The sequence below is a fragment of the Schistocerca nitens genome, chromosome 5, assembly GCF_023898315.1.
Source record: "Schistocerca nitens isolate TAMUIC-IGC-003100 chromosome 5, iqSchNite1.1, whole genome shotgun sequence".
Classification (NCBI taxonomy): Eukaryota; Metazoa; Arthropoda; class Insecta; order Orthoptera; family Acrididae; genus Schistocerca; species Schistocerca nitens.
The window spans coordinates 719,958,072-721,111,504 of NC_064618.1; the positions used below are offsets into that span (position 1 = coordinate 719,958,072).

Genomic DNA, 1,153,433 nt, shown 5'->3' on the forward strand with positions numbered 1-1,153,433 from the left:
CTTTACGTGCCACTGTCATTACCTCCCTTTTCTGTTCCAGTCGCGTGTGGTTCGCGGAAAGAACGACTGTCTGAAAGCCTCCGTGCGCGCTCGAATCTCTCTAATTTTACGTTCGTGATCTCCTCGGGAGGTATAAGAAGGGGCAAGCAATATATTCGATACCTCATCCAGAAACGCACCCTCTCGAAACCTGCCGAGCAAGCTACACCGCGATGCAGAGCGCCTCTCTTGCAGAGTCTGTTACTTGAGTTTGCTAAACATCTCCGTAACGCTATCACGCTTACCAAATAACCCTGTGACGAAACGCGCCGCTCTTCTTTGGATCTTCTCTATCTCCTCTGTCAACCCGACCTGGTACGGATCCCACACTGATGAAAAATACTCAAGTATAGGTCGAACGAGTGTTTTGTAAGCCACCTCCTTTGTTGATGGACTACATTTTCTAAGGACTCTCCCAATGAATCTCAACCTGGTACCCGCCTTACCAACAATTAATTTTATGTGATCGTTCCACTTCAAATCGTTCCGCACGCATACACCCAGATATTTTACAGAAGTAACTGCTACGAGTGTTCGTTCCGCTATACAATAAAGGATCCTTCTTTCTATGTATTCGCAATACATTACATTTGTCTATGTTAAGGGTCAGTTGCCACTCCCTGCACCAAGTGCCTATCCGCTGCAGATCTTCCTGCATTTCGCTACAATTGTCTAATGCTGCAAGTTCTCTGTATACTACAGCATCATCCGCGAAAAGCCGCATGGAACTTCCGACACCATCTACTAGGTCATTTATATATATTGTGAAAAGCAATGGTCCCATAACACTCCCCTGTGGCACGCCAGAGGTTACTTTAACGTCTGTAGACGTCTCTCCATTGATAACAACATGCTGTGTTCTGTTTGCTAAAAACTCTCCAATCCAGCCACAGAGCTGGTCTGATATTCCGTAGGCTCTTACTTTGTTTATCAGGCGACAGTGCGGAACTGTATCGAACGCCTTCCGGAAGTCAAGGAAAATAGCATCTACCTGGGAGCCTGTATCTAATATTTTCTGGGTCTCATGAACAAATAAAGCGAGTTGGGTCTCACACGATCGCTGGTTCCGGAATCCATGTTGATTCCTACAGAGTAGATTCTGGATTTCCACAAACGACATGATACGCGAGCAAAAAACGTGTTCTAAAATTCTACAACAGATCGACGTCAGAGACCTATAGTTTTGCGCATCTGCTCGACGACCCTTCTTGAAGACTGGTACTACCTGTGCTCTTTTCCAATCATTTGGAACCTTCCGTTCCTCTAGAGACTTGCGGTACACGGATGTTAGAAAGGGGGCAAGTTCTTTCGCGTACTCTGTGTAGAATCGAATTGGTATCCCGTCAGGTCCAGTGGACTTTCCTCTGTTGAGTGATTCCAGTTGCTTTTCTATTCCTTTGACACTTATTTCGATGTCAACCATTTTTTCGTTTGAGCGAGGATTTAGAGAAGGAACTGGAGTGCGGTCTTCCTCTGTGAAACAGCTTTGGAAAAAGGTGTTTAGTATTTCAGCTTTACGCGTGTCATCCTTTGTTTCAATGCCATCATCATCCCGGAGTGTCTGGATATGCTGTTTCGAGCCACTTACTGATTTAACGTAAGACCAGAACTTCCTAGGATTTTCTGTCGTTGTTCTAGTAACTCGTTGACTACGTGGCCTCTTTGGCCTAATCGCACTCATTTTACCAGCTAATACCTAGGGAATCACATTTGGAGGCTCTAATCTTAACTGGCATCGTTAAATAAACTCTGGCCCAGTGACAACTCATATTCACAAAGGACACCGTAATAATAATAATAAAAAAAAGCTATATCGCAGTCAGTGGCCACCTCGTCCTGTTCAACGCAGAATAAAGTCTGCGGCAAGATTCCACCCACGTGTGCAATATTTACCGATTAAACTAAATCACAGGAGCGCACAGGCTACTGTTGGCACTCCCACAGGAAATGTAAATAAAACGAGCTTGTAAATTTAACATACTGCACCTGATTTCTAAGCATCAAACACAGAACCAATTTTCGTCGACGCGTAAATGATGTGGCAACTAATCTAGCACTGCCACTATTAACACCTCATGCAAGTCGTATGCTCACTCGCTTTGGTACAACTAAGCCCCTTTCAGATGCAGCTCAGCAGAAGGAAGCTCGCCATTAACTTCCGTTATATGATGATAACGACTGCCACAATGACCTCATGTTGGGTACACCTCAGTGAACTAAGTAAGTAAGTACTCCGTCTACAGGCCACAAGTGGCCCATCGGGACCATCCGGCCGCCGTGTCATCCTCAGCTGAGGATGCGGATTGGAGGGGCAACAGGGTATGGCGGCCCGGATGGTCACCCATCCAAGTGCCAGTCACGCCCGACAGCGCTTAACTTCGGTGATCTCATGGGAACCGGTGTATCCACTGCGGCAAGGCCGTTGCCCTCGGTGGACCAATTTTGGGACAGTATCAGAGCCTAGATCCACCTCACGGAAATGTTCCAGACCAGTATTTGTGAACGCAACGTAAGAACCGAAGAATTTACGTGTGGCTGCCAATCACCTAACCAACGCCAAGCTGAAAAACCTGCCGCATTTCCCAAGCTGACATTCGGCACTGGGGACTGGCTATATTGACGTGCTCGCCGCTACCATGAGATTCCGTGGTCGAAGTCCTTCCAAACCCTTACCGCGCATGCGCACCTTCTTCAAATGGGCGCATGCAGAGCTGCCTCCCCCCCACCCCCTTGCCCCTGACGCAAGTAAGATCCAGGTACGGTAAGTTGAGGCATCGTCGCGTCGGAACGAACGTATCATTAATAAAGCCTGCAGTTGCTTAGAAGAGAAAACGACATTCCTCCTGCGTGATCTGCGATATGTCCCACAATCATTAGAATATGATACTATTGAGCAAGACACGGTTGTAGGTGACGTAGGTGATTGTGCCAACAAAGCACTGCAGGGTGCAACTTGCTACTCCAAGTCGTCGTCTGATAATTCATCGGCAAGTGTCGGTCAACATCCTTTCGTACAATACTGACAATAATGTTTTTCGTCAGTTTCAAAGGAGTCGCCCAAAGTCAAAAGGGAGTACCGAACACCCTGTAAAGTTTCCATTGCATATGAAAATGTTCTGCTCGTTCGCGACATTCAGTAAGTTAGACCTTTGTCTGTCAGTATGCGAATGCGATCGCTACGTCCTTGCTATGTACTGATGATCTTTCGTGCGTTAACAATGTGAGATTATCAAGTTCGTCTTAATTCGAATTGGCTGGCTCTGAGCACTATGGGACTCAACTGCTGAGGTCATTAGTCCCCTAGAACTTAGAACTAGTTAAACCTAACTAACCTAAGGACATCACAAACATCCATGCCCGAGGCAGGATTCGAACCTGCGACCGTAGCGGTCTTGCGGTTCCAGACTGCAGCGCCTTTAACCGCACTGCCACTTCGGCCGGCCTAATTCGAATTGGTGTTTCTGCTGTTATGATAAGTGAAGCTGCTAGCAATTCGAAGGTGGGTTTTAACATAGCAGTGCCGGGTGGAGTACGCCTTCACTTTACAACGATTTTTAAACTGATTTAACCAGTCAGCTGACGTGGACCCCAAACTATGGCACCTTTCACACTAACAAATCATGTCTGAGGTAAAAGTAATGTTAAATGACAGAAAAAGTCTTTCGGGTTGACGGTGGTTGAATGGACCTTTGGGAAACGGTGACCCACTGCTGACCGTTAACGAAGGTACGAGCATAGGGAATAGTTTCCCAGATATGATAGTGGCTCGAACACTTCTTATGTAGCACAACCCAGTACGTTGTCCTCGACGGCGAGTATTCATCAGAGACAAGGGTATCGTTAGCAATGCCCCAGGGAAGTGTGATAAGACCGCTATTATTTTCTACATACATAAATGATCTGGCAGACAGGGTAGGTAGCAAACTGCGGTTGTTTGCTGATGATGCTGTGGCGTACGTGAAAGTGTCAAAGTTGAGTGACTGTAGGAGAATACAAGATGACTTAGACAAAATTTCTAGCTAGTGTGATGAATTACACCTAACTCTAAATTATAAATACGTAAGTTAATGCGGATGAGTAGGAAAAACAAATACAGCATTAGTGGTGTCGGGCATGGCACAGTCACGTCGCAGTAAGGGGCATGTTTGGATTGTGATAGGGAAGGCGAGTGGTCGAATTCGGCTTATTGGTAGAGTTATGGGAAAGTGCGGTTCATCTGTAAAAGAGATCGCATATAGGACGCTGGTGCGACTTGTTCATGAGTACTGCTCGAGTGTTTCAGATCCGCAGCAGGTCGGATTAAAGGAAGACATCGAAGCTGTTCAGAGGTGAGCTGCTAGATTTCTTACCGGTAGGTTTGAACAGCAAGCAAGTATTACGGAGATACTTTACTGGAGGGAAGACTACGTTCTCTTATGAGGAACACTGCCGAGAAAATTTAGAGAACCGGCATTTGAAGCTGCCTGTACAACGATTTTGTAGATTCCGACCTACGTCTCGCGTAAGGATCACGGAGATAAGAAGGGAAAAATTAGGATTCATGCGGAGTCATACAGTTAGTCGTTATTGCCTCGCTCTTTTTGCGAGTGGAACAGGAAAGGAAATGGCTAATGCTGGTGCACGGCACCCTCCGCCACGCACCGTATGATGGCTTGCTGAGTACGTATATAGATGTAGACGTAGGTGAACGAAAGAAGATTAGGGTTTGACGTCCCGTCGACATCGTGGTCATTAGAGACTGCGGACCTTTGGAGTCGTCGACTGACACCTACCCACTTTTTCTTACAAACTTTTATTTTACACAACTGCGCCACAATAACAGATAAAATTTTAAGTAATTGTTTACATTCACATATCAGTCTTCATAAGAGAATTGCAAGAGTAAGCTTTCTGCTTCTTTTGCAGCTATTTTGTCTCCTTGGGTTCGGAGGCTATAAACATGATTCATTTGTAGTGTCTATCTCTTTGTCCGAACCGTCTCCTTTCGGCTGCGGCTGCGTTTTTTTTTTTTTTTTTTTTTTTTTTGTGCTTGTACGATGGTGAGCCAATGAAAACCGTAAACTTGTAATAACAATTCGAAATTTCGCGCCGTTGTCCTGTAAGTTGGTAAGCGTGCTACAAACAGCGTGAGAATGGCCTGTAGGTGGAAGCATAGTGCAGATGCACACATACCGTCGCAGTATCAGTATAAATACGGCCGCCACACTTGCGACTTGCACCAAGGAACAACAGCGTTCCGTTATTGGGTTTTTGCGTAGTGAAGGTGTGAAACCTATTGAAATTCATTGACAAATGAAGGTTCAGTATGGTGATGCATGTTTGTCGCAGCAGCAAGTCTACGAATGGAGTAGGAAATAGTGTGACTTCAGTGGAAGATGCTCCTCGTCCAAGTCAGGCACAACGAGTTGTGACTCCACAGAACAGTGCAGCAGTTGAAGCCACAGCGAAGGAAAACCGCCGAATGACACTGAACGACATTGCAGCACGTTTAGAGATTAGTCATGGGTCAGCACACCACATTGTGCAAGAGGTGCTCCAGATTCACAAAGTGTCTGCAAGATGGGTGCTACGGCAGCTGACTCCTGAAATGAGAGAACGACGTGTTGATACTTGTGAAGAACTTCTTCAGCGCTTTGAACAAGAAGTTGATGGCTTCCTTGCAAGAACCGTTACTGGGGACGAAACCTGGGTTCACTTACACCAACCGGAAACGAAGAGAGCGAGCAAGGAATGGCGCCATTCCTCATCACCAAAACGAAAGAAGTTTCGAACAGAACCATCAGCAGAGAAGTTTATGCTGACTCTCTTTTGGGACGAAAAAGACGTCATTTTAGAGCATTACATTCCTAGAGGGACCATAGTCACCATTGCATCATACACAGATCTCCTAAAAAATCATCTGCGGCCTGCAATCAAATCAAAGCGACGTTGATTGCTGTCAGCAGGTGTCCTTTTGCAACATGACAATGCAAGGCCCCACGCTGCCCGTACAACAGTTGCAGCAATCACAGACTTGCATTTTGAGTGTCGTCCTCATCTACCATACTCACTAGACCTTGCCCCAAGTGATTTCCATATGTTTGGACCACTCAAAGATGCAATGGGAGGAAAGAAGTTCCGTTCTGATGAAGAGGTACGCCACGCGGTGCATGAGTGGTTGTGCGGACTACCAAAAGAATTTTTTTCTAAAGGAATTTATGCACTTTGTAAGCGCTGAAAGTCTTCCATTGAGCGTGGGGGAGATTATGTTGAAAAGCGATACAGCATTGTACCACTTCTGCACAATAAATAATATTTAAAAAATATTTAAGGTCTTCATTTCACTCACCCTCGTATTTGTTTACAATTTGAACATAGTGCAGCATAATTATTATCAACAATCTTGCGAAATTTTGTATTTGATTTCTGATATTTGTGTATTTGTTATGTTGCATAGTAATGTAGTAATTCTCCAAGCTTGTGTGGTTTTCCCCCAATATCACGCAGTATCCGGAGGGAGGTAAGCTTTTTGGAATTGTGCCTCATTATAAGCGAGAGCTTTCAAACCTTTTCCGAGTCATAACAGATCTCGGCAAATGGGAATACTCAGTATCTCTAGTGAGATGACAGTCACAGAGTTACTGCCATGTTCTACATACTGAGGAACCGTTGTACACTTTATTGCTAAAGACCATACTGGAGCCTAACTTCCGCAAAGAAAACCTGGATGCGGCCCAGTGTGAGATATTTGTCTGAGAATATTAGCGGAAACGTCTTCATTAAAAAGATAACGTATCAGTGTTAATTGCTTGTTAGTGTATCTGAGTGCCACATACTCTTCGTTCTTCCCGCAGCCTGCTTCTGTCATTGCGGAAAAACCAGTCCCTAGGTACTTCCTGTCAGAGTTGTCAATAAACGAGCGAGCTTGCGGAATGCGGCTCACGTCGGCGTTAGCCGTGGCGATGTCTCGTTCACGATCACGTAACATTCGTCTTCCGCTGTACGGTGCTTTCAGCAAATTGATTACAGTGCTCTATGTCCATTTGTCCGTACTCCGTGACATAAACAACTCGTGGACGTCTCGGATCATGTTACAAGATACAGCCGTGCACGTGAACCTATATCGTTACAAGTATAGCTATGTCCTCATCAGGTCTAAAAATTAAGAGAAATCTTATCTTTTTCCTTCAAATAGTCAAGGTAGAAAATATCACCTTATGTTCGTACGAGGTGTGTACAAATAGTAACTGGAACTTTGTAATTTAGCGTGTCGTGTTAATCCGATTCTCGCGATATTTTCGTTGTTGTGTTGATAAACATGTCTGAAAAGTAACTGTTTAGTGTTACACATATCGGATTTATTTTGGTCTCCTGTCAGCTGTCATAATGGTAACACTTGTTTCGGTAGTATCGTCGATAATTTAATCCTGTAAAAAAAATGGATAAGAGAATTTGTACCAACTTTTTTTTTTTCAAGAACAGAATCAAGTGCAGCAAAGTCATGCAAAAGTTAAATATTGCTTTTGATGACTGTGCCATGAGTAAACCTACTGTTTACTAGTGGTATAAGCGTTTCGAAGAAGACTGTGAAGACGCTGAACCTGACGAGCGCATGGGCGCCACTGCAAGCTATCAGGAATTCTTGAAGAACGTGGAAGAAATCACTATGAACCATCGGAGGATCAAGCACAAGTTGCTGACGATGGTGGCATATGACTTGCTTGCTAAGATGTTTTGCTCGGTTATTTTGGGTATGAAATGTGCGATAACAAAGCTTATGCCCAAATTGCTGAATTTCGAACAAACACAGCGCTGAATACATGTTTCTCAGGACTTGTTAGATGAAGTCAACAACGACACTGAACTACTAAAACGTGTCATAATAGGTTAATAAGCGTGGGTTTGCGGGTATGATGAAACTAAGGCTCTGTCGTCACAGCGGAAGCATTATGGATTGCCAAGGCCGAAAACTCTCAACAAGTGCGGGCAAATCCTTCGATTTTAATGTATACTGAACAATGAGTTCTTGCCACTAGTTCTATCAATAAGGAGTTTAAGCCCTTTGCGTGAATCAGTCCGGGAAAGCGCCCAGATATGTGACGAAGCAGTTCAAAGCTTTTGCACCACGATAATGCACCTACTCACAATTCGCTGCCTGTTCGTGTATTTTAAAACAATACTGCAACGATATCCCAACATCCTTATTCGGGAGACTTGGCCGAATGTGACCTTACTCTTTTCCTAAAAATAAAGAAAACCATGAAAGGCTGTTATTTTACAGGTACAGATGAGATTAAAATCGCATCGCTGAGGCAGCTAAAAGCTATCCCAAAGATTAACTTCCTAATGTGTTATCGTTATTGGAAAAGACGCTTGCGTAAACGTACAATATCTCACGGGAACTATGTTTACGGTGAGTTTATGTTAGCCAAGAATGCCTTTACGGCGACAAAGACGCTGTTATCAAAATTACACAGAGTTTGAATGGGGTCGCGTAATAGGGCTAGGAGAAACTGGAAGTTTCTCCTGCGATATCGCAGAAAGACATGACGTGAATGTAGCCACTGTGGCGTCGGTGGTCACGAGATTATGAGGTCTCAAGAAGACCGACCTCCAGAAGGCCACGTGGCATTGCCGAGAGGGGAGACCATCGTGTTCGGCCTATGGCTCTGGCGCACTGTACTGCATCTGCAACAGTTATTTGGGCAGCGGTTGGTCCCACAGCGACACAACGAACTGTTGCAAATCGGTTACTTCAAGGACAGCCTGAGCCAGACGCCCTCTAGTGTGCGTTCCACTGGGCTAAAAATCACCGCCATCTGCGGCTTCAGGATGTCAAGCGAAAGCTCATTAGATGGCAGGAAGGAAATCTGTTGTGTTTTCAGATGAAAGTTGGTTCTACCTCGGTGCCAGTGATGGCCGTGTGTTGGTTAGAAGGGGGTCATTTGAGTTGTCTGTCTGTGTGCTAGACACACTGGACCTACGCCTAGAGCTTTGTTCTGGGGAAAGATTTCGTATGAAAACAGGTGCACTTTCGTGGTTATCCCACGCACTCTGACTGCAAGTCTGTACATCAGTCCGGTGATTCAACCTGTTGAGCTGCCATCCATGAACGGCATTCTCGGGGGGGGGGGGGGGGTGTTTGCCGTGCTGCCCACGTAGCCCTGCTGCAACCATCACCAGGTCAGTCTCCAACCTACACTACTGGCCATTAAAATTGCTACACCAAGAAGAAATGCAGATGATAAACGGGTATTCATTGGACAAATATGTTAGAACTGACATGTGATTACATTTTCACGCAGTTTGGGTGCATAGATCCTGAGAAATCAGTACCCAGAACAACCACCTCTGGCCGTAATAACGGCCTTTATACGCCTGGGCATTGAGTTAAACAGAGCTTGGATGGCGTGTAGGGGTACAGCTGCCGATGCAGCTTCAACATGATACCACAATTCATCAAGAATAGTGACTGACGTATTGTGACGAGCCAGTTGCTCGGCCACCATTGACCAGACGTTTTCAATTGGTGAGAGATCTGGAGAATGTGCTGGCAGGGCAGCAGTTTTTCTATTGGTGAGAGATCTGGAGAATGTGCTGGCCAGGACAGCAGTCGAACATTTTCTGTATCCAGAAAGGCCCGTACAGGACCTGCAACATTCGGGCGTGCATTATCCTGCTGAAATGTAGGGTTTCGCAGGGATCGAATGAAGGGTACAGCCACGGGGCGTAACACATCTGATATGTAACGTCCACTGTTCAAAGTGCCGTCAGTGCGAACAAGAGGTGACCGAGACGTGTAACCAATGGCACCCCATACCATCAAACCGGGTGATACGCCAGTATGGCGATGACGAATACACGCTTCCAATGTGCGTTCACCGCGATGTCGCCATACACAGATGCGACCATCATGATGCTGTAAACAGAACCTGGATTCATCCGAAAAAATGACGTTTTGCCATTCGTGCACCCAGGTTCGTTGTTGAGTACACCATCGCAGGCGCTCCTCTCTGTAATGCAGCCTCAAGAGTAACCGCAGCCACGGTCTCCGAGCTGATAGTCCATGTTGCTGCAAACGTCGTCGAACTGTTCGTGCCGATGGTTGTTGTCTTGCAAACGTCCCCATCTGTTGACTCAGGGATCGAGACGCGGCTGCACGATCCGTTACAGCAATGCGGATAAGATGCCTGTCATCTCGACTGATAGTGATACGAGGCCGTTGGGATCCAGCACGGCGTTCCGTATTACTCTCCTGAACCCACCGATTCCATATGCTGCTAACAGTCATTGGATCTCGACCAACACGAGCAGCAATGTCGCGATACGATAAACGGCAATCGCGATAGGTTACAGTACCACCTTTATCAAAGTCGGAAACGTGATGGCACGCATTTCTCCTCCTTACACGAGGCATCACAAGAACGTTTCACCAGGCAACGCCGGTCAATTGCTGATTGTGTATGAGAAATCGGTTGGTAACTTTCCTCATGTCAGCACGTTGTAGGTGTCGCCACCGGCGCCAACCTTGTGTGAATGCTCTGAAAAGATAATCATTTGCATATCAGAGCATCTTCTTCCTGTCGGTTAAATTTCGCGTCTGTAGTACGTCATCGTCTTGGTGTAGCAATTTTAATGGCCAGTAGTGTAGCACGTATTGGACATCATCGGACGACAACTCCAGTGTCATCCACAAACGGCGTTAACCATTCGTGTATTGACCGATCAAGAGCAAAAGGCATGCAACTCCATCCCGCAAACTGACACGTGGCATGTCTACATGCTTGCATGTCCTAAAAATTTGCACTTGCAATGGCTTTATGGGTTAATCTCTTAAATATGTTACCTATAAAAACGTATTCATGGAATTTTATTACTCTCCAATTTTTTTGCGTTGCCTTGTTTTCCGCCAGTTTATTTAAAATAGGTCGTCCAGCTCTTAGGGCAGAATGTCAGGCTAAATACAACGCCGAGTCATGCTTTTCTGTTTTTGGACCTGGTGACCCTAACGGTAGTCCAAGTTCGACACTGGTAAAGAGTAAGTCACGCACAGCAGCTCAGAACCCTCCTTGTGACACGAGCGGCGAACCAGCGCCCTCGCTGCCCGGTGCTACTGGCGGCCGGCTTGAGAAGCGGCCAGTGGAGTGGCGGTGCGCCGTTCAGCGAGTGCAGCGGGCGGCGGAGAGCACAGAGCGGCCGTGTAATCTGGCATCTGCGCCGGTGTCGCGTCCGCGGGATGCCTGCTGTCGGAGGCGGCGGCCATCTTTACGAGCTCCGGCCGTCGGTCATGCGGCGACGTAATGAGAGCGATACATCAGGGCGCCGCCAGATAGAGACGTCAGCCGTGCGCGGCCTGCAGGGGTCGCCCGCTTCGCATCCCATCGCTCTCCCTAATCGATTCGCCGCACTAATGGCTTGTTTACCGTTGCCCGATGAGTCATCCATCTGCAGGTTGCCGCCGCTGGATCCTGACGCTCATGATGCTGGCTGGCCTTCTCGGTTGAATGGTGCCTGTAAGTAGGCACAGGCTCTCTGTGCCTCTGAGCACGCTGAATAGACCTAGGCAGGTGACGTCTACTGTACCTTTTTTGTCTGCTGAAACACATTTTTTACGGATGGTATCCATTATGGTGATTAACTGGATCATGTAGTTGGTTAATTTTGCATATTGTATGTGCATTATCCCCAAACAGCCCTCATTACACCATGTATTTAAGTTTTAATCAAACTACAATACCGCGGTCAGAATCAGTTAATACCGTCGTGCAGCCATAATAACATGAATCATCTGAATATCAGTGACAGCTCCGCCAATGCCATTTTATACCTTGTATACCACCGCCATCTGTATATGTGCATATCGCTATCACCTCAGTGTATAAGCAAGCAGAGATGAATGGGGAAATTGTGAAAGGGCAGATTGTTTGGCCCAGTGCCTGGGAATGATCATTTCGTAGACGGCGAAGCTGGTCGGCTGTTAGCGTGCTGCTGCGTGAGCATCTATGGAAAGCTGTTGAAGGACAGTGAAGCCACGAGTAGGCCACCAGGATTTGGTCCCACGCCACACCACAGAATGCTGAGATCGGAGGCTTGTCCGCGCTGTAAAGCAGGACAGGCGGCGACCTGTGCCAGATCTGGCGACCGAGTACAGTGATGGTGCAGGCACAAGTGTTTCGGAGCACACCGTTCAACGCACATTATTGAACATCGACCTCCACAAGAGCCGACCGATACGTCATCTCCTGTTAACCCGGCAACAACGTCAATTACGATTGTAGTAGGCCTGAGATCATCGAGATTGGACCGTGGGTCAGCGGAAACGTGTCGTCTGGTCGGATGATCCAAGTTTCTTGTTCCACCAGGTCGACAGTCGTGTGCAGTTACGCCACCGTGCAGGTGAACATCTTCTCGAAACTCCCACCGCGCTATGGACGACGATCGGTGGCAATAGTGTTATGCTAAGAGGGACATTCATCTGGGCTTGCTTGAGACTTCTGGTAGTAATCGAAGGCACAATGGCAGCTGTGGACTAGGAGAGATGTCTGTTCTCCACATGCATTTTTTATCCTAGTATAATAAGAGGCATCAGGCCGTCTCTACTTCTAACCAGCCACTCTTCGTGTTCTATATCATGTTCATTACGTTCCACGTGTCATAAGAAGCGTTATATGGCGTACAAGGCCTAGAAACAACTACATTATAAATTGTGCGAACAGTAGTAACCACAGTACGGAAAAAGACGGTTTCTTTTTGTTTATGAAAAGTAGACGAACCAGGACAAATTACAACTAGGTAGACTTAAAATGAAGATACTGGCAAAAATAAAAGTCAGAAAAGAGGAGTGGGAGAGAACAGAGGAAGGTGACAGCACGCATCTAATAAAGAAAAGGGTAATGATTATTTGCGTAACGTAAAGAGAATGAAGAATAAGAAGAGACAATTGGAGTATTCGCTCTACTATTCACCAGAGACGAAAAGGCCATTTATATTAACATGAAGAGAAAGTGTAAGAGATCAACACAAAGAAGTATTTTAATTAGTCTATATTCCGACATAATTATCGTAATGAGTGTGACAAAAATACAAGATAAATGTTAATTTGACACTCCAATAGTAAAGCCATAGTCACAGTACATAATTTTTTTCTTTAAAAAAGGGGTTACATTACCGGTGTCAACGAACTACGTCCTCATTTTCAACTGATGTTTTACGTTTGAAAATGACGATGTAGTTCGTTGAAACCGGTAATGTAACCCCTTTTTTAAAGAAAAAATTTTGTGTACTGTCGTTATGGCTTCACTATTGTAATCTCAAATAAACATTTATTTTAATTTGATTGGGATCCGTGTGACCCCGTTGGCACGGCGGTCATTGAATATAGACAATGGAGAAAAGAACAACCGTCTTTTTATTGCAGCAGATCTAGATTTCAGCCGTTACATAGTTATCTTCAATGCTAAAAATTAGAAAACAGAAGAATCAGTAACAAATAAAACATAGTTAACAACGTATTGTAAGTGGAGACATAAGCACCACACAATTACATGCCATATAACCACAAGTGACATTAGCCTGAAGTGTAACGTAGTGAACGATATTAGTTGATGTAGATCATACAGGAATCTAACACAACTGAAGCCTTTGCTTACATAGTTGAACAGGAAGAAAATGTGACGTCGTTGTATTGCTGCTTTATTCCACATGCTTATACTGTAAGCCCAGATAAGGCACTAATGTATTTCTACGATATGTATGATTTTAGTTTATGCTCAGAGACAGGTCTTCAAACTTTATTTGAGATTTTCATTAGTTTATATTTTAATTATTTTGGTTCATTATTTTGACATTGGAATTTTCGCTGTTGTATGGGACTGTAGATGGATCTTCTTCCATTAGTTTTTAATGTGAAAATACATTGCATACAATCCTGTACTTACTGTTATTGAGTAGCATGTGCCTTGTTTTCTATATTTTAACCATTAATTGTAGTTTTGTTGTTCAGCACATTTTTAATTTCTTTTTCATATGATATATTTTCATCATTATTTAACTATTCACCTGTGCCTCACTAGAGGGCACCCCACGTCTCTGATGTCACATTTTCTCCTGTTCAACTATGTAATCAACCGCTTCATTTCGTGTTAGACTACTGTATGCTCTACATCAACCAATATTGGACTACTGTCACCTGTTGTTATACGGTGCGTAACAGTGCGGTGTTCATGTATTCACTTACAATACGTTGTTAACTATCTTATCTTTGTTCCTGGGTCTTCTGTTTTGTAATTTTTGATACTGAAGACGACTGTGTAACAGCTGAAATCTAGATATGCTGTAATAAAAAGTCGGATTTCGCTACTGATTGCTGTCCGTTTTTCCACAGCTGACAAAGAAGTACGTAAAATCTTATTTTGCTCCACAGCCAAAGGTGTTGCTTTAGCTATTTCTTAAATGTAACAAGACACTAAGTTGTACGTAGAGTAGTTCATTACAGAGGTGGACAGTAGCAACAGGGACAGTTTGAGAATGTTTTGTTAGACGGAACAAGGTGTAACGCACGCGATCGCCTAGCTGCATTCTTTTCGTGTATCCGAAACCGCGGCTAGGGAGATTATTACTGCTAAATTTTATGTCCATTCTGCGAATAATAAATATAAATTGAAGCTCAAAACCTGCCTTATGACTACTACATGTTATTGCTTGAATGACGAACGCCAGTATGTCTTAGCAATGTCGGTTTAACGAACTTGAATAAAAGTTTTATTAAAAAAAAAAAGACATCATAAAGGAGAATACTGTGTTCCATACTGTGAGTAATTTTCGTAATACCCTGTATCAGCTTTAATTATCTTAACATCAGCATTATTTTCGTGAACACGTAAACGATCATAACTGTACGCAAGCTTGGCTTGAGAGCGACGACGCCCCCTCCATTTTTCGCTAGCGAGCATACTGCTAAAGATAGTTCGCATTCATAGTAGCATTTACTGGTTTCCCTAATGGTTTGTTGATCTGTGATATCCTGCCAGTGCAACACTGACAGGTGCACGTATAGCAGGTGTACAACAGTAGAGAAGCAAACAAAACAATAAACAAACTGTACGTGGGCGTGCTGAAAAGTAACGCCTCGGGATTTTTATATAAAAACTCTTATTTTTTAAATTTAAAGTATCGTTTTTAACATTCTACATGTTTATTCTTCATGTCAATATATTTGCAGCACTCTGCCGCTAGGAGGCTCCGAACTGTAGAGTGTAACGTGGCGCTGTTAACGTAAAACTACACGGCCCAGTTACATTAACATCAGATGTTTTTTATTCCAGTCTTTGATCACAATATCAATTCTTTAAATGATGACCGGTTTCAGTCCGTAATGACCATCCTCAGATCTACAATATACAAATATATACACCTAGTGAGCAGTGTGTCTTTCAAAATAATACAGCAATACGTATCAAAATATACTTTTATGGTGAATTTACGGTCAACCATTAATATACGTAATACATTGCCTGTAGCAACCTGTAAATTGCCTATGAAAGATAAAATATCTATGTGACAGCTGAGAAAAGACAGATCAATGATCAGCGCCCTTTGTTGGTTCGGCCGCCAGGATGTTATGTAGGAGCGCACCGACCGTAAGAACTTAACCATTATAGGGCTTTACATACATCGTGTCTGTCTCCCAAAGAAAACGTTTAAACAACATATTAACACCATAAAAGGGTCGGACCTATTCTCTTCATATATTTCCTTTTAATAATTTTATATTCGTAACTGTATTCGTCTTTTCATGTATCACAATTGGTTTCTATGATAGTTATCAATATTTAAAAGTCTGCTACATATATTTTATCTAATGTTTTTTTATCAGGTTACGTTTTTTGCGTAAATAATGACTACATCTAAGCCCACAGGAGGGACATCTAGGGAGGATGTAGACAAACAGATTTCTGGTAGCTACTGTACTTCAGTAGCCAGTTGCAATACTGACTATGTGGACGATGTGGCCTGTTCTACACCTTATTTTAGATCTATGTGACGATGCTGTGTTGATTATATTTATATGTTTTGAAGCTGCCATTATGGCTTTATCACTTTAGGACATGGTGTAAAAAAGGTACGTTTTACCGTATTTTATCGGTACATTTCCCTGATTGTGTGATAGTATGTTGTGATACGTATTGCTGTATTATGTTGAAAGACGCACTGCTCACTAGTTGTATATATTTGTATATTGTAGATCTAAGGATGGTATACGGACTGAAACCGGTCATCGTCTAATAAACTGATCCTGCCGCTCTTCGAACCACGCACGTACGCTGCGAGCTGTGTGACACGTTGCATTTGTCCCGCTGGTAGATACCACCGTGCCGAGAGAAAAGAAACTGCATGTAGGGATGAATGCATTGTGCCTTCTAGAAGGACGAGATCACCCAGTGAATGCCACGAAAAGCTTCTCAAAGCCGTAACACTTCCTCCTCCAGCCTCGAACCTCTATTTTCTGCCGCACAAGCCAATGGACATGTGTCTGATGGAGCATATAAAGTGATTCATTTGAAAAGGCCACGTGTCGGCCCTCAGCTGATGTCCAATTGCGTTACTGGCGTGCAAATTCCAGCCTTCGTCGCCGATGAACAGCCGTCAGCACGAACCATACGCCTGCTGCGGAGGCCCACATGCAGCAATGGTCACTCAGCGGTCATTGAGGAAACAATGTTGGTAGCCTCTTGGTTCATCTGGGCGGTCAGTTACTCAACAGTTGCACGCCTATTCGGCCTTACAAATGTCCTCAGCACTCGTTCACCCCTGTCATCTACGGCGCGTGGTGCACCACAGTTGCATCAGCGTCGGTTTTCGAGAGCGCCGTTTTGCCATGCATGGCATATAACCATAGCGGCATGCGAATAGTTCAAAAAGTCGTTTCGGAAATGGTTCCATCCTTGGTCCGAGAGCCAACGATTATGTGCTTTTGAACGTCAGATAAATAGCTCCGTCCACGCGTTACAAAGACTGTGCTGTTTCTCGTTCCCCTCCACACGGCAAGCTTCATATACCCACCACGGCTAGTGCTGCTACCTGTTGTCTGTGAGTGGTTACTGCACGTCGGCGTCGAACGTTGGCGGCGATCACATTAGTACGACTGGAGCATATATGTGGGAGCTTGAGAAAGAGCGTGCTGTTTTCGAGTGTTCGTCCATACATGGAGCATCCTGTTGTTCAGCATACCAATGCCAGACCACACACGAGCGCTGCGACGTCTGCTTCAATCCGATGCCCTGCCTTCACTGTCATCGATCATCATCCGTACAGTCCCAACTTTGCCCCATCTGATTTTAATCTGTTCCCAAAACTTAAAGAACACATTCGAGGACTTCTCTTTCGTAGTGATGAGGCAGGACAAGCAGAGGTGAGGTTGAAACTTCCTGGCAGATTAAAACTGTGTGCCCGACCGACACCCGAACTCGGGACCTTTGCCTTTCGCGGGCAAGTGCTCTACCAATTGAGCTACTCAATCACGACTCACGCCCCGTCCTCACAGATTTACTTCTGCCAGTATATCAGCGCACACTCCGCTGCACAGTGAAAATCTCATTCTGGAAACATTCCCCAGGCTGTGGCTAAGCCATGTCTCCGCAATATCCTTTCTTTCAGGAATGCTAGTTCTGCTAGGTTCGCAGGAGCGCTTCTGTAAAGTTTGGAAGGTAGGAGACGAGGTACTGGCAGAAGCAAAGTTGTGAGAACGGGGCGTGAGTCGTGCTTGGGTAGCTCAGATGGTAGAGCACTTGCCCACGAAAGGCAAAGGTCCCGAGTTCGAGTCTCGGTCCGGCACACAGTTTTAATCTGCCAGGAAGTTTCATATCAGCGCACGCTCTGCTGCAGAGTGAAAATCTCATTCTAGAGGTGAGGTTGTTGCTCCGTCAACGAAGTCAAATATTCTACAGTGACGGTGTCAACAAATTGATCTCTCGCTGGGAGAAATGTGTTCGTAGCCAGGATGTCTATGTTGAAAAACAAATGCTAGAGTGTTGATAACGTTTGTTTTATTTAAAAACCAGTAAGAGTTTTCACATAAAAAGATCGGAGGCACTACTTTTCAGAACGCCCTCACATCGTGAACATAGTATGCTCACTATGGGTACAACTATGAGACAAGGTAAATGGGACCTTGAGCCTGTGGAATCTCTAGGATTCACGGCAGTGATAACTCCGAACAGGCCTCGTAAGGCCCAAAGCTACCGACCGACGACGGTGTCATCCACAGCCCATAGTCATCGCTGGATACGGACATGGAGGGGCATGTAGTAAACACACCGCTCTCCCGGCCTACGTCAGTCTTCCTGACCAGAGCCTCTACTTCTCAGTCAAGTAGCTCCGCAATTGGAAGGGATGAGTGCACCCAGCTCACCAACAGCACTCGGCAGGCACGGACGGTCACCCACCCAGACCCTAGCCGAACCCGACAGCGCTTAACTTCATGATCTGGTGGGAACCTTCGCTACCCACTGCGGCAAGGCCTTGACACGACAGTGATAAAATACCATTAAATTTCTATAAGAAATGGTATAAAAATACCCAGTTGACGAAAATAATTACAATTATGTTCGAACGTAGAGCCCTTAAACGGATCTAACCATCCTGTGGCATGGTTTCGTTTAAAAAAAAAAAAAATGCAGGTCTCGCTGAGCTCTTAAATGAAGAAGTTACGAACACCGTTTTACTTCAAAGCCAAAGGACTATTTGCGAGGTAAGTGTATGGTATGTCTTCTGGGCCGTCGCAGGACCAACGCCTTCGGTCACTTGTAGTCCATTGATATCTCTTCATCTTCCAGCCGCGAAAAAAGTACAATAGGTGACAACCCGACCGTTGATGCGAAAGTACTGTCTGGAATCTTCTAGAAGCCGACGGATACAGTAGTCACTGGAAGTTGGTGGCTCTTATCGATTATTAGTAGGCGTGTCGATAATGGTACCCTTACACTAAGACTCAAGTACATTATCCGTTGAGAGACACGTAACAACGGATGTGAGGATGGTACCGTAATATGAAATCGGAACCACTGAACAGTCGGCCACATTTCCAGTACTTGAATATAGCCATATTGCCTAAGTTTGCGAACGACATACACTTTGTGGTTGGATGGAAGGAAGCCTTGGAAGAGCTGTTGAAAGTAATGGACAGTCTAATTAGCACAGATTGTGCCATAAGAACGAACATGACAAAGGAATAACTCTTATGAGAAGTAGAAAGAAGAATAATAACATGCAATATATAAAAAAAATAGAAGGAAGTGTAATTAGAATAAGAAATCCCTGTCTAGGAAGCTAGACTGAAGTCAAGAAAATGTCAGAGATAGATTCTCACAGGTGAAGAATGTTTTCATCTATAAAGGTGTCCAACTGGTAACTAATACTGTTATGGAAATGAGGAAAAAATTTTCAAAATGTATGTCTGAAATACAGAATTGTAAGAAAAATCTGGACCACTGATAATCTCGAGAATAAAAAAATGGAAGCATTTGAAATTTTTTTCCACCGAAGAACGTCAATAATTAAGTGGACAGATGAAGCACGAAGGGAAGGATTTCAAACCGGCTCTAAGCACTATGGGACTTAACATCTGAGGTCATCAGTCCCCTAGACTGAGAACTACTTAAACCTAACTAACCTAAGGACATTACACAACACCCAGTCATCACGAGGCAGAGAATATATTGTTTAGTAATTGGTTAGTAAACTATTACTTTCTCTTCGGCATTTCTGTAGTTCTCTCGCGTTACGTAAGGCCCGCAGGCTCAAGAGCAGTTTTTAATTTTTAAGCTAACTTGTCAAGCATTTACAGACGTACAGGGTGACAATTATTGAAGCATATGAAATGAAATCGTCATAACTTCTGAACGGTTTGCATTAGAACTTCAAACGGCACATTTAGCCGCGGGGCATGATGGGTATTAGTATGTGCATGCGCACGCGCCTTGTTTTTGTCGGCCATTTACACGTGGAAATGTTACGGTACAGTGTATGGCGTTTGTGAAGGCCTACTATGCGAGCAATAACAGCCAAACTGCGGTTCAAAAGAAGTTTGCGACAGAGTTCAAGCTGAAGATAACCATCCAAGTGTGCTAACAATCAAGAATTTGATTCGCAAGTTTGAGAGAACGGATAGTGTTCGTGACTACAGTGTTGCCAATATCTGTCGTCGAAAAAGAATGAAAACACCTGGAAACATCGAGAAGACGCGCGCTGTGTTTCAAACCAGCCCCATGAAATCGATCAGACGAGTTGCACAATTGGTGGGAATCAACCAGGAGACAGTGTGACAAATTGTTGTTGAAAACTCTTCACATATAAAATTCAGATTCATCAGCCATTAAATCCCAGGGCCAAGGAAGAACGGTTATGTTACGTCAACATTATTGTCCACAGGGTCGCCGAACAGGACTTTGATGTGAATATGGTTTAGTCTAGCAACGAAGCCCACTTTCAATTGGATGGGTTCGTCAATAAGCAAAACTGATGCCTTTGGGAGACTGAGAATCTGAATTTCGCGATCGAGAAGTCTCTTCACCCTCAATGAGTGCCTGTATGGTGTGCAATGTCCAATCATGGAATAATTGGTGCGATATTCCTTGATGGCACAGTGACTACCGAACGGTATGAGAACGTTTTGAAAGATGATTTCATCCTCATTATCCAAAGTGACCCTGATTTCGACAAGACGTGGTTCAAGCTACACACACATCTTGTAGCGATGCGTCATCCTCGCTGGGCAGGTAAACACATGCGTGCGGCTGACGCATCTCGCATGTCCCGTTATGATTGCTAGGAACAAAGCACCCTGAGCTATTTTGGGAATCATTGGAATAGATTTCTATAGCGCTAGACCCACAGCTCTGCGTCATCGCGCTAGCAACGGTTGCTAGGTGAACACGTATTTCGACAGAAATTTCTCGTGTGTCGAGTATGAAAGGGATGCCACCGCTTCATCCTTGCGGGACCTGAACCGACGCCTGCTCGTGGTTCGGCAGCTGTCGGCCGCGTCATCACTCCGTGGGGCCGCCGGTGCATCCCAACTCCTGGGAGCGTGTGCGGTGGCGTTCTCTGTGGACCAGTGGACAGGGGACGGCGGGCGATGCATGCTTCGCGATTTTTAACTGTGTAATTACGTGTGATGTGTGTTTCATGAAGGTATTCCTTGCACAATCGGAATAATAAAAGAAATACGATGGATGTAATTACTTCTCACAAGACCTGCATCTTTCCGAAATGCAGATAATGATGAGCAAGAGAAATCCAAGCCCCACAAACAGGTTTTTTTTTATAAAAAACAATATATCCCTGAATTTCCCTTAGTGAGATCCTTCTGCTCCACCGCAGAGTCGACAATTTCCAGGTAGAGGAGGGGAGGGGGCGAGGGGGGTGGGACAGGGTGACGGGGACAGTGATCGATTTCCTGAAAAATTCTTAAAATAAACAAATAAACTATATTCCATACACTGCTTTGAATCCCCTAAATTGTTTAAGCAAACAATATTCCACACATTGCGTAAATTGTTTAAACAATATTCCATATGCTAAAATCAATTTACAGACAAATTCTTTAACTAAATAAATGAACTATATCCCATACACTACCATAAATTATTAAACAATATTCCATTTATTGTATAAATTGTTTAAACAATATTCCATACACTGCAATCTAATTCCGTCCAAATGACCGATCAACTGAGTCTTTTTCCCGCCAATTTCCGAGACGTAGGGTGGTAGGGGATGAGATTCACAAGGAGGGGCAGAGGTTAATTAATTATTCAATTTAATTATGTAGTCCATCAAACTGATAAGAATGAGAGGGGCTATTCCTATAACTCAGACCTGAAAGTGTATCTGTAGCAGCGTGGGGGGGGGGGGGGGGGCAGACGTTCACCAGGGGGGGGGCAGTGGTTAATTAATTATTCAATTTAATTATGTAGTCCATCAAACTTATAAGAGTGAGAGGGGCTATTCCTATAACTCAGACCTGAAAGTGTATCTGTAGCAGCGTGGGGGGGGGGGGGGGCAGACGTTCACCAGGGGGGGGCAGTGGTTAATTAATTATTCAATTTAATTATGTAGTCCATCAAACTTATAAGAGTGAGAGGGGCTATTCCTATAACTCAGACCTGAAAGTGTATCTGTAGCAGCGTGGGGGGGGGGGGGCAGACGTTCACCAGGGGGGGGGGCAGTGGTTAATTAATTATTCAATTTAATTATGTAGTCCATCAAACTTATATGAGTGAGAGGGGCTATTCCTATAACTCAGACCTGAAAGTGTATCTGTAGCAGCGAGGGGGGCAGACGTTCACCAGGGGGGGGGGGGAGGGGCAGTGGTTAATTAATTATTCAATTTAATTATGTAGTCCATCAAACTTATAAGAGTGAGAGGGGCTATTCTTATAACTCTGACCTGGAAGTGTACCTGTAGCAGCATGGGGGGAGGTTTCCTGTGAGGGAGGGGAGTGGGAGGGGGTGGGAGAACAATAGGTGAAGCGCATGTCAATGAAAAGGAAGGATCCTTTTAGCAGAACAATAGGTTAAGTACCTGTCAATCAAAGAAGAAAAATAGGTTTGCCCCTTGAGTGCATGCCTGCACCTGATGTAGGCAACTCGCGCTAGCAAAATGCGCTCACGCCGGCCTCGTCCCCCTACTAATGAATGTTCACGCTGGCTACCCTTATTTAGGTTCTCCTAGATATTCCTAAATCAATGCAGGTAGGTTCTGGGATGGTTCCTTCAACAAGACTACAGCTGACTACTTCTTCTGTCCTAATTAAGACCATGCGTATGTGACTCACGTTTTCCTGTGTCATAGTATAATGATTCCTGATCGAATACATTACGAACGTTTATATTAAATGATCTACACGTGCTGTACTAAATGATCCACGCGTATCAGAAACGAAAAATACACAGAGACTACAGACGATTTCCGAAGAAGATTCCAGTACTAAAGTCGAAACGTCGAGTTTTCAGAAAAAAAGAACAAATGAGACGTTAGAAGCCCATTCAGTATCTCTGTTTCCTTTTTTCATGGGCGACGGGGATGGGGAGTTTTATCCATTTTACCACGATTTTCTCTCCAGTACCTGTTCGGAGCTGCATCACACCCAGTTTATTTCATTTACTCCAGTTTCTTAATTTCTATCTTACCCCGTATTTCTTGGCTTATGCAGCTTTGTCCAATACAATGGAAGTTGCCCGTTGCTGCCTTAGCAGTGTTTTCCACCATATCTGACCATAACACTGTATCTGAAGCACTGCTAGAAACACAGCAAAATCTTTCACATAATTAAATACAATTGTACAGTTACGTCATCAAGTTCAGATTAAGCGATATAGTTGAATATCTAATGCACGGCCACTAATCTAAAATCCTCATTTCGGCATTTCTTTTTTACGATTGGAATGAGGCACCATAGTATAGTCTCCTCCTGTAAAACAGTTTCAGGAGACTAAATACAGGTTTTCGACCTTCTCTCAGTCACTCTCCACTTCTGTGCAGAATTCTGTACGGTGAAGGCCTCTAGGAACAGTGACTGAAATGCTAGCGATGAAGCATTACCTCGCACTGAAATACTCGGAAAAGTTTTGACAGCGACAGCTGTCCTACTAAAAAAGGCCACATGGGACAGAAATCGGTAAATGTTGTGTACATGCACAGATGAACAAACAAATGATTACTATTTCGGACAAAATCGTTTATTTATTGAAGAAAAGGAGTTTCCCAAACCGAGTGAGTGAGTAAAGCGTTGGTCCACCTCTGGCCCTTCTGCAAGCAGTTATTCGACTTGGCATTTGTTCACATGAGCTGTTTGATGTCTTCCTGAGGGATAACGTGCCAAATTCTTTCTAACTGGCGTGTTAGGTCGTCAAAACCAGAGCTGGTTGGTGGGCCACCCCCATAGTACTCCAAACTTTCTCAATTGGTGAGAGATTTGACTACCTTTCTGGCCAAGGTAGGGTTTGTGAAGCACAAAGGAAAGCAGCATAACAATGCTACTTATACAGAACGTCTCCAATTTAACCCTTGTAGTTATGAGTACTAGAAGATGTTGAAACGTTGACTCTCGGATTTTTTTAGAGTGGGCCTCACAACTTTTTCCTTGCACTCTCTCGAACTAATCACACACGCGACGGATGTGAATTTTTTAAATGTATGTATCCTCCGCATCTCTTCCGTCAAATTGTAGAGGGAAACCAAAGCTTGACCGCACTAATAAGGTTCAAACGGGCTTAGGTGAGAGCCAATAATCAATCATTGCCGGAAGGGGTTTTATAAGTAGCACCGGGGGTGAATTAAACTTCATTATATTACTTTCGTCTATTACCTGCTTCCCCCACGGCTACGTCTGCGTGGACGCATATACAGGGTGTGTGTTTTAACTTGAGACAACTGAATCTTTCCAAAACGACGCATCGAATAAAAATAGCTTTAGTTAAGGGGACATTTGTCTGTACTACAATTGGCCACCTCCTAGCTGTCGCTTTCGGGAGGGCAGCCTCAACCTCGTATTTTCATTGCATATTCGGATTCTACGTCAAAAAATACGTACGGTTTACTCAAATCACTCTATTACGTTTGTTGTGTACTCGACAAATTTGATTCTACATTTCATTTGAGATATAAATGTAAACCTTTGTGTTCTAATGGTTGACATTTATGTCCGAAATTTCTTTTAGTGTTGCAAATTTAATTTATGGTACAGTATGGTTAGCCGGTTAAGTATCTGGTTAGAAACTACGTTCAGCGTAATCCAGCAACAACGACGTTTTTGTATTAGTTTTATGTTCCCATCGCGATGCTTGATTTCGATGAGTCCGCGCTCACCATTGGGGTGTTTGATTTAGGTGAGTGTCCTTGCCTCTCACCATTGGAGTGCTTGATTCCGGTGAGTGTTCACGGCAGGCGTGCCTATCACCATCACTTCATGGACATTTTATCTGATTATGATAGTTGTGGCTTGCATTCCGCCTACCAACGGTAGCCCCATAGCGGCCACCGGGAAAGTTACGGCAGTTGAGTGGAAACACATACCATAATCAGTCACCCTGACGGAGAGGTTCGAGGGCAGCCACTGAAATCAAGCCTTACGATGATGTGGGGACACACCACAATCAACCCCATAGGGAAGAGAAAACCGCCTTACCACACAGGTAGCTTATTTGCCAGAAATGTCAATGTCTAGCCATATTATTTATACTTTACAATCACATTTGCAACACCCAAGTAACGTGCGAATATCAGTATCAACCGTTAGAACACAAAGGTTTACAATTACATCGTAAATGAAATGTAGAATCAAATACATCGGTCTCAACCGCAAAAACAGGCGCACTTGATATTTGGTGATTACAGCGCCACCTACCACGAATGAGCCCCTTTAGTGATATTAACTTTTCAATTAATTTTTCATCTACAACATTTTCTTCGTAAGATGCGTCGTTTTCGAGATATTTAGTTATCTCCAGTTCAAACGTACACCCTGTGTAGTCGTAGACACTTGATTGTTCAGATTCGCCCCCGTGACTGATCGGCTATCGTCTAATCAAACGATACCGGATCTTTCTAGCCTCTTTTTGTGCACCAGATTACATTTATTAATGTTGACGAACTAACTGTTATTATTTGCACCAAACGCTAATGACATCCGCGTGTTGCTGCACTTCGTAATAATCATAATAACAATCAGTTTCATAGAACTGCGTAATCTGGACAGGACAACAAGAAAACTCATGACAATTCACCATGTAATCTATCTTCACAGTGATGTCGACGTGCTGCATTTACCCAGATGTGCAGGCGATAGAGCAGTGCAAAGTTTATTGCAAAGGAACAATCCATCAGAACTAAAGCTGTCAAAGGCAGAATCGAGAAAGCAGCAAACTGAAAATGTATATTACGCAAAGAAGCCGAGGAATCAGTTGACAATCTTTGACCTGTGGCAAAAAAAAAGTTCTTTAAGAGTGATTATAACAAGGGGTAGTATGAGGTGAGACGAATGATCCACTGGGAATTATGCCCAAATTACCGTTTGCTGGTGGCAAGGAACTAATTGCACCACAGCCCGGAAAAACTGTCGAAAACAGACATGCGAACTTATTGAAGGACTTCCGACACGTCGAATGCTGGAATAAAATGGTTCAAATGGCTCTTAGCACTATGGGACTTAACATCTGAGGTCATCAGTCACCTAGAACTTAGAACTACTTTAACCTAACTAACCTAAGGACATCACACACATCCGTGCCCGAGGGGATTCGAACCTGCGACCGTAGTGGCGCGCGGTTCCAGACTGAAGCGCCTAGAACCGCTCGGCCACCGCGGCCGGCAATGCTGGAATACTATACAGAAACATCACAACTGTGGAGGAAAAAGAAGTGTGTGTCATTAACATTGCAATGCGAGTTGATTGTAGAACGAAACGAAACAACTTGAAAAATCTGCCAGATACGAGGAGTTTGAAATCGAGCTACAGCGATTTGATGAATGAAAATAGTCCCGTGGTTCTCAGCATACTGGAAGCAGTGGCAAAAGATTTTACTGGGCACTTGAAAACTATTGGCACTGATAAAATATCCATGTGCCAACTACAAAAAGCCGCTTTACTGAGATCTGCACGAATTATCTGCCGATATATCAAGCAGTCTTAGACGCATGTGACTTGTTCGACTAGTGATAAAAAACGAAATCCAACTTAGTGAACTCAGTTCCCATGTCTACAGTCATGATAATATTATTTATTCGCTCTTCGATCAGTTTGTACAATGATATCGATAAGTCATTTAAAAACAGGTGTGATAAATGTAGCTAGAGCAACGTGGAAAAAAGTTTGTCTTGATTATCTAGATATGGCCCGCCCTGTTAGCCGTGCAGTCTAACGCACGGCTTTCCGTACTGGGAAGGAGCGCCTGGTGGTGGTGGTGGTTAGTGTTTAACGTCCCGTCGACAACGAGGTCATTAGAGACGGAGCGCAAGCTCGGGTTAGAGAAGGATTGGAAAGGAAATCGGCCGTGCCCTTTCAAAGGAACCATCCCGGCATTTGCCTGAAACGATTTAGGGAAATCACGGAAAACCTAAATCAGGATGGCTGGAGACGGGATTGAACCGTCGTCCTCCCGAATGCGAGTCCAGTATGCTAACCACTGCGCCACCTCGCTCGGTGAGCGCCTGGTCCCCGGACTTGTATCGAGGTCCGGTGTGCCGGCATGTGGATGGTTTTTAGGCGGTTTTCCATCTGCCTCGGCGAATGCGGGCTGGTTCCCCTTATTCCACCTGAGCTACACTATGTCTGCGATTGCTGTGCAAACAAGTTCTCCGCGTACGCGTACACCACCATTGCTCTACCACGCAAACTTGTCTGGTGTGAGACGTTCCCTGTGGATGGGGGGGGGGGGGGGGAGGTGAGGTTCCACCGGGGGCCGAACCGGACAATATCCCTGCAAGAGTGGTTCGGTAGTCGTCGTGGGGTTGTGGACCACTGCGGCTGCAGTGGGGACGGAGTCTCTCCGTCGTTTCTAGGCCCCCGAATCACATACAATACAATATGATCTAGATATGTAATCAAAATCTTATATTCAGAACCATAACCCATCCTTCTAGAGTTGTATAGCAACACAATATTGACACCACCACACTTTGCACGTATATTATTGTCCATCAACAGCTTTGGCGGTGTCCGATTACTACCTACCTACTGTCGACGAATGCGGGCTGGTTCCCCTTATTCCACCTCAGCTACACTATGTCTGCGATTGCTGTGCAAACAAGTTCTCCGCGTACGCGTACACCACCATTGCTCTACCACGCAAACTCGTCTGGTGTGAGACGTTCCCTGGGGAGGGGGGGGGGGGGTGAGGTTCCACCGGGGGCCGAACCGGACAATATCCCTGCAAGAGTGGTTCGGTAGTCGTCGTGGGGTTGTGGACCACTGCGGCTGCAGTGGGGACGGGGTCTCTCCGTCGTTTCTAGGCCCCCGAATCACATACAATACAATATGATCTAGATATGTAATCAAAATCTTATATTCAGAAGCATAACCCATCCTTCTAGATTTGTATAGCAACACAACATTGACACCACCACACTTTGCACGTATATTATTGTCCATCAACAGCTTTGGCGGTGTCCGATTACTACCTACCTACTGTCGACTATCAAAGCAGAGAGGCAGCTGCAGAGACATTCCTTACGTATTAGACATAGTTAAATGCATCCTTGAATAATGTGGCGTGCCTGAATAAAACTCAGTAATATGTACAAAAGTACAGCGAGTCATGGGAAAGCGAACACATTAACAGATGTGTATCGCGTATACAAGGTATAAAAAGGCGGTGCATTGGCGGTGCTGTCATTTGTACTCAGGTGATTTATGTGAAAACGTTTCCAACGTGATTATGGCCGCGCGACGGCAATTAACAGACTTTAAACGCGGAATTGTAGTCGGATCTAGATGCATGGGACATTCCATTTCGAAAATCGTTAGGTAATTCAATAGTCCGAGACCCACAGTGTCAAGAATGTGTCGGGAATATCAAATTTTGGGCATACTCCTCACCAAGGGCAACGCAGTGGCCGACGGCCTTCACTTAACGACCGAGAGCAGCGGCGCTTGCGCAGAGTTGTCAGTGGTAACAGACAATCAACATTGCGTGATATAACCGCAGAAATCAATGTGGGACATACTGTAAACATATCCGTTAAAACAATTCCGCGAAATTTTGCGTTAATGGGCTACGGCAGCAAACGACCGAAGCGAGTGCCTTTGCCAACAGCGCAACATCGCCTGCAGCGCATCTCCTGGATCCCCGACTGGAAAACCGTGGCCTCGTCACACGAGTCCCGATTTCAGTAGGTAAGAGCTCATGGTAGGGTTCAGCTGCGGCGCAGATCCCACGAAACCAACAAGGCACTTTGCAAGGTGGTGGTGGCTCTGTAATGGGGTGGGCTGTGCTTACATGGAATGCACGGGTCCTTTTGTCCGACTAAATCGATCATTGACTGGAAATGGTTATGTTCGTCTAATTTTGCAGCCGTTCATGAACTTCATGTTCCCAAACAAGGATGGAATTTTTAAGGATGACAATGCGCTATGTCGCTGGGTCACTACAGTTCGCGAGTAGTTCGAAGAACATGTGGCCAAGCAGATCGCCCGACATGAGTCCCATCGAAAATTTGTAGGACATAATCGAGAGGGCCGGCCGCTGTGGCCGAGCGGTTCTAGGCGCTTCAGTCTGGAACCACGCGACCGCTACGGTCGCAGGTTTGACTGCTGCCTCGGGCATGGATGTGTGTGATGATGTCCTTAGGTTAGTTAGGTTTAAGTAGTTCTAAGTTCTAGAGGACTGCTGACCTCAGATGTTAAGTTCCATAGTGCTCAGAGCCATTTGAACCATAATCGAGAGGTCAGTTCGTGCACAATACTCTCCACCGGGAACACTTTCGCAATTATGGACGGCTGTAGAGGCAGCATGGCTCAATATTTCTGCAGGCGACTTGCAACAACTTGTTGAGTCTATGCCACTGCACTACGCCGGAGAAAAGTAGTACCCCTTGACTTGAATTTAGAATATTTTTCTCGCGACCTAGCTTTCCTGTATACAAAAATGGTTCAAATGGCTCTGAGCACTATGGGACTTAACATCGGAGGTCATCAGTCCCCTAGAACTTAGAACTAATTAAACCTAACTAACCTAAGGACATCACACACATCCATGCCCGAGGCAGGCTTCGAACCTGCAACCGTAGCGGTCGTGCGGTTCCAGACTGAAGCGCCTAGAACCGCTCGGCCACTCCGTCCGGCTTTCCTGTATACAACTACGTCGTGTGTCAACAGCATCAGAGAACATACCAGACGAATACTAGTTTTAGTTGTGGAATGTCACTCGCCGTAAACTCGTAGAAAGTTGTGGAGAATGTAGAGCAGCAAGCTGCGGAAGACCAACTATTCAAAAGGCCGGCAGTTATGTATTTGTGCAAAAAAGTCATTTGCGTTACAAAAGATACGAGTGGTCTAGATGCCGGAATAAGATGCAAGGGCCACTCGGCGGAACGATACCGAGAACAGTTACAAAAGAGGCAATCGATTTTATTCGGACCGAAACCGCAGCAGGTTTCGATTGAGGTGAGCGGGCGGAGCTCGGAGAATCCGCCCCGCATAATCTAATCTGGGAATCGATCAGCGAGCCCTGCACAGTGGGCAGTGACCGGGGTTGGGGTGGGGAGGGGTGGGGGCGGAGGAGGGCACCCTTCACGGCCGCCATTTGTAATGCTAAATGTGTCTCTACGGCGGCGCGACGCGGGCGGAGCGGCTCTGCGCGAACGAGATAATTCATCGGGGCCGTGTGCCGCTACTCGTCCGCGAGCGCCTCCCCCCCCCCCCCCCCTCGCCTGCTCCTCGCCGGCAAGAATAATCGCGTCTTTAACTTGCGTAATTAGCCGGCCGGCCAGGACGAGCGACTGGACTGGCCGCCTGCTCGCGGTCGATTACCCCGCGGGTCGACGCTGCTCGCTGCGATTAATCGCGCTCGCTCTCGACGTCGACCATTACTAGACGCTTTCCTTCTTCCACCTCCCCTCCTTCCACCTCCGCTCTCTCTCTCACTCTCTCTCTCTCACCTGCCTGTGCGCGGGAGTAATTGAGAGCTGCTGGCTAGCATGTGCACAGTAGCCGAAATGAAATACGTGCGGAAATTTCATAAATAAACGGCGGTGTTTACTGTCGGTTTTCGTTCTGCGCCTCGAGGAGGGATTCCCCTTCCCCCCACCCCCGCTTCCACCAACCCGATGGCCTCGAGCGTGGCGTTTGATGCTTAATGGCATTTATAGGCGCAGATGGTATTCCATTACCGTCCCTGATGCTGTGATGTCTCGCTAATGACAGGTTATTAATGAAGCCTAGCGTGTTCTATGGCGTAGCTGCTGATTCAAGCTGACGTTCTCGTAATATTTTATTTTGCGCTTCTCTTCTCGTACTCGCGCGCAGCGGACGCTTGTAGTTTTACTTTTTCTGTCTGCGTATCCACATACTTTCCACCTGGCTGGTGCTTTCGCACTTATGTTCTGATATGTATGTCGTTTTATATACGCCATGTAACATATTAATGTAAGAACCACCAACCACATTAAAGATATCATAATTCCACAATGCCTCGTTATGTCTTAGCCCTAGTTTAAGGAGACAGTTAAGTAACATCAACTCTGCATTTACATCAACTTCATTGTTAAAAATTGTTGACTCAAACTACACAGTTCGAAAACTTGTGACATAACTTACAACGAAAAATCATTTTTTATAAATTACTGCTCTGAAATTCAGGTTTTTAAAACATAATTTCTTATACTCAAAACAATAAAACCACCGAAATTTAATATAAACAACAGTTGCTCTGTCTTTCCTCTTAGCAGTGTCACGTTGCTTCCTACGTCTGCTCGATACATATCGGTAGTATGGTGGTGGTTTTATTATTATTATTATTTTAATTCATTTTCATAGTATTTTGGCTTTTAAAATGTTTGAACTCAAATGCAAATCTGAATCAAATTAAAATTATGTTTGGCTAAATGAGTCGTCAATTAAATCAAGAAAATTACGTACTTGAAAAACCATGTAAAAATAGTTTTTTAAATATTGAAACTGGAATGCAGTTACCACCATCATAGGTAATGACTGATTTTTTTTAGCTAGGCTTCTCTACCGGGATTGTCTGTTGGCGAGTATAATTTTGGAACGTGATTTACGCATAACAGCTATCGGACTTCGTTTTGGAAAAAAGTGAAATTTTAGATGCAGGTTCTATTTTGAAAACAAACCAAACGTATTACACTGATTGGTGCCGTTAACATGCAGTCAGTCACCAACAGAGATCCCCACACAAAGTAAGCCACATTTACTTATCCAATTCATGAAAAAAGCTGAGGAAAAAAGGTATGATTAGTCGTAATGATAAACACAATGAAATTAAATAATTATTATTGAATAAAAGAATACAAAACAAAACAGGATTTCTACGTAACGCAGATTATTGTGAACGTACCGGACAATGGCTGGTCACGAAGAGAGAGAACGAAACGTTGCCGGTCCGGTTCATTTAAATTTACATAGATGATGTTATTACAGAGATGTTTTATTGTAATCGCAGTGTCTATTAAGCAGCGATAAAATCGTCTCAGCGCTACTTCACGAAAACACACAGTCACGAAATCCGCTAACGCTTGGGGAACATTACTGTAGTCTTCGTGTGTATGACGTCGTGTTTTCAACTGCTGCCAGTCGCAACGTTCAAACAGTCCCGATGTAGCTACTTGGCGAAGAAGAAGTTTCGAGTGTACACTTGTATTCCTAGGTTTTAGGAAAGCTCACCATGAATCTCCTGTGGCCTTAAAATTTATTAAGTGATGTGTTTCATTAACTAACATGTTAGTCTAGTTACACAGCGCCTTACCCAACGCCCCTGTCCATCCCACTAAGTTGATCACCAATCGTGGTGCCGGCGCAGCGGCAAATACAGTTACGTTGCTATTTAATAAGCGTGTACTATTTTAAATCTCCGGTGACAGTGTGCTCAGGCAGAAATTAAGCCCTGAATATGAAAAGTGTGTTGCAGAGGTCAGTAACTCTGAACTGGACGATATGCGCGAAACAAAGTTAATTTGATATGAGGCCTTCCATTTGAGGTCGCTTATATATCAGAGGCATGCAAAATAACCTTCCTTTAACATATTCTTCTTCTTCTTTTTCCTCGCCTTGTCACCTGTCTTCACAGGATGTGCGAGACACTCCCTCCCCCCCCCCCCCCCTTTCTCGGCAAGCGTTCACCTACCTGATCTGACCGTTCTAATTACGGTAGCAGATCCACCCTCAGGAGTCAGTGCTAATTAATAAAGTCACGCAACAGAATTTTGATAAGAGGTCTGGTGTAAGGAGCCCTAGACACTGTATCCTGAGTGCGGTCTCACGGAATCTTCTATTATCTTTTTTTTATGGCTATGAAAGCAAAGTCGCAGGATATAACAGATTCAGAATTTATTTCAGAAGCAACATTAAAACTTTATCGATTGAACATGCATTATTCACAATCACGTTTCTGGCAGTACATGGAAGTAGTAATTTTCACGTTGGCAAGGCCCAGAGACGAGCGAGGATATCAGTTTGTTTACGATGATTCCCTATCATGATTGCAGAATTGTGAAAACTTATGGCAAGTACGCAGTGACTACACCGCGAGAACTTGACAGCAAATGAAAACAGTTCTACTAATGGGGCAGGGCGATCATACCGGAGGCCACTGTTTCCATCCAAACGAACAAATAATTGTGTCTTTCTATCCCTGGCACGTTGGTGCAGCAAAGTAATCTTATAGTGAGCTGCACTGGTTGACGTCGAAGTGTACCAACTCGAGCGGTCCCTCCATCATAGCCGATTGTCTGTGCACTCCTGTCTCCAGATCCGAAGTCTGATCCCGCCAAAATTCTTCACAAACAGATTCCGAATTTTCAATTCTCTTACTTGCCCGTCCGATTCTGAACGTCCGACTTCACCGAATGAGTATAAAACCACATAATCCTCCAAGCGTGGATACCGCCTTTTGCACGCCTGAAGTTCCCTAATCTCAGGCGTTGCTTCCAACATCTCACGCGTTGCTGACAAAAGTAAAATTTTATAAAGCGTCTCGTATTCCCTCCATTAGCTTCGTAAAATCTCCTCTCAAAGTCAACTTCTTTATCGTCCGTCTCTGCCCAAGAAGTGTAACACAAGACGCACGTCACATGCCACTTACCAATGACAGAGCGTGTGTTCTGCCCGCAGGTGCGATTTTACCATCGCGGGAAAACAAAAAATAAAGAAATGGGTTTTACCCTCTTAGCTTCGGCTGGGAGAATCACCAGTCCTGCAATAGCAGCATAATTGGTGCTGCTTTCTTGATCCACTTTCTGAAGGTGCGCATCTGGAGCCTTCGCTGAATTTCCTCAATTCTTCCCTCAATTCACTATCGAGATTTTCTCGTTCACCTGCAGGTGCTCTGTGCAGTTCGCAGGCCGGGCTGGAGGGAGCAGAGAGAGTGGGGGATTGCATTTCTACGCCCACAACTGCGTGTTGTCATATTGTCCCAGGCCTGGACAGTCCAGGGCCAGACACCTGCCCATCTTCTTTCGCAAAGGCCATTACTGGCACTTTCTCCTTGCCACGAGTTGACTGCACAGTTATTAAAAAAACACCGCGGCTGTGTCCCAAGGGAATGACTTCCGCGGCGGTCCGTCGCTGCCTCACCGTCTCCTCCCCGGACAGCACAGCATTCTCCTTTATACCTTCAGACATAGAAACCCAATAGAGAAGGAGCAAGCATAGACAGTTACATACTATCCTGTATGAGGACAACCGCAGTCACAAGTAGGCATCTTGAATAATAGCAGCTTGGGTGCGGTTGTAAAGAATTTATTTAACGACCGATTTCATAGCCTAGAAGCCACATCATAAGGATAAATCTGTTAAATTACAGAAAGCGTTCGCTATAATTACGGTCTGGTCATCATTAGTGAATCGTGACATTAAAGTTGAAACGTGGACGGGACCGAACCATCCTTAGCTATGAATAAATGACGCAATTAGTGGATCATTAGGTAACAGGAAAGTATAGGTCCACGATTCCTTAGGTGTGCCTTTTTTTTAGTGTAGGAACCGTCAAGAAATACCTTTCCATCCTAATGTGATAAAAGGAAATTAACGGGCCAGTCAAAAATTAAAAATATCTATCATGAATCCAAATGGACGTCAGTAGACCGAACATAACCGGGTAACCATTAGATACAGGGACACAATCCATCCAGAGAGCCTAAAAATTAATGAAAGTATGGGAAGTATCAACAAGAAACAACTTAGTAACAAAAACAATAGACGATAAACTGATGGGGAAATTTGTGTGAAAAGACATACTGTAAATTCAGCCAACTGCAATGCATGGAGATACAGCCATAGCTAGCCACGTTCACACCTGTATCTCCATACAATGCAGTCTGCTGTATTCATTGTATGTCTTTTTACACAAATTTCCCCATCATACAATTTTTATTGCTAAGTGGGTTATTGATACTTCCCACATTGTCATTAACTTTTAGACACTCTGGGTGGACGGTGCCCCAGTATCGAATTGTTAACTGGTTATGTTCGGACTATGGCAACGGCCTTGCCGTAGTGGATATCCCGGTTCCCGTCAGATCACCGAAGTCAAGCGCTGTCGGGCGAGGTCGGCGCTTGGATGGGTGACCATCCGGGCCGCCATGCGCTGTTGTCATTATTCGGGGCGCACTCACCCTCATGATGCCAATTGAGGAGCTACTCGACCGAATAGTAGCGGCTCCGGCCAAAGAAAAGCATCATAACGACCGGGAGAGCGGTGTGCTGACCTCACGCCCCTCCTACCCGCATCCTCATCTGAGGATGACACGGCGGTCGGATGGTACCGGTGGGCCACTTGTGGCCTAAGACGGAGCGCTTTTTATGTTTGGACTACAGTGGTCCGTTTGGATTCATGTTGGGTGTTTTTAATGTTGCTTTTTAATTTTTGACTGGGTGCTCTAGCCAATTATTGGTCTTTTATCGCATTAAGATGGGAAGATATTTCTTATAGGTTCTTATAGTTAAAACAAAATCTAGGCACGCTGGAGTATCTGTGGATCCATACTTTCCACTCACCTGATGATCTTGTAACTGCGTCATTCATTCATGGATAAGAAAAGTTCGGTCCCGTCCATGTTGCAACTTTAAAGTCATGATTCACCATGTAAATGTTCTGTTTCTCACTACTGATTGTAGCTACAGTTCGACCATTGTTGCAGCTAACGCGTTTTGTACTTAAACAGTTTTAACTTGACAATGTGGCTTCTAGGCTACGGAACCGGTAGTTAAATAAATATTTGCAAGAGCATCCATGCAGTTATTGTTCGAGATATAGACAGATAGTACTGCTCTGCAATCTCTGCCACATCCGACCTTACGACTCTAAGTGCATCAATTGTCCCGTTCTACATGTCATTAGCATCTACTCCATTCCACCTCTCCTTATGAGTGATATGTGGCTAACTGGAAACAGTAGCCACCTTTCAATGGAAGTGGCAATATTAGTGGCAGAGGGTAGCCGGATGCCATTCCTGTTACCCCTCCCCACTTGCCGCGACGAGTGTGTATAGCCGGGCGGAGTGGCCGCGCGGTTTGAGGCGTCTTGTCACGGACTGCGCGGCCCCTCCCGCCGGAGGTTCGAGTCCTCCCTCGGGCATGGGTGTGTGTGTGTGTTGTTCTTAGTTTAAGTTAGTTTAATTTTAGTTTAAGTAGTGTATAAGTCTAGGGACCGATGACCTAAGCAGTTTGGTCCCTTAGAATTCACACACATCGTCTCTGATTGTGTATACCCCATCTATCTGCGTCTAGCGTTATCCCATGTGAAAGAATGTGTACGTTTTCGTAAATGTTTGCGAAGCATTTAACTGAGTTGGGGATATCGCCCCGCTATTCATCTTATCGGATATGGGAAACCGCTTAAAAGGCACTTCCAGGCTGGCCGGCACACCAGCACTCGTCGCTAATCCGCCGTACGGGTCCGATTCCTGAATCTCGGAAGCGGCTCGGTAACGCGACTAACCGGGCGGGACGTTCCTTTCTCCCTATTACCAGCATTATCTCAAAGGCTAGATGGAAAGTGCTACGCCTGTTAGTGAAATACCATTCTTTTTAGGTACAAAATACACTCATTTTCACACTTGGTGCAACGTGTTTCCAGTGGAGTGTTTCTGGAAAATCGGCGAAATATTCATCTACGTCTGCCACAACCATTTCGTTCGCCTGAAAAGTTATTACAGCCTTTTCTGAGATTGCTTTGCAACAGTTGTTGATTTGTGTCTTGTCTACCCCACCGTACTGCTGTTTAGTGCGGTGCGGTATAGTCGAAGGGTTCAGTAGTACCGCATATACTCCCTCTCCCGTTTTAAGATTTGCGAGCCTCCTCCATGTCGACATATAATCCCAGTATGCAATTTGTGTAAGTTGGTTACGCCCTATCTTAAAACATCCTTCCCCTGCCGCATTTGATCCTGAAGGATTGCACGGTGCACAACAGCGCATGACCACGACGAAATCAAAGGATAAGTATTGTATTTTTTTTAACGGATGTAACCGCTGAGCTTAAGAGTTGATTTTTATGTTTTTTGCTTTAGTTTTAAAGGAAAAGATTTGCATACCTGATTAATTATAGCATCTATGCTTAATTATTGGTCATAAGTCGTTGGATGTCGTATGCATCACATGTAGGGAGGTTTATGGTGTAAAGAGTTTAAAAGGAAGGAAAATATTTTGTGAAACAGTACGCAACATAGAGCCTACGGGGGCATTTAAGTTGTTGTTTTAATTAAAATTTTGTGGTCATTTTTTATTGCCTTTAGAGGCCACAGGTGATATCTAGGAAAATTTTGGTACTGCCATGTGGCGTTAGAATCTTTTATTTAACCTTGCATTATGCAATTTGTATTTTTTCTTTGCTTGAAAAAGGATTTTGAGTTTTAAGCGTTGTAAACTGATACTAAGGGCTGTCCTTTGATCTGTTATTATTCAAGAGACTGTTGGTTAAATAATGTTTCAGGAACTTTCATTAAGATACTATATTGAGGATCTCTCGGTTCATTTCAACGAATGTTCACTTACTATTTTAAAATGAAGTTAATAAAGTTGTAAAATTTTAAAGGTAAAAAAAATCTTTTAGTAGACAAACGGTGCCTGCCCGAACTACCCACAACTTCCACGTATTCAGGCTATTGGCCTTCGGGCGTTGTCTGATATTTTTCCCGGTATCTACCCCAGCTAACGCCTGCGGGGCCGTGTCACCCGTTTTATGTATATAGTTCCTTCGCAAGACTTATTAAAATGTGATGCATGTACCTCTTCGACCATGGAACGGGTTTAAGATGACCCACTAGATATGTATAATACTCAAGAAAGTAAAGTACTGGCCGTCGTTTCATCAGAGCTTTTTATTAGAGAAAGTGTATGCAGGGAAAGTAATTCATAAGGAATGGTCCAAGATTTCTTTTCCAGATCAATCGAGGGATAAGGCACGTGTGGTATAGCCTTCTTCCGTCCATGTGTCTCGCCTTATTTTCGGCTGGAGAAACTATACAGCCACCAAAATTATGTTGGTAAACAAATAAGAATGGGATGTTGTTTCAGCCAAAAAGGCAGACGTGAAATGGGGTAAGAAATGAATCACAATCTGAAATTAAAAGGAATATCTGCTATTAGGTGACCGAAATGAAATTATTTATTGAAATTTGCAATCCGAAAAAGAGTGTCGTACATCATTATCTCAAAATGCAACGCGAGATTCTCTTCCATGTAAACGCTAGTTGCGAAGGAAAGTTAAAAATCTCTTCGACGAGGAAAGTCAATGTAATGTACTGAAATTTAATACACATCACAGTTAGCTGAGAGAGAGCGCTTCATTCATTCTGAACGGATTTAGAATTCGGGAAAGGGTGAAATATCAGCAGGAAACATAGACAAGGCGGGTTAATTTTTTACATAGTTACTTTGCAACTAAACAAACCATCTACAAAGTCACTACAGAGACTGTGACGCAAAATCATTTTTTACATTTATTTTTTCCTTCCTTCTTCCTGATCCATTTACAATTATGCAGCGTAGATATAGCCAGTTCAACGTCAATATAATCGCATTAATCCGCATTAATCTCTATGCTGTTGTTTTATGACCCTTTCAGCAGACACCAGAGAGTGAAGCATGGTTCACTCAGTTTTTATTATTGCTTTTCTACACCTGAATATAGCGATATCGAAAGAAAGTTTTCGGTAAAACATTCGAATACATTTCTCTATGTACATTCGAGTTCTTCAATTAAAGCTTTCTGCTTTAAACTCTTCGGAGGGCCACACCAAACCGCAGAATGATGTCCCAAGCTAAATTATGAAAATACTATCGGCAATTTCGTCACGACAAGTAGAACCGTAAAATACCATAAGAAGTGAACTGCAATTAACACGATTCATAAGCGTCCAACTGAAAAGCTCCACAGTCAATCTTTCCATTGTATTGTATTGTATTGTATGTTAACCTTTGGCTTTGTTTGCAAGAAAAATGCAGTTTTCAAGAATTAAATGTGAAGTGCTGACTCGTTCCTGCTTTTGCACAAATCCACTATCTGACAAAAGTGTCGGGAGACCAATAAGTAATGCGGAATTGGCCACTAGATGTCATGAGAGGCGGACACGTCAGTATAAAAGGAGGCGGGGAGTGTATTGTTGACTGCAGAAAAGCAGTAATAGCAGAATGGGTCGTTCAGGGGAATTCAGTGACTTCGAACGAGGACTAGTGATTACGAATCACAAGAGTAACAAATCCAGCAGGGACTTTCATCCCTCTGAAGCAGCTCAAGTCACCTGTTTGTGATGTCATTGTGAAGTCGAAGCTCGAAGGAACAGCCACCGCTAAATCAATACCAGGCAGACCTCACATACTGACGGACAGGGTCTGTCGAACATTGGGGGATGAATCACTCCTGAGTTCCAAAGTGCCACCAGCAGTTCATCTAGCGCAATGGCTGTTCTTAGTGATATAAAAAGAATGGGGTACAACGGCCGAACAGCTCTTCATACAGAACACATCTCTGCAGTCAAGGCTTGAGGTGGTATATACAGCGACGCCACTGGACAGTGAATCACTGGAAGCGACTGATATTCAGTGATGAATCCCTTATACCCCGTGGCAGTCTGATGGAAATGTTTTTTTGCTGAATGCCTGGAGAACGGTGCCTGCCTGCATGTGTAGCGCTACCAGTGGAGTACAGAGGAGGTGGTGTAACAGTGTGGGAGTGTCTCTCGTGGTTAGGATTGGTCCCTTTATTGCAATTAAGGAAAGGCTAAATGCGGAAAGGTATGATCACATTTTAAAGCACTGTGTATTGCGTCGAGTAGTGGAACAGTAGGAATACAATGGCTCTTTGTATCAGCTTGACAATGCACACTGTCATAAAGCAAGATACACTAGTGATCAAAAGTATCCGGACACCTCGCTGAAAATGACTTACAAGTCCGTGGCGACCTCAATCGGTAATGTTGGAATTCAATATGGTGTTGACCCACCCTTAGCCTTGATGACAGCTTCCACTCTCGCAGGTATACGTTCAACCAGGTGCTGGAAGGTTTCTTGGGGAATGGCAGCCCATTCTTCACGGGACGCTGCTCTGAGGAGAGGTACCGATGGCGGTCGTTGGTGCCTGGCACGAAATCGGCGTTTAAAAACATCCCAAAGGTGTTCTGTAGGATTCAGGTCAGGACTCTGTGTAGGCCGGTCCATTACAGGGATATTATTGTCGTGTAACAACTCCCCCACAGACCGTGCATTATAAACAGGCGCTCGATCGTGTTGAAAGATGCAGTTGCCATCCCCAATTGCTCTTCAGCAGTGGGAAGCAAGAAGGTGCTTAAAACATCAATGTAGGCCTGTGCTGTGATAGTGCCACGCAAAACAACGAGGAGCGCAAGACCCCTGCATGAAAAACACGACCACACCATAACACCACCGCCTCCGAATTTTACTGTTGGCGCTACACACGCCGGTAGATGACTTTCACCGGGCATTCGCCGTACCTGCACCCTGCCATCGTATCGCCACATTGTGTACTGTCATCTGTTACTCCACGCAACGTTTTTCCACTGTTCAATCGTCCAATGTTTGCGCTCCTTACACCATGCGAGGCGTCGTTTGGCATTTACCGGCGTGATGTGTGGCTTAGAGCACCCGCTCGACCATGAAACCCAAATTTTCTCACATCTCGCCTAATTGTCATAGTACTTGCAGTGGATCCTGATGCAATTTGGAATTCCTGTGTGATTGTCTGGATAGATATCTACCTATTACATATTACGACCCTCTTCAACAGTCGGCGGTCTCTGTCAGTCAACAGACGAGGTCGGCCTGTACGCTTTTGTGCTGTATGTGTCCTTCACGTTTCCAGTTCACTATCACATCGGAAACAATGGACCTACGAATGTTTAGGAGTGTGGAAATCTCACGTGCAGACGTATGACACAAGTGACACCCAATCACCTGAGCACGTTCGAAGTCCGTGAGTTCCGCAGAGCCACCCATTCTGCTCTCTCAGTCTAATTACTGACTACTGAGGTCGCTGATATGGAGTACCTGACAGTAGGTGGCAGCACAACGCACCTAATATGAAAAACGTATGTTTTTGTGGGTGTCCGGATACTTTTGATCACATAGTGTATGTGAGGCAATAGTTTGTGAACATAACACTCCCGAAGTGGAGTAACCTGCCCAGTGTTCCGACCTGAACCCAGTGGAACAGTTTTGGAATGACTTAGAATGTGGACTTCGCTCCAGACCACATGGCCTGTCATTTTTTATAGACACTCAGACACCTAGCTGAAAGTGTGCCCATCAAGTTTCAAGCTGTCATAAAAACTAATAGTGGACACACCCCTTATTAATGTCCATTAATTGGTGTCCGGATACTTTTGGACAAATAGTTTATGTGACAACACGTTTTGGCTGTTTTCAGATGAGCTATCAGGAAATATAATTCTAGGTTTTCTGATAGCTTACATCATTGATTTGCAACCAAGCAAATATTCTGCGAGGTGCTATAAAATATGTGGCGGGGAATAATTCGTACCCTTGTTTCACTTCCGTTTCCTAGTACTGGTACGGTGGAGCCCAGGAGAAATAACTACATAAGTACATCCGTTCGTCCTTAAGCGTCTTAGTCTCTCAGACAGTGTTTTTATGGTACTTGAAACACACAACAGAGTAATAAATATTTTACTCTGCCTTGACTATTGGCTTTCTACAATTGAATACTGCGTCTCTCGAAAAAGAAATGTTCGTCAAGAGATATCCGTGAAGTTCTTTGTGCAACTTCGGATAGTAACTCAAATGCTCGAGTAAAGCGTTTCATTCGTTAATAGTTGAAGGTATTCCAAGTTGCGTTTAGAATACACCCACCGACTTGTTAATGCAGCAAGCGTAACCATATTGTCCTAATGCTACGGTCGCGCTCTCCTCGTATGTATTCAATGTACATCGTCACTCTTCACCCCTCTCCCCCTTCCCTCCTCCTCCCCCCCACCCTCCCTCACCTGGCAGGTTTAATGGAAACCGCCGCGCTCAGGTCCGCATTCCTCTTCGGGCGTGACTAGAACACTACAGGCGGCATGAAGAGCTTTTCTGTTGCTGGGGGTAATATAAATCTCCAAGAGAAATTAGAGGTACAGGAAGCCTTCTCCCTCATTCCGTTTCACCGTGTACAAATAATGTAGAGGCAGCCAGCTAAAAATAAACTCGCTACACCGAGTGGACTACCGGGAGGAACAAGCTTATTACAAATCACTGAAGCGGTGTAACAGGGATGCCACAGTCACATTTTTTTAAATAATATTACGATACTTCACAGTAATACCAAGAAACTTAAAAAGGTTTTGTTTCCTTGCAGCAGTTTCAAATTTCTTCCTCAGAGTGTAGCAGTTAGTAGTTAGTGTAGCGAGAGACACCGTCGCCGAGAAGAATGATGTGCTTCAGTTTCGTTAGCGTCGGTAGTCAAAGTGCACTAAGCATCAGCTTCATTCAGCGATGATGTCCTCCATTTACAGGCACAGTATGAATACTTTCACCTTACTTCCTCAATTATTTGCTGAATTTATTCCAATCTCTGTCTTTCTTTGCAGTCTTTACACTCCACAGCCGCCCCTAGTACTATGCAAGTAATTCCCTGGGGTCTTAGCTTATGTCCTATCATCCCGTCTCTTCTTCTTGTTAGTATTTTCCATATAATCCTCCCCTCACGTATCTTGCGGGGATCCTGTTCATTTGTTACCTTACCAGTGCACCTAATTTTCAATATTTTTCTGCAGCTTGGCATCTCTAATGCTTCGATTCTCTCCTGTTCCGATGATACCAGTGTCCATGATTCACTACAGTACAGCGCTGCGCTCCAAACGTACATTCTCAGAAACTTCTTCCTCAAATTAAGGCCTACGTTTGACACCAGTAGACTTCTCTTGACTAGAAATGTCCCCATTGCCTGTGCGAGTCTGCTTTTTATGCCCCATCAAGGGCTATTTGACTTCCAAGGTAGCAGAATTCCTTAATTTCATCTACTTCGTGACCACCGATTTTCATGTTGAGCTTTTTGCTATTCTCATTTCTCCTACTTCTCACCACGTTTGTGTTTTCCCGGTTTACTCTCAGTCTGTATCCTGCACTCATTAGAAGTTCATTCCATTCAGCACATCCTGCAATACTTCGCTTTCACTAAGGATACCAATGTCATCAGCAAATATTATCACTGATATCCTTTCATCTTGAATTTTGATTCCACTCTTGAATCATTTCCTTCATTATTTCTTCTATGTGTAGGTTGAACAGTAGAGTCGAAAAGTTGCATCCCTATCTTACATCCTTTTTAATCTGAGCACTTCGTTCTGGGTCTTCCAGTCTTATTATTCCCTCTTGTTTTGTCCATTATAGTTATCCGGGCTGTTATGCCGTGGTCGGTTGATGATTCTGTGTCAATTCCCAACGTTTCGTCCCCGTCTGCGGAGGACATCTTCAAGGGGCTCTGTAGCTCGATGGAAGGTCCAACACACCCACTGGCTCGCTACTAACTTCAAAGTTCTTTTCAACTTTCCTCACGGTACCTGTTCGCTATCGGTCTCGTGGTCATGTTTAGTCTCAGATGGAGTTTACCACCCACTTGGAGCTGCACTCTCAAGCAACCCGACTCGAAGGGGAGGTCAGTAGCGAGCCAGTGGGTGTGTTGGACCTTCCATCGAGCTACAGACCCCCTTGAAGATGTCCTCCACAGAAGGGGTCGAGACTTTTGGAATTGACACAAAATTCATCAACTGACCACGGCATAACAGCCTGGATAATTATAATGGACATGACATTTCCGGCCGTGAAAGTCTACATTTTAGTATCCCTCTTGTTTCTTGTACTTATTATGCATCATCCATCTTTCCTTGCAGCTTACTCCTATTTTTCTCACCGAATGAGGTGACGCAGTAGTTAGAACACTGGACTCGCATTCGGGAGGACGACGGTTCAAACTCGCCTCAGACAATCCTGATGTAGGTTTTTTGTGATTTCCTGAAATCGCCTCAGGCAAATTCCGGGATAGTTCCTTTAAAAGGGCAGGGCCGACTTCCTTTCCCATCCTTCCCTAATCCGAGGGACTGATGACCTCACTGTTCGGCCCCCTCCCAGCGAACCAACCTACTTTTCTCAGAATTTCGAAGATTTTGCACCACTTCACAATATCGAAGCTTTTTCTGCATCGACAAATCCTATGTGCGTGTTTTGACTTTTCTTCAGTCTCCCTTCCGTTATCAAACCCAAACTCAGAACTGCCTGTTCGGTGCTTTCACCTTCTCTAAAGCCAAAGTGATCGTTACCTAACAGGTCCTCAGTATTCTCTCCTGGAACATCTTAAGAAAATGCCAACGTAGAATCTTACCGCTTGTAATTAGAATAAAATGGTTTCCATGAGATACATACAAATATGCTTACAACTACCCCAAGTTTTCATTGTTTTTTCACTGGAACATATTGCCCCAGAATTAAATTAAAAATAATTCCCATGCCTCGGTATTCGAGATGTTGCCTACATGGCACATGCCCGATCTTGAAGTCACAGTCCAAATTTTCCCAATTAGTCTTCCTTTGCTTCACTATTAGCTTAACGCCTTAACCAGTATTTGTCTGCAAAGGCCAGAACTCCGTAGTGCGTCAGAACACTGGCAGCCCGCTAAACCTACAGAGATACTGAGTGAAAACCAAAAAAATAAGCAAATACAAAGGAAAGAAGAAAGAGCAGATAAACAATTGTTGGCATCCCACTTAGATGCTGAATTGACATCATTTCGTTCCAGTATGATGGACTTAGAGGAATTACGCGCAATGTTTAAACGGACTATAAATCGTGGTCTGGACATGTATGTGCCGTGTAAGTGGATTAAGGACGGAAAAGATCCACCGTGATTTAACAATGAAATTCGGAAAGTGCCGAGGAAGCAGAGACTGCTACACTCGCCGTTCAAAAGAGAAGGCGCAGATGATAACAGGCAAATGTTCATAGAAATTCGTGTGTCTGTAAAAAGACTGATGCGCGAATCTTACCACAATTACCACCGTCATGCCTTAGAAAAGTCCTTGCCGATAACCCGCGAAAATTCTAGTGCTACGTAAAATCGCTAATCGTGTCTAAGGCTTCTATCCAGTAATTCGTTGACCAGTCTGGTATGGCAGTAGAAGATAGTAAAAGGACAGCCGAAGTTTTAAATTTCGCCTTTAAGAAATCGTTCACGCAGGCGAATTGTACAAGCCGTACCATCGTTTTAATGTCTCACACAGACTCCTGTATGGAGGACATAGTAATAAGCATCCCTGGCGCAGACAAACAACTGAAATGTTTGATGCTAATAGGCCGCCACGTCGTGGTGGAATCCTAATTTGGTTCTACAAAGAGTACTCAAGGGCACTGGCCCCTTGCATTTATCGCGTATCTCTCGCCAAGCGCGAAGTTCCCAAGTGACTGCGAAAAAGCGCAGTTGACTTCTGTGTATATAGTGGTGATACTGTGGAGTACGGGAAGGTATCGTCTTTGAATGACCGTAGGAGGATACAAGATGACTTAGATAAAATTTCTAGTTACTTTGGTAAATGGCAGCTAGCTCTAATTGCAGAAATATCTAAGTTAATGCAGATGAGTAGGAAAATCAAACCGCTAATTTTCGAACACAGCATTAGTAGTGTGCTGACTGACAAAGTCACGCTATTACATATCTGGGCGTTAATTGTAAAGCTGTATGAAATAGAACGAGCTTGTAAGGACTGCAGTAGGGAAGGGTAATGATCGAGTTCAGTTTATTGGGAGAATTTTAGGAAAATGTGATTCATCAGTAAAGGAGACCGTATAGGTCGGATTCAAGGAAGACGTCGAAGTAAGGATGCAAGAACTGATGATAATGCGGATGTGTGTGACGTGCATAAACAGTTTCCAAGAAGAGCGAATCTAATATGACGAGTCCGGCAAACTGTATAACAACTGCTTTCTATTAGCGGCAAACGTACAAGAATAATGCGAGGAAGAACACTGCGAACAATTAATTCAGTACCCCAAAGTGTCCTACTGCAATTTTACGTGGTAATCGTCTAGAGTCTCTCTGTTTAAATATCTGTGGCTAATATCACCAGATGATATGATGATATGAAACACACGTGACATCCTTAACAGAGAAAATAAATTGAATATTTAGATTTGTTGGTGGGCTGCCATGAAAGTGTGGTACATGTGTTAAACAAACACCATACAAGAGCCCACTACGACCTACTTTACTTCTACAGTGTTTGGAGTTCATATCAAATAGGTCTTGCAGCAGACGTTGGCGGATTTCAGAGGTGTGCTGCTGTTGTTGGAGCGGATCGCTATAGGCAATACGAAAGTGTAGCGAAAGTGCTCGGGGAACAAGTGGGAATGTTTGGAAGTAAGAAAACGTTTTTATCGTAATGATTGGCTGAGAAGAACAACAGGACTTTTATTAGAGGTAGAGACTGCTACGGTCGCAGGTTCGAATCCTGCCTCGGGCATGGGTGTGTGTGATGTCCTTAGGTTAGTTAGGTTTAAGTAGTTCTAAGTTCTAGGGGACTTATGACCTAAGATGTTGAGTCCCATAGTGCTCAGAGCCATTTTTTTATTAGAGGTAGACAGTGCTAGAGTCCTGCTACCTGTATCACACTTTGTACCGAACGAGATGGCGCACTGGTTAGTATAGTGGAGAAGTGAGTATAAAATCCTGTGTCGAGCCATCTAGATTTAGGTTTTCCATGGTTTTCCTAAAACCGATTAATAAGAATGCCTGGATGGTTCTTTCGGAGAAAACACTGCCGATTTCCTACCGCTTCCTCCCTAGTCAAACGGTGAGCTCTGTCTCTAGTCATCTCGTCGTTGGCGTCATGTTAAATCCTGCTCTTCCTTCCAACTCTCATATATCACATTATCACAACGCTTCAGGATGAGGCTGCTGCTGGCACAAAGTGCCTTCCACCATGCGCTGTACAGTGGCTTGCATATACACTAACCCTCACAAATTAAGGATAGTGATGATACATGGTGAAACAATGCTCTGGTAGGCGGTTTGCCGATTAAAATCACCTCGGGGTATGACCATGCGGTGCATTTGACGTGCGGTCGTCGCACGTTGGCCCTGGCAGCAGTTCACATACGCAGAGGTGTGTTGCTGCATGTCAGAGTACTGTGCAGCGAGTAAGTGTGTAGACGTTTTCAGACGTGCTGATGGTGACTGTGTGTTGAAAATGGCTTAAATAACACATACTGATGACGCTATGATGGGAAGAATACTAGGGCGACTGGAGGCTGGTCAAACACAGCAGGTCGTAGCACGGGCCATAAGTGTGCCACAAAGTGTGATCTCATGATTATTGCAACGATTTCAGCAGACAGGAAACGTGTCCAGGCCCTACAGTGCGGGACGTCCACGGTGTACAACACCACAAGAAGACCGATATCTCACCATTAGTGCCCGCAGACGGCCACGGAGTACTGTAGGTAGCCTTGCTCAGGACCTTACCGCAGCTAGTGGAACAGTTGTCTCGAGACGACTGAGCAGACATGGTTAATTCGCTCGGGTACCTGCAAGGTGCATTCCACTAACCCCTGGTCACAGGGGAGCCGGTAAAGGCTGGTGTCTACGTTCACTGACGAGTCCAGGTACAGTCTGAACAGTGATTCTCGCCGGGTTTTTATCTGACGTGAACCAGGAACCAGGTACCAACTACCTAATATCCTTGAAAGAGACCTGTATGGAGGTCGTGGTTTGACGGTGTGGGGTGGAATTATGATTGGTGCACGTACTCCCCTGCATGTCTTTGACAGAGGAACTGTAACAGGTCAGGTGTATCGGGACGTCATTTTGCACCAGTATGTCTGCCTTTTCAGGGGTGCAGTGGGTCCCACCTTCCTCTTGATGGATGATAACGCACGGTCCCGCCGAGCTGCCATCGTGGAGGAGTACCTTGAAACAGAAGATATCAGGCCAACGGAGTGGCCTGCTTGTTCTCCAGACCTAAGCCCCATCGAGCACGTCTGGGATGCTCTCGGTCGACGTATCGCTGCACGTCTTCAAACCCCTACGACACTTCAGGAGCTCCGACAGGCACTGGGAGGCTATACCCCAGCAGCTGCTTGACCACCTGATCCAGAGTATGCCAACCCGTATGCATGGTGATCATATCCCATACTGATGTCGGGGTACATGCGCAGGAAACAGTGGCGTTTTGTAGCACATGTGTTTCGGACGGTTTTGTGAACTTATCAGCAATACCGTGGACTAAGAGATCTCTGTCGTGTGTGTTCCCTATGTGCCTATGCTATTAGCGCCAGTTTTGTGTAGTACCACGTTGTGTGGCACCACATTCTGCAATTATCCTTAATTTATGAGCATGAGTGTACATATGGATATACTGATATTCACATAAATATGAAATCGGGCTGCGGGAGGTTAAGAAAGGCACAAAGGATTGGCGGTAACTTTGGCAATAAGAAACATTAACGCATCCCCATATAGTCTGGTCGCGGAAAGAGAGAGAGAGAGAGAGAGAGAGAGAGAGAACAGTCTTTTTGTTAGACGCTAGCTAATCTAATCTAAAGCCGTTAATTCCGTTGCCTGATACTGAATACAGAGCTGGCTACACTGCAGTACGACAGATGGCGTGTCTACAAAGCTCTGCACTTCCACCAAAGAATGTCCAGACGCAACTACTTTCAGCTAATACGTTCAAGACTTCGATGACGACTGTGAAGAGATGGAAGTGGTCATAAGATTTCGGCAGATACGATCTATCTTCAGACCTTGATTCGTTAGTTACAATGTAACACGGCACATTCTGCACTGTAAACGACTGCGTTGACATTCGATTACGGTATTTATACTATAATATCGTCTTTTAATTTACATCACACTTGTCCTCGGTGGCATACTCTTCCTGTTGCTGCGAACTTCTTATTAGGAACGTGGTTACAATAAAGACGAAGTTTCGAATCTAGGAGGTTTCGTGATCGTGTTTTCTACCACATGATTCCACTGTTAATTAACGCGTAATTCCTATAATGATTAATGTCCGACGAACTTCGGTGGTACGCTAACAATAAAGTAGTGAATAAGAAAGGACCAAGCTCTGTCTTCCCCTAAAATTTCGCGATCTACTACGTGTTCCCCAATTTTAATGACAAGGGAGCTATGTTCGTTCATTTAAGCCAGAAGGAATTAGATAGAGTGCCGCACTGTCGCTTAGTGAATAAAATTTGAGCTTACGAAATATCGGACCAGTAGTGTGAATGGATTCATGACTTTTAGCAGGTAGCATTCTCACGTCGATCTTAACTGGAAAAACTTCAAGCATCGTATTTCAAGTAAGAAACTCGAATCACCATTAGCCTCCTGGAAATCTATTACATCGATAAACAGATAACGATTCGCAGAGTGCCGATGTAAATGTTGAGTTTATCCTAAAGCAATGTTACAGGGCTGTTACCGTTTAAATGATCAGTTGCAAGAGAACTCGTACACCGTCGCAGGTTCTTTGAGGCTGTTCGTGGATTATGTGCGTAGGAAAATTGTAGCTCAAAGCTGGAAGATCAGCAGAGGGTTGGCGTAAGGACTCTTATTGGTTCTCAGTGTATAAAAATGTATTGGATAGCGCTTAAGTAGGCGGAAACACACGTTATTGTTAGGTTACATAATTTGCGGTGTTACTGTAAAGAGTCACGATCATAACACGTTTAGGTGTAAGTGTAACGGAGGGCTTAAAAGTGAAAAACTACTTTTAGGAAGAGAGGTACCAAACTCGGACTTACGAGAACGATTCTAAAGAAATGTAATTCACCAACGTTAGTAAACCTTTCTTTGGACAGATTCTTGACCTTTGCTTTCCAGTCTGATAATTTTACCAGATGGAAGTAATACAGAAGACAGAGGAGACCCAACGAAGAGCAGCTCCTTCCGTCACGGGATCGTTCAGTAAGCGCAAACACATTACGGAGATTTTTATCCAGCTCCAGCGATAGATGCTGCAAAACTTCCGTAGGCCATCACATGCGTTTCTACACGGCTGCCCACAAGTCTGTGTGCTTTTAACATCAATCGTGTATTTAAGCAACTGCTACGTTGCTCTCCTCAGCAGCTGACATTTGTGGAGTCACGATACCTGCTCCGTTCGCTGCCACAGCCTATCTTCAAGGGTATAATTTCTTCTTTTAATTTTGGTTGTTTATCATGCATTTTATATGTTACTATTAATATCAGACTTCCCTCTAAATACGTTCAATATTTGTATTTCAGTGTAAATGGTCTAAGATTGTCACATTCTGATCGAAGCCGATTAGCATTGCAAACAGAAATTTTATTGCCGTCAAGACTATTTTAATCCATTTTTAAAACATCACATAAACTTTACCATTACACTTTGACTCTCATTAGAAAAATCTTAAACAAATGCCGTTCGCCCATATTAGTAAACTTCCTGTTGCGAGTTTATTGATCATTGCTTTTCAGTGGGGCAGTTTAATACATCCTTTCACATGCAGCGTGAACCAGAACTCCACGGACAAACTTCCAAAGGTGGTACAGGGAACGGTACGTAAAACCGGCCCGTAAAGTCAACACATGAACATAAAATGAAATTTAATATACTGAATATACAGTAGGTACTGAAAGTGTCGTCCGCCCACTTTAGCACACTTCAGTCCGCCCCCGGCAGCTGTGTGGTCAGCGCGACAGACTGTCAATCCTAAGGGCCCGGGTTCGATTCCCGGCTGGGTCGGAGATTTTCTCCGCTCAGGGACTGGGTGTTGTGTTGTCCTAATCATCATCATTGCATCCCCATCGACGCGCAAGTCGCCCAAGTGGCGTCAAATCGAAAAACTTGCACCAGGCGAACGGTCTACCCGACGGGAGGCCCTAGTCACACGACATTATTATTATTTAGCACACTTCAGAGCTCACTTGAGGAGATTCACATATACCCTTGTTAGTTCTTGTGTTGTGATGCTACTGATGACATCCCTGATCCTGGTCTCGTGGTCTTCAATTGTGTGTGGATTTGTTTCGTATACTCTTCCCTTTAACAACCTTCACAAGTAAAAGTCACAAGTGGACAAGTCTGGTGACGCAGTTGATGTATGCCATGTTAAGCCGTCCTGCTGAAAGTAGGAATAAAAGTTTGAATAAAACTTATCTAGGATTCCCAAATACACGTCACTGTTTACTGTCGTCTCAAAGAACACGGGTCCCATAAGGCCTGTTGTGGAAATGGCACACCAAACACCCATCTACTCGTCAGGCAAGGGTACCTGGTGGATAACCTGTGGATTTTCTGTCGACAAATACCGTTTTTTTTTGGGAATTTATGCTCCCAGACAGGTGGAATCATGCCTCCTCACTCATGATGAGCCTCAGTGGGTTCAGGACACCACTGGCAACATTTCTCAACAGCCATGAGCAGAAATGCACTGTCTTCTGCAGGACAGACTCTTTCAGTTCTTGCACAACACTTATCCGGTACGGTTTTAACTTCAGTCCCCTTAAAACACGTCTGCTCCTTCTCTCGCTCGCATGAACCTGTTGGCGCAATCTCCTGGTAGATTTACGAGGACTTCTTGTCATTATCTCCTGCACCTGCTCCTGGGAGCATTCTGAAACGATCCAGTACGCCGCCATTTTTCAATCAGTTCGGTGCTTTTTGCTGGGACAGAACGTCCTGGAAACTTCTCCTGAAACAAATTCAAAACAGTAACGCACGAACGAACCATTTCCTCTGATGTGCCGCACAGCGCGGAGCTTTGTTGTTGTGTAAGACAGCTGCAGCCACAGCCAGTGAAACTTGTCGAAACCAGTTCAGAAAAAGGCCTCGTTGTGTGAAGCCGGGTTAGTGTGAGTGCCTGATAATGCTATACTAGTTATCCGAACTTTCTCATTTTTCATTATTATTGACGCGCGCACTGGAATATTATCGTTGCATACGACAGGCCGGTTTTACGTGCCACACCCTGTAGTATGGACCAAAACAAGGAAAAATTCCTAGCCAACAAGGCTCTAAAATGCATACCTTCAGAGCTATGAGCACTTGTTTATCTTCGCTACTGTGAAACACATCTCGTCTATTGAACAAGTGTTCATAGCTCTTCAGAGGTCATGTTTATTGGACATTTTTTCTTGTTTTCGTACACATAACCTCCTTCCAAAATATGGAAGGCGAAGAGATATGTTTCACAATATCGAAGACGAAGAAGTATGCATTTTAAAGCTCATGCTTAATAGATTCTTTTTCTTATTTTTGTCCACACTACCTCTTCTGAAAGTTTGTCGGTAGAGCTCTCGTTCACCCTTTATATCTCGAAAAAATCAGGTAGATGCGGGATCATATGGACACTTATAAACGGTCGTTCTTCCAGCATTCACATATGGAACAGGAAATGGAAAAATGATAGCAATACTGGAAATACCTCCCGCCTCACACCGTAATGTGATTTGCAGATTAAATGGAGGACAACATAAAACTGACACTGAAAATATTTAAGACAGGCAACCCAACTTACATATCTGCGCTGAGGACAGATGATGTAAGTTGTGTTGTCTATTTCAAGGTGCACGAAATGTTTTCAGTGTCAGTTTTATTTTTCCGCTCTATATAAATGTAGATGCTCGATTCCTTCGTAGTAGGCTGGGACATCAATGATTCGCCTTCTCGTTCCACCAATACTCATTCCTCAGTCAGACTGAGAAGCGTAGATCAAGGTGCGTATCGAAAATTCTCGTGCCAGGCCAATGGATCTATGCCATTATTTGTTTCCAGCAGGGAGCCATCGCAAAGTGGTAACTATTGGCAGAGTCATAGTGCCACTGGTCATTAGAACGCATTTTATCTAGTGCTCCAAGTTGATTTTCTTAAGGAGATAATAGGCAACTTAACCTCTGTTCTAGCATACATGAAATGTATTCGCAGTGGCGTATACGAACAACCATCGGCTGTATAAGGGCATGATGAGAATGAAAACTTGTGCCGGACCGGGACTTGAACTCGGATTTTCCGGTTTACGCGAACGATCGTCTTAACCGCTCTGGCTATCCGTGCAAGACTCACGGCCAGACCGAAACTTTCACATGTCGCCGTTTCTGCGTCACAATTTCTGCGTCACAACCTGTACTTGTACCCACAGGATGTAATTCCTATAAAGGGGAGGACATTTCAGCTGAAAGAAGCTGCCTGGTATCGGCAGATAAATACGATATTGTTTCGTTCTTCTTAACTACACGGACACTGCAATATCGTATCGCCTGTTCTAGTAGTCTAACCGAAAGGGCAAGAGTACGGGACTTGCTTTCTCATCAGTCTTCCGTCTGGTTTAGTTCGACACGCAACTACCTTCTTTCCTGCACCAACGTCTTCGTCTCAAAGTGCGAGGAAGCTTCAAAAAAGTAAGGTGCACTTTACTACGGCAGACCAAGTAACTTATATTGAGTGCAATGCTACACTTCGAAATGACGGAGATAAATGACATTATTCTGCAACGCCGGCCGGAGTGGCCGAGCGGTTCTAGGCGCTTCAGTAGGGAACCGCGCGACCGCTACGGTCGCAGGTTCGAATCCTGCCTCGGGCATGGATGTGTGTGATGTCCTTAGGTTAGTTAGGTTTAAGTAGTTCTAAATTCTAGGCGACTGATGACCTCAGATGTTAAGTCCCATAGTGCTCAGAGCCATTTGAACCTTTTACACTCCTGGAAATTGAAATAAGAACACCGTGAATTCATTGTCCCAGGAAGGGGAAACTTTATTGACACATTCCTGGGGTCAGATACATCACATGATCACACTGACAGAACCACAGGCACATAGACACAGGCAACAGAGCATGCACAATGTCGGCACTAGTACAGTGTATATCCACCTTTCGCAGCAATGCAGGCTGCTATTCTCCCATGGAGACGATCGTAGAGATGCTGGATGTAGTCCTGTGGAACGGCTTTCCATGCCATTTCCACCTGGCGCCTCAGTTGGACCAGCGTTCGTGCTGGACGTGCAGACCGCGTGAGACGACGCTTCATCCAGTCCCAAACATGCTCAATGGGGGACAGATCCGGAGATCTTGCTGGCCAGGGTAGTTGACTTACACTTCCTAGAGCACGTTGGGTGGCACGGGATACATGCGGACGTGCATTGTCCTGTTGGAACAGCAAGTTCCCTTGCCGGTCTAGGAATGGTAGAACGATGGGTTCGATGACGGTTTGGATGTACCGTGCACTATTCAGTGTCCCCTCGACGATCACCAGTGGTGTACGGCCAGTGTAGGAGATCGCTCCCCACACCATGATGCCGGGTGTTGGCCCTGTGTGCCTCGGTCGTATGCAGTCCTGATTGTGGCGCTCACCTGCACGGCGCCAAACACGCATACGACCATCATTGGCACCAAGGCAGAAGCGACTCTCATCGCTGAAGACGACACGTCTCCATTCGTCCCTCCATTCACGCCTGTCGCGACACCACTGGAGGCGGGCTGCACGATGTTGGGGCGTGAGCGGAAGACGGCCTAACGGTGTGCGGGACCGTAGCCCAGCTTCATGGAGACGGTTGCGAATGGTCCTCGCCGATACCCCAGGAGCAACAGTGTCCCTAATTTGCTGGGAAGTGGCGGTGCGGTCCCCTACGGCACTGCGTAGGATCCTACGGTCTTGGCGTGCATCCGTGCGTCGCTGCGGTCCGGTCCCAGGTCGACGGGCACGTGCACCTTCCGCCGACCACTGGCGACAACATCGATGTACTGTGGAGACCTCACGCCCCGCGTGTTGAGCAATTCGGCGGTACGTCCACCCGGCCTCCCGCATGCCCACTATACGCCCTCGCTCAAAGTCCGTCAACTGCACATACGGTTCACGTCCACGCTGTCGCGGCATGTTACCAGTGTTAAAGACTGCGATGGAGCTCCGTATGCCACGGCAAACTGGCTGACACTGACGGCGGCGGTGCACAAATGCTGCGCAGCTAGCGCCATTCGACGGCCAACACCGCGGTTCCTGGTGTGTCCGCTGTGCCGTGCGTGTGATCATTGCTTGTACAGCCCTCTCGCAGTGTCCGGAGCAAGTATGGTGGGTCTGACACACCGGTGTCAATGTGTTCTTTTTTCCATTTCCAGGAGTGTATTTTGCAACGTAGTACAAAGTCTCTGCAAACAACGGTCGGAATATTCTACCAACAGTTCATTTCCTCGGTGACAGAAATCCACTACTCGATCACTGAGCCATTCGAGAACAGCTACGTGAACGTCCTCATCACTGGGCAATCTCTTTACTGGCAGACGTTCTTTTAGCTTACCGAAAAGGTGGAAATTCTATTGTGCAAGACCTAGATTTCCCGATGGGCAACAATCGCTTCTGTGCGGTCTTGGTCGGAATGTGGGCACCATTTCACTAAGGATGTGTGCGACTGTGAATTTGGCCCGTAAATCGCCAGAATTTCATGGTGAGACTGTGTGCAATTTAGATGTTTTGCCAGCAAGAATCGCACTGTACCGCGTGCTTTATCTTCGGAGTGCGTTTCCAGTTGCCGTACTATTTCATTGCTACACTGTGATACACCCATTATCCGTGCCGTATCAGGTCTCTGCAGGAAAGAAGAAACATGTTGTCTCTTCTTGCAGTGCGCCATTCTTGTTGTGCCATGGTATTAGCATTGGACGACATGGGACCCGTTTTCTGAAGTCCCTATACAGCACCTACACTCAACGCCCTTGATGACTTGCTGAATACATTCCAAACTCTTGTCTTCTCCTACATCTACGGCTCCCTCTAGTGCCATGGGAGTCATTCCCTGAGGTCTTATCACATGTTCCATCAGTCTCTCTCTTTCTCTAATCATGTTTCCACATATTCCTCTCCTCTATGATTCTGTGGGAGACAACCTCACTTCGCCGGCCTCCTCTATGATTCTGTGGGAGACAACCTCACTTCGCCGGCCTCCTCTATGATTCTGTGGGAGACAACCTCACTTCGCCGGCCTCCTCTATGATTCTGTGGGAGACAACCTCACTTCGCCGGCCGGAGTGGCCGTGCGGTTGTAGGCGCTACAGACTGGAGCCGAGCGACCGCTACGGTCGCAGGTTCGAATCCTGCCTCGGGCATTGATGTGTGTGATGTCCTTAGGTTAGTTAGGTTTAATTAGTTCTAAGTTCTAGGCGACTGATGACCTCAGAAGTCGCATAGTGCTCAGGGCCATTTGAACCATTTGAACAACCTCACTTCTTCTTATGTAGTAATATTGTGTACTGTGCAAGACTCACATTGATAGCTGCACCACTTCCGGCATTTTGGGAGATGCGCCGGCCCCAGATCGAGTCCACCCGGCAGATTCACGACGAGGGGATGTGTGTCGGCCAATATGGATGTGGTTTTTAGACGGCTTCCCACATCCAAATAGGTGAATACTGGCTTGGTACCCACCTACCACCTCAGTTACGTGATCCGCAAACATTTAGAAATCATTGGTACACTTTCGCGTGGAAAAACACTAGACGCACACAGGTGGGGTAAACAAATTCCGTCCAGGGAGGGGGGGACGTGGCGACAGGAAGGGGATCTAGCCACCATTGTTCACCAATATTGCCAAATCCTGACGTTAACCAGCTGACCCTGTGAAGACACGGAATAAAAGGTAAGAAAGTAAGTAAAAAGAAGGTGTGTATTGTGGAACATAGACATCTTGTTACGTTTCTTTTAGCTCTCTTGGACATTGTTACGTCGTTAGCCGGTTACTGAGTTATAGTAAAATACTACCATTCTTTCACCCACAATATATAGGACAACGAAATATATTATTTTAGACGGTTATCTTTTCCTGTTGCACGGAAATGGTTCTGCAGAAACATGCCCGTTTCAGCCAACATTAGCAGGTCGGCCGATTTGTTTCGCCTATAAATACATTATTTTATTTGATAGTGTACGGTGTTTTCGGTGGCTGTTACTATATATCTGGCTCTCAATGGCATCCTAGAGATAATCAGCCGTTGACCGCCATCTGAAGAGCCAGTTTACACATTCTGGTGCCAAAAGACATGGGATACCTCCTAACAACGTGTCCGACCTCCTCTTGCCTCGACTTGACATGGACTCAACAAGTCGCTGGAAGTCCGCGGCAGAAATATTGAGGTATGTTCCCCCCAGTGCCGACTACAATTGCGAAAGTGTTGCTGGTGCAGTGAGCTCTTGATTATGCCCCATAAATGTTCGGTGGGATTCATGTCGGGCGATCTGGATGCCCAGATCACCCGTTCGAATTGCAAGGATGTTCTTCAAACCAGTCGCGAGCAATTGTGTCCCAGTGACATGACGCATCGTTGTTTGGGAGCATGAATTTCGTGAATGGTTGCAAATGCTCTCCAAGGAGCCGAAGACAACCATTTCCAGTGAATTATCAGTTCAGTTGGACTAGAGGACGGAGCCCATTCCATGTAAACACAGCCAACAGCACTGTGGAGCCTCCAGCAGCTTGCACAGTGCGTTATTGACAACCTGGGTCCAGGGCTTCGTGGGGTCTACGCCAACATTCGAAACCTACCATCGGCTCTGAAATCGGGAATCAGAGGACCGGGCCACAGTTTTCCAGTCGTCTAGGGTTCAACCGACTAGGTCACGAGCCCAGGAGAGGTGCTACAGGCGAGTTGGTGTTGTTAGCAAAGACACTCGCATCGTTCGTCTGCTGCCATAGCCCAAAGAAACTTCGCCACACTGTTCTAACGGACACGTTCGTCGTACGTCCCGCGTTGATTTCTGCGGTTATTTCACGCAGTGTTGCTTGTCTGTTGGCACTGACAACTCTACGCAAACGCCGCTGCTCTCGGTCGTTACGTGAAGGCTGGCCAGCCGCGGTAGCCGAGCGGTTCTACGCGCTTCATTCCGGAACCACGCGGCCGCTACGGTCGCAGGTTCGAGTCCTGCCTCGGGCATGGATGTGTGTGATGTCCTTAGGTTAGTTAGGTTTAAGTAGTTCTAAGTTCTAGGGGACTGATGACCTCAGAAGTTAAGTCCCGTAGTGCTCAGAGCCATTTGATTTGAACGCGAAGGCTGTTGGCCCCTGCGTTGTGCTTGGTGAGAGATAATGCCTGAAATTTTGTATTCTTGGCTGTGGATCTCAGAATATTAAATTCCCTAACGATTTCGGAACTGGAATGTCCCATGCGTCTAGCTCCACCTATCATTCCGTGTTCAAAATTTGTTAACCCTCCGTCGTACGGCCATAATCACTTTGGACACCTGTTCATATGAATCGCCTGAGAACAAATGGCTGCCCCGGCAATGCACAGCCCTTTTATACCTTGTGCATACGATACTACCGCAATCTGTATATGTGGGTATCGCCAACTTTCCTGCCGCGCGGCATAGCCTTGTCACGGCCTGCGCGGCTCCCCCTGTCGGAGGTCCGAGTCCTCCCTCGGTCATGGGTGTGTGTGTCGTCCTTAGCGTAATTTAGTTTAAGTTAGAGCAGGGCTTAACAACTGGCCGGTTTTGAGCGCGAGTACTCGCGTCTGCTTAGGCACGTGCTCGCGAGCAGGTGCAAGGTCGCGGAGTAGGGCGGGAGGGGAGGGAGGGGAAATGCGCGCGCACGTTTGAATGTGATCTCGCGTTCTTAGCAGATTTAACTAGCCATCTGAATGCTTTGAACATTTTACTACAAGGTAAAGATCTGCTAATTACTCATTTCATAGATCGAATACGAGCTTTTAAAATGAAATTGACACTTTGGGTGAGTCAGCTGGAAACAGGAAACCTAGCTCATTTTCCTAAATTATCATCCATGCAAGATGTTCACAAAGACTGTGAGCATTACTCACATAGTTTAGTTGTATCAGCGCTTTCAAGATCTGACAGCACTAGACAGTGATTTTGATCTGTTCTCTCCATATTCAGCGAATATTTAAGAGATTCGTCCTGAGCTGCAGCAAGAAATTATTGACATGCAGTGTGACAGAGAGTACAGAGACAAATTTCAGAACAAGAAAAACATTTTGGAATTCTACAGACACTTCCCTCAGGATAGATTTCCTCGTTTGCACAAACTGGCGGCTACAATAATATCAATGTTCGGTTCCACGTATGTTTGTGAACAACTGTTCTCTGCAATGAAATGTAACAAGACGCGCCTGAGAAACGCATTGTCTGATCGAAATTTAAACTGCACGCTGCGCCTAAAATGCACAAGAACAATTACTCCGAACATAGACGCAATTGTAAAGGGCAAAAAGTACAAGTTAACCGAGAATCCGACACTTCAGTGACACCTTTTATTGTGTAACAGTTCACAAATTAATGCGAATGTAGAGGCATACACTAAGCTAATAAAATTATGTTGCATGTGTACATTCTCCTTTATTTGTTTCATTTGTCGCAGTAATAATTCGTGAGTGATACCCTGCAGGTGGCCGCGGATTTACATCGACTGGCGGCAGCTGTTGTGTGCACCACGTGACTTTCCCCACTCTCCGCTCTGGTCCGGTAGTGGGGGGTAGCGTGCTCGCGCTGCTCCGTGCTCGCGCCCTGCTGCTCTCAGCTTGCTCCGCGAGCACGTATGTTGTGAAGCCCTGAGTTAGAGTAAGTAGCGGGTAAGCTTAGGGACCGATGACCTCAGCAGTTTGGTCGCAAATTTCCACCTTTTCTCACAGTGTAAGTACAGTGAATACGACACTTATAGGTGGAAAACCATAACATAAAACAACAACAAAGGTGAGGAGACTTCAGTGAAGTGTGCGGCTGCGAACCGCAACAATATAACCTCCGTCTTTATACGAGGGTCACTCCAAAAGAAACGCACACTATTTTTGTAAAAATACAGTTTTCATTCTGCATGTGTAAAAGTTTTACAGTGTGTAGATACATCCTTCCCGCTTGTTTTCAAACTTAGTTCAACCTGTTCCCGTGAGTGGCGCCGTCACAGCATTTCTTCAAGATGGCTGCTACACTTGACGTTCGTCAAGAAGCAACGTGCTATCATAGAATTCTTGTGCTGTGAAAACGAGACAGTGGGAAACATCCACAAGAGGTTGAAAAAGGTGTATGGAAATGCTGCTGTCGATCGCAGTGCAGTTAGTTGGTGGGCAAGCAGGTTACGTGATGAAAGCGGGCACGGCAATATTGAGGACTGTCCTCGCAGCGGTAGGCCTCGTACTGCACACACTTCAGACAATGTGCAGAGAGTTAACGAATTGGTGACTGCTGACAGACGCATCACAGTGAACGAATTGTCACGCTACGTTAGGATACGGGAAGGAAGTGTTTGCAGAATACTGAAAATGTTGGCGTTAAAAAAGGTTTGTGTCAGGTGGGGCCGGCCGCGGTGGTCTAGCGGTTCTGGCGCTGCAGTCCGGAACCGCGGGACTGCTACGGTCGCAGGTTCGAATCCTGCCTCGGGCATGGGTGTGTGTGATGTCCTTAGGTTAGTTAGGTTTAAGTAGTTCTAAGTTCTAGGGGACTTATGACCTAAGATGTTGAGTCCCATAGTGCTCAGAGCCATTTTTTGTCAGGTGGGTTCCCAGGATGTTGGCAGTGGCTCACAAAGAAACAAGAAAAACGATATGCAGCGAACATTTGGAACAGTACGAGAATGGTGGAGATGAATTTCTTGGAAGAAATGTGACAGGTGATGAAACTTGGCCCCATCATTTTTCACGAGAGATAAAGAGGCAATCAATGGAGTGGCATCATGCAAATTCACCCAAGAAAAAAAAAAAAAATCAAAACCAAACCTTCTGCTGGAAAAGTTACGGTTACGGTGTTTTTCGATTCCGAAGGACTCTTGCTTGTGAACATCATGCCAAGTGGAACCACCATAAATTATGATGCATATGTGAGGACACTGAAGAAACTTCAAGCTCGACTGAGTCGTGTTCGACCACATCGGCAAAAGCAGGATGTTTTGCTGTTGCACGACAATGCACGGTCACTTGTCAGTCAAAAAACCATGGAAGTGATCACAAAACTCGGATGGACAACACTGAAACACCCGCCTTACAGTCCTGACCTGGCTCCATGTGACTATCATCTCTTTGGGAAAATGAAAGACTCTTCGTGGAACAAGGTTTGAAGATAATGACTCCCTTGTTCACGCTGCCATACAGTGGCTCCAACAGGTTGGTCCAGAATTTTACCGTATGGGTATACAGGCGCTGGTTCCAAGATGGCGTAAGGCAGTTGAGAGGGATGGAAATTATGTGGAGAAATGGAAATATTGTTATTAAACGATGTATCTACACACTGTAAAACTTTCAAACTTGTTGAATAAAAGATGGAGTTAAAAAAATAGTGTGCATTTCTTTTGGAGTGACCCTTGTAACGTGAGTGTGATAGTGAGTTAAATCGAAATACAAACGAAGACGTCACAAGCTCACATAATTTTTTTCCCTGGTATCGATGAAGTCACCGGCGACGTCTAGATAAGAGGCGAGGTGAGATAGGTGTTTGGCGCCAGGGAGGCCTTGGATGGCGTCGTATTCCCTTTGATACGAGCCGACGGCTTGTTCCGCCTGTCGCCAGAGTTGTCATCAAACAGCGCTACGATACGCCTCGGAGATATTCGCGACGTCCAACAACGGCGCTGCATCTGACCCTGCGGGGCATGGCCGGGATGACGCCGCCGGTCTTATCAACAAGACTCGAGACGCCAGTGGGCAACTTGCCGTCCGGCCCACGCGCTCTGTTTGCAGCCAGGCGCGCGCATGCGCTTGCGATCGCAGACGCTATCGCTCTGACCTGCAGTAGAAGCGAACACGCTGTTGCGACCGGTGTGAATGGTGAGCGCGCTCGGGGTGTCGGCTCAGTTCGGAGTGGCGTGTGTTTTACAACAGCACTCGCTTTTAAGCCTACATGTCGGCCGAAGACACGCGGAGTACTGAGCGGGCAGCACGTCTGCTCTCTGCTCTGGTCAGTGACCTGGATATCGCAGAAGGCCGACTGTCAGGTCTGTACTACTCCCTCTTCATTAACATAGCTAACGTCTGTCTAGGTAGACGAGCATGAAAAAAAAGGGCTTCATGCATCCTCTAAGACAAATTTCAACATACTGTACGTAATAAAACAATTATTAAAACCGGCGATTGTTACCGAAGCTTTCCATCACACCTCCACAGCGTCTCCTCGTGTTTTGTCGGAATGGCTAAATTATCTACAGTGTGTAAACTTTTAGATGGCAGACCTCTCCCTAGCCCTGAATCGGCAGAAGTCGGTAAACGTCGGGAGGCTTCGGTACGCACGCAGTTTCGACTGCTGCCAACATTACGTAGCTGACTGTGTGGTACAAGGTAGCCATTGTCGTCTGCTTCGTTATTGTTTTGCGCTGTACTGTTGTGCGTGTTTTTATTGTGCATTTGTGGTAAACATTATCAAAATGAGTGAAGAGACAGTTGCTGGCCCATCTCGGGAGTCGCCAACAACCCCTACCGGTAGGCCTACGGTTAGAAGGAAACCAGTATTACGTAGCGACGCTCGCAAAATTATATTGCGTGTGACTGAATGCTGCGAAAGGGGAAGAGAGCAGAAAAAATTGCTTCACCCCATTTACAAATCTTCAGTGAGAGCTGCTACATACACAGGACAAAGAATGCGTAGCATTGGAAGATTCAAACAGTTTTCCAAGAATCATCCTGGCGTATCAGCACAAACGCCGGGCAAGAAAAGGTGAGTTTCCATTTCAGATATTTTGTTCGCGATCACTTTGAAGGAGCCCCATATTTCGTCCGAATTACCTTACATTTTAATTTTTCCTTGCTACCGTATTGCTTTGTATGGAAACACCACTGGTTACTGTATTATGTCGAAACACATTCATAATACAGTACATTTCCAAATTCAAAAAAATACATGCAGTGCAGAAGGCATTTTCTTAAAAATCTTTCTCGCTTTTAACTTAGGAAAATAAGTGGAGAAATCGAAGTAATGATCGATGATTTCAACCAGCGTGTCATTCGCGACACGATAGCGGAATTTTATTCAGTGCGGAAGATTGTGCCGAGCTTGCGAACACTGCTTCCAGTTCGGAGAACAATTCACCAAAGTTTCATTGCAATCGGATGAATGATTTGTGAGCGCATAGTAGACAAACATACATACATTAATTTTTATTTATATAGATTTTAATGTACATGAGGATTTCAGTTTCGTTTACGAACAACATTTAAAGCGAGTTTTACTTCCAAACCTTTCGTCTGCTTTAGTGTAAGCATGACGCGTAATTTGTAGTGCCAGCACTGCAACTGGTAGGCGTGCCTTGTCCCCCCCCCCCCCCCCCAACGGCTCTCCTCCTCGCCAGCCTATGCTTGCTTCCTCCTCTCCCCGCACTCCCCTCACAACTCTGCCGTCTTACAGTTAACACACTGTATACTACCTAAGAAACCTCAGAATGTGGTAAGTCCACAACACAACGTGAAATTCCAAACAGTTTAACACAAAGAAACAAAGTTTTCGACGAATCCCAATACGAAAAATTTCATTTTTTTGGGGGGGGGGGGGGTAAAACTTAGTTTACACGACGACACTAGGTTGCAGGCAACTGCCCTACCGGCCACTGCGCATGCACGCCGTGCGTTTGCGCAACTCGTCGGTGAAACTAAACAGTTAGGGCGTGTTCCAACTTTGGCGACCCTAGTTGCATGGGTATTGAGGTTATGTGTGTTGGTAGAATGTAGTCAAACTGAAATATGAAGTGGGGAAAGGAGAATAATGTTCGCTTTTCGGATAGATATGCTTTGCATAGATGTTTGTGGATTTTCAGTGATGCTGATTACAAAAATAAGCATCCTATTGCTGCTCCTGAGACCTTCATGTGCGATCAGAACATAGATAGTTTGACAATATCTGAGCTGCAGGGCAAAATTTATTGAATTGGGAGCACATATACAACTGGATTAAGAAAAATACAAGCAAATGTAATTCTTTTTTGGACAACATGGTTGTCGAGAGAAGCAGCGATTAGTATGATTAATCAATAATTCAAGAACAGTCTTAATCGCATTTATTATTGTTATAATACGGCCAACCGGTTTCAACCCGACGAAGGCGTCATCTTCTGGGCGTTTACACCATTGGTCGACTGCTGGTGGTGTCACTCCTGTCTACATAACGGCAGGAAACCATTCATGTAGACAGGAGTGACACCACTAGCAGTCGACCAATGGTGTAAACGCCAATAAGATGACCCCTTCGTCGGGTTGAAACCGGTTGGCGGTATTATAACAATAATAAATGCGATTAAGACTGTTCTTGAATTATTAAAATGTAATTCTAGCTACAGATATGCTCTTGTCTACAAGACTAAAATCCCATCGTTCGAGGTGGCCCACTACATTTTTAAGGGATACTGTTGACAGGAGGGAAGGCTATACAAACTCAAGAAGCTGCATTCCTTATTCAATATTCATCTATTTAAAACGTCGCAGCAATGCTCCCCCATTGACATATGTTCCAATTTTTAAATATTGCCAATGTACAGATCTGTCTTCAAGAGAGAATTTTGCAAACCATTCTCTTCTTAACGCGGCCAGCTTCGAATAATTACTGCTATCAATGTTAATAATTGTTACTGTCAACGTTAATAATTATTGGTGTTAATGAAAAAGCGTCATCACCAACTGAAACCGCATCTTATAGCATGGCGAGTGTTCTCGATTGTAATGCATGTAATGTGATATGTAATTTCAGTTCTGGCGACAGTGCTTCATGCATTACAATATCTTTATTCCTTATCGCATAATTAACTCTATTTAGAAGAAACGTTAGCAGTTCTGGGGACATTCTAAGATAATTAAAATAATTTCTTGGGTCTTCCATTACAAATTATGTTAGCAAGGATGCTGAGCAATCGATCTGACGTCTTTTCTTCATCCAATCACGAATTGAAACATGTTCCTTACTTTTTTTTTTTCTTATACAGCGTTTCCATGCAACAAGCTTTAAATCCGTCACAACTCGTGCGACGTGCAGCTGCCAAAACTTTCATTTCAGGCACGATTCAGGAACCCACAAAACGACGAAACTGAAGTATATACTGGTTTCGCCGTGTCTACAGTCAAATATGAAACCATTTGCCTGCAACTCATTCCACGCAGCGAGTGGGGCAACCCAATGACGTCGTGTAAACTAGCCTTAATTTCCAAGAAGCATTTCCTTTCGAACGCGAGGGCTGCAGATGATATGTATCGAACACGCGACCCTCGTGGCGGCAGATATGGATACTGTTTACTGTGGTGACTAGACCGACGACAAAAGACGAACGTTTACTAAGTTAACATTAATTACAAAGAAGACTAGCAATTTCACTTACTCGACAGCGAGGTCTTCTTCAAGAACTATTCTACGGGTTGTGTATGTCGCCGGAAGCTATCCTCGTTTCCCGAAACCCCGGTACACTCTAGATATATCTCTAAAGAATAATAGGAGAGCCTCAGAAGGCTGAATTTTCCCAAACAACCGCAAATTGTGGAAGTACAGGTATTTGAATAGGTACAGTTCATCCCTGTCTCCCGGTCGGCCCTTTATTTTAATCGACGATTTGACAGACTTCCACAAGCGCTCTGTATTCTGTGTGCGAGCAGATGGATAACCATAAAGGACAAATTTCAGAGAAGGGTTTGCAAATTCATGTTGGAATTCTACTTTCCTCAAGGAATTGTAGGATTCAGAGCCGTCTGTTATAACTTTGGTCCCTGGTAAGATGAAGTGCTTTCTGAGAGACACTAAAGTTTTCTTGCCCCTCGAGTATACTCGAACTATGAAGCACTTCCTGGATTCCCTTTCAGTATCTCCAAAGAGCTGTATGTGTTCAATTTCTTTTTTAGTGTTCGTCCATTCTTGTGTTTCCGAGTGGCTATATGCGGTTCACATAACAGACTTCTCGAAAGAACCCGTAGAAGTCACAAACTGTAGTTATCGATAGCTGAGTTTCTGTAGCGCTCGCTTATGGGGTATAATCCCTTACCCAACATGAGACTAAAATAACGTTCTCTTCAACGGTCAACTTACAGTTGTCGAACCATACGTCTTTCTTATTGATGTCCTTTTCTGACAATGCGTGCAGTAAAATTGAAATGGGAAATCAACATCGGCGCCTTCCTTACGAAGTATCACACATCTGTCTCCATGACAGTTCGCACAGTTCCTGAAACTGTCTTTTGGCAGCGATCCATATTCCCAACAGAAAGCCATACAGGATTGCACACTACATAGTCGAGGAATGAAGTTTCGCTAGGTAAGATTATAGGGAATGGAGACTTCAACGACTTCACTCATCCCTATTCACAACGCAGACCGTTACACGATGTTCCCTTGGCAGCGCACTAAAAACTTTCCATATCTCCCGCCATGACAGCCGTGCGTTCGATGTATTTCATCGTTTGATATATATAGCTCGGAGCCCTCACGTTCGATAAGCAACGCTTCTTGGAAATTACGTGCTTCTTTTGTGTATAAAATTACGTACTTTCTTGAATGGCACTCGATAATTCGCATGACGTTAACAGTCTTACGAACAAGACAAGAAAATATGCTGAATCTATGATCAAAGTTTGTCGGCACACACATTTGCACAATGTTTGCTTGTTGATGAAGCTGAAGCATTGACTTACTTCACTTAATTCCTTTGGCCCCTATGGGGGCATAGGGCATCCAGGAGAACTCGCCATCCGTCTCTGTCTTTGGCCATTTGACTCAATTCTGTCCAGGTCTTGCCAACTCTTTTTGCTTCCCCTTCCACTGTCCTCTTCCATGTGCCCCTTGGTCTTCCTCTCTTCCTTGTTCCCTGGGGATTCCATTCCAATGCTTTTTTCTCGATGGCTCCATCTGGTTTTCTCAAGCTGTGCCCCATCAGCCCCACTTTCTTTCTCGTATCTGGTCTTCTATAGGTATCTGGTTTGTTATTCGCCAGAGCTCCTCATTGCATATTTTTTCTGGCCACCAGATATTCATGATGCGTCGAAGCATCCATTTATGAAGCTTTGTAACTGGGATGTTATCTTTTTATCTATTTTCCAGCTTTCACTGGCGTACAGAAGGACAGCCTTCACATTTGTATTAAAAATACGGATTTTTGTTTTGTACGTGATATTTCTATTTTTCCATATGGGATACAATTGTATGAATGCAGTATTTGCCTTTTTAATGCGGTTTTTCACGTCATCTCCAGCTCCACCATCTTCTGCCACTATACTACCCAGATACAGGAATGAGTTGACAGTCTCCACCCGCTGCTCACCTATTAACAATGGCACCTCCACGTTCCCTCAATTTACTCTCATTTCCTTTGTTTTGCCTATATTTATCTTCAGGCCAGCAGTCTCTGCTTCTTCTTTCAGCAAGTTTAATTTAGCTTGCATATCAGTCAGCCTTGGAGCTAATAAAACTATGTCGTCTGCAAAATCCAAATCCTCCAGACGTTCGTGGATCCCCCACTGGATTCCTCGTCTCCTGCCTGTTGTGACTCTTCTCATAACAGAGTCTAGAACGAGTAGAAAAAATGTTGGTGATAAAATGCAACCATGACGGACTCCAGTTGTTACTTTTATGGGCTCTGTCATATTTCCCTTGTGGAGTACGCACCATTTGTAGCCATCATATATATCTTTCATGATGTTTAAGATCTTCTGTGGTATGCCATACTTCCGCAACACCTGCCAGAGCACTTTATGTTTCACGGAATCGGGAGCAGAAGCATTGACACATCATTTTTAAAATATTTCTTCACTACCTTTGTGAAATGTTTTACTACGTATATATCTGTGTTATCTCTCTGTGCTTCGCTTATCACGAGCTAAAATTTAATTTAAAGTAGCGCACAGGTCAGTTTTTAATAGATAAAGTTGCAGTTTCTCCAATACGTAGGCGGATATAGAATTTTAATCATACATCAAAATACCCCTTCCCCTCTCATTCCTTACGCGTACAATGGTTTACCGAAAATCTGTTTCTTTTTTTCATATCTCGAGCTGTTTATGAAATATTATGGGTATCCATGTAACAAGGGACTCCTTATGTAATAAAATAGTCCCGTTCTCTTCTCTCCACAATTAAGAAGTGCAAAGATCGTTGTGCATACGTATGTAATTGCAGAGCGACGCCGAACACCTGTTTCTGGTTTCAGTCTATCGGTTGACCATGTGCGGCATTTGTTCACATCGATATCACGCAATTGTATCACACGTAGTTTTCACAGGCCGTATTATGTACCACAGAAATATATTAAAAAGCCACAACTGGTTTGTGAAAAAGGTTCTGATTTAGCCAACTGCTGACTACATCTTTAATTTCCTAATTCAATAACTTCTTCAAATGTCACAGTGTTTAGCGTCATGTCAGTGAGGAGCTCATATTGACGGATACTAGAATTAACGCAGGCGAAACAGAAACTCACCTTTCCAAACATCAACTAAAATTAATCAAAAATAATATCCTCGATTCGTTTCATAACGAATTTCCATAAGTATATCTTCGTTATACGCGTCGGCTTCTTCAGTGGCTGACCTTGTAAAACAAATATTCTTTGTGGAATTATAACAGACCTGGTACGTTACAAAACAGTTAACCATTCCTCAGTAACAAAATTTGACATTTTTCACAGTCGCACCATCATAAAAGCAGATAGTTTAACCACTGCAATGTGAAGATAGAGTTTAAAAGTTTCTTTTCGGAAATGAAAAAACTAATTCAATAATTGGAATTGGACAATGACAATGGTTTAACAAAACACACAATAACAATCATAACAGAAACTGTGACTCTCATGATTCTTCTTAAATGAAACTCTTCCGCTTATTTAATTAGAAAAGATATCGTTGAAGAAAATCTTATCAATGACAAAGTCATAATTATTTTTCAAAATCATTTAATACAAAGTGAAACTATTAACTGGCGTGAAGACATCAATAATGGTCAGAGGTTGATGTTATTCTGTTGTATTACAAACGCCTCATAACCCTTTGAGTTCCAAAAATATTAAAAAAGAAAGGTAATTTTAAAATTGTTCCCAAAATTGAACTTAATCATCATAATGATATACGAATAAGAAGAAATTTGCCCAAAGTAAAGAATCAGTTATTCTGAGGAGGTGGTCTCACTTTTGAACACAGTTTTAAAATTTTTCAGAAACGAACCTGTATTATCATAGTATGCAATGAATAAAAGAAGAATTTGGCAAAAGATAAACTATCAGTTGTCTTAAGGAAGTGGTTTAGCTTTGAAATATGATTTCAAAATGTATTAAAAAAGTTACCTCGATTGCAGTATATTAAGTAACGCAAACAAGAAGAAACTGGCAAAAGTAAACGTTCAGTTGTTTTAAGGAGGTAGTTTCACTTTGGAACCACTGGGACATGCAGTACTCAACCACCCATCATTTCATGTGATATATTTAGTTGCAATTTCCCATTTTCCCTAGACACAATCCTACATCTCGAAATTTCCATGAACTTATAATAACTAAAACATAGCCCTACGTAACAAACAAAAACGGGCGTAAAATTTAATAAACTTACATTCATAGTACATACTGTTCCAGTGGTTTCGTTTCCAGAGCACTAATAAATACCAGTATTAGAAACTTAAATTTATGTTACAATAACTTTATATGTATATTTATTTTCACTTTCAGTTATATCTTCAATATGATCGCTATAAACTAAACCGCATGTCAAAATGTCCTACAATCACGTAGCACCATCTCCGCGCCGACTGTTGCTTTCAACGCTGTGACTGCCACAATGCAGTGCATTTGTAGAAGTACTTGAGTGTACCACTAGATGTATCTGGCTTGCAATAGCATCGATGGCTTCATGCGAAAGGCACTGGTACTTCAAAATAATAATAATAATAATAATAAAACGGCGGTTAAAGGCAGAAATCACTGGTACTCAAAGGGTTAATGACCAACTTTCTTCACTACCATGTAAGATCCCGTACAGCCTGCCTTATTACGCTGATAACTAATAATACAAATCAAATAAACAGTTTACTTCCTGCGAGCAATTTCACACATTTTATACGCTTCAGTGGCAGGAGTTCCAAATTGATAACAAGCATGTCTCAACTAAAAAACTACACCTCGTAGCTCGTGTTGGAGAAATACCCTTGCAAGATGGTACACGAGAGCAATACAAGAAATTTTTAATTAAAAAACTGGCTGTATTTACTTCTCACAATGTCTTGATAAAGAGACTACCTTTGTTATTGAGAATAAACATTATTCTCTCAACACTTTTCTTCCAGTTAGCTGTGTTTATTTTTTATTTATTTCTTTATTTGCTACCTAATCCGAAGCAACTCAGGCTTCATCTTCAGGCATTACAGCACTGTGGTCGGTAAGATATACCACATCAGGTATATCCTGTTAATGTATTCCATCATCCTCTAGTGTGATAAATGTAAGAATGGGTAGTTAAACTCAAAGTATTTGAATTTAAATCGGTAGTTGATTCGAAATCGATAAAACAATAAATACTGCTGAATAAAACAAAAGTGGTAAGAGAATAGCCTTTGTTCTCCATAACAATTTCTATAACAAAACATTACAGAACAGACATCCCTTACTTTTAACGTCACAGGAACGTAAAGAAGCTGTCTGATTTTTCGATGAAAATGCCAAATTTTGAACAACTTCAGTAAGTTCACATATCCAGCATAAACTGGTAATTAATTAATATTTTACGTGTGTTCCGATACTTGCATATGTTCCTTAATAGAGCACAACCTTTAAAGCTGCAACTACAGTTACAAGATTTCAAATAGTTTAATCCCTTTAAAACACTGTCCTCGCTTCTAGAACGCTCGATAACATTTGTACTTCATTCAAAAAGTCCTGTACGAAGTAGGGAAAAAAACACTCCTCCTTCTAGTCTGGGATACAATGCAAGCAAGTAATACAAGCAAATTCGCAGACGCTGACATTTGTGATGGGCCCGCTTGCACTCTGTCACTGTAGCAGGCAGGCATAACACAGAAGAGGAACACGTGGCACTCATCACGGCTAATCAGAGCCTCGCTGTTTACAAACACCAGCTCTCCGTTGAATGATCCAACGGCGCGAGCACACTTGCTGTATGAGCTTTCACAAGTCCAAACAGGAAGTAAACTCCTTGTGATACAACGGAGTACTGTAAGGCGTGGCTTTTTGGCCACAAGAAAAATTGGTAATAATTTTCATTTTTCTTTGTACTAGTATTTTACATTGGGATATCATCTTCATAGCGTTACTGAAAAAAACGGCTAAGCAGATTTCCAGAAAAAGGCCAGAAAATTCCGTGTACAGTCGGCATAAGACGCGTCCATCCGTGGAAGCTATTTCATATTCACGATTTCTAGAGTGCTTCATTTTTCTGTGTATTACGTTTCAGTTGTGATGAAAATTTGAAATTCAGTTCAGTGCATCTGTGCTCATTATGTTGATTAGGAAAAGGGCCGCGGTATTTCCAGTAGCCATACAGCGCGGTTCACATTAGCATTCTGTCATCACTTATTCTAGCATGACGTCATAGTGGAAACAACGCGATATTTTCTTCTCCAAAGGTATCTGCAACTATTCGAGTGTTCCTAGAAACAACAGGCTCAATTTCCTCCAGCCTCCATCCATCATGCTTTCCCTATGGCCCCGTCCTCTCTTCCTCTTTTTGCTTCGATTGCATTTTTTATCCATTTCTCTTGTACGACGTATACGCTTGTTATTTGTGAGATTAATAAAATTAAAGCCATTTTTAGTGAGATAATTCAGTAGACTATGTTCATATACTACAATGTCGTTTCACAGTGCAATCTTTTGCGCATGCCACGTAAGTAAGGAACAAGGGAGAAATCTTTAGATGAGTAGGGTCGAGCCTGAAATGTATTTAGGCCCAAATTCAGCAACCACTGACCTTTTGGAAACAATGAACAATGGATAGAGGCGTCCACTGCTTAATACCAGGTAACTGTGTTTATATATGCTACCAAACTAACGGTACAGCACGAGCTCGTTATCCTGTACACACTTGAGTTTAGGTCGACAAAGCCGAGTCGTTACGTTAGTCAGTACGCGGGAATATTCCGTACTCGCTTGTCCTACGTGAGTCATCCTGCTGCATTTATCACCAAGGTTTTCATTCCTGCAGACTTATCATTTACGGGTTATGCTAAACAACCTACTCCATGACGCAAGGGTCTTCGTCACACGGGGTATCTCCAGCCATTAGGCCGGAATGATTATGCTTTCACAGAGAGCCGATTCGGCGACGTGCAGGTTAGATGGTCACTTCAACTCGCTATACTCATTTACTTTGTGTTACACTGTACATATTTAACCCGTTTCCTTTATCATTGTTCCATATCTCATCTTCCCTACAGCATAGATGGTCACTTCAACTCCCTATACTTATTTACTTTGTGTTACACTGTACATATTTAACCCGTTTCCTTTATCATCGTTCCACATCTCATCTTCCCTACAGCATCCGTCAATAGACGGAAGAAATTACATTTCGGTGGACTGCAGTGATAATAATAATAATAATAATAACACCACTTCCATGCATATAGTTTCAGCAGAAGATGCTCCATAGTTTTGTACGTATTCAAGGACATACTGAACCACCAACAGCTGTTGTGTGACCAGTTTCAATCGTAACAAATCAACTTTCTTTTGTTTTATTTTGGACATCATGGTTGCAACTATTTCTAAACACAAACGCTGAGCTATAATATTTCCGTAGTTGTTCTGTTATGATTGAAAGTGGTTACATACATAATGCATTATACGACAGCAGCTGTTGGTGGTTCAACGCAATATGCCTCTTAACATCAGGCGAGTGGCATAGTGCCTCAGATGCTGGGCATGCCTTCAGGAGAAGTGAGACTGAAATACGCATCCAGACGTCCTGTTCCTTCTTCCGTTGTTTTCATAAATCACTTGAGATTAGTGTCGGCCTGCTCTCTGGAACAACGGTACGTGCCACGTGACTGAAATAGGCGCAGGCAGTTTAATCTATAAAAAGAGTGGCAATACCTACTTCAAATTCTTGTATAATGATGGAACATACACTGATCAGCCAGAACATTACGACCACTGAACTACTATCGATATAAACCCGCCCAGGCGATAGCAGGGTCACTCGGAGAGAAAGACTGCTAGTCACACACACGCACGGTGCATGTAGTATCCTTGAGCGTGCTATCCGTATGTACAATGGCGCCCGCGATCTATCTGAGTTTCACCGAGGCCTGGGGGCTCGGCACAGGCATCTCAGAAACTGCACGACTTATTAGGTGTTCGAAGAGTGCTGTGGTGAATGTCTTCAAAGTATGGCGAAACCAATGTGACACTTCCAGACGTCGTGGGGTTGAGCAGCCACTCCTCATTACAGATACCGGACGTCGTTGGTTGGGCAGACTGGTAAAACAGGACAGGCGGCGAACATTGGTGGAACTAGCATTAGATTTTAATGCTGGTGCACCGAACACTCCTAACGATGGGCCTCCGCATCCGACGACCCATTCATGTGCCAATGTTGACACCGCGACATGGACAACTACGATAGAAATATGCACGTGACCATAGGCGCTGGACGTTGGCGCAGTGGCAGAGAGTTGCATGGTCTGATGGATCGCGATATCTGATGAATCCGGATACGTTCTTCACTATGCCGATGGGAGGGCGAGAATCCGTCGTCTTCCAGGGGAACAGCTCCTCGTCACTTGTACTAAGGGACATAGCCAAGCGCACAGCGGCTCCATTTTTCTCTGGGGAACAAAAATAGTTGAAATGGCTCTAAACATTATGGGACTTAACATCTGAGGTCATCAGTCCCCTAGAACTTAGAAATACTTAAACCTAACTAATCTAAGGACAGCACACACAGCCATGCCCGAGACAGGATTCGAACCTGCGACTGCAGCAGCAGCGCGGTTCCGGACTGAAGCGCCTAGAACCGCTCGTCCACAGCGGCCGGCTATGGGAAACATTCACGTGGGCATCCATGGGTCCAGTGCAGTTCATGCAAGACGGCCAAGGAGTATCGTATACTGAATGCAGACCACGTACATCACACAGCTTCTTTTGTCCATGTATGGGATCCAGAAGCGGTAGATAGCAGGCCGCACGTAGATACCATGTTTTTGAGTGGGATCCGCCTTTAGCAAACACTATTTTGTTTTTGTCCCAGACACGGTTCACTGTAGTTGCAGCATCATCAGTGTTATTTTTTTTTATTTTTATGGCTTCTTACCAAATGGTGTGGATTGCTTGCTGTATTACGTTTTTATAAGGCCTGTTTTTCTTTACAGATTGTCACCTGCAAGGTTCTTTTTTCGTCATCTTCTTCACTGCCAAGTTCAGTGTTTTGAGTTGTCACTGTCACTATCAGACAGCTGATAAACAGTGACAACTCAGAACACTGAACATGGCAATGAAGAAGATGACGTAAACAGAAACCTTGCAGGTGACAATCTGTAAAGAAAAACAGGCCTTATAAAAACGTAATACAGCAAGGAATCCACAACATTTGGTAAGAAGCCATAAAAATTTAAAAAATAACACTGATGATGCTGCAACTACAGTGAACCGTGTCTGGGACAAAAACAAAATAGTGTTTGCTACAGGCAGACCCCACTCAAAAACATATGTTATTGTTAAAGTAAACACAGACAAAAGAGCTTCATCATCAAGATGATTATGTAGATACCATGTTTCTTCTAGAAAGCATTCGATACAAAACCGCATCTTCGCCTTGTAAATATACCAGAGGCGTAAGAATGTACGAACATATGTAGTATTAGCATTACATTAATGTGACCACAACCTATGTTTGACGTCAACGTGCGGTAACCACTTACAGACGGCAGCTGGCAGCACTAGCAGTGGAGGGTACGAATAGCTTGTCGGAGTGGAGGGGGGGAGGAGGGGACGGGATTACCGTATTGCAGAAACGGAGCGATTTATTTGACGTCCAAAAGGGCATCATGATTGGCTTTCGGCCAAAGGTGCAAGCATTTCCGAAACGGCTAAGTTTGTAACCGTTCGTATTCCGCTGTGGTTAAAATATATCGCGCATAGCAAACTGGCCGTATCCAGAACCGGTGCCGATGCAACTGTGGATCACCGCGGGCCGTAGATTATCGAGGTCAACGACGGCTGCGGAGATGTTTACGAGCGAATAGACGTGCATATGTGAGCAACTGATCGCCTAGATGACCCAAGGAGCTAACGACTAGGTCTCCTCAATGACCAAACGGTGTTGCGTATGGGCCTTCGCAGCAGGCACCTAGTTGAAGCATCCATGCTGATGTTTATTGGCGACCAACTGAAATGGACGTCCACCGAGTGACGACAGGTGACGTTTTCAGATTAATCACTTTTTACGCCCCAACGGACAGATGGCCTTTCGCGTGTACGGTGAGAAAATTTTGAAAGCAAACACTGTGCAACAATCACTGGGAGGGTCCAGGTCGGAGGAGGGAGTGTTATGGACTGGGGAATGTTTCCGTGGCATTCCCTGGGCGATCTAGTTATTCTGGTAGGTACAATCGGTCAACACAAGTATGCAGCTGACCTTGGGATCATGCCCATCGGCACGATGGCATCTACCAGCAGGACAGTGCAACGTGTCACATAGCTCGCAGTGTACGTGCGTTGCTGGAAATGCACCAGGATGAGTTCACCGTACTCCCCTGGCCACAAAACTCACACGGATTTAAACACAGTGGAGAATCTGTGGTAACATCTCGATCGGGCTTGTCGCGGCATCCATACTCAATGGAGAAACGTAGAGCAGCTTGCCAAAGCACTGGAGTCGGTTAGCTCCACATCACTTTCCAGAACCTCACTGAGTCGCTTCCTACACGTCGCGCGACGCAAAAGATGGTTGCCCAGGCTTTTGACAGGTGGTCCCATAAATTTGACTGGACTATGTATTTATTTTAACAAACATAGTTCCAAACTGTCACAAATAATAAATAGATGCGATCTCTTAATGGTTCTCTTCAGACCTATAAATAACAATAAAACTTTGACAAGTACCTGTTTAATCTTTCATTTTTATTTATAGATTCGAAGACGATCAGTAAGTGATGGAGCCAAGTTACCATCTCTGACAATTTTCAACAGAGACTGTCAAAATAAATATTCTTAAAAATATACAGTTGCACAATCTTTCATGACGATATGTCACCTATTATCAAGATACACTATTGGACAGACGTTTTCGTAAAGAGAACTCAGTATGTCGATTTTAAAGCGGAGGCGCCAACAGAAACAAAGTTAGAGTGTGACGCACCGCAAGGTAATGCGATTGGACCACTAGATTTCACTAAATAATTGAAACCGAACTACCGACAAAATTTTGCAGGTGGTTCACGGTATTTTGGTACTAAGCGACCTGTGTTCTCCGGTGGCTGCTTACGTAATAATCGCATTTAGTTTGATTTATCTTTGTGTCTGTATTGCTCTGAAAATATCTGCACGACAGTGCAAATGTCGATGGCTCACGCTGGGTGTCTTGCTCGGAAATAAACTTGTCCTGTTGAGTCACAGCACCGGCTGTTGATAACAGTAATGACCACTCTGCTTGAGGTTGCGTTCTGTACAGCTCGGCTCTGTCTCAGGTTAGTTTTTCTGATAAGTGACAATTGAGCGTTAACCGCGACACGTAATGGCACGCTTATGTTTACTTAAGAAGAGATGGGCGAAATGCACATCGTGTATGGGTTCACTGAAGAGTGTGGCAGAGCGCCGCAACTACGTTCTACTCAGCTGTTCTCTCAATGACGGCAACCCTATCACAGTACTTTTACATCTGTATGCAAGGTCTCCCCGAAGGAATAGTCAATATTCAGCGATATAACAGGAACTCTCATTTGAAGCAAAAAACTTCATATGACCGTATGCCCTGTTATGAATGGTTTCCGAGTTAGAACAGATTTAATGTATATTTGTTGTGGAGGGCACGTATGTCTCTTACCGAGCCAGTCTCTTTGATTTATCATTGCATCCCAAACTATCTCTTTGATCGAAATGTTTCTTTGGCATTAAACTAGTCCGTTGAACGCGCAGTCGTCCACGGTGTGTTGTGAGTGAAGTGGTGCGAGGGACTAACAGTGTATCAGAGAGAAGCATCGGTTAACTTTGATTAACTTTGTTTGTACACGCGATGGTTGAAATGCCGTATACCTACTCCAATGAAGAATACACATATATGATGAATGTTTGCGACTTCTGCAACGGCCGTGCTCCTGATTCTGTGGAAGAATGCTGTCGGCGCTTCCTGGTATGTCGAATTCTTGATAGCAGATGCTGACCTGAGTTTTCAGAACATTGCGTCAGACAGGTATTCTTCCAAGCTCCCATTTTTTCTTCTGAAAGTATAGTTCAACAGCCTGTGCAGGAACAATTATTATGTGACGTATACGGTGATGCTTAGACGCGAATTTGTTAAAAATCCGTAAGTTTTTATTGGTATTCGTGTTGTAAATAAAAACGCATTTTTCTCGCTGCAGTGTATTTTATTTGTTCCAGACGCGTTTCGATCTTCAGTGGTATCTAGAATGATACAGTAGTGTTTTGATATGCGCTACTTGTAGATTATAAAACAGTTCACATCTTATTTTTTACATAAATGATTACTTATTTTCGTAAAAAAATATAAGAAACAAAACATAGCTGTATCTTTCTAAATTACACTGAAAATGCCTTAAAGTAAAAAGGGGTGCTTGCTAAGGATAATGGCCACACAGACAAATTTGTTTTTGTTGATAGTTTGTAAAACACATTTTGTAATGTTTACTAACTGACAATGTATCCAAGAATACTAAAAATAAATAACAGTGTACATTAAATGTGTTCTATCCTGGAAAGCATTCGGGATAGGGAATACGTCCATATGAAGTTTTTTGCTTCAGATCATCGTCGCTTACATATCCCTGATTATTGACCATTGCTCCTGGCCTATGAGTAACTGAATCCTTCCATCTCAGAAAAGAAGAAAGCGACCTCTTATTGCAGGTTTCACAGAAACCAGGGTAATTGAGGTAACGAAATGAATAAATCATAATTTTGTTATTACTCTGTAACGAACCATCGGAGACCATTTGTTTCTTAAACCAATATTTTCATCCAGCAAGCTTGAAGACTGGTACATTTCATATTACCAAGAAATACAGGAATTAAGGGCCTCGTGCTACATCGCACTGTGTTCATCCGGATAACCGTTTGCCTTCGTCATGTTGCAACTACAGTAGCAGTAGTACTAAATTTTGCTAATGAAACTCTACTACTACTCGTATTTCGTATATACTTTATGTCCAGTGTAATATTACTCACAAAAGCTTCGTGAACAATGCTTCGTAAACAATACCCACTTTCCAAGAAAATTAAACTCGAAAATAAAAGAAAAAACTCGTCTCTATAACCTTAATTTCCCTCAGTAACAAAAGTGTAGAACGGTGGGTATTTTGAAATACAGAACGTACGAGAACGACAATAACTGAATAGTTTCCAGAATACAGCCTCTAGGAAAAGGTATTCGAACACTAGGCAAGTGGTCCCTGCGTTTATACAGTTCGAAGAAGCCACAGCGCTCAGAATCCGGTTATCGGTTGCCGTCGCCGCGATAAGCAGGCACACGGTGCTCGATCTTCCTGTGCTACGCCCTGTTCCTGAGTTTTCGCAGTAGTCAGTGAAGTAATGTCAAGCGAATCGAACGTCATGGGACTGACGCGACACACTTATGTCACATTCCTTTGTGCTGAGCTATTCCAAATAAGTGTAGGCCTACTTTTCCACGAAATAGTACGATAGCTGGTCATGTAATGTCGTATCTCAAAGCAGACGCCATTATTTATACTGTAAGTGGCAAAAAACTGTAATTTAGGGATGAAACCCTATCAGGAACATACCCACAAACCTATTCAACTCCTTAGCATGCCATTAAAGCTTAGAAGCTAAAATTTTAGTGAGTTTATTCACTCCAGGAAAAGGCAACACCTGTTTTTTTTACCAAGATCAGGGCTACATATGCGGGCAATGCACTAACATTTAGGCTGTAACAACCTCATTGAAGAAGAATTACAGGATTTGAGGAATGGAATGTACAGTCTAATGAGTACCGAATAAGAATTCAGAGTAACTCGAGTAATGAGAAGTGCAGAAATTAGAGCAGCGAGAAATTTAACATCAGAAATGGGCTCAGGAAGAAGAGGAAATCACAGAATTCTGGTACTAGGCTGCAAAATAGTCCCTGATGGACGGAGCAAGAACATACACTACTGGCCATTAAATTGCTACATCACGAAGATGACATGCTACAGACGCGAAATATAACCGACAGGAAGAAGATGATGTGATATGCAAATGATTAGCTTTTCAGAGCATTCACACAAGGTTGGCGCCGGTGGCGACACCGACAACTTGCTGGCATGAGGAAAGTTTCCAACCGATTTCTCATACACAAACAGCAGTTGACCGGTGTAAAAAGAAGACTGCCACTGGCCAAAAGGGCATTCCTCGCCAAGAGAAGTATACCGGTATCAGACAAAGACCTTAATTTGAGGAAGAAATGTTCGTTTGGACCACAGCTCTGTTTGGTGGTGAAACATGCACTGTGGAAAAACCGGAATAGAAGAGATCTGAAGCATTTTAGTTGTGGTGCTACAGCAGAATGTTGAACATTAGGTGGACTGATAAGGTAAGGAATGAGGAGGTTGTCTGTAGAATCGGCGAGGAAAGGATATGTGGTAAAAACTGAAAAAGAAGGGACAGGATGATAGGACAGCTGTTAAGACATCAGGGAATATCTTTCACGGTACCGCAGAGCGTAGAAACTGTCGAGGAAGACAGATTGAGGCTGCAATACATCCAGAAAACAATTTAGAACGCGCGTCGCAATTTCTACTCTGGCATGAGAAGATTGGCACAGGAGAGGAATTCAAGGCGGGCCGCATCAGACTAGTAAGAAGACTGATGACTAAAGAAAATAAAAAAGATTCTATCTTACTGCGTAATAAAATCCTAGCCACGAAAGTTAGGCTCTGTATGTTTCCCGTTCTGTGTGATTAGTTCCACATTCGAGTGTTAAGGTGTTAGAGAACAATAACGGTTGTAATAATAAATGTTTTCCTGATGACCCACCATGTCGAAACGACAAGAATGTAGAATCAAATCCCGACAAGATATCGATGTGGTGCAATGATTGGCAATGGACTGTAAATTTTGAGACATTTAACACAGTTCACAGCAGGTTTTGTACCGCAACTACCTATTGTAATTAAAATATTTTATCGCCATGGTGAGATTCTAAGACTTCAGGCCGCAATATTCCATGTGTTGCTTGCGTCTGAATATGAAGTCCTTTTTTCTTCTACTTCTACGTCTCCATGGACACTCTGCGAATCACATTTAAGTGCCTGGCAGAGGGTTCATCGAACAACCTTCACAATAATTCACTGTTATTCCAATCTCGTACTGTGCGCGGGAAAAACGTACACCTATATCTTTCCGTGCGAGCTCTGATTTCCCTTATTTTATTATTATGATCGTTTCTCCCTATGTAGGCCGGCGTCAACATAATATTTTCGCATTCGGAGGAGGAAGTTGGTGATTGAAATTTCATGAGAAGATTCCGCCGCAACGAAAAACGCCCTTGTTTTAACGATGTTGACCGCAAATACTGTATCATGTCAGTGACACTCTCTCCCCTCTTTCGCGATAATACAAAGCGTTCTGCTCGTCTTTGGACTTACTCGATATACTCCATCCGTCCTATCTGGTGCGGATACCACACCGGACAGCAGTATTCTAAAAGAGGACAGACAAGCGTAGTGTATGCAGTCTCTTTAGTAGGCTGCTATATTTTTTAAGTGTCCTGCTAATAAAAGGCAGTCTTTGGTTAGCCTTCCCCATAACATTTTCTATGTATTCCTTCCAATTTAAGTAGTGCGTAATTGAAATTCCTAGGTATTTTGTTGGATTTACGACCTTTAGATTTGTCTGATTTATCGTGTAATCGAAGTTTAACGGATTCCTTTTAGCACTCATGTACATGACCTCACACTTACTTAGGGTCAATTGCTAGTTTTACACCATACAGATATTTTTTCTAAATCTTTTTGTAGTTTGTTTTGATCTTCTGATGACTTTACTGGTCGATAAACGACAGCATCATCTGCAAACAATTTTCTTATTCTTCTTTCGTGCGAACTTATTTTCATACAGGGGCTTCCAGTTCCTAAATTTAAGACGAAATTTGTCTATATAATGAGGTTGTAAACATGCTTGAGGCTGCAAAATTTAGCGAAATCGCTTACGTTTCCCTCTAACATAACATAACTGGGAGAACAGACAAGGAAACATCACACACTTGATCTTACATTTTAAGGAGGAAAAAGCACACTAGCAAGATATCAGCCCCGGCAGTCGACCCGCGTGAAAATTTGGCCCGTAATTCTGTTGGTGCGTAGTTATGACCATCCGAAAGTACAGCTTTTTAACTTTCGCACGTACCTGTGTTTGTCACTCGCTCGGCCCCACTCAGCCGCCTAATACCCGAGCGCAAAGTACAGTGGAGCGAGTAAGAGGTTTGAGAAATACTATTTTGATATTGATCATATGCCTCGTCCATTGTATCAAAGCGTTCGGTTTCTAATTTATAGATGGTGCCAGAGATTTTGCTCTGAACATCTTTACGTTGCAGTTCACAGATGCTGTGTAAATGAATGAAACGAATGAGTGTGTCATTAAAGAAGTAGCGTAGCGCTATTTAATTATAGACATCGCTGTTGTGCATTTATTTTCGTTTGGATTTTAAAGCTGGCAGTGTTAAAGAGTAGTTCATTTGAAGGAAATGCGCCATTCTTCAACGTAAGTGTCATGATTGAGTTGTGAAAGGAAAATAATTTACTTCATTTCTTAATAATTCTCCGATTGCATAGCTTTATTCATTCTGATTTTGAGGCTTATATTTAGCTTCAGAATGTCAATGCAAGAATATTGTTAATGTTGTCACTAGACATGGCCTACACCTCAACAGGTATGGGAAGGGGAGGTTGGCAAAACTTATAGGTGACAGCATAGGTGGGGGTGGTGGGATCACTCATGGGAAAATTCCGGTAGTTGTGGGTGTTAGAGCTGTACCTTTTTTAGATTGAAGTCAGCTGATAGGTATTCCTGCTTAAGGGAAGTCCCTCTAACAAAGAAACCACTTTCTACAAAGCTTGGGTATCCGATTAATGAGAGAATTAGTATATTTCATCAAAATATACAAGGTATTAGAGATAAAGTTAGTGAACTGCTTATAGATGTTGACTCTGAAATTATTGGTATATCTGAACACTTCTTAAATAAGGAGATAATTCAGAGGCTTCCTTTACCAGGATACAGGTTGGCTGGCAGCTTTTCTAGGAGCTCTTTGCGGTGTGGGGGAGTAGCCATGTATGTGAAAAACGGTATCCCATTTGAGTCAATTGATGTTTCAAAGTACTGCACTGAAAAGGTGTTTGAACGTTGTGCAGGTGTGGTTAAATTTAGTGGAGCTAAACTTCTTACTGTTGTTATTTATAGATCCCCAGACTCCGATTTCACAACATTTTTGCTAAAGCTAGAGGAGGTTCTTGGTTCACTTTATAGGAAATACAAAAAGTTAGTTATATGTGGTGACTTCAATATTAATTGTATAAGTGATTGTGCAAGGAAAAGGATGCTGGTAGACCTCCTTAATTCATATAATCTTATGCAAACCGTATTCTTTCCAACGAGAGTGCAAGGGAACAGTAGAACAACCATAGACAATATTTTTGTTCATTCGTCATTATTAGAAGGGCTTTCTGTTAGCAAAAAGGTGAATGGCCTTTCAGATCATGATGCACAAATTTTAAGTCTAAAAGATTTTTGTGCTGCAACACATGTTAAATATAGTTACCAACTTTTTAGGAAAGCTGATCCAGTTGCTGTACAGACTTTTGTAAACCTTATCAAGGAACAAGAGTGGCAAGATGTTTATAGTGCTGATACAGTAGACAATAAATATAATGCTTTCCTCAAGACTTTTCTCGTGCTCTTTGAAAGTTGCTTTCCGTTAGAACGTTCAAAACAGGTTACTAGCACAAACAGGCAGCCTGGGCCTGGGTGGCTGACTAAAGGGATAAGAATATCTTGTAGAACAAAGTGGCAATTATATCAAAACGTTAGAAACAGTCACAGTCTAAATGCAGCAGCCCATTACAAATAGTATTGTAAGGTGCTTAAAAAAGTTATTAGGAAGGCAAAAAGTATGTGGTATGCAGATAGAATAACTAAGTCTCAGGATAAAATTAAAACCATATGGTCAGTCGTAAAGGAAGTGGCTGGTCTGCAGAGACAGGTCGAGAATATAGAATCAGTGCGTAGTGGGGATGTCCGTGTTACTGATAAGTCGCATATATGTACAGTACTTAATAATCACTTTCTGAATATAGCAGGTGAACTAAATAGAAACCTAGTCCCAACAGGGAATCATATAGCGCTCTTAGAAAAAAGTGTTCCGAGACTGTTACCTGAAATGCTCCTCCATGATACTGACAAGAGGGAGATTGAGTTAATAATTAAATCACTAAAGACCAAGAACTCTCATGGATATGACGGGGTATCTAGCAGAATATTGAAGTATTGTTCCACGTATGTTAGCTCAGTACTTGGCCATATCTGTAACTTTTCCTTTAGGAGTGGTCGGTTTCCTGACCGATTAAAGTACTCGGTAGTGAAGCCACGTTATGAAAAGGGAGACAGGGATAATGTTGACAATTATAGACCTATTTCTATGCCATCGGTGTTTGCTAAAGTTATCGAGAAGGTTGTATATACAAGGTTACTGCAGCATTTAAATTCACATAATTTGCTGTCAAATGTACAGTTTGGTTTTAGAAATGGCTTAACAACTGAAAATGCTATAGTCTCTTTTCTCTGTGAGGTTTTGGACGGATTAAACAAAAGGTTGCGAACGTTAGGTGTTTTCTTTGATTTAACGAAGGCTTTTGACTGTTTGACCACAAAATATTACTGCAGAAGTTGGAACATTATGGAGTAAGGGGAGTAGCTTACAATTGGTTCGCCTCCTACTTTAAGAACAGTAAGCAGAAGGTAATCCTCCGTAATATTGAGAGTGGTAATGATGTTCAGTCCCAATGGGGCACTGTTAAATGGGGCGTTCCCCAAGGGTCGGTGCTGGGGCCACTGCTGTTTCTTATTTATATAAATGATATGCCTTCTAGTATTACAGGTGATTCAAAAATATTTCACCTTGGTAGTGAAGGATCTTGTGTGTAATATTGAAACATTATCAAATAATGTAGTTCATGATATAAGTTCGTGGCTTGTGGAAAATAATTTGATGCTAAATCACAGTAAGACTCAGTTTTTACAGTTTCTAACTCACAATTCAACAAGAACTGACATTTTAATCAGACAGAATGGGCACGTTATAAGCGAGACGGAACAGTTCAAGTTCCTAGGCGTATGGATAGATAGTAAGTTGTTGTGGAAAGCCCATGTTCAGGATCTTGTTCAGAAACTAAATGCCGCTTTATTTACCATTAGAACAGTATCTGAAATAAGTGACATTTCAACACGAAAAGTAGTATACTTCGCATATTTTCATACGCTTATGTCATATGGTATTATTTTTTGGGGTAATTCTTCTGATTCAAAAAGGGTATTTTTGGCTCAAAAACGGGCTGTTCGAGCTTTGTATGGTGTAAGTTCGAAAACCTCTTGTCGACCCCTATTCAATAGTCTGGGAATTTTGACATTGCCCTCACAGTATGTATTTTCTTTAATGTCGTTTGTTGTTAGCAATATTAGCTTATTCCCAAGAGTTAGCAGCTTTCACTCAGTTAATACTAGGCAGAAATCAAATCTGCATGTGGAATGCACTTCCTTGACTCTTGTGCAGAAAGGAGTGCAGTATTCTGCTGCATCCATTTTCAATAAGCTACCACAAGAACTCAAAAATCTTAGCAGTAGCCCAAACACTTTTAAGTCTAAACTGAAGAGTTTCCTCATGGCTCACTCCTTCTATTCTGTCGAGGAGCTCCTGGAAGAGCTAAAAAATTAAGCAAATTCCGTGTTACATTCTTGATTTTCTTTATTTAAACTAACGACTTGTCGCCTGAATATGTTTCTTATATTTCATTTCATTCTGTTTCTACAATCGTGTTATAATTTCATGTATTGACTCGTTCCATGACCATGGAGACTTCTCCTAAATGTGGTCCCACGGAACAATAAATAAATAAATAAATAAAAAATAATATTGAACGCATATGTGCGTGAGTTTGAGATATTACGTACTCATATTACTTAGTACTTTAGAGTCGGCAGCTGTGGCTGACCGGTTCTAGGCGCTTCAGTCCGGAACCGCGCTGCTGCTACGGTCGCAGGTACGAATCCTGCCTCGGGCATGGATGTGTGTGATATCCTTAGGTTAGTTAGGTTTAAGTAGTTCTAAGTCTAGGAGACTGATGACCTCAGATGTTAAGTCCCATAGTGCTTAGAGCCATTTGAACCATTTTTTGAGTATTTTAGACTTCAAAACACGTTGGACAGATGCGTCCACCTCCCTATCCTTCTTCCCTAATCATAAATATCCCGAAAATAGGAGGTCTCTGGCTATCACTCCAATTTTCAGTACTTCGCGCTCTGGCATTAGGAAGCTGAAGTGGAGCGAAGCGTGTGACAAGTAAACGGTGCGCGCGAAAGTTTAAAAGCTGTACTTTCAGAAGGTCATAATTGCGTAGTCTCAGAAATATGTCCCAAATTCTCGCGCAGGATAGATTGCGGGGCTGACATTTTGCCTGTGTGCTTTTTGTCCTTAAAATAAGAGGTCAAGTTGCTGATGTTTCCTTGTGAGACGGCTTCAGTTCAACATTGTGTAACAATTTCACTTCAGTACTGTATCTGCGCCTATGTAGCAAAGGCGGTTTCAGTAACTACAGTATTTCTAAAACACATTCCACCCTCCGACGCACACCATATGTTCGCCTAAGTATGAAAGATGAGGACGCTGATATAGATATAAAGATGAGGACGCTGATATACACTCATGCTCATAAATTAAGGATAACTGCAGAAAGCGGTGCCACACAACTGGCGCTAATAGCATAGGTACATAGGGAACAAACGCGACACAGGTCTGTAAGTCCACGCTGTTGGTGATAAGTTGAGAAAAGCGTCCCGTACCCTGACATCAATATGGGATATGATCGCCATGCACACGTGCACAGGCCGCACAACGGGTTGACATACTCTGGATCAGGTGGTCGAGCAGCTGCAAGGGTATAGCCTCCCATTCTTGCACCAGTGCCTGTCGGAGCTCCTGAAGTGTCGTAGGGGTTCGAAGACGTGCAGCGATACGTCGACCGAGAGCACCCTAGATGTGCTCGTTGGGGTTTAGGTCTGGAACAGGCAGGCCACTCCATTCGCCTGATATCTTCTGTTTCAAGGTACTCTTCCAAGATGGCAGCACGGTGGGGCCGTGCGTTATCAGCCACCAGGAGGAAAGTGGGATCCACTGCACCACTGAAAAGGCGGACATACTGGAGCAAATTGACGTCTCTATACACCTGACCTGTTACAGTTCCTCGGTCAAAGACATGCAGGAGTGTATGTGCACCAATCATAATCCCACCCCACACCATCAAACCATACAGGTCCCTTTCAAAGACAATAGGGGTTGGTATCTGGTTCCTGGTTCACGCCAGATGAAAATCCGGCGAGAATCAGACTGTACCGGGACTCGTCTGTAAACCTAAACTGGGACCACTGTTCCAATGCCCATGTTCTGTGTTCTTGACACTAGGCTTTAAGGGCTCACCTGTGACCAGGGGTCAGTGGAATGCACCTTGCAGGTCCCCTGGCGAAGAAACCATGTCTCTTCAGTCGTATGTAGACTGTGCGTCTGGAGACAACTGTTCGAGTGGCTGCGGTAAGGTCCCGAGCAAGGCTAACTGCAGTACTCCGTGGCCGTCTGCGGGCACTGATGGTGAGACATCGGTCATTTTGTGGTGTTTTACACTGTGGACGTCCCGTACTGTAGCGCCTGGACACGTTTCCTGTCTGCTGGAATCGTTCCCATAATCTTGAGATCACACTTTGTGGCACACTTAGGGCCCGTGCTACGACCTGCTGTGTTTGACCAGCCTCCAGTCGCCCTAGTATTCTACCCCTCATAACGTCATCATGTGTTCTTTGAGCCATTTTCAACACACAGTCACCATTAGCACACCTGTAAACATCTGCACACTTACTCGCTGCACCGTATTCTGACATGTACCAACACACCTCTGCGTATGTGGACTGCTGCCAGCGCCACAGTGCGACGACCGCACGTCAAATGCACCGCATGATCATACCCCAAGGTGTTTTAAATCCGCAAACCGCCCACCGGAGCGTTGTTTCACCATGTATCAGCATTATCCTTAATTTATGAGCATGAGTGTAGATATAAAAGCTATGTCCAAAGATACAGACAGACAAGGAAGTATGCACTTAAGCGACAATTCACTCGTTACTGTAAAGATTACGCCTACCAGTGCAATAGATCCAATAAATGCAAGGCACGCTACATAGCGCCATGCAGCTTTAAGCGGTTTACCGAGTTTTGTTCGGTGGGGCTCTACCTTTCTCTTCGGAATTAGGACTGTTGTTACGCGCTGACGTTCTTTTGCCTGCGAGCTGTCTCAACGGGGATAATACGTTTACAACTGAAATGAGCAAGGAGTGCTGTTCTTTCACCACAATCGCGGTTTGCTGTACGACTGCATGCGTAATGGCACCTGCTGCAATAACTGTGTTGTAAACCACAGCCAGACAATTTTCTCTAGCAAATGGTGGACGTTCTAGTCCTCGCACGCACAGTAATTTTACTGTCAAAGGAGGACAAATCATCATTTTAAAAGAAAAATAGCACAAGTTTCCATCGACATCGTGATAATTGGAAACAGTACAAGACGACTGGACAAAGGAGGGACAGAAAAAGGATCGTTGCGTTATTTAGGAATCGTCTCGGCGTTCTTTTGACGTGATCTGTGGAACTCAAGGGATGTCAAGTTATGAATGGCCCGAAGGCTATTGAAATTCCACTCCTCTCGATGAAGGATCCGGTATATTATAGCAGCGCTCCCTCACTCCGTATTCACCGTTCGAGATGAAACAATAAAACCTTATTGCGGACTGCTACTATCTGAAACTTCCTGGCAGATTAAAACTGTGTGCCCGACCGAGACTCGAACTCGGGACCTTTGCCTTTCGCGGGCAAGTGCTCTACCATCTGAACTACCGAAGCACGACTCACGCCCGGTCCTCACAGCTTTACTTCTGCCAGTATCTCGTCTCCTACCTTCCAAACTTTACAGAAGCTCTCCTGCGAACCTATCTGTTTGGCACCCTAGGATCAGGTAAGTTAATTCTGGGAGGTATTTTAATTTTGGCACACTCAATCTCATTTGTCATTTTCACGAAAGTGTTAGAGGAATCTCAGGAGTTGGTTACCACATGTCGAGTGAGACGTCCATTTTTACATTCAATGAAGTTTTTAACACCAGAGGGTACCGATCTCTTCATTTATAAAAAATAATAACTTTCTATAAACCGACTCTTACGTAGGCGATATACTTTTTCAACTACTGCTCTCGTTTGGTATGAATTGAACAATTTTGTAGTTAATCCAAAACCGGAAAAATGTTAATTTCATAATGCTATTTACAACAATATTTCAGTAACTTTTGTAATAGTTACGCAAAAACTTTTGTAAAGTAAATTTGAACACTTTCGTCGCCAACTATGTAAACGCTTAAGCTCTTTGCTTATAATAGTTTCGGATGTTCTCCCAACAGGATTCTTTGCTTATAACTGTAGTATCTCTGTTTTTCGCCTGGCGGGAAGAGATGTGCTATTAGGGAGTCACGTGGAGTCGGTGGAGTTGGTTTATCGTCGTGAAACAGTTTGCTTTTTTATTAGGGAACATTACATACGACAAGAACTGATGGGATCTCTTATTGTTCACGAGTGATAGCTCTTCGATCAACAAAGCCTGTGCCAACAGTCACACTTCGAAGATGTAAACGAAGTCAATACAAAACAAACCAAGTAAAATGGGTTCTTGTGGCAACTAAAGAGGAGCAAGAAAAGGAAGAAAGAAAATGAGGAACACACAAAGCAAGAATATTATGCAGATGCCGGCCGGTGTGGCCGAGGGTTCTAGGCGCTACAGTCTGGAACCGCGCGATCACTACGGTCGTAGGTTCGAATCCTGCCTCGGGCATGGATGTGTGTGATGTCTTTAGGTTAGTTAGGTTTAAGTAGTTCTAAGTTCTAGGCAACTGATGACCTCAGAAGTTAAGTCGCATAGTGCTCAGAGCCATTTTTGAACCTAGTGCTGCTCGTTAAAAAACTAAACTAAACTCCGCCCGAACGGGCCATGAAGGACCAAAGATACCGACTGGCCGCTGTGTCATCTTCAGCCCACAGCTATTACTGGATGCGGATATGGAGGGGCACGTGGTCAGCACACCGCTCTCCCGGCCGTATGCCAATTTACGAGACCGGAGCCGCCATTTCATAATCACTGCTGCTCGTTAGGAGTGCCACGATGCAAATAGCAGAGCGTTAAAAATCGACAAAAACGGACAGTTTTTCAATAATTAACTCACTAAATGGCACGACTGATTAAATGGCACGAAATTTAAAATAGTGTCTCCCTGTTTTGGCAGCCGTAAGTTATATAGCCTTAGCATGCGAACAATACACCCAACATCAAACTTCATGAGACGGCACTGGATGTAATATCCGTCGTCGGCTGCTGAAGCCTATGCGGTGGATTTGTCCCCATAAAGTCATTTTAGAAGTGCGTTCCTAAGAGCCCACATTCAGACAGACAGTGATCCCCTACCATACCGTCGTTCGCTGCGTAATTCTTTACGTGATATCCGTTCGCTAAACATTTCTGGTCGCACTGCGCGGCGGTTTATGAGTCTTGAAACATTGTCACTAAGGTACTGAGGATATACACTATGTGATCAAAAGTGTAAGGACACCTCCCTGAAAATGACTTACAAGTTCGCTAATTCTGGAATTCAGTATGGTGTTGGCCCACCCTTAGCCTTGATGACAGCTTCCACTCTCGCAGGCGTACGTTCAATCAGGTGCTGGAAGTTTTCTTGGGGAATGGCAGCCCATTTTTCACGGAGTGCTCCACCGAGTAGAGGTATCTGTGTCGGTCGGTGAGGCCTGGCACCAAGTCGGCGTTCCAAAACATCCCAAAAGTGTTCTATAGGATTCAGGTCAGGACTCTGTGCAGGCCAGTCCATTACAGGGATGTTATTGTCGTGTAACCACTCCGCCACAGGCCGTGTATTATGAACAGGTGCTCGATCGTTTTGAAAGATGCAATCGCCGTCCCCGAATTGCTCTTCAACAATGGGAAGCAAGAAGGTGCTTAAAACATCAGTGTAGGCCTGTGCTGTGATAGTGCCACGCAAAACAACAAGGTGTGCAAGCCTCGGCCATGGAAAACACGACCATACCAAAACCCCCCCGCCTCCGAATTTTACTGTTGGCACTACACATCTTGGCAGATGACGTTCATCGAGCCTTCGCAATTCCCACACCCTGCCATCGGATCGCCACATTCTGTACCGTGATTCGTCACTCCACACAACGTTTTCCCACTGTTCAACCCATCCAATGTTTACGCTCCTTACACCAAGCGAGGCGTCTTTTGGCGTTGACTGGCGTGATGTGTGGCTTAGAGCACCCGCTAGACTATGAAGACCAAGTTTTCTCATCTCCCGCCTAACTGTATTAGTACTTGCATTGGATGCTGATGCAGTTTGGAATTCCTGTGTAATGGTCTGGATAGATGTCTGCCTATTACGCATTACGACCCTCTTCAACTGTCGGCAGTCTCTGTCAGTCAACAGACGAAGTCGGCCTGTTCGCTTTTGTGCTGTACGTGTCCTTTCACGTTTCCACTTCACTATGACATCGCACACAGTGGACGTAGGGATGTTTAGGAGTGTGGAAATCTCGCGTACAGACGTATGACACAAGTGACACCCAATCATCCGACCACGTTCAACGTCCGTGAGTTTCGCGGAGCGCCCTTTCTGATCTCTCTCGATGTCCAATGACTACTGAGGTCGCTGACATGGAGTACCTGGCATTAGGTGGTAGCACAATGCACCTAATATGAAAAACGTATCTTTTTTGGGGGTGTCCGGATACTTTTGATCTCATAGTGATCTCGGTAACCAGAATCCTTAGGTAACCTCCAAAATGCTCTGACCTGTGCGTCTTTCAGCAACTTTCGGCCCACGTTCAATGTCGGCTAACTCGTAACACGCTGCCGCCACTACACACTTCTCTGTAACAACAGCTCAGAAAGTTTGTTTATACTGGCGTCATAACCACATTTAGCCGCAATATTCTGGCTTCATACACGGCACGTCTTAAAATAGGGCAACCTGTTCACATTATACAAATCCTTTACCAGTCTACCGAGCGAGGTGGCGCAGTGGTTAGACACTGGACTCGCATTCGGGAGGACGACGGTTCAATCCCGCGTCCGGCCATCCAGATTTAGGTTTTCCGTGATTTCCCTAAATCACTCCAGGTAAATGCCGGGATGGTTCCTCTGAAAGAGCACGGCCGACTTCCCTCCCCATCCTTCCCTAATCCGATGAGACCGATGACCACGCTGTCTGGTCTCCTTCCCCAACACCAACCAACCAACCTTTACCAGTCTAGTATGGGACAACCACAGATTTATTCAACGTTCTATGGCTAAAAGGTCGAACAGTCTAGAATGGATAGCACTGAAATGACACTGAACGTAAACCAAAATTGGGAAAGTTACGTAATGATTCTTCTCCAGCAACAGTTCTCGGACAATGGTATAGAGAGTGGAACAACGGTTTAAGCACCAATACCACTACTGTAAGGTACGGTGGGCCGGTAAAAACAAAAGAGATTCTTCTCTAAACTTTCTCCGAAAAAACGTATGAAGAACGTTTGTGGTTAGTTTACACCTCGTTCGGACCTTGACTCAAACCCTGATCCCTGTCTTTCGTGGGTAAAGTGCTGCCAAATACGGAGTTAGTTCAAACCTCACAGACACCCTCAGAGCTGCAGCATGTCGCGAAGTTCGCAGTCCATGAGTCCTGTTCGGATGGAGCAACTGGTAGCGCTCTGTCTGCGAAAGACATGAATTCTTGTTCGAGTACTGGTCCGGAGCACAATGCACAATGTTTCCTCTCGCGCGTGTCCATCTCAGTGTATGCTCCTTTAAAGCATGTCATCTCAGGAGGTTCAGAATGACAAGAGGCAATGTCACCTATGTAACAGCACCCTGTACGTTTGATTGGGCGGTGAGTGTACAACAGTAACGGAAATAACGGTGTGCCACAAGAACGCGTAGTGGTATCTCTAATGTTATCATTGTACATAAACGATTTATCAGGTAGGTTTTGCAGCACCACCAGTTAGTCTGCTGGCGATACTGCTGTCTGAAGAAAAGAATCGTCGTTGGACAAACGTAAGGAAATGAAGAAAGACTTGAGCAGAATTTCCACTTCGTGTAATAAATGGCAGATAATGTCTATAACAAAGAGCCCTGTAGTATCTGATTACAAGATTGGTAGGCGCATGGTTTGAGGCGGCATGTCACGGAGTGCGCGGCCCCTCCCGCCGAAGGTTCGAGTCCTCCCTCGGGCGTGTGTGTGTGTGTGTGTGTGTGTTGTTCTTAGCATAAGTAACTTTAAGTAGTGTGTAAGTCTAGGGACCGATGACCTCAGCAGTTCGGTCCCTTAGGAATTCACACATATTTGAACATTTCAACAAGATTGTAAAGAACAAAATTTCGGGCAACTACTGGTAAAGACCTTACCAACTTACACTGAAGAGCCAAAGAAACTGGTACACATGCCTAATATCGTCTAGGGACCCTGCGAGCACGCAGAAATGCTACAACACGACGTGGCGTCGACTCGATTAATGTCTGAAGTACGTTAAATTGGTGAAATATTTACGGTTAATACTGTGAATAGGTACGAAATGGGATTACAGTAGATGTGGACGAAATCGTACTGTTATGATCGTAAGAGAACTATATACCTCCTACAATAGTGCAACAGAGACACTGCTGACACGATGGATGCAGCATGCATCTATCCCGCGCCTTTTGGAAAATTTCAGGCAACTACTGGTAAAGACCATACCAACTTACACTGAAGAGCCAAAGAAACTGGTACACCTGCCTAACATCGTGTAGGGCCCCCGCGAGCACGCAGAAGTGCCACAACACGACGTGGCGTGGACTCGATTAATGTCTGAAGTAACTGAATGCTGCAGGAATGTCCATAAATCCGTAAGAGTACGGCGGAGGGTGGGGGGTGGGGGAGGGGGGATGGAGATCTCTTCTGAACAGCACGTTGCAAGGGTCCGAAGTCTGCTCAATGATGTTCATGTCTGCCTTCCTGTAGCCACTCTGTAGCTATTCTGGACTTGTGGAGTGTCGCATTGTCCTGCCGGAATTCCTCAAGTTCGTCGGAATGCAAAATGGACATGATCAGGTAGGTTGCTTACGCACGTGTCGCCTGTCAGAGTCCTATCTAGACGCATCAAGGGTCTCATATCACTCCAACTGCACAAGCCCCACACCATTACAGTGCCTCCACCAGCTTGAACAGTCCCCTGCTGACATGCAGAGTCCATGGATTCGTGAGGTTGTCCCCATACCGGTAAACATCCATCCGCTCGATAAAATTCGAAACGAGACTCGTCCTACCAGGCAACATGTCTCCAGTCATCAACAGTCCAGTGTCCGTGCTGACGGGCCCAGGCGGGAGTAAAGCTTTGTGTCGTGAAGTCACCGAGGGTACACGAGTGGGGTCTCAGCTCCGAAAGCCAATATCGATTATGGTTCGCACACTGGCAGTTATTGATGGTCAAGCATTGATATCTGCAGCAATTTGCGGAAGGGTTGCGCTTCTGTCACATTGAACGATTCTGTTCAGTCGTCGTTGGTCCCGTTTTTGCAGGATCTTTTTCCGGCCGCGCGATGTCGGAGATTTTATGTTTTACCGGATTCCTGATATTCACTGTACACTCGTGAAATGGTCGTACGGGATAATCCCCACTTCATCGCTACTTCGTAGATGCTGTGTCCCATCGCTCGTGTGCCGACCATAACACCACGTTCAACTCACTTAAGTCTCGATAACCTGCCATTGTTGCAGCAGGAACCGATGCAACAACTGCCTGTTGTGGGAAGCAAAAACGAGCACTGCTCCGTGATGTTTTCTTATATAGGCATTGCCGACCGCAGCGACTTATTCTGCCTGTTTACATATCTCTGTATTTGAATACGCATGCCTATACCGATCTCTTTGGAGCTTCAGTGCAATACCCTCAGAGAAAATGTTGTTGAGAGTAGTTTCAACGGATAGGAGGGTGTCGGTGAGGCGAGTAACTGACATAGCTAATAATGTGTATTCTGAGTACTTCAAGGAATCGGTTATGACCACACTCTAGCTCACAGGCATCGTTCTTTTCTACAAATGCACAACCAGAAGTGGTTCCATACTGAACAAGACAAGAAGACCTTTTCTTCACGTTTGTCAGTATGTGAGCAGGAAACAGCAGTTCTTAGAAACACATTATGTCCAAAGAGATCAGTGACCGACTTATTGTGAACTTACTTTTATTTCAAACGTAGTCAGATTCTGTGACACAATCATAACCGGTTTTGGCTTGCAATGATCATCTTCAGATGCTATTGGTCATGCGCAGCATTTGGTGAACAAACTCTAGTTTGACAACGCGTGGAATGAACATTTTGTTCACCAAATGCCGCCAATGACGAATAGCACCTGAAGACAGCCATTGTAGGCCGAAAGTGTTGATGACTATGTCATAGAATGTGTATGTGCCTAAATAAAAGGTACAGCTATTCTTGTTGTTCTCCTCTATGGCATTATTGTTGAGAGAACTGTCGGTGAAGTGGACTATTCAGACAACTACATCCTGGTCCCATATACCCTCGATCTAGGAAGAAATTCGATATCTACCTCTACATCATACTCCGCTAGCCACCTAATGATGTGTGGTGGAGGATACTTCTGATACCAATAAATGATTGCCCCTTCGCTGTTCCACTCGCGAATGGCACGTGGGAAGCCTCTGTTTTGACTGTAATTTCTCAAATTTCCCAAATTTTCTCTGGAAATGTATTTGGAAGAAATTAATATGTTGTCCGACTCTTCCTGGAAAGTGCTCCATCGAAATATCAATAGTAAGCCTCTCCGTGATGTAAGGCGCCTCTCTTGTAATGTCTGCCAATGGAGTTTGTTGAGCATCTCGGTAACGGATTCGCGCCGACTAAACGATCCCTTGAGGAAACGTGTCCATCTCCGTTGGATCTCCTCCGGTTCTTCTACCAGTCCTACGTACTAAGTATCCCATACTGCTGAACAAAAGAATCGTTAAAAAAAGCGCCTTATTAGCCACTTATCCCTGCATGATTTACATTTCCTTAAGATTTTTCCTATGAACCTGAGTCTGGCATCTGCTTTTCCTGCTATTGGTTTTATATGGTCATTCCACTTAACGTCGCTCTGGATAGTTTCACCAAGATATTTTACGGTAGATACTGTTTCCAGCAGTTTGTCATCAACAGTGCAGTTGTACAGCATTAGCTTTCTTTTCTGTGTAAGCGCAGCGTGTTACACTTATTTACGTTCTGGGTCAATTATCAGAGCCTGCACCATTCATCAATCCTCTTCAGGTCATTCTGCGATGCTGCTTTGTGTTCTGGCGTTGCTATTTTGTTACAATCGCATCTTCTGCGAATAGTCTTAAAGAGCATCCGACAGTTTCCACTAGGTTATTTATATTGTAAACAGTAACGGTCCTATCACACTTCCTTGGGGTGCTCCGGAAATTACGTTTACATTTGTCGATTTTGTTCCTTTAAGAGCGACGTATTGAGTCCTGTCGTCAGGAAGTCTTGAAACCAGTCGCAAATCTGGGCCGATACTCGATAAGCTCGTTTTTTCTTCCCACTAAACAGCATTGCGGGACAATATCAAAGGCCTTCCTTAAGGAACACGGCATCAACCTGAGCGTCGTTGTCTACGGCACTGTGGATCTCATAGGGAAACAGATCGAGCTGAGTTTCCAAAGATCTCTGTTTGCGGAATCCACGTTGATTTTTATAGAGGAGATTTTCGATCTCCAGAATGGCCATTATTCTCGAGCGTAAAACATGTTCTATTTTTCTACAACAGAGTGACGTCAGCGAAATAGGTCTATAATTGTGTGCATCTGTCGTACAATTCCACTCGGAAACGGGAATCACCTGCGCTTTTTTCCAGCCGCTACGATGAACCCCAATGACTTCGCTACAGCTTAGCTTTCTACAGAAAAAACTGAATTCCGGTGGATAAAATAAACGTACCGTTCAAACAGTTTTTTATAGGATAAATGCAGGTGGAACAGATGGATATTCAGCAGTCAGCCTTATGCTTTGTTGTCTCAAGCATAAGCAGACGACACCCAAGAGCAAAACTAGTGGATGTACTCTGCGTCTCCAAGAATTTGGCGTTTCACGAAACCACCGTGAGCCACGTACAGGGGACTAAGAACAGCCGGCGATGACGTGATCGGTAAAGCCGGTTTGCCAGCAACTTTCAAGCCGTCTGGATCTCTAAAAAGTTTAGCAAGACCTTCGGCAGTTGTTGCTTTGAAGTGGACGGCAGTCGAAGAAAAACTGGTTCAAATTACAATCCACGTTTCGTACCCTGCGCACCAGCGTTTTCGCTACCAGCACTGTTTATAGCACCCACTCGTACGTGTCTATATATATATATATATATATATATATATATATATATATATATATATATATATATATATGTGTGTGTGTGTATGTGTGCGTGTGTTTGCGCTCGTGTGTGTGTGTGTGTGTGTGTGTGTGTGTGTGTGTGTGTGTGTGTATATGTGTGCGTGTGTTTGCGCTCGTGTGTGTGTGTGTGTGTGTGTGTGTGTGTGTGTGTGTGTGTGTGTGTGTCTGTGTGTGTGTCTGTGTGTTGGGAGAATTATTATGAATTTTCTTGCGTACGCTTGTTTTTAAACTAAGAATGTGCTACAAGGCCTGTACTCTACAGTACTCTTTGTCCAATTTATATTCACGCCTTTCACTACGCACTTAAAGTTTTCGTTGTTTTTCTAAGCACTTCCTGGCAACAGAACAAGTAACGGCTCTTAAATGACGTGTTCCATAGTGTGAATTAGTTCTTCTAAATGGACTTTCTGCTAGTGTGTTTCGCGAGATTTATTCATCAGTGACGCGTTATCACATGATTACCTGTAATTATTTACACTTAATAACCGATTCAGATTGTTTTGTAACGTACGTTGCTTTATTGCTATAACAGGAACAGATCGCCCAGCAGGACAATAGCGCGCTCTTTCTTGTCCATAATAATGATGTGAAACCTTCATTACTCGGTGAGATTAAGTGTCATACTCGGTAGGAGCGAGAAAGTTAGTTTTCCTTGGCTCTTTTTTCGCATTAGTCGGAATGGGAAGCTGAGAACACGCGCGACCTTATTGATGTAGACAAACACGACAGCCCTGTGAGGTACGGCAGAATTCAGTCACTAACAGAGAGACTTTAGCACCGCGACGTACCCACAGCTCCAGCCGAGGTCGCTAAAGCACCCTTATTTTCACAAAACTTTTTGACTGGACAGTCTGCGTTGCGTTATTAGTGGCGATTTACAAAAATAGATTAAGGATTAATCTATCATACTACAGCAGCGCAAGATTTTTAAACTCTGCTAGAAACAAACTTATATTGTCTCCTGTGTCTTTTTAGTGATATATGGTTTTTATAATCTCGGGAGTATTTTTGTAATTAAAGTGTGTGTATATATTCATGTCGATTTTAATAAATACAGGGTGTTACAAAAAGGTACGGCCAAACTTTCAGGAAACATTCCTCACCCACAAATAAAGAAAAGATTGTATGTGGGCATGTGTCCGGAAACGCTTAATTTCCGTGTTAGAGCTCATTTTAGTTTTGTCAGTGTGTACTTTACTTCCTCGATTCACCGCCAGTTGGCCCAATTGAAGGAAGGTAATGTTGACTTCGGTGCTTGTGTTGACATGCGACTCATTTTTCTACAGTACTGGCATCAAGCACATCAGTACGTAGCATCAACAGGTTAGTGTTCATCACGAACGTGGTTTTGCGGTCAGTGCAATGTTTACAAATGCGGAGTTGGCAGATGCCCATTTGATGTATGGATTAGCACGGGACAATAGCCGTGGCGCGGTACGTTTGTATCGAGACAGATTTCCAGAATGAAGGTGTCCCGACAGGAAGACGTTCGAAGCAATTGATCGGCGTCTTAGGGAGCACGGAACATTCCAGCCTATGACTCGCGACTGGGGAAGACCTACAGCGAAGAGGACACCTGCAATGGACGAGGCAATTCTTCGTGCAGTTGACGATAACCCTAATGTCAGCGTCAGAGAAGTTGCTGCTGTACAAGGTAACGTTGACCATGTCGCTGTATGGAGAGTGCTACGGGAGAACCAGTTGTTTCCGTACCATGTACAACGTGTGCAGGCACTATCAGCAGCTGATTGGCCTCCACAGGTACACTTCTGCGAATGGTTCATCCAACAATGTGTCAATCCTAATTTCAGTGCAAATGTTCTCTTTACGGATGAGGCTTCATTCCAACGTGATCAAATTGTAAATTTTCACAATCAACATGTGTGGGCTGACGATAATCCGCACGCAATTATGCAATCACGTCATCAACACAGATTTTCTGTGAACGTTTGGGCAGGCATTGTTGGTGATGCCTTGATTGGGCCCCATGTTCTTCCACCTACGCTCAATGGAGCACGTTATCATGATTTCATACGGGATACTCTACCTGTGCTGCTAGAACATGTGCCTTTACAAGTACGACACAACATGTGGTTCATGCACGATGGAGCTCCTGCACATTTCAGTCGAAGTGTTCGTACGCTTCTCAACAACAGATTCGGTGACCGATGGATTGGTAGAGGCGGACCAATTCCATGGCCTCCACGCTCTCCTGACCTCAACCCTCTTGACTTTCATTTATGGGGGCATTTGAAAGCTCTTGTCTACGCAACCCCGCTACCAAATGTAGAGACACTTCGTGCTCGTATTGTGGACGGCTGTGAAACAATACGTCATTCTCCAGGGCTACATCAGCGCATCAGAGATTCCATGCGACGGAGGGTGGATGCATGTATCCTCGCTAACGGAGGACATTTTGAACATTTCCTTTAACAAAGTGTTTGAAGTCACGCTGGTACGTTCTGTTGCTGTGTGTTTCCATTCCATGATTAATGTGATTTGAAGAGAAGTAATAAAATGAGCTCTAACATGGAAAGTAAGCGTTTCCGAACACATGTCTCACATAACATATTTTCTTTCTTTGTGGTGAGGAATGTTTCCTGAAAGTTTGGCCGTACCTTTTTGTAACACCCTGGGTATATGCGTTTCGTTATCCGTTTTAAGTGCAATATTTTTTGCCACTGTGTAACGAGAGCGGCGAACTTTTCTGCGACGGTTTATAGTTATGGAACTCAATTTCATACTCTCTCTGTCTTTACTTGTTTTTTGTATAGACGATTATTTCTCAGCACAACATCCCCTGCAACATCCCTACAAGCTTTTCAGACTGTTTCTGACTATCCTGTATAATAAAATCTGTATTAGGTTTTAGTGATGAAAGCTGACCAAGAATCAAATAGTAAACAGCTGATTTTTTTACTCATGAAAGCCCTACTCCTGGCGACCATGATAGAAGAGTAGTGTAGCTCTGTAATTTTGATAAACCAGTCTTTGGGCCGCTAGGTTCCTACTTATGTACATGCACACTGTAACGTCCCCTTAGAAAAATTAATGAATTACTGTGCTGATAAACATCTTATATTATTTGATTTTCAAACTGCTGAGCAAAACTGAACGTACTCAGACATTCACTAAAGTGACACACAATATTTTTAGTGCAACGTAATCTGACTTTCAATAATCCCTACAAAAGAATGGCCCTGACTAACATTAACCTATACGTTTCACAAATCACTTACCTCATAAAAATCTTCGTTACTCGAACTACTGCAATACAGCGAGCGCCACTACTGCCAGCTAAATACAAGATTCAAACTACTGAAGGCACTAACCACTTATAGGCATAGTTAGCAAATGAAAGATTTTGATAGAGAACAAACAATGTATTTACCTTAATAGTGTTCAAAAGTCATAATATATATATACCAGTTCATGACATCCAGTCTTACAGATTTACTGTCTCTGTCCGGATCATCCGCTCTCAAAACTCCGCCATCTCACTCCCCACATCCACCGCTGCTGGAGGCTCACCTCCAACTGCGCAACGCTACGCGCTGTTAACATCCAGCTGCCCAACACTACAATAACAAACAACAATGCAAACCAGCCACAGACTGCACACAGCACAGCCAGTGATTTTCATATAGAGCTCTACCTGGCGTTACCAACATAAAAACCTAAACAGCCTACTTAAAACACTTACCTGTTCCTTCCGTACACTAATAAAAATAACCAGCGCAGAGTACGCGCCAAAGATACTCAGACCTAGCAGACGACCTTATGACCCTTTGTGCGGACCCCGTCTCGACAATAAAGGAGCTCTTTATATGGGAGCACACGGGTGGGCCAGAGCTTCGCGGCAAAGCGGTGCACAGAGAGAGGCAGAGGAAGCATAACACAAACGGTGTAATTTTTCCCCTTCTCGACAGCGTCAGATTGGACGCAAACGAGCCGAACTCTAAACAAGAGATGGCCGGGATGCCGACCCGATTACGCAGTACGTGAGATCAAAGGACCGCGAGCAGCGGCCTCGATCGTGTGAAGGATTTGCGCCGCGCTCCGGCGCCTTATTAAGGGCCAGGAAGTTCGCCGGGTACGGCGCTTGCGCCTCCACATATGGGAGATTCGGGGACAGCCTGCAGTCCGCTCACACTGACAGGCGGCGCGAAACCTCTGCCTGGCCGCCTTATGTAAATCTGATTTCGCAGTCAAGAGCACGCCTTTGTCTGCAGTGTCGTTCCCTCACACTCCTCCTACACGGTCCGGTCAGATTAATGTGAGCATCGCCTCTGATGTCAGCAACAGATGGCAGCACTAAAAGTGGAGGGCGTATACGGCGTGTCATGGGGGACGCAGAAACCAGCGCTGTCGTTGTCCTGACGCGATAACTGAGCGTTTTATCTGACGTCCAAAAGGGCATGATCATTGCCTTTCGGGCTGAGGGTGTAAACAATTCCGAAATGCGTGATTTGAAAAAAGTGTTCACATGTCGCTATAGTTAAAGCATGGCGTTTCTAACGAAATAGCGCTGTCAAGAACAGGCACCAAAACAAGTATGGAGTACCATGGGCCATAGATGGCAGGACCGAACAACGGCTGCAGAGATGTCCACAGGCGAACAGACATGCAACTGTTGAGCAACTGACTGTCTGGGTAACAGTGTCTCCTCAATGACCGTTCAGTGAACCGCAGAGATGTGCACAGGCGAATAGACATGCAACTGATGAGCAACTGACCATCCGGATGAAACAGGGAGCAACCAACAGTGTCACCTCAATGTCTGTTCAGCAAACCTCGGAGATGAGCACGGGCGAATAGACATGCAACTGTTGAGCAACTGATCGTCCGGATGAAACAGGGGACTACCGAAAGTGACTCCTCCACGGCTGTTCAGCGAGCCACGGAGATGTGCACGGGCAAATAGACATGCAAATGTTGAACAACTGACCATCTGGATGAAACAGGTGGCTACCAACAGTGTCTCCCCAACGACTGTTAAGCAAACAACGGAGATATGTACAGGCAAATAGACATGCAACTGTTGAGAAAATGACCGTCCAGATGAAACAGGGGGCTACCAACAGTGTCTCCTCAACAACTGTTCAGCGAACCATGAAGATGTGCTCGGGCGAATAGACATGCAACACTTGAGCAACTGACTGTCCGGATGAACCATTGGGCTACCAACAGTGTCTCCTCAACGCCTGTGCAGCAAACCGCGGTGTTGTGCACGGGCGAATAGACATGCAACTGTTGAGCATCTGACTGTCCGGATGAACCAGGGGGCTACCAACAGTGCCTCCTCAACGACTGTGCAGCAAACCGCGGAGTTGTGCACGGGCGAATAGACATGCAACTGTTGAGCATCTGACTGTCCGGATGAATCAGGGGGCTACCAACAGTGTCTCCTCAACGACTGTGCAGCAAACCGCGGTGTTGTGTACGGGCGAATAGACATGCAACTGTTGAGCATCTGACTGTCCGGATGAACAAGGGGGCTACCAACAGTGTCTCCTCAACGACTGTGCAGCAAACCGCGGAGTTGTGCATGGGCGAATAGACATGCAACTGTTGAGCATCTGACTGTCCGGATGAACAAGGGGGCTACCAACAGTGTCTCCTCAACGACTGTGCAGCAAACCGCGGAGTTGTGCACGGGCGAATAGACATGCAACTGTTGAGCATCTGACTGTCCGGATGAACCAGGGGGCTACCAACAGTGTCTCCTCAACGACTGTGCAGCAAACCGCGGAGTTGTGCACGGGTGAATAGACATGCAACTGTTGAGCATCTGACTGTCCGGATGAACCAGGGGGCTACCAACAGTGTCTCCTCAACGACTGTGCAGCAAACCGCGGAGTTGTGCACGGGCGAATAGACATGCAACTGTTGAGCAACTGACTGTCGGGATGAACCAGGGGGCTACCAACAGTGTCTTCTCAACGACTGTTCAGAGAACCGCGTATGGGCCTCCGCAGTAGACGTCTGGTACACGCACCCATGCTGACTAGTCTTGATCGGCGACGAAGGCTGAACTTTGCACGTCACTATCGCAAACAAACGTCCGCTGAGTGGCGACAGGTGTCCTTTTAAGATGACAAGGCCGTTGGCGTGTACGGCGTGAAGCTCCTGGAATCAAACGCTGGAACACTCGGCGGAAGTTTCCAAGCCGGAAGAGGGAGTATTACGGTATGGGAAATGATATTTTGGCACTCTCTGTGTGATCTCGTCATTCTAGAAAGCTCAGTGGATCAATAAAGGTATCCATCTACGATTGGGAACCATTTATACTCCTGCCAAATTCAAACAGACGCAAAATCCCCAAGTTTAGCTATCTTTTACAGAAGCTCGAAATTTAGCGCGGACTTCAATGCGACATGCCTATAACAGTTGTGGAACGAAGCTTTGTCTGGAAACCTGGCAGAAAATCCAAAGAGATTCTGGTCGTATGTGAAGTACGTTAGTAGCAAGAAACAATCAATGCCTTCTCTGGGCGATAGCAATGGAGATACTATCGAAGACTACTGCCAAAACAGAGTTACTAAACAGAGCCTTCCGAAATGCCTTCACAAAAGAAGACGGAGTAAATATTCCAGAATTCGAATCGAGAACAGCTGCCAACATGAGTAACGTAGAAGTAAATATCCTCGAAGTACTGAAGCAACTTAAATCACTTAATAAAAGCAAGTCTTCTGGTCCAGACTGTATACCAAAAAAATGGTTCAAATGGCTCTGAGCACTATGCGACTTAACATCTGTGGTCATCAGTCCCCTAGAACTTAGAACTACTTAAACCTAACTAACATAAGGGCATCACGCACATCCATGCCCGAGGCAGGATTCGAACCTGCGACCGGAGCGGTCACGCGGTTCCAGACTGAAGCGCCTAGAACCGCTCGGCCACTTCGACCGGCAGACTGTTTGCCAATTAGGTTCCTTTCGGAGAATGCTCATGCATTAGCTCCATACTTAACAGTTATGTACAACCGTTCGCTTGACGAAAGATCCGTACCTAAAGATTGGAAAGTTGTACAGGTCACACCAATATTCAAGAAAAGTAGTAGGAGTAATCCACTAAATTACAGGCCCATATCGTTAACGTCGATATGCAGCAGGATTTGGAACATATATTGTATTCAAACATTATGAATTACCTCGAAGAAAATGGTCTATTGACACACAGTCAACATGGGTTTAGAAAATATCGTTCCTATGAAACACAATTACCTCTTTATTCACATGAAGTGTTGAGTGCTATTGACAAGCGATTTCAGATCGCTTCCGTATTTTTGGATTTCCGGAAGGCTTTTGACACTGTACCACGCAAAATGCTTGTAGTGAAATTGCGTGCTTATGGAATATCGTCTCAGTTAGGTGACTGGATTTGTGATTTCCTGTCAGAGAGGTCACAGTTCGTAGTAACTGGAGGAAAGTCATCGAGTAAAACAGCAGTGATTTCTGGCGTTCTCCAAGGTAGTGTTATAGGCCTTTTGCTGTTCCTTATCTATATAAACGATTTGAGAGACAATATGAGCAGCCGTATTACGTTGTTTGCAGATGACGCTGTCGTTTATCGACTAATAAAGCCATCAGAAGATCAAAACAAGTTGCAAAACGATTTAGAAAAGATATCTGAATGGTGCGAAAATTGGCAGTTGACCCTAAATAACGAAAAGTGTTAGGTCATTCACTTGAGTGCTAAAAGGAATTCGTTAAACTTCGGTTTTACGATAAATCAGTCTAATCTAAAAGCTGTAAATTCAACTAAACACCTAGGTATTACAATTACGATCAACTTAAATTGGAAGGAACACATAGAGAACGTTGTGGGAAAGGCTAATCAATGACTGCGTTTTATTGGCGGGACACTTAGAAAATGTAACAGATCTACTATGGAGACTGCCTACTCTACGCTTGTCCGTCCGCTTTTAGAATACTGTTGAATAGTGTGGAATCCTTACCAGATAGGACTGACGTAGTACATCGAGAAAGTTCAAAGAACGGCAGCACGTTTTGTGTTATCCCGAAATATGGGAGAGAGTGTCACAGAAATGATACAGGATATGGGCTGGACATAATTAAAACAAAGGCGTTTTTCGCTGCGACTGAATCTTCTCACGAAATTCTGATCATCAGCTTTCTCTTCCGAATGCGAAAATATTTTGTTGACATCGACCTACATAGGGAGGAACGATCACCACGATAAAATAAGGGAAATCAGAGCCCGTACGGAAAGATATAGGTGTTCGTTCATTCCGCGCGCTATGAGAGATTGGAATAATAGAGAATTGTGAAGGTGGTTCGATGAACCCTCTGCCAGGCACTTAAATGTGATTTACAGAGTATTCATGTAGATGTAGATACATGCAGTTCGTTTTTTCTCAGCACGATGGCCTCTATCAACAGGACAATGCAACGCATCACACGGTTGGCAGCGTACATGCGTGGTTCGAAAAGCACCAGGTTGCTTTCATCATACTCCCCGGATTTAAATGCAGTCGAGAATTTATGGGACCACCTCGATCGTACTGTTCGCGTTATGGATTCTCAGCCGAGAAATCTAGCGCAAGTGACCAAGGCGCTGGAGTCGATATGGCTCCACATCCCTGTCGGCTAAGTTTGTAAAATGTTCGCATGCCACTATGAGTCTCTCCCTGCTCGTCTCGCAGCGGGTCGCACTGCAAAATGTGGTTATTCTGGCTTTTGACAGGTGGTCACACTTATATGACTGCACAGTGTAGTATGCGCATTTACACTGACTTAAATGTGACACCTAATTTTATGCCGTCACTGTTGAAGAGAAAAGGCTCACGCCAGAACATAATGATCCCTATATTCGAAAACAAAAAGAAAGCTACTACATGTAGCATAAAGATTGTTTTTTCTGTCAGCTCCTTTATTATTGATCATACATTCCATTTCTTTTCGAGGAAGACTGCCACAAGTAACGAACCTATGCAGCATATACTATAGCAGTGCAAAATTAATATGCCCAGCACTTTCTGCGTGACATTTATAATAATTAGCGTCATCTCGTGTGCGATATACGATGTTCAGATACACACAACCGCGCACTTCCTAGCGTGTTGGACCACCTTTGGCGTGCAAAAAAGCTGTAACTCGTTGTGGGACGTAGTGTGCAAGTCCGCCGTGCTTGTTCGGAGGTAAACAGCGCCAGCTGTTCGCGCATAGGTCACGCAATTCTCAGGCATTACGAAAAGTTGATGCGTAAGCTCACAACAGCATCTAATAGCAGAAGCGTAACAGGAAGCGAAAAAAATTAAAAGGGGTAGAATAAAACGGGAAGAGGGAGATTGGAGAAGAACAAGAAGAAGAAGGGAACGGACTGGAGTGCATTAATATTAAAATGGAACCGAAGTACGAGAATGGAAATCGGATTCGGATTGTTCAGTATTCGACTACTAAATGTTGCCACTCTGATTATGCCAACACAATTAAAGTGCAAAGAGTATATTTTGTGTTTGTTCTTTCTGTTTGTAACGGCTTTATATTCATCGCAACTGTAACAGCGAAAGAAGGATTCGCGTCACTGTTGCAATCAGTTGGACTCAGTGTTTGTTGTCACAGGTTTGGAATCGTATCGTAAAAAAAGCGCTATTGAGCTGTTTACCTTTTCTCTATATCTATTATTACAACATAAAAACGAGTAGATGATTAAAGTTGTTACAAAAAATCTCGGAAAGTTCTTGATAGATTTACATCAGATTTTTACTCTATATTCTAATTAACGTTCGGACATATATATATATATATATATATATATATATATATATATATATATATATATATATATATATATATAAAGGGAAACGTTGGTAGCAAAAATCGTGGCCTTACTTCATATTTTTAAACGATACTCTAATAACCGTTTTGACGGACATAGGTCACTCATTTTTAGTATATATGTTTCATATAATGATATATAAAATATATAAAGAGGAAATATTGTTAGAATTTCTTGACCGACATACCTCATATTTTTACACAATAATCTAATAAACATTTGGACGGACGTAGGCTATTTACTTTTCAGTATATATAATGTATTAATATATGTACAGTATGTAATAGTTAAAGGTTGTTGGCAAAAATCTCGAAATTTTTGCTCGATATTCTAAAAAACATTCAGACGGTCATTGGCTGCAACAATGTACACATTTTCTCCGATGAAGAAAATGTTGTGTTGTGAAAATGTGCTGTTTCGTTTTCTTTCTCGTAGTCAGTTTTAACTATGACAACAGGGAGTTTAAACCATTGGGCAAATTGTTCTTCCCATAATATATATTCCTTCTCCTAATATATTTTAACAAAAGTTGTATACACAACTATGCGTTGTTTTCTTTTCTTCCTCGGAGTTGGTTTTAAAAGAAAGTTAAATTTTTTGCCTACTGGTTTACGATCAGAATACTTATGAGGAATCTGAATTGTCCAAAACTTCGTAATCCCACCCGTTCGCAGGTTAAAACAAGAGTTGTAAAAGGAGCGTAGGCTACCGTACCATAAGTAAGCACAGACTTCAGTAGTTTTCTTAGTAACTTTGGTCAGTTAAGGTCGTACCCGCGTTATCTATATGTTGGGTGTGTTGCATACCGATCAAGCGTTACATCATAACGATCAATTTCTTTATGAATGCGTCTCACTAATACCCCTAAGACCGGAAGCTGCGAACCGTCTAGAAACTGCGTGAGGATATATAAAGGGCCGGGTAATCTACAGAACATTTTTTTCTACTTAGTTATCCTCCTGTCTGTCTCTTAAGAATAAACAGTATTTATAGCAAAATTAAAATTATCAATGAATAATTCAGGTTTTATTTGAAAATTATTCATTTATAACGGGAAACGGAGGGATGTTCTAGTAGAAATAAAGAAAATATTATGAATTTATTGTACAGCTCTAGAAAACGCAATCTCTTCAACAAAAAGATTAAATAAAAAAATTGCAAAACAAAAATATACCAAAAATGGCTTCAATACAGGGAGTCCACAATGAGACTCCAACATTTGAACTCATAAAATCTGAGAGGGAACACAATTTATTGACGAACAAATACAGGGAAATCATACAGCAGCTCATCAAGTTTTCAGACACAGGTGGACGGTTCAGTACACTTGAACATGGGCGCCACGGGTAGCGCAAAGAATATCAAGTCTATAATCGATTTCGTGCCATGTGTTGCGGAGCATCTGTTCTGTGACAGAGTTGATGACAATTTTTATGCGCTGTTTCAAGTCATGCAGGTCCTTTATTGGTGTAGCGTATACTTGGTCTTTCACATAACCCCACAAGAAAAAATCTAGCGGGGTTATGTCGGGCGAACGTGGCGGCCAAGGAATTGGACCTCCACGGCCAATCCATCGTTGTCGGAATGTGTCATTTAAAAATTTTCGGACATCAAGGCTCCAGTGGGGTAGTGCACCGTCCTGTTGGAACATCATATTTGGCTACAAGTCTGTTACCTGTGGCACGGCAAATTGTTCCATTTCCAGGTAGATGGCTCCATCCACAGTCGGCTCCTGAAAGAAAAACTGCCCAGCAATGCGATTTATCATCAAACCACACCACACATTAACTTTCGGACTGTCGCGCATGTGTTCCCTAGGTGCATGTGGATTTTCGGACCCCCAGATGCGCACATTGTGATAATTGACAGCCCCTGACACGTGAAAGGTTGCCTCGTCAGTAAACATCACGGGTGATAAAAATGTCTCGTCCGCGGCAATGCGATCTAACATGACACATGCAAATTGTTCTCGCTTTGGTCGATCATCAGGCTTGATTTCTTGCACAACCTGCACTTTATATGCGTACAAACGTAATCGCTGATGAAGCACTTTGTGCACTGTTGAACGTTTCATACGAAGTTCAAGTGGTTGGCTCTGAGCACTATGGGACTTAAGGGGCTCCGGAACGCCCTATACTTGCAATGTTAAAATAACACTTATAAATTACTTCTTTCCTCACAAAGTATTTGAGGTAGGAAGTTGAACTTTTTACAGATTATTTATTGGAATATGGGCTACAACTTAACACAGGGATCTTACAAAATTTTAGTTCAGTTATTAAAGATGATTTTTTTTCAATTGTAATGAAAATTCACAACATTTTTTTTGCAATTTTTTATTTATGCATTCAAAAATATACAGTTTTTTGGAAAAAGGCTGTGTTAAATTATGCAGAAGGTACTGTGTAACATTTACTGAAAGTTTGAAACAAATATGTTTGGAAGATCCTTAGAAAACATGTAATTAGTATGAGAAAATAAAAGTTTTGGGAATCGAGCGACAAAGATTGGATTAACTTTTTAGTGCATTCCAGGTCCATAGGACGGATGATCTTCATCCTCTGCAAACTCCTCCTCCAGCTTCCTCTTGCTCCTCCTCCTGTTTACTCTTGCTTGTATTTCTAGACTCTTTACAGCCCTGTCTGCAGCCCGAAGGCGTTCCTTGTCTAAAGCAAGCATCGCTCGTACCATGTTAGAACCTATCTTCATTCCCATATTTCTAAATACCTTGCACCTTACAATGTTGCCATCATTGAAAGTCGCAACAGCATCATACACACCAAAGTGAAGTGTTTCTATTCCAACAAATACAGTCTTGGGGATTCTCGACCATATAACACTATTTACACTTTCATTGGGGTTTTGAGTTTTTCCGTGAATACACTTTTACAACAGTTCAGGTGCTGCTAAGTCTCTGAAAACAGGTTTTATCACCTCCATTATTGCATGAGGCAGACTATGCTTATGAGTATACACTTCACCAGTTAGCAATCCTTTGTTATATTTACACCAACTGTCTTCTTCTTTGGGACACAAGCTATGTTGGGGATTTTCATCGTCTTTATTGTTTACAGTAATAACACATGCCTTTGGCTTTCCAACATTTCTCCTTTTCTTAAAAGCCTTCAGAGGATTTCTAATAACTTTACTTTTACTCATTATTATACTTCAACAAAACAGAGACTCAAGAAACAGAATTAATTACGAATATTTTCGAGATAACGACAGAGTAAATAAACATGAAACAATCGACAATCACACCAGCGATATATATTGAACCATCACAGGTTAGCCACAACACATACTTTATCTCACATCACTAAAATGTACCTGATGAACACGGACGTTAATAATAACACCATTTGACAGCAGTTTAACAGCGCCACAGTAGGTCACGCCCATGTAGAACACATTTCAAAAAAAATTTAAAAATAGTTGTAGTCTTCGGAATTGAATAAATTATATATCTATTAAAAGGTAATAGTCTGTAGATTCAGAAAACGCAAAAAAGTAAAAATTGAACTTTTCATGATTTTGAGCCTTTCCGGAGCCCCTTAACATCTCAGGTCATCAGTCCCCTAGAAGTTAGAACTACTTAAACCTAACTAACCTAAGGACATCACACACATCCATGCCCGAGGCAGGATTCGAACCTGCGACCGTAGCGGTCGCGCGGTTCCAGACTGTAGCGCCTTTAACCTCGTGGCCACACCGGCCGGCTCATACGAAGTTCTTGTGCTGCCTCTCGCACTGACTTCTGTAGGCTTTGTTCGAATGACCGCCGCACTTGTTCCACATGATGTTCGCTGATCCCAGGCTTACCACCACCATGCTCTTTCGCAACACTCCCAGTAGCTAAAAACTGATCACACCACTTCTTTATAGTCTTGAACGGCCGGGTCGCTTTGTTGTAAACTCGACGAAAGTTTCTTTGCACTTCGGTCGCCGATTTTGTCTCTGGATACCACCTGACCGCTTGTGCAGGCTCCTTCATATCCTCCATTTTGCTAAAACAGCCGGCCGGTGTGGCCGTGCGGTTAAAGGCGCTTCAGTCTGGAACCGCGTGACCGCTACGGTCGCAGGTTCGAATCCTGCCTCGGGCATGGATGTGTGTGATGTCCTTAGGTTAGTTAGGTTTAATTAGTTCTAAGTTCTAGGCGACTGATGACCTCAGCAGTTGAGTCGCATAGTGCTCAGAGCCATTTGAACCATTTGCTAAAACAATTGATTGCAGCTCCACTACAGCCACTTGGCGTATCAAATTTGCACGCCACAAACTTGTTGAGTTGCCCTGTCTGTCCCTTCAGGATTCACAGGTCCACCATCTGAAATGAGAGAGATATAGGATATTAAAATGTTGGAGTCTCATTTTGGACACCCTGAACTTCGTCGAACGTACATAAAACATATTTATGTTATTCATAAACAACTTTCGCATTTGTCAATAACAAAAGGAAACTCTTGACTTCGATCACGATTAAAAACGTTCTGCTGATTTCGAAATAACAACAATAACTATACATAGACCTACATTTTTTTGTGCTTGTGCAAGTAAACTGTACTTTTATCAAAAGTAATTGCTTTGGTTGCATAAAACTACAGAAGTTTTTATCACTTCTAAAATGCAAGTTACATTCTGTAAGGGTACAAAACACCTTGGACTAACACTGAATCATGCATAGTTCTAATTCTGTGAAAAAAAAGAAAAGAATGGGAGAGAGAATTCGTCGACTCCTTGTTTCTCTCCTACACATTCATTTATGTTTTCGTCCCTACCAATTCTACCAACATTAGTGGTGACCTTACAATTTAATGCGCCATTTATGTAGTGTACCAAAACTACTGAACTGTAGTTTTGGTAGAGCGCCAGTCGAATTAAAACTATGCGAAGTATTGCCATTCAAGCTACAATCCTCACAGATCTAGCAGCTAGAGAGGTATCTCACACCCTTACACCGATCATCCCTACCGATTTATTTTAAGCGATTTCAATTCCCAATGAATGTTTCGTTTTCTGTAACAATAAGTAAGGCTCAGGGTCAGCGACAGGGGGGGAGGCGGGAAAGGAAATGCACAGTGGGGGCGGAGAAGGGGGTGGACGTAGAGAGAGTAAAGGAGGAGGGAGGAGAAGACAGACAGGGGGAGGAGGAGGAGATGGACAGAGAGTGGGTGAGGAGGCGTTGGATAAAGAGAGAGAAGAAGGGGGAGAAGATGGAAATAGACAGGTGGGTTGATGGAGATCACACAATTTATATAATTTCCATACGTCTTTAGCAATTGTGAAGCATTGCCGGGTCTACTAGTTTCAGTACAAAGTTGTGTTGAGCTCAGTAATCAGTGTAATAAGCGATGAACGCGAACAAAAAATGGGGAGATAGGCAATCAAGGAAAATGAGGGGGAGGAGGGGGGCACAAAGTGTCTCTAAGGCATGTCATTTTGAAAATTTGTGGTCCACAACATGAACTTGAATTCAAAATGCATATTAAAGCAGTAGAACGCGGTCTTGATCTTGGGTTGTGGACAAATATCCTTTTGGAAAATATAAAAATATAACCTTACGAATTAAGCCAATAAGAAAGGTTAAACGACCCATCGTTAAGAAGGTCATTCAGTCAATTTGATTTAAGGTGTCCTCAGAGCGTATCTATGTTGGCTTTCATCTTAAGCGGTTTAAGAAAACCACGGACATCTTAAATCAGATTGACTGGATGGAGAACTGAACACTGCTACTTGACAATGCGGGTCTAATGCCTTTAAACATCGCTCGGTGTCACCAGTCTTGGAGGAATGGTAGTGGACAACAGTTACATTGATCTAGTCCCGAAGCTTTCATGGTGTCTTCCATAATAATCAACGGTTCCTCTATTATCCAGCTGAATGTCCTCCAGCATACGCCCAACAATTTGCAGTGACTACTGTTTCCCGAAGCGCAAAGTTTAATTTTTTTGTTTATCTTTAGGATTGTCTGGTGGTATTATTGTCAGATTCATTTGCTTCCGTCAGGTTGATTTAAAGTCTTTGATTGCGTATTCTTCTGCTGCTCATATGAGAATGGTTATTGCTGGTTTAATGACTATGATTTGATGGGGATACAAATCCTGTATGTAATCCTTGATACGTTCCTTCACGAACTTCAACACCTTGATATAAGACACTACCGTTGAACATGGTTACACTATACAGTACAAACGATAAGGAGCCTAACGGTCTTGCACTCCAGCGGCAAGCTAAACAGCTGAGATAACTTTGCCAAACACGCAGAGAACGAAACGAAGCACAGTGATTCTCGGTGGGTCTGATGAGGAAAGCAAAACTGGCTGTCTTCTACAGTCAGCCACGGTTCACACCACAGGTTTTGCCATTACACTGTGCTGGCATGTGCGTCCCAGTTGCTGCGTATGGTCTTTAATCCCCCCCACGTTCAGTATTTGTTGCACAATAATATTCTGTCAATGTATTATGCGAAGGTGCGAGACCAATAACGGCACTCTATTATTGCACAATATTTATGCCTGGGACGCGATCAGAATTCTGTTTTCGTATCGAAAATACCGGCGCTCGCCGATGTGGAACTCACATATATTCCAATTGAGTTGCTTCCCTTGTAAAAGAGAAGCACAAATTATCCAGAACGGGCGAAATAAGTCTTAAAAGCTTCCAGTGAACATTTCACTGAACCAGGAGCTCATTCATTGAAGCACAGAATCGTAAACTAAAACAACAACTAATTACAAAAATGGCTCTGAGCACTGTGGGACTTAACATCTGTGGTCATCAGTCCCCTAGAACTTAGAACTACTTAAACCTAACTAACCTAAGGACATCACACACATCCATGCCCGAGGCAGGATTCGAACCTGCGACCGGAGCGGTCGCGCGGTTCCGAACTGAGCGCCTAGAACCGCGAGACCACCGCGGCCGGCCGATTAATTACAAATTAAGCAAGTGAAGTGTGTAATTTATCGCGTTCATGTGCTATCCTCGATATATTTCTCTGTTGTAGCAACTGTCGCAAAAGAAATAAAACACTCATTTACTACTTACTGATTGAAAGCTTACATGATCTTGTCTTTGGTATGACAACTATTACAAGAAAAAAGAAAAAAAAAACATCTATGCTCAATGAACAGAATTAGTCCATTCTGCAAACTGCTACAAGGGCAATAAACATTTCTGCTTACTTTCATAACACCATGATTTTTAGTTTCCTGTGGACAACAAAATATCTGGAATTTTCTAAACAGTCTGGAATTTCATTTCTCGATGTCCCACGTAATACTTTAATACACATCCCCCAGCACACCCACTGACATTTTCTCATTTACTTTTTTTAGTTCTTTGCGGAAATTCGTTCGGAGCGGATTAAATTTCTTTGGTCACGGCAGGAGCTGCCGTGCGTTGCGCAATGCTACCCTCACACGGTACAATATATTGCACAGTATATTGAGCAAGCGTCAATGTTTTTAATGCTCTGCGTACTTCAATATACTGCGCAAACCATTAATACCGCTTTTCAGATCTTCAATATTTTGCGCAGTACTCAGTATTGCCCAATAAATATTGAGCTTGTGATGGCCCCTTTAAGTTCCCATCGCCTCCTCTACGACGTCAGAGCGGAGGTACTAAGCAGTTGACCGTTGAATATGCGTCACACACATACATTCTGCAGTTGGAAATAGAAAATAAAGCAAACGTAACAACTCTGTGAAAAGGTGTGTGCTTGCAATTTGTGTGGTGTACAGACAGGATTCCCTAGTGGTGAACGCGGAAGAGTAGCTTCGCCAAACAGCAAGCTCGCATATGAAGACAGACAACACCACACACGTAAAACATACATCAATTTTTTTTTCTTTTTAGGCTAACCGCAGTTTAAGAGTGTTTTTCACCAGACGTGTTTCGGTGTTGTTTACAAAACATCTTCTGTGGCCATTCTGAAATATAGTATACATAATATGTTTCTACATTTTGTTGTTTAAAGATTAAAAACTGTTCTTCCTTGTATGGCTCTAAGCAATATGGGACTTAACATCTGAGGTCATCAGTCCCCTAGACTTAGAACTACTTAAACCTAACCAACCTAAGGACATCACACACACCCATGTCCGAGGCAGGATTCGAACCTGCGACCATAGCAGCAGCGCGGTTCTGGACTGAAGCGCCTTGGACCGCTCGGCCACAGTGGCCGGCGCTCCACATTGACTTTTCTCGATATACAGGGTGTTACAAAAAGGTGCGGCCAAACTTTCAGGAAACATTCCTCACACACAAATAAAGAAAAGATGTTATGTGGACATGTGTCCGGAAACGCTTAATTTCCATGTTAGAGCTCATATTAGTTTCGTCAGTATGTACTGTACTTCCTCGATTCACCGCCATGATTTCATACGGGATACTCTACCTGTGCTGCTAGAACATGTTCCTTTACAAGTACGACTCAACATGTGGTTCATGCACGATGGAGCTCCTGCACATTTCAGTCGAAGTGTTCGTACGCTTCTCAACAACAGATTCGGTGACCGATGGATTGGTAGAGGCGGACCAATTCCATGGCCTCCACGCTCTCCTCACCTCAACCCTCTTGACTTTCTTGGGGGCATTTGAAAGCTCTTGTCTACGCAACCCCGGTACCAAATGTAGAGACTCTTCGTGCTCGTATTGTGGACGGCTGTGATACAATACGCCATTCTCCAAGGCTGCATCAGCGCATCAGGGATTCCATGCGACGGAGGGTGGATGCATGTATCCTCGCTAACGGAGGACATTTTGAACATTTCCTGTAACAAAGTGTTTGAAGTCACGCTGGTACGTTCTGTTGCTGTGTGTTTCCATTCCATGATTAATGTGATTTGGAGAGAAGTAATAAAATGAGCTCTGTCATGGAAAGTAAGCGTTTCCGGACGCATATCCACATAACATATTTTCTTTCTTTGAGTGTGAGGAATGTTTGCTGAAAGTTTGGCCGTACCTTTTTGTAACACCCTGTATGTGTGTAGAAGTATAAATTAGAGGAGATGTGTTACATCTTTAGGAGAAAAATCATGAAGATGAATGTCAACCAAGTTTATTCGATTTCAGCTTCCACTAAGAATGGGGACTAAAGGTGGGCTTCTGAACATGTAAGCATCAGTAAACTGTACTGCCAGTGCTTCTGGCCGGCCTACAAGCCTGTGTTAAGACACCGAGACGATTTCGTGAAAAACGCTGCGAGGATGCATCACAAACCTACCATAATAATCATACGCCATTGTACTGATCTATACTCCGGGGAAAGGAGATTTCAACGTGGTAGCAACAAACGCGGAGGAAAGCGTACTCCAATGTTTACTTCTATGTTAACGACAAAGGGAGTAAAGCAGGAAATGAAAGTAGAGCGTTTAACGTGAAATCTCGAAATTATTTCGTCCTTCAGCTCCCATCCCCTCACCCCTCTCTCCCCAATCACAAGAACATTCCACCTCCAGCCGGGGTCTTGATGTCCTGGGTACGTTCTTAGACAAGAAATCCTTACTTCGGTCGTTCTTTGGAACATTCGTGACAGTTAAAAGCGACCGCATGACGTGGTCTGCTATCAGCACCCATATAACACTCTGGTCACTTCGACGAAAGCTCCACAGTCATAGGCCGCTGTCTTATAATCTGAGATTGCATGAGGCGAACAACAGGTGGTGGCAGTGTTGTACGGCGGACGGCGCCTGCAGCGGACCAGCTCGGCAGCCTAGCTCGCCGTGGGAACCCGCGTCTGCGCTTTAATTGCTGCCGGCGGAGGCTACGCTGCGCATGCGCGTTGGGCAGCGGCGGTTTTTGCCTGCATAGCCGCGCAGCGATCATACTAATGCCGCGAGCTCTTTGTGAGGGCCACGCTCGACCCATTGTGGCGCGTTTCAAAGGAGGCGGAAAGCGGGAAAGAAGGCAGCGACGGACCGGTCCCCTGGCTGGCGGGGCTGCTTTTTCACTGCGCTGCGCCAAGAGTCCACCGATCGATTTTCTCATGCTCCCACCGTTGCGCTCGTATGTTTTTTCCCGAATACGACTGCTCCAATCGGTATGTTGTTTTAGTGGATTCATATCGATTATAACGTCTTTACTGAGGACGAGAGGATCGAGACCGCTAATTCTAATAATTTCGAGATTCTTCGCGCACGTCTTCCCTCATTATTTGTGTGAAGGAGTCCAGATGGCTCTCTCGAAAAAATTACACAAATCATACGATGTAACACCAGTGATAGCCCAGTATCTGTAAACTTTCTGATGACGATAAAAAAGAGTCGACTAGGGATGATAGCACAGTTTTTATTATTGAAATATATTGATGACCCAAAGCGTGACCACTACCCACCAGAAAATTGGATGGTGCATGGTTGCTTTACACGCAAGTGACGCGGCGAGGGATTTTTATAACTTGAGCAGAGAAGAATGAGGAATCATTTTAGCGACATTAAGGTCCGCAAATGGGGAAACCCACTAACGTACCAGGAAGTCAATTAATCACGTGAGGTTCCTTTTTTTAAATTTGGAACCGCCTTCCCCCTTGGTGAGATTTGGTGAGATGTGGTAGTACCCCTACCGCTAACAAGAGGTCTACACAAAACTTTTTTAAATAATTGAATTGAATTCAGATGTTCCTTTTTACTTTATAGCCCGCATCTCGTGGTCGTGCGGAAGCGTTCTCGCTTCCCACGCCCGGGTTCCCGGGTTCGATTCCCGGCGGGGTCAGGGATTTTCTCTGCCTCGTGATGGCTGGGTGTTGCGTGCTGTCCATAGGTTAGTTAGGTTTAAGTAGTTCTAAGTTCTAGGGGACTTATGACCACAGCAGTTGAGTCCCATAGTGCTCAGAGCCATTTGAACCAACCATTTTTTACTTTATACCAGTAAAAATACCTAAATCATAGCTTTTATGTGCCACATTTTTTTCTTTGTACTTAGGGATGACAATAATAAGGCGCGCATAACGAGTTTAATTAAGTTAACTGCCTTGAAAACTGCTCAGTGGCTATCTACATATCGCGGTTTTTGTATATAACTTTCTCTAATAAGCAAATACAAAATAGGCTGCGACAGTTACCTTCCCTAATTGTTCTCTCACTGCTTGGGCATTCAAGGGCATCATCTAGCGGAGTGATTGGACAAATAACATCCACGTGTTTTCGTAGTACAGGAAGACAGTCTTTAGACGTATGTACGGCCTCCTAGTGCAGCCCCTCCAGCCTATCGTCCAAGGCCCACAGGACCCCCTCAGCCCAACTGTTGACCAGACGCGTTGATTGAACCCTGACCACAGATGCTCGCTGGGTGGTGACCTGTGTTTTGCAACTTCACACGCGAAGTGGGTGTCACAAGTCTCATAGCATCTTTTATGGATAGTTTGATCATTCATCAAAAGCTATGGTCAGTAGTAATCGTATGACATTTCGGAATAGCCGGCATGTTTGGGATATACCGTGCGAGATTGCCGAAGCAGGAATGGTGCGAACTATTTCCCATCGCGTTCCCCAGACACACAGCTTGGATACGAATTAACGGTGAACACAGTAATGTCGGCCTTATATGCGTTGCAAAATATCACGACTGACTCACTGACTGACAAGCAGTGATTTCGACCGGCGCGTCACTGGACTCAGCGAATTAAGACTGACACTTGTGCGGCACTTGTTTCAGACCGGGGAATCCCGAGAATGGACACGTGTAAAGCATTCATTTGACTTCAGAAAGGCCATAAAGACTGGTGGGCACTTTGATTTTGTCTATGCTCGGGATTAATAGCACAAAAAAATGTTATCTTGTGTAATAACGTATATTCTCTGAATTAATGAGTTAACGTGAGATTTCCCCTGTCGTTTTGAGCTCACGTAAATAATGGACATCCCCTAAGCGACTTTGACAAAGGGCAGATTAATTGACGTGATACTCGCGAACGAGAATCTCGGAAACGGCGAAGCTGGTGAACCGATCGCGTGCTGCTATAGGTAACATCTATGGAAAAGAGCCGAAGAACGATGACACCAGGGTTACGCGACAACGTATTGAACGTCTGGGGTTCATCACAGAACGTGGAGGTCAGAGACTTGCCCGTTCTAAGAAAAAAATAAAAAAGTTAAAAATTGTCGGAGACCTATGACATGTCTGACGACAGAGTACAGTGCTGATGCAGACTCAAGTGTTTTGGAGCAGACCGTTCAGTACAAGTAGTTGAACATGGGGTTCTGTTTGTTCATGTTGACCCAACGACAGTGTCACTTTACTATCGAAGTGTTGGTCCATGACTGCTTCAGTGTGCTAGTCTGGGCTGAAAATTACAATCAAAAAATGAAAGGTAAGTCAAGGACATACACATTATGGTGAACAAATGGATACTTAGACCAGTGTTGGCAAACGAATACAACGTGCTGTGGGAGTCCGATGAGAGTGCACAGTATAGGCAGAAAGACAAAATACAATAAAAGAAAACGCCCAGCTGAAGAGACACTATAGTGTGAATGCCAGAGGTTGGACACGGTTTCTCACATTTCCATTTCCAGGAAGGAAGTGAGCAATACAGCATGAGATTAGTACCCAAGAAGGCGGTCGCTCTGAATATACGTTGCATCACAGGGACTGGCTGTCGTATGACGCCGGCCGCTGTGGCCGAGCGGTTCTAGGAGCTTCAGTCCGGAACAGCGCAACCGCTACGGTCGCAGGTTCGAATCCTGCCTCGGGCATCGATGTGTGTGATGTCCTTAGGTTAGTTAGGTTTAAGTAGTTCTAAGTTCTAGGGGACTGATGACCTCAGATGTTAAGTTCCATAGTGCTTAGAGCCATTTGAACCATTTTTCTGTCGTTTGACGTGACGCCATGATGTTCTCCTTGGATTTCGTATATCTCAGTGTACTACCAAAAAAATAATTACAATTTCAGAAAAATTGGATGATTTATTCAAGAGAAACAGCTTCACAAATTTAGCAAATCAAGAACGCGTTCGTCCACCTATCGCCCTTCTGCAAGCAGTTATTCGGTTTAGCACTGGTTAATAGGGTTGTCCGACGTCCTCCTGACGGATATCGTGTCAAATTCTGTCCAGCTGGCGCGTTACGTAGTCAAAATACGGAGGTTGTTGGAGGGCTCTGTCCATAATGCTCCGGACGTTCTCAGTTGAGGAGAGATCTGGCGGCCGCGCTGGTGAAGGTAGGGCTTGGCGAGCACGAAGGCAAGCAGTAGAAACTGTCGCCGTGTGCGGGCACTGTCTTGCTGAAACGTAAGCCTGGGATGGCTTACCGTGACGGACAAGACAACGGGAGTGGAATACCATCGACGTACCGCTGTGCTGTAAGGGCATAGCGGGTGATGACCAAAGGGATTCTGCTATGAAAATGTGTGGCAGCCCAGACGATCTGGCCGTGCGGTTAAAGGCGCTTCAGTCTGGACCCGCGTGACCGCTACGGTCGTAGGTTCGAATCCTGCCTCGGGCATGGATGTGTGTGATGTCCTTAGGTTAGTTAGGTTTAATTAGTTCTAAGTTCTAGGCGACTGATAACCCCAGAAGTTAAGTCGCATAGTGCTCAGAGCCATTTGAACCATTTGAACCCAGACGATCACTCCTGGCTGTCGGGCAGTATACGCTCGGAACTAAGGTGGGTTTCCCACCGCTGTCTGGGGCGTCTCTAGACACGTCTTCGCTGGAATGATATTCACACTCTGATATGACTCTTCCTGGCAGATTAAAACTGTGCCTTTCAGGCAAAGGTCCCGAGTTCGAGTCTCGGTCCGGCACACAGTTTTAATCTGGCAGGAAGTTGAAAGGTTCCGTCTGTTTAGTTATGCATCGTTACCTCTTTGTATCTCTCATCCTCTGTTTCCTTCTATCTATGCTACAGCGTGCCGGACGTCTGTGTGGCCAAGTCGCGTCATTGACACGTGCTTGCCCGCTTGATACCCTGCTCGGAAGGATTGAATTTAAGGGGCCGGGCCGACGTTTAGTTAAATGATCTGATGATTATTGTGTTAATATTTTGCAACGGATAACGCGGGGGAGGGCTCCAACAACCAAGTGGGCAAGTCAGTAAAGGCCGCGCTCTATCATGATCTATAAGGACACCGCTTTGTTGGTAACATTGCTCTCTACACAGGCCTGGGGTTTGTAATGATCATTAAATTCATGACACTGCTCTCGACACAGGACTGGGGTTTGTAATGACCACTAAATCCATGACATCAAGTTTACAGGACATTTATTGTCTAGATTCCCAGAAACTTTACAAACTTAATATGACATTTATTATCTATATTCCCCAAAGCTTTACAAATTTAATAATTGCAGCAAACAAAGTCAAGTCAAATAACTTCTAGTTTTGTCTCGCACTGAAGGTTCTTAAACTAACAGGCACCTCGTTTCTACCTATATTCCCCAAAGATTTACAAATTTAATAATTGCAGCAAAGTCAAGTTAAATAACTTCTAGTTTTGTCTCGCACTGAAGGTGCTTAAACTAACAGGCATCTCGTTTCTACTTAAGCACTGGGAAAAAGGATGGGACTATGTTGCTGCCCTAGCGGTCCTTCTGCTGGGACAGTGATCGAAATTCGCACCCAAGATTACTACTGGGACCGAATAAAAAACATTCTCTTTGGCGGAAAAACGGGGGAACAAAGCAGACACAAACATCTCCCATATTCACAAAAGGAAGAAAATTCTTTTAAAAAATCCTGTGAAATACAGCAGACGCAAATAATCAATTAACAGAACAGGTAAGCATCCTCGCCTTAACTAATTTCCAAGAACGAATTGGTAGCTCGCTGGTAGTGCAATTCGATACCACGTGGGTGATCGATACCAACAGCTAATTCTTTGTACTCACCCCTCTGTTCGTTCTTGCTTTCCATACTATACAATCATTCAGAGGCTCAACGTATTCTTTATCAAATGGTTCAAATGGCTCTGAGCACTATGGGACTTAACAGCTATGGTCATCAGTCCCCTAGAACTTAGAACTACTTAAACCTAACTAACCTAAGGACAGCACACAACACCCAGCCATCACGAGGCAGAGAAAATCCCTGACCCCGCCGGGAATCGAACCCGGGAACCCGGGCGTGGGAAGCGAGAACGCTACCGCACGACCACGAGATGCGGGCTATTCTTTATCAAAGTAGTTAGGACGTACTGCTTGCAAATTGGGGGCTAAAAAGGAACAGTTTTAATCTGTCCGGAAGTTTCACGTCTTTGCTCATCATCGGCACTCAGTTCCAAGCAGGTCTCTAGTACAATGATATTCCAGACCGAAGACGTGTCTGGAAACGCCCCGAACAGCGTGGAATGCCAAACTTTCGCTTGCTACACGGCCGGGAAACAAGGAGTTATGGTGTGGAGTGCCATTCCTTTCGTAGCAGGACCCCTTTGGCTGCCATCCGCCGCAGCCGTAACTACACAGCGCTACGTCGACAATATTCTACATTCGGTATTTTTTTCCCCCACATCTTGGGCTTACATTTCAACAATATAATGCCCGCCCAGACAAAAAGATGATTTTTGCAGATGATATGGTAATATGGGGTGATAAAGAGGTAGATGTACAGTTACAGCTTGATGCGTGGAAGGAAATAATGAAAATGTATGGATTAAAAATAAATAAAGATAAGAGTGAAGTAATGGTATTTGGGAGAGACAAAGGAATCAACGGAAATATTACCTTGAATGGAGAACCCCTCAAAGTGGTAGAAAGTTTCACTTATTTAGGGAGTGAAATATCTAGGGATGGAAGAATAACTAACGAAATTAATAGGAGGTTACAGAAGGGAGGCAATTTCTACCAAACAATAAAACATCTGATTTGGAATAATGAAATTTCAGAAAGAGCAAAACTCCTTATGTATAAGAATTATTACATCCCTATTGGTGGAGAAACATGGACAATGACAGAAAGGGACTAGAGCAGACTGCAAGCAGGGGAAATGAAATTTCCCAGAGCAGTTAAGGGAAAAACAAGAATGGACAGAGTAAGGTATGTAGAGATTAGAAAGGACCTCAAACAAGAAAGTATGAGAGAAGAAATTGAAAGAAAGAAATTAAGATGGTATGGGCATGTTAAGAGGATGCATGGGCAGAGACTCCCCAAAATCATGGAAGAACTAAAGATGGATGGGAAAAGACCTAGAGGGCGCCCAAGAACACGGCGGAAAATGGGAGTGAGAATATCTGTTGAAAGGAGAGGTGTGACCTGGCAGCAAGTGGAGGAAGAAAAGTGGTGGGAGGACCGAGCCAAATGGAGAGGACTCGTCAGCACCCAGACCCGGCAGTAGCTGGAGCGGGATTCGGATATAGATAGAATGCCCGCCCACACGCAGCGAGGGTTTCTACTGCTTGTCTTCATGCGTACCAAACCCTACTCTGGCCACCAAGGTCACCGGATCTCTCCTAAATTGAGAACGTTTGGAGTGTTACGGGCAGGGCCCGACAATCAGCTCAAGGATTTTGACGATGTAACGAGCCAGTTGGACAGAATTGGCACGATATCGATCAAGAGGATATCGAACAACTCTTATCAGTCAATGCCAAGCCGAATAATTGATTTCATATGGGCGACAGGTGGACCAACGCGTTATTGATTTCCTCAATTTGTGAAGATCTTTGTCTTGAATAAATCGTACAATTTTTCTGAAATTGTATTCATTTGTTGTCCGTACATAGACAGCAAGCTGGCCGTTGTGGCCGAGCGGTTCTAGGCGCTACAGTCTGGAACCGCGCCACCGCTACGGTCGCAGGTTCGAATCCTGCCTCGGGCATCGATGTGTGTGATGTCCTTAGGTTGGTTAGGTTTAAATAGTGCTACGTTCTAGGGGACTTATGACCTCAGAAGTTAAGTCCCATAACAAATGTAACGAGCACGTAAGAACAGCATTGGGAAATGGTGGCTTTGGTTTATTGGAAGATTTTTGGAAATTATGGTTGATTTGTGTAGGAGACCGCGTGTAGAACTCTAGTGCGACCCGTACTTGAGTAGTGCTCCAATGTTTAGGATCCCCCACCTGGTCAGATTAAAGGACTACATGGAAGTAATTTAGAAAAAATGGTTCAAATGGCTCTGAGCACTATGGGACTAAACATTTAAGGTCTTCAGTTTCCTATAACTTAGAACTACTTAAACCTAACTAACCTAAGGACATCAAACATATCCATGCCCGAGGCAGGATTCGAACTTGCGACTCTAGCAGTCGCGCGGTTCCGGAGTGAAGCGCCTAGAACCGCTCGGCCACCGCGGCCAGCAGTAACTTAGGGGCGGGCTGCTACATCTATTACCGATAGGTTAGATCAACACCCAAGTAACTCGGACATACTTCGTGAACACAAATGGGAATTCCTGGAGGGACGGCAACGTTGTTTTCCCGAAACACAGCTGACAAAATTTGGAGGACCAGCATTTGAGGCTGACTGCGGAACAATTCTACTGCCGCCAACATACATTTCACGTAAGGACCCCGAAGAAATTAGGATTCGTACGGAAGCATGTAGACTGCCGCTTTTCCCTCGCTCTGTTTGCGAGTGGAACAGGAAAGGAAATGACTAGTAGTGGTACACGGTACTACCGCGATACACCGTTGGTGCCTTGCGGAGAAATGTCCATTGTTGTGGATGTAGATGGTAAACGTTGGATTAGTAGCGACACGCAGTTACTTGCAGTGAGATGCTGCTGCACAGTAAGAGGAAAGTGTAGTTCTTGTTGTTTGAGTAGCATTCATTTCATCTTTCAGCTGTCCACCTCTATATACGAGTGGTATGCAATATACAGAGCTATTATAATTTATGCTTTGAATCGCATTTTTATTATAACATTCCGTTCTACGACATTTTCATTTGTACTCATTACAAATTATAATCATGTAATTAAAGATAAAGAAAGAAAGAACAATTATAGACCAGTGAAGCCTATTGCCTTGGGAGAATTTTTGAAAATAGGGGCAACGCCTGAAGAGGGAGTGTTCATTTTTTTTTCCTTAGGTAGGGTGCCAAGTAGGGGCGCCGCGGTGGCCGAGCGGTTCTAGGCGCTACAGTCTGGAACCGCGCGACCGCTATGGTCGCAGGTTCGAATCCTGCCTCGGGCATGGATGTGTCTGATGTCTTTAGGTTAGTTAGGTTTGAGTAGTTCTAAGTTCTAGGGGACTGATGACCTCAGATGTTGAGTCCCATAGTGCTCAGAGCCATTTGAACCATTTGAACCAAGTAGGGGCAGATTTCATTTTCGCTTCTTTTACTTTTACAATTAAATCAATACCATTAGCTGCTGACGGGCGTTGATATACACAAACAGGGACAGTTGAAAATGTGTGCCCCGACCGGGACTCGAACCCGGGATCTCCTGCTTACATGGCAGATGCTCTATCCACCTTTTTTTAAATTTTGTTCGTTGTTGATCGTTGTGTTTGGTCGTTGTGGACGTCACAATGACATCCGTTCAAGTTCGTTTGTTGATCCTTCCACTCAGTTTTTTTAATTACAGAGGCCAAGCGGCTCTCTGGCCGAACACGCTGAGCTACCGTGCCGGCATCCACTTGAGCCACCGAGGGCACAGAGGATAGTGCGACTGCAGGGATTTATCGCCGGCACGCTCCCCGTGAGACCCACATTCTCGCCTTATAGTCCACACACTACATTCGTAGTTCCCCTGCCATTATACCCATTACTCGCGGCAGACAATCCACCGAGTCCCAGAAGAGTTCAGGCAAATCGTGTGCATCCGCACAGAAGAAGGTCATCAGGCGATTGGCCTTAAACGGTATGAAGATGGCATCTGTTCTTTAGACATGTCCGAAAGAACAGATGCCATCTTCATATCGTTTACGTTTGGCGATTACAGTTAGTTAGATGAAGAGACAGGTCCACGATAGCAAAAGAAAAAAGAAAAAAGTGACCAACGTGGCAGAATGCCATGCGAGGGGCCCTAGGTCGATTCCCGGCCAGGTCGCAAATTTTCTCCGCGCGGGGACTGCGTTGCATTGTCCTCATCGTTATTTCATTCTCATCGGTACGCAAGTCGCCGAAGTGGCGTCAGCTAAAAAGACTTGCGCCAGGCGACAGGTCTACCAGACGGGAGCCCGTAGCGACACGTACAATTCCTGTCATGTTTCAGTATTTGCAATAATTTATATCTTGATACATCGGTCGTATAGGCGTAACCCATTAAACCTAGGAGAATGGAACACATCAGAGAAGGTGCAGGCAGTAGCCCCAATGCAGAACTGTATCCAGCTTGAAATCAGTGCCCGCATCTCGTGGTCGTGCGGTAGCGTTCTCGCTTCCCACGCCCGGGTTCCCGGGTTCGATTCCCGGCGGGGTCAGGGATTTTCTCTGCCTCGTGATGGCTGGGTGTTGTGTGCTGTCCTTAGGTTAGTTAGGTTTAAGTAGTTCTAAGTTCTAGGGGACTTATGACCACAGCAGTTGAGTCCCATAGTGCTCAGAGCCATTTGAACCATTTTTTGAAATCAGTGTTTTGCAAGTGATAGCAACTATAGTGACAAGACAGTTTTAATGTCATTTTTTCATTAGTTTTTTTTGGTAAAAGTAGTAAATAAACAGAAAAGTGCATCAAATAACAATTGGTAAACGCGGAGATGTACGTATTTTGAAGAAGGTTTCTAGATTTTTCGTCATCTGTATAAGTTCTCCGGAACTGGGCTTATGGTGTTGCACCGAGCAAGGCGCTGCTGTACCGAGACGCTGAAAATGGACTCGCAGTCGGAGGACGACGGCTCAAATTGTGGTGTCACCGCCAGACACCACACTTGCTAGGTGGTAGCCTTTAAATCGGCCGCGGTCCGTTAGTATACGTCGGACCCGAGTGTCGCCACTATCAGTGATTGCAGACCGAGCGCCGCCACACGGCAGGTCTAGAGAGACTTCCTAGCACTCGCCCCAGTTGTACAACCGACTTTGCTAGCGATGGTTCATTGACAAAATACGCTCTCATTTGCCGAGGCGATAATTTAGCATAGCCTTCAGCTACGTCATTTGCTACGACCTAGCAAGGCGCCATTATCAGTTACTATTGATATTATGAATCATGTAACTTCAAGACCGACGTTCTTCATTAACGGATTACAGTTAAGTATTCCACCAGCTACGTCCGTTTTTCTAAATTCTAATTTCCTTTACCGAGCGAGGTGGCGCAGTGGTTAGCACACTGGACTCGCATTCGGGAGGACGACGGTTCAATCCCGTCTCCGGCCATCCTGATTTAGGTTTTCCGTGATTTCCCTACATCGTTTCAGGCAAATGCCGGGATGGTTCGTTTGAAAGGGCACGGCCGATTTCCTTTCCAATCCTTCCCTAACCCGAGCTTGCGCTCCGTCTCTACTGACCTCGTTGTCGACGGGACGTTAAACACTAACCACCACCACCACCACCAATTTCCTTGTCCTGTTCCAGACCTCACGCCAGCCTGCGTGAACTAAAACGCGCGCCTTTCGGCCTCCTCTAGTAACACGGTGTTGGCTCTCTTGCCAACAAAAACACAAATCTCCGTGCAGCGTCCCTAGGTTTTGTGTGCTTTTCCTAACTCATTCACGGGAGGACGACGGTTCAATCCCGCGTCCGGCCATTCTGATTTAGGTTTTCCGTGATTTCCCTAAATCGCTTCAGGCAAATACCGGGATGGTTCCTTCCCCACTTTGATTTCATCCATACTGGATGAGAGGTCGTGGTTGTGAATGTCAATGTTAAAAAATACATCGGCTTTTTATTATTCTGATGATGGAAGCTTGACTTCCGAAACGCGTCAACCTTAGTGTTTTACACTATAAACAAGTGGTTGAGCCAATATATTTTTTAACATTCCTTCCCCACCCTTCCCTGATCCGATGAGACCGATGACCTAGCTGTCTGGTCTCCTCCTTCAAACAACCCAACCCTAACTCATTCAAGGCAAATGCCGCCACGGTTCCCTTGAAAAGAATATGGACGATTGCGTTAGCCAGCCCACGCCAGTGCTCCGTCTCTAATGACATAATGACCCAATGACTGGATGTTCAAGCTTAATCTTATTTTCTATAGTGCATTGCGTGAAACGTTTAGAACAGTTAATTGCTATGCAATGGCGGGTGTACTACTTGAATCCCTGAATACCCCACGAGATCTAAGTTGTGTACTGCCAGCACAGAGCTGCCGAGACAATGGAAGACCACATCGTCTTCTCGTTACCAACTGCGTCGGGCCGGTGGATCAGACGGCTGCCGTGCCCACTAAGCGATCGGGCGGGCTAGATTAGCCGCCACGAATGGACTCTGTCCACTGCGGCTCTCTAGGCACGTACCGGCTTGCGGCTCGTTTGGCCAAACGCGGCAGTCCTGTTCGGCCAGTCGGCTGCCTCCCGCTTTCGTCAGCAGATTCGTCCCACGTCTGGCACAGAAATGGTATTTCAAGGCCGCATTCCTTCTCTGTTGACCTTTGCCTGTTCTTTTGTCCCAAGCGACTCCTTTCGATTCTGCTGACTTTGTTTTTCTTCCTGCCTCTTCAGATAGTTTACGCCAGGCGTATTTTGACGACGCTTGCTTGTTTATTCGTTTGTTGGTCCATCTGTGATGCTGATGAACCGTCGGGATTCTTTTTCTTTTTGGTTTTCCGTGACTTCCTTTCAACATTTCCTGGGGTGTCTCAGTCTTCTTTTTTCGTGCTTCGGGAAACGCCATCTTTACAAAGTACAAGTCGATTTGCGATTCCTTTCTCTTTCTATGCTTCGTATTAAATTAAGAAAATTATCAATTACAGTATCTGACTGTACTGATGATTTCAACAGTTTCAACTTCTTAACACTATCACCCGATGCCTTTTGCAAATTCGCTTCTCTCTGCATTGTTCTGTTATTCAAAATTTAATTTTTAGAATCATTTCTCCTTGCAAAACCAAAACATTGGGTTTTATAATTCTTTTCATTTCAAGAGTTCCATGGCCGGCTGGGTGGCCGAGCGGTTCTAGGCGCTACAGTCTGGAACCGTGCGACCGCTACGGTCGCAGGTTCGAATCCTTCCTCGGGCATAGATGTGTGTGATGTCCTTAGGTTAGTTAGGTTTAAGTAGTTCTAAGTTCTAGGCGACTGATGACCTCAGTAGTTAACACCCATAGTGCTCAGAGCCATTTGAACCAAGGGTTCCATGTTCTTGATGTGATCACTCTCTCCGTTTTTCAAATTCACTTCTCTCCGGGGTTTTTTCTTCATAAAATCCGTTTGTTTTAAAACCTTCTTCTCTGTGTGCATCTCATCGAATTAATGAAAACACTAGCATATATACAATTCTTAATTGTAATAGCTGACATTTCTTATGACTCCAACAGTTAGTTGGAAGTTAATAGGAATATAAAAAAAGGGAGGAAGGTTTATCTGTTTAGCAAGAGTAATAGAAGGCAGATTTCAGACTACCTAATAGATCAAAACGAAAATTTCTGTTCCGACACTGACAATTTTGAGTGTTTGTGGAAAAAGTTCAAGGCAATAGTAAAATGCGTTTTAGACTGGTACGTGCCGAGTAAAACTGTGAGGGACGGGAAAAACCCACCGTGGTACAACAACAAAGTTAGGAAACTACTGCGAAAGCAAAGAGAGCTTCACTCCAAGTTTAAACGCAGCCAAAACCTCTCAGACAAACAGAAGCTAAACGATGTCAAAGTTAGCGTAAGGAGGGCTATGCGTGAAGCGTTCAGTGAATTCGAAAGTAAAATTCTATGTACCAACTTGACAGAAAATCCTAGGAAGTTCTGGTCTTACGTTAAATCAGTAAGTGGTTCGAAACAGCATATCGAGACAATCCGGGATGATGATGGCATTGAAACAGAGGATGATACGCGTAAAGCTGAAATACTAAACACCTTTTTCCAAAGCTGTTTCACAGAGGAAGACCGCACTGCAGTTCCTTCTCTAAATCCTCTCACAAACGAAAAAATGGCTGACATAGAAATAAGTGTCCAAGGAATAGAAAACCAACTGGAATCACTCAACAGAGGAAAGTCCACTGGACCTGACGGGATACCAATTCGATTCTACACAGAGTATGCGAAAGTACTTGCCCCCCTTCTAACAGCCGTGTACCGCAAGTCTCTAGAGGATCGGAAGGTTCCAAATGATTGGAAAAGATCACAGGTAGTCCCAGTCTTCAAGAAGGGTCGTCGAGCAGATGCGCAAAACTATAGACGTCGATCTGTTGTAGAATTTTAGAACATGTTTTTTGCTCGCGTATCATGTCGTTTTTGGAAACCCAGAATCTACTCTGTAGGAATCAACATGGATTCCGGAAACAGCGATCGTGTGAGACCTAACTCGCTTTATTTGTTCATGAGACCCAGAAAGTATTAGATACAGGCTCCCAGCTATATGCTATTTTCCTTGACTTCCGGAAGACGTTAGATACAGTTCCGCACTGTAGCCTGATAAACGAAGTAAGAGCCTACGGAATATCAGACCAGCTGTTTGGCTGGATTGAAGAGTATTTAGCAAAAAGAACACAGCATGTTGTTATCAATGGAGAGACGTCTACAGACGTTAAAGTAACCTCTGGCGTGCCACAGGGGAGTGTTATGAGACCATTACTTTTCACAATATATATAAATGACCTAGTAGATAGTGTCGGAAGTTCCATGCGGCTTTTCGCGGATGGTGCTGTAGGATGCAGAGAAGTTGCAGCATTAGAAAATTATAGCGAAATGCAAATAGATCTGCAGCGGATAGGCACTTGGTGCAGGGAGTGGCAACTGACCTTAACATAGACAAATGTAATGTATTGCGAATACATAGAAAGAAGGATCCTTTATTGTATGATTATATGATAGCGGAACAAACACTGGTAGCAGTTACTTCTGTAAAATATCTGGGAGTATGCGTGCGGAACGATTTGAAGTGGAACGATCATATAAAATTAATTGTTGGTAAGGCGGGTACCAGGTTGAGATTCATTGGGAGAGTCCTTAGAAAATGTAGTCCATCAACAAAGGAGGTGGCTTACAAAACACTCGTTCGACCTAGAGTATTGCTCATCAGTTTGGGATCCGTACCAGATCGGGTTGACGGAGGAGATAGAGATGATCCAAAGGAGAGCGGCGCGTTTCGTCACAGGGTTATTTGGTAACCGTGATAGCGTTACGGAGATGTTTAGCAAACTCAAGTGGCAGACTCTGCAAGAGAGGCGCTCTGCATCGCGGTGTAGCTTGCTCGCCAGGTTTCGAGAGGGTGCGTTTCTGGATGAGGTATCGAATATATTGCTTCCCCCTACTAATACCTCCCGAGGAGATCACGAATATAAAATCAGAGAGATTCGAGCGCGCACGGAGGCTTTCAGACAGTCGTTCTTCCCTCGAACCATACGCGACTGGAACAGAAAAGGGAGGTAATGACAGTGGCGCGTAAAGTGCCCTCCGCCACACACCGTTGGGTGGCTTGCGGAGTATAAATGTAGATGTAGAACAGTTTCATCATTTTTGGTCCTTCGCTTCTTTTCGGGTTATTCTGTCCGCCGTCCGCCCGATAGCTGAGTGGTCAGCGTAAATGATTGCCGGCTGGGTCGGGGATCTTCTACGCTCAGGGACTGGGTGTTGTGTTGTCTTCATCATCATTTCATCCCCATCCGGCGCACAGGTCGCCCAATGTGGCGTCGAATGTAATAAAGACATGCACCAAGGCGGCCGGACCTGCCCCACAAGGAGCCTCCCGGCCAATGACGCCAAACGCTCATTTCCATTCTGTTCGCCAAAGTTTCTTTCCTTTGACGATTTACTAGCGAGTACAGTACATTGAGACAAAGTAATTTACGTCGAACACGTTTCCAGTAGTGAAACGACACCGAAAAACCTAACGCATTTTCTTGTAAAAAGAGAGATGCAGAGAAAATGACAAACGGGAGTGCTCGTTCGGCAAGTTTCGCGGGAGAACGTTTGCGAAGTTTGGATACGAGGTACTGGCGCAAGTAGAACTGTGAGGAGGACTCGTGAGTCGTGCTCGGGTAGCTCAGTTGGTAGAGCACTTGCTTGCGAAAGGCACGAGTCTGGGTCCGGCAGTCAAATGGTTCAAATGGCTCTGAGCACTATGGGACTCAACTTCTGAGGTCATTAGTCCCCTAGAACTAAGAACTAGTTAAATCTAACTAACCTAAGGACATCACAAACATCCATGCCCGAGGCAGGATTCGAACCTGCGACCGTAGCGGCCTTGCGGTTCCAGACTGCAGCGCCTTTAACCGCACGGCCACTTCGGACGGCCGGTCCGGCAGTCAGTTTTAATGTCCCAGGAAGTTTCATATCAGGGCGCACTCCACCGCAGAGTTAAAATTTCATTCAGGATGCAAATACATCTGGGAGAATTTGTTTCCGACGGGATTGCTAACAATAATTTTGGTTATACCGCCATTGGACAATTTGGGTTATAGTTTAATTTTCTGGTGAAATTCATTATTCGGACGCATCTATGTAATGCGGAACTCATCACTAAATGTCACAAGAGGCGCACCCCGACAATATGATAGGAGGCGAGGAGTCTTTTGTTGTCAGTAACTGCAGAATGGGTCTGTCAGGAGAGGTCAGTCACTTCGAGCGTAGACTGTTCGATGGATGTCATTTTCTCCGCTCAGGGACTGGGTGTTGTGTTGTCCTAATCATCATCATTTCATCCCCATCGACGCGCAGGTCGCCGAAGTGGCGTCAAATCGAAAGACCTGCACCAGGCGAACGGTCTACCCGACGGGAGGCCCTAGCCACACGACATTTCCATTTTTTTACCTGAGAAACATATCTGTCACGGATATTTCAACGCTTCTGAAGCTGGTCATGTCAACTGTTGATGATGTGAAGTGGAGACGTGAAGGAACAATAACAGCTAAACCGAGAACAGGCAGACCTCAGGCACTGACGGACTTGGGCCGTCGTGCAGTATGGAGGGTGTTTGTAAAAAATTGCCTGAAATCAACAGAAGGAATCATTCGTGAGTTACAAAAGCCCAGCTGGCGCAATGTGCGTAGAAAATTAAAAAGAACGGGGTACTATGTTCGAGCAGAAGCTATACATTTCTGTTGCCGGTGCTAAGCGACGCTTCAGATGGTGTAAAGACTGACGTGATGTGACAGTGGATAACTGGAAACGAGTGATTTACACTAACGAAGCACACTGTCTGCTGTGGCAGTCCATGGAAGAGTTTGCGTTTGGCGAGCGACTGGAGAACTTTGCCATTGCCTGTCATGATGTGTAGCGTCAACAGTGAAGTGCGGAGGTGGTTGTGTTACGATATGGGGATGTTTTTCGTGGTTATGACGTGGTCCTGTTTACTGCAGCTAAGCAAACAGAAAACACTAAATGCTGAAGAATATGAACACGTGCTGCAGCGTTCTGTACTACGTACAGCTGACGATGACTGTATCAGCATGGCAGTGCACCGTGGTGCATAAAGCAGAATATGTAAGTAAAGCAATGCTTTGTGGACGATAATATTCCTGTAATTGACTGCCCTGCCCAGATTCCCGACCTCAGTCCAGTGGAACATACGTAGAATGAGTTAGAAGGTCGACTTGTCTCCGGACTCCAGGCGTCCAGAGTCATTGCCATCTCTGGTTTTCGCTCTTGAGGAAAAATGGACTGCCGCTTCTCCACAGACATTTAGACTCAAAAACTCTTCTGAGGTACTCTTATATGTGACACCCGGATATTGCAATCATAGTAATGTAATCTAAAATGAAGCTATTATGTTGTAAACGATGTATATCTCTGATGGGCACTATAAAGCGGATCGCTGACTTTTCACGAACACAGAGCCAAAGATACTGCTTCTGGTGTGAGACTGTAGTGTTGGAGTAAGAGAGCGTTTGGCGCACAACAATGAGTGTGTATCAGTCTGTAAGCGAAAGAGGATGCAGCAGGCAGTTATGTGGTGTGCTCTGTACAGCCACCAAGTGTTAAATTATAATGTAAGAATTTTCTCATACCAATATTTTGTGTTACACCGCACGTAAAATAGGTAGTTAAAAATGACCAGTGATTTTATTATGGAATGTAAAGTGAAATGACGAAATGTAAATGTAACTGTGACGGAAAAGGATTACTAGTCTGATATTACTAAGAAGCTTTACGAGTACGTGTATTTTTGGAGGTATAAATGCGGAAGCAGAAGTCTTCTAGCAGTTACGGTAAAGAAGTTAATTTTTTATTACTTTCCTTTTGCCAGCGCGTTACTGTAAATGAGTTGGGTGATAATTGATAACAGAAGTCCTGTGTTGAGTAACCCCAGATTGTACGTAAATAGATTTGATGTATAGGCTAGTTAGATATTTTCCTTTTGCAATGTCTCTAAGATTTGTTAACACAGGTATATGTAATTTGATGATTTGTCTTTATCCTGTTTACAGATTTTACATAGCACTTGCTGTACAAATCTCATTGTTTGTGACTACGTCAGCAAAGAAAGCTTTTCATATAGTAAAAAGGATGTAATTTTTGTGAGGATTCTAATTTCATTTCTCAGATGTTTTGAAAAGCCAAACCTAACTTCGAATACAACGTCACTATTGAAAAAGCTAGTGTTAGTAATTCACCCAAATCACTACGGCCTCCCTGTCCAGGTCATTTTTTTATTTTTTTTTCAACACATTCAATTTTTCTGGAATATTTTCAGCCGAAAGAATTCCGTGTATACTTCAAAGTACTACGGCCATCATTGAACACCGCTGAGCCTGTATCTAGTATGTTTTACTCTTCTTCATCAGAGAACAGAATATAACGTGATCCACCATTGCTGCCTAAGAGGTGAGACAATTGTATTTATTTGTTATATGCACAGAGAGTCAAGTTACCAGTTTTGAACAGGGCCAGAGGATTCAGTACCTAAGGGGCTGAATGTATTTTGCAGTGACTGTTTTTGTTTCTTGCTATTGGGAGTTGCATCCCCCAATCAGTTCCTATAATGTTTTTTCTAACAATCACAGAATAAGCACACCACTTGCAGTTACAACACGTGACACGATAACTCCAGTTTTATATGCATGCCCAGTTCAGGCCTTCATCTAAGTATTTCGGTAACTTTTAAAGAACGTTACAGTTTTTAAAGAAATAACGTCACAATACCTTTCATTGGAAGTATCCCCAGCAGAGTTCTAGCTTCATTAATTGGAAGGTTGGACACGTTCCATATTAATATCCACTATTAACACTGACAAGAAGAAGTGACAGCATGGTAGGACATCGGGTAAGACATTAGGGAATAACTTCCATGGCAATAGAGAAGCTCTAGAGGCTAAAAACTGTAGAGGAAGACAGATATTGGAATACATCCAGCAAATAATTGAGGACGTAGGTTGCAAGTGCTACTCGTAGCTGAAGAGGAATTCGTGGCGGGTGGCAATAAACCAGTGAGAAGATTGATCACTGGAACAAAAAACCAGATAGTGTTTCCTTTGTTTCAGTTTTTCTGGGGGTAGTGCCTGAGGTCATTGTTTCACTCTGGATTTGTTCCAGGATTGACTTCACATGAAATGGAAGGAAACCATCTGCGATGATCCGGACAAACGGTGAGAGGTGTCGTCCTGTAAAAAACCAAAGTCTGTCAGTAATGCAGAGCGAGTTGTCCGAGCGAAGATTTGAATCCCTCACCTCCAGGGTTACGAGTCCACTGCGCCACGTGGCTCGATGCAATTGTTTTCTCTCCATCCTCGGTAGTGGAAGAATTACGCTCTTCAAAAGAGACCGCCGTCGAGAGAGAACAGAACGAGTATAGTTGGAAGTTGTCCTTCTGAGTATTCTGCCGTAAATAGACTGTGCTCAGCGGTAGACAAAGTACAGCAACGACTGCACCAGCACGGAGGCATTTCCGCCAGCATGCCTCGCCATAACAGGCGGCGGCACTCACCGCGACAGAAGGCTGTGTGTGAGTCAACCCGTTCACTGGCGCAACGTCCGGACTCTTATCTGGACCTCCCGAACGTCGTCCTGTGCTGCAGCTCGTCACGACGTGGCGTGGATAACATACGGCAGTGGGACGTACCTGGTAGTTAATGTCCACAGATGTACATGTATTTCCAACAGTACACTGGTACGCAAAAGTTAAGGACGAAAGTGACTTTCGCATGCTGCATCATTGTCAGGTAATATACACTCCTGGAAATTGAAATAAGAACACCGTGAATTCATTGTCCCAGGAAGGGGAAACTTTATTGACACATTCCTGGGGTCAGATACATCACATGATCACACTGACAGAACCACATGCACATAGACACAGGCAACAGAGCATGCACAATGTCGGCACTAGTATAGTGTATATCCACCTTTCGCAGCAATGCAGGCTGCTATTCTACCATGGAGACGATCGTAGAGATGCTGGATGTAGTCCTGTGGAATGGCTTGCCATGCCATTTCCACCTGGCGCCTCAGTTGGACCAGCGTTCGTGCTGGACGTGCAGACCGCGTGAGACGACGCTTCATCCAGTCCCAAACATGCTCAATGGGGGACAGATCCGGAGATCTTGCTGGCCAGGGTAGTTGACTTACACCTTCTAGAGCACGTTGGGTGGCACGGGATACATGCGGACGTGCATTGTCCTGTTGGAACAGCAAGTTCCCTTGCCGGTCTAGGAATGGTAGAACGATGGGTTCGATGACGGTTTGGATGTACCGTGCACTATTCAGTGTCCCCTCGACGATCACCAGTGGTGTACGGCCAGTGTAGGAGATCGCTCCCCACACCATGATGCCGGGTGTTGGCCCTGTGTGCCTCGGCCGTATGCAGTCCTGATTGTGGCGCTCACCTGCACGGCGCCAAACACGCATACGACCATCATTGGCACCAAGGCAGAAGCGACTCTCATCGCTGAAGACGACACGTCTCCATTCGTCCCTCCATTCACGCCTGTCGCGACACCACTGGAGGCGGGCTGCACGATGTTGGGGCGTGAGCGGAAGACGGCCTAACGGTGTGCGGGACCGTAGCCCAGCTTCATGGAGACGGTTGCGAATGGTCCTCGCCGATACCCCAGGAGCAACAGTGTCCCTAATTTGCTGGGAAGTGGCGGTGCGGTCCCCTACGGCACTGCGTAGGATCCTACGGTCTTGGCGTGCATCCTTGCGTCGCTGCGGTCCGGTCCCAGGTCGACGGGCACGTGCACCTTCCGCCGACCACTGGCAACAACATCGATGTACTGTGGAGACCTCACGCCCCACGTGTTGAGCAATTCGGCGGTACGTCCACCCGGCCTCCCGCATGCCCACTATACGCCCTCGCTCAAAGTCCGTCAACTGCACATACGGTTCACGTCCACGCTGTCGCGGCATGCTACCAGTGTTAAAGACTGCGATGGAGCTCCGTATGCCACGGCAAACTGGCTGACACTGACGGCGGCGGTGCACAAATGCTGCGCAGCTAGCGCCATTCGACGGCCAACTCCGCGGTTCCTGGTGTGTCCGCTGTGCCGTGCGTGTGATCATTGCTTGTACAGCCCTCTCGCAGTGTCCGGAGCAAGTATGGTGGGTCTGACACACCGGTGTCAATGTGTTCTTTTTTCCATTTCCAGGAGTGTAGTTCGATGAAACTTGAACCATGCATAGGAAAATAGTTGCAGTATAATACAGAAGGTAACTGAAAGAAATACTAGATGAGACGAATAGAAACACACTTTTATTGAAAAACAATAGTCACACTGAAGTCACCGCAATTCGTGATGGTCCGCTGGACATTACAAAAGTTGGACATGGTTCTTAATAGACTGTTAATCACCACAGACAGCAATGCCTGCTCTGTAACATCCTCCCACGCATGCCACAAGGTTGGTAATTAGTTCTTGCGGTAAGGCGTTCCTTTCTTCCACCAATGCGGTTAACAACTGGTCGTTGGTGCTTGTGGACGCGCCGCAATACGCCTCCTCAACGCATCCCACAAGTGCCCAATGGGATTTAAGTCGGGAGAACGTGCAGGCGCCGGCCGATGTGGCCGAGCGGTTCTAGGCGCTTCAGTCTGGAACCGCGCGACCGCTACGGTCGCAGGTTCGAATCCTGCCTCGGGCATGGATGTGTGTGATGTCCTTAGGTTAGTTAGGTTTAAGTAGTTCTAAGTTCTATGGCACTGATGACCTCAGATGTTACGTCCCATAGTGCTCAGAGCCATCTGAACCATTTTTGAACCTGCAGGCAAGTCCTTTCGCCTAATATTCTCCCGTCCCACGAGCTGTTCGATGCGGTCGCGCTTTGTGATCTATAAAAATGTATTCAGCACCGAATGCACCTCCCAGAAGACGTACTGCGGGGAGGCGTGTACTGTCAAAATAACCTTGAACGGTGAGTATAACGTGCCCAAAGATTTGTAGGTCAGTGACACATCATACACCAGCGTAATATACAACATCAAATCAAAAAGTAAAGGCAGTTTTTAAACAATGAAACGTTTTACTGTGAAAGCAACGTTTGAAATGGCATAATTTTTGTGCATAATATTCTTTAGCCTCAAAGCGCTTGGGTCAGCTCTTGACACTCTTCCTAACTTCATCTTGGAAGATGCTTTTTGGCATCGTGTTCATATACTCTCGCACCATCTCCAGAACATTCTCATTAGGCGAAAACAATGATTCAAGCACATTGATCGCATGAAAAAGGCAGGCGAAAATAATTTGGGCCCAGTACTGCAGCTCTCAAACAATATTTTCAATGCACTGGATTGTTTTCCCTTCTGTATGATCGCGGGGATTATCAGGAATCAAAATCTCTCTTCAAAGCTTCCCTTTCCTCTTCGTTTGGATTTTCAGTTTCAGATCTCATAGTAGCTGGCAGTGGCTGTCTTGAACTTGCAGATCCCACCTACGAAACCTACTGCTGTTTATTAGAGAACTAGACTCGTTATTGCGCTACCCTTCTGGCAAGAAGAAACAGTAGTTTGTGGGAGTACGGTGCATATGTGTTAAATTACTCTGACAGGATGAATTAACTGGATTCATTATTTGGCTGTTTCAGTCTGGTTTCAAAGGGTGTCTTTTCCAACTCGTGTGCAGCAAGAGTGCAGGAACTGGATTGGTAACATTTTTGCAGACAGTACTGAGGCTGAAACAACTTATGTGTACCCCCAATTGTTAACGAATTATCGAATCATGACGTATCACTAATGGAAATAAACAATACATCACCTTAAAGCTGTGAGACACGCTCATAAAAATCGGTGATGACACCTAATGCTGTGAGTACATAGTATTTTAAGAATATGTAAAAAGAGATTTTATGGGATGAGGTGTATAAGAAAATAATCTCAGTCTGGCCTTCAATGCAATTCATAGTAAATTTGTGTCAATATTTGAAACTATCTGTTCTAAAAAGGTACCCAGAAATTCTAACAAAAAACGGAAAAGAAAATCATGGATGATTAAAGAGATTAAAACATGATGTAAGAAGAAAAGGGAAATTTTAAATAAACTCCAGAACAAGTCAAGATCCGAAGTTATTTGCATTCTACAAAAAAATACTGTAATATTTTAAGGAAAGTAATTGAAATCTCCAGAAATACGCCCATCATGAATGAGATTAATAGTGCAGATTATAAGATTAAAACTAAATGCGATACTGTGAATTTAGAGACTGAACAATCAGTGCAGGAGATACTGTGACAGTTAAACTTAACTGCAGCGTTGTGACTGATAGTTCCAAAGTCGCGAGCATTTTTAGTAAACACTTTCCAAATGTAACAGCAAAAATAGGACTAAATGGCACAGTTCAACAAGCAAGAGAATATATTTAAAATGTGATTCCGCACAATTTTTAAGAATATCGAAGTAGCACAAAATCCTTCACTGGATTTAATAGAAATATGAAAATTCTAAAAAACAGAATTCCGAAAACTTAATAGTAATGTCCTTAGTGAGGTATGCTATGCATCACTCGCATAGGGAATTTTGCCAGATAGATTAATATACACATTTGTTAAACCTCTTTATATGAAGGGTGGCAAGGAAGACGTAATTGCCGTTGAATTTCCTTGCTGATGAATTTTTGTAAATATTCGAGAAAGTAATAAACTCAAGAACAGTTTCACATTTACGTAGAAACAATTAGCACATCACAGTTAATATTCCAGAAAGGTTTCACGACTGTAAATGCTATTTATACAGTCACTCACCAAATATTACAAGCCTTAAATAATAAGATGTCGTCAGCTGGTATTTTCGTAATCTGTCGAAGACGTTTAATTACGTAAATCACGTTACTCTCTAGAAAAGCTAAGTTTTATGGAAGTTGTGGTTTTACAACCAACTGGTTTGAATCATACTTAAGAAACAGAATGTACTTGTGGTGAATAATTCAAACAATTTTAGCGACTGGGGAGAAATCACAAAGGAAATTTGACAGGGTTCAATTTTTGTCCACTCACATTCCTTGCATTTATGAAGGACCTTCCACCTAACAGTCGTCAAGCAGAACTGATACTTTTCGCAGATGATACGTTATAATAAATCCCCTTAGAGAACAGGCATCAGAAGAAACTGTTAAGAATTTTGTAAGGAATTATTAAGTGATTCCCTAAAATGAACTCTCCCTAAATTTTGAGGAAACACACTGTATTCAGTTCTTTACAACAGAGGAGAGTTATACCTACACCACATGTAGCGCATTACGTATTGATGAAAACTTGCACTGGAAGAAGAACTTTAATGACCTCCGCTCTTCGCATAATTTTTGGTTTTGAAGACAAACGAATCAATCTCCTAACATACTTTCTATATTTCTCTAATGGGATTTATTATTATTACGTTTTATGAAATAATTTTCTGGGGTAACAAATCACTTACAAATAAAGTGTTATCTGCACAAAAGCCGCGCGGGAATAGTCGAGCGGTCTAGGCCGCTACAGTCATGGACTAACGAGCAGGAAGAATAATGTGTGGCGTTCATCCGCCGTCATCTTCGGAGTTGGATGTTTTAACTATATCTTCACTCTATGTATACGCTAGTGAAATCCATCACTGTTTGAGAAGAATAGTGATGCCCATATCTGTAACATTAGAAGAAAAATCGAAATTTATTACCCATTATTGTAGTTGTCAGTGGCTCACCAAGGAGTTCAATATCAACAAAAATTTTTGATCACTTACCCAGTAACACATAATATCTGACAGATACAAATCAAGTTTTAAATCTAACTTATAATCTTTTGTTCTGAACAATTCCTTCTATTCTATAAACGAATTTTTATTTAAAAACTGATAGCCTTGAAAAAATACCTAGTTCTTAATTTTAGTAGTTGGAGTAGAACTTAAAAATATTACGTTCATTTATTTTGAAACTGATCATGTACATACATCTTTTAAACTGACTCGTTCCTCATCACTTTGCTAAAAATGTCATTCAGATGGTCATTGGAATATCTACCTAACTAAAATATCCAATTTCTGACCTTTAGGAGTGTAATGAGTTAGGAGTGGACCCTTCATATTCCAGAACACTATCATTATCAAGTTCTCTGAAGGAGTATTACATTTGAATTTATTTTATATGGGCAAACACGGGTGTTCCCATATCATGTTATCCCCCTTACTGTGTGGTTCGATGTGATGGATCCAAGTCTCGTCATCGGATACTATACGACTGCGAAGACTTCTCCTTCCTCTTCAAACGCCTTAAATGTGATGCAGACTTTTTTAAATATCTTTGTTTGTCCGTTAGTTGACGTGGCACCCAATCTGTAGAAGCTTTGCAGTAGTTTAGATATGCACGAACGATGCAAATACTATACCATACTTAATGTTTAACTCATGCACAGTATCATCAGCTCTGACACGCCGATCATCGCGAATTGTTTTCTCGGAGTCTCGATACTCTTGTCCGTTTTTTAAGTGGATGACCTAACCGATCGCTCTTCGTCGCAGGCAGATACACGTCCACATTTAAAGTGATTTATGTACAGGTAACAGAGGTCTACAAATTTATACTATGCACCTTTTTCTAAATCATTTTAGGTGATTCTAATGTTTTTGATATGCTAAGTTCAGAAATGGCAAGGGTTTTTGTCTAACACATCAGGTTTTTTACAAAGTAATGATGAAAATCCTAAAAATTCATACAAAACACATACATTCAAAAAAAATTATTAAAAGGTCATAAAGTAAGGCACTTTTAATATTATAAGGAAGTATTACGTTCTTCAGGTCTAAAACAAAGACCTCAAACTTAATCTCTTCTTTTTCCCCTCAAGTCTCCGTTGCGCTTTCTTCTGTGCGCTGGCTGAGGACACTCCCTGTGCAACATCCAACAGTAGTTAGCAATCATGCTGACAGACCGTCGCTCCTGTTACTCCAGTTCCATTTGTTTAATGTTTTGATGGAACCTTTCTCTCTGCTCCTCACTCACAGCCACAAGACACTCGTACTGTAAAAAATAGCTGACGCGGGGGTCCAGAAAGTGCAACTTCAAGCTCACTGAGGATCCAGTATTTTTATCCAGCATGTTTCTTATTAATTCTCGTAATCAAGGTCTTTATAGTTTGCAAGAAATTTGCTGACAACTAAAAGATATTCAAGATGATCTTCAAAATGATTCATTTTTCTTGAAATGTTTCGTTTGTCATTAGTCCCCGAACGTCAGGGCTAACGAAAACCCTCTTCTTTCATCTTAGCTTCTGATAGCCAAAGTAACTTATTAGACACTTACTTGAAATTATCACCATCTTTTGGTAAGGCTTTAATAAATTGTTTCACAATGCCAAGTTTTATGTGAAGTAGAGGCAGAAATCTTTTTTTTTTTTTTTTTTTTTTTTACCGCCTTCGAAGCAAATAGTTTTTCCCTGCTACTTTTGGCGTTCTAATTGGCCAGATTGTTTGAGACTACTTCTTGTCTTTTGCACGACTGATCCATTTTCATAGGAAGCAGGTGGCGTTCCTCACGACTTGAGCTCAATAGATGGGGGCCCATGAGTTATCCTGATGCCGGACATTTTACACCAAAATACACCAAATACACTTTTTTGACTGGGAACGTGAAAACCTGATGACACCGGAGACAACAAGCTGTCAGAACTGTGGCTCTAGCCACTCTGTACCTTTCACTGTTGCTCTGCCACTATTTCAACACTTTCAATAGCTCAGTGTTTAACGCACGATTGCCCGCAAATGGTACAAAAGTAATAGTTAAATCAGTAAGTTTACTTCATCAAATCGTCGTACAGAAAAGCTTCAACCATGGTTTCAACTCTAATTTCTGACAACATTTGTCTGTGATTCAAGACACAAAGGAAGTCAGCGTCCGTCGTAAGGTCATCTGTCTTTTTTATAGCGTTGCAGATCTAAATTTCAACTGACAGTGCAGCTATTATCAACTGCACTGTCAGTTGCAATCGAGATCTGCAATGCAGTAAAAAAGATAGACGACATCACGACCGGTGCTGACCTTTCTGTCCCGGATTGCATCACGGCCGTGGGGCACAATCATTCCCATGGAATCGAACATGAATTATCTGTGTGTTGTTTAATCTCTGTTCTATGTATATTCGTTTTTTATTTGTTTTCTTACTGTGTACTTGAGAAAGACATTGGATGGCACTGTACAATTAATATAAATGGGAGTAGAAAAGTGCATACATTGTTAAATCCATGCTGGCTATTGTATCAAATAAATGACCATTAATTCATTGCGTGGATTTTTACCATGTCTGGTTCATCTACGTATATAGCAAGTCACCGCTCTTCGCCTTGCATTACACGAGACATTGTGACATTACTGCCGCATATCGCTGCATCATATTGATTAATTTGACGCAATTTCTTGGTTAATTTTTTTTTGGGAGGGGGGGGGGCAAATTTGCACGAGGAAAGCTTTGTTGTTTTTTCTCACTGGGAAGGTATACATCTGGTGTATCCGCTGTAGTATCTGGGTTCTCTTTGTTAGCAGGAGGGTCTGGGTTCTCTTTGTTAGCAGGAGGCGTTGAACTAAGGCGTTGTGCTTATGTCAGTAGATCTGGCGCCTCTCCTAGCCTTGAGCGGGAGGTGCCATGCCGCCACTACCACCCCCATAAAATAATGGAGCATGACGTTTTCGGCTATTCTCTTCGGATGTCAAAGGATAAGGTACCGAGAGTCCAGCAAGGGAGCCCAGCTTGAGAAGGTCCGTCGGTTTCTCTCCAAAATTTGGTGTACCCATTCGAACTGCGTTTGGCGCGAATTAGGCGACCAATCAGTAAGACACTGCCACATCCCAGTACCAACCTCCTATTTGTTAAGGTGCGTTTTGTATGCCAGGAATGGGAAGTTACTGCAGGATTCTCCCGTGTTTTAATAAACAGTATTCTCACTTGTCACACTGGCAACAGCACTGAGTCGTACTATCCACACACAGCATCTTTTTATAAAAAAAATCTGAGAGCTGTGAAGGGAGTCGATGTATCTTGGTCATTCGAACGCCATTCTCTGTGAAAGTCCCTCGTCACCCAGCCACCATTTGGTGCTGGTAGGTGCATGGTTTTCTAACTTTGTGGAAATGTGTGGCGGTAGTGCGAGCCATATTCTGAGCAAGTCGTTACTCACATTACCAGACAATTGGTTTGGATATTATTTGTAGTATCTTGTTGTACCATTAACTTTGGTTTCACGAGCTTCCCAGATGAGCAGATCTTATTACGATTTCTCCACACTGTCTTCCACGTTTTTTTGGTGCCTCCCCACAGCGTGAGCATCATTTTCTAGTTTGATCTGAGTTTTAGACAACTTCGTTCTCTCTTAATTTTTATTGTGATTTTCGTCAGTCATTAGAACAAATTCATACCTGTAATCTCAGGCATGACTTATATTCGAAGGTCCTTTACATTGTCCTACACCTTTTCGACGATTATTCGAGCCACTAATAATAAATATAATAAGTTGCACACATGCGCCTGTTGTTCTCACTGTGACGGCGTTATTGTCGTGCACTGTGACCAAACTAAGCGATCGGTTACATCGAGAACTCAGAGAAAAGAACAAGCAAGCTCTACACTCGCTCGTCTTGTATGATCAAAAGGTTTGTTGTATAAGAAGCAGTACACTTACGGTTCTCGACTCTGGTCCATAACTGGAACCCGGCCGCTGTGGCCGAGAGGTTCTAGGCGCTTCAGTCCGGAACCGCGCTGCTGCTACGGTCGCAGGTTCGAATCCTGCCTCGGGCATGGCTGTGTGTGATGTCCTTAGGCTAGTTAGGTTTAAGTAGTTCTAAGTGTAGGTGACTGATGACCTCAGATGTTAAGTCCCATAATGCTTAGAGCCAGACCTTATCATAAAACTAGCTGCCCACTTCGACAAAAATATAGTTGTATCTTTGTGCTGGTTTCGGGGAAGGAGACCAGACAGCGAGGTCATCGGTCTCATCGGATTAGGGAAGGATGGTGAAGGAATTCGGCCGTGCCCTTTCAGAGGAACCATCCCGGCATTTGCCTGGAGTGATTTAGGGAAATCACGGAAAACCTAAATCAGGATGGCCGGACGCGGGATTGAACCGTCGTCCTCCCGAATGCGAGTCCAGTGACTAACCACTGCGCCACCTCGCTCGGTGTGTTGTATCTTTGTTGACGTGTCAGTTGTGTACACATCTTAAGCTAAAGCTGTAAATTTCCGAACGTAGGACCTTCCGCCATATTAGTAAAATGTAAGTTGTCTTCTGGATCTGGAAGATCTGGAAGATTAGTTCAACTGCCAGTTCCGTAACGTGCTGTTACCTAAACAGACACAACTTGTGATGGTTGCCAACACATAGCGCATTAGAACACAGACATGTGTACTGACGAAACACGTAATCTGCTTCCTTGTTATGCTTCTGACACTAGACTTTCTAAACAAGGGAGAGACGGCATCTCGCTGATAATTTTTGCAGCGGCGCCCGTACGCAGAAAGGTTATCGCTTTAAGAGCCGTCGATATTTTCTCATGATAACATCACAATAATCAGCTTGCGGTTGCACAACGTCTCTTTGATGGTCGCCGCCGGTAGATCCGAGCCTAACACTGACCCACCACGTGAATACCTGACGTGGCTGCATTATGCAACGTTGTATTACTTACGTTGTAGCAGATATTTCGGCACGAAGGTTATTCTTCGATAACTGCCATGGAGACTTATTACATAATGGAAAATAACCGATATCTGTGTAAAGTTCCCATTATTTACGTAACAAAAAGAAAAATCTCTCTTGTTCTCCACATTGCCTACATTTTCCAAACTTCACCTTATGTTGTGTATTTATCGCATCATTTTACAATATGACGTACGCCGTTCTCTTGTTTGCTCAGTGCACGGCACATTTCGATCTACTGCGTCCCCATACACAGATTTTATTTTTGTCTTATTACTTTGTAATTTTAGTTTAATTTATCTTATATCTCTTTCAACTGAAAGGAACGAAGAGCTGTACAAAATGTGCGTTTTCTTGTTTTTTCATTCAGTTCATGTTACGTAGCAGGTCTTTTTTTTTGTTTCCGCAGTGAATATAGAGATTTTCTTCTTTTCCAGGCTCGTAAAGTTTTAACACTACGGCCTTCGTTACGCTCTGACGTAACCAGACCCGTTGTGCCACTGACACTAGATGGTCTCTGACCATTTTCCTAGCGTACACTTTACCTAAAAAACCCATCCCAACAGTTGTGAAAAATCATAACACGAAAGATTATTACATAAATTACAGCCAGTCAGAAAAACACAGTGCCCGTAAGGTCCCACTATAACAGTCATTTACAGCAACTACTCTGTTTCCCGTTTGTTTCATGATTTTATCTTTATAATATTGTTTTAAATTCTCATAGACAATACTTTCCTTTCTATTTAAAACCATAAGGCTCAGTTACTTTCAAGCATCTCACGACATTTTTCTAATTATAATCACACCATTTTTCGTAGCTCCAGTCATAAGAGATAACTCGCTGGGACGTGGAACAAGTCGGGGGTCGTATATGCGCACAGACTGAACTGCGGAAAACTGCTAACGTCGACGACGAACACTATAAGTAATAATGGGCAACTTGGTTGGTATGTCAAGGAAATCAAGCGCCCTGTACTTAATCATGATCGGATATAAGACGGTGAATTACATAATCGGCAGGAAAGTCGCAACTATAGGAAATACCATTGCTTCCCCCGATATATGAATTTGCTGCTGATCATGTGTTATCATGTAGTTCACAAAAGTATAACAGTTGTTATTACTTTGCCGGCCGGTGTGGCCGAGCGGTTCTAGGCGCTTCAGTCTGGAACTGCGCGACCGCTACGGTAGCAGGTTCGAATTCTGCCTCGGGCATGGATGTGTGTAATGTCAGTAGTTCTACGTTCTAGGGAACTGATGACCTCAGATGTTAAGTCCCATAGTGCTCAGAGCCATTTGAACCATTTTTTTGTAATTACTTTATGAATGGATGCTTCCATGGAGTTGTAACGGAGATATCGTGACCGTTAATCCAAAAATTTTCATGATTCGTAGACATTATAGCTTTAGCCTTGTAAAGAAGTGAAATGTGGACGATGAGCAGTCAAACGAAAAGATAACAAGCCTTTGAAATGTGGTGCTACAGAAGAATGTTGAAGATTACATGAGGTACTTAATAAAAGTGTGGAGAAAAGAAATTTTAGTGCATTACTTGACTAATTGAAAGAGTCGGTTGACAGGAACACATTCTGAGACATGAAGAAATCATCAGTTTAGTAATGGAGGCAAGCGTGTGTTTGTGTGTGTGTGTGTGTGTGTGTGTGTGTGTGTGTGTGTGTGTGTATGGGTGTGGGTGGGTGGGTGGGTGGATGAGTGAGTGCATGCGTGCGCGCGTGAGCGGGTGAGAGGGGAGCGGGGGCTACAATTATAGAATACAGTAGGCAGGTTCAAATGGGTGCAGAGTGCAGTAGTAATTCGGAGACGAAGAGGCTTCCACAGGATAGAGTAGCGTGGTGAGCTGCATTATACCAGTGTTCAGGCTGAAGACCACAAAAACAACAGAACCCAGTACTTAATGGACTGCCACTACAGGTTCCACAGGAACTGGATTAACATGGGATGTGTCCCAGCGAAAAGCAATTGGGATCTCCAGTAGCTTTATAGACGTAAACGATTTAACAAAGTGATTATAAGACTGTTCAATCACTGACAATGCAGGAAAGTATTGTCGTTGAACTACGTGAGGAATTGCAGAAAGTTGGACAAAATTTCCAAAAAATGGTTCAAATGGCTTTGAGCACTATGGGACTTAACTTCTGAGGTCATCAGTCCCCTAGAACTAAGGACATATATTTACTAAGATACCATCTTAGTAAATACACTCCTGGAAATTGAAATAAGAACACCGTGAATTCATTGACCCAGGAAGGGGAAACTTTATTGACACATTCCTGGGGTCAGATACATCACATGATCACACTGACAGAACCACAGGCACATAGACACAGGCAACAGAGCATGCACAATGTCGGCACTAGTACAGTGTATATCCACCTTTCGCAGCAATGCAGGCTGCTATTCTACCATGGAGACGATCGTAGAGATGCTGGATGTAGTCCTGTGGAACGGCTTGCCATGCCATTTCCACCTGGCGCCTCAGTTGGACCAGCGTTCGTGCTGGACGTGCAGACCGCGTGAGACGACGCTTCATCCAGTCCCAAACATGCTCAATGGGGGACAGATCCGGAGATCTTGCTGGCCAGGGTAGTTGACTTACACCTTCTAGAGCACGTTGGGTGGCACGGGATACATGCGGACGTGCATTGTCCTGTTGGAACAGCAAGTTCCCTTGCCGGTCTAGGAATGGTAGAACGATGGGTTCGATGACGGTTTGGATGTACCGTGCACTATTCAGTGTCCCCTCGACGATCACCAGTGGTGTACGGCCAGTGTAGGAGATCGCTCCCCACACCATGATGCCGGGTGTTGGCCCTGTGTGCCTCGGCCGTATGCAGTCCTGATTGTGGCGTTCACCTGCACGGCGCCAAACACGCATACGACCATCATTGGCACCAAGGCAGAAGCGACTCTCATCGCTGAAGACGACACGTCTCCATTCGTCCCTCCATTCACGCCTGTCGCGACACCACTGGAGGCGGGCTGCACGATGTTGGGGCGTGAGCGGAAGACGGCCTAACGGTGTGCGGGACCGTAGCCCAGCTTCATGGAGACGGTTGCGAATGGTCCTCGCCGATACCCCAGGAGCAACAGTGTCCCTAATTTGCTGGGAAGTGGCGGTGCGGTCCCCTACGGCACTGCGTAGGATCCTACGGTCTTGGCGTGCATCCGTGCGTCGCTGCGGTCCGGTCCCGGGTCGACGGGCACGTGCACCTTCCGCCGACAACTGGCGACAACATCGATGTACTGTGGAGACCTCACGCCCCACGTGTTGAGCAATTCGGCGGTACGTCCACCCGGCCTCCCGCATGCCCACTATACGCCCTCGCTCAAAGTCCGTCAACTGCACATACGGTTCACGTCCACGCTGTCGCGGCATGCTACCAGTGTTAAAGACAGCGATGGAGCTCCGTATGCCACGGCAAACTGGCTGACACTGACGGCGGCGGTGCACAAATGCTGCGCAGCTAGCGCCATTCGACGGCCAACACCGCGGTTCCTGGTGTGTCCGCTGTGCCGTGCGTGTGATCATTGCTTGTACAGCCCTCTCGCAGTGTCCGGAGCAAGTATGGTGGGTCTGACACACCGGTGTCAATGTGTTCTTTTTTCCATTTCCAGGAGTGTATATATTTAAGGCTCATCGGCCACTTGACCATCTTCTTCTTCTGTGCGAATGCACAATCAGAGACCGAACTCTTACGGGAATCGGCAACGCGCCGCGAGTAATGAGTATAATAGGCGGGGGCACTACGAATGTAGTGCGGGACAATACGTTGAGAATCTGGGTTTCGCGGGAGGCGTGCCAGAGATAAATCCCTGCAGTCGCGCTATCCTCTGTGTCCTCGGTGGCTCAGATGGATAGAGCGTCTGCCATGTAAGCAGGAGATCCCGGGTTCGAGTCCCGGTCGGGGCACACATTTTCATCTGTCCCCGTTGACGTATGTCAACGCCTGTGAGCAGCTAAGGGTGTTCTTTTCATTGTAACTTAAAACATCACACACATCCATGCCTAAGCAAAATTTCCATTCGTTGTAACGAATCACAGCCCTCTTTCAAATGTAAGACGATACCTAAGACAAACAAAAGGAGCAAAAAATATTCGATTACAAGTTCAATGATGAACTTGCTGAGTACGTCACATCGAAAGGGGAGGGGGAGAAGGGAAGGGAAGGGAAGGGAAGGGAAGGGAAGGGAAGGGAAGGAAAGGAACTAATGATATCAACTGCATCGGGACTTCGTGCGGAATCAGTGACGACAAGTGAAAATGTGCGCAGGACTGGGACTCATTCCTTGGGATGCTATATAGGCCTAGTAACTTGGGGGGAAAAGACCTTATGATCATTTGTAGCGTAGCCGGTAATTATTCCTGACAGGGCAAGCAAGTAAACACTCTGTCGATAGTAACCATGAAAAACTTTTCTTGCTCAATAGAGTTACTCAAGAGGGAAAGCATATTTCATGACCGTCGTGTCATGTGATGGATTGGAGAGCATTTGCTGTACGTATGTGCTGTAGCGTGCGTGCTACATACGCAGTGACAGTCAGTTCTGACTGTACCTGCGATTGTCAATTTAGCATATTACGCAACGTTGTAAGTAACTGTGTAATACTAACGATAGCAATTTTCGCCCGACAGTTCTGTGGCAACTGAAAAATATTAAAAGAACATTAGAAATGAATAGTAAAAACACAGGGAGCGAAAGGCTATTTACAATTTGTACAGAAGCCAGATAGCAGTTATAAGAGTCGAGGGGCATGAAAGGCAAGCAGTAGTTGGGAAGGGAGTGAGACAGGGTTGTAGCCTCTCCCCGATGTTATTAAATCTGTATATTGAGCAAGCAGTAAAGGAAACAAAAGAAAAATTCGGAGTAGGTATTAAAATCCATGGAGCAGAAATAAAAACTTAGAGGTTCGCCGATGACATTGTAATTCTGTCAGAGTCAGCAAAGGACTTGGAAAAGCAGTTGAACGGACGATATAAGATGAACATCAACAAAAGGAAAACGAGGACAATGGAATGTAGTCGAATTAAATCGGGTGACGCTGAGGGAATTAGATTAGGAAATGAGACACTTAAAGCAGTAAAGGAGTTTGGCTATTTGGGGAGCCAAATAACTAATGATGGTCGAAGTAAAAAATGGTTCAAATGGCTCTGAGCACTATGGGACTCAACTGCTGAGGTCATAAGTCCCCTAGAACTTAGAACTACTTAAACCTAACTAACCTAAGGACAACACACACATCCATGCCCGAGGCAGGATTCGAACCTGCGACCGTACCGGTCGCGCGGTTCCAGACTGTAGCGCCAGAACCGCTCGGCCACAAGCGGCCGGCTGGTCGAAGTAGAGAGGTTATAAAATGTAGACTGGCAAGGAAAGCGTTTCTGAAGAAGAGAAATTTGTTAACATCGAGTGTAGATTTAAGTGCAAGGAAGTCGTTTCTGAAAGCATTTGTATGGAGTGTAGCCATGTATGGAAGTGAAACATGGACGATAAATAGTTTAGACAAGAAGAGAATAGAAGCTTTCGAAATGTGGTGCTACAGAAGAATGCTGAAGATTAGATGGGTAGATCACATAACTAGTGAGGAAGTACTGAATAGAATTGGGGAGAAGAGAAATTTGGTGAACAACTTGATTAGAAGAAGGGATCTGTTGGTAGGACATGTTCTGAGGCATCAAGATATCACCAGTTTAGTATTGGAGGGCAGCGTGGAAGGTAAATATCGTAGAGGAAGACCAAGAGATGAAAACACTAATCAGATTCAGAAGTTAAATGAAACAACAAGTTTACTGTTACCAGTCACCGTTTTATTTTATTTTTTCCACGACGCGTTTCGAAGGTTTAAACCTCCATCATCGGGTGGATTTACATTAGTTAGTATTACATATGTGTGTATGTTGTGTTACGATTTTGGAGGAACTTGTGGCACTGCCTAGTGGGGAAACAAGACACTATTTCAGAATATGGTTTTGGATAACTTTTGAAAAAAATTAAACTGATATCTAATGGTAAACTTCAATAAGTAAACTAGAGTACCTCCAGTGGTCACAGGTTCCTTTTTCTGTCGTAACACTTCACATGTATACTGCCACATTTGTAAACAAATATGGCGTCTGGAATCAGCTGGGTGCAAGGTTCGTACAGCAGAAGAGAAGACGTAATCGCAAAGTGCAAAGAATATACATCGTAACAACATTATTACAGAATAATCGTTTAAACCATTTGGGGGTGTTTGTTTTGAGGTGTCGAATATATGTGTGTGTACTTCAGGTGGTATGTAAATCCTCACCTCAAAACAAACACCCCCAAATGGTTTAAACGATTATTCTGTAATAATGTTGTTACGATGTATATTCTTTGCACTTTGCGATTACGTCTTCTCTTCTGCTGTACGAACCTTGCACCCAGCTGATTCCAGACGCCATATTTGTTTACAAATGTGGCAGTATACATGTGAAGTGTTACGACAGAAAAAGGAACATGTGACCACTGGAGGTACTCTAGTTTACTTATTAAAGTTTACCATTAGATATCAGTTTAATTTTTTGTCAAAACTTATCCAAAACCATATTCTGAAATAGTGTCTTGTTTCCCCACTAGGCAGTGCCACAAGTTCCTTCAAAATCGTAACACAACATACACACATATGTAATACTAACTAATGTAAATCCACCCGATGATGGAGGTTTAAACCTTCGAAACGCGTCGTGGAAAAAATAAAATAAAACGGTGACTGGTAACAGTAAACTTGTTGTTTCATTTAATGTCAGTAACAGTCACGGTAAAGCCTAACCTAAAAATGTTCGCATTTAAAGATTCAGAAGGATGTAGGTTGCAGTAGATACTGGGAGATGAAGAAGCTCGCACAGGATAGAGTAGCATGGAGAGCTGCATCAAACCAGTCTCTGGACTGAAGACCACAACAACAACAACAACGCTAAAAATGTATAGAAGATGTTCTTATTGTTTTGCTGATTATCTACAAGGCGGAAGCTTTACTTAATATAGCAACCAGGCAATGTAACAGCCATTTACTTACATACAATAGTCGTCTGTTGTGTATAATAAATCAAAGCTATTTACCTATATCGTAAGTCTCTACTGCTCGATAATAGGGAGCATGTTCAAAATGGTTCAAATGGCTCTGAGCACTATGGGACGCAACTGCTGTGGTCATAAGTCCCCTAGAACTTAGAACTACTTAAACCTAACTAACCTAAGGACAGCACACAACACCCAGCCATCACGAGGCAGAGAAAATCCCTGACCCCGCCGGGAATCGAACCCGGGAACCCGGGCGTGGGAAGCGAGAACGCTACCGCACGACCACGAGATGCGGGCTAGGGAGCATGTACGACGGGTGTTCTATAAGTAAATATATTTCTCCGCTAGATTTGGTTGAAAAAATACGGAATTCGTTGTGGGATATCGCTCAATATTCCTATTTCAGCCCCTAATGTTTCATGAAGTTACGATAAGTGGCGGCGCTATAGGTAGCCTTCAAATTGGTGTTTGTAACGGATGTGCGTTACGAGTAGAGTGCTGTCAATAAGTTCCTTTTGGCGGAAAACGAGAGCATCACAGATATTCAAAGGCATTTGCAGAATGTCTGCGGAGATCCGGTGGTGAACAAAAACACGGTGAGTTGTTAGGCGAGGCGTCTATCATCATCGCAACCAGGTGGCACAAACCTCCCCGGCCTCCCGCATGCTGGCCGGCCGCATTCCTACAATGTAGGAACGTGCGGACACTCTCATTTGAGGTGATCGACGGTCGCAGTCAAACATCTCGCTGCTCAATTGGACGTTTCTGTTGGTAGTGCTGACACACTCGTCCGCCAGTAGGGATACTCAAAGGTGTGTGTCCGGTGGGTTCCATGCGGCCTAACAAAAGACCATAATTAGCAACGAAGGACCGTCCCAATGAAGGATGCACTCTGCGGGAAGTAGTGCGTGGATGATGGGAAGGTTATTGATGCAGCAAGACGTTGGCTCTGACATCACCAGTAGTACCATGTGGACGTACAGGCCCTCCCAGGAGGGTTTCGTAAGGCCGCCGCACTGAAGGGAGATTATGGGGTTCTGAAGACAGAAGAGTGGGGAATAATATGGTGAATTGGAATTCTGAATAAAACCAAGCTGTTTTTAGAAAAAAAGTGTTGCATTACTTATTGTATGCCCCTCGTGCTATTTCTGAGATATTACGTGAAGCAGGACGTAATATCACTGACTTCGTATATGCCCCCTGTTTTCGAGCAACAGAGACTTTCAATGTTGGTCAGAGGTTTTGCTTTGCTACAGTTAGCAGATGATTATCGTATGTCGAGCATTAGAAATATGCTGACAGAAATGTGAATTCATTTGTATATACGGAGGGTCCTTAAACCTCGTTCTTAAGCTAAGCTGTGGGCTTCGTCACATATGCTTATACAGATCACTTTATGGGCTACCCACATAGTGGTGCGTAAGAGCCAACCTAGATATCGCAACGGCGCGCCCCGGGGAGGCGTTGGCAGGTTTCCGGTGCGACAGAGGCGCAGGCGACAGGTGCTGTGACGTCACGTTAACGGCTGCTCTGTATTAGGAGCGGGCGGGTAGCAGACGGCCCACATCCTGCCGCGGGGCCTACGCTTCGACGCTCGCCGGCCCAACGGAAAACACTTTCGCTACAGTTTCAGGCAGATGCTGGTGCTAGGTAGCCCGCCATTTCACTCGTTAGCCCTTCCTCATTTGGCTACGTCTTACCGCATTTCCACTGAATAACATATAAATCTATATACATACTCCGCACGCCACTATACAGTACATGGCGGCGTGTATGTCGTACCAGTACCTATTATTGATTTAGTTTTGCATCCTCGTATTGAGTGAGGGAAAATTACTCTCTCTGTACATGCCTTAATCTCTGTTATATTATTGTACCGGGCGATCAAAAAGTCAGTATAAATTTGAAAACTTAATAAACCACGGAATAAGTAGATAGAGAGGTAAAAATTGACACACATGCTTGGAATGACATGCGGTTTTATTAGACCCACTCCACATTGCTAGACGCGTGATAGATCTCTTGTACGCGTCGTTTGCTGATGATCGTGTGCTCAGCCGCCACTTTCGTCATGCTTGGCCTCCCAGGTCTCCAGACCTCACTCCATGCGACTATTGGCTTTGGGGTTACCTGAAGTCGCAAGTGCATCGTGATCGATCCACACCCCTAGGGATGTTGAAAGACAACATCCGACGTCAATGCCTCATCATAATTCCGGACATGCTTTACAGTGCTGTTCACAACATTATTCCTCGACCACAGCTATTGTTGAGGAATGATGGTGGACATATTGAGCATTTCCTGTAAAGAACATCATATTTGTCTTAATTTGTTATATTAATTATTGCTACTCTGATCAGTCTGTCGGACATTTTTAGACTTTTGTATTTTTTTGGTTCTAATAAAACCCCATGTCATTCCAAGTATGTGTGTCAATTTGTACCTCCCTATCTACATTATTCCGTGATTTATTCAGATTTCAAATTTATACTGACTTTTTGATCACCCGCTATTTTCATGAGCCCTACGTGCTATGTACGAGAGTGATAACATAATGATCGCGTCATCATCTTCGTATAAAGTTTCTCTAAATTTATCAAGCACGGTTTCGCGAGAGCTGCGTCGTCTTACCTCCACGGATTCCCATTTAAGTTGCCCGAGTATTTCTGTTAGTTTTTCGTACGAACTAAACTGATCGGTAACAAATCTTGCAGCGTGTCTCTGATTTCTTTTGATGTCTATAATCATGCCTACTTCATAAGGACGCCAAACACTGCTACAGTACTCTACAATCGAACGCACTAGCCCCTTGTGTGTGATTTCGTTTGCGATTTATTGAGTTTTACCTGAATCCTTTCTAGAATTTTTTCTGTCCCCCCTTCCTAATACTTATTTTATGTGATCGTCCCTTTTTTATCGCTTATTGGTATTACCACTAAATACCTACATGAATTCATGGTGTCTCTTCTTTCGAACATATGCGAATGAGCAGATACTACGCGGGTTCCATAGCTTTAATAGATATTATGAGAACTGAAAGGAGAAAGAGAAAAGGAAAGGGGGATGTCCGAAAGAACAGACGCCACGCGGTATCCACAGCTGTGATACGCACTATTTAAATTGAAGGGGGGTCGAAAGACCTGACACCACGCATCCATATAATTGATTCGCCTGTATGGACAACGAATCACAATTTTCAGTGTTGATGAACATTTACGTTCGATCTCCAGCGGGAATTAAAATTAGGGAACACAGGGGACAAGGATGGGACTGCAAATAGGTGGCGCTAGGTGGGAATGTGTCTCGGCCGGGGAGACCGCCAAGATATTCCGCGCTTGTGCGATAAACACTGTGTCCAGATGGCGCAGTGTTTAACGCAACTTCATTGTAAGCAGGAACGTAGGGAACTATCGTACCGCCCTAAATTTAAAATAAACTTTAGTAGAAGGAAAAAGTAGGTGAAGCCTATTTTAGCCGTTGGTTGTCAGTCAGGGAATAAATATGAAGTGTCAAATATGCTACGTGATCGCGTTCTCTACATATGTATTTTGCCACCAGTTTATCGCAGAACACGGATGAGACTATCCGGATGGATCCACCTCTATGTCTGTTATTTCTACTTCCACAAGTATGTAAGTGTCAAGCTACAAATTCAAAGGTCAAAGCACAGTCACACATAGGATCTTCTTTTCATTTGTCGCTTATTTTCCCCTTGCGGTTCCATGTTAAGCTGTAGATCTGTAGATCCTCTTCGTAACAGGCTGGGCAAGTCATCGCGATGATCGGAGAAAGGCATATCTCCAATAGTGCCACGCCAAGTACAGCACAGCGCTGAACAAAGGCAACGTCGACTTCAGGACAAGTATGTGTTATCTGCTCACCATCATCCTTAACTGCAGCAGCCATTTGGCATCCACAGCCGGCCGGAGTGGCCGAGCGGTTCTAGGCGCTACAGTCTGGAACCGCGCGACAGCTACGGTAGCAGGTTCGAATCCTGCCTCGGGCATGGATGTGTGTGATGTCCTTAGGTTAGTTAGGTTTAAGTAGTTCTAAGTTCTAGGGGACTGATGACCTCAGTAGTTAAGTCCCATAGTGCTCAGAGCCATTTGGCATCCACAGCTCAGAAAAGCCTCCTTTAAAATTTTCATGCGGTCTTTGTGGGACTCAGCCATGCTTCTCCTGCATATTTTCTAATGCCAATAATTACTCACCTACTATACCCTTCCCTCATCTCTTGTAATCCGTCAAACAGCTTCCTAGATCCAACTACTACGCCATTCGCCTGGTTACGTGTTCCGTCAGTGACCATTTCCTTTCTTATTAGATCAAAAATAACATGTTCAGGTCCAGTCTATTTCCTGATTCATACAGTTTGCTGTTCTATCTGTCCTAGTAACTCTCAATGTACTTCTCTCCGTTACTCGCAAAGCAATTTTCACCTTTTGGGCGGATCTCGCACTGAACTGCTACAAGTCAAAACTGGTAATATACACAGATTATAGTCTTCCCGTTAAAGACAAATTAGAAGCTTCGCTTTGGAAACTGTCTTTAATTTACGAGAACCACTCGTCTAATTTACTTTTCTGTTTATTTCTTTTCCTGTCCATCCTGCCGTTGTCTTCAGCTATCTTAAGTGTAAAAACTCATCAAATGGAACTACACGGTGAGCATTAAGTCTTCCACTGCTTACAAAAGTTTACTTCAAAAGAACGATGCTAGATACAGCTATGCGGTTTGTTGCAAATGATAACTCATTAAGTTTTTGCATGGCCACACTTCAACATATGCTGGAAATAAGGCGCTTCGATTTCTGCGAGCTGCGTTGAAATGCTGTACGCACTGTATCAACAGCGTCTTCGCTCAGTCCGTGTCCACCGCTTCTTGTCTTGACAGCAACACTACTAGTCATACCATCCTTTGACACTTCATACCGGGCGGATCCCGACATTGCGCATTTCTGTCATGTTGCTGAACTGTAGTAGGCGACCATGTTCCATGAAACCAGATAACACATTGCTCTTTCTAGTGCAACAAAGCAGAGAGAAAAGAAATCAGATGCTGTCAGAGCACATGTAGAAGTGTATTCATAAAAAACATAATAACTTAAACTATTACATGAAATAAACCCCGTAGCTGTTTCTAGCATATATCCTTATAAATAAATTTCTGTAGTCAGGGAACCACTTTATAATCACCCTGTATGTCTTCACTGTTATTTTGTGTTATTGTCTTTTCAGTGACATGGTTATACATAACTAGCTTAGCCCCCACTGCTTCGATTGCATAGACTGCATCGTCTGCACATTTTTATACTGTTTACAAATGCCAACTTTTCATGCAAATCAAGGCAGCAGAGACATGGTATTTTCCAGATATACTTCTGACAAACAAGCGATTCTGGTACTTACATAACAAGTTTTTGTTACTCACGACCTTTGCGTTCTTGTGAAGATATTTCCAGGCTTGAAGTGAAATGTCAAATTTTCATACATATCGCATTAATTTCATTAATATAACCAAAGCGCAGTGGTTAGCACACTGGACTCGCATTCGGGAGGACGACGGTTCAATCCCGTCTCCGGCCATCCTGATTTAGGTTTTCCGTGATTTCCCTAAATCGTTTCAGGCAAATGCCGGGATGGTTCCTTTGAAAGGGTACGGCCGATTTCCTTCCCAATCCTTCCCTAACCCGAGCTTGCGCTCCGTCTCTAATGACCTCGTTGTCGACGGGACGTTAAACATTAACCACCACCACCATAACGAAATATTTACTGAAAAGTTTTCATGCTGTATTCACTCCCTTACGGGCTGAATTTCCAAAAACAGAAATATGTATTTTTTTATTTGTACCCGAGAAGCCAAATTCAAATTTTCATAGATTTACGCTTAACATTAAAAATGCTTTTGTAATAAAATAGTTTCATAAAACATTTCATTCCTTATTTCACCCTCATAGGGGGTTGAATATCCGAAAACAATGAAACACGTATCCTTTTACTTGAAGCCGAGAAGTCAAATTCCAGTTTTCATAGATGTGGCTTTAAAAATACTTTTTAACAGTAATGATATGTTTTCCAAACAGCTTTCACCCTCTGTTACACCCCTATAGGGGTTAAATTTCCAAAGATGCTGAAACACGTATTTCTTTATTTCTCACTGACATGGAAAATTCATCAGCTCGATGTCGTGTATTCTTGAGGAAAAACACATGAGCTAGATAACAACCCTAGCAATCGATCTCACCCGAAAATTCGGACCATTATGCAGGTACTACGCAGGTATAGCCTTCTCAACGTGCAGCTTTTAAACAGTCACGCACTAGGGTTGTTTGTCGCGCGGCCCGCTTCACTGTGGCCGCGTAATGCCCGAACGCGGAGTACTGTGCGCGGACTTCGGTAAGAGTTTTGTGTTCGTGATTCGGTGAACCCAAAAGCTGTCGAGCGGCGCGTCCGGGAGTGGTATGGAATGACGGTCAAACACGGCAAACAAAAGCACGCGTCGGCCCTTGGCAGCTGAGTGGTCAGCGCGACGGAATGTCACACCTAACGGCCCAGGTTCGATTCCCGGCTGGGTCGGAGATTTTCTCCGCTCAGGGACTGGGTGTTGTGTTGTCCTTATCATCATCATTTCATCCCCAGCGACACGCAAGTCGCCGAAGTGGCGTCAACCCGAAAGACTTGCACCAGGCGAACGGTCTACGCGACGGAGGCCCTAGCCACACGGCATTTACGTTTTAACGAAAGCACGTGACGCTTTCCTTATGCTTATCTTTCAACTTCTCTGCAAATATCGTATACAATAGCACGGATGAAGACGTGCTAGATATAGAAGAAAACAATGGGTTGACGTTCAAGAGGATGACGACGGCGGTAATGAAGCTCCCATTTCATCACCGTCACATTCATCGAACACTTTCTTTGCTTGAAGGAGGCGGTGGTGTACAACCGAGGATGTCGGTGATGGTGAAGGCTGCTTTGACGATGTAAAATCGTCGAACATCACCTTTCCCGTGTCCGTAACAGAGAAATATATATATAACGGGCCATTGCCTTCTGGAGAAGTGGAAAGGAAGGGAATCTCTCTATCAAGACCATCAAGAACAGCTTTAAATTATTAAAACTAAACAAGTTGTTGTATGCTTGGAATAAATAGGTTAGAAACCGTGGTGCGCATCGCCAAAAGCCTGCAGAAGCAAGTGCAGCCTGTTTAGATAAATTTAACAAAGCATTCAGCGATAAGATCACGATGTTAAGGGTTACAGCAGTGGGCCTAAATAATTTCAAGGCATCTACTGGATGGGTTTACGCCTTCAGGAAGAAATATGGTATTGTCTTACGAGAGATAACCCATATTACATCAACATAAAAATGGTTCAAATGGCTCTGAGCACTATGGGACTTAACATCTGCGGTCATCAGTCCCCTAGAACTTTGAACTACTTAAACCTAACTAACCTAAGGACATCACACAAATCCATGCCCGAGGCAGGATTCGAACCTGCGACCGTAGCGGTCGCGCGGTTCCAGACTGAAGCGCCTAGAACCGCTCGGCCACTCCGGCAGGCTCAACGTAAAAGCTACGTAACGAAACAGACATAGTTATTGCCTGTTAAAAATTCGTCCCCGACACCAGGGTTGTTATGGAGGCGTTCGGTAAACGAAGTATTTATAATATGTTTCACAGTGGACTTAATTTAGAAATAAAGTCAGGTCTAATTTTTGCGAAAAAAGAGATAAAAGATGTCGTCACAGTTGTGCAGTCCATCAGTAACACGACTCTTAGCTACACAATTACGACGACGATAATTGCAGATAGACACTTGCAGTCACCTCTGTCTGTTTCTTTCAAAGAGCCAACCAGATCGTTTGGGCCGCGTATCAAACAAAATTTGTTTCACACGGACAATATTGTAGCTGTCGCCTCATATTCAGGCAAAGTGAACAAGGAACACTTACAGAAGTGGCGAGAAGAGGAGTTTTATTAAATCATCCAAATCAGTTTTAATAGTTCACTCGTTTTGTGGTCACAAAAGTTTGTCAGTGAATGAAGGACAGGAGGTAGACACCGCCGTCCCCACCGAGCGATGTGGCGCAGTGGTTAGCACACTGGACTCGCATTCGGGAGGACGACGGTTCAATCCCGCGTCCGGCCATCCTGATTTAGGTTTTCCGTGATTTCCCTAAATCGCTCCAGACTAATGCCGGGATGGTTCCTTTGAAAGGGCACGGACGGCTTCCTTCCCCGTCCTGCCCCATATCCGGTGAGACGTGAGACCGATGACCTCGCAGTTTGGTCTCTTCCCCCAAACCCCCCCCCCCCCCCCCCCAACACCGCCGTCGTCCCCGTATTGACAGTACCACCAGGTGTCACAAAATACTGCCAACCGCTAGGCGTAAGAGGCTTCCGCGTGTTCAAGAGTTTGGTCAGGAGGTTTACCAGCTCGGTACCACTTCTGGGTGTCGATGTAAACTTCGGTCAGCGGAAAGAAGAAGCTTCTTCACAGGCAGTTATGGGCATCAATTTTTAGGTAACTCGTCCAGAACGAGTGGTATCGAAGCGGCTACACCAGTAACCGGCGAGAACACTGGGAGCACCCAGTGAAACACTGTTTCGACGCTGGTTAAGTGCTATGTTCGTTATGTCAAAGTGCGCGATATCTAACGTGTAGCTGGTGTCAAAGATCCCTTTGCTTTGAACATTTTTACATTGCGATTCATAATTGCAGTGGAAACGAATATGTTTTTCAACGAGTAGTGTAGCGTCATTTAATTTTGAATATCATCGATGCACGCTATTTTCTTTGATTGTAAGCCTGACAGTATTAAAGTGCAGAACGCTTGTAGGAGTTACGCTACATGGATTCCATTTCACACTAATATCCGCTCCTCCACTTCCCTAGCTCTCGCTTTCGGGCATAATGCGGCCACAGTGAAGCAGGTTGCGTAACAAACAACCCGCACGCGCGAATGTTTGAAAATTGTTCGTTGAGAGGGCCATAGCTGCGCAGTCTCTGCATGATAGCCTGAATTTTCGCGTGAAATCGGTTGCTGGGGTTGGTATCTATCTCGTGTATTTTTTTCTCAAGAAAGTACGAGGTCGAGTTCCCTAGTAAGTAACCATATACCAATTTGTAGCCGCGCGGGATTAGCCGAGCGGTCTTGGCGCTGCAGTCATGGACTGTGCGGCTCGTCCCGGCGGAGGTTCGAGTCCTCCCTCGGACATGGGTGTGTGTGTTTGCCCTTAGGATGATTTAGGTTAAGTAGTGTGTAAGCTTAGGGACTGATGACCTTAGCAATTAAGTCCCATAAGATTTCACACACACACCAATTTGTAGGCCTATCTTCACAATACCCGTAATTGCGGCATATTTTCAAAATACTTTTCATCCTCTATGTCACGCGCCTTTAGTGTGGAATTTCGAAAAATCCCTTCCTAAACAACGCCTACAATATAAAATTGTCTAAATTTCAGGTGTCTAGGATTAGCGGTTTGGGTTGGTCGGGGATGAGTCAGTCAGTAAGGACATTTGCTTTTTACATACACACACGTTCGTTTTATTACAGTTTATTTTCTGGTCCACTTCTAATCCAGTTTAATTATGTTCTCTTTGCGAGTGTTCCTACTATTTTACTCGAGTGTGCCTGTTGCGTTTGCACACTTCAGGAAAGTTACTAAGTCACACTGTGGTTCGCATGGTGTGGTTGGAGAACAGAGTTTGGGAGTCACGCGCTGCTGCCGCGTGACAGGTGGCTCGCAACCTCCGCCGTTGGCGTCGCAGTCCTCAAGGTCTCGAAATGTTGGTAGGAGTCGCGACTGCAGCCCAGAATTGGAGCGCGTATCGCTTACGCAGCGCGTCACCGGCTGGTGAACTGCGGAAACTTGCACTACCTTAACACTCTCGAGAACTTCACTCACACTCCGGAATCATTTTGAACTCTACAGTGGAGTGTGCACTGTTTCTAACCTTTTTAATGTATGTCTGTGTGTGTGTGTGTGTGTGTGTGAGTGTGTGAATTCCTAAGGGACCAAACTGCTGAGAGCATCGGCACCTACACTTACACACTGCTTAAACTAACTTATTCTAAGAAGAAGACACACGCCCATGCCCGACGGAGGACTCGAACCTCCGGCGGGAGGGGCTGCGCAATCCGGCATATTGCGTCTCAAACCACACGGCCACTCCGCGCGGCTTTTAAACTTCCTAGCAATCTAAAAATGCATAAGGACCGGGAGACGATCCCCAAACCGTACTTTTCGTGGCCATTATTCTTACCGATTCAGCTATCCAGGCAGGACTAATGATCTGCTCTCACAACACGAATTCTGCTAGTACTTCTCTGCTACCTTCCGTACTACACAGACGTGTTCCTATATGTCTCGCAAACCAGTATTTCTTTCGTTCAGTTCTGCAAAGTATGTATCTACATCTACATCTATACTCCGTAAGCCGTCTTACGGTGCGTGGCGAGGGTATTTTGTGTACCAATGTCACTTCCCCGCGCATGGTTCCTGAGAAGAACAATTGCTGATAAGCCTCGAAGATCTCTAATTTTCTCTTCATCTTCCTTTCACGATATATTCCTATTGATGGACTCATCTAGGTATATACGCTCTCAGATCTTTATTCCCTGCCGTGAAGTAGAACGCCACTGGAGATGGCTGAGCGTCTCCGTGACCCTGCAACGAAACGTGCTGCTCTTCTTTGGATCTTCTCTATTTCCTCTATCTGTTCTGTCTGGTACGGATCCCATACTGACGAGCAATATTCCAGTAGTGGTCGGAGGAATGTTTTGTAAGCTACTTCCTTTGTTGATGGACTACCTTTCCCGACAATTTTTCCAATGAATCTCAGTCTGGTGTCTGCCCTATTCGCGATTAACCTTATGTGATAGCTCCTTGCTCATACGCGCAGATATTTTATAGAAGTAACTGGTTCCGGAGATTGTTCTGCAGTTTTGTAATCATACAATAAAGGATCAAGTTATGTAGGAGAGTTTCTGCGATGTTCCCAAGGCGGGAGAGAAGTATCAGGAAGAGTCAGGGTATTTCAACACTCAACACAATAAACAACTTTAGTAAAAAAAAAAACAACTCGTTCGTTAAAAGCGTAGTCCCATAATGGCAAGGTTCTGGGTTCCAGACCCAGACCAGGAGACAATTTAAATCTGCATCAGCTTCCATTGACACTATCGTGCGCAATAGTTCATACAGTCTTTGCTCCACCATGACTCGTTGATGCGATTTCTGTTTGTTTGGCCTTTGAGCTATTGTACATAGAACTACGTGCAGCGGACTGATGTCACACACAATGCAGAAAATTTATTGCCAAAATAAAATTAGTAATCGGGCTTGATGCAAATGATTTAGGATTTTCACTCATGGACAGTGCGAAAACATGTCGAGACCCATGGTCTGTCAGCACGACGACTTTTACTGCTACAGCAGCAAAGAGAGGTGCGCCGGCAGGATGCGCCCAGCGATAACATTGCGTAAAGCAGAGACACTACGTCTCTTTTCAAGGGAGTACCCGTGCTACGTACGGATCACGATGGACGTATTCGTAACTCGAGGCTCTGAGGAGAACGAACGTTCCCATACGGTATTCGTCAGTAGTACAGGTCCAGAACCTTGCGCAATAGTCATTCTGTACACGATCACCTTTGCTTTTGGCAGACGGTAAATTGAACAGCACAATTAATAAATGGTGCAAATGGCTCTGAGCACTATGGGACTTAACATCTGAGGTCATCAGTCCCCTAGAACTTAGAACTACTTAAACCTAACTAACCTAAGGACATCAAACACATCCATGCCAGAGGCAGGATTCGAACCTGCGACTGTATCGGTCGCGCAGTTCCAGACTGAAGCGCCTTGAACCGCTCAGCCACAACGGCCAGCCAATTAATAAAATGTTACGTGTTATTATGAGGTGGTCGAATGGATTTCACATTTATACTCAATGTTTTGTCCCCATCTGTAGGAGACATTTTCAAGGTGGATCGTAGCTTCTTTGAGTGTCCTATTCACACCATGCGTCGCCATTGACTGCAACAGAATTCCATTTACCCGTGCTCCCGCGCAATGGCGTGACATCACATTCTTTGAATACCCGAGCGCAACTGTCCTTGTCTTCTGCCGTCATCCGGTGTTGCTATGACCTTATCGTGGAAGATAGGTACACATCTTCTTCAGCACCAGGATCCAAATATAATCCAATTTCACACCCTCCTCCTTCCCACTGAAACTCCTGGGGTGTTTTACAATCTCTATGGTTTCTCTGCACAGTCTTTCATGGTATCAGCTTGTGGCTGCCAATACTCGAGTCTTTTCAAAATGAATGTGGCGGTCTCCTGGCTGCAAATCTTGTTCCACAACAGCTGATCTGTCACTCACCCCCTTTCTGCCATTGCCTCTGTGCTCTTCCCGTCGGTCTTTCACCTTACTTTTTGTAGTGCCCATGTACACCTCCCCACAACTGCAAAAAATACTATAAATTTCTACTTTTTCCAGCAGTTTGTAGATGATCTTTTAACTCCCTAGTGGGTCTGTAGATTACAGCGACGTTCCGCTTATTTCCAGGGAGTGAATCGGACGCTCAGAGAATCTACGATCCACCTTGAAAAATGTACTCCGCAGATGGGAACGGAACGTTGGGCTTAAATGTAAAATCCATTCGACTACGGCATAATAGCGCGAAACATTTTATTAATTGTGACATTCCCGGCCGGAAAAGTTTACATTTTACATTTCGGACAGTGGCAGTAAAAATGGCTCTGAGCACTATGGGACTCAACATCTTAGGTCATAAGTCCCCTAGAACTTAGAACTACTTAAACCTAACTAACCTAATGACATCACACACGCCCATGCGCGAGGCAGGATTCGAACCTGCGACCGTAGCAGTCCCGCGGTTCCGGACTGCAGCGCCAGAACCGCTAGACCACCGCGGCCGGCCAGTGGCAGTAGGTTTCTTATGTGTTAAGGCCAATGGCTACATTCTACCTTCGAGGCCTCGGTGATGCGGTCTTCCAACAAGATAACGGATGACTTCATGCTGTCCTTACCCACCTCGATGCAGAGCATGTTCTACTGTTGAGCTAGCCAGCATGTTTTCCTGATCTCTTACCCATGGAAAACATCTGGTCATGGGTCTCCCCAGCCACTAAAACTGATAGACACTGGCCTAGAGATATAGCGGCATAAGATTATGCAACTATTCCTGTAATCCAGTCTCAGTCCGCCACTAGGTCTAGCAGAGTTAGAGCCTAGAGATATAGCGGCATAAGATTATGCAACTATTCCTGTAATCCAGTCTCAGTCCGCCACTAGGTCTAGCAGAGTTAGAGCCATTATCGCTGCAGTTCTGAGTACTGAATTTGGTACCTTACAAACCACGAAATGACCTAAAAATTTAATGATTTAGTCGTACAACTATGCTGTTTACGAAAAAAAGTAAAATACAGTTATGCCTTTACTGGTGTTGCAAATGTGGATTGAGACGCCAGCGAAAACGTTCACCACTGGTCATTAAAATTGCTACACCAAGAAGATGACGTGCTACAGACGCGAAATTTAACCCACAGGAAGAAGATGATGTGATATGCAAATGATTAGCTTTTCAGAGCATCCACACAAGGTTGGCGCCGGTGGCGACGGTGCTGACATGAGGGAAGTTTCCAACCGATTTCTCATACACAAACAGCAGTTGACCGGCGTTGCCTGGTGAAACGTTGTTGTAATGCCTCGTGTAAGGAGGAGAAACGCGTGCCATCACGTTTCCAACTTTGATAAAGGTCGGATTGTAGCCTATCGAGATTGCGGTTTATCGTATCGCGACACTGCTGTTCGCGTTGGTCGAGATCCAAAGACTGTTAGCAGAATATGGAATCGGTGGCTTCAGGAGGGTAAAACGGAACGCCGTGCTGGATCCCAACGGCCTCGTATCACTGGCAGTCGAGATGACAGGCATCTTATCCGCATGGCTGCTACGGATCGTGCAGCCACGTCTCGATCCCTGAGTCAACAGGTGGGAACGTTTTCTAGACAACAACCATCTGCACGAACAGTCGACGACGTTTGCAGCAGCATGGACTGTCAGCTCGGAGATCATTGCTGCGTTACTCCTGATGCTGCATCACAGAGAGGAGCGCCTGCGATGGTAAACTCAACGACGAACCTGGCTGCACGAATGGCAAAACGTCATCTTTTCGGATGAATCAAGGTTCGGTTTACAGCATCATGATGGTCGCATCCGTGTTTGGCGACATCGCACATTGGAAGCGTGTATTCGTAATCGCCATACTGGCGTTTCACCCGGCGTGATGGTATGGGGTGCCATTGGACACGTCTCGGTGACCTCTTGTTCGCAATGACGGCACTTTGAACAGTGGACGTTACATTTCAGATGTGTTACGACCCGTGGCTCTACCCTTCATTCGATCCCTATGAAACCCTACATTTCAGCAGGATAATGCACGACCGCATGTTATAGGTCCTGTACGGGCCTTTCTGGATACAGAAAATGTTCGTCTGCTGCCCTGGCCAGCACATTCTCCAGATCTCTCACCAATTGAAAACTTCTGGTCAATGGTGGTCGAGCAACTGGCTCGTCACAATGCGCCAGTCACTACCCTTGATGAACTGTGGTATCGTGTTAAAGCTGCATGGGCAGCTGTACCTGTACACGCCATCCAAGCTCTGTTTGACTCAATTCCCAGGCGTATCAAGGCCGTTATTAAGGCCAGAGGTGGTTGTTCTGGGCACTGATTTCTCAGGATCTATGCACCCAAATCGCGTGAAAATGTACTCACATATCAGTTCTAGTATAATATATTTGTCCAATGAATACTCGTTTATCATCTGCATTTCTTCTTGATGTAGCAATTTTAATGGCCAGTAGTGTAACTACTGAGAAGTGAACGCTATTGATGTCGAGTTTCTATCTGTTGTGGACCCGGCCATCGAGGCACGCTTGAGTTCGTCGAGGTGGGCGAGAAGAGTGTGCTGTTTCAGTGGCTGGTGAGGGCGCTAGTAGCCTCGGGTGAGGTCCCGCCCTCTGAACTTGCCGGGAGAGCGCACTTGTTGACGGGCGCCACACCTCGGCAGGCCGGCCGGCTGGGCGTGCCGTACGCAGGCGTTGGCAGCTGGAGAAAGTCCGGACCCCGCGTTGTGTGGGGGCGTGGCGGCCGCGCCGGATCTGGGTCGCAGCTTAACCCGCCGCTCCCGCGCAGGTGCCGCTGCTCGCCATTCACCACTTGTCCGGGGCTCCCGGAGACTGGCCTTTTGCACGTGCGCCGGCAGCGACGACTGGAGATTAGCATCTGGGAGAGGTTTTTATTTAGTGTCGTTACAACCTTCGTGTACTGCACAACGACCTGGCGGAGTCAAAAGGTGGGGTTACATACGCTCTTAAGTACAAGATCCTAGCGAATGCAAAAAGCGATAATTCTGCGGTACGAGGAGTAGGTATTCAACCTCGTTCCGGGATATTCGAGGCTATTACCACAAACCAAAACGCTGTTGGTCGCTAGCTGCAAAGCGTTGCTGTTCATTTGAAAAGTAAAATTTATGTCATCATTTTTTTCTGTTTTCCGTCGTTCACTAGTTGCTTTAAAAAGCATCGCCGTGTATTCCGTCTTTGCGTCTTCACTGAAGCGCCAAAGAAACTGACATAGGAATGCGTATTCTAATACAGAGACATGCAAACAGGCAGAATACGGCGCTACGGTCGGCAACGCCTATTTAAGCCAAGTGTCTGGCGCAGTTGTTAGATCGGTTACTGCTGCTACAGTGGCTGGTTATCTAGATTTAAGTGAGTTTGAAGGTGATGTTATAGTCGGAGGACGAGCTGGGGGTCACAGCATTTCCAAGGTACCGATGATGTGGGGATTTTCCTGTACGACCATTTCACGAGAATATCAGGAATCCGGTAAAACATCAAATCTCCCGACATCGCTGTGGCCGGAAAAAGATCCTACAAGAACGTGACCAACGACGACTGAAGAGAATCGTTCAGCGTGACAGAAGTGCAACCCTTCCGCAAATTGCTGCAGATTTCAGTGCTGGGCCATCAACAAGTGTCAGCGCGAGAACCATTCAACGAAACACCATCGACATGGGCTCTCGAGGCGGAAGGCCCACTCGTGTACCCTTGGTAACTGCACGACTCAAAGCTTAACGCCTCGCCTGAGCCCGTCAACACCAACAATGGACTGTTGGTGAATGGATACATCGTGCCTGCTCGGATGAGTCTCGTTTCAAATTGTATCCAGCGGAGGCACGTGCCTGACAGCAGCGGACTGTTCAAGCTGGTGGAGGCTCTGTAACGATGTGAGGCCTATGTACGAGGTGCATTCAAGTTCTAAGGCCTCCGATTTTTTTTCTCCGGACTGGAAAGAGATAGAAACATGCGCATTGTTTTAAAATGAGGCCGCGTTCATTGTCAATACGTCCCAGAGATGGCAGCACCGTACGGCAGATGGAATTTTACCGCCAGCGGCGAGAATGAGAACTGTTTTAAATACTTAAAATGGCGACGTTTTCCTTACTTGAACAGCGTGCAATCATTCGTTTTCTGAATTTGCGTGGTGTGAAACCAATTGAAATTCATCGACAGTTGAAGGAGACATGTGGTGATGGAGTTATGGATGTGTCAAAAGTGCGTTCGTGGGTGCGACAGTTTAATGAAGGCAGAACATCGTGTGACAACAAACCGAAACAACCTCGGGCTCGCACAAACTGGTCTGACAACATGATCGAGAAAGTGGAGAGAATTGTTTTCGGGGATCGCCGAATGACTGTTGAACAGATCGCCTCCAGAGTTGGCATTTCTGTGGGTTCTGTGCACACAATCCTGCATGACGACCTGAAAATGCGAAAAGTGTCATCCAGGTGGGTGCCACGAATGCTGACGGACGACCACACGGCTGCCTGTGTGGTATATTGCCAAGCAATGTTGACGCGCAACGACAGCATGAATGGGACTTTCTTTTCGTCGGTTGTGACAGTGGATGAGACGTGGATGCCATTTTTCAATCCAGAAACAAAGCGCCTGTCAGCTCAATGGAAGCACACAGATTCACCGCCACCAAAAAAATTTCGGGTAACCGCCAGTGCTAAAAAAATGATGGTGTCCATGTTCTGGGACAGCGAGGGTGTAATCCTTACCCATTGCGTTCCAAAGGGCACTACGGTAACAGGTGCATCCTACGAAAATGTTTTGAAGAACAAATTCCTTCCTGCACTGCAACAAAAACGTCCGGGAAGGGCTGCGCGTGTGCTGTTTCACCAAGACAACGCACCCGCACATCGAGCTAACGTTACGCAACAGTTTCTTCATGCTCCCTACTCACCTGACCTGGCTCCTAGTGACTTTTGGCTTTTTCCAACAATGAAAGACACTCTCCGTGGCCGCACATTCACCAGCCGTGCTGCTATTGCCACAGCGATTTTCCAGTGGTCAAAACAGACTCCTAAAGAAGCCTTCGCCGCTGCCATGGAATCATGGCGTCAGCGTTGTGAAAAATGTGTACGTCTGCAGGGTGATTACGTCGAGAAGTAGCACCAGTTTCATCGATTTCGGGTGAGTAGTTAATTAGAAAAAAAAATCGGAGGCCTTAGAACTTGAATGCACCTCGTAGTTGGAGTGATATGAGACCACTGATACGTCTACATACGACTCTGACAGATGACTTGTACATAAGCATCCTGTCTGATCATCTGCATCCATTCACGTCCATTGTGCATTCCGACGGACTTCGTCAGTTCCAGCAGGACAATGCGACACCCCACAGGTCCAGAATTGCTACAGAGTGGCTCCAGGAACACTCTTCTGAGTTTAAACACTACCACTGGCCACAAAATTCCTAGACATGAACAGTACTGAGCATATCAGGGATGCCTTGCAACGTGCTATTCAGAAGAGCTCTCCACCCCCGCATACTCTTACGGATTTACGGACAGCCGTGCAGGATTCATGATGTCAGTTCCCCCCAGCACTACTTCAGACAGTCGAGTCCATGCGATGTTGTGTTTCGGCACTTCTGCGTGCTCTCGGGGGCCCTACACGATATTAGGTACGTGTACCAGTTTCTTTGGCTCTTCGGCGTAAATGTAAGTCAGTTTTTCTTTTTTTGTCATTTCGCTTCTTTTATCTGTGAAGCATCCTCGGTGGCTATTTCCGACGTTGCCAGTCCATATACGTGGTCCCCATACACAAGATGGCTGATTTCTGGCGTTTTTCACTCACATTTATTACAACACTTCACTTGCAGCTGTCCACTTGTCAAAACTACACGCGGCAACCGCACAAGTACATTGAACACACAATAGAAAGTGCAAGTCAGTTGGCAACACTACGTACTGTAAACACACACTCGTTCAACACATAATAAAAAGTGCAAGTAATGTGTTGTAATAAATGTGGGTGAAAAAAGCCATAAATCGGCCACCTTTACTATGGGAGCCGAGTAAACACATTTCCAGGACCACAAACGTGGATTTGCGTTGGAAATCATCACTGACGATGCTTTGTAAATCAAAGACGCGAAATGTGTATGAAAAAAAGTGCCTTTCGTATAGGTGCAAAGACGGTACATACCTGCAAAAATCTGTGGCGTCTGCAAGATAGCTACATGGGGAATTCACCTAGGGGGACGATGGTGTGGAAGAGGGCCGAGAAACTAGTGCGGTCTTGCTTTAATTCATGTTTATAAAACATCTAATCAAAAGATTAAAAGGCAAAAATGTGTCATGGATTCAGGAGAATATGGGGTGCGCTAGCAGTCAGTATGAATATGGTGTGAGCAGTCCGATGTGGCCGGCGAGTTTATATGTATTTATTTATTACCCTTACAAATTACACCGTGATTATAGTGTCAGTTGTTACATTCTTTACTTTCTGTATTTTCTCTCAGTATCACGTTAAACAAACAGGGTGAGTCAGGAGGAAGGGTTGAGGAGGTGATTGATTTAGTGATTATGGACAAAAAACGTCGTATTAACATATGTCCTGTTCAACTTGCACAGAGTAGACACGATGGAGAATTCCTCCCTCGTATTTTACATGCTATGCTCAAGCACGAATGAGACTCTGTCAGCAACACAGCAGCTGTCTACAAGAGCAGCAAAACGCATTGCAGTTGATGGTGGAATTTTTGAACATAATTTGTGTGTAAATGTACACAATGAAACAAAAAAATAGATCACAATATTTCATTTAGTATCATCTGCATTTGGCTAGTTCCCCATTGTTTTCATCAGTTTCCCCGGAAGCTGTTAAGAATAGGACATATGTTCATATGACGGTCTTTGTTCAGAAACACTAATAACATCAAAGCACGTACCTTGCCTTCTGACTCACACTGTATAACATTAAACGTCTACAGCTATATGCTACAGTTGCAGGGTGATTCCGTGATTATGGTACCAAATTCCAGGAACGATGGAGAAGGCTCAGTATATTACACTGAGGTAAAAGACCCTGGTCCAGAACGACCTCGTAGAAAGTTATAAACAAAAATCGTTGTGATACCTCTGACTGTGGATTACAGGTACCGGCACTATTGTTGCTAAGATTATAGGAGAGACAATTTTCAGAGGTTGTAACGTTGTTACATTAATTTGCTATGATGAAAGGTGTACTGATGGACAATGAAACCGGGTTAAAAGCTGTGAGCTGTCTGGGGAAGTTAACCGTGGATTACTGTGCAACTGTTTCATCAGGTATCTAGTCTAAGTTTACCAAATTCCCAAACAGACTAACATTAATGATAATCTTTTAATAGTCATACAACAACCCGTAATATATATATATATATAAAGGAGAATTTAAATAAAAAGAAAGAATTCAGTTTATATTTGGAAATTTATTTTAAGATTGATCATCAAATTTCAGCATATTAAATTCTATTCGTAACAAGCTGGTGCCTTATTTAGGATTGTGAAAATCTTACGGAACACATCAAATATAGAGCCAAGATTGGGAGTCTGCATACAACACTGCATTCATAAAACAGCACACAAAGAACGTTGAAACGCATGCAAGAGAAAGTTAACCACTACAAACAGATTCAAATTTTTACTCAAAGAAATTACGTTCGTAGCACAATCCTGTCCGTCATGTAATTACCACACACTGGTATACTAAATTCATATTAACTCTTTGTGAAATCTTAGCGAAAAGAATAGCTGAGGGCTACTTTGATGATTACACCACATGCTTCACGTGGTCAACTTGCTTTACACAAAGCGTATAACTCCACAATAATTTTGATAATTAAAATAAATTAGATCAAAAAGCAATTTACAAAAGAAAAACCTCGAACTGGTTATTAACGTCTTACTGTTAACCTGACGGGTCAAACAGTTATATAAGCACGTGGTACTGGTCTCGCAAAGTACATCCCACGTGGGTTGAACATAAAGAAAAGTTGCTATATTGCAAAATATTGTCAAGACGAGACGTTATAATCACACAAGCATTTGCATTTAAGATTGATCTTAGTTAGAGTTACTGATCAACACGTGGTTCCACTTTACTCACAAAGTAGTAACAAAGCAACTACCGGAAAATAATCTGAACTTCACACGAGAATTATACTGCGCTGCAATTTAAGATAACATTAGATATTTTAGAGCTAACCCGAAATAAAGGTGATTAAATTCTCAGTTAGGCTGAACTTAACAAATCCATTGTCCTACGGACTTAGCAGACACGCGCTTAGCCGGAGATCTTACCATTTCAGACGCTCGCCACCGCCAGACTGCAACTGCCTACTACCGAGCGTGCTTCCTGAGGGTGGCTCACAAAGACAAACGGAAGGGGCCAGAGGGGCAGCTTCCTATACCAACATGACAACGGACGGACAGGTCCATACTAAGGATAGAAACCTCTTTGCTTTTAGAAAGCGTAGCTACCTGTTCCGACGTTGGTCCTACTGTTCTCTAGCAGACAGCCTTGTCTGCTACCCTCAAGCATGCAACTACAAACACATTTGATCATTCATCCTCTCACACAGAAGGGAAGGGGGATGACAGTATCTTATCATATACAGTATATAAAAGAAAGCGGATGTAGGTTCCGTATGAGACTGTGTGACATGAATGACATATAAACTGTGTTTTAAAGTGTAGTAGTGTGACAGATCGTTCTTGTTTACGTGTAAAAGTAACACGTTCCACTACTCAGTCTCCTCCCAGATAGTCAGAAACGCCACAGTAAATTTAGAAGAGGAATTTATTCCATAAATGACAACAGATTTAAGAAATCAAACATGAAAGGAATCCAACAGAGACCTTTCAAGGTGCTAATATGGGCCACAACAAGAAGAAAATGTCAGTAAACATGGGCTCTAAAATGCATACCTTAGCAGCTATGAGCACTTGCTCATCTTTGATATTGGAAACACGTCTCTTCCGCTGAGCAAGTGCCCATAGCTCTTAAGGTACACATTTTAGAACTTATATTTACTGTACTTTTTTCTTGTTTCCGTTCATAGTACCACCTCTGAAAATTACCTATCCTACAATCTTAATAAAAACACTACCGGTGCATGTGTTGCTCTGTAAGACGTATCTGAATGATTTTCGCTTAGAACCTAAGACTCGGTCGTTTTCGGACAAGGGTCCCTTGACTAAAATTGATACATTTACACTTCTCTATCATCCCTGAACATCATCACATAATCACTCTTTACATTAACAGAAAAAATATAATGAAAGAAAGCAAGAAGTGTGAAGAAAGAATCACCGCCACAGTATTCTGTTGCAGTTGTGGTTATAACTCTTGGAACTGCTTAAGACTGCTGATCATGCAGTTCTCTACATCTGTATATATACACTAAATCATAGCAAAAGATCCTGAGTAGCAGACGGATTCCATATTCCTTGCCCTCCGGAAAGCGTTTGACTCGGTGCCCCACTGCAGACTCCTAACTAAGGTACGAGCATATGGCATTGGTTCCCAAGTATGTGAGTGGCTCGAAGACTTCTTAAGTAATAGAACCCAGTACGTTGTCCTCGATGCTGAGTGTTCATCGGAGGTGAGGGTATCATCTGGAGTGCCCCAGGGGAAGTGTGGTAGGTCCGCTGCTGTTTTCTGTCTACATAAATGATCTTTTGGATAGGATGGGTAGCAATGTGCGGCTGTTTGCTGATGATGCTGTGGTGTACGGGAAGGTGTCGTCGTTGAGTGACTGAAGGAGGATACAAGATGACTTGGACAGGATTTGTGATTGGTGTAAAGAATGGCAGCTAACTCTAAATATAGATAAATGTAAATTAATGCAGATGAATAGGAAAAAGAATCCTGTAATGTTTGAATACTCCATTAGTAGTGTAGCGCTTGACACAGTCACCTCGATTAAATATTTGGGCGTAACATTGCAGAGTGATATGAAGTGGGACAAGCATGTAATGGCAGTTGTGGGGAAGGCGGATAGTCGTCTTCGGTTCATTGGTAGAATTTTGGGAAGATGTGGTCCATCTGTAAAGGAGACCGCTTATAAAACACTAATACGACCTATTCTTGAGTACTGCTCGAGCGTTTGGGAACCCTATCAGGTCGGATTGAGGGAGGACATAGAAGCAATTCAGAGGCGGGCTGCTAGATTTGTTACTGGTAGGTTTGATCATCACGCGAGTGTTACGGAAATGCTTCAGGAACGGGGGTGGTCTAGAGAAAAGGAGGCGTTCTTTTGGTGAATCGCTACTGAGGAAATTTAGGGAACCAGCATTTGAGGCTGACTGCAGTACAATTTTACTGCCGCCAACTTACATTTCGCGGAAAGACCACAAAAATAAGGTAAGAGAGATTAGGGCTCGTACAGAGGCATATGGGCAGTCATTTTTCCCTCGTTCTGTTTGGGAGTGGAACAGGGAGAGAAGATGCTACTTGTGGTACGAGGTACCCTCCGCCACGCACCGTATGGTGGATTGCGGAGTATGTAAGTAGATGTAGAGTGACTTGGCAACGCCCGAGCCTCGCATTACCGTATGTGTTCCTGTGTCTAAAATTTTGTTGAGGTACTATTCATTTAACAGGCTCGCTCAAATTTATCATTTCGTTCTCGAGTTCAAATACAGTAACCTCAAAACACACTTAGGAATATTCTCCTTAAAACAGTAGTAATTCTGAAATCACTATAAACACTGGATCACTGCAGAACAGTGAAACCACAGTGGTTACTCATTGGAAATGACAAATTCACGACAAACGATAAATAACAATGTTCGCCTATGCCCACCAGCAAGCCAGATATGTTCAAAATGGTTCAAATGGCTCTGAGCACTATGGGACTTAACATCTGTGGTCATCAGTCCCCTAGAACTTAGAACTACTTAAACCTAACTAACCTAAGGACATCACACACATCTATGCCCGAGGCAGGATTCGAACCTGCGACCGTAGCAGTCGCACGCTTCCGGACTGAAGTGCCTAGAACCGCTCGGATACACCGGCCGGCGCCAGATATGGGAGCGATTGATACTATATTCAATGGACCGCATGCGGTAGCCCACCGTACTGTCTGCGTCGCAGACCGAACAAATCCACTTTATACTGACGTGAAGGAATTTACTACTCCTGCGAAGCTCCGATATCCTCACGCTAAAAACGATGCGGCAACATCGATTAAATGACACAAACACGGACGTATACAGGATGAATATTAATAAAACTAACACACTGCATGGACGGATTACCGACTGCAAATGGAGGGAAAAAAGGTCCGGAAATGCATCGTTGCCCACGGTAGATGGTGCTGACGAATGTAAGTTCATCTGACCACGTGCCTTGTTTTACTTGTTTGTTGAACGCTGTGTGACTGACGCAGAATGGTCCGGTATTCATGTTAGGAACAAGCCGAGATGGTGTTTGTGTACGACCAAGCAGATGGAAACGGTCGAGACGCTGCACGGCTGTACCACAAGATGTACACTCTCAGACACCAACCACATCACACAACATTTCAAGCCCTTCCTGGGCATTTGTGTTGCTCATGAGTCCTTTCAGACAGACGAACGTACGGGGAGGCAGCGGACGGTGCGTACACCAGATCTGGGGGACTGGCTTCTTTAGGATATTGAGGCGAACCCTGGTACGAGCTCGGGGCAAGTGGCCCACCAGCATGGTGTAAGCCTGCATCAGAACCGCTACTATCCCTGTCACCTGCAACGAGTGCAAGGAAGGATTTTGTCGGTGGTTTAGAACCAGAACATCACGGTTTCGGGATTTCTGTCATCAGTCCTCCTTACTGACGAAGCAACCTTAACCAGAATGGCATCATCAATCTGCATCCTATGAGGGTCAAGTTGAACATCTGTTGTGACGTGAATGCGATCCGGCTCTGTACTGTGATCCGGAACGATTTGTTGTCTTTGTACGAACACCGTCCATTTACGAACACATGTTTATAGGACCTTTCTTTTCTTCCATTTTCAGTCAGCAATCCATCCCTGCAGTTTGTCGGTTTTATTAATGTTCACACTGTATACTACGGATCCCTGTACAAGGGATACAAGGGCGATGTACTTGAGGACAATATTATGGAAATGGAAGAGGATGTAGATGAAGATGAAATGGGAGATACGATAGTGTGTGAAGAGTTTGACAGAGCAGTGAAAGACCTGAGTCGAAACAAGGCCCCGGGAGTAGACAACATTCCATTAGGACTACTGACAGTCTTGGGAGTCCTGACAAAACTCTACCATCTGGTGAGCAAGATGTATGAGGCAGGCGAAAGACCCTCAGACTTCAAGAAGAATATAATATTTCCAATCCCAAAGAAAGCAGGTGCTGACAGATGTGAAAATTACCGAACTATCAGTTTGATAAGTCACCGCTGCAAAATACTAACGCGAATTCTTTACAGACGAATGGAAAAACTAGTAGAAGCCGACCTCGGGGAAGATCAGTCTGGATTCCGTAGAAATATCGGAACACGTGAGGCAATACTGACCCTACGACTTCTCTTAGAAGCTAGATTAAGGAAAGGCAAACCTACGTTTCTAGCATTTGTAGACTTAGAGAAAGCTTTTGACAGTGTTGACTGGAATACTCTCTTTCAAATTCTGAAGATGGCAGGGGTAAAATACAGTGAGCGAAAGGCCATTTACAGTTTGTACAGAAGCCAGATGGCAGTTATATGAGTCGAGGGGTGTGACAGGGAGTGAGACAGGGTTGTAGTCTCTCCTCGATGTTATTCAATCTGTATATTGAGCAAGCAATAAAGGAAACCAAAGAAATATTCGGAGTAGGTATTAAAATCCATGGAGAAGAAATAAAAACTTTGAGGTTCACCGATGACATTGTAATTCTGTCAGAGACAGCAAAGGACTTGGAAGAGCAGTTGACCGGAATGGATAGTGTCTTGAAAGGAGGATATAAGATGAACATCAACAAAAGCAAAACGAGGATAATGGAATGTAGTCGAATTACGTCGGGTGATGCTGAGGGAATTAGATTAGGAAATGAGACACTTAAAGTAGTAAAGGAGTTTTGCTATTTGGGGAGCAAAATAACTGATGATGGTCGAAGTAGAGAGGATATAAGATGTAGACTGACAATGGCAAGGAAAGCGTTTCTGAAGAAGAGAAATTTGTTAACATCGAGTATAGATTTAAGTAATAGGAAGTCGTTTCTGAAAGTATTTGTATGGAGTGTAGCCATGTATGGAAGTGAAACATGGACGATAAATAGTTTGGACAAGAAGAGAATAGAAGCTTTCGAAATGTGGTGCTACAGAAGAATGCTGAAGATTAGATGGGTAGATCACATATCTAACGAGGAAGTATTGAATAGGATTGGAGAGAAGAGAAGTTTGTGGCACAAATTGACTAGAAGAAGGGATCGGTTGGTAGGACATGTGTTGAGGCATCAAGGGATCACCAATTTAGTATTGGAGGGCAGCGTGGAGGGTAAAAATCGTAGAGGGAGACCAAGAGATGAATATACTAAGCAGATTCAGAAGGCTGTAGGTTGCGGTAGGTACTGGGAGATGAAGAATCTTGCACAGGATAGAGTAGCATGGAGAGCTGCATCAAACCAGTCTTAGGACTGAAGACCACAACAACTACAATACGGATCCGCTACGCTGACTTCGACGAGTATTACTCCTACAATGAATACAAGCATCACGAAATAAGAACCGAGGAAATGTATCAAGAAACGTAAGGTAACGCCCTAAAAATTATGCTTAATCTGTAATGATGCCACTGTATGAAACAAAGGGAACTTATGGGTAAGTCTTTCCATAATCATACGTGAGCTACCTAGGGTAGCTTAAGGGCTAGTTACTTTCCCACGGGGCTTGTGTTCTCCAGCACCTGTTGGAAACTTGAAGCACGAAGCAGCAGTTTGCAGATGAGTGCTATTAGTAGATTTGTAACAGTAAACTACGTCCACAGGTGCTAGCGGGTCCATCGGGTCCGACCGAAAGCCGTGTCATCCTCTGCCAATGGAGACACAGGCTGCACTATAGGGGGGCGTGGCGTCAACACACCTCTCTGCCGGGCGTTGTCAGTGTTCGTGACCTGGAACCGCTCATATTCGCTCAAGTAGCTTGTGGCGTGAGTGCAGCGCCTTCCGGTCCTTCCGCCACGGAAAAGACCGTGGCGGTATAGAGAATCGAACTCGGGTCCCCCGCATGGTAGTCAACCGCGCTGACCACACGTGGACATTAGCAGGTTCAGGATGTGATAAATGCAAATGCCTACACTCTGGCCTTGCAGCTCGTGAAATTGCGGAGTCGGCCGGAAGCCCTCATGGTCCCGCAGTGCTATTCTGTGAAACGCACATTCACTCAGAGCAGGCACCTAAAGACAAATGAACATTAAATAAGCATCAAAAGGCGGAAAGCTTGCTGGTAATCGAACGCCGCTATAAATACCAGCGCCACGCCAACTGCACTTCATAGTCCGGTTGCAACTCACAAAGTGATTAGGTGTGAGTTGTACAAGGGGCGACTTCGATGCTGGTATATAAGTAACGACAAGCAGGCAAGCCGTTAGCACGATATTCGTGTCTTTCCTACGTGCATGCTACAAAAGCGGAAACGCCAACTATCGCGACGTCATTACCAAATGCGCCCAAACAGGACCAACGACCTTTTATTCTTTTCTAAGCTGCCGAAAGAAAAACATCGGTAGACATCCATCGGAGAATGGGGAATATGTATGCGGCAACATGTCCGTCGAAAACCATCGTTGTGGAATGGCGCCCCAATGCACGTCCCCATACCGCAAATTTCGTAACGCAGAGGTTACGCCGGATCAAGTGGGAGACCCTCGAGCACCCATCCTCCCATGCGATTATCGTGTCTTCAGTCCCTTAAAAAATGTATTGAAGGACCAACGATTCCTGTCGGACGAGGATGTGCAGCCGGCAGTTGCGCACATCTTCACGCAGCGGGACACGGTGTTGCACCAAACGGGTGTCTTCAACCCGTTGTGTCGTAGGGGTGATTGCCCCGTCTAACGAAAACATTTTGTATGCTCTCATACTAGAGGCATTCAGTATGTAATGCTGTTTTTTTTAAAGCAGGCTGGTTTTGTTAAAGATGCCAATTCACCACATTATTCCTCACTCTTTTGGCTACAAATCCCTATTTTTCAACACAATCTCCTTTCAACGTTCAATGCGACGACTTACGCCACTTTACTGGGAGGGCCTCTATTCCTGGAATGGTACCACTCTGCTGATCGACGTCGGAACCAACGCCTTGCTGCATCAATAGCCTCCCCATAATCTGCGGAGTGCAATCATCATTGGGCCAAAGGGATGGAGGTTGGAAGATGCGAGATCTGGGCTGCAGGATGGATGAGGAAGATCAGTCCGATGAAGTTGTGAGCTCCTCTCGGGTGCGCAGACTTGTGTGGGGCCTTGCGCTGTCATGGAGAAGAAGTTCTTTTTCAATGGCGACGAACAAGCTGAAATCGTTTCTACAATTTCCTGAGGGTAGCACTTTTTGATCGTTGCACCATGAGGGAGTACAGCAAACAGAAGAACCCTCCAGGGTCCCAGAAGACAGGTACCATGCCTTTGCCAGCATATGGTGCGGCTTTGAACTTTTTCTTCGGAGGAGAGGTGGTATAATGTCGCTCCATTGATTGCCAATCTGTTTCTGGTTCGAAGTGAGAACCCATGTTTCATCCCTTGTGACGATGTTCGACAAAATACCGTCACGATCAGCCGCACGTCCAGAGTGTTTGAGTGTGATCTGTCGAGTACCTCGAATGAGAGTGTCCGCACGTTCCAGCATTATGGGAGTCACAGCTGTGCTCGGCTGACCGGCACGCGAGAAATCGGACACGTTTGCGCGATCTAGTCGCGATGATGACAGACACCTAGCCCAACGACTCGCTGTGTTTTTGTTCACTACCAGGTCTCCATAGATATTTTGGAAGCGCCTATTAATATCTGTGATGCTCTGGTTTTCCGCCAAAATACACTCAATGACAGGATTCTGCTTGGAATGCGCCTCCATTACAGACGCTATTTTGAAGGCTGTGTATAGCACCACCAACTGTCAGTACTTCCTGAAACTATAGGGGCTGAAGAGGGAATATTCCACGATGGCTCACAACAAATTCCGCATTTTTTTCAACCGAAATTGGCCAAGAAAAATGTGTTGCATTACTCGTTGAACGCCCTTCCTACATGATACATTTGTTTGGGTAACCGAGCTTGACGACTCTGCACCAGGGAATGAACTGACGATGGTACTTGACCTGAAAATAATTGTTTTGAGATTGTGTTTGTTGTTGTTCCAAGTGGCATTGTTCAAGAATATGTAGTAACAACACGATTTGCAGTATCTGAATAATACGACTGGGTTGAGCGTTGAAATATGTATTTCAAGCGTTCCCCAAGGTAGTGTTATAGGCCCTTTGCTGTTCCTTATATATATCTATATATAAACGATTTGGGAGACAATCTGAGCAGCCGTCTTCGGTTGTTTGCAGATGACGCTGTCGTTTATCGACTAATAAAGTCATCAGAAGGTCAAAACAATTTGCAAAACGATTTAGAAAAGATATCAGAATGGTGCGAAAATTGGCAGTTGACCCTAAATAACGAAAAGTGTGAGGTCATCCACGTGAGTGCCAAAAGGAACTAGTTAAACTTCGGTTACACAATAAATCAGTCTAATCTAAAACCCGTAAATTCAACTAAATACTTAGGTATTACAATTACGAAGAATTTAAATTGGAAGGAACACACAGAAAATGTTGTGGGGAAGGCTAGCCAAAGACTGCGTTATATTGGCAGGACACTTACAAAATGTAACAGACCTACTAAGGAGACTGCCTACACTACGCTTGTCCGTCTTCTTTTAGAATACTGTTGCACGGTGTGGGATCCTTACCAGATAGGACTGACTGAGTACATCGAAAAAGTTCAAAGAAAGGCAGCACGTTTTGTATTATCGCGAAATATGGGGGAGAGTGTCACAGAAATGATACAGGATTTGGGCTGGACATCATTAAAAGAAAGGCGTTTTTCGTTGCGACGGAATCTTCTCACCAAATTCCAATCACCAACTTTCTCCTCCGAATGCGAAAATATTTTTTTGACACCGACTTACATAGGGAGGAACGATCACCAAGGTAAAATAAGGGAAATCAGAGCTCGTACGGAAAGATGTAGATGTTCATTCTTTCCGCGCGCTTTACAAGATTAGAATAATAGAGAATCGTGAAGGTGGTTCGATGAACCCTCTACCAGGCACTTAAATGTGATTTGCAGAGTATCCATGTAGATGTAGATATTAAAACTTACCAACAACTCGGCAGAATATCAAACAGAACATCATTAAATTACTGTGTAGATTTAATTTCTGACAAATCCTTCTAAACTGATGCGTGGAGTCGCTGACCTATATATACGCGATTATATTTGGGTAGTGGACTTTATAACAGGAATGGCGATGTTTCACAAGCGAAAGTAAGAAAGTGGTGTCTTGATCGCATGTAGTTGATATAAAACGTACGTTTAGTCATCACAGTTTAGTGTAGAGTGAACTGTAGGTTCACCATCGGCATCGCGACTGACCACATGTCCTTTAACGCCTTTTAATCGACGCTGAGACACAGCCACCGTTCATGAGACGCCCATTGCCATTAGGAAATAGGTTGCTTAACTCTATTGACTGGAACGGCTTTCATCTGAAGCGACATTTGTGTAGCTACTGCTATTACGGTAGCTTACGTTTGCAGTCAACTTAATTGAAAGGTTCAGTCAATTAGCAAACGCCAACACTACGCTTTACTATAGAAGCAGGAGCGTCTAGCTCATAATTTTTGAAACGTCATCAGTAGTCTTTAAAAAGACATAAACTCAGAAAATCCCATTCTTAAAGCTGAGTACATAATAGGGACTTGGAGTGGGAAGCAGGAAACTGAGGTCATCTCTTTTACGACTAAGTCAGTATGGTCAGTACTCCAACTGAACTTATAGCCCCGCACGGCAAACTTGTTTCTTGCTAATTGCTAGCGTAGCAAAACAGGTGGATGTAAGACCCACCAGGGAAGTCCCTGCCGTAATCTGAGACGTAAATGGACAACCGTACTTTTTCGTCTGTGTAAGAATTTCCATCAAGGTAGCGGACGTGGATTATTTACATAACTCGTAAACTATTGTAAAATAAAAGATATATACGTTTTACACTGAAACTTATAAAATAAGAATTAAGGTGCTAAGTGACACAAAAAAGGTCAACTAGGTCATTGAAGTCGATCAACCAGCTTGGGCTAATTCACTCTGTCCAAACCATGCAAATGAATTAAGTAGCCCAGAAGTGAAATAAGTTGCTGATTAGCGACAATGATAAGTACAATCTGCCAAGGATGTAACATAATTATAATGGGCAGTCAAATCGACACGAGACAGACGAAAAAAAGTAAGAAAACTGTTTACTATTTCAAAAATAACCGCCATTACTGATAATAGATTTATCTCACTGTGAGACAAGACAGTCAGTCGGTTGCCTTCAGAACCATGATGCTTCCCAGGAGTTCACCTCTTCGTTCGAAGCAAATCCACAGCGACTAATGTCTTTCTTCAGGGCTCCAAAAGCGTGGATATCATTTAGGGAGAGATCGGGACTTTATGGTGGATGTGTCAGGGGTTCCCAGCGAAACTTTCTGCAGCGTAGTAAAAACAACTTTGGTGACATGTGGATGGGCCCAAGATATACGAGAGGAAAAAAAAATACTATATTGTGATGCTCAGGGAGCGACAAATGGTCACTAATGCTGTAAAAAATGTTGCCTCAGATACTGATAGGTGATGACGATCATTGTGAGATTTTTAAAATCGTTCATAATCTCGGATGAACCAACCCAAAATTGAATTGAAAGTTATTTGATTGAAGTTTCTCATAAAGAGAAACGAGAAGGAGCGACCTGTACGTACTTTAAAGAGAACTTTTATAGCCAAGATCGCGTTCAAAAATGTTTTTTGTTTAACGGTTCCTACTAGTAAGATGGCCATATTCAGATCTTTGGAGTTTTTTTTTTTTCGTTGTTCGTCATGTTCTATTGTGAGTTCATTACTTATGCCATCTTAACATTTCAGCAGAGAGAATAGTGCATAGCCGCGCGGTCTAGGGGCGTCTTGACATGGTTTGCGCGACTCCCCCCGTCGGAGGTTCGAGTCCTCCCTCGGGCATGGGTGTGTGTCTTGTCCTTTGCGTAAGTTAGTTTAAGTTAGACTAAGTAGTGCATAAGTCTAGGGACCGATGACCTCAGCAGTTTGGTCCCATAGGAACTTACCCCAAATTTCAAATTGCCAAATAGTGCATATTCCATACAGGTTTGCCGAAAATAAAATTACAGACAGTTTGTCGTAAGTAAAAATATGCACAACTAAAATGCGTTTCGTCGAACTCGACATGTCCACACATGTAGCACTCCTTTGACGTTTGTTAGTTGTTGAAATCCACAACGTGCAGTAGAAGTGCACATTTATGCCAGTGTTTACATTTATGTGACGAGAGAAGTATATCTTAGAACCTTCTCACGCAAAATACATATCGTGATTTCGAGTGAGAAGGTTCCAAGATGAGCTTCACTCGTCACGTAAATGTAAACACTGGCATAAATGTGTATTTTTACTACGTATTGTGGTTCAAATGGCTCTGAGCACTATGGGACTTAACATCTGTGGTCATCAGTCCCCTAGAATTTAGAAATACTTAAACCTAACTAACCTAAGGACATCACACACATCCATGCCCGAGGCAGGACTCGAACCTGCGACCGTAACGGTCACGCAGTTCCAGACTGAAGCCCCTAGAACCGCACGGCCACACCGGCCGGCGATTTTAACAACTGACAAGCATCAGAGGAGCACTGCATAAGTAGACATGACGAGTTCAACAAAGTGCGTTTTAGATATGTATATTTTTACTTGTGACAGAAATGCTTGTAATTTTATTTTCAACAAATCTGTGTGAAATGTACAATACACTCTCCACTAAAATAACATGACTCACAACCAAAATAGTTTTTGAAGAACAAATATGAGAGTCTTATGTGTCGGAACCGGCCAGTAAAAAACGTTTCTGAACGCGATATTATAAAAAATTGTTGCAAGTTATTTATAAAGGTAGTTAAGATGAGATTTTTAGAATTGAGGTGGCGTCTAATTTTGGTATGTCGCTCAAGGTAAGATAAATTGACCAACATCAGTAAAATGAAATACATAATGACTACATGGAAATAGTGGATGGATCAGTAGAACCAGTTGCTCATAACCAAGAATGAAGTCTTCTCTTCAATTAAAAAGAAAGGAGAAACTGGGAAAGGGTACATTATAGTCAAAGAGTGTGTACGAGGGGCGTTTGAAAAGTCCGTGCCAAGTCCGAGAGATTGCACAACCGACGCGTATAGAGGTCATGTTTAGTTAGTAGCATCTTTGGAAAGAACGCACACCAAGTTTCAGCCATATTGGTCTATTTCTTTGTGTTTGGCATTCGTGTGAATCAAGGAAGTCGAGTGATTGTCAAAAAATGGACGAAAAAGAATTTCGTATAGTGATTAAATATTACTTTATGAAAGGCAAAACGCCTCAGGAGACAAAGAGAAGCTTGATAAACATTATGGTGACTCTGCACCTTCGATTAGAACAGTTTATAAGTGGTTTCAAAATTTTCGGAGTGGCCATATGGGCACAAGTGATGCTGAACGTTATGGACGCCCTGTGGAGGTTACGACTACAGAAATCATTGATAAAATCCACGGTATGGTGATGGATGACAGAAGAGTTAAGGTGCGTGAGATTGCTAGTGCTGTGGGCATCTCGAATGAACGTGTACGTAATATTTTGCATAAACATTTGGATATGAGAAAGCTATCCGCAAGATGGGTTCCGCTATTGCCCACGCTTGACCAAAAACGGAATCGTGTGAAGTGTTGCAAGGATGATTTGAAGCTGTTCAGGAAGAATCCGCAGGACTTTAAGCGTCGTTTCGTCACTGTGGATGAAACATGGATACATTACTATACTCCTGAGACCAAAAAACAATCTAACAATGGGTTACCAAGGGAGAATCAGCACCAAAAAAGGCGAAGACCATTCCTTCGGCCAGAAAGGTTGTGGCGACTGTCTTTTGGGATTCACAAGGGATAATCCCCATCGACTATCTGGAAAAGGGTAAAACTATTGCAGGTGCATATTATTCATAGTTATTGTATCGTTTGAAAACCGAGCTGGCAAGAAAAACGCCGGCGATTGGAATGTAAAAAGGTCCTTTTCTATCACGACAATGCGCCAGCAGACACCTCAGCAGTTGTGGTCGCAAAATTAATGGAAATACGATTCCAACTCGTTTCAAATCCCCCCTATTCTCCAGACTTGTCTTCCCCGGACTACTATTTGTTCCACAATTTGAAGAAATGGCTGGCAGGACAAAGATTTTATTCAAACGAGAAGGTGATTGCAGCAGCCAATAGCTATTTTGCAGACTTAGAAATTGCTATTATTCGGAAGGGATCAACCTATTATAACAGCGTTGGGCGAAGTGTATAAATCTAAAAGGAGACTATGTCGAAAAATAAAAAAGGTTTACCCCCAGCACGTAAGTAGTTTTTATTTTTGAACGGACTTTTCAAACGAGTGAAATTGTCATAATCCTAATAGGAAGGAAGAAAACAAGATAGGTAAGTTGAAAATTAAGGAATGCTAAAAGGGGGGCATTCCTGGCTTGCTTGTGGCCACCGCAGTCATGTAGAGCGACATAAATTGCCTCTTGGCTTATCTGCTCAAGTGTGAAGAAATTTTTTCCCGTGCGCCGAGTCCTTGGCATCTCGGTGAATCGCGCGCTCGTGTCGCAACGTAAGCCCCAGACGGTTACCTGCTTCCTCGGCTGTTGGCTTCACGCCGAAACGACCCCGACGGACTCGATTACGGTGCCGCACTGACATTTGTAGCTCCGAATTGCTACATTCGACAGCACATTCGGGCTGATCGCTAGAAATCCCAACACAGCACGCATAACACCGCTACGAGCAGATCTGAATGTGGGGCGGTTTCCACTTGTTAGGACAGCCAAAGCACGTAAGCACACTGGCACGATAGACCACTAAGCACCACATAAAAAAAAAAGAATGGGCCGTTCACGTGAACGCGGAAGAGAAGCGATTGACACGAGTTATACTCGCACTTCTCTAACGAGATACTGTACAAATAGCGTCGAAGTTTGAGATACCCTCTGTATTAGCATAGAAATGGTGTTTGGAAGTTACCTGAGAATTGCCTCTTCTGGCAGGTCTGCGGGAACGCTGCATCGTGTACATCCAATATATTGCAAGATAGCCAGCCACACGAGTACCGCGGGGCGGAAACCAGCTCGTAAATACGGGCAAGCACCTCATTTCTGCACGCGAAGTGCCGTGCCGAAGGCAGGCTGCGCGAAACGGGCGGGGCACTTGCGCTCAACATGTGGAATCGTACGTAAGCCGTACTTGTTTTAGTAATCCTGCTCGCGAATTACAGTGCAACTTTCTTTCCTTTTTCCGTACTGCAAGAGCCTCCATTCATAATGCGATGCAAAGGCTTGCCAAACGCACGTTTAGACTGATCGGTTGACTCACGAGGCACATACCGATTGAAGTGGTGCTGTTATTCAAAAAACAGAATGGAACAGGGAAGCGCAAATCTCTGTCGTCCAGCCTGCAGTAATTTTATATGTGGTTTTGCTAAATCGAATGCTGGAGAGCTTCTTAAGGGGCCAGCACACGTTCAATATTTATTGGCAACATTAGTTTGTTGAACCTTCACTATATTAAAGCGACTTCACCCATTCAATAATATTGACAAAAATTATCAGTTAACACCACGGATTTACAAGGTTAAGATATCGAATATCCAAAAGAAAGCCGGCCGTGGTGGCCGAGCGGTTCTAGGCGCTACAGTCTGGAACCACGCGACCGCTACGCTCGCAGGTTCGAATCCTGCCTCGGGCATGGATGTGTGTGATGTCCTTAGGTTGGTTAGGTTTAAGTCGTTCTAAGTTCTAGGGGACTGATGACCTCATAAGTTAAGTCCCATAGTGCTCAGAGCCATTTGAACCATTTGAACCAAAAGAAAGCGAGTGCTGCAATTACATTGCCGGCCGCTGTGGCCGAGCGATTCTAGGCGCTTCAGTCCGGAACCGCGCTGCTGCTACGGTCGCAGGTTCGAATCCTGCCTCGGGCAGGATGTGTGTCATGTCCTTAGGTTAGTTAGGTTCAAGTAGTTCTAAGTCTAGGGGACTGATGACCTCAGAGTGCTCAGAACCATTTGAACCATTTTTTGCAATTATATTAGCTGTGGCTCACAGTAATCTGTTATAAATTTCAGTTGGTAATAGCGAATACTCTGTTGAAGAATCACAAAAGGAGGACGTATTCTTGGAAAAGGCCGGTCGATATAGGAAGATTTCAGTTAGATTATATCATGGTCAGACAGACATTCCGAAATCATATACTCGATTGTAAGTCGTACCCAGGAGTAGATAAAGACTAATATCACAATGGAGTAGTCATGAAGAGTAGGCTGAACTTTAAGAGATTAGTCATGAAGAACCAATACGCAAAGAAGTACGATAGAGAAGTACACGCTTGAAGTTCTCCATGGCTATACATACTGCAATAAGAAATAGCTCTGTAGGCAATACAGTTGAAGAGGCATGATCATCTCTAAAAAGGGCAATCAGAGAAACTGAAAAGAAAAACATAGCTATAAAGAAAGTAACTGCGAAGATGATCGATGAAAGAAGGAAGTACAAAAATGTACAGAGAAATTCAGGAGTACAGAAATAAAAGCTCCGAGTAATAAAACAAACAGGAAGTGCAGGGAAGCTAAGACGACATGGCTACAAAAAAAATGTGAATAGCTCGAAAAAGAAACGATTGTCGGAAGAGCTGACTCAGCATATAGGAAAGTCAAAACACCAAGGGTGGTAACACTAAGAGTGCAACGGGAATTCCTCTGTTAAATGCAGAGGAGACAGCGGATAGGTGGAAAGAGTACACTGAATGTCCCTAGGAGGAGGAAGATTTGTCTGATGTAACAGAAGAAGAGACAGGAGTAGATTTAGAAGTGATAGGGGATCCAATATTAAAATCAGAATTTAAAAGATCTTTGGAAGACCTAAGTAATAAGACAGTAGGGACAGGTACCATCCGTCATAACTTCTAAAAGTGGCAAGAAAACGACTATTCTTGTTGGTGTGTAGAATGTATGAATTTGGCGATATACCATCTGGCTTCTGGAATAATATAATCCACATAATTAAAAGATTGCAAGAGCTGACAACTGCGAGAGTTATCGCACAATCAGCTTCACAGCTGATGCATCCAAGCTGATGACAAGAATGATCTACAGAAAAATGGAAAAAAATTGAGAATGTGTTAGATGATGATCAGTTTGGTTTTAGGAAAGGTGAAGGTCCAGAGAGGTAATTCTGATGTTGCGGTAGATAATGGAAGCAAGACTAAAGAAAAATCAAGACACTTTCATAGATTTTTGTCGACCTGGAAATAGCGTTTGACAATGTAAAATGGAAAGTAAACTGGTAAAATTTAAAAAGGAAAGTAAACTGGTGAAGTGTAAAATGGTGCAAGATCCTCCAAATTCTGAGAAAAGTAGTCGTAAGCTATAGGGAGGGATGGGTAATATGGAATATGTACGAGAGCTAAGAGAGAATAGTAAGAGTGGACGACCAAAAACGAATTACTCAGATTAAAAAGGGCGTAAGACAGGGATGTAGTCTTTCGCTCCTACTGTGGAATCTGTACATCGAAGAAGCAATGATGGAAATAATAGGAAGGTTCAGGAGTGGAATTAAAAGTCGGGGTGAAAGGATATCAGTTACAGAATTCGCTTATGACATTGGTATCCTGAGTGAAAGTGAATAAGAATTACATGATCTGCTGAATGGAATGAACAGCCTAATGGATGCAGAATATGGATTGTGAGAAAATCGAAGAAAGACGAAAGTAAAGAGAAGTAGTGAAAATGAGAACAGCGAGAAACGTAACATCAGGATTAATGGTCACAACGTAGGCGAAGTTTAGCTATGCTACTACCTAGGCAGTAAAATAACCAATGTAGGAAAGAGCAAGGAGGACATCAAAAACAGACTTTGACTGGCAAAAAGGGCATTCCTGGACAACAGAAAACTGGTAGTATCAAACACAAGCCTTAATTTGAGGAAGAAATTTCTGAGAACATATATTTGGAGCACAGTATTGTATGGTAGTGAAATATGGACTGTGAGAAAACCGGAACAGAAGACAATCGAAGCATTTGAGATGTGGTGCTACAGTGGAATGTCGAAAATTAGGTGGACTGATAAGGTAAGGAATGAAGAGGTTCTGCGAAGAATCGGAGAGGAAAGGAATTGTGGGAAACACTGACAAGCAGAAGAGACAAGGCATCTGTTAAGACATCAGGGAATGACTTCCATGGTACTAGAGGGTAGAAACTGTAGAGAAAGACAGAGACTGGAAAATATCCAGCAAATAATCGGGGACCTAGGTTGAAAGTGCTACTCTGAGATGAAGAGGTTGGCACAGGAGAGAAATTCTTGGCGGGCCGCATCAAATCAGTCAGAAGACTGAGAAAAAGAAATGGCTTGCAAGCAACAGAAAACAGTAAAAAAGAGAAAATGGTTCCCAGAGTGATTGAAAAAAATGGAGCGACTGGTCACATGTTAATTCACTGACAAATCAATATCACGGACCCGAATGTTTCAAAAACTATTTTTCGGTGATTCCTGCATCGCACAGCAAAGTATAAATGTTGATAGGAGATGAAATAGAGAAACAAAATACGTTGACGAGAGTGGCGGCGTCTGACTGGCAATTATATGTTCAGGCCATTTTTTTTTTTTTTTAGTTTTGTACGGAAGTAATTTGGATTTGGTCAAACTGACATGCATTTTCCTGACCTCTTAATGGCTTTGCAGGTATATGACATTTTTAGAAGTGGAGCACTTTTCCCGAACTGCTATGTAATTCTCCAGTCTGTACTATATTTTCAAACTAACAAACATAAGCAGTGTGATAGAAAATCCTCCGTGGACCATCCTAAAATTCTTCATGCCACGAACGGTTCTAGGCGCTACAGTATGGAACCGCGCGACCGCTACGGTCGCAGGTGCGAATCCTGCCTCGGGCATGGATGTGTATGATGTCCTAAGGTTAGTTGGGTTTAAGTAGTTCTAAGCTCTAGGGGACTGATGAGCACAGCAGTAAAGTCCCATAGTGCTCAGAGTCATTTGAACAATTTTTCTTCATAACATAATATGCACAAAGAGGAACTGAAAACATAAACAGTGCACACTAACGTCATGTGGGTGGTTCATCAAACACTGAACATCTGAATGGAAAATGCTCATCAACATTTCTAGTATTGACAGTACGTTAATAGGCACCCTTAGACGATAAATTTATTGACGGTTTGACAACATTATTGAACCTGTGAGGGCTGTTGCATTCCTTCCTTCTCGTGCAGAACCTGGGAGCATGCACCCCTGTCCTTGTCAGTATACGACCTCGGCAGAGTTTGCGCGCCAAGTATCAGACGCGCCTTAAGTTGGAACAGTGCGTAGGCGACAGCGAGCTGTTACCTGTTGGCGCGCGCGCGCTCTCGCTCTCGTTGTGAATCAGGCGCGCAAAGTGACGCAACAGCTGAAGAGGCGTGTAGGCATGCGAGGAGAGAGGCCCAAACTGCTCGGGGTGAAGTGGCTGCCGGCTGCCGGCGACCTCGCGCCTTTCCCTGCAGTCCAGGCGACGCGGGTTCGATTCCCCCTCCTCTCTCGAACATTTCTTTCTACTTTCTAAACTCCGACCCTCGATCGTAACCACAAGACGGCTTCAGCTACCACTGCGAACTTCTATATGATCTAAAACGAATCGTATTTTCTCTCCTGATTAGACGGCACATGCGCTCATCTTTGTATCCCAGAATAAAATCATCACTTTACAGCGGAAGACACTCTGTAACAAAACTTCGGCAAAAATTAAAATTGGAGGGGCGAACCAAAACTTTAATCTTTCCTGCCTCTCATAGAGACTGCTCTTGCCAGCTGAGATATCCTGGTACGCTGACTCTACACGAGATGCTCTATCGGCTTTCTCCTAATTTCCAAATACTACAACAGCTCTCCAAAATTTCTGCACTCGCATTCTTCGGAGGAAGAATATGGAGGCGAAGAACTGTGCCACAAAATACATGCAGTTAGTTTCCAAAATTAAAAAGAGTTATCCGCGACGAATGCTCTTAAGGATCTATTGAAAATGCTTCCTGCAGACAGATGACCCATTCAAATGCGATTTCTGAATGATATTTATCGTTTCTTTTTTGCGTCATGGAGCTGGATTCAGCCCAAGTAAACGCTATTCGTCATATTTTTCAAGCTACGCCCAGCGTCGATGGAATGCGTCCGTTTGTTTCCCGTCACAAACAAAACTATTTTTAAAGCGGAATTTTACGTGCCCATTCGATAGAGCGGTCGCAGTTTAGTCTAATGCGATATTCGTTTTAACGATATGTACACTACTGGCCATTAAAATTGCTACACCAAGAAGAAATGCAGATGATAAACGGGTATTCATTGGACAAATATATTATAGTAGAATTGAAATAGGATTACATTTTCACACAGGTTGGGTGCATAGATCCTGAGAAATCAGTACCCAGAACAACAACCTCCGGCCGTAATAAGGCCTTCATACGCTTGGGCATTAAGTCAAACAGAGCTTGGATGGCGTGTACAGGTACAGCTGCCCATGCAGCTTCAACACGATACCACAGCTCATCAAGAGTAGCGACTGGCATATTGTGACGAGGCAGTTGCTCGGCCACCATTGACCAGACGTTTTCAATTGGTGAGAGATCTGCAGAATGTGCAGGCCAGGGCAGCAGTTGAACATTTTCTGTATCCAGAAAGGCCCGTACAGGACCTATAACATGCGGTCGTGCATTATCCTGCTGAAATGTAGGGTTTCGCAGGGATCGAATGAAGTGCAGAGCCACGGGTTGTAACACATCTCAAATGTAACGTCCACCGTTGTAAGTGCCGTCAATGCGAACAAGAGGTCACCGAGACGTGTCCAATGGCACCCCATACCATCACGCCGGGTGATACGCCAGTATGGCGATTACAAATACACGCTTCCAATGTGCGATGTCGCCAAACACGGATGCGACCATCGTGATGCTGTACACAAAACCTGGATTCATCCGAAAAGATGACGTTTTGCCATTCGTGCACCCAGGTTCGTCGTTGAGTTCACCATCGCAGGCGCTCCTCTCTGTGATGCAGCGTGAAGGGTAACCGCAGCCATGGTCTCGGAGCTGATAGTCCATGCTGCTGCAAACGTCGTCGAACTGTTCGTGCAGATGGTTGTTGTCTAGAAAACGTTCCCACCTTTTGACTCAGGGATCGAGACGTAGCTGCACGATCCGTAGCAGCCATGCGGATAAGATGCCTGTTATCTCGACTGATAGTGATACGAGGCCGTTGGGATCCAGCACGGAGTTCCGTTTTACCCTCCTGAAGCCACCGGTTCCATATTCTGCTAACAGTCTTTGGATCTCGACCAACGCGAACAGCAATGTCGCGATACGATAAACCGCAATCGCGATAGGCTACAATCCGACCTTTATCAAAGTCGGAAACGTGATGGTACGCATTTCTCGTCCTTACACGAGGCATCCCAATAACGTTTCACCAGGCAACGCCAGTCAACTGGTGTTTCTGTATGAGAAATCGGTTGGAAACCTTCCTCATGTCAGCACATTGTAGCTGTCGCCACCGGCGCCAACCCTGTGTGAATGCTCTGAAAAGCTAATCATTTGCATATCACAGCATCTTCTTCCTGTCGGCAAAATATCACGTCTGTAGCACGTTATCTTCGTGGCGTAGCAATTTTAATGGCTAGTTGTGTATTAACAGTGACAGTAAAACACCAAAAATAACTGGTACTACAAAACCGACAGCACCGCCCTGGCGCTCTCTGACTGCTACCGCAAAGCAGAAGCGCTGCTCAGTCGCTGTTGGAGTACTAATTATTCCTCGTGTTTTACTGTTCCTGTTGATACATATCGGTAAAATCAGTATCGCTCTAGACTAAACAGGTTGCGCTCTAACGAATGGTCACGTAAAATTCTGATTTAAAAACCATTTTGTTTGAAACGGGAAGCGGACAGACGCATTCCGTCGACACTGAACGTCGCGTGAAACATGTGATGCACAGCATTTGTGTGGGCAGACGAAATTGCAAATATCTGCCGATACGCCAGAGAAAATACGCCTGACAACACTTGGGAGAGACACCTGGTATATAAGGAAAGTAATTGCGCTACTGCTACTGAGATGTGTGCAGTTGCACTCAAATGCTGATCACTTTCATACCAGAGCAAGTAGTAGACGTCATGCCAATTTGAAACTTGTTGCGTTCTTCGTAGTGCTATAATTTTTATGGCCAGAAATGTAGGATCTCCGAACATGCATCTCTCTATTTCTCGCTAAACATCCCTTAGTTTTTTTCTGTTTTGCAAGTAAAAGATCATGTCATCCAAAAAAAAAAAAAAGGAATTTCTATCGATGCAAACATATCATATCAGCTACATCGGAAGAATAAATTCGAAAACTCTGTTTAATTTACCAAAAGCGTTTCTGGCTACCTACAGTCACGGTTTATTTCTTTTTCGCTTCACCCAGTCAGCTGCCCTGAATTTCAAAACTCATAAATTGCTTCTATTACTCAGTAACTTTTATTTGATATGTTCATTACATATTAATCTTACTGTTATTATCAGGCGTGCGTTCAAATTCGGTGTCTTAAGTGGATCCATTAGTTTAAGTTTATTTATAGTTGAGAAATACCTTGTACTGTGGTAAGGTTGCCTTATATTATAAAGAAATTTAAGGGGTTTTGTTGTTGGCATATAGGAAAATACAGATCGCTTTCTTGCGTACGTTAGAGACTGATCAAAACAGAGCGAAACACCCTCCTCCTCACTCTTTACCGTAGTTCGCAGGCGATGTCCGTCGAATAGCAGGCATTGGTCTAAGCAGTAGGGACACACTGATTGAAACACCTCGTTGTAGAAACTTGCTTCCTAACATCCTTAAAGCACGGCCGTTCTCTCTCATTTTCTGCTTGCACTTTTTATGTTTGGAAATTCAAAAATGGTTCAAATGGCTCTGAGCACTATGGGACTTAACATTTGAGGTCATCAGTCCCCTAGAACTTAGAACTACTTAAACCTAACTAAGCTAAGGACATCACACACATCTATGCCCGAGGCTGGATTCGAACCTGCAACCGTAGCAGTCGCACGCTTCCGGACTGAAGTGCCTAGAACTGCTCGGCCACCGCGGCCGGCTCTTTGGAAGTGTTCTGAGCCGTCAGTTTTGTTGCACTGATCTATCATCACCTCACATCTTTAGGACTTCCAAATAAGTACAACATATCAGTGGCTGCTCAGTTCGTACATTCGCATTCACAGTCGCTTATAAGTTATGAACATCTAGATATACTTCACACAATACTATGATAGCACAAAATGCTCATGAAGAAGCTTCTTCTGTTAAGCAGTACATTCGGAGGAAACCCAAAGTTGACAGCGACAATGTGGCTATACACATGATTGTCACCTGCAATAAGAACACTAGCACGAATGTCATTGTGGAGCTACAATGCATCTAGACAAAATGTGAACGAAAACTAGTTCGTTATACAGCTGGTATCCTGTCCTAACTGTAAACCGGTACACAGAATAGATGGAAGGACTACAAGATTTGCACTAAACGTGTAATGTGGTCCTAAGAGTGCTTTCATTATAGTCTCTTACGTTTGGTGGTACACCTGGAGATCGGTGTAATCTAGATTGTCTTCCTCAGTTTTGAAACATAAGTGATGCTCTGCAACGTCTTGTCCAGCTATTTGGTGGTCATGACGTTCATGCTGAAGGAAAATGGTGAAAGTACACTGAGGTCATGGGATAGTGGTACGCACATGTACGGACGGCGTTAGTATAAAAGGTATAAAAGGACAGTGCATTGGCGGAGCTGTCATTTGTACTCAGGTGGGCGGTTCTAGGCGCTTCAGTCAGGAACCGCGCGACTGCTACGGTCGCAGGTTCGAATCCTGCCTCGGGCATGGATGTGTGTGATGTCCTTAGGTTAGTTAGGTTTAAGTAGTTCTAAGTCTAGGGGACTGCTGACCTCCGATGTTAAGTCCCATAGTACTTAGAGCCATTCAAAATTTTGTCATGCTGGTCTCTTCTCGTGCTGTCTGTAAACCATGCCTGTAACCTTGCATATAACACGTGAAAGAGGCAACATTTGCCACCCTACATTTTGATGACCACACAGCCAAAAAAAAAATATTTAGGTACCTGAAATTGCTCTATGGCCCATACTGCACGATATTGCGGGCGGAAATCGAATCATTTAGAAAATTTTTAGGAGCTGTCGACCCAAGGCCAAAGAAGACCATCATGCTGTGTCGGTATTCGTACTAATGCGTACAATTTCTGTAGATGCAGTAGGTCTCTCTCCTTCGTCATATTGTCGTTCAGGCCTCAGTCACCAAGGTAACCATGTTACACACAGCACTGGATGCCAGTTATAGTGCATCGTGCATAACTATTGGAGGAGCAACCGCAGCTGCTTAACAGCGCAGGGGTTCGACTTCACGCACTACCGAGATACGAAGTCGTGAGAGCGAGCGGTCATGAATGGTGGTGGCTCCCACGCAAGAGCAGGCGGGCAAAGCGGTCGGCAGCGGGAACGCCGCGGATAACTGTTTTAGTGAATGGTGGCGCGCTGATGCCTCCTCCCTACTCCCAAGACGCCGAAGTAGGTCTCCTCGGCTCCGGGCACCGGGGCCTACAACTCGGCTCGCGTCGGTCCCCCTCGGCAGAGCTCGGCCCGGCGGCGTCTTCTACAGGCAGGGCGGCTGACTGGAGCGGCGCAGTCGTGGCGTGGGTGTCGTAGTGTGTGGTCGCGAGTGCGAGGCGTCTGCTTGTCGGCCATGTGGCACGGCCTAGTGATCGCGCGCCAGTGAGAGCACCAGCAGGTGTCATGCCGTCTGAGAGGCAAGCGCTGCCCGGCGGGCCCACCGCCGAAGAGGAGGACGCCGAAGCCGCCTTCTGGGCGTCCACTGAAGCCGGTGAGTACACAAACAACGCACGGCGCAGAGCCCCGAGCAACCAGAGGCGGGAAGCGGGCGGCTGGAGGCGGAGCCGCGGAGGACGCTACTGCGCTGCCGGCCGGCGTCCAGAAGTCTCATGGAGTTGCCACCACTGTGCGTGTATATACGTCTGCCGCCCAAAACGATACTTTGACGACCGTGGTCAACATCCAGTTTTAACACAACACCATGCTTCTGAGTAACTGATGTTCGTCCCGTTGACTGTTGATGCCCATGATTCCAAAACATATCTTAAAATGTACTGTATTTTAAACGATATCGTCATCGGAGATTTCAGCCAAACATGTTGAAAAGTGTCCTTAGCAACGTTTATGGGTGATTTACAGCTTCCTCAGCCTACATTAAACGATTTGGTTAACCGCTAACCTGTGAGGGAGGTGGTCAATTTGTGTGCAGTGTCAGGTAAAGAATTAGCCGAGCACGCTAAAACAGGAATACGCTTGTCGTGTGATAGTATCGGAGGCAACATACGATGATGATAGGAGAATGAGCATCGTCTCATTCTGGCGGATGGTGAAAGAACTGAACCCTATGGCGCTTTTATGAACCAATCTAACATTCATCCAACTGATTTTGGGAAATTTGCTGGGACAGGTAACAGTGTCTGGCGGTTGACAATTGACATATAAGGCATCCCCTGGCGGAAAACGGTCGAACTTCGACCACAGTTATTCTCCTGGCGATATCTTGTGTCCATTTTTCTGGTTTACAAGAGCAGCATTTACTGAATAATTTGCCAACACAGTTCACTTTTTGCCGGACCGAGACTCGAATTCGGGGCCTTTGCCTTCGCGGGCAAGTGTTCTACTTGCCCGCAAAGGGTAAAAGGTCCCGAGTTCGAGTCTCGGTCCGGCGCACAGTTTTAATCTGCCAGGAAGTTTCATACCAGCGCACACTCCGCTGCAGAGCGAAAATTTCATTCTGGAAACAGTTTATTTTCTTATGGTCCTAGTGTGTCGCTCTTAGTATGTGGCACCGCCCACTTCGATAGAGTTTCTTGCAAGGTAAACTTTCGCAAGTGAATCATTACAGTACTCGTTGCCTGATACGGTGATTTTCAGTATTCATTAATTTTGAAAAGCTTCACTGTGTCTTCATATCTGCACAAGATATGTCTAAAGATGTGTGCAGAACATAATTCTAATAGTGAATCAGTGCATCTGTTCGTTCCTACAAAGAACAAAATTATTTTGTTATGGAGAATAAAGACTATTCTCTCACTACTTTAAATTGTGGTCTATAGCTTGGTTTTTGGCTGGAACCAGCAGAAGTTCTGTCTCACCCCCACCACGGTACACCTCCTTTGATCGTAATACCGTGAGGTTGACTGTCACGAAGTCTTTTACTCTGTCGTGAACAAAATGACAATCAGAATGACTTTCTAAAGTGCTGTCTAGTTCCTCAGTCGATATGACAGAAAACTCGGGGTACACGAAACAAGATCCCCTTGCCGTGACATGCTTCCTGTTTGTTCCTCGCAGCAATACAACTCGTCGATGCAGTTCCAAATTTGAAGGGGAGGAATTTTCTTTGCAGCGTCAGGCACAGACGAGTTTAGCACACACACACATTCGTATTACAAACCCACTCAGATGTATCATCGAAGCTCTGGAGAATGTTTCGTTGAAATAGTAGTTGAGTAATCAACTAATACTTCGGCACGTGGGAAACTTATTGGCATCCATTTGTCACACGTAATAGTGCACCTACCTATACCGTAAGAAACATAATGGCTGTTAAATAGCGTTTGCCACAAATAAAATCGGGGAAAGTAATTTGTTTGGGTAATTCCGACAGAGAGACGAATCTCTCTACTTGTATGTGGAACATATAAATAAAGTCAAATACTCAACTAGCCGAAGATTAGTTCTGCACTGTAGAGCTGTACTACATACAATTTTGTTTACTGCCTCCGATCCAAGGTAATTAAACAGCGTTCAGTTTAGCACACACAAAACGCTGTTGAAAGTTAAGTACCAGATAGCTCCTAGAATCCAACCTTGAAAATATGGACTGAGACACGCTGTGTTGTTCAGACCCCATCATAGCTGCTATGACGGAATAACTGTGTTCTTCCTAAATAACTCCAGGTAAAGGACAGAATAGTCATCTAAACAAAGTTACGTGCAACAGTTACCAGTTCTGCCTTTGGCGAGAATGCTGAGGTAAGAGACGGTACACCAAACGAAACAGGAGACAAACGACAGTTAGTCTTTCTCAAGTACGTTCGTGACTTCAGAGCAACATACATCTGACGTATCTCGAGGTCGACAGGTAATTTCGAAAGTATGCTAACCTAACACCATAAGAGTAGCTGTGTTCTGAAAAACTTGACAGCTTCGTTTTTTGTAGCGAGGACAGCCGCTAGTGTGCTGAAACGCTACAGCCTTGAGAAAACGCGGATGCTATGTCGCCCAGCGCTGGTTGTTTCAGACAGAACACCCAGGCGCCCGGAAATGTAAACATCGGCGTTATCTGTAGCCACGCCCACATTCGCATCGGTGTTCACTTGTGACATATCGCACTGTGACAGATTCAGTACCGGTGATGTTGGTTCTCAAGCTGGTCACAGTGCCAGGCGTCTTTGCTTCAAATTTTACTCCTTCTGTGAGTGGTCCACTTTGCCGCTTGCAACATCAGTAGAAACTTGTTACCGTTTCTTTGCTTAATCACAATTTTCAAAATCTGCTTCGTCACATCAGTTCAAGCCGAAATTATTATGCTATACGCTACAGTAAAGGAACAAATGAATTTTAACTATACATGCATTTTCTACTTCTTATTTTTCGAATTTAAAAAATGGTTCAAATGGCTCTGAGCACCATGCGACCCAACTTCTGAGGTCATCAGTCGCCTAGAACCTAGAACTAATTAAACCTAACTAACCTAAGGACATCACACACATCCATGCCCGAGGCAGGATTCGAACCCGCGACCGTAGCGGTCGCTCGGTTCCAGACTGTAGCGCCCAGAACCGCACGGCCACTCCGGTCGGCTTTTCGAATTTATCGCACTTTATGCATAAGATTGTTGGTCACGGCAGCTTTGGCCGGCGTTTGTGACTTTCTTGATGTTTCGTCAACACAGTTGAATGGCATTGTCAAAGATTCACCCTCCATTGCTGGTGGCGGACTGACGTATCCAGTAGTGGATGGTGAACCTTTAACATTGGCAGTTAAGTGAAATGACCGCATAAAACGAATAGTAGGAAAAGTAGATGCCAGACTGAGATTCATAGAAAGATCTTAAGTAAATGTAATTCACCCACTAAAGAGGTGGCTTGCAAGGCGCTTGCTCGACCGATTCTTGACTGCTGTTGATCAGTCTATGAAAATAACCAGGTAGGACTAATAAAGAGATAGAGAAGATCCCAAGAAGAGCGGCGTATTTCGTCTCTGGACCGTTTTGTCGGCGCGGGAGCGTTACAGAGATGCACAACAAACTCCAATGCAGACGCTACATGAAAGGTGTAGTGCACCGTGAAGAGGCTTACTGTTGAGCCGCGTGGGATTAGCCGAGCGGTCAGGGGCGCTACAGACATGGACGCGCGGCTGGTCCCGGCGGAGGTTCGAGTCCTCCCTCGGGCATGGGTGTGTGTGTTTGTCCTTAGGATAATTTAGGTTAAGTAGTGTGTAAGCTTAGGGACTGTTGACCTTAGCAGTTAAGTTCCACAAGATTTCACACACATTTGAACTTTTTTTTTTTTTTTTTTTGCTTACTGTGGAAATTTCGAGAGCGTTCTTTCCGGAAAGAGTCTGACAACATATTACTTCCGCCCACATACATCTCATGTTATTCAATCTGTATATTGAGCAAGCAAAAGAGGAAACAAAAGAACAGTTCGGAGTAGGTATTAAAATCCATGGAGAAGAAATAAAAACTTTGAGGTTCGCCGATGACATTGTAATTCTGTCAGAGACAGCAAAGGACTTGGAAGAGCAGTTGAACGGAATGGACAGTAGATCACATAACTGCTGAGGAGATATTGAATAGAATTGGGGAGAAGAGGAGCTTGTGGCACAACTTGACTAGTAGAAGGGATCGCTTGGTAGGACATATTCTGAGACATCGAGGGATCACAAATTTAGTATTAGAGGGCAGCGTGGAGGTTAAAAATTGTAGAGGGAGACCAAGAGATGAATACACTAAGTAGATTCAGAAGGATGTAGGCTCCAGTAGGTACTGGTAGATGAAGAAGCTTGCACAGCATAGAGTAGCATGGAGAGCTGCATCAAACCAGTCTCAGGACTGAAGACCACAACAACAACAACAACACTGACATCTCACGAAATGACCACGACGAGATAATTCGAGAAATCAGATCCAATACAGAGGCTTACCGACTCTCGTTCTTCCCACGCCCCATTCCCGAATTGAACAAAGAAGAGTGAATCACATAGTGGTGCCGGAAATACTCTCCGCCACATACCGACAGGTCACTTGTGGACTCCTTATGTAGTTATTGGCCAACTTCGACGGTATTCCTCAGCTTTGAAGCAAAGACTTCTTGATCTGAAGCATCTGGTGAGAAACACATTTATTATTTGCTTGCAACTAATTTGAAGCCGAGACATTTTGACTGAGGTTACGGTTCGCGGTTTAGAAACTTCTTTGCTAGGACACTGCTGCCCCCCTGGAGGCTGCGGCAGCTTCGCATCTTCGCAGCTCTCTCGGGCCCTCCCGCTGTTTACGCTCTGGTTACGCCAGCCCACGGCCGGTATCAATCATCATCGGTACAAGTGGCGGCTTCGGGCGGCCACCGGTTCCCCGACTGCTTTCTCCATTGTACCCGCTTTTGGAGAAAGCGTTCCGTAACAGGCGAAACAACTGGTCGAGCGAGGAAGGGGTTGCGACCTTCCCCTCGGGAAGTCTGTACTAGCTCTACAGCTTCCCGTCCATTTCCGCGTAAGCATTTGCACCGTGTCAGGGCGTTTGTCGAGTAGGTTGAGAAAGCTATTGTTTACGTTTCTGAAGGCCATCACCTCCTCACTGCAGTCTGTCACCGAACGTGGTGGCACAGTGATTAGCACACTGCACTGGAGAGGATGACGGTTCACACCCGCATCCTCCTAGCCTTATTAGGTTTTTTGTGATTCCGCTAGATCGTCCCAGGCAAAAGCCTGGATGGTTACTTTGAAATGATACGGCCATTTCCTTCTCTATCCTTAAAACATTGCGGGCTTCTGCTGCGTCTCTAATGACCTCATTGTCGACGGGACGTTGAACCCTAATCTTTCTTCCTTCATTCAATCTGCCACCATTCAATGAGGTAGCACATTGGCAAAGATGTACGTCGAGAACCCGGCTGCCAATCCCTACCTCGACATCTTAATTTAAATGTTCAGATTCTTCTGTTGAGGCAGGACAGTTCCTCCGAAGAGGATTCCCATTTGCTTTCTTCACGTCTTGCGTTATTTAAGCGTTTGTTTGTATTTACCTTTATGTTGTCACATTCTTTCTGCCTCCCTTAAACCGCTATTTGCAAGTTCCATTATCATTCCATCAGCAGGTAATCAGTTGGATTCTCGTTGCATAGAACGATTTTCGTCATCCTGATTTTCTCTGCAAGAGAAAACTGCCAAAGTGATTGTGATCAGTTGCATTGCCCTATTCCTACCCTAGTTTACAAATATTTCTACGATTTTTATTATTTTTCTGTAAAGAGATAGTGGCAACAGAAACAGTTCCGTTAAGAGTGATCAGTCACTTCATCAAGAGCAATAGATTGCCAGACACACTCTATAGCCTTTACAACATGAACAAAATACAGTATACGGGAGAGTTCTATACGATCGGTGAATTTTTTGACTGCCTCACTTTCCGATTTCACTTGATCATTACTTCCCATACAGGATGTCTCAGTTGGAATGGTCAGTATTCAGCGACATGACGGGAACAATCATTCGAAGAAGAAAAGTCAGGTAAACAAGGGTTCTAAAACGCATACTTTAAAAGCTATGAGCACTTGTTCGGTAGAGAGATATGCTTCACGTTATCGAAGATAAACAAGTGCTCATAACCCATAAGCTATGCATTTTAGAGACTATTTTGCTTCGAATGATTATTCCCGCCGTAGCTGAATAGCGAGCATTCCTCCTGCGACACATTGTATACGTCAGTACTAGTAAAGCAGACGTGCGACATGTACCGAAGCGAACATAGTATTGCAGTATGTTTTTCTTCCTCTTTTTCAATTCGCATAAGGTCCGCGAGCATCATAACTGTCGGTGCAGTGAACCACTAATATTATAGCTTAATTAATATCTGTTGTGTCTCTTCTGTGGTGTACTTCGTGTGATGAATTTGCTAAGAGATTTAAGATTCGTTTCTGCTCAGAAAGGCAAAACCTTTCTGTAAAACTGATAAACGATTACTTGCTTTCCATAATGATATTTGCAATTACTCCTCGAATTTTGTCATTTCCTTCGTCACTGGGGTCTTGCTCGCTACACACATAATCTTGCTTGCTGATGCTGGTTAAGTATTTAAGGAGACCGAACAGCTAAGGATATCAGTCTCCTATTCACACCCGAGGACAGAAGCAGTGTACCCAGTCTGTCTGGGTATAGAGTAAATTCCGTGAGAAAGTGTATTAAATGTTTGCATAGCGTGTATCTGAGGCGGAACATGGAAACCATGCCGGTACTCACCTACTGCGACGTGGGAAACCATCTAAAAACACCTAGTCGTTAATTCGCTGGTCGGATTGAATCCGAGGCCAGCATATCCCCCCGTTCCTGAAGAGATCGCTTAAGATTCGCGGTTACGCTGGCGGATAATGTTGCCCGTTCTGCACGTTTTGTATTACCGCGACATTTGTCGTTTTTTAAATCTGTGTGAACTTCACCGATAGAAATTCCGCAGGTTTTTCAGGAATATTTGCTGAGTATTTTAGTATAAGAGACCTATGTATGGTCTCCGGTGACTCGTTACAGAGTAATTACATTGTGTTTGATTTATTACGTCCGTGTATCATTGTATCTTTGTTGCACTGGAAATATCTGCACATCAGTGCAAATATCATCGGTATGTGCTGTTTTTATGATTTGGAAATGAACTTGTTCTACTCCCGTACGGTATTCACTGATAATAGAACCGTCCAGTTTACTCTTCGCTCTCAAGTTGCATTCAGTACTGCTCCGTTCTGTCTCGGTTTTCTTCTTTTTTTTCTTTCTTTTCTTGTGGTGTTTGTTTCATGCTCACAGCGATAGCAGTTGGACACGTTTACTGAAGAAGAATTGGTCGATATGCAACTCGTGAATAGGTGATGAGAGGACAACACCATGACGCTATGTTAGGCTGTTCTCGCTGCGATGTCAACATCACAGAACCTTTGCAAAGGAGGGTTGTGTATTCTGCGTTTTGGTAATTAGATATTACAGATTTTATCATTGTTGAGAAGCTATTCTGACAGAGACAATGGTAATTGGAGCAGCAACGAAAAAATCGTAAATGCGTTATTTGTTAATGATCCCCAGATTCCATGGATCCCTTTTACCAAAATATTCAGAGAATATCCTTAAAAACTTACGAAAATTTATCTGTGGAATTCGATGATACCCCGTATACAACTAGTCTGCATCATGAAAAGACCCATGCTCGTGGTGGTTGGGGTGCTTTGTTCTCTTCCATTCATTGATATGTGGCAGTGATAGAGTTGTAAAATTACCGTAGGCTACCGTTAGTAAGTGGAGACTGCGGTAGTTTTCCTAGTAGCCTTGGTCATTTAAGATTGAAACGCCTTACCTGTACGTTAGGTGTGTTGCATATTTATTGGGCGTACCTCGTGATCATTTTAGGTGCGTATGCGATCAGAGCCTTACTAGATTCCCTAGAAACCGGAAGCGGTGAACTGTCTAGAAACTTAGTGACGATATACAAAGGACATTTTTGTTCTACAGAGTTATCAAACTGTCTGTTCTTAAACATTGAGACTATTTGTAGCAGAACTGAAATTATCAATGTTTAATCGAGCTTTTATTCGAAAATTGTTGATTTCTGACGTGAAAGAAAGTGTTGTTGTAGTAAAAATAAAAAAAAATATCGTTTAGTGCTAGGAAACGCAATTTCCTCGGAAACAAAAAAAACTGTTAAACTTAAAACAACCGCAAAAAACGTGTCACGCATCGCTTCAACACCTCGTCGAACTTACATAAAACATGTTTCTGTTACTGCTAAACAACTTTCGCACTTACCAACAACAACAGTTTCATGTGCACAAAATAATAATTATGCAAATTTTGATGTGATTGTGTATGTAAACTGCATTTGCATCAAAAGTGATTGCTTTGGTTACACAAAAGCGCCGAGGTACCAAGACCAGCTAATTCTTTGTACTTTGCGATAATGTCTTCTCTGCTGCTATAAGAACCTTGCACCCAGCAGTTTCCAGGCGCCATATTTGTTTAAAAATATGACAGTATACATGTGTTGCGTTATGACAGCGAAAGGAACCTGTGACCACTGGAGGTACTCTATCTTACTTATTTTATGTTTACCGTTAGACATAAGTTTAATTTTTTGTCAGAAGAAACCCAAAAACATGTTCTGAAATAGTGTCTTGTTTCTCCATTAGACAATGCCACAAGTTCCTCCAAAAAATCGTAACACAACACACACACACAAATGTCGTACCAACTAATGTAAATCCACCTGATGATGGAGGTTTAAACCTTTGAAACGCGTCGTGGAGATAAATAAAACGGTGACTGGTAACAGTAAACTTGTTGTTTCATTTAATGTCAATAACAATCACGGTAAAGCAGGTGTTGACAGATGTGAAAATTACCGAACTATCAGTTTAATAAGTCACAGCTGCAAAATACTAACGCGAATTCTTTACAGACGAATGGAAAAACTGATAGAAGCCGACCTCGGGGAAGATCAGTTCCGAATCCGTAGAAATATTGGAATACGTGAGGCAATACTGACCCTGCTACTTACCTTAGAAGAAAGATTAAGGAAAGGCAAACCTACGTTTCTAGCATTTGTAGACTTAGAGAAAGCTTTTGACAATGTTAATTGGAATACTCTCTTTCAAATTCTGAAAGGTGGCAGGGGTAAAATACAGGGAGTGAAAGGCTATTTACAATTTGTACAGAAAGCAGATGGCAGTTATAAGAGTCGAGGGGTATGAAAGGAAAGCATTGGTTGGGAAGGGAGTGAGACAGGGTTGTAGCCTATCTCCGATGTTATTCAATCTGTATATTGAGCAAGCAGTAAAGGAAACAAAAGAAAAATTCGGAGTAGGAATTAAAATCCATGGAGAAGAAATAAAAACTTTGAGGTTCGCCGATGACATTGTAATTCTGTCAGAGACAGCAAAGGACTTGGAAGAGCAGTTGAACGGAATGGACAGTGTCTTGAAAGGAGGATATAAGATGAACATCAACAAAAGCAAAACGAGGATAATGGAATGTAGTCGTACTAGGTCGGGTGATGCTGAGGGAATTAGATTAGGAAATGAGACACTTAAAGTAGTAAATAAGGTTTGCTATTTGGGGAGCAAAATAACTGATGATGGTTGAAGTAGAGAGGATATAAAAAGTAGACTGGCAATGGCAAGGAAAGCGTTTCTGAAGAAGAAAAATTTGTTAACATCGAGTATAGATTTAAATGTCAGTAAGTCGTTTCTGAAAGTATTTGTATGGAGTGTAGCCATGTGTGGAAGTGAAACATGGACGTTAAATAGTTTGGACAAGAAGAGAATAGAAGCTTTCGAAATGTGGTGCTACAGAAGAATGCTGGAGATTAGATGGGTAGATCACGTAACTAATGAGGAAGTATTGAATAGAATTGGGGAGAAGAGGAGTTTGTGGCACAACTTGACTAGAGGAAGGGATCCGTTGGTAGGACATGTTCTGAGACATCGAGGGATCACCAATTTAGTACTGGATGGCAGCGTGGAGTGTAAAAATCGTAGAGGGAGACCTAGAGATGAATACACTAAGCAGATTCAGAAGGATGTAGGCTGCAGTAGTTACTGGGAGATGAAGAAGCTTGCACAGGATAGAGTAGCATGGAGAGCTGCATGAAACTAGTCTCAGAACTGAAGACCACAACAACAACAACAAAGCCTAACCTGAAATGTTCGCATTTAAAATAATTCTTGTTACTTACAAAACGCAATTTATATATTGTAATATTGCAGCTCTAATTTGCGTGCAAAACAAACAAACGTAAGTCGTCGGCTCACAGTTTCTCTCTCAAATATTCATTTATGTTTCTTTCCCTGCCAATGCTGCGGTAATACTGGCATTTACTACGTCATTTATGTACTGTACCTAGCGAGGTGGCGCATTGGTTTGCACACTGGACTCGCATTCGGGAAGACGACGGTTCAAACCGGCGTCCGGCCGTCCTGATCTAGGTTTTCCGTGGTTCCTCTAATCAGGCAAATGCCGGGATGGCTCCTTTCAAAGGGCACGGCCGACTTCGTTCCACATCCTTCCCTAACCCGATGGGATCGACGACCTCGTTCTTTGGCCCCCCCCTCCCTCGAATCAACCAACCAAAGCTACAGAGTCGTAGTCTTGGTAAAGGGTAACCCTAGGTGGTACTGACAGTCTCCTCTGCTCGTACGGGTACCGTAAAAGTGTCCGGCCTGCAACTGCCCGCCGTACTGCAGCCAGGCGCCAGTGCGGGCTGTGCAGCGTGCGCCAGCGAGAGCCGGCCGGCCTGTGTTGTAGCGGGCAGCGGCAGCGGCAGCGGCAGCGGGCGTTGACTCTGCGGCCACGGACTCCGCCCGCCGGCGGCTACTGCTGCGCCAGCTACGGCGCGTCGCTCATCGCGCCCGCCTCATTCACTTTACGTCCCGGCCCCATTCAGAGCGCCCACTCGCATCTTCAAGCACCTCCTCCAGGTATTACGGGCCGCTCCGGCGGCTCAATACATTTCCTGTACCAGTCGGTCGAGATGACAGCCGAGACTCGATAGCCCAAGTGATAACGCTGATGGGGCTGTTATAACTCCTGACAGGGCCTAACGTGGCTTCTGAAGCCCATAGAGAGTTACACAGGAAGAATTAGAATGTGTCAGTTAACAACACGAACACTTTTGAGTGAATCTTGAATGTATAAGTCAGCAGCGTCGTGGACGCTGTAATGCCAACTAACACCGTGTTCACGTGGGCAGGGTTGACGGTCACTATGAATCTGTCAGGAAGTTTCATTACAAGCGTTGAAACGTCCCCTTTGAAAAACTTAATGAATTACTGTGCTGATAAACTTCTTACATTATTTGCTTTTCAGACAGCTGAGCAAAACTGAACGCACTCAGACATTTCGCTCTTTACCTGTTCTGGTCAACACTAAACTGACACACAATACTTTTAGCGCAACGCAATCTGACTTTCAAAAATCCCTACAAAAGAATGGCCCTGACTAACATTAACGCCGGCCGCAGTGGCCAAGCGGTTGTAGGCGCTACAGTCCGGAACCGCGCGACCGCTACGGTCGCGGGTTCGAATCCTGCCTCGGGCATGGATGTGTGTGATGTCCTTAGGTTAGTTAGGTTTAAGTAGTTCTAAGTTCTAGGGGACTTATGACCTCAGCAGTTGAGTCCCACAGTGCTCGGAGCCATTTGAACCATTTTGAACTAACATTAACCTATACCTTTCACAAATCAGTTACCTCACAAAAATCTTCGTTACTCGAACTACTGCAATACAGCGAGCGCCACTACTGCCAGCTAAATAAAAGATTCAAACTACTGAAGGCACTAACGACTGATAGGCATAGTAAGCAAATGAAAGATTTTGATAGAGAACAAACAATGTATTTACCTTAATAGTGTTCAAAAGTCATAATATATATAGCAGTTCATGACATCCTGTCTTACAAATGTACTGTCTCTGACGGACACACGTCCAGATCATCCGCTCTCAAAAATTCGCCATCTCACTTCCCCACATCCACCACTGCGGGCGGCTCACCTCCAACTGCGCAACACTACGCGCTGTTAACATCCAGCTGCCCAACACTACAATGGCAGACAACAATGCAAACTAGCCACAGATTGCACACAGCACAGCCACTGATTTTCATACAGAGCGCTACGTGGCGTTACCAATAAGAAAACCTAAACAGCCTACTTACAGTGTGCACATCGATTCTGATTCATTTCGGAAACAGTGCATAGGCTGTGGCTGAGCCCTTTCCGCCTTGGCCATTCTCCTAGGATTACCAACACAGCAAGGAATGTATGCAGTAGGCAAAACACGTGAAGTGTTGACCGAGTGACGCTTTGTACCTAGTCACGAGTCCTGCATTACTGGTACGAGTATTGAACACTTGCCTCAAATCAAAACTGTGTGCCCGATCAGAAGTGGATCCAGAGGGTCGGCACGTTACTAATGAACACCACACACCGAGGCGACAAAAGTCTTTGGATAGCAATAAGCATTTGTACAAATGGCTGTAGTATCGCTTACACTACGTATAAAAGGGCACTGGCGGAGCTGTTATTCGTAGTCAGGCGATTCATATGAAAAGGTTACCGACATTATTATGGCCACGCGACGGGAATTAGCACACTTTGAATGCGGAATGGCAGTTGCATCTAGACGCATGGAACATTCTATTTCGGAAATTGGTAGGGAATTCAATATTCCGAAAACCACAGTATCAAGAGTGTGCCGAGAATACCACATTTCAGGCATTACCTCTTACCACGGACAATGCAGTGACCGACGGCATTTACTTAACCAACGAGAGCAGCGGCGTTTGCGACCGTGTAGGACACCAATAAAACTGTGCTAAGACAGTGATGGAAAAGCTGTGATACTTTAAAGTGGTCATCCCTGACAACTAGAGTCCTTCACGTATGGAATCCGTTGGAGTGCTAACAGACAGCGCTAACAGACGGCGCGAAATAAACGCAGAAATCCATGTGGGGCGCACGATTAACGTATCCGTTAGAACAGAGCAGCCAAGTTTGGTTTCAATAGGCTACGGCAGCAGACGACTGATGCGAATCCCTGCAGCGCCTCTCCTGGGCTCGTGACCTAATCGGTTGGACCCTAGACGACTGGAAAACCGTGGCCTGGTCAGATGGGTCCCGATTTCATTTGGTGAGAGCTGATGGTAGGTATGGGTTGGGTTGTGTGGGGGAAGAGACCAAACAGCGGGGTCGTCGGTCTCATCGGATTAGGGAAGGACGGGGAACGAAGACGGAAGTGCCCTTTCAAAGGAGCCATCCCGGCATTTGCCTGGAGCGATTTAGGGAAATCACGAAAAACCTAAATCAGGATGGCCGGACGAGTTATTGAACCGTCGTCTGGTGACCTCAGATGTTTAGTGCTCAGAGCCATTTGAACCTTTTTTTATTTCCAAAGTCCTTCCTAACTATTTTTGTTTTGTCTAGATTCGGAAACACGAAGTTCCTTGCTCCAAGATGACTTACTTCTTGGAAAATGGAGTTCTTTGGCAAACTTTATGAGAAAGTTTTCTTGCAAGACTAGAGCTTGTGTCGGTGGAGGTGAATAATGCCGAACATAAGGTGGACTGTAAGAGGAGGACAGATGCCATGTATTAAAAGTAAATAAATAAATAAATAAATAGAGAAAAGACAATGCTGTTGGTAGGGCACGGTTCACGAAAGGCACGAATAAGGAGTCTCTATCCGGCACAGAATTTCACCTCCTCACAAATGTACCTCGCAGAGTATACTCTGTTAGGAGCAAAACCAGGCATCTTCATACGACTATTGACTGCGAACGCCAACGGTACCATATTGGGTCCTGGCCCAGTATACAGCTTTAATCCATCATCAAGTTACAACCCGAGGCACATCTGCAGTTTGGGACTTCCGCCTATATAGTCACCAACCCACAGGAATAATTTTAAAACAACAATATTGTACGGCTTTGTCGTCTTCTCCCTGCTTTGTAAAAAACACTCTTCTCGGTGGCGGATCCCCCCGTCGGAGGTTCGAGTCCTCCATCGGGCACGGGTGTGTGTGTCGTCTGTAGCGTAAGTTAGTTTAAGTTAGATTAAGTAGTGCGTAAGCTTAGGGACCGATGACCTCAGCAGTTTGGTTCCATAAGACCTTACCATAAATTTCCAAAATTTCTCTCGCTGGCGCTTTTGTTTGGTATTTAGGTGTTATGTGTGAAGATAAGTCAAGCGCCCTGGAATTGCAAGACCAATAAAAAGTGAACCATTGGAAAGTACGTCAAAACCATGGCTAAAATAGGTACCGCAGTCTAGCAAGAACAGAAGTGTAAGAATAAGAGAAAAGCGACCAAGGACTGATAACTACTATAGCATGATGTCTGCTCATCAAAATAATAGGGAAAACAATCGGTAATTTTACTGAAGATGAATAGTGCTATATTAACCTCACATGATAAACAAGTCTGTGCACCCTTTACTCCAAATGCAGAACTAAAATTATTGAGAAGCAGATTTTAGAAGACACTTTACTGTAGCCCTGCCATCGGCCTTGCCGAAGTGGTAACACCGGTTCCCGTCAGATCACCAAAGTTTAGCGCTGTCGGGCTGGGCTAGCACTTGGATGGGTGACCATCCGGTCTGCCGAGTGCTGTTGGCAAGCGGGGTGTTCTCAGCCCTTGTGAGGCAAACTGAGGAGCTACTTGATTGAGAAGTAGCGGCTCAGGTCTCGGAAACTGACATACGGCCGGGAGAGCGGTGCGCTGACCACATGCCCCTCCATCTCCGCATTCAGTGACGCCTGTGGGCTGAGGATGACACGGCGGCCGGTCGGTACCGTTGGGCCTTCATGGCCTGTTCGGGAGGAGAGTTTACTGTCGCCTTGCTTAGATGCTGTTGTCATGACATGTGTTTTGTGTGGCCGAGCGGTTCTAGGCGCTGCAGTCTGGAGCCGCGCGACCGCTACGGTCGCAGGTTCGAATCCTGCCCCGGGCATGGATGTGTGTGATGTCCTTAGGTTAGTTAGGTTCAAGTAGTTCTAAGTTCTATGGGACTGATGACCTCAGATGTTAAGTCCCATAGTGCTCAGAGCCATTTGAACCATTTTTTGTGTTCTGGAAGTGGCAAATATGTGCTAGTAACACGGTACTTGGCTGTTAGACAGCAATAAAAGACAATTTGGCACTAATGGCATAGCAAAACATTGCTCAAAACAGTTAGGGGAACGTGACCTTGGGCCTCTGTCATACTCCACTGAGCAATAATTGAAGATCGGGTATGTTACCAAATTATACCTTTATCTTTCACGAATTAAGTATACAACAAAAAATCATTACATCCTCCATCGCATACATAAAAAGAACTGGAAGGTCCGACATGTCTGCGGAGGTCACCCTGAGGTATCCGTTCCCATTATTCAGTGAAAGCCCATGAGAGTTCTAGGAGAATCTGTGGTGGAACAGGGTGACCACGAACACGTCTGTCAGACATGTCCCACATATAGGCAGTGGAGTTTAGGTCGGGACTTACCGTCGGCCATTCCAGTATTTCAGTGTCCAGACGTCGCAAGAAATCCCTACTGACGCCCGCCCCATGGTCAAATGGTTCAAATGGTTGGCTCTGAGCACTATGCGACTTAACTTCTGAGGTCATCAGTCGCCTAGTACTTAGAACCAATTAAACCTAACTAACCTAAGGACATCACACACATCCATGCCAGAGGCAGAATTCGTACCTGCGACCGTAGCGGTCGCTCGGTTCCAGACTGTAGCGCCTAGAACCGCACGCGGGGTTGTCAGACAGGACGTCTGGGTCGTAAGATCCTTGCTCGTAACTCGTTCCTTACAGTCTGAACGGACACAGCGGCTACAGCGGCAGTGCCCTGGCAGTATCCGTACGACGCCGCATCGCTGAGGTGGCCGGATATCGGTCTTCACGTGGTGTTGTAATGAGTCGGCGACCTTGTAGAGCTCGCCTTATGTAATGAACCGTCTCCCTGCAGTGTGTCCACAACCTACGGATGACACCGGGAGAGGTATTGGCATGTACAACACCACAACCGAAAGTCCATCCGCTTCCGGTCAAACAGACCGCCCTTGCAGCTTGCGCTACATTAAGATTCCGCGTTTCATGTGCTTTGTTGAATACAACGTCCACAACTTACAACTGTCATCTGTGTTCCTACTGACAATGTCATGCATAACACAGCCAATAGATGGAGAATGATTTTAATTGTTGCCTACACTGAAAGCGAAGATCTCAAACCACATGATAAGACCACAGCTGTCTGTATGACAGTAGATTTCACATACCAGACGTTGATACACGTGTGCCCAATTCTTTTGAACAGTGTAGATCCTCACAGTGGTTTAAAAAAGTGCGGATATTTCCCAGAGGGCCAAATCAGTTCGAAATGTGCGTCTGCAGCGTGTGTGTACAAAACAGCAGGCCGAGAACGCACCTCCTTATCTCGGTGTATAGAGGTCGATTCAGCAACTCTCGCTCTTATCAGTAATCCCGTCCAACTTCTCTGCTGTACCACTTCCCCTGTTCCAGCATCGTCATTGTGCTTCGTTCCCATAGCGCTGTTTTCGGCAACATGTTAACCTTGCAGGTATTTGAAGCATCAAAGTATTGTATGATACTTACTCTATACTATGTCAGAGTAAAGCAGGTTAGGCAGTAATTAATTTTATTCAACATCGTATTTTTGGTCATGATACAGCGTGTGGTATAGTAGTCCACCGTGTTGTTCAAGCCGGCCGCGGTGGCCATGTGGTTCTAGGCGCCTCAGTCCGGAACCGCGCGACTGCTACGGTCGCAGGTTCGAATCCTGCCTCGGGCATCGATGTGTGTGATGTCCTTAGGTTAGTTAGGTTTAATTAGTTCTGAGTTCTAGGGGACTGATGACCTCAGCAGTTAAATCCCATAGTGCGCAGAGACATTTGAACCATTTTGTGAACACTGGTAGATAAATATATGAGTTGAACACGTCCGAAAGAACGACACGATTTTTATCCAGCCGCTACTATGAATTGAGACACAAAGGAAACATAGGCATAATGGGCAATGGGCACAACGTTAGTAATGTGTGAATTGTGGTGTCACCGCCAGACACCACACTTGCTAGGTGGTAGCCTTTAAATCGGCCGCGGTCCATTAGTATAAGTCGGACCCGCGTGTCGCCACTGTCAGTAATTGCAGACCGAGCGCCACCACACGGCAGGTCTAGAGAGACGTCCTGGCACTCGCCCCAGTTGTACAGTCGACTTTGCCTGAGATGGATTACTGACAAATACGCTCTCATTTGCCGAGACGATAGTTAGCATAGCCTTCAGCTACATTTGCTACGTCCTAGCAAGGCGCCGTATTCAATTGATATTAAGATTCTATTAATGTATCATCAAGAGCGATGTTCTACAAATGTGGATTAAAGTTAAGTATTCCAGAAGCTACGTACTTTTCTTTATAGCATTCATTACGTGTCCTGTTTCAGACCTCACGCCAGCCTGCGTGAGTTTGAGCGCGTGCCTTTCGGCTTCCTCTCATTGTGTCTAGGCTGTCTTGTCTAGACACAACATGAATAAGTTGAGAATTTGGGTTTAACAGGACGTGAGCTAGGGTAGTACGTGCACCTGCAGTGACCACTGTGTCCGGATGGCTTAGTGGTCAGAGCGTCTGCCTAGTAAGCTGGGTTCGAATCCTGGCCCGGCACAAATTTTCAACTTTCCCCATTGATTTCAATCGATGACAATGTTTCTAATTCCTTTGTGGCTTAATTTATAGTGGCTGCTGCATCAAAATCGTGTCTGTTCTTTCGTACATGTTCGAAAGAAATGACACCACATACATATAACTAAGGTGAGGAGTTGCACAACAGGCTCTAACTCTTACAGGAATCGGCAAAATGTCGCGAATAATGAGCATAATGGGCAAGGGGCACTACATTCGTAGTATAGGGATAAGATGATAGTTTGGGACTGGCGGGAAGTGTGCTAGGGGAGTCCATGCAGTTGGCGATGACCATTGTGTCTGGATGGCTTAGTGATCAGAGTATATGCCTAGTAAGTGGGAGACCTAGCTCTAATCCCAGACCGGCACAAATTTTCAGCTTTCCCCATTGATTTCAATCGGTGCCCACACGCAGCGATAGTTTGTAATTTCTTTGTATCTGACTGGTAGACATGTCCAATAATCACGCATATGAACCATGTATGTTACGTTAACCTTGCGACCCAATAATGCGAGCAAGAGATTACGCCATATGGCTGAGTATCAGAATTACATTTGACTTTCTCTCTGGAGTCGCACGGTGTAAAACAACGGAGCTCCAGACGGTTTTCAGTCGCCAGGAGCATTTTCTCCGGTTTTTCGGCAGATATTTGCAATTTCGCTCTTGCACCGCGCAGCTCGAGTCAGACCAAAAAAGTGCTGCTCTTTACGTCTTTCATACGAAGCCCATTGTCGACGGAAGTTATCGGTTTGTTTCCCCATTACAAACAAAATGATTTTTAAGTCGGCAATTCACGTGTCCATTCGATAGAGCCGTCCCAAATTAGTCTAGCGCGATATTCGGTGTATCGGTATGTATCAACAACGGCAGTAATACACGAAGGATAGCCAGTACTGAAGCAGCAACAGCACAGCGCTGCTACACACTGACTCCTCACCGCCATGCAGCAGCGCTGATCAGTCGCTGGTGGAGTACTGGTTATCATTCACGTTTTACTGTCTCTGGAAACACTTATCGAAAAGTCGTTCTCAATGCAGAGAAGTCTTCCGAAGTAAGAGTGATTTCAGGTGTGCCGCAGGGGAGTGTCGTAGGACCGTTGCTATTCACAATATGTATAATTGACCTTGTGGTTAACATCGGAAGTTCACTGAGTCTTTTTGCGGATGATGCTGTGGTATATCTAGAGGTTGTAACAATGGAAAATTGTTCTGAAATGCAGGAGGATCTGCAACGAATTGACGCATGGTCCAGGGAATGGCAATTGAATCTCAATGTAGACAAGTCTAATGTGCTGCGAATACATAGAAAGAGAGATCCTTTATCATTTAGCTACAATATAGCAGGTCAGCAACTGGAAGTAGCTAATTCCATAAATTATCTGGGAGTAGGCATTAGGAGTGATTTAAAATGGAATGACCATATAAAATTAATCGTCGGTAAAGCATATGCCAGACTGAGATTCATTGGAAGAATCCTAAGAAAATGCAGTCCGAATACAAAGGAAGTGGGTTACAGTAAACTTGTTCGCCCATTGCTTGAATACTGCTCACCGGTGTGGGATCCGTACGAGATAGGGTTGATAGAAGTGATAGAGAAGATCCAACGGAGAGCACCGCGCTTCGTTACAGGATCATTTAGCAATCGCGAAAGCGTTACGGAGATGATAGATAAATTCCAGTGGAAGACTCTGCAAGACAGGCGCTCAGTAGTTCGGTACGGGCTTTTGTTGAAATTTCGAGAACATACCTTCACCGAGGAGTCAAGCAGTATATTGCTCCCTCCTAAGTATATCTTGCGAAGAGACCATGAGGATAAAATCAGAGAGATTAGAGCCCACACAGAGGCATGCCGACAGTCTTTCTTTCCACGAACAATACGAGACTGGAATAGAAGGGAGAACCGATAGAGGTACTCAAAGTACCCCCCGCCACACACCTTCAGGTGGCTGTCGGAGTATGGATGTAGATGTAGATGAAGAAAAAACGAATATGACATTAGACTAATTTTGGACCATTCTATCGAAAGGACATGTATGCTTCTGCTTTAAAAATCATTTCGTTTGTAATGAGATAACAAACCGATGCTTTCCGTCGACACGGGGCTTCGCATGAAACACGTGATGAGCAGTACTGGCCTTGGCTCACTCGATCTGCACAGTGCAAGAACGAAATTGCAAATATCCGCCGAAACATCAGCGGGAATGCTCCAGTCGACTCTTAGGTGTGTGTCTGTGCCTGTGTGTGTGTGTGTGTGTGTGTGTGTGTGTGTGTGAGAGAGAGAGAGAGAGAGAGAGAGAGAGAGAGAGAGAGAGAGAGAAAGAAAGAAAGAAAGAGGTCTGTGTATGTAGACGAAGCCGCGGACAAAAGCTAGTTTTAAATAAATCTGCCTGATGAAGTATGATTTTGCGAAACCCACAATGACAGATAAACAAAAGTTCTCTCCAGAAGAGATTTTCTCCAGGATATCTCTTTGAGAACTCAGTAAGTTTGCTATACAAGATGTCAGCATCTCCCGGTCTTTCTGTGACAATGACGTCACTGTGGTACCACCTGGTAGAGACCTCACATAATTTAATAAATCCTGTAAACCATGGGAACATGAGTAGGAAGTCAGTTCGTATTTTGTCAAACAGTTCATGGTTATATTCAAGCACGTTAACAAACCTCCATCGTCTTCTCCCAATGATAATAGGATACTCGTTACCAGGTGTGTGAGGAGCTTCATGGATAGTTTCTTCACTTCGGCTTCCAGCATCGTCCACATCAAGGTTATCAATTCCACTATGTGTTCCATTTTCAGAATTCTGCAAACAAATTATCAAACATTTACTCATCATCTGCATCAGAATCGGAAACTGCACCAAGACAACCTCCACAACGTACACTACGAAATAGTGGGGTGTTTGCACAAAATGAGCACCAATAATTATATTTAGTTACAATGGGTGGTGCAAAGACACCTTCCACAACTTCCAAAGGATTAACAACTAGTGATATGTTGTCGACACAAAACATTTTATAAATTAGATCTCTGGGTCGTACAGAAAGCAATTCATTTACACACCGCTCACAAATATTTATTCTCCATCTTGAATTCTTCAAGTATGAATTATTGATCTTAATACAATAATACTGCACACTTATTTTGAAAACACTGTTAAAGAAATTGAAACGCTCTATTTCATATGAACATCACGCTCACTTAGAGTAAGAGGGGAAGTAAAAGGGGAGGCAGTTACAAAGTGAACGATGCACAGTGACAAAAAGAAAAAGCTAATTTCATCCACTGATACAAGACGGGCGTAGAACTGTTAAGTGCTACAGCCACAGATTGAGCGTGAATATTGTCAGCCGTTCAGTTTTTGCTGGGAGCGAGAAACCTCTAAGCGGCGCGCACGTCCAGCGCTTGAGAAACGAGGAAAATTTACAGCCCAGATTGCCGTCCATTTGTGGCTTCCACCTCCGGGCTTCCGTCATATTTCATTTTTGTTGCTTTCTTTTCCCGTGTCATTTGTTTTTCGTCCCTGTTATCGCCGACCACTTTCGTGTTCGTTGCCGGGGCAGAGCCGTTCACGCTTTCTCCAGAAAGGCCACAAGCGTCCGGCTAGCGTAAACAAGAACCTTTCTCCAAACGATCACCGCCTCTTGCTGCTCGAGAGCACATTTTTTTGCCCGTTGATTGCTCATAACGTAGAGAACATTATATCTCGACAAATCATTTCCGTTCCTCATTACTATACTTTCCTTCAGAAAGTGTTGGTGATTAATGGATCCAGCCGATTGCACAAGCGGACGCTGCGTTCCTACGCTACTTGTTCGGACCACCAATACAGACTGCTTCTACGTCTGCACCTACATACACATGCTCCGCAGTGACTGTCGGATGACCGTTCCCACTAATATTAGAGACTAGATGTCTTACTCCATTCACGTATAGAGTGATAAAAAAAGGATATGTTCTTCGAAAGGAAGGAAGGAAGACTGGGCATAACGCCCCGTCGACATCAACGTCATTAGAGGCGGAACACAAGCTCGGTTCGTGGCAAGGATGGAGAAGAAAACCGACCGTGCCCTTTCAAAGGAATCGTCCTGCCACTTGCCTGGAGCGATTTAGCGAAATCATGGAATACCTAAATCTGGATAGCCGGACGCGGTTTGAACCGTCATCCTCTCGAATGCGAGTCCAGTGTGCTAGCCACTGCTCCACTTCACTCGGTAATATGTTCTTCGATTCTCACATTGAAAACCCTTATCTTATTCTCATGATCTCTACACGCGATACAAGATGAAAAGCTGTCAAATTACCAAACAGACTTTTCGGAACACCTCTTCTCTTAATTTAACCGATAAAGTTTTGCCGGAAGAACGTCGACTTTCTTCCAAATATCCCCAATTAAGTTTCGTGCGTGGTATACCAACCTGCTACGGTTATAGCAGGGTATGGAATCCTTATCAAGCAGGCACACACATACTGAAGCAGCATTCCAGGATTAAACACACTAGTTCCTTGTATACTGTTTCCTTTAAAGATATACCAAACATCTTCAGAACCCTCCAAGTCTTGCTTTCGCATCTCCTAATTCCGATTAACTTCTCATGGTCGGGGTTTGTTGTTATGTAGAATTTCTTAAAGGACACCATATTCGCCTTTGACTGTAGAAATTATTTATTTCACAAATGCAATTTCGGCCTTTAGGCCATTTTCAAATGGAAGTGCAAAATGTTTTGCTTACACGTATCGGAAGATTTTAAAGTCGGGCACGTGCTGAAGCAAAATCTTTGCAGTACCACTTGAAAAATGACCCAAAGGCCGAAACTGCAATTGTTAAATAAATGATTTCTGCAGTCAACGGCGAATATGGTGTCCTTCAAACCATTTCCTATTTCTGATTTCAAATGTACGTCTCATTTCGTATCGCTTCGCAGTATTTCTCACCAGATATTTAGCTCTAAACGTTTATGTTTCACCTTGTACTTGGGTACTATGGGGTTTTCTTTGTTGTGGGCGTTACCTTACATTTACCTGCATTGAAAAAGAGAGCAGAAATTCAGTAAATTAAGTGCAAAACCTAAATTATTCTCCGTGTTTTGATGATTGTATGAGCCGGCCGCTGTGGCCGAGTGGTTCTACGCGCTTCAGTCCGGAACCGCGCTGCTGTTACGGTCGCAGGTTCGAATTGTGCCTCGGGAATGGATCTGTGTGATGTCCTTAGGTTAGTTAGGTTTAAGTAGTACTAAGTCTAGGGGACTGATGACCTCAGATGTTAGTGCTTAGAGCCATTTGAACCATTTGATGATTATATGCCCTCTACCTTGCTCTTCACAGTGTGTTACTGAGCCAATATGTAGCGCCAATGTATTCATGTAGGTAACAGTACCGACAGAGAACAATGTGACAGTGTTAGTGAGACTTTCTGATAAATCTTCTATTTCTTGCCTATCTTTTAGTATTGTTGACTAGTAACAGAGGTCACAGTTTCGTTTCCTAGCAGTCCGTTCGGAGAGTTAAATAATTTGAAAATATTTCCACATAACGTTGCGAGATGAACTAAGGAATTCCTCGGGGAAAGAGTAAGTTGTTCACATTTTCCTTTTCCCTTTCGGAGATAGTGGAGAGTGGAGCAGTGTACTGCCACTAAGAGAAGAAGTCTCCTCCATTATGCAGTCCTTAAAGCTTGTGAAATAGTTACTGTGTTTTGTTGTTCCTCGTCATAAATCGTGATGTTTGTTTCCTCCAAGGGATGGTTGACGGCAATGCCTCTGATATCATCCATTTTTAGAATGCTCAAATACGACGTTAGGAACCGCCATGCAAAGTTCAACTGCTACGGCAATGTTGCAACTTCGCGCCGTACTGTTTGTTCACGAAGCTTGGTATGTGCACAATTCACTCGAAGACTTCTCACTTCTTCCGATCCTGACCAGTAGACTCCGCAGCTGAAGAAAAGAACAAATAGTAAAAATAGACACTGAACGCCGATCGTCAAAATGACTTCAAGTCAGGTTTGAACCAAATTTTTAGCCAGACGACATAAATATTCAACCCCTAATATGGGACTCGAGATTATAATATGCGTAAAGCACCAATCTGCACACTTGGCACTCATGAACCATCTACTTTGCAGCAATGATTAGGGCCTCCTAGACACTTCTAGCGACAAACGCAGTCCTCTACCATTAAACGAATACCTGATGCCACACATACTGCCTTCAAAAAGTCAGCAGAGAAAGCTGAAAAGGTCAAGATGTCTAGTTGTAACCTAGACTTGTTTCTAGGAAGAGTATCTGCATAATGACACGGGGTTAAACGTACAATTTGCACTTCAAGTGGCGATTAACGGCAGGACACCGTGAGGGAAGAAGGCTCTGCTCGCTGATCACTGTAATCAATGGTGTCAGAGATGACACGTTATTACCTGTCTGAACCCAAGTACAGCGCCAGAGCCCGATTATCTCCTCACGTTCTCACTAATAATGCCGTCGTAGACATGCCAACCGAGGCAGTACACTGTTAAAGGATGCAACAATCATTACTTGCGTTCAATTCCAGTTTTACGCATACTAAAAACCATTTCAAGCGTTTTCTGAAACCGTTGCCATTAAATAATGACGAGCACCATTAGGAAGGAGTACAGTTTTATTCTCATGAAATGTGCTTCTTTGCTGGGACGTAAAAGCCCACGTTTTTTACGCACGCTAGCTTGAAAATCATACATGCAGAATCTGTGTTGCTAGATTTCAGAAGGACATTAACCATAGAACCAAATTGTCGACTGACAACGAAAATAAGAGCATGTAGATATATCACATTGTTGTGGATAAAGAACGCTCGTGATAATCAAAAAGTGTACCTCAAGGAAACTGTAGCACCTCGAAGGATACGTGGCGTTAAAAAGAACTACGTTCCAAAATTGGCTGAAATCCCAAACGGCAGCAATTACTTCTGAGGGTCTTATGAGTAGAATATCTTAGTATCAAAGTGGGACATTTGCGTATAGATCAAAGAAAGTTTTCATTCTCTTACTCGTTATTGAATGAGTCATCAAATTATTCTCCTAAAGCACACTTGTGCAATGGTCCTTGACCCTGTGGTTGGTGGTTCGAATCATGAACGCAGAAGAAATTTTCATCACCAGTATTTCGCCAGCAAGGAGAGAAGACGAGATGCAGTAAGTTCTTGGACTTGGGGTTTTATGCCAGTGTCACGTGGAGTTAGAGCATGTCAAAACTGCTGAACTGTCTGTGTTGGTTCGTCCGGCGGATGAGGACGCTGAGATAGGCGGTTCTCTTGGTAGTCAGCACGAATAAGCTGTGAACCAATATCGAGTTCCACTATCTCCCTTCTTCGACACAAAATGCCATTCACGACGCAAACACAGCGCTACTAAACACCACTCGCAATCATCATGGCAGCTTAGACGTACCAGACAGTTCGCGGAAGAAGTTGGCATAGTTTACAAACAATGGAAACCTTTCCAGTTAGGCTACTCTTAGGGATCTGTCAGCCAACAGGGCCATATGACTTTTTTCTTCCTTACAACATCAACGATATACGTGTCCAACGTACAAATAATATCGAGAATTCTGTATCTACGTAGCATGTACAATCTTAAAAACAATTTGTCTTGTGTACATAATTGTTAATAAAATCATTGTTGCATAATTTGCTTGCGCGTACGAACTACATAGTTTGTATCGCCATAAACGCACTACAGTGCAATGAAATCTAGGTTTATAGTTGAAGAAACGCCCGCATCTCGTGGTCGTGCGGTAGCGTTCTCGCTTCCCACGCCCGGGTTCCCGGGTTCGATTCCCGGCGGGGTCAGGGATTTTCTCTGCCTCGTGATGGCTGGGTGTTGTGTGCTGTCCTTAGGTTAGTTAGGTTTAAGTAGTTCTAAGTTCTAGGGGACTTATGACCACAGCAGTTGAGTCCCAAAGTGCTCAGAGCCATTTGAGCCAGTTGAAGAAACGTTTTGTTTTACCGCTTCGTCAACAGCTCGGTCATTCGAGAGTGAACAGAAAGGTCAATTTAGCACGTACAGGATGTCTCAGGAGGAATTATCAATATTCAGGGATATGACAGGAAAGAGCATTCGAAGTAAGCATGCGTCCTAAAATGCATACCTTCAAGCTACAAACACTTCTTCATCTTCGATACGTGGAAAGAAATCTCTTCTATTGCAAATTCTTTGCGTTCCATATTTTGAGAGGTGCTAATATGGACCAAAAGAAGAAAAAAATGTACAGCAACCATTTTTTTTTTTGGTGGAGGAACTGTGTTTCAAAGTGGCGAAGGTCAACAAGTGCTCACAGTTCGTAAGATACGCGCCCTAGAACCCGTGTTTACTGGAATTTCTTTCCTTGTTTTGGTCAGTAATACCATCTCCCAAATATGGATGCAAAGCGATTGCTGCAAAAGAGATTGTTTCACATTATTTAAGTTGGAGAAGCGTTCATAGCTCTTAAAGAATGCATTTTAAAACCCATGTTTACAGTGCTATTTTCCATCGAATGGTCGTTCGTCTCATATCCCTGAACATTGTCCATTCCTCCAGGGACCCCCTATGTATGGAGAAGGTAGGCAGCCACCACATTTTCAAAGAAATCTTCTTGGTGTTCGTCTGAAGTGCTTTAGGTTTCCGACGGCCAGAAATTTAGATGGCCAAATGGAGAATTGAATTCCTGTTCCTTACGAATATGAATCCGGTGTCTTAATAAACTTGTACATCTCTGCCAATCGAACACCGCGAATCATTACATAAATTACTAAGCAACTTCGTGAGAAGGAACACGTAGTGATGTCAGTACCTGTTGTGACGTATCATTTTATATTGTCTTCCGGATAACACAAAGTGTCTCGTAATGCCGCACTGTGCTTGCTACCTCTTTCGGGCCTCTGTTGAAAGCTCTCAGGCGCCAGTCATTACTAAGGCAGGTGACGCCGTTTCCGCGCCAGTCGGTTGCAGCTTAATCTGTGCTGGCGTTGTGGGTGGTCGTTTTCTGTTAATCCCGCGTGTTGCAACTGCTGACAGGCGCCTGGTTGCGTCTCCTAGATAAGATACACTAACCACTCGCGGATGCTCAGAAGGGCCTAGAGGCGTGCCAGTTACGCTGCACGAGCACAAACATGATTCTGCCAAAGTATTACAGTCACATCTACTTATGTACCAGGTAAACGGAGAACGGAGTTTACTTAGTGTGGATATATGAAAACTGCATCTAGCGAAATTTGCACCTATTCATAATTCTGTGAAAACTGTGCCTGTAACTCCTGGGAACTACGACTCACTGAATCATAGCTTACTTACACACCCGAGAGTGGTCAGCCAACGGAAGCACTTACATTCCGCAGTGAGATGCTATGTCGCTCTTTCCCAGCAGTCATGCAAATGACCAACAGCGTAAACATTCTGCTGTCGGAAGAAGAGCGTCATCAGTTGTGGATATAAAGTTCGGCGATATGCCCTCTTACATACGCATATTGCTAGCTGTTTTAGCGTTGAGATCATGCCTTCCCGTTTTTTATGATACCGTAAACCGGGGTGACTTTGAACATTTTAAATTCATTTTTATAAATTAAACAGAAACTTCTGAAGATATTGACATGAACCTTTTTGGGAAGTTGCAAGAGGTGTTGCTGAATATGATAAAGCATATTATACATTTTCATCACCCAAGCTTAGTTTATTTATTTATTTATTTTTTTTTTTAATTTTTCACTGTTCAATTTCATCTCATGGGTCGCGGTCACTTTGAACATGGAAACATTTGACTATTCTGTGGGAGTAATGCCAATTACTGTTAAATGACACCCCATATGAAACAGCATGATATTTTGTATATAAATATAGTTTTGAAAGTAACTTATTTAGAAAAATTTGAATATTTTTTATGAGGTTTCTTTAATCACCTGAAACTGTTCGTATGATAACGACTTAATTTTGCTAATAATGGAAATGTGTGCTGAGCTAGTTATGAAATAAGAAAATTATTTAAAAACAGATCTTTTCAGAACAGTCTGTATGACTTTAATAAAGGGAGTGGCCACGAAAGTGTGTCCACTCTACCAGATGTCATAGACATCAAATTTAAACTCAAAATGAAGCCTTCCCCTCCTGTCTACCTTAGAATCAGGTAGAATCATACAAATGTCATCTTTCTCAAAATCTGACACATTGGGAACATTAGGCCACACAGAAAAACTTCATCTCATTCCACCTTGGAATTCCATTTCCTCAGAAGTGTAATTTCATCATCAGTGATAACATGTCCAATACTATTTCACACTTTTCTTTGAAGGAAGCTTCACTAAAACATGTTTTCCATAGAGCTGATGTGTCAAAGAATAGGGAAGGCGCTCTTCAAAGTCACCCCTTGAAAGGCAAGCCTTCACATTTTATTTTTTTACGCCACCAAAGAATAAATTTAACATTTTATGCTTCCTGTAAACGGTCAGTCAAGTGCTAACCTTACCCACAAAAACTCGTTTCAAATTCTAAACTCAAAAATGCTTCTAATAATGTTGCAGGAAAAATGTGAAGACGTCGAAAAAGATATGATTGTCGGAAGGACAGACTCAGCATACAGGAAAGTCAAAACAACCTTTGGTGACATTAAAAGCAACGGTGGTAACATTAAGAGTGCAACGGGAATTCCACTGTTAAATGCAGAGGAGAGAGCAGATAGGTGGAAAGAATACATTGAAAGCATCTATGAGGGTGAAGATTTGTCTGATGTGATAGAAGAAGAAACAGGAGTCGATTTAGAAGAGATAGGGGATCCAGTATTAGAATCGGAATTTAAAAGTGCTTTGGAGGACTTACGGTCAAATAAGGCAGAAGGGATAGATAACATTCCATCAGAATTTCTAAAATCATTGGGGGAAGTGGCAACAAAACGACTATTCACGTTGGTGTGTAGAATATATGAGTCTGGCGACATACCATCTGACTTTCGGAAAAGCATCATCCACACAATTCCGAAGACGGCAAGAGCTGGCAAGAGCGAGAATTATCGCACAATCAGCTTAACAGCTCATGCATCGAAGCTGCTTACAAGAATAATATACAGAAGAATGGAAAAGAAAATTGAGAATGCGCTAGGTGACGATCTGTTTGGCTTTAGGAAAAGTAAAGGGACGAGAGAGGCAATTCTGACGTGACGGCTAATAATGGAAGCAAGGCTAAAGAAAAATCAAGACACTTTCATAGGATTTGTCGACCCGGAAAAAGCGTTCGACAATATAAAATGGTGCAAGCTGTTCGAGATTCTGAAAAAAGTAGGGGTAAGCTATAGGGAGAGACGGGTCATATACAATATGTACAACAACCAAGAGGGAATAATAAGAGTGGACGATCAAGAACGAAGTGCTCGTGTTAAGAAGGGTTTAAGACAAGGCTGTAGCCTTTCGCCCCTACTCTTTAATCTGTACATCGAGGAAGCAATGATGGAAATAAAAGAAAGGTTCACGAGTGGAATTAAAATACAAGATGAAAGGATATCAATGATACGATTCGCTGATGACATTGCTATCCTGAGTGAAAGTGAAGAAGAATTAAATGATCTGCTGAACGGAATGAACAGTCTAATGAGTACACGGTATGGTTTGAGAGTAAATCGGAGAAAGACGACGGTAATGAGAAGTAGTAGAAACGAGAACAGCGAGAAACTTAACATCAGGATTGATGGTCACGAAGTCAATGAAGTTAAGGAATTCTGCTACCTAGGCAGTAAAATAACCAATGGCGGACGGAGCAAGGAGGACATCAAAAGCAGACTCGCTATGGCAAAAAAGGCATTTCTGGCCAAGAGAAGTCTACTAATATCAAATACCGGCCTTAATTTGAGGAAGAAATTTCTGAGGATGTACGTCTGGAGTACAGCATTGTATGGTAGTGAAACATGGACTGTGGGAAAACCGGAACAGAAGAGAATCGAAGCATTTGAGATGTGGTGCTATAGACGAATGTTGAAAATTAGGTGGACTGATAAGGTAAGGAATGAGGAGGTTCTATGCAGAATCGGAGAGGAAAGGAATATGTGGAAAACACTGATGAGAAGGGACAGGATGATAGGACATCTGCTAAGACATGAGGGAATGACTTCCATGGTACTAGAGGGAGCTGTAGAGAGCAAAAACTGTAGAGGAAGACAGAGATTGGAATACGTCAAGCAAATAATTGAGGACGTAGGTTGCAAGTGCTACTCTGAGGTGAAGAGGTTAGCACAGGAACGGAATTCGTGGCGGGCCGCATCAAACCAGTCAGTAGACTGATGACCAAAAAAATAAATAAATAAATAAGTAAAAGGAACTTACATTTCCAGAAAATTACTTTATTTTCTGGCGTTGGTATACAATGTTATTTCATATTGACTGTCATATCATCTGAAAGTATCTATTATTGGCGATATTTAACGACTCTGGCCTTAGTTACATACTTACACACTAGAGTGCAGCATTTATTTTAAAAAGACGCTAAATTGCTGTTCACAGTCACCTCGCCGCTCAAAGTCACCCCGCTTTACGGTACACGCTCTGTCCTAATGCGAAAAATCATGCTACGCATTGCCTCCTTAAAATGTTGTTTGTTTTAATAGGTAAATTATTTTATGATGCGAACTGCGTCCATCTAACGTATTTCTTGCAGTTTTATAGGGGCCATACATCTCCCGCTTGGCAGAAATGACGATTATTATAAAGAAGATCGAGTCTACGTTTTTGAGCCAAATGTAGAAGACGCACGCAGGCAGTGCTAGGAGTGGAGGAGACGCTGTGTACAGCTAATGTCACGTATATACGTGCATAATTCTGATCTTTGGGTAACATACCCTCATCAAAAAGTGGGTACCATATTTCACTTTGTACACCTTTTAAAGGACGATTGTAAAAATGTTGACATTAAGTTTTTTCTAGAATTAATTTTTCGCTCTGCGGCTGAGTGTGCGCTGATATGAAACTTCCTGGCAGCCGGACCGGGACTTGAAGACGGGACCTTTGACTTTCGCGGGCAAGTGAGCTACACGAACTCGACTTACGACCTGTCCCCACAGCTTTTCTTCTGCCAGTACTTCATCCCGAATCTTCCTAGCTTCCTGCATTTCTCTGGGTCCATATTTCATTGTGCGCAGTTTACAGCACATCGGGCTGACATAGCTGAAAAAAAAAATCACAGAAGGAGCAGTGAACAGTAAACGCACACGAAATGCGCTTACTGTGCTCGTAGTTAACGACGCCAAGTGACTACAACGGGGTGGGGGGGGGGGGGCTAAATTTCTCCCACGCCAGCGCCGTAAATCCTCGCCGTTATTCCCGTTTACTTTGCCGACAAAGCGAAAGGCCGCCCACTCGAGCGAATCCGCCGAAGCAGGTAGTCGAGGGGGCCGTGTAAACAGCCGGGCAGGTATACTGCCCTCTCGACAGCAGAGAAGAGCAGCTAATTGCCCGCAGCGACGTCTTGTCGCGGCGACCGGCAGAGCGCACTTCCTACCTGCCGCCTCCACCTGCGCCGCCGTCTCCAGGTCATTTGCATGGCTGCCTTCCGCCGGATCTGCGACTGGCCCCGTTCCCTCGCCCTCCTTCCGTTCGCGTCGCTCTCTGAAGACACAAACAGCGCGTCCTCCGAGAACTGGACTTCCTCGCGGCTAACCAGTCTCTCCTGAATTCAATGACTGGATTTGTCCGGTTCTGGCTTTCGCCACAATCATACGCTTCATGGATGAGATGAACAGTTTCCTCGGCCTTCCTATACAGCCCACTAGTAATCGCCGTATGCAGTTTACACACAAGTTAGACGAATTGCAATTAGATTTGGAATGCCGGCTGATGTGGCCGAGTGGTTCTAGGCGCTTCAGTCTGGAACCGCGCGACCGCTACGACCGCAGGTTCGAATCCTGCCTCGGGCATGGATGTGTGTGATGTCCTTAGGTTGGTTAGGTTTAAGTAGTTCTAAGTTCTAGGGGACTGATGACCTCAGCTGTTAAGTCCCATAGTGCTCAGAGCCATTTGAACAATTTTTTTCGACTTGGAATGTATCTAGAGCTACGTTTTTAGCACATTTACCCTCTATTCATAACAGGTCGCAGTGAAATCCTCACAGAGGGAACACGATGATCGCGTTTTTTTTCTTTTTTGTGAACTTCCCAATCATTTTATAAGCAGAATTTTATGTGTAGTAGCTTTCTGGAAATCACAAGTCTGAAGTTTTCTTTTTCTGCTACTACTTTCGGGCGACACGGGATTAGCCGAGCGGTCTAGGGCGCTGCAGTCATGGACTGTGTGGCTGGTCCCGGCGGAGGTTCGAGTCCTCCCTCGGGCATGGGTGTGTGTCTGTGTGTGTGTTTGTCCTTAGGATAATTTAAGTAGTGTGTAAGCTTAGGGTTCAAAAATGGCTCTGAGCAGTATAGGACTCAACTTCTGAGGTCATTAGTCCCCTAGAACTTAGAACTAGTTAAAGCTAACTAACCTAAGGACATCACACACATCCATGCCCGAGGCAGGATTCGAACCTGCGACCGTAGCGGTCTCGCGGTTCCAGGCTGCATCGCCTAGAACCGCACGGCCACTTCGGCCGGCGTATGCTTAGGGACTGGTGACCTTAGCAGTTAAGTCCCATAAGATTTCACACACATTTGAACATTTTTTTAAACTACTTTCGGCATCACAACCTCATTCTAAAGCGCTCATTCTTGTTTAAATTAGCCAAGGTGCCATGCTGAAACCTGGTATCATCCCTGCCTACAGTGCTTGGATACTTTAGTCGAACTTTATGCAGAAATGATGCCAGGTTGTAGCATCACAGAGTGGCTAATAGATGAAGAACGTGCTATTTAGAGTGGTTCTGTGACCCTGAAGCTAGTAGCAGAGGGAGAAAGAAGCAAAAATTATGGCTGTGGAATTTTTGTTTCCTGAAAAGAACATCAAGTGCGAGCGATTGGGATATTACACTTGCAGTTTCGTGATTAGGCAAGTACAGTGTCAGACAAAAAGACGCCCCATTTTTTGTGAAGTAGTTACAAACAAAGATATAAAGAAAATACGTTTGTTTGTGAACAACAAATATTACGCCATTTTACATTAGCTGTTTTAAAAATTATGTCCAGTAAATGACTTACTCCATTGTTTACTCACTGACGAGGCCTTCCCTGGGATTTGTGTATAATTCTTCGTGCCATTTCCAATGGAATGGCAGCCACTTCCTGAATGATTGCCTCCATAAGTGCTTACAGGTTTGTGCCCCCAGCGAAAAAAATTGCTAGGTGGTAAATCGGTTGACTTGGCACGGCGATGTCTTCTCGTGAAGAGAGAAGGTGTCTAGGAGACAACTCTTTTAAAATTTCTCGCGAATGCTTGGAAGTGTGAGCTGTGGCTCCGTCTTGTTGAAACCAGACTTCTCCCTCTTCACGGTCGCCAACAAGCTGGTTTAATAAAGGTCGGAGAAAGGTCTCTATCAAGTGACAGTAGTGATTTGAATTAACCGAGCCGGCCGCTGTAGCCGAGCGGGTCTAGGCGCTTCAGCCCGGAACCGCGCTGCTGCTACGGTCGCAGGTTCGAATCTTGCCTCGGGCATGGATGTGTGTGATGTCCTCAGGTTGGTTACGTTTAACTAGTTCTAAGTCTAGGGGCTTATGACCTCAGAGGTTGTACCATAGTACTTAGAGCTAATTGAACCATTTTTTGAATTAATCGTGACCATTACGCCTTCCTCTTCGAAAAATACAGATCCCGTCACCAAATTCGTCAACGTCGCAATGAATTGTCGTACGATGGCTTTGAAGTGGTCGCTGCTGAAGTTCCTGATGGTTTTCTCTGCTCAACAGCGAAAACTTCGTTTATTTACAGTACCTGATAAGTGAAATTGGGCCTCGTCAGAAGAAATGGAAACAATTCCAGGGGGGAATGCTTTGAAGAATTTCCTCACACACAGCTCTGCGGGTTTCAAGATCTCCATCACTTAATTCTTGCTAACCATCTTTTGTATGGGTGCTTGTAAAGATCTCTATGCAGCATACTTCGTACATTCCTGTCAGACAATCTCCGGGCAGCTGTGTGTTTAAGTTCTAAACGCTTTGGAGACTGCTGGACGGACGCACTCACACGCGCCACGTTTTCTGGCGGTGTTACAGTCCGAAGTCGGCCAGCAAATTTTCGTTTCAGTGCAGAACCTGTTGTTCTAATGTTCCAACCCAAACTAGATCAGTTTCTCTATCAGGAACAGAATCAGGTCGGCCAAGTTCGGACCGAATGCGAAGTGCTCGCTGAGTGCTAATCCCAGAAGCACCATTATGAATATATTCCTCCACAACAAAAGCGCGATGCACATATAGCCAAGACATTGCGGTTACTGAAAACGGCAGGTATATCGCTGTCGATCGATACCCTGTCCACATCTGTATCCCTATCATAACTCACACAGCTGCCTCTCCAAATACGGGAGGTCTTTTTACCGGACCCTATACTTCGAACTTTTTAATGTGCTCTCCCGACCGTTTGAAGAACCACTATTTGTGTGGAAAGAAGCACTACCTAGATGAAAGAGCCTGTCCTTCCAGCGAAGGCGTAGCTATATGCTAGTATACGAGAACTTCACGCCATTTGCTGACACTTCTAACCATTTGCAAGACGCTATCCTTACCATAGTATACTGCTCATTTCAAGTCATTTGCGGAGATCTTTAACAGTTTGCAAAGCAACAGTATCTAGCTGAAAGCTTTCCAGCGAAGAAGTCGTTACGTGCGGGTCAATGTGAACTTAAAGAATTTATCATGGTTTTCCAGCCGTTTTCGGACCTTTCTGTCCATGTGAAACGAATTATTTTCTAGGTCACATATCGCATCGTAGCCTTCCAGCCATTTTAGGACACTTGGAAAGAAGCTACCTAGCTGAAAAATTCCATCCTGTTTGGAGACGATATCGTCCTATGCTGATGAAAGCAATTTTCAAGAATGGATCACTCTCTTCCATCCACGTGCGGACACTCGGAACTAAATGGCGTTAAGTATTATCTACCAGCAAGATCTCATCGTTGTGTTCCATTCATTTTAAGACAGTTCATATGGAAAAGCGATCTTGATGAAATAATTTCGTGCTTCTCACCGATCATCATGCAGATTTGCTAACTAATCGGTAAAGAACCCCTTCGAAACGGATTAAGGGTTCTAGAGAAAGGTACCAAAACATGGCGCTGTGTTAAGAAACTGAACTCGACCACTACGAAGCAGATCTTTAATGTCTATCTTACGGTAGCGGTTGAAGGACATCGCTGTCGTGTACGCCGATCCGGAGAGCAACTTCCATTGCTGATAATTCCTCCTGTCGTAAAGCGACAACGTGAAATCCGTCTAAGCTTCGGATGATCCTTTTGGAAAACTGAATAACTTACCCAAATCAGCATTGTCTCGTTCACGACTGGAAGTTTCCGATCAGCAAGAAGTATGTAAGTCACGAGGGTGTTGCAAGACCTTTTTGGAGCAGTTTATTTAAAAACTTCCATTTTCATGTTCTGCAACTTCTCTTTGTGCATTGTTTTGGATCAGTGTACTTATGCAGAAAATTCTTTCTATACTGAATGTAAATATTTGACATAAGGAGAGCTCTTTTCGTTGAAGAAAGCCTTCTTTGTTCACGCAAATCCACTTCTTATAGAAGTGCGCAAGTTTCTGCAGACAGTACCTATTTGAATAAATTCCATTTATGTAACGAAGCACTATGAAATCTTTCGACGGAGTTTGGGAGATCCTCTTCAGGACGAGGAACCGACTGTGTTCTGAAGTCGTCTCCTTTATACAATATTCATATTTTGGTTGTCATGTGGTCTGCCAGAGTCATGATGCCTGTGGAGGGTAAAAATGTGAAGGAGTCATTTGCTTATACTACTCTAGCAGCGCATTAGCAGCTTTTAACCACGAAAAATACCCGTCAGTAGAAAGACAACGATACGCGCAAGAGTTTTCCTACGCCCACTAGTACATTTTTTTGCTCTCGGGTCTTGAGAAGCGCATCGTAGGTTTTACTTCATGACACGCAACTTGCGCGGCGGCAGCTGACGCCCCCCTAGCCATGTGCCAAGGTGGAGGGATAGGGTTTCCTCCCCTCGTAAGCGGCAGGTGGCGGTCGCCGTATGCCGTGGTGTGGATCACCCAGGGGACACCACCTCGCGGATCGCGTTTACAGAGCGCCGGCCACCTTTCCTATCACCCTTTCAAACACGACGTATTACTTCTCAACAACTTGTTCAGTTCCTTCGACTGTCGCTATAGTCTGCACCTTTACGTTTCGTAGATAATGATAAAATTTTGGACTACTTAATTCCAAATACGGTGTGTTCAAAAAGTCCGTATGACTGTTAGCCACACGTGCCGTATGATTGTTCGCCTGCCTGGGTTACTTCCCTTCAAGTGGACTCTCCCAACATTCCACTGTTTCGTTTATCTCAGCCAGCGTCAGTAGTATCGTTGGTGTGTGTCGTTACGTGTTGACGAGAACGTTTAGGTTTAGTTCCTTTGTTCGTTTGTTTCGTTTTTGCCACTGTTAAAATGCTAACCATTGAAGGACGTGTGTTTTTAATCGAACAAGTGTTCAAAGCTGTCGGTAAATACACCGTTTCAGTGAGTCAAACATTTAACTCAGTTTTCCCGGAGACAACACTTCCATTTCGCGATATTGTGCGAGATTTGATTAACAGATTTCGAAGTATGGGTTCAGCGACAGATGCACCGAGAAGTGGTCGTCCTAGCGTTTTGTCTGAGGATAGACTGCTCAATATTTCCGATAAAACGTCCATGATTCCGAACAAGTCAGTAAGAAAACTCGCCCAGGAAATCGATGTTAGTGTCGGAACGGTCCAAACAGCTATAAAGAAAAAGTTAGAACTTTTCCCATACAAAGTGACAGTCGTGCAAGAACTGAAAAATACTGATCATGGCAAGGGACTGCATTATTGTCAATGGTTCAAAAATTTCGTTCAACAAAATGGAAGGGATATTCTTAATGAAACGTTTTTATCTGATGAGGCGTGGTTTCATTTATCCGGGCCGGGTACGTGAACTCGCAAAATTCTCTTATGTGGAGTACTGCAAATCCTTTGTGTATTCATGAGGAACCACTTCATTCTGTGAAAGTAGGAGTTTGGATTGCAATTTCTAGACGTCGGATTGTGTTTCTCATATTTTTCAACGAAACTATAAACACACAACGATACTGCAGTGATATTGGTTCAAATGGCTCTGAGCACTATGGGACTTAACATTTCTGGTCATCAGTCCCCTAGAACTTAGAACTACTTAAACCTAATTAACCTAAGGACATCACACACATCCATGCCCGAGGCAGGATTCGAACCTGCGACCGTAGCAGCCGCGCGGTTCCGGACTGAGCGCCTAGAACCGCTAGACCACCGCGGCCGGCTGCACTGATATTCTGTACCCATTCATAGGAGAACTTGTGTTAAGTGAAATACTGAACGGTTATTTTCAACAAGATGGTGCAACCGCGCGTACAGCTCGCGTTTCAATGTCACTGCTTGGTGATGTTTTTGGTGACCGCATAATTTCACACGGACTTTAACCTCCACGATCGCCTGACCTAACACCACCTGACTTTTTCTTCTGGGGTGCAGCGGAAGCAACTATCATAAAAACCGTCCAAAATCCATCGATGAGTTGAAAAGTGCAATATCCACTTTCACTGCTTCTGTTACAGAAGAAATGTTACAGATTGTGTTTGGAAACATGATTAGACGAATTGAATTGTGTATTCAACAACAGGGGGGGGGGACACACTTTCAACATTTTATTTGAAAATTTGTAAGCAAAAATGAATATTCAATAAATTAATAACTTGTATTTCACTGAGTTTCATTTCGGTATATTCACCGCGGCATACGGCAAGCGCGCTAACAATAATACGGCACTGCGGAGATACTTGTTGAACACCCCGCATATCTGGATTACTTAGTTCCAGATATATCTGCCATACAACAGAAGCGAAAAATTGAGATGTGGTGTCGAAGGAGGTTCCTGAAAATTGAGAGGACTGGTGAGAAAGACAATGTTCTCCTCAGAATCGACGAGGAAAGGAATACTTCTAGTTAAGCTGGGAAAGGGCGATAAGACATAACTTTCATGATAGTAGAGGGAGCCACTGACGACAAAACGTTTTGGGAAAGACAATGATTCTAATATATGTAACAAATATTTGAGGGCATTGAGCGTTAGTGTTATCCTGAAGCAAAGAGATAGACGCAGGATACGAAATCGTAAAGAGTGATGACAAAAAGTGTCTGCGTTATCAAAAAACTGTATGCTGTCTGTATTAACAGTATCAAATGTCTTATATATTGAAATGACTGATCTCCGTAAATGACGATTTTTTGACGTGTTCTTTGTATGCAGCCAAAGAAAATGTGATTTAGATCTTCTTCATCTTGTTCACACAGAGGAGATGGCACGATGTTGATGCTATGGTAATTGTTCTTGTCACGTGCGTGGCTTTCCACACTTTATCCCACTGTTGTTCTGAAGAGAAGCTGTATTTTGGCATGGAGTGTCCCCCCTCACTGAAGGATCGTAAGAAAACAAAGAACGAGTTGGTCAGAACTGATAGTTGATGTAACGAACGGCAGGTTTATTTAAATTTGGACAAATGAAAAACTGTAGTCACAACCAAGAGAAAGGACGTATCGAATCACACTATACGGTTAGTTCTAAATCTTTGGGGCTCCTCACAACATTTGCATATTGGAGGTAACGCAAACAAGCGACATGAAATGGGACGAATAAGTAAAATGATTATCAGGGAAGGCAAATAAAACACATAGATTTGGTGGGTAATTCGGGGAAGTGCTGTATATCCGTAAATTGCATGCGAGACGCTAACGCGACCACTTTTACGCTACTGTCCCAGCGTTTTGAGTTCCTGTGATAGCATTGGCAGCAGGCATACAATGAAAGTATGACAGAGATGCTCAGGGAACTTGAGCGGGAATCACTGGTATGAAGTCGTCGTTGTTCTACCGGAAGGCTGTTTGGTAAATTTAGACCAGTAGTCGAGAAAGACTGCAAAAAATCTGTAGTCTCCATCGTACATCTCGCCTATTAGTCATGGGAATAAGAAAGCTAAGGCCTTGTGAAGGGGCCTACAGTCACTTTTGCCTCGCTCTGTAAGCGATTGGAATAGTAAATGGTATGAAGTACCCTACGCCATTCATAGTAAAGTGAGAAATAGAGGAGAGAGTGTCACGGACGTGATACAGGATTTGAGATGGACATTATTTAAAAAAAAAAAAAAAAAGTTTCTCGTTGCGGCGGGGCCTTCTCACGAAATTTCAGACCCCAACTTCCTCATCCGAATGCGAAAATATTTTGTTGACTCCGACCTACATAGGGTGAAACGCTAATCACAACAAAATAAGGGAAATCAGAGCAGGCGCGGAAAGATTTACGCGTTCGTTTCTTCGTGCGCTGTTCGAGAGTGGAATAATAGAGAATTATTGTGAAGTTGGTTCGATGAACCCTCTGCCAGAGTATCCATGTAGAAGTAGCTGGAACGATCTCTGTACCCGTAACACCGTGCAGTTAACACCACATCGTATATCACGCATAACGTCGTTAAGAATGAACTTATTAAGATGATAACTCGTTAAATGGCCTAGTGTTAGTCATTGTTCCACGTTCCATTTACAAATTTAACGGGAAAGTAAGTGAATAATTATAGTACAATAAGTGCATGCTAACCACTATGTACCGGACAGTGACTGATGCGCAGTATTTATATGCAGGCAGACCAAGATGGGTTAATATCCTCGCGAAAGAGAGTACGACAAGGATCAGATCACTAAAGTATAACAGCCTTCATGGCGTCAGTTTCTTAATTCTTTGTTGACTGAGTAAAGTAGCATAACATCGTACAACGTTGTTGGATGGGAAGAGGTTCGACACCACAAATTCCAGAAATTGGCTCAATTCGTTACTCATCAGGCACCTGTCCTTTGCGAACCATGAGCGTTGTGCTTTATGCGTAACAAGTTTTGTGTAAGCGACCGTGGTGACTGCGTGAATACGGTGGAGTTGTGCCTGTACCGTTGATGATGAAGTAAGAAAGAAGGGACAGCATGAAATCCGTTTCCGGCAGGTATCCTACTCGACTTGAATATCAACAACGGTGGTGACGAGCTTACCGTCTCCATTCCACGGACTGATAATCATCAACGCACCCTCGGCTCACGATACACTGCAGAGCGGTTTAGGATTTGTGCTAGGACATTAGTGAACAGTGCGTTGATCAGAAGCCATACATCACCACCCGTCCTCTGCTTTACAGACATTTGCAGATGATAAAGGTAGGTTCAAGATTCAAGATTATAAACAGCTACTTCTTGGTGTGCCGCCATCGAAACATCACACATTTTGTTTTTATTCCTTATTTTGGCTTTCAGCAACAGACTGCAGTCTAGTAATAGAATTATGAATACTGCTGTTGTTTTTAACTGTGATTAATTGTTGACAGCAAACTGCTGAAGGGTGTAAATGTACTCTGAGACTGTGAGAACGCCCAACACTTTAAAGAGCTGTCTACATCTACATTTACCTCTATATCTTCATGACTATCCTATAAGTCATACTCAAGTGCCTGTCAAAATGTTCATCGAACTGCTGTCACACTATTTCCCTGCCGTTCCACTCTCAAACAGCACGCAGTAAAAACGAACATTCAAATCTCTCCACAGAAATTCTAATTTCTCTTACTTTATTACAATGATCATTTCTCCCCATGTAGGCTGGCATCAGCAAAATATTTTCGCATTCAGAGGAGAGAGCTGGTGTTTGAAATCTCGTGAAAAGATATCTGCACAGAGAAAAACGGCTTTGTTTTCATGGTTGCCACCCCAGCTCGCTTTTCATATCTGTGAGACTCTCTTTCCTATTTCACTACAATAGAAAACGAGCTTCTTTGAACTTGTTCGATGTCTCCCGTTAATCCTACCCAATACAGGTTCGAAACCGCGCAGCAACACTCAAGAAGCGGCCGAACAAGTGTAATGTAGGCTGTGTGTACAGTATACCTGTTACATCTTCTAAGGTGCCTTGTCCACAAGATTTTCAAAGTGATCGTTCCAATTTAACTTGTTCGTAATTGTAATATCTAGATATTTAGCTGAACTTACAACCTTTAGGTTTGTGTGATCTCTCGTATAACCGAAATTATACACATTTCTTTCAGTACTCACGTGGATGACTTCACACTTTTCATTATTTAGAGTCAATTGATGTTTTTCACACCACACAGATACCTTATACGAATTATTTTGCAATTGGTTTTGATTTTTTGATGGATTTACTAGACTCCAAATGATTGCATCATCTGCAAACAATTGAAGAGGGGTTGCTCAGATTACCCCCCAAGTCTTTTGTGTAGATTAGGAAAGCAGGAGGCCGAACACTGCCTCACTTCTGTTTTACTACGTGACTTTTCGTTGATTACTAAGAACTGTGACCTTTCTGACAAGAATCTACAGGAGGCACTAGAATGGGAACCGGCGCCGAGGAGTGTGCCTTTTAGAGAGATTAAAATTCGGGCAGGGGACTCAGAACAGAAAGGACAGTAGTAAGATTGGAACCGGGACACGGAGAAGAGCTGACTAGTATAACTGGGACAGGGTACATGGAAGAGGGCGGGCGTGCAACATCTCAACCGTGGCGTAAGACATCTGCGGGCGGCACACCCAAGCAGCAGTGACGGGGGGTCAGCACAGCTCACAAAAAAGGTGCGTTTACACCTGTGCGCCTTGCGGCTCGTTACCTTGCAAGCGGAGGCATGTGTGTAGCTGCATGGCTTTTTCTCAAAATTTGCGTGCGGCCCCTCTACTTCCGTATGGGGCAAGCTACAGCCGCACGGTAACGAATCGCAAGGTGCACATGTATAAACGCATCGTAAGAATAACTGCTGCAGCAGCAAGCCAATGGCAGATACCCATAGGCACAATGATTGATTCGTCCGAACAGAAGTAGCAGCCTTCAGAATGGTAGTTGTGCCCCAGTAGGAGAGTTATTTTGATTTGCTGTAATTACTTGCCGTGCAATCACAGCTTACCTAACGCACAACTCTGCGCGTCTCTAAGTATGATAGGATCGCTTCATACTTTGAGTGGTATCGCTACTGGTCTCCGACCCTTGCCAACCAATAATGATGATTGTGAATGTGAATTGTCATGTATTAATTGATATGAGATTGCGAATCGTAAATTCTCAATTCTTGCAAATTCCAAAGTTGTTTATGAAATAAAAAAAATGTTCAAATGTATGTGAAATCTTATGGGACTTAACTGCTAAGGTCATCAGTCCCTAAGCTTACACACTACTTAACCTAAAGCATCCTAAGGACAAACACACACCCATGCCCGAGGGACGACTCGAACCTCCGCACAGTCCATAACTGCAGTGCCCAAGACCGCTCGGCTAAATCCCGCGCGGCGATAGTTTCTCGCTGTTGTCGCCAAACATTTGTTGTATTACGGAACGGCGTCATCCCTATTCTGGAAACACTCGTGTTTCACGGAGTGTGGTATCAGTGAAGTACAATGCCCCATTTGCCTTAAGAGATTTAGAATAGGAAGAGCAATAACAAACTTCTGGCATCATGTAAGGCTCTGAGCACTATGGGACTCAACTTCTAAGGTCATCACTCCCCTAGAACGTAGATCTACTTAAACCTAACCAACCTAAGGACATCACACACATCCATGCCCGAGGCAGGATTCGAACCTGCGACCGTAGCGATCTTGCGGCTTCAGACCATCATGTAAGGATAATAATAGAATCCAGAATGATATTTTTACTCTGCAGCGGAGTGTACGCTTATATGAAACTTCCTGGCAGATTAAATCTGTGTGCCGGACCGAGACTCGAACTCGGGACCTTTGCCTTTCGCGGGCAAGCTACCCAAGCACGACTCACGCCACGTCCTCACAGCTTTACTTCTGCAGTACCTCTTCTCCTACCTTCCAAACTTTACAGAAGCTCTCGTGCGAACCTTGCAGAACTAGCACTCCTGAAAGAAAGGATATTGTGCAGGCATGGCTTAGGCACAGCCTAGGGGGATGTTTCCAGAATGAGATTTTCACTCTGCAGCGCGAAAGGCAAAGGCAAAGGTCGGTACGGCACACAGTTTTAATCTGCCAGGAAGTTCCAGAAAAATAGTAGCCGATCTGTTACCTGTGTCTACGTAATACACTTTCATCTGCTTGCAGGTTTTGAAAACGGACAAATTAACATGAAAAATAGAGTTCTTCGACTTCAATTTTCATACTTTAGCACTGACTGTTCGTAATGCCCAAATAGTGGTATGATGCTCGATTACAACGTGATTTGTAAGCAGAGTTTTTAAAAAATCAGAATCAATAGGTGAATACCAGTGATTTTTTGTAATATTCAACCACTTTTCGGGAAAAGCAGCGAACGGTTGATGGACAATTTCTTTTTTATTTCCAGACTGAGATTTTCACTCTGCAGCGGAGTGTGCGCTGATGTGAAACCTCCTGGCAGATTAAAACTGTGTGCCGGACCGAGACTCGAACTCGGGACCTTTGTGGCTACGCCATGTCTCCGCAATATCCTTTCTTTCAGGAGTGCTAGTTCTGCAAGGTTCGCAGGAGAGCTTCTGTAAAGCTTGGAAGGTACGAGACGAGGTACTGGCAGAAGTAGAGCTGTTAGGACGGGTCGCTTCGGTAGCTCAGTTGGTAGAGCACTTACCCGCGAAAGGCAAAGGTCCCGAGTTCGACTCTCGGTCCGGCACACAGTTTTAATCTTTTCTGCTTGCCTACTTGATATAATATTTTGATTCTGCGTGTCTTGAAACTGAGGGAGTCAAAATTTTTCAGTCTTTGTTCGATTTCTGCGTTTACTGTAGGAGATAATCGGAATAAAAAACCGAAAATCTGTTCCAGAAACCGGTTATTTTGAGCGGTAACAACAGTCAGGTTAAACTTACGTTGAAAAAACGATGTAATGGAAAGCCGGTCGTTTCAGCTATAACCGCCATGTCAAGCGGACAGTACCGTTCCTCTGCTGGTGCCCCTACGACGAGAGACAACCGCCGCCGCCTGCCGCTTCCGCCTCCTCCTCCTGCGCCGCCGCCCACCTCACAGGCGCCAGGGGCGGCGTCGCCCCCGGTTAGCGCCTCGTTAGCGCAGCGCGGGCCCGCACCCTCCCAACCAATTACCGGTTTTCACTGGAACTGATGGACAGTCCGTCGTCCGCTCGCCAACCCGAAAGACGCTAACGCGTGAGCCAAACGTCCAAAGTCACCGCTAAAAACGGCGCAGCGGACGTTCGCTGCACGTTGCCGACCATTTGTGTTAACTGTCTGTCCCAACAACAGCGATCGGGACCTGTTCGCCACCACCTCTCTCCCTGTCCCGAACATACTGCAGTCGCTAAAATTATTTTACTAGCAACAGCGACATTCGAACTCAAGACCGGGTGCAATTGCATGTAACTGATTTAAATATCGCAACCGTATACACCGGTGCATGCTCCTTACCGAAACACGAATCCAAACTGCATTTCCATTCTGTTCTCCGGTGTATCGCGTTTCATCTTTTAGTAGTGATGAAGTCTTACGAGCGCTAACCCACTGGATATTGTAGTCATTAACAATATCTGTAATAAGAAAGTTGCAGTAATTTCACCCCCACAGGGTAAAGTTCGCCTTTACGAATCCGTACATCAATCGATAAAAACGGAACCCTTGTAGGATCATTTAGTTGTTCTACACTAATGGCCATTAAAACTGCTACACCAAGAAGAAATGCAAATGATAAACGGGTATTCATTGGACAAATATATTATACTATAACTGACATTTGATTACATTTTCACGCAATTTGGGTGCATAGATCCTGAGAAATCAGTACCCAGAAAAACCACCTCTGGCCGTAATAACGGCCTGGATACGCCTTGGCATTGAGTCAAACAGAGCTTGGATGGCGTGTACTGGTGCAGCTGCCCATGCAGCTTCAACACATACCACATTTCATCAAGAGTAGTGACTGGCGTATTGTGACGAGCCAGTTGCTCGGCCACCATTGACCAGACGTTTTCAATTGGTGGGAGATCTGGAGACTGTGCTGGCCAGGGCAGCAGACGAACATTTTCTGTATCCAGAAAGGCCCGTACAGGACCTGCAACATGCGGTCGTGCATTAACCTGCTGAAATGTAGGGTTTCGCAGGGATCGAATGAAGGGTAGAACAACGGGTCGTAACACATCGAAATGTAACGTCCACTGTTCAAAGTGCCGTCAATGCGAACAAGTGGTGACCGAGACGAGTAACCGATGGTACCCCATAACATCACGTCGGGTGATACGCCAGTATGGCGATGAATACACGCTTCCAATGTGCGTTCACCGCGATGTCGCCAAACACGGATGCGACCCTCATGATGCTGTAAACAGAACCTGGATTCATCAGAAAAAATGACGTTGTGCCGTTCGTGCAGCCAGGTTCGTCGTTGAGTACACCATCGCAGGCGCTCCTGTCTGTGATGCAGCGTCAAGGATAACCACAGCCATGGTCTCCGAGCTGATAGTCCATGCTGCTGCAAACGTCGTCGAACTGTTCGTGCAGGTGGTTGTTATCTTGCAAACGTCCACATCTGTTGGCTCGGGGATCGAGACGTGGCTGCACGATCCGTTACAGCCAAGCGGATAAGATACCTGTCATCTCGACTGCTAGTGATACGAGGCCTTTGGGATCCAGCACGGCGTTCCGTGTTACCCTCCTGAACCCACCGATTCCATATTCTCCTAACAGTCATTGGATCTCCACCAACGCGAGCAGCAGTGTCGCGATACGATAAACCGCAATCGCGATAGGCTACAACCCGACCTTTATCAAAGTCGGAAACGTGATGGTACGCATTTCTCCTCCTTACACGAGGCATCACAACAACGATTCACCAGGCAACGCCGGGCAACTGCTGTTTGTGTATGAGAAATCGGTTGGAAACTTTCCTCATGTCAGAACGTTGTAGGTGTCGCCAGCGGCGCGAACCTTTTGTGAATGCTCTGAAAAGCTAATCACTTGCATATCACAGCATCTTCTTCCTGTCGGTTAAATTTCGTGTCTGTAGCATGTCATCTTCGTGGTGTAGCAATTTTATTGGCCAGTAGTGTATTTGTCTGTCTGACTTCTGAAAACCCTTTTTCTCGGGTACAGGTAAACGTATTAAGTTGAAATTTGTGTCACATACTGAGGTTTACGGTCCTTTTGTGGTGTAACAGTCTTAAGCCTCTAAATCAATGCAGTCAAAAGATACCCCCATTATGTCACATATTTTGACACTCGCAAACTCACCCATCAAAACCTACAGGGTACATTCCGTTGCCCTATAATCATGAAATTTGACAACAGGCAATGTTTCACGGTACAAGTACAGGAAAAAATCCGAAAATTGTTAATCTGTAATTACATCACGCGAAAAAAATGTTTTCTATGTCTTTTGTTACCCGATATCTGTTAAAACCGAGTTTTCCTCTGAATGGGTGAACGTATCAAGTTTAAATTTATGTCACTTGGCGGTGTAAAAACATTAAGTTTCCAAGTCAGTGCAGTCAAAAGATACACTCAGTTATTTTACACATTTTGATATACACAAACTCACTCATCAAAACCGCTAGGGTACTTCTCGTTTACCTAGAATCATGGAATTTGGCAGGAAACAAAGTTATACACTACAAGCAAAGAAGAAAAAAACAGAAAATAGTTTTTATAATTATATCACACGAAAAAATTTTTGTCATATGTACTCTGACAGTATGTCTGCCCTCTGGCAAGATACCTTTTACTCAGAAACGGGTGGACGCATCAAGTTGACATTTATTTCACGTACTAAGTTCTATGGTCCCGTGGCAGCGTAAAATATTTAACTTACCACGTAAATACGTTCAAAAGATACAGATATTTATGTCACATTATTTTAATATCTTGTCAGTGTCAATAACGAAACAGGCAAAAATCGCCGAAATCATCAATTCTCGAAATGGGTGAAGTATCTGTATACTTGATTAAGTTCATACGGAATCCTCGGTGCTCGAGTCCTATTCGCACGTATCCGGATTTATTAGTAGTCTTCTTCGTCTGACAAGATCTTAGACGATTCTCTCTACGTTCTCGTCATGTCGTCCGTTTCTTAGGCATGATTCTTATCCAACTCTCATCTTTACTACTAAACTCTTCAGGAGATCAAAAGGAGTTGTAAAATGATTAGACAAGATATCTGAATGATGCGAAAATTGGCAAGTGATCTCAAACTTAAAAAATGTGAGACCTTGCACACGAATACTAAAAAAATTCGTCAAACTCCGATTACACGACAAATAACACAGATTTAAAGGTTGTCGATTGAGCCAGATACCCAGGGATTTCAATTACGAGAAACTTAAAATTGGAATCAACACAAAGCAAATCTTGTGTGCAAGGTGAACCGAAAGCTGTGTTTTATTGACAGAAAGCCAGACACATACAGCAGATCTGCTATGGAAACTGCACACACTGTCCTAGACCGTCTTCTTCTGGACTGTTGCTGCTCGGTTTGAGATCCTCACCTTATTATTATAGCGAAATAGGTGAGACAGTCATACGGATATGACAGGCGAGTTGGGCTGACAGTTATTAAAACAAAGACGTTATTCGACCATCCTAATAAAAATAGGAGAAAACAGAGATCACACAGAAATATTTACGAGATTTTCGCGCGTGCTGTATGATAGTGGAACCGTCGAGAAACTGTCTACGAACCCTCTGCCGAACGACTGAATGTGAACTGCAGAGTAGCCAAGTATGCTAACTTAGACAGCCCACTACCTTTCCCAAACAGCTGACCTCTCCAAGATTACAACGACACTTGCAGAGGATTGTTCGTCACGTAACTTGCTCCAGTCATGTCATGCTAGAGTTCGGCATTGACGCTAACATACCCGTGCCATCTTCCCCGCGACAACACACCAGCACTGGTAGAACCGATTATCGAACTTAATCTGTATTCTTTGTTACATGCTCACAGACGGCGTGACAAAATTTTCTTTCATTTAACTACAATCCCGAATACACGTCATCAGCTGTACGTTGTGCTTGTCTTTGATATTACGGATGTGGATCGATTCCTGCGTCGTTGTAAAGTAAAAGAGCGTCGAGTCATTTGGCACTGAACTCGACAGCCACTATGTAAGTACAGCCGAGAGTGAAAACAAAAAGGACAGGGAAAAAACTGGCCAAATGCGAGTAGGAATCTCGCTCTGAAGGTTCGGTATGATCTTAATGATGTGTACTGACAGGTCATCCATCTCGGGAATCGAGAATTTCGATGTTTTTTGCCTGTCATCAACGCTGATACTGGTACGATACCGCTCCCGGGAACTGCAAGCCTTTCGAGAATGTTTTAAGTTTCAAGTCGGACAACAAATGAAGAAAAAACATATTTTGTCGTGTGGCGTAGTTGCAGATTAACAGTTTTCTGATTTTTTTTTTTTTTTTTTTTTTTGGCTTCGCGTGTACTGTTGTTTCTTCCAAATTTCATGATTCTAGGTCAACGGGAGGTATCCTATAGCTTTTGATGAGTGAGTTTGATCAAAATATGTGACATAAATGGCCGTATGTTTCGACTGCAGTGACTTAGAACCTCAAATTTTTTATACCGTCCAGGGATTGTAGACCTTTGTGTGTGACGTATATTGCAACTCCCGTCCGTGAGGAAAAGGAGATACTTGTTTTGTGCATAAAACCTACTTTTCTTGCTGAACTTAATTTATTTTTCCCAAGCGCGTTGCGCCTTTTTCTTGCTCTGAGGTATCTTCAGTGGGATCTATAAACGATACAGTTTTGTTATTTTTAGATTATCATAAGTTCACGTCGCGTTTCCTTATGTAAATAAGTAATTGCTTACAGTTTGCTGTGATCTGCGTATCCTCTCATCTGGTGCGAAGGTCGCACTAGTGCTTTATTTCCGAAACATAACCACAATTTTGTACTCCGAACTTTTTCACGCTGCTTACCATGTTCCTCCTCCTTTTTTCGTGCGGTGTACTATTATTCTTTTGCCACTAGGTATAGCTATTTGTTGGAACACTGTGCTTTTAACAACGTAAATGTTGTAATGTCATTCTGTGTTTTCTCCTCTTTGATTTGCTTACCTACATATTGCCAACCTAACCAAGCATTTGTTCAAAACCAACTTCTATTTATGATGTTTAAGTCTTTGTTTGTGCTCGTGTTTGTGTTTATAAAACAAGTATTTCTGTGCTTGCTGCGGAAGATGGCGACGCAAACAAAATCGGACTGACAGTCAGACAGACGGGCAACGAAGTGATCCTACAAGGGTTCCGTTTTTACCGATTGAGGTACGGACCACTAAAAAGGAGAACACAAAAAAATATTTGTATCCCTCCTCAGTCTTTACCGTCTGACGTCCCTATCATCATGTGTCACCATGGAAGCGACTATGTTAGGAAGATGTAACGTTTCTCAAACCTGCCTTCCTACTTTGAGAGACAAGTAACTTCTGTGTTCAGGTTACTGCTTGCCGTCAATTCACAGTGCGTCTCAGTTATGATAAAATTTTGAAATTCTGCAACACTCTTCCGCATATTCTCTCTCTGTACTGAGACCATGATATTTTAAGCAATAGAAAATCTTAGAAATTGTTGTCAGTGGTCTTACAACATCGCAGGAGAGGAAGGGAGAGTATCCACATCGAATGAAATCAGTCTGCGACCAGAGGAAAGCCAAAAACGTCGGTTATTTTAGTACGTTAGTATTCTGAGTTCTTTATATGAGAACGTGGTCGTAAGCGCAGCAGGATTTTAATGAAGTAGCAACACAGGCCTCTAGTCCTGAATAACGCTACAGAAGCTACGACATAAGCTGAGTCCCGCGAGATGGCTCCGCGGGCCGGCAAATGCCAGATGCGGCCAGCTCGGTTTTAAAAGGCAGCGCAGCGCAACGCAGCGCGCCTAGCGGGGACCACCTGTTGCGCTCGTCAGCGCCACCGCGTCGGTTTTTTTGTGGCGTCGCTGGCGCGGCCGCCGAGAGTGTGCTGTGCAGTGTCTGCTGGCGCCAGCTACCGCAAATGGCGCCCGGCAACTCCTCCTGTTGCTCGTATGCTAGCGCACAACAGCCAGGAATTTCTTACAGCAGTACCTAATTTGTCATCTCATAGAATGTCTGCTCCTGGTTACGCCTTACAATCCGATATCCCGTTTCGATCTCACTATGAAATAGAGCTGGCTTCATCCAGTGTCTCCAGGCATTTTCCCTTGTGGTTCTTGGACTGTTTGTTTGCTGTTACTAGCAGAAATCTATCCTGGAACACAACGGCTCTTCTACTCCCTCATTCCTGCTACCGAACCCGTATCCTGTCGTTACCCGATCAACGCCCTCATATTCTCTATTTCTTCTCCTTCTGCTTGTGACTTCGGTATGTATACGTCGATTATTGTTAGCATTGGCTTGCCGTCGACTATGATGAGAGTAATCCCGCCACCAAACTGTTCACAGTAGCTCACTCTATGTCCTACCTTCCAATTCATGACAAATTCCACTCCCATTTGTATCAATAAATAGCACTCCGTCGTCAGGCCACGAGTGGCCTACCGGGACCATCCGACCGCCGTGTCATCCTCAGTTGAGGATACGGATAGGAGGGGCATGGTGTCAGCACACCGCTCTCCCGGTCGTTATGATGGTATTCTTGACCGAAGCCGCTACTATTCGATCGAGTAGCTCCTCAATTGGCATCACGAGGCTGAGTGCACCCCGAAAAATGGCAACAGGGCATGGCGGCTGGATGGTCACCCATCCAAGTGCCGGCCACGCCCGACAGCGCTTAACTTCGGTGATCTCGCGGGAACCGGTGTACCCACTGCGGCAAGGCCGTTGCCTGTATCAATAAATAACTGAATTATTATTTCCGACCATTAGTTCTGTGCCTAAAAGCACTCGATTTACCACAGTGTACCATCTGTAACCTACAATTTTAATCCAATAGATTATGAACACTGTACATTGTGCAGTTAACACGGCAAAGCTTAGCGGATCCGTCCCAAGGTGGATAAAATACAATCGAAAAGTAGAGCAGGGCAATCGCAACGCTGCCAGAGCTTCTCACAGGAAGCGGCTTTGAAGTAACAACCAACGGTTTTCTGCTGTTGCCAAATAACTGATTCACATATAGGTCAGTTGAGCATATGCCTATGAGACTACCTGTTCTAGTCCAATTTCTGCCTTATGCACAGCCAGGAAAAAAACGTGCAAGAGTTTGCTTATTTTTCCACAACAGAAAATACGGTCAGTACAATGAGATGTCTCGAATACAAGTCTAGCGGAGTATACTGAGTCGTTAGGGAGATCGGTGCAATTCAAATTTTATTACTTATCGTGAAGCCGGTTTTTGGTTTTCCAGAAAAAAATGAAAATCGAAGCGTTTGAGATGTGATGTTGTAGAAGGATGTTGAAACGTGGGTGGACTAATGAGAAACGAGGGGGTTCTCCACAGAATGGGCGAGAACAGGACTATGTCGAAAAGAGCACCTAAAGACAGAGCAGGTTTTATGTGTTAAGACATCAAGCAATAACTTCCGTGGTATTGGACGGAGCTATAGAGGGTAAAACCAGTATGGGAAGACGGAGATTGGAATATATCGAACAAATAATTGAGGACTCTGAAATGAAGAGGTTCGCACAGGGGAAGATGTCGTGACGCAAATACAGGGGATAGGCAAAATAATGTGAACAGTGGTAGTAATGGGGTGGTTGTGTTACACGGTCAACCACGTAGGTAATGCACAAGTCGCACTAGACTGTGCATGTTTAGTATGGACTAGGCATCAGTGCAGGTTGTTTACGAGTAATGCTCACTTCGTATTTGCATTCAGAGGCCGAGGTCGACGTGCAATGAAAGACGTACAATAGCTCCAAAGAGGGCACATTGTCGGAGCCCAATTAGCTGGAGCATCAGTGACCAAGAATGTTTCGAGAGCAACTGTTTCAACAGTCATAACAGCCTACACAAAATATGGAAAGATATGATCGTGTAAACCTAATAGTGGACGCAAATCAAAACTAAATGACAGAGATCGTCGTACGCTAATACAGCACAAACTACGACAGTTAAAGTGACTGCAGAGCTCAATAGCCATCTTCGAGATCCCGTATCTATGGACACTGTCTGCGGAGAACTCCATAAAGCGAATATTCAAGGCCGAGCTGCTATACCGAAACCATTAGTGACTACAACCAACACAAAGAAGCGTAAAACAAGGTGTCAGCAGCATAGATCCTGGACGGCAGATGAGTGTAAACACGTCGTATGGTCCGACGAGTAAACTTTTTCATTATTTCCAACATAGGACAGTGTTTACGGCTGAAGAACGCCAATAGAAGCCTGTAATCAGGATTTCTTGATTCCAACAGTTATGCATCGAGGGAAGTGTGACGGTGTGGGCAGCCGTATCATGGTATTCTGCTGGTCCCATCATTACTCTCAAAGGCCGTGTTACAGCCAACGATTATGTGAACATGTTAGGTGAACAGGTGGTGCACCCCATGATACAAATGTTGATCCCTAACAATGATACCATATTTCAGGACGATAATGCACAAATGCATACAGCCAGGGCAGTACAATCGTGGTATGAGGAGCATGTAACTAAACTGCTGCGTCTTCCCTGGCCAGCACAGTTCCTGGATTTGAACATTATCGAACCCTTGTGGGTGGTATTGGAACGCAGACTGCGGAGCAGATTTCCGCCTCCCTCGACAGTACAGGAATTAGGAGAGGTGCTGATCGAGGAGTGGCACACCATTCCATTGGAGACTGTACAGTCATTATATGCCAGTATTCCAAGAAGAATCACAGCTCTATTACGGGCAAATGAAAGTCCAACCCCTTATTAATAAACCATTTTCACATTATTTTGCTTGTCCCCTGGACATACACTACGGGTGTCATTGGACAAATATATTATACTATAACTGACATGTGATTAAATTTTCATGCAATTTGGGTGCATAGATCCTGAAAAATCAGTGCACAGAACAACCACCACTGGCCGTAATAACGGCCTTGATACGCCTGGGCATTGAGTCAAACAGAACTTGGATGGCGTGTACAGGTACAGCTGCCCATGCAGCTTCAACACGATACCACATTTCATCAAGAGTAGCGACTGGCGTATTGTGACGAGCCAGTTGCTCGGCCACCATTGACCAGACGTTTTCAATTGGTGAGAGATCTGGAGAATGTGCTGGCCAGGGCAGCAGTCGAACATTTTCTGTATCCAGAAAGGCCCGTACAGGACCTGCAACATGCCGTCGCGCATTATCCTGCTGAAATGTAGAGTTTCGCAGGGATCGAATGAAGGGTAGAGCCACGGGTCGTAACACATCTAAAATATAACGTCCACTGTTCAAAGTGCCGTCAATGCGAACAAGAGGTGACCGAGACGTGTAACCATTGGCACCCCATACCCTCACGCCGGGTGATACGCCAGCATGGCGATGACGAATACACGCTTCCAATGTGCGTTCACCGCGATGTCGCCAAACACGCATGCGACCATCATGATGCTGTAAACAGAACCTGTATTCATCCGAAAAAATGACGTTTTGCCATTCGTGCACCCAGGTTCGTCGTTGAGTACACCATCGCAGGCGCTCCTGTCTGTGATGCAGCGTCAAGGGTAACCGCAGCCGTGGTCTCCGAACTGATAGTCCGTGCTGCTGCAAACGTCGTCGAAACGTTCGTGCAGATGGTTGTTGTCTTGCAAACGTCCCCATCTGTTGACTCAGGAATTCAGACGTGGCTGCACGATCCGTTACAGCCATGCAGATAAGATGCCTGTCATCTCGACTGCTAGTGATACAAGACCGTTGGAATCCAGCACGGCTTTCCGTATTACCCTCCTGAAACCACCGATTCCATATTCTGCTAACAGTCATTGGATCTCGACCAACGCGAGCAGCTATGTCGCGATAGGATAAACCGCAATCGCGATAGGCTACAATCCGACCTTTATCAAAGTCGGAAATGTGGCGGTACGCATTTCTCCTCCTTACACGAGGCATCACAACAACGTTTCACCAGGCAACGCCGGTCAAGTGCTGTTTGTGTATGAGAAATCGGTTGGAAACTTTCCTCATGTCAGCACGTTGTAGGTGTCACCAGCGGCTCCAACCTTGTGTGAATGCTCTGGAAAGCTAATCATTTGCATATCACAGCACCTTCTTTCTGTCGGTTAAATTTCGCGTCTGTAGCATATCATCTTCGTGGTGTAGCAATTTTAATGGCCAGTAGTGTATATTTTATGAAGTCCAGCGTTAACCACCTCCCCAACTAACAGTGTCTTGGAACCGCTCTTCCACTTTTGCATCCAAAGAAAGCTGCTACCAGCTCGCAGAGCCTGTCGCGGTGTGCGAAGTGGCAGCAGCACGCAGCGCTGTAGGCGCCTGGTTTATGCTTTGGCTCACGAAGACAAGTTGGCACGCAACCAGACTAACAAGTGAATCAGCGGCGTGCCTTCGCCGTTCAGTCAGAGTTTCCCAATCGCTCATCAGAATACGTGCGTGAGCCGGACACCTCACACGTGACTCACTAGATACTCCACTGCTCTTGCATCATGTGCCTCAAGAGTTTCACCCAGTCCAGCATCCGACGCGCAGACCTCTACCTCTGGCATCACAATGATATACTAACCGTTGAGACTGGCGGAAACTCAGTACAAATACGAATTTGAATCAAAGCCTCGAGTGTGTTAGGCAGCGTCTTCATAAAACACTAAAACAACTATACAACCGAGGAGGACCGCCGCAAGGACTGTCGAAACGTTGGTTGTATAGTTCAAAAATGTTCAAATGTCTGTGAAATCTAATGGGACTTAACTGCTAAGGTCATCAGTCCCTAAGCTTACACACTACTTAACCTAAATTATCCTAAGGACAAACACACCCACCCATGGACGAGGGAGGACTCGAACCTCCGCCGGGACCAGCCGCACAGTCCATGACAGCAGCGCCTCAGACCGCTCGGCTAATCCCGCGCGGCGGTTGTATAGTTGTTTTGGTGTTTTATAAAGACTCTGCCTAACATCCCAAAGGAGTTTATTCAAACTGACACAGGCTCGTGAACTTAAATCAGTAAAAGCACTTAAGGAGTCATATTTCTTGGGAAGCGAGGTTATGCAAGGTAATAACAAAGGAGACTTCAGAAGTTCGCAACCAAGGAGAAAAATTCCGCTGATACCGGGAATTATCATGAAATCTTCTGAAGAGCAGCAATGTTCAGATTCGAAATATGGATAGTGGGTAAAACGAAAAAACCCTAAACATCTGAAATGTTGTGCTAAGAATTATGTTGAAGTTTATGTGTCTTTCCCCATAGCTGTGAAACACCTGAGGGAATGCAGCCAAGCTTGGACTTCTATCTGAAAACAAATATGGCATGGGATTAGGACACATGCAACATTCCATGGCATGCGAATTAGAGGACGGTAGTGCACCCTCATGATTCGCAGTACTTGCTGGTTGGCAAGGAGAAGAAAATTCTTTTTGAGATACCTCACTACGTCTCATTTCTGAAAAGGTTGTAAGATGAGACTGGACCATAGTTTTTGAAAAGCTTTTGCTACCCCTTCAGTAGACGGATGTGACCTGTGCTTTCTTTCAACTGCTGTGCAAGTTTTTTGTTCGAAGGGTCTACGGTATATTAAGTAGTTAAAACATCCAATACTTAATGCTGTATCTGTCAATTAAGACTTGTCAGAAACAGGCCAGACAAGGGAATCATCGTAACCCAAACTTTTCTGACATACATGTCCTTGAAGTGAGACACTGTCAAATTTAAAACATTGCTGGGAACATATCATTGAGAATGTTGATTGATGTACGTATGGAGGTATGAGAAAGCATGCCCAAAAAAGATCTATAAGGGAGACGCCACTCAAAGGAGTTACAACAAAAACAAAAACGTGTGGAACACTTGTGTTTTAAACTAGAGGTTTTCTGAGGAAAATGATAAGTATTCTATGTAGCCTCCTCCCCACTTTGTACTGTACCTTGCTAAGTACAGAAACAAATGTAGACTTGTCAGGTATAGCGATTTATATATATTGCTGAGATGTCAATCAGATTACATTGCTATTTCAACGTCGTGGCTACATTCTTTTGCTAAAATTTGAGCAAAAGCAATAAAGAAATGCTTCAATTTCATTTTTATATTTAGTTTTAATGGACTGCATCCGAAACCCCTTCCTTGTCAAACAAGAACCCATCGTATGTATACATCGAGTTCCCATTTTTAAATTACATCATGTTGAGACACTATTTATTACAACTGCCACAATTGCACTTTCGACTTTTAAGTCGTTTTCAAGTGGTTTTCAATGGCGAACAGCCGGCCAGTGGGGCCGAGCGGTTCTAGGCGCTTCAGTCTGGAACCGCGCGACCGCCACGGTCGCAGGTTCGAATCCTGCCTCGGGCATGGATGTGTGTGATGTCCTTAGGTTAGTTAGGTTTAAGTAGTTCTAAGTTCTAGAGGCCAGTCACCTCAGATGTTAAGTCCCATAGTGCTCAGAGCCAAAGGCGAACACGATATCATTTTAAAAAATCAAAGTTACTGTAATTCCAAAATAAATAGAAATATGTACACACAGTATCTTTGTTGTTTTAATGGGTGGTCTGGTCTGCCGCGAAAACTATCTCCACCGCAACTATTAGGGGTCACCGATGAAGACGATGGCAAGCGAGAGCAAAGTGCATGGCAGATACTGCTCATGACAGACCCTTTTTTCCCCCATTGTTTGCCCCAATTAGCTGCAACGCCTGTTTATCCATTACCCAATTAACCGCTATAAACACATTTTATTTCTTTTACTCAGGAGCTTAGCTCTTCCTTTTCTTTTACAGTACTCTTTGAAGATAAGCGTCTGCCGCCTTGATAAAGACTAGACTTGTACGTTACACGTCATTCCCCACTCGTAATAATCTTTCTTTCTCTTTCTTTCAGGTGAGTCCCGTTCGTGTGTCGGAGTGTTCTTGAGAATATAGTGCTGCAGGCAATATGCTGCCACCCTCATTCTGTGGCGTAACTGACAGGTACTTCTAGTGCACTTTAGTGACTTCATTTTTTTTTTTGTTTCTCGAAATGGTAATGTCTTTTTTGTGTTTGTGGAATAGCGTGATGCCCGACAAATCTCAAATTTTCTTTCCTGTCACAATTTCTTAGATGTCAATTAGCAATGTCATTCAAGATACTTCTCCAAAGTAATAGTGTCGTAATGGAGACTACCGTCAAGTTTTCAGAATTTTTATTCGCCGACACAATCCCGAAGTTATTTCACATTGTTACCGGTCGTCTTTAGAACATGAAACGTCGCAGCAGTCTACTCGGCGCATTTTTTAGTAAATATTTCTAAATTATTTATTAAAGTTTCCTCAACTCTCTTGGGAAATTTCATTAAATGTCTTAAAAAAGCTAGAAAGGTTGATATGAAATACTATGTGCTGAATAATTGCAAATGCATCGCTAACCGTGTAACATTGTGCTTATTTATAATCGTTGTAGCGATAGAAGCCAAGCCAAGTAAAATAAAGCAGAGTAGATTCGTGAACAAATGAAATCGTAATATGATATCGTATTGATATTGTAAGATTTGATTACCCATTAGACTCCATTACTGCAGTCGCCGAATTTGAGTTTGTATATGCTATACGTGCCCTTTACAGGCTTTCATTCCAGTGTACGATGGTAAATTTATCCAAATCTGTTGCAGTACAGTAATTATTTTTAAAGCAGAAGATAGTATTTAAGGTAACATAACATGTAAGTTAAAATGTAGGTAACTGATTTTAGGGGCCGGCAGCAAACCCGAGGATACTTGGAAGACTTACTATGACGAAAAATCTTACGAAGTCACACATCCCAGAGTTGCATGTAAACCATCTAATATTTGTGAAATCATCTTACAAATCTTTGCACTACTTTGAAATATTATGAAATTCTGGTTGAATATTTACGCACCTTTTTGAAAACTCGTAACTATAAATAACTTTTGGGATAAGTTAGAGGTTACCATTAATATTGTCTGCAGGGTCATTAATGTACAAGACGGGAGCAAGAATGCCATACACACTTTCTCGAGGCGCGTCTGAAGTTACTTCTACCTCTGTTGAAGATGCTCCATCCAGGTTGACATGCTGTGTTATCCCTACCAAAAAACCCTTCACCGAGTCACAAATCTCGCTCTATAGGTTATGTAATCGTTGTTTCCATGATAAGCGTACGTATGACACTGAATCAGATGCCTTTCGGAAGTCAGTAAACGCTATTGAACAGCGCCAGATAAAGACTACATATCTGTCTTATGTGCTTTTCAATGCGAGCACCTCTGTCCTGGTCTTTCACTGTTGAAATTTTGATATCTAGTAAATATTTTATATTGTCTGCCTTTCCGTCTCTAATGACTTTAGTATCTGCGGGATGTGAAAAACAAAACTTGTTCTTATGCTGTGCGGTAGGAACGGAAAGCGCAACAGCATGTCCCACTCCAACTCCTCTCTATATTTCAATAGATAACAACTTTCGCAAGTTTAATAAAGGCAATCTGAATGTATTTATCTCTTTAGATGACACAGAGATAGGGAGAGAGAGAGAGGCAAGACTCAGATAGACACAGGAAGGTTAACACCTGTGCGCATGTACGATCCCATCGCATGTCCTGCTCGATTTAAATACAGAAAGATTATTATTCATTTCCATTCAATTAGGTTTGAGAGATAGATATACATTCATATTCAATAATGTAAAACTAATAAAATACTTAAATATAGTCACTGTTTATTCGACAAGGATTTCAGCTCGTACTCTGCCTGGTAAATATTGTTAACAATTTCATTATGGCCAATGTCATTCCGCATTGTTCCCTTTGGAAAGTACAAAAATTTACAAAAAAAAATCTTGTGTGACAACCACTGTTTCTTATCGATTACATGTGATTATTAATTTTAAGCACAACATTACTTCTTTAATAACTCCTTATGACCTTTGTCGACTGTCTTGCTAGTTAATTCCCTTCCCCCTCTTCACATCTGCCGTACTTAATTACATCAATCTCGTATTTTATAATCGTTAATATTCCAGGTAAAGGCAATCATCGCAATTTTGACTGTCTCTACCATACCCCAACGACTACACACTTGACCTCAAAAACCAAGCATTCTCAGCACGACAATGCTCACTAGGGGACCGTACGAACTTGCCTTTACCGATCTGATTCATACTGACAGGCTGTGTAGAGCACGAACAGAGCTTCAATATATGTCAATAGCAGGACGTAACTCTCAACTGGTTTCGATAAAGTCGGGCTTGAACATTTTACGCGTGCCTACACACTTCGTATGGTCGCTAGTACCCAAGCGAGTAAGCGCTTTGTTTAGTTAAGTGCGAGGTCTGTGGAGCGAATGTCCCTTTTTTTTATTTCATTCCCGCATAATTCTAAGAACAGATATGCATGGTACGCTGCTTAATTGTGTGATGGTTGAGAACCACTTACGAATGTAACTCAAGTTCCTTTCGCAATAGAGACATTGAAAAAAACCAAGCACGTGTAAAGGTTCGGCGTTCATTACAAGAGCTGTATATCGCAATAATTATTGTTTCCCATGTTTCTATGACCAGTATAATCTTCATTCGTACACTGCTCCATAGGTTACACATTATATTTGCCACACATGTACATAAAGTAATATAAATACGGTGACTATACTGATTTGATTGAAAGTTTTTGTGTTTCCTTTCTCTTTCGATTTGAAAACCCTCTTTTGAGGATTAAGATTATGAAAATAACAAGTGAATCATTCCAGAATGACAGTTTGCACAACCACAATAATTACTTGGGAAGAAAAAAAGGAAGTGCAGGCAGGGATACTCGATCCGTCAACCTCGCTGACCTGAAACTCTCCGTGTGACAAGCTCGGGTGCGGACTTCTTGAGTACTAGCAATCACACAAAATACACACCGAACATCCAAAGAAACTGGTACACCTGCCCAATATCGTGTAGGGCCCCGAGAGCACACAGACGTTCCGCAACACGACGTGGCATGGACTCAACTAATGTCTGAAGTAGCACTAGAGGGATTTTAGACCATGAATCCTACAGGGCTGTCCATAAATCGGAAAGAGTACGAGAGGGTGGATATCTCTTTTGAACAGCGCGTTGCAAGACAGCCCAGATATGCTCAGTAATGTTCATTTATGGCGAGTTTGGTAGGCAGCGGAAGTGTTTAAACTCAGAGGAGTGTTTCTGGAGCCACTCTGTAGCAATTTTGGACATGTGGGGTGTCGCATTGTTCTGCTGGAATTGCCCAAGTCCGTCGGAATGCACAATGGACATGAATGGATGCAGGTGATCAGAGAGGATGTTTACGTACGTGTCACCGGTCTGAGTCGTATCTAGGGTATCAAGAGCCCCAAATCACTCCAACTACACACGCCTACAACATTACTGAGCCTCCACCAGCTTGGAAACCCCTGCAGATTTGCAGGGTCCATGGACTCATGAGATTGTCTCCATACCCGTAAATTACCGTCCGAGATTAGTCTCACCGGGAAACATGTTTCCAGGCATCAACAGTCCAGTGTCGGTGTCTACGGACCCAGGCGAAGCGTAAGGCTTGTGTCGTGCATTCATCAAGGGTACACGTCGATGATCTTTCGTTGAATGGCTATACTCACTTAAATCTTGGTAACATGCTATTGTAGGAGCAGTAACCGATCTAACAACTGCGCCAGACACTTGTTTTATGTAGGCGTTGCCGCCCGCAGCGCCCTATTCTGCCTGTTTACGAATCTCTGTATTTGAATACGCATACCTATACCAGTTTCTTTGCCGCTTCAGTGTATAAGTACGCGTAAAATCTTCAAATTGCCGGCCGATGTGACCGAGCGGTTCTAGGCGCTTCAGTCTGGAACCGCGGGTCCGTTACGGTCGCAGGTTCGAATCCTGCCTCGGGCATGGATGTGTGTGATGTCCTTAAGTTAGTTAGGTTTAAGTAGTTCTAAGTTCTAGGGGCCTGATGACCTCAGACGTTAAGTCCCATAGTGCTCAGAGCCAAAATCTTCAAATTCGATTTTCTCGAAAATGGTTGGGAGTTGTACGTTTAATGTATGTTGAAATCGTAGTCGTGCCCTACACATGCTATCAGTATGAATCAAATGGGTGAGGGGAAGCTCGTACGCTAGTCAGTGCCTACCAACGAAATTGGATACAAAACATTTACAACCCGTCACGAGAAGCAACTGGTATGCAGCCATAAGTAAGTGTCAGACGAGATCCCAGATGCAAATCACAAAACAAGTCGACGGCGCCTGCCAGCCGAAGGCAATCAGTGGCCGGCCTCCGCATATGGGCGACGACCCGGTTCCGCGCGGGTCAGCCAGCGACTCGCGGCGGCGGCGCCGGCGGCGGCGGCAGCTGACGGATGACGTCACCGCTGCGACACCCGCAGTCTGCGCCGGCGCCACAGCCAGCGCCGCAGCCGCCGTTGCAACAGAGGGCGCCGCGTGATAGCCATCTCGCTCGTGCCCGCCTTGCTCAACAGGTTGCCGGCGCCGGCGACGCGTGGACTGGACCTGTAAAAGGCGGCGGCTCCCCCGCAACCAGCGCTGCTCGGTGTTCCTCTTGTAATGCACCAGTTACGTGTGAAGACGATGCCGTTACCTGTAACGAAGTACAGCCTGAAAGAAAAAAAAAAACTGATCATGATTTCGAATTGGTTTGAATATTGGCGGTTTACTTCAATCACGCGAGCCCCAGTAATGTAAAAAAAAAAAGTATTAATTCAAAATGTTTTCACAACATTGACCTCTTGTCATCACAGAAAGCAACGAATAGGAGAAGAAATTGGCAAAAATAAACAATTAAATGTTTCAACGAGGTGGTTTCACTTTCGAATATAATCATAAAAAATTTCACGAAATTGATCTTTATTGTCGTCGTAAGCAACGAATACAAGAATAAATTGGGAAAAGGTAACAATAAATTGGTTTAACGAAATTTGTAAGTAGGGTGTTTAGGTTTTTATGTTGGTAACGTCACGTAGCGCTCTGTATGAAAATCACTGACTGTGCTGTGTGCAGTCTGTGGGTGGTTGGACTCATTGTTGGAATATTTGCTTGTGTAGTGTTTGGCAGTTGGATGTGAACAGCACGTAGCGTTGCGCAGTTGGAGGTGAGCCGCCAGCAGTGGTGGATGTGGGGGGAGAGATGGCAGAGTTTTGAGAGTGGACGATCTGGACGTATGTCCGTCAGAAAAAGGAAATTTGTAAGACTGGATGTCATGAACTGATATATATATATATATATATATATATATATATATATATATATATATATATATATATATGACTTTTGAACACTATTAAGGTAAATACATTGTTTGTTCTCTATCAAAATCTTTCATTTGCTAACTATGCCTATCAGTAGTTAGTGCCTTCAGCAGTTAGAATCTTTCATTTAGCTGGCAGTATTGGCGCTCGCTGTATTGCAGTAGTTCGAGTAACGAAGATTTTTGTGAAGTAAGTGATTTATGAAAGGTATAGGTTATTGTTATTCAGGGCCATTCTTTTGTAGAGATTATTGAAAGTGAGATTGCATTGCGCTAAAAAAAAATACTGTGTGTCAATTTAGTGATGATCAGAAGAAATAAAGAGAGAAATGTCTGAGTACTTTCAGTTTTGCTCAGCTGTTTGAAAATCAAATAACGTAAGAGGTATATCAGCACAGTCATTCACAATTTTTCGAAGGGGACGTTTCAAATTGTTTCACTTTGGAATAACAGGGACAGACAGTTTTCAAACAGCCATCATTTCATGAGAGATATTTGAAAGTAATTTCGCATTGTTGCTAGACATAATCCGACTTATCGAAACTTCCATGAACTCATGATTCCTAAAACAAATTATAGTCCTACAAAACAAGCAAAAATTGGCCTAAAATTTATTAAATTTATATCAAAGGTACCTACTACCACAGTGGTTTCATTTTATTCGAAACCACTCATAAAAGCAGTAGTAAAAACTGAAATTTACGTTAGATATATTTACCTTCACTGTCCATGAACTCCTCAGTACGATCCCCTATTTAAAAAAAAAAAAAAAAAAAAAAAAAAAATGCCACGATCTCATACGATCACACAGCACAATCTACATGCCAACTGTTTGCTTTGAACGCTGTAAGTGACTGCTACAATGTATCAGTACCTCAGGTGGTGGTGGTGGTTAGTGTTTAACGTCCCGTCGACAACGAGGTCATTAGAGACCGAGCGCTAGCTCGGGTTAGGGAAGGATTGGGAAGGAAATCGGCCGTGCCCTTTCAAAGGAACCATCCCGGCATTTGCCTGAAACGATTTAGGGAAATCACGGAAAACCTAAATCAGGATGGCCGGAGACGGGATTGAACCGTCGTCCTCCCGAATGCGAGTCCAGTGTGCTAACCACTGCGCCACCTCGCTCGGTGGTTCAGTACCTCAGTGGACCATTGTATATCTATGTCTTGCATCAGCATCGGCAGATTCATACAAAAGGCACTAATTCTTCAAAATAAATAAAACAGTAGTTTCGGTCAGAAACCACTGGCACTCAGAGGCTTAATCGTATAGAAATGTAAATCATGCTCTTCACAAAATGAAAACACGCTGTATCCTGTGACAGCGTTATCAGTCATTCACGATGTTCTGGCGAGATTTATCAAAGCGCGTTCTGACGTGAAGATTCCTGCCAGGATGGACAGCCGAAATTCCGTGTCGACAGGATTGATCCGATTGCAGACCCGACGAAACCATTGTAAGTTAATACGCTGTCAAAAGCTAAGTAATCACTACAAAGAAGACTGCTTACAAATCACTTGCGCGTACCACCTCAGAATACTGTGCAAATGCATGGAATCCATTCCATATTGGACTAACAGGGGATACTGAACGTGTACAAGGAAGGAAGGCATGATTGGTCACAAGTTCGTTTTACACACGGGAGAGAGTCACGAAATGCAGAAAAACTGATTTGACAGACACTTAAGATAGACACAAACTATCCCGTGAAAGCCTATTTACAGAGTTTCCAGAACCAGTATTAACTACAGAATCTGCTAGAGACCTTCTTCAGTCCCGCTGCCTACATTCAAGTGGGGTCGTGAAATCACCTATCTTGTTGCAGCGGTGGAATATTGCTATAAATATCAATACATACAGGTTACTTATATCAACATTCATTAGTGCTGATTTAGTCAAAGAAAGAATAAACATGCCTGTAAAAATACTGCCGGCGCGGTGGTCTAGCGGTTCTAGGCGCTCAGTCCGGAGCCACGCGACTGTTACGGTCGCAGGTTCGAATCCTGCCTCGGGCATGGATGTGTGTGATGTCCTTAGGTTAGTTAGGTTTAAGTAGTTCTAAGTTCTAGGGGACTGATGACCATAGATGTTAAGTCCCATAGTGCTCAGAGCCATTTAAACCATTTTTTTGTAAAAATACTAGGACATCTACGTATGGAACTGACTGATGATTTTGTGGAAACAGCATTTCCTTACTCTGGTTCAAAGAATGGTGCAGTTGTATAACGAGTAACAGACTATGCGTAAAGAACCAGGAATTCCTGTGGTCATAAGAAAAAAGGAACGCTACGCGGCTAGCTCTCTGAACAATGTGCGCGCGCCTCAGAGGTTTCATCGTACAATTTTCCAGTTCACGCGACATCAAAAAGGCTGCGCCAAAGTGGAATTGTTTTGAAGGTCAGCCTCTACCCACAGTCTGGCTTTTCTCAACAAAAGATTAACGTTTTTCTCAAAAACCGGATTGTAGAAATTGCGTTCTTTAGGTTAGTCATGAAAATAATAATAATAATCATCATCATTCTCTTGATCACTTCCAGTTTTCTGGGTGCGAAGAATGAGCACTCACCATTGTACAAGTACGTGTCTACATCCATTACGCGATGAAAATTGAGACCTGGCTCGGCTAGATCATTTCCAGTCTCATCGATCCAGTTCTACCTTGGCAGTCCTCTTGGTCTCTGCCGTCGGAATTTTTTTTCTGAGAATACATTCTAGCTTTTCTTTGTGGGTTCATTCTTTTGAGATGACGATGACCAAACCATTTCAACCTGACTTCAACACATATCTCGATAAGTGGTATTCTTAATTTTTTTATTTAGGCGTTTCTTGCAAACTGTATTTGATAATACGAAGAAGTTCCTGTGGAGTATTTCTTTTGAAGTTAAGAGAATTTTGTTATTCCAGAGCTTTCTTCTCACAAGATGGTAAAACGATACTCCAGTAATTATTTCTGCAGATGGACTGTGATCAGTTACAACTACATTGTTGCAGAAAAGTATACGAACAAGACATGATTATTATTGGTAATCTGTTCACACTGATAAATGCGGAACTACTTCCTACTTTACACGAATATGTTTATGTGTAGTACGAAAAAAGTACGCTTCTACTACAGATTTGGTGATTTTACCTAATACTTCAAACAAAGCATTTATGTAACTGTACAAAAATCACTACTAGCTGTCTACATACCTGGATAGTCATCATCTGTATAATGTAAAAATAGAGTTATGCGCATATATCTCGGACTCAAAAATACTCTGATAAATTGAGGTATTCTTTTAAGGGGCTCCGGAACGCCCTATACTTGCAATGTTAAAATAACGCTTATAAATTACATCTTTCCTCACAAAGTATTTGAGGTAGGAAGTTGAACTTTTTACAGTTTATTTATTGGAATATGGGCTACAACTTAACACAGGGATTTTACAAAATTTTATTTCAGTTATTAAAGATGATTTTTTTCAATTGTAATGAAAATTCACAACATTTTTTTGCAATTTTTTATTTATATATTCAAAAATATACAGTTTTTTGGAAAAAGGCTGTGTTAAATTATGCAGAAGGTACTGTGTAACATTTACTGAAAGTTTGAAACAAATATGTTTGGAAGATCCTTAGAAAACATGTAATTAGTATGAGAAAATAAAAGTTTTGGGAATCGAGCGACAAAGATAGGATTAACTTTTTAGTGCATTCCAGGTCCATAGGATGGATTATCTTCATCCTCTGCAAACTCCTCCTCCAGCTTCCTCTTGCTCCTCCTCCTGTTTACTCTTGCTTGTATTTCTAGACTCTTTACAGCCCTGTCTGCAGCCCGAAGGCGTTCCTTGTCTAAAGCAAGCATCGCTCGTACCATGTTAGAACCTATCTTCATTCCCATATTTCTAAATACCTTGCACCTTACAATGTTGCCATCATTGAAAGTCGCAACAGCATCATACACACCAAAGTGAAGTGTTTCTATTCCAACAAATACAGTCTTGGGGATTCTCGACCATATAACACTATTTCCACTTTCATTGGGGTTTTGAGTTTTTCCGTGAATACACTTTTTCAACAGTTCAGGTGCTGCGAAGTCTCTGAAAATAGGTTTTATCACCTCCATTATTGCATGAGGCAGACTATGCTTATGAGTGTACACTTCACCAGTTAGCAATCCTTTGTTATATTTACACCAACTGTCTTCTTCTTTGGGACACAAGCTATGTTGGGGATTTTCATCGTCTTTATTGTTTACAGTAATAACACATACCTTTGGCTTTCCAACATTTCTCCTTTTCTTAAAAGCCTTCAGAGGATTTCTAATAACTTTACTTTTACTCATTATTATACTTCAACAAAACAGAGACTCAAGAAACAGAATTAATTACGAATATTTTCGAGATAACGACAGAGTAAAAAAACATGAAACAATCGACAATCACACCAGCGATATATATTGAACCACCACAGGTTAGCCACAACACATACTTTATGTCACATCACTAAAATGTACCTGATGAACACGGACGTTAATAATAACACCATTTGACAGCAGTTTAACAGCGCCACAGTGGGTCACGCCCATGTAGGACACATTTCAAAAAAAATTGAAAAATAGTTGTAGTCTTCGGAATTGAATAAATTATATATCTATTAAAAGGTAATAGTCTGCAGACTCAGAAAACGCAAAAAATTAAAAATTGAACTTTTCATGATTTTGAGCCTTTCCGGAGCCCCTTAAACTGTTTTCGAATACAGAAATTTCAATTCCGCGTCTGATCAAAACAACTATTTTCGACATGACCACAATCAGATTTAAAAAAAAAAAAAAAACTGCATACTGATTTATAGCTATCTGCGAGACAAACCGACCGACCTTCTAGAAATCATAGGGTTATTGGAATCCACCTTCTTTCGAATAGTCCGTAACTTTCGCGCCTCTTCCATCGTTTATCGAGCAATGTTGGGGCCGATATGTCGATAGGAAATCACTTTGTAACTGACCAAGCAAATCTGTAGAAGACGTCACTCTTCTTTTATCAGGTATAAGATGACAATAATTAATATTTTTTAAACTCCAATAATTGTGGAAAACGTTTTATCAAATTGTTGAGACTCTGTTATTATCGTGCACAATTTGAGTGGAATGTGATCAAAAAAAATTGTTCAAATGGCTTTGAGCACTACGGGACTTAACATCGGAGGTCATTAGTCCCCTAGAACTTGAATTACTTAAACCTAACCAACCTAAGGACATCACACACATCCATGCCCGAGGCCGGATTCGAACCTGCGACCGCAGCGGTCGCGCGGTTCGAGACTGAAGCCCCTAGAACCGCTCGGCCACTACGGCCGGCTGAATGTGATCATCAGAAATGTGATATCACTGTATTTATTCCGTTGTATATCAAACAGAGAGGTGTAAATCTCATCTAGCATCCGTTTCCAGCTGTACTACATGTACATATACACTGGGCCGGTCACTTCAGTGGTTGCCAGCAGAACTGTCGCACATTCCTCATCAGATACAGCCTCATTAAATATACACAGTAGCTTTCTTGAGAGGAACGTCTGCTTTATTGCGAAGATCGTCACCGGAATTCCCCGCGCACCTTCCCTACATGGTCTGTACCGACCTGTTACATCGCGTCTCTGAATTAGTGTCTGCTATCATGTCGACTTGACATTGTCTGGAAACGCTGGAGCAGTGGGCCAGTCTAGGACCGATCGCACTAACGTCGTGGTGTGCAATATCCTTCGCAGATACACCGCAGTTGCTCAGAACCCTGCCAACAGATTTAAGTTACGCGTTCGCCTTCCCCATTACTGATCTTAGGCATTCGTCCCTTGCCTCATGAGTTGAGAATATTACTCAAAAAATGTTCAAATGTGTGTGAATTTTTAAGGGACCAAACTGCTGAGGTCATAGGACCCTAGACTTCCACACTACTTAAACTAACTTACGTTAAGAACAACACACACACAAATGGTTCAAATGGCTGTAAGCTCTATGGGAGTGAACATCTGAGGTCATCAGTCCCCTAGACTTAGAACTACTTAAACATAACTAACCTAAGGACATCACACACATCCATGCCCGAGGCAGGATTCGAACCTGCGACCGTAGCAGCAGCGAGTTCCGGACTGAAGCGCCTAGAACCGCTCGGTCATAGCGGCCGGTCCGGGTGAGGACTCGAACCTCCAACGGGAGGGGCCGCGCAGTCAGTGACATGGCGTCTCTAACCGCGCGGCCAGAATGTTACTCCTAAGTGTTCATCACCTTCTCTAGATGTTGAAACTTCCTGGCAGACTAAAACTGTGTGCCCGACCGAGACTCGAACTCGGGACCTTTGCCTTTCGCGGGCAAGTGCTCTACCATATGAGCTACCGAAGCACGACTCACGGCCGGTACTCACAGCTTTACTTCTGCCAGTACCTCGTCTCCTACCTTCCAAACTTTACAGAAGCTCGCCAGGTTCGCAGGAGAGCTTCTGTAAAGTTTGGAAGGTAGGAGACGAGGTACTGGCAGAAGTAAAGCTGTGAGTACCGGCCGTGAGTCGTGCTTCGGTAGCTCACATGGTAGAGCACTTGCCCGCGAAAGGCAAAGGTCCCGAGTTCGAGTCTCGGTCGGGCACACAGTTTTAATCTGCCAGGAAGTTTCATATCAGCGCACACTCTGCTGCAGAGTGAAAATCTCATTCTGCTCTAGATGTTCATCACCATCTTGTAATCGGATTCTGTCGGGTTCTTTGTCTTTGCTATGGGAATTATGTTGCATGTATAAGTGTTAAACGAGAGATTTCATTCATTATAGCTCAACCTCGGAACAGGAATCATGCTTCATTCTCTCAGGGAGAAATATGAACAGGACATTTGAGTCTCTTCTCTATACTGTATGAAGCTTCCGCGGGGAGCATTGTGTACTGAAACGAGAAATACACGGCACAGTGACACTGATGTGACCCCCACCTATGTTCGACGTCAATATGCAATAACAACTCACAGGCGGAAAGTGGCGGCATTGGCTGTGGAGGGTATATAAAGCGCGTAGGGCCCACGCGGGAAACAGTTGTCGTGATGCAGAAAGAGAGCGATTTATCTGTCTTCCAAAAGGACGTGATCGTTGGCTTTCGGGCCAAGGCTGGAAGCATTTCCGAAACGGCTAACTGTATAAACTGTTCCCGTGCCGCCGCGGTTAAAGTATACTGGGCGTGCCAAAATGGCGCTATCGAAAACCGGCGCCGAATCAACTGTGGCAAACTCGGGCCATGGATGACATTGGTGACCGACGGTGCGGAGCTGTGTACGTTCGACTAGACGTGCAAACGTTGAGCAGCTGACCGCCCAGATGAACCAAGGGGCTACTAATAGCGTCCCCTCAACGACTATACGGCGAACGCTGTTGCATACGGGCCTCCTCAGGGGGTGCCTGCTCCATGCTTATCGCTGTTGATAGGCGGCGAAGGCTGGAATTTGCGCGGCAGTACCACAGATGGACGTCCAATGAGTAGCAACAGGTGGACTTTTCAGCTGATAAATGGCCGTTGGCATGTACGGCCTGACACGCCTGCAAGGATCATCGGAAGTGTCCACGCTGGCGGAGGAAGCGTTGTGGTCTGGGGAATGTTTTCGTGGCGTTCCCTGGGCGCTATCGTCATTCGGAAAGGCACATTGGATCAACGCAAGTAGGCATCTATTCTTGGGGACCACGTCCACTCCTACAGTCTGCCTTTGCCTCGGCACGATGGCAAAAAATGGTTCAAATAGCTCTAATCACTATGGGACTTAACATCCGAGGTCATCAGTCTCCTAGGCTTAGAACTACTTAAAGCTAACTAACCTAAGGACATCACACACATCCATGCCCGAGGCAGCATTCGAACGTGCGACAGCAGCAGCAGTGCGGTTCCGGACTGAAGCGCCCGCAACCGCTCGGCCACAGCGGTCGGCGCACCATGACAGCCACCCATCCGCGGAGGGCGGTTGGCGCCTGCCCGCGAAAAATGGGCGCGCACCTGAACTGGCCAATCATAGGGCCGGAAATTCATAGGGAGGCGACCAAGTGACGTTGTAATTGATCAGAAATAGCGTTTACCAGGTTGGTAAGGCAGGTTGGGGAACTGAGAACAGTAGAAACTTTAGCCACTACAGAACGACCGACACCACGTGCTACCCTGGCGATCGGAAAACGGATGGGAAACGGGAAGCCATCACGGCTGCTAGGAACACTGCTGCCCTCGCCCATAAATAAAGAAAATTTCTAGCGCCAAGCTCCTCTGACAGGTCAGTGTGAGAGAAGCTGTAAAAATCGTCAAATAAATCAGGCAACCCATAGAAATTATTAATATTACCTGAATTATTACTTAACCGAGTACCAGAATGCTGGGATTAGAAATATTGAAATACGAGCACTGAATGGTGAATGAAGTGCACGTCTATCACAGTACCGTACACTTGAGCCACCTGTGTTTTCTGTACGGCCCGCCGGAGTGGCCGAGCGGTTCTGGGCGCTTCAGTCTGGAACCGCGCTACCGCTACGGTCGCAGGTTCGAATCCTGCCTCGGGCATGGATGTGTGTGTTGTCCTTAGGTTAGTTAGGTTTAAGTAGTTCTAGGGGACCTCAGAAGTTAAGTCCCACAGTGCTCAGAGCCATTTGATTTTTTTCTGTACGGGGCATTCACAGGCTGCGTCGTGTTGCTCGACGTAGGCGCGTTGTGGCGCTGGTCTTCACACGTCGGACAATCTGCTGCGGCGCCCATTGCCGGGGAGGGCAGCGGTTCCCGGCGCGTGTGGCCATTAGGAGGGACCGCGTCTCCCTGACCCGGCTGCACAGTGGAGTGGAGGGCGCCGGCCATTACCCGCGTGTGCGCCGACGTGATTTAGCCGCCCGTCCGTCACCCGACACAAATTGTCGCTCTTACGTAATTTGTTTTATCCCAGAGTCGCCGGCTGCCCCAATCCCGGAGAGAGCGGCGGCCAGATGACTGCGCGCGCGGGCTGTTATTTGTCTTGCGGCGGCCGCCTCTTCTTCTCGCGGGCGCGCGCTTATTGCCGGAATTAATCCGGGCCGGGTAATTTTAGTAGCCGCGCCGGCCGACCGGCGGGAGTCCCGGTTTAGAGGTCAGCGCGGCGGCGGGTGGGTCCGTCGCTACCTTACATGGAGGAGGCGAGGCGCCCTGTTGCCAGTGCGCCGGCCGCGAGCACGAGACTGCCCCGGGCGAGATGCGACGACAGGCGACGCCACACAAGGGCCGCTGACGGCTGCAGCTGGATACCGAAACGGTGAAAACACCTCCGTGGTCGTTCTTATATTGTCGATACACGGCCTTGACAAAAGTACTGAAAGGAGCAGGTGAAGAAAGAAGTATATGGAACGCCCTTACCAGAGAAACACGGACAAGTTAGCCTGACACCTGCTACTGCATCTAGCAATAGTTTACTTGGTGCTGTAAGGAGCAGTAGAGAGGAAAATAGCAGCGACACACTAAGACCAGGATGTGCAATACAGATTACAGGGGATGTCTTGTGCAGCCCAGTAGAGATGGCTAAGGAAGGAAAAGGTAGAAAACTGTATCAGACTAGTCGAAACACTAATGACTCTGAGAAAGAATTATCGAAGTGGATTCGTCTCTGTAACCGAGGTCGCTAACACACGCCTGAGCGTTGGTGCTCGACTGGAGGTAAGGCGGTTCCGATCCTGGTGGTGTATGAAATTTTCACTGTCAGTATTTGACCAAAGACAGGAGAAGAGGTGCCAGTGCTCTGTATTCAGTTCCAGACCTCTCCACAGTGTCTCGCTAAGTGAGGACAAGTGGCGCTGCTGGTGGTGACCCGTCCGACGGAAGGGGCGTTTAGTTCGGCGACACCGATGATCCTGTTCGAGAGGAGTAGGCTGTATGCCAGCACTGGGTTACACCCTCTCCCTTCTCTCATTATCGTGATACAACACAAACATAACACTACACTGTACAGGCATCCATTACACTCGCCTAAATTTCACAAATGCATATTGTTGTGGTCTTCAGTCCAGAGACTGGTTTGATACAGCTCTTCATGCTACTCTATCCTGTGCAAGCTTCTTCATCTCCCAGAACCTACTGCAACCTACATCCTTCTGAATCTGTTTAATATATTCATCTCTTGGTCTTCCTCTACGATTCTTACCTTCCACGCTGCCCTCCAATACGAAACTGGTGATCCCTTGATGCCTCAGAACATGTCCTACCAACCGATCCCTTCTTCTAGTCAAGTTGTGCCACAAATTTCTCTTCTCTCCAATTCTATTCAATACCTCCTCATTAGTTATGTGATCTACCCATCTAACCTTCAGCATCCTTCTGTAGCACCACATTTCGTACGCTTCTATTCTCTTCTTGTCTAAACTATTTATCGTCCACGTTTAACTGCCATACATGGCTACACTCCATACAAATACTTTCAGAAAGACTTCCTGACACTTAAATCTATACTCGATGTTAACAAATTTAAATTCATATACGAGACAATTCTCGTATATCTCCAACGACAGAGGAGCTACGAACAGAGGGGAAAAGCGTTACACTAGAGAGCCGTCGGAGCTTCGGAGAGCAGCAAAGCGTGTCCAAACTAACTATACACGTTGTAAAGTCCCGCCGGCCGCTGTGGCCGAGCGGTTCTAGGCACTTCAGTCTGGAACCGCGCGACCACTACGGTCGCAGGTTCGAATCCCCTCGGGCATGGATGTGTGTGATGTCCTTAGGTTAGTTAGGTTTAAGTAGTTCTAAGTTCTAGGGGACTAATGACCTCCGATGTTAAGTCCCAAAGTGCTCAGAGCCATTTGAAACATTTGATAGGTGCAGAACCACTTGCAACAAAGCTACAGACAGTTCGTGTGTTTGTCAACAAGCTGATTGCGATGAGCTACCGGTCCCCCCCCCCCCCTCCTCCTCAAGCTCCTCACACCATCCATCACCTGCGCTTGCTTTCCCTAAAATTATTCATATTGTGTGTAATAATGCTCCTCTGACAAGTAACCCAGCGTCAATCTAGGTGCCAGTATCCACTGCTAGGTCTTGTGGGTTGACGAACAGGTCGATCGTTTGCAGGACAGTTATTTGCAGAATCCACGTTTATTCCTACTTAGGTGATTTTCGACATCGCATCTGAGAAAAGTGAAAAATTAACAGCGGAGCAGTGGATTGGTTTCTTTACACGCGGCAGGAAAGCCGGTTGCTGCTTCCACTGCGAAGAAACGTGCTGTGGAGGTAGTACTTAAGCGGCTAGCTTCGCGGCACCGCGCATGACACAACATAAGCTGCGGAAATATATGAAGGCTCAGGTCATGACTAATAACGCGAAACGCCTGCTAGACGTTAGTTGGTGTAGCACTTAGGACAGGGGTCATGCCGAATTGCCAAAGGCCGCTGGGAATAAACTCGGCGCTGAAGACGCCACCATTAACTTTCACTCGGCTGCGATGTAACCGGCCGCCGCGCCAGTCGCGATTTATCTGGTGCGCCGGCTGCGGGCTGACAAGAGGAGCCGAGTTAAGGCAGGGGCCGTCACATTTAAATGTGCTCCGCCCCCTCGCTACAAGTGGGAGTGCAAGGCGGTGAAAGCCCCGCCGGCCCGTCCATGCCGTGCACGCTTCGGCGTCTGGTCGTGAAGCGGCGGCAGTTGCCGGCCGGACAGCACGCGCGTGCACATGCACGAGCGGGAACGGCCGCTGCCGGTACCACGGCAAAAACTACCGCTGCCGCCGTCTGCTGCAACGCCGGGAAACTTGTCGCTACCGAGCAGCGCTGACGTGCGAGGCGCTGCGTGTGAATCGCTTTCCATCCTCTGCCGCTACATCCCGCTTGTCGTTGTCGTGGTCTTTAGTACTGAGACTGGTTTGATGCAGCTCTCCATGCTATTCTATCCTGTGCAAGCTTCTTCATCTCCCAGTACCTACTGCAACCTACATCCTTCTGAATCTGCTTAGTGTATTCATCTCTTGGTCTCCCTCTACCATTTTTACCCTCCACGCTGCCCTCCAATACTAAATTGGCGATCCCTTGATGCCTCAGAACATGTCCTGCCAACCGATCCCTTCTTCTAGTCAAGTTGTGCCACAAACCTCTCTTCTCCCCAATCCTATTCAATACTTCCTCATTAGCTATGTGATCTACCCATCTAATCTTCATCATTTCGAAAGCTTCTATTCTCCTCTTGTCCAAACTATTTATCGTACATGTTTCACTTCCATACATGGCTACACTCCATACAAATATTTTCAGAAACGACTTCCTGACACTTACATCTATACTCGACGTTAATAAATTCTTCTTCTTCAGAAACTCTTTCCTTGCCATTGCCAGTCTACTTTTTATATCCTCTCTACTTCAACCATCATCAGTTATTTTGCTACCCAAAAGCAAAACTCGTTTACTACTTTAAGTGTCTCATTGCATAATCTAATTCCCTCAGCATCACCCGACTTAATTCGACTACATTCCATTATCCTCGTTTTGCTTTTATTGATGTTCATCTTATATCCTCCTTTCAAGACGCTATCCATTCCGTTCAACTGCTCTTCCAAGTCCTTTGCTGTCTCTGACAGAATTACAGTGTCATCGGCGAACCTCAAAGTTTTTATTTCTTCTCCATGGATTTTAATACCTACTCCGAATTTTTCTTTTGTTTCCTTTACTGCTTGCTCAATATACAGATTGAATAACATCGGGGGGAGGCTACAACCCTCTCTCACTCCCTTCCCAACCACTGTTTCCCTTTCATACCCCTCGACTCTTATAACTGCCATCTCGTTTCTCTACAAATTGTAAATAGCTTTTCGCTTCCTGTATTTTACCCATGCCGCCTTCAGAATTTGAAAGAGAGTATTCCAGTCAACATTGTCAAAAGCTTTCTCTAAGTCTACATATGCTAGAAACGTAGGTTTGCCTTTCCCTAATCTTTCTTCTAAGATAAGTCGTAGGGTCAATATTGCCTCACGTGTTCCGATATTTCTACGGAATGCAAACTGATGTTCCCCGAGGTTGGCTTCTATTACTTTTTCCATTCGTCTGTAAAGAATTCGCGTTAGTATTTTGCAGCCGTGACTAATTAAACTGATAGTTCGACATTCCGCTTACGTTTTGTTATCATCACTAGCTAAGTACCTGGCGTCTATCTTATCCTCCCCCTCTCTCTCCACCACCCTCTCTGTGTCCACTCCTTCCACCCACATTTCCTGTTCATTCTTCCCCTCTCTCTGACCATCTCTTCCTCCCTCTTCTGTCAATCTGCTTCTTCCCCTCAATCCCTCTGCAACTCCCTTCTTCTAATTCCGTCTCCCCTTCCCCCCTTATTGTTCATCTTCTCCCCCTTCATTTCTATCCATTGTTCATCTCCTCGTTCCGCATCTCTCTGCCTACCTCTTCCCCTCCCTGTCCCTTTCCATCTCCTCCTCTTTCCATTCACTGACCATCTCCTTAAGTAATAGAACACAGTACGTTGTCCTCGATGGTGAGTGTTCATCGGAGGTGAGGGTATCATCTGGAGTGCCCCAGGGAAGTTTGGTAGGTCCGCTGTTGTTTTCTATCTACATAAATGATCTTTTCTATAGGGTGGATAACAATGTGCGGCTGTTTGCTGATGATGCTGTGGTGTACGGGAAGGTGTCGTCGTTGAGTGACTGTAAGAGGATATAAGATGACTTCGACAGGATTTGTGATTGGTGTAAAGAATGGCAGCTAACTCTAAATATAGATAAATGTAAATTAATGCAGATGAATAGGAAAAAGGATCCTGTAATGTTTGAATACTCCATTAGTAGTGTAGCGCTTGACACAGTCACGTCGATTAAATATTTGTGCGTAACATTGCAGAGTGATATGAAGTGGGACAAGCATGTAATGGCAGTTGTGGGGAAGGCGGATAGTCGTCTTCGGTTCATTGGTAGAATTTTGGGAAGATGTGGTTCATCTGTAAAGGAGACCGCTTATAAAACACTAATACGACCTATTCTTGAGTACCGCTCGAGCGTTTGGGATCCCTATCAGGTCGGATTGAGGGAGGACATAGAAGCAATTCAGAGATGGGCTGCTAGATTTGTTACTGGTAGGTTTGATCATCACGCGAGTGTTACGGGAATGCTTCAGGGACTTGGGTGGGAGTCTCTAGATGAAAGCAGGCGTTCTTTTGGTGAATCGCTACTGAGGAAATTTAGAGAACCAGTATTTGAGGCTGGCTGCAGTACAATTTTACTGCCGCCAACTTATATTTCGCGGAAAGACCACAAAGATAAGAAAAGAGAGATTAGGGCTCGTAAAGAGGCATATAGGCAGTCATTTTTCTCTCGTTCTGTTTGGGAGTGGAACAGGGAGAGAAGATGCTAGTTGTGGTACGAGGTACCCTCCGCCACGCACCGTATGGTGGATTGCGGAGTATGTATGTAGTTGTAGATGTAGATGTAGAATTCCGTCTCCTCTTCCTCCTCCTCCTTCCTTTCTGTACATTGTTCATCTCCTCGTTCCCCATCTCTCTGCCTACCTCTTCCTCTCCCTGTCTCTTTCCATCTCCTCCTCTATCCATTCACTGTCCATCTCCTCGTCTCCCCTCTTTCTGTCCATTTTCCTCTTAACTATCTCTGCCCATATTCTCTTCGTACTATCTGTACCTATCTCCTGGTTCCCCTCGCTGTCTGTCCATCTCCTCGTCCTAACTGCTCTCGCCACATTATCACACTCACCCCAAAAGGAGGCTGGTGGTTCTTACCCACACAGTGTTTCGTTGCAGATTGTAAGTAACGTGTGTACCAAAATAGAAATCGTTTGATCGGTTTATGATGAGCTTTTTATCCGTAGCTTTGTTCGCATACGCAGATGTCACATATATTTCACAAACATTTAACATATTTCTCTGGTATTTGTACACATATTTCACCTGTGTGTCTAGCTAATTGCGCCCTTCAGTTTCATTATCACGCAGTTCAATGTTTACGACGTAGTATCTTCTGAACTATGTGCTGTACAGTGAAGTAATTCCGCAGGTACGTGCAGTGGTATATGTGCCTGCTCTCTGCGAAATGTGTTGTGGTTCAAAGGGCTCTGAGCACTATGGGACTTAACGTCTGAGGTCATCAGTCCCCTAGAACTTAGAACTACTTAAACCTAACTAACCAAAGGACATCACACACATCCATGCCCGAGGCAGGATTCGGACCTGCGTGCCGGCCAGTGTGGCCGTGCGGTTCTAGGCGCTTCAGTCTGGAACCGCAGGTTCGAATCCTGCCTTGGGCTTGGATGTGTGTGATGTCCTTAGGTTAGTTAGGTTTAAGTAGTTTTAAGTTCTAGGGGACTGATGACCTCAGATGTTAAGTCCCATAGTACTCAGAGCCATTTGAACGATTTTTTGAACCTGCGACCGTAGCGGTCGCGCAGTTCGAGACTATAGCGCCTAGAACCGCTCGGTCACTCTGGCCGGCTGTTTTCTGGTAACCGAAGATTATAAATCAGATTTAGTTTTCGTTCCCCACTTGTGACTATCCGGCCATACATTTTCTCCAATATTTCTTCTTTGCTGCTATTCACGTGGTGGTCAACTCTCTCTTTTCTTCCTTTCTTTGCGGTTCCCATTCCACGATGCGCCATGGTAATCTCGCGTCTGACATCACTGTCGTATGTCCTTCTCATATGAGTTGTTTGTTCATGACACTCATTTTGGCCTGCCTCTGTGGCCGAGTGGTTCTAGGCGCTTCAGTCCGGAACCGCGCTGCTGCTACGGTCGTAGGTTCGAATCCTGCCTCAGGCATGGATGTGTGTGATGTCCTTAGGTTAGTTAGGTTTAAGTAGTTCTAAGTTCTAGGATGCCATGAGGCACGATACTTGGGAGTATTCGTCGATGAGAGGAGGAATTATACATCACACATTGACACCGTAACACAAAGATCTTTAGAAACACTCAACAATCTGATAGCGATTCCACGTGTCACCAGAACTAATAAAACTATACCACAACAGTATCTTGACATCAATTTTAGGATACGGGTCAGGAGCCTGGGCCCACAGGCTCACGAGGGTCATGCCTGCCATGGCTGTAAGGAGAGTGCAGCGAAATATGCTCTTTAGATCAATAGGGGCATATAGAACAACTCCAGGAGGAGCACTAACAGTCTTAATGGGGCTTTGTCCTCTTGACATAAAGATCAGGGAAAGGCGGCGTGGTATTGGGTTAAAAAGGAAAACAGGGACAAAATAATTGAATTAATGGGGATTCACATGGGGAACAATCTGGAAATCAGACGTAGGGGGGAGGAGCTTTGGCAGGAACAGTGGGACAATGAAGACACAGGTCGCAGAACACATGAATTACTGCCCAACATCAGGGAGCGACTGCAATTAAAGCACTTTAGGCTTTCAAGAGGACTGCAGCACTTCCTTACTGGACATGGACCCTACTCGGCATACGTATACCGGTTCGGGAAACAGGCTACACCAACGTGTGACTGTGGGGCCACACCAGGCACCCGAGAACATGTGGTGTCTGAGTGCCACCTCTTCGACGACGTAGCGGCACAATTACGTCAACAGTTACCCAACCATGACACGTATCACCTGCTCAGGCATGAGGACCACTTCTCAATCTTGAATAAATATTGAGGGAAACTGGAGCTAAGTACAAGGACAGGAGAACGATATGGAACATATACAAAGAAGAGGTGGCAATAGTGAGATGTGGGGAACATCAACAACAAGCAAAAATTAAACAGGGTGTGAGACAGGGATGTGCACTCTCCCCTGTCCTCTTTAATATGTACATACAGAAAGCAATGGACGAGGTCAGAGAAAAGTTAGGACAAGCTAATGGAATCAGGATCCAGGGAAAAATAGTTGATATGCTGCGTTTTGCGGATGACATTGCTGTCCTAGCGGAAAATGAGGAAGAATTACAAGTAGTGTTGGAGGAAATGGAAAACACTCTTGCTACACGGTACAACATGAAAATTAATAAGTCAAAAACAAAAATCTTAGTTGCAAGCAAACAAAATAATCAAGCAATTACGAATATAAGGCTGAATGGAGAGAAGCTGAAAGAAATACAAGACTCTGTCTACTTGGGAAGCAGAATAACATCAGATGGTCGTAGTAGGAAAGATGTAATAAGTAGAATAAATCAGGCAAAGACTGCATTCTATAAAAGGAAAGGACTCCTCACATCAAATATGATAAGTCTGTCGTTAAGGAAGCGGTTAATAAAGACCTTTGTTGGGAGTGTGCTTCTTTACGGCAGCGAAACCTGGACACTTGGAGAGGACGAAAGAAGAAGGATTGAAGGATTCGAAATGTGGTGTCTGCGAAGGATGTTAAAAATTCCATGGACGGCCAGGATGACAAATGAAGAAGTCCTGCAGAGAGCGGAGGAAGTTCCAGTTCTTCGGAAGACGGTCAAGAAGAGGAGAGAGATATATGGATGGGACACATTCTGAGACATGAAAGTCTTCTCCACACTATAACGGAAGGCCTTGTGGAGGGCAAAAGGGCAAGAGGCAGACCTAGAAGAAAGTACATAAGCCAGATAATGCAGGACCTAGGATGCGGTTCAAATGGTTCAAATGGCTCTGAGCAATATGGGACTTAACATCTATGGTCATCAGTGCCCTAGAACTTAGAACTACTTAAACCTATCTAACCTAAGGACATCACACAACACCCAGCCATCACGAGGCAGAGAAAATCCCTGACCCCGCCGGGAATCGAACCCGGGAACCCGGGCGTGGGAAGCGAGAACGCTACCGCACGACCACGAGATGCGGGCTAGGATGCGGAAGTTTCACGGAATTGAAGAGGCTGGCCGACAATCGCACTGAATGGAGAGCTGCTGCAAATCAATCTTAGGATTGGCAACTTAAGAGAGAGAGAGAGAGACACGTATCACCTGCTCAGGCATGAGGACCACTTCTCAATCTTGAATAAATTGGCAAACAAAATTTCACACAAAGTGAAATTCCTGAGGAACAACAATTAAGATCTCACATTGATACCGACCTGACTCCGTGCACTTGTCCCGTTCCGCCGAGGCGTGGCCTTGGCCAGCCGCTTCACGGCTGGAATCCGCCACGTCTGGGATTAGGGGGAGGGTGCGCCTTTCTTACCGATTCAGAGACTCATCGGATTTGACATTAGATTAAATATTAGGTTAGATGTAGGATAAGCTAGGATAGCAACACTAGTATAGCACTGCTGCGATCAACCACTCCGGGCCAGTCCGGTGCCAGGGGCATGTTCACCGGGATTAGCTCGGTGAACACGGCCAACAACGTAGGTTTATACAATGCTGGCACACCTGTAACGCTGCAGGTAAAGTAGATTAGCATAAGTAGTAATAGGCTAACATAGAACCTAAGACATAGTAGTAGTGCCCATAGTGTGAGTAAAAGAACTAACCTTTGTAGAATAAGCTGCAGTAACAACACTTGCATTGTATCAATTAGGACCCACTAATTGTTTAAGGTGGTGGGTTGTTCATGTATCATATATTGAAGAATAAATAATTTTAAAAAAAGTTATAGGGGACTGATGACCTCAGATGTTAAGTCCCATAGTGCTCAGAGCCGTTTTTGTAATTAAAATGGTTCATTTTGGCTACGTTACTGCTTCGTGCTTAAACCTTTGTGAATTTTTAAGTCCGTAGATCTCTAAGTGGTTTAAACGGCATGAAGTAGGTCTCGAGCCTTACAAGGTTAAGCGGCTTGCCCTGGTCGGATGTGGCAAATAGACTTAAAAGCACATCCAGAGTGGCACCGGTCCCCGTCGTTAATCAGTCGGTCGGTTTCGACCCATGGCCAGCGCACCTTCTCGAATCCAGGCAAATAAAGATAATGAAAATGTCTGCCATCATGAGGTGTCGGACGGCACAGATCGTCTCGGTATCCCATGCCACGTGGTATCAGCTGTGTGACGTGGAATACCCAGACGATGTAGTGTTGCCTCTACTGGTAAGATGCGCCGATTTGACACGCGACCATCAGTGTGTCTCGCGACGGAGGGTAACGGCCCGGGGGCACCCTCGTGCAGTCTGCCGGCCGAGGAATGCGGCTGAGACCCTGGCTGCTGGCGTCTATCACGCGGTGATAATTCAAAGCCTATTGTCGTGGGGCTCGGCGGCTCGTTAGCCGTGGCCTCTGCGAGGGCGGGGCAGCGCACAATGGCGTGAAGCCTGCCGGCTGCTGCCGTCCGAGGCTGCCGAATGAGGCACGGCGCGGCCGTCCGCGCGCGGAATGGTAACCGCCGAGACAATGCCGGCGCGCGCGCTCGTAAAGCATCCCGCCGCGCGCGCTGCAATGCAAAGTAGTTAACGCCGAGCGCGGCTGCTTGCGCAACCGCACAGCCCGCGATGGAAATCTCTTCACCCGCGCAGGCGGCCAGCCGGTAGGCGCACGGCGACCCAAACACATCCAGCCTACACGTATTTTACGTACAATCGAAGACAGATGCAGTAGTTTTCTTCAGGTGCTGCGAGATTTGTTGCTATGCGCACTTCATTCTGTGAAGTACTGTTGACGTCGCGCCGCCGTTTATAGCCGAACTGTTGTTCAAATGGCTCTCAGCACTATGGGACTTAACATCGGAGGTCATCAGTCGCCTAGAACTTACAAGGGAACCTCCCCATCGCACCCCCCTCAGAATTAGTTATAAGTTGGTACAGTGGATAGGCCTTGAAAAATTGAACACATATCAATCGAGAAAACAGGAAGAAGTTGTGAGGAACTATGAAAAAATAAGCAAAATATACAAACTGAGTAGTCCATGTGTAAGATAGGCAACAACCAGGTGGGTGTAAACATATGAGCGCTGTGGTCCCGTGGTTGGCGTGTGCAGCTGCGGAACGATAGGTCCTCGGTTCAAGTCTTCCCTCGGCAGAAAATTTTAATTTTTTATTTCCAGACAATTATCAAAGTTCAGGCACTCACATATAATCAACTTCGCTCTCCAAAATTCCAGGACATGTTCAGTTTTACTTGGACATATGCAGGATTTGACGGTCTACACACGGAAAGATTTGAAAACGTTAAAAACATATGTTTTGACAGAGCACAGGCAAAACTGTGCGACTGTGAAACTGTTGCATTCATTTGTTGCAGTTTATGTGACAAACTCTTATGTTTCCACACTTTTTTGGGAGTGATTATCACATTCACAAGAAAACCTAAATTGGGCAAGGTAGAAGACTCTTTTTACCCATTCACCAACTGTACAAGTTAGGTGGGTCGACAACATATTCCTCTCATGTGACGCACATGCCGTCACCAGTGTCGTATAGAATATATCAGACGTGTTTTTCTGTGGAGGAATCGGTTGACCTATGACCTTGCAATCAAATGTTTTCGGTTTCCATTGGACAGACACGTCCTTTCGGCTATTAATCGCACGGTTTTGCGGTGCAGTCGCAAATCACAGACACTAAACTTATTACACTGAACAGAGACGTCAATGAACGAACGGACAGATCATAACTTTGCAAAAATAATGAAAGTAAATTTTTCACTCTAGGGAAGCTTTGAACCAAGAACCTCTCGTTCTGCAGTTGCTCACGCTAACCACGGGACCACGGCGCTCCTAAACTCGGACTCTCCTAGATGTTGCCTATCTTGCACATGGACTACTCAGTTTGTATATTTTGCTTAGTTTTTTCATAGTTCCACACAACTTCTTCCTGTTTTCCCGATTGATCTGTGTTCAGTTTTTCAAGGCCTATCCGCTGTGCCAACTTATAACTAAATCTGAGGGGGGTGCGATGGGGAGGTTCCCTTGTTAGAACTACTTAAACCTAACTAAGGACATCACACACATCCATGCCCGAGGCAGGATTCGAACCTGCGACCATAGCGGTCGCGCGGTTCCAGACTGAAGCGCCTAGAACCGCTCGGCCACAACGGCCTGCGAACTGTTGTGTACTGCCCACTCGTCCAATATAGGGTCCCTAGGAAAGCTACTTCACGGATTGCTAGACAACAATTAAACAATTCGTATTAATGTATTTTTTATTACAGCAGGAGAAACCCCAATACTTAACTTTGAACTGTACAGTGAGATGTCGCAAGCAAAGGGCAACTTTGAAATGTATAGTGAGATGTCGCAAGCAAAGGGCGACGTGAAACATAAGCAATCTCTTCAGTATATACAATTCCAATACAAGTGAAATAATACAAGTCCTAAGACGCTGCTGTCGAGTTCGTAGACTGCCTGGACTTCAAATGGTTCAAATGACTCTGAGCACTATGGGACTTAACCTCTGAGGTCATCAGTCAACCTAGAACTTATAAACCTAAGGACGTCACACACATCCATGCCCGAGACAGGATTCGAATCTGTGACTGTAGCGGTCAGGGATGTCGTGGTGGCAATGACGATGTTTCACAGCCTAGCGCAACAATGCTCTATTCGATATTCTAAGTTACTACTTCCAACAGGTGTACGCACTGTCCGTTCCTTTAAATGCAAGTGAATATTCACGTACTGAGTATTCAGTCAGTATGTTGTCCGTTGTTAGCTACACGTCGCCGTAATACCGGCGCCGTGGATGATGCGGGCTCTGAAATATGAGATGGCGCATTGTCTGCGTGCAGACGTATTTCTCATTGTGTCAGCCCGGTGCATTGTTTTAGGATATAGAGGCGTCTCTGATGCATCCGGCTGGGAACAAGGACGAGTATATTTTTCTGTGGTCTCGAACGTAGAACATTTATTTTCTTACGCATGATTTGCATCTCGTTCTAGAGCTACTAATACTTGCGTACACATAATGGAGAGCGCCTTCGTCTGAGGATTAGGTATTGCAAGTGGTTGTGATAGCTGGTTTCGCTGCTGTTAGTTCACACTGACTAAGGAACGTCAAGAGTTTAACGTTCCGTCCACATTTGCGTCAGTGGAGGAGAGATGGCTGAAGATTAAAGATGGAACGGGGGGGGGGGGGGGGGGGGGTAATCAGATGAAGGTGTGGCAGTCGACCTTAAAAGGGGTTATTTTCGTATATAGTGTGGTACACGTCGTGAATTGACCGTGGTAACATCAGAGTGATCCGAGCTCTTGAAAATTGAAATTTCTCAGTGCACGGATAATAAAGGGCAAGTTTCCTGTTATTTAGTAGAAAGAATATAAAACATGCCGGAAATGGCACTAAAATTACATTTTTCTTCGAATGTGTCCGGCCTGAGAGGCCGAGCGGTTCTAGGCGCTTCAGTCTGGAACCGCGCGGCCGCTACCGTCGCAGGTTCGAATCCTGCCTCGGGCATGGATGTGTGTGGTGTCCTTAGGTTAGTTAGGTTTAAGTAGTTCTAAGGGACTGATGACCTCAGCTGTTAAGTCCCATAGTGCTCAGACCTATTTGAACCATTTCTTCGAATGCGAGCCGGAAATCTCATTAAAATTACGCCAGTTCTCCTTGAATGTGTGCTAGTGTGCAAGTAAACTGGACAAAAACGTGTTTTGAAGAGCGCTGTTCGTGGTAACTAGAACCAGTGTCGAGTGGTGAAATGACTGTTAGTCGCACTACGATCAACTCAGAGAAGGGATGCAGTTGTCTGTTTCCGACTGTGCACGGTCTGGTGCGAAGCCATGCCTTCTGTACTATGAGTGCTACGTTGCTCACAGCACCAGGGTTGAAACTGTGTGAAACGTATTGCACAAGCGTAGATTATGAGAGATTCTTGAGGAGCTATGGATGTAATGGAGCCATGGCCAAGTGGCCATGACACTGACTGGCAGCTGGCCGCCCTGCTGCTACTGTCACATTTTATTGTATTCATTATAATTTCTGCGTTCTATGCATAGAGTGGCTTTGTTATGCTATAGTGCCCGGCTACTGTTGCTACCTGTGCTGAGAGAATGGTATTCGAGCCACTATGAAATATTTATCTTCGATCGATAAAGGACTGAATTTCTTTTCGTTATTCGTCATAGTTACTGTGTTGCGTCAGTTAAAGTAAAGCATTGTACTAAACTTTACAGAGTTTGCAGAGGTAAAAATGCTTTGCATTAACTTTGCATATGGCTGATTTTCGCCCATACATTACTATTATGAAATGTAGATAAAACATCGAAATTTTATTTAAAATTAAGAGCCGAACGATATTTCATTTCGTTCTAGAATTACTCGTTCTTATGTACAGTAGATAGTCCTGCGCGACACGTCCATTTCCTCCCTGCATATCGGTATTCGTGAAGTCATAACAATCAACATATTTCATAAGCAGTTCAAGATATCGAAACGAGCTTTTTAAAGCTTGCAAAGAAGCACGTACTTTATGCAACAAATACTTGAAACTTTTTTATTCACCGAGATTTGGAAACAACTCGTCTGACCGCCAGGTTAGCCGAGAGCGCTAATGCGCTGCTTCCTAGACGCGGGTTGGTGCGCCGGCCCCGGATCTAATCCGCCCGGCGGATTAACGACGGAGGCCGGTGTGCCGAACAGCCTGGATGTGGTTTTTAGGCGGTTTTCCACATCCCGCTAGGTGAATACCGGGGTGGTCCCCACGTCCCGCCTCAGATACACGGCTCACAGACATCTGAACGCATTCGCACTATTCCATGGATTACACTAGACACAGACAGTTGGGGTACACTAATTCTGTCCCGGGGGGTATGGGGCGGCGGCAGGAAGGGCATCCGGCCACCTCTTAAATTAACCTTGCCAAATCCGATTATCCATGCCGACCCTGCGTCATTGCGGGAAAACGGCAGAAGCAAAATAAAGAAAGAAGAAAGATGTGGAAGCAACTCTAGAGCAGTGAGAGGGTCGACGGGACAGAACACATACAGTAACAGCAATTTTTGAGCAGCAGTATGCGTCTGATACCCAAAGCCCAGTGTTGAGCTGGAATTACACCGTCATCAGACAGGTTACTTTTCCCTACTGATCACTACTGTCTCGTTGCACCAGTAATCCTGCTTGGTACGAGCATTTGCTTCACGCACTCGGCCGAGCGGCCGGTGGTGCGAATCCGTGGCAACAACGATATCGCTAAGAAGTCCTGATGGTCGAAGGCCTCCAAAATACGTGACTTTACTAGGCGCGGTCGACCCACGTGGCGCCGCGCCGTAAGGGCCCAATTCGTTTCCCGGACGGGGCACTCGGGAGGCGCTTGTCTGGGATATATTTTTTCCGTGCCGCCCTGCCTCTACCGGTCGCGCATAGGTGTCTATATTTCGATGTCGGGACCCGGAATCGTCTGTAGACTTCTTAGGTACCGGGCGGGTGTCGTGCTAGGTAGAGCAGTTGTCACGATGCGATCTGTTGAGACGCAGCCCTAGCTTGGGAGATTCGTAAAGAGATAAGACAAGCCCAAAAAACTAATAACAAAAAGACAGAAAACATATAGAGACTTTGAAGAAAGTGATGTTGAAGAAGTACACTAATTTATGTTTCAAGAAAAAATTTTATTTTATGAAGAACGCCGGCCGGTGTTGCCGAGCGGTTCAGTCTGGAACCCCGAGACCACTACGGTCGCAGGTTCGAATCCTGCCTCGGGCATGGATGTGTGTTTTGTCCTTAGTTAGGTTCAATTAGTTCTAAGTTCTAGGGGACTGATAACCTCAGCTGTTAAGTCCCATAGTGCTCAAAGCCATCTGAACCATTTTTTTAAGAACATCCTTTATTTTTTAAAAAACGTAAAGAAAAACTGACGAAAAAAGAAAAAAGGTGGCAGAGCGCTTGCCTGCAGAAAAAAATAAAAATAAAACAAAAAAGATACCAAAACCTACAATTTCAATGACACCTCGGAAAAAGAGTGATCAGGTGAACTGCCTGCCAATTGATTGGCTCGGGTTCGATTCCCACTAACACCATTGTTTTCCTTTTTTTTTATTCCTCGCCGTGTTAACGATCAAGTATAAAAGTTAAATATATGTAAACAGTTTATTTTATAAAAGTAAAATTAATATAATGTATTTAATGTAGTTACGATTACTACCACTGTAAGTGAAATGGCTATAGGCGACCACATTGTAGCACACTGGTAACATTTTGCACGCGTCGGTACTGGTGGTAACCGTTACCTGGTTCAGATTCCCCTCAACGACTCGTACGCGGCCAGCTCGTGAGAGAGACCCCCGTACATCAGAGCCGGGACGCTGGCCCCGTGAAGTTGGCAACAGTGCGGCGTGTCAGCCGGCGGCGGGCGCCCCCGGCGGCACGGCAGCCACAACACAACACAACGCGGAACCCCGGCTGGCCAGCCAGAGCAGCCGCGTCGCGCATTAAGCCTGTCTCGTCTCGTTTCGTCTCGAAGGAGATCTCGTCGGCAGCGGGCCTAACGCAACGGACTGCGCTCGCATTCCCGGCACGAGCGCGCGCGTGAGGCCGCGTGGGCCCTCGCGATGAGCGAGCGCTCGCCCGGCTGCCTGGCTGCGTGCGTGCGTGCGAGCGTACACGCATGCGTGCCCCCGCCGGCTTATCTGGGACCTCGTCTCGGACTCCGCGGTCGCCCTTCCGGAACTATCCGGCGGCTGGGCCGCGGGCCGCCGTCCGCATGCTAATTTGGAACCCGCTCGGCCATGGAGCTTAATTGGATTGTCTCAAAACAGAGCGGTTCTGACTCGTTTTATGACGTCTCTCGGAATTCCGCTCGTCAAGCTCTTAGTTTCGTTTCCCTCTCTCGAAACGAAAAAAAAAAGTTTGTAGTCCGACGGGATTCCATATTTGGCCCTTTCGCATAAACATTCGGGTGCAATTACACTACCTTCTGCTACACTCGCATCTGGTCGGGTGTCCTCCGTTTACTCAATTAGACGCTGTATCCTAAAACCTTTCTGACCGACAAGTCGATCTATGCTGGACGCAATTGCAGTCTCCAGTAGGGGCAGGGAGACCTTGGCGAGATATTCATCATCTCTACAAGATTTTCATCCTTTCTGCCAGTAAAAGATTCTGTGCAGATGCAGAAAATAATTTAAGGTACAAATCGCTCTGAATACTATAGGACTTAACATCTGAGGTCATCAGTTCCCTAGAACTTAGGACTACTTAAACCTAACACATCCATGCCCGAGGCAGGATTCGAACCTGCGACCGTAGCGGTCGCGCGGTTCCAGACTGAAGCGTCTAGAAACGCTTGGCCACACCGGCCGGCAATAATTTAAGGAAACTATCTACAATACTATCTCTTTATATAGTGTTAATGATTTCAGAACTGTGGTCCCGGGGCTGTCTTGTAAATGTGTCTCTTGTTTTTTTTTCCGGCTGATAGAATATTGCCGGCCGCGGTGCTCTAGCGGTTCTAGGCGCTCAGTCCGGAACCGCGCGATTGCTACGGTCGCAGGTTCGAATCCTGCCTCGGGCATGGATGTGTGTGATGTCCTTAGGTTAGTTAGGTTTAAGTAGTTCTAAGGTCTAGGGGACTGATGATCACAGATGTTAAGTCCCACAGTGCTCAGAGCCATTTGAACCATTTTGATAGAATATTCCACCACCTTTCGTGTGTGCGTCCAGGATGGTAATACTTCTTCTCCCGATATTTTCGCCTGGTAAGCGTACGTATTTGTACACAATTGTCCATAAAATATACGTTGGGAATCAGCGACCTCTTTCTGACTACCGAAAGAATGAGATACTACCTAAAAACTTGTTCTGGTGCAGTTGTTAGCTCATAAATATAGCTTGTGACGACCTAAAGTCTCATAGACGATACGCAGAGAACGATGTCATTAGGAAGACGTACTACTGCTTTAGGACAAATTGGTTATTGGAGGATAGGTAAGGAGCCATTACCACATTTGCTTTTAGCGATTTCAGAAAAATCATGGAACACGGAAAATTTATCTGGGTCGTCCGACGGGGAACTGAACAACGATACGAGCTCCACCTCTTGTCACTGCGCCAATTCACAGCTGTAGTTTTCCTGGTGGAGTCACCATAGATTGTAATAATAACCTATTACTCACGCAGCTCTGTAGGGCATAATGAGGGCGCACAAAAATATGGAAACAACAAAAAGACAACACATTACCCTATCTAATGCGGTTCAAAACCGGTTCCTGTCGTCTCTGAATGAATAAGTGCAGGTCCCGCATGGTTTTCAAGGGTTCCTACATCATTAATTCCTACAAAACAGTGGCAAGTACAGGTAACGCCGATGGCGGTGGATAACGATCAGCCGGCCTCTGTGGCAGATTGGTTCAAGGCGCTCCAGTCCGGAACTGCGCTGCTGCTACGGTAGCAGGTTGGAATCCTGCCTCGGGCATGGAAGTGTGTGATGTCTTTAGGTTAGGTTTAAGTCTAGGGGACTGATGACCTCAGATGTCATAGTGCTTAGAGCCATTTGAACCATTTTGATAACGATCAAGTACCCTTCTCTCCAATATACACCAGAAAGACTCAACAATGTTGAGAACTGGTCTAAGTGGTGACGAGGGGACATGCGACAGTTCGTCCTCGTGCTCACCAAACCAGTCCTGAAATACGCGAGCTGTGCGAATAGGGGCCCTGTCATCTTGGAACACAGAGTCACCGTCGGGGAACCTAATCAGTCAAAATCAATCAAAATGGTCACATAATGAAACTTCCTGGCAGATTAAAACTGTGTGCCCGACCAAGACTCGAACTCGGGACCTTTGCCTTTCGCGGGCAAGTGCTCTACTGAGTGGTAGAGCACTTGCCCGCGAAAGGCAAAGGTCCCGAGTTCGAGTCTCGGTCGGGCACACAGTTTTAATCTGCCAGGAAGTTTCATATCAGCGCACACTCCGCTGCAGAGTGAAAATCTCATTATGGTCACATAATGCTTGAGAGTAATGCGACCTTGAAGCATAACCACGGGGCCCATCACCGTGGCTGCCCAGGTCATCACCGAACCACCGCCATGTTCCACTCTTAGGATGTAAACTCAGATACGTTGGAAACCGTGTGAAAAAAGGCACATCCAACAAAATTACTTTCGCTCATTGCTCCACAGTCCATGTTTTATGCCAACGGTACCACTTTTTCCTGTTACGGGCATCTGCATCACTGATGTGTGGTTTTGAAATGCCAGCTCGCCCTGCATTTCTCAGCTTTTGGTTCTGACAGGGATCGCAGGTGCGACACTCAGCTCTGCAGTGACAGCCGTTGTTCTCTTCTTTTCCGCCATAATCCCCTTGAATGGGCGTCTGTCAGGATCACCCAACACACGGTTTCGTCTGCCTTGTGACTCTACGGATGATGTTCACCCGATTTATATGCGGTAAAAATCTTCGATAAGTGCCCCTTGAAACAACAAACATTTCAGCTATCTTGGTTGCAGAAGCACCCGCCATACGAGTGCCAAGAATTTGCTCGTGTTCGCATTCACTAAGCTCCGACGTAATGCACTTACACAGAACACTTTTCTGACCAAGACTGGCCCTTGCAAAGTATTGGGGGTACTGTTCAGACGCCGTTCTTGGTCAAATACAACAGCGCAACCTTATTTCTTGAGTAGCATCTGCATATTTTAAGTTCAAGTGGTTCAAATGGCTCTGAGCACTGCGGGACTTAACATCCGAGGTCATCAGTCCCCTAGAACTTGGAACTACTTAAAACTAACTAACCTAAGAACATCACACAAATCCATGCCCGAGGCAGGATTCGATCGTAGCGGTCGCGCGATTCCAGACTGTAGCGCCTAGGACCACTCGGCCACCCCGGCCGGCATATTTTAAGTCCAAGCATGCATTTGTCACGGTATTTTCCATATTTTGTCCAACCTCTGATCTACGTGTTTCTCGGATATCACGTACGTGTTTTCCGAACTGTAAAAATTGAAGCCTGCTCGGTGTGGGAATCGGAACTGCCGAAAACTTCTTCCACTCAAGAATTAGCAGTAAAACTGCAAGCCCCAAATGTGAAAAGCTTAAGGACAGACGTAGGGCAAAATGTATTCTTGTACTTAAACATATGTACCTCCAAAAGTATCTCCGGTCAAATAATAAAACTTGAGATTATCGTGTACAACATAATGCTTGATATATTGTACAATTTTTGTTTAAAAGTGGGCATCGACATCCATTTTATAAGGATTTCAATTTTTATTTATCATTGTTTCTATAATGTACCTTTTCTTGTAAACTAATGAAATAATGAAATTGGAATTTTGTTTACAACTGCACAAGAGGCCAATAAAACTGTTGTATAGATCTTCGTTTAAGGTCATAGCTGCTGTGAAATTATTTTTTCAGTTTCGTGTTGCCCAGGACCTCTCTATTTTTTATTTTATTTTAAAGGAGAATTTTTCCCAGAGAAGAGGTAACGAAAAAGTGCTGCACAGGATTATTCAGTAAGTAATTCTTAAAAACTATGCCAAATTTCAGGGTGTTAGCTTTTATAGTTCCTGAGAAGAGGTACATTTTAGCTCAAAAAGGTCAGTTTATGGCAGTTGGCATTTAAAGTTTTCATTTCAATTTTTCACAATAATGACTAAAGCTGTCCACATCCACAATCTTTATTTCTGTCCCTTCCCCTGCCTCCTTTGCCTAGACAACTTTTGCATTTTTATTTCTGCTGCCTGAGCTCTGTCCAGTCGCACATCATCGACGCTTCTGAGTATCTTCAGTGTGAATACACCTGGATGGAAGCCTGGTCGCTGCAGGCACTTAATCCTAACTACTATTCCACTACTGAACACTAGGCAGGAATCACATGCAGCTATGTTCACAACAACTGAGGACACAAATATTGCTTTTGGACAAGGCATCCATGTAAGGTGATTGTAGCTCTCATTTACATCATGTGTTTTCCCCTTGTACACATTTTTTCAGAAGTTCAGGATTGGCTAGGTACATGAAAGTTGGTTTACAACAACTAAAACAGCAAGTGTCAAATGTTTTTGTGTGTATGGCTTTCCACTGCCTTCTGTCTGAATATACTTGCACCACGATATGTCACACTGGGAATGTTGAGTATTATCTCCGGAAAGTTTGTGAAAGAATATTGGCCACACGGCTTGCTTCATTGCATCTATGTAAGCATCCCTGATAGCTTTCCCATAATATATTTTTAATGTGTGAATTTCCTCGTCTCTCAGTCCATAGACACCTCCCAGGGGCTTCCCATCTTCTAAAAACCATGTTGCAAGCAAAGGAACAAACAAAGATAATCTTTCTCACAGTCTTCTAGATTCATCTGCAGTTCGTTTCGATTGTCTCTTCTTCTTCTGTAGTGGTCAATCCAAGGATTGGTTTGCAACAGCTACAATGGCAGCTTGTCTCCATTCTGTGCGTCTTTCAGCTTTTCTCTTCATTTCTTTATAGGTGTTACATCCCACATCTTTCACGATTTGATCCATTTACCTCAGTCGTGATCTTCCTCTTGGTCTTTTTCCCTCTACATATCCCTCTATGATTGTGTTCAGGAGTCCTTTATGTCTTAATAGATGGCCTGTAAATTGCACTCTTCTTTTAACAATGAAACTCCAGAAGCTTCTCTTCTCACCTGCTCTTTCCAGAACCACTTCGTTTGTGACCTTGTCGATCCATTTGATTTTGAGCATGCGTCTATAGCACCACATTTCAAAAGAATTTAGCTTCTGGTCTTCCTCTGTCCCGAGAGTCCATGTTTCACACCCATAGCATGCCACACTCCACACATATGATTTCAAAAATCTTTTCCTGATTTCATGGCTGATGCTCTTAGATGTTAATACGTTTTTCTTCTTGTTAAAAGCAGCCTTTGCTTGAGCTATTCTACTTCTCACTTCTGCCTTGCTCCTTCCATCCCTGGTAATATTACTGCCCAGATAAGTAAATTTATCAACTTGTTCAAGCAGTTCATTGCCTACATGAACTTGGACTTTCACTTGATCTTCTTTGTCGCATGCCATTACTTTTGTTTTTGCTTTATTAATTCTCATATTATATTCTTCACCCATAACTTTATCCTTTCTATTCAGTAGGACTACAAGATCTTCTTCACTTTCAGCCAGGACAGCTATATCATCGGCATATCTTATCATATCTATTCGTTGGCCATGAATTACTACTGTGAACGAAAAATTAACGCACATAAAATTTCTAGCATAGAGAAGATGTAGATCACTGCAGAGAGAGAGTGGGAGTGTCAAGCGCAGACACCAAAGCAAAATTTTTTAAAACTTATTTCTAGCCAGAATTCGGTTATGAAACTTCGCGATGTTATTCTTAAAGAATCAATCTAATAAATAGAGCAATTACAAAAATTCGATTTTTTCGCTATTTTGGCCTGTATCTGCCCTTAATGAAAACCAAATGCTGCTCTAATTTGATAGAATCAGTAACCATATCACTTCGTCTTCATAGTCTACACAGTCATCAGGTGCTCATCACAAACTAGGCTCTGTGATTACCAGAACCTAAAGTTCTACTCCCTTTTAAATTCCGTCATAACTTATCTACGATTAGGTAAGGTATAACATAACTAAAGGAATGTACCTGCATCTAAAATCTACGCTGCTATTCCTTAGAGTAACTCTGTATGTTTGTATTCAGTATAAATGAACAGAAAACTTTTTCAAGTCCCACGACTTCCACTCTTACGACCAAATAGACTATATGATAGACAAAAGGGGAAGTAATGACGTGATAAAAATATTTTGCTTTAAAGCTGTAGTTAACATTGCTACATTTTTCATCCTTGCCACATTTCTCACGCTGACCCGATTCACCACAGCTACAGTTTGCTTGAGGAAAGATGGTCAGTCAGATGGTAGTCCTTGTGCTCTAGACTTCTACGCTTTCCTGTGTCGTATCGGTTTCAACAGAGAACACATACGTTTCTAATTGCTTCCGGTCAAGCTAGGGCGCTGTAGCAGAGGCTTTCTGAGCCACGTCGTCGCAACAGCGGATGGCAGTGACAGATGCAGCTGGGTGAGAGAAATAAACAGCGGACACGATGTTTGTGGAATGTGATGCCTGTTTCCGCTTCGCGGTAGGAACGCAAAGCACAAAAAAGGGTTTTATGATGTGTGTTCTAATGCAGGAACGGGGCTTCGCATGTGTGTAAGTATTGTCACTGCCCTAATCCTCTTCGTGTTGTACGTTCGTTTGTTGACAGAACGTCCTCGTGGGGTTCAGTAGGCTGAGCTTAAATACGACATGTCCTTAGCTCATTCCGGACGCAGAAAAATGCAGAATTAAATAACGATGGACATTTACTAGGCGTTCAGTTACACCATTAAACACAGCCTTTGAACAAGCGAGATGCAAAACAGGATTAATTTGTGAACTTCCGCAACGCAGATGTGCATTTATAAGGCCACACAAACGTGTCGTATCGCAAATATGTTAGATCAACTGACAATGACAGAACGCAATGTTGCACAAATACTGCATAGTTTACAAAATTCCGCCTGTCGTAACACCAAGAGTAGCACAGACATTTAATTTAGATTTCACCGACCGAAAGAAGAATGTCAGCAATAATTCTAAACCACGTAGCAGATAGCAATCTTCAATAGGCAGTAAGCAAGTTTATGATCAGTTATGGCTGGGAAAGTTACTGTATCATCCCGTTCGTATGGACCCGAAGTAAAGCTATAAAATCGCCATTTGCGATAGCGTCATAAAATTTGCTGTATGTTTTCTTCTCAGAAGACAACTGTACTACAAAATGGCAGTAGAAGTAATTCCTGATAGCAGACGCTTAAACTACGACATGAAAAAGAATCTCATCCCAACCAGGCAGAAATTTCTCCTACTGTCTATGACTTGCATAGCCTGAACCAGCGATGTAATTGTTCTGTGGAAAACTAGAATGCTTCACATATTCGTGTTTAACTAGGCCCTAAGTGTGCTGTGGCACAAGCACGCGCTGTTTTCTTTTACTGTACATCGGACATCAAAATTATGCTGATATCAGCAGTCTGCGTTATTGAAAGATGTCTTCATTTTGAATCGTTGAAGTTTTCACTACCTGATCGATGGACCAGAAAGTTCTGCTACCACTGCAAAACTCTCATACCACTCTGCTTAAATAAATTACGGATCCTCATGTGCCAATATCGCTGTCGAATTGAGGACACATTAACTGCTTTTGATAAGTGTCGATGAAAATCGGTACACACCTATGTCCTCTTCTCAGAAGAACTGTTAATAGGACTTGTCAAACAGCTGTAAATGTGGCCATATAACTGTCTTATCAGGTAGCAGTAAAACCTTTCGACAGATGACAGATAAATTTGACACAGACAAAGCCTTATCTAATTGGATGATTAATTGAATTTTGTCGCTTTCTGTTCCCGCAAAGAGCCTCATTGTGCCAGGGCAATATCTGGAAAGAAACGAAAGGACGGTTCGAGTTTAAACGTCTCGTAAGAAAAAAGGAGATGGAAAGATCATTAGAGACGCAACAGCCGGGGGAGGTTGGGGAAAGAGGACCAGCCCCCACTCCCGAGGGAACAGTGCCAATGTTTGTCTATTGTGATTTAGTGAAATCCCAGAAAATCTGTTGTCATAATGGCCATTTGCGGATTTGAACCTTTCTCTTAAGGATTATGAATCCAGTGCCATTATCGAGGTTCGAAAACCAATTCCTACTGGTACCATTTACGAATTTATGCTTTTCGAAAACCAATTGCATCTTCCAGATATGCACCACTGAAGGCTGCCGTACAAAGTGTGAGGGAATGTATCTGCAGACAGCTTCTGTCTGAAGTCAGAGTAGCCCACTTCACAATTCTCTGAATCCTTCTCGCCCCACCAGGGCTGACTCCAGTTACTTCACTCAACGTTGAGCAAGCTACGGCGTTGCTGACATCGCGTGGGCTACGAGACGTTAAGTCTTAATCTTCCTTCTTCATCAGGCAGCTATCACATGCTGTTTTACACTCGAAATCGTGTATTACGCTGCAAAAACGAGCTATTACTGACGCCGCAGTTGTGAACTAGTATTTTACCTACACTCTGTCAGAGATTTTCCATCTGATTTGAGGTTAGAAACTCTGTTTTGTGCCTGTATATTCCCGTACCAAGGAAGGAAGGATGGGAGGGAAGGATGTTAAGTTTGATGCTATGTCGACATGGAGGTCGTTAGAGATAGCTCAAATTCAGCAGACATCCACAATAGGTTCAGCAAGTCGCTATTCTCCTATCTAGTTACTGTTTCATAGAGGTGCGCAACTTTCATCACTGAAGCAAGTAAAATAAATAAATAGTTTTTTTCAGTTACGGATCCCAGTCACAGATTTTCGGTATCCTGCTCAGTTTTTATTAAACTGATGGCGTTATAATAATTTAAACCTAACAGAAATATTATAACTAGTATAATTAGGTTGAAGGTTATGTTGTTATACTTGCCTGAAGATGAAGTTTAACCTCTAACCATAATGCTAAAGTAAAAATTTAAGCAGATACCATCAAACTGTAATCAGTATTGCCTACAGCACACCATTTTACTAACTTCGCCCAAGACGCAGTTGAAAAACAGCCAAAAAAACTTTGATTAGTTTATTAAGTTTAGCGTTCCGTACCTCAGTGGGTAAAAACTGAATCTTTATAGGATCACTTTGTTCTCCGTCTATCTGTGCGACTGGTAAGATCCCTTTTTGTCAGTAACGGGTAGAATTAATAACTTCAAATTTATGACAAATACTAAGGTCCCCGGTCCCTTGGAGGTGTATAAAAATTAAGCTTCTAAGTCTACGGAACCAAAAGATACGGCATTTTGATGTCCACAAACTCATTCATCAGAACGTACAGGATACTTCCCGCTGACCTGGAATCATGAACTTTGTCTAGAATCAACGTTTCACAGTACAAGTAAAGGTAAAAATTGGATATAATTGACGTCACTCAAGTATGGGAGCGATCTAGAGTAATACGAAATACCGAAGTAAAAACTTCAGCAGACAATATCGCCAATTATAATTTTATTTATGATGACCAGTATCGACAAATCTAAGTTGCATAAGATCCGATGGTGACAACTTAGATTTTTCGGAAGCGATCATCAAAAATAAAATAATAATTAGTGATCTTGTCTGTTGAAATTTTTACTTCTATTTTTAACAGACAAAAATAAATCCTAAACTTTTTAATTTCTAATTATATCGCTTAAAAAATATTTTTTGCCATTTGTTGTCCGTTTGTCTGTCCGTCCGTTTTTCTCAGGCGCCGGTAGAGCTACCACGTTGAAAATTATGTCAAATACTAAGGCCTATGCTGCCCTGAAGGTGTAAAAAAGTTAAGCTTCTCAGTACTTGTTGTCAATGCGAAATTGATGAAACATCTCATAGCATATCCAGAACTTTTTTAAAAGAAAAAAATCAGAATAATGAAATTGAAGTATGACATGTCAAAACGGAACTAACGATAAAAATAATATTAATAATAAATAAATGATGTAACAATGTACGCCTTTAAGAAAAGGTTGATAATAGGTTAGGAAACATGTCGACTTTGGCGTCAGTAACAAACACCCTGCCAAATTCACGGATGATAAAAGAATGTGAAACCCCAACCAATATGGCTGGATCAAGTAAAGCAGTAAACAAGCTTTAATCCTCTGTATACGAATGGTTTCGCCTTTATATTCAACTCATTTACGATCACACTGAAGGCCTTCAAGGATACTGTTAAAGTAATTGACGATTTCGTTATATTAGCAATAAAGAACGGTCTAAGGCATGTTCCTGTGCCTAATGTTTCTTCTGCCAATGCTGGAGTTACCGTCAGAGCCCCTAAAGACGCAGTTAGTGTTTGCGAATCTGAACAAGCTCAGCAAGGAGAATTATTACGGTCTAAGCCCGAATAGCAAAGCAAGGACTTTGGCATAAAACAGTGAAACGGAACTCATTTACGATTCTTTTTCTTCGTTTCATTGAATTAGATTCACGTCACTAAATGATTGCTGTACGTGTTGCTCGTCGGAAAGACCGCTACAAAGAAGAAATAAGTGTCCATCGCGAAAGAATAGAAATCCTTGTCAACAGACCAGACAGCAGGGGAAGGGGTGAGAGGGAGGATAAGTTGTTTGGGATTTGACACGATACGTCTTCCTTGTCAGCTCTCTCGCCTCTGTCTCAATCGTCGATACACAGCGCGGAGTGGCCGTTTGTTTTTCTCTGCGTTCTTAGCGTGTATCGCAGCGCTCTTGGCTGCTCCTTCCGTGTATTTGTTTCCCGACTCGCCCTCGGCCGCTTCTCGAGCCACACTGCGCGCCCTATGCGTTTCTCTCTCTCTCTCTCTCTCTCTGTGTGTGTGTGGATGTGTGTGTGTGTGTGTGTGTGTGTGTCGTCTTTTGTGGGTGTGTTTGAGCACACTCCCACGGAAGTCGCCCGGTGTTTATTTTTTGCTTTTCCATCTCGCACACACACGCGGGAACAGAGTTAGCGTCAGGCTGGCAAACAGAGCCCACCCCGGGAACCTGCGAACAACGTTGTCGCGAGGCGCGGCGCGTGGCAGCCGACCGACCGCAGACTGCAACGACCACACGCAGCGACCGAGACGGACCTCCCACGGCCATCTCAGAGTAGTAATATCTCTGGAGTGAGCATAGCGTACTAGGCATGTCGCCAACATCACGAGGCGCTAAAATGTATACGTTACAGACTGTCTTTCGGCTGAAATTATCCCATTTGACTGTGATGACAGACGGACCTGTACCGTAGCACGAGGTCTATGTTAAGCTGAAAGGTGTTAATCTGGTTGTGAGTTGCCGATGAATGTAAATTCCAAATAAGCGTTGTGGTAACAGATTGACCTGTAGCGTAGCCTAATGTTTATGTTCGCGTCGTATTATTCGGTCGATTACAGCAGAATAACGGTTGTACAAAAAAATGGTTCAAATGGCTCTGAGCACTATGGGACTTAACTTCTAAGGTCATCAGTCCCCTAGAACTTAGAACTACTTAAACCTAACTAACCTAAGGACATCGCACACATCCATGCCCGAAGCAGGATTCGAACCTGCGACCGTAGCAGCAGCGCGGTTCCAGACTGTAGCGCCTAGAACCGCTCGGCCACCACGGCCGGCTAAAGGTTGTACAGTTGTTGTGTACTCGTTTTAGTTGGTCGTGCCAACATCAAGTCATGATTGTTACGCGACATTCGTATACCGCTGTTTGTTTACATTGTAACTTTTAACACTGTTTCTCACAAGCCACTTGTAATCAATTTGCGCGCTTATGGAGCGCGACTGAACTCGTGACTTTTTGTCAGAAAGGTCACTGTTCGTAGTAACTGACTGTAAGTCACGTAGTGAAACAGAAATTACATCTGCGGTTGCCCAAGGAGGGCTCTGTGCTGTTTTTACTCAACATAAACGGTTCAGGAGACAATCTCAGCAGCCGCCTTACAGTGTTTGCAGATGATGCTTTCGTTTACTATCTAGTAAAGTCATTAGTAGACCAACAAGAATCATAAAATGATATAGACAATGTATGTGCATGGTGCGAAACATAGCAATTGACCTTGAACAATTAAAAGTGAGATGTTCTCGTCAGCCGGCCGGGGTGGCAGAGCGGTTCTAGGCGCTACAGTCTGGAACTGCGCCACCACTACGGTCGCGGGTTCGACTCCTGCCTCGGGCATGGATGTGTGTGATGTCCTTAGGTTCGTTAGGTTTAAGTAGTTCTAGGGGACTGATGACCTCAGAAGTTAAGTTCCATAGTGCTCAGAGCCATTTGGACCATTTTTTCGTTCTCGTCATGAGGACTACAAATAACTTTAAATTACGGTTACACGATAAATCACAGAAACTTTAGAGATTGCCGAGTAAACTAAATGTCTGGGGATTACTGTTTCGACAATGTTAAACTGGAACCATGCCATATAAAATGTTGTTTGGAAGGTGGACCAAAGACTGCGTTTTATAAGAACACTTAGAAGGTGCAACGAAAATGCTGATGAGTGATGAGACTGCAAACATTACGCATGTCCGTCTTTAGGTTTACTGCTGCGCGGTTTGAGATCTTTACCAGATAGGATTGACGGCTGACATCGAAGAAGTTCAAAGAAATGCAGTTCGCATTGTACTGTCACAAAATAGGAGCGAGTATGTCATGGAAGTGATAAGCGAGTTGATATGGTAACCATTAAAATAAAAGTGTTTTTACGTAGCCGCGAGATTTTTTTCAAGGAATTTCAACTATCAATCTTACCTCCGAAAGCCAACATACTTTTTGACTCCCACGTACAGAGGAAAAAATAGTTGTAGTGATAAAAGTAGAGAAATCAGAGCTCGAGCGATAAACTTTTCCCCCACGAACTAACCGAGACCAGAAATGTAGAGAAATAGTAGGAAAGTGGTTCTATGCACTCTTTGCCAGAAACTGTAAACTGCGACGTAATTATGTGGCTGTAGGACTCTGAAACCCAACTGGGTAATGGATAGATTATGGTTGGTTCAAATGGCTCTGAGCACTGTGCGATTTAACTTCTGAGGTCATCAGTCGCCTAGAACTTAGAACTAATTAAACCTAACTAACCTAAGACATCACACACATCCACGCCCGAGGCAGGATTCGAACCTGCGACCGTAGCGATAGATTATGTCCTTATATTGCCCTTAGTGGTGTTCTATAGTGATGTCTTCTTCTCCTCTAGTGCTGGCACCTTCTAGGTTCTGCATATAGGACCAGCTGTTGTCGGGCCTTCGTCTGTGTGTCTGCTGAGTACAGTGTGTGTAGCAATGGGCCAAGGGAAAACTCTTGTGAATCCCTAGCTCGCATGTGGCGTTCTCGAGACTTCCCCTCCACCCACATTTTGGCTTCTCTAGTGCTGTACTGACCTAGAAATTTCAATATGTACCACGGCTGTAGACGGTACCAACAAACCAACAAAAAATTAACTAACTTAGTTTTTTCGAGGTGATAATTAGAACTTTATCAGTCGCAGTTTTGCTACAAAAATTCTGTTCTGAGCTGAATGCTCTCTGGAGCCGACGCACAGAGGTAGCCATTAGCCCACCTCCAGCTCGGCCAGTGAATTATTCATAAGTGACGGAGCCGTGTCATCCGGAGTCTTCTGGTACCCCACTAGGCGCTCGTCACCTTCTTTTTGCTGGTCATCTACTGGATATTATTTTTTGCATTTCGACAGCCATCCGAGACAGCATAATTGCCAATCTTCTTAATCCGTGAGCGGCACCTGTGCCTATCTGTCTCTCTCTCCCTCGCTCCGCTCCACTCCCCCCACCCTCGCCGGTACCACGTTCACCACTCTGCCAACAGACGGCTCTTCCTGTAGCATTCAGACATTCTACCCTTTGTCATTAATTATCTGCTACGTGAAGCGATGCCATGTTCTTCTTAATGCGTCTCCTCGTTGACCAGCTGCTATCAGCTTTTACGCACAACGTCTTCGCTTTCTCGTCACGTAACTAGGAGAGAAGCCGGATGAAAAAACTAATCCCAGGAATGCTAATTCATATCGTCCGTAGTTTACATATATCACTTCACGTGAATATCACAATGCTTCCTCAAAATCAGACCCTTTCACGGGTAAACCAAGCTGCGGTCGTCTCTAGTTTCCATGTCGCCAACGGGACGTTAAATTGTAAACTTATTTTTGCCACCCATCCTCCTGTATTCCAGAATATTCACTTTTTCTTCCATATTGGCATAAGCGTCGAACAAAAAGTTTCCGTATGAAGGCCGTACAGTCCAGCGCAGTGAGCACTGAGGCAATCATCCCATTAACGCACAAGACTGAAGAGACACGTTTGGTAAAACACGGTGTCCTGTTGCGTGAAGAAGTCCATAACTGTTGCTCCACATCCTCGTCCGACAAGAATCGTCTGTCCCTTAAGGCCTTTTGTAAGGTCCCAAGGCGCGATAATAGCAAGGGGAGAGATCAGAACAACACTAGGGCGAGTGCTCGAGTGTCTCCCTCCTGAGTTGGCGTAACTTCTGCGGTACGACATTTGCGATATGGCGACGTGCGTTGTCATCATGGAGCACCGCCGTTTGGCGCACGGTGGCACAACGGTGCTTATCAACAGACGTGATGCCCTACACACATTCTCCATTTTCCGACGGATGTCTACCGTTGTTTGTCCTTCGGCAGCCAAGAGAAGAATAACAGCACTTTGGTTCTGTTTTGGGCGCATTTGTTGATAACGTCGTCATAGTTCACGTTTTTACTTTTACCGTACGGACGTCAGAAAGACACGAGTGCAACAGTAATCAAATGGTTAAAATGGCTCTGAGCACTATGGCACTTAACGTCTGACGTCATCAGTCCCATAGAACTTAGAACTAGTTAAACCTAACCAACCTAAGGATATCACACACACATCCATGCCCGAGGCAGGATTCGTACCTGCGACCGTAGCGGTCGCGCGGTTCCAGACTGAAGAGCTTAGAACCGCTCTGTCACAGAGGGCGGCGCAACAGTAATCCCTGATCTACATGTCGCTGCTTATATACCCGCATCGCAGTCGCGATACGGTGCATATACACTGCAGTAACGCCCCTTATAAAAGGTGCAGGTTCGTCAGCTGATCCCTTTTTCCTCCTGTTGTTTTTATGGATGTTTGTTACAAGCGGTACTGATAATTTTATCTTCAATTATATCAATATCTACATCCATACTCCGCAAGCCACCACAGGCTGCATGGCGATGGGTAACTTGTACCACAGCTAATCATTCACTCTTCTGTTCTATTCGCAGATGGGGCGAGGGGAAAACGAGTGTCTATATGCCTCCGTACAAGCTCTGGTTCTCTTATTTTGTCTTCGCGGCAGTTACACTAGACGTATGTTGCTAGCATTAGGAGCGTTCTGAAGTCTGTCGCAAATGGCGGTTCTACAAACCTTCTCAATAGTGTTTCGTGAAAATATCTTCTTCCCCTCCAGGAATTACCATTTTGGTTCCCGGAGTATTTCCGTAATACTCGTGTGTTATCGAACCTACCGGTAACAAATATAGCAGCACTTCTCAGAAGTGCTTCTATGTCTTCCCTTAATCAGACCTGATGAGGATCGAAAGTACACACATCAAAAAACGTTTCGATAACTTCGTTCCCGAGAGTTCCGGAACCTGTACGGAAAACTGGAATAGAGATTAACATAAACATCATTTGCGCCCTTTTTATTACTCATGAAAACCACACATTGCATGTTGCACCTCATAGGTGGTGGTCCAGACTGCTGTACACACCGGTACCTCTAATATCCAGTAGCACGTCCTCGTGCATTGATGCACAACTCCTTTCAATTTATCCCAGGCATGTTCGATAGCGTTCATGTCTGCAGAACGTGCTGGCCACTCTAGTCGGGCGATGTCGTTATCTTTAAGAAAGTCGTTCACAAAATGTGCACGATGGGGCGCGAACTGTCGTTCATGAAGACGAATGCCTCGCTAATATGCTGCCAATATTGTTGCACTATCGGTCGGAGGATGGCATTCACGTATCTTACAGCCGTTACGGCGCCTTCCATGGCCACCAGCGGCCCCACATAATGCTACCCGAAAACAGCAGCGAACCTCCACCTTGCTGCACTCGATGGGCAGTGTGTCTAAGGCGTTCAGCGTGATCGGGTTGCTTCCAAACACGTCTCTGACGATTGTGTGTTTGAAGGCATATGCGACAGTCATCGGTGAAGAGAACGTGATGCCAATCCTGAGCGGTCCATTCGTCATGTTGTTAGGCGCATCTGTACCGCGCTGCATGGTGTGGTTGCAAAGATGGACATCGCCATGGTCGTCGGGAGTGAAGTTGCGCATCATGCAGCCTATTGCGCACAGTTCGAGTCGTAAAACGACGTCCTGTGGCTGCATGAAAAGCATTATTCAACATGGTGGCGTTGCTGTCAGGGTTCCTCCGCGCCATAACCCGTAAGTAGCAGCCCTTGGGCGGCCTGAGCGAGGCATGTCATCGACAGTTCCTGTCTCTCTGTATCTCCTCCACGTCCGAACAACATCGCTTTGGTTCGCTCCGAGACGCCTGCACACTTCCCTAGTTGAGAGCCCTTCCTGGCACAACGTAACAATTCACACGCGGTCGAACGGCCGTATGCATGGCTGAGCAACACGAGCCGTGTACCTCCTTCCTGGTGGAATGACTGGAACCTGTCGGACCCCTTCCGTTTAATAGGCGCTGCTCGTGCATGGTTGTTTACGTCTTTGGGCTTGTTTAGTGACATCTCTGAACAGTCAAAAGGACTGTGTCTGTGATACAATATCCACAGTCAACGTCTGTCTTCAGGAGTTCTAGGAACCAGGGTGATGCAAAACTTTTTTGATGTGTGTGTTAGAGTAGTTCTGAAGAGTGGCTCGCACATGCGTTCTGTCCACGGTCCCTTTTATAGATGAACTACACTGCCCTAGAATTCTCCCAGTAAACGGAAGTCGACCATGTTTCATACCTACAACCGAGCTTAATGCTCATTTCATTTCAAGCTGCTTTGCAACGTTACGCCTTGATATTTAATCGATGTGACAGTTTCGAACATCACACCATTAGTACTGTGTTTGAATATTACAGGATTCTTTTTCCCATTCATCTGCATTTACTTTCATGTTACTACGTTAGAGCGAGCTGGCACTCATCACATCACATCGAAAGTCTATACAGACCGTCATCCCGTATCCTTCTACAGTCAGAGATGACACTTTTCCAGCACACTACAGCGCCATTAGCAAATAGTTGCAGACTGCTGCTCACCTTACTCATCGGATATTTTTTGTACATAAAATATAAGAGCGATCCTATCACACTTCTTTGGAGTACTACAGGCGTTACCCTTCCCTCCGATGAACACTCGCCGTCCAGGAAAGCGTATTGGGTTTTACGACGCATGAATCAGTCAGGAACCCCGAAACTGTGCTGTCTCATGTCTCGGGTGTACAATATCGATCTGGACGTTCCAGACTTACTTGAAAAAGATGTAACAATTAAATTTAAAAATCGTGTTGCTTGCAAGTAAATTTGGTATATGCAGATCGGGAATTTGTACTCCTGATGTGTATGAGACTCCACGGTTTGGCGTGGCCGCGGTTAATTTAGGCGCCCTTTCAAGGCGCCCAGTGATGAAGCTTCCTAGCTTCAAAAGCTATACCATCTAAAACTAACAGCAATATATGTTGCAGGAGGAAAAGACACTTCTCTGTTTCTATAGTTCTTCAAACTGAGCGTGACTGCGTAGTGGTTAAAATATTTCTAAACAAACAGGTTAAAATCACGGCAGTCCAGATTGGCCTCCTCGAGGTTTCCCTGAATCTCTTAAGGCGAATATTGGGATGATGTTTTTGACAAGGACACGTCAGATTTTCTATCACGACTTCGTCCAATCTTATCCTGTTAAATGCAGAGGAGAGAGCAGATAGGTGGAAAGAATACATTGAAAGCCTCTATGAGGGTGAAGATGCGTCTGATGTGATAGAAGGAGAAACAGGAGTCGATTTAGAAGAGATAGGGGATCCAGTATTAGAATCGGAATTTAAAAGAACTTTGGAGGACTTACGGTCAAATAAGGCAGAAGGGATAGATAACATTACATCAGAATTTCTAAAATCATTGGGAGAAGTGGCAACAAAACGACTATTCACGTTGGTGTGTAGGATATATGAGTCTGGCGACATACCATCTGACTTTCGGAAAAGCATCATCCACACAATTCCGAAGACGGCAAGAGCTGACAAGTGCGAGAATTATCGCACAATCAGCTTAACAGCTCATGCATCGAAGCTGCTTACAAGAATAATATACAGAAGAATGGAAAAGAAAATTGAGAATGCGCTAGGTGACGATCAGTTTGGCTTTAGGAAAAGTAAAGGGACGAGAGAGGCAATTCTGACGTTACGGCTAATAATGGAAGCAAGGCTAAAGAAAAATCAAGACACTTTCATAGGATTTGTCGACCTGGGAAAAGCGTTCGACAATATAAAATGGTGCAAGCTGTTCGAGATTCTGAAAAAAGTAGGGGTAAGCTGTAGGGAGAGACGGGTCATATACAATATGTACAACAACCAAGAGGGAATAATAAGAGTGGACGATCAAGAACGAAGTGCTCGTATTAAGAAGGGTGCAAGACAAGGCTGTAGCCTTTCGCCCCTACTCTTCAATCTGTACATGGAAATGATGGAAATAAAAGAAAGGTTCAGGAGTGGGGATATCAATGATACGATTCGCTGATGACATTGCTATGCTGAGTGAAAGTGAAGAAGAATTAAATGATCTGCTGAACGGAATGAACAGTCTAATGAGTACACAGTATGGTTTGAGAGTAAATCGGAGAAAGACGAAGGTAATGAGAAGTAGTAGAAATGAGAACAGCGAGAAACTTAACATCAGGATTGATGGTCACGAAGTCAATGAAGTTAAGGAATTCTGCTACCTAGGCAGTAAAATAACCAATGACGGACGGAGCAAGGAGGACATCAAAAGCAGACTAGCTATGGCAAAAAAGGCATTTCTGGCCAAGAGAAGTCTACTAATATCAAATACCGGCCTTAATTTGAGGAAGAAATTTCTGGGGATGTACGTCTGGAGTACAGCATTGTATGGTAGTGAAACATGGACTGTGGGAAAACCGGAACAGAAGAGAATCGAAGCATTTGAGATGTGGTGCTATAGACGAATGTTGAAAATTAGGTGGACTGATAAGGTAAGGAATGAGGAGGTTCTATGCAGAATCGGAGAGGAAAGGAATATGTGAAAAACACTGATAAGGAGAAGGGACAGGATGATAGGACATCTGCTAAGACATGAGGGAATGACTTCCATGGTACTAGATGGAGCTGTAGAGGGCAAAAACTGTAGAGGAAGACAGAGATTGGAATACGTCAGGCAAATAATTGGGGACGTAGGTTGCAAGTGCTTCACTGAGATGAAGAGGTTAGCACAGGAAAGAAATTCGTGGCGGGCCGCATCAAACCAGTCAGCAGACTGATGACCAAAAAAAAAAAAAAAAAAAACAAAAATCCTGTTCTCTGGTTCTACAGGTGCTATCATCAATTGGACATTAAAATCTTATCTTTCTTTTTGCTTTGGCTATCCAGTTTCTAGGAAATCAGGGTAGCGTGCGCCGACTACATTCAACCGACGAATGCGGTGAAGTGGCTGTTTCCTGCTGCAGCTACGGAAAACTAATATTTTATTATAAATAATCTATCTGTTTATGCGCTCAGTGAAGTAAATAATTGATGCCATAATTGTGTTTCGTTTTCTATTTGAATAGAATTTTGAGTGGTAGCGTTGAAATACTTTTTTTTTCTACTCAATTATGACACTCTTACTGTCTTAGTTTATGAACAAATTTTAATACGTTCGTACAGTCAATTTTCGTGTCGTATCCTGTTATCTGTTTTTGTTTCATGCCAGAAGGAGCTAAATGATAGGCGCAAGTGTATATTTAGTACAGTGTTTAAATTAAGCAAAAACAATATCGGTGCTCAGGTTTTGTGTACGACGGTTAATTGTAAGTACCTTCTCAGGTTGCTCTGTAGCTACTAACTATTTTAAATCTGTAACTATTAACCTTATAAAATCAAAAACTTTGTAACATTAACACACGCCTACTGAAGATGCTTTCTATACAAATAGTACCTTTATGTTCTCAAGGTTCTAATTCATTGATGTAGACAGATTTGTAATTTAGACAGATGTGTAATTTATTTGCCGGCCGGAGTGGCCGAGCGGTTCTAGGCGCTTCAGTCTGGAACCGCGCGGCCGCTACGGTCGCAGGTTCGAATCCTGCCTCGGGCATGGATGTGTGTGATGTCCTTAGGTTAGGTAGGTTTAAGTAGTTCTAAGTTCTAGGGGACTGATGACCATAGATGTTAAGTCCCATAGTGCTCAGAGCCATTTGAACCATTTTTTTACTGCAAATTGTAAACAGATTATATCCTTTTTCTGTTATAAATGTCAACAATAAATAATTACATATCGCCTGTCTCTGCCTGAATCCGTACGCCATAGTAAGACGTAGAGGTCCATGGTTCGGTTTCCGATGGTGTGGTTCTCTTTAAATTTTCACAACTGTACGTAATCAGTAAACAGTTACCAATTTTCCGACAAATTAAAACTTGGAGACGAGCCGATTCTGATAACTTTGCATGGGACGAGGCTTGCTCAAATTCCTCAGATGGTCAACGCTTTGGAAAACATAAAAGTAAAAAGGTTCTTTACACAATTTCAGTCTGCCAGCATTTGATTGCAGAGAATACTTAGCTACAGAGTGAAAATTTCTTTCGGAAATAATTAATATGTTTTGAGACAGCTTGGTTCCGTCTTCGATGAAATTCATTGAAAATGAATGACGCATCTGTCGCTGATCTGCATCCATTCAACAATGATCGGTCTCTTACTGCGGGACACACCCTCAGTTGATATAAAGACGCAGTTAATTGCCGAAGATGCACTTGTGTACCTAGCCGAAACTGACTCTGAAAATCTGCTAACTACGTCTGCTGACGTCTCCAGCAGGAATGAAACCTGCGATACCCTGGGTCAGAAATCGTGCACTAACCGCTCATCACTGTAGAGCCAGGAAGCACATTCCGTCTCGTGAAGCTGGAAACTAACTGCACGCCTTGCGGAGGGACGGACGGTGACTAGTAGCTTAAGCGGAGAGCAGAGCAATGCAAATGCGAACCGTTGCGGCAGTGGTGTGCTGTTGTGCGCTGCCCTGCAGCGGTGCTAATTGCGCCATGCAAATGGGCGACACGGTTCGCCGCTATCGGACAAAGAGAGCACACACGTACGTAACGATCATTAGCGGTAGGCCAGCGCACTTTCGCCATTGTATTATCGTGCTTATTCGTACAAGCAAACCTGCCAGTTGCTCGGCTCCACACAGAGGGGAAGAAAAATGAGTCTCCGGTGTCAAAGAACTGAAAAACTCTTTTGCCGCACATGGTCTAATTACCTAACACTGGAAATACTATTCTCTTGACATTGCTTTTACGTACATTGTGTCGTAATCTAAGGTATTTTCCTGTGCCTAGCCCACCCTACTGGGGGAGACTTCTTTGGATGCCGCACACACGTAATTAATTTTCAAAGTGCAGTTTCGGCTCAATATACAAATTTACCTTCGAAAATTAACTAACTGCGTCTTTGTATCCACTGAGAGCGCTTCCCGCAGTAGGTGGCGAAACGCTAGCTACGCAAAATCCTACATTTACATCTACACTCTGCAAACCACTGTGAAGTGCGTGGCAGAGGATACTTCCCATTGTACAAGTTGTTGAGGCTTCCTGCCGTTCTACTCGCGTATACATCACGGGGTGAATAATTTCCTAACCGCCTTTGTGAGAGTTGTAAGTAGTCTACTCTCGTCTTTTCGATTGGCTTCGCTGCCTCTAGACCGCGAGGTCCCGGGTTCGATTCCCGAATGGGTTGGAGATTTTCTCCGTTCAGGGGCCGTGTGCTTGTGTCATCCTGATCATTTCATTTCAGCTTCATCGACGCGCAAGTCGCCGAAGTGACGTCAAATAGAAAGACTAGCTCCTTTCGGCTGAACAACCCCAGACGAGGTCACCCGGCCAACAATGCCACACGATCATTTCATTTCATTCAATGGATTTGCGTTGCTCCCATTTGTACGCGTTCAATGTCCCCTGTCAGCCTAATTGGTCAGATCCCACACAGTTTATCAGCATTCTAAAAACAATGTTCAAATGGCTCTGAGCACTATGGGACTTAACTGCTGAGGTCATCAGTCCGCTAGAACTCAGAACTACTTAAACCTAACTAACCTAAGGACATCAGACACATCCATGTCCGAGGCAGGATTCGAACCTGTGACCGTAACGGTCGCGCGGTTCCAGACTGTAGTGCCTAGAACCGCTCGGCCACTTAGGCCGGCATCAGCATTCTAGGATGAGTCGCACGAATGTTTTGTGAGCAAACTCCTTTGTAGAAGGATTGTATTTTCCTCGTATCCGACCGACAACTATGCCTACGAGACCGTTCCAGTTTATATCAGCACTAATTGTAATAGCCAAGTATTGGTGTGAGTTGACGGATTACAGTTGTGACTCGTTGATAATGTAGGGTTTTCTTTTTGTGAAGTGCCTTTGCACTATTTTTCGTAACTTATCAAGATCCGACTTAATGTTTACACACTGTTTTTTTCAGACAGTACTTCGTTACAGACAACCGCATCATCTGCGGAAGTTTGACTTTGCTATGAACAATGTCTGTACGTCTCATTAATACGCAACATGAAACGCAAGACAGCCAACACACTTTTCGGGGGCGCGCCTGAAGTTACTTCCGCCTATGACTCTCGAGCCAAGGTAACACGCTGTATCTTCCGTACCGCAGCCTGTTGTCATAAAAGCATTGGTACGTAGGACGTAAATACCAACAGTGAAAGCGTGCAGTGTAGATTAGAAAGAGTGACAGGTCCAGGAAGAAAACTTGTTTCTGGTCTTGTGGAGGCAGTTTGGTACTTACAAGGGAACCTCCCCATCGCACCCCCGTCAGATTTAGTTATAAGTTGGCACAGTGGATAGGCCTTGAAAAACTGAACACAGATCAATCGAGAAAACAGGAAGAAGTTGTGTGGAACTATGAAAAAAATTAGTAAAATATACAAACTGAGTAGTCCATGGGCAACATAGGCAACATCAAGGACAATGTGGGTTCAGGATCGCCGTGGTCCCGTGGTTAGCGTGAGTAACTGCGGAACGAGAGATCCTGGGTTCAAGTCTTCCCTCGACTGAAAATTTTACTTTCTTTATTTTCGCAAAGTTATGATCTGTCCGTTCGTTCATTGACGTCTGTGTTCACTGTAATAAGTTTAGTGTGTGTGTTTTGCGACCGCACCGCAAAACCGTGCCATTAGTAAACGAAAGGACGTGCCTCTCCAATGGGAACCGAAAACATTTGATCGCAAAGTCATAGATCAACCGATTCCTCCACAGGAAAACAGATCTGATATATTCTATACGACACTGGTGACGGCATGTGCGTCACATGACAGGAATATGTTGTCGACCCACCTAACTTGTACAATTGGCGAATGGGTAAAAAGATTCTTCTACCTTGCCCGATTTAGGTTTCTTGTGGATGTGATAATTACTCCCAAAAAAGTGATGAAAACGTAAGAGTTTGTCACATAAACTGAAAATAAAAAATTAAACTTTTCACTCGAGGGAAGACTTGAACCTAGGACCTCTCGTTTCGTAGTTGCTCTCGCTAACCACGGGACCACGGCGCTCCTGTAGTCCCATTGCCCTTGATGTTGCCTATCTTCGCATGGACTACTCAGTTTGTATATTTTTTTCATAGTTCCACACAATTTCTTCCTGTTTTCTCGATTGATCCGTGTTCAGTTTTTCAAGGCCTATCCACTGTGCCAACTTATAACTAAATCTGAGGGGGGTGCGATGGGGAGGTTCCCTTGTTAGTTTATTGTCCGACACCGCTTTAAAATGATAGCGCCGCTGCTTTGACGCGTGAGATTCCTGTTTGAATCCTTGCGGTGGATAAAATTTCAACTACCGGAATTTGGGTGACAAGCGTACGTTGTGGCACAAAAATTTTGATTACTAGGCTAAGTGGCATCGTCTTTGGTTAAACAACTGGCCTCTATTTGCTGTTTCTCATGATGCGTTAGTCTGTCACACTTTCGGTGATCATACGCCCGTCGGATGGGGAAGTTTGAGCTCGGCGGGCTTCTTGGTTCCATTCGACAAACGTAGACTATGTAAGGGCATTGCCGCGCCGAGTGACCGCGCGGTTTGAGGCGTCATGTCACGGACTGCGCGGCCCCTCCCGCCGGAGGTTCGAGTCCTCCCTCGGGCATGGGTGTGTGTGTGTGTGTTGTTCTTAGCATAAGTTAGTTTAAGTAGTGTTTAAATTTAGGGGCCGCTGCCCTAAGCAGTTTGCTCCCTTAGGAATTCACACACATTTGAACGTTTTTGTAAGGGCACTGGTAATCAACCTCTGTGTTTTCTCCATCCCTGCGACATCAAAACACAAACACCACAGGATACTAAATAAACACCGTGCATCGTCAGCTACAAGAAACATTCACCTAAGAGACTGTACTGATACCTCTCAATGAGAAGGTCGCTCTACAACGTCAAACGATCTCCCATCCAATAATGCCAGAAGACCGTTCTTCATTTTAACTAGTGATGAATTTCCATTAGGTAGTAGAAAAGGACATTAAACTGTATTTGCTTTTTTTCATATGGATGAAGTCAGACTCACGTATCGTAGATTGTTTTTGTCGTGGACGCAGTTTGAATTTTCCAGACATATCGTTCATCGATGTTATCGTATCTGAAGTTATATTTTATTAACATGTATGAGAGGTGTCTGAACTCAGAGAAATATGGACTGCCATTCATCGAAACTAGAGCTCCTCCAAACATAACTCATAATTGCTTGTGACATTGCATCGTAAATATTGAAGAGGTATGAAGGTGGCACACTTATTGTGGTTATAGCATTTTGCTCATATTATCGAGTAGTAGAACTGAAATCCCCACCAGGTCAACCTGATTTAAGTTTCCCACGGCCTTCCCAAGTCATTTCATTCCTTTATTCTACAGTCAGAGTGCCTCCAGATGCAGCTGCGGCAGCGTCCAGCTATAATGTCACCGGATCTGATGAGGTGTGAAACCAAAACCTTTCCTGCGTTTGATGCTGTTCCCAGAGGTCTGTTGTTCAGCTTTTAAAAATCACAACGGTAACTAGCGGGCCGTCCCTTCGTACTAATGATAACTGCCATGACTTTCTTTTTACAGTTTACAGATTTGAAAACAAATTAGTATTGAGACTGAGATTTTATTCTGATACTTGCAGACCACCATGTCAGTAATTTGACATTAATTATTTTCGTATACAGAGCTCTAAAACGAATTCCCCTTTCCGTTCCTCACTCAGTATAATTCCAAAAAAGGACCGCCTTCAAATTACCAAATGGCCAACTCACCGCTTAAACATCGCACTGGAACGATGGGAACGCCGAAATCAAATCGAGACCGAGTTCTTGGTGGGAATTACCGATCGGCGAACAGTTCGCTCCCAATAGCTCCGAGCCGGCAACCGGCAATTGGCCCTCGCTCGATCGCTCCAGATAATAGCGAGAGATTTTACGCAGCGGCCTCCGCAGACAAACGCTCGGCGTGGGCGCCCCCGATAACCACTGATAAATCACGCAGAGCCCCGCGTTCGCACGCTCCTTTCGTAACGAGCCTGCTAATAGCTGGGCAGGGCGCGTCCGGAACTCGCGAACAATCGAGGTTAGTCCGCCGACCAGCGGACGCAGGGAGCATTGTTCGCGTAAAGTTCACACCTCTCCCTTGCTTCGTGGAGTAAGTACCCGAGATCACCGGCAACCGCGTCCGCAATAGAACATTATCGGAAGCAACTAGCTTCGAGCGGTGCCCGACAAGCAGCGCCCGTTTTAAATTTGAAAACACAACCAAGAAACAGTTTTACGTGAAGCTATTTCGAGTAAGACGTCTTTCGTGGCTGAATTCTTGGATGAAACCTCCTCCGTTTTGTTATTTTTATAAAATGTCAAGCTTTTGACGTAGTACGTCTCCAGCATTTTCCTGAGAGAAACAAGCGACCGACTACGTGCTGCTGACAAATATGGAGGCAATGTTTGAAAGGTTGAGACTTTATCCAAATTTGTGCGGAGGAGAACAAAATAATTATGTTCCAGGAATCATTTTATTTTACAGCTGCATTCAGGGTGTCCCAGGAAGAATGGTCCATATTCAGGAGTAGTACAGGAATGATCATTCGAAACAAAAAGTAGTATAGCACACGTGGACCCTAAAGGTCATTCCATTGGAGCTACGAGCACTTCTGTAACTTCGATACCGCGAGACAAATCTCTTCTACTACAAGCTCGTTACTTTCCACAATTTTAGAGGTGGCAATAAGACCAAAAGAAAAATAGTAAGTCCAGTAAACATGGGCTCTAATACGGAGATCTTAAGACTTATGAGCACTTGTTCATCTTCGCTACTATGAAACACATCACTTCTACTGAACAAGTGCCCATAGTTCTTAAGTTATGCAGTTTAGAGGCCATGTTTACTAGACAAAAATTCTTGTTTTTGTCCATACTACCTCCTCCCAAAACACGGAAATTTGTATTTTATTTTTTTATTTTATTTGCTGCTGTTTACAAATGATCTGCCATCTCGTTACCAAGACAGGTCGTACTTTCACAATACGAGATTGTACATGTACAGAATGTGAAACTTATTTGTTATTTCTTATCTTTAATAAGAATTAATAATATTACAGCTTTAAATATCTGTGCACTTAAAAATAATTAACAAACGAAAATCTTAAAATTAACGATTTATGAATAGAAGATAGGAATTTAGAAACATAGAGAAGAGGTTATGACACATTATAACTTTAAGACGTATCATAAATCCGGAAATATTTTTATAAAATACACAAGTTTCTTACATTTAAGAAGAAAAGATAATAAACATTTATCAAATTAACAAAATTTTGGAAAATCGAAACATAAACCATAGTCATTATGGAAAGCAAAGACGTTTCAGAAGAAGAGATTTGATTCATGGTATGGAAAATGAAGACGTGCTCACAGCTGTTGAGATAAGCATTTTAGGGACCATGTTTACTCCGACATCTTTTGCTTCGAATGTCGTTCCTATCAGATCGTTGAATATTGATTATTCCTCCTGGGACACCCTGTGTTTACATGAATCTTTACATAGCTACTGTTAAGTCCAAATATAAGCTCTATCGTATAATATACTTCGCAGCCTCTCTTCGCATTTCTCCTCCATTTTTCTTTAAAAAAGATGGTAGGATGCCTCTAATGTTTTTTGAAGGATAAACGAAATTCTTTCACAGGTTTTGCCCCGTCGTAATGGGCTCACCGTTTTGATAATATGGCCAGTTTATTTTTACTTTTAAGTTTGTACCCGAATGCTCTTTCTCCCATCACAGTAATCAGCTAACCTAAGGGACGGAAGTCGTTTGTTTCAACTGTCTATGAATCGTGTAAACTTTGTTACGAGTGTTATCGTACTGTAACTCTTTGTGTGTCGTACTTTCCGAGGCGGAGGTTGGAGATCAGCCCAGCGTTTGTCTATTCTAGCGTGGAAAACAACCTAAAAATCACATTGAAGCTGCTCGTTGTAGCAGATCAGTGGTCGTTAATCCACTGCGCGAGTTCGATCCGGGCCTGACTGACATTTCCGTGACACAAGGCAGCGCACTGAGCATGAATCCGAACAAGCAGCTCTTGTCTTCACTTAAAACTTCGGGGCTGATAGGCCGTGGTTGAAGTATAAAACTCTCCCCTGACGTCTCTTGGTCGGAAGCGATTATCAAAATAAACGAATATAGTGGCTGATCCAAACTGTGATTTTCATTACTAAGCTAAGTGGCAGCGTTAACTGCATCATCGAAGCACTAGATTTTATGTGGTATCAGTCAGTCGTGTACGGTGAGAAAGTATGAAGAGGATACTGTCGATTTTTGCTCCGTCTCTAATGACACCTTTATAAAGGGAATATTGAAATAAGAAGATACCAAAAGACTGAGTAAACGCCAAAATGGTTCAGATGGCTCTGAGCACTATGGGACTTAACATCTGAGGCCATCAGTCCCCTAGAACTTAGAACTATTTAAACCTAACTAACCTAAGGACATCACACACATCCATGCCCGACACAGGATTCGAACCTGCTACCGTGGCGGTCGCGCTGTTCCAGACTGCAGCGCCTAGAACCGCTCGGCCACACCGGCCGGCGAGTGACATGGGACTCCTGATACATCTAGATACAACTCTGACAGGCGACACGTACGTAAGCATCCTGTCTGATCACCTGCATCCATTCGTGTCCATTGTGCACTCCGACGGACTTCAGCAATTCCAGCAGCACAGTGCGACAACCCACAGAGTGCTATAGAGTGGCTCCAGGAACACTCTTCTGAGTTCAAACACTTCCGCTGGTCACCAAAAATGAGCATATGTGGGATGCCTTGCAACGCGCTGTTCAGAAGAGATCACCACCCTCTCGTACTCTTACGGATTTATGGACATCCCTGCAGGATTATGGTGTCAGCTCCCCCCAGAACTACTTCAGACATTAGTGGAGTCCATGCCATGTCGTTTTGCGGCACTTCTGCGTGCTCGCGAGGGTCCTACACGATATTAGGGAGGTGTAACAGTTTCTTTGGCTCTTCAGTGTAGACTCTGCTAAGTCAAAACCATAGGTGGAAGGGCTTTGAAAAGCCTCTGACCTAGAGCGCCATTGCTCGTAAATTTGGCCATGCTGGCAACCGCCACGGACCCCACAGCGGTGTCGGACAGCTTCTATGAAAATCTGGCGCTTTGAATTCCAACAACCTTCACCCGTGACAGGAGAGTGTGAGACGCCGCACATTGCATTTTCACCTCGCGAAGGTCGGAAGAGGGTTAAAACCGATAGGAGGCTGAGGCTTGTTTAGCAAGTGTCAGTGTGTCGATTAGAGCAGAGCAGCGATGCACTTGCACGGACGCCTGATGACCTGTTCGATACCGTCTGCAGGTTCTGCTCGGGTTATCGCCGCGGGGAACAATGCATCTGGCAGACTGACACACGAGAGCGGGGAGCCCCTCCTGGCCCTGACCCACAGCGCCTCGTTGGCCAACGGCGGAAAGTTCACCGGAGATGCTGGATCAATTAAAAGCGCCGGCTGTGCGAGGCGTTGGCCGGTCGGCCGGCTGGCTGGCCGCGAAAGCCGTCTGACCTTTAGTTGCCCCCGGCGCCGGCAGGTGGCAGCAGTCGTGAGAAGGCCTGTTTGCCCGCTGCAATCACATCGCTCGCAGGCGTACAAGTCGAGCATTTAGCCGCCGCCTCGCCTTTCACAACTCCTTCCTCCTCCCCGCGTGGCTCCTCTCACTCTGTTTATTGCCTGCGGCCCGGCTCGGCGCGGCTCCGTGCTTTCCATTCCGTTACTCAGCCCGCCTCCCCGGCTGAGGGATATGAAAACTACGACCTACTTTGTTGCTGAATCACGCCTCTTCGATGTAGGATGCTGTACTGTAGTCGTGCCCTAATCTCGTATGGATTGCCGCGCGGACAATTGAGCAATGCCTTTGCCACGAAAGCTGCAGGGGAGCTTTGTTCGAGATTGCGTTCTGCCCCCTCTGTTGTGAGCCGTTTCACAGTGCGGCTGCTAACGTTGTTGTTCTCGCAGGAGCAGACAATACGAGAAACAATCATAAAATATTATAGTTACCAATTCCGGACGGGAAGGAGCGCCGGTCCCCGGCACGAAACCGCCCGGCGGCTTTGTGTCGAGGTCCGGTTTTTAGGCGGTTTTCCATCTGCCTCGGCAAATGCGGGCTGGTTCCCCTTATTCCGCCTCAGCTACACTATGTCGGCGATTGCTGCGCAAAAGAGTTCTCCACGTACGCGTTCACCAACATTACTCTACCACGCAAACATAGGGGTTACACTCGTCTGGTGTGATACGTTCTCTTTGGGGTCCACCGGGGGCTGAACCGCACAATAACCCTGGGTTCGGTGTGTTAACGAGGAATCCGAATCACGTGTCGTTTCTAGAAGCTCCTCACATAGTTGAGACGTGAAGACTAGGTTCAAACGCAGATTTAAAAAATCCAACGTCCGACTGGGATTCGATCCCGCGACCTCTTGATTTTCAGTCGAGAAATCATTTTTTATAAAATACTGTTCTAAAATTCAGGCTTTTAAAACATAATTTCTTATAATCAAAGCAATAAAATCCCAAAATGTAACATAAACAACAGGTGCTACCGTCTGTCACTGTGTAAGTGTCACTTATGCTTCCTTGTTCTGCTCGGCAGCTTTCGTTACTATTACACCATGTTTTCAACTGTTCTCAGCCGCAACGTTCAAACAGTTGCACTGTAAATTGCGAAAATTCATTGTAGATGACCATCAACCGTTTACTTTTAAGTTCAGTGCTGCCGGTTTCGATCAATAGACCATTATCAAGCCGAAGCAAAGCGTAACCAGCTTGTCACCACAACATTTGCATTGAACAACTTCGATGTAGGTAGAAAAACGTAGATTCTGTTGCAGTAAATAATCTCCAAGAGCGTATGTTTTTCTACCTACATCGAAGTTGTTCACTTCAATGTCGCGGTGACAAGCTGGTTACGCTTTGCTTCGGCTTGATAATGGTCTCTCATAGAAACCAGTGACGCTGAACTTAAAAGTAAACAGCTGATGGTCATCTACAATGAAGTTTCACAGCTGAAGTTTGACAGCTGTAAAGCCCCACCTGATCACAAATCTAAACTTGCACAGTAGCTGCTAGGTGAACGTGTGTCCAGTATTAATTAATAAAGCATTTAGCGAAGAATGACGGTGAAGATATTCCTGGCCCATCGGGATCATAGTCAATTCCGACTTCCCGAAGAGTTACGAAAAACAGATCACGATGTGACATAAGACAGTGAGATAGATGTGTAGTTACTACTTTAAATGTCCTTTGTGTTCTACACTTGAGTTTATTACAACTGGATTAATTTAAGTTTATGTTCATTACTACAGATATGCAACATATTTAAACAGCAGTGTGTCTATAACACGGACGGAGATTAACTCATCTTGGTTATACCGTAGATCTCTGAGGCTGCTGACAGTCGTAAACAAAAGACAGTCGACACGTAGGTCACCGACACATGTAGATCATAACTAAGGAACGAAGCGTAACTTTTATAATTATGTTCCGATTTAAAATACGTGTACTGTTTTAAATCTTCGGTGTCGACCTGATCCAGCGATTTCAAAAAAAGTTCCCTACGAGGTGCCTGAACGCCGTTCCGGCCGTAATTAAGACCTGGGAATATCGGACGGTAATTTGTTCTTTGTAGCTGAAAGGAAACAACATTGCAATAATGCAAGCTGAGTTCGTGGAAGTGTGTGGAAACAATTCATGAGCATAGTCACATGGTGGGTAGGTGGCGCGGTCACTTCCAGCATGGTAAAAAGACGATGAGTGACGAAGAGCAAAGTGGCGGACGGTCTCTTTTCAAGAACCGGAGATCACGAGAAAAGTGGAATCCCCAGTACTCTAAGACCAGTGTTTCGCAATAGATGCGATTCATATGGTTCAAATGGCTCTGAGCACTAAGGGACTTAACATCTGAGGTCATCAGTCCCCTAGAACTTAGAACTACTTAAACCTAATTAACCTAAGGACATCACACACATCCATCCCCGAGGCAGGATTCAAACCTGCGACCGTAGCAGTCGCGCATTTCCGGACTGAAGCGCCTAGAACCGCTCGGTCACCACGGCCGGCCTGGAGGCGATTATGGCGAAAGGGGAAATCAGTCATAGAGTATTTTGTCAGAAACTGACATTTTGAGCCCGTGGCTGTGTATAGAATACGGTTCACTCTTACACAGAAGATTACAGCAACCAGTCACCTAACTTCCTCTTACCTCTCCCTTTCTCATATAGTTGTCACAATTAATTTTATTTCCATTATCGCGTTTCAGAGGCTTAAACCTCATAGATTTATGTGAAAAAATGAGACATTTATGACGAGTTTGGTGTAACCTCTGATCACTGGCGCCAGTGCCCCAAGTTGCCCCAAAGTCGTAAAAACATACCGGCTGATCAAAAAATCAGTATAAATTTGAAAACTGAATAAATCACGGAATAATGTAGATGGAGAGGTACAAATTGACACACATGCTTGGAATGACATGGGGTTTTATTAGAACCAAAAAAAAAATACAAAAGATCAAAAAATGTCCGACAGATGGCGCTGATCAGAATAGCAATAATTAGCATAACAAAGTAAAACAAAGCAAATATGATGTTCTTTACAGGAAATGCTCAATATGTCCACCATCATTCCTCAACAATAGCTGTAGTCGAGGAATAATGTTGTTAGCAGCACTGTAAAGCATGTCCGGAGTTATGGTGAGGCATTGGCGTCGGATGTTGTCTTTCAGCATCCCTAGAGATGTCGGTCGATCACGATACACTTGCGACTTCAGGTAACCCCAAAGCCAATAATCGCACGGACTGAGGTCTGGGGACCTGGGAGGCCAAGCATGACGAAAGTGGCGGCTGAGCACACGATCATCATCAAACGACGCGCGCAAGAGATCTGTCGGACATTTTTTGAACTTTTGTATTTTTTTGGTTCTAATAAAACCCCATGTCATTCCAATCATGTGTGTAAATTTTTACCTCTCTATCTACATTATTCCGGGGTTTATTATGTTTTCAAATTTATACTGACTTTCTGATCACCCGGTATATATACTAAGGTGACAAAACTCATAGGACAGAGAGACAGCGATAGCCACACGTACAGATGGCGGTGGTACCGCTTGTACAAAGTTTAAAAGGGCAATGCGGTGGCGGAGCTGTCATCTGTACTCAGCTGATTCATTTGAAAATGTTTTCGACGTGATTACAGCCGCATGAGGGGAATTAACAGACTTTGAATGCGGAATGGTAGTTGGAGCTAGACGCACGGGACGATTCAGTTTGTAAATCGTTAAGGAATTCAATATGCCAAGATCCACCGTGTCAAGAGTGTGCTGAAAATAACACTTTTCAGGCATTACCTCTCACCACGGATAACGTTGTGGCCGACGGGCTTCACTTAACGACCGAGAGTAGCGACGTTTGCGTAGAGTTGTGAGTGTTAACAGACAAGCAACAGTGCGTGGAATAACCGTAGAAATCAACGCGGGACGTACGAGAAACGTATCCGTTAGGACAGTGTGGCGGAATTTGGCGTCAATGGGCTTTAGCAGCAGACGATCTACGCGAGTGCCTTTGCAAACAGCGCGACACCGCCTGCAATGCTTCTCCTGGGCTCGTGACCTTATCGGTTGGACCCTAGACGACTGGAAGACCGTGGTCTGGTGAGATGAGCTCCGATTTCAGTTAGTAAGAGCTGATAGTAGGATTCGAGTGTGCCACGAAGCTAAAGAACCAAGACGACAACAAGACACTGTACGAGCTTGTCGTGGTTACATGATGGTGTAGGCTGTGTTAACATGGAATGTACCGGCTCCAAAAAAAATGGTTCAAATGGTTCTGAGCACTATGAGACTTAACTTTTGAGATCATCAGTCGCCTAGAACTTAGAACTAATTAAACCTAACTAACCTAAGGACGTCACACCCATCCATGCCCGAGGCAGGATTCGAACCTGCGACCGTAGCGGTCACGCGGTTCCAGACTGAAGCGCCTAGAACCGCACGGCCACACCGGTCGGCGTACCGGCTCCTCTGGACCAACTGAACCGATCATTGCCCACTTGGAGACCACATGCTCTTCATGTTCCCAAACAACGGTGGAACTGTTATCGATGACAATGAGTCATGTCACAGGGCCACAATTGTTCGCAATTGGTTTGAAAAACATTCTGAACAAGTCGAGCAAATGATTTGGCCACTCAGATCGCCTGACATGGGCCGTAACCGAGAGATCATTTCGTGCGCAAAATCCTACACCGGCAACACTTTTACAATTACTGATGGCTATAGGGACAGGACGACTGAATATTTCTGGATGTGGAGTGAACGACACATCGAACTGCTGCACTCTATCGGGAAAAAGAAGGTTCAAAGTGGTTCAAATGGCTCTGAGCACTATGCGACTTAACTTCTGAGGTCATTAGTCGCCTAGAACTTAGAACTAATTAAACCTAACTAACCTAAGGACATCACACACATCCATGCCCGAGGCAGGACTCGAACCTGCGACCGTAGCGGTCGCTCGGCTCCAGACTGTAGCGCTAGAACGGCACGGCCACTCCGGCTGGCAAAAAGAAGGTCCCACATGGTTTTTAGGGGGTACCGCATGACATTTTTCACCTCAGTGTACGTGTCTCATTAGTTACCATAAATGCCACTGATGATGGAGGTGTAAATTCTGAAATGCCGTGTCAAAATAAAATAAATTGCGACCGGTAAGAGTAAACTTATAGTTTCAATTGATATCACTAACAGTCACGATAGGGCCTAAGTAATATATTAGTGCTGTTCTTCATGCACGTAATGTTGATTGAAAATTGCTCAAAACTGTCCACATATTAATGTTATTACAAGGTAAGTGTCACTGGTTGGCTGCACAGTTAATTAAGTAATTGATATTCATATTCAATCAGTCACTAATAAATTAGTTTTTACCCAGTGAAAGACTAGTCTGTGTTACGTCACAAGCAAACAGGTCTCAACAGTACGTGACCGTTAGTGCAAGGCGAAGATACAGGTCCTTATGAAACACGTAACTGGCCGTAACGAAGACAAAAAGAGAGAGAAATGTACGGACTAACGAGTAGCGGTGATCTCGTGAGACTGCTTTCTCCGGGCGGAAGCTGTGCGCTTATCTGGATCGGTAAGACAGGTAGCGGCCGCTTAACGAGTGTGGGCTGTTCCCAGGCCTAATCAGAGCCGCGCCGTCCTCAGGGTCTGGAGGCAGGCGACCGGCGCTGGTCGCGGCCGTCAGCTGCGCCGAGATAAGGCGCTGGCGGGCGTCTGCCACCTGCTGGAGCTGGAGCTGGAACTGGAAAGCCGACCCGCCCGGCCGCGGTTGCGTGAGTGCGTGGCGAGGAAGCGCAGCGCGTGTCCTCGGCCGGCGTCTCGTGTCGCTTGTTTGTTGAGCAAGCAGCCGGCCAGCCCGGTAGCTTGCTCCGAGGACACGCTCCCGGAGTTGTCTCACAAAGTGAAGACCGCTGGAAAGTCGACTGATAACCTCGATACTATCATACACGCAGTATATTGGATAAACGATGGCCTTCGATAATATACGGCGACTTTGAACAGTGACGTCATCCCAAGTCCCAAAACGGGACCGAACCAACATTTCAAAATGGCAAGCACGAACTCACAACACCACTGTTCATATACAGGGTGGCGCAGATAAAAGTAGGGCGTGTATGTGTAAAGGAAATGCAGTGAAATTACAGAAACATAGTGAATTTACAATGAAAAATACAGAAATAAATACGTTCATAGAAGATGTTGAAAGTGACCCTCTGCAACATGTGGAAAGCTGTGCAGGTCTAAGCATGTTCAGACACGGCCGTCATAATTTGTTTATCGATGGCGGCAACTTCCGGGCTGATGTTGTCTTTCCGTTCCTGTAGTGCGTGTGGATTTCTTTCATAGACCTCACTTTTCCAGTGTCCGCGCAGGAAAAATCACATGTTGCCAGATTCGGCAAACGTGATGGCCATAAATTTTTCTGACAGGTCGTTCCTCAGTGAAGACACCATGAACTCGTTGCAGGGATACCTTAGACTTCGTGTGTTGCCCAACATTGCTGGAAGAAGCGGTAGACCTATTGCATTTCATATTCAGTTGGTTGAGCACAAAATGTATCGAAAATTTCCATATATACAACCGTGTTGAGGGTAACGTAAAAAAATATCGTTCCAATGATGCGCGTTCCTATTACTCCTATCATGGAGTGGTTGATGACACACAATACTAGGGTCCTCCGTTGCCTAGTACTTCGCGTCCTGTGAATTCACAAGACCCGAAAAATGAAACCATTCTTCAATACTGATGATGTAATGGGAAAGGTCTAACGAACCATCGTCGATGTTATTCAAGAGCCACGTTCAGTAATCTAAACGTTTCTGACTGTCAGTCTCCGGTACTTGTTACACAACCGCGACAATATCCGCTGGAAACTCTTCCTAGTTACATGCACCTGTTGGGCCAATTTATGTGTGGACTACTTTGGGCTCTCAATAATTCTTCTGGTATTGCCTGCATTAACTTCTGGTGTGCGAACTGAAGGAATTGTTTGTCGTTTTACATTTCGTACAGATCAGTAGATGAGCCAGCTTTTATACGCGCTATTACTCTTGGTTCAAATGGCTCTAAGCACTATGACTTCACGTCTGAGGTCATCAGTCCCCTACACTGAGAACTACTTAAACCTAACTAACCTAAGGACATCACACACATCCATGCCCGAGGCAGGATTCGAACCTGCGACCGTAGCGGTCACGCGGTTCCAGACTGAAGCGCCTAGAACCGCACGGCCACACCGACCGGCGCTCTACTTCAGAAGTCAAAATACTGCATTGGCACTGAAAAGGGGGGGGGGGGGGGGGGGCGGGCTACTTTCAACTGCGACACCCTGTATGTTGTAAAATACTCCAGCCTTTCGGCCGCTTTTACAGCTAACGTTCGATGTTACCATCATATGAGGAATCAGAAAAGGGAATTATGGTTCTCTTGAAAATATAATGACGACTTCAGACTCCAGACCATCAACTTACCACCAAAAATCCATTTTCCAGAGATAGATTACCTGCATCCAAACGATCGTAATACATGTAGAGCTACAGGATCGAAAACATCTACGACTTGAAAAAGGTTATATGTAAGACAAGTCAAAGCTATCCTGTTGGTTCAACTTATCATCAAGGATAAACAGAATGTGACGTATATATTCTAACGGAATGAAACAAAACTTGTACAGTAAATGAATTCAGAGGATAGTGAACGAAATTCTATGACTTTTTCTTATAAACTCGACGTAATGGATGTCATAAATATGAAGAAAAGAATCACTAAATTGTAAACGGGTAGCAGACCTAAGTTCGGTGTACAAAAGCACAGTTGTGTAACATATCAGATGCGTACAGACGAAGACTCAGCTGTTTCGCGGAATAAAAGCGCTACTCCAGGAAACAGCTCTGCTTGAAGAAAGTCTGAGACAGGTTACGAATGGCTCTGATGTCATCCGGGCTTTTTACTACCTGAACTGCAAAGGATGCGCTGTGCGTATCAATCAAAATTGTTTCGGACGTAGGTACAGAGCTTAAACGTTCCACTGGATTGCTCGAGAGGTATTGTTAAGCTGGGAATTACGGTCATCACGTCGCATCTCAGAGAGCTGTGTCACAGGACAAAGAAATTTGCATGCAACGTCCCGTTGGGCGGCATAAGTGCATGGACAATGTTCCTCGCCAATTTTGTTCTTTTTGAAGTTACCGATAGTCGAGAAACGGCGGGAAGGCGCTTTATGAACCATGGAATAGAACGGGCAAACATGTTGTTGACCAGTAAAGGATGTTGGGGTAGCACTTACACGGTGGAATGATATATCACAGAGGTCCGGCCACGGACTACGTTATTTTAAGGAAATCAATACGGAGTGCAGTTGCGACCGAGGCGCTGGGATTATGTATACGTTGTCTGCAAATAAGCATACAGAGAGATGTTTTTTGTTTGTTTTCATGTTATTCTTCTACAGAGTTTTGAAGTACCAGGCGATATAATCGTGAGCGGAAACGTGAAAAATCTGTAATTCGAATAATTCCGAGGAGTGCGACGCACTTTCCGAGAAAAACGAACCTTTCAACAGATGAAAGAAAATATTCACCATCTCACCAACAGGTGGCACTGTAATGGCTCCAGATCTGCTGCCCGCAATTTTTTAAATTTATAGATTTATAAATGAAAAATAATAAAATTATATACATCCTCTGCTCAGACGATTCATCTTTCCCCTTAATGGGTGTAGAAATGTACATATTTTCTGCCTTTACGAAGTAATGAATGAAATGAAGCGACGCATGTATTAGAAAAATATAGCAATTTTGGCTATACTTGTGTTTTTCATTAGAATATCTACAAACCTTTGTACATAATCCTGGAAAACTACATCTCGAGTAATGTACTTAGGAACACGTTACTTAAATTACTGTTTTGTGGTCATCTAGTATCTTGACATGATGTCTTCACTTTTTTGTCAACGGTCTCATGTAGCGTCATCCATTCCGTCCCCAAGGAATTTATGGAAATACGTATAGTAACTGTGAGAGTAATCTGACTGTGCGACAGAGAATTTGTGCTAGCGCCAAGGAAGGAAAGCATGAAGTCATTCAGGGAAGGACAGTTACATTACTTGTTGAAGTCAAAAAAATCTGGACCATAACGTAAGCCTGATTTCGACTCCTACCAATGTTGTACAACATCCCTGGCCAGATCATTGTTCGATGGTATTTTGCGGTACTACTACCTATAATCAAAACACCAACGAAAAAAAACTACATTCTAATCTTCAGTCGATACTGGGGTTTGTTTTTCTGCCACAGCGCTTTTTTCACCTCTGGCACCGATGTACAAAAATGCGGTGGTGTTAGAAGTCAACGTTAAAGTAAAAGCCCACCTAAAAAGTAGCTATGCAGACCAGTTTCGAAATAGAAGGGACGCTATGACATACCACTCCCAACAGGGTCAAGTCAATTAAGAGCTGTAAATATTTCTGTATGTAATCAACAATGGATCCAAAGTTTGGCATTTAGTACTCAACTACTACTTAAAGACCAGTGTGCTCTGGCTGAGCCAATCGGCGTCTGCATTTTCCCATTATCTGTTGCTAAACAGGGTACTCACTGGTTATTCCCTACGCAAGGTCCCTTCCACATAAAACGTTCGGAAAATAAGTTTCAAACATATTGTTTGCTGTATTTATCAAACTGAGGTTCTGACGGATATGCATAATGTTACAAGTTGTGGAATCGTCTTCCTGTGTGCCACCTATATTAAACTTAACGAATATCGCACAACAGTTCATATTCATTTTGACAGGAAAAACATTTCTTCGTGGCTATAAAAAATAAATGACATTATTTAATCCACGTATGAATGTATTTTTTGTGAGGTTTGGGAGTAATTTTCTCCCCGCTACTTTGCTCGACAGGCAGAATAATGGGCTGAATTTGCTACTATATTTACAATAGTGTGCAAAACTTGAGAACTTAAGTTACTTTCATGATGTGCCACTGCCAAGTAACATAGCTCGATGAAACTTGAGCCAAGGTTCATCGAGTTGTGTTCCTTGGCAGTGACAGACAAATCAAGCGAAAGCTACTTTCACCCTGCACGCCAATATATATATGTATATATACGGGGTGACTGAACTATTGTCCTGCAGAAAAAATGAACAGGACTTCTTTTGTAGCAAATTTAATGTTTTGTACTGGGATACATTTTCGCTGGAGGCCACAGGTTTTTAATTATTCAAGAAAAACCTGTTTTAAGCTCATTTTTGTACATTTTTCTTGAATAATTCGAAAACTACAGCCTCTAGCGAAAACATATCCAAGTACAAAATTAAACTACATTAAATTTTCTACAAAAATGTCCCGTTCTTTTTTTTCTGTAGAACGAATAGTTTGCATGTAGCTAGCAAGAGAATATGAGAATCTTCCACATCGTACCATATTTGAAGGCGCGGTGGGTTGCATAAAACCCATTGGTAGGGGCAGCTAAACTACCCAATATAAAAAACTCTAATCCTCTGATGAATATTGAGGAATGTAATTGCAAATCAAATTAATTTTATGACTGGTGACTGGAATCTGTTCTTTCTTTTGCTTAGGCCATAGTCCCGCAGCGATCGCAGGGTCAGCGTGATTAGAACGGATTTGGCAAGGTTAGTGTTAGGGGTGGCCGGATGCCCTTCGTGCCGCCACGCTGTACTCCCCGTGATGGAACCAGTGTATCTCAACTGTCTGCATCTAGTGTAAATCGTGAAATAATGCGATCGTGTTACAAATGTCTGTGACGCGTGTAACTGAGGCGGAACGTGGGGACCAGCCCGGTATTCACCTAGTGGGATGTGGAAAACCGCCTAAAAACCTCATCCAGGCTGGCCGGCATACCGGTCCTCGTCGTTAATCCGCCGGGTGGATTCGATCCGGGGCCGAGTACAGGAAGCAGCGCGTTAGCGTTCTCAGCTACCCTGGCGGGTGGTGACTGGAATCTGTTATTCTTCCAATTAATGTGATCCTTCTCAAATCTTCCTGCATTTCGCTAACCTTCCGCCATAGCAACCTTCCAATAGACAACATCGTCGTCATCTCGTGGTCGTGCGGTAGCGTTCTCGCTTCCCACGCCCGTGTTCCCGGGTTCGATTCCCGGCGGGGTCGGGGATTTTCTCTGCCTCGTGATGGCTGGGTGTTGTGTGATGTCCTTAGGTTAGTTAGGTTTAACTAGTTCTAAGTTCTAGGGGACTGATGACCATAGATGTTAAGTCCCATAGTGCTCAGAGCCATTTGAACCATTTGAACATCGTCGTCTGCGAACCGCTTCACAGATTTTCGACATTAAACAGTACGTCATTTTTAGGTATTGTAAAAAGTAAGCTCGTATTTCATTCACCGAATGACGGTGCTGTACTGCATCGAATTCCTCCGGGAAGTCAAGAAACCTGATATCAATGCGGGCGCCTTTATCTGATGTTCTGGATTTCGTGGGTGCGAGATCACTGCTCTCTGATCGGTGTTTACCTTTGTAGAGGAGATTCTCGTTCTCCAAAACCGTGGCAATGTTTAGGTACTGGTTTGGGTATAAGATCCCGTGCTGAATCCTGTACCTGCAGCTTGTGGCGCCGACAGAAGGACGAAGCACCTGTGCTGGCGTGCAGTGAGCGACAGGTTGCGGGCCGGAAGCGGGCGCTCTGTCCGGAGCGCCGGTGCACGTGCTGCGGCTGCCGAGGTGATGGCCGCGTGACCTTGGCGGCGGGGCAGCCTCCAACAAAGAGCACCGGCCCAGCCCCAGAGACGCAGCCGATGACTCAGCCGTGGAGCCGCCGCCGGCATTCCTCTTCCTCCCTCCTCCTGCCTGCCTGGCCGCCGGCTTGCTACGGAGACTGCGCGCTTCCCAGTCCGCGCTCTGTTTGGGTTTGTATTACCTGAAGCCGAGTCACATTAGAAGTCAGCGGGACGGAACGACAGACGACGCCACCGTCAAACGTTGGTGTGATCACACGAGACGAAAATCAGTTCAGCGTCACTTCAGTTACATACAAATTTATAATTTGGACAGTCTTGTTCCATAAAAACACAGGAGAACTGCCGGATATCAGTAACGTCCTGCCACGATATTTCGGCGCAGAGTCTTCTGGTCATCTTCAGGTGACTACCACTGTAGTAGTAATGGCGAGTACGCGCTGAGCTCCGCTATTTAAAGCCTTACTGAGGCGACATTGCGCATGCGCTGCTCAGCATGCGCGTTCATAACAACTCCGTGCGCTGCGCCTCGCGCCCTCCACGGTGAAAGCTTGGCGTATCGATATCAAGGCGACTTATGAACCATGGAATAGAACGGGCAAACATGTTGTTGACCAGGAAATGATGTTGGGGTAGCACACGGTGGAATGATATATCACAGAGGTACGGCCACGGACTACGTTATTTTAAGGAAATCAATAGGAAATGCAGGTGCGACCGAGGTGCTGGGATTGTGTATACGTTGTCTGCAAATAAGCATACAGAGAGAATTTTTTTTTTCATGTTCTTCTTCTACAGAGTTTTGAAGTACCAGGCGATGTAATCGTGAACGCAAACATGAAAAATCTGTAATTCGAATCATTCCGGGGAGTGCGACGCACTTTCCGACAAAAACGAACCCTTTAACAGATGAACGAAAATATTCACCATCTCACCAACAGGTGGCACTGCAATGGCTCCAGATGTGCTGCCAGCAATATTTTAAATTTAGAAATTTATAAATGAAAAAAATTGAATTTTAGACGTCCTCTGCTCAGACGATTCATCTTTCCCCTTAATGGGTGTACAAATGTACATATTTGCTGCCTTTACGGAGTAATGTATTAAATGAAGCGACGCATGTATTAGAAAAATATAGCAATTTTGGCTATACTTGGGTTTTTCATTACAATATCTACAAGCCTTTGTACATATTCCTGGAAAAACTGTATCTCGAGTAATGCACTTAGGAACACGTTATTTAAATTACTATTTTGTAGTCATCTAGTATTTTTACATGATGGTTCAAATGGCTCTGAGCACTATGGGACTTAACTTCTGAGGTCATCCCCTAGAACTTAGAACTACTTAAACCTAACTAACCTAAGGACATCACACACATCCAAGCCCGAGGCAGGATTCGAACCTGCGACCGTAGCGGTCGCGCGGTTCCAGACTGTAGCGCCTAGAACCGCTCGGCCACTCCGGCCGGCCTTTTACATGATGCCTTAACTTTTTTTGTCAACGGTCTCATGTAGCGTCATCCAGTCCGTCCCCAAGGAATTTATGGAAACGGTTTTCAGAAAAGTGTTCTACGTATTATAACTGTGAGAAAACTAACTGTGTGACAGAGAATTTGTGCTAGCGCCAAGGAAGGAAAGCATGAAGTCATTTAGGGAAGGCCAGCCGCTGTGGCCGAGTGGTTCTAGGCGCTTCAGTCTGGAACCGCGCGACTGCTACGGTCGCAGGTTCGAATACTGCCTCGGGCATGGATGTGTGTGATGTCCTTAGGTTAGTTAGGGTTAAGTAGTTCTAAGTCTAGGGGACTGATGACCTAAGATGTTAAGTCCCATAGTGCTCAGAGCTATTTGAACCATTTGAACTACACGGTCTCAAGAATCCAATGAAGACCATGAGGCGAGACTTGGTGTAACCCAAGAACGTTAGGCTTCAACTTACTATTTGGAAACTCTTGAAAGCAAGGTGCGATGTAACTCTGCTCGAGAGCGTCATACATTCTCTCGCTCCTCTTTACATATTAATAAACAAATCATACGGTCATGCGAAGCTGGGGCGGGCCGCTAGCAATAGAGTAAAGACGAAGAAAACTGTAACTTTTTCTTAGAAACCCGTTACTATAACACGAGTGAGGCAAGTGAAAATAGATTAACTTCCTGTGTTAGCAGACGACGAAATTTTCTTCCCTGCTGCACTCCCCCACCAACATGAACGTCAAAACTTTCTTCACGAGAAACCTTGACCTTGACGTCCCTCTCCATTCTGCCCCATCTGGTTCCATTCCGTTCATGGCCTTTGAGAAAGACGTCATTTGAAATGCGCTGCGGAATGGTTCGACGTTCTGTGCAGTTGCGTTAAACAGAAACAAACTACACTCTCGAATCTAATACAGAGTCCATATCAGAGCACTGAAAAGTTAGTCTACATAGTCTGTACATAGACCATACCTAATGTAGGAAACCTTTACCACACCAGCAAAAAATCAGGCATCAAGATCATATATAAAAATAAGAGAAGTAGAATCTCCAGCCACACTATCTTAGCCCGTAAATAGTCGTGAAAGATGGAAAAGAGGTCTAAATGGCCTAATGCAGGATCAAATAAAGAACCCAGTTCCCTTTTTATTTATGTGAAAAATTACGGACATCCTCTATCTGCACCTGGTTGACGTCGATTATTCACAGAACGTAGACGATGGATTTCAGAATACGATGCCTATACGGAAAGTAAGGCACAATCGCTCACAGAATGGAAACCACAGTGAAATTAAAAAATGATTGATTTGCAACAGCTTGCTACACCATCCAGCTATTTCTTTACATAGTCGCTGCTCCGACTTAGACATTTGTCGTAGCGTTGTACCAACTTTCCAATAGCCTTGTCATACAAGGCAGCCGCCTGTGCTTTCCTTCATATCTCTACGCCGGTCTGCAGTTCGTTGTCTGTCTCAGAATGTTCTCTTCATAGCCAGCGGTTCGTGTGAGCCGATAAGAACGAGGGAGCAACGTACGGGTTGTATGGTGGGTCATCAAACAATTCACATCGGAAACATTGCAGGAGCGTCATTGCCTCATTGCCTTCATGAAGAAGGAAATGCATGACATGTACATTACGTGTTGTTGCACGAATTCAGGCGCAACCTTATAGCGGCCACCCATACTTGGGGTGATACTACTGTTCCAGACATCTTTACGTGCTCACTGTGTGCTCACAACTGAGAACAGCGACGTGACGCAATCAACGGGCATACGATAGACAGTGACCAACTCATCTGTGCAAAGCTTCATCAGATTTTCACAGTCGTTTCCGTTTCGCGACCTATCGGATCTTACTTTCCGAATAACCCTCGTGCATATTTCTTGAAGATTCGTGTCTGGAAATCCAATTACAATTTCTGTTTCCGGTACTATGACAACAGTACCAAGCAAATTCTTATTTGAATCACCTACTGAGGAAGGCACGAGAATTCTGCGAATTTAGTTTGAGGCGTGTTGGAAACAGTAGTAGCACGGCCCCCTTTTCTGCAAAGCCCCGCTGTCGATTCGGCGTGCCCGTTTCTACCTGTAGGGCAGTGCGCGCCCTCTGTGACCACGTGAGGGACGTGTCCCGAGTGTTCACGGCGGCTGACTCACAACAGGCATGCAGGTCGCCGCAGGTCCAGCGCTGTCCCGGCCTCGCACACAAATATCGCAGTTGAGGCCGCCGCACGGGGTCCGCGTTTGCAGTCGCTTGCGACACGCCATTGCCAACGTGTCCCACATCCGCAGACGCTGCTGCGGCAAACTTGAGCGCTGTCCGTGCTTCACAAGACTTGTGGCGGTTTTCTTATTTTGTTCGGGGTAATCTGCCTTGTCAGCCAATTGGCCGGTAGCAACACAGGCCCACCGAGTACAAGTTATCGGCCAAGGAAGACGCCACAAGAATTTGAGGCCCGTACAGTTACCCCTGTATATTTTATTACCTCACGATAGTAATCCAATCCTGAATTACTAATTAGTCAGATTGCTCAGAAATCTCCGTGGGTGGACTTCAGTACTACTAATGTTGAGTAAAACCAAAGCTTTCTAAGAACAAGTCCCTCCCACAGAAGGAATGAAGCATCATTTGCAAAAATATATCGTCAATCCTCTATTCAAAACCAACTCTAATCAACCCAACCGTCAAATCAAATACATTGTAGAACCAGAGAAACTGGTACACCTAGTGTAGGGCCCACGCGAGCACGCAGAAGTGCCGCAACACGACGTTGCATGGACTGCACTAATGTCTGAAGTAGTTGGTTCAAATGGCTCTGAGCACTATGGGACTTAACTTCTAAGGTCATCACTCCCCTAGAACTTAGAACTACTTAAACCTAGCTAACCTAAGGACATCATACACATCCATGCCCGAGGCAGGATTCGAACCTGCGACTGCAGCGGTCGCGCGGTTCCTGACTGTAGCGCCTAGAACCGCCGGCCACCCCGGCCGGCGTCTAAAGTAGTGCTGGAGGGAATTGACACCATTAGTCCTGCAGGGCTCTCTAGAAATCCGTAACAGTACGACGGGGTGGAGATCTCTTGTGAACAGCATGTTGCAAAGCATCCCAGATATGCTCAATAATGTTCATGTCTGGGAAGCTTGGTGGACAGTGGAAGTGTTTAAACTCAGAAGAGTGTTCCTGGAGCCACTCTGTAGCAAATCTGGACGTGTGGGATGTCGCATTATCCTGCTGGAATTCCCCAAGTCCGTCGTAATGCGCAATGGACATGAAAGGACAGCAACTGCACACGCTCCACACCATTACAGTCCTCTGCTGACATGCAGAGTCCATGGATTCATGAGGTTGTCTCCACACCAGTACACGTCCGTCCACTCAATACAATTTGAAACGAGACTCGTCTAACCAGGCACCAATTTTCCAGTCATCAACAGTCCAATGTCGGTGTTGACGGACCAAGAGGAGGCCTAAAGATTTGTGTCTTGCAGTGATCAATGATACACGAGTGGGCCTTCGGCTCCGAAAACCCATATCGATGATGTTTCGTCGAATGGTTCTCGCCGCGCGGGATTAGCCGAGCGGTCTTGGCGCTGCAGTCTTGGACTGTGCGGCTGGTCCCGGCGGAGGTTCGAGTCCTCCCTCGGGCATGGGTGTGTTTGTAGCCGGCCGGGGTGGCCGAGCGGTCCTAGGCGCTTCAGTCTGGAACAGCGCGACCGCTACGGTCGCAGGTTCGAATCCTGCCTCGGGCATGGATGTGTGTGATGTCCTTAGGTTAGTTATAATATCCCTCGAGTGAAAATTTACAGCCGGCACGGTAGCTCAGCGTGCTCGGTCAGAGGGTTAGCTGCCCCCTGTAATAAAAAAACTGAGTGAATGGATGAATAACGAACTTCAACGGGCGTCAAGTGACGTCCGCCACGAACAATTGAAACGAACAATAACGACCAAAAAATGAGATTACCAAAAAAAAAAAAAAAAAAAAAAGCGGTCTTGGCGCTGCAGTCACGGACTGTGCGGCTGGTCCCGGCGGAGGTTCGAGTCCTCCCTCGGGTATTGGTGTGTGTGTTTGTCCTTAGGATAATTTAGGTTAAGTAGTGTGTAAGCTTAGGGACTGTTGACCTTAGCAGTTAAGTCCCATAAGATTTCACACACATTTGAACATTTGATTTTTGAATGGTTCTCACGCTGACACTTGCTGATGGCCCATCATTGAAATCTGCAGCAATTTGAGGAAGGGTTGCACTTCTGTCACGTTGAACGATTCTGTTCAGTCGTTGTTGGTCCCGTTCTTGCAGGTTCTTTTTCCGTCCGCAGCGATGTCGGAGATTTTATGTTTTAAAGGATTCCTAATATTCATGGTACAGTCGTGAAATGGTCGAACGGGAAAATCCCCACTTCATCGCTGTCTCGGAGATGCTGTGTCCCATCGCTCGTGCGCCGACTATAACACCACGTCAAACTCACTTAACATTTTATAACCTGCCATTGTAGCAGCAGTAACCTATTTAACGTCCGCGCCAGACACTTGTTGTCTTAATCAGGCGTTGCCGACCGCAGTGCCGTATTCTGCCTATTTGCGTATCTCTATATTTGAATACGCACGGCTATACCAGTTTCTATGGCGCTTCAGTGTAGTAACACTGTCGTTCAGCAGAGTAAACGTTCCAGACCAAAGGTACAATAATCACTTCCAGCAGAAATTAAATTTCACGTCACTGTATTTTTCCACAATGCCTACAGTTAAGCCCACTCAGAACAATAAACTATTCTTTACAGTCAACAGTTACATTTAATATACCACGCTTGCGGCAGTACAGGTCTTTACCAGGGCTCATACAGATACGAACAGAACTTTTATAAAATCTTTTTGCTGCGCTGGTGGATTCCTTGGCGCGTGTTGGTTGCCCGCTGTTAGGTACCAGATACTCGGTTCACCCATCGTCCACCAGTAGCAGCAGCTCATATATTACTCTAGTCTTTCTACAACAATTTTCAGTTCATAGTAACAACCTGAAAAATCCCCCTTTTCCGGACAGTGATAGCCCCTCTCAGCTTTCTATGTAATTTCCCATTCTGACACGCTTACCCCGTGCGAGTTTTTGGTTTAGTACTTAAAAAGACGGCCGATGTAAGCGGATCCTCACAAACTGCAGTCTGTATAAGGGGAAGCCCTTAAACTACACCGGGCTACCCTGTCCGTTTCCACTTCCTAAGACGCTACCCTATGCCGGAGCGGGCGGGTATCCAAGGTTCTGTTATGTGGAAAAGGGGGAGGGGGTTGTCATAGAATGTCATTGTCTCTACCAGTCCCCACGCCCTCTCGGAGCTATAACTTACAGTCATCCACAGTTAACGTGTCACAGACGTCTGAAATTTTAATAGTAATAATGATAAAACATAATTTCTTTACGCCGGTCGATATATTACTTTAGCATTTTTTGCTGAGGGACTCATGACCTTCATTACCCTCCCGCCTTGGATCCGCGCCTGAGACGTTTTACCTGCATAGTAGCATGTTCAGCGCTGTTCCAGGCGGATTCCTGGAAGAACGTCGCACGTGGTTCAGCGTGATGTGGGACTAAGTGTGCGATAGAAAGTTGCTAAAGGCGCTCAGTTGGGGAATGGCGACTGGACCTGATGGGCTACCTACACGATTCCACAAAGAGCATGTCAAAGAACTTGCTCCTGTTCTGACAAATGGTTCTGAGCACTATGGGACTTAACTTCTGAGGTCATCAGTCCCCTAGAACTTAGAACTACTTAAACCTAACTATCCTAAGGACATCACACACATCCATGCCCGAGGCAGGATTCGAACCTGCGACCGTAGCGATCGCTCGGTTCCAGACTGTAGCACCTAGAACCGCTCGGACACTCTTCTGACAGCAATATGCCTTAGGGTGCTGAAGGAGTGAAGGGTTTCCAGTGTTTGGAAAAGAATACGCGGATGGTTCCTCTTTTCAACAAGAGTAGTAGCACAGATGAACACAACTATAAGTCTAGGGAAATGGCACAGTGGTTAAAACACTGGACTCCATTCTGTACGACCGGGGTTCCATTCTCTCTCTCGCACCATCGATTCCAGCTTTCTTTCTGTGGCTATTCTAAATGGATTAAAGGCGAATACCGCAGTGACTCCTTTGAAAACAGCAGGGTGGTTTCCTTCCCCTATCAAAACTTGTGTTCCTTTTCTAGTTACATGGTCGTCGATGGGATGTTAACCCTTAATCTTCCTTTTCTTTAGAATCTCCATCCGACTCTGACGAAGTAAATTATATCAATATTTTTTGATTTTAAGACCTTATTCCAGTTACTAGCTTCGACAGAATTGTGCTGTCATCTTCAGATTAGCATTACACTTTGCGTATATTTTCACACACTTGTGTCGTCGACATATTGAGAACAAAGCCTAAATACATTAAAAAACTACACGTGTATGTGAACATATACACGAAGCGTAATGTCAGTCTGAGGAAGACAGCATGATTCTGTCGAAACTAGTTATTGGAATAACCGTCTTAAAATCGAGCCAGCTTGGCTTTCTATATATACAGAGATCGCCCCAATAACATGTGTAAGTTAATTATATCAACAAAGCGAAAGCATGAAGAATTATAACGTGGACAAATGGTACATGTATTGTAGCCATCTTCTCTCCCATATATCAGTGTCATGACGATTCAACAATATCGCTCGTTTTGTCGTTCGGTAAATCGATAAAACGTTGGCATTTTAAGAGGGGCAAAAATTATTGACAAACATAGTGTAAATTCGTAAGACTTCCGCAGGCGAAGTCAGTAACCGTAAAATTCTTTTGAGCTGTAGACTGAGTCATATTGTGAAACTATTTACCAACGTTTTGGCCACTTTGCAAGCAGCCTTTATTGCAGTACGTACTATACATCCTAATCTAGGGTTTGTGATAGTGGCTGAAACTTTGAAGCATCAGTTTACAGTAAGATCTGATCTACATTTCAAAAAAATGTTATGGAAAGAAACACAATGCGTTCGTTTATGATTCCACGGTACCCAAGCTTAAAGCTATTGTAGTTCGTATATCTCGTAATTATCTCTTTAAGTAACACAGTTAAGTAACACAGCTACTAAAGTAAAGAGAGGCTACACAGTCATACCACAGATGACATACTCAGCAAGGAAAAAAGCATTTTAACATGCAGTTTTGAGGAGAATTCGCCTCTTACGTGATGAAAATTAAAGTAACATGATAGCCGATGCGTGCTTTGGAATGCAGGGAACGTAGGGGGCGGGACTTGTGGCTGCCAAACAAGTGTAATGCTCAACTTCCTGCATTACGCAAGCTTTCCGTGAGCTTACGTGCAGCGGAAGCAACGTAATCATTTAGCTCACGTCATTTATAAAAGTGGATATCGAGCGTCATACAGCCGAAAGAAGTAACAATATAAAGTTCCGAATGGATTCCCCTATCAACATGACGCAATTTCGCCTGTCGCCCTTCCATGCCACACCAGAACGAAAACACGCCGTAGTAGAACAGTCTGCGACATTGAAGCTTTTCTTGAGAACCAGTTACTTACTGTAAGAGACCCTTATTTCTAAGTGTGACAAGCGAAATAGAGCCTTCTTGTTCGATTAGAAGTAGTCCCATTTTAAGATGCGCTAAATACTCATTCAGCTGGGTGAAATCGACGATTTATATATGTACTAGAAAGAGTTCGCAGTATCTTCCACGCAAACTTGTTTAAAGATGTTTATACCTAATGTGAGAAATATTATTTTGTAACAACTAGAAGACCTAATTTCGTTGTCTTTGACCATTTATGAAATATTGGTGTTCTGCTTGTTTCTCAAATACTACCTTACATTTTCCTTTGTGACCTTTGTCGAACCCTGTAACTGTAGTGTAAATTATACAACGATTCTGGTAGCAACAGCAACCATCCGCGACGTACCACACACATTATTTCTCAAGACAACATCCCTTTCTCTAAACATATCCTAATCGCACAAAGATGAATGAGATATCTTAGAAAGGTTTTTAACCCGTTTGTGATACTGCAAAACCGAGTTTGCGCTAAAACTTACTACCACAAAAGAGACTTTTAACTACCACAGGCAAAAGACATCATGGATGCCCAGCTTAACACCTTTGTTTCAAGAAGCCAACTTATTAATCAGGAATAAGAAACTCCCTTTTCATTTTATCTTATTTCAATTTTAGTTCTTTTAAAGTGCTTCTTAATTGGACAATTTGCATGCAAGCTGACTTTCCTAAACGAATATACTTTGTGAAACGACAGATACATTTGCTATTGTCACCTTGAATGGTGATTTAACTATTGCTGCTACGGCCTAATGTGCGTATTGTAACTGAAAATGTTTGTCGAGCTAAAGTTACAGGTCATTTGGCCGTACTAACAGTCCGTGATCTCTGCCCGTCGTACAAGCCGGGAAAATCATTCACAATGCAAAATACGTTTCAAGCCACATGGAAATGTATAAACAAGGACGTTTCATAATTTCCTGATTAAATTCCACGTCGTTCACTCATTTTTAAAGATATTTTCTCTTGACTCCCATTACTACCCTCATCCGAACGAGTACACTTACTCCAAATGCTGTCATTATTTTAAACTATGAAAGAGCAAACGTTTCAAACGGGTGCCCTAGTTTTCTTAAAATATTCTATTTTCTGTTAGCTATATATTAGTCCCAAGCAGACTGTTTAGCAAATAGTTACAGGTAGTGTATTAGCCCATAAAAAATTGAAGTTATAGTGATGATGAAATCATAGTAAATACTTCGAACTGACGATGAACTTACTGAGAATAAGACAGCTGATGAAGAAAAGGTTATTTCTGAAGAATATATTGCAACTGGATGCTGTGTCTGCCAGATATTATCTCTAATATAATGCTGACTTTTGAATGCTTCATTCGGATACCACCGCGTTATCTTTGAGCTTGTGGCTATTATTGCAACTAATGGATGGAACTACATTTTAAACTTGGATCTAAACAAAGGAACGAGTTGATGTTTTTCACGTTTGCTGTGCTACTTCAGAATGAATGTAACGGTCTTAGCAAACTCGGGTGTATTTGATTTTTTTTTTTGGACGGCTTAAAGTCCACTCAGGCTTAGAACTAAACGTGAAGACATAATACATTTCAAAAGGTCACTTTTTCACAGGGCATCAACAAACGGGACGTCAACGTCAAGAGGCATCTCGGGAAAAAGTTTTGACATGTAATTCGGTGGTGGCGGGAAGGGGTGGGGGGCGTCTGCTAAGATTGGAATTTAACCTAGTCTCTCAGCACTCGCTACTGTTATAACAGATAATTTGTTTCTACTTGGTCTTAATAAAGACTAAGCAGACAAAAACATACGAAAACCTTTGTTTCTGTTCTACCTTGCAAAGCTTCCATGACGAGTCGGATATTTTTCATCTTTAGCGTTCTTTCACAAAAGAAACCATAATCTGAAAGCGAAAAATGCTTTATTTTTCACAATCCATGAACAAAGAAAAAGCCTTCAATGTTTGTAAATATGAACATAAACTGATGAAACAGTAAATAAAGTTTTTTAACAGTGAAAAAGTCAGCTCTTTTGAAGTAGTAAACCTCTGTTGCTTTCGAAGTTATCTGGTACCGGTACTCAGAAAGAAAAAATAATCGGAATCGATAATGAGAAAAGGCTCCATGTATTCTTTAAATATTGTCCGAAGCGTTTGTGTGCATATTTTTTTCTCTAGCAAATAAATGTCGAGGTATTTGACGAGGTATTTCGACGACACTTTGCCTCCGTTTCACACATCAGCAGTTTGTCAAACAAACTTTTTCAGGGACATCAGCTATGAATTCTACGTTGACCATAATGAACCACTGCTAGCTTCTTATAGCTGATACTATATTGCCACTTATAATAACCTCACTTTCATCGCCCTGTGCTGAGCTAAGTGAACTGTGCTGATGCTCCGTCTAGTATGGATATTCCACCATTTGACGGTGATGTCGCCTTCCGTTTTGTTGGCGTCCAATGTGATTGTATTTAAAGAAGAGATCCTCTAGAATCATTAAGTCACGCGCTGACTTCATAGATGAATAAGAAATGTGAACATACATCTCCGATGTTGTCCACAAATGGCGGAATGTAGAGCTTCCTGAACAGATCGCTTGACCTCACGTCTACGCCTATTAGGAAAATGGAGATTTCAACTTGTTCGTGACTCCGCAGTCCTCCGGCACGCCTTTCTGGGCAGGGCGCTGCAGTATGCAGAAATACACTGCCTTGCACAAGCGCTAGGGACGGCTAACAAGGCCCACAGGGAGTGCCACATAAATCTGCACAGACTCTGCTCTCTCCTAGGTGGACCGTGGCGTCAGCCAAATGAAGCGGTAGCGGCCGGAGTGAGGATTTGTGGAGATGGCTATCTGGCCGGCGTGTCTGAACAAGAGGGCCGGCTCCCACACCCCGCACACCACGGCTGCAGCTACCTGGCTCCGCGCCTATTGTCTGCTCCGGCATTCCACAGGCACCTGTCCCGGGACACGCCTCCCCCCCCCCCCCCCCCTTTCACGGCCCAACTGCTCTGCTCTGCTTACGTGCCGCGTCCGACACAAAAACCGACCGCTCTGCCCTGCTGTATATGGTTCAAATGGCTCTGAGCACTATGGGACTTAACATCTATGGTCATCAGTCCCCTAGAACTTAGAACTACTTAAACCAAACTAACCTAAGGACAGCACACAACACCCAGCCATCACGAGGCAGAGAAAATCCCTGACCCCGCCGGGAATCGAACCCGGGAACCCGGGCGTGGGAAGCTAGAACGCTACCACACGACCACGAGATGCGGGCCCCTGCTGTATATCCGTCACGCCGGAAGCCTCTGCTCTCCAGAATAAGTTTTAGATAGCCCCCTGATTTGTGATACCGCAGTCACTTTACACGTGGCTCTTGTCGAGTATTTACGGATCAAACAACTGGGAAAAGCAGCCGGGTGAAGTCTTCGAAAACCGCCAATGCCTCGACGGCTGAACACGCCGTCATTTTCCAGACACAGCTTCGTCGAGACATCGCTGTGCAAGGAAATTAAACCCTCAGTAGGTGGGGCTCCACCGACCAGGAAACAGCATACGGCATATACAGGGTGTTACAAAAAGTTACGGCCAAACTTTCAGGAAACATTCCTCACACACAAATAAAGAAAAGATGTTATGTGGACATGTTTCCGGAAACGCTTAACTTCCATGTTAGAGCTCATTTTAGTTTCGTCAGTATGTACTGTACTTCCTCGATTCACCACCAGTTGGCCCAATTGAAGGAAGGTAATGCTGACTTCAGTGCTTGTGTTGACATGCGACTCATTGCTCTACAGTACTAGCATCAAGCACATCAGTACGTAGCATCAACAGGTTAGTGTTCATCACGAACGTGGTTTTGCAGTCAGTGCAATGTTTACAAATGCGGAGTTTGCAGATGCCCATTTGATGTATGGATTAGCACGGGGCAATAGCCGTGGCGCGGTACAATTGTATCGAGACAGATTTCCAGAACGAAGGTGTCCCGACAGGAAGATGTTCGAAGCAATTGATCGGCATCTTAGGGAGCACGGAACATTCCAGCCTATGACTCGCGACTGGGGAAGACCTAGAACGACGAGGACACCTGCAATGGACGAGGCAATTCTTCGTGCAGTTGACGATAACCCTAATGTCAGCGTCAGAGAAGTTGTTGCTGTACAAGGTAACGTTGACCACGTCACTGTGTGGAGAGTGCTAAGGGGGAACCAGTAGTTTCCGTACCATGTACAGCGTGTGCAGGCACTATCAGTAGCTGATTGGCCTCCACGGGTACACTTCTGCGAATGGTTCATCCAACAATGTGTCAATCCTCATTTCAGTGCAAATGTTCTCTTTACGGATGAGGCTTCATTCCAACGTGATAAAATTGTAAATTTTCACAATCAACATGTGTGGGCTGACGAGAATCCGCACTCAATTGTGCAATCACGTCATCAATACAGCTTTTCTGTGAACGTTTGGTCAGCCATTGTTGGTGATGTCTTGATTGGGCCCCATGTTCTTCCACCTACGCTCAATGGAGCACGTTATCATGATTTCATACGGGATACTTTGCTGCTAGAACATGTGCCTTTACAAGTACGACACAACATGTGGTCCATGCACGATGGAGCTCCTGCACATTTCAGTCGAAATGTTCGTACGCTTCTCAACAACAGATTCGGTGACCGATGGATTGGTAGAGGCGGACCAATTCCATGGCCTCCACGCTCTCCTGACCTCAACCCTCTTGACTTTCATTTATGGGGGCATTTGAAAGCTCTTGTCTACGCAACCCCGGTACCAAATGTAGAGACTCTTCGTGCTCGTATTGTGGACGGCTCTGATGCCATACGCCATTCTCCAGGGCTGCATCAGCGCATCAGGGATTCCATGCGACGGAGGGTGGATACATGTATCCTTGCTAACGGAGGACATTTTGAACATTTCCCTTTGAAGTCACGCTGGTACGTTCTGTTGCTGTGTGTTTCCATTCCATGATTAATGTGATTTGAAGAGAAGTAATAAAATGAGCTCTAACATGGAAAGTAAGCATTTCCGGACACATGTCCACGTAACATATTTTCTTTCTTTGTGTGTGAGGAATGTTTCCTGAAAGTTTGACCGTACCTTTTTGTAACACCCTGTACAGAAAGACAACACATACGCACAGTAAAAAACTAACGCCATCACACTGTAAGTAAGCTGTTTAGGTTTCTATGTTCGTAACACCACGTAGCGCTCTGTATATAAATCACTCACTGTGCTGTGTGCAGTCTGTGGTGTTGTTCCATTGTGTCTAACTTTTGAAGATCTTGTTCCATTGTGTCTAACTTTCGAAGATTTTGTTCCATTGTGTCTAACTTTTGAAGCTTTTGTCCCATTTGTTGCATTAATTGTAATAACAACGCAGTGGTGTCTGAAACATGTTCCTCAGTGCTATTCGGCTGTGCATTTGTACAGACAATATTCGCATTTTGAAAAGCAGAAAATGTGTCTTGACTTACTTGGGAAAACGGTGAGGACGCAAAACCTGAATCTACAGTATTTGCAGGGTTGTGTCTTGTCATTTCGGAATCCTGAGGCGAGCTGTTGCCGACCGATCGATCGATAATGCTTCCCTGTTCACTTATTGTTTCACTGTCTACTCTACACCATTATATGCCGCCCGCTCCATTTCCCTATGCACAATTACCAAATTACTACTTTGAATATCTGTTAATTCATTACACGGTGGTGCTTATAAGCTACTTGTCACACGATAACAAAAAAAGCACAATTTGAAGAGCAAAAATAAGAAAACACATTAACATAGCACTGAAAATAGTATTTAGTTAATTGCAAGCGTAGCTGCGAAATCGTAGGGGGAGACCAAGAGATGCATACACTAAGCAGATTCAGAAGGATGTAGGTTGCAGTAGGTACTGGGAGATGAAGAAGCTTGCACAGGATAGAGTAGCATGGAGAGCTGCATCAAACCAGTCTCAGGACTGAAGACCACAACAACAACAACAACAGCTGCGAAATACTTGGTGCAAATCTACATGCATGCCACAACTGTTTTACTGTACAATAATGAAAAACTACAACTACAAAGCAAATTCTATCTTCAATTACGGTCTGGCAATAAACAATAGCTACACTAATTACACAAACTACAAGAAAACATCAGAAGATCCCAGTGAGGTATCCTCGGCTAAGGGTCGACATATGAAACATCCCCTTAGAAAAATTTTATAAAATGACAGTGCTGGAAAACCTCTACGTTATTTGATTTTCAAACAGCTGAGCAAAACTGAACGTACTCAGACATTCACTAAACTGACACACAATTTTTTTTAGCGCAATGCAATCTGACTTTCAATAAACCCTACAAAATAATGGCCCTGACTATAACAATAACCTATACCTTTCATGAATCAATTACCTCGCAAAAATCTTCGATACTCAAACTACTGCCGGGGTCAGGGATTTTCTCTGCCTCGTGATGACTGGGTGTTGTGTGTTGTCCTTAGGTTAGTTAGGTATAAGTAGTTCTAAGTTCTAGGGGACTGATGACCATAGCTGTTAAGTCCCATAGTGCTCAGAGCCATTTGAACCATTTTTTTTTTCAAACTACTGCAATACAGCGAGTGCCAATACTGCCAGCTAAATAAAAGATTCTAACAACTGAAGGCACTAACTACTGATCGGCATAGTTAGCAAGTTCATTATATCCAGTATTACAAATTTACTCTTTCTGATGGACACACGTCCAGAACGTCCGCTCTAAAAATTCTGCCATCTCCTACTCACATCCACCACTGCTGGCGGCTCACCTCCAACTGCGCAACGCTACGCGCTGTTAACATCCAACTGCCCAACACTACAATAGCAAATATTCCAACAATGCGAACCAGCCACAGACTGCACACAGCACAGTCAGTGATTTTCATACAGAGCGCTGCGGGTATTACCAACATAAAAATCTAAACAGCCTACTTACAACACAACTAAAGGCAACGTCAGAAGTTATCGGTAGTGAAATTACCAAGGACTGAGAGAGTAGCATTAACTCTATTCCTCTGTTATTTGACCAGGGAGAGAGCAGGATTCAGAGCGGAATTTAAGCAAAAACCTCCGGCTCTATTTATAACGTAACTAGCTAATTTAATTCCAACTGCTCCTTTACACTTTTCCAAAAGCTGCAAGTGGACGGCAGAATCTCTGTGTTATACTGCGTAGGATCACCGGTACCAAGGCAGTGTCCTACGTTAGCAGATTTGTTCGACTCTTGTAAATGTGAGTGATGCTAATGTTCTATACACTTCTCCTACACGGTCGTGATGGTCTGACCAATGTGTGACACACGCCACAAGCACATGGAGTACTGCAGACACCGAACTAACTCAAACCAAGATCATCCTTTACAGACCCTAAAAGGGCCCTAATTTTGGATGGCAGTAGAAAAATACGCTTCACACTGTTTCCGCAGAAAACAAAGCGTTCGAAAATGCTATCTGCCTAAGTGAAAAAAGCCGTAGACTTAGGTGGCACTCGATTTACGACTGATCGATAGCGCAGTACTCGCATGATCTGTCGTTCACTACCGGTAACCATTTTGGTGAAAGGTAACTATTAGGTGGGAAACTCTATCAGGGTCTGAGATGAAGTGAGCCCTATGAATGAAGGTATTCGTACTGGGGCGAACGGTGGTAGGTTTCAGCATGAAGATACAAATCAGTGTGAGCTGGTCTCCCACAAACAACATCTAGGAAAGAAAGACAGTCATCCTTGTCGAACTCCAGACTGAACCGATTATTCGGATGGATTGGAATCATATGTTCTAAATAACTGTTCAAAGTCTTACTATCACGAGGCCAACAACAAGTGTAGTCTACGTATCTAAAACAATCATGCAACTTTCAATGCCGCCGACTCCAGGGAAAGTTCCTTCATAGCATTTGCTTCTTGTAAATGACAGGGTTATTCACATATCGAAATATCGGCGGTTGTCAAAGACATCACCCAGCTGCACTGCTATAAGTTGTCTGAACATTTTAAGCGCCGGGAGAAATTCAAGTTTAACACATTTATAAACCAGCACATCATGCCAACGAAACGATGCTACTGCTTGAAGAGAAAATCGTTGCTATTTCGTCCAATATTGCATCATTAGCATTGATTATGTGGCCGAACACTTACAGCCGGTCTACGAACACAGACCACCTAAGAGATAAGATGGATTTGTGACTTCTGTCAACGCCGGCTCGCTTTCCGCTGTTGTTGGATTCTGAAACGCCTTAACAGTCATCTAACACTTTTTCCTAACGGGTTCCTCGAGTTTATTCAACAGTTTGTGGGCGAACCCAATGTCGACATAGTTTTGCGAGGATTCGCCACTATGTCCCTGTATGAACGCAGAACGTTGTGTCAAAAGCTGGTGCAGATAACATAATACTTTTAAAACTGGGAATTCTTTAGACTTCAATAACACGAAAAACACTTCCGGGATGAAAAACCATCTAGGAGCAGTTTTGACAAAATTTACGACGCACCTAAACCGTCAGACGAAAAATTTTGTCTCAACGCCAGTGTACGTAACATATAAACAATTTTTTGCATATAAAACGCATATTTTACGTATCTTCGAAAAGCGAACGGCTTTTCTAAAAACAGCCAGTTTAATGAAATCATAGTCAGACGCTTGTCGCTATACCACGATTCTCACACTGAACACGTTCCGAACTTAAGTCCATTTTCAGCACTTGTGATGATAAAAGTTTACAGCAATAATAAAAATAACAAAGTACATAGCGCAACCAAAGATCACAGGCACAGTCAAAACGTTAAAATCTGCTATTCTGCCTCAAAGGAACGGTGGTTGCTGGCGTTGGTTAACTCCATTAAGGGTTCGTTGTTCTCTCTGTAGAGATTTGGCAAATCCAGACGAGAACTTTCTTATCAAAATACGCATGAAATTTCACAAATGCGCGGACGCGAGCTCTATAATACAGAAAAGATCGAGGAAGTATCTACTAATGCCCCCCCCTCCCACCCCTATTTCCGTAGCTTGCCCTTCAGGTAGAAGAGCGCGTGGGCAGGAGACACGTAAGCGCTTTGCGGACTGACAGATTAAATGGACAGATTGCCCTTATCGAAGCGTGTTTTGTAGAAAGGTTAAATATTATCGTTGGCTTAATAATATTCTTTAAAGAGATTGGAGCTCATTATTCTACACTTTCATTCGTTTGAAGACTTGTCTGTTATTTTTCTGCCATTTAGTGAATAAAAGATTAGTTATAATTTACTTTCTTTCCGAACTTTTGCCATAAAATGTAACAGTAAGAGTGCTGATCTCCAACAATATCGCTTATTGACGTTTCGTAGTGAGTAGCCAAGAGTAAATCACAGGTTTGTTGCCGATTGCGGAGTTTTCAGCAAGTAGCGGAGGCAAGGTGTTGAGCAGGTAACAGCTGCAGAGTTAGTGTGAACCAGTTACAAATAGTAGTAAGACGAGGATTTAATGTTCTGCCACATTGATGCAGCTGTAGCTGAGTAGTGCAAGAACGGGGAAGAAATTGGTTTAAGGAAAGTACAGAAAACTTAAGGGGCTCCGGAACGCCCTATACTTACAATGTTAAAATAACGCTTACAAATTACATCTTTCCTCACAAAGTATTTGAGGTAGGAAGTTGAACTTTTTACAGATTATTTATTGGAATATGGGCTACAACTTAACACAGGGATTTTACAAAATTTTAGTTCAGTTATTAAAGATGATTTTTTTCAATTGTAATGAAAATTCACAACATTTTTTTGCAATTTTTTATTTATATATTCAAAAATATACAGTTTTTTGGAAAAAGCCTGTGTTAAATTATGCAGAAGGTACTGTGTAACATTTACTGAAAGTTTGAAACAAATATGTTTGGAAGATCCTTAGAAAACATGTAATTAGTATGAGAAAATAAAAGTTTTGGGAATCGAGCGACAAAGATTGGATTAACTTTTTAGTGCATTCCAGGTCCATAGGATGGATTATCTTCATCCTCTGGAAACTGCTCCTCCAGCTTCCTCTTGTTCCTCCTCCTGTTTACTCTTGCTTGTATTTCTAGACTCTTTACAGCCCTGTCTGCAGCCGGAAGGCGTTCCTTGTCTAAAGCAAGCATCGCTTGTACCATGTTAGAACCTATCTTCATTCCCATATTTCTAAATACCTTTGGCTTTCCAACATTTCTCCTTTTCTTAAAAGCCTTCAGAGGATTTCTAATAACTTTACTTTTACTCATTATTATACTTCAACAAAAGAGAGACTCAAGAAGCAGAATTAATTACGAATATTTTCGAGATAACGACAGAGTAAATAAACATGAAACAATCGACAATCACACCAGCGATATATATTGAACCATCACAGGTTAGCCACAACACATACTTTATCTCACATCACTAAAATGTACCTGATGAACACGGACGTTAATAATAACACCATTTGACAGCAGTTTAACACCGCCACAGTGGGTCACGCCCATGTAGAACACATTTCAATAAAAATTTAAAAATAGTTGTAGTCTTCGGAATTGAATAAATTATGTATCTATTAAAAGGTAATAGTCTGCAGATTCAGAAAACGCAAAAAAGTAAAAATTGAACTTTTCATGATTTTGAGCCTTTCCGGAGCCCCTTAAATCAGCATAGCCGCACGATGATTTGACAACGGCTCTATTGCCTCAACCACTGCGGCTACTCGTTAACTACACAAGTTTATCAGTTAACTCATTATTCGAAGTATTGAAAGTGAGCGCGCTGGACGGAAGTCCGTACGAAGGCTGGCGTGTGCGTGCTGTGACCGCTCGCGTGACAGGACAGCACGACCTCCGCGAAGCCACGGCCTCTGGACATTACCAGCGCCCCCGGGGTCCCGCCACGGCTGACACACACGCACATCTCAGGCCTGAGGTCGCACTGCGCAAGCGCGCACTCGTGACATTTGCCTGTCACCGACTGGAACGCCAGCCTAACCTCTACAACTAGTCAGTCCACACATTTCGTACTTTCTCGGCTGGTGTCCGGTTTCACAGAAACACCAGCGCGCCCTTTCCCCTTAGAAAGTGCTTTCTTAATTCTGTTTCAGCAGTTTAAAACTTATTTACAAATATTCCACCTGAAAATGATGGTGCGAGTCGCCGAAACGCCAACTGGGACGGACTATAAATGCGATTTATTGTTAATGTAAGAGGGTGACTCAAATGAAAATCTTAAATATTTTTTTAAATATTATTTATTGTGCAGAAGTGCTACAAAGCTGTATCAGTTTTCATCATAATCTCCCCCACGCTCAATGCAAGTCCTCCAGCGCTTACAAAGTGCACAAATTCCTTTAGAAAAAAAAAATTCTTTTGGTAGTCCGCGCAACCACTCACGCACCGCGTGGCGTACCTCTTCATCAGAATGGAACTTCTTTCCTCCCATTGCGTCTTTGAGTGGTCCAGACATATGGATGTCACTTGGGGCAAGGTTTCGGTGATGAGGAATGGCGCCATTCTTTGCTCGCTCTCTTCGTTTCCGGTTGGTGGAAGTGAACCCAGGCTTCGTCCCCATTAACGATTCTTGCAAGAAAGCCATCACCTTCTCGTTCAAAGCGCCGAAGAACTTCTTCACAAGCATCAACATATCGTTCTCTCATTTCAGGAGTCAGCTGAGATGGCACCCATCTTGCAGACACTTTGTGAAACTGGAGCACATCAAGCACAGTGTGGTGTGCTGACCCATTAATAATCTGTAAATATGCTGCAATGTCATTCAGTGTCGCTCGGCGTCTTCAACTGCTGCAATGTTCTGTGGAGTCACAACTCGTTGTGCCTGACCTGGACGAGGAGCATCTTCCACTGAAGTCACACCATTTGCGCACTTCCTACTCGTTTCGTCCGCAGCTCGTGGTCGTGCGGTAGCGTTCTCGCTTCCCGCGCCCGAGTTCGATTCCCGGTGGGGTCAGGGATTTTCTCTGCCTCGTGATGACTGGGTGTTGTGTGATGTCCTTAGGTTAGTTAGGTTTAAGTAGTTCTAAGTTCTAGGGGACTGATGACCATAGATGTTAAGTCCCATAGTACTCAGAGCCATTTTCCTACTCGTTTCGTAGACTTGCTGCTGTGATAAATATGTATCACCGTACTGGACCTTCATTCGTCGATAAATTTCAATAGGTTTCACACAGTCACTACACAAAATCCGAATAACTAGACACTGTTTTTCCATGGTGCAAGTTGCAAGTGGGGCGGCCATCTTTATACTGATACTGCGACGGTATGTGTGCATCTGCACTATGCTGCCACCTACAGGCCATTCTGCACGCTGTTTGTAGCACGCTTACCAACTTACAGGATAACGGCGCGAAATTTCTAATTGTTATTACAAATTTAAGGTTTTCATTTGACACACCCTCGTTTATAAAGTCTACTTGATTTGCAAACAACTGCTTTTTTTTTTATTTATACCCAAACATGTTTCACCGCCTTTGTGCCATCTTCAGTGAGTGTTATTTATGCAAATGTGTGAAATATGAACCTGGTTTAAGTGAAATTAGTTCTAACGAAAATTAGGCCCAAAAAGTTTTTGCTTGCTGTTGTCATTCACTTAACATTTTTGTCCACATTACTGGGTTATGTTCGTTTATAGTCTGTTTTCCTTCTGATTTTGTCTTCTGTATGCAGAATTCTTCTGTTGTAAATTTATGGTATAATCTGCGGCTAGATTTTAGTATTTTTAAATCTGATTCTGTTTTAGTTGGGTGAGGTTGTGGGCCGTTAGGTGCTCTCCGTGAAAGGGCTTTAGGAGTCACTGATTCAGCCCCTCTCTCTCTCCTCTCTCCTCTCTCTCTCTCTCTCTCTCTTTTTTTTTTTTTTTTTTTTTCAAGCAAATTTATGTCTGCAGTCAGATTTTCTTGCAAAGACAAGACAACAAGTGTTTCATATGAACATATTTTTCTGGTTTCAACATGACTTAAAAGAGACACGTTTGTAGTTTAGAGGAGTTTAGATCTGTGGCATAGTGCGCTATAAACACACGTTGTGAGATACGATTTTATATCTTCCTTGAGAGTCGCCTGGCACCATAGATAGTACGATGGCGGCTAATGACTCCCTCAGCACTTATATACAGTGTGATATCTAACTGCTGAGGGTAGCCGTGTTCATAAACGCTCAGTTACCTTATTTATGATCAGAGATACGGAAGGCGAAGATTTTATCATTATAAGTGGATGTTCTTCAATTCTGTGATTGATAAATATTGTCCTCATCTCCCGTTGCAGCACATGCACTTATAAGCTTAAGCTTTTTCTACACGTACATCTACATCTGTACTCTGTGGGCCGCCGTTGCCCCCCTCCCCCCTCCCCCCCTTCCCTGTTGCAGTCGCGAATGGTGCGCTAGAAGAACGATCCTTGGTAAGGCTCTGAGTGGGCTCGAATCTATCCAATTTTAGCTCGTGGTCTCTTCGCGCGCGAAGATACATGTAGGTGGATCGGCTGGCTCTTCTACGAACGTACATTCTCGGAATTTTAACGTAAACAGCGCCGTAATGCACAAAACCACTCTTACAGGGCCTACCATGGAAAATAAACTCAGTCTGGTGTCCGCCTTTCTTGTGATTAATTTTATGTGATCGTTATGCTCTTGACTCATACTCCCAGATATTTGGTGGATGTGACATCTTCTGGTGATTATTCGGTGATCGTATTGACAAACAATCACAGATGTTTCCGCCTATTTGTACAGGACGAAGCAGGGATAAGTGCAGATATTTTTGCATGTTGTACCTTAATATCCACACGTCGTATATACAGGATGGTCCATTGATAGTTACCGGGCCAAATATCACACGAAATAAGCATCAAACGAAAAAACTACAAAGAACGAAACTCGTCTAGCTTGAATGGGGAAACCACATGGCGATATGGTTGGCTTGTTAGATGGCGCTGCCATAGGTCAAACGGATATCAACTGCGTTTTTTATTACATATTCGTGTAGTACGTAAAGAAATATGAATGTTTTAGTTGGACCACTTTTTTCGCTTTGTGATAGAAGGCGTTGCAATAGTCACAAACGTATAAGTATGTGATATCACGTAACATTCCGCCAGTGCGGACGGTATTTGCTTCGTGATACACTACCCGTGTTAAAATGAACCGTTTACCAATTGCGGAAAAGGTCGATATCGAGTTGATGTATGGCTATTGTGATCAAAATGCCCAACGGGCGTGTGCCATGTATGCTGCTCGACATCCTGGACGACATCACCCAAGTGTCCGGACCGTTCGCCGGATAGTTACTTTATTTAAGGAAACAGGAAGTGTTCAGCCACATGTGAAACGTCAACCACGACCTGCAACGAATGATGATGCCCAAATAGGTGTTTTAGCTGCTGTCGCGGCTAATCCGCACATCAGTAGCAGACAAATTGCTCGAGAATCGGGAATCTCAAAAACATCGGCGTTGAGAATGCTGCATCAACATCGATTGCACCCGTACCATATTTCTATGCAACAGGAATTGCATGGCAACGACTTTGGACGTCGTGTACACTTCTGCCACTGGGCACAAGAGAAATTACGGGACGATGACAGATTTTTCGCACGCGTTCTATTTAGCGACGAAGCGTCATTCACCAACACGGTAACGTAAACCGGAATAATATGCACTATTGGGCAACGGAAAATCCACGATGACTGCGACAAGTGGAACATCAGCGACCTTGGTGGGTTAATGTATGGTGCGGCATTATGGGAGGAAAGGTAATTGCCCCCATTTTATCGATGGCAATCTAAACGGTGCAATGTATGCTGATTTCTTACGTAATTTTCTACCGATGTTACTACAAGATGTTTCACTGCATGACAGAATGGCGATGTACTTCCAACCTGATGGATGTCCGGCACATAGCTCGCGTGCGGTTGAAGCCTTATTGAATAGCATATTTCTTGACAGGTGGATTGGTCGTCGAAGGACCATACCATGGCCCGCACGCTCACCGGATCTGACATCTCCGGATTTCTTTCTGTGGGGAAAGTTTAGGGATATTTGCTATTGTGTTCCACCGACAACGCCTGACAACATGCGTCAGCGCATTGTCAATGCATGTGCGAACATTACGGAAGGCGAATTACTCGCTGTTGAAAGGAATGTCGTAACACGTATTGCCAAATGCATTGAGGTTGACGGACATCATTTTGAGCATTTATTGCATTTATGTGGTATTTACAGGTAATCACGCTGTAACAGCATGCGTTCTCATAAATGATGAGTTCACAAAGGTACATGTATCACATTGGAACAACCGGAATAAAATGTTCAAACGTACCTACGTTCTGTATTTTAATTTAGAAAACCTACCTGTTACCAACTGTTCGTCTAAAATTGTGAGCCATATGTTTGTGACTATTACAGCGCCATCTATCACGAAGCGAAGAAAGCGGTCCAACTTCATTCATATTTCTTTACGTACTACACGAAATGTAATAAAAAATGGGGGTTCCTATTTTAAAAAACCAAGTTGATATCCGTTTGACCTATGGCAGCGCCAGCTAGTGGGCCAACCGTAACGCCATCTGGTTTCCCCCTTCAGGCTAGACGAGTTTCGTTCTTTGTAGTTTTTTCGTTGGATGCTTATTTCGTGAGATATTTGGCCCGGTCACGATCAATGGACCACCCTGTATATTGTCAGCTATAATGGTCCTACAACACTCACTTGGGTACACTAGAAGTTACTTCTACGTCAGTTCGTTAATAATGACGTGGTGTGCTCTGTTTGCTAGGAAATCTTCCATACAATTCTAAAGCTGGTCTTAAAATTCTGCATTTTGTCGTTAGGTGACAGTGCGCATGTGTATCAGATAAACGGGTGTCAGACGCCATCTGAATTTCCTGGACGAACGGAGCGAAATAGGTTTCACACTACCGTTGTTTACGAAGTGCGAGTTGATTGCTGCAGCCGGCCGTGGTGGACGAGCGGTTCTAGGCTCTACAGTCTGGAACCGCGCGACCGCTACGGTCTCAGGTTCGAATCCTGCCTCGGACATGGGTGTGTGTGATGTCCTTCGGTTAGTTAGGTTTTAGTAGTTGTACATTCTAGGGGACTGATGACCTCAGAATTTAAGTCCCATAGTCCTTAGAGCCATTTGAACCATTTGATTGCTACAGATTTCGGTCTCCCGAAAGATCACAATACGGGAGTGTAGAATATGTGCCACAATTCTGCGACACGCTGACGTCAGCGGTATAGGGCTGTAGTTGTGTTCTTCTGTTCGGCCTCCTTGAAGAGAGGAAAGACCTGCGCATTGTTCCATTCACTTTTTGCACAGCGTTGCAAGTTCGTCCCACTGCAGCCGGCGATGAAGCAAGTAAACGGATACAGTGCAGTGCACAAATAACTGCACAGCGGCGTCGCGAGGTCCGCGCGACTCGAGATTAGATTGCTGGGGAGCCCCACTCCACCGGCAGAGCCGGCCAGGATCGCCTGCAGTTCAGCGGGCCCGTCGCCGCCTCGCCGGCGCCTGAGCTGTCGGCTGGGTGGCCTATGCGGCAGGTGCTCCGCGCCTCGACTGCGAATCGCTGACCCACATTCGAGGCGTCAGTCGGACCGCATAAAGCCGCCCGCCGCGGCGACGCCGCTTTGCGCAAGACGCTGCCAGTTCCCGCCCGGCTGCTATGCATGACGTCGACCAGAGGGAAGCCCGAAACAGGGGTTGCGGCTCATTGTTACAATCACGATAGTTAAGTCGGCTGAGCGACCATCTCTCCCCAACTAGAACCTCCTGACATTCGTTAACAACACTCTCTAAGAAATATATTCATACGTACAGTCCCGCCATTACTTTTTAATCGAAAAAAACGCAGCAACCAGCCGCTATGCTTATTTACGTCAACACGTGTTTCGATTTTCCATCCTTAAGTTCACGTAACACACCTGAAGGTGTGTGAAAACCCGAAATGTACATGGTGATTTAGCTACCCCTACAGCTGGGTTATATGCAAGCCGTAACTCCTTCAAATACCACGAGCAAAATTTTCGTATTTTCTCTCTCGCTCTACCCAAACTATTAGTCCTACAGAAAAAATGAATAGAAACTTTTTAAGGAAATTTTTTATTATTATTTTGACCTTTTCCTCATTACAGAGGCGTATCTCCAACATAATAATTTACTCGAAAATTACAATACAAACAATAAACGTTCTTAAACTATTTTTTCAAAATATTCCTCCAGGTGTTTCGATCTTGTATTTCCTCTTCCTCTGCGCCCATTCTCCTCATTGTGTGCTGTACATTTTCGAGACAGGTGGTCATAGGTCGTCCTCGTCTTCTTCTCCCCTCCGGTTCCCAATCCAGTATCAATTTTGGTATTCTGGTTTTCTCCATTCGTCGTACATGCCCGTACCACTGTAATTTCTTCCTATCCATTACGTCATACATTCTTTCTTTTATTTCCATTCCTTATTATTTCCATTCCTTATTATTTCCTGGAGATTCTTGCCGATCTTCTCCAGAAGTCCACCTCTAGAGCTTGTAATTTTTTTAATGTGCTTCATGTTAATTGTCCTGGTCCCCGTTCCATACAGAACCACACTCTATAATATGGATTTGTATATTAAGTTTTTGTTCTGATCATTACATTCCTGCTCCATAAGACTCGGTTAAGCATCCCAATAACCTTCCGTCCGCTACTAATTCTTTTATTGATTTCTCTGATTTTCCCTCGATTTCTAAAATGGATCCCAAATAACAGAAAGTGTTTATCTTTAGTAAATTTAATGCAGTTAAATTTTGTACTGGAATACGTTTTCGCCAGAGGCCATAGTTTTCGAATTATTCGAGAAAAGCATACCGAAGTAACTTCCAAACGCGTTTTTCTTGAACAGTTCTAAAACTGTGCGCTTCAGCGAATACGTATCTCAGTACAAAATTCAACTATAGCAAATTTTCCACGAAAAGGTCCTGTTCATTTTTTCTGTGGGCTAATAGTTCTTCCGTGGTGAACTAGAGACAGTATTCAAACACCGTGCATGTTTTTTGAAGACGTTGCGGTACGCATAAAATGCACTGGAACGGGCAGCTGTATCGCCCTGTACATTTGTATCAATAAAATTATTAGAGGTAGCTCGAAAAAAAAATAAAGCTACCTACTTAAGTTTGTGTTTGCAGGTACATGTTAGCAGTCCTGGTACACCCTGAAAGCCGGTCATCGCGGTACCGTAGAACGCTGTTAGAAGAGCCGGCCCATTATTAGGTTGTGGATCGTGCGGTAAAGCCTCAGCGGGAATGTTGCATCTGTGTCTGGCCGATCTAAATGACTTCTTTATCCGTCTGGATAGGCCTGATGCAACTGCAATATGCCTCCTGTTGCCGCATAATATTATTTTTTATAAGTAGGGCAGTGCTATTTTGACTCCGGCAGCAGCGCGTTCTTCGCTACTCCGGCGTGGAGATTTCAATGTGTACCAGCACTTAAGACCTGTACCTACAAATAAACAAAAACATAATAACGTAGCTTTATGTTTTGAGGTGATAAAAACTTCGTGAGTACACTCTTAATCTCTCTTTTCTCGGTTAGAGCATCACGCCATCAACAAGAATAAGACCAATATTTGTTTATACGCGTGTACAGTTACCTCGCACTCTTCATAATGTAAAACAACGACAAAACTACTTGTAGGTTTATAACAATCTATTGTCTTGGCACATTTCAGAAGCACGCGTCTTCCTATTCAGATGGCTAGATTCTGTGCACTTATGTCTGAACACAGTGTTTTCTCGTGCATACTTGTCGGTCGCTAATGCCCATCGTAAATGTCTAACTCATTTTTAAAATGCGTGGATTTATAACATGTTGTTTAGTATCTTAGATTTTCCCAGCATATGTTATTTTCGAACACTTCTAGGGTATTCACCGTGATGGCGTCGTACGTATGGCGCGATATTTGTCATATTCAGCCAGGACGCTGGACAGCTTGTCGAAATATCGCACCATCTGGACGATGCCATCCGAGAAGAATTCAGAATAGTTGTTTAGTAGTTAGGATATGTTTAGTTTCTCAAGAGTGATAAATCCATGACAAAAAATGGTGAAGTCGAAGAAGCACACGAATCATAATCAGTGATGTGTCGGCAGCTGGGCCAACACCTTGTAGCTCGAAGTGGCTGAAGTGCACGCTAAACTAACGCAGACGGGCGCGAGGTACTGGAACATGAGACTTATTAATGAATAAGAAGAAAAGTACGTAGCTGGAATAAGATACTTAACTTTATTCTCTTGTTGGAATACATCTCTTGAATAGTAGTAGCTATTAGCACTGATACAATTTGCGCCTTGCTAGGTAGTAGCTATGGAATAAGCTGAAGGCTATTCTATCAGTCTCTCGGCAAATGAGAGGAAGACTTGGTAGGTCTGGTCGCAAGCTATGTCGTCCGTACAACTGGGGCGAGGTCATGTCCGTGTCTTGTGACCTGCCATGTGGTGGCGCTAGGATTGCGATTACACAGTGGCGACACGCGGGTCCGACATGTACTACAGGACCGCGGCCGATTTAAGTTACCACCTAGCCAGTGTGGTGTCTAGCGGTGACACCACATTCCTCCCCCGCAAATCGGCGAACGGTCGTGAGATAAGGCTGCCGCCCGCCGTGGGGAGGACCCCATGTTGACGTATGCGATGAGGTGGGGAGCCTAACAACAGGCGAGGCTGTGCCACCCGCACCCGGCCATTCGGTCCGAGGGGAGCTAGGAAACGCCTGCAAACCTAGTCCAGGGTGCACGTCAACATGCGGTGTATGCGCACGTAATGAGACAGAAGGGTCGACCTCCATGTGGTCGGAGCACCCGACGGGCGAAGACGACATCTGGTCCGGAGCGGGCAAGAGGTCCATGGCGGAGGACGGCTGGTCACGGGAAGCGAGCGGCGGCGCGTGACCCAGGGAGGCGCCAGGCGGTTGCAGCGACGCGTCCACTGCGGGCGGCGCCGGCGGCGGCTGCGGCGGCGGCGCGACGCCATGGGGCAAAATGGAAGGCAGCGTCGGCAACACCTGGGGATGAGGCGAGCCAGTAGATGGGTCCCCAAGGCGCTGACCTGACGGCTCCGTCGCTGAAAGCAGACGGGGAGCGGCAGAACCCAGGCGACGACAGAGGCGCAGCTGATTGAGATGCCGACGCACCTCACCAGAGGCCCCCAAAACCAAATACATCGCGCGGCCGAGGCAGCGAAGAATGCCCCCTGCGAGCCAACGCCGTGAACCGCGATAATTGCGATAATAGACAACGTCGCCAATAGCAAAAGCAGGAGCCTGCCGCTGCACAGGAACCTGATGCGGCGGATGTAGCAAAGACATCAGGGTGCGATGAGATCGACCATGGAGCAATTCAGCCGGCGAGCGACCATCGCGGGGCTGAGAGCGATACGAAGACAAAAAGAGCAACAAAGCGTCCTCCCGAGAATGCGACTCTTTCAATTTCAACATCTGGGACTTGAAAGTCCGGACCAATCGTTCAGCGGCACCGTTTGACGGAGGCGAAAACGGCGCGGACGTCAGATGTTGAATACCATTGGCCTTGCAGAATGACTGAAATTCTGCGGACATGAATTGTGGGCCATTGGCGGAAACAAGAGTCTGCGGAAGACCTTCAATGCAAAAGATAGCAGACAAGGCTTGGATTGTGGCAGAAGACGTCGTGGAAGACATCCGGACAACAAAAGGAAAATTACTGAGGGTGAGGCCCAGAGAGAAGCCTGCACACTTTCAATGACACCTTGAGATTCTAAATCGGCCAATGTTCTGGCGACCTCATCACGCAATGCGAGGGGAACATTGCGCGCTCTGAAAAATTTCGGTTGCGCGTTGTCTTTCAATTCCAAATGTGCAGCATAGTTCTTAGCGCAACCAAGGCCCGGTGCAAAAATGTCTGCAAATTCTTCACAAAGACTAGAAACACTGGTGGAAGGCACAGTCTGATTCACTGATAGGACCTGATTTACTATAGACAAATTAAACAATTGAAACAAATCTAAACCAAACAAGTTCACTGCACTAGAAGAACGAAGAACGTAAAATGATACAAGTTTTGTTTGTCCCTTGTATGTTGCAAGAAGGCTGCACTGTCCTAACACAGGGATCTGCTGTCCTGAGTAACTATGTAACTTAACATTTGCGGCACGCAATGGCGGTTGGCCCAGTTGTTTGTACGTGTCGTGATTAAGCAATGAAACTGCAGCTCCGGTATCGAGCTGGAGTGGGATCACTTTGCCGTCAAAGTCTAAGTCCACAAAAAGTTTATTGTCCTGCTGACGACAAGAGCGACTGTCACGTGCAATTTGAACTGATACAGGTACAGAAGCACTTGCGACTTTACGGGATTTCCTGCGACGTCGACACACACTTTGGGTGGGACGAACACAGTCACTGTTAGCTAAAGTGTCACTGGACGGGTGGGAATGAACTACATTAATGTCCATGGGCGAAGGTCCACGAGCCTGATTGTCCTGGGTGCGATTCCGGCGCGAAGCAAAAGGCCTGGAATTATTGCGATTGTCTGATCTAAGCTTTTTCTGGCAAACACTTTGAACATGTCCCTTCTTTTGACAGTAAAAGCAAATAGCTTGGCGTGACGGGCAATTTTCACGCGAATGTCTAGTTGCACACCGCGGGCATGATTTCACTGCAGTTGCTTGCTTACGCGGCGCACGTGTTTGCGAGCGAGGCTGCGACGGGCGCGAGGGCCGCTTAGCGTCCCGTGCAGCGGGCCCGGCGGGCCGATTTATGTGACACACTGCTGGCGAAGTTTCAAATGAGTCCTGATCAAAGTCAAGTGTGTCTTGCCTATCCAATATGTCTATCACTTGTTGAAGGGAGGGATTAACTAGTTTCAAAATCTGTTCCCGTATGCGAACATCAGAAACGTTCTGTGCAATTGCATCACGCACCATAGTATCTGAATATGGGAGGCCACATTCACAGGCAAACGCACAGTCCCTAGTAAGTCCTTGCAAAGTTGCAACCCACTCCCGATTAGTCTGACCGGCCGTACGTTTTGTACGAAAGAACGTATACCGTTTTGCAACTACATTTACTGTTTCTTTGAAATAGGCATCTAAAGCCGACAAAATTTCCTCGTAGGTCAGAGTTGCTACGTCGCGTCGGGGAAACAATTTCACTATCACACGGTAGGTAGACACACCGACACAAGAAAGCAAAAACGGCTGCCGCTCTTTACCTTGTATTCTATACGCGGCGAGATGAAACTGGAACTGGCTGGCCCACTCAGTCCAGGTTTCGCACTCGGCCTCAAAGGGCCTAAATGGCGGTGCGACAGCGTTGTGTGGCTGCGGTAACGATGAAGCGGCGGCTGCCGCATCGGTTTGCAGCGCACGTTGACCCTGGACGAGCTGTCCAAGGGCTTCCAATAACGCCTGCGTCTGCTGATTCTGCAAGCGAAAAAATTCGGACAGTACATCTGGAGATTGTGGCGAAGCCATGACACAAGCAAATCAGAGCACAAAAAGGGAAAAAGAACAAATCAGTCCAAAGCAGAAAAAACACTTTCTCTCGTCGCCATGTGATGTGTCGGCAGCTGGGCCAACACCTTGTAGCTCGAAGTGGCTGAAGTGCACGCTAAACTAACGCAGACGGGCGCGAGGTACTGGAACATGAGACTTATTAATGAATAAGAAGAAAAGTACGTAGCTGGAATAAGATACTTAACTTTATTCTCTTGTTGGAATACATCTCTTGAATAGTAGTAGCTATTAGCACTGATACAATTTGCGCCTTGCTAGGTAGTAGCTATGGAATAAGCTGAAGGCTATTCTATCAGTCTCTCGGCAAATGAGAGGAAGACTTGGTAGGTCTGGTCGCAAGCTATGTCGTCCGTACAACTGGGGCGAGGTCATGTCCGTGTCTTGTGACCTGCCATGTGGTGGCGCTAGGATTGCGATTACACAGTGGCGACACGCGGGTCCGACATGTACTACAGGACCGCGGCCGATTTAAGTTACCACCTAGCCAGTGTGGTGTCTAGCGGTGACACCACAATCAGAATAGGAAAGCACGTATAAACGACATCAGGAAACCATAACAGAATCTGAAAAGGCATAACAAAGCATAAAGAAAAGGGAGGCCGCTCAACAGAGGTGATTGTGTTGTGTATTTTTTTATCTTTTACTTTTTATAAATAATTGTATTCAAATGCAAAAAAAAATCCAAAAGTTCGGTATCAAATTGTCAGTCAATCATAGTTTGTTATTGACACTTTACGCCTCTCTCACCTTTGGTAACTATTTATTAAAGTAAAGAGGTGCCAGGTAGAATCGCTGATATATCATTTGAAGGGCTTACTTCAGTAGTGGTACAAGTCCACTTTTGTTCATATTGCGATACAGAGTCCTAAAGTTAAATGAGCGCTGAAAAATCTGCAGTTGAGATACCAGAAATATTCAAGCATATGGCTTCTTGCTAGAGACGAACCTTTCTTTCTGTTTGTTTGGCTCATTAATTTCAGAAGCATTATAGACAGAAAAGTGGAGGTAATGGACTTGTACCACTATTGAAATAAACCCTTCATTTATTAGTCCGATAACTGACTCGATACGGCAGTTCAGGAAGTTGAGGACGCTTTTATAGCACCATGCGTAGCAAAGCACTGCCGTGTTGAAATCAACCTTTGAATCGAGGACAGCTTTACTTACACATTTATCATGGAGATTACAAATCATATAATAAGACGGAACTGTTATCGTCTGCATTCGAGAGACAAGAAACAAGCCTGCTGGTGAAATGGGGAAATTTACTTAAGTGTTCAATTAAATTACTCTCAAAACAGTTCATGTTGGATACACAAATTACAGTTTTCACTATTTTCTCCCGGAGTATCAAATTTTTATCAAAACTAAAGAAATTTGGAAACTAACTCATAAAGCATTATTTACACTCATTACTCCAGATTTCTTCTATTTTTTTTTTTAATCAAGGATTTTATTTACGTTAGCTGGTCCCTCAACACTAAAACCTACATTCCAAAAAAGATTCACAGGTCTCGTAAAAGCCAATTCAATACATTTCATTTGTAGTACGACAGTTTTACATAACATTTGCATAGTTTTTGCTGGTCATGTCTAGGTGAGTTTGTTAAATATGCTTATATGAACTGGATCTAACAAGGGTAGGCCGCCAATTGTGAAACTCAGATTCGATTCATACTGCGCATAACAAAAGCTCATGGCCAGAGGTGTAATGTGGCAAAGCACCAAGATCCACTTCTCAGCCGTTGTCGAGAAAATCGACAGTTAAAAGAAACCGTTGCGGTGAAATACTGTCTACAACAAACAATTTTCTTCAGCGTCGTGGCGCAGCGGTAAGCGCTCGGGTTTGTAATCCGAAGGTCGCCGGATCGAATCTCGCGCCATGCAACATTTTTTTTTATTATTAGATTTTTGTAATTCAAATATATATATATATATATATATATATATATATATATATATATATATATATATAGCTAATGCATGTTGGTGAAGGCGGATCGCTCTCCAATTGTACCGCCTCCATTTTTCCGTTTGTTTAACAGGCTGTATCAAAGCTCTCACGTCCGCACTGATTTTCGACGATGTTATAAGTTGCGCTAGGGACCGCATCTACCTTCTTTCGAAGTTAGCAGGCAACTACGCTGTAATGCGGCGGCTCGTTTCGGCCCATTCAACATCTGTCCTTCAAGTGTAACGAGCGAGTAACTGAGTTTATATTTCATACCTGCCACAGCAAATTTGTGTTCGTGGGGTTTCTATTCTAATTCGAACGTTTGACTTACGCTATACGTATTCGTTTCGGAATATCGTTTCTACGTCTTCCGTTAACTATACGTGGTTAACATTATGAAGACAATTAATAACATTTGTGAAATACAACTTTGTTTGCGGAAAACATAATGATGTGTTCGAAGTCGCCAGTTTTTCCACGACAAACGACTTTCAGCAACTTATTATATGCATAATGGTTGCAACTCATTGCCGGGAATTATATATATATATATATATATATATATATATATATATATATATGTGTGTGTGTGTGTGTGTGTGTGTGTGTGTAACACACATTTGAATTACAAAAAAAAAAACAAAAACTAAAAAAAAAAATGTTGCATGGCGTGAGATTCGATCCGGCGACCTTTGGATTACGAACCCGAGCGCTTACCGCTGCGCCACGACGCTGTGGAGAATTATTAATCGTAGAGAGTATTTCACCGCAAGGGTTTCTTTTAACTGTCGATTTTCTCGACAACGGCTGAGAAGTGCATCTTGGTGCTTTGCCACACTACACCTCTGGCCATGAGCTTTTATTATGCGCAGTATGAATTGAATGTGAATTTCACAATTGGCGGCCTCCCCTTGTAAGTGGTAACACAGTCAATCAAAGCTTCTCGTCGGGTAACAAAGAATATATATATATATATACATATATATACATAAAAGCTACGGCCAAACTTTTAGGAAACATTCCTCACACACAAATAAAGAAAAGATGTTATGTGGACATGTGTCCGGAAACGCCTAATTTCCATGTTAGAGCTCATTTTAGTTTCGTCAGTATGTTCTTCCACCTCCGCTCAATGAGCACGTTATCATGATTTCATACGGGATACTCTACCTGTGCTGTTAGAACATGTGCATTTACAAGTACGACACAACATGTGGTTCATGCACGATGGAACTCCTGCACATTTCAGTCGAAGTGTTCGTACGCTTCTCAACAACAGATTCGGTGACCGATTTATTGGTAGAGGCGGACCAATTCCATGGCCTCCACGCTCTCCTGACCTCAACCCTCTTGACTTTCATTTATGGGGCATTTGAAAGCTCTTGTCTACGCAACCCCGGTACCAAATGTAGAGACTCTTCGTGCTCGTATGGTGGACGGCTGTGATACAATACGCCATTCTCCAGGGCTGCACCAGCGCATCAGGGATTCCATGCGACGGAGGGTGGATGCATGTATCCTCGCTAACGGAGGACATTTTGAACATTTCCTGTAACAAAGTGTTTGAAGTTACGCTGGTACGTTCTGTTGCTGTGTGTTTCCATTCCATGATTAATGTGATTTGAAGAGAAGTAATAAAATGAGCTCTAACATGGAAAGTAAGCGTTTCCGGACACATGTCCACATAACATATTTTCTTTCTTTGTGTGTGAGGAATGTTTCCTGAAAGTTTGGCCGTACCTTTTTGTAACACCCTGTATATATACATGGCTCTGAGCAAATGGTTCAAATGGCTCTGAGCACTATGGGACTCAACGGCTGTGGTTATCAGTCCCCTAGAACTTAGAACTACTTAAACCTAACTAACCTAAGGACATCACACAACACCCAGTCATCACGAGGCAGAGAAAATCCCTGACCCATATATATATATATATATATATATATATATATATATATATATATATATATATATATATATGGCGTTCGCTAGCCAATAACGTGATTTGCGTCACCGTGTTCCTCAACACCGTTTACGCTTGGACTGTTGCGAAGGGAAATATTTCATGCCGTAACTTTCACTGCATTCATAACGCCAGTTCCTAGAACTCCACGTTCGGAGCGGGCTTTGTCAGAAATGATTGGACATCTAGGCACGTTAAACGTGTACTTAAATAGCAACCAGCTGAAAGACCTCACAAATAACTTATCTGCTGCCACAGTTGGTAAAGAAAGTTGGCGTGCTGGAAAGGCCGTAGAAATCAGTTCCTCTTGGTTGCGCAAGCTATTTTTCTTTTCCTCTTTTCCTGTAACAATAAAATCTGTCGATATTTTTTGAACAAGTAGTTAAACGACTATGAGTAAACAAATCTCTGAAATCGTTTGTGGTTTACTCCACATCTGCTTTTAAAGGGATGGATAAATACCTAAAGTAAAGGCATTTTTTGTGTTCAGCAAAAAAGAATAGCATCGCCCACATTCATTGTAGTACAGTATTCTACAGGACACGGTGTCGTCTTTCTGAAAGTAAAAAGGACTATTGTGGCTGAAAAGGCTTTCACAGTAGAAATCACGCACAAGGTAGTTGGGAGCACACTCGTTTCTAGATATCATGCGAGAAAAAAGGAGTTTCGTCATCAAACAATCTTACGTTCTCCGCCTCTCGCTACGTTACGCGCGAGCAGCGGACCACAGTTTTCACTCAGAAAGCAACAGTTTTCAGAGTGTAGGACGATGGAAATAGAAGTTCAAAGGAAATAAAAAGTTATTTTCCACGGTAGTCATAATTCACCTACTGTTTTTCTGTAAAAAACGGTTTTCACTCTCACTCTCCCCTTCTGCTATCACGTTCCCACGAATAGGATTTGCGTTTTTACTAAAACATACGTAGAAGACAGGCGGAATATTAGTCTCGCAATATTTTATTTTAACGAAAATTCCATTGCACAAACTGCTGAATATTTCAAAGCAGCAGCTTTACAAAACAAATAATTATTAAAAAGAAGAAACAAACTTTCACTTTTAAAATGCATATCTTACACGAACATTCCCCGACTGTTCATCGTTACTGTTCTCCATTCCCAATTTGGTTCCCCTGTGTATTGCCCTCGTGCGGTAGCGTTCTCGCTTCCCACGCCCGGGTTCCCGGGTTCGATTCCCGGCGGGGTCAGGGATTTTCTCTGCCTCGTGATGACTGGGTGTTGTGTGCTGTCCTTAGGTTAGTTAGGTTTAAGTAGTTCTAAGTTGTAGGGGACTGATGACCATAGCTGTTAAGTCCCATAGTGCTCATAACCATTTGAACAATTTTTTTGTGTATTGCCTGGAAGATAAATATTTGCACCACATTATTTCCGAGAAGAATAACAAATTGAAAAGAAAGTAAAGATTAAAGAAGCCGTCAAAGAAGGCATGCTGCTTAGCTTCATGCCTTTATTTACCTGACAGCACAGGATCATGTTCCAGTGCAACTATCAGCACTAATTTTTTCCTACTATATGCAAAGTAGGTTGTGAAAAAATGACATTATTTCTCAATAGTTGCACTTAGTCTGCTAGTATTCATTTTAATAGAGTAGACGTTAGGGAAGAGACTTTACCATGTAGGAATTTTCTCGTATGACACCACGACAGACGTTAGCTTTTAAATTTTGTTGCTACTACTTTCGATTAATTTGAACACTGACTACATGCTTTGAGCTATAAGCCGGAAGCAGTCAACAACTGGTGTGCCACAATCTGTTACGTAAGAGGTGAAACTTCCCCTTTGAACAATTTTACACGACTGTCCTTAAACTGACACACAATATTTTTTTTAGCGCAACGCAATCTGACTTTAAATAATCTCTACAAGAGAATGGCCCCGACTAACATTAACCTGTACTTTTCACAAATCACTTACCTCACAAAAATCTTGGTTACTCCCACTACTGCAATACAGCAAGCGCCACTACTGCCAGCTAAATAAAAGATTCAAACTATGGAAGGCACTAACTACTGATAGGGATAGTTAGCAAATGAAAGATATTAATAGAGAACAAACGTTGTATTTACCTTAATAGTCATCATGTCCGCCCCGGTAGCTGAGTGGTCAGCGCGACAGACTGTCAATCCAAAGGGCCTGGGTTCGATTCCCGGCTGGGTCGGAGATTTTCTCCCCTCAGGGACTGGGTGTTGTGTTGTCCTAATCACCATCATTTCATCCCCATCGACGCGCAAGTCGCCGAAGTGGCGTCAAATCGAAAGACTTGCACCAGACGAACGGTCTACCCGACGGGAGGCCCTCGTCACACGCCATTTCATTTCAATAGTCATCATATATATATATATATATATATATATATATATATATATATATATATATATAGCAGTTCATGACAAATTTCAAAACTCCGCCATCTCTCTCCCCACATCCACCACTGCTGGCGGCTCACCTCCAACTGCGCAACGCTACGCGCTGTTCCCAGCCAGCTGCCTAACACTACAATGGCGAGTATTACAACAATGCAAAGCAGCCACAGACTGCACACAGCACAGCCAGTGATTTTCATACAGAGGTGGCGTTACCAAAAAAACCTAAACAGCCTACTTACATAGCCCCCATGCTCCCCACAAAAAATGTTACAAATTGGTTTGGGCACTGGGCAATACATATTTGTTAAAATTTTTCATAATCGTAATTACAATAACAAAGAAATCAAATGCACACACTTATTGATACAATGTTGGTCAAAAGCTAAAAATTTCTCACAGTCCTTAAAGACAGTCCTGATCATTCATCATATTGCAGTGTTTTTCTCAAAGTCTGAGCAGTAAAAGAAAATGCACACAGAAGTAGTGGATTTCCATGCAGTCTTGAAGAAGTAGCGTTGTCCTTCCAACGGAAAGACAGTGCTGACTCTTGACATGCTGACAGGTAATGGGCCACAACAGAGCAAACCCACAGCGGAGTCAGTCGAAGTGTTGAAGAGTATTGGTGGGTAGGTCATCACAGAGCAGACCCACTGTAGTCCTGGTAGAGATTACGGTATTGGTGGGCCACCAGAGGTGCAGACCCACTGCAGTCCTTGTAGAAATAATGGTATTGATGGATCATCAGTAGACCCACTGTAGTCCTTGTAGAGATAATGGTACTGGTGGGTCATCAAAGATGCAGACCCACTGTAGTCCTTGTAGAGATGGCCAGCAGCCATCTGTTGTGACTGTGCAGGTGCACAATCACCATTGAAGAGTCTTGCGGATAATATAGCAAGTCCATAACCACCACTTGTGCACTCACAAAGTTTTTGAATTGTCCTGAGAACCAGCAATGCTGTTAACCAGTCCCTTGCTGAATTATTAACACACGTGCAAACACTAACAGTCCCTACTTCTCACTTATTGTCCATATACTATGACCAACAGAAATGTGTGCAGTGAAATGAATGCTTACAAGTTACTTAGTTTGATAAACTGGTGTCAATTACAATTTTATAAAATGAGAATACAATTACAAAGGTACAAAATACATCATTAAAGAACATAACAATACAGATAACATTTGTAGTACAGGTTTTACAACAGAATAGAAATAAACATATACATCAGTGTTACAGGAATTATGAGATAAGTAAATACATAAAATAATGAGAATAGTTTCGAAACATTAATTTCACACATGAGCATTAAAACAAAACAGAATAAATAATGTCTAAACATCTTTACAAAGAAAATAACATATTATCAGAAAAATTCTACAACATAACTCTTATTAGCTAAACACATAAAGACAGGAAAAACACAAATATACAAGAGTACACAAACACATACCAGAATAACATAGGGGGAAAGAACAGGGTTTGTTTTACTGCAGTATTTTGCAAACAAAACTTTCTTTACTTCTCGGAGACCTCCCTTCATTCCTCACTATTTCCAAAAAGTCCTATCTATATCTGTTTTCGTATGACTTCTCAATGCATTTCTTCCAATTCATCGCAACGCAGTCTCTTATATAGTCTACCCCCTCTTAAGCTAACTTAAAGCTACTGAGCTCAGATGCTAAACTAAGGGACGAGGCAATGCAGCAGCACAAAACAATTAACACAAACAGCAATGATAAAAAATACAAATGGCGAAGCAAGCAGCATTAATTACAACTAATATAAGGCAATGAGCAGCAAACAAGAAAAATAAATCAGTAGTAAAACTGGCTTAACAGAGTAACACAAATTAAAATTCAGTAGCACTATGCCTGGCAAACAGCAGAAGCAATTAAAATTTAAACCTAGACCTCAAGCAGAAAAAAGAATATTACACTAAAAATGGCCATGTCTAATACCTATGTCACATCTTAACACTAGAGTGATGCATCACGAGAACTTACACTAGCAGATAAGTTACCAAATCGTAAAGAAATTATTTTTGCAATTCCTGTGAAGGGAAATGTCTTTTCGTGCTCCCTCATTTTTTTTGAAAAAAATTATTATTTACTCGATCTGTAGACAGAAAATATTTATATTAGTACATCTATAAAATTTTATTTTAACCAATGCTGCAGTGCAGCTAGAAACTAGATATCAAATGAAATAAGCAACTATGAAAAGCAAAGCATAAAAATATCATTCAGTAGTCATGAGGCATTTCATAAGTTAGTAGAAAAATCTCTCAATTCTCGTAGATAGACACTTGTCCTAATCAGGTGTGCAGATGTAAGAATGTTTCCAAGTTATTATTAGCGTGTCGTATTTACGATGCTTTCTACAAAGGAATGTCAATAGCAAGGATAATGGCCTCCCCTTTTTTTTTCTACCACCTAATGGCTTTTTCTCAAGGCGGCTGGCACACCTGGCCGCTCACAACGAATTACGTCACGGTCACTTACCTTTCATACCGAAATATTTATGACAGCAGTTTTCGCTACAGTGACAGTCTCATATAAAAAAAATTCACAGGTTGAGAATTTGGTTACAAATGTGTAGAAACAAAATCCTATGAATATAACAGTGTCAAAAAAATTTTCGCCAGCATTGTGATACATTCACGCATTTACACACATTTCACAACTCTTAAAGTACGATTCTTGGTTTCCAACATCCTTCTTATTCCTCATATACGGTAGCATCATCTTATTGATCATAAACATATCTCAACAGCTTAGTACACATCGTCGTCGTAATAATATCATAAAACCTCAGCCAAATCTCAAAATCGTCGTAGCTTTCTGCAATAACTTCAAAATCTAAAAAAATTCTCTGCTCATTTAAATAGTGTCATCCACCTCAAATGTACTTTAAAAATCATGCTCCCTTACCAAATACATCATTCAAAGCTCTCATAGTATCACAATGGTTCTGAAAAAAAATATGAACAGTTCACACAGTGCAAACAAAATACAATTTCATAAGTGTGAAATTATCCACCTGTGTAATTGCGTAAACATCTGTCACTGATGTAGAAAAAAAATGTTTGTTTCTGTGTTAAGTAATCAGATAGCTGTGTAATTTGTGTGTTACAGAAATATGGTACCGATGTGTAAAGTTGTATAAGCAAATACCATATAAGCTAGGGCTCCTTGTGCTTGCCAAACACATGGTACACAAAGTAGGCGTGTACCCCCCTGAGGATCTCAGTTACATGATCAGATAGCTGTGTAATTTGTGTGTTAGAGAAATATGGTACCGATGTGTAAAGTTGTATAAGCAAATACCATATTAGCTAGGGTTCCTTGTGGTTGCCACACACATGGTACACAAAGTAAGCGTGTACCCCCCTGTAACTCAGTAGTTAAATCTTCACATGTTTGTTCAAGAGTTTGTTCCAATGAGTCTAACTTTTGAAGCTTTTGCTGTGTTTGTCTCTGATTTTGTTCCATTGTGTCTAACTTTTTGAGATTTTGTCCCATTTGTCTCTGATTTTGTTCCATTAGTTGCATTAATTGCAATAATAATGTATTAGTGTCTGGAATCTGTTTCTTTATGCTTTTTGGCAGTGCATTTTCACCGGCAACATTCACATTTTGACAAGCAGAAAATGTGTCTTGACTCATTTGAGAAAACGGTGATGACCCAGAACCTGAATCTACAGTATTTGCGAAATTGTGTCCTGTCATTTCGGATTCCTGAGGCGAGCTGTTGCCGACCGACCGATCGATAATGCTTCCCTGCTAATTGTTTCACTGTCTACGCCATTGTTTGCCGCCCGCTCCATTTCCCTATGCACAATTAGCAAATTATTACTTTGAACATCAGTTAATTCATTACTCGGTGGCGCTAACACACTGCTTTCGTTTTCACTGTCATTTCGCAGTTTACTTTGGAGCCTAGTATTACGTTTTTCACACGCCATTATTGTCACAGTATTTCACACGACAACACAGAAAAACACAATTTGAAGAGCAAAAATAAGAAAACACATTAACATAACACTGAAAATAATATCTAGTTAATTGCAGCTGCGAAATACTTGGTGCAAATCTACATGCGTGCCACACCTGTTTTACTGTACGACAATGAAAGACTGCAACTACAAAGGAAATTCTCTACAATTACGCGCTAGCAATAAACAAAAGCTACACTAATTACACAAACTACAAGAAAAAAAAATCAGAAGATTCCAGTGAGGTATCCTCGGCTAAGGGTCGACATATGAAACTTCCCCTTTGAACAATTTTACACGACTGTCCTTAAACTGACACACAATATTTTTTTTAGCGCAACGCAATCTGACTTTAAATAATCTCTACAAGAGAATGGCCCTGACTAACATTAACCTGTACTTTTCACAAATCACTTACCTCACAAAAATCTTGGTTACTCCCACTACTGCAATACAGCGAGCGCCACTACTGCCAGCTAAATAAAAGATTCAAACTATGGAAGGCACTAACTACTGATAGGGATAGTTAGCAAATGAAAGATATTAATAGAGAACAAACGTTGTATTTACCTTAATAGTCATCATATATATATATAGCAGTTCATGACAAATTTCAAAACTCCGCCATCTCTCTCCCCACATCCACCACTGCTGGCGGCTCACCTCCAACTGCGCAACGCTACGCGCTGTTCCCAGTCAGCTGCCTAACACTACAATGGCGAGTATTACAACAATGCAAAGCAGCCACAGACTGCACACAGCACAGCCAGTGATTTTCATACAGAGGTGGCGTTACCAAAAAAACCTAAACAGCCTACTTACAGAGGTTCCGCTAATTATTTATTTTTCCCTTTTTTTTAGGAAGGGATGAAGAATGGAATACAGTGGGCGTCGGTGACGAGTGGGCATTAACCTCAAGCGTTTTGAGGAAGCCACCAAAAAGCTAAATCTGGATGGCCGGACGAAGATTTGAACCAACCTCCTCCCAAATGCGAATACCGTGTCCTACCACAGAGCCACATCGCTCAGCATTTTACAGTCCACGCAGAACTCCTCTACGTGAAGTGAAGATTGTTTTCGCTTTTTCTTTCTCCTTTTTAGATAGTACGTCTTAGAAATACGGACACGATTTAGAGAACAATTTATCTGCACTTACCTATATTCCATTGGTCACACTAATGTGAGAAGAAAAGGACCTAAGCTATTCCGAACAGCAGAGAACGGACGACCTAGCTAACCGACTGAATACAATGCGGAGTTGAGTTACTAGAACTGGCGCACACAGCAATCAGCATTGAATTTAAATGAGAATCTTCGGCCAGACGAAATATATCTAAACGTTACGCCGGGTGTGTTGCCGTCACGACTTTTAGTCGGGTACGTGACTAGTTTCTCGCTTTCTATCTAAGAATTACGTTTGGTCTCACCGGCATGAATGCAGAATACTCAAGTGCACGTTTCCCTTCGTGGACTGAACTATTGCCATTCTCTTGGTCCTTGAGAACTACAAAATCTCAAGTTCTATCTGCACAGCTGTCCTCCTCTTTTTATGTGCCCTATCACTGCTTACATTTGGAACGTAATACAAGGCAGATTAAAAGATTTCAGATTTCCTTATATTTAGGAAATGCAAATGTTAGTCCAGAAAGCTGAAGGCTTGGGTTTGATTTCCAGAGGACTCCAGGTAGTTTTATTTTATTACTGTGACTTTCAGCTCTGGCAGCACTTTACGTATCTCAAAATTAAAAGAAACTTGAGCTTGTACTGTGGCTCAAATTCCACAACAAATTGTAGGCTCCTCAATAAATGGCTTTCAGGATGGAGTAAAGCAGGTGTGTACCCCATTTTAGGACCATACTGTAGTACTGTAGCGTTAAGATCAACTTCGTCTTAATTACAGCCTCACTTTAATACCAACCGATGAATAAGTAGTAAACCTAGCAATGCCCGTCTCTGGGCTGTGGTTGACTGCTGCATGTCCACACTTTTGACGTCAAAATTGCACCGATAATTGGTGGCAGGCGACCCTAAAGTGAACATTTAGAAATAAGAACCCAATGGTCGGAAAAGAATATTTAATGTAGTACGAAGTTCGGAGTGAGCAAAGTGTGTGAGCCCATTGTTTTTAATTGCTGTAAATTTCATGACAACCATCTTCTTGAAACTTCCTGGCAGATTAAAACTGTGTGCCGGACCGAGACTCGAACTCGGGACCTTTGCCTTTCGTGGGCAAGTGCTCTACCAACTGAGCTACCCAAGCACGACTCACGACACGGCTTTCACAGCTTTAATTCCGCCAGTACCTCGTCTCCTACCTTCCAAACTTCGCAGAAGCTCTCCTGCATACCTTGCAGAACAGTCCAGCACACAGTTTTAATCTGCCAGGAAGTTTCATACTAGCGCACACTCCGCTGCAGAGTGAAAATTTCATTCTGGAAACATCCCTCAGGCTGTGGCTAAGCCATGTCTCCGCAATATCCTTTCTTCCACGAGTGCTAGTTCTTCAAGGTATGCAGGAGAGCTTCTGTGAAGTTTGGAAGGTAGGAGACGAGGTACTGGCGGAATTAAAGCTGTGAGGGCGGGTTGTGAGTCGTGCTTGGGTAGCTCAGTTGGTAGAGCACTTGCCCGCGGATGGCAAAGGTCCCGAGTTTCTAGTCTCGGTCCGGTACACAGTGTTAATCTGCCAGGAAGTTTCATATCAGCGAACACTCCGGTGCAGAGTGAAAATTTCGTTCTAGAACCATCTTCCTAACGCATCGATGCTGAGGCGCTGCCTGGAAAAACAGTGTTATCCTTAAGTCACGGAAAGGCTGGGGGGGGGGGGGGGGGGGCAGCTGGCGCCGACGCTACATCCTGAACTACCGACATTGGCCCATTATGTAGTCTAACAATTAGTCGGATGATGTTTTCGTCCAGGACTCCACTATTCGTGTCGTGCATGCGTTCGGTCCACTTTAAATAGAGATGGGGCCCCTCCACGCCCACACCAAAGTGGTGACCAAACCAAAAGTTCTACTGTCACCTCCGTAAACATGTTAGTTATCTAGTAAGTGGATCACAGGATGCTGGGCTGTGATGTTGTCCGTGCGTCTGGGTAAGACTACGCATTAACACGGTCCATCAGGTGATAGATAGTGGACGAAACGCGAGTGAGGGTAGCGATTTGAAGAGCAGAGGGAAAAAAGTGCCATGGCTCGTGCCGTGGGAAAAAAACCTCTGCGACAGTGGGATGGGTAGTAAGAGCAGTAGTGGCTTACTAGCTGCGATAGCTCATGCAAGGTTGGATTTGTTAGTATAGGTATCATGCATCATTACCGTGACAAGCGATGGCGATGTGTCCCAGTTGCTGCAGCTGCTACATTCCTGGAACAATCAAGATCGTTATACAGTAGTGGGAGATCGGCCATAGATCATCTTACTGTGTGGGAGATGTGTGGAGCTTGTTTGCATGCAGTGTACGGTACGGCTTCCCTGTGTGGTGCCAGTTATTCGGCAGTGTATTTCAGCTGGATATCCAGTAAATGAGTCTGATTAACAGGGGCTCGCCTGTGCCGTTATGTTTGCGTATGCTTGGCCATAGATTTTATGTCCTTACAAGTATGTCTTTTGGTCTTTTATGTTTCCATCTATGGTTGTGGTCGTAGTTCCCCAGATTCAGAATAAACGAGTTCTGTGAATGTCTGTAGTTTCTGTATAGTCTTGTGGTGAGTTTGTAGATTACCTCCGTGAGAGTCTCAAGTCGGTATTCCCGGTGAAGGTCCGCGATGCGTGTGTATCGTGGAGCATTGCTTATGATTTTGAGTACTTTGTTTTGTATGAGCTGCAGACGGCGCAGGCGTGTAGGCGCATCGTATCCCCAGACAGGTGTCGGATAAGTGTCATGTACATGGACCTCGACACCCTTCTGTTCAGTGTGCTACGCCTGTTGAGCATAGGATAGAGCTGTTTGAGCCTCGCGCTAGCTCGGTTGGTCATGTGTTGTATATGGTCCCCCCAGAGTAATTTCCAGTCCAGCCAGACACCGAGGTATTTGACTTTCTCGCGGAAACGTATTGGACGTGCATGTAGAGTTATTGGTCTGCAGTAGCGGTGTTTGCGCAGTTGCTTCGGTCTTCTAGTGAACAGAACGGCTTCGCACTTGTCGACGTTTACTCTAACACGCCATTTCTCCAACCAAGGCTCGGCCACTCAGAGTGCAGTCTGTAAGCGTGACGTAATGTTTGATGGTTTCCAATCTTGCGCAAGGTTGGCTGTGTCATCCGCGTAGATTGCCATCATTGTGTTGTGTGTGGTTGGGAGATGGTTTATGTAGAGGTTAAACAGTAGGGGCCCTAGGATGCTTCCCTGGGGTACTCCCGCGTGTATACCGTGTCGTGTTGATTGTTTTCGCTGCACGTCAGTGTTGAAACTCCTGTCTGTGAGTTATGAGTGTATTAGACGCAGCAGCCCGTCGGGGAATCCCGCGTCGCTGAGTTTGCGGATGAGGCCGTTATGCCACAGACGGTCGAAAGCCTTTTCGATGTCCAAGAACACTGCCCCTGTAGCTTTGTTTATGTTGAAGCCATGTGTTATATGTTCAACGACCCGTAGGAGTTGTTGTGTTGTGGACTGGTGATTCCTGAAGCCGAATTGCTCCGGTCTCAGGATGTCATTTGTTATGCAGTGCCTAGTGATGCGTTTGAGAATCACCTTCTCAACAATCTTACTGAGCGAGCTCAGAAGGCTGATGGGTCGGTAATTTTGTGGGAGGCTGTGGTCTTTCCCCGGCTTCCTGAACATCAGGACCTTGGCCGTCTTCCAAAAGGCGGGGAAGAGCTGGTGTTTTAGTATGGCATTCGTTATATGTGTTAGGTACTCAGTTGCTTTATCCGTGAACTCCTGGAGGCCACGGTTTTGAATGCCATCATGACCAGGGGCTTTCCTAGCAGCGGAATGCATTATAGCCCAGCCCCTCTGACAGCGGACCTATCGCTGCGCGACGATAGCACACAATGATCTGCGTAATGTCCATACTGAAGTTTACCAATGATTACAGTTCATAACTGATTATCGAACTTGGAGCATTACTCCTTACAGGAACATGCAGGCTTGTATTTAATGTAAGGGACAGCAAGTTGTAGTGATCGGATAACCACACGAATGTGTAGGAAAGAGCTTTAGCAACAGGTGTCACCCAAACTGACAGAACTTTATAGCCGTGGGGTGAAAATTTACTGCAAACGGGGACATTCAAGCCACAGAGAACTAGGTAAGATTCTCGACAACTTGAGGATATAGCGCTGGGCCTTGTCAGAGATCTTCCATTAATAGGCACCGCCGACGTGGTTGTGAATTGTACTTTTCGAAGTGCATAAAGCGGAGAGTGCTGGTGTGACAGGAGCTACATCCCTATCATGAACACCTGTCCGGCAACAGGGATATTTGAGAGAACGCTGCAAAATTTGGGACCCGCTGTAATGTATATTCAGACTTGAGATAATAAAAAAAAAAAATCGGGAGTAGGTCTCACGAGCCGAGGATACCGTAAAAATTTAATTCTGTATATCGATAGTTCATCTATCCCGAAAAACGAGTATGTCGACGTTTTTTGCCTGTTATATGTATCGATATAGGCATGATATACATTTAGCCATTCCTGATAAAAAGCGGTATTAACAGTAGGACAGACGGTCGGATTATTTTTCCGTGATATAATTACAAATTAACATTTTCGGATTTTTTCCTTCGCTTGTACTGTGAAACCTTGCTTCTTGCCATATATCACGATTCTAGGCAAACGAGAAGTACCCTAGACGTTTTGATGAGCGAGCTGCGAGTAGAGAACATGTGAATTAAATGGCCGTATCTTTTCATTACATTGACTTGGAAGCTTGAACTTTTTACACCGCCAAGGGGCCGTAGGCCTTAGTATGTGACACAAATTTAAACTTGATATGTCCACCCGTTCCTGAGTAAATAGGGTGTTAACAGACGGATAGACAGGCAGTCAGATAACAAATTAAAACAGAAAAAATATTTTTTTGTGTGATATAATTACAAATTCACAGTTGCAGGATTTTTTCCTTTACTTGTACTGTGAAACCTTGCTTCTAGCCAAATTTCATAATTCTAGGAAAAGGCAAAGTAGGCTGTTAGTTTTGATGAGAGAGTTTGTGAGCCGGCCGGTGTGGCCGAGCGGTTCTAGGCGCTTCAGTCTGGAACCGCGCGACCGCTACTGTCGCAGGTTCGAATCCTACCTCGGGCATGGATGTGTGTGACGTCCTTAGGTTAGTTAGGTTTAAGTAGTTCTAAGTTCTAGGGGACTGATGACCTCGGATGTTGTCCCATAGTGCTCAGAGCCATTTGAACTATTTTAGAGTTCGTGAAAATCAAAATATTTCACATAAATAGGAGTCTCGTTTGTTTGCATTCACTTAGAAGCCTAAGTGTTTTACACTGCCAAGACCCCTTAGACACAGTTTTTAACTTGATACAACTACCTGGTTACTGACGAAAATGGGTTTTTAACAGTCGGACTAACAGACAAACGGACAACACAGAGATCCTTAAAAGGTTTTTTGGACAACATGGTTGTGGAGATGAAGCAGCGATTAGTATGATTAATCAATTATTCAAAAAACAGTCTTAATCACATTTATTATTATTATTATTATACCGCCAACCGGTTTCAACCCGATGTAGGTGTCATCTTCTGTCTACATGGATAGTTTCCTTCCGTTATGTAGACAAGAGTGACACCACCAGCAGTCGACCAATGGTGTAAACGCCCAGAAGATGACGCCTACGTCGGGTTGAAACCGGTTGGCGGTATAATAATAATAAATGCGATTAAGACTGTTTTTTGAATAATAGATCCTTAAAAGGGTTCGGTTTCTAGCTACTGAGATTCGGAACCCTAAAAAAAGAAATGTTCTGACCTGGTCATTTTTTCCTTACCTTACAAATTCGGATCCTCTACTTCTCTGTATAATTACGACCCCAAAGGAAGAACACTGTCTCAGGGAAGATAACATAAGAACTGATGAAAATACCTGTTGTGCCCCTGTAGTTATACCGATGCCAAGGAATGTCAGGGACGAGATTTGAACCCGGATCTTTACGAACACGAATGCAGTGTTCCCCTCCCGCGAGTCTCGTTAAGTATGAGACTGGCGTTAGCGGTTCAGAATTCTTCTCCCGTACTAGCTGAACGCGCTGTGATTTGTGCACGTGACATAACCCGCAGAGTTTAAAAATGATGGCTAACCTCGCAAGAGCTCCCTGGGGGGACCTGCAGAAACGATTGGCGTTCGAGAAGCGCTGACCTCCGTCTGCCGCGTGGTTTTGCCGTGGTAACGAGATGCGGCCTTATACGGGCAGGGCGGTCCTCCGTTTAACGCGTGGGCCATTTGGCGGCGACTCTATGGGGCATACTAAACGAGCGTGCGCTACTGGATTTGGCAGCCACGTCGTAACGCGCATTTCGAACAGCCTACCGCCTTCGCAGTATTTCTTTTCCGTTCTTCTCTCAGCTGCCGTTTCTTTTCGTTCCTATTCTGTCCCTGAGTCTTTTTCCCGTCCACCATTATCCTGTCCTACGTGACAGGCTGCTCGAAAACCCAGCAGATCACGACTCCGAAAAAACTGACAGTAAATCCGCTTGTGCCGGTATGCGTTCAGTGTGAGGTGTATTTCGAAGTATTAGTCAAAATATTTGCACGTAGACGATTTCCTGCGTCCCGTTCTACAAAACGAAAGTCGAAAGAAAATTTTAAACACCACAATGCTGTCCAGTACTTGATGCCGACATCTTTTCGCCGCACAGTTTTTGGTGTATTATCCAGGCATTTATTGAAATATTTTGGCCTTTCCCAATTCCTCAGCGATGGTGTGGAGTATTGCCTTGCAGGAGATACAGTTTGCTGCAGGAGGATAAATAGACGCATATAATCGGATAGAGGCTTCATGTGTTTATCGCCGGTAAGACGTAGTAGAGACCTTATGTAATCCTTTGTCCTCCTCCACCTTGACACACACACACACACACACACACACACACACGATAATATCTGCCTGAGCCGTGCTGTTGGTCAGTGGAATGCGTTGACACAAGTAGTATTCTACATACTTGCACCCTACCATCGGCGTGTACCACATACCGTGAATCACCATCCCAGGCAATCCTTCTCCATGCTTCGAGATACCAATACCGCATTCTTGTGCGCATTGTAACTCTTGTAACTGATCTAAGTGCAATAAACAGAGGCATAAATGTGCGCGGAGAGAGAGTGGGGAGGGGACGAGGAGGGGGAATACGATTTTAGTGTGGTCCTAATATGATAAGTTGACAAACTAATTTGATGGAAGTAATTACAGAAAAGTTGCGTTATCTGTTTCTAATAAATAATAAAATTTAAAACTGTCATTAAGCCGCAGGGTGGTATGAACACTACAGTTCTCTTACTAGGCTTGATTGCCGGCCGGAGTGGCCAAGCGGTTCTAGGCGCTACAGTCCGGAACCGCGCGACCGCTACGGTCGCAGGTTCGAATCCTGCCTCGGGCATGGATGTGTGTGATGTCCTTAGGTTAGTTAGGTTTAAGTAGTTCTAAGTTCTAGGGGACTTATGACCTCAGCAGTTGAGTCCCATAGTGCTCAGAGCCATTTGAACCATTTGAACTAGGCTTGATTCTATTGTATGTGGTATGAATCCGCTTGCGCGCCTTCCACCTGGAAATGATAATCCCGTCAGATAAAGAGTGATCTACGTTTCAGTGAGGACGTACTGCCTGGATGTTTTCGCACTAGCAAATAGTTGCCAGCGCTGAAAAAGCGGCAAATGACAGAAAAAGTTCTAGGGACAACCGGACCACAAACCGCGAATATTTTAGTCTGTATTCTGGCATTTTGCCGATGAGTCACAGAACCACAGCACCCTTGTAAAAAGAAAAAATAGTGCAAAGGTTTCTAACAACACACCTACGTTAATATGTCCCAGCTTTCGTTGTTAACGTTCACCTTAATGTGTATATCCCGCTATGTAACAGACTTCGAGGGCTTGCTGAAAAGTAATGCTTCCGAATCTTCAGTATGAAAAATCTTAAATAAAACAAACGTTATTAACGTTCTGCAACTTTATTCTTCATGCCTACATACTTATTTCTCAACGTAGTCACCCTGGCGACAAACACGTTCCTCCCAAAGAGAGACCTGTTTGTTGATTCCAACACTGTAGAATGTTTGACCTCACCTACGCTTGCACCGCTTTATCACTATGAAAATGACGTTCTCAACTTGACAGAAGCTCTCCTAGCCAGCCGGTGTGGCCGACCGGTTCTAGGCGCTTCAGTCTGGAACCGCGCAACTGCTACGGTCGCAGGTTCGAATCCTGCCTCGGGCATGGATGTGTGTAGTGCCCTTAGGCTAGTTCTAAGTTCTAGGGGACTGATAACCTCAGATGTTGAATCCCATAGTGCTCAGAGCCATTTGAACATTTTTTTTTTTTAAATCTCTCCCACGAAACTTGCAGAACTGGCACTCCCGGAAGTTTCATATCAGCGCACACTCCGCAGCAGAGTGAAAATCTCATTCTGGTACCCTGAAAGTGTGGGAACACTGGATCAACACTGTAGTTTTGACGTTATATGAAAGAAGGTGGGGGGCGGGAAGAGATACTCCATGTTCGCACATAAACAATGAATATTATCTGGACATTTGCATTCCTGCGATCTACATCTACATCTACATGACTACTCTGCAATTCACATTTAAGTGTTTGGCAGAGGGTTCGTCGAACCATAATCATACTATCTCCCTACCATTCCACTCCCGAACAGCGCGCGGGAAAAACGAACACCTAAACCTTTCTGTTCGAGCTCTGATTTCTCTTATTTTATTTTGATGATCATTCCTACCTATGTAGGTTGGGCTCAACAAAATATTTTCGCATTCGAAAGAGAAAGTAGGTGACCGAAATTTCGTAAATAGATCTCGCCGCGACGAAAAACGTCTTTGCTGTAATGACTTCCATCCCAATTCGCGTATCATATCTGCCACACTCTCTCCCCTACTACGTGATAATACAAAACGAGCTGCCCTTTTTTGCACCCTTTCGATGTCCTCCGTCAATCCCACCTGGTAAGGATCCCACACCGCGCAGCAATATTCTAACAGAGGACGAACGAGTGAAGTGTAAGCTGTCTCTTTAGTGGACTTGTTGCATCTTCTAAGTGTCCTGCCAATGAAACGCAACCTTTGGCTCGCCTTCCCCACAATATTATCTACGTGGTCTTTCCAACTGAAGTTGTTCGTAATTTTAACACCCAGGTACTTAGTTGAATTGACAGCCTTGAGAATTGTACTATTTATCGAGTAATCGAATTCCAACGGATTTCTTTTGGAACTCATGTGGATCACCTCACACTTTTCGTTATTTAGCGTCAACTGCCACCTGCCACACCATACAGCAATCTTTTCTAAATCGCTTTTCAACTGATACTGGTCTTCGGATGACCTTACTAGACGGTAAATTACAGCATCATCTGCGAACAACCTAATAGAACTGCTCAGATTGTCATCCAGGTCATTTAAATAGATCAGGAACAGCAGAGGTCCCAGGACGCTTCCCTGGGGAGCACCTGATATCACTTCAGTTTTACTCGATGATTTGCCATCTATTACTACGAACTGTGACCTTCCTGACAGGAAATCACGAATCCAGTCGCACAACTGAGACGATACCCCATAGGCCCGCAGCTTGATTAGAAGTCGCTTGTGAGGAACGGTGTCAAAAGCTTTCCGGAAATCTATAAATACGGAATCAACTTGAGATCCCCTGTCGATAGCGGCCATTACTTCGTGCGAATAAAGAGCTAGCTGCGTTGCACAAGAACGATGTTTTCTGAAACCATGCTGATTACGTATCAATAGATCGTTCCCTTCGAGGTGATTCATAATGTTTGAATACAGTATATGCTCCAAAATCCTACTGCAAACCGACATCAATGATATAGGTCTGTAGTTAGATGGATTACTCCTACTACCCTTCTTAAACACTGGTGCGACCTGCGCAATTTTCCAATCTGTAGGTACAGATCTATCGGTGAGCGAGCGGTTGTATATGAGTGCTAAGTAGGGAGCTATTGTATCAGCGTAATCTGAAAGGAACCTAATTGGTATACAATCTGGACCTGAAGACTTGCCCGTATAAAGCGATTTGAGTTGCTTCGCAACCCCTAAGGTATCTACTTCTAAGAAACTCATGCTAGCAACTGTTCGTGTTTCAAATTCTGGAGTATTCCATTCATCTTCCCTGGTGAAGGAATTTTCGAAAACTGCGTTCAATAACTCCGCTTTAGCGGCACAGTCGTCGGTAACAGTACCATCGGCACTGCGCAGCGAAGGTATTGACTGCGTCTTGCCGCTTGTGTACTTTACATACGACCAGAATTTCTTCGGATTTTCTACCAAATTTCGAAACAATGTTTCGTTGTGGAACCTATTAAAGGCATCTCGCATTGAAGTCCGTGACAAATTTCGCGCGTCTGTAAATTTTAGCCAATCGTCGGGATTTCGCGTTCTTCTGAACTTCGCATGCTTTTTCCGTTGCCTCTGCAACAGAGTTCGGACCTGTTTTGTGTACCACGGGGGATCAGTTCCATCTCTTACCAGTTTATGAGGTATGAATCTCTCAATTGCTGTTGCTACTATATCTTTGAATTTGAGCCACATCTCGTCTACATTTGCATAGTCAGTTCGGAAGGAACGGAGATTGTCTCTGAGGAAGGCTTCTAGTGACACTTTATCCGCTTTTTTAAATAAAATTATTTTGCGTTTGTTTCTGGTGGATTTGGAAGAAACGGTATTGAGCATAGCTACAACGACCTTGTGATCACTAATCCCTGTATCAGTCATGATGCTCTCTGTCAGCTCTGGATTGTTTGTGACTAAGAGGTCAAGTGTGTTTTCGCAACCATTTACAATTCGCGTGGGTTCGTGGACTAACTGCTCGAAATAATTTTCGGAGAAAGCATTTAGGACAATCTCGGAAGATGTTTTCTGCCTACCACCGGTTTTGAACAAGTATTTTTGCCAACATATCGAGGGAAGGTTGAAGTCCCCACCAACTATAACCGTATGAGTGGGGTATTTATTTGTTACGAGACTCAAATTTTCTCTGAACTGTTCCGCAACTATATCATCGGAGTCTGGGGGTCGGTAGAAGGAGCCAATTATTAACTTAGTTCGGCTGTTAAGTATAACCTCCACCCACGCCGAGAAAATTATCAGGAAAAAAGTAAGGACAATTGCTATTTTTCACCCTTAAAAAGCAGGAGAGGATTGGCAACGGGAGAGAGCAATTCATATTCGCACAGGGCCGTGAATATTATCAGAACAGGCAGAAGAACTAAGCGGTTACGGACTGTCGAAACGTCAGTGGATCCCACAGAGCGGTTCCATAGCGTCGTTCCAAACTGAGCGGCAGACGCTCCCATCAGGGGGAGACAGATACGGAGTGACGGCAGATAGGGGGCTGTCGGATGTTCGCGTGAACCGCCGTGTTTCTGGCAGCGGCGGCTTCCGGCCGCCAGCAGACCGTGTCTCCTGGAAGGGCCGCCGCTCCCTCCACAGATAACGCCCCCGCCCCTACCACCACACTGACAACGAGCCGCGGTGGTCCCCGCTGGCCAAAAAGCCGAAATGCGTCACCTGTCGACGGCGGGCCGCCGACGGAACGAATTTCCCTAACCGGTTCGTCGCATCGCCGACAACCGGAACACGTTCCAGACACGGGGACACTGGCATTGTGCTACCGGGTTTCAATTAATATTCAGTCGGTGACGCCTCGCGTCACGTATTTTTCGCATGTCAAGGAACACTGAGTCACTCTGTGCTTGCAAAACACGATGCACGCTGGGAAGCGGCGAGTGCATTGTTTTGTCTTGATCTGAACGCTGTCGGCGACGATAAGATAGCAGCTGGCGCCTTCTTTCATTCCGCACCGCGCTCGCACACACACACACACACACACACACACACACACACACACAGTCTACACTGATAGAGGGAGACATGCTGCGAGAAATCCGTTCTCATATACTTTTACCGTAAACGATTGTCGAGCGTAATAAAGCTTCTGAATGTAAACACTCTGTACTACAACATGTTCACTCAGTCTATCAAAACAGAATATATTTACATGCTACTGTCAAAATTTTCAGTTTAATCAAAACAATAGCATGAATGTTGTTGTTATGCTTGTGATGCTCCCCAGACGGAAGACTGGTTAAACGCAGCTCTCGATGCTAGTCTGTCCTGCGCAAGCCCCTTCACCGTTGCTTAACTAGATCCTCTTGAACCTACTTACCATTGTCTTGTTTTCATCTGCTCCTACAATTTTTATTCCACACCCCCTCCCACCACACTTCTCTCACTTACCAAACTGCACAATTCCTCGATGCCTCGATCTCTGCTTGTACTCGATTTGCGCCCAAAATTTATTTTCTCTCCGCTTTGATTCAGTGCTACAGTACTTACGTAATACTCCTGTCTAATCTTCAACATTCTTGTGCGGCACCACATTTCACTTTTATTCTCTTCTTGTCTGAACTGTTCATCATTCAAGTTTCATTTCCGTACAAGGATACGATCCACACAAATACTTACAGAAAATTTCTAATGCTTAAATTTATATTCGATGTTAGCAAATTTCTCCTTTTAGGAAAGAATTTTCTGGCTATTGCCAGTTTGCAGTTAATATCCTCTTTACTTCGTAACTCGTCATTTATTTTGCTCCTGAAATACATCTACTACTTTCAGTATCTCGTTTCTTCTAATTTTGTCAGCATCACCTGATTTAATTCCACTACACTCAATTAACCTTGTTTAACATTTGTTGATATTTCTGTTCTAGGTCGCTTTCCTAAGTCCTTTGCGGCCAATCACGGAACAACAGTGTCGTCGGAAAACAACCCAGTTTTTATTTCTTCTCCCTGAACTTTAATTCCCTTTGCAAGTTTCTCCTTGATTTCGTTTACTGCTTGCTCAAAGTAGGGACTGAATAACGTAGAGCACAGGTTGCAACCGTGTCTCAGTATCTTCTCAGTTACTGACTTTCCTTACTTTTTTCCTCTTCTGAGGCAATTTTGTTTCTGTATAGATTGCAGATAACGAAGACATATCACAAGAATAAAAATAATAATAATAATAATAAAACAACAGAGATATAAGGCTGATCTTAACTGTGAAACCGTACAGCTGGTTTGAGTCGTTCTTAACAGAATGGAAGAGGTTGTGCTGAATAATTCAGATGATGTCAGGAAGGTAGAAAATTTAGGGAGTTCCACAGCGCTCAGTTTTGCGTCCACTCCATTCCTGACATAAGTGACTGACCTTCCACATAACACTCAACAAGCAAAATTGGTACTTATTGCAGACTATATTAGTGTTAAAATAAGCCGGCCGCTGTGGCCGAGCGGTTCCAGGAGCTTCAGTCTGAAACAGCGCGACCGCTGCGGTCGCAGATTCGAATTCTGCCTCGGGCATGGATGTGTGTGATTTCCTTAGGTTAGTTAGGTTTAAGTAATTCTAAGTTCTAAGGGACTGATGACCTCAGATGTTAGTGCTCAGAGCCATTTGAACCATTTTGTTAAAATAAATCCCATTAAAGGGAAAGCAACAGAAGAGTTGGTAAATGATATATTCCAAAGAATTATTAAGTGGTTGTCTGAAAATGGACTGTCTCTAAATTTTCAAGAAACACACTACACTCATTTCTGTACAACAGGAAAAGTCATGCCATCAATTGATGCAGCATACGAGGAGGAGTCAGTAAGTAGAGTAGAATGCTCCAAATTTTTGGGTGTGTATATTGATGAAATGTGCAGCTGGAAAAAGCAAACAGTTAAGTTCAGCTTATTCCTTATGCCTCACGATGTGTCCTATTCACCGATCCCTTCTTTCAGTGAAGTTGCGCCAAAAATCTCCCCTCTTCGATGCAGTACATTTTTCACTAGTTCTCCGATCAAATACCCTGAATTCTTCAAATATTCTGAATTCTTCGTTAGCTCCGCGTTTCGGAAACGTCTATTCTCTTTTTAATACTTACTTTACATTTTCCTATCCGGGAGAGCTTCCTGCCATGGTCGCTGACCTTTCTCATCTCTTCTAAAATTTTCTGCCCAGTTTTGGGCGACGTAAATACTGCGATGTTTCCCAGTCACAGATCTTCGAGAGTGCATCCATTAAGACTCTATTTCATGTGTGTGCCATATCCTTCACCTCAACACAATCACATAAAATGTAGCCGTCATCTTGTAATTCCCACTTTGATACATTCTTAATGCTATTTAGTGTCCCCAAATACTCCTGTCGTCACCATCGCTGAAAGGGAAATCCTTCGCACCTTGGCGGCGTGTTGTTAGTAACTCCAACAACACCTGCCCAACTTCCATAGGAGATCTTGTGACGACCCGTGGAGCACCTCGACACGAGTTGAGGAGGGTGCACCGCTGCAGCCGAAGAAGGCGGTCTAATTTCCGCCCTACTTCCAACTTGGAAACCCTGACAAGGGAACCTCCCCATCGCACCCCCCTCAGATTTAGTTATAAGTTGGCACAGTGGATAGGCCTTGAAAAACTGAACAGAGATAAATCGAGAAAACAGGAAGAAGTTGTGTGGAACCGTGAAAAAAATTAGTAAAATATACAAACTGAGTAGTCCATGCGCAAGATATGCAACATCAAGGAGAACGTGAGCTCAGGAGCGCCGTGGTCCCGTGGTTAGCGTGAGTAGCTGCGGAATGAGATATCCTGGGTTCAAGTCTTCCCTCGACTGAAAATTTTACTTTCTTTATTTTCGCAAAGTTATGATCTGTCCGTTCGTTCATTGACGTCTCTGTTCACTGCAATAAGTTTGTGTCTGTGTTTTGCGACCGCACCGCAAAACCGTGCGATTAGTAGACGAAAGGACGTGCCTCTCCAATGGGAACCGAAAACATTTGATCGCAAGGTCATAGGTCAACCGATTCCTCCACGGGAAAACACGTCTGATATATTCTATACGACACTGGTGACGGCATGTGCGTCACATGACAGGAATATGTTGTCGACCCACCTAACTTGTACACTTGGCGAATGGGTAAAAAAATTCTTCTGCCTTGCCCGATTTAGGTTTTCTTGTCGATGTGATAATCACTCCCAAAAAGTGATGAAAACATAAGGGTTTGTCACATAAACTGAAAATAAAAAATTAAACTTTTCACTCGAGGGAAGACTTGAACCTAGGACCTCTCCTTCCGTAGCTGCTCTCGCTAACCACGGGACCACGGCGCTACTTGACTCCCAGTGCCTTGATGTTGCATATCTTAGCATGGACTACTCAGTTTGTATATTTTATTAATTTTTTTCATAGTTCCACACAACTTCTTCTTGTTTTCTCGATTGATCTGTGTTCAGTTTTTCAAGGCCTATCCACTGTGCCAACTTATAATTAAACCTGAGGGGGGTGCGATGGGGAGGTTCCCTTGTGAGATGTATGAGACGGCGTGCAGGATGAGAAAGGAATAATAGCTCGGCGAGGGGCGGGGGGGTGGGGGGGAGGGAGGGAGTAGAGAGACGGTCGCGTTCGGCGCTCGTGCTGGGTGCGCATGCGCAGTGGAGGGGGAAGCGGGCTCATTCAAGCTCGACCGATCGGTCCGGTCGGCTCTTTAACTGTGCCGCCGCGCCGAACCGAAGTTGTCGAACCGGCTGCGGGATTAAGCAAATCAGGACACAATTTCGTACCGTTCACCTGTGGCTGCAAATCAGCTCGGCGGCTTGTGCCTCTTTTTTTCTCCCGGCACTTGCCAGTAATTAAGCCACAGAACACGTCTCGGAGAGATATTCGGCTTGTCGCTTCAGCCGTTCCTCATTAAGGAGTATGCTCGCTGACTACACATGCCAAACCATTCAATATCGTAACAGAACTGCCAGCATCGAGAGAAATACCCCCATGTTAGGCTTCAGAAACCTGTTTCGGTCCCTCCACATCTACATAATTCTCGTTCGGCGTATTTATCTCCTGCAAACCCATTCCCTCCTTTCGCCCCTCCTTTTTTTGCGTTCAGTTGAGCGTTTACTATCATACGCCTAGTGAAAAACGTTATATTTTCGGATTACTGGCAAAGTAAGCCTTCCTTCACAACTCTTCAGTGACCTAACTGTGGTCGTTAACGCTAATATTGTGGCATTTTCCGCACCGTTAACGTCGAGCTAAGAATGCACGGTCCCTATTATACTTTTTTGTGTACTTACTGAACGTAGCTTGTCATCACATCGCGTTCTTGCATCTTAAAGCGAATGACGACGAATCAATAGGATATTTTGCGTGTGGCGTAATATGCTAACCGCCCTTCTAGGCCAGCTAATCTGCTTTAACGTCGTTAAATACGTCGAGAATGACTTTCTGTTAATTCAGTTTAGACCCATCGTGATAAAACAACGACACTGCATTGCAGCGGCAAGCACCTTGCTGTTCCGCCAGAGCAGGTAATACAACTACGACACTAAGAAATTAGAACTTTGTGCCCTAAACACCCTATAGGAGAGGTATCAAAAGTTGTATAATATAGTTGCAAATGACAGATGATAATTGTTTTATGCCGAGTAACCTGAGCTCAGCAGTTTCATCGTCGTGTAGTACGTGCACCAAACTTTTGTAACGACTTAAATTTTCGTACATGGCGACTGAGTTGGTGTTTAGGATTTTAATTTTGAGGTTATAATTACAAGTTTGTTACTTGTCGGATATGTTGAGACATTACTTGTGGATTCGCTGACGGTTACATGACTGAATAGGAGAAAAAAGATTATAAATACCTGAACAATCAGTTACAATTTTTTTTCTCAACTTCATCGACAAGAACACTTACGTCAATGTTCACATGTAAACAGTGTACGAGCATAGTGGTTTATTTTGACTTACGTTAAGAGCCGGCCGCATGGCCGAGCGGTTCTAGGCGCTTCAGTCTGGAACCGCGCTGCTGCTACGGTCGCAGGTTCGAATCCTGCATCGGGAATGGATCTGTGTGATGTCCTTAGGTTAGTTAGGCTTAAGTAGTTCAAGTCTAGGGGACTGATGACCTCATATGTTAAGTCCCATAGTGCTTAGAGCCATTTGAACCCTTTTTTTACGTTAAGAATGTTAACATTATTAGAAAGCTCAGATATGAATATGACGTATATACATGTCGGCCGATTTTTAAAGTTTGAATTGTGCTGAAACAGTCTTTCGCAATATACCACTTGATAATGACTTTAAGACCGAAACTGAAGTAGCGAAAAAATAATAAATTTTACAATCAATGGCGATTATGATGTATTTCAAAAAGCTCTGCATTACTGCGGACCTCAGCCATTCGAAATTAAACGATTGGACAAGTTGGAGAGGATGTGTACCCCTTTCCGTAGTACAGAATCACTGCAGTGTTATTTTTATGAAGGCGGATAGGAGCCAGTTACCACTTAGAAACTTGATAGCAGGTTAAAAGTTTGTGACGGATCCATTCTCGAACCAGGGACACTTCCCCTTCGCGGACAAGTGCTCTACCGACTGAGCTATCCAAGTACCACCTAGGACCGCCCCTCACAGCTTTACTTCCGTCAATCCCTCATGTACCAAGCCATGTGTCCGCAGTATCCTTTTTTACAAGAGTAACGTATGGGGTAGAACTGCGAACTTTGGAAGGTAGGAGATATTGGGAGAGGAAAGCCTTGAGGGAGGGTCGTGAGCCGAGCTCGGGTAGCTCAGTCGGTGAAGCACGTACTTGCGTAGGGCAAGGGTCCCACGTTCGAGTCCTTGTCTGGCACACAGTTTTAATCTGCCAGGAAGGTTCAAATCAGCGCGCACTCCGCTGCAAAGCGAAAATTCATTTTGGAATTATTACTTCGTTTTTCTTTTTAAAAAAAAAATAAGAAAGAAAAGAGACTGCTGTCCATCTTTTCAATTCTTACGCCAATTTCTTTCATCTCTGCTTAAGTGATACACTCAACATCCTCTACAATCTGTTATGCATATTCGAATCTTTGCCTGCTGCTACTATTCTCCACTTCTAATGATCCTCCCAACCCCAGGTTAACTATTAATGGCTGTCTTAGCAGGTGTCCTACTAACCTCCCGTCCTTCTGATACGGGAAACCCGGACACTATACCCCAGCTATTCTTTATGGTACCTTATCTTTCCACTTTTTTTCATTTTCAGTAGAATCATATTTTAAATTCTTACATTTTCTTCCTCTCCAGGTTTCCAGTGATCCACATTTCACTTTCATACTGTGCAGTGCTTCAGACGCCCACTTTCAGAAATTTCATTTCCATATCAATACAGCTCTTTCATTGGAGAAAATTTTCTTCACCTATCCCAATCTACTACCAACTTCTCTGCTTGCTTCGGCCATCCCATGTAAGCTTACTTCCCAGACGAGAGGTTTCTTTCTCGTCTTCCGCTACTGTGTGGTTCCCAGTTTTGGAACTGCACTGTTCATTCTCCTTTCTACTACTCTCCATTCTCTTAGCTTTGTTTATCGTTTAGTCATAATATGTGCTAAGTATGCTGTCAATTCCTTTCGACAGGTATTCTAAGTGTTCTTTCTTCCAGCCAGATGGGCTAAGCTGTCTTCGAATCCATGAACATAAAAATTTTCTTTCGCTTCGTTCATCGATTCTTCAAAGTACAAGATGCACATCAGTGATAAGAAGTTGAGACTCTGCCTTACACTTCTCTTAGCAGAAACTTGTAGATTTTGATCTTTCCACTGATTACGCCCTCTTGGTTTTACAGAAGTAGTCGTCTGTCTCTACACTTTACCTCTAATTTTCTACAGGTTGTGAACACCTAATTCTATGTTGTGGAAATATTATTCTTTATCTTGCTGCACTATTTCTGCCGCATTCCATCATAAGCATCATTAAGCTGAACAAAACGTTACAAACGGGTTGCTATTTTAAAAACTTCACCGCCGTCGTTAGGACAACCTAAAGCGTACATTGCAAGATGATTCTTTACGAATTTCTTAGAAGTCCACACCGAATTGCTTCGTTGAACTTTTGGTAAACGATGAAATTTAGAAAAGGCTTTACAGAATTTAGTTGTGGTCACACTTCCGTCAGTGATGAATACCTTGAAGACAGATACGAATCGGTTATTGTTCCAAAATTGAAAAAAAATAATGTTAAAAAATGGAAGCTGCGACTTAATACGGTTGAAGAGAAACGACAAGTGAGATGAAAGCACTCTGAGGAATATGGAAGACTGCAGTAGATTAGACTATGTAAGAACATTTAGCTTTGAAAACTGCTACGGATTGATTCCGAAGCTCAGAAACACTCATCTCAAGTAATGTAAGGAAATCACAAAAAATTCGTCCGAGCAAATGAAAATTCCTTATAGAAAGTCGCAATATGAGACGAAAATTGTATATATTCGCATGGACTAGTAATTAAATACAGTTTTGTTTTTAAATTTAATATTTATACGTTCGTAATTGTTTAAATAAATTCTATTTATTTAAATTTAAATTGTTTAAATAAATCTTATAATTTGGCACTCATCGGACTTTGTTTTGCGTAAGGATATATGCTGTGCAATATTACACTGTTACTTAAGCTCATCTATCAGGGCGTGGGTAAGGTTTTCGGATTCTAGGTGTTCAGAGGATTGGATCTTTGTTTAGAGGTTATTTGAAGGGAATCAGGGAAGTGTGAGGTGAAAATGGGGTTATGTATTACTTGTTCTACCATGTCCTCTTTTAAAGTGATGGGAGTTTGAAATTGTTATTGTGGTCTTCATTCCGAAGACTCCACATTAGTCAGTCCAGCGCAGTTGTCTTCATCTCTGAATAAGTGCTGAAATTTAAATCCATTTGAAGCAGCTTACTGTATTCGAACCAACTTTCACCTCCCTCAGTTAACAAATTTATAACATCTTGATGTTTCAGGATGTGTTATATCAACTAATTCCTTCTGTTAGTAAAACTATGCCACAAATTTCGTATTTCCCCAATTCGACTCAGTAATTCATCATTAGTTATTTGATTTACCCATCTAAGCTTCAGCAGTCTTCTATTCACCACATTTCAAACGGTTCTATTTTCTTGTTATTTAAACTGTTCATAGCCCACGTTTCACGTCAGTACAAGGTTACACTCCAGAAAAGGTTTCGTAACACTTAAATTGAGCTATGTGTGTGTGTGTGTTTGTGTGTGTGTGTGTGTGTCCGAAAGAACAGACACCTTTCTTGATCTGCATTCGTGTGCACAAGACGAAAGAGAACTTCCGACATCGGCTGCAATCGGACATTGAAATAAATCCAATGCCGACAAGCGGTAATTTGTGCTTGACCCGAATTTTCGCTTATCGCGAGCGGTCGCCTTAACCACTTCGGTTGTCCGAGCACACTTCACGTCCAATTCAAATCTCCATGTGTCTCACACTACTTATGTAGTGTCTCCTGTACATTCACTATCCTCCTCGCTCGCAGTCTCACCTGATTCCCACAAGTTGGACTGTGCGGTTGGTCCCGGCGGAGGTTAAAGTCCTCCCTCGGGCATGGGTGTGTGTGTTCGTCCTTAGAATAATTTAGGTTAAGTAGTGTGTAAGCTTAGGGACTGATGACCTTAGCAGTTATGTCCCATAAGATTTCACACACATTTGAACATTTGATTCCCACAAGAGGTCGAAAAGTAGAGAGCATTCGCATTGAAGGTATCATTATTTTCAATGCCTGATAGCAGCTGATGTCGGAATTTCTCTTTCGTTATTTAAAATGATATTAGATGTTAACAGATTCCTGTTTTACAGAAATGCCCTGCTCTTCTTTCTATTAGCGGTCTACATTTTATACCCTCTCCATCGTCAGTTACGTTGCGGCTCAAATAGGAAAACTTATCTACTACTATTGCTGCTACTGTGTCATTTCATTACGTAATTCCCTCAGTACTGCCTGATTTAATCGGAGTATCTTCCATTACCATTGTGTTGCAACTGGTTTCAAAAGTTATAAAACAATTGTTTCTTGCTGCGCAAAACTGCGGCACAAACATATTAACCGAATAATTAGTGTCTTACTGCCGTATTCGCCATAGTGAAATGCCGGAAAACACGAACGATCGCGGTCGCCGCTCGGACGTTGGACTAGCGGCGCAGACATCGCCGCCTGGGGGTGGCCAAGTGTGTGTGTGAGACTGCGACCACCCGTAGCGCCGCGGGCAGCGACGTCTGCGCAGCCGGCGGAGAAAGGAAATGCTCCCCACGGCGGGAACCTGTTCTGTTCTCTTACAATCGGCCGCGACGATCGGCCAGGTTTCGCCGCGGCTGCAGTCCGTACCAGGAGCGGTCCTGACTCACGGCTATGCTGCCCGTTACAGACACGGGCGGCGCAAGTGCAGGGGCAACAGTCTCTCCTGCTCGCCGTCTCGGGCAGCGGCGGCGGCGATTCACCTTGGTCGAGAGTCTACAACACTCTATATACCAGTCCATCTCTTGCTCTCCGTCTCTCTCTTTGCACAACGCCCTACCTTCGCATGGCTTCAGTGATGCGTCGTATCTCTTTTACAAGGCATGTTCAGAAAGTAAAGTAGACTTTTATATTTTTTTAGGAAAAGTTTTTTTTGAAAAAAAATTACATGATATTGTTGATATACGAGGGACATTCAAAAAGTAATGCAACACATCGTTTTTCTGGACAAATTTTCGTTGAAAATAATGAATGTCGAATATTGCCGCCACATCGCTGTAGTTTCAAGAAGTTCCGATAGGTGGCAGTGCTATACGCAGCCTTCAAAATGGTGTCCGTAACGGAGGTGCGTTCCAAGCAGAGACTTGTCATTGAATCTCTTGTAACAGTCAACCAAACCATCGCAGATATTCGTAGGTGCTTGCAAAATATCTATGAACACTTGGCAGTGAACAAAAGCACGGTGAGTCGTTGGGCGAGGCGTCTGTCATCATCGCAACAAGGTCGCGCAAACGTGTCCGATCTACCGCGATCTCGGTGGCCGCAGGCAGCTGACCCCTGCAATGTAGGGACGTGCGGACACTCTGATTCGAGGTGAACTTCTCCTTCTCTATGAGAACGCTAGGCCGTAGACAAGTCTGCGTACACGAGACGAGCTCACAAAACTTCATTGGACTGTTCTTCCTCACCCATCCTACAGCCTGGATCTCGCATCTTCCGACTTCCATCTGTTTGGCCCAATGAAGGATGCACTCCCTTGGAAGCAGTATGTGGATATTGGGGAGGTACTGATGCAACAGAATATTGGCTCAGATATCGAACAGTAGAGTGGTTCCATGTAGGCACACAGGCCTTCCCAGTGAGGTGACAAAAATGGTTCAAATGGCTCTGAGCACTATGGGATTTAACATCTGAGGTCATCAGTCCCCTAGAGTTTAGATCTACTTAAACCTAACTAACCTAAGGACATCACACATATCCATGCCCGAGGCAGGATTCGAACCTGCGACCGTAGCAGTCGCGCGTTTCCGGACTGAAGCACCTTGAACCGCTAGACCACAACGGCCGGCAGTGAGGTGACGTATGGCAGCCGCATTGGACGGAGATTGTGTTGAAAAATAGAGTTTTATAGCCAAAACGGTGGGAATAACACAGTGTATTGCAATCCTGAATAAAACCAACCTGCTTTCAGAGAAAAAAGTGTTGCTTTACTAACTGACCGCCCCTCTTCCTCCTTGATTATTTTCGCACGTAATCTCCACGCAATTTAATGCATGTTGTGAGGCGTGGCACAAGCTTCTTTATGCACGCCTCGAAGAACTCCCCCGCCAGCTTCTTCCCCCACTCCAGAACCCCTTTCTGCACCTGCTAATCGGTTGAAAATTTAATTCCGCTCATGAGTGCCTTCAAGGAGGTGAAAAGATGATAACCTGAAGGCGCCAAGTTCGGGGAATGCGGGGGTTTTTCAAAACAACCCAACCAAATGAAACCGAGAACATCTTGGTGGTTAAGGCTGTGTGGGAAAACACTGAAGCTACGTTTTTTTTTTTTTTGCCCGAAATTGTAGTTTTGAATTTTTGGTAGACAGAGGACGGGCGTGATGCCACTGTGACGACTGCCTTTTTGTCTCAGGCGTTTAGTGAGCCACGCACGTTTCATATCTGGACCCAGTAGAGCTCAAAACATCCTCACCTTCCAGTTCAAGTCGCTCAAGAAACTCGCGGGCGCTACTGAGACCCGATTTTTCTTGTGCTGCTCTGTCAGCAATAACCCTTGGTTCGGCGTGGGACGGCGGTGGGGTGAGTGGGCTGGTGTATCCTGTTGTGGACCACTGAGGGCTACGGCGGGGACGAAGCCTCTCCGGGCTTTCTAGGTCCCCAGTTCTATACAGTACAATACAGGAGCTGGAATAACAATTTCGATGAAGCTTTTATCATAACTTTGCTCACTCCATCATTACCTACCACATCATAGGAGATACTGATGATGGCTGTTAACTATAGCGATATGCCTTTCATGTAATCATGACAAGCGTTAGTGTCCGACTCTACATTGCGCGGGCTAATAATAAAGTTTTAACTATCACATCCAAAAAAAAATTAAGTTGTGTAATTGATTTAGTGTTCACTTACAGGTACACGACTACAATCATATACATTGAAATCTGCACGCCACAGTACCGTAGCACGGCGCTAGAGCGACTTTCGACTCGGTCGTTGGCGGATCAGGATCCCATACTATAGACTGATGCATTTACCCTTCCTTTGTTTGCACCAACGCAAATGAAAATAAATTAAGGCTGTTGTAATACAACGCGATAAACAGAACAAAAATGACATTCAAAACATTTAGTAATCATCTGTGATCGTGTCTCATGTTGCATAGCGCTTAGAAATATAATTGCTGTTATTAATCAATTAATTATCCACTCACTCAGACGACAGAACAACACTTCATCAGGCAATTACAGTGTCACAACTCCTGAAACAGATCAGTCGAGGACGAGTGTCCCGAATGGTGCTCACTTTTAACGATTAGTCCTTGGGAGTCGGCGGCCAACGTATCACGACCTTACTAGAGCTACTCTACTGGTGGCTCATACAAGATTGTAATTTACGTATTTGCTAATTAATAATTACATGGATACATATGCGGCCCGAGCTGCCGCCACACAATATCAGTATTGGCTCTTGAACAAAAAAGTTTGACGGTCACTTGTCTACAGTAAAGGCGAGATTAATTTTACGTGTATCTGCACATCTGCTGAAATTAAAACTAGCAACTAGTGTAAATGGGTCAGTTCATTGAATAGACTAAGTACACCCTAAAGACTGCGAATTACATTTCGTGGACTGCTTTGTCGCACCTACAAACTTTACCCCATCTGACCGAAAGACCCGTCAATTTACACTGAAGAGCCGATGAAACTGGTACACCTGCCTAATATCGTGTAGGGCCCCCACAAGCACGCAGAAGTGACTCAACACAACGTGGCATGGACTCGACTAACGTCTGAAGTAGTGCTGGTGGTAGGGGGGGGGGGGGGGGGGGACTGACACCATGAATCCTGCAGGGCTGTCCATAAATCGGTAAGAATACTATGGGGCGGAGATCTCTTCTGAACAGCAAGTTGCAAGGCATCCCAGATATGCTCAATAATGCTCGTATCTGGTGGCCAGCGGAAGTGTTTAAACTCAGAAGAGTGTCCTGGAGCCACTCTATAGCAATTCTGGACGTATGGGGTGTCGCATTGTCCTGCTGGAATTGCCCAAGTCCGTCGGAATGCACAATGGACATGAATAGTTGCAGGTGATCAGACAGGATGCTTACGTACGTGTCATCTGTCAGAGTCGTATCTAGACGTATCAGGTGTCCCATATCACTCCAACTGCACGCGCCCCACACCATTACAGAGCCTTCACCAGCTTCAACAGTCCCTTGCTGATATGCTGGGTCCATGAATTCATGAAGTTGTCTCCGTACCCGTACACGCCCATCCGCTCGATACTATTTGAAACGAGACTCGTCCGAGCAGGCAACATGTTTCCAGTCATCGACAGTCCAATGTCGGTGTTGACAGACCCAGACGAGGCGTAAAGTTTTGTGTCGTGCAGTCGTCCACGGTACACGAGTGGGCCTTCGGTTCCGAAAGTCCATGTCGATGAATGGTTGGCACGCTGACACTTGTTGATGGCCCAGCATTGAAATCTGCAGAAATTTGCGGAAGAGTTCCACTTCTGTAACGCTGAACGATTCTCTTCAGTCGTCGTTGGTCCCTTTCTTGCAGCATCTTTTACTGGCCGCAGCGATGTCGGAGATTTGATGTTTTGCCGGATTCCTGATATTCACGGTACAATCGTGAAATGGTAATACGGGAAAATCCCCACTTCATCGCTACCTCGGAGATGCTGTGTTCCATCCCTCGAGCGCAGAGTGTAAAACCACGTTCAGACTCACTTAAATCTTGATAACCTGTCATTGTAGCAGCAGTAGCCGATCTAACAAATGCTCCAGACACTTGTTGTCTTATATAGGCGTTGCCGACCACAGCGCCGTATTCTGCCTGTTTACATATCTCCGTATTTCATTGCGCATGCCTACACCAGTTTCTTTGGCGCTTCAGCGTATTTGTTTGGGTGAGATAGAGAGGGGGGGTGGGGTGAGAATGGATCTGTTCTCGAGCCCGTCGGAAAGAAAGGCAGCACAAATGGTGAATGTTGATGTCCAAAACAGCTTTGAGGCAGAGAATGAGATGTGTATCTGCGGAGAACCATCGCGGGGCGCCTATTTACAAACTGGAACGCTGTGTCACTGTGCCGATTTGTCAACCGCTGCTCTGCAGCCCGCGGACGGAGTGGTGGTCGCGCCGCCTGATGCATCTGGTCTACGCACCACGCCTGCACTCCCACGCTGACAGCCGCCGCTGCCACCTTCGCTCGGCCTGAATACCTGAACACTGTGCATGAGAGAGAGGGGGCGACAAGCGGCAGCCGCGAGTGACGGCGGGGAAATGGGACCGCAGTGGCGGCTCAATGGGTGTGCTCAATGCTCAATGGGTGTCGGCCGCGGCAGTGCGTGGGCCATGAATGGCGTCCGCGCGCCGCGCCAGGCCTCGCCGCACGCCCACGCAGTCGAGTCGAGCCGGGTCGAGTCGCCCGGCCGTGCGCTATGAATGGACATCACCGAGAGGTCGTGACGCGGCCGTGACGTCACACGGTGCCGGTTGGGGCCCGCCGCTCAAGGGCGCCGCACGCACCCACACAGCCCGCCATTCGGTATTCCAGTCTCTGTCTCTCTCTCTCTCTCTCTCTCTCTCTCTCTCTCTGCATCTCTCTCTCTCTCTCTCTCTGCATCTCTCTCTCTCCGACTCTCTTCCCTTTTGAGAACAAGTGCGACATTGAAAATGTTACGGCCTTACAAGAAGACCGAAGGGTAACGATCAGATATCATTTATTGACGAAACGTATCTTTTTTTTCCGTACTACATCTGCAGTAGGCTGCATACATTATCTGCAAGTCACTTTGTATTGCATGGTGGAGGGCACATCGAAACATCGAACCAATATTATCGGTTCTCTGTCCGATCCAGTTCCCATTTTCATCGAGAAAAAAAATGAATATTTGTATGCCTCTGTACGTACCTTAACTTCCATTATCTTATTCTTACAATCCCTACGTGAGATATACGATGGTGGCAGCAGAAACGTCATACAATCTTTTCCGAATACAGACTGTCTAAATTCACCGAAAAAGGTTTCGTGAGAACTGTGTCTCCTTCCTTTCAAGGATTTCCGTTTAAGCTCCCAAGCATTTCTGTTACACCTTCGTATTGGTTATTCCGATCTGTTACGATCCTGACAGCGCGCCCCTTGATTTGTTCTATGTTTTTTGTCAAGCCTACTTTATATGGACTCAAACACTGTAACAATACTCTAGAAATAGCCTCAGTACAGTCTTGTGTCGATTACCTTTACAGGTGCATTGCATTTTCGCAGAAGCCCCTCCCCTTCCATTACTGATTTTATGTGATCGTTTCCTTTCAACCCATAATACTTACTCGGTTTGACGTGCTCGAGATGTTCACCACTAATCTTGTAATCGGATGCTGTCCGCTTCTTCCTGTTTCATTACACCAAGTATTTCTGACAATACTTCCATGTACGCAACAACGTCGTCAGTAAACAATCTTATAGTGCTGCCGATCCCGTCTGACAAATTTTTATTTATGATGATAACATTTCCAACAACGTCTTCGTCAGGGAGCAATTTTACAGTTCTGTTGCTCATGTCTCATAAATACTTTATGTATCAGTATAATTTTCGAAGCTGGATACCTTAAGTTTGTTTAGTCATTCTGTCGATAATCTACATACAGACCGTTTGTCTCATGAATGTCCTGCAATTTTACAGTTACATCGCTTTCAGTTAAAGTTAATACACGCAGATCGGAATTGTATGTCCGGGCTTGCATAAGATTGCACTGTTTTTCGGATCTCACGAATTTTATCTATCCAGCTGAAGTTGAAGCTATCTTTCTTAAATTAACACAAATAAGTTTAGTGAATGTAAAAAGAATAATTGGAAATTTGAAATTTGTGGTAAGGTCTTACGGAGCCAAACTACTTAGGTCATCGGTCCCTAAGCTTACGCACTACTTAATCTCAACTAACGTACACTAAGAACAATACATACACCCACGCCCGAGGGACGACTCGAACCTTCGACGGGGGGACCGTGACAAGGCGCCTTCGTCAATAACGGAAAGCTAATATTTCGCCAACATGGAATAATTATTTTTGAACAGTTATCTTGTGATCCTATATATGTTATACAGTTCTACCCAAGTTTTCAATACCCCTTTCAAAATAAGATTTATGCATCTCGTCAATGATGTGAATTTACGTCGAAACTGCTAACTTTTGTGATTTGAACAAAAAGTAATTGCTGTCAACCAAATACTGCAAATACAACGATTGTGGAAGCGATTCAAAACGAAAGTTATACCATTTCGTGTGCAATTATAATGTGTCAGTTTTTGACGCATTAATTATAATGTGTTTCCATTGTGACGCTTCCTCGATTTGCAGAGGTTGCTTTTAATAACTCTAGTCCGCATTGTATGAAAATGACCGTTCCAGTAAGTTCCACTGGGTGGGAATAATTGTTCCTTGCCGCAGTAGCATTCATGAGAACTGGAAAGTGCTACTCATCTACGATCTATGGGAAGATTATATCTAAAGCATTTCTATGTTGGCACGCTAACGCTGCACCTATGAACGTTAAACTTCTTAAAATCTAAAACGTTGTCACTGGTCCACCCGAAAACCTATTCTGAAGACAAGAGTAATGCCGCTGCATCATCGCTGTCCAAGTGAAACCCAACTGATTTATGCAGGTTTTCGCCTCACCGACTAGCATTAGCATTACCGTCCTTCTCTGGCAAGTGGCCGGGCAACCATGCTGCAACAAAGCAACACGTTCCACGACCAGTATTCGATTACTTTAGAAATATTCCATTGAAACTTCGATGTGTTCTGCACGTACATCGGACCAGCCCAAAACTCGGTGGTCGCCAGAGAATTAAATATCCCTGTAGCTATTGCGGTTACACTACCTTCGTCATCATGAATGCTTCAATCGGATTTTTTTTATATCGTTTGCGAAGTTACTAAATTCGTCTGTGAAGCTGGAAGTTTCTGATTTCTTAGTCATTCTTAGTCGTGATGGTGCAATAGACCATATGGTGCAATCGTACTCCGACAACGCAAAGTTGAAACTCCCGTCCTGCCAAGCTCTTCTGAATATTTTGTGGTTTCTTTATATTTCTTCAGCCATATGTTAGGTACTATTCCTCCCTCCCACCTTCCACCCTCTTCCATATGATACAAGGCAATACTCAAGTTTAATGCCTCTGATGACAATTAAGCTCGGTCTTCTTAAATTTTTTTCCCTTTCAGTGGGGTTCACAGTCATAAAAAAAATATTTTAACGCATCATCCTCTCCATTTCACTTACATTATCTATTTGTAAAATATACGATTGCAACTTTGGCCTTCATCCGTTTTCAAGTGGGATACAACGACAATTTCGTACTTAAGTACACGACAGAATTTAAAGATGTCGGACATGTATACCTTCCAACATCACACGACCCCTATCCACTGGCTGGGTATGCAACTTTCTTGGCATCACTCAACCGTGACGAATATCTGCAATACTACCCGAAACGTTAACTTCTTTATTTTATGTCTTGATGCGCGGGCACACAAACAACAGATTTACTCTTTTTGACTCCAGCTTCGTAAAAATTGTCCTTGTTGGTATTTCGAGTAAATTATATTTACCCTTTCGTAATGCCTTGTTTTGATACCTTCGTCGTCTACATTCAACGATCGATGAGAAACCTGGAAAGACAGGGCATTCTGCAATCACTGTCGGAAGAACGGCAAACCGTCGGCGCTGCAGCATGTGTCTACAGTGATATTTTGATGAATACGGGTAGGACATGCTCTTCACCGAATCGGTAGCAAATCTGTGCTGAGAGATTATGTTCGCCAGTACTCCACTATTTTGTAAGCTTAGAGGACCTGTATGTTCTTTCATAAGAACAGGTGACGCGTGTAGCGGCGAAGACAGTCTTATGATGTTCCTATTTCTGTGTCTGTTGGTGTGTACTTCTTTCGTTTCAGATATACATGGTGTAACGGATATGAACGTAGATATTTCTATTCGCGACTGAGGACGGTGAACTGAACAACATTACATTAAAATTTACGTCATTTGCGGGCTAATAATTATACCTATTACAAGTAGTTCGTTTGAAGATTGAGTTGTGCCTCAAAGTGGGAGCGGGCCAGCTGTCGAAATGTGGACACATGGACGCAAAACGGTTAGTCTGTACTGAAAGGCGTAGTCCACTTAGTAGTGCAGTTATGACTGTGCAGAAAACATCAGGTAGTCATTTCCGTGATGTGTCTGCAGGAAGATTGTTAGACACAGAGAGCCAACTGACACTCTAAAGGGGATAGGAATTAAGACACCAGTGACAGTAATATCTCCACCTATGCCACTAACACCCTATTTTTATGCCTTTTTCAACAACTTTATGGTAAGTTGTGTATATGTGGTTACTGCTCTTGTGTTGATGTTTTTGTAATCATCGAGCATTTATTATGGCCTTCTGTGTGAAACAACCCAGAGAGTGAGTGTCTTTCTTCTGTTATTACAGTTAGTGTTGGATTCTGGTGTCTGATTTATCTACTGTGGGACCGGTTCTACGTATGTTGATTGGGTGCTTAACTGTAATTGTTAATAGAATAGGTTTCTTCTTATTGATTGCCGGGCGGAGGACAAAGAATAGCTGCCAAGTGCTAAGCTTATCCTGCAGACTAGCTGGAGGCCGGCCGCTGTGGCCGAGCGGTTCTAGGCGCTTCATTCTGGAACCGCGCGACCGCTACGGTCGCAGGTTCGAATCCTGCCTCGGGAATGGATGTGTGTGATCTCCTTAGGTTAGTTAGGTTTAAGTAGTTCTAAGTTCTAGAGGACTGATGACCTCAGATGTTAAGTCCCATAGTGCTCAGAGCCAATGGCGAACACGATATCATTTAAAAAAATCAAAGTTACTGTAATTCCAAAATAAATAGAAATATGTACACACAGTATCTTTGTTGTTTTAATGGGTGGTCTGGTCTGCCGCGAAAACTATCTCCACCGCAACTATTAGGGGTCACCGATGAAGACGATGGCAAGCGAGAGCAAAGTGCATGGCAGATACTGCTCATGACAGACCCTTTTTTCCCCCATTGTTTGCCCCAATTAGCTGCAACGCCTGTTTATCCATTACCCAATTAACCGCTATAAACACATTTTATTTCTTTTACTCAGGAGATTAGCTCTTCCTTTTCTTTTACAGTACTCTTTGAAGATAAGCGTCTGCCGCCTTGATAAAGACTAGACTTGTACGTTACACGTCATTCCCCACTCGTAATAATCTTTCTTTCTCTTTCTTTCAGGTGAGTCCCGTTCGTGTGTCGGAGTGTTCTTGAGAATACAGTGCTGCAGGCAATATGCTGCCACCCTCATTCTGTGGCGTAATTGACAGGTACTTCTAGTGCACTTTAGTGACTTCATTTCTTTTTTTTTGTTTCTCGAAATGGTAATGTCTTTTTTGTGTTTGTGGAATAGCGTGATGCCCGACAAATCTCAAATTTTCTTTCCTGTCACAATTTCTTAGATGTCAATTAGCAATGTCATTCAAGATATTTCTCCAAAGTAATAGTGTCGTAATGGAGACTACCGTCAAGTTTTCAGAATTTTTATTCGCCGACACAATCCCGAAGTTCGAATCCTGCCTCTGGCATGGCTGTGTGTGATGTCCTTAGGTTAGTTAGATGTAAGTAGTTCTAAGTCTAGGGGACTGGTGATCCCAGAAGTTAAGTCCCTTAGTGCTCAGAGCCATTTGAACCATTTTTAGACCATCTGGAAGAAAACATGGCCCACGAAAAACCATACAAACAAAGAAAGAGTATAATGATCTTGCCCACAAGTTATTGTCAGAGTCAAAATAAACGATTAACGACAGAAAAAAATTCTCGCGGTGTTTGCCGCGTGAGTCTTCGTCTTTCCAAGACACAGTAGTCTAAAAGGGTACAGCCCCGTCAGCATCTAACACAGTGAAGTACAGCCCGAGTACAGTAGCAACGGTAAACAGTTCCTAAAGCCGAGAGCATATAAAAATTTCTTTCTTTTCAAACATCCAGTTTCGACTGACTTTGCCGTCATCTTCAGGTCTCCAAAAGTTTTAGTTATAAAATGAGTTCATATTGAGTTGGACCTTACACAAAGTAAAACACAGCCTTCTTCTGGTTTCTCGACACGAGAAAATTCAGACAGAGTAGTTAAGCACACTATAAATGATGAATGCTTTGGATACTACCGAGTAGTCATAACCTTTGCAATGTTGACTGGAATACTATCTTTCAAATTCTGAAGGTGGCAGGGGTAAAATACAGGGAGCGAAAGGCTATTTTACAATTTGTACAGAAACCAGATGGCAGTTATAAGAGTCGAGGGGCATGAAAGGGAAGCAGTAGTTGGGAAGGGTTGTAGCCTCTCCTCGATGTTATTCAATCTGTATATTGAGCAAGCAGTAAAGGAAACAAAAGAAAAATTCGGATTAGGAATTAAAGTCCATGGAGAAGAAATAAAAACTTTGAGGTTCGCCCATGACATTGTAATTCTGTCAGAGACAACAAAGGACCTGGAAGAGCAGCTGAACGGAATGGACAGTGTCTTGAAAGGAGGATATAAGATGAACACCAACAGAAACAAAACGAGGATAATGGAATGTAGTCGAATTAACTCGGGTGGTGCTGCGGGAATTAGATTAGGAAATGAGACATTTAAAGTAGTAAAGGAGTTTTGCTGTTTGGGGAGCAAAATAACTGACGATGGTCGAAGCAGAGAGGATATAAAATGTAGACCGGCAATGGCAAGGAGAGCGTTTCTGAAGAAGAGAAATTTGTTAAAATCGAGTATAGATTTAAGTGTCAGGAAGTCGTTTCTGAAAGTATTTGTATGGAGTGTAGCCATGTATGGAAGTGAAACGTGGACGATAAATAGTTTCGACAAGAAGAGAATAGAAGCTTTCGAAATGTGGTGGTACAGAATAATGCTGAAGATTAGATGGGCAGATCACATAACTAATGAGGAGGTATTGAATAGAATTGGGGAGAAGATAAATTTGTGGCACAACTTGACTAGAAGAAGGTATCGGTTGGTAGGACATTTTCTGAGGCATCAAGGGATCACCAGTTTAGTATTGGAGGGCAGCGTGGAGGGTAAAAATCGTAGAGGGAGACCAAGAGATGAATATGATGTGTCGGCAGCTGGGCCAACACCTTGTAGATAGAGGTGGCTTAAAAAGGCACGCGAGACTAACGCAGACGGGCGTGAAGTACTGGAACAGGATACGTAATTAATGCTATGAAGAAAAGAACGGAGTTTCTCATATACTTATCTTTAATTTCTTCTTGTACATCTCTATGGTGAACACAAGTGAGACTCTAATTACAATCACTGTAAGGCTAATGGCGCCTTGCTAGTTCGTAGCCATTAACTTAGCTGAAGGCTATTCTGTCTCTCGGCTAATGAGAGAGAAAGGCTTCGTACGTCTAGTCGCTAGCTCTGTCGTCCGTACAACTGGGATGAGTTCGAGTCAGTCTCTCGAGACCTGCCTTGTGGTGGCGCTAGGTTTGCGATCACACAATGGCGACACGCGGGTCCGACATGTACTACAGGACCGCGGCCGATTTAAGCTACCACCTAGCACGTGTGGTGTCTGGCTGTGACACCACAGAATACACTAAACAGATTCAGAAGGATGCAGGTTGCAGTAGGTACTGGGAGATGAAGAAGCTTGCACAGGATAGAGCAGCATGGAGAGCTGCATCAAACCATTCTCTGGATTGAAGACAACAACAACAACAACAGTCGTAATTACGCCACTGGACGACGGAATGAGCCTCTCTGGGAGTATTTACGGAGGTGTAACAGAATACTTGCTGACCACTTGCAGCGCAGACACGGTAGGCCGGACGCCGGCACATCCCCCGGTGGCGTCGGTGGCCGTGGCGGTCTTATAAGGCGGGCGGCTGTCCAGCGCCACACAATGCGACCGGCCGCGCCCTTATAAGGGCAAAGTGGCCCAGGCGGGACGCGACGCGACGAGGACGGGCAGCAGCCGCTTCTTGCCGCGCGGCTCCAGACTGTCTGCCTCTCTGCTGCTCTATCGCTCTGCCCTCCTGCCGACAGCACCAGACGCGGGCTTCGTAACGGCACATTGTCAGCATTTCTCAAAGTAAAATGGAACCCTGCATTGCCGTAGTAGCGCAGTTAGTCCGTTTATTTAGATTCGTATGATTTAACAGTACTTTGGAACCTCTACTCGATTTTCATCAGTCTTCATCTGATTTTGTCCCAGTCTCTGCCCGATCCTGTAATTTTAGCTCTCTAGAAGTCCATCTACTACTGTAGGGGATATTCCTTGAAGAGAATTATCGGAAAACTCTCTAACACAAAAAAAGGAATTATCCGAATTAGACAGAAATCGGTAAATATTATGTACATGTACAGACAAACAAATGATTAGAATTTCAGAAAACTTGGATGATTTGTTCAAGAAAGAGAGCTCCAGAAAGTGGGAAAGTCAATAGTGCGTTGCTCCACCTCTGACCCTTATGCAAGCAGTTATTCGGGTTGGTATTGATTGCTGGAGTTTTCAGTGTCCTTCTGACGGATATTGTGGCAAGTTCTGTCCAATTGGCATGTCAGACGGCCAAAATCTCGAGCTGGTTGGGTAACTCTGCGCTTAATGCTCCTAACGTTCTCGACTGGGGAGAGGTCTGGCAACCTTGCTCGCCAATGTAGGATTTGACAAGCATGAAGAGAAGTAGTAGACAGTGGCCCTGCACGTAATGCTCCTAACGTTCTCGACTGGGGAGAGATCTGGCAACTTTGCTGGCCAACGTAGGATTTGGCAAGCACGAAGAGAAGTAGTAGACAGTGGGCCTGCACATAATGCTCCTAACGTTCTCGACTGGGGAGAGGTCTGGCAACCTTGCTCGCCAACATAGGATTTTGCAAGCACAAAGAGAAGTAGTACACAGTGGCCCTGCACGTAATGCTCCTAACGTTCTCGACTGGGGAGAGGTATGGCAACCTCGCTCACCAACATAGGATTTTGCAAGCACAAAGAGAAGTAGTAGACAGTGGCCCTGCATGTAATGCTCCTAACGTTCTCGACTGGGGAGAGGTCTGGCAACCTTGCTTGCCAATGTAGGATTTGGCAAGCATGAAGAGAAGTTGTAGACAGTGGCCCTGCACGTAATGCTCCTAACATTCTCGACTGGGGAGAGGTCTGGCAACCTTGCTGGCCAACGTAAGATTTGGCAAGCACGAAGAGAAGAAGTAGACACTCTTGTCATGTGTGGACGGGCAATATCTTGCTGAAATGTAGGCCCAGAATGCCCTGCAACGAAGGCAACAAAACGGAGCGTCGAATATTGTCGACGTACGGCTATGCTATAAGGGTGTCGCAGATGACAACCACAGGAGACCTGTTATGAAAAGAAACGGTACTCTGGACCATCACTACTGGCTGTCAGGTATTATGGTGGTAGGCAGTTACGCTGGTATCCCACCGCTATCCAGGGCGTCTCCAGACGCATCTTCAGCCTTAAATCTCATTGACTGGCGTGCAGTTGTCTTTTATGATGAGTCCCACTTCTAACTGAGCCCCGATGACCAGCGAAAGCGTGTCCGGAAATGGGCCGGACAATGGGGAAAAGGTCCTCCACATCTCGATGGTTCCTTCGTGATATGATTTTTTATCTTAGAGTGTATGTTAAAATACCAGTGAATAACTCCGGTGGTTTCTCAATACAAGTGCTACTGATCAAAGTCCCTGCCTGTAGACTATCGTCGCAGTTGTGCGACCGGATTCGCGATTTCCTGTCAGTTCGCAGAAACTACCGAAAAGTCGTCCAGTCCAGTGCAACAGAAGTGATACCAGGCATTCCCTAAGGAAGTCTAACAGGCACTCAGCTGTTCCTAATCTATGGGGGTGCGCTCAAAAGTAGTTCACATGGTTCAAATGGCTCTAAGCACTATGGAACTTAACATCTGAGGTCATCAGTCCCCTAGACTTACAACTACTTAAACCTAACTGACCTAAGGACATCAGACACATCCATGCCCGAGGTAGGATTCGAACCTGCGATCGAAGCAGCAGCGCGGTTCTGGACCGAAGCGTCTAGAACCGCTCGGCCACAGCGGCCGGCTGAAAAGTAGTGCCCCCAAATTTTGTATGTGAAAAATCTTAAAGCTTCTTAAATAAAACAAACGTTTTTAACATTCTACATCTGTATTCTTCATGTCTACACATTTTCAGCTCTCTGCCGCTAGAGGGCTCCGAAAAGTACCGTCTAACGTGGCAATGTGTAACGTAACTATGTCGGTACGTCAGAAACCGCGTGCTGTAATCGAGTTTGCTATTCGTTCAGTTCGTCCACACATGGGATACCCCCTCCTTCGGCATGGCAATGCTAGACCACACACGAGCGTTGCGACATCTACAACAGTCGGACGCTTTGCGTTCACTGTATGGATCACTCTCCACACAGTCGCGACCTGGACCAATCAGATTTTCATCTGTTTCTGAAACTTAAAGAACATCTTTGTCATCTTCACTTTGATAGTGATGAAGTGGCGCCAGCAGACTTGAGGTTGTGGCTCCGTCAGCGAAGTCAAACATTCTACAGTGACGGTATCAATAAACTGGTCTTCCGTTGGGAGAAATGTGTTCGTCGTCGGAGGACTATGTTGAGAAATAAGTCTATAGATATGGAAAATAAAGATGAAGAATGTTAATAACGTTAATAATGTTTGTTTTATTTAAAAAACTTGAGAGTTTTCACAGAAAAATTGGAGACTTTGGTTTTCAGCATGCCCTCCTTTATAAATGATGTTGGAGCCAATATCAGCAGTCCTCTTAGATTAACTGCAGATGATGCTGTCGTTTAACGTCTAATGAAGTCATCAGAAGATCAAAATCAGTTTGATTTAAACAAGATGTCTATATAGTTCCAAAACCTCAAATTGGCCTTAAACAATAAAAAGTGTGAGGTCCTCCAGATGAGTATAAAAAGGAATCCATTAAATTTAGATTAGACGATATATCGCACAAATTTGAAGGTTGTTAGTCATTTCAATTACGAACAACTAAGACTGGAACAATCACATGGAAAATTTTCTGGGGAACGCAAACCAAAGACTGCGTTTAACATGTGGGACACTAAAAAGATGTAATAAATGCACTGAGGAGACTGCCTGTACTTTCCCTTTTGGAGTACTGCGGCGCGGTATGGGGTCTTTACCACATAGGATCGACGGAGGACATCGAAAAAGTTCAAGAAAGTGCAGCTCGTTTTGTTTTATCGTGAAACAGGGGAGATAGTGTTACGAATATGATAGACAAGTTAGGGGTCCAGTCATTAAAACGAAGGTGTTTCTCCGTGCGGTGAGATCTTTATAGGAAATTTCAATTACCAACTTTCTCCTCCTAATGCGAAAATATTTTGTTGACTCCTATCTGTAGAGGGAGACTGACCGTCTTAATAAATAAGAGAAATCAGAGCTCACATGGAAATATTTGAAGTTTTGCTGCTACGCCTCACAACTGAAACCGCCGTTAATTTATTCAACAAAAATTTATTGATAATATTGGACGGAAATTTTGCTGTTAGGAAAGGTCATGTCTACACGGGATTCAGTTGTGAGGTGTAGCAGCAAAACTTCAAATTATAGAGGTGTGGGCATGTTAAATACTGCCTATAAAATTTAGTCAGGTGTATTAAGTAACAGAGGAAAGATTACCACAGAAGTGTACCTTCTAGAAGAACAAAGCGGCTTCGTAAGAGGAAGCTCATGTAGTTATAATATCCTTACTGTGCAACAAATAATATAAAAAAGATGAGAATTTGATTTCCCAATCTACTTGTCTTTCAAAGATCTTGAAGAAAGCATTTGACATCTCGGGTAGAAATGCATGAGAGAAATTATGACAAAACGTGAATGAACTGGTGAAAGGCTCGAAGTAGCAATAACTTCAAGAACGGATGGCACCTAAAAACAAGAATATACTGAATTCGCACGTTAACGTGTGGATTACTAGCTAAGAGAGTATATAGCAAAGTGCAAATCCAAATGCCTAGGGTGAAATCCTCGGTTGGTCCTAGGACTTTTTCTGACACATAACTTGTTTCACCACTGTGAAAACTATAAGTCAGTTCAAAGGTCGCAGGGAGTGCAGAGGTAATGTCCGCTCCTACTAAGGCTACATCTACTAATGCACGCTGGTCGGAGTGTCCGAGCGGTTCTAGGCGCTACAGTCTGGAGCCGCGCGACAGCTAAGGTTGCAGGTTCGAATCCTGCCGGCCGTTGTGGCCGAGCGGTTCAAAGCGCTACAGTCCAGAACCGCGCTGCTGCTACGGTCGCAGGTTCGAATCCAGCCTCGGGCATGTGTATGATGTCCTTAGGTTAGTTAGGTTTAAGAAGTTCTAAGTCTAGGGGACTGATGACCTCAGATGTTGAGTCCCATAGTGCTTAGAACCGTTTGAACCGTTCGAATCCTGCCTCGGGCATGGATGTGTGTGATGTCCTTATGTTAGTTAGGTTTAAGTAGTTCTAAGTTCTAGGGGTTGATGACCTCTGAAATTAAGTCCTGCAGTGCTCAGAAACCATTTGAACCATTACTAATGCACAGCTGTTTTTAAACGTACTGCCGGGTTACAAACTGCTTTAGTTTTACTTATCAAAGTATATGGCGGGCGTTTTCGTGAACATAGATAGTTAATATGCTAAACACGAAAGCAGACACTATAGGAACAGCGTACTTACGCGTGATTTTAAATTTGAACTTCGGTTTAAGGAGTGGAATATATCCTGTGCTTGGCCGTAATTATTTATCACCTTCAGCTCTTTCTTTGCAAGATGTGTCTTTAGGAACATTAACACATTTAGGAACATTACCACATTCTTTTGAAGCTCTACGGAGTGCTTTTAAAATTGTATACAGTTCTACTTAAAAGGCGTGTAATTGTTCAGGTACCTCGGTGCGTACAAAATAATGATTTAAATGCAGAGCAAAATTACCTTTACGAACAGTTATAACTGGAAAACCTTGGTTCGATACATTCACAAAGAACTGGAGCTGTCTACGCTCCTCGGAAGATACAAGGTTTGCGAATAAAGTCTTGATATTCTGTCCTCCTTGTAAAGCTCGGAATAGCGTGGCGTCAAACACTGAGATTGTACGTCGCAAAATTATTCCAGTAATCTTAACCTTTTCTGTTAAAAATTTTTGATGAACATCCATCCTAAGCACGCAGTCCCCTAAATAAATGTAAATGTCGTTTGACTAGGGCCTCCTACCGTCGGGTCCGTTCGCCGGGTGCAAGTCTTTCGATTTGACGCCACTTCGGCGACTTGCGCGTCGATGGGGATGAAATGATGATGTTTAGGACAACACAACACCCAGTCCCTGAGCGGAGAAAATCTCCGACCCAGCCGGGAATCGAACCCGGACCCTACGCAGTCCCCTTGAAAGGAAAGAAAGAGAGAGAGAGAGAGAGAGAGAGAGAGGTGGATGTATAGCAGCAGTGGACTACTTTCCGAGTCTTGACCCTGTGTTAGATGATCTTTGTGGAGCGTGGGTCATAACGTTGCTCGGCAACAGAGTTGCGGTCGCGCTTCGTGCATCCTAAACACGAGGTCGTCAGCCTCTGTCAACCAGCGAAGAGAGCGGAACGCGCGGTACCAGGATGCACGGCTGTGCTGCGCCGCGTCGCGAAGCGAGATACGACAGAGTGCTTTTCGAGGAACCTGTTACATTCATAAGAACAATTTAAAGGCTGTCCGCGACGCCTTTATGAGACACCATCTTCCTCAGTAATGAATAGTAATGAACAGCTCCGCCAGTGCAGGAACAAGACCTCAAAAGGGCTAAGAACAGTGGGTGCTTTATATGCGAAACTACAGCGTCGTGATGTACCGAGGCGGATGAGGCTGCGAAAGCGTGTCCCCTCAAACCAAGTGGATTCCAGCCACAGACTAAGTCAGCGTTTGCTGGCTTTAATAATACGTCGCACTTTTTTCTCTTTTGGGACAATAGGCTTTTGTTCTACCGATGTACCTGTCCGTGTACAGCACGTTTCTAATCTAACTCAGGGTCGCGGTTTAGTAGAGTCCTTATAGCATTTAGTTCTCCTTTGGAACCTGCTTCGGACAATTTCCTTAGATGATAATGAAGTGCTGTCAGTTCGCGAGAAGAATACATTGAGAATGGAATGTAATTTCTTGCACAGCTTTAGGTGTATGAAACGTTAGCTGCTTTATCTGTGCCTATAGCCATATTATATTAACTGTCAGCAAAGTAGATGATCACGTCCTTATAAACTCAAGGTCAAGAGTTACAGGAAAAGTTGTCCCATTAGAAGATGTGCCACGTGTGACGCCCGAATGTTGCAACTAGACGTGGCACGCACATACGACGCGAGGCCAAACACCATAGCTGAGCGGTCTGCTGCAGACCGTTGCGTAATGAACATTAGTGGCATGTTGCAAATAACCAACTCTAAACGTGGGTTGATAATGAATCGAATGGCGATGGGTCAGTGGAAATTACACAAGGATTCCAGTTTTCTAAGTCAGTAATGACTAGGATAGATGATGATCATGATGATGTTTGCTTTGTGTGGCGCTCAACTGCGCGGTCATCAGCGCCCGTATACATTCCCAATCCGTACACAGTCCAACATAGTTACTTTCATGAATGATGACGGAATGATAGGAGAACACAAACACTCAGCCCCCGGGAAGAGGGCTAGGATAGATCAGCGGTATGAAAACCTCAGCTATAGACAGTGCTCAGGGAGAGGTTGACTGTTTTGAAAACCTTTGCAGTAAAGTTTTGATAGAATCGCATAAATAAGCTATCGCCAGTACATCCATTCTGAGTTACGACACCCGGTAGCATTCTCGCTTCCCACGCCCGGGTTCCCGGGTTCGATTCAAAAAATGGTTCAAATGGCTCTGAACACTATGCGACTTAACTTCTGAGGTCATCAGTCGCCTAGAACTTAGAACTAATTAAACCTAACTAACCTAAGGACATCACACACATCCATTCCCGATGCAGGAATCGAACCTGCGACCGTAGCGGTCGCCCAGCTCCAGACTGTAGCGCCTAGAACCGCACGGCCACTCCGGCCGGCCGCGTTCGATTCCCGGCGGGGTCAGGGATTTTCTCTGCCTCGTGATGACTGGGTGTTGTGTGCTGTCCTTAGGTTAGTTAGGTTTAAGTAGTTCTAAGTTCTAGGGGACTGATGACCATAGATGTTAAGTCCCATAGTGCTAAGAGCCATTTGAACCAAGTTACGACATATTTTAAAAATCGTAAATTACAGGGTGACACACGGGAGACGGACAGTTTTTAATGAAATAATACCCAGCCAACTTTAAAATTAATGCATGTTTATTTACACAAAATCAAAGTTATTTGTGAAAAATAATGTCGTCAAGGCGATGTCCATCATTTCGAATGCAGGACTCTCTTCTCAGAATCGTCCATCACACGGACTAAAATCTCTGCACGGATGGCAGCAATTTCTTGAGTGATTGCATTCTTCAACTCGTCCAAATTTCGTGGTTGTGGTTATAGACACAGTTCTTAAGGTATCCCCACAGAAAAAAGTCACATACTGACAAGTCGGGAGACCTGGGAGGCAGAGAACATTGCCAAAACGTGAGATAATCCGGCCAGGAAACATGCGTCTAACAAGGGAACCTCCCCATCGCACCCCCCTCAGATTTAGTTATAAGTTGGCACAGTGGATAGGCCTTGAAAAACTGAACACAGATCAATCGAGAAAACAGGAAGACGTTGTGTGGAACTATGAAAAAATAAGCAAAATATACAAACTGAGTAGTCCATGGGCAACATAGGCCACATCAAGGATGTTGTGAGCCCTAGAGCCCCGTGGTCCCGTGGTTAGCGTGAGCAGCTGCGGAGCAAGTGGTCCTTGGTTCAAGTCCTCCCCCGAGTGAAAAGTTTAAATTTATATTTTCAGACAATTATCAGAGTTCAGGCACTCACACATAATCAACTTCTCTCTCCAAAATTCCAGGACATGTTCAGATTTGCTTGGACATATGCAGGATTTGACGGTCTACACACGGAAACATTTGAAAACGTTAAAAACATATGTTTTGACAGAGCACAGAGAAAACTGTGCGACTGTGAAACTGTTGCATTCATTTGTTGCAGTTTATGTGGCACACTCTTATGTTTTCATCACCTTTTTGGAAGTGATTATCACATCCACAAGAAAACCTAAATTAGGCAAGGTAGAAGAATCTTTTTACCCACTCGCCAAGTATGCAAGTTAGGTGGGTCGACAACATATTCCTGTCATGTGACGCACATGCCGTCACCAGTGTAGTATAGAATATGTCAGCCATGTTTTCCTATGGAGCAATCGGTTGACCTATGACCTTGCGATCAAATGTTTTCGGTTCTCATTGGAGAGGCACGTCCTTTCGTCTACTAATCGCACGGTTTTGCGGTGCGGTCGCAACACACAGATACTAAACTTATTACAGTGAACAGAGACGTCAATGAACGAACGGACAGATCATAACTTTGCAAAAATGAAGTAAAATTTTCGCTTGGGTGAAGATTTGAACCAAGGACCTCTTTCTCCGCAGCTGCTCACGCTAACCGCGGGACCACGGCGCTCCTGTACTCGTATCGTCTTTGATGTTGCCTATATTGCCATGGGCTACTCAGTTTGTATATTTTGCTTATTTTTTATAGTTCCACACAACTTCTTCCTGTTTTCTCGATTGATCTGTGTTCAGTTTTTCAAGGCCTATCCACTGTGCCAAATTATAACTAAATCTGAGGAGGGTGCGATGGGGAGGTTCCCTTGTAAGAACTGTCATTGAAGTGTTTGCGGTGTGCGATGTTGCCCCATCCTGCCGGAACCAAATGCGTTTTAAAGGGATTCGTCGTCTTCTTAGTTCTGGTTTCAAGAATGTTTCAAGCATACGAATGTAACGAACCGAATTAACAGTAACTGTGGCCCCGTTCTCTTCAAAAAAATAAGGTCCAATAATGCCAACAGAGCCAAGAGCACACCAGACTGTTACTTTTTCTGAGTGTAGAGGACGCTAGTGGATAAGGTGTAGATGCTCTGGAGCCCAGTAACGTAGGTTTCGCTTATTCACGGTATCGTTTAAATGAAAATGAGCTTCATCTCTCATCAATAAAATTTCATTTTCGTTCGATCCCAAAATCATTTGCTTTCTGTAAGCGAAGTCTTTTCGTACAGCAAAATCAGTTTCCTTAAGTTGTTGGCCAATGAGCATTTTGCAGGGATGGAATTTTAATTCTTTATGCAAAATTCGTCTAACCGATTCACGATTGATTCGTAACTCACTAGCTTGACGTCTAGCTGACCGTCCTGGGCTTCTGACTGCCGCTTGCCTCACCCTTTCAACATTTTCTGGTGTCGTTACTCTGCGTCTCGGGCCAGGATGCTTCCTATCCAGTATGTTTCCAGTTGATCTGAAGTTTTCCACCCATCTGAGGATTGTGTTACGGCGCCGAACAGCTCCATGTCGACCGACATTAAACCGCGCACGAAACAATAGCTGGCAAGTCCCACTGCTGAGTAAATGAAATGGCGTCTTGTGTGGATCAGAACTATCCCCACCACGACCACCTCCCACCACCGCGCCCTCAGTACTGCGAAGTTCAAAACCTTCCGTCTCCCGTATGTCACCCTGCACATCCAAAATTTTATTCTTAAAAGTACGTCAAAGGGTACTTAACATTGTTTACTTGCAAACTGAGTGCAACACATGGGTCAACGCTGGCTTGCCATTGCTTAAATTGCTTACTCTCTAGGGGAGTTGACGAAACATTGCTGTGAAACCTCTCAAAAAGACAAATTTAAAAGCTCTGAATTGCTTCAGTTTATGATGGTAAGATTTGCATCATCAATTTTTGCAGTAATAAAGTACAACATCTCAAAAATTAATCCGTGACTTAGCGCAGTGTAAAGGGCGTCCCAGAAATGGCACGACAAACTTCGAGGGGCTGTAGAGGGTATCCTGAGGAACAAATCGAGGATAGGAGCTCGTGTCCAGAAACGTCGTCCAACGATGCCACAGAGCGTCGACATTATTAGCGCCAGCGCCCTCCCATTAGGCCTCTCCTTCGGCAGTTCAAATGATTCAAATGGCTCTGAGCACTATGGGGCTTAACATCTGAGGCCATCAGTTCCCTAGAACTTAGAACTACTTAAACCTAACTAACCTAAGAACATCACACACATCCATGCCCGAGGCAGGATTCGAACCTTCGACCATAGTGGTCACGCGTTTCCAGACTGAAGCGCCTAGAACCGCTCGGTCACAGCGGCCGGCCCTTCGGCAGTAAACGTCCCTTTGTACGCTGACGGACCGTAGGCGAAAGGTCTCGCAATGATGTTTTTCAGCAGTCGTGACTGATTGCAGCGATCGCCAGTGGAGAAGATGGAGCTAGCCGTGTGTAGACAGGCCTTGCCCCCTATGAATGCGATGCTCTGTTGCCTTGATGGAGGACAGTTTCAGACACAGGTTTTCAGTTGTAGTTTATTTTTCTTCTGGAACCCTCCAAAATCTACAATTTTTTTCGATGTACGGGAGAAAAACAACTGCAGATGAGATCCTGTGTCCGAAACCGTCATATACCGAGGTAACAACCGCATTCATAGGAGACAAGGCATTTCTACGCAGCAGCTAGCTCCATCTTATCCACAGGAGGCCGTGGCAGTCAGTCGCGATCACTGAATAACAAAGAACATAACGAGACGTTCCACCTGTGATCAAGTCACGTTTGCTGTCGATGGGGTGGGCTAGCGGCAGGCGCCAGCGCCTGTAACTTCGAAGCCCTGTAGCATCGTTACCTGACGTTTCCAGACACGGGTTCCTATCCTCAATCTGTTCCTCAAAATAAACTCTACAATCCCTCGAAATTGTTGCAACATTTCTGGAGCACCTTGTAAAATTAATTTTACTGTCGCTTTACTGCAGCACGTAAACAATGTTAAGGCTGTCCTTTACATTCCTGGCACCACGCTGTCACGTGGTAAGGGACAAAACATTGTTTATTAGCTCAAATAAATATTCACGTGTGCCTGATTAGCAACAACTTTTGAAGGGCATTTGCGTTCAGAAACGTGCTCAGAATCTTTACCTGAGACATAGTTATCCACATCATCCTCAGATTTGTACAAATCATCCCTGATCAGCATTTTCCTGGCACGAACCCGGCACAAGTTACTACTACTAGCAGCAGTGTTTCTGCCACTTCCCACTATTTCAATGAACACATCCTGACAAAGCTGCCATTAGAGAGAATCTGAAATTAGAGACAGAGCTGCGGTTTCTTGGTTTATTATGGATCTATCAACTGATATGAATAAAGCTCATTACGTATCATGTTTAACACGCAACAACTCTGTTCTCTTTGACTGTCCCTTAGCGTTGTATACAACCGAAGTCTTGATGCTGCAGAAGGAATGTTAACCAAACAATTAACCATACAAGTAAACCACCGCACAGAACGACCACAAGAGACTGATGATCCACAGAGCCGTAAGAGGCGATCGACGATCTACTGTGAGAGGCGCTGCAGTCATGAACTGTGCGGCTGATCCCGACGTAGATTAGAGTCCTCTCTCGGGCATGGGTGTGTGTGTGTGTGTGTGTGTGTGTGTGTGTGTGTGTGTGTGTGTGTGTGTCTGTGTGTGTTTGTCCTTAGGATAATTTAGGTTAAGTAGTGTGTAAGCTTAGGGACTGATGACGTTAGAAGTTAAGTCCCATAAGATTTCACACACATTTTGAACATTTTTACTGTGAGAGATCGCCTCCGATTTGGATTTGGGGCGCGGTCTCAGAAACCTGTCTTTACACGACTGCATAGAGTTCGGCGGTAGGCGACCAACTCGTGTCACAGTGTCTTCCGCTGCTTTCAGCCATTCAGTGTAATATACGAATATCTCAGTCCACACGAAGAAAATCCTCCGGAACTTTACACAGGTTTAGACAATAAAGAAAAACTGAGCTTTTTTTATTGTACTATTCTTAAAGACTGGATTTTTCTACTGTGTAAACAGCTGGACTATCGAAGTATTTTAAATCAGCGTGTTTAATCAAAGAAGAGTAAAAAAAAAAAAATTTGTGTGCATTAAAGGGACAATATTAAGTCGTGCGTTACTTTAGGAAATGTGCAGTGCTGCCAGTGAAAATGAAAAGAGTCCAAAAAGACGAGTGCCAAAAACATGACGACAAATGTCGTAGGACACCTGCGGATGTAAACTGAAAACAGACGTCAGTTGAAGCACTTACGAGGTTTAATCAAATAAAACGAAACGCTTATGATAAAATAAGTACGCATTTTTTTGTAGTTGCATAGAGGGATTTAAAATATCTTAGGTGATTGTACAGCAACAGCGGACACCGTGGTTAGAGAAGTGAAGGACTTACGCTAAGAAGTTAGCTTATTGGAAAAATGAGATTATTAAAGGACAGAAGCGAAAGATAACAGACAGCGTCAGTGATGCAAATTCCATTTGAAGAGAGTAAGTTCTGTTAACCGTTTAATCGCGTTAGTTCGTGACTCTCATTCTACTGTGAGACAGCTCGATGGTTACATTCCGCAAATCGTTTACAGAGAGATTGATACGATTAAATGTGTGTGTGAAATCTTATGGGACTTAACTGCTAAGGTCATCAGTCCCTAAGCTTACACACTACTTAACCTAAATTATGCTAAAGACAAACACACACAACCATGCCCGAGGGAGGACTCGAACCTCCGCCGGGACCAGCCGCACAGTCCATGATACGATTAAATTATCTGGCGATGTGCAGTGAGCTGCGCGATGTGTATAGTCAAAATCGTGTTCTTTTCATTTTTACTTCTGATAAACTTCGAGAAGATGCTGAGTAAAACACACATATTCTATCACTGAAATTCTTAAAATGTCCATTTATTTGCCAAGTACGTCCACGGCTTCGTTCTTCACAGCTATTAAATGTTTAATAAACAATTACACCTTAAATTATGGTCTCCACGATCACCATTGAACAGGTGCAAATAAACACATGTTGATGGTTCTGTCGTACTTGTCTGGAACACATCCGAAACCAGCTCTTTGTAGCGGTATGTGGATGACTTTTCGTCCAGTATAGCCTGCTACATTATGATTCGATGATAATAAAGTTACTATGCAATTAAAGACTTTTCTTACATGAAAAAAGTCCCTAGTGCAGAACATTATTACTTAAGTCACTGTCGGTACAAACTTCCCTGCTGAGTAATGCTGTGTGCTGTACGTTTATTCGTGGTTTATTTAATACGGTCAAGAGTGACTGTCTGAACCAGCATTGTCAGAAATAGATCTTCCTCTCTAATTGCTAAAACAAAAAGGAAAGACGGAAGGTTTCTGCCCCTCCACTACGGGAATGTCCGTCCGTTTTTGCCATGCTGATCGAGTGTCTCCTGCCAGGCTAAAGAAACGAACGCTACTCCTCAAGAACAATGACCTATAATACTTTACATTTTTGCCGTGTGTCTGCGCTGTTAAATGCCAGATTCCACGAACCTCCGCTGGACAGATAGATCACAGAGTGGTAGGGCAGGACAAGAAGAGCGCCGCCGTGACACAGTTCAGCGGACGCGGAATGCAAGTCTACATAGCGCAGCAGACTAAGCGTTTAAAAAAAAAAAAAAAAAAAAAAAAAAAAAAAAAAGAAGCAGAATCTCGTGGGGCAGTGGCCAGAAGAAATGGAGCAGCAGCTACGTTTACAAGAAGAGTCGGGACGGTCCGCCTGGCGTGCACGTGAAAAAGCGCCCGGCCGTCGCAGCTGCCATGTAAGGGCAGAGCGGCGCCATGGCGGCGGACCCACGCGCTGGGGGCCGCCGTGCGAAGCCCGGCTGAGTCACGGGGCACCGGTCGTGCAGATGGTGCCTCCATCTTACGACTATCTTCCGTGAATGCAGTTCGTAGTTCTTTTTCTACAAAAAATTTCCTGCTTTAGTTACGATTCATAGCAATATATAGGGGAAGGCGGGGCAAGATGGGGAAGCTAACTTTAAACCCTTACAAAAGGGACAAAAACAAACAAATTCAAGTAGGTTTGATTATCATTTGTTTATTTAACCATTGAATTACAATAGCAAGCAAAGAAACCTGCAAACTTGTTACATTTAGTTAGAAATATCTCGATTTGAAACATAAACTACCAATTCCCCATCTTGCCCCATATGCGGGGTAAGATGGGGAACTAGCATGAATTCATCTCTAAAGCTTAAATAAAGACTGGAATAACGAAATCATGTGACGATAAGGTTTCGAAACATGGTTCTGCGAATTGTAGAATCAGATATTACGTTTTATTTATGCCTCTTACTTTCACATAGTACACAAGTGTGGACAGCCTCGTCATCATCACTTTCTGCCCCTGCACAAGTGTCGTGGGCACCCCGACGCTGAAACACATATTTCTGTGGCACGTTGAACTGTCAGGCAGCCCTGAAAGAACCCATATGACCTTCCATAACAGCATTTACAGCGCCTTCCATTGACTCCAATGACCAATTTTGTCTAGACGTTTGTCGCCGATACTTGCGAACCATCTGAAATAAAACACGTGGAACGTACTATTGAGTCAGATCATTCCTGGTAATCTATATTATACAGTAAATACCATATTTCCAACAGTCAGTCGTTAAAGCATGGCAAGAATACTGACTTTGCACGTTTTGTGTATTTTTGTTCACCATATAGCCTAAGGCATACATTGTAATTAATTAGGAAAGTGTTGGAATAACGAATACCATTCTATTTACAATTATATTCAACGTATAATGTACGTGTTCAAAACTCGCAGCGAGGTAAACACATGAGACGATCAGAATGTAATAGTTGGACAAATAGTATGGGCAAGACGGGGAAGCTGCCCATCTTGCCACACACCGTCTTGCCCCCTACCATTCTGTCAGGTTATATTACGCCTACATGAACACTATTTAGTGGCCATTGACTACTGACACAGCATTTTGCTGTTAATAAGACGTACTATTCAGTGCTATATATACAGTCTGGACAAATGTTCTCGAAACACATGTTTTAGGACCTCGAAAGGTGTAAAACTTTGCAAATCAGTACAACAATTGTACGTACCTTGAAAAGCTCACAGAAACCGCCGCGAAACTAAGGTTCAGCAATGTCAACACCTGGGACCTGTGTATTGATGATGTTGACGTAGGTATCCACAGATGGCAGCACTCTAACTGTAGCTTGTAGCCCTTCCCCGCCTTACCCCACCTCCAGGTCTTGCCCCGCCTTCCCCTACTTCAGCGTTACCGGGTTACATATGTAAATAAAACTCTGAATTATATTACATACGCTACTGCTACGATAGTTTTGATGATGTTCGTGCCAATGGGGTTAGGTGTCGAAATTCTGCAGAGAAATATTCGCTGGGTTACGAACGCATAATTTTTTGCCGTTAAGGGGAGACGGAAGGGAAGTGGGCTTCAAAAATTCGATTTTTAGATTTTAGCATATTTGAAATTCCTGGTGTTTCCTGCGTGAAACAGTTTTTGTTTTATATAAATACGACAACTTTTTCGTGAGATATAATGGTTTTCCTGACGCTCTGTGCAATCTGGCATTTAAATGCGACGCCTTCCCTTTTGCGCCATACAGAGATAATGCACAGCTTTTAATTAAATGAAATGAAATTAAAACCATATTTAGAGACTTTTGTAAAGATACCTTATTGAAGAAATGTCTTCGTGGGAAAACTCAAAATTTAAGTGAATGTGTGAATTCTGTCATTTGGAACCGGTTACCGAAAACTGTATTTGCTCAGCTTACAACCCTCAAATTTGGGGTTTATGATGCTATTTTATGATGGTGTGATTAGAAAACTGTATGTTTTGGAACTATTGGGCAAAAAATCTAATGGAAATACTGCAAAATCCTTGGTGCAAATAGATAAAGAGAGAATCCGAAAAGCAGATACTGCTGATTTAAAATGCATAAAAGAAGCCAGACAGAAAAGAAGAGGAACCGAGAGAAGAAAAGAAGATCAGTATGATTCAGATGATGCTCAGTATGGTGAAGGGAAATATTAGTGGTAAGTAATTCTCATCAATAACTACACTAGAATTGCAATATTAAACTTTAAATGGATTTTTCTCAAAACTCCATTTTTTTTTTACTTTGAGGTACCATTATTTGATAAACTAATGGGGTTAGAAACATGAAATTTGGTCAATTGCTACTGCAGATGGTAATAAGTTATTACAAGTAAACTGAGAACAACCAAACAATCAGAAACTGTTTTATAATAATTAATATACAAAAAGAGTTAAATTTTACTAGTGAAAGAGGAATTATGTTCATTTTACCTGTAAATTGAGGCATATATGTTATATTATGCAGTAAAAATATGATTGTTTCATCACTTATAGTTCTTTTGAAAAGTGTTCCTATTCAAAGGGTAAAATAGTATTGGCAGAATAAGGATAAAAATTGCCTTCCGTCGACCCTTAAACGTGGCATGTACTGATTGAAATTACCTGCTACCTGTATTACCTATTACAGCGGCGCGGTTCTGGATTGAAGCGCCTAGAACCGCTCGGCCACAGCGGCCGGCATTTCTTTATCCCACGTACATCTCGCGGAGTGATCACGACTAGCAAACCAGGAAAATTCAAGTTAATACGGAAGCTTATTGACAGTCGTTCTTCAGATGCACCATTCGTGAATGAACAGAAAAGGTGTGAAATGATAATATCAGAAATACCCTCCGAAGCACACTGCAAAATGACTTGCGGGGTATAGATGTAGATGCAATGTAAACAAACAAACAAACATTTTTGCAGTCTCTGGGTCGTTTTTATTGTAAGATTATAGGTTCCGGGTAGTGTCTCCAACCTTTACGTCACATTCTTAGTTACACAGTAACCTGTATTACAAAAAAAAAATTTAGCCCGCATCTCGTGGTCGTGCGGTAGCGTTCTCGCTTCCCACGCCCGGGTTCCCGGGTTCGATTCCCGGCGGGGTCAGGGATTTTCTCTGCCTCGTGATGGCTGGGTGTTGTGTGCTGTCCTTAGGTTAGTTAGGTTTAAGTAGTTCTAAGTTCTAGGGGACTTATGACCACAGCAGTTGAGTCCCATAGTGCTCAGAGCCATTTTTTGAACAAAAAATTTATCAGCTCCACAGTCATGCATACTAATAGTTTTTTACCTGCTATTTCGTTTTCATTGGTTCCGCAATGTGCCTTCATGCAGTAGAGACTGACCTCCTGTTGATGATTGCAGAGTTATTTCAAGAGCTGTTGATGTTGGCAAAGGGGTGATTACTACTTCTTCTCCAGCAGAGTAAGCGTTGATCTGGAATCCGATTGTCTGATAGACGACTCTTCCAATTTTCATTAAGTTCGTTGGAAATGCTGTAGAGAGGCTATCTTAACTGCTATTAGAATAGCGATGACCGGTGCAAGTACAGCTTTTTCTTTCCTTTCGTCATTACTATCCCAGTGCCTCTTCATCCTTCTTCGCTTAGAGATTCATTGCAGAAATAGGACGCTTGTTCATATAGGAAGAAATACAGATTGCAAGTGTTTCCGAGGTAAAAGGGTGATCAACTGATACTTTCAGATGAAAGACGATGCACTGGCGGCTTCAAGACGTTAGAATCTCGGGGCAGATCTACTTCTGGTGAATTTAGGAATTGCCGTCGCAAACCACGCCAGGGGTGAGATGGGGCGCCATTTCAGACATTGTTTCGAGTAAATCGGCGGCTTTCGAAGGTCCGCTAAGAGTTTATCTTCTGTAAACTGCTTTCGTTTTAATAACAGTTTCGAACTGAAATTAAGACATCGGACATGAAATGGCTATTCGGTTGTTTCCACCAGTAGGCCGTTCGTTGGCGTGTATATTATGATGCCAAGCCAAAATCGAAATTTCTTCTAGTGGTCAATTGTCAGGGCCGTATACCGTCCTATGAGAAGAAGCCAGTCTAAGGCATAGTTTAAATGATTTATAACTACAGTTTCATTTATTACGCCACCGTCGTTTCAGATGGGTGCAGGAGATTTTCAGAAGCGTAAAAATTCTCAAAGGCAGCCTAAGAGTCAACAGGAACGTACAAATGATGTCTAGTGAATAACAGAACACAGCTGAACAGTGAAAGCTCTCGTGATAATTATTTAGCAGACTTAAATGAGGCCGGACGGAGTGGCCGAGCGGTTCTAGGCGCTACAGTCTGGAACCGCGCGACCGCTTCGGTCGCAGGTTCGAATCCTGCCTCGGGCATGGATGTGTGTGGTGTCCTTAGGTTAGTTAGGTTTAAGTAGTTCTAAGATCTAGGGGACTGATGACCTCAGAAGTTAAGTCCCATAGTGCTCAGAGCCATTTGAACTTAAATGAGATTACGGTGCAGTATATGAGCTGTCATCGTGTTTGAACTGCAATGAAGAAAACGCGGTTTCAGTAATTGGTACCGTCTAGCGTTCCTCTTAGTTGGGCTGAGTGGATACAGCTTCATTCAGTCTTTGTACTTCATCCTAAATCACTTGAATACTGGGATTGTTCCTTCAACGACACGGCTGTGTTCTTTTCTCATTCTTACCAAACTGAGCTCGGGCAACCATCCGTTTCGTGGTTCGTTGGAGACAGAGATTACGTCGCACTATTACTCGTAGATAGAACATTGAATGTCCACGGCCCGTCCTGTTTACCTTTTTCTGCCAACGAGGTCACAGAAGATTACTTCTGTGGTATTCGTCGCATTGTGTTACACCTCTGACGACTATGCTGTAGGTAGGGCTGTTAATTAGTATTAAATAGAACAGAAAACACATCTCCCTGCGAGTGTTAGCGGGTGTATTTCTCGCTCGAGCGGTTAATAAAAGTAAATGTTGCAGGAATCGCATGAAGATGGTAATGAGATACACTCTCCAGATCTCACGCATTCGAGTCGAAGCCGGCCGCTGTGGCCGAGCGGTTTTAGGCGCTTCAGTCCGGAACCGCGCGACCGCTACAGTCGCTGGTTCGAATCCTGCCTCAGGCATGGATGTGTGTGATGTCCTTAGGTTAGTTAGGTTTAAGTAGTTCTAAGTTCTAGGGGACTGATGACCTCGGATGTTAAGTCCCATAGTGCTCAGAGCCATTTGAACCTTTTTTTTTTTTTTTTTTTTTTTTTAGAGTCGACTTTACCCGACACCATTACTGCATACGTACTGAGAGATGTGTTGCTGCTCGTTAGAGAACTCTCGTTAAACTTTGATCTTTCACAAATAACCTCTCCGACGTTTCTCTAACCTGCAAAAGTAGTTCGCAAAATCCAGCACATTTCTCATACGTGGTGCCAATATACAGTGTCATAATTAGGCAGAGAAACTAGCGTTGCAAATTTCCGTCGAAATAATCTCCCTCTATTTGCCGCGCGCCTTGATTTAGAGGCTGGCATAATTTCTATCGCCTGAGCGCTCTGCACATTTATCATCTCTCCGCCTGACCCCTCCTCCAGCTGCGTTACCGTTAAGCCCAGTGACTGACGTGCAGCTCGTCATTTTTTTTCTCCTCCTTTCTTTCATTTTTGCTTTCGACTTATTTGCGTTGTAGCGCGGCGCGGTCGGGCGCACGTATTGATTCTCGTTATTCGCTGGGCGTTCCTGGGCACACGGAACCGTCGGTGTAGGCGGAATAATTGGTCGCTGGATTCAGCCGCCCGGGGCGAGAGGCCCGCCGTGTTTGTATAAGGCAGGCAGCGGCCGGTGACGTCACACGCGGCGCGCTGCTGCGGCGTGTGGGCGGACCGGAGCGGACTGAGTCTGGGGCGGCCCGCGAGAACAACAGGAGGCAGCGCAGCGCAGCGGCCGGAACAGAGATACGCTTGCGGTCGCGGACAAGGACAGCGGGTGTGACGTGCCGCCGCCTCTTATTGTGAGGGGCGCCGCGAAACTTGGTCTCCTTGATGACCTGCAGCGAGGTACACTACAGGCCAATAAAATTACAACGCCAGGAAGGACAGCAAATAACGAAAGTTTTCTTATTGTGCATATACGGTATAGCAGAAACAAAACAAGGTTAAACTTGTAGGTGGCGTGGGGTATACTGAGTGCGAAATTTAGCTCACAGAGTTGTCACCTGTCGTTAGCCGAGACTCCGAGAGTGCTAATGCGCTGCTTCCTGGACTCGGGTAGGCGCGCCGGCCCCGGATCGAATCCGCCCGCCGGATTAACGACGAGGGCAGGTGTGCCGGCCAGCCTGGATGTGGTTTTTCGGCGGTTTTCCACATCCCTCTAGGTGAATACCGGGCTGGTCCCCACGTCCCGCCCCAGTTACACGACTCACAGACATTTGCACCACATCCGAACTTTTCCATGATTTACACTGGACGCAGACAGATGGGGTACTCTGATTCCGTCCCGGGGGGGTACGGGGTGGCGGCAGGAAGGGCATCAGGCCACCCCTTCACATTAACATGCCAAATCCGGTTTAACCACGCCAACCCCGCGCAAAATGGGGGACAAAGGCGCAAGCGGTAGAATAGTTGTCACCAGTGGCACCAACTGCGGCTCTCAGCTAGCTGCACATCGGGTCAAACTGAGCTCGGATGACAGATGCAGGTACGTCATTTCTTCTGCTACAATTCTGTGCCAAAGTTCATCAATCGTAGTTGCTAGCGAGTGTTGCTGTGTCTGCCTCGTGGCAACTCACGATTAGATGTTTCCAGTGGGTGACAGATATGGAGAATGTGGTGGCTAAGTCAGCAGTCGGAGACAGGTCAGAACACGATGGGCAATATGTATTGAGTTACCATGTTAACTAATAACGTCACACAGATCTTGAAGATGTGAGCACTGTCACAGAACATCGCATCATAAATGCACGGCCTGCTGTCAACTTGCCGCCTTTGTGGAAAAGAGATGATCATGTCGTGTACTGATACTGAGGCAATCTCTTACTATCACGTCATTCGCTGGACCTGTACGACTATGATAAAAGGAATCTTCAACGTGTGTTCCGTGATGACTGGGTGTTGTGTGCTGTCCTTAGGTTAGTTAGGTTTAAGTAGTTCTAAGTTCTAGGGGACTGATGACCAAAGATGTTACGTCCCATAGTGCTCAGAGCCATTTGAACCAACAACGTGTGTTCGCCTCATAGGATCTGCACATAGGTGTATTACACTGTCCAGTCATATTAATGTGACAACCTGTCAGAAGCCTGAATAGCCACATTTTGCAGCGCATACCGCTGTTAGACGTGCGGAAAGAGGTCAGCGAGGTTCTGGAAGGTACCGTTAGGGATTTGCACCCATGCCGATTGCACTGCAGTGGCCAGCTGCGGAAGGTTTCTCGGTTGAGGATCGACGAATAGCCCGGTCGAGGTGGTCCCACAGATTCTCTATTTGGTTAAACCCTGGGAATCTGGAGGCCAGGGGGGTACAGTAAACTCATACTGGAGCTCTTCGAACCACTCACGTACACTGCGAACTGTGTGACACGTTGCTATGTCTTGCTGGTAGATGCCACTGTGCCGAGGCAAAAGAAACTGCATGTAGGGCTAGAAATGGTTCTCAAGGATAGATGTATACTAGTGTTCAGCCTTTGTGCCTTCCAGACTGATGAGATCACCCGATGAAGTGCCGCGAAAGCATTCCCCAGACCAAAACGCTACCTCTGAATTTGCTTTCAGAAGTTTCACACAGTACCCGCCAACGACTATCTGTCTGATGGCGCATAAAACTACACTGAAAAAGCCAACTGTCGCCATTCAGTAGACGTCCAGTTGAGGCACTGGGTTTCAGATTCCAGCCTTCGTCGTCGATGAATAGCAGTCAGTATCGGTGCGTGAACCATTCGCCTCCTGCGGAGGCCCATAGCAGCAGCGTTCCCTGAACAGTCATTGAGGAGACACTGTTGACTGTCCCTTGATTCATCTGGGCGGTCAGTTGCTCAACAATTCCTCTTCTCATTTTCGCAGCTGTCGTTGACCCCTGTGGTGCACCACAGTTGCCTAGGCGCCGATTTTGGATAGCGCCATTTTGCCATGCTCGGTATACTTTAACCATGGCGGCACGCGAACATTTTACAAACTTACCCATTACGAAAATGCTTCCATCCTTGGTCCGAAAGCCAATGATCATGACCTTTCGGACGTCGGATAAATAGCTCCGCTTCCGCGTTACGATTACGATTAGACGTGTCCAGTGCTCGGTCGGACACACCACTCTCGGTGCGCCTCCCTTTGTTGCCGCATCAGAGGATACTATAACAATGATCGCTGTACTGACAGTTTGTAGTGTTTCACACATAATCACACTGTCCGTGGGAACGCTTGCCTTGGTACAAACAAGCCCATTTTCTGGCTGAAGCTAAATAGCATTACGATCCTGCATAATCGAACGAACGACATGTTTGTCCTCTCGAGCGCTAGTCGCGTGGGGCCGTTCAGAGCCTACATGGCGTTGAGTACGGCCCTCTGTCTCGCGACGTCTCGATTCGACACATATCATCCCCTGCCCTCTCTTCTCCTCTCTTTTCCTCTTCTTTCATGACGTTGCTTAAGACTGCGTTCATATTCTTGAGGACCGCGGTTCAAATCTGCGTGTAGTTCATCCTCAATTGCATATATATATATATATATATATATATATATATATATATATATATATATATTTTTTTTTTTTACTGGGAACCGAAGTTGAGTGGATAATGAAAGTTAAGTACCAGCGTCGTTTTGACAGTCTCGTTGCTTTAGAAACGAAATAGTCACGAGATCCTAACATGCATTTACATCGATGGTGCGAAAACAACACCATGAATGAGAAAGACTGTAATTAGTCATTTAGCGAAGTGTTTTAAACATCGTCTTACCTTCCGGACTCCGTTACAGAATCCAGAGACTTTGCTCGCAGAAGGGTCGCCGAATAATGGCTGTTTTCCGGTCACGCCAGCCCGAGGCCTCTCGCTCTCCATTTCTCACTTCTTCCGCGTGCCTGAAGCGGTCACAGAGATCGCTACGCCAAGGAATCACACTGAAAGTTAGTCGCAGAATTTCAGACTTATGATGGGGTACCACGAAAATAAAAATTAACTTTTATTGAGTGCGCGCTACAGAAATACAAAAGTAGTTCGTCGAAAACGCGTTTCTTCGGTTCAGCGTTATATTACCAAACGCGACGATGAACTCATGTGGGACAGACGTGACAACGGTCCACGATGCAGCAGATCCTTCATGGTGGGAAGCGCTTGCATTGTGGTACTGAGCACGTCCTGGTGTACTGATGAGTAAGCTCCACTTCGTGGCTTTTAAAGAGCTACGAACTTGAAACCTAGCCTACGCGTAAATCGTAGTCATGGGTAAAACCACAGATCAGAACTGTATTCTCTCCGTGGTTTGCCTCTTTACCTGCAATGCAGAATCCCAGCAGAAATATAACGCTTAAAACGTATGTCTCTTGCCATAAGAGTGGTCGTAAAGTGAAGGTTAACACAGTCATAAGATGTAGATATTTTGACAGCATTCTCTTCCTTGTATCTTTTCCCACTTCCGATTTTCTTTTCGTTCAATCACGACACCTCGCGAGTCTCCCGAGGCCGAAGATATTGCAATCTGGAGGAATCAATCAGGTTCTGACTTTGCCCATGCAATCCATCATTTATGCGATTAACTTAGCAGATAACTGGATCATAACTGGTCTGAGCCGCTTACAGTTTGCGGATAAACTAAAAGTTACTAACGGATTCTTCCGCCACATCTTCGTGGAAAAAATTTCACGTTTAAGTTTGAAAAGGATGCAAACTGTATTTTATTTCACTACTAATTGTATGTTACAAATCAAATTTTCCCTTATTAGGGCATCATCTGGTAACAACTGAATGGCATCCAAAGGAGATAGTAGTGTGCGAGAAACCAAAATTTGGAAACTAAATATATTACCAACACCCTCTACACCTTTGGTCATTGCGTTAGCTAGGAAACGTTAAATACAGTGCTTCGTTTGGGGCTTCATTTATTTTTACTGACATAATCTGTGTCTCTCGTTATCTATACTATATTATAGTGTCTACACTTCCCTGGTTCTACATTCACGCAACCTGCATACTTCGATATAATGTGTGCCCGATCTGTACTGTTTTGGCACTATTCATCCTGCAAATTCTAATTCAACTCTCTCGTATACTTACACCGCTGTTAGTTTACCACCATAATATATAATATGTAGTAAGTTGTGCCTTCATAAAAAAAAAAATCTGTGTCAATTTGCATGCATTTGACCCAAAGTGATACTTGTACTAAACTTTGTCTCTCGCACCCTGACAACTATTCGCAACGTATATTCCATGTATTTGTACCGCACTAAGCCAATAACTACCGTAACATGTTTGATACACGAGTTATTAGCACAGCATTTAAAATTTGCTACCTAATTTTACTATCAAAGGTTATGTGTGTTAATAATTCGTAGTTTCCAAGGTCTGGTTTTATAGCATACTGTTTCTAGTGGATGCTAGTCAGTTATTACCACATGATGACCTAATCAGCTGGAAACCGGTTCGTAATAGAAAAATATTGATGGAACTAAACAAATTCTGCCATTGTTTAATTTCATGATGAATTTAAGATAGCGGTGTAGTTACTCTTGTTCGATCCTATTCTGGTTTGGACGTACGATGATTCTACCTTAAAATCATTCCCGGAGCATTTATATAATACATTTTTGTACATTCAGAATCCTCGAGACTGCAGTGTGTGTGTACGATGTGTGTCAAAGCGACCGAGTTTTCTGCCCTGCAAAGCACGGACCAAATAGCGTCTTTGTGGCTTCAGTTTTGTACCATCAAGAGTACACTCTGCCCACGACAAGTGCAAGCACGACCGAGACATTGTGCGGTGTAATATATTGTTTTCGTTATCTCTTGTGTATTTTGAGTGTAGAGCTTTCCTTTCCCGTACAGGTACTTCAGTTTTGTGAGGAAATCTTAACGGTTGCCAGCCGCGGTAGCCGTGCGGTTCTAGGCGCTTCAGTTCGGAACCGCGCGATTGCTACGGTCGCAGGTTCGAATCCTGCCTCGGGCATGGATGTATGTGATGTCCTTAGGTTAGTTAGGTTTAAGTAGTTCTAAGTTCTAGGGGACTGATGACCTCAGATGTTAAGTCCCATAGTTCTCAGAACCATTTGAACCATTTTTTTCTTAACGGTTGTTTACAGCAACTGCTCACATGTTTTCTGGCAATACCGGCCATGACCTTCTTCTTCTGTGCGGATGCACACATATTCCCCGAACTGTTACAGCACTTGGTAAGAATGTCTTCCACGAGTAATGAGTGTGTTGGGTAGGGACACTACCAGTGTAGTGTGTGGACATATAAGGTGAGAATGTGTGTTCGCCGTCTGTAATAAAAAATTAAGTAAAGGAATCATCTTGAATGGATGTCCTGTGGCGTCTGCCCAGACCAAACGCAACGAACAATACAAAAAAAAGAAAGAAAGATGGATAGAGCATCTGCCAAGTAAGCAGGAGATCCCGGGTTCGAGCCCCGCCGGGGCACACATTTTCACCTGTCCCTGTTGATATATATCAATGCTCGTCAGCAGCAGAAGGTATTAATACATAATTCTAATTTTGTTTTCTTTCAGTTGCCCCCCTTTTTCCTATTGTTCTTTCAGCAATAACAGTACCGTACCTTTGGCCTCAAAATAATATATTTTTCAAGACTCTTACGAGTAAGCAAATAAATACTGCGTTAACAGCTGGTGCAGCGGAACAGTGTTTGCTGCATATCAGTGTGCGCCTGTTGCATCGGAGGTGCCAGACACAGGCGGTGCAGCACCTGCCGTTGCAGCTCGCGCTGTGGGCGATACTATGCGGCTCTCACAATGGGAGCATTAACTTTTACGCGCTCCTGAAATGGTGAGCCGTGTACTCACTCTAACCTATATAGCTCAGCGATAACGGTCCATATCCGGAGTCGCTGTGGCTAGACTTCAAGTCTTGTTTGGTGCTCTGTGCATCATGCAGCCAGAACAAAAACGAAGGAAGATTTCTGTTTAACATCTCGTTGAAGTTTATGACATAAGAGAGGGAGCACACGTTCATATTCGGGGAGAGCGTTGAATGAAAAGGACGCGCCCTGTACATCTACATCGATACTCTGCAAATCACACTTGAGTACTTTTGAGTACATCATGGGAGTGACAGTGATCAATATGTTACAAATACTTACTATTAAAAACAGTCTTGATCACAATTTATTTAGTACGGTGACCGGTTTCGATCACTACTGTGGTCATCTTCAGACCAGTGAGTAAGAACCTACTACTCTACTCTAGTGATTCTCTAGCAGAAGGAGGTTCTTACTCATTGGTCTGAAGATGACCACAGTAGTGGTCGAAACCGGTCACCGTACTAAATAAATTGTAATCAAGACTGTTTTTAATAGTAAATATTCACACTTAAGTGCATGGCAGAGGGTCAATCGAACCGCGTTCACAATAATTCTCTATCATTTCTACCTATGTATGTGGGCGTCAACGACAGATTTTTGCATTCGTAGGAGAAAGTTGGTAATTGAAATTTCGTGAAAAGCTTCCGCCGCAACGAAACCTAATCGCATATCATATCAGTGACACTTTCTCCCCTATTTCGCGGTAATACAAGAAGTACTGATCGTCTTTCAATTTTCTGTAAGTGCTCCGTTAATCCTATCTGGTAAGGGTCCCACATCGCGCACTAGTACTGCAAAAGAGGACGGACAAGCATAGTGTAGGCAGTTTCTTTAGTAGATCTCTTACATTTTCTATGTGTTCTGCCAGTAAAACGCAGTCTTTGGTATGCCTTCCCCATAACATTTTCTATGTGTTCTTTCCAATTTAAGTCGTTCGTAATTGTAATTCTTAGATATTTAGTTGAATTTAAGGCTTTTAGATTTGATTGATTTATCGTATAACTGAAGTTTAACGGATTCCTTTTAGCTCCCACGTGGAAAGGAACGTTTCACCCTTTCAAAGGAGTCATCTCAGTATTCGCTTTAAGCGATTTAGGGAAATCACTGAAAACCTAAATCTGGATAGCCGGACGGAGACTTGAACCACCATCTTGCCAAATATTGGTCATGTGTCCTTTTACACTGCACTGCCTCACTTAGTACCCCGTAACTGATTTCAGAAAAGTGCCGTTAGTATGTATCAAACATATCTTTTAATTTGAGGAATAAATTTCTGAGAAACTGTGTTTGGAGGACAGCATTGTAAGGAAGTGAATCATGGAGTGTGGGAAAACGGAAATGTAGAGATTCGAAGCGTTTGAAGCATGGTGCTAGACAAAGACGTTAATAATTAGTTAGGATGGTAAAAGTCAGGAGTTTGTCTGCAGAAAGGTTAGCAATGTTAGGAATGTGTGGAAAACACTGACTTGATAAAGGTGCAGGAGAATGAGACATTTCTTAAGACATCTGGGAATTGCTACCATGGCACTGAAGTGAGAAGCAGAAGAAACATTTAGGGGAAGACTCAGATTTCATTACATTCAAGAAATAATTGAGGACGTTGAGTGAAGGTACTACTATGAGATGAAGAGGTTGGCACAGCAGAGGAAGTCATGGAGGGCTGCATCAAACCAGTCCAAAGACGGTTACAAAGAAAAATTTCCTGGAATGTGTGTTTAGATACCTTACTAGCAAAGTATTCAAATTTCCTGACGGGATTAAGTTTGGAAAACAGAATAGGAGTGTTATCGTGAGCGCTTCAATTTCTCCTCCGTGCCTACGAGCACTGAATGACAGACGAAAGAAACCAAGTATTAACATGGCTTGCATTACCTTCTTCTTGTGTGCTGAACGCAGAAATAGAATTAGCAGTTCTTCATTGTACTTCGCTTGTGGAAGTTCCTATCTCACGTATGAGTGTCATCTAGGAAAACATGCGATAGAGCATCCCTGAGAAATCAGGAAGCAATAAAGTCAGTGTCTACAGGTAATTAATAGTCGACGCTGCTGACTGCCGCTTTCAGTGGCCCACTTTCAGTTTAACTGTTCACAGAAACTGGTTCCTTTATTTTCCCTCTTAAAACATCGTATCTTTCTCTAGTTGTTCTGCAGCAGTAGGCTTACAATTGATGGGCTTATTTCAATAGTGGTCAAGTCTATTACCTCCACTTTTCTGCCTATAATGCCTCTGCAATTAATGATCCAAACAAACAGGAAGAAAGTTTCATCTCTAGCAAGAAGCCATATGCTTGGATGTTTCTGGTTTCTCAACTGCAGATTTTTCATCGCTCGTTTAACTTTAGGACTCTGTATCCACACAATGAACAAAAATGGACTTGTACCACTATTGAAATAAGCCCTTCAATTAATAGCGAATACTTTTTAATTCGATTGCTAGATGCTCCGCAGTTAACAACAGGCGTTGTGCATCTGTATAATGTAGTGAAATCACGATAAACGCACACGGAAGTATATTTTGTTTTGCGTTATATGAAGGAGAGATTCCTGTATGAATCACTCTCCCTTTCTTTTCATTAGTTTCTGAAATCATTTTAGTTTTCGTTTTCGCGTCAATGAAGTCTGATGTGAATTCTTATTGTTTGAAAAGGATGTTAGTCGCCAAAGAAGAATTTCACAGATTTTAGTAGCTTTGGAAGCTGTGTTATGTTTCATCGGCTGCTACTAACGTGAGGCTAACTAATTATATCAGTGTGCTGGGTATCTCCGCGATAGAGATTCAGTAGACATATGGCGCACAGTGCTTTCGATTTGGCTTAGTCTTGAGAGCCGCTCTTTCATTCGCCTAGACTAGCAGGAGAAACCGCACGGGAAACCTATTACGCCTACCTGTCACACCAGTACACGATCTTTCCATGCTGCGGTTTTAAAGGCAACCTCATAATAACATGAAAAGTAGCGCACACGTAAAATTGCTAAGCTCAGTGGTTTCCCTACAGCACGTCTCTTATCCTATAACACACTCACTCTGCACATTGCGTTTTGCGTGGGTAACTTCAATTATTTTCAGTCTCTGTGTTTAACTAGTCAGCTCACAGAAAGACATACTTCAGGCTTTTAATTCGTGTTCCACGTAATGTTTCAGCTGTAACGTATTGTCTTCGGATTTCAGGATGTGTTTTTATGGCAGTAAATTACGTGACCGGATTTTACTTGGACAATGGACTTGCGACGAGTAGCAGACTTTTCGGTGGTTTATCTGTAGTACCAGGTGCATTCAAGTTCTGTGGCCTCCGATTTTTTTTCTAATTAACTACTCACCCGAAATCGAAGAAACTGGCGTTACTTCTCGACGTAATCGCCCTGCAGATTTACACATTTTTCACAACCCTGATTCCATGGCAGCGGCGAAGGCTTCTTTAGGAGTCTGTTTTGACCACTGGAAAATCGCTGAGGCAATTGCAGCACGGCTGGTGAATGTGCTGCCACGGAGAGTGTCTTTCATTGCTGGAAAAAGCCAAAAGTCACTATGAGCCAGGTCAGGTGAGTAGGGAGCATGAGGAATCACTTCAAAGCTGTTATCACGAAGAAACTGTTGCGTAACGTTAGCTCGATGTGCGGGTGCGTTGTCTTGGTGAAACAGCACACGCGCAGCCCTTCCCGGACGTTTTTGTTGCAGTGCAGGAAGGAATTTGTTCATCAAAACATTTTCGTAGGATGCACCTGTTACCGTAGTGCCCTTTGGAACGCAGTGGGTAAGGATTACGCCCTCGCTGTCCCAGAACATGGACACCATCATTTTTTCAGCACTGGCGGTTACCCGACTTTTTTTGGTGGCGGTGAATCTGTGTGCTTCCATTGAGCTGACTGGCGCTTTGTTTCTGGATTGAAAAATGGCATCCACGTCTCATCCATTGTCACAACCGACGAAAAGAAAGTCCCATTCATGCTGTCGTTGCGCGTCAACATTGCTTGGCAACATGCCACACGGGCAGCCGTGTGGTCGTCCGTCAGCATTCGTGGCACCCACCTGGATGACACTTTCCGCATTTTCAGGTCGTCATGCAGGATTGTGTGCACAGAACCCACAGAAATGCCAACTCTGGAGGCGATCTGTTCAACAGTCATTCGGCGATCCCCCAAAACAATTCTCTTCACTTTCTCGATCATGTCGTCAGACCGGCTTGTGCGAGCCCGAGGTTGTTTCGGTTTGTTGTCACACGATGTTCTGCCTTCATTAAACTGTCGCACCCACGAACGCACTTTCGACACATCTATAACTCCATCACGACATGTCTCCTTCAACTGTCGATGAATTTCAATTGGTTTCACACCACGCAAATTCAGAAAACGAATGATTGCACGCTGTTCAAGTAAGGAAAACGTCGCCATTTTAAGTATTTAAAACAGTTCTCATTCTCGCCGCTGGCGGTAAAATTCCATGTGCCGTACGGTGCTGCCATCTCTGGGACGTATTGGCAATGAACGCGGCCTCATTTTAAAACAATGCACATGTTTCTATCTCTTTCCAGTCCGGATAAAAAAAATCGGAGGCCTTAGAACTTGAATGCACCTCGTACATGAAGCAATCGGTACATCGATTGGCACTTGAGATGAATTTACCTTAAGTCAGTTATATTTCTCTCTGGGGAGTGGTTTCCAATATGCACTAAGTATTCGTTCGAGAGCTTTTTCGGTCTTGCAGATCGTATAAGGTTTTTTTTCTTATGACCTCGGAGAATTTTTGAGAATACTGGGTGGTAATTTGTAGTAGGAAGGAGTTCTGTAAGAACACATCATCGTACAGTGGGTGGCAGTTCGTGACAGATGAGGCAATAACAAGTGTAAATCGGTTGGTAGTTATAGTGTTGATACTAAAAGGGTAAACTGAGGTGTAATGCGTCGCACCAGCAGTTAATACACTTTCAATGCAGCACATGTACCATGGTGAAATATTACTTGAAGAGGGAGCTCTCATATATATTTGTGTGCATATTGTGTTGCGTATATAGTCCTGAAGATCAAATAAAGACATTCTAAAACCTATTAATAAAAACATTTCATTTGTGGCATATATTCTGTTTTGGTTTACTAGCTTTTGGTTCTGCGGCCAGGGTACTACTTTCTGTACGCGGTATTGCAGTAACTTCCTCAGGTGTTGCTCACTGTTTGGACTCCAACTAAACTGTGACTGGGACTCGATGCACGCCGAGAAACGTAAGAGATTACAGGCAGTAAGTACATCGATAATATATCCCAAGTGAACTCCTAGATTTGCTTGAAACTTGAGGAATGACGGAGTGGCCGGTGACCCTTCGAGGAGAGTAGAAAGAGGGTTCCTGGCGTCCGAAGGAACTAGTCCATTTTCAGCTTCTATATTACTAAAACAGAAATTGTTGTTGTAGTGGACTGACAAGGCAGCCAGTCCACAGTGACGGGTAGCCGAAAGGCACACGTACACACACACCGACTGTTATGTGCAACTTGAACAGACACTGGTACAGAATCACGTGCGACGTGACGGGATTTGCGTCGACGTCGACGCACACTCTTTGTGGGACGAACACAGTCACTGTTAGCGAGAGGAACACTGGGCGGAGTGGCACTAACTACATGAATGTCCATGGGCGAAGGTTCCCGAGCCTGTGTGTCCTTGATTCGATTCCGGCGCGAAGCAAAGGGCCTGGAATGGTTGTGAGTGTCTGATCTGAGCTTTTTCTGGCAAACACTGTGAACATGCCCTTTCTTATTACAGAAAAAGCAAATAGCTTGGCGTGACGGGCAATTCTCACGCGAATGTCTAGTTGCACACCGCGGGCATGATTTCACCGCATTTGCTGGCTTGCGCGGGACACGTGGCTGTGCGGACGTGCGCGAGGGCAGGTTAGCGTTCCGTGCAGCGGGCCCGGCGGGCCGGTTAATGTGACACACGGCTGGCGAAGTTGCAAATGATTCCTGAGCAAAGTCAAGTGTGTCTTGCCTATCCAATATGTCTATCACTTGTTGAAGGGAGGGATTAACTAGTTTCAAAATCTGTTCCCGTATGCGAACATCAGAAACGTTCTGTGCTATTGCATCACGCACCATAGTATCTGAATAAGGGAGTCCACAGTCACATTCAAACGCACAATCCCTAGTAAGTCCTTGCAAAGTTGCAACCCACTCCCTATTAGTCTGACCGGCCGTACGTTTTGTATGAAAGAACGCATACCTTTTTGCAACGACATTTACTGTTTCCTTGAAATAGGCATCTAAAGCAGACAAAATTTCTTCGTATGACAGAGTTGCTACGTCGCGTCGGGGAAACAAATTCACTATCACACGGTAGGTGGACACACCTACACACGAAAGCAAAAACGGCTGCCGCTCATTACCTTGAATTCTGTAGGTGGCGAGATGAAATCAAAATTGTCGGGACCATTCCGTCCAGCTTTCGTCGTCGGGACGAAAAGCACGGAACAGCGGTGCAACTGCGGGTTGTGGCTGCGGTAGCGATGAAGCGGCGGCGGCCGCATCGTTGTGCAGCGCACGTTGACCCTGGACGAGCTGTCCAAGGGCATCCAATAACGCCTGCGTCTGCTGATTCTGCAAGCGATAAAATTCGGACAGTACATCTGGAGAGTGTGGCGAAGCCATGACACAAGCAAATTAGTGCAAATTAGAAAGAACACGTTTACACTCGTCGCCAAACTGTTGTGGCGTAACAAGCTAGCTATGCCACACTGAGATAGCCGAAAGGGCACGCGTCAACTCACACGCCGACTGGCGTGAAGTCTGAAACAGGATACTTAGTGAATGCTATAAAGAAAAGAACGGAGCTTAGGTTTACTTAACTTTAATTCACTTCTGCGGTACATTGCTCTTGATAATACAAGTGAGACCCCCCCCAGATATGGTTAATGGCGCCTTGCTAGGTCGTAGCCATGGACTTAGCTGAAGGCTATTCTAACTGTCTCTCGGCAATGGAGAGAAAGGCTTCGTACGTGTAGTCGCTAGCAATGTCGTCCGTACAACTGGGGCGAGTGCTAGTACGTCTCTCTAGACCTGCCGTGTGGTGGCGCTCGGTCTACGATCACACAGTGGCGACACGCGGGTCCGACATGTACTAATGGACCGCGGTCGATTTAAAGCTACCACCTAGCAAGTGTGGTGTCTAGCGGTGACACCACAGTTGTGGGCTTTGTTTTAAGTATTAAGGACTGTCGTGCAATAGACGTTACGTTTCCTTTGACGAGAGAGGAGTTTGTCAATCGTTGTTAGCGCTAAGCACGCGCGATATGGTGATCTTTAGTGCCTGAAGCGGACTTTTTCCGTGGTTCCAGTTGTAGAAGGCTGCCCCGCCAACAATTTTGCGTAGGAATACACTCCTATTGGGACTAGTTGGCATGGACAGCGAGGGGGCTGGGCTGTTCTCACCACACCAATTGGAGTCTGGGTTTCTCCGCTTCCAGTGTGTTGTCATTTCCACTGCGCAAAGCATTGTAACTATCAGCTGTTAGTGAACAGTTGCAGTATGAGATTCTTGTAACGTGTAGTCTCGCGTCGATCCTGACGTGCGATGAAAGTAGTTAAAAGAGAGCCGTAGAGGGGAGGCACTATAGCGATATATACCGATGTGTACCAAACAAGCAGAGTGTTTACTTGGTTTTTGTAGAAGACGTAGACTTTAAATTTCATTCATGTTACAAGTTAAATTACAAAGAAATCGCATTCTTTCGTAGTTTACACATATCAAATGCAATGCGAAACGCAACTTCAGAAAGATCCTTCGCCAAGCTCAGTAGTTTGGTAATCAGTAAAGAAGAAAAGTGAGCTTGGATATATGACTCGATATCCTTAAAACTGTTTCCCGGGCAAAAAAAAAAATTCAGCCAGTTCAAAAAGATGTAAGTGACTCTGACCCTAATTAAAAGAAAGAAAAAAGTTTTTGGCAAGCTCAGAGACACCACAGAGGTCTATACAATACGCAAATTTCGTATGTTCCATGCGCCTATTTTAGGTGAAAGAGACTTAAAAGTGCTCTTCTATCACCACAGAGAGACGAGCGCTTTGGATCTTAAACGTCAGGTGCTAACTAATTAATTTAAATCAGTTTATATGTAACAAGGAAGAAGGTGGAGGAGATGTTGCTTGGTGAAAGATACTCGACGAGTTTCGGTAGTGTGTAATCAAGTCGTTTGTTGTCCACCCCCAGTAGCTGAGTCGTGCCGGCACGGTAGCTCAGCGTGTTCGGTCAGAGAGCCGGTTGGCCTCTGTAATAAAAAAACTGAATGGAAGGATCAACAAACGAACTTGAACGGATGTCATGTCTCGTCCGCAACGACCAAACACAACGATCAACAACGGAAAAAAAAAAAGAAAAAAGAAAGTGGTCAGCGCGACAGACTGTCAATCCCAAGGGCCCGGGTTCGATTCCCGGCTGGGTCAGAGATTTTCTCCGCTCAGGAACTGGGTGTTGTGTTGTCCTAATCATCATCATTTCGTCCCCGTCGATGCGCAACTCGCCGAAGTGACGTCAAATCGAAAGACTTGCACCAGGCGAGCGGTCTACCCGACGGGAGGCCCTCGTCACACGACATTTTTTTTAACTTGCTTGTTTCTGTGGATATTGTTGTGTACATAGTTCCGCGTAGTCAGCGCGTACACAACTTTCCCACTAGAGCGCGCCCCGCTAAGCACAACAACGCAGGCGCAGCGCTCGTCCGTCTCAACACTAAGAGATGGCGGTGCCATAGACACGGACGAAATTATGCTTCCGCCGATCCGCGTATTAATATGTAACGCAGCCAATGAGATTGCTGCTAACGTAGAACCTTTTCTCCTCGCGGATCACACTCGCGCAGTGATACATGAACCCGCGAGGTATTATAACGAGTGTACAGACCTCCAATTAGTCTGTCTGCATTTGTCTGCACCAGTCTGTACAAGTCTGCATTAGTCTGTACCAGTCTGTACGAGTTCTACATTTGTCTGTACCAGTCTATAGTCAAAATGGTTTAAATGGCTCTGAGCACTATGGGACTCAACATCTGAGGTCATCAGTCCCCTAGAACTTAGAACTACTTAAACCTAACTAACCTAAGGACACCACACACATCCATGTCCGAGGTAGGATTCGAACCTGCGACCGTAGCAGTCACGCGGTTCCGGACTGAAGTGCCTAGAACGGCACGGCCACCGCGGCCGGCCAGTCTATAGTCAAGTTTCTGTCTGCGCCTAATGAGATTACCATATTCCTGTACTTAGCCATGAAGATAAATGTATAGACACTTTTGTCAAGTATCAGAGATACATGTGAGAATTAGATTAACGTACCAATACCAAAGGAACTTCACATTATTAATTGTAAATAGCATCCAGAACCAAGTTAAGTAATTTTTATGCTTGTTATTATCTTAATAAATGTGTGTGAAAATTAATCAAGTTCTGTTTAAAGTTGGTCACCGTCAATCTGCTACTCTAAGCGTGCATGTGGCATTTCTATCGTCTGACCTAACGGCAGAAGATAAACACGCCACGATAAGACCACGAGACATATTGCTGACACTCGCCTACTTCGTTAGACCGACAAGTCAAATAATCTGATGGTGTGTGTACTGAAGGTCTTACAGTACGCACACCACAGATATGAAGTGACCTTGTGTAACAGTTTTCATACTCGTGTTTTTGAACGATTATACCCAGAATTTATTTTTTTCTTCCGAGGACGTTGTGGCCTACGAATACGGTGAGAATATCAACACTTCTAAGATAGTAGCGAGCGTTATTGGATAAAGAGGGGGCATTTTCCACTTATAGTAATTCAATAAGACGTATTACGAAATCCTCGTTTACATGTAATAGCACCGGGCAGCGAGTAACCCTCGTGTTTCCGTAGCTCCTGGACTCGGTATTACCTCCATATTGCCTCGGGAGCGCTTCCATTTGTGGAGGCGGCCAGAACTCGGCCGGACGGTACCTGAATAATAACTTCCTGAGGAGCCGCCGCGGCTTCTGCCGCCACAAAAAGCGGCCCCGAGCGTGAGGACCTGTATTAATTACGGCGCAGCGGCCAGACGGCGTCACGGCCTTATAAGGCAGGCGGCGGCGCAGCCGGGCTGCCGGCCCGCGTAGCGCCGGCTGCCGGCGCGGAGGGGCGCTCGCGCTCCGTTGTTTACACGGCCGCTACACCTGTCTTAGCGCCGCTCCCACGCACCACGCAGCGGACAGGTGTACTTTGCGCCGCTACGGCACGCCAATAACAATCGCCAGGCGGTTTAGACCTCCGCGGCGCGAAATGTTTTCCCAGCAGGTACTATGCTGACGCTTTGTTTGAGCGATACATCTGCAGCTGCAGCGCTGTCCAGAGAGCGAAAGTCACGCGTACACCATGCAGCATCTGCCCGACTCGTGTCTAACGTAGTGGGCGTGTTCGACACGTTACGAATATTAAACAACTAAACTTGCACTCCATTGCCGCGCGGTCTTGGCGCCTTGTCACGGTTCGCGGGGCTGCCCCCATCGGAGGTTCGAGTCAAATGGTTCAAATGGCTCTGACAAGGGAACCTCCCCATCGCACCCCCCTCAGATTTAGTTATAAGTTGGCACAGCGGATAGGCTTTGAAAAACTGAACACAGATCAATCGAGAAAACAGGAAGGAGTTGTGTGGAACTATGAAAAAAATAAGCAAAATATACAAACTGAGTAGTTCATGTGCAAGATAGGCAACAACAAGGACAACACGAGCTCAGGAGCGCCGTAGTCCCGTGGTTAGCGTGACCAGCTGCGGACTGAGAGGTCCGTGGTTCAAGTCTTCCCTCGAGTGGAAAGTTTAATTTTTTATTTTCAGACAATTATCAAAGTTCAGGCACTCACACATAATCAACTTCGCTCTCCAAAATTACAGGACATGTTCAGATTTGCTTCGACATACGCAGAATTTGATGGTATACACACAGAAAAATTTGAAAACGTTAAAAACCTATGTTTCGACAGAGCACAGGGAAAACTGTGCGACTGTGAAACTGTTGCTTTCATTTGATGCAGTTTATGTGAAAAAACTCTTATGTTTTCATCACTTTTTTGGGAGTGATTATCACATCCACAAGAAAACCTAAATCGAATCGGGCAACGTAGAAGAATCTTTTCATCCATTGCCAAGTGTACAGGTTAGGTGGGTTGACAACATATTCCTGTCATGTGACGCACATGCCAGTGTCGTATAGAATATATCAGACGTTTTTTCCTGTGGAGGAATCGGTTGACCTGTGACCTTGCGATCAAATGTTTTCGGTTCCCGTTGGAGAGGCACGTCCTTTACGTCCTTTCGTCTACCAATCGCACAGTTTTGCGGTGCGGTTGCATAACACAGACACTAAACTTATTACAGTGAACAGAGGCGTCAATGAACGAACAGACAGATCATAACTTTGCGAAAATAAAGAAAGTAAGATTTGCACTCGAGGGAAGACTCGAACCACGGACTTCTCATTCCGTAGCTGCTCATGCTGACCACGGGACCACGGCGCTCCTGAGTTCACACTGTCCTTGATGTTGCCTATCTTGGGCGTGGACTACTCAGTTTGTATATTTTGCTTATTTTTTCCATAGTTCCACACAACTTCTTCCTGTTTTCTCGATTGATCTGTGTTCAGTTTTTCAAAGCCTATCCACTGTGCCAACTTATAACTAAATCTGAGGAGAGTGCGATGGGGAGGTTCCCTTGTGAGCACTATGGGACTTAACATCTGAAGTCATCAGTCCCCTGGAACTTAGAACTACTTAAACCTAACTAACCTAAGGACATCACACACAGCCATGCCCGTGGCAGGATTCGAACCTGAGACCGTAGCGGTCGCGCGGTTCCAGACTGAAGCGCCTAGAACCGCTCGGCCACACCGGCCGGCGTCGGAGCTTCGAGTCCTCCCTCGGCCAAGGGTGTATGTGTTGTCCTTAGCGTAAGTTAGTTTAAGTCAGATTAAGTAGTGCGTAAACCTAGGGGCCGAAGACCTCAGCAGTTTGGTCCCACAGGAATTACCACTACCACCTTTAAATCCATTAAGAACATGTACTACAACATCGCTCCAGAGTGCGACCCACGACAGCACGAATGCTCCTTGAATTCGTTGTAGCACCGAAGCAGACAGCCTGCGAATGTCTAGATCTACATCTACAGCTACATACATACTCCGCAATCCACCATACGGTGTGTGGAGGAGGGTACCTCGTACCACAACTAGCATCTTCTCTCCCTGTTCCACTCCCAAATAGAACGAGGGAAAAATGACTGCCTATATCCCTCTGTACGAGCCCTAATCTCTCTTCTTATCTTTGTGGTCTTTCCGCGAAATGTAAGTTGGCGGCAGTAAAATTGTACTGCAGTCAGCCTCAAATGCTGGTACTCTAAATTTCCTCAGTAGCAATTCACGAAAAGAACGCCTTCTTTCCTCTAGAGACTCCCACCCGAGTTCCCGAAGCATTTCCGTAACGCTCGCGTGATGATCAAACCTACCAGTAACAAATCTAGCAGCCCGCCTCTGAATTACTTCTATGTCCTCCCTCAATCCGACCTGATAGGGATCCCAAACGCTCGAGCAGTATTCAAGAATAGGTCGTATTAGTGTTTTATAAGCGGTCTACTTTACAGATGAACCACATCTTCCCAAAATTCTATCAATGAACCGAAGACGACTATCCGCCTTCCCCACAACTGCCATTACATGCTTGTCCCACTCCATATCGCTCTCCATTGTTACGCTCAAATATTTAATCGATGTAACTGTGTCAAGCGCTACACTACTAATGGAGTATTCAAACATTACAGGATTCTTTTTCCTATTCATCTGCATTAATTTACATTTATCTATATTTAGAGTTAGCTGCCATTCTGTACACCAATCACAAATCCTGTCCAAGTCATCTTGTATCCTCCTACAGTCACTCAACGATCACCTTCCCGTACACCACAGCATCATCAGCAAACAGCCGTACATTGCTATCCACCCTATCCAAAAGATCATTTATGTAGATAGAACACAACAGCGGACCTACCACACTTCCCTGGGGCACTCGAGATGATACCCTCACCTCCGATGAACACTCACCATCGAGGACAACGTACTGCGTTCTATTACTTAAATCTTGAGGAATTTGTTGCCATGTGTAAAACACACCCTTTGTTATTTCATGAACATGAGAAGAGTCTTGTATCAAAGTATCGTGTTCCCAGTGCTTGATTTGTGACGATACGCACCATTACTCCGTACCAGTACCTCTGAAGAAAAAAAATCAGAATCGCAGATTTAGAGACACGGTACAATACAATTTTTTGCGGCGTTTGAAGCAAAATTGGAAATTTGTGGTAAGGTCTTATGGGACCAACTGGAGAGGTCATCGGTCCCTAAGCCTCACTCTACTTAATCGAACTTACACTATGGACAACACACACACACCCACGCCCGAGGAAGGCCTCGAACCTCCGACGAGGGAAGCCGTACGGACCGTGACAAAACGCCCTAGACCGTGCGGCGGCGGTTGAAGCGATGTCTCCTTGGTGCGGTACTAGACAGTAGTCTATATAGGCATACGCAGTGGCGTCCAGTGGAAGAGGGCTGTGGTCAGCTGACTCTTCTTCCCCGTCCCTGATGCGTCCACCACTCTGCGCTAGCTCTACTATACTGCCATATGTCAGTTCAGTCAGTTTTTTTTTTTTTCCTATTCGACTCTGTTTGATGTGTGAAGTCACTGTTCGGCGTGTCAAATCACTGTTGTGTTGTGCTTGCTAATTTCTCCCGAGTAAGCCGGCCGTTGTGGCCGAGCGGTTCTAGGCGCTACAGTCTGGAACCGCGCGACCGCTACGGTCGCAGGTTCGAATCCTGCCTCGGGCATGGCTGTGTGTGATGTCCGTAGGTTAGTTAGGTTTAAGTAGTTCTAAGTTCTAGGGGACTGATGACCTCAGAAGTTGAGTCCCATAGTGCTCAGAGCCATTTGAACCATCTCCCGAGTAACGTTCCAAATTCAAAGTGTGTGAAGTTTTCGTTCGTTGTGTACGATGGATTTATTAGTTATTAGTTATTTTAGTAAAAAACATAAAAAACAGAAAACAATATTAAAGGTGGTTAATAAAACATGTAATAATTAATTGTTGGTGTACATGGGAGTTTCATTTTTTACCAGTACAAATGTCGTATTCACACTTTTAAAATGCGCAGAAAAGCTTTAAAAGAACGTTTTAAGAAGTGCAAATTAACCCCCCGCCCCCCTTCCCGGAAAGTCACAGTAACGGAACCTCTTTTTTTTACTTCTTTTTTAAATTAAGCGCTGCATGTTCCTATAGCATCTAAAATGTGCTCTATGCATGACAAACCTGGAGAGTGGACGGCCAATCAAGAATCCATATCTCCCTCAAGACGTTTAGGGTGCGAAATGCAGTGTGGCGGCTTGGATTATCCTGCTTGAATATGCAATTTGGTATAGCGGTCCTAAAGGATATAAAAAAACTGGTTTACCACAAACTATTTTACATTCTGAGCTGTAGAAGGTCGATTCATGCATGATCTGCCCTCGCACCTTTACTACCAACAGTACCTTCCCTTCATTCAGAAGTTCTCCTGTATGTCTTGTGGGACTAGCATTTCTGGATGAAAGGATGTTGCGGATAACTGGCTTAGCCACAGTCTAGGGGATTCTTTCCAGAAAGATGGCGGAAAAATAACTGAGAAATTGGGAAGGTACTGGCAGATGTAACGCTGTGAAGTGGGCTCGCGCGTACTGCTTGGACAGGTCAGTCGGTAGAGCACTTGCTGCATAAGACAAAGGTCCCAGGTTCGATTCCCGGTGCGGCACACTGTTTTAATCTGCCAGGAAGTTTTAAATCAGCGCACACTCCACTGCAGAGTAAGAACTCATTGTGTTAACTGTTTATCATTCTTTTCACATACTGGCGCGCATTCAACGTTGCTTCTCGCAGTACAGAATCAGTCCAGTAGCACATCAAACCATGAATCCAGGAATGGGAGACCCATGGGTCTCGAGAATCCCTGCTTCCTCTGACCTTTCACCATTTCGTCAACAGACACGTTCAATTCTCTGTTACCTGTTGAATGATGTCCGCGGTAAAAGCGCTCGAAATCTCAACACTGTTTCCAGTTATCAGTTTCCGATGGTTCTTGGTGACACACGGCCTGCAACCTCTGGCCGGATTTCAGGTGTTTTCTTCTATTTTTCAAAACCAGTAGAACACCCTTGGTGATCTATTTCTGGAACCAGTGCCTACTCTTGTTGAAACACGCTCTTCGGTCATTGCACTCCAGCCAACGGTCCCTGCAATCCGTCGGTATGCCATTAATTTGATCTTGCTCACATTTCAAATACGGCGATAAGAGCCACCTGATTTGTTGGCGATCTCCGCTTGAAAAGTTCCAGTAACGGTAGACACACCCATCTTCACCATTCTTCGTCACTCTCGCATAACGGTGAAATTTTAATCTACATATCCCACAGGCATGGTAAAGCGGTCATGCACTTTGTTAGTGTTGATTTTCTTTCCCAAAATTATTCCTTGTAATATAATTGTTAACAAGAAGTTGCGTCTAAATAAGTATCCAAAAAGTTTCGTTTTCCTTTTTTTAATAGTCACATTGTAACGACCCAGAACACAGAAAAATATCTATAATACAGAACGTCGTTCAGTGCACCGCAGTTCCTCGCCGTTTGTTTGGAAATGTTCAATGAGTCATCACGTTCTTTGATAAGCGTAACTGATGGTTGGCAAATAGACATCACAAACGAGGGCGTTACGCATTGAATACGAACTGTTGCCAACACAGCAGAAACCGCTGAAGTATCGCTTTTTCTCCGCTACTGATGTCCATTTCCCAATCGTTGGCGGCGTGAACCTGCAAGCTAAAGCTTATCTCCCACCACCTCACGGATGCATTCGCAAATGCAAGAAACAAGCTACCAGAGTGACCTTCTCGTCACCTTCCTCTGTCTCGTTCTCGACTGTAGCCCAATCATCTACATCTACATCTACATTTACACTCCGCAAGCCACCCAACGGTATGTGGCAGAGGGCACTTTACGTGCCACTGTCACTACACCCCTTTCCTGTTCCAGTCGCGTATGGTTCGCGGGAAGAACGACGGCCGGAAAGCCTCCGTGCGCGCTCGAATCTCTCTAATTTTACACTCGTGATCTCCTCGGGAGGTATAAGTAGGGGGAAGCAATATATTCGATACCTCATCGAGAAACGCACCCTCTCGAAACCTGGACAGCAGAGCGCCTCTCTTGCAGAGTCTGCCACTTGAGTTTGCTAAACATCTCCGTAATGTTATCACGCTTACCAAATAACCTTGTGACGAAATGCGCCGCTCTTCTTTGGATCTTCTCTGTCTCCTCTGTCAACCCGGCCTGGTACGGATCCCTCACTGATGAGCAATACTCAAGTATAGGTCGAACGAGTGTTTTGTAAGCCACCTCCTTTGTTGATGGACTACATTTTCTAAAGACTCTCCCAATGAATCTCAACCTGGCACCCGCCTTACCAACAAATTATTTTATATGATTATTCCACTTTATCTTTTAGGGTATTGCGTGATAGAGTAACTGTCGTCTGTTGGGGATAGCTGCTCTGCACACACGCGATTGCCATTAGAATTAGGCCGGCCGAAGTGGTCGTGCGGTTAAAGGCGCTGCAGTCTGGAACCGCAAGACCGCTACGGTCGCAGGTTCGAATCCTGCCTCGGGCATGGATGTTTGTGATGTCCTTAGGTTAGTTAGGTTTAACTAGTTCTAAGTTCTAGGGGACTAATAACCTCAGCAGTTGAGTCCCATAGTGCTCAGAGCCATTTGAGCCATTAGAATGATCGGTAACTAACCACATTTCGGTATCACCATACGTTCAGTGAGTTGAGATTAACGTATGTGATTGAACAAAGAATGCGTCTTGGAGCGTTATCGGGAACTGGGCCTTGTGCCTCCACGACCTCAACAACGTTGCGAACGTTGTTATTAATCAATGGGTCTAACAACAGCATGTTTGACACTTTAGTACATTCCTGAATTTTTTGTTTGCCCGTGTTCACAGAATCCTTTTCAGTTTTCACACTGGGCTACGTTACCACGATTGTCAGAGAATGTAGGCGACAGTTAATGGTCTCCGCGTGACGATCTTCCACAGAGAGCGGTTTCTGGCTCGGCCGTTGCTGTAACGAAGTCCGGCCGCGAGTTTCCCGCGCGGCACTCAGCCTGTAGGCGGCGTGAGTCAGCGCGCAACGGCCTCCCCCCGTGTAGCTCCAGACTGGCAGTTCCTCTTCCGTCACCGCCAGCCGCCAGCCGCCGCTGCAGCCCACCGGCCAACTGACTCAGGTACCCGCCAACCTGCCGTATATAGCGGGACGGGCCAGCCAGCCACCGAGTAGGCGCACTTTGCATCACGTGACTCATCAAAACAGGGCGCGGAACACAATTTCGCCCGCCAACTGTCCTGCGTGACACTGTTTTGCCATTCGTCTTCTGTGGTGAACGGGTGCTATTCTGTCATTCTGTGCAACGGATTAATCTGGGATGTACCCTTTACCCTGTGGCTCCACCCCCACACTACTACAGAAGTCAGACAGACACTCCTAACGTTCTAAAGAGAAATGCCTGAAAAACTTTCAGCAATAAATATCTTCTGGAGTCGTCCGCTGTATGGAAATGACACAAAAATTCACAAAATTTCTTACGTAACTAGTGGGATACTTGGGTACTGGAGTAGTGCTAGTTAGTGTAAGAAAAACATGAAACTAACGAACATTATTATTTTTTTTGCAAAAATTCTGAGAAATCACAATGGCACTTTTAGTTATGAACTGAACAAGTCATTTCCGGCTTCTTTTCGGAATGTGAAGTTACCTCTCAAGGATAGGAATCGCTAATGAAATTTCTATACAAAGTTTAAGATTGTTATCGACTTGGCAGAATGGCTGAGAGTCGCGCCTACTCAACTTAAATAATTATCCTTTAGAATGCTTCTAGGTACGGTCGAGGCTGTCGCGTGTGAAATGTAGTGAAGTGTACTGTTGTGGAGGAAATATGGGGCTCGCAAGAGCTGTAGCGCACAATACCGTAAGCTGCGATGACTGCTGTCTGCGCCGCTCGCTGCTGACAAATAAGGTAACTCTCGTTCTATCTGGATTGACCTTCGCCAATCAAACTCTCACTACGCCTTGATGAAGTAAAGGACTCCTATTCGCCCCTAGTCTAACTATTGGCGTCGTACACCGGTCAATAACCAGTCCACCGCGATGCCACTAAAAAATTCGCTCGCAGGCGTTTAACTGTAACTCTGTCCGTTCACACCGCACAATAAGTGTGGTGGCCAACACAGTAAACAACGTTTAATCGCAAGGACTCAATATAGAGTGGGTCTCCGATTCGCTCTCGGCAGAGGTGCTCTTCCAGTGAAGTACTGAGGAGAGACTTGTTCCTCGCTCTTTGAGTACATGTACGAGCGCACACGTGTTCTCGCTCCAAGAGGGACAACGGAACGGCCCCTCTCCGTGCCAGACGTGAAGGGGTATTTCTTTCGGTCTCTTCCATTATGCCTTCAGCTCATGGCGTCAGGAATATCGTCTGCCAATCAGCATTGTTCTTCTAAAACGGGAGAATGACGTTTCGTTTAAGGCGACCAATGCCGAAGTCTGTAGCATCAGCATTTGGCGTTTGCTGTCTCCCTGTGAAAAAAGAAAAAATTATGTAGTTGTGTGTGTGTGGCCGGCCGGTGTGGCCAAGCGGTTCTAGGCGGTGCAGTCTGGAACTGCGCGACCGCTACGGTCGCAGGTTCGAATCCTGCCTCGGGCATGGATGTGTGTTATGTCCTTAGGTTACTTTGGTTTAAGTAGTTCTAAGTTCTAGGGGAATGATGACCTCAGAAGTTAAGTCACATAGTGCTCAGAGCCATTTGAGCCATTTGAGCCATTTTGTGTGTGTGTGTGTGTGTGTGTGTGTGTGTGTGTGTGTAGCCGCTAAGAGTGGTAAAAGGAAGTAGAAGCTTCCACATTCACAAGACTGTTGTCACGTTCTCTATCACGCATTAAAATCTCCAATGCCTGAACATCGAAACTTTAAGAGCTACCAACCTCTGCCCTGTACACCGATCATGTGGTGTGACAGAAATGACACATGAAAGTAACAACATTTCGTGAAATCGCATTCTAGGGGCTTTCATGTTTACATGGTTCATTTGCAGTAAAACATGTCTACCGGGCAGCTTAAAAGTGACTACTGCTAGGTCGATGATGTTGTCAACAGTGAAAATCAGCATATCGTAGTAACGAAGTCCGTAAATAACGTTGTATATTGGCGTCGTTACTTCAATTACTTTTCTGTAAGAGTAACTGTATGGTCATTCCCTGCCATTACCAGAAAATTTTAAGTAAGGTCCTAATTTTTAATTGCTCCATTTTGAATAACTACGCTTCCGACTTCCCTTATTGGGCCGGAACTATATTTGTTTTAGGTATGCCTAGAAGGAGAACGCTAACGGGTCAGAGTGAAAGACGCACAGCTAGGCAGACACAATTTTTTGTGTAGGATAAGTAATAACAATGACGACGTTCATAATGATAATGCATCTGCTTTACTTAGCGATCATAACATTAACACGTGAGTATCGAAAATTGAAGCACCAATTTTTAAAATTAATTGTGTAAGGAGGCTAATGAAACTTATACAGTTGGAAAGGAACCTTGCAGCAGATGCGCACAAAAGAAAAAAAATCATGTGTATACATAGCCGTTAGGAGAGGAAATACACACACACACAAGAGAAAAGTTTTCCTTTGTCTCTGACATTGCTCCAACTTCTACCACGCGTAACGATCAGGCACTACGGTAGAAACGACGCACGAAAGTAACAACGTTTCGTGAAGTTGCATTCTAGGGACGTTGATGTTTAAATGTTGCAGACAGTTCATTTGTAGTAACACACGTATACCGGACAGCTGCAGTGCCGCACCTGCTACGTCGTTGGTCTTGTCAACAGTAGAAAACGCAAAGTAGAAACGAAGCCGTCGGGGACTTACTGTGGCCGTCACCACAAAATTTAGTGTGTTTCTAATTTTCAGTATCTTAACTTTGAATAGTTACAACTTCTCTTATTATGAGAAAACTATGTTTGTTTTAAGCTATGCCTCGAAGAAGAATATTAACGGGTCGGACTGAAAGACGAAGAGCTATAGACACACAGTTGTTGCGGAGAGAAAGAAATAGGAATAATGGAGATGTTGATATCGATAATTCTATTGTCGTTCTGAAAGGTACTGTTAAATGTGCGCTGAACATAAATCCAAATAACTTTGAGAACTGTTACTGTGGTTTGATGAATTTACAGTGCAGATTTTGTGATACAAATCATTTCTCGACTGAAGTGACTTTACGCTATACAACGGCGTTGACATTGTATCGTCATAAGGGGGAAGTGAATTTGCTACCAACAACACAAAATTTATTTTTCAACGCAGTGTATCAAAGACTTTCTTCAAATGGTCATGCAATTAGAGAGAAATCAAAGAATTATTTCAAGAATACACATAGCTGTTGTTGTTGTGGTCTTCAGTCCAGAGACTGGTTTGATGCACCTCTCCATGCTACTCTATCCTGTGCAAGCTTCATCAACTCCGAGTAACTACTGCAGCCTACATCCTTCTGAATCTCCTTAGCGTATTCATCTCTCGGTCTCCCTCTACGATTTTTACCCTCCACGCTTCTCTCCAGTACGAAGTTGGTAGTTCTTTGATGCCTCAGAACGTTTCCTATTAATCGATTCCTTCTTCTTCGACGGCCGCAGTGGCCGAGCGGTTCTAGGCGCTACAGTCTGGAACAGCGCAACCGCTACAGTCGCAGGTTCGAATCCTGCCTCGGGCATGGATGTGTGTGATGTCCTTAGGTTAGTTAGGTTTAAGTAATTCTAAATTCTGATGACCTTATCAGTTAAGTCCCATAGTACTCCGAGGCATTTTTGATTCCTTCTTCTATTCAGTTGGGCCACATATTCCTCTTCTCCCCAATTCTATGCAGCACCTCCTCATTAGCTACGTGATCTACCCATTTAATCCTCAGCATTCTTCAGTAGCACCACATTTCGTAAGCTACAATGCAGTATTTGTCACGGATCAGCTCTGCGGTTAAAATTTCAGACACTTTTAAGACACATGACATATGCTATCACAGCTGAGGTCCACTGACGCAACTGGTCGAATTCGAGCACAGGCGATACAAGTACACATAATCAAGTTTATACGGAATCCTTGTTGCGCGAGTCCTACTTGTACTTTTAGGGTTTTTTTATTTGATATGAAAGGACCTCCCAATGGCATACCAGGATTAAGCAGATCCGTGATCAACCCAAATGTTCCTTTGAATAATACCTACTCTTATGAGGTTCGCTCTTAGTGGATCCGGTTTGCCGTTTCTCAGGTGAAACGTGACCATCCTGTCACATATAGGATTAAGACGGACTCCCAGGCATAGCTTCGTATTTTCTCATAGAAATAGCACTATCAAAACCGGAAGTATCAGATATGATACACAATCGGACACCTGGCTCAATGCGTATAACATGCAAGTTAAAGTAAGAAGAAAAATACCTACTGTGTCAGGTAGAGAGAAGGGGAAAATTAAACAGGCGTGCAGAAGTTTAGCTTTTCACCATAAATATGTCGTACTTTCACGTCGTAAAATGTTCGTGATGTCGCCTGACAGTTGGGTTTCTCCACAGCTGAAGATTTCCGACGTTTGTCGCACGACTTTGTGCGAAAATACTGTGTACGGTGACAACAGAGTGCAAACGGTACAGATTGCGCAACACAGTTACCTCAGCATTAGTCAGAAGCCGCACGACGTCCTGATGTTAACCGCTAAAGGAGATCAACTGCAGACAGGGGGCTTCCCACACAGCAATGCTGCCAACCGCAAGGCGGAGCTGCCAACAGACGGCACGAACTGACTGATTTTAGAATGCACGCCTCCTGCGAAGTGATTCTGAGCATTTCGAGATACGCCTCTCGTTTTATGAAAAGCTATAGCGAGAACTGGAGAATATGGTCTTGGTACTAGGAATGAGAGAGGAGCGAGACTGAGTTCTACAATAAATTTCAGTTAGTAATAGCGAATACTCTGTTTAAGAATCAAACGAGTAGGACGTATACGTGAAAATTTCAGTTAGATCATAGCATGGTCGGGCAGAGGTTCTGAAATCAGATACTGTATTGTAAAGCTTACCCAGGAGGAGATATAATTTAGTAGTGATGAAGAATAGGGTGAAGCTTAAGAGACTAGTCAAGAAGAATCAAAACGCAAAGAAGTGGGATATGGAGGTACTAAAGAATGAAGAGATGCAGTTGAAGTTCTCGAAGGCTATGGATAATGCGATAACGGATAACTCAGTAGGCAGTTAAATTGAAGAGGAATGGGCATCTCTCAAAACGGTAATCGCAGAAGTTGAAAAGAAAAACATGGTACAAAGAATGCAACTGCGAAGAAACCACGGGTAACAAGATATACTTAAGCTGATCGATGAAAGAGGGAAGTGCAGAAATGTTCAGGGAAACTCAAGGATACAATAATACAAGTCGCTGAGGAATGAAACATGTAGGAAGTGCAGGGATGCTAAGACGAAATAGTTGAATGAAAAAAGTGAAGAAACCGAAAAAGAAATGATTATCGGAAGGACTGACTCAGCATATAGAAAATTTTTTTTTTTTTAAAAACCTTCGGTGAAAGTAAAAGCAAGAGTAGTAACATTAAGAGTGCCATTGGAATGCCACTGTTAAATGCAGAAGAGAGGGCGGATAGGTGAAAGAGTACACTGAAGGCCTCTATAAGAGGAAGATGTGTCTGGTATGTTAGAAAAAGTAACAGGAGTCGATATAAAAGAGACAGCGGATCCGGTATTAGAAACAAAATTTGAAAGAGCTTTGGGAGACGTAAGATCAAATAAGGCAGAAGATAACACTCCATCAGAATTTCTAAAATTATTGGTGGAAGTGGGAACAAAACGTAGAATGTATGAGTCTGCCGATATACCATCTGACTTTCAGAAAAATATCACCCACACAATTCCAAAGACTGCTTGAGCTGACAAGTGCGAGAATTATCGCACGATCAGCTTAACAGCTCATGCGTTCAAGCTGCTGACAAGACTACCATACAGAATAAAGGAAAACAAAAATAAGGATCCGTTAGATGACGATCAATCAGTTTGGCTTTACGAAAGGTAAAGGCACCACAGAGGCAATCCTGACGTTTCTGTTGATAATGGAAGCAAGACTAAAGAAAAATCAAGACACTCTCATAGGATTTGTCGATGTGGAAAAAGCGTTCGACAGTGTGAAATGGCGCAAGATATTCGAAATTCTGAGGGAAGTAGGGGTAATCTAAAGAGAAAGACGGGTAATATACAACGTGTACAAGAGGCTGTAAGAGTAGAAGATCAAGAACGAAGCTCTCGGATTAAAAAGACTGTAAGACAGGGATGTTGTCCTTCACCCTACTGTTCGCTCTATACATCGAAGACGCAACGGCAGAAATAAAACAAAAGTTAAAATGTCGAATTAAAATTCAAGATGAAATGATATCAATCATAAGATTCGCTGCTGACATTGCTGTCCTTAGTGAAAGTGAACAAAGCGCAGAATATGGTTAGAGAGTAAATCGAAGAAAGACGAAAGTAAGGGGAAGTAGCAGAAATGTGAATAGTGATAAACTTAACATTAGGATTGATGGTCACGTAGTAGATGAAGTTAAGGAATTCTACTACCTAGGCAGCAAAATAACCCATGGCGGACGGAGTAATGAGGACATAAAAGGCACACCAGCACTAAGAAAAAGGGCATTCTTGGGCAAGAGAAGTCTACTAGTATCGAACATGAACCTTGATTTGAGGAGGAAATTTCTGAGAATGTACGTTTGGAGCACAGCATTGTATGGTAGTGAAACATGGATTGTGAGAAGACCGGAACAAAAGAGAATCGTAGTGAGACTCCTGTTAGTTGCTAGTCGGGCGATTAGATGAATATGGTACACTGAGTGCTATTGTTCTTGTATGATCGTTAAGCAACAGGACTTTCTGTTGGCTGATTACGATGTTTAAATCATAATTTGCCATGTCTTCTATATGAAAGATTTTAAAACTCAGCATTTACCGTTTCATCTGATTTCAAGAACTATCACAAGGATGAATCACAGTGTCGCCATGCTTATCATGAAAGGAACTACAGTTTTAGACTTGCACTTTGGTGATCTTGGGCACTACACACAGCAGATGTAAAATGTGGCGAAGATTTATTTTGCAGTGCCCCATACAGTTTCCCCTATTCCCCTCTGTCTGTCCATTTTCTCCTCCCCCTCATTCTTACCACCTCCTCCTATATCCATCTCAACCTGTCCCCAGCCATACACATCGGCATATGTAGCCCCTGCAATACAGTTCAATAAAGCAAGCCAATACTATCCACACAACACACCTGTCATGCAGGGCACGCGACACATCAAGGGTTTGAAAATCATTCGTTTGCCCCTGACATATAGGCCTACAACCCAAAGCAGGTCCATAAAGCAGTCTGATACAACTCCAACACAACACATCCATCATGCTAGGCAGCCTACATGTTGGGGCGCAGAAAACGAGTTCGTTGCCACTGCCACTTACGCTACCATGCAGAGCATGTTGTTTTGGCAGGCTTGTAGTTTACTTACATAATCTGAGCGTTGTGCAGTCCAGCCTCAATGCCAGGGGCTGAAAAAACACGTTTTTGCCCACATCTCCTCACTCTTATTGGAGGTATGGGGTTAAACCCCACAGTGCTGATATTTGACAGACCTAATGTAGCAAATTTGGTTGAAATCGATCTAGTGAGCTTAGGGGGGGGGGGGGACGAGATCCCTGACATTACATGCATATGTACACTGTGCTATATATATATATATATGATGGAGGAAAGGTAGTAATCAGAACTATGGAGTATCGATGGGAGTCATGAAAACTAAGCCCCACACCATCCCATATAAACTAATTAACATACATTACAGCAGGTTGAAGTGACCAACTGGACTTTCACATTCAATCCAATTTTGCCCAAGCAGTACGAGTTCATCCACTGGGTAGAAACGTTAGACTCGCCTAACCCCTTGGTACTACTCCGAAAAAGTTGGCTTTGACCCGGCCCAGGACTTTACCCTCTTCTTTCCCTCTTCATCATCATCATCGTCATCATCATAATCGTCACCATCATCACCATCAACATTATTAACAACACACTGGGCTACATATACACTCATTATAATCACCTACACGAAGTAATTACAATTAAGACGCCAGTCACGCAAGAAGCCCAAAGAGCGCCAATTATAGAATGGCTTGAGCCAGGCCATCAACCGCACGAGTTCATCATTCATCGGCTCTGACAATTTGCGGTGATGGTAATAATCATCTACATATTTTCGCCTCCGACACCGAAGTAAAAGTTAGCTTGCCATTCACATAAAACGTCCAACGGAAATCACGTGAAAAATGAACGCTGACTGACTGAGTACTTCACCGGAGACTACTAGTTTGATGAAAAACTTTGCCACTCCTCACGGGTTAAACTTTTCTGCTGCTAACACGGTAAGGTTATAGCGTATATTACAGAAAACATTTTTTTGTCTCTGATGCTTTTATGGTGACATTAATTTAAAATGGTAACGCCATTATCGTCGCCTTCTTCTCTCTCTATTCTTTCTCCGCTTCGCAGAAACGTCGAATAAAAAACCAGCAGAAACGTACTGGTCAGAAGACTATTTTCGAGCGTTGCGCTGTATTTCTTACTTTTGTTGTTGTTGTTTTGTTATTATTATTATTGTTATTATGGGCGGCTAAACGTAATTACATGTGCGGTGGCGCAGTCCTTTGTGTCTCTCGTTTCTCACAGCTCTTCACCGTCCGCTCTCTTCCTTTTTTATACAATAATTTCTTTTCTTCCTGTTGCTGGTACGGCCGCCCGTTTTACGAGCATTTTTCTTCTCCCTTTGCTCCCGTGACGCTCCCTGAAACGCAGCTTCCCAGACGTGCTATCTCCGGTCCGGTTTTTGGAGCTGGCCAGCGCGAAATGACGGTGGCCGAAGAGTTCCAGATTCGAGTCACGCAGTGGACGGAGTGTAATTTAATCTGTGTGGCATTTGTCTTTACATCTCCCAGTGGAAGCTATATACAATGATGAACACGTAACAGTAGAGGTCCGTCATTCGGACGAAATCTAGTGCCACTTGCAGGAATAATGCAGTACTTCGCAGGAATCTTCCAATAGAGACCATTCCATGCTGAATCTGAGAAATGAGTGTCATGTAAAATTAACTGGTTATTTAAAGATTGGAAGTTCATTGTCAAACAGAGTCTGTTCAGTCTCTGACAAAGTACACTGAAACGCCAGAGAAACTGGTATAGCCATGCGTATTCAAATACAGAGATATGTAAACAGGCAGAATACAGCGCTGCAGTGTGCAACGCCTATGTAAAACAAGTGTCTGGCGCAGTTGTTAGCTCGCTTACTGCTGCTACAATGGCAGTTTATCAAGATTTAAGTGAGTTTGCGGGCCGGCCGGTGTGACCGGGCGGTTCTAGGCGCTTCAGTCTAGAACCGCGCGACCGCTAGGTCGCAGGTTCAAATTCTGCCTTGGGTATGGATGTGTGTGATGTCCTTAGGTTCGTTAGGTTTAAGTAGTTCTAAGTTCTAGGGGACTGATGACCTCAGCTGTTAAGTCCTATAGTGCTCAGAGCAATTTAAACCATTTGTTTAAGTGAGTTTGAACGTGGTGTTATAGCCGGCGCACGACCGATGGTATACAGCATCTCCGAGATAGCGATGAAGTGGGGATTTTCCCGTACGATCATTTCACGAGTGTACCGTAAATATCATGGATCCGGTAAAACATCAAATCTTCGACATCGCTGCGGCCGGAAAAAGATCCTGCAAGAATGAGACGCCGGCCGCGGTGGTCTCGCGGTTCTAGGTACGCAGTCCGGAACCGTGCGACTGCTACGGTCGCAGGTTCGAATCCTGCCTCGGGCATGGATGTGTGTGATGTCCTTAGGTTAGTTACGTTTAAGTAGTTCTAAGTTCTAGGAGACTGATGACCACAGCAGTTGAGTCCCATAGTGCTCAGAGCCATTTGAACCAAGAACGAGACCAGCGACGACTTAGGAGAATCGTTCAACGTGACAGAAGTGCAACCCTTCCGCAAATTGCTGCAGATTTCAATGCTGGGTCATCAACAAGTGTCAGCGTGTGAACCATTCGACAAAACGTCATCGATATGGGTTGTGGGAGCCGAAGGCCCACTCGTGTATCATTGATGACTGCAAGACACAAAGCTTTAGGCCTCCTCTTGGTCCGTCAACACCAACATTGGACTGTTGATAACTGGAAACACGTAGCCTGGTCGGACAAGTCTCATTTGAAATTGTGTCAAGAGGATGGACGTGTACGGGTATTGAGACAACCTCATGAATCCATGGATCCTGCATGTCAGCAGGGGACTGTTCAAGCCGGTGGAGGTTGTTTAATGGTTTGGGGCGTGTACAGTTGGATTGATATGGGTTCCCAGATACGTGTAATTACGACTCTGACAGGTGACACGTACGTAAGCATCCTGTCTGATGACCTGCATCCATTAATGTTCGTTGTGCATTCCGACAGACTTGGGCAATTCCATCAGTACAATGCGAAACTTCACACGACCAGAATCGTTCCAGTAGCACTCTTCTAAGGTTAAACACATCCACTGACCACCAAACTCACCAGACATGTCTGGAATGCCTTGCAAAATGCTGTTCAGAAGAGATCTTCACCCCGTCGTACTCTTACGGATTTATGGATAGTCCTGCAGGATTCATGGTGTGAGTTCATTACAGCATTACGTCACACATTAGTGGAGTCCATGCTACGTCGTGTTGCGGCACTTCGGCGTGCTCGTGGGGGTCCTACACGATATTAGGTAGGTGTGCGAGTTCTTTTGGCTTTTCAGTGTAAATGGCTTCAAATGGCGTATATACTGATGTTCGTACATGGTCCTAGCTCACCGACAGAAATATCTACATTTATATCCGTTACACCCTGTATATACACAATCACAAAGACCAGGGTGATAACCGATGACTTGGAAAATTGTTATGGTTTAGCCTCATCGTAACTGAAAAAATGGCTCGAAGCACTATGGGACTTAACATCTGAGGTCATCAGTCCCCTATACTTAGAGCTACTTAAACCTAACCAACCTAAGGACATCACACACATCCATGCCCGAGGCAGGATTCGAACCTGCGATAGCAGCAGCCGCGTGGTTCCGAAGTGAAGCGCCTAGAACCTCTCGGCCACAGTGGCCGGCCTCGTCTCATCGTAACTGAGCTGGTAATGCTTCTTATGCTGTACTCGGTTTCGTGGCTCGACTGGATCTTGTCATGACGTGCTCCGCAGTGCCTTGTAATACCACCGATAAGCTTCAGTCTTCTTGAGACCAGGCACACGTATCGCCAGCGCTACTCCCTTCGGTAGGTCACAGGAGAATAGAGAGACACGCGGTCCCGTAAGCTGAGTCACGGGCGCTGCCTGCGCGGCGCTACGGGCCGGCGCTTTCTTCTGCGGCGGCGTCTCTTTGTCGGGGCGTCGCGTTCCGGTTTGGCGCCCGCGCACAAAACCTCCTCCGCCCGCGGATCGGTTGATCCCCCCCCCCCCCCCCCGCAACCACCGCCCTCGTCCTCTGAGCAATGCACGTGCACCTCCGCAAGTCCACTCCAGCTTCTTGCTGGTCGGCGCCTCGCGACACACCTCCGTGCCGCTGTGGCCCCAGCAGTCTGCCCATAAAGTATTGCCAAATACGGCGACGACCAGCCCCGCATGGCGCACAGCTCGCCCGGGATACGGCCGAATCTTAGGGCGGTGTGAGGGGGTCAGCCGCGCTTGCCTCATTGTCCTGTCTGGTGGCGCCTTTACGCTCTCGTCCGAGCAACGCACTTTCCATATGCGTCGATCCGTCAGTGATGTTACCGAATACGGTTGTGACTGCATCGCGCTCCTCTTCAAAAATTTCTCCATATTTGCTGGGTTGACAGTTGCATTGTATTCGTGATACGACAACAACTGCAAGTGTGTCTGGGAAATAAGGGCGAATTTGAATTTTACGCCATTTTGCCATATTACGGTTGTCAGCCGTGTTTTTTTTATCTTTGTTACGTGCGATCTTTCTCATTAGTTGCCTGATAGCTTTCGTGTGGTGAGCATTGTTGTTTGATATTTACGAAGGTGAGTCAAATGAAATCCTTAAATTTGTAATAACAAGTCTAAATTTCGCGCCGTTATCCTGTAAGTTGGTAAGCGTGCTACAAACAGCGTGCAGCATGCCCTGTAAGTGGCAGTGCAGTGCAGATGCACACTTACCGTCGCAGTATTAGTATAAAGATGGCCGCCCCACTTGCGACTTGCACCAGGGAAGAACAGCGTTCTGTTATTCGGTTTTTGCGTAGTAAAGGTGTGAAACCTATTGAAATTCATCGACGACTGAAGGTCCAGTACGGTGATAGATGTTTGTCACAGCAGCAAGTCTACGAATGGAGTAGGAAGTTCGCAAATGGTGTGACTTCAGTGGAAGATGCTCCTCGTCCAAGTCGGGCACAACGAGTTGTGACTCCACAGAACATTGCAGCAGTTGAAGCCATAGTGAAGAAAAACCGCCAAGTGATAATGAAATTGCAGCTTGTTTACAAATTAGTCATGGTTCAGCACACCATATTCACGCATGATGTTCTCCGGTTTCACAAAGTGTCTGTAAGATGGGTGCCACGGCAGCTGACTTCTGAAATGAGAGAACGACGTGTTGATGCTTGTGAGGAACTTCTTCGGTGCTTTGAACGAGAAGGTGATGGCTTCCTTGCAAGAATCGTTACTGGGGACTAAATCTGGGTTCACTTCCACCAACCAGAAACGAAGAGAGCGAGCAAGGAATGGCGCCATTCCTCATCACCAAAACCAAAGAAGTTTCGAACAGAACCATCAGCAAGGAAGGTTATGCTGACTCTCTTTTGGGACGAAAAAGGCATCATTTTGGAGCATTACATGCCTAGAGGGACCACCGTCACCAGTGCATCATACACAGATCTCCTAAGAAATCATCTGCGGCCTTCAATCAAATCAAAGCAACGTGGATTGCTGTCAGCAGGTGTCCTTTTGCAACAAGACAATGCAAGGTCCCACACTGCCCGTACAACAGTTGCAACAATCACACACCTGCATTTTGAGTGTCTTTCTCATCCACCATACTCACAAGACCTTGTCTCAAGTGATTTCCGTATGTTTGGACCACTCAAAGACGCATTGGGAGGAAAGAAGTTCCGTTCTGATGAAGAGGTACGCCACGCGGTGCATGAGTGTTTGCGCGGACTACCAAAAAGAATTTTTTTTCTAAAGGAATTTATGCACTTTTTAAGCGCTGGAGGACTTGCATTGAGCGTGGGGGAGATTATGTTAAAAAGTGATACAGCTTTGTAACACTTCTGCACAACAAACAATATTTTTAAAAAATATTTAAGGTTTTCGTTTGACTCACCCTCGTATTTTCGTAATGGAGAAGGTGGCAGCTGAGGAACGTACCCAGGCGATAAAAAGTTATTACAAAACAGTGAAAGTCCCACGTCAACAGTTCGTGAATTGCGTGTGACACTCGGATTTAATGCTGCTCCAACCGAATCATCAGTTCGGAAGCTGATCCGGAAGTTTGAGACAACGGGTTCTTTTTCAAACGTTAAGAAAACAGGACGACGCGTTCTGTTCGAACACAAGAAAAAAATTGCCGTCGTGCGTCACAGTGTGACCGTCAGCAGCAGGAAAAGGTTCGCCAACGAGCTCAACAGTTGAATTTATCACCACGTTCACTGCATGAAAGCCTTTCATAAGGTCTGCAAATGCATTCGTACAAGATTCAACTTACACAAGAGTTGAAGGCTGCAGATCACGGAAAGAGACTCGATTTGCTCAGGGGAGAATGAGAACTTCACGAAAAGAATAAATTTATCAGAAGAGGCGCACTTCAATCTCAGTGGGTACGGCAGTAAGGAGAACTGCAGGATTTGGGGCAACGAAAATCCGCAAATGACTGTGGAAGACGAGATGCATCTACAACGCACAACCGCGTACTGTGGACGGAGGAGTGATCGGCCCGTACTTTTTTTGAAAACGGCGAGGGAGCCGCCGTCATGTGAACGGAGACCGTTACCGAAATACGTTTTCTTTTTAATGAAGATGACGACTTCTGGTTTCGACAAGATGGTTCGACATGTCATACATCCCGTGAATCACACATCCCGTGAAACGATTGCTCTGCTGAATGAAAAGTATTTCCAAAAAATTATCTCTTTGCGCCTTACGCATTGTGACTTTTTTTTAACGGGGATTTGTGAAATCAAAAGTGTACGTGAACAAACCACAAACAACACACCAATTGAAGGGTAAAATGTAAAGGGTTACTGACGGCATTCCACCAGATGTTTGTGAACTCGTCATCAAGAACTTCAAATGAACACATTACTACCGGCCGAGGTGGACGAGCGGTTCTAGGCGCTTCAGTCCGGAACTGCGAATCCTGCCTCGGGCATGGATGTGTGTGATGTCCTTAAGTTAGTTAGGTTTAAGAACTTCTAAGTTCTAGGTGACTGGTGACCTCAGATGTTAAGTCCCATAGTGCTCAGAGCCATTAGAACCATTTGAACGCATTACTCGTTGCGCGCGGCCTTGGATGGTCATATAGAGGACATGATTGTTCATACATAAACGGGAAAGGTTACTTAACGTGTTTGTAAAAAAAATGTTATATTTTCAATAAATTTAGTGTGTTCTATAGCACTTTAATATACGTTCCTACTTTCGAGACACCGTTTACTAGACAAAAACGTCAGAGAAAAAATTAATCGTCCCCGTGACACATTACAATAATACAATACGAAAATATCGCTGATAAGCGGAAAAATGCTCTTATCAGAGCAGAAAAAAGGAATATACTCCTGACTGAAAAGTGGGGTACCGTCTGCTTCGTTCTACGTTCCTCAGCAGCTGTAAAAATTTTCCTAAAAATTTTGGTGTGCTCATATATTTTTAACACGCAACTCACTTCCGATTCCCACAAGATCCACTGACTGTAAATCACTCACCCCCATTGGCCCATCGTAAGTCCCTCATACCCATCAATTCCCACTTACCCATTCTCACTTATTCAGCCCAGCTCAATGTCATTACTCCTTGTCTCTCTCTAACTGTCACTTTCTCCTCTCTCACAGCCACAATCTCCTTCGTTCTGTCCTAGTGCTACCGTTGTCTCCTCTCATTATCACTGTTTCCCTGTCGCTCTCTCTCACTACTACTATCTCATTCACTCTTTCCACTGCTGCTGTTTCACTGTCACTATCTTTCTCTTCCTCGCCGTCGTTGTCATCGACGCTATCATTATAATTCGCTCTGACCCATTTCCGCTTTCTCCTTCTCTTTATTCCTCTCCCTTGGCACAGTCTCCGTCACTCGTTTCCTAACATTGTTGTGTCGTTGTCAACTACTGTATGTTCCACTGCCACTGTGTCCCTCTCTCACACACACTTCCGCTGTCTCCTTTGATCTTTCTATACCACAACAACAGTCTATTATATTCCAGTATTTACTTTTCCGTCTCTTCCCCACTGCCACTGTTTCCTTCTCTCTCAGTAAAAAAAGCGCCAGTATATTTGATAGGGGCATTTTTTCCGCTGGTTCCCTTCTCTTCCCTGCCACAGCAGAAAATGTCACTCATATCAAAAGAAATTTATGGGTCAGTAAAATTTTGATAGTTCGCTCATGTGGAACCGAAATAATGCAAAATTAGTCTTACACCTCAGACCGGATTTTACATTGGTGAAATTTTGTAATTTTGTAGGAACTGAAAATAAGAGAATACTTTCTCATAGTAGGAAAGAATTTTGCAAATGTACGAGGCTCTCAAATCTTACTTCATGCCTGAAAATAAAAACCCCTTACAATTAGGCATTTTCTGGAAAATTCTCTATCTGAAGGATACCTATGATTTCTTTATAGTGTCTCCTGTTACCTGCACAAACAAATATCGCGAATCGAAGGGCAAAGGCTGTGATGGAAATGTCCTGGATGATTCAGTGTCAAGTCTGCAAGACAGAGCTAAAAATAACTTCGTTCCCTTAAACGTAAGCGGTGTCATCTCTTAATGAGATAATGACCAGCTTGTTCGTGTGTTCGCCGGCCGGAGTGGCCAAGCGGTTCTAGGCGCTACAGTCCGGAACCGCGCGACCGCTACGGTCGCGGATTCGAATCCTGCCTCGGGCATGGATGTGTGTGATGTCCTTAGGTTAGTTAGGTTTAAGTAGTTCTCAGCTCTAGGGGACTTATGACCTCAGCAGTTGAGTCCCATAGTGCTCAGAGCCATTTATTTTGTTCGTGTGTTCAGAAAAGGTATGGATGCTTTGCGTTCTGTTTAAAGTGATTACATTAGCGAATTGATGAGCTAATACGATGAATTAACTGGAAATGATCTTGTGGATGACAGTGAACTGATTGATGAAGTAAATCGTCTAAAATATTTGTAAGTGAACAGCTCACATCGGAAACCAGATAAACCTGTTTAGAGGAAAATGAATCTGATGGGTGATGTGGCTTCATGAACAATCGTTCTGGACATGAATATTCAGAACATTCGAAAATCGTGCAATATCTTTTTTCAGTCCCTGTGCATAACACTGTAAGTAGGCTGTTTAGGTTTTTTTATTGGTAACGCCACCTCAGTATGAAAATCACCGGCTGTGCCGTGTGCAGTCTGTGGCTGCTTTGCATTGTTGTAATACTCAACCATTGTAGTGTTAGGCAGCTGGCTGTGAACAGCGCGTAGCGCTGGGCAGTTGGAGGTGAGCCGCCAGCAGTGGTGGATGTGGGGAGAGAGATGGCGGAGTTTTGTAATTTGTCATGATATCAAGGTAAATACATTGTTTGTTCTCTATTAATATCTTTCATTTGCTAACTATCCCTATCAGTAGTTAGTGCCTTCCATAGTTTGAATCTTTTATTTAGCTGGCAGTAGTGGCGCTTGCTGTATTGCAGTAGTGGGAGTAACCAAGATTTTTGTGAGGTAAGTGATTTCTGAAAAGTACAGGTTAATGTTAGTCAGGGCCATTCTCTTGTAGAGAATTTTGAAAGTCAGATTGCGTTGCGTTAACAAAATATTGTGTGTGGAAAGTCAGATTGCGTTGCGCTATAAATATTGTGTGTCAGGTTAAGGACAGTTGTGTATATTGTTCAATAGGGGACGTTTCAACACAGCTGTGCAAATGGAATTTTACTTGTTGAATATACATTACACTGATAACATAAATCGACTTTTTGTACAGTGTCTAAAGAATTCGTTGACTGTCAGAACTACAAAGGTCTCACTTCTTGTCAGTGCTATGATACAACCAAATCCAAGAAACAGTTACTTAAGAAGGTTCGAGGAAGCGAGAAATATGCTTTCGTAAACAAGTAAGGCATTGTGGTTCACATAAATACTGTTTGTTATTCATCCCCGTTTTTTCTTCTTTTGGAAATATTGTAAACCTACGCCCATTAGACCACCGAACCATGGCAACAAGGAAAACGTTGCAGTTGTGTCAGTCCAATCCAGATGACTTCTTAAACTTCCTAACTCCATGGACGATAACTGAGAGCCTCATTATGATCACAAGAAAAAGGAGCAGAGCGTGAAATGGAAACATTCGGATTCACCATCGCCTTGTTATGCGAAGACCCAATCTTCACCGGGCAAGGCAATGCTGTTTCTTTTGAGACTGCCGTGGTGTAATGCCAACAGATTATGTACATTAGGGACAAACGGTCACAGAAGCAAACGACCGAAATCTTCTGACGAAGTGTGGATGTTTTTACAACGCCTCATCACATTTTGCGCAGAACACAGTCACAGATACGAGTACTGCGTCTTTGGTATATAAAATTTTGTCTCGCCTCCCGTATTCTCCTGACATGACATCCAGTGATTTCTTCACCTTTCTTGCGACTGAAAAACATCTTTCCGTGACAAGGATTCCACAAGACGAGGTGATTTTCGAGCTGCCAAAATGCAGACTTATCCAACCAAGGTCTCCGCCACGACACACACCGATGCAAAAGAAGTGTCGCACCGAGGGGTGAATATGTGGAGAAGGACCAATTGCGTGTCCAAGGTTCATGGTCACAGCTTGATTTTTTTTCGAGATGATAATTAAAACTTTATGGCTTGCCCTCTTATTGTCACCATGACAATGGCCGTCCGCTGTTGTTGCCACGGCGAAGACGTGCTGATAGGGTGACTGTGCTGGATTAGCAGCTGGCAGGGAGAGCTCCCCCTGACACGAACAGCAGACCACAGGGGGCCCAACCGCCGTTTTGTTGCCCTGCCAACGCCTACACACCTGCGGCTAACGGGAAAAGCCGGACTGCTTCGGAGGGCTGGGACAGTCACGTACTCTATCCGCGTTGCAGGTAAACCTTTTTTTGTAGTATGCATGATAGAGAGAGAGTTGAAGAGATGGTAGAGAGAGTTGAAGACTGGACGTACTGTAACATAAATTACCAAAGCAACATATTACCCAGTAGGGACACGTCTCGTCTAGCGATTGTATTTGTGTAAGATTTCGAGCAGAGTTGAATTCGGCACAGGTTTAACCGAGTATTGACACTGAACAATCTAGGTTTCGTTCTATAACTGGGCCGCGCGGGATTAGCTGAGCGGTCTAGGGCGCTACAGTCATGGACTGTGCGGCTGGTCCCGGCGGAGGTTCGAGTCCTCCCTTGGGCATAGGTGTGTGTCTTTGTCCTTAGGACAGTTTAGGTTAAGTAGTGTGTAAGCTTAGGGACTGATGACCGTAGCAGTTAAGTCCCATAAGATTTCACACACATTTGAACTTTTTTTTTCTATAACTGGCGGATGAGATTTTACTGTGTTGGCCGGTAATATATAGACATTACTTTTAATTTTCATATTACAGTATTTCTTTTCTTAATTACGGGACCTGATGATGTCAGAATTCGAAACATGAGTTGTAGTATCCCCGCCTGTTACGCGGGAGAGCGAGGTTCGATTCCTCGCCACGGAAATGCAATTTTTATGTCGCAAAACTGCGCGAATGTTGCACGTGTGGGCCGAAAGAGCATTAAATTTGCGATCAAGGAGTGTAGTTGCTGCAAAATCTTAAAAAATTCTACATCTTAGGAAATGGTTCTCGCATTCTTCACATGACGTCGTCGTTTCAGAATTACAGGACCAAATAATGTAACAAATAAAAAGTTACTGAGTGATCTAGACAGTATGATTCCCAAAAGTTCGTAATGATGGTGTACTCACTCCAGGATCATTTGCTTTGTTAGTACTTGGGACTTTGGAACATGACATAACATTATGATGTGCCAATTAAACGTACAAATAACTGTCCAAATGGTTCAAATGGCTCTGAGCACTATGGGACTTAACTTCTGAGGTCATCAGTCCCCTAGAACTTAGAATTACTTAAACCTAACTAACCTGAGGACATCACAAACATCCATGCCTGAGGCAGGATTCGAACCTGCAACCGTAGCGGCAGCGCGGTTCCAGACTGTAGCGCCTAGAACCGCTCGGCCACTCCGGCCAGCCAAATAACTGTAACTAACAACTTTTACCGACCTTCTCACAGTACGTCTCACAGGATTATCTTTCCATCATCAGGTAGATTTATTTAAACAGACAAGACAATGACGAGTTTTTCGAAGTTTTCTGAACAAATCGAATAGCCCATCATGTTTTGGGAGTACACAAGGGATATTATTAACTCGCGTGCCGTCAATTCGCCTGACAACCTATTAGCCATTCTCAAGCTGTGCTCTCAGAGTATAAATTGAAAAACGAGGGAATAGTTACTGCTCAAAAATTTCCATGTTGTTCCCTAAGCCTTTCTTCATTTTACTGAACACGTTGTTGGAGCCAGATCGTTCTAGAGCGCCATAAACGGCATTGACATTATCCCCCCAAATGCAACCCCTTTTGTGTTTCTGAAGTATTTTCGGTTATACTTGACAACACTGTCCGACATTTCATTCGGAGAATTTTGCATGTCAGTACGTTTAGTCTGCATGCCCTCCTTCCTCGCTCCCTCCCTCCCCCCCCCCCTCCCCCATGAAGTGTATAACTACAAGAAAAAGTTTATTTTTATGGTTGCTTGCATCAGTAGTAACAGTAAGATAAGTAACTCCTTTCAACTGACCTTTTAACTGATCTGGGCACTCAGGGTTTAAGACATTGTAGAGTATTGCTTTACATTTTGTTCTAGCGCAAGAAAAATTCCTTGTAGTGTAACAGTCATGCCGGCCGGTGTAGCCGATCGCTTCTAGGCGCTTCAGTCTGGAGCCGCGCGAACGCTACGGTCGTAGGTTCGAATCCTGCTTCGGGCATGGATGTGCGTGATGTCCTTAGGTTAGTTAAGTTTAAGTAGTTCTAAGTTCTAGGGGACTGATGACCTTAGATATTAAGTCCCATAGTGCTTAGAGCCATTCGAACCATTTTTTTGTTGCAGTCATCGAAAGCCTTTGCAAGCAATTTTTTCGTATAATCCATCGACCTAAAACTCTGATTATGGTTCACGGTATAAAATGCATACGCTGCATCAACTGCTGCTATCTTCAGGTCACTTTCACTTTAGGTTTGCGGGAAGAACTAGCGATTCTTCGGGATGTGCCTTGTGTTTGTTTTATTTTATTTTTTATGCGTTTTGCTATTGACACGATCCATAACATCTGATCTCCCACCCTGTGATATAGAGAGGGAACACTTTCAAGTAAATAAACTTAAAATGAGACTAATAATGAGCTGTATAGAAGATAGCAGTCGTGCGTGGGAGCAGGACGCAAAGTTGCAGGCTCTGCACGCATTGTTTTCTCCCACATTTTATTTATATCTGAGACTTGCTTGTAGCCGCGCGGGATTAGCCGAGCGTTCTGGGGTGTTGCAGGCATGGACTGTGCGGCTGGTCGCGGCGGAGGTTCGAGTCCTCCCTCGAGAGTGGGTGTGTGTGTGTTTGTCCTTAGGATAATTTAGGTTAAGTAGTGTGTCAGCTTAGGGACTGATGATCTTAGCAGTTAAGTCCTATAAGATTTCACACACACACTTGCTTGCACGTCAAGCATACTTCCTCACATACAGTTCTTCCTTCTCGTAAAAATGGAAAGTCATTCAGGCAATTTTCCCCAAATTTGCATTTACAGTTAAGGCATATTCGAAACATTCTCTACCCTCACAACATCTAATATCAATCACGACGCCACCACCACGGCCGACTCGAAGCGCGGTACGCTACCCTAGAGGAGCGAAGCTGAAGCTCAACTCGCCAGGCCACGACATCCGACGATCGCCTTAAATGTTGACAACCTGGTTTCATCTCTCCCAATTTATGTCCAGTTTCAGTTTTAGTCCACCACATGATACCTAACGTCAAAGAACAACAACTTGACATGGAAGCCCAAAAGGCGGGAGTTTTTTTTTTTTTTTTGTTGTTTTATAAATTTGCAACCGGGCATTGAAAAAGAACATTAAATACCGTGTGGGACACCAGTTCATTTTACACAGAGTACGCGAAGGAACTTGCCCCTCTTCTTGCAGCGGTGTACCGTAAGTCTCTAGAAGAGCGCAGCGTTCCAAAGGACTGGAAAAGGGCACAGGTCATCCCCGTTTTCAAGAAGGGACGTCGAATAGATGTGCAGAACTATAGACCTATATCTCTAAAGTCGATCAGTTGTAGAAATTGGATCACGTATTATGTTCGAGTATAATGACTTTTCTGGAGACTAGAAATCTACTCTGTAGGAATCAGCATGGGTTTCGAAAAAGACGGTCGTTTGAAACCCAGCTCGCGTTATTCGTCCACGAGACTCAGAGGGCCATAGACACGGGTTCCCAGGTAGATACCGTGTTTCTTGACTTCCGCAAGGCGTTCGAGACAGTTCCCCACAGTCGTTTAATAAACAAAGTAAGAGCATATGGACTATCAGACCAATTGTGTGATCGGATTGAACAGTTCCTAGATAACAGAACGCAGCATGTCATTCTCAATGGAGAGAAGTCTTCCGAAGTAAGAGTGATTTCAGGTGTGTCGCAGGGGAGTGTCGTAGGACCGTTGCTATTTACGATATACGTAAATGTCCTTGTGGATAACATCGGAAGTTCACTGAGGCTTTTTGCGGATGATGCTGTGGTACATCGAGAGGTTGTAACAATTGAAAATTGTACTGAAATGCAGGAGGATCTGCAGCGAATTGACGCATGGTGCAGGGAATGGCAATTGAATCTCAATGTAGACAAGTTTAATGTGCTGCGAAAACATAGAAAGAAAGATCTCTTATCATTTAGCTACAAAACAGCAGGTCAGCAACTGGAAGCAGTTAATTCCATAAATTATCTGGGAGTACGAATTAGGAGTGATCTAAAATGGAATGACCCTATAAAATTAATCGTCGGTAAAGCAGATGCCACACTGAGATTTATTGGAAGAATTCTAAGGAAATGCAGTCTGAAAACAAAGGAAGTATGTTACAGTACACTTTTCCGCCCACTGTTTGAATACTGCTCACTGGTGTGGGATCCGTACCACATACGGTTGATAGATAAGATAGAGAAGATCCAACGGAGAGCAGCGCGCTTCGTTACAGTATCATTTAGCAATCGCGAAAGCGTTACGGAGATGATAGATAAACTCCAGTGGAAGACTCTGCAGGATAGACGCTCAGTAGCTCGGTACGGGCTTTTGTTGTAGTTTCGAGAACATACCTTCACCGAGGAGTCAAGCTTGCTCCCTCCTACGTATATCTCGCGAAGAGACCATGAAGATAAAATCAGAGAGGTTAGAGCCCACACAGAGGCATACCGACAATCCTTCTTTCCACGAACAATACGAGACTGGAATAGAAGGGAGAACCGATAGAGGTACTCAAGGTACCCTCCGCCACACACCGTCAGGTGGCTTGCGGAGTATGGATGTAGATGTAGATGTAGAACCCGGATAAACCGGGTGATTTTGTAACCCTAAATGGGCGTGAGAAATCTGGGAAACTAGCTGGCAGCCAACTCTTTCATGATCAAAATGTCGTGCACGATCCGGAAAACTGAGGTATGACTGATTAATCCGCTGTCGTCTCCGTTTGATGCGCCGGTCTACAAGCGCCAGGGCGTCCATTTTTGTGGGGATAGCCGGTTCCTTTTTTCTTCGTCATTCAGGCTTGTTTGACCACCTACGAAGAGCCTCTGCCAGGTAACCACTGTGCGATAAGATGGTGTATTGTTGCCGAACATTTTAATTTGGGTTTTCGTTATTTCCTTATATTGACTCGATGTCAATACTGTAGTGCTTTGTTCACGGCCTCGCTATAACTACATTACTCTTCCGTCTCTAATTGACGTTGTAGCCTACGAAGCGTTAAACCCTGCATTACTTCTAGTGTCGCCAAGGTTTCCACGTTTTGTACGTGAGACGCAAGCCCAGTTACACGGTACGTGCAGCACGCGACGCGCACCTGACGCTGTACCCCTGGCGGCGTGGTCGGTTGTTCTCGCGGCCAGCGAAAGGGCTCGAGCCGCTGGCGCCGCAGTAACTCTAGAAGTCTTTCAGGAGGCCTGTACTCGTGTTTCCTCAGGTTCTGCGTCACGAGCCGAGATGAATGGCTTCTCTCTGTGGGCCAGACGCGGCGAGCTTCGCGGGTAACACAACACGCACGCGATGCCGCCGACCTTAACCAGCTTCCCAAGGGCAAACTGGTGCGCTCCTGCCGGCTCCCTGCGTTCTTGAATTCCGACGCGTTCTGCTTTCGCTGGCCCTTTCTTCCTCAGTTTTTCCCATCACTACTCTCAGTCAGACTTTGGAAAAAAAGTTATCTCAATACTTGCGTACGAATACCGCCTGGCTTGTACTCTTTCTGAAGCGTCCGTGGGCAGAATAAACGTTCAACGTGTCCATGGCTGCCAAAAAGCTGAATAAGTAAATCTGGATGCGAAGTACTAACTTGACTGCATAGTGCTGAGTTAGACAAAGTAGTAGTAAGTTCCAATATTTGCTCTCCGAGGTAGGATTGGAGATACGCCTGCACCTCAAATGAGAGTGTTAACGGCTATTAAAGAACGTACAAAATTACATAAAATAAAAAATTCAGAAATTAAGGGTGTACAAAATTTCATAAAAATTAAAAAAATTCAAAAATTAAGAAAGCGGCTGAACCAAGAAACAATATAACAGATGAAACTGAATTAAATGGAAGCACGACGAGGAAAAATTGTCAGAACAGCGATTGCCACTCCAAGCTATGAAATATGTACCACACGGAAAAATAAGTCTTGGAAGATACAAGACGAGCTGTCATGATTGGTTGACCAAGGAAGACGAAGCTTCACGCCTAACTCCCGAAAGTAGCGATGATGAAGATGCAATAAAATAGTAGAGCTGCAACAAAATTTTCAGATAGTGAGATCACGCTAGGCGCAAAGCATAACGAGACGGATGTATCAAAAAAATTGTTCAAATGGCTCTAAGCACTATGGGACTTAACAACTGAGGTCATCAGTCCCCTAGACTTACAACTACATAAACCTAGCCGCGCGGGATTACCCGAGCGGTCTGGGCGCTGCAGTCTTGGACTGTGCGGCTGGTCCCGGCGGAGATTCGAGTCCTCCCTTGGGCATGGGTGTGTGTTTGTCCTTAGGATAATTAAGGTTAAGTAGTGTGTAAGCTTAGGGACTGATAACTTCAGCCGGCCGGAGTGGCCAAGCGGTTCTAAGCGCTACAGTCCGGGACCGCGCGACCGCTACGGTCGCGGGTTCGAATCCTGTCTCGGGCATGGATGTGTTTGATGTCCTTAGGTTAGTTAGGTTTAATTAGTTCTAAGGTCTAGCAGTTGAGTCCTATAGTGCTCAGAGCCATTTGAACCATTTGATTACCTCAGTAGTTAAGTCCCATAAGATTTCACACACATTTGAACATTTTTGAACTTAAACCTAACTAACCTAAGGACATCACACACATCCATGCCCGAGAGAGGATTCGAACCTGCGACCGTAGCAGCAGCGCGGTTTCGGACTGAAGCGCCTAAAACCGCTCGGCCACAGCGGCCGGCAGGGGTGTATCAAAAACGTCTACTGCTCCGTCAGTTGGTATTAATAATGGAACACTCATACATTGCGGCTACGAAAGCACGAGCCATGATACAAAATAAAGTCAAATTGTGGTGCATAACATGTGAAACTGGTATAATATTCAGAGATTCTTAGAATTCTCTCCGGCCCGTCCTTGCAGTCTCGCAAAGCTGAATATAATAATTAAAATTACATCAGAACCCTTCAATCTGAAAGAAAGCCTTAGTCCCTGAGCTTTACAAAGAAATAGTGCTGTCCACTAAACATAAGGAAAGAGGCAAAGATACTTAATTCTTTCAATAAGGCGATCGATGAAACTGTTACACGTACCTGAAATAATTTGAAAAGTAAGTGAAAATGTTATTCACTGTTACAAATGTAACGCCCAGAAAACGTCAATTTAGTCCTTGAAAATGGTTCAAAATGGTTCAAATGGCTCTGAGCACTATGGGACTTAACATCTGTGGTCATCAGTCCCCTAGAACTTAGAACTACTTAAACCTAACTAACCTAAGGACATCACACACATCCATGCCGGAGGCAGGATTCGAACCTGCGACCGTAGCGGTCACGCGGTTCCCGACTGAAGCGCTTAGAACCGCACGGCCACACCGGCCGGCCCTTGAAAATGGAGTACTGAAGCGCGTTCGAATAATAAAGGAAAATAAAGTGTTGTAAGACGGTGTTCAGAAAGCTTTAAGCACTATGGGACTTATCATCTGAGGTCATCAGTCCCCTATACTTAGAACTACGTAAACCTATCTAACCTAAGGATATCACACACATCCATGCCCGAGGCAGGATTCGAACCTGCGACCGTAGCTGCAGCGCGGTTCTGGCCTGAAGCGCCTAGAACCGCTCGGTCACAGCGGCCGGCTAAGACGGTATCTACTAACAAAAATATTTCTAACATGTAAGGCAGTCAGGGACAGGCCGTGGCGTAATTTCTGTTGATTTATGTATTAATACTCTTAGCTACAACTTCACTCCACAGTAGACTATTCAGATGTTTCGTGGTGCCCCAGCCCGACCAATTATATTCACAGTTTCTCCGTTACTTGTGACTGATATTCCCAGGTATTTGTATATGATTCTTTTGCTTTATCAATCTTCAGACTTGTTTGACGCGGCCCACCACGAATTCTTCTGCTGTATCAATCTCTTCATCTCAGAGTAACACTCGTAACCTACCTCTTCAATTATTTGCTGGATGTTTCCAGTCTCCCTTTCCCTCTACAGTTTTTACTCTCTACAGCTCTCTCTAGTACCATGGAAGTTATTTCCTAACGTCTTAACAATTGTCTTATCATCTTGCCCCTCCTTCTTGTCAGTGTTTTCCATACGTTCCTTTACTCGCCGAGTCTCCGGAGGACCTCTTCATTCCTTACTTTACCAGTCAGCCTAATTTGCAATATTCTTCTGTAGCACCCATTCTCAGATGATTTTCCCGCAATCCACGTTTCTCTACCATACGATGCTGTACTCCAAAGGTGCATTCCGTGAAATTTCTTCTCCAAGTACAGGCGTATGTTTGATACTGGTAGACTTCTCTTAGCCTTGAAAGCCCTTTCTGCCAGTACTAGTCAACTTTTTATGTCGTCCTTTCTCCGTCCATCATGGGTTATTTTGCTGCCTCCAAAGAAGAATTCCTTAACTTCGTCTACTTCTTGATCGCCAATTCTGATATTAAGATAATCTCGATGTTCTCATTTCTGCTACTTCTCATTACTTTCGTCTTTCTTCGATTTACTCTCAATCCATGTTCTGTACCAATTAGACTGTACATTCCATTCAACAAACCCTGTAATTCTTGTCCACTTTCACTGAGGATAGCAATGTCATCAGCGAATCTTACCATTGATATCCTTTCACTCTGAATTGTAATCCCGCATCTGAATCTATCTTTAATCTCCGTAATTATTTCTTCGATTGACCAGCAGGGGCGAAAGACCACACCTGATTTACTTATCTTTCTTATGCTTTCCTATGTATCCGTCCAGAAGAAATCGTGCAAATAACAGCTCTCACGAAGGCGTACAAGCAGTTATACTCCGCACATACCTTTCCTGACTGGAATGGGAAGAAAAATTAACATCTGCTACATCTTGCACGTATTTCGCAGGGATTCGCTCTGTTTGGACGCAGATAACAGGTGATATTAAACGCATTCGAAGATAGGCAGTACTGTTTGTAACTGGTTTGCTTGACGCATGAGAGAGTGTCGCGGAATGCCGAAAAACCTGACAAGGCAGATGCTAAAAGGTAGACGGCAATTATTCCACGAAAACCAGTTTAAGTGAAGAATCTAAATATATATACGTCTGTCCCCTACGAATGGCTCATTAGCGACCGCGAAGGCACGGCAGGACTATTAGAACACGTGCAGAGGCATTTAATCAGTAATTTTTCTCGCGCTCCGCATGCCATCGTGACGGGAGAAACCCCAACATATGGTATTGTACTCAGTACCGTCTGTCGTGCACTTCGCAGTGGTTTCCGTTGTACACTGAGGAGACAGAACTTATGGGATACCTTCTAATATCGTGTCGGACCTCCTTTTTCCCTGTGTGGTGCAACAGCTCGTCATGGCATGGACTCAACAAGTCGCCATGCTGTCTCTATAGTCTTCCATTGTTGCGAAAGTGTTAAGGTGCAGAACTTTGTGCACGAGCTGATGCCTCTCTTATGTTCTACAAATGTGCGATGGAGCTCACGTCGGACAATCTGGGTGGCCAAATCACTCGCTCGCATTGTCCATAATGTTCTTCAAACCTTTCACGAACAACTGTGACCTGGTAACACGGGGCATTGCCGTTCACAAAAATTCCGTCGTTGTTTGGGAACATAAAGTCCATGAATGGGTGCAGATGGTCTCCATCTAGGAGAACATAACCATTTACAGGCAATTATCAGTTCAGTTGGACCAGAGGACCCAATCCATTCCATAAAAACACAGCCTATAGCGTTATGGAGCCATCACCAGCTTGCGGAGTGCCTTGTTGACTTGGGTGCTTGGCTTCGTGGGATCTGCGCCATACTCAGAGCGTACCATCAGCTCACGCCAACTGAAATCAGGTCTCATCTGACGAGACGACGGTTTTCCAGGTCTGACCAATATGGCAGGAGTGGCGCAGCAGGCGACGTCATGCTCTTCCCAAAGGCACTCGCTTCGGTCGTCTGCTGCCGTAGTCCATTAACGCTAAATTTCACCGCACTATCCTAAAAGATACGTTCATCGTAGTCCCACATTGATTTCTGCGGTTATTCCGCGCCGTGTTCCTTGTCTGTCAGTACTGCCAACTCTATGCAAACGCCGCTGCTGTCGGTCTTTAAGCGAAGGCAGTCGGCCACCGCGTTCTCCCTGGTGATGGATAATGCCTTTAATTTGGTATCCTCGGCATACTGTTGACACTGTGGATATCGGAATATTGAATTACCTAACGATTTCGAAAATGGAATATCTCATGACTCTAGCTAAAACTACACTACTAGCCATTAAAATTGCTACACCACGAAGATGACGTGCTACAGACGCGAAATTTAACCCACAGGAAGAAGATGCTGTGATATGCAAATGATTAGCTTTTCAGAGCATTCACACAAGGTTGGCGCCGGTAGCGACACCTACAACGTGCTGACATGAAGAAAGTTCCCAACCGATCTCTCATACACAAACAGCAGCTGACCGGCGTTGCCTGGTGAAACGTTGTTGTGATGCCTCGTGTAAGGAGGAGAAATGCGTACCATCACGTTTCCGACTTTGATAAAAGACGGATTGTAGCCTATCGCGATTGCGGTTTATCGTATCGCGACATTGCTGCTCGTGTTGGTCGATATCCAATGACTGTTAGCAGAATATGGAATCGGTGGGTTCAGGAGCGTTATACGTAACGCCGCGCTGGATTCCAACGGCCTCGTATCACTAGCAGTCGAGATGACAGGCATCTTATCCGCATGGCTGTAATGGATCGTGCAGCCACGTTTCGATCCCTGAGTCAACATATGGGGACGTTTGCAAGACAACAACCATCTGCACGAACCGTTCGACGACGTTTCAAGCAGCATGGACTATCAGCTCGGAGACAACGGCTGCGGTTACCCTTGACGCTGCATCACAGACGGGAACGCCTGCGATGCTGTACTCAACGACGAACCTGGCTGCACGAATGGCAAAACGTCATTTTTTCGGATGAATCCAATGTCTGTTTACAGCATCCCGATGGTCGCATCCGTGTTTGGCGACATCGCGGCAGACGCACATTGGAAGCGTGTGTTCGTCATCGCCATACTGGCGTATCACCCGACGTGATGGTATGGGGTGCCATTGGTTACACGTCTCGGTCACCTCTTGCTCGCATTGACGGCACTTTGAACAGTGGATGTTACATTTCAGATGTGTAACGACCAGTGGCTCTACCCTTCCTTAGATCCCTGCGAAACCCTACATTTCAGCAGGATAAGGCACGACCGCATGTTGCAGGTCCTGTACGGGCCTTTCTGGATACAGAAAATTTTCGACTGCTGCCCTGGCCAGCACATTCTCCAGATCTCTCACCAATTGAAAACGTTTGGTCAATGGTGGCCGAGCAACTGGCTCGTCACAATACGTCAGTCACTACTCTTGATGAACTGCGGTATCGTGTTGAAGCTGCATGGGCAGCTGTACCTGTACACGCCATCCACGCTCTTTTTGACTCAATGCCCAGGCGTATAAAGGCCGTTATTACGGCTAGAGGTGGTTGTTCTGGGTACTGATTTCTCAGGATCTATGCACCCACACTGCGTGAAAATGTAATCACATGTCAGTTCTAATATATTTGTCCAATGAATACCCGTTTATCATCTGCATTTCTTCTTGGTGTAGTAATTTTAATGGCCAGTGGTGTACCATTCCGAATTCGAAGTCTCTTAATTCCTGTCGTGTCTCGGAAACATTTCCACACCAATCAGCTGAGTACAAATGACAGCTCAGGCTATGCATTGCCGTTTTACACTTTTTACATGCGCTACTACCGCCATTTGTGTATGTGGATATCGCTATCTTGATATCCCACGACTTTTGGCACCTCAGTGTAGATGCAGATACAGTTATTCTCCGGGGTAGAGAAAAGCGAGCGTCCAGCTGTTGTGGAGAACTTCCTGCCTGTTGAATTAAGCAAGCGTGACGCAGCTGCCGACTTGTATGGTAGCCGACAAGAGGGTGTAAATGCGCCCTCGATCTTTACACGCTCCTCAGCACGTCATCCGCGTCCTCCCACGCAGCTCTGCGCCTAGGGTGGCGTCACGATTCGAAGACTCCCCGCGGCGTGCTCCGTATCCTACCCAACCTCCCCTCTCCTTCCACCCTCCCCCCCACTACCTGCTAGGGTCCGGAGGCGCCCCACATGGCGCCAATTACAGCCACCTACAACTCCTCACGCACCTCCGTCCCTCTCCCATCCTCTCCCCCAGACACACCGTCGTTATTGTTTCTGATGGAGATGCACCCCTCTTCTCCCCCCCCCCCCTGGTTATTATTTTTTTGTCGCATCTGAGATTGAGTGAGCAACCTGTAACGTCCACGATATGGAAATGAAAACCGATATATCATGTCACTTTTTTCCTCGTCTTTTTTTTTATCTCGCCGGCCCCCGTGGCGCAGTTTATTTTGTGAGGCGATGGAAACGACGCGCAGGGCGTGTCCGCCCGTAGTTTTCGGGGCGCGGCCTCCAGACGGCGTCGTCCCGGCACTGCTACTGTGCGTCCCATCCGGACGTCGTTAACCGCGGCGCGGATGGTGCCGTTCGCTTACACGGAAACGCCATTCACGGGAATGACTACTGCGCCACGCCCGTCCGGATTCCTCCAGCGTGTCCGACGTGACACCAATCGACGCCTCGCCAGCTGCTGATGCTACATCTGTTGCCGTTAAGATGGGAACCTCTCGCCTCTAAATTTCCTACTAGTATTATACACATAAATTGGTGGTCTGGTTCCGTAAGAGGTAGCACATATTGTCCCCTCTCCCCCTCACCCTAATTCATTCTCTCTCTCTCTCTCTCTCTCTCTCTCTCCCTCTCCCTCCCCCTCCCCGCTCCTTCCTCGCCCCGCTGCCCGGCTCCCGTCCTCCTTACAGCTCAAACTAATTGAAGAACAGACCTTTTTATCTGAAAGAGTTTGGGTTGCAATTATTGATAAAACATGCTATAGCAATTTAGGCCATTTAGCTATTTTCAAGACGAACCAGCGAAAATTATGCGCTTCTCCACATCAAATTTTTAAAAATATTTCGAGACTAGCTGTTAGCCTCAAAGGGCCTTGCCGCAGTGGTAACACCGGTTCCCGTCATATCACCGAAGTTAAGCGCTGTTGAGCTGGGCTAGCACTTGGATGGGTGACCATCCGGTCTGCCGAGCGCTGTTGGCAAGCGGGGTGCACTCAGCCCTTGTGAGGCAAACTGAGGAGCTACTTGGTGGAAAAGTAGTGGCTCCGGTCTCTGAAACTGACATACGCCCGGGAGAGCGGTGTGCTGATCACATGCCCCTCCGTATCCGCATCCAGTGATGCCTATGAGCTGAAGATGACACGGCGGCCGGTCAATACCGTTGGCCCTTCATGGCCTGTTCGGGAGGCGAGCTTAGCCGCGCTGTCATATCAGGAGCTTCATTATTGGGAGTGGTAGTGAGTGAGTAAGCCACAGTGCGTATAAGAAAAACAGCTGACCTCACCTGTCTGCCTGTTCGCGTAAGCATAGCTCGTGATTGCCTCCCCAATCACTCCTGTCCCAAGCTCTGCCAACGCACAATGCGTCCACATGCGCAGTGTCGCTCCCGAGCAGTGTATACAGGGTGTTACAAAAAGGTACGGCCAAACTTTCAGGAAACATTCCTCACACGCAAAGAAAGAAAATATTTTATGTGGACATGCGTCCGGAAACGCTTACTTTCCATGTTAGAGCTCATTTTATTACTTCTCTTCAAGTCACATTAATCATGGAATGGAAACACACAGCAACAGAACGTACCAGCGTGACTTCAAACTCTTTGTTACAGGAAATGTTCAAAATGTCCTCCGTTAGCGAGGATACATGCATCCACCCTCTGTCGCATGGAATCCCTGATGTGCTGATGCAATCCTGGAGAATGGCGTATTGTATCACAGCCATCCACAATACGAGCACGAAGAGTCTCTACATTTGGTACCGGGGTTGCGTAGACAAGAGCTTTCAAATGCCCCCATAAATGAAAGTCAAGAGGGTTGAGGTCAGGAGAGCGTGGAGGCCACGTAATTGGTCCGCCTCTACCAATCCATCGGTCACCGAATCTGTTGTTGAAAAGCGTACGAACACTTCGACTGAAATGTGCAGGAGCTCCATCGTGCATGAACCACATGTTGTGTCGTACTTGTAAAGGCACAAGTTCTAGCAGCACACGTAGAGTATCCCGTATGAAATCATGATAACGTGCTCCATTGAGCGTAGGTGGAAGAAACTAAAATGAGCTCTAACATGGAAATTAAACGTTTCCGGACACATGTCCACATAACATCTTTTCTTTATTTGTGTGTGAGGAATGTTTCCTGAAAGTTTGGCCGTACCTTTTTGTAACACCCTGTATATGGTGGGCACGGGCAACGCAGCTATGCTTCGTGCTATTGAAGTAGCTATATGTTATACAATGTGTACATTAGTCAACAAGTAGTGTGGAAATATGGATTGAACTCCATGAGGAGTGTATAAGCATTTTATTCATTGCTTTGAATCGAATCACATGGCCCACGTCAACCAAAAAAAGCATTATCACCATGAAACAGGTCTATTGGGAGTCTGTTAGTTACAAAAATGGTTAAAATGGCTCTGAGCACTGTGAGACTTAACATCTCAGGTCATCAGTCCCCTAGAACTTACTAGAACTTAGAACTACTTAAACCTAACTAACCTAAGAACATCACACACATCCATGCCCGAGGCAGGATTCGAACTTGCGACCGTAGCGGTCGCGCGGTTCCAGACTGAATCGCCTAGAACCGCCCGGCCACCAGCGGCCGGCTGTTAGTTACATTTCTAAAATTTGTACATGCTTTGGATGTCTCAGACGCTAAGCGATAATTCTGAATCGCTTATTATTCGCGCGTAGTATTTGGTCAGAGTAGCTGTGTCGCTCGAAGATGTGCTTGTTTTTGTCATCGCTGCTTGGCAGCGAGGAGCGCGGGAGTTCTATCGTTAGATCAGCAGTGAGATAGACGCCGAGCAGAGGACTCGTAGCAATGTAGACGTAAAGTTAAGTGCATCCGTGTTTAAGTAAAATCATTAGTGTTTAAATATTGTGAAACAGAGAAGTGACTTAGAATGAAAAGAGTATGAAGAGGAATGAAGGTCCTACATATCTTTTTTTTTTTTTTATTGGCACTGCAATCACTAATATTTAGGATTCATTGTTGAATGAAACATCCACGTCAGGGAACTTCAGATTCTTCATTAAAGACTGTGTAATTTTCGCTGTAAGGTATTACTTTTCGTGTTTATTAATGATTTGTCTAACATTTGTAAGAGTAAGAGTCTGGTATCTACGTTGCTCTTTCTTAGTGTTAATGAGTGTTTTAATATGAATTGCATACAAGTAATAATATGTCGGATAATTTAAGAAACGGTTTGTTAAGGAAATAGTTCTCCTAAGAGCATTGTCCACAACATCGATTCTAGTCATTTTTATTTAAAGGATTGTCTCACTCAGTGATGTGTATAAAATAGTTTACTTGTTGTCTGGAGCATTGCACAAAGCTCTCAGCAACTGTAGTTAGCAAAAATTTGCAGCTGGCGCATATAGAGCAGTAAGCAACCGTTTCCAAGCAATTACATTACAAGGTAAGATATTTTCACGTCAGGATGAGTTTACTATGAAAATTATCAACGCACAGGGACCATTTCATGAACAGCATTATTAGGCAGATCCTTAACACACAGGGACCACTTTGTTTAATTAAAGAGATTAATAGTAAAGTTTAGAATTTAATCTGTTTCCACTTTTTTTAGAAAGATTATAAAACAGTTCCAAATTCATTTTGATTCTCGCAGGCAGATGCATTTGGTTTATCTCGCAGTTGTAAATGCATAAATTCAAAGTTAAACAACAGAAAAGTTGCAACCAAGCCAGTTCAAAAATCAAATCAAATGAAAAGAATAATTAAAAGAAATTTTCAGCCAATTGTATAAAGATGAAAAGTCAAAGAGTAAATAGCTTTTTTAAAAAGTAAATATTTTTCCATAATTCGCGTAATATTCTTCAAATCAGTCACTATATTGTGCTACGCAGTATCTAAAGTTGCTTATGTTTTCCCCTGGGTTTAGGGTATTTCCATACCAGGTTTCATCGAAATTGGTTCAGCAGGTTGGTCGTGAAAACTTCGGAGACATAGTTACTTTCGCATTTATAATGTGGGGACACAACCTCTGTGGACTTCCGTCCCCAAGAATATCGCTGCAAAAACAGTAACTCTGGACCTTGGGCAGTGTATTCTGAGACGCCAAGTGTAAGTTGTGTCTGACCGTATAACGTGTATAAATAAATACTGTATACGTGAATCGGTAGCGTTGGCAGTCATTACGCATCATGAACATCGTGTTCGTTACCCAATTCCTACAATAATATTAGTGAGGATAGGACTTTCAATTACTGTACCTTTTTTTTTCGTGATCCGATACTCATGAAATAAAGTCTGTGCTGTGCCGCAAGCTATGTTCATGTTACCTGTGAAAATCCCATGAAAATTCATTTCGTAGCTTTGGTGATTAGCTTGTTCTAACAGAGAAGCAGATACGACGGTTTTAGTTAAAAATTTAAATCACGATATCTTTCTTCCCCATAGTTCGATTTTGATGAAATAAAGCCTATACAGTGCCCAAGGTATGCTCAAGTTACCTGCGAAAACCCCATGAAAATTCGTCCAGTAGTTTCGGAGAAGTGTGTTCAAACAAGCAGACAGACAACAGTCAATAAACATATTGCTTCCTTCTACCCATACAGGTTGTTAGGGATATAAATGCAGACATTTCTATTGATGACTGAGGACAGTATACTGAACAACCCTACGTCAGAGTAATAATTACAGCTATTAGAAGTAGTATGTTTTTAGGTTGGTTAGTACCTCCAGGACAAGTTAGCCTTAATGAGTATTTTCCTCTAAGCAGCAGGGTAGGTATTGGAGTACGGACACGTGGACGCAAAACGGGAAGTCTTTACTGACAGGCATAGTGCACTTCGTGGCACAGTTACAACCGAGTGTAAAACTTCAGGTAGATAATTATGTGATGTGTTTGCGGGAAGACTGATGATTGCAAAGAAAAAACAATCAACAAACTGAAGTAGGTATATATTAAGGTATCACGTATCAACCTCTAACTCTCTGTATCTTGTGAAGTGAGTCTGGAGGTAAAATTAGAAATTCGAACTCACACGGACACTTAACAACGTTCGTCCTTCCTACAACACCATCTGTAACTGGACAGGCCAGTGAGTAAGTAAAGGTGGTACATGAAATACTCCTTCCATTATGCGATTATAGCGATTATAGGTGAATATGTAATTGCGATGGAATCATTAAGCTTGATGAGAGTCATTATTAATATTACCAGCTGACCTACACTGATACCGTTTACGACCCGCTCTCCTGCTTTCCAAACTTGACACAAAAACCTTTCTGCATACTTAGCTGGACTAACACTCCTGGAATGAACGACGAAGGCAGAAAAATAGCTTAACTACACCACAGGAACTCTTTTCGCGATGAAAGTTTCAGTCTTCAATGGAATGTTGACCGTTACACGGTAGTCCATATCGGAGCGTTCGATTTCCGTGACATGCTCTTACCCAGGGAGCCGTCAAGTCGTTAAGGATCTGTCCTCGAAAGACAAGTGTTTTTGTTGTAAATGTGCCAAAAGATATGGATGCTTGAAACACACACACAGAGAGAGAAACAAATACGTATTTCTATTAAGCTGATTCCCAGAAATTCCTTTATCCTAAATCAAGTTAACTAGGCCTATTTCGGGTAGCCATCCGTGAGACTTCAGACTTTTTTTACGTCAGGTTACCGCTCATACCGATTTTACTTTGACATGTGTTCACTAGAAACATTTTAAGCTTCGTTAACCCTAATGAATTGTTTTATTTTGCAGACACTTTGCTCCCTGTTTGCTCCTTCTCACAGTTCTGAACTGCTTGCTGTTAATGCTGTCTTCAAACTGCTGTTCATTAATTTTGCTCTCTAATTAGAGTTTAATGTTACGTTGTGATAGTGCCAAGCATTCAGCTTAGTTGTTTTCCTTGCTAGGCCTTCTCCTTTGTTACGGAAAAACGCAGCCATTTCGACGTACGTATACTCTGCGGAGAACAATTACAGTGAGGCACAGCCGTAGTTAGCTCTAATCGTTTTCTGCAACTGCATTCCGAATGCGTCGCTAGCAAGAAGAAAATATCTCGAGCCCTCTTACCAGAAGGCAAGAGAGATTCCTCCCCCATTACCTTTCGCTGCTGAGGCGTCCGAGGAAATTTCATTGTTGTTGTTTTTTTTATTTCATTTATTTTGTTTTTGTGTCGGTGGGTGTGCGGCTGCTCCTCCCATCCTCCGTTGATTTACGTCTCGGAGAACAGCCATCGCCAGTAGTCCTGGTGTAGTGGCAACACTGGCGCGCACTTCTGTCAGTCGCTAAAGACGCTGCCTGTACACGGGCCGTGAGAACGAACTTAGACGTGTAACTGCACGAGTTTTGTGACTTTGCAGTGTGGATTATCACGTTGCAGAGCATTCAAAGCCAGAATGGCAGAAGCAGAGGCGTTAGATTTTTGCTGCGTGGAGGTGAAAATGTCCCGTGAGACAAGATCGTTGTCTACCTCGCAAGCAGAACTTAAAAAAAAATGGTTCAAATGGCTCTGAGCACTATGGGACTTAACATCTGAGGTCATCAGTCCCCTAGAACTTAGAACTACTTAAACCTAACTAACCTAAGGACATCACACACATCCATGCCCGAGGCAGGATTCGAACCTGCGACCGTAGCAGTCGCGCGGTTCCGGACTGAGCGCCTAGAACCGCACGGCCACCGCGGCCGGCGCAGAACTTAAGAAACACAATATTGGATTACATCGTTAGTAGATGAAACCCGTATTTAGCGATTTTTGTATTATAACTTGCTTACTAATAATATATACCGGCACATTCAGAATTGAAAATCTACGATTCTTTTTCTAATAAAAAGACGAAAAAGAACATGTCGTTGGATAAAAGCTTTCCGCATTTGGCGCTTTCAAATGGTTCAAATGGCTGTAAGCAGTATGGGTCTTAACATGTGAGGTCATCAGTCCCCTAGACTTAGAACTACTTAAACCTATCTAACCTAAGGACATCAGACACATCCATGCCCGAGGCAGGATTCAAACCTGCGACCGTAGCAGCAGCGCGGTTCCGGACTGAAGCGCGTAAACCGTTCGGCCACAGCGGCCGGCTTGGCGCTTTCCACATGCACCTTCTGTGAAAGTATAACGTTTGAAGGCACCAGGGCGTTGAAGGTATATCACAAACGCATGGCTTTTGTTATAATTTGTTATAATTGTCAGATAATGACACATCGACACATCGGAGGCTAAAGTCTTTAGAATATCCTAAGATCAAGGACATAGACTCAAATAACATGTGTCAGTCCATTACTTGCTTAATTTAGTTAGAACAATTTGTTGATAATGGTTAAGTGATACATCAACATTTGTACAACGTTGTAATCCACTGAGCACAATAAAAAATTTTTAGTGAAAATGCTGGTGTGTAGCGAATAGAGATTTTTTCACTTTGAAACGGAAAGTTGCTCATTCGCATTCAGCTTTTTACATTTTTTTTTTCAAATTCAGCGTCATATATTCTAAAAGATTATCAATTATTGTTTTAATAGAAATATAGTCCGGAATATCGTATTATATGTGTAAATAATGGTAGTCTCCATTCAGGAATGAGTTTGCTCGATGCTGTGAATGTGTCAGAGAACGAAGCCCCATTTACTGCAAGATGGTTGTCTGTTTCACTGCTTGATTTCCTCGTAGTTCAGAGAACCATATACCACAGACAGAACGACTAAACTACTATATGGACAATGGAGCAAATGAGTGCTTCAGTAGATGCGGTGAGCCGGCCGATGTGGCCGAGCGGTTCTAGGCGCTACAGTCTGGAACCGCGCGACCGCTACGGTCGCAGGTTCGAATCCTGCCTCGGGCATGGATGTGTGTGATGTCTTTATGTTAGTTAGGTTTAAGTAGTTCTAAGTTCTAGGGGACTGATGACCTAAGATGAGCCCCATAGTGCTCAGAGCCATTTGAGCCATTTAGATGCGGTGAAGGAGTAGTATTGTTTGTATAATGTTAAAAGTAACAATTATCACAAAAGCATGTCCAGATAATATGCTGTCCCGCATATCTGAAAAAGTAAAATGCTTTAGATCGGAGTTAATAACTCCAGTGGTGTGACAAACCCTATTTTTAAATAAGCACAGTGTATGTAACATTGAAAGTAGAAAAAGTGGCGGGAGCAAAAGAGAAGTAATCTGAAAAGCTGATCTTCGAAGATCGCTACTAGAGCCGTTTTACGCACTTTTATTTTGGTAAACAAGCTGTGTGATATGGGCGCCAGGTATGGCCGACGACTGCTGCTGGAAAGCGCTGTGATCGTAAATCACGATCAGGAGCACAATTCATGAGATGAACCAGCTCGTATCAGAACGTACACCATCCGCGTTTGGCGTTTTTCACGTTGAGAGACAGGTCCTTTGTGAGGAGGGCAAAGAGTCGTGAAGCAGAACTGGTGCACAATGCGAAGTGCAGTAATCATCAATCACGATGACGAAAACACGTTCCGTGTGATATACCAGTTCGCTTCAGAACTTTCAACAACCGCGTTGGAAACTACACTACTGGCCATTAAAACTGCTACACCACGAAGATGACGTGCTGCAGACGCGAAATTTAACCGACAGGAAAAAGATGCTGTGATATGCAAATGATTAGCATTTCAGAGCATTCACACAACGTTGGCAGACACCTTCAACGTGCTGACATGAGGAAAATTTCCAGCCGATTTCTCATACAAAAACAGCAGTTGACCGGCGTTGCCTGTTGAAACGTTGTTGTGATCCCTCGTGTAAGGAGGAGAAATGCGTACCAACACGATACCGACTTTGATAAAGGTCGGATTGTAGCGATTGCGGTTTATCGTATCGCGACATTGCTGCTCGCGTTGGTCGAGATCCAATGACTGTTAGAAGAATATGGAATCGGTGGTTTCAGGAGGGTAATACGGAGAGCCGTGCTGGATCCCAACGGCTTCGTATCACTAGCAGTCGAGATGACAGGCATCTGATCCGCTGGCTGTAACGGATCATGCAGCCACGTCTCGATCCCTGAGTCGATGGGGACCTTTGCAAAGACAGCCGGCCGAAGTGGCTGTGCGGTTAAAGGCGCTGCAGTCTGGAACCGCAAGACCGCTACGGTCGCAGGTTCGAATCCTGCCTCGGGCATGGATGTTTGTGATGTCAGTTAGGTTTAACTAGTTCTAAGTTCTAGGGGACTAATGACCTCTGCAGTTGAGTCCCATAGTGCTCAGAGCCTTTGCAAAGACAACAACCATCAGCACGAACAGTTCGACGACGTTTGCAGCAACATGGACTATCAGCTCGGAGACCATGGCTGCGGTTACCCTTGACGCTGCATCACAGACAGGGGCGCCTGCGATGGTGTACTCAACGACGAACATGGGTGCACGAATGGCAAAACGTCATTTTTTCGGATGAATCCAATGTCTGTTTACAGCATCATGATGGTCGCATCCGTGTTTGGCGACATCGCGGGGAACGCACATTGGCTCCCACGCGCGGGTTCCCGGGTTCGATTCCCGGCGGGGTCAGGGATTTTCTCTGCCTCGTGATGACTGGGTGTTGTGTGCTATCCTTAGGTTAGTTAGGTTTAAGTAGTTCTAAGTTCTAGGGGACTGATGACCATAGATGTTAAGTCCCATAGTGCTCAGAGCCATAGCCCGCACATTGGAAGCGTGTATTCGTCATCGCCATACTGGCGTATAACCCGGGTGATGGTATGGGGTGCCATTGGTTACACGTCTCGGTCACCTCTTGTTCGCATTTACGGAACTTAGAACAGTGGACGTTACATTTCAGATGTGTTACGACCTGTGGCTCTACCCTTCATTCGATCCCTGCGAAACCCTACATTTCAGCAGGATAATGCACGACCGCATGTTACAGGTCTTGTACGGGCCTTTCTGGATACAGAAAATGTTCAACTGCTGCCCTGGCCAGCACATTCTCCAGATCTCTCACCAACTGAAAACGTCTGGTCATTGATGGCCGTGCAACTGGCTCGTCACAATACGCCAGTCACTACTCTTGATGAACTGTGGTAACGTGTTGAAGCTGCATGTGCAGCTGTACCTGTACACGCCATCCAAGCTCTGTTTGACGCAATGCCCAGGCGTATCAAGGCCATTATTACGACCAGAGGTGGTTGTTCTGGGTACTAATTTCTCAGGATCTTTGCACCGAAATTGCGTGAAAATGTAATCACATGTCAGTTCTATTATAATATGTTTGTCCAATGAATACCCATTTATCATCTGCATTTCTTCTTGGTGTAGCAATTTTAATGGCCAGTAGTTTGCGTTTGGTGTGCTTTTGAGGAAAACGTAGCGCGTGAGAACGGCATAAGGGGACAGGGAGCGGAACAGATGCCCAGTGCGAGGCGCGGCTTCGTCTTCCAGCGCACGCTCCAGTAAAGGCTAACGAACAGGTGAACGGCTGCGGAGTGATTTACGCTCCTCATAATGCGGCTTCCGCTCGCCCGCCAGAGCGGGTAATAGAATCGCGGTAATCGCACTTCTCCATCGCTCGGCCGTCCTCGGCAGACATAATGTCCCCCATTCCACCCCTCAGCAAGCACCGGGCTCACAGCTTTGGACCCTGAGGTGTGCCCCTTCCCCACAGTGCAGGTGGCGGAGTGCACGCGCATTGTCTCACCGCCGGCACCGGCGTGTGTTCCTTTTTGGACGCCCTCCGTTGTGCAGCGTGCCGTGCGCGCCCGTTCGTCTGATATGTGCCCCTCGTAAAGCTCTCGCATCGCCGACGGGTTAATTGAAACGGAAACGCACGGGGTCGTACATTACCTTCGCCCGGCAGCCGACCAGTTAACTTCTTACCATTCATGGGCGCCGTTCACACTTCTGCGTTTTGTTCGACGCTCACGGCCTTCTTACGAGAGCAGCTCTGAGGTTACGACTCGTATTTTTCGATTTTGTCGTCGAAAGGCTCGTCCATATGAAGGAACCTCCATTGTTAAGCTGCGCTGAGGAATGTACTTTATTTCCCTACTGTTATGGACAGGTATGGGCCACGTACAGTTTCAGTTCCTAGTCATTAGCTCTTTTCTTCTAATATTCTTTCTTTTCGCCGTGCCCCAGTTTTATTTCTGCAGATCGCTTCCCACCTGTTCTCCTAATGCTTCTGCCTTGGGATTCTAATTTTAATAATTTCATTCTGAATGTATCTCTTTCTGCTGCTTCTTCTGCTTGTTTGATGTGTATTTCCAAATCTTTTTTAACTTCACGGATTCACAGAGACTGCTTCAGGTAAGTGAATAATCCGAATAAAGGCTTTACCAGAACATTTCTAGCATGGCCTATTATCAGAATACCAAAAACAAACTTGATACAGTGTACCGTTCAAGAGTTACCCCTGGACATGGTACTTCTTATTTTGACATTCGAAAGTGACAGTTATTTCAGTTATACGATACAAACGGATCCTCAGTTTCATATCCGACAACAAATGAACTGAGGCTCGCCATTAGCCAACGCATGAAGAAGTTCTGGGAAAATAATAAGAAGAAGATTCTACCGTAGTCTTAGGTTGTAAGCGGTGCAAAATAGCCAAATTCTGTAATTTAAAAAAAGTGGTTCCTTCAAGAATCTCTTATCTTTATTATTTTACAAAATGTAAAATCTCGGGCTCAATTTCCTCCTAAGATCTGTAGTCGAAAATGCTGCCATAATTTGAAGGATGGCACTGTGTAGAACTTATCCAGCGCCTCCATAAAAAAAACTCAGGCTTGGAAGCTCTGTCTTTCTGCCCCTACTATCACATGAGACGCCCGTCCTAGACCTGTGTCTGGATAGCGGCCCCAAGGAGAAGGGGGACTTCTTTGCACACACATTGACCTCTGGGCTACTGATATAGGTTGCCACATCGATGAAGGACTGTTAATTGCGAATGTCCTTGTATTTTAAATATAGCGTTGTCATTATTTAATTGCAGCTATCATTACATTTTAAATTACTGTAGGGGACTGGAAGGGAACTGTTTACAGATCTGGACAAAACTGGTAACCCCTGGAAAGATAACTGCTTCTCAGCACACACGCCCTCCCGTCCTATTTAAGTGCAATACAAACAAATGAAAAGAAAAAAAAAGTATTGATAAACAAGAACATTGCATTAGATTCGTTGACGATATTGTGGTATTAACAGATTTAAGAAAGAAAATGAAATATATGTGAAGAATTATGATTTAGACAGATGCCCTTGTTAACAATAAGCTAAAGATAGAGATAAACAAAAACAAAACGATGATAAATTGGCGAACCAGTTGAGAACAAAAATTAAGGAAACGAATGTAGTTCTAAAGCGGGTAACAGAATTCTATCTCTTAGGTTGCATACCTTGACAATAACAGATATTAGAAGTCTGATGGATGTAAGAAGAAAAGTACTGGTTATGGTGAAATACTTCTTGACTGATAAAGGTTTTTGTTGACGAAGAGCACCTTACTATAGAAGTAAAGAAGAAATTTATAAATAAATTTATTTAGAACGTCTGTGAAGAGTGTTCACTGGAGGCAGAGCAAAGGACGAACTTAGAAAGGAATGATGTTGATGTGACGGAGAGACATAAAAACAGCACGGGCTGAAAAAAAAAGTCAAGTAGTAAAAGAGTTAAACGATAAAAGGGGTTGAGTACTGGCGTACAGAAAAGGAAAACTGCGTTAATTAGCCAGTCAGTTCGGTTTAACGACTTCATAAAGAACATCTTCCAAAAGAAAATACTTGGAAGAAAATAAATAAATAGGCGCAAGACATCCACACCGCAAAATGTGATCAGTAAAATGAACTGCGGCAGTTACAACCGAATTGACGGAGATGGTGAGAGGCGAAGCGACAAGGCGTTGGTTTCAGTGGACGGTGGTGATGCCAAAAAGCAGCAGTGAGCCGAGATTCAGTCCCGTACTGTACGGGAAGGAATGCAGTGAACAGTACAGGAAAACAAAAGGACGCGGCAGGTGGAGCGTAGGACGACGCGGTCGGCCGTCGCAGCCTCTGTGGGGGTACGACGACCCGAAGTACCCGGAAAGACGCCGCCCCTGTCGACACGGCATCGCGTGTGTGGTGACCCGAGGCTCGCTCTGGATCTGGTCGCGATAGCGTCTGCAGTACCAGCGCCCGGCCGCCTAGTTCGTGTCCGCCGAGCCTCTCTGCTTCTTCTTCTTCTTCTTCTCTTCCTACGTTGCTGCTGGCCTCTGCACGCACAACAGAGCGGTGCTCACGCTAACACGGCACAGAGGCGCCTCAGCACTGCTGCCCGTGGTTTGCAAAGCTGTTGCCGACCCATCCCTGTGAGAATGCAGCGGTTCGTGATTTCTTTCCACTCACCATCATACCCTCGTGTTCATAAATCAGAAAATCAGCAATACCTAAGGAAAAACGTAGCTAACTGCAAAGTTGAGTAGCCAGCCGTTGTGGCCGAGCGGCTCTAAGCGCTTCAGTCCGGAACCGCGCTGCTGCTACGCTCGTAGGTTCGAATCCTGCCTCGGGCATGGATGTATGTGCTGTCCTTAGGTTAGTTAGGTTTAAGCAGTTCTAAGTTCTAGGGGACTAATGACCTCAGATGTCAAGTCCCATAGTGCTCAGAGCCATTTTTTTTTTTTTTTTTTTTTGCAAATGATACCATAGTTATAACCTTCTGAAGAAGGGCACTAAGTGCCTGAAACCCGATAAGGAAATAAAATATCTTTTATGTAACTGGTTGCTGATCATTTCGATGTATACAGCTACACCTCATTTGCTGTACATGACTTCAGGTATCATTCAGAGACGTGTCAAATGTTTGTCTAATCTGTTTTATTTATTATTTTTTGGGGCAAAACAATTCACAAAAAATTTCACTGTTTTCTTTTTCATTTTTTTCTTCACATCCCTTCTGACAAAGTCGCTGTAAAGTTTACATCTCTTCACCGTGTGTCCGTAATTCCTTGATGCACGCAGGTGGGAGGTCTCCTGCACGAAGTGTGCTTTCGCGACGGTCTCGGTGGTTTTCTCCGGACCACGCGTGCCAAGCCGGCTTGTGTACTACAGTATACCGTACACTGCTGTGGTGCGGTAACCGGGCGACCGCACAGCCGCAAGAGACCGCGGTGCGGCGCGGCGCGGCGCCGCGTTCATGCACGAGTGACCCAGTTGTGCGCTATAAACAAGTGCCGGCTGTTTTATGGGGGCGGGGTAATGGTCGCCGGGAACAAACCGCTAGCTCAGTGACACGACTCTCCCCGCGGGGAAGCCGTCAGGCGACGTGGCAGCCGCGAGACGGCCCGGTCCGGCGCGGCCATGGGTGTCGTTTCCATTCCTTCTTACACAAAAATAAGCTGTGATGCCTCGGGTTCAGAATGTTGTCGACGACGAGGTCACTAGATACAGAGCACGAGCTCGTACTGGGTAATGAAATCGGCCGTTTATGGCACTTGCCTTAAGCGATTAAGGGGAACTGACGCATACTTGAATATAGGTGACCGCGCGCGGAATTGTAACCTTAGTCTGTTCTAAATTACTTCAGGATTAACAGCTACCACGAAAGTAGCAGACCGCATTCCGCCAACAACACGATATCAGTAGCTACAGCAAACACCCAATTTTGCCAAACTTTCACCCATCACCACAAGAACGCTTGCACTATTTCACTTTCACGCATCTTGCTATCCTGTACGATCCTTGAACCCTATTGTTTTGCGTATTGTTTCGTTTTGCTGCTGCAGAAGTTCTTATTTTATTTACCGTTACTGTTATTTGTTGCGTGGTTTAAAAATGGTTCAAATGGCTCTGAGCACTATGGGACTCAACTGCTGTGGTCATCAGTCCCCTAGAACTCAGAACTACTTAAACCTAACTAACCTAAGGACATCACACACATCCATGCCCGAGGCAGGATTCGAACCTGCGACCGTAGCAGTCGCACGGTTCCGGACTGCGCGCCTAGAACCGCGAGACCACCGCGGCCGGCTGTTGCGTGGTACTGAGCAATTTCACAAATAAGTTCGTCGAAAGTTATATGAGTGGAAAAGTTCCAAGTCGTTCTCTTGGTTAGGGGATAGCTGTACGAGGCCAGTCGAGGGAAAAGGTTTACGCATTACGTGCCTAGCTTGAGACTAAAGAGCTTAATAGTGACCCGCTGCTCTCTGTTAACAATGTGATCGACAGAAATGCTGCAGCTCTGAACGTAAACAAACACACTATTGTGTAGACTGACAAGGAAACGTTCGAGAAATAAAAGGAAGCTGGAAAAACATAGAATCTGGAAGCTCTTGAAGATACAAAGTTTCGTGGATTAGTTGATTGTGACCAGTTCACACTGACAGACACGTCACGCCAAGCCACGTCACGTGACGTCAAAACATTCTGCAGTGCGTTTCAAATATCGGCATCCACACTGGCCGTCCAATCATGCCACGTCACGTCTCTGCACCGTCAAGGTTTCTCGGGAAGAAAGTTTTGACGGCTGACATCATCCTTCCGTTGTTACCCACGTGACACCCCAAGATCCACTACACATGGCCATGAGCCCATCCCCATATTTCATTTCATCGTGGTTTTCGTGATTGACATCAGTTACTTGTCCGTTATTTATGTTATTTGTTGTAAATTGTATCGTTTCATTATTCCATTTACTAAAATTTATAAATTTGTGATGATTGACGAAAGATTAATTGAAGCAGTGAGGCAGCAGTCTCAACTGTACGACATCGTACTAAATTACTTACCCTGTACTTCATTTATAAGGTGGATTTTTATTCCTATGAGTATGGTATTTAATATTTTACAGTGAAATGCACTGAAATATTGCTGCAACTTGGAGCCAAAATGTATAGTCGCTAGAATCAGATTGATTAATCAGTGGAATTTAATTGTACGTTGTCAGGAATTTGTAATGTTTCATAAATAAATGGTCTGAAACCTTCAGACACTGCAAAAATGACAAAACGCGTTTTTTGTCAAACATACATCAAGTAATATATTAGAGTTGTTTGTTTAATATTTGTCTGTGACAAGCTTATTTATTGTTTAGTAGCTCTCTGAATTATGTGTGAAACCGTTTTTCAAGCATCAGTGGTCAATATTTATGTGGTTTCACAGCTAACTCCAGTACAAATAAGGAACTTGAACCATTAAAAGCCAAATATAGATGTAAAGGAAGTCTATAAATCTTGAAGGGAAAGGTATTGAGGGAGATATGACTATTGCATAAAAATCTGGGCCTGGACGGCAACTAAACTTAAACAAACCAATTTTTCATTGGGTGTGATGACAGCTCGTAATACTGTTTTCCTTTTAGGAATTCTGGATGCAATTTCATGCAACAAATGAAAAAACTTGGAGCTTTGAGTTTCTAAAATGTTCGTAAAACGCAAATTCTGCTTCCTTGAACTCCCTGTATAGTGTTTGAAATTCCATCTTTCCCTAATCCGAGCTTGTGCTCCGTCTCTAATGACCTCGTTGTCGACGGGACGTAAACGCTAATTTTTTCCTGTTCCTATAAAGACCTACACTTTGACGGGACGTTACATTCTAATCTTCCTTCCCTCCTAATAATTTGACTGTACCGAAGCAACTCTTTTTTTGGTTTTTTGCTCATGTCTAATATTGTTTCAAAGGTTGTCCTCGAAATGATAATGATTTAATATCAGCACCCTGGCATACACATTTTCATAGCGTCCTGTGAGCTGTGGTTTACCATCCTCGCAATATGGGTCTTATGTTGGAAGATGAATTTACGGAGATTCAATGAAACTGTTTGGAGTTCAACTCATAGCACCTGAGGAATGCAGTTAGATCCGCCAACTTCTTTACTTTAGTTTCCACGTCCTCTATGAACGTGTGAAAGGTCAAAGCCGTGCTTCCGTTTAGGCTGTAAGTTTTTCCTCCAAAATTAAAATTAATTGTTACATCACGACCGGTTAAATTTTGATCTTCATCCATTTTCAAATGATTCTCAAAAGCTGCCACATACATGAGGTGTCTTAATCTCGAGAAATACATCTCAGCACGTGCCTAGGACACGTATCGACAGGAATGTCCTGAGTCGTTACTAAAGAAATGTAATGCTGTCCTCAAACAACGGCAGCGTTTTAATGGGAATGATCCTGTTGGTGGTGGTCAACCATCGCCTTGCTCCCACTTATAAATGACTTACCCAGCCAGATACACTGGTGCGTTTTAACGTGGAGTAAGAACCATGGCTGATTTCTTACATTAGCATATTATCGCCAGAGAAAGAAGCACTAAAGGATAGAAAAAAAATCCGAGAACCAACTAACGATTGGTCCCAAATCTTTGGTTTGACACCCACTAGCCCCCTAACATGAGTCCGCATTATATGAACAGTATTTTTTAAATTTGATTTACTTGGTTCTTTCACATAGCAGTCCTCAATACATTTTTGCTGTTTAGTAGCTTTTAACTTGAAACTTTCTGGCAGATTAAAACTATTTGCTGTGCCAGGACTCAAACCAGGGACTTTCGCCTTTCGAATGCAAGTGCTCTGCCTGTTGAGCCACCCACGTACGACTCACGCCAGTATCTCATCTCTCGGGTCGTGAGTCGAGCTCGGGCACCTCAGTTGGGAGCACCTGCCTGCGCAAGGCAAAGGCCCTGGGCTCGAGTCCCAGTCCGGTGCACAGTTTTAATCTGACGGGAAATATCATATCAGCGCACACTCTGATACACAGTGGAAATTCACTCTGAGGTTTTTAACTGTTTCTCTATCCTCCATGCAGCACTGATGCTACCGTTGTGTCTTTGGTTCCCTTCCGCACACGTGTATTCAGGTGAGAGGACAGCTGCTTTTTATGCGGGTCATACGTACTGTGAAACTTCTACTTTGCACAACATCCGAACTCGGAAACTCGCCTTTACACAAACTCTGCAACTAGCAATAGAGCTGTGATTTTCTCTTGGCCACTTCGCGCCACACATCAGTAAGCAATAGTGTAGGAGTTTAGCCATGCGGGACTAAAGAATGCTGCTACCCTGATATTATAAAATTTGAAAAAGTATCTCAAATATCCTAACTGATATACGAACGACGAAAAATTCTTTTAAGCTAACGATAAAATTTAAGCATTGTATGAAACCCACTTCAATAAGTAAAATCTGTTCACTTCACCATTTCGTCATTGCTCAATTTTGTTCTGGGCGAAAGCTTGCCTTTCTCTGATTGTTTTAGTAAGTTTTTGGTATGGAATCAGGACCGACTCTGTTTAGCTGCATGTCAACAGTCTGTTTGCACTCTTTTCAAGGTAGTTATTAAAATGTAAGTATAAAGATGAGCCGATTCACACAAAGACATGAAAGGAGAGTAAAAACTGTCACCTGCATTTGCCAAAGCGCAGAGGATTTGTCTGTTTACGCATATTCGCGCTCTGCTACCTGAAGGGTAAGCTGCTGAATTCCGTGTCGAATGGTGAATATACTTGACGTAAGACACTTACTTATGAAAGTGAGACTGGAGTCCATTCCGGTGTGCTGCTCTGCACGAGAGCATCTGATGATCGAGTCTCAGATTGACATCGAAATATCGTACCAATTCGACACTTATTCAGCGTGATATCCGAGAACTTGTCCTTCTAAGAAAGTAGTTTGATCAGTGGTCTCCAGGAACGAGGAGGTCGATGTAGCGGAGAAAGAAGAGTGATTGAGGTTCGACCTGTGAAACAATACAAGACAATCCTTGAACTGGCAGGAATGCAATTAATTCTTTAAATAGAAGGAGAAGATGCTTCCATGGCTTCCTTGAGCGGCGAGAGCATCGTGCTGGCTTTCCTCACCCCGCAGTTACTGGCTATCAGCGAGTGGGACGTTTTGTGTATTCTGATAGCGCTATCAGCGAGACGCTGAACCGCCGCAAACACGACGGCCACAGCACACAGACCCTCTGTGTTTTTTTCTGTGTATGCGGGCTCCCGAATGGAATTTAAAGTGGATCTGATTCATTCAGGAGGTGAAGGCCGACCCGCCGCTGCGCCTATCGCTCGCGTTCTTCAACTTTTTGATGCCACTTCCCGTTCATGGCGGCGCGTGCTGGGAATCACCCTTTATATGCCGCTACAGGTATGTCTTTGCTCGCTGTTATAAACTGAGCGCCCTGTGGACGTGTGGGCAGCTAACGAAAGAAATATCCTCGTTTGGAGCTTCGCCATATTTATCACATAGGCTTCAAAATCAATGTTTCTTTTTCTTCTTCTTGGTTGAGGCTCTGTAATGACGCAGCACTCATCGCCTCGTGTCTATAAACAAACACAATACAAACTACGCTGGACATACGTTATTCCTCGTAAGTACTGACATCTATACTGTTAATCACTGAGTCAAACCACACAAATTGGTGTCAAGATCTTGGACTCGTATTGGGAGAGATTCGTTAGATTTTCGTCCAGCTATCTAGATTTAGGTACTCTTTGATTTCCCTAAATCCTGCCTCCTCGAACGACTGCCGTTCAATAAGTGAGGCAACACAATATTTTTCTGAAAGCAGGTTGGATTCATTCCGGATTCCAGTACACCAAGTATTTTCCACTCTTTTGGCTAAAAAATCCTATTTTTCAACATAATCTTCGATCAACGCGACGACTTTACGCCTTCTTACTGGGATGGGGAGGGGGGGGGGGGAGACCTGTGTGCACGTATGGTACCACTCTACTGGTCGATGTCGCAACCAACGTCTTACTACACCAATAACCTCCCCATCATCCACGTACCGCTTACTGCAGATAGCAATCGCAAAGTACGAGATCTTCGCTGTAGGGTGAATGAGGAAGAAAAGTCCATTGAGTTTTTGTGAACTCCTCTCTGTGCGCAGAATTATGTGAGGCTTTGCGTTGTCATGAAGAAGGACAACTTCATTTGCATTTCTATGACGACGAATACGATGAAGTCGTTTCATCTATTTCTTGAGAATAGCACAATACACTTCAAGTTTGTGCGACCGTGTCGCGATGATGAAAGACGCCTCGCCTACCGGTGCTTTTGTTCACTGTCAGGTCTCCGTAGACATTCTGCAAGGGCCTATAAATATCTGCGATACTCTGGTTTCCCACCGAAAAAAAACTCAATGGCAGCTCTCTACTTGGAACCCAACTCCGTTACGGACGCCATTTTGGAGCCTGTGTAAAGCGCCGCCACCCATCGGAACTTCATGAAACTATAGGGGCTGGAGCGGAAATATTCCACATAGTCCCACAAAAAATTCCGCATTTTTTCGGCCGAAATTGCCCGAGGAAAAAATGTGTTGCATTACGTATCGAACGCCCCTCATAGTAAGGCCAAGGTTGATTTCTCCTCTCATCCTCCTGTAGCTAAGAGAGAGCGCCGTCTCTAATGACCTTGATGTCGACGGGACGTTAAAATTCTAATCGTGCTTCCTCTTATGGGTCCTCGTCCTCCATTGGCTTCTTTCCCCCGCCCCCCCCCCAACTGCGTTTTTTCCTCTCCTTCCGCCCCCTTTCCTTTCCCGACGTCTGTCCAGGTCCCCCCCCCCTCCCCCTCCTAATCTGCCCTCGGCTGTGGTATATCATTTTTGTGAAAATTTTGTAGTGCAGTGTTCAAGTGAATGTTCAGTGTTGTTCGTCTTTCCAAAGTGTTGCGAACAGAAACCATGCTGTCGCTGGGTGTAAATTTTATATCTCTTGTGAACAGAAACCAGACTGTCACCCTGTTATTTTAATTGTACGTCTATTCTTTTGCCTGTCTGCTTCATATGTATTTTATTAGCTTCATCAACCCTCTGTTTTATGTTTGAATTACACGTTTTCTACCATTTTACCATTTAACTCACCGATTTTATCGCCTGTTTTTATTATTATCCTCATCTTTTTATAACAAATTCTGTAGGCTGAAGAGCGGCGTACTAAGCTGCTGCCAGCCCGCCCCCTTCGGGGGGAATCGAAACACAATAAAGAAAAAAAAAAACCTCTGTCGAACGTAGTAACTGAGCGGTAAGACAAGATAAGCGTATCCATGGGGATCCGGTTCCCATTTTCCGACTGTTAATATTGGCTGCGTTTCCGTTTCATTTAGATTGGTTATATAAGCGTTCACAGTTTCCGTAATCTATCAAGTCAAAATTCTCTTTCGAGTGGGGGACTGTGTTTGGCGCTTCCTGTGCTAGTCGTTACTGCTCTTCCAGTCTAGGGGCCCCAACTTCACCTTACTGAAATCTACTTTTCCTCTGCCATTCTTCTTAGATGAACGTACAAAATGAGATGTGCTTTTTGCTGTATCGCCTATATATTCGTTCTTTCTTTTCTTGGTGTCTTTGTTCCAAACAGTTCATGACGGAAATGTTCCTTCAACAGCTCCTTGATCGTTTCCCTCTCATAGCCTTACATGTTGAGTCGCACACGTTTAATTATCTCGCATCGACAACCCAGGGGCGTCGCCTTATCGAAGGCTCCTTCAGATTTTTAGAGAGATTATACAGGAAGAGACAGGAAAAATAACACAGAAATAAGGACTGGGGTACAAATACGAAGTATAAGCGTACCAGGGTCGAAGACCAAAATGGACAAAATACTCATATTTTGAAAACCTGTACCAGCTATGGAGGTGTTTAGCACCGCCAGAGAAAAGAGGGAAAAATGAGCAACAGCGATGCAAGCTGAGGAGAAAAAGAGTTGACAGTAAGATGCAAAAAACAGACCACACGTGCTAGCTCCGAAATTCGGTAGAAAGTCTTCTTTTTCGTCATCATCGTTCTGAACGGCTTGATCGATACATCACAGTACCCTCTTCATTTCAGAGTATCACTAGCACCCAACGTCTCCAGTTTTTTGCCGAATGTATTCCAATCTCTGACTTCCACTACAGTTTTTTACTCTCTTCAGTTGTCTCTAATACTGTGGGAGTTACTCCCTGATCTCTTAACACGTGCTGTCATTCCAGTAAATGTTTACCACTTATTCATCTCCTCGTAGATTCTCTGAGAACCTCATCAGATCTCATCAGCCCACTTTTCAGAAGCCCACACCCCACACAATTGGTTTCCCTTCTGTGTTTTCCCTAGTGCGTGAATCATTTACATACAAGTGATGTTGTGCAGACCAACATTCTCAGAAATGTCTTCCTTAAATTAAGGCATATGTTTGATACAAGTAGATGTCTTTTAGCGAGGAATGTCCTGTTCTTCTGTGCTAATCTTCTTCTTCTGTCGTCCTCACTTCTTCCGTTACGCGTTAGTTTGCTACCAAGGTAACAGAATGCCTTCACTTCATCTACCACTTGGTCCTCAATTTGATGCTAATTTTGTCGCTAATCTCATTTGTACTTATTCTCAATATTTTCGTCTTTTCTTTGGTATAATTTTGATTCATATTCTTTGTTCATTAGCGAATTTCTTTTCACCTTGAATTTATACATCTCTGAACCTGTCTTTTATTTCCTTCGTTGCTTCCTCGCGATATAGATTGAATAATAGGGGAGAAGATAAATAAAATGTTCCACGCTGGCTGTTAAAGTGATTTTGTTAAAAAGTCACTGCCGGTTTCACATAAATAGAGATGCATCTACAGGTGATCAGTTATTTAAACAGCCGTGGCGCGGCAAAGTGATTACTTGGAGCCCAGTTCCATCGTTCATAGTCAAAATAGAAACAAATAGCACGCTAAAAACGATAGTCCATGATTAAATCACTTTGCCGTAGTATAAGTGTTTAAAAAGCCTGTCACCTGAAGATGCATCTATACTGATGCGAAACCAGCAGTGGCGTTTTAATATAATTACTCTGACAGCCAGTGCAGAAGATTTTATTCACCATGTGGAATTCTGGCTGCTGTTATCCCATCTTTAAAATAATAGTGGAAAAGACTGCTTCACAGTTTTACGAACTGCTGCCTGTTACATGATTTAAATACGTTAGACGCAGTCTTTAAAGGAAGTTACCTGTTTTTGTACGACATAATTCACAGGAGCACTGTTGACATTATGTCACAATAAGAAGCGTTATCTTCTACGCAGACGTAGATACTTCCGCTGTCACTCATTCAGTTGTTGACGTTATGCTAAACGGAGTTTCGCAGTTTTTAAGAAACTAGTCACGTTTGGGGTCAACGAGATTCTTCCCTCCATCTGCCATCCTGAGTGATGTTTACCTATGCTTTCTTTAATTAATTTTTAGAGGAATACTAGAAATAGTTGTTTCAGAGACGTGGTGGGACAGTGGTCGGAACACTATACCCGCATTCGGGAGGTCGGTGGTTCATATCCACATCCGGCCATTTCATATTTAGGATTTCTGTGGTTTTCCGTAGTAATTTAACGGAAAAGGACCGATTCTTTTCCGTCTCCGACTCAATTCGAGATTGCACTTCGCCTACAATGACCCGTCGTCGACGGGTCGTTAGATCGCAATCAACGCTGCCTTCCTTTATCCTTCAAAGAGCTCGCGGACATTCCCGTACGTATCCCAGTCGACTTAGTCTGAGCTGCATGTGTAACGATCAAGTCGGCGGCGGGCCAAATTAATCTTCCTTTTTCTTTTTGTCAGCCGGTGAGCTGTCTCTTCAATCTTCAAACCTTTCTCTCGACTATAAGTAAAACTTGGAAAAAGAGACGAAAATGCCTGCCTCTAGCTTTCAATGCACCAGTGAGGGAACGATGTTTTATTTTGCTCCGCTTTCCTATCTGTCTTGCAGTGGGTCTGATTGTATTCTCTGACTTTCCTCGAGTGCGCCTTTTCCGATCAGAGGGCTATGAATCATTCCCCTGCTTTCAGGCAACTTGTTAATTTTTTGCGCGTTGCAACACGGCAGGCTCACGGGCCCGCACGGAAGATTTGGCCGCGGGCGGTCTGCGGTTAGCCGAGCGTAAAGCGCTTGCGGTCTGCGAGAGGAGACAACGTCTTACAGAAACCGAAAGGCGAAAGGCGGGCTCGCCTTGTGACGCGACACGGCACGCAATGTTGCAGCCGGCGAAAGTGGTTCATTCGCTAATAAATGACGCAATGGACGCTGGCCTTTCGACCGCAGCGGGGAGCAGGGGTTTTTAAAATTATAGGCGCCTTTGTAACGCGTTATAATACAGCTTGATTAAATGAAACTTTCGCTGTTGAGTTCAGAGTCACTACACCGATACAAGGTACTGTAGGTGGATGCACAACAAGCGAAAAATGAGCCCACACTACGCTCTACCGTCATCGCTTACTAGAGAAAATTGACGGCAGCGTAATTTCAGTAGTCAATAGCTATCCGACGAACCTCACCACCGCAGAAAATAATGAGGGAAATCACAAAACGAATAATTATTGAGAACTAACTAACAAAAATCCGAGTGCCGTTAGCAGATGATAAACGTACACGGACTTTTAGATGAAGTATGGCGTGGCACACATCTGCCATTGTCTTTCCTCTTTTGAATACAATGACATTTTTCCGTTCTTCTTGTTTCAAATTAAGAATTTTTAATAGATATTTGAGGTGGATGAATGCGAGACACTTTGATCACAGTGCATTTGATGATCTTACACCCCTACATTGACAACATTGTTACAACAGCTTAAAATGAAAGAAGTCAGTTGTATGCATTGGAATGGCACTTGCAAATCCAGAGCGAAGCAATGCTTGACACAAAGATCATACACCCTCTATAAACGAATATTTTAAACATTTTCTCCAAACTTTGAGGCCTGGAACAAGTCTAGGGACATGCCAGAGAGTACCGAGAATACAATAGCTCTGAAAACGCGCTTCTGTAAATATGACAATTTACGTTCCACTCTTCAAATACTTCCGTGATCAATGTTGCACTAAGTGAAAGTCTTTCAAATGGGGGACTTACGCAACGAGTAAAATTTTCGAATATTTTGTCCGTTTTTGCAGGTAATCTGTACAAGACTAACGATGTACTGATGGATTAACCGATTCATTCTTGAAGATAAAATATAGGTTGGTAGGCAGCGCCATGTTCAATTTCTTCTTACACAGCCGTCATTTCGATGCCTTTGCTGGAACCTTTTGGTGTTCCTGGTTAGCTGTTCATCTGCACTACCGACCAGAAGATTCGAGCAGATGGGCCGAACTGTCGACTGTGTAAGAAGAAACTGAACATGACGCGGCCTAACAACGTAGAGTTTATCTTCAATGACAACGGCTGTGAAAACCTGCAGACTTACGTGACCCTGTGTTGCTACAGCGCTACGTATACTGATATACCTCCTTGGGTCTGCCAACAGACGCCAAATTCCCCTCTCATCATTTGATGATGACGTGGAAGGGGATGCAGTAGCACACACACCTATAACTGTCTAGTACAGTGTAGCTCTCTGTTACGTCCTGACGACGACAGCAAAATGCAGCGCGGATTCTGATTATGCCTATAATTTGGGTATCCTGTTGGGCATAAGTTTGTAGGTGTATAACGATCTCTATTTTGTGTACATCACTGATGAACGTGTTAAAAGTAATACTGCGCAAACTACGTGGACGAGCTATTTTTAAAATGGAACAGTGTGCCTTTCTTCTCCTTTGAGTAAAATTTCCTGACACTTTCGAATTTCGAGATCTCAGTTTTTTTCTGTTGAATTCTCACCCTACTGGACGAATTGCGCTTTGTAGCACAAGTTTTAGATGTGAAGACGATCTGTGCAGCACAGATTTTATGTTGACTATGCTACAAATATAGCATCTATCAGAGATCATTGGAACGGCGGAAAGTTCCACAGGACTGGAAGAAGGCCCAGGTCATAGCAATCTATAAAAAGGGTAGAAAATCGGATGCACATAATTACCGGCCAATTTCACTGACATCGATTTCTTGTAGAGTCATGGAACATATTTTGTGTTCAGACATACTGACCTTTCTAGACCCTGAGACGCTCATCCGCAGAAACCAGCACGGTTTTAGGAAACAGCGATCATGCGAGACACAGGTGGCCCTCTTTGCGCATGATATACAACAGGCTCTAGATACCGGCTTCCACGTTGTTGCCATATTTCTCGACTTTCGATAGGCGTTCGACTCATTTCCGCACTGTCGCTTGCTACAAAAAGTGCGCGCTAACGGTCTATCCAATGACATATGCGGTTGGATGGAAAGTTTTCTAACAGACAGGGAGAAGTATGTCGTCCTGAACGGGGTAACTTCAACAGAAACAAGAGTAACTTCAGGTGTGCCCCAGGGCAGCGTAATAGGTCCTCTGCTTTTTACGATTTACATAAACGATCTGGTTGATGGTGTTGACAGCGGCCTTAGACTGTTTGCCGATGATGCTGTAGTCTACAGGAAAGTAGTATCACAAGAAAGTTGTGAACAAATCAATTAGAATTTGCAGAAAATAAATGCGCGGTGTACTGACAGGCAGTTATCTCTCAATATTAGTAAGTGTAACCTACTGCGTATAACAAGGCGAAAATCCCCGTTAATGTATGAGTACAAAATAAATGATCAGTCTTTGGAAGCGGTAACATCAGTCAAGTATCTGGGTGTGACTATTCGAAATGATCTCAAATGGAATTATCAGATTACACAAGTAACGGGTAAGACGAACTCTAGATTGCAGTTTATTGGTAGAATCCTAAAGCGATGCAGTTCTTCAACAAGGGAAATAGCTTACAATATGTTAGTTCGTCCAGTCTTGGAGTATTGTTCGTCTGTGTGGGACCCTTACCGCTTGGGTCTGATTCAAGAGATTGAGAAGGCCCAAAACAGAGCGGCAAGATTCGTGACTGGTACATTTAGCCATCGCGAGAGCGTTACAAATCTCATAGAAAGTTTGAAGTGGGACACACTTGCAGATAGGCGACGCGCTAAACAGAAGGGGCTGCTCACTAACCACCAACTTTCAAATCGTGTAATGATCATCATTCAAAGATAAGGGATATAAGAGCTCGTACTGAGGCGTTCAGACAGCCGTTTTTCCCTCGCGCGATCCGCGAGTGGAACAGAGGGGGGAAATATGACTTTGGCGCGAATTGTGCCCTCCGCCACACACCGCTTGGTGGCTAGCGGAGTATATATGTAGATGTAGATTGGAACCGGATATCTCTCTCTTTCCTAGCTGTTATTCCGTCTTATGGGGTCCGATCTTTTTTCATATATTCTAACTTTGTGAGTGCAGAAGGACTCCTGGCAAAGTCTCTCAGCAGTTTACAAAAGCACTGGAAGAAGAAATGTAGGAATACCATACAAAATATGGAGTACCGAATAGACAATTCGCCTAGTACGCGAAATGATGAGGGGGGGGGGGTATGCGGTAGTTTCCAAGAGGTTAAAACTGTGTGCTGGACCGAGACCCGAACCTGGAACCTTGCTGTTACCGACAGAGCTTTCAGCCACGACTCACATCTGTGTGTTCACCAATACCTCTCTCCTACCATCCGGCTCTTCTGCACACCCGTTACTTAATCTATCTACTTTAATTATTTGTCGAGCGCGGAGTATACGTGCGATGCTGGCCGGCATTTCAGCAGCAGGTACAACGACCGTGACAACAGGAATTCCTTTGCAAACTATGCGAGCGAAATATACGCGCGTGGTTCACAGAAGACGTCGGTGGCTTCTGTCGGCCCCTAAGGCGCTGCTCATAGCTTCCCACAAGAGCGCTGCGCGGCTGAGCCATTAGGCGCTGACACGCCGTCACAACGCTAATTCTCCTAGCCGCCGCAGCGCGCGCTCGGAGAATTCCACCGCCAGACAAATGCCGCGAGCTTTTTTCCCGCGGGTTCTAGCGGCGAGATGGGCGCAGCTACTGCGAAAATTGCACTCGGCAACAGCCTCATTTTCTGTGTCCTCTGCTGTGCGCCGCGTCTTTTGTTCCACGCCTACAGCAGCTGCTGGAGCGTGGCGCTACCTTCACCCGTCTGCCTTTGTGCTCAAAATCACCAGTTCGCTGAGCCTTGCAGCTCAATTGTAACGTATCATTCCTGGCCGCTGCCATGTGCTCTACCTTTGTCTGTTGTGGACGCCAAAGCCAGTTTCCAGTAACTCGGGGAATGTGACTTTTTCCAGTCCAGAGATGATGCGGCAGACTTTCTGTAATCCTTGTGTGGGCTGCAGTCGGCACCTGCTAAGCTGGCTTATGAGCTAGTGGCTTCCCCAGCACCCGTTACGAAAGGAACTTTTAAGAAGCCCTGGCAGATTGGAGCGCCTACAAGCGGGTGCAGGAAATTCCTGCATTTCTGCTTCTTAGTCTGGTTGATGAAACAATGTTCGTGCAGCGGCTTGGAGTTCACGAAAACGAGGAATCTGCTCGCGGCCGTCGCAGGTGTGGTAGGCAGTTAATGGGCGTTTGTTACAGAGGCGATTTCTTAAGAGTTTTGCATATGTCGTCAGGAATGAATGATCCTTCGTGACATACACTTATTTTACAACTAGCTGCTACCCACAGCTACGCTCACATGCCAGTAGTTTTGTCATGAGTGATGGTGAGTAAATAGAACTACTATACGTAAGTAAACTATTGTACATGCAATAACGTCAGCTGCCCTCAGTGTCTGGCCTTTCGGATAAGCATACCTCGTGATGACGAAATAAATCTCGGGTGAACAGCCTGGTATGAGTGTGCATAGGACACAATATTTCGGCAATCGACCACGTTGCCATCATCAGGTGCGCTGATGTACTGACCGGCGGTGGGCCGGGGCCAGGTATACTACGGTGAATACTACGAGCAGACAGAAGGAGAAGCCATGGGGAGTCCACTCTCACCAGTTGTCGCAAATATGTACATGGAACATTTCGAGGAGGAAGCTCTTGAATCAGCACATCTAAAACCCATCTATTTCTGTAGATATGTGGATGATACCATCATTATCTGGCCTCATGGAAGAGATAAACTGGCGGACTTCCTCACACATCTCAACTCCAGACACGAGAATATTAAGTTCACCATGGAGATCGAAACGGATGGGATGCTCCCTTTCCTATATGTTTTGATTAGAAGACGAGCTGACGGCACTTTGGGCCACAGCGTGTATAGGAAGAGGACGCACATCGATTTACACCTACATGCTGATAGCTTCCACCACCCGACACAGAAGAATGGCGTGCTCAAAACTCTTGTACACAGAGCTCACACCATCTCCGACAGGGACAGTCTCCAACAAGAATTGGACCATCTGAAGACCGTGTTTCGGAGGAAGGGTTACAAGGAAGGGAAAATTCGGAAGGCTCTACATCCCACACCTGCAGCACCGGCGGAAACTGAGGATTAACCTCAGGAGGCGGCGGCCTTGGCTATTATTCCGTTTTGTGGGGCCTTATCCGGAAAAATTGGACGCATTTCACGTAAACTCCAAGTGAAAACCATCTTCCGTCCTCCAAGCAAAACCAAGAGCCTTCTTGGTAGTGTCAAGGACAACCTTGGTGTATGTAAATCAGGGTTTTATCAGATACCTTGCCAGTGCGGTAGTGTATACTTAGGGCAGACCATTCGTACCATTGAGGACCGATGCCGAGAACATCAGCGGTACACTAGACTGCAACAGCCCAGTAAGTCGGCAATCGCTGAGCATTGCCTGTCGGAACTCCACAACTTGGATTATGACCAAACCAAAGTCCTGACACAGACTTCCAAATACTGGGACTGTGTCATCCAAGAAGCCATAGAGATTAGAGTAAGGGAGCCACAACTAAATCGTGACAGCGGGTACATCCTTAGCAAGGCGTGGGAACCCGCGATCACACAGATTAAGAAGAAAAAGGATATTTCCCAGAGTGTACCGACTTCGGGGGAGGAGGGAAGAATAACGAGAGCGGTGCCGGCAGACCCTCCTGAACGAGAAGATCTAGGACGCAGCGCCCAGACGGCGGGAGAACGGACGCTGTACCTGGACCGCGCGCGGGGCGCGGACTGCACCGACTCATAGGAAACGCCTGAGGGAGGAGGGGGATTGTCCTATATATACACTCCTGGAAATGGAAAAAAGAACACATTGACACCGGTGTGTCAGACCCACCATACTTGCTCCGGACACTGCGAGAGGGCTGTACAAGCAATGATCACACGCACGACACAGCGGACACACCAGGAACCGCGGTGTTGGCCGTCGAATGGCGCTAGCTGCGCAGCATTTGTGCACCGCCGCCGTCAGTGTCAGCCAGTTTGCCGTGGCATACGGAGCTCCATCGCAGTCTTTAACATTGGTAGCATGCCGCGACAGCGTGGACGTGAACCGTATGTGCAGTTGACAGACTTTGAGCGAGGGCGTATAGTGGGCATGCGGGAGGCCGGGTGGACGTACCGCCGAATTGCTCAACACGTGGGGCGTGAGGTCTCCACAGTACATCGATGTTGTCGCCAGTGGTCGGCGGATGGTGCACGTGCCCGTCGACCTGGGACCGGACCGCAGCGACGCACGGATGCACGCCAAGACCGTAGGATCCTACGCAGTGCCGTAGGGGACCGCACCGCCACTTCCCAGCAAATTAGGGACACTGTTGCTCCTGGGGTATCGGCGAGGACCATTCGCAACCGTCTCCATGAAGCTGGGCTACGGTCCCGCACACCGTTAGGCCGTCTTCCGCTCACGCCCCAACATCGTGCAGCCCGCCGCCAGTGATGTCGCGACAGGCGTGAATGGAGGGACGAATGGAGACGTGTCGTCTTCAGCGATGAGAGTCGCTTCTGCCTTGGTGCCAATGATGGTCGTATGCGTGTTTGGCGCCGTGCAGGTGAGCGCCACAATCAGGACTGCATACGACCGAGGCACACAGGGCCAACACCCGGCATCATGGTGTGGGGAGCGATCTCCTACACTGGCCGTACACCACTGGTGATCGTCGAGGGGACACTGAATAGTGCACGGTACATCCAAACCGTCATCGAACCCATCGTTCTACCATTCCTAGACCGGCAAGGGAACTTGCTGTTCCAACAGGACAATGCACGTCCGCATGTATCCCGTGCCACCCAACGTGCTATAGAAGGTGTAAGTCAGCTACCCTGGCCAGCAAGATCTCCGGATCTGTCCCCCATTGAGCATGTTTGGGACTGGATGAAGCGTCGTCTCACGCGGTCTGCACGTCCAGCACGAACGCTGGTCCAACTGAGGCGCCAGGTGGAAATGGCATGGCAAGCCGTTCCACAGGACTACATCCAGCATCTCTACGATCGTCTCCATGGGAGAATAGCAGCCTGCATTGCTGCGAAAGGTGGATATACACTGTACTAGTGCCGACATTGTGCATGCTTTGTTGCCTGTGTCTATGTGCCTGTGTTTCTGTCAGTGTGATCATGTGATGTATCTGACCCCAGGAATGTGTCAATAAAGTTTCCCCTTCCTGGGACAATGAATTCACGGTGTTCTTATTTCAATTTCCAGGAGTGTACATCTGGCGCCGGCCCACCGCCGGTCAGTACAACAGCGCACCTCATGATGGTAACGTGGTCGGTAGCCGAAATATTGTGTCCTATGCACACTCATGCCAGGCTGTTCACCCGAGATTTATTTCGTCATAAAATACGCCTGGAGAAATTGAAGAATCACATACTTCGTGATGTCCCACAGCACGAAAACGCAGCATACACATTGTCGTTACCGAGCGGTGCATGTAGAGTCGCGTGGGTGTAGTGCACATCTATGTGCCTCGTGCTGTTGAAGTAGCTATACATTATACAACTTGTGCATCACACAACAAATTTAATAATGTTGTAATTCTGTCAGAGGCAGCAAAGGACTGGAAGAGTAGCTGAACGGAATGGACAGTGTCTTGAAAGGAGGATGTAAGATGAACATCAGCAAAAGCAAAACGAGGATAATGGAATGTAGTCGAAATCAGTCACGTGATGCTGAAGGAATTAGATCAGGAAATGAGACACTGAAAGTAGTAAATTAGTTTTGCTATTTGAGGGGCAAAATGACTGATGATGGTCGAAGTAGGAAGGATATAAAATGTAGACTGGCTATGGCAAGAAAAGCGTTTCTGAAGAAGAGAAATTTGTTAACAACGAGTATAGATTTCAATGTCAGCAACTCTTTTATGAAAGTATTTGTATGGAGTGTAGCCATGTATGGAAGTGAAACACAGGCGATAAACTGTTTAGGCAACAAGAGAATAGAAGCTTTTGAAATGTGTGCTACAGAAGAATGCTGAAGATTAGATGGGTAGATCGCGTAACTAATGAGGATGTACTGAACAGAACTGGGGAGAAGAGGAATTTGTGGCGCAACTTGACTAGGAGAAGGAATCGGTTGGTAGGAGACGTTCTGGGCATCAAGGGATGACCAATTTAGTATTGGAGGGAAGCGTTGATGGTAAAAATCGTAGAGAGAGACCGAGAGATGAATACACTAAGCAGATTCAGAAGGATGTAGGTTGCAGTAGTTATTCGGATATGAAGAGGCTTGCACAGGATAGAGTAGCATGGAGAGCTGCATCAAACCAGTCTCAGGACTGAAGACCACAACAACAACAAACATGGTTTATTTTTACTGGTGTAAAAAAAGACGTCCCACACTCTGCTTCGATCTCTTAGGAATAGACTTACTTTTTTCCTTTCTAAAGTAGCCTACGTTCTTCCTCATATTTCAAGCTACCTCCATACCAAATTTCATCGAAATCAGATCATCTGTTTAGTCGCGAAAAGGTGACAAACACACCTTCGCATTTATAAGATTAGTAATGAGAGAAGTTTAAAAGAGTTCGTAGCTGTGTTCCCATGTGCGGGTACAGAATTCTAATCAATCATTTTCTGGTTATCTAGGTGAGCGTTACAGTTTTGTGGCCGTGTCCGTGCTCCGTAGGCAGAGGCCTCTTAGACCACTTATTGTAATCCTAAATGGGTTGGGGGTCAGGATCTCCTATGCTTAAAAGCAAACGATATCCTGGATGTTTTCTGTTGAAAGTAAACTTTCGAAAAGCGTAGGCAGGAAGGGAAACTTTGCTGAGGAATACTATTAATAGGAGCGTTGAAAATATCTGCATTGCATATTCTGACAAAGTCTAACCTACTTTCACCTTTCCTCAGTTGTCCTAAATTGTAATCAGCTAAAATATTATAAGACAGTACAAGATTATATGACGTCACAAGATTACCGAATTGCCAGACATATTTTTAATTCTCGGCTTGCTGGTTTGATTCCTGGCACGTGTAATTTTCATAACTGTCTGCCGGTTGACATGAAATTTCGCAATACCTACTTACACCTGCACAACCCCCAAGACACTGACATCCTCTCACACAACTGCAAGGCAGATGTTGAGATATTACCCCTCCTTATGATTAAATAGAAATATTGTTGGCTAAAAGATTTATTTACATTCCTACCCAACATTGTTTATGATGTAAGCAGATCAGAATGCGGCAAGTTTTTAAAAAATAATTTTTTTAAACATATCGCTTTACTTCAATCAGTTGACACGTATGAAAATGCCACGGGCCTAATCAAGAACCCTATGACGAAGAAAAAGGCTTGGCAGTTGGGTAATCTTGCGATGTCATATTACCTTGTACTGTCCTAGGATATCGGAGCTGCGTGTGACCTAGGACAATTGCCCAAAAGTGAAAGTAGGCTACAGTTATGGTAAGACGCGAGGTGTCTCAGAACATACAAATCACCCCTGCTGAGGTACACTGTCAGAGGCATGGATACTGAAACAACTTCGTGGGGCGGTTTGACAGGTGAATGAAATCCGATCGATGGGCAGCAGTCGGGAGTGTAAGGAGATCATCGTGGGCTATGTGGGTGTGGAGGCGATGAGTATATTTTCGGGAGAGAAACTTCGTCAGTGATTCATGAGTTCTTCAGCAAGTGCATTTGTGCGGACAAAGAACTCTGCTAATTCTTCCGGTTTTCTCGGCGGTTTAGTGAATGCTCGCGTGTTCTTTAGGAAGATACCTCGTAGCACTGCGCGGAGACATTAACAAGCTGGCTTTGATGCTTTATAAAAGTGACTGACTCGATAGATTTACTTGAGGGCAATACGTTACTGTTTTATTGCTTTAAATATATATTGTAAGAGTCTCAGTGACGATTAGTCAAACAAGATAACTAGTTTCAACCAGTTAATTGTCAACTTCAGATCTTGTTATTCACGAGTTGTGAGAAGTCAGATTTCTTCAAAAAGAACAGTCACAAGAAATTTGATTTTTCTCAACTCGTGATGGAACAGATCTGAGGATGATTATTAAAGTGATCGTAACTAGTTATCATGTGCGACTAATTGCAGCTGAGGCTGTTACAATAAATATTTTAAAAAAATGTATACAGCTGCCGTACCTCTCATGACACCGTCAACAATACATTGCATTTGTTTCTGTTGAAACGTGAAGCGTGGTGTTCCTGTGTGTCTTTTATCTTTGACTTTGAACTGTTATCCTCTTTCCCGTTTTTGTTTGTGTGGGAGTCAGCAGAAGCAGTTGCTAGGAGTCAGCTGGAGAAGATGTATGTACTGTTATATCACGCTACATCTGCCAGACTAGTGATAGGATCTCGAAACCTCTCTGAAAGTAGTTGCATTGATACAAGACATTTATTAGAAATGAAGAAGTAGAGACATTTTTAACTCTGTGTCGTGGGTAGAAGCGAGGCTGGTGACCATTTTTAGACTGACTTAATGGTGTAACAGCGCGGAGGGGTAATTCGTGTCCACCAATAAAAATAGCCGCCTAATTTATCTCGCGCGCAGCAAACCGCTAAGAGCCGCGGCCGGACTTCCCCACGGAAGCTCCAATGACGGGATGGAAAAAACGTGTTACTGAGTCTGCCAGTATATTCACCGAGTGAGGTGGTCATTACGGCGAGGAGTTGCGTTCAAAGTCCCGTCCGTTCCCCGTTATTCACGCGTTTCGTAGTTTCGCCATCTCACCTGGCAGATTCCTTCAAAGACCGCCACGGCCAATTTATTGCCACCCCTCCGTCTACGCATCCCATATCCTAATCATATGACCTATTTTGTCTCAAATGACTACAGTTTCTTATGGGACATAGGGCTCTTAACACCTCCTTCTGCTCTTAGCATTGCAATCACTTTTTACAGCTTGCTGTCAGCGATTCCATTGGTTGAAGGACGAAAGTTTGAGTTTTAAATCCAGCGACGACGAGGTGACTGAAGATGGTACTGCAGTTTCATTTTTGTGTGTGCAAACATGGCCATGCAAGAACGCCTCCTACTATTGCAAAAAAGTACGGCTGACAGTCGCCTTGGGAACGTGTAACTGTAAATGCAAAGGGTCAGAGTAGCATGACGTTTTGAGGGCCTTGAGAGAACCGACAAAGAAAAGTATTTCATATATAAGAAACTATCAGCCTCTATTGCGGTAATGAAACCGGTTTCAGCCCATGTAATTGAGCCTTCTTCAGAAGATAAACCTGATTCTATAATATGTCTACGAGGGCATGGTCTAGAAATAAAACTAAAACAGCCTGAACAAAACTAAAACAACCTGAATAAAACTCAAACAGCCTGAATAGGCTGTTTTATTTCTAGACCATGCCCTCGTAGGCATATTATAGAATCAGGTTTATCTTCTGAAGAACGCTCAATTACATGGGCTGAAACCTAGGTAAAGGTTGGTTTCATTACCGCAGTCGAGGCTGATAGTTTCTTATATATTAGATTATCAGGATTGGTGACTGGGCAGCAATGTTGAAACTACTAAAAAGTATTTCAGTTTCTTGTCTTCTGCTGCCAGTTTCACAGGCTGCCCATAAAAATTCCCACATACAAATCATGTATCCCTCATTAATTGAAATAAGTCTGTTCAATGATGCAAACGTATTCCTCCGGAACTTCTTGTGCGAAAACCGTAATTGTAACTCCTTGCAGTTATTTGTATTTTCAAACTGATATTCATAACAGACAATGTCAACGCTAATCTAAGATGTTCGCGTTTAAATATTCCACTATGGTAAGCCATGTCATTGTATTCCACTTAAATAAAATTGACATTACACAGACTAGGCGTACTGCGTACAGTAACGAATTTTTTTATTCTTTGTGTTATTCTCTGGTCAACTTAAATTGACGAGTTAACTACGCAAAACACTCAAAATCATTTGGACTCGTAAAGAAAGAAAAAGCAGTAGTAAAATCAAGTGTGTGACACAAGGTTCAAAAATGTAATAAAGACTTCTGTCCGCATCCCTAAAACCCCTCTCCACGCGATCCACTGAATGAACGGACCTAACGTAATGTCAGTGCTAATTCGCCAACAGGCCCCTGGGAATCGCAGAACGCAGCCAGCATGACACGCACGTGTGGCGGGTTGAGGCTATTCAGGAACGGGTGAGATCGAGCCGGTGGTCGCGACCGCGACGCACTGTGTAACTGCTCGCTGGGACCACGTTATTACGGGACTCAGCGTTATGCGTAATGTGCTGCTCGTATTTCAGAGATAACCACGGGTAATTGATGGCGCGCGCTCCGCTGGTGGGCGTGACGTTTTTACTGCTGCACCCTTTATCTGCGCTCGCGAGAACAGCAAATACTCATACGTTACCGGGAGACCTCATTAACGGAAGAGAATCGTCAACACGTGGCATAGAAACATGTGCTACTCAATAATCACTGCTAACACGCAAAGAGATAGTATTTTGTTGTGTGGTATCGATATTGATACGTTTGTCATAGTCATCTTGTACCGTCTACCTTCAACGGCAAGCTCTCTGGGCTCTATTCTCTCCCAGTCTTCTCTGTTCTCAATGCTTTCTTCCTCTACTTCTAGCCTGTTGTCCATTAGCCACCACCTTGGTGGTTCATAATGAGTTATCTTCCTAACACTTTCATTTCTCCTCTGATTATAAAAAAGATTAAATAGCACTGGTCATTTGTATTAGATAATTTTTTTACAAAAATATTGAAAGAAAAACAATTTTTCGTACAAATTGTTTTTATTTTTGACGAAATAGTTCACATATGAACGGCCGGAAGACAGTGTCCAACGAGCATAATATTTCGGCAGGCGACTACGTCGCCTTCACCAGGTGCGCTGGCGACCTGAACTGAAATGCTGGGTTGGAAACATGCATCCGGCCGTTCACCTGTAAGATATTTCGACATACAACACGCCGGGAGAACCTGAACAATCACGTTTTATTTTTTTCTCGAAATATTCGTCTTTAAAATTTGCCCATATTTCCTGAAATTCTAACCAAATCTGGAAATTTTTTTCTGCTCTGATGTCCTTACCTTCAAAAAATGGTTTTGAGAGTTTTGACTAACTTCTTGTCCGCCCCTGGTAGCTGAGTGGTCAGCGCGACACAATGTCAATCCTACGGGCCTGGGTGCAATTCCCGGCTGGGTCGGAGATTTTCTCCGCTCAAGGACTGGGTGTTGTGTTATCCTAATCATCATCATTTCATTCCCATCGACGCGCAAGTCGCCGAAGTGGCGTCAAATCGAAAGACTTGGACCCGGTGAACGGTGTACCCGACGGGAGGCCCTAGTCACACGACATTTACATTTTCACTAACTTCTTGAGATGATGAAAATCACTGTCCTTGCATTTTTTTGTTTGACATAAGGGATTAAATAGAGCTGTTTTACACAATAAATCGAGTCAATAGCATGAGAGGTTAAGTCGATGTTTTCTTCGTCATAGTTGTTTGGAGCGATTTGTGATTTGCATCGTCAGGATAAAGAATAAAGAGCGTAACGCTTCTGGGACGTAAATAAATATTATATTTCAGCAAGAAGAACACGTTTTGAAACTACAAAACAGATATTAATTCTGTTGTCTGACACGTTGCCTTACAACTGGCATGGTCGTGGTGAAGAAATATGTGGTTACCTCATCGATGACTTGCGATAAACAATTTTTTTGTATACCATTCGGAATTAACTGTTCTACGATCCTCTAATGCAGAGGTCGTGAGAAGAACAAGTGCAACCAAAGGGGGAAAAACCATGATTTTCTTTTCATCAGATTCATTGCTGCTTGTTTTTAGGCTCGTTTCGACTCCTGCAGTAATGTTGTATTCGGATTTTGCATTTCCTCGGTCTAATTTTTTGCTCGTTTCCTACCATTAGCTAAAACCAGCCTATTTTTGTGCTGCGGTCAAACTGTGCGGAATCCATTGACAAAACATATTTTTCATTGCTAGATATTCTTGCGAAATGGAGTGTACCACCCATGAATGCGTGTCACGGGAAGTCAAACGCCGATCATCTTCTATCAAGTTGTGCACAAAATCGGAGCCTTTTGCATCAGGTCTAAGGCGCTGCAGTCATTGACTGTGCGGCTGGTCCCGGCGGAGGTTAAAGTCCTCCCTCGGGCATGGGTGTGTGTGTTTGTCCTTAGGATAATTTAGGTTAAGTAGTGTGTAAGGTTAGGGTCTGATGACCTTAGCAGTTAAGTCCCATAAGATTTCACACACATTTGAATTTTTTTTTTTTTTTTTTTTTGCATCAACAAGGATTTTCTTCAACTTTCACCAAATTCGCATTTTATTTTATCGACATGATAACTAAATATTTGTGACTATCTGATCGTTTTAAGCGATGTGGAGTGGCAGAAAATGGCGAAATCAGTATTACGAAAAACGAACGGAAGACTTAGAATTATAGAAAGGGCTCTGGGAAAGTGCGACCTGTTCAAAAAGACTACTGCGACGTTTGAAGCATTGATCAAGTAGGCAAGATCGCAAGCATGGCGCTGCTGATGTTGTAACGCTTCGGTATAGGTCGTATGAAAGTGTAACGGAGAATATTAGTCAGGCGACGTTGTCCTCGGGAAACCTTGTTAGTCAAATTTAGGAAAGCGTTGTTTGACGAAAACTATATTCTGCTGCCTGTATCGTGTATAGGGGTTGGACAAAAATATGGAAACACCAAAAACATTTTACGATGCCTAATAGTGTACGAAGGCAACGGCCTTGCCGCAGTGGATACACCGGTCCCCGTGAGATCACCGCAGTTAAGCGCTGTCGGGCGTGGTCGGCACTTGGATGGGTGACCATCCAGGCCGCCATGCGCTGTTGCCATTTTTCGGGGTGCACTCAGCCTCGTGATGCCAATTGAGGAGCTATTCGACCGATTAGTAGTGGCTTCGGTCAAGAATACCACCATAACGACCGGGAGAGCGGTATGCTGACCACACGCCCCTCCTATCCGCATCCTCCACTGAGGATGACACGGCGGTCAGATGGTCCCGGTAGGCCCCTCGTGGCCTGAAGACGGAGTGATTTTTTTTACTAGTGTACGAAACCCGTCAGCTCTCAAAACAGCTTCTAGCCGCCTCGGAATGGATAAATACAGATTCTGTATGGTTTTCAAGAGAATCTTCCACCATTCTTCCTGCAACAGAGTGGCACGTTCCGGTAACGATGATACAGGTGAATAGCGACCACGCACCCTTCTCTCCAAGGTTGTTCTTGTTGTGGTCTTCAGTCCTGAGACTGGTGTGATGCAGCTCTCCTTGCTACTCTATCCTGAGCAAGCTTCTTCATCTCCCAGTACCTACTGCAACCTACATCCTTCTGAATCTGCTTAGTGTATTCATCTCTTGGTCTCCCTCTACGATTTTTACCCTCCACGCTGCCCTCCAATACAAAATTGGTGATCCCTTGATGCCTCAGAACATGTCCTACCAACTGATCCCTTCTTCTAGTCAAGTTGTGCCACAAGCTCCTCTTCTCCCCAATTCTATTTAATACCTCCTCATTAGTTATGTTATTTACCCTTCTAATCTTCAGCATTCTTCTGTAGCACCAGGTACACCACAAATATTTAATAGTATTGAGATTGACGTTTTTGGTGACAATTCATCCTCGTACTCACAGAGTCAGTCCTGGACGAAGCGAGTTCTGTGAAAAGAGGCCCTGTCGTCGTGGAATACAGAATCACCATTTGTGACAAACATTGTACCGTGGGATGGACCTCATCAGCCAGAATGGTCACGTAATCCGTGGCAGTAATGAGACCTTGCACAGCAACCATGGATGCCCATGGAATACCACGATATGGTTGCCCAAATCAACACTGAACACCCGCCATGTTGCTCTCTTGGGATGGAAACTCGCCTAGAAGTTAGAAGCAGTCAAACAAGACTCTTCCGACCACATGACTTTCTTTCGTTGCTCCGTAGTCCAGATTTAATGCACTCACAGCTACACAGAACACTGCTGTGTCCACGACCGACAAACGTACTGAGGACATTGTACGGATGCTATTCATGGTCAAATACAACAGCACAACATGCAGGCTTGACTAGAAATCCATTTGTGTTCAAGCATGAATTTCTCGCAGTGTTTCCATAATTTTGCCGAACCTCTGTATCTCCTTTAGCGATCATAAGAATAGAAGAAATTAGGACGGTTGTTGACGTGTACAGACAGTAACTGTTCACTTGCTCTTTGTGGTGTCTTGTGGTGTTTCCTGCCGTAAAAGCAGGGGAATACAGTGGAGGCAGCCTGGCTCTAGACATCTTCACTGAGAAGCCAAAGCTTTATGACCACCTTTGGAACGTACTACAACAAACATAATGGATGGTATGGATTAGACAAGTCCGTGGCAGGTTTCCGGAGATATGTGGCTTGTCTACTCACAGGTCAAGCAATTCCCGGTGGTTTGTGTGCGTGGAGCTGCCGCCCGCTAGTGTCCTGGATGCGTTGCATAAGGTTCATATCAAGTGAACTTGGTCGTAAAGACATCAACGTGAGTTCACTATAATATTCTCCAATCACTGTAGCACGGTTCTGGCCTTGTGATGTTGGCCGTTATCCTGCTGGGAGAACCATCGCCGTCGGGGTAGCCGTGAAACATGGAAGAGATGAAGGACGTCTACAGCTCAGATTGTGCCTTCAGTCAGTATGACAAACCCAATGGAAGCCCAGGTGAATGTACCGCATAGCTTAATACACTACTGACCATTAAAATTGCTACACCACGAAGATGACGTGCTACAGACGCGAAAATTAACCGACAGGATGAAGATGCTGCGATATGCAAATGATTAGCTTTTCAGAGCATTCACACAAGGTTGGCGCCTGTGGCGACACCTACAACGTGCTGGCTTGAGGAAAGTTTCCAACCGATTTCTTATACACAAACAACAGTTGACCGGCGTTGCCTGGTGAAACGTTGTTGTGATGCTTCGTGTAAGGAGGAGAAATGCGTACCATCACGTTTCCGACTTTGATAAAGGTCGGATTGTAGCCTACCGCGATTCCGGTTTATCGTATTGCGACATTGCTGATCGCGTTGGTCGAGATCCAATGACTGTCAGCAGAATATGGAATCTGTGGGTTCAGAAGGGTAATACGGAACGCCGTGCGGATCTCAACGGCCTCGTATCACTAGCAGTCGAGATGACAGACATCTTATCCGCATGGCTGTAACGGATCGTGCAGCCACGTCTCGATCCCTGAGTCAACAGATGGGGACGTTTGCAAGACAACAACCATCTGCACGAACAGTTCGACGACGTTTGCAGCAGCATGGACTATCAACTCGGAGACCATGGCTGAGGTTACCCTTGACGCTGCAACACAGACAGGAGCGCCTGCGATGGTGTACTCAACGACCAACCTGATTGCACGAATGGCAAAACGTCATTTTTTCGGATGAATCCAGGTTCTGTTAACAGCATAATGATGGTCGCATCCGTGTTTGGCGACATCGCGGTGAACGCACATTGGATGCGTGTATTCGTCATCGCCATACTGGCGTATCACCCGGCGTGATGGTATGGGGTGTCATTGGTTACACGTCTCGGTCACCTCTAGTTCGCATCGACGGCACTTCGAACAGTGGACGTTACATTTCAGATGTGTTACGACCCGTGACTCTACCCTTCATTCGATCCCAGCGGAGCCGGCCGGTGTGGCCGAGTGGTTCTAAGCGCTACAGTCGGGAGCCGCGCGACTGCTACGGTCGCAGGTTCGAATCCTGCCTTGGGCATGGATGTGTGTGTTGTCCTTAGGTTAGTTAGGTTTAAGTAGTTCTAAGTTCTAGGGGACTGATGACCTCAGCAGTTAAGTCCCATAGTGCTCAGAGCCATTTGAACCATTTTTCGATCCCAGCGAAACTCTACATTTCAGCAGGATAATGCACGACCGCATGTTGCAGGTCCTGTACGGGCCTTTCTGGATACAGAAAATGTACGACTGCTGCCCTGGCCAGCACATTCTCCAGATCTCTCACCAATTGAAAAAGTCTGGTCAATGGTGGCCGAGCAACTGGCTCGTCACAATACGACAGTCACTACTCTTGATGAACTGTGGTATTGTGTTGAAGCTGCATGGGCAGCTGATCCTGTACACGCCATCCAAGCTCTGTTTGACTCAATGCCCAGGCGTATCAAGGCCGTTATTGCGGCTAGAGGTGGTTGTTCTGGGTACTGATATCATAGGATCTATGCACCCAAATTGCGTGAAAATGTAATCACATGTCAGTTCTAGCGTAATATATTTGTCCAAGGAATACCCGTTTATCATCTGCATTTCTTCTTGGTGTAGCAATTTTAATGGCCAGTAGTGTAGTTGCTCCTGCCGTTGCGCTGCCGTGGTGTGGTGCGTGTTTCGAGCATCGGTTCGCCAGGATGACGGCGTATCCGGACACGACGGTCAGGCGTCATTCATTCTACCAGGCGATACGTTTCCATTGATCTCAATTATGACATGTCCAATACAATTGCAGTTGGTGATGTCTTTGATATGAGGTAGAGGTCGCTTATTGTGGCGCCCATGTCGAGCAATGTGCGCTCAATAGTGTGTTCCGAAACATTTGTTGTTGCATCGGTGTTTGTCGTCAGTTCTGTCATTGATCGTCGACTATCCTGCTTCCGATTTTCACATTCTGTGATGAGGCGTGGACATCCAACACCTTGTCGCCTACTCGCGGTTTCACCGTATATGCTCAGAACAGTAGCAAACGATTCCCCGTTCGTCTCAGCTTCGCTTACAGATTTTCCTTCCCAAGTACCTGCCCGTAACGCCACGAGCACTTCATTTTGCGGTGTCTGTTGGCCATAGTGCCTTGACTTATCAGTGTGTCATTATGATATTGGTAAGTCTGTAGTCGTAGCAGTTAATATTCCTCTTCAAAATGCACCAGACGTTTGGGCGCATCTTGGGATTCTCTTCAGGAGTATTATGGTGTCCCCCGGTCTTCAGCCATTCAGGGTGTAATGGTTCTTTATTTACGTGACCATTACGGCACTCCAACCCCAGTTCTCGATACAAGTAATATCGTACTACGTTTCTGCGAAGTAACAGACATATTTTTCTGACAATATTCACATTTGGTTTTATTAATGTATAGGTACTCCGATGTATCGATATATTACAGTGATATGATTCTTGTGTGTATTCATTTCTGTGAGACTGTCATAATCTTTGACTTACTTGTAACCGTTTTGCCGCGAATGCGCACAGGGCAGTCTTTGTTTCACTTTGCAGAAGTTAAGTTGTTATTTCGCTTTGTAAAAGATCAGTCAAGTCTTGTGTTTGGTTAAAGTGGAAATTAAATATATGAAGATTGATACAAAACTGTATTCTTGATGATGTGACAATTAAGAAGAAGTATATGTGAATTTACAAGAAGTTTAATAAAAATGTGGATCGTGAACACCAAGTCAAAAATTATTTCTACCATACCATTGTTCTGATCTGGGATTGTTTGATTATTAAGACCCGGCGGAGGTTCAAGTCCTCCCTCGGGCATGGGTGTGTGTGTTTGTCCTTAGGACAATTTAGGTTAAGTAGTGTGTAAGCTCAGGGACTGATGACCTTAGCAGTTAAGTCCCATAAGATTTCTCACACATCTGAACATCTGAACATTATTAAGAATTTCCTGAAAAACGCATTTGTTAGGTCTTCAAATATTGCTAAAATACAGATCTGGACCTTCTAGCAGTCAAAGTGGAATCACGCTAGAATCAACAATATGAGCCATAACAACTTCGACGAAATCTACGTGGGAATCCATTCAAGACAAGTACCAAAATTATTGACTTTTTTACATATTTTTGTGACAATATTCACATTTGGTTTTATTAATGTATAGGTTTCCATTCTGACGATACCATCCACAGTCAATAACTTTGTTGTTGCCCGATAAAGCGAACATATGCTCCGTGAGCAACATTATTAATCTGATTTCTAACCTACTTTGCAAGTGGTGGTATTGTTAGAAGGGCCATCATAAGACCCTTAAGATCCTTGACGAAGACCCCATCAGAGTGGTCGAAACATCGAGTACTGGAGAAGTTTGCCAGAAGATTTTACCGTCAATCATCTCTTCCAGTGCTTTGGTTGCAAAAAGATCAATGTGTCATCTCCAGCCTACCCAACCACTCTTTGCATGGGTATTTCACTCGGGTTTAGTAACACGGCTTGACTGTGTATCAGAGCTGGGAAAGCTTATTACACTAGAAACTGTTAAATGGCTCTCCCTCGTCGTTCGTTTGGTCCAGCGGCGTATATAAACCTCAGGGGCTCCGGGCGGAGGAGACAGCGGTCGCAGGAGACGGCAGTCGTGGAGATGGCGGTGCGAGTGTTTAGTTTAGCCGGCGGCTAGCTGAGCTGCCACCGCCGCGTCGGCTACCTGTTCGGTCCCGCGTGCGCTAGTTGCGGTCGGTGCCGCGAGAGCGCACCCCAGGCGGCAGGTGGGCGGAGCCGGTATGACAGGTAGGGAGGCAGTGACGCGGCCGCTCTCAGTGCTGCGGCGACGCGCGGACGAGCGTGATCTCGTGTGTGCTGTGTGTTTGTGGAGTACGTGAGCGCGGTGCGCGTGTGCGGCGGGATATGTGCGCCGAGACATGAGCAACACGTCGTCCCTGCGGCGGCCCGCCTCCGGGCTCAGCATCAGCGTCCTCGGTACGGAACCTCTCTCTCACCGCATTCTGTCGTTAACTGTGAAGCACCGTTGTTACTCATACACTGAACTCCAAAACAACTACCTGAATATGGAACAAGAATTAACTACGCTCCACCATGATCGCGTTATGTGCATGTGCATCCGTTATTGGTTATTTCTCACGTTTTCGACTAGGTTTGTCGGGTATCGAAAGGGAGACCTTAACGGTGAACGGCTTGTCTGGCGGGAATGCCAAATGCGCAGGGGCAAGGATACGTTGAACACAGTAGCCCCGCGGTTTCGTGGAATCAGTTAGGACTGACATCTGCACAATGTTTTGTACCGGTACTCCAGATTTATCAGTCAGTCATGGTCTGGAATTCTACTTTCCATTCAAAATTCCAGGTTTGTCTCTTTATTCAAGGCGTTTGTTTGTGTTTTTATTTCGCCTTCTCCAGAGACCGCCGTGCGTTTATAGTGCGTGTGTGAATAATAGATTGAGATGGCAGGATGATTAACATTCTGGCGTGGGTTTAGACTCCATTACGGCTGCCATGCATAAAGCTTTATTTTTCTGCCCATCTCATCTCATATCTTACCTGTCGTCTGTACTGTGGGTTCTCATTTATCTAGACTTTTTGGTGTGTGTGTTTGTGTGTGTGTGTGTGTGTGTGTGTGTGTGTGTGTGTGTGTGTGAGTGAGTGAGTGAGTGAGTGAGTGTATACTCACATGGTCCACATGGCTCCAAGCACTATGGGACTTAACATCTGAAGTCATCAGTTCAAATGGCTCTGAGCACTATGGGACTCAACTGCTGAGGTCATTAGTCCCCTAGAACTTAGAACTAGTTAAACCTAACTAACCTAAGGACATCAAAAACATCCATGCCCGAGGCAGGATTCGAACCTGCGACCGTAGCGGTCTTGCGGTTCCAGACTGTAGCGCCTTTAACCGCACGGCCACTTCGGCCGGCTGAAGTCATCAGTCCCCTAGACTTAGAACTAATTAAACCTAACTAACCTGACACCACACACATCCATGCCCTAGGCAGGATTCGAACCTGCGACCGTAGCAGCCGCGTTGTTCCGGACTGAAGCGCCTAGTACCGCTCGGCCACAGCGGCCGGCTGTGTGTGTGTGTGTGTGTGTGTGTGTGTGTGTGTGTGTGTGTGTGTGTGTGTGTGTGTTTGTTTGTTTTAGAGGGAGGTAGAGAGACTGAAAGGGGGAGGGGGGGAGGGAGGGTAAGGAAGCAGGTGGGCGAGCTAAAACCAGAATGGCACCTTGTGATTGTTTCGTGCATCGGAATAAGTTGCGTACCAACAGATCAACATACTACTACAGTGTTTCAGACGACGATTTCTTTAACACTATTTTCGTGCAAGTTATGAGGCTACCATAAGTCATGACTCTCTTAGGTCTATGAGCAGGGATTCCCTTACCTGCCGCCTCAGTCTGTTGTTTATCTTCTGTTACTCTACAGGCAACTTCGTCGCCTTATTCTTGATATGGTAAGCTACTGTTCCGATTTTCCTGTAATCCATATGAAGTGATGTTTAATTGAATATAAGAGCTATTGATAGTTCTGTAGTAGTACTACAAAGAATGGACCGTTAAGAACATAGCGTCTCGTCGACGTCGGCAGTACTAGAGCCAGATGACGAGCTTACCCGAAAGGGAAAAAGAGAAATAAAAGGACGTGATGTTATCAAACCATTCTGAAATTCGCCTCGAGTGTATCTCGAAAATTATGAGGAAGCGATAGCAGGGTAACGCGCTAAGGATTAGGATCCTCGTTCTTTCCTAATACTGCACCAACTCTCTCCGTCTCTGTCAGCATTCTTAGTGATCACTACATGAGCTTACATTCTCTTTTTTCTTAAGTCAAAAATTGATTTCATTACACAAAATGTCGTTTACCGTATCGTCCAGGGAGTGGTATCATCTCACTTCCATTGCCGGATCCAGTTATAAAAAAAAATTAATGTAATGATAAAACGATAAAACGCCAAAGGTCGCGTGTTATTTACTCTTTTCTGTTACTAATTACACTTTGCCAACGAGAGCATCTTCAGAAATTAATCGCGCTGATGACAACATGTTTAATGCTGATCGTCATTGTCAGACGCTAAGCTGAATACGCTGTTTACTGCAATCCATTGGCTGGGTGTATAAGTAATAAAAAAGGAAATAACACGCCACCAGCAGCAGTTTGTCTTGAAGTTAACTGTTAACGGTCGCCACGTCCCGTGCAGACGATGCATGCGTTCGCCCACTCAGTTATACAAAGCTTCCCTGTCTGGCAATTCGTACGCTCTGATATATGTCAATAACATCTTTTACTCGTATTCTAGACAACTGTCCTGATAAGTTAAGAATAGGACGATGCCTGTCGCAATACTTATTTACGTGCACTTCTAGGATTTCAGTTACTGACAATGCTTGCCATGGCGCTTTTTGTCTGGCGAACCACTATTTCACCTCTTGCGATACAGCTGCTAGAAACTAACGTATGTATCGCATAACTATTGTAGAGACCAGGAAGGGATTCCCGGAGATACGGGCTTGCTCGTTTCCACTGGCTGCCGGCGCCGTGCAGACAAAAGAAGTGCAGCGGAAATTAATTGTTAGCACACTGCAAAGCTTCCTGGCAGTGTTCAGCCTCTGTTACGAGACCGTAATGTACACAGTCGCGGAAGTCCGTACACTGCATTGCGATGCGTATCTGTAATACAGCCGACAATGATGCTACGCTGCTCCTAGAAGAGAACACACATCCTATGCTCACAAGTCTAAAGTTCACGCGCACCGCTGACGCAAGTATCCTTGGATGTGCTGCGCTATCCATCTCGTCTTACGATTTATGGTTGCGTAAGGTCTTTGAGGAATGTGAATGGTAGTCAGTGTCTAGGTACAGTATGCATAGATTCTTTTGGTTAGACACTGGACTCGCATTCGAGAGGACGAAGGTTCAATCCCGCGTCCGGCCATCCTGATTTAGGTTTTCCGTTCAAAATGGTTCAAATGGCTCTGAACACTATGGGACTCAACATCTTGGGTCATAAGTCCCCTAGAACTTAGAACTACTTAAACCTAACTGACCTAAGGACATCACACACACCCATGCCCGAGGCAGGATTCGGACCTGCGACCGTAGCAGCCCCGCGGTTCCGGACTGCAGCGCCAGAACCGCACGGCCACCGCGGCCGGCTAGGTTTTCCGTGATTTCCCTAAATCTCTCCAAGCAAATGCCGGGATGGTTCCTCTGAAAGGGCACGGCCGACTTCCTTCCCAATCCTTCCCTAATCCGATGAGACCGATGACCACGCTGTCTGGTCTCCTTCCCCAAAACAACCAACCAACCAACAAATTCTTTGCCGGAGTTAACTTGTCCGATGAGAAGGGATGGTAAGAAAATGTCTTATTTAATTTCTGTCCCTAGGACTAACTCCTTACTTGACTGCATTGCAGGGGTATCTATCTCTTCGAAAGATTCGAATTTTGGAACAAACACATTGATTCCTTGACCGTAGATGTGGTAATACTTTCAAAGTCTGGTGTGATCCACTTGTTTGGCCTCAGTTATCAAGCGTTTATTGAAAGTAGGGTAAAGGACAGTGCTCCTAAATAAAGCGGGAAGAGGGGATGGAGGTCCCTCCATCACATACACCCTAATTGATGGGCTGAGAATTGTGGATGTCGATGTAGATATGTGACGTCGAACAAAGAATCGCTGCATATAGTCGAAGTATTTATCGCCTCATTGGCGGCTTATCCTGCTGCATGTCCATTTTGTCACACGTATGGCCCGTGAAACTATTCTAACGTGTATCCCTTCTATTACTAGACTTAAAATGCATAAGGAGTGAGTTGTTATTCACAAATTCTCTAGCCACAGCATTTAATTTGTGTTTATTTTTAGTGTTGTATATGAGAATTACGCTTCGTGATAGGAAACTGTGAGCTGTAATTATGCCTCACAATGTTTGGTTTGTGGAAACCACATTTACTACCGCACTGTGCCTAACTACGTGTAACGCGTTAGTTCTGTTTCATACTATTTAGCGCCGACGATGTATCCCATCTACTGTGCACTTGATACAGAGTAGACAATTTAAACTAGGTAGTACTACTGAATAAAGAACTAATTCGAAATTACACCATGATAGATTGAAGCAATGTCGAATTTAATCGTTCGTCTGCTAGTATGGTTACGCCCAGCAGAATGTTTTCCTTTATTCGAAAATATTGTACATGAACCGTTGTACCGTTGTCAAAAACATTTTTATATATCAGTAGATATTATGGAAGTTCAGGCTCGCGTGTTGTCCAAAATACTAATCTTTTAATGCCCAATCCCGACGCAGCACCTTTGTGTCATTATCAGTGAGTACTTTTAATCTGTACGCAGAGCATCTTACGTCTGTTATGATGATTACCTTATTCTCTAGAATGTTGGGTTCTGTAGCACCTTCTTTACATTGTTACAAAGCTTTCCATCTCTAACAAAATGAGGTTATTGTAAGATTGGTGAATTACCAAATCACTTTACAGGTAAACGTAATTTTGTTTCACGAAAACCAAACGATGATGAACTGAACAGAACTGAAGGAACAAAGGTTTCATTTTTTCATGTCTTTTGCCAGTCTCGTAATCTTCCTTTAGTAAACATCGTCGATAATGCTGTAGCAATAATCTCATACATCCCACCCCCCCTTTCTGCTGGTCCTTCCAGTGACCACGTAATTAATTATAAATTAACAGTCAGCAGTAGTTTATTCCTCATGAATCGCAAAATTAGACCCTATGAGTGCTGATTATAATCACAACAAAGCAAACTTTTATCATTAAACAAGGAATGCAGTCTGATTGTAGTGGTTACACTACTAACAATGAGACCAATAGTTCCTTATGTATTTCTGTAATAAGAGGATTCTATTACCACAGTTGTCCAAGTGGATTATGTAGTTAGAACAATGTAGTCAGCAGCGAGGTGCAAACAGTGGCAATAATAGTCTCCTGTGACGATTCTTGGCGAAGAGGGTGTCACCCAAAAGTGACAGCTCGCACACCGACTCTTGTAAATGTAGGTTGCCCGTCATGAATATCATCTTCCGCGTGACGTTCAAACTTTCATAAGAGGCCTATCTTGTTTTTGACTTGTCGAAATCTTCTGTTAGTGTTGATAAATAGCTACGCAGGACCCTCAGCCTTTTCCATGCCATAAGAACGATGCAGAAAAGACATTACATGACGAGGCAGTCCACCACACTGCATGATTTTTCTGGCTAGCAGTCCGATTCGCCAAACTGGATAACCCGCTATCTGTGGTGTATTTTCGTTACAGGTTATGTAAGATGAGCTGACAAGCATGAGTCAAAACTGTGGCTGACGCTACTCTAGATTATCGATAGGATTATCTAAGACGAGCTCTGTCGCGCAGCTTCGTTGGAGTTGCGCAATGGGAACTGCCTGTTAGCGAGAGAGGGTACCTACCTTTCCTGTGCAACTCGACGGTGAAAAGGAAATGATGCCGCAAATTTTTACAGCTTCTTGGTAAAACGCGAGGTTTGATATCATTATCTCACTAACAGATTGTAGTCGATTGATTATCAGTTCTACAGCCACCTAGCTTTCGAGGATATTTTGTGTTTAAAGCCCCGACAACAGCAAAGCTACTCCACACACAGCATAAGCTCGGTTTGATTGTTCCGTGTATTCGATCGCGACCTAGGCAAAGGAACACTAAAAGCATAGGATAGGTAGTAAACGAGCACTGCTTTATCGAAAACTGATTATAACAAGAGTAGAATTCTAATACCTTCGTCCTGTTGGCTACCCTGTAATGTCTTACGTGTAACTGTTTAATGGTACTAGCTCGTCACACTTAAGTGTTACATGTAGGGACGCTTCGCGCGGGGGTCGCAGCATTTTATTTTCGCATTCAAATGGTTCAAATGGCACTGAGCATCATGGGACTTAACATCTGAGGTCATCAGTCCCCTAGAACATAGAACTACTTAAACCTAACTAACCTAAGGACATCACACAGCCGGTCGAAGTGGCCGTGCGGTTAAAGGCACTGCAGTCTGGAACCGCAAGACCGCTACGGTCGCAGGTTCGAATCCTGCCTCGGGCATGGATGTTTGTGATGTCCTTAGGTTAGTTAGGTTTAACTAGTTCTAAGTTCTAGGGGACTAATGACCTCAGCGGTTGAGTCCCATAGTGCTCAGAGCCATTTGATTTTTGACATCACACACATCCATGCCCGAGGCAGGATTCGAACCTGCGACCGTACCGCTCGCGCGGTTCCAGACTCAAGTGCCTAGAACCGTTCGGCCACAACGGCCGGCTTTATTTTCGCATTCGACGGACGGATCACTACGAATGGTGCCAGATGAGATCATTCTGTTAAAGAATGCTGAGAGATTTAAGATCCGAGCCCGGACATCGGCTCATAGGCTAGTGATCAGAAACTGCATGACTTCATACATTCTACGCCAAAATAATGTTGAAGGCAGGATTCGAACCACTTACCCACATGTTGATTGGCATAGTACTTGTTGTACTATCGAACTCAGCGGTGGACGCTGGTATCGTTGTTATATTAACAATGGCAGCTGTTGCTGTGTTGCCTGTTGTGTGGGTTTATTTCTCATACCAATCCTATTGTTTGACTCTCGAGTCAGTCCATGTTGTGCTGCATTCGGTATTGCAGTACACTGTTCCTAGTAAGCAAGATTTTTTTATCGCTCCCCCGACCCTGCTCACTGCAGTTTTCCAATGGAGATCAAATGATACTGACTTGTTCTCCCTGTGATTGAAACAGTTCAAATGGCTCTCAGCACTATGGGACTTAACATCTATGGTCATCAGTCCCCTAGAACTTAGAACTACTTAAACCTAACTAACCTAAGGACAGCACACAACACCCAGTCATCACGAGGCAGAGAAAATCCCTGACCCCGCCGGGAATCGAACCCGGGAACCCGGGCGTGGGAAGCGAGAACGCTACCGCACGACCACGAGATGCAGACTAGTGAAACAGTTCTGTATGACTCACGACCACGGGCACAAGATGGGTAAGGCATTATCTGTCAGTGACTTTGATCGCTGCAGTATCATCGGAACCAGGCGCATGTACCAGTCGTCCAAAGTCTTTCAATTATTAGAATTTTTACATATCACTGAGTCAAGGATGTGCCAAGACTACGACGATTTGGACACTGAGGTTAACCATGTACCCCCAGCTGTAGCATCAGCATAGAAAGACCTCAGCGCAAAAGCCCAGTTGTTGATTCAGTGCGTCAGTGCCGGATGACATATATTAGTACCCATACCATCAAGAACAAGCATATGTCCACGTGCTACGCACCTGCAACTCCTTGTGCCAAAGCAGATAAAATAGAACGTGGCTTGCTGTCAGGGCTTACTTAGCATGAGCACAGCAACATCGTCTTTGAAGATGGCAAGTGTCTTGGATCATGAAATACGGTTTGCAGCCAAAGACATATTAAGGCAGTGTCTAAAATACTCTTGCAAGAGGGTTGCACACAAACTTTTTTTTTTCTTACAAGAAGTAGGGCGCGCTCTTTGAGATACGACCAAGTGCTGACTCGCGGTCCTTTTCAGTCAAATACCAAAGGAGATGGTAGTGGGGCCGATGGGATTACAATCTAGTAAAAAAATGGGAAAGGTTTACCAGTTCTAGGATTTGTCTTACAATCAAGGGAAATCATTCGAAAACCTTGGCCAGAATCAGTGTAATGGAACTATTTTTAATTTATTTCTTGGACAATGTTGACCATTAGTCCAGACAAAAATCAAGTAGATGTGAGTTCAGGCTGGTGGTGACATAAGGACTGGAACGTTAACGACTGTATGTAAACCTGCGCAGATGTGCTGGAGCTTTGCTAAGAATGGCTTGACAGAAAATGCATTTTCAAGTTTTCTTGAGTTCAGTCCAGTTGGCCTCTGTGAATATATGACTGTAGGCATATTCCCTAAGTCGACCCCACTCTTTTGAGAGAGTGGTAGACCCACAAAAGTTATCACTCAGATCACATACATAAAAAATGGCGAACAGTAATACTCCTGCAACACTACGTTGGGCACGCTGGATGCTACCCTTACAGTGCAACATATTCCAGTAGTATTAAGAGTTTCTCATACTTGCCTAAGAATACCAAACAGCAGCAAAGTTTAACGCTTCGTTGTACCGCAGATTTTCAACGTCAACGGTAGTATTCAGTTGCTCTTTCGCAGAAAGAATTCTCTGCGAAGACTCAGGCGTTTCGTTGTAGTTGGCGTATTGCGCATTAACATCGGACGTACGGTACGTACAAAGTAATAACGCGTAAGGCGAATAATACTCAGGCTATGTGTGGACAGCCGAAGAGGCTCTTTAATACCCTGAGGCCTCCCGCTGAGGCACCTATCCCGCATTCTGAAGAGACAGGCGGCAAGCAATCCGAGGGTACATTTTTTTTTTTTTTTTTTTTTTTTTTTTTTTTTTTTTTTTGTACTTTCATCTTGCGTCAGCGCCATGCTGAGATTTCGTTGAGAGCGTACTTCTGGTTTCTTTTAGCACACTCGATAACTGCATGCGCGTGTGTTGCTTGTGTGTGATTGTGTGTGTGTGTGTGTGTGTGTGTGTGTGTGTGAGTGTGTGTGAGTGTGTGTGTGAGTGTGTCTTGGAGGAAGATGAATACGTGGGAGAGGAAGCTGTGAAAATTTCATTGCTTCGGTTCAACATCTTGCAGACAGAAATAATAGAAGCTTCCTAGACTTACAATAATACGCGTAAGAATCAGCCACACATTTGTATCGAGAATTATTCCGGCGTTCGATTGTCCTGATTGGGAAGAGCTATAGAAAACTTGATTCTTAATGATGAAACCAACAATTCACCGTGGGGGCATCTTGAGGAGTAGCGTCAAGAGATTGTGGTGGAAGAGAAGCACAGTTTATGCTAGCAGAAGCCGCAGCTTTCTGCACACAGGCCGTACCGTGTACTGAGAAAGCAGTGTCACGTGTGTACACACTCATTCATGGCAGCTTTTGACAGCTTCTTCAACGGACACAACACAGTGGAGAGAAAGGGAATCTCTGTTATGAATTTTCCTGGTGTTTACCGCACCTTTTTTTCTATTTCGGCTTCAACAGTAGTTGTGTACCAGCCTGTAGAATGTGTCACATTTCACAGCCTTTTATCTCTTACAACAAAAACTATAATTTTGTTCTTAAGCAGCATTACAGGTTATTGAAGGTTTGTCGTACTGTCAAATAGAGAAACCTACGGTAGCTGAATGATTGAAGTATCTTTGTCTAACATTGCACTTTTTTGACAACTATTAAAGGGTTCCTATAAATTATATAGATCTCTAGTACTCGAACGAAACATCTATTTTTTTTTAAAAAAGGGTGATATTTCAGAGCTGTAAAAGACATTCCGGTGTGATGGATACCATCCCCATGCGTTTAAAAGTCGAACAAGTCCGAGGTCTGCGAATCATTCTCAATTAAGCTACATTAAGCGTAATATTCGCGACATACTTTAGTACCCTATGTCTTCGCTACCGTCACTGCATTCATTCTGACTCCTATTTACAGCGTTTTGTCCACTTGCAATTTATTATTGAGGTTGTTACGTAGACGTGGTTAGAATTTTCTTTACCATGGTCAAGCTGCACTGCAGTTGTAGTTAACATCGTCAGTAATTTATAATACTAACGTAATGTGGATAGCTCTGTGGATCCCGCGGTCTTCGGTACTCCTGAAATTACCACACACTTGTGGAAGTTTCTGCGCATTACCCTCTCATTGATCCACCCATTACATTAAAATATTTTGAGTAAAAATCTTTTTGGTGTGTGACTAGGCGTGAAATATTCCAACATTTCAGACAGTTTTGCCAATGCCACATCAGGGTGAGGAGATATTATATACAATTGAGACTTTTATTGAAACTAATATAACACGTGGGAGCCTGTGTCCTGAGGTTAAAATTTGGAGCGGAGCTGGGAATCGAAACCGGTTCTGTGCCCTTCGCGGGTAGTGGAGCAATCCGAGCATTCCTTGCTACATACTTCAAAGGTGCCTTGCTGGTCGTGAAAAGGTAGAGACCAGCGTTTGATTCCCAGTCTGGCATACAGATTTATCAGTCATGTGGGTCAGCTTCGACCATCTCAGCGCCCAAAGAGTTGAAGTATCAAGCCATCGATCATAGTATGTAAAATATTTAATAACCTTAGGATTGTAAGTCCGCTTTTGATGCGTTTTAGAACACACTGTATCTTAGTGTTAATCGGGTTATTATTGCTACTTAAATACGTATTATGTTATTTGGATTTTTCGCCTCTTTTTAAGAGCAGGCTGTAGCGTTCAGTTTCCAGATTTGTGCATAACCCGGTGACGACCGGTTTCAGGCTGAAAGCGGTTGTGCAATAAGGATTATGTCGTCTAAACAGCTGAGTTATATACTGATCACATTAAACCATCTGTACCTAAATATTTAATCCACACTGTGGTCCAGCGCTGACACGTGTGCGCTATTACATTTAGTCTGCCTGCAAAAGCGGGACGTAATTTTGCTGTTTGCTTCCGGCACAGCTCTGGAGCTGCTATCAGAAAAAGAGCAGTTCAACTCCCTTTCCTTTCATAACGCAGGTTATCTGCAATCTCTGAAAGTCATTTTATTTGAATGGTGGTATGCCACGTTCAGCATGTTCAGACTGATTAGCTCTAACATCCTTGCCATCTGAATTAGTATTCTGTCCGTAGTGATTTCGAGGTTTACGTGATTTTGAACACTAACCTTACTTCCCACCTACAACACCACTAATGAACAGTGCCAAGAGCGCCATCATTCTGCATCAACGATTACAAAGTTTTCGCAACGCAGTCTGCGGCTGACAGGATTTAGCTGCGGCCTGAAGTCATTTTGTTCCGTCGTCAGCATAAATATCATCAGCAACATTCCACCGTTGTGACTTTACAGCTGCATACATACCCTAGCAATGTGCATTGTTAAGAGCACTTTCCATGGAACAAGTTATTAAGGTACATTTCCTTTCCATTTACAAGTTAAACACCATAAGAACGATTGCTTGTATGTCTCCGTGAGTGCTGTTGCCCAAACTGTGGTGTCACCGCCAGACACCACACTTGCTAGGTGGTAGCCTTTAAATCGGCCGCGGTCCGGTAGTATAAGTCGGACCCGCATGTCGCCACTGTCAGTGATAGCAGACCGAGCGCCACCACACAGCAGGTCTAGAGAGACGTCCTGGCACTCTCCCAGTTGTACAGCCGACGTTCATAGCAAGGGTTCACGGACAATCACGCTCTCATTTGCCGAGACGATAGTTAGCATAGCCTTCAGCTAAGTCTTTGGCTACGACCTAGCAAGGCGCCATAGCATTTGATATTATTTTATGAAGCATGTACAATCAAGAGCGATGTTCTACAATTGTGGATTAAAGTTAAGTATTCCAAGAACTACGTTCTTTTCTTTATAGGATAATTACTTTACCTTGTTCCAGACCTCACGCCAATCTGCGTGAGCTTAACGCGTGCCTTTCGGCTACCTCCGAGTGGCGTGGCTGTCTTGCTACGCCACTACACAAACATTTCCCGTTCTGTGCAATAGTAGTACGTACTTACGGAGCCGAAGAAGTATTCGGGAATCTCTTGCCGAAAACTTGAAACGGGAATCCTCTAAGTAGCTATTTTCGAGGTTATAGAGTCTAGGAGCTGAAGTTATATAACGCTATCCTGCGAGACAAACATTCCTGTAGGCATTCGCGCAGCCCGTCTTTGAATCTGATCCATAGTCCTACCTCGTAGGAGTCCTATACATTTGGATAGTATAGGCTGCAATAGTGCTTTCCTACAACGAAGTCTATGCCATGTCTCCATACACAAGCAGGTACATCCATGAATGACTGGTACCATCTGTACATGAAATGTATTTGCTGTTCCGTATACAACAACCATCGGGGAATGAGGACAATGAAAATTTGTACCGGGCCAGGACTCCAGCCCAGATTAACCGCTTTACGCGAGAGGTCTCTCTAGTCACTTCGGCCATCCGTGCACGATACTTGGCCAGACGAAATCTTCCATACGTCATCATTCCTGCGCACGACATGTACTCGTACACACGTTATGTAGTTCCCGTACAGGGCAGGACATTTTAAATGAAAGTCGCTGCCTGTAATGGCGGGTAAATACAATACTGCAGTACCTGTGTCATTAAGAAAAACGATGCAATATTCCTTCGCACATGGATGCGTGTCCGAACAACAGAGGCACTGCAGTATCATATCGTATCGATTCCATGTGTGGTCCGTTATTATTGTACGTTGCCACATTGCACGAAGTGCAGTAAAAGCGCATTAAGAGGTGCTCGTTAAGCTTACGCATTATGGATGCTGTGGAACAACGGGACCGTATATTAACTGAATGTAAATGGGGCTCTCTGCGATCAGTCACTTACGAAATATTTCTTTATTGCCATGAAGCATGTCATCCGCAAAAAGAATGAGTTTGCTAACTTAATATTATCTGCTAAATCGCTAGTATATAACGTGGATAATTACGGTCTTACAAGAGAATAAAAAAAATCATAGGTCAGTTTTCTGAACTTCTTCCACGTCACGAACATTTAACTCCGTCGCGCGTCGTTCATACCGGACCGAGATTTTTTCAGACCGCTAGTACATCCTGCGTTAAATGTGCAGCTGAAGGCGGGTTGCGACGTGGGATTTCTTTTGCATCTGCTCCTTGGATGCTAGCAGCTTCTTGACTCCGTATCATATATATCAGTTTTGCATGACGCTGAGATACGTGCTGCCTCCTAGTACATGTTCTTAATATTTTTTTCTTTCTGTTTCAGGTAAGTGGAACAGCCGTCCCACGTAAAGCATCACTGCAGACGCTAAGGAACGCGCAAGGTAGGCTTCACCGGCTGCCATATCCATTCCTTGTAACGAAAGGGAGTGCAAAAACAATTTAAAAAACAAGAAGTTAAAAGTAATTAAGAAATACTAAGTGCGCCATTAAAGTAAAGCATGTTGTATCGACTGTTGCTTACAGCGTTTGCTTTTAGTGGCTCGATACGGGACGGTATATGTACACACTGTAGAAAAAAAACGAAAGACGGCCAGCTCTCGCGCGAGTGCGCGCGAGCTGTAAAATTTGTGATACGGCTCCAGCCGTCACGGCAAGACCTGTATGTACCTCTCTCTCCCTCGTTTTCTTGTCTTTTTTTTTCACTCGGCCGGCGTCTTGTTTTCGGACGCGCGTTTTTTAATCGTCCCCGCGGCGTTCGCCATTTGCATGATTGCCCGCGAATCCCGTTTGGCGCCTCCGACAGACGAGTGAAGCGGGCCGCCCGAGCAGTCGGCGCCCAGACACGCAGGCGGCTGTGTGGAGGCGCCGCTGCCTGCAGCAGGGATAATTGCGGACGCGGGACGCTTCCTCGTTACCACCGGTCGGCCGTGTAATCACCCGAGGGCGACCGAGCGGCGCCGAATACTGCCGAACGCTGATCCGAACTCGGCGCACGCGCAGTCGTACTGCTGCTCGTTAGGACAGTAACTGCACAGAAAGCGAAAATATCAAGAGTGCAAGGCCCGGGTTACGATACGGAAACAACAGACCGACAGTAGCGCTACGTGTGGCCTGGCAGTGAACTTCGAATTCGGGAAAATATGGAGCGATACTTTGTATTCTTCCTTTTGCGAAATACGAGTACTAGATTTTATTTTTCATTTGTACTTTATGAGCGTGTCTGGTCGCCTAGTGGTAAGGCTGGTATTACACTATCAAATTTCTTTGTCAAATATCTTTGTCAAAGATATTTGATGGTGTAATCTAGGGCCCTTCGACCATAAATATAATAGACTGGCCCTGACGTCGTTTTCGTGGCTCCAACATCTCTGGGCTGAAGTCACGTGAATCTTGGCAAAACATGGTTGTTTCGTGTTGCGCTTATGGCTGAACTCAGCGTTTTGTCGGGGGAAATGGCATTACATTTCACGTGTGTTTCTATGATAGTGCAGATGCGTTTATTAAAACCTGCTGAAGTGACTTTTATATGTTTTTTACAATTGAAATAGAGTATCACCTAAATTAAAGTATTGAACGTGATGCCTGTACAGTCAGACTTATATTACATTTTGGAAAGTATCTGTGATAATTCGGTTACAGAAGTAAGTATAATCGTTTCTCGTTCCTACTTATAGGCTCCCTAAGGATGAAAACCGAAGGCAGCTTTGGATACAGGCCCTGAAATGGAAAAACTTTAAGCCATTTGCACATACGCGCCTTTGCTCGAAGCACTTTGCGGAGAAGTGTTTTGATAGGTTAGTTATTATTTACAATGTATATCTATAATTTGTATTTACAGTGTCTGTCATTTTTAAATCTAGGCTCCAAAATTATTTTCTGAAACTTCAAAGTCTCACCTTTCATCTAAAATATCATTTTTTTTAAATTGATAGTTTAAACTTTTGTAAAAATAGTGGGAACTGAACCTTTGAAGTGCACCTAAAATTGATACACTAAAAGGGACCTGCTCCTAAAATCAACAATTTTGACACCTATAGTTGACATAATTCCCATATCCCATTTTCTTTTATAAGTGACTAGAGCTCAAAACGTGGCGAATCCAATGTTTCAAGTCTTGACACGAGCCCACTCTTAATGTTTAAAAGAATTTTAACGACATTTTACTTTAATTGATAGTTATAGTAATTTCGTCCCGCTGCCCACCAGAGTGGCGTCCGATGTATTTGTTAGATTTTATAAATGGTACTGTGAACAAATCCAGGTCAAATGTAGTTCTGGCATAATTTTCACAAATAAAAAACTAATTTTTGTTGGAAGCGTTTGGCAGTCAATTGAGAAATGTGGGTAAAATACGATACAAACATAGGATGGCAGGTCGCTGATTTGAAATCCCGCCACGTTTTGCCAACAGTCACGTGGTTTATGTTGGAGCCACACTAGCCCCATAGCTTCTGCACAGCAAGGCCAGTCTATTAGTATCTATGGTCGAAGCTAGGGCCTCGCTGTAGATTTGATCAAAGAAGTCGCTTGTCTTCTGTTCACTACAATGTGACATGTTACGACATGGAGCGCTAGCATCGCTGCATTCTGTCGTCTGTAGTGTTTTTATAAACATTGCCGGTAAATACAATTGGTGTGTGCCGACAACTACAAAATTAATAGAGATGTATGAAGCTGATGAGGCTCTTTACAACGTGAGGCACGCTGAATACAAAAATAGATTATGAAGATTGGAGACCTGACCTAACCTAACCTAACCTAACCTAACCTAACCCTCTCCTGTAGCAAGGAATCAGACTGTTACAGTGAGCCTGTCTTCTGCAGATGTTGTTGTTGTTGTGATCTTCAGTCCTGAGACTGGTTTGATGCAGCTCTCCATGCTACTCTATCCTGTGCAAGCTTCTTCATCTCCCAGTACCTACTGCAACCTACATCCTTCTGAATCTGCTTAGTGTATTCATCTCTTGGTCTCCCTCTACGATTTTTACCCTCCACGTTGCCCTCCAATGCTAAATTTGTGATCCCTTGATGCCTCAAAACATGTCCTACCAACCGATCCCTTCTTCTAGTCAAGTTGTGCCACAAACTTCCCTTCTCCCCAATCCTATTCAATACCTCCTCATTAGTTACGTGATCTACCCACCTTATCTTCAGCATTCTTCTGTAGCACCACATTTCGAAAGCTTCTATTCTCTTCTTGTCCACACTAGTTATCGTCCATGTTTCACTTCCACACATGGCTACAGTCCATACAATACTCGATGTTAACTAATTTCTCTTCTTCAGAAACGATTTCCTTGCCATTGCCAGTCTACATTTTATATCCTCTCTACTTCGACCATCATCAGTTATTTTACTCCCTAAATAGCTAAACTCATTTACTTCTTTAAGCGTCTCATTTCCTAATCTAATCCCCTCAGCATCACCCGATTTAATTTGACTACATTTCATTATCCTCGTTTTGCTTTTGTTGATGTTCATCTTATATCCTCCTTTCAAGACACTGTCCATTCCGTTCAACTGCTCTTCCAAGTCCTTTGCTGTCTCTGACAGAATTACAATGTCATCGGCGAACCTCAAAGTTTTTACTTCTTCTCCATGAATTTTAATACCTACTCCGAATTTTTCTTTTGTTTCCTTTACTGCTTGCTCAATATACAGATTGAATAACATCGGGGAGAGGCTACAACCCTGTCTCACTCCTTTCCCAACCACTGCTTCCCTTTCATGCCCCTCGACTCTTATAACTGCCATCTGGTTTCTGTACAAATTGTAAATAGCCTTTCGCTCCCTGTATTTTACCCCTGCCACCTACAGAATTTGAAAGAGAGTATTCCAGTTAACGTTGTCAAAAGCTTTCTCTAAGTCTACAAATGCTAGAAACGTAGGTTTGCCTTTTCTTAATCTTTCTTCTAAGATAAGTCATAAGGTTAGTATTGCCTCACGTGTTCCAACATTTCTACGGAATCCAAACTGATGTAGCAGTTCTTAAGTGAATATTGTGCTCTGTGATATGATGATACACTTCATTGAGCACATACAGAACCGTATGCTCATCCATTCTTAAGTAATTGATGTACGACTTGACGTCCTCCACTATAAGCTCACGTAACAAGTTTTGTTGAATGCTTTTATCTTGTCGTCGTAAAACCCACGGCTTCACCCAGGTATGTTTTCTTTTTTTTCCCCCGCTTCTCTTCCGCATGTGCACACAGTGCAATTGTGGTACATGCAACTGCTGCGGTTAATAAAAATTTGTTGTTGTCAGCCATCTTGAACTTTGATGAAAAATATGATGACAATGTAATACCCCTTCTAGCGCAACGTCAAAGATCTTTGTCAAATATATTTGACGGAATATTTGATCACATCTTTGATCAAATCTTTGACAAAGAAATTCGATAGTGTAATACCGGCCTAAAGTATAGTTACCTGAAAAGCCTAACATTGCAATTTCGACCGTGTGGCTATTATCAATTGGAAATTATGTTCCTCATTACGACCTTCTTCTGTGTACTGCACTCTTTGAATTGCAATGTAAACATTTTGCTCGAATTCTGCCTAATTTTTGCTCTCATTCGTAATATTGGGTAGGGCAAATGATTCCATATTTGTTTTTGTTTCATAGCAAAAAGAAACTGGTTTCATCGTTTAGTATCCTGTGATTCATGTCTACTTGTTACTGCCTACGAATCCGTGTGTAAACTACATTTAAATGCACTGTAAGTATACTGCTCGTATTCTGCGGTATTTTTGTTCCCATCCGTTTTTCATTTTCACACATTTAATGGAGTCTGCCGAAATTTTCATTGATTTCTACTAAAATGTAGTGTATGAAGCATCTGTTGATAACGTGTGATAACATTTCCGTAACTGCTGTCGCATTTATATCATTTAGAAGGAAGAATGCTCTAGTCGTCAGTTCTACAAAGCAGACTCATCTGCATCTACATCCATACTCTGCAAGCCACTGTGAAATGTGTGGCAAGAAGCAACACCATTCAAAGCAGAATTACATACTTATTCCATGACAACATCTAATGGAGTAGCATAACAGTACTGTCAAAAAGTGCTAACATGGAGTTCAAAATGTTCAAATGTTCAAATGTGTGAAATCTTATGGGACTTAACTGCTAAGGTCATCAGTCTCTAAGCTTACACACTACTTAATCTAAATTATCCTAAGGACAAACACACACACTCATGCCCGAGGGAGGACTCGAACCTCCGCCGTGACCAGCCGCACAGTCCATGACTGGAGCGCCTTAGTAACATGGAGTTCTCCATTATATGCGAGAAAGTACGAAAAACGGAAGCAAACAAAAATAAGGCAGAATACGAGCAGTATACTTACAAAACATTTAAATAGAGCTGTTCACACACAGCACCTTTTCATCTTTTTCGTGAAATGGATGGACTCATGAGTGTAATATCGGCAGTTCCTGCCCGTGCACTGATACTGAAGCTAAGCTAATGCCTCACGTCCATGATTGCTCGTGGATCTACATCTGCCCACTCAGAAATATTGTTGTAATTTACTACACAATGTCTTGTCAATTCTGTCTCAAATGCCTACACCGTCAAATACTAAACATCACTCGTCAGAAATAAAATGGTCCATATCTCAACAGATACTGATTTCAGGTAGGTTTGTAAAACTGCTGTAGACGCTCTTAAGTAAGCGTAGGCCTGTTAGCTTTTAGGGGAATCAAATAAGACACGCTTGCGATCATTACGAGGTAATGCCTGATAGATATGTAACACACCCACAGTACAGGTAACGCAGGTATGACCTTAACTGACCAAAGCTACCAGGAAAAGCCAGGAGCGCTGAACTGTCTAGAAAATGAACCTTGATATACACTCTGTGTTCGAAAGTATCGGGACAACCCCAAAAACATACGTTTTTCATGTTAGGTGCATTGTGCAGCCACCTAATGTCAGGTACTCAATATCAGCGACCTCAGTAGTCATTAGACATCGTGGAGGAGCAGAATGGAGGGCTCCACGGAGCTCACAGACTTCGAACGTGGTCGGGTGATTGGATGTCACTTATGTCACTCGTCTGTAAGCGAGATTTCCACACTCCTAAACATCCCTAGGTCCACAGTTTCCGATGTGATACTGAAGTGGAAACGTGAAGGGACACATACATCACAAAAGCGTACAGACAGACCTCGTCTATTGACTGACAGAGACCGCCGACAGTTGAAGAGAGTCGTAATGTATAATAGGCAGATATCTATCCAGACCATCACACGGGAGTTCCAAACTGCATCAGGATCCACTGCAGGTACTACGTCAGTTAGGCGGGAGGTGAGAAAACTTGAATTTCATTGTCGAGCGACTGCTCATAAGCCACATATCGCGCCGGTAAATGCCAAACCACGCCTTGCTTGGTGTAAGGAGCGTAAACATTAGATGATTGAGCAGTGTAAAAACGTTGTGTGCAAAAACGAATCACAGCACACAGTGTAGCGATCCGATTGCGAATACCTGGTGAACGTCATCTGCCACCGTGTGTAGTGCCAACAGTAAAATTCGGAGGCGGTGGTTTTATGATGTGGTCGTGTTTTTCATGGAGGGGACTTGCACCACTTGTTGTTTTGTGTGGCACTATCACAGCACCGGCCTATACTGATGTTTTAAGCACCTTCTTGCTTCCCACTGTTGAAGAGCAATTCAAGGATGGCGATTGCATCTTTCAACACGATCGAGCACCTGTTCATAATGCACGGCCTGTGGCGGAATGGTTACAAGACAATAACATCCGTGGAGTGGCCTACACAGAGTCCTGACCGGAATCCTATAGAACACCTTTAGGATGTTTTGGAACACCGACTTCGCGCCAGGCCTCACCGACCGACATCGATTCCTCTCCTCAGTGCAGCACTCCGTGAAGAATGGGCTACTACTCCCCAGAAACCTTCCAGCACGTGACTGAACGTATGCCTGCGAGAGTGGAAGCTGTGATCAAGACTAAGGGTGGGCCAACGCCATATTGAGTATTACAGATGGAGGGTGCCACGAATATTTTCAGTCAGGTTCAAAAATGTTCAAATGTGTGTGAAATCTTATGGGAGTTAACTGCTAAGATCATCAGTCCCTAAGCTTATACACTACTTAACCTAAATTGTCCTAAGGACAAACACACACACCCATGCCCGTGGGAGGACACGAACCTCCGCCGGAACCAGCCGCACAGTCCATGACTGCAGCGCCCTAGACCGATCAGCTAATTCCGCGCGGTTTCAGTCAGGTGTCCGGATACTTCTGATCACATAGTTTATACTGAGTATTTTTGTTCTACATATTACATTTCTGTCTGTTGTTTAAGAATAAACAATATTTATAGGAAAACTGGAATTGTCAATGTTTGATTCAGGTTTTATTCTAAAATTGTTGAATTGTGACGTGAACGAGAGGGCTGTTGTAGTAAAAATAAAAAAAACAATACAGATTTATCATATAGCACTAGAAAGTACTATTTCCTCAGCAAAAACGTAAAACTAAATAAAAAGTAAAACGCAAAAGAAAAATATATCAAACATTGCTTCAGTACTTCGTCGAACTTATATAAAACATGTGTCTGTTACTTAGAAGCAACTTTTGCTTGTATCAGTAATATCAGTTTGATTACGACGAAGAACGTTCTAAATGGTTCAAATGGCTCTGAGCACTATGGGACTTAACATCTGAGATCATCAGTCCCCTAGAACTTAGAACTACTTAAACCTAACCTAACCTAAGGACATCACACACATCCATGCCTAAGACAGGATTCGAGCATGCAACCGTAGCAGTCGCGCGGTTCCGGACTGTAGCGCCTAGAACCACGTGGCCACCGCGGTCGGCGAAGAACGTTCTCTTGGGTACAAAATAACAGTAATAATTATATGTAGATGCTTACGTTTGGGAATGTAAACTGCTCTTTGATTGCTTTGGTTACTTAAAGGCGCTGAAGGTACGCGATCAACTCATTTTTATTACTTTTAAAATACAAGGATATAAAATACGCAATGAACTAACGTTAAATGATGTGCAGTTCTAATTCTGTGCAAAACAAACAGCCAAACGAAAATGCAAAGAAGTCATCGGTTCCCAGTTTCACTGTTACACGCTCATTTATGTTTCTTTGCCTACCAACACTAATGGTAATTCTATCATTTACTACATCATTTATGTAGTGCACCAAAACAACTGAACCGCAGTTTTGATGGAGCGTAACTCTAGTTTCAGGGAAGAGTTAGTAGTAATACCTAATACTATATCCTAGAGGAATATGTCACACTTAAAAAACAAAAACAAAAGAAAAAGGCAATAAACTGATAAACTTAGAGAGCTCGTAGACAGTCTATAGAGGAACTCATGTCTGAAAACTTCCAATGACGCTACAGTATGTCGAAGTTAGAGGAAGGAACGCCTGCCGCTAGGCAACCCCTCCGGCAGCAAACAGGAGCTGCGTGGCTGACTCCTTTGCCGTCACTGTTTTTCCTTACATCTGATGTTCGCTGCTGAAGGAATGGCCTTTTGGTACGCGTTTTCCTATCCTCAATTTATTCCTCTAGACATCCTCTACAACTTCTCGGTATATTTTTGTTACACGCGGTGTATTCGGAATGGCTGCCTGTCGGCATCGGCACAGTAGTGGGCTCGTCGCGCCATCTTTTGCTACATTTTGTAACTATTTCTTTTTCTTCTGCCATACGTGTTCCTCATTCTCCGATAATATTCGATTGCAATTTAACGTCATTCTGATGAGTGGTGTTATTTCGACACCGGTTTGAAAGTTTATGGTGGTTGGTTCTGAGCACTATGGGACTTAACATCTGTGGTCATCAGTCCCCTAGAACTTAGAACTACTTAAACCTAACTAACCTAAGGACATCACACACATCCATGCCCGAGGCAGGATTCGAACCTGCGACCGTAGCAGTCGCGCGGTTCCGGACTGCGTGCCTAGAACCGCTAGACCACCGCGGCCGGCTTTGAAAGTTTAGCTTTAGCTATAATCACCCTTTATTTCTCAAGCCAATCATGTACTTGTGAAGACACTCGATACGGTCGGTTAACAGTTGACGCTTTGAGATAGTGTCAAATGCTTCTCGGAAAAGTAGGAAGACGGAATCTGTCTGCTGAGCTGCATATACATGTGTGTCCAGGATGTCGTAAAATACTACATATGTTCCAGTTTGAATGCAGCAACCGCGCTTGTCCTGCAGCGGTGTTATTTAGCCTGCAACAAAGTCACGTACGAGCCGTAAACACGTCCCTCGTCTACCTCCGAACGAAGGAGTGTAAACGTAGATGTAAAGGTGAATGTAGGACCTCCCTGACACGGGCGACGTCGTCTCGCGTGACAGACCTCGACTGCAAGTACGAAATGAACTGAAGAAACGACCCGGGTGTAGACGGGGGTGAGGTCACGGGACGTGGCGATCAGACGCTTTGTTTACGAGACGCTGACCCGCGCGCAGCACCAGCCGCCGTCTGTTTACGGTCCATTGTTCTGGCGGGCTGACCACCACCGCAACACGCGGCGCTGCGCTAGCCGAGCGCAGATCCGCGTCGGAACGGCAGCTGCGGCGCCGCTGTGCCGTTATGGCCGCCGATGGGAACGCGCGGCAGCTACTGGGCGTATCGGGAGCGCTCTCAAGCGCACGCAACTGCCACCAAACGGAAAAGGGCTGTCTGCAACTACTAAATCTCGAGGATTTGCTGATTGACCAACGTTCATGACGCCGTATTGCAACCCGATGCGACCGCGAAACTGGATAGCATTCGGGCGCCGTATTGAATTCCATCGTATTTCAGTGTGTTTGTATTACATATACATCTACATCTACATTTATACTCCGCAAGCCACCCAACGGTGTGTGGCGGAGGGCACTTTACGTGCCACTGTCATTATCTCCCTTTCCTGTTCCAGTCGCGTATGGTTCGCGGGAAGAACGACTGCCGGAAAGCCTTCGTGCGCGCTCCAATCTCTCTAATTTTACATTCGTGATCTACTCGGGAGGTATAGGTAGGGGGAAGCAATATATTCGATACCTCATCCAGAAACGCACCCTCTCGAAAACTGGACAGCAAGCTACACCGCGATGCACAGCGCCTCTCTTGCAGAGTCTGCCACTTGAGTTTGCTAAACATCTCCGTAACGCTATCACGCTTACCAAATAACCCTGTGACGAAACGCGCCGCTCTTCTTTGCATCTTCTCTATCTCTTCCGTCAACCCGATCTGGTACGGATCCCACACTGATGAGCAATACTCAAGTATAGGTCGAACGAGTGTTTTGTAAGCCACCTCCTTTGTTGATGGACTACATTTTCCAAGGACTCTCCCAATGAATCTCAACCTGGTACCCGCCTTACCAACAATTAATTTTATATGATCATTCCACTTCAAATCGTTCCGCACGCATACTCCCAGATATTTTACAGAAGTAACTGCTACCAGTGTTTGTTCCGCTATCATATAATCATACAATACAGGATCCTTCTTTCTATGTATTCGCAATCCATTACATTTGTCTATGTTAAGGGTCAGTTGCCACTCCCTGCACCAAGTGCGCTGCAGTTCTTCCTGCATTTCGCTGCAATTTTCTAATGCTGCAACTTCTCTGTATACTACAGCATCATCCGCGAAAAGCCGCATGGAACTTCCGACACTATCGACTAGGTCATTTATATATATTGTGAAAAGCAATGGTCCCATAACACTCCCCTGTGGCATGCCAGAGGTTACTTTAACGTCTGTAGACGTCTCTCCATTGTTCTGTTTGCTAAAAACTCCTCAAACCAGCCACACAGCTGGTCTGATATTCCGTAGGCTCTTACTTTGTTTATCAGGCGACAGTGCGGAACTGTATCGAACGCCTTCCGGAAGTCAGGGAAAATGGCATCTACCTGGGAGTCTGTATCTAATATTTTCTGGGTCTCATGAACAAATAAAGAAGGTTGGGTCTCACACGATCGCTGTTTCCGGAATCCATGTTGATTCCTACAGAGTAGATTCTGGGTTTCCAGAAATGACATGATACGCGAACATAAAACATGTTCTGTGTGTTATGTAGTGTTCTGCGCCCTGCCAAAACTGCGGTTCGGTAGTTTTGGTACAGTACATAAATGGCGTAGCATATGGTAGGATTACAGGTAGCATTGGTAGGGAAAGAAACAAATATACATTCAGCCAAAGCATTATGACCACATACTTAGCAGCCGGTATGTCCACCTTTGGCACCACCAGTGGCGACGCTTCGTGGCATAGAAGCAACGATGCCTTAGAAGGTCGCTGCGAGGGCGCTGACGCCACATCTGCACACACTAAACTAAACTCCTCCCGCATAGACCATGAAGGCCGCCGTTTCATCCTCAGCCCACAGGCGTCACTGGATGCGGATATGGAGGGGCATGTGGTCAGCACACCGCTCTCCCGGCCGTATGTCAGTTTCCGAGACCGGAGCCGCTATTTCTCAATCAAGTAGCTCCTCAGTTTGCCTCACAAGAGCTAAGTGCACCCCGCTTGCCAACAGCGCTCGGCAGACCGGACGGTCACCCATCGAAGTGCTAGCCCAACCCGAAAGCGCTTAACTTCGGTGATCTGACGGGAACCGTTGTTACCACTGCGGCAAGGCCGTTGGTACATCTGCACACATAGGTCACCTAAATTCTCGGAAATCCCGGGAAGGGGGCGATGAACTCTCAGGCCACGTTCAGTCACATCCCATATGTGTTCTATTGGGTTCACATGTGGCGAATTGGCGGCCAGCACATCAACTGGAACTCGCCACTGTCTTCCTCTAACCACTCCGTCATACTGCTGGACTTGTGACATGGCGCATTATGTTGCTAAAATATGCTACTGCCGCCGGGAAACGTGATCGTCATGAAGGGGTGTACGTGGTGTGTATCCAGTGTACGATACACCATGACCACCATGGTGCCTTGGTCGAGCTCCACTGGACCCATGGTTGCCCACTTGAATGTTTTCCAGGGCATAAAGGAACCACCGCCACTGATACGAAATGAAGGAGCACTGAGAAGAAGAAGAATGGAGCCTAAGGGAAACCCTTGTCAGGAAAAGGGACACATTAGAGGGACATTCAGAAATAAACATGGCACTAGGAGGAGCATTAGAGGAGAAGGGATGTCGGATGTAGTAGTTTTGTAAATACGAATAGATTAGCACAGCAGAGGAAAAGATGGAACACAGCACCAAACCAGCTGAAAGACAGCTGACTTAAAAAAAAAAGTCGCCTCTATTATGTCATCATTCTTACCCAGTCACTCATATTCATTCCCTTGCCATTCTCAAAATATCTGTTCAATTACTCCCTCAGATTTCGGATGCCTTTAAGATTCATGTCTCTGGCAGACTTTCGAAATTGCAATAGTGTCAGTTACTTGAGGCACAATGGGAACTCTCCCTCATCTTAAATATTCCTGAAGACGAACTCTGTGGCTGAAATGTAGAGTTCTTGATGCAGCGCAACGACCTAGAAAACTTTACATTTTTGCTGACACCGGCAACGAAAGCTCACAGACCTATGCATTGGGACCTTATGATTGAACACAGCGCTACATTTTCTCAGTGAATTTATAAGCGTGCACCTGATCATCGCAATCTGCTTGTGTATTTACAAGAATTCAGTGACTTGTTCAATAACATTTTAATCTTCAGGATCATCTATTTGACACATTACCTGTGTTAACTTTTGTATTACTTCAGTTTCCAACCCTCTCGGTAAATTCACTCCTTGTTAAAGTTCTCCTGCAGTCGAAGTAACTAAAACAAGATATAATCCATTGATACATACTCCACCATCCGAGTCCGTATAAAGAAAACTTTCAGAGGCATGATATATGAATTCGTAACTTTCCCACTTGATGCAGCTGCGTTTCTCCTTGACGCCACTAGCTCTCTTACTGCCGTTGGTTGCTACTAGGAAATGGGCTTCCGTAAGAGACAGAGTGAAAGTAATGTCTATTCACTAACTCCGAGAGTTTTTTTCTTATGACTTTGTTTATGTAAGAAACTGGTAGCGTCTGTCTTATAGTGCCTGTAAGTGAAATTATTTTATTCCGATTTTCACATAGTTTTTAATATAGGAGACGAATTTCCTGCAAGAGTCCGCGATCGTAGAGAATATTATCTGAACAAAACCGTCTAGTTCGCTTGTTGAAATTTATTTATTTACTTCCAGGTTTCGGTTGTGCCATCGTCAGGTATCAAAAAGCTTACACCTAATAAAAGTACGCCGGCCGGTATGGCCGAGTGGTTCTAGGCGCTTCAGTCTGGCACCGCGCGACCGCTACGGTCGCAGGTTCGAATCCTGCCTCGGGAATGGATGTGTGTGATGTCCTTAGGTTAGTTAGGTTGAAGTAGTTCTAAGTTGTAGGGGACTGATGACCTCAGAAGTGAAGTCCCATTGTCCTCAGAGCCATTTGAACCATTTTTTTAAAATAAAAGTACGTTCTGTGTCGGTACTGAAAACTATACCTAATGCCTGTGAGAACTAGATATCGATTTTAGTACTGGCCTTCTTGTGTAAGGTCTAGCTTTTTGATATTGATGATAACAGTTGCCGAAAACCTCGTAAAAAAAAAAAAAGAAATTTTAATAAGCGATCTAGACGGTTCTGTGTAGAAAATATTATCAGGGTTGTGGTTTACGAGACGCGATCAAGTCAAGTTTTCACTATGTCAAGTAATATACAGTGAAAGGTATATCCGATTTTCCACATCAGAACTTAGCACATAGCCAGCCAGCATGTCTAGCACATTCATGACGCAACATAATTTGGTGACCAACCCCAATATAAAAGCGCCATTGGCACTAAAAATCTTGTCATTGTCAAAGATACTGCAATATTTTTTTATCCAGATTAGCAGTTGCAGTACTTACAACGCAGTTTCTAATAGATGAAATACGAGTAGTTGTTATTAGTTGTCGGTCTACGACGGAAGATGTCACCGAATTCTGTTTATAGTATGAGATGCAAAAATTGATGGTTGTGCTTTGGCAAAACGTAACGTCGGATGAATGACCACAAAGTTCTCCAGACACCAGGCAGCAAAAGGAAACTGGCTGACAGGGCACAGAATAGCAACATCCAGAGACACGCCAGCGCGTCGGACCACGACGAGATTGGTTACGGCCGTACTGAAGCGACGGAATTACGACAGAGACGAATGGTTAGGTCGAACAAAGCGAGCGCATATTCGCGCCGGCAGGACGTCAAATAGCTCTGGGAATTGTTCGTGTAGCGACTAATTGACTTTGCCACCGGCCGCAGGGGGCCGCGCGGGAAAAAGCCAGGCGGCTATCGTTGCAGCGGCGGCCGACCGTGCCGTGACTCGGCGTGTTTGGATCAGTTGCAGCCGCCGTTGCAGCTGCAGCAGTGCAGCCGATGCAACGCGCGGTGCAGCCACCTGGTCCGCACCTGCGAAATACGCGGTATAGCTAAAGGGGTCGCGCCGAGCACACGGCTATTACAACCGACTCACACGCTGAAACATATATATCATGTGTACTCGTATTTTGACATAATATTGCCGAATTTTGCACTCCTTTTTTTCGATGTATTCTACCAGAGCGTTGCGGTAAGTAAGAAAGGCGCTTCAAATGGCTCTGAGCACTATGGGACTCAACTGCTGAGGTCATAAGTCCCCTAGAACTTAGAACTACTTAAACCTAACTAACCTAAGGACAACACACACATCCATGCCCGAGGCAGGATTCGAACCTGCGACCGTAGCGGTCGCGCGGTTCCAGACTGTAGCGCCAGAACCGCTCGGCCACCAGCGGCCGGCAAGAAAGGCGCTGAGAGGGGGAGAGGGGTGGTGTTGTGCTTGAATTTTATTCGCATCAGTTACAGCAGTGCAGTGGCACTTCAGGACGAGGTCACAATCACTGGCAATTCCATTCGACGATATTCTACATCCACATCTACTTAAAAAAAAAAAAAATATTTACTCTTTAATACATGATACACAAGCAACCCACCACCTAATACATTAGTGGGCCCTACTTCATACTAATATAATTATTAGTACTGTAGCTTCTTTATTCTATGAATGGTAGTACTATTACTCTTCCACTATCGGCACTACTGCTAAATCCTAAGGTTACCAGTATTTACCTACGTCCACTACTTATGCCAGTCTACTCTACCTGCAGCGTTACAGGTGAGGTGTTTATAAACCTACATTAGCTGGCCGTGCTCACCGAGCTAATCCTGGTGAGCATACGCCTGGCACGGGGCTGGCCCAGAATAGTTGATCGCTGCAGTACTACTCTAATGTTGCTATCCCAGCTTATCCTACATCTAACCTAATACTAAGTCCTGTGTCAAGTCCGGCGAGTGTCAGAATCGGGTAATAAGGTGCACCATCCCCCTAATCCCAGACTTGGCGGATCCCAGCCGTGAAGCTTCTGTGAAGTTTGGAAGGTAGGAGACGAGGTACTGGCAAACTGAAGCTGTGACGGCGGGTCACGAGTCGTGCTTCGGTAGCTCAGATGGTAGAGCACTTGCCGGCGAAAGGCAAAGGTCCCGAGTTCGAGTCTCGGTCCAGCACACAGTTTTAGTCTGCCAGAAAGTTTCATATCAGAGCACACTCCGCTGCAAAGTGAAAACCTCATTCTTGTAATCCACCGTTAGACACCGTGGGAACCAACTTTCACACGCTTTCGAATATCCAAGAGTGCGTATAATTGCATGCACACTTCCTTTGCTGATTGACTGATGCAGCGCCGACTGCCGAGTCGAATGCGTCTGTCCTCGCGAATGACATCAGCAGCTCGCTGCAACATGTCAAGTGTGACAGCCGTGGATGGTCTCCCCGACCGCTGCAAATCGTGGATCTCCGCCGAGCCGCCTTCTGATGAGCTAACCCTCCGTGCCCATCGACTAACTGTACTTCTGTCGACAGCAGATGCTCCACAGACTTTGCACAAGCATTTGTGAATATTCTCCACAGTTTCTTTCTCTGCAATGAGAAATTCAATGACGGCACGTTGCTTGTAACCTACATCATCTACAGACGCCGTTTTGAAACTGTCCTGCAGCTTCGCTACCTGTCGGAAGTGACGGAAACTTGGCGCGTCACTCTGGAGACTTCAAATAATACATACGTAGCGTTTCGCATTCGTATCATTGTCTTCGGCAGAGAAAAAAAAATGCGGTGCATTACTTTCTGGGCAACCCTTGTATACTGTATATGATTGCAGGTAACGTTCTCCAGGCATTCGCCAAACCCATACCCTTCCATTGTGTTACCGTGGTGTATATCGTGATTTATCACGCCACAGCACTCGTGTCCAGTCATCGACTGTCCAGTGGTGTCACTATTTACACCACCTCAACCGTCGCTTAGCAGTGATTACGGAAATGTGTGACTTACGAGGAGGTTCTAGACCACTGTACTCGACTCTTTCCAACCGCGTGCGCACAGTCTTTATGGCAGTTGGACTGCTTATAACGCTTTCGAACTCAAGAGTGAATCCTTCCGCTGATTTTTTTTATAATATCCCTCCACGGTGCTCGATGGTCTGTGTCCGTCAGTACATGAGTTCTGTCTGGTCTTGGTTCAGACGTGGTCGTTTCCAATTAACAATCATATCACCAAAGGTCGACTTGAGCAGCTTAAGAAGCGTTGAAATCTCCCTGATAAATTTGAATATGCTTGACATCAAGAGGGGTCGATCTAGAGTAACATGAGATACTGAAATTAAAACTTCACAAAATCGCTAATTATAATTTCAGTTATGATGACCTGTTTTCGCAAATCTGAGTTGCCATCGTCACATCTTACGTGCTGAGGTTTATGTTCATAATATCCTATGATGGATCCTTATTTTTGCCGAAACTGGACACCATAACTACACTACTGGCCATTAAAATTGCTACACCACGAAGACGACGTGCTACAGATGCGAAATTTAACCGACAGGAAAAAGATGCTGTGATTTGCAAATGATTAGCTTTTCAGAGCATTCACACAAAGTTGGCACCGGTGGCGACACCTACAACCTGCTGACATGAGGAAAGTTTCCAACCGATTTCTCATACACAAACAGCAGTTGACCGGCGTTGCCTGGTGAAACGTTGTTGTGATGCCTCGTGTAAGGAGGAGAAATGCGTACCATCACGTTGCCGACTTTAATAAAGGTCGGATTGTAGCCTATCGCGATTGCAATTTATCGTATCGCGACATTGCTGCTCGCGTTGGTCGAGATCCAATGACTGTTAGCAGAATATGGAATCGGTGGGTTCAGGAGGGTAATACGGAACGCCGTGCTGAATCCCAACGGCCTCGTATCACTAGCAGTCGAGATGACAGGCATCTTATCCGCATGGCTGTAATGGATCGTGCAGCCACGTTTCGATCCCTGAGTCAACATATGGGGACGTTTGCAAGATAACAACCATCTGCACGAACCGTTCGACGACGTTTGCAGCAGCATGGACTATCAGCTCGGAGACAACGGCTGCGGTTACCCTTGACGCTGCATCACAGACAGAAGCGCCTGCGATGGTGTACTCAACGACAAACCAGGATGCACGAATGGCAAAACGTCATTTTTTCGGATGAATCCAGGTTCTGTTTACAGCATCATGACGGTCGCATCCGTGTTTGGCGACATCGCGGTGAACGCACATTGGAAGCGTGTATTCGTCATCGCCATACTGGCGTGATGGTATGGGGTGCGATTGGATACACGTCTCGGTCACCTCTTGTTCGCATTGACGGCACTTTGAACAGTGGACGTTACATTTCAGATGTGTTAAGACCCGTGGCTCTACCCTTCATTCGATCCCAGCGAAACCTTACATTTCAGCAGGATAATGCACGACCGCATGTTGCAGGTCCTGTACGGGCGTTTCTGGATACAGAAAATGTTCGACTGCTGCCCTGGGCAGCACATTCTCCAGATCTCTCACCAATTGAAAACGTCTGGTCAATGGTGGCCGAGCAACTGGCTCGTCACAATACGCCAGTCACTACTCTTGATGAACTGTGGCATCGTGTTGAAGCTGCATGGGCAGCTGTACCTGTACAGGCCATCCAAGCTCTGTTTGACTCAATGCCCAGGCGTATCAAGGCCGTTATTACGGCCAGAGGTGGTTGTTCTGGGTACTGATTTCTCAGGATCTATGCACCCAAACTACGTGAAAATGTAATCACAAGTCAGTTCTAGTATAATATATTTGTCCAATGAATACCCGTTTATTATCTGCATTTATTCTTGGTATAGCAATTTTAATGGCCAGTAGTGTAAAATTATCATTAGCGATCTTGGCTCTTGAAGTTGTTACATCCGTATTTCGTGCTCGTAAGTAATTTGCTGCTCAGGCACACCAGTAACTAGTCCACGTTCGTTGTCACTTAGCTCCTCTGATCGATTCATTGTCCTGTTACTATTTCGTGTTCGTGATATTTTTGCTACTCAGGCGACATCCAGTGACTAGTCCACGTTCGCTGTTACTTGGTTCTTCTGAGCGACCTATTGTCCTGTTACTGCTTCTCTTCCGGCAACACACATGCTCCACATATCCTTTTATAACGGCGGGTCCGCCTCTTGTGACGTCTGGGAGTCAATTCCGCATTGTATAGGGGTGTCCGGATGCTTTTGATCAGGTAGTGTGTACCCAGAAGCTTCTCAGATGTTGAGGTGTTACAGTGCAGGATGAAGAAAGATAAGAGTCACCCTGCGTCGTGATGGAGGGCGCAGCTAGCTGCTCGGAGCAGACGCGGTTGTAAGCGGGAGACTCTGAGGCTCCTTTTTTGTTCCCGTGTTACCACTGCAGCCACTGCAAGTAATTACGACGCAGGAATTTCGTAAGTGGCTGTAAAATGGGGGGACAGCGCAGCAGCGGGTGTGTCCGGCACTTTGCATAGGGACCAGACGAGTGAGGTGGCACCCAGATTGCTGGGTACCGGTGTTCCACAGTGGCTGGTTCTGCTAGGCTGTAACTGGAACTGCACCTTTCGAGGTGTGCTGTCTCTGGCGAAATGCTGTCTCGACATTGCCTATACCTCCACCTTGTGTTGTCGCTTCAGTGTGACTGCGATCGCTGAAGCACGCTTGCGTTGTGTCGCTCCACTGCAGGCAACCTGCTTCGAGTCCTTTTGTTAGAAGACATTTTCGTGAGCCAAATTTCATTGTCAGCAGTATGTTGTGCCCTGCAACCATGAAATGTTGTGGAGAGCACAGATCGTAGATGCAAGATCTGATGGTCAGTGTCGATACGTCGCTACTTCTGCTTTCTGCCAGCCAAGCACGTCTTCAAAGGGGGGGGGGGGGGGGGGGGGAGAGGCTCTGAGCACTATGGGACTTAAAATCTGAGATCATCAGTCCCCTAGACTTACAACTACTTAAACCTAACTAACCTAAGGACAGCACACACATCCATGCCCGAGGCAGGATTCGAATCTGCGACCGTAGCAGCAGCGCGGTTCCGGACTGAAGCGCCTAGAACCGCTCGGCCACAACGGTCGGCTCAAGCACGTCTTACTCCTTGGAAAAAACTCATCTTTAGAACCACCAAGAACTGCTGAAAAATAAATCTTTATTTGTTTTCGGTTTCGATCAGCTGATCATCTTCAGGAATTATAAAACTATTTACAACGGCCTGTATAGCAACGTTCTCAGTGTAGCATCAAAGAAAACAAAACCTATCCCGCATCACTCACGTCAACGCTTATGTCATGCAGAAAGCACTCCACACAGAGATGGCTGCAAGCTTATTGGGATAGTGTACCAAGATTAATAAATTATATCAATGCCTTATGCTGGTGACTGTACAACGCAGTTTGCAGTTGATGGCAATGACGCAGGATGGTTGTTATGATACGCGAAAATGATCAGATGGTCGGAATCAATAGCAATTACATATTTATTTGAAACTTCGTGGCAGATCAGCGCACACTCCGTTGCAGAGTGAAAATTCATTCCGGAAAGGTTTACTTCTGAGCGGCTCTTGGCGGTATTGAATCATGCCTTGTACAAATACGCGCGGTGGGCACCACCTGTGCACAACATATTACCGCACAATGATTTGTCTTCCTACGGAGGTACAGGACACATCAAGTCTTCAGCATAGAATTTTAATTGGTCTGTTGTAGATCCACTGTTTTGCGATCTGTATCTGTTGCACTGTAGTCAGTGTTTTCTGAGGGCGACGGTTCAAATCAGAACCCTCCAAATATGGGTCGGTTCGTCCGTCATTCGGGATTAAGCTTCCAAAATTGCAGAACTCCTTCATGTTAACTGAATCTTCCGTGTATTACTTTTATTGTGTTAACCGATTTTCGGCTTACAAGGCCATCCTCTGACATTTACTGATTCCTCCATTTCGTGTACTACGTGAGGTGGTTTTTGTGTGTGAAGTTTATCACTAATCCCATCTTCGCTGCCGGCCGCTGTGATGTAGCGGTTCTAGGCGCTTCAGTCTGGAACCACACGGCTGCTACGGTCGCAGGTTCGAATCCTGCCTCGCGCATGGATGTGTGTGATGTCTTTAGCTTAGTTAAGCTTAAGTAGTTCTATGTCTAGGTGACTGATGACCTCAGATGTTAAGTCCTATAGTGCTAAGAGCCATTTGAGTCGCTTCCGAAACTTCCTTTTGTTTCTATTATTCCTACTTTGACGTACAGGTTGAGCTCTAAAAAGTAAATAGTCATACATTAATACAGTCTTTCTTGGTCTTCCATGTGTACTGTGCAGATCCACACATCGTAAAGAAGTCGAGGTGACGCTAAGGTGACGTTGACTCGCTACGCAGTTGTATCATGGGAATGGAAGGTCTCGAGAACGTTACAAAGTAAACAACGACGCGGCTGATTCAGCCAGGGACGCGTCGCCTCGATGCACCGCGCAGTGAGCGGTCTGCTGCAGCCGGCGCTACCTGTTGCTCCAGCGCGTCTCCTCCGGGTTCTCCAGCCCGCGTCCTTGGACACTCGTGCGCTAGCCGCGGCTGCGAGCGATCACGATACTGCCGCCCGTGCGCACGGCCCACATTCCGCAGATCTAGCCTTTGATTTCCGCAACTGCACTGCTACCACAATTATCCTCTAACCTTTGTTCTCCGCTCTGCGCCACTTTTCAAGGCCACTTCCCACCGTGCCGTGTTGCGTTGTTTCCCTGACAGGCGGGTCGACTGCGGAATCAACGGTCTTCTTCTTGCTAACCACAGACTTACAGCGAGACTAACGAACGAAATGTTAACTGTGCAATGCCTCAAGGCGAGGCACAGCCATAACGGTCAGTACACACTCAGACTCTTTGTCATATGCGTTGCGACATTCTCCAGAACACTCATTCCCAATGCATAAGGTGATCCATTGCAGCTGCTTGACAAGGCAGCTGTCATCACGTCTTCATACGACGCTTACGTATTCATGTACATGAACGTTGCACATTAATAGGAAAATGAAAGCTGTCACTCCTTCGATATTTGCCTGCATCGATGCGAGCTTCAACATATTATCTGACTTTTATCTTAATAATATGAATATTTATATAAGTGTTTGGAGAGAGAGAGAGAGAGAGAGACTGATTTTTGATTGAGATTTTTACTTTAAGTCGTAACTGGTACCTGAATTTTGGTTGCTGCCTCTTTGAATGGTCAGCTTCTGCACCAGCTGGTGACGTATTGTAATTTGGAGGAAGTTATTGTTCTTTATGGTTTAAAATATGACTCTGTTAGTTACTTGGCCGTATTGCGGATAGCCTTGAGCCCAAGTTTTCGTAGCTTTTCATACCTAAGGGACCACTGTTGTAAGTAAATAAGATCAAACGGCAATCTGCTTTTCGTGAGAAAAGGAGATTTCTTAGCACACAAACTTCCTTCAAACTACACGTCCTGCTGCATCAAAATTGGTCAGTGGCGTTCAGCACCATACTATTATACAAGAACATAATCCAGTTACTGCAATTAAGAAATTATGATAGGTTGTTACGTATTGAATGAAAACTATAGAGAATGCATTTCCTTTGCTGTATTTTAGTGAGCTTTGTACACTTACACCTCTGTCGATTGATAGCCGGCGACGACAATGAAGTTCACCTCCTTTTCCAAAAGCAAAATATTCCTACTCTTCACTTCCAGAAAATTTGTGTACATAAATTTTTGGCAACTATTACACATACTTTACTCGGTTTTATCACTGAAACAGCAATTTTCATTAAATGTAACAATACGTTCTGAGCGACGCCCTAGCAACACGTCCTCTTTCCACAAGATACAGATGAACAGTCCTCTTTTTTTTAATAAATCAATTGTCTTTTTTTTTATTGGAGTCCATACTCAAAGATTCACAACTACTATCGTTGCGGGGATTGCGCGCTAAAGAGTTTCTTGCTGTCCAGTTGCGCTTCACTTCACTTCAGGTACTTTTTGAATCAGATTTACATTTACGGCATTTACATACATTACTGAGCTTCTCAGAATAACATCAGGCACAAATTAGTTAAGAAAGGGGGCAGTGAGGCTCACATAACATTACAATATGTCGTGTTCTGCTTGTTATTATAAACAACTGAGGGAAGGAAGAAAGATTGGGTTTAGCGTCCCGTCGACATCGAGGTCATTAGAGACAGAGCACAAGCTAGGATTGTGTCAAAGATGGGGGAGGAAATCGGCCGTCCCCCTTTTAAAGGAACCATCCCGGCATTTGCCTGGACTGATTTAGAGAAATCACGGAAAACCTGAATCTGTATGGCCGGACGTGGGTTTGAACCGTAGTGCTCCCGAATACGAGTCCAGTCTGTTAATCACTCTGCCACCTCACTCGGTATACAAACGACTGACGTGTTTGCTTCTTTGTGTCACTTGACAAGGGCTACCAATACTGAAACTAGACACTCGTGATGCTCAAATAAATTTAATTTTTTGATAAATGATTGGAGCCTTAGCGGATTCACGTACATGGCATTTTAACAAATGCAGAAGACACCAGTTCGCTTAGAAAGGCGACATGTCATCGAAATCGGTGAAACGTACGCAATTCCTTTCCATGATTAAACATTTCACAAGCAAGGGACAGATCAGAAGCTTAAAATTTTCACAATACTGACTTCAAGAAAAAGACCCTTTCTTTGTACGTTTCTGATGTCTTCCGTTCATCCGCGAAGTGTATAATGATGCTCCGACACGACGAAATACTTAAACTTATTTAACGAATCCCTTCCTACATTATGTTTATCAAGACCCAAGACTCTTCTCAATGACTGTTCGATGATTTCGTCTTTTTGCTTTGTTTTCTTATACCCAAACTGTGTACAGTGGTTTGTCATAAGTTCCTCTGAAGTGTGTAGTAACAAGAAACACGCCGTCCTAAAACCTTACGCTGCGAGATGTTCGCGTCGCACTCCCACTTGAGTTTTGTAGATGTAAATTTTTAGTCTGCCACGTTTCCAAAACAAAAATTAAAAATGAGATACAGATACTCTAGAGCTGTAAACATATACTCTTCTCTGACTCCAAACTTGCGTGAAAAAAAACCATTATTTGTTGGTAAAATTTTCTCGTGTTATGAACCGAGCCGTGGCGTCATGTCTCAACTTTTCGACGAGTTTCCTACTCAAGCATGACTTCGCCTGAAGATGAGGAGTAGGAAACTCGTCGAAACGTTGTAACAGCACCACACCTCATAAAACCAAAAGATTTCATCAATGAAAGTCGTGTAGTTAAAAACCAAAAGATTTCATCAATGAAATTCGCCTAGAAAACTTGAAATCCCACGTAATATATTTATGTTTCCACATGAATGCGGACATCTTGGGACCCGCAACGCTCAGAAATGGTTCAAATGGCTCTGAGCACTATGGGACTTAACATCTATGGTCATCAGTCCCCTAGAACTTAGAACTACTTAAACCTAACTAACCTAAGGACAGCACACAACACCCAGTCATCACGAGGCAGAGAAAATCCCTGACCCCACCGGGAATCGAACCCGGGAACCCGGGCGTGGGAAGCGAGAACCGCTACCGAACGCTCAGAACACACGTAATGATAATATGCATTTTTACTGGAACCGCCAACATTAAATCTCTGGAAATTTTACGTAAAATAATTCCACTAATTATAAAGGCTGAAATGTATTCGTTAATAATATGCGTATTTATTACACCTGTTACACATATGCAAATTATCAGCAGCGATAAGCTATAGATCTACCACATACTCGTTGAAGATCATAATGCCAACTGCTAGTTGACCATATTTGCTAAAATCAAATGCTCACAGATCATTTGGAAGTCTCAAACTAAACATTACACGGTCTAGCATGTCGTCACAGGTAACCGCAGCTACTTGTATGTTTTTACGAAATATACAGATTTTTTTTTTACGAAAATGTATACTGTAGCTGTCAACAGTAACTAAAATAAGGAAAAACATTGTTGTTATAGTATGTGCCATTTAAGTCGCTAGATATTGATGATAATGATGTTACAATTCATGAAGCAAGAAAATATCATCAAGACCAGAGACAACGGAAAAGAGTCTGTACTCGTACGTATTATAGAGTTTCAATATTGGTAGTCCTGTTCCAATAAGACATATATTTTAAATACAAATGTGCAGTTCCCAAGGTGATTACACAACTACTGAGTTTTTTTTCCTTTTTTTTCTTTTTTACCGATAGGCGAAAACTGCGTATTTGTAAATCGAGAGTACCTGACATTCGTTTTTCATTCGTGTTTTTCTTTTGGGCTGGGTGACTCACGATAACGGAATTGTTACGAAATATGTCGAGTGTGTGAACAGTGAAACATAAGATGCAAAGGTAATAAACATGTCGTCTTTAAAAAAAATGTTAGGTACGAGACGTGGCGTTTACTTAAAAGAATCACACTGCATTGGCCTTCTAATCTTCTAATCACTACTCCAAAAATGATTAAATGGCACAAATATTTGAGCACGTTTCAGCAGGAGAGAACAAGGAGAGGACTAGAGGCAGAAAAAAGGGTTTTGTAAACAGGCCGTGTGTGGTGACGGCGGAAGTATCGCTTTGCAGCCGACGCAAGAGGCGGTGTCGCGTGTCGGGCGGATCCTCGCCGCCGCGCCGTTGCGTCATGGCGAGTCGTCTTCGTCTTCAGGCGTTGCTCAGCAACGCGGCCCGCACTTGGCGGTACCCTCACGTTGTATGTACCGACCAAAGCAACGCCACAATGAAATTACAAATAAAAAGAAGTCTGTGTTTCCCATTCAGTAGGGCACCAAGGTCAGAATGTAGCGTCCAGTCAAAGTCGAGGTCATTGGGAGCGGAGCTCCAGCAAGAGCCAAAGAAACTGGTACGCCTGCCTAACATCGTGTAGGGCCCCCGCCAGCTTGTAGAAGTGCCGCAATACGACGAGGCATGGACTCGACTAATGTCTGAAGTAATGCTGGAAGGAACTGACACCATGAATCCTGCAGGGCTGCCCATAAATCCGTAAGAGTACGAGGGGGTGGAGATCTATTCTGAAAGCATGTTGCAAGGCATTCCAGATATGCTCAATATTGTTCATGTCTGAGGGGTTTGGTGGCCAGCGGAAGTGTAAACCCAGAAGAGTATTCCTGTAGCCACTCTGTAACAATTCTGTACCTGTGAGGTGCCGCGTTGTCCTGCTGGAATTTCCCAAATCCGTCGCAATGCACAATGGACATGGATGGATGCAGGTGATCAGACAGACTGCTTACGTACGTGTCACCTGTCGGAGTCGTATGTCGACGTATCGACTGCACATGTCCCACGCCATTTCAGAGCCTCCACCAGCTTGAACAGTCCCATGTTGATATGTAGGGTCCATGGATTCCTAGCGTTGTCTCCATACCCGTACAAGTCCATCCGCTCGATACAATTTGAAACAAGACTCGTCCGACCAGGCAACATGTTTCCAGTCACCAACAGTCCAATGTCGGTGTTGACGGGTCCAAAATGGCTCTGAGTACTATGGGACTTAACTTCTGAGGTCATCAGTCTCCTAGAACTTAGAACTACTTAAACCTAACTAACCTAAAGACATCACACACACCCATGCCCGAGGCAGGATTCGAACCTGCTACCGTAGCGCTCGCCCGGTTCCAGACTGTAGCGCCGAGAACCGCTCGGCCACGCCGGCCGGCTTGACGGGTCCAGGCGAGGCGTAAAGCTTTGTGTCGTGCAGTCATCAAGGATACATGCGTGCGCATTCTGCTGCAAAAGCCGATATCGATGATGTTTCGTTGAATGATTCGCACGCTGACACTTCTTGATGGTCCAGCATTGAAATCTGCAGCAATTTGCGGAAAGATTGCCCTTCTATTACGTTGAACGATTCTATTCACTCGTCGTTGATCCCTTTCTTGCAGCATCTTTTTCCGGCTGCAGCGATGTCGGAGATTTTATGTTTTACCGGATTCCTGATATCCGGATTCTTGATATTCACGATATAGTCATGAAATGAAATGGTCGTATGGGAAAATCCTCACTTCATCACTACCTCGGAGATCCTGTGTCCCATCGCTTGTGCGCCGACTGTAACACCACATCGAAACTCAATTAGAGCTTGTTAACCTGCCATTGTAATAGCAGTAACTGATCTAACAGCTGCGCCAAACACTTGTCTTATATAGGCGTTGCCGACGGCAGCGGCGTATTCTGCCTGTTTACAGATCTCTGTATTTGAATACGCATGCCTATACCAGATTCTTTTCCGCTTAAGAGGAGAAAATGGTGTAGGAATCGGCTGCTGCCTTTCTGAACATATGGTGCCGGCGTTTGCTCAAAGTCATTTAGGTAAAACGCGGAATCTTAAATCTGTGTTGTCGTATGGGGATTTGAATTCCGTGTGAGATCCCCTTCACTACCTCTTATATTCACTAAAACACTTCTCTTTTTTTATCCGTTTCTTTACAAGTTTAAAGAAAACTTGAGAACGACGTAGTCAAAGAAGATACGTAAATTCGAATGAGTAACGTCTGCGTTTCATTAAGTTCTTATTCAAGGCACTCTACAGACGCCAGCATTGCCCAAAAACTACGTGTCACAAATTTTGTAAATATCTCAAATTAAATCTTTAGCTCCAACGTGTCACCAAAGGAGTGAAACGTATTTCACACAAGCGGCTTTATCATCTAAATCGAATGACGTTTCCCTCGGCCGCACTGATCTGCTTGTATGCCTTGTCAGTTTCCAATTTGTAGCATCCTTTTATTCCGGTTATGCAACATAGTACAAATGGTTTTCTTTGACTTCATTCTTCTTCATTTTCTTGTGGATTTATCCCGCATTTGCGCAGGATCGGCATGGTTATTGACGGATATGGCATGGCTAATTTAAGGAGTAATTGTCAATGTCAGTGAAATTCACCAACAACCGTGTAACTTAAGATGTTATTTTAACCAGTTTCAGCGCTGTTTTCAGGCCCCATATGCATCTCTCCAAATAAACGAAAATGTCATGTAGAGCCATAAATCTCTAAATGTCATGAATTGAATCGTTACACTAGTGCTTCATTCCCAGACTTGATAGCAACTTTAGCAGTTGCTATCAAGTCTTCGAATGAAGAACTAGTGTAACGATTGAATTCACGACATCCAGAGATTTATGGCTATATATGACATTTTCATTTATTTGGAGAGATGCGTATGGGGCTGAAGATGGCGCTGTGCAAATGCTGAAACTGGTAGCCTCAGAATAAAATAAAATAACATCTTAAGTTACACGGCTGTTGGTGGTACTCATTGACTTGGATATTAGTCCGATATTCATCTAGCAGGATTTGGGATGATGATGATGAAGTCCCAAACTTCTTGACAGCGTAGGGGACGATGCGGGAGACCCGCACCGCTGTACTGGGCAAGGTCCTAGGGGCGGTGGTTTGCCATTGGCTTCCTCCGACCGCAATGGGGATGAATGATGATGATGAAGACGACACAACAATACCTACTCATCTCGAGGCAGGTGAATCCCTGACCCCGCCGGGAATCGAACCCGGGACCCCGTGCTCGGGAAGCGAGAAAGCTACCGCGAGACCACGAGCTGCGAACAGGATTTGGGAAGCCGCCTAAAAATCACATCCTTGTTAGCCGGCACAATGACCTTCATAAGATAATGTTATTGGGAACAGGATCTGTTATTAAAGTAAAATTAGTAAAAAACAGTCTTGATCGCACAATTTTACCGGTTTCAGCTTCTAGTTGTAGGCTAAATTCAGATAATGCACTGTAAAGATAAAAAAAGTGCTGATTTACATAGGGAAATCGGAAAACATTAAAAGGAATATACACTCCTGGAAATTGAAATAAGAACACCGTGAATTCATTGTCCCAGGAAGGGGAAACTTTATTGACACATTCCTGGGGTCAGATACTGCACATGATCACACTGACAGAACCACAGGCACATAGACACAGGCAACAGAGCATGCACAATGTCGGCACTAGTACAGTGTATATCCACCTTTCGCAGCAATGCAGGCTGCTATTCTCCCATGGAGACGATCGTAGAGATGCTGGATGTAGTCCTGTGGAACGGCTTGCCATGCCATTTCCACCTGGCGCCTCAGTTGGACCAGCGTTCGTGCTGGACGTGCAGACCGCGTGAGACGACGCTTCATCCAGTCCCAAACATGCTCAATGGGGGACAGATCCGGAGATCTTGCTGGCCAGGGTAGTTGACTTACACCTGCTAGAGCACGTTGGGTGGCACGGGATACATGCGGACGTGCATTGTCCTGTTGGAACAGCAAGTTCCCTTGCCGGTCTAGGAATGGTAGAACGATGGGTTCGATGACGGTTTGGATGTACCGTGCACTATTCAGTGTCCCCTCGACGATCACCAGTGGTGTACGGCCAGTGTAGGAGATCGCTCCCCACACCATGATGCCGGGTGTTGGCCCTGTGTGCCTCGGTCGTATGCAGTCCTGATTGTGGCGCTCACCTGCACGGCGCCAAACACGCATACGACCATCATTGGCACCAAGGCAGAAGCGACTCTCATCGCTGAAGACGACACGTCTCCATTCGTCCCTCCATTCACGCCTATCGCGACACCACTGGAGGCGGGCTGCACGATGTTGGGGCGTGAGCGGAAGACGGCCTAACGGTGTGCGGGACCGTAGCCCAGCTTCATGGAGACGGTTGCGAATGGTCCTCGCCGATACCCCAGGAGCAACAGTGTCCCTAATTTGCTGGGAAGTGGCGGTGCGGTCCCCTACGGCACTGCGTAGGATCCTACGGTCTTGGCGTGCATCCGTGCGTCGCTGCGGTCCGGTCCCAGGTCGACGGGCACGTGCACCTTCCGCCGACCACTGGCGACAACATCGATGTACTGTGGAGACCTCACGCCCCACGTGTTGAGCAATTCGGCGGTACGTCCACCCGGCCTCCCGCATGCTCACTATACGCCCTCGCTCAAAGTCCGTCAACTGCACATACGGTTCACGTCCACGCTGTCGCGGCATGCTACCAGTGTTAAAGACTGCGATGGAGCTCCGTATGCCACGGCAAACTGGCTGACACTGACGGCGGCGGTGCACAAATGCTGCGCAGCTAGCGCCATTCGACGGCCAACACCGCAGTTCCTGGTGTGTCCGCTGTGCCGTGCGTGTGATCATTGCTTGTACAGCCCTCTCGCAGTGTCCGGAGCAAGTATGGTGGGTCTGACACACCGGTGTCAATGTGTTCTTTTTTCCATTTCCAGGAGTGTACGTTAAAATGATGTATCCTTACTCATCCAGCTGGCGATGAGGACGGCTGGAAAAGCTACGGCAGACCCCAGTCGCAAAGCTCTGCTGCTGATCGCTGAGCAGCCACGGGTTAAATAGAGTGGAAGATGACGCGCATGAGCCGCATGACGTCAATGTCAGCCAATGGGAAGTGATTTACATGTCATATGTTAAAATTTGAACGTCAGTTTTTAAAAAATTTACATAAAATTAACAGTAAACAGCTAAAAAACAGGAATTCCTGTACCCTATGGACGTCGTAAACGTTAAAACCAGTTTTATTGACATTACATAACGAGCCAGCGTGATAGCTTAACCAGAACGATCTCAGGAGGGAACAAATGGCATTACGAGGATGCTGTTTCCATAGCAACTGTTATTAAGTCATCAATTATATATTCGTAATAGCTGTGCGATCATGACTAGTTTTTACTAATTTTATACCGACACACGTTGTTAAATCACCAGGCGGATTCGATTCGGGGCCGGCACACCTCTCCGTCGCCGTTTTAAAACGCTCGGCTATCCACGCAGGTTTTGCTTTTGCTTCATTCCTAAACTAAATTAGGTGTTAAATAATTGCCCCAATATTCTTCAAAAAGTTCATACGCTGCTACTTATTTAATAGCATTTACAACGCGCACCTGCATACTACAGCTCTTTCTTTCGCCGCTGTATTATTAACAAACATTCTCATATCTCGAGCAGTGCAGTAACTTGTACCTACAAGGTTACTGCAGTGAATGATAAGAGATCTCCAACTACTATAATGTTTATTTACCTCGTATGTCCTATGCTTTATTGAGCCATAACTCAATTCAAGGACTACAACGTTCAAATAGATTTGTTTTAGATAACATCCTAATACGAAATGGCAGCCACACCCCTTTTTGACGACGGCTTCCAGAGAAACTGCTCCACGTAGCTGATGAAAGGCAGAGAAAGTCAGTTTCACAATAAAAGGTCACACTCTGTCGCCTGAAAAAGCCAGTGAGTTACGGAATGCAACTCGTACAGAACAGAGACGGCCATTGAACGGCGTGTGCTTGTCGGCTTCATTTAAGGACACGGTGATAAAATAGCTATCAGTCCCAGTCTGTGTTCCTGGTCTACTTCCCCAGTAGGCGGCCTCGGCGCGTCTTTCCTTAGCGCTTATCGTCATAGTCAACTCGTCAACCTTGCTTCGAACATTCCTCTCGGGGCACCTGGCAAGCTCCCGCTGTTTTCCATACCTTCCTGGCATTTATGGATGGTAATTTAAGCGTTCTGACTAGCCGATGAGACCTTGGCAAGGAAGACTGGTGAATGGCGTGCCACGGGGCTGAGAGAAAGAGTCGAGGGAGTTACAACGCCATTCAGAGTTAAATATATTTACTCTCGACAGCTTTGTCACTGTTCCCCGAGTAAATATGGTATATGATGAATGGAATACTTAGGATTGACAATTAGGGACAAACAAGGCATAAGCGCCAGCGATGAACAGAGACAGAAGAATGACAGCATATTTAACAAAGATGGACAAGAAACAGTATAAGAAGTGTACTAGGATGCTAGATTATACAAAATAGTTCACCTAAGATAGACACCAAAAGCGGATTAGGATGGACGAAAACAGCCTTGTTCAATAAAATAGCCGGCCGGTGTGGCCGTGCGGTTAAAGGCGCTTCAGTCTGAAACCGCGTGACCGCTACGGTCGCAGGTTCGAATCCTGCCTCGGGCATGGGTGTATGTGATGTCCTTAGGTTAGTTAGGTTTAATTAGTTCTAAGTTCTAGGCGACTGATGACCTCAGAAGTTGAGTCGCATAGTGCTCAGAGCCATTTGAACCATCAATAAAATACCTCTTCAGCTCTCAAGCATTGGCGGGACATGTGGGAAGAAAGTTTCGAAAATTTTATGTCTGTATCACAAAACAGTATGGTAATCTCATGGGAGTTATGGGAAACCAGAGAACAATCAAATAGAAACATCTGGAATGATGATTTGGAAAAATATGTTAAAAATTGAGTGGACAAAGGAAAAATTAATTTTAGAAGTACGAGAACGAGCAAGTTCGGAATAGTCTGTGGAAAACTGGCTAAAATGGACAAGTTAGAACGACTTTCACTGTAAGGAAGAGAGACAGGAAAATTGTAGAATACACAAAGATTTGAATGTATAAAAGAGATTAGTGAGGACTTTAAGTGTAGCAAATGTGTAGATATGAAAAGAGCGACACAAGACAGCGAGAGATTAAGGGAATCATCAAACTAGTGGAAAGAATGATAACTGGAAAAAGTAAACTTACTATTTTTTTCTCAACGCGATATGGACCAAGTTTTGTAAAAGCACCATCTTTGGAATGTAACCTATTTTTCCATTTCATTCCATATGCGGCAAAGGAATTTGCTGTTTGTGTGCCTACAAGATTTTTCCATAACCGGCTACTGCAACTCCCGTTTATATAATTGTCCTTAGCGATTGCACTCGTAATTCTTCGTTATTGTATCTTATATAATTTGACACTTCTGACAGTTCCACACATTTTTTTCGTGTTACTGTATCTCTTTCGGAAACATTTTTCTATATTGTCCACGTATGCCAGGGTTTTCTCACGAAAATAGGTGTACGTTATAGAGTAAGGCGGATAATATACAATATATACGAGAAGCGAGAGATAAACATAAGAATGGAAAACCAAGAACGAAGTGTTCGATTTATAAAGGATGTAAGAAAGGGATGCAGTCTTTCACCCCAGCCGTTCAGTTTATGTTTCGAAGAAGCAATGACGGAAATTAAAGAAAAGTTCAAGAGTGGGATTAACATTCAAAGTGAAAGGATGTCAGTGATATGAATCGATGATGATATTGCTACTGAATGTGAAGAAGTGGAAAAGATTGACAAGAAAAAGGGCAGTATGATAGGACGTCAGGGAATAACTTTCGGCCGGCCGGTGTGGCCGTGCGGTTCTAGGCACTTCAGTCTGGATCCGCGTGACCGCTATGGTCGCAGGTTCGAATCCTGCCTCGGGCATGGATGTGTGTGATGTCCTTAGGTTAGTTAGGTTTAAGTAGTTCTAAGTTCTAGGGGACTGATGACCACAGCTGTTAAGTCCCATAGTGCTCAGAGCCATTTTTGAATAACTTTCATGGTACTTGAGAGAGTGATCGGTGGGAAAAAAAAAACTGTACGGGAAGACAGAGCTTGGGATACGTCGAACAAGTAATTGACGATGTTGCGATGTTGGGTGTGCCCTGAGGTGAGGTTGGCACAGGAAAGGAAGTCGTGGCGGCTCGTCGTGGCATCAAACCATATCAAAAAAATAGCGGCTATTACATGTTACTGTACATATTTTCGGAACGTTTTTGGTTTCATTTATCCGTCAGCTCCACTAATGTTACAGTACTAAGCAGTGCGACACTTTCTGTTCAGCAGGAATCGTTTAGTGACCGTGAGACACAGTGTTCTATCGCGCTCGCGTGTGTGTGTGTATGTGTGTGTGTTCCTTTGCTTTCTGTAAACTTTTGTATTCCTATGCTTGTATTCTCGAAAATTCGATCACTTTCATTTTGCGTTGGTAAATTTTCGAATTAACGTCTGGATGATATGAAACTTGAAAAGAAATGTAGAAGAAAGTTCTATAATTACGGACCTATTGGATTGAAAAGATACAGACCAACGGGGGGGCACAAAATTAAGTCACGGTGGTCCAAGGAACAGTAAATGTGAATGAGACAGTAATTTATCACTCTTATCTAGATGTGCATGCAAATAAAACAGAGACGTCAATAAATGAGCAGCTTTTCTGTAATGGATGGCGTCACTACACCGCCGCATTCCACTGTCACGTATATTGCTTACACGTATCACAAGCAACTGTGAATGCGCGCCAGTATTCATCGTTATGGGATCATCATTGGTTACTAAGACCCCAGTGTCAACTGGCAAACAACGTCTCGAACTTGGGAGAAGGTGCCTTGCCGAACTGTGCAGGCTATTGTGGCAAGAGTATTTGAAGAACGACGTCTCCAGTTTACCAACACTAATGGTGTGAGACCAAACCGGGGTAAGTTGCATCAGATCTTCACCGAATTTCACTGTCAGCGCAACATACTCGAGTAATTGCCTTTCACCAGACACATGCCCCGTCGACCACATACTTATCTGAGTGCCACGTCATGTGCTGTGACTCATCGCAAACCCTTCCACCTCTGCGCCATAGACGAATGGCCGCAATGCGAGACCGCGCATTTAATTATTGTGCTCAGCGCCGTTTTGGCAGCAGCGTCGTCAAGAAAACCGAATGAAATCATTTCACAAGGGACCGCTACGCCACTCATATCCCTCAGCTGCAACAAAATTCTCTGCAGTACGTGAGAAGCACGTCATTCATAGTCAAGGATTAGAGCTGCTGCCCGTTTCTTCTTTATTCCTGCTATTGGTTTTACTCCAACAAGGCCTTTGAAATTCTGGTATCATCCGTTCTTTCAAATGTTTTCTTTCCATTTTTATTGTTTATTCCATTTAAAAATGCTCAGTTCCTTTCGCACATAATTATTTCTTTCTTTGTCCACGAGTTTGTTGACTATGACACATCTGAAAAATCGCACCTCGGAGCCACGCCGTCATCGCTGGGATTTCACCGCTGATGGTAACACTCAGCCTGGCACCACCTTATATTACTTAATGGTGTTAATTTCTGGATTTCCCCCTTAATGTCCTGTTAATTGTACCACACATTTTTTTAAATTTTTTTGTTTGATTGTTAATCTCCGTTCACTCGTAGTAAGACAGATTATATCCTAAGTTTTTGAAATTACTAGTCCCTATACAGTTTAACCATTTATAACTATGTTAGACCTGAAATATGATTTCCCTTGGAAACACATAACCTTGCTTTTCCTACAGATATCTTTCAGGCTAAAACATTGACTATATTTTCCAGCTTATCGGTAGCTAATCGCAGGTCATCTTGTGAATAGCTGCACAAACACTGGTCATCTACAAATAAAATGGAATTTAAAATTACATTCTCAATTTTATGGTTATTTGACAGTGGCTTTTCTACTTCTACGTGACGTCGACTATGTGTGTCTCAAATGGTAATGACCATATTGGGCAACTTTATTTTATTCCCAGATTTACGACAACTTTGTTCTTGCTATTTGTCGATTCTGAATTTTTACTGTCTTATTCATATACGGGATTTAAATTATTTTAATAAAATATTTGGAACACACTTTAAATTTACGTTGTTTCCTATAATTTACTTCTTCTCTCGCAACCAAATTATTTTTCATGATATACGGATATCAATAGTTTAATGTAGTACATTTCATAATTCGTCATCTTTGTCAGTAAATTTCTCAGGCCTACTAGAACGAAGATTTCATTTAGGTCTTCTCTGACGTCTCGGCTTTACTGTAGCATGTCAGACAGTGGACCTAGCCATTCTTAACACATTTGTCGCAGAATATGCCTGCCGGACTGACCAAACATGTAGGCCCAGACATCGTGACATTCTCGTGCTCAGGCCCAGACTTCTCCAAATTTTGACAGGGAAAACGTCTATTATGTTGACGCCAATGGCTAAGCTCATACGTCCTCAGGTGCCCAAACTGACGTCACGCACACTGCGTTCGATAACAATGTGTGGAAACTTTTGACCATATATTGTAATTTGTTTATTTTTGACATTTAGATTCTAACCCTACATTGCGGTCAGAATGAGATCTGTTTCCATGTTGATGGAGGTCGCCCGGATTTCCTCCGCTCTCGGGTCCGCGTCCATCCGCGGAGGCCGGACCGGGCGGGCCTAGCGCGAGATGCTGGAGTCTTCGAGCGCTGGCCGCTGCCCACGTGCGTTTCCCACGGAGCCTGCAGCCGGGTGTCCGTTGCGTTCTCACGCTCACCATACCGGCTCTCTCCATCACCCTCCCGTATTTGCACAGCAGACGATGCGATCGCCATCCTAGCAAGTGCACGCCGCTACTTTGCCGGCGGATGCTACTCCCAGCGCCCCATGTCCCCCGCTGCGATGCATAAGTTCCTGGATGTCACACAGAGCCCACCAACATTTATTTATCACCCTGACTACATCGTGCTTGCCATACAGGACTCTCTGAAGTTAACATTCTGGCTGTCTGAAGTTAACATTCTGACTGTTACCACGCTGTTTCCTAAAGCCTAGAACGGTGAGGTCAACCAGTGCGTTAGAAAGAGACAAATAGAAAAATAACGTGTGTTAGTCCCAGGTACTGAATTTTCTTTACCTTTGTCCAATATCTTTGTCAAATATCTTAGTCAAAGAAATTTCATGGTGTAATAGGGAACTTTGTCAAATGTCGCCAAATCTAGGGCCTCGCTGTAGATTTGAGCAAAGAAGTCGCTTGTCTTCTGTTCACTGCAATGTGACATGTTACCACGTGGAGCGCTAGCATCGCTGTAGCGTTCTGTCATCTGTAGTGTTTTTATAAGTGGCCGTGCGGTTCTATGCGCTACAGTCTGGAGCCGAGCGACCGCGACGGTCGCAGGTTCGAATCCTGCCTCGGGCATGGATGTGGGTGATGTCCTTAGGTTAGTTAGGTTTAATTAGTTCTAAGTTCTAGGGGACTGATGACCTCAGAAGTTAAGTCCCATAGTGCTCAGAGCCATTTGAACCAACCTTCGGAGGGGTAGTGTGGCGCCACTTCATGGATTGCCATTTTGTTTCCTGTTCGAAGCGATGAATCCCTGTATCATCGCGTGTGACGATGTCCGACAAAAATAGTCACATCAGCCTCGTAACGCGCAAGCAATTCTGCATAGATGGTCCTTGGTTGCACTTTATGGTCTTCTGTTAGGCGGCGAGGAACCGGGTGGGCACACAATTTTGAGTACTCCAACAGGTGGACGCGTGTGTCAGCACAACAAAGAGAGACGTCCAGTTGAGCAGCGAGGTGTTTGACTGTGATCCATCGATCACCTCGAATGAGACTGTCCGCACGTCCTAACACTGCAGGAGTCACAGCTGTGTGCGAACGGCCGGCACGCGGGAGATCGGACATGTTTGCGCGACCTTGCTGCGATGATGACAGACGCGTCGGCCGACGACTCACCGTGCTTTTGTTCACTCCCTGATCTGCTGAGACATTCTGCAAGCACCTATGATACCTGCAATGTTCTGGTTTTCCGCCAAAAGAAACTCAGTGACTGCTCTGCTTCGAGCGCGCCTCCGTTATAGACGATATTTTGAAGCTACGTACACCGCCGCCACCTATCGGAACTTGCTGGAAGTGTAGACGCTGAAGCGGGAATACTCTGCCTTGTCTGCATTTTCCAACCAAAATTGGTCGAGAAAAAAACTTGTTGTATTACTTATTGAACGCCCCTCGTAGACAGTCGGTGTTTATTCGCCAACAAATGGGGTAAAGTCACTCACGATGTGGCCATGGGCATGTCCAAACACGATAGCTTCTTCCTGTCACTCCATCTGATCTAGTCGGACCATCTTACTGCACTAATTCCGTAACACTGCCTGGCATATACTGTCACTACTTATACGACCGTCTGGTACCAATTCTGCCGGCCGCGGTGGCCGTGCGGTTATGGCGCTGCAGTCCGGAACCGCGGGACTGCTACGGTCGCAGGTTCGAATCCTGCCTCGGGCATGGGTGTGTGTGATGTCCTTAGGTTAGTTAGGTTTAAGTAGTTCTAAGTTCTAGGGGACTTATGACCTAAGATGTTGAGTCCCATAGTGCTCAGAGCCATTTGAACCATTTTTTGGTACCAATTCTACACCATTTGAAGCGCTTCAGAGCGACATGTGTGCTTCTTTAAGGGAATTACTAATATCTTACCCTACTGTCCTGAAATGCTCGTATATTCCACTCCAAAGAAAAAAAATATTATTGAATGGATGTGAACGGCAGAACAGCATTTCCATTAGTTACCGTTCGACGCCCTTCCGCTGGACTCTGTGTGAGTTGCACGACCAGTTGGTCGTCGCCTGGAGGCGAGATTTGTTCCGCCGCCGCGGGGACAGGTCGTAAAGTGCGAGCCACCCACCAGCCGGAGCTCCGCTGTCCTGTCCGGGTTCCGCTCGCCGCCCACTCCTCCGTGCTCACATTAAAACCCACGAATGGACCTGAGGCGCTGGCTGCATGAAAATAAAGCGCTGACTGCCCCACGCCAGGAGCTCGCGCGCGGGTTGGTGACGTCTCTCCCGCGTCAAAGGAGGCGTCCATCGTTTCAGCAGAAACGGGCATTGTGCCGGAATATCGTGCACCCTCGGCCTAGTTGAATTAATTTTACAAAAAGCTGTAACTTTGAACTAAGAATGAAAACACTGCCGCCAGTCCGTGTTTCAATATACGTCCCGTATTATGTTTCGGCAGCATCCGACGCTATGAAATATAAATAAAATCACTTAAGAGCCAAAGAAACTGGTACACCTGCCTACGGACGTATAGGGCCTCTGCGAGCACGCAGAAGTGCCCCAACACGACGTGGCATGGACTTGTCTATTGTCTGAAGTAGTGCTCGAGGGAACTGACACAACGAATCCTGCAGGGCTCTCCATAAATCCGTAAGAGTACGAGGGAGTGAAGATCTCTTCAGGCATCCCAGATATGCTCAACAATTTTCATGTCTGAGGAGTCTGGTGGCCAGCGGAAGTGTTTAATCTCAGAAGAGTGTTCCTGGGGCCACTCTCTAGCAATTCTGGACATGTGGGGTGTCGCATTGTCCTGCTGCAATGCACAATGGACATGATTGGATGCAAGTGATTAGACAGGATGCCTGTGTACGTGTCACCTGTCAGAGTCGTATCTATGAATGGTGCGACAGCTGGCAGCTTTCCCTAAACGTAGATAAATGTAATATAATGCGCATACATAGGGGCAGAAATCCATTCCAGTACGATTATGCCATAGGTGGTAAATCATTGGAAGCGGTAACGACCGTAAAATACTTAGGAGTTACTATCCGGAGCGATCTGAAGTGGAATGATCACATAAAACAAATAGTGGGAAAAGCAGGCGCCAGGTTGAGATTCATAGGAAGAATTCTAAGAAAATGTGACTCATCGACGAAAGAAGTAGCTTACAAAACGCTTGTTCGTCCGATTCTTGAGTATTGCTCATCAGTATGGGACCCTTACCAGGTTGGATTAATAGAAGAGATAGACATGATCCAGCGAAAAGCAGCGCGATTCGTCATGGGGACATTTAGTCAGCGCGAGAGCGTTACGGAGATGCTGAACAAGCTCCAGTGGCGGACACTTCAAGAAAGGCGTTACGCAATACGGAGAGGTTTATTATCGAAATTACGAGAGAGCACATTCCGGGAAGAGATGGGCAACATATTACTACCGCCCACATATATCTCGCGTAATGATCACAACGAAAAGATCCGAGAAATTAGAGCAAATACGGAGACTTACAAGCAGTCGTTCTTCCCACGCACAATTCGTGAATGGAACAGGGAAGGGGGGATCAGATAGTGGTACAATAAGTACCCTCCGCCACACACCATAAGGTGGCTCGCGGGGTATAGATGTAGATGTAGATATCAGGGGTCCCATATCACTCCAAGTGCACACGCCCCACACCATTACAGACCCTCTACCAGCTTGGAGAGTCCCCTGCTGACATCTAGGGTCCATGGTTTTATGAGGTTGTCTCCATACCCATACACGTCCATCACCTCTATACAATTTGAAACGAGACTCGTCTGACTAGGCAACATGTTTACAGTCATCAACAATCCAATGTCAGTGTTGACGGGCCCAGGCGAGGCGTAAAGCTTTGTGTCGTGCAGTCATCAAAGGTACACGAGTGAGCCTTCGGCTCCGAAAGCCCATATCGATGCTGTTTCGTTGAATGGTTGGCACGCTGCCACTTGTTCATGGCCCAGCACTGGGATCTGCAGCAATTTGCGGAAAGGTTGCACTTCTGTCACGTTGAACGATTCTCTTCAGTCGCCGTTGGTCCCGTTCTTGCAGGATCTTTATTCCGGCGGTAGCGATATCGGAGATTTGATGTTTTACCGGATTCCTGATATTCACGGTATACTTGTGAAATGGTCGTACGGGAAAACAACACTTCACCGCTGCCTCGGAGATGCTGTGCCCCATCGCTCGTGCGCCGACTATAACACCACGTTCAGAGTTACTTATGTATTGATAACCTACCATTGTAGCAGCGGTAACCAATCTAACAACTGCGCCAGAGACTTCTTGTCTTATATAGGTGTTGCCGACCGTAGCGCCGTATTCTGCCTGTTTACAAATCTCTCTATTCGAATACGCAAGCCTATACCGGTTTCTTTGTCGCTTCAGTGTATAATGGACCGTTGATAGTCATTTTGGTACCATATACATCATTACAACCGGTTCCAGGGTTCTTGCTCCATCAGCAGGCGATAAATTTTGTTCTTAGCTGACTTGCGTCAGAATATACTGCGTCATTCCATAAAGAACAGTTCGTTTTCATAGACACATTATTCAGCCATTTCACATTCATTTGCCGGCCGAAGTGGCCGCGCGGTTCTGGCGCTGCAGTCTGGAGCCGCGAGACCGCTACGGTCGCAGGTTCGAATCCTGCCTCGGGCATGGATGTGTGTGATGTCCTTAGGTTAGTTAGGTTTAACTAGTTCTAAGTTCTAGGGGACTAATGACCTCAGCAGTTGAGTCCCATAGTGCTCAGAGCCATTTGAACCACATTCATTTGTAGTCTTTGCCAAGTCTTTAGTGCAACAGTATTTGATCGTATTATTGACAGGATGGCGGGCCGCTGTGACCGAGCGGTTCTAAGCGTTTCAGTCGGAACCGCGCTGTTGCTACGGTCTCAGGTTCGAATCCTGCCTCGGGCTTGGATATGTGTGATGTCTTAGGTTAGTTAGGTCTAAGACTAGGGGACTGATGACATATGTTAAGTCCCATAGTACTTAGAGCCATTTGAACCATATTGACAGGATGTCCCAGGAGCAATGGTCGATATTCAAGGATATGATAGGAACGATCATTCGAAGCAAAAATATCTAGTAAACATAGACTCTAAAAAGCGTACCTTAAGAGCTATGAGCGCTTCTCAATCTTCGAGGAGGAGGAGGAGGAGATTAGTGTTTAACGTCCCGTCGACAACGAGGTCATTAGAGACGGAGCGCAAGCTCGGGTGAGGGAAGGATGGGGAAGGAAATCGGCCGTGCCCTTTCAAAGGAACCATCCCGGCATTTGCCTGAAGCGATTTAGGGAAATCACGGAAAACCTAAATCAGCATGGCCGGAGACGGGATTGAACCGTCGTCCTCCCGAATGCGAGTCCAGTGTGCTAACCACTGCGCCACCTCGCTCGGTCTCAATCTTCGATACTGTAAAACAAATCTCTTCTGCTGCACGCTCTTTGCTTTCCATATTTTGGGTGGTTATAGTATGGTTCAAAATAAGGAGAAACTGTCAAGTCAGCATGGGCTCTTAAAATAGATGCCTTAAGAATTATGCGCTTTTGTTCAGTAGAACAGATGAGTTTCACAGTAGCTAAGATGAACAAGTGCTCGTAGCTGATAAGGTACGCACTTTTAGAGCCATACTGGACATACTTTTCTTATTTTGGTCGCTAGTACCACCCAGCAAAATATGGCAAGCAAAGAGCTTGAAGTAGAAGACCGAGCAGGGTAGCGCACTGGTTAGCGGCCTGGACTCGCATCTGGAAGGACGACGGTTCAGGCCCTTGTCCCGCCATCAAGGTTTCCCGTGACTTTCCGAAATCGCTTCAGGCGAATGCCGGAACAGCTCCTTTGAAAGGGAATGGTCGATTTCCTACCCCATCCTTCCCTAATCGGGGCTTGTGCTCCATCCCCATTGACCACGTTGTTGACGGGACGTTAGCCGGCCGAAGTGGCCGTGCGGTTAAAGGCGCTGCAGTCTGGAACCGCAAGACCGCTACGGTCGCAGGTTCGAATCCTGCCTCGGGCATGGATGTTTGTGATGTCCTTAGGTTAGTTAGGTTTAACTAGTTCTAAGTTCTAGGGGACTAATGACCTCAGCAGTTGAGTCCCATAGTGCTCAGAGCCATTTGAACCATTTGACGGAACGTTAAATCCTTATCTCCTCCTCCACGATCATGCGAGCGAAAGCATATTTGAAGATGCTTTCCGAGTATGGGCAATAGGACGAGAGCAAAGCTTCAACTGGCATATTTCAAAACGGTAATTATATTTTAAAAAACTCCTCGTATAGATACTATCGAAATTAAAAACAGCTCTATCCATTGCTGGTGGCGCATAGGGAAGCATAGCATCCAGTGTTGCGGTGGCTGCCTTTCATGCTGGTAGTGCAATGGGCATGTTTTGAGCACCTTGACAATTTGCTGTTTGCAACGCACTCTTCTTGTGTACAATTCACAACGTGCTTTGTGATACGAGTTGAATGACCAGCTGCTATATATTATCCTGTCTTATTTTTTATTATTTTTGAGCTCTGACTAATGTGATTTACTTTACTGATAATCATTTTCCTTTACGTTTCATAGATAGGTTGCTTGGTTGATTTGGGGGAGGGGACCAAATAGCGAGGTCTTCGGTCCCATCGAATTAGTGAAGAATGGGAAGGAAATTGGCCGTGCCCTTTCAAAGGAACTATCCCGGCATTTGCCGGAAGCGATTTAGGGAATCACGGAAAACCTAAATCGGGATGGCCGGACGCGGGTTTGAGCAGTCGTCCTCCCGAATGCCAGTCCAATGTGCTGGTCACTGCACAACTTCACTCGGCACATTTCATAGATCTGTAGATGGTTGTTCAGTAACTAAAACCGGTTTGCAACTGGTTCTTTATATGGCAGTGAAGGCAAATTACTTTATAGTGAAATATTACGGATCGCGTGTCTCCCTAACTGACTATTTTAGGTCTTACCACAACCTTTTTTGTGTCTAAAGTTAATCGATAAACACAAATACCCTATAGCTTGGATTATTGTACCACTGTGTCTGACCAGCTTAGTAAATAGGCCAGTGGATCAAATGTGAGCCAGACGTCTTCTCACCCAGCTGGACAGCAGTTGCAAATGTAATCTTCTAGCCGTTCGCTGTTGAGAAAGGAAGACGGTTTCACAGCGAGTATCCACTTGCCGCCTTGGGTGGAGTGCTGCTTACATCTCTTCTCGAGTCTGTTTGCTCCGCGGATGAGGGGATTGGTGCGTGCGACCGCGCTATAAGGTCTTAAACTTCCCACGGCCATCACAGAGCCACGTGCAAATAACGGGCGCGCCGGTTTGCGTCTTCCTGGAGTCAGACGAGAGAGGTTAATATTAGACATCGGTTGCGAGGCGTGTGGTCCAGCTGTTCACTACTCCGAAGAATTAATAGCACCGGCCCGAGGATGACTGGCTGATACGTGACGAAGCGTAATCCGGCGCTGTTTCGCAGCCGCGTCAGCTCCGTGTACACAGCTCGGGAAGTGACTGCGTGTAGTGGCGGTACCTCTGCCGCTAGTAAAAACATCCACGGCAGATGGGAAGAGGCAATAAGGAATGGTTTTATAGACCTTAGCTTTCGATATACGCGTTTGTTACGAGAGGCTCTGTTTGTGCAATACCGTCGTTGAAATGAATTGTACCGAAGCTGCAGATCTCTAAACGATCACCTCTCGAAATGCCTGTATGTCCAATAAAGGAAAGAAATGGCCAGGTGCGAACAGGACTCACATGCTGAGGGTTCCGTACAAATGTACGTGTGTATATAGACAGTTCAACTTTCCCGGCAATCGAAAACCTCGATGATTTTTTGCCTGTTGTCGACATTGAGACTGGCAAGATGTTGCTCCTGGGATTTCCTAGGCTTACGAGAATGTTGTAATTTTAAGTTCGAAATCGGATAACGTATGTTAAAAAATATTTTAGTATGTGATATAATTACTAATTAACAATTTTCGGATTCTTTCTTTTACTTGTACTGCGAAACCAACCATCTCACCAAATTTCGTTATTCTAGGTCAACGTGAAATAGTCTATACGTGTTGAAAAAAATGGTTCGGATGGTTCTGAGCACTATGGGACTTAACATCTGGGGTCATCAGTCGCCTAGAACTTAGAACTACTTAAACCTAACTAACCTAAAGACATCACACACATCCATGCCCGAGGCAGGATTCGAGCCTGCGACCATAGCGGTCGCGCGGTTCCAGACCGAAGCGCCTAGAACCGCTCGGCCACATCGGCCGGCTATATACGTGTTGATGGATCAGTTTTCGAGTACCAAAATATGTGACATAAATGGCCGTATCTTTTGATTGCTTTAATGGTCGCAGGTTCGAATCCTGCTTCAGGCATGGATGTGAGTGATGTCCTTAGGTTAGTTAGGTTTAAGTAGCTCTAAGTTCTAGGGGACTGATGACCTCAGAAGTTAAGTTCCATAGTGCTTAGAGCCATTAGAACCATTTTTTTTAACATAGAAATTTCAATTTCTTACACTGCAAAGCGACCATGGACCTTAGTATGTGGCATAAATTCAGCGTGATACCTCTACCCGTTCCTGTGAGGAAAATAGTTTTTAACAGTCGGACTGACGGACAACAAAATGTTCCCATAGACTCTCCATGTGAGGCTGGTGAGCAACCCTAAAAGTTAGAACAATTTGTTTCGGCCACTTTTCTCTCAAGACACGTTTTAGTAGCTTACATCCTCACCTTCTGACGGGTCAACGGAATGCATGAAAATTTATTTTCCTTGATATAGCCAGTCGTCTCCATAGCGCTTCATTTTTAAGGTGTTCCAGAAAAAAATAAATCAGAGGGTCTCATTGAATAGCATGTAAACTTAAAACAAAAACACTCCAAAAATTTCATGCAATGCGCTGATTCAGTCGAGGTCTCCGAAGCAGTCCTCATTAATGTACAGTGGCAGTTGTTCAATGGATTGCAACACTTCGTACCTGGTAGCGCTTATTATTGATCCCCATTCAGTACAATTGTACTGTCCTTTTGTTCAATTGCAACAAAAAGTAGCGAACGATAAGCCATCAGTCCATTTCACTTATGAAACTGGTACGCATTTCATTTATGATCTTTTATCACATTATAAATAGGTAGTGACGTGCTACACGCCCTCTAGATAACAAGGGAGGTGTGATGGGCAGTGTGTCCGAATATCATCTCTGCCTACAACATACAGTAATTTCTGTTATTCTCTCTGCACTTCGTAACAATTTCCAAAACAACGTCATCTCCCTGTTGACAGTTGCGCCGTTTGAGAACATTTTTTATTCCATTAATTGCTACATGGAAGGCCCTTCCAAAGAGACTGCGCTTATCACTAAACAATAGCTACTTTTACTTTACAAATGTGGTATCCGTCCTACTTAACGTTACGTACACAGACATAGACATCTGTGTAATCCCGGCACTTAGTGCTTCATGAAGAGGTGAGTAACCGTCGCTGGCCAATGTTAGGCGGACGGATACTACCACCTAGGAAACAGTAACATCGTTAGTGTCCGAAGTAGTAGTCAATGTCGTAAACAATTTCTACAAACACTGTTAAATACTTTCACTTAACAGCACTGTATATAATAAAAAATAAAGACAGATTATTTGAAAAAACAGTGGGTTCAATACAAAGAATACGAGTATATAGTTGAAAAATGAGAAAGAGATACACCAAAATTTACAGAAAATAACTGAGGTAATGGCAAAGTGAAGCTTAATTTTCTTTAGGCACGTGAACCGAATATATCTGCTTTCTGTATTTTTGCAAGTAGAAGTCACAAATAGCATTGACTGCATAAATAAGAGGGAACATCAAAAAGTAAAAAGCAAGAAAAAGAAACGTTTTTTAAGAATAAAACACTAAATTTAGAACACTTTCAAGACAGAAAAATTAAGAAATTAAGGACAACATGGATAGAAGAAAGGAAGAGAAAAATAGGAAACGACAAAGAAAGAAACATAATTGAAGTAGTTACGGCCGGCCGCGGTAGCCGAGCGGTTCTAGGCGCTTCAGTCCGGAACCGCGCGACTGCTACGGTCGCAGGTTCGAAGCCTGCTAAAGGCATGGATGTGTGTGATGTCCTTAGGTTAGTCAGGTTTAAGTAGTTCTTAGTTCTAGGGGACTGATGACCTCAGATGTTAAGTCCCATAGTGCTCAGAGCCATTTTTGAAGTTGTTACGTGATACGTCAACATACATATTCCGCAAGCCACCACTACTTGTCATTTCGCCTCCCCCCCCCCCCTGTTCCCCTTGCAAATAGGGCGAGGGAAAAACAATTGTCTATACGCCTCCCTATGAACCCTAAATTCTGTATCTTATCTTCGTGGTCATTACGCGCGATGTATGTTGGCGGGAGCAGAATCGTTCGGCAGTCAGCTTCAAATGACGGCTCTCTAAATTTTCTTAATAGTGTTTCCCGAAAAGAATGCCGCCTTCCCTCCAGGGATTCCCATTTGAGTTCCCGAAGCATCTCCGTAACACTTACGTTTTGTTCGAACCTACTGTTAACAGATCTAGCAGCCCTCCTCTCAATTGCTTCGATGTCTTCCTTCAATCCGACCTGGTACAGATCCCAGACACTCGAGCAGTACTCAAGAATAGGTCACACAAGCGTCCTATACGCGGTCTCCTTTACAGGTGAACCATTCTTTCCTAAAATTCTTCCAATAAACCTGTTGGTCAACACTAACTGTAAGAGAGAAAAAGAGTGACGTTCTCATTCCGTTGTTTCTTTTTTTCAATAACAAAGCATTAATAAGTGGTAGGTGCGGATGAAACCTTCTACATGTTACATTATTTGACTATGCCCATCTGTTGTGTACTAGGGATGTCAAATAATCACACCATTATCCCCGAACCACTCCAAGTAACTAGGAATGTCAATCTGCCGGCCATTTATACATAACATGAAAAGTAGCAGCCCTGTCGCATTACCTTCTGGTGGACAATGCCGCCCAATGCTAGGAAGTCTGTCGTCTGATCGCACATCTTTTCGAATATTCCGAATGCAAACACAGGGCGAGTCAAAATTCTTTGGACACCTTCATAAGTTGGAAGATTAAAAGGAAAATTGAAATGTGATGATGGGAACATAGGTTTGATGTGGGGGCCGCAACTTTTGGAGTGAATGTCATTCATGGTCGCCATCTTGAAATCCGCCATTCAAGTCTTTTTTTTATGTATGGGAAGGGGGGTGTATGACACATCAAATAACACTCGCTTGAGCTCTGAAATTTAGTGGTGTAATTTGTTTTTGTCTATCTTGTACAGTTTAGAGGTTATTAATGTTCAAAGTTGGGAAATTACCTTCATACCGACTGCTACAACACATGTTCTACGTGTTGTCCATCCCGTGCAATGCACAACTGTAGTCGCCGCAACCACTCTGACTGCATACGGAGGAGAGTGTCTCCTGCAATTTGGTCACAGGCGTGTTGTATGCGTTCCTCCAGGTGTCTCAAATCAGCATACACTATCTGCTTAAGATGTCCCCACGTCAAACCTATGTTCCCATCATCACATTTCAATTTTCCCTTTAATCTTCCAAGGACTTTTGACTCGCCCTGTATTCTGTTTCCTGTGCAACGGTGCAGAACAGTGTTCCCGACCTGAAGAAACACGGCCACAGCTTGAGATGGTGCGAGGCTTACATCGCCTGCAGGCAGGCCGGAGCGAGTCGATCCGCAGGCGGGCGGTGCGCGGAGCGTTCCGAGGCGTCGCGCGCCCCGCCGTCAGCGGGAATGCGGTGCTGACGTCAGCGTCGGTGGTGTCGCCGTCGCGGAAGTCGCGCCGCTGCAGCGGGCAGGGCAGCGTGCCAAGCGACACCGCCTTCACTGTCGCCGTGACCTCGCGACTCTCTGCGCGCACACACACGTCGCTGTTCTCTCCTCCCCTAGCCTGCTGCAGCCGCCGAGGCGCGGACGGCGCAAGGTCGCCAGCGAGTCCTGTTCCGCGCTCTAGTTTCGCACTAGTGGGCGAGATAGAGGACTTTGAGCAATCAGGACTCTTAGTTCCGCACGTGGAAAGTGACCAGACCGAATGGTAACAAGATATGAACACAGCTACCATGTAATCAACTTGTTCATAGTTTCGTAATGGCTCTGAGCACTATGGGACTTAACTTCTGACGTCATCAGTCCCCTAGAACTTAGAACTACTTATACCTAACTAATCTAAGGACATCACACACATCCATGGCCGAGGCAGGATTCGAACCTGCGACCGTAGCGGTTGCGTGGTTCCAGACTGTTTTCGTAATGCAAAAGGACTTTAATTGTTGTCTGCGTAGGTGTAAATGGTCCAAAGTTGGTTCTTGGACGGTCCGATAATTTTCCTGGTAGTTAACATCCAACTGAGATAATGTATGTGAAAACTCAGTATTTTGTCTCCAGAATGAGATTTTCACTCTGCAGTGGAGCGTGCGCCGATATGAAACTTCCTGGAAGATTAAAACTGTGTGCCGGACCGAGACTCGAACTAGGGACCTTTGCCTTTCGCGGGCAAGTGCTCTACCAACTGAGCTACCCAAGCAGAACTAGCACTCCTGAAAGAAAGGATATTGCGGAGACATGGCTTAGCCACAGCCTAGGGGATGTTTCCAGAATGAGATTTTCACTCTGCAGCGGAGTGTGCGCTGATATGAAACTTCCTGGCAGATTAAAACTGTGTGCCGGACCGAGACGCGAACTCGGGACCTTTGCCTTTCGCTAGCAAGTGCTCTACACGGTTCTGCAAGGTTCGCAGAAGAGCGTCTGTAAAGTTTGGAAGGTAGGAGGCGAGGTACTGGCAGAAGTAAAGTTGTGAGGACGGGGCGTGAGTCGTGCTTGGGTAGCTCAGTTGGTAGAGCACTTGCCCGCGAAAGGCAAAGGTCCCGAGTTCAAGTCTCGGTCCGGCACACAGTGTTAATCTGCGAGGAAGTTTCAGTGTTTTGTATTCTGCTATAAACTGTAGACCTTATAAGTGGTTGGATGAGACATGTTCTCGTGTCAAAAGTCAAACATAGGCAAAACTGTGCCACCTATAACAGTACTAGGACTGCTAAAGTACTATATAAACAAACAAGCTTTGAAAGCTCGAACGAAAATGCAGTTTGTAGTTTCTTGTTTTCGCTTCGCTCAAACATTTGACCTATAAATACGTGTAAGGCTGTATTTATACATTTGAATAGACGAAAATATTCGCCCTCGTCTGTCGTCGTCGATTAGTCATTGGAATTAGTGACATCCTTGTACTGTCTTTAGCGTTTTGTTTTCGTCAGAGGTACCAGAACGGCGTACCCACGCAAATCACGCAGGGTACCTCTGTCGAAAAGGAAATGTTAAAACAACGTTTGAAGATGTTTAAATAAAAAAGACTCTCCCCGGAAGGTCACAGAACCGTATCCTCCTTATTTGCAAATCACATACTGTACACACCGGGTGAACGTTAATAAAACAGACAAACTGCAGGGATTGAATCCTGACTATATATATATATATATATATATATATGTGTGTGTGTGTGTGTGTGTGTGTGTGTGTGTGTGTGTGTGTGTGTGTGTGTGTGTGGAGAGAGAGAGAGAGAGAGAGAGAGAGAGAGAGAGAGAGAGAGAGGACATGCAGACATCATCTAGCGCCCACGGAGCTAAAATTATGATAGACTTTCGGAACAGAAACGGGAAAGTAATGCTGCTATACACTATACGTGGGGTAGGCATAAAAAGAAAAATAAATTACGTAATTAATTACTTGTTTGTCTGCAGCTATCTGTCTGCAGTCCTTTGGTACACATGAAATACCCACACCACACTACCGTTGCAAAGTAGGGATGGCAGTTATCGCCAAAACAACCGATTTTCGGTTGTATCGTTTGTTGTCCACGTCAGCTTAACCTGAGTGCTAAAACGCTCGAAATAACCAGTTTATGAAATAAATGATTTTCGGTATCTTATTCCTTTTATTTCCTGTAGTAAAAGTAGAAATAGAAAAAGGACTGAAAATTTTTACCTTCTCGGTTTAAAGGTACATATAATCAAAATATTAAATTAAATAGGCAAATAAAGGAAATCTTAGTCCGTCCAACATTCACTGCTTCTGCAAATGATAAGTGGTTGAATACGGCAAAAAATCACCAGTATTATCCTATTGGTTATAACTGTTAACTATGCTCAAAAACCTTGTTGTAATCGGGGGTCATACCACGGGGCATTACAAATAGTGCTAAAGTTTGAAAACTGAGGTTAAAGAACTCTGTTTTTCGTCTTAATTTATCATTTTCAAGGGCTACAAGGAGATAAAACCATATTATGTAGACACAGAGAGTAGATCAGATACTTTCAGTTTTATTGTTTGCTATGAATCAGTTGTTGTTAAGTTTTTAATTTATTGCTGTTACCATAATTCCCTTCCTCATTATTATTTCTTAGAAATGACAGACAAGTCTTTTTTAAGCAAATGAAGCATTGTATTTCATTCCTACGTCACTTCGTAAAAATATTTCCAGACTATGGTTCGTGGCACTCTACAATACAAAGGATGTCATGCTACGACAACGAGCAACTACCGTACAGACCAGCTGCGGAAAAGTGTTGCACACCGTACGTACACGCGGCTCAAGGCAACAGGGACATTAATGTCTCAGCAATGCCGCACCTATTCTTATGCCACGTGTTTTTTGCTCGTTTCTGTCGGTATTTTTATTAAAAATAGCACTGATAGATTTTCCGATTTTCTGCAATAACGCAATATTTCAGACCAATGTAAATTTTACGAATAAAATTACTTCATTTCTAAAATAGATTTATTTAAAAGGAAAAATTTTAGCACTGATCCGTGGCTAATTGATATTTCGGTTTCTTTACTCGGTAATTAGTAAAAAATAAAAAGCATCTGACATAGCCGATACCAAATAAATGCCAAAAAATATCGATTATTCAGAACTAAAATACCGGTATCGGTTTTAACCAGTAGGTTTTTCCCATCTCTGTAGCAAAGTGGGAATGGTCCGCGCCATCTTGTATTGGTTCTTCTAGAGGCATGGCACAATACTGTGGCGCGAAGACATCAGTGAGTGACAAGACTGCAGACATTTATCTGCAAAGAAAGAAAAAGTTGATTAGGTAACTACTTCTTTTCAATGTAATAATTAAAGGTTTATGACCATCCCTCATTTGGTGATTTGCGCAGAACACATCTAGAGGGGGACAATTGTTGAACTATATGAAAAAAACGTAAACTAGTTACAGACTGCGGCGAGCACACACCTTATTCGACATGTAAACGTCACTACAGATATTCGGATTTGGGTTATGACATGTTCCATATGCCTGACATTATTGGCGATGATGTGGCGCAGACGAATAGCGAAATTCTGCATGACTCGCTGAAGTGTCTGAACATCGATGCTGGCCTTCTGAATAGCTGTTTTCAACTCAGCAATGGCTTTGAGTTTATTGCTGTATAATTTGTTTTTAACACAGCTCCACAAGAGGGAGTCGCATATGTTCAGATCCGGAGAATATGGCGGCCAATCGAGGCCCAAGCCAGTGGCTTCCAAGTACCCCAGAGCCAGATTTCGGTGCCCAAAGTGCTCCTCCAGGACATCAAAAACTCTTCTGCTTCGATGGGATCGAGCTCCATCTTGCATGAACCACATCATGAAATCAGGGTCACTTTGGATAAGGGGGATGAAATCCTCTTCCAAAACCAACGCATACCGTTCGATAGTCACCGTGCCATCGAGGAATATCGCACCGATTATTCCGTGACTGAACACTGCACACAACACAGTCGCCCGTTGAGGGTGAAGAGACTTAACGATCGCGAAATGCGGATTCTCAGTCCCCCAAATGCATTAGTTTCGCTTATTGACGAGCCCATCCAAATGAAAGTGCGCTTCGTCGCTAAACCAAGCAACAATCGCATACTAATTCCCGTCATGACCCGCAGCCATCCGTGCAGTTTGAACGTCCTAACGCAAACCGTTTGGAAGTTATGACGATTTTATTTCATGTAGTTCAGTAACTGTCACCCAGTAGATAAATGGTGGGGACAAACACTTTCAGAACAGGGCGGGGATCTTTTCACCTTGCTACCGCTGGCCGCAGTTCGTAGACAGGCGTCCACGTCACGCTACGGCAGAGACTTGGACGCTTGGGAGTAGTTGCGAATCTCAAGACGAGTTCTCGGGGAGCCGTGGGAGCCGTCCGGAGGCTGTCGCCGCTTGGAGGTCACTGGCGCAGAGCGGCCGGCCGGATGGCCGTGGCGCTGCCATGTTTGGTCGCCGCCCTGGGCAGCCCGGCAGCCACGCACACGCGTTTCCTGCCGCTTTTTACCGGAGGCCGCAACGTCTTCCACAAGGCGTCCGTCTGCGGGGCCGCGACCATCTCCTCACCTGTCTCGCAGATACCTTTTACAGCAGGCGGTAATAAGTACAAAGGGCTATATATATATATATATATATATATATATATATATATATATATATATATATATATTCCTGGAAATTGAAATAAGAACACCGTGAATTCATTGTCCCAGGAAGGGGAAACTTTATTGACACATTCCTGGGGTCAGATACATCACATGATCACACTGACAGAACCACAGGCACATAGACACAGGCAACAGAGCATGCACAATGTCGGCACTAGTACAGTGTATATCCACCTTTCGCAGCAATGCAGGCTGCTATTCTCCCATGGAGGCGATCGTAGAGATGCTGGATGTAGTCCTGTGGAACGGCTTGCCATGCCATTTCCACCTGGCGCCTCAGTTGGACCAGCGTTCGTGCTGGACGTGCACACCGCGTGAGACGACGCTTCATCCAGTCCCAAACATGCTCAATGGGGGACAGATCCGGAGATCTTGCTGGCCAGGGTAGTTGACTTACACCTTCTAGAGCACGTTGGGTGGCACGGGATACATGCGGACGTGCATTGTCCTGTTGGAACAGCAAGTTCCCTTGCCGGTCTAGGAATGGTAGAACGATGGGTTCGATGACGGTTTGGATGTACCGTTCACTATTCAGTGTCCCCTCGACGATCACCAGTGGTGTACGGCCAGTGTAGGAGATAGCTCCCCACACCATGATGCCGGGTGTTGGCCCTGTGTGCCTCGGTCGTATGCAGTCCTGATTGTGGCGCTCACCTGCACGGCGCCAAACACGCATACGACCATCATTGGCACCAAGGCAGAAGCGACTCTCATCGCTGAAGACGACACGTCTCCATTCGTTCCTCCATTCACGCCTGTCGCGACACCACTGGAGGCGGGCTGCACGATGTTGGGGCGTGAGCGGAAGACGGCCTAACGGTGTGCGGGACCGTAGCCCAGCTTCATGGAGACGGTTGCGAATGGTCCTCGCCGATACCCCAGGAGCAACAGTGTCCCTAATTTGCTGGGAAGTGGCGGTGCGGTCCCCTACGGCACTGCGTAGGATCCTACGGTCTTGGCGTGCATCCGTGCGTCGCTGCGGTCCGGTCCCAGGTCGACGGGCACGTGCACCTTCCGCCGACCACTGGCGACAACATCGATGTACTGTGGAGACCTCACGCCCCACGTGTTGAGCAATTCGGCGGTACGTCCACCCGGCCTCCCGCATGCCGACTATACGCCCTCGCTCAAAGTCCGTCAACTGCACATACGGTTCACGTCCACGCTGTCACGGCATGCTACCAGTGTTAAAGACTGCGATGGAGCTCCGTATGCCACGGCAAACTGGCTGACACTGACGGCGGCGGTGCACAAATGCTGCGCAGCTAGCGCCATTCGACGGCCAACACCGCGGGTCCTGGTGTGTCCGCTGTGCCGTGCGTGTGATCATTGCTTGTACAGCCCTCTCGCAGTGTCTGGAGCAAGTATGGTGGGTCTGACACACCGGTGTCAATGTGTTCTTTTTTCCATTTCCAGGAGTGTATATATATAGGACTGCACCCGCAGTGCTATGGGGACACAAGAATCAACTGGGGCATAAGAACAACAGTACAGTTCACGGGCCCTGAAGGAGAAGAGCGGCAGGTGGAAAGCAGCTGACGGCAGTCCGTAAACTAGACAGTGTTACGTTCTCTGTGTGTCCAGAACATAGCGTGACCTCTAGACTGAAAAAATCGATACAGAAATTGTAGTTTTGTGTGTGTGTGTGTGTGTGTGTGACTGGTTTGATGCGGCCCGCCACGAATTCCACTCCTGTGCCAAACGTTTCATCTTCGACTAGCATTTGCAAGCTACGTCCTCAATTATTTGCTGGATGTATCTCAGTCTTTGTCTTCCTCTCTATTTTTTACTTGCCCGATGTATCTCAGTCTTTGTCTTCCTCTATACTTTTTTACGCTCTACAGCTCTCTCTAGTACCATCGAAGTTATTCCCTGATGTCTTAACAGACGCCCTATCATCATTTCCCTTTTTCTTGTCAGTGTTTTCCATACATTCCTCTCCTCGCCGATTCTGCGGAGAACATCCTCAGCCCACCTAATTTTTAGTATTCATCAGTAGTACCACTTCTTAAGGGTTTCGATTCTTTTCTGTTCCTGAAAAAATCCTTGTCTCTCAACACTATTTTAGTTTTAGGTTGTCACGTTTGATACCTGTGATGCTGCAGGGTATCTAGAATAATTATAGCCGGACACTGTACTTATTAATTCTAGAGATAAATTGTCTCTCATAATAATTTCTTCCTCAGATCCTCATCCTGCTTCATAGCGGCGATGGAACTGTGGCTAAATCCTTGTCCCTTTGCGGCACTATTACACAATAGTTTAAATAACAGTCTGAACCGCTTTAATTGAATGGACCAATTGTCGTTAACACATCTATTAATCGTCTCTAGGTGTCGATTCTGTAAACTCTGTAGAAACTTTGACAAACTATTCCTGCAAAATCATCACATAAATTTGTCCTTCCAATGCGCCCTTTTCCTTAATGTCAAATGTATTTGCCGCAAAACTGTTCGTTCCACTCTGGCACTCATGCAACAGGAGGTGCACAACGTGAAATTATTCTCTAGATACTCGTCAAACCGTAAAGCCGTCGGCACACGGACCGTGCATCCGAAAGTTGAGCGTTGAGCGTGCCGAGTTTCTGACGTCATAGCGTGGAATAGCACGTTCGGGAGTCTTTCCGAACGTGCAGAGCAATATCTGGCATGTCAGATATTCTGAGCGTGCGTCTGAGCGTTGACCAATGAGATGGCACAACGCCACCTACGTCACACGCACGCTGTCTCCCTTCAGTACAGAGCTGGGGGGCGCCATATTGGCATTCATTTCAAGCTTATACGTATATATGCCGTTTCTGAGCACCAGCAAATTGAGAATCACTGGAAAACCCGTTGTTAACTGTGTGATTCGTTTCAATAAAATAATGAGAAACATCATATTCGTGGCAAAAGAATTATTGTAACTTGCGTATTATGAGAGTAGGCTATTTGAAGACAGACACACACTGAAGATCCATCCAAAACGCATTGTTCTTGGTACAATTTGTTATAAATAAATTTCAGTTAGTAACATATCTACGATTAAGGTTTCCAGCAAGAGTAAGATACTATGATTAGTTACTATGGGTCTGATATCAGTATAGCGTAGTGAACAGCGTCACTGTCTCTTCATTAATATTTGTTGGGGCGATGGTTCGCGTCTTGAAATGGCCATTTTTTTCCTAACATTGGCGTTTTTATTAGGTTCTGGTACTTTATTATTAGTTTAATATAAGTATATACTATAATATTTGATGTTATTTAAATATAAGTTCACCTCTTTTTGAGGGGTGACTTTGTTCGATTGGCTTAATTTAATGGACAGCTTGCGCTATTTGTATAAAGATATTTTGCTCCTTTTTCTTTTATGCTTCGTAATTCACATGTTGCAAAGATTCTGCTACTGGGGAGGAACAGTGATCAAGTAAGACTGACCTTGGGGTTTTACTAAAATGTGGGTATGATGAAATAATGTTTATCTTATGCGGAGAAGAATTCCAAATTTGTACCGCACTGTTTGTAATGTAACTTTTATAAGCCCGTGTCCTTATTGATTGGACAAGGTGCTTTCCTTTTCGTGGACATTGGAGGAAATGTGCGTTTTAATAGAGCTAACGTGGGAATTTTACGCGCGCCCGTTGAGTAAACAGGGTGATTTACGAACTAGGAACATCCCTCAACTGCCGCTGGAGTGCGTTGCGATCGCGTATACCACGTTGGGGCCCACGTACCGTATGCACAAGTCGCTTCGTTCCTGAGCGTTGAGCAGCACGTTGAACTTGGCACGCTCAACGTTGACGTCGGGCAGCACGGTCCGTGTGCCGACGGCTTAACGGCAGCGTCTGTTTGCGAATGTAAAGCACGCGTCATCTAGGACCAGCTAGCAACTTCTATGTTCCAAATCAATATCAATGTACAAACTTTGGAAGGCATACGCTATCAAAATCCAAACGCGAAACAAAAATAAAGGGAGATTAGCATCTAATATCCCGTTGATGACAATGAGGGAACACAAGCCGAGATAGAACATTGATGGAGATGGAAATCGGCGGCATTGTTTTCAGAACAATCATCACGGCATTCGCCTTAATCAGTTTGGGAAAGGGCAGACAACCTAAATCATATTGGCCGAATGAATATTTGAAGCCGGCCGGAGTGGCCGAGCGGTTCTAGACGCTTCAGTTTGGAACCGCGCGACCGCTACGGTCGCAGTTTCGAATCCTGCCTTTGGCATGGATGTGTATGATGTCCTTAGATTAGTTAGGTTTAAGTAGTTCTAAGTCTACGGGACTGATGACCTCAGATGTTAAGTCCCATAGTGCTTAGAGCCATTTGAACTTCACACAGCGACAGTCTTAATCATTGCTCCATCTTGCTCGGTCCACAAAATGTCGAAGTCTCCCTCTTTGAGGCTGTAGTAAGATATATTCAGTCTTGATAAAAAATACTTTCATATTTCCAATTAAACATACCTGATAGCAGAAAATGAGCCCTGTGGTCTGCCTACACACCTTTCTGACGTCACAGTTTTATAAAAAGTTATTAGTTATTAAAATTTATCATTGTCACGTATGAATCAGGATGCATATCCGCATTATAAGCCATGCATCCAGTAGCACAGTAACGCGGCAGTAATCCATTAGACATCAGTACTGCGGCAGAAGCTTTGCTTCAAATTTTAAGGTAAGACGCGAAACATATTGTTTCAGTCTGAGAGCCTCCCTCAAGCTTTTTTTAGCAGCTGCATTTCCAGTCTTAAAAAGCGAATAGGAAACAGAGCTGGTGAAGCCAGATATCTTTCAAAGGCGCCCGTTACCTTGTGCCTCCTGGCTCTTTAAGAAACTAGCATTAATCCTACAGCAAACACACTGTCGGAACGAAAATTTCCTGATACCTATTAATGGACATTAATATGACATGTGTCCACCATTTACCATTTCGACTGCTTGAACTGCTTGGGACACTTTTAATGAGCTGTCTGATTATCTGGAAAGGAAATGGAGCCCCTTTCTCCTCCAGCACTCGGTCTTCAGGCCACAAGTGGCCCATCGGCACCATCCGACCGCCGTGTCATCCTCTATTAGAATGAGGATAGGAGAGGCGTATGGTCAGTACACCACTCTCCCGGTCGTTACGACGGTTTTCCGTAACCGGAGCCGCTACTATTCGGTCGAGGAGCTCCTCAATTGGCATCACGAGGCTGAGTGCACCCCGAAAAACGGCAACAGCGCATGGCGGCCCGGATGGTCACCCATCCAAGTGCCGGCCGCACCCGACAGCGCTTAACTTCGGTGATCTGACGGGAACCGGTGTAGCCACTGCGGCAAGGCCGTTGCCCTTCTCCTCCAGGGCCTAAACAAAAAAAATTGTTATGTTGGATGTTGGGGTCTTCTGCTGAGTAAAAGTGGGCACTCTAGGCAGGCAACTACATTTCAAGAATGTTGTTGACCAGAAACCATTGCCTTATAGACGCTGCTTTATGAGAGGCTCCATTCTCATGTTGGAACAGGCAATCATCAAATGGTTCAAATGGCTCTGAGCACTATGGGACTTAACATCTGAGGTCATCAGTCCCCTAGAACTTAGAACTACTTAAAATTAACTAACCTAAGGACATCACACACATCCATGCCCGAGGCAGGATTCGAACCTGCGACCGTAGCAGTCGCGCGGTTTCGGACTGAAGCTCCTAGAACCGCTCGGCCACCGCGGCCGGCAGGCAATCATCATCTCCGCGCTTTCCCTTTATTATGCGCAGTACACCATGGTGCAAAATGTTCATTTTTCCGCATTTAGTGTTTTTTGAAGTCCACCCAATAAGGGGACCAAACCCTAACGGGGAAAAACACCTCCATAGAATTACATCACCTCTTCCGTACTTCACTAATGGCACTACTTATGATGGCATGTAGCGTTCTCGAGGCATTCGCCCAAACACAAACTCTTCCGCAGGGTTACCACAGGGTACAACGTGACTCATCTCCTCATCACTCCAAATCTCTCGTTTTCAGTTATCCATCGTCCAGTGGGGTCACTGTTTACACCACCCCAAGCGCCGATGAGCGTTGACTACAGAAATGTGTGGCTTCTGGGGAGGTTGTCAACTACTGTGGCCCAAACTTTTTTACTCCCTCCGCACATTGTGCTAGCTGGATCTCTGATAGCACTTTCGAACTCACGAGTGATTCCATGCGGTTTTTGCAGTTACCCTCTGCAATGCTCGACGGTCCCTGTCCGTCAGTACATGAGGTTCAAATGGGTCTGAGCACTATGGGACTTAACATCTGAAGTCATCAGTCCCCTGGAACTTAGAACTACTTAAACCTAACTAACCTAAGGGCATCACACACATCCATGCCCGAGGCAGGATTCGAACCTGCGACCGTAGCGGTCGCGCGGTTCCAGACTGTAGCGCCTAGAACCGCTCGGCCACCCCGGCTGGCAGTATATGAGGTCTGTCTGGGATTGGTTTAGCTGTTATTGTTGCTTAGTGTTTCCACTTGACAGTTTCACCAACAGTCGACTTGGGCGGATTTATAAAGGCTGAAATGACATGATGGATTTGTTACTGAGATGACATCCACTGACTATGCACGTTCTAAGTGACTGAGCTCTCCTAACCAATTCTCTACTTAAACTACCATTCTCCTTTTCTCCTCGTATAGTGGCTGGTCGGTCTCTCGCGAAATCTAATGGTCTATTCGGTATTATAAATGGGATACTAATGATCAGATAGCGTATCTGATCCTGTGTGTTCTCTCAGTGTGGAAGACCTTTTGTCGACTTCTTGAGCCGTTTATGTTTTACAGGTTTATCCACGTTACGCGGTATGCAAATATGCTGATGTAGGTCTTCATAGGGGATCTTATCTGACGTTCGTGAAATTTGTATATATGAGGCTAAAGAACGATATAATGCGCTATTACATGCTAGACTTCAGTTATACGGCAGTCAGTTAAGACCTCGCTGACTGCGTTTTGCCACCAAAGACTGCTAAACGATTTCCTGCTGAGTCTTCAGCCTGGATATATGGAGCGGGTTTGTGAACATTTGTAATCTGCGGAGAGCAGCCGACGGCGCAGTAAAAGTGGACCAAAACGACAGGTGGTGACGTAAATCAGGCGCGGTGCGTGCAGACGCGCGGCCGTGGGCGGCGGGCGCCCGGCCGTCTGGGGCGGCGGAAGGCGTGGGCGGCGCTGGCGAGCGGCAGGTGCTGTCTGGCGGGCCACGCCCCTGCCGCTGCCCTGCTCGCGTGCTCCGGGGCCCGCTCGCAGCAAGTGGGGGCGGCGCGCAAGGCACGCTAATGTAGAACACCATCTGGAACGGCGGTATCAGCTTCCAGTGTTGCTTCGCATTCTGAGAGTTCATAGCGTCAAGTATTGAAGCCTATTTTTCGTCCGCCCTCGGAGCTTTCGCTGTACCGCACAGGACCCCCACGCTCGTAAGGGAAGCATAAGTCCAGCAGGTTCCCGATTCTGCACATTTTTCCCACGATTGTGTTACGCACTGACAAGGGAACATCACTAACTTAACTTCGTATTTCAGAGAGAGAGAAAAAAGCACACTTGCATATCAGTACCAGCAATCGTCCCCGCTCGAAAATTTGGGCCACAATTTCGATAGTACGAAGTTCGGTAACACTCTCGGTGCATTCCACGCACGTTTGTCGAGCACGTTAGAAATGTGCGTTTAGAAATATCGACACCCAATCAGCCTGGCGCGGCGGATGTTGTAGTACCCGAGGGTTAGGCAACCGCTTCGACATCCCTTGCCTACCTTCAGCCGCTAGGGCTTTATTGGTTTCTTTCTAACAGGCACAGGGTAACAATTATTGAACTGTATGAAAAAAACGTAAATTAGGTTGCAGACTACGGTGTGCAGACACTTTATTCAACATGTAAACGTCATACGGCAAGAAAGGAAGAATGAATTGACTGTTGGTGTTAATAACGATCATCCTCCTCTACCTCCTCTGCATTACTGCAGACGACGTGTCACTGAGCACATTTGTTTTGCGCATGCAGTACACGTGAGGCGCCTAGTTGTTTCCACTGCACTGTGTGAAATACGAAGGTTCTGTTATAGTTCACTAACCTGTTGTCTTCAAGTTGATGTCCCCAGCGCAGAAAACAGCACGCAGGTAGCAGGTTCTGTCTCTTGAGGCTGAAACTGACTTTTAGCGAGGTTCTGTTCTGAAATAATGTATCACTTCTTTGGGATCCCACTCGCGTATTTTAATATAGCCACACGAGAAGACTACATGATCTCAACACAACACCTTCTGATACAGCAAAGTACACGATCAAACACAATGTTTACGAAAATATGTTCAAAATGGCTCTGAGCACTATGGGACTTAACATCTATGGTCATCAGTCCCCTAGAACTTAGAACTACTTAAACCTAACTAACCTAAGGACATCACACAACACCTAGTCATCACGAGGCAGAGAAAATCCCCGACCCCGCTGGGAATCGAACCCGGGAACCCGGACGCGGGAAGCTAGAACGTTACCGCACGACCACGAGCTGCCGACGAACGAAAATGTGTCTTTACATTATTTGTGGCACGTGTCTGTGTCTCATGACCACCGGAGTGAATCTTTTAATACTGAATACTGGCAAACACATCCTGCCACAGACAACATGACTGTACATCTCGACTTTTTGCCTAATCCAGAGTGACGAACAGGAACTTAATTAAAAATTGGAAACGCTTACTACGACATACAACATGTCTGTTCTTCTCGACTGCCTAATCCAGAGTGACGAACAGGAACTTAAATAAAAATTGGAAACACATCCTACGACAGACAACATGTCTGTCCTTCTCGACTGCCTAATCCAGAGTGACGAGCAGCCCGAAAGGACTTCGCGCGCCATACCAGAAAAGGCGTGACCCGAACGCTTCCGAAGTGCTTCGTCTGCAATTTCGTCAGTCTTTTGTTTTTGATTTAAATTGTTTTTAATAATTCTAAAATGACTGATTGATAGTCAGCTGTTGAGAGATATTTATATTAAAAGATGAAGTCATTCCAATGAGTAGATTAACTAATAATAATGACTATAACGTTTTGGCACCCTTGTTCCGAACACAGCAGCCAATCACAGAGCAGTAGCATTATGCAGGCGGTCTGTCTCACGGGAATGGTACCGGATCTAACATTTGTCACAGGTACCTCACACCACATTTCCTCATCTATATACTTCTTACATCTCCACTGCTCTGGGAACAGCTTCTTGGAGCCTAATATGATGGCTGACTAAGCCAGAAATATTACAGTCACTACAGATATTCGGATTTAGACTATGACATGTTTGAAATGCTTGCCGTCATTAATCATTGGCGATAATATGGCGCACGCGAATAGCGAAATTCTGCGTGACACGCTGAAGTGTCGGAACATCGATGCTGTCGATGACCTTCTGAATGGCTGTTTTCAGCTGAGCAATGGTTTTGGGGTTATTGCTGTACACCTCGTCTTTAACATAGCTCCACAAAAAAGAGTCGTATGTGTTCAGATCCGGAGAATATGGCGGCCAATCGAGGCCCATGACAGTGGCCTCTGGTACTCCAGAGCCAGAATGTGGTCCCCATAGTGCTCCTCCAGGACATAAAGCACTTTTCTGCTTCGATGGGGTCGAGCTCCGTCTTGCATGAACCACGTCTTGTCGAAATCAGGGTCACTTAGGTTAATGGGGATGAAATCATTTACTAAAACCTTCACGTACCGTTCGGTAGCCACGGTGCCATCGAGGAATATCGCGCCGATTATTCCGTGACTGGACACTGCACACCACACAGTCACCCGTTGAAGGTGAAGCGACTTCTCGATAGCGAAATGCGCCAGTCTCGCTTATTGACGAGACCATCCAAATGAAAGTGGGCTTCGTCGCTAAACCAAACCATAATCACATAACAGTCGTGTTCGTCAGTTTTGTGGACAATAGTGTTGGCGAAATACAGCCGCCATTCCTTGGCCCTGGGGCTTAATGGCTGATGGGTTTGAGTTTTGTATGGGAAGAGATGCAAGTCTTCAACAACAATTTGTCGCAGCTCTCCCGGTTGATTCCCATCTGTTGTGTAGCTCGTCTGATCGATCTCCTGGGGCTGGTTTCAAACACAGTGCATGTCTTGTCGATGATTTCAGGCGTTTTCACCATTTTTGGACGACCTACATTGCCAACACTGTCATCTCGAATACTACCCCTTTCTCTCAGACTTGCGAATCAACTTCTTGATAGTTAGCGCACTTGGACCGGTTGTCTTCCACTTGAACTCGGTCCCAAACTTCCGCCGCCGGAGTGGTCGAGCGGTTCTAGGGGCTACAGTCTGGAGCCGCGCGACCGCTACGGCCGCAGGTTCGAATCCTGCTTCGGGCATGGATGTGTGTGATGTCCTTAGGTTAGTTAGGTTTAAGTAGTTCTAAGTTCTAGGAGACTGATGACCTCAGAAGTTAAGTCCCACAGTGCTCAGAGCCATTTGAACCCCAACTTCCTTTTAGCCGCAGTTGCGCTGTTATTGCTCGCATAGTAGGCTGTAGGCTCGGGCACGCTGTACCGTCACATTTTCACGTGCACATGGCCGACAATAACAACAAGACGTGCGCATGCGCATACTAATTCCCGTCATGCCCCGCGCAGTGGTTAGACACAGGACTCGCATTCGGGAGGACGACGGTTCAATCCCGCGTCCGGCCATCCTGATTTAGGTTTTCCGTGATTTCCCTAAATCACTCCAGGCAAATGCCGGGATGGTTCCTCTGAAAGGGCACGGCCGACTTCCTTCCCTAATCCGATGACACCGATGACCATGCTGTCTGGTCTCCTTCCCCAAACCAACCAACCAACCCACCAACCCGTCATGCCCCGCGACCAACCGTACAGTTTGAACGTCCTAACGCAAACCGTTCAGAAGTTACGACGATTTTATTTCATATAGCTCAATAATTGTCACCCTGTAAATTTCTAAAGTGGTCAGAGGAGTTGTGTGGGTGGTATCGAGGGTGTTTCCGAACTGGGGGAAATCTCACAGAGGCCCTTTGCAGTTTTAATCACACACATTTTAATGTTACCCTCCCGCTCGATCACGCTACAGGAGGGCGGAAAACATAAAAAATAGGAAATTTGTGGTCATCGGTTCCTAGGCTTACACACTACTTACTCTAACTTAAACTAATTTACGCAAAGGACAACACAAACACACACCCCTGCCCAAAAGAGGGCTCGAACCTAAGACGGGGGTAGCCGCGCGAACCGTGATACGGCGCCGAAGACCGCGCGGCAGAAAATAGGAGGGATGAAAAAGTGTAACTACCCTTAGCTGCTTTGGATCATGTTCAGATTTCGTTGAATGGTTTTGAACGGTCCCTACTGGTTCCAGTCTGTAACCGAAAGCAAAAACTGCGGTCGGTCTTAACTCCATTACACACAATGGGTATGTAGTCCCACAATGTCTTTAGAGAAAGACTGAAGTGCCCAAGGGTGTCAGTAGTGTCAAAGGTTGTCAAGAACATTTTCCAATTGCTCATTGCACTGCGAATTGTAGTTTTCAATCGCGAAATGTGTGGCAGTCGACGCCCCAGGAAAAGAGGTGGTTTCAGTGTCATCCTTTGTGCCAATCAGCGAGACCTTTAAGTGTAGATTCTGAGCGACGACGTGTCTGAAATGCTCTTAATCATTTTATCCGACTTCCAAATGTTGAACTTTAAATGTTTAAAATTAAGGTTACAACCTTTGTTTTACTTTAGATTTCAGATACACCTGGTAATGAGACTAAGAACCCGAAACCGTAGTGATGTGTAGGGACTTCTGTCGTTAAGACTTCAGTGAGTAAAAGTATTTTGCAACTGTGGCTGATTACATGAACATGTTGCAGAACAGTTATGGATGTCCCAAATACAAAATGGTTCAAATGGCTCTGAGCACTATGGGACTTAACATCTGAGGTCATCAGTCCCCTAGAACTTAGAACGACTTAAACCTAACTAACCAAAGGACATCACACACATCCATGCCCGAGGCAGTATTCGAACCTGCGACCGTAGCGGTCGCGCGGGTCCAGACTGAAGCGACTAGAACCGCTAGGCCACAACGGCCGGCCCAAAAATAAAAATTTATGAATTTTTCCTGGGCCACCCACTAGAGAACCGCCTGATCTGAATGCTAGGTGTCGCAGTTCTGACCTCCGTCGCAGAGATGTCAAAACAAGGGGTGAAATGTGGGTTAGAAGGGCTTTAACGACCTTCTCATCGTGTGACACTTTCACGGTGGCGTTGGGTAGAATTATGGTGGAATCTGGTGCCAAGGTGACATCACTAACCCATCTTACAGCTCACATAAACTTCTGAGCTGTGACCTGTTTTCGCATGTGTCGTTTCATTGCTGTCTGAAACTTCGTCGAGCCAGGCTTTAGCACCTTCGACCCAAATTTCCAAGTTACGCGTTGCAGTTGCAGTGGGAGTCAATTACGGGTTTTCGAAAAAGTGGTTCTTTAATTTTGTTGCGCAGTGTAGTAAGTGATATGAGTACGTAACATATCAACCTCACACACATATGTAGGTGCCAGTTTATTTTAGCGATATTCACGTACTGACATTCTGCAGCTATATATATTCTGATTCTCAAAATCAGAATGAATAAGTCTAAGCAAGTAAAGAATTATTATGAAATGAAGTTAATGATTTTCAATTTACAATTTAATCATGTTCATCACAAAAAAATTGTTCAAATGGCTCTGAGCACTATGGGACTTAACATCTGAGGTCATCAGTTCCCTAGACTTCTGCGGCCGTAGTAGCAGCGCGGTTCCGGACTGAAGCGCCTAGAACCGCTCGGCCACAGCGGCCTGCTGCTAATCACATTGACAAATAGCGCGTCTCCTCGAGATACAGTTCACTTCTACAGTTCCAGTTTTAAAACCGAAACAAAATAACGCACAACAACGATGTTAATGAATAAATAGCGCTATGCTACTTCTTTAATGACACACTCAGTCATTCATCCACTTACATTGCATTTGTGTAAAACACAACTTGTTAGAAACCGCGCACTTAGAGATAATGAACAAAGTATGTTACCAATGTCACAGCAGTGTTTCACAAACCTGTTATTCACTTCACTGTACAGTACTTCGCGCTCGGGCATTAAACGGTTGCAATGGGGCGGAGCGAGTGACAGACAACCGGTGCGCGCGAAAGTTTCAAAGCTATACTTTGAAAAGGTCATAACTGCGTAATCAGAATTATGGCCCAAGTTTCTTGAGCTTGGTCGATTGCTGGGGCTGATATCTTGCAAGTGTGCTTATTTCTCCTTAAAATGTGAATTGAAGTTGGCTGTGTTTCCTTGTTAGATGTAATGTTCGAGGTTATAAAAAGAAATAATAATAAAAATAAATTAAAAAATTGAGAAATTCATCGTAGTAAGAAGAGTGGTCACATCTAGTACGTAGTACGATAGTGCACATGTTGAGCAAATTCGAAAAACCGTTGGATGGATGACATCGCTTGTAGCGATGTACGGCACCCAAGACAAATTAACCGACCTAGTGCTAGTAGATTTACACTCGGTAACGTTTATCGATGGACCCGGATTCATCGCCTGCATTTCTCCGGCATTAAATTAGTCTAAAGAAGGTTCTCCAGTCTCGCTGTCACCCGCGAGACAGGTTTAAATTGTCAGTACTCCTGTACCACTCACAGACTGCCGAGATTCGAACCTGGGACCTCCGAGTACCAGTCCGACATACAGTTTTAATCTGCCAGGAAGTTTCAAATCAGCGCACACTCCGCTGCAGAAAAAAAATTCGTTCTGGGAGCAACCGTTCAGGCCGTGGCTTACAAGGCGACCACAAAGCAATCGGATTTTGCTAATTTTTTGTGTTTGTAGTACTTGCAGTTCAGAATTCAAATATCAGTTCTCTAAAGCGATTCGACGCCATTCTCAAAAATTCTCGAGTTATTCCACTTTGAAATTTTCCTACCTCCCTTGCTACCGTAAGGTAAGGCCGATTTTTCGATAAGTGATGTGACTTTGGGGTGAAATGCTTACCTACCATGTTGGTGGCCTGAGTTCGATTCTCTGGTAATGCAAATATTTTAAAAAAGGTGCATATTCTACGAACTTTTCACTGACGCGTAAAATACATAAGATGAAAAAAAAATACAGCGCTCCAGACAGGTAATCGCTGGCTCGAGTCATTTTGGTCATTACTTTTCCGTTTTTTTCGTTTAATTCAAATACTTTTGTCATTTAAGTATAAAATTCAGTAAATATATGCTAATTAACACATGTCTAATTGTTATTTTTATGAAAAATGTTCGTCGTCTTATTTCTAATTACATACCATTAAAAAAGTTTCCATAGCGAATATAAATTCTTAATTACCGATCTTTTATAAAATAATGTTAATGTGCATATGTATGTTTGGTATTCTGCCTTACGGCAGGTCGTGTCATGGGTTAAGCCTCTTCCACTTTTGTCTGTCCATTGCCAGTCTTTTCATTTCTGAGTATTTGCCTCCTTTGATATTGTCCAGCATTTGATATCTTCTTTTTCCTCTTCCTCTTTTTCCCTCCACCATTCCTTCTATTCCTTCCTTCAATAAACAGTTCCTCCTCAAACAATGCCCAATCCAGTTTCTGTTGATATAGACCGTTTAAATTTTACAAGAATATTACAGATTAATTTTGTTTCATTTTTATGTACTGTGCTTTTCAGAAAAAATCTCGTAGAAGCTCTGTTTAAAAATTTGCGTAGTCCAAGAATCGAATCCTGGCCGCCCGCATAGGTGTCAAGCACTACCACAGTGTCAAGCCACCTGTCAAAAAAATTATTCTTAATGTAGTGTATCAATAACGTTCAGACAACTTCAATTTCGATTTCCTCGAAAAATTTTTGCTACGTCCATCGAACTGCTTTCGCCAGTTGAAATTTGATTCATGAACTTTACACGACCCATAAATCTAAAAAATTACAAAACTCCCACTGCCGCGTGGTCTTGTTAGTCATGTCCCCGGAATATAATGTGTTTTATTCCAGGTGTGCTAGTCCCGCAAGGTATACAGAAGACCTTTTGTTTAGTCTGAAAGGTAGAAAAGGAGGTACTGGCGGAAGTAAAGCTGTGATGGCAGGTCTTGAGTCGTTCTCGGGTATCTCAGTCGGTAGAGCATTTGATCCCAGGCTTGAATCCCGATCCGGCACATAGGTTTGCTCTGCCGACAAGTTTGCAATGCGCGCACACTCCGATGCCGACTGAAACACTGATTCTGCAATCTAACTACGTTCCTAAGACAACGTACACAGCAAACAGTCACTACACCGCCTCCAGCTGATTTTTAGCAGTTCCTGACGGTAATCTCTTCCCAAACGAAACAGGGAGTAAGTTCAAAGTCAAAAGGGGAAAAAATGCCACACGGAAGACGGTAGTTCTCGACTTTCCACCGTTGAGTCAGACCCTGTCAAGACCGTCCTTTTTATCGAACAGTACCTAAAGCTGAAGACCGCAACAACAACAACCTAAAGCTATGGCTCAGCAACCGATTTGAGGCTGATACCTACGATCACGTTCGCTCACTAAATTGCACCAATCGCCCGGAGTAACAGAATTGTTCAATCGAAAATCTGCGCACAACCAAGGGAATGTACTTTGAGTTTTTGGAGGCTTCCCGTATTGGGAAAATAGCTTTGTTGGTTACTAAAGATGGCGGATTAGTTACAAAGAGCGTTAAATAAGTAAAACAACACAGTTATTTCTCGGCCGGTTATAGTTGAAAAAGTGTGCCATTTATTGTGGGACATTGTGGAATATTCCCACTTCAGCACCTATAGTTTCTTGAAGTCCCTATAGGTGGTAGTGCTATACGTAGTTTTCAAAACGGCGTCTGTAATGAAGGTGAGTCCCAAGCAAAAAGCTGTCATTGGTTTTCTTTTTGTGGAAAACCAGAGCATCGCAGATGTTCTTAGGGGCTTGCAGAATGTGTACGGACACCTGGCAGTGAGTAAAATCACGAGGAGTCATTGGGCGAAGCGTTTGTCATCATCGCAAGTTCGCGCAAATCTGTCCGATCTCCCACGGCGGCCGGCCGGAGTGGCCGAGCGGTTCTAGGCCTTACAGTCTGCAACCGCGCGACGGCTACGATCGCAGGTTCTAATCCTGCCTCGGGCATGGATGTGTGTGATGTCCTTAGGTTAGTTAGGTTTAAGTAGTTCTAAGTTCTAGGGGACGGATGACCTCAGCAGTTAAGTCCCATAGTGCTCAGAGCCATCTGAACCACTTTTTTTCTCCCGCGTGCCGACCGACCGCACAAATCTGTGACTTCTGGGATGTTGGAACGTGCGGACACTCTCATTCGAGGTGGAAGACGGATCACGATCAAACATCTCATTGCTTAACTGGATGTCTCAGTTGGAAGTGCTGATACACTAGTCACCAGTTGATGTACTCAAAAGAATGTGCCCACTCGGTTCCTCTTCGAAAGAAGGGTTACCTGTGCGGAATTGACTGCGCGTTGCGAGGCTGATTGTGACAACCCTTTTTCGAACATCGTCGAAGGGGACGAAACTTGGGTTCATCATTTCGAACCAGAAACAAAACGGCAATCCATGGAAAGGCGCCATACTTCTTCTCATCCCAAGAAAACGTTCAAAGGCACACACTCAGCTGGTAAAGTCATGTGACGGGTTCTGGGCCATTGAAGGGGTTATTCTGTGTGATGTCCTTCCTCATAGTGCTACGATCAACTTCGAAGGTTTTGTGCTACCCTCAGGAAATTGAAGAAACTACTTCAACGCGTTCGTCGCCACAAAAATGCAAACGAATTTCGCCTTCTCGTTGATAACGAAAGGTGTCACAAAATTCTACGCGCCGGCCGGATTGGCCGAGCGGTTCTGGGCGCTACAGTCCGGAACCGCGCGACCGCTACGGTCGCAAGTTCGAATCCTGCCTCGGGCATGGATGTGTGTGATGTCCTTAGGTTAGTTAGGTTTAAGTAATTCTAAGTTCTAGGGGACTGATGGCCGCAGCAGTTAAGTCCCATAGTGCTCAGAGCCATTTGAACCATTTTGAAAATTCTACGCACCCGAGAGGATTCACAAAACTTCTTTGGACTGTTCTTCCTCATCCATCCTACAGCCCGGATCTCGCACCTTTCGAATTTCATCTCTTTTGCCCAACGAATGATGCACTCCACGAAAGGAGGGATGTTACTGATGCAGCAAGACATTTGCTCCAACGTCGACCAGTCAAGTAGTACCATAAGCGCATGCAGGCCCTCCTAGGACGGTGGCGTAAGACCGTGGGTAGCCAAGAGAATGGGGATTAATATGGCATATTGGTATCCTGAATAAAACCAATCTGCTTTCAGAAAAAAATGTGTTTCATTACTTATTACACGCCCCTCGTACTTCAGAAAAAAATTTAGAAGCACCAACTCCGTCCCGGAGGGCACAGGACGTGCGTCCTGCATCCCAATAGCGCTGTTGGCTATCTCTCTGAATTAGTGAAGCGTCACCCACGCTGCAGTGGGCACATAACTGGTTCCCACGCTCCACGAGAGCTACCTGCCCATTCCTGACTTATAGAGCTCCAAAAGCGCTGCGCCAAATTGTTTTAACATTCACGCCTTTCAGTGAGTCGACCTCAGAAGTATAACGAAGATGTTCCAATGGCCATTTCCTGCTATCGCTAGAAGCTCCTTTCTGGAAGGTGCCTCGTCCTACTGGGACTCCTCAATTCTTTCCAGAAGGTGCTGGAAAACACTTGCCGTCGTGAAAGCCACAAGCCCTTAAGCCAGTCAAGTACGATCCGATCAATCCCATTATAAGGATTACGGAGAGCCTGATCCAGGTCAGGTTGGACAAGGCCATCTTCCGAGGTCTACCGGAAACCGGCTGTGGCGTTCACAGTAGCCAGGATGAGCCCAAGGACACGGCTGGGAACGATGCGTCACAGTATCTATTAGTAGAGCTTTGCAAGCCACTCTTTGGTGTTTGCTACAGCCTGGCTTAACACCCAACATTGTTGAATGCTGAAGCTACTTTAAAAAATTCTGGACGGAAGAAATTAGAACGACATGAAAAGTCTAGCATTCCTTAGCAATGCGTAGTGTGACTATTTTTGTTTGCTCATCATGTGCGCATAAGTAATTTCTCTTCTGTTACAGGCACGAACCTGCTGTCAGAAGTAGCCTATCTTATGAGTCGTGACCAAGTAGCGGCATTCCAGATGATCTCAGAGGGGACAGAGTCAGTCGTCAGGTACCGAGTTCTTGATGGATATTTCAGGAGAAGTGTCTCCTAATGACTCTGGTGACGATGCTGTGTCGGATGCGGGCATCGCGCCACTGTGAGACTTCTGAGGAATTCTGAAACAGTGGCGCCACAGATGTGACACAAAAAAAAATTTCTTGATGACTCGGTGGTTATCTCACAGTCAGAGAAAGAAACCGGCATTGCGCCTGAAAAACTTTCAGTAGCGTGGATGATGTAGCAGTCTGTCTGTGCTCGGTAGCTGCAGAGAGCAGTCATACTCGTCATCTTTGAATAGTTCAACAAAGACTCTGAGCACCGGGGCATCAGCAGCTACAGGAATACTAGGTCACAGTTCCTTTGTAAAACGGCGTATCTCCTTAAAGTTACACAAAATCGATATTTGCTTTGAAGGGATTAGGTGATGGTTTCTTAGCATACATTATTCCAGCTGTTAAAAAGACATTGAACGTTTTAATAATTACACTGCTGGCCACCGTAAATGCAACACCAAGAAAGACAAGAGGTAGCACAACAAAATTTATTTTGTAGATAACATGTTGACCAAGTATCAAATGATTACGTTTACAGACGTCTGTGACATGTGGTTCCTGCCAGAATCAGTAGCCAGAGTAGCCGCCATTGTTGGAGATCACCGCTGCCACACGTCTCGGCATTGAGTCAAAGAGACGTTGGATGTGTTCCTGGGGTACAGCAACCCAAGCAGCTTCCACACGTTGCCACAGATCATCTGGTGTGGCAGCTGGGGATTTAATCTGGGTCACTCGTTGAGCAACCATGGACCACATGTTTTCTATCGGCGAAAGATCCGGAGAGCGAGCCGGCCAGGGAAGCACTTCAATCTGGTTATTGACGAAGAACGTTTGGACAATGCGTGCCACGTGTGGTCGCGCATTATCCTGTTGAAATATGGCTGTGGCCGAGCCCTGAAGGTAAGGAAGGACAACTGGCTCCAGCACCTCGGATATGTAGCGCCGGATATTTAAAGTACCGGCAATGCGTACTAGAGGCGTGCGAGAGTAATATCCAATACCGCCCCATACCATAATACCCGGTGCAAGAACAGTGTGGCGGTGCATAATGCAGCGTTCCAGCATCCTCTCTCCACGGTGTCTCCACACTCGAATCCAACCAGCGTGGTGCTGCAGACAGAAGCGTGCCTCGTCAGTAAAGACAACGTCATTCCATTCTGCCGTCCACATCCGTCTGTCATCACACCATTGGCGACGGAGACGTCTGTGGTTCTGCGTCAATGGTAGACGAAGCAATTGACGTCTTGCGGACAGACCACTCTGCTGCAAATGGCGTCGAATGGTACGCCCAGACACTGGATGATGCGTTACAGACGCAATGTGCTGTGCTATGGTTCGGGATGTCACTGAGCGATCCGTCACTGCCATGCGCACAATTTGCCTATCAGCACGTGCAGTGGTGCACCGAGGTGAATGCGATCGACTACGTCGGTCCGTCGTACCCTCCTGCATCCAACGGTCACATATCCGCATTACAGTTGTTTGGTTTCGTCCAACACGACTAGCGATTTCTTTGTATGATAATCCACAATCTCGGTAAGCCACTATCCTTCCTCTGTCGAACTCGGATACTTGATCAAACGATGTTCGCTGTTGTCTACTAGGCATAACTGATCGTCTTGTGAAACAACCACAAGGTAAACACACGTGCCGAACGTACACTGGTCGAAATCGCCAAGCCTTAAATGGCGCTATGAGGTGGCGCCACAGGCGCGCGTGATGTGCGTCTGCGCTGAAATTCTAATCAGTTGCATATCTCATCGCTGCAAACCCATGGTGTAAATTTCACTTGATTCGGATGCTTCCTTCAGGGTGTTGCATTTACGGTGGCCAGCAGTGTATATAAATTCATTGTTTCAGTTATTTTTACAGTTACCATTCGTATTAACAACCAGCAATAAGCTTTCTAGCTGAACCTGAGGGCGTAAAAAATGGTAGTGTCTTTATCCATAGGATTGCGCGAACGTTTCTTACCTTTTGTTCCTTTTTTTATGCCCTTCTCCCTATTTCGACGACTACTCTTCACATTTCCGCTTGTACAGGGCCAGAATTATAAAAATGGCAGATTACCCTCAACTGAGTATTTTGAGATCAAATCTAATGGTCGCAATTTGATACTTCTTTTTTTTTTTTTTGTTGACAATTAGCTACACCTTATGGGAATAATGTTACCTCATAGCAGCTGTTAACGTCCTTGTCATAGGACGTTTGGCAGTGTCGTCTTTTGTAGATAAATTTCGGTTTCTTTCGTCTATCAGTGTCATTCGTTTGTCTTCGCTGCCGCCTAGTTGTCGCTGCCACTCACTCTACTCCCTCTCCAAGCGGTCGTTACCGGCCGCTTGGTGGAAATGACTGAAAAGAGTGAGCTTTGATGTAGTAAGCAATGAATGTAACAGCATTGTGTCTCATTGGTTATTTTTGGAAACAGATGAAGACCATCCGACGTCTATGAGTTGTTTTCTACTCGCTGTGCGCTTCGCAACCTTGCATTGCAGATAAATTACAGCGTCTCCTGAGAACAATTATTTCCTGGCGCCGGCATTACGGGTGAAGTTATTAACGCACAATGTGAATAACAGAACAGCTGTGCTACTGCATTACCGCTGGGTAACCTCTCTGATACCTACATTCCCATCTGCACACCGAGTGCTACGGTTAAGGACCATCAATCCAGTCGCATAATTAGACATAATTGAATTGCGCAGAGACGCCCACTAATGAGCAATTCAATTAGAGACAGCTGCCATGCGGGGAGAAAGCGCTGTTGCCGCTTCGGAGAACGCTGAAGTTCAGCGCCGGATGTAATGTCGCCAGACTTTGTGCTGGCGAGTTGATTAACAGTCACGTCCGCGGCGGACAAGGAGCAGTGCAAAAATGTCATTTGTTTCCAGCTTCTGGCCGAGCTGGTGATGATTTGAGAAGCCATACCGTGGAATTCCGTGGGTCCGTGGGTCCCATGGGTATTCTGCGAGGTCGCTTTACTGCCAAGGAGTAAGTGACCCTTGTGGCTGATGAGGTCCATACTAAGCTTCAGTGTTTGTTCCCCATGCGTGCTCCAAAACGGCACGGTCCCTAATCACACAAAAAAATCCAAATGGCTCCAAGCACTATGGGACTTAACATCTAAGGTCATCAGTCCCCTAGACGTAGAACTACTTAAACCTAACTAACCTAAGGACATCACACACATCCATGCCCGAGGCAGGATTCGAACCTGCGACCGTAGCAGCAGGGGGTTCCGGACTGAAGCGGTTAGAACCGCTCGGCCACAGCGGCCGGCCTATTCACACAGTTTGCATGGTCCAGGATTGGTTTGTGGCCACCACAGTCACCAGATCGCAGTATTATTGAGCCTTCGACGTCTATTTTGGAAAGAAGGGCGCGTCATTGCTATCCAACTCCATCATAGTGGCCTGAACATGCCATTATTTTGCGAGAAGGATGGTGTAGGATTCCCTTCAAAACAATAAAGCAGCGGTGGTTATTCTTTCCAAGGCGACTGGAAGCTGTTCGAATCACAGCGGTTTTCCTCCACCTTGTTAGGCATCAGTAACTCGTTGTATTTTTGGTGTCCCCTGTAAAATGTTTAGTGGTTACAACATTCCCGTGTGGGTGTGGTCTAGGGGTATCGCCTTTGAGTAGTAATCAACACCGAGCGAGGTGGCGCAGTGGTTAGACACTGGACTCGCATTCGGGAGGACGACGGTTCAATCCCGCGTCCGGCCATCCTGATTTAGGTTTTCCGTGATTTCCCTAAATCACTCCAGGCAAATGCCGGGATGGTTCCTCTGAAAGGGCACGGCCGACTTCCTTCCCCATCCTTCCCTAATTCGATGAGACCGATGACCACGCTGTCTGGTCTCCTTCCCCAAACAACCAACCAACCTAGTAATCAACACGGAAGAGACTGGCACAAGAGACTTATATGTAGTGGCCCACTTACAAAGGTTCGAATGAGTAATTATTAACAATAATCCTCACGAGGGCTATTTGGAAAGTAAGGTCCGATATGTAGCGAAATGGAAACGACAGAAAATCCGATGACGCTTTGCACAGATGTGTTTGTCAGTGTCTCTAGTACGCCTGTCGATCGCACCAAGTCGCTCTTTTCAGTTCTGAGCACATAATGCGCATGCAAAGATGCCTATAACAATAGTGTGGATGCCCGCTGCGAGGTACGCCCGATTTCATGCAACCCCACATAACGTACCTGTTATGAATTTCCTTCTTCATGAAAATTCTCGTCCGTGGGCAATGAGGATGCCCTTGCAGCGTTTTCGACGAGAAGTGTTTGATCACCCACCGTGTAGCCTGGACTTGTCTCTCTCTGACGTTCATCTCTGCTCACATGAACTGCTAGCTATGAACAGAGAGGTGGCGGAAAGCACACGTGGCTGCCTTCTATGACGAGTTTATTGGAAAGTTGATACAAAACTACAGCAAATGACTGCGTTGGAGCGGCGACTATATATATTGAGAAAGCTGGAAGGTGTAGCAAACTGTTGCAAATAAAGCATTTTTGATTTTCACTGTGGTTTCCATTTCGCGGCCGATGGGACCTTACCTTCCAAATGGCCCTCGTACCTCATTACCGATGGCTATGACAAAACATTTCATTGAGGTTCGAAAGTAGGAGCATCAAAGAAATGTTTACTCCTAGCTTGCTTTCACCATCCACCGATCAAGAAATATTTATAGGTTTTTGAAAACGACTTGGCAATCGAAACCGGTGTAGTTAGTAAACATTTTACGTGGCCACTGACTGAAATAAACGTTCTAGTGTAACGTTATATGCTCGCTGATGCTCTCAGTCTATATCATGACAAATATGAAAAACAATATGGAAGCCTAGTGCTTTTTTCAGTATATGTTTATGACTCAAAACTTAGTAAAGTCGACAACTTGCTTGACACGTACTGTGCACCTTCCCACCGTGTCGTAGAATCTGACGTGCAGTGCAAAACAGAAGTTTACTCGCGTTGCGCAAGTTGCCTGCGGTACAAAGAAAGATAGGGAACATTGAATAAACGGCAATCGTCTCAGACGCAAGAAGCGTCTCACGAAAGAATTCAGCCTACGGGGGCAGAGAAGTCAAGACCTTCGCAACTGCTCAAGTTTCCTCGAAAGTAATTAAGAGAGTAAAAGGTGCAACGGCGGTGTCCGCTTTAGCTGCTGGCGGCTTTTTGTTGCGCTGTTGAAAAAGTCTGCAAGTTCGTTAGTACCCCTTCTACGGTAAACGAGGGCGCTGTTCATTTTCTATGTAAAGCACGAGACGGCAGACGATAAAATTCTACTCTGCAGCGCAGCAAAAGAACCCGAACTTTTAAAACGTACTGTCGAATCAACTTGTTCAGTAATCTAATTTTAGCCTCACAGCTTCCCGTTCCGTTTCATAAACTCTGACGGCAATCTTTTGTTGATGTTTTCCTTTGGAACCAAGGTTGAGGAACATAGCGCAGATAATTACTGCATCAGTGCTGCTAATAAAGTCGGCCGTATTGTTAAGGAACGGCTAACAGAAACATTTTCTGCATCAGCCGCCCGTTGAGTGCTCGTAAAGCCGCACTGCCCTGATGAGCCTGAAATGAGAAACTACTTTTTATTTTCGGTTTCGTGACTCAAATTGAGATTCACAGCAAGGGAAGAGCGCCTTGGATGAAGGATATCGCTATATACGGGTGTGATATGGGATGTGTGATGGACCACTCCAGTTCCTCTTATGTTGTTTATTGCCTAAACTTATTTACGCCACGATCAGTCTACAACGCTGCTTCATTCTTTGGCTGTAGGCGTTACTGTATGTCAGTACTGGAGGAACATTTCGATATAACACGACACTCCTGGCCATCAATAGCTGTTTTGCAACTGGGGAACGATACTTCTCTGAGCAGCTTTCCAATTCTGACTTTATTATCAGTCACGATCGCGTTTGATTTATGAAGCTATTACCTGATTCGGCTTCTCAGTCGTCTTCAGATAGCCTTATCCCATAATCCGCCTGTAGACGTCATCTTGCACGCGTAATCAGTCTTGCACTGGGCTTGTAAATAAAATTCCCTATTTGACCACATATTTCTTAATGGACCCCGTCCCAGTTCTCTAACAGGAGAAGAGTACTTCACAGTGTCGGGATACCGAACCTGAGGTCTTCGAGTGGAAGCCATATACGGTGACAGCTGAGCAGACATACTAGTCGTGTGAGAAAAGTAATAAGACTAACAATACTGCGAGCGATCTGGCAACACTGTGTTTCCTGCTTGTGTAAACAAGTGTATTCATCTCTTTCAGATGCTCATTCGGAGGTTCAGCTCCGTACAGCCGTCACGTGAAGTTGCGTTTTGTGTGTGTGTGTGTGTGTTAACGAAAATGGAACAGTGGAATTTAGAGCAACGTTATGCCATCAGGTTTTGTGTTACCTTTGACAAGTTGAAACATGCCAATGGGGAGCATTCCTTACCACGAGCACATCTTTTTCTCTGATACAAACAATGTTTGGATGGACGAGAACACGTTGAAGATGAGCCTTGCTCAAGGAGACCTTCAACGTCAAAAACTGACATAAACGGCGAACGTGTTCCTCCTGAATAAACTGTCAAACAAACGTTTTACGAAGATGTCCTTGAAAGGCTCAGGAAAAGCGTGAATCGAATGAGACAGGACATTGCAGACAAGTCAATACTGCGTCATGACAACCCCTGTCACACTGCATCATAGAATTTTGGACTTTAAAAGGCATTCCTGTTTTTCCATAGCACTCTGTTCACCTGCTTTGAGTTGGCTTGGTTCTAATGGCTCTGAGCACTATGCGACTTAACTTCTGAGGTCATCAGTCGCCTAGAACTTAGAACTAATTAAACCTAACTAACCTAAGGACATCACACACATCCATGCCCGAGGCAGGATTCGAACCTAAGACCGTAGCGGTCGCTCGGTTCCAGACTGTAGCGCCTAGAACCGCACAGCCACTCCGGCCGGCTGCTCTGAATCCTTGCGACTTTTTTCTTTTCCGAAATTGAAAAATGTCTTCAAAGGATGTTATTTTGGGAGTCTGGAGCCACTCCCAGGCAATTCTGGACGTGTGAGGTGTTGGGTTGTCCATCTGGAATTGCCCAAGTCCGTCGGAATGCACAGTCGACATGTATGGATGCATGTTATCAGACAGGATGCTTACGTACGTGTCACCTGTCAGAATCGTATCTAGACGCATCAGGAGTCCCATATCACTACAGCACGCCCCACATCAGCTTGAACAGTCCTCTGCTGACTTGCAGGGCCCATGGATTTATGAGGTTGTCTCCATACCCGTACACGTCCATCCGCTCGACACAATTTGGAACAAGACTCGTCCGACCAGGCAACATGTTTGCAGTTATCAACAGTTCAACGTCGGTGTTGACGGGCCCAGGCAAAGCGTAAAGCTTTGTCTCGTGCAGTCATGAATGGTACACGAGTGGGCCTTCGGCTCCGAAAAACCAGATCGATGATGTTTCTCCAATGGTTCGCACGATGACACTTGTTGATGATCCAGCATTGAAATCTGCAGCTATTTGCGGAAGGGTTGCACTTCTGTCACGTTGAACGATTCTCTTCAATCGTCGTTGGTCACGTTCTTGCAGGATCTTTTTCCGGCCGCAGCGATGTCGGAGATTTGATGTTTTACCGCATTCCTGATATTCACGGTACATTCGTGAAATGGTCGTACGGGAAAATTCCCACTTCATCGCTACCTCGGAGATGCTGTGACCCATCGCCTGTGTGCCGACTATAACACTACTCATTTAGATCTTGATAACCTGCCACTGTGGCAGCAGTAACCGATTTAACAACTGTGCCAGACACTTGTTGTCTTATATAGGTGTTACCAGCCGCAGTGCCGTATTCTGCCTGTTTACATATCTCTGTATTTGTACACGCATCCCTATACCAGTTTCTTTAGCGCTTCAATGTAGTTTAAATTTCAAGATACTTCTCGTAGAACGAAGTAGTGTTGCTATCGTTGAGCGCAAAAAATTCTTCTCAAATTAGATACTGTCGTGAGCGCCGTTCCTGATGTCCGCAGAAGAAGCCATTGTCCCTGAGCGCTCGACGCTGCAGCGGTATTTACGTAATGTAAACGTACGCAGCTGTGGTCATCGCTTTTCGCGGACCTGACAGCAGAGACACACGGCGCAAACGGAAAGTGCCGGTTTAGAGAATCTCACCTTCCCATACTGCGATGTTTTTTGTGTTGGGTCTGTTGAAATTATGACAGTAGTATGAAGGATTCGCTGCCGTCTAGCGCGCTGTTATCAGAATACTGATCTTTTTGCGCATAAACTGGAATCATCAACCCGGCTTGACATTGATCAACTACACTGAAAACTCTTAAATCGCAACGCATAACATATTTCACTCAGAAAATTTTGACAGGTTAAAACTGAATGTGAAATCGGTTCTCAGGTCCAAATCCCTGCCTTTCTCGGAGAGTGTGCTACTTACTAAACTCTTCTCACACACATGTATGCTCCTTAGGATGTGTAGCGGCCCTGTTCCATTAGTGAATAATGCGCGGTTAGGACGGCTGTGGGTAAGCCTGTATATGAACTCGAGAGTTTTTCTGATTTTACCGTCGTGGGCATTTTATGGGATGAGGGTGGGAGGAAGTATTATGCTGTCTGATTCTCCTTAGAAGTATATTTGCAAAATTATCGCAGTCTTATGAACAATGCCTCCCTTGCAAAATTATCCCAGTCTTATGCACAATGCCTCCCTTGCAGCATCTCAAAAACTCTCTCGCATTTACTAAACGGACCAGTAACGAAACATGTCTTCTTTGTATCTTCCCGGTCTCTTGTGCTAGACTTGTCTGGTGAGGGTCTCAGACGCACGGGCAGTACACAAGAATCGGGAGACGAGATTTTTGTAAGCTGGATCTTTCGTAGTTAGATTACGTTTCCTTAGAAGTATTTCAGTGGACGCGCGCTGATAGCCGTGTGCGTTAGCATGCCGCTCCCTGGATTTGGGGAGGTGCGACCAACCCGGATTGAGCCCGGCCGGAGGATTAACATGAGTACCATGCCTGAAACCATCGTTTTACTACGTCTTTTTTTTTTTTTAGTGCTAGGGCCTTTGGTATGGAACTACCGATACTGTTGCAAGACATACATCTAATGGTGCACTGAATTAAGGGGATCATTGAATCATTGAGACTGACAGTAAGTGTATGTAATGCTATTGCAACGAAGATTTGAGATTTTACTAGAGCTTTTATGAGTGGTTTCGAAATGAAACCACTGGGACAATACATAGTTTTGATACAAAATTTATTACATATTAGTACCTTTTTTCCTTGTTGTTTACAACTATAATTAGTTTGAGACATTATGAGCTAAACTAAAATTAAACCCCTCTCGAACAGGGCATAAAGGCCCAGCGGTACCGATCGCCTGCCGTGTCATCCTCAGCCCCAAGGCGTCACTGGATGCGGATATGAAGGGTATGTGGTCAGCACATCGCCCTCCCGGCCGTAAGTCAGTTTCCGAGACCGGAGCCGCTACTTATCAATCAAGTAGCTCCTCAGTTTGCCTCACAAGGGCTGAGTGCACCCCGCTTGCCAACAGCGCGCGGCAGACCGGATGGTCACCCATCCAAGTGCTAGCCCAGCCCGACAGCGCTTAACTTCGGTGATCTGATGGGAACCGGTGTTACCACTGCGGCAAGGCTGTTGGCTTCAGGCAGTATGAATTCATGGGAGTTTTGAGATGTGGAATTGTGCCTAGGAAAAATGCGAATTTACCTTCAAATATGTCACACGAAATGATGAGTGGTTGAAAACTGTATGTCCTTGTGGTTCCAAAGTGAAACAACCTCTTTAGAATAATTGTTTGATCCCTTTTTGCCAATTTCTTCTTGTACTCGTTGCATACTTTGATAATAAAGGTTCATTTTGTGAAGAATTTTAAAATAATATTCAAGAGTGCATGCCTCTGGATCACGGGGTCCCGTGTTCGGTTCCCGGCCGGGTCAGGGATTTTCTGCGCTCGGGGGCTGGAGACTGGACTGTGTAAAGATTGGGAATTTGTACAGGTGGTGATAACCGCGCAGTTGAGCGCCGCACAAACCAAACATCATCATCATCAAAGTGCAGCCATCTCCTAAAAAAGTTGAGGGTTTGCTTCTTGCCATTTTCTTCTTTTATTCGTTGCTTACTGTGATAATGAAAGTCACTTTAGCGAAAAATTTTAAAATTATATTTGTTTTCTTATTGTTGGGAAATTGGTATTTTGTGGTAAGGTCTTATGGGACCAAACTGCTGAGGTCATCGGTCCCTAAGCTTACGTACTACTTAATCTAACTTAAACTAACTTACGCTAAGGACAACACACACCCATGCCCGAGGGAGGACTCGAACCTCCGACGAGGGCGAGCCGCGCGGACCGTGACAAGGCGCTCGAGACCGCGCGGCCATATTGTTGGGACTCAAAGGGATAATGAAGGGAGCCGGTGTGCCGGCCAACCTGGATGTGGTTTTTAGGCGGTTTCCCACATCCCATTATGTGGATACCGGGCTGGTACCCACGACATGGTTCAGTTCCACGATTCACATACATTAAGAAAACGTACAGGTCACTGATATAAGAACGTAGGCTTCCGCAGCCCATGCCATAGTGATTAAAATTCTCCTGGGCATTATGCCGCGTCATTGCTAAAAAATAACAACAATAATAAACTAAAACCGACGTTTCGGCCGAATTGCAACGGCCTTCCTCAGGGCACGACTGGTTTTGCATGGGGATAGGTGCTTCTATTTATTACAGACTATCGATGTCTGACGTCACTGTTGTAAAACTTTAATTGGCCTTCTAATATGATTGGCTAGTCATGACGTAAGGGAAGATGGAAGGAAAGAGACTATTCGTGGATGTCCATGTCGTCAACGATTGGTAGCTGTCCGCCATTCAGCGTTCGGCTTCTGGTCGGCAAGTTTTCCTCCTGGTGTGGGAGGAAGTGGACTGACAGTTGCTCTACAGCTGTTTGTGCAGATACGTCCGTGTCCCGTGTAGCTTCTGCCCCCCGGCCGCTCGCGGCCCGTTGGACTGGGAGGGCCGGTAGCCAGGACGCCGGGAGTTTGTAGCAATATTCTCTGTCAAAGCCGAACGCTGATTGGCGGACAGCTACCAATCGTTGACGACATGGACATCCACGAGTAGCCTCTTTCCTTCCATCTTCCCTTACGTCATGACTATCCAATCATATTAGAAGGCCAATTAAAAGTTTTACAACAGTGACGTCAGACAAAGATAGTCTGTAATGAATAGAAGCACCTATCCCCATGCAAAACCAGTCGTGCCCTGAGGAAGGCCGTTGCAATTCAGCCGAAACGTCGGTTTTAGTTTATTATTGTTGTTAGTTTTTAGCAATGACGCGGCATAATACCCAGAAGAATTTTAATCTCTATTAATAAAACGTTAGCGCACTTTCACGTGGGATAACACTAAAAACAGAGAGATGGGGTGCACAGATTCCCTCCCGAGGGAAGGGGATCGCGACAGGAAGGGCATCCGCCCTCTACCACTAATATTGTCAAATCAATAAATTATCATGTCGACCCCACGAAGATACGGGGTGGAAGAAGAAGAAGAAGAAGAAAGGAGCCTTCCAGTGGTGCAACTGCTTTTTCGACATACAGTTTTACATGGTCGTACGCTTCAGATGTAACCACAGAGGCCGCCCCGTTCCCTCGGCAGGAGAGGAAATAGTGACATTTAGTCTGCCCTTGATGCACACTGCGAGGGCACAATGTTCAGCGCACTCACTGAGAAAGGCGCTGGACTGATTTCGATTCACGATTCGGCACATTATGTTAGTATGCTCCAGATGTCCGTAGTGGTGTACACTGCACTACAGTGATCGTTTCTACTTCATTTGCGGCACAATTTTCGCATTACTGAGTTACATACTTTCTGTATTACTGGGACATTTCTGGAGTCAGTGTTGACGAGGCCGCATCGTGCCCTGCCCCGCCACGTGGCGTGTCAGGCCAGCAGGATGCGTGGGAGGCGAGCCGACTCGGGCGAACAAGAAGACGCGTGCTTTTTGTCCTCAGGCCGAGATTCGCCGGTTGGTCGCAGCGGCCGTTGAGTGCAACGCAATCTCGGCGGTGATGTCACACGCTCCGTGTCCGCCGGCGGTTATGGGATGTTTGCCGAGGTACTTCGAGCCATCTCCGCGACATTCGCGGAGAAAACAGCCGGCGAACCGTACGTTACGCACTCTGTCCGTGGCATCTCCCAACCGTAAAAAGCTGCTGCATCTATAATCGATTATTTACAACTATTCTCAATTATAGATCATCATCAACATAGTACACTGACACTCGTTAAATATGAATCATCAGGTCGGAAAATCACAGTTAGGTAGTTAATTTTTTTGTTTGGAGGTATCTGTCTTCAGTCGCGGTACACATTAAAATCGCTGCTTCACGGTAACTTAGTATAACGATAGACAAGTAAGAACAAAAACTCGCAGCGCATTGATGAAGTGGAGCATCGTTCGGTAATGCGGATAATATGAATTCTTTAGTTGCTTAATTAGTTACACTAGGGGCCATTAAAATTGCTACACCACGAAGATGACGTGCTACAGACGCGAAATTTAACCGACAGGAAGAAGATGCTGTGATATGTAAATGATTAGCTTTTCAGAGCATTCACACAAGGTTGGCGCCGGTGGCGACACCTACAACGTGCTAACATGAGGGAAGTTTCCAACCGATTTCTCATACACAAACAGCAGTTGACCGGCGTTGCCTGGTGAAACGTTGTTGTGATGCCTCGTGTAAGGAGAAGAAATGCGCACCATCACGTTTCCGACTTTGATAAAGGTCAGATTGTAGCCTACCGCCATTGCGGTTCATCGTATCGCGACATTGCTGGTCGCGTTGGTCGAGATCCAATGACTGTTAGCAGAATATGAAATCGGTGGGTTCAGGAGGGTAATACGGAACGCCGCGCTGGATCCCAACGGCCTCGTATCACTAGCAGTCGAGGTTACAGACATCTTATCCGCATGGCTGTAACGGATCGTGCAGCCACGTCTAGATCCCTGAGTCAACAGATGGGGACGTTTGCAAGACAACAACCATCTGCACGAACAATTCGACGACGTTTCAAGCAGCATGGACTATCAGCTCGGAGACCATGGCTGCGGTTACCATTGACGCTGCATCACAGACACGAGCGCCTGCGATGGTGTACCTGGGTGCACGAATGGCAAAACGTCATTTTTTCAGATGAATCCAGGTTCTGTTTACAGCATCATGATGGTCGCATCCGTGTTTCTCGACATCGCGTTGAACGCACGTTGGAAGCGTGTATTCGTCATCGCCATGCTGGCGTATCACCCGTTTTGATGGTATGCAGTGCCATTGGTTACACGTCTTGGTCACCTCTTGTTCGCATTTACGGCACTTTGAACAGTGGACGTTACATTTCAGATGTGTTACAACCTGTGGCTCTGCCCTTCATTCGATCCCTGCGAAACCCTACATTTCAGCAGGATACTGCACGACCGCATGTTGCAGGTCCTTTACGGGACTTTCTGGATACAGAAAATGTTCGACTGCTGCCGTGGCCAGCACATTCTCCAGATCTCTCACCAATTGAAAGCGTCTGCTCAATGGTGGCCGAGCAACTGGCTCGTCACAATACGCCAGTCACTACTCCTGATGAACTATGGTATCGTGTTGAAGCTGCATGGGCAGGTGTACCTGTACACGTCATGCAAGCTCTGTTTGATTCAATGCCCAGGCGTATCAAGACCGTTATTACGGCCGGAGGTGGTTGTTCTGGATCCTCATTTCTCAGGATCTATGCACCCAAATTGCATGAAAATGTAATCACGTCAGTTCTAGTATAATATATTTGTCCAATGAATACCTGTTTTTCATCTGCATTTCTTCTTGGTGTAGCAATTTTAATGGCCAGTAGTTTAGTTACATGTTCCATAGATCATTTGAAAGATTATTTTATCGAAATGACGTGGAACGAGTCAGTTTACAGTATATGTATACATGATTAGTGTTAACATTAATGAACACATCATCTTCCTATTCATGCAACCACACTTAAAAACTAGGAGAAGTTATTTTAAATTATATATAAAACTTACTTCGCTACCTGTCAGACATTTTATGTTACTGGGCAAACGATCAGAAGTTTTCATTGCTGCATGTTGAACTCCTCTCCGAGCAACTGACAGCTTTAACAGTGGATAATAAAAGACATTTTTTCCTGCAGTCTCGTGGGTATGTAGATACATCTCTGTTCTTCTCAAATTGTGATGTATTGCTTATGACGAAATTCAATAACAAAAATAGCGCAGTTTTAAATGCCCAACACCTTGAAGAGGTATCTAATTAACGCTCGTGGGCGAACACCACATATTATTCTTACTGCACCCTTTTTTGCAATCAGTACTTTCTTTGTATGTGATAAGTTACCCAAGAAAATTATCCTCTACGTCATTGTTGAACGGAAATTTTCAAAATGTACCAGAGTTTGATACGTTTGTTTCCAAGATTACCCGTAATATGAAGAGCAAAAGTAGCTGTACTTAAATGTTTGAGAAACTCAATAACGTGCTTCTCCCAGTTAATGTTTTCATCAATACGGACACCCAAGCATTTGGAGCATTCTGTCCTAGTTACTGCCTCCTGCTCATATGATACATCAATTGCTGGTACGACCGTTTGTTGTACAGAATGTCTTTAGCCGTCTGAATTGTACTGACAAAGCTCCAACATTTCCCCTACTGCCGGAAACATAGTACCGAACGATACTCCACTTCATCAATGTTCTAGCTCATCTATGGGAATGCTATGGTAGCGTGGAGTGGCGATTTCAGCGTGTACCACGACTGAAACCATTTACCTTTAAACAAACAAAAAAGTACAATATCTACGTAACTGTGTCTTTTCGACGCTATAGTTAAATCTTCATCATTACTCTTCGAATTAGAAATATAACATGTATTGGACATTCTTTGACATCAGATATGCAAGCGATATATAACCGCGTTAACCGCATTGGATTGAGTTCACTGCTCTACTAATACTTCAGTTTTCACATTTGATATCGATCGTGTCAAGTATTTGTCGAGCTACGATGCTCCAGACAGGAACGTCTTATGCCTTCTTGAATTTCAGATGTCAAAGAACTGCGTTTATATTCCCCGGATGTTAATGTTTCCAATTTTCTATTGGATGCGAAAAAAGAACTACGTTTGTAGTGTAATACCGAAAAAGTTTCGGTTCCATGTATTCGTGAAAACACCTTTGAAATTATGAAACAGTCGTACAAGGAACTATGCATAATGTACAAATGTATAAGTACAGCTGCTTCGCATGACTGCAACGTGATTTTGCAAACATCTCTGCGGCTACACCTCTCATAGCTCTGTAGAAGGCTATTATTTTAACCTACAGCCGTTTGTGCTTCGTAGCTGAAAGCTGCCAGGTCTCTGGAATTTCCGTAACTCGACTGTAGGAGTAAAGAATAAATGTACTACAAGTTCATACATAATGCAGCAGTTTTTCATGCTTCTCATCGTTTATGACTTCATATCTCCAGAACTCTGTGTCATACAATGATATAATTTTGTAGGTACATTCAGAGGCCTATGCGTATACTGACTGAAAAATGTGTTGCGAATAGAATTAGTAGCAAAGAAGTAATAACTTTAAATGTCACGCACAATGCGGCAATTTTGCAGCCATCTCGGTTGTTTATGACATCATATCTCGTGAACTATGTGTGGTATCATGGTATAGTTTTGTAGGTGCATTTAGCAGCATGTGTGGATACTGCCTACGAAATTTACTGCCAGTAGAGTTAGTAGCACAGAAGTAATAAATTTATACGCCATTCATGGTGCGACAGTTTTTTCACGTATCTCATCAAGACATATATTCTGAACAATGATGTTCTTACCCCGACAGCGACTGTCACCTGACACTAAGGTTTAGTAGGAGATGTGAAAAAAAAACACAAACATACACACACACACACACACACACACACATTTTTTTATAATATGCCCAGATGTTAACCTGATAATAATGTATGTTTTAAACTACTCGCAAATTAAAAAAGCGCTTTCAGCACTTTGTAAATGTCATTTGTGAATCATTTGAGAGCTGTACGGAGCTGACGAAGAAAAAGACTGATTTTTGATTGTTTGTCACAGACGCAAAATTACCAACTATAATAACTTGTGGGCTAGAATATACGTGAACGACGCGGTGCAGCCAGTTCGTGCTTCCTCATTTCGAGGCATCGATCTACATTGCCGTGGGAACGCAATTCGCTTAAATAATATTACAGAGCGTAGTATATTCAGCAGCCTTGCTTTCAACTTGTTTCTTTTGTAAAGAAGAAAACTTTAAAGAAATATATTGAGTCAACAGTCTACCTCATCATGAATGCAGTGGATTAACGGTATTTCGCTCGAGAGAAATCTTTTTTTCCCAAATTCTACACAGTCACTAGTATTGTGCTAAGTATATTTCAGTTCCGAGGGTTAGTTTGAGTATGTCTGAAGTAATAGCTCTGGTTTAGGGATGCAAGGAACTGGCGCCACTTTCATATTGCGTTTCTCTGAAATGTTACTTACAGTCGAAATAACGACACACGTAATCGCGTTCCCTTCAACACTTGCTTTACCAGCACAGAAAAGATATGTTAGTTTCATGTGAGGTCGGGCTATACTCTGTTCAGCATAAGAATAAACTTGATGTAAACAAATACAAACGCCATGATTGGTCAGAAGCAGTAGCACACGTACACTGGTGTTGTTACGCTCGTGGAAGTAGGTCCTACTTATGTATTAGATATATTATTACTAAGTTACATTAAATGAAGCTTTAAGATATTCTAATGTATTAACAGCCATCAACGTTTTTCTTGATCACGCTTTAGCTGTGTATTTTTCATCTAAAAAATCGTGTATAGTCACAGTCTCTGTACTGTTGTGCTCTGATTGTCGCGTTGTTAATACGCAGTATGAAAATGGCTGACGCTGCTTCTTGTTCTGTAGTGAAACACGCGTTTCGAACGCAGTTAAAAGTGCCGAGAAATATGTTGTTCTTAATCGTTTTCATAAATTTATAGAAAAAGAATCGGCTTTGAAGTTTTCCGATGGACTGTATTTGATACAGTTGAGAAACAAACTCTGATTGAACATATAGAGGAATCAGTAGCATAGTTGATTGGTAACTTTGTGTAGTTTGTAGATCGGTGGTTCAAGTCTCGCCATAGTGATTTTTTTTCGTTCAGTTTCAAATACCTACATCTCGTAATTGTAAAAGTCATCAGCATTTTTTAGAAAGAATGCACGTCTTCTTGTTTCTAATTACATATTGCACGCGAAATTTCTGTTTTCATTTCAAATATAAATTTTTAACTATCGATATTTTATGAAACATTTTAATAAAGGTTGCTTAAATTAGGGAAACATAACAGTTTAATTTTTTAGTGCCCAAGTCAAAAACCAAATACTCTTTATTTGGACTATGTCCATTGTTTTATACCACAGATGTAGTCCCACAGGAACCCGAGTGATAAGTGTCGTAGAAGCAGGAAAAACAATCATTTTCACAGAATCAAGCATATCATACAAAAGCTGCATTTTTACATTTGCCACTGTACTATTAAATATGAACCCAAGCGAAGTGATCTGGAGCTAATTTAAGGGCTTTGGCCCGAGAAATAACAAGATTGCCAAGCTGCCAGACGTACTGTAACTAACGCACGCAGCTTTTTCACATGTCACTGCCGAACGCTGTCGGTATATAGAACGGCCTGTCATGAAAGAAGAGGAGAAAATGCGGCGCCTGGGTGGCTTCGTGGATTCTGTTGTTGGTCGATTTGTTATCAACGTATGACAGTTCCAGAATTGAAATGTATATCTCGGAGCCGGATAAGGAAGGAGCTAAGAGACCACCAGACGACTGACTGTAATTAGTACCTTCAGTGGCTTCAGTATTCAACAGTACGGTGAAATTAAAATTACCCTGTGTTTAGCCTACAATTTTCATCATCCTTGTTACTAGAATACTACGTTAGGTGAGAACGAGAGCATTTTGTGCTTTGCTTCTGGTCAACTAAGAAGCGTAAGGAAGTGCTGCAGTTTTGCCGACTATTATTTCATTTTCTTAAAAAATTAAATGACATTCGAAGCTATATTCTTTGCTCATCTCTTTTTATGCGTGAACTATAACTGCTCATATCATCGCAGGTTAGTTGGACCAGCTGGCTGGCCAGTGCTGTCCAACTTTAATGCGCTGGTAAAGCTGGTGTCCCGCATTATCGCTCAGTATGCGTGCGTGTAACACAGCATAAAAATTACCCTTATGATCGTACTTGATTTTACTGGACACAGCGTGGCTTCCGCTCCACTTGAAACCAAATCCAATGAGATTCAAGCAAACACGGAAGAACACATAGTGTAATGTTAACGTAAGGTTTATTCTTATTATGAACAGAGTATAGTTGGATACATAAAGCGTATTCAAAGAAGGGCACAGGCTGATAAACACAAAACGAGAACACAACAGTTTCTGGGAAAACAGAAATGACTCTAAAAACCTCGCTAAAACACCGTTAAAAATAAATGAAAAATGTTATTTTTCAGCCTCAATGTCTAGCACTCATAGAGACAACAGAGAGGAAGTTAGAATAGCCTACGGAGAAGCATGTAAGCATTCATTTATCACGAGCTCCATCCATTAATGGAAAAGAAAAATTGCAATACTTGATGCATGTAGTACCATCTACCATGAACTTTAAAGCTATAGTCATATGCGTAGAAACCCGATATGGCCTTTAGACTGGCTAATGGAGATTTAAAGGACGAGAGACAGAAAGTAAGTTTTATTTACTGGTGTTACGTTTCTCATACAGAACACCATTCTTGCTAGAAATCCCTTTTCTTATTAATACCCCGATACAGCTTTCAAATTCCACGTGGGATATAAAACGTCCTACTTACAACTTAAGCAATATCTTTAATCATAATATTTGCCATTGCTCATAAACTCTAGTTTCCCTTTGCTCTTATCCATATGGTTTTAAACCTGCCTTCAGTTTGTTTGTCGGAAAAAATCGACTTTTTACTAACTGAAGATATCATTCCGGCATACGTCTACAATTACTCCGACACGAAAGAAAACTGAAATCGCGAAGGGCCAGACAGCATTTGAAATCGTCCCACAAGCGGGTCCATGTGGTCCATATGGGCTTAACCCCGTCTTCAGTTTGTTTGTCGAAAAAAATCGACTTTGTACTAACTGAAGATACCATTCCGGCATACGTCTGCAATTACTCCGACACGAAAGAAAACTGAAATCGCGAGGGCCAGACAGCATATGAAATCATCCCATATGCGGCTCCTTGTGTACCATTTCGGTCGGCTGGAGAATGACGTAACCTCTTTTTGTTGTTGCAGTGCTAGAAAGCTAAGTTACCTGTCGTCAGCCAGCATTAATCACGATCACCGCTAGAGAAATTTCAATTAGACATAAAAACGCCCTCGCAGCCAGACATCATTGCGCGGGAGTCCCACTACCTTTCCGGTTTTTTTTCATTCATCCTTGTGACAGCAGCTGGGAAGATAGACCAATAACAAAACCAAGGATGTCACGACTCACCTCTGGCCCTAATGGACTCAAAGCGGATGACACGGGGCTGTCAGCATTTACCTCCCCCCCCCCCCCTACCCACATACTCGTGCACACAATAACTTCATAGAGTTAATTTAAAGAAATACTGCCCACTTCTTTGAGTAACACACAGAGTACAAATTTCGTTACAACGTCTTCTCTGAGCTCAGGCCAATCATTAAATGTCTCTCTTGCTTTTTCTAAGTTCATATCGACGCCATAAAGGAAGCAGTAATAATTAAAAACACTTAAATAATTTCTCACAGCACACGAAATCTGCCGTTCGACGAAACAGCGAAATGGGGCTTTCGAAGTGAACTTGGCAGAAATCCTCGTCCAATTATCGAGATTTTGGGATTCCTGCGGTTTTTGTAAATGATTCTTCTAATGCAGCTCTGCTCAGTTCGAAACGTTGATCGTATTTCCAGGCTTGATTATCTCGGAGTACTTGAATACCACTAACACGAAAGTCGGCTCACTCAGGCACTGTGAGAGGATCCCACTGTTTAATTTGAACACAGAAAGAGCAGTGTTTTACCTGCGACGAGATCAACAAAGATGGAGCAGAAGCTCGACGGACGTGGAAGGCGCAGTAAATTATTGTTTTTGTAAAGGACCGTTCTGGCATTCGTTTAACGTGGAATTCGCGTTGCAGTGCAACAACTTTTCGACCTACTCGAGGGATTGCGACAGGTGAAAGACGCGTTAACTGCCAGCAAAAAACATAAAAAAATAAAAATTAAAAAAATCGATGAACGAATTCCCGACCTAGAGACTTTTACCATGACACTAAAGTAGCCACAACAGTCTACGATGATACCATACGATCACGATAAAGATTTTAGTAAAAACAAGTTTATTTAGTCTACATCGCTGCTTTCACAGAAATCTTCTCGTTGCCGATTTCAGCACGTCATTGATATCGAAAGATGTGATACGATTATGACCCAAAACCATCGTCCGAAGATAAAGAATTTTAATCTTATGCTTGCACCCCATATCACAACTCTTACAGCTGAGCTGACAATCATCGTTCCTTGCCTTCACTATGCTTACCCAATAATGAAAGAAAAAATCAGTATCGTATTAGCAGGCACCAAATCAGCGTGTATTCTCTGAAGCATTTTGACAGCGGAAGCAGTAATCACCCCAAAATCCTTTGCTGCGTGAAGATACATTGCGACGTTAAGGGAAACGACTGCTGAGAAAGTAGACATTTGCGCAATTACAGCTGCGCCTGCCCTACGAAGAAGTAGAGTCACAGTCAGGGAAGTGGGTAACAAACAATAACATCGGTCCTCCAAAAAATCGGGGACAGCTTTCACACGAGCATGTAGTGAAGGGCAAGACACAAACTATACCATCTTCGATTGCATTAATCGCGGTAAGCCCACCATTGCCATATTGCAAGGTCTGATGAAACAAAATTGCCCTTCCCAGTTGTTGTATTAATGTAGTTGTCATCATAGAAGTATAGCATCTGAAAGGCGTTTTTAGTCGATTTGGTAATATTGAGTGAAATTGAAAAAAAGAGTTGTTAACTGTCTTTTTTGTTACAGTTTGTTTTTAGTCATCACTATAATAGCGCTGGTTTAAGATACCTACACAGAAGCCAATAAAAAGATATTCTTGCGATTATTAAAATTCTTATGTAATCTCAGCTTATGTAATCACACTTTGTGAAGTCGGGCGCCAAGAATTACCGCCTCTCTGCCAGTGTGTGTGTGTGTGTGTGTGTGTGTGTGTGTGTGTCCAGCAGACAGGCAGGCAGGTTACATCGCGGCCGTGACGCCCGCGTGCCTTCCAAGGCCGTGCTCCAACTCTGGTCCAGAGACGTGGGCCCGCCTGGATGACGCATGAGTCAAACATTCTGCGACCTCGGGAGCTGATCAGTCACGCTCAAAACAGAACACCAATCCCTGCCAAGAGAGTAGTTTACCATAAGCAGCGGCATACGTCTTACAATGAACTATTCATTTTCCACGACACTCTGTACCTCATTAGAGATCTGCACAAATGAGGATGCTATCTTTTAGCAGTTTATCAGAGTTGCAAAATGCTCCTTTCGTCTAGAAACAGAAAATAAGCTCCCAAAAGCTCAATAAAATAGTCCTTATTTATCACTTGATAATGGACCTAGAAAAAGATAATTCGACAGATACTATATATATAAAATCAAGGAAGAGTTGATGGGTACCTCATATTCTTAATATGAGATTTGTGAATCCACACGCGACCATTGTTTCGATCCACCGAGCTCTGTGCCTCTAGGTATGCAATACGCGTATCTTTTATTCAGTGTGTTTGGCCAGCGTTTCGTTGGCCGTTCTCGTGGTGTTTGTCCATACACATTTCTCTCATAAGCAGGTTTTTTTTCCCACTGTACCCTGCGCTGCTGTCATTACCTGTCCGTAACATCCAGTGGTGGTCCTCTCGCTACTTCTCGGTGTTTAGCTTCGCAAATGAACTGATGTCTCATTGTACTACTTCTTATACAGTTTGCCGAAGACACCCGTCCTATCCGACGCAGCATCCGAAATTCCATGACAGTAAAGGGATTACTCAGTGTCATTCAGCCGAGTATACGGAACAACTAACAGAAATCTTAAAAACAAAACTAGGAAAGATACTCAGATTCTACAAAACAGTTGCAGTCCACACACTGCTCTGTGGAAGCGAGAACTGGGTGATTAGCAAAAAGCAGGAAAGCCGTATTCAAACACAAGAAATGAAATTCCTGAGACGACTTAATGGTTGCACTAAGGAATCAAGATATTAGAGAAGAACTAAAAATTTTTTTGTCTAAATGATAAAATCCTAGATTATAGAAAAACACGGAACGAACACTTATAAAGAAAGGAGTGTAACAATCTTCTCCTAATGGTTAGAAATTATAAGAGCCGAGGAAGAAGAGTTGGAAACCCCGGCAGTATTGGTTACCCTAACAGATTACTTCGCCTAATACCTGAATGATAGGTTCAAATGGCTCTGAGCACTATGGGACTCAACATCTTAGGTCATAAGTCCCCTAGAACTTAGAACTACTTAAACCTAACTAACCTAAGGACATCTCACACATCCATGCCCGAGGCAGGATTCGAACCTGCGACCGTAGCAGCCCCGCGGTTCCGGCCTGCAGCGCCAGAACCGCACGGCCACCGCGGCCGGCACCTGAATGATAGAAGGAGAAGGAGGAGGTGGTGGTGGTGGTCGACGAGATAAAACGAGCAGCCCTTCTTCAAACTTTTAGAGTATCTTCCGTCAATTCTATCTGGTAAGCATCCCATACTGCACAGAAATACTCCAGAAGAGGAAACATAAGCGTTGTGTAGGCAGTCCATTAATAGATTTGTTGCATCTTCTAAGTGTTCCACCAGTGAAACGCAGTCTGTTGTTCGTCTTCCCCGCAATATTTTCTGTATGATGGCTCTAGTCTAAATTGTTCGTAATTGTAATCCATATGGCCTGCCGTGGTGGCCGAGATTAGGTTTAAGTAGTTCTAAGTTCTAGGGGACTGATGACCTCAGAAATTAAGTTCAAAAATGGTTCAAATGGCTCTGAGCACTATGGGACTCAACTGCTGTGGTCATCAGTCCCCTAGAACTTAGAACTACTTAAACCTAACTAACCTAAGGACATCACACACAGCCATGCCCGAGGCAGGATTCGAACCTGCGACCGTAGCAGTCGCACGGTTCCGGACTGCGCGCCTAGAACCGTGAGACCACCGCGGCCGGCCAGAAGTTAAGTCCCATAGTGCTCAGAGCCATTTGAACCATTTTTTGTAATCCTTGTGTATTTAGTTGAATCGACAGATTTTAAATTTGTATAATTTATCGTGTAACTGAAATTTAATGGAATTTTTTTAGTACTCATGTGGAGAACCTAACACTTTTTGTTGATCAGAGTCTGTTGCTACTTCTCGCACGATGTGGATGACAAAATGATTCAAATGGCTCTGAGCACTATGGGACTTAACATCTGAGGTCATCAGTCCCCTAGAACTTAGAACTACTTAAACCTAACTAACCCAAGGACATCACACACATCCATGCCCTAGGCAGGATTCGAGCCTGCGACCGTAGCGGTCACGCGGTTCCAGACTGAAGCGCCTAGAACCGCTCGGCCACACCGGCCGGCTGTGGATGACATATGTAAATCATTTTATAATTCGTATTGGTCTTCTGACGAGTTTACTTGACGGTAAACGACAGCATGATATGCAAAAATCTAAGAGGGCTGCTCAGGTCGTTTCCTAAACCGTGTAAAGAACAACAGAGGGCCTGTAACACTCCCTTGGGGAACCCCAGACACCAGGTGTAGCAAAACGGGTATTTGATCCCCGCTCCATTCGAACACGAATCCGTTGCCTAAACCAGGCGTCTCCCGTCACGCTCACAAACCTACGCAAGTTATTGTATGTCCACATGTCAAACGGGTTCCAAGTGTTTGCGGTTCCCTTCCATTTCAGCCGTCAACCGGGAAACGGGCCATCCCACGGCGCCGCCTTTCTCCACAGTGTGTCGACGCGACGACAGCCGCTTACCCCGTGAAGCACTTCCCGTACAGCACTGGGCTCGTCCGCCGTGCCACTTCCCACACACCTTGACGTGTTTTCCCGTGTATTGACAAATGTCCCTCGAGCCGGCGCCTTCGTGTTTGCTGTCCTGGATTCTGCGAACGCAAACTTAGCAGCTGACGTGGCGGCTTCCCTACCGAGAAACGTTAAGGGAAACAAAAAGCTGCGAACAATGGTTACGCTAAACGTGAATACAATCTCACTCAATGACGCTCGGACAATACATGTAGAAGGGAGAGTACTGTTTAACGACGAGTAGATCATTAGTAGGAAGAAAGATTAAGACTAACCGTGCCGTCGATGACAATGTCGTTGGAGCAGATGCACGGAATGGGGACGAATAGAGAAGAAAACGTCCGTACCCTTTTCGAAGCTAGAAAGCTGGCATTTACTTTAAGAGATTCAGGAAAGTCGTGGAAACTTGGATAGCCAGAAGGGGAATTGAGCCACAGATCTCCTAAATACGAGTTCTGTATTTTAAGAAGGGTTTGAGACAGGAAAGTAGTCTTTCACCGCTACTGTTCAGTCTATACATCGAAGAAGCAATGACAGAAATAAGAGAAAGGTTCAAGAGTGGGAGTTAAATTGAAGGTGAAAGGATATCGATGATAAGATTCGCTGATGGCATTGCTGTCCTCAGTGAAAGCGAAGAAGAAGTGTTGGATGTGTTGAGTGAAATGAACAGTCTAATGAGTTCAGAATATGGATTGAGAGTAAATCTAAGAAAAACGAAAGTAATTAGAACAGCGAGAAACTTAACAACGGACTTGGGGATCATGAGGTAGACGAAGTTAAGGGATTGTCCTAGCTAGGCAGCGAAGTAACTCATGATGGACCGAGTAAGGAGGACATAAAAAGTAAACTAGTATTAGCAAAAAGGGCTTTCCTGGCCAACCACTGTGGGAAAAACGGAACAGAAGAGAATTGAGGCATTTGAGATACGGTGCTACACACGAATGTTGAAAATTAGGTGGATTGATAAGTTAAGGAATGTGGGAGTTTTCCGCAGAATTGACGAGGAATGGAATATATGGAAAATGCTGACAAGAAGAAGGGACAGGATGGAAGGACATCTGTTAAGACGTCACGAATAACTTCAATGGTACTAGAGAGAGCTGTAGAGGATAAAAACTGAAGGGAAAGACAGAGATTGGAATACTTTCAACATCCGGCACATACTGTAACTCAGAACGTAGGTTGCAAGTGCTACTCTGAGATGAAGAGGTTGGCACAGGAGAGGAATTCGTGGCGGGTTGCATCAAACCAGTCACAAGGATGATTTAAAAAAGCCTCACGGAAGTGGCACCTACCTTTGTAGACATTCAATAAAAGTACCAGCTTTTACAGCAACAATAAACCCGAAAAGCAACAGCAGATGTGTCAAATAATGAAGCAGACTGAGCAGTTGACTTTAGATTACAGACCCTTAAAGGCTGAGATATTTTCACGAGTGTCAGAAACTTGTCCTCATGAATTTCTTATACCTATGTCGAGTGAGCTATGTGATGACCGGTGTGACTAGGGGCGCACATTAAGAGCGTATTCTCTCCCGGCAGAGTACAGCCTCCGGTGAAGCAAACAGAAGTGCCACAGCTAGTGAGTCAGATTGCGGAGGTAGACGCCTAAGTAATGCATTCCGGACCTCACACGATATCCCCCTAGAGGCAGACGCAATCGCTGGCCAGATTTGGCGATAGCCAGTCAGTCTGCGCAGCCACCTACAGTATCTCCCACCAACTCGATGCTGTCTCCCAACGGACAACGACGACAACAACTCTCCATTGCTTCTGATGGCTACTGCTAAACATCGGGAGTTTCTATGTCTCTGAAGACTCAAGTGAGCTTTGTTAAGCGCACCTCGGGGAAGCTTAATAAGTGGTGACGGATTTGTTATACTACCCAATTCGATATGGTAATATATGTTGTTTGCATTTATGAGCTATACAGAGTGAACCAAAATTAGCACGCGAACGCCACAGCACGATTTCTTGCGTGTAAACAGTAAAAAAATGTCTGTAACAAAATTTCGTCCGCTTCAAATTTTTGGTGGAAAATAAGCATCAACGAAAGGTAATGTGACAACGCTGCAATCACTTGTACGACAGTTATCTTCATTTAGTCTTGGGCAATGGTGCAGTGAGTAGAATTTTAATTAGACTATTCGAGTTCGATACTTTGACTCTGGTTCTTCAGACAGTGTGATATGGTATTTGGTGGCGGCTGAGTCAAAGTGAGCCAGCCTCTACTAGCAATGGGTCGTATGACTAAAAAAAAAAGAGAACATTCTCCGGAGAAGATTCTCAGAGCAAAAGAACATTTTCTGAGAAAGTCCTCAATTTCGTATGAATGAAAATTCGAAGTACGTGATCTTACATTTCATTCAACTCGTTCATCCGGCGGCTCTCCTCGTCGGAGGTACGAGTCTTCCCTCGGGCATGGGTGTGTGTGTTGTCCTTAGCGTAAGTTAGTTTCAGTTAGATTAAGTAGTGTGTAAGCCTAGGGACCGATGACCTCAGCAGTTTGGTTCCACATGAACTTACCACAAATTTCCAACTCTTCGAACGGGCAAACTTTTCAATGCACAAATATGGAACTGGCATAAGTGTGTTCTGGAAGAGTTGCACTACGTTTCGATTTTACTTTTCTAAGAGGCAACAAATTATTAAGACGATTACGGACAATTTACGAAAATGCGTTTTCTGACGATGTTACTGAAATTTCCACATACGGGAGATTTTTTTGTTACTGAAGTTAGGTGAACACATTAAGCGAGTTCAATCGTGAGAATACATCACATTTCATCCACTACAAAACTATCACGGTTTCCAACACGGGATAATTGTGGTTGAATATGACGAATAATGGTTCGCTCATGCGTCAAGTACTTACGGTAGCCCGTGCGGTTCCATTGCGAGAAACAGATCGCTAGGTTTGTGATAAACCAGTTATAATTTCTTTCCTGATCGCCCTACTTACAGCATATCAAAATATAAATTTTATGCTGTGAGAAAATATGATGATGAACGTCTGAAAATGTCAGTGACACAGTTGTCTGGTGTATATCTAAGTGTTCTCGTACATCAGTCTTGAAATATATTTCTGCTAAATAGCGACAAAAATGGTTTCATTTTCGCTTCTTTTGAAACGACGCACCCTCTTCGTTCGTGGTTTTCGGGAAGGAAGTTCGCCAGACGAATAATGTTTTTTGTTGGTAAAACCGTATAAACTTCTACAGTGATTCTCTTCAGTATTTCTTCGGGCTACGTACATCATTTTTTACCACCAGAGCTACAAAATTCTGCCACTGTTACGAGTACAAAACATCAATACAACTCACTTAGGCAGTAAGTAAGCTGCAGAGTTCACTTCAAAAAACGGAGACTGTTCTCAGCTTGCGAGAAACTTCTCTAGTTTTATTATTACGAAATCGTAGAATGCTCTTCTCGTTGAGCCCCTACCGCCGACATTTTGCCTCGGTAGCCGCAACTCGGCTGATTGCTAACCGAAGGTTGGAGATTTTCTCCGCTCAGGGTTGGTTCAAATGGCTCTGAGCACTATGGGACTCAACTGCTGAGGTCATTAGTCCCCTAGAACTTAGAACTAGTTAAACCTAACTAACCTAAGGACATCACAAACATCCATGCCCGAGGCAGGATTCGAACCTGCGACCGTAGCGGTCTTGCGGTTCCAGACTGCAGCGCCTTTAACCGCACGGCCACTTCGGCCGGCCTCCGCTCAGGGACTGGGTTTTGTGTTGTCCTTACATTCATACGTCGTAATTCTCATTCTACTATTGAGATGACTGTATGGGCGCGTCCTGGAAGCCAATTAAAAAAAAGCTGAGGACATTCTCAAGTGAAGTATATTCCCAGACTCGCTTTATTCATGCGAACCTTAGAAGGTTCTCCGAAATTCCACTTTATTCGTACGATCCAGTGAATGAATCATAGCCACTGTCTGTTTCCAAAGACTTGGGTGACGTTCCAGCTGAAGTCAAAGTACATAAAAAAATGGTTCAAATGGCTGTAAGCACTATGGGACTTAACATCTGAGGTCATCATTCCCCTAGACTTGAAACTGACTAAGCTAACGACACCAAACATATCCATGCCCGAGGCAGCATTCGAACCTGCGACCGTAGCAGGCGCTCGGTTTCGGACTGAAGCTCCTAGAATCGCTCTGCCACTGCGGCCGGCCCAAAGTACATAACATCAGTCCTATATCACTGCTTGTTTAACAAATCGTAAGTGACGCGTTTCCGCCGCAGTCTCACTTCAGAATGTCATACAAAATAACTTCATACAAAGTATAGCGTCACATACGTCCTTTCTCACCGTCAGTGCTCAACTCAGCGCACACTTGCGAAGAATGGTTCAAATGGCTCTGAGCACTATGGGACTTAACATCGGAAGTCATCAGTCCCCTAGAACTTAGAACTACTTAAACCTAACTAATCTAAGGACATCACACAACACCCAGTCATCACGAGGCAGAGAAAATCCCTGACCCCGCCGGGAATCGAACCCGGGAACCCGGGCGCGGGAAGCGAGAACGCTAACTTGCAAAGCATGTTCTACTAAAATGATTCCAGAACAATGCTTCAGTTGGTGATACCTGCAAACTTCAGGTGCTATAGAATCGTGAATGTTTATATCAGGCTGGTCCACTGTGCATATCGATGGCCCTGCAGCAAAACAGCGGAGACGTTTGTGCCGCACATATAATATCTTGGAGAGATCTACAAATGGTGGCAATATCTAATGAGTAGCTGTACTTCCTCTTTGTCTCCACGTGGCTTGGCGGCCCCACATACACTGTCTGACGAAAGATATCCGGGTACATGTTGCTGAACATTAGTGTGAGATATGTGCACCCTTAGACTTTATGACGGCTTGAACACTGCTGGGGATACTTTCAATGAGGTTTCTGCATATCTGTGGAGGCATGAGCAGCCCGTTCTTCCTCAAGAGCTGAAAACAGAAGTAGGGACGTTGGACGCTGGGGTCTGCAGTGAAGTCGACGTCCTAACTCATCCCAAAGGTTTTCTGTTGGGTTCAAGTCGGTATTCTGGGAAAGCTAGTCCATTTTAGGAATATTATTATCCACAAACCATTGCGTCACAGTGCTGCTTTATGACAGGGTTCTTTGTCATGCTAATAAAATCAATCGTCGTCTCCAAACTGTTCGTCTTCTACACACAGCACACAATGCTGCAGTAAGTGTTCGTATCATTCCCTATTTCGTGTTTTCTTAAGCTAAATAAAGGGACTACACCGTAATCACAAAAAACAACCATATCTTAACACACCACCTCCGTACTTCACTATTGGTACTACACATGATGGCAATTAACGTCTTCCAAGCATTCACCAGACACAAACCCTTCCATTGGTTTGCTACAGGGCCGGCCCCTGTGGCCGAGCGGTTCTAGGCGCTGCTGCTACGGCCGCAGGTTCGAATCCTGCCTCGGGCATGGACGTATGTCATGTCCTTAGGTTAGTTGGGTTTAAGTAGTTCTAAGTTCTAGGGGACTGATGACCTCAGATAAGTCCCATAGTGGTTAGAGCCATTTTGATTGCTACAGGGTACAGCATGCTTCATCACGCGAACTCGTTTCCATTCTTCCACTGCCCAGTGGCGTCTCTCTTTGCATCATCTCAAGGGTCGCCTTGCGTAGAAATGTTTGGATTATGAGAAGCTACTCGACCATTATACCCCCGATCTTTTGCACCTTATGTTCCCACAATGATTTTTCATTTCGTCTTCAACAACATGAAGGTTCTTAGAAATCTAAATGAGACATAATAATAAAGATGTCAGTAAAATAATACTCTTCTGTTGTTGGCTCAGATGTACAAAAACACATTCTGAACCCAATTGCATAACTTTAACTAAGTTCACAGATTCAAAGAACTCTCAGAGAATCTATACTATTGGCCATTAAAATTGCTGCACCAAGAAGAAATGCAGATGATAAACGGGTATTGATTGGACAAATATGTTATACTAGAACTGACGTGTGTGATTACATTTTCACGCAATTTGGGTGCATAGATCCTGAGAAATCAGTAACCAGAACACCAACCTCTGGCCGTAATAACGGCCTTTATATGACTGGCCATTGAGTCAAACAGAGCTTGGATGGTATGTACAGGTACAGCTGTCCATGCAGCTTCAACACGATACCACAGTTCATCAAGAATAGTGACTGGCGTATTGTGACGATCCAGTTGCGCGACCCCCACTGATCAGACGTTTTCAATTGGTGAGAGATCTGGAGAATGTGCTGGCCACGGCAGCAGTCGAACACTTTCTGTATCCAGAAAGGCCCGTACAGGACCTGCAAGATGCGGTCGTGCATTATCCTACTGAAATGTAGGGTTTCGCAGGGATCTAATGAAGGGTACTACCACGGATCGTCACACATGTGAAATGTAACGTCCACTGTTCAAAGTGCCGTCAATACGAACAAGAGGTGACCGAGACGTGTAACCAATGGCACCCCATACCATCACGCCGGGTGTTACGCCGGTATGGCGATGACGAATACACGCTTCCAATGTGCGTTCACCGCGATGTCGCCAAACACGGATGTAACCATCATGATGCTGTAAACATAACCTGGATTCATCCGAAAAAATGACGTTTTGCCATTCGTGCACCCAGGTTCGTCGTTAGGTACATCATCGCAGGCGCTCCTGTCTGTGATGCAGCGTCAAGGGTAACCGCAGCCATGGTCTCCGAGCTGATAGTCCATGCTGCTGCAAACGTCGTCGAACTGTTCGTGCAGATGGTTGTCGTCTTGCAAACGTCCCCATCTGTTGACTCAGGGATCGAGACGTGGCTGCACGATCCGTTACAGCCATTCGGATAAGATGCGTGTCATGTCGACTGCTAGTGATACGAGGCCGTTGGGATCCAGCACGGCGTTCCGTATTCCCCTCCTGAACCCACCGATTCCATATTTTGCTATCAGTCATTGGATCTCGACCAACGCGAGCAGCAATGTCGCGATACGATAGACCGCAATCGCGATAGGCTACAATCCGACCTTTATCAAAGTCGGAAACGTGATGGTACGCATTTCTCCTCCTTACACGAGGCATCACAACAACGTTTCACCAGGCAACGCCGGTCAACTGCTGTTTGTGTATGAGAAATCGGTTGGAAACTTTTCTCATGTCAGCATATTGTAGGTGTCGCCACCGGCGCCAACCTTGTGTGAATGCTCTGAAAAGCTAATCATTCACATATCACAGCATCTTCTTACTGTCGGTTAAATTTCGCGTCTGTAGCAAGTCATCTTCGTGGTGTAGCAATTTTAATGGCCAATAGTGTAAATATAAATGGCCAGACGAGGATGAGAGCCCAGTCATCCAAAATGCGAGTCCATTGTGACCACAGCCCACCTCCATCGTAACGAGTGGAGTGAAGAGGAACTACAGTATGGCCTTTTTTTTCAGTGAAACACGAATGTTCCTTTTAGATACGAATGAAGTGTCTAGGTTCGACACCTCTGGGTCTCGGGCAACAAGAAATCTGCCAAAAATATTTAAATACTGGCCCAGCAATAAGGTTCAAATGGTGAGGCACCTCCTTCGAGACCCTACCGTGCCAGTTGGTAGAGGGGAGTGTACGAAGAAAGCGCTGGCAGAGCGGTCGGTGGAGCGCGGAGGCGGCCAGTGAAACAAAGGAAGGCAGCATTTGCATACGCGGTGCCCGGGCTGGCGGCCGGCAGACGCGCGGAACGGAAACGCCGCCGCCTGCTGCGGGCCGCGCTGTGCCGGGCAGAGCACGGGCAGCGGCGGCGACCCCGCGTCCTTGCGCGGGAGCCCACGCCTGCGCCGCCCACCCGCCGCCGCGGCCCACGCGCTGCCCACACGGCCGCCGCTGCCACCGCCGCCCCGCCGGGCCCAGCCAGCCGCGACGGGCGCAGGTGGCCGTCGACGAGACGAGACGTGCGCCCCGCTGCGCCGCACGTCAGCGCTCTCGAGGGGCCGGCCGGGCCTTCTTCCGAAGCGTGCCGCATGCGGTGGGTCTACCCGAAAGTCACGACTGACTAGCTGCTCAGGCCGACTGCACTGTTAGACGAAAGTTAGACAGTCTGCTGTAGTTATACAAGGAAAGCCCGCACATTGATTAGCTACTTTAGTACGTCTGACAAATAGAAAAAGCCATAAATTGTGATGTACCTGCTTGAGGGGGCCCCAAGATATGGTTAGCTCATCGGCCCAGCCTGACGATTAGGGCCAACACCAAACACTTCGACCTTCCCAATACTATATACTGTGGGCTTTCACAATACCAACCACTGTTGGCGTTCCTAATATTAGACATTGCCGACTTAACCTACACGTAATACTGTGGACTTTCGCGACTCCAGACACTATCGACTTATCCAACAATGGACACGGGCGACTTTCCTAACACCGACACTGTCAACTTTTCCCGTACCAAACACTGCCAACTTTCCCAACACCAGATACTGTCGACTTTCCCAACACTAAACCGTGATACCTGGCACTGTAGAATTTCGCGACTCCAGACGCTGTCAAATTTCCCAACATCAGGCAGTGTCGAGTTTCCCGACAGCAGACACTGTCGACTTTTCCAACACCAAACACTGCCAACCTTCCCAAAACCAGATACTGTCGACTTTCCCAATACTAGATGGTTAAAATGGCTCTGAGCACTATGGGACTTAACATCTGAGGTCATCAGTCCCCTAGAACAGAACTACTTAAACCTAACTAACCTAAAGACATCACACACATGCCCAAGGCAGGATTCGAACCTGCGACAGTAGCGGTCGCGCGGTTCCAGACTTAAGCGCCTAGAACCGCTCGGCCACACCGGCCGGCCCCAACACTAGACCTTGTCGATTATCCTGATACCTGATACTGTCGAATGTCGCGACTCCAGACACTGCCAATTTTCCCAAGATCAGACAGTGTCGAGTTTCCCGACAGTCGACGTTTCCGACATTAGGCACTGTCAGCTCTCCCAGCTGCAGAAACTGTCAACTTTTCGCTCCAGCAGACGCAATAAATTTTCCGAATATTAAATCATTTTCTGAGATTTGGACAGGACCTGATAGGTACTATGCTCTATCTGTTCCTTACAGCGTAAGCATCTAATCACAGCAATAGAAACGACGCTGTTTTCTAGTACCTACAGTACCTATAGTTTTACACTCTCCCCGTCGAGCGTTTAGAAGACTCGAAGTAGCCATCGGCGAGATCAGAGCTTCGCAACGGTTGTTGGAGCATGTCCGATTATATTACATGGCCGAACACATTCCACGGTAATTGGAGATCTGAACTCCGACAAGTCGTTTAGCAGAAAGTGGGAGTTATTCATGTTGAAGACGAAAAATATTGCCTCGACACTGTACTGCAATACTGCGATATTCATGTAAAACGAAAAAAAGTCACAAACTGGATGTAAAGCGCAAAAATCAGTTGGACTTTAGAAAGGTTGGCAGGGTAGAAGTTCTCCCAGGAAGAGATGAGATCATCTCGATCAGATGAAAAGTAATGGCACTTGGTCTACCAAGTCGAAATGGGAGGCAGTATCTGCAGACATTTAAAGGCAGTAGATCTGTTATCGAAAGAGTTCAGAGGTTCTAGCATGCTGGCCCGAACCGAAAGGTCGTGAATAGAGTGCTGCGCACGCCGTGAGTGAAGGCAAATTATTAGCATAATGCACCGCACTTTGCAGGAGGAAGTGAATGCTAAGCAGGCGAGCGTGTAATGTATAATCGCGCCGTGACGTTTATTGGACATGTCTGGGTGAGTCAGCCCACCGGCGGCTCCTGGGGAGACCTTTCTCAGGCGCGCGCCGCCCACCGCCCAGCTGTGACGTTACGGCCCGGGGCCTTGTTTGTTTAGCTCCCCAAAACTCTCCGCGACAGCTGAGCGTCTCCTTAACCGGTACTCCGACAAGTCGCGATGCCAGTTCTGTCTACCATTTTAGTAGGTGTCCGAGAAGGTTCCGAAGAACAGCTCATACTGAATGTCCAGTCGATGAGGTCAGTAGCGACGGCAGCTAAGAAATGGCTGGTGAATCAGCTGTGGCCTTGTGAATTAATAGGCCTCACATTCGATATTTAGACAAACACCAAAAATCGAAATGAAGACGGATGGATGAATATTTAAAACCTGCTACTTCATGTTTCCTCCTCATCGCGCCACTTTCTTTGGTAGTTCCTTTGTCAAAGTTTACGTGCAATATTCTTGTCTGGACTGAAAAACATTGTTTATCGATTTGCTTTGTTAAATTCATGAATCAGTTTTCCTAATGAGATTAAAGTTTCCTAAACTTCTTCGTAAGATACGCTTCTCCTTCTCCTCCTTCCTCCTCTTCTTGTTGTTGTTCTTCTTCCTTGTCTTTTCACTTCCCCCTACGGGGTCAGCGAAGTTTGATGTGTTTTGGCAATGTTAATGACAGGTGCTGACATGTGCCCTTTCTGATGCCTAGGACGTAATTTGCGTACCCCGTCTGCCTGCGTCTTGAAACAGCGAAGTCGACGCTCTAGTTCATTCCAATGGTGTTCCACTGAGTTCAGGTCGGAACTCTGGGCAAGTCAGTCCATTTCAGGAGCGTTACTGTCCACAAACCATTACCTCACTGATACTGCTTGTCATGCTGATACAACTGTTCCTCTAACGTACTCAGTGCTGAAAAATGTTCCTATCATTCCTCATTTAGTGTTTTCATAAGCATGATAAGGATACCACACCCCAACCACGAAAAACACCCACATATCGTAACGTCACCTCCTCCGTGCTTCACTTTAGACAATACACATGACGGTAGGTGACGTTCTCGAGGCATTCGCCAAACCCAAACCCTTCCACCGGATTGCCAGGGGGTATAGCGTGATTCGTCACTCCAAATCACTTGTTTCCATTTATCCACTGTGCAGTGGCATCGCCCTTTACATCATCTCAAGCGTCACTTAACTTTGCCTATAGAAATGTGTGGCTTATAAGGAGCTGTAGAATGAAGGCTTTCACGACCGGGTGACATGGCTGTTGATATACTTTCCGGGATGTGAGGTCGTGGTCCAAGAACTTTTCTGCTCCTTGCGTTTCGTCCAGGACTGCGCTGGACTTCCTCAGAGACGCTGCTCCGCTGAGTCTTGCCGACTGACTGGTCAGGTGTTTGAGAGCGACTTATATATTGTGAGAAAGGGGGGCGTGGTTCAGGTGACACGTGATGAGCAGTGATATTCCATAGCAAAGATAAGGTTGACTATCGATTACCACCTTGTCAAAGATAAAAATTGTTAGCAATTTTGTAGAGCCACTGTCCATATATCGCTAAGTTTCATAGCCTCCTCTTTCCTATTAAAATTATCATGATGTTTATAAATTTCAATAGCTTTTCTATATAGCCGTGGATAGTAATTTAACGTTGTAGATAAAACTTCGGTATCAGAAGTCTTTGTAGACTTGGAAAAATAGAAAAATCAGCTGTAGCGGAACATGCTCTTCAACCAGGCCTCCACCTAGTGAAGTTTTCTGATACCGAAGTTTTATCTACAACGTTAAATTACTATCCACGGCTATATAGAGAAGCTATTGAAATTTATAAACATCATGATAATTTTAATAGGAAAGAGGAGGCTATGAAACTTAGCGATATATGGACAGTGGCTCTACAAAATTGCTAACAATTTTTATCTTTGACAAGGTGGTAATCGATAGTCAACCTTATCTTTGCTATGGAATATCACTGCTCATCACGTGTCACCTGAACCACGCCCCCCTTTCTCACAGTATATAAGTCGCTCTCAGACACCTGACCAGTCAGTCGGCAAGACTCAGCGGAGCAGCGCCTCTGAGGAAGTCCAGCGCAGTCCTGGACGAAACGTAAGGAGCAGAAAAGTTCTTGGACCACGACCTCACATCCCGGAAAGTATATTATAAGGAGCTGCTCGATCATTGTAGCCCAGTGTTTTTGACTCCCTAAGCGCAGTCGTTGTACTAGCTGGACTGTTGGTAGCGTTTTGGAACTCACGAGTGATTCACTCGGCCGATTTCACGCGATTTTTTACAACCACCCTGTGCAATGCTAGACAGCACATGATATCTGCCTGTCATGGTTTAGCTGCACTTGTTCCTTCACGTTTTCAGTTTACAGTGACATCACCAACAGTCTATTTGCGGATAAGCAGGATTGAAATGTACGCAATGGATATTTTACTTAGGTGGCATCCAATTATTATTATTCTCGTGTCAGAAACATACAGGTACATATACATACATTTTACACAGTTGTGATTAAATTACTGACCAAACGTTAACCACTTCCAGTGCATTTTCTTTTGCTTGTTGAAGATCATCTTTTGTACAGGAGACTGGGCACAAACGACACTGAAGCATATGCCGAACTGTCTGTTCTTCTCCACAGTCACACCGAACATCATCTGGATCAGTGTATCCCCCATCTTGCCAAGTAAACTTTTGATCAACCAACTCCGGATCTCAGGGACTTCCAAATTGTCCATTTCCCGTCGTTTGCTGGAGGTAAAGCTTCAACTCTTTTCCAACCAGGGGGAAGGTAGGTCGTAGCTCTCCATAGCTGTAACCTAGCTTTTTCAGCAGTGGTTCTAAGTTTCTTTGTTGTCCTAAGGAAACTTTTCCTTGACTTCAGTCGTTGCGGATGCGGTTCGTGCCATGGGTAATTTCCTGTTCCACGGAAGGTTGGGATTCCGTCAACACGGAAATCATTGGAGACCGAGCACAAGGCCAGAAAAAGAACAGTAATTGACACTCATCCAATGACTTCTCCAGTTTCGAAGTCATTGAGCTCTCCTGACCAACCCATTCTGCTGTTACTCCGCTGACAATACTCCCCGTTTCCTTTCATACTGACGGTTCCGCCTCTCGTGACATCTAGTGGAGAATTTCACTTTACAAACAGGTGTCCGGATACTTTTGTTCCGATAATGCATGTAAAATCATAAAAGAGATCATCATCCAGCGAAGTCTGTTGAATGCTTGATGATAGTGGTGACGCATACTTCGCCAAGGGAAGGTGCAATTGCGCGCAAAAAAAGAAAAGAAAAGGAACAGTAGTTTGGGATTCCGTCAACATTGATATCATTGGAGACCGAGCACAAAGTCAGATTGAATAAGAAAAAGAACAGAAACTGACTTTAACCTCCGAAGACTGTAGGAGAATGGTGGAATAACTAAAAAAAAATGACATTTCGGTTATTCCCTTGAGGTTCTTCGTTTCTGCTTCTTCAGACTGAGGCACAACTGGAGAGCAACAGGAGAAGGCAAGATCAAAGGTGTTAGTAGGGTTGGCGCCTGCTCTGCATCGTCCTTGATCTCTGGTGAGGCAGAGTGGTTCTCACAATCGACAACGCCATTCGACATTTACTTACTCCGCATTGAGAACAGAACGTAAACAAACCTCGGTCGGCCCTCTGCACAGTATTAGATGCTCCGAAAAATTTACATTACTTGACAGACGAGAACATATCGGCATCTTCCTCGTAATCGTACGCTGTTCCAGTCTGGTTCCGTTGCTCTTCTTGATCTATATGAATGATTTTCCACTAAACATGACAGATGACTCAAACCTTTTCTGTAGCTCAGCAGTGTGTTCGTCGCATCTGAAGATGTCAGTCAGTCGGACCCATGAAACGTCGCAGGAATTTCACAACGACATTCGACTCTCGCCCGAAAATTGTTTCTAAAAAAAGCCTCAAGATAAGCAAAACTTTCTCTTCCCAGGTGAGACAAGTGTTACAGTTAACGACGAGAAACGTAATGCAAATGATTCAGCTAGTCGGTATCATCAAACTTTCTAACTCGGAACTTCTGTAAAAGTGATATCATATTGAGCCGAGATAATCGGATAGGCAGTGAAATCGACCATTTTAAAGACTTAGGACTGCGGATAGATGAAAAGCTTTCTAGAAGGTTCTAACAACCCTACCACAACAAAGGTCAAAATTTAATGATTGTGGTGTTGCTCACGCTGCTAAATACTGCATTTTCGGGCAACAACAAAGTTATTATGTGGCAGGTGTCATTAGAGCACAGTTAATAAAGTCATTTCATGTAATAATGAATAAACTAGGCACTCATCTTTTCGTGTTTCCCGCGCTGGTCTCGTTGTAAAATCATGGCTCAATCGTCGAAAATCTAGGTGGTGATGATTCCAAGCTCGGATGCAAAGAAGCCTAGGTTTTATTATGCTATATTCAAAAGTTTTGTAGATGCGCTTCACAAACCATTCTTGAAGATTAAACCTTTCAAAGTTAGCACAATGGTATGTAAAAAAATAATCAGCACTCCGAATTTAAGTTACACTGCTTTTTTATTGCTTTTGTTGCGATAGCACGTAACACACAAAACATCACTTCACAATACAAAACATACTTGAAAACATCTTCCTCACTGTTAAAATTCACATTTTATAAACTGGCTACAATATGCGTCTTTCCAACATGACGTCCAAGACTAGACTTTCTCAATGTCCGACTCTCTAACAAAACTAACTATCGCTCACGCGCCCAAAAATCAGTTACAAGTACGACAAAGATCATAGTGGCAAAAGAAAGAATACACATAAGAATAATATCATTGCAACATAAACATATCGGTATATCAAAGTACCTCTACATTAATTAAATCAAATCTGAATGTTGTCTCAGAAATATGTAAACTAGTTTACAGAAACACAGTAGAATATTACTGGTATCGAAAGGTTCAGATGAGGTGCCGTAATGGTTACGTAATTCAAGTACCATTACAAGGTATAGCGTTCAAGATCTTGCACAAATACTAAACGCTGCTGTTCTCACTGTAAGAATAATCTCCTGTGTCTCTGATAATGAAACACGATGGCTTGTTTACTTTACTGATTTCCATTCTGTTATCTCGTTCGGTTTCATATTCTGGGGCACTTCTCCAGACTCGCCAAGAATGTTTATAGCCCAGAAAAGTGCGATCAGACATGCCTGCGGTTTCAGTTTGTGGACTTCGTGCAGGTCGATGTTCAGGTGTGTCGAAATTCTAACCCTACCGTCCCTGTACACATATTCCATCATCGGATTTGTTGTTGACAATACAGACTTCACCTGATGCGAACCTCCAACATATCAAGGCGGCTGAAGATGACAGTTTACAAAATAATTATAAAACCTGTTGGTATCTAAAGGTCTGAGACGTTGATGCATGCGAGCGTTAAGTATTGCGGAAGATATCTGGGGCAGTATGCGATAATGATGCTTGGAGCATTGGCACGAATGCAAAAGTGTATGAACTTTACAAGAATACACCGATCACCGTAGGTGTAAACGCACGAAGATTACAGTGTTGCCGGCCGATGTGGCCAAGCGGTTCTAGGCGCTGCGGTCTGGAACCGCGTGACCACTACGGTCGCAGGTTCGAATCCTGCCTCGGGCATGGATGTGTGTGATGTCCTTAGATTCGTTAGGTTTAAGTAGTTCTAAGTTCTAGGGGACTGATGACCTCAGATGTTGTCCCATAGTGCTCAGAGCCATTTGTTACAGTGTTGTGGTATGTGCAAAGAATGGAAGAACAGCGATTACCAAAGAAGGCGATAACTGCATAGCCAAAGGGAAGCCACTCAGTGGGGAGATCAGTATTACGATGGCTGGATGATGTTGAGGCAGATCTGAGTTGAGAACTGGAGAAGGCTGGCGATGTTGAGAGATGAATGGAGGAGACAGGTGGTCGACAAGCCTTGGGCCCTTTAAGGGCTTTAGCGCCGGAAAAGGAAGAACAAGAATATAGGCTCATTCAGGAGAAAGTGCAACCTTAATTCAATGAACGCTAGAGGACAAAGCGATGTACATTTGGCCGGCCGCGGTGGTCTCGCGGTTCTAGGCGCGCAGTCCGGAACCGTGCGACTGCTACGGTCGCAGGTTCGAATCCTGCCTCGGGCATGGATGTGTGTAATGTCCTTAGGTTCGTTAGGTTTAAGTAGTTCTAAGTTCTAGGGGACTGATGACCACAGCAGTTGAGTCCCATAGTGCTCATAGCCATCGATGTACATTTGGACAACTTTTCCCCAAGAATTGTACAGAAACGTGTGCACTGTTCAGCTGGTTTCATTTCCATAGGCTTGCTGCAGCAGAATTTTTTTTTTATTTTGCCAAATGCGTGTAGAACTCGTTCGCTGAGGGATCCGTGCAAATTTAGATTTTTTCCTGTTTTCGATATAGAAACTGGCCAGATATATCGGTCCTGGAATTCCAAACGGCTCTGAGCACTATGGGACTCAACTTCTGAGGTCATCAGTCCGCTAGAACTTAGAACTACTTAAACCTAACTAACCTAAGGATATCACACACATCCATGCCCGAGGCAGGATTCGAACCTGCGACCGCAGCGGTCGCGCGGTTCCAGACTGTAGCGCCTAGAACCGCTCGGCCACTCCGGCCGACCCTGGAATTCCAAGACCGTATCAAAATCTGTACAGTACTTTCTCAGACTAGCCCGGGCATACAAAAAGAAGTGAGCAGGGGACTTCAGTTTATGTATGTAGATATACAAGATATAATAAAACATTTTTTAAGTTACGTACTAAAACATGACTACATCTTACATTTTATGTTATCATGCAGTAATGTTCGTCTAATATGCTTTTGACGGTTGATGGATGTTGTAATGGTAAGAAGATATTTTGTATGTGATAGAATTACAATTTATCAATTTTCATTCTTTTTTGCTTTACTTTTACTGTGGAATCTCGCTTCTTCTCAAATTTCATAATTCTACGTCAATGGGAAGTACCCTATAGATTTTGATGAGTGAGTTTGCGATATCAAAATATGTGACCTAAGTGTCCGTAATTCTGACTGCACTGACTTAGAAGCTTAAAATTTTTACACCGCCAGTATAAATTTGAACTTGACATGTTTTCCAGTTTCTGAGAAAACGAGGGCTGAATAGACAGACAGACAGACAGATGGACGACAAAGCGATGCTGTAACGATTCCGTTTTCACAGGAACCCCAAAAAGAGTGATAAATGCAAAATACTGAACTCGTAAGTTGATAGGTTTTCTTGTGGCACACTCCTTGTATTCTGTACAGGAGTTCCTCGCAGTAATTCAGAACTTTTCTCCGCAATGTATTAAGCATTCGTATACTCTCTTATATTTCATTTCCGTGTGTTATTAAATCTTTAGCTCTGGACTGAAGACCACAACAACAACAGCTTCTTTTTTAATATATTTTCTAATCGGCATTCTCTAAATTTTACTGACCCGTTGATTACCAAGTAGCTTTGGTTCGGATGATCCGAAAGAATTTGGAAAAAAAATAAAATAAAATGGATGAAAAAGTTTTTCGTACGCAAGGTCGCACAGCGAGACGGTACACGGTGTCGTGCTCGGGCCAAGTACGCAGTACTGGCGCAAGAGCCGTGGCGGAGAGCGACCGAGTCAGAGCAGTGCCCCTGACATATCCACATAAGGCGCGGGTCGGAGAAACACCGGGAGCGATAGATAGGTGTCGGGGGCAGCCGGGCGTGAAATACCAGGCCTCCATCTGCTGGGTGTGACGCCGACGATGCCGAGGGGGATGGGGAGGGGGCCGCCGCTCTGGAGGGGGTGAGGGGAAGGGCGGCCATTCATGCGGGCGCTCGCTCGCCGGCTCCCACACGTGCGTGGACCGGCCTCTCCCACGTGCAGCACCAGATCACTTTCCCCTGTGCAACGGCTCCGGGACGCGGAAATACTGCGCGAAGCCCGAGTCGTAAAGATATGTCAGCATTGCGAAAGGCAAAGACACCGTGGGCAGCGCAGACCAGTCCACCTGCGGTTTAATTTACTCTGCTCCCCCACTATCCATAGAAAAAAAGTCGGTCCCTAAGTGGACTTCCGGGGACCACGCTGCGTTGGTGAAGCGGTAAAATGCCGGCCTCCTTTTCGACAAGACAGTTGTTCCAATACCTCTGCAGGTACCACGTATTACCCAGAATGCCGGCCGAGCAGTTCTAAGCGCTACAGTGTGGAACCGCGCGACCGCTACGGTCGCAGGTTCGAATCCTGCCTTGGGCATGGATGTGTGTGATGTCCTTAGGTTAGTTAGGTTTAAGTAGTTCTAAGTTCTAGGGGACTGATGACCTCAGAAGTTAAGTTCCATAGTGCTCAGAGCCATTTGGACCATTTTTATTCCCCAGAATGGACCTTTTGCTATGCAGAAGAATCATTGTTTCGATGGTCCATGCGCTGCCACTGTATTAATCAGAAAAGGTTTCACGAGGCAACAAAAAATTCAAGCAGTTCCCCATCTTAGTGGCTGAGAAAGAATGGGTGGAGAGAGGTGCTGGCATCGTGAAACTTACGTGCACCTTGAAGATTCTTCCGGTGGCAAATGTAAGAATCTGGCAAAAATCCGAGTTTAAGTTACGATGCGGTACAAAAGACAGCTGCCTGCTTTCTTCCTCAGGAACCACATTATTACTGTATGTTTGAAAAAGTTATTCTATAAAAACTGATAATAAATTTGTTGATTAAATAGGTATAAAAGCATTAAAAGTCTTAAATGTAACAAAAAATAGAAAGGTAGTGGCCTAGACGACATTACTGCTGAATTAATCAAATACAGAGGAACCATTTTAGAATTTTTGCTTCCTCCATTTTTTTCTTTTTTTGTGTGTTGGAAGAATTGTTTTGTACTTGAAGAATGGAACACTGCTAAAGTTATTTGTTTTTCTATAATTAAAAAAGGCAATGGTAAAGACACAGGAAATTGTAGAGGAAAAAGTTGACTAAATTCAGGATATAAAATTTATGGAAAAATTCGTAATCAAAGATTAAATATATCGCTGATGCTATAATTTCAGAAGAACAACCGGACTTCAGAAAGTGGAAAAATGAAATACACTTAAGCATTAAAATAGGAACCGACGTACCATTAAATACTCTGTTATACGCTTATGACTAGATAATTTTACAAGAAACAGAAGATAATTTACAAAGAGCAGTATATAGATTGAGCGAAAACGCGATATATTACAACTTATCTACATCTGCAGGTAACACGATGATAATGGCTTTCAAAGGAATAGTCCTCTTAGATTACCGATATCTGCAAATAAGACGATGATAATGGCTTTCAAAGGAAAAAAAAATCCACGTAGATCGAAAATAATAGTAACAAAGAAAATTTTTGAACAAACATACCACTGGAATTATCTGGGATATAATATTAGTTTTAACTGTGAGAAAGACATAGAGAATAAGGTTAATAAATGTCAATCTATCTGCGGAAAACTGGAAGAAAACTGGGAAGAAAAGCAAGAAAATAAACACAAAGACTACGTAGTTCTGGCTGGACCTACTCTTGTATGCGATTTAGAATCACGGACAGTAACAAAAAAAAAAAAACAAAAACAAAAAAAATCACATATACCGGCAGCAGATATGAAGCTAATAAGATATGTAAGAGGCTGTAATAAAATAGATAAAATAAGTAACGAAAAAAATAAGGTCAGTTTTAAAAATCTTCTCAGTTAATAACAGCATAGAAGAGAACAGAATGCAAGTGAAGGATCATGTTGATAGAATGGCAGAAAACAGATTGCCAGGAAAGATAATGAATTATCGGCCGACTGGAAAGAGAGGTACTACGTAGAGCTCGTAAGAGATGGATGAATGGTTGGATGACAGACACCGGAATAGGTGACTACAACACCTAATCCTTGGAAGGAGATTATGATGAAGCATGTGGACGAATTACAAGATTAATTGTAGATTTCTGGAACCAGTCACATCGTATAATGCTTTAAGGGTTGATGACGGAAATTATTTCCGAATGGAATGAAAGTTCATTTACTCGTTATGTGATGAATATGCCCACAAAGTTTGGTAACTATCAACTGGTGCTGCACGATCTTCCTATATTCGCCAGTGTACCATATGTAACGGTCTGACGTGTCTCAAACATGAAATTTGACGATTTGTTGATACTCCCACGACCCACAAACACACACACACACACGCACATACACACACACACACACACACAATCTTATAAGGTGACTTTGTTATCCGTCTGTCTTTTTGTCTGTTTGTCTGATTGTTAAAATCTATTTTCGTAGGAACGAGTAGATCCAAGTTGAAATTTATATCACATACAAAGATTTATCGTCCTTGGCGGTATAAAAAAAATTGAAGCTTCTAAGTCAATGCAATCAGAAGATACGGCCGTTAATGTCACATGTTTTATTATTCGCAAACTCACTCATTATAACCTGTAGGGTACTTCCCGTTGGCCTAAAATGATGAAATTTGGCAAGAAGCAAGATTTCACAGTACAAGTAAAGGAAAAACGTCAGAAAAATATTAATTTATAATTAAACTACACGAAAAAAAATTTTCTTTTGTCATTTGTTGTCCAAGATTAAAATTAAAATCAAACATTCTCGAAAGTCTTGTAATTTCCAGGGTCCGACATCTTGCCAGTATCAATCTCGATAACAGGCAAAATTCGTCGAGATTATAAATTCCTGGCGTGGTTGACATGTCTGTATACATAATTAAGTTTGTACTGAACCCTCAGTCCACAAGTTCTACTCCCATATGGCCGATTTTTTTCAAAATATGTGACATTTTTTGGTAAGTTTTTGCAGTCGATCAGTATCCCTGACAATTCTGTGCTACGTGACTGGACGAGATGCCCGGCTCATTCCTGACCTGATTCCAGTGGCATCAAAGGGATATTGCTACTAATTAAAGATTCAAGAGACGTGTTTGACGTCACTGCGCTTTCGGACGACGATACCACAGTGGTACGGCAAAAAAATCCTATCAGCATTCCTCAAAGTGCGTGATGGATCTCGTTTGGTATGTTTCACGGAGTCAGCCCGAGACACTATAAGAAGGCGGTCCGACGCCAGAATTACTTCTGAGAAGTCGTCGGCAGGGGCTTTCATAAGAACACGGCCTGGCGATGACGCAGAGATATGCTCTTAGATAGGGTCGCTGGACGAGCAGTCAGGTGCGGTCCACTCTGAACGGTGTCGTGTTCTCCTAGTATCGCCTGTTAAATAGTGATGCGTCATCTCTCATGTTTTCTCGGTGTGGTTAACGTGCGGACCGCCGAGCTGTTGTTTCCACTTTGCACAATATTTCGATGACAAACCCAGTCGAAGTACACCCAATGCACACCATCTAGAGTGATGTTTATCAGACTCTTCCTATAAATTCCTAGCAGACACCTAATTCAGATGGGCGTATATGGTGTGGAGGAGTATTTAACAACTCGGCGTCGGGTGCTTAATGAAATTTCAGTAACCATCAGCCAGATTACTTTTCAGAGGTAATATAACAATTATGGACAGACGATTGTTTCAGTAAATACAGTATTTGTCTGGTGTGGAGTTCTTGAAACTGACATCTGAAATCTTACGACAGTGGAAGATGTAAAAGGATCATGTCTGAAGACATGAATCAGAGAGTGCTTTTGTAGGGTAGTGGAGGACCACCGGCTGCAGAGAACACTCCAGCCACGAAAAGTCACCCATTCACAGACTAACACAAGAACTGGCAAAACACAGGAAACTGAGTAAAGCAGAACAAGAAAGGAAAAATTGTTCAATAGAATAACCCAGAGAGACTAACTTTTCCAAAGAAAGTGGAAATGAGCGAAAGAAATAATACTTTTAAAATGAGACTGCATTTTTCTGAATTGCAATTTCTTGCAAGTTAAGCCAAAGTAATATTCTGACGAGACCGAGTTCTAGTCTCGGTCCGGCACGTTTTTAATCTGCCAGGAAGTTTTATATCAGCGCACACTCGGCTACAGAGTGAAAATTTCTTTTTAGAGGCAGGCTTAGTAAATCATTATAGTGCTCAGGTCAAACAGGGTTGAGGACAGCTTTATTATTTTTCGCATTGTCATATGGATCCGCTTTGCAGACAAAGATACACATCAACGAGCGCAGTGTAGCGCCGTGATGAAATAAGGGTAGGCTGATTTTTTCTTTTTTTTTTTTTTCTTATTTAAGCAAAACGGCCTTGTCCAGCCTTAATAACAATAGTTAGCCAGTTACACTCTCTTGTTGCAGTAGGCTTCAGTCCGAAAACATGTTTGATGCAGCTGTACGTGCCGTCTGTTCTGTGCAAGCCTCTGAATCTCTGCAACCTACATTCATCTGAACGTGCTTCCTACAGTCAAGCTTTTGTATCAAATTCCTACCCCCTCCGCTTTCCTCCGATACCCCCCTCCTCTTCCCCCTCCCACACAACATACTCCGCTCCATCAACAAACTGATTATTTCATGAAGTCTCAGGATATGTCGTAGCAACTTATCCCGTCTTTTAGCAAAATTGTACCGTAAATTTCTTTTCTCTTCAGTTGTACTCAATACCTCTCCACTAATTGCCCGATTTACCCATTTAATCTTCAACGTTGTTCCATAGCACCACATTTTAAAGATTTTTGTTTTCTGAACTGATCGTCCGTGTTTCACTTCCACACGCGGAAGACAAATGCTTTCAGAAAAAGACTTCCTGATACTCAGATTTATATTCGATGTTGACAGGTTCCTCTTCTTCAGAAATTTTTTTTTCTTCGTGTTCGCAGCTGGCATTCTACATTCCCTCTTCTTCGGCTACGATCAGTTATTCTGCTACTCGGATAGCAAAACTCGCCTACTGCTTTCAGGGTCTCGTTTCTCTTACTTGACGAATTATCGGAGAGCGTGAGAGAGTAGAGGTGGGAGTATTCTATGGGGGAGGAGGGGGCGGATGGCTGCAGGAGAGAGTCGTACTGGAATTACGGCGAATAGAGCATGTATTACGTGGAAGCTACCGTTTTTCGCAGTCACCTGTTTTGGGCAAAAGTGAAAGCCACTTTTAGGAATCAGCTACAATACTATCACGAAGCTCGTCCTCAAATCAAAACACGTGCCTCGTGGGTTAACGATTTCGCTTGTGACAAGCACCGGGCAAGAAAGAAAGAGACTTTCGACACATCTGTTACTGGCCTGCAGCGTGTCATTAATAACGAATAGGACAGCCCCGAGTGTGCCGGCTACCGGATTACGGGGCCGCCTATACCGGCCGCGTGAGAGTAACGACATGCGTGCGTGCGTGTGATGGAGTGCGTGCTGCGTGGGCGTTTGAGTCACGAGCGCTGTGGGGAGTGGGATTTACGGCGCCCGATCCAGGCGTTGCCCGCATGGGCCCGACGCATGCGCGTCTGATGGATGTACTCTCCACCCACGCCGCGTTAACGCCTGTTGGGCATGAGGATTGTGCGTGAGTGGCTGCACGAGGGCCGACGGCTGCATTTGACGCCGAGAACGAGCTGGTGCGATAGGCCCGTTTAGAATTCGCCGGTCGGGTTAACAGCACATATTCCAGTATTTTGGAACGTGCTGCATGGTTTTTAGAAACATTCAGGGCTGCCGCTCGTTTTGTACACGCCTACTGAGACTTTAGCAAAGGCAGGGACACCAGAGAGGTAATTCTGACGTCGCTGTTGATAACGGAAGAAAGACTAAAGAAAAATCAAGACACTTTCATAGGATATGTCGACAGTGGTTCAAGATGTACGAATCGGAGGTAACCTACACGGAAAGACGGGTAACGTACAATATGTACAACAGCCAAGAGCGAACAATAAGAGTGGTGTACCAAGAAAGAAGTGTTCAGATTAAAAAGGGTGTAAGACAGGGTGTAGTCTTTCGTCCCTCCTCTTCAACCTATAAATTGAACAAATAATGTCGGAAATAAAAGGAAGGTTCAAGGCTGGAATTAAAAGTCAAGGTAAAAGGATATCAGCGATAGATTCACTGTTGACATAGTCATCCTCAGTGAAGATGACGAAGAATTACAGGATTTGCTGAATCGAATGTACAGTCTAATGAGTACAGAACGTTTGTAAATAGAAGAAAGGCGAAAGTTATGAGAAGTAGCGAAAATGAGAATAGCGAGAAACTTAACATCAGAGCTGGTGATCACGAAGTAGATAAAGTTAAGGAATTCTGCTATCTCGGTAGCAACATATCCATTGACGGTCGTAGCAGTAAGGACATGGTAAAAAGAGCATTCCTAGCCAAATGAAGCATACTACTATCAAACATTGGCCTTAATTTGAGGAAGAAATTTCTGAGAATGTATGTTTGGAGCACAGCATTGTGTGGTAGTGAAACATGGATTGTGGGAAAACCGGAACAGAAGAGAATCAAAGCACTTGAGATGTGGTGCTACAGAAGAATGTTGAGAATGAGGTGGACTGATAAGGTAATCAATGTGGAGGTTCTCCGCAGAATCGACGAGTAAAGAAATATATGAAAACCACTGACAAGAAGAAGGGGCAGTATGATAGGACATCTGTTAAGACATGGAATAACCTCCATGCTGCTAGAGGGAACAGTAGAGGGTAAAAACTTTATTGGAAGACAAAGATTGGAATACCCGCAATGTTATTCTCGAGCACCTACAAATTGTAACATTGACGTTTGTATTGATTTTACCTACTAATTTTGTGAATTTTCACAGCATAAAATAAATAGTTACATCACTGTCTTCGTCAGGCCTTCTGACTATGAAACTACTGTGCGTGTAAGGGTGAAGTTTGGATTCAGTTGTCACCGTAATTAGTTTTAGCGTAATGTTTACGGGAGTCGTTTTTCTTCCGTTATCCCCAAGAGCACTTAAATCAATAATGTTGACGCGATAGCAGACTATGCTGGTGGCGTAGGAGCCCAGCCAATGGAGACAAAAAAAAGGTCGAATATTGGAAATAGTTCGCATAGTCGGGAATTTTTGTACAGTGGTAGAAGGGTGTGCCAGGAACAACATACTAGAAATGTCTGGTGAGGGATGAATGTGGGACTTGAGGTGCGTTTGAAAGTCACTTTTGTACGAAAGCTGTGAGGACGGGACGTGAGTCGTGCTTGGGTAGCTCAGTTGGTAGAGCACTTGCCCGCGAAAGGCAAAGGCCCCGAGCTCGAGTCTCGGTCCGGCACACAGTTGTAATCTACCAGGAAGTTTCAAATCAGCGCACACTCCGCTGCAGAGTGAAAATCTCGTTCTGGGTCACTTTGGTATGTTTTTCTCGAATAACTCGAAAACTGTGGCCTCCAGTACAAAATTTAATTGGATTAAATTTCCTACAGAATAGGTCCAGTTCATCTTTTTCTGTAGCGTAGCAAGCGAGAGAATACGAAAATCTTGTGCGTGGTTATTGAGGGTCAGCCATAAGATTGCGGGTTGCATAAAACGACAGAGGCAGGGATAGTTCAATCTCCCTGTGTACTGATTGTACATTAAGAAACTGATATACGATGACATGAAAGCAATATAAGAGTTGATATCTGAATGCCGTTCGATACAACTAACTTATGTTACCACCGCATCTTATTTTACAGTAATCCCGAATAAGGGATTCGTAGCTATCCGAGCTAACATTATTTCGCGATATTTTTCTCCGGATATATTCAAACCGCTAACATTAAACTTCATCTCACTCGATCGCGTTAGTACGCTGAAAGGTGGCTACACTGAGCCACAACGCCAGAGATCGCGCTAGAGAGTATTGTTCCGCCGCCTCCACTGGCAGTGATTATTGAGATGTCGTAGTGGACAGTGCTTGTCGAGGACTCGTAGTAGTCAGTTCGTGTTGAGATGTGCTAGTGGGCAAGGCTTGTCGAGATGTTGTAGTAAGGAGTGCTTGTTCCATGTTTTATGCAGTTGTTTGATGGGATAGACAGCAGATGGTTCAAATGGAAATACTGTAATGATCAGAGTGCTTTTCGTCAATATATATGAAGGTGAAATATTCTGTGTTTTTTTCCATTATTTCAGTGTCTTAAATAATGCGTCATTACAGGTTCAGTCAACAAAGCATCTGGCTTGTGTTCTTGGATTAGAGTGTAATTCTGGTTCTCTTGAGTAATTATGGTATTTTTATTTTCTTTAATTAATTCAGTATAAATGATATTTAAAATTTCTTGTGTTATTGAAGAAGAACCGTGCCAGATGCGTACGTTGAGTCATACTTCCACACACAGAACAGTTACACTTGTGCTTTGGTTTCGTAGGTTTTATAGTTGCTGGGGACTTAATTAATTAATTGTGTTAATGAAAATTTCCATTTCATTCTTTGTTGTTGTTCTATGCAGTCAGATTGCGTAATAATACTAGTCAGGACCAACCGTTTACGAGACTTCGTAATCGGACAGACAGCTACAAAAGCAAAAAATTAAAATTATTTGCATTCTATTTTAATTAAGCCCCCATGCAACGCTCCCCAAAGACAATCGCAGGGTTGAAATAAACTAGCTACAAGCAGAAACCTTGGTCTTCGCATCAGTGCGATAACAGCTATACGAGGAATGAGCGTGAATGCACAGCCACTTTCGCCGACATCCATTCATCTAACCGTAACGGTGCAGCAGGATGTTGGCAGTAAACAGATGCGAGCGTGTGGTGAGAGGAGAGCGAAGCTGATGATGAAACTGACGCCATGCAAACGAGCTACGCAGGCCACCGCTGGAGCGGAAAGCCAAGGACATCCTCGGCACGTTTCCGGGGCGTTCATTTACGAGTAGCGTTGGTTTTACTGTCTCTTGTGCCTCCTAGTATGGGTGTTGCCCTTTTGTCCAAGCTGCGTAAGTTCTTTCAGACTTGCTGCTACTCTCGAAATAATAAAATCTTATGAATCTTGCAACAAAGTATCATTTATTCCCTGTTCAGTTCTAATGTCCATTACATTGAGTGTATCCCTTGATCCATGGAAATCATTTATCAAGTACGCCTGCAGAAGCTCAACAGCTGTTGAAAATCGTCGCATGCCTCCTATACGTACGTCATTTTTAGAACTGTTCATGTTTTTCTGCTTGTATGAGAGGCATCCAATGACTAAAGCAACACATTTTTTTCTGAAACCCGGTTAGTCTTATTCAGGATTCCAGGACACCACACTACTCCCCACTCTTTTGCCTACAAAATCCTATTTTTCAAAATAAACACCATTCAGTGCGACTGGCTTGCGCCATCTTACTGCGAGGGTGTGTATGCCCGTATGGTACCACTCTACCGGTCGGCGTTGGAGCCATTGTCTTGCTGTCTCAATAACTGCTCTGCCATCCAAGTACTGTTCGACAAAAAATTGTCATGGTTACCTTCGTAAAGGGCAAGCAATTCCTTCGTCGCTCTTTGTGGTCATCTGTAGGGTGGCAACGCTCCCAGCGGGCACACGCCTTTGGGTACCGCAACTGGTGGAAGAGAGTGTCAGCACCATCGACAGAGGTGTCCAGGTGTACAGCGAGATGCTTGATTCTGATCCGACGATCACCTCAAATGAGAGTATCCACACGTTCCAGCACCGCAGGAGTGACAACTGTGTGCAGCCATTCAACACGCCTGAGATCGGACAGGTTCACGCGACTTTGTTGCGATGATGGCAGACGCCTCGCCCAACGACTCACCGTGCTTTTATTCACTGCCAGGTCTCCGTAGATATTCTGCAGGCGCCTATGAATATCTGCGATGTTCTGGTTTTCCGCCTAAAGAAACTCAGTGACAGCTCCCTGCCTGGAACGCATATCCGTTACAGACATTTTGAAGGCTAAGTACAACGCTGCCACCTATCGGAACTTCATGAAACTATAGGGGCTGAAGCGGGAATATTCCACGATGTCCCACATCAAATTCCGCATTTTTGAACAGAAATTGGCTCCGAAAAAGAAAAAAGTGTTGCGTAAGTTATTGAACGCCCCAAGTGAACACACTGGGAATGTCTTCGCCGACTAACCTCTGTCTAATATGATGGTGGATTGTTTCCGCACAGTTCCTCTAACTCAGTGTGGCTCGTTGCAGCGTTATTTCCCTTCAATAGCAGAAAACGAATTACGCACTATACTGTGCTTTATGAATGAGCTGCACCATTTTGTTTTGGTTTCTCTAGCTGCGGGCTACGGTAATTTGGAGCGGGAATTCCAATGTGAGCCAGGACTGCGTACTTGTAACTTGAAAATAAACCAAAAATATCTACATTTACATGGCTACTCTGCAATTCACACTTAAGTGCCTGGCAGACGTTTCATCGAACCATTTTCATATTACTCTACCATTCCACTCTCGAATGGCGCGTGGGAAAAAGGAACACCTAAATCTTTCCGTTCGAGCTCTGATTTCTGTTATTTTATTATGGTGATCATTTCTCCCTACATAGGTGGGTCTCAACAAAATATTTTCGCATTCGGAAGAGAATGTTGGTGATTGAAATTTCGTAAATAGATCTCGCCGCAAAGAAAACCGGCTTTGTTTCAATGACTGCCACCCCAACTCGCGTATCGTATCAGTGACACTCCCACCCCTATTGCGCGATAATACGAAACGAGCTGTCCTTCTTTGCACTTTTTCGGTGTCCTCCGTCAATCCTACCTGGTAAGCAGTATTCCCGCAGAGGACGGACAAGTGTAATGTAGGCTGTGTCTTTAGTGGGTTTGCCGCATCTTCTAAGTATTCTGCCAACAAAGCGCAGTCTTTGTTTCGCCTTCACCACAATATTATCTATGTGGCCTTTCCTATTTAAGTTGCTCGTAATTATAATTCCTAGGTATTTAGTCGGATTGACAACCCTTAGATTTGTGGACCTCGCACTTTTCCTTGTTTAGTGCCATTCTGTAATTGGAATTGATCGTCTGATGATTTTACTAGACGGTAAATTACAGCGTCATCTGCTAACAATCTAAGGGGCTGCTCAGATTATCACCTAGATCATCTATGTAAATAAGGAACAGCAGAGGGCCTATGACACTACCTTGCAGAACGCCAGATATCACTTCTGTTCTACTCGATGATTTACCATCTATCACTACGAACTGTGACCTCTCTGAGAGGAAATCACGAATCCAGTCTCACAACTGAGGCGATGCTCCATATGCACGCAATTTGATTAATAGTCGCTTGTGAGGAACGGTATCAAAAGCCTTTTGGAAATCTAGGAATATGGAATCGATCTGAGATCCCTTGTCGACAGCACTCATTACTTCATGGAAATAAAGAGCTAGTTGTGTTGCACAAGAACGATATTTTCTGAATCCATGTTGGTTATGTATCAATAAGTCATTTTCTTCAACGTGATTTATAATGTTCGACTACAGTATATGCTCCAAAATCCTACTGCAAATTGAGGTCAGTGATATGGGTCTAGCCGCGCGGGATTAGCCGAGCGGTCTTGGGCGCTGCAGTCATGGACTGTGCGGCTAGTGCCGGCGGAGGTTCGGGTCCTCCCTCGCGCATGGGGGTGTGTGTTTATCCTTAGGATAATTTAGGTTAAGGAGTGTGTAAGCTTAGGGACTGATGACCTTAGACGTTAAGTCCCATAAGATTTCACACACATTTGAACATTTTTTTGATATGGGTCTTTAATTCAATGGATTACTCCTATTTCCTTTCTTGAATATTGGTGTGACGTGTGCTACTTTCAAGTCCTTAGGAACAGACCTTGCCACAAGTTTTCTACTGATGTCGGCCAAATGCAAGCGATGATTTTTTCCGTTGCCAGGATTCGAACCAGCTACCTTTGAGCCGAGCGGCACCGAACAAGCAACGGTTAGTGCCTTCGGCTGCAGAGTGTTAACATTATTTACATTAGCATCTCTATTTATCATGTACATTTTATGTGTAGGCTGAACTGCATCCCAGCCACATGCAGAGGTAATCTGGTCAGACTGTATACTTTTTGTTCACTGTAGCACAGGAAGTGGGCAGGTTGCCACCCGAGAGTTGACGCAAAGATCTTGTTCGACATCGGGGAATTTGCGAAGTCTACAGCGCAGTTAAATCTCCGCTTAAACTCACTCGGCCAGCTGCCCTACAGCATACTAGGCAGACTGCGAACAGACTACTCTGTCACCTGCTGTATTGCATCCAGAGAGTCTCTTCGCGAGCCACATGCACGCATACATTATTGCCGCCGCTAGTCTTCTTCACCCTATTTATCCTTGCTGTTCTAGAGGCTGCAGGCTCCAGACAGCGCTCTTCGCAAATGACGTTCCGCAGCGAACTGGGCTGTGATTTATTACCCTGTAGCTGTCAGACAGTCCCAGCTACTGAAAAGAGACTACAGAGAGCAGTATTGCTACATAACATTATTATCATTGCCACATCCGCACGCAGTCGGGAGTGGGCGTAGTAGGATACTGTGAACGAGAAACTTGTTTGCGTTGAGCTGTTTGCGTTGCAAGCACGTAGCACCTCGTAAACTGGGCTGTAAAATGACGGCCTCATTCTACCGTCCTACATATCAGACGTTCAATTTCGTTTCTGGTCTCGTAACCATTCTCGGAACATTGGCACTTAGGAGTTAATGCCACATCTACAGAGAGGTCGTTGTATCTTGACACGTCCCGTTGAATTAATGGAGTGTGGTACGTCCTACGGAAAGCTCACTGTATTCGTATGGCCAAAAAAGTAATTCAGTATATATGAAAGCAGTATGCAACAAAAATGCGCATACTTCTTTCTGTACAGGCTTGATGCAACTACAGGTAACTAGTGTGTAAGCTTTCTAAAGCGGAGCCCATTGGCAAACTGGGCAAGTGACGGGCTGTAAATTCCATACTGTCTGTTTTCAGTCTTCAGTTCTAGGCTTTCGTTTGTCAGTTATCGGTTCTTTCATCTCTGACAATGATTTCTTTGTGCGAGAAATATTAAGTTGCATCGTGGTTGGGGACGAATTTCTAGATCTTCCTATCACTGGCTGAGTAACACAGTTTAAATATCTGAGGAAGGAAAAGTCATTCCACCTCCGGCAGGCCCGCACCTAGTTAGCCACCATGGTGCTGAAAACAACCTTCAGCTTGATGACAACTTTATCTTTCTTTACCTGTTGACTTCATGTCTGGTTCGATAGTCTTCAAATTGCGTTTAGTAATTTTTCATTTTTTATGTTGCTGTACTTTAGGCGGTGGACAATCTGTATGCGAAGAACCTGTTTAAAAGAAATTTACATGTGGGACATGTTTTCAATTATGGTAAGTGAAGGAGAGAGACAGAGATAGTGCGAGAGGGATTTATGTGTGTATGAGAAATCCCTTCCCTCGAAAATTTCCTTCCTTCGCATCTCCTCTGTGTTGCCACAGATGAAATATCACCGATCGCATTCATAATAAGATTGCAGTACACACTAGCTGCCTAGTTGCTCCCACCGCCCTGAGTGGAATGCATTAGTTCTGAATAATGTTCACCAACCTGCAGTTTTCTATAATGGTTGTCCCCTTCGCAGAAAACAGCACGTGGGTTATGAATCCGTTATCTCGCGCTGAAATAGACTGTTGGCGAGGAACTGGTTTTGTATAAATAAATAAAATTTAATTGGTTTGTTTAAATGGGAGGCCAGCCGTTTTTTATTAGCAGAATACGATAAACTGCACAATTATAGTCCACTTTGTGAATCACAGATAATTTCCGTTCTTCACACTTTCACAGAGAATAAACAAAATAATGAACTGCGTGTCTGCGTAACTACTGTCAAACTAATTCTCAATTACATTTCCAAAAACCAGAGATTGATGAATACGTGGAGCTTTCCATGTGAATTCTGATCTCCCTTTATTTTATCACTATGATCATTTCCCCGTATGTTGGTATTCGGAAGAAAGTTGGTGACTTAAATTTCGTGAAAAGATGTCGTCGCACCGAAAAGCCTTGGTTTTAATGATTGCCATACCAGCTTGGCTATCAAATCCCTGTCACTCTCTCCCCTATTTCGCTATAACAGAGAAGTAACTGCCCTTCGTTAAACTATTTCAATGTCCCATTTGCTAAGGATCCCATACCACGGAGCAGTAAGCCGGAAGACGAACAAGCGGAATGTAGGCATTCTCTTGAGTAGACCTGTTACACCAAGTGTTTTGCCAATAAACCGTAGTCTTTGGTTCACCTCCCCACAACATTTTGTAAGTCATGTTTCCAATTTAAATTGTTCATAATTGTAATCCCTAGGTATTTAGCTGAATCGACAATCTTTAAATCTGTATGATTTATCGTGTTATATGAATTCAACACTTGTTGAACTTCCATACTCGTATAGAGGACCTCACACTTTTTATTGTTCACTGTCAGTTGCCACTTTTCGCACACATTTTGTCTAAATCATTTTTTAATTAATTTTGATTTTCTCAAAACTTTCTTAGGTGGTAAATGACAGCATCATCTTAAAACAGTCTGTGAGGGCTGTTAAGATCGTGTGTTTAGATTAAGAACAGCAGAGAGCCTATAACGGTACGAATTCCTGGTTCTAGACGTAACTCTGTAGCAAGTAGTGATTGCCTTCTATCCTATCACACATACGGACTGTAACTATCGCATTTGGCACGTGACTTCTCCCTTTCTCCGTGCGCATCAAGAGCAATTAGTTCGAGTAGTTAACATGGGCGGCAACGTCTCTTCAAACAAGAATGATGAGGTGACCTTGTTGTTTGAACACTGGACTCGAATTGAAGACGGCAGTTTTAATTCCCGTCTACCCATCCAGTCGTAGGTTTGCGTGGTTTCCTCGAATACCGGAGCGGTTCTTTTCAAAATGACGCGGTAGATTTCATTCTCAGATCTGTGCTTGCACTCCGCCTCTAGTGATCTTCATCGAAGTGATGCTGAACCCAGTCTTCCATCCTTTCGTCAGAAAAGTTCCGGGTAGGAAACCGTGATTTGTGCACGATCATTAACGTTGCAGTCCACCTTCGTAAGGCGCATACACACTAGCCCAGAGGACACAAACCAACTAGCCAATGGATTCCGCCGAACGTTGGTCGGCAACGCATTGGTGTTCGGCCTGCCATCCTCACCAAACCGAGTTGAGACCGAGGGATACCACCACGTGGAATCGCAGTTGGCTCTGATAACTTCTTGAAGTTGCTCCCATGTTGTTATTGTTAGAAAGTAGCATTTTGAGAACAGTTTCACCGGCCGATCTCATGAGGGAAGAAGAGGATTCGGCAGCCGTCACACGTGCAGCATTTATTTTACTGCAAGGAGCTGATTATGAGAAAAAGAAGTAGAGGAAGAAACGACGCTGATGGACGACTTCTCTTTTAAAAAGCAGAGAGCAGTGTGGTGGGACAAAATTAATGGCTGATCTTAAAACTGGTTTTGAATATGCGCTATTTCGTAATTTCTTGGGAATGAGAAATACAGATTTCGAGTTGTTATTGCATCATGTAGGCCCTGAAATTTGCATAGATGACACCTCTTTTAGGAGAGCTGTACCTGGAGTAGAAAAATATCCGTTCAGATTTCATTTTCTTTTTCACATCGTGCAAATTATTTTCCAACAGCTCAATTTTTTCCCTTCAAGTGGCTAATTTTTTCAATTTGTTTTTACAATCATAGTTCGTAGGGTCCCATAAACTTCTCGTTCATCCCATACACTTTCCCGTTCACGGTAAAAGTATCAGCTTTAATGCTGCGTCCGTATTCCAATCAATACTCCAATATTTTTAGACACAATAAATATCTACCCGTTCGACAACACAGCAAATCGCTACTGAACCAACGAATATTCTACCCGGCGTCCACATTAGGAGGTGAGTTCCAAGCCCAATTCACGGCGAACACTTTGATATTAACACCGGCAGTCGGAACACTAACCAAGGCCAATCGCTCCGATTTGCCTCCCGTACATACTAAGCAAATTTCGGCCGACGATGCAGCTGATATTCGTTCGTTGGTCTAGATTCTAATGTCTGCCCGCCTTTGCGAGAACGCGTAGACAAACTGTCGTGCTAAGGTCTCGCAACTGTAGGGTGAGCCGCGCGGGATTAGCCGAGCGGTCTGAGGCGCTGCAGTCATGGACTGTGCGGCTGGTCCCGGCGGAGATTCGAGTCCTCCCTAGGGCATGGGTGTGTGTGGTTGTCCTTAGAATACTTTAGGTTAAGTAGTGTGTAAGCTTAGGGGCTGATGACCTTAGCAGTTAAGTCCCATAAGATTTCACACACGTTTGAACTTTTTTTTTTAAAGTGTAGGGTGATAAACAACAGCGTTGTGTCCGGCCAGCAGTTGCCCGTTGCGTTGCACCGGCGACCTCCTGTCACGCCGGATCTGCGCATCTGTCGAGCAGGGAGACCGGACCGCCAGCTGACCACCTGGCACTTCTGACAGAGGACAGCAGTGTCACGAACCTGCTCGCAGCTACCTGCAGCGCCCAATTTCGTAACCGGCCGCCCGACCGGTGGACGAGATATAAATAGCTTTTCTGGATTCCGCGCCCAGCCGGAATCTCGTAAAACAGGCGTCTTTCTTCTTGCCCCTCTACCTCGCTCTCTTCTGTATTTTTTTAATTTTTTCGCCGCGCTTCCCCTTATGCTCGAGCGCGGGTAATGGAAGCTGAGTGAGCGCACTGCACGCTTCTCTCTGCGGCGGTGAAGGAACCGGTCGCGCGTGCACAGGCGCGCAAGGAGAAGGGGCGGTGATGGGCGGAGGGTGCTTGGCGCCGCGCGACGTGTAATTGCGGCAGGGGGACGGCGACCGGCGATCCCAGGCGTCGTAATGGGTGCACGGCTATCGGCCGACCGGACTGGCTAAGTGGATTCCTCGGCTCTGCTCCAGATAACCTGCTGTCCGCCGGCCGGCCGGATCTATTAAAGCGGGCAATTGCGAAGTGCGACCGGCCCCGTCGCGATACGCGGCTAATCTGCCCCGCTCAGCGTATGATGGTGTCACATTCCGCGCGTGACGCTCGGGCCCTGCAGCGCGCGTCGCCTGAAAAAGCCGCAGCTCGCGCCGCACGCGCACTCGGCGAGTGCTGCAGCTCCTACTTTTTCGTTTTTAGTTTCCCACAGAAATGTGAATGGGAACCGGGCCTGTTCCTGCGGAGGCCGACGCCGGTTAAGCAGCACGTGGGCGAAGTCCGGCTAGTCGCTCACTTGCCTCTTTCGTCGACCACGCTTCCACTCCCCCCGCTCACACTTCAGCGCCATTCTCTCCCTGCCTGTCTCGTGACTCTACGACTTGCTTGCTCGGTCTCTCTCGTAAATGACAGTCACGGGCCGTCAGAAAAATTACTAATAAAGAACCTTCTAAACCGCACTGTTAATTTCTTTATGGGCGACTCTTATCCCTCACGTATGAACAACCACGGCGTGGTCTATGTTTTACATCTACATATACACTCCGCAAGCCACCCAACGATGTGTGGCGGAGGGCACTTTACGTGCCACTGTCATTACCTCCCTTTCACGTTCCAGTCGCATATAGTTCGCGGGAAGAACGACTGCTTGAAAGCCTCCGTGCGCGCTCGAATCTCTCTAATTTTACATTCGTGATCTCCTCGGGAGGTATAAGTAGGGGGAAGCAATATATTCGATACCTCATCCAGAAACTCACCCTTTCGAAACCTGGACAGCAAGCTACGCCGCGATGCAGAGCGCCTCTCTTGCAGTCTGCCACTTGAGTTGGCTAAACATCTCCGTAACGCTATCACGCTTACCAAATAACCCTGTGACGAAACGCGCCGCTCTTCTTTGCATCTTCTCTATCTCCCCCGTCAACTCGACTTGCTACGGATCCCACACTGACGAGCAATACTCAAGTACAGGTCGAACGAGTGTATTGTAAGCCACCTCCTTTGTTGATGGACTACATTTTCCAAGGACTCTCCCAATGAATCTCATCCTGGCACCCGCCTTACCAACAATTAATTTTATGTGATCATTCCACTTCAAATCGTTCCGTACGCATACTCCTAGATATTTTACAGAAGTAACTGCTACCAGTGTTTGTTCTGCTATCATATAATCATACAATAAAGGATCCTTCTTTCTGTGTATTCGCAATACATTACATTTGTCTATGTTGAGGGTCAGTTGCCACTCCCTGCACCAAGTGCCTATCCGCTGCAGATCTTCCTGCATTTCGCTACAATTTTCTAATGCTGCAACTTCTTTGTCTACTGCAGCATCATTCGCGAAAAGCCGCATGGAACTTCCGACACTATCTACTAGGTCATTTATATATATTGTGAAAAGCAATGGTCTCATAACACTCCCCTGTGGCACGCCAGAGGTTACTTTGACGTCTTTAGACGTCTCTCCATTGAGAACAACATGCTATCTACTGTTTGCTAAAAACTCTTCAATCTAGCCACACAGCTGGTCTGATATTCCGTAGGCTTTTACTTTGTTTATCAGGCGACAGTGCCGAACTGTATCGAACGCATTCCGGAAGTCAAGGAAAATGGCGTCGACCTGGGAGCCTGTATCTAATATTTTCTGAGTCTCATGAACAAATAAAGCGAGTTGGGTCTCATACGATCGCTGTTTCCGGAATCCATGTTGATCCCTACAGAGTAGATTCTGGGTTTACAGAAATGACGTGAGACGCGAGCAAAAAACATGTTCTAAAATTCTACAACAGATCGATGTCAGAGATATAGGCCTATAGTTTTGCGCATCTGCTCGACGACACTTCTTGAAAACTGGGGCTACCTGTGCTCCTTTCCAATCATTTTGAACCTTCCGTTCCTGGAGAGACTTGCGGTACACGGGTCTTAGAAGGGGGGCAAGTTCTTTCGCGTACTCTGTGTAGAATCGAATTGGTATCCCGTCAGGTCCAGTGGACTTTGCTCTGTTGAGTGATTTCAGTTGCTTTTCTATTCCTTGTACTTTTATTTCGATGTCAGCCATTATTTCGTTCGTGCGAGGATTTATAGAAGGAACTGCAGTGCGGTCTTCCTCTGTGAAACAGCTTTGGAAAAAGGTGTTTAGTATTTCAGCTTTACGCACGTCATCCTCTGTTTCAATTCTATTATCATTTTCTTTGCGTATGGGTCAGACAAACTAATGATGAGTCCTAGAACTCAGTATTGGGAGCCGGTCCTATTCTTGTAAAATACGAGGCGTATTCGCAGAGGCGCGAAATGGAAACCACTGTCCTAAAACAACAGTGTCTCCCGCCAAGTATGTGGATCTGGTGACAGATTTCGCCTGAAGCTATGCAGTCCACATAACACAAATGGCATGCCTTTCTTTCTTCAAGACAATTTTCAGCCGCATTCTGCAGGGGCAACGAAGACGCTCCTGCAGCGTTTCCGATGGGAAGTGTTTGTTCACCCACAATACAGCTCTAAATTGGCTCCGTCCGTTGTTCTTCTCTGCTCACATGAACCGCTGGCTACGAAGACAACATTTTGGCACAAACAACGAAAGCCAGACCAGCGTAGAGAATCGGCGGAAAGGACAGGTGGCTGCTTTCTGTGACGAGGGTACTGGAAAGTTTGTACAACGCCACGAGAAATGTCTAAATCGGAGGGGCGATTAATTAGAGAGGTAGCTGGAAGGTAACTGTTGCGAATAAAAACTTTTTGATTTTCAATGTGGTTTTGATTTCGCGATCGATCGGACATTACTTTCCGAAAACAGCACTCGTAGTTATTCGAGGTGTGGTTATAAAATGGCGGAACTGATGCTATCGCAGAGTAAGTACGCGCGCGCCAAAGATGAACGACCAATAGCTATGAAGCGTGAAGCCTTGTCAGGCGACTGCGGCATATCTGGTTTCTGTAGACAAATCAGTGTCGCCGTGACCTGCGTTTGTCTTAGAGCTGTTGTTTTCTTTTGACGAAAACATTGTAAGATCAGTAATACAGCAGCGAATTGTCATCAAGTTCCATACGAAACTTTGAAAAACTGCCACTGAAGCCTATCTTTTATTTTTTAAAAAAAAAGTGTGTCGCGAAGACTGTTATCACATAAGCGAGTTTTTGAGTAGTTTTAGGCGTTTCCAAGAAGGCCGACAAACGTTGAAAACGACTCACGCCCAGAGCGCACTTCAACTACAAAAAAGAATTAAAATATCGAAAAAGTAGGTAATCTACTTCGACGTGACCATTGATTGAGTATTCTATCGATTCCAGAAACTGTAGCAACTGACAAAGAATGCACAAGGCAAATTTCTCATAACCAGTTTAACATGGGGAAAGTGTGTGTGACACGTTGCCGAAAATTTTCACGATCGAACAAGAAGAAGCTCGTGAAAATGTTGGCACGGGCGCTTTGAATTCCACTGAAAATGTTCATAATTTCTTGGAAAGAGTGACAAGGTTTTTAACTTACGATCCAGAAACTAAGCGCTAGCTCATGCAATGGAGGGATCCACCTTCACCGAGAGCGAAAAAAGCTCGAATGTGCAAATCAAGATTCAGAGCGACGATGATTGCTCTTTTCGATATTCATGGAACTGTGTATCTTCACTGGGTTCCTGAAGGTCAGACTGCTAATTAACATCACTACCTTGAGGTTCCATCTCAACTCCGTGAGAAAATAAGGAAAAGAAAGAAGCTAAAGAACCTAGTTGTGTGAAGACCAAGTCATGGGTTCTCCACCAAGAGAATGCACAGACTCATACTGCTTTGTCAGTTACGAGGTTTCTAACGTAGTACAGCAACCCTATGCTCTTACTCGCCTGACATAGCACTATGTGGCGTATTATTGCCCATAATCAGGTTACCATTAAAAAGAACAAGATTTCAGTCCGCTGAAGCAGTGAAAGAAAAAGCGACCCACGTCATCAAGGAGCTCCATCAATGGAAAATTCTCATGGAACGTTGTGGGACTAGAGAAAGGGCATATATTGAGGGTGACAATAACTAAATATGTACCTTTTAAATAAAATGTTTTACTGCAATAGCCCCGCTATTTTATAGCCATATTTTTTTATATGGTGCAGAAATATTTTTGCTGACGATGTAGGCACTATAATGAACTTCACTAGAGATATATCATCAGGTATAAATGTAATCTTTTTTCGCTAATCTTGTTGATTGGTTCTCTTTAAATACCAGGTCACCACTTAGAAAAACACTCAGTTATTCACAAGTCAAAGAAAGTAGAAAGTTTCGTCATTTAACGTTCCGTCGACGGAATCATAGCTCAATTTGAACATTGATTATGGAAGGAAATGGATGAAATTCGCTGTCCACGAAGTTTTTATTTGACATAAGCAACGAAAAAGTCACTAGGCGAAATAAATTAGGTGAATACGAGCAATGAGAACTTAATTCGACTGTTTTCTCCTGTCAAATAATCAGAACTGACTTTTGGTACATTATGATGTTTATAGCTATTCGCGAAGGAATGACTGCAGAACTTTGTGTTGTCTCAAACGTAACCAAGCCTATAGACTCCATTTTGCTCATATTTTCATTGTTAATTACATTTAAATCGTGTCACCATCATTTTGTGCGCTCTAGTAATATTATTTAATACATCGTACTAAGGGCAAAGCCCACGCTTTTTTGCAGTCATGAGGCTCTAATGCACGTAATGTCTCATACTGCAAATAATAAAACGGTTGCTATGCGGCGTAGCAATTAGGTAGTTGGTTGAGAGGGACGACACATTAGGTCAACTTGATCTTTCGATACCACTCCTCGGCTTTAACCAGTGACGTAGTACTGTTGTGTCGGGTGGGACACATTGATGGAATCTTTCACAAAGCCCTGCAAAAACGAATCACATAGCGTGTGTTCAGGCAATCTTGTATGCCAGTTGTGCGATGGGAGGTCCGTATGGCTGATCCGTCGGTGAGGCAGCTCATTGTTATGAAATGCTTTTAAATGCAGGTGCGAATGCGATGTTGCTCCATCCCGTTGAAATATAAAATTTTCTGAATGTTCTCGCAATTTTGGCAAAAGGCAGATACATATCCATGTACGTGATTCCTGTAACCGAGCGAGCGTGCGAGTTAGTTGCAGCTGGAGACCCCTGCCGTACAATGATAGAATTCTGCAGGTACAGTTAGTGGTATATGTGAATTACAACTGCAAACTGAGTCACGAATGGAGTTAGTAGTAAAGAAGTAATAAATTTAAACGTCAGCCTTCATGCCACGGTTTACTGGATGAACAGCAAAAATGCAGTGAGCGATAAACTTTTTTTTTTCATCATTTGGGGAGTCGAGGGGGGCCGGGGGTGGGGGGGGGGAATTGGCTGCCAGGGAGAAGAGCTTTAGAACTTTCGTGAAAGTTTGAATTTATGTGTAACATATGTTACAAGTCACAAGGTGATCTCATTCTCAGATTCTTGATGAATATCTTCTGGGTATCCGCGCGCGGTGAGTTACACTGCCTCAGTTTTCTAACTGTAATACTTGTCTTACCGTGTTAAACGTTCAGCTTCTTTATAGCTCTTGTTGTTGTTGTTGTGGTCTTCAGTCCAGAGACTGGTTTGATGCAGCTCTCACATGCTACTCTATCCTGTGCAAGCCTCTTCATCTCCGGATAACTACTGCAACTTACATCCTTCTGAATCTGTTTAGTGTATTCATCTCTTGGTCTCCCTCTACGATTTTTACCCTCCATGCTTCCCTCCAATACTAAATTGGTGATCCCTTGATGCCTCAGAACGTGTCCTACCAAACGACCCCTTCTTCTCGTCAAGCTGTGCCACAAATTCCTCTTCTCCCCAATTGAGTACCTCCTCATCAGTTACGTGATCTACCCATATAATATTCAGCATTCTTCTGTAGCACCTCTTATGAGTAGGTAATGGCAGCATTTCATTTTTTTTAAATTTAGTCAATAATTATATAACACATTGAAAATAAAATTTTTGTAGCCCCTGGAGGCTGTTGCGTAGGCAACCTTTAACTGGAACCGGTTGCCATGTACCAGATTATCCATTTGGTAATTCAGAGGGCCTTGTGTGAACGAGGATGAAGTACACTGTATGCGCCCGCTCGGCTAGCCGCACGTTCTAACGCGCTGCTTCCCGAGCGGGAGGATGTGCCGGTCCCCGGCACGAATCCGCCCGATGGATTAGTGTCGAGGTGTGGTGTGCCAGCCAGCCTGTGGACGGTTTTTAGGCGGTTTTCCATGTGCCTCAGCGAATGCGGGCTGGTTCCCCTTATTTCGCCTCAGTTACACTGTGTCGGCAATTGCTGCGCAAACACTGTCTCCATGTACGTGTACACCGTCATTACCCTACCACGCAAACATTTGGAGTTACACTCGTCTGGTATGAGAAGTTCCGGAGGGGGAGGGGGGGGGAGAGAGGGAGTCTGCTAGGGGCCGAAACGCACAATAACCTTGGGTTCGGTGTGGGGCGGCGGTGAGGTGGGTGGACTGCTGTCGCCTGTTGTGGTATTGTTCAAATGTGTGTGAAATCTTATGGGACTTAATTGCTAAGGTCATCAGTCCCTAAGCTTATACACTACTTAACCTAAATTATCTTAAGGACAAACACACACACCCATGCCCGAGGGAGAACTCGAACCTCCGCCGGGACCAGCCGCTGTTGTGGTATTGTGGACCAGTGAGGGCTACGGCGAGACGAAGCCTTTCCGTCGTTTCTAGGTCCCCGGTTCCATACACACACATACACGCTGTATTTTGACAGAACCATCATGTTTGCTGACTGCTGTCACGTTGATCTTTCCTAAATTTATTCTCATTCAATAATGACCTGACAAAACTACAGTCGTCCAGTCATAACTCTCGATTTTTTGATCGCTCTGGAAGATAGCTGATCGGAACTACAGCCTATGCAATATCTGTTCACTTTATCACGAAAATCAGAAAAAGATTATATTAACCTTATAAATCCATTGACACAGCAGTGTGTCGAATATTTAAACCTGTCTTTCAACAGTAAACCGTCACTTGATGTACACAATTACGAACTCTTCTCTTGAAGTACAAGTTGAACATTAACAAAAGTAAAGTTCCATCCCACTAGATTATGTTGACTGCTTCATCGGAGGTCACGAACTGGGTCAGAGTGAGCCCGTGCTCGGCTCTATATCGACCACCGTGCGATGGCGCTGCAGTACTGGAGAGAGGGCGTGTCTTCAGGAGCGCCTCTCCCATTCATGGTTGCGGATTGCAGCGTCGGTAACGACTGTGGTATCGCAGCGCGTTGCCGACTTTGGACGATAAAACACATTCCATACTCTTTTTCCCACTTTCACGATTATCTCCATCATTAATTGTAGTGCTTCCTCTGATACGTACTATATTAGCACTATTGGATGTAAGGCAAATGAGTCGTGCGGGAGCCGGCTATGTTAGTTCTGACACTAGAAGCCGACTCGCGCCATTCAGGTCGCCATGTAGGTGTGCCGAGCCCGCAGCTGTCTGTGCGCGCTGAAGGACGAGGGTGCCTGGCGATAAGACTTTTAACGAGCGCCGTCGGCTTTTACGATCCGCCTCGCGCGGCCGCTTGCGCACTCACCTTTTTTGCGACGCGCCCCTCTGCTTGTACTCGCGCCAGTGACTAATGTGAACACATCGCTCTACTGTGCCATCAGGCGACATGTCCACGTTCCGGCTCGAGCTGGGTGTCTGAGCGCAAATATTGCCATACGTTGGGTAACCCAGGCTTACGCTCAGTTCGCAGCAACCGACTTATCTGCCAACATATGAATCCTCTCATTCTCACAAATCCAGTGAAGGACACCACCACGCCTCACAGCTCACTGTTAATTTATGCGAACACCATCCGCACGCTGTTCTAGGTAATACAGAAATACTTCTCGTTCCACTGTTATTATTTGTTCACATTTCCCTTAACCGTTTCAGAGATGGGTGCAGGAAGCAGAAGCTAGAAGGAGTAGGGTAAGCAAGCGCAGCCTCCGTCGTCGCTAGCAACCTCGGGCTGTGGGCTGTGTAGAGTTGTACGGCCAGCGTTGGACGCTGTTTCCCCTGGAGCATGCAACACTAACCTATACCGACCAGCCAGAACTTTATGACCACCGACCTTCGACCATAGATACCAGTAGACTGGCCTTGCTGTGCAGAAGCTATAGGGCTGGTGTGGCTCCAGTATAAACCACGTGACTGTTGGCAAAACGTGGCGGGATATCAAATCAGCGGTCTGCCATCCTATGTTTGTATAGTATTTTACCCACATTTCTCAATAGACTGCCAAACGCTTCCAACAAAAATTACTTTTTTATTTGCGAAAAATTATGCCAGAACTACATTTTCCCTGGATTTGTTCACAGTACCATTTATAGAATCTAACAAATACATCGAACGCCACTCTGGTGGGGAGCGGGACGAAATTACTATAAACTATCAATTAAAGTAAAATGTCGTTAAAATTCTTTTAAACAGTAAGAGTGGGCTCGTGTCAAAACTTTAAACATTGGATTCGCCGCGTTTTGAGCTCTAGTCACTTATAAAAGAAAATGGGATATGGGAATTATGTGCCAAAATTGTCGACTTTAGGAGCAGGTCCATTTTAGAGTATCAATTTTAGGTGCACTTCAAAGGTTCAGTTCCCACTATTTTTACAAAAGTTTAAACTATCAGTTTAAAAAAATGATATTTTAGATGAAAGGTGAGACTTTGAAGTTTCAGAAAATAATTTTGGAGCCTAGGTTTAAAAATGACAGACACTGTAAATATAAATTATAAATATACATTGTAAATAATAACTAACCTATCAAAACACTTCTCCGCGAAGTGCTTCGAGCAAAGGCGCGTATGTGCAGATGGCTTAAAGTTTTTCCGTTTCAGGACCTGTATCCAAAGCTGCCTTCGGTGTTCATCCTTAGGGAACCTATGAGTAGGAACGAGAAACAATTATACTTACTTCTGTAACCTAATTATCACAGATACCTTCCAAAATGTAATATGAGTCTGACTTTACAGGCATGACTTCCAACAATTTAATTTACGTGATACTCAGTTTCAAGTGTAAAAAACATATAAAAGTCACTTCAGCAGATTTCAATAAACGCATCTGCACTATCATAGAAACACACGTGAAATGTGATGAGTACAGCCATAAGCGCAACACGAAGCAACCATGTTTTGCCAACATTCACGTGACTATAGCCCAGAGATGTTGGAACCACGAAAATGACGTCAGGGCTAGTCTATTATATTTATGGTCGAAGCCACCGACCTACTATCGACATAAAACCGTCCAGGCGATAGCAGCGTCACCTGGCGAGGAATGACTGCTATCAGACACACGTACGGTGCATGTAGTATCAGTGAGTGTGCTGTCCGTCTGTAGAACGGGGAATACGCGCGAGCTATCTGAGTTTGACCGAGGGCAGAGTGTGATGGTCCGGAGGTTCGGCTCGGAAAGAGCATTTCGGAAACCGCACGACTTGTCGAGTGTTCGAGGAGTGCTGTGGTGCGTGTCTTCAACACGTGGCGAAACCAATGTGAAACCATGTCCAGATTTCGTGGCGTTGGTCAGCCACTCCTCATTACAGATGTCGGACGTCGTAGGCTGGGGCGACTTGTAAAACAGAACAGGCGGCGAACCGTGGCGGAACTCACATCGGACTTTAAAGCTGGGCAAGGTACAGATGTGTCTGAACACACAGTGCCGGACCCGTGCATGAGCCAGTGTTAACACCACGACATCGGTAACTACGGCTCAAGTGGACATCTGACCATCGGCAATGGACGTTGGTGCCGTGGCAGAGCGTTGCATGGTCTGGTGAAATCCGATACTCTAATCTCCCCCCTCCTTCCTAATTCCAGTTATTGTCCACAATAAGCAAAGTCTTTTATGAAAAATTTGAGAGGAGTGAAGATTCGTGTAGAGTTGACTCCAGTTCTTCTTGCCTAGGGGTCTAATTCCTGAAGCTTAAATTCTCACATTTTAGGTCCTGATGGCTGAACTGATCTACATAACTTTGAAAATTGTTGTTGCAAAATTTTTGTTGTTATGTTAACATATCTTGTCACATTTTAGTGTATCATACAGTCTTTTGAATTTTCACATAACAAAGCCGAAATTACATTGTTCGCCCAAAATACAGAAATACGTCCGATCACACCACAGGCACGCGAAAATAACATTCCAAAGGGCTTACCATTTTTCTTGAAAAATGAATTTCCATTAGTTTCGATTATTATTTCATGAATAAATGTGTCAAATAATTCCTAATCTCAAATGTTTCTAAAAAAAAATAATTTTAACTGTACATTCGATTGTAGCCGGCTGGAGTGGCCGAGCGGTTCTAGACGCTTCAGCCTGGAACCGCGCGACTGCTACGGTCGCAGGTTCGAATCCTGCCTCGGGCATGGATGTGTGTGATGTCCTTAGGTTAGTTAGGTTTAAGTAGTTCTAAGTTCTATGGGACTGATGACCTCAGAAGTTAAGTCCCATAGTGCTCAGAGCCATTTGAACCATTCGATTGTAACATCGAAAACAAAGTAATTCCTTTTCATGAATTTTAGCTTGAAATATAACATATTGTGTATAAAATTATATGGTAGTTTTCAGAAAAAATCGCCTTGACTTTTGCTCAACACATACATCCTGTCTTTATCAGGTTCCTGCCACCAAAACCACACCTTGTTTTCGTGACATCACACTCGATCTGTAAACTTGCACTAGATGGCGATGAATTACAACTGGAGAGGTTTTCTTTAAATGCAAAAAGCTCATTACATTTCACACAACAATCGCCAGCCATGTATCCGTCAATGCTGCCGTCTTGAAACTACGGTATATAACTCCACCAACCGGCGGTATTTGCTCGTTTCTTCTATCTGGATTCTAAACATGGAATTTATACACTCGTGAGAGCTAATGTTACCTTACTTACTGAGCCAGCCTCGGGTACAAAATGGTTCAAATGGCTCTGAGCACTATGGGACTCAACTGCTGAGGTCAGTAGTCCCCTAGAACTTAGAACTAGTTAAACCTAACTAACCTAAGGACATCACAAACATCCATGCCCGAGGCAGGATTCGAACCTGCGACCGTCGCGGTCTGGCGGTTCCAGACTGCAGCGCCTTTAACCGCACGGCCACTTCGGCCAGCAGCCTCGGGTACAATTACGTGTGATAATGACAGCTGGATCATTAGCAACCCATGTAAAAGTGTGTTTGCCTGGGTCGTCTAATAGACATTATGTACAATATGCTGCACCTACTCTCTGTTATTTCTATTCTCGAACAGCTATAATCCTATTTGAACAAAACCATTTTGGGTATTAGGCCGTGTCATTATGAAATACTAAAATAACTAAGTTTCGACCGACTTTTGAGCGGTCCTCTTCAGAGCAGTTAATCGGCCTGAAGAGAGCCGCTGCAAGGTCAGTCGGAATGTCTGCATTTTTGTCGTTTTAATGTTTTCAATGACGCTTTCTGATGTCCAAAATGATTATATTCAAACTGACACTGTTCGCGGAAGCATACGAATTCATATTAGCTATAACCCTTGTAAGTAGTCTGTTTAGGTTTTTCTGTTGGTAACGCCACGTAGCGCTCTATATGAAAATCACTGACTGTGCTGTGTGAAATCTGTGGCTGGTTGACATTGTTGGAATAGTCGCTATTGTAGTGTTTGGCAGTTGGATGTGAACAGCGCATAGCATTGTGCAGTTGGAGGTGAGCCGCCAGTAGTGGTGGATACGGGGAGCGAGATGGCGGAGTTTTGAGAGCGGGTGATCTGGACGTGTGTCCACCAGAAGGAGTAAATTTGTAATACTGGATATCATGAACTGATTCATGAACTGATATATATATATATATATATATATATATATATATATATATATAGTGACTTTTGAACACTATTAAGGTAAATACATTGATTGTTCTCTATCAAAATCTTTCATTTGATAACTATGCCTATCAGTAGTTAGTGCCTTCAGTAGTTAAAATCTTTTATTTAGCTGGCAGTAGTGGCGCTCGCTGCATTGCAGTAGTTCGAGTAATGAAGATTTTTGTGAGGTAAGTGATTCGTGAAAGGTATAGGTTATTGTTAGTCAGGGCCGTTCTTTTGTAGGGATTATTAAAAGTCAGATTGCGTTGCGCTAAAAATATTGTGTGTCAGTTTAGTGATGATCAGAATAAGTAAAGAGAGAAATGTCTGAGTACGTTCAGTTTTGCTCAGCTGTAAGAAAAACAAATATCGTAAGGGGTTTATCAGCACAGTAATTCATAAGTTTTGCTAAGGGGACGTTTCACCCTCGTTACGATAATCTGTCGTTATTCCAGTTAGAACAAGTTACGCGTCATTGAGAACATAGTTCTAGTTCTCCGTTCCATTCAGTCTACCCCACTCCATAAACTTACCGCAAGCACAGTCTTATAATAAAACCGACCATAGCCACGTTTCTGAAATGACAATGAACTAGAATAAAGCTCTTGCAGTGCACTTCGGTCTTCGCTAAATTTATCACTGTTGCCTTCAATTGAAACTACCTTCCGATCCTGACAAGCGTGTGCAGATAATGTGTCGTGAGACCGGCCAGAAAGGAATGCTGTTAATAGAGTCGGGCGCGCGTAGGACGGTTGTGACGCCGGCTCACGCGACTGGGGCCATTACACGAAATACGGCTGTCCAGAGCGCCTCGCAGCAGAAAGGAAACCAGCCTTGGACTACCTTAACGAGCTGTTTCAGCCTTTGCCAGAGTATGGAACGGGCTTCGGAATGCTCGGGAGCACGCCCGTTGCCAGACAGCAAGCACATATATTTTGATGTAGTCTTGCCATATAATAAACGAGGTCTGCCAAGAGTCTCAAACAAACATCGTTGGCATAGCAGGCGCGTTTGTTCTGTATTTTTGTTCGCCCTGCCAATTTCTGTCACGTTCCTACAGCGACACAGGTGCCAAGTCAAACGAGTCATTCGCTAATTCGCTAGCTGTGCTGCTGTCGAGCTCAGTGTAGCGGCGGCCACAAAATATGTGTAGATTTTATTATTTTTATTCTTGTCGATATAAAGCGTAGATTATTACGAGAACTGAAATTCTGGTTGGCTGCGCAGTATCGTATATAACACACACACACACCAAATCCTTCTTAAACGGTTCGAGATATCCAAACCTGTGTCTGACACGTGACAGGCCTCAAATGGGCGAGAACTTCCTGCTTATTTAACGCTCGTAATTTCATTATGTCCTGAGGTATGCAAGAGGTACTTATGTAAATAAATGGAACGATATTTTTTCACGGTATTCGGTAGCTCGAGAAAGAAGATTGTGGTGATATAGGACACGACAGCGCTGTTGAATTTTTTCTAAACTACTTGCTATTAAAATTGCTACACCACAAAGATGACCTGCTACAGACGCGAAATTTAACCGACAGGAAGAAGATGCTGTGATATGCAAATAATTAGCTTTTCAGAGCATTCACACAAGGTTGACGCCGGTGGCGACACATACAACGTGCTGACATGAGGAAAGTTTCCAACCGATTTCTCATACACAAACAGCAGTTGCCCGGCATTGCCTGGTGAAACGTTGTTGTGATGCCTCGTGTAAGGTGGAGAAATGCGTACCATCACGTTTCCGACTTTGATAAAGATCGGATTGTAGCCTATCGCGATTGCGGTTTATCGTATCGCGACATTGCTGCTCGCGTTGGTCGAGATCCAATGACTGTTAGCAGAGTATGGAATCGGTGGGTTCAGGAGGGTTATACGTAAAGCCGTGCTGGATCCCAACGGCCTCGTATCACTAGCAGTCGAGATGACAGGCATCTTATCTGCATGGCTGTAACGGATCGTGCAGCCACGTCTCGATCACTGAGTCAACAGATGGGGACGTTTGCAAGACAACAACCATCTGCACGAACAGTTCGACGACGTTTGCAGCAGCACGAACTATCAGTTCGGAGACCATGGCTGCGGTTACCCTTGACGCTGCATCACAGACAGGAGCGCCTGCGATGGTGTACTCAACGACGAACCTGGGTGCACGAATCCGCAAAACGTCATTTTTTCGGATGAATCTAGGTTCTGTTTACAGCATCATGATGGTCGCATCCGTGTTTGGCGACATCGTGGTGAACGCACATTGGAAGCGTGTATTCGTCATCGCCATACTGGCGTATCACCCGGCGTGATGGTATGGGGTGCCATTGGTTACACGTCTCGGTCACCTCTTGTTCGCATTGACGGCACTTTGAACAGTGGACGTTACATTTCAGATGTGTTACGAACCGTGCATTTCAGCAGGATAATACACGAACGCATGTTGCAGGTCCTGTACGGGCCTTTCTGGATACAGAAAATGTTCGACTGCTGGCCTGGCCAGCACATTCTCCAGATCTCTCATCAACTGAAAACGTCTGGTCAATGGTGGCCGAGCAACTGCTCGTCACAATACGCCAGTCACTGCTCTTGACGAACTGTGGTATCTTGTTGAAGCTGCGTGGGCAGCTGTACCTGTACACGCCATCGAAGCTTTGTTTGACTCAATGCTCAGGCGTATCAAGGCCGTTATTACGGCCAGAGGTGGTTGTTCTAGGTACTGATGTCTCAGGATCTATGCACCGAAATTGCGTGAAAATGTAATCACATGTCAGTCCTAGTATAATATATTTGTCCAATGAATACCGGTTTATCGTCTGCATTTCTTCGTGGTGTAGCAATTTTAATGGCCAGTAGTGTAGCACCGGGACGTGTTGGTCCACTTTCATTGCTGCACGGCTGCGCTCCGCCGCTGTCCCCGGCGTGTGAGCCGAGCTTTAGTGCGAAGTAGCAGGCGGCGCGCTTGTTAGCGGGCAACAGGTCCCGCGTTGGGCGCGTAACAACGCCCACGAAGGCAGGTTGCCGGCGCCACACATTACATCAAATTAGAACCCGGCTGGCTACCCCGGTCGCTGCCCACGCCCCGCCGGGCACTTCATCTTCATTTGATTTGCCCGGGACTGCCGGCCGTCCGCGCCACCCGCCACCGGATTACTGTCTCTAATAGCTTCCTAATTTGTAGCCCACTCGTCGTTTTTGATCTCGTCGGTACGCGACGCTGAATGGATGATTTACATTCGTTAAAAAGTTGTTCAACCAGATGTCACAAAGGGGGCTTTCCGTATGCAAGCGGCGCGCCTTAAGAAAACAGCCCGCTTAAATGGTTTTTCTTCGCCAGATGAGCGACGAGGATACAACCGTAAGCTTCTAATTCTTTTAAAACGTCGCAAACCATTTCTTAATAAATGCTCTGCGTGTTGCGAGAGTACTGTCCGTTAAGTAAGAGCGTGGTCGGCTTTACACGCAGTTAGATATCGCCTTAGTTTTTTCACAACCCAACAAAGGGAACCTTGTCCATAAGGCATTAGTTTACTGTGAATTCGTGACAGATACACAAGAACAGACGTAAGTGCAGCTTTCGTGTCGCGTTTGTCAAAGATGTTTGATGCCGACTGACAAACGTTGGTTGAAAAATGGTTCAAATGGCTCTGAGTACTATGGGACTTAACTTCTGAGGTCATCAGTCCCCTAGAACTTAGAACTACTCAAACCTAACTAACCTAAGGACATCACACACATCCATGCCCGAGGCAGGATTCGAACCTGCGACCGCAGCGGTCGCGCGGTTCCGGGCTGTAGCGCCTATAAACGCTCGGCCAAATGTTGGTTCATCGACAAAAATGAGCCGGCCGCGGTGGTCTAGCGGCGCTGCAGTCCGGAACCGCGGGACTGCTACGGTCGCAGGTTCGAATCCTGCCTCGGGCATGGGTGTGTGTGATGTCCTTAGGTTAGTTAGGTTTAAGTAGTTCTAAGTTCTAGGGGACTTACGACCTAAGATGTTAAGTCCCATAGTGCTCAGAGCCATTTGAACCATTTTTTTGACAAAAATGAAGATAGGATGCTGCAGGAGGCCAATGATCCGAAGCGCCGCAGCAGATTTTGCAGCGATTGGAAAAAGGAGAAAGGTGTGTACTTACTGGATTTGCCCCTCACAGACGCCTGACGCTAATCGTACTGAAAATCCATCGTCTTACCTGATATACCAAAAGATCTTCACTTTGAAACAGCTGTCAACGCAAATTCGACGCATTTGGAGGTCTTTTCCACGTGAATATGCGGAAAACTTGGTTTCAAACGTGCCTCGGAGGTGTCAAGCAATTATCAACGCTGCTAGTGACTCGACTTATTATTAATAATAATTGCATTTTTCTTTTGTTCATATATGATGTATGTATAAGTTTTAGTTTCCTGTCAAATAAGTTTCTCTATTGATTAACCCAACCACGGTCTTACTTAATAGACTGTAAGTATGTATTCAGAAATCAAGGATATGTCAAATTTCGCTCCTTCTTGGTCCTGTTTCACTTTTTGGAATCCATCCGCACATGAAGGATACTGATACTGTACGCAAGTAAGAGAAGAGTATCTGATCGAAAGCCATGCAGTGAGTTTTCTGAGGTGGTGGGAAAATTTGCCATGTCATCTGTTTGAAAACCGTGTACATTTTCTATTGCTTGCAGTTGCTGATTTTGTGTTTATGAGGCAGTGATGCTTGTGGCACAGCGTCTTAAAAGCACACTCAGTGTTGTAAGAGTAGCTTTTGTGTAGTTCATGGCTCAAAAATTGGGGGAAGGGAAAATATGACCAACAATATTACTCATTCATACACACACACACACACACACACACACACACACACACACACACACACACACACACACCAAACAGTTCAGAAGAATGCGCTAGACGTAAGTTAATGCGGATGAGCAGAAAAAACAAACCCGTAATGTTTAGTAGTGTTCTGCTTGACAAAGTCAAATCGTTTAAATATCTGGGCGTAACGTTGCACAGCAAAATGAAATGCAACGAGTTTGTAAGGACTGAGGGAGGGAAGGTGAACAGTCGAAATCGCTTTTGGGAAAGAATAATTCACCTATAAAGGAGACCGCATATTGGACGCTAGTGCGACCTATTCTTGAGTACTGCTCGAGTGTTTAGTATCCGCACCAGGTCGGATCGAAGGAAGACGCTGAAGCAGTTCGGAGGCGGGCTGCTATATTTGTTACCGGTAGTTTGGAACAACATCCAAGTATTACGACGGCAGGACTCAGCAGGACCAGCCATACCTCTGAGGATGTCCAACGTAGTATTGGACGAAACGTTAGGAATAGAAGAATTCCATGGACCACGGCCATATAACGCGGAAGAATTATCAACAACAGTACCATCCGTTCGTGAAAGCCTTCATTGTATGAGTAGTGGCGCAGGTCTCCTGGAGCGGGCAAAGCTGCTGCTCGCCGTGTCCCGCAGCTTCCGGAGGCTACAGCGCGGCTGGGAGGCGCGTGACTGAGATGGTCCCGGTGTGGCGGTGAAAGGGGCGCCAGGCCGGCTACGTGACGGCCCTGGCTGCTAAGTGGGACGACGCAAGCGCCGGCGCAGGCGCAGGCGCCGACTTTCATCAGCGCTGCTCGGGTCGCGCGGTTCAGCCGCACAGTAGAGGCGTCCGCCGCTGATGGACGGGCGGCAGTTTGCGACCGGAGGATCAAGGCCACGCGCCCGCCTGCTTTCCAGCACCCCCGCGGTCACGCGTCGCCACCGCCTGCCCTGCCTTCAATCACCGGCGAACTGAGCAGCCTCACGGCCACTTGTTCTCACCGCGCTCTCCTCTCTTTCTCCGTGTTCATGATCCCAGAGTTCTTATTGTCAGCGTAGCGTCCCCACACACGAGCGATCACAGCAAAACTAAGGTCAATACCAACATATCCTGGATCAAGAGAAAAAGCTACCTTACATTTTTTGTACTCATCAGTCTTCTGACTAAATTGGAGCCATGGCGAACCGCCCGAATTCCTCTCATATGTGAGCCTCTTCACCTCAGGGTATCACGTACGCCGTATGTTCTCAACTTTCAGTCACAGTCTTCCCTTACAGTTTTTAACCTCTATAACTCATTCTAGTACCGTGGAAGTTACTACTTGATCTCTTAACACAGGGGTCTCCAAACTTTTTAGTCCGCGGGCCACATTGACTCCTCCAGGAAGTCATGAGGGACAAGATCTACCTAGTGGGATTAAAGCAACCTAGCACTCTACGATCACCGTAATGTAAGGCTAAAGGAAAGATGAAATCGCAAAAATCTAAGGTTGTGGGAATAGCTAGCACTGAAACGAACTACGATTTTTATATAATTACATAATTTTGATTGGTGGGCGTACCTGACCGAAATTCTGGCGTATTTTATTCTGCCGAATTTCACCGACAAAAAAGTATGTCACTGCACATTCTTCACGAAAGCGTCCTGCAAAGTTAACGAAATCTCAAAGTCATTGTTAGCAACACTATTACTGCGAGACGTAATAGAGGTAGTGTGTGTCAACGTATTGTTATTTCAAGCGGTGCAACAATAAGTTTAGTTATGTAGTCTTGTAGCGAGTAGCAGAGCCAATGTTGCGGTGTATTGGTTGCAATAGGAGTCGAAGCTCAATTGTTGGCAGTATACGTACCACCTCAAATATTTGGCCGTCCGGATACCGGGGATGACCGACCAGTTTGGAGACCCCTGTCTTAACACATGCCGCGTCATCCTGTCCATTCTTCTTGTCACTGTTTTCCGTTAAGTTCCCTTTCCACGCCGATTCTAGGGAGAACTTCCTGATGCCTTACCTTATCTGTCCACCGTCTAGCCGGCCGCGGTGGCCGTGCGGTTCTAGGCACTTCAACCCGGAACCGCGTGACTGCTACGGTCGCAGGTTCGAATCCTGCCTCGGGCATGCAAGTGTGTGATGTCCTTAGGTTAGTTAGGTTTAAGTAGTTCTAAGTTCTAGGGAACTGATGACCTCAGAAGTTGAGTCCCATAGTGCTCAGAGCCATTTGAACCATTTGAACCATCCACCGTCTTCAGGGAATCTCAAACCTTTTGGGTCAAGTTGAAACAGTTGATAGCGGGTCCACGACCGATTGTATTCAGATAATCCGCCCCGATAGCTGAGTGGTCAGAGTGACGGATTGCCAGGCCCGGGTTCGATTCCCGGTTGGGTCGGGGATTTTCTCCGCTCAGGGACTGAGTGTTGTGTTGTCTTCATCATCATTTCATCCCCATCCGGCGCGCAGGTCGCCCAATTTGTCGTCGACTGTAAGAAGACCTGCACCAAGCCGGCCGGACCTGCCCCGTATAGGGCCTCCCGGCCAATGACGCCAAACGCTCATTTCCGTATTCAGATAGGGAACCAATGGTCAGAAATGCATATTTATTGTGGTATGCACATACACAGCGTACATCGCATAACAACAACGTAGGTCATGGTAATTTTTCGAAATCACGACCGCCAGTCCCAATGCATGCATGGCAACAGCGCACGAAGTTCGGCCGCACTCTCTCAAAGTTCCCTGGTGTCTGCTGTACCAGTAGGCAGGCAGCTTGGACCCTAGCAAGTAGGTCTCCATCCATTTCTACGAGAGATTCGTACACCAAAGTCTTGACGTAACCCCAGAGGAATCCGGCGATCGCGCTGGCCACGGGGCAGGACCTCCCTTTTCAATCCAACGATGATGGTACCTGTTGTTCAGGGGCTCGCCGAAATTAACATCGAAGTGGATTGATGCAGCATAGTGCTGAAACGACATCATTTCGCGGATAATAAGGAGCACAGTTTCCGAGAACAGTGGCAGCAGCACATCTCGCAGGAACACCATGTAAAGTGGAGGGGAGGCAGCAAATAAGGTTTTAGGTGATCGTGAACAATGACCGACCATTCTTTTAAAGAGAATTGTTGTTGATAACCATCGATGTAGGCGGCATGGGGATTGTCCTCGCTCCAGACATGGCTGTTGCGGCTGTTGAAAATACCATCAGGGTTGAAAGAGGTCTCATCCGTGAACAACACAATATGGTCACGGGCGTACGCTGTTTATCACATGCTGCCTTTTCCAGTTTACAACAGACACCCGTGATCTTTGCAAGAGTGCGGCAGAATTGCATGTTCCGTTGCAGTACATGCACTGAGACTGGCGGACGTCGCTTTGACCAATTGCTATGTGCTACGTTGTTGTTATGCGGTGTATGCTGTTTATGTCCATAACACGATAAATAAGCATTGCCGGGCATCGGTTCCCATCTCAATATAATCGGTTGTGGACCTACTATCACCTGTTTCAATTTGACCCAAAAACACTAAGACACCTTGCATAGCGCCACATCTCAAATGCTTCGACTTTCTTCTTTTCCGGTTTCCCACAGTCCATGATTCAAACGTACGTTCTGAGTAATTTTATCCGCAAATTAAAGCCTATGTTTGATATTAGCAGACTTCTGTTGTCCAGGAAATCCCTATGTGCCTATGCTATTCTTCTTTTTACGTCCTCTTTGCTTCATCCGTCATGGGTTATTTCGTTTCCAAGGTAGCAGAATTCCTTGGTTTCGTGTACTTCATGGTCCCCAATGTTGATACGTTTATCGCTAATTTCATTTATGCTACTCCTCATTACTTTCATCTTTCTTCGATTTACTCTCAATCCATATTTTGCGCTCATCGGACTGTGCTTTCTATTCAACAGATCCTGTAATTCTTCTTCACTTTCACTGAGGGTATCAGTGTCATCAGCGAATTTTATCATTGATGTACTTTCACGTTGCTGATTCTTGATGAATAGATTTGATAGTAAGAGAAGAAGAAACAGGGATGGTTCATCACGCCATCGCCTTGCTGCGGTAGTGGACTCTCAAGTCCGGTATGACCAGTGAGTAAGTAAGTAAGTAAGTAAGTACGTCCTTTCACGTTGAATTTCAGTTCCACATTTGAATCTCTCTTTTGCTTCCGCCATTGCTTCTTTGACAAAATGGCTCTGAGCACTATGGGACTCAACATCTGAGGTTATCAGTCCCCTAGAACTTAGAACTACTTAAACCTAACTAACCTAAGGACATCACACACATCCATGCCCGAGGCAGGATTGGAACCTGCGAGCGTAGCGGTAGCGCGGTTCCAGACTGTAGCGCCTAGAACCGCTCGCCCACTCCGGCCGGCAACACTGCTATGCAATGGATGTCTTTTTAACAGTAAGACTTAGAGTTCTGTAATTTAAACGAAGACATGCCTACAGAATATTTTGTGACCATCTCTCCAAGCTTTACTCGGTAAATTCTGAAGCAGAAAATGTCTTTCCTTACCTGATTTGCTACGAGATGCTTCCTAGTCAAATGTCATTCGAATTATTGGGAACTTCAGTGAAGGTGTGTACAATTTGTGTCAGAGAGGTCATGTTTTTCAGCACAGGACTTTTGTAATTTTTATTAATAATGAGCGCGCATAAAATTGCATTGCATTTGAGTCTATGAAAATCGCCAATATTGGAAAATAAGCTGTGGTAGACTTACTTCTCGTCAGCCCTTGTGCCCGAAGGTAATTCTGCGGACTGTTGGTTGGCGAGTGCACATGCGCGCGAAATTAGCGGACAATTACCTGAAAAACTGGAAAATTCTGCCACGTCCGGGCAAGATCAGCGGAAGATTGCCGGTATTGGAGACGCCAAATTGATGGTGGGCGCGTGCATGGTCGTTGGGCCAGATTACATTAGCGCCTGGATGTGGCAGCCAGTCGGTGGGTGGTCTTTATCGTGATCTATAGCCGAGCCGCCTCCATACGGTATGGAAGCAGACCGTAAGCGGAACTATAATGACGGGTTGCGCACAGTGCCCAGCCGTTAACCGTTCATTAAGACGTAAGTGCGTCTTTAGCTTCTTTCCACGATAACCGTGGTTATTTATTATCGTTCCAACACGCCGGCGCTCTGATAGTGGATACCAGGGCACTGAGATTTACCACTACCTCGGTACGAGATAGCCTCACAGTTTTAACCGTCAGGAATCTCGGGAGCAAAAGAAAGTAGTTGTAAAGTTTTACTCTGAGTTGCTTTGCCAGCAGCATTTACCGCTTGCTGGAAACATGATGTCACCTACCAGAGTACCGGCCGTTAAGTAAGCGCCGAGAAGTGTCGTGTAGTGGAATTACACCAATAAACATCTCTCTCACTGTAATCGGCTTCATCTGGATTATACTTCAAAGCACCGACAAGAAGGCACGTGAACTGAAGATATATAAATTTAATTCTCGATAAATAAAGTGGAAATTTAACAAAACGATTAATTATTACCTATCATCTAAATTACTTATAGTGTTACGCGAATAGCTGTATAGGGCGATTTTGCTTAATGGGGACAGTATGCAAAAAACGGTCCCTGAGAAGATATTTACCTTACGTGGTCAGGCCCAGAAGACCGCGTTCACTTACGAGGCTCCTCTTCCACAGGATTCGATTTCTTGCTTCTTGCCGCCAATCATTCTCTATGCCAATCTGCAGCAAGGTCTTCTGATCTTCAACTCTCGACCTTTTTTTTTTTTGGTCTGCGTAGTGGTCTTCTTCGGCGGGGAGTAAAATCCATGGATTTCAAAGGCCAACGGCGTTTATCCATCCGAGAGACATGCGGTGCCCGTACGAGCCGTTCGGTTCTCACCAGGCCTGCAATATTTGGACTTTTGTACATCTCAGAATTACACCGGATCCTCCATTCCCTAGTGATCTTACCTTGTACCGGACCATAATCTTCCGTGATAGGCTAGGGGGCAAACGACGTCATACGGCCGGAAATGCTTTCCAAGGCGGGTACAGCAACTTGAAGGTGGCCCCACTGCGAGGTCGAAATTGTGTGTTTCAGCTGTCTGCGCCTAATATTCTACCACGTAAACGCATGAGAACGTATTCTAAACGTTCACGATTGGTGCAAATGAGACGAGACTTAGGTACCAGCCCGGTGTTCATCTAGACGTATGTGGGAAACCATCCAAAAACTATGAGGGACGTTCAGTAAGTAATGCAATATATTTTTTTCCGAAAGCAGGTTGGCTTTATTGAAGATTCGATTACACCATATTATTCCCCACTCTTTTGGTTACAAAACTTTGTTTTTCAACATAGTCTCCGCATGTTACAACTCTGATGGTGATTGGGCCAAACAGATGGCGGCCGCCCGCCGCGCTGCTGCTGCGGTCGCAGATTTGAATCCTGCTTCGGGCATGGATGTGTGTGATGTCCTTAGGTTAGTTAGGTTTAAGTAGTTCTAAGTTCTAGGGGACTGATGACCTAAGAAGTTAAGTCCCATAGTGCTCAGAGCCATTTGAACCATTTAAGTCTATGCCACTGATGACCTCAGATGTTAAGTCCCATAGTGCTTAGAGCCATTTGAACCATTTTGATGGAAGAAGATGAGATGGCTTGGCGCCACTCCATCAACTGCCGTTTTGTTTCGGGTTCGAAGTGATTGAACATATACGGTCGCAGGTTCGAATCCTGCCTCGGACATGGATGTGTGTGATGTCCTTAGGTTAGTTAGGTTTAAGTAGTTCTAAGTTCTAGGGGACTGATGACCACAGATGTTAAGTCCCATAGTGCTCAGAGCCATTTGAACCATTTGATTGAACATATGTTTCATCCACTGTAATGATGGTCGACAGAAAATTGTCACAATATCAGCCTCGTAATGCGCAAGCAATTCCGTATAAATGGTCCTTCGTTGCTCTTTGTGGTTTTTAGGTAGGCTGCGAGAAACCTGGCCGGGACACAACTTGGAGTACCCCAGCTGGTGGACAAGTGTGTCAAGACTGCCAACAAAGACGTCCAGTTGAGCTGCGAGGAGTTTGATTGTGATCAGTCGATCACCTCGAGTGAGTGTCCGCACGTTCCAGCAATGCAAAAGTCGCATGTGTGAGCGACCGGTTGGCACGCGGGAAATCGGACAGGTTTGTGCGGCCTTGTTGCGATGATGACAGCCGCCTCGTGCAGTGACTCACCGTGCTTTTGTTCTCTGCCAAGTCTCTGTAGACATTCTGCAAGCGGCTTTGAATATCTGCGATACTCTGGTTTTCCGCCAAAAGAAACTCAGCTCTCTGCTTGGAACGCACATTCGCTACAGACGTCATTTTGAAAGCTACATATAGCGCTGCCACCTACCGGAACTTCGTGAAACTATAGGGGCTGACTCGGGAATACTCCACAATGCCCCACAATAAATGCCGCTTTTTTTTTTTTAACGAAAATGAACGAGAAAAATAGTGTTTCATTACTTATTGAATACCCCTCGTACATCTGGGATAGCCGGCACACAGACCCTCGTCGTTAATCCCGGGTAGGCGCGTTCCCGAATTCCGGAAGCAGCATGCTAACACGCGCCGCTAACCGGATGGGTACTACAGTGAGCCACAGAGGGCAAAAATTATAGGGAAAGACAAATAATCGGATACCTTGGGTGTAAGTACTACTTTGAGATGAAGCGTTTAATACAGGAGAGGGCGCCGCATCAAAGTAGCAAAAAGACAAAGCGACAAGACAGAGTCAAAGTAAAATGGAAATAGGAAGGGGTCATAATGAAGACACCTTTCCTGTGAAAACATGCGCAATGCCAGTCGCGTAGGCCGTTGATCTCAAGCCAACTGTTGGTGCTACCGTGCGGCTAGAAATGCCCCTCAAACGGGGCCGGTCGCAGGCCACAAAACGCTTGTAAATCAGGCGTCGAGAGCGCCCGCAACCGGCATTCCGTGCCTCGGTGACAACCGCGACGACACGACAAAGCCACCGGCGTCTCGCCTCAGCTCGCCGCGGCCGTCGTGTGTGGATAACACGCGGCCAGCGACTGGCCGCTAGTTTTACGGCGCCTCTGCGACTGTAAAGAGTTGTAGCTGCGCAGCGCTCTCCTCAGTCATCTACATGTTAAACGACACCCGGTCTGGCCCGTGTTTTACAATGGTAATGGACCGGACTGGCGCGCCGGACGCCCGGCCGCTACCTGACAGTCTCCTCGCAGCTCCCTGTACTGCCTCCACTGCGCTACAGCCTGGGGAAGGGAAAAACCGGCCGGTTAAAACCCATACATGTATTTTAGTTCCAATTAACCCGTATTTTTCGGTATTTGTTTGGTCCCGGTTATAACAGGTGTTTTTTTATATTTTTTGTTAATAACCGAGTAAAAACACCGAAGTATTAGTTAGCCACAGCAACAGTGTTAAAGTTTTTCGCTTTTAAATAAACCTTTCTTTAAAAAAAGTAACTTTTATATGTACAATTTGCGTTATTTTGAAATGTTGTGCAATTTCAGAAAATGGGGAGAGTGATCGGTGCTATTTTAATAACAATGCCGATAGAATCGAACAACAGACACATTACATAAGAATTGGTAGAGCGCTGCTCAGACAATGATGTTACTGTTGCCATGCGTCGTGGCTTAAAGTACGCGTGTACGTGCAGTGTGTTAAGAATTGCACCCACCTGGTATGCACGGGAATTTCCCGCTCTCGTTGCCAGGCATCCGATATACTGAAAAAAAAAAATGGTTCAAATGGCTCTAAGCACTATGGGACTTAACATCTGAGGTCATCAGTCCCCTAGACTTAGAACTACTTAAACCTTACTAACCTAAGGACATCACACACATCCATGCCCGAGGCAGGATTCGAACCTGCGACCGTAGTAGCCGCGTGGTTCCGGACTGAAGCGCCTAGAACCGCTCGGCCACCGGGGCCGGCTGCAGAATGCAACCGACACTAGTCACGAGGTATTTTTACGAAGTGACGTAACAGTGAAGCACAATGCTTCATTTGCTGTAAAAGAATAAGATTTGTCTGACATTTCTTTGAAATAATAAAAGAGAAAGTAGTTTATAGTAACAGTAACAAATTCAAAACTTAACAACTGTTCATTCATAATGCACAATAAAAACAGAAAGCAGCTGACTTGTTGCCGGTGTCTGCGTAATATGCCTTTATCTGCTTGTAGCCCGTGAAAACGGGCAACTTAACACGAGAAACAGAGTTATTCAACCACAGTTTCACCCTTTAGCACTGACTATTCGTAATGCCCAAATACTAACATGATCCCCGTTTACAACATGATTTTTGAGCAGAGTTTCAAAATATTAGATTCATACGAGAATTCCGCTGATTTTTGAGTACAATCAACCATTTATCACTTTTTGGGAATAGCAGCGAACGGTGGACGGCCGAGGTTTTCTTTTATTTGCGTATTTAATTTATTATTTTGATTTTACGTATCTTAAAACTGAAGAGTCAATTTTTTATAATCTGCATTTGATTTCTACTTTTATTACAGGAAATAACAGCAACAAAACACCGAAAGTCGGTTATTTCAGAAACCTATTATTTTGAGCGGTTTTAGCAGTCAGGTTGAACCGGCGTGGAAAAAAAACTGATATAACCGAAAACCGGTTGTTTTAGCGATAACCGCCAGCCCTCACCGGAGAAAATGCGACCAATCTACACTGGGAGAGATGCGACCCCGATTCTGTCTCCATGAATCCTCTACCGAGCCCCCTGCAAACATACAGAAGGTCGCCGTTAAAAAGGGAACTTGTCAATTGCGTCGCGGCAGCGACATGCCATTGGCACAACTGCAAAACAGGAGTTAAAGGTAATGTTTGCTAAGCGCGTAACTAAAGTGGGTAGTGGCCCTGTATTCTCCTAGTTGGGTGTGGGAAGTCGCTTAAAAACCACGTCCTGGCTTGCCGACATACTCATTGGCCCTCTTCGTTTATCTGCTGGCGGATTTCGATCCGGGGCCGGTGCGCTTCCCCGAATCCTGAATGTGTCGTGCTAAGATGCGCGGCTATCCGGGCTGTCCCCGAAGGTAGCTCTCAAGACTCAGGGGACTTTGCAGAGTTGAAATAAAATGATCGTATGGCATCTTTGGCTGGGATACCCCATCTGGAGTATTCGGCCGCTTCGGCTACTTGAGCGTCGAATATGGCAAACTGATGTGAGCAAAACTACGCCCAGTCCCCGAGCGGATTAAATCTCCGACCCGGTCGGGAATCGAACCCGGGCCACGGGTCTCTGGGACTTCGAAAGGAGTTGAACATTTGATTTCATTGAACTGTAGCGCACTGAAATGACTTAACACTGCGGAAGACTGTTGTATTACAACAGAATTATAAAATAACCCAAAACATCATATTTAAGCGAGCCTGTGAAGATCTCAGTGGAATAGAGAAGTTGTCCAACAGAAAGTTCTTTGATTCCCTTTTAAAATCTCCGGCCGAGGTGGCCGAGCGGTTCTAGGCGCTACAGTCTGGAACCGTGCGACCGCTACGGTCGCAGGTTCGAATCCTGCCTCGGACATCGATGTGTGTGATGTCCTTAGGTTAGTTAGGTTTAAGTAGTTCTAAGTCTAGGGCACTGATGACCTAAGAAGTTAAGTCCCATAACGCTCAGAGCCATTTGAACCGCCGGCCGCGGTGGTCTCGCGGTTCTAGGCGCGCAGTCCGGAACCGTGCGACTGCTACGGTCGCAGGTTCGAATCCTGCCTCGGGCATGGATGTGTGTGATGTCCTTAGGTTAGTTAGGTTTAAGTAGTTCTAAGTTCTAGGGGACTAATGACCACAGCAGTTGAGTCCCATAGTGCTCAGAGCCATTTGAACCATTTTTGAACCTTTTAAAATCCACCGCATTACCTACATGACATTTAATACCTCAGGTAGATTGTTGAATGCACGTGCACTCATGTGTATGACTACTTACTGTACTGTTACCCCTTTAAAGTCTTTGTAAAGGTTTTTGTGGCCTTACAGTTATATACATGCTTCCCACTATTTATCAAATTCTTCGTCAGTTTCTGATTTGCAAAACAAAACTTTATGACTGAATAACGTTTCATGTATATAGTAACATTGCAACATAAACTGAATGCGTGACAAAATACTGTCAAAAACCTTGCGTAAACTTGCATCTCGCATGTTGCGCTACTCCACAATGATATTACAGTGTCAGCCACTAACATCACGTACGCTTACCGCCTGACGTGCACTATTTGTAACAGCTTTACTGTAAAAACAAAGTTATTTAGTATCACGCAGAAGTAGCAAAATCTTCAACAACTTCATGACCTCCGTTTCTACAGGATGGCTCGACATCATACTCTGAAAGGGCATCTAATTTTCTGTAACAGTGTCATGTCAGGATAAGATGACATTCCTCGATCTTGGAGATCATCGTGTTCGTATAGATGCAGTTTTTTTTTCTTATGGGCCTATTTTAAATCACCACATTAAACAAAAAAAAACATTGATTCATCAAGAAATGGGTCTACAAGACATGAACACATGACTGATTAAAAAATAAGGTCTGGATGAAATGTGCCGGCCGCCGTGACCGAGAGGTTTTAGGCTCTTCAGTCCGGAACCGCGCGACCGCTACGGTCGCAGGTTCGAATCCTGCCTCGGGCATGGATGTGTGTGATGTTCTTAGGGTAGTTAGGTTTAAGTAGTTCTAAGTCTAGGGGACTGATGACCTCAGATGTTAAGTCCCATAGTGCTTAGAGCCATTTGAACGATTTGCATGAAATGTTGCAGTTAATGAGAGGGATAATCGCAGTATTTCGCACCAGCTATGTTCAGCGTTTTGAAATATAGGGTATTAGTAAGAAGAAAACGCCCTTAGCGTTCGTTATTGTTATTTTTGATAGTAGAAGAAGGTGTGCCGTCGCCATGAATAATTTTTTTTTCCATTCGTCTGTATGATCCTGTTAGACACCAGTTTATTACGTTTTCCTGCTTTGCGTTACGTGCTGGCTTATGAGCACGAGAAGGATAATTCTCAGGTAAGCTGACAATTACGTGTTTAACCAAGAACAAAACACAGGAAAGGATCGATTTACATCTACGCTATTTCCAGAAAAAAGAAAGCAAACGTTTTATCTGTTGCTGAAGTTCCCTATATAGTTCGATGCACCGAGAACAATATTTCCAATCAAACGAGCGCAAGGCGCCAGTATCGCATGGAACCAACATGTTTAAGCTTTAGGTTGCATTTGTAAAAAGTAAATCGCAGTTATTATTTGCGGTGAGCGCGCAATGAAGATCGGTGATAATTGGAATGACTCTCTGGAAAACAGCATCGCGGTCGGCAGATAATTAACCACCGTGACTTGTTCGCGACTGGCATAAGTAAACAAGTGGTCGGTGTTGTCAACGCAAGCAGCACGAGCCTAATGAACACAGGACTTGCAAATTACTCTATTACCAGTGTACAAGCTGCTTCTAAATACACCTGCCTTCATGACTGGCAGCTTCGACGAGTATTTGCCCAACATGAGGGACTAGAAAGGTGGGCACATGTACGACAATATATAGGAGCTACAGGTTTTGTTATTCTAGTTCCGCGTGATTATCGCCGTAGAGTTGAACGTCTGTGTATAGATTTGTTATGTACAGTGGTTACGACGACGGGAAGGAAGACATTCAAAGCATTGTCGAGCACAAGCTTTTCATATACCGAAGCATAACACTTCTTGAGGAAAAAGTTATTTACTCTGTAATTTGGCTGTATGTGCTCACAAACTACAACAATCTTAAAGGAAATCAGCGATCACGCAAATTCTTAATTTTCCACATTAAGTTCGAATATTTTGCAATCAAAATAAGTGACCCGACGTCATCAGCCGGCCGGTGTGGCCGTGCGTTTCTAGGCGCTTCAGTCTGGAACCGCGTGACCGCTACGGTCGCAGGTTCGAATCCTGCCTCGGGCATGGATGTATGTGATGTCCTTAGGTTAGTTAGGTTTAAGTAGTTCTAAGTTCTAGGGGACTGATGACCACAGATGTTAAGTCCCATAGCGCTCAGAGCCATTTGAACCATTTGAACCGACGTCATCATCTTTGGGAAGCGACGTACAACTATAGTGATTTGGTTTATGCTTCATTTCCCTACATCACTTCCAATAAATGTCTGTATACTGGAGCCGCGCGGCATGGCCGTGCGGTTTGAGGCATCATGTCACGGACTGCGCGGCCTCTCCCGCCGGAGGTTCGAGTCCTCCCTCGGGCATGGGTTCAAATGGTTCAAATGGCTCTGAGCACTATGGGACTCAACTTCTGAGGTCATTAGTCCCCTAGAACTTAGAACTAGTTAAACCTAACTAACCTAAAGACATCACACACATCCATGCCCGAGGCAGGATTCGAACCTGCGACCGTAGCGGTCTTGCGGTTCCAGACTGCAGCGCCTTTAACCGCACGGCCACTTCGGCCGGCTCGGGCATGGGGGTGTGTGTTGTTTTCAGTATAAGTTTAAGTAGTGTGCAAGTCTAGGGACTGATGACCTAAGCAGTTTGGTCCCTTAGGAATTCACACACATTTGAACATTTTTTTCTGTATACTGGTTCTTGGAGAGACTGAAGGACACTTCCGCAACAGACTTTTGCTCATAAAAATAAAATATAATTTCTTTTTACTTTTTCTTTGGTTTCCTTCACTCTTTAAGTGATAAAAGCTTTTTTCAGCATAACAATGGAATACATGTACTCTTTGGGAATAGCATTGAATAAACCTGCTCAGTTTATAATGTATTTTTTTGGCCATCATGCGATATGGAGTGTTAAATATTCTTACCAATGAATAAGGAGAAAAACAATTATACATGATAACATCAGCTACTTACCATTACCAGTGTCACTTAAAAGGACGTTCTATTCTATAGTATTTATTTCGCGACTAAGAATTAGTTTTTAGTTCGGGAGGATGAACAGGCGTTTTCTAGGCAATATTTGAATATGTAGATTAATATGTACGAAATACGAGGACAGTAACAACTACAAGCAACTGTTTGAAAACGTAATGTGAATTTACCTTTGAGTCTTTTAGAAGTTTCCCGCTCTCTTGTTAACAATCGAAACAGGAAACAGCGATTGTTTGGAACAAAATCACCAGCGGCTTAAAATATGCTAAGTCGAAGGCTGAGAAGTGCTAATGTAGCTATCACGAGTGAGACAAGGTGGTACGGATGACTATTTTTTGCACAGTCACCACTTAGGAACTAAGTATAGAAAAATATAAAGCATGCCACTATAGCTTGTGTTACACTGTGCGGATCCTGGGTTCTATTTTACCAGGAACATCCCGGACTTTCTGTAATGCGAGATGTGTAATGGATTCCATCCAGTCTCGTGAAGTCAATGAGAAGTTTCTTGAATAAGTAAGCAGTGACATTGATCGCAACACGTACTAGACGAAAATTCCTCCGACACTGGTCATCTTGGCCAGTCGCGGTGCTTGTTTTTACTGTCCCACTGCACTGCCTCAGTGAAAGAATATGTCTTACTAGAGTGGAATCTGTCTTACTAGAGTATGAAGCTTTTGTAGCTTTTGCCTCTTTGTTTGGGTCAAATATGGCACTTAAAATATCACTCCACTTGTAATGATGCAGCATCAGGTGGCCACTGACAACAGAATAGACGCACATGTTAATATTTAAGGCTTAAAAAAGAAATCCAGCCAAATTTTGTAATACTTGTACGGAAAGGATACATGAAAATATGTAGAAATAAACGTATTGTGCCGACGGAAAAGTTATAATTTCTAGAAATATAAATGAGATCAACAGAAGATGACAAGACATCTATGACTAACCAAAGGAACAAGAGAAAACTTGTTGTTTCGCACAAAGCATAATTTTTTGAAAGCAGTATGCATATGCATAAACAGTGTGTTTGTGTCAAAGATTTTGGAATTATTCTTTGAAATCGGGTACCTGAACATTCGTAGTACGAGGTTCGAGGAAGAAGAACGAGTCTTTCTTCGTCCCTGTCATTCCAAGCACTTATTCCGCTCGGGGTCCGCTATTTTTCAAATTTGTTTTTATTAGATGTGTGGCCCGGATGCCGTTCCTATCGGCATAGTTAACGTACGGTAGGGGAAGCGCTTGCGCGAATTTTTAACTGTTTGTGTGTCGTATTTTGCGAGGAGAAGATGGGGAACACCCGAACATTTCGCCTAAATGAGCTTGGAAAATCGTCAAAAATCCACACTCGAGAGTGGCAGGTTTACCAGACCACTGGGTCGTTAATCCGCCATCTAAGCCGATTAGAGTCTAAGAACCAGCCTTTCATTCATTACGTAACAAAACATCGGTCACTAACTACGAAATTTGTGTCTGTTCTCTTTCTACTAATTTGAGAAATATCGAAAGCTCTGTGTAATTTCCGTACCAGGTAGCTTGAGTGATCAAAAAGTCAGTATAAATTTGAAAACTGAATAAATCATGGAATAATGTAGGTAGAGAGGTACAAATTGACACACATGCTTGGAATGACATGGGGTTTTATTAGAACCAAAAAATACAAAGATTCAAAAAATGTCCGACAGATGGTGCTTCACCTGATCAGAATAGCAATAATTTGCATAACAAAGTAGGACAAAGCAAAGATGATGTTCTTTACAGGAAATGCTCAATATATCCACCATCATTCCTCAACAATAGCTGTAGTCGACGAATAATGTGAACAGCACTGTAAATCATGTCCGGAGTTATGGTGCGGCATTGGCGTTGGATGTTGTCTTTTCAACATCCCTAGAGATGTCGGTCGATCACGATACACTTGCGACTTCAGGTAACCCCAAAGCCAATAATCGCACGGACTGAGGTCTGGGGACCTGAGAGGCCAAGCATGACGAAAGTGGCGGCTGAGCACACGATCATCACCAAACGACGCGCGCAAGAGATCTTTCACGCGTCTAGCAATACCTTTTTTTTTTTTTTTTGTTCTAATAAAACCCCATGTCATTCCAAGCACGTGTGCCAATTTTTACCTCTCTATCTACATTATTCCGTGGTTTATTAAGTTTTCAAATTTATACTGACTTTTTGATCACCCGGTATATATTGTAAATATACTTACCGGGCTGGTAGACCGAGTACTAACGGGTTTGCAGCCCGTTCGTTGATGTTTTGCTTGGATCTGAACTCATCATCTTCAGGGCTGTGTTCCGACAGTTATGTAGCTATCTACCCCTAAAGCTTCAGTCACGGCACGCAGGTCTTGACCACGGTATACAGTGGAACGTACATATTACCTAATGTCTGCTTCCTAGAATAAACAAAAAACTGCATTTTTGAAATCTGTAGACGGAAGTGAAGGCCTCGTCTACAGTGAGAATTCAGCTTGATATCCATTTTTACACTTTGTGTTTGTAGCGGAGACAGTGCATGACAACTCGACCGTCTGGGACCACGGTGGTAACAGGTGTTCCGCTTTGGTTTTGCAGATCTCGCGGCGATCCGCAAGCTCCTAGAGAGCGAGTCGTCGGGAGGCACGTGCCCCAGCTGCAACATGCCGTTCGACAAGGGCAAGAAGAGGAAGCTGATCGACAACTGCGGCCACGAGCGCTGCTACTCCTGCATGTTCCGGAACGAGGCGTGCCCGCTGTGCGCCGCCGCCCAGGAAGGTCAGTGTCAATGCCGCCAGTGCTCCTCCACCTGCAACCTACCATGTTCTCTAGAGGCCGCGCCGACCGCTTCTCCCGTCACGACTGGCTGCTATTGTCTTTCCAGCAGGCGCGAATCTCCGCGAGGAAGCTCGATATTCCACATCTGAACAATTAGACACGTCACCGTTTACATTCAACATCTGTCGGCGTTTGGAAGGTAGGAGATGATATAGTGCCGGAAATACGAGGGGCGTTTGAAAAGTCCGTGCAAAAATAAAAACCACTTACGTGTTTGGGGTAAACCTTTTTTATATTTCGACATAATCTCCTTTTAGACTTATACACTTCGTCCAACGCCGTTCTTATTTGTTGATCCCTTCCGAATAATAGCAATTGTCCAATTCTGCAAATTAGCTATTAGTTGCTGCAATCATCTCCTTGTGTGAATAAAATCTTTGTCCTGCCAGCCATTTCTTCAAATTGGGGAACAAATAGTAGTCCGGTGGAGCCAAGTCTGGAGAATAGTGGGGATGTGAAACTAGTTGGAATCCTATTTCCATTAATTTTGCGACCACAACAGCTGAGGTGTGTGCTGGTGCATTGTCGTGATGAAAAAGGACTTTTTTGTGGTCCAATCGACGGCGTTTCTCTTGCAACTCGGTTTTCAAACGGTCCAATAACGATGAATAATAAGCACCTGTAATAATTGGTTGTTGGGTTGTTTGGGGGAAGAGACCAAACAGCGAGGTCATCGGTCTCATCGGATTAGCGAAGGATGGCGAAGGAAGTCGGCCGTGCCCTTTCAAAGGAACCATCCCGGCATTAGGGAAATCACGGAAAACCTAAATCAGGATGGCCGGACGCTGGATTCAACCGTCGTCCTCCCGAATGCGAGTCCAGTGTGCTAACCACTGCGCCACCTCGCTCGGTCACCTGTAATAGTTTTAATGGCTGGGCATTTTCAGAATCCATGCTGGTTGGCACTGAGGAGGTCATACAGTTCAAAATACTCATTATGTTTGAACTGAGAATGTGTTCTACAATACTACAACACATGGATGTCAAAGACATTGGATAATAGTTTTGTGGTTTGGTTCTGCTAACCTTCTTATAGGTGGGTGTGACCTGTGCTTTCTTCCAACAACTGAGCAGAAAGTTTGTTCTGTGGATCTATGGTTTATTATGATTAAAAGTGGGGCTAATTGAGATGCAAATTCTACTCATATAATTATGTGTTCCACTGGGCCCAGAGTTTTATTCACTTTTACTGATTTCAATTATTTCTAAATGCCACTGACACTAAAACCTATATCATCTTTCCAGTAACACAAGAATCAAGTCAACCTCTTATATGTGGAGCACCCCTGACCCATTTGTGGGTGCACTACAGTTCTTAGCCCTGTGGCAAAAGTGTAGAAAGTTTATGCAGAACGTTTGATGTTAAAATTACAGCAAATTTTAACAATCAAAAACTTTACTTATGATGATTCACATGTCACTTGCATTCCAGTCGACCCAGATGTCACTCTAATGGGATTTATTTCTTACCTTTAATTTGCTGTAAAATAACAACGTATGTTTTCAAGTCATTCAGTAATCAGAAAGTGTGTATAATCAAGTGATGTTCTACCATATATAATCACATTGTTCCATTATAGCCTATTTTGCAATGCAGTTGTTAGAACTGTGCTTCTACCTAAAAGTCTATAACAAGAAAAGTAGTTTTGTTGCGTATGGGGAATTAAAGTTCAGATGAAGTATGTATGAACATGACTTGAATGTTCTGGCCTTTTTTTTTTTCTTTTGTTCTTTTGATTTACCAAAGAATGACTGGTATAAGTTAATTGTAATCTTTAGATGCAGTCACTCTTTAGTTCTGGTTATCACTTCTGTTGAGCTGTATCCATGAACTCATGTCTAGTTCTTTGAAAGAGAAATATGTCCCCATTCTGTAATTTTCCAGTAATGCAGCCGAGCAACAAGAAGGCATTATCTGAGGAGCAGGGAGTGGATACAGATGCCAATCCATCCAGTATTTATGCCACTCCCCACTCAAGGCCTCAGGTCAAGACCAATGGACACTTTACTACCTACATGCAGGTAAGCACAATAACATCATTTCAGCTGGCATTCCTTCTACTTACTAAGACTTTTTTCCAGTCATTCTTCAGACTGATTTGATGCAGCCTGCCAACCCTTTCATCTTTAAGTAACAATTACACACAAAATCCTCAAATATTTGTTGGGTACATTCCAATCTCTGTCTTATACCGTTTTTGCTGCCATTACTCCCTCTAGTAAAATTGAAGTTATTTCTTGCTGTCTTAATGTGTATTCTCTCATCCTGTTCCTTCTTTTTGTCAATGTTTTCTACATATTGCATTCCTGGATGATTCTACAGAATACCTCCTCATTTCTTACTTTATCAGCATATTTAATTTTCAGAATCCTTCCCGTAACTCTACATCTGAAATGCTTTTACTCTCTTCTTTCCTAGTTTTCTCACAGCCCATGATCCATGTCCATGGAATGCTATGTTCCAGATTTATATTCTTAGAAATTTCATCCTATAGTTAAGCTTAGTTGGTTGGATGATTAAAGAGGCCAAACTACTAGGTCATCAGTCCCCTAAAGTTAAGGCCTTCATTTGATTTTGTACAACATGTGGCAGAAGATCCCTGACAGCATTGCAGCAATGCCTTAGAGAAGTTGTGTTAAGTGACTGGTTGTGGGAGACAAGCAAAGCAGCCATGCCAAACCCACTTTAACTGTTATGGATCTTCCCTGGCCATTTAGACTATAGCAAAGTGTTTTTGGTGAGGAATGCTGTCTTTGTCTGTGATAGTCTGCTTCTTATGTCCTTGTTTTATTCCTAATATATAGTTTTCTTCCAAAGTAACAGAATTTCTTCACTTTGTCAACCACGTGGTCCCAGATTTTGATGTTAAATTTATTGATCATTTATTGATAATTCATTTCTTTAATTCCTCAATATTTTCATCTTACTTCAGTTCACTCTCAGTCCTTAATATTTTCTTGCTCAACTGTTCTTCCAACAAGTCTTGCACATTTTCCTCATTTTTACTTGGAATATAATGTCGTCAACAAATCTTATCACTGCTGATTTCCTTTCACCCAGAATTTCAATCCCACTTCTGAACATTTTTTCTTGAACTTATTGCATTAGACTACATTTTAACCCTGGAACAGATTACAACTCGAAATAGCAGCATTCTTTTTTAACCTTGCTTCATATTTGTCATAATGACTCTTTTTTTTCCATTTGTACTCAGGTGACAGTTGAACACACAGTTTTTAAGGCACTAACCTAATGCCTAGACAAAGTCATCATCTCACTTTCCATTGTGATTCTTCTGCGGTGTTTAGCTCAGTGGTGTAGTAATTGTTAAATGATAGTAGTGACTTGGCTTCTGTGGAATTCATCCTGTTGAAGACAGTTTGTCATTCGCATTTGTTATACCTTGCTTTTCCAAATACTGTCATTCACAGATATGTTAAATTATTTTCTTGTGTAGGACTGTCTTCTCTTTAACAGATGCATAGGTATCAGACTTAGGCCTCTTGGTTTACATTTTTATTTGTTTTTTACAAAATAGAGATTCACTTGGGTTTGGTGTTGAGCTGTGTTTCGAATTTTCTGGCTTCCTTACTCCACTTAATGAGTTAACTTCTTTGATCACCACCGTTACTAATCTGGAATAACATTATTTCATTTTCTGTCTTTTCATACGATTGTAGTGTTCTGACTTCTACCTCCCTGGATACTTTCCCCCTGGGTGGCTACTGACTTTGTTGACATCCCTAGACATTATCATCAAGTCTTGGCCATAAACTTGCTTCTTCCTCATCCTCTAGCACTTCCAATTTATTTATTCATGTTGCTTTTAATTACATTTTGTTTTTACACCTCATAATTTAACTCAGATGAAATCTGTGGTAATTACACATTCTTCTGTCCATATTTTTTTAGAACTGGATTCGACTTATGCGTATAATATGCTCATATTGCAGTAGAGGCAATCACAATTATCTCACAAGCTTCTCTGAACATTTATTATGTAAGCTCAATACCTAACAATTACACTATGTCATGTAAAGTGCCACGTTTATTCTTAAGTTTGACACATTACTGTCATGTAAGAAGTCCTTCTAGAAGTGGCTTGCCATTCACTTTCTCCTACCAGTTAATGAAGTGTATTGTGGATAACTGTCATCAATTCAAGTGCATTGTATTGAATTCAAGTGCATTGTATTGTTGAGAGGAAGAATAAATGTGAAATATTGTGCAGGCATGTAACCTGCTTATCATCAATAGAATCATTTGGTGGTGGTGGTGGTGGAGGGGGGGGGGGGTTAATTGAGTTTAATATCATTATTCATTAAACCAGACATCAATAGTGCCTTATGCACTAATACTCACTCTGTGGAGGTATGGTATTGAACCCACAGCATTGGCATAAATAAATCTGGAGGCATATATTGCCACCTTTCTTCTCCAAGCTGGCTGAGTTCTGAAGATTAGCAGCTAAGATTTTAAACCAGTTACTTCTGGTTTAGCCACAGTGACAGGTCAATTATGGCTAAGATTTCTAGTTTTCCTCAGAGCAGTCTTAATTCACTTTCTTACAGATTCAATCATCTCATGTACTGGTTATCCTGTTTACTCAGTTTCAGTTATATTATATGCAGCTCTCAATCATGCTCTTCATTCCTTCTGTAGTTTTTATGTACACTAGTGTACAGACACGTTTGTGTTTATCATTACGCCCTTTTAGTGTGTGATTGCCCTATGTGGTAGAGTTCAATCATAGTGTGAACTTTTATGACAAATTTTTCCATTTTCATTTGGGTAATATGAATCTGTGTTGAACATTTGGTCAATGTTTCCCAGGTAAGTAAAAAAAAAGACATTTTTAAAAGAAATGTCAGTGTGTTGAGGCTTTAAAAGTTAACCCATCTTGCTAAAAATATGAACAATACTCCGTGATAAATACTGTAAATCTGTTAAAAACAACTGAAATCATGATTTTTACTTCTGGAAGTTTTTTGTTTAATTTATAGCTGTCAATTATATGGCTTGTTCCAGACTCGGCAGCATCAACAACAGCAGCAAGCACAGGACTGGCCATCTCCTAGTAGGCTTCCGAAATCCAGACCTACACAAAGGCGGGCTGGAGCAACACCAGCAGATGGTGCTGGCATCATGACTCAAAGTATGTATCATAGTTTGCTGCTCCTTTTGAGTAGATGAGACAACTATTGGTTTCTCAGTATAAATGACATTCACACTTCACATAGTGCAGCCAATGCTCTACTACTTGCAGGCGTTATGAGTGCGATAATAAGTACACCACAGTAAATAATGCAAACAGCTACTGATCAAGTCCTAAAGTATGTTCACTCTTGGTTCAGTGCAACCAGGTTGCCATTAAATGCAAATAAAACAAATTACACCATGTGATCAAAAGTATCCGGACACCTGGCTGAAAATGACTTACAAGTTCGTGGCACCCTGCATCGGTAATGCTGGAATTCAGTATGATGTTGGCCCATCCTTACCCACCATTAGCCATGATGACTGCTTCCATTCTCTAAGGCATACGTTCAGTCGGGTGCTGGAAGGTTTCTTGGGGAATGGCAGCCCATTCTTCATGGAGTGCTGTACTGAGGAGAGGTATCGATGTCACTCGGTGAGGCCTAGCACGACATCAGTGTTCCAAAGCATTCCAAAGGTGTTCTATAGGATTCAGGTCAGGACTCTGTGCAGGCCAGTCCATTACAGGGATGTTATTTCATGTAACCACTCCACCACAGGCCGTGCATTACGAACAGGTGCTCAATCGTGTTGAAAGATGCAATCGCCATCCCCAAACTGCTCTTCAACAGTGGGAAGCAAGACAGTGCTTAAAACATCAATGTAGGCCTGTGCTGTGATTGTGCCATGCAAAACAACAAGGGATGCAAGCCCCCTCCATGAAAAACATGCCTACATCTACATCTACATCCATACTCCGCAAGCCACCTGACGGTGTGTGGCGGAGGGTACCCTGAGTACCTCTATCAGTTCTCCCTTCTATTCCAGTCTCGTATTGTTCGTGGAAAGAAGGATTGTCGGTATGCTTCTGTGTGGGCTCTAATCTCTCTGATTTTATCCTCATGGTCTCTTCGTGAGATATACGTAGGAGGGAGCAATATACTGCTTGACTCTTCAGTGAAGGTATGTTCTCGAAACTTTAACAAAAGCCCGTACCGAGCTACTGAGCGTCTCTCCTGCAGAGTCTTCCACTGGAGTTTATCTATCATCTCTGTAACACTTTCGCGATTACTAAATGATCCTGTAACGAAGCGCGCTGCTCTCCGTTGGATCTTCTCTATCTCTTCTATCAACCCTATCTGGTATGGATCCCACACTGCTGAGCAGTATTCAAGCACTGGGTGAACAAGCGTACTGTAACCTACTTCCTTTGTTTTTGGATTGCATTTCCTTAGGATTCTTCCAATGAATCTCAGTCTGGCATCTGCTTTCGACAATCAACTTTATATGATCATTCCATTTTAAATCACTCCTAATGCGTACTCCCAGATAATTTATGGAATTAACTGCTTCCAGTTGCTGACCTGCTATTTTGTAGCTAAATGATAAGGGATCGAGATTCAATTGCCATTCCCTGCACCATGCGTCAATTCGCTGCAGATCCTCCTGCATTTCAGTACAATTTTCCATTGTTACAACCTCTCGATACACCACAGCATCATCTGCAAAAAGCCTCAGTGAACTTCCGATGTCATCCACAAGGTCATTTATGTATATTGTGAATAGCATTCGATACCTTGAGAGAGCAGAATGGGGTGCTCCATGGAACTCAAGGACTTCGAACGTGGTCAGTTGAGTGGGTGTCACTTGTGTCATACGTCTGTACAAGAGATTTCCACGTTCCTAAACATCCCTAGGTCCACTGTTTACAATGAGATAGTTAAGTGGAAACGTGAAGAGACACATACAGCACAAAAGCGTACAGGCCGACCTCATCTGTTGACTGACAGGGACCACCAGCAGTTGAAGAGGGTCGTAATGTGTGACAGACAGACCTCTCCAGACCATTACACAGGAACTCCAAACTACATCAGGATCCACTGCAAATAATATGACAGTTATGTGGGAGGTGAGGAAACGTGGATTTGATGGTCGTGTGACTGCTCATAAGCCATATATCACGCCGGTAAATGCCAAAATGACGTCTCGCTTGGTGTAAGGAGCATAAACATTGGACGACTGAACAGTGGGAAAATGTTGTGTGAAGTGAACATGCCCACATCATAACACCACCACCTCCAAATTTTACTCTTGGTACTACACAGGCTGGCAGATGACATAAACCAGGCATTAACCATACCCACATCTTGCCATCGGATCGCCACATTGTCTACCGTGATTCGTCAGTCAACAGATGAGGTCGGCCTGTACGCTTTTGTGCTGTATGTGTCTCTTCATGTTTCCACTTCACTATCTCATTGTAAACAGTGGACCTAGGGATGTTTAGGAATGTGGAAATCTCGTGTACAGACGTATGACACAAGTGACACCCAATCAACTGACCACGTTCGAAGTCCTTGAGTTCCATGGAGCACCCCATTCTGCTCTCTCAAGGTATCAAATGACTACTGAGGTCGCTGATATGGAGTACCTGGCAGTAGGTGACAGCACAATGCACCTAATATGAATAATGTTTGTTTATGGGGGTGTCCAGATACTTTTGATCACATAATGTATATGCAGTTTGGGACAACAAGTCAAAATGTAAATCATGATCTGGTGTGGGGTTACAAAGCCATAGACAGATTAACATCTACAAAATTACTTGGGACTCATGTTGAAGTTTAGTGACCATGTAATAAAACTTGTGAAGATACTCAATTCAGTCTGTTTTGCTCTTAAAATTATTGCAACTATTTGTTCCTTTGGGTGCCAGGATGGCGTATCTTGGCTATTTTCAGTCTCTTGCAATATAGGGAATAATATTTTGGAGTTCCTGCACTTGCTACCAAAAACAAATTTTCTTGTCATAGAGGAGGGCTATCTGAATAACACAGAGGCGTCCACAGAAACACTGCAAATACATATTCAAAAGGCTTAAAATATTTTACACACAAATGTTTTTATATGTCAGGGCCTACCTTCCAGGTTTTTTGGCAAAACCCACCTTCCATAATTATAATACCTGAAATAACAGAACACTCCATACTTGGCAAACAAAAAGAACAAGGTGGTCAAAACTTTACAACAGACTACCAGTCAACATCAGAAAATTAGAAGATGAGAACAAATTTGTAGCAGACTTTAAAAAAAATCAGCTTGAACAGTGTTTCTAATCAGTGAATGTCAATGCAGAACAAATAAATATTTTTTTATTATGTTTATATTAAGTCAAAACTTAAAATCCTGTCTTTCGCCCATAAGCTTCTTTTATATTTGCGTATCTAACAGAGAGCTCTTGTGCAATGTAAAATCTTTACTGAATTTTTGTAGTGTGTATGAGGACTTGCTGCTTAGCGAGGACAAAAGTAAAGCCCTGTGGAAAACAGACTTTGCATTTATAATACTGTAAGCATATATGTATATAAAGTTGTAGTACTATGTATTGTACAAACTTGCATTCTTTTGTTTGTGCCTTTTTATCTATGTATTTGTATGTTCCCTTTCCTCGAAATGGTTTCCCATAAATTTATATGTGCATTTGGACAACATCCAAACCATATTCATTTTCTGTGGATAACGCAACTTTCACTGATTACATGCACCACAAGCATGCTCATCTGGTTCTGGAGAGTACAGATCCAGTCGAGCATGTGTGTGGACACTAGTAATAAGCAAAAGTTGCATGGCAACATGAATGTAAGTAGTATTTTTATTAATGACATGCTGATTTGCGGTGATCTACCTGCTGGTGAAAATTGCATTTCCAAACTAGTTAAATTTTCAACATTGTCAAAATACGCAACATAATTTTGAGAAAGGTGAGATCCATGATGACGGAAAATTACTATTGAAACTAGTCATCAATTAAAAATAAATATTTAAATGCAGTCTTGACACTAAAGTGTTTCTTCAAATATTACAGTCTGCAGATCACCTCATGATCAGAATGTCTGTAATATATAAACTTAAAATTGTAAATTAATAATCTCTGACTCTGTTCTCAGGGAATCCATTTAGCATTGTCACATGACATACAATTTCAGAAACAAAAGGAATTAAGGCTTTTAATTATGTTGGGCAGGAATGCATCTATGTCTAGTTGATCCTGCTTATACCTACACTAGCCCAAATAATGGCATTATTTAATGAAAGCATGATGAATGTACTGCCTGCTGCTCATCTTATCACATTTCATTTTTCCCTTTCTTTCACCAATGTACTAAATAGAAAATATCAGATTAAATAAAGATTTCTTAAGCCCTCTTTGGCAAAATTATGAGAAATGATGATGAACACATTTTTCTGTGTGTGTTTGTGATACACGATTGCTGTCTTTTGGACAAAACTCAAATTTATGTCCAGGATTACTGTAATGTTTTTCCTCGTATATCACTTACTTTCTGGATGATTTTCATATTTATGCCTTGAATAGTTATGTTCACTCTGCATATGTCCTCTTCCTTTCTTGATGAATGAACTTCTGGTTCTGGGATCTTCCATATTGTCACTCTTTGCCATCCTCTATGAGTTTTTACGTGTTGCAGTTTCATGGTACTTTTTTCAGTTAATTGGTTTCTACTATTTGACAGTCCAGTTTTCTATTTCTTTATGTCATAATGTTTCCTCATCATTGTTGCTGTTTAATTCTAATCTCTTTCCTTTTCATTTGATTTCCACTGAACTTTCTCTACTAGTTCAGTTCCTTATATCACAGTGCTATTTATGTTGTTCTTTCATGCATTCCTAGCATTTTTTAAATCCGGTCTTTTGCAGCTTTCACTATGTTATTCCTCTCTCTTCATTCAGTATTCTACTCCTTTCATCCCACCCTTCTATTAAATATACATTTTCCCATCATTTATCCACTTCTTCCCATTATTTTCCATACTATTACTGGTAACTACTGTTATGATTCTTTAAGCTCTTGAGTTCATGACTTAATCACCTCATTTACAGTTTAGCCTCTGAATCTTTTAGCTCTTCCCTTTCAAAGCATAAGACACTTAATTGTACTTGGTACCCATTTGTCTTTCAGCAGCCTCCACAAATATCTAATTTTAAAATCAGTACTTGCGGCCCGACTTTGTGTTTGACAAATGGGAACACATCTAGTTCCAAGGCATAGTTAGTTAACATTACTTGTTGGATAGAATGTGCTGTTGTCTATTGCAATCAGTGGTAGCCAAATAGGTTGCAGGGTACCAAGCATTAGCTGTTATGCTTTCCTTGAACTCTGCAAGTGGACTGACACTTTGTGGAAATACTTGGCAATAATGGGGAGTTTGCATCTGACATTGAGAGCTCTGTTATAAGACATCAGTTCCAAGACACGGAGAGTCAACTAAAGAGTAGTTTTAATCAGGCTATAGTGTTTCTATCAGACAGTGGACGCATAGCAAGTCTACATGGCTGGAAGCCATAGGTTTTATTTCATTATATTTTGTCTACATATATGTCTGCTATTGGCTATCATGTCTGCTACTGGATATCTATCTATCCTACTATGTACATATCCCTGCTACACCTGTTATGTCTTATTGTTTTACTGTAGTTTTATTTCAGAGATCATGTTTTTAAAAGACTTTAGTTGTGACAGATTCATAAGCTTAACTGGTGTGACTGTCATGCAATATATGTTTCCCATTTTGTACTACTTTTATTTTGTAATATATACATGAAAACTTTGCATGTCATATTATCTGTATAACTTTTCTACATACCCTGAGGCTTTCAACCTTATTATCTTATTAGAAAACGCTATAGAAATTTCTGGAATCATGCCCTCTTCCAACACTCGTCTCCTGTTGGTCTGAGCATCAGTATCAGTTTGAAAATGTAAACCTACCAACAAGTAATTCATATATGGGGAATGACAAAATTAAGTGTATGCCAAGTCAGGGCTGTAAAATGAAATGAGTGGTCACTGCCACTCTAGTCATGCAACTATGGCCAGTGTTATTTGCGACCATGTGAGCTACATGTGGTGGTTTAGTATAATGACACATTTGAGGGTATCCCAAGATGCTTGCATCAGACAGCTTATTTCACTTGTTCCGAAACCTGACAGTATCAGTAGTGCAATGCAAATTTGCCTTGCAAAGAACTCAATAAAAATGTTTAGCATTTTTGTGTAAAAAATCAATCTAACATGTTGAATGAATGAGCCTGGCATATCATGTCAGGCCTTAATTTTTTGCCTCACCTATAATGCTCCTTAAAGTCTGTTGTCTTTGGGAGAAATGACTAGTGTTCCTAACAGTAAACCACATGTGCAATCTTATTCAGTTACTTATGACACAGGGAAACATTTATGTTGGATGATCTGCATACTTTTTTGTAAATACTCAAGAAGAACTCAACACTTTTTAGGCTGTCCTACACCACCACAGAGCCGGAGACGATTTTTTCTGAGTCCAAAGTCTTTGCGTAGTGCTTGGGGGCAGCGGACAGGTGGCACAACTCCTGGTGGATCACCCCATCCTCCAGATAGTGCAGCACTTTCAGGTTAGTTGAATTTCATGAACATTACCACATGAGATACCTCATGCCAGCCAAAAGAGAGGAGAAAGAAAGACACACAAACAGAGAGTGAAACATCAAACAAACAGCTTACTTATGGCAATACCTTAAGAAGTTTTATGCTTACTACATTCTTTTAATTTTATATGGGACATTTTGATTACTGTCACAGAAATCACTAAATTTTATTGATGACTGTAAGGAGCATTACACAGCCTCACTTAAGAAAATTATTATGAAGTTCAAAAATTAGCTAAGTTCCATTTTCACTTCTAGCAAGTATGACAGCGTCAACAGAAGGCCGGTATTGGCCAAGCTACGTCTTCAACAAGATTAAGTCTCTGTGGTCTGTTGGCGGGAGCAGTGCTGGACTCAATATGCTGGCTGAGTCTGTCCAAGGTCCTTGTGAACTGCATGTCTGTTTAATCAAACCTGCTTGCAGTTATTTGTGCATATATCTGTTTGTACTCTGCTAATCTGTATATCTAAGTTTTGAATGGAATTGAATAGTTTGTTGTTTTTTGTGTGCTGTGCTGTTAGATTTATTTGTTCCATCTAGTACTCTTTTAGTGTATTGTGTTACTAATGTCATTGATGAGGGGTTGGATGCACTATTTGCTAATACATTTGAATGTCCATTCAGTGTGTCACTTCAACTCAGTGTGTTTGTGTTTACTTCATAGCCAGTGGGTCATCAAGAAAAGAAGAAACTGTTCATTTTAATAAATTAATACATTGAACAAATAAAGCAAATGTAAATACATCTCTTACACTGCAGCGTACAGTAACACTCAATATCTCTTGGCTTTGTCTCTTCTGTTTGCCTCTTCCCATCCTTTTGCTTACAGTGACTGACTGTTTATTATAGTTTCTATGTTCAGCCTCATTCCCCTGCCATTAATCTGTTGGTGATGGTGTGTCCATGTTTCCCATCCTTTTTGTTTATGTATTTGCATTACCTCTTTCACTCTGCTTTAACACTGGGATTTTTTAAAATACAATATTGTTTTCCTATCCTCATTGTTTTCAATGGCTGTGGGAATTTCCACCCTCTATTATTATCGAAATTAAGAGAGCTACTTGTATCTTTGAATCATTCTTAACAGGTTGGTACACATCATGACACAAAAAGAAAGAAATTATGTGTTTCATATTAGCATGTGTTTATTCTCAAAATTGAACCTAGTTTCTACGTCCATAAAAATGTTGTCTCATGACAGTTATGACAGTGAGATTTTTGTGTTTGTACTACATGGAAAAGCAAGCATTGTTTTTCACATATCTATTTTCTCTGCAAAATAAATGAGACTATCACTTATAGCAGCAATTATTTTCAGTTTTTCCCCCTTCAGTACTTCTTAGGTCATGTGATAATTTCTTTCCACAGTAGTCTTTAAAGAACAGCCATGTGGAGTTTTGTAAAATTCACAACCCCCCCCTCCCCGCCCCCTTTATGTGTTCAGAACAAATGTTTGGTTACAAATGAAATTTCACTTTGGTTGCACATAATTAACGTCACAATTGCATTATTGTACATAAATTGTGGATTGTGGCACAAGCATGTGACAGACTGATATTTAACATTTGAAGAGGTATTTTATACTACATTGTTTTCATATTTAATAACTGTTTCTCTTGATGTGCAAGAAAATAATAGAATTGCTTATACTAACCCAGTTGCTACTGTAATAATCAAATTCACCAGGCTTGCAATTATTAGCATAGTTTTTTTGTAGTTGGACTACATGTGGTGTGTATAAAAAATGCAAATATATTTGTATAACTTTGTAACATATCTTGATGTAAAAAGTAATTAATTTGTATGGCAATAGGAAATTTTATAAAATAAGCTTGCTAGTATATTTATTCATGAATTGAGTAGAATTTTTTAATTAAAAAAATTGCATTAGTGTTAGCAACATGCATCTCAAGCAGACTGATGAAATGTAATCTGAAGTTGATGGAAGAGGTTAAGGCTTTTAGTGAGGACTGTAGCAAGGCCATTATTTATTTCTGTAGTTACACTCATATCTGTATTCAGTTACAGATAATAAACTTTTCTTCCGTTGTGTTCTTATACCTATTCATTTTACTCAGTTTAACACTAAGTTTTATATGCTAAGTTTTGGCCATAACAGGACTGTAAATGTTTCTATATTACAGGATTAGTTTGCTAATATTATTGAATAGGATTATTTTTTAATCCTGGAAGATGTAATCGCAGCAGTACCATGAGTACGTATGGGAAAAATTAACATACAAAATAAGATGATACTGTATCTTTCTGCCTGACCCTGTTCCACTTGTTTCACACACCCATACCTTTAACATCAGAAGTGAGGGCAAGTATGTCGTGCAAATGAAAGATCCAGCACTACTTCATCAGTTGATTTTAAGTGGTCTCCTTGGGCTCATATTTGTGTAAAGGAGTGTTCTTTCTGCAAATAGATGTATTTAAATGAAAATTTACCGTTGCTAATTTGATAGAATCAAGCCATCATTAAATATGATCATAAAATATTTTGGATTAAGTTCTGTGAAGGTCCTACTAGACAAATTCTTCTGTAATAAAACTCTTTGGATTGTAACTCACTTGTATAAAAAAGTGACCAATTATCACACAGACTCTCTAAGGGGAAAAAAAGATGTATCGCAAAGAAATCATCTGAATAGGACTGAAATTGGTGGACATGATGTACATCTACAGACAAACAAATGATTACAGTTCCAGAAAAACTGGATGATTTATTGAAGAGAAAGAGCTTCACAAATCGAGCAAGTCAGTAACATGTTGATCTGCCTCTGGCTCTTTTGCAATCATTTATTCAGCTTGGCATTGATTTATATTGTTGTTGGATGTTCTTCTGAGGGATATCACACCAAATTCTGTTGAATTGGTGCCTTTGATCGTCTAAATCCTGTGATGGTTGGACGGCCGTGCCCACAGTGCTCCAAACATTCTCAGTTGGGGAGAAATCAAGTGACTTTGCTGGTCAAGGTAGTGTTTGGCAAGCACGAAGACTAGAAACGCTCACCGTATGAGGGTGCGCATTATCTTGCTGAAATGTAAACTCTGGATGCAACAAAAAGGGGCGTAGAATATCATCCATGTACTGCTGTGCTGTAAGAGTGCTGCAGAAGGTAACTGAAGGGGTCCTGCTACAAAAAGAAATGGCACCCTAGCATCACTTCTGGTTGTCAGACTGCATGGTGGGCGACAGTTAGGATGGTACCCCACTACTATCTGGAGTGTCTTCAGACTTGACTTCAGCCTGGAATCTCATCGACTGGCATGGAATTGTCTTCAGTGCTGAGTCTCACATGAACTGAATCCCGATGACCAGCGAAGACTTGACTAGAGACACCCTGGACACTGGTGTGACACCAATCTGACTGTCACCCGCCATACAGTTTGACAGTTCGAAGTAATGGTCTGGGGTGCCACTTCTTTCCATAGCAGGACCCCACAGCACCCTTACTGTACAGCAGTATGTCAACGATGTACTACACCCTATTTCATTGCCCTTCATGGCAAGCCATTCTGGGCTTACATTTCAGTAAGATAATGTCTGCTCATACACAGTGAGAGTTCCTACTACTTTTCTTCACACTTGCCAAACCCTACATTGACCAACAAGATCACTGAATCATTACCCAATTGAGAACTTTGGGAACGACATGGGCAGGGCCCGCCGACCAGCTCAGGTTTTTGACAATCTAAATCAACAGTTGGACAGAATATGGCATGATGTCCCTCAGGAGGACATCCAACAACTCTATCAATCAATGCAAAGCTGCATAAATGCTTGCATAAGGGTGATAATGTGGTCTAACACAACATTGACTTGCTCAATTTGTGAAGCTCTTTCTCTTGAATAAATCATCCAATTTTTCTGGAATTGTAATCATTTGTTTGTCTGTACAAGTACATCACATTCTGTTAATTTATTCATGGTGTGTCATTTCTTTTTGTATTAGTGTACAATTTTCAAAAAAAATTGTCTCTGACAGATATTGGATGATTGAAGTTTTACCTTTTGAATGCTCCTGAGTTTGACTGTGCTGAATTATTGTACAGATGATGAGGGTGGAACTGTGCGTCCTGTATCCAGCTGCAAGAAGCCCCCTGCTTCATCCTCATCACAGAATGATCTGTATGTGCGACTGGGCCTGTTGCTGGGAGAAAGTGCACGTCGACGTGCACAACAGTCCAGCGGCCACACACAGCCACAGTCCCGTCCAAGTTCAGCTGGCCGTGCCAGCACATCCTTCTCATCACTTGCGTCACTAGAGGCCAACACCCTTGCCTCTAGTAACACAAGTCCAGTGTCAACTTTGACAGGTAGGTCTAGAAAATAAAATTATTTATTTTGTGGCTATGAGAACTTTGCAATGAGCCTTTTACTGTGTTACAAGAGAACTGCATTTTATCATTTCTTAAGTTGGATTCTGCCTCAGTTATTTGTTACTGAGTCATATGAAATAATGGTTCGCTTTGTATCGTTGCACTGATATTGATCTGAAAACTCTAAAATAATAGTTGAAATGAAGGAATCATTTCGAAATGACAGTACAAAGTCAAAGTACAAACTACACAACTGTAGGAAATTTGTCCCATAATGAGTATTAAAGCCAGAGTTGTGAGCAGTGGATGGATATTTCAAGTAAAACTTGTAGCCTTGCTAGGTAAGCTATCTTCCTCTCGTGTTGCATGGACATGTGACAGAAAATATCAATGAAATTCTTTTAATAATAATTAGCTAGGTGCACAAATAACCTGCAGGTTGTTGTAGAATTTGTCACACACTGTAACTGATTTTTTTATAGTCTCTTTTAGTGTTTCCTGATCCAGTATGAGAATGGATATTCTTTGAAGTAAACACATACTAGTTCTTTTTTCTCCCACCTGTCTAGCTATTGGATGACCCTTGGATGAGTTGTGATAAATGTTCCTGAATTGTGTAGTCTGTCCTAGTCATTGCAACTTCTTAAAGTTAATAAGCTAATTTTATACCATTTGTTTGTTGAATCAGAACATAAAAATCATTTTCACTGGTGTATTTGTCATTGTTTATTAAAATAAAAGGCCAATCATAATACCATTAAGGACCACATACAAAAACTTGAGTGGACTTACATAACAGACATGACTACCCTTCCCATTAACTCACATAGATTAAAAGGTAAACAGACTGCAATATAAAGTAAGTTAGTTCTTGTAACCAATTACAGTAAGTACAACAATAACCTTCTGCTACCTCACCACAAGTGAAGCATTGTTGCATGGATAAAATTAGCTGATAAGTGGAAGTGAAGTTATGTCTACATCTACATCTATACTCTGCAAACCACCTGGGGTGTATGGCAGAGGGTACATACTATTGTACCAGTTATTAGGGTTTCATCCCATTCCATGCGTCATGTATCTGTTAATACAGTATTGTTTCATTTTACTTATGAATGACTCACCTGCATTGGGTAGCCACAAGCTGTCTGTGATAAAATGCAGCAATATTGCATGTGTTACCAATCATGCACTCAGTTACTTCAAGCCCTGAGGCCATCACAGTCACATGACATAATGACTTTACACACACACACACACATGGCATAATTTCAGACATCCTCATGCATCATCTGATTCAGCAAGTATTATTGTGTGTATCAAAGCAAGCAACTACTTATAAACAACATAAATAATTTCAGGTTCTTCAGAAGCAGATGTCCACAGCCATTCAAGGACACTGAAGGACCCATCATCAGACAGTATTACTTCACTTATGTCTGTCTCTGGCCAGAGCAATTGTTCCTCAAGTCCTGTCAGTAGGAGGCATTCTGTGACAAGTATGTTGAAACAGAGATGCAAGTTTTAGTTTATTGATCTAAATATTTTAATATTGAATATTTTTGGTTATGTACAACACTGATCTGTTACAGCCTCTCAGCCAGGCCAGGTTGAAGAACTAAATGTGTTCAAAAACAGGCGAGCCTCCATACGTAGGTCAGCCAGAACAGGATCTGTCAAAGGTCCAATAGATCCTAAAGGTAAGCAAGGTTGTAAAATTAAGTTTTTGCTCTTATTGTTACTATAACATATTTGTAATACAAGAAGGAGCTTCCAGACTGTAGTAGATTAACTCGAAATGCGGGAAGCATTTTTCAATCGTAGTAACTTTGGAGATGGGGAGACTAGTATGGAAAAATGGCAAACTCGAATTTGTCTTGCTATAAGGATAAATACAACTAATAATAATGGCAGTGTTATTTTCAATTTTGTGTCATAAGAACCTTATTCTCTTATTTCAGTTCGGTTTGCACAGTATCGCACACCACAGTTAACTCTGAAACCTTTGTTCTTCGAAGTTCCATTACAAGAACCTGATCCCTTGTTCCTTGGTCGCCATTGGTTGATTCGTGAGATGGAAGATGCTTTGGCTTCTAGCAGTCCTGGTGTCATAGTTTCTGGTAATCCAGGTACTGGTAAAACAGCATTAATTTTGCAGCTTGTAGAGTACAGCTGCTTTGGCCGTCGAAGGGATCCAGCTTACCAACAAGGTAATATATTAATTTTCTGTCTTCTCTTATAAAATGATGGTTCTTGATTCATGTGTTGTCTAACTTAATGCCTTACCGAAGTAGTTATTGTGTTTTGTATTTGTCTGCAAAATGGAGAAAACTTATTTATTTGCATAAATAAATAATAAAATCTTCTTGATTTTTCTAAGAATTTAATCCATACATAAAATAAGTATGCAATGTAGAATTCTTGTGGTTTATTGTTTAGTGTTTACTAGTTTCTATTTTCTTATGTGTCTCTAATGACCTCATTGTCGTAGAATGTGAGACGCTAATCTTTCTCCCTCCTTCCTTCCTTATTATTGTTATCTTTGTTGTCATTATTATTATTGTCATCATCATTATTATCTTCAAATTAGGCCAGCTCTGGACGAAGTGAAACAATATTAGATTAAACAAGGTGTACTTTTCATTTCAATAGATCCTCCAGGATGTAGAACAACTGGCTTATGACATCATAATCTTTTCCTTTTTTTCCCAATACTTCTTCACTCTTGCCTTTGCTGTTCTCTTCTTTTTTTGTGCAAGTCTCTTCTCTCTTCCTGTGCATTTTTTTCTGGAAACCCATGATATTTTGTACCTTTTCTCTGAAGTCTATTTTCTATGTAGATTTTTTTTTAATTTATGTAAACCATGAAATTTGGGTTTTTGGGTTTTTGCGAAAGAAATTTATTTTGTTTGTCAGCTTTTTGTTATCCATTCTTTTCAAGTGCTTATAAAATGTAATCTTCCACTTTATCGTTGTATCTATGATATTCTCAGTTTCTTCATACATTTCTGTTGTTATATTCAGAATTAAATATCTGGTACATAACTCATATAACATCATTGTATTGGTGATGCTTTTTTGCCCTTTTAAGTGAGATAATGAGTAGTAAACAAAGAAAACTGAGCACATTCATTTGACATTACTGCCAGTCTTTTCTCACTGTTCTGAATGGAGGGAATGCTGTATAAAGTTAACATGAGGAAAATCAATGATTATGATGAGACTAGTGTGGAACAAGAAGGAAGAGAGAAGATAAAAATTGATTGGCACCTGTGAAAAGAAGGGGTGTATAGATAATTCTGGCAAAGAGGCAAGAAAGTGTGAACCATTCTTTATGTCACTCCTGACACAGAGAAACTCAAGATGGAGCAAAATCGATGAAATTAGTGCTAAATATGATAGTGTCTGTGTGTGTGTGTGTGTGTGTGTGTGTGTGTGAGAGAGAGAGAGAGAGAGAGAGAGAGAGAGAGAGAGAGAGAACTTAGAGTTGGGTAGTATTTGTATGTTATAATCTGTATAATATAATTAACCTCCTTTGTTTTCAGATCCGTATGTGTGCAATGGAAAAGACAGGCCACAGGGCTCTCAGAGCATTTACTGTCAAATAAATCTAGTCTCAGAGAGGATTAGCCACTTGGCATCCCATGTTGTTGCATATCACTTTTGCCAGGTAAAATAAATATTTATGTATGTTCTCATATATGTCTTGTTTATTTATACAGTATTTATTAACATATTATTTATTTATATTCATTATTTTATGCCACAACTGTATCATTTGCTTCAGTATAATTAATATGAAGTTCAAATAAATGCAAAATTCACTTTATATACATTTTCATCTGAAAACTCTGATCTGTTGTCCATAAGAGGAGCTATTGACACTCGTGTTTCCTCTAAGGTTAGTTATTATACACAGCTTCATCTACTATAGATCAATAGTAAGTTTTGGTGTGATTTGTATATAATTTATCTGCTAGTCTTTGCAAATTTGTAAACATTAATGGATCAACTAATTTTTGAATGCCTTTCTCTTTAAGGCGGATAATAACAACACCTGCCTTGTGCCAGACTTTATCCACTCTCTTGCTGCACAGCTGTGTCAGGCCCCACAACTGTCTGCTTACAGAGAGTACCTCCTCAGTGAACCACATCTACAGGTGAATTTTATTTTTTTATCTCTTCTTGCAGTTATCAATGACTTAAAACACAAGTCAGGGTTTTGCTAGTGTCATGTCTTACAAATTACATTGTTACTTCTGCAGAGTATCAATGACTTTTAATTCACTTTTTTTATAGATTAAATATCCATCTAGATGATAATACACCATTATAAACACAGAAATAGGGTCTATATGGCAAGCAACAGCAAACTGATACACACATATGAAGCCTAAGAGACTCTTAACTTTCAGAACTGCATCTACTTTGACTCACTAAATAGAGAGAATATTGTTTAGAGGTACATGAATTGTATAGTCTCCTTCCTGCAACTCTTTCCTCTTTACTTTCTGAGATGAATGAACCCCAAATTACAAAAGCCACTGCATCTATTAGTTCCATGTTGTTTGACAAGTATCAGCCACCATTAATGGATATGCACAAATTTAGTTTTAGGTCACTTGTGTTTCTCATTCATGTAAATGATATGTGATTTAATATAAACCAAACAGGATTAGTTATTTTTGTGGATGACTTTAATCAATCCCAGTACTGCAGCAGAACAACTTGGAAGTAATATTTTCAAAGAAATTTGTGAATGCTCCACTGGCAGCATTTTCAGTTCCATATATCAAAGGATACAATACCAATGATACACTTAGTATGTGTCAAGATGTAATAACTGAGACAGAATTTCCAAACACAAAAATTTAAATTGAAAAAGACACATTCTATAGTATTTTAAACAACTCACTTCAGCTGCAGTTATACTTCATGCACTTCATAATCTCCAAGAGAAACAAAAGAATGAACTAATATATTTTGTGTATTTTCTTTCAGTCCTGTGCTAGGGAATTGTGGCCTGAAGTAACTCATCTTTAAGAAATAAAGTTTTCGGTACAGTGAAGCATGCTTATCCACAAAATCCTGTTGATATCTATGAAATCAGTTACGCTATTTACCAACACTTTCACAATATGTACATTCTCTCACAAAATCTCTCGTAAATAATCCATCAAACTTTTAAAGTATTGATGTGTCCATAACTGCAATATTAGAAGAGAAAAATGAACCTTTATCACTCTTAATTAGTTAGGTTGGGAAGGTGATCCACCAAATTGCCAGAATCCACAAGTGAACATACTGGGGATGCATTTAAAACAAAATTGGTATCTTTTCTTGTAACTAAATGTCTGTATTCACCGAAAGAATTCTATTCTTTTGAATTATCTGCACCAGACTATGAAACCAAATTATACATGATAGCAAAAGCTACAAGCTGTTATAGGACATACATTTTTTTTTTTTACAAACAGTGAAAAAAAAAACACTAAAATTAGCTGTCAGATATGAATTAACCCATGGTTGACAGGAAAAATTGTAAGTTATAAGCAGGTATAAAATTTGCAAATAAGCACAGAAGAAATGTACAGTCCATACCTTGTCAAAAACTTATTTTTATTTAATAAATTATGATATGAACTGACCTACATAGATAAATATGAGATGTACAAAACCTTTGTACACAAATATGGTATGTATTAACCTTGTACATAATATGATGTTTGCAAGTCATTACATGATGACTACATGCAGTATACATGTAAATAAAAATAGGCAGCAAGGGATAGGAAAGGATACCAGATGCACTCAGTGTATGTGCCTGGGAGCCTCATTCAGTGTGTCAAAGAGGCTATTCCAACAGCCATAGAGAGAACAAGGTGCCATCAACTGCAGATTGTGGTACACATTGGAGCAAATGATGGCTGTTGGCTGGGCTCCGAGATCATACTTGGGTCATTCTAGTGACTGGCAGAGAAGGTTGAGAAGATCAGCCTTGTACATGGAGTTTCAACAAAACTCACAATTTGCAGTGTTGTTCCCAGAACTGATCGTGGCCCTTTGGTTCTGTGTAGAGTGGAAGGACTGAACCAGAGACTTTTAAGATTCTCTAACAAGCTGTGCTGCAACTTACTGGACTTGTGCCACAGGGCTGAGAACTGTAGGGTACCCCCAAGCGAGTAAATTGCGTGCTACTACTCAGAGGCCGCTACTCAGGTAGCTGACTGTGTGGGGTGCACACAAGGCATTTTTAGATTAGACAACTCTCCCATCCCAATCCAGATAATGCTAGCTGTAGTAAACCCAGAAGTATCAGTCTAAGAATGAAAGAAATTCCTCCCACAGTTGAGAATATTAAAATCCTAGTAGTTAACTGCCAAAGCATACACAACAAAGTGTCAGAGTTTGAAGTGCTTCTGAAAAGCAATGAAGCTCATGTAAAACTAGGTACAGAAAGATGGTTGAAACCTGAAATTGCTGGCAGTGAGATTTTTGGGGTAAATTTGATTGTACATTGAAAGGATAGGCAAGTGGGAAATGGAGGTGGTGTATTTGTCACAGTGGATATGAAACTCAAATCCATTGAGATAGAAATTGAAGCTACATGTGAGATTGTTTGTGCAAGACTCAGTATCAGGGGTGGGCATAAAATAATAACTGGATCCTTCTGTCATCCTCCATTCTTATCTCCTGATGTAACCAAAAACTTTAGAAAACACCTCAGTTCACTTGCATGTAAGTTCCCCAACAATACTGTAATCATTGGTGGAGACTTTAATCATCTGACAATTAATTGGAAAAATTATAGTTTTGTTAGTGGTGGGCATGATAAGACATCCTGTGAAACATTACTGAATGCCTTCTCTTAAAACTGCCTAGGAATGGATAGTTAAGAATTGCACTCATGATGAAAATATATTTAATCTAATGGCTACAAACATACTTGACCTCTTTGAGGATATGCACATTGAAACTGGTATCAGTGACCATGATGGTGTTGTGACAACAATGATAATCAAAGTACAGAGGACAACTAAAACAAGCAAAAAGATGTATCTGTTCAGTAAACTAGATAAAAAAAAGTAGTGTTACACCTCAGTGACGAACTTGAAACTTTCAGCACAAGACAGGAGCATGTAGAGGATCTATGGCTCAAGTTTAAAAGAATAATTGATAGCTATGTACCCATTATAACAGTTCATAAAGTATACAGTCACTGTAAAGAAACTTCTAAAGAAATAGAGATTACTGCATAATAGGTGTAAAACAAAGGGTAGGACTATAGATAAAGAGATGCTGAACGAGACGCATTTGGCTGTCAAGAGAGAAACACAGGAGTCCTGTAGTGACTACCTAGCAGAATATCGTCAAATAATATTTCACAAAACTCAAAGAAATTCTGGTTATATGTGAAGCCTTTTAGTGGCACCAAAGATAGTGTCCAATCCCTAGCAAATAAGACAGGAAATGAAACTGAGGGTACCAAAGCAAAAGCTGAAATGCTTAACTCTGAGGCATGGCACCTTATATAGCTCCTGTCTAGAGCCTGTGTATCAGGAGAATGACTCATGCATGCACATTGACAGATGATCTGAAGTGGGTTCAGTCGAGTATGTAGTTCTAATTTTCATCTGCTAGAGGATGGTAGTGCACAGAGACATTCAAGAAACAGGTCAAGAGAATGTTTTTGTGAATTGTTCTGTTTATTTCTTGAAGGCTTTTTTGTGTAATTTTTGTATATGCTTTTAGTAGTTTGAATGATTCTTGAATGTGGTCTAAAGTAGATATGTAGATCATTGTTCTACTGATGAACATTGTATGACAGGAAATTTTGTATCATGATATGTTAAATAAGTTTATCGTAAAAGGAAAGCTAATTTGAGAGCAAATGAAAATAGTTGATAACATAAAGTATAAACGAAGTATCAGATGTTAAATAATTATTTTGGAAAAAAGTACAGTTCGAAAGTGTGTTATTTGTTGACTGGTTAGATATGAAAAGCGCGGACTAATGTGGGAGAATAATGTTTTTCTATTGTCCTTAAAGAAAACTGACCAATCAGAATGGAGTACTCTTCACACATCTTTTCCCCTGGAGACAGAGAATGCTTACAGCAGTCTAAGTAGTCAGAGTCCAGCCTTTCAATGGTATGGTCGTGTGTAGTATGAGCTTCGAAGGAAGTTATAATTTGTCAGTTTTAGTTTTGCTACATGCTTCAATAGTGTTTTAATCTGAAGGCATATTTATTCAAGTGTGTTTTTTTTAGAAAGTATGGTTTTTTTAAGTAATTTTGTGTATGAAAAAAGGCAGTAATTCTGCATCGCATACTGAGCAGATCGATGACTAAAAACTTGAGTGCTTTAGACACCGATAAACTTAATAGTATGGTGAACACTTTCATTTAAGAACAATCTGTGCTTAGTAGCTGTTCAGATTTCGGGAAATATGTTAGCATTAACTTGGTAACATGAATGAAAGGATTTATACATGACTGTGTTAAGATTAGCACGGGCTTGGCAGTGAATGTGTGCATTATCAAGGTTCAGAATATACTGAAGTTTTGCCAGTATGTCCACCTTTGATTCAAAATTAAGACCTTTATCATGATTCTTAGAACAGTTACATTGTATGCACTCTGGTGCGAGTTGCAGTATGGTGGGTTTCTGCTCAGCTTTCCTACCGGCGATATGCAGCAATGAGTTCACAGGTAGGTGCAGGTAAAGGACGAAAGGAACCACACTGAAACAAACTCCATTTTCAAATATTCCCTTACAAAGGAAAATCCAGGAGAATGGCCCCAATTTTATCCTCATACCACTGAAAAGAAGAATGAAATAAGTGTTAGTTTAAGTGGTGTTGAGAAACAGCTGAAATCATTAAAATTGAACAATGCTCCAAGGCGTGATGGAAACCCTATCAGATCCTATACTGAATTGGTAGCTGAGTTAGCCCCTCTTCTAACTATAATCTATCATAGATCCTTCAAACAAAAAGCCTAGTTCTTCGGAACAAAGCACAAGTCACACCCATCTACAAGAAGTGTAATAGAGGTGATCCACAAAACTACTGTCCAGTATCCTTGACAGCAATTTGTTGCAGAAACTTAGAACATCCTCCCCAATGCCAGTCAGCACGGATTCTGAAAACAATGATCATGTGAAACCCAACTTGCGCTTTTCTCACATAACATACTGAAAGCTTTGGATCAAGGCAGTCAGGTAGATGGAGTATTTCTTGATTTCCGAAAAGCATTTGACTTAGTAGCAAATGTACGGTTATTGTCAAAAGTACGATCATATGGGGTATCAAGTAAAATTCATGACTGGACTGAGCACTTTTAGGTAGGGAGGACGCAGCATATTGTCTTGGATGGACAGTCATCTTCAGGTGTAGAAGTAACTTCAGGCATGCCCCAGGGAAGTGTGTTGGGACCCTTGCTATTCACGTCATATATCGATGACTTTGCAGATAGTATTAATACCGTATTTACTCGAATCTAAGCCGTACTCGAATCTAAGCCGCATCTGAAAAATGAGACTCGAAATCAAGGAAAAAAAAATTCCCGAATCTAAGCCGCACCTGAAATTTGAGACTCGAAATTCAAGGGGAGAGAAAAGTTTTAGGCCGCATCTTCAAATCGAAACAAAGTTGGTCCATTGTAATATGAGACACAATTTAGGTCAAATGAAAGACGATACAGCTACAATAGTTTGGTTCGAGTCGTAAGCTAAGCAGTTAAGCTTTACCGGGTAGCCATTGCTTTGCGTCAGGCGCTCCGTCCGTATTTATACGGGTACCCTTCCTTTTTCACGTGCTTCGTCTGGTTTGAATCGATTGCTTATTTTGCTTTGATCTGATAAGTGCTGTTTTCTTTGTTATAGGTGTTTACGTCACTCTAAGCTGAAAATGCATTACTGTACTGCGTCATGCATTGTTTGTCGCATTGTGATAGTGCGTGTTTACGGCCTGTCGCCGCCCGCGGCATGGCTTGCTTTTGTGCGCGCTTACAATTAAAAAAAGAGAGGAATTGTCTCATTAGCGAAACAATGGCAAGTGACTGTTACTTGTTACTTACACTGCTGCTTTCTTTGATAATGGTCAACAAGAACCAAATAATAGACTGCGTATGATAGAACATGTTGTGAACGAGAGTTAGGCGAAAACTTTTCTCCGTTTGAAAATCTTTGCGGCCGCTTCTTTAGTACATCAAATTCTGCACAGAAATTAGTCATTTTAGATTTAAAAATCTAGTCAGTTGCCGTGCTTCATTTCTGACTGTATCACTATTAGGCATAAGACTAATACGAATATAAACATGACACGATACGTATATTCTTCCACGTTTCCTGTTGTCTCACTCTAGTTTCGTAGTTTATTAGGCAGACAGGATTTAAATGAGATAACAGCAAACACGAAAGAATACATGGCAAAATGTTTATATTCGTATTTTTCTTATGGTGAAGAGAATACTGCATGTGACTCACATTTCACCAGGTTCCTATTAGCAACAGTCTTGCCAGTCGGATTTTCGTAGTACATTGAAATTCTGCTACTTTCGAAGATGAACAATACGGAATTTGTATTTACTTCGTTGGATAATGTATGAAAATGCAGTGGTCGAAACTGGGGGCGGAGAAAAAAAAGCTCGTCTTCCATTTTTTTTTTTTTTTTAATTTATTTACTGACGCAGAGGTTTTGGTGCCAGTATTGATCTCTGTGCCTACAAAGCATGCCTGTGTAGCGCTACATATATTCGACGGCAGAAGTTAGTTGTGGCGGCACCTACCAACATTTTTCAGAACTTCCGCTTGCTTTGCACTCGATTCTTGCTTTGCACTTGATTCTAAGCCGCAGGCGGTTTTTTGTATTACAAAAACCGGAAAAAAAGTGCGGCTTGGATTCGAGTAAATACGGTAGTGCTCCATAACATTTCAGGCATGCAGCCACATAAATTCGACTTCTTCTTCTAATATTTTTGCTAAATACCGCCCAGCCATCTTCAGAAGATAGCTGGATGGTATTCAGCCGAAATATTAAAAAAAGAAGTCGAATTTATGTGGCTGCTGCACACCTGAAATGTTATGGATCAGTCTTTGCACCACAAAAATATGAAGATGCACAATATTAGTAGTAACCTCCAACTTTTTGCAGATGAAGCAGTTATCTATGATGAAGTATTGTCTGAAAGAAGCTGCATAAATATTCAGTCAGATCTTGATAAGATTTCAAAGTGGTACAAAGATTGACAACTTACCTTAAATGTTCAGAAATATAAAATTGTGAGTCACCATTGGAATCAGCCAACTCGTACAAATAACTGGGTGCAACATTTTGTAGGGATATGAAATGAAATGATCATATAGGCTCAGTTGTGGGTAAAGCACATGGCAGACTTTGGTTTATTAGTAGAATACTTGGGAAGTGCAATTAGTCTGCAAAGAAGATTACTTACAAATTACTTGTGCAACCAGTTCTAGAATATTGCTCTTGTGTACCAAATAGGACTAACAGGAGGTGTCGAATGTGTACAGAGAAGGCCAGCACGAATGGTCACATGTTTGTTTGATCCATGGCAGAGCATCACAGAGACACTGAATTAACTGACCTGGAAGACTCTTGAAGCTAGACGTAAATTATCCTGAGAAAGCCTATTAATGAAGTTCTAAGAATTGCCTTTAAATGATGATTCTAGAAATATATTACATCCCCCTATGTATTGCTCACATAGGGATCATGGGAAAAAGATTAGGGTAGTTACTACACACATAGAAGCCTTCAAGCAATCATTCTTCCCACACTCCATATGTAAATCAAACATGAAGAAAACCTGATAACTGATACAATGAGATGTACCATCTGCCATGCAGCTCATGGTGGTTTGCAGAGTTTAAATGTAGATGTAGATGTAGGTCAAAAAGAGGTGAATAACACGTATTGAAATATTTTGTCCCTGACCTACTGATATAAAATTTCTAACAGATAGCAAGAATAAATTTGAAAAATTGATAAAAATGTTTGTTCTGGGTAACTCTTCCTGTTCTAAGAAAATGTTTTATGTTGATAATGGCAGTTCATGTGGTATAAAAGGATTATATATGCATTATGGTTATTAAACTAGATGCCTTAGTATTGTGATCTGCTCATCTGTATATGATTAGCATGCTGAAATTTTTAATATGAACTATCTTAAATAGCCTACAAAGTGACTTTATCACTTAATGTTATTACTGTTGTTTTGTTGTGAACAAACTGCAGCATTTAGGAGGATGTTACAAGAATAACTGTAGAGTCAGACTAGATGAAGAGTCAATACACAAATAAAAATTATTAATTGTTCATATATAAGATTATTCATGCCAAGTAACATAGGATGTACTTTTTCAATTCTAACATTAAAGTTTTTTTTTTTCCTGTTTAACTGAACTTCTGAGAAAACTAGACACATTGCACAAGTATGTAAAAGCTTTTCTTTTGTGAAACAGGGTGCAGTTTCGCTGAAAGAATGTATAGCAAACCCAGACGTGGCCCTGTGCCGTGGTGTACTTGAACCACTTGGGTGCTTACGTCGTGCAGGAAAGCTCACTGGTGAGAGCTGCCTAGTATTAGTTGATGCACTGTGTGAGGCTGAGTACCACAGGCCAGACCATGGCGACACTCTAGCTTCTTTTCTTGCACGTCGTTGCGCTGACTTCCCACCGTGGCTGAAGCTGGTTGTGACTGTTCGCACTCAGCTTCAAGAAGCTGTAGCACAACTGCCATTTCGTGTTATTAGGTATGTATCATTATTATGTCAATATTGTTGTGTTGCATGTTAAGTAGTTTGTTGTATCTCTATTGTACTATGATCCATGAAACTTACTGTGATTAAACAAATTTTAATAAAAGGAAATGCTTAACTTCTTTCGTATGTAAAGTAAATTTTGAAATGATATTGGTTAAGGTGTGATTTTGTGAACTTTGTTAAAAAATTATATCACTATTCTGTATTTCAGCCTGGATAAAGTTGACAGGAATGAGAATTTGCAGAAAGATCTCCTGGATTACATAAACTTTCGACTTAGTAACAGTCCAAGTATCCAGAGCAATGTAGCTTCAACTTCTGGAAAGCTTGATGGTGGTAGTGTAGGAGGCTCTCAGTTCCGATTTGCTCAGCATCTCCTCTCTTTGAGTCGTGGTTCCTTTCTTTTTGCTAAACTTACACTTGATCTGCTTGAGAGGGGCCACTTGGTTGTGAAGTCATCAGGCTATAAGGTAATGTCTGGTCTTGACTATAGTCTCTCTATAGTGTCAATATGCAGTTCTTTAATGTGAATGTAAAATCACAATTGAATATAAAAACAAAAACGTAGCTCCAGATACTTGCTTAATGGATTTCTTTTTATTATTACGTTATGGTGTCTTGGTCAATTGTTTCAGAATGAGTTAATTGTGAAAGTTGCCAGCAGCATCATATGTTTTGGTTGAAATTAGTCCTTTGAGGGAATCCCATATGTTTAAACATTAATTTACTGTATTATGTTATTGTTATTCACAGTTGTTAAAATGAGCACTGTTATGTGTATTAGAAAAAATGGAATTTTGATTCATTGTTTAGCTTTCAGCCCCTTACTTCTGCTTTCTTAGGAGAAAGTTGAAAATAGGAGGAAGAAAATGAAAATATGGGTACAGCCACTGGAGGGAAGCAAAAACATGTTTCATCTTCAATCCTGAGGGATGCTAGGTGTAAATTTATAAATTTAAGGAGTGGGGAGAGAAATCAAGAAAAATAAACACTGCTATATGTTTTTGACATCTCTAGTACTAGGTAGTTTTGTATACTTGTGTATAATATGATAATGGAAAATAAAAGAAAATTTGCAAACTATAAAGTTTGAGGTTAGGGCTATCACTACACTGAATGATGTTTACTTGTTGAAAATCTTATTAGTCACTTGAATTTTATCTTTATCCTTCTATTGTGTTATTTAACTAACTTGAGTTGCTTTTGAAAATAAAAATCAGCATGCTAATTTTATGAAATGTCATAATTATTGTTACAGGTGCTGCCGGTATCCCTGGCACAAATATTCTTGTTGCATTTTAATCTTCGCTTCCCAACGCTTCGGTCTTTTGAGAAAGTTACTCCAATACTTAGTGTATGCCTCGCTGCCCTTTATCCTCTGACACTTTTAGAGATTTACTATTCTGTTAACGCACTTTACACTGAAGAGTTCCTGCCATGGGATGAGTTCCACCAGAGGTTCAAGGTAATTCAGTTTACAATGAATTAGTCAAAAATGCCATGTACCATATTTACATCATATTCCGTTGTATAGCTGTTAGTTTAAGTTCTTTACAATAGTGTCATTTTCATTGTCAAAATAATACTGTAGAGGTGATTCATGTACATAATTAACATTGGATATGAACTTTTTGGAACATAAATTGTGTGTAAGATTTAGATTTGTGGATGTGATGACTCATGTATGGCTGTCCATCTATAAAACTCTTATAATGTGAAATTATTGAAAGCCTTTATACATTTAAATTCCAGTTAAGTTGTCGCCACGTAAAATAAGAATCACAGCTATGAAAATTGTATTTTTTTTGGACTTTTGGGCTATTCTGGAAACCTTAATGTTTTCTTTCCCACTTTGTTTGTCTGATCTATTTTACTTACATATTTCCACTCAAATTAAATAGAATTAGTTATGTTTCTTAAATGATTTGTGAAAACCTGATAAGTAGTCAAAACATTCAATCACAGTGCATAATGCTTATTTATTATTTCCACAGTTGTTATCAGGATTCCTGGTGAAACGTCTGGACAACACGTACATGTTTTTCCATCCTTCTTTCCGGGAATGGTTGGTTCGCCGTGATGAGTGTGAGAGCTCCAAGTTTGTGGTTGACCTTAGAATGGGGCATGCGGGAATTGCATTCCGTCTGTCACGAGTTCAGGCACCATTAGATCCAGAAAAAACACTCGAACTGGGCCATCATGTGCTGAAGGCACACCTGTATAAAAATATGACATTGCACCGTTATTCATCAAGAGATCTTCAGGCACACTGGGTGGCTGTAAGCTCGTCTGATGTTTCAGCTGCTCTGTGCTGTATGCGCAATATCTACAGTCCAAATGTAAAGGTAAGAACTGAAAATCCAAATTATTTTGTTATGGCAAGAACATCTTATGCCTTCCTGTGGCATCATTATAGGCTACTCACACAGATGTATAGAATTATAGTTTTATTCAGAAAAAAGTATTAAGGAACAGCATACTAATGAAATTTTCAACTAAACAGAGGCTCTGTAATCTAAATGAAATATTTTACTGTGTTCATTTCAGGTATCACGACTGCTGCTTCTTGCGGGTGCAGACCCTAACTATGTGACAGAATTCCTTGGTAATGCACCAGCTCTGTGTCTATATGCTCATGAGGGTGCAATCTCAATGGTCAGTCTTCTTCTTGAATTTGGTGCAGATCCTGATCTCACAAACAGTCAGGTAATATTTCAATGGGAAATGGCATACAATTTTGATATAATAATACAGCATTTTTGTAGCCTCGTTGACCCCCCCCCCCCCCCCCCCGCCACCCCCCACCACCAGTCTCCTTCACCATCCACCTGCAGATTACTGTCTCAATATCTGTGTTTCATTTCACTTCCATTACTTGTCATTCTCTACCTATGCCTTACTCCACTCTTCCAGTCACCACCAAAGAGAAAGAATATGTGTTTTAATGTATAGTGTTACATAGTGTTGGTTTCTGGTAGTCAAAAAGGAACTCCAAACACCCTATGGGACTTAACATACTATAGAGACAAATTAATATCTATATGTGAAGCTCATTAGGGAATACAAGACTTCGTATTATTTGCATTTGGGGGGAAAAAACAGATTTAAAGCAGCAGAGCTTTTCTCCAAAGAACTCTGAAACATACCACAGGGCATTTTGGTCAGAAGACTGTAACATATGTTGTGCTAGTTTGTATTACCACGCAGTTGTTGTGAACTTACACAGAACTTGTTATCTCTTAGGGAAGAACAGCACTCTCTTTGGCTTCTACAAGGGGTCATCTGGAGGTTGTACAGCTGTTAACTGCGGCAGGAGCAGGACCAGGGCGTGCTGACACTGCAGGACGATGCCCTCTGGTGCATGCTGCACGTCATGGTTGTCATGATATTGTTTCACATCTTCTGTCTTGTGACTGGGTTCTACACAGTCGTGGGGATGAAGTCCCACTAGGGGAAGCAGCACAGCAAGCCCTTGTAGCTGCTGCTGCTCAGGGGCATGTTGAGGTGAGTACTCTTACTATAAGAGTAAATATCATTTTGTCCACCCGAGATGGCATGGTTATTCAGTTCTGGCATGTTTTACCAAATCAGATTAAACCTCCTCATGGAAATTAGAAATGATGACTATGTAGGGCCACATACTGAAATACAGATTAACCCTCCACATGGAAATTAGAAATGGTGACTATGTAGGGCCACATACTGAAATATTTCAAAGGCCATTGGTAGACAGTAGCAAGGAAAACCATGGTCCAGTGTCGTCAGACAATCTTTTGAATTTAGATTGAAATCACAAAAGCTAATGGGACTTCTCAAGCAGATTTTTTTATTTATTTATTTTTATTTCATTTTATGTTCCATAGATCCTGTTAGCAAGTGAATCGCAAGGATATGGAACGTGTCAAATTCTACATAGTTCAAATATAACTTGTACAGATACAATAAAAAGATACAATGTAAATAAAAATCAACTAAACAACAGCACAATCAATTAACAGAAAATTGTGTTTCACATGTTAAGGACAAGTGATATATTTATGATATGGAATGTGTCAGATTGTACACAGTTGAAAAATATCTTTCATAAATAAAAGATACAATGTAAATAAGATATCAGCTAAACAACAGCACATTCAGTTAACAGAACATTTTTGTTTCACATATTAAGAATGTGTAATATACAAGATAAACTAACTATTCCAAAGGAAATACAGGAGTACCAATAAGTAATTGTGATAGGCCAATGATATTATTCAAAATAAAATTAATTATACTAAGTTTACAACACTTACAAATTTAGTAAGTGTTGCTCTGCAGTATGGAGCATGGTTTGAGTGTAGTGGAAGGGGGATGTGTCTGGCAGTGAAGGAGATGGCAGTAATGTGATGGGAATGTCCACCTCTGGAAGATGTTGTGACAGGGACCACACTTGAAGGTTGACGTGGAACTCCTGTAGGTGGTGTGGGCAGAGGAGGCGTCGGCCTGCGCATGAGGATGGAGTGGTGTGGGGAGGGAGTGTGTCCCCCGCGTAATCGGCTGGCAGCATTCAAACTGTAACCCTCCCTATGCGGGTTACCATAGCGTGGAGGAGCGTGTGGTTTACCCCATGCGAGAATGGGCAGGAGGCGGCGATCGACTGATGAACCAGGTTCCAAGTTGGTTGGGGCGAGTTGTTTTGCAGCAGGATGAGATGTGGTTGTCATCGATGAGGATGGTGACATCCTCCACAAATTTGGGTGGGACGTCAGTTTGCAGAACCACTGGAAGGGGTAGGGGGAAGGAGATAGAGAGGGCGAGAACTCGAGGAACGTCAGGGTTATCACTGTGAGATTTCTGTTGGGTTGTAGCCCAAAGAAACACATTCATTTCTGTAAGAACTGGTATATTTCATACAGATGTCCACATTACAACAAATCATACAGCCAGCTGAACAAGCAAGATGGCATGGGCCATTAGGATACATAGTCAAAGAACTTGCAATGGCGGAAATATGTAGTTAGTACTGGTCAACGCCACATGCATACGTGCAGTCATTTAGGATGAGTCATGACTTTTAATATTATTACACCAGTCACAATATTCATGAGTATAAATGAAAGGATGTAGAAAATGAATTGAAATTGATGTGCAATTTTTTTTTTTATTTATTTTTTTTTTTTTTAACGGAGTACTTCATGCATGTTTTCCTCTTTTCCATCCTGTCAGTTGGTATGCCTCTAACATGCCATACATTAAATTCTCCAATATTTGAGATTTAGGAAGCATTTGTGCTAAAATCCAATTGCACTGAATCCAAGTATTCCTCCTTTCAAAATGTCATGCAGAGACACAGTTCTTGCTCTAACAGACTCTGAATGTTCCCACTTAAAATTATCCTTGCCACAGAAGTACTGTGTTTGCTGTGAGTAATTACCTGTGGGACTGGTCTCAACAGGCTCTCCTTCCAAAAAAGCATTTTCTTCAGAAGTAGCACCCTATGCTTCATGGTGACCATCAGCTACTACAGAATCAGCATCAGAATCATAAAAAATGTTGTCATCATTCCCACTTTCCCCTTCACCTATATCATATAACTGCTGTTGTATCCAAGCTTCAAAATTTGGTTCAACTGCAGACATCTCACTCCTCTTACAAAGTCACTGCATGCTGTAGCTAAAAAGTAACATAAATTCATACATGTAATAAAGTGATATAAACTAAGGAAATCTGAAACAGCAATTGACAGCAAATATGTAGTAATTAGAAACATGTGATGTATTGGACTTTGCCAATTATGACACGTAATGCGAAACATGTGATCAGACAGGAGGCACCCAGTTTCGTGGTCACTTCTAATAATATACTTTATTACTAGATTGACAAAATCATGCTGATTGTTGAATGTTGCTTTTATGCAGCATGTTTCAGTAAAAGATACTAAAAAAGAAAGACCACAGTTGTTTGCAGTGCTACCACACTCGATGTTTAAAATGAATGATGGAGCTGAGAGACCGATGTTTTCACGTTAAGAATTAAGCAATGATAGTCAGAGATGTCAATTATGTGCAATACTATTCTCTGCTGTAGATTCCACTCAAGTATTTGTTGTAACTATTTTAATAAATTGGAAATTATATGAAGAATGACTGCATAATTTGCATATTTTTATCTCACTTTTAATATACTGCCATCTAAACATTAAGATATCAGTTACTGTGCATGGTTAATTTTGTTTCTTGTCATGTAACATTATGTATTTTATCAGATTGTAGAGAACCTGTTGGACATGCCAGAAGTAAATGCGGATACTCCAGATTCACTGACTGGGGAGACAGCTCTCACAGTAGCAGCAGCTAATGGCTGCCATTCTGTGTGCACTGTCCTTATAGCAAGAGGTGCCAGTATATCTGCAGTTAACAATAAGGTAAAAAAAAAGTTGGTTTTTAATGTAAATTTTTATCTCTCTTGACTGTAGCAAAGTTAACTACATATACATAACTTTTTAAGATCATCAATAATGGGAGTCATTTGGGACAATATATGTGCTTTATTGTGTTGTCAAAATAAAAAACTGAAAACTTTGTTTACATGCATTATGTCATGGCTTCAAGATCTGGATTGGACATTGGGATCTTCTTCCTTTTCTTGAAACAATTCTCCTGATGCAGGTCATTCGCAGAGCATATTTCAGTCACCTCTTTTTTCGCCATCTATCATTCAGCATTTCCTACCACTACAATCCTCTTCAATTCACATCACCCTTCAACGAGTTTCTCCATCTTGTTCCTAGTCTTCCTATTGGTTTTCCTCTAGACTCTGGCAGTTCCAAAGCTCTTCTTGCTAGTCTTTCTTTTCCCATTATTTTAACATGGCCAAACTATTTCAGCCTATTTCTCTCCATAGTTCTTTTAGGGGATTTATCTGAAGCATGTTTCTTGTCCTGGCCTTTCTTGTCTTACCCAGGATCCCTCATAAAAAGCGCATCTCTGTTGCTTGTATTCTTCTCAGATCTGCCTTTGTCCAGTTGCAACATTCTGATCCATAGATCAAAACTGTTAGATAACATTATGTGTATATCATGATCTTTGCTTTGGCAGGTATTTTACAACTCCTAAACACGTCTGATATACAATAATAAAATCTTGGGCAATTTTGTATCCTCTGCGAAATTTCTTCCTCGATGTTTCCTTCCTTGGTTCGCTTACTTCCTAGATATCTGAATGCAACTACTTCTTTAATAACTTTTCCATTACAACTTACATTTTTTTTAAATTTTCCCTACTGATTTTCATTACCTCACTTTTTGTTAAGTTTATTTCCACATCATCTTCTTCAGTAACAGTTCAAATCTTGTAACAAAGTGCTAGAGCAATAATGACAATGTGTCACTTAAAAATATACATTGAATCTTAGGTTGAAGAACTATTAGTTCATGCTTCAAGGAAAAAGGGGGATAGGATGGGGGAGACTAGACAGGGTGGAGTTTTGCCTCCTGAAGGAAAGTTTATTTTCAGTTTTATATCTTTCTCAAGTTAATTTTCTTTTTGATACAAAACATTAAATCTTAGGCCTTAAAAGTGAGGTTTCACAACTAACCGTTGTGTGTAAAAGAAACTGTGTAGAAAAATAGCAGAGTGCTGAAGAGTCAAGTATTTCATACAGTAGGGTACATTCTGCAAGTGTTTTCGATAGACATTCACCTTGTGCTTTCATTTTTTGGTTAGTTTTGTGGTGATCGTACCTTTATCACAATTCTTCTTCTAACTTTATAAGCCTAATATTAATAAATTATATCAAAAGGAATATTTATTTGGGAAAACTATAAGATACACAGCGGTAGACTCACTGGCCAGGAGACAAAATTCCAGTACTGCTGATTGAACACATTTAAAAATGAAAAGTGTGTTTCTAGTTTACAGAACTATTAGTTCTTTCTCATGGAGAAAAGAAGGGTAGGATTGCAAAACATGGTGGGACAGGCTGGGCTCAGACCCTAGAATGAAAAGGACTCAACTGAACAATGTTTCTACACAAATTAGTAATTTGTAGATGCTTTCAGGAGTGCTCTTTTCTTGCTGTTTTAAGTTTTACCCAGTAGTGACAGTGAGGTGAACAAGGAGTATTCAGTTCATTGAGGCTATGAGTCAGTGGTCCCTGTGGCAATGTATAACTGTAGAATATTATGTTTATTAAGTTGTTATTGTAAACAATTGAGGTTAATAATTGGATTGAGCAGCTCATTCAAATGAAAAGAGAAATCACTGATCCTTTTCTGAGATTGCCTGGGATTGTCAGAACAGAGCAGACATTTGTTGTTGTTGTTGTTGTTGTTGTTGTGGTCTTCAGGCCAGAGACTGGTTTGATGCAGCTCTCCATGCTACTCTATCCTGTGCAAGCTTCTTCATCTCCCAATACCTACTGCAACCTACATCCTTCTGAATCTGTTTAGTGTATTCATCTCTTGGTCTCCCTCTACGATTTTTACCCTCCATGCTGCCCTCCAATACTAAATTGGTGATCCCTTGATGCCTCAGAACATGTCCTACCAACTGATCTCTTCTTCTAGTCAAGTTGTGCCACAAATTTCTCTTCTCCCTAAATCTATTCGATACCTCCTCATTAGTTATGTAATCTACCCATCCAATCTTCAGCATTCGGGCAGACATTAATGACTGTAATTGCATTGAGATCAGTTTATGAAAATGAAAATGTGCAGCAAGGGGAATAAAGCTGCAGACTGATTACAAGTTAAAAAAGACTTATTGATGATTAATGAGATAGATTGATAAAGAAAAGGAAATTGCGGGGAACATGTTTTTCTTTTGATAAAAATGATATAATAATACAAATGCCTCTCTTATTCAGTGAGTTGATACTTTTGCTCATAAATTATTTACATTCTGCTAGAATTTCCATTACCATAAAATAATATAAACCAATGAAGATTCATAAAAAATAGGTATGTTAATGTACTTGTAGTTTCATCACCTGGAGCCAAGTGCCAGTGACACGCTAAGTAATTCATGACTGCAAGCTCTCAATCTGCAATGCACTGTGGCAGTCAGGCTACTGAACAAACTTGGCCCTTAAGCATCAAGGTGTTAACTAACACGACCAAATTAAAACGTAAATTACTGTTACTCCTTGGTGAATGTTTGGTGCTTATCTTGCAGCTGAAATGCATCATATGACATGTAAGAAAAGTAACGGTGCATGATTACTGATCTAATTTAGTATTTGCAAAATTATTATCTTCTATGCAAGCTAAAGTAAGGAATACAATTTCAAGAATAGGAGAGCTCAATAAAAATCTGACATCTTCCCATTTCACTACCATAGTTTTCATCATCCATCTTTTATTAAAATTTCTGAACAAATTCTTCTGTATCTAGCTGTTGTGCAAAGATGGACCAGACATGAAAATTACCAATTCAAGTTGTACCTCTTTTCGTTCATGCATATTCTGTGTGAAGTTTTTATTATTTTATGTGATTCTTTATCATTTCTACATTTCATTTAGGAGAACTGCATACAAAACATTTGTCGACATTTTCTGACTTGATGCTTTCAACAGGAGCTTAGCCCACTGTTGGTGGCAGTGAAGGAGGGCCATTGGGCAGTTGCTGAGCGTTTGCTGCAGCACCATGCACCACTGGAGCAGTGTGATCCTGCTGGCCGGACACCATTACTGGTTGCTGCTGCTGAGGGTCATGTTTGTTTGATTGAACTGCTTCTTGACAGAGGTATGAATCCAAAAGTTACCAAACTTCACTTCTCTGATTAGGAACAATGGTTTTTCCCATGAGTCATCAAAAAATAACCCTGTGTTGCGGGAATAATTTAATCTGAAGTCTCGATAGTAATATATTCTGAAAATTGTGCCAGACAGAAAGCTCATTTGAGAGAATTGTAAAATTACAAGGAAACATAATGGCGTGCCATTAGATATCTTCAGAAGGTGGTAAGATTCAAAGTACTGATGATAGACATACATAAAAATAGGAAAAAAATTCTCAACTTTGGATTAATTAGTTAGTAAGAATTGTACCAGCCCTACTATCAATGTACTATCCTCGATCTCCTACTCTGATGCTCCCCCCCCCCTCTGCCCCCCTCCCTTTTGTCTCTTAACAACAGATCAGGCCATCTTAACCTGGTACTCTAAGTGATCTGCCCATCCTCTGCAGTCTTCCCCCAGCTTATCCCTCTTTCCTCCCTGACAAAGGACATAAACAGTACCAAAAGATGTTGTTGTTGTTGCTCCATGCTACTCTATCCTGTGCAAGCTTCTTCATCTCCCAGTACCTACTGCAACCTACATCCTTCTGAATCTGCTTTGTGCATTCATCTCTTGGTCTCCCTCTATGATTTTTACCCTCCACACTGCCCTCCAGTACTAAATTGGTGATCCCTTGAGGCCTCAGAATATGTCGTACCAACCGATCCCTTCTTCTAGTCAAGTTGTGCCACAAATTTCTCTTCTCCCCAATTCTACTCAATACCTCCTTATTAGTTATGTAATCTACCCATCTAATCTTCAGCATTCTTCTGTAGCACCGCATTTCTAAAGCTTCTATTCTCTTCTTGCCCAGACTATTTATCGTCCATGTTTCATTTCCATACATGGCTACACTCCATACAAATACTTTCAGAAATGACTTCCTAACATGAAACTTCCTGGCAGATTAAAACTGTGTGCCCGACCGAGACTCGAACTCGGGACCTTTGCCTTTCACGGGCAAGCACTCTACCATCTGAGCTACCGAAGCACGACTCATGCCTGGTACTCACAGCTCTACTTCTGCCAGTATCTCGTCTCGTACCTTCCAAACTTTACAGAAGCTCTCCTGCAAAACTTGCAGAACTAGCACTCTTGAAAGAAAGGATACTGTGGAGACGTGGCTTAGCCACAGCCTGGGGGATGTTTCCAGAATGAGATTTAGCTGTGAGTACTGGGCGTGAGTTGTGCTTCGGTAGCTCAGATGGTAGAGCGCTTGCCCGCAAAAGGCAAAGGTCCCGAGTTCGAGTCTCGGTCGGGCACACAGTTTTAATCTGCCAGGAAGTTTAATATCAGCGCACACTCCGCTGCAGAGTGAAAATCTCATTCTGGACTTCTTAACACTTAAATCTATACTTGATGTTAACAAATTTCTCTTCTTCAGAAACGCTTTCCTTGCCATTGCCAGTCTACATTTTATATCCTCTCTACTTCAACCATCATCAGTTATTTTGCTCCCCAAATAGCAAAACTCCTTTACTACGTTAAGTGTCTCATTTCCTAATCTAATTCCCTCAGCATCGCCCGACTTAATTCGGCTACATTCCATTATCCTTGTTTTGCTTTTGTTGACGTTCATCTTGTACCCTCCTTTCAAGACGCTGTCCATTCCATTCAACTGCTCTTCCAGGTCCTTTGCTGTCTCTGACAGAATTACAATGTAATCAGCGAACCTCAAAGTTTTTATTTATTCTGCATGGATTTTAATACCTACTCCGAATTTTTCTTTTGTTTCCTTTACTGCTTGCTCAATATACAGATTGAATAACATCGGGGATAGGCTACAACCCTGTCTCACTCCCTTCCCAACCACTGCTTCCCTTTCATGTCCCTCACTCTTATAACTGCCTTCTGGTTTCTGTACAAATTGTAAATAGCCTTTCGCTCCCTGTATTTTACCCCTTCCACCTTCAGAATTTGAAAGAGAGTATTCCAGTCAACATTGTCAAAAGTTTTCTGTAAGTCTACAAACGCTAGAAACGTAGGTTTGCCTTTCCTTAATCTATCTTCTAAGATAAGTCGTAGGGTCAGTATTGCCTCACATGTTCCGATATTTTTATGGAATCCAAAGTGATCTTCCCTGAGGTCGGCTTCTACCAGTTTTTCCATTTGTCTGTAAAGAATTCGCGTTAGTATTTTGGAGCCATAACTTATTAAACTGATAGTTTGGTAATTTTCACATCTGTCAACACCTGCTTACTTTGGGATTGGAATTATTACATTCTTCTTGATGTCTCACGGTATTTCGCCTGTCTCATACATCTTGCTCACTAGATGGTAGAGTTTTGTTAGGCCTGGCTTTCCCAAGGCTGTCAGTAGTTCTAATGGAATGTTGTTTACTCCCAGGGCCTTGTTTCGACTTAGGTCTTTCAGTGCTCTGTCAAACTCTTCACGCAGTATCATATCTCCCGTTTCATCTTCATCTACATCCTCTTCCATTTCCATAATATTGATCTCAAGTACATCGCCCTTGTATAGACCCTCTATATACTCCTTCCACCTTTCTGCTTTCCCCTCTTTGCTTAGAACTGGGTTTCCATCTGAGCTCTGGATATTCATACAAGCGGTTCTCTTTGGAGAAAGAGAAACATCTCTTTAATTTTCCTGTAGGCAGTATCTATCTTACCCCTAGTAATATATGCCTCTACATCCTTACATTAGTCCTCTAGCCATCCCTGCTTAGCCATTTTACACGTCCTGTCGATCTCATTTTTGAGACGTTGTATTCCTTTTTGCCTGCTTCATTTACTGCATTTTTGTATTTTCTCATTTCATCAATTAAATTCAATATTTCTACTGTTACCCAAGGATTTCTATTAGCCCTCATCCTTTTACCTACTTGATCCTGTGCTGCCTTTACTACTTCATCCCTCAAAGCTAACCATTCTTCTTCTACTTTATTTCTTCCTCCCATTCCTGTCAATCGTTCCCTTATGCTCTCCGTGAAACACTGTACAACCTCTGGTTTAGTCAGTTTATCCAGGTCCCATCTCCTTAAATTCCCACATTTTTGCAGTTTCTTCAGTTTTAATCTACAGTTCATAACCAATAGATTGTGTTCCAAGTCCGCATCTGCCCCTGGAAATGTCTTACAATTTAAAACCTGGTTCCTAAATCTCTGTCTTATATAATCTATCTGACACCTTCCAGTACCTCCAGGATTCTTCCATGTATACAACCTTCTTTTATGATTCTTGAACCAAGTGTTAGCTATGATTAAGTTATCCTCTGTGCAAAATACTACCAGGTGGCTTCCTCTTTCATTTATTACTCCCAGTCCATATTGACCTACTACATTTCCTTCTCTTCCTGTTCCTACTGTCGAATTCCAGTCACCCATGACTATTAAATTTTCATCTCCCTTCACTATCTGAATAATTTCTTTTATTTCATCATACATTTCATCAATCTCATCAATACCAAAAGATATGATAGTGTTTATGTTTGTCTGTGAACAGTACCTGGAATTTTTTCATCCGAAGATAGGTTTTGGTCAACCTTCATGTTTTGGGAATATGTGATATGGTTAACAATAGATGAATATGATGATTGGGTTTTGAGTTTGGTAACATAGTTCCTTAATTTATATTTTCATATATGGAATGCAAAACAGGACAAAAAAAGAAACAAACAGAATTAATGTCTGTTCTAATGTCAGGGTACTACAGCAGTTTAACAGTTACCAATTGTTAATGCAGTGTCCATAATCAGTTTCTCATCAGGTTGCCTTCCATTCAGAAGGCTGTTGCACTCAGCGACTGTTATATTGACTGGCATATAATAGATTTGAGCTATTAGTCATCCTATTTAAGTTTTTTATTGGCAGATCTAGATTTCAGCTAAAAACTATCCATTCTCAATGCACTATCACTTTTGATCGATGCATGTAATGCCTGTTGGTCGGGCTTCATTCACAGTTCATTGAATAATCAGTTTCTGATATCTCATTTCCTTTTCAGTCTATATTTTAATAGTTCCACATCCCTGAAGATTCTCCTTCGTGATAGAATATACAGAACATAATTAATAAATGAATGAGTATGTAAGTAGTGTAGCATTCAGTGTTTTGTTTATGTTGGTCTTCTAGGTGCCTGTCTCCTGAAGCAGGACCGTGAGGGCCTAACTGCACTAAGTTGGGCATGCTTACGTGGTAGAATACAGGCAGCACAATGCTTACTAGACAGAGGAGCTGCTGTCAACCATGCTGATAAGACAGGACGCACACCACTTGATCTTGCTGCCTTCCAGGGAAGTGCAGGTCTTGTTCAGGTATGTTAATATGTATTATTATTTCTGAGTATCTCTCTCTTTATTACCACTAATACATCATATTGTATTTGACTCAGTCTATTTAATGTTACCAGTTTAGGTTCTTGATTTTGAAAGTGAACCCAAGTGAAAATATCTTATGAAGAACTGAAGAAGGGTTTGATCAACAGCCAGATTTGTAATTTAATAAGTCATTAGCAGAGTATAACATGAAAGGAGGGTTGCTAAGTAAACATCTTTCTTTTAATCCAGATACTTTGTTTTCCTCCATATTCCCCAGAACCCATCAAGATCTTAAAACCTTTGCAAATATCTATCAGGCTCTAAAACTGCTCTTGTCATACCTGAAATTTACTGTGAGACATCTGCTTGATATCCTTGCATCAGATGATGTGTGCTACATAAAACCCACCATGAAATAATTTACACTGTATGCTATTGGTACATTTATCATGAAAAGATGAAAATTTCTCTTCCTGGTACAGATGTTGCATTGAAATCAAAGAAATGTTGACATATGTTGTGCAACAATGCTCAAAATTGAGAAACGGATGGCTAAAATAATTTTTGCTCTTAAAGGTGATTGAAATGAAGCACTTTATGAAACTGCAGTTAAAAAGCACTAAATGTGTTATTGCAAGAATTAATAATTGAAGGTGGTTGAAACAGATAATGCCATAGGCATATAACAAGAAATTTTCCATTTCTGATGAGCTATGAGACAGATTTGTACAAGATGGGAGCTACATTTGCTGAATGTTTTATGTGAAAAAGAGATTCTTCATTGTTTTCTTGACCGTTTAAAAAAAGAAAACAACTGATTTAGTGTTCTGTAATGTGGGTCTTTCATATCACACAAGAAATAAAAACAGCAACCGAGCAATGAGTGGGAGCTGCAGCTATGCATTAATAAAAGGCGACTTGATTTCATATAACATGAAAGTTATGGTTGGTGTTTTTTACCATGCAAAAGGGATTCTTTTTGCAAAGGGTAGAACTATAACTGGGGAATACTATGCAGATCTGAACCAACTGAATGAAGAAATATGCAAGAAGAGTCCTGGTTTGCAAAAGACGGTTTACAATTTTCTCTATTCCCTTAGCAACCTTAATCATGTCTTTTTCTTTTCTGTCTGTGTGTCTTCCTTTATCACTTTTGGTCTTAACCAGTGTCACTTACTTCCTCACTCACTGTCTATTGAATTTTTTTATTAAAAACTGAAATGAAAGTAATTAGGTTAATATTGTCATTATTTGAAACAGGTAGGTAGTCATATAAATAATTCTGATGATAAGAAAATGATTGTCAAATTTTCAGCTTCTATAAGCTAATTTTCTATCTTTGTACCAGAAGCAGTACTTGAAAGAAGGAATCAGGTTTTATAAATAATAAGAATTATTGATTGGAAATGAGTGGAAAGGCAGAGAGTAAATGTCATTTGCAAGGAATGTTTAGTGAACTGTAAATCACAAAGTCTGGCAGCCTTCTACAGTTGTTACTGAATCCTCTTTTTTGGCTGGCCCCTCTCCATGCTATTTATGAGAATTCTATCTTTTGTACTTGATAAATTTGCTCATATTGTAAACTATTCTCTGTTGCAGCTGTTGATGGAAAAAGGAGCAATAATAGAACATGTTGACATCAATGGAATGCGCCCATTGGATAGAGCAGTTGGATGTCGAAATACACAAGTGGTTCACTGTTTTCTGAGGAAGGGGGCAAAACTGGGACCAGCAACATGGGCAATGGCAGCTGGCAAGCCAGAGATATTGTAAGTAACTTTGTGCTTCTTTTGTTCACACACACACACACACACACACACACACACACACACACACACACACACACACACACACTAAAAGTATTTATGATAATTTAATACTTGATGAGGCTTTAAGAAATCCTACAAATAAATGTCAAAGTGTGTTAAAAACAGAGTAAATAAAATAGATATGATTCATAAGTTATTCAAATAGTTAATAATAGATGTTATGGTAACTGTAAGAAGAGATGTTAACCATTTACATTTTAGTTGAAGGTAGAGGGGTATGGCTTCATTGGAACTCACTAACTAGACGGTGTCCCTTTCTAGATCTATTAAACTGATGACCTATTGATGTTATTCTCCTAATGTTGTGTAGAGATAAGCAATTTAAATGGTGAGCAGAATATGAGGTAGAAGATGAGGTACTACAAATTAGAAAAATATTATTTCAAACTGGGACACTGCAATTGGATTCAAGAAAGGTGCAAATATACCTGGCATGTATGCCAAAGGACATGAAGACAAACTATATAGATGATAGTCTTGAAAGGCAAAGAAGGGAAGTAACAGTATTAACAAACAAGTGGGCCTGTTGTGAGCATGGGAGTTGAAATGAAGTGAAAAGGTAAAAAAGAGAGAGAAAACAAATGAAAAGAAAGGGGATGAGATAATGAAATAACAGAAAGAAGAGTATGTACTTAACATGGCCAGGGGACACTAAATCACTGGCAATCTAGAAAGGACTACAATCCCTGTTGGATCTCGACAGAAACCACCAAGCTATAACAAGGGTGAGAGTTTTTTTAATAAAGGGATGTCTTAAGCTAGCAATTTGGGATGTAACAGGTCTGAGTATGAAGGAAACAGAACTGTTTAAGATGTTTAAGGATAGGAAAGTGCACACTAACAAGCCAAGAAGAACCTAAAGGGTACAAGAAAGTTTGAAGTGATATATAGCAATGTTGAAACAAATAAACAAGCTGGTGAAGGAGTGGCAGTGGTGGCAGATAGAAAATAAAGCTCAGTAATATAAAGTTATATTTGTGTAAGTCAAAAAATGATTATAGACAGATTTACTGGAGACAGAAGTCATCTAACAATTATAAGAGTATATGGCCTCAGGAAGGAAAAGATGATGAAACAGAAGGGCTTTATGAAATCTTTCAGAGAGAGCTGCACAAGTTGAACAACGCAGATCATATTACCATAATGGGAGACCTTAATACAAGAATAGGAAATAACCCAGCACTGAACGTTATGGGTCGTAAAGGAGTACGACTTGTCAACAACAATGAAGAAAACCTAATACATTTTGCAACCAGCAACAATCTAACAGTTGCTAAGATACTTTTGAAAAAGAAAGAGATTCGCAAGTTTGCTTGGAGTGCTTGTGGTGGAGGTCAGTAAAATATTATGGCATTACCAATAGCAGACTCAGTAAACTGATACAGGACGTTGGTGTTTCATGGCAGCTACATAAATCCCAATCATTTCCTGCTGGTGTCAGAAATTCCTTTACTAACTATATGGAGAAGGGAAGGCTGATTCATAAAATTAAGAGAGAAAATGAAGAACTGTATAAAATATACTCACTACAAGATCAAGACATTAGGGTATTTGTTGCATACTCACTACAAGATCAAGAAATTAGGGTATTTATTGCATTAGGCTAAGCACTTATTTCCAAAGTCAAATAACCAGTGAAAATATTGAAAAAGCATGAGCAAGGATTAGCTGTTTCATTCACATTACTGCACTTGAAGCACTTGGTAAAAAGTGTAAGCTGAGGAAGAAGAGAGGTCTGAGAATATTGAATAATGGAATAGCATCAGCCAGAGAAGAAAAAGAAAGCTCATGATGTGTATTATATTTGCAAACAAAAGTGGATAGCAATGAAGATAAATGTAATACAAAGTGAAACATAGCAAAAAGACACAAAATTGATGAGGCTTTCGTGGCCACTTGTTGACAAACTGCCTATTGGCTTCTGTGTCGGGTTCTTCGGCCGACGTTCATCTAATGATTTTTCTGACGTTTCGCCAGCACGAGTGGCTGGCATTGTCAAAGCTTCACCCTCCATTGCCGGTGGTGAACTGGAGCCGAGCTCGCGGGCGCAGACTATATGTACCTGGCGCGCCAACGTCCGAGGGCTTCTCTGCGGTCATTTCCGGTGCGGTTCTCCTCTTGCTACCTGCGACGGTCGTTCGCTGCAGTACGGGAAGCCAGGATCCGTTGACCTTAAGGCTTTCCTCTTTCTTGTTCAAACTGTTCGCGTGTTTTTGTATTTCTACAGCTTCTCTGAACAAGCGCGTGTGATAGTGGTTCTCTACAGCCAGAACTTCCGTGTCGGCGAATTTTATTACGTGGTCGGTCTCATTCAGTGCGTGTTCTGCCACGGCCGATTTCTCCACCTGCCCCAACCTGCAATGTCGCTTATGCTCCTTGATCCTGGTGTTAATGGATCGTCCAGTCATCCCGACATAAACTTTTCCGCATGTGCATGGTATGCGGTATATTCCCGACATTGAAAGTGGGTCTCTTTTCTCCTTCGCCGATCTAAGACACTCTTTGATCTTCCTTGTCGGTTTGAAGATCGTCTTTACGCCATGTTTGCGCAATATACGGCCGATTCTGTCCGTCACTCTGGGAATGTATGGCAGAAAGGCCGTACCCGACATTTCTTTTTCTGGTTCCTTACTTCGCCGAGTGTTTGGCTCAGTTACACTTCTAATATAATTTGTGGAGTACCCATTGCTCCTCAGGACTGTTTCCAGGTGTTGCATTTCTCGTTTGAGGTGTTGCGGCTCACATACTCGTCCTGCTCTCGTTACGAGCGTACTAATCATGCCCCTTTTCTGGCTCGGGTGGTGGTTTGACAGTTTGTGCAGGTATCGGTCCGTGTGAGTCGGTTTTCGATACACGCTGTGTCCCAGGTTTTCGCCGTCCCTTGTGACCAGCACATCTAGAAATGGCAGTTTCTTGTCCTTTTCTACTTCCATGGTAAATGTTATGTTGGCATGGAGGCTGTTCAAGTGTCTTAGGAAGTCACCGAGCTGTTCTTCACCATGGCTCCACACCACGAAAGTATCATCGACGTACCTGTACCACACCTTAGGTTTGCAAGTGGCCGAGTCCAGTGCCTGTGCTTCGAATTGTTCCATGAAGAAGTTGGCCACCACTGGACTGAGAGGACTACCCATGGCGACGCCTTCCAGCTGTTCGTAGAAGTCGCCATTCCACGTGAAATAGCTCGTGGTGAGACATGCATGGAAGAGCTTTCTGATGTCTAGCGGGAAAATGGAACCGATGTGCTCCAGAGCGTCACTGAGTGGCACTTTCGTAAATAACGAAACAACATCAAAGCTGACCAGGATGTCGTTTGGTGCAAGTTTCAGTTTCTTCAGCTTCTCAATGAAATGTCCTGAGTCCTTAATGTATGTGTCGGTCTTCCCCACGTGTGGTTGGAGCAGAGAGGCCAAGTGTTTTGCCAGCTTATATGTCGGTGATCCAGGAGCGCTAACGATCGGTCTCAGTGGAACGTTGTTCTTATGGATCTTGGGTAATCCATACAGCCGAGGTGGTAGGGCTTCTGTGTTGCGCAGGTTTCTCTGTATGTCCGCCGGCAGAGAAGACGCCTTGATCAATCGATTCGTATTCCGTGTGATACGTTGCGTCGGATCTGCGCTTAGTTTTCGGTACGTCGTCGGATCTAATAGGTCTCGGATCTTTTGCTCATAATCTTCGGTCTTCATTACGACGGTCGCATTCCCCTTATCGGCAGGCAGTACCAATATACTCATGTCGGCGTTGAGATTCTTAATGGCTTGTACCTCTTCTTTCTTCAGGTTGCAAGCTGGCGGTTTTGCTCGGCGCAGTATCCTGGCTGTTTCCGTGCGTATTTCCTCTGCCCTTTCACAAGGAAGGGCACGAATGGCTGCTTCGGTGTTGGCAATGATGTCCTCCATAGGTATGGTTCTCGGGATGATAGCGAAATTCCCTCCTTGCGCAAACATGGCGTAAAGACGATCTTCAAACCGACAAGGAAGATCAAAGAGTGTCTTAGATCGGCGAAGGAGAAAAGAGACCCACTTTCAATGTCGGGAATATACCGCATACCATGCACATGCGGAAAAGTTTATGTCGGGATGACTGGACGATCCATTAACACCAGGATCAAGGAGCATAAGCGACATTGCAGGTTGGGGCAGGTGGAGAAATCGGCCGTGGCAGAACACGCACTGAATGAGACCGACCACGTAATAAAATTCGCCGACACGGAAGTTCTGGCTGTAGAGAACCACTATCACACGCGCTTGTTCAGAGAAGCTGTAGAAATACAAAAACACGCGAACAGTTTGAACAAGAAAGAGGAAAGCCTTAAGGTCAACGGATCCTGGCTTCCCGTACTGCAGCGAACGACCGTCGCAGGTAGCAAGAGGAGAACCGCACCGGAAATGACCGCAGAGAAGCCCTCGGACGTTGGCGCGCCAGGTACATATAGTCTGCGCCCACGAGCTCGGCTCCAGTTCACCACCGGCAATGGAGGGTGAAGCTTTGACAATGCCAGCCACTCGTGCTGGCGAAACGTCAGAAAAATCATTAGATGAACGTCGGCCGAAGAACCCGACACAGAAGCCAATAGGCAGTTTGTCAACAAGTGGCCACGAAAGCCTCATCAATTTTGTATTACGCCTCTACGGGGAGGAGATTTGCAGATTGTACCGACGCCTTGACCAACGACGGAAGAAGAAAGCGCGACTGATGTCCTCTCTCGCCTTTCTGTCACGGTGCCGAGATGAATGTGCTACACCGAAGTTCTTGAGATGCAAGCGCCTATTCACCACCGCCCAAGCACATCGTATCTACGACAGAATGGAACGAGCTTTTCTTCGTGAGCGAATACATACAACACGGAGAGACTTGGCAAGAACGGATCAGGAACTTCTGGACATTTTCTATCAACTAAGTAGCAGAATGCATCGAGACGACTGGGACAAGATCGACAGCATCACTCACAGGAGCATGCAGAACGAACTCGAGCGCTGCACCGAGCGACAGAAGAAAAAGTTTGAAAGATGCCGGAAGCAGACCGACAAGGCGACTCCCGACATGTCACACACAGTGGTCAACCTCACTGAACGACAATTGACCGAAGCGGAAGTGTCTGTTCTTCAAAAAGGAGGGAATTTCGCTATCATCCCGAGAACCATACCTATGGAGGACATCATTGCCAACACCGAAGCAGCCATTCGTGCCCTTCCTTGTGAAAGGGCAGAGGAAATACGCACGGAAACAGCCAGGATACTGCGCCGAGCAAAACCGCCAGCTTGCAACCTGAAGAAAGAAGAGGTACAAGCCATTAAGAATCTCAACGCCGACATGAGTATATTGGTACTGCCTGCCGATAAGGGGAATGCGACCGTCGTAATGAAGACCGAAGATTATGAGCAAAAGATCCGAGACCTATTAGATCCGACGACGTACCGAAAACTAAGCGCAGATCCGACGCAACGTATCACACGGAATACGAATCGATTGATCAAGGCGTCTTCTCTGCCGGCGGACATACAGAGAAACCTGCGCAACACAGAAGCCCTACCACCTCGGCTGTATGGATTACCCAAGATCCATAAGAACAACGTTCCACTGAGACCGATCGTTAGCGCTCCTGGATCACCGACATATAAGCTGGCAAAACACTTGGCCTCTCTGCTCCAACCACACGTGGGGAAGACCGACACATACATTAAGGACTCAGGACATTTCATTGAGAAGCTGAAGAAACTGAAACTTGCACCAAACGACATCCTGGTCAGCTTTGATGTTGTTTCGTTATTTACGAAAGTGCCACTCAGTGACGCTCTGGAGCACATCGGTTCCATTTTCCCGCTAGACATCAGAAAGCTCTTCCATGCATGTCTCACCACGAGCTATTTCACGTGGAATGGCGACTTCTACGAACAGCTGGAAGGCGTCGCCATGGGTAGTCCTCTCAGTCCAGTGGTGGCCAACTTCTTCATGGAACAATTCGAAGCACAGGCACTGGACTCGGCCACTTGCAAACCTAAGGTGTGGTACAGGTACGTCGATGATACTTTCGTGGTGTGGAGCCATGGTGAAGAACAGCTCGGTGACTTCCTAAGACACTTGAACAGCCTCCATGCCAACATAACATTTACCATGGAAGTAGAAAAGGACAAGAAACTGCCATTTCTAGATGTGCTGGTCACAAGGGACGGCGAAAACCTGGGACACAGCGTGTATCGAAAACCGACTCACACGGACCGATACCTGCACAAACTGTCAAACCACCACCCGAGCCAGAAAAGGGGCATGATTAGTACGCTCGTAACGAGAGCAGGACGAGTATGTGAGCCGCAACACCTCAAACGAGAAATGCAACACCTGGAAACAGTCCTGAGGAGCAATGGGTACTCCACAAATTATATTAGAAGTGTAACTGAGCCAAACACTCGGCGAAGTAAGGAACCAGAAAAAGAAATGTCGGGTACGGCCTTTCTGCCATACATTCCCAGAGTGACGGACAGAATCGGCCGTATATTGCGCAAACATGGCGTAAAGACGATCTTCAAACCGACAAGGAAGATCAAAGAGTGTCTTAGATCGGCGAAGGAGAAAAGAGACCCACTTTCAATGTCGGGAATATACCGCATACCATGCACATGCGGAAAAGTTTATGTCGGGATGACTGGACGATCCATTAACACCAGGATCAAGGAGCATAAGCGACATTGCAGGTTGGGGCAGGTGGAGAAATCGGCCGTGGCAGAACACGCACTGAATGAGACCGACCACGTAATAAAATTCGCCGACACGGAAGTTCTGGCTGTAGAGAACCACTATCACACGCGCTTGTTCAGAGAAGCTGTAGAAATACAAAAACACGCGAACAGTTTGAACAAGAAAGAGGAAAGCCTTAAGGTCAACGGATCCTGGCTTCCCGTACTGCAGCGAACGACCGTCGCAGGTAGCAAGAGGAGAACCGCACCGGAAATGACCGCAGAGAAGCCCTCGGACGTTGGCGCGCCAGGTACATATAGTCTGCGCCCGCGAGCTCGGCTCCAGTTCACCACCGGCAATGGAGGGTGAAGCTTTGACAATGCCAGCCACTCGTGCTGGCGAAACGTCAGAAAAATCATTAGATGAACGTCGGCCGAAGAACCCGACACAGAAGCCAATAGGCAGTTTGATAGCAAAAAGAGTTGTAAGTTAAGCTAAAGCCAATAGGCAGTTTGATAGCAAAAAGAGTTGTAAGTTAAGCTAAAGATTAAGCACTAGGTTTGTTAGTAATGTTGAGGATGGGTACACAGCAGGCAAACACTAGCATATAAAATAATGAAACGTCTTAATAAGACAGACAAGGATACAGCCAATATAAAGTCAATAACTGAAAAATATAGGGAAATATATTATAAGAGATTATGGTACATTGAAAAACAGGAGCATCAGTAGAGAATGTCACAAATGTGAATGTGATCTTTTGACATATAAAGAAGTTGATGAAGTTGTGGCAAGAATGAAAAATAGGAAGGTGACCAGGAAGAATGGGCTAAATGCTGAGCTCATAAAACATGGTGGTACTTCACTGAAATTAAAAATGCTTTGTCTGTTTAATGTGTGCTGGACGAATAAGCATATACCAAGCACATTGTGAAGTACAGTCATCCCTCCTTTTTTAAAAAAAAGAGAGAGAGAGAACTGAATAACTGTTATAAATAGAGAGGGATAAAAAATTTGATAGAGACAGCATGTAAGATATATGCTAGAATGATTCTCCTTTTAGAAGAACAGAATGGTTTGAGGAAGGGAAGATAATGCACAATTCGTGTACTCATTATAAAACAATTCACAGAAAAAGGTATGAATTTAATATAAAAATGCATAAAGCGTTTATAGATTTTGTAAATGCCTCAGTTGTGTAAATAGGCAAATACAGTGGAGCATACTAGAGAAACTAGGTTATCTTAAACACATCATAAACATCCTGAAAGATGTGTACACAGACACTAAAATAATGATTGGAACAGATGCGAGAATTTCAGATATGATAGCTGTGAATCAGGCAGTGAGACAAGAGGGCAGTTTATCACTGACATCTGTAACAGTGGTTCTCATACTTCCCAATAACACTGACCCCCTGCTTATTCGGAAAGTGATCTACGGACCCCCTTGCAATGCAGTCTGAAAGTTCACATGGTATTAAAAAAAATTGTTAATTAGAATTGCTACTGACAAATATATATAGAAAAATAATGTGATAAGTAATTTATTCTAAAGATATGTGATTGTTGTCGAGTGAACAAAATTTCAATAGAAAATACAGTAAGTTAATACTGTGACAATATAGTAATACAGAAAATGCAGTAATACCATACAATAATTACAGTAACTGAAAATCAGTGTCTTACTTTTTTTAAGAAATCCACTTGATAAACAACGCTGTACAATGTGGGAGTCACTAATGTGAAGAATGAAATTCTTTGTGTTTTTCCACAGTTCCAGTAAAATCTGGAATAAGTTTTGTCACGTCAATATTAGGTCTGATTCCACATTAAGACAATTTTGCTTTTAAGGTTTTAATACTGCAAATAGTGGTAAAGGACTGGTCAAGTAACTAAGTGGTAGAGGAAGGCATCAAATGTTGCAATGCCTCTTTACACAAATTTTAATACTCTCAATGCACATGCAACCAAAAGCTACAAAGTTCATTTTCCTTGAAAACATTTTTCCATGAAATATTGCAGGATAGTTCAAATAGCTGTTCTTGTCCTGTTTCAGAGAGATTTCACCATTAGTGAAAGGGTCTTCAACCTAACAATTACCAGGTTGTGGACTAGGGAGATATTCTCTAAAACTTACAGCTAATTATATCAAGTCTCTTACAAGTGCTCTGCACTTCAGCAGAAAATTTCTCACCTGGAGTATCAGTGAAGTCCCTGAGCACCAGAAATGATGAATCATTATTATTGTGTAAGTTAAATTTGTTGAGAAAGAAGAAAATATCCACCCTCGACAGGCCGCTTTACATTATCAGTCAAAGTCAAACAATTTCTTGCTTGAAAAACAATGTTGCTTGTCCAAAAGAAACAAGCACACTTCATTATGCTGCTCAAGGAAGTGACAGAGAACTTTCCCTTCTGACAAACAGTGCAGTTTGTTATGTAAGAAAGTTGAGTCTGTTCACTGCCAATTTCTTCACATAAAACTGTGAAAAGACAGGTGTTTAGAGACAATGATGTGAGGAAATTAACAAGTATTGTAACTTCATCCAGAACACATTTCAAATCCAAAGGCATTTTTCTCACTGCTAAAGCTTCTCTATATATGAAGCAATGAGTACACTATCCCTGATACTAAAGGTTTTACTCTAGCCTTTAGGCCTGTCTTCCAACCTGTAAAAAATGCCCCAACAGAGAAAGAATTTCTCTTGCTTGAAGTAGTCCTATATAACGGTTGACCAGCTTCAGGGCAGAAATTTAGTAAAGTAGGGAAACATTTAAATTTACAAACTTAGGTGTAGTTTCTAAATGCTTTCTTTTTAGTAGCTGAAAAAATACGTCTTGCATAACAGCTGTGAATTACATTTTCTTACCGCACATTTCAAGTTTTAGGCATCACAGACCCCCTGGCTAGTTACCACACCCCCAGTGGTCCGTGGACCCCACTTTGAGAAAGTGATCTATAGTAATGATGAAACTGTAAAACCATTTTGTCTGTCTGCCTGAAAACACTAATGTCCAAAACTATTAGATAAATTTCATGAGGTTTTCACGGGCGACTTGAGCGTAGGTTGGGACAATGCATAGACTATTTCATCAAAATTGGGTCACGGAAAAAAAGATATCATAATTTAAAGTTTTATTAATATGAAAGTGTGTTTGTCTGTCATCTTGTCACCACTAAACTGTTGAACTGATGTGGATGAAATTTACTGTGGAAATAGGCTACTTAAGAAAGTGTGTAGTAAAAGATATATTCATTTGTGAATATTATGCGAATTACAGATATTATTTACTCTTTGCAAAAGCTATTCATTCTTTGACTTTTGAACTTTATCATACTTGTGGTAGGGCTTTTATTGATTGTTATGTTTTACACAGTACAATTTAACATAATGAATACAATGCTTATACGATCTTCCATATGTTTGATCTATCTTTCTGTCCATACTAATATTGTAAATATGAAAGGAACTCTGTCTGAAAAGATTTTGATAAAATTTGGAATGGAGATAGCTTGAACATTGAGGAAGAACATAGACTACCTTAGAAAGTATGTAGTACAACATATGTACTGATTTTAAGAATATAACACCAAATATGGAACAATAATTACTCTTTGAAAAAGCTATTTACTCTTTGACTTCTGCACTTTATCACATCTGTGAAAATGATTTTATTATTTGGTTTATTGTACACAATACGATTCAACACAATTAATATGATGCTTATATAATCCTCTTCTACATCTACATCTACATCTACATCCATACTCCGCAAGCCACCTGACGGTGTGTGGCAGAGGGTACCCTGAGTACCTCTATTGGTTCTCCCTTCTATTCCAGTCTCGTATTGTTCATGGAAAGAAGGATTGTCTGTATGCTTCTGTATGGGCTCTAATCTCTCTGATTTTATCCTCATGGTCTCTTCGCGAGATATATGTAGGAGGGAGCAATATACTGCTGGACTCTTCGGTGAAGGTACATTCTCGAAACTTTAACAAAAGCCCGTACTGAGCTACTGAGCGTCTCTCCTGCAGAGTCTTCCACTGGAGTTTATCTATCATCTCCATAACGCTTTCGCGATTACTAAATGATCCTGTAATGAAGCGCGCTGCTCTCCGTTGGATCTTCTCTATCTCTTCTATCAACCCTATCTGGTACGGATCCCACACCGCTGAGCAGTATTCAAGCAGTGGGCGAACAAGTGTACTGTAACCTATTTCCTTTGTTTTCGGATTGCATTTCCTTAGGATTCTTCCAATGAATCTCAGTCTGGCATCTGCTTTACCAACAATCAACTTTATATGATCATTCCATTTTAAATCACTCCTAATGCGTACTCCCAGATAATTTATGGAATTAACTGCTTCCAGTTGCTGACCTGCTATTTTGTAGCTAAATGATAAGGGATCTTTCTTTCTATGTATTCACAGCACATTACACTTGTCTACATTGAGATTCAATTGCCATTCCCTGCACCATGCGTCAATTCGCTGCAGATCCTCCTGCATTTCAGTACAATTTTCCATTGTTACAACCTCTCGATACACCACAGCATCATCTGCAAACAGCCTCAGTGAACTTCCAATGTCATCCACCAGGTCATTTATGTATATTGTGAACAGCAACGGTCCCATGACACTCCCCTGTGGCACACCTGAAATCACTCTTACTTCGGAAGACTTCTCTCCATTGAGAATGACATGCTGCGTTCTGTTATCTAGGAACTCCTCAATCCAATCACACAATTGGTCTGATAGTCCATATGCTCTTACTTTGTTCATTAAACGACTGTGGGGAACTGTATCGAACACCTTGCGGAAGTCAAGAAACACGGCATCTACCTGTGAACCCGTGTCTATGGCCCTCTGAGTCTCGTGGACGAATAGCGCGCGCTGGGTTTCACACGACCGTCTTTTTCGAAACCCATGCTGATTCCTACAGAGTAGATTTCTAGTCTCCAGGAAAGTCATTATACTCGAACATAATATGTGTTCCAAAATTCTACAACTGATCGACGTTAGAGATATAGGTCTATAGTTCTGCACATCTGTTCGACGTCCCTTCTTGAAAACGAGGATGACCTGTGCCGTTTTCCAATCCTTTGGAACGCTACGCTTTTCTAGAGACCTACGGTACACCGCTGCAAGAAGGGGGGCAAGTTCCTTCGTGTACTCTGTGTAAAATAGAACTGGTATCCCATCAGGTCCAGCGGCCTTTCCTCTTTTGAGCGATTTCAATTGTTTCTCTATCCCTCTGTCGTCTATTTTGATATCTACCATTTTGTCATCTGTGTGACAATCTAGAGAAGGAACTACAGTGCAGTCTTCCTCTGTGAAACAGCTTTGGAAAAAGACATTTAGTATTTTGGCCTTTAGTCTGTCATCCTCTGTTTCAGTACCATTTTGGTCACAGAGTGTCTGGACATTTTGTTTTGATCCACCTACCGCTTTGGCTAAAGACCAGAATTTCTTAGGATTTTCTGCCAAGTCAGTACATAGAACTTTACTTTCGAATTCATTGAACACCTCTCGCATAGCCCTCCTCACACTACATTTCGCTTCGCGTAATTTTTGTTTGTCTGCAAGGCTTTGGCTATGTTTATGTTTGCTGTGAAGTTCCCTTTGCTTCCGCAGCAGTTTTATAACTCGGTTGTTGTACCATGGTGGCTCTTTTCCATCTCTTACGATCTTGCCTGGCACATACTCATCTAACGCATATTGTACGATGGTTTTGAACTTTGTCCACTGATCCTCAACACTATCTGTACTTGAGACAAAACATTTGTGTTGAGCCGTCAGGTACTCTGTAATCTGCTTTTTGTCACTTTTGCTAAACAGAAAAATCTTCCTACCCTTTTTAATATTTTTATTTACGGCTGAAATCATCGATGCCGTAACCGCTTTATGATCGCTGATTCCCTGTTCTGCGTTAACTGTTTCAAATAGTTTGGGTCTGTTTGTCACCAGAAGGTCTAATATGTTATCGCCACGAGTCAGTTCTCTGTTTAACTGCTCAAGGTAGTTTTCAGATAAAGCACTTAAAAAAATTTCACTGGTTTCTTTGTCCCTGCCACCTGTTATCAACGTTTGAGTCTCCCTGTCTATATCCGGCAAATTAAAATCTCCACGCAGAATTATAATATGGTGGGGAAATCTACTCGAAATATTTTCCAAATTATCCTTCAGGTGCTCAGCCACAACAGCTGCTGAGCCAGGGGGCCTATAAAGACATCCAATTACCATGTCTGAGCCTGCTTTAACCGTGACCTTCACCCAAAAATAATCATTTCACATTTTGGATCTCCGTCAATTTCCTTCGATACTATTACACTTCTTATCGCTATAAACACACCTCCCCCTTCACTATCCAGCCTGTCTATGCGGTATACATTCCAATCTGAGTTTAGGATTTCTTTACTGTTTACGTCTGGTTTCAGCCAACTTTCTGTCCCTACTACTATATGGGCATTGTGACCGTTTATTAATGAGAGCAGTTCTGGGACCTTCCTATAGACGCTCCTGCAGTTTACTATTACCACATTAATATTGTTATTACCTGTTGCATTTTGCCTACTCCTACCTTGCCGCGTCTCAGGAGGCCTCTTGTCGGGCCTAGGGAGGGAATTCTCTAACCTAAAAAACCCCCATGTGCACTCCACATGTACTCCGCTACCCTTGTAGCCACTTCCGGCGTGTAGTGCACGCCTGACCTATTCAGGGGGACCCTACATTTCTCCACCTGATAGCGGAGGTCGAGAAATTTGCACCCCAGATCTCCGCAGAATCGTCTGAGCCTCTGGTTTAAGCCTTCCACTCGGCTCCAAACCAGAGGGTCCCATCGCTCATGCGCCGACTATAACACCATGTTAAAACTCACTTAAATCTTGATAACCTGCCATTTAGCAGCCGTAACCGATCTAACAACTGCGTCAGACACTTGTCTTATACAAGCATTTCTGACCACTGTGCCGTATTCTGCCTGTTTACATATCCCTGTATTTGAATATGCATGCCTATACCAGTTTCTTCAGCACTCCAGTGTAGATATTAGAACTATTGACACTGAGAAAGTGCTTGAATTGTAAAAAACTGAACCAAGCTGCATAGGCTGATGGAACCTCTTCACTTTCTGTATATAATTTTGAGAGGATTTAGTCCTCCTCCCCTTAAAAAGGGGATGAGTTAGCCCTCCATCATATTAACCATGACAGATTCCTCAAACAAACAAAAAAAAAACTATACCCAAAAGTTGAAAGAAAATGCAGCCTGTCTTCAAGAGTTTTAGCAAAAAGATCCATAAAACTACTGTGCAGTGTCATTGACATCCATCTGGTGCAAAATCTTAAAATGTATTCTGAGCAAATGTAATGCTAGTGGGCATGGATTCTAGAAACATAAGTCGTGTGAAACTTAACTCATGCTTTTTTTGCATGACATCTTGGAAGTCATGGATCAAGACAATCAGATGGATGCAGCATTTTTTGACTTCTGAAAAGCATTTGACTCAGTGGCACAACAGTGGTTATTAATAAAACTATGTTCATATTAGGCACCAAATGAAGTTAGTGACTGCATTCAGGATTTCTTTATAGGGAAGATGAAACATTTTCTCTTGGATGGAGAGCCATCAGCAAATTTAGAAGTAAACTGATGTAGCACAGACTTGAAAATGGATGTTAGCTACCCAGTGAAAGCCTACTTATCAAATTTCAAGAATCAATATTAAGTGAGGAAGCTGGGAAAATTCTGTGGCCCTGTAACTTCTGTAGTATAGCAAAGACAAAATAGACTAATAAGACAGACACAGAGGAATTTAAACAGAAATTCTTCCCATGCTTTATGTGCAAGTAATACAGGAAGAAACCCTAATCTGTGGTACAATGGTTATTACCCTCTGCCATGTTCTTTAAAGTGGTTGTAGGGTATGGATGTCGATGTAGACAGACAAGAGAAGTGCCTGCTTACCAACAGTTAACAGAATTACCTAGAGTGGCACAAGCATACAAAATATATTGATGCAAATATGAGAATTTTTAGCTTTCAAAACTTTTAATCAGTACCTCTTTCACAATGAAGGGTTAGAAAAAATAACAGGTAAAATGTATGTATTGGAAGAAAAGTCTATCAGAAAAGGCAATGAAATTTTAATCTTGACCTTTTGCCTATTGTTATTTCATTTCTTTTACTATACTTTGTGTCACTTGTGATCCCTGGTTTGGAACAAATGTTAATTGCCATCAACACTTGTACCTCCTGCTTTTTATTTATCCTTTTCCTTATCAATCATCCATTTGAAATGTTCATTACCTGCTGAATGAATAGTTTTGTTGCTGTGCAATACAAGTTATTCCGAATTGTGAACCACATGTGAACTCACAGTAACGGGCACACACTGATGAAGTTATTAACCATCACTTGTCTCTTCTGGATAAGGCAAAGCAAAATATGTGTATTAGCTTTGTATCTATCTTGCATCTCCTGTAAGTTGAACATTGCATTAAACAGGATGACTTTTGAAGAATCTGGTAGTCACATGAAAATTTTATTAATGTAGCATTAAAAGCACAATTTACAAAAGTTTAATGTATGACGTTTAGCATATGCACTTGTTTTTAAATAAGTAATGCGTCGGGTAAATGATATGGATATAAAACTTGTGTAGATTTCTACTGTTACATAATAATTCTTATTCTTTTTCAGGCTGATCTTGTTGAACAAATTGCTGGAAGATGGCAATGTCCTTTATAGAAAGAACCGTTTGAAAGAAGCTGCTCATAGGTATCATTACGCACTGAAGAAATTCCCCACAGAGGATTTAGGAGAACATATGGCCACATTTGAACAGTTACGGATAAACTTTCTACTCAACCTGTCACGATGCAAAAGAAAAATGAATGTAAGTTCAACACTTTATAGCATAAACATTTTTTTCATAGTTTGTGTACTGCAATCAATAAAAAATTTGTACCTTTCTCTGTCCCTAAACATTTTACTGTAACTTGTGAATACAAACTATTTTCATTTCTGCTTTAAGCATTTGTTTTTGTAACGTAATGTCACTTTTATTTTATTTTTAGGAAAATACTGAAGCAGTAGAACTAGCCAACCAAGTTTTGAAGATGAAACCTGACTCATTTGAAGCATTTTATGCCAGAGCCAAAGCCAGAATAGAACTGAGGTAAACAGGAAACTACATTTTGTAAATATGTAAATGAATATACAAGGTGTACAACTTTGCTTCCACCGTTTTTTTCCCAACATTTGAGGCTTTAATGAAACAAATTGGTTGCACATGTATCATTCAAAGTATTTTCCATCACTGGCCACTACTTTCTCCCATATTTTGGGCAGTGTACGAATCCCGCATCGAAAAAATTGTTCATCTTTTGAAGCAATTCATGAATCAATCCAATTTGTGACTTCTTCATGAGATCAGAAGTGTTGGTCAGCCAGGCCATGCGCCATTGATCTAAGCAAGTGATAGTCAGAGGGAGCAATGTCTGGAGAATACGGTGTATGGAATAGGACTTCCCATTTTAACGTTTCCAAGTACATTTTGACCTCTTTTGCAACGTGGGGTCAAGTGTTGTCATGCTGCAAAATCACTTTATCATGCCTCTCGCTGTACTACGGCCGTTTGTCTTTTAATGCTCTGTTCAAATGCATTTATTGCATTCAATAACGAGCACCTGTGATTGTTTCACTTGGTTTTAACACCTCATAGTACAAGATGCCTAGCTGGCCCCACCAAATGCAGAGCATGATCTTGGATCCATGAATATTTAATGTGGAAGCATGACTGGGATATCCCCAAGATTTTTTGCATTTAGGGTTATCGTAATGAACCCATTTTTTGTCCCCAGTCACAATGCATTGCAGAAATCCCTTCCGTTTTTGCCTCTGAAGTAACTGTTCACAAACACACAAACGCCGTTCAATGTATCTTGGTTTCAGCTCACACAGAACCCCAAGTTACTTCTTTCTGAATCGTGCCAATAGCCTTGACACATTTTGAAATGGCTTGCTGTGTCACTCCCACTAATTGTGCCAATTCTTCTTGAGTTTGACGCAAGGCTCCACTCAGCAATGTCTCCAATTCTGCATCTTCGAAAACATTCTCTCTTCCACCACTATGCCGGTCTACAACATTAAAATCACCATTCTTGAAGCATTGAAACCACTCATGACATGTTCTTTCACTAACAGCGTCCTTACCATACGTACTTGAGAGCATTCGATGAGACTTGGCTGCTGTTTTCTTCATATTGAAACAAAACAGTAACACCTCCTGCAGATGACGAGGATTTGGCTTGTAAACTGACATTTTCAATCAAGAACAACTTTATGATGCATACACAAATCGACTAATGTTTGAATGAGGTTGTGCTGACTGAGGTCCAAGCTAACTGCCTGATGTCTGTGATCTGTTTCTTTCGACAGCTTCTTACTGTTGTCGCCACCTATCAGCAAACGGCGGAAGCAAAGTTGTACACCTTGTAAAAGTTACGATTAAAAAGCAGTACACTCTATGGTCAGTTCTGCAAATTGAAGCATTTGTTTTTTTGTGTCAGCTTTAGTTGCAATGTCCAGTGAAAATACTGTAATGAAAAATTATTTAGTGTGGTACAATTTGATCAAAACAGACCATGTATAATTCATAGAACTATCCAAACCGTAGAAGTATTTCAGTGCTAAAACATTCAATACACTTTTATCTGCTATTTTTTGTGTAAAGTGGAACGTGCCTAATGCAGAAACAGAGTGCAGATTAATAATGCATTGTATAATGCAGAATAGAGCTTATACAGTACTACAGTATACATTAGTTATTCATGACCCTATGACGATACTACTTTTAAAACAAAGATTGTACAGCTATGACAATGCTATTAAGCAGCAAAAAACCAAGAAAAGAGGTTCGGCGCAACACAGTGATGCAGGACTGGACATCAAACCATGTTGCTCTGTGCAACAATGAACAATTATGCTCAGTGTCAGTACTTCAAAGGAAATAGTTCATTCATGGGCACTCTGTTAGTCAGCATTTCTCATTTTCCATTATTATTGATGTGAGCAGGTTTGTCCTGAAACATTCTTGTGCACCTATGAACACACTGCTGTGCTCAGTGAAAGAGGTGGATGTTGTTCCGTTAAGCAGTGGTTTACACAGCAAGGTCAAGAATTCCAAAGAAATGCACTACCTGCATTATTTTCTGCCGGTTTCAGTTGACTAGTAGAACATTAAGTGAGAAAATGATGTCAAATAAAAAGAACGGCTCACTAACACTAAATGAAAAGATTAAGGTAATTCAGGTGAGCGAGAAAAACAAACTCTCTGTGTGAAATAATGTTTTGTTTCAAACACATTAAAACACAAATTTACAATACTTTAATAAGCAACTATAAGATACAAGATGAATGGATGAAAGGGAATCAGAAAATAAAAGGAAGTCAAAGAAGATGGGAAATAAAGAAATTAATGAGATAGTGTGGGAATGGTTTGTAAGTGTGTGGGCAAAAAACTTCCTTTTGTCTGGATCCATGTTACAGAGTGAGGCTCTGAAAGTCACTGAAGAGCTTGGAAATATGGAGTTTGAGAGGCATCCACATGATGGCTGGATATTTTCAAAGCTGGCTGCAACATCATGCAGAATGAAATGTATGGGGAAGCTAAGGGTGTGCAGGAAAGTGTAGCAACAGAATGTAAGACAATATTGTACAACCTAATTGTGAATGATGACCTGAAATGTGTGTTCAGTGTCAATGAAGCACAACTGTTTTATTGCCTGGTGCCTTCAAAATCTAGGAATTCGAAGTTAAAAGTGCACTGGCAGAAAAATGTGTAAGGAAAGACTGTACTCTGTGTGGAATCATGTTAAGTGAAACAGGGAAGCCACTGGTGATTGGTAAGGTGGGAAAACTGCATTGTTTCTGAAACATAGATGTCAGTAAGCTTCAAGTCGCATGGTGAAGCAATAAAAAGGTGTGGATGTTGAGTGGTCTAACAGAAGAAAATGTTCAAATGTGTGTGAAATCTTATGGCACTTAACTGCTATGGTCATCAGTCCCTAAGATTACACACTACTTAACCTAAATTATCCTAAGGACAAACACATACACCCATGCCAAAGGGAGACGAACCTCTGCCGGGACCAGCCACACACTCCATGACTGCAGCACCTTAGACCGCTCGGCTAATCCCACGTGGCAATCTAACAGAAGAATGGCTGGGCCCTTTCAGAGCCAAAATGGAAAAAAGTAAATTGCCAAGCTCTCATTTTCCTAGACAATGCAACCTGTCTCCTGAAAATCTTGTGAACAAACATGAAATCCCATTATAGGCAATTACTGATGCAGTCTGTTATTCTTAGTGTTGAAGAAGCCTAAAAAGCATTTGTTTCTGTACTGAATTGGCTTTGCAGTAAGAGAAATAAAGCCCAAAACAGTTACCAAGCACTTTAGTAAAGTGGGGCTTGGAGGTCAAAAACTTGTTTTGTGCCCATTGAGGTACAAGAAAATGCAGTAGCAGTTGCTGAATTAATTAAAATAAGAAACATTTCATATAATACACATGACTACTTTCAAAGTGATACTTTCTGTCAGCTCACCCCAATTTTACTTCAGAAACAGATTTAATAGAAAACTGCAACACAGAAGATGAACAGGAAGAAACAAAGGAAGGGGAAGAGGAGCAAAATAAAGTCCCCAGAAAAATTAATATGCCTGAAGAAGCTATTGCATGCATAAACAATGTTGCAATTTTCAGCACACCCAAAGTCTCCCAAGCTGTTGGAACAATTGTATAGTGCAAAAAACTGTGTAGAAAAACAATTTTGAACAGGAAATTCAAACAGGTTTTCTTCCATGACATGTGGTGAAAAAAGTGAAAAGCAAAGCAAATAAACACAGGAATAAAATTTGTGTACATATAACCATTAAAAATTTTAAAGTTAGTGTAAAAATATAGACATGCCATATGATTTATCAGTGTAGTAGTCTGGTGTTCTGTTGTACAATATACAGTTAATGAACATTTACTGTGCAGGAGTGAAAGCACATAAATACTTGCATAATTACAAATTTATAATTTCATGTGTGATACTTGACAAATTTTATGTAGCCTAGTGAATTTTGTGTAATCTGAAAACTTGTTCAATTTGGAAAATTATTTTAGTCCCATTCAATTCTGTTTTGAGCAAGTTTTACTGTAATATTAACAATAAATATGAAGCCATTGTCTGACAGCAGAGTGTAGTTCAGCTGAGGCAAACAAACACATTCATGGACAACATTTCTAAATTGAGGATTCACTTAAGCTCATTTGCTTATGTCTGACGGAGGGCGTGTGTTCCTTGAAATGAGCTCCTTGGGGACTCATTCCCCCCCATTTCAACATTGTCAATCTTCTGTTTTTGCCTTCTCTCCTTTTCACTGCAGAATGCCTTTTGAATTTCAAAGAATCTTTTTTGACCATACTATAACGGTATGGACAGTGTCTTGAAAGGAGGGTATAAGATGAACATCAACAAAAGCAAAACAAGGATAATGGAATGTAGTCGAATTAAGTCGGGTGATGCTGAGGGAATTAGATTAGGAAATGAGATATTTAAAGTAGTAAAGGAGTTTTGCTATTTGGGGAGCAAAATAACTGATGATGGTCGAAGTAGAGAGGATATAAAATGTAGACTGGCAATGGCAAGGAAAGCGTTTCTGAAGAAGAGAAATTTGTTAACATTGAGTATAGATTTAAGTGTCAGGAAGTCGTTTCTGAAAGTATTTGTATGGAGTGTAGTCATGTATGGAAGTGAAACATGGACAATAAATAGTTTGGACAGGAAGAGAATAGAAGCTTTCGAAATGTGGTGCTACAGAAGAATGCTGAAGATTAGATGGATAGATCACATAACTAATGAGGAGGTATTGAATAGAATTGGGGAGAAGAGGAGTTTGTGGCACAACTTGACGAGAAGAAGGGACCGGTTGGTAGGACATGTTCTGAGGCATCAAGGGATCACAAATGTAGCATTGTAGGGCAGTGTGGAGGGTAAAAATCGTAGAGGGAGACCAAGAGAGGAATACACTAAGCAGATTCAGAAGGATGTAGGTTGCAGTAGGTACTGGGAGATGAAGAAACTTGCACAGGATAGGGTAGCATGGAGAGCTGCATCAAACCAATCTCAGGGCTGAAGACCACAACAACAACAACATGAATTTTTCAATTAATAAAGTATGTAGCCAACAGTTGCCAATTTTTTAATTTATTTTTAGACTTGGCCCAGGTTTTAATGCCATGAAAGGTATCTTCTTCAAAAGAACAAAAAGTTACTTGGATTATATTACGCAAAACGTGTTACATCCATCATGAGCTGATGCAGTCAAGTCACATACAGACTTGAGTACCTCAGCTTGTGATGGAAGTAACATCTTTTACAGAATGTTTTACAAAATGAAGAAAATCCCCTTAGTGGCACCAAAACCTGGGTCATGTCAAAAAGTGAATAAAAATTGGTAACTGATTGGCTATACAATTTTGTTATTGGAAACTTACTCACAGCTGCTGCTAACAGCCATGTTCTAGATCGAATTCAGTTCTTCCAGTTCACGTAATTATTGTACTGTATGTGGTAAGACATGCTATTACTTTTCTTACACAAAAAGTAGTGAATTATGACTGTATTGCAATGGAAGATCTGAGGCACTTAACTTTCAAATCAGCCTTATTGATCAGAACATGGGGTAGAGACTATAGCAGCACCTTGCTAATTATCACTAAAAGCTAAATTTCTATGTCTAGTAATGGTAACCTCTTTTTTTCATGTATCTTATCTGAACATTGCCCTGCAATTATTGTTGTGGTTTCCCGAGTTTCCATTTTATAAATAATTCATAATATGTATTGTAGCTGATTCAAGGAATGTGCATGCTGCTACAGTAATTTGGATTTATGTTTCAGGCTTCTTGATGAGGCATTAGATGATGTACAGGATGCTCTACGTGTGGCACCAGCTCAGAATCGTGATGTTCGACGTATCCTTTGCAAAGTACGAGAGGAATTGCGTACAGAGATGGCAGCAACTGGGGCATGCCCTGGAGCTCCCTTGTCTTCCTTGACATTAGGAACTGCAACATCTGTTGATACTCTTCATGAACCAGAGACAAGGGTTTAAGTGAGAGTGTAATTTTCTCTCTTTATGGCACCCAGTTGCACCTCATCAAGCAGGGAGCTTGGTGGATATATACTGCACAATTGTGCTGCATGATGATCGAGTATCTCGAGATGTTAAGACTGAGCTGGCAGTTAAATCATTTGCTGTTCTGCCACAGTATCATAAATTGTATCTATTTTATGACTCTGACAATGCAATTGTATACATTCTTTGTAATTTCATTGTAAAAAGTCTGGTAAGAGGTTATCAGTTGTTTCTGCCGGTGTAGCTGTACTTTTATACTAAAATGTAACAAATGCTGATTCCTACATTTCTAATATATTTCTTCTGTAATATGTAATGAATTATTTTTAAATTGTATGTAGTTACGAAGTCGGTCTGGTTTAAAGGACCTTAAAATTGATATCTTGCCAGAAAAATATATGATGGTGTTAATAACTGAAAATTAGTGATTTCATTTAAATAAAAATGGTGAGTTTTATTTCTGTTATTGTTCACTCATTTTCTTTCCTGATATCTCCTGTTCTCTTTAGCTCTGCCAAAATGGGGGTGAAAAATTGCAAATTGTCTCCAATATTCAAATAATTCAAGTGACCCGGGATGCGTTTTGTGTTTCAAATCCCACTGCAGACATACTACAGCAAAAGCCTAATATAACAATGAGAACAGTCAATTTTTGACAATATAATGTAACTGGATAGGTAACAAATCTTCTCACCAAGCAGTGGCAGAACACACATAAAAGAAGGTTATAATCAGGCAAGCTTTCAGAGCCAGAGGCTCCTTCTTCAGGCAGAAGGGATGAAGGGGAAGGAAGAGGGGCGAAGGAAAAGGACTGGAGAGGTCTAGGAAAAGGGGTAGATTTCGGTAGTCACCCAGAAACACGGGTCAGGGGATACTTCTCATCCCATCCATTAAGTCTCCCCTGACCTGCGGTTCTGGGTGACTTTTCCGAAATCTACCCCTTTTCCTAGATGTCTCAAGTCCTTTTTCTTCACCCCTCTTCATTCCCCTTTAACCCTTCAGCAAAAGCCTGTACATTATATATGCTTACCTATAAAACTTGGGAAGGACATCCATGTTTGTTGAGAGCTTCAGTCTAGGCCATATGTGAAGCATCAGCCAGGTTTAGCTAAGAAGGGAAAAGTGCAGTTTTACAGAACTCTAAAACCTGACTTAGTGGTGATATCCAGAAGGAAATTAATGGTGGAAAATGGGAAGTAGTTCACGAAAGGCACATAGAAGTTGAAAACACTATGAATCCAGTTTTCCTTTGCAGCGTGTCATGGACAGTTACAGTGAAAGCTGAGAGGAATGGTTGCTAACATCTTGGGTAAGGAAATGTGTTACAAAGAAAGAGGTTTATTTAACACACAGGACTAGCTCAAATGATGGCTTACAACTGGGATGACCACAGTGCCCAAACATGCACTTGTGTACAATGTGCTGCATGTGTACAGTCCAGGTCTCAACCTGTCTTGGCATTACTTCATATGTACTGGCTTTGTTAGGTCCTTTTGAGTTATGCTCAATCCCTCTCAAAACTACTCGATATGGTGTGATGTTTCATTTAACAGTGCAATATGTTACTCTTTCTTCAGGCATCTGGTGCAACATTTTTTCAGTCAGCATTATTTTCTTCTGTTCATGGTGACAGTGCTGTTTATCCCAGGCATTCTGCTCATGGTATAAAGGAAGTTCAAAGGTCCAGTGGCTGTTGCAATGGGACATACACTCAAAAAGAGGCAGTCTAGCGACCTATAAAAATGAACAAGAATCACAGTTCTTTTTCAAAGAGAAGGGCGAGAATTCTCAACGTCTATTATGCAGTTGTATAATCACCAGGCATTCCAAATTTGCTATAGATGGCTTTACACCATGTATAATGAATGTAAAGACTTATTCAGTGCTGAATGAGCAAAAAATTACAATGGTCAATAGGTAATTTGTATGGGTTTCATTCATTTGTACAACACGAAGCATTTCATGCTGAATTTGCAAACATGGAGCACATGATAAGACTAGTAAATTTTCTGAATTCACATGCATTACTGCACCACCATTTTTGATGGAACTGAATTAGAGTCTGGAGAATCAGAATCAGAATTTTATTGTCTCATAATGTACAAGTTAAATCATTGATTTTATGTACGGGAGACTCGTCAGATGTTCTATATTACTGCAAAGTACATTGGTGAAGTCAAGGGGCAGGCCTAAAATGACTTTTTGGATTTAAGACTGATATTGTTGAATTCTGATGGACAAAGGAAAGCAGGAACCATAATCCGAAGGCCCAACACTTCACATTTATTGCACACTTGAATGCCCATTGAAACATGAAAATCAACTTACTTATTATTTGATGGGGAAAGTGTAAGCACCTTATAAGAAAATTGCATTGTGGTAGGGACAACTTATGACAAAGAACAATGCCCATTTCTCTAGTCTCCCTGGTGATAAGGAAAATGTGAATTTTGACTAGTTCATTGCAATGTTGAAAGAATTAGAATGACAGTTCCCTAAACATTTTCATGATACTACCAGTCTCACATTTGTATTTGACCCTTTGCCATCTCATTTGAAGGCACCCCTGTGCATTTGCAGATGGAGCTGAATGATCTGCAATTTATGCATCTCATTTAAAAGACAAGTTATTTTATGTCAAAACTTCCCAGAAGTTCTAGGAAATTTTCCTCCTGACGAGTTCCAAATCTCCATAATGGGACTTCAAAAACGATAACAATGTTTTGATCACTGGATGTATCAAAGTGGTTTCTCCCTCCCCCCCCCCCCCCCCCCAATTATGAACTTAAATATGTCACATTTATGTAGCAACCTGAGTGACATGAAAAACAGAGAAACTGTTTGTACCTGTCTGTGTGCTTACAGTTTGGGCCAGAAATAAATTTCATTATGTATTCAGCGAACCAGAAATAATACTGAAAATTGTTCTTATTTGTGGCAAATGTTGTTGAGAAATGTAGCCATTGGAATGTTGGCAGAGTAATTCTAGACGATAAAATTTAACAGTCTAATATTGCTCCTTATTATTATAGTTGTATAGAGATTCAGGTATTTGAATTTTCTAATACAGCATAATATAAAACAAAGTTGCAACAAGCCATTCATTGTTTCTTGGTGACTGCATAGCAATCCAATGCAATGAGTTCATAGTTTAGGCCATCTTCCCTCACAGGCAGTTTGGAATGGTAGTGGAGGAAGTGTGCAGTCAGCCACAAGAGACCCACAAACCTGCGAGAGCTCTGCACATGTGCAGAGTTTTGGGGCATCCCTGAAAAACTCTTTACTACATGATCCCAAAAGATAAAAATCATCAAGTGACACAAAAAAACTCAAGATCAAAGTAAAGACATTGTTAGACATGACACACAAACTAGGTAAGTCAAATTATATTCAAACCACCCCCACTGATAATCTTAAATTCAAATCATTGCTCACTGATGTAAATGCACTCTTCCTAACAGTACCTGAAAATATGGGGAAAAAGCAAAATATGTACAGCCTCATTATCTACGACCTCAACTGAAACACGAAGCCTGTACAGCATCGTAGAAAATTTTTTATTCTTTGTAGTGCCAGTCAGTAGCTGCAAGCAGAGATATGCCGTGTAAGCTGTACTTTAAGTCAACAGTAATTTATATTTTATGTTTTACCATTGACCTCAAGTACAGCTTACAAGGCAAATCTCTGCTTACAGTTACTGGCTGTAACAGAAATAATGACATGGACTCTTCAATGTATAGAAAAGAAAAAAAAATATGGTGCCGTACAGGCTTTGTGTTTCAGTTACTGTCATAGATGACATGGCTGTACATAGCACATTTTACTTGGAGATTTAAAATAAGAATGTTATGTATGGTGCAATGGTTTTGTACACTGTGAGGGCATTTATAATATTACATGTGATATGAGGATGGTAATGAAACCACCAAAATTGGTCATCCATCACTTTGTAAACAATTTATTAATGTTAAATGCAATTGAGACAATATATAGTAAAATTCTGATTGTTTTAAAAAGTTTTCAAATTTTTTATAATTTTACTATTGACTATCTGCTTATGATCACTTTCTCCTGTTCTGACAATGTCAGATATATTCTATAACGTACTAAAATCCTGTGTTGCTTGGATAGTGTCCCTCTTGAATGGCTTTTGTAACCAACAGATGTGTCAAAGTGTATTTCCTCAAAGATTAAAGTATATGGCAGTTAACTAACACTCATTTATAAAAAATGGAGATTAGCAAGCAATTTCTAATTACAGATCCAGCTCTCTCCATTCTGTGTAGTTCAGGACAGAACAATACATACATGTTCTAACTTCACACATGATCTAGGGAACACTGGTAATGACCACAAGGAATTCTGCCTATTCCACTGTCCCTCCACCTCTGTGCAGAGTGTCAAGTTAGATCATGTGAATGAGGGGCGTGAGAAAAGTAATGAAACTGACAATACTGAGAGCGATTCGGCAATGTTGTGTTGTTCTACTCACATAGACTGATGTGTCCATCCCTTCCAAATGCTCAGTTAGAGTTTTATCTCTGTACAGCTGTCACATGATTTCTGAGAGTGCCGTCAGTGAAGCTGTGTTTTGTTATGTTACAAAAATGGAACAGTGAAATTTACAGCAAGGTTACGACACTAAGTTTTGTGTTAAACTTGGGGACTCCATGAGTGTGGCCTTTGAAAAGTTGAAACAGGCCTATGGGGAATGTTCCTCATCAAGAGCACAGATTTTTTGCTGGCACAAATCATTTTTGGAAGGCCGAGAACCTGTTGAAGATGAACCTCGCCCAGGGAGACCTCCAACTTGAAAAAATGATTAAAATGTTGAATGTGTGTGTGCTCTTGTGAGATTGGACCAACATTCAGCAACCTGTTAAACTTACACTCTTTCACCATACATCAAATTTCGACCAAAATTTTGCACATGCAAAAGATTTTTTGCCAAAATAGTACCAAAAAATCTCACAACTGAGCAGAAGGACAGTCGAAGAAATGTGTGTGTTGATCTTCTTGAGAGGATTGCCAATGATCACAAATGGTTCACTCATGTGCTCACAGGTGATGAATCCTGGAGTTTTCAGTATGATCCTGAGACAAAGCAGCAAAGTGAGGTGTGGCACAGTGAGATATCTCTTCAACCGAAAAAAGCTTGAATGAGCAAATCAAAGGTCAAAACAATGCTGATTTGCTTTTTTGACAGTATGGGTATTGTGCATAAAGAATTTGTTCCTTCAGGACAAACTGTCACCCAACTGATTTGTAAAGATGTCCTTGGAAGGCTAACAAAAAGGGTGGATTGAGTGAGACTGAACATTGCAGATGACTGGATGTTGCATCATGGCAATTCTGCATGTCACACAGCCTCTTCCATCACGGAATTTATGACCTCAAAAGCCAGTCCTGTTGTTTCATAGCCTACCCTCCTCCCGTTTACCTGATCTGAGTCCTGGTGATATTTTTCTTTTCCTGAAGTTGAAAAAATGTCTTAAAAGGAAATAATTTTGTGACTGGAGAATGTTCAAAAGAATGTGACTGACATGTTAAAGGCCCTACAAGTTGAAAACTTTCAGTGCTGCTACCAAGACTGGGAACAATGACTCCACCGGTGTATAGCTGTCAAACGGAACTACTGTGAAAGGGACAATATTGTTGTTTTTAAAAAAATAGAAACTTGGGCGAATAAAAAATTGGTCTCATTATTTTTCTCACACACCTCATATTGAACTACTGTTCTGACAATAATATTTTAGCAATCACCCAATGTGGCATCTACCAAGGCTTCTCTATAGAGAAAATATATGAACCCACAAAATCCATCCTGGTGTAACTAAACAAAGGGTCATACTAACAAATGATATCACATTTAAATGAAACTAATTTTGGATTGGGGAAACCTTAATTATAATTCTTTTTAAGATTTGGTGTTTGGCAATCCCCCATTCTTGAGCTAGATAAATGATTTACTTGGCATGTTGGAGGCTTTTTAGAATACTATTAAAGCAAAACTGGTGAAGGCTTTCAACTGGTTCACAGCAAACAACATACCCTCAATCTTACAAAGACTCAATAGTATTTGATTCCAAACAAATAAATATTATTTAAACGTGCTAGGAATAAAGATCAATGGACAAACACTGCATTAGGCTACATGCGACATTTCTAAGCATCTGTGTGGATGATGAATAGAGGTGGTATCAGCATGTTGATAAGTTATTCCATAACACTCATTTCTGCCTCCCTTGCGCTTTGCAATCTTTCTCACAGTGACCTGCAGACAAGGTTGCTAGCATACTGTCACTCATTATTGTACTATGCTATAATCTTCTGAGGCAATGCAGCTAAGGTAAAAAAATGTTTATTCTACAGAAGTAAACAAAAGAGATTCTCATGTTAAATTAATTACCAAACATGTTACAGGGGCCTCTTCAGGTACCTGGAGATTCTACAGTTATGTGCCAATACATTTATTCTGTAATCATAATGTTTGTTAATAAAAGGAATGAACTGTGAAATTCACAATCATAATATTAGAAATAAAAGTAATTTCCATATAGCATATGGATCCTTGTTTAGGTTCCGGAAAGCAGTTTTATATTCTGATGCAAAACTCTATTATGGGTTACCCACAGACACCAGATAGGAATTTGGAAGTCCTCAGATATTTTTAAAAAAGATAGAGTACATTATTGGCAATCCTTAAATAGGAAAGGCAAAGGTCCCGAGTTTGAGTCTCGGTCGGGCACACAGTTTTAATCTGCCAGGAAGTTTCAATCCTTAAATAATTTTTAACTTTTCCTTTGTATAGATTTCTATGGTGGTCTCTGAAACCAGTAAAATTACATAAATATTTAGTATGAGGTAGTAGATAAAAAGACCAGTTGAGTATTATAAGAGGGGGGTGAAGTGCATTTTTCTATAGTAGCTCCTTCTCCTAATATATATATATACACACATAAAATAATGTAAAAGTAATTACTGTTATTACATAGGCCACTGAAAAATATTTGTTATTACTTTTTGTTCATGGTTGTTTAGGCACTGAATCCATATCGGACCTCAGTTTTACATATGTAATGAAGTAATTTTATTTTTCTGTATAACAAAAGGTTTATTGGACTATAGACTTTATCACAAAAAATTGTGTCCAGTAGCTTATGATTTCATTTCTCTCTTCTCCTTATCTCATTAATGCCTGAATTATTTTTTTGTTGATTTTTTTTTTCATTTGTTGCTATTACCTTCTTCATTACACTGAGAAAGAAGCATTAATGCAATGGCAATCCTGCAAAAAACAAATTCAAAGAATTTAAAACATTAACTGCACAAAGTTTGTACATACATGTGTCAATACTACTTTTAGTGGTAAACAGAGATTTTCATGACCACAACACAAGAACTAGATAAAATTATTATATCTGAAGCAAATGACTGAATTACAGATAGAGTACCTACAAATGCAGGAGGCTTATTTTATAGCTAACTTACTCTTAGCATAAAGAGCATAAAGGAACTGAGCACCTTCAAAAGAAAAGTGAATCAGTAGGACACATGTAAATATGAAGTTGGAAATGGAGTAAAACACTTCCTTTCTCATTTATGGAAGGAAGGAAAAAGAAAACAAAGTGTACAGCTGCAAATACAGAAAAGAACATCTAGACTAAGTATTTTGGGGGAATATAGTTTAAATGAGTTTTCATTGCGTGCAAATGTTTAAATATTTTCTGCAATGTAGCTAAATATATATGATCTAACTAGTTTACAGTTTGTATTAATGTATTTTAGTATATTCAGTAATATGGAAAAAACTTGTAACATTATAGACTTTTCTTATGCATTCAAAACTGTTGCATACATTAATGCGGGCTATTAGCATATCCCATCAGTGTGTATTACTATTGACTATCTGTTATTATTATACAAAAAATTGTTATTATGTATCAATGACAAATTTCTAAGAAATTTGTTTATTCTGTATAAAACTAGTAAAATGACACATCTAATATCATTATGAAACATAAACTATGGGGAAAAAGCTATTGCTATCTTAAGTGAAAATGCATATTGTACATTTTTGGTTGTAATATAATACACCATACCACATACAGGGTGTCCCAGGAAGAATGGTCAGTATTCAGGTATATGACAAGAAAGGTCATTCAAAACAAAAACGAAGGATGGCAGTCGAGTTTAGGGTCATTCTGCAAACCCACGTCATGCATTCTATGACAGCCAATGAGCATATAGCAGAGTTCTGTGCTGTGAAAGTTGTATGCAGTGCGACCATTTAATGTGATCGCAGTAAGTTATTTAGTGGATTTTTATTCAGTTTGTTGCAAGTTGTCATGGCGGTAAGTGACATATTTTACACAAGCAAGTGAGAGACATAATTTGTGGGATACCCACTTACATCAAGTGTAAAGCGCACGTCATAATTGATAGTCGAGGAACTTCAGCATGTTTCCTTACTGCTGAGAATATCTTTTAACATTTGGTACTAAGTTCACACAAGTTTTATCTGGAACTGCAGAAACAACAAGCTGTCATGCCATTTACACAGAAACAGAGCATTTTTCTTTTTTATGACAAATTTGGGGGATACAGTTTTATGTTGCAGTCTCAGTGCCCCCAAAACCTTGTTCTCTGAGAAAAATTAAGAAATTGAAGCTTGTAAACAAGTTGTCAAAATAGAAGTAAAAATTATTGAAGTGCTCTCATTAGTCCTCAGCATTACTCTTATGTAACACTGAAATCATAGCATGTGATACAAATAACATTACATGAATTTGAATAAATGATGTGATTATTGGTGTTGAGGCAGTGTAACATCTCTGCTGCTGTAAATGAGGACCGCTGCTCTGTGAGGCAGTAGGAGTTAGTATGCTCTGTATGCTCGTAATGCTTACACGTGTTATGTATGTGTGGTTACTAATAAACAGTGTAGAAATTGTATCTCAGTGGTGTGCCACTATTCTGCTATCACACTGTCAGTACCTCACTTCCTACAGCGGTGACCCAGAATTTCTGTGTCACACTGTGATTTTGCTGTTAATTAGAAAGTCTACCATGCTGGTTACACCATCGAGGATGCTGCTGTTACAAATGGTACAACCTCATCATTTCTTCAACAATGTCGACAACATCTCTCAACAAGTGCTCATGAATTCCACGAACGTCCCACGTGCAAAATCGCTAAATATCCGCCAAGGCTTTAACGATACTACAGTGCCAAATGACATAGTGACAATGCCTTCATTTTCACCACATCTTCAGACCAACATCGCTTTGCTGCCAATGCCAAGCAGTGAACTGCACCATGACGAGTGTCCAATTCACCAAGTGACTTCATGATAAACATTCCAGATTTGACACTATGAGTCTATTCCTGGCATTCCAGACAAAAGTGCAGCAGAGAGTCACAATAAACAATGGCTGCCACCTCCATAACAGATATTAATCTTAGCGCCTTTGACTTTTGCACTGGACAAAACATCACAGATTCCAATGCTAATGATTATCAGTGTAATGACACATGCATTAGCAATGTGAACAACACGGATGCCTCCCACAGTGCCATTATGGTTAAACAACAGTGGCCCCTGGCCCCTGTCATACCACTCCATCGTTCTGTTTTTCATCAATCTGCCAATGGACCACGGGACAAGGTTTGCATCATGTAATGGAACTGACAAATAGACGACATTTTATTTTATTATACACTAAAGTTGTGTTAAAAAAAAAAGCTTTTGCTTAAGATAATACTAAGTTAGGTGTTGCGGTCAATAATCGATATTGGAATTGTATGTTCTTTGTAGCTTATGACCGTGATCTTTGGTCTACAACGGGTTTTCGGCCACTTGAGTGTTGGCCGCGGTTGAGTGTAGTTGTTTATATAGTTTTGGCAATAAATGTGTTTTGATACAAAGAAACCGAGGAATACTGCGTCATTTTTCGATAGTCTAGTAATAACTAAAAAATCCGCACCTTTTCTTGGACCCAAAGCAGCAAAGGAATCATCGCCTAGACAACGAGAAGCCACATGGACAACGCAGACTCAGCAGCATCAACAAAGGAGACATCATGGCCAGCTCTACTAAAGTACTATACAGCCATTAGCCACACCGTAACGGTGTCCTTATGGAGATAACTTTTCCTGCACAGTAGAGCGGGTTCGTGACAACTGGGGGCTCGTTGCCAGGATTAAGACATTTATATGTACTGGATTGACGAAATCTGTTGTGTAGAAGTCTAATGACCACGTGGTACGAAGCAGTAAAGTGGACTGACCACACGTGTGAGGACCCAGAATGAAAAGATAAGTACATTTGTGTAGTGCTGTTTATTCCTTTTATTATTTTGTGTGTGAAATTTCACGAAAATGACCATTGTGAAAGAGGAAAGTGGTGCTGAATCCAAGCAGGATGGTGAAAATTTGTTAGTCTTTGGGGACGTAAACATGCCGATAAAAATGGAAGATGAGTCAGTCAAAGAAGCGGATCAAAGTCTTAATTCATCAAAATGTGAGACGTCGGACTTTAAATCACTGTTACAAATGATGGAACAATCGTTAGCTTTAAATCAGACTGTTGCAGCCCACTTACAAGCTAATGAAGAACAATTGCAAAGCATGAATCAGACGGTCGCGGACAGTTTTCGGGTTATAAATCAGAAAGTGTCGCGTCTAGAGGGAGCTATGAACAAAAAATTTGATGATGTCTTACTTTGGGGTAATAAACTTCGCAACAATATATCAAAGATAGACAAGAAACTTAGCAAGGCAGAAACAAAGATTTTGGCAGTAGAATCTAAAGTGGGAGAAGTAAAATCTAGTCTGAGTAACAAAATTCAGTCTGTAAAAATGAACTGGTCACAGACAAACAGAAAAATGCAAAGTGTTTTGTTAATGTTAATAGTCAAATAGATACAGTTTGTGTAAATGTAAAAGCTATGGCAGTAGATCTTGAAAGGAGAGTAGACTCGAAACTAAATGTTGTGAATAATAAAGTGGAAACAGTCAGTAACACAGTAAAACTCCACGAGATTGAAACTAAGACAGATGTTAGCGAATTAAAAAGTACAGTATCAGAGTTAAACCAAAAGTTTGAAATATTTAGCAATGATGTACACTCCTGGAAATGGAAAAAAGAACACATTGACACCAGTGTGTCAGACCCACCATACTTGCTCCGGACACTGCGAGAGGGCTGTACAAGCAATGATCACACGCACGGCACAGCGGACACACCAGGAACCGCGGTGTTGGCCGTCGAATGGCGCTAGCTGCGCAGCATTTGTGCACCGCCGCCGTCAGTGTCAGCCAGTTTGCCGTGGCATACGGAGCTCCATCGCAGTCTTTAACACTGGTAGCATGCCGCGACAGCGTGGACGTGAACCGTATGTGCAGTTGACGGACTTTGAGCGAGGGCGTATTTTTTTTTTTTTTTTTTTTTTTTTTTGTGGTTTTCGGGCGCACAACTTCAATGGTCATTAGCGCCCTGACTACTCTAAGAATGCACCGCGAGGCACAAGTTGACAACAACAACTAAAAGGGAAAACACAATAAAAGACAGACTGACAGGCATAGGATTAAAAAACATCATCAAATGTCCTTAGCGAGGTTTGTCAAATTGATAAAACAAAGAACACGAGCAGCTGCTCGTGGGTCATCCGCTAAAATGGCATCTAAAGTAGTAGGCAGGTTAAGATCGAGGCGCAGTGTTTTAAGATCGGGACAGGACATTAAAATGTGACGAACTGTCAGCAAGTGCCCACATGGGCAGAACGGCGCCGGCGCAGCCGTCAGCAGATGGCGATGGCTGAACCGGCAGTGTCCAATTCTTAACCTTGCTAAAACGACCTCCTCCCGCCGAGAAGGGCGTGAGGAGGACGTCCAAGCCACGGGAAGAGGTTTTAAGGCCCGAAGCTTGTTGTCGGTAAGTGCAGCCCAATCGGCATGCCACAGCGACACAACGCGCCGACAAATGACCCTGCTAAAATCGGACGAAGGGACACAACAAGAAGCCGTCCGAGGCTGGAGGACCGCAGCCTTGGCCGCGGCATCTGCAGCTTCGTTCCCAGGGATACCGACATGGCCAGGAACCCACATAAAGCTAACCGGCGTACCGACGTCCTCCAGCTGCTGAAGACAGCGTTGGATCCGGTGTACGAAAGGGTGAACCGGGTACGGATCACTGAGGCTCTGGATGGCGCTCAGGGAATCTGAGCAGGTGACATAAGCAGAATGTCGGTGGCGGCAGATGTACAGAACAGCCTGGTAGAGGGCAAAGAGCTCAGCTGTGAAGACCGAACAATGGCCATGGAGCCGGTATTGGAAACTTTGTGCCCCGACAATAAAGGAACACCCGACCCCGTCATTGGTCTTAGAGCCATCTGTATAAATGAAAGTCATGTTGTTGAACTTCGAACGAAGTTCCAAAAAACGGGAGTGGTAGACCGAACCGGGGGTGACCTCTTTTGGGAGCGAGCTGAGGTCGAGGTGAACGCGGACCTGAGCCTGGAGCCAAGGTGGCGTGCGGCTCTCGCCCACTCGAAAGGTTGCAGGGAGTGAAAAATGAAGGTGTTGAAGGAGGCGGCGAAAGCGAACTCCAGGGGGTAGCAAGGCAGAGACATACAACCCGTATTGAAGGTCAAGAGAGTCGTCAAAAAAGGAACGATAAGAAGGATGGTCGGGCATTGACAGTAGCCGACAGGCATACCGACAAAGCAGTATATCGCGCCGGTAGGTGAGTGGCAATTCGCCAGCGTCAGCATGAAGACTCTCTACGGGACTGGTATAAAATGCTCCGATCGCAAGTCGTAAACCCCGATGTTGTATGGAGTTGAGGCGGCGTAAGATGGATGGCCGTGCAGAGGAGTATACGAAGCTCCCATAATCCAGCTTGGAGCGGACGATCGACCGATATAGACGAAGTAGGACGGTTCGATCCGCTCCCCACGACATACCACTGAGAACACGGAGGACATTTAAAGAACGGGTACAACGGGCGGCCAAATATGACACATGTGGAGACCAGCTAAGTTTCCTGTCAAAGGTAAGGCCTAAAAATTTGATTGTCTCCACGAGTGGGAGAGCAACGGGACCGAGTCGTAAGGACGGTGGGAGAAACTCTTTGTAGCGCCAGAAGTTAATACAGACCGTCTTCTCGGCAGAAAAACGGAAGCCATTGGCGACACTCCAAGAGTAAAGACGGTCAAGAGAACGCTGAAGACAGCGCTCCAGGACACGTGGACACTGCGCGCTGCAATAGATGGTAAAATCGTCCACGAAAAGGGAGCCTGATACATCAGCTGGGAGGCAATCCATTATTGGATTGATCGCGATGGCGAAGAGAGCGACGCTCAAAACTGAGCCCTGTGGCACCCCATTCTCCTGGCGAAAGGTGTCGGACAGGACAGAACCCACACGCACCCGAAACTGTCTATCCATTAAAAAGGAACGAATAAAAAGAGGGAGGCGACCGCGAAAGCCCCACGTATGCATGGTGCGGAGAATGCCCGCCCTCCAACAGGTGTCGTAAGCCTTCTCCAAATCAAAGAACACAGCCGCGGTCGGGCGCTTCCGCAAGAAGTTATTCATGATGAAGGTCGACAAGGTAACCAGATGGTCGACAGCAGAGCGGCGCCTTCGAAATCCACATTGTACATTGGTAAGTAGGCGTCGAGACTCGAGCAGCCAAACCAATCGAGAGTTAACCATTCGCTCCATCACTTTACAGACACAGCTGGTAAGCGAGATAGGTCGATAACTGGAAGGCAAGTGCTTGTCCTTCCCCGGCTTAGGAATCGGGACAACAATAGACTCGCGCCAGCATGCGGGAACATGTCCCTCAATCCAGATGCGATTGTAAGTACGAAGAAGAAAACCTTTACCCGCAGGAGAAAGGTTCTTCAGCATCTGGATATGAATAGAATCAGGCCCTGGAGCGGAGGACCGTGATCGGCCAAGTGCGTTTTCCAGTTCCCGCATGGTGAATGGGGCATTATAACCCTCACGATTCGAGGAGCGGAAGTTAGGGGGCCTCGCCTCCTCTGCCTGTTTGCGGGGGAGGAAGGCAGGGTGGTAATGAGCGGAGCTCGAAACCTCGGCGAAAAAGCGGCCGAAGGCATTGGAGACAGCCTCAGGGGCCACAAGGACTTCATTCGCGACCTTCAAGCCAGAAACTGGGGAGTGGACCTTAGTGCCAGATAGCCGGCGCAGGCTACCCCAGACAACAGAAGAAGGAGTAGAACTGTTGAAGGTGCTGGTGAAAGCAGCCCAGCTGGCTTTCTTGCTTTCTTTAATAATACGACGACACTGAGCACGTAATCGTTTATAATTAATGCAATTCGCCACTGTAGGGTGGCGTTTAAAGGTGCGTAAAGCACGTCGACGAGCACGTAAAGCGTCCCTACATGCTGCGGTCCACCAGGGGACCGGTACGCGACGTGGAGAAGAAGTAGGGTGAGGGATGGAATATTCAGCAGCAGCGAGAATGACTTCCGTGAGGTGTGCGACCTGACGATCGCAGCTTGTGAAGGTTTGATCCTGAAAGGTCGCCCTGGAAGAGAAGAGCCCCCAGTCTGCCTTGGAGATGGTCCAACGAGAGGAGCACGGAGAGGGAGTATGCTGCAGGAGATGGATAACACACGGGAAGTGGTCGCTCGAATATGCATCAGCAAGTGCATACCACTCAAACCGGCGTGCAAGTTGGGGAGTACATATAGAGAGGTCTAAATGGGAATAGGTATGAGATGTGTCCGAAAGAAAAGTAGGGGCGCCAGTATTGAGGCAGACAAGATTGAGCTGGTTGAAAAGGTCTGCTAACAAGGAGCCCCTCGGGCAGGATGCTGGAGAGCCCCGCGAGGGCGTATAGTGGGCATGCGGGAGGCCGGGTGGACGTACCGCCGAATTGCTCAACACGTGGGGCGTGAGGTCTCCACAGTACATCGATGTTGTCGCCAGTGGTCGGCGGAAGGTGCACGTGCCCGTCGACCTGGGACCGGACCGCAGCGACGCACGGATGCACGCCAAGACCGTAGGATCCTACGCAGTGCGTAGGGGACCGCACCGCCACTTCCCAGCAAATTAGGGACACTGTTGCTCCTGGGGTATCGGCGAGGACCATTCGCAACCGTCTCCATGAAGCTGGGCTACGGTCCCGCACACCGTTAGGCCGTCTTCTGCTCACGCCCCAACATCGTGCAGCCCGCCTCCAGTGGTGTCGCGACAGGCGTGAATGGAGGGACGAATGGAGACGTGTCGTCTTCAGCGATGAGAGTCGCTTCTGCCTTGGTGCCAATGATGGTCGTATGCGTGTTTGGCGCCATGCAGGTGAGCGCCACAATCAGGACTGCATACGACCGAGGCACACAGGGCCAACACCCGGCATCATGGTGTGGGGAGCGATCTCCTACACTGGCCGTACACCACTGGTGATCGTCGAGGGGACACTGAATAGTGCACGGTACATCCAAACCGTCATCGAACCCATCGTTCTACCATTCCTAGACCGGCAAGGGAACTTGCTGTTCCAACAGGACAATGCACGTCCGCATGTATCCCGTGCCACCCAACGTGCTCTAGAAGGTGTAAGTCAACTACCCTGGCCAGCAAGATCTCCGGATCTGTCCCCCATTGAGCATGTTTCGGACTGAATGAAGCGTCGTCTCACGCGGTCTGCACGTCCAGCACGAACGCTGGTCCAACTGAGGCGCCAGGTGGAAATGGCATGGCAAGCCGTTCCACAGGACTACATCCAGCATCTCTACGATCGTCTCCATGGGAGAATAGCAGCCTGCATTGCTGCAAAAGGTGGATATACACTGTACTAGTGCCGACATTGTGCATGCTCTGTTGCCTGTGTCTATGTGCCTGTGGTTCTGTCAGTGTGATCATGTGATGTATCTGACCCCAGGAATGTGTCAATAAAGTTTCCCCTTCCTGGGACAATGAATTCACGGTGTTCTTATTTCAGTTTCCAGGAGTGTAGCTAACAAAAATTTTTCTTTGAACACATGTACCTTATTATCCAATATTCCAGTTAAAAACTTTTCTAATGAGTGTAGTTTGCATCCTGTTGACTTTCTGCAGAGTTGTAGAGACAATTTTTTGCCCAATATGAGTGAAAGTTTCAAAATTAAGTTTGTTAAAAAATTTTTGGAGGGGGAATCTTTGTCATGGGCCAATCAAAATTTTTGTATGGACATGTCTTATGCAGAATTTGAAATTGAGTTCTTAAAACGGTTCTGGTCTGAAACTGAACAAGCCAGGATAAAGAGCGAGTTCCTGAATGGGCCAAATTATAGAGAAACACAGGGGACTATGAAACAGTTTTGTAAGAATCAACTGAAGAAACTTGTACATTTGAGTAAACCCTTCGATGAGCTCACACAGATAGATGCTTTAAAGAGAAGGTTGCCAACAGATGTGCAATGGGACCTAGTGTATGAACCAGATGACAACATTGAACAATTTCTAAACTATGTGGACAAGCTTGACAGGATTATAGACAAAGTGGGGAAACCAAAAAACTATTTCAATCACGCTTAAAGAGGTGGGGATCATAGTTGGGGAAACACTAATTTTAACAGGAGGGAAAACAGTAGGCCCAACAACCATAGTTTTCATCATAGGGAACAAAATAGTCACAATATTAATAATAATTTCCATTCAAGGGAAAACTATAATTTCCATTCAAGAGGACAATCTGGGAACAATTGGAACAGAAGTAATTACAGGGATTCTGAAAACAGCAATTGGCGTGAACATAGTGACACCAGGGGGTCAAAATGCTATGGGAAGTCCTGAAGTAAAAAACTAGTGTGCGCTCCATTGTCGGTCCACAAGGTAGGGGCGAAAAGCATAGATAATAGATGGACCAATAACAGTGACTACATTGCACCAAGAGATACGTCTCAAGTAATGAGTAGTTATCTTATGAATGTGTACTACCCTCTAAACACAGTACCTGTTAAGAATGAACACATTGGTTGTAATAAAGAGCAAGAGAAAATAATTGACTTAGTTGAATTTTATGAATGGGCAGAAGCTTGTAGTTTGTCAGAGGACCTGCAGATTAACGATTTAAATGATTTAGGAATTGATGCACTGATGAGGGAACCAAGTGAGCAAATTGTTGACACTGATTTAATGAGCAAAGAATTAAAAACACTTGGGTGTGAAAGCAATGTTTTAAGTTTTCGGGAGAGAGAGGTTGATGATTGTAGTATTTGGGGAAATGAAGATTTAATGATACATGATGATGGTGAAAAATATTTTGTTTGCTTGAAAAAGGAAATGGAGGCATTAGGTGTTGTGGGAGATACTGATATGCATGTTGTAGATGTACCCAAAGATGTTATTAACAGTTTAAGTGGTGTTAATGCCACTGTCACAACCAATAGGCTCTGTAATCCAACATCTTATGAAGGAACCTGGGCAGTTGATAAAGATTCCCTGAACAGTAAAACTGACTGTACAAGTAGGCTACCATTTGCAATGAACAAAGGTGAATTATTTCTTTATAATACGTGGCTAAATAGTGATGCAATTAAAAATGATAGCAATTTTAGAAAAATGATTCTTAATATGTCTCAAATTTTATATCCTGATTGGTGGCAAAACACTAAACATATTATTGTTGAACAACTGAAGGATAAATACCTTAGTGGTGAACAATGTTATATGGGTAAAAGTATTTGGATTAAGGAAATTATCAATGCAAGTGAAATGATGTGTGTGTTAATGTAATGACCATAGATAATAAAGGTGACAGTAATATAGGTACTTGTAAGTCAGAAAGTCATTGTTTCAGTGAAATTCAAAATGATTTATTGTATGAATACGTTCAGCCTGAAAAAGGCGGTGACATAGGTAGTCCGTTCATTAGAGCAAAAGTTGGTACCTGGGAAGGCAAGTGCCTTATAGACACAGGGAGTCAGGTGTCAGGAATATCTGAAATTCTAAGCAAAAAGCTGAAGTGCGAGAAAGATTACATTGAAATGCCAGTAATTGGGGTGAAAATAAGAGGGGCTACAGGAAAACATAGTAAAACTGTGAAAAGACAAACTTTGTTATCTTTTACAATTGAGGGAGTCACATTTACACATGGATGCCTAATTATACCAGGCCTCAGTGAGGACTGTATTCTCGGGATGTCATGGATTCGGAGTGTAGATGCAAGATTTGACTGGGGAGGACAAAAACTTATCATAACAACACCAAATGGGGGGTGTATCTCCACCAAGTTTGTCAGATCAAATACAGTTTTGTGTAATGATAAATTTAACACTATAAATCTTGTAAAGAAGAAAAGATATGTTGACAAACACATAACAGAGCTAGATTTAAGTGAAGTAGATTTCAACACTCTGGTAAACACCAAGATTTCAGAAGCTAGCAGTCTTTGTTATGGGAATACAGTGATGCCTTTAGCAATATTCCAGGGAAAGTTAGGGGTTACGAATGTACTTTGCTAGTAAGACCACATGACCCATTTTTCATAAAACCATATGGTGTGCCCATAGCAAAACATACAGCAGTTGAGAAAGAATTACATAAGACGGAAGTGTGTGGCATTATTGACAGGAGTATCAGTGCTTATAATAACCCACTGGTAGTTGTGTCAAAGAGGGATGGGGGAGTGAGAATAGTTCTTGACTCCAGGCCTTTAAACAAGATCTTATACAGGGAAACAGACCACCCTGAAAACATTGATGAGCTGTTGCACAAGTTCAAGGACATAAAATTAATGTCAAGTCTAGACTTAACCTCAGGCTTTCACCAAGTACCCCTGGCACCCAAATCTAGGAAATACACTGCTTTTCTTTACAATGGCTGTTGCTATCAGTATTGTGTAGTCCCGTTTGGCTTGAACTCATCGGTAGCAGAATTCATTAGAGCTTTAGACCATGTGCTTGGGCAGGAACTTGTATCCAAATTAGTGATTTATGTAGATGACATTTTAGTAACTGGACAAGATTGGAATGAGCATGTTTGGCTTTTAAGACAGGCATGTGAGAAACTTAGAAGAGGGGGAATGACACTAAAACTAGAAAAGTGCAAATTTGCAGTACCTGAGTTAAAATTTTTGGGACATGTCATAACAGAAAAAGGAATTTTGGCTGATCCAGACAAAATTAAAGCTATTGCAGAGTTTCCTATACCCCGTAACAGAAAACAACTGAAATCATTTTATGGGCTATGTGGCTTCTACAGAAAATTTGTAAGTAAACAAAGCTTAAACACGCCCTGTCTCAGTAACTTGTTAAAGAAGGACACTGTTTGGATATGGAGTAAAGATTGTCAAGAGGCTTTCGACATAATAAAAAAGGAACTGAATAACCAGAACCTGTTACATAGACCAGATTTCAATTTACCTTTCTGTTTACATACTGACAGCAGTGATTATGGGCTAGGTGCTGAATTATTTCAAGTAAAAGAAGTCAATGGGGAGACAGTTCATGCTACAATTGCATTTGCAAGCAGAATGTTACTGAAGCATGAAAAGAACTATACAGTAACAGAAAAAGAGCTATTAGCCATACAGTGGTCATTTTCAAAATTCAGGAACTATTTACTTGGACATAAGGTAATAGTGTACTCTGATCATAAAGCCTTAAGCTATATACAGGAATGCAAGCTCTATCATGATAGGCTTACAAGATGGGCATTGTATTTACAACAGTTCAACTTTGAAATTAAGTATATTAAAGGCACTGACAACATAGTTGTGGATGCTCTATCAAGGCTACCAGTAGGAGGGGAAACAGAAATTTTTGATCAGAATGAAGAAAAACATTTTAAAATGAGGTATATTAAAGGGGTCACAGATGAAAAAGTTGTTAGATCATTGTGTGATAAAATCAGGAGGAACCAGAACCGTGATGCTGGTTTAGGGAAAAAGAACTATGAAAAATTAGATAAGTACTATAAGGTGTTTAAAGGTACTCTGTTTAGGAGAACTGATGAAGACTCGGATAATTGGAAACTATGCTGGCCTGAGGAGGAAGCTGAGAGGTTAATTAGATATACTCATGAGAGATATGGTCATTGTGGCATACAGAAGTGTATGCAGAAATTACAAGAAAACATATACTTCTACAATATGGCCAAGAAAGTCAGAAAAGAAATGTCAACTTGTGATAAGTGCCAACGAGTCAAAGTAAGTAACAGGAAATGTCAAGGTGAAATGCATAACATTATTCCTGCACAACCTCTAGACTTAGTCGCTGTTGATTTCTATGGGCCACTTCCAAGGAGTAGGAGTGGCCACTGCTACATTTTTGTCATGGTGGATGTATTTTCTAAACTAATCAAGTTGTATCCTGTCAGAAAAGCCACAGGTAAAGAGATAGTTACAAAGGTTGAAAAACACTATTTCTTAAATGTTGGGAAACCAAAAGCAATCTTGTCAGATAACGGTTCTCAGTTTTTGTCAAAAGTTTGGAAAGCCTTTGTTGATAAATCAGGAATCAAACATGTTCAAATATCTGTATATAATCCATCGTCAAACCCAGCTGAGAGGTATATGCGCGAGATTGGTCGTTTATGTCGTACATATTGCAGTCATAAACATCCTACATGGTACGACCATGTACGAGACTTTGAAGATGTTATGAACAGCTTGCAGCACACTTCCACAGGATTTTCACCTTATGAAATTATGTTTCATCTAAAACCAGACAACTTTATCACTGAACTCGTAGAATTTCCACCATGCACAATGATGACTATGCATGAACGTGAAGCCATAGTCAAAGAAACAATGATAAAACAGGGGGAAATTAGAAAAAGACGACATGATGGTAAGATCAAAGCATCCAAGTTTAAAGTAGGAGATTATGTTTTAGTAAAATCACATGAGAAATCAAAAATTCTAACTTCTGAAATAAAGAAATTCTTTGATATATACATGGGTCCATTCGAGATTGTAGAGCATCCACACCCAAATGCATACCGGTTGGTGTATCCTAAATCCAGGAAAGTTCTTGGGCTGAAGAATATTGTTTCGTTGAAATTGTATAAACAAAAGGGATAAGACTAGTCTGAGAAAGTTAAAAGGTGACTCAAACAAAAGTTTTTCACTGGAAATTTTGTATATAAAAAATTGTCTGATTTTGATACAGTTTTGTGCCCTTGAAAATGTTTATTATTTGTTTAATATGTATTCACTGTATGAAGTGTTTGCAATGAATTTTCTGTGTAATATGCTAGCCATGTTAGTTTTTGATATTTCTGTATGTTTATGCAATTTGATTGATGTTTAATAATTTGTGTAATTTTAGTTTGTGTAACTCTACACCACACTTGTTGAGACGTCATTTAAAATGCAAGCCACTAATCAGCACTAAATCTGTCTTCCAACAATTAAGTTTTTTAAATTTTTTACTCTTAAAGGCAGAGTCCTAATTACTACACACTTAAGTGCTTGAAATGTCCAACTCTACAAGGAGACAATCATTTTCAGTTAACCACATGAATTACTGTATATTTCTCTCTCAACCACTGCAAATGCAAAGGCAGTAATATTTTTTAATTTTGATAAATACATACCATTCCAAAACTTTCATCCATGATTCTACCTTTGCACTTTTACTGTGAATATGAACCCTCGTAACAAACAATTGAATTTTTTTATCCTTGGAGTAATGTCTCAGTGATAAGATATTTTACACCCAATATGTTAATGCATTTGTATTACATGTTTATAGAATTTATTAGTATTTAAAGAATCTTTTTTTGACCAGTTCATATCTGTGTAGTATTACTCAGACAGATACTGTAAACTTCTCCCACTAGATAAACATTACCAGAAGGTTAACTATGTATCCTAACCATGTACTTACATATAAACATTATGTAACCAAAAGGTGATCTCTGTATGTGATTTTTAGATAACATGGCATTATAGTCAACAAAGCAATACAAACAGCTAAGCTTTGCAAACAGACGCACTGCAGGACAAGCAGGAATCAGACCTTTTAACGGACGTCACCTATGTGCAGATGGACAATGTGGGACAGACTGTGAGTAGTGTGAAAAGTGGGCAACAAAAGAAAATAAAACAAGCCTGCAGTTAAAAGTTACAGTCTTTCAATGGTTTCATGTGAAGTGCTACAACATTATGGACTCTTCTAAGTGAATATTGTGAATCTTCTTTCGTATTTCATTTACTCTAAGGTTAAAAAAAAATTGTATGTTTTCCTTTACTGAGTATAACAATTTCAGTGTTAGCATAATTCAAAGGAAACAGTCCTATTAAAAATTTTAATTTATTTAAAAACATATTCTTGGCAGTTCCATTATTCTGGTGTCAGAATTTTGTTCGCATTTTCATACTTACAAAATTCTTGGGGGGCTTTTGTAATGGAACTGACAAATAGATGTCATTTTATTTTATTATACACTAAAGTTGTGTTTAAAAAAAGCTTTTGCTTAAGATAATACTAAGTTAGGTGTTGCGATCAATAATCGATATTGGAATTGTATGTTCTTTGTAGCTTATGACCGTGATCTTTGGTCTACAACGGGTTTTCGGCCACTTGAGTGTTGGCCGCGGTTGAGTGTAGTTGTTTATATAGTTTTGGCAATAAATGTGTTTTGATACAAAGAAACCGTGGAATACTGCGTCATTTTTCGATAGTCTAGTAATAACTAAAAAACCCGCACCTTTTCTTGGACCCAAAGCAGCAAAGGAATCATCGCCTAGACAACGAGAAGCCACATGGACAACGCAGACTCAGCAGCATCAACAAAGGAGACATCATGGCCAGCTCTACTAAAGTACTATACAGCCATTAGCCACACCGTAATGGTGTCCTTATGGAGATAACTTTTCCTGCACAGTAGAGCGGGTTCGTGACAATCACCATTCAGTACCTGTGCATTCCAATTTTCCAAATCCTGTTCTGACCATTGCAATTAAATACAAGTTCCATGAGACAGATTATGATGTCACTCATATCCACATTGGGCACCACAACCAACTCACTTCTGCTCCAGCAATGTGCTTCACATTTGCATCACCCGCTCCCAGCATCAAAATGGACTCTGAGAATGTGTTTTTCATGAACTCACCTTGGCAATGTCAGCAATTGCTATCTCCCCCTTTGAGTGACATCACTCCTGCATCAGCTGCACTGTGAATGATTGCACATCCACATGAACTCTATGGGACACTGACAGTGCCTTTGTATAATACATGGACTATTCCTTCCTTCTTTATGATGGCAGGACCTCATATGCACTCTCACATGCATTTTCTGCCATCTCGGACATCTGACATTGGGAAGTTGTACCTACCGCATATGCCCTGAAACTTTACTCACATGTGTGGCCATTCTTTGAACAGCCACCTGTGTTCTACACACATTACTATATGACACCAATGCCACCTACACCACGACATGGCCCGCCTCATCACGTGCCACCCTATGTCGAGCCACAATTCCTACACATCCTCACACATTGATGCTCCTGTGTCTCCAAATAAATGGTACAAATGGCTCTGAGCACTATGGGACTTAACTTCTGAGGTCATCAGTACCCTAGAACTTAGAACTACTTAAACCTAACTAACCTAAGGACATCACACACATTCATGCCCGAGGCAGGATTCGAGCCTACGACTGTAGCAGTCGCGCGGTTCCAGAATGTAGCAGCTAGAACCGCTTGGCCACCCTGGCTGGCCCTGTGTCTCCCATGCTGTGTCATGCCCTTCTCATGTTGGAGCCTTACAATCAAACCACTGATGGCCATCACACCATTCACCACTGTCCAAAATATTGCTGTTCCACACAGATTCTCCTGTACTGTGGTTTGCCCTCAGTGAGTGTTTGATGTCAGCCAGTGGCATCATTGGGGATGACAAGAATTTTGTCACTCTTCTTAACCACCTCAGAGACAGTGCAGACCTTCTTAGTGACTAGCTTTCGTCTGTTGTGGCTTCTCAAAAATACAAAACTGCCAAGACACTACTGCTACAGTGACTAACATGCATGCCTGAGCAGCAGCTACATTTCATCATCAATGAGACTACTTTGAGAAATAGCATGCCGTCTTTACTCTGGCACCATCTGTGAGCTCTAATTGACGCAACACTCCTGCATGACCCCGTTCTATGGACACTTTGGCACCTAAAACTGCCAGAGAATATCTAAACAATGATGCTAGCATTTTAGGAGACACCGCTGGAGTTTAAACATCGACCTGTTGACAGAATGTAGGCCTTATCACAACACCACATTCAAATCAACAACACTACACTGCAGTCAATGCCTGGTAGGATGCATTGAAATCAATTTTGCATGATACTGGCTGAGCTGCCCTGACATTCCATTCAGCTCCAAACCACCTGATGATGGCTGCACCAATCCAGACTGGGCTGTGCTCCCTGCCTCTACCACAGCAAGTGCCTTTCATGGCTCTGTTGGATTACAGATGCCTACCGCAACAGCCAAGACTGTCAGCCTTCCAGCTGGCCACCATCCTAACTCTGTGTATAAATAAAAGCCGTGCCCACCAAGAACATCGCCTGCTACTGTGCCCAACACCCAACAATGTTATTGCTCATTTCACACCAGATTTGGGCAGGACGCACAGTGCTGCAGACAACCCTGCACCTACCAAACTAGTATGGTGACCTGATATAGATGCACCAGGCTGCTCTTCATTAACAAGACACTGTAGCAAAACAGCACCAATGCAGCATTTCAATGGACAGACGGTCCCTGAGTAAGAGTCCATTACAGGTGTCTGCACACATATTTCCTTATTGATATTTGGACCAATGTGGCCATTCTACCATCTGCTCTCATGCCTACTAAACTGTTGCCATCACTGCTGCAAGTGTGCGTGGCCAATTACACTATAATCACAGTTGATGGAACTGTACTCATCACACTCAACCTTGGCACAGATACACAAATACCTTGGAAATTCCTAGATGCAGAGACAGCTGAACCAGTCCTCGGAGCCAACTTCTTCTGGCACTACCAACTACTGTTGGATTTAAATCATGCCTTCCTATTATGATGGGATGACCATCAGTCAATCCATGGTGTGTTCAGCAATACACTACCTGCCAATGCTGCCATGCCTTCAGTCACACTGCCACTGCTCTATATACTACTCAACCAAAAGCTACAAAGTGAAACACTTTCCAACCAGCTACACTTAAAGGCAGCTGAGTACTCATCAATGCATCATGACAATGAGGTCACGTGCCTCACCAATGGACAACTATGGAGACAGATCATGGATGCATGCACATCACTACATGCAGCTCAACTGCATCTTGATTACCTTCGTCATCTCAACACATCACTACCATGGTGCCACTACAATGGACACTTCTCAGTTTAGTGAAGCATCACAACCCTCACTCAGTGCACTCCTGAGACAATGTCATATGACATTAACAGTGACAGTTAATCACATCGCACCCTACTTTGTTGACTCACTCCACGCTCCCCCATTAGACCACATACAATCTGTGCTAAGCAGGGTGGTACGGTCCACCACATTACAACCGCATGAAGTCCCCCTGTCCATCACCATCCCTGTCATCTAGCTCCCCACAAACTTAAAGTGGCTAAAGCTGCGATGGACGAACTTTTGTGAGCTGGGATAGTCAGGCCATCAGACAGTGTTTGGGCCTCCCGAATTAAATTAGTTCCTAAAAACACCCACTAACCAACATGACCAAACAAGTTTGATGTCTTGTTGCAAATGGACGGGTCTGACCAATCATGCCAGAGCTGTATTGCATGACAATTTTTGACCTTCTCTGTAAACTGGCACATTTGGGCATACACCCTACTGTACACCTCATCACAGAACAGTTTGTATGGCCTAACAATAAGAAGGATTGTGTCATATAGACCAGGACTTGCATTCCATGCCCAGAATGTCCACACTGACATTGTAGGATCACTCCCTGAATCGCATGGTTACTGTTACATTCTGTCAATGAAAGCCGGCTGCTGTGGTCGAGCGGTTCTAGGCACTTCAGTCCGGAACCACACATGGCTGCTACCAGACGCAGGTTCGAATCCTGCCTTGAGCATGGATGTGTGTCATGTCCTTAAGTTAGTTAGGTTTAACTAGTTCTAAGTCTAGGGGACTGATGACCTCAGATGTTAAGTCCCATAGTGCTTAGAGCCATTTGAACCATTTTTGAAAAACTTTCATCAACATCTGGATTACCAGACTTGGCTGCCCAGTCTCCTTAACATCAGACCAGAGTTTGGCAGTTTGAATCCAAACTGTTCAATGACTTATACCATATATGTGGATGCCACTGGTTCCACACAACCGCCTACCACACCCAGGCCAATGACCTCACGTAATGGTGGCATCGGACGATGAAAGCTGCTCTCATGTGCCACTTGGAATATTGGGTGCAGGCCCTTCCATGGGTTTCCCCCAGGTATTCGCACTGTACATAAAGCTGACCTGGATGCACTGCTCACCAGAGTACAATACAATGAGCCTCTCACTCTATCCACTGAATTTGTAGCACACGAAACAGTCCTCACAGACCAGGACTCACCAGACTTAGTTGTGCATGTGCACAAACACATATACAAAACTTCCGTGTGCCAACACCTCCCATCACATGACACATCGAAATTTTATTCATAAAGATATGGCCATGTGTTCTCATTTGATGCTACCTACAGACGCAGTGAAACCCACCCTACAGCCACCATTTACAGGTTCATACCGGGTGGTGAAATGCGATAAAAACACTTTTGATATCAAAATTGCTAAAAAAAAAAAAAAAAAAAAAAAAAAAAAAACAGTTTGTTAGTCAATTTCCAAGTGCTTGTGAATCTCCATGATTTTCTAGATGATGACATATCCTCATGTTATGTGATACTGACCTCATTATTACGACTTACATGGACAGGTGGTCAGGTGCAAGAACTGTCACACACAGCTTTTCGTGCACACCACTCCTGTCCCACCACAGCTTGACATGGCAGACTCACCTCCCATTTATCGGCAGACGATACACTCACCACCCTGATTTACATGGCAGCTGGCCCCACAGCACCTCATGTGGATGCAACAATGCAAGGAAATGCCGCCAACATGTCTCCCTCTTAAAACAGCACTGCCAAGCCAGCAACAATTAAAGACACCATCAAGACTACTTCTGTATCTGCTAATGCAGCCACTTTGGGCATGTCCTGTGCCCCTGGCACACCTCGTTGACTATGACGTGTCTTCCATCCCATCCACCATCACACAGGTGCCTACATCACTTCAGACAGATGATGCCCTGCTGCAGCCTCTCCTCACTTGCTCTGCACTAGGGGGGAGGGCCTCTGCAAATGAGGATCTGTGCCCAGCAAGGCAATGGGAATTAGTATACTCTGCACTCGCAAAGCCTACATTTTTTATGTATATGTGCTTCCTCATAAATTGTGTGGAAAATTTCTCTCTATGCTGTATCTCTATTCTGCTGCCACACTGCCAATACCCCCCTTCCCACAGTGTATTAAGGAGCTACTTACAGTTTTTGCACTCTAAATCCATGGTATGATTGTATTCCAGGTGTAGAAAAAAATGTTTAAATACAATTGCCAATTATTCCCAGTAGTGGACTGCTTATAATAATAATAGTAATAGTAGTATTAATAATAATAAAACCTGTGGAGGCCCAGGACAAGAATAGGCCTTCAGTATGTTCTGCCAGTCGTAAAAGGCGATGAAAAGAACAAACCACTAATAGGGCTAACCCCCCTTTTAGTGTGATTAGTTAGTTCAGGACAGAACTAATGAAGCCTCGGACTAGCGCTGTCATGGTCGGGGATGACGCTTGAACCCTATGCCCGTCCACAATGGTAACGACACTGCTAGCCACACGGAAAATGATTTAAATCCAAACAGAGGTGTTTTGCAGGATATGCTTCCTGCAATCACTCTAGAAGGAAAACAAAGACAGAGGGTGAGATGGTCAGATGAAGTTAACCGACACCTCATGTTCCGTTATTACCAAGCAACAAACTTAGGAACCAACACAACTGGATACAGATCACAAGTATACGCAACATTTATTACCAGATACCCAGAATTAAAATTTTTAACAGAACAATGACTAGCTGATCAGATCCGTGTAATAATAAAAAATAACAGGATAACCCAGTCAGAATTAGAAAACATCAAACAACAAATACAACAAATACTGGAACAAAATAATGTGCAACCAGAAGAAGAAGAAAATACAGTAATGGACTCAAACATCCCAGAGCAAACAAACAAAGAACACCACGCATCAATTAAACAATCAGAGGAAAATGAAATCTTAAGACAGCCACCAGAAAAAGCACAAATAGAACATGAAGTGACACACATGTTAGATATAGAACAACTATCAACACAATCATACACAACAAAATAAATGAAAATACAACTATGGAAGAGTTACAACTACTGGTTTATATAGGAGCACTCACTACACTAAATATACACAATAGGCAGAGGTCAGAACAAACCGACACACAGAAGAAACCCACAAAACCAGCCTGGCAACACAGGCTACAGATCAGAATAGAAAAACTGAGAAAAGACATCGGACAGCTAACACAATTTATAAGAAATGAAATATCAGACAAAAAACGAAAAAGGTTAGGTAATATCTCACAACAAGAAGCGATAGAGCAGTTAGATGAAAAGAAGCAGAAATTACAAGCATTGGCCAAACGACTTAGAAGATACAAAAAAAGTGAAAATAGAAGGAAACAAAACCAAACATTCAATACAAACCAAAAGAAATTTTATCAGACAATAGATAACACACACATTAAAATAGACAACCCACCAAACATAACAGACATGGAATGCTTCTGGAGCAACATATGGTCAAACCCGGTACAACATAACAGACATGCACGGTGGATACAGGCAGAAACAGACACATATAAGATGATACCACAAATGCCCGAAGTGATAATTTTGCAACATGAAGTCACCCGAGCAATTAATTCTACGCACAAATGGAAAGCCCCTGGAAAAGATAAAATAGCAAATTTCTGGCTAAAGAAGTTCACCTCAACACATTCACATCTAACTAAATTATTTAACATATCTAAAAACACAGATCATGTGACTTACTGAACGAAAGTGCTGGCAGGTCGATAGACACACAAACAAACACAAATATACACACGAAAATGTTCGTGTGTATGTTTGTGTTTGTTCGTGTGTATGTTTGTGTTTATTTGTGTGTCTATTGACCTGCCAGCACTTTTGTTTGGTAAGTCACATCATCTGTGTTTTTAGATATATTTTCCCCACGTGGAATGTTTCCCTCTATTATATTCATATCATTAATTTGAACCCAACAGTTACGTAAATTATTTAACAGTTACATTGCAGACCCATACACATTCCCTGATACACTAACACATGGAATAACTTATCTGAAACCTAAAGATCAAGCAGACACAGCAAACCCAGCAAAATATCGCCCCATAACATGCTTACCAACAATATACAAAATATTAACTTCAGCCATTACACAGAAATTAATGACACATACAACACAGAACAAAATCATAAATGAAGAACAAAAAGGCTGTTGCAAAGGAGTATGAGGATGTAAAGAGCAACTGATAATAGATGCAGAGGTGACATATCAAGCTAAAACTAAACAAAGGTCGCTACACTACGCATACATTGATTACCGAAAAGCTTTTGATAGTGTACCCCACTCATGGTTACTACAAATATTGGAAATATACAAAGTAGATCCTAAATTGATACAGTTCCTAAACGTAGTAATGAAAAATTGGAAAACCACACTTAATAGCCAAACAAAATCAAATAATATCACATCACAGCCAATACAGATTAAGTGTGGAATATACCAAGGAGACTCATTAAGTCCTTTCTGGTTCTGCCTTGCTCTGAACCCACTATCCAACATGCTAAATAATACAAATTATGGATACAATATTACTGGAACATACCAACACAATATCACACATTTGCTATACATGGATGATCTAAAACTACTGGCAGCAACAAATCAACAACTCAACCAATTACTAAAGATAACAGAAGTATTCAGCAATGATATAAATACTGCCTTTGGAACAGACAAATGTAAGAAAAATAGCATAGTCAAGGGAAAACAAACTAAACAAGAAGATTACATATTGGATAACCACAGTGATTGCATAGAAGCAATGGAAAAACCAGATGCCTATAAATATCTAGGATACAGACAAAAAATAGGAATAGATAATACAAATATTAAAGAAGAACTAAAAGAAAAATACAGACAAAGACTAACAAAAATACTGAAAACAGAATTGACAGCAAGAAACAAGACAAAAGCTATAAAAACTGATGCTATACCAATACTGACCTACTCATTTGGAGTAGTGAAATGGAGTAACACAGAACTAGGAGCACTCAATACACTTACACGATCACAATGCCACAAATATAGAATAAATCACATACATTCAGCAACAGAAAGATTGACATTAAGCAGAGAGGAAGGAGGAAGGGGATTTATTGACATAAAAAACCTACATTATGGACAGGTAGACAATTTAAGAAAATTCTTTATAGAATGAGCAGAAACTAGCAAAATACACAAAGCAATCACTCATATAAATACCTCGGCTACACCATTGCAATTTCATAACCACTTCTACAACCCTTTAGATCACATAACATCAACAGATACAAAGAAAGTAAATTGGAAAAAGAAAACACAACATGGCAAGCACCCGTATCATGTAACACAGCCACACATTGATCAAGACGCATCCAACACATGGCTAAGAAAAGGCAATATATACAGTGAGACGGAAGGATTCATGGTTGCAATACAGTATCAAACAATAAACACCAGATATTACAGCAAGTATATTATTAAAGATCCCAATACCACAACAGATAAATGCAGACATTGCAAACAACAAATAGAAACAGTAGATCACATCACAAGCAGATGTGCAATACTAGCAAATACAGAATACACCAAAAGACATGACAATGTAGCAAAAATAATACATCAACAACTTGCCATGCAACATAAACTAATAAAACAACACTTTCCCACATACAAGTATGCACCACAAAATGTATTGGAGAATGATGAATACAAATTATACTGGAACAGAACCATTATAACAGATAAAACAACACCACATAATAAACCTGACATCATACTCACCAATAAAAAGAAGAAATTAACACAACTAATCGAAATATCCATACCCAATACAACAAATATACAGAAGAAAACAGGAGAAAAAATTGAAAAATACATCCAACTGGCTGAGGAAGTCAAAGACATGTGGCATCAGGATAAAGTTGACATCATACCAATTATACTATCAACTACAGGAGTCATACCACACAATATTCACCAGTACATCAACGCAACACAGCTACACCCAAACGTATATATACAACTACAGAAATCTGTAATTATTGATACACGTTCAATTACCCAAAAGTTCCTAAATGCAATGTAACATATACCGTACAGTTAGAAGGAAGTCATGCTTGATCAAGGTCCGCGTCACTTTCCTTTTTTAACCAGACATAACATCTGAGACAGGAAAGAGAAATAATAATAATAATAATACTTTATTCAACATTGAATGATTCATTGCAGATGTACAAAAACAGGTTACAGTTCTTGATATGTAACACAATAATACGGTACATTCTTCTGATTACATCAGTGATTAACAAAATGATGAGATTACAAGTAAAATGATTTGCTTAACATATTTATATGCTTTTTCAAAGCAATTCTTATTCTGCGTGTCAATATGATACTGTGTAAAAGGAATTTTGTAACAGGAATCTCTTTAGCTGAAATTTAAACTTCATTTTGGGAAGGGTCATAACTGCAATGGGCAGTGCATTGGCTAATTTTAAACCTGTATAATGTGGATCCTTTACATAGAGCACTGTCCTGTGGCTTCTGATGTAAAATTTTTCTTTATTTCTGGTATTGCGCTGACGTAAATTAGAACAAATCTTGGGCTGCAGTCTTTTAACATGTAAAATGGCTTTTAGAATGTACATGTTTACTAGGATTAGCACACCAGTTTTTGAAACAAGCCATACCATGATTCCTTATATTTTGCTCCACAGATGATTCTTATAGCTCTTTTTTGAAGTAGCAATAGCTTATGTAGATTTGCTTTGGTTCTTCCTCCCCAAATTTCTATCCCATATTTCAGATGAGAGCAAAATAAAGCATGATATGCAGGCTTTAGGACAATACTGTCTTTGCAGAAATTGTTAATCATATTAACTGCAAATATATTATTAGACAACTTACATGCTAGAATGTCAACATGTGAGTCCCATTTTAGATTGTTTTGTATTGTTAAACCAAGGAATTTTAAACTAAACTCGTTTTTTACTAATTCATTGCCAATGTATATTTTAATTTCATCATTAAAACTACTGTTGTTGACTCCATGAGGTATGTTGTACTGATGCTTACATTTATGTGGCTTTCATTAAAGTATTGAACAATTTCATTTGTCACATTATTACAATGGGCCTCTAGTCCATTAAATGATTCCTGTCACACATGATGGACTTATCATCCACATACAGAACTAGATTGGAACTCCGAGTGCAATATTTTACGTTATTTACATATTTACGTAAATCAAAATTAGAAGATGACCCAATACTGAGCCATGAGGTGCTCCATATTTTTAGTGATTTTTGATTTGTTAACATCACGTTCAGTTCTAAGCAGTACAAACTGTTTTTGGTTACTCAAAAAAAAAGCACTCCATCTTCAGGCCACAAGTGGCCCATCGGGACCATCCGACTGCCGTGTCATCCTCAGTTGAGGATGCGGATAGGAAGGGCGTGTGGTCAGCACACCGCTCTCCCGGTCGTTATGATGGTTTTCTTTGACCAGAGTCGCTACTATTCGGTCAAGTAGCTCCTCAATTGGCATCACGAGGCTGAGTGCACCCCGAAAAATGGCAATAGCGCATGGCGGCTGGATGGTCACCCATCCAAGTGCCGACCACGCCTGACAGCACTTAAATTCGGTGATCTCACAGGAACTGGTGTATCCACTGCGGCAAGGCTGTTGCCTTTTTGGTTACTCATGTAAGACTTTATTAGGTCAGCTGTGCCTCTGATGCCAATGTTCCACAGCTCATCTAATAGGGTAATAGTCTTCACACAGTCAAAAGCTTTCTCAAGGTCGAGATATATACCTGCAACATGTTGCTTGCTCTTGATGTCACTTATTACCCCTTCATTAACTGAGCAGCTGCTGTGCTGGCTGATTTACATTTTAAGAATTCATTTTGATTTTCGAACATTAGATTGTGCTTGTTGAGAAAGGTTATAATTCTGTTATAAATGACTTATTCAAGTATATTGGGAAAGACAGGAAGTATTGAGATTGGTCTGTAGTTCTGAATTTTGTATTTGTTACTTTCTTTAAAGCTACAGACAGAGGTGCAGAGACATTTTTTCCACACACTTTCAATACTTTAATATTGAGGCCATCATGCCCTACAGAACGAGAAGATTTTAAAAAGCTTATGATGTTCATTAGCTCTTTGCAATTTTTGGGGACTAGATGTATCCTATGCTCAGATGGATTGACCTTAAAATTATGCTGCAGGTTATTATTATATTTATCATTGATAGGTTCCCCCACAGAAGAAAAATGTTATTGGAAGTATTTGCAACTGCAAGTTGGTTTTTTATGACCATCCCACTGTGGTCAATAATTATTATATTATCCAGATAGGATTTGTCTTTGCCTGTTCTAAAACTGTTTATACATCAGTAATTACATTGTGTGAAGCCTGAAGCTTGTTTGCAACATAGTTGCTCATGGTCCGTATTAATGCATCTTTATAGTATTCTCAATAAATTTTGAAGACATCCTTAAGCTTGAGATTTTCTCTGTTATTCAACATTGCATTATGGAAAAATTTTGATTTTTCCCTTGCCTCAATGATGTCATTATTTATCCAGATATTCTGTTTATATTTTTTGTTTGTTTAACTTCTGTGGCTACAACTAGGCATGTGGCATCAAAAGAGTAGATCTCAGTAGCAAAACCATTACAGGAAAAGTTATGCGTGCTAACATGCAGTTCAGTCTGTTGATGGTATCATTATACATAACTCTTTTGCTCACATATAATTTCATTTAGTGACTGTCCGCCCCTGGTAGCTGAATGGTCAGCATGACGGATTGTCAGTCCTCTGGGCCTGGGTTCAGTTCCCGGCTGGGTCAGTGAATTTTCTCCACCCAGGGACTGGGTATTGTGCTGTCCTTATCATCATCCTATCATCCTCATTGACTGCAGGTCACCGAAGTGGCATCAAATTGAAAGATCGGCACCCAGTGAACGGCCTGCCCGACGGGGGGCCCTAGCCATACGATTAAATAAATTTAGTGACAGAGGGCATCTCATTTGCCTCTAACTGAAGCTGTACTGTGTGGGGATCAGAGATGGAGAAAAAAGGCAGATATGCTCCACCTCAATCCTCATTCAACCTTCCTCACCAAAGATTTGGCTTGTGAACATATTGCACTCTATTAATACAGAACATTCTAAATTCTTTTACTGAGTCTCCTATTGTACTGAAGTCTTTATACTCAGCAAGTAATTCTCACTGCCACTGTCTACACGTGTCTTTCTTCCACTGGCATTTCCTCCTCCTCTCTCTCTCTCTCTCCCACTGTCACTGTCTTCATACCTTTCTCTCACTCACGAATATGTGCACATGCCAAACTTTTTGTGAAGAAGGTGTAATGAGGATTGAGGGAACTGGTTTCCCACTTTTCTGTCAGAGTCTTACATTTTTGTGCTCTGACAGAAGCATTTTTCAGTTGGTTCCCTTCTTTTCCTTGTTACAGCAGGGTGTGCTGCTTATATAAAGTGAATTCTGTAGATCAGTAAAATTTTGACACTTTATTTATATACTTTGACACATTTTTATACTTTGCGACATATAAACACCACTCAAAATTGTCTCTCATCCAACACAAGTACACTTTACACTACTTTACATAAAAGTGCACAACATTTTTAGGTGACACTTACAGGACACAAAAAAAAGCTATACTGGATTTGCAAGTACAAAGAATTTCATATGACAAAATAACTTTTTGCAAGATGCTTACACCACCAGGTGGCACTATCGAATGATTTCCAAGTAAAGAAATCCTGGTTTCGAGGTTCAATCACAACCACTGCTTAAATTATGAATAAAACTCATGAGCATGCTGCCAAAGACTTCTCGTATACGGAGTCACCCTCATTATGTAATTGGCATTGTGAAATTGAGTGGAGGAGTCAAGAGAGTTTAAGAGCAACCTGTAGCTCTTAGAGTAGGAAATTGTGTGCAAAAGGCAGAAGAATCAGCAATGATCAGTGGCATGAGGATGCAGAAGGCAATGGAAACCATTGCATTAGAAATGTATAATGTATATCTATAGGACATGTGACCTGTAATTAAAGTGTCATAATGATGTCTCCATTGGCAAAATATTGCAGGTTAGTCCACCATTCAAATCTTCAGGAGCAGACTGCTTTGGAGGTACGTAACCATGAGAAGAAAATTGAGGATGTGTTAGATGACGATCAGTTTGGCTTTAGGAAAGGTAAAGGCACCAGAGAGGCAATCCTGATATTGCAGTTGATAACTGAAGCAAGACTAAAGAAAAACCAAGACACATTCAGATGTTTGAAATTCTGAGAAAAATAGGGGTAAGATATAGGGAAAGACAGGTAATACACAATATGTGCAAGAACCAAGAAGGAATAATAAGGCTGGAAGACCAAGAACAAAGTGCTCAGAATAAAAAGGATGTAAGGCAGGATTGTGGTCTTTTATCCCTACTATTCAATCTATACATCAAAGAAGCAATGACGGAAATAAAAGAAAGGTTCAAGACTGGAATTAAAATTCGAAATGAAAGGATATCAATGATAAGATTCGATGATGACGCTGCTTTCCTCAGAGAAAGTGAGGTATAATTAAAGAATGTGCTGAACTGAATGAACAGCCTAGTGAGTACAGAATATGGATTGAGAGTAAATCCGAAGAAAGATGAATGTAATGAGAAGTAGCAGAAATGAGAACAGCGAGAAACATAAATTCAGGATTGATGGTCACAAAGTAGATGAAGTTAAGGAATTCTGCTACCAAGGCAGCAAAACAACCAGTGACAGACATAGCAAGGAGAACATCAAAAGTAGACTAGCACTGGCAAAAAGTGCACTCCTGGTCAAGAGAAGTCTACTAGTATCAAACATAGGTCTTAATTTACGGAAGAAATTTCTGAGAATGTATGTTTGAAGCATAGCGATATATGGTAGTGAAACATGGACTGGAACAGAAGAGAATACAAGCATTTGAAATATCATGTTATAGTGGTATGTTGAAAATTAGATGGCATGATAAGGTTCTCTAGAGAATCGGCAAGGAAAGGTATATATCAGAAACACTGACAAGGAGGAGGTACAAGATTGGTAGGACATCTATTAAGACATGATGGAATAACTTCCATGGTACTAGAGGGAGCTATAGAGGGTAAAAGTTGTAGAGGAAGACAAAGCCTGGAATACATCCAGCAAACAATTGAGGACACGTAGGTTGCAAGTGCTACTCCGAGATGAAGAGGTTGGCACAGGAGAGGAATTTGTGGTGGCCTGCATGAAACCAGTCAGGAGACTGATGCGGGGGGTGGGGTGGGGGGGGGGGAGGGGGGGATGTGTTAGGGAAGTTAAAGAATCTGAAAAGGGAAAGGCAAAATCTCAGTCTAGATATAGCAAAATGGAAAGAAAATAAAGCTTTCTGGTGGTCAAATGAATAAAGGATAACATCAGCAGCAGGGAATGGTGTAACATGGGCAGGAAGGTAGAGCAGGGAGTGAATTACTGTGATAGGATTATTCTCGTCAGAATTAACAGCAAACCAACACCAAAAACAATAGTTCAGAGATGTCAACATCACAAGCAGAAGTTGAAGAGGTAGAGAAAGTATGTGAGGGTATTGTATCTATTCAGTATGTAAAGGGATATGAAAATCTAATAATTATGGGTAACTGAACACTGTAGTAGTAAAGGAATAAAGGACACAGTTATAAGAGAATATACGCTCATGGTAGAAATGAAAGAGGAGAAAGACTAATTGAGTTCTGCAATAAATTACATCGGTTGACAGTTAATGTACTATTCAAAAACCATGAGAGGAGAAGGTATACTTGGAACAGGCCTGTAGACATGGGACATCAATTACATTATGGTCAGACAGAGATCCCAAAATCAGATATTGGACTGTAAGACACACCCAGAGACAGACAGATTCGGATCACAATTTTGTAATGACGAAGAGTAGTGTAAAGTTTAAGAGTATCATCTGGAATATCAACATGAAAAAGAGTTGGATACTGAGGAGAATCATCTGGAAGAATCTAGGTGGAAGGAAATGAGATACTGAAGTACCAAGAAGAAATAAAATATGCTTGAAGTCATCTAAGGCTGATGGTTCTGTGATACTGAATAACCAAAATTTGCATTTAAGTTGAGGAGAACTAGAGATCTCTAAACAGCACAGTCACAGAAGTTTGACAGATAAATTTAGGTACAAGGAAGGTAACTGTGAAGAAACCTTGGGTAATATAAAAAATATATCAGTTGGTCAATGGAAGAAGGAAGCACAAAAACGTTCAAGTAATGAATGGAATACAGCAATGTAAGTCACCTAGGAATGAAATAAATAGGAAGTGCAGGTTAGGCAAGGTAAAATGGCCACAGGAAAAATGTGAGCAAATTTGGAAAGAAATGGTCCTTGGAAGGACTGATGCACCATATGGAAAAGTCAAAACAACTGGTTTTCCCACAGTCAGTGATTCACTTCCTCAAAAAAGCTGTTCTCCAAATGTACATTCTCAGAAATCTCTTCCTCAGGTTGAGGCCAATATTTGATACAAATGGAGTTCTGCTGGCCAGGAATGCCCTCTTTGCATGCACTAATCTGCTTTTTATGCCTCTTTGGTTTTTCCATCATGTCTTATTTTGCTTTCAAGCTAGCTGAATCCTTAACTTTGCCTAATTTGTTGTCCCGAGTTCTGATGTAAATTTTATCACAAGTCTCATTTCTGCTATTCTTCATTACTTTTGTCTTTCTTTAGTTTACTCTCAATCCATATTCTGAATTTTATTAATTCCACTCAACATGTCCTGTAATTTTTTTCCACATTCAGTGAGGATAGAAATGTCATCAGCAAATCTCAGGTCTCATCATTGATATCTTTTCAGCCTGAATTTTAACCCACTCATGAACCTTTCTTTTATTTCCATCATTGCTTCTACAGTGTATGTATTGAACAGTACGGGAAAAAAAGATTATATACCTGCCTTATACTCTTTTTAATCCAAGCACTTCATTCTTGGCCTTCTATTCTTATTGTTCCCTCTTGGTTCTTCTACATATTGTATATTGTCCATCTTACTCCTAATTTTCTCAGAATTTTGAACATCTTCCACCATTTTACATTGTCAAACGCTTTTATCGGATTGACAAATCCTATGAAACTGCCTTGATTTTTCAGTAGTCTTGCTTCCATTAACACACAACATCAGAACCTCCTCTCTGGTTCTCTTACCTTTCCAAAAGCGAACCTGATAATCACCTAACAATCCTCAATTTTCTTTTCCTTTCTTCTATAAATCATCCTTGTCAGCAACTAGGCTGCGTGAGCTGTTACACTGAGTGCACGATCCTTCTCACATTTGTATACCCTTGGTATCTGTGGGATTTTGTGGATGATATTTTTTCTGAAAATCTGACAGTATATCTTCTGACTGATTCTACCATCAACCTAAATAGCCACTTGCTTGCCACTACCCCCAATAATTTCAGAAATTTCAAAGGAATGTTATCTATCCCTCGTACCTCATTTGAACACTAGTCTTCCAAAGCTCTATTAACACTGGATTCCAAATGTCTTCTATATCAACTCCTGGTTCTTCCTCAATCATGCCTTCCCCCTCATAGAGGTCTTCATTGTACTCTTTCCAACTATCCACTGTCTCTTCCACTCTTAACAGTAGAATTCGCATTGCACTCTTCATGTTGATGCCTTTGCTTTTAATTTCAGACTACTTTGACTTTTCTACTTGCTGAATCAATCCTTATGATGACCAGTTCTTTTTTGATTTTCTCACATTTTTCCTATATCCTTTTTGGTTGTCTTCTTTGCATTTCCCATTTATTTCAATCCTAAGTATTGTATTCCTGAATTGCCCTGAACTTTTTTGTACTTCCTTTTTCCATTGAACATTTGAAGACTTCTACTGTTACCTAAGGTTTCTTCACATTTACCTGCCTTGTACCTATGATCAAAATTGGTGACCATGAACCTCCTCTCTGGTTCTCTTACCTTTCCAAAAGTCAACCTGATCATCACCTAACAGATCCTACCTAGGAAGCATAACAACATATGACAGATGAAGCAAGGAGGATATAAAAACCAGATCAGTACAAGCAAACAGGCCATTCCGCCAAAAGAAGTCTGCTAGTATCTAACACAAGTCTCAATTTGTGGAAGAAATTTCTAATGATGTATGTTTGGAGCTTGGCATTGTATGGGAGTGAATCATGGACTGCAGAAAAAGCAGAAAAGAAGAGAATTGAAGGATCTGAGATGTTGAAAATTAAGAGGACTGGTAAGGTAAGGAATGAGAAAGTTTACCATAGAGCTGGCAAAGAAAAGAACATATAATAAATACTGACAGAAGAAGGGAACAGGATAGTGGCACGTGTTTTATGACATATCTGACTCTCACTGCAGACATTGTGGAGAACAGTTGCCTGCAACCTGCAATCTTCCACAGAGATCGCATTACTTTCTGCAGTTTAAAACCAACTAACTGACTGATACTAACTATTAATGGGTAGCCCTTCATCGCCACATGTTCAGCATATGAACTGTCACGTAGATGTCCATCCTCAACAGAAACACCTGTGAGCTGTTCTGTTGAGATTTGTCACTGGACATGTGTCACACCAAATTTTTCAGACCTGGCAGCCTAATGGACAGTTGACAGAACTGTTGCAGGCCAATTGCTATTTAAAAGTTCCTGGGATGTAGGTATCTCAGCTAGGGTTAAAGCATATTGAAAGAAGTGGCAGTGTATTCGTAACACTTGGCACACTAGGGTAATTCTAGATCTACACCTCACTACACGAAATGTGGATGAAACAAAATATCATTATTCACAAATACTTGACAACTTCTATCACACTCTGTATCGGAACTATAAATTGCAGGATTCTTAGGACTGAAGCTAGTCTACTGGAATGGGAAAGTAAGCTAACTAATAGCAAATGGGATTTCAGCAGGTTATCAGAGCTGTGAAGAAAGAAAGAGAATCACTTTAAGCTGAAGTCAGGAAATGTATTTTACCATACAGGCACAGGCTAAGGCTGTTACTCAGGAGTACATTCTGTCATGAATAAGATAATAAAAATTGAATTGTTGCTTTTCTTTAAAGGTGCACATTTTAGGTTAGACTTTGCTGTGACTGTTATTGATATTGAATGAAATGACAAGTTCACTGTTACCAGCCACTGTTACTGATTACAGTGACTGGTAACCACAAACTTGTTGAATTGTTGATGTTGAATGAATCTTAAATAAAATAGCTAGTGGCACAGCATAGAGATATGATTTCCATACTGTTTATTGAGCATACAGGGCATACTATCTCTTCACTGCCTCATGAGGCACAATACTTCTTTTACTGAATCAGTGATGTCACACCACCACAGAAACCCTCCACCTCACATCTCCCCCACCCTGCCCCCCCGATCCCTCCGTAGTGCGGAGCACACGAGGAGAGGCTGCGGTGGGGCATCATCTGTCAGAAGTGATGTACGTGGCTGTGTGACGGCAGATGCAGTGGAATACACATTGTAGTCAGCAAGGTATGCAAGAGGAGTGCAGGGCACATCCAAAGTGCAAAGTCGGCGGTGCTGGCAGTGTTAGCAGATAACGCTGTAGTCTCAGTGGAATCTTTAATTGTTGCTGGCTCAGTGGTGGTATGTGAAGAGGGAGGCATTTTGGCAGCACTGCCTTGTATTGTTGCAACCACATGAGGCGTTGCAGAGCCTGTGGCAGTGTAGGCCGGGACGGGGACAGTGAGTGTCCCGTCTGCTGAAAAATGGGAGGTGAGTGCTGCCATGTCAACTTCTGGTGGGACAGGAGTGGTGTCCACAAAACTGTGTGTGACAGTGCTGGCACCTGACTGCTTGTCTACGTAGATAGCAGTAATCATGAGGTCAGTGTTGCGCAACGTGATGGATATGTCATCACGCAGAAAATCGTGGAGAGACACACATGCACTTAGAAATTAACTAAAGATTGCTTAGGAGGCAGTGGGGTGGGGAGTGTCTGTTGTGACAGGTTCACTGAAGCCCACAGCAGTTTAAGCCACTTCAGCGACACTGTTGTTTGTTTGCCAGCAATTTTGATAACAAAAGTGTCTGTATCATATTTCAACACTTGGTGTGGTCCTGTAAATGGCAGTTGTAGAGTGTGTTTCACTGCATCTGTATGTAACATCAAATGAGAATATGTGGCAAGGTCTTTATGAAAAAAAGTTATTTGCGTCATGTGATGGGATGGGGGTAAGTCCTGGTCTGTGGGGACTGCTTCATTTGCTACGAATTCAGTGGGTAGAGTGAGGTCATCTTTATGTGCAGTGTAAATGCCCAGCAGAGCCCATGGAAGGACCTTCACCCACAATTCTGAGTGGCACATGAGAGCAACTTTCATCGTTCAATGCCACTGTTCCATAAGGCCATTGGGTTTGGGCCTGACCAGCAATTGTGTGGAACTGGTGGCATCCACATAGCAGGCATAAGTCACTGAACAGTTGGAATTCAAACCGCCAACCCTGGTCTGATGTTAAGGAGGCTGGGCAGTGAAATCTGGCAATCCAACTGTTGATGAAAGTTTTTGCTACTGTCTGTGCTGGTATTTCGGAAATGGGTGTAGCCTCCACCCATCATGTCACACAATCTGACAATGACAGAATGTAATGGTAACCATATGATTCTGGAAGTGGTCCTACAATGTCAATGTGGACGTGCTGGAACCACCCCTTTGGAATCAGAAATTTTTGAAAGGGCGGCTATTCAAGGGAGCCAGTTTTTGCCTGCTGGCATGGAATGCAAGTCCTGTCCCACATGGCACAATCCTTTTTAATGTTAGGCCAGACAAACCATTACAGGATAAGGCATACAGTAGGGCACACACCTGGATGTGCAAGGTTGTGGTGAAGGTCAAAAATTGTCCAGCAATATGGCTCTGGGACAACTGGTTGGACCCGTCCATTTGAAATGTCACACCAAACTTGTTTGGTTGCAACAGGTAGCATGCATTGTTGCAGTTGGAGTACAGTGTCCGATTTGTTAAACAAATTGTGGAGATCTGTCATTCATGCATCTGCAATTCTATTATAGTCCAGCTGGGAGGAGGTAGCTGAAATATGGGAAAGATAGGCCACCACAAAATTATCAGCACCTTTAATGTATTGCACATCAGTAGTGAACTTGCTACGAAATCTCCTGGGTGCAGTAACTGGTGACAGGTTGTGGAAAGTATCTGCCAAAGGGCAATGGTCTGTATGTATGGTAAGGGGTCTCCCCTCAACTGTATCTTGAAAATGACAAGCTGCTTTATTGCTTTATTTATGGCTAGTAGTTCATGGTCAAATGTAGATGATTTTTTCTGGGAGTCGGTACATTAGCATGAGAAAAAAAGAGTGGCTCAGTGATTCCACCGATATCTTGCTGTTAAGTAGCCCTGATTGCGTGACTGCTAGCATCAGACGTGGTAATTAGGTGTGCGTCAGGCAGGCCTTGATCGGTGTGGGGAGGGGGGGGGGGGGGGCAAACCAGGATTTCTGCCCCAGGCATAGGTGGAAATTTCAGGGGATGCCAACTTCATATTCTTGAAGAAATCAACCTTGTTTTACAAAGTGCCTAGCATCCAGCATATGTTGCTCTATCAATTATCAATTGTTCGTATGATTTTGAAACATATCCCTGTTGGTTTGTGAACATTTTTGAACACATTCTAAGTTGATTTTTTAACAAATGATAAGTTGGTTTTAGAATACATGCATATTGTATGTGATATCTCTGCCAGGGGAATCCCCATCACATCTTGAAATAAAAAACTTCTTCCTGCAGACAAAAGGGGATTGGGCTATATGACCTGAGCTGAATGAACCCAAATGGGTGAATGCCAGTTGCTGTTTGTTTATGTCGTTGATTGGGTGAGCAAATGATCAGCATTATAATTATTAGCAAAATCCATAGAGTCAAACTACCAGAGTCGAAATAAGTGGCGAACAGGAAAAACAGGTAAGAAAGATTACTTATTATCTTCTCAGTGTATCCAAGAAAATGAAATTTTGACAGAAAAGTTTTGCCAGACTGCTACACTACAAAGGACAAGTTGTACAATCTCTGGTTAGCAGCCGCTCAAGTTCAATTCCCTGAACAGCACGGAAAATGCATAATACAAACACATAATAATGCCTAACAAGATAACTAAAACGGTGATTCTTGCAGGGTTTGTGAACTTAATGACAATGGCAGGAATAGTTACAGAATTAGTGATTTTCCTGATTGCAAGCTCCCAGGTTGTGCTGAGATGGTAGCCACTGTCGTGGTTGATTAGGTTGTCATGTAACCGTATTTATATGGACTCTTTGATTACTGAGTCCCAAAATCAGTTTGTACTGTATATTTTCTTTGTGTCCTCAAAATCGAAGGTATGCTTCTCGTCAATACTATGTTCCGCCACAGCAGATTTGTTGGTCTGACCCAAGCATACATGCCTAATGTGTTCACTGCGGTGCTGTGAGAGGCAACACTACGTCTGTCCTATATATTGCATCCCACATTTGCATCTGATCTTGTACACACCTGGTGCTGTCAGACCCAGTGGACCCTTGGTTGAACCGAGAAGGTCTTTGATTTTTCCTGCTGCGCAGAAAACGGTCTTCACTTTATGTTTCTTGAGACTTCTCGCGATCTTAGACGTTGGAGGACCCGCGTATGGCAAGAACGCACAGCCCATTGCCTCGTCTTCATCTGGCCAATGGATACAGGGATTGAGGAAGCAGTGGTCACCAAATAGATGCCAAGTACCATTCTTCTAGGGAACTAGTTCAATTAAGGAAGCCCAAGTCCATCTGATGGCCTGCCAGTGCCAGCTCACAAAAGTTTGTCCACCACAGCCTTAGCTGCTTTAAGTTTGCAGGGAGTTAGACAACAGAGACAGTGATGGACAAGGGGACCTGGTGTGGTTGTAATGTGGTGGACTGTACCATCCCACATGGCACATATTGTATTTAGTCTAATGGGGGAGCATGGAGCTATTCCAGGAGGAGAGGCTCGACATGATTGACCATTTATGTTAATGTCACACAGCATTGTCTCAGAAGCGCACTCAAGTGGAGGTTGTGATCCTTCACTAACATGAGAAATATCTGTAGCAGCAGCGCCACAGCAGTCATTGGTGCTGAGATGAGAAAGGTCATCAAGATGCTGCTAATCAGCATGTAGTGATGCCATGGTGTCCTCGATTCGTCTCCATAGTTGATCGTTGGTGAAGATTGTGACCCCATTGAAATGATATAATGACGAGTACTCAGTTGCCTTTAAGTGTAATCAGCTGAAAAGTATTTCACTTTGTAGCTTCAGGTTGAGTGGTGTGTCGAGTGGCAGCAGCATGACCGAGGGGGTTACAGTGCCAGCAGGTAATGTATCACTGACTCCACCACAAATCAGCTGCTGACCATCCCTTCGTAATAGGAGGACATGATTTAAATCCAACAATAGCTGGTAGTGCTGAAGGAAATCACCTCTCAGGACTGGTTCAGTTGTCTCTGACACTATGAGTGTCCCAGGTATTTGCATACCTGCGCCGAGGTCAAGCGTGATGTGTGCAGTTTCAGCAACTGTGAGTACAGTGTCATTGGCCAATGCAATTGCAGCGGCAATAGCAGTTGTGTAGTAGGCATGAGAGCAGATGCTAAAGTGCTCACATCAGCCCTGGTATCAATGAGGAAATACGTATGCTGGTGCCTGTCATGGACGAATTGTGGGAACCATCTGCCCATTGATATGCTGCATTTGTGCTGTTTTGCGGTGGTGTCTTTTTAATGAAGAGTGACCTGGTGTGCTATGTCAGGTCACCGTTCTAGTTTGGCTAGGTGCAGGGTTGTCTGCAGCATAGTGCATCCTGCCCAAATCTAGTGTGATACATTGCTGTGTGCTTGGCATGGAAGCAGGCGATGCACTTGGTCGGCATGGCTTTTGTTTATACACAGAGCTGGGGTAGTGGCCAGCGGGGGGGGGGGGGGGGGGGGGCGGCACAGCTGCTTGGAATGTCAGGGCAGTTTGACTGGAATCATGCAAAATCAGCTTTGGTGCAGGCATAATATTGGGCATTCACTGCAGCATAGCACTGTTGATTAGTGATTAGGATGCAGTGTTGATAGTGCCTGCATTTTGTCTGCAAGTCAAAGTTTAAACTACAGTGGTGCCTCCTCCCATGCTAGCATTGCTGTCTGGATGTTCTCTGGCAGTTTTAGGAGCCAAAGTGTCCAGAGTATGCTAACAGGTAGGAGCATAGGGTTAATTAGAACTCACAGGCAGAGCCAGAGCGAAGATGGCGTGCTGTTGCCCATAGTAATTGATGACACGAGATGTAGCTACTGTTCAGATGTGTGTATTAGTCATTATAGTGGTAGTGTGTTGGAAGTTTCGTATTTTTGAGAAGCTGAAATGTCCAAAAGCAAGTCACTAATAACGTCTGCAGTGTCTCTGAGGTGGTTAAGGAGAGTGGCGAACTTCTAATCGTGCCCAGTATTGCCACTGGCTCACATAAAATACTCACTGAAGGCAAACCATGTCTTGGAAGAATCTGCACAAAACATGGTGGTGTTTGGTATGATGGCTGTCAGTAGTTTGATTGTAAGGCACCATTTCGAGATGGGCATGGCACTAGTGATGGGGAGCTCGTGAATGAGTCGTTTAAATGAACGCTTCACTCCAGTGAAGTGTGAACTAACCACTCAATTTTAATGAACTGGTACTTCAAACTCTCCACAGATAGTACACTCCACACTTTTTTTCTAGTTCGTTCACTCACTCTCTTCCCCTCTCCCTCTCCCACTACATTGGCGCTACGTCACTCATTCTCCCTTCACTTCAATCCTCCCTGTACTGCCTGTCGACGAATCGCACGGTGAAATACACTTAGAACAACAGTTGCACTTTGCTTTCACATAACCTAAATCGGCGAAGAAACCCCAAATTTCACTACTTTTACGCGATCGCGTGTTGCTAGCCATTGTATAAGCGTGAACAGACAAAAACTGCTTTCGAATAAAATAAAGAGGGATTTTACCTGAAATCGTACCAATGACTACAGGTGACAGTTTACGTTTTGAATTTAGAGGGTTATTATTCTCAAAAATAAAATCCCGGAAAACTTCTGAATAATTACTTAACGTAGGTATATAGACTTTGTGACAGTGGTAAACATACTCATTATATTTTGGATTAAATTTTAAAAGGAACATAAACTTGGACTGCATTTCGTTTGTAGCCCAAGTTTTCAGTCCATAAATACAACAAATAAGGTTTCACTTGGCAGATGAAGACTTTTTGGCGCTTCATGAGAAAATGTCGAGCAAAATTAAACGTAATACCTTCTTTATATGTGACAGGCTTCTCTGTTTATCTTTCCTTTGTCCCCTTCGACCATCCAGTATTTAACTCAGACGCTGTAAGACGCAAAACGTTGCGTGCACGTTACCGCATAGTTCGGCCATCTGTTGGTAAAAATATGAAGTATTACGAAGCTTTATTCTACGAGCGAGGCGAAGCGCGCGTAGCCGCGGCTGAACGGCGAACTGGGCAACTTCGCCAGGCTTCCGTACTTCATGAATGAACTACTTCATTTGAACGCTTCACGGCAAAGAGTGAAATGAATGAAGTACTTCACGGGAATGAACGAGTTCGACCCATCTCTACATGGCACAGCGTGAGACATGCGGGAGTCAACGGATGCTTCAATGTGCGAAATGGACAGGAGATGCAGCCCAACATATGGTCATGAGGTGAGTCACATCACAGTGCAGATGACGATGGCGCTACGTGGTGATGTGCAAAGAACTTGGGTAGGTGTTTGAAGAATTTTCGTGCATGTGAGCGAAGTTCCAGAGCCAACACAGTAGGTAAGACTTTCCCAATGTCAGATGTCTACAACCGTGAAAAATGTACGTAAGAGTGCACATGAGGTCCTGGCACCATAAAGAAGGAAGGCACGGTCCATTTATTATCCAACGCTGTGGTCCACATCTCTTGGAGTTCATGCGTAGTGTGGTCTCAGTTGCCTGAGACTGCAGTCACGTGTGAATGAGTTGCATTTGTGTAAGTGTGTGTTTGTCATCTAATTTTGATGAAGGCCTTACTGGCCGAAAGCTATATTTGTGACAGTCGTTTTTGTTGTGTCTATAAGTGACTCAGCATCTCCGTTATATGGTGAGTAGCAACTTTCCTTTTCACAACAGTGTCTAAAAACTCAGATAGGCAGAAACTGCAAAATGACTAAGCAGAAATGGCTACAGGACAAATGAAAGTTGTAACAAGATTAGAACTAGGGGAAAGCTAGATTGCACCTACAGGAAGATTAAAGAGACCTTTGGATGAAAGAGAAGCAACTGCATGAATATCCAGAGCTCAGACAGCAAGCTGATACTAAGCAAAGAAGGGTAAGGTGAAAGGTAGAAGGAATATATATAGGGGCTCTACATGGGAAACGAACTTGAATGCAATATTACAGGAACGGAAAAGGAAGTAGATAAAGATGAGATGGGAGACATGACACTATGAGAAGAGTTTGACAGAGCACTGAAAGACCTAAGTTGAAACAAGGCCACTGGATTAGACTACATTCCCTGAGAATTACTGATACCCTTTGGAGAGCCAGTAATGACAGAACTAGTTATGTGCCAAGATTTGGTACATACAAATAAAACAGCAATCAAGTAGACTTGAAGTAGTAACACACTTATTCTGGATACAGTTAGAGGAAGAAATAAAACTGTCAAGTAACTGTACACGCTAGATAGGTTACAAGAAAACATAGCACTTAGCAAGTAACCATCTAAGGAATTACAAGAGGAGATATCACCAGGCTGGTAACTCAACTGAAGGTGTGTGATGGAGCCCTAATAGTGATGCTTAGTCTGAGGCCTAGATCTGCAAGTCAGTGTCAACCAAAAGAAGGATATCATTAGATCATTGGAGGTCGTCACTGGTCAAGAGTTGCTCCAAATGAGAAGCCATGGAGTGGTCAAGGCAATTGTCCGGTGTAACTCTCAATGGTGACTTACTCTCAGAGGTCTCGTGTTGGCCCAAGTACTGGCATGTGGAAGTATACACTGCAGACTCTTTTCATGCATGTGACTAGCAGAAGAGAATAGTCCCTCACTGGCTGTGCCTCCTGACGTCAATTGGAACACCGCCTGTCAAGGAGAGTAGTGCCTGCAGTGGTGGTGTCCTGAGATCTCAGCGATAACATGCCACGTTGTTATTATTGTTGTTGTACTAGATTACTACCCAGAAAATTGATGTGGTCATAGCTGATACACAGATGCCAGGGCAGGAAGCGGACAATGCCCGAGACTAGGCCAGCTATGGGATGCATGTGTGCGCGAAGGTGCTGTCCGGTCAGAGAGTAGTTACCAATACTACATTCCTTCTTCATTTGGTGGGGGGAGGAGGGGGGGGGGAGAGATGGTGGAGGCTGTCTTGCTAACAGCCCAAGGTCCTGTGTAACTATTCCATCTGGGGGCCAAGATGTATGAGACATGAAATACTCTCAGATTTCAAGAATGTACTAGCCCCACTTATAAAAAAAGCTGGTGCTAACAGGTGTGAATACTGCAGAACTATCAATTTAATAAGTCGTGGTTGCAAAATACTGACATGAATTATTTATAGAAGAATGGAAAAACTGGTAGGGAAGATGACCTTGGCAAAGACCTGTTTATGTCTCGCAGAAATGTAGGAACACATAAGCCAATACTGATCCTACAGCTAATCTTACAGATAGGTTCAAGAAAGGCATACCTACATTTACAGCATCGGTAGACTTAGAGAAAGATTTTGGCAGTTTTTACTGGGATACACTCTTTGAAATTCTAAAGGCAGCAGGGATAAAATTCAGGGTGCAGAAGGTATGTACAGCTTGTATAGAAACCAGACTGCTGTTATAGAGTTGAAGCACATGAAAGGGAAGCAATAGTTAAAAAGGGAATGAGACACAGTGGTAGTGTGTCCCCCATGTTATTTAATATGCAAATTTACTGAGCAATAAAGGAAACAAAACAAAAATTTGGAGAATGAGTTAAAAGTTCAGGGAGAAGAAATAAAAACTTTGAGGCTGTGCTGAGGGAATTTTATTGGGGAAAGAGAAAATAAAAGTAGTTGATGAGTTTTGCTATTTAGACTGCAAAACAATTGATGATGGCTGAATTAGAGAGAATATAACATCAAATATAAATTTAAGTGCTAGGAAGTCTTTTATGAAAGTATTTTTCTGGAGTGTAGCCTTATACAGAGATGGCGCATAGATGCAAAGTAGTTCGGACAAGTTAATAGAAACTTTTGAAATGTGGTGTTACGGAAGCATGCTGAAGATTGGATTGGAAGACTGCTTACCTAATGGGTTGTTCAGAACCAAATTGTGGCAAAAATAAACTTGACCAAAGGACAGGGCCAATTGACAGGGCACTTTATAAGGCATTGAAGAATTATCAATTAAGTATTGGAAGGAACTGTGGGGGCTAACAATTGTAGAGGAGGAGGACGAGGGGGGGGGGGGGTTGGCAAGGGATGAATACAGAAGCATGTTCAGATGGATGAAGGTTGCATAGTTATTCGGAGATGAATAAGTTTGCACGGATTAGATTAGCATGGAGTGCTGACTCTATTTAGTCTTCGTATTGAAGACTACAATGGCAACACAATCTAAGGAGAACTAGTGGAATGAGGATTTTCGTATATTTACTCTGTCACTTTGGGGTCGGTTGCGTAAAGTAATTGCTCTCCTGGTGCTTCGACTGGAATTTCTTTGAGGCAAGTTTGTTACACCAGCCCTGCAATTAAAATCTTACAGCGTTATTTTTATGAAATAATTTCTACTGCTTCAGTCAATTCTTAAGCCCGGTCCACACGCAACGATCTGTCTGCGCAGACATCGGCGCAGATGTCTGTACATGCAAAAGATCGCTGCAAATGTGGTGTGTTCACACGACACAAACCCCAATCTACTACTCGTCCGCCATCTGTCGGTGTAGAAAAGAAATATCAGTGGCAACTGGCAAGCGACTACGCTCCCCGTAAACGTCAAAAATTTAATTCAGTTATTTTGAATTATAGAAATGGAGAAAGTTCTGTTGTGGTCTGTGTTCGCAACTTGTGTTGGAAAAAACATTCAGACCAACCGCAGGAAACAGAAAAAGCTGTCAAAATGGTGTAGACAGTGGCTGCTAAAGCGAAAGCAGTTTTCTCACGTAACTTTACTGCGAGATTTGCTGGGCGAACCTAACGACTGGCGAAAGTATTTGCGGATGGATGTCGAAACTTATAATTATCTCTTAAAGCTTATAACACCCTCATATTATCAGAACAAATACTTGTATGAGAAGGGCAATTTCTCCTCACGAACGGCTGGCCAAGCAGATCAAAATACCATAACGTTGGCTGGTATACTTGATCTACTCCTACAACAGATCTTCTAGATTTCTGAACTTTGGATAACTCTTTTCGATAAACAGTTCGCAACGAATTTTTTTAAAATATATATTACTGTTTCTCTGTTTGCCGAGGCGTCAACTGCCCGCAATTTTTCAATTAGAACATTGTATGCTGCTCTCTTTTTGTCTCGGTCACTGCATTCTTTACTTTTAATCTTCCACAAACATGGGTGGTTTCTATATATTTCAATGAATTCACTTACAAACTCTCGAGAACACTAAAGAGTTGGGGGACTGATGACCTTAGCTGTTTAGTTCCCCTTAAACATCCCAACAACCACCACCACTACTAAAGAGTATCAGCCATTTTAATGCCCTGTGCGCACAAATACAAACACTAGACTGAGCAAACAGCTGTTTCGCGCCAGATTTGCGGCGATCTCCTCTTCACACGCTCCAAATTGTCTGCGCAGATGTGGTTTGAACCCACAGATTTGAGAGGTTTCGCTCAAACCTCCAACTCCAACTTGCAGGTTTGCACACACATCAGGTTGGTGCAAATCTTCTGTCCACACGCAACGATCTGTCTGCGCAGATGTGATGTGCGCAGTCAGATCGTTGCGTGTGGACGGGCCTTTACTCATATATAAATTAGTATAACTGCCATCATCAGGCGCAACTAGTTACAAGTGCACTACGCGGGATGTGATTAGGTTGATTTGCTTTGCGTGCCAGTGAAGTTATGTGTCGAAATACAATCATTTCTGTTGGATATTTAGATGTCTGACACACACACACACACACACACACACACACAGAGAGAGAGAGAGAGAGAGAGCACAGCGACAAACACATTCCAGGTTAGCACTTTCTCATACAGAATACATATGTTTACGGCATTCCAACACCGTGTGCGTGTGGCGTGTTGCTTTGCATTCCGATAACGTTAAGTTTGCGATATACATCTATCGATAGCTGCAGGTAAATATCGATATCTAATAGTAATCGATTGGAATTATTGAAACACGTGAAGTGCTGCCGGTAATTTGCCGTGTGTATGGTAATGTATACGACTGAAGAGTAATCTGGAACAGCTTAGGATAACAAACGAGGCCGATAAGAACTCTACCATGTAATATGGTCTTTGATCTTGGAGTTATCGTCGCCTGATTACAAAGTACAGTGCATGTGCATGCGTAGCAGAAGGTTTATTATTTATACTGTTTCTTACAACTGAAATCAGCTCAAGAAAAATGGGAAGGTAAAAACAGAGACTTTACGCTGACAGGCCTGAAATGTCAAATTCGATCAGTACTAACATAAAACTTCATCATGTAGTCTAAGAAAATTTTTTGAATATGGATTTCAAAAGCAGTGATTTGTCATTGTCATATAGAATCAAATTCGGGAAAAGAGTACCCTTTATTTTTCCAGATAAAAAATAACGGCACAATCAAGTGCGGCGACGTTTTGACATCTTAGATTCCATTGACTGCTAGACTGATAACTCTAGAGCAGTGTGTGTCTAACTGTTGTAGATTAGTTAGTTTCATGTTACTTGGCTCGTTTACCACAGTAGGTTGTAATGACGTGGAATAAATTGTTTTACATTCACGCCACAAACTAATTGGTACATATGGTTACATTCTGAAGATATCTAAGTTTTCTCCTCATTTTTTTTCCCCATAAAGATAGACAGATGCTATGAGTTAGTAAGTCCGGCACAGTACCTTTTACAAATTACAGTAGTAGAAATTCTTCTATGAAATAGTTGTCAAGGAGAAATTTCTCAGTTTGTTTCCAAATTTTACTTTGCTGTCTGTCAGACATTTCTTATACTGTAACTGGGTAAGTGACCAAAACTTTTTGTTACAGCAATGTTCACCCCTTTGTGCTAAAGAGAACCTTAATGTGGAGTATTGAATGTCATTTTCCCTTCAGATATTGTAATGATGTACATCATTGTTCCTTTTGAACTGTAGTGGATTATTTAAAACTATCTTCATGAGGGACTAAATATACTGTGAAGCAGTAGTCAGAATGCCCAACTCTTTAAACAGATGTCTGCAAGATGATCATGGGTGAGCATGTTTTCGTGCAATGACTTTCTTTCTTAAAGATGAGTTACCCCATAATGTTGTTCCATATGACATTACTGAATGAAAATACGTAAAATGCATATGTCAGCTCACTGATTTCTCTCCCCCCAAGATTTGCAATGCTTCTAAGTGTGAATATGGCTGATCTACATTGTGTTAGAAGTTCCAGAATGTGCTATTTTCCAGTTTAAATTCTGATCAAGAGATTTGAAGTTTCCACCCTATTTGTTATTTCCTTCCCATGTGCCACACTTATCACTGGTGTTGTACCCCAAGATGTGCAAACTGAATATGATGTCTCTTTTTAAAATTGAGGGTGAGACCATACACAGAAAACCAGTCAATGATACGTTTAAGAACTTTGTTTGCCATTCTTCTGTTTCAGTATGTATGATTGGCCTGATTACAATACTGGTGTCACCTGCAAAAAGAACTAATTCTGCTTGTTGTATATTAGATGTAAGATCATTTACATATATAAGGAATAATAATAGACCTAAGAATGAGTCTTTGAGAACTCCATGTGTGATTTTTCCCCAGTTAGAATTATGTCCCCAGACTGTATTGGTTGAATTACTATGTACAACTTTCTCCATTATTCTGGTTGGATACGACATCCATTTGTTGACTATACCATCTGTCCCATAAAACTTCAGTTTAATTAGGAGAATACCTGTTGTTCACACAGTCAAATGCTTTAAGCAGCTCGCAGAAAACAGACTGGTGCTGTGTTAGTATTTAATGCTTGTAAAATCTGTTGAGTGAACATTTAAAATGTTATCAGTAGAGTAATGCTTGTGGAACCCAAACTGTGATTTGCTGAGGATGTTATTGTTGCTAACATAATATACTATTCTAGAATACATCATCTCAAAAATTTTGCAAAATGACAGCAGTGGAAGAGGTCAGTAGTTATTGACATCTTTTACCTTTCTCAAAGAGTGGTTTAACAATGGTATATTTGTCTCTGGAAAAACACCTTGATGTAGTGGTGTATGACACATTTCAGATAAGACTGGGCTGCTATATGGGAACAAACATTTAGTACCCCATTGGAAAAACCATCGAAACAAGATGAGCTTTTATTTTTGAAACTGTGTATAATTTTCATTTGCGAAGAAGTTGCTGATATATGTATATGATTTAATTTTAAGAGAGTTACTTTTTCAATATACTGCTGTGATTATTCTCTTAAACTGTTTGTCCCTATGCTTTCTGCTATATTTAAGAAATGATTATAAAGTACATTTGCTACCTGTGACTCATCATTTATAGCCCTTCAGTTCAGTAGTGGCATTATCCTGTTCTGTGGCTGGTTGTCCTGTCTGTCATTTTGCTACATTCCATATAGCCTTAAGTCTGTCACTGAAATTACAGGTTCCTGATGTGTATATTCCTTTTTTGATACTCTTTCTTAATAACTTTGAGTAATTTTATACCATGCAGCTGCTGCAGGATCCCTGCTTGTTCTTGCCAAAAGATAAACTTCCCTTTCCTTTCACAAAATACTTCAATCCTTCTAGTATCCATGGTTTCATACAAGGCTGATAAGTGTCCTTTATTATTACCCTATGCGGATTGATATTTTCGGATAATGATATGAATTTATCATGGAATATATTAAATTTTGTTAGCATTTGGTTCATTGTAAATTTCATCCCAAGCCGTCTCTGTAAACTATTCTTAAAAACATTTGTCCTGGAGTCATTAATTATTCTGACTTCAACTGAGGTGTATCCATACTGTAAGGCACTATGTTAGTTATCCTAACTAGCTGTGCATCATGATCAGAGAGAGCATTTGTTACTGGGTAAATAGTTATTAATTACTGAAAGCAAATTGCAGGCTCCAAATAAGGTTCCAGATTATTTTTCCTATCAAAATCATTTAGAAAATTTAAATCAAGTACTATTAACTGCTTGATGCTGTCTGACAGACAGACAACAGACAGACAGACAGACAGTCAGTAAAGTAAGGAATCCAGATTTCTCATAAACACTTCAAAATTTTTCAGTGGGGATCTATATACAGTTACAATTAAAAGTGAACTATTTTTTTTTATTTCTGCCGAGTATTAACTGAGTTAAAGCTGCTTATTATTGGGAGTAAGCTAATATTATTAACAAGAAATGACAGTAAGGTGTGTATATATATATATATATATATATATATATATATATATATATATATATATATATATATATATATATATATATATATAGAAAGAAAGTGATGAGACTTACCAAACAAAAGCGCTGGCAGGTCGATAGACACACAAACATATTCACAAAATTCTAGCTTTCGCAACAAACGGTTGCTTCGGCAGGAAAGAGGGAAGGAGAGGGAAAGATGAAAGGAAGTGGGTTTTAAGGGAGAGGGTAAGGAGTCATTCCAATCCCGGGAGCGGAAAGACTTACCTTAGGGGGAAAAAAGGACGGGTATACACTCACACACACACACATCCATCTGCATATACACAGACACAAGCAGACATTTTTTCCACGTGGAATGTTTAGTATATTTTCCCTCTGTTCAGAGGGAAACATTCCACGTGGAAAAATATATCTAAAAAGAAAGATGATGAGACTTACCAAACAAAAGCGCTGGCAGGTCGATAGACACACAAACAAACACAAATATACACACAAAATTCAAGCTTTCGCAACAAACTGTTGCCTCATCAGGAGGCAACAGTTTGTTGCGAAAGCTTGAATTTTGTGTGTATATTTGTGTTTGTTTGTGTGTCTATCGACCTGCCAGCGCTTTTGTTTGGTAAGTCTCATCATCTTTCTTTATATATATATATATATATATATATATATATATATATATATATATATATATATATATTTTGAGAGGCCAATGTCAAAATACCCAGACTCGTGAACAGGGGTCGTCAAGAGGTTCGTGAACTTACACCACTTATTGCCTGAACCACTCATTTCTGAGCCAAAAATATCCATTTACAATGGGAAGAGTTACCCCAAAACACATCATACGGCTTAAGCGAATGAAAATAAGCAAAGTAGATTAATTTTTGTGTCGGACGATCACTTACTTCAGATAACGTTCAAATAGTAAAAATGGCAGCATTAAGTCTTTGAACAAGATCCTGAATGTGGGCTTTCCATGACAGTTTACTATCTATCTGAACACCTAGAAATTTGAACTGTTCAGTTTCACTATTCATATGCCCATTCTGTGAAATTAAAACTTCAGGTTTTGTTGAATTTTGTGTTAGGAACTATAAAAACTGAGTCTTATTGTGATTTAACGTTAGTATATTTTCTACAAGCCATGAACTTAGGTCATGTATTGCACTATTTGAAACAGAGCCGATGTTGCACACAACATCCTTTACTACCAAGCTAGTGTCATTGGCAAACAGAAATATTTTAGCGTTATCCGTAATACTAGAGGGCATATCATTTGTATAAATAAGGAACAGGAGTGGCCCCAACAGTGATCCCTGGGGTACCCTCCACTTGACTGTACCCCACTCAGACCCCACATCACAGCCATTCTCAACATTGTGAATAATGACCTTTTGTTGTGTGTCTGCTAAAGTAAGGGGTGAACCAATTGTGAGCTACTCACGGTCCAACTTCTGAAGCAGTATTTTGTGATCAACACAATCAAACGTCTTAGTTTATGTTTAACTTATGTAATCCTGTGGTTATGTGGTGCTCGGATGGGCAAAGGGTGGCTGTCTTTTCAGAGCACTAAAATTTTCCAGACATATAAGAAGCTCTTCTGCCATATTACTCAGTCCTGTAATACTTTGATGAAATGAGCTAACCTTACTTTTCTGTGCATTCTAAAACATTTTGTGGGGCTCTTCTATTGTTTTCACTTCTTTCAAAACAGAAACCTAATGTATGATAGTCTTTAATTGATGAACTTTTCAGAGGAAACAGTCCTACCCTGTGAATTAAGTACAATGTTTATGTACAGCTTTGATGATCAAGCGGTTACCAGATAAGTCTTCAATTGTGTTTGCTTTATAAACAGATTTGTTTGGTAATTATCTGTATTTTAGAACTCTAGTTCAAGACACAGAATAACCATATTCATTGTCCTTAAAAACTTTTTGTTTTTTATTCATTATTTGTAATTTTCTTTGCCACAAATTTTATGTATTAAACATCACTAGCTGTACTCATAGTTGAATTAACGGAAGCTTCCAAAATTAGAATTTGGAAATTATAACATTTATGTTAATGAATTCCTTCAGTGATTAGTACTACTATACAAATTGGCATAATAGTTATGAAATTTAAGAGAGAATCACCTGTGATAGCCATTACCTAATCATTTAGAATGAAAATATGGTTAACAGATGTTAGGCAGCAAAGATGTCTCTTCCCTTTTTTCTATGTATATCCCTGTATATCTCTGTTCAAAAGCAACTAGTATAAAGGACACTGAACAATGCGATGCATAGTTTAAGATTGCTACTAGACTTGTATTCAGTAGAAATGGAGTTCAAATTTTCCTCCATACACAAATATTTGGGTTTACCGTAGCTTTTCTGAATTTCCTCAAGGCAAATCCTAGGAGGCATCCCTTGAAAAGGATTTGACGTGATTCCTCTCTGTGTATTATTGAAGTTGGTACTGCATTTATAAGAACTTTTTTTAAGTTTAATCTTGCACTATGGTATTGCAGCCATGCTAGCTGACTATTACTGAAGGAATTCTGCACAGGGTAGTAACAAATTGAAGTAGTGAATCAGATAGTGAACCACGAGAGAAAATATTCCTGTCTATGGTGTCCCAGAATGTGACTTCTCTGGAAAATGAAATAAGTTCAGTTATGGCAGCCCAATTTCTTCCTAAAATAGAACATATACAGAAAAAAAAAACGTTTCACTATCAAATGCTCGTGATTGCTAGTACAATACAGTTGTTTTAGCTATGAATGAAAAAATGATTAGTGTCCCCTTTTCTGCCTTCTCCCCTCCCCTGCCCCTGCTGTCTTTTGAGTAAGATTTAAACTTCATGTTCTGTCAAGCATAAACATAGAAAAATATTACAAATGCCAGCAAATGTTTAACATGAGTGTCAGAGCCTATTCAGTATTGCTACATCAGTGCCTGAGTATTGCTCACACTAACCTCTTGGGAATGTGATACGTTATGTGCTCAAATGTCCCCAGGCACCTGTTGCTGTACATTCCAAAGACGTTGTTCTAGTCTTGAGTCTGAAGGCTAGTTTGATGCAGGTGTCCATATTAGCCTACTCTATCTTTTGCGAGCTGCTTCATCTCTGAATAACTACTGCAACCTATATCTTTCTGGATCATCGTTTTGTATACATATTTTGGTCTCCCTCTATGATTTTTACCACCCAAATTTCCCTCCAACCCCCCCCCCCCCCCCCCACTCCGAGGGCACTTGCTACTCTTTGGCAAGATCGTGTTTGGCTACTACAGGCCCCAGCCTTTCAGCAGCATTTCCCTTCTGTGCTGCATGTCTGTCCTCTTGCTGTTCTTTTTCCCTTCCCTTGGCAGCATGTTTGGGATATTTTCAGGAATGTGTTCTGCGTTTTCAGTAGCCTGACATCAGAACAGTTCCACCACTGTTTTTCCATTCTTTTTTTCTTTCTTCATTCCCATTCTCCTATCCTTCCACCACTTCAGTGTTTGAGGTTTCTGTTTTTCTTCTTCCTCCCTGTGCACTCCTGAAGGCCAGCCCACACATCTGACACATAACATGTGATTTGATAATGCATAATTCCCAGCACTGTGTTGACAGCTTGTTTGCCCATACCCCCTGGTACAGGCCAGGCCCAGGGAGGGGTGACTGCCTGAGCTGTTACCTTCCCAAATTGCCAGGTGGTTCATCTGTCATGTATTCGGGACGTGTGACCTGAGGTGTGAACAACCACCTAAGGCGGGTGTGCGCCCCTCAGGAGGCCACCAGTTGGAAGGAGCACACCGTCGGAGATGGTGGCAAACATGAGGGATTTTCTCACAATGAGCCAATCATCGACTTCTCAATCTATGTCTACTAAATGTAAACGGAATGAGGCTAATGATTCAAAGATCAAAGCAGGCTATGAAGTTATCAGTCTGGCCATACATTCTGGACCCGATGCACTGCTACCATTGTCATCGTTACAACCACACTCAAATGTCCTGTCGGCATCTGGCCAAATGAGTAACCTGTGGTAGGGATGCTCACAAGGGTGATTGTCTACCTCCTTTTCCCCACTGTATCACTTGCAATGGTGACCGTGCAGCCTCTTCCCGAGATTGTCCTGTGTATCTTGATGAGTCGCCTGTACAGGAGATTTGGGTGAAGCAAAAAGTGTCTTATCCTGTCTCTTGCAAATTGTCGGCTAGTCATAAACCTTTTGGTTTTCCATCTTGCACCTACAGCACCATTCTTGCTACATCTCACTCCAGGAAGGATATGGCCATGCAGATATGCTACCTTAAATTCAGCACCACAGTTGTAAATTCACCCCATGTCATGGTAGCATCCCATCTCCTTCTCCTCCAGCTGTGCAAAAAGCCACCAAATTTTCGTCTCATTGTGAAATCACCTGCTACACAACCAGCAGACTGGAAAGGGCAGAAGGAATACTTCTGCGAAGATTTTTTACGTCCCTCCAGCCAACATACATCTGAATCATCATCTGCCAACTGCAAAGGCTCCAAGAAATCAGACAATGGCAAACGATCTCTTCCTTCAGAGACTTGGAGAGCCTTTTCAATGGTGTCACAGTGTGATACCCTCACCCAGCCAACCTCAGTGTTGCTGGTGCACACCACCAACCGTTTTTCTACCCTGGATGCAGCAGACTGACTGAGGGAGAATGCCGACACCTCTGTAGATCTCATAGAGCAGGATACTCCAGCCTCTGCACCCTGTAGCAGCGAGTCTTCGTAGGGTGGCACTAGGCAGCCTCCGAGGTGATACCTCTTCATTTTTTCCGTCCTCCACTTTCCCTGTCGTGACTCTCCTCTAATGGAAAATACACAGCTTTAGATCCAACAAGGAGGAATTACTGCTGCTCTTGGAATTGCAGGAAACAAAATTGCATGCTCACGACCCCTTTGACCTCTTGCATTTTGTTGCTGTACTCTTTGAGCTTCCTCCCAACGACATAATTCCATCTCGTGGGGGAGTCACACCACTCATCTAGTATGACATTCACAGTCAAACCATCTGCCTGAAAACCCAGCCGCAAAACTTAGCAGTCCACATTTTCTTTCCTCGCTTCACCTTTTCCCTTTGTACCGTTTACATTCCTCCTTCATTTGGTGTCACCAGGGCAGACTTCCTCCAGCTTATTGGGAACTCCCTCACCCATGTTTGCTGCTTGATGACTTTAATGTGCCCCATTCTCTTTGGGACTCTGCCAGAATGTGTCAGAGAAGTGCCCTCTTGGCTGACCATCTCGCAACTCAACCTCATCTGCCTTAACACTGGAGCACCCTCATTCCATTCAGACTCTACGCACACCTATTTACATTTGGACCTCTCGTTCTGCACTGCCCAGCTTGCACATCATCTTGAGTGGTCCATTCTCTCTGACATGTACTTCAGTGACCATTTCCCTTGTGCTATCCATTTGCTAACCCCTACCCCACTTTTGTGCAAACCCAAAAGGCAACTTTCTAAGGCTGACTGGAGGCTTTACTCCTCCCTGGTGAAGTTTGATGAACTTTTCCTCAGTTGTGATGACCAGGTAGGATTCCTTACAAACTTTATCTGTAGCGCCACAGAATTTTCCATTCCCCCTTTACCACGCCATGTCCCAGTCCCTAGGTCCCCCCTCCCGGGGTTTAGAATAGGCCCAAGGTATCCCTGCCTGTCGTAAGAGGTGACTAAAAGGAGTCTCACACTTTTTGGCCCCTTACATGGTGCATGAGTTATCCTTAGTGTCCTTAGATTCGATCTCCTGAACCTCTTGTCATGGCTTTGCATCTCCACCAGCAATTAAACTATTTGGGCGAGGACACTTTTCGGGGTATGTAATCTTCTTCCGTTGTCTCCTGTCCTCTTTTGCCCCCATGACAATAATGGATTTCTCTGCGCCCAATATCCAACAAGGTTGCCAGTCCGTTGTGGTGAGGCCGTCATGTACCCATTTGGTGGTAGCCCCCTGACAAGAAGACAGGGATTGCACTGCTGGTGTCTGAGCGGTAAACTCCCCACGTGCTGAGGAGTAGATGCCTGTCTTCCTGGGGCATCAGGACTCCCAGCAATGGCCATCGTGCCAGGTGCCCTGTGCTGTGACTGGGTAGCACCCATGGGGAGAGCCCCTGATCGGAGTGGGTGGCGTCAGGGTGGATGACCCGCAATGATCCGGACTAAGGCATCTCTTGTTGGTGACCATATGGCACTAGCAATCTCTAAGAAGGGCAAGATCAAGTATAATGCTGACAGATATGACCCTAAATCATTTCCCTCCCTTCCTACACCATGGGAGGAACATAGGGCTACAGAAAGAAGAGAGCCATAGGCCTATTCGCCTCGGTATTTAGTCTGTAACATAATGGACGGGACTCCTTTCTACCTACAAAGCCTCAATTTTTTGTTTAACATCTTGAGGATAAGTTTGGGGAAGTGTCAGTGTTGTCCAAAATGAAAAGCAGTGGAGTCTTGATTCAGACAGCATCGCCAGCCCAATCCTGGGTGTTACTCACTTGTAACTGGCTGGGTGATGTTCCTGTTTATCACTCACCATAAAAGCCTCAACATGGTCAAGGGGATTATTTTCCATCGCGACCTCCTCTTGCAGTATGATGACAAGCTCCATGCCAATCTAGAATTACAGGGTGTTCATTTCATCCGGTGCATTTACAGGGGACCCAAAGACAACAGTGTTGCTACCAGTGCCTTCCTCTTGGCCTTTGAGGGTGATTCATTGCCTGAAAAGTTCATTGTGACGGTTTACTGCTGTGACGTTAGACCATACGTTCCTCCCCCATACAGTGCTTTAAGTGCTGGAAATTCGGCCATGGGTTTTCCCCGCTGCATTTCCAGTGCCACATGTTGAGACTGCAGACATCCACTGCATCCAGATACTCCATGTGCGCCTCCTCCCACTTGTATCAATTGTGGAGAGCAGCACTCCCCCTGCTTGCCAGACTAAACAGTACTCCAACAGGAGTGGAAAATCATGAAGTATAAGACCTTGGACCGGTTAACTTACCAAGAGGCTAAGCATAAATTTGAACAATTACATTCTGTTTGGTCAATGTCCACATATGCTGCAGCTACATTACCATCACTGTCACAAGTACCAGTTGTGCCCCACTCTGTACCACGAACAGTGGGCTCTCTGGGCCTCCAGAATACACCCGTCCCCTTGGTGGTAGGCCCCCTGGGTGGTAGGGGCAAAATCTCCTTCCGTTGCTCCCAAAGTACCTACTTCGGGAGCAGGACCCTCCCCCCCCAAACCCAGGGGACATTGGCCCCCTCCCTCAGCCGGAGAAGCAACAGCCTTCTCCAGCTCCTCTCGTGCAGAAACAGTTGCTTGGGACCGTATCTCCCAAAGTCTCCACTAATGCCACAATGGACACTGGCTAGTGGCTAAAGGAGCCAAAAGCTGGTGGATGAAGAGCTTCATGGTCTTTCTCCATGCCTGAATCTACTTTGTAGAAGTCCTCCCAGCAATACCCTAAAGAGATGCGAGAGGGCAAGCAAACAAAGAAGTCTGTTAAGAAAAAGGACCCTCCAGTGGCCCCAACACCAACACTCCCTACCAATTCTGCACTTGAGGATGAGGTGGAGATCTTAGTGTCCCCTGAGGACCTGGATTCACAGATGCCTCATCCACAATAGGAATGGATACAAATACTCAATCGGTAGCAGCAGCTGACCCTGAAGCGTAACGTGTGTCCTTGGGTGCTTCATGCCTTCCCAGCCTCACGATAACGTCATCCTCCAGCAGAATTGCTGCGATTTTTTTCCACCACCTGGCTGAGCTAAGGCAACTGCTTTCTGCATCACCCTCCAGCAAACCTGGTTCCCGGCAATACAGGCCCCTGCCCTCCACGGCTGTAGGGGATATTACAAGAACCGTAGCGACTATAATAGTGTCAGGTGGAGTATGTGTCTGTCCTGAACTCAGTATTTAGTGAACCTGGGCCCCTTCTAACCCCTCTTGAAGCTGTGACTGTCAGGATGAGGATGATGTGGACAGTAACTGCCTGCAACATATATTTTCCTCCAGATGGTGCAGTGCCCTGAACACATTGGCTGCACTGATTCATCAACTCCCTAAACCTTTCCTACTTTTGGGAGAGTTTAATGCACATAACACCTTGTGGGGTGGCACCGTGCTTACGGGCCGAGGTAGAGATGTTGAAACTTTCCTGTCACAACTCGACCTCTGCCTCTTAAATACTGGGGCCATCACGCATTTCAGTGTGGCTTATGGCATTTACTCAGCCATTGATCTATCCCTCTGCAGCCCAGGACTTCTCCCATCTGTCTACTGGAGAGCCCACAATGACTTATGTGGTAGTGAACACTTTCCAATCTTCCTGTCAGTCCCTCAGCGCCTTTACCACCGAACGTCTACCAAGATGGGCTTTAAACAAGGCAGACTGGGAAGCTTTCACCTCTGCTGTCACCGCTGAATCTCCCCCACATGGTACCATCAATGTGGTAGTTGAGCAGGTCACTAGAATGATCTGCAGTGGAAAACGTGACCCCTTGTTCTTTAGGGTGCCCCCGGCGAAAGTCAGTACCTTGGTGGTCGCCGGAAACCGCTGAGGCCATTAAAGAGCATTGATGAGCTCTACAGCGACGTAAGTGGCACCCTTCTTTAGAGCACCTAATAGCTTTTAAACGACTCCGTGCCCATGTTTGCGAGCTTATAAAAAGACGGAAGCAGGAATGTTGGGAGAGCTACATCTTGACCGTTGGGTGCCATACGTCACCTTCTCAAGTCTGGATGAAGATCAGACGTGTTTGTGGGTACCAGACCCCAACAGGTGTCACTGGCATTAACATCAATGGCGTGTTATCTATTGATGCAAATGCAATTGCCGAGCACTGTGCTTGAGCCTCCACGTCGGAGAATTATCCCCCAGCATTTTGTACCCTCATACGGTGGGTGGAAAGGAAATCCCTCTGTCATTGAACGTCACAGTGAACCCTATAATGCTCCATTTACAGAGTGGGAGCTCCTCAGTGTGCTTGCACATTGCCCCGACACAGCTCCTGGGCCAGATCCGATCCACAGTCATATGATCAAACATTTCTCATCCGACTAAAAGCGACATCTCCTCGTCGTCTTAAACCAGATCTGGTGCGATGGCGTCTTTCCACTGCAATGATGAGAGAGCACCATCATTCCAGTGCTCAAACGTGGCAAATACCTGCTTGATGTGGATAGCTATCGGACCATCAGCCTCACCAACGTTCTTTGTAAGCTGTTAGAATGTATGGTAAGTCGGTGGTTGTGTTGGGTCCTGGAGTCATGTGGCCTATTGGCTCCATGCCAGGGCGGTTTCCGCCAGGGTCGCTCTACCAGTGATAATCTAGTTTCCCTTGAGTCTGCCATCCAAACAGCCTTTACCAGACGCCAACACCTGGTTGCCATCTTTTTTTATTTACGTTACAATATGACCTGGCAAAATCATATCCTTGCCACATTATATGAGTGGGGTCTGGGGCCCGCTCCCGATTTTTTTATCCAAAATTTCCTATCGATCAGTACTTTCCATGTCCAAGTTGGTACCTCCCATAGTTCCCCCCATATCTAGGAGAATGGGGTCCCACAGGGCTGTGTATTGAGTGTATCTCTATTTTTAGTGGCCAGTAACAGTCTAGCAGCAGCTGTCGGGCCGTCTGTCTCACCTTCTGTGTATGCAAATGACTTCTGCATTTTGTGCTGCTCCTCCAGTACTGGTATTGCTGAGCAGCACCTGAGCAAGGTGCGGTCGTGGGCTTCCAGTTTTCAGTCTTGAAGTTGTGCGCCATGCACTTCTGTTGACATCGTACCGTTCATCTGGAACCAGAACTATACCTTAATGACAATCCACTCACTGTAGTGGAGACATATTGATTCTTAGGACTGGTTTTCGACGCCCCGATAGACGTGGTTTCCTCATCTTCGTCAGCTGAGGTGGAAGTGCTGGCAGCACCTCAATGCCCTCCGCTGCCTGAGCAACACGAACTGGGGTGCAGATCACTCTACGCTGCTGCAGCTCTACAGAGCCGTTGTTCAGTCCTGCCTTGACTATGGGAGTCTGGTTTATGGTTTGGCGGCCCCCTCAGCATTGTTTACTCAACCCAGTGCACTACTATGGTATTTGACTGACAACGGGAGCTTTTAGGATGATTCCGGTGAACAGTGTCCTGGTGGGGGCCGTAATCCCCCCATTGCAGGTTAGGTGTGCACAACTGCTCACCAGTTATGTTGCACACGTTTGTAGTTCTCCTGAGAATCTGAATTACCATCTCCTTTTCACACCCATGACGGTTCATCTCCCACATCGGAGACCCAGTTCAGGGCTTAAGATTGTGGTTAGTGTCTGATCTCATCTGTCTGAAGTGGAGTCCTTGCCTTTACCATGTATACTTGAGGTCCATTCATGTACATGTCCATGGTATACACCTAGGCCGAAGCTTCACCTGGACCTTTCACATGATCCTAAGGACTCAGTTAACCCCGCGGCTCTCCGCTGTCACTTGCTCTCGATTCTTGACTTGTACTGGGACCATGAAGTGGTTTACACCGGCGGCTCGATGGCTAATGGTCACGCTGGCTTCGCGTATGTTCATGGAGGACATATTAAACAGCACTCCTTGCCCGATGGCTGCAGTGTTTTCCCTTCAGAGCTGGCAGCCATTTCTCGTGCTCTGGAGTGCATCTACTCATGCCCTGGCGAGTTGTTTCTTTTCTGTACTGACTCCTTGAGCAGCCTCCAAGCTATTGAACAGTGCTACTCCTGCCATCCTTTGGCAGTGACCATCCAGGAGTCAATCTATGCCCTGGAACAGTCCAGTCGTTCCATGGTGTTCGTGTGGACCCCAGACCACGTTGGAATCTAAGGAAAAGGAACTTGCTGACAGGCTGGCCAAACAGGCTACACGGAAACCGCTTCTGGAGATCGGCATCCCCGTAACTGACCTGCGATAATTATTACGCCGCAAAGTTTTTTAGCTTTGGGAGACGGAATGGAATAATCTCAGTACGCACAACAAACTGTGTGTCATTAAGGAGATTACAAATGTGTGGAAGTCCTCCATGCAGGCCTCTCTCAGGGACTGTGGTTCTCTGCCGGCTCCACATTGGCCATATGTGGCTAATACATGGCTACCTCCTCTGTCACGAGGACCCATCTCGGTGTCACTGTGGCTCACATATAACTGTCGTGCACATCTTGGTGGACTGCCCACTTTTAGCCCCTCTGTGGCGGACTTTTAACCTTCCCAGCACCTTACCTTCAGTGTTGATTGATAATGTCTCAACAGCAGATTTGGTTTTAAGTTTTATTCGTGAGGGTTTTTTTTATTGTACCATCTGAGGGTGGGCATTTAGCCTTCTCTCAGAGGCTGCCACCCTCCCTTCATTTTAACTGTGTCACACTTTCTTTGCATTTGTTTGTCTTGGTGGTCATCTTTTCCCCACATGTTCATCTTACCTTGTATTTTTGGGGTGGACATTTTAATGTGTTGCAGACTGGCTGGCTCATCTTTTATTATTGTGATCACCCAGCCCAGACCATCTGCTCTATGGCTTTAATACCTTATTCTACTTTTCCTTGTGGTGTATGTTTTCCCATTTTTTGTTCATTCCATTTGTTTTCTTAGGTGTGGTTCCCCATTCCTTTTCCCCCTTTTACTTTCTCAAATGTACTGAAGGTGTTTTTGTACATTGAGCCTGCTTGTGTCAAGGAAAAAATGGACTGATGACCCTGTAGTTTGGTGCCTTTAGACCCCAAACCAACCAACCAATCACTTGGTGCACTGAGGTGTGGCACGACGCAGTTCGTGCATGGAGACGTGCTCTCCGCGTTTTTAATCGTGGGCCTACGATGGTGAATTGTATTTGTTACAAACAGTTGCGTGCACAGTGTTGTCGCATTTTTGGGATAGCAAAAAAGCTAGCTGTAGTTCATTTACTAATTCTTTTAACAGTTCCACTTCCTCTTCCGTTGTGTGGGCCAACCTCCAACGGCGCTCTGAAACCAAGGTCCACACCCCAATTTCTGGCCTGACTATAGTCATTGATGTCATAGTGGACCCTATTGATATCTTCAACACCTTGGGCCACTATTTTATGGAGTTTTCGAGCCCCACTCTATATCACCCTTCCTTCCTCCATCAGAAACAAGTGGAGGAAACTTGGGTGACATCCTTCTATTTTCAGAATTGTGAGTGCTACAATGCCGCTTTTACTATGAGGGTGCTAGACCATGCTCTGACCTCATTCCGACCCTCTGCTCCAGGGCCAAACAATGTTAACATTCAGATGTTGCAGACCTTTGTCTTGCGAGCAAGCACTTTCCCCTTCATACATACAATTGCATCTGGGCAGAGGGCACATTTCCCACATGTTGACATGAAGCCACTGTCATACCCGTACCTAAGTCTGGTAAGGACACACACATTCCTTCTAGCTACCACCCATTTCTCTCAACAGCTGTGTTTGCAAGGTGATGGAACGTATAATTTATGCCTGCCTGGTAAGGTGGCTCGAGTCTTACAATTTACTAACCACTGCACAATGTGGATTTCGAGCATGCCGTTTTGCAGTTGACCGTCTCTTCACTTTGTCAACCCAGTTCACGAATGGTTCTATGCAGAAATACCAGACTGTCCATATTTTTTGATTGGAGAAAGCCTAAGACACCTGCTGGAGGTCTGGTATCCTCTGTACTCTCTACACATGGGACTTCTGAGGCTGCCTGCTCCGTTACCTTCAGGAATTCTTAAAAGACAGAGTTTTCAAGGTCCGTGTGGGTTCAGCCCTGGTGGACACCTTCATCCAGGAAAACGGTATGCCTCAGAGTTCCGTCCTGAGCATAGTCGTCTTTGCTATTGTCATTAGTGCTATTATGGCCTGTCTCCTGCCAGGCATCTCCAGCTCCCTTTTCATTGACGATTTTGCCATCTATTGCAGTTCTCCTCAGACTTGTCTCCTCGAGTGGCATCTTCGGCATTGTCTCAATAATTTTTACTCGTCGAGCATGAACAATGGCTTTCGCTTTTCCACAGAGAAAACCGTTTTCTGAATTTCTGGCAGTGCAGTTGGTTCCTTCCACTGTCTTTACATCTTGGGCCTGTTGCTCTTCTGTTTGCTGAAACTACGAATTTCCTGGAGCTCGTGCTTGATAGAAAACTTCCTTGGTCCTCCTATGTGTCTTACCTGGCCGCCCGCTGTACCTGGTCCCTTAGTGTCCTACATGTCCTCAGTGGCACTTCCTAGGGAGTGGATCGGACCACCCTCCTCCATTAGTACTGATCCCTTGTCCATTCAAAACTAGACTATGGGTGTTTAGTTCATGCATCTGCATGTTTGTCCATCTTATGCCGTCCCAATACAATCCACCATCGTGGCATCCGTTTGGCTGCTGGCGCATTTTACAATAGCCTGGTTGAGAGTCTGTTTTCAGAAGCCGCTGAACTACCGCTGTCATACTGATGTGATGTTCTCCTCAGTGGACATGTGTGCCGTTTGTCTGCCATGCCTTGCCATCCATCCCATGCCTCCTTCTTCGATTACCCTCTGACTGCCTCTATGGGGCATGCCCCTCCTCTCTGTTATCTCCTGGAATTCACTTTTGGCTCTTGCTCCAGCAGCTTAACTTCTCTCTATGTGCCACTTTCCTGATGGGTTTGAATTCTTCACCACATTGGCTTCATATGGCAGCTCATGTTCACCTTGGCGTTCATTCACTTCCTAAGGACACTACTCCAGGCTTGCTCTATTGCCTTAAGTTTCTCGCTCAACCTTCATATGGAACTTCACGATAGTACCTTTGTGTGCACTGATGGCTTTTGGACTGACCGTGGTGTCATGTTGCCTTCATCATTGGCACTGACGATTTTCAGTATCAGTTTCTGGAAAACTGCTCAGTGTTTACAGCAGAGCTCTTTGCCCTGTGTCAAGCCACACAATACATCTGGCATCTCAGGCTTTTCATCTGTGTTATTTGCTCTGACTGTGTGTCCTTCAGAGTCTCTGTGTGCTGTAGGCTGTCCATCCCGTAATGCATTGGGTCCTGGAAAGCTTTAATTTGCTCACTCTTTATGGAGCCCCTGTGATGTTTATGTGGGGTCCCTGGTCAAGTCAGTCTGAAGGGAAATGAGGCTGTTGACACTGCTGCCAAGGCTGCTGTCCTCGTACTTCAGCCTGCTAGTTCTTCCATTCTGTCTGATGACCTCTGTCTTGCTGTCTGTCAGTAGGTGGTGTCAGTTTGGCATCACCATTAGTGTTCCCTTCATGGGAAGAAGCTTTGGGGAATTAAACCTCTCCCAGTGGCTTGACCAATCCCCTCTTGGCCTTTTCACCGCGAGGAGAACATATCAGCTATATTGCATATTGGGCACTTTTATTTTAGCCATAGCCATTTAAGTGGTGATCCCCCACCATTTCGTGCTAATTGTCATCAACATTTGACAGTTTGGCATTTCCTGACAAAATGCTCCTTTTTTTTAACCACTTACATTCTAATTTGTATTTGCCATCTGAGTTATTGGCTGTCTTAGCGAACGATGTGTGGGCTATTGACTGCATATTACTTTTCATCCGTCTTAGCAGTATGGCAAAGGACATATAATTTTTAGTTCAGGACCTCTGTTGTCTCCACCTCTGTTGACCTTTCTCCACCATGTTTTTAGCTGCCTTTCTTTGTGTCGATTGGGCTTAGTGTGTAGTCACTTTTAACTTTTTTCCATCTTTGTGTTCTACAGTTCTGACATGGGCCAATACTAAATTGGTGATCCCATGGTGTCTCAGAATGCGTAATATCAACAAATACCTTCTTTTGGCCACGTTTTGCCACAAATTCCTTTTCTCCCCAATTCTATTCAGTACTTCCTAATTAGTTATGTGATTGACCAATCTAATCTTCAGCATTCTTCTGTAGCAATACATTTTGAAACCTTCTATTCTCTATCTAAACTGTTTATTGTCCATGTTTCACTTCCATACATGGCTTCATTCTAAACATATACATTCAGAAAAGACTTCATAACACTTAAATCTGTATTTGATGTTAACAAATTTCAGTTCTTCAGGAATGCTTTTCTTGCCATTGCAAGTGTATATTTTGTATTCTGTCTACTACTATCATCATCAGTTATTTTGCTGCCCAAGTAGTAAAACTGATCTCAGTCCAATTCCATTAGTATCCAATTCCATTATTTTGAACTTTAATTCCTACCCCAGTTTTTCTTTGGTTTCCTTTACTGCTTGTTCAATGTACAGATTGAATAGCATCGGTGATAGGCTATAACTCTCTCTCACTCCCTTCTCAACCAACCATTGCTTCCCTATCATGCCCCCGACTCTTATAACTGCAGTCAGTTTTCTGTACAAGTTATAAATAGTATTTTGCTCCCTGTATTTTAACCTTCAGAATTTCAAATAGAATATTCCAGTCAACATTGTCATAAGGTTTCTCTAAGTCCTCAAATGCTATAAATGTAGGTTTGTCTTTCATTAACCTATCTTCTAAGATAAGTCGTAGGGTCGGTATTGCCTCATGTGTTAGGTTGGTATTGCCTCATGTGTTCCTAAATGTCTCTGGAATCCAAACTGTTCTTCCCAAAGGTCAGATTCTACCAGTTTTTCCATTCTTCTGCAAAGAATTCGTATTAATATTTTGCAACCATGACTTCTTAAACTGATAATTCAAGAAGTTTCACACTTTTCAGCGACTGCTTTCTTTGGAATTATAACATTCTTCTGGAAGTCTGAGGGCATTTTGCTTGTCATGTACAGCTTGCACACCAGATGGAACAGTTATGTCATGACTGCCTCTCCCAAGATCTCAGTAGTTCTGATGGAATAGAGCCTTTCAGACCTCTATCAAATTATTTTCACTGCATCATATCCCCAACTTAATCTTCATTTCCATCCACTTCCCTTTCCATAGTGTTACCTTCATGTTCATCTCCCTTGTATAGACCCTCTGTATAGTCCTTCCACCTTTCAGCTTTCCCTTCTTTGCTTAGGACTGGTTTTCCATCTGAGCTCTTGATATTCATGCAGCTGCTTCTCTTTTCCCCAAAGGCTTCTTTAATTTTCCTGTAGCCAGTATCTATTTTTCCCTTGTGAAATATGCTTCTAAATCATTTCATTTGTCCTTTAGCCATTCCTGCTTAACAATTTTGCACTTCCTGCCACTCATTTTTTAAACATTTGTATTCCCATTCACTTCCCTCATTTGTTAAGGTTTTATATTTTTTCCTTTCATCAATTAAATTCAATACTTCATGTGTCAACCATGGATTTCCACTAGGCCTTGTCTTTTTACGTATTTGATCCTCTATTGCCTTCCAAACATACCAGCCCTGTAAACAATGGCTTGTAGAAATTATCTTCCATTCTTCCTGAACCATAGTGAGTAGCTGCCTGATTTTTGCAGAAAGTAATCCAAATGCATTATTGTTTCCCTAAGATTTTCGGTGGGGTTCCATAATGAGGAACATCTTGCTTTGTGGACAGAAGTATTATTATACTGACACCAAAAGGATATAATCGAAACTGTTGTTACAATTAGAAAAGTGTCATGTAAAATGTTTTCTTGAACACAACAGGAGGAATAGCCTTAGATAACTGTGCAGCCTTCATTTCAACTCCCTGTTGCCACAATGTGCTCAGATAAACACGTTTTACTGGGTACTGCATAAAAATTTGTGTGTGTACTACATGCGAAAATAACAAAGAAAATTTCGCTGCCTCACAAACCAACTGCGGTGTCATTTTATCCCTATGTACCCCATCAATTTGTTGTTACTGTTTTTGATAGCTTATGGCTGCAACACATTGCACACTGGAAAAGACAATCATGATGCTTCTCAACAGATCATTGTTACATCTGTTCCCAAGTTGAAAGCAGACAAGTTACCATGTGTTGACAGGGATATATGATGATTGATTGCTGAAGTATGCGTTAGTTTTTGGCAGTCTCTAGGAGTTATTTTCTCAGTTTTTTGCAGTCAGCTGTGCTGTTTCCCTTCTGTGATTGCTAAAAAAAAAAAAAAAAAAAAAAAAAAACCATAACTAACAATGGACCTTGGTGAGTGTTATTCCTGAGTCATATCTGGTGGAATCCTTTTATGTGCCTGTATTTTGAGATTTAATGATTCTTACACATTCACTGGAAATATTGCAAATCGATGCTATCCATGATTGGATCTGTGTAAAGGAAGGAGTTGTATGTTTGGCAGATTCTGCTCTACTCAAGAGGTTTTTAAGCATTGCATTAGTATGCTATTCCATTCTTCTTTTAAGAAAGCTTTATGATCTTGACCCAGTTGTATTGTTTCATTTATGCAGCACACCTTCGTAGTGTCAAGCAATGGAAACTCCAAGTTGGAATATCAACAATGTAGGAAAGGATACTGTTATTTCCATATAGATGACACATTTTTATGTTGCAGACAGGCACGGTTAAGACACTTATACATAATCTTTTGGCCACAACCTGTGGCCAGAAGCTAATGTGTAAGTGTCATTCAGTTGTGCCTGTCTGCGACTTACTGTGTCATCTTTGTGTTAAGTATTAATCTGTTTTTTCCTACATTGTTGATACACCTTCTTAATGCAACAAACATGTTTGATATGATCTGGATCTGGTGAATATGCATGCCTTTCCATCAAATCGTTGTTCTTTCTTCAGTGCTGCTATGACTGTTAGCAGTCCTCTTCATTTAAAAAGATGGTTGAGGTCCACTGTAGCGCAAAGCAGGAAGGGGTTATTCCACTATTAGGCAAAAGATATTCATTGCACAAAACTTGCTGTAAGCATAACATCTGTTGTAAAAAAGCTTCACAGTACAATTGGCATCTTTTAGACTTCCCAAAACACTTTATCCTGCTTATCAACTTGGTGGAGGGAATTTGGGGGAGGGAGAGGAGGGTGAAGGAGAACACTGGGGTGCTGCATTCTCCTGCCAAATGTGTAGGCCGTCATTTGGGTGGTGTAACAAATCAGATGGTTTCAAATTTTCTGCCATCAGATCTATGTATAGTTCACATAAGAGACTCAACAGCAGATATAACAAAACTGTTTTATCTTGCATAAGTATTTGGCTTGTTAGGGATAAAACTGAATTCTTGAAGTGTACATGAGTAGCAAGAGGGATTCATTGCTCATTGGATTCATATTCTTTGGTGCACTTGTTATCATTATATACTGTATGTCAGTACAATGAACTTTTAATGTGGCCAGTGACAAGTTGCAGTCCTCACACCCATGCCATACTGGTGTGAGACGAATGGGTACTAGGGATTCCTGTGTAGTAGTTGACTTCTGTTGTAACATTTTTGTAAGAGGTCTTACCTACTGGTTGATATGTAGCTTTTAGTGATATGTCGAAAAGTGGAATTTTGTTTAGTTTAGTTTTTGCACATTTCATGGATGATATTCACAACTCACTGTAACGTGGACCATGTTTGTAGGTTTAAAAATAAGATACATTTTCTCTGTGAAAACATACCTACCTATTGCCGATTAACACGTTTCAGAATCAATCTGCAACAAAGTTTCAAAACATTCTGGAACTTTGTGCACAAAATTTTTGTATGCCTACCTTCGAAATACCCTCCTCCACAATTGAAACACTGCTCCCAACTCTTTCCCCTTCCGTAAGCAGTCATGATATGCCTCTTGCTGGTCTTGCGAAGTGCCATCTGCAAATTTTCTTTTATCTGTTGTTCCAAATCTTCACCCTTTCAATGAGGTTTTCAAGTTTGGAAATTAAAAAAGTCCATAGGGGCCAGGTCTGGAGAGCATGGAGGATGAAAGAGCACAGTGATTTAATTTTTTGTGCAATAGTCACGCCCAACAGTGATGAATGTGCAGATGTGTTATCGTGATGCAACAGCTATGAAATCTCCCTTCCCATTTCAGGCCAGTTCACTCTCATATTTTCTTGCAGGTGTTGCAACACGTCCTGCTAGTACCATCGATTAACAGTTTTTCCTTGTGCCATGAATTCATGATGAACTAATCCTTCAAAGTCAAAGAAAACTATCAGCATGGCTTTGACATTTGACCTGACGTGACAGGCTTTTTTTGGTCTTGGAAAACTTTTTCTGGCCCATTGTAAGATTGAACCTTGGTCTCAACATCATATCTATAGACCTACATCTCATCACCAGTTAAGATTCTCTTAAGGAACATCTCTTTCTCATTTGCGCAATTCAGAAGCTTTTCAGCAGATTGTGTGGCAAAGATCTTTTTGGTCTTGACTCATGCGCCATGGGATGAACTTGGTGGAACACGATGGATTCCAAGAGGCTGTGTCAGGATTTCATGACATGATCCAGTTGAAATGATACATTCCTCTGCAATCTCTTGGACAGTCAATCTTTGATTGGTACGCACAATTTTGTTGATATTCCTGAACATGGGTCATTTTTAACTTCGGTGTGGCCTTTTTAAACCGTGTGAACCATTTGTAACACTGAGTATGGCTTAAGCACTCATCACCATAGGCTTCATGCATCATTTGGTGTGTCTCTGGAAAGGTTTTCTTGAGTTTCACGCAAAATTTAATGCAGATGCGTTGCTCTTCTAACTCTGCCATCTCGAAATATGGTAACTGTGCATCACAGAGTTCTGCTCAATACAGCAATTACAACAATGAAACTTCCTGCAGTTACACATTAAATACAGGCATGTGCATGGGTGCCAGCCACATTTTGCTCCAATACACCATTGGTGTGAAATTGGGAATGTTCCAAAATCTTTTGAACAGGCCTCATAAATGTAATTGGAGCTATTGGTAGTAAGCCTAATTGTTTATGCAGTTCCCTACATGAAGTGTATCCTTGCAGCACACTTCTGTGTTATAAATAAAATGTTTCTGTGTAAAGAATTGTCCCCAGAAAATTAAGCCATATGTGAATGGAAGTCTGCAAAGTAAGCTTATTTTCTGATGTTTTCATCACCAAAATTAACAAGGCACGTTGCTGCCCAGCATTGAATCACAGAATTATTTTGTACAGCACTGTGGCACACCTGTTCATTTCTATAATCTGTATTATCTGATAGTAATTCAGCAGTTTTACTTGACTTTGGCGGCAGTGGTTTTACCTGAATGAAGGTGTTCATGGTAGACATTTGACATAGTTGCATGTCCAAAGGTTAAGTTTAATTTAGTTTAGATTTTCACCTGTTACATGGATGGTGCACGAGACATCTTGTCATGATGTAAAATGTTTCAGTGCGTTCACAAATAAGGTACTTTTTCTCCCTGAAAATGCGGCTACTTGTTGGCCTTTTATGTAACTGCATTCATGCCTGTATGACTTCACAGATAGTGAGACACACTTCATACGGAACATTTCTTATGCGTCCAGCCTCATTGGTCTACCCACAACAGAGATTTTGTTTAACTATTCAACTTCTCAAGAAGTGTTTGAAATACCACATGATGGTAAATCAGATGGTCATAACAACTGCACAACTAGGATTTGTTTTGACATGGAATGTAGTGGAATAACTTTTACTGATTTGGTTGTTATGAATTTTAATGTTGTTTACTGATTTTTGTATTTCTTTGGTGAACGGGAAGAACTAGAAGTGCTGACAGATTGACTTGTAGCGAAGCATGAGGTAACTCAACACTTAGAACAAAGATATTGATTGCATAGAAGTGAGTAGTAAGAATAATATGTGGTGTTCACCTGAAGAAAGACATTCGGGGCCATTGATATGCTTCAGACAAAGTAATGCTTGCTTGGGTAGAGTCATGGTTCCATTGGCAATGACAAACGTTTTACCATGAAGGCACTGACTGTCTTGTCCCTCAGTGGGATAAGTACACTGAAGCGCAAAACCGATATAGGCATGCGTATTCAAACACGAGATGTGTAAACAGACAGGTTACGGCACTGCAGTTGGCAATGCCTATATAAGACAGCATGTGTGTGGCACAGTTGTTAGATTGGTTACTGCTGCTACAATGGCAGATTATCAAGATTTAAGTGAGTTTGAACATGTTATAGTTGGCACGTGAGCAATGGGGCTCAACATTTCTGAGGTAGTGATGAAGTGGGGATTTTCCCATATGACCATTTGACAAGTGTACTGTGAATATCAGGAATCTCGTAAAATATCTAATCATCAACATAGAGGCTTTGTAACAGTGTGGGGCATGTGAAGTTGGAGTGATACGGGACCACTGATATGTCTAGATAAGACTCTGACGGGTGACACATATGTAAACATCGTGTCTGATCACCTGCCTCCATTCATGTCTATTGTGCATTTCAATGGACTTGGGCAATTCCAACAGGACAATGACACCCCACAAATGCAGAATTGCTGCAGAGTGGCTCCAGGAACATTATTGAGTGTATCTGGGATGCCTTGCAACGTGCTGTTCAGAAGAGATTTTATTTTATTTTATTTACACGTCAAGTTCCATAGGACCAAATTGAGGAGCAAATCTCCAAGGTCATGGAACTTGTTAGTACATGAAATTACAACATAAAAGTAATAACAGATAAAAATAAATGTTTATGAACCCAAAAAAAGTCAGTCCATAAGTTTAAGTAAACGCAATCAACAATACAACAAGAATCACCTTAATTTTTCAGGGAGCTCCTCGACAGACTAGGAGTAGTGACCCATGAGGAAACTCTTCAGTTTCGATTTGAAAGCACATGGATTACTGCTAAGATTTTTGAATTCGATTGGTAGCTTATTGAAAATGGATGCAGCAATATAGTGCACATCTTTTTGTACAAGAGTTAAGGAAGTCCGATCCAAATGCGGGTTTGATTTCTGCCAAGTGTTAACTGAGTGAAAGCTGCTTATTCTTGGAAATAAGCTAGTATTGTTAACAAAAATTGACAGTAAGGAATATATATATTAAAAACAAAGATTCCATGACTTACCAAACGGGAAAGCGCTGGTAGATAGACATAATAAAAAAAAACACACACACACACACAAAATTTCAAGCTTTCGCAGCCAACGGTTGCTTCGTCAGGAAAGAGGGAAGGAGAGGGAAAGACGAAAGGATGTGGGTTTTAAGGGAGAGGGTAAGGAGTCATTCCAATCCCGGGAGCGGAAAGACTTACCTTAGGGGGAAAAAAGGACAGGAATGTTTCCTGAAAGTTTGGCCGTACCTTTTTGTAACACCCGTGTGCGCGCGCGCGCGCGCACACACACACACACACACACACACACACACACACACACACACACACACACACACACATACAGGGTGTTACAAAAAGGTACGGCCAAACTTTCAGGAAACATTCCTCACACACAAATAAAGAAAAAATGTTATGTGGACATGTGTCCGGAAACGCTTAATTTCCATGTTAGAGCTCATTTTAGTTTCGTCAGTATGTACTGTACTTCCTAGATTCACCGCCAGTTGACCCAATTGATGGAAGGTAATGTTGAGTTCGGTGCTTGTGTTGACATGTGACTCATTGCTCTACAGTACTAGCATCAAGCACATCAGTACGTAGCATCAACAGGTTAGTGTTCATCACGAACATGGTTTTGCAGTCAATGCAGTGTTTACAAATGCGGAGTTGGCAGATGCCCATTTGATGTATGGATTAGCACGGGGCAATAGCCGTGGCGTGGTACATTTGTATCGAGACAGATTTCCAGAACAGAGGTGTCCCGACAAGAAGACGTTAGAAGCAATTGATCGGCGTCTTAGGGAGCACGGAACATGCCAGCCTATGACTCGCGACTGGGGAAGACCTAGAAGGACGAGGACACCTGCAATGGACGAGGCAATTCTTCGTGCAGTTGACAATAACCTTAATGTCAGTGTCAGAGAATTGCTGCTGTACAAGGTAACGTTGACCACGTCGCTGTATGGAGAGTGCTACGGGAGAACCAGTTGTTTCCGTACCATGTACAGCGTGTGCAGGCACTATCGGCAGCTGATTGGCCTCCACGGGTACACTTCTGCGAATGTTTCATCCAACAATGTGTCAATCCTCATTTCAGTGCAAATGTTCTCTTTACGGATGAGGCTTCGTTCCAACGTGATCAAATTGTAAATTTTCACAATCAACATGTGTGGCCTGACGAGAATCCGCACGCAATTGTGCAATCACGTCATCAACACAGATTTTCTGTGAACGTTTGGGCAGGCATTGTTGGTGATGTCTTGATTGGGCCCCATGTTCTTCCACCTACGCTCAATGCAACACATTATCATGATTTCATACAGGATACTCTACCTGTGCTGCTAGAACATGTGCCTTTACAAGTACGACACGACATGTGGTTCATGCACGATGGAGCTCCTGCACATTTCAGTCGAAGTGTTCATACGCTTCTCAATAACAGATTCGATGACCGATGGATTGGTAGAAGTGGACCAATTCTGTTGCCTCCATGCTCTCCCGACCTCAACCCTCTTGACTTTCATTTAAGGGGGCATTTGAAAGCTCTTGTCTACGCAACCCCGGTACCAAGTGTAGAGACTCTTCGTGCTCGTATTGAGGACGGCTGTGATACAATACGCCATTCTCCAGGGCTGCATCAGCGCATCAGGGATTCCATGCGACTGAGGGTGGCTGCATGTATCCTCGCTAACGGAGGACATTTTGAACATTTCCTGTAACAAAGTGTTTGAAGTCTCGCTGGTACGTTCTGCTGCTGTGTGTTTCCATTCCATGTTTAATGTGATTTGAGGAGAAGTAATAAAATGAGCTCTAACATGGAAAGTAAGCGTTTCCGGACACATGTCCACATAACATCTTTTCTTTATTTGTGTGTGAGGAATGTTTCCTGAAAGTTTGGCCGTACCTTTTTGTAACACCCTGTATACAGACACAAGCAGACATTAAGTCTTTGAACAAGATCCTGAATGTGGGCTTTCCACAACAGCTTACTATCTATCTGAACACCTAGAAATTTGAACTGTTCAGTTTCACTAATCATATGCCCATCCTGTGAAATTAAAACGTCAGGTTTTGTTGAATTGTGTGTTAGAAACTGTAAAAACTGAGTCTTACTGTGATTTAGCGTTAGTTTATTTTCTACAAGCCATGAACTTAGGTCATGTATTGCGCTATTTGAAACCGAGCCAATATTGCACACAACATCCTTTACTACCAAGCTAGTGTCATCAGCAAGCAGGAATATTTTAGCGTTACACATAATACTAGAGGGCATATCATTTATATAAATAAGGAACAGGAGTGGCCCCAACACTGATCCCTGGGGCACCCCCCACTTGACGTACCCCACTCAGACCCCACATCGTAGCCATTCTCAACATTGTGATTAATGACCTTTTGCTGTCTGTTGCTAAAGTAAGAGGTGAACCAATTGTGAGCTACTCCCTGTATTCCATAATGGTCCAACTTCTGGAGCAATATTTTGTGATCAACGCAATCATATGCCTTAGTTAAATATAAAAATATGACTAGCATTCAAAACCTTTTGTTTAACCCATCCAGTACCTCACAGAGAAAAGAGAATATAGCATTTTCAGTTGTTAAACAGCTTATAAAGCCGAACCGTACATTTGATAGTAAATTGTGTGATATAAAATGATCAATTATCCTTACATACTCAGCCTTTTCATTAACTTTAGCAAACACTGATGGCCTAGAAATAGGTCTAAAATTATCTACATTATCCCTTTCTCTGTTTTTATAAAGCAGCTTTACTACTGAGTTCTTTAATCGTGCAGGAAACTGACCATTCCTAAAGGAAAAATTACAAATATGGCTAAATATAGCGCTAACAGCTGCAGCGCAATACTTTAATATTCTGCTAGGCACGACATCTTAACCATGAGTGTCTTTAGTCTTCAGTGATTTAATTATTGACTCAATCTCCCTCTTGTCTGTATCAGAGAAGTATTTCAGACACCAGTTTTGGAAAGGCATTTGTCAAGACAGTTATGATTCCCTATAGAAACTAAATTTTTATTTAATTCACCAGAAATGTTCAGAAAATGATTAAGTATTATACATATAGCTGCTTCATCAGTAACAGAAATATTTTTACTGCGAACTGACTTTATATTGTCGACCTTGCGCTGCTGACCAGACACTTCCTTCACAACTGACCATATGGTTTTAATTTTATCCTGTGAATTAGCTATTCTATTTGCATACCACACACTCTTTGCCTTCCACATAACATTTTTTAAGCACCTTACAATACTGTTTCTAATGGGCTACTGTAGCTTGATTGTGATTACTTGTAACATTTTGATATAATTCCCGCTTTGCTCTACATGATATCCTTATCCCCCTCGTCAGCCACCCAGGCTGCCTATTACAGCTAGTACCATGTTTAGAACGTTCTAATGGAAAGCAACCCTCAAAGAGCATGAGAAATGTGTTAAGGAAAGTATTATATTTATCATCTATGTCATTGGCACTATAAACATCCTGCCACTCTTGTTCCTTGATAAGGTTTGAAAAACTCTATTGCTGTCGGATTAACTTTCCTACATAGTTCGTAATTAAATTTGATATTTGTTTGAGTACTAAAGTCTTTTAGTGTTAAAACTTGTGCATCATAGTCTGAAAGGCCATTCAGCCTTTTACTAACAGAATGCCCATCTAGTAAAGAAGAATGAATAAAAATATTGGCTATGGCTGTGCTACTGTTCTCCTGTACCCTAGTTGGGAAAAAACACTGTCTGCATCAGATCATATGAATTTGTGAGATCTACCAACATCCTTTTTCTTGCACCATCATATACAAAATTTATATTGAAGTCACCACATATAACTAATTTCTGGTACTTCCTACAAAGTGAATCAAGAACCCTCTCTAGCTTGAGCAGAAATGCTCTGAAGCCAGAGTTAGGGGACCTATAAACAACAACAATTAGAAGTTTAGTTTCACTAAATTCAACTACCCCTGCACAAAAATTCAAATATCTGTTCAGTGCAGTGCCATGATATGTCTGTGAACTCGAATGTAATCTCCTTCCCCTTGTATTCTTATGGATTTATGGACAAACCTGCAGGATTCATGGTGTTAGTTCCCTCCAGCACTACTTCAGACAGTAGTAGAGTCCATGCCACGTCTTGCGGCACTTCTGCATGCTCGTGGGGTCCCTACATGATATTAGGCATGTGTACCAGTTTGTTTGGCTCTTCAGTGTATATTAACAGCTATAGTGATTATTTTTGAAATACTAAAAAGTTATCTACTTTTTCCGCATTTCTCGTTTTCTTTTGACTGATCCTTGAATATTGAACTTATTTCTTGGCATTTATTGAATTGCTGTCCATATAAAAATCAGTTTTCAGACATTGTCATGGATGTAGTTTGCATATACACTGAGAGACAAGGTTGTGCTAACTGTACTTTTCTTACCACTGAAATATAAATGCATACATTGGCATACAAAGTGGTGATCCAAAATTATCAGTTTTTGTTACAAAAACAAACTTATGGCTGTATACATTAACAGTTTTACCAGGAGGCTTTACATTTGAAATCTTCTATTGAATAATAGCATTTATCTATTAGTAAATGCTCCAGTTTATTCTTTAAGGTATTTGATTTAGCTACCTTAAGATCAGATGGTAGTCTTGTGTAAAAAATTGTTGCTATTGTGTGTGGTCTACAGTCTGCAGCCTTTTTATTACTTTTAATTTTGTAAAAGTTTGCAGTTACCTGTCTGTCGTAGTTATGTACATTACTGCTCATTAGGTTATGTTCTGGATTTAGTTTCACTTACACGACTGCCTGTAGGATGTACACAGAGTAGGTGGTATAAGTATTTTAAATTTTCTGAAAATTTCTCTACAAGGCTCTCTGGTTTGCCTTAGATACCACAGTTATTGCTGTCCCCCCCTCCCCCTCTTTTTTAGTCTAAAAAGCCTGTTGAAGCTATGTAGACTGCTGATGGCCCAACTGTATCAGTACCATGCTGAAGATACAGATGAATCAGACCTGAATATATTTGCCGTAGGGTATCACAGTCCATGCATGCTGACACCAGTTTCAGTAAATAAACTTTTATAATGTCTGTCTTACAAATATGATATGTGTGCTTTTTCTATGACAGGTGTTTGTTATAATACCCAAAAATGTGTGGGGCTCGTCAAAAGTAGCATTGCATAGTGAATTCATATTCAGGAGTGGTGGATTTCTAATCTCCATCTAGCTGTTCTCCTTCAAATTGTTCATAGTCATACTATCTGTAATGGCCTTGACTTCAATGAGGCAGTAAACATTAAATCTCACTTCTTTTCTAGTTGCATTCTTTGAGAATAAATGTTGTTTATAGGAAAATTAATATTTTGATGTCGCTACTTTACTAATGAAACAGTACCTGTACTAAGAGTGACATGTTTTAAAATGAAGATTCACATAATTGAATAATTTAATTGAATAATTTTTTTTAATTCCTTGTTTACAAACATAAATAATTTTTTTTGTCCATTTACAGTGGGGATCAGAACATGGCTCATATGAAACATGTGAACAACCTAGTGAAGTTAAGGAGTCTCTTTAAAAATCTGAAATATGTTCCTGAGCCTATTCAGGGATATGTCGTCCCATCTGATGATGCCCATCAGGTGTGTATCTTGCAAGAGCTTACTAATGACATTGTACTATTAGATACATCTGTGAAAAATAGACATAGGGGCAAAGATAGAGAGATTCAGTGGTTGAAAGGAAGATGTGTTAATGCTGATAAGTAATGAAACTGTAAGTTGGGTACTAAGAGTACAGTTTGTTGATTGGAACTTACTGATAAAAAAGAAATGGTTACTTAGCAAGCCAAGGAATGCAAAAAGGAACACTAAAATCTTAACTGAGCAAAATTTCTGTTTATGAATGAAATGCAGCCACGACAACCCTTCTAAAGGCTCTTTAATAATGAACAAATAGAAATTTCATTTTTATGATAACTAACCCCATTGAGTTTACTTCATGGTAATGTATGGAATGGTGAATGGTTTAACAGAGTATCTAAACATGATAGGGGAAATGCTAGTATTGTTGAAAAGTAAAATGAAAATACAAAAACATGCCAAAGTTAAGTTTTTAGGAATGTCTTGAAGGAATCTTGATAGTGTAAACCATATCCTATAAAGGAAAATGTGGAGCAAAAAGAAGTAGGGAGAAAGAGGAGACTGTAAATTGAGGAAGCTGGAGAGAGATTATTTTTCATAAATAACTCTAATAACTCGTGTGATAATGATAAGTAGTAATAGTGGAAGAAGTAAAGATAACAATTCATCATAAAGTTGAGACATGGAGTCACTGACAAGCTCATAAATAAAACAGAATGTTACTAGCTTTTAGACAAAATCTTCTTCAGAGGACTACTGCTAGCCCCTGCCTCACACCCACCTCTGCCCTCATCCCATGACTTTAACCTCTCTTATCTTGCATTCACACCTCCTATACAGTCTCCCTCTTCCTGTATTCTGTCTTCCCCTTCCAAACCATCCTCTTCATTACTGTGTGCTATGCATAACTCCCTTGTCTTTGCACCAGAACTAACTCACCAGTGCCACATTCCAATACTTTGCAATTGGTGTCCCTCCCTCCCGGGCACTAGTCACCCTTGCCGAATTCTCCCCTCCCCACTACTCACCTCCTTTCTCGATTCCTGCTCCTTCTGACTCAATCTCCCACCCCAGTCGAGCTGCAGTGCCAGCACTTTGTAGTCACCTGAGGCGATGCAGCTGTGTGTGTGTGTGTGTGATTTTCTGTTAGTTCTGATAAAGTATTTGTTCATAAGCTGGTAAGATTCTTGGTCTTCATGTGCCCAACACTAAGGCAAAGCCACAAATATATAACAAGTTGTTACCTTTTCTTCTTTCATAATTTAAATAAATCATGTTATGTAAAAGGTAAGGAAAGTCTTTAACTATGTTACTGAATTTATTTCTTTGATTTAAATGTTTCCATCGATGTTAATGTTTCGTACAATTTGTAGGCTTCAAGGAAGAAGTTGTGGGGTTATTTATATAGAATTGCAGCTAATCCTTTGAACAAGAAAGAAAGGAAGTGATGACTTTTTCTTGAGAAGCTGTGGGCAGCTAGATTTGTACGGCACAAGCCACTATATGGCATATTGTAAAAGTTAACCACTGTCAGTATTATTTGCCATTCCTATTCTTTGTTATGATCAGAAGAGAAATTAAGAGCCACTTTTTTAATGTCATCAGTTTTTTGACTGGTTTGAGGCTGGCTTCCATGTTTTCTAATAATATGCTAATCTTTTTGTCTTTAACTACTACTAGAGTTAAGTGAAATTAGCAAATAAACTTAGCATTTTGAAATTCAAATTTATCATTTACGTTGCTTCCCCCCTCTCCCCTGATCTGTATATAATTCCAGAGATGGTGTATTTATCTGGCAAAATATTTACCAAAAAATTATAGCTTTACTCGGATTTAAAAAAATCTAGTTCAGTAATTATGACAAATAAGAGTAAAGAATACAGCAGATGACAGAAAGAAACAACCATTCCAAAGTTGAAGCGACTGACATATGTTTGCCACACTCTTAACAAACATTTCTGTGTTTAGTGTGGGGGTGTTATATTTATGACTTGTTAGGGAATGGAGCGAATGAAAGTGAACCGAAAAATTAGTAAGCATCAAATAAAAAAATTCTACAGTACTATACTTTCACACTTGACACCTAGGTGTGTATATGTGTGGATGGATATGTGTGTGTGTGTGTGTGTGTGTGCGCGAGTGTATACCCGTCCTTTTTTCCCCGTAAGGTAAGTCTTTCCGCTCCCGGGATTGGAATGACTCCTTACCCTCTCCCTTAAAACCCACATCCTTTCGTCTTTCCCTCTCCTTCCCTCTTTCCTGATGAGGCAACAGTTTGTTGCGAAAGCTTGAATTTTGTGTGTATGTTTGTGTGTCTATCGACGTGCCAGCGCTTTCGTTTGGTAAGTCACATCATCTTTGTTTTTAGATATATTTTTCCCACGTGGAATGTTTCCCTCTATTAATTTATTTCCACGTGAGAAAGGGTTCCACGACCGTGGTACTTGATCGTCGGGAGTATGTGGCTGAGGGACTGCGTCAGCTTTATAATACGTACACATACAAAGTTTGCCAAGGTAACCCCATTCCCGATGTCCAGGCGGAGCTTCAAGGAATCCTCAGAACCTTAGGCCCCCTGCAAAACCTTTCACCTGACTCCATCAACCTCCTGACCCCACCGACACCCCGCACCCCTACCTTCTACCTTCTTCCTAAAATCCACCAACCCAATCATCCCGGCCGCCCAATTGTAGCTGGTTACCAAGCCCCCACAGAACGGATCTCTGCCTACGTAGATCAACACCTTCAACCCATTACATGCAGTCTCCCATCCTTCATCAAAGACACCAACCACTTTCTCGAACACCCGGAATCCTTACCCAATCTGTTACCCCCGGAAACCATCCTTGTAACCATTGATGCCACTTCCTTATACACAAATATTCCGCACGTCCAGGGCCTCGCTGCGATGGAGCACTTCCTTTCACGCCGATCACCTGCCACCCTACCTAAAACCTCTTTCCTCATCACCTTAGCCAGCTTCATCCTGACCCACAACTTCTTCACTTTTGAAGGCCAGACATACCAACAATTAAAGGGAACAGCCATGGGTACCAGGATGGCCCCCTCGTACGCCAACCTATTCATGGGTCGCTTAGAGGAAGCCTTCTTGGTTACCCAGGCCTGCCAACCCAAAGTTTGGTACAGATTTATTGATGACATCTTCATGATCTGGACTCACAGTGAAGAAGAACTTCAGAATTTCCTCTCCAACCTCAACTCCTTTGGTTCCATCAGATTCACCTGGTCCTACTCCAAATTCCATGCCACTTTCCTTGACGTTGACCTCCACCTGTCCAATGGCCAGCTTCACACGTCCGTCCACATCAAACCCACCAACAAGCAACAGTACCTGCATTATGACAGCTGCCACCCATTCCACATCAAACGTCCCTTCCCTACAGCCTAGGTCTTCGTGGCAAACGAATCTGCTCCAGTCCGGAATCCCTGAACCATTACACCAACAACCTGACAACAGCTTTCGCATCTCGCAACTACCCTCCCGACCTGGTACAGAAGTAAATAACCAGAGCCACTTCCTCATCCCCTCGAACCCAGAATCCCCCACAGAAGAACCACAAAAGTGCCCCACTTGTGACAGGATACTTTCCGGGACTGGACCAGACTCTGAATGTGGCTCTCCAGCAGGGATACGACTTCCTCAAATCCTGCCCTGAAATGAGATCCATCCTTCATGAAATCCTCCCCACTCCACCAAGAGTGTCTTTCCGCCGTCCACCTAACCTTCGTAACCTCTTAGTTCATCCCTATGAAATCCCTAAACCACCTTCCCTACCCTCTGGCTCCTATCCTTGTAACCGCCCCCGGTGTTAAACCTGTCCCATGCACCCTCCCACCACCACCTACTCCAGTCCTGTAACCCGGAAGGTGTATACGATCAAAGGCAGAGCCACATGTGAAAGCACCCACGTGATTTACCAACTGACCTGCCTACACTGTGATGCATTCTATGTGGGAATGACCAGCAACAAACTGTCCATTCGCATGAATGGACACAGGCAGACAGTGTTTGTTGGTAATGAGGATCACCCTGTGGCTAAACATGCCTTGGTGCACGGCCAGCACATCTTGGCACAGTGTTACACCATCCGGGTACTTCCCACCAACACCAACCTATCCGAACTCCGGAGATGGGAACTTTCTCTTCAATATACCCTCTCTTCCCGTTACCCACCAGGCCTCAATCTCCGCTAATTTCAAGTTGCCGCCACTCATACCTCACCTGTCATTCATCATCAACTTTGCCTCTTCACTTCCGCCTCGACTGACATCTCTGCCCAAACTCTTTGTCTTTAAATATGTCTGCTTGTGTCTGTAAATGTGTGGATGGATATGTGTGTGTGTGCGAGTGTATACCCGTCCTTTTTTTCCCCCTAAGGTAAGTCTTTCCGCTCCCGGGATTGGAATGACTCCTTACCCTCTCCCTTAAAACCCACACCCTTTCGTCTTTCCCTCTCCTTCCCTCTTTCCTGACAAGGCAACAGTTTGTTGCGAAAGCTTGAATTTTGTGTGTATGTTTGTGTTTGTGTGTTTGTCGACCTGCCAGCACTTTCATTTGGTAAGTCACATCATCTTTGTTTTTAGATATATTTTTCCTACGTGGAATGTTTCTCTCTCTCTCTCTCTCTCTCTCTCTCTCTCTCTCTCTCTCTCTCTCTATATATATATATATATATATATATATATATATATATATATATATATATATAAAACAAAGATGATGTGACTTACCAAATGAAAGTGCTGGCAGGTCGACAGACACACAAACGAACACAAACATACACACAAAATTCAAGCTTTCGCAACAAACTGTTGCCACATCAGGAAAGAGGGAAGGAGAAAATATGTCTGCTTGTGTCTGTATATGTGTGGATGGATATGTGTGTGTGTGCGCGAGTGTATACCTGTCCTTTTTTCCCCCTAAGGTAAGTCTTTCCGCTCCCGGGATTGGAATGACTCCTTACCCTCTCCCTTAAAACCCACATCCTTTCGTCTTTCCCTCTCCTTCCCTCTTTCCTGATGTGGCAACAGTTTGTTGCGAAAGCTTGAATTTTGTGTGTATGTTTGTGTTCGTTTGTGTGTCTGTCGACCTGCCAGCACTTTCATTTGGTAAGTCACATCATCTTTGTTTTTAGATATATTTTTCCTACGTGGAATGTTTCCCTATATATATATATATATATATATATATATAGGGAAACATTCCGCGTGGGAAAAAATATATCTAAAAACAAAGATGATGTGACTTACCAAACGAAAGCGCTGGCAGGTCGATAGACACACAAACATACACACAAAATTCAAGCTTTCGCAACAAACTGTTGCCTCATCAGACATATTCATGGGTCGCTTAGAGGAAGCCTTCTTGGTTACCCAGGCCTGCCAACCCAAAGTTTGGTACAGATTTATTGATGACATCTTCATGATCTGGACTCACAGTGAAGAAGAACTCCAGAATTTCCTCTCCAACCTCAACTCCTTTGGTTCCATCTGATTCACCTGGTTCTACTCCAAATCCCATGCCACTTTCCTTGACGTTGACCTCGACCTCCACCTGTCCAATGGCCAGCTTCACACATCCGTCCACATCAAACCCACCAACAAGCAACAGTACCTCCATTATAGGCCTGGCCAGACAGAATGCGGCCTGGCCGTCTGGCCTGTGGCCTTGAACCGCAGCGGGCAGGCCACACTGTTGAATCGCTCGTTATTGTATGGTGGCGGTCACACAGAGTGCGGCTCTGACGCATCGGCACGCGGCCTGCCGCACCGGTCGCCGCCGGGTTGTCACAGATTACAGATTCGCCGCAAGCCGGAGCGGCTGCTTGCCTCCGTTGGCGCACTCAACCGCTCTGTGGTCACACTGGAAGCAGCGGCGTGAGGCGGTTTTTGTCTTGCAGCTCGTTGGGCATGCATCATGGACACAGAAAGACTTACAGAGGAGGTGAGACAGGACAACTTTTTGTATGATACACGCGATCCTGATTTGGAGGTAGAATAATTTTGCCCTCAATATACTCTTGATAGAAAGCTGAATTCTCAGAAATAGTGTTGTCACTGTGACGTCCATAATTTCAAATATCAACTACTGTAAACTCGTAGTATGGATCAACGATCGCCAGGAGAACCAGCGAAAAGAATTGTTTGTAACAGAAGAACTGGGATCCACTATCCTTCGGGCATTTTAACCTGATATGCTTTCCGTCTATGCTTCCAAGGCAGTTCAGAAACCCCCAAAGTTCTAGAAATCCTTTTCAGATTCCTTCCACATCTCTGTTGTAGGAGTGGGTAAATACTTGGGTTGTAGAACAGTCCATATTGCCTGGCACACTTGTTTCACAATTTCTGAGACTGTTGAACGTCCTAACCGAAAAGAAAAAGCTATGGTCTGGTGACTTGCCTGTAGTCAATTGCCGATAGAAAGAATAGATGAGTTAACGATCAAAGATATGTTTCCAGAATGAGATTTCCACTCTGCAGCGGAGTGTGCGTGCCCGACCGAGACTCGAACTCGGTCCCGAGTTCGAGTCTCGGTCGGGCACACAGTTTTAATCTGCCAGGAAGTTTCAAAGATATGTTTGTTTAAATTCAATGACAATGGTATGAATACAATGAAACAAAACAATCTATTAAGTAGAAAGTTCTCTCTAGCGGGACATACGGAACTAGATGTAACTATCGTTTGCTGTATTCGTAAACACTGCAGATAAATTTATCACTCCACTCGTAACTACGTTGTGGGATAGCATTTTCTTCCGCCGAATCTTTCATATGATACAGCAAAACTGAAATGGAATAAATTATAAGACTTCTGTTTGAAGCACAAAAAGGCAAAAAAAATGGTAAAACTTACCGCAAACAAATGGCTAGTCTGTGCCCTGTATCAACTGGCTTTCTCCAGTTCGTTGTGCACTTCTCGGTGCTACCTTTTTATCAGGCGATGCAGTTCCTCGAAACATTCTCGCGACATGCGAAAATATTTGAAGAACCTATCTTCGTCAGACTCTAGATCAATACACAGATGATAGTTTTCTCCTAAGCTTTCTCTCTTGCTATTAATGTCGTGCACCCAACACCTCCTCTTCTTGGTGCAATTTCGTATGGCTAGTGCGAGCTACTCATTTCTGCACTTAAAAAAAAAAAAATAATAATAATAACTCGCACAAAGATAACGTGTCCCGCGTGAAGCTTCCAAATCGTCTAACGCCAAGACAATCTCACTATGCATGCAAGCTTAATAATGGGGTTCGGCCCTTTCCACAGTGTAACAGCTGACACATCAAGAGTCGATGCGGCCGGCCGTTGCCTGTGTGGCGTCCCTGGCTGCTGACTGGCCCGGCCTCCCGCTGCGCCGTCCGTCTCAGCGGCAGGCCGGATTCTGTCTGGCCAGGCCTTATGACAGCTGCCACCCATTCCACATCAAACGGTCCCTTCCCTACAGCCTAGGTCTTCGTGGCAAACGAATCTGCTCCAGTCCAGAATCCCTGAACCATTACACCAATAACCTGAAAACAGCTTTCGCATCCCGCAACTACCCTCCCGACCTGGTACAGAAGCAAATAACCAGAGCCACTTCCTCATCTCCTCAAACCCAGAACCTTCCACAGAAGAACCCCAAAAGTGCCCCACTTGTGACAGGATACTTTCCGGGACTGGATCAGACTCTGAATGTGGCTCTCCAGCAGGGATACGACTTCCTCAAATCCTGCCCTGAAATGAGATCCATCCTTCATGAAATCCTCCCCACTCCACCAAGAGTGTCTTTCCGCCGTCCACCTAACCTTCGTAACCTCTTAGTTCATCCCTATGAAATCCCCAAACCACCTTCCCTACCCTCTGGCTCCTACCCTTGTAACTGCCCCCGGTGTAAAACCTGTCCCATGCACCCTCCCACCACCACCTACTCCAGTCCTGTAACCCGGATGGTGTACACGATCAAAGGCAGAGCCACGTGTGAAAGCACCCACATGATTTACCAACTGATCTGCCTACACTGTGAAGCTTTCTATGTGGGAATAACCAGTAACAAACTGTCCATTCGCATGAATGGACACAGGCAGACAGTGTTTGTTGGTAATGAGGATCACCCTGTGGCTAAACATGCCTTGGTGCACGGCCAGCACATCTTGGCACAGTGTTACACCGTCCGGGTTATCTGGATACTTCCCAGTAACACCAACCTGTCAGAACTCCGGAGATGGGAACTTGCCCTTCAGTATATCCTCTCTTCCCGTTATCCACCAGACCTCAATCTCCGCTAATTTCAAGTTGCCGCCACTCATACCTCACCTGTCATTCAACAACATCTTTGCCTCTGCACTTCCGCCTCGACTGACATCTCTGCCCAAACTCTTTGTCTTCGAATATATCTGCTTGTGTCTGTATATGTGTGGATGGATATGTGTGTGTGTGCGCGAGTGTATACCCGTCCTTTTTTCCCCGTAAGGTAAGTCTTTCCGCTCCTGGGATTGGAATGACTCCTTACCCTCTCCCTTAAAACCCACATCCTTTCGTCTTTCCCTCTCCTTCCCTCTTTCCTGATGAAGCAACCGTTGGTTGCGAAAGCTAGAATTTTGTGTGTATGTTTGTGTTTGTTTGTGTGTCTATAGACCTGCCAGCACTTTCGTTTGGTAAGTCACATCATCTTTGTTTTTAGATATATATATATGAATTCTAAATTGAAGTGTTCAGTTAATCAGTTAAATAGAATGGTAATGCATATATAAAGACCAAAAATCTCCTTAAATATTACACTTATTACTAATTAAAATGACTCTTTTTGCACACAGTTACATGATCAGATATATTACTTTGGCCATTCTCTCACCTCTTCATTTCATACCCAATCAGGCCACTTTAACTAAACTCTATTCGAACAGGCTATGAAGGCCCAATGTTACCAACCGAGTGCCGTGCCATCCTCAGCCCACAGGTGTCACTGGATCTGGATGTTGAGAGGCATGTGGGCATCACACTGCTCTTCCGGTCATTGTCAGTTTTTGTGACTGGAGCCGCTACTTTCCAATTAAGTAGCTCTTCACACGGCCTAAGAAGGGCTGAATGCACCCTGCTTTGCCAACAGCACTCTGCAGACCGGATGGTCACATTCCAAGTGCTAACCCAGCCTGACAGCACTCAACTTCAGTGATCTGAATGGATCCGGTGTTATTACTGTGGCAAGGCCATTGACCTACCTGCCACTTAATTTTTACTGTTCTCCAGTAATGCCACATTTCATTTTTCTAGTTTCTTCTCTGCATTTATGATGGTTCATGTTTCACTTCCATATACTGCTATACTCTAGACACACACTTTCAAGAATTCCTTCCTTATTTTCTTATCATTATCTGATACAGATAGGGCTCTTTTGCTGAGGAAAGCATTCTCCATCTCTATCTATATCTATTTCTGATAGCTTCTTTGCTTCTTGCTATTCTTGACTGAAATGAACTTGTCAGTCCGCTGCAGAATGAAAATTTCATTCTGGAAACATCGCCGAGGCTGTGGCTAAGGCATGTCTCTGCAATATCCTTTCTTCTAGAAGTGCAAGACCCACAAGTTTTGCTGGAGGGTGTCTGGGAAGTTTGGAAGGTAGGACTTGGTACAGTGGAAGTAAAACTATAAGGACATGTCATATGTTTGGGGAGGGCAGTTGGTAGAGCACTTGCCCGCAAAAGGCAAAGTTCTCAAGTGCAGGTGTCAGTCCGGCAAACAGTTTTGATCTGCCAGGAAGTTTCATATCAAAATAGGAGAACACGGTAGGCTTGGTATCAGGTATTGCTTTATGTAAGTGAAGAACCTAAAGATGTAAGAAATGACCACCAGAAATCATCTTGTTAAAGGTATGGTATGGTTATGTTGTTCCAGCTTTGTGATACATTTATCTCACTTTTCTTCCTGTATGTGTTGTGGTAAGTGTTAATCCAGTTGGCTGGGGTGACAGCTACTGTAAAATAGGCATTTCAGGAGCAGGCTGGTAAGCAGCTCTGTGTTTAGTCACATCTTCAGGGTGCATACCAAGTGAGGTCTTGCATGTTGGTATTCAGTGTTATGTTGTGTGCTATGTGTGGTGGTATTCATTGTGTGACATGATACCTTATGCTGATGCATCCTAGGGAAGAATTGGTAGACTCATATAACGATATAGCACCCCATCAGTATAGAATCAGTGAGTAAAATGAAAAGAGTGTTGTTAGCTCAGTTACAGGAGATCTAGTCCGCACAATGGCAGTGTACAACACATACCATCGCTACAAGGACGAGAAGAAAATTTGTCCATTTGTAAGTGAAAGGTCATTTTTTAAGTCTAAATGCAAGCATTTTTAAGGTTATGCACTTTTTCTGGTAAATAGAATACACTCCTGAAATAATATTCTGTAAGGTCTGCAAAATACCTACCTAGGTTGTTGTTGCCTCTTCATGGGACTCAGAATTTGAATCTAGCCACACGGTTTTAAAAGTTGAAATTAGTGTGTCAGATATAGTGATTTGTTTGGATGTTCAAAAAATGTTTCAGATCCATTGGTCTTCACTTCATTCAAATACTTTTGAGGGCAGGTGTCTTTTTCTGTGATAATTTATTTTCTTTTGTGAGCTGCACTATTCTTTTTTTCTTCCCCCCCCCCCTCCCTCCCTCTCCCATCCCCCCACCCAGTTGCTGCTCAACACTGCCAGATGTCATTGAAGGGCTCAGCGGAAGAAAGTGCTGATGTACAGCTAAATTCAAAGACAAGAACATAAATACAATAAGACAAAGCAATTTATATAGTAGATAGCATATTTTAGATGGACATACAGTAATACTCATCGTCATGTGGTACATTTGAAAACATGAGATAACATGATCAGACTAGTTTGATTGCCTGTTGGTTTCTGTCTTGGGTTCTTTGGCTGACATTTGTTTGACAGTTTTTCTGATGTTTCGCCATTGCTAGTGGTGGACTGGAGTAGAGTTCTGTAGCTGTCATGCCAACATCTGAGAGCTCTTCCTTGTTCATTACTGCTGTGGTTCTCCCTTTGCTGCCTGCAATGTTCTTTCATTGCAGGATCCATTTAGGTTGAGACATTCCTCTTTATTTTTTGAAGCATTGTCATTTTTATGGGTTTCTGTGACTTATCTGAACAAGCACGTATTGTAGCTCTTCTTCACAGCAGGTACTTCCATGTTGACACATTTTTATATTTGGTCGGTATCACACAGTGTGTGCTCTGCCACAGTTGATTTTTCCACCTGTCTCAACTTGCAATGTCATTATGTTTGGTGATCCTGGTGTGGATCGATCATTCAATCATTCCCAAGTATACTTTTCCAGATGTACAGGGTATGCAGTATATTTCTGATGATGTTTCAAGTGGGTCCATTGTGTCCTGTGCTGATCTGACACACTCTTTGAACTTCTTGGTTGGTTTGTAAATAATCTTTATGCCATGTTTGTCCAGTATATGACTGATTCTTTCCATCACCCAGGGGATGTGTGACAGAAAGGTCGTACCCAATGTTCTTCTTGCGGTGTGTCACTTCTCAGAGTGTTACATTTTGTGACAGTTCTTATGCAACTGATGTAGAACGCATTACTCCTTAGAACATGTTCCAGGTGTTGCATCTCTTGTATGAGGTGCTGCAGCTCAAGCATATGCCTTAGGAGCAAATTAATCATTCCTTTTCTGGCTCAGTTGGTGATGTGACAGTTTGTAGGGCTATTGATTTAGGTTTGTCAGATTTTGATACACATGTCCCAGGCTCTCACTGTTTTCCACACCCAACACATCTAGAAAGGGAGCTGTTAGTCCTTTCATACCTCCATTGTAAATTTTATATTGCTGTGGAGACTGTCTTACGAAGTAACTGAGCTGTTCCTCCCCAGGTGCCAAACTCACTCCCGGTCAGCTTTGATGATGTTTCTTTGCTGGTGTAGTGGCAGACATCAACACACATCCTCAGCTGATTTGGTCACTTGAGCTGTCAAGATTTCTTGTACTGGCTGCCAGCAGTGTTATGACTGAATTTGTCTTTGCTGCAGTTTGATGTTCTGACTGTTTTGTTCCAACAAAATTTTCACTTATTTACCAATCAAGCTTTGGTGATACACCCACCTCTGTAACGATTCTACTTATCTCATTTCATTGTATGTTTGGATTGTTCTGCAAGTGCAATGGTGATCTGGTTTACTTTAAATAAAATATTGTTCATGATACACCAGAATAAAATATTTCGTATCTCTACCCGGATGAATTATGAGTGCTTCATATTCAGTTTGGAAGGCTATCAACTAGTCTTGTGATATGTCATCTATGGGAATTGAATATACCTATTGAGTTGTCTTACAACTTGATTGTCATTCAGACAGTGAGCATCTCTGGAATCGAAGGGTAGACATCACGAATGTGACCTCTGCTGAGATGGAGGAAACAGTTGTGCGAAAGTCAGGAAGTAATATCATCTCCTTTGACAGGACATGGCTTGTGGGCTGTGGTGACTAGAATCGAGTAGTGAACTGTGGTAAAACATCCCTGGTTGAATTAGACTTTTATTCGTGTTAGATACAGTGGTGTAGTCGCTGCTGAGGGTTAGGGTAGCAACCCAAGGATGACTTAGTGAACTGCAGAGTCCAGTGAGCCATGGTCATAAAGTATGTCTGGGCAGCAGTGCACAAGCTGCATCATTTGCTGTAGCCGGAAGAACTGGTGATGCTGTCAAAGACTGCACACCAATGCATGATAGTCCCGACCAGGCTGCAGGCCTGCCTTGTGCAGGAGAGGACGGTACTCAGATGTTTGCCCACGTCATGCTAGGTGTCAAAGGGATGTGCCACTCTGGGTGTTGGTCAACAACAAGGTGGTAGATGAGGACTGGAAGACAACTACTACTACCAGTCCAGATCTAAACACACACTCCACCAGGGAGGTGGATGTCCTCAGGAGGAAATCACCCAGTAGGTGATTTGGCAGTGTGAAGATACCCGATAGTCTGCATGAAATCCTCTGTTCAAGCGGATGCCTGTTGCTTCTGGAGTCTAAGTGCGGAGTAGGTGACTGGCTGCGTCGTCATGTACTGCAAACGTAAATGATGTTCAAAGCAGAGTTATTCTGGCACTGATAGCCTACCTCAGCATGATGTGCTCACTTGGAGACCATCTGAGAAAATCTGAGCAAGCTGAGCAAAACTGAGACTGAGTGTCAGATTTGGGGGATGTTAATGAGTCTCCTGGTCAGTACCCCTCCCACAGCAGCAGTCCCACACAGGTGGGCAGCAATTCATTGTTGCCAGCAGTCGCCATTGTCTGTTGACTTCATTTGCTCTGCTAGTTGTGTTCAGTCAGCGTCTGAAGGCACGTAGGCAGAGGTGTAATATTACACAACTTCACTCTTCAGTGGCCAGTTGCTTTCTTAATAAGTCTTTTTACTTCTTACTGTGTGGTCACCACAGTGATGTTGTTTTGGTGCATTGATGCCAGAAGGTTCAGTGCCCCAAACTAGGACATTGCTTAAAAGTCCTCCATTTGGTGCCGTCTTGCATTAGAAGGGAAGGTGTCATAATGTTTATGCAGTTATTCCAAGTTCATTATTTTGTGCCATAGCAAAGGAAAGGGTCAGTACATCTGTAGTTCTCTTAAGCTACATGCACATCCTGGTGGTGCAAATTGTGAGCACTTCAGTAAATGAGCTGGGTGATGACCAGCATTGCCAGTCCTGTGTTCCTGTAAATTCTGAGTGTGCTTCAACAACCAATCTTCTGTGTAGCAGTGGAGTGATGTGTGTCTTAGGAATCGAGGATTTTTGTTTTATATACCAGATAGAAAGGATAGGGGAAACCTGTACAAAAATCTGCAACTGCAGCATACACAGCATATTGGTGGGATTTATGATGTGATGCTAACCAGTTGTTAAGTTATATTCTCTGTGCCACTTGCCATGTCAGAGTTGTGCTACATCACTTTCCTAGAATAAACTTTCATTTCCATAGCTGCTTATGAAAATGGATGATTGTAGTGTTATGTATGTACAGGAATGCTATTAATGGTAGATATGCTGAAGTTTATTAATTTCTTCAGAAATTGCACACATTTGGCGGAGGTGGTACATGACATCAAGCTTGATACATTCAAAAACTGGACATGCATTCCAGCTACATAGTAGAGGTGGAATTACAGAATGTTCTCAGTTGTAGCAATGTTATTTCTCATACAGAGGCTAGATACTCACAGACATAAAGGAACTGCACGAAGAGTGGGAAAACAGTTTGTTAGATGATTTAATAAAAGAGCGATTGCCGAGTTGGAGAGGACAGCCACATTTATACCATTCTTCCGCTCTCCCACTTCCATAGTAACAGTCATAATTAAGCCTCTTCTTGACGTTATGCCCGTTATTGTTCTTTACAAATTGTAAATTGTCTACAGCTCTGAAAGCATTAAATTAAGAGTGCATCTAAAGGTTTCGATTGTGTAGCTATGTAAAATGCCTGACTTTTAGCAAAGTTTCTTGTAAATATAAAACAAAGATTTTTCCTTCTTGCAAGATTCTAATCTGTATAAAGTTTTTTTATTTAAAAGCTTTTTACATGCAAATGAGAAAGTGACACATGTGCTACTGTTAAAATGACATTTTTCACTTTTGTGTTTTTTCGTTGGTAAATGGCGAATGTGAATAAGTACCTTTGTTCTGTTGTGCACAATTCATACTTCTACAATGTGTATTTGCATTTTTTGAGCTTTTGATTCTGAATAGCTTGTCATTTGTCATTCAGGAGCATGTGGTACCCTTCCACTTTCTTAACCCAACTTCCAGAAATGAATGAATTGTCCTGAAAGTGTGGTGTTGATCTTAGCTTTGATTCATATAAGCCATTAGTGTAGTATATACAATGAATCTTTTTGTCCTTGATTTTAAGGCTGATACATGTTTAACTCTTTATTACAGAGTGAATACCTTGCAGAATGTGATAAAAGAAGAGCATTTATATCAGGGTTTACTGGATCTGCTGGGACTGCTGTTATTACTGAAACACAGGCTTGTTTGTGGACAGATGGACGTTATTTTCTTCAAGCAACAAAGCAAATGGATGATAACTGGACACTTATGAAGGAAGGTATGCTACAGTGACATGTCACATTGCTGAAAATAGCATAAGCATGATGCTAACAATTTGGGTGGTGACTGCCATTTGATGATATAACATTAAATAATCACAACCATCATGTACACAATTAGATGGTAGATTACAGGTGAACTGCTACGCTTTACTTGAGGCATAGGTGGGATGTTAAGATTATTGAATTAGCCAAGATATCCTGAGAGTAATTTGTTTATACGCAATGTTTACTGGATAACTGGACAATATGAACACATTAAAAAATTGCTTGTTTGGCATATGGAGCACGTTGATAAAGATTCCTCTACTGTTGTATTGATTTTGAATAAAATGCAAGCACTTTTCTGTTTGATTTAGAGATCACAACCAGTTTTGCTCTCAAAGGCCATTATCCAGTGGTATGTGCCAGGATGTGAAATTGTCCTTGGGGTGGGGAGGGGGGCTGAAACCAGTCATGGTTTTTAAAACAAAAATTGCAACTGGTGCTGGCATTTTATTCAGAATCATTCAAATATTCAATGTTCAGATATGAAGTTAGTGTAAGAGATTCACATTGTGATGGGATTATTAATAATTGGCAGTAATTAGAAAGCTTTACCTGTCCCAGCAGAACAATGCCTTGATTGACTTAGTGGAAAATGTTACAGCAGAACGATACAAGAAACCGCAGTACGGGGGCCAGTTAGGTGTTTTTGCGTAAGACACTGTAAGCCAGGGCTGGCCAGAAATTCTGCACGCGTGGGGTGCTTCTTCACATGTGCAACTTCTGGGTCACAGCGTGCACGCCGCAGCCGTCAGCGCTCATGTAGTGCATGTTTCTACGCACAGATGTTGCTTTATCTACTTGTTGGGATACTCTGTACTGGTGCATTCTAGTGCTCTTTCCACAGCTTGCAGGCCAACCATGGGAAGGTATTTCGCGTATGAAGCATTTAAAATACTGTCAATCTACTCATTGAGACATTTACTTTTATGTTAGCAGTTTAACCCAGTAAGACAAGTAATACAGTTAACAACCGTGGGTTTTTATTAAGGCAGCTTGACTGACAGCACGAAAATACACACAATGTTTTTGATCTAGTATTTAAGAAAGAGAGCACTTAGCGACTTCCAACGAGCCTTATTCATGATTTCAAATAACATTAAACTAATGCAAGGTTTCCTATAACTAATCCTTGGTGCCCTCAGTTACACCCACACAATTTCTGTCTCACTGACCTCTGAACAGAATGATAATCGCAGACCCCCCAATGATCACCTGTTATTTCAATACCATTATTGCTATATCTTTCATCAGTTCCATCTGAAATCTGCATAATAGCCGACAATTAGATGAATGTTATATTTCATCGACTTCAGCTGAGCGTAGCCCTTCACACATAAAAAAAAAACCCTAAATGTAAGTATACAATGGAACAATCGGTTTAATGACCAATTTTCCTGATAATAATGTAACATGGAGCAGAATGAGGCAATAATTCAGTTAGTAAACAATAATTTTTAATTATGAAAGGAATAAATCCAAACACATTTATCACTGGTCATGAGAAATGATTGATAATTGAAAGATTAAGGAAAGGCAAACCTACGTTTCTAGCATTTGTAGACTTAGAGAAAGCTTTTGACAATGTACATTGGAATACTCTCTTTCAAATTCTGCAGGTGGCAGGGGTAAAATACCAAGAGCGAAAGGTTATTTACAATTTGTACCGAAAGCAGATGGCAGTTATAAGAGTCGAGGGGTATGAAAGGGAAGCAGTGGTTTGGAAGGGAGTAAGACAGGGTTGTAGCCTATTTCCCGATGTTATTCAATCTGTATATTGAGCAAGCAATAAAGGAAACAAAAGAAAAGTTCAGAGTAGGTATTAAAATCCATGAAGAAGAAATAAAAACTTTGAGGTTCGCCGATGACATTGAAATTCTGTCAGAGACAGCAAAGGACTTGGAAGAGCTGTTGAACGGAATGGACAGTGTCTTGAAAGGAGGATATAAGATGAACATCAACAAAAGCAAAACGAGGATAATGGAATGTAGTCGAATTAAGTCGGGTAATGCTGCGGTAATTAGATTAGAAAATGAGACACTTAAAGTAGTAAAGGAGTTTTGCTATTTAGGGAGTAAAATAACTGATGATGGTCGAAGTAGAGAGGATATAAAATGTAGACTGGCAATGGCAAGGAAAGCGTTTCTGAAGAAGAAAAATTTGTTGACATCGAGTATAGATTTAAATGTCAGGAAGTCGTTTCTGAAAGTATTTGTATGGAGTGTAGCCATGTATGGAAGTGAAATGTGGACGATAAATAGCTTAGACAAGAAGAGAATAGAAGCTTTCGAAATGTGGTGCTACAGAAGAATGCTGAAGATTAGATGGGTTGATCACATAACTAATGAGGAGGTATTGAATAGAATTGGAGAGAAGAGGAGCTTGTGGCACAACTTGACCAGAAGAAGAGATCGGTTGGTAGGACACATTCTGAGACATCAAGGGATCACCAATTTAGTATTGGAGGGCAGCGTGGAGGGTAAAAATCGTAGAGGGAGACCAAGAGATGAATACACTAAGCAGATTCAGAAGGATGTAGGCTGCAGTAGGTACTGGGAGATGAAGAAGCTTGCACAGGATAGAGTAGCATGGAGAGCTGCATCAAACCAGTCTCAAGACTGAAGACCACAACAACAACAACAATATCAGGCACAAAAGCACTGCTCATTGACAAATGCAAGGAGTTGCGAAGATTTTAATCACTTATGCTTGATCTAAACCTTGATTTATTCATTTTCATCACCGAGAAAAAACACTCTCAAACATATGTCGACCCGAACATGGACATAACTCTCGCGGCTTCTCGGTGCAGGTGTGGAAATTCTTGTTGTGAATAATTTTCGTAGAATTCTTTTGTACTTTGCACTGCAAAGAACTTGTCCTTCAGTCTTGTATTGCACTGTAGGTCGATCAGTTCCATCTGTAGATCATTCAGAGCATCTTCAACTGATGACGAGAACAGTCGAGCAAAGAGGCGAATGACAGGAGACAAACTCGTAACATCTGCAAATCATGCTTGAAATTGTTCTTTAATTTTTACAATTATTGACACGTATTCTTAAAATCTAGCACTTTGATGGACCAGTCAGTCGGGAAATGTGCAGTGTTTTGTGTCAATAGCTGGCTCTCCCAAAGTGCAAGCTTCCTTTCAAAGGCATTTACTTTTTCCAACATGTCAGAAATTAAATTATTTTCACCTTGCAAACTGACGTTCAGGCTGTTCATATGAGACATAATGTCCACGAGAAATGCAAGGTTTGATACCCAATAAGGGCCTTCCAACATAGGTTCATTTTTCCCTTATCATGTAAGAATGTTACTATGACCAAACATAATCAAAAAATATTCTCAGCATTTTACCTCGACTGAGCCAGCATACTTCGGTATAGTAAGGTATGTCGCTGTACTCTGCTCCTAATTCCTCCAAGAACCGCCGAAACTGGCGATGCGTAAGCCCATGTGTCTTCAGATAGTTTACAGTACGCACAACAATGTGCATGAAGTTTGCTAACATTACTGATTTTGCACAAAGCGCCTCTCGATGCAGAATGCAGTGAATTCCATACAACGTTTCGTCTGTGCGTCCTAGCTTTTTGCGCATCCATGCTATGAGTCCTCTCTGATGGCCTTGCATTGATGGTGCTCCATCTGTGGTCACTGAGACTAACCAATTCCAGTCCATACCGACACCATCAATCGCTTGCTCGACAGCTTGGATTAAGTCTGCACCTGTAGTAGTCTCTTTCAAAGGTACTAAGTCCAAAACGTCCTCTGTTACACAAAGTGTGTTATCGACACCTCGTATGTGTATCACAACATGGGCTGTATCTGTGAGATCTGTTGCTTCATGGAGCACAACAGAGAAAGCAACAAAGTCTTTAGCCTTATTTATTAGCTGCCCGTGCACATCGCCGGCCTTAGCACTGATACGTCTTGTCACTGTTTGTTTGGATAGACTGATTTCTTGAAACCTGCTAATGTTCGTGGGACACAAAAGTTCTGCAGCATCAATCAGAAAACCTTTCATAAACTCCCCTTTGGAAAAGGGTTTCCCAGATTGTGCAATTCTTAATGCAATTTTAAAACTTGCTTGCAGTGAAGATTTAGTGTGGTTGTCATTTTGGAAAATTGAAAACATTACATTGTACAGCATACAGTAAAATATACATAAATGTAACACAAGAAAATAAGAGTTCAAGAAGTATCAGTTACTTTGACTTACAGTAAAACCAAGTTGTCTCATCCATTTTCTTAAGGACATTTAATTTTGCTTACCATTCTTCACTGTCGAGTACACTACAGTCATCTTTGTGATACATATTGTAGTGTCTTTCAATTGAAAACTTATGCTGGCTGCCTATTATTTGGCAGCACAGCAAACACTGAGTTTTTGCCAATGGCTACAAAAAAGAATTGCAGTTCCCAGTCATTTTTAAACAACTGAGGACATAGACCTCCTGTTCTTTGCTACAGTACCTGCCATTTCTCAGTACCTCTGTTAAGGTTATGGTCACCAAGGGTGAAAGAGACTGGGTATGTTGCACTCTTGCTTGTACCACATAAAAAGGGGAGTGGAGCTGCCGCCGTTCATTTAGGACACATGTCTAATAACAGATGTCGCTATCGTTCGCTGTCACACACGTGCGCACATGTGCAGCACTTCCCCACGTCTGCACACTGTGCAGCGTTTGGCCGGCCCTGCCATAAGCGGATTATACTGATATCACAGAAATCATATCTGTAAGGTGAAATTGCTACATCTCCATGGCACAGTCGGGGCTGTGAAGCTGCCGACAGAACGAAAAGGCTGGGGCAGTGATGTCACGGTTGTCCAATGGCCACGCCTTGTCTCTCAGTTCTGATGTGACTTAGGAGAGAAGTGCTAAGAAGTGCTACTGTTTCAGAAACAATGATGGACTGAGTTCATATAAATACTACCCACTTTAGACAGGCAGTATCAGTTTCTGCCAGGAGGAGCCTTCATCAGTTTAAACGTGCGCTGAGTTCATTGCCTCCCTGAGGAGGAGGGAGGGGTAAGAAGAAGAATAGAAAATCAAAAGCACTCTCACAAATCTCAAGTGAAAATCCGTATGCATTAAGGTCATGGAAATAGGGGAGTATACTAGGATGTTCTATTTTTAACTGTATTTGTGCTGTTATGATGATAAATGATATCAGATGATGTTACTAGAGTCTTGTGAATATTCAGGAGTATAGTTGAGGGTGTGGGATGTGGATGATGCACTTGGAGGGAAGGGGAGAGAGTAATTAAATGCAGATGAGGGATGGTAAAGTGCTGCATGTGGGAACATACAGGGATTAGGTGAAGAGAGGGTGGGGCAGTTTGGTGCAATCAGGTGGTTAGATGGGGGGGGGGGGGGACCAAAAGGGTTGATGTAAACAGATGTGGATGCATTGGCTGTGCATGCTGTGTAGTGCTGGAGTGGGAACAGGGAAGGAGATAGTTGAGTGAAGGACAGTGATTAAGGAAGGCTGAGGCAAGGAGGGTTATGGAAATGTGAGGTTTATTGCAGGAAGAGTTCCCGGCTGGACAATTCAGAAAAGCTAGTGTTGGTAGGAAGGATCCATATGGCAAAGGCTGTGAAACAATCATTGAAGTGAATACCATGTTGGGCCGCATGTTCAGCAATTAGGTGGTCCAGGTGTTTCTTGGGCGCAGCTTGTCAGTGAGGGTACTTGCGGGCAGAAATATTGTTGATTGTCATGCCCATGTTCAGCATAGCACATTGATTGCAGCTTAGCTGATAATCACGTGACTGCTTTCACAGGTATCCCTGCCATTAATGGGGTAGGTGATGCTTGTGACTGGACTGGTCTTGGTGGTGGTGGTGGTGGTGGTGGTGGTGGTGGTGGTGGTGGGAGGATGCATGGGACAGATCTTGCATCTGGGTTTACTACAGGGATATGGGCCATGAGGCAAGGGGTTGGGAGCAGGGGCTGAGCAGGGATGGATGGGGGTATACATTGTGGGGGTTTGGTTGGTGGCAGAATACCACTGGGGGAGGGGGGCAGGGAAGGATAGTGAGTAGGGTATTCCTCATTTTAGGGGATGACACGAGGTAGTCGAAACCCTGACTGAGAATGATTCAGTTGCTCCAGTCCGGGGTAGTATTGAGTCATGAAGGGAATGCTACTCTGTGCCGAGACAGTAGGGCTTTGGAAGGTGGTTGGCGAGTGGAGAGATAAGGCACAGGAGATCTGTTTCTGTAGACATTTAGGAAGATAATTTCAGTCTGTGAAGGCCTCGTGATTCCCTTGGTATATTTTAGAGAGGGTCTTCTTGTCACTACATACGCTGTAGCCATGGGTGGTTAGGCTTTGTGGAAGGGCTTCTTGGTACAGAATGGGTGGCAACTGTCAAAGTAAAAATACTGCTGGTGGTTCGTAGTTTTGATCTGGACAGAGGTACTGATGTAGCTGTCTTTAAGGTGGTCAACACCAATAAAGGTGGCCTTTTGGGTTGAGGAGGATCAGCTGAAGTGAATTGGGGGGGGGAGGGGGAGAGAGAATGTGTTGAGGTTCTGGAGTAATGTGGATTGGGTGTCCTCACCCTCAGTCCAGATCACGAAGATATTAGTGAATCTGAACCAGCTAAGCAGTTTGGGATTCTGGGTGGCTAGGAAGGACTCCTCTAGATGGCCCATGAAAAGGTTGGCATAGGATGGTGCCATGCAGGCACCCATTTCCACACCTGGATTTGTTTGTAGGTGATGTCTTCAAAGGAGATGTAATTGCGGGTGAAGATGTAGTCAGTCTTGGTGACCAGGAAGGAGGTTGAACACTACCTTTGCCAATGCCCGACGGATTCCATACCTACAATCTCCCTTCTGGTCACCATTCCATACCAAAAAGTCTCCATCATACAGCCTAGCCACCCACGGCCATATGATCTCCCATGCCTTATCTCTCCACTCACCCACCACCCCTTAAAATCCGACCATCCAGCCACAGTGGGGCATGTCCCTCATGACTCAGTATCACTGTGGAGTGGAGCAACTGAATCACATTCTCTGTCAGGGTTTTGATTACCTCTCGTCGTGCCCTGAAATTAGGAATGTCCTACTCCCTATCCTTCCTACCTATCCCACAGTTGTATACCACCACCCACCAAATCTACACAATATCCTCATCCATCTCTACGCAGCACCTTCTTCCAACTCCATGTCTCATATATCCTCCAGCACTATCTACTCCAGTCTGGGCACAAGCATCACCTATCCCATCAATGGGAGTGCTATCTGTGAAAGTAGTCATGTGATTTACAAGCTAAGCTGCAACCACTGTGCTGCGTTCTGCGTGGCATGACAACCAACAAGCGGTCTGTCTGCATGAATGGTCACTAACTAACAATGACCAAGAAACAGCTGGATCACCCAGTCGCTGAGCACGCTGTGCAACACAGTGTTTTTTTTTTTTTTATTTCAATGACTGCTTCACAGCCTGTGTCATCTGAATCCTTCCTGCCAACACCGGTGTTTCTGAATTGCAGACGTGGGAACACTCCTTGCGATATCCTACATTCCCGTAACCCTCCTGGCCTCAACTTTTGTTAGGCACTCTCCTTCACCCACCTATCCCCTTCCATGTTTCCACTTCAGCACTACACCGCCTCCTGTTCCACCAATGCACTTAGCCTTTTCACTTCTTTCCTTTTCTGCTCCCCTCCCCTCACCTCCACCACCACCACCATCCTTCTAATCTCCCAACCGTACCCAGAGTTGTCTGCCCTCCTCATCCCTGTATGCTCCCACAAGCAGCTCTTTACCATCCTCCACCCCCACCCTACTACACCTCCCCCACCCCAGCCTACTACTTACCCACACCACCAGGAACCCAGATTGCTTCTCCCATGATGCGCTGTTGCTCACAGTCTGGCCTTGACTCTGTGTGTGTGTGTGTGTGTGTGTGTGTGTGTGTGTGTTCATATGTTGTCTAGTTCAGAATGTCTTTTTGCCGAAAGCTTGCTTGTTTAGCAGTCTTTTTGTTCTGCCTGTCTGTGACTTAACATCTTCACTATATGATGAGTAGCAGTGTATCCTTTTCATTGCACTGTCGTAACCTTAAAAATCAGAAGAGTAACTGAAAACTTTAGAAATAATGAAACCGGTAGGGAACCAGAAGGCTGGGATTTGAAGAGTACCAATTGGAATACACTTATTGCTGAAATAGCTTCTTTCAGTCTAGACCATTTACCTGCAAGCATAGATCTCCATGTGTGTGCTTTTACTGAGCTCCTGCCATGGGCACAGGCAAATGACATCCTGAAAAGGCGATATAGAACTAGTCCTAAGACACCTGCGAGTAGGGAACTGACAGAGTTGCGCAGAAAAGTACATAATGCAAGGAGGAATTATCAGCACTCAGTAGGGAGTGGCGAAAGAGGTAGAAGGCTAAATAAATACGGACATCTGGAATAAACATATAGAGACAAAATTCAAGACACTAGGAAGGAGAACTGGAAGCAGTTTCCGAATGAACAAGTGTAGTAAGACTTGTGGGGTCTGCCAAACAACCTTCTGACAAATTAAAGGCCTCCACCATTCTGCCCTCCCTTCTGAAGAATGACGGAACAGTAACAAATGGCTGGAAGAACTCGGGCAAATATTAACTGAATGCCCTTTTTCCAGATGACTCCAAATACAGACAAGACCCATCAATCAATGCACCATGACCAGATGAACGATAAATATACTAACCATGATGTCCTCTTCCCGTTTGCTCAGGAAGGAGTAGCAATAGTGATAGCCGTGCTTAAATGTGGTAAGGCACCAGGTTGAGGTGGTATCTGTTAAGAGATACAAAAAGTAGCCCCAGTCATAGTGCCATTCTTAACACATATGTTGAACAAGGCATTGAGATAGGGTAGGGTACCAAAGACTTATAAATCTGCATGTATAGTTATCGTAAAGAAGGCCTCAATAAAGATCCATCAGAAATGAAGAGCTGTACATCTATATGTCCAGTAAATACATTAGCAAAAGCTCAAGAGCAGCTACTCTGCAAATGTCTTCAAGAACACAGAGCACTTCAGGTTCTCGGCACATTTCAGTTTGGTTTCCATAGAGATAGATCGACAGATGACACCCTTAACCAATGTTTTCATATCATAAGCAGGGAAACAATAAATACTGTGCTGCAATTATCTAGATCTACATAGATACTCAACAAGCTACCGTACGCTGCATAACGGAGGGAACCCTGTACCACTACTAGTCATTCCCTTTCCTTTTCCACATACAAATAGAGCGAGGGAAAAATGACTCTATATGCCTCCATATGAGCCCTAATTTCTTGTATCTTATCTTTCTGGTCCTTACACACAGTGTATGTTGGTGGCAGTAGAATTGTTCAGCAATCAGCTTCAAATGCTGGTTCTCTTAACTTTCTCATCTGTGTTTCTCAAAAAGAACATTGCATTGCCTCCAGGGATTCCCAGTTGAGTTCCCGGAGGCATCTTCATAACACTTATGTGTTTTTCGAACCTACCAGTAATGAATCTAGCAGACCGTCCTGAATTGGTTCAATGTCTTCCTTCGATGTGACCTGTATGATTCCCAAACACTCTAGCAGTACTCAGGAAGAGGTTGCTCCAGTGTCCTATACGTGGTTTCCTTTACAGGTGAACTACTCTTACCTAAAATTCTCCAAATAAAGCAAAGTCGACCAACAGTTCTTACGTGTTTGTTCCATCTCATATCGCTTTGCAGTGTTACGCCCAGATATTTAAACAACTTTACTGTGTCAAGCAGGATGCTAGCAATACTGTATCTGACAGATTTTATCTTCCTATTCGTACGCACTAACTTACATTTTTCCACATTTAGGGCTAGCTGCCATTCATCGCACCAACTGGAAATTTTGTCTGCCATCTTGTATCTTCCTACAGTCACTCAATGTCAACACCTTACCATGCACTATGGCATTGTCAGCAAACAACAGCAGATTGCTGCCTACCCTGCCCACCAGATCATTTATGTATAGAACAACAGCATACTATCACACTGTCATGGGGCACTCCTGATGATACCCTTCCCTCTGATGATCTCACCATCAAGGACAACATACTGGGTTCTGTTACTTAAGGAGTCTTTGAGCCGTTCACACATCTGTGAGCTTATTCCATATACCATACCTTTAACAGCCTGCAATGGGGCACCATGTCAGATGCTTTCTGGAAATCTAGAAATATGCAATATGTCTATCCCCCTTCATCCGCAGTTCGCAGTGTATCATGTGAGAAAAGGGCAAGCTGAGTTTCACACAAGCGATGTTTTCATTGGCATTGCAGGTGCATTCAACAATTTATGGTGGCCTGTGATTTTAAATTGCCTAAGAAGTTTTCAGGTCCCAAAATTGTGGATTACTGTAAGGGTTGCACAGTTGAATGACCTGCTTGGCAGCAGAAGCTAATAAAAAAGATTGCAAAGGGCTGTCCACAAGGCTTGATATGTGGGCAGACGTTTGGTACCTAATAATCCAGCCACTGCTGGAAATGCTGGATTGGACTGATGAAACAAATTGAGTTGTGATGTGTGCTGATGACATCTTGGTGGGGATCTCTGGAGAATACAGATGTAAGTTCAAAGAAAATGCAAATCATTTGAAAGATGCAGGAACAACAGATTAACAATAGCTACAAATAAAATTACATATGTGCTATTTAAGGGCAAATTATCGCTGAAGAGGAATCCAGCCTTTAGGTTAAATAACAGCCAATTACTAGATGCACTGCATTCAGATATTCGGAACTTTTCCTTGATGGGAGAAGAAACTCCTCCATTCATGTAGATACAGTATGCCTAAAGGCTACTGAAATTGTGCACAGAATTGCCAGTGCTGGAACTGCCAATAAAGCTCTGGAGGCTGTCAAATTGTACCACAGTACAATACTGATTGTCATTGTGAACTTAGTCTTGGGCTCAGTGGCTCCACCTTGTATGACACAGCCACCCAAAGACATACACATTGAGGGGTCCTCCTAATGATGATAGAACATAGTACTACACTGGAAGAGGCTCTTCTCATTCTGGGAATATGTCCTGCTGACATCACACTACAATATCTTGCTGCAGCATATTGGTTGTGGTGAGATAACCTACGAGGGTGGTTTTAAAAGTTCTCGAAATCACAATGAGAGGTCAGTGCTAGCGCAACGAGTTGTTCACGTGATATTCATTGGACTGTTGCCTCTAAACACATGCCACGTCAGTGCTCTTGGGAGAGAGTTGTGGCGGTGACGTGGCTCTGTTGTTCCCACGTAGTGATTTGTGAAGAGGGAAAAAAAATCAAGATTTGAGCAGTGATTAAGTACTTCATAAAGAAAGGTATGAAAGCAAAGGACATTCATGCCAATTTCCAGAATATATTGGGGGACTCTGCTCCTTAATATTCAGCTGTGGCCAAGTGAACAAATGAATTTAAATTTGGTCAGGAGAGCTTAGATGATGATCCATGCAATGGTTGGCCAGATGTGTCACTACTCCAGAAATCATTACAGAAGTGCACAGAATGGTCATGGAGGATCACCAATTGAAAGTGCATTAAATTGCTGATGCTTGCCAGATGTCATCTGAAAGGGTATATCCCATTTTAACTGAAGAATTAGAAATGAAAAAAATTACCTGCAGGATGGGTGCTGCGACTCTTGACGCCGACCCATACATATGTGCCATCGGCATGGCAAAATTACACAAACTAAGGTATGAATATTGTTGCCACACTGACCTTATTCACTTGATATGGCTCTGTCAGACTTCCACCTCTTCCCAGAACTGAAAATTTTTCTTGATGGATGAAGATTCACTTCAAACGAAGAATTGATAGCCGGAGTTGACAACTATTTTGCAGGCATGGAGAAAACTCATTTTCGAGATTGGATCAAGGCCCTGGAACGTCATTTGGCCAAGTGCATTAATCTACAAGGAGACTACATTGAAAAATGAAAGAAGTTTCAATGATGTAAGTACTTTTTTCTATTCCATTCCAAGAACTTTTCAAACCACCCTCGTAGATGAAGTACAAGTAATTACAGGTTCCAGAATAACTAACAAGTTAGCTCTCCAAAACTGGAAATTCATGAATTGCAGTGGGATTGGTACAGTGGAAATACAGGACACTGGGTATAGTCTCCTTCCAAACATCAGAGAGGGACTACAAATGAACTATATTGTTCCCAACAGAGGTATGGTTCACTTTGACAGGACACAGCCCTCACCCCCAATACGTACATTAGAGGAGGAAAGGGACTGTCAACATTTTGTGACTGTGGTGTTTCGCAAACCGCTGAGCATATGATGTTCACATGCACAATCCAAGTGGAAGCTAGGAGACATGAACCCCTCAAGGTGAAATGATGCATCTAATTGGGAATGCTGGCACATTCCAGATACTGAACATAGTTACAAACAATATATCTAGGAATGAGCTAAACAAGTTCAGAATAACTATTAAAAACCTAAATATGTGTATGACAAACATCGATGGAGGAGAGGAGGCGAGAGAGGAGAGTATGTGAATGACGATGAGGTATGAAAGGGTAGCAGTAGTGCCGATGATGATGAAGAGAAAAACACTGTAAGGTCAGTAAAGTGTTGGGTGGTGCCTGTTAACAAAAGCACATTTGATTTAATTTGGTTTTAATATAAATACAATAGTTATTAACAATGTAGGAAAAGAGAGATTGCTACTTACCATAAAGATGACATGTTAAGTTGTAAACAGGCACAATTAAGACATTTGCACATAAGATTTTGGTCAGAGCCTTCATCAGAAAAAGAGAAACGCACACCATTCATTCACACGACGACACCTTTTTCTGACACAGACTGAGGCTGAAAGCTTAAGTGTAAGTTTCTTAATTGTGCCTGTCTGCAACTTAATGTGTCAGCTTTACAGTAAGTAGCAATCCATCTTTTCTGCATTGTTGATATTCCTACCTTGTGTTTCCATTGCTGCATTAGTTAATAATAATAATAATAATAATGTAATTTACAGATAATTGTGACTCATTGATTTTTCTGAGTTGCTAAACAACTGGGTGATTAATTTTTATTACAAAATTTTCAATGGTTCGCATTAGATGAAGAGATATAGGACAGCGAGAGAATGAACAGGTGGCTGAAGTGTAGGTTATTTTCCCACTCAGCACAGGTAAAACTTGAATATGCGCTGAGTTAGCTGCAACCTGATGGTTAGCAAGGTCTGTGTCAGTCTGACTAGAAATGGGGTCAACAAGCTGCTGTCACTACCAGACACTGTCTGCTTGAGCTGCGGGTTTGCTGTCTGCACTAAGTCTGAATGCTGCTGGCTGTGTGTCTTCCAATTGGTGGGCCACCTGCTGACTACTGTAATCCACTGCTGGCCACCTGTACTGGGGGTCCATAGTTTGTTCCTGGGGCAGCTAACCAACCAGCCATCATTACCTATAGGGGAAAATTGTTGCTGTCTTTCATCACCTTTGCAGGCACACTTTGCCACCGTGAGCTGCTGCAATCTGTCCTGGGGCCCACAGTTGTATTCTTCTTGTTGTGATGTACTCCACACTGAACTGCACATTTGTATCAATCGGCATGGCTGGTTACTCCAGATGCTGCATACTGCCCCGCATCGGGACCTGAGTCAGCACAATACTGCTCAAGTGCGACCTGTGTCAGCTTTATATTGCTGAAGTGCTGACGATGTTGCCTCACATGACGACCACACTCTGCCCAGGGTCATGTCTCCTGCGGGCTGTAATGAGAGGCCACTTGCTGATCCCAACATGCTTCACTGACTGAGTCCAGTGCGGGCATTGGGGGTGTGTCTGTTTTCTATGCAGTATAAGTAGATCAAATAATTGTGGGACAATTCAGAAGTAAAAAAAAAAGAGAAAAGAAAAAACTGCATTGTTTCAATCCATACATCCAGTTCGTGTACTGTGCTTGCAGTGATCATATTCCCAGTTTGTTACTTCTTTCAAATGTGTGTGGCAGGTGTGTCTTCTAAGCCACCAAGCACATTTTCTCTGGTGGTGAGACAAGTATTTACAATTTTGTTTTTGCAATTTGTATATATATATAGTTGCTGCAGACAAATATTGCCCATCGCATATTTCCCAAAACACCCTCTGTTAACTGATAATGTTGATTTGTTTCTCATTACAAACAAAATCTTGTCTAAACTGGAATTTTATATGCTTATTTGATAAAGCAGTTGGCTGTCACTCTTATGGTGAATTATCGATGGAAGTCTGCATCCTCTCCATCTTGGCGCTAGCAGTACATAAAGCTTTCATTTGCTATCTTTTGTAATTTTGCGTTGACATGGTCACATGAGTGAAGGAGTGGTCTGAAGAGAATGTAATATTGCTGATAAAAGAATATTGGTATCATTGTTGCTTTTGGGGTTCAAGAGATCCATAGCACAAACTCTGAAGGAAAATAAATATAATTTGTAGAAATTGCTGGCGCACTCAATGGTCCAACTGGGAATGTGAGCAACATGATATATTCATTACATGCTTGCATTAAGTGGGAACGGAGTCGATAAGCTCAAACATTGTATTTTTTTTATTAAAAAGGAGAAGCACAATAAATATCCTTGATAGTAAGAATGTATGAATAAAAATGGTTTACCTGGGATGATGGTGTCTGCCTTCTAACAAACTGTATAGCAGATTTTATCAGGTCATATGTATATTTCACATTTCATTTATCATTTTTTATTGGCATTATCTTTCTTGCATGTACATTAGTAAAATCATATGAGGAGCTGTATTTGTATAGGGTGACACCATCTACAAATTGTAAAAATAACATTGCAAATATCTGCTGAAATAATAGAGAAAATGCGCTTGACACCCTTCACATTCTGGATGTCTGAAAAGTAACTAGGTATTGAAAAAGGCAAATAAATTCTACATTTAGAATGCTGATTTATTGAAATTAATATCATGCATGTATTGTTGTATAAGAATGTGGATGCATACTTTAAACTTCAATGTAGGTGTGTGTGATGTTAACCAATCGTCTCAAACAGCTGGGTATAGAATCCACAGTCCTTTGTATGAAGTTGCTTGGCATATTGTGGATAATGTCCCAAATCCATGCTTTCAGTTCTTCCAGTGTGTGTGGTTTCCTTCGGTACATCATTTTGCTCAGCCATCAAAAGAAGTTGCATGGTGTCAGGTCTAGTTTTCTTCAGGCCACTTATGAGGTCCTAGCTTCCCAGGCAATGTCCTGGAAACTTTTCATCCAACAATGCACACACAATATTTGCAAAGTGATGTGGTGCACTGCCTTGTACTAACATGTGTTCATTGTTATCCCACGCAGATACTGAGGGCCAAACATAATTTTTAAGCATCTGCTGGTAGTGTTCTGCGTTCATTGCATCAAGCGGGATAAATGACACAATAACATTTGTTGCAGTCATACCTTCCTGCTCACACCACCAGTGATTCCACTGTTTCCCTAGTGTCCCACAGGTCCTCACCCTGCACTGCTCTGGACAGCTGCTGGCCCTGGCCACCCCCAGCTGGTCACCAACTGTTTTGTTCAGTACTTTCAGAGAAGCTCTTTTGGAAGTTTTATTCCAAGCTCCCACCATGACGGCCTGACTGTCCTCCATGAACGATGACCCATTGCATCTCGTGTCTGCTGCATCCACCCTGGTGCTGCCAGACTCATTCCTGGTGGGGCCCTAATTTTTTACAGGGAGAGGAGTGTAGTATATGCACAGATGGGTCACTTTTGGGTGAGACCGCATCTTCTCCACTGTACTACCACAATACTGTTCTGCCCAATGATAGCAGTTATGTTGAATGACAAAATCTCCCGCATGGAATATGGCCTTCTCACTCCAGAGGATGTTATTAAATAATTTGAGTCCAGTCTTCATGCCAATCCAGCATTGCCTCCCTATACTCCATTGTGCAATCAGTCTTCACATGTCAGCTGTTGCATGTGGTGAAGTTTACAAATTCAATAATTATGTTCTTGCTTGAACAGTCCACGGGTGTACTGCCACTCCATAGTGTCCAATGGGCACAATATTTCGGTAATCAGACATGTCGCCGTCGTCAGGTGCGCTGATGAACTGAGCTCCTGATGGTGGGCACCCGTCTTAAATCCCCTCCCCTCACGAGGCGTTCTCTCCACAGTCTGCACCCGTGCGTCAGCGGTCGGTGAGACGCTGGCATCGGCGTCTGTGGTGGCGTCGGTGTAATTGCCTCATCTGCCCTAGTCGCCCATTTGTTTCCTTTGCTGAGCATCTTTTTAATTAGACTCAGTGCAGGTTCCCATGCCCTGCTGAGGTTGTAGCTGCAATCTCAGTTGAATCCGTCCCTGGTACGAATTTTGATAGCCTCTCTAATGACACTGCCCAGTATTTAGATGTCTGTGCCAGGACCCTGGTATGTTGGTAGTCCATTTCGTGATTTTCGGACAAACAGTGCAATGCAATCACCGACTTGTTGGGGTACCCAAGTCGAGTGTGCCTCGGATGTTCTCAGCAACAATCTTCGATGGTGCGCACTGTCTGTCTTCGCTCATTGACACAGTATGTGGTAAATGCCGACCTTCCGCAAACCGAGATCGTCTTTGACACTTCCCAATAATGCTCGCTGTTTCATTTGGTGGGCAAAAGACAGTTCCTACTCAGTGTTTCCTCAATATTTGTCCTATTTTCCCCGACAGTGCGCCAGTATACAGTGTATAGGCACTGGCTGTCTCTTTCTCTGTGACTTCTTCGTCTCCACATGCTGTACTGTAGAGGTGGGATGGAGAGCGCGTCTTATCTGCCATTCTGCCTACTCGTTTTTCAGGAATACAGTTTTGAGTTGTTCCAGCTCTTGGGGCAGACTCTCTGCATCAGAGGTGGTGCACGCTCTGTTCACCAGTGTTTTTAGCACCCCATTCCTCTGCGCAGGGTGGTGGCAGCTATCCGCTTGCAAATACAGGTTGGTATGCGTTTTCTTCCTGTACACCCCGTGGCCCAGGCTGCCATCCACTCTTCTTTTGACCATGATGTCCAGGAATGGTAATCTTCCTTCTGCTTCAGAAGGACCCGTAGATGCAAGATAGTCCATGATAGCAGTGCCACTGTAGTTGCTATGTGCGCTGTGTGTGAATGGTCGTAGTGGTCTCTGGTGCTGCCTGCTAGCATTCAGCCTTTAAACATAATATTTGTAATGACAGCACCACTTCCAAATGTACGATATACTAGTGAGGCACATAAAATCTCTATGGAGGAGGAGCACCTGTGGGCCCAGGATCGGTAACCCACAGGTCGCAGGTGTCATGCCAGAACAGGCATGGTTGAGTATGCAGGTGCTCAGCACTGCATATGCTACACATTATGCAGTTTTTTCTTTCTTTTCCTTCAAGCATTAAATACAGTGTGTATATGTAATTTTGCTTGAATCAAGCTAGTTCTATTAGTATTTACAAATTAAAATGAAAACTAAGTTAATCTGTTCTAGGAATACCAACAACACCAGCACAAGGGGCATGGCTGTCAAAGGCACTGCCAGCAGGATCTCGTGTGGGAGTTGATCCCAAACTTATATCCTACAGTGCATGGAAACCACTTCAGACGCAGCTAGAGGCAGCAGGTCACAGTCTTGTGCCTGTTGCCACCAATTTGATTGATCTCATCTGGGACGACCGACCAGCTCCACCTAAAGGCACTGTGGAACCTTTACCACTTGTGTACACAGGTAACAGCACTCTGCAGACACAGTAAACAACCAACAGTACTTGTGAGATACAGATTTGTTTTCTAATGATTAACAGATATTATTGTTTGTAGGAATTCAGATTTGCAACAGTAGAAAATGACAAAAGCTACCATGGGAAATACCTACAGCAAAAAGCATTAATAACTGAATGACAGAATGATTTTTTTTTTTAAGCGTTGGAAGAAGAGGTGGCCAGGATCAGAGAAAAGAAGAAAAATTTGAGGGGAAAGGGGAGGGGGTTGTTTGAGAACATCATCTAAAGATCCATATCAACTATGTATTTACTAGTGGAACCTAGCAGAACTTGTCTTGCTTATGTATATTTATGCAGGGTGGCCAGAAGCAGCCTGAAAAGCTTGTAAGCTTGTAAGGTTGTTGCAGGGGAGGTTGTTCTGAGAAATAATTAAGAAAAAATTTGGTGCATTGTGCTGTTTCCAAGTTATTTATCATTGAAGTTAGCCAATTGGGTAATTGTGTCTGCAAATTCAAGCACAAGCATGTGCTAAAATGCAGTAACGAACAGACATCTGTAGGTTTGTGCACTTGTTCAAATGATCGTTCCCAGTTAAAATTTGCCTTTTTCGGAAGTGGTAAATTTAAGCTATGTGAGCAGAAGCTATGTTTGTGTACTTTGAGGAAACCAAACGAAGAACGCAGTTGGTGACAGTGTTCCTGGCAGGCTGCTTAAATTTGCTCATGTGATGAATTGATTGGCTAACTTCAATGCTAAATAACAAGGGAACAGCATAACATATCTTCTCTATAAAAGTCATTGTGGATTTCGCACATAGAGATCTTGCAGAATTCAGCTCACTTTGTTCCTTCATGAGATACGTTGCACTGTAGATGATGACACTCACTTTGATGCCATATTCCTTGACTTCAGGAAGGCCTGTGACACTATCACTCTCCTACTGTTAAGTGAAAAAAATACAAGCTTACCAATTATTGGACCAGATTTGTGACAGGATTAGAGGCTTCCTTGCAGACAGAACTAAACACATTGCTCTAAATGAGCAAAATTGTCTGATGTAAAGGTAATTAATGTCTTATCCCAAGGAAGTTTGATAGGACCGTTACTTTTTACAATGTACAGAAAGCATCAGAAGCACTGTAAAACTGTTCACAGATGATACGGTTGTCTGTAAAAGAGTAACAATGCCAGAAGACAGTATCAATTTTTAGAATAACCTACAGAAGATTGATGAATGATGCAGGCTCTGGCAGTTGACCATGAATGTTAATAAATGTAAAATATTGTGCATACATAGGAAAAGAAATCCACTATTGTACAACTTACAACTACACTTTTGATGACAAACTGCTGGAAACAATATCTGCCATAAAATATCTAGGAGTAACTATCCAGAGCAGCGTTATGTGGAATGACCACATTAAACAAATACTAAGAAATGCAGTTCCAGACTGAGATTCAGAGGAAGAATCTTAAGGAAATGGAACTCATCCATTAAAGAAGTGGCTTACAAGGTGCTTATTTGGTCAGTTCTTGATTATTGTTCATCAATCTGGGACTCTTACCAGGAAGAACTGATAGAAGAGAGAGAGAAGATCCAATGAAGACTTGACACTTTTTGTCACAGGATCATTTAGTGGGTGCGAGAGCATTATTGAGATGCTCAACAAACTCCAGAGGCAGGCGCTACGAGAGAGGCATTGTGCATCAAGGAGAGGTTTATTATTGAAAATTCAAGAGAATGCTTTCCAGGAAGAATCGGACGACATATTACTTTTTCAGAGATGTATCTTGCAAAATGACCATAATGAGAAAATTTGAGAAATTAGAGCTAATACAGAAGCTTACCAACAATCATTCTTCCCATGCACCATTCTCCAGTGGTACAGGAAGGTGGGATCAGTTAGTGGTACCAGAAGTATCCTCCACCAGACACTGTCATGTGCCTTGCGGATGTAGGTGTAACATTTACAAGCTTTTCTTTTTAAATTTTCTTTTTATTTTATATGCTGCCATTTACAAATGACCTGCCATCTTGTTTCTGAGACAGGTCATATTTTCCCAATATGAAATTTTACATGTATGGAATGTGAAACTTATCTGATACTTCTTACTTTTTAATAATGAGCAATAATATTGCAACTTTAAATACTTGTAGACTTAATTAAGAAATGAAAATCTTAAAATTAATGGTTTATTTATTTGGAAGAATACGAAGGTAGGAGTTAAATTATTTTCACTTGTCTTCAGCTCAGTGTATCTTCCTTTGTACCACCATTAATTATGATTCTTGTTCCGTACAGGTTTAATAAGAGGGTTGTACCAAAAGTAAGTTTCCCATATTTTTTACAAATAGAAACATTCTTTATTGTTATTAATTTATACGTCGTTGAAAAGCTTCTTTTTTTTTTTTAATACGCACTTTTGAAGACGGTGCTCCAGCTTTTGTATTCCTAAGTCGAAGTCTCCTGCCAACCCGTTGAGGAAGTGTGTGACCTCTGCTTGGACTTCGGCGCTCTTGAAGCGTTTGCCACCTAAGTGTTCCTTTAGCTTCGGGAAGAGGTGATAATCTCTGGGGGCTAAGTCTGGGCTGTACGGGGGATGGGGCATAACAGTCCACCCAAATTTCTTCAAAAGCTCCTGTGTTTGACAAGCGGTGTGGGGTTGAGCGTTGTTGCGAAGAAGCACTACTCCCTCCCGTCAGTCATCCTCTGGTGATTCTGAATTGCTTGCCGGAGTTTGGTCAATGTTTCGCAATATCTGTCTGAGTTTATTCATCCCAGGTCGCGTGAAATCGATAAGGAGTACTCCCTTCCGATCCCAAAACACAGTCACTATAACCTTTCCTGCTGACTGCATTTGTCTGAATTTCTTTGGTGGCGGTGAACTGGAGTGACGCCACTGATGATATTGTTGTTTTGTGTCAGGGGTGTAATGGAACACCCACTTGTCATCTCCCGTGACAGTAGAGTCCAATAACTTCTCCTTGTTGCCTCCCTCGTCACATTGTTGAAGAAACTTGCGAGCACAGTCAAGACGTTGCTCCTTGTGTGCGCCATTTAGCATCCGGGGGACCCAGCGATCAACACCTTGCGATAACCCAACATTTCTGTTAAAAAGTTCTTTCAATTGTGCCATGGGAAACTTCAGGAATGTGTTCAACAAGTTCACGGACAGTGACCCTCCGATCTTTGAGCAGCTCACTGTTGATCCTCTGGACAATCACATCCGAAACCAGTAGTCTTCCACTCCATTCATCATCGTGAACTTCCATGTGACCCTCAGCAAAAGCCCTGCACCATTTGCGGATGTGCTGAGCGGACATGCTCTCATCACCATAAACCTTAGTCAGTTGCCAATGAATCTCCACGAGCGGTAACTTCACTGTGTGGAGAAACCTGATTACTGCTCAAACCTCGCACTTGGCAGGAGCAGTGATCAACGCTTCCATCTTGGTGGCTGACAAGCCAACATTGAGTGACATAGCGAATCACGGACGGGCGGGCTTGAGAGTGGGGGAACCACTGCACACATCACTGTCATCGGATTTAGCCTAGCGCCTTCCCTCGAGGCTGTAGCTCATTGGGTACCTTACTTTTGGTACAAACCTTGTAATTACACATGCATGACAAATTTCGCTGTAGAGTAGTGCTTCTTCTGGAATGAGACTGTCCCAAAAATGTTTTTGGTATTTAATGACAAAGTAATGTTAACAACAAAAAGATCCTTAAAACTATCCAAAATGAGTCCTAATACCCGATAGCATTGCTCAAGTGAATGTCTGACAAAAATCACAATGCTGTTTAGATGTGCAAGTGGAAATTAGATCATCATATCACAACATTATCCAAAGGATCTGCAGCCGTATCCTTACAAATTCTCAGTTGTGCATGAATTACAGCTTTCATACCAAAATGTGCATGTTCAGTTCTGCTGATAGTTTCTGAAAGAATTGATTTCAGAGTATTTGAGCCAGTTTTTATTTCTTCAGTGAAGGTGTAGTTCAATCTATCTGGATGTGTGATCTTGGGTAACACAAATCATTATGCATCAGAAAATAATCATTATGTCAAATAACCTTAATATAATGTTAAGATTCTTAGTGTTTGGTGTACTATTTCTGGGTCAGTTTCATCGTAAACACCCTTTAGAAAGATATTAAAAGAAAAGAAGAAACAAACAATGACAAGGAATGTAATCGTCTGTGCTTAAAAATCAGAGTGATCGAAATAATTTACAAGTGACAGCCCTGTCACTGCAGAAGTGTTATTTATTGTTTAGACTAATACCTTTCTTCAGTTTGCCACTTTCAGTGATGAAAGTTATACAGAAATTCTGATAAGCACATTTGTCACTCATGTACAGCAACCCCACCATGTGACTGTTCAGTCAAGAGGTTGGTACCCTCTTACGGGAGGGGGGAGGGGGGGGGGGGGCTAAACTCGAAATCCTTGTTGCTATCAGTAATATTTTCAGTTAGAAAATTATCAGTTTTTTGTAATTAACAACCCAGTTTCATTTATCATTTACGTCTACATGTTACGTCTGTTACTCACACTTCAGTACTTGACAGAGGGTTCTCCAAATCACTTAAGACTTTTTCAGTAATGCTCCACTGATACCACACCAAAAAATACACACTTAAATCTTTTTGTGCAAGCTCTGATTTCTCTTAGTTTATTATGGTGGTCATTTCTCCCTATGAAGGTGGGAGTTAACAAAATATTTTCTCATTTGGAGGGAAAAGAGGTGATTGAAATTTCATGAAAATATCTCATTGCAACAAGAAATGTTTTTGTTTTAATGATTACAACCCCAACTGCATATCATATTCATTACACACTTGCTTTTTTTCCAATAAAATAAAATGAGCTGTTCTATGAACTTTCTGATGTTTCCAACAATGGAAAATCACAGATGGAACGTAACAATATTATGAGAACCCCCCCCCCCCCCCAACACACAAACTGGCAGTGTGGTTTCAGTTGACTGAGACACAGTCGTGTGTGTGAGTTGCGTTTGCATTTGCTGATGAAGGCCTTAATGGCCAAAAGCTATGATAGTGAGTCTTTTTGTTGAGCCTGTCTGCAACTCAGCATCTTTGCTATGTGGTGAGTGGCAGCTTTCCTTCTCATAATATTGTTTTGATGTTGTCCATAATTCCTATACAGTAAGGATCCAATAGTGCACAGCAGAACTTCAGAAGACAACAGACGTGCAAGGTAGGTAGTCCTTTTAGTAGATCTGAACATCTTAAATGTTCTGTTAATGAAATGCAATCATTTGTTTACTTTCTCCACAACATGTGATTGTTCCAGTTTAACTTGTTAGTAATTGTTGTCCCTACCTGCTTAGCTGAAATGACAGCCTTTAGATTTGTGTTTTCCTTGTAACAGAAAATATCCAGATTCCTTTTAATACTTATGTGGATGACCTCTCACTTTTTACTGTTTAGAGTCAATTGCTACTTTTTGCATCGAACAGATATCTTGTCCAAATAATTTTGCAATTCAAGGGCCAAGGGGAAGAACAATCAGTCCATTTTTCCACCATGGTAACTGTAGCTAATGACAGACAGTAGGCAAATGTGATATGATTGAGGCATGGAAGATCATAGTCCCCGAGTTGTAACAGGGAAACGATTGGGGCTAATGATGAAGAATTATCAGTCTGTGCGCCAGAAGGCAAGGAAGATCGAGGTCCATTTGCTCCCCTCCATGCAGATCACACTATTCTTTAAAGGATATGTCAACAGGGTACTTATCTGAAGGGCTAGTTCAAGCCAAACTACAATTTACAATGATTCTAACAAGGAGCACATTATTGTTTTGACAACTTTCCAGGACACTTTTGATGGTAACTTCAATAGGGCATTTGCCTTAAATGACTAAGTCATTTTATGTTCCTAACATGCTTTTTTTCCTCTTGAATTTCTTTATAAAAATGGAAATGAAATTCAAATAATTTGAACGCTCGCTAAAGCACTCCATTAGTCATGTGATGTCACTGGCTTGCTAGCTTGCTGCTCCTTCTGTGATAATGCTAATTCAGAGTTATGTCTTGTTTTGTCCAGAAAATGGGTTGCATGTCATGTGCAGTACCACACTGTAAAAATACATCTACAAAAACTCCTGAAAAGCTGTTTTTGGATGTTCCAGAGAATGAGTAGATACATGAAATGTGGTTGCACTGTACCAGCAAATTGCCACCACATCAACACACAAGTTCACTAACTTAATTAAAAATGTGTTTCACTGTGAAGTTAACATTAACTTATCTTCGAGATATGGTCTTCCACTGTTACAATGAAGGATAGTGTCATTTAACAAAATTAAAACTCCTAGTTATAATTGTCCTTTTACATAACTGCACCTCAATTATTTGGTTGCTCTGTTGTTAGAGTGGTAAAGCATTGAATTTCATAAGACGATGTTCCTAGATCACTGGTTCGAATCTAACCCGAAAGAACAGTTTAACTTCTTTGTAGAACAACTCAACAGTCCTCTCATATGAAAACCAAATAACAATTATAAAACTTTGCCACACCGATCAGAAACAGAATATTACTGTGTTTTCCTTGCTGTTTACATGCACTTAAATTTGCAATTGCTGTTTACACATGTCACCTTCAAAAAGATGTTTTCTAGTTAATGTGACCACACACTTTTTACTTTATTAGAAACTGTGTTATCTCCTTGCTGTCTAGGTAGAATCCTTATTGAAACTGTTGCAGTTTCATCATCTGACATAAAGGTGAAGTAAGTCTGCTTCAGACGCTAACTTTAGTTTAGGCTCACAAACATCAGAGCTGTTACATTTGTGTCACCTGCATTTTGTACACACTTTATATCTTTCTGTATAACTTCATCATCCTATGTTTTGTTGTACTGTGGACGTATGGTTATATCTTCACCACTAGCAATGCTTTCCAAAAAAGTGACCTGTATGTTCACAAAGTAAACGCATTTATCCTCTGTTGTCCATTTCTCAGATTAAAACTAATGATAGCTGTATATAATATATCCCGCAACCGGAACAACTGCTACAATCAGTTCTTGCTAACGCTATTTCCGTATTTCATGTAGAACTTTAAGAAATATTTGACTCTTCCAGGATTCGAACATATGCCCTCTTTTACTACAGTCAAATGCACTGTCCTTAGCGGTGTGGAACGCCTGATATATTCTGTGTCACTGCTGAGTGCCTTCTACACAGCACAGAAAATCAGCACTATGTTTTACCAAGACTAATTTTTTTGTGCTTTGAGTTGTAGCTCGTGACTGATAGCCAAGGATCTAGTTACAACATACAGACCCATTTGCAAAAGTTTTAAAATTAGTTAATTTTAAGCGAGTTTAATGATTTTACAGGGAGCAGGGAAAAGAATGTCCGACATAGCACATATCACCACTCTAAATGGGTGGAGCATAAACACACAAACTTTCGCAGGGCTTCCACTATCAGCATTCACAAAATTCCTTCCTGTTGTTAACTTAAAAGTTTTAATTGCATTTTCCATCACTAAATAGCTAAGCTGTTCGCATTAAAAGCATGTAAATAGCTCGTAACTTTGGCTAATGCTCCTATAAGGTAAGTACAGCTTCGTATAACTCCTACTCTGTGACGTCACCAGAGCATCAGCCAATAACAGAGCGTTTTCAATCATGTGACCAGATCTTGATATTTAGTGATTTTTTTAAGCTTTAATTAAAAAAAAAATATTTTGTGAGAATATTGACCATAAATGCTATTTAAATGTTATAATCAGTCAAACTAACAACAATCCCAACCATACTTGTAACATAGAAAAATAGCTACTTCTTTTGAATATCCTTGAAAAGACGTGTACGAAGTTTTATTCAGTCAAAAGAAATGGTAATAAAGAATCCCGAAAACATGAAGAAATTGAGGCAATTACTGTTGATTTTCAAAAATCTGCCTACTCGTTACATAACCACATTTTACTTTTAATATTGTTGTCAGCGCTTTCATATCTTTCAATACACACATATTTAACAACAAAAATAATCAATTTTTGACAATATAGTGTAACTGACTAGATAAAAACTCTACTCACCAAGCAGTGGCAAGAGAGCACACACATTAAAAACAGGTTTTACTTGTGCAAGCTTTTGAAGCCAGTAGCTCCTTCTTCGGGCACGTGGATTTAAGGGGAAGGAAGAAGAGTGAAGGAGAAGGACTGGAAAGGTTTAGGAAAAGGGGGAGAGTTTGGAAAAGTCACCTAGAACCCAGGGTCAGGGGAGAGTTGCCAGATGGGATGAGAAGGAAAGTCTTGCCTTCTCATCACATTCGGTAAGTCTCCCCTGGGTGATTTTTCTGAACTTACCGCCTTTCCCTAAACCTCTCCAGTCATTTTCCTTCACTGCTTTTCCTTCCTCTTCAACCCTCCTACCAGGAGGAGGAGCCACTAGCTCCAAAAGCCTTGCATACATAAAACCTTCTTTTGATTTTTGTTTGATAAAACCTTCTTTTAAAACACATGTATTGTCAGACTCAACCTCAGTATTTTACAAGTGTGATGAAAGTGTCACCCGGAAAGGGCAGATGATATTTGCACTATGCTTAGACACTTCTTTGAGAATATTGGCAGCCCAACAGTAAACTTCATTCTTTTCTGCAACTCGTGTATGTATGCCAGAACAGGAAACTCATGGTGATGTGTTTTCTTCACTACACAGCTCATTCATGAAATGAAATGATTTGCAACTGTAAAAGTAGTTTTCCCTATACAAGACATATAGAGGGAGACAAGGATGTGAATCTTGTCAGTGCAAAATCTTACACCTTCATTGGGAAAAATGACCAGCATAATAAAATAAGAAAATCGGGGGCTTGCATGGAAAGGTTAAGTGTTCATTTCTCCAGTGTGCTATTTGAGTGGGGTGTTACAGAAATAGTCGGAAGAGGTTCGGAAAACCCTCTGCCAAGCAATTAAGTGTGGGTTGCATAGTAATCATGTAGATGTAGGTGAGTCTGGGTTGTTAATTACAGAAAACTGACAGTTTCCTAACTGAAAATATTACTGATGGCAATGACAATTTCTAGGAAGTCAGTCTCTCTCTCTCTCTCCCCTCTCCCCCCCCCTAACCCCTCTCCCCCTCTCTCTCCCTCTCTCTCCCCCCTCTCTCCCCCCTCTCTCCCCCCTCTCTCCCCCCTCTCCCCCCCCCTCTCTCTCCCCCCCTCTCTCCCCCCTCTCTCCCCCCTCTCTCCCCCCTCTCTCCCCCCCTCTCTCCCCCCCTCTCTCCCCCCCTCTCTCCCCCCCTCTCTCCCCCCCTCTCTCCCCCCCTCTCTCCCCCCCTCTCTCCCCCCTCTCTCCCCCCCTCTCTCCCCCCCTCTCTCCCCTCTCCCCCCTCTCTCCCCCCTCTCTCCCCCCCTCTCTCCCCCCTCTCTCCCCCCCTCTCCTCCCCCTCTCTCCCCCCTCTCCCCCTCTCTCCCCCCTCTCTCCCCCCTCTCTCCCCCCTCTCTCCCCCTCTCCCCCCTCTCTCCCCCCTCTCCCCCCTATCTCCCCCCTATCTCCCCCCTCTCCCCCCTATCTCCCCCCTATCTCCCCCCTCTCTCCCCCCTCTCCCCCCTATCTCCCCCCCCCCCTCTCCCCCCTCTCCCCCCTCTCCCCTCTCTCTCCCCCCTCTCTCCCCCCTCTCTCCCCCCTCTCTCCCCCCCTCTCTCCCCCCTCTCTCCCCCCCTCTCTCCCCCCTCTCTCCCCCCCTCTCTCCCCCCCTCTCTCCCCCCTCTCTCCCCCCTCTCTCCCCCCTCTCTCCCCCCTCTCTCCCCCTCTCTCTCCCCCTCCCCCCTCTCTCTCCCCCTCCCCCCTCTCTCTCCCCCTCCCCCCTCTCTCTCCCCCTCCCCCCTCTCTCTCCCCCTCCCCCCCTCTCTCTCCCCCTCCCCCTCTCTCTCCCCCTCCCCCCTCTCTCTCCCCCTCCCCCTCTCTCTCCCCCTCCCCCCTCTCTCTCCCCCTCCCCCCTCTCTCTCCCCCTCCCCCTCCCTCTCTCCCCCTCCCCCTCCCTCTCTCCCCCTCCCCCTCCCTCTCTCCCCCTCCCCCTCCCTCTCTCCCCCTCCCCCTCCCTCTCTCCCTCTCCCCCTCCCCTCCCCCTCCCCCTCTCTCCCCCCTCTCCCCCCTCCCTCCCTCTCTCCCCCTCCGTCCCTCTCTCCCCCTCCGTCCCTCCCTCCCTCCCTCCCCCCGTCCGTCCCTCCCTCCCTCCCCCCCCGTCCGTCCCTCCCATCACTGAAAGCTTCAGACTGAAGACAGGTATTAGTCTAAACAATAAATAATACTTCTGCAGTGATGGGGGCTATCGGTTGTAAACTGTTTCTATCACTCTGATTTTTAAGCATGGAGGATTACATCCCTTATCAATGTTTGTTGCTTCCTTTCTTTTAATAACTTTCCACAGGGTGTTTAAAATGAAACTTACTCAGAAATGATACACCAAACACTACTAATCTTAACATTATACTCTGGTTATTTGGCATAATTATGATTATTTTCTGATGCACAATGTTTTGTGTTACTGAAGTTTATGTTCCCGGACAGGTTGAACCACACTTTCATTGAAGAAATAAAAACTGTCCCAAATACTCATTCAGAAACTATTAGGAAAACTGAATACGCACAGGTTGGTATGAAAGTTGTAATTCATGCACAACAGTAAATTTTTAACAATACGCCTGCAGATTCTTTGGATAATGTTCTTACATTATGTACTAATTTCTACCCGACGCCTAGAGGGAAGTCACCAGAAATAGCAGACTCAAACCACCACCTCTCACTGTCATCAATTGTGCTACAGACATTGAATTTGAATCTTGGAGAGACTTTTTATCTGGGCTTTATGTTAAATGCCCTATGCTAGCATGGCTAGTTAGTACTTTAAAGTTTGACCAAAAGGAGGCAAAATTCGCGCTTCACAAGGAAAACTACTTTGGAAGCTATTGGAAAACTGTTTTTGTTGGGAATTGAGGCACAGTAAATAAGAAATAAAGAATGTCTTAACAAACAAATTGACCCAAACCTACTGAGAGGACTTTACAATGGAAAACTGCCCCTTAAGGTAAGTCTTTCCGCTCCCAGGATTGGAATGACTCCTTACCCTCTCCCTTAAAACCCACATCCTTTCGTCTTTCCCTCTTTCCTGATGAGGCAACAGTTTGTTGCGAAAGCTTGAATTGTTTGTGTTAGTTTGTGTGTGTATCGACCTGCCAGCGCTTCGTTTGGTAAGTCACATCATCTTTGTTTTTAGATATATAATATAATTGGATAGATAATAAAATCTACCCACAAAGCTGAGACAGGAGAACTGACAAATAAAAAGGTTTAACTTGCGCCAGCTTTCGGAGCTAGTGGCTCCTCTGTCCGGCAGAAGAGTTGGAAGGGAAAGTAGTGGGTGAAGGAAAAGCAATAGAGAGGTTGAGGAAAAGGAGTATAGTTCAGAAAAGTCACAGAGAATACCGGGTCAGGGGAGACTTACCGGATGGGATGAGAAGGAAAAATTGATGTATGTAGATTTTGAACAGCAGAGGCCTATAACACTTCCCCAGCGAACTCCAGACACCACCTTTTTTACTCAGTGACTTTCTGTTAGATAGTATGAACTTTGATCTTTGTGACAGGAAATCACAAATCCAACTGCACAACTGTGACAGTACTCCATAAGCTTGTTATAGGATTAGGAGCCGCTTGTGAGGGATAGTGTCAAAAGCATTCTGGAACAATATTTTCTGAATCTGTGCTGACTGTATCAGTATATCATTATCTTAGAGCGAATTCGTAATGTTTGAACACAATATATGTTATAAAATCTGTCAGCAAATAGACGTCAGTGATATGGATCCTTAATTCAATGGATTACTTTTGTTTCATTTGTTGTTATGTATTTGTATGATCTGTGCAACTTTTCAGTCCTTAAGTACAGGTTTTTCTTTGAGCAAGTGGTTGTGTGTGGTTTCTGAATATGGAGATATTACATCAGCGTATTCTGAAAGGAACCAAGTGGTATACAACCTGTTCCAGAAGACTTGCCTTTATTAAATTATATAAGTTGCTTTGCTGCACTGAGGGTATCTACTTGTTCATGGTGAAGGAATTTCGGAAAACGGTGTTTAGTAATGCTGCTTCAGTGGCACTGTAGTTGGGAATGTTACCATTGCAATTGCACAGTGAAGGTATTGTCTTACCACTGGTGTACTTTACTTACAACCAGAATGTCTTTAGATTTTCTGCCAGGTTTAGATACACCGTTTCATTGTGGAGGCTATTAAAAGCATGTCACATTGAAGCTGGCACTAACTTTTGAGTTTCTGTAAAAGTCGCCAATTTTTGAGTGACTTGACCTGCTTGATCATATTGGGCTGCTAAGAGAATGAATAAAATGGAGGCACTGTATCAGAATGAACAGAACCAGATCTCTTGGCATTCCATTAAATTTGAAAATTACAGTAAAACAATTACAGATTAAATGTCACATGGGCAGTAGAGACACCAACAAAATTTATTGCTGGACTCATTGCAGTAAAAAGAACTAGATACAGAGTGCTAAGCATTAGTAGTTTTATTATACTTTTTACTGTTCTGCTGAAACCATATGCTTGCTTTTACTGCCCCCCCCCCCCTCCTCCTGTCCCCTCTCCTTCACTCCCGTACCCTGCCTGTCTTGCTCCACCCTCTCCGCCCCATTCTCCCTCCTCCCTCCCTCCCTCCCTCCCTCTCTCTCATGAATGTTAACTTTGCGGTCTTCATTTTGTTACTTCATCTAACTCTACATGGCTACTCTGCAAATCACACTTAAGTACCTAGCAGACGGTTCATCGAACCACCTTCACCCCATTCTGTTATTTCACTCTAGAATAGCACACGGAGGAAAAGAACACTTATAACTTTCTTTGTGAACTCTGATTTCCCTTATTTTATTATTATGATCATTTCTCCCTGTGTAGGCCAGTGTCAACAAAATACTTTTGGATTCGGAGGAGAAAGTTGGTGATTGAAGTTCCGTGGGAAGAGGCCCCCCCCCCCCCAGCCCCGTTGTTTTAATGATGCAAACTGCAAATACAGGGTGTTTCAAAGTGCAAATGCAGGTTTAAAGGCATTGTAACATTTATTGTGTTCAACTTACAATTGTGAATAATTCACCAAATGAAAGAGCAACTCAGAATTTTGTTTGTATACCTGTGTGCAATGGGAAGAGTATGAAATGACAAAGAGTGACTGAAAAACATGTTGAACAAATGCCAGTCTTTCACACTTAGCCCCAAGAAATATCCCCGCGGGGAGTTAACGGGCCTTTCTTTTTCGGTTAACTGATGTTTCTTATCTTGATGTGCTACAGCTATGGCCCATGCCTCAGTGGGAAGAAGCTGAACAACACATCTTTATTTGGGAGCAAGATGGTGCGCCGCCTCACTGGCATAACTCAATACGCGACTGGTTAAATTTTGTTGTATCCGACTGGTGGATTGGGTGCAAGGGGCCAGTTGATACAGCATTTTATGCATGACCACATTCACACACGATCTGATGCGATCATATGTATGTGTCTCCGATACCAGCTAATCTACCCGACTTTAGAAACAGTGTTATTGCGAGAGCTACTCCTGACAAATTGCTCAAGGTTTCGGAACAACTCGCATATTGACTCAATGTGTGATCAGTGTTCACACTGAATAATTGTAAGAAAAACTGTTTATGTTTCTCTTTCATTTGATGTATTATTTATAATTGTAAGGGAATGTAATATGTGCTACAAAGCCCTAAAACCCGTATATTCATTTTGAAACACCCTGTACTGTATTGTGTGCGTGACACTCTCCCCCCTATTTCTCAATAATACTAAACGTGCTGCTCTTCTTGAACTTTCTTGATGGACTCCATTACCCCTATCCGGCAAGGATCCACACACGCAGCAGTACTGCGAAAGAGGACAGACAAGCGTAGTGCATGCAGTCTCTTTAGAAGATCTCTTCAGTCTTGTAAGAGTTCCTCCAAAAAATGCAGTCTTTGATTCGCCTTCCTCACATTTTCTGTTTCTTTCCAGTTTAAGTTGTTCACAATTGTAATTTTAGGTATTTAGTTGAATTTATGGCCTTTAAATTTGATTGATTTATCATGTAACTGAAGTTTAACAGATTCTTTTTAGCACTCATGTGGATGACCTCTCACTTTCATTATCTAGGGTCAATTACCAATTTTCACACTATACAGATATCTTGTCTTAATTTTTTTTGCAATTGGTTTTGATCTTTTGATGACTCTACTAGACAATAAACAACAGCATCATCTTGCATTCAGAGCCACTTTCTCCATCTTTCTCATATCTCCAATTACCTACCCATCCCATACATCTGACTCCTGTCAAGTTTCTGCATACCCTTTCTAACTCCCTTCCCCCCTCCGCCCTCCCTTCCTCTATTGTCAGACTGAAGAAATACATATAAACAGTCATTGTTGCTGCAGCTACAGGCAAGTGCAGTTTCTTGAGTGCTCTCGCGCGTGTGTGTGTGTGTGTGTGTGTGTGTGTGTGTGTGGGGTGGGGTGGGGTGGGGTGGGCGGGGCGGGGCGGGGGGGGGGGAAGTGTGCTTGTGTGCAAGAGGGGGAGAGGGGGAGAGAGAGAGAGAGAGAGAGAGAGAGAGAGAGAGAGAGAGAGAGAGAGAGAGAGAGTGTACTTACACTAAAAAAGAACCATAGCCGTAAGTCTAGTTAGGAATGTGAGCTACGCGTCTATCCATCACACATTCATCAACTATAAGGGAACTGTCGCCCTTGCTTATTTTTCCGTATTTTTACTTTTTGAACTGTTTAAGTAGTACAGTTACAGAGGGGTTATCCGGACTCCTTCCATTATTTTTATAGATAGCAATTTTTGAATGTCACAAGTTGATTTCTCATTCACCTCAACAATGTAATAATGTTACTGATTGTGATATTTTCTTAATGCCCCATCCTTTGTTTCCATTATAATTAATAAACCAGCCTCTAATTTTTTCAGGGAAGACATCAAAAACAAAGGTGGAGGAAGTGCGAACAATGCTAGCAGAGAAAGGTGCTACGTTATTAGTTGTGACAGCCCTAGATGAAGTAGCATGTAAGTAATAATGGTCAGATATATTAATGCATTTTTATGAAACAATGAAATGATTATTTTAAGTTAATTTTGTAGGGAAGTTCTGCTGGAATGTGTATAATGTAGGAACAGTGGAGGCTATTTCTGCATGCCTGTCAATGACTCAATGTTTTTTTCTTTTTGCTGGCTGATCTCCTTTACTCAAGAGTAGAAAAAAATGTTTCTGGCAACTGATACAAAAAAATTGCGAATAGCATCTCAAAATTAAAATAAAAATTCAAAATTTAATTGTAAGTATCTAGGAAAATTGTAGCTTCTTATTTGTTCCCTTTTTTAAATTTATTTTCATCACTAATAGTTTGTTTCCTGATATGCTTTCTTTGGCAATGTGTGGTTTCTTAAGTTTTGTCAGCACAATGATTTTTTCAGGTATATCTTCCTTCATTGTGATTTTTTTTGGAGTATGTTTGCAATAACTAGCTGAAAGATCTTGGAAAGTGACAGAATCCTTTCTTTTTCTCATTCATTTCCTCTTTCCCAGTTTCTCCAATAAGATTGCTGTATTTCCCTCCTTTTCCTGTTTCCCCATTGGCTCATAAATCTGATCTTCATATTTTATTGCTTTCTAAATTTCCTCACGTAGAGCCTATAATTAATCAGCTCGCCATGTCAGTTGGAAATCTGTAGATTGGTGTTCACCACTATATTTTTATATCAAGAATTTTTTGCGTGTTGCTCAAGGGAGTTCATTGTATTACCAATTTCCTACTTATAAACCATGCCAACAACTAGTACACTATGCCATGAGGAAAGGAAGATTAGGTGAACATCCTGTCGATCATGTGGTTACCAAAGGCAGAGCTCAAGTGTGGTGGGACAAGGATTGGTGAGGAAATTCAGTGGAACTGTCCTGGCATTTGTCTTGATAGATTTAGGAAATCCTAGAAGTGGCTGAGTTTGGAAGGCTGGATGGAGACTTGAATTCTGTTCCTCAAAAAATTGATTAAAGTCCCATAACCACTGTGCCTACTTACTTGGCACCTTGTATTTTGTTGTGGTAGTTATTGTATTTCCTAAAAGAAGTAGTTATTTCACCTCATTAATATATACTAAGCTTAACTTCAGCCTGTGAAAATCCTCCTCCACATTTTTTCCGATATCTGTCTTCCCCCACATTTTTTACCTTGTGCAGGTCCTGCTGGTACCTTGGAAGTTATTTCCTGATGTCTTTACAGACATCCCATAATCCGGTCCCTTCTTCTTGTCAATGTTTTCCATGTGTTCCTTTCCTCAGCGATTCTGCGAAGAACCTCCTCATTCCTTACCTTACCCGTCCACTTTATTTTCAACATTCCTCTGTAGAACCATATCTCAATGCTTCAGTTCTCTTCCGTTTGTTTTCCCACAGTCCATGTTTCACTACTACACAATTCTGTGCTCCAAACATACATTCTCACAAATTTCTTCCTCAAATTAAGGCCTATGTTTGGTACTAGTACACTTTTTTGACCAGGAATGCCCTTTTTGACAGTGCTAGATTGCTTTGTCATTGCTTCATTCATCTTGTGTTATTTTGTTGCCTACGTAGCAGAATTTCTCAGCTTCGTCTACTTTGTGAGTCCCAATTCTGATAAATTTCTCGCTGTTCTCATTTCTGATTTTGAAATCTGTGTGGCCATGATGTAATCTAACTGGAATTTTTTCACACTGGTTTCTCCTGACCTTTTCCAAATATTCCTCCTCCTCTTGTGACTATTGAACACAGTATTCAGTTTTTATGTGATGTAAAGGCTTTTAAAATTCCACTTTATTTTGTGGAATGTAGTTTCTATTCACTGTTCTCTTGAAAACTCATTCTTAAGCAGTTTACATCCAAAATTCTCAGTTGTGCGATAGTTTGTGAACGTATTTTTGCATTGGATTCAAAATGAAATGCCATAGTGTTCTATTTAATACAATTATTTCATTATCTTCTGATGCCTAGCTCATAGATTGTTGTGCAGGTATCCACCTGTAGGAGAGTTTTCAATCTTAAGGGACAAAAGTGTACCTTGAAATTGTGTGTGCTTCTCTCCTTTCTTATCTACAAGATCTTGGCAGATGACTTTAGACTCCAATTGCTTTTACATGTGTTTTTTATTATAAATCTTAGCAATGATAAAGATCAAGCCATAGATATTAAGATAAACAACAAAAAACCTTGGTGACCTCTTTTTATCTATTCTTCCCCTTGTGTCTTGTTAATGTTGTAAATCTTCAGATGTACAACCAATGATTTTTGTGCTACCAAAATGTTGCAGCTGTCCTGAAAGGTAGTCTCTATACACCATGGCTCATGACACAAAAAGTGGCACACCTGTCCAGCTTTGTAGGCACCTAGCATTTATAATGGTAGATTTTTAATGTACACAATGCAGTGTGGGATTTCAATTCGGTCAAGTGCCAGGGAGGGAAAAATATACGTAGAACCACCAAGACCAAATCCTGGACTTACAGATTGTAGTGTGACATCCACTCAGAGGATAATAATTACTGATTCTTGTTATAATGTATGTGGACTTCAAAATCATAATCTTAAGTAATATCATTTAGCACAAATGCTAAACAACATGCCCAGCTGTGTGCATATTAAACAATGTTGCCATCACTTGCCAGCATATTTATTTAGCTTTCCCTCATCTTTGTGCTACAAAAGTCACTCATTTTATTCCTTCTTCGAAAATCCTGAATGATGAAAGTTTCTGCTTGGTCAAGTGAAGAATTATGTATAGTGTAACTAAAGATGTGGGAGATTTTGTTATAAACATTAATGCAGTTCCTAAAAGGTACAGCAATCTAGCTTGCAGTGAGGGAGGAAGCAGTACATCAAAATATTCTTGTCAATGCACTCTATAACTGTTTTAATTTAGAGTACTTTCAGTCCTCTTAACTCTTAGTGTTTTGGGAAGCAATCTCTCTTGTAAAGCATTGCCAGTGTGAAGTCTTTATCACTACCCCGGTTTAGTATGACACTGTGTACTAGTTCCCATGGCTTTTGGGGTTCTCTATTGCAGTAAGCATTTGTCAAATAATGTGCAATCTGACCTTACAATGCTTGCAATATGCCATATTGTATGGAGTCAAGCCCAGCAATCTTTTAACTGTCTCACAGCCCCCTCAGAGGAGGGCATTTTTGAAAAAAGAATGAGAGAGAAAGGGGGGGGAATGAGAATGAGGGAGAGGGAGAGACTGCATTCTCAAGAAGTATATAAGCAGCATATTCTTAGGAAGAGATCATGATCTCCCAATAGTCTGTGTTGTCAGATTCATAGCCTTGAAGTCAACTGAGAGTGATCCGTAGGTACAAAAACAACTTCATAATCTTTCCTTTGCTACTTCCCTGTCATCTCCTCCTTTCTTCTATGGAATTTCCCTTTTCTGTATTCATTTTGGTGGCAGATTTTCTGTCTTTTTTAGCTTTGACAATGCTCCCATCTCATCAAATGTGAGATGTAACCTACTTCAACACAATTAATCTTCAGTCTTGTGATTTCTTTCATCAGCTTTCCAAGTATTCAGTTTGATTAAATTATATTTCAGTACAGACTGTGCAAGGGCTGACAGACATATTGCTTTCAAAATAATGTTCTCTCACTTTTCCAATTTTTTAAGTTCTTGCTTCACAGTAAATGGAAGTATAGGAAATTGTGAAAAATAATTATTTTTAGGAAAAGATGAGTGCCTAAATACAGGATTATTACAAATGATTGAAGCGATTTCACAGCTCTACAATAACTTTATTATTTGAGATATTTTCACAATGCTTTGCACACACATACAAAAACTCAAAATTTTTTTAGGCATTCACAAATGTTCGATATGTGCCCCTTTAGTGATTCGGCAGACATCAAGCCGATAATAAAGTTCCTCCCACACTCGGCGCAGCATGTCCACATCAATGAGTTCGAAAGCATTGTTGATGCGAGCTCGCAGTTCTGGCACGTTTCTTGGTAGAGGAGGTTTAAACACTGAATCTTTCACATAACCCCACAGAAAGAAATCGCATGGGGTTAAGTCGGGAGAGCGTGGAGTCCATGACATGAATTGCTGATCATGATCTCCACCACGACCGATCCATCGGTTTTCCAATCTCCTGTTTAAGAAATGCCGAACATCATGATGGAAGTACGGTGGAGCACCATCCGGTTGAAAGATGAAGTCGGCGCTGTCGGTCTCCAGTTGTGGCATGAGCCAATTTTCCAGCATGTCCGCGGGCTACGCGTGAAACTTGCACGCACGCGTTCAACCGTTTCTTCGCTCACTGCAGGCCGACCTGCTGATTTCCCCTTACAGAGGCATCCAGAAGCTTTAAACTGCACATACCATCGCCGAATGGAGTTAGCAGTTGGTGGATCTTTGTTGAAGTTCATCCTGAAGTGTCGTTGCACTGTTATGACTGACTGATGTGAGTGCATTTCAAGCACGACATACGCTTTCTCGGCTCCTGTCACCATTTTGTCTCACTGCGCTCTCGATCGGTCTGGCGGCAGAAACCTGAAGTGCGGCTTCAGCCGAACAAAACTTTGAGTTTTTCTACGTATCTGTAGTGTCTCGTGACCATATGTCAATGAATGGAGCTACAGTGAATTTATGAAATCGCTTCAATCATTTATAATAGCCCTGTATTTATTTCCATTTTTAGATTTCACTTTTTTTAGGTGTCCATCATAATTATGTAATGTTAGTGCCTAGTAACATTTTGCAGCATTGAGTAAGTCATCAACATTCACATCCATGTTTCTGTTCTTTTTGACAGGGCTGTTAAATCTTCGTGGCTCAGATATTGCGTATAATCCAGTGTTCTTCTCGTATGCTCTTGTCACGATGCACAGTGTGCACCTCTTCATGGATGAATGTAAGCTGACACCATCTGTGCGGCAACATTTTAACCAGGAAGATCTGTGCATCACGATCCACCCGTATGAAAAAATACAGGATGTACTTACTGAGCAGGTACTTATCATTTATTGTGCTTTGTTAGAGTGTATCATTAAGTGCAACAGATTGATAATTGCTTTCCTGTGGGCAGAGGAGTGGTACTGACAGGTTCTCCTATTGCTGAGTGTCGTTCCTACACATTGCCTCATATCAACTGACCAACCATCATCTATATGGAACCATAAGTTAAGTTGGAGTGCCTGCTTTCATAAATACTGTGTTTTTTGTCCAACAAAATGTTTCACCTGTTGTGTGTTCCGGAAATTCCCTTTTATGCTGCTTTTCATTCTAGAGAACAGGAAGGTCATATGGGTCTGTATCATGTGAGTGGCCTAAATGTGAAGTTCCTGACCTAAAGTAGTTCCAGATGGGCTGGCATAGCTTTTGATCATCACAGTGCATGCCACAATTTTTAGACGATTCCCTTCATGTTGAAATACAAACCACCATTATTTTCATGTTGATCCTCACTTGTTTTGTTTTCCTCTGTAATGATGGTGAAGCTTTTTTCCACAACTTCACTTTTGCTTCGCTTCAAAGTCATATGTGTAATGCCACATTCCATCGCCTGTATGAATTTGTAATATTTGTGTGCTGTTCTGATAAGTGCGTAATTGCGAAATACTGAACACAACTCCTGTTCTGGTATTGTACATGAGAATAAGTGTAAAGCCTGAAACTGGTTGTATGTAAATGGACAGTGAAATACTGTAGTTTTGACAGCTGTGGTGCAGTCAATCAAATATTTGTTGCCCAGATAACAGCATTTATGAAAACAAACATTTTAATTTAACTATTGCTGTGGAGTGAAAGATAGTTGGTCAATTATCTCAGAATGGTGTGTATTAGAAGCAAAGGAGAAATTCACTCTCCCCACCGTGCTTAACCTTGTAAATTGGTAATTTTAGCTGAATAAATACAAAGCATTTGATTTATTCTCCAGTGAAACTGGATCAAATATTTCAGAAAGGCAAATAGTGGGATTTATGTCTAGCCAGGCAAACAGTTTTAAAGAAAAGAATATTTACAACTTGTTTTCCCTGCAGGACAGGTAACCCATTTTCTTGTTGAATGACTTAGCATTAATTTTGTATGGTCTCCTTTGTTAAATGAATAATTACAAACAAAGTATTTACAGCACATTTTTGTATAACTGAAAGAGTAATTCTAAAACTGTGATATAGTTAATTTGTTCTGTCATTATTATTTGCATTATTTTTAGGAAAAAGGTTTATTTAGTAGCTATAAACAATATGATAGAATGTTAATCACTGTAAAGATGACCCATTGAGTTGCAGACAGGCACAATGAAAAAACTGTTACACATTATTGCTTTCAGCTAAAGCCCTCTTCAGAAAAGTAAACACACACACACACACACACACACAAACAAGTGTACCTTATGCACATGACTGCTACTGCCAGCAGCCCTTTACTTGCTCTCCCCTCCCCTCCCCTCCCCTCCCCTCCCCTCCCCTCCCCTCCCCTCCCCTCCCCTGTTTTTCCTGCACCCCACTCTCCAGCACCACTCCTGGCAGTTTTGTCACGCCGCCATGTAGCCCTGCATGCCCCACCATATATCCCCCCCCCCCCCCAAACTATTCCCACAACAGTCGCATTGCGATCAGAGCTGCCAGTGGTAGTGGACATGTGTGCATGAGGTGTGCGTGCGTGTGTGCGTGCGTGCGTGCGTGCGTGCGTGCGTGCGCGCACGCGCGCGCACGCTGGACATGTGTGCACGAGGTGTGCTTCTTTGGCCAAAAGCTATACTGTGTAACAGTCTTTTTGTTGTGCCTGTCTGCTACTCAACGAGTCATCTTTACAATGAGTAGCAGTCAATACTTTTTGTAATATTATTGATGTTATAATTAGTAGCTTTACTTTACTGAATAATTGTGTTAGATGTGGGAACAGACTGTTACTTTACAGAGGAAAACTTGACTGACATACATGCCACTAAAAATTATGCACAATTGTACATCAGATATCGCACTTTCTCTCTCTATCTCTATCTATTTATTTGTGTGGAGTTGTGGTGTGGCAGTGGGGAGTAACGGTTTCAGCTTGGGCGGATGAGGGGAGTAAAAAGAGTGGTAATAACAGTGACAGAGATATAATCAAAGATAGTGATGGAGTAGTGAGAAATGTGAAGTTAGAAAGAGAGGAGGAAGATGCATTGTATAGAACAAAGCTAGTTTGAGGAGAATGGGAAGGAATAGTGATACGTAGAGGACAGGAACTATTGGAGACAGAGCCTAGGATGATTGCATGTGCGTATAATGTCTTTGAGGGACAGCCCCCACATATGCAATTACAAATGTTGTTGTGATAAGAATGAAGGTGAAATAGCCTTTGAAACAGTTGTTACTGACAGTTTTGTACTGAGGTACATGCTCCATACTTGTCAGTGTATAGTTTGTGGTGACTGTTCATTTGTGTGGACTGTTGGTGCCTTGGAGTACCAACATAGAAAACTGCCCAGCATATGCAGCAGAATTAACAAACCACACGGCTTCTTTAAAAAACAGCTCTGCTTCTAATGGGACACAGCATGCTGTAGAAACAGTTCTGTAATAAGAGAAGAAAGCAGCTGCAGGCAACAGGTATTCTACCCAGATTTTTCAAAGGGGTATGACCCTTGGAGCTATGGTTTGTGTAGGAATAGTGGTATAAGGATGATACTCTGCAGTGTTGTGCCGTCAGTATTTTTTGGCTCTACTGAGTAAAATAGTGACAATGCCACAGCTTTTGCAGAAGGCCATGGAAGCCGGAAAGTGAAGAACCAACCAAAACAGCACTACATCAGATGCAGCAATGCCACCAGTTGATGTACACATAGTGGCTGAGCAAGGGACCAGCAACTTGATATTGTCAATACAGCAGAAAGACAGAGCGACTACAGTGTGAACAGGCTTGTTACTACGCCTCCAAGCTAAGGGCTCGTTTTGGTGTACATGGTCAGAAGCAGTGTTTCAGCAAAATGAGTACCCATCATTTTTAGCCAAAGATATATCAGTCTGCAAAGGGATGTCATTCTGGCAATACCATCTATGAGGGGAGGTCTTCTATGGGCAACAAGGTGACACGATTTTGTGAGCAGCCACTATGAGACTTGGCCTCCTCCAACAATGGGCCTACTGCTGGTTCTAAGTCCACCACGATGGCCCTGGCACATTCTAACTGGTAGGCGACCATCGGGCTCACTCCAGACCAAGCCAGTGCAACCGCTTAACCACCTATCTCTGGGTGGGAATACTGATGCTGTACAGCCCCACTTGCAAGGGCAGACATCACTGCTGAGGACTGTCTTCCATTACAAGAATCGTGTCAAGTTATCACACCTTTGGCAGACCATGCTTGAGCTGCACACCCGTTCCCAGATGGTAGATGTGCTGCTGCGGACTCCACACATCAGCTGTCCTGCCGAGCTGTTCGTGTCAAACAGACCACTGGCCACCTGTTTCATCAGCTCTGCCACACCTGCCATCATCAGCACACTCCCAAGACAGCGATTCCGCCAGTCATCCTGACAACAACCCACCACCTCAACTCAATCGTGTCACTGTAGAGGTTATCCACCTGAAGCCTCTAAAGCAGGGATAAAATATTTTTAATTTTAGGCTGTGGTTTGGTTGTTCCAGCTGTGGATCTTGCTGAGAGGAATGTGGAAGTGCTCTTTTGGTATGATCAGTGGGTGCTTGAGTTGCATTATGAACATATGGCAGAGATGGGGAGGGTAGTGTGTTCTAGAGGACTGCAGGCCTGTACCCAATTTGCCTGGTGTCACTTAAGAGTTGAGGCAGAGCTTGGCGGAAGTTGAAGATGACTGACCCTATCTGGCCTAATGATAAACAAGCTACACAGCTTGCATAGTCACACAAAACTCGTGCGGAATGCACATAGGCTGCAGAGTTGCAGTGTGCGCAGGCTGTATAATCTTTAAGCCTTGCACTGTGTTGCGAAGTAGCTAACTATCATCTTTTCTTAGCCATTTGGAAAGGGCCTTTAACTGTTGAGCCTAAATCGGCAAGTTCTTGCCCATATGAAGGTGAGTGAGGCACTGTCGGTGGTTTTAATATGTACAGAGATTTTCATTGACGTGGGAGGACTACTGCACCGTACCCACATCTGGCTTCTGCAGTGATGAAGACCATAAGTTCATAATAGCTGACACAGGTAGTGCACCACAACTTGTAAATATCAAGTGGATGTTACAATAAACCACCAGTAGCTGCTGAATTATTAACACTTTGTTTCCAATTTCAGTCAATGTAGTCATCAACTGCCAATTTGTTTAACAATGGAGAAATGCATGAGACTACCTGATTCTGTACATACAGTGTGTGCTGTGCATACTACACAAATTGCCATCTACTTACATAAGACGTCATTACAAAAATATAACAGTAAAGGAAAGTCTTGGATGGTGCAATATGTAAAATAAGGAAAGGCAGCCTCTCATCTATAATGGATTGATCCATAAAGCACAGAAACACACAACGGAAAAGTATTCACACTAGATTCCAAGCACTAGCTCTTTTTCTAGCAGTAGTACACATTCATACACAGACATCCAAACAGTCTTGCTATGGCCACAGGAGAGTGTGTTTGGGTGTCTGTGTGGTTATGTGTGAATGTGTGTACTGTTGCTGTTGTGGTCTTCAGTCCGAAGACTGCTTTGATGCAGCTCTCCATGCTGCTCTATCCTGTGCAAGCCACTTCATTTCCAAATAAGTACTGCAACCTACATACTTCTGAATCTGCTTACTGTATTCATCTCTTGATCTCCCTCTACATTTTTTTACCCCTCCCTCACTTGCCTCCAATACAAAACAGGTCTTTCCTTGATGTCTCAGCACGTGTCCTATTCAACCGATCCCTTCTTTTGGTCAAGATGTGCCACAAATTTCTTGTCGTTCCAATTCTGTTCAGTACCTCCTCATTAGTTACATGATCTCTACCCATCTAATCTTCAAAATTCTTCTGTAGCACCATATTTCAAAAGCTTCTATTGTGTTTCTGTCTATCATCCATGTTTCTCTTCCGCATGTGTCTACAATCCATACATATACTTTCAGAAAAGACTTCCTAATACTTAAATCTGTATTCGATGTTATCAAATTTCTGTTCTTCAGAAAGGCTTTTCTTGCCATTGCCAGTCTACATTTTATATCCTCTCTACTTCGGCCATCATCAGTTGTTTTGTTGCTGCCCAAATAGCAAAACTCACATACTACTTTACGTGTCTCATTTCCTAATCTAATTCCCTTAGTGTCACCTGATTTAATTCGACTGCATTGCATTAGCCTTGTTTTGCTTTTGTTGATGTTAATCTTGTATAAAGATAAAGATAATGTCCATTCCGTTATCTACCCTCCTAAGTCCTTTGCTGTCTCTGACAGAATTACAGCGTCATCAGAAAACCTCAAAGTTTTTATTTATTTTCCCTGAACTTTAATTTTTCTTTGATTTCCTTTACTGTTTGTTCAATGTACAGGATGAATAGCAGATTTTCCATTCATCTGTAAAGAATTTGTATTAGTATCATGCAGCCATGACTTATTAAACTGATAGTTAAAGAAGTTTGACACTTGTCAGCAACTGCTTTTCTTGAACTTGGAATTATAACATTATTCTGGATGTCGGAGGGTATTTTGCTTGTCTCATACATCTTGCCCACCACGTGGAAGAGTTTTGTCATGACTGGCTCTCCCAAGAGCATCAGTAGTTCTGATGGAATGGAGCCTTGTTTTGACTTAGATCTTAGAGAGCCCCATCAAATTCTTCTCACAGGATCATATCTCCCATTTCATCTCCATCTACATCCACTTACCTTTCTATAATATTGTCTTCAAGTTTATCTCCCTTGTATGGACCCTCTGTGTACTCCTTCCACCTTTCAGCTTTCCCTTCTTTGCTTAGGACTGGTGGGGGGTGAAAAAGGAGGGAAGTAGAAGAGGGAAAAAAATTCTGTGGATGTGATGGTGGAATAGAATGTTGTGTAGTGCTGGAGTGGGAGCAGTGGAAGGGGATAGGAAAGTGAAGGACTTTTATTAACGAAGGTTGAGGCCAGAGGGTTACGAGAATGTTGGATATCACATTCTCCACTAGGGTTTTGCTACCTCTCGTCGTGCCTTGAAATTAGGAATATCGCACCAACTATCCTCTCACCAGCCACCCCCTGAGCCAGTGCAATATCCTCATCCAGCTCTTTTCCAAACCTGCTTCCACCTCCTTGTCTCGTGCCTTACATCCCTGTTATAGACCTAGATGCAAGATCTGTCCCATACGTCCTCCCACCACAAACTACCCCAGTCCAGTCACAAGCATCACCTATCCAATCAGAAGCAGTCATGTGATCTACAAGCTAAATTACAACCACTGTGTTGCATTCTATGTGGGCAGGACAACCAACTAGATTTCTGATTGCATGAATGACCACCAATAAACTCTGGTCAAGAGACAGCTGGACCACCCAGTTACTGAGCATACTACCCAATAAGATATTCTTCAGTTCAATGACTTCTTCACAGCCTGCACCATCTAGATCCTTCCTACCAACACAGGAGGAAACTTTCCCTGCAGTAAAGTCTGTGTTCCCACTTCACCATTATATAGCTTTCCGTTCCACCAAAGCACCTGCTGGTTGTCTCCTTTCTTCTTCCTCTCCTCTAATTCTCTCCTTCCAAACCACCCCCCCCCCCCCCCCAACATTTCCACTGCATCTTGCTGTCCTATCTTTTCCTCCACCATGTCCCTGCATGCTCCTACAAACAGCACTTTACCGTCCTCCACCCCTACACCCCCCCCCCCCCCCCAGACTCCTTAACCTTACCACTCCATCAGTGGCAAGAGACAGTAGACTGTGTGTGTGCGTGCGAGCATACGTGCGTGCACACACAGCCTAGGAGGCGGCCTTTTGGCCAAAAGCTCAAGTGTTTAGCAGTCTCTTTGTTGTACTTGACTGAGACTCAACATGTTTATATAACAGGGATTATAGATTCTATGTGCAAGTTATGGATGCTTTGTGTTTTATGCATGATTATTTATCATATGTCAAGGTAGTGTGTATACACACTCTGTGCTTGAGTGTCGAAAATTAGTTATCCCCCGTAGAATCGTGTATAACCTGTACATAAATCAACAACCTAAATCATCCCTTCATTTATTCAGTATGCACCATTTGTTTATGCTTCTATAAAGATGGGTTTTTGTACTACAGTAACATGTGTAACACATTGGTGTATGCCAGTGATTATATAGTTGTTCCTTACAGTGACAGGTAATGCTGTACAAATACTTCATCCACATATGTTTCATGAGTAGGTACAAAAGAAATTGTGTGCTGTGTCAGGAACGTGTGTAAGATATTCAACAGTAAGTAAGATAGTTGATGGATTCCCACAGTTAAAGTTTCATAATTGATGAAATAGTATTACCAATATTAAATAGATTATAACAACATTTTATGGATGACAGGCATGATATTTTGTGGTATTACTTGCACCAGGTATATTGTGCTTGCTTTAAAATAGTTGAATCTTCCATAAAATGTATGTCTGGAGCAAGCCATTTTAGGGATGATTGTAAATCAAAATAGGGTATCAAATTGTGTGAAATTTAGTGCTATAGAAAGATGTTAAAAAAGGTGAGCTACTTGAAGAGATTTGGAAGAGTAGGGAAAAAAGTGATCTATGTGAAGCCCATATCTAAACAAGTTAATTTAACATTTGTTATAAAAATCCAGGAAATTCACAAATGGTTAATTGAGTACTAGGTAGGTTATGTGTGTAAACACGGTAGGGAGAAATAGGAACTGGCATCAAACTATTCTAAAGACTGAAAACGAAAACAAGGTCTTGTGCCCCTTGAGTGATGCAGTAACTAATAACAGGGGCTTGAAGCTGAGAGGATGGACTCATACTTAGAAACTTATACTTAGAAATTTCAACAGAGAACACATTAAGAAATGTATGATATGTTGTGTGTCAGAATATTTTGTAATAGTTACATAACAGAGCACAGGAATCCTCTGGGATTCACAGATTTTGAGAACTTTTGACTCAGTTTTCATAAAATCTATACAAAGATCTCTTTAGAAACAAGGCTGTTTTGGTTCACCAAAAAATATACATAGTCTACTTTAAACATCATCAGCTTAGTGAGTACCTGACTGATGAAAGCAGTCAGTCAAGGAGATTCCATGTGCCCAAAACTTTCTTCAGCAGCCATAGAGGATGGTTTCTGGTCCGTAAACTGTGAAAAAGAAATATATGTTAAATGAATATACCTGAACAACCTTCATTTTGCTGACATCATAGAACTGTTTGCTCTTGTTGTTGGTAAAATTAAAAAGTGATTTAAAGGATGTGAAATTAGGCTTGAAAATTGATGTTCATAAGGCTAAGAAAATGTAAATTGAAAACAGAATTGTAAAAATTAATGACAAAGTCATTAAACAAGTTGATGAGGTTTTTGATAGGACATTTGAAGATAACTGGACATACAGCAGAAGAAATTAGCAGAAGAGTAAATGTGGCCTTGAAGTGTTTGTGGTAAACTAAATAGTTCTCAAAAACAAACTTCTGTTATGTCCGAAATGGACAAATGGCAGTGTTACATGGTCTTGCAGTGCAAAAAACTGAGAATCTCTCAGTGAGAAATGGAGAGATAGATGTTTAGAATTAAAAGGAGAAACAGGAATCCAAATATATTGATAAGAGAATGAGCTGAAATGGAAGACTCACTTGTCATGACTATAACTCTTCAACCTGGTGTGCAAGATGTATGAGACAGGGGAAATACCCTTACACTTCAAGAAGAATATAACAATTCAAATTCCAAAGAAAGCATGTGCTAACAGGTGTGTGAATTACTGAACTATCAGGTTAATAAGTCATGGTTGCAAAATATGAACACGAATTCTATACAGACGAGTGGAAAAGCTGTTAGAAGCTGACCTCAGGGGAAGATCAGTTTGGATTCCGTAGAAAAGTAGGAACACAGGAGGCAATACTGACCCTACAATTTGTCTTAGAAGAGATGTTAAGGAAAGGCAAACCTACATTTATAGCTTTTATAGACTTAGAGAAAGCTTTTGACAATGTCGGCTGGAATACTCTTTCAACTTATGAAGGGGCAGGGGTAAAATGTAGGGAGCGAAAGGCTATTTACAATTTGTACAGGAACCAGATGGCAATTAAAAGAGTTGAGGGGCACAGAAGGGAAGCAGTGGTTGAGAACAGAGTGAGACAGGGTTGTAGCCTATCCCTGATGTTATTAGATCTGTATATTGAGCTAGTAGTAAAGGAAACAAACAAACAAAAAAACATTTGGAGTAGGAACTAAAATCCAGGGAGAAGAAATAAAAATGTTGAGTTTTGCTGATGACATTGTAATTCTGTAAGACAGTGAAGGACTTGGATGAGGAGTTGAACGGAATGTACAGTGTCCTGAAAGGAGGATATAAGACGAACAGCAACAAAAGCAAAATGAGGATAATGGGATGTAGTTGAATTAAATCAGGTGATGCTGAGTTTAGGAAATGAGACAATTAAGGTAGTAGATGAGTTTTGCTATTTGGCCAATAAAATAACTGATGATGATTGAAGTAGAGAGGATGTAAAATGTAGACTGGTGAAGGCAAGGAAAGTGTCAGGAAGGCTTTCCTGAAAGTACTTGTTTGGAGTGTAGCCATGTATGGAAGTGAAACATGGACGATAAATAATTAAGACAAGAAGAGAAATGAAATGTGGTTGCTACAGAAGAATGCTGAAGATTAGGTGGGTAGATCACATAACTAATGATGAGGTACTGAATAGAATTGGGGAGAAGAGGAATTTGCGGCACAATTATTAGAAGAAGGGATTGGTTGGTAGGACACATTGTGAAGCATCAAGGGGTCACCAATTTAGTATTGGAGGGAAGCATGCAGGGTAAAAATCATAGAGGAAGACCAAGAGATGAATATACTAAGCAGCTTCAGAAGGATGTAGGTTGTGGTACTTACTCAGAGATGAAGAGGCTTGTGCAGGATAGAGTAGCATGGAGAGTTGCATCATACCAGTCTTTGGACTGAAGACCACAACAAACAACAAAATGTAATGAAAGTGAGGTGGATGGGATGTATAGCCAGGCAGGCAGGTGGACAATCTGCCAATGAAGTACTCCATAGGATTGCAAGAGTTAAGAAATGATAGAGGAGCCAACATACTGGAAAATGACTAACTGATATTAGAAAACGTGGTGAATGTATATGACTTAATACAGTGATTCAGCAAGTCTGATGGAGGCCTTTATTTAACAGTAAATGACAAATGGGTGGTACAATGACTGATGAAGATGGGATTGATAAACTGGGAAATAAATGATGCAGTATGGTTCATCCAAGGAGGAGGCAGGGAGGGGGAGGGGCAGCAAAAATTTTTGATAAAAATAAATGTGTTCATTAAAATTAATTTTATAGTGTGTTTAAGATATTAATTATTAATGACTTCAGTTATCAGTAATGAGGTTTTTTCGTAAAATATTTAGTGATCATTAAGTGGTTCTTTTTCAGATTTCAGAGCAGGAGGGAAAGGTCTGGATAAGTGCTGGTGCAAGTTATGCTCTCACATCTCTTATTCCTGATAAGAAACGTGTATCAGAAGCAACACCAATTGCACTCATGAAAGCTATCAAGAATAATGTTGAAATACAAGGTACTTCCATACTGTATTTAGTCTGCACATTACCTGTGTGCTTGCAGTTTTATAATATTGTGTTTGAAATAGTATAGCTTCAGGAATTATTGTCTAGTTGTCTACTCGGACAAAGAGAAAGTATATAGAATTAATGAGATGATAAATATTTATGCAAACTGCTTCAAACCTGTCCTGTGGAACAATTGCAGTTGTGGTTGGAGGAGACACACACACACACACACACACCTCACTTATTATGCATAAACCAAGAAACTGAATGAAGCTCTTACTGCACTAATTATACATCATCATCAAGAATGACTTTCATAGATAGCCTGCTGCCAATCTGACATGGCTGAAATCTATGCCATGCACTCCTCCAATCACAACACATAACTTGGTGTGAATCTCTTCACCATTTATTCATGCCATTTGACAAAGCTGTATGTATTATTTGGAAACATTTGTATACATAACTCGGTCTCTGTTTACGCACCAAAAATAATGTATGCATAGCAGTTTTGGTTTGGCCACTTAACTATCAACAGGCTGGTTTGGTTTCTGAGACTTCAGGTAAAAATAAAGGAAACAATTCAGTGATGTTGCACAACTACGTTATTATTACTACTATACACATAATAGACCATTTGTGGATAATGTGAAGCATCTACAGTTCTTCCTGCAGTTTTTCCATTAGACCTTCATTTTCTTGCTCATGGCTTTCTTTCTTTCATCTGTCCACTTTGCACCAGTCTTTTTGGCTTTTGTCTGTGGCTGGACTTCCCACTTGTCTATTTTGCTTCTGTAGATGTTATAGTCTGCAGTGTCCTGAATGGTGAATTGAGCATCAGTAAGGTCTCTTTGTACTTGTTCGGCCCATGATGTACCTTTAAGATTTTCAGTGGCTGTGAGTATCTGGTGTGAGTGTCTGTACTCAAGGAGTCGGTGTATGTGTCCATAGAATTTAAGGCATCTTTTTCTAATGTCAGCAGCAATATTTGAAATTTACTCTGTAGTTTTGTTGGTTTGCAGTCTATATCCAGCTTCAATTTTTCGTGGTCCAAAGATTTTCCTAATGATCTTCTCGTTCTTTTTGTAGATTTTGTAGTAGCATCTTATTATGGAGTGACAAGGTTTCTGCTGTGTATAGCACCTCAGATTTAATGACAGAGCTGTAGTGCCTGATTTTTGCATGCATGGACATGCACTTTTTTGTTGTAAAGTTGGTGTGTTTGACCATAGGCTCTCTTGAGTGGTTTTTTTTTTTCCTAATCCAATGGGTTCCAAAATTTCCCCCAGGTATTGAAAATGTGGAACTCTGTTTATCTGTCCATATTTTGTGGTGAGATTCTGTATGTTTAAGTGTGTGCACATAAATTCCGTTTTCTCCAAAGAAATTTGCAAGCCAACCTTCTCAGCGCATTCCTTTAGTATTTCTATTTGATATAGTGCATGTTGTTCATTGTCTGTCAAAACTGCAAGGTCATCAGCAAAGGTTAGGCAGGTGACTTCAGTTTTCCTTCAAATCTTCACTGGTTTCCATAGGCCACAGTTTCTAAGCTCACTTTCCCATTCCCTTATGACCTTGTCCAAAATGATATTGAACAGAATTGGAGATAGTCCATCTCCTTGTCTTACACCAGTTTGGATCTCAAAACATTCTGAGATTTCCCCCATGAATTTTACTTTAGAGGTTGTGTTGGAGAGTTTCAGTTTAATGAGCTTACATGTTTTCTGCTCAAGTCAGAGTTCTATTAGAGTGCTAATGAGCTTACATGTTTTCTGCTCAAGTCAGAGTTCTATTAGAGTGCTGACAAGGGATTTATGGTATGGTCAACTGATTCATACTCGTACTTTATTTGGTGGTGTTAGTCCATCATTGTACACTCTAAGAAAGGGAAGAAAAATGCTGCACCATGAAGGAGTTATGCAAATTGTTAACAAATTGATATTCATACAGGTATTGACGGAAAATGCAAAACTGTTAGTTTTGATGGCAAGTGGATAAAAGTGTGATGCCACAGTGCAGTCTCACCACACAGCTAGCAAGTACAGTAAATATGTCATTACCAGGGCACAGAGTGTTTGTGAATTTCATTCTATGTGTTCAGTTGCACAGTAAGTGTGCCTTACAGATAGGGTGTGTTGACAATATAAGCAGATGTTGGCATTTGTAGTAGAGGATGTGTAGTTGGGATCAAAGAAACCAGTTGGAGTAATTGGTGAATCAGTACATTTGAATAGCAGTGATGCCACTATTCAGTGATGTTCGCCGGAATGGGTGAACCATATCTGAACACAGCCTCAAGAAGGAAATGGTCAACCTGGTGAGATGACAACATTAGGACTGAGCAATAGTCAGAGAGGCACTCAAACCCCAGATTCATAATTATCATCAATCTGACATACAACTGATGCTTCATTGACCACAAGGACCATCAGTAGACAGCTCACGGAAAGGGGGTCTGAGCTCACAGTGCCCCTTGCACTGACTACATTGACCCCTGTACACCAACAAACCTGTTTTTGGTGTGGGGCATATTCAGCCAGGAGTCCCATTGACAGGAGTCCAATCCACTTCAAACTGAGTCCTGGTAATGGTAGGGTACCAACCTGTCACCTGCCATGTGGCCTGATAATCAGAAGTGATGATCTGAGGTGTTATTAATTTCATAGCAGGATCCCTTTGGTTGGTATCAGTGGCACCCTTACAATACAGCAGTCCTTTGATATTTTACACCCCTTTTTGTTACCCTTCATGGCAAACCATCCTGGGCTTGCATTTCAGAAAGCTGACACCCACCCACTTACAGAGTGAGTTTGATGCTTGTCTTCATGCTTGCCAAACACTACAATGGTCAGCAAGGTCACCCTATCTCCCTCCAGTTGAGAATGTGTGGAGCATTATAGGCAGGGCTCTCCAACCAGCTCAGGATTTTGATGATCTAACTTGCTAACTAGATAGAATCTGGCATGATATCCATCAAGAAAACATTTGACAACTCTTATCAGTGCCAAGCTGAATAACTGCTTGCATAAGGACCAGAGGTTGACAAGTATGTTATTGACTCCCCACATTGTGAAGCTCTTTCTCTTGAATGAATCTTCCTATTTGTCTGCAATTGTGATAATTTGTTTGCAATTGTGATCATTTGTTTGCTTATATATGTACATTGCATCTACAGATTTCCATCCCATTCAGATAATTCTCTCTCTCTCTCTCTCTCTCTCTCTCTCTCTCTCTCCCCCTCCCCCTCCCCCTCCCCCTCCCCCTCCCCCCCTCCCCCCACCTCCACCTCCCCTCTCTGGTGTGGTGCTGCTTTTTGTGTACTTAACTGAATATTTTGTTGTTCATGTGCTGTCTCGCTGGGTTCTGCAGTACAGCTGATACTTAAACATGAGTTGTCTTCTGGAAATTTGTTGTTGTTGTTGTTGTTGTTGATTATGATGATGATGATGATGATGATGATGATGATGATGATGATGATCATGATCATGATGATGATGATGATGATGATGATCTTGATCATGATTTCCACATTTTCTAACATGAACTGTTCCACCGTTTACGATAAACTCTTCTGCTCCAACAAACATGTGAGTAAAGAGAGTAAAACAAGAAACTGTGTACTGCTCGCAGTAAAATCCTCAAAATATTTTTATTTTTCAAGCAAATATGAATGGATTTGTGAGAATTTTCTAAATAAAATCATCTCAAAATGAATATTTGCATATGTAGTTCATGTTTTATTGCTGTACCACATGTTTCAGTGTGCAAATTAGCACACAAATTCAGAGGTTAATGTGAAATAGAGTAATTATGCTTGCTAAGAAGATACAGAGTTCTCATTACAGAAGTGTAATGGCTGATCACAATAGCAAAAGGTTTTATTATTACAAACATTGGCTTTGAGTAATTGCTTTCACCTCTGATACTGGTTGAAGAACAATAATTAACATTCTTTTATTTGTAGAATACTCTCATACTAATTTAGTGCATGCAGAATAATCTTAGCATTAGTTTATAATCATGATACCTTTTGATTAACATGTGTTATTTTATCTTATTTTTATGTCTGAAATATTTGTAGTTTTCTTCCTTCTGCACTCAGAGTGTAAGAATGATTCAGACATTTAAATTGGGAGATGCGATTACCATATTGATGATGATGGTGGTGATGATTCACAATACATCTACAAGGAAAAATCTACACTGTGCATATTTATGAACATGAACTAATGAAACATTAAAAAAAATTAATAGCAAAAAATGAGTCCTTTCAAAGGAGTAAAATACTGTTGTGTTTGACGTTATTTGGTACTTAGAAAGAAAAGCTAGCTAACGACTCAATGCTCTGCTCTGAGGTTGCTCTTTTTACCGAACAAGTCCATGTTAGCTAATCCGCAACACTTGCAATGTTGTGATATGAAGATTATTGGCAGAAATTGTTAGAAGCCAGTTGGAGGCAGTGCAGGAACTTGAAGCAGTGTACATATCTCAGTCCAGTGATCAGCTGTTAGAATCTTTCAGAAAGTAGTTGGATTGCTACAGGGCTTTTAATTACTGAATTTGGAGTGTGTTTCGCAGGTCAAAGCAAGGTTTGTGACCCTCATATTGACCAGTGTTAAAGTTGTGGTAGTGCAAAGAACTAATTTGGGTCCACTAATGTTTACAGTTAAATTGACAGAGCATTACATCACTTAGTTTGTCTCGCACATCAAATATCACCAAGAGTGTGTGGCTCTGGCTGTGATCATATGTGTGATTTTGTGCAATGCTATGGAAATTCCAAAGAATGGATACAAGGAATATTTCATGATTGTTGCACTTAAGAAAGTTTTGCAAGAAGAAAACAGTATGAAGACAAGTGCTGCAGACATCTGGAAACTGTCAACAAAAGAAGAAACAAGGGAATGAGATACCCAGGAAACATTTTAACGTCAAGAATGGACTTTTTCATGTTTATGTGGGAGACGAAAGCCGAAAGTATATTTCATATATGACACATTCAGGGCAGTTACACTACAAAAAAGTCTGCAGTGTCCCAGCACACATTTTTTTCGATGTGAACTCATCAGTCTTTTGCATGAGGGAGAACATCACACTGTTAAGTGAACTGAAGAGGAAATGAAACAAAATTGTTGTATACCTTATTGACTGACAAACTGATAACCATAAGGGTACTAGGACTATGAAAATGTGCCAGAATTTACACAACTCTAGCCAATTCATTCACCAGACATACTGTTAGCGGATGAACAAGGACAACGTTATTTCTATATACACAGGAAAACATTCTGTGGACATGGGCAGATAAACAAAAAACAAAAATAAAAAAATAATCAGGTTTCAAACACAGGGCACAAAAGTGTAAAGCACTGATGCTAGCCACCACGCGGCCACTATGTATGAAGCAGTTACTCACTCAGAGGATGTAAAATGCCACAAAAACTTTGACCATTGTATTCTCAGAAACACTCAAGTATCTACATATAAGCCGAGACATGTGTCTGCTTATTTTGTCTCCTCTCCCACTGAGCAAAGTTTCGGGAAATTGGGTTATGGCACCTGCTGTGTTCTCCTCATTGGTTAAGCTGAGCATGTTTGTGTTTTATACTGTTTGCTTGTGAATGACAAATAAGGGCATAAACAATCAGTCTTTCCTTCTTATCCCACATAGTAGTTCTCCTCTGATCTGGACTTCTGAATGACTTTTCCGAATGCTACCATTTTCCGTAAACCTCACCAGTACTTTCCTTCACACCTCTTTCTTCCCCTTCAACTTTTCTACCAGGAGGAGGAGCCACTGGCTGTGAAACCTTGCACACTTTAACACCTTTTATATGTGTGTTTTCTTGCCACCACTTGGAGAGCAGATGTTTTCATCTATTCAATTACATTATACAGCAGAGATGCTGAGTCGCAGATAAGCACATCAGAGAGACTATGCCTATCTGTGACTCAGCATATGGTGAGTTGCAGCTATCCATTTCATAATGTTGCTACCTTCCATCCTGGATTTTCCATTGTTGAATTACATTATATTTTTAAATAAATAGTGTGGCACTCATTTAAAATTTTTGCAAAATATTATGTTAAAAATGAATTAAGGAATACTGTTCATTTTGCACTACATCTAGAACAACCGTGAACCTCTTCAATAAACAGGGTGGGAATCATCTCCAGCCTTGATAGGACTGAGATTTGTTCCACACCAGGCTATGTATACGAGGGGAGACCCAAAAGAAACCAGACTCCGAGGGCGCTGCCACTCATTGACGCAGTGAAGGGTTCTCACGCTAGATGGTGCTAGTAGAGACCTTCATGAAACAGCTGTGCAGACGGCGTCAGTGTAGAGCTGAAGGTGCAAGTGTGGTATTGTGTTTCTCTAACTGTTGGTGGGTTACCTCTGCGAAGTTGTTATGACAACTTTAAAAGAACAAAGAGTGTGTGTGAAATTTTGTTTCCTGCTTTAAAAAACTGCAACAGAGACACAAAATGCTTCAGGAAGCTTTCCAGGAGGACGCTATGAGCTGCACACAGGTTTTCGAGTGGTTTGGGCACTTTAAACGTGGTGAGATGTATGTTGAAGACCAAGCTCGTTCTGGACGCCCTTAGACATCACAAAATGAAGAGAACATTGAAAAGGTCCACCAAAAGATCAACGTGGATAGTCTCCAAACGATCGACCAAATTTCAGCAGAGACAGGAATCGGTTGGAGCTCGTGTCAGCGGATTTTGAGTGAGGATTTGTACACGAGGCATGTTGCTGCTAAATTTGTTCCGCGCCTACTCACACAGGAGCAAAAAACCATCCGCATGAATGTGTCAGGACTTGAAAACAGAGATTACATGTGATCCAAACTTCTTGAACAAAGTCATTACAGGGGATGAGAGTTGGTGTTACGGGTATGACCCAGAAACCAAGCAAGCGTCAAGCCAGTGGAGGACTCCCAACTCTCCCAGACCAAAAAAAGGCAAGGCAAGTGAGGTCAAATGTGAAGACAATGATCATTGACTTTTTTGATGTTTGTGGAATTGTGCATCGGGCATTCGTACCCCCTGGCCAGATTGTTAACCAGCAATTTTACTTGGATGTTTTAAGGCGTCTGCAAGAGGATATGAGGAGGAAACGCCCGGAACTTTGGTGATCAGGTGGCTGGTTTCTGCATCATGACAACGCTGCAGCACACACGGCCTTATGAGTGACCCACTATTTGGCATCTCAGAGGTGGTCTGTCGTTCCCCACGCTCCGTATTCACCGGACCTAGCTCCGTGCGACTTTTTCCTATTTCCATGAATGAAAAAAACGCTAAAAGGGAGCATTATGACGATGTGGAGGCGGCAAAAACAGCTTTGCAAAGGGCACTGGACAATATCAAACTTTAAGAGTTCCAAACATGCTTCCAACAGTGGGAAAAGAGACTAGACAAGTTCATCGCATGTAATGGAGAGTATTTTGAAGGTGACTGAAGTAAATTTGTAAAAAGGTTCATCAATAAATTTTTTATGACAACAATCCGGTGTCTTTTGGGTCCCCCCTCGTATATCACAAATGGCTTCACTGCTCACTCATTTATAGCAGAGTGAACAGTGGTCTGGAATGTCAGTGGTTCAGGAACAGCTAAGAAAATGTATGACTAATGCATCATTAGGAGCTCCATGTAAATGTAAAGAGGCAGCTAGCAATCCACAACTCAGATACTGGGTATGGATCTAGTCTTATAGTTACATGTGGTTAACTTAATTCTCTAATGGTGAGTAGGATCAATATCTTCACATACATAGGACTCGTAGAACTTCACATTGTACACTCAACATCTAACCTGGGTCACACAAAAGCTTTATAAAACTGGGTTATGTATGTTCGATCTGCTCCTCAAGAACAGTGACTAAGCCAATTCAAGTTGCTTTGTGGCTTGAGGGACCTAGTTTTTAAATCCATTAATGTGGAAAAGGAACAGCAAATTGCAAACCATCCACAAATTAATGTAGGGAAAACAGTTCTGATACCCACAAACTCTGTTACAACCAAAGAGCCAAATTCTAACAAAGTACAAAACAGTAGAACAATCCAATGTAATTCTTGTCATCTCCAAGAACATACAAAAATTACTTTATTGATATACAGCTTATCTAAAGTGTCACTAGTTTCGTCAGCAGGAAAACCTTACAATCCCCCCTCTAAATCCCATATTTGGCTATCCTGACAATCATCAGTATCAAAATTTTCCTGAGGAATAAACATGAAAATACAATATAAGAATTAAGAATTGATATAAGAATGAAATACACTGATATGAGAATTTAAAGAGATAGTAACTCATGAAAATACGATACACACATACATTATATAATAAATGTATGACACTTATTGTGAAACGCAGTTGTAATTTTACAATTAATATAACACACTTGTATCCCCTAACTTGATAAGAAGCATTCATATAGTAATCATCTACGGACATGAGTAGATAAATGAAAAAAATAAAATATAAGCATTTATCAGGTTTCGAACATGGGGGTGCAAAAGTGAGAGGCCATGATGCTAGCCACTGTATCTCCAGCTGAGCTGAGTTTATCGACCTCTAAAAGACCTCTAAATTACGTCAAAAACTTGGATGATCGTTTTCTCAGAAATCATCGTGTATCTACAGATGAGCAAAACATGTGTTTGTTTATTTCGACTCCCCTTCACACTGAACAAAGTTCCTGGGAAATATGGTTATGGCACCTGTTGTGTTTTTCTCATAAGAACAAAAGTAAACGACTACAGATGTTAAATTAATTAATTTACCATTGGTTTCAAGCTGACGTGGTAGAAGTGGCAGTGTTATAATGAGTCAATCTGAAAGTGGCAGCTATGGAATCCTGGGAGATAAGCAGAGCAAGAAACTGACAAGTTATTGCATATACTACAAAACCACATACCAATGTGGACCAAGAAACATATATTTTCAATGTAATGTGGCTGCTTGACAAATAAGGCATATGGGATCAATTTGAGGAGGCAAACTTTGAAATTTTTGTTATGGAAAAGTAGACTGTCTCAGACTTTTCTGAGAATTTATGATACTCACTCCAGTGGCCAAGGCAGAACTAACAGTTAGTCTTGCTGTGGCTATGGGAGTGTGCATTTGGGTGGTTGTGTGTGCGTGTGCGTGTACTATTGCTGGAAAAAGAGGTAGTGCTAGAAAGCTAGTGTGAATGCTGTTTTCTGTTGTGTGTTACTGTGCTCCATGGATGAAATTGATTGATTGTACCAAAGGTAGTGTAAAACATGCACTGTAGGTGGTAGTTAGGTTTCTTGTAGAAGTTATATGTTGATGGAATGGTACTTTGGATGTTCCATGAGGAGAGAAAGCTTTGTAAATTAACATTATCCATATTCTCCGTTAAATGTGCCCAGTTAGTGAAGAGAGAACTGTCCAAACATCATCTGAAAAAATGTATTGAAAATAATGTTAGCTAAATCTATTGTTTGTCATAGTGCTTTAAGTTTGTATGGTTGATGAGCCTGTTTGATTCTGATTTTGAGATGCTGCTTGTGCAGGTATGATTAATGCTCACATAAGAGATGCTGCAGCACTTTGTTGCTATTTTGCATGGCTGGAGAAAGAGGTAGTGAAGGGCACAGTATCTGAAGTGTCTGGAGCTAGCAGACTTGAAGAATTTAGAAGGTATGTCACACTAGCAGAAGATTTTTTATTTTTTTTTATTTTTTTTATATATATATATAATATGTGAATATAATTACTATATATCTATTTTTCAGGGAACAAGAGAATTTTGTTGGCCCAAGTTTTGAAACAATTTCATCGTCTGGTCCAAATGGAGCCATTATTCACTATGCACCTTCACCAGAAAGCGACAGACTCTTAACTGTTGATGAACTGTACCTGTGTGATTCTGGTGGACAGTACAAGTGAGGTTAATCTTCAGCTTCATTATAGATCAACTTTTTATAGAATTGTTTTACTTGCCAGGAAGTTTCATGATGATCATGTGACAAAAATAATTGTTTTCTGACTCTTTGTCTTTGAAAACTGTATACTTAAAATTCTTTTCATTCTCGTCCTGTTCTTGCTTCTCTTTTGAGTGATCAAATTCAAGTATTACTACAGAATTAAGTCACAGTATAGTCACTTAAATATCATTAAATTTTTATTTTCCATACTAATGTTGGTTTTATTTGATAAAACTTTATTTTGGCTTTATCATGTGTGTAATTTAACAAGTGGGAGATGCTGTAATAGTGTTTTCTTTGGTGATATTTGTGTACAGAAAATATGTTACATGCGTAGATATATGAACAGTTTTCCATAAGAAAACAATTAACACTGATAGCTTGAAATGTTGTAGTTTGTCTCAAACAAAGCACAATAATGAGGCAGTAGTAAGAAAAGAAAGAGAGAATTTTTAATATACGAATTAGATATATTGCTGAAAGAAAGAAGAAATAAATTAAACGAAATCAAAGTAGGTTTTTAAACTACCGTATTTACTCAAATCTAAGCCACACTTTTTTTTCCGGTTTTTGTAATCCAAAAAACCGCCTGCGGCTTAGAATCGAGTGCAAAGTAAGCGGAAGTTCTGAAAAATGTTGGTAGGTGCCGCCACAACTAACTTCTGATGTCGAATATATGTAACGCTGTACAGGCATACTTTGCAGGCACAAAGATAAATGCTGGCGCCAAAACGTCTGCGTCAGTAAATAAATTAAAAAAAAAAGGTGGAAGACAAGCTTTTTTCTCTGCCCCGAGTTTCGACCACTGCATTTTCATACATTATCCAATGAAGTAAATACAAATTCCGTATCGTTCATCTTTGAATGTAGCAGCCTTTCAATGTACTACGAAAATCCGACTGGCAAGACTGTTTGGGATGGTTGTCAATATGGCCAACTCTACTTGTCAATATGGCCAACTCTACGTTCTGAATTTTTTCCTACCTGTGGGAAGAGATGGTTGCTTATAGGAACTTTCATGAATTGTGAATCACATGCAGTATTCTCTTCACAATAAGAATAATACGAATGTAAAAATTTTTCCATGTATTCCTTCGTGTTTTGTGCTATCTCATTTAAATCCTGTCTGCCTAATAAACTACAAAACTAGAGTGAGGCAACAGCAAACGCGGAAGAATATCATATCATGTCATTTTTATATTCGTATTATTCTTATGCTGAATAGTGATAGTCAGAAATGAAGCACGGTAACTGACTAGATTTTTAAATCTAAGGTGACTCTAATTTCTGTGCAGAATGTAATGTACTAAAGAGGCATCTGCAAAGATTTTCAAACGGAGAAAAATTTTCGCTAAACTTTCGTTCAGATCATCTATCATACGCAGTCTATTATTTGGTTCTTGTTGATCATTATCAAAGAAAGCAGCAGTGTAAGTAACAACAAATAGCAGTCTCTTGTCATTGTTTTGCTAATGAGATGAAAAAGCAAAAACGAAATGAGACAAAAGCAAGCCATGCTGCGAACGGCGACAGGTCGTAAACACTTATCATAATGCGACAAACAATGCACGACACAGTACAATAATGCATTTTGAGCTTAGAGTGACGGAAACACCTATAACAAAGAGAATGGCACTTATCAGATCAAAGAAAAATAAGCAATCAATTCAAACCAGACGACGCACGTGAAAAAGGAAGCGTACCCGTATAAATATGGACGGAGTGCCTGACGCATAGCAATGACTACCTGGTGAAGCTTAAATGCTAAGCTTACCACACGAACCAAACTACTGTAGCTGTATCGTCATTCATTCGACTTAAATTGTCTCATATTACAATGGACCAACTTTCTTTGGGTTTTGAGGTGCGGTCTAAAACGTTTATCTCCCCTTGAATTTTGAGTCTCAAATTTCAGGTGCAGCTTAGATTTGGGAAAATTTTTTTTCTTGATTTCGAGTCTCATTTTTCAGGTGCGGCTTAGATTCGAGTAAATACGGTAGTCAGTCATATGGGAAAAAGATAAGGACTGTTTGAAAATTTGAAGAGATGTAGATTCTGCAGAACAAGATTCCAGCTATGGAATTTTCTCACTATAGTGAAATAAACCTCTTCAGGGACATACTTTGAAATTCCAGAGCATATCAATTAACAGGGTGCTGTGTGTTGTAAAGATATGCCATATCTACCTCTCAGTTTGTTCTTACCACAATTTTCATGGCAAACGTAGCAATGTAGAATTCTGATATTCAGTAAATTTACTATTGTATGTTATCTTAAAGCTGCCAGATAGTAGCTATGGATAAGAGAAAGGAGGCCCAGTTTCGTTTTTGGTACAGGTGCTTCCAAAACCCAGTGGAACTTTGGTGCACGAAGTCTACAGAAAGCCCACTCACAGAGACAGATGTTTTCACAGAAATTCCAATCACCATCCTAGGTAGAAAAGGAAAGTGACCAAAACATTGATGGACTGGCTTAAAAGAATCTGTGAGCCACTTTCCTTGGCGGATGAACTTGATCTTTCAAGAATAGATAGCATCAGTAGAGCACTCAGATGACATGGTATTGTCACACTGGTTGAACCAACAAGAAAGTGTACAAATATTTGAACATTGCAAAGAAATTATACCTGTCACTTGCCACAGCAGGAGTATATAAGATTGCATGCAATCAAGTGTACATAAAAACCACCAAAAGAAGCATTAACATCCACCTTAAAGAAAATGAGCAGTTGTTATCCAGGCAACAAACACAAATCAGCAGTAGCAGATCATGCAATAGGATCGGGAACCACCAAAAATTCATTTCTCAGATGCTATGGTTTTATCAAGATCCAATCATTACAATGCTAAGATGCAAAGAGGAGCCATAGAAGTTCAAAAGAACAGAAGTAACTTCAACAAAAAAAAAATAGTAATATTGAAATTAAAAAGGTGATGGGCCTTAGTGTTAAATGAAGAAAACAGTGCCAACTCTTCTGCACTACAAGCTCCATATAACATCAGAGTGACTGCGATCTGAGGCAGTGATTTGATAATGTCGCACGAACTGACATTTGCTTGGGTACTTGCAAACAGTTCGGCATGCTGAGCTTGTAACAGCTTTGTGAGTTGCAATTTAAGATTAAAGAGGACCACTTACCATTAAGCGAAAGTGTTGAGTTGTCGATAGGCACCCACACATAAAAGAAATAAAACTTGCTAACTTTCAGTGTTATCCTTTGATGAGCTCATCTATGTGCCTATTGACAAATCAATGCTTCCACTTTTCAGTGAGTGGTCTCCTTTAATCCTAAATCATTTACGTTTTACAGGATCTTTCCTACAACAAATTATCAAATATAGTAAAACTTGCTCAAAATCGAATCATGTGGGGCTAAAATAATTTTCCAGATTGGACAGGTTTCGGGATTACATACAACTTACTAGGCTACATAAAATTTTCAGGTATCATGCACAAAAATAAAACTTATAATTGTGTACGTATTCACACTCTTGCACAGTAGATGTTCATTTACTGTACACTGTACAGTAGAACACTAAACTATTACACTAACTGATAAATAATACAGAATTTCTACATTTTTACTCTAAATTTGTTTGTCATACGTATATACATATTATTACTGCATTTGTTTGCTTTGAATTTCACATTTTTTGCCACATGTCAAGGAAGGAAACCTGTTTGAATTTCCTGTTCAAAATTATTTTTTCTGCACACTATTTTGAAAGTTCCAACAACTTGGGAAAATTTGTGTGTGCTGCAAATTGCATAACATTCTTTATGCATAGCTTCTTCAGGCCTATTAATTTTTCTAAGGGCATCATGTTGCTCCTCTTTTTCTTCCTTTGTTTCTTCTTGATCATCTTCTGTGTTGCAGATTTTGATTAAATCTGTAGCTGAAGTAAAAGTGGACTGAGATGAAAGAAAGTCATCACTTCAAATATAATCATTTGCGCTACATGAAATGTTTTGTATTTTAATAATTCAGCAATTGCCGCTGCATTTTCTTGAGTTTCGATGGCCATCAGAAACGTCTTGTTCTTGACCTCCAAACCCCACTTTGCTGAAGCACTTGGTAACAGTTTTGGACTTTATTTCCCATACTGACAAGCCAATCCACTTTACTGCATCCAAGACGGAAACTGACTATGCAATTGCACTTTTAGCTTCTTCAACACTGAGAATAAGAGACTGCTTCAATATGTGCTTCTAATGTGACTTGGATGTGTAAATAACCCCTTGGTCCATGGGAGGTTGGTTGAACGGGGCAGGAATCCAGTTGGTTTCACATTTGATAACTTCACTTTCGGATTGTAGGTCGCATTGTCTAGGAAAACTTGGTAATTTCGTATTTTTGTTTTGACATTGAAAGAGCTCGGCCATTCTTCCACAAGACCACTCACCATCCATGTCTGTTTATTGCTCCACCATGTGACTAGAAGCTAACTGTCATGTTTTTGAAACAACATGGTTTTGCCGCCTTTCTGATCACCGGTGGCTTCTCCATTTCCCATAACATGTTTCCACACGGCACTACAGTGAGTCTTTCCTTGCACATTCTTCCGCCAGTGCAATTTCTACCTTGAATAGCTAGAGATTTTGAAGGCAGTGTGCAATAAAACAGTCTTGTTTCATTGGCACTGAACACGTCTTTTGGGTCATAATTCGCATTTAATTTATACAGTATTGTCTTCCATCCTCTTGTTACACTTTCCGGAACATCCATAGCTTGATCAGAAGTGAAAGTTGACTCTAGCAAGTATGTTGTTGTTGTCTGCCTCACTATAGAAATTATGGTTTGCATTTTACTTTTTCACACAGCTTCTGTTTCCACCAAGCAACTGTTAATAATAACATTACACAGTGGCTTCATAGCGGTTACCAGTTTTCAGTCACAAAGTTGTGCGTCATGCACTTCGGTCAGCCTCATACCGTTCACCCGGACCCAGAACTTCATATTCTTCATGATCTACTCACTGTAGTGGAGACATATTGATTCTTAGGACCGGTTTTTGACACTTGATTGATTTGGCTTCCTCATTTTTGTCAGCTTAAGCCGAAGTGCTGGCAGCCCGTCAATGCCCTCTGTTGCCTGAGCAACACAAATTGGGGTGCAGATAGCTCTATGCTGCTGCGGCTGTACAGAGCCCTTGTCCAATCCCAAATTGACTATGGGAGTGTGGTTTGTGGTTCGGCAGTGCCCCCAGTGTTGCATTTACTGTACCCTGTGCACCACTGCGGGGTTCGACTAGTGACAAGAGCTTTTACAAGGAGTCCGGTGACCAGTGTACTGCTGGAGGCTGGGGTCCCTCCATTTTAAATCAGATGTGCACAACTGCTTGCCAGTTACGTAGCACTCATTCATAGTTCTCCTGAGCATCCGAATTACCGTCTCCTTTTCCCCAGCTGTCCATCTCCCGCATCAGCGGCCCAGGTCAGGGCTAATGATTGCGGTTCGCATGCGGTCCCTTCTGTGCGAGCTGGAGTCCTTCTCTTCACCACCTCGACTTGTGGTCCATTCGTGTACACCTCAGCCGCAGCTTCGTCTGGACCTTTCACATGGTCCTAAGGACTCCGTTAACCCTGTGGCTCTCCGCTGTCACTTCCTCTCGATTCTTCACGTGTTCCGGGGCTCTGAAGTGATTTACACCGATGGCTGATGGTCACGTTGGCTTTGTTCACGGCGGCCATATTGAACAGCATTCCTTAACCAATGGATGCAGTGTATTCACTGCAGAGCTGGTGGCCATTTCTGGTGCACTTCAGTATCTCTGTTCGTGCCCTGGGGAGTCTTTCCTTTTTATGTACTGACTCCTTGAGCAGCCTGAAAACTATCGACCAGTGCTACCCTCGTCATCCTTTGGTAGTGTCCATCCAGGAATCCATCAATACCCTGGAACGGTCCAGTCATTAAGTGGTGTTCGTCTGGACCCCTGGTCATATCGGAATCCCAGGAAATTAACTTGCTGACAGGCTGGCCAAACAGGATACATGGAAAGCACTTCTGGAGATGGGCATTCCCGCAACTGACCTGCGTTCGTTATTACGCTGCAAGGTTTTTCAGCTCTGGGAGGTGGAATGGCAAAATCTCAGTACACACAACAAACTGTGAGCCATTAGGTGGCGCAGTGGTTAGCACACTGGACTCGCATTCGGGAGGACGACGGTTCAATCCTGTCTCCGGCCATCCTGATTTAGGTTTTCTGTGATTTCCCTAAATCGTTTCAGGCAAATGCCGGGATGGTTCCTTTGAAAGGGCACGGCCGATTTCCTTCCCAATCCTTCCCTACCCCGAGCTTGCGCTCTGTCTCTAATGACCTCGTTGTCGACGGGACGTTAAACACTAACCACCACCACCACCATTAAGGGGACCATGAATGTGTGGAAGTCCTCGATGAGGGCCTCTTGCAGGGGCTCCGTGGTTCTCTTCCGGCTCCGCATTGCTTGTATCTGGGTGACCCACAGCTGCCTCCTGCACTCTGAAGACCTGCCTGAGTGTCGGTGTAGTGCCCTGTTGACAGTGGCCCATATTCTTCTGCTCTTGCCTTCTTTGGCTGCCCTGCGACTTCATCTTCGGTTGTCAGACTCTTTATCATTGATTTTAGCAGACAACACCTCATAGCTGGTTTGGTTTTACATTTCATCCGTGAGGGTGGGTTTTATCATTCAATCTGAGCTTTAGTGCACACCCTTTGTCCCTCTATGTCCTCCACCCCATTGCTTTTGGGGTGGAGGTTTTAATGTGTTGCAGGGTGGCTGGCTGGCTTTTCTTTTTTATTTTTGTGGTCGGCCAGCCACTGTAATCTGCTTCCTTGTTTTACTCTCTTCTAACTGTTTCTTGCATTTCTCTGTTTTCTGGTCCTTTTGTTCCTTTTAGTGTTAGATGCCTTTCCTTTGTTCTTGTGGCCTTTCCTTTCTTTCTGTTTTGTGTTATACGTCTTGTCTGTTTTACTCTCACACTTGTGACATTGTTTTATTAGGAACAAGGGGCCAATGACCTAGTAGTTTGGTCCCTTCCCCCCTCTTTTAAACCAACAAACCAACCAACATCCTTAGCTTCCCCACACACTGCATCCCACATGAGGAGGTGCCTAGCTTTTAAACTGTCCCACCACTCTGTGGATACCTTAAACTCCACAGTTCCAAGCTCTTTAGCGACTTTTGGAGCCTCACACTGCAATATGCGTCCAGACAAAGTTAAGTTTCTTGCTTGTACTCTTACTAACCATTCCCATACTATCTTGTTAATTTCCTATCTTCTTTGCCTTTCTTTTGATTTGCCTGTTTTCTTTAATCCATTCATCCTGTGTCTTATCCTTTTTCCAAAAGTCTCATAAATTTTTTTTTTCATCGCATTTGATGTGCACCATTATTTCACGCTCAGAGTGTTTGTCGTTCTCATTCGGCTTGATTACCTTAACCTTTTTATTTAGTGTTACCAACATGTACTTTTTATTCAACATCATTTTCTCACTTAAAAGTGTAGATGTAAAAATTTAGAAGAGGAAAACTTTTTAAGATCTGGCACACTAAAACAATCCCAGAAAACTGGAAGATTGCCTTAATTCGCCCACTTCATAAAATTGGGGAGTAGATGCTTATCAACAATTACAGAGTAATTTTGTTTCCACCCTTAGAATACAAAATCTTATTGAAAGCCACTCTGAATAAATTAAATCCTTCGTTAAATAAACAAATTGGAAAGTATTAAGCATGATTTACAATTAGCAAAAAATTAGATATATGAAAATATCAAAGATTGGTTTTAAAGGCATATGATTCAATAGACAGACTCTCTCCTCGAAACCGTGAAGGAATTTGCAGTAGATGGGAAAACTCTGGAAATAACTAAACACTATTTTACACACCCAGTATTTAAAATTAAATTTCTTTTGACAACATCCAGTCCATTCCAGATTGCATCAGGAATCAAGCAAGGGGACTTTTTGTCACCTTTATTATTAAATTGTGTTCTGGAAAGGTTATAAATGAATGGAAAATAGGGGAAGAAAAACAGAATGTGAATAACTAAATAAAGTGTGGCAGATAGAAAGATACAATAAATTGCTTGGCTTTGACAGACAGTCTGTAATAATAGATGGGACCTAGAGAATGCAAAGCAAGTACTAGAACTACTGAAGAAAAAGACAGCTGAAGAGGCAGGTCTGCAAATATCTTTTGAAAAGACTGAATATGTGGTCAGTGAAAGTAATTCAGCAAGAATTTTAAAAACAAAGTATGACAACATAAACAAAACAGTCAGCTTTAAATATCTGGGTAAAAATATAAAGATAAAAAGTGAAAAAAGCAATTAAAATCTGCATTGAGAAAATGAAAGAGTGTACATGAAAATGAGAAATCTGTATATTAAAAATGTCTTCCTGAAGATGTTAAATTAAGGCGTAATGAACCATGGACCTTGCTGTTGGTGGGGAGGCTTGTGTGCCTCAGCGATACAGATAGCCATAGCGTAGGTGCAACAACAACGGAGGGTAACTGTTGAGAGGCCAGACAAACGCTTGGTTCCTGAAAAGGGGCAGCAGCCTTTTCAGTAGTTGCAGGGGCAACAGTCTGGATGATTGACTGATCTGGTCTTGTAACACTAACTGAAACGGCCTTGCTATACTGGTACTGCGAATGGTTGATAGCAAGGGGAAACTACAGCCGTAATTTTTCCTGAGGGCATGCAACTTTACTGTACGGTTAATGATGATGGCGTCCTCTTGGGTAAAATATTCCGGAGGTAAAATAGTCACCCATTCGGATCTCCGGGCGGGGACTACTCAAGAGGACGTCGTTATCAGGAGAAAGAAAACTGGCGTTCTACGGATCGGAATGTGGAATGTCAGGTCCCTTAATCGGGCAGGTAGGTTAGAAAATTTAAAAAGGGAAATGGATAAGTTAAAGTTAGATATAGTGGGAATTAGTGAAGTTCGGTGGCAGGAGGAACAAGACTTTTGGTCAGGCGAATACAGGGCTATAATTAAAAAGTCAAATGGCGGTAATGCAGGAGTAGGTTTAATAATGAATAAAAAAAATAGGAATGCGGGTGAGCTACTACAAACAGCATAGTGAACGCATTATTGTGGCCAAGATAGACACGAAGCCCACGCCTACTACAGTAGTACAAGTTTATATGCCAACGAGCTCTGCAGAAGATGAAGAAATTGAAGAAATGTATGATGAAATAAAAGAAATTATTCAGATAGTGAAGGGAGGCGAAAATTTAATAGTCGTGGGTGACTGGAATTCGGTAGTAGGAAAAGGGAGAGAAGGAAACGTAGTAGGTGAATATGGATTGGGGGTAAGAAATGAAAGAGGAAGCTGGCTGGTAGAACTTTGTGCAGAGCATAACTTAATCATAACTTAATGGTTCAAGAATCATGAAAGAAGGTTGTATACATGGAAGAACCCTGGGTAAGACAGAGATTTAGGAACCAGGTTTTAAATTGTAAGACATTTCCAGGGGCAGATGTGGACTCTGACCACAATCTATTGGTTATGAACTGTAGATTAAAACTGAAGAAACTGCAAAAAGGTGGGAATTTAAGGAGATGGGACCTGGATAAACTAACTAAACCAGAGGTTGTACAGAGTTTCAGGGAGAGCGTAAGGGAACAAATGGCAGGAATTGGGGAAAGAAATACAGTAGAAGAAGAATGGGTAGCTTTGAGGGATGAAGTAGTGAAGGCAGCAGAGGTTCAAGTAGGTAAAAAGACGAGGGCTAATAGAAATCATTGGGTAACAGAAGAAATATTGAATTTAATGGCTGAAAGGAGAAAATATAAAAATGCAGTAAATGAAGCAGGCAAAAAGGAATACAAACGCCTCAAAAATGAGATCGACAGGAAGTGCAAAATGGCTAAGCATGGATGGCTAGAGGATAAATGTAAGGATGTAGAGGCTTATCTCACTAGGGGTAAGATAGATACTGCCTACAGGAAAATTAAGGAGACCTTTGGAGGAAAGAGAACCACTTGTATGAATATCAAGAGCTCAGATGGCAACCCAGTTCTAAGCAAAGAAGGGAAAGCAGAAAGGTGGAAGGAGTATATAGAGGGTCTATACAAGGGCGATGTACTTGAGGACAATAGTATGGAAATGGAAGAGGATGTAGATGAAGATGAAATGGGAGATATGATACTGTGTGAAGAGTTCGACAGATCACTGAAAGACCGGAGTCAAAACAAGGCGCCCGGAGTAGACAACATTCCATTAGAACTACTGACGGCCTTGGGAGAGCCAGTTCTGACAAAACTCTACCATCTGGTGAGCAAGATGTATGAGACAGGCGAAATACCCTCAGACTTCAAGAAGAATATAATACTCCCAATCCCAAAGAAAGCAGGTGTTGACACATGTGAAAATTACCAAACTATCAGTTTAATAAGTCACAGCTGCAAAATACTAACGCGAATTCTTTACAAACGAATGGAAAAACTAGTAGAAGCCGACCTTGGGGAAGATCAGTTTGCATTCCATAGAAATATTGGAACACGTGAGGCAATACTGATCCTACGGCTTATCTTAAAAGCTAGATTAAGGAAAGGCAAATCTACGTTTCTAGCATTTGTAGAATTAGAGAAAGCTTTTGACAATGTTGACTGGAATACTCTCTTTCAAATTCTGAAGGTGGCAGGGGTAAAATATAGGGAGCGAAAGGCTATTTACAATTTGTATAGAAACCAAATGGCTGTTATAAGAGTTGAGGGACATGAAAGGGAAGCAGTGGTTGGGAAGGGAGTGAGGCAGGGTTGTAGCCTCTCCCCGATGTTATTCAATCTGTATATTGAGCAAGCAGTGAAGGAAACAAAAGAAAAATTCGGTGTAGGTATTAAAATCCATGGAGAAGAAATAAAAACTTTGAGGTTTGCCGATGACATTATAATTCTGTCAGAGACAGCAAAGGACTTGGAAGAGCAGTTGAACGGAATGGACAGTGTCTTGAAGGGAGGATATAAGATGAACATCAACAAAAGCAAAACGAGGATAATGGAATGTATTCGAATTAAGTCGGGTGATGTTGAGGGTATTAGATTAGGAAATGAGACACTTAAAGTAGTAAAGGAGTTTTGCTATTTGGGGAGCAAAATAACTGATGATGGTCGAAGTAGAGAGGATATAAAATGTAGACTGGCAATGGGAAGGAAAGCGTTTCTGAAGAATAGAAATTTGTTAACATCGAGTATTGATTTAAGTGTTAGGAAGTCGTTTCTGAAAGTATTTTTATCGAGTGTAACCATGTATGGAAGTGAAACATGGACGATAAATAGTGTAGACAAGAAGAGAATAGAAGCTTTCGAAATATGGTGCTACAGAAGAATGCTGAAGATTACGTGGGTAGATCACATAAGTAATGAGGAGGTGTTGAATATGATTGGGGAGAAGAGAAGTTTGTGGCACAACTTGACTGGAAGAAGGGATCGGTTGGTAGGACATGTTCTGAGGCATCAAGGGATCACCAATTTAGTATTGGAGGGCAGCGTGGAGGGTAAAAATCGTAGAGGGAGACCAAGAGATGAATACACCAAGCAGATTCAGAAGTATGTAGATTGCAGTAGGTACTGGGAGATGAAGAAGCTTGCACAGGATAGAGTAGCATGGAGAGCTGCATCAAACAAGTCTCAGGACTGAAGACCACAACAACAGCAACAGTTGTAAAACCAGAAGTCCCCCGAGTCAGAGGGGTTGCTTTTATCTCGATGCAGAATGGCATCGAAGAGTTAGACAAGAAAGAAGAACCTTGCAAAAAATATTAACTCCAGTCGAGAACAAAAATGACAGTTTGAGGTCAAGTATGGAAATACACTTGTTCTTCCCTAAAATAACACATGAGATTGGTGCAACACATGTTACACTCCATGGACATCTAGAGAAAATGAAGAAAGATTAACAAAGGAGATCCACACGTTCATCTACATGATGTAAACAAAGGGAATGGATGGGAAGGCAAGACAAAAAAGGACTTAGAAAAAATGCAGATTGCACAGGACACAAAGAAAAACAGAAAAACTGGAGCAAAGTGGTCAGATGAGGTGAAAACACCTCATTCCGTGAAAATGAAAGTTTTGTAGAAGGATGAAGGAACAAAGAAATATTTATCTTGATGTGGTCCTTAGTTAGCCTGAAACAAAATAAATAAGAAAAAGAATGCAGAAATGTAAATAGAAATTACTTACTGAACATCTTCATTCTTATAAATGAGTCCTACTATTGTATACATAAATCTTTTAGAATATACACCTTGACAGATTACGAAGGTAATTCAAAGAGGGCACTATAAAATCGGAACAAGACTGATACTTAGGTTGAAATAGTATCACCAGAAGAGAGATGGCATTTTAGTGACTTAATGGTTTTTATGATCTCTTTGACAGTTGATTGGAAAACTGATATTGCTGGTAGAGCATGCATTGTTCGTCTAAGTGAATGAAATGGATTTGCTTTCATTTTGTCTCCCTGTGTTTTGAATTGCTGTCAGCAAGAATTCGTTGAGTGTAGTGGGCAATGATTTAAGGAAACTGCATATCATTTGCCTTTCCAGGTTTATTTTTTTTATTCCTAATAAAATACCAAACTGGCCTTGTTTTTGTCATGACATTTTGTCTGTTTGATGACACAGTGAAGAATTTTGCAGTACTGCCTGTAGGACATTTTTAAGCCTTGATTAGTTAGTCACTGGCATTAAATAAAGCTCTCTCTTCTTGACAAAAGATACTTTGAACCCCCTTTTTCTTGGCTTCTACTGTAATTTTCCCTGTCCCATAGTAAAGCATTCATAATGCTGTAAGAATATTTTTAGGAAAGAATTAATTGTTGCATCTATTGTGTGCCCTTCATCATATTCTTTCTATTTTTCATCCTGTAAATTCTCTGAGTAGTGTGTACCATTTAAGAGTATGTACAATGTTACTTTCCCATTCTTAATTCAATCTGGTTGATGGCATTATTGCTGTAATTTGACCATCGTGATCTGATAAACCATTCATATGAGGCCCACATCTATTTCATGAAAAACAGTGTGATTTAGAAATAAATTATCAATTGCTGTTGTAGCATGGTCTCCTATCCTTGTTGGAAATGTTTCTGTGGGGATCAAACCAAAGCTTTACACCATTTACCGATGTTGCTGTTATCATCATGTTAGTCATTTGACCAGAATTCTGTCTTCTTCCCATTTCATTTCACTTATCCCTCCTGAATCTAACCTTGTCCTGTTCATTTTCTCTTCTGATTCTTAGTTTTCCCTTACGTCATTGTCTCCTAACATTCCACACTCTAATTCATACCTTATGCGATCTCTTCCTGATAACTTCATAGGCTGTCCTCACCCAGAGATCAAAGTGAGGAGCTAGTAGAATTCTTCAGAATTTGTTGCTCATTCTTCCACCATTAGAGGCAGTTTGAATTTTAATTCAAAATCTAGGCAGTGGTTAAGGTTGAACCTAGGACCTTTGGATTGGTTGTTAAAGATGCTACCCTTAATGGATAGCCTTAAGCCCTGTGTCTATAAAGTAAGTCCCATAACTTGTGACCAGAAATTTTGCTGTTGCCGGATTGCCATTGTCACAAATTCTGATTATATGACAGATTATGCCTTCTCTGTGAGAAAATATTTAACTGCTGCTTTCAAAGAACTCAGTTTGGGTGGTTATGGTGTAATGCAATTAACTAAAACTAGCTTTGGATTACATAATAAGAGTCAGCAACATAATGATACATTTTTATGTATTTATTTGCATTTCTTTTTTCAGGGACGGTACTACTGATGTTACTAGAACAATTCATTTTGGAACCCCTACTCAGTTTGAAAAGGAATGTTTTACTCGTGTTTTCAAGGGACAGTTTTTCATGGGGACAAGTGTGTTCCCAACTAAAATAAAGGTAATTAAAACGTCAGTAAAATATCAGTTAAAATAATATAATGGTCAGGAGAAAATTCAGTGATCTTTCCACCATGCATGGTCCACAGTGTACTTTTGTAAAGATGTATACTCTTGATTGCTGAGAATTTCAAAATATACATAATGATTCATGTGCACAGTAACCTGAATGAGTATATCCATTTCATGGTATGAAAAAAAAATAATAAAAAAAAATCACATAACCGTTTCCATCCTGAACTAGACCCTCCACACAGTGCAGGTCAAGTGCCACAACATACAATAGTGCATTCATTACATTGCATCATTTGAAACAGGACAAAATTGCAACTCATCAGACCACACTACATGCCCTCAGTCAGCTACATCCTTCTCCTGTGCTGTTTGGCCCATTGAAGATGTTTTGTTTTATGTGTCACTGTGAGCAATGGCCTTTTGCAAAGTACCTAACTCCAAATGTCCATTGCATGCAGTGCCATTTGAAATGTTCACTCAGAGACTGGTGGACATGCGGCTGTATTTACTGATGGCCAGCAGTTCCTGGTAGATTGGAAATCAATTGTCATGGAAAAGACATGAAACTGGTCCCTGTTGTAAGAGTTTTTTTTTATGCTCACTTTTCTTACACCATGTGTGGTAACCATTCGTTGTAGGCACATTGGACAGTCCAAATTAATATGCTAATAAATTGAACAACTTCATTTGTGTTGTGGTCATGGTCATGTTCAAACACTAAGGCTCTATTTTTGCCATTCTGTCACGTCTCCATGTTGAAGCATCTTTCTGCCTTAACCATACAGCTGGCTGGTACACGCATGCATTTAGTTAGCAGCGGAGGGTGGCATGACTGCCTGGTATCAATTTTACACCATCTGCAGCACTCTAAAGTGACTTGTGTGTTCTTTTAAGGGGGTGACTCATATTTTGTGTGGTGGGCTTATATCGGTGATTACTGGAGTGGGACATGCTGAGTGGACGACAAAACAGGTGTTGCACTTGTCTTTACGTGTATATGATCCAAGAGACAAGAGATATGATGTAGGGGCTGCATAAGAATATTTCAGTATTTTGGAGAGAATATTCCCTTATTTCACTGAATAATGATAAGCAGTTTAACCATAGTATAAGCAGTTAAACCGTAGTATACAGTGTGGTCCAGATGGTCTATCCTGGGTTGGTTGTGTGTGAGGAGGGGTTTATCCCATGGATCTGACTTGCATGTGTGGCATGGGTATTGACATCATAGAAGTGTACAACACCAGAGAACTGTTAGTGGAATATATAAGAGTGACTGTGAAGGGTTTTTTAGACACTGTCAGAGTGAAGGAATTGTTGGCGTTGGTAGGCTTGATGCATATTGTGGAGCCATCAGAGAGGTGGAGGTCATGACCAAGTGAAATGGAAGGGAGAGAAGCTGTTGGGGCTGAGGAGTAGTAAGTACAATGTTATGTAGATTGTAGGAGGGAATGGAAGGGAAAAGGGAAAAAGGGCGGGGGGGAGGGGAGGGGAGGGTAGGAAGAGCTGTTGATATCAACTGCATCAAGACTGTATGCAGGCAGAATCAGCATTGACGAGTGAAAACGAATGCCAGACCAGGACTCGAGCCAGGGACCTCCCGCTACTAGGCAGTTGTGTTAACCAATGCGCCACATGGATGCAGCTAAACGCAATGTTTATCACAGTTGCACAGACTGTCTTGGCACACTTCTCATCCAACCCGCATTTCCACCTAGCGTCACCTATCCACAGTCCCTATCAATGTCCTTCATGCTCATTAATTTGAGTTTCACGCAGGAGGTAGACATAATTGTGCATCCGCTCTGAAGCTAATGGATTAATTGCCCATCGAGGTGAATCAATTATATTAACGTGTAGTGTCTGTTCTTTTGCACACAACAGTAGATATGGGATATTGCTTGTGTAGGTCAGCTGTCATTTGTGTTGCAGATCCAAAGAGTACTCTGATACACAGTATATTCTGGATTGGAAATGGCGGAATGTGGAATTCAGGTACCTGTCTGTGCTGGTGAGATTTATTAACACAGTGTGCTCATTTGTCCCATCTCATGATCTATACTGTTCAGTAAGCACAAAGGAACCACACGATTCTTCTCGATTTTTGTCAGAAATTGTATGTTGGGATTCTGTTGAAGCATGGCAATGGCTTCTCTTCATACGAGGTGCATTCAAGTTCTAAGGCCTCCGATGTTTTTTCTAATTAACTACTCACCCGAAATCGATGAAACTGGCATTACTTCTCGACGTAATCGCCCTGCAGACATACACATTTTTCACAACGCTGACGCCATGATTCCATGGCAGCGGCGAAGGCTTCTTTAGGAGTCTGTTTTGACCACTGGAAAATCGCTGAGGCAATAGCAGCACGGCTGGTGAATGTGCGGCCACGGAGAGTGTCTTTCATTGTTGGAAAAAGCCAAAAGTCACTAGGAGCCAGGTCAGGTGAGTAGGGAGCATGAGGAATCACTTCAAAGTTGTTATCACGAAGAAACTGTTGCGTAACGTTAGCTCGATGTGCGGGTGCGTTGTCTTGGTGAAACAGCACACGCGCAGCCCTTCCCGGACGTTTTTGTTGCAGTGCAGGAAGGAATTTGTTCTTCAAAACATTTTCGTAGGATGCACCTGTTACCGTAGTGCCCTTTGGAATGCAATGGGTAAGGATTACGGCCTCACTGTCCCAGAACATGGACACCATCATTTTTTCAGCACTCGCGGTTACCCGAAATTTTTTGGTGGCGGTGAATCTGTGTGCTTCCATTGAGCTGACTGGCGCTTTGTTTCTGGATTGAAAAATGGCATCCACGTCTCATCCATTGTCACAACCGACGAAAAGAAAGTCCCATTCATGCTGTCGTTGCATGTCAACATTGCTTGGCAACATGCCACACAGGCAGCCATGTGGTCGTCCGTCAGCATTCGTGGCACCCACCTGGATGACACTTTTCGCATTTTCAGGTCGTCATGCAGGATTGTGTGCACAGAACCCACAAAAATGCCAACTCTGGAGGCGATCTGTTCAACAGTCATTCGGTGATCCCCCAAAACAATTCTCTCCACTTTCTCGATCATGTCGTCATACCGGCTTGTGCGAGCCCGAGGTTGTTTCGGTTTGTTGTCACACGATGTTCTGCCTTCATTAAACTGTCGCACCCACGAACGCACTTTCGACATATCCATAACTCCATCAACACATGTCTCCTTCAACTGTCGATGAATTTCAATTGGTTTCACACCACGCAAATTCAGAAAACGAATGGTTGCACACTGTTCAAGTAAGGAAAACGTCGCCATTTTAACTATTTAAAACAGTTCTCATTCTCGCCGCTGGCAGTAAAATTCCATCTGCCGTACGGTGCTGCCATCTCTGGGACGTATTGACAATGAACGCGGCCTCATTTTAAAAAAATGCGCATGTTTCTATCTCTTTCCAGTCCAGAGAAAAAAAAATCGGAGGCCTGAGAACTTCAATGCACCTCGTATGTTACTGCGAAGAGGTGTGATAATTGGGATGACTGTTGAAACTCATAATACTTCTGTGAGTCTCCTGGTAAAATGTACATTAACACTTTTAGTAGAGGCTATTATGCTGTGCTGCACTTTTCTACATTTTTACTTTTAGTGGAGTTTTTAAAACTGTGCTGCATTTTTGTAAAACTTTAATTTTCTACATGTACATACGTATTCCGCAAGCCATCATAAAACGCATAACAGAAGGTACTCCATACCATTACTAGTCAATTTCCTTTCCTGTTACACTCACACATAGTGCAAGGGAAAAATGACTGTCCTTATGCCTCTGTATGAGTCCTAATTTCTTATATCTTTGTGGTCCTTACACAAAATATATATTTGAAGCAGTAGAATCATTCTGCAGTCAGCTTCAAATGATGGTTCTCTAAATTTTCTCATTAGTGTTCCTTGAAATGAACATCACCGTTTTGTCCAGGCAATCCCTTTTCAATTCCTGAAGCATCTCCAGAAGATGTTTGAATCTATTGGTAACAGAGCTAGCAGCCCACCTCTGAATTGCTTCATTGTCTTCTTTTAATCCAATCTGGTGCAGATCCCAAACATTCAAGCAGTACTCAAGAATATGTCTCACTAGTGTCCTGTATGCAGCCTCCTTTACAGATGAACCACACTTTCCCAAAATTCTCCCAATAAACTGAAGTCAGCCATTCACGTTCCCTACCAGAATCCTCACATACAAATTACATTTCATAACTCTGTGCAATGTTATGCTCTAGTATTTAGACAATGAGATTGTGTCAAGCGGGACACTACTAATGCTGTGCCAAAAGGGTTTGTATCCTACTCATTCACATTAACTTATATTTTTCTGCTTTTAGAGCTAGCTGCCATTCACCAGACAAACTAGAACTTTTGTCTTAGTCATCTCTTATCCTCTTACAGTCACACAATGATGACACCTTCCCATACATCACAGCATTATCAGCAAATAACCGAACAATCGCAGATTGCTGATGACCCTCTCTGGCGGTCGTTTCACATTTCCTTGTGGCAGTGCCTGACGATACCCTTGTCTCTGATGGACAATTACTGCCAAGAAACGCACTTGACATACTGGGTTCTATTACTTAAGAAGTCTTTGAGGCACTCATATATCTGGGAACCTATTCCATATGCCCGTACCCTCATCAAGTCTGCAGTGGGGCACAGTGACAAATGCTTTTCAGAAATACAGGATATGGAATCTGCTTGTTGCTATTCAGCTATAATTCACTGTACATCATAAGAAAAAGGCAAGCTGAGTTTCACTTGAGTGATACTTTCTGAAACTGTGATGATTCTTGGACATAAGCTTCTCGGTCGTAAGGAAATGTATTACATTGGAACTCTGAACATGTTCAAGAATTCTACAGCAAACCAATTTAAATGACTTGTCTTTTTCCAGACATTTGGGACTTCATCTTGGGCAAGAGATTCACTATAAAAGCAAGCCAAGTAAGGGCCAATACTGTAGAGTACTCTTTGTGAAACCGAATTGGGATTTCAGCTGGACCTGGTGATTTGTTTTCAACTCTTTCAGTTGTTTGACTATGGCAGGGATGCTTATTATTATGTCATCTGTATGGGAGTCTACTTGATGGTCAAATGACAAGTATGTTTGTGAGGGTCTCCTGCATGAGTGATTTCTTAAACACAAAGTTTAAAACTTCGTCCTTTGTTTTTCTACCTTCAACTGCCCCAACAGACTGGTCAACGAATGGCTGGATGGAAGCCTTAGATTCTCTTAGTGATCTTACATAAAACCAGAATTTTCTCGGGTTCTCAGCTAGATCTTGTGTTAAGGTATGAGGTGGTAGTAATTCTATGCTTCTTGCATAGATCTTTTCACAAATGCACTAAACTTTGCATGTAGTCAGTTGTGTGTTCTCTTTTGGACTGTGATTTACAGTCTGTGTAAACTTTTCCCATGATTCCTCTGTGCTTATCTTACTGCAACTAAGTAATGTCAGTTCATTGTCTGAGTGAGTGCTCGCAACTGATTACCTGCTCTTTCTTGCAGAAACTCCCTCCTAGCCTTCTTGGCTGATTTATTAACTTTTTGCCACCATATTCACTATGTCATGATCACTAATCCCCACCTGTTTACTGACACTGCCGATAAGGTATGGCCTGTTTGTAGCTACAAGATCATTGCATGTGAGCTACTGAATTAGCGGCTTAAGACTGTTTTCGGAAAAGTGTTCAGAAGTACTTTGCAAGACTGTCTTTGTGTACACCCTCCAATGAATCCACAGATGTCCCAGTCTACATTTGGTAGGTTAAAGTAGTCCTCAACTAAAGTGCGCGTCATTTATATTGGCGGCCGAGTTTAGGTTCGTTCTGCGCATCTGACGTCACAAAACACAGTCAGCCAATGAACAGAGAACGACGTTGCCAGAGCTCGACTGCAGTGCAGAGCACGGACGAGTGTCTTCAGTTCTAGAAACGTTGAGTCATAAATAAAGTAATTGAACGAAAGCAATGTCTTGATAGCAGACTTTCTTTTATAGAAAGTTTGGAAAAAGCATTCTTTATACCAATTGCTTCATATTCTATTAATTAATTAAACCAAACAAGCAATAAGACTCCTAATTCAGGCGATAGCGAGGAAAGGTGTTTGTATCAATCTCACGAACCGCTTTTTCGCAATAAAGAACAGCGGCAATTGTTTATTTCCTATTGTACTTCGACGAAGCGTGAGTAATTCATAGTCATACCAACAGTGTTTGCCAGTATTTTGCGTGACGTGTTATAGCCCTCACAGCGTAGGGTAGTTTAATGAGCCGCCATAGCGTAACGGTTAAGGTGTTGGGCTGCTATGCGTAAGATTGTGAGTTCAAATCTTGTGCGGTGCTTTATATTTTCATTATTTGAAAACAATATCGAAGTGCCTTATTTCACGAATTATATTCGTTTGAATGCAATTTTTTGAAATTTCTAGTGCTTTGTCTCTTCATTAACCCTTTCACTGCTGCAGACACGTGCTCCCCGCATTCCGCGCTGTGCGCGATTTTGTCATCACTGCACTGCTCGCCTGTGCAGACACATTGTGTTCCCACTGCTTTGACACACTTATAATTAGATTTCACAAAAACTATTTGGCCCAAAAATTTGATTTTTACACTTCTTCTTGACTGGTACCTTCCCTCCATAAATGACTTAATTTTGTTTCGATGTTCAACGCAGTTATTACGCAGCATTAAATGTAGTAAACCATTGCACGAAATTTTGAAGAGTTTGCAGAGGTAGAAGTCCGTAGCGTATACTTTCCGTATGGTTGATTTTAGTTGCCACAATGTTGAGAATGAAATGTGGACAAGATACCTAAATTTCATATAAAATTTACTGTATAACAATATCTCATTTAATTTAAGTACCACATAGGTGTCGTATGTAATATTGAGAAATATTCCATCTTTCGCGACTGTAATAAAAGTTTTATTTACACCGGACGCGTTTGGCTTTATTTTAAAGCACTTCAGTCAATGAAAGGTATGGCACATACACAATGGTACGCATGTTCTCTTTCTTGTTTTTGTTCCACAGTCACAGTTTTACCAATGGTACTGAAATACTTCTGCAACTGTAATAAGTGACTTATTTAGACCAGACGCGTTTCTCTCTTTTGAAGCATCTTCAGTGGATAGTATTTTGTCTCCTCCATTGCCAAGTCACCTTTCGTAGTTTTGTGCTGCGGTAAAACAATATTCAACGTTTGTGTTGGCTGATCAGTGTTTTAGCAAATAAATGTTTGTGTGTGCCACACACAAAAATTATATTTCACATAGCTCAGAGCACTTCACTGATAGACGGTATATTCAAGTCCTAATGTTTTTGTAAGTCCACAGTTTTGTTTAATGTATTTTGTCTACTTCCTTTTGATTGATTGAAGTGCTTTAAAATAAAGCCAAACGTGCTCAGTGTAAATAAAACTTTTGTTACAGTCGCGAAAGACGGAATATTTCTCAATATTACATACGACACCTATGTGGTATTTAAATGAGATATTGTTATACAGTAAATTTTATATGAAATTGTGGCAACTAAAATCGACCATACGGAAAGTATACTCTATGGACTTTTACCTCTGCAAACTCTTCAAAATTTCGTGCAATGGTTTACTATATTTAATGGGGCATAATAACTGCGTTGAACATCGAAACAAAATTAAGTCATTTATGGGGGGAAAGTATCAGTCAAGAAAATGTATAAAAATCTAATTTTTGGGCCAAATAGTTTTTGTGGAATCGAATGATAAGAGTGTCAAAGCAGTCGGAACACGATGTGTCTGCACAGGCGAGCAGTGCAGTCACAAAATCGCGCACAGCGCGGAATGCAGGGAGCACGTCTTTGAAGCAGCGGAAGGGTTAATGCGGCCATGGTGGCTTTCATTCATGAACTGCGCGCTCCCCCCTAAACGTAAGCTTGCGAACTATGCTATACTATGGCGCTGCTTCTATTGGCGCGTGTGTCGTGTGCAACTGGCAACGCAGCAATCTCCCGCGTCTGGGCGGGCATGCGCGAGCCGCCAAGATAAAAGAATTCAACTATAGTATTGCATGATCTCAGTATTTATGTAGACTTTGAGTGACTCTGTAACTGTCACAGTGGAATTGGGTTGCCAGTAAAAACATCCAACAATCAACATAGTTTCGCCTAGGCGTGTTATACACGACCCAATAACATCACTGTCACACTCAAATTTGACCTCAATAGTGACAATATTTTTGTTGATTGCATTGAACACTTCCCCCTTCTGTGGCATCTAATCTGCCTTTCCAATATATACATTCCATGATTCCCTAGATATTTAAGAGCTTTTCTACTTCAGTTTCAGCCAGCTCTTGGTCCCAAGAGTAATTTAAGCTTGAGAACTTTCCTGGAGTACAGTAAACTCAGGAACTTTGGTACAAATACTTCAGCAATTTACTGATAAAATTTTTATATTCAGTCTCTTTACTCTGAGTGCGGTCTCGCTTCGCTACCTGCTTATCAACCAGCGAGTGTTCATTAGAGCAACTCAAACTACCGCCTAACCAAGAAGCAGCCCATTTGCACTCCATAAGTAGTCTACTCCCTGTGTAGCTGCTTCGTTTGCGTAGCGCATCCCTGACCTGTCTAAGGAGTCCAACAAATCCCCACCCAATAACGCAGGTCCATAAATCTGCAGCCAAGACTGTCAGAGTCGACAATGTCTTTGGTTGAGGCCTTCCACTCGGCTCCAGATAAAGGATCCCAACCAACTCTGGGAACACTTTGAGTATGGCATGACAGTGTTACATTGCAGTAATAAAGACAGTCAAAGAAATATTTGTCAATTAAGTATGTGAACTTGTACATGAACCTCATCCTCACTATCCAGTCATGACAAGCAAGTAATTGTGTTACATGCTTCCACTCATAATGTGACAACCGTAAGAATTATATTGAAGTGTTAGCATACCACAGATCACACCCAAGAAAGTGCATGCAAAAGTAGCTGTAACCTGTGTTTTTCATACTAGATCATTACATGGCCATACAATATAAGCAAGCTTTTGGTGAATCTAAACCAGTTTGATACTGATGAAGTTGATTTGTGCTAATAGCAATATTTATTTCACTCTTTAGGGAAACTGCTTGGATACATTAGCGAGAAAATATCTGTGGGATGTTGGATTAGACTATTTACATGGAACAGGTCACGGTATTGGGTCATTTCTCAATGTTCATGAGGGACCCATGGGCATCTCTTGGCGAATTTATCCTGAAGATCCAGGCTTGCAAGAGGGAATGTTTCTATCGAATGGTAAGTAGCTTGGATACCTCTTGCCTCTTACTTATTGATGTATATTTTGCTGCCTCTCCAGCAATAAAAAACTATGCTACGTCATGTTACATTAGTTTTAAGTAATGAGGGAAAAATTTGAAATGAAAGGATGTTGTTGCAATAATTTCCAGGGCCTTATTGTGTCAAATCACAGATAAAAATTACAAGTGAACTAAAAAGTATTTTGTTGTTGAAGAGTACTGCTGCTACAAACAAAAGCACTTCTTAATCCATAAGGATAACAAAAGTTCAAAGACAATGTAAACACAATGTATATGGTATGGTGTTCCTGTGAAAGGAAAAATGGCAACAGCATAGGCCATATCCATTGCCAGCACGGTCCCCTGTAAAAAGATGTTACTTTCCTGGTTGGCCCTTGTGGGAGAAAGGGTGAGGGGGTGGCAGAAGAGACAGTGACGACTAGAGGGACTTGCAGACCTCGTCGATGATATAGTATGGGGAAGTCCAATGTCCAGTAGTGCTGAGGGCTCATTGAAGCAAAATTTTCGCAATAACTGCATGACTAGCAGAGTGGATGTCCAACTGGATGTCATCTTCGGTGATGACTCTGGGCACAGTGGGATCAGACAGCCTGCCAAACTCAGCACTTAATCAGTCAGAAAATAGCATTGGCAAAGTAGCCTGTAGATAAAGTAACTGTAAGGACTTCTTGGCATAAAGTGGACAAGGCCAGAATTGTTATGTGGTGTTGGGCTGTTGAGGATGCTGATGCTGTGACTCAGTCCTCTCTCATAGTACTATTGTTTGTGAGGGCTGTAATTTGGTGAGTCCATTACTGTATGGTAAAAATTTCCATCTCTCTTAGTTGCTTGATATACTGCTCATCATCTTTGTTACTAGATATCACAAGTGTTCTGTATAGAATCTGAATCAGCGGTAATTGGTATTGGGGACTTCGAATCGTGTCTCATTTTGAAAGGGTGGTCACAGTATTCAAGACTATCTATTATGGATTACCTTTGCTGGGCTTTGCGTGTCCACCAGGGTAGTGTAGAGTTAACGAACCTTTGAAAATCAGCAGGCTGAAGATATTTGAAGACAAACTTGTCAGGGGGATATTTGCAGCTGCCATTTTGACAAATAGTTAAAACAACACTTAGTCTCCTGTGGCTTATGTCAACAGCTCCGGTTCCTGTTTGGGGTAGCTAGTGCTCTGGCAGTATTTCAGCATTATCTCAAACAGATTACAGGGAAAATTCCAGACTACCTAGACAGTTAATTTTCACGTTATATTAAAAGCAGAAACCTCTTGTTTCATTTGAAACATTACAGACAAATGGGTTACAACTGAAATTGAAAAGTGCCTTTTACTTCAGCTGCTAGTGACATCTTAGACCAGGCATTTTCAAACTTGGTCGTGCCTCCCAGGGGTGTTGCAGCTTTGCAGTAGTTTCAGTAGTTTCGTAAAAATAATAATTTAGTTTATTTGCTTTCAGAACCATATGTGCACCAGTAGTGATATCTAATTGGCTGGCAAGCAAGTGTTGTTACTATGATAGTGTGGTAGATGGCAGTCCAATTGTACTATATGATCCATTTTATTCCGTAACAATCAGTTTGAAGATTATTTTCATGTATGCAGATAGTTTTTAGTAATTGTCACTTGTCTTTTGTGATTTGTGTTTCTCTGTCAGCATGAACAAATTTTTCAATTTAAGTACAAAATATGTTTTTCAAATGTATTGTGCAGTTCTAAAGACAGGAATAGATAAAAAATGCTGGAAGTATGATGACAGCTACTTGAATTTGGCTTTTAAATGTACTACTGTATGAAATGAGAAATGACCGCAGTATGTCATTTGTATCAAAGTCTGCTTTCTGATAACATGAAACTACATTTGGAATCAAATCATGGTAGTTTGACACACAGATTGTGAGACTGCTTTTCCCACAACTTAAAACAACTTTCAGTAAACAACCTACAATTCCCACAAAGGCTGTGTTTTCATCTCATAAAATTGTTTACCGTGTAACAAAGCACCAGAAACCTCACACCATACCAAAAAACCTTATTTTACCAGCTTCTATGGAAAGGGTATTTACTAGATAACAGAGTCAAATGCTGAACTACCAGCAAATGTGCCTTTATCAGACAACACTGTTAGTCATCAAATACTCAATATGGCTGATGTCATTAATGGATCAGATGGTTAAAACTGCAGACAACTACAGCAATTCACAACTAATTTATTAAATGCTGTTCATACATAACTACAGATTTCATGAAGACCTTCTTTGCTGCAGGAAAATAACTCTTGGAACAAAAGCAAAAACTTTGAAATACTACACTCTTTTATGAAAGGAAAAACATGAATTGGAAAATTGTGTGTACATGTGTACAGGTGGGTCATAGTATAGCTGGCCGTTACGTCAGACTACCAGTTATCAAAGTTGGCAACATCATTAAGATTCTGCCACTAGAGTTGAGATGTTTGCAAGGAATGTATGTTGATAAGCAGCTTGAACATATTTCCCTAATGTATGACAATAACGCTCACTGACTTTCACGTGATAGTGTCTCGAAAAGAGTGTATGAACTCAGGAACGAACTTTAGTGGTACTTTGTTAATGAGAAACATTCAAAGTTCTAAGAAGTTCATAGACAGTGATTGTTTGGAGTATGCCATACCTTTGTGACGTTGTTGAAAAACGTAATTCATTGAATGCATTCGTTCAATGTAATGAGACCAACAGTCTGCTACTGTCGGGCAAGATTTCAGCCTTCAGAAAGAAACTAATATTGTGAAAGAAAAAGCTGGATGATAAGGGTACACATTACATTTACCATGCCCTTAACACAGTTTTAGAAAACACTGACTTTCAGTTGAGTGAAGTAGTTCAGTCTGTGTTCATGAATCATTTAAGTAAATCCAGTGATTCCTTCCCGAAGTACTTTCCAGAACAAGTTGATCAACACAGCTATACAAAAGGATTTGTTCAGTACAGAACTTTTATCAAGACTTGCCGCTGAAGGACAAGAACAATTTATCAATATTTTTTCAGACTCCACATTGAAATTGAAGTAAGTTTGTATCACTACTAGAGTTTTGGAGCTTGAAACAGGAATATCCATTTGATAGTTTGTAACATCCTAGTTATTTGAGAGAGATTTGTCAGCATTGGCAGTCAACAACACAAAATAGAGATCATGAGTGGATGAGGAGAAACAGATGTGAGTTGCAATTTCCAATCTTGTTCAGATATTAGAATAACTGATGGGGAAGAACCAAGCTCATCCTTACCACTGATTTTGTAACAAGAATAAGATGTAATAACATTAAAAGTTGATTAAAATGTGTTATGTCAATAGTTAAAAAAAAGAAATAACTAGTCTTTTCGTTTTTTTGACCTAAGTTTCACCCCCATGAACCATGGACCTAGCCGTTGGTGGGGAGGCTTGCGTGCCTCAGCAATACAGATGGCCGTACCGTAGGTGCAACCACAACGGAGGGGTATCTGTTGAGAGGCCTTATCAGTAGTTGCAGGGGCAACAGTCTGGATGATTGACTGATCTGGCCTTGTGGCCTTGTAACATTAACCAAAACGGCCTTGCTGTGCTGGTACTGCGAACGGCTCAAAGCAAGGGAAAACTACAGCCGTAATTTTTCCCGAGGACATGCAGCTTTACTGTATGATTAAATGATGATGGCGTCCTCTTGGGTAAAATATTCCGGAGGTAAAATAGTCCCCCATTCGGATCTCCGGGCGGGGACTACTCAAGAGGACGTCGTTATCAGGAGAAAGAAAACTGGCGTTCTACGAATCGGAGCATGGAATGTCAGATCCCTTAATCAGGCAGGTAGGTTAGAAAATTTGAAAAGGGAAATGGATAGGTTGAAGTTAGATATAGTGGGAATTAGTGAAGTTCGGTGGCAGGAGGAACAAGACTTTTGGTCAGGTGATTACAGGGTTATAAATACAAAATCAAATAGGGGTAATGCAGGAGTAGGTTTAATAATGAATAAAAAAAATAGGAGTGCGGGTTAGCTACTACAAACAGCATAGTGAACGCATTATTGTGGCCAAGATAGACACAAAGCCCATGCCTACTACAGTAGTACAAGTTTACATGCCAACTAGCTCTGCAGATGATGAAGAAATAGATGAAATGTATGACGAGATAAAAGAAATTATTCAGGTAGTGAAGGGGGACGAAAATTTAATAGTCATGGGTGACTGGAATTCGTCAGTAGGAAAAGGGAGAGAAGAAAACATAGTAGGTGAATATGGATTGGGGGGAAAAAATGAAAGAGGAAGCTGCCTTGTAGAATTTTGCACAGAGCATAACTTAATCATAGCTAACACTTGGTTCAAGAATCATAAAAGAAGGTTGTATACCTGGAAGAATCCTGGAGATACTAAAAGGTACCAGATAGATTTTATAATGGTAAGACATTTATTTAGGAACCAGGTTCTAAATTGTAAGACATTTCCAGAGGCAGATGTGGATTCTGACCACAATCTATTGGTGATGAACTGCAGATTGAAACTGAAGAAACTGCAAAAAGGTGGGAATTTAAGGAGATGGGACCTGGATAAACTGAAAGAACCAGAGGTTGTAGAGAGTTTCAGGGAACAATTGACAGGAATGGGGGAAAGAAATACAGTAGAAGAAGAATGGGTAGCTCTGAGGGATGAAGTAGTGAAGGCAGCACACGATAAAGTACGTAAAAATACGAGGGCTAATAGAAATCCTTGGGTAACAGAAGAAATATTGAATTTAATTGATGAAAGGAGAAAATATAAAAATGCAGTAAATGAAGCAGGCAAAAGGGAATACAGACGTCTCAAAAATGATACTGCCTACAGGAAAATTAAAGAGACCTTTGGAGAGAAGAGAACCACTTGTATGAATATCAAGAGCTCAGATGGCAACCCAGTTCTAAGCAAAGAAGGGAAGGCAGGAAGGTGGAAGGAGTATATAGAGGATTTATACAAGGGCGATGTACTTGAGGACAATATTATGGAAATGGAAGAGGATGTAGATGAAGACAAAATGGGAGATAAGATACTGCATGAAGAGTTTGACAGAGCACTGAAAGACCTGAGTCAAAACAAGGCCCCGGGAGTAGACAACATCCATTAGAACTACTGATGGCCTTGGGAGAGCCAGTCATGACAAAACTCTACCATCTGATGAGCAAGATGTATGAGACAGGCGAAATACCCTCAGACTTCAAGAAGAATATAATATTCCAATACCAAAGAAAGCAGGTGTTGACAGATGTGAGAATTACCGAACTATCAGTTTAATAAGTCACAGCTACAAAATACTTACGCGAATTCTTTACAGGCGAATGGAAAAACTGGTAGAAGCGGACCTCGGGGAAGATCAGTTTGGATTCCGTAGAAATGTTGGAACACGTGAGGCAATACTAACCTTACGACTTATCTTAGAAGAAAGATTAAGAAAAGGCAAACCTACATTTCTAGCATTTGTAGACTTAGAGAAAGCGTTTGACAATGTCGACTGGAATACTCTCTTTCGAATTCTGAAGGTGGCAGGGGTAAAATACAGGGAGCGAAAGGCTATTTACAATTTGTACAGAAACCAGATGGCAGTTACAAAAGTTGAGGGGTATGAAAGGGAAGCAGTGGTTGGGAAAGGAGTGAGACAGGGTTGTAGCCTCTCCCTGATGTTATTCAATCTGTATATTGAGCAAGCAGTAAAGGAAACAAAAGAAAAATTCGGAGTAGGTATTAAAATTCATGAAGAAGAAGTAAAAACTTTGACGTTCGCCGATGACATTGTAATTCTGTCAGAGACAGCAAAGGACTTGGAAGAGCAGTTGAACGGAATGGACAGTGTCTTGAAAGGAGGATATAAGATGAACATCAACAAAAGCAAAACGAGGATAATGGAATGTAGTCGGGTGATGCTGAGGGAATTAGGTTAGGAAATGAGACACTTAAAGTAGTAAATGAGTTTTGCTATTTAGGGAGTAAAATAACTGATGATGGTCGAAGTAGAGAGGATATAAAATGTAGACTGGCAATGAAAGAGTTTCTCAAGAAGAGAAATTTGTTAACATCGAGTATAGATTTAAGTGTTAGGAAGTCATTTCTAAAAGTATTCGTATGGAGTGTAGCCATGTATGGAAGTGAAACATGGACGACAACTAGTTTGGACAAGAAGAGAATAGAAGCTTTCGAAATGTGGTGCTACAGAAGAATGCTGAAGGTTAGGTGGGTAGACCACGTAACTAATGAGGAGGTATTGAATAGGATTGGGGAGAAGAGAAGTTTGTGGCACAACTTGACAAGAAGAAGGGATCGGTTGGTAGGACATATTTTGAGGCATCAAGGGATCACAAATGTAGCATTGGAGGGCAGCGTGGAGGGTAAAAATCGTAGTTGGAGACCAAGAGATGAATACACTAAGCAGATTCAGAAGGATGTAGGTTGCAGTAGGTACTGGGAGATGAAGAAGCTTGCACAGGATAGTGTAGCATGGAGAGCTGCATCAAACCAGTCTCAGGACTGAAGACCACAACAACAACAACCTAAGTTTATTTACCCCACATTTGGGAGTATGCTGTCAAGTGCAAAAGGAGCCACAGGTGTTTATAGTTAGGTCAAGGGAGCTGTTAACTCAAAAAGTTTGAAAACCTCTTTCTGAAAGAAAAGTGACATATTACCCATGGACACCCATCTCTATATGATGAAAATTTTTCATTGTGTTACAATCAGAAAGAACTGCAGGTGTAGACTCATACCATTATGGTAAATTTACTTAAGAATGCAGTAACAGTGACCACACCTGTAAACGGATTGTACTGAAAAGAGATGCCATTTTCATGGTCCCAGAAATGAAGGGATTAAAGTGACAATTGTTGCAATCATCTTACCTCTTCCATATTGTGCCAAAAAAGCCATCAGTAGTCCCTATGGCCGTTTTATAATTTGATAGTGGGGTAGTACGATCCAGTAAGGAGGCAGACAGTTTGGAGCCCCCAACTATGTTTGCCTCAAAGAGGCTGACCAGAGCTCTTTGCTGATCCACTATTATTAATGTGATTGGATACATGACCAGTTTATATTGTGCTTCAGCTGTGAACAAACTGTTAACCTGAAGGTCATCTGCACCAAAACCCATCAGTGGAGTGATACTGTGAGAAAGTGTAATTTTCTGAATTGATGAGTCACTGATGCTCTTGTAATTACTAAGAACTTAATTGAATGGCTTTGAATACACAAGGTGATAAACAGATGGTTTGTCTTGTCACAGTGTCTTCCCTAATGTTGATGACTTTGTACAGCCTCGTTTACGTGTTTTCTGCTCTTGTTAGGACATACGTGAGATGGCCCAGCCTGCAACACTTCACACAACGTACATTATGAGTCCAATATTCACTTATTCTGTGTGTGACAAGTGATGTGTACAGAATTCTGCCCTTGATATGAAATGTGAAACCTTTTGAAAGAAGGAAGATTGGGTTTAATGTCCCATCGATATTAAGAAAGCCTTTTGAAGAGAACCTGCCATGCAGTTACGTTGACACACAGTTTTAATTTGGGCTACATATCCAGAGTTATTCGTTTCACAATATGCTTTTTAAATAACTTCATGCATGTGAACTTGTTCCAGAATGTCATTTAGCTGAAGACTGAGAAGCTTTAGTGCTTCTCAGCAAACTTATTTATTTGGAGGTACACAACATAAAACTATGTCTAATCATAATGTCTTCACGTGATATGACACATCCTGGATTTTCTCAAACAAATTTTGTATTTTTTGCTGTGCCCTGTTCTCCCCCCCCCCCCCCCCCCCCCCCACACTTGTGACTTAGATTTGTTCTTGAAGGTTTCATAGATGTCAATACTGTGCAGTTATCTTCTGCAGACCTGTAGTCTCAGCTTTGCAGTTAAGGAGAAAATGGAATCAGGTGTCATAAATGAAAAAGCTGGCCATCCATCTCAACAGTACCCTGGATTTACTTAAGGTTCTTGCTCCATAATTATCAACTTCATGCACACTGCAGTGTAAGCCATAATACAGGGTGATTCAAAAAGAATACTTTAACTTTAGGAATTTAAAACTCTGCAACGACAAAAGGCAGAGCTAAGCACTATCTGTCGGCGAATTAAGGGAGCTATAAAGTTTCATTTAGTTGTACATTTGTTCACTTGAGGCGCTGTTGACTAGGCGTCAGTGTCAGTTGATGCTAAGATGGCGACCGCTCAACAGAAAGCTTTTTGTGTTATTGAGTACGGCAGAAGTGAATCGACGACAGTTGTTCAGCGTGCATTTCGAACGAAGTATGGTGTTAAACCTCCTGATAGGTGGTGTATTAAACGTTGGTATAAACAGTTTACAGAGAATGGGTGTTTGTGCAAAGGGAAAAGTTCTGGACGGCCGAGAATGAGTGATGAAAATGTAGCACGCATCCAGCAAGCATTTGTTCGCAGCCCAGGAAAATCGACTCGCAGAGCTAGCAGAGAGCTGCAAATTCCACAATCAACTGTATGGAGAGTCCTACGAAAAAGGTTAGTTATGAACGTCAACTACCCGAGGCGATGGATCGGCCGCCAGGCAGCCCGTGACAGAGCACTTCATCACTGGCCTCCAAGAAGCCCTGATCTTACCCCCTGCGATTTTTTCTTATGGGGGTATGTTAAGGATATGGTGTTCCGGCCACCTCTCCCAGCCACCATTGATGATTTGAAACGAGAAATAACAGCAGCTATCCAAACTGTTACGCCTGATATGCTACAGAGAGTGTGGAACGAGTTGGAGTATCGGGTTGATATTGCTCGTGTGTTTGGAGGGGCCCCATATTGAACATCTCTGAACTTGTTTTTGAGTGAAAAAAAACCTTTTTAAATACTCTTTGTAATGATGTATAACAGAAGGTTATATTATGTTTCTTTCATTAAATACACATTTTTAAAGTTGTGGTATTCTTTTTGAATCACCCTGTATTGTGCACACCATAACATCACTACAGTTTACATAATAAACCTGAATTTTAAATTTATGTACCAACACTGAGCTATAAATTTTCAAAAGGTAAGGACCTTTTATAAATATGTAAATTTCCAAGCAAAGTGTTTCATCAGGTTATGGATCAGTTCATATTTATGAATAGCTTAGATGGCTTTTCGGCGTTTACACAAGCGTGTTCATTGTTGAAGTGAATGAAGTATTATCTACAGTTAAATTGCTCCACAATCTATTATTTTTAGGTCTTTACATATCACAAACATTGTTGCCTCCCCTCCCCCTGGGGGACTTCCCACTCTTTGGCGGGTTCATGCTTGGCTACCATGGGGCCCCAGCCTTTGCAGCATTTTTCCCCTTCCGTGCTGCATGTCTATCCTCTTGCTATTCTTTTTCCCCCCCTCTTGGGGAGCATGTCTGGGGTGTTATTGGGAATGGTCCACATTGTCTCTCGCAGACATAAGAACAGTCTCACCACTCCTACTCATTCCCTTTTCCTTTCTTTGTTTCCCTTCTCCTCTCGTTCCTCCGCTACAGTATTTGAGGTTCCACCTCCAGGGGGTCCACAACTCTTCTGTGGATGCATGGCGAGCACGGGACCCTGAGCTAGTGCAGCTCTTTTTCCTTTCCAGGCTGCATACCTTCCTTTTTCCTCATCCTTCCCCATCCCCCATCCCTCAGCGAGGGCCCCCATGAGGGAGGAGCGCATCATCGGAGACGCCAGTAATCATGGGGGATACTTTCGCAATGGTTTCCTCTACGCCTACAACTTCTGCCCACAAGAGAAAGCTAGATGAGTCTCAGCCACGGACAATTCTTCATTCAGTGCCAAGGTTCCTAGTTGTTTCTCGGTCTGACATACGTCAAAACTTCTCCACAGTCAACCCTTTCATTATTCAGAAAGGTATTGACACAATTGCAGGTCCTGTAAAGTCTTGTTCCCGATTATGAATTGGCACCTTGTTGGTAGAAACAGTCAGTGCCCTCCAGGCACAAAAATTGCTGCAAACTATGCTGCTACACACTTTCCTTGTCCGGGTGGAAGCACACCGCTCTTTAAATTCATCACACGGGGTGGTTTATACACGGTCAATAGACGGATTGTCCAGCGAGGACTTTCAAAACTACCTGTCTGACCAGGGCATAAAGGCTGTACATAGAGTCGTGGAAAGGGTTGACAAGGACTTGGTACCGACCCATACTATCTTCCTGACGTTTGACAGAGTTCAACTTCCATCAAACATTAAAGTGGAATATGAGATAATTTCAGTTTGCCCTTACATCCCCAACCCTATGCGTTGCTATCAGTGTCAACGGTTTAATAATACCAGCCAGTCGTGTTCCAATCCAGCCAAATGCGTTACATGTGACAGGGATGCCCATGAGGGTGAGTGTCCACCTCCATCCCCTCATTGCATCAACTGTATGGGCGACCACGCTGCTTCCTGAGAGTGCCCTATTTTCAAAGCTGAACGAATTATTCAGGAAATCCGAGTGAAGGAAAAGGTGTCTACATTTGCTGCTTGAAGTTGTTCGCCAGTCGAAAGCCCACTGTGCCCCCAGCAGGTAAATGTAGCACTGTCCTTGCATCTCCTCAGCCTACTGAGGAGGTAGCCACGCATACTTGCAATCTCACCTTTAGTGCCACAGTCACCGGATCGCCCGTTCAACCTCCCGACTATCACCAGCTCACTCTAAGGCTCACCCTTCATCGGCTCCTGCTAAATCAATGGCCCCAAAATCGGATGCCCAGACTTTCAAAAAAGAGCCGACTCATGAAAATTTTTTACATACTCTGACTTCACAACCATCCAATCCTCCATCTCAACGTCCTACTTCCAAGAAGGCTCTTAAGAAACAGTTCCTCTCCTCTGCCATGGCGTGTCTCATCTACAGCACCACCCAGCGGTAACTGCCCTCGGCCATCTTCCATGTCACCAAGATGCACTGCTGGCAGCCAATCAACTAGCCGATCGCTGGCAGCAGGAGCTGCCCCTGAACAACCTATAGATCAGGATCTTCTGCCTTTGGCTGAATGCCATACCATGCTGTCGGCTGCTGGCTCTCAGCAGTTGTTGAGTTGACAGCAACAATGTTGAGATTCTTCCCTTTTCTGTCCACCCTATGTGACTTATCCATTGGAATATCCATGGAATTCGGGCCAGTCGGGATGAATTGTCAATCCTCGTATGATCCTACACCCCGGTCATCTTCTGTCTTCAGGAAACAAACCTACGTCCCCATGATCGCTTTTTCCCCCATTTCCAATCAGTCCGGTTTGATCTCCCTTCTGTTGCTGGCACTCCGGCACACAGGGGACTTACGATTCTTCTCCATAATACTGTCTATTATCACTCAATCCCCTTAAACATACCCTTCCAAGCTGTCACTGTCCGTCTTTCCCTTTCTGGATACACCATCTCTCTTTGTACCGTATACATTCCATCATCCACACACATGGAAAGAGCCGATCTCCTTCATCTCCTTGGTCAGCTCCTGCCCCCCTATTTGCTGGTTGGGGACTTCACTGCCCACCACTCACTTTGGAGATCTCCATGTCCTTGTCCGCGAGGCTCTCTATTATTGACCTCTTCCACCAAGCAGATCTTGTTTGCCTCAACACTGGGGAACATACATTTTTGTCTGCCTCCACATCAAATTTCATTTGGACCTTTCAGTCGGTACTGTTCAGCTAGCTCAACGCTTTGAATGGTTCGCTGTTGCTGATACCCACTCGAGTGTCCATTTTCCATGTGTCCTTTGATTACAGCCACAACTGCCACCTGTGCACCCAAGACACTGGAAGTTTTCCCAAGCTGATTGGACACTTTTCTCCTGTCTAGCAACATTTGATGACAGTCACTTTCACTGCACTGACGGTCAGGTCACTCTACTTATGGAAGTTATTCTTACAGCTGCGGAATGTTCAATAACTCATACCTCCCTTTGCCCCGGTGTCGCCCCCCCCCCCCCCCCCCCAGTTCCTTGGTGCGACAAGGCGTGCCGTGATGCAATACGCGAGCAGAGACTGCTCTTCACGTTTTCGGCCACCATCCTACGCTGGCCAACTGTATCTGCTGTAAGCAGTTATGTGTGTGATGCCGTCGCATCATCCGTGATAGCAAGAAGGCAAGCTGGGACTTCTTTACCAGCTCCTTTAACACCTTCACTCCCTCATTGGTAGTTTGGAGTCGAATTCGACAGTTATCCGGCATGTCTAGTTTCTCCCTGATCTCTGGGCTCACTGTTGCACATGATACATTAGTGGACCCCGTCGCAATTTCTAACTCATTGGGTCAACACTCTGCTGAGATTTCGAGCTCTTCAAATTACCTGCCAGCCTTTCTCCCGAAGAAACAAGCAGTGGAAGTGCATCCTCTTGCTTTCTCCTCAAAATAGCGAAAGCTATAATACTGTTTTCTCTTTGCGGGAACTCCAACATGCACTCTTCCTCTTGCTCTTCTGCCCCAGGACCGGATGGCATCCACGTCCAAATGTTGCTGCATTTATCATACCATAGTCTGCATTATCTCCTTCGCCTTTATAATCGAATTTGCACCGACAGTACCTTTCCCAAAAGATGGCAGGCAGCTATCATCATTCCTGTTCTGAAACCTGGAAAGGACAAACATCTCCCCTCTAGCTATCACCCCATATCTCTCACAAGTAGTGTATGTAAGGTTTTGGAGCATATGGTGAATTGCCGTTTAGCCTGTTGGCTGGAGTCCCAAAATCTTTTAACACCTGCCCAGTGCGGTTTCCAAAAACATCATTTTGCAGTTTGACCACCTTGTTGCTCTCTCCACTTATATCATGAACAATTTTCTCCGGAAACGCCAAACAGTAGCAATATTTTTTGATCTGGAGAGAGCATACGATACCTGTTGGAGGACAGGCATCCTCCGCACACTGTTCTCTTGGGGCTTTCGAGGTCGGCTGCCCCTTTTTCTTCACGAATTTATGGCAGAGCGCACATTTAGAGTGCGGGTGAACACTACTCTCTCCCGTACTTTCTCCCAAGAAAATGGGGTGCCACAGGGCTCCATGCTAAGTGTTGTACTCCTTGCCGTCGCTATAAATCCAATTATGGATTGTCTCCTTCCCAATGTCTTGGGCTCCCTCTTTGTCGACAATTTTGCGATCTACTACAGCTCTCAATGGACCTGCCTTCTTGAATGTTGTCTTTAAGGATGTCTTGATGGCCTCCACTCATGGAGCATCGAAACTAACTTCCAATTTTTCTCCCAGTAAGACAGTCTGTGTAAATTTTTGGCATCATACGGAGTTTCCTCTGCCTTCCCTACATCTAGGCCCTGTCGACCTTCTGTTCGCTGACGTCGCAATAAATTCTTGGGACTTACGTTTGGCAGAAAACTGTGCTGGTCTTCCCAGGCTGTCCAATACATCCGTCACCATAAGCGGCTACAGTATATTATATGCTCAGATTCTCTCAGCTCTCTCCTCATCCTCCAAGCTCTTTATCCTGTCCACCCTCTTGTCTACCGGATTCAGGACTGCCTCCACTTGTGGGAGGCATGCACGAGATAGACCCTGCAGTCGCACTATATCAATGCCCATCAGCAGCTGAAGGTGTTAATATATAATTCTAATTGCCTCCACTTTCTCGACTGGGGGGGGGGGGGGGGGGTCTGTGGCATTCCTCTGGATCCCAAGGCACGTTGGTATCCGCGAAAACCAGGTAGCCAATATAGCGGCCAAGGCTGCAGTCTCTCTTCCTCGGCCCACTGTTTGGATGGTTCCCTTAGCCAATCTGCGGTGTGTTTTATGTTGTCATGTTACTCTTTTATGGCACGCACATTGGTCTATAATTCCAATTATGAGACAGGAATCCCCTTCCCTGTGCTTTGACCTCTTCCTCCTGACCTCGTCATCGAGAGGAGGTAATTTTAACTAGACTTGGGATAGGGCACTGTCTTTTTAGCCATTGACATCTTTTAAGTGATGATCCTCCCCTGCTTTGTACCCACTGCTTTCAACCATGGACGGTGAGACACCTTTTACTTAGTGCCCCTATTTTAATCCGCCACGCGCCCGTTTACAGCTGTCGCCTGATTTATCTTCCCTTTTGGCAGATGACACACGCTTATCAATGTCAGTGAGATGACATCGCTCATTTGAAGTTCTTTTTTGAGGAAAACAACTCCCCCTTCAGTGGTAGTTTTTTAAGATTTCCTTCTGTTTTTAGTTTCCCTCCTTTTTGAGTTTCACTCCCATTGCTGCTGAGTTCCCATTCAGTTTTTTATCCTTCCCTAAGCCACAGAATGGATGCTTATGACCATAGCAGTTTTGCGCCAAAAAAAAAAGTTCTTCTTTTTCTTCTTCCCATCCCCTGTGTGCTCCTGACGGCTGGCCCACACGTCTGACGTGTTACAGGTGTCTGGGTAAAGCATAATTCTCCGGGTCGACCGGTAGAGTTCGCACATACTCCCTGGTGCAGGCCAGGCCCAGGGAGCTGCTACCTTCCCAAATTGCCAATTGGCCCCTCTCTCAGGTATTTAGGAGATGTGACCTGAGGTGTGAACAATCACCTAAGGTGGGTGTGCCCCCTTGTGAAGGAGGCCCCCAGTTGCATAGAGCGTACCACTGGAGATGCTGGATATCATGGGGGATTTTTCCGCAATGAGCCAATCATCTTCACAGTCAACATCTACGAAACATAAACGGAATGAGGCTAACAATTCAGAGACAATTCCAGCTGCATTACGGTTCCTTGTGGTTTCACGTACTGAAGACGATCAATCCTTTATAATAGTAAATCTGTTTATTATTCAGAAAGGTGTTGATTCCATTGCCAGCCTTGTGAAATCCTGCTCTCATTTATTGAAAGGCACTTTGCTTTTGGAGACTACTTGTAATTCTAAAGTACAACAATTGCTTGCCGCCTCACTTCTCCATGGCTATCCTGTTCGTATCAAGGCCCATAGAACTCTGAATTCTTACTGTGCTGTTATTTACACTAGGCTGCTCAACAGTCTGACCGAGGCCGAAATCCAATCTTACCTCTCTGATCAGGGTGTCATTACCATCCATCGGGCGATGGAAAAGGTAGATTCCTCCTTAGTGAAAGGTAGATTCCTCCTTAGTGCCCACCCGCACTCCTTTTCTCACCTTTGATAGTGTGGTGCTTCCGTCCAAGATCAAAGCATGCTATGAAGTTTTCACAGTCCGACCGTACATTGCAAATCCAATGCACTGCTACCAGTGTCATCATTTCAACCACACTAGAACGTCTTGTCGACACCCAGCCAAATGTGTAACCTGTGGTAGGGATGTGCATGAGGGTGATTGTCCGCCTCCTTCTCCCTGCTGTATCAACTGCAATGGCGGCCATGCCACCTTGTCTCAAGATTGTCCCATGTATCTTAAAGAGTGGGCTGTCCAGGAGATCTGTGTAAATGAAAAAGTGCCCCACCCAGTCGCTGCATTCTCCCATCTGGCACTTACAGTTCTGTTCTTGTTACCTCTTGCTCTATGGCCGCGCAGACATGCGACCTCAAATTCAGCTCTGAGGTTGTGAAATCACCCAGTGTGAAGGTAGCATTGCCACCTCCCCCCATCCAGCTGTGCAAAAAACCATCAAACTTTCACCTCAAATGGTGAAGCCACAACCGGTAGTACTCCCGTGAAGACTTCCTACGTCCCTCTAGCCAACTAACACCTGAGTATTCCTCTGCTAACCGGAAAGGTTTGAAGAAGTCCAACAAAGGCAAACAGTCTTCTCCTTCGCTGTCTTGAAGATTCTCTTAGACAGTGTTGCCACGTGGTACCTAATCCCGGCCGGCCTCCATGTCGCCAGTGTGCACCACCAACTGTTTTTCTGTGTTGGTCTCCACAGACTGACAGTACAAGCAAGCCAATGCTTCTGTGGACCTCATGGAGCAGGATCCTCGTGCTTCTGTGCCCTGTAGCAGCGAGTCTTCACAGGCTGTTAACTCGGCAACCTCCGAGGTGCCCCCCCCCCCCCCCCCTTTCATTTCTTCCTCATCATGACACTCCTCCAATGGAATGTTCATGACCTTCAGTCACACAAAGAGGATTTACGACTGCTTTTAGAGTTGCAGCATATCCTTGTACTGTGCCTTCAGGAAATAAAATTGTGTTCTCGTGGCCGTTTTGAGCTTTCACATTTCTTCCCAGTTCATTGTGACCTTCCTCCTGAGGTCGGCATTCCATCTCATGGGAGCATCATGCTGCTCATAGGGGATGACATTCATAGTCAACCCATCTCCCTAGCTACCCATCTTCAAGCTGTTGCAGTTTGCCTTTTCCTTCCTCACCTGACTCTTTCCCACTGTACCATATATGTCCCTCCGTCGTTCGATGTCATTCAGCTTATTGGGCAGCTACCTCTCCTCCATTTCTGCTACTCAGTGACATTAATGCGCATCATTCCCTTTGGGGTTCTCCCAGAACCTGTCAGCGAGGTGCCCTCTTGGCTGAGTTTCTTAACACAACCCCTTCTGCCTTAACACTGGAGCACCCACATTCCTTTCCAACTCCTCGCACACCTTTTCTCATTTGGACATATCTTTCTGCACTGCCCAGTGTGCGCATCGTCTTGAGCCTGAAGCCTGCTCAAGTGAATGTTTCCCATGTGCTATCCATTTGCTGACTCCTACCCCACCTGTGTGCACACCCAAATGGCAGCTTACTAAGGCTGACTGGCAGCTTTACTCCTCCGTGGTGACCTTTGAAGAACAAGATTCCCCAGTTGTGATTACCAGGTGGAATATCTCACAAACGCTGTCCTTACTGCTGCAGAACTTTCCATTCCTCGCACTTCCTGTTTATCGCGCTGTGTCCCAGTCCCTTGGTGGACTAAGGCATGCTGCGATGCAATTTGCACGCGGAGACATGCTCTCCCCATTTTTAACTGTCATCCTACAGTGGCAAACTGCATTCATTATAAACAGATGTGTGCAAAGTGTCATCACGTTCTTCGGGATAGCAAAAAAGCTAGCTGGATTTCATTCACTACTTCTTTTAACAGTTCCACCCCATCCTCTGTCGTGTGGGCCAACCTCCGATGGCTCTCTGGGACAAAGATCCATTTGCCAATTTCTGGCCTGACAGTAGCAGACGATGTCGTCATCGACCCTATTGCTATCTCCAACACATTGGGCCACCATTTTGCAGAAATTTCGAGCTCTTCCCACTATCATCCTGCCTCCCTCCATCGGAAATGAACTGAGGAGGCTCAGGTGATACCTTTCTCTTCTCAGAATCGTGAGTGCTACACTGCCGCCTTTACTATGAGGGAGCTAGATCATGCTCTCAGTTCATCCCGATCCTCCACCCCAGGGCCAGATGCTGTCCACATTCAGATGTTGCAACACCTTTTTCTTGCAGGAAGAACTTTCTGCTTAATACATACAACCATATCTGGGCAGAGGACACATTTCCCAGACGTTGGTGTGAAGCTACTGTCATACCCATACCTAAGCCCGGTAAGGACAAAATCCTTTCTTCTAGCTACTGCCCCGTCTCTCTCACCAGCTGCGTTTTCAAGGTGATCGGACATATGATACATGCTCGGCTGGTATGGTGGCTCAAGTCTCACAATTTACTAATGACTGCACAATGTGGATTTAGAGTGTGGCATTCTGCAGCTGAGCATCTCGTTACTTTGTCCGCCCTTGTCATGAATGGCTTTCTGTGGAAATCCCAGACTGTGGCCATGTTTTTCAATTTGGAGAAGGCCTACAACACCTGCTGGAGAACTGGTATCCTCCATACTCTACACACATGGCACTTTCATAGTCACCTGCCCTGTTTCCTTCAGGAATTTTTAAAAGACTGAGTTTTTTAGGTACGTGTGGGTTTTGCCTTTTTGGGCACCTTTTTTCAGGAAACCGTTGTGCCTCAGAGTTCCGTCCTGAGTTCCATCCTGAGTGTCGTCCTCTTTGCTGTCACCATTAACCCTATAATGACCTGTCTCACGCCGGGCATCTCTGGCTCCCTTTTCATCGACAATTTTGTCATCTATTGCAGTTCTCTATAGACCTGTCTCTCAGAGCAGCAATTTCAGTGATGTCTTGATTGTCTTTACTCCTGGAACATCGACAGTGGCTTTCATTTTTCCACTGACAAAACTGTCTGTATCAATTTGTGGCAGCGCAATTGGTTTCTCCCACCGTCTTTGCATGTTGGGCCTGTTGCTCTTCCGTTCGTTGAAACTATGAAAATCTTGGAGCTCATGCTAGATAGGAAAATCTCTTGGTCATCCCATGTGTTGTACCTGGCAGCTGTTGTATGCGGTCCCTCAATGTCCTGTGTGTCCTCAATGGTACTTCCTGGGGTGCAGATCGAACCACACTCCTCCGTCTGTACTGGCCCCTTATCTGTTCAAAACTAGACTATTGACGATTTGTTTGTGTGTCTGCACATCCCTCTCTCGTATGCCATCTCTTATGCCATCTCAACACTACCCACCATCGTGGCATCCGTTGGCCACTGGTGCCTTTTACACTAGCCCAGTTGAGAGTCTGTGTGCTGAAGCTGCTGAACTACCCCTGTCCTACCGCTGTGGCTTTCTCCTCAGCAGGTATGTATGCCATTTGTCTGCCAAGCGTGGCAACCCATCCTGTGCCGCCTCCTTCGAGGATGCCTTTCATCGCCAGTATGGGTTGCATCCCTCTTCTCTATTACCTCCTGGAGTCCACTTTCATCACTTGCTCCAGCAGCTTAACTTCACACTACCTGCAACTTTCCTGGTGGGTGTGAACCCTTCACCACCTTCGCTTCGTGAAGTGGCCTGTGTTAACCTTCTGTCACTTGCTCACTCTTGGTGGAGCAACTGTGATGTTTATGTGGTTCCTGGTCATGTCGCTCTACCAGGAAATGAGGCTGCTGATGCTGCTGCAAAGACTGCAGCCCTTGTACCTCAGCCCACTAGTTCCTATATTCCCTCCAGTGATCTGTGTTTCCGTATGTCAGAAGGTGGTGTCCTTTGGCATCGTCATTGGTCCTCCCTTCCTGGTAATAAGCTCCGGATTATTAAACCTCTCCCAGCGGCTTGGACGATCCCCTCTCGGCCCTCCCACCGGGAGGAAATCATTTTAACTAGGTTGCGTATTGGGCACTGCCTTTTTAGCCATCGTCATTTGATAAGTGGCGCTGCCCCACCACTTTTTCACATTGTACCCAAGTTTTAACTGTCTGCCGCATTCCTGGCAGAATGCCCATTTTTTAACAGCTTACGTTCGCACTTGGTCTTGCCGTCTGAGTTACCGGTCATTGTAGCAAATGATGCACAGGCTGTTGACCGCATTTTACTTTTTATAGTGCAAAACTTGACAGACAGTGTTGTACTATCTGATTCAGTATAGAAGTATCCATTACACAGTCTGAAATGTTATAGGCCTTGAACTCAGTAGCCAGCTAAATGTAGGATTGATTGCCTTTCTTAGTTTTCAGAAAAATGCAGCACACAGCTATTACATGTGATTTTTGCTCAAAACAGTGAGGCAGCTTCCCTTTGAGTATAATCCAGTTAAGTAATATCTTGAAGGGAAAAATGACCTTTTCAGCAGGATACTTCAAATACTGATCAGATTAAAAAAAAATGGTTTCACACTAAGATGTTTGCGTTAATTCCATAAAAACTGATGGAAATAATTCAGTCAATGAGTTTGGGCTGAGAGTGAGCTGTGGTGATCTCCTGGACCAGCAATTATTTGAAGCTCTCCATCTCTCACCATAAGTGTTAAGACTGCTACAGCGTCTGCTGAATCAGCAAGATGATGGAATGTGTCAATAACTGTTCCACAATTTTGCATCTACCGTTGTCCTGAAACATGATAAAATCACAGTTTGTATTGCCTATATTGTGGTGTATATGTTTGTCATCAATGCATTGGTTCTGTGAAGTGCCTTGTGGCACCATGGTGATAGTTAATGTCCTATTAACAACTGTAACACAGGGGACCATTAAATGACATTTATTCCTAAATGTTGAGGTTACAAGTTCACATGAGTTCATTTCTACCTTTTTCTAGTTGCCATGTCTTGCAACATTAATTTAATAGGCTTTGTTCAACTACAAAGTTTAATAAATATTATACAAAAATAAATTTTGAAATGACTTAAAAATAGCCTGCTCCTTAGTGGACTTGTTGATATTGACTGTAATAGTTAACTGTGAGAGAAACAAAGGTTCACAGATACAATATACAGGGTGCATATGGCTTGTGTCCCTGTACAAGGGAAAATGACAGCTGAATGTTGCATCCATTCCTTGTCTGCATGTTCTACTCCGAAAGATGGCATCACATATCTGGTTGGCACTTGGACGGTAGAAGGGATGGTGGTGATGAGTTGGACGTGTTCTGGGGTGTGTTGCAGAAAAGTTTGATGTATGGTATTGGAAAGGGCTCATGAAAGGTTGCTCCACTAATAGAGTGAAGCTCTGTCCGGGTATTGTAGATAGTGACAACTTACGGCATTAGTGATAACGTAGGGCATGATGAGCTCATGAAGACTGCTATGCTGACTACGTAATCACTGAGAAGGTGCATTAGCAAGGTACCTCATAAGATGAAGTACCAATGTATACTTCTTAGGACAAAGTGGATATGGCTGTCATTGCTACGAACCTCTGTGGCTGATAGGGGGCACTGGCATTCTGTCCTTCACACATAGTGCTGCCATTGGTAAAAGCTGTAATTCAAGAGTTAATTACTGTGTGGTCAGAATTTCTGTCTCTGCTGTGTGCTAGGTGTCGTGCTTGAATTGGGTACTAAAAGTGTGCCATGTACCTCCCATAAATACCACACTCCTAGTAGGGGGTAGCTGATAAGGTATAATGCTCTAATGTATCACTGAGGATAATGTGGTTGGATATTGTTAATTTCCTTTTCCAAGATCTAATCCTGGCATCTGCATTACATTATATGGAGATTAAGTAGGAAAGTCACTTAAAATATTATACACCCATACAGGATGAGAATGCTTATTGGTAGGGAGAATTTATTTCTATAAAATGATTTTCAGTCCCAGTCTGTGATGCTGTGTCTTCCTTGGGCAAGGATTCTTAGTCATATAGGTACGTGTGCTCCTCAAATATTTTCAGTTTTGCCTGACATTACCTCTCACTTTGCTCGATGAAACCTCAGATTCTAAGCAAGTATGATAGATTCCTACTTACAGTAGATATGTCCCTTAGAGTTTGCAGACAGGCTTTCCTAATATTGTCACCCCTTTTTAATGAGATGGATGCTGCCAATTTTCTTTCCATTTCAATTTTGCTAAACATATGTTAGGAGAGGCTTTTATGAGTTGTGATTAATTCCATGAGTTCATCATGAACATGTTTCAGATGTAATGCTTAACAGCCTGAAAAACAGAGTGCCCTGTGAAGTACTGGGGTAGAGAGTAACAATTTAGTCTCAAAGGGGTACATGAATGTAATTGAAACATAACTTTGATGTAACTGACTGCAAATGGTACCAGCAAACAGGGTTGAAGTAGTCATATAGTCTTCATCAGCAATGTGAAATGTGAAAAAGTGATAGGCATACAATAGAAAGCAAAAAATTAGCTTTAGATGTTAGAATTTGCTACTCACCATATAGTGGAAATGTCGGGTCACATACAGGCACAACAAAAAGACTGTTGTTCCTGTCTTAGACTCGGCATTTCTACTACATGGTGAGTAGCAATCTCTCCTTTCCATAATACTGTCTTTATTCCATATTGGATTTGCTATTGTTTGATTTAGCTTTACTCATCAGATCTTCAGGTTATCCGGTTTGTACTTGGATTTGGGATCTTTCTTTCTTTCTCCATTGTTGGGTGCATTCACTTTTAGGACATTAGGGATGTATAGTGCGTTCTGTCCTGTCATATTTTTACTCTCACATTTGTGAAACCTATGTTTCTGTATGATGTACAGTTGCCTATTAATTCTAGCAGAAAAAATGTTTCAGGTTTGAAGGGAAGTTACTTCTGAAATATATAATACTGATTGTCATCCAAGAACAGTCTAGTTGTTTCATGAATTCTTTGTTGCCTGGAATAAATAGCTGTTAGCACCAGTACAATAACTGTGTTAAAATGATTCTTGTAGCTTGAAAATAAAGTATCGAGTTCTACGTTTCAATTTCTACGTTTCAATTTCTACGTTTCAATTTCTACGTTTCAATTTCTATGTTAGTTTATATTCTATATAATAGAGGGAAACATTCCACGTGGGAAAAATATATCTAAAAACAAAGATGCTGTGACTTACCAAACGAAGCGCTGGCAGGTCGATAGACACACAAAATTCAAGCTTTCGCAACAAACTGTTGCCTCATCAGGAAAGAGGGAAGGAGAGGGAAAGACGAAAGGATGTGGGTTTTAAGGGAGAGGGTAAGGAGTCATTTCAATCCCGGGAGCGGAAAGACTTACCTTAGGGGGAAAAAAGGACAGGTATACACTCGCGCGCGCACACACACACACACACACACACACACACACACACACACACACATCCATCCACACATATACAGACACAAGCAGACATATTGCTTGTGTCTGTATATGTGTGGATGGATATGTGTGTGTGTGCGAGTGTATACCTGTCCTTTTTTCCCCCTAAGGTAAGTCTTTCCGCTCCCGGGATTGGAATAACTCCTTACCCTCTCCCTTAAAACCCACATCCTTTCGTCTTTCCCTCTCCTTCCCTCTTTCCTGATGAGGCAACAGTTTGTTGCGAAAGCTTGAATTTTGTGTGTTTCTTTGTGTTAGTTTGTGTGTCTATCGACCTGCCAGCGCTTCGTTTGGTAAGTCACAGCATCTTTGTTTTTAGATATATTAGTTTATATTCTGTTGTATTCAGTGTTACATTTGTGGTTGTTAATTGTACCTCTTTGTATTGTTTCTTCCACTAGAACCAGGTTTCTATGAAGATGGAAAATTTGGAATTCGCTTGGAGAATATTTGCAGAATAGTTCCAGCAAATGTGCCATATAAATTTAAAGATCACAAATTCCTCACATTTGAAACAGTAACTTTAGTCCCAATACAGACGAAAATGCTGGTACGTGAAATGCTGACTGATAAAGAGGTAGGTCGCTATTATTAAAACTTTAAGACGAAAGGTTTAATATGTTAATAAGTACATTTTATTCGGCTTGCCTGTTCACCCTTTCAGGTAACTGGAGTGTTGTTCAGCAGAAGCGTGCAGTTAAACTATTTTGTCAGATAAATAATCTTAAACCTTGTAGAAACATTTTAAGGATATCAGGAGTCTTACACTCACTTCCTAATGGATTTCCTCCTTAATGATTTTTGTTGCTGTTAATAAATAAAGATGAATATCAATTGTACTGTGATGTACACAATCACATTACAAGAGAGACAAATTTTCACGTTAACTTCCCCTTCTTATCCAGAGTTCAGAATGGAGTTACATACTCTTGTGTTAAGATACTCAGCTAGCTCCCTTGTAATATAAAACAAAAAATCTTATTAGCCACTCTTTCTACAAATTTTCTCAATATCTAGAATCACGGATTGAAAAGTTGTGTTAGCTACATGGCAATATTATAAGTAGAATTGTCAGTATGTATAGAGGTAAAATATTTTCTTTGGTAAATACCACTTTAATCAAGTAAATATTAAGCCACTAATAGCAGGAAAACAGAAGCTGTAAAGTAAAACTGAAGATGCAGAAGCTTTTTTCAAAATAGATTTCTTACTAATGTACTCAATTAAATTTATGTGGGATAAGTGTGAATAGCATTAAGCACTTTAGTGATAGTTTATTATTAATACTGTTTATATATAAAGTTTCTACGATGTCTACCCCTAATGTTAATGTACTGTGACTCCGTCCACATCCTGGAAGGTTAATCTTCTTGATAGAGTCTACAGAAAACAGTGGATGGATGGATGGAGATGTAAAATGAGATCCATACCCAGCAAGAACCTGCACATAAATTGCAGAAGACCAATACTTCTTACAGTAAAGATATGACTTAATGAGTTTGAAATCGAGAAAAGTTTTAGGTATTTTTCTGAAGAAAGTGATTTATGCTCTGCTTCTGCATTTCTTATTAAAGCATTTTTATATTTCTTATGTTCAGCAAGTTTCTTTATTGTGTGTGCCTGCATCTGAAATTGCTTGAAGAAAATTTTCACATATTTTGACAATGTAGAGTATGAAAATGTTCTGACAATTGAAAATTTATGGCATTTTGGGACTTGAAACCAGATTTCCTGATTTCTGCAAGCAGTTGCTTTAACTGTTAGGCTATCTGAACGTGATTCCAGGCTAGCCTCAAACTTTCATTAGCGTGATTCCAGGCTAGCCTCAAACTTTCATTATCACTAATGTTCCTACCTATGATTTGCTGACATTACTACCAGTGGTCATCCCACCGGATATATGCTAATAGCAACTTTGGGAGCACATATGTAATGAATATGTTGTGATGAAATATGGGTTCAAGTCTTGGTCTGGCACAAATTTTCAATTGTCACAGCACATCGATTAAATTTCACATTTCGCATTCCTGAACTGTTCTCTACAGTACACTCTAGGGCCAAAAAACACAATGGTGCACCACAAAGGAAACTGATTGGGATGGAAAATGGTAGAAATGATGTACATGAAACAGACAAACAAAGGATTACAATTTCAGTAAAATTTTATGATTTATTCAACCCAGAACTTCACAAATTGAGCAACTCTATAATGCATTGGTCAATGTCTGGCTCTTATGCAAGCAATTATTTGACGTGGCATTGATTGATAGGTTTTGAATGTTGTCCTGATGGATACTGTGCAAACTTCTGTCCAATTGGTGCATCAAAATTGCAAGCTGGTTGGTGAGGGGTGCCCATAATGCTCCAAATGTTCTCAGTTGGGGGAGAGATCTGGTGACCTTTGTGGCCGAGGTAAGGTTTGGCAAGCATGAAAACAAACAGTAGAAACTCTCACCATGTGTGGGTGAGCATTATCTTGCTGAAATGTAAGCTAGCCATGGAGGGCAACAAAACAGGGCATAGAATATTGTCAACATAATGCTGTGCTGTATGGGTGCTGCAGATAACAACCAAAGGGGTCCTACTATGAAAAGATCCTGCAACATGGGCCATCACTCCTAGTAGTCAAGCTGTATGGCAGGTGACAGTCAAGTTGCTGTCTGGGTTGTCTCCAGATACATCTTCAGCCTGGAATCTCGTTTACTTGAGTAGAATTGTCTTAAGTGATGAGTTCCACTTCGAATTGAGCCTCGATCACCAGCAAAGTTGTTTCTGGAGATGTCTCAGACAGTCATGAGATGCCAACCCGACTGTTGTCTGCCATATGGAGTGACAACCATGTGTGATGGTCTGGGCTGCCTTTTCATTTCGTAGCAGGAGGTCTTTGGTTGTCATCCACAGGGCCCTTACAGCACAGTGGTATGTCAACAATATTTCACAACCAGTTTTTTTTACCTTCATTGCCAGTCATCGTGGGCTTACATTTTAGTAAGATAATGCCGTCCCACACAAGGTGAGAGTTTCTACTGCTTGCCTTCGTGTTTGACAAACACTATCTTGGCCAGCAAGGTCACAAGATCTCTCCCCAGTTGAGAACATTTGGAGCTTTATGGTCAGGGCCATCCAACCAGCTCAAACTTTTGGACAGAATTAGGCACGATATCTGTCAGTAGTATATCCAACAACTGTGTTAATCAATGCCCAGCTGAATAGCTGCTTGCATAAGGACCAGAGATGGACCAAAGTGTTGTTGTTTTGCTCAGTTTCTGTAGCTCTTTCTCTTGAATAAATCGTCAAATTTTTCTGAAATTGTAATCATTTGTTTCTTTGAGCATGTACCTGTTGTCAACCAATTTCCACCCAATTAGGATAATTCCTACATGGTGTGTCATTTTCTTTGTCTTAGATTGTATTTCATGTCATTGCATCTTTACTGATTTCATCCCTATCAGTCAGTATATTTAATTACCTGTATTTAGTTCAAGTATAAGTTATGCCATTGGGCAATTAATTTACATGAAATATGGAGAGAAGTAATAGAAGTTTTTCTAAGCAGTAGCCACATAAGAAAATAATTTTTTACAAGATTAGTTTACACTTCCTGTGAAAAATTATTTAAACACACAGGAATCTATAGGCAATGGAAATGTATATGGAATATGTCTAATTTTATAAGGAATATTTATTTTTAAATTTGTCCTAGGTGGCCTACCTAAATGACTACCATAAGCAGTGTCGTGAAAAGGTTGGTCCCCTGTTGAAGAAGATGGGTCACCACGAAGCATGGGAATGGCTTTGTCGTGAAACAGAACCAATTGTTTGATTGGTACAAATTTTGTCTTCCATTTCAATTAATTTTGTCTTGAGCCAAAGGGTTACAGTTCAGATATGGTGGCATTATCTCATTTGGTTGTATCGCTGTCTAGAAGTATCACGCATTTATAAATGTTAAAATGTGTGATCATTTCTCTTGCATTTATATTAACGAAAAGTATGTTTGGTATAATTTTACTGGCAAAGGCAATTTGAAAGTGTATTTTATTCATACATTATTTAACTTTGGAAATTCCAAAGAACTTAAAATGTAATATATGCCATTCATTTTCTGTTTACAGCTCGTATTTGGGAATATTCTTGTAATTTTTAATAAGAGTGTTCTTTTTAAAAATGATACATATCATATTTTCAGCAAAAATAAATGATTTGACTGTGCCATATATTGAGTAAAGCTGTATGATGAATGGATATTGAGTCTTTAACTGTGATTATGATGGGTGCAGAAACAAAATTAATGTGCATTTTGAAACAGTAACAGACTGATTACTGGTACATAGTTTGCAATTTTGTACTTAACAATTAACACACAAAAACAATTGTACATATCAGTAAAATTTTAGAAGTTGTTTTATATGTAGAGTCTGTACCATATTATATTCTTTCATAATAAATATTTCAGTTTACAAAATATAATCTTTGTTAATTTATTTCTACATTTAAAACTTTACCAGTTGAAAAAAATCCAAGTCAATATAAGGTACGTAATGATGGTCGTATCTTCATGTTATTGAAAAACTAAGAAATTGAAAAAAAAATATTAATGAAATTGAAACTTTTGGTATCTCACATATTGTTCCAAATAGTGTGCAGAATATACCAAGGGGAAGAAGGCAATCATAGGATGAGCTGGAAGCTAGTACTGTATTAAACATTACATATAAATGATCTAAGAAACAACTATAATGAATAAAAGAACATTAAATGTGTAGCAACTCCCTAAACCTGTGTTATGAATTAAATAGTTAAACAAGAACGAGCATGGATAAAGCTATGTATTTCTCTTTAATAATTTAACGTTTTGGACGACTTGAAGTGGTGTAGTATGTGTGCAAACTTCAACTTCTTTAACAATATGACTTACTTGAGACGGTCGGTCGACTTTCCTAGCTGGTTAGCCTGCTGCTGCAAACTCCCTTTCTCTTCTTCTCTGTAGTATATTACTGGGAACAGAAATTTCTCAAGACTCTTTCTACTTATAGAAATAAGTAGATGTACGCAGTTTCTTTTGCTTCACTAAATGATGTATATTTAAAGATCAGACTTTTACAAATCTCACTCTTCACATGAATAAATACTGTCGAGTAAGTCTCCTTGCGTGTCCAAACGTTAGAAACACAGTTACATATAAAACAGTTGGCTTGCTAAAGCACTCCGTCTGCAGGCCACAAGTGGCCCATCGGGACCATCCGACCACCGTGTCATCCTCAGATGAAGATGTGGATAGGAGGGGCGTGTGTTCAGCACACCGCTCTCCCAGTCGTTATGATGTTTTCTTTGACCGGAGCCACTACTATTCGGTCGAGTAGCTCCTCAATTGGCATCACGAGGCTGAGTGCACCCCCTTGGCTTGCTAACCACGACTCTGTTATACAGAAATCATACACCTGTCTTGCCTCTAGCAAGTTCACGTTAAAAGTTACCAAAAATCTTTTTCCAGTCAATTGTTCCTTCATCACTAACAATAGTCACAGTTACAAAACAGCACCGAATAACATAGAAGTTCCTTAGCTCTGCCGTGCGCTTTCATTTTTCCATGGACCGACCGACAAGTACTTGCTGATGCCGTTAGACCGCCATGGCTACAGTCTTCTCACGATAAACTTCAAACATGCACACACTCACAGACAGGTGACACGCAGTAGATAGGGTTACTTTCTCCCACTCACATCTAAAATATCGTGTGTTCGAGACAGTGGAAGGCCGAGTGGTTCTAGAATTTACGCCGAAATTCTCCAAGTACTACATATCCCCCTTCAAATTGAACACGCGATATTTTATACAATCATTAGGTACATTAATATCACACACAATAAAAATCCACATTTCAACAGTATACATTTCTTTTCAGTCGTAAATTTCAGTTGTTTGACGCATGAGTAATTTACTTTCTGTTCTCACCTTTTGTGCTACTTTTCCTAAGTGTGCACTAATTGTAGTATTTTTGTGTAGTTTGGAGGAACTCTGGGCAAAATGAAAGTGTTTTTTTGACACTTGTAAACTTCCATAAAACGTAATAATGCTAGTTGTGCATAGAATTCAAACTTATCAGAATAATCCCTATAAAATGTGTGGCTTCTGTCACGATACTGTCCTCTTCTCCCAGGACCAGTACCTATACCTATACCTTGCATGTGGGTTGACCTTTGAGAGCACTTCTCCTTTCCATTCTGGTATATATATGAACTATGATGATTCTACATTGAGTGTACATAAGAAGGAGGCATAAGTAATGAAAGAGAATGCAAGCAAGATTGGAGTTAATCATGATGCTTATTTAAGAAAAGTCAGTGTAGCAAATACTCTGATAAATTGATGAACAAGAGGATAGTGAGACTTGAATTATAGGTAGACCTAGTATATACTAAGGGTACAGTAGTTGAGAAGTAGAGGACTCCAGGGATTAAATGATGTATTATAAAAGTGAATGTGAAGTGTAAAATAGATTCGTAGCTTTACCAGAAAATACTTAATTATAGTATACATAGAAATGTATACTAGGGTCATGAACCATGAGGCCTACTCAGAAAGGATAAAGGGGGGGGGGGGGGGGGGTCGTACCCGGCATTTGCTAAGTAAATAGGGCAGGCGTACCTACATGGAGATAGGATGGCCTGTGGCCTGAAAAATAGGAATGTTTTACAAAGGGGTGTACCTACCAGAACAGAAAGGGGAAGTTCTCTCAAAGGTCAACCCACATGCAAGATACAGGTACTGATCCTAGGAGAAGCGGACAGTATCGTGACAGTAGTTGTATGTTTCCCTGTGTACACACATTCTTTCCCCTACAATATCTGGCAGTTCTCACATCACCACAGGTTTCTAGTCTGTAATTTTAATGTTTGTGTATAAATGTAATGTTGTGTGTATGCAGATGTGTGTATGCAGATGTGTGTTCATGTAGTGTGATTCTTCGGCCTTCTTGTCGGAAGATAAGATGTAGGTTATTGGAACTACGGAAAGGAGGAAGGACTTCTGCAATAGAAGTATGTGAATATGGAAAGAGGGAAAAAATAGATAGGTCCTCTAATGGGAAGTAAGAAAGGAAATAAATAGAAATGGTTAAGATAGAAGAAGAGAAAGAAGATAGTCCCAAAGACAGGAAACCCTTCCAAACCCCTGTTCCCCAGGATCCCTACCTCACAGGTATTTAAGTGAGAGTCCCCAAAGGAAATCTTAGCAACCTTATGGAAATGGCAAATGGTGAAGAATCAGTCACACTTGTTTGCGAGGGCTGCCTGAAAGGTGTGATGTGTGTCTTGTGTTAGCCAAGACATATTGGTTGGTGTAAACCATGCTTTACAATACCCACCCCTTTCAAAATTGATACAAACCACCACATCTCATAAAAGGTATAAAATATTCTAGCACAATTTAGAAAATTATACCGGTATAATAGTCGTTTAGTTAGTCACATTATATTTTTCGCAAACATAATATTCTTATTCCATTTATTTCGTCTAAATTGGTATTTGTTTTATTGTCATATCCAGTTTTCCAAGTAAAGATTACAGGACAGTTTAACATTTTCAAAATAGATGACAAAATAGTTTGTTTTGCAAGGAGTTTGGTGCAGAAAAACTATTTTGGAAGATACACTGAAAACAACTCAGGATCAGACGGTCGTCACTCTGCCCATTAACTCAGAATGTTAACATCCCTGGGGGATATATGATGCTGCCCGGGTCCCATGGATCTTGTGCACTGGCAAACCAGTAATTCTCTATACATCTGTTTTGAAAGTCTCTCCACGGCAAAACAATCACCACTTCACTAGTCAATACCACGTTAGGTGAATTTATTCTATATCCTACTCTATCCTGAATAAGTTTGAATTCTTCCCCAAGTCATCTATAACCTTGCTGGTATCATTAATTTTGGAAGAAGCAATAGTCGAAATGTTTCCAGAGGTTATTCCCTCGGTAACTTCTCGATATATAATTTGTTCAAATGGTTCCTCCAAACTACATACATTTATAATATCAGAGCTTGCTATCTTCTCTTTGAAGCTTCTTTCTACACTGTCTACTCATGTACTTAAACCTGTAGTTTGCGATTGAATCACAGGCATTAATTCGTTATGCTTATCAACGCTCTTTTTAAAGTATACCATCCCTGCTTTACAGCATTAAACTCAGCATTACCTACATCCTCCAATGATCCTAACTTTTCATTAATCTCTAATTATACACTATTACATTTCTCCTCAATATTAAATTGTAATCTTTTTGTCAGCTTCTGAAAAATATCCTTTTTTTGACTGAAGTCAGTAAATGTTTGATTTACATGAACGTTTAAAGAATCAGTCAATTCCTTCTTTAAATCTAATTTCAAATTTTCTGCTTTACTATTTAGGGTGTCAAATATAGTCTTTAAAACATGCTTTCACGTAGATTACTAATTTCTTTGCTCTGTGTGTCAACTTTGGCATTTAACAACCTAGATTTGTTGCTTGACTATTCAAGGTTTCACTCTGGTTATTTAGAACTTCACTCTGAGCATTTAAACTAGAATTTCTTTCCCTAGAGTTTCATTCTGAGCATTTGACTGCTGACTCGGGTCATCTAACTTAGTATTCAAAGTTTTACTTTGATCATCTAATCGAGAACTCATTACGCCTAATTCTTCACTTAGTCACTTTTAATTGAGTTTTAATTAGATTTACTAACTCAGGCCAGTCAGGTCCTTCTTTTGTAACTCTCATAGCCATGACTAGTTCTGAAGTTTCCCCAACTTGCTGTCGTTATTCATATTTTTACCTGCTTTGGACCTTGTGAGCATTTAAAAATTAACTTTAAGTATAACTACACTAATATAGGTCATGCATCAGTTTATACCACATTGTATTCAAACAATAAAGTTCTGTTTTACACTCATCTGGCGTATAATTTGGGCTGTGTCAATGTGCGGATCGGTAATCAGCACCAGTGAACAGCAACTGGTGCCAGCGACGTCAGATGTTGGTTTCCGCATCTGCGTCCCCTCGATGTTTGTGAGAGCTATCCACTTCCCGCACCAGATCTTCTTAGTCAAAGTGGTCTTGGCATATTTGGTCCTAGAGAAACACACTGGCATCTTCTTCACTATTTCTCAATTCAAATTTTTTCTCTTTTGAATACTCAGGCATATCTCGAAGTCTCAGAGCAAATTCTTTATCATGTTTGATTTAGTTGCTATGGCAACATACAACATCCAATTTTTCTCATTTTTGGCCTTAGAATTCCTGTTTCTCGAGTCCTTTTTCACTGGTCGCCATGTCCTAACATTTTGGACGACTTCTCTGCAGTATATTCTGGGAACAGTAATTTCTCAAGACTCTTTCTGCTTATAGAAATAAGTAGACATACACAGTTTCTTTTGCTTCACTTAATGACGTATATTTAAACAACAAACTTTTACAAATCTCACTCTCCACATGAATAAATAGTGTTAAGTAAGTCTCCTCTCATGTCCAAATGTTAGAAACACAGTTACATATACAACAGAGTTGGCTTGCTAACCATGACTCTGTTATACAGAAATCATACACCTCTCTTGCCTCTGGCAAGTTCACATTAAAAGTCACTAAAAATCTTCTTCCACTCAACTGTTCTTTCATCACTAATAATAGTACAGTTACAAAACAGCATGGAATAACACAGAAGTTCATTGGTTCTGCCGTGCGCTTTCATTACGACTTCCATGGACCGACCGACAAGTACTTGTCGGTGCCGTTCGACCGCTGTGTCTACAGTCTTCTCACGATAAATTTCGAACCTGCACACACCGACAGGTGATGCGCAGTAGATAGGGTTCCTTTTTCCCCACTCACATCTAAAATATCGTGTGTTTGAGACAGTGGAAGGCCGAGTGGCTCTAGAATTTACACTAAACTACAATAATTTATTAAGGGTACATTTAAATATAGTTTTGTTGACTGTCAGATATTTGCTTCAACTGTATATGTAGGTAATCATTTTACAATCATGTCATCAATGTTTCTAAAGGTAGTGGGAAATATAGCAGAAGCAGAAGATGGTGTACAGTTTCCCTTTGAAAACTACTTATTGAAAAGAAGAGGAATAAAAAACTGGCAAGTACTCATCTCTTCAGCAAATAGTAATTTATCCTTGTATAGGTACCTGAATTTTCCGTCACCATTGTGCACCCCCTTGGGCTTGTAGTCATGATAGGAAAACATTGTGGGCTTGCAATTAATGTATGGCATTCATGTTTCAAAAAAGAAACCATACGGTTCTTTCCTCATGGGGATTACATGGTGAGGATTTCCAGGGGAATGAGAGAAGATAACTTCAGTAGTCCCAGACCCACATCAGAAGAGAAGAGAAAATGCCAAAGTAAAGGAACCACAGCTTGTACTGTCTGCTCAAGGTGCCAGTCCAGGAAAAGGGGCGGGGGGGTGGGAGGGAGAGAGAGAGAGTGTTTTTCAGTTGCGGCTACGAGAGCAATTGATTACCCAAGCAGATGGTTCTGTGACATGATTTGATTGGCAAGCCAACTTTGCTGATGATGATTCAGCCTATACTGGCATGAAGTGGTATATTGTTGTTGCTGAAAGGTGACCAACAGATGAAAAAGTCAGCCTCTTTGTAAAATTTAAATAATAAAAATTACATTTGGGGCCTGGAGGCACCATGTACACCTCTCCTCTCCCTGAAAGAATTCACCATGTGTGAATTCAGAAATCTCAGTAGGGCCTTAAATCTAGTGGTAACTATTTGATTTTCATTTAACAATTCAGTATTATAATTTCATTTACAATTCAGATCTTGAAATGTGAGTAGAGTTAGTACATCATCACGCAGTGACTGAAGTTGGCAACACATGACAGTGATGGTGGCTCCGTTACCGAGATAACTGACGTGGGTTTCAAAGAAAGCTTTAAGGGCTTCAAACAATCAAAATAACTCGTATGATGAGGATTAGAACACACAATAAATACAGGTTTACAGGTCGATTTCTATGATGAATAAAGGAACTGAATGATTGACTTCTGTTATTGGAGGAGGTAATGGGTGCAGTGTAATTCATAATAGAATAGGGGCCACATGACACTGAAAAGCCTCCTTATCAGACAGAGTTTGTTTATTTATTTATTTATTAATAAGACATGTACATTGTGTCCCTTGTCCTTACAGTGACTGGGTAACTACCAGGCTGGTACCAATTGGTTGCCACCCTGACAATAAGACTGATTGTAGTGATGGAAAAGAATTTTGAAGTGCAGCAGTTAATCTAACTGTAATCAGGGAAGACTGATGCAATGAAAGTAAAATTTATTTCAAGTTTGCTAGCACCACTAATTACATCCTCTAAGTGATGTTGTAAATATTAAATTGATCACAGAAAAGTTTTATATGGAAAATACCTTAATGTGTGGAAAGCACCTAGCACCTAGTCATATACTTGATTAAATCTTTCTAAGCAATTAGGATGACAAATGAAATTTAATACATTTGCCTAACACAAGTACAGAACAACAACTACAAAACATGACACTTCGCACTAAGTTGATGTGCCTTATAAACAAATAATAAATAGTTTACTGAAAGGTGATGCTTCGACCCAAATTTTTGTGATCTCAAAACATGAGTAATTAGGTTCAATTAAATTGAATAGAAATATTGTAAACATAATTCATGACAATAAAACATCAAATGAACAAATACGTGTAATAATGAAAGACTGTTGTTTGAAACAATCGTAGAAGTAAGCAGTTTTAATTAAAGAAAACAATACTTGGTGGGTTTACATTTTGTGACAGTAGAAAAATAACTGTCATCAACTTTTGCACTGAAACTTGGCCAAAACACTTCACCATTGGAGTGGCTATATGTATTCTACTACATAACTTGCCCATGAAACAGCAATATATAGTCATGCTCCATATCAGAATAGCAAGTCACTGCAGGAACAGTTACTTAAGTAAAATATTGCACTGGCTGAATGCCAAAATAGGGGCAGTTCTCTATATAGTGGTTGTTGCCACTCGTGTGCCATAAATTAATACAAGGACGTGAACAAATCAGCGTTCTCTGTATCATCTAGAACCGTTGAGACAGGATGTATATTGAGAGAGAACACAAATTTCAGAATGAATATCAGGAATGATTTGATAGTGGCATTCAAAGTTTGTTCCAATTGTGCAGAGAACCAAAAGTGAGGTCTCAGGATATCACAACGGAATGTTTTGAATAATAGTCTGCTATTATGTAGCATTATTTGGTATGTGTGTAGAGTGAAATTCTGATTGGAACCAAAAAGTGAAACCAGAATGATGTACAGTGTAGTGTATAACTAGCTGATTCTTATATGATGGAATGAATGGTGCGTTAATACAACTATCAGTTGGGCATCAGTCGAATTTGTTATACATGAGACAAATTGTCTTCAGGATATTCAGAGGAGAAATGTAGTCTACAAAAGATGCTGAATTGCCGCCCATGCCTACATGGAGACTGGGTGATTGGAGTGGTGCTGGGTAGCACGTATTCAATGGCAGTTGAACAATAGGTGGTTCAGTTCAGTGGAGAATGGGTCTTACTTCTGCATATTCCTTGAAAACAACACAGCAGCCTTGTCCACAGTCATGGCTTGTGATCTGCACTTTTGTAATGTAAGTTTTCAAATTTCTTAAACTTTGAATGTAACTTAGCTACACCAGACAACGATGAAATCTATGTACTGACAGTGTCTCAAAATAACAAAATAATGCAAGCATATGACTAAACCATTCAATACTAGGAGCAGACAATAAAATATATAGGAATAAATAAGAGCAAAACTAGGCTGAAAAGGGCGTATTGATTAATTTTGGCCCCCCAGGGGGTCCACGACTCTTTTGTGGATACGTGCGTAGCGAGCACGGTACCCCGAGCTAATGTGGCCTTCCTTCCTTTCCGGGCTGCATACCTTCCTTTTCCGCATCCTTCCCCATCCCCCATCTTCCCCCCCCCCCCCCCCCCACCTCTGGCTTTTTCCTTCCCTTTCTCCCCCTCGGGGAGTATGGTTTGTGCCTACGTCCGGAGACGGACGCTCGAAACTGTAACAAATTCTTTGCTTTCTCCGCTTGCAAGTCTTCATCCTTCCTCTGTCCTTCTCTTTTCCTTACCTCTTCTCTTTGCCCTTTTCTCCACTGCGGCATTTGAGACCTCTCTTCTTTCCTTTCCGTTTCTCTTTTTTCCTCCCTGTGCGTGTCTGAAGGCCAACCCACGCATTTCCATGCGCAGCCGGTGACGGGGGTAACGCGTAATTCCCCACCCCAGGTAGACAGGTAGGACACGTACGTACCCCCTGGTAACGGCCAGGCCCAGGGAGGGGTGATTACCCGAGCTGATACCTTCCGAAAATGCCGATTGGTCCCTCCGTCCGTTTGTCGGGAGGTGTGACCTGAGGTGTGAACAATCACCTAAGGCGGGAGTGCCCTCAGAGAGGGCCCTCACAAGGAAGGAGCGCGCCATCGGAGACGCCGGTAATCATGGGGGATACTTTCGCAATGGTTTCCTCATCTTCTACTATGTCGGCTCACAAGTGTAAGTTCAATGAGTCTCAGCCACAGACAGTCCTTCCATCGTTGCCACAGTTCCTTGTTGTTTCTCGGTCTGACGAAGGTCGCGACTTCTCCACGGTCAACCCCTTCATTATTCAGAAAGGTGTCGACGCAATTGCAGGTCCTGTAAAGTCTTGTTCCAGATTACGAAATGGCACCTTGGTGATAGAAACAGTCAGTGCCCTCCAGGCACAAAAATTGCTGCGTACTTCACTGCTACACACCTTCCCTGTCCGGGTGGAACTGCACCGTACTTTAAATTCATCACGTGGGGTTGTTTATATTCGCTCCCTCGACGGATTGTCCGACGAGGAAATTCAACACTACCTGTCTGACCAGGGCGTAACGGCAGTTCATAGAGTCATGAAAAGGGTTGACACGAACATCATTCCAACCCGTACTGTCTTCTTGACATTTGACAAAGTTTAACTCCCATCGAAAATCACTGCAGGCTATGAGATAATTTCCGCTCACCCTTACATCCCAAACCCTACGCGTTGCTGTCGGTGTCAGCGGTTCAATCACACCAGCCAGTCCTGTTCCAATCCGGCCAAATGTGTTATGTGTGGCAAGGATGCCCATGAGGGTGCTTGTCCACCTCCATCTCCTCATTGCATCAACTGTATGGGTGACCACGCTGCTTCCTCTCGAGATTGCCCCATTTTTAAAGATGAAAAGCTCATTCAGGAAATCAGAGTGAAGGAAAAGGTGTTGACCTTTGCTGCTCGAAAATTATTCGCCAGTCGACAGCCCACCGTGCCTCACACAGGAAAATGCAGCACTGTCCTTGTCTCTCCTCGGCCAACAAAGGAGGCGGCCACGCAGACTTGTGACCTTACCTTTAGTGCCACGGTCATCAGATCGGCCAGCGCAAAGATCGCCCGTTCAACCTCCCCACTTTCGCCTGCCCACTCTATGGCTCACCCTTCATCGGGTTCTGCTAAATCTCGAGCCCAAAAGTCAGACACCAAGACTTCGAAAAAAGAGCATACTCGTGAAGATTTTTTACATATCCCAACTTCACAACCATCGGTTCCTCCTTCATCTAAACATCATGTTTCCAAGAAGGCTAGTAAGAAACCCAGTTCATCTCCTTCTCCGCCAAGGCGTGTCTCATCTACAGCACCACCTGGCGGTAATCGCCCTCGGCCGTCTTCTGTGTTGCCGAGGCGCACTGCTGGTGGCCGATCAACCGGCCGATCATTGGTGGCAGGAGCTGCTCCTGAACAACCTATGGGTCAGGATCTTCTGCCTTTGGCTGACTGCCATTCCATGCTGTCGGTCGCAAGCTCTGAGCAGTCGCTGAGTTGACGGCAACCTTGGTCACATTCCTCCATTTTCTGTTCACCCTATGTCCATTATCCACTGGAATATCCACGGCCTTCGAGCAAATCGGAATGAATTGTCGATCCTCTTATGATCCTACTCGCCGGTCATCTTCTGTCTTCAGGAAACAAAGCTGTGTCCCCATGACCGCTTTGTTCTCCCCCATTTTCAGTCTGTCCGATTTGATCTCCCCTCTGTTGAAGGCACTCCAGCACATGGAGGACTCATGATTCTTCTCCATGATACTCTCCATTATCACCCAATCCCCTTAAATGACTTCCTTCCAAGCTGTCACTGTCCGTCTTTCCCTTTCTGGATATAACTTTTCTCTTTGTACTGTATACATTCCATCGTCCACACTAATGGCACGAGCTGATCTCTTTCGTCTTCTTGGTCAGCTTCCACCCCCCTATTTGCTGGTTGGGGACTTCAATGCCCACCACCCACTTTGGGGATCTCCACATCCTTGTCCACGTGGCTCACTATTGCTAGACGTCTTCCACGAAGCGGATCTAGTTTGCCTCAACACTGGGGTCCCTACATTTTTGTCTGCCTCCACGACAAATTTCTCTCATTTGGACCTTTCGGTCGGTACTGTTCCGCTAGCTCAGCGCTTCGAATGGTTTGCCCTTGATGATACACACTCGAGTGACCACTTTCCATGTGTCCTTAGACTGCAGCCTCAACTGCCATATATGCGCTCGTGACGCTGGAAGTTTGCCCAAGCCGATTGGACACTTTTTTCGTCTCTAGCGACATTCGATGACCGTCACTTTCCTAGCGTCGACGATGAGGTCACACATATTACAGACGTTATTCTTACAACTGCGGAACGTTCAATACCACGCACCTCCGCATTGCCCCAGCGCCCCCCAGTTCCTTGGTGGAACGAGGCATGCTGTGACGCAATACGTGAGCGTCGACGTGCTCTTCGCGTTTTCCGCCACCATCCTACTTTGGCCAACTGTATCCGCTATAAGCAGTTCCGTGTGTGATGCCGTCGCGTCATCCACGATAGCAAGAAGGCAAGCTGGAAATTCTTTACTAGCTCATTTAACAACTTCACTCCCTCCTTGGAAGTTTGGAGTCGGATTCGACGGTTATCTGGCGCGCCTAGTTTCTCCCCGGTCTCTGGGCTCACTGTCGTGCATGATACGTTAGTGGACCCCGTCGCAATTTCTAACTCATTGGGTCAACACTTTGCTGAGATTTTGGGCTCTTCAAATTACCCGCCAGCGTTTCTCCCGAAGAAACGTGCAGCGGAAGTGCAACCTCTTGCTTTCTCCTCTCAAAATCGCGAAAGCTATAATACTGTTTTCTCCATGCGGGAACTCCAACATGCACTCTCTTCTTCTCGCTCCTCCGCCCCAGGACCGGATGGTATCCACATCCAAATGTTGCTGCATTTATCAACCCATAGTCTGCGTTACCTCCTTCGCCTTTATAATCGAATTTGGACCGACAGTACTTTTCCCAGATGATGGCGGGAAGCTATCATCGTTCCTGTTCCGAAACCTGGAAAGGACGAACATCTCCCCTCTAGCTATCGCCCCATTTCTCTCACAAGCAGTGTATGTAAGGTTTTGGAGCGTATGGTGAATTGCCGTTTAGCTTGGTGGCTGTAGTCCCGCAGTCTTTTAAAACCTGCCCAATGCAGTTTCCGAATGCATCGTTCTGCAGTTGACCATCTTGTTGCTCTCTCCACTTATATCATGAACAATTTTCTCCGGAAACGCCAAACAGTAGCAATATTTTTTGATCTGGAGAGAGCATACGATACCTGTTGGAGGACAGGCATCCTCCGCACACTGTTCTCTTGGGGCTTTCGAGGTCGGCTGCCCCTTTTTCTTCGCGAATTTATGGCAGAGCGCACATTTAGAGTGCGGGTGAACACTACTCTCTCCCGTACTTTCTCCCAAGAAAACGGGGTACCCTAGGGCTCCTTGCTAAGTGTTGTACTGTTTGCCATTGCCATAAATCCAATTATGGATTGTCTCCTTCCTGATGTCTCGGGCTCCCCCTTTGTGGATAATTTTGCGATCTACTACAGCTCTCAACAGACCAGCCTTCTTGAACGACGTCTTCAAGGATGTCTCGATCGCCTCCACTCTTGGAGCATCAAAACCGGCTTCCCTTTTTCTCCCAGTAAGACCGTTTGTGTTAATTTTTGGTTATGTAAGGAGTTTCTTCCACCCTCCTTACATCTAGGACCTGTCAACCTTCCGTTTTCAGACGTCACTAAATTCTTGGGTCTTATGTTTGACAGAAAACTGTGCTGGTCCTCCCACATTTCCTATCTTTCGGCTCGCTGTCTCCTCTGCTCGGCCGTCTATTCTTCGGTGTCTTGACTCTATCCACTACCGTGGATTACCTTTAGTGTCTGGTGCTTTTTACACCAGCCCTATGGAAAGCCTTTATGCTGAGACTGCTGAACCTCCGCTGTCCAATTGGCGAGCAGTCCTTCTGAGTCGTTATGCTAGCCATCTGTCTTCCCTGCCTGCTAATCCAGCCCATGATATTTTTTCGACGCCTCCTTGGATGTAGGGTATGCAGGCCGCCCTTCCTCCCCACTACCACCGGGAGTCCGCTTCCGTCAACTGCTCCATTCTCTTTCCTTCCGCTTTCCTAAAACCTTCTTGACAACTTGGGGTACAGCACCGCCTTGGCTCCGTCCCCGGATCTGCCTGCTCTGTGACCTTTGTCAGTTTGCCAAGGATGGTACCCCTTCACATGTTTATAGTCGGACATTTGCTGCTCTATGTGCACAAATGAAGGAAGCCATATTTATTTACACTGATGGCTCGAAAACATCGTTAGGTGTAGGGAATGCCTATATTGTTGGCGACACCCCAAATCGATTTCGGCTTCCCGACCAGTGTTCGGTGTATACTGCGGAGCTTTACGCTGTTTTCCAGGCTGTCCAATACATCCGCCGCCATCAGCGGATACAGTATGTTATCTGTTCAGATTCTCTCAGCTCTCTACTCAGTCTCCAAGCTCTCTATCCTGTCCACCCTCTGGTCCACCGGATTCAGGACTGTCTGCGCTTGCTCCACCTGGGGGGCGTCTCGGTGACGTTCCTCTGGCTCCCAGGACACGTTGGTATCTGTGGAAATGTGGCGGCCGATATAACGGCCAAGGCTGCAGTCTCTCTTCTTCGGCCAGCTATTCGATCGATTCCCTTCACTGATCTACGGAGCGTTTTATGTCGTCGTGTTGTTCTTTTATGGTATGCACATTGGTCAACACTTCCCCATAATAAATTGCGGGACGTGAAAGCTCTTCCCTGTGCTTGGACCTCTTCCTCCCGAACGCGTCGTCGTGAGGAGGTAATTTTAACTAGACTTCGGATAGGGCACTGTCTTTTTAGCCATCGACATCTTTTAAGCGGCGATCCTCCCCCACTCTGTCCCCACTGCTCTCAGCTGTGGACGGTAAGACACCTTTTAATTGAGTGCCCCTATTTTACTCCGTTACGCGCCTGTCTACAGCTGTCGCCTGATATATCGTCCATTTTAGCAGATGACACGCGCTCGGCCAATCGTGTTCTCGAGTTTATTAGTGCCAGTGAAATGACGTCAGTCATTTGAAGCTTTTTTTGGGGACAACCAACCTCTTTCTGTAGTGGATTTTTAAGCTTTCCTTCTGCTTTTAGTTTCTCCAATTTTTTGAGTTCCGTTCCCATTGCTGCTGGTTTCCATTTTCGTTTTTTACTGTTTCCTAAGTCACGGACCGGGCGCTAATGACCATAGCAGTTTTGCGCCCAAAAAAAAAAGATTAATTTTGCAATAACAGGGGTGTGTAACATACAAATCCAAAAGTAGTGATGCATGAGTAGGACAGGCGCCTGCTAGTCATGTGAAACTGACGTATAACAACCACATTACAGCACAGAATGGTGCGCAGCAGAGAAAAGACAACAGCTGTATGGCTGGCATCATTTAGCAGAGGCCAGATGTCCACAACAGTAGCCTATTGCTCATAGCAACAATCCATTGTGGAAGTAGTTCTGCCCAGGCAGCAGTAATATCAAACTAACATGCTTGAAAACCTATAAGGCACAGACGCAACTTTACAAACATGGCAAAAGCGCAACACTTAAGCAAAATATTCTAAGATTTAAATTGTATGGAGAGGCAGAACATGAAGATAGTGATGGGAACTTGCTGGTCGCGGTTTAACAGTTTTAGTGCTCATTGGCTTTTGTGGCAAATGGTTCTTTCCAAGTTCCACTGGATACTCAACAGGCTACCTTTATACTTGGCGATGTGATTAAAATGAACTATAATCATCCGATCTGGGAACTGCAGTTCGGCATTGAAAGGTGACATGAAATGCAACATCTGAAATGGTCCATCCCAGATGCAAGTAAATTTCTTAGTTCTGCCCAGTTTCCTGGCAGTTTGTTGTAACATCATGTAACCTTCTAGTTGATAAAGCAGCATCCTAGCATTCTTGTGATTGTGGATCTGTAGCTCCATGTCACAGCTACATTGTTCTTTAATCTTTTAGCCATGTGCTTCACATTTCTGGAATTTATTGCCGCTGGCAACTTCTTGATCTTGATTGGGGAGTGTGTTTTGCAGCCATAAACAGCCTCAAAGGAAGTAGTAAGATTATTTTAACAACTATTTTTGAATGTGTTCAACCCTGCCATTACCCTTGGGTGAAATGGCATAGTTCTCTACTTCATTATTTTAAGCAAATGACTACCTGTATTATAAGACTGAACATAGGGTTTGTCCCTTGGTCTTTTATAAAAGCCTCTAGACTTCCAAATGATAGTATAAAGTGAGTGATGAATGCTTTCACAACTGTCTCAGTGGTTATGTCTTCAATTGTGTCATAATAAGATAGTGAGAGAAATGTTCAATGATAGATGAAAGACCTTGGCTTAATTTGGGCCATTATGGGGAACGATCTAATGATATCAAGTGCTACGATTTCAAAAAGTCCTACTGTCCAGGCAAAGTCTGTAGAGTTGTATTTGGTCTTAACCCTTGTGCTCTCTTAATGCACATGAGACAATTTTGAATGTATTCTTCTACATGTTTCTTTTGTTACGTCAACCTATAATGGCCTGTCATGCACCCTTGCACAGCATTTTTCCCATTATGACACACACTGTATGCTATCGTGACAGTGGTGCACTACTGTCCATTTTTTCAAGAGGTGTTTTCTTATATAAAACAGTCTCTTTTAATAAAATCTGGGGACATAGCCTATTTCTTACACCCAGCATCGAATTCTTATGCCTTTTTTTTAATTCCTCAGTAAGCATATCGCCTACTTACAGGATCTTAATTTTCCTACCTGTTGTTGTTGTTGTTGTTGTTGTTGTCTTCAGTCCTTAGACTGGTCTGATGCAGCTCTCCATGCTACTCTATCCTGTGCAAGCTTCTTCATCTCCCAGTACTTACTGCAACCTACATCCTTCTGAATCTGTTTAGTGTATTCATCTCTTGGTCTCCCTCTAAAATTTTTACCCTCCACGCTGCCCTCCAATGCTAAATTTGTGATCCCTTGATGCCTCAGAACATGTCCTACCAACCGGTCCCTTCTTCTTGTCAAGTTGTGCCCCAAACTCCTCTTCTCCCCAATTCTATTCAATACCTCCTCATTAGTTATGTGATCTACCCATCTAATCTTCAGCATTCTTCTGTAGCACCACATTTTGAAAGCTTCTATTCTCTTCTTGTCCAAACTATTTATAGTCCATGTTTCACTTCCATACATGGCTACACTCCATACAAATACTTTCAGAAACGACTTCCTGACACTTAAATCCATACTCGATGTTAACAAATTTCTCTTCTTCAGAAACGCTTTCCTTGCCATTGCCAGTCTACATTTTATATCCTCTCTACTTCGACCATCATCAGTTATTTTGCTCCCCAAATAGCCAAAAGTCCTTTACTACTTTAAGTGTCTCATTTCCTAATCTAATTCCCTCAGCATCACCCGACTTAGTTCGACTACATTTCATTATCCTTGTTTTGCTTTTGTTGATGTTCATCTTATATCCTCCTTTCAAGACACTATCCATTCTGTTCAACTGCTCTTCCAAGTCCTTTGCTATCTCTTCTTACATTATTTTTCTATTAATTTTGAACACTCACGTGCAATATGCACACTTCATAAAGTGCTCATCATTAATTAGCTGGTTTCCTGCAAAATAAGATAAAGGAAGTGTATGTGTTCAAACACGTTTACTCAATAAAAAAACTCCTTTTTGTTAGTTGAAAGGCTTAAAACTATCTCATGCTCTTCTATGACAAAGTTAGTGTTGTTCAACATTGTTAATTTATATTCCAATGTCCCAGTTGACATCACACTCGATATCATAGAATGAAACCTACTGTATCATAAAAAAATAACAGCGCAGGAAACCACCGAGATGATGATGCTTGTACGTATAAGCTCAAGTACAAATATTTTGAATTTAATGGGAAGATTTATGAGCAACCATATGGCCCGGCCATGGATTGCGCGCTTGCTGGGCTCATGGCCAACATTTTTATCAATTCAAAAGAAATCAGTTTCTTCAACAGCGTTATGGATGTTAAACATAACATTACATTCTATGCACAATATGTTCACAATTTGTTGTTTGTGGTAGATGGGTCCCATAAGGAGCTGGAGAAGTTACATACTCATTTCAATTCGATGCATTAAAAATGAAATTCACAATGGAACTAGAGAGATTAATTACTTGGGTTTGACTTTATTGGTTGTCAATGATGGGATAGAGTTTAATATTTAATGAAAGTCTACATTTACAGATTACATCATTCCCAATGGGTTGTCACATCCGTGGGTGCAGAAAATGGCTTTTTTCAATTTGAGCACACAGGACAGTAAATTTACCTCTTACCCAGGCTAACTTTCAAAAAGAATTGTGTACCCTAAAAGAGATTGCTGGTAATAATGGTTCTAACCCCAACATATTTGATGATATAATTGAGCGCAAAATGAGAAAGAGAGTTTCTACATTGACGCAGTCCATGAGCAACAGGGATGAACATAAGATATTTATAGCTATTCCATTTCTAGGTAACATATTGTATGCTCCAAAAACAATAGCATAAAACGGAATCTTGTATGTTTTAGCAATGTTGTTGTAGTGGTCTTCAGTCCTGAGATTGGTTTGATGCAGCTCTCCATGCTACTCTATCCTGTGCAAGCTTCTTCATCTCCCAGTACCTACTGCAACCTACATCCTTCTGAATCTGCTTGGTGTATTCATCTCTTGGTCTCCCCCTACGATTTTTACCCTCCACGCTGCCCTCCAATACTAAATTGGTGATCCCTTGATGCCTCAGAACATGTCCTACCAACCGATCCCTTCTTCTGGTCAAGTTGTGCCACAAACTTCTCTTCTCCCCAATCCTATTCAGTACCTCCTCATTAGTTATGTGATCTACCCATCTAATCTTCAGCATTCTTCTGTAGCACCACATTTTGAAAGCTTCTATTCTCTTCTTGTCCAAACTATTTACCGTCCATGTTTCACTTCCATACATGGCTACACTCCATACAAATACTTTCAGAAAAGACTTCCTGACACTTAAATCTATACTCGATGTTAACAAATTTCTCTTCTTCAGAAACGCTTTCCTTGCCATTGCCAGTCTACATTTTATATCCTCTCTACTTCGACCATCATCAGTTATTTTGCTCCCCAAATAGCAAAACTCCTTTACTACTTTAAGTGTCTCATTTCCTAATCTAATATCCTCAGCATCACCCGACTTAATTCGACTACATTCCATTATCCTCGTTTTGCTTTTGTTGATGTTCATCTTATATCCTCCCTTCAAGACACTGTCCATTCCGTTCAACTGCTCTTCCAAGTCCTTTGCTGTCTCTGACAGAATTATAATCTCATCGGCAAACCTCAAAGTTTTTATTTCTTCTCCATGGATTTTAATACCTACCCCAAATTTTTCTTTTGTTTCCTTTACTGCTTGCTCAATATACAGATTGAATAACATCGGGGAGAGGCTACAACCCTGTCTTACTCCCTTCCCAACCACTGCTTCCCTTTCATATCCCTCGACTCTTGTAACTGCCATCTGGTTTCTGTACAAATTGTAAATAGCCTTTCGCTCCCTGTATTTTACCCCTGCCACCTTTAGAATTTGAAAGAGAGTATTCCAGTCAACATTGTCAAAAGCTTTCTCTAAGTCTACAAATGCTAGAAACATAGGTTTGCCTTTCCTTAATCTTTCTTCTAAGATAAGTCGTAAGGTCAGTATTGCCTCACGTGTTCCAGTATTTCTACGGAATCCAAACTGATCTTCCCCGAGGTCGGCATCTACTAGTTTTTCCATTCGTCTGTAAAGAATTCGCAGTATTTTGCAGCTGTGGCTTATTAAACTGATTGTTCGGTAATTCTCACATCTGTCAACACCTGCTTTCTTTGGTATTGGAATATTATATTCTTCTTGAAGTCTGAGGGTATTTCGCCTGTTTCATACATCTTGCTCACCAGATGGTAGAGTTTTGTCAGGACTGGCTCTCCCAAGGCCGTCAGTAGTTCCAATGGAATGTTGTCTACTCCGGGGGCCTTGTTTCGACTCAGGTCTTTCAGTGCTCTGTCAAACTCTTCACGCAGTATCGTATCTCCCATTTCATCTTCATCTACATCCTCTTCCATTTCCATACTATTGTCCTCAAGTACATCGCCCTTGTATAGACCCTCTATATACTCCTTCCACCTTTCTGCTTTCCCTTCTTTGCTTAGAACTGGGTTTCCATCTGAGCTCTTGATGTTCATACAAGTGGTTCTCTTATCTCCAAAGGTTTCTTTAATTTTCCTGTAGGCAGTATCTATCTTACCCCTAGTGAGAAAAGCCTCTACATCCTTACATTTGTCCTCTAGCCACCCCTGCTTAGCCATTTTGCACTTCCTGTCGATCTCATTTTTGAGACGTTTGTATTCCTTTTTGCCTGCTTCATTTACTGCATTTTTATATTTTCTCCTTTCATCAATTAAATTCAATATTTCTTCTGTTACCCAAGGATTTCTACTAGCCCTCATCTTTTTACCTATTTGATCCTCTGCTGCCTTCACTACTTCATCCCTCAAAGCTACCCATTCCTCTTCTACTGTATTTCTTTCCCCCATTCCTGTCAATTGTTCCCTTATGCTCTCCCTGAAACTCGGTACAACCTCTGGTTCTTTCAGTTTATCCAGGTCCCATCTCCTTAAATTCCCACCTTTTTGCAGTTTCTTCAGTTTTAATCTACAGGTCATAACCAATAGATTGTGGTCAGAGTCCACATCTGCCCCTGGAAATGTCTTACAATTTAAAACCTGGTTCCTAAATCTCTGTCTTACCATTATATAATCTATCTGATACCCTTTAGTATCTCCAGGGTTCTTCCATGTATACAACCTTCTATCATGATTCTTAAACCAAATGTTAGCTATGATTAAGTTGTGCTCTGCGCAAAATTCTACCAGGCGGCTTCCTCTTTCATTTCTTAGCCGCAATCCATATTCACCTACTACGTTTCCTTCTCTCCCTTTTCCTACACTTGAATTCCAGTCACCCATGACTATTAAATTTTCGTCTCCCTTCACTATCTGAATAATTTCTTTTATTTCATCATACATTTCTTCAATTTCTTCGTCATCTGCAGAGCTAGTTGGCATATAAACTTGTACTACTGTAGTAGGTGTGGGCTTCGTATCTATCTTGGCCACAATAATCCGTTCACTATGCTGTTTGTAGTAGCTTACCCGCATTCCTATTTTCCTATTCATTATTAAACCTACTCCTGCATTACCCCTATTTGACTTTGTGTTGATAACCCTGTAGTCACCTGACCAGAAGTCTTGTTCCTCCTGCCACCGAACTTCACTAATTCCCACTATATCTAACTTTAACCTATCCATTTCCCTTTTTAAATTTTCTAACCTACCTGCCTGTTTAAGGGATCTGACAATAACAATTATAATAAGCTATTGCAATTGGGAGTTTATAAACCAAAATGTACTGATTGCCTGGCATATTACATAGTGCAGTAAGGTAGATCTATATCCATAAGATATAAAGAACATATGCCGTTGGGGATGGGTACAAATAAGAATGGGTCAACGTTTGCTGAACACAACATTGAGGAAGGACATACGCCAAACCTGTTAATGACACTGAGCTATTGTGTAAAGAAGCCAAGAGTATGAAATTAGATTTACTGGAGGAGGTGCAGATATATAAGCACAAAATGTGTGACAATAGGCATTTACTGAATGATCAGTGTTATTTGAAAAGTTCCAGCATCCTTGACGGTTTTCAGCCCGTATTGGACATAGGAGATGGGCACTAGTGGTGACTCGATTGTACCATATTATTATATGATTATCTGAGATAAACTTCTGTTTTAGGACAATACTCCAGTAGGAAATTGTCATAAAGAGCTATGAGCTGTTATTATGTTAACAGTAGTTTGTGTTGAGACAGTTATGTTAATGTGCCTTTCACTGTCTTGTGCCATGTTACCGCACTTATGCACTAGACTGCTATTCGTAGAACTATCGTAAATCATTTAGTAGTGTGGCTATGTTCAATGACTAAGGTCGGCTGGTAGAATTAGCCCTATAAGCTGTTAGAGCATATAATGTAAACTGGAGTTATATTTGCATATAATAGCCACATTTCTGAATGATGCTTTAAATAGTGATGCAAACTTTGTTGTATGAATATGTTAATGTTTGACCACTTTAATGATTGTATGCAACAGCATTTTAACTGTTGGACAGTCATATTAATAAGTATATGGTGCTTCAATTTCACTTGTAGGCTTGTTATTAATATTTTATCATAGATATCAACTAGTTTCCTGATAAATGGTGCGATGTAGCTCACTGTGGTGAGGGCCACCAATGGCATGTAGGGTATAGCACATTGTTGACTGTGCGCATAGTATAACAGATGTAGTGGCGGAGGACATACGGTGCCATATGTAATTTTACTTATGATCGAAACAGACTTATGTCTGTTGAAGTTATTTTCTTTTATTGAACTTGACACAGCCGCTGGTGTAAGACGTTTTTCATTTTTAAAAGCTTATGTAAGTAATATGTTATCATATATGTAATTTTTGAAGTTAATGTATAGATTGTATTCCTGGTCTAGGCATTATGTTGATCACTTTTTAGGATTTCTGAAGAAGGCTATATTATTATAGCAGAAACCATGGTCAAGGTTTAAAATAAACGTGATTAGTGCAACTGTGGGCTATTTTTCATTCAAGACACTTGCTATTTATGTTGTATATCAATGACTTTGCAGACAATATTAATAGTAAATTCCAACATTTAACAGATGAAGGAGTTATCTGTAATGAAGCACTGCCTGAAAGAAGCTGCATAAATATTCAGTCAGATTTGATAAGATTTTAAAGTGGTGCAAAGATTGTGTGACAAAACAAGCTTGGATATTTTTTACTTCCCCTCTTGTTTTGCCATGTGCCTCCTTAAAATTCATTTTTTCACTTTTAACTAATTACCATTAACATACGTGAATATAATCTGCATTTTCAGAAAAGAGAAAGGTCGGCCCTCAGTTTCAAAGAATATAACACCGGATCTAATTTTGTGCTTAGTTTTATGTGTGTAATTGATTTTCTAATTTATTTTGACTATTCTTAGTCAGTATCGTTTATTATAGAGCAAAATCAGTAATTGTTTCATAACTTAAATTCTGTTGTTGACGTATAAACAAACATAAATTCTGTACCAATTGTAAACATCTGGAAGACAAAATGCTAGTGATTTTAAAGTATCTGTTTGGCTCTATTTGAAAACATGTTAGCGAAGACAGCCCGTAATTAATTCCAAAGTAATTAACAGTTTTGTCAAAAGTTTTGTTTGCATAACTATATTTGCTAATTTCACTATTTAAACAAATAATTCCGCCTAAATCTTGTAGTAGAAGAAACTGTTAAAAAGACACAATTTTTCAATGTATTCAGTTAATTTAATGAGTTAAGTTTTAATTGTAATTTCTGTAAATTAAACTTCAAACAATGTACAGTTTCCGCACCTATTATTGTTATGATATACACTCCTGGAAATGGAAAAAAGAACACATTGACACCGGTGTGTCAGACCCACCATACTTGCTCCGGACACTGCGAGAGGGCTGTACAAGCAATGATCACACGCACGGCACAGCGGACACACCAGGAACCGCGGTGTTGGCCGTCGAATGGCGCTAGCTGCGCAGCATTTGTGCACCGCCGCCGTCAGTGTCAGCCAGTTTGCCGTGGCATACGGAGCTCCATCGCAGTCTTTAACACTGGTAGCATGCCGCGACAGCGTGGACGTGAACCGTATGTGCAGTTGACGGACTTTGAGCGAGGGCATATAGTGGGCATGCGGGAGGCCGGGTGGACGTACCGCCGAATTGCTCAACACGTGGGGCGTGAGGTCTCCACAGTACATCGATGTTGTCGCCAGTGGTCGGCGGAAGGTGCACGTGCCCGTCGACCTGGGACCGGACCGCAGCGACGCACGGATGCACGCCAAGACCGTAGGATCCTACGCAGTGCCGTAGGGGACCGCACCGCCACTTACCAGCAAATTAGGGACACTGTTGCTCCTGGGGTATCGGCGAGGACCATTCGCAACCGTCTCCATGAAGCTGGGCTACGGTCCCGCACACCGTTAGGCCGTCTTCCGCTCACGCCCCAACATCGTGCAGCCCGCCTCCAGTGGTGTCGCGACAGGCGTGAATGGAGGGACGAATGGAGACGTGTCGTCTTCAACGATGAGAGTCGCTTCTGCCTTGGTGCCAATGATGGTCGTATGCGTGTTTGGCGCCGTGCAGGTGAGCGCCACAATCAGGACTGCATACGACCGAGGCACACAGGGCCAACACCCGGCATCATGGTGTGGGGAGCGATCTCCTACACTGGCCGTACACCACTGGTGATCGTCGAGGGGACACTGAATAGTGCACGGTACATCCAAACCGTCATCGAACCCATCATTCTACCATTCCTAGACCGGCAAGGGAACTTGCTGTTCCAACAGGACAATGCACGTCCGCATGTATCCCGTGCCACCCAACGTGCTCTAGAAGGTATAAGTCAACTACCCTGGCCAGCAAGATCTCCGGATCTGTCCCCCATTGAGCATGTTTGGGACTGGATGAAGCGTCGTCTCACGCGGTCTGCACGTCCAGCACGAACGCTGGTCCAACTGAGGCGCCAGGTGGAAATGGCATGACAAGCCGTTCCACAGGACTACATCCAGCATCTCTACGATCGTCTCCATGGGAGAATAGCAGCCTGCATTGCTGCGAAAGGTGGATACTAGTGCCGACATTGTGCATGCTCTGTTGCCTGTGTCTATGTGCCTGTGGTTCTGTCATGTGATGTATCTGACCCCAGGAATGTGTCAATAAAGTTTCCCCTTCCTGGGACAATGAATTCACGGTGTTCTTATTTCAATTTCCAGGAGTGTATAAGGGCCTGATTTTTGGTCATGAGTCAGTCAGTCCACAGCCGAGTTTGAGATGATGAACCTGTGTTGGTTAGAATGACAACAATGCATCAACTTAACAGTGTAATAAGTGTCACACAAATGTGCCATGTGTTAAGACAGTGACAGTGTCTGATCGAAACATACTTTTCTATTCTTCAAGAACTGTGAACTTTGTGGTTAGGCTTTTACTTCTCGTAGATGTTCAACAGTAAACTATTGTAGCAGCAGGTGGATGTTTCACCTCCTAACTATTAATGAGGCTTATAGGAAGTTAGAACAATAGTGCACTGGCCATGTACAGGGTGCGTCAAAAAAATGCATACACACTTTGAAGCAACATAGAAAATTTATTTCCCATTCTACAATGTTAAATTTCTGGAAATGGAAATCTTAAAGTCCAAACAGAAAAATAAATGTACTTTGCAAATGTGATTAATGTTCAAACTGGTGGCCTTCAGCATCAATACATTTCTGAGTACGAGTCACCACTGATTCCGTACATCGTACCAAAGTGTCCAATGAGATTTCTACGCACACCGCCTGAATCTCATTCCAAAGTGTGTCCAGGTTACGTGGTTTACGTTTGTACACCTCATCTTTTACTGTGCCCCATAAGAAGAAATCCAGCGGCAGAAAACTCGATTGGTCCCCTGCGTCCTATCCACTGGCCTGGCACATTGTGATCCAGGTATGCTCGTACGTCCCTATGATAGTGCGGCGGTGCGCCATCTTGCTGGAAATAAAACTCATCATTACCGTATAATGCACAAATGGCAGGGAATATGGAGTCAGCAAGCACTGTTAGGTACGTTTTTCCAGTAACAGTACCTTCAAAGCGGAAAGACCCAATGAGTCCCCTTGCAGACAAACCACACCACACATTTACACGAGGCAAATTCACAGCCTTTTCAACTGTAATGTGAGGATTATCTTCAGCCCAGTACACACAATTGTGCCTATTGACAGCTCCATTGGGTTTGAACTGGGCGTCATCCGACCAAATTATGCTACCCATAAATCCTGGTTCGCGTCTCACCATCTCCTGAACCCATTCACAAAATTCTAACCTTCGATCTGGATCGTCGTCACTTAGCTGTTGCACCAACCTTGGAATATACACACGAAACTAGCCTTTCTTCAGAATGCATAGCACACTACTAGCACTTACATTACTCTCACGTGCCACTTGCCTTGAAGATTTTTGAGGCGAACGCTGAAACAGTTCCAAGACTGAAATTGTGGAATCATCACTTGTAGCTATACAAGGTCGCCCTGATTGACCTTTATGCACATCACACACTGTTCCATGAATTTCGAATTTGTCTTGTAGACATATAATTGTTAACCTTGAAGGTGGTTCTGTACCATACTCACTTCTCCACTGTCTTCAAACCACAGCTACACTCTCAAACTTCCAGTACCACTTAATTATCTGCTTCTGCGCTTCAAAGCTCAAACGCACATCCGCCATGTTGCAGTTACTTCCTTGCCATTGCTGCCACCTGTTGAAGAAACATAACATTACTTTCTCACAGATACTTAACCTTGTAGAACAGGACATAAATTGTCTATGACAGTTCAAAGTGTGTATCATTTTTTTGACGCACCCTGTATAACTGTGTATTATGGGGGGAGGGGGGGGGGGACATAAAAGTGAAAGTAAAAGACTGTGAAACACAACTGTGCATCTGTTGGCTACATCATTTACAGAAGACAGTCCTGCTTGTCCACCCCCTACTTTTTCAGTCAGCACGTTGACACTGAGGACAACAAACAAAGAAACAAAGTAGGCAAACCGCTACAGTTGCTTTAAATGGTCAGAAATGTAAAATTGTGCTTTTCACAAAATGAAAAAATGTAATATCCTATGACTATAGCATCAATGAGTCACTGTAGGAATCAGCCAACTCATACAAATACCTGGGTGTAACACTTTGTAGGGATACGAAATGAAATGATCACATTGGTTAAGTCATGGGTAAAGGAATGGCAGCATGAATGGTCACAGGTTTGTTTGATCTGTGGGTGAGTGTCACAGAGATACTGAAGTAACTGAACTGGAAGACTCTTGAAGATGGATGTAAACTATCCAAAGAAAGTCTACTAACAAAGTTTCAAGAATCAGTTTTAAATGACAACTCTAGGAATACACTACAGTTCCCTATGTATTGTTTTGTATTGTTTACATAGGGATCATGAGGATAGGGCTAGAATAATTACTGCACACACAGAGGCATTCAAACAATCTTTCTTCCTGTGCTTCATACATGAGTGGAATGGCAAGAAACCCTAGTAACTGGTACAGTGAGGTGTACCCTCTGCCAATCACCTCACGGTGGTCTTTAGAGTGTAGATGTTGATGTAAATGTAGATAGTTTGTGGCAATACGTGTATTAAAATATATAGAGATGTGAGGCACTTGGTATTAGGTTGTATACTAATATGTGGTACTGTAATATTCAGTTGATATACCTGGTTTGTCCCATTACAATTGTTATGAAAAATTAGGAAAGGGTCCATCATGTTAGAGAAGGAAGTATGTGAGGTGCATTTAACAGCTATCTATGTGGTAAATTCTCCAAGTTAATGTCTGAGAGATGGTGTCAAGGCAGAGATACTAACTCTACTACACAGGAATCTACATCTACATGATTACTCTGCAATTCACATTTAAGTGCTTGGCAGAGGGTTCATCGAACCACAATCATACTATCTCTCTACCATTCCACTCCCGAACAGCGCGCGGGAAAAACGAACACCTAAACCTTTCTGTTCAAGCTCTGATTTCTCTTATTTTATTTTGATGATCATTCCTACCTATGTAGGTTGGGCTCAACTAAATATTTTTGCATTCGGAAGAGAAAGTTAGTGACTGAAATTTCGTAAATAGATCTTGCCGCAACAAAAACGTCTTTGCTTTAATGACTTCCATCCCAACTCGCGTATCATATCTGCCACATTCTCTCCCGTATTACGTGATAATACAAAACAGACTGTCCTTTTTTGCACCCTTTCGATGTCCTCCGTCAATCCCACCTGGTAAGGATCCCACACTGCGCAGCAATATTCTAACAGAGGACGAACGAGTGTAGTGTAAGCTGTCTCTTTAGTGGACTTGTTGCATCTTCTAAGTGTCCTGCCAATGAAACGCAACCTATGGCTCGCCTTCCCCACAATATTATCAATGTGGTCTTTCCAACTGAAGTTGTTCGTAATTTTAACACCCAGGTACTTAGTTGAATTGACAGCCTTGAGAACTGTACTATTTATCGAGTAATCGAATTCCAACGGATTCTTTTTGGAACTCATGTGGATCACCTCACACTTTTCGTTATTTAGCGTCAACTGCCACCTGCCACACCATACAGCAATCTTTTCTAAATCGCTTTGCAACTGATACTGGTCTTCAGATGACCTTACTAGACGGTAAATTACAGCATCGTCTGCGAACAACCTAAGAGAACTGCTCAGATTGTCACGCGTGTCATTTATATACACTCCTGGAAATTGAAATAAGAACACCGTGAATTCATTGTCCCAGGAAGGGGAAACTTTATTGACACATTCCTGGGGTCAGATACATCACATGATCACACTGACAGAACCACAGGCACATAGACACAGGCAACACAGCATGCACAATGTCGGCACTAGTACAGTGTATATCCACCTTTCGCAGCAATGCAGGCTGCTATTCTCCCATGGAGACGGTCGTAGAGATGCTGGATGTAGTCCTGTGGAACGGCTTGCCATGCCATTTCCACCTGGCGCCTCAGTTGGACCAGCGTTCGTGCTGGACGTGCAGACCGCGTGAGACGACGTTTCATCCAGTCCCAAACATGCTCAATGGGGGACAGATCCGGAGATCTTGCTGGCCAGGGTAGTTGACTTACACCTTCTAGAGCACGTTGGGTGGCACGGGATACATGCGGACGTGCATTGTCCTGTTGGAACAGCACGTTCCCTTGCCGGTCTAGGAATGGTAGAACGATGGGTTCGATGACGGTTTGGATGTACCGTGCACTATTCAGTGTCCCCTCGACGATCACCAGTGGTGTACGGCCAGTGTAGGAGATCGCTCCCCACACCATGATGCCGGGTGTTGGCCCTGTGTGCCTCGGTCGTATGCAGTCCTGATTGTGGCGCTCACCTGCACGGCACCAAACACGCATACGACCATCATTGGCACCAAGGCAGAAGCGACTCTCATCGCTGAAGACGACACGTCTCCATTCGTCCCTCCATTCACGCCTGTCGCGACACCACTGGAGGCGGGCTGCATGATGTTGGGGCATGAGCGGAAGACGGCCTAACGGTGTGCGGGACCGTAGCCCAGCTTCATGGAGACGGTTGCGAATGGTCCTCGCCGATACCCCAGGAGCAACAGTGTCCCTAATTTGCTGGGAAGTGGCGGTGCGGTCCCCTACGGCACTGCGTAGGATCCTACGGTCTTGGCGTGCATCCGTGCGTCGCTGCGGTCCGGTCCCAGGTCGACGGGCACGTGCACCTTCCGCCGACCACTGGCGACAACATCGATGTACTGTGGAGACCTCATGCCCCACGTGTTGAGCAATTCGGCGGTATGTCCACCCGGCCTCCCGCATGCCAACTATACGCCCTCGCTCAAAGTCCGTCAACTGCACATACGGTTCACGTCCACGCTGTCGCGGCATGCTACCAGTGTTAAAGACTGCGATGGAGCTCCGTATGCCACGGCAAACTGGCTGACACTGACGGCGGCGGTGCACAAATGCTGCGCAGCTAGCGCCATTCGACGGCCAACACCGCGGTTCCTGGTGTGTCCGCTGTGCCGTGCGTGTGATCATTGCTTGTACAGCCCTCTCGCAGTGTCCGGAGCAAGTATGGTGGGTCTGACACACCGGTGTCAATGTGTTCTTTTTTCCATTTCCAGGAGTGTAGATCAGGAACAGCAGAGGTCCCAGGACGCTTCCCTGGGGAACACCTGATATCACTTCAGTTTTACTCGATGATTTGCCGTCTATTACTACGAACTGCGACCTTCCTGACAGGAAATCACGAATCCAGTCGCACAACTGAGACGATACCCCATAGGCCCGCAGCTTGATTAGAAGTCGCTTGTGAGGAACGGTGTCAAAAGCTTTCCGGAAATCTAGAAATACAGAATCAACTTGAGATCCCCTGTCGATAGCGGCCATTACTTCGTGCAAATAAAGAGCTAGCTGTGTTGCACAAGAACGATGCTTGCTGAAACCATGCTGATTACGTATCAATAGATCGTTCCCTTCGAGGTGATTCATAATGTTTGAATACAGTATATGCTCCAAAACCTTACTGCAAACCGACGTCAATGATATAGGTCTGTAGTTAGATGGATTATTCCTACTACCCTTCTTAAACACTGGTGCGACCTGCGCAATTTTCCAATCTGTAGGTACAGATCTATCGGTGAGCGAGCAGTTGTATATGAGTGCTAAGTAGGGAGCTATTGTATCAGCGTAATCTGAAAGGAACCTAATCGGTATACAATCTGGACCTGAAGACTTGCCCGTATCAAGCGATTTGAGTTGCTTCGTAACCCCTAAGGTATCTACTTCTAAGAAACTCATGCTAGCAGCTGTTCGTGTTTCAAATTCTGGAATATTCCATTCATCTTCCCTGGTGAAGGAATTTCGGAAAACTGCGTTCAATAACTCCGCTTTAGCGGCACAGTCGTCGGTAACAGTACCATCGGCACTGCGCAGCGAAGGTATTGACTGCATCTTGCCGCTTGTGTACTTTACATACGACCAGAATTTCTTCAGATTTTCTACCAAATTTTGAGACAATGTTTCGTTGTGGAACCTATTAAAGGCATCTCGCATTGAAGTCCGTGCCAAATTTCACGCGTCTGTAAATTTTAGCCAATCTTAAGGATTTCACGTTCTTCTGAACTTCGCATGCTTTTTCCGTTGCCTCTGCAACAGCGTTCGGACCTGTTTTGTGTACCATGGGGGATCAGTTCCATCTCTTACCAATTTATGAGGTATGAATCTCTCAATTGCTGTTGCTACTATATCTTTGAATTTGAGCCACATCTCGTCTACATTTGCATAGTCAGTTCAGAAGGAATGGATATTTCCTCTTACGAAGGCTTCTAGTGACACTTTATCCGCTTTTTTAAATAAAATTATTGTGTGTTTGTTACTGGTGGATTTGGAAGAAACGGTATTGAGCCTAGCTACAATGACCTTGTGATCACTAATCTCTGTATGAGTCATGATGCTCTCTATTAGCTCTGGATTGTTTGTGGCTAAGATGTCAAGTGTGTTTTCGCAACCATTTACAATTTGCGTGGGTTCGTGGACTAACTGCTCGAAATAATTTTCGGAGAAAGCATTTAGGACAATCTCGGAAGATGTTTTCTGCCTACCACCGGTTTTGAACAAGTATTTTTGCCAACATATCGAGGGAAGGTTGAAGTCCCCATCAACTATAACCGTATGAGTGGGGTATTTATTTGTTACGACACTCAAATTTTGTCTGTTGTACCAAGAGGAATACTGGGTAAAATCAGCAAAGATGCATCTAAAACCATTGCGACCATACCGTGTGAAGCAGAACTGGCTGCCGATAAAATGAGTGTTCTGATGAAACAACTGCCTAGAATATCACAGTTTGAGCACATCTCCCTCGGACTTACATTCTTATGATACTGTACAGATTCTTCTACGTGTTGTTTATTACGAATATTTCCCTATAGCCTACGGTTATTTTTCTTAGAATTTCAACTAACTAACTCACTGGGAACCCTATTCTCTTGACAACCAGATATGTTGTAGACTCGTCCCACCACTGCAGGAATGTGATAGCATTATGTCCAGTAATGGCCAACTATTGGATACAACTGCAAGAATCTATACTGGAAAATCTATCTCCAAGATCTTTCATTTCATGACCATATATCAGTATTTTAAACATAGCTGCACAACAGCAACGGTTCCACGTAATAAAATTATAAACAGCTGACCAGTTGCAATGGATAAAGAATTCTTTACCTAGGTTTCAACAAATTTAAATTTGTCTTCTTCAGAAGGTGGCCTAAGGACAATGAACATCATAGCTTACATTAGAAAGGTATGAACTTAAGTCAAGAATAGATTTTACCATAAATTAAAGAGCTCTTGCATTACAGAAATATGAGAACGACGACTGGTACTTACAATTTTACATTATTAAGGACTAATGTACCATCGCCGTTTTTACAAATGTTGGTATAGATCCATTTGTCAAAATTAAAATATAGCCCTAGAAATAGGGTTTGTCACGTAAATATAAATTAGTACATGGATCTTGCAGAGCTCACAACCGACTGAGTATAATCGGCCAGCGTAGTTACTCTGCGACCAGGGCAGGTGGCGCTCATGGCACGAACCATGTGCCAATTGGCGTACAAAAGCAACGTGTAAATTATCAGTATTAATAACGTCCTTAGATAAAGTAACAATAAAAAGAAGGAAAGCGTTTAACACTCCCGTTGTAACAGTATGGGAGCCTTGGTACAATTAATGTAGCTATACATCAAAAAGGCAGGTGGCGCTTACGCCGAGAGAGTTACGCACAGTGGCATATACAGCCAAAATATAAAAATTACATTACTATATTAGTGAAGCCCACAAACGGTATATATGTCAGAACTTTAAAATTGACAATAATTGCTCTTAAGACAGAATTACGAACCCTGGTCCACAATCCAGTTAATACACATTCGCAGGGAACCAACGTTTTAGAGCCAGACAAAATCATATAAGGGCTGATGTAGTGGCAGCCATACATCGTGAGAAAACCACATTACATAAAGGGTTGTGAGCTTAAAGCATTGAAAGTGCATCATAGCTTCCTGAGAAAATAGACCACTAAGGTTACCAGCATTAATGTTATACCATAAACAGTACAGGTTTAAAGCCTTCGAAAAATTGTCTACAAGCAAGGTTCAACTGGTCATTCAGTATATTACTGTCCTTGAGCTCTAGATGTTTAAAAATTTGTAACTCTTCCCACAGATCTAGTCTACGCCCTTTGACTTCTCTGTGTAGGATAACAGTGTCTTCTAACTGTTTAGGCGTATGGCCGGCTATCAAGAGGTGTTCAGCAAAAGTAGAGCTGTGTATATTCACTCCTTTTTTACCTAATAGGTGTTCTTTATATCTTGTTTTCACAGCTCTGCCTGTTTGACCAATATAATATGAAGGACAGTTATTACAGGTTGGTTTGTAAACACCTGAATTGGAAAACCAATCGCTGGCAATCTCTACTGAATGTACAAGATTTCTTTTTAAACTGTTATCTGTAGAGAAGGAGACATTACAGTTATATTTTTTCCTTAGAAGACGTTTAATCCTATACGATATATTACCCAAGAAAGGAATGGAAATAAATTTTTTAGCTTCTTTGCTATCAGTGGCGAGGTTGTTGCTCAAAGTCGAACAGTTTTGGGAAGTTTTCTTACTGAAGAAGTAATCAATCATATTCTGATTGTACCCATTATTAGCCGCAATTGCTTTGATGACATTCAATTCCTTTTGTTGATCGGCAGGTGATAAAGGAGTAGTTACCATACGGTGAACGGCAGAATGAAAAAACGCCAGTTTATGAGCTTTTGGATGAGTTGAGTCAGCAGGGATGACATTATCTGAATACGTTTCCTTACGGAAGATATTGAAATTGAAGGAACTATTCTGTATAGAAATTGTTAAATCGAGGAAGTTAAGTTCACCTTTTTCATTCTGAAGTGCTTTTGTGAAGGAAATCTTTTCATGTAAACCATTGAAATACAATTATTTCACGTTCAATTGGAAAATGTATGTGCAACCAGATGGTTTAGCAATGGGTAGCCCCCTCGCCGGTATTTTAGCAGATGTTTTTATCAACGCCCTGGAAATAACGTTTTTCAATTCAAGTTCAGAATTACGTCACAAAATCCGCTATTATGCACGTTATGTTGACGACATTATCAAACAGCTGGACCACCTCGCTGCTGAGCATGCCACCTAACACGATGTTCTTCATTTCAATGACTGCCGTACAGCTTGTGCCATCTGGATCCTTCCCACTAACACCTCCTGGCCTCAATCTTCATTAGTCGTTGTCCTTACACATCAAACACCTTCCCTATTCCCATTCCAGCACTACACAGCCCTCTTCTTCACCAATGCACCCTCAGTCTTTTTACATCTCTCCTTTTCCACTACCTGCCTCCCTCCCCCACCCCAGCCCTCTGTCTAACCTCCTGGCTGCACCTAGCTGTCCTACCTTCTCTCAACCTCACTCCTGTACACTCCCAAAAGCAGTACTTTAACATCCCCCGCCCCTACCCTTCTATCCCTCTCCCTCCCCATCCTAGTGACCTCTTTAGCCCCACCATCCAGTTACCTCTCCCATCATGTGCTGCTGTTCACAGTCTGGCCTCAGCAGCTAGATACTGTGGTCATGTATGTGTGAGTTACATTTGCATGAGTGTGTGTGAATGTTGTCTATTTTTGATGAACGCCATGTTGGCCAAAAGTACATTTTCTGAAAATCTTTTTGTTGTGCCTATCTGTGATTCAGCATCTCCGCTATATGAGGTCTGTTCAAAAAATTCCGAACTTTAACCACAAAATTTTTCTACGCTTACCTTTTACTTATTGTGCATGGTCTCCTTGAAATACTCTTCTCGACAATTGTACACCACCCCCTATGCCATTTCCACTTCCAGAATCAGTCTTGTTGGATTGCGTGAAGCACCATCTGCAAATTTTCTTTTAGCTCATCTATCATTGCAAATATTTGTCCTTTCAACAGGATTTTCAACTTTGGAAATAAAGAAAGGTACACAGGGGCCAGGTCTCTCACTCCTGTGATCCAAAAGCTCTTCACAGATTGCAAAGCAAAGGTCTTTCTGGTCTTGACTCATGAACCGTGGGATGAACTTGATGGCAACACGATGCATTCCAAGATGTTGTGTCAGGAGTTCATGACCTGATCCAACTGAAATCTCTCAGACAGTCACAATTTCATTGTCATTCCTGACACAAGCATCATCGCTGGACATTGATGGGCATTCTGAACAACCATCTTAAACTTCTGTCCAGCCATTTTTAAACCATGTGAACCATTCACAACACTGATTATGGCGTAAGCACTCATCACCATAGGCTCTCTGCATCATTTCGTGTGTCTCTGTAAACGTTTTCTTGAGTTTCATGCAAAATTTAATGCATATGTTGCACCTCTAATTCTGCCAACATAAAATTCGCAAACTGTGTAACATTGCGTTCTACTCAATACAGCATTGAACAATGACACACATACAACAATGAAACTTCCATCAGTTACACATTAAACACAGGTGTGTGTGCAGGGAGGCCATCTGCATTTCACTCTTACACACCATTGGTGCGAAATTATGAATTTTATGGAATTTTTTGAATAGACCTTGCATGGTGAGTAACAACTATTCTTTTCACAATATTGCTGTATTCCATCCTGGATTTTCCATTGTTTGTTGTATAGCGTTATAAGACCCCACATGGCACTACTACTTACCTAACTTCCGAGTTAAAGTGCATTTGTTGATGATTGACTTATGCTGTCATGCAATGAAAACTGCATAAAACTTCAATGTAATAGCACACTGTACACTAGTAATACTCATTTGTGTGGGCAAGAAAAGAGTGTTGCCATGCCTTCAACAACCCACATTGAACTACCTTTCAAAGTCACATAAACACAGTACTGTCTCTGTGCTAGAGTAATAACTTCATTTTTCAGTATTAAATGTTTGTCATCTTCTGCTGACAGTGCCAGCTTAATCAGTCACGCAGCAGCAACTTCACGGCACTTGGCCCCTACATCAATGTGCTACAGCAAAATTGTAATAAAATGCCCCTGTTGCAGTGAAACTGTAACAAATTACCCCATGTTAAAACAAAAACTTTAATAAAATGCTCCATGTCAAAGCAAAATTGTAACACACTGCCCCTATATTAAAGTGAAATTATAACAAAATGCTCCATACACTGCTGTATGCATTATGGAGTTCCTGCCCAATCTTTTTGTTGCATTTAGCTGATGAAGTTTTCCCTTGAATAATGCATGCTGTGCTAAGACTTGATGCAATGTCATCAGTATATACTTGTAGTAAATTTGCTGCAACTGTCCCCTATTTGCTTTGTTCAAATTCTAATATTATAGTTTATTAACAGCTCCATAATGTTAGTAGACACACTGAAAGATAAAGAACCAAATCTGTTCCTTGAGTCTGTGAAGGAAGTGATGAGACTGTATCAGCCCTATGTGAATATATCTCTAGCTACTTTCTCGACAGTTATTGCAAAATATCATGATGCACAATTGTTCTGTTCTTGTTTGTGACATTAGAAAAATATCTGCAGCATAATATTAAGAAGAGGGGTACCAGTAGCTGGAGGGGCAGGCAGGCCAGATGATTGACTGATCTGGCCTTGCAACATCAACTAACTGATCTTGCTGTGCTGGTACTGCAAATGGCTGGAAGCAAGGGAAAACTACAACTGTTATTTTTCCTAAGGGCCTGCAGCTCTACTGTACGGTTAAATGTGATGGCATCCTGTTTGGTAAAATATTCCAGTCCCCCACTGGGGTCTCTGGGTGGGGACTACTCAGGAGTGTATCATCATTAGGAAGAACAAAACTGGCAGTCTGCGGGTTGGAGCATGGAAGGTTAGTTCCCTTTATTCAGAAAGTAGGCCAGAGACTTTAAGTGAGAAGTGAAGTATGGTGGAAGGACAAACAGGACTCTTGGTCAGTTGAGTACAGGGTTATCAATACAAAATCAAATAGGGGTAACGCAGGATTAGATCTAATAATGAATAACAAAATAGGAACAGCATAGTGAATTGATTATATAGACACAAAGCCAACACCACCACAGCTGAACAAGTTTGTATGCCAATAGGCTACACAGATGATGAAGAGGCTGAAGAAATGTGTGATGAGATAAAAGATATTATTCAGTTAGTTAAGTTACAGGAAAATTTAATTGTGATGAGTGACTGGAATTCAATTATAGGAAAAGAAAGTGAAGGGAAAATAGAAGCTGAATATGGTCTGGGGAATGGGAATGAAAGAGGATTTGCACAGACAATAATTAAATTATTGCCAACACTTAGCCTGGGAATCACCAAAGAAAGTTGTACACGCAGAAGAGACCTGGAGACACTGGATGTTTCAAATTGAATATGTAATGGTAACACAGAGATTTTGGAACCAGATTTTAAGTCAGAAGGCATTTACAGAGACCGATGTGGACTCCAGCCATAATTTATTGGTTATGAACAGTAGATTGAAACTGATGAAATTGCAAAAAGGTATAACACTAAGGAGATGGGATTTGGATATGTTGAAAGAACCAGAGGCTGTTGAGAGGGAGGGAGCATCAGGCAACGGCTGACTGAAATAGGGGAAAGGAATACAGTAGAAGATGAATGGATAGCTTTGAGAGATGAAATAGTGAATGCAGCAGAGTATTAAATAGGTAAAAAGAGAAGGCGTAGTTGAAATCCTTAGATATCACAGCATATACTGAATCTGACTGATGAAAGGAGAAAATAGTATAATCCAGCAGCTGAAGCAGGTGCAACAGTACTCACATATCTAGAAAATGAGATTGACAGAAATGCAGAATGGCTAAGCAGGACTGACTAAACGAATGACCCCTATACATAGAGGGAAAATAGATACCACCTATAGGAAAGCTGAAGACACATTTGGAGAAAGGAAAAGCAGTTGTATGAATATCAAGAGCTTACATGGAAAACCAATACTAAGAAAAGACAGGAAAGGTGAAAGGAGTATATAGAAGGGATATACAAGAGAAATGTACTTGAAGGCAATATTATAGAAAGAGTAGAAGACATAGATGAATTTGAGACAGGAGACATGAAACTGAGAGAGGAATTTGAGAGGGCACTGAAAGACCTATCTCAAAACAAGGCCCCTGGAATAGACCGCATTCTTCAGAACTACTGATATCATTTGGAGAGCCAGCCATAACAAAACTATTACACCAGGTATGCAAGATGCATGAGACAGATGAAGAAGAATGTAATAATTACAATTCCAAAGAAAGCAAGTGCTGACAGGTGTGAATATTACTGAACTAAAGTTTAGTAAATTTGGAAATTTGTGGTAAGGTCTTACGGGACCAAACTACTGAGGTCATCAGTCCCTAAGCTTACACACTACTTAATCTAACTTAAACTAACTTATGCTAAGGGCAATACATGCCCGAGGGAGCACTCGAACCTCCGACGTGGGCAGCCACGCAGACCGTGACAAGGCACCTGAGACCACGCAGCTACCCCGCATGCCCTAAAGTTTAATGAGTCATTGATGCTAAATACTAACATGAATTATTTAAAGAAGTATGGAAAACCTGGTAGAAGCTGGCCTCAGGAGTGATCAGATTGGATCCCAGAGATATGTAGAAACACACAAGACAATACTGACCCTTTGACTTATTTTAGAATGTAGGTTAAGGAAAGGCATGTTTGAAGGTAGCAGGAGCAAAATACATGAGATGTTATGTGCCAATGGCCTTGCCACAGTGGTAACACCAGTTTCCATCAGATCACTGAAGTTAAGTACTGTTGGGCTTGGCTAATGCTTGGATGGGTGACTGTTTTGGTCTGCTAAGCATTGTTGGTGAGGGTGCACTCAGCCCTTTGAGGCCAATTGAGGAGCTACTTGATTGGGAACTAGCAGCCCCAGTCATGCAAGCTGGGAGAGCAGATGGAGAAAGGTTTGTAGCCTATCGCCGATGTATGCTGAGCAAGCAGCAAAGGAAACCAAAGAAAAAACTGGAGAAGGAATTTAAGTTCAGGGAGAAGAAATAAAAACTTTGAAGTTTGCTAATGACATTGCAGTTCTGTCAAAGACAGCAAAGGACTTGGAAGAGCAACTGGATGTAACAGTGTTTTGAAAGGAGTAAAAAAGATAAACATAAAAAAAAGCAAAACAATGGCAAGAAAAGTCTTTCTGAAGAAGAGAAATTTGTTAACATCAAATATAGACTTAAGTATTAGGAAGTATTTTCTGAAGATATTTGTCTGGAGTGCAACCCTGTAAGGAAGTGGAATGTAGACAATAAACAGTCCAAACAAGAAGAGAACAGAAGCTTTTGAAATGTAATATGATGTGCTTCACATAAAATATTTAAATTCTGAATGTCATCCAAAATATTTATGAGTAGACTTCATAAAATAAAAATCCTTCTGATCTCACATAACTCTAATTTGTTGGAAATAATTATTTAAAGTCCAACTGCAATTGGAATATTTCGAAATCTCACAAACTAGCAGACTTGTAGAGTTTCTCCAAGACCACATGTGCAGCCATTTCACTGCTCATCTCCCAGCAGTTGCCACAAGCTTGGCCAGCAAGGATTTCTCACACAAGTGCCTTTGTTGAAGGAACTGTAGCTGGTTTCATCAGAAATGATTTAGAAATACTGTGGAAACATCCTATGTCTATACCATGCTTACAGATGCATCTCCAGCAGACTGATGCAACTATTCCTTATCACTCTGAGCTGCTTTTGTTAGAAGTGATTTAGAAACCTTGTGGAAATGTCTGATGTCATACGCACAACACAAAACACACAGTGATGCAGGAATCCTTTTATGTAAGTGGTCTGTGACATGGCACTGTAAATGTTGTTTGCGGAGTTTAAAACCAGGTGAATAACTGTGTTTGGTTCGTCAATGTATGGGTTCAATGATAGGGAGAGCAGATTTGACACAAAAATTCACTGACTTTGACACACAATTCCGTCAATTCATTCTCTGATTTTGACACTAAATTCAATGACTGTGACAAAATTCACTAATTTCAACACAGAGTCTGTCAAACAAAGAACTGAACTACACCATTTTTCTGTCCCATCTGGCATGCTTCAAGCAACTCATACAAACAGTTAGCCTTTCATTGCAAGTTATTTGAAGAATCACTTAAAGTAATTAACAACTGCAAATTTTGACTAAATGCTAGATTGTTTTCTCTTCGAAGGAAGGGCAATTTGAGTTTAGTGTACCATCTACATCAAAATCATTGGAGACAAAATGCTAACTCACACTGATGAGTGTATTAATCTGCAGCAGTCTTGTTAATGGAGCCACATTGACAACACAACCAAATTTGTCTTATCAGAATATGTCTGGGATGCTACTGGATGTCTGCAATTTACAGGAATTATGCAAACATGTTACACCACTTACCTTTGCAAACTTAGAAGGAGAATCCACAGTAGCATCAATCAGCTAGTATGCTTAATGTACTGATAATCCTATGCCGTCATGTTGAGCACATTTAAGTCATGAAGGCAGTAGTTCTACACACTGAGTCAGATTTTTCCACAAAAAAGCAGCATCCATTTATTTTTTACAGACCTCACTATAAAATTTTTTCAGCCTTATGTAAGGTTTACATGTCCAAGGTTCCATTCAACAACATGTATGGCAATTACTCTCACATCTATAATGTTTGGATATGATGACAGTTAGCTGCTAATGGGTGGTTATGTTTCCAGAGATGGATGAAATTTCCAGAAATAGTTTTGGGCCATGTGGAAAGAGACTTTGTGTTTCAAGAACATGCATCACTGGTGGCTCTGTGTTCAGATGTCAAGGTTTTCTGTGAGAAAAACATCTCTCCATGGATTTGTACCACTGATCTGCATGTCTTCAGTGGTGCTTCCAAATAGACATATGTGGCATCAATTATTTTCAGTCACAAATCCATGACACTTATTTCTGTTCATCCACATGGTCCAGTCACATTAATGTGACCAACTGTCAGCAGCCTGAATAATCACCTTTTGCAGCACAGACAGGTAGGAAGACTGCCAGTGAGATTCTAGAGAGAACGGAGAGGGATGTAAAGCCATGCTGACTCTAGTACCAGGGCCAGCTGCACTAGGTTTCTTGGTTGAGGATCCAAGGTGCGAACAGTCCCATCAAGGTGGTCCCATTGTCCTGTTGGTATATGCCATCATGCTGAGGAAAAAAGAAACTTCTTGTAGGGTTGGACATGGTACCAAAGGATAGATGGATACTTGTGTTGATCCAGTGTGCCTTCAAGAATGACAAGATCATCCAGGTGATGCCATGAAAACGTTCCCCAGACCATAATGCACTCTCCTCTCGCCTGGACCCTTTCACGATTCTTGCAAGGCCATACATGCCAAAGGGCATCTGCCTAATGGACCATATAACATGTGATTCATCTGCAAAGACCATCTGTCACCACTCAGTGGGCATCCACTTGCGGTATTGGTGTGCAAATTCCAGCCTTTGTTGCCATTTTCCATCAGTTAGTATGGGTGCAAAAACCAGGCACCTGCTGTGGAGGCCCTTATGCAGCAACATTTGCTGAATGGTCATTGAGGAGACACTGTTAGTAGCCCTTGGTTCGTCTGGGTCATCAGTTACTCATCAGTTGCACATCACCCGGAAACATGTCCACAGCCATCATTAACCCCTATCATCTATGGCCTGTGGTGTACCACAGTTGCCTCAGTGCAGGTTTCAGATGGGACCATTTTGCCATGCTCAGTGGCATGTGAATAGTTTACAAACTTAACTGTTACGTAAGTGCTTCCATCCTTCACCCAAAATCCAATGATCATGTCCATATAGACATCAGATAAATTGCTCCATTTCTACATTATGACAATGACTACACTGTTTTCCACGTCCCCAACATACTTTGCATATCCAACACTACTAGCACTGTCACATGCCATCTGTGTGTGGTTATTGCCCGTTGACATTGAACATAGGCAGTGGTCAAATTAATGTGACTGAACTATGTAGTATGTAGCAGGACAATACTTCACCATACAGAGGGTACTCTGCCATGACTAAAACTATTTACATCACTCGTAGGTAAGGGAAACATTCCACGTGGAAAAATATATCTAAAAAGAAAGATGATGAGACTTACCAAACAAAGGCGCTGGCAGGTCGATAGACACACAAACAAACACAAATATACACACAAAATTCAAGCTTTCGCAACAAACTGTTGCCTCATCAGGAAAGAGGGGAAGGAGAGGGAAAGACGAAAGGATGCTGGTTTTAAGGGAGAGGATAAGGAGTCATTCCAATCCCGGGAGCGGAAAGACTTACCTTAGGGGGAAAAAAGGACAGGTATACACTCGCACACACACACATATCCATCCACACATACAGACACAAGCAGACATATTTAAAGACTCCTTATCCTCTCCCTTAAAACCCACATCCTTTCGTCTTTCCCTCTCCTTACCCTCTTTCCTGATGAGGCAACAGTTTGTTGCGAAAGCTTGAATTTTGTGTGTATATTTGTGTTTGTTTGTGTGTCTATCGACCTGCCAGTGCCGAGGGAAACATTCCACGTGGAAAAAATATATCTAAAAAGAAAGATGATGAGACTTACCAAACAAAAGCGCTGGCAGGTCGATAGACACACAAACAAACACAAATATACACACAAAATTCAAGCTTTCGCAACAAACTGTTGCCTCATCAGGAAAGAGGGAAGGAGAGGGAAAGACGAAAGGATGTGGGTTTTAAGGGAGAGGGTAAGGAGTCATTCCAATCCCGGGAGCGGAAAGACTTACCTTAGGGGGAAAAAAGGACAGGTATACAATCGCGCACACACACACATATCCATCCACACATACAGACACAAGCAGACATATTTAAAGACAAAGAGTTTGGGCAGAGATGTCAGTCGAGGTGGAAGAGTAGAGGCAAAGAAGTTGTTGAGAGACAGGTGAGGTATGAGTGGCGGCAACTGGAAATTAGCGGAGATTGGTTTGTTTGGTAAGTCTCATCATCTTTCTTATATATATATATATATATATATATATATATATATATATATATATATATATATATATATATATATATATATATATATAACACATTCTCAGCTGTTTCACTGAAAGAATTTCATTTGATTTTATTTTGTATACAATGTATTAAATTTCAGACTAAAATGTATAAAAAGAAATTAATTTGTTGCACTCCCTGTGTATGGTTAAAATTATTCTTCTTTTAGAAATATTTGAAATTACGAAATTTCTGGCACACTTAAAATTCCTAGAATTAATTGCAAAATCTAACGCTAATTATTAAACTTATTTCTGGATTCATTTATAAAATAATGTTATATCTTGGTGATCATTCTTATTTTTTCAAGAAAGTTTGTAAACTCTTTTGCTTTGTAAACTCTTTGGAATAGTGTGAGAATCTCAGAATGTAAGTAGTGGTGGGCATGCCACTGATGGAATCAGAAGTGTTTTTGATTGTCACTAATAATGTAATTTGTGATGTGATAGAAGTGGAAATTGTAAAGACGGTGTGATATTGAAAAATGTGACAAAGAATAAAATTCAAGAATAATATAAGCAAATCTTCATCAGTTATTTAGCCATCAGGAACACACAATGTTATAAATCAAAATTTCAGCCATGAGAATGTACCCCTAGACACAATAACTGCAGCCAACAACAACTAGAGAAAATGAAGATTAGTAAAAAGTTTTTCTTTTGTATACCTTATGCCTCACAAAGTTTTCAAAACTTGTACAGAGACAGAAAAGTTTAATAGTGATGTGTGGGAGGGTAAGATTACAAGTGTGGGTGTCAGCCATGATCTGTTGACTGATAACGAGGTTTTGTCTGTTACAGAAGAAGAGAGGGCAATTATTTGTGTATTTGCAGTTATTATGTACATAAACTTCAGTCACTCGACAAAAGAAGACCTGAGAGATGCCCAACAAATTTGGATCAACAGTGACGAGATAATATCAACAATGATGGACTGGATGAATTGAAAGAGGATTTTACAACTACAACGAGGGACATCAATAAGAAAAAAAGATAAGTACAAACTATTTGTGAAATACTCGTGTGATTGTTAGGAAAATGAATAGAGATGAGGGTAGTAGTGATGAAGTTGTGGCATCAATAGTTTGGATTGATCATGAAACTTAATATCTGTGAACTCTAAGTGCTCTGTCGAGCCTCCATCTTAACTTTACTGTATTAAGTTCTTTGTTATACTTCATTCTGTATGGACACAGTGTCAAGTGTAAATGTATATGAGCTACGAAATATATGGGAATTTAGTTTTCTATATCCCGATTACTGATCCCTTTCCCATAGTGGCGACCCTGCAGTTCGTTCATGTTTCGCATCTTCCGCACCAGTGTTTATGCAACAGGTTATATGCACTAAGCAGTGACCATGCCAAACAATGCCTTGTTCGAAGATGTGGAAGCACAACTCCACTCACTGAGTTTTGTTGTTTCTTCGCCAACGGTGTATTCATCGTTTACGCACAGTGATTCACGTTCTCAACTAACGCCGTGTGCTAACCTCATGAGTTCTCAATGGTCGACAACTATGCCGTTAGAGTGAAGAATGGACTCAGGCTTCACGTCACTGGATTATGCCCATTCGACAGTGAAATGTGAACTGAACAATATTTCGAATTGTGTCTCTTTAAATCGAGTGTTTCACGAACAAAGTGATCTCCATTCGAACTTGTGTTTAGCCACCCACCGGCATGCTACATCAGTTACTGCCAGGCTGTGTGCAATACCACCATTACTACAAACTGTTCCGGATCCATTCCACACACATGGTGCTCCAGTTGTGTCTAATTTACATGCACCATTCAGTGTTTCGCATAACATGGACCCCTTACCTCACTTCAGTGGCCCGCCACATGCACTACAGGCATGTTATGCATTGGATAGTTCTCAACCCCCCCCCCCACCCTCCCCCTCACTTGCGGGGGTCCCTGTTTCCAGTAGATCAACCGCCTGCATCTCCGACAGCCCTGCCTGTTTCTCTGCACTGGTCTCTCACCCTGTTCTGGAAGTGGGTCATTTTCATCCAGCACTCATCACTAATGGCCTAGTTGCTGGGCCCCCCTCGTGTGCTGTCCATCCGCCCGTTTCCACTGTACCATCCGTGCCCGCCGTGCAGTGTTTTCATGACACACACTCAATTATGCCAGTTGCCGCTACTACGGATTCACTTGCTTGGTTTAAATCCGGGCCTACTGTGCCGGCCTCTGTCCTAACCTCAGTTCAGCTGCTACCCCAGGAGACACCAAAGCTGCCATCGTCATCCCCTCCTGTCCGCCTGCCGAAGCTACTGCCCTTATATGAGGACAACCCGGCACTGTGGTTCGCACTTGTTGAGCATCTGTTCGAGTTACATCCTGTGTCTGACAGCAACTCAAAGTTTCTCTGCCTCGTCACACACCTCCATGACCACTTGGATTTGATTTGTGACTTGCTCCTTTCGCCACTGCCTGTACCAAAATACGAGTTTGCAAAGAAGACTATAGGGAACGACTTGCCTGCTCACCACAAGAGTTAATAATCAAGATTCTCTACAAGGAGCACCTGGGGGAATGCAACCCCTCATAACTCTGGCACTGCCTTCGATTGCTCATGAATGAGCATACTATGCCTTATACCATGCTATGGGCTGCATGGTCAGCCAAACTACCTACCGATCTATGGATCCATCTGTTACCACACTCGTTTGAGTCCACTGGCTCCTCCCTACGCATCGCTGACCAGTTGTATTCACTGCTGTGGCAACATCAGCCAGTTCATTTCACACTGTTCATTGGCACAGCTGCCGCCGCATACCAACCTTTGGTCAGCAGAGGCAGGGCTCGCTCCGCTGTCACCTTGTCTACTTCTCCTGGCAGTGTCGGCTCACTCTCTCTGCTGTCCGAGCACTCCAGGATCGGCCACACACCTTACGTACCGGTCTATTTACTGCAACAAATCGACAAGGACAAGGCACCCCCGCTGTCGCAGTTGCCACCTCCTCCTCACCCTGCTCACCCTTTCTGCTGGTACCACAAAGTGTTCATCAGCGATGCCAAGAAGTGCAGGTTGCCATGCCAACACCTAAATGCCGACCGCAGGAACTAAGGTATGCCGAGTGCTGTGGGGAACCTAACAGGTGTCCTCTTAGATTACACTCCGTTCACTTGTCCAGCCAGCCGAGTGGTCGTCTCTGTGTGACTGACATTGCATCAGGTCTAGCTTTTCTGGTCGACACTGGTGCTGACGTGTCAATCATACCTATTTTGATGGCTCCACCCGCTTCTTCACAGACAAAGTCACTTCTATGAGCTGTCAACACGTCGACGTTACCTACCTCAGGCTCAGTAAAGGTTATGGTGACCCCATCTCCGTCTCTACGTTTTCCGTGGACGTTCTACATTGCCAACATCGATGAACCAATCCTCAGTATGGATTTTTTATCTCATTACGAACTATCTTCGAACATCATACAGGATTCAGTGCTCCACCATACTATAAAGCCTCACATACTGTGCACCCGCACCTATGTCCAACACTCTGTTTCCATCGCAACATATGATATCATACGTGAGTGCTTCACCCTCGCAGGCAACATTGTGACCTGCATTACCAATCTGCTGTCAGAATAGGATTCGACAACACAACTCCGCCAGGACAACGAGAAGCTGAAACAATGCATCGCATCCACTTACAGCAAGCTCGTCACGGCTCGTACCTTGCTTCTGCAACTGCAGCCCATGGCGCCGCCACCTAAACAAGATTGCTCGGCCAAGCCTAGCTCGAATTCTCACCATTCTCACCAGGTGAGTACACAAACTTTACTCGCATGTGACGTTCCAACCCCCCCATCGTGCTCGCCTCATTCAGGGCCGTGTGTTTCAAACAGTGCTACTAATGACAGTCATGCATGCATTGTGGCCACGTCCACCTTTCAGACAGCTATCGCACGTGTTGATAAACATTACCCCTCTCTCACTCACCGGCCACATGGCCCAGCGGCCATTGTGGCGCCACGTGCGATGTCAGCACTGCTCTCGCCCGTGCCGATTGTCCAGTGCTAGGTTAACAGCAGACAGTTGCTGCCCGTACCCCTTCACTCGGCGCTGTGTGCGCGTTCACCCCCTCCACACAAGTGCATGCAGCGCTCCCGTAAGAGATATGTGACTTTTGTCCTACCTTTCCCCACTCGCACTAATGGCTAGCAACAGTTAGCCATCCGTTACCCAAACTGGAAGAAGAAGAAACTTTCATTAAAGAAAAATTTAACCTCGCACCACCAAATAAAGTAGGTCCATTAATAATAACAAATTGAGTAGTTTTACCAACTCCTCTTATTTCGTTCTTTTTACCCTTTGCAGAAGATGCCGGAGCACCAAGAGTGCCGTCCACATTGACAAGTGATTTGTAAATCAGCATTCGCCGACGACAACGAAAACAACGTTTACGCATCATTGTAACAAGCAGTGCCTCAGTGGCTATTCACTCAAGCCGAGTGACACAATGCGACAATCTTCCAAAGAAGAAGGACCACTAGCCTTCACCCATAAGTGAACGCTGGAATCAGAATTTATCTTACAACATCTACAACAAGACAAAGACAAACTCCCGTGTGGAAAAAGGTAGGAACCCTCACTAGCAATAATAATCTCAGAAACAGGTATAGTACAGTAAGCTAAGATTTCCCGAGTTTCAAAGGATTCCAAACCGGCTCTTCCTGCATTGTTACAAGCAACGAAAGCAACAGTTAGCCATCCGTTACCCAAACTGGAAGAAGAAGAAACTTTCATTAAAGAAAAATTTAACCTCGCACCACAAAATAAAGTAGGTCCATTAATAAGAACAAATTGAGTAGTTTTACCAACTCCTCTTATTTCGTTCTTTTTACCCTTCGCAGAAGATGTCGGAGCACCAAGAGTGCCATCCACATTGACAAGTGATTTGTAATCACACCCTACTCATCCGAAGACTTGGCGCCAGGACGTTAACCAATCTTGTGTGCAGGCTATCAAGTCTCTGCCGCTCCCAGCTACTTACAAAGAGCTACACCATTTCCTCGGCACGATCCGTTACTATTGTCACCATCTGCCATCCGCCGTCGCTGTTCAGGCACTCCTGACGGACGCGCTATCAGGCAAACAAACTTCTGGTATCAAACCTATCTCTTGGACTGCTCCAATGCTAGAGGCCTTCAAGGCTCTGAAGACTTCTTTAGCTCACGCTGTGACACTCGCCCACCCCGGCCCCTCAGCTGTGTTATTCATCACTACGGATGCCAGTGACAGCACGGTGGGGGCAGTGTTGCAACAGTGCAAGGGCGAGATGGTTTCTCCCCTTCATTTCTTCTCCAAGAAACTATCTACGGTTCAGAGAAAATATTCTGCATTTGACAGAGAGCTCCTTGCTGTTCACAAGGCAATCAAACATTTCCGCCCCGACGTCAAGGAACATTCGTTTTTTGTCCTCACCGATCACAAACCACTGGCAGAAGCATTCTGCAACCCACCTGAGGACCCACCCCCTCAACGTTATCACCACTTTGACCTGGTTTCTCAATTCACAACGGATGTCCGTTACATCAAGAGTGCAGATAACGTCACTGCAGATTTCTCCTCGTGGATCAGTGCTGTTTCCCACATTGTTGATCTTTCTGATCTGGCCCCCCTCTAATCTTTATTTATTTATTTATTGTTCTGTGGGACCAAATTAAGGAGAGGTCTCCATGGTCATGGAACAAGTCAATACATAAAATTATAACACGATATTAGAAACAGATAAAATGAAATATAAAAAACCATATTCAGGTGACAAGTAAGTTTAAACAAAGAAAATCAACAATGTAACACTGGAATTTGCTTCATTTTTTAGATCTTCCAGGAGCTCCTCGACAGAATAGAAGGAGTGAGCCATGAGGAAACTCTTCAGTTTAGACTTAAAAGAGTTTGGGCTACTGCTAAGATTTTTGAGTTCTTGTGGTAGCTTATTGAAAATGGATGCAGCAGAATACTGCACTCCTTTCTGCACAAGAGTCAAGGAAGTGCATTCCACATGCAGATTGGATTTCTGCCTAGTATTAACTGAGTGAAAGCTGCTAACTCTTGGGAATAGGCTAATATTGCTAACAACAAACGACATTAAAGAAAATATATACTGTGAGGGAAATGTCAGAATTCCCAGACAATTGAAGATTGTGACGAAGATTCTCAAGCTCTCCTACGAGACCCACAAACATCACTTGTTTTCACAAAGGCTAAATTTCCTTGCGTTTCCGACGAGATGTGGTGTGATTCTTCGACCAGCATATTGATCTGACGGGCCTCTTCCTCCTTCGGAGGGCCATAGATATATCTTATCAACTATCGATTGTTTGTCTCGCTGGGTCCCTCTCCCTAACATTACTGCCGAGACGGTAGCCAAGGCTTTCATTGGCTTGCGGATCACTCGTTTCAGGTGCCTGACCACTATTGCTACTGATCAGGATCAACAGTTTGAATCCTCCCTTTTCACCATCCTCTGCAATATCTGTGGTATTAAAAAAATACACACTACTGCCTATCACCCACTGAGCAATGGGTTGGTGGAGAGATGGTACCGCACCCTCGAGACGGCCCTTCGATGCCACGATTGTCTCTGGTTGGAAGCTCTCCCGTGGGTGCTACTTGATCTACGCTCGACCTTTAACCTGACCTACAGGGGACTATATCCAAATTTGTTTTCAGAGAATCCGGTCCTACTAGGGGAACTTATTGTTCCCCAGGTTAGTGAGGATCTTCCCCCCCTCACCAGATTTCATTAGCCGGATGCGCACGCATTTTCAACAAACGTGTTTGAACCTGCCCATCAGTCACTCACTGCCCAAGACTTATGTTCCCACCGCACTCTCTGACTGCTCCCACGTCATGCTGCGTGATGATGCGGTTAGGCAGCCTCTTCAACCTCCTTATCTTGGCCCCTTAGCTTTACTTTAGTCAGTTCTTTGTTATACTTCATTCTGTATGGAGGCAATGTCAAGTGTAAATATATACGAGCTACGACATACATTTGAATTAAGTTTTCTATATCACGATTACCGATCCCATTCCCATAAAGTGAAAACTAGGACACGGCCTAGACATGTTTGAACCAAGTGAAAGTGTAGTCAGCAAATAAACATTTAAAACTGAGGTTATGCAGTTGATTTTGGCAAAATTGAGTGCAGTTAATGAGCAATTAACAGAAATAAAAATAGATAACAATAGCAAATTTAGTGCAGTCAATGATCAGTTAATGGAAATACAAACCAAAAACAATGATAAAATGGACAGAGTACAATACCAAATAGACCAACTTAGAGACCAGGTTTTGGAGCTAAAAAATAGGTTGTCAGATGGATGTGTGAATGAAAAAGTCGCTGTATTAGAAAATAAATTTATTGTTTTGGAAGAAGTTAGTTGCACAATCTGCAAATCAGGAGAAGAATGTTAATGATGTCAGAGTTCAACAGAAGGCCATAGAGGAAAAAATGGAACAGAACTGTAGTAGTTTAGATCAAAAAATTTTAAATGTTGGAAACAGTATGCGAACTAATTTAAACGTTTTTGCTCAAAAAATTTCAGTAGCTCAGGAAAATTGCTTTCACAACAATCTGTATTCAAACAATGGTATTGTGTGGTCCAACATTCCAATCAAAAGTTTTCCATCAGACAATTTACATCCAGTGGATTTTCTACGCCACTGTAGAGATAGTTTTGTGTCGGGCATGAGTGATGGTCAAAAGATTAAATTTATTAAAAGATGTCTTGAAGGTGAATCTCTGTTTTGGATAAATCTAAATTTAAGTCAATGGGAAACATATCAAAGTTTCAAAAAAAGTTTTTTAAATAAATTTTGATCAGAAGCTGAACAAGGAAGAATTAGAAGTGAATTTCTGAATGGTCCAAATTATAGGAATAGGGATGATACCCTGAAAGAGTTTTGTAAGAATCAACTTAGGAAACTAACACATCTTGACAAACCATTTGACGAAATGACATTGACTGATGCTCTAAAAAGGAGATTACCAGAGAGATAGCAGTGGGATTTAGTACACAGACCTGACGATTTCCTTGAACAATTTTTATGATATGTTGATGGGCTAGACAGGGCAGTAGAAGAAGCATGTACCATAACAATCATAATGATAGAGATCACAGTGGTAACAACTACAGAAACAGAGATAGTGGTAGCTTCTATCGGGGTCAAAATGGTAATAGAGACAGAAACTTTGAACATCAGCAGAACAGGAATAACAGGGATAACTATGGGCAACTTAGTAGGAAAAATAATCATAGAGGCAACTATTCAGGAAATGGCGGTCTGCCTGAATGAAGGTCCACAGTTTTGTGGCAAGGAAACACAGCAAGTACAGGACCCCCAATTTACAGTTGTATTTATACAAGAACAACAATATTAATAATGTGGCACAGGTATCTGAAGCTGGACTGATTTCTTGTTTGTGTTTTGATCAAAATTTTTGGAATACTGTGTTTAATTACAATGATATAGATACTATCATAAATCAGAATGTGAGAGTAATGAGAATGTTGATGTAGTGTGAACTAATGATTCTTCTCTTGGTCAGAAAACAGTGTTATTGATGTATGTAAAACAGGTGATGACTGTATTGGATCTACATCAGATGTTTTTTTGATGTAGATGTGAATGGGAGCAGTGAAATGACTGAGGTTGGTAAGTCTGACACTGGTAGCTTATTGCAAACGAATAAACGTAGGTGAGGTGTGTGACAAATGATGGTGATGAGACTCGTGTTGTTAATGATGTTGTTGATGAAGTAATTTTGAAAGAATATGATGTTGTTGTTGATGATGATGAGTATCAGGTATTTGTGGAGTTTAAAAATAATGAAATTTCAGAGTTATTTGTGAATACAGGTAAGGTAAGTGATGTTTATGATGATGTAAGTGAGAGTCATGGAATACCAGTCCAGTCAAAGCAGTTTTTCATTAATGTCATGCAGAGTAATGATCCAAACAGTAAAAGTGAGTTATCTGTAAGCCTAGAGAATAAAGGTGAAAACTTTTTGAAATTTTTTTGGGACCAAATTGATGACAATGTAGATAAATGTGCATTCTGGAATAAGTTAGCTGTGGATAGTCCAAATTTGTATCCAAATTGGTGGAATGAAGTGAAAGAAGATCTAAGTAGGTTATGTAATTTTGACAGTAATAGATTTTGTGTTCCTTCTGTAATAAATGATGTTAGTTGTGCTATGGAACCCATTCAGTGTATTCAATCTTTACCTGATGACATGAGTAATCAAAGAAATCGTATGACATTAGTAAAGTTGTTAAACCCTGTAAAAACAGTGTGGAGGTAGCATTTGATGAAATTGAAAGTGATCTTTTGCATGAAGTGTCTAATAACAGAGATGATGATTCAGATTTTGGATGTCCATACATTAAGATTAAGATTATAATTGATCAGTGGGAAGGGAACTGTTTGACTGATACAGGCAGCCCAATTTGTTGTATATCTGAACAATTTAGGGTCAAGATCAAATATAGTGAGAATTTTGTGGAAATGCCCATTTTAGGTGTAAAGATAAGAGGAGCTACAGGTAAGTAAAGCAAATTGGTAAAACCTCAGGTACTTTTAACATTCAAATAGAAGGCAAAACCTTTGAACACGGATGCTTTGTGATCCCTAGTCTGGAAGAAAATATAATTCTCAGTATAGGTTGGGTAGTGAAAGTTGAGGCTTGTTTTGGATGGAATTCTAAAGAATTGTTTGTGATATGATGTGATGATTTGGGTTGAGGGAGTGCTCGACATCATGGTCATCAGTGCCCTGACGAAAAGTCAGCATCCAAATCTCATAGGTGGGGACGAAGGCTGCCCCCCCCCCCCCCCCCCCAACCATGCAGAGCAGTTTATAATGTATTAAAGTCTGCCACCCTTTCCCACCAATTTAGGGATGAGGCCTTACAGTTCACAAAATTTCACCTCCCGTGTCACACTGGTATTAGTATCTGTGAGGATAGTGGGTAGATCTCCAGAGAGACTGAGGGTTGCTCTAATATCAGTATAGAGGACACACATAGCTACAACATGATGAACTGAAAGTGGCATGCCACAAACGTCACAGAGTGGTGGATCCTCCTGCTGGAGGAGGAAGCGATGTGTTAAAGGGTCATGCCCAATGCGCAGTCTGGTTAGCAGAACCTCCTTCCAGTGGCGAGGTTGACATGAAGTCTGCCAAACCTTTGTGGTTGATTTGAGTGACCGCAGTTTGTTGTCTGTCACCTGCAATCATTCAGTCTCCCACTGATGCATGATGCATCTGTCAAATATGAGATGATAGCATGCAGCAGGATGGGACATTGATGGACAGCACTATCCCAACATGCTTCCTTGGTGGCATTGTCGGCCCTGTTGTTGCCCTGTATCCCACTGCGGCCAGTTACCCAGCAGAAGATCACCTCCTCGCCATGGTGTTGGAGCCACTGTAAGGAGTCATGGACGAGCTGAATCAGTGGGTCTACTGGATAGATTTGGTGAAGTGCTTGCAGTGCACTAAGAGTATCAGAACAGACAAGAAACCTTGTACGGTGATGTCTGTGAACCCTCTCCAGTGCCATCACAGTGCCATAATTTGTAAATTGTTCTGGAAGATGCACTTTAAAAACCCTATCAGGGAAAACAGCAGAACGATTGAGAACATTCTCCTCTGTATCAATAATGATAAAACTGTGGTACATACTTAAAGTAGAAGAAAACAAAGTTGTAAAAACAAAATTTGGAGTAAAAATTTACTTGTATATTGTCAAGCTGAAAATCACTTTGGGCCTCAGAAGACACCAAGGCGGCAATGCATTCCATCCCTGGGTGTGTATTTTGATGCCTGAGAGATCCAGATCCTTGAACACGTATACCAAATGGCTTGGTCACTAGGGGCTGATTCCTGAACAGTCGTTCAGAGGTGGGTTGGACCACTGAACTAAATGCCAATGACTGAAGTGATGCTGAAACTTTCAGAGCCTGTCAAGCCAAAAGGATACATCACCAAATCCAGAATGTTGGTTCACCAGCCTATGCACACAGACTCGGAACTGGGCTGGTCCAAAAGGCTCCAGTTGATATCCGAATGCCCCCATGGTGGATAGCATCTAACATCCTGAAGTAGTAAGGATGGGCTGATCCTACACCACGCTGCCATAATCTAAGTGTGATCAAACAAATGCCCTACAAAACTGCAGGAGGTGGGACCTATCAGCTCACCATGTTTTTCCGCTAAGGCATTTCAAAATATTCAGTGAGTAGAAGCCCTTTGTTTGTAGGTCTTTCAGGTGTTGGAGCCAAGTTAATTTTGAGTCCAATAATAAACCCAAAAAGCGCACAGTGTCTTGAAAATGTAAAATATTCTCCCCCACTGTGAGCACTGGTTGGTTAAAACTCTGATAAGCTTGGTTAAAATTGACACATGTAGTCTTCTCTGGTGAGAGCCGAAAACCATTTGTCCAGGACCAGGTTTCCAGTCTCTTAATGGTCAGCTGTAGCTGCCTCATTGTTGTTTTAAGATCAGAGGAAGAGTAGCAGATTGCAAAGTCATCCACAAACATAGAGCATTTGACAGGGCTCCTGACTGCAGACGAAATGCCATTGATAGTGATGGCAAATAATGTGACACTGAGGACACTGCCCTGGGGCACCCCATTCTCCTGAACATAGGAATCAGACATGGCTTCGCCAACGCAACAATGAAAGTGCCGGTGCTTGAGAAAGGATTAGATCAAAAGCGGCAGGCGTCCACTTAGTCTCCATTCATGAAGTTGGCGAAGGATGTTATATCTCCAAGTAGTGTCACATGCATTTTTGAGGTCAAAAAACACACAAAACAAATGGTTTCGGTGTAAGGACTCCCGTATCACCATCTCCAGTAGAATTGTTGTCAAGGGTGGAATGGTACCACCTGAAACTGTAATGGCAGCAACTCAGGTGACCTCAGGATTCGAGCAGCCAGACGAGGTGGCAGTTTACCAAGCGTTCAAGAGTATTACCCATACAACTGGTAAGGGCGACACTCCGATAACTGTTAGGGGTGCTACGGTCCTTGCCTGGTTTCCAGAATGGAATTAATATTGCTTCCTTTCAAGTCGTGGGGTACTGTCCATCAAACCACATCTGATTGAAACAAGAGAGAAGATGTCTTTTCGCTTCAGGGCAAAGATGATGAAGCATGGCATAATCGATCTCATCAGGTTCTGGAGCAGCGCCTCTGGCTGCAGCAAAACTGATTCCAGTTCCCACATGGAGAACAGAAGGTTATAGACTTCTCATTATGTGAGAAGAAACTGAGCTTCCTCATCTCTGCAGTCCTATGGAACACCTTAAAAGTGGAAGCTTGTCTGGATGATGTAGTAATAGTAAAGAAGTGTTCAGCTAAAACCTGAGCCATGTCTTCTGGCGTGTCCACCAAGACCCCATTATTTGACAAGGCCATAAGGGGATGTGTACTAACCTTGCCTGAAATCTGTCTTATTGATTCCCAAACTTGCGCAGTGGAAGTGGGATGATTAAAGAAGGACGTTGCGAATTCCCTCCAGGAAGTCCTCTTCTGTTCTTTTATCACTCATCTCGCATGTGCTCTCGCAGACCTGAAGGCATGAAGGTTGTCTGTAGTTGGACAGTGTTTGAAGTTCCACAAAGCTGTTCATCTGGCCCTGATTGCCAATTGACAGTTGTCATTCCACCAAGGTACAGGCTCTCATCTGAGGTGGCTACTAGACCTGGGGATGAACTCTGCGGCAGCCCATTGGATCTCACAAGTGATATGAGTCACCGCCTCCTGTGCACAATCCTTTTGTTCAAAAATAGCCTGTTGACTGTACTGTAACCCATTTGCCCTTTGTATCATCCATCTACGTGGTCTCCTGTTGGCCACTGTCCTAGTTGGCATATGGATCCACCCTGGGAAGTGGGTACTAGAATGTAAATCTGGGGCCACTTCCCACTGAACTGAGTCGGCAATAGCTGGAGAACAAAAGTAAAGCTCAATGGCTGAAAAATACCCTTTAGCTGTGGAAAAGTGGGTCATCTGACCCATGTTCAAAAGGCAGATATTCTCAGAATGGTCGAGTCGCTCAATCTTCCAACCCTGGAACAAATGGTAGCTGAGCCCCACAGCACATTGCGTGCATTGAAATCCCCCACAAGGAGGAATTTGCGTGGGAGTGCCCAGAAGAGTTCTGCCAGTGCGTCTGCATCCAAAGCATCATTAAGGGGCAAGTACAAAGAACACACTGTGATATTGAAGGGTGTGAGAACTTTCACAGCAATGGTCATGGTAAGAGGGACAGAAGAGGATTAGCATCCATCATCAAGGAAAATAACCACTCCACCTTTCACCCTGTCTCCAGTAGTATCGCCCTTCCTGTATGTGACGTAGCCCTGTAATGCAGGGGTTTTGGTGACTTTAAGATATGTTTCTTGTAAGCAGATGCGGAAAGGTTTCTCCCACACCAGTAGCTGCAATTCTTCCAAATGTGGGTGATATCCATTCAAATTCCACTGCATAACAGAATTCCCTGTGGAAGCCATTTGTTAGCAATGGCTCTTCTTACCTCTCTCTGTCGGAGATGGTGATTTACTGGGGAGGTCAGGGGGACATTAGCCAATTCCTTGATCTCAAGTTCCTACAATTGGAAGTCCATATCCTCAAGAGCATAGTCCCCATCTGAAATGGAGAGAGCTCACTGATCCAAAGGTTTAACTATGACTTTCTTGGACTTGGAACTATTTTTTGAAGGACGCTTTTCTTTACTGACAGGAGGAGGTGGTTGCCTGGGTTGCTGGGATGGCTTAGTTGGCTTCTGATGTTGGGTAGTGGTATGTGGCTTAGGTAGTAAGTCTATTGCTGACAGCTTCTGATCAACATCAGTTTCAAGTGGAGCATTTCCCCCACAGGTACATCGACAACTGCATGTGCTCGAACTTGACTCTGTGGTCAGAGTTTGTGTGGAGGCATCACACTTAACGATTGGTGTCTTAAGGGCTGATACAAAAGAAGTAGCAAAAACTGGTGGTTGCATAGCTTTGAAAGCTTTTTTAGCTTCACCATAGGGTATGCGTCTCTCTACTTTCAACTCCTAAATTTTCCTTTCCTCGTTGTAAACCTCACACTTTCTGCTCCAGACTGGGTGATCTCCAGAGCAGTTTACACATTTCGGAAGATGTGTACAAGAATTGCCTGACTTGTGAGCTGAGCCTCCACAATTGCCACACGTAGCCTTCCCATTACATCCCATAGTGGTATGGCCAAATCTTCGACATTTGTAGCACTGCATTGGGTTAGGAAGAAATGAGCCAACCTTAAGACGGATATAGCCTGCAAGGATATGTTCAAGTAATTCTGGAGTACTACAAGTTAGAATAAATGTTGCCAATTTTTCCAATTTGCCATTGACTCTCTTCATTTAATTCTGCACTTCCATGACACCCATATTTTTCCATTCTTCACGTAACTCTGCAGGGTCCACTTCCATTATATAGGAGCATGTAATCACACCCTTACTAAAGTTAAGGGTGTTATGCAACTCAGTCTCAACTGGGTATTCACCTAAGGCCTTACATCCCAGAAGCTTAGATATTTGGTTGGAATTAGCAGTTTCAACTAAAAGTGTTTCATTATGAAGTTGTTTGACAGTTTTCAGAGACCCAGCAATACCTTCTAATGCCTTGTGAATATAGAAAGGGGAGATCTTCTCAAAGGTTCCCCCTGTTACAATTAAAGTGTTAGGGCACACGAATGCCCTGTTACTATGATTCTCAGACTTCTTTTCGGGAGGACTGACCAACCGAGTTCTCTTTGAGGAGTCAGTGTAGGTACTGCCTGACAGTACACCCCTCCTGACAGGAGGAGTAGTTTGATGAGACGGTTCCATTGGAATCACATGAGACACAATGGAAGCAACCATCGACCCAGGTAGAGCCCTGCATGCCTGAGCAAGCCTTATACAACTGTGGGCGGAGGTGCCCAAGAGGTTGCCCGCTAGAGACTGTTTTACCTCAACAGCCATTCACCAAATCAGCATGTAGCACACCCGAGGTTGGCTTTTTTTTATAGAGGTGTGTACAGTCCAGGAGGTGAAGCCAAGAATGCCATTCTCTGAAACATACAACATTCCACCGCTACAACACACGGTGGTCGTTGAAGCATGCCCAGAGTTTACGGTGACAGAGGGCTGGTGGCACTTACCAGTACCCAGCTGAGGGACCATGGGGTCACCAAGCCTGTACTCAGCAAATGATTGCTGAGCCCCTGAGGGGAAATAATCTAAAAGTAATACAAAAAACTAATTTCTGTATTTTAAACTGTGGGAAAAATTGTAACTATTTGCAAAACATTGTGACGCAAGGTGAGTACCGGGTGTTTGATGAAGATATAGATTTTTATGAGACTGAGTATCAGGATTTTGAAAGTGTAGTAGATTCTAAAGTACGGGAAGCTACGACTCTTAATGACATACAAGAGGAACAACTTATGATTTGTTATTGAAGTTTAGAAATGTGTTTAATGAAAAACCAGGGAAAATGAAAGACTATCAGTACTTACCTTACCCTAAAGATCATCAATCTTTCTTTCTCAAGCCATATAATATACCATTTTCAAAAAGGAAAGATGTAGAGAAAGAAATTCAGAAAATGGAAACATGGGGTGTAATTGAGAGACGTAGGAGTGATTACAATAATCCTTTAGTTGTGGTAAGTAAGAGAAATGATGGAATGAGAATTGTTTTGGACTCTAGACAGCTTAATAAATTTCTTATCAGAGAGAATGACCATCCTGAGAACATGGACGAGCTGTTATACAAATTTGATAATGTAAAGCACATGAGTAGTTTCGATTTTACTTCTGGATTTCATCAGATCCCACTTGAAATTAATTCTAAAAAGTATGTAGCATTTTTGTATAAGAGCTCTGGGTTCTGTCGTAGGAAGTGAAGTGAGTTCAAAAGTAATTGCATATGTTGATGACATTCTGGTCACTGGAAAGACTTAGGAATAACATTTGGGTCTTTTAAGAGATGTGTTTTCAAAATTAGAATCAGGAGGCATGACTTTGAAAATAGGTAACTGTAAATCTGGTGTAGAAGAAGTTAAATTTTTGGGACATGTTATATCAGAAAAACGAATTGTACCCAATAGAGAAACCTGATGCTATTGCTAATTTTCCTACTCCTCACAACAAAAAACAGCTTAAATAATTTTTTGGGTTAATTGGATTTTATAGAAAATTTTGTAGCAGCCAAACTTTGAATGCTCCATGGTTGTGTGAACTTTTGAAGACGACTGGGGCTGGAATCAGGAGTGTCAGGATGCTTTCGATGAGATCAAAGGACAGTTGTGTCAAAGTCAGATATTGTTCAGACCAGATTTGTCTCTTCCTTTTTGTATTATGACAAACAGTAGTGATGTTGGTTTGGGTGGAGGTTGAAGTTGATGGTGTTATTGAACATAGATCTCTCGCATTTGCTAGTAGAGTATTGCAGAAACATGAAAAGACATACACTGTAATTGAGAAGTTTTTCAGGTGTATAAGCTATACCATAAGAGAATTACTCATAGGCCTTGTTTTTACAGCAGTTCAATTATGAAATCAGATTCATTAAGGGCACAGACAATGTAGTTGCTGATGCTTTGTCTAGGCTACCTTTAGGAAGTGAATCATCTAACAACTTTGAAGAAGGAGAAAAAGAGTTTAAACTTATGTACTAGAGAGGTGTGAAAGAGGAAAAAGTGATCTTGAATATTTGCAAAGACATCCATAGGTATCAAAATCATGATCAAAACTGGAAATTGGTTAAAAGCATGTTGGGTAAGAAAGGAGGAGAAAAGACAGAACAGTATTATAAGGTATTTTATTCAGGAGACATAAGACTGACTCAGAGGATTGGAAATTATGTTTGCCGGAACAGTGTATTGATACTTTAATTACTTACACACATGAAAGTCTTAGTCATTGTGGGTCAAGCAAATGCACACAAAAGATTCAGGAAAACATCTCTTTTTATAACATAAGAAGAAGAATCAAGAAGAAGATTGCCAACTGTGACAAAAAAACAAGTAGAGGCTAAATGCAAAACATACTGCCTGATAGTAACCTAGATCTTGTGTCTGTGTTTGTTTATGGACCCTTACCTAACGCTAAGAATGGTGGTTGATGCATTTTCGAAGTTCATAAAGTTGTTTTCCATAAAGAAAACTACCAGTAAGCAAATCATCTCCAAGTTTGAAAACACATATTTTCCTCGGGTGGGTATTCCTACAGAAAGATATATGAGAGAGATTGGAAGACTGTTTAGAACATACTGTAATAAGAACCATTGCAGTTGGATAGATTATGTCAGTGATTTTGAGGATCGTATGAAGAGCTTACAACATTCTTCGACTGGTTTTTCACCATTTGAGATCATGTTTAATCACAGACCAGCTAAGTTTATTTCTGAAAAAGTTGAGCTTCCACTATGTAAAATTCGGTCACCACAAGAGAGGGAAGAGTGTGTTAGGAGGATGATGATAAAACAGGGGGATAGGAGAAAGCAGAGACATGATGGTAAAGGTAGATTTTCTAAATCTGAAGTAGATCTTATGATGGTGAAAGCCAAAGAGAAATCTAAGTGTTGATATCTGAGATAAAGAAATTTTTTGATATTTATATTGGTCTATTCAAAATTCTTGAAAATCCACATCCTAATGCATACAGACTTGAGTATCCAAAATCTAAGAAGTTGTTTGGATTATGCAATATCACTGAACTGAGAGCATATAGACATGATCCATAAATATCCAATTTTTGTTTGTTTGTTGTTTTTTCATTGTCATGAATTTAGTACGTAAGATGATGTGATTTCTAGAGTTTTATCTTATCTATTGACTGAGTTTAAATCTATCTGTAGATTTTTAAGACCATATAATTGTGTTTTGTTTGTCATTAATTTAGTATGTGAGATGATGTAATTCCTAAAGTTCTGTCTTATCTATTGACTATGTTAAAATATATGATACACTATATAGTTGTGTTGTGTGATAGAGTTGTGCTTTAGAATTTGATACATGTATGAGATGAGACTAAATGAGTAGATCTTTTTACAGTTTTGAAATGGGACAATATTCATAATTTGTACCGCAAAGAAAAAAATTAGGAATAGTATCTGAGCATATCCGTGTGTAATACCTTCATAGTCCATTTTTTTATTCCATTTAACTCTGTTTCCTAATGTTTCATATGTGAACACTTTTTAATTGCACATAAATCCCAAATAATCGCCTTTGATAAACGACTAAGGAGAGCATATCTTGTGTCATGTGAAGAAGGTACTGAAATGCATATTTAGTACACAAAACAATGTTTCAGGATTTTATGTGATTGCTAGACAGGAAGTTACCTATCCGTTGGAGGGTGTGACGAGAACCCTAAGGAGGAAGCTGAAAAATGTTGGCGGGTGCACTCCTCACACTGCTGTATGGCTGTACTCTGCTGGACCTATCAACTTGCGAGAGATCTTGGGTGCCAGGTAACGTACTCGAGCATCTGTCGACTGGATCTGTGTTGTGATTGATATTTGAGAATTGTTAGCCAAGACTGCTAAAAACATAGTTTTTCAGCATAAATGCACTTTTTTTCAAGTAGGGGGACTGACTTTCCAATACATTATTTAACTTTAAATAATATGTATTTTTTTTAATCATTAGTAAATGAATCTTCTAGGTCTTTGTGTATGCAGGTTAGTTGGTATGGACAACTGGCAAATAGTGTGGAAGACATTCACTAGTATGGACAATATAACAAGATGCATGCTTGTCTGCTTTCATGCTCTGATTTTGGTTCTCAAGCTACTGGATTGTGTCTTCATTCAAAGCTAACTATGACTGTTTGCATGTATTTATCCTGAATATTGCAATACTGTATCTGATTGGAACTTGAGTTGTGAACAGACTTATGCTTATTGATATGATTATGAGCTTTATTCATTTTGTTGCGTCAAAATTTTTTGATGGTTTATACCTGGTGTGGTTTGGATTCATGGGTCGGTCCCCACATCATAAACTCAGGCCCTAATATTTTTCCATTATTTTGTTTTTTTATGAGTCAACATATCCTTGAATATTCTGGTTTATGTGACTGATTGATTTTGTATTATATTCCTACTAATGATTGAGTATATTCTTCTGGTCTGTACCCATCGTTGTGAGTTTTTCAACTGGGCCCACTCATCGTAGACTTAAGCTCTGAACTTTTTCTCTTCTCTTCTGAAGGTTTGATAAAATGGTTCAAATGGCTCTGAGCACTATGGGACTCAACATCTTAGGTCATAAGTCCCCTAGAACTTAGAACTAATTAAACCTAACTAACCTAAGGACATCACACACACCCATGCCCGAGGCAGGATTCGAACCTGCGACCGTAGCAGTCCCGCGGTTCCTGACTGCAGCGCCAGAACCGCTAGACCACCGCGGCCGGCGAAGGTTTGATAGTATGGATGTTAAATTACAATTTATAATTATAGTAATTTACATTGTCTCTCTATTTATTTCTGTAGTTTAGTGGTGTAATGTTGTAGTTCTGACCTTGTATTATTTGCCTTGTGACAATACGTTCCACCGATCTGAAAATCTGAATATATCTCAATATCTATATCTATAGATTATGATTTGTATAGTAGATATTTTTCTTATACTTTCTGTAATAATAGAAATAATCAATACCATTTATACTATCGATTCTTGTATAGGTGAACATTCTCAGATGTTTGACTGAAAGAATTTCATTTGATTTTGTATACGATTTATTAAATTTCAGACTAAAATTTATAAAAAGAAATAAATTTGTTACACTCTGTGTGTATGGTTAAAATTCTTCTTCTTTTAGAAATACTTGAAATTACAAAATTTCTGGCACACTTAAAATTTCTATTATTAATTGCACAATCTAACACTAATTATTAAATTTATTTCTGGATTTGTTTATAAAATAATGTTATATCTTGGTGATCATTCTTCTTTTGTCAAGAAAGTTTGTAAACTCTTTTGCTTTGTAAACTCTTTGGAATAGTGTAAGTACCACAGAATGTAAGTAGTGGTGGGCATGCCTCTGATGGAATCAGACGTGTTTTTCATTGTGTCACTAATAATGTTATTTGTGGTGTGATAGAACTGGAAATTGTAAAGACGGTGTGGTATTGAAAAATGTGACAAAGAATAAAATTCAAGAATAGTACGGGCAAATCTTCATCAGTTATTTAGTCAACAGGAACCCACAATGTTATAAATCAAAATTTCAGTCACAAGAATGTACCCCTAGATGCAATAACTGCAGCCAACAACAAGAAGAGAAAATGGAGGTAAGTAAAAAGTAATTCACTGACTGAAGTCACAAACAGCACCTTTCTATCTCATTGCTTCCACTGTCCTAAGCAAGACAATCTCACTGATCTACCCACATGACTATCTGTAAAGTACCTTTGTTCATATTCCTTACAGTGAGAGGTATCTTCATGGCTCAAAGGTTCTCATGATGTTCAACCTCAGAAGACAGCACCATTCTTGAGACTTTCAGAGATGCAAAAGGTACGTCATCAAGTGCTTGTCGTAAGCTCTATGGAAGTGGTCTTCGACTTCACAATGTACAGCTCTTATTGGAAAATACTACTCATTACAGGGTGGATTCTACGATTTGTGACAAATTTGAGATGTTGCCCTATCATCAGCAATGACTTATCAAGGACTGATGTGCAACATTCTTTCATTATCATGTCCAAAAAGATAGATGAAAATTAAATCTTGTGTGTTCATGAAAGAGTCCCGGAAGTTTAACATATGTCTCTCCCATGTAAGCTTCTTAAGAACACCATTGTCCATCAAACATAAGTCCCACATGAAGTCGATCAATTTGATTATGAAAAACGTTTGTAGTTTCAGGAGTGGACTTTACAAGCCATTTATTCACCACGGAAGCGTGCTCTGTCAACAAATGCTATGTTGCTCTCTACGAGTACTGGCAATTTTCAGTCCCATCAAAGCTTACCTGTAGCAAAATCTGTGTTAGTTAAATATGTGGCATGCCTTGACCGCACTGACACTACAGTTGGTATCTCAAAAACTGGCGGTCGAGTTTCAGCTGGTTCTGTGCATCTACGTCACGTATTCTCTGCCAGCCAATGAGCATTCCATAGTGTTCTCAGCTCTCTGCTGTGAATGTCGTAGCCAATGTGGGCATTAAATGTGATTGTAGCATGTTATTTAGAGGATTTTTATTCCATTTATTGCAAACTGTCATGACTGATGGTGGTGGTAAGTGCTAAATTCTGCAAAAATAAGTGAGAGACGTAATTTGAAGTATACAGGGTTTCTTCAAGCACAGTACACATGTATGCACTTATACGTAATTCAACACTTTTTTCTGAAAGAAGGTAGGTTTTATTCAGGATTCCAATACGCCATATTATTGCCTATTCCTTTGGCTACAAAACCTGTTTTTCAACATAATCTCCACCAATGCGACGACTTTACGCCATCTTACTGGGAGGACCTGGCTGGTTACCACACTAGCAGTCGACGTTGGAGCCATCGTCTTGCTGCTACAATAACCTCTTACTGTCCACTTACAGCTTCCCGTGGAGTGCATTCTTCATTGGGCCAAACAGATGGAAATCGGAAAGTACAAGATCCAGGCTATAGGGTCGATAATGAAGAACAGGCCAATGAAGTTTTGTGAGTTCCTCTTGTGTGCACAGACTTGTGTGAGGCTTGTATTGTCATAGAGAAGGAGATGTTCATCTGCATTTTTGTGGTGGTGGACAAGCTGAAGTCGTTTCTTCAGTTTCATGACCGTAGCATGAGACACTTCAGAGTTGATCATTGTAATATGTTCATGAAATCGTGAGTGATCGACTAGGATATTGCGAGCTGCATGCACGATAGGTGCACGATAGATGCTTACAGTAGAGTACAATACCAGTGGAGTCAAGGTCGCACGAGAGTATCCAGATCGTTTTGCTAGTGACAGCGAGACTTTTCTCGACTCTGTATTGATGACGGTGAAACACGGATTTACTACGATACTCCAGAGAAAATGTGACAATAAATGCAGTGACGCCTCTTCAAAAAAAGTAAAAACTTAGCAGTCAGCTCAAAAAATCATGACAGCCGTTTTCTGGAACAGAAAAGAAGTTCTGCTCGTCAAGTTCTTGCCGAGAGCCGAAACAATTAACTCTGCGTGATACTGTGACACCCTCAAGAAATTATGTAGTACCACACAGAACAAATGCCGTGGAATGCTGACAAAGGGAGTCTGCCGCCTTTTGTGGCAAAGCTAGCTGCACTGTACTCGAGCAACTCAAGAGCTGTTGACCCCATTTTCTTGGGATTTTAATCCACCGCTCTCACAGTTCCAATCTCACGCCTAGCAACTAAAATTTATTTCCTAAATTGAAGGAAAGTGTGCATGGAAAACAGCTTTCCGACGATGTGGAGGTGAAATCGAAATGGAGAAGTGGTTTAAGGAATTGGTGGGGAACGTTGGCAAAATGCATTGAAGTAAACGATGATTATGTGGAAAAATTATGTTATACCTCCGCTACTGTTCCTGTATGTTTCATTGAAATATCTACATCTACATTTATACTCCGCAAGCCACGAAACGGTGTGTGGCGGAGGGCACTTTACGTTCCACTGTCATTACCTCCCTTTTCTGTTCCAGTCGCGTATGGTTCGCAGGAAGAACGACTGTCTGTGAAAGCCTCCGTGCGCGCTCGAATCTCTCTAATTTTATATTCGTGATCTCCTCGGGAGGTATAAGCAGGGGGAAACCTCATCCAGAAACGCACCCTCTCGAAACCTGGCGAGCAAGCTACACCGCGATGCAGAGCGCCTCTCTTGCAGAGTCTGCCACTTGAGTTTGCTAAACGTCTCCGTAACGCTATCACAGTTACCAAATAACCCTGTGACAAAACGCGCCGCTCTTCTTTGGATCTTCTCTATCTCCTCCGTCAACCCGATCTGGTACGGATCCCACACTGATGAGCAATACTCAAGTATAGGTCAAACGAGTGTTTTGTAAGCCACCTCCTTTGTTGATGGACTACATTTTCTAAGGACTCTCCCAATGAATCTCAACCTGGTACCCGCCTTACCAACAATTAATTTTATATGATCATTCCACTTCAAATCGTTCCGCACGCATACTCCCAGATATTTTACAGAAGTAACTGCTACCAGTGTTTGTTCCGCTATCATATAATCGTACAATAAAGGATCCTTCTTTCTATGTATTCGCAAAACATTACATTTGTCTATGTTAAAGGTCAGTTGCCACTCCCTGCACCAAGTGCCTATCCGCTGCAGATCTTCCTGCATTTCACTATAATTTTCTAATGCTGCAACTTCTCTGTATACTACAGCATCATCCGCGAAAAGCCGCATGGAACTTCCGACACTATCTACTAGGTCATTTATATATATTGTGAAAAGCAATGGTCTCATAACACTCCCCTGTGGCACGCCAGAGGTTACTTTAACGTCTGTAGACGTCTCTCCATTGATAACAGCATACTGTGTTATGTATGTATTTGTGTAGCCTTACTTCCTGGTTATCCCTCGTAGACTATTGTGCAGAAGGATTTTATGAAGGCAAGTGCGGGATCTCAATTATGTACACTAATATATAAGTTCTGAAAAGTTACTGATAAGGAACACTATGTGATCAAAAGTATCCGGACGCCTGTCTGAAAACGACTTACAAGTTTGTGGCACGCTCCATCGGTAATGCTGGAATTCAATATGGTGTTGGCCCTTAATCAAGGTCCTTAGCCTTGATTACAGCTTACACTGTCGTAGGCATACGTTCAATCAGATACTGGAAGGTTTCTTGGGGAATGCAGCCCGTTCTTCACGGAGCGTACACTGAGGTCAGGTATCGGAGTGGGTCGGTGAGGCCTGGCACGAATTTGGCGTTCCAAAACATCCCAAAGGTGTTCTATAGGATTCAGGTCATGAATCTGTGCTGGCCAATCCATTACAGGAATGTTATTGTCGTGTAACTACTCCACCACAGGCCGTGCATTATGAACAGGTGCTCGATCATGTTGAAAGATACAATCGCCATCCCCGAATTGCTCTCACAGTGGGAAGGGAAGCAAGAAGATGGTTAAAACATCAATGTAGATCTGTGCTGTGATAGTGCCACGCGAAAGATCAAGGGGTGCAAGCCCCCTGCATGAAAAACACGACCACTCTATAACACCATCGCCTCCGAATTTTACTGTTAGCATTACACACGCTGGCCGATGACGTTCACTGGGCATTCCCCATACCCACACCCTGCCATCGGATCGCCACATTGTATACCGTGATTCGTAACTCCACACGTTTTTCCGCCAAGCGAGGCGTCGTTTGACATTTACCTGCGTGATGTGTGGTTTATGAGCAGCCGCTCGACCATGAAATCCAAGTTTTCTCACCTCCCACTTACCTGTCATAGTAGTTGCAGTGGATACTGATGCAATTTGGAATTCCTGTGTGATGGTCTGGATAGATGTATGCCTATTACACATGATGACCCTCTTGAACTGTCAGCAGTCTCTGTCAGTCAACAGACAGCGTCGGCCTGTATGCTTTTGTGCTGTATGTGTCCCTTCACGTTCCACTTCATTATCATATCGGAAACAGTGGACCAAGGAATGTTTAGGAATGTGGAAATATCGCAGACGTATGACACAAGTGACACCCAATCACCTGACCACGTTCGAAGGGCATGAGTCTATAGAGCGCCCCATCCTGCTCTCTCACGATGTCTAATAACCTTTGAGGTCGCTGATATGAAGTACCTGGCAGTAGGTGGCAGCACAATGCACCTAATATGAAAAACGTATGTTTTTTGGCGTGTCTGGATACTTTTCATCACATGTACATTCTGAACATCTTTTGAAGTCCATGTGTTCTAATAAATTATAGGTATGGCCAGTGAGGTATCTTTTACTTTGTTTCAGATTATCTGGGGCTTTTTCAGTTTCCTGCCTGATGTCTACCAGCAATGTGTTATAACCTTTGGCATTAGAATACAAAATTCCATTCTGAATACCAGATTGGATACATTGTTTATTGAAAAGTTTCCTCTCGAAGATTGTGATAGTTAACTGTACAGTTTACTTTTAATTCACTGCTGTTACGAGTCACACATTCCATTAGGAAGAAAATATATTAACACACCTATATAAGAAATCCCTTTGACCCTAAAGATATTATTGTCGGATGATTAGATTACATTAGATCTTCTTGTGGACTGAAATGGACAGTTGATATGGAGTGAGTGCAGTAATTGATTTGTAAGTTACCTGTGATACAAAAATTTGTCTTTGTACTGATCGTTATGACTTACATTCTTTGGTGATGATTATTGTATTTATACTCTATTGTATGCACTGTATCATTGTTCTATGTGTAATGAGTAAATTTAGTAAAGCGATGAGTGTAACAAATGGAGGTAGAGCTCCCTTACTGAATGATATGGAGCATTCTATTCATTCAGGTGCAGAACAAAATGGATTCCACCACAACCACTGCTGTGAAGACAATATACCAGGACCCACTGTCTGCCAGCAACACAATGCTGCAGATAATTGCTCCGAGTCTCAGCATGGGCTCAAGAAATGGCAACAAGAACTATACTATAAAAATTCCGCCTTTCTAGTCTACCAGGGCACAACTTTGGCTGACACAGGTAGCGGCCATTTTTCGATTACATGGACTCATATCTGACATGGAATGGTTAACACTGTTTATTTCACAGCTGCCGTTAAATGCGATTGAACAACTGGATGATGTTTTACACCGACAGTCTCATGGTATGTTTAAGGACTATGTGCTAATGCCAGAATCATGGTTTTGAAACAATTATTGAGAGTGAAGAATGTTCCAGCGATTCTCCATCTCAAGTGCTTCACTCATTATGTGCAATGACGGGTAACGAAATGCAATCAGAAGAACTGGCTTCAAAGACTGCTACAAAGTGTGAGGACTGTTCTTTATGCTATTACGGATCTCTTCCTGGATGAAGTGGGATGCAAAGTGGATGTGGTCATGACTCCATATATTGATAACATCGCCTGTACCAGTGTGAATGAGGTCATGGTGGGAGGCCCCAGAATGCAAATGTGAATGCAGCTGCAGCAGGGAGCCCTGACATATGCATTGTGGCAACAAAGACACAAGGTCCACAGACAGAGCCAAAAATGGGACAGTTCATGAAAGAATTAGCCAGACTAAATGCTAGGCTGAAGAGGCGTACCAATAACGATGGTTTTTGAAGCAAGAACAACCAGCAACGTGGAAAATTGTGTTGGTACCAGAGGCGTTTTAATGATGCAGGGAGCAATCCACAAGCCCCTTACATAAATGGAAGTGACAAGTGCCAGTAGGTGTGGGCCTAAAATACAGAAAAAATGTGACAGTATCAACTGTTACACACTCCACTCGATTATTTATCAAAGACAGAAAGTCACTTTTCCTGGTAGACACTGGTTCAGAAATCAGTGTATATCCAAAAATGCCGAATGAATGTTTGAAAAATGAAGATATTCTATTTTCTCACTGCTGACAACAATTCTACAATCAGAACGTACAAGCATAAAGCACTAACTCCGAAACACGATAACAACATTGACCCTACATGGACTTCTGTCATTGGTAAAGTGACTGGGTAGTTTTAAGACTTGATTTCCTCTGATATTTTTCGATTGTTCCAGGTTTAGTGCACCGATACTTAGAGCAAAACACCTCTTTCCCAGACTCACTACCACAATGGACTACAAGACTCAATCTCTGTCAGTCACGCAACAAATTCCAGCATAATCACATCTTCAGTGTTGGTTGTGCAGGAGTTGAGATGTCAATGCAGTGCGTACCCAAGTGTGCTACGTGGAAAGACACAAAATACTTATTCGCACAAACAATCGAGCATTCGGAATTGAAAGAGACCTGAAAGGTACTTCAAAAACAAATTTTTGTGACCCAAGAACTGTGTTCTGCAGAAAGGCCGACTGCTAGTGAATTACAAAATGAAAATGTTATACTGCCAAAGAAAATTTCAGTACTGTTAAAAGTGTTGGACTGGATACGTGAACAGTTACAGAACTTATGCTGCACTGCTGTGGCGTCAGATGATGGCTGAGCTTCTACTACACACTCCCATTATCCTCTGGTATTTACTGTACATTGGGCAACGATCTTGGTCAACAACTGCTGCTGGAACTTCCTGCACTGATAGATCGGGTGGTGGCCAGTCATTCCAATCAACATTATACTAGAACAACACGAGGTCAGCATGTAGCTTTAAGACCTTGAGCGCTTTCCTTGTGATAAATTATCTGCAGTTGCAGTGTAATTCGATAACATGATCACTGAAGAAGCTGTATCAAGATCGTATAGCGCATAAGTGACTCTATTGCAACTGATAAAGAACAAAAACTTAATATAATTTGTGGTGTGATAGAACTGGAAATTGTAAAGACGGTGTGGTATTGAAAAATGTGACAAAGAATAAAATTCAAGAATAATATAGGCAAATATTCATCAGTTATTTAGTCATCAGGAACCCACAATGTTATAAATCAAAATTTCAGTCACAAGAATGTACCCCTAGATGCAATAACTGCAGCCAACAACTAGAAGAGAAAATGGAGATAAGTAAAAAGTAATTCGCTGATTTAAGTCACAAACAGCACCTTTCTATCTCATTGCTTTCACTGTCCTAAGCAAGACAATCTCGCTGATCTACCCACATGACTATCTGTAAAGTGCCTTTGTTCATATTCCTTACAGTGAGAGGTATCTTCATGGCTCAAATGTCCTCATGATGTTCAACCTCAGAAGACATCACCATTCTTGAGACTTTCAGAGATGCAAAAGGTACAACATCAAGTGCTTCTCATAAGCACTATGGAAGCGGTCTTTGACTTCACAATGTACAGCTCTTATTAGAAAATACTACTCATTACAGGGTGGATTCTACGATTTGTAACAAATTTGAGATGTAGCAATATCATCAGCAATGACTTATCAAGGACTGATGTGCAACATTCTTTCATTATCATGTCCAAAAAGATAGATGAAAATTAAATCTTGTGTGTTCGTGAAAGAGTCCTGGAAGTTTAACATATGTCTCTCCCATGTAAGCTTCTTAAGAACACCATTGGCCATCAAACAGAAGTCCCACATGAAGTCGATCAATTTGATTATGAAAACCGTTTGTAGTTTCAGGAGTGGACTTGACAAGCCATTTATTCATCACGGAAGTGTGCCCTGTCAACAAATGCTATGTTGCTCTCTACGAGTACTGACCATTTTCTGCCCCATCAAAGCTTACCTGCAGCAAAATCTGTGTTAGTTAAAATATGTGGTATGCCATGACCACACTGACACTATAGTTGGAATCCCAAAAACTGGCGGTCGAGTTTCAGCTTGTTCTGTGCATCTACGTTTAATGAAATTAAAAAAATATTAATTACCTTCTTTTTAAAAAAATTTGCTTTTAATTGTTATTTTATCTTTCTTTCTTTCTGTACGTACGAACTTTGTTGTAGAACCCCTTATTTACGTGTGGTAATAAAAATTCATTTAGACAGAATTAAGTACATTTAAAATTACGTGAACTTAGTCAACCCTCTCATGCTGATAAAGTCATATTAACTGATTAAGAATATTTAGTTGGGAATTAAATCCTTTACATATTTCGGCCTTGGCACACATTTTCTAAATGCAGTGGGTTTTTTTTCTTAAATATTTACTGAATTCCTTCCCGGCGTTAGCTATGGAACATAAGACTGTCTCTATTAGCAGAAAATGGTTAAATATTGCCAAGCCGACGTTTAATTATCATTGATAAAACACACTTCACTATACATTTAAGTTATTTGAAAGAACCAACAAATCGTTAAACTTCAGCGTTAACTATCCGCCTATGAATGCACAAATGTGAAACTAGTAAATAATTCCGTCAGTCTCAGGATCGCTGTAAAAGAGAAAACATTTTCTTAATTCACTGCTAATCTTTATCTGCTCCCGATTTACGGGTTTGGTTAATTTTTCCTTAGCGGAACAATTTTTTTAAATGTGCCGCCGCTGCAAATCGTTCGGTCGCGGCACAGCCCAGCAACACCAGCGATTATTGCTAAAAATGCTGAAAATTCTTTAAAGAAATATTATAGATGACATGGGCAAGCTAATTTACATTAGTAATACACACTTTTAATAAATTATAATGTATTTAGACCACAACAATAATTCAACTTACATTAGTTTGTAATTTCTCCTCTAATGGCGGCTAAATCTAGATACAGACAGAAGAAGTCTACCCGTTCATAAAATGCTACGTCACAGGTTCCACTCACTCTCAGCTCTCCAGAAAGACGACAAACAATACACACTACGTGGTGCTTTTTATACTACTGCTGACCATTAACATCTCTTTGTAATCTTACAACATTATTTTCCTCTGTGGCTGAGTTTTACATTTTTGTTATCGCAGATATTGACACATTTCGCAATTACATTTTCAGTATAGAAATATTACAATCATAAATACATCGAGAATATTACTACAGAAAATATTACAATAATAACGAATGTCCTTTACACAAAATTAAATAATACTTTTTGTTAAATAATTACAGTATATACAAATTGCTTCATAGCGGCGTATATAGTACAATTAAATTTTAGTTTATTAATAGTGTGAATGTTGCCAGGAAACGTTACATACGTCACGTATTCTCTGACAACCAATGAGCATTCCATAGTGTTCTCAGCTCTCTGCTGTGAATGTCGTATCCATTGTGAGCAGTAAATGTGATTGTAGCATGTTATTTAGTGGATTTTTATTCCGTTTGTTGCGATCTGTCATGGCTGATGGTGGTGGTAAGTGCTAAATTCTGCAAAAATAAGTGAGAGACGAAATTTGCAGTATACAGGATTCCTTCAAGCACAGAACACATGTATGCACTTAGCGCAACCATTGCTTGGAACTGTCAAAAATGCAATCCCTGCCTGTATCTCAAGCTGCACAAACCATCATTGTTCATGGATCAGATTGCAGTCTGGTCGCTTCGGTCCCTAGAACAGTGGCACCTTTAACATCAAATGTGTGACTGACATTTGTGAAAACTGTGATGCTGCATTTATTAATAGCTAGTGCAGATGATAGCTACTTTGTGCCCACATTCCTAACTGCTTCATTGAGTGCTGTAGACATATCATCGAAAATTGCTGAGTATCTTCTGGAAGAGTGGTTAGAGTCTGCTCTCCTGCAGCCAACATAAGATGCTGCTGGTCCCATGACATGTATAAGATGGCTGAGTGCAAAGTGCTTGGCTAAAGGATCACATACTGCCAAACTGGATTCTACAGAATGGCAACAGGCTTTTCAGTAGTTGCAGGGGCAACAGTCTGGATGATTGACTGATCTGGCCTTGTAACACTAACCAAAATGAGCTTGCTGTGCAGGTACAGTGAAAGTTTGAAAGCAAGGGGAAACTCGTAATTTTTCCCGAGGGCATGCATTTTTACTGTATGGTTAAATGACGATGACGTCCTCTTGGGTAAAATATTCTGGAGGTAAAATAGTCCCCCAATCGGATCTCCAGGCGGAAACTACTCAGGAGGACATTGTTATCAGGAGAAAGAAAACTGGCGTTCTACGGATCAGAACTTGGACTGTCAGATCTTTTAATCGGGCAGGTAGGTTAGAAAATTTAAAAAGGGAAATAGATAGGTTAAAGTTAGATATAGTGGGAATTAGTGAAGTTCGGTGGCAGAAGGAACAAGACTGCTGGTCAGGTGAATACGGTGTTATAAATACAAAATCAAATAATGATAATGCAGGAGTAGGTTTAATAATGAATAAAAAAATAGGAGTGCGAGTAAGCTACTACGAACAGCATAGTGAACCCATTATTGAAGCCATGATAGACACAAGGCCCACATCTACCACAGTAGTACAAGTTTATTTGCCATGCAGTTCCACACATGACGAAGAGATTGATGAAATGTATGATGTGATAAAAGAAGTTGTTCAGATAGTGAAGGGAGACGAAATTTTAATAGTCATGGGTGACTGGAATTAGATAGTAGGAAAAGGAAGAGAAGCAAACGTGGTAGGTGAATATGGAATGGGGGTAAGGAATGAAAGAGGAAGCCCCTTGGTAGAATTTTGCACAGAGCATAACTTAATCATTGCTAACACTGTCTGCAGCTCGTGGTCTTGCGGTAGCGTTCTCGCTTCCCGCGCACAGGGTCCAGGGTTCGATTCCCGGCGGCGTCAGGGATTTTCTCTACCTCGAGATGACTGGGTGTTGTGTGTCTTTCATCATCATTTCATCCTCATTCACTCGCAACACTTAGTATAAGAATCATGAAAGAAAGCTATATTCACAGAAGGGGCCTGGAGAAACTGGAAGGTTTCAGATAGATTATATAATGGTAAGACAGAGATTTAGGAACCAGGTTTTAAATTGTAAGACATTTCCAGAGGCAGATATGGTCTCTGACCAAAATTTATGGGTTATTATCACTGATGGAACTGCAAAAAGGTGGAAATTTAAGGAGATGGGACCTGGATAAACAGAAAGAACCAGAGGTTGTAGAGAGTTTCAGGGAGAGCATTAGGGAACGATTGACAAGAACAGGGGAAACAAATACAGTAGAAGAAGAATAAATAGTTTAGACAAGAAGAGAATAGAAGCTTTCGAAGTATGGTGCTACAGAAGAATGCTGAAGATTAGTAGGGTAGATCAGATGGTTCAAATGGTTCTGAGCACTATGGGACTTAACATCTGAGGTCATCAGTCCCCTAGAACTTAGAACAACTTAAACCTAACTAACCTAAGGACATCATACTCATCCACGCCCAAGGCAGGATTCGAACCTGTGACCGTACCAGTCGCACGGTTCCGGACCGAAGCGCCTAGAACCGCTCGATCACCGAGGTCGGCAGATGGGTAGGTCACATAACTAATGAGGAGGTACTGAATAGAATTGGAGAGAAGAGAAATTTGTGGCACAAATTTACTAGAAGAATGACTCAGTTGGTAGGACATGATCTGAGGATTCAAGGGATTACCAATTTAGTATTGGAGGGCAGCATGGAAGGTAAAAATCATTGAGGGAGACCAAGAGATGAATACACTAAGCAGATTCAGAGGGATGTAGGTTGCAGTAGGCACTGGGAGATGAAGAAGTTTGCACAGGATACAGTAGCATGGAGAGCTGCAGCAAACCAGTCTCTGGACTGAAGACAAGAACAACAACAACAACAATGACAATGTATCCAATAGCAGGAGAGTTATGTGGACACCCAAAGCAACATTCACATATTGTAAACTAAAAAAAGCATTTGTAAATGCTATATTGTTGGTACATCCTGTTCAGAACGCGAAAATCTCCTGTGGGTTGATGGAAGACACAGGGTGCTGGACGTGGTGTTTCAACAATATGGCTCAGTGAACTGACAAACTTAATCTTCTTTTCCGAAAAACCTGCTGGTGCAGCAGAAAAAAGGGAGCGCGTTTGACAGGGAACTCCTGGCCATATATTTAGCTATCAGACATCACTGCCCATTCCTAGAGGGACAAGTATTTACGATTATCAGAGATCATAAACCTCTGACTCCAGTATTACAACATGTTTGTGTCCTCAACTCCCCAATGTCAAATTCGCCAAGTAGAATTCATTGTTCAGTTTTTCAGAGACATACAACACATCGCAGGGCATGATAAAGTGGTGGATGACTGCTAGTAGCGCAGCTGTGTGGCATTTTGCATAGTTATCTGGGTTGAAAAATCAGCAGAGCAAGAAATAGAGAGCTCCGTTTAGCAGTGTCAGGCTGATCTCACATCGATAGGATTCCGCCTTGAGCACCTGCCACTGTATGACACAATATAAGGGCTTGGCGTCAAACTTCAAGAAACGAGATACGTCCATTTATTCCAGTAAAGAGGCTTCAGTTACTGTGCAACACTTTTCTCAACCTAGCACACTCTGGGATAACAGCGACTGCTAAGTTAGTATCAGACAGGGTTGTTTGGCTGGAAACACAGAAAGAATGCTGTCGATGGACTCTATGTTACACGCAATGTGAAGATTGTTAAAGTTCTCGACACAACTTCGCTCCAGTGGGTGATTTCCCCACTCCTTCAGAGAGATTCTCACATTTTCATTTAGATTTTATATGTCCCATTCCCCCTTCAGAAGGCCTCCGTTTTCTAGCTGCCATGGTAGATAGACTCACTAGGTGGCCTACAGCAGTACCAGTACCGGATATTTCAGCAGTTTCTGTCGCCAGAATCTTGATCTCTACTTGGTTCCTCACCTTTGGCATTCCTCCAATTATTACCTTGGACAGGAGTAGGTAGTTTAAATGCCAAATGTTCTAGCAGCTCTTGAGATTACGTAGGGGCAAACACATAAGACTGTAAGCTACTATCCTGCCAGTAGTGAGATGGTACAGTCTTTGCCCCATACCCTGAATGTGGCTTTAGCCTCCCATGTGGAATCTTGCACAACAGCACTGCTGTTGATACTTCTAGGACTCCACACAGTAATTATAGAAGACAGGATTTACTCAGCTCATTTAGTCTGTAGAAGCAACTGAAAATACTGGCCAAATTTTTCTCGCCCTCTTCCCCTTCCGTTCGATTCCCAGACAGGTTGAGGATTTTCTGTGCCCTGGGACTGGGTGTTTGTGTTGTCCTCATCATTTCATTATCATGCATGGAAGTGACTTGATTGGATTGTGTAAAGATTGAGACTTTGTACGAGTGCAGTTCAGCACCACACAAACCAAACATCATCATCGTCTCCCCCTTCCACTCTGTCATTTTGGGAACATGCCATATTATAACACACCCTGCAGTCTCATATGCAACTCGTCATATTTATGGGTCTGTCGCGACATGGAGACAAACCAATTTTCTTCCAGAAAGACTTGTTCAAATACGAGAATGTATGGATAACAGACGATGCCACTAGACCACCTCTTTCCCCTCCACATATGGGACCCTTTATGGTCACTGGCAGGGATGACAAAACATCTACAGTTGAAAAGAATGTTGAATAATACTTAGTGTCAATTAATTGCCTTAAGCCGGCATACTCCAAAACATATCTGGATGAACCATGCACTCCACGCATGAAATATCTGACAAAGGAAGGAACATTTGTTTCCCTGAACAGACTGTAAAGCCGATTGCTTTTGTACAGGCTGGTATACAAACCCTTTGTCGACACCCTATGATCTGTGGGGGCCCCAGGTTTTGAAATTCAGTCTAGTTGATGGACCTGAGAGACCATGTGAGTGTATATGCCACACACATGAAATGATGAGCTATAGCTCTCCTAAAAAGGAGGAGGGGGTGGCCGACTTACATGAACAATCGATATGGAGTGAGTGCAAGCTTTGATTCGTGACTTAGTTGTGTTATAAAAACGAATTTCATCTTTGTACTGATCAGTATGACTTATATTCTTAGGTCATTTGGTGATGACTACTGTGCTGATACTCTATTGTGTGTGTGTTGTATAATTATTTTATGTATAGCAAATAAAAGCTATAATGTGTTGACTGCTGTCATAATCGCGGGTGTAACAACTGGTGGTAGAGTTCCCCTAAAATCTGTACTGGGATAGATAACCATGTAGTACACGAATAATACACTCTGATGTAAGATAAGTCAGTGTAAAGCAAGTAACATTATATGATTTAAATTTATATTAAGTACACTATGATTACATTAAAAGTGCATAAAATTATATTATACAGAATGTGTATAGTATAAGTAGATAGAGAATATATCTTAAAAGGAGAAGGAACATATTACACTGAATAGGTAGACTGAAATTTGTGTTACACTAACATTTGCATGGTGGGTCACTAAGGTACCTAAGGGATTAGCAACGTTTATGTTTTACAGCGCCAACATACAGATACGATTTAACGTACTTCCTGAAGGAACTCGTGCAGGCTACAGAAGCAGTTATTGTTCTATTACACCTTCACAGCTGACCTGAACTTTCACACGTCATTTACTGATTTACTTTTTGTGGGAAGCTTATTATAAATAATTTTCCCATAATGGCCGGCTACTTTTTTATTTAAGTTGGCATTCAATAGCTGTATATGAACTTTTTTTGCCTTGTGTTATGGGACTGAAAATTTTAATTTTTTGGAAAGGACTAGTATTGTCCACTGCATATTTTTTCACAAACTATTATCTCATACACATGAGGAGGTTTTTCAGCTATTTAAAGAGTGACCTAAAGTTTTTGTTCCATTTTAACCTCCAATTATTGTTATTAACCTTTTTTGTAGTCTCAAGAGTGTTTGGCTGAGAGAAGAGAAAATAATTCCATATTTCAGTTGTGTATAGGCTATATAGAGGCAAAGTATAAAGTTTCTCGACAATTGTTGTTGCAACACCCTTCTAAAATTCTCATTAAATAGCATGCAATGCTTAGCTTCTTATTTTATTTTTCTACATGTATCCCCATTTTACATTGTTTTAGAGATGCAAATCCAAGATCCTTATGGCCATTTGACACTGACCATTACATCAAGCCGTGTCATATTCTGCAATGCATTTCAAATGATGGAATCGACACTGACCATTGCATCTCATCATATCACAGCACCATAAAGGTTTATCGGGAAGAAAGTTTTGATGACTAACGTCATTGTTCATTGCTGATCACGTGACACCCAAGCTGATTTCCTTCTGACACACAGTCGTGCTCTGATCCTCCATACTTCGTTTCATCATGCTTTTTGTGTCTGTTATCAGTCAATGAATATGGAGCTTGCCATAGGTGGGAATGATAGCGTGCATCAGCGACAGAGACAGCCATATGTTAGGTGCAACCACAATGGAGAAGTATTTGTTAAGAGTCCAAACAAACATGTGGTTCCTGAAGAGGGCAGCAATCTTTTCAGTAGCTGCAGGGGCAACAGTCTGAATGACAGACTGACCTGGCCTTGTAACATCAACCAAGATGGCCTTGCTGTGCTGGTACTGCAAATGGCTGAAAGCAAGGGGAAACTACAGCCAAAATTTCTCTCGAGGGCATGCAGCTTTACTGTATTCAAACAGGTAACTGATGGTGGCGTCCTTTTGTGTAAAATATTCCTTAGGTAAATAGTCCCCCATTTGGATTTCCAGAGGGTACTACTCAGGAGGATGTCGTCATCAGAAGAAAAAACCTGGCACTCTACGGATCATAGCATAGAATGTTATATCCCTTAATCAGGCAGGTAGGTTAGAAAATTTAGAAACAAATTAAGTTAGATATAGTGGGAATTAGTGAAGTTTGGTGGCAAGAGGAACAGGACTTCTGGTCATGTGAATACAGGGGGACTGCACGAGTGGATTTAATAATGAATAAGAAAGTAGGAATTTGGGTAAGCTACTATGAACAGCATAGTGAATGCTTTATCATAGTCAAGATAGACACAAAGCCCATGCTTACAACAGTAGTACAAGTTTATACGCCATTTAGTTATGATGATGACGAAGAGTGAAGAAATATATGACAAGATAAAATAAATCATTGAGATGGTTAAAGGAGACAAAAATTTATTGGTGATGGGGGACTGAAATTCAACAGTAGGAAAATGAAGAGAAGGAAAAATAGAAGGTGCATATGGACTTGGGGAGAGGAATGAAAGAGGAAGCTGCCTGGTAGAATTTCGCTCAAAGCATAATTTAATCATTGCTTACACTTGATTTAAGAACCATAAAAGAAGGTTGCAGGTGTGGAAGAGACCTGGAAACACCAGAAGGGTTCAGATTAGTTACATAAAGATAAGACAGAGATTTAGGAACCACATTTTAAAATGTAAGACATTGTGAGGGAGAGATGTGGACTCTGACTACAATTTATTGGTCATGAACTGTAGATTAAAACTGAAGAAATTGGAAAAAGGTAGGAAATTAAGGAGGTGGGACTGGGATAAGTGGAAAGAACCAGAAGTTGCTAAGAGTTTCAGAGGGTGCATTAGACAATGGTTGACTAGAGCAAGGGAAAGGAATATAGTAGAAGAAGAATGGGTAGTTTTAAGAGATGAAACAGTAAAGGCAGACGAGGATCACGTAGGTAAAAAGATGAGGCCCAATATAAAATCCTTGGATAACACAAGAGATACTGAATTTAAGTGATGAAAGGAGAAATTTAAAAATGGAGAGAATGAAGCAGGCAAAATAGAATACAACTGTTTAAAAAATGTGATAGACAGGAAAGACAAAATTGCTAAGCAGGAATGACTAGAGGATAAATGTAAGAATTTAGAAGCATATTTCACTAAGGGAAAGATAGAAATTCTCTGCAGGAAAATTAAAGAGGCTTTTGGGCAAAAGAGAAGCAGATGTGTGAATATCAAGAGCTCAGATGGAAAACCAGTCCAAAGCAAAGAAGTGAAAACTGAAAGGTGGAACAGTATATACAGGATCTATAAAAGGGAGATCAATTTGAAGGCAATATTATAGAAAGGCAAGTGGACATAGATGAAGATGAGATGGAAGATATGATACTGCAAGACCATTTTGGCACAGCTCTGAAAGATCTAAGTTGAAACTAGGCCCTGGGTGTAGATCATATTCATCGTAAGTACTGATGGCACTGGGAGAGGCAGCTGTGACAAAACTCTTCCATCTGATGTTCAAGATATATGAGACAGGCTAAATACTCTCAGACTTCTAGAAGAATGTAGTAATTCCATTCCAGAGAAAGCAGTTGCTGAGAGGTGTGAAAATTACCAAACTTTTAGTGTAATAACTGAAGGTTGCAAAATTATAAAATGAATTCTTTACAGGAGAATGGAAAAACTGGCAGAAGCCGACCTTGGGGAAGATCAGTTTGAATTTCAAATAAATGTAGGAACACACGAGGCAATATTAGCCTACAACTTATCTTAGAAGACAAGTTAAGGAAAGATGGTTCAAAATGGTTCAAATGGCTCTGAGCACTATGGAACTTAACGTCTGAGGTCATCAGTCCCCTAGAACTTAGAACTACTTAAACCTAACCAACCTAAGTACATCACACACATCCATGCTCAAGGAAGGATTCGAATCTGCGACTGTAGCAGTTGCGCAGTTCCGGACTGAGGCACCTAGCACCGCTTGGCCACCATGGCTAGCCTAAGGAAAGACAAACCTATTTTTGTAGCATTTGTAGATTTAGAGAAAGCTTTTGACAACGTTGAGTTGAATACTCTCTTTGAAATTCTGAAAGTAGTAGTGGTAAAATACAATGAGCGAAGGACGATTTACGACTTGTACAAAACACAGATAGCAATTGTAAGAGTTGCAGGGCATGAAAGCAAAGCAGTGGTTAACAAGGGAATGAGATGGGATTGTAGCCTCTCCCCAACGTTATTCAATCTATACATTGAACAAGTAGTAAAGGAAACCAAAGAACTATGTGGAGTAGTAATTAAAGTACAGGGAGAAGGAATAAAAATTTGAGGCCTTCCGATGACATTGAAATCCTGTCAAAGACAGCAAAGTACACGTAAGAGCAGGTGGACAGTGTCTTGTAAGAGCACATTAGATGAACATCGACAAAAGGGAAACAAGGATAATTGTGTGTAGTCAAGTAAAATCAGGTGATGCTAAGGGAGTTAAATTATAAACAATACACTAAAAGTAGAAGATGATCAGGTAATGCTAAGGGAGGTAGACTATGAACAATACACTAAAAGTAGTAGATGAACTGGGCAGCAAAATAACTGATGATGGCCAAAGTAAGGAGGATTTAAAATGTAGACTGGCAATGGTAAGAAAAGAATTTCTGAAGAAGAATTTTGTTAACATCAAATATAAATTTAAATGTTGGGAAGCCTTTTCCAAAGGTAATTGTATGGAATGTAGCCATGTATGGAAGTGAAATATGGATGATAACAGTTTAAACAAACAGAGAATAGAAGTCTTTTTACTGTGCCACTACAGAAGAATATTGAAGATTAGATGGGTCGATCACACAACTAATGACAAGTTACTGAATAGAACTGGGGAGACAATAAATTTGTGACACAACTTAATCAAAAGACGGGATCGGTTGATAGGACACATTCTGAAACACCAAGGGATCACCAATTTAGCACTGGGGGAAAATGTGAGGGGTAAAAATCGTAGACAGAGACCAAGAAATGAATACAGTAACCAAATTGAGAAGGGTGTAGTCTGCAGCAGTTATTCAGCTTGCACAGGAAAGTATGCATCAAACCAGTCTTTGCCCTGATGACCACAGAAACAACAGTCACCATTCTATATCTTCGTTATTTATTGTAAACTATTCCGTTTCGGTATTTCTTTTATTAAACTATACAATATTGTAATGGCTGACGAAAGGTTTAATGAAGCAGTGAGGTAGCAGCCTATAGTGTACAACATGAACAAATACTCAAACTCTGTTACTAAAGAAACATCGTGGAACACATAAAGAAAGTATGAGGTCTGATTCCTAAACTTCTTAGACCACCTCATTATATGAAGACTGGTATTTAATATTTTACAATGAAATGGATTGCAATATGACTGCAACCTGAAGTGAAAAACGTACTGTGGGTAGAATCAGATTGATTAGTACTTGAGATGTATTTGTATGTTGTGGGGTATTTGTAATGTTTGCTAAAGGAATTGATTGAAACGTTCAGCACTGAACAGTGCCAAAATGCTTTCTTTGTGAAATACACATCAAGTAATGTAATGGAGTTTTTTGTTTAAAAATGTAATTGTGACAGGATTACATATTGTTAACTAGATATGGGGATTCTGTGAGAAAACTTTTGCAAGGATCAGTGGTCAATACTTGTATGATTTCACTAGCTAACCCAAGTACAAATAAGGTACTTGAATTATTAAAAGTCAAATACAAAATGTAAAGTAAATCTAAAAATATCAGAGGGAAAGGTAATGAGGGAGATATACCTATTTCACAAAAATCTGCACTGGATTGTCAACTAAATGTAACCTTAAACAAAGCATTTTTTTTCACAGGATGTGAAATTCAAGGTCCCTTTAGTAATTCGTGGTGCAGTTTGATATAGGATATGAAAAGACTGGTGCTTCGATAGTCTAAAATATTTATAGAATGCATATTCTTATTCTTCAAGCTCCTTGTAGTGTGTGTGAGTTTCTTCTTTTGTACCATGTAATGACACCATTTTGAGACCCATGTACATTTTCGTATTGTTTCACACTTATGTCTTCCTTCTCTAATAAACAAGCTATCCCGGCAAGCTGCAAACAATATGTGTTCGATAAATGTCATTTTAGTGCAAATGTGGAATCCAGCAGCTACATGCGTTAGTTATTATGTTGTGTATGTGCACTTACCTCGTAGAAACAGCTGAGAATCACCTTGCAAAGATCGCATCTCCCACAAGAAAACAGCTGAAGACATCCCTGCAAGTTTCGATCATGTGATTTGAACTGAATTGTCATGGCGGACAGTCTGGATACACCCTAACAAGGTGGTCCATGTAGTGACAGTGCCGTGACTGTCAGTGCCAATTGGCCTTTATCAGATATCTGAATTTGAACTGTTTACTCAAATTTTTCACATTATAGAAGTTTAGTACTTCTGTCTTACTTGTATTTATTGCGAATTTGTTGTGACTGAACCAGTACTGAAAATTGTTACCCAATTATAGACTTCTTAAGGCTTTCCATTTCTTTCCCATTAACTGTCACCAGACTGAATCGTGCTCTTATAGAATTTGTTCAGGTCATCAACATACAATAGAAATAGAAGAGGTCATTGTGCTGAGCCTTGCGGCACTCTATATTCAAAGTCTTCATAGGTTGAATAATGTTAAGTTGTTGAAACTGTGGTGACATACTTCAACAATTGGTTTCATCTGATTACTCCTGATTTCATGCAGTTGTTGAATCTTCCTTTAATTCCCGTGATAACTTTCTTGATGTTGTCAGGCTTAAGCTATAGTTTATTAGATCTATGAAATCATAAACATTAGACAGATCGAAACATATTCCATTGATGTTCCATGTAGTCTTTGAAGCATTTTATTTAATCATAAATTTCTGTATCAGTTGATCAGCCCTTCCTGAAACCATGTTGTGTTGTAGATAATATTCTGCGCTTTTCGAGAAAATCTACTTCTCTTCTCCAAAAATTTTTCTACGATATTTCAGAATATAGATAGTAGAGCATTGGGCCAGAAATTAGCCACTTTGGTCTTTTTAGTTTTCTTGAATTGTCCAGTTTGAAAAGAACCGTTAAAAAGATGAGCTAATAATGCAGCAATCAGATGTCGACTTTTTTAACTTTGTCAACTGAATACAGTAAATTGACTGGACTGCTCCCTAGTTTAAATACTTTTATTTTATCTACAGTACCATGAAAGATTATGGGAAAAGACAGCACAAAGTAAGTATTAATTTTGGTTAAGTCTGCAACGATTCTTTTAAAATTAAAGTTTCTTTGTTTGTCGTAGTATCAACTGCTCTTATATACTCTATTAAAGAACAATAAGCAACCACTTTCTTATCTCGATTGGTTTGATCCTTGGTCCTAACTTTCCACATTCATGCTTGACTCCCATTATTTCAATAAACTCAATAATGGGCACCCTGAAGCACTGACGCAAATCAACCATTGTAGGTTTTATTGTGTATGCGAGAATGAGAACACCTTTACTAAACCATAGCTGACTCAAACGCGTTTTGTACGCCCGGTTTGCGGCAGTCTTCTGTCCACACTCCACGATTAGTTTGTGCACATGTGAGCAATTTTGCTCAACTCTCCAAATTTCGCGTTTGTACTCAACGTATTTGTGTGCAAACCTCCTGTCCCCACGCTATAGCTCTGTCTATGCAAATGTTAAGGTACGTTTACACTGGGATACATGTATCGTGACATGTATGAGCGACACGTCAATTTGACATGTCGTGATACATCACCTCATACAAAAATTGACGGAACTTCTATGCGGACACTCGAGCTCATACATGTCGCGTATACATTTTGTATATCACTTTTTGGCCATATACGCGACATGTATGAGCGACATTTGAAGAACTCGCGCATGCGCAGTACTATCATTTCCTCTCGTCTTGTCGCCTGCCGCTTATTTTGACAATTAGCGCATGCGTAGTACCAGGCTTTTTGGCGGCTGTTTGAGTTTTGGAGGTGCCGACTGTCGTCTGTTGTGTAGGTATTTGTGTATTGTGTCGTGTGTTGTGCCCGCGTGTAATACTTTAAAATTTGCCATGACTTCTTGGTCAAAACAAAATACACTGCATTTTATAGAGGCAGTGCACAGGCATCCCTGTATATGGGATGTAAAACTAGGAGACTATAAGAACACTCAGAAAAGGTACGACGAGTGGGAGGAAATTGCTAAGGCATTTAATGTGTCAAGGAAGGAATGTGAGGACAAGTGGCATAATTTAAAAAGCCAATGTAGTCGCGAGTTAGCGAAAAGGAAGAGCAGCAAAGGTACTGGAAGTGCCACTCTACATGGTATGCTTTTGAATGTATGCAGTTCATAAGAGACAATTACAAACCACTCTCTCATAGGAGCACACATGATGTAGTACCAGTAAGTAAATTTGTTATATCATTTTATTAATCATATATCTGGCAACATTTTTTCGTGCTAATGCTTTACATAATGTGAGTATTTACAATTATTTACAATTTCACTGAAAAACACGATTCTCCATACTTCTATGGTTTGAAGTCCTGAATACTGCAGAAGAATAGAGCATATTACTTTATGTCATCATTTAACAATGATGTGGAACTTATTTTCCATACTGCCATGGGATGGAGCCCTGAATACTGCAGAAGTATTCAGCATATTCTCTTCTGTTGTCATTCAGCAATGAAGTTCTTCGGCCAGTTCTGGGCAGTGACTCCAGCACAGTAGGGGTGTCCCTCCAGGACCCAGGTATTACGTTGCCATCATCTCCCTCTCTGTTGTATGTTCCTGCTGGACAATACCTTTGAAGTTTTCTGTTTTGAAGAAAATTATGTAAATAAACACAGGCTAGTGCCACTACTGTAGCCTTTTCCTGACTGAGAAGCATTTGCTTCCTCAGCACTCTGTAAACAGCACTTATAATCCCAAATACATTTTCTATTACTCTTCTTGCTCTGCATGCTCTGTAGTTAAAAATACGTTGCCAACTATTTTTTTCATGCAGACCTGGAAATATTTTCATAATATTTTCCTCTATGCCAAAGGCTTCGTCAGCGACGAAAACATATGGAACAGGCTTGCTCCTGCCAGGAAGAGGAGTTGATGGTGGTATATTTAGAGTTTTGGTTTCTAACATTTTGTAAAATGTGGTGTCTTTAAGAACACCACCATCTGAAATCCTCCCCTGTGTGCCAACATCAGCGTAAATTATTCTATAATTAGCATCAGCAATTGCTAGCAAAACAATGCTGAAGCGCTCTTTATAATTAAAATAAACTGTTCCACTGTTGGGTGGTGCCACAATGTCAATGTGCCTCCCAACCATAGCTCCCAAACACCTGGGGAAATTCCATTTTTCTTCATATTCTTTGGCAATTTTCAGTCATTCCTCTTCTGTAGCAGCAAGCTGGAAAGTTGTTACTTTTTTAATTTAATTTACGCATGGACACTCAAACAATTCTCAGTACATTAAGATACTTTGATTATAATGTATGTATAACATATAGCTCACTTTGCCTTACAAATATGTTATGTATTTTTTTGTCATGGAAGCCCCAGCCACAGAAGGAGATGGTGAAGGAGAAGGAGACGGAAGCATTAGTTTCCCTTTCGATCTAACAGAAATGGAGGAGGTGACATTTGCCACGCCCCCACAAGACACTGTGGAAGTGGAAACAACTCCAATCATCTCTGTGCCTCCACATGAAAGTGGATCTGCAACCGGGTCACCCTGTACCACTCCAAGTCCGAGTGGAAGTGGTAGATCAAGTGCACTGAAGAGAGCCAGGAGAGACCTGGATGAAGACCGAGGTCTTTTACAGACCTTAAGAAAAGTTGGCGACAATTTAGCAGGCAGAAAAAGGGACCAGTTTACCCACTTGGATGACTTTGTCGCCAATAAGCTCAGATTTCTTTATGAAAATGGCCATACTAGAATTATGGCAAGACTTGAGAACGGAATATACAGATGTTTGAAGGAAGCAAACGATGAACTAATAGATGCGAATGCAACATAATTTATGGATTCTTTAAAAACATGTATAAATGTTGAAATATGCATGTCATGTGCTGTCAAGTACTACTTAATAAAACTAAATACAAATTAATATTGTTGAATATCTTTGCTGTGCAGAAAGTGTCCTCAGAAATTATGATATTGTATTACTGAGTAAAGCATGTCAGTCGTTCCAAAGAACTAAAAGCTAACCCATTTCAGCAAAACTTGAGAAATTTATTGTGCAAAATGTATGTGCCGTTAAAATTTTAGTTCCTATTCCATCAGCCTCACGTGGTTATGTTGACAACATCAACGACGCGGTAGAAAATTTGTGCTGCTGTTCCTCGTTGACAGTTTTCCTCGTCCGCTCGTTAAAAGTAATTGCCTTCGTAAAACGAAGATTTCATTACAAAACATATGCATTGTCGCGCGATTGCTAAAGCCAACGTCTCACACACGATTGTCGGCATTAGCATCCGTTGTAAACACTATCACGCGAGGTTGCCGGAATAATAGCAAAAAATTGATATACGTGCCAGATGCATGAAAAAATGATATAATGTATTACATACTCTGATATATATAAAACTTTTACCTTTACTTCTTGGGATAAAACTTGCACAATGGCCTCGCAAACACGAAGAATAATGTTGCATATGACACTTTTTGATATTCTATGCAGATACATTAACGTCGAAAAGGAATCCCCAGTGGCCAAAAAACGGAGTGTTACTGACAACTGATCCTGTGGTGGAATCGCTTTCCGAAAGTTTGTTTTGGTTTTGGACACAAGAGGAGCCACAAGAGATAACAAACCGCGGAAATCCTCCATACTCATCCTCACATAATTTCTAAAATATGCGCCATCCTATAGCGTTAATTCCTGAACGAGCATTGCGTAAGCTGCGTGAGTAGCGCGTTTGCGAAGAAATTCTCTCTGTCACCATCTACGCTTCCTCCGCCTTTTCTTCCCATCATCTTCCAAAAGAGCAAGTGTACCAGCACATAAAAATGTGAAATCTTCCAAATCGTCGTCGGAAGCCATCGCACAGTGATACAAATCAACCAGTGTAAACGCACGCTCATACATGTATGAGGTTGATACTTGTCAACTCATACAAGTCGCGATACATGTCACAAAGTCGCATACACATGTATCTCATACATGTGCCGATACAAATTGCAGTGTAAACGCACCTTTATGTGCACAAACTTTGTGCATGGAATGTTGGTGTTGTAGTACTCTACCAAAGATCGTAAGCGGTCCAAGTAGCGTTTTGCATTCTCTTTGATTTTCTATCTTTTAGTTCCTTGCCTCCGGAGGTGTGGGTCTGTTCTAGTTGAGAAAATGGGTACGTATTGTGTATGTTTTATTTTTATATTGTTTCACAACGCAAACGTATTTTGTATCAATTCTGATGGACGTGGAAAATATTTTCATGCTTGACTTTAGGAAAACAGATGTAATTGTTGCACTGGTTCAACCACGTGGCTGTATTTGTTGGAGTTGTTTGTTTCTGATTTCGTGTATATAATTTAAGATTTATCGTGCAGGTAAACCTCGCGGTCTTCGTACTGCTCGCAAGCACGTAAATCACAGGCGAGAACAGAGGTGGGCAGATAACGATTATAAGAAAGCTCATCTTGGTACTAGATGGAAGGCCAACCCATTTGGTGGTGCGTCCCACGCGAAAGGAATTGTCTTGGAAAAAGTGTAAGTACAAGTGATGTTTATTTAACTAAAATAGTTTATCATATTTATCTCGTCTTGTTCCCGTAAATGATGGCTTATTCTCACTTTATTGAGAAATAGCTACCGTGGGTTGGAGAAACTGCTGAGTGCACGAGAAGTGTCCTATAAATGAACGTGGTGAGCTGTAGCTTATTTTCGGTATATTATGTGAAAAATGCTCATCCATGATTTTTGAGCGATTCATTTCGGTGGATTTTAATATTAAAATCCATATGAGCATATGTTGTAGGTGCTGGATGGCCCCTGCATCTTGGCATCTGAAGTTGATAAATAGTCTTGTGAGAGAACGTTGAGCACTGTAAAACATTTGCCGCGCAGAGGGATTATGTTGGCATGCTACAGTGTATGCTTAAATTCTGCCCACAGTGTCTTGGTATGGAATCTAAGGATTGCATGTAAAGTGTATTTAACAAGGACAGGGTGATTGTGAGAGAAAAGGGAAGTTTGTGTAGTTACGTGACAACAACCAGTAAATGTTTGCAGTTCAAACTAGCATTTTGATTGACTTGAGCAGCAGATCATTGCATTACTGGCTACTTTCCACTTCCCTATGTGTAGTGCTTTCCTTGCAAGACTGGAGATTTCTAGAAGACATGCAACAAAAGTAAGCATAGTGTGGTTGCATGATGCCAAACTGCCTACCATTCTACTCTTAAATGTCAGTTATTTAATTTTAAGTACAGGATCCATTATTGGAAACAAGCTGACCATCTCCACCAAAACCCATGACTTCGGGGATTGTCCGGCATCACCCTTTAGCTCCAAAATGTTTTCTCATTTTGGGTTGTGTAGAAATATTTGAAATTTATTTTTGTCTTGAATTAGTTTTATTGATTTGATACGTCAGTGAACTTTCATATGGCAGTTAAGTTTTCCAGCTCACCAACGTTTCCATGCTACATAGGGTGAGATCCCAAATACAGAGTATTGATAGATCTTGAAATTATTTCCTCTAGCATGAACCATTCAGACTGACAACCTGTTGGTATATTAAGACAGTGGGAGTACATTAATCACACAGGGAATTATTGGCTGATTTCAGATTTCACCAATCTCAGCAAGTAAAAGTATTTCTGCATTTAATTTGTTGGAAAAACTGCACAGTGTGTACTGAAGAGGTTTTTGTAAAAACCGAGCGAGGTGGCGCAGTGGTTAGACACTGGACTCGCATTCGGGAGGACGTCGGTTCAATCCCGCGTCCGGCCATCCTGATTTAGGTTTTCCGTGATTTCCCTAAATCACTCCAGGCAAATGCCGGGATGGTTCCTCCCAAAGGGCACGGCCGATTTCCTTCCCCATCCTTTCCCAATCCGATGAGACCGATGACCACGCTGTCTTGGTCTCCTTCCCCAAACCAACCAACCAAGAGGTTTTTGTTGTGTGCTGTTATTGGTAGCACTTGTCTTGGCGATTGAAGGCAAATGAACATTAACCATGAGTCAATTGGATGTGGTTAGCTCATCATATTGCTTATTCGTAATTTACCGTGATTGGCAAGTTAATTTAGTTGGTAGTTTGTCTCGTTCTCAGCGATTTAAGCAGATCTATTGGGTCTCAACCAAACTACAACCTTTCAAATTGTGACCTAACTTGGGAGAAAAAAATTCAGGTATTTGTGGTAACCAAGATTATAAGATGGAGTGATTCCCATTGGTTACTTTACCATATCATCTGAGAACAATAACAAACCGGCAGGAGCAGAACTCAACAGACAAGTTGAGGTACACTTCAAATGTACTTGGGCTAATTTGTCATTAAGTAAGATTTCAATTAATCACACACATTTTAACAATGAACTTGTCACACTTGTACAGTTGCATTAAACAAATTTGGCAGTGACTGGTGATGGAAGTCATTAAACTTCCTTTGATTTTGTAACTTTGGTTAAGTTTCTTAGGCAAATGGTATTTACTAATGTGCGTATAGTAATTATGGTTTATTCAGTGCTTGATATCCCAGTAAGGCTTAAAAACTTTTTAATGATTGCTCTCATTATCCTCACTAATAGACTGTTGCTATAATTAAAGTTAACAAGACTACGATAATATGACAGGTCTAATTATTACTGACACAAACATAACCAATAGACAACACGTAAGCTGGCTCCACTTAAATGTTCAGTTTACCATACTCGACTATCTGTCTTCCACAGGCACCACTTGTGATGCACGACTCATTTTGTAACTTAGTGGAATATCACAAAGTACTGTGCACCAGAGACTTCAATAAATGTATGTTAGCTGTTCCAGCAATATGTTAGAACTCGAGATGTAGCATCTTTGTTCCAGCAATATGTTAGAACTCGAGATGTAGCATCTTGCCTTGTGGGAATTGCAAACTTGCTGTCCTTCAAATTTTTCTGTTTTTGCAAATTTTTATGGAAATATTTTTTTATAGTGGTGTGGAAGCTAAGCAGCCCAACTCTGCCATTCGAAAGTGTGTAAGAGTACAACTTATTAAGAATGGAAAGAAGATTACAGCATTTGTTCCTCGAGATGGTTGCTTGAACTACATTGAGGAGAACGATGAAGTGTTGGTAGCTGGTTTTGGCCGTAAAGGTCATGCTGTTGGTGACATTCCTGGTAAGTTGGAGTTAATCATTTGTTGGTCTTAAAAATTGTTGTGGCTGAAATGTCTGAAAGTTTTCACTTAACTATAAGGGGCCATTAGATAAGACAGATGGGAAAGAATAAACCGTTTAATTTAAAAATAATTACAATAACTGTTAATTTTTCCCACTCTGTGGGCCCACACATATTTTGCCAAGGTTGTTTAGAGTTCCCTACAGAAGTTTTGCTGGTAAATCCTTGCATGTCCTCCATACAAATCTGATCTCAGCCCTTGCGATATTCATATTTTTGGAGCTGTTTCGGAAGATGTGCCCTTCAATTTGCATTGGTCAAAAAGGTGAACACCAGGGTGCAGTCACGAGTCCGTGGGCAACTGCAAACATTTTCTATGAAGTTGGCGACCATCTTGTCTCAGTGCGATAAATGTGTTAACAGTTAAGGTGATCACTTTTGAAAGTATGAACAGTTTAAAAAAGTCAATTCTGGATTAGGTATTTTGTGTATTGTAAATTTATTAAAAGTACATAACTTCCATTCTGTCAGTGTACTAATTCTGTAAATATTAGCAGTTCCGGTTTACTGTAATGTATTCACCTATTTTGACAATATCCTGACAAATGATCAGGGTAGTCAATATTCTATTCAGATGTTTTATAATATACTTTTGGACATTTCCGCGTCCAGAAGAATCATTTCACTTTTGGATCTAAATGAAAACTGAATCTACAGGAAATTTGTTAGGTGCAAATTCTCATATTGATTTCCTTCAGTTTTATTCAAAAAATACTGTGTAGCTTTGAATAGACCACTTAGCTCTGCTGATAAAAATAAAGTTGGCATGGTGGTACACTTTAGTGTATTTATGTATCTACTTAATTTTGTCATAAATTTAAAAATGATGTATTGTTTTCTTTTATTACAGGTGTTCGATTCAAGGTTGTGAAAGTTGCCAACGTGTCACTTCTGGCCTTGTATAAAGAAAAGAAAGAAAGACCTAGATCATAGATTGTAATGTTATCCAATAAAATGAATTTCTAAAACGTTTTTGGTTTCATCCAGAACATTAATGTAGTTATGTCCTATCTTTCCCTCCATTTCAGCTCTTTTGTTTGAGAAATACCTGTCCACATGTAGAGGGAAGCACATGTCTGCTTATTAGGTGCCTTTTATGCACTGATACTTGAATCTGCAGTGAGAAAACTTATAAGATGCAGACATATTACAAATTTTAGCTGCTGGCAGAAGTTTTATTTCTCAAATTGTAGTTTAGGCACTGAATTTCCCCCTTTGAGAAAAAACTTTAATTTGCACCTATTGGTGGTATAGTGGAGCATTACTTCTAACACAGTATGAAACTTCCTGGCAGATTAAAACTGTATGCTGGACCGAGACTCGAACTCGGGACCTTTGCCTTTTGCGGGCAAGTGCTGTACCATCTGAGCTACCCAAGCACAACTCACGACCTGTCCTCACATCTTCAATTCTGCCCGTACCCCATCTCCTATCTTCCAAACTTGAAGTTGAGGACAGGTCTTGACTCGTGCTTGGGTAACTGAGATGGTAGAGCACTTGCCTGCGAAAGGCAAAGGTCCCGAGTTAGTCTCGGTCTGGCTCAGTTTCAATCTGCCAGGAAGTTTCATATGAGTGCACACTCTGCTGCAGAGTGAAAATCTCATTCAGTTCTAACACATTTTATAACTGATTTATTCAGAGAACTAATTAGTTCCAATGCAATTTGGATACGGCATACATTGGTGTTAACAATGTTGATAGATTTTGTGAAAAGACTAACATTTCAGGAAAGCTAGGGTGTGTTGTCCAACAAAATCATTACAGTTCGCTGTGTATGTATATATGATGGAAAGTAGGGCCAATACTGCATTTAACTGTGCTTTGTGTCAGTTCAACACTTGCTGTTGTATTGACAGGCATATAGTGTTAGTTTTTGTATTTTTCTCCTTATTTCTGAAACAAGTCGTAGTTCTTAAAGATTTGACACAAATATAACTTCATACTTGCTACAAATAATATGAAGCATTCTAGGACCCTCTTTCTGTTTGTAGCCTGATCAGCTGTGTAATTGCAAAAAAAAAAGGCTATCTGATACCACATTGTTAAATTACTGTCAGTAAGACGGATTGCCTTGCTGTAATGTGCCTCACACAGTAATAGGTTGTTCTTCATAGATTTCCTTGGACCTCATCCTTTGAAACCTACTTTGCTTGTACCTGTAATTGTTGGAACTGGAAAATTTAGCATCTATTTTTGGCGCATATCTAATTTTTTTGTAGGTAATTAGGTGTACATATTTAATACTTTGTATTATGTGCCAGAAGATGAAGCCATAGTACTTTAGAAATTGACTAAAAGAAAGTGGCGATTGGCAAGCATTTTCACTGGAGTGTTTGCGTTTGCAGTAAATTCAACAGTTTTCCAAAATTGTTTGCATGTTTTCGTGTTTTGGCTCAAAGCTGCAACAAATGATTGTTTCTGTAGAGGAGGAGGAGTAGTAGTTTTTTCCTGACCAGTGCTTCTCTGATTTAAGGTGTCCCTCCACATTAATTGTTTTTTCTCACTCAGTTTGATAGTTACATAATCTGCAGAATATTGACTTTGATATTTTGTGGACATTTATAGCTTTGCAACTTACTTGACAATGCTACAGATAGAACCAATGAGGTACTTCGTGTAGAAGTAGAATCAAAAATTAACTGTTTGCAAGTTAAGGGAAGAATTCCAAAGTGGTTGAGATATGTTGACCGGTTTTGTTTTCCTGTAGCTTGCTACAGTGCAGTGTGTTGGCATTTTGAACTGGCAGTCAGCTGCCAGTGTAAACAAACTCTGCCGGAGATGAGATGAGCTATGTGGGGAAACAAGCCCTACAGCCTCCTCACTGGGAAGCGGTGTACTCCCATGTTTCTGTGAAAACAGAACTGGCAGTCATGGGAATTGCCAATCCCTTCTGGTGTTGAGGTTCACAATTAGTCTCTAAATTCATTTCAAAGCAGGAAGAGAATGAGAATATAACCAAAACTATTTGGTAACTAGAATGAGATTTTCACTCTGCAGCGGAGTGTGCGCTGATATGAAACTTCCTGGCAGATTAAAACTGTGTGCCCGACCGAGACTCGAACTCGGGACCTTTGCCTTTCGCGGGCAAGTGCTCTACCATCTGAGCTGCCGAAGCACGACTCACGCCCGGTCCTCACAGCCTTACTTCTGCCAGTATCTCGTCTCCTACCTTCCAAACTTTACAGAAGCTCTCCTCGCAGGAGACGAGTGTTCAGAAGAAGGAAGTTCTACTGTTAGTAACAGCTGTGAGTATGTTGCATGACAGCCATGTTTATGGATTACTCGTGAGTTAACTCTCCTGTGGGAGTATGATAATGCTATATTTTCGATGTGTGAATTTTATTTTGTAATGATCCTTTTGGTAAAGATGTTACGCTACGAATGTTTTATCCTTACGTATAGAGAGGCTACTGAGGTTTATAACACTGTGGTAATTGTAACAGGAAACAGGAGGGTGTTATTTAATCAGATAAAATTTGGATGTCAACATTGCAGCATGAGAATGATGATTGATTACTTTCAATTGAGAATGTTGGCATTACCAGAGATAATCTTGTAGCTGACATCGCGTGGACTGTGGTGCCCTCTACAGTGCCCAAATACTCGGTGCTCCCTTGAGTTTCACTTGCTGTTAGCCACTTTACCTCTGAAGGTGTCTCCCGCAGTCAGAGAGAAAATGTTAAGCAAGTTTTATACATCAACCACAGCCATTTTAAGTGATGTCAGTAACAGCCATGAAAGCTTATATTCCAGGGGAGCCAGTAAATTAAAAATAGCTTATAACTTTGCCATTTCATATTGCTTTCTGAAATCCATTTGAAGTGAAGAGTGAGTGAGTAGAGAATGTTTAAGGGAAAACACTGTAGCCTATTTCTTCTGAAACTTTTGTAGGATGAATTTGCCTTCTATGCCTAATATTTTATCAAGGAAATGGAGAGCCATGTGCCACTGCTTGCTTTTACTGAAATGTAGTTTTGGTGAAAGTGATATAGAAGGCCCCTGATTATCATTTATGGATATTTCTCAACAAATTTAAAACGATACCAGCTTATGCTTACAAACTAATATGTTAGTACACAGTGGAAACTTCTGAATTGAATTTAAGGTATTTTACAGAGAAAGAAGAAAAGTTTTCTTTTTATTTAAACTGATGTTCGCCACATACCAAGGCAGCATCTCTGCAGTGATGAATATTTTTGTTAGTGAACTGGTTTAGTACAGTGGTTGTTACAAATGGTTAGATTTGGAGCTGACGGTATTGGAAATACTGATAAACAAATTAATATAAAAATATGCAAGAAATTGCAGTGATCGGTTAAAAGCATCACAAGGAACCCCTTGAGTGTGAGATTGCAAGTTGAGGCATTAGACTCATTTGAAAGTGTTGTGAGAACAATTAAGACCGAGAAAATGCTAGCTGTGTCGTACATCAGGAGGGCGAAAGAAAATGTCTGGGAGGTGCAAAGATCTCTTCTGAGGGATAGTTGTATTATGCTTCACAAAATGGTCATCTTCAATGTTTATAATATGTTAAAACAAACCATTAACTTGCAGCATGAACACCAAATGAAGAACGATGTGTCACAGTGATCACAAAGGTTCATACCACCAATATCAAAGGTGATCTTGGGAGTTACTGTGCAGGACATTAAGCTAAGTATCCACTCAAAGAATGCATATAGTCATATATGTGTAACTGGGTGATGAGAATTGATGAAATATGAAATAGTTTGTCTTGGAGCTTAATGTGAAACTGCCTATCCTTTAAGGCATATCTGTAGATAGTGTGATAATGATTTATAGGCTTGGAAAAAAAAAACATCCGAATGTTGAACTTTTCTGGAGGTTCCAGGTGGTATGAATTGCAATGTCACACACTTTTCAGGAGGGATAGTTTCCTCTACAGGAATGTGATTTTTATATTCAGATCAGGAATGGTGCTAAAGAAAATTATTTTGACCAGCTATTGGCCCAATGCAGTGCTCCTACCATAGTCACTAGTTCTCTTATGCCCATTTTCCCACTCTTTCATGCTGTGACGTAAATATTCTTTACTGCCTTTGCAATATCATGCACATGAGAAAGAATCGCAGGGGTCAGAGCAGCTCCAACTTCTTGCAGCACAATAAATAGCTTTCCAGCCAATTTACCATTCAGATTAACAGTTGGCATAATTGTACATAATGCTGTTAAGGCAGCTAGTTGATCTTGTTAAAACTCTCTTGGTACCTTTAATTTTCAGGATTCCTTTCATTTGCATTTCCTCTTGAAATCAGGATTGGCCAAAGTTGAAAAAAAAAATAAAATAAAAAAATTCATTACTGAGTGATGGGATAAGTTTGTACCATCTACAAATTCTTGATGGATCATACCTATCACCATCCCAAAATTCACAAAATACTTTGCTGATCATCCTTAGACCAATACTCCTCCAAAAATAATTTTGTTAACTCTTCACATCAATTACATGAGCCTGCAACTTCAACTGCCCAACAATGAAAACCTGCTTCCAATAAACACCTTATGAAAGACTTCTTATCACTCTAGTTTTCAGGAAAATCGGTAAACTCCAATAATATAAAAGAAGTTGATTCAAAATTGCTAAACTTTTCACAACTAATAAAAGAATCTCATTTAGATGCAGTACAAACACTGACATTTTGAACTTCACTTTCTTTTTAATTTAACTTAGAATCTAAATTTTCATTGACCTCATCCCTTTTCTTTCCACTAGTAATCGCACTTCTTTTCAATGTTTCTTTCTACTGTTCCTATTTTATTGTCTAGATATGTCTCTGTTTGTATAATTTGAGCTTCCACATTGTCCTTACTTTTAGAACAAGATTTTTTGGATGCTACCAGAGATTTCTGACAGTAACCAGCATCAGCTTCCATCTTCATTTTATAATTCTACTGCTTTCAGCTTCACAGCCTTTGCTAGAAGTCTTTATTTTTACATCTATCATTTAGTTGCCTTTCATAATTTGTTTTCAGAAGCAGTTTTTCACTTATTTGTTTGTCCAAATCTGATGTTAAATTAGTATAATATTTATAATGTTTCAGTTCTGGTTTAAAACTACCCATGTCTTTTTTAATGCTACTGCTGTTTTTGTTTATTTCTTCTCTTAAACCATTAATGTCAGTCCACCTTTTGTCTACTTTTGAATGTAAGTTTTTCATAAACTACTTCATTATCGACTGAAAATTGTCCTTTTTCTGACATTTCCCGAATGTTGGTACTCTCCTCACACAACTCCTGTTTAATGTTGTTAATTTGTTTCAACAACTCCAAACTCTCTGCTTCCCCATCACACTACAGAGAGCAGTGGATGAAACCCTTGACATTTTGTCCATAAAAATTCCTCCAATTTTACCCCACTCTCATCTCAAGTTCACTTTTAGCAGCTACTTTATGTTAACTTACAAATTTTAGTTTCTCATTTGTATCTTTTTAAGCACAATACCACCAGGCTCACTCCCACTGTTTACTACCCGTGTCTCACTGTCAAATACACTGATTTTTCTTTCCTTGTCACTCGTTTTGGCAAACAGTTACTCACATTCACTGACAAAACACTTTACCTTCATATTGTTACAGTGCCAGTCATTAATACTGTTGAAATCTGGTATTGTTGCATCTTGTAGCTGCCATCTGCTTACCGCTTCTGCCCACAAATCCCATGCCAGCTAGGTTCTAGTTCTGTGACAGACTGGTTTGTCTATTGCTGGGCTTTGTGCTGATTGGCTGCTGCTCAAGATGATGGTGTTGTCAGGCAGTCTTGTCCTACCATTGGTTGAAGTCCTCTCTGTAATGGTCTCCACTTCTTGCCTTATTTCATTCAACATAATTTGAGTTATCCCAAAATTTGTCCATACACTTTCTTGTTTGCAGTCTGTACATAATTTTAGTCCCTTCGTCCCACATAAAATATACTTCATTGTTCAACAGTCACTTCACCACTGTAAATTAGTAGTACACTGTCCCCACCAGTGCAAATTCTTTTTAATTGTTCCAGTGTTTTATCAGTCCTCATGCACACGAGTTCTCATTGTGCCAGGTGGAGTCAGTTCCTATAAGGCACCAAATGTAGCATCACTGATCTGATTCTTGTAGTCTCTCCACGGAAAAAAAAGTCTGCTCTCCTTGAAGCTGAAAGTTTGAATGAGTGTAGGATAGTGTTTGCTGAAGAAAGTGCATGGCACTACAATTTGAACTGCAGAACTGGACTAAAAGAGACATTTATTATCACAGTTTTGAACGTGTCTGTTATTCAGCAACTGTATATTTGCTTCAATATAATATTAAACAGCCAACTGGTTGCACACAAATCTTGTTATGTGCACGTTGACCTAGGTTTCGACACCTGCTACGGGTGTCTTCATCGGAATGAACAGTTGTTAAATTGTAAAATTACATTACTAAAAAGCAATAGTCAGAATTTGGAGCTGCTCCTAACCCTGACTATTGGTTTTTAGCAGTGTAGTTTTATGATTTGGAAACTGTTTATTCTGATGAAGATACCCCTAGTAGGTGTCGAAACCTAGGTCAATGTACCTAATGCTTTTGTGCAACCAGTTGGCTGTTTAATCTTATATTAAAACACATTTATTCCTTGCAAAGTTCAATTATTAGTGATGATGGTCAGTTACTCTACTACAAAAAACTATTGGCACATAGAACCAGACGAGCACCTACATTTGACTACCATCAGTTCAGTGATGAAGTTAATTGTTCCATTTTAGGCACGAAACACTGTTCATATTTAGATGAAAGTTATAGTTGACACTTAGCACTGTCCTGTAGTAATTATCAAAGGAAAATACACTGTGATACTTCAATTAAGTCCATAATGAGAATCACCATGTCCAAAAACATCTTGTTCCAATGACAAAGTCATTACAACTTCTTGAAAATTACAACACAATTCAATGAAAATGTTCATTTATCTGATATACGGAAACCACTTGAAAGTTGTTAAACATTAGCCTTATTGAGTTTCGCATATATCGGTGCGCATATTTTTCTTTACACAACTGGCATACTAGAAGTGTTAGTCAAAACTGGGAGTGGACCTGACATAAGTCTTACATGTGAGCTTTCAAACCACAATTTTGGGTGATGCTGACTACTTAAAGATGGATGTAAGAATAGTCTATTCTTTCACAAACTACATCATGCTTTGAGAATCGGCTAGGCTGGATTTTACTGTTTGGATGAACTACCAGAAGTAACATAATTTGGCTTATAGAAGATGTTGCTGGCTAGAAATATAAATACAGGACACAATTATACTTTAGCAATGTGGTTTTCCTTATTTATATTAAGAGTGCATATTGCAAATTAGGTCAATTATATGAAATCATTAATTAGTGAGTTAAGTAAACAGTGCTCCATGTCATTTTGTTTAGAAAAATTAAAGTAACAAAGAAATCTAGTCAACCTTTGGAATCAAACAGTAGCTATAACAAGATCATAGTGAAAAATGGCATTAGTCTAGATGAAGCTGAACATACGTACAAATTAGACTTGGAACTGCAAAGTGAAACAATTAAAGGTCTTCAAAAACAGTTACATGATCAAAATGAGTGCCTATTGAGTATTGGCGTGAGTGATGATCAGTTGGTGTCATCAGATTTGAATGAAATGAATTTTGAAAATGACGAGTCTGATTTTGTGTTCCAACAAAATTCCAGAAACATGACTATATCTTACTTTGAAATAAATGCTAGCCTTAGTTGAAAATGGCAACAACAGTGAAAGTAAATTTCCAAAAAAAGTACATGTTGTTGATAATAATTATACAAGTGTATGATCTAAAAGTGCTAAGAATCTTGAGCAGAGGAATAAAACAATTGTAATGGCAGATGGTTGTGGATTTGCTCCTCTTGTTATTGAACAGCCCATGATAAATGTAAATGCCTTCATAAAGCCTGACACGCCTATGTCTGAAATATATAACCATGCACAGTCCACAGATGTAATAAGTTTGTCCTCAGGAGATTGATGTGCTTTGTGGTAGGACAAACAATGTAAACAAAAAAGAATTACAAAGCAAAACTGAAATTTAAAAAAAAGTGCTAAGGACAGCTGACACAACTGTTTTTGTGCTGAATATCTGATGCCAATATGACTTATTGTGGTTGTGGGTGAACAAGGAAATTACTGCTGCCAATGAACAAACATCAATGTAATGTGAGCACTTCAAAAATGCAATAATCCTTAATGTCCGGAATATTGTTCACTGGTTCCACAGTTCACATGGATTACACCTAAATAGCCCAGGAAAAAACCTGCTCATTAAAAATACAAACCATATCAACAACAGGAATCAGGTACCCAAAACTGAAATCACATCCAACTGGCACTCCCAAAGTACAGCTAACATAACACAGACAACTCAATCATCAATAACACTAACAGAACAAACACCTCATCTGACGTGCATTAGGAAGGAAATACTGTTTTTTTATGGTGAGTCACCCAAGAGAGGTGCAGACTAAGTTATCTGATACATTTCACTTGGGGCAACCAGGTGATGGTAATCAGGAATTTTGTTTCCAACCAGCCAGAAAAACTGACACAAAACGACAAGGCAGAAAGTGTGTTTTCCTTGCATATTAATGTACAGTCACTTAAAAATAAACTTACAGAACTGGAATTCTGGTTGGAAGAATTAAATTGTGATGCTTTGCTAGTACGAGTGTTGTAAGGTTCCCATATTTTTTACAAACAGAAAACATTGTTTATTGTTATTAATTTATACATCCTTGAAAAGGTTACACTTTTGTTTGTTTTTCAACATAGTCTCCATTTTTTTCGACACTTTTGAAGACGGTGCTCCAGCTTTTGTATTTCTAAGTCGAAGAAGTCTTCCGCCAACCCATTGAGAAACCGTGTGACATCTGTTCGGACTTCATCATTGCTCTTGAAGCGTTTGCCACCTAAGTGTTCCTGTAGCTTGGGTAAGAGGTGATAATCTCTGGGGGCTAAGTCCAGGCTGTACGGGGGATGGGGCATAACAGTCCACCCAAATTTCTTCAAAGGTCCTGTGTTTGACGAGCGATGTGAGGTCGATTGTTGTCGTGAAGAAGCACTACTCCCTCTTCAGTCTCCTGTTTGGTGACTGGATTGCCTGTTGGAGTTTGGTCAATGTTTCACTATATCTGTCTGAGTTTATTGTCCTCCCAGGTTGCATGAAAGCAATGAGAAGTACCGCCCTTCCGATCCCAAAACACAGTTGCCATAGCCTTTACTGCCGACTGCATTTGTTTGAATTTCTTTGGTGGCACTGAACCGGAGTGATGCCACTGATGAGACTGTCGTTTCTTTTACGGGGGTGTAATGAAACACCCACGTTTCATCTCCTGTGATGATAGAATCCAACAACTTCTCCTTGCCCCCCCCCCCTCCCTCCCCATTGTTGAAGAAAGCTGCGAGCACAGTCAAGGCGTTGCTCCTTGTGTCCGTCATTCAGCATCCGGCAGGCCCAGCGGGCACACACCTTGCGATAACCCAACGTTTCGGTTAAAGTTCTATAACTGTGCTGTGGGAAGCTGCAGGAATGCGTTCAACAGTTTCATGGTCAGTGACACCCTCCGATCTTTGAGCAGCTCACTGCTGATCTTCTGGACATTCCCATCCGAAACCGGTGAACCTCCACTCTGTTCTTCATTATGAACTTCCGTGTGACCCTCAGCAAAAGCCTTGCACCATTGGCAGACGTGCTGAATGGACATGCACTCTTCACCATAAACCTCAGTCAGTTGTCGATGAATCTCTACGGGCAATAACTTCCTTGCATGGAGAAACCGGATTACTGCTCAAACCTCACACTTGGCGGGAGTGGTGATCAACACTTGCATCTCTGATGGCTGCCAAGCCAACACTGAGCGACATAGCAAATTGCGGACGGGCGGCTCAAGAGTGGAGGTACCACTGTACACTGCACTGGCATCAGATTTAGCCTAGCACCTTCCCTCAAGGCTGTAGCTCATTGGGAACCTTACTTTTGCTACAACCCTCATATATGAACACAGGCTGATTCATAGCGAACTTGATTTAAATGTAGCTTATCAATACCAATTAGCAACAAGTTACAGTAGAACAAATTTGAAACATGGTGGTGTTTCAGTCTTTATCAAAGAAACAATTTAGCATGTGAAGTGATAGATGTAAGTTGTTAATGTATAGGAGCAGTTTTTGAACTTTCAGCAATATTGATACTAAGCCAGAACTAATAGCTGTATCAGTACATCACTCCCCTAGTAATAACAAAAAATTAGGGTTCAGATGTCTAGTCATTCCACTGTAAAAGCAGTTGAGGCCATCATCACAAAAATATATTATTCTTTTGAGAGTAAGCATTTGATACTGTCTCCCACGGTATACTTACCAAAAAAGCTCCAGTACTGAGGAGTCGGAGAGAATGATTTTCACCTTACTGAGTCATACCAAAGCAACAGAGAGCTCATGATAACCATAAAAAACCAAAGATCAGATTCATTACATCTACATCTATACTCTGCAAACCACCATGTGGTGCACGGCAGACGTTATGTCCTATTGTACCAGTTATTAGGGTTTCTTCCTGTACATTTGCGTAAGGAGGACGGGAGGAATGATTTATTGAATGCCGCTATGCATACAGTAATTATTCTAATCTTATCCTCACGATCCCTGTGTGAGCGATATGTAGGGGGTTGTAGTGTATTACTAAAGTAATTATTTATAACTAGTTCTAACGACTTCCTTGAGATAGTTTACGTTTAGCTTCAAGAGTCTTCTAGTTCAGTTCCTTCATTATCTCTGTGACACTCTCCCAAGGGTTAAACAAACCTGTAACCATTTGTGCTGCCCCTTCTCTATATACTTTCAATATCTGCAGTTAGTCCTATTTGGTATGGGTCCCACAAACTTGAGCAATATTCTGGAAGTGGTCACCCGAGTGATTTGTAACCAATCTCAATGCACTTTCCCAGTATCCTACCAATAAACTGAAGTTTGCCACCTGACTTACTTACAACTGAACCTATGTGATCATTCCATTTCATATCCCTACAAAGTGTTACAACCAGGTATTTGTGACTCACTGATATTATGGTCAAAGGGTACTACATTTTTTCGTTCTGTGAAGTGCACAATTTTACATTTATGAACACTTAAGGCAAGTTGCCAGTCTCTGCACAACTTTGAAATCTTATCAAGATCTGACTTAATATTTCTGGAGATTCATGTGTCTCCTATGAAAATTATGAAATAATTAAACCATTCGGTTTCTACATAGATCAGAAACTCAGCTCGGCGAGACACACCGAAAAATTATGCTCCAAACTGTCTCGAGTGATTTATCTGTTGTAAAAACTGAGGAATAACATAAGAAAAACCCTCTTAGTGTGTGCATAGTTTGCATTTTTCCACTCGCACCTTATCTGTGGAACTCTTCTATGCAGTAACTTTCTCAGCTCTAAAAAAGTTTGTTTGTGGGGAAAAAGGCTATTAGGTATATAGTAGCACTTACTCCAGGAGAATCTTGTAAAGATAACTTCAAAGAACTTAGTATTATGACAGTCCTGAGCCTCTATATGTATAGTTGCCTTCTCACTGTTAAAGAAAATTTAAGTAATTTTAACTTTAGGATGTCTGTACATGAACACAGTACAAGAACTGGACTATCAAGTGATATAACCTACAGTAGGCTCCCTAAGGTGCACAACAGCTACAGGTATCTAAGTATAAGACGTTTCAACAGACTTCCAAAAGCTGCCCATTCTGTTCCCCACAGTACGTTCAAAACTGTTTTACCAGAGAGGTTTAAGAAGAAAGCATACTACTCCATAAAAAAGTGTAGGAATCATACTCAAGTGACAAAGTTCTCACTCATTAGTGTCATACTAAGTTGTCACAAATCATTGGTTAAAATGTTCTGCATATTTAATTTTCATGTTATAAGTAACAGTGTGTCACTGATGTAAATACCATGAAATTTTATATACCTCATACCTCTTAGCTTTATATTTAAATGTTTACACCAGTAACATGTAAAATATTTTAAAATAAATAAACTCTACTAATTATATTTTCAAATTATGAGTGCCCTAATGAAAACTAATTACATCAGTGTAAACAGAACAACCAAAATCATAATCTGGACAATAAATTCAAGTGAAATAAAGTCTAAATAAGGTTCTGAAGTTTAACATGAGATTCTCCAGAGTTACGTATTCCACTATCATTGTCTTAGGCCAATAAAAGATCCTTGTGAAAGTAGAAAACATATTTTAGATAATTTATAGGTAGTGAATACAGAACTGTGCTTGCTGTATGTTGATACATGCAGAAATGATGAATGAAGTGTGGTCACAGGACATGGGCAAAGCTCGACGACGTTTGAGCACCTCTGCCTGCTGTGAGGGGGTCACTTATGCTTTGGTAGTGTGAGTTGGTGGAGAGAAAGGGGCACTTTCTACAATGTCAGTGCCCAAGAAAACAACTGAAACGTTTTAAGTCTGATGTGGAACTTGACTTGATGTGCTCTTTGAGGTGATGTCATAAGATTCACTCCATATATGTTGCTCTAGTTAATGTGAGATCTGTTCACCCAGCTGCACAATGGTTTATTTGAGCAACAAAATACAAACACATTTACATCATTTTGTAGTAAGTTGACACAATTGCGAGCCCTCTTACAGCATCTGATCCTCTACATATGGCGAAGAAGTCCATGATATAATTAATGGAACTGAGTAGCAGGTCTACAGCTTCATGAAAATAAACAAGGTGACTATCAAGATTGAATAAGGTAACATCTGTTATGAACAGCATTGGGATGATAGACCAGTTAAGAAGTAAGAACTTAGTAATAACACATACAAGTGAATCCCACATTGTCTCACTTCATTTGGCACCCTAAGTGAAAAACGTGGATGAGAGGCTAAAATTTGAGAGCATCAACAGAAAATAAGAAGAAATTTTATGAAATAATTGAAAAATAAACAATGTTATCACATAAGTCAAAGAATCATTATGGTGACAAAATGGAAGATTTTGGCATGCTGTTTGGGAGCCTACAAATGCAGCTGCTACTTCCGACAGCATTGGCAGCAGTCAAACACTGCAATGCCAGTGCAGTTATGCATCACTGTGCTGCACTGAGACATCATGACACACATGCAAAACATTTTCCTAAGACTGTGTAATGGTGTAATCATGTTTATTATGATAGGGAAGTACTGTTGAGTGTCATGATGTTTAGTTATCTGTATGCCAGTCACTACTTGAAGTATGAGTAACAATATTTTAGCAGAAATATTAGAGAAATTAAAAAAAAAAAAAAAAATAGACAAAATGTTGAACAATATGACAACATGTAAAACTAGAGTAGATAAGTTAGGTGTGACACACAACAGTATTACACTCCAATCTCAAGAAGAGAAAGTGCTGCAATTAGATGATATAGCAGCTAAAGTCAATAAAATTTCTAAAATAGAGGAATCCTTAACCAACTTACCAAAAGCGTTTGAAACAAAAATAATTAAGCACTGTGATTAGATCCAGGAAGAAATGGAGGAACAATTTAAAGACATAAATAATAAGATGAAGCAACTAGAGGAATCATCAATTAATAATTAATAATTTTCAACTATTAATAATAAAATCCCAGATACACAAAGCAGGGTAGAAATACTAGAACTAAATAAAAAACTTGTTGAAATTGCTGGAAATCCAGCAGGCATTAATAGAACAAAGAGTGCAAGAGAAAGTAGACACTACTAGTGCTACCATTAGTTCAATTGATGATGCTGTTGACCACCATTATGAATTTCAAAAATTAAGGAGCAGTTAGAAAATACCAAGCAGGAACTTAGAAACAAGCTGACTGCATCTAACATTGGGTTATCTATTGTGATGACAAGCGAATTGCAAATCAGTAGTGGAATGGATTGGTCAAAACAATTTCCAAAACTTAGCCAGATGGTGGCATTGATCTTACATATTTGGGCGTTCCCTTGATCTCTGTCAAAGAAGTGGGAGGAGTCTAAGAAACTAGATGTTGCACTCAGTTATCCAGCAGGAAATGCCGCAAGCCGGGGAACAGCCCCTCCAGTATCATAGTCAAGTACTCATGAGGAAGTGAATCTTGAGTGGGGACTTGTATGGGATTCTGTCTTTTGGGAACTATCTTCTTTACTTCTTCAATCTTAAAACACTCATTGCTGTATTTTTCTTTGCAATCTTCCCCAATAGGAGTACTGGTTCTATCTTCCCTGATTTGATATCCACATGTTTCTAGTGCAGAAAACCTTCCTGTAGCCTTTTTCTAATTTTTTATTTATTGTTATTTCATCCTCCTCTGCCCATATGTGTGGGGGTTGGGCTGTCAGCGGTATTAAACTCCGCTCTTCAGCCAAGAGCATTCTTAAAAATATAACAAAGATGAGAAAAAAATATGAGGCTATTTTTCATTTTTAAATTAAAAAGATTAGAGGAGGACAGCAAAAAAGATAAAAAATATATACAGTTCAAAAAATAGTTGCATTGTGGCATATTCTTCTATAAAAAGCAGCGGAGCACTGCACTTCCACTTAAAATTTGAAGGATCTGCACTCAGTGAGAAGTATTGTGAGAGGAAAGAATATGTTACATAGGGTTGAGAGGTGTGGGTAAAAAGATAGATAGGGGTCTGTTATGTAGGAAAACTATAGAGATGATGGGTAGGAGTTGAGGTGAACATTAAAAACACGTAGTAGGAAAGACAGTCAGTGAGGGATAGTGTTATGTATGGATAGGGTACTGGTTTTAAGAGGAAAGGAGTGGGGTAGATGTATAGAGAGGGAAAAGGAGAGATGAGCCCTGATGTGGGGTGGGAGAGATGGGAAGAGTTGAAGTTGATAGGAGGGATAAATACCAGGGCGGACCTGGCAGATCTCATGATCTGGGAGGGGGAGTTGGTTGAAGTTGCACTGGGATGGGATATGGAGTGTATGTAGGGGTAAGGACAGAGGAACGTGTTAGTAAGGACTCGGCAGGACTTAGTGATCAGAGGGGAGGTAATGGGTTTATTGGAATCTAGTTTGTGGATAATGTAAGAAATACAGAGTCATTTGATGTGTGTGAGAAGGGTTGAGAAGGGGAAGGTAAACAGATGCGGAAAGTGAGGTGGTGTACATGGTACGAGAACTTGGAGGGACTTACAGACCTCTGGTGGGGCAGAGATTCATGCAACATTTGCATAGCAGAGGGTGGGTCTGATCAGGGTTTTGTAGATGTGGAGAACAGTGGATGGTTGTAATTCCCAAGTTTGGCCTGTTAGTAGTTTTAGTCTATTATGGGCTTTCTGTTGGGCAGTTTGTAGCTGGGGTTTCCATTTTAGTTGCCATTCACAGTTAGTCAGAGATATTTTAGTGTTAGTTAACTGGATAGGACAATTGTAAATGGTAAGGTGGAAGTCATGGAGGTAAAAGGTATGGGCGGTTCATCGTATAATTATTGCTTTGGTTTCGAAGAGATTGATCTTGAGGAGGCAGTGGTTATACCAGGAGGTAAACTGATCAAAGCATATTTGGAGGGATCATTGGGACTTCTAGACTATAGGGTAGAAGGTGAGGAAAGCAGCATCATCAGCATACTGGAGGAGGTGCACTGGTGGAGGTGGTATGGGCATATACGCAGTGTACAGGAGATAAAGGAAAGAAGAGAGGGCAGTGGGATGGAAGGTATGGAAATTGGTATTGTTAATAGTGCCAAAGGATTGGTGAGTAGATAGGAAAGATGCAATAAGACAAACATTGTTAACTGGAAGTGGATATGTTTGGAGTTTGAAAAGGAGACCAGAATGCCATACATGGTCATAGGCTTTCTCTAGGACAAGGGAGACAAGAAGAGTGGATGTACAGGAGTTTAGTTGGTGGAACAGAAGATGGGTAAGGTGCAGCAGCTGGTCATCAGAGGAGAAACTGGGATGAAACCATACTGTTTAACAGGACGAAGATGGTAGTGGTTTGGATGATGATGGATGCACTGGGAGAGGATGGATTTGAAGACTTTGCTGAATGTTGAGGTGAGGCAGATGGGGTGGTAGGAGGAGGTAGGTATCAGTAGGGGCTTTACGCTGTTTGAAGAAATGTAGGATTTTGGAGCTTTTCCACAGTTCATGATAGTAACTGTGGAGAGGATATTGGTATAAAGGGTTGAAAGGGTAACAAGGAAGGAGAGGGGCATTCTTTAAGGTGTCAATAGGTGATGGGGGGATGTCTGTGGAGATGTGTTGCATTTTCAGTGAACTACTTGTTTTGAGTCATGTACTGTGAATGGTGTATTTTGTTCTGTTAGTGGTATGTTGTTCAACTACTCAAAACTTGGAGCCAGGGGTGGAACAACAGCATTAATATGTTTGTGGATGGTAGGGTACAGGGAGTAATCAAAATGAGGGTCATCAGGGATGGAGAAGATGTTGGAGAGGTAGGATGCAAAGTGGTCAGCTTTACTTTGGTTGTCAGGTGATGGATGGTTGTTGTGGAGGAGTAGGTAGTGAGGCATAGGATTATTGGCCAGTGAGTTTATGAATGATTTCCAGTTTTTGGAAGCGTTTATAGCGAGTGCAGTGCTGAGTCTGGTGCATTTTTTTTGCATTTAATAAATTCCTGATGTGTCTATGGATTTGTGCTGGTGACATGTGAGTGTATCCTGGTCACTAGTTAACAGGAAGAAGCAGTACATACGACAAGATTCTTGAAGGAGGAGTAGGGCTTATGGGGGAGTGTGGGATGGTGAGTATATAAGGTCTTGGTAGGAGTGTGGGTGCAAATAGGAAGGAAGTGGAATGAGGAATATCATCAGGTTGTTGTAAGGTTATAGGTGGCTTCCAGTCTGTGTTTCTATGGGCTACTGGCAGGCATTCCAGTAGGCATGGGAGTAGTCTTGGCTAACTCTTGGATGGAAACTGGGATGGGGTGCATGGAGATGAGGTTGTTTGTAGGAGATGGAGAGATGCACAAGTAGGTGGTCACTTGCAACTGGATTGAGGACTTTTGTAGTGAGGTGGCTAAGGAGGTTGGCATATGTTAGGATGACATCTGGGGTAGTGTTGCTTGCAGGGTGAGTGTGGTGTGGGATGGGAACAATGTCACCTTGCAGGGAATCGGTAAACTGACACCATTGCTAGAGTTCTGTGGGGAATTTGTTATGGATGTTTAGGTCAGTGCCAATAATATAAGTGGAAAAGGTATGGTCGATGTGGGCGAGGACGTCATAGGGGTGGGGTGATTATGTTGGATGTGGATGGTGGCACAGTCAATGGTTAAGTTTAGAAAAAGAGGATAACGATAAGGTGTTCATTGGTAGTATCGTATAAGGGTTGTGACCAAACAGGGACGTTCTTGTGGTGGCCAATTACAGCTCTGCCTCTGGCCAAGGGAAGGCAGATAACTGTGTGGTGGATGGTGTGATAGAGCTGGAGAAATGTTTCATTACAGATAAAGGTATAGAAGTTATGTTGCAACATGGTATCTATTGAAAGAAGTTTACAGGTGAGTAGGGTGTGAATGTTGCGGTACAGATTTTGTAATGCTGTCACACCATTATACTGAAGTAAGTGTGTTATGTGTGTGCAGAGTGGGCAATGGGCAGTAAGTGAGATTTGTTGAATAGTGTATTACGTCTCCATGCTCATCATCAAATATGTGGTGTGAAGGAAGCCTGCTTACTTGGTTTGCCAGACACACATTCAAACAAATCGTTTTAATGAATTTTATTACAAAATGAACAGTTACAATACTTAACTTTCACAATTACACAGATGTGTCGCAAGCAAAGGGTGACATATGAAATAATGAATCTTCTTCAGTACAAACAATCTCAAGTCTGTGCTATATTAGAGATTTCAAGCGAAGTAACTAGTGTTGATGCTTCTCTCCAAGTCGCTAGTCTTGAAGTACTATTGAACTGGGCTTCACCATCGTGGCGCTCCACATAAGGGCCGCTGCTGTTGCACTGTCATCCTGGAGAGGGCTCGGTCAGCGTGTGATTGGCTGACGTCTTCTCACAGCCATCACTTCTTCATCATTCCGGACTGGCATGCTGGCACTTGACTTTATGCCATAACATCCCTCCCCCCTTCCAAAGTGACAGACCATCAACGTATAAGGTGCATGACAGTGGGAGGGGGGGCAGGAGCGTGGATGCTGTGATGGACCGAAAGCTGTGGCTGAAGGGGACGTCAGACTTCTGATCATACCCTGCCATCCAGCCTGCACTCTGGTGGAAACATCCCCCGGAAAATGCCCAGAAGGGTATGCGTCCACCTCTGGAGGCCCATACAATGATGTCAAAGGTGTCGGCTGCTGCGGCGTGGGCGGGTCCAGTTCCATCGGTAGGATGAGAGGATGCAAGGGCTCCATCTCCATGAGGTTGTCCCATGGTGTTGTGATGACACCCACCGGTGGCTGCTATGGACACGCAGTCTTCGGAGTTCATGAATCTGGGGGAGGAGGTACAGAAAGATCACAGTGCACTTATGACAGTGGCGAATTTGATTGTGACGTCGGGACTGCAATCCGCCTGTGCCTGAAATGAGATACATGAATGCGCCAAGTTGACAAAGGATCTCACCTTGCCCCCACCTTGGCAGCCACTAAAAACACAATATCATATGGCGTGAAGTGATACTTGTGGCCTTTCTTTGGCGCCAGATGCTAAGGAGGGTGGAGCAGTGTCTGATGGCAGTGGCCGTGAAGAAATGCCACCAGCAATGATCCATCTCATGGATGAGAATGATAGGAGGCAAGAAACAATTGCAATGCTTGATCCCTGGTGTGTGCGGTGTGAAGTTTGCCCATCTGCTGCTTGAAGGTTCTAACAAAATGTTTCACTTCACCATTTGATTGTGGATGGAACAGTGGAATAGTGAGATGCTATATGGCATTTACAGAATGTTTCAAATTCATTTGACGTGAACTAAGGGCCATTGTCCAGCACTATGATTTCAGCAAACCCTCAAGGAGAAAACAGAGGACAATGCCTGAACTGTGCAATGTGATGTTGTTGAGTTCATTGGCACAGCAACAGGAAACTTGCTATAAGAGTCTACCACAATCAACCAATGAATGTTCCAAAAAGAGCCCACAAAGTCTATGTGCACACGTTGCCATGGCAGTTGTGACTTAGGTCAAGCAAAGAATTTTTGTGGCAGAATAGAATGATTTTCCGCACATGCATGACACTGTCACATTATCTGTTCTATTTGGGTGCCCATGCCCTGCCAAGTACAGTGTCGATGTGCTAACTGTTTTGTATGAACAATCCCCCAGTGTCCTAGGTGAAGTAACAGCAAATTTCTTTTTGCAAAGCTTTGGGGATCAACACACGTGACTGTCCACTGTCATTTTGATAAAGAATCACACCTTGGCGTATAGCGATGCTATGCTGATGTGCAAAGTATCAGCACTTTACAGAGTTCTTTATGCTATGGAATAAGTGAGGCCAAGATTTGCAAATGTATTTTAGCAAAATGTGCAAATCTGATTCATCCTGTGTGGTCTGTGCAGTTTTCCTGTAGTTCAGAAGAAAGGATTGAAGCAATTCAGAATTGTGAGCATTGATTTGACAACAAGATGCAGCAGAAGCATCAGAGTCTGTAGCAGGGCCAATTGGGAGACATGAGAGAGTGTCCACATTACCATGTTGAGCTGTCAGATGACACACAATCTTGTACTGGTATCAAGACAACAACAAAGCCCATCTTCGCAGTTTTGGGGCATATCATACAGGAACCAGCTTCAGCAGATGAAACAAGGTCTGCAATGGCTTGTGATCCATCACTAAGTAGAATTTTCTGCTATTTTTGTATGGCAGAAAATTTGTTGACACAATATACAACAGCCTATGCCTCTTTCTCTATTCGTGAATAATTACACTGTGCCTTGGGCAACACTTTTGATGTGAAAGCAATAGGTCTGTCTTAATCACCAAATCTGTGTGAAAGCACTGCACTGATTCCATAAGAGGAAGCATCAACTTCCACTACATCTGGTTTGTTAAGATAAGAGTGAACCAAGCATCGATCACTGAGCAATGCATCTTTAAGTCTTCGAAAAGTTTCTTGGCTCTTGTCTGTACAAACAAAGGGGACATTCTTGCAATCCAATGGAGCTGCAATATGTGCAGCATTCAGTATGGACTGAATATAATAGTACATTTTCCCTAAGACTGACTGCAATTCTGTGATACTGTGAGGAACTGGCAGGGCACATATAGCTAACAAACGTGACTGAAGAGGATGTTCACCTTGACTTTTATGACATGACCAAGATACTGCAACTCAGGTTTAAAAAAAATCAAACTTGTCCAGTCTACAATTTAGTCCGGCATCAGATAATACACGAACCAAATCATGCAAAGTTGCAATGTGTTCTTCAGATGTATGACCTGCTATGACAATATCATCCAAATGGTTTGAACAGTTTGATACTTGAGCAGTCAGCTGTTCCAAGTACCGTTGGAAAATGGCGGGAGCAGAAGCACTGCCAAAAGGCAAACACAAATATTTAAGCAAGCTCAAAGGAGTGTTCACAACACACATGGTTTGAGATTATTCACCTTGTGGTATTTGAAGATATGTGTCGCACAAATCAATTTTTGAAAAGTGGCGACCAGTGCCTAATCTGTCCATGAGTTATCAATCACAGTTTGTGAGTTGACTACAGAGGCGAATGTGACCTGAAGGTTTGGCGAGCAAAACCAGCGGACATGTATGGGCGCAATAGCTCTGCTATCCTGCAATTCTCTAAGTTCAGCACTCACTTTGTCCCGTAATGCAATGGGAACATGTCTGGCCCAGCCAGTTTTTTGGCTGAGCATTGTCTTTCATAGTAATATGTACAACAAAACTGTTAGCCTTGCCTAAACCTTCAGAAAAGAGTTCAGGGAATTCTTTCAGAAAGCTAGCTACACTGTCTTTGGTATTAAAAGCAGTCACTGACACCACATTGTCCTGAATTTTAAAGCCAAACAAATCAAACGAATCAGGGCCAAATATGTTCTCACAATTGTGTGATTGTAGCACAATGAAAGTCACAGTTAGCGTATATAAGTGATACATGGCAAGCAAAGTACATTTTCTGAGAACAGGAATGTCTTGTCCATTATAAGCCATCACGTGCGTGCTAGTTTTAGACAGGTGTTGGAAGCCTAACAGTTAACGTGTTTTACAATTCATCAATGTAACAGAGGCACCTGTGTTCAACTGAAATATCCCTCGTTTTCCACTAATATGCAAATGAACAAAAAGTTTGTTGGACTGGCATAGCACCGAAGAAACTGTTTGCTTGCTAGTTTTGCTAATATCTGCAGCAGGTTTTGAATGCACTGCACTGATTACATGGATCTTGTGACTAGATTTTTGTGAGTGGCCAGAATTCTTATGTTTGTTCCATTGCAAACATATGAATTGTACGTGACGATTCTTGCCACAAGCATAACACTGTGATTGTCTGGACAGGTAATCTTGGCATTTGTGCCATGAATAGCACCGAGGGCATAACTTAATTCTGTTCACCTATTTAGAGAACTGTTTATGCAGCATGGTGTGTGCTGGCTGTTGCTGCCTAATGGGCTGATCGTGAGGAAGGGATGACTCTACACGACAAATTTGTGGCCACTCAAATTTATTGGGCGCTACGGCACCCGAATCATACTGATCTAGTATTTGCACTACTTGTTGAAATGATGGATCTGACTGTTTCAAAATCTGTTTTCTAAGTCTGACGTTAGTTACACTGTACACAATCGCACCACGCAACATTTCATCTGAAGATAAGCATCACAAGCACATTTGAATTTGCATGTCATCATGCCCTGCAAATCTATTACTCACTTGTGATAAGTTTGTTCTGACCTTTTTTTGCAATGAAAGAATTGGTACCTAACTGCCACCACATTCACTTGTTGGTCATCACAGTTAGAGAACCTATAACCTAATCATATGAAAGTTCACACGGCGTGGCATTAGGGAACAATTTCTGAATGAGGCGAAAAACTGCATTTCCTACCGTTGACAAAAAATAATTTAGTTTCACAGTACCTGGTACTTTGTGAGCAATGCTGGATGGGAGAGGTGGGCTGCTCATTTTGGAATAGGCAAATGCAAAGAACAGAAAAGGCAAGCAATAAAAATATGCACACAAGCAAAGAAAATTTCTGCAACCGCCACTTGGAAACTCTGAATAGCGAAAACACTATAAAAGACAATGTTAAACTTGTAAACAGACCCCTGCAAAGAAAAGACAAGGTAAAATTAAGGAGCCTGAAAAATGCAAAAGCCCATGACAAATCAAAATTGTGGCAGCCCAGCTCTCGGTTGTCACGTTGGTGTACGGTGCCCTACACATCGTCAAATATGTGGTGTCTAGGAAGCCTGCTTACTCGGTTCACTACACAAACATTCAGACAAATCGTTTTAATGAGTTTTATTACAAAATGAACAGTTACAATACTTTTGAAATTACACAGATGTGTCGCACAAGCAAAGGGCGACATATGAAATAATGACTCTTCTTCAGTGTAAACAGTGGAGATTTCATGCAAAGTCACTAGCGTTTCCGCTTTTATACAAGTTGCTAGTCTTGAAGCTGCTATTGAATTGGGTGTCACCAGTCAGTTGTGGCACTTGTGTCCTCTCCACATAGGGGCTGCTGCTGCTGTGTTGTCGTCCTGGCGAGGAGTCGGTCAGTGCGCGATTGGCTGACGTCTTCTGACAGCCATCTCTTCTCTATCATTCCCAACTGGCATGCCGACACTTGACTTTAAGTCATAACAGGGTGTGTGACGTTGGAATGGGTCAATATTTTGGAGGGAATTGTTGGGATGAATGGGGGTATCAACGGGACAGATTGAGTAGCGAGTTCAGTTTTGGTTGGTTGAGGCCTAGCTTTGCATTTTGTGGAATGGGTGGGGTGGGAATCATCGCAGGTATTACGGGTATGAGGGTAAGCAATGTTAGAGCACTGTTAAAGGAAATTGGAGTCTTTGCAATGTGGACAAGTGGGTGGGCTTTTACAATCTGCAGTTAGCTGGTCATTGTAGTGACGACAATTTTGACAGTGGTAGGACTGGGGATGGGACTTGGAAGATGCGACCTTGTGCTAGTTGTGATATATCAGGGCTCCCTCATTAAGGAGGTCTGTAATGGAGGTGGACTCAGTAAAGACATGGGCAAGGCTAGTGGGGCCATTATCATTGTTGATCTGAAGGGCTTTCTGAACTTCTAAATTTGGCTTGTTGTTCAGTTTGGATACCACTTCCTCATCCATGATCTCAAGGTCATGCAGTGGAAGGATGGAAGAGAGGTTGGGGTTGTTTGACATGTGATATTGTGGTAAGGATGTTAAGGAGGCTTTGAGACCAAAGATAATGTGATGAATTTTGGGGAGAAGATTACTTTGGAAGCTGGGGTTCAGGGACGTAAGTCATACAGAGTCTTTCTAGGAATGATTTGTAGGATGTGGAGACTGGGTAGGTATTTTTTTTTTATTTTAAGGATGAGGAATTTGGGATTGAGGAACTCTGGATCTGGGTTGGAGAGGATGAAGCTGTAGATGGTAGGGGAAGATGATGGGGAGGGGAAAGGAGTTGTGTCCATATGGAGAGTGTCGTTGGCATCACTTTGTGGTTTTTTCGGTGTGTGCATGGGACTGACAGTATTTCGACATTTTGTTGGATTTTAAATGGCTGTTGGAGGATAGGATGGTTGTGGGGTGGAGTGTGGTGGGGTGTGGTGTTGTTGAGGGTCTACCTGAGAGTTATGCAGATCCTTCAGCATGGCAGGCGTTAGGTGGTGTGGTGAAGCTTGATGAAGTGATGTCATCTGAGGCAACTGGAGCTGAGCTGGCAGTTATGTATGCAGCAGTGGTGGACATGGTGGCTGATAAGTCAAGGCTGAAAGAAAAAAGATGGGGGAGCTGGGGACAGAGAGAGATGCATGTGTTACTGCTGTGGTCGGAGAGGATACTGTTGGTAAGGGAGGATAGTTGTAGGGGGGTGACGATGCCAGCAGGAGAAGGATAGGTGTAGATGCCAGATGTTGCGGGGTGATCCAAGACAACAGACAGTGATGATCAGCATTGATTGGGTGAGCGGCCACCGAAACAACACTGGGACGATGGTGACAAGCTGTAGTGAAGTTGTGAATGACCAGAATGTCTCCAGTGCTACAGTGATGGAACATATGTGAATAGAATAGTAAAAGCATACTTGTTAGTAATGTCAACTGAACAGGGGAACAAAGAGGGAGACAGATAACATGAATAGTGAAAAACTGATGTTTGAACAAGTATGTAGGAACACAAATACAGGATATTCTGGCAGTTTCCGGCAACTAGAGGGAGCAGTGTGGTGCTGGTGTGCCAGACTCCCACTCCCACTTTATTACTGAGCTTACATGGAGTTGCTTCACCAATCTTCTTTTCAGGATAGCCGGCTGCGATTGTCTGCCCAACTTCTTCTCCAAAGATAAGATGCTGTTTTGGAGGAATTTTTATACTCTTAAAATAACGCCGTACACTCAGGACACTTTTAAACCAATCTCACTATATTTTCACTTCCACAAACAGGACACCATATAAATGATTCATTTTTTGTGAGCCCAACAATTACCAGTCCAACAGATACTCTTACATACTTTATAACAAATACAATCTAGAAAGCTCTAGCAAGTCCGCCATCCAGACTTCACGAAAGTAAGTGAATAAGTAAGTGTCTTTTCTTTTCTTTAACAACATTCAATTGTTCTCAATAGTGACTGATGTAGCACCATCACGGAGTATGTCGCGTTTGCTCCTTGTGCTGGGAGTGTAACTTCTGAGGTGAGTGCTGCGACTACCTGCCCGCACCGATAAACCGTCCAATACACACCATTCCTGCACACACATAATCGTGGCGCAGTATACACAGTTCCACTTTCACACACTCATCTTTAAAATAACGCGTGTTTGAGATGGTGGAAATACGAGTGTCTCTAGAATTTACCCCGAAATTCTCGAGGCACTACATATTCGTATCCCTCTCCTTAGCTCGGACGCACGATATTTTGTACATGTTTATTATGTACATCACTATCGTATTCATATAACATTAATTTATAGTTCAATCAGTTTGCATGACATTCCTTTCAACAGTCATGTACTTAATCTATAGCTCTCCTTTTTTCCGTTTTACTACCATTATAAAAGTTGATCCTTTTGATCAATGTTGGAGCCAGCTCTTTCAAAATCTAAAATTCATTAGGACAAGAATATTTCCGTTTTCTGCTCCCTTTTCCAGTCGTAAATTCCTAGTGTGCATGACCCACATAACAATGCGAGTGGAAAAGAGAATTCAAACTTACTAGAATAATCTCTACAAAATGTGTGACTTTTGTCATGATACTGCCCTTTTCCTTTTAGACACAGTAGCTATACCTTACATATGGGTTGATACTATGAATGCACTCCCTCCTTCTGTTTTGGTAGGTACGCCCCTTTAAACAAATTCCTAATATTTTATGGTACAGGTCAATCCCCTTCTTGGTGCCCTTGACCACACAGTATAGGTCAGCCCTTCTTGGATCTGCCTGCCTGCCCTTTTCTGTCCAATCAATGCTGGATGCTGTAACTTACCAAATGAAAGCATTGGTATGTTGATAGAGACACTAACAAACACACACACAAATTTCAAGCTTTCACAATCCACGGTCGCTTCATCAGGAAAGAGGGAAGGAGAGGGAGAGACAAAGGATGTGGGTTTTAAGGGAGAGGGTAAGGAGTCATTCCAATCCCGGGAGCAGAAAGACTTACCTTAGGGGGAAAAAGGGACAGGTATGATACCTGTCCCTTTTTCCCCCTAAGGTAAGTCTTTCCGCTTCCGGGATTGGAATGATACCTGTCCCTTTTTCCCCCGGGATTGGAATGACTCCTTACCCTCTCCCTTAAAACCCACATCCTTTTGTCTCTCCCTCTCATTCCCTCTTTCCTGATGAAGCAACAGTGGGTTGTGAAAGCTTGAAATTTGTGTTTGTGTTTGTTAGTGTCTCTATCAACATACCAATGCTTTCGTTTGGTAAGTTACAGCATCTTTGTTTTTAGATATATTTTTCCCACGTGGAATGTTTCCCTCTATTTTATATCCTACTTGTCCCACTATCCTACAATTCGTCAGAATAGTTGTTAGACTGACATCAAATCCGAATATATTTCTGTACACTTAGGTATACGATGTAGCATAATGAACCACAATGTATACCATCATAACAACCATGAATACTCTTAGTTCTTACATATATAAATATGTACCTGTACATACCTGTATGTGATGTCGAACCTTTACCTCACATAACCATGTGCGCATACCCATCATTATGTGCACAATTTTCCCCCTCTAACACATGACAGTTCTCACATTGTCTTTTCTGTTTGTGTCTTTAGTGAGGTCCAGATGGTGGACTTGCTAGAGCTTTCTAGATTGTATTTGTTATAAAGTATGTAAGACCAGTAATTGTTGGGCTTCCAAAAAATGATCATTTATATGATATCTTCTCCCCCCATGAACCATGGACCTTGCCGTTGGTGGGGAGGCTTGCGTGCCTCAGCGATACAGATAGCCGTACTGTAGGTACAACCACAACGGAGGGGTATCTGTTGAGAGGCCAGACAAACATGTGGTTCCTGAAGAGGGGCAGCAGCCTTTTCAGTAGTTGCAAGGGCAACAGTCTGGATGATTGACTGATCTGGCCTTGTAACAATAACCAAAACGGCCTTGCTGTGCTGGTACTGCGAACGGCTGAAAGCAAGGGGAAACTACGGCCGTAATTTTTCCCGAGGGCATGCAGCTTTACTGTATGATTAAATGATGACGGTGTCCTATTGGGTAAAATATTCTGGAGGTAAAATAGTCCCCCATTCAGATCTCCGGGCGGGGACTACTCAAGAGGATGTCGTTATCAGGAGAAAGAAAACTGGCGTTCTACGGATCGGAGCGTGGAATGTCAGATCCCTTAATCGGGCAGGTAGGTTAGAAAATTTTAAAAGGGAAATGGATAGGTTAAAGTTAGATATAGTGGGAATTAGTGAAGTTCGGTGGCAGGAGGAACAAGGTCACAAGGTGACCACAGGGTTATAAACACAAAATCAAATAGGGGTAATGCAGGAGTAGGTTTAATAGCCCGCATCTCGTGGTCGTGCGGTAGCGTTCTCGCTTCCCACGCCCGGGTTCCCGGGTTCGATTCCCGGCGGGGTCAGGGATTTTCTCTGCCTCGTGATGGCTGGGTGTTGTGTACTGTCCTTAGGTTAGTTAGGTTTAAGTAGTTCTAAGTTCTAGGGGACTTATGACCACAGCAGTTGAGTCCCATAGTGCTCAGAGCCATTTGAACCATTTTTTAGGTTTAATAATGAATAGGAAAAAAGGGTCGCGGGTAAGCTACTACGAACAGCTTAGTGAATGCATTATAGTGGCCAAGATAGATACGAAGCCCACACCTACTACAGTAGTACAAGTTTATATGCCAACTAGCTCTGCAGATGACGAAGAAATTGAAGAAATGTATGATGAAATAAAAGAAATTATTCAGATAGTGAAGGGAGACGAAAATTTAATAGTCATGGGTGACTGGAACTCGAGTGTAGGAAAACGGAGAGAAGGAAACGTAGTAGGTGAATATGGATTGGGGCTAAGAAATGAAAGAGGAAGCCGCCTGGTAGAATTTTGCACAGAGCACAACTTAATCATAGCTAACACTTGGTTTAAGAATCATGATAGAAGGTTGTATACATGGAAGAACCCTGGAGATACTAAAAGGTATCAGATAGATTATATAATGGTAAGACAGAGATTTAGGAACCAGGTTTTAAATTGTAAGACATTTCCAGGGGCAGATGTGGACTCTGACCACAATCTATTGGTTATGAACTGTAGATTAAAACTGAAGAAACTGCAAAAAGGTGGGAATTTAAGGAGATGGGACCTGGATAAACTGAAAGAACCTAAGGTTGTACAGAGTTTCAGGGAGAGCATAAGGGAACAATTGACAGGAATGGGGGAAAGAAATACAGTAGCAGAAGAATGGGTAGCTTTGAGGGATGAATTAGTGAAGGCAGCAGAGAATCAAGTAGGTAAAAAGACGAGGGCTAGTAGAAATCCTTGGGTAACAGAAGAAATATTGAATTTAATTGATGAAAGGAGGAAATATAAAAATGCAGTAAATGAAGCAGGCAAAAAGGAATACAAACGTCTCAAAAATGAGATCAACAGGAAGTGCAAAATGGCTAAGCAGGGATGGCTAGAGGACAAATGTAAGGATGTAGAGGCTTGTCTCACTAGGGGTAAGATAGATACTGCCTACAGGAAAATTAAAGAGGCCTTTGGAGAGAAGAGAACCACTTGTATGAATATCAAGAGCTCAGATGGCAACCCAGTTCTAAGCAAAGAAGGGAAGGCAGAAAGGTGGAAGGAGTATATGGAGGGTCTATACAAGGCCGATGTACTTGAGGACAATATTATGGAAATGGAAGAGGATGTAGATGAAGATGAAATGGGAGATACGATACTGCGTGAAGAGTTTGACAGAGCACTGAAAGACCTGAGTCGAAACAAGGCCCCTGGAGTAGACAACATTCCATTGGAACTACTGACGGCCTTGGGAGAGCCAGTCCTGACAAAACTCTACCATCTGGTGAGCAAGATGTATGAAACAGGCGAAATACCCTCAGACTTCAAGAAGAATATAATAATTCCAATCCCAAAGAAAGCAGGTGTTGACAGATGTGAAAATTACTGAACAATCAGTTTAATAAGTCACAGCTGCAAAATACTAACACGAATTCTTTACAGATGAATGGAAAAACTAGTAGAAGCCGACCTCAGGGAAGATCAGTTTGGATTCCGTAGAAATACTGGAACACGTGAGGCAATACTGACCTTACGACTTATCTTAGAAGAAAGATTAAGGAAAGGCAAACCTACGTTTCTAGCATTTGTAGACTTAGAGAAAGCTTTTGACAATGTTGACTGGAATACTCTCTTTCAAATTCTAAAGGTGGCAGGGGTAAAATACAGGGAGCGAAAGGCTATTTGCATTTTGTACAGAAACCAGATGGCAGTTATAAGAGTCGAGGGACATGAAAGGGAAGAAGTGGTTGGGAAGGGAGTGAGACAGGGTTGTAGCCTCTCCCCAATATTATTCAATCTCTATATTGAGCAAGCAGTAAAGGAAACAAAAAAAAAAATTCGGAGTAGGTATTAAAATCCACGGAGAAGGAATAAAAACTTTGAGGTTCGCCGATGACATTGTAATTCTGTCAGACACAGCAAAGTACTTGGAAGAGCAGTTGAACGGAAGTTGAAAGGAGGATATAATATGAACATCAACAAAAGCAAAACAAGGATAATGGAATGTAGTCGAATTAAATCGGGTGATGTTAAGGGTATTAGATTAGGAAATGAGACACTTAAAGTAGTAAAGGAGTTTTGCTATTTGGGGAGCAAAATAACTGATGATGGTGGAAGTAGAGAGGATATAAAATGTAGACTGGCAATGGCAAGGAAAGTGTTTCTGAAGAAGAGAAATTTGTTAACATCGAGTATAGATTTAAGTGTCAGGAAGTCATTTCTGAAAGTATTTGTATGGAGTGTAGCCATGTATGGAAGTGAAACATGGACGGTAAATAGTTTGGACAAGAAGAGAATAGAAGCTTTCGAAATGTGGTGCTACAGAAGAATGCTGAAGATTAGATGGGTAGATCACATAACTAATGAGGAGGTACTGAATAGGATTGGGGAGAAGAGGAGTTTGTGGCACAACTTGACCAGAAGAAGGGATCGGTTGGTAGGACATGTTCTGAGGCATCAAGGGATCACCAATTTAGTATTGGAGGGCAGCGTGGAGGGTAAAAATCGTAGGGGGAGACCAAGAGATGAATACACTAAGCAGATTCAGAAGGATGTAGGTTGCAGTAGGTACTGGGAGATGAAGAAGCTTGCACAGGATAGAGTAGCATGGAGAGCTGCATCAAACCAATCTCAGGACTGAAGACCACAACAACAACAACAACATATGATATCTTATTTGTGGAAGTGAATACATAGTGAGATTGGTTTAAAAGTATCCTGAGTGTACAGAGTTATTTTAAGAGTATAAAAATTCCTCCAAAACAGCATCTTATCTTCAGAGAAGAAGTTAGGCAGACAATCGCAGCTGGCTATCCTGATGGTTAGGCAAAAAAAATGACCTAACAACCCATGGAGACTGCATTGGCTGCTGTCGACACTACAATCAAGACCCCAGGACAAGTCACGAAGACCAGCAATAACCTGGAATAACCAAGGAGGATGTCATAAAATGTTCCCAGCAGGTATAATTATTTTTCTGTTGCCATCCATGAATACCTCTGCACACAGGTTCATATGGAAAACTGGTGAAGAGATTATGTTCAAGGACTACTTTTGGCAAAAATAAAACCTATCATCGAATTCGAGAGCCTTGATGATTAGAGCGGAGCATGACATCCACTCACCTTTACATTCAGACTAGAGCTGAGCATACTGTCAATTCACTTTCACATCAAGACTAGAGCAGAGCATGCATTTGACTTATATATTACGAGGCATTACCAAATGCTTCAGTCTAGATTCGATATAACAACAAATCGATCAAAGTGATTACATAACTGGGGATCCTAGCACCTGTAAAACAAGTAAGACTGCGTATAATGACAAGATCACTTACTGCTACCTCCACAAGAAGCAGTATGACCTTCATATCATGTCAGTGATTTGCTGCAACTCTTGCTTGTATGCCATGCCAAGATGAGTATGCTGAAGTAGTAAACTATATGGACAGTATACGAGGATGAGAACAGGATACAGGATAGTGTAATACTTGAAGGGAATTCGGTGATGGAAAACGAATATGGAAGTAACACCGAACCCAGCTCGGGATCCGACGGTCGTCACTCTGCCCGTTAACACACAATGTTAACATCCCTGGGGAACAAACGTGACTCCGCCCAGACCCCATGGATCTGATATTAACCTCATTTGAGCAAGTGCATACCAGTACTTCTCATTATATTTTGTGTGAAAGTCTCCCCACAGCAAAACAATTACCCTTTCACTAGGAAGCATGACATTAAGTAAAGTTATTCTATGTTCTAATCTGTCCTGGACAAGTTTGAATTCTTTCCATGAGTCATCTCTAACATTGTTATTATCATTAAGTTTGGAAAAAACAGCAGTTGAAACATTTCCAGATATTATACTCTCAGTAACTTCTCAGTCTATCAACTCCTCAACCTGTTCGTCCAGACCGCTTATATTTATGGTGTCTGAGGTTTCTAGCTTTTCCTTGAAATTTCTCTCCTCATCATTTACTCGAGTGTTGACTCCTGCAGTTTGTGATTGGACAAAAGGCATCAGCTTATCCTGTCTTTCCATGCTATCATTTAAGGTGTGTAGTCTTTGTTTCACTGTATCGAAGGTAACATTACACACATTTTGAAATGATCCTAATTTTTCATTAAATTCAGACTCTATATTGTTACACTTGTCTTCAATATCAAATTCTAATTTTTGGGTCAACTGCTGAAATTGATCATCTTACTTTTGGTTAAAGTCCAGGAACATTTGATTTATTTGTACAGTTAAAGAATTACTTAATTAATTCTTTAAATCTACTGATTTTCCACTTTATCATTTAACACCTCAAATTTAGAATTTAAAACTTCACCCTGTGCTTCTAGTTTTTCACTTAAATTTGTACTTATTTCATTTCTCAAGTAGTCAATTTGAGCAGTTGCAGCTACACTTTGTTTCTCTATTTTTTCCCTTAATGAAGCATTTTTAGCATTTAGTTCTTGTCTTAAAGAAGCTGAATCTCCACCTAATTTTTCACTTAAAGAGGAAATTTGAGCAGTTATTAAATTTGATAATTTAGTCCAATCTGGGATCTCTCTACTAATTCTTATGGCCATGCCCGGTTCAGAAGTTTCTGTAGGTTGTTGTTCCTGCTCCATATCTTTATTATTTTTGGACCTTGTGATCATTAAAAAAATCACCTCTGTGAATAATGGCCACACTACTTTACATTCAAACAGTTATTGTCTTTAGCTCACCTGGCATAGAGTCGGTGAGGTGTAGAATTGGCACTGGTGAATAGCATGAGCGCTGGTAGTGCTGAACACTGGTCGTGGCATCGGTGTGCGCGAAGCCAGCAACTCAAATGGCAGCCAGTAACAGTGGCAAGTTACTGTATCAGTGTCGGCACTGGCTGGTTACTGCGTCGATGTCGGCTGGTTACTGCATGTGTGAGGATTGCTTCCTTCCTACACCCAAATCTTCTTAATCGAATCCTACAAACAAATTTCTCCATCTTGTTATTAAGGGTTGCTATGGCAGCTCTCAACTTCTTCTTGTCTTAATCTACTCCAAAAAGTTCTTCCTTTTTGAGTCCTGTCATGGTCGCCACATTCTGGCAACTAGAGGGAGCAATGTGGTGCTTGTGTGCCAGACTCCCACTCCCGCTTTATTATTGAGCTTACGTGGAGTTGCTTCGCTGATCTTCTTTTCGGGATAGCCGGCTGCAATTGTCTGCCCAACTTCTTCTCCAAAGATAAGATGCTGTTTTGGAGGAATTTTTTATACTCTTAAAATAACTCTGTACACTCAGGATACTTTTAAACCAATCTCACTATATTTTCACTTCCACAAACAAGACACTGTATAAATGATTCACTTTTTTGTAAGCCCAACAATTACTGGTCTGACAGATACTCTTGCATACTTTATAACAAATACAATCTAGAAAGCTCTAGCAAGTCCACCATCTAGACATCATGTAAGTAAGTGAATAAGTAAGTGTCTTTTCTTTTCTTTAACAACATTCAACTGTTCTCAATAATGACTGACGTAGCACCATCACAGAGTACGTTGCATTTGTTCCTTGTGCTGGGCGTGTAACTTCTGAGGCGAGTGCTGTGACTACCAGCCCAGGCTGATCAACCGTCTGATACACGCCAGGCCTGCACACACATAATCATGGCACCCTAGACACAGTTCCACGTTCACACACTCATCTTAAAAATAACGCATGTTCGAGACGGTGAAAATACGTGTGTGTCTAGAATTTACCCCAAAATTCTCAAGGTACTACAATGTTGAAATACGGATGCAATTATGGATGGCATTAAATTATCAGCAAGAGTGTGCTTATCAGCTGTCTTAACAAATGAGGTCATCTATGGGAAGAGAGTGCTCCTGTATACAAGATTTAAGTAGATGTAAGGAAAAGGTGAGAATTACTAATTTCTTGTGTGTTTTCTGATACAGTAAAATATCTTAAGTGCATTTAAGTAAAGGTTTTATACCTGATGATTATTAAAAGGAATTAAAAAAGAAATTAACTAACTAAGAAATATTCTTAAAGAGATTTAGTAAGTTAGGCTTTCATATATATGCAGATGGTATTGCTAAAGAAATGTAGAGAACCAAAGATAATGACCACTAGATTTCTACCTAATTTTTAAAACTAAGTGGTTTATAATCATGTTAATAATACTGAGCGGTACAAAATATTGTAATCCAGTAAGAACACATAGGTTCTAAATGAACAAAGTTTGCCGGCCGAAGTGGTCGTGCGGTTAAAGGCGCTGCAGTCTGGAACCGCGAGACCGCTACGGTCGCAGGTTCGAATCCTGCCTCGGGCATGGATGTTTGTGATGTCCTTAGGTTAGTTAGGTTTAACTAGTTCTAAGTTCTAGGGGACTAATGACCTCAGCAGTTGAGTCCCATAGTGCTCAGAGCCATTTGAACCATTTTTTGAACAAAGTTTAATAAAGCAAAAGGCTAGGATGAAATATGTTAGTAATGTAAACCATATGGTGCTGCAAAGTGCATAATGACAAAGAAAGTGTTAGTAAACTAATGTTCATAATAGCTCGGTAGAGTCAACAGGCTATGGAGAAACTTCACCTGGAGACTTTATAAGAATAAGGGCTTTAAATTGTGCACATAGTTTCAAAGATTTAAGATGACATGGACGTAATTTTATGGTGTTGGAGAGTAAAGGATAGGCAGACCAATAGAAAGAGGATGGTCTAATGTGTGATCAGGTGCATCCAGATCATTTTAGATTAGATTCGGTTTTCGTTCCATAGATCCAAAAAATGAGATAATTCTTGTGGGTGTGGAACATGTCAGAAACTACAACATAAAAACATAAAAAAATTTGAATGTAATACTTACTACCCTGATCATTTGTCAGGGGATATTTGAAATAGGTTAATACAAGGCAGTAAAATGGAACAGCTAATATTTACAGAATTAACACACTGTCAGAATGAAACACTGTTAAGCACTATTAATAAATTTATCATACACAAAATACCTAATATTGACTGTTGTGACCTAGTATTGTCAAAACTGAAATCTAATAGATATTTTTACTTAAGCTGGCTTAACAGTCTCTGATAAGATATTCATCTATGGAGTAGAAGGAGTTGCCTATCAAAAAGTCTTTCAAACTCTGTTTAAACCATGCTTTACCTGAAACCAAGTTTTTAATGGTTGCTGGCAATTTATTGAAAATGTGTGTTCCTGAATATTGGACCCCTTTTTGGACCAAGGTAAGTGATTTTAGGTCTTTATGTAGATTGCTCTTATTCCTAGTATTGATACATTGTATTGAGCTATTGGTTGGAAATAGAGATGTATTACTTGCAAAAAATTTCATTAAGGAATAAATATACCGAGAAGCAGTGGTTAGAATACAAAGTTCCTTGAACAGGTTTCTACAATATGTTCTTGAATTTACACCACACATAATTCTTATCACATGCTTTTGCACCCTAAAAACTTTTGCTCGGTTTGGTGAGTTGCCCCAGAATATGATCCCAAGTGACATAATAGGACGAAAGTAAGCAAAGTATGTAAGTTTTTCTATATTTATATCTCCTACATCTGACACCATCTCACAGAAAATACAGGCTTGTTTGGGTGCTTAAGCAATTCTGTGGTATGCCCTTCCCAACTGAATTTATTATTGAGTTGTAATCCCAGAAATTTAACACTGTCAACCTCTTCGATCTGCATGTCTTCATATGTTATACTCATGATGGAAGGAAATCCCTTACATGTTGTGAACTGCATATAGTGGGTCTTCTCAAAATTTAATGACAGTGAATTTGCTTTAAAGCACTTATTAATGTCAGTGAAAATTTGATTAGCAGCTATTTCTAAATCTGTACTTGACTTGCTACTTATTGCAATGTTTTTATCATCTGCAAACAAAATGAACTTACCATCTGGCAATGTAACAGATGAGAGGTCATTAAAGTACACAAGAAAAAGCAATAGACCCAAGATGGAACCTTGAGGAACACCACATGTAGTTAATTCTGTCAGATGAAGACTGACTGCTTACTGCACAGGTATTTTGAAACGACACCCTTTGTTTCCTGTTAGATAGATAAGACTCAAACCATTTTGCAGCATTGCCGGTGACACCACAATATTCTAATTTACTTAAGAGAATGCTGGGGTTCAAACAGTCAAAGGCTTTTTATAGGTCACAGAATATGCCAGTAGTCTCTAATTTATTATCTAACGAATTAAGTACATTCTCACTGTACACGTAAATAGCTTTCTCTATATCAGAGCCCTTAAGAAATCCAAACTGTGTCTCGGACAATATATTATTTGCAGTCAGATGCTTAAGGAGAGGCTTGAACACAACCTTTTCAAATATTTATGAGAAAGCTGGCAAAGGTGAAATTGGTTGATAGTTTTATGGCATCTCTTTATCCCCCTTCTTGTAAAGAGGCTTAACTTCAGCATATTTTAGCCAGTCTGGAAATGTTCCACTGATAAGAGATTGATTACACAAATAACTTAAGATAGAACTAAACTCACATGAGCACTCTTTGATTAACTTTGTTGAAATGTTATCATACCCACTGGAATACTTAGTTTTTGAGGATTTTTATGATGGATGCTACTTCTTTGGGAGACGTGAGTGTGATTTCCATTTTACTGAAGTTATTTTTATAGACTGGTCTTGGATACTCCATTGCACTGTTCACCAAACCTGATAACCCCAAGCTGTCAGCAACAGAAATGAAGTACTTGTTCCAGAGGTTTGCAACACTACATGTACTTGTTACCAATGTCTCATTTATTTTTAGAGCTATCTGCTCCTCTTCCTTTTTGGCCCCACCTGTCTCTGTCTTCACTATATCCCATACAGTTTTTATTTTGTTACTTGATGTAATTATCTTTTTCTCATAATAAAGCTGTTTCGATTTCTCGATTACTCGGTTCAATATTTTGCAGTCTTCGTTGTAATACATTATAATTCTAACATCAGAGCTGTTCCTAGATAGTACATACAGTCTCCTTTTTCTCCTGCATGATATCTTTATGCCTTGTGTAATCCACAGTTTATTTTTTGACTTCTGTGTTATTTGAGTTACCTTCAGGGGAAAACAATTTTAAAAAGTGGAGGAAACTTTATTAATGAATGCTTTGTATTTTCTATTTGAGTCAGAAGTATTGTAAATGCCTATCCAGTTCGTATCTTTGAGCAATTTCCTGAATTTCTCAATTTTTGATTTATTTGTTACCCTCCTGTACTCAGATTTAATAGATTTTTTTATCCTGACATGTTTCAACATTTAGCACAAGATGCTGCATATCTTGATCAGATAGCCCATTTACTATTGGTTTTGTGATGTGACTTTTTTCCCTAGATACGTCTACAAAGATATTATCAATAGCAGTCTCAGAGCATTTACATATCCTAATAGCAAAGTTCACAGTAGGAACTAAATTGAATGATAGTGTTACTGACTGCAATAATTGTTCACTGACAGAGCTTTTCAATAAATCCACATAAAATCCCCAGCAACGACTATTTTCTTGTTTTTTACCATGAGATGGGACAGCAGAGCTTCCAGATTTTTTATGATGAGGTTAAAATTTCCTGTATATACCTACTATTATAAAGGACTTATTATGAAATACTAATTCTGTTGCACAATCTTCTAAGTGCTGCTCTTACAAATTTTATTAATATCAATGTTTTTGAAATCAAATCAGTTTCTGACAAATATGGCAACTCCTCCTTTCTCCATATTTTCTCTGCAGAAATAAGAAGCTAACTTGAATCCTGTAACATTTAACATATCTGTACCAGTGGTCACATGATGTTCAGAGAGGCAGATTATATCAACTGGTTTGCTCAACTTTAATTCTTTAACACAAATAAACAACTCATTAAGCTTAACCCTTAGTCCTTGGATATTCTGATACAATAGTGATAACTGATTTTGTGCAATGGCTGAATTACAACTGGATGAACCTAATTTTCCTGCCAGTTTTTGAGTATCTCTAATTTCAATCAGAGACTGTCTGTATGAGTTGTGTACATTAAAATTTGCTTTCTGGCTGCCTGTTTTATCAATGTGAATGTCATTTTCAGGCTGTCTCTGAACATCTTTTGTTTCTGCCCTCCCTACCCTAAAAAAACTGCTGATCTGTCACCTGTAACCAGTGGTACTTTACCACTCATCACAGTGCCCACCTTAAGTTATTTGCTATTAGCCCAGACAGTTTTCCCTTCCCTTTTCTGTTGAGGTGAAGGCCATGCCTAGTATAGTCCCACCTGCGGATAGAATCAACAGGAACCACACTGATATGAAACCCCATATCTGATCCAAGCAGCAGTTCCACCTCTAAATTAACTCTCCTAACAGAAGAGTTTAAATGAGGCTGGTCATGGCGCCTCAGAACAGACACAAGCCCAACACCAGTACGTCTTGTTGCTGAAGCTATCTTTACCAGGTCACTTTCAGTTGAATAATTAGGGTTCCTATCTATGCTGTTGCCTCTACATCCTCTATCACCTGACCCAGACTTGCACTAGGTTTAAAGAAGCTTGTGACCTGGTAACATGACCCTAGTTTATCCTGCAACAGTTGGCCAACTACCATGTGAACTACCTAACAACAAAACTTCCTTCTTCTTCACAGCTTTTTGTGACTTCTTACTTTTCAAACACTTTTTGAAAGTTTGTAGTGTCCTGTCTACTCCTACATCTATTTGTGGTTCATCAGTTTCCAACTGTGACAACAGAACAAACCTGTTCTCCACATTCACAACCACATTCTCTGAGAACATTCTATTCCTATTTCTTTTATAACCTGTTGTCACTTCCCACCCCTCTTTTCCCTTCTCCCCCCTTAACCTTTCCAGATCTTGTTTCAATTTATCTAGTTGTGCCTGAAGGGCAGCAATCTTCTCCCCCTGTTCCACTATTGTCCTGTCTCTACAGGAAATCCTACACAACCAATGAGTCTTGTTTATTTCCCCAATTCCCACACCGCTACAGTCACCCACATGAAAGAAACTGCAACAACCCTCACACCACACCCCATAACTAACAATCCTACAGCAAGTCATACACTTCTCACACATGGCAAACAAATTTTAGCTTTAGCCTGAGTTAAAACAAGAATAACTTCATAGACTACTCAATTAATATATTAAATTTCTTAGAAAGTTTGGGCCTAAAGGTTGGATACTAATTCACAACTTTTGAAGAAACAAAGACAATATAACCTGCATTGCTTATGTGATGAAACAAAAAGTAAACAAAGAACTGAGCCTGAGGAATGGCCTGTAATGTATTATGATGGTGGAATAGTGAAAGGATAGATGAACCCAGAGGAAGGGATGACCTATATCTGGGTCAGGTGCATCCATGTAAGACATGACCTAAGCCATTCTTTAATGCAGAGTTGTAAGGAAAGGGCATCCACATCACAAAGACAACAATGTATGCACACATTATCTGACTGAAGGTAACGTGTGAATGCAGTTCTTACAAAGGTATGAACTTGTAATGTGACTGTTAGTCGTGCTAATAAAGTATTCTCCAAAGTAGTCAAAAGTGAATGGACTTAACATGAACAATGATTAATTCTTTGAATCTTCATGTCTGCACATGTTGATTTATGAGCAATGATCAATTCTTTGAATCTTCATCTCTGCACATGTTGGTTTATGACAAATCTGAGATTGAAGAAAGCAGTAGATAGCAAAATGTCAGTATGTAACTCCTTATGGTAAATAAAAACATGTTCCTGTTTCTACCTAAATACATTTGAGAACCTAGTAATGTTATGTACCATGGTTTAAAGCTGATTACCTTTGAGCAAAATAAATGAAAACATGTTTTAGCCTGATGCAAAAGGACAAATAGCTTCCATGGATTATTTTTACATGTCAGACAAATCTCAGATTGACTAAATACCTAGTAGCAAGTCAAACTTAAGTACGTTAAGAAGGAATTAACTTGTAAATGAGACTCCTTATTCTTTAACTAAGTTAGTGTGAGTACATGCTAAATATTTATACAGAATGGAAAAACAAACCAAATTGATTGTGAGTAAAAATTACTGAGCTTTGAAACATGCTCAACCATGTGATATAGTGTAAAATGAAGCTTGTTCTTTTTGAAGTTGAAGTTGAAGAATGAGATAATCTTTGACAAAACCTGTAGATTAGAAAAAGACTGTAATTAATTGTGTAAATTGAGTTTCATGACATCTTTTGTCTAAGTGGGGGAATCTGAAGTGAACATGAGAGTATCTGGAATAATATATTCCACTATTATCCTCTTAGGCTGATGAAAGATGCTTGTGAAAGTAGAAAATGTATTTCACATAGTTTGTAGATAGCATAAATGCAACTGTGAATGTTTTATATTGATATGTGCAGAGATAATGAACAAAGTGTGGACACTAGACATGGGGAAAGCACTATGAAAATTGTGTGCCTCCACCTGCTGTGAAGGGGTCACTTATGCTATGGTGCTATAGATTGGCAGTGTTTTTGGTGGCATAGAAAAAGGGGCACTGTCTATAATGTCAACACCCAAGAAAACAATCTGATATGCAACTTGCCTTGGTGCATTCTTTGAGGTGACATCATAAGATGTTGCTTGATTTGAGATTTGCTCACCTAACTGTGTAATAGTTTTTTTTGGAAAAAAAAACTTTGGGAGACTTCTTTCAAAGGTAGTTAATTCATTTTGTAGCGAGTTGATGTAGTTGTGAGCTCTCTTACAGCTCTCAGTCCTCTGCATATGGTGAAAAAGTCTGCACAATGTAATTAGTGGAACTGAATAGCAGGTCAACAGTGTCATCAAGGTGATCATCAAGCCTGAATAGGATAACTTTCATTATGAATAGCATTGAAGTGACAGATCAAATGAGAAGTGAAACCTTAGTTACAATCCTAAATAAGGGAATCCCACATTGTCCCATTTCAGTCTTAAGATTTTCATGTGTTACATGCCAAGAGACAAATGTTTGAAAATAAGTTAAAATATAGCAAGAAAATTTGGTTATGTATGGGAATGGAAACAGTTTGTCATTGCATCTGGAATGACCCCTTCACCCCATGTCTGCAGATTCTCTTGTTGGGGCAGGAGCTAATCCAGTCACACTCGGGTTTAAACTAGTTGATTTATTTCTTGGGTTCACCAAACTTGGGAGATCCAATAACCCACATCCAACAGGCCATGGGTGGGTGTCAATCCATAGTTCTTGCCTTTGACTAGCAAGGCTCAGTGTAGCCCAAGAGTGTAGCAGCTTTGTGAGGTAGGCATTCCCAGCCAGTGGTGGAGCTACCTCAGTAGTTGACTCCACAGACTTGTACGGCTATGCCGCATGCAGGAGATGCTGCTTGCCCCAGGAGCAGCAGTGATGAAAGCTATGGCATCTGGGGAGTGAACCCAGGTCTCCAATATCTAACTTGGAGACAACAGATGGTAAGTGGACTGATGGCTTGAAGAGTGCTAGTTTGACTCTCTGCCCGTTGAAGCTAATGCTACACCATATGGTGTATGGTCCTATAGAAGATAAACAATGATGATTGCACCAGCAGACAATGGTAGAGTGATGATACTTCTCCAGGCCATGTGGAACCACTCCACAGTTGTTGCTGATTTGAAGCCTTTTGCTGGCTGGGCTGGCTGGTACTTTTTTTACATTCCAGGGCCACGAGTACTGACATGCAAATGTCCTAGGCATCACACAACTCATCTGTTGCAATGTTGCAGAAGCGTCATGAATCTAACAAAACCACTGCTTGCTGACAGTTGATGGTACCAATCTACTGATGTCAGCTATAATTGCAAAATGTGGCACCAGTATCAATGTGGTTATTAACAGTGGTGGTATGTGCAGCCAGTGCCACTACATTTCTTTTCTCTTTGAAGAATTTGGCCCCCAAATTCTGTGCTGTTGTCGAATTTGTAACTGTCTGGATAATGACTGTTTACTTCACAGACAGTTCATACTGGACACATTTTCAGTTTTTATTGAATCTTGAGTTCCTTATTTTCACTGACCACAGCTCCACATTATAGTCTATACAGACAGGCAAGTCTCCTGTGCTTGTGAGTACTGTTGAATTACATACTTCACTTGGGCATATCGAACTGTTATATATTTATGAAGACTGCTTTGGTTTTTTCCAAGTTTTTGTGCCATTTCTCCATGGGCATTGACAGTGTTGGTATAGGCCTGTAGGTGGAAGGATAGATGGTGGGATTTGGATGACTCTATGCTTGTGGCATTGTAGACAATGCTTATGGTCAAGACTAAGAAGTGGCTGAAGTACAAGTTCCTAATGTAAGGAATAGATGCTGATACTCTGTTGGATGTACTGGGGTGCCTTTGAATGGATAAATTCACTTCACATGCACATCAGGAGCTGTAACTTCACACTGACTGAGGATGTCACCTCAACTACCCAATGTACTGCATAATGAATTTCTTGTTTTTATCCTTATAAGCATAAGGGCTGGTTAATATTACTCATTATCTGATACAGAACATAGGTAGTTTAGTTTGCTCATTTTGTGTGCTTTTTTGCTGCTGTAGGGCTTAGGTATTTGCTGCCCTTATCTGATGCCTCCCATCTCCCAAGTTTTTTGTAAAACCACAGATGGCTGATACATGTTCTCCAGGGGTACCCTACATTACTCAAAAGGGGAAGGAATTTCTGCCCACAGACAACCTCACAGGGTGACAGTCCTGTCTTTTCATGCCTCTTTGAGGTGTCTGTTGCTACTATATATTGTAGCAAAGCATCTCAGTTTGTGGCCCAGCGGTTCTAAGCGCTACAATCTGGAACCGCGTGACCGCTACAGTCGCAGGTTTGAATCCTGCCTCGGGCATGGATATGTGTGCTGTCCTTAGGTTAGTTAGGTTTAAGTAGTTCTAAGTTCTAGGGGACTGATGACCTCAGAAGTTAAGTCCCATAGTGCTCAGAGCCATTTGAGCCATCCCAGTTTGTATGGTAATGGTTATAAAGTCGCTCAATATTTTACTCATGATGTTGTGCAACCACTCTGTTGTTCCATTAGCTTGTTGGTTGTACTGTGGCAGAACATTCTCTCTAACAAAGATGTCTTCCCTGCTGACCAATGTGAGGTAATTACTTATATGTCAATTATTAAAAAAAATTGTGTCTTTTCTACTCATATTGTGTGCATGAATTTATGCCAGTGCAGGTCAGTGTTTTTCTACTGATGGGGTGGTACAGATCATTTCTACACTTTTACTTTAAGCTGATGCCCAGGACAAGACACTGACTGCATTGTCAAGAAACCCATTGCACATTATTTGGATGAGTATGTAAGGAATTTACAATGCATCATTTATTATATGTGTTTGAATTCCACAATGTTATGTTCTAACCCTTATTGCCGGTTGCCCTTCGTTCATAATTTGCAGTATATCATGTGAGAAAAGGCCAAGCTGCATTTCACGTAAGCAATGCTTTTTAAAATCATGCTGATCTGTGAACATAAGCTTTTCAACCTCAAGGAAATTTATTATGTTCAAACTGAGAATGTGTTCAAGGACTCAGCAGCAAACCAATGTTAGGAATATTGGTCTGTAATTTTTTGGGTCCTTTCTTTTACCCTTGTTATATACAGGAGTTACTGTCCTTTTTTACAGTCACTTCGCGCTTTGTGCTGGGTGAGAAATTCACTATAAATTCAAGCTAAATAGTGGGTCAATTTCATAAAGTACTCTTTGTAAAACCAAATTGGAATTCCATTCAGACCTGGCAGCTTATTTGTTTTCAGCTCTTTCAGTTGTTTCTCTATGCCAGGGATGTTTATTACTATGTTGTCTATACAGGAGTTTGTTTGATGGTCGAATGATCGTATGTTTGTATGATTCTCATGCATGAACATTTTCTTAAAATTTAAAACTTTGGCTTTCATTTTGCTATCTTCAACTGCCACACCATCTGGTCAACAAGTGACTGGATGGAAGCCTTAGACCTACTTAGCAATTTTACACATGACCAGAATTTTCTTATTTTCACTGTTTTGCTAAGGTACGAGGGTGATAGTTGTATGCTTCAAACATATTTTATCATAGATGCATTAATCTCTCATAACCTTTGCTTGTGTCAATTGGGCATTTTCTTTTGAACCAAGAGAGGAACTGCTTTTGCTTCCTCAGCATTTTCCGAATTTCACTGTTAAACCACATTGGGTCTTTTCCATCCATGATCCACTTGAAACTTCCTAGCAGATTAAAACTGTGTGCCGGACTGAGACCCGAACTCAGGACCTTTGCCTTTCATGGGCGAGTGCTCTACCATCTGAGCTACCCAAGCACGACTCACGACTGGTCCTCACAGCTTTAATTCTGCAAGTACCTTGTCTCCTATCTTCTGTGTGGGTAGCTCAGATGGTAGAGCACTTGCCCACAAAAGGCAAAGGTCCTGAGTTTGAGTCTCAGTCCTGCACACAGTTTTAATCTGCCAGGAAGTTTCATATCAGTGCACACTCCGCTGCAGAGTGAATATTTCATTCTGGCATAATCCACTTATTTACTATATATTTAAATTTTGCCCATATTTTCTCTATGTCCATCTTACTGGAACTAAATGACATCAATTCATTGTCTGAGTGAGATGCTAATAACTGCGTATCTGTTGTTTCTAGCAGAAACATTCTCCTAGTCTTCTTGACTGATTTATTAACTTTTGTAACCATAATCACTATGATGGCATCACGATCACTTATCCCTGTCTCTATACTGATGCTGTCGATAAGGTTTGGCCCGTTTTTAGCTACAAGGTCTAGGATATTTCCATTGCATGTGGGTTGCCAAACCAGTTGCTCAAGACAGTTTTCAGAAAATGTGTTCAAAAGTACTTCACAAGACTGTCTGTCTATACCTCTTGCAATGAATCCAATGTATTCTCAGTAGGTTAAAGTCATCCCTACAGGTATTGTGCTACTGGCCACAGATTTTCTGTGAATGACTCTAGAACTTCCACAGTGGAATTGGGTGGCCAATAAAGACATCCAACTATTAACTTGGTTTCACCTAGACCTGTTATAAGCAACCAGATAGCTTCACTGTCACACTCAGCTTCAAACTCAATACAGACAATATTTTTCTCAGCTACAATGAACACTCCCCCTCCTATGGCATCTATTCTGTCTTTCCAATACATGTTCCATGACCTGCTAGTGATGAGGTAGTAATGGAATGTAAATGGAGAGGAATATTTATTTTATCAACTTAGCAAAGTGCTATGGACATTGGAATACTGTGTCTTTGGCGAGTTTCTCCATGATTTTGCTTTTAACTAATACCAGAGATAAGATTTAGAAGAATTTAAATTATGAAGATTCTCTCTGTTCTCATCAATGATGTGAAAAATCCGTAACAAAATAATAATTAACTGGGATCTTAATATTCAGATTAAACTGTTTTAAAGAGAGAAATATGAGAATTTACATCATTTTGTAGCTGTGCCATTTGCCCCAATGTCATTCAAGTTATAAAGTACACTCCTGGAAATTGAAATAAGAACACCGTGAATTCATTGTCCCAGGAAGGGGAAACTTTATTGACACATTCCTGGGGTCAGATACATCACATGATCACACTGACAGAACCACAGGCACATAGACACAGGCAACAGAGCATGCACAATGTCGGCACTAGTACAGTGTATATCCACCTTTCGCAGCAATGCAGGCTGCTATTCTCCCATGGAGACGATCGTAGAGATGCTGGATGTAGTCCTGTGGAACGGCTTGCCATGCCATTTCCACCTGGTGCCTCAGTTGGACCAGCGTTCGTGCTGGACGTGCAGACCGCGTGAGACGACGCTTCATCCAGTCCCAAACATGCTCAATGGGGGACAGATCCGGAGATCTTGCTGGCCAGGGTAGTTGACTCACACCTTCTAGAGCACGTTGGGTGGCACTGGATACATGCGGACGTGCATTGTCCTTTTGGAACAGCAAGTTCCCTTGCCGGTCTAGCAATGGTAGAACGATGGGTTCGATGACGGTTTGGATGTACCGTGCACTATTCAGTGTCCCCTCGATGATCACCAGTGGTGTACGGCCAGTGTAGGAGATCACTCCCCACACCATGATGCCGGGTGTTGGCCCTGTGTGCCTCGGTCGTATGCAGTCCTGATTGTGGCGCTCACCTGCACGGCGCCAAACACGCATACGACCATCATTGGCACCAAGGCAGAAGCGACTCTCATCGCTGAAGACGACACGTCTCCATTCGTCCCTCCATTCACGCCTGTCGCGACACCACTGGAGGCGGGCTGCACGATGTTGGGGTGTGAGCGGAAGACGGCCTAACGGTGTGCGGGACCGTAGCCCAGCTTCATGGAGATGGTTGCGAATGGTCCTCGCCGATACCCCAGGAGCAACAGTGTCCCTAATTTGCTGGGAAGTGGCGGTGCGGTCCCCTATGGCACTGCGTAGGATCCTACGGTCTTGGCGTGCATCCGTGCGTCGCTGCGGTCCGGTCCCAGGTCGACGGGCACGTGCACCTTCCGCCGACCACTGGCGACAACATCGATGTACTGTGGAGACCTCACGCCCCACGTGTTGAGCAATTCGGCGGTACGTCCACCCGGCCTCCCGCATGCCCACTATACGCCCTCGCTCAAAGTCCGTCAACTGCACATACGGTTCACGTCCACGCTGACGCGGCATGCTACCAGTGTTAAAGTCTGCCACGGCAAACTGGCTGACACTGACGGCGGTGGTGCACAAATGCTGCGCAGCTAGCGCCATTCGACGGCCAACACCGTGGTTCCTGGTGTGTCCGCTGTGCCGTGCGTGTGATCATTGCTTGTACAGCCCTCTCGCAGTGTCCAGAGCAAGTATGGTGGGTCTGACACACTGGTGTCAATGTGTTCTTTTTTCCATTTCCAGGAGTGTATAAGCCTCGCCTACCAAGTGATGAAAGGAATATTAATTAAATCTTATATTTGAGCACTGCAGGATAGTGCACTTGTCCATAACTTCCGAATTCACGGGAGCCAGCCTAATTGTTTCATCAGTTCAGATATAAAATTAGTTTCCTGTTTAGTTAGCAGGATTTATGGTGTCCCAAATTTCAAAATCCAATGGTTAACCAATGTCTGAACCACTTTCTCTGCTTGCTGATTTCATACATCTACATCTACATCTATACTCCGCGAGCCACCTTACGGTGTGTGGCGGAGGGTACTTATTGTACCACTATCTGATCCCCCCTTCCCTGTTCCATTCACGAATTGTGCGTGGGAAGAACGACTGCTTGTAAGTCTCCGTATTTGCTCTAATTTCTCGGATCTTTTCGTTGTGATCATTACGCGAGATATATGTGGGCGGTAGTAATATGTTGCCCATCTCTTCCCGGAATGTGCTCTCTCGTAATTTCGATAATAAACCTCTCCGTATTGCGTAACGCCTTTCTTGAAGTGTCCGCCACTGGAGCTTGTTCAGCATCTCCGTAACGCTCTCGCGCTGACTAAATATCCCCATGACGAATCGCGCTGCTTTTCGCTGGATCATGTCTATCTCTTCTATTAATCCAACCTGGTAAGGGTCCCATACTGATGAGCAATACTCAAGAATCGGACGAACAAGCGTTTTGTAAGCTACTTCTTTCGTCGATGAGTCACATTTTCTTAGAATTCTTCCTATGAATCTCAACCTGGCGCCTGCTTTTCCCACTATTTGTTTTATGTGATCATTCCACTTCAGATCGCTCCGGATAGTAACTCCTAAGTATTTTACGGTCGTTACCGCTTCCAATGATTTACCACCTATGGCATAATCGTACTGGAATGGATTTCTGCCCCTATGTATGCGCATTATATTACATTTATCTACGTTTAGGGAAAGCTGCCAGCTGTCGCACCATTCATTAATCCTCTGCAGGTCTTCCTGGAGTACGTACGAGTCTTCTGATGTTGCTACTTTCTTGTAGACAACCGTGTCATCTGCAAATAGCCTCACGGAGCTACCGATGTTGTCAACTAAGTCATTTATGTATATTGTAAACAATAAAGGTCCTATCACGCTTCCTTGCGGTACTCCCGAAATTACCTCTACATCTGCAGATTTTGAACCGTTAAGAATGACATGTTGTGTTCTTTCTTCTAGGAAATCCTGAATCCAATCACAAACCTGGTCATAGAGCAATTATGTAACATTAGAAATGATTAGTGAATTAAAACATACGAATTCCACACTTGATGTTTGTGTGATGGATCCATAAATACCCGTATCAGTCATTTGAAATGGTTGGCAGACCTTCGAAGCAGCAGCCTGGTTACAACTGTCCACTACTACAGAGGTAGATGAGAATTGCTTTGGTCTGTTGGGATGGCCTAGCTACTCTCCACTGGGGCATTGTGAGTTTGATTGATAGGTAAGGCAGGCAAGTCTATTGAAGGTGAGCGCAGCCATAGAGGCAGATTACAGTCAAACTCTTTATTATTACATCAAGCTGGAGCAGACAAAAGTGATTGCCCTTGTCTGATCCTGAAATTCCTCTGCACTGTGGTATTCCATCCACACTATGACAATGGAAACAAAATTGGCTGACCAGCAATTACCTACACCTGATCAAATTTTTAGTACTTCTGATAATTACCTTCATCAAATCAAATTGTTAGCACTTCTGACAGAAAAACTCCAAATGGGAAATAAATACACCTAATTATTGGATTTCATGTCTTCCGTCCTCAGGGAGAAATAAGGCAACCACTGGGGAAGGTTGGAAAGGAGAGGCATGTCACTGAGACTGTTCCGAGAAAGTCCCATATGTTGTGAAGATTGTCTTCTTGGTGGAATCTATAGAGCACAATGCATGAATTGAATCATGCAGTGTATGATGCTACTACTCATTATCTACATCTAAATTTATACTCCGCAAGCCACCTTGCAGTGTTAGTATAGGGTACTTCATGTATCACTGTCATTTTCTCCATTTCCTGTTCCTAATGATGCAAGGGAAGAATGACTGTTGTTAGCTTCCATTTGAGTTCAGATATCTCTAGTTGCACCTTCATTGCCTTTTCATGAGATATATACAGGAATTAGCAAAATGTTAGTTGACTCCTGAGAAACACAGGCTCTCAGAATTTTAACTGTAAACCACATCACTATACACAACACCTTTCTTGTAGAATATGCCTTAGGATACATAATGCCTCATTTGAAGTATCTGGAGTTCCCTGAGCATCTCCATTATACTTTTGTGCTTACTAAATAAATTTGACAAAAATGTGCTGATCTTTTGTGTATCTTTGCTATATTTCCTTTATCAGTCTTATCTGGGAAATGTACCAGACTGACAAGCAATATTAAAGTATCAGTCACATGAGGGTTTTGCAAGCCATATCCTGCTTTGGTACACTACACATCCTCAGCATTCTGCTGATGAATGTCTGTCTGGAATCTATCTACCCATTAGTAGTTTTATGGGTTAATTTAATTCCTAATTGTATCATCTGCATAATCCCAAATATTTGATATGACTGATTCCAGTGAGAATAACTTAACATCACAATAATGGATCTGTGGTATTGCAAGTACGGATGATATATCTCCGGCATCGCAAGTTCTTTGACTCTGAACCTAATGTCCCACACCATCTTGGTTATTCAGTTCACTGTATGATTTGTTGTAGTGTAGACGTCTGTATGAAATATACCAAGTCTTGTAGCAATGAGCGTGTTTCCATGGGCTGCAACCCAACAGAAATCCCACCATGGTGATCCTGACATGACTTGAGCACACAATCCCACAGTGGTGACACTGAGTAAGAATTTGCACACCATTTCTTCATATTGCAAGTATTTTCATGTCTACCACACCGGCTTTGTTTAATCCTTCATTCGTTTGGCACAGCCATGTATCCTGCTGCACAGTATGTGGATATTGAAGCTCTGCACCTACAATGGGACATTTTGTTTCTTCACCACCACCTGGATTCTACAACACATTTCCTGCAGTTTCGTCACCTCAACACTTTCACCACTCGACAGTGCAACATGTGACTGCAGACTCTCTAGTGAGTGTGTATCGACATATGCATTTCAAAAATGATAATGAAGAGGGCAAAGTTCCTGCATTTCATCATGCTGACATGGATTCTGCATTTTGTGCACAAACCATATATCAGACGCTGGCTGCCTGGGCAACTGTTACAACAGTGCCGTGTGCAACCTTGCCTTAGTTAGGACAGACCATGTGTACCAATTGTGCTCCTGCAACACCCGAGTGCTTTACTGCTTCATTGGTTTATGAAATTGACAATACCCAGTGTGCATCACGAACATTTCCAGTCCAGTTTCCGCTTCCAGTGACCATTTGGCTCCTCAGCGTACTTTACAGGCCCCCACCTGATGTGAACAATGTCCCGCGTAGTGATACTAACTGTGGTTTTTGCCCCTCCAAACATGTCCCAGCACGTCAACAGCCCAGTGGGAACATTTTATTGTGCTGCTCTGTGCACGTCTGCTCTTCCACCCCCTCCCCGCCACCACAAGTAAACTTGCAGGGGGTTTTGGCTGCAGCTATTCACCCACTCACTTTTCAAGTGGCACCAGCCATTCCTTCTGTGTCAGACTTTCACGCTGCGAATGTTGCATCCGACAGTTCTACAACATCATTTCCTCATGCTTTGGTGCCGTTCTCATCAGCTCCAACAGACTGCTCGCTCACACCCTACGCAGTGCCATCTGCATCGGTCCAGCACCCATGTCATACGAGTGATAAGAGGGAGTCAGATACAGAACTAGCTGAGCCTTCGTCACCACCAGCAGACTACTTACCAACCCTACCCCCACTATCCGAGGACAACCCAGCAATGTGGTTTGCACTGGTGGAGAACTTGTTCAAACTGTACCGTGTCACTGATGACAATTCAAAATTCTTGTGCCTTATGACTCAACTTCTCCCCCCATGAACCATAGACCTTGCCGTTGGTGGGGAGGCTTGCGTACCTCAACGATGCAGATAGCCGTATCGTACGTGCAACCACAACGGAGGGGTATCTGTTGAGAGGCCAGACAAACGTGTGGTTCCTGAAGAGGGGCAGCAGCCTTTTCAATAGTTGCAGGGGCAACAGTCTGGATGATTGACTGATCTGGCCTTGTAACACTAACCAAAACGGCCTTGCTGTTGTGGTACTGCGAACGGCTGAAAGCAAGGGGAAACTACAGCCGTAATTTTTCCCGAGGGCATGCAGCTTTACTGTATGGTTAAATGATGATGCCGTCCTCTTGGTTAAAATATTCCGGCCGGGGACTACTCAAGAGGACGTCATTATCACGAGAAAGAAAACTGGCATTCCACAGATCGGAGCGTGGAATGTCAGATCCCTTAATTGGGCAGGTATGTTAGAAAATTTAAAAAGGGAAATGGATAGGTTAAAGTTAGATATAGTGGGAATTAGTGAAGTTTGGTGGCAGGAGGAACAAGACTTCTGGTCAGGTGAATACAGCGTTATAAATACAAAATCAAGTAGGGGTAATGCAGGAGTAGGTTTACTAATGAATAAAAAAAATAGGAGTGCGGGTAAGCTACTACAAATAGCATAGTGAACATATTATAGTGGCCAAGATAGACACGAAGTCCATGCCTACTACAGTAGTTCAAGTTTATATGCCAACTAGCTCTGCAGATGACGAAGAAATTGAAGAAATGTATGATGAGATAAAAGAAATTATTCAGGTAGTGAAGGGAGATGAAAATTTAATAGTCATGGGTGACTGGAATTCGACAGTAGGAAAAGGGAGAGAAGGAAACGTAGTAGGTGAATATGGATTGGGGCTAAGAAATGAAGGAGGAAGCCGTCTGTTAGAATTTTGCACAGAGCATAACTTAATCATAGCTAACACTTGGTTCAAGAATCATAAAAGAAGGTTGTATACATGGAAGAATCCTGGAGATAGTAAAAGGTATCAGATAGATTATATAATGGTAAGACAGAGATTTAGGAACCAGGCTTTAAATTGTAGGACATTTCCAGGGGCAGATGTGGACTCTGACCACAATCTATTGGTTATGAACTGTAGATTAAAACTGAAGAAATTGCAAAAAAGGTGGGAATTTAAGGAGATGGGACCTGGATAAACTGACTAAACCAGAGGTTGTACAGAGTCTCAGGGAGAGCATAAGGGAACAATTGACAGGAATGGGGGAAAGAAATACAGTAGAAGGCGAATGGGTAGCTCTGAGAGATGAAGTAGTGAAGGCAGCAGAGGATCAAGTAGGTAAAAAGACGAGGGCTAGTAGAAATCCTTGGGTAACAGAGGAAATATTGAATTTAATTGATGAAAGAAGAAAATATAAAAATGCAGTAAATGAAGCAGGCAAAAAGGAATACAATCGTCTCAAAAATGAGATCGACAGGAAGGGCAAAATGGCTAAGCAGGCATGGCTAGAGGACAAATGTAAGGATGTAGAGGCTTATCTCACTAGGGGTAAGATAGATACTGCCTACAGGAAAATTAAAGAGACCTTTGGAGAAAAGAGAGCCACTTGTATGAATATCAAGAGCTCAGATGGAAACCCAGTTCTAAGCAAAGAGGGGAAAGCAGAAAGGTGGAAGGAGTATATAGAGGGACTATACAAGGGCAATGTACTTGAGGACAATATTATGGAAATGGAAGAGGATGTAGCTGAAGATGAAATGGGAGATACGATACTGCGTGAAGAGTTTGACAGAGCACTGAAAGACCTGAGTTGAAACAAGGCCCCGGGAGTAGACAACATTCCATTGGAACTACTGATAGCCTTGGGAGAGCCAGTCCTGACAAAACTCTACCATATGGTGATCAAGATGTATGAGACAGGCAAAATACCCTCAGACTTCAAGAACAATATACTAATTCCAATCCCAAAGAAAGCAGTTGTTGACAGATGTGAAAATTACCAAACTATCAGTTTAATAAGTCACAGCTGCAAAATACTAACGCGAATTATTTACAGACGAATGGAAAAACTGGTAGAAGCCGACCTCGGGGAAGATCAGTTTGGATTCCGTAGAAATGTTGGAACACGTGAGACAATACTGACCTTACAACTTATCTTAGAAGAAAGATTAAGGAAAGGCAAACCCACGTTTCTAGCATTTGTAGACTTAGAGAAAGCTTTTGAAAATGTTGACTGGAATACTCTCTTTCAAATTCTAAAAGTGGCAGGGGTAAAATACTGGGAGCGAAAGGCTATTTACAATTTGTACAAAAACCAGATGGCAGGGGCATGAAGGGGAAGCAGTGGTTGGGAAGGGAGTGAGACAGGGTTGTAGCCTCTCCCCGATGTTATTCAATCTGTGTATTGAGCAAGCAGTAAAGGAAACAAAAGAAAAATTTGGAGTAGGTATTAAAATTCATGGAGAAGAAATAAAAACTTTGAGGTTCGCCGATGACATTGTAATTCTGTCAGAGATGGCAAAGGACTTGGAAGAGCAGTTGAACAGAATGGATAGTGTCTTGACAGGAGGATATAAGATGAACATCAACAAAAGCAAAATGAGGATAATGGAATGTAGTCGAATTAAGTCGGGTGATGCCGAGGGAATTAGATTAGGAAATGAGACACTTAAAGTAGTAAAGGAGTTTTGCTATTTGGGGAGCAAAATAACTGATGATGGTCAAAGTAGAGAGGATATAAAATGTAGACTGGCAATGGCAAGGAAAGTGTTTCTGAAGAAGAGAAATTTGTTAACATCGAGTATAGATTTAAATGTCAGGAAGTCGTTCCTGAAAGTATTTGTATGGAGTGTAGCCATGTATGGAAGTGAAACATGGACGGTAAATAGTTTGGACAAGAAGAGAATAGAAGCTTTCGAAATGTGGTGCTACAGAAGAATGTTGAAGATCAGTTGGGTAGATCACGTAACTAATGAGGAGGTATTGAATAGGATTGGAGAGAAGAGAAGTTTGTGGCACAACTTGACTAGAAGAAGGAATTGGTTGGTAGGACATGTCCTGATGCATCAAGGGCTCACAAATTTAGCATTGGAGGGCAGCGTGGAGGGTAAAAATCGTAGAGGGAGACCAAGAGATGAATATACTAAGCAGATTCAGAAGGATGTAGGTTGCAGTAGGTACTGGGAGATGAAGGAGCTTGCACAGGATAGAGTAGCATGGAGAGCTGCATCAAACCAGTATCAGGACTGAAGACCACTACAAACAATGACTCAACTGTAGGGGCACACAGATCTCGCGTCCATCGGCCGTCGTAATTTAATTGCAGAAATTGATTGGTAATGGTGACTGTTGCCAACTTACGTGATGGGCTTTAATCAAAATGATATTTCATTCAATTTTGATTTACAATTAAATGCTTTTGTGAAGTTCTCTTTTTTTAGCAATATTAAACTTGAGCGGAAATTATTTTTGACGTTAGTGAACGTTAGACTCACTGAATCTTAAAGCATGAACATATAGGTTGAACAATGGAATAAACTTTTCATATTAATTTCCTCAGCTAGTCAGTTCACTTTAAAGCAAAAAATGTTTTGTTATTAATTACAATTGTGGCCCACACACGTACGAGAGTATTTCTTCTTAGCTCCATTAACCATTGTAGTCGGAGTCCTGGCTCTGGCTCTTGGCTGTGGTACTGAAAATAAGAATCTTAAAGCTATGTATTTTCTGCAACGTCGGGCAGCTGTGGAGAAAAATGTATATTATGTTAATAGTGGGCGAGTTTTTCACTTTGGCTAATTTTTATAAGTTAATATCACCACATAATGGCGTTGTTGGCTGCATTGGCCGCTACGATTATTGCACTGTAAATTACTCGAATGCAGGTTAATTCAAGGAAGGTGGGCATGAAATCGGGATCACCTCTTACAAATTAATAGTGCACAATAATATTAAATCAATATATTATTTGCTTAATTAGTACAAATATGCTTACATTTGCCAGCACTCGCAAGATGTCCATCTACATGCAACCAAGACAAGAGAAGAAGTGAAGACGACTAAAAAATTAACAAAAGAGCATATCTTGTTGTCTCTTTAGATCATTTTGTTATATTTCTTTGCCCTCGAAACTTATACAGAGAAATTATTATAATATGGGTACATGAGAAAAATGTATGTTATTCAATTTTTAAATGTCTCTTCTTTATAAATACTGTTTTTTAAGTCTTTTCGTATTATTTCACTGGGGACGCTATAGACTTCAAAGCTATTTATTGATTTTGATAATCTGTGGTAAGGCATGTATATGTGTTTGATGCTTCTTGTATTACAACAATGTACATTTTCTCTAAGTTTCACATCTTGTGGGTTCTTCTTTGTATATATTAAGACATTGTATATATAGAGGTTTATTACTGTCATAATTTTTTGTTCAGTAAATAAGGGTTTGCAGTGAGCCTTATGTCGAGAATTTGTAATTATCCTAATGGCTTTCTTCTGGAATAATAGGATGTCATGTATATGACTACAATTACCCCACAAGATAATGCCATAGGATATTATCCTTTGGAAAAATACAAAATAAGATGATCTGACGTATGTGTCAGGTACACAATTTCTGAGTTGTCTTAATAAATAAATTACTCTAGTTAGCTTACTACTAACATAGTTTACATGTTGGCCCCTGGATAACTTTTCGTCTAAATAAACTCCCAGGAATTTAACAGAAACAGGGTCATTAGATTGTGGCTTGTCTCTTAGAGTGAAGATTATCTGTTGAGTTTTATTTTCATTTAGCAAGAAATCATTTGCTCTGAACCAATATGCTGCATGAGTGAGTGAATTTTCAGCACAAGTTTTAAGATCTTTAAGATTGTCGCTGCTGTGTAGAAAAGTTGTATCATCTGCATGCAATACAATGGTGGATTTAATAAACAAGGGGAGGTCATTGATCATTATCAGAAACAGGAAGGGGCCCAGTACAGATCCCTGAATCACACCTACTTTAACATTTTCTATATTTGACATTTCCGTACCAACACAAACTACCTTTTTATGGTTACTGAGACAAGCTTTTAATAGTCTGAGGCTGTTTCCTTTGATGTCATAGAATTCTAGTTTCTCTAGTAGCAGTGTGTACTCAACACAGTCGAAGGCCTTGCTTAGGTCACAAAATGAGACCTGAGCAAAGCCCTTGTCCTCAAAAACTTTGAGAATGTAACTGACTACCGTGTCAATTGTATCAATGGTCAACAGGTTCTTCCTAAACCCTTATTGTGTAACATTAATTATTCCTAGGTTCACAAAGTGAAATGATAATTCTTGGTACATGATGCATTCTATTACCTTGGAGAATGCAATAGCCCTGTAGCTAGATGGAGAGTCTTTATCTCGCTTTTTGTATACTGGGATGATCCTAGACAGTTTTAATTCATCAGGAATATATCCCTCAAGTAAGCACTTGTTTACGCAATGGATTAAAGGGTACAGAATGCAGTCACACGTTTTTTTAGCAGTTTGCATGATATGTTATATATATATCTAAGCTATCAGATGATTTCAGTTGTTTTATGGTGTCTTGTACAAATCTAGGCCATACTTCGGAGAAGATTAGCAAGCTTGTGTTTAGTGACTGTACACCCCAATTTTGAGAGAGTAACTCTGATGGACTAATGTCTGGTTTGATAATTGTATCTCCTATTTCTTTCACTGAATTAATAAAAAACTCATTGAGTTTTTGAGGTGGGATATTAATTTTGTCTTTTTTAGTATCTGTGGCAGCACTGTTAATTATTTTCCAAGCAGTTTTGCATTTATTGGTGGAATTACGTATGCTGTTGGCATTGTAGGTTTCTTTGGCGTGCAGGATGGCTTTTTTGTATTCATTGCTGCATTCCACATAGGCTGATTTGGCATTGTCAGACTTCATACTATTGTATGTGTTGTACAGTAACAAAACTTGTTTTTTTTTTAGATCTGTCAGCTGTTTTGGAGTACCACACATTTTGTCTGTTTTGAGATCTGGATTTGTGGCTGCTGTCCATTTTTTTGATTTTCTTTATGGGATTACTGTGGTTAAATAGGGTCAAGAATGTGTTAAAAAAACTATCAAATATTATTTTGGCTGGCAGGTCATTACTTGATGTGTAATGTCCATCGACACTACAACGGCCAATGTTCATAGTTAAAAATGTTATGTATAAAAACTTTGTACACAAATATACGAGGGCGGTTCAGAAAGTAACCTCCGATTGGTCACAGTGCGGGTTGTGGGGGGAGTAGCGACGCCATCTGTGCGTTCACGCACTCAACAGGTCAGTCGGCATCAAGCCGTGGTCGAGTGAACGTCGTACCTGCACTAGTTTAGTTTTTGTGGCAGTTTGAAATGTGTGCTGCAATAGAAAACCCCGCCAAATGTGAAGTGCGTGCTGTCATAAGGTTTTTTACAGCCAAAGGATATTCTGCAGCAGCTATTCATCGTGAGCTTTGTGCCGTGTACGGACCAAGAGTTATGAGTGAAGGAGTTGTCCGTGAATGGGTACGTTTATTTAAAAGTGGACGAGAAAACGTTCATGATGAAGAGAGGAGTGGTAGACCATCATTGGTGACTGACGAACTCGTTCAGACAGTTGATGCAAAAGTTCGTGAAAATCGACGTTTCTCAATGTCGGAGTTGTCTACTGGTTTTCCACAGATTTCTAAGAGTCTCTTGTATGAGATAGTGACAGCAAGATTGGGTTACCATAAGTTCTGTGCGCGATGGGTGCCCAAAATTCTTACCGACCACCACAAAACTCAAAGAATGGCCTCTGCATTAGACTTTCTGTCACGTTATGAGGACGAAGGAGAACCATTGTTAAACAGAATCGTGACTGGTGACGAAACCTGGATTAAGTACATGAACCCTGAGACAAAAGAACAATCAAAGATGTGGGCACATTCAAATTCGCCTACCAAACCAAGAAAAGCCTCGCAAGATTTTTCTGCCAGAAAACTGATGGCAACGGTGTTTTGGGATGCCAAAGGGGTGTTGTTGGTTGAATTCATGGAATGTGGTATGACCATTAATCAAGACGTGTACTGTGAAACAATAAAAAAGTTACGACGGGCTATACAGAACAAACGCCGTGGTATGCTGACTTCCAGTATCGTTTTTTTGCACGATAACGCCCGTCCTCACTCTGCTCGCAGAACAACGGCCCTTCTTGAGTCCTTCAAGTGGGACGTTATCAACCATCCACCTTACAGCCCAGACCTGGCGCCAAGTGGTTATCACCTCTTCATGCATTTGAAGAAATGGCTCGGGTCACAGCGGTTTGATGACGACGAAGAGCTCAAAGATGCGGTCACAGGCTGGCTCCAGGCACAAGTGGGTGATTTTTATGCAGAAGGAATTTCAAAGCTTGTGAAGAGATACGATAAGTGCCTCAATCGCTATGGAGACTGTGTAGAAAAATAGTGCAAAGATGTAGTTGTAAGATGTATATATTAAAATATTTTTATTTAACTTGGTGTATTTTTTTAAATCAACCGGAGGTTACTTTCTGAACGGCCCTCGTATTTACTATAACTTTGTAACAATATGATGTTTGCAAAAGCCATCATTTGATGACTACATACAAAATGAAATATAAATAAATAAATGTTGTATCTGTACCTCTTTGCTGAAGAAGGCTGTGGCCAAAAGCTATATTGAGTGTCTTTTAATTGTGCCTGTCTGCACCTTGACATATCTTCTTTATGGTAAGTAAGTAATCTGTCTTTTCCTACATTGTTGATATTCCTACTGTACTGTTTCTCCTGAGTGGACTTATCTTTCCTTTGTCTTTCACTTATCTTATCTGCTTGGATTCAGACCTAAGGGGACGTTCTTGTGGAAAACTCATCTTGCTGTAGCAGCTTATAATGTAAGTTGTACTTAAAACCTGAAAAATATAATGGTTATTTTGTCAAAAGAATTTGTGTATGTGGTCAGTCAAATGGTAGTCTGATACCTGGATTGTCTTAAGTAGATATGGGCCTTAACAAAGAATTTTCAATTTTCATTGTTAGGTGCCATATTAGAAAATCTTTAACATTTTTCTTTCAGCTCATCTACAAGATGTGCCGTCGGTTAGGACAATTAACTTTATTTCAGATCCCATGAGACCGGAGGCAGCTACTAATAATTTAACAATTTTACTTACAGAGTTTCTTTATATAACAAGATAATATCCCAGGCAGGAAAGGTCTGGTCACAGAATTCCAGTTCCATTATAGGATTTCATTTATAGATGCTACTCTTGTTATCTTTTATTGGGGAATCAAGACGAAACCACGATGTTAAGTTACATATTACAGTAGTGTATATCCAACAGACTTGGCAAATATTCTCTGGTGCAATAAACACATGACTTCTCATGAGCCTGGAATAATATCTGTAGTGTTGGGTAAATAAGAAAAGGACAATTATTTATCAATGATTACGTAACTACCCTGAGAACTGAGCTAGTTTACTGAGTGCTTATACACGTCGGGATAAACTAAACAACATATTACACTGTTAATAATATTCCTACATTAGTTATTTCTCTTTTATGCTGAGCCATTGCATTAATGTGTGTGGCCACAGAGAGCATCCCAGGGTGCCCCAGAGAGCTACAACACCAAGAAGAATCACTTCTGGCAAGATCAATGTGAAGTTTTTTTTAGTAGATAAGGATTAAGGATAAGGAAGGAAAAAAGAAAAAAAAGCACTCCATCTTCAGGCCATGAGTGGCCTACCGGGACCATCCGATCGCCGTGTCATCCTCAGAGGAGGATGCGGATAGGAGGGGCATGGGGTCAGCACTCCACTCTCCCGGTCGTTATGATGGTATTCTTGACCGAAGCCGCTACTATTTGATTGAGTAGCTCCTCAATTGGCATCATGAGGCTGAGTGCACCCCGAAAAATGGCAACAGCACATGGCAGCTGGATGGTCACCCACCCAAGTGCTGGCCACGCCCAACAGTGCTTAACTTCGGTGATCTCACGGGAACCGGTGTATCCACTGCGGCAAGGCCGTTGCTTTAAGGAAGGGAACTTTATTTAATTTCTATAACAATGAGTCAGATCACCAACGAGTGCGATCTTTTTACAGTTGTCAACACCTTTCACCCACACTGAGACAGATTCCAATTAATTTATTTTACGATGATTCCAGGTCCTGCGAACCAAAGGCCCACAAATCTGAAACGTCCGATAAGTGATGACATCACATGAATTGAAATTATCTAGCCCTTTTACTTTATCAACTTTTGGTCCACATACAAGAGCAACGGTGACCCAGCCGTTACCGTGTTCATTCGTATCCTTGCTAGCGAGAATGAAGTTCAAAACTCAACCACAAAACACACCAACTACCAACAGTACCTGCATTTTAACAGCTGTCATCCCTTTTACACCAAAAAATCCCTCCCATATAGCCTGGATACTTGGGGATGGTGTATCTGCAGTGACAAAAAGTTCCTTGTTCAGTATGCTGAGGTCTCACCAATGCCTTCACAGACAGGAATTATCTCCCGAACCTGGTCCACAAACAGATCTCCCATGCCATTTCCCCTCACAGCCCCAATACTCCCACCTCCCCCAAAAATGAGCCACAAGGGAGTGTCCCCTTTGTCACCCAGTACAACACACAGGACAGGAACAACTGAACCACATCCTTCACCAGGGCTTTGATTACCTATCATCATGCCCTGAAATGGAGGACATCCTACCTGAGATACTTCCCACCCCTCCTAAAGTGGTGTTCTGTCAACCACCCAACCTCCACAACTTCCTAGTCCATCTCTGTGCCAGTCCCAAACCCAACCCCTTGCCACAAGGATCATATCCCCTTGGAAGATCCAGGTGCAAAACCTGCCCAATCCACCTATCCAGCACTTCCTATTCCAGTCCTGTCACAGGTTTATCCTACCCCGTCAGGGGCTGAGCCACCTGTGAAAGCAGCCATGTAATTTTCCAGCTCTGCTGCAACCATTGCATGAATTTTTATATTGGTATGACTACCAACCAGCTGTCCAGCAGGATAAACAGCCACTGCCAAACTGTGGTGAAGAGCAAAGTAGACCACCTTCTGGCACAACATGCAGCTGAACATAACATGCTTGATTTCAATGGTTGTTTCACTACCTGAGCCATCTGGATCCTTCCCTCCACCACCAGCTTTTCAGCACTGTGCAGATGGGAGTTATCCTTACAACACATTCTCTGCTCCCGTCTTAAAGACTATCTCATTGAAAAAGAGTTTTACAGTGTTGCAGAATACTTATGCCATTAAATTTGTATATATTCTTACTTGTTATCAGTGATGTAAAAATGTAAGCTAAAGGTGTAGAAAAATAAGTGATAAAGAATGTTAACACTTTGATATGTCCTATATTACACATACATTTATGGTACAGGATCAAATAAAATTCAATTCAATTCAATTCTGCTCCTGTAATTTTCCTGGCCTCAACCTATGGTAACATACTCTCCCCACATCCTCCAGCCAACAATTTCCATCCCCTCTGTCCTGTCATCTGCTCCCCATTCTCGTCCACTACCCTGTTTATTTGCAGCCCTCTGCCAACACATCTGCCCATCTTTCCCCACTTATCTCCTTTTTTCCCCACCTCCCTGCCCCACAATGTCCTGATGCTGCACCTGTTGGTAGTCTGTCCACCAGACAGCGTTTCTCTCTCTCTCTCTCTCTCTCTCTCTCTCTCTCTCTCTCTCTCTCTCTCTCTCTCCCCCCCCCCTACCTGTACACCACAATCCCTTCCTCTGCCCCTTCCCCACCTCCTTCAGATTGCTGCTTCAATCCTAGGTGATGTTGCGTTCCGGTCCGAGATGCTGGAGTTGGCGGTTGTGTGTGTCTGAGGTGTGCTTATTTGTGTTTGTGTGTGTGTTTGAGTGAGTGTGTGTGTGCTCCTCTTTGCGTCAAAGACTGGGGCTGAAAGCTATGTGTGTCTTTTGACTGTGCCTGTCTGCAACTTGATATGTCTTCATTACGGCAAGTAGCGATCTATCTTTTCCTACATTGTTGGCATTCCTACCTGGAGTTGCCATTGTTTGATAAATGAATAAAACATTGTTCTAATTCTTTGGCAGTGTTTCAGGTTTCTTTTCTGAAGATGTCCTTTGACATCTCAAACAATACAAGAAAGTTATTGAGAGTTTACTAACTGATTTCTGATAAGGAGACAAGTTTCCTTATTTTGAATAAAGGAGCACTAAGCTTCACAAATGCTGTTGATTTTCTAGGAAGTATTTAAGTGCTCTAAGAAGCAAATTCTACTTTCTTCTTTGTCAGTAAATACAATGAAGTTAATGTTATTTTTAATTTTGGTACTTTGGAAGACTGAACAGCATGTCAATAATGTAATTAGGTAAGTATAAATTTTGCTGTTGAAAATTTCAATTGTTCAGCCATTTAATATGTAATGCACACTCATTGTACCCTTTTGAAATATGAATTCACTTTGAATAATTAACATAAACTTACTTTAACTATGATGGTAATGTAGTTCACAAAATGTAGTTCTTCAAAACAGAATATTAAGAGTGGTGCATGTTTTTATTTGTTTCACATTCCTGAAGAATAATGTGAGTCTGGTTTTCATTCACAAGAGTGCAGTGCATAATCTTTACTTTTTGATAATTTTATTTTTGATTCTCACCAGTAAAATACTGTAATCATTTTGAGAAAACAAATAACATGGAGACAAGCAATTGGAATAAACTATTTGTGCCTTTATAGCAGTAAGTGACACACTAACATCAATCACAGAAAATCATACAGATGGCTTTGTTGTTCCTTCTAAACAGTGTTTAGCTTTTTGTTCTGTGGTTTCCTGTTTTATGGAGAGCTTTTCACTTTCATCCCTTGGACACAGAGTTAATTTCACAGATTTCTGATATTCAGAATGAAAGGCTTTTGGTATTAGTTGGTTGAAAGCTTCTTCAAAAAGATATCTTGAAGTAGACAGTTCCTCTGCACACTGTTGTATTATGCATAGCTTCTCGACTCGCAACTGTTCCACTTGTTCCTTTAACTGCTGTATTTCATTCTCCAGATGAATAGTTTTTGTAAAAATAGTTTCTTGATATTCATTGCTGAAAAAAATAGTAATATGTAGGGATTGTAACAAGACAGATGGGAAACAGGTAATGTCTTGAAACCATTTCTAATTCTAGATTTGACAAACTGTCAAGTTTAAGAGCTCGCTTATTTACTGGGGTCAATGTAGTATTATGAAATAGAAATATTTCTTAAAAATTTAGGTATATGTCTTTGCTATAGCTTATGTGGGTTTTGCAGGCCAATTTGAAGTGGTTTCCCAAGGTGATAAATGAAAAGTGTCCTGTTTCAAACTGTTAGTCTCCACTTTCTCTACACCACTGTGGTACATTGTAAACAATTATCATTTACATCCCGTATACAGGGACACTATCTCTGTAAGGGAAGGGAGAAATGTTTGGTGAAGTAAGAGAAGTATGTCTGAGGACAGAGGTGCATGAGGTAATTTCGATGAGGATGAAATACTGATATTTTTGAGACTTTCTCCAATGTTGTGCAGAAGGAAACCTGCCTTATTTGTAGTAGCTTGATAAATAATTAAATAGGAAATTAATAAAAATGTAAAGAGCACCTAAGTTTGTATGGTTAAAATAATGGAGATTTAAGAGACAAAAGAAATATGACATATGTGTTGTAGGGAAGTTTAAAATTTCTAAGTACTCAGAATGTAATACCACCTAGATTGTTTTTAAAACAAAACTGTCAAACTATAGTGCAGCCAGAATCAATTGTGTTCTCATAAATATATTTACTGTGAGATCATTTGTCTAAATGGGGGAATTTGTGATGTTACATGACAGTCCAGAGGAATAATGCATACCCTAAGTATTCTTACTGATGAATGATACTCATGGGTGAAAACTATAAAATAGTTAACATACAGGAGGGACAAATACTGTGTGGATTTGTTATTTTATTTTGCATCTGGAGAATCACGCAGAGGGATGACGTGTGTCTTCAATATGATTGTAGTCACTTTGTGAGAGAAAGTTTCTGGATGGATATTGTTATAGAAGCTCCTAGAACTGCTGGCCTACTTGTGAGAAGCATGAAGCCCTCGGAGAATACATATACTCTTGGCAGTAGTTTACTCATACAAAATGTCATTCTGAATCTATTACTTTTTGGATGTAGAGATTTTGTGTTGGACATTCTGATTTGATGTTTGGTGTTATCCAAAGGATTCTGTATATGTTTGTGGACAATATATGGATTATATATACGAAAGGTGTTGATGTAATAATATAAGAAAAGAAAAAGTAATAATATTAAATTTCCTTACAGCAATAATCAAGCATGGAGCAGACCAAGTCTTCCATTGCCACATTGAAGGCCACAGTTGAGTAACTGAGAGCCAAAGAAGAACAATATTAAACCTTCATTAATCAATTCATGTTGAACCCAAATGAGATGCTACATGCCTCATCTGGTCCTCACTACACAGGAAGTTTCGTACTAGTTCAGACATTCCTCTTCCACAACACCAAATAGGACTTTTTTGGTCTTTTTGAGCCTATGATTACCATTAACACTGGCTTGTACTTTTTTCCATATCCTGTCAAAGTGCTCTTTAATTCCTTGGATTGTTAACACATTTTTATCCAGTTGCCAGAGCAGTGAAGCTGTTGGTGATATCTGAAGTGAAGCTAGTAGAGACTTCCAGCTTCTCTTGAACCACTTGCCCTATCTGGATGGTCTGATTATAGTCCAGTCATTTACCCTATTCCTAAATTTACTGTTAACAACTGCAGCCCTCAACTGTTCTCATTCTGCTTGTGCTACTGTCAGATCAGGTCTGAATTTTAAGATCAGCTGCTTTTCCTCCATAACCATGGAGCAAACTGTATCTGTAATCTGCAAACCACTATAAATTGCATGGCAGTGAGTACTCCATGTTGTAAAAACCTATTATGGTTTCTTTGCATTCAATTTGCATATGTAGAGTGGGAAAAATGATTCCTTAAATGCCTCTGTGCATGCTGCAATTAGTCTATGTCTTCACAGTCCCTAATAGAGCAATACTTAGGGCTTTTGTTGATACTCTTACATTCCTCAATTGAAGCTATTGAAACTCTTTAAATGGGCTTTCACAGGTTAGGTGGCATCAATCAAACATCTGCCAGCCCAGATTTTTCAGCATTTCTGTGATGCTCTCCCATCGTCAGACAAATCTGTAACCTTTCATACACTGTTCCTTGCATACTTTCAATGTCCCTTGTTGGTTCTTTTTGGTATGGGTCCCATACACTGGAGCAATATCACAGGATGGAGTGCATGAATTTTTAAGGAATTTCCTTTGTAAACTGATGGTATTTTCCCAGTTTCCTACAAATGAGACATAGTTTATCATGTGCTTTATCTATAACTGAGCTCATGTAATTATCCCATTTTACATCCCTATCAATTTTTATGTCTAGTTTTTGGTATGGTTGACTGATCACTGACATTATAATCGTAGGACACTACATAATTTTCATTTTGTAAAATGCATAATTTTACATTTTTGAACATTTAAAGCCCAGTATTTGGAGCAATTTGAAATGTTATCAAGAAATGATTCAACATTTGTGCAGCTTTTATCAGATAGCACTAATTATAGATGACTGCATCACCTCTGAAATGTTTGAGGTTACTATTAATATATCTGTCAGGTCATCAATATACAAAATGAATAGAAAGAATTCTAACAAACTTCCCTGGAACACACATGAAGTTTCTTCTAAACCTGTCAATGACTGTCCATGCAGAACAACACGCTATGTCCACACTAACAATAAATACACAATCCAGTCACAAACTTTGCTTGATACCGCATATGACCAAACTTCATTAATAAACGTTGTTGTGGTATTGAGTCAAATACTATTTGGAATTGAAGAAACATTACTGTCTGACTGAATTCTACAGCTACATGTATATTCTCCACAGGCCACCATATATTGCATGGCAGAAGGTGTCTTGCACAATTCTTAGACATTTCCTCTCCTTCCCCTGGTGGGACTGCTGGGCATCAATGCCATATGGCCATTTCATTTCATTTCATTTTTTCACTGAGTCCAATAATAGCTAGTTTCAATGACAATAATATTATATACTGTTGATAATAAGAACACAGTTCACAAAAATATTCATTAATTTTACATATTGAATTTAGTCAACAGTAATTAAATATTAAAGTTCATGAGTTTCATGGCTTACAGTGTGTGTATTCCCATGTGCAGAATTTACGTAATGTAAATGTGAGTCAATAATGAGAGCATGTCTGGCATAGGTATTACTTGCTAACTGTCAAACTGATGACTGTTTTGTGTGACATCCGACTACTTACAGTCTGGTGCAAGGATAAACTGTTATTTTGAAAGCTACATTATGCTTTGAAAAGTGGTTAGGTTGAAATTTACTGTTTCTGATGACCTACAAGAACCAACAGAATTTTGTATTACAAAAAATGTTGCTGGTTACAAATTTATAAAAATACATCAGCACTATTTCTCTTCTGCATTGTGAATCCCCTGGTTTACATGAAATTATAAATTAGTGCATTAATTAATCAATGCTGTAGATCAGATGGTACAGAAAAATCAAGGTAATGAAAGTAAGTAGTCGAAGTCCAGAACTAATGATGGCGTTGACAAAACTAGTGAAGGAAAATGGTACTGGCTGAGAATTTCTAGTTTAATTATTTCAGAAGATAATAAGTTAGAGGAAAGTCAGAATGCTCAACTTCCAAACTTTGTAGGACACTTTATGTAAATAGAAGTAGTAACTCATGGAGTTTTGCATGTAGCAAACTATTGTGATAAATTCAATTAACTGTCACTTTTAATTAACAATGCCCTAACACAAAATAATTACACAAATGGAAATGGAATCCGAATAATAAATTCCAGTGAAATTTGGTGTGAACAAGAACTTGAGATTCCCAAATAAGTGTCACATATCAGTAAGTAAATGTATTGGAAATAGGATAAAAATTAGTGAAAAACAATTTGCTTATTTGTGGGCATAGAAAAACGAAACAGATGGGGAGAATCCACCTGCTTTGTCACAAGCTGGCATTTCTCCAACAGTTCCTATGCTTACTATATTCATTATACTGGTGTGGGATTCTAGAAATCCTAAACAATTCCAGTTTTAACCTGTATGCCCCTGCCACTGCCTCAGCTGTAACACAAAGATATAGTGGGGGCATGTCCAACAAGGTCTCCAACCCAACAGCAGGAGTGCTGCTAATTGCATTCATTATGACTAGGCAGGCCAGTTTCTGTACTTTCTTTAGCTCCTTAGCAGCCACCTTCTGTTCTAGTTTATTCCACCACACTGTAGCTCCAAAATTATCATAAGTCTTAACCCAGAGATGTAGATCCAATGAATGTTCTTGGGAGTAAGACCCTAGTTTCTTCCACAGACCCTAATGGTGTAGATAGAGCATCTTTTGCACCTCTAGCTACTTCACCACCACCTCTGTTGGTAGAATTTTGGCGAAGAGCTAAGATTTCAGTATGTATCCTAGATATGATTCATCATGAGTGGTGCTCCAACAGTTTTCCTAGGACTAACCCTAAGATACTGTTTCCTACTTCCGTTTTGCACAGTGTTCAGAATGCATTGGGGCAGTGTTCTAAAAGTACTTGCAAGTTTGCCAAGTATTACTTATGATGTTACTATGACTAAACTGACTGCATATCCTTGGCAAAGTTTATCATTAGCTTTTAGCTCTTTATGAGTCCTTTCACCATTATCTTCCACAGTAGTGAGGTTAAGATCCCACTTTGTCGACACCCTCTAGTGGTGATGATAGTTTTCACATCCAAGATGATGGGTTCTACCTATATTCACTCAGGATGGTATTCATCCACCTGTGTATCGTGGTCTTGGTGCCATGACTTCTGCAGCTTTAATTGTGTATTTGAAGGTCATGTTGCTGAAAAGCCCTCAATATACAGGATTTAAGCACTTACTTGAACAAAATATATTTTTGGCGCCAAGTAATTTTCCCTTGTCATTGTCTAATGACAAAATTAAAAAAAAAAGGATGAATATGGTGTTCATGTGATCTCTGGCAGTCTTGTAGAGTGGATGCAAATTGAAAAGTGAGCTTGCATTTTTAACTGATAGAAGCAATAAGCATAAAGTAGTTGTTATATTAGTGTTGTCTACATAATTCAGAAACCAATTTTTAAATTATATAATCTGTCTGAAGTTACAGTAGCAGCTAATATTGTGAGGGACTTATAAATTAGAAGACTTTTCCTCAGATGTAAATGAAAACATAAGAGAATGCCTCAGATGTAAATGAAAACTTAAGAGAATGCCTCAGCCTGCTATTACATGTTTCCTAATCGCACTATCATTACTGGAGGCTTAAATCATCCAACTATTGGTTGTAAAAATTACTTTTTGTAAGTGCTGACCATGACAAGACATCCTTGAAAACAGTACTAAAATTAAACATTTAATTCACTGCATGTTGGTGAACTGCAGCCAAATTTAGAAGAAAAGTTGACCAAGTGTACCTGGTGGAGCAGTTTCATGATGGGAGGGGCACTCCCAGGTACACAAACAATGCACAGGAATTTGTAAAGAAACAGCAACTCTGCACTACAGGTGCAACACTTTAAGATGAGATTATAGATATGTAGAAGCTAAATGAAAGACTTCTGTCTGTCAGAAGAGCATTACATGATGACTTCAATTATTACCATAGTAGAGCCTTATTGAAAGATCTCTTACAAAACCCAAATAAATTCTAGTCATATGTAAAGGGCATCAATGGCACCAAAGTTCATCTTCAGACATCTGAGGATGAGACAGGAACTGAAATTGTTGGTAGGAAAGCAAAAGCAAAATTTCTGAAGTCCATTTTCATATGTTACTTTACAAATGAACAGACAGAAGTACTGCCCAGGGTAATCCTTGTACTACTATAAAGACTAGTGATATACATAGTAACCATGAAAAGATTGTTAGAAATATTCAGCTTTTGTACACAGTTCTTCATCAGAGGAAGAAAATTCATATACACACACACACACACACACATACACACACACACACACACACACACACACACACACACACACACACACATACACATGAAGAAACAAACTACTGTTGTCTCCAGACAATAAGAACTGATCAGCTTTCAAACAAAGTCTTAGCATCTATATATGACATTAGCCATATGTGGGTGGGTTCCACTTGCTTGAATGTGTTCGTCTCTGCCAGTCCTTGAACACATTCTTTGCCAGGTTCTTGAGAATCATCTCACTTCCCTTGAGCATTGCTTCAGAGTTCTCAAATCGAAAGCCCTGAAGCTTTGCATTTAGTGACTGCGGGGGAGGGGGGGGGGGGGGGGGGGAAGATCAAAGGGAGCAAGATTGGGGCTATGTTGAATTCAGCCAGAAACTGCATAACTTGATTTGTGACATGAGGCCATGCAGTGCATGATGAAGTCGCTACCCAGTTCGAGAAAGTTCTGGTCATTTCCTTGCAATGTGCTTCCTCAGCTGCTGCAAAAGTAGTGTGATGGGGATTAGCATGCTGGTAAATTATTCCACGACAGTAAAAAATATGATCACCGTTTTCCCTGCAGATGGACCAACTTTTGTCTGATGGTTTTCCACTCTGTTCTGGCTCATTTTCCTTCAGGATCATAACACTGCAACCATGACTCACCATCGGTGAGAACTGATTCCAGAAATGTATCCCCTCCATCAGCAAAGATAGCTGCATATCATAGCTTGTCTCCATTTGTACAGCCTTTTGTTCAAGAGTCAACAGTAAGGGCACCCCATGGGCACAAACACGAGTCGTACAGAGATGATAATGCATAATCATAAAGAAACTGCCATATGGAACCAGAATGAAATTTTCACTCTGCAGCAGAGTGTGTGCTGATTTTGAAACTTCCTGGCAGATTAAAACTGTGTGCTGGACCGAGACTCAATCTCAGGACCTTTGCCTTTCGCGGGCAAATGCGCTACCAACTGAGCTACCCAAGCCTGACTCACGACCCGTCCTCACAATTTTACTTCTGCCATATGGAATTCTCAACAGTTCATTGAGGTTAGATGATTTTACCCACAAACCCTCATAGACAATCACATCAGCTGTATTGATGTTGACTTTAATCACTGCAGAAGCCAAAACACCAGGTCCACCTTGCTTAACACAGACAAGCTGACCTTCTTTGAAGTCCTTGAACTCCCTAAACACTGTTACATGAGGTAGTACGTCTTCACCATAAACTTGCTACAGATTTTCATGTTCCTGCGGCTGCATGGTTTAAATGAACATAGAATTTTATTACGCTGTACTGCTTCTCTCACATCACCTCCACTGTTTGGTATGTGAAATGCAAAGAGAGTCTGCAAAATAGAGCATTACTACCAACCTACCAATATGAAAGTGCTGTCACCTATGGACATTGTGCAAAAAACCTGTTCTTTTCAAATACTCATGGCTTGGATAGGACACTATTATGGAAACTACACAAAAAAAATCAATCTATCTTGGTTAATTAGCCCTCATAACATACAAGAAAATTATTGAAAATACATTTTTGTGTGTTGAAGATTCATCATAAGGCTCAGTAATAATACTCACATCAACAAACAGAACTACACTGCCTGACAAAGAAAAGTGTAGCACACAGAAGGATAGGTGGAAAAATACATGAAACTTCCTGGGTTCAGAGAATGCATGATGTTACTTCAGGGATTATAGTACTGAGTCAAATTTACAAATAACTTGATGATATGAGCCCACTGATCAGTATGAAGTTGCACCCCCTCTGGCCTGAATATATGCACTCATTCAATTGGAGAGTGTGTCATACAGAAATTTTACCCTCTCCTGAGGCAATCTGGTCTACAATTGTGGTAACTGGTCCTTGATATCTGGAATACTGGCACTGAGGTGGAGTTGAAATCCATGCTAGTCCTATCGCCTTCTACCAGGGATAGTTCTGGGGATCTTGCTGGCCATGGGAGTATATCAGTATCACATAGACAATACATGGAGGCATTTGCTGTGTGTAAATGAGCACTGTTCTGCTGCAAAATGGCACAACTTTACCGTTGCATGAGAGACAACACATGAGGGAACAGGAAGTCCATGATGTGGCATTGTGCTGTCATATATCCTTCAATTACTACCAGGTGTGGCCAGAAGTCATATCCGATGGCTCCCTGTACCGTACCACCAGGAGTAAAACTACTGTGACTTTCCAAAACATCGGAGACTGGGACCTCTCTCCAAGTTGCTGTGATGCTCACCTATGGTGGTGGCCCACAATATTGCAGAACTGTGATTTATTGCTGATCACAATGTAATGCCATTCATTAGCAGTCCATGCTTCTCAGCCATGCTAACAGTCCAAACATAGTGTCTGTGTTGTAGTGGAAATGGCAACCAATGTAGGAGATGGTAATTTCCTAGTCTACCTGCAGCTGGTCTCCAAACAATTTCGTGGGATGAGACAGAATATTGCAGGGGGTCCATTACTCTCGCTTGGATGGCAGGAGCAGGCATGAAGGGGTTACGGTGTTCTTGGTGCACAATATGGTCATCCTCCCATGTCGTGGTCAGACATGGTTGACCAGTACCTTGACAACAAATATGCCTGCCCTCACATCCCCATGCACTGCAACAACGCAACAATTACGCTCCTTTCAGAACTCTGTCAGGTGCTGGTAATGCCACCTCACATGAGCATGCAGAATCTCTATGTCCTTCACTCAGCATCTGACACTGTTCATGCACTTTATGTTCTGTATCAGGCCTTTTAAAAACACTAAACATGAACAACACTAATGCACTCTGTGGCTGTTCTATCTGTCACAAAGAATTCTAAGTCTACCCATTTACACATCTGCAGATGGTGTGTATGTACAAAGTTCCATTGACATTCAACCATGTGATATTCACTTCTTTTGTCAGGCAGAGTTCTTTGGATACTTGGATATATGATGGCAGATCATGGTACCCTTACGGAAATGGCAGCAATGGACAGGAAAGGACACCATGTGCACTCAGTGTGTATGCCTCGGGGCCTCATTCAACATGTTTAAGTGGCTATTCCAGCAGCCACTAAGGGAACAGGGTGCAACCAACTGCAGATTGTGGGACACATTGGAACATATGATGCTCGTCATCTGAGGTCACGCTTGGCTCATTACAGTGACTGGTAAAGAGGTCTGAAAAGACCAGCCTTATGTGTGGAGTTCCAAAGAAGCTCACAATTTGGAACATTATCCCCAGAGCTGATCATGGCTCTTTGGTTATGAGGTGAGTGGAGGGACTGCTAGGCTGTGACTTTCTCAACTTGCACCATTGGTTTGGGAACTGTAGGGCCTCCTAAATGCATCAGTGCACTACACACCAGAGGCTGCAACTAAGGTAGCAGACTGTGTGTGCGGTACACACAAGTGTTTTTTAGGTTAGGCAACTCTCCATTCAATCAAGATAATGATAGCTGTATGAAACTCAGAAGTATCAGTGTAAGATCAAATGAAATGCCCCCAAAGACGAGAGTATTAAAATCCTAATGGTTAACTGCTGAAGCATTCACAACAAACTGCCTAAGTTTGAAGTGGTCATAAAAAACAGTGAAGCTCATATAATATTATGCACAGAAAGCTGGTTGCAAACTGAAATCGACAGCAGTGAGATTTTTGGGGAAAATTTAAGTTATATCAAAAGGATAGCTAATGGGAATGGAGGTGGTGTATTCGTCACAGTACACAAGAAATTCTAAACTACCGAGATAGAAACTGAAGCTGCATGAGAGAACTGTTTTGGAAAGACTCTATCAGGGGTCAGCATAAAATGATAATTGGATCCTTCTACTGCCCACCAGACTCATCTTCTTATGTAGTGGAAAACTTTAAAGGAGCCTCACTTCACTTGTACGTAAGTTCCCCAATACATATTGTAATTATCTGTGGAGACTTCAATCATCCAACAATTTATTGGGCAAATAACAGTTTTGTTAGTCGTGGGTGTGATAAGACATCCTGTGAAACATTACTAAAAGCCTTCTCTTAAAACTGCCTACAACAGAGAGTTAGGAACCCCACCCATGATGGAAATATATTTGATCTAATGGCAACAAACAGACCTGACCTCCATGAGGATGTCCATATCAAAACTGGTATCAGTGACTATGATGCAATTGTGGCAACAATGATTACCAAAATACAAAGGATAGCTAAACTAAGTAGAAAGATATTTATATGTAAACTAGATAAAAAAATCAGTAATGTCATATCTCAATGAGAAACTTGAAATTTTCACACAGGTCAGGAGCACATAGAGGAACTGTGGTTCAGGTTTAGAAGAATAGTTAACCATGCACTTAACAGATATGAGGGTCATCCACAAAGTAAGTTCCATTTCTATTTCTATCCACGACAGTGCTATGATCGCAGTTCCGAGCCTGTGTGGCAGGTACTCTGACTCAAGGAGAAGACATGTACACCATTTTCAGATTGCTGCTGCCAACATGTGCTTTGTAGTGCTTCTTTATAATGTCAGTCATAATTGAAAATGCCGTCATGTGTGAAATCAGATCTGTGATTCGTTTTCTAAATGCAAAGAAAGTTAAACCAAAGGAAATTCATCGGTAAACCTGCGAGATTTACAGACAAGATGCTACAAATGATTCAATGATTGGAAGATGGGTCTGACTGTTCAATGAAGGATGATAATGCCTGACCTCACACGGCGAATGTGACCAAACAACTCTTGCGGGAAGTTCACTGGGATGCGTTTGATCATCCACCGTACAGCCTAGACCTTGCTCCTAGCAACTTTCATCTCTTTTTACACCTAAAATCTGTCCTTGGTGGTCAACACTTCAATGATGATGACGAACTGAAAGAACATGTTACCACATGGTTGAATACACAGGTGGGAACCTTCTATGAAGAAGGCATACAAAACCTTGTGCCATGTTATGACAAGTGCCTACAAAATTTCAGAAGCTATGTAGGAAAGTAGTTTAACAGTTATAGAGTTTTGTACAATAAATATTTTTTCTGTATCTGTACACATTTGTTATTTAACCAACGGAACTTACTTTGTGGACGACACTCGTATATACTCATAGAATGGTTCATAATCGGAGGGAACCTCCATAGCATACAATAACTCTAAAGAAACTGCTAAAGAAGTAGAGATTACTGCATAATAGGTGTAAAACAAAGCATAGGCCTGTAGACAGAGTGATGCTGAATGAAACACATTTTGCTGTCACAAGAGCAATGTCTGATGCCTTCAATGACTATTGTGACAGAATATTGTCAAATGATATTTCATAAAACCCAAAGAAATTCTGCTCATATGTAAGGGCTGTTAGTGTCACCAGAGTTAGTGTCTAGTGACTAGAGAATGAGATAGGAACTGAAACTGAGGAAAGTTTTTAGTGTCAGTCATGTTGAGAAACATCTGTAATAATTAAAATTGAATTAAGTTCCACAGCCCAATTGAATCTCTGTCAGATTCTATACTGAATTTGCAGCTGAGTCAGCACCTCTTCTCAACTGTAATCTATTGTAGATCCCTCGAACAAAAATCTATGCCAAGTACTTGGAAAAATGCACAGGTCTCACCTATCTACAAGAAGGGTAATAGAAGTGATCCATTGAACTCCAGTTCAATATCCTTGACATCAATTTGTAGTAGAACCTTAGAACATATTCTGAGCTCAAACATAATGAGATGTCTTGAACAAAATGGCATCCTTCAGTGCCAACTGTATGGATTCCGATAACTTCAGTCATGTGAAATCCAACTTGTACTTTTCTCACATGGCATACTGAAAGCTTTGGATGAAGGGAGTCAGGTAGATGCAGTATTTTTTGATTCCTGAAAAGCATCTGACTCAGTACCATGCCTACACTTACTGTCTAAAGTACAATCACATGGGGCATCAAGTGAAATTTGTGATTGAATTGAGGACCTTTTTGGTAAGATGGTCGCAGCATGTTATAAGGTTGCAGCATATTTTCTTGGATGGAGAGTCATCGTCAGATGTAGAAGTAACGTCAGGTGTGTCCCACGGACATGTGTTGGAACCCTTGCTGTTCACACTGTATATTAATGACCTAGCAGACTATATTAATAATAACCTGAGACTTTTTGCAGATGATGCACTTATCAGTAATGAAGAATCTCTGAAAGACACTGCATAAATATTCACTCAGATCTCGAGAACATTTCAGAGTGGTGCAGAGATTGGCAACTTGCTTTAAATGCTCAGAAATGTAAAATTGTGCTCTTCACAAAAGGAAAAGAACATACATCCTATGATTGTAATAGCAATGAATCACTGTTGTAATCAGCCAACTCACATAAATACCTGGTTATAAGACTTAGTAGAGATATGAAATGGAATGATCACATAGGTTCAGTCTTGCGTAAAGCATGTGATAGACTTTGGTTTATTAGTAGAATACTGGGGAAGTGCAATCAGTCTATAAAGGAGATGGCTTACAAATCACTCATGTGACCAGCTCTAGAATATTGCTAAAGTGCGTGGGACCTGTACCAAACAGGAACAACTGGGGATATTGAATATATACAGAGAAGGGCAACACAAATGGTCACAGATCTGTTGAATCCATAGGAGAGTGTCTCATAGATACTGAAGAAACCGAACTGGAAGACATTTGAAGATAGATGTAAACCATCCCAAGAAAGTCTATTAACGAAGTTTCAAGAACCGATGTAAAATGATGACTCTAGGAATATACTACAACCCCATTTGTATCACTCACATAGGGATCACGAGAATAAGATTAGAATAATTACATGCTCCATACATGAATGGAATGGGAAGAAACTCTTAACAGCTAGTGCAATGGTAAATACCCTCAGCCATACACTTCATGGTGGTTTGCAGAGTATAGATACACATGCAGATCATTTATATAAAATTTACCAGGTGTAAGCAGGACTCGCACTCTGTGGGTTCTGTAAAAACTTAGTCATGTGTGTAGATAGTTTATCCATCCTGGGAAACAAGAATCTCTACAGTTTTTGTCTGTTATATTGGTACTGGCAAGATATTAGTCCTGGGAATTCAATGACTTTCGTGTGATATAATTACAAATTAGAAATTTCCAGATCTTTTGGCTTTACTTCTTCTGTGAAACCTTGCTTCATGCCAAATTTAATGACTCTAAGTCAATAGGAACTCCACTATAGGTTTTGATGAGTGAGTTTGTGAGTACCAAAATACGTAGCATAAATGGCTGTATCTTTTAAATACACTGACTTACAAACTTAAACGTTTCACACTGCCAAGGAAAGATAGACCTTACTATGTGACATAAATTTCAACTGTATATGTCTATCTGTTCCTGAGAAAAAAAGGTTCAGAACAGTTGGACAGACAGATAGTCAGATAAAAAATGTCAAACAAATAATACAATTACAAATTAACAATATATTGATTTTTTCCCATTACTTGTTCTGTGAAACCTTGTTTCTTGCCAAATTTCATGCTTCTAGGTCAACATGAGTATGTTATAGGTTTTGATATGTGGGTTTGCGAGTATCAAAATATGGGATCTAAATGGTGGTATCTTTTGTTTGCATTGACTTAGAAGCTTAATTTTTTTACACTGCTGAGGGACCATAGATCTTAGTATGTGACATAATTTTGGACTCGGTATATCTAATGGTTCTTAAGTAAAAGGTTTTTAATGGTCAGACAGACAGACAGATGGACAACAAAGTGTTCCTATAAAATGAATGATAAGGGCTGGTGGGGTTGGGAAAATGGGGAGAGTTTGGAAAAGCTGACCAGAATCCAATGGCAGGGAAGTCTTACTGGATGGGATGAGAAGGAAAGGCCAATTATTGGGGACTGCATTGGATGAGATTTGAAAACCTGGGAGTTTAAAGGTGGAATATAGGGAAATAAGCATGATAGATCAACTCATGACCACAAGAACTAGCTACAAAGTTACAGTGTTCTCAGCCAGTCATCTAATTCACACTCCTATCCTGAATTGCATGTATTATGCAAGTGTCTCACTTTCTACTCTAAACCCACACATAATCATGCTGCTTTAGTGAAGGACCTATTTTCCTTCACACATAATGTCAACTGGAAATATCACTGTGCAACCCAATCACAAAACCTTCCAACAGGAAATCTGACTCTCCCTTGAATGTACAATTCCAATTTGACCTGCCACCACTAACTCAGCAACACTCCTTATAAGCCTTTCAAGATTTCGTAACATTCAGTATTGCTACACAACCCTTTCTCAGGTCCCTACAACATTACCCTAACCTGTCCTCTCCAGAATTCCAGGCTCTTCAGTCCGTAGAAACTGCTGACTCCATCATTATCCTCCCAGTGAAAAGCAATCTACTACTATGGTACTTGACCAATGGGAATATATAAGCAAGGTTCTACATCAACTGTTTGACACTTCTACGTACATCACCTATAGCTCCTTCCTTAAAACCTCAGACCCTCAAAGGGACTAATACCTCAATCCATAGAACTTGTTACCCCACCCAAACCACCTATCACTGCCTTTTACCTTCCTCCTGTCTGCCCCCAGTAGCTGAGTGGTCAGTCTGACAGAATGTCTACCTAATGGCCCGGGTTCAATTCCCGGCTGGGTCAGAGATTTTCTCCACTCAGGGACTGGGTGTTGTGTAGTCCTAATCATCATCATTTCATCCCCATCGATGTGCAAGTCGCCGAAGTGGCGTCAAATTGAAAGACTTGCACCTGGTGAACGGTCTACCCGTCGGCAGGCCCTAGGTCACATGACATTTACATTTACCTTCCTCCTAAAATCCACAAACCCAATGACCCTGGCCACCCCACAGTTGCTGGCTTTGAAGCATACAATGAACATATATCTGCCCACTCTGAGGGGCACACATTAGAGATAAAACAGTTCAGAGGCTTGGCCATGGGAACAATGATGGTTTCTTCCTATGCCAGCCTTTTCATGGGTCAGTTATAGGAGGCTTTCCTGGGATCCTTAAGCTTTCAGCCCATAGTATCATTTAGATACATTTGTAGAGTTTTGGTAGGTATTGAGTCCCATAAACCAACTTCTTACAGGTTAACGTCACAGTGCAAGTGTAAACACTCGACTCCTCCAACTCTCTGGTGAAGCAGACCCAAAGATCATAAATATAGCAAAGACATATACATAGGTATGCATGAAAGTACAGGTTATTACTGTACGATCGCTACACATTGATGACATCTTTGCCATATGGACTCAAGGTAGGCTGGCCTGTTAAAATTTTTGGAATCTCTAAATACATTCTGCCAACTAAATTTCACATGATCCTATTCTGTATCCCATGCCACTTTCCTTGATCTTGACTTCATCCTCGCCTAGGATCAGCTACACACTTCTCTTCACGTTAAATCTACTAACAAACAACAGTACTTACATTTCGACAGTTGTCATCCTTTCTGTATCAAAAGTTTCCTCCCATACAGCCTTGGAATTTGAGGCAAACATATTTGTTCAGGTGCAGGCTCTTTACACCAATACAATGCCATTCTCACCTCGGTCTTCACTGGATGTAATTATCCCACCAGCCTAGTTCAAAAGCAGATTTCCGAGGCTATCATATCCAGTTCTGGTACTGCTGACCCCTTCAAAATAACAGCTTAAGTATATATCTCTATTCACTCAGTGTTGTCCTGGTCTTGAATGTATTAATCAGCTAATTTGATAAGGCTATGACTTCTAAAATCATTCCCTGATATGAAGTGTATTCTGTCTAACATTTTGCCCACCACACCTAGAACAGCTTTATGATGGCCTCCCCCCCCCCCCCCCCACCCCCAATCTCCACAGTATCCTGGTCAGACACACTCCTTCTGCACCCTTTTCCCTCCTATTCCTGTGACCAGCCACCTGTAAGAATTTCCCATTCATCCTCCAACTGCCACCTATACCAGCCGTGTAACTAGCAAGACATACACTGTCACAGGGAGGCGACCTGTGAGTGACATGTCATGTACCAGGTGTTATAAACACTGTTTGGCCTTTTATGTTGGTAATACTTCCACCATGTTATTAGTTATGATGAACAGACATAGACAGAGGGTATATAACGGTAACACATAATATCCTGTTGCTGAGCATGCTTTACGACACGACAGTCATGACGTTGGTGCCTGTTTCACCACACATGCCATCTGGATTCTTCCCCCACGCAACAGTTTATCAGAATTCCACAGGTGGGAAGTGGCATTACAATACATCCTTGGCTCTTGCCGCACACCTGGCTTTAATTTACGTTAATATCTTTGCCTTCAGCACTTCTTCTCAGTAACTGTTCTTTTCTTCACCCACTTTTAGTTTTCTGTATCTTTTGTGCTCTGACTTGTCTACTTTTCCCAACCTTCCACCTCTACCACATAAAATACACTTAGCTTTCTGCTCTTATTAACTCTTGAATGATGTTTTGTAAGTAATCTCTGTCTTGCTTATTATCCTATATTCCAACTTTAAGCTCTCGGGTTTTCAAATCTTGTCTGGTGCAGTCCCCAACAATCAACAATCATGCCTTCCTTCTCATTCTGTGTCATTGAGTATTCCTCTGTCTCTTTGTAACTTGATCCAAACAACCTAAAATTTCTCTTGCTTAGGGTGGCAGTTAATGACTTTTCATAAAATGGTGGGGACCGTGTTTGACAAATTTTCTGTTACAATCCTGGTGTCATCTGTAAAACATGATAAATTTGTACTCAACACTGCTCACAGCTGCAGGTAGATTATTAGCATAAATCAGAAACAATAAAGGACCAAGGATAGAAACCTGATGGATTCTGATGAATAATGCCCTAGTCTGATGCTTCCACTACTCCCAATTTGCAGTTCACCTCTTTCAAAATTAGTTTAGCGTCCTGTTAGTAAGACAGGATTTTAGCATATTACTTAATGGGGCCATGATGTCCTATTACAAGGCTTTACCTAATATTAGTTGATGGACCACATAATCAAAGGTTTTAGTCAGATCACAGAAAACACCGGAGATGAACTGTTGTCACTTACGAACTCATAAGATATCCTTCACAATGTGAATTCATTTGATCAGTTGATATATTCTCTTGAAAACCAAATTGTCTTTTATTTAAAGTATTGAAGTGCCCCTGGTGTTTGACAGTCCTAACATGCAACACATCTTTGGCTATTTTTGGGAACACTGTAAGAAATGAAAACAATCTGTAATTTTTACATCTGATACATCCCCCTTTTTGGAAGGTGTTTAACAGTGACATATTTCATCATCGGTACATTGCTAAGTTAAGAATATTGCTCAATATTCTACATCATCAGAGTAGAGTTTCGGTAACTTGCTTGAGATATTGTCAAACCCAGATGAAAGTTTATTTTTTAATGTGACACTGGCACTCTTAAGATCTCCGGTGTTACAGGAAATAACACCACTTTATCAAAAGTAGTATGTGATGAGTGGGTGAATCAGGCAGGTCTTGCATCTGAGTCTTCCATAGGGATATGACTACTGTGGCAAGGGGTTTGGGGTGGCCATGGTCCCTATAACTGCTGCCAAGCCCCCCCCCCCCCCCAATCCTGCACATTCTCCCACACACTGACTGCACCTTTAGAGGTGCTAGCTACCCCTCCCCAACCTCTCCACTTACTTCCTGTTTCTTTCTGCCACTACTCACCCCACCTAACACAATCTCTCAGCTCAATTTACTTGCCAATATGCAATCCCGGCATCATGTGTTCAGCTGGCACAATGTAGCTGGATAGTTGTGTGTGTGTGTGTGTGTGTGTGTGTGTGTGTGTGTGTGTGTGTGTGTGTGTGTGTGAGGGGGAGGGGGTGAGAGGAGGTTAAGGACAATATAGGAAGGCCTGCCTCACTTTTATAACACTGGCCTTCTCCCTGCAGCTTCACCTGCATATGCATTTGACACGTACATTATGAAAAGGATAGACTTCTACTCAGCATATAGTGGAAATGTTGAATCATAGACAGGTTCTGTTTGTGACTCATCTTCACTGTATGGCGAGTAGTAATCTATTCTTTTCATTATATTGTCATTATTCTATCCTGAATTTTCCATAGTTTGGTAAATATACTGCACACATCTTCTCCCCCCCCCCCCTCTGTTCATATCCTCCTCCTCCTCTCTGTGCCTATCTTCTCCTATCCCCTCTTTTCTTTTCCACCTGCCCACTACCCCCCTCCCCTTACCTTTCACCTAACTTTTCCTGCATCTCCCCCCCCCCCCTCTCACCTCTCTTTCTGTCCATCTCCTCCTCCCCTCTCTGTGCACATCTCCCGCTCCTCCTCTCAGTGTCTGTACCCTCCTTCCCCTTCTCTCTGACTGCCTCCTCTGCTCCCTTCTACCTCCATCTACTCCACGCTCTCTTTGTCCATCTCCTCTGCCCCCCTCTCTTCTCCTCTCTGCTCTCATTATCCATCTCATTCTCTCCTCCCTCTCCATCCCCTCCTCAATCTTCTTTCTGTCCATCACCTCCTCCCCCCCTCCACCCCCACCCCGCCGTCACTCTCTCTCTCTCTCTCTCTCTCGTTCTCTCTCACCTTCTCCCTCTTCTCTGTATGACTGTCTCCTCTTCCCACCTGTTTTTTGTAACCTCTCATGCTCCACCACCCCCTCCCCCCTCACTATCCACGTGCTCACCCATCTATCTTTGTTCAGCTGTGCCCATCTATATGTGTAGCCCTGCAAAGCATGCCTGTACACACACCACATACCTATTGTGCAGGATAGCCTACAATCAGGAGTAGAAAATAATTTTTGCCTGTATCTCTGCTCCTATGGGAACTAGGAAGTTCTAACCTCACAGTGCTGATTCTCATACAGCAAGCAGTATGTGAACCAGTTGCAGTCAAAATCAATCTAGTGGTATAGGAGGAGATACTGGACATATACTCTTACAGACATATATTTATATACAGGGTGGTCCATTGATCATGACCGGGCCAAAAATCTCATGAAATAACGTCAAACAAAAAAACTACAAAGAACACAACTTGTCTAGCTTGAAGGGGGAAACCAGATGGCACTATGGTTGGCCCGCTAGATGGCGCTGCCATAGGTCAAATGGATATCAACTCTGTTTTTTAAAAATGGGAACCCAGATTTTTTATTACATATTTGTGTAGTATGTAAAGAAATCTGAATGTTTTAGTTGGACCACTTCTTTCACTTTGTGATAGATGGTGCTGTAATAGTCACAAACATATGGCTCACAATTTTAGATGAACAGTTGGTAACAGGTAGGTTTTTTAAATTAAAAATACAGAACGTATGTATGTCTGAACATTTTATTTCAGTTGTTCCAATGTGATACATGTACCTTTGTGAACTTATCATTTCTGAGAATGCATGCTGTTATAGTGTGATTGCCTATAAATACCACATTAATGCAATAAATGCTCAAAATGATGTCCGTCAACTCAATGCATTTGGCAATATGTGTAACGACATTTCTCTCAACAGCGAGTAGTTCGCTTTCTGTAATGTTTGCACAAGCATTGACAATGCGCTGATGCATGTTGTCAGGCATTGTCGGTGGATCACAATAGCAAATATCCTTCAACTTTCCCCACAGAAAGAAATCTGGGGACGTCAGATCCGGTGAACGTGTGTGCCATGGTATGGTGCTTCGATGACGAATCCACCTGTCATGAAATATGCTATTCAGTACCGCTTCAACCGCATGCGAGCTATGTGCTGGACATCCATCAAGTTGTAAGTACATTGCCATTCTGTCATCTTGTAGTAACATCGGAAGGACATTTCGTAGGAAATCAGCATACATTGCACCATTGAGATTGCCATCGATAAAATGGGGGCCAGTTATCCTTCCTCCGATAATTCTGCATCATACATTAACCCGCCAAGGTCACTGATGTTCCACTTGTTGCAGCTATCGTGGATTTTCCATTGCCCAACAGTGCATATTATGCCGGTTTACGTTACCACTGTTGATGAATGATGCTTTGTCGCTAAATAGAACTCGTGCAAAAAATCTGTCATCGTCCCATAATTTCTCTTGTGCCCAGTGGCAGAACTGTACACGATGTTCAAATTCATCACCATGCAATTCCTGGTGCATAGAAATATGGTACGGGTGGAATCGATGTTGATGTAGCATTCTCAACACCGACTTTTTTGAGATTCCCGATTCTCGTGCAATTTGTCTGCTACTGATGTGAGGATTAGCCATGACAGCAGCTAAAACACATACTTGGGCATCATCATTTGTTGCAGGTCGTGGTGGACATTGCACATTTGGCTGAACACTTACTGTTTCCTTAAATAATGTAACTATCCGGCGAACGTCCGGACACTTGGATGATGACATGCAGGATACCTAGCAGCATACATAGCACAAGCCCGTTGGGCATTTTGATCACAAAAGCCATACATCAACACGATATAGACCTTTTCTGCAATTGGTAAATGGTCCATTTTAACACGGGTAATGTATCACGTAGCAAATACCGTCTGCACTGGCAGAATGTTACATAATGCCATGTACTTAAACATTTGTGACTATACAGTGCCATCTATCACAAAGCGAAAAAAGTGGTCCAACTAAAACATTCATATTTCTTTATGTACTACATGAATATGTAAAAAAAAATGGGGGCTCCTATTTTAAAAAACGCAGCTGACATCCGTTTGACCTGTGGCAGTGCCATCTAGTGGGCCAACCATAGCGCCATCTGGTTTCCCCCTTCAAGCTAGATGAGTTTCATTCTTTGTAGTTTTTTCGTTTGATGTTTATTTCATGAGATATTTGGCCCGGTCACTACCAATGGGCCACCCTGTATATATTCCTGCAGCTTCACCCAGGTTAGCATTTGAGACTGATATGCTGCACACACTTCCTCCACCCCCCTCTCATTGTCTACCTCTTCATCTCCCCTCTTCTTAGTCCACCTCGTCTTCCCACCTCTATCTGCCCATCTCTTCCACATCACTCTCTCTGTCCATCTCCTCCTACTCACTCTCTTTGTCCATTTCCTCTGCCCCCTTTATCTGTTATCTGACCATATATTCCTCCTCCCACCTCTGTCCTTTCCTCCTCCACCACTCTCTGCCCATCTCCTCCTTCACAAATGGTTCAAATGGCTCTGAGCACTTTGGGACTTAACTTCCGAGGTCATCAGTCCCCTAGAACTTAGAACTACTTAAGCCTAACTAACCTAAGGACATCACACACATCCATGCCCGAGGCAGGATTCGAACCTGCGACCGTAGCGGTCGCGCGGTTCCAGACTGTAGTGCCTAGAACCGCTCTGTCACCCCGGCCGGCTCCTCCTTCACTTATCTCTGCCCATCTCATGCGCTCCCCTCTGCACATCTCCTCTTCCCCCTCTTGCTGTATGTTCCCTTCTTGCCCCTCTCCATCCATCTCCTCTGCCCCCTCTATGTCCGTCTCCTCCTCCTCCAAACACTCTTGGGCCATCTCCTCTCTCTCTCTCTCTCTCTCTCTCTCTCCCCTTCCTCTCCCCTCCATCTTCTCCTCCTTACTCTCTCCGTCCATCTCATCTACCCCTCCCTCTCTATTCATTCCATCCTCATCCCTCTATCTGTCCATCACATTCTCCTGCCCCTCTCTCTGTTCATCCCCTCTTCCCCCTTTCCCTGTCAGTCTAATCCTCACATATTTTTCTGTATCCACCTCATCCTCTCTCAGTAGCCATTTCCTCTCTGCTCTACCATGCCCATTCACACATGTGACTCTGCAAGGCTTCCTGATTCTAACCTCACAACACACATGTTGTGCACGGCAGCATACATGTCAGGGGTAGAAAACCCTTTTATTCCCATATCTCTGCTTCCATGAAAGTAGGACTTTCTAACCCCACAGTGCTGATTGTCATAGGGTAGTGTGGATATTAAATTTGGTTTAGGAGAATATGCTAAACATATACACATACATCCTGATTTATATGTATAAAGAAGGAAGGATTGCATATCCTGTTGATTTTGTTGCCTGATTGATCAATTTCATCGCTTTAGCTTTTTCAGTCACCTTGTTTAGAATCTTACAATTCATGTTGTAGAAGTTCTTTTGTTTAGTAGCGTTATTTTAAAATCTGCATTCATTGTATTGTTCTCGTTTCCTTCTACAGGACATTTTGATGCCAAAACTGATCCATGGCTCTCATGTAATTATTTGTTGTGTAGTTTGTAGATTCTTCTTGAGAATTTATTTTGAAGCAAAAATGCAATTTCATTACTTTCTTTCTTTCATTCTTTTCGTTGCTGCTGCACTCAGGATTTTGCATATGTATATTATTTCAAGTGTGTGATAAAATGCCCTTTCTGTTGCTGCAGTTGCCATTTATCAGAGGTAAAGTTGGATGTACCAGTTGTCTGTGTGTTGTATAAGCTATGTTCTGTGTATGACTGTATTTTAATTTTTTGTGTATAATATTTTTTTCAGATAGAAGGTGGGAACAGTCCAGCATTTGCCTAAATGAGTATGGAAACCACCTGAAAATCACACTCAGGCTGTCTGGTGGACCAACCATGTTCAGTAATTTACCATATGGGTTTGATCCTGGTGTGGCTGAGCTTCCTGTCTCATAACCTAGTGTGTTGTGCATTATGTTATATGAGCAGGCATATGCAGTTTCATCACTAAACATATTACATTTAGATATTGGTATCAGGTTCTTAATAAATAGGTGCCCAATCAACTTCCTGAGGGTAGAGTTTAAACTTCTGAATTGTAACATCATTTGTGAGTCTGCTTGTTCACCAGTAGCGTCCCACAGCATCTGAGATATGCTGTGGGTAGTGACTCAACATTTACCCATCCTGGTCAGAAAGGCAACTTTTGACCTGTACAACAGAAATGTTGTCAGTTTTGTCACTGTCTACAAAGATGTTGTCAATTAGTGTTCTGGAACTGGCAGTGATTCTGGCAGAGAAATTAACTACCACTACTAGGTTAAAAGAACACATCAGGTGTTAAAGATCAGCATAATGATGTGGGCCTGTTAGAAAATTTATGTTAAAATGACGAAGAACTACTCTATTCATTGGTTTTGATTAAAAGATGCATCAGCAGATGATCTATTTCATACAGTACAAGAGTTTCCAGAAGGGACTTTACAAATGGCCACAATTATTACAGTGGAAAAAGTCCACCATTTCAATTGCACATGGCTCAAAGTGTTGCTCTGGGCATTATTCCTGATGTCAAGTGCTGTGAAAGGGCACAAAAATTTCTAGTCCTCCTTCCCTCATATCATTTCTATAGGTTACGCTGCTGGAGTATAGTTTGAAATCTGGAGAGAGCTGGTGGTGTAAATGACAAAGTGCTCTTTGAAACATACAACATCAGCATCAGCATCATTTATCCCTTTTGAGTCCTCCAAGAAAAGAGAAATTTGATCTACTTTACTTGAGAGTCATTTTAGACTTTGGTGGAAAACTTTCACTCCTTTGATATTTTGTGAGAATGCATATGTTCGCCCAAAAATGATCTGAAGGCTTCAAAACAAATGGCTTATTGTTAACTGTTTCATTTAGGGTATTTCGAGCCTGTAAATTATCAGGATCAGATTGCTGGAGCCATTCAAGGGGGGATATGTTTTGTTTGTGGTGATTTTTTTATTTTCTTCTTCCATAATCACTGCATTTATAAGGGTACATAGTGCTTTCTTTTCCTGAACTGTAGGTGCCTGCTCATGCATAGACACTAATTTTAAAAAAAGAAGAAGCTGAATGAACATCAAGAGCTCAGATGGAAACTCATTACTAAGCAGTGATAGGAAGGTGGAAGAGGAAATAGATGATGATGATGATGAAGTAAGCGATGTGATACTGTGAGAAGAATTTTGCAGAATACTGGAACATAATTCACCTGGGGTAGATCTCACTCCCTTCAAACTGTTAAGATTCTTGTGAGAACCATCTATGACAAAACTGTTTCAGTTGTTGTGGAGATCATACAAGACAGGAAAAATATTATCAATAATCAAGACAACTGTAATAATGCCACTATCAAAAAAAGCTACTGACATGTATTACTCGAAAATAAGTTTAATAAGTCATGGCTGCAAAATACAAACTTGAATCATTTACAGAATAATTTAATAACTGGTAGATGTTGATGATCAATTTCTAGCATATTCAGTTGCTGGAAAAGCTTCTGACAGTGCTGAGTGGAATATGTTAATTGAAATTCTGAAGTTACCAGGAATAAGAAAATAAGGTGTGCAAAAGGTCTATCTACAACTTCTACAGACATCAGAATGTAGTTGTAAGAGTCCAAGAATGTGAAGGGAGGCAGTAGTTAAGAAGGAAGTGAGAGAGGGATGCAGCCTTTCCTGATTGTTATCAGATCTGTACATGAAGTACATAAAGAAAACCAAGGTCAAATTTGGGAATGGAATTTTAAAGTCCATTAGACAAAAAATAACATTTGACATTTGTTGATGGCTTGTAATCCTGTTAAAGGCAACCTAGGATTTGTCAGATCTTGTCAACAGAAAGGGATAGTACCTAGAAAAGTGGTTAAAAGTTTAAAAGCAATAAAAACAGATCTAGGGTAAAATCGAGTGTAGTTATATTAAATCAAATCATGATCAGGAAATTAGATTAGGAAGTGAGACATGAAAAGGCGTACATGGATCATAGGCAGTGAAGACAAAAGACAAACAAACTTCTGAATCAAGCTGCTACAGAAGAATGCTAAAGATTCGATTAGTAGCTTAGTTAATGATGTTGTACTCAGTCAACCTGAAGAGAAAAGAATTTTTGGCACACCTTAAATAAAAGAAGTGATAGGTTCGTAGCTCACATTCTGGAACATCAAGGAAGAGTTAATCCGTTAATGTAGGGAAGTGTCAGGCATGAAAATTGTAGAGGGAGACTATGGTTGTACAACAAATTATGCTTAAGAGCAAAAAATTACCATCTCAAGATTATATTTGTAACACTGTGAAACAAAACTGTAAGATAACATGCAAAATTGACCTGATTCATATACAGTACATTCTCATAGGATCATATAAAATTATTATTATGCCTATGGAAGATTTCAGTGATTCACTTTTACAACTCTTTCCCATCATGAATGTGTAAGACACTTTAGCGTCTTAACATTCCGTCTCTCTCCCTACCTGTACACTGCTATCCCTTCCCCTACCCCACCCTCTTCAGATTGCTGCTTGAATCCCACATGATGTTGCATTCTGGCCCGAGATGCTGGCATTGGTGTCCGTGTCCGTGTGTGTGTGTGTGTGTGTGTGTTTTTACTGACAAAGGCCGTGGCCAAAAGCTGTATGCGAGTGTCTTTTAATCGTGTCTGTCTGCCACTTGACGTGTCTTCTTTACAGTAATTAGCAGTCTAGCTTTTCCTAGATTGTTGATATTCCTACCTGGAGTTTCCATTGTTTGATTAACATTTGAATGTTGGCAAGTAAGCAATTTAAGTAATGTGTGTCACCATATTGTCGCATACAAACCTTGTTCCAGCAAATGACAGTGCCATCCTGTAACTTGTCACTGTACCATCAATGAAGTAGTCATCATAGTCACATAGCTCTGCTTCTAGAGTGGCAGACACTTGTTGTTCCTCTCGAAGCTGATTTCGCACCTCCTCCAGTTCGCGTTCTGTTTCATCTAGCTTTTGCCCAAGAAACTCTATCATCTGAAACAGCACACATTCACTATTGTAATGTGGACATGATCATACAGTGCAGAAAGGCCCATTCAGATTAATGAAAAAGTTGAATTTCCAAATTACTAACTAGCAGGAGACGCTTAGAATACTGGAGAAGAGGTTCACCAACATCACTAACTTGGCAGATAAACACTTATTCTTGTCAGAAGGACAATACAATTCGTAGAAGAATATTGGACATATTCCACCACAGAAACTTAAATTGTTTTTGTTACTGTGCTGTTGTAAACATTACTAAACACAAAGCATGCAAGAACGGAGAGTTATCAAAAAGAAAGAAAAGAATAATATTTGAAAACAGAATGCACAAGTCCACTAGAGAGAGAGAGATGTGAAATACTAAAGCAAATACACATAAAATTTCATCACAAAGTTTCATGAGACTAGACTGGAAGCAGTTTTAATGAAGACAATAGCAGCAGAAGCAGTAGCAGCTGCAACAACAGAGAGGAACTTGAGAAAACTATCTAAAAACAAAGAATAAATACTGAGAGAATAAACAAGTGTGAACAATGGATACACTTTTTCCAAATAGAATTTTGTGAAGCAACGTGCAACATGCTTGGAAGGCAATGTGGCTGGCCTTTTTGCAGTGTAGTAGTTATACCTATAGCTCCAAAATTATGAAGGAGGAACACTTGACTGTGAATCTCATAGCTGCACCTGGAGAAGCAAAGGTAGAATTGGAGCAAGTGAGAGCGGTAGTTGGTAGTGATACAATTAGGAGTGGGTTAGAAGATAGAACTTCATGACCAGAACTGCCAAATCTCTCATGAAGTTTATGAGATATTGCAAGTCTGCTAGCTTTAGTCTAGATGTCTCGAACAGTTTTGGTGCTCTAGAAACTGTGGAAAAAAGTATCCACAATCAGACAACAGGGTAAACAGTGCATTTCGGGGGTAATAGTAAGCATGAAACAAAAAGACAGGGAATGTCCTTCTCCTAGGTATTATTAGTCATAGGAGGGGAAGGCCAAAATTTGTCCAAAAATTCCTGAGTAATGAATACCACGTAATTTCTATCTTTATGCCCAGTGCAAGACCCAGAGATGTCACCTGTGAGTTGTGCTTCCTGGGGAGATATTTTGACAAAGAACTTAATGTAGCATATTTTTTTCTTTTTGTTGGTGTGGTTGGGGGAGGGGGGGAGGGGTGGGAGGGGAGGCAGGTACAGATTGGACTACAATAACAACTACTTAGCTAAGAATGATGACAGTCACATAAATGAGAACACTGTTGCACTAATGTGAAGATTGTTTCACTCTCTGAGAGAAGCAACAAACTTTGGATGAAGCTTTCTGTGAAACATGTAAGTGCAGTTTTTCAGGATTCACACAAGAAGAAGGGGCAGTCACACATGGCTATGACCGATGTGTTGCCTCTCCTATGGCCACACCATGCATGGTATGGTCTACATCAGAATTTTATTAAGTAAGAGGTTAACTGGACAATTAATTTCCAGTAGAATTCAATGTAACTACTCATTCATTCTGTTCTCTAGATCCCATCAAATAAGGAGAATCTTCAGGGATGTGAAATGATTCAAGGTGCACAATACAAGAAGTCAAGTAAAGCACAGAAACATAATAAATACACTGTATTAACAATACACTAACTAAAAATAAATTACAACTAGTATTACTCATATCACAGTGACTATTGTAAGAATCACTTATAGTTACTTTAGCATAAGCATATTAAGAGAAAATGGCTGATTTGGGGGAAAAAAGATCACTGTTTCTTTACTTAAACTACTCAGATGCTGTTCAACTGTAATACTTCAAGCAAGGAATAAACAGTTTTGATAATTTGTGTTCCCAGGAACATGGTGGAGATAATCAATTTCATTCATTTCTAAATCAACTTCATAATTTTTGTAAAGGACTGATTGGAGTCAATACCTGATAAGTTATGGGCCCATAAGAGATTACTGAATTTTCCACACCCATAAAGCAGGAGAGTGTGTTTTATCTAGAGGGTAATGTACCTAGGAGCACACGATATTTCTTAGTTGATACTTCAGTCCAGTGACTGAGTTTATAATCTCACTTGAAGGAATGGACAGTAGAGACAGCCATAGGCAGTTTCAATAATTTTTGTTGTTGTTAGATACGAGGTTTTGTTTTTCATGGCATTTGCGAATATTTAATGTTTCACGCATTTAAGAGCTGTATAATAGATTAAAACTATTTGGAATAAATTGTTAATTCTTCATCTATCTACAGAATTTAATGGTGAGTAAAATGTTATACATTTTTAGAACTATTTGTATAACCCGATTTTCGTCGTACACTTTCTTGTACCTTGAAAAGTCTTTTACCATGGAATGTGTGATACGTGCAAATGTAATGAGTTCCTTTAATGTCTTAACAATTTTATCTTTCTTGAAAATGCAAATTTGTGTTACTGTCAAATAGCTTTGTCTTCAAAATGTATTGAACTTGATAATACTTATGCTTAATTTTACTAAGTTAACTGATTACTGGCATGTAGCAGGGTAGTGATGTAACAGATAGACTATTAAATACTGATTTTTTTTTTGAACAAACAATGGAAAATCCAGGATGGAATGTAACAATATTATCAGAAGGAAAGTTTTCACTCACCATATAGTGGAGATGATGAGTCGCAATAGGCACAACAAAAAGATTTTCATACTTAAAGCTTTTGGCCAATGGCCTTTGTCAACACACACACACACACACACACACACACACACACACACACACACACACACACACACACACTGCAGTGTGTGTGTGTACATGTGCCTATTGTTGACAAAGGCCATTGGCCAAAAGCTTTAAGTGTGAAAATCTTTTTGTTGTGCCTATTGTGACTCAGCACCTCCGCTGTATGGTGAGTGGCAACTTCCCTTCTCGGATTATTTTTTCTTGTAATTTCTGCAAGTGACTTCAGCACATAAAACATGAATGCCATAATTTAAAAACTGAATAAGAAAATATATTAAACTTTTATCAGAGGGATGGTTAGTGGTGAAAGTCTGATAAGTGTACCAACCATCTTTCAGAAACTGATAAATCAAGATCGATAGTGTCTACATGGTATGAATTATCATCGTTTGTTTTTCCTTTGAGACACCGTATTTTATGTGTGTTCGGCACATTGGTATTGTATTTCTGTTGAGAAATATTCAAGGTTTATTTGCTCAACTAACTGAATGTATCTAAGGTGCCGGTAGCTTTGAGTGGGCAACCACTGTTGAATTTTGAAAGGCCATCTTGTGTGGCTAATTACAACGATTGGAAATATATGGCTGAAATGTACCTAAACGTCAAGGACTATGGAGAACAATGGATAAATAAGACCAATCGATACTTCCTGTTGGCTTTGGCAAATGACATCATATCAAGCCATTATGGGAAATAGAGTCCCGCAAAGAACTTCTGACTGCCACACTAATTGCATTGCCTGACATACATCGCAAAAGCTCGGCTCCGCCCATGGCCACAGGAAAACAAAATGTCTTAACTTTTTTGTGTGCTGTATAGAGCTTGTATGTATTTAAACATGCAGTTAAGAATAGCTAAACTTGTCGAATAGTCACATGCTCCCTTTCAGAGGTGGTCACTGCTACACGTAGTGCCGGGTTCACACATGCAACTAACGTGACACCACAGCTTGTGGTTTTCTGTAGTGGTAGCGTCAGCTATGTTCATACAATACACCACAAATTCTACGTAGTTGCACAACTTTTATCACAACATCAACTGAAAACATATGTTATGTTATAGTGCAGGTTATGGCATTAGAGCTGTGACAAGAGTTAAATATGAGGAAGACGAAACCCAATTGTTTCGTGCAGGGGTAAATCATGGGCACAAACACATTTACAAAAGAAATAACATTCAAAGACAAAAATGCTGTCTGCTATGGCAAAGTAAACAACAACTGGCATGTAAATATCATTTTCAGACACACCACCCCTCGAAGAATCTTGATGTATTTGTTAATGCAGGCATTTCTAATAACTAATTTTTAGTTTAACAGCTGCCACGCCACACTCCTAGGCTATTTCCCATGTATAATCCACAATTAATACAGTGATTGGTCTCACAAATCACAAAGTTTATATGACTCGCTTTCTTTGGTAACTCATTAAATTTATTTATTTGTCATCCCAAAATCTTTCAAGATTATGGGATAGGCCTACATCATTGGTTTGCAAAACACAAGTTTTATTCTCGTAGTTATAGAACCTGTGGAAGTGTACCTGCCAACTGCTGTTTCGACATTTTTGTAATAAAATGAAAATACGCTGAAATTGAATAGAGCACAGCAGCAATTACTCTACAATAACTGTGTTCAAAATACAGCTACCAGGGAGCAGTGGTAAAAGGGAAGTGGTGTAACAAAGAACAATGAAGATGAATGTTTTATGGCATGACCAAAGTTGCATCTCTTAAGTTGCACAACTGAAAACTGGGAATTCACACATGCAACTGCAATGTAACTGCAGTATACAACTAGCTGTGGCAACACTTTTGTTGTGTGTATAGATCTGGCTTAAGAGATGTTGTGTCATGTACTGTGAGGCATGCCAAGCCCTTAGGTGCTACACAAACACAATTTCAAAATGGCGTGAAAATGTAAACAGCAAATGCAGCCTGTTAGAAATTTTTAATAATAAGTATTGAATCCAACAGAACAACCATGGGAGATGGAGGTTTTGGTGAGGATAAAGTAAATTCTAAAATAACAATTGCAAAATAATGATAGTAGAAAAATTGACAAAAAGGAACAACCTTGAGAAACATGATACAGCTTTAAGTTAAAACCAAAAAATAAGTTAAAACCAGAAAATTAGCAGAAACCAACTGCAACTCAATGTAAAAGACAAATATTGATACAGAAATCCAAAATCAGATGGCAGTACAAAATGCCAAAAGGTGATAGCAATAGACGTAGCCAAAAAATAATGAAAACAAACAAAAGGTGGTATCAACAACATCAATTGACCTGTATTGCTCAATTTAAAAGACTG

General features: G+C 42.9%; 3 protein-coding genes and 5 pseudogenes across 10 annotated transcripts; 4 read left to right on the forward strand and 4 right to left on the reverse strand.

Annotated features, from left to right (window-relative positions):
* Positions 1-2,348: 2,348 nt before the first annotated feature.
* On the reverse strand, positions 2,349-2,466 carry LOC126261323 (5S ribosomal RNA; annotated as a pseudogene).
* Positions 2,467-197,444: 194,978 nt separating this feature from the next.
* LOC126259185 (protein TANC2) lies at positions 197,445-762,934 on the forward strand. 3 transcript variants are annotated; one of them, XM_049955764.1, is made up of 25 exons: positions 197,445-197,631; positions 695,750-695,929; positions 697,875-698,011; positions 701,019-701,145; positions 707,499-707,633; positions 707,925-708,047; positions 711,727-711,990; positions 713,355-713,492; positions 713,586-713,693; positions 713,955-714,203; positions 715,539-715,663; positions 716,034-716,153; positions 724,480-724,769; positions 724,990-725,248; positions 726,037-726,243; positions 726,773-727,123; positions 727,326-727,484; positions 728,022-728,282; positions 731,023-731,181; positions 734,332-734,500; positions 738,623-738,804; positions 740,407-740,576; positions 756,015-756,210; positions 756,392-756,492; positions 762,268-762,934. In XM_049955764.1, exons 1-25 carry the CDS (start codon positions 197,544-197,546, stop codon positions 762,479-762,481), a joined length of 4,512 nt encoding a protein of 1,503 aa, XP_049811721.1. In that variant the 5' UTR covers positions 197,445-197,543; the 3' UTR covers positions 762,482-762,934. The 3 variants fall into 3 exon arrangements, with proteins under 3 accessions (XP_049811721.1, XP_049811723.1, XP_049811722.1); XM_049955765.1 differs by lacking the exon at positions 197,445-197,631 and adding an exon at positions 520,662-520,807; XM_049955766.1 differs by lacking the exon at positions 707,925-708,047 and having other exon boundaries at positions 197,446-197,631.
* On the forward strand, positions 514,855-514,972 carry LOC126261356 (5S ribosomal RNA; annotated as a pseudogene).
* LOC126261140 (5S ribosomal RNA) lies at positions 590,668-590,785 on the reverse strand (annotated as a pseudogene).
* LOC126261457 (5S ribosomal RNA) lies at positions 613,338-613,455 on the reverse strand (annotated as a pseudogene).
* Positions 762,935-813,786: 50,852 nt separating the features above from the next.
* LOC126259759 (xaa-Pro aminopeptidase 1) lies at positions 813,787-968,798 on the forward strand. 6 transcript variants are annotated; one of them, XM_049956753.1, is made up of 13 exons: positions 813,787-813,898; positions 845,014-845,143; positions 860,084-860,252; positions 877,778-878,014; positions 893,009-893,104; positions 897,879-898,075; positions 908,619-908,760; positions 918,298-918,424; positions 918,520-918,669; positions 932,466-932,595; positions 941,733-941,910; positions 964,786-964,961; positions 968,088-968,798. In XM_049956753.1, the coding sequence occupies exons 1-13, from the start codon at positions 813,822-813,824 to the stop codon at positions 968,205-968,207; spliced, it is 1,929 nt and encodes a 642-aa protein (XP_049812710.1). In that variant the 5' UTR covers positions 813,787-813,821; the 3' UTR covers positions 968,208-968,798. The 6 variants fall into 6 exon arrangements, with proteins under 6 accessions (XP_049812710.1, XP_049812715.1, XP_049812716.1 ...); XM_049956758.1 differs by lacking the exon at positions 813,787-813,898 and adding an exon at positions 814,060-814,208 and having other exon boundaries at positions 968,088-968,797; XM_049956759.1 differs by lacking the exon at positions 813,787-813,898 and adding an exon at positions 814,306-814,329 and having other exon boundaries at positions 968,088-968,797.
* Positions 968,799-1,056,130: 87,332 nt separating this feature from the next.
* LOC126259384 (40S ribosomal protein S23) lies at positions 1,056,131-1,060,294 on the forward strand. Its single transcript, XM_049956135.1, has 4 exons — positions 1,056,131-1,056,279; positions 1,056,482-1,056,641; positions 1,059,078-1,059,262; positions 1,060,173-1,060,294. The coding sequence occupies exons 1-4, from the start codon at positions 1,056,276-1,056,278 to the stop codon at positions 1,060,253-1,060,255; spliced, it is 432 nt and encodes a 143-aa protein (XP_049812092.1). The 5' UTR covers positions 1,056,131-1,056,275; the 3' UTR covers positions 1,060,256-1,060,294.
* Positions 1,060,295-1,119,559: 59,265 nt separating this feature from the next.
* LOC126261077 (5S ribosomal RNA) lies at positions 1,119,560-1,119,676 on the reverse strand (annotated as a pseudogene).
* Between the last annotated feature and the right edge of the window lie 33,757 nt (positions 1,119,677-1,153,433).

What these genes read in the sequence shown, in the direction of transcription:
- LOC126259185 (XM_049955764.1), top strand. Translation starts at nt 197,544, where the DNA reads ATGCCGTCTGAGAGGCAAGCGCTGCCCGGCGGGCCCACCGCCGAAGAG. An exon ending in GCTGGCTGAGTCTGTCCAAG is followed by an intron (nt 708,048 to 711,726) that starts GTCCTTGTGAAC and finishes ATTATTGTACAG; the next exon opens with ATGATGAGGGTGGAACTGTG. An exon ending in TCTACAGTCCAAATGTAAAG is followed by an intron (nt 727,124 to 727,325) that starts GTAAGAACTGAA and finishes TGTTCATTTCAG; the next exon opens with GTATCACGACTGCTGCTTCT.
- LOC126259384 (XM_049956135.1), top strand. An exon ending in GGAATTGTCTTGGAAAAAGT is followed by an intron (nt 1,056,642 to 1,059,077) that starts GTAAGTACAAGT and finishes ATTTTTTTATAG; the next exon opens with TGGTGTGGAAGCTAAGCAGC. An exon ending in TGCTGTTGGTGACATTCCTG is followed by an intron (nt 1,059,263 to 1,060,172) that starts GTAAGTTGGAGT and finishes CTTTTATTACAG; the next exon opens with GTGTTCGATTCAAGGTTGTG.
- LOC126259759 (XM_049956753.1), top strand. Translation starts at nt 813,822, where the DNA reads ATGTGGTTTGAACCCACAGATTTGAGAGGTTTCGCTCAAACCTCCAAC. An exon ending in CATCTGATGATGCCCATCAG is followed by an intron (nt 845,144 to 860,083) that starts GTGTGTATCTTG and finishes TCTTTATTACAG; the next exon opens with AGTGAATACCTTGCAGAATG. An exon ending in AGCCCTAGATGAAGTAGCAT is followed by an intron (nt 893,105 to 897,878) that starts GTAAGTAATAAT and finishes TCTTTTTGACAG; the next exon opens with GGCTGTTAAATCTTCGTGGC.